General features: G+C 38.0%; 5 protein-coding genes across 11 annotated transcripts; 3 read left to right on the top strand and 2 right to left on the bottom strand.

Moving 5' to 3' along the window:
- Nucleotides 1-53729: 53729 nt before the first annotated feature.
- DYNC2I1 (dynein 2 intermediate chain 1) lies at nt 53730-90652 on the bottom strand. 2 transcript variants are annotated; one of them, XM_042802041.1, is made up of 24 exons: nt 90054-90652; nt 85709-85762; nt 83660-84086; nt 83028-83080; nt 82086-82397; nt 80343-80401; nt 78465-78525; nt 74685-74762; nt 73336-73525; nt 71606-71708; nt 68716-68845; nt 68093-68204; nt 67629-67723; nt 67184-67313; nt 66120-66292; nt 65427-65589; nt 62611-62724; nt 61639-61700; nt 60537-60588; nt 59308-59368; nt 58960-59056; nt 58628-58759; nt 56865-57088; nt 53730-54174 (listed from the first exon to the last, which is right to left on the bottom strand). In XM_042802041.1, the coding sequence occupies exons 1-24, from the start codon at nt 90066-90068 to the stop codon at nt 54003-54005; spliced, it is 3069 nt and encodes a 1022-aa protein (XP_042657975.1). In that variant the 5' UTR covers nt 90069-90652; the 3' UTR covers nt 53730-54002. The 2 variants fall into 2 exon arrangements, with proteins under 2 accessions (XP_042657975.1, XP_042657977.1); XM_042802043.1 differs by having other exon boundaries at nt 53783-54174; nt 78465-78522.
- Nucleotides 90653-96532: 5880 nt separating this feature from the next.
- ESYT2 (extended synaptotagmin 2) lies at nt 96533-182831 on the top strand. Of its 4 annotated transcripts, none has more exons than XM_042801896.1 (24): nt 96533-96559; nt 129517-129558; nt 130432-130566; nt 132449-132525; nt 138639-138711; nt 139530-139619; nt 152162-152217; nt 156195-156315; nt 156924-157100; nt 157516-157598; nt 158902-158950; nt 159584-159673; nt 160180-160275; nt 163141-163242; nt 167684-167746; nt 169721-169795; nt 171532-171618; nt 172429-172578; nt 173632-174020; nt 176191-176289; nt 176932-177063; nt 178402-178507; nt 179477-179526; nt 179638-182831. In XM_042801896.1, the coding sequence occupies exons 3-24, from the start codon at nt 130444-130446 to the stop codon at nt 179681-179683; spliced, it is 2334 nt and encodes a 777-aa protein (XP_042657830.1). In that variant the 5' UTR covers nt 96533-96559; nt 129517-129558; nt 130432-130443; the 3' UTR covers nt 179684-182831. The 4 variants fall into 4 exon arrangements, with proteins under 4 accessions (XP_042657830.1, XP_032865585.1, XP_032865586.1 ...); XM_033009694.2 differs by lacking the exon at nt 96533-96559 and adding an exon at nt 96710-97288; XM_033009695.2 differs by lacking the exons at nt 96533-96559; nt 163141-163242 and adding an exon at nt 96710-97288.
- A 9037-nt stretch (nt 182832-191868) lies between these two features.
- On the top strand, nt 191869-237288 carry NCAPG2 (non-SMC condensin II complex subunit G2). Of its 2 annotated transcripts, none has more exons than XM_033009740.2 (28): nt 191869-192134; nt 192726-192816; nt 196098-196295; nt 197275-197389; nt 197889-198046; nt 198877-199011; nt 204037-204131; nt 204989-205058; nt 205698-205784; nt 208523-208618; nt 213091-213216; nt 213865-214044; nt 215116-215268; nt 217396-217618; nt 218839-218951; nt 219412-219585; nt 220415-220485; nt 220753-220906; nt 221122-221295; nt 221820-221936; nt 222043-222186; nt 223463-223562; nt 224217-224401; nt 225151-225294; nt 227203-227306; nt 230352-230449; nt 230858-230960; nt 235520-237288. In XM_033009740.2, exons 2-28 carry the CDS (start codon nt 192742-192744, stop codon nt 235569-235571), a joined length of 3444 nt encoding a protein of 1147 aa, XP_032865631.2. In that variant the 5' UTR covers nt 191869-192134; nt 192726-192741; the 3' UTR covers nt 235572-237288. The 2 variants fall into 2 exon arrangements, with proteins under 2 accessions (XP_032865631.2, XP_032865632.2); XM_033009741.2 differs by having other exon boundaries at nt 217516-217618.
- A 16853-nt stretch (nt 237289-254141) lies between these two features.
- On the top strand, nt 254142-918296 carry PTPRN2 (protein tyrosine phosphatase receptor type N2). The gene is made up of 23 exons (XM_042802176.1): nt 254142-254256; nt 325357-325407; nt 421519-421632; nt 485182-485299; nt 490255-490417; nt 505191-505665; nt 514261-514512; nt 515080-515120; nt 516780-517153; nt 538080-538166; nt 553919-553998; nt 674787-674851; nt 809672-809884; nt 830781-830975; nt 854400-854547; nt 861949-862022; nt 870272-870349; nt 882521-882640; nt 883816-883982; nt 889571-889624; nt 891718-891782; nt 908073-908146; nt 913564-918296. The coding sequence occupies exons 1-23, from the start codon at nt 254142-254144 to the stop codon at nt 913633-913635; spliced, it is 3195 nt and encodes a 1064-aa protein (XP_042658110.1). The 3' UTR covers nt 913636-918296.
- A 93792-nt stretch (nt 918297-1012088) lies between these two features.
- On the bottom strand, nt 1012089-1075667 carry DNAJB6 (DnaJ heat shock protein family (Hsp40) member B6). Of its 2 annotated transcripts, XM_033009665.2 has the most exons (10): nt 1075536-1075667; nt 1065644-1065752; nt 1064073-1064182; nt 1061307-1061366; nt 1060828-1060938; nt 1048542-1048673; nt 1047487-1047628; nt 1045245-1045315; nt 1021665-1021871; nt 1012089-1013713 (listed from the first exon to the last, which is right to left on the bottom strand). In XM_033009665.2, exons 2-10 carry the CDS (start codon nt 1065706-1065708, stop codon nt 1013631-1013633), a joined length of 981 nt encoding a protein of 326 aa, XP_032865556.1. In that variant the 5' UTR covers nt 1065709-1065752; nt 1075536-1075667; the 3' UTR covers nt 1012089-1013630. The 2 variants fall into 2 exon arrangements, with proteins under 2 accessions (XP_032865556.1, XP_032865554.1); XM_033009663.2 differs by lacking the exon at nt 1012089-1013713 and having other exon boundaries at nt 1019400-1021871.
- Nucleotides 1075668-1082597: the final 6930 nt, after the last annotated feature.

Below are 1082597 nucleotides of genomic sequence, written 5' to 3' on the forward strand. Positions count from 1 at the left end.
GGTTATACCACGCAGCACCAGCTGCAGCAGTCTCTTAGTGCTGTACTTGCAGCCACTGGACACACAGGCAGGCTTGAATACAGCACAAAGCTCCCACTTTTCTCTGATTATTCCAAGGAGCTTCTAATAGGGATATTGGAAAAGGTAAAAGAGGTCAGCGCCTTGGACAGTGAAACAGTCAGAAAGACGGGCTGTGCTCCCCTCCCCTCCCCTCCTCTCTGTAAGACAGCAGACAGCAAAAGAAAAGGTGTTGCAAACCCTGTGTGTGCACATGTGTGTGTGTGTGTGTGCACACTCATATAAATTTGGGTGTGGACTCTAGAACAAGGTTGCTTTTATAGGACATCTTGTTTTTCCTTGGCAGCCCGTAAAGCAAATCCCAATCTAGCTCCCAATTCTAGTTCTGTTCGCTTGTCCCCGGGCAGAGGTCAGCCCTTAGGTGACAGGTGACAGTCTAGAAGGGGATTTACACTGACCATGAGGAGGGACCAGGTGCTCGGTGAGAGGTCTGAGAGCCTGTGCTCAGGAAAAGCAGCAATCTCCACCTCATTCTACACGATCTGCGTGTAGCATCTCTGTAACACTGAGTTGTCAGTGGAGTTTAGGGGGTGACTTAGTGCAGCACCTCTGTGGCAGGATAGAGGTCATTCCAGTTTGCAAAGGGGATTCATTGGAACGCACAATGCTATTGAGTTAATACAAAGTTCCAAATAATCAGACCCTATGTGTCCAATTGAATAAAATGCAATGCTTTCTATTAATGTCTTAGTTTGGGCTGAAATAGAGTTAATATTCCTTTTCAGGGACTAGATGAGTGCTGTGTTTTGGATTTAGCTTTGGGTTTGGTATGGGAAGAATGCTGATAGCACACTGATGTTTTCAGCTGCTTCAAGGACTCTCCGACTCTCCATGTCCTGCCCGTGCACAAGGGCACAGGGAGCAGGGAGGGAGCATGGACAGAGCACCTGACCCGAACTGGCCAGTGAAATATTCCATATCATGGAACGTCATGCTCACTGTACAGAGGAGGGGTGGTCGGGAAGGAGCTCTCTCTCTCTCTCTCTCGCTCGCTTCGGGGATTGCGACTGTGGGATCTTGGTATTTCAGGGTCGCTGGCCGGGAACGGGCTGGGGATTGGTCAGCGGGTGGTGAGCGATTACGCTGTACATTGCCTGTTTATATATTTCTTTTTGGTTTTCCCCATCCCAGTCCTATCTTGAACCCCAAGCCTGGCTCTCTGTCCCTTCTCATTGCCGGAGGGGAAGGGAGAGAGAGCTACTGCATTGTGGTTGGATGCCCATCAGGCCTAAACCATAACAATTAATTAAGTTCTATTATTTATAATTGACTGTATTTTAATACCCTCATCTTTCCTTAACAACATAGGCTGGGTTATATTGTAAACTAGCTGACATACAATTTAGGTTGAATTATTGTATCAAACCATTTAACAAGTATATGTTGTATCAAACTAGTTATGGATTGTTCACATAAGAAAAAAAATTTTCTAGTAGTGTCCTACAGAATATAGTCAGTGCCCTAGGATATTCAATTAAATATGAATATTGGATTTGGAAGATGAAATCAAAATGAAGAGCTGTGCTTCATTTTGGAGCCCTTTGTTTTTGAGCTGGTGCCTTTGCAATTGAGGCTGCTTCTTACCACAATCCTGTTAAGCTGTGAAATTCTCTGTTCAGAAAGGCTTCATTTAACAATAGCCCTCAGCCACTGCTTATCCCTGGTTTCCTGCTTACATTCTTCACCTGCTCTTAATTAGTGCCTTGGGCTTTGTCTGCCTGTCTCTGTAGGATATGAAAAAATACTCTGCAAATAATGAGGGTATAAGCAAGTTTATAACAATATAATTAATAATGGATCCTGACTACTAGGGGACATTTTGTTATACAGAGCTGTATTCATGAGAAGCAATTTGAAAATTAAAATATAATCTGAGTAATACAGAAAATTGTGCTGTAGAGGATGATTGTGTCTCAGCCAGGTGATGAATTGGACAATTTAATCATTCCTGCAGATTCTAGCTTCTGTTATTCAGATAAGTACCCAAACCATATGGCCTGTTTTAAAAAACACTTAACTTGACCTTATTACTCAACAATAAAAACAAGAAGAAAAATAGTTTCCCTCAAATACACAACATCTTTAAAGAATCATTTTAATTTTGCCTATAATGACCATAATATACTGTTTCTTGGATTAGGGCAATAATTTATCAGTTTAGATGCTTGAAAGTACTATTTTGTCTTGTAACATATGGAATTAATATAGTTAATAAGTTTTTAAAGAATCCTTTAAAATCCCAGCATATAACTTACTCAGGATATAGCTCTGGTTACTCATCCTTATGCCCCAAATATGTGCTGACTCCAGCTTGGAAGACACAGACAATATTGGGTTTTTGTCATTTAGGCCCAGTTCATTTCTCTGTAACTTTAAATGTCTCTGTTAACTGTTCTATTTATAAATCCACTTTCTGGCTGGATGCAAAGCCACAAATCCAGCCTGATCACCGAGCCTGCCTCTGGGATGTCTCCCGTCCTGCCCTCAGGACCTGCCTGACTCCTGCGAGGGGCTGCAGCGGGGGGACGGACGCGTGGCCCCGCAGCGCGTTCAGCAATCCCAACAGTGCTGCTGCCCTCATGCACACATTTCCCTCTCATTGTCAGTCTGACAGGGTCGTGTTATAAGTATGTTGGGGTTTTCCCATTATTTCAGCTGCTTATGAAATCTGAATCTTAATTTAAACTGAGCAATCACTAGTTTTATTGTCCCACTTCCATGACATTCAGTAGGAAGATACATACATTACAACCTTCTCTAGCTTCACTGCAGTGAAATATTGAATTTACAGCAGTGCTTTGAAACAGCTTAGTGAGGAGGGAGAGGGTTTTATTTAAAAGGATTGATGTTGAGTAACAAGTGTTCTTGGATGCATAAATGTTAGGAGAAGGAGTTTTTGAGGTTCTGCTACCTATGCAAATTTCCAGACAAAAGTAAAATATTGACAGGCATCGCATAAACTGAGGCTGGAAGTTAGAAGGTTGTTTGCAATCACCAGAGGAGTGAAGTTCTGAGAAAGCCTCATGGCATCTAAGGAAAATTCCATTTTTAGCTTCCTGTTATATGGTTTAGAGGGAGTAATATGGTATGAGTATAAAAAAGCAGGGGATTAGACCTCATGACCCATGCACTTACACTTCCTACACTCCCATAAGACTATGGGATCTTAACTGCATTAATATGTCCAAAGATTTGGAAAGAAATAGGAAAAATTAGAAAAAAGTTATAAGTTTTTCCAAATCTGAGAGTTTAAACATGTAAATGAATCAATTACAAAAATAATTAGACTTTGATCTGTTGTCAACTGGTATCATAAAACCCCCTATGAATGCTGTTCCAGTCACTTGTTTCAGCTGTAGATTCAGTCTGACATCGTTCCATTGTGCCTGGATGAACAGAAACTGCTGTTGATGTACATACTTTGGAAGAAAATGTGAGTACTATGAAGAGATTTTTAGTCTGAGTTCATCTTCTGCCTCTATTGTGCTCTGTATTCATCCCTAGCCTAGAAAAGTTCTTCCAATTACCTATTCATACACTGTTCCATGAATAGTACAACTGTACTTCTATATATGTTCTCCAAATGTCTGGGCTGAATAGTTTATTTCCTCTGAGTTGTAATTATTCATCTCGGCATTTGGCAAAGTTTTTGAGTGGTTTTTACTTTCCTCATGCAATGTGTCATTAGGTTTAAAAAATAGTGGTTTCTTCGGACAATCTGGATACTGCCGTATTTGGTTGACTCATAGGGTAGAAAGTGGCTTCTGACCTTCACAACTAACCGATTTAGTACATTTTAAAAATTCAGATTAAGTCAAAATAATAAACTGAAAAAAAACCATGCAGGAAACAGATGTGAAGTTGTGGAATAAAATGGGGTCAAAACTAGGATCTTTCTTTGAGGAAATAAGATTATACTCTTGGAAGATCAAAGGGAAGCTTGGTTTGGGAGGCCACATATAATATGAGGTGGGTGGAAAAAAGTTTGTGACAGGAAGTCAAGACCTTTGCTGAAGATCCTGTTTGAATCAATCACTAGTTGGGGACCATTTTCAGGGGAACTGTGAATGGTCTTCCAAAAAACTTTCCATTGTGTATGTATGAATCTAAATTATAAACTAAGTTTTCAGAAACATGCACTGCATATAAATCTGAGCAGGTTTGCTCCAGTTTGCAGCTAAGTTATACAGGCTGAAAAGTCCAAGTATTCAGGTACAATCTACCTATTAACTGGTGGTCTACATTTCTGTCCTCCTAAATAGAAATTTTACATTCTGTAACATACAGTGTTATGAAGACTATTTTATGACTGTATGTATGACAAAATGAAAACTTTTCTGAATAAATAATGAAATTGGGAAATAGTGATTCATCTGCCAATATAGAAAAGGCAAAAGTCTTTCCCACCACCAGACCAAGAAATAATTTTTACACCAATAAGAAAATAAAGTAATATATTTGGAAGGCATTCAATAGAAATCATTATTCTTGGTCTCATTATCAAACTTAAACATTTGGTATTAATTATGTCACCTGATGGATTATGTTTGCTGTGATTCCCAAAATTAAAATCAGTAATGGAAAAATAAAATTCTCTAGACTTTCATATGGCTTGAAGTATTTCCACTGTATCAGAGATTTTTTTCTGGACCCAGCATGGATTTATTCTTCCATTCTCCCAAACCAAAACACAATAATTTTGGCTTTCACTCTCACTAGCATCCAGGTTGTACCTGTTTAATTGCAAATGATTCACTAATGGTACAATCCCAGTAGCCATCAGGCTGTTAACCATCAAAGCGTAGCTCAAAACCAGCTAAGCAGAATGCCAGTTTTTGATGATAACTCATTCATTTACCATTCAGTTTTCTACTTGTGTATAGTTAACATTTTGTTTCTTTATGAATACAGCTTAAAGTTTGCCATCTGCCTTTGTAAAGCCATAAATTTCAGAGATGCAGAGTCAAATTCCTGCAAGGTAACCTATCACCTAACCCTACCTCAGCTATGTCTCTGCTCTTCCTGGCATATTCATTCAATTTGTTCTTCATGTCCCTCATCAGCAGGGAATTTCAGTTGAGATCATCAGGGCAGAAATCCCACCTGGGAAGGTTTTTGTCACCAGATGTGGTTGCTGAAAGACCTATGCTTTGTGTACAGCCCTTCCTCAAGTGGGATGTCCTAACAGCACAGCAGCTCTTTGCAGGAAAATAATTGCTGCTCTAAAATAAGTCTTCTGTAATATGTTTTTGTTCAGCTTCTGCAATGGACAAAAAAAACAAAAGCAACAAAAAACATCTGGATATCTGTTTACCATAAGGTTTTATTGCTTTAAATATTCAAATGTTCAACTACTGCTCTACTGTGGCTGCTGGGGCACACAGGTGACAGTATGGTACCAGCTAGGAATATGTGCTCATCTCCTACAAAGGAACATTTTCTCAGGCCCATTCAAATATCTAGCTGAGTACATTTTGAGCTTTAAACCTATATTTAAGTCCCAAAAAAATCAATGGATCTTAAAGAGCTGTTCTGGGATTTTGTTCATCCTAAACACAGTTTAGAGCAACAGTGTTTGTTCTTCCCCTGCTTATGCTTCATGGTTTCAATTATGTAAATTACATATGATCTTGACGAGTCTTTACCAGTACTTACCCATCTTTATAGCATCTGTTTGTAACTCATCTTTTTCATTTCCCTGGGATGCAGTTTCTTCTTTTGCAATACTGTGAATACCTTATGGTGTTGTATGTATTTCCCTTCAATTTATATCAACATTACTTGTTTGCTAGTATTGATCTGCACCTTATTATTGTCTCCGGATACATTTTCAGAATTATTATGGAAGGAGGAAAACATGATCAGAGCTTCAGCTGAGATGAGACAGTCGTCACTCTCCTGAGGGCAGGAAACTGGGACTGGAACATTAAGCTGAGAGGGCGAGTGTCGAGGCACAAAGCTGGAAGACTAGAGCATGTCAACACGCTTGCAGGAAAGAGCCTTGAGCACTCTTACTGCCATGGGCAGAGCCAAGGAGGTACAACCAGAGCCTCCCACACAGAGGTCTGAAACCCCTTCCTAGTGATCTTGGTGCTGACATAAATTGACACCCCACTAGAAGGGCATAAGGGGAGGGCTTGGATCAGCTGCACCAGTGCTAAGGGAACTCTTTTGAACGCTTCAGTTTACTTATCTCAGCAGGTGATTTTAAGGGACAGCAATCTCATCTGGGGCTGTTGGACAACTGTGCAGACAGCTCCAAACGTGCAGTAAGACCTCCCAGTTGTGGGTGCCAGTGGGATCTCTGGCTCATACATCAGAAAGTCTTGCTATCATTGCTCAAGATTTCTGTTTATTATTTCAGATATCTTCTTGCATATGTTTGTTTTAACTCCTGACATGGGGTTTCAAGTACTGAGGGAGACTGTTAATTATGGATCTGATGTATGGCTTGAGAATATCATGGGAGTTAGTTAAATCAAGATGGCTTTTATCATAGTTAATTACTAAGAACTTGAGAGATTTGATGTAGCGCCTAGTTGGAATAGATTCTACCAGGCCTATAACTATGTTACAGTGGAAGGAGGGAACTTGAGTAAATTAAAAACAGTTTCAGATTTTGAAGATATAGGACGCACTGTGCTGTTCATGAGACATAAGAATGACCAGCCAAGATGTGGCAGGCCATTATGCTGGATTTTGTTTCTTCTTTGCTTGGTGAATAATAACTTGGATGTAGCTTCTAACTGAATTTCAACTGATATTAAACAAGTAAACACTTACGCAAGTCCATCTAGGTCTCAGTATCGCTTAGCATTCTTTAAAAATCAACCACTGCAATTTAGATGAGAAATTTAAACAAGTGGAGAGGTGAGCCCGCTAGATTTTCCTTCTAACCCCTCAAGCAGTGCTATTTTTAAAAATGTTGTATGTTCTGGGTGGATAATAAGAACAGTAGTTTTGTACAGCTGAGTAATTCTGAATGACATTTACAGTAATTCCTACTTCTTCCTACAGCCTTGTTTCTCATACATAGTTTCTTTCATTTTTTTCTCCCTCTCACAGCAATATTGTGTTTTATCAAATGCTGGTTTAGTACCAAACTAAGAAACCCCAGAGGTGATGACTGAACACCGAAAAAAAAAAAAAAAAAATAGGATGTAAAACACTGACAGGACACTGAATTACTGCAGGAGTTTCTGTGCAATTAATGATTGTACTTGAGAAAGGTATCGTGTATTTAAAGTACTTAAGGATCTCCAATAAGTCTCACACCGTCCAAATGAGATAATTGTTGGTAGAGTCATGTCTTCAATGGCCAAAAGTAAGAAAGCTAGAACTTGTGACTCTCCCAAGTCAACAGCAGTATCAGTGATTGAAAAACAGAGCTTTGCCTACAGACAAAATTAGTGTTTCAGGAATACACAACTATGTGGACTTAAAAGTGAGGGTTGACTTTCTGTTTGTCCGCATAGTGTCAGATTCTCATAAATTTACTTCAAATGCCATTTTACTCCAAAAAATCATTCAACTGGATTTTGTGAGATGTCCCTGCAAAGGGAAATAATTGGTGCAAAACAATGATAAAGACTCCACCTGTTATAAACTGAATATTGTGTATATGCTAGTCTTCAGGAGGGGGGTTTTTGTTTGTTTACCTATTTAGAAACATTTCTAAGTGCATCACTGTATCACAAATAGTAGAGAATGACATACTAGATCAAATCAGTGCTTTTACAGCCACCTATGCTAAATGCTTTAGGAAAAAATACATCTAAACATAGTTACTGAAAAATCTCCGCTTGGTTTCTTTCTAACCCAAAGAGTTCATGACTTACACCTGGACACATGCAACACTCAGGTCCCTGTGTTGCATTTTAACTATTCCATAACACTCCCTCATGACTGATTTTTTTTTTTTTTTTTTCCCCACTCCTACCCCCTGTAGACTGTCCTTTCTACAGAGTAACTTTCTTTTCAGCTATGGTTGTTGAGATGACCAATGCATTTTCTAAGTGAAACATTTCTGTGCTATACAATATAATACTTGCAGTAGTCTAAAGTTTCCAGACTAAAACACTGCATTTCCTTATTGGCTTCTAGCCTCTAGGCTCTAACATTGCTCTGTGTTGCTCTATGCTGCTTTGCTGCACACAAGATATTTTCTTGCTGTTGCTGATGTCTAGAAGATGTTTCTTCCCTTCCCCAGCCCTTCCTGGAAACAGCAATTTCCAGACTGCTTACGGAGATAAAAACACTGTGATGTACCAATGCTTTTTTTCAGGCTTTCCGAGGAATGAAAGCTTCATCACACATCAAAGTTCAAAAAAGCGTTCAAAGTTCAAAGTTTCAAAACCTTTACAGATTTGCAAGAACAGATAAAATTGCAAAGTATCAGTAGACTGTATTTAATAATAAAAACCTTCCTTGGTTGCTTTCATCCCAATTTCAACAAAGGAGGAATTGACTCTGTGATATTAAGATGAAATTTTAAGATTGTCCAAAACAGCAACTTATTCCTGCCTTCCCCTGCTTTTCTCACTCTGTAAGGACAGGACCCTGAAACCAGAATTTTCATGTGCTCATACAAGCTAGAAAGCTTTATTGGGCCCATTTGTCTGTTATAAAGCTTTGCTTCTTTTTTTTTTTTTTTTTTTACTGTTACAAGGGAACACCTTATGATATTTCTTTTTCCAATAAGGGAAATTTTCTCCTTGAAATTTTGTAATATTGCCCATTTTATACTTTTATTCACACATTTCTGCTTTCATCTGTCAAGTCCTTTTCAAAATGCTCTAGTAAAACCTTTTGCATCATATGAATAATTTTCAAAGCACATTTTTTCCAGATTCAAAGCTGTTTTCTCCCTATGAGGATGTAAAAATATCTAATGATATCACAGGTGGTAAAACTGGAACAAAGCTAATTAATTTGACTAATATCTCTTTTCCCTAATACATAGTGTTTAGGACCCCATTTCATTCGTATCCTATTCCATTCATGTATAAATCATCAGTATATTGGCAGCCTTTGTGGGTTTCAGCTGACAGTATTTATTTCTGAGGGTGACATACAGAATTTAAATAATGCAGCATATCCCATGTATTGCCAGCTCTAGGTGATTTTGTGTAAGGAAGTGCAACTTACTTCTATATGGAGCTGGAAAGAGCAATTTAACTGGTTTTGTTGGAAAGGAGCAAGACTGTGATCAGGCAGTTAATTAAGCAATTAAAGTGTTTTGTTTATGATCCTGCAGGGGCTGTCAATTCACATTATTTCTTAGATTAGTTTCAGTGGAGTGGAGTTGAGAGCTAAGGGGTTGGTTTCTGTCTCTCTCCTGGAAACCAGCAGCAATAGCTGGTGCAGAGCAATCTTCAAGTTCTTGGTCCAGCAAGCAAAGGCCAGGAATTATGGTATTTAACACAGCCATGAGGTGTGCTGCTAATCAATCTGACCTTCTCTCTCTGATATCTTGGCAAAGGCATGATTCTGTCTCTGTGCATATCTAATCCAAAAAGAAAATTGCCCTGCAAAATATGGTTATTTTTTAGTATAGAGCAGTTCCCAGCTCTGTTTCACCGTTCTGCCCAGCAAATGGTTAATTTGGCACACTGGCAGTTGGTGTGGGCAAAGGAATAGGGGTGGGAAAAAGGGGTCAGAGGCTGCTTGAACCAGAAAGACTTGTCACACTGTGCCCATGTGTGGGGATAGTATAAGATCTTACCTGTGGCCTTTCAGAGGAGCTACAAGTTGAATTTTCTTAGAGCAGGAGCAATTGGTAAAGTATGAATGCAGGGAAATTTTAGTAGCTTGAAAAGAAGGGACTGAAGAATGAAAGATGAAGAAAGGAATCAAAGAATATTAATTTTATTGAGTGGAAGATAAGATTATGACGATATTTAATGTTTAAAATCTGTGGTGCATTAATAATTTAGACTCCTACCAAGAAACAGAATAAGTTCCAGGTGTAGACACCCTGTAATGCACAGTGATGAAATATAGTTTATATTAATCTCTTGCAGCTCTATACTGTCTCAAACAAGTGTGTCGAAGTACTTGAAAAATATCAGCTAGTAAATTCTCCCAGTTTATTAGCTTGATAGAAATAATCATGATTTTTCTAGGAGGAAAACTGAGTATTTCAGATATGCTTAGTTCATTCAGGAAGCGTGTCACAGCCCATGATATAGTCCAGACCTTTTGAATCCTAGCCCTGTTATTTAGCTATGAATTCAGCTTTCATTAGACTTGATTTGTTTTGAGTCACATCTCATACTCTGAAATAGCTTTCTCCCTCACCAGTTTTAATTCAAAAAGGATAAAGGGTACAATTTTGGGGTGGATTTAGGAACTTTTGGTGAAAATATGCATGGAGACAAGCCTCAGATTTACTGGCAGACAGACTGGCTTGTCACCAATAAGGAAGAGAGAACACAAGAATATCAATAGATATTTTTGAAAGTTTTAAACTGACATGTTGAAGGGTTGCATGTAAAGTGTACTAAGATGAAGCATGCTGTCATTAACACCATCTACTCCTTTTCTGGATGACAACAAGGTCAAATCAGCCATTTGTCTGCCACTTTTCTCCTTTACAAAAAATATGTGCAAGTTTACTAAAACCTTTGTCGATTGTCCTGGGCTATTCTTGTGAAATCATTCTGGAGGCAATAAATAGTTTGTGAAATGTGATTTTCTTGAGAGCTGAAAATTCTTACTCTCTGCTCCCTCCTTACCTGTTATTCGAGTACCAACATGATAGGGGCTCTCAAATCCTATGCTATTCAGAGCTTTGGAAAACAAGTAAAACCGTAAGATTGAAATTTGTCCTGTAGTCCAGATTGCAGCCACCCTAGATTCCCCTCTATACTAGGTTTCCTGATCTTCTACTTCTATCTTACTTATTTTTTCAAATGTTAATTAATCTAGGTTATTTTTCATTAAAGCTTATTTTTCTGTTTAAAAAACCCACAAATGTCTTGAGTTTTATGACAATCTAGGCAGACGCATCCCAAATCCTCACTGACTCATAGTCCTATCCTGCTCTTCTAGAACCTTTTTAAGTTAAAATTACTATTTCCTCAACACAGGTTACTACAGAGGTATAAAATCCCAAATCACATCTTATTTCTACAGGAAATACCTTACCAAACACCTTCTGGGAATGCAAGTTCTTCCTCAGAGTAGCAATGGCTGTTCGTACTAAATGATGTGACTAATACACAAGTATTTCATTTTCTCATTCATTCTCATAGAAACATAGAAATGTGGTTGGAAAAGACCTCTGGATCCCTGGTCCAGTCCTCCTCTTAGAGGGAAACTGTTGTCACCCTGGATGATGACAGCTTTAGCTTTTCCTAGCCAAGCCTTATGACTTTAATTCATGATTGCTGTTAAATAAGATTAGTCTCAAGACTGATTCCTGAGAAATTCCTCTGATATATCCCACCACCCTAAATAGGATTGCCTGCCATTTCAGCTTTTTTTCTGCACTATTTATACTAATCCCCATCTTCTCCGCTTAACACATTTTTAGACAGTCACATGTCAAATGTTTTGCACTAATTCAAGTACATCTAGCACTCTCTTTGCCTGAGATCAGCTGTTATCAAACAAGGATATTGGATTTTCCAGCACAGTTAGCTGTGGCAAACTCATATTTGATTTCCGTCCATTTTCTATTTATTCCATTCCTTAAGTTACATTTTGCTTTTAAAAAAAAAAACAAAAAAAGGTATTTTAAAGCTTTGCACCCCGATCAAGTCACACGACTATTGAAGCTTTTTGTTTGATATCCTTTCCTTCCATATATATAGTTACAATGCCTGCTATTCTCTGGACAAGTGATCCAAGTTTGGTGCTTTGGACTATAGACTTTTTGCTAGAGGACTTACAGTTTTGTGTGCCAGTTAGTGATATGAATTTGTAGTTGGCACTTTTAATGGCAAGTGACGCTCTGACCATGGGCTGACTCCTGTGCTGATGAATTAATTCAATCAATTTAATGCAGTTATTCAAATCTGTTTCTCAAAAACAAGTATGACTACATGATGATAACTATTTAAATGCCTAGAAATGTGTTTATGTTTCTTTTCTGGTCAGAAACGGGCCATTTTTTAAGTCTCTCACTCCAAATTCTTATTTATAGAAACCAGTGGAGATGTCTCTGAAATGTGTGTTGTTGTAAATGAGGGCAGAGATGTTTTACCAGTTCCCATGCAGCTATGGCAATGGGAGCATTTTGCTGGAGTACTTGAAGCATGGCAATGCTGCTGACCCTGTGAGCTGCACACCCCATGTGGTCAAGAGCCATGAGTAATGTTCCACATATGCTATATAACGAAAGAGAAGGGGATCCCCAAAGTTATGTGAATGGAAGAGATTATAAAAGGGCTTTTCAGGGTCCTGTGACAACGTCATGACTAGTTCCACATTTCCACCCAAAAGCCACTCAGTTTATTTACCAGCCCTCCTGGAAGTCCCATGGGGCTGTCCTGGCATGCAAGCACACTCAAATTGTTTGCTGGATGAGTGGAACTTGAGAATGGTCATCATCATTTTTCAAAGTTCAGGTTATCATTTTAAAAGTTAATTGAAATAATATTTGAATGTCAACTTGCCTTCCTTTTCTTCTTGCTTCAACTGGAAAATATACAGAGCTCTATCTGTCTCCAAATGGAGTAAAGCCAAAGGCATGTATAACCTCAAGTATATTCCTGGAAATACACACCTAGCACGATTCTCCATGATGGTGCGGCCTTGCAAGGCAGAGTGGGAGAAATTGCAGGACAGCACAACATCAGCTAGTTTCCAATCTCATCAAGGTGCCTTTTGTGCATCTCCCAAACCTCCTTTGCCTTTCTGGTCTCAGAGCTTTTTCTCTGCTGGTCATAGCTGACCTTCCCAGTTGTGCTGGACCAGAAGCTCAGTGCAGAGGACTTGGCAAGCTGTCTGTGAAAGGGATGTGTTCCAGCCTGAGGAAAGCAGGAGTTCATCATTAAAGACTTGATAAATAATGACCTACTCAGAAAGAACAAAAATGGAAGTAGAACAGCTTGGAAAATCATGAGCATTTTGAAATGGCAGGAGCCATGTTACCCAGCATCTGAAATACATTTAAATTACTATAAATGTTGTGGATCAATGATCACTAAACTGCATACTGGAAGGAAACTGGTGATATAAAAAGTAATGAGAAAAGCCAGAACTGAACATTAGTAATTTTCTTCATAAAAAGCAAGTTTCCATGACTCATTCATATACTACCAATTATATGTTTTTAGAGGCTGAATTTTAAGATTAAAATAGTCAACTAAATTTAACTGTGCCATTATCTTTATGTTCCTGCAGAAATATTTTGCCCTGGCAATTGCAGAGACCAGTAAAGTGATTGTGAGCACAGGTTATGATAACATCCGCCCATAAATTGCATTTACTGCTTATATAAATGAGTGAATAACGTTGAGGGTTTTTTCCATTCTTCTAAATATTTGCTTGCCAAGGTGACACTGTTTAATTCACATCTCCAAATATCTTTTTTTTTTTACAGATGCATTTTTAGTCTTTTCATGAAGATGTTATTTATGTGCAGCGTGAACTGAACTTCCTAATGTCGTAGACTGCGATGTTTAGCAATTGCTGTAGCCATACTGGCTCACATTAGACATGATTTTCACTTCTTCGGTCTTGGATTGTGTTCATCTGCAAATAACTTATTTGACAATAAGAATGTAAATGCCATGCTGTATCAATCCAGAGATAAGCCCAGGTGATTAGTCTGTCTGCCAGGAATTTCTGGTGGATGCAGGGGGAGAAGTGATGGGAAGAAAACTATAGATAAAATTATTCTTTCCTCGCAATTTGCAGTTTATAGTAGTCTGGGAATATCCTGAGTCAAAGTTGCATTCAGCAACTGCTTACTACTTAATATTGACTGTTAGGTTTGCCCTCCATGTATTGGACTGAACACAGTTCTATCTTTTTGATCAACACAGCATCCTCAAAGTCTGAGTACTACAATTTCACTATGCATTGTCTGAAAAAGTAATTAATTTTATTTTAACACAGTAACCTAATAATTTAATTGGGTGTTCCTTAAATTTTATACTATGAGAAGAGAAGTTGTGAATAATGCTTCCCTTGTTGCCCCATTTGTGAGTTGACTCTAAGGTACTTCTCTGCAGTCATCACTCTTCTAAACCAGGAATTGCTAGGATATTGTCCTGGTTTTGGCTGGGACAGAGTTAATTTTCTTCATAACAGCATGTAGGGTGCTGTTTTGGATTTGTGACCAGAACAATGTTGATAACATACTCATGTTTTAGCTATTGCTGAGCAATGCTTACCCAGAGTCAAGGCCTTTTCTGCTTCTCACACTGTCCCACCAGCGAGGAGGCTGGGGGTGCACAAGAAGTTGGGAGGGGACACAGCTGGGCCAGCTGACCCAAACGGGCCAAAGGGACACCCCGTACCATATGGCATCATGCTCAGGATATAAAGTTGGGGGAAGAAGAAGGAAAGAGGAGGATGTTTAGAGTTACCGCATTTGTCTTGCGAAGTCACCATTACACGTGATGGAGCCCTGCTTTCCTGGAGATGGCTGAGTACCTGCCTGTCAATGGGAAGCAGTGAATGAATTCCTTGGTTTGGTTTGCTTGTGTGTGCATCTTCGGTTTTACCTATTAAACTGTTTTTATCTCAACCCAGGAGTTTTCTCACTTTTACCTTTCTGTTTCTCTCCCCGTTCCCACTGGGGGAGAGCAAGTGAGCAATTGTGTGGGGCTGAGCTCTCTGTCAGGATTAAACCACAACAGCTATTTAATCTGTCTCAATATGGTAGATGCTCTGTCCCTCTTACCATGTTCTTCTTTCTTCTTTGTATGATCTCTAGCTTTGCTGCATCCCTTTTCCAATAGGAATCAGCTGCACAGAGTGATAGTGTGCACCACTGCTTTCTACAACTTAGTGATGATTTCTGCTTGCTAAGAAATACATCTTAAAAGATCTTAATTAAAGATTCTTACTTAATATTCTCTTTGACTTTTGACCACTGCTGAGCACCAAGACAAAGTTTTCATGCAATTAGCTAAAGGCACCTTTGCAAGTAGCTAGGGCTCATGTTTATGTGGCTATAGCATATGTACATATAGCTGGGGGTTTTATTCCCCATCTGCAGTCTTTTGTCAGGAGTAGCTTCCATAATAAAACAGACTTAAAGCAAAATGAACCTCAGAAAAGAATACATCAGAAATTTCTGAACCCTATCCACAACATATTCAATTTCTTCTTTTCAGAACACTCTACCTTCAAAGCCTTACAGCACAGAAGTCCTATAGATTTACATTAAATATTTGAACAAAAAATAATTCTTGAACATGAATCTGAATCCTTCTATCAGCCAGATATTCTTTTCTGAAGTATTTGGTCTCTCTTTTCATTATATGGCATAGCAGGAGTATTTTGAGTTGACTGAAAAGTAATTCATACTCAGTGGAAAAGATGAATTTAATATCAATTTATTTTCTAATCCATCTCCCAATGAGCCTCTTACTTTTATTTTTCACATGTGTCATGGTTTGGGCCTGGTTGGCAGCCAACCACAATGCAGCAGCTCTCTCTCCCTTCCCTTCCGGCAATGAGAAGGGACAGAGAGCCAGGCTTGGGGTTCAAGATAGGACTGGGATGGGGAAAAATCCCCCTTTTATGATCACAGGCAAAAGGCAGACTCATTAGGGGAAGAAAAAACAGAACATACATTTATTGCAGACATATTACAGACTGTTGTGGGTTGAGCCTACTCAGCAGCTAAATGCCCCACAGTCGCTCACCCACCCTCCCCCCACTTGGGAATGGGGAGGGAATCGGAGGGGCAAAGGGAGACTCGTGTGTTGAGATAAAAACAGTTTAATAATAGTAACAGAACAATACACTGACAGCAATAGCAGTAGGTAATGTACAATACAGCTGCTCACCACCAGCCGACCAACACCCACCTGCTCCTGGCCAGCAATTCCAAACACAAAGACCCCACAGCAACACTCCAAAAAGTGGCAGCCTCTCCCAGCCCTCTCCTGCCTTTATATGGTGAGCATAATGTCACATGACATGGAATATCAGCCAATCCGGGCCCAGCCCTCCAGCTGTGCTCCCCCCACCCCCGCACACAGGTGAGGGCACTGGGACCTGGGGAGCCCCTGGGGTCTCTGTGCTGCAGCTCCTCCAGCTACTAAAACAAACAGGAACTCTAGTCCAGCCCGAACCAGGACACAGACACTAACAACACCTAACAGAGTAGGACAGTGAGAAGCATTGCCACATCTTGAGAACACCTTCCCCTCACCCCTCCCTTCTTCCTGGGCTCAGTTCTGCTCCCGATATCTCTACCTCCTCTCCCAGTGGCGCAGGGGCAGGGAATGGGGGGTGCAGTCAGCGCTGCCACTTCCTTCATGTTCGGTGAGGGGAGTGTCCGAAACTTGTTACCCCCTGCTCCATCGTGGTCCCCCTCTCACAGCAGACAGTCCTCCACAAACTTTCTCTGACTTGAATTCCTCCCATGGGCCGCAGCGTTCCCCACACTGCTCTGTCATGGGTCACTAACTTCCTCCGACTGGATTCCCTCCCACGGCTGCAGCCCTTCCCGAGCTGCTCCGGCGTGGGACACCCCCGCATGCTGCAATCCTCCCAGTGCTGGATTACAGCAGCGGGGCTACCTTTTCCCACGAGACCCCGGCCTTCTTCGGGCACAGTACCTTGATCACCCAGGGGAAACGAAACACAGGCCATAAATCAATGTCTGCTCCACTGTAGATCTTCATGGGTGGCAGGGGGGGGCCGCCCTGCCGTCTCCCCACAGGATACAGGGGGGTCTCTGCTCCGGCACACCTCCCCCCTCCTTTCTTCCTCCGTTCCTCCACTGACCTTGGTGTTCATGCAGCTGCAGCAACTCCTCCTCACCAGTCTGACTGCCCATCACCACGTCCCTTCTTAAATACGTTATCGCAGAGGCGCAGCTGATTGGCTCAATTTCCCAAACAGAAGTGGAGCTGACGTGGAGCTGGGGGAGCTTTGAGAAGCTTCTCACAGGGGGCCACCCCGATAACCCCCTCCCCTGCCACCAAAAAAACTCCACCATTCACTCAACCCAGGACAACATGGTTTTGCCCTGTCTTAGGAAATATTGTAATTACAGTCAAGTAAAATCAATGCAGCTCTTAATTAGAATAATTTGATTCTTAAGGAAATTGGAAAAAAAAAAAAGAAACTCAACTAAAATCTGTTACTTGAGCTACAGATTTTTGGTATGGCTGTATTTGGAGAGCCTGTAATGGAATTCCTCTTCCTTCAGTATAAATGGCTTTATCCAAGTAATTTAAAAAAAAAAAAAATAAAAAAGAAGTTCTAATTCTCAAATATTAATCATATGTTCTTTTCACTAACCATCATGATCAGAAATAGCTGAGAGATGGTGAGAGGAATTTCAGTTAAAAGCAAGTCATTCTTATTAGTTTATGATGGATTATCAGAACAGTTTATAAAATGGGAAAAATATGAACCAGCAAACATTTTCATGGACTTTACATTAATTAAATTGGGTGAATAAAAATAATCTAATGAAGGACTTTTCTAGAGAGGCACAGATTAAATGTTTGTTAGGTGTTTTAAACTGAATGGAAATTCTGCTAATTTTCTCTTTACAGATATGTAGTTAATAATAGGTAATAAGAAAAGGCTATTTCTTATATTTAGGAACATTTGAGTGTCTAAACCAAGGCTTCCTAAACTCAGTTCAACTGAATGACATGATCAGTCTGAAGAATGTTATAGTACACATGTGTCTGTATTTGCCTCCTCTCTCTGCCAAGTCTTGGTATCTTGAGCAACCACTACCTTTGGAGCCACTGAACTGCAAGAGCAGAGACAGCACTGATGTGGAATGAGGAGATGCTTCTTTAATCACTGGTATTTTGACTAGCCAGTATCCATCTTGCCAAATTCTCCCAAAGTCTGGGAGTCTTTTTCCGTTATTTTTCTTTCTTCACCCTTTCTTCCATGTTACAGATTCTTTCCTTGCTTTTTGTTTTTTTCCTCTATTTAATACTGATTTGATGGTCATTCTAACAATCATTTCCTATAGCTACTCAGACTTTGGATTTTTCATAATTGTAGTGCACGTACAATTATGATACTTCATAATTTCAAAACCTGTGAAAACCCACAATGATGAAAAGGTAATTTTTCAGTGGGAGGATTGATGGTGAGGAATACAGACTTTAATTTCATCTTTTTATATAGTTAGCATAACAGTTCATAGAATTTCATTTGGGGGCACTTCAGTCATTTGTTGTTGTTATTTAACTGTTTGTTGCATATTTTGCCATTGCACCTACAACAATTCAACTTTTAACAAGATGAGATTTTAGTACCATACACTCAAGTGACTTTAAATTCTCTGACACAAAACATTCTATTTCTTCTTCTGTGCTTTTGCAGTAAATATTTCTTTCCAAACTGACATTTTAAGGAGATAATGGGTTATTTTTCTCTAGAGTATTCGCCAGCCCAGTGATAAGAAATATGGCACTCAGGTCAGCGCTGCTTAGAGGAAGCATGTCTTCCTTGCAATCCCTGAAGGACCTGACTTCATACCACACTATGGCCATGGAAGTGTTTTGTCATCAGGTTCATCTCAGACATAAATGATTTGCTGCTACCAATGATATTCTCCATACTAGATGATTTTATCATGCCTTTGCCAGTGTGATGACAACCCTCAAAGTGACTTTAAACTGGTAGTTTTAATTTATCTTTAAGTCACTTGACTCCCTGAGGTACTTCTTTCATTTCTGCAGGGTTTAACAGTGGCTGAGTTATTTGTGAAACAAATCTGAATGCTATACTGATGTCTTAAATAAAATGTGATTACCTGGAAATGCTCTTAGTCTTTTTCATATTTAATTCTTAAGTAAAGTTTTTACGTCTTGAAAAATATCACTGAAAACTCCTGTTTCTTCCTACCTGCCCTTGCAGGCCTGGCCTCCAGGCAGAGGGTGGGGGCCCTGCAATGGGGCAGCTCCCTGTGGAGGGGGTGTGGGGCCACAGGGGCCTCAGGCCTCAGAGGCAGAAATAAATAACTTCAAGCAATATAAGTTCACTCATTCCAGCCCCAGCCAGGAAAGCCGGGGACAGCGGGGACAGCCCCAGCCCCGAGCATCTGACACCTCCCTGGGGACAGGGACAGCCAGGGACCTCTGCCCACAGCCCGGGGACAGGGACACCCGCAGCCCCGGGCAGCAGCAGCCACAAAACCCCTGACACGGGGCCACTCTCAGAGCCATGACAGTCTGTTTTTTCTGGATTTAGTAAAGATTATTCCTGAACAATGCCAGATAATAAATTTCCCTCTTAATATAAATTATTTGCAGTGTTCTTCATTAAGAACCACTCACAGCATTCAAGGACCATTCTCCATTGCCCATTAATCATCTATTATGCACATACCAAGAACTCCCTTGCATAGGTTTGCTTGATGAAGTTTTCCATCAAAATGCAACGTGTTTGTGAACATATTCTCAGCAGAAGTTTATCTATGAATATTAGCACGTGATTACTCCAAGAAAGATCTATGAAATGCCTCATCTGCTGAATACTTCTGTGAACTAAGTCAAGGCATAAATTGTCAAAGTAAATAAATCCATTCAGATAAATCCAAATCTGTCTGCTTTGACAGTTTTTAAACAAAGTCTGTATTTGTGCAGTGTCTTGCAGTCTGCAGTTGTGTTTGTTGTATGCCATTTGTAGAACAGGTAATTACATTACTTCCTGGATAGTCTCAAAATTCACTCAATGAGTTTAAAACAAAGCTTGGTTCTATGATCATTTCGTATCTCAGCATTGATAAGACTACTGTCAGAACAATCATCAAGGGAAGAAAAGCCATAATTAGTTTTTGAAATTATTTCATTATCTTCCCAAAGAAAACAAGCAAAATACATGGATTGTTAATCTCACATTTAGTCGCTCATACATAAACTGATGATTCCCAGCAATAAAAGTCCCAGTAAAACACATCAGTTTGTAGGGATACCGGGGATAACTGATGATGAAGATCTATGCAATGCCAGCTGAGTTGCTGCCAGGTTGCTACAAAGCTATTTAAGTTAATGTCACAATATCCCTGGTTCAGTGTATTCAGTGAATTAGTATTGAATTAGTTCAAGTTACAAGGAAGTGACTCAGAAGCCAAGCAGCATAAAATAATTACCATTATGTGCTGACAGGATAATCTCATTTTTTTCATAGACCTTGACTAAGGAAATCACTTATGTGCCTATTTCCCTGGCAAAACATTTATATTTGATTAAGAATCCCATACACATGAAGCATGTGCCTGAGATACAGTATAACCAGTCATCACCTTTTTTTCAAGAGATTTAAATAGGCTGGATCAAGTCCCAGCCTGCAGTGGTCTAGGTCCTTACAACACTCTTGTAACTGATAAGAACCTGAAAAGATCCTGAAATTTTATTTTATAAGAGCTACATAACAGTGAAGAGAGGGCATACAACACTCCATAAGTTTAAGTATTAGTGTTCTACTTCCTAGTCCTGCAAAATATTATTATATATTGCTAAAAATATTATCTTACATTGGCTCTGTTTTCCAATTTTTGTAATTATGGTATGGCACTAAAAGTAACACTGAGGGTACAAACGTTCAGTGTACATGTCACTCAAGTTGGGATTTTTTTCAACCAGATTAGAGAAGTCAGCTCATCATTATAACACACGCTTTTGCGTGTGATAGTGCACAGGTTATATATGCAAATAGCCACTTGCATAGTTTACATGACTCAAGGTTAAAGGCCTTTGAAAATGTCACCTTAATAGAGCCTAAAATGAAAGAAGAATCAGAGACAGCTGCAGAATGACATCAAGAGCTTTTCACTAACAGTAACTGTGGTATGGTATTTCTATCACAGTCATATAACAAATGCAAGTTATTTCCTTGGTTATCCTTCATATGAGATATGTTGCTAGCACAAAATTGAGACTATGTGTGAAACAAATAATTTCACACACAACAGTCATTTAAGTGTCCATTTGTTTAGTCTTGGTAAGAAGTACAACCCACCCACATCTTTATGCTGCTGAGTTCAATTGATTTAATTTGTCTGTTCAGTCTTGCTGTTTTTATGTTTGAGATTTTTGATATCCACAGAAATAGATGTCTTTAGGCAGGATGTGCCATTTAGTGTTCTATAGTGAAATAACACTGACCTATATATGTGTCAGCAACAGCATAAGGAACACGACACAAAGGATATCACAAGTTAATTTCCTCCAAATTTTGTTTAATGAGTTATTTGAAAATCATAGAACCATAGAATGGTTTGAGTTGGAAGGAACCTTAAAGATCAACTAGTTCCAACACAGCTGCCATGGTCAGGGATGCCTTCCACCAGACCAGGTTGCTCAAATCCCCGTCCAACCCGGCCTTGAACCCTTCCAGGGAGGGGGCAGCCACAGCTTCTCTGAGCAACCTGTTCCAGTGTCTCACCACTCTCATAGTAAAGAATTTCTTCCTTATATCTAATCTAAATCTACCCTCTTTCAGTTTAAAGCCATTACCTGGTGTTCTATCACTACGTGCCCTTTCAAAAAGTCCCTCCCCATCTTTCCTGTAGCCCCCTTTAAGTACTGGAAGGCCGCTATAAGGCCTCCCCAGAGCCTTTGCTTCTTTGGGCTAAACAACCCCAACTCTCTCAGCCTGTCCTTACAAAGAAGGTGCTCCAGGTCTCTGATCATCTTCATGGCCTCCTCTGGACCTGCTCAATCAGGTGTCCTGCTCTGGACACAGCACTCCAGTGCGGTCACACGAGAGTGGAGTAGAGGGGGAGAATCCCCTCCCTCGACCTGCTGGCCACAATTCTCTTGATACAGCCCAGGGTATGGTTGGCTTTCTGGGCTGTGAGCACCCATGGCTGGCTCATACTCAGTTTTCCATCCACCAGTATCCCCTAGTCCTTCTCCGCAGGGCTACGCTCAATCCACTCATTGCCCAGTCTGCATTTGTGCATGGGATTGCCCTGACCCATGTGCAGGACCTTGAACTTGGATTTGTTGAACTTCATGAGGTTCACATGGGCCCACCTCTCAAGTCTGTCAAAGTCCCTCTGGATGGCATCCCTTCCCTCCAGTGTGTTGACCACACCACACAGCTTGGTGTTGGCAAAGTTGCTGAGGGTGCACTCAATCCCCCTGTCCATGTCACTAACAAAGATGTTAAACAGCACCAGTCCCAATACTGACCCCTAAATAATACCACTCATTACTGATCATCAATGGGACATTGAGCACTTGACCACAGTGTTTTGAGTGCAACCATCTAGCCAGTTCCTTATCCACTGAGTGGTCCATCCATCAAATCCATGTCTCTCCAATTTAAAGACAAGGTTGTTGTACAGGACAGTGTCAAATGCTTTGCATAATTCCATGTATAAAACCATTCAGTGTATTGTTGGTAAAGGCTTATATGTATGTGAAATACTTCTTTAGTCAGTTCTCGTCTATTTTATGCACCCTATGAGGCTGTCTGTCAGCTCTTATTAACATCTACACTAAAAGTTTTGTATATCTTCATTCTGAAGCTTTATAATTTACAGGGAAAATGGACCTTTGACATTTGTTTCTGCAGAATGGACTATAACTAAATAAGATGGGCAGTATAGTGTAATGAAATATAGTTATATTCAATATTAAGTGCCTTCTGGTTAATATGCAAACAGGCACTTCATGCAGTCTTAGAACAGTGACAGAGATAAGAAACTTGTATCCATAGCAGCAATTCACAGAAACTGGTCTCTATTTCCACTTATTGTCTATTGTAAGGAAACTGCATAAAATGTTCTGCTCAGCAGGGAGGAAAGAAACTAGTATTCCACTTGCTGCTTTTGTTAATAGGAAAGTGGAGTGACTGATTGTTAAAGAACAAAATGTAATATAGATTGTGGGAGCAGTGATGCTATCAGTAAGAGCAACACAAAGGGCACCTACACAAGTAACAAATCCATGTTAAACAATATTTGGGATAAAAATCAAGAATGAATTCCTAACAGTTTTAAAATCTGTTAATGTTTTTCAGATTTCTAACTTCTGTGTAAGTGTCTTGAGGTACAAAGAACATCTTATACCACCTCTGACACAAAACTCCCAAAGATTGTTATTGATATTTATTCCCTCTTTAAAAGACTGGGTTTACCCTGCAAAGTCACAATGCTCAAATGATCTTATACAGCTTGCTACTTTACTCAGCTGTTCAGTCCTAGAAATGTATTTCAATACCATACTGTTAATGTGTCTTTTGGTTTTGTCTTTTCATTACTCTTTTCAACCAGATTAGAGTGTTCTATGATTATTTCTGCAATGGCAGACCAAACACACAAAAGCTATAGGCACCTGGGAAAGCAGCAGAAGATATGCCAAACAGTAACTTTTAGTGCAAGAACCCAGGTTGGTGGCTTCATTCTTCAGGTTAGAATCATGAAGATAGGCCAATGTTCCCTTATTCTTTAACCCAAATTGGAGACCAAGATGTGAATCACCTTCTTAAAAACTGCTTTCAGATAGCCATCTAGAGAGGGAGAGGCTTCTTTTCTCATTCTCTGCAAGGGAATTTTCTCGTTTCCTTTTGCAAGGCACAAAGGCTAATAGAGAAAATAAGATGGAGGCTGATGTTTTCAAAGTTATTGGGGCTCCAGTCCTGGTTCCCACTGCTGCTCGGTTTTTTTCTACTAAAGACCATTGACTAAAATACATAGATGTTTGGGTGTCACCATACCCTAAGACCCTTCTGCCAGAAAGAGTACTCATCAACAATCAGCACTTTGCTTCCTATTTTGTGACACTCCTTTTCCAATTAAGTCTAATGGCTTAGCTTCTCTAAGAGGGATGGAAGGCTGCCACATTTTATAACCTGGTGTTAGTGTTTAAGCAAGAGAATGATAACACTCATGCATGTGACTGAATTTTCTAAATAATTGTTTAAATAAAATCAAGTCAGTGCTGTACAAAATAAGTTCCCAGTGTTGCACAGTTACAGCCTCTTCTGTAGTTGGCCAGGAATAACAGGAAGCCTGTGACTCTGGAACTGTCTCCTTTCTGTTGTCCTCATGAAAACAGGAATCCCTGGACCCATCTTTTTCTTCATGAGGCATTATAGATCTTTAAAGAAATTCTGTGTTTATCAATATGCATTGGACTCATTTCCATCCTCCAATTTTACAGGGTTCTTCTACACAGAGGACTACTGTGTTTTGAGCAATGACATCTGTGGTTGGATAGAACACATCACGGCATTCAGAGCAGGTACTACCTTGGCATGTTTTCTTCCTTTTCTAGAAACTTTGGAGTCTTCAAAACATGAAAAGACATCAGGGGTACTTATTCACTATACTGATCTGGTGCATGCTTAAGAGACCAGTTTAAATTCTGGCAGCCTGGGAACTGGTCACGTTATCTATCTGAAAAGATAAAGTACTGTCAGTAAGTTTACAATGGAACAGACATATCTTAGTTGCAATATTCTCTAGGAAAGCACTTCAAAGAGCCGATTCCTGGAAGAAGAGCGTGAAATCGCAGACAATAAATCCAGCTAATGTTTATAAATTATGTAAAGTTTTGAAACAGCTGAATAAAATACGATCACAGAAAATTAGACAGAAAGAAGACCTTTTGTTCTTGGCCTTATAGTCTGGCAGTCCAAATGAAATGTGGGGTGAGGGATACTCTCACTGTACCAAGGGCAGGAGGCAAACATTTCACTAGTGTAGGAGTGGGCTGTCTGGAGTCATGTCTAGGGTATAGTGCAAGAAGATGAGGCAGTGAATAACTGTTTTTTTTAGAGGCTCATAGCACTTCTCACTGGTCCTGAGTAGTTCACTATGCACCAGGTCTTTTCTGAAGCTGTAGATATTCCTAAAGGTTTTCTGTTAATGAAAGTACAGAAGAAAATTTTGCCCACTCTGTCCGTGTGCAATTGTGGTCTGAGACATGGCAGGTCCAAAAGGAGTGAGAGATCACCAAAAGGTGCTGCCCAATGAGCCAAGGCTTGATGTAGACCAGAGGAGTGACAAAACAGGGTTTTGTCCATTTTGCCCATACTGGATGTATGGGACCAAACCACTGGCCCTGTAACTATAAGATACTGGCCATGGGAACACTTTTCATTACAGCCTCTGATCTTTCTGAAGGTCTTTTATCTGTTGCTGACTCAGAGGCTGTCTCGGTGGTGGTCAGCTTTGAAAATCACTGTTTCATCATGTTGTCTTGCTGGTTTTTTGTTTGCTTGCTTTTTAACTGCAAAAATCTTTATGCTTCTTAATAACCTGAAAATAAAAGTTGAGTTTGATCACTACCAGGAAAGTCATGTCTCCTGGTTAGAAGTTGCAGCTTCTCAGCAACTTTGTTGATCAAGCCATTTGGAAAGGAGTCTGATACTGTGACCCTGGAGAAACATAGATGAGTTATCAGATGCCAATGAATGGCTGAGACCCCAGAGAAAAAAAGCATCCTTCCAGATACATTGGTACCGCTGATGATAGGAAGACCCTTTAGAGAAAACGGTAGCTGAGAAGATGTGTATTAAATCACAAAGAAGTTCTGATGGAATGTTAAACTTGCATCATATCATCAGTGACTACATTGCAGTGGACTCCAACTTGCATCACTCCAAATCCTGCTACCTCTTTTCCCCAGAACACCCAACAGCCAACCTGAATCAGGACACCCCACTCTTAGCAGGGAGATTGTAGCGCATACCCTGTAGTGATGGTATAAAATCTATTATCCATCAAGGCCATGCAGATTTCTGTGCATTGAAGTAAAATATCAATATCTCAAATATAATTTCCATAAACAGCTACAGAAATACCACCCTTTAAGCTCCCAGTGAAAAATGCTCTTCTACTTTTTATTACATATATGTGTATATCACTGTATATTCATAATATACAAATATACACTTCCTTTAACAAAGGAAAAACACTACCCACATGCAACAGATGGTTTCTTAATTACTTTCTGTTCAGTAAAATATCTATTTAAATAAATAGTAAAGCCTCCTGAGTCAAAATTTCTTCAAGATAAAAAAACAGGTTGCATCATAGTCTCAATTAATGGAAATATTAATAAAATAATGCACTATCTTTAATGGCAGAAAAATAATTGAACCTAATAATCAGTTGTAATTAAATGAAAGTCCACATAGGAGATTTTGTCCTGGAAATAAATTCTACACAGAAAATAGATATAGTGAGTCAAGACATAGAAAGAAACAGAAAATCGGTAGACAGCTCACAATTCAAGAATGTGTTATGCAGTAATCAGTGATAAATGTTTCTTCAGAGATATCTATCTCTGCAGGACGGAAAAACTTCTAATGAAATATATGCTGCTGTACAGAAAATTAACGAGTGAGTGAATTCATCGAGTAGAGAAAATGTCATATATAAAACTGAATCAGCATACAGATACATCAACACCATGATACTGGCATTAGCATAAATATACAAGAAAAGAAGGAGAATTTCTGGGTGATATCCACAGAGAACTTTAAAAGAACATCCCAGAAAGTTGATTAGGAAGTTTGTTCTAGAGACTTTTACCTTGTCATTTTTTACTTTAATTTGTCCTACTTAATTTGACTGGGTTTGTAAATAGATCATACAATCATGGAAATCCAAACCTTCTGTAAGAAACCTCAAGAAATACACTGACTTGCAACGTTTGTCCTCAAGGATCAGCTGAATCTAAACCATTACTTCAGCATTGTTGTGGCATGAATACTGAAACACCTCTCCTGATAAACCCTGCTAAACAATTTCTGAAGTATATTGCCTCATCTGTACTATAAATCTTCCATTAGCAGAAATTCCTATAGTCACTGGGCAACATGCTTAGCAGACTTTTTCTTTTTATTCTGAAGTCTTCAATATCTTTCAGGCTATTAGTTCCCTGATAAACTTATTTTGTGCTCTAATGGAGATAAGAGTTTACACTCGGAAATTACTGTTTGCCATTAAGTTAGTTTTAGAGACTCCAGTGTACAGTTCATTTATACTTCATTCTGAATTTTTATAGAAATACTGTGTGGCAACTGCAATAGAGGGGACGGAAACCCTTTCTTAAGCCATAACACATTTTCATCCCATAATATTTCCCAGAACATCATCATTCTGCTCACTTTTAAAAATCTCAATAGAAGCGGGAAAAAAAGAACAAATCATCTTAAATTTCTCACTGCTTAATTACTTTCACTGACATTTACATGACAATCTTTTAGTATATTTTAGTTTCCTAAATACAGGACTGTTTGAGAAAATCACTTAAATAATCATTAGATCATTATTGCCATTTAAAGAGAAAGCATTTAAATGTCATCGTACTGATTATCCTGTAAATAAAGCACTCAGAGACTGAGTACAGCTTTATGAAGGCCGAGCACTATTTTGCAGTTAGTATGCTTTTCTGACAGTGAAATACAAAAGGACAGCCCTATTACAGTCAGAGATATCCACATGTTTTTCAGGAATATGTTCTGTATCACTGGCAAAGCTTGATTATTCTCTAATTTAAACTAAACTAGTCAGTGCTTTTTTAATGACTGTTCGCTATTTGTTATACTTCACAGCCTGCTCTTGGATGTAACAAACATACCATATATCTCCCAGAGCACTTGAAGAAATATTACACTTCCCATGAAGTCTTCCAGAGTGCACAGCTCTGTAGCCACATCTAAGGACACATTTTGTCTTTCTGCTTGCTTCACTTATTTTTGAGGATTTCCCTTCAGAGTTAGAGCTCAGCTAGTCGGTTGTGTGAGAATTTTCTCCCAGCTCTGAGTGCAAAAGCCCCAACCCCACCTGACAATCTTAGCACATCTAGCAGTATCCTTGTGAGTACCCTATGTCTCAGACTAAATCTGAACCTGAGTTCACTTGCATGCTAATGGTGTGAATGGGTAAATGAGGCTGGGGTTTAGACCATGTCTGGACATACATTTAACCAACGGTGTAAGTATATGGGAGAGGAAGAGGAGTAGAGAGTCTGGTCTGAGTAAGTCTGAAGATGGTATCAACAAGATTAGTGCAGTTTGGAATTAGAAAGCATTAAAGAAATCTTTCCCAGAGATGGAGTTATCATAATTTCCCTCATAAGTTTTAAATTTTGTTTCCCCTTCATCTACTGAGGCGATAATTACTTGGGATGGCTATCAGGAGTTGAGCACCAATTTTTGTAGACAGCCATCCTTTCTCCGAAAAGTAGCTGCATCCATCCTAACAGCACACTCCAGTGTCATTAAGGACAACTGGCTCAGTGAGAAATGACCCTTCTGCCTAGTAGCAAATCTTCCATTTCCTTTGTTATTCATACATCTTCTTTCCTCTGTGGCCAAGGACTGTGTGTTCAGCCATGAACACACAGTGCAGGCCTGCAGGAAGGGGAAGATGCATAATTTATGCTGCAAGCCAGCACAGTGTCTCGCACACTCTAAAACAAGCACTTCCTATTTCATTATTTCAGCCAATTCCACAGCTGGAGAGGACTTCTGTTCCATTGCACAAAAGCCTCCTTTGCATATTTCTAAGTCTTAGTCCTACTGCAGAATTTCTTTATTTAAAGGGAAATGAAAATTTCCTTCATGTTATCAGCAATCTCAAGCTGTCTTTTCTTTTTCAGGCAGATGCAGAGTGTAAGTGCTAGCCCAGAAAGGAAAGGATATACCTCTTGTTCCAGGTACAAAATCTAATAGAGAAATTTTGCCCTCATCTTCAACAGCAATTAATCTTTGGGAGGACATAAGCGTTTGGTTTTCTCATTGCTCTGTTATACCAGGTATCACTTCAGACCCCAGCTGTGGTATGTGTAACCCTTCTTTGCTGCCCAGTGAAGCTAGTACAGATGTGAGCCTGATCAGCCAGTGGAAGACATTCAGATATTAAAATGCACACGCTGCATTTCAGTCTGTTTTTGAAAGGTTGTGATACCTGAAAGATGCTGTGAATGTGTAGGGTAGAAAATAAATCAGGGTTAAATGGTAACCAGAATAACTGAAAGGCTGGTCCTTTTTCCTCAGCAAAAGCCAAATAACACCATCTAAACTGATGCCATGAAAATTTCTTGCTGGGAGGGAACAGTAAGAAGACGGCAAAAAGACCAGGATAATTATTTTCTGAATCTTCTTTTAAATAAAACATTAAGTGGTACTGTATTACTGGCAGTGGGTCAGCCCATGACAGATTTGATTTGCTCTGCACTCAGTGAGAATTGTGACAGGAATAGTTAATGGCATTTTGACATAATTTTATTTTCAGTGCAAGTCATTCTACATTTTCATTCCCTTTATACAGCTGAATTTATTTAAGAGAACCTGTTACTGTAGTACAGCATTTTGCTCTGCACATTTCACTTAATGTTCTAGACAAATGAGAAACTTGAGAGGAGAGAAATAAAATAACAAAACCTTTTAAACCCTCAGTCTCTTAGAAAAAGTTGGGACAATTATCTTTATTCATTCTAGAATAGAGAAGTGTCACAGAAACATGATGATAGTCTTCATATACATGCAAGGATTGTTACAGAGTAAAATAATCCACTTTTTTCCATTTCCAATGTAAAACAAGATGGAATCAACTTCATTTGCAGTCAGAGAAATCTGGGTTAGGAAAGCATGTGTGCCATAAGAACTGATAAAACCTACAGTAGATCACCAAGGGAGATGAAAGAATCTCCAACATGTAAATGTACATTAAGATTTATGTCTTGGATTATACACTATGTGTATGTGTCTTAGGCATATACCTGCTAAAGACGTGCTGTTCTTACAGATGCTGAATGGGGTAATGAAACAGCAGGCCTTTCCCAGTCCTCCTTTCCATGTTTTATTGGAATTTATAACAGGGAATGTCAAAACAGAATCCAGCCCACTCAGCAGCTAGAAAGACACATAAATCATAATAAATCTCTTAGAGGAGATTTCTAGTTTTCACTCTCTAACAGTATCATTGTCTAGACAGATGCTGAGTGACCGAGAAATCAGCTTGCTCATTTTTTTAAGCAACATAAAGGCATGAAAAGTTTGTCTATACTGTACCTCCTATAACATTTACTCTAATCTAATTACTCTAATTAGGAGTGATGGAAGGGTCAAGAAGGGCAGGTTGCTTTTCCTAAACTGGAAGGACTGACTCATCCCTTGGTTTCCCAGCTATCAACTGAGACAGCAATGGACATGTCGTAGAGTAGAAAACCACCCCTTGAGTAACATCTCTCTAAATTGGGCCAGGTTATCTCAGAAAGTTCAAACTGAAATCTTACCAAATTTAATGGGAATTTTCCCACTAGCTTCAGCAGAACAAAGTCTTTTCCTCTCACGTCTGGGCTGAATACCTTCCAGAATGGAGGATGTTTAGCTGCAAACTGTCTGCAATAACTCCATCACTTTCAGGTGTGGGAACACAATCTCGCTTGAAACTAAACGGATAATCTGAATCTCTGGAGTCTGTAAAAGCTCATCTGACCAGACCTGACAGCTGTGGAGTGCTTTCACTGCTTGAAATAGGGAATACCAGGCCTGCACACTGGACCATCAGTTTCTTGTTTTACATGTAACCAAGCTGCAAAATTTTGTAGGGAATGGCTGCATTTGAAATAACTTCAGAAAGTCAGGGGGAGCTAAAAAGCACTGGAGATCCTCCTTAGCTCCCTTACTGGTCATTAAAATAACACAGCAGCTCCATGCAGGTTTATATACTTCTCTCATCCCTCTCGTTTCTAGTACCTGCAGCTCTTCACTGTGGGATCACCCCTGTGTCTCATCCACCCTGTGTCTCATCCACCCCATACACAACAAAGATGCATCCACTAAAAGAGTAATGCGATGTACCACACCTACTGCCATCACTACACACAAGTCTTTCTTATGTGTGAACTAATGATTCATGCATGAGACAAAGGTCGTTTCCTTTGTGGGATATCAATTTGTTTGATTGATCCTCAGTGCAAAACATGCTTCCTGGCACTAAATATGCCACTGGCCTTTAATTCTTTACTTGGCAGATTTTCCAGGATTTCATACAACATTTTCCTTTCTTACCAATTCTATATGTCCCAGAGTTTGGAAACAAGTGTGATTACTTAAATGTGCTGCTTAATCAATGTGCTTTTGAGACTAGGGAAATACCATGGTGTTCATCCCACTGACTTTCTGATTTTCTTAAACCTTCATAAGGATCTGGCACCAGAAGGCTTGTATTCCCTTCAGCTGCATTCAGCCAGTCAGTAATCGCTGTCAGATCCAGTAAGTACCTACAAGCTTTTCTTCTACAGTCCTCCATGGCATGGTATAAAAGGAAATATTTGAAAAGTTTATTCCTTACTCTAAGACTCTGTGAGATGCTATGGGGTGCTTAGAAGACATTAGAAGACATTACTAACATTGTATTTATCTTCCAATATTGTCAGGAATATTTTACTAACTCATTTTCACATTAAGTTTTCTATGGTCTGTACCTATCCTAACCATAATCTCTTCTATGCTCTTTGAGCTGTTGACTTCTGCCTAAACTGGTATTCCTGCATGCAGTAATGTAAACCTTAATCACTCTAACTTTCCTTTTCCATTATTTACCATTGTGTATTAAGATGTTCATAGCCATTGCATTATTCTCTTGAATAGCTCTCCTTAAAGTCTATCTCCACTATGATTACTACAGATAATTTAACAGGAGTTATATAGATGGAGTTGCCATATGTTATTTATAAATTGCTGTTCTAATAATTTGAGGTACAGATATTGTTTATGAAGTATGTGATGTTATTTTTATAATTAAATATAATAAATCCTCAGAGGTCAGCTTGGAAAAATATCTTGATGATGGAAATCACTAAATAGTACTACATGAAATCAAGCGAAGCAAGTTAAGATAAAACTGTAAACAGCAGTTTGACAGATAAAAATAACCATCCAGGGCTCTAGTAGGTATGCCAATGGTAGAACAAAGTAGGAGGAGCAGAAACTGAGCCAAGTTAATAGGAAGGTATTGCTGCAACAATATGTAAGAAACCTTGATAAAGGTATTTTGAAAATACACAGACAGAATAGTATAAAAGGATTTTTCATTTTAAAAGTGGTTACTGTACTTTTGAATTATGAATTATGAAAGAATGAAAAAAAAAAAAAACAAGTCCTAAAAAAATATCTTGCAGGACACATAGGAGTTATGAGCTTGCCTGGTTCTTAATCAAAATCTGAGAAGCCCAGAAAAGATGCAAACCCACGCAATGAAAAAAGTATTGAATTAGTAAGAGGAAAAGTTATTGAATTTCCACACCCCACCGTTTCATATTTCTCTGCTTGACTTTACTGCATTTTCCTCTGGGATGTCCTGTAATCATCAGAAACTGAGCTACTACTGCTTGGTGTTTCTCCATCTCCACAGAGCTGCTGAGCCAGCACTTGCTATTTGCTTACCTTAACTGCAAAGTGAAATGCGTTAGCTTAAACCACCTGACTTGTCTCAGCACTTTTGGGACAGGCCAAAAGTCAGTAAACAGTTACAGAAGCTGAAATTTGCTTTGCTGCTTGTAGCCGAGGATGTAATGTGAATAGTTCCTCTGATGCAAGGACTGTCCACATGCTTAGCATTTATGACTTCTCATGCTTGTTTGAAAAGAGGCATATGCTTAGACTATTTTTCATACATGAGCTCCTTTGTTTTTAACCCTGCATATGGCCCATCAATGAGAGTCGAGTATTGTTTCTCCTTGGAACAGTCCACACAATCTGCCACCACAACTGCCAACATTAAGATAATGAGAGGAAGCTTATCAGAAGACTTTATCATGGGCAAAATTATACATAGTTAACTAGTCTGGTCTGTCATGAAAACACATGAAACACAACTAGTTTTGTACCAACACTGTGGTCTCCCTACTGTCCTTGCAAAGTATATGCTCGTTCACATTCAGGCTCCTTTCTGACACAGGTCAGGTAGCTCGAGGCAGGGAAATGCAGCTGGAACTGGGGGCTGGACCTTTCAGAGATTTCTACTCTACATGTAGGAGGGGTATGACCAGTGACCAATGCACAAAAGCAACTATACTTTCTTAAGTGGAGAAAAGGACCAGTCACCTGGCAGATTTGGTTCTTAAATAGTGGAGAACAAGCAGTGATTCAGCCATGCATGGTAGCACATACTTGCTTTCAAGTGAATGCTTAGATCCACCCTTAGACAACAAAGTTTAGGTTTACCAATGGTCTGGTGAATCTTTACCTGAATTAACGTCAAAGAGAGCCAACTTGCCTCTGAGGTCTCAGGAGTTGGGGAAAACTGTGTTCTCCCTTCCTTCTACCCAAATCAATTTTTGTGCATGCTGATGCACTGCAATTTTAAAAAGTGATTGAAGTGTTGTACAGAGCAATCCTAGCCAGCCATTGATTGTGACAACCTAACACTAATGTGCAGACATTCAGGATTTAGCTATTTTTCAAATTGTAACTATGCTCAATAATTGTTACCACAAAAAATCCTCCCACACCTGAAATGGTATTTATGCCCAGCTTGGCATTTGCGCAGTGAACATCACTGTATATCTCTGTGTGTGTGTTGTGTGTAGACTGAACTGACAGCCAAAGCAAATGGGGCTTAACTTCACTCCCTGACTCTGCAATGATTTCATCCTTAATAGCTCGTGTTGAGCTTTTTCAATTTTTCTTTCTCCTATAATATCATCAGCCTCCAAAGGCAGCTATGATGGGATTATGAACTTTGCTTGTGTATTTGGGCTATTTCTATTCTGCCACAGGAGCCCACAGCATGGCGTACCAGTTACCCACTCCTGGGAGTCTGTGGGCTAGAGGAAGAAGATGGACAGACGTTCAAACACCAGCAGGAAGCGGGAGCACTCTACTGTGCTCTTAATAGCAAGTGTCAAAAGACATTTAAAAGGATACTTCATTTCAATTTGTACTGCGGGGTGGTGAAAAGCAATGAGCTGCAAAGGAGTGGGTTGACCTATGTGTTATTTTTGCAGAGGGAAGAATTTCATCACTCAGCAGGGTATCATGCAGCAGTTCTGCATGATAGGTGGGTGCAGCACAACCGTGGCCAAGAGGGATAGTGATGACATGAGCAAAATCATTTCATTTATTACTTCAGTCTATGAGCAAGTGCTGTTCCCAGAGATGAGCAAATGACATACTCACTGGCAGCAAATTGTGTACATGAAAGCAGAAGTTACTCACTCCACTTAGACCCTCTTCCCCAAAGGAAAAAACATTTCTGAGTTTCAATGAACCTGAATTCAGAGCCACACATGAGTAGCTTATATGACCGTGATTTGGATGCGAGAAGTGAGATTAGCCAAGTGTAGTCTCCACTCTCTAAAAGTAATCTTCTTTCCTGTGCTTGACTCCAGAGTTGATCTCCTATGACCACTTACCAAGTCAGGTCCTGCAAACAACCGTCCTCTGTCCCTTGGGCAGAAGTTTCAGAGAAATAAATCAAACCACAATCTTACTGATGGAAATCTCTGTAATTTACTTCAAATTGTATCTATGGATTTCAGAGGTCTTTCCAACAGTAGTTACCATCACCTGGTTTACTGCATTTGTAGCAAAACTGAAAATAAGACCCACACTTTTTGACCATCTGTGAGAAACCTTGTGCCTGAATTGGTCTGAATTTGGATGACTCCTACTTACTGGGAGCTTCGTGAAATAGAGTGTAACCTCAGTGTAGCTGCCATGTGTTAATCCTAACATTTAGTTTCTCTCTGTGTTGATGTTCACTTAGTGAGACTTATCAGGTCCATTTTCCAGCCTGTCCAAAGGTGTTAATTAACATTCTGTCAATTTAGGGCCACATCCTCATTCTCCTTTGTGTTATTTTGGCATTCTGGTTTCCTTGAAGGTATTGAAAAATTAAATAAATGTAATTTTTTATTAAAAGGTTGTCCATATTTATTAGAGCTTCACAAATGCAACCTGACCTCTTGGGGGGCAGAACTCTGACTTTACCCATCTGAGGCAGAAGGTAAGCAAGATTTTGATAGTTAGCAGGGAGACTGTTGAAAATCTCCCCTCCTTTCCTCAATCCACTTCATAGGATCAGTATTTGGCTGCTGTAAAGGTCTCTTTTGCATTGCTTTATTCCACTTGACAGTAGCGTTGCTGCAAGTGGCATGGTTCCACCTATGAGAAAGTGAGAGAAACCAAGGAAACTGTGTTATATGATTAATATTACCAAAAAATAGGCTATCTGCTGACAGGTGAGGTTAGATGAGAGCATTTGTCTTCTCTGTAGCTGTATTCTTTAAAGGGAGAAATCTATAGAACTAATAATACAACACACTAAATTTTATTGTGTATATATGAATTTACTTTACTCCTTTGCAAAACTGATTTTAGCCTTACAAGTGAACAAGGTGAAAGAATAGCAGAATAACCTTCTGCTGTGTGCACAAAGATGAGCTGCAGCCTCAGCTTACTGCCATCCCTTGGGGACCAGGGGCCTTGGGCTGCTGTCCCAGTTGCTCACCCCAACATGGGCCCTTCACCTCCCAAATCCACCAGAGACACTTTGCAAGGCTCATAACCTAAAAAGGATTATTTCATACAATCTAAGTATAACTGCTACTGCCTTTCACCTTCCAGACCCATCTGGAAATCTGCACGTAGCTGTAAATAACGCCTTTGCTGCTGGAAAGAGCCAGTGCTGGAGGAGTCGCCATCACTCAGGCACAATATAGAGCAGCCTGGCAGCAGTCCAGAACCCTTTTCTGGGACTCACACCTCACATGGACTGAGAACAGCACTTACAACTGGCAGCGTTTACATGAACACGTTTATTTTTAAACAGCCATAAAGAGACTGTCTGGTTATTAAAAATAAAATAAATAAATAAATAATAGCTAGAGCAGTTCCGTTTCAAAAACATTTGAAATAGCATTTTCTGAACGGCTAAAATTCTCCTCCTAAATCCTGTGAAGGAGACCCTTTCCTGTCCTATCCTAGATGAGAGAGAAATGGTTCTTAGTTTGCTCTACTTCATTATCTGGAGGAGCACTGCATTACAAAGTGCAAGCATTATAAAGTGAACAATGATTTTTTACTTATCAAAATATCAGTAACATACATTTTAGAATATTACCATTTATTTAAGAATATTACCACTTATGCATGCCTTTTTTTCCCCCTTATTTATAGTAATATCTTCAGATACAGCCCATATAATAGGCATTAATCTCTAGGCTTGGGTTTACCTCGGCATACAAGTTCTCCCCTCTGGTTATGATGCTCAGAGGGAAGTCCTGTACACCTCAATCTCTGACGTACAAGTACAAAAGGCTGGTGCAGAGATGACATGGGTAAAGGAGACAACATCTCAGGATTCAGCTCTTCTAAGTGATAGCATGAATCATATACTATTTTTTCGTATTTTAGCACTGATTGGGTTTGCCTGAGGGTGAGGGATGAGTGGTGTCCTCCCACCAAGCTTTGGGCCAAAGTGACTGCAGCTGCTGGTATTTTGCTGATGTTAGTGGACAGCACAACCACTGCAATTCCATCTCTTAGCAAACCTACAGCTATAAACTCCTTGTTTCAAATGCCAGACTGCTTTCACCACGAGATAGGTGCAGCCAAGACATGACACTGCAACATTTTAGGTGCAAAAGAAAGTTTAATTAAAAGCTTTGAAGGTGACATTTGAAGAGATACCAGCGGGAGTGAGTTTCATAGGTCCAGTAGAAAATACTGTTAGGTAACCCTTGGCACCTTAACAGGTCTACACACTTCTTGTGATCTTATAAGCACCTGTGGCACTTTTAAAATGGCACAAAACTCACTGAAATGCTTTTGAAACTCCTAACTGCTTTCACCTGCCCACCTCTTGTGCTTACCCATGCCCAAAGAAAATGCTTTCTCTGCCCCTTTCCAATGTATCACAAACCTTTTCAGTCCCAAAGTCATTAAATGAAATATATTTGTCCTAAATATTGAATAATAAACCTGTTCTGCTGGCTCTATTATCAGCTGCTGCTCCAGAGTGGCACTCAGCACTCGCTAAAACAGAAACAGATGGCAATAATCCAACCAAAGTCGGTGCAGGAGGCACCTCAGGAGCTGGCACCCACCCCGAGCACGGCTCCTCTGCCAGCAGGCATCATGGTGGTCCCAGTGCCATTCACTTCTTTGAAACACCTCTGTTCTCCAGTATTTAAAAAACACATAGTACACATTAATGTGTAACTACTGTCAACCAGATTCCTTCCACTTCAGGATCAGTTTTCATAGTATTGAAAATATTTGGAAGTAATTTCACCATAACAACATGTTTAATTAGTTCTGCCATTTTGGTGTGTTGATTTCAGCACAATTAATTGCTCTCCATTACTCCAGTTATTCATGACAGTGACACAATTTTTGAAGATAAAAGGTTCTCAATCACAGCTTATTAGGTAGGCAAGTGCAATCAAAGAGCAGCTGTCATCAGAAAAAATGAAGCACAATGACTGCCTGGCTGGGAATGCAAATGAAGCAAGCCACACATGTGAAATACAGGCACCATCATATCAGACCGTGAAATAGCCCCTCTCCACTTGTGTGTGCTGCTTCTCCAGCACTGCTTAACCCGCAGGGGCTGGGAGGAGGACGAACACACCCGTGCGAGGGGAGTGTTCCTGTACTCAGCTCTTTCCTTGGGTGTTCTCTGATCATCGGACAGTTGCTGGCCCCAGAAGCTAAGGACAGCTTTGCTGTGAGAGCAGATAAGGGATAAAAGCATTCTTTAGCAATCTTGAAGTTAAAAGCAGGTCACAAGAGTACCAGGATAAGCCAGACCTGAGGCACTGAATAGATGATGTCCATTTCTTTGCCAAACTCTCCCTCCTGACACTGCACACGTGTGCAGGGAAGCAGTGCTCTTCTGCTTCATCTGAGCTGCCTCCCTTTGCCCCTTCTTGCCTCCTTTCCAGGCACTTGCTGGGCACAGATTCTGTCTCATATCTTTGGAATAGCTGAGCCTGAGAAACTGCCCTTCACCCATAAGGACACACACACCATGGTATGCCCTTTTCCCACAACTTTAGGCATACTTACAATTCATCTTTCCAGGAACCGTAACAGCTGGGACATACAAGCAAAAACTATTTTTATGGAGGATTGTTAATTAGGCTTTCCTTACTCTTGATATCATAAGAAACGAATTGGATCCAAGCACACACCCATGTGCCAGTTTTGATTTTAATTCCTTTAGTGCCTGTCAGGACTCAGGTTTTCCTGTGAAGTTTTATGTTCTCTGCCAGTGAACTTGTTCCTTATGGTTTCTACTGGAATATTTATCTTCCTCAACTCATGTCAGCTTTCTTTGAGTGCTCCTATCATACATAAGTGTCCATCTCCTCATAAAAACTATGCATTTGCACTTTGATTATGGCTTTTCCCCTCTCACAGCTGAAGCGATGACCTCAGTTTGGCTGTTGTCCTTGCCCAAATAAACCTGGTCAATAAAAATCAAATGAAAGTGCCTGTGACTGTCTCTTGTCCCTGAAAATCCTGCAGGGATACAGAAGAAAGGACGGCAAGGGAACTGGGATCTAGTTAATATAAAAGGTATTTCTGCTCCCTCTTCAGAAAGAGCCTTACTACCCTGTAAAGACTCATATCCTTTCCAGCAGTACAGACATGCAAGCAGAGCTAGCACGGTCCATCATCCAAGGATGCCCAGCTGGGTAAGGTAATACCAGAAGGTATTTCTATGCAGATTGAGTGGAAAAAGGTAAGATCTGTAGTACTGATAAGACATTGGATTGTGGCACTTCATTATATTCCTACATCTATCCCAGTGCTTTTGATCTTTTATTAGCATTTTAATAAATGGAAATTCTGCAAACAGAAGTAAATTCACAGGTGTTAGGCAGGGCTTTTTTATCTGCACTCTTTTAAAGAACTACCCCTTAATCCTGATGCGATCTCCATATCTATGTGATATCTCCATATCTGTGTGATATCCATAATGTACATATCTTCTGAGGTTGTAAGACTGAGTGGGCAACAGCCAATCTTCTGCATGAGGTACCTATTGCTTACTCTGCTATTTGAACTCAAAGTATCATCAGCAGCTTTCCTGTGGCAGAGCAGCAGCCCATGCAAGCCTTCATTCAGTGCTGGTAGGCATTATTTAGGAGAAAATGTACAGGAGTATATTGTGTACTTCAAATAAAAGTCATGTTCAAGCTTTGTTCAATGTCCCAGATGCAAAAAGCTACCACCATTGCTAGAACATAGCCAAAGTTTCAGGGGTGAGACACTGCTAAATCATAGCAGCCCTGAGGTGGGACGTAACTCTCACTCCAGAGCAGGGTGCTTGTGAGCTTGTGTGGTGACTAAAAGTTAGATACCGGTAACCTCAGGGCAAAGCAAAAAGGTACGTAGGGCCCTAAGAGGTCAGCAGAGACTATGAGATACCAAACCCCAGGTGAGATGAAGGTGGGACTCAGATTCCAAACCGTTTTTCTCCGGACATTTAGTAGGACTGGATCTGTCTCTGTTTCCTAATTCATTGTAAAGTAAATCAGTGTCACAGCTAAAACTCAGAGAAATGAAACATTGTGTGTGCTTTGCACAACAAAAAAGTTCCCAGTTTCTGTTCCAACCTGCCTGCTTTCCACACTAGCCTGTTATGCAAGGATTGCACCCCATCATTCATCCGTCCATCGTCAGCACTTATTTCAGGATAAACAAGTGTCACTTTGGTGAACAGCACAATCCTTGTCTTCGTTACTTTTCTAACCACTGACAACTGAATATATCAGGTAAACTGTTACAGTGCTATCATTTACGGTACTATTATTCTTCTCTCAAGCCTCTTTTTCAGCATTTTCAGCATAAATCTCTGTAGCCAATGTTTTTAGACAGAGTGCTAATAAAATGCTGGAGTTCTGTCTCTGCCAGAGGTTGTGGTGGGGTTTTTTAAGGAAGTTACTATCTTTCAAAGTAAAAATGTATTTTATCACCTAATTTCAAACAGATTTGAGCATCCACCACCCTCCTCTTACTGGAATAAAGGGTGTTGTATTATAGTGTGTCTTGTAGCAATTGTTAGTGTCTCCGTGGCAGGCATGTATGATCAGTTACATTTTATCAGTGCCAAGAAGATTGTGAGATACTGTGTTTGGGGATGAGAAAGTAGCAGAAAACTGAAAATCTCAAAAAAGTATTGGGCATCAGCATTCTAATATTTATAAAACTCTGGGTTTGCTAGTGATTCATAGAGAGACATAGATGTGGCATCTTTACGGTTGGATATTGAAAAATACTGATTGCCTGTTATGGAATTCAGCAGAAGGTCAAAAGCATCAGCTTTTGATCAGGGTGAAAAAAAAACAGAAATTTTCTGTGCCACTTGCAAATCAGAAAGGCAAGTTCAGAGCAGGATTGCATTATTTCTTCCTTTTCATATTGTCAAAAAGTATTTACCTCACAAATGCAGCATCATCCGAATTCTCAGAAACACTTCTACCTCTTTTTAAACAACTTAATTTATTCATTAATTTATTTTCATTGAGGTCAGAATAATGGGCATTGAAATAACCAATATCCAACATAGTGAGAGGATAGATTATTGTACTGCAGCTGTATGGAAGAAGACAGACTATCCCTTAGAGGGTTGTTTGCCTCTTTTAGATGGAATGTGAGGATGCTTGAGGATGCTGCAGAAAGATAACTGCCAGGTTTGGGGCCAGCCTGACAGGCAGGATGGTGGTACACAACATGCTGGTGCAGTGACATGGCCAAGGGAGTGAAAGGTGGGAGGAAGCTAAAAAAGGAGGCAAAACTATGAGTGTGAACAAAGGAAACTGCTGTACAGTTGAAAGAATAATAGATACCTGCCCATAATGATATGCTGAGGAATTAGCAGAAGATCTTATTCCTGCCAAGCCCAGTGCCCAGCCCCTCCCGGAGTTTGTGTCCTTTCAACGCCACCATCAAATAGGTCCTGATCTGTCAGTGCCCCAAGCCTTGCTTTGTCCCTGGCATTCAGGCAGAACTAGAGGAAGAGAGACTGGTAGGATATTATAATTATTTTCTGCTTATCTGTAAGTATTTTATATGTATTTTCCACAGGTGCAGTACTTACACCTCTGGTGTATGTCATTTCAGCAGCATAGCAATATTGCTCTAACACTTGTACTTAGTTATTTTCACAGGTTCACTATTGGATGGTCATTGTGGAAAACTGTATTCAATCAGCAGAGATGACTGTGCTGTTCTAGGGAAAATGTTTTTAAGGCAGCTGTTTTCATGATGTTTAAGCATTAAATACAGTAAGTGAGATTCCAGCAGCTCCTTGTAATGCTGCTGGGCAGTCACTGCAGTTAGGGGTTGAAAACATAGAAGGACTTTCATTGAGATAATGCTCAAAACTTTATAAGGCAAATGGAAAAATGCTAGTAAATCCATGATGTTTTTATGCATGAGCCAGCACTGCAGTCTGTTTTGTCTATGCATATGTCAAGGCACATTTCATGAAATTCCAAAACTCTCTGTAGGCAACTTTTTACATTTGGAAATATCTGGCTATACTTTAAGCAACCTGCATAAAATATTTCCCCTTTTTTTCCTTCCTTCTGTTGATGATTTTATTCTGTGTTAGAAGCATTTTTTAACAAAATGTTCAGTGATGTTATTGCTACTGTTGCAAATTGATACATGAGCTATGATGCAAAAAGCCTGTAGGACAATCACTGTGTGTTTGACTACATTTTAAAGGCGTCACAGTGATTGTTAAATAGGGCATTATGGATGTTTGAGTTTTTAAAATGTATTGATTTAAATTATGTATGTTAATGCACCTATCAATGTGACAAATGTAGTTTGCAGCAAACTACTTATAATATATGAATGATAAGCCATAAATAATAACTATGGCTGTAAATTAAATTACTTGATTATGCTGCAAAGATACACTCTAATTTGGAACAGAAAATTACGCTGAAGTGATTTCAGCAACTGATAATGCTTTTAGAGTAGCAGAGCTTTATGAGCCATAGTCTTAAATCAAGCATCAAACTTTCTGATGGATTTTGCCTACTAATCTGGTTTGTTGGGTATTGCTATGCCCTGAATGCAATGGACGTGACAGACTGACAAAATAATGAGTGAAGATATTTGTTAACCAAAATATGGAAGCACTTTAAATCAAAGACATGAATGCTTTTCTGACAGAAAGTGAACAACCATGAGTTGGGTATCAGTGAGAGCTAAGCTTTTAGAAAGGCCTTAATTTTGAGAGGTGACAGAGACCCATTGTCTCTAAAGGAGTTACAGATACCTTGGAATTTTTGAATATGCACAAAGAAATAATGATTTTATAAAAAGCAAAACAAAACAAAACAAAACAGAAGCAGAATTTAGTATGAGGCTTTGAAATACAAGCTGAACAGAAATGCAATGCTTAAGCACTACTCCCATCATGTCAAACATTGCTGGTATAGTAGATTAGATTCTGGATGAATTTCAGTAGACAGAATAACCAAAAATAACTTACCAAACATGGACTTCTGTACCCAGAAGATGCTTTGATAGTTTGCATGTACCTAAATGGAAAGGGGTGAGGTTGTGGGAAAGTACTGGAGAACTTGTGTTCAAGGAGCGGTGAGCCTTTTCTGTATATCCCAAGTGAAGTACTGCACTGCCTTAAAATCAGGGGGTAAAAAACCAGGATTATTAAGACACATGGTAACTGCTCAGGGCTTACCTGGAGCTCAGGGCAGTGGGAGCACTGCTGTATATCCATAAGGAGACTCCTTCTCAAACCTTCTTCACCCTAAGGACTCCTAGATATTGTTGGCGCATGTAGATCCCTTGGGGACTGTTACAGAGTGTGATAGTTTTTTTTGTAATTTGTGGGCTTCTCCTTTAGTCACTATTAACACACACTAAGCAAGGGCAAAACATGAATGATTCATCTTGACTGGAGGAGCAATCAGACTTCTAGTTACAAAGTGACAACAAAGAGACACCAATAAACAAAATATAAAACCAACACCACTTTAAGTGTAAGAACTGTGGGTACTTCTGGTTTTTTTGGAGCATTTATCTTTTTTCTAATCCAGTATCTCTAAATGTCCCAGCTATTACAACTGGGTTTTGGGGTCCACCTCTTCCCTCTGAATTCTGCCACTAGATCTGAACTTGTACACTGGTTGCTCTGAAGCCAATTATGAGACACTTTGGATGTGGGTTGGGGTTTTTTTCCCCCTTTACTCTAGTAAATGCAAATTCTGGAAGATGGTGTCATCACGCATCACAAGATGTTGAAGCATTCAACACTGTTTCAAGTAAATGGACTTGTTTGTTTGATCTCATAGCCTGATATTATAAGTCATTCAACAGTAAGATTTGTTTCTTTAATTATATTTTTATTTCTTCTCTGCAGGATCTGGTTGGGCAACTTTGAAAGGAACAAATCAGAAATTTGGAAAGCTTCATTAGTTAACAATTTGTTGGCTCTGGTTCTGGTGGTTAAGAGCATACGGGCAAGATGCAGAAATGTCTCATGTGAGACGAGGGAATGTGTAGCATGAACATATCCTCTCCCTATAGCACTTGCTTGCCTTCCTGCTCCTTATTCCTCACCAGCACACGGCTGAGCTCCCCAGCTTCATGTCCTTTTTCCTTCAGTGGCAGCTCCCCAGGGGTTCTTCTATCCTATCTTCTCAGCAGCCATTACAATTATATCATAGACATCAGTGGCCCCAGCAGCCAACCTGGCGTTCTGAGATTCCCCTCAAAAAAGTAGTGGAATTTCAGGCAGCGCTCTCAGAGGAGAGCTTTGCTAGATGTCTGAACAGAGGTGCTCGGACTCAGCACCCCCAAAGTGCAGCCCACAGGTCACCAATTGAAGTGTTTTCCAGAGCAATTCTAATGCAAACACCTCATATCTGTGTCCATTTTTTATTCTGCTTCTGGGACACAGCAGCACCACTTCCCTTCACTGTCACACCCCACAGAATCCATGTATTTTAACACAGTCTGTGTCAGACGAGTGATGGGAGTGAGGAAAATAAAAATTTCAAATCCACATTCACACAAAGGAAGAAATTTATGAAATATATGTACCTACTAATCTTGCTTCACCATTTAATTTCACTTGAATCATGCCACTTTTACTAGAAACTTTTCAAGACCATTCTTGGAGATCAGACTTACAGATCCCCCAGGAGATCATGCTCTAAGCCTCACTCAGCTGCTGAATGATGCAAGTTATAGAAATATTGCAAATTACTCTAATATCAACAGCCAGAGCTGCATAAGCCTGACATTGCAGATTGTCCTTACGTCAGCTGTCAGCCTTTTAGATTCCCTATGGCCCATTTGCTATATATACCTATAGTGCCTGCCCATGGGGATGGTATCAGCTTCAGCATAAGCCGGCTGAAAGGCAGAGCAGTGAATAGTTATGTAGCCCTTTCTGAGGCAGTACCAATTACTCTACACTGGAATATTACAAGTTTTATCTCTAAGAAATGTGTTGCAGATACACTACTAAAACAATGTTTCGGAAACTTCAGTTTCAGCAGCTTTCCATCGTTAAATTTTTATTGTGGAACTGGTGGCTTGCCTCTGTTCTTTGAGAGCTGAAGGTAAATGATATTGTTACAATGAAACCTCTAGTCTGTCAGACTGATGATGGGTTGAGGACAGTAGATTTCAGATCTGCGTTGACATAGATGAAGGCATTTATGAGATTTACAGTGACTAGTATTGCCTCAGTCTCTCTTCATTTCATTTGAGTCATGTCAATTGTACTGTGCCACAAAAAGATCCAAGAAATGTCATGGAGGTACATTTTTCTCCCTCTTTCAAACACATCACCCTGAAGTCCATTATACTGGGACATTCCAGGAGCCTAAGAGAATGCCGAATCCTAAATCTGGCTTGTTTTGCTGTTTTGCATAAGTGACACCTCTTGCCTGGCAGAGACACCAGTAGTGCCTGTCCCTGGCCCAGGATTGAGGTCCCTTGGGTAAGGACAAGCTTGACTGCGAGAGGAAGTAATGGCCACATAGCAGGTGGTGCCTATGTTTACAAAGCAGCTTTTTAATCTAAATGTAAGCAGCTTTATAATCTAAAATAGACCTCTAAATTACCTAAATCTAGATATCAGGTATCTAAGTTATAAATACAGAGAAATATATATATATATATATATATATATATATATATATATATATATATGTAGGCTTATATTATTTAATTAGCATTTATATTTAAAAATTCCATTGATTAATATTTCCCATATTCCTTTTTCATGTCAGTATTTTACTAGTGTATTTGAAGTGTGTTTTAAAATCAAGATAACTATACTTTGTCTTTGGTTCTTTCTGAGGAATTGAATGATGTCACTGTTCTCCATGACCTCTGACTTCAAAAATCAATATTGGTCGATACTGATCAACAAAATTGTTTTTTTTCCTACAATTTCCTACAGGCTAGTTAAGAGGTAGTTTAATCCAATAGCTGTCAGCTGCTGATGCGTGACACCTTGACTCATCCTGATAGTCTAATTTCAAGCTGAAAAGATTTAAAACAGTAATATTATGCAACAAATAAATATCATTTACATTAAAAAGATGCCTATGGAGGCATGATTAAGAAAAGGAGAAATACTGACTTCTATAAAGTTAAAGATAATCTGTTCCTTTCTAAATAATCACAGGTTTTCGACTGCATTATGCAGAGGACTCATTCCCCCCCATGTATTCTACCAGGGCTCCTATAACTAGCTCAGTCTTGGATACCTGTTTGGTTTTGGGTTTTTTTTTGCACTTTGAAATGGAACATCTCTCTGGAGACATTGAAAACCAAAACACTAAAAGGACACACATATTTATTGTTGTCAAAATCATAAATCTTTCTAATGGTCAGTCAAGTAGTCAGCACCTAAGTCCAGGACAGTTCACCCCTTCAGAGATGGAGGCTTATTGGATACATGTACAGCTACGCCAAAAGAGCATTAGCAGTCACAAGAACCTGGAGCTCGTCTGTCCCTGAGGTGTGTGCAGATTTGGATCCTGTAACTTGGAGTTCACAGGCCCAAAGTTTCCACTGGATCACTGGGCATTTGTTCTTTGCCAGGTTCGTTGTCTAAGGAGGGCAACTCCTCCACTCACATCAGTGGTCACTTTTCCTGCCCCAGCTGCCACGCTCCTTCCTTTCTGCTCTGCTTTGGAAATTTTCAATCTCTAAATGAAAGCTACCTTTCTCAGTTCTCTGGGAGGACCAAACTGGTTGACCTCCCACATCACTCGCCATATTCTGTGCCAAAATGTTCATTCCTTATCTTAAAAAGTGATCACTTTAAGAGTAATGATGTATTCCATTACTGATCCTTACTGAAGTCAAATAGGCTACATCTACATTGCGCAAGGGCTGAGACTCCCAGGCTCTCATGGAGGCTAATTTCAAAAAATATCTACTTTCCTTATCTAAACAAGTGTCCTTAGTGCAGGGTCTGATGAAATTTACTGGTATTCCCAGGTGCGACTGTTACAGAAAACACCTTTGTAGTTGAAAGTGAGACAACACTTGAGCCTAAATCATGCTCTAACTGCAACTCACCTCAACATAGAGATGAATGATGAATATTTGGAAGTTTCCCTATGAGGAAACATTAGTGGACAGAGATAGTATGGGAAATAATAATTTCCCTATTTATTTCCCAGCTAAAGTTTCCCTTTTCAGATAATACAAGATCTAGAACATAGTTAATGAACTGTTCAGCCAGTAGGCTTAAAACAGAAGTATTTATTTACACAGTGTAATTATTCGGTGGAATATATTGCCACAAAATTTTTGGAAGCCAAAATAAAAATAGCTTTTAAAAGCTTTTGGATGAATTAATGGGAAAAAATGCTTCTTAACCACTGTGATCTGCTACCATCTGAGTCAGAAAATTCCTATGCCACAGATTTCCAGAAGCATGGAAGACATACCATACTTGGAAGAAAACTATCATTGCATGCTTCCTGTGTTATTCTGTATTTCTTTCTTCAGCATTTGCTGTTGGTCCATGTGGATGGGGTAAGATCGACCTGTGGTCTGATTATGGCTATTTTCATGTACGGATAGATTTTTTAGAAAGACCTTAAACTTCAGGGATCAGTAAAGCCACTGAGGTGAAGTGTTTTGATTTTAAAGACATGGATGTAAGGATATGAAATGTAGTATGTTGTGAAATCCTTATCTACATAAAATATGAAAAGAATGCAAAGTGAAGCTTAAACAAATGTAAACTACTCTTAATGTCTTTGAAGATTGTGGATAGGTAGTTTTCAGTTGTATCTGTACAGCATGGACCCTATGCAGCCACAACATAATTAGCAATGTATTTACTTAATGAATTGACCTATCTGAACTGCCAAAATGCTAAGTACTAAGCAAGTAAACTAAAAGCCAAAGGAAATTTATGGTATCTACAGTAATGCAATGTCTTTCTGTAACCTAGGTCCTGTGTTCCAACCCCAGCAACCCCAGTGAAGAGATTTCATTATATTCAATAGGAATTTCATCATTTTGGATGAATTAATCTTTAAATGAGGCCTTTTGACGTCGTCTTATAACGTGAAAAATAGTTGGATATCTAAAGTAACTTCAGTAATCATTAATTTTCTAAATGAAGGTTAGAAGGGCAGTTTCAAATCCATTTTTTTCTTTATCCTACTTTTCTGGTATTAATCAGTCTGTCCTTTGGCTCAACTGCATGGACATTAAAAGTATCATGTTACCATTGCAAATAAATGCAGCAATCAAAAAAAATGTTTTCCACCTACATCATATAAAATCTGCGAGACAAAGACTGTTTTCTTCATTACTTATTTCAACAGCGCTATAGAACTTGTCTCCCAAGTGGTCGTCAGAGACTTCTCTAGATGAGGAAAGTTTAATACTTTTTTCTCTTAATTATTTGCCCTTAAGGAAGGGCAAAGAATTAATGCCCTTTGCATTTGAAATCTGCAGTACCAAGTGCAGTCACAGTAATTCAAATCTTTATGCAACTTATTGTAAGGGTTCACTGTTTGACTCTGCTATTTAAATATGATAGTAAATATCTGATTATGGACCATCGATTCTCTAAGCCTCTGGAAGAGTTTCTCCATCTCTCTAAGCAACACAGGTATTTTGTCCAGCTCTATGTTGATTTGTCTCCAAGAAGAACCAAGTGGATTAAAAACATGGCTTTTAAAATATGTGTCTAACTAGCTGCTGTGTTATGTCTTTTCTTCTATAACAGAGATAAAAGCCATTGCACTTTGAGTTAGAGGCAAGTTATGAAATCCCTGATGTGAAACAACTGTGGTCTAGATGATTTGAATGATTTTGCCTAGTCACAAGACAGACAACATAAAAGAGGAATAGCAGGGAAATTATCAGCTGGTGAAGCAGGACTTTTGGCTAAGAGGAAAGACCTCTTAAAGAACACTGTAGACACCTCAAGTCTTGACTAGAAAGACTAATAATGTATTATAACTGCTTTTCATTTATTGTATTAAACCTATTGAGCAGCAAGAGATTGTCTGACCTGTGCATGGGATTAGTTTCCAATGAAGCTGTTATATTTCAGACTCCTAAAAGCAAAAACCACTTGACATCTGGGAGGAAAGGGCAACGCATATATTACATAATTTAATGAATCCAATAGAAGTAAGGGTTCAACTAAAGGTGAAAAATAATCATGTTATAAATGTCAATGGGTAGTACAGGCTATTACAATATTACTTTACTCCTGCTTTTACTAGGGTATCATTGCTGTTTTCAACTGAGTTGCACCAGTGTAAAACTGGAAAACAGAGCACTCAGGCGGCTTTAATTTATAAAAGGATATAATTTATTTGGAGCTGAAATTCCATCAGTTTAATGGCACAGTGTCAAAAAGTTTGAGCTACATCCATGAAAAATACAGATTTTTCTAACTATGTACAAGTGTTAGTGCATTTATTCAAGTCTGTATTTGACACTATGTCAATAACCAACATGAAGAAAAAAGCACAAATTTCCTTGTGCTCCAAAACGATCCCATCAATGCTACCAAACAATCGAACCCGAGTCTACTTCTGTAAATCTGGTCTGACGCCCTCATGCCAGTCAATCTAAGGTCAATTTAACTCAGGACCACATTGTGCTAAGCCACCGAGATTGATAAACCATATTTTGTAAAGAAAATGTGTTTCTGATTATAAATGGAAAATTTGTAATTAGCCCCTGGAGTGTCTGAACTACCATTGTCACAGAGAACAAGAAGTCACAATTAAACCCGTATTTCATATGTTCACTTCTTGACCCAAAAGCAGATTTGATGGAAAGCAGGACATGCAGAGCTGGCCTTGTCTTGCTGCAAATGCTCAGGCACACCAAGGTCACACTGAACAGCAGCCAGGCAAGAGCAGCAGTGGATATTCTCTTCCCTGCCTGGTCAGGGAGAGCCAGTGCTCCCCATAACGTGGATCCCCAGATCTTGTAGACCACTAGACTTCCTCATGCCTCACACTTGTGTAAGTATCCTAACAGCACAGGTATGCAAGAGTTTTCAGGATTTAGCATAATCCACCTCAGTAAGAAGGCAGGGTGGCCAGGTCTGGCTGCTTTTAGCGGCTGGAAATCGATCTCACACACACCTGAATTCTCATTTTGTGCCATTCAATTAATTCTGAGCATTTTACTGGATTTACAAATTACTTTCTTCAATACTTATTCAGATAATTTTTTACCTCTCACAAGTGACAGCTGTTGGCATCAAACCAATTTTAATGTTGACCATCTAAGAGAAAACAATATAGTTTCTGAAAGCAAACTGAGAAAAGTGTGTGTTGGAGGAAGGGGGGGCAGCAGGGGGACAATCAGTGCCTATAAATACATGTATATAAATATAGGAAAAATAAAGACCTGCAGTGAGAAACTTTTCACAGCCTGTATAGGAGAAATCTGTATAGGTAAGATATACCTGGAAACATTTCTGTCGATTTCGGTTGGCTTCAATTCAGTCCATTGGTATGAAAAGGTATAAAGAAATCATTTCATTATGGACTGGTTCGCAATTGCTCATTGTCAGACACAGAGAAAGTCTGCATTGCTACTGACAATGCAGCGTCTGCTGTGGAGGTAAAAATCTCCCACTGCCATTACAATCAAAACACTTTAAACCGTTCAAGATCTCAGGTGATCTGATTAAGGGACATCTTTTCATCCCCAGTATAGTGGGCTTGGTACCAGTGACTGCAGAACATAAAAAGGAAAGGCTGAATGAATCACAGTGTTTGTAAGGAAAGGCTGTAGAAAATACTGCAAGGAGGGAAGGAAGCATCTCCTTCTTCCCAGACATAGTCAACAACTGTTTGCATAATTGCATTTGGCTGCTTTAAAAATAGATAATGTTAGGCATGGCTGATATAGATTAAAAACTATTATTTTTACCACAAATAGTATATGTAAACACTTCCCTCTTCACGCTGAGCTTCTGCAAAATATAATCAGAAGTGTAATTTAGGTAATTGATATGATTGTCTTTTGCTTGGCTTGGTTTGTTGGCACTCTGTTTCCACCTATAAAATTCTGTGGGATGTAACCATTACTGTGCCAAATGAACTATGTTTTGGTTTAACAGCTTAAAAAATGGAAAATGCTGCGACCTACACTGCAATTGCTGAAGCACCAGACACTGACAACATATTTTTCTTTCCCACCGTAAAGAGGACATGGTTGGTAACTAGAAGACCTGGGTGATACTGTAAGGATGTCCTCAGTTTCTCTCCACAGCAGCAAGCAGATATCTTATTTATTCAATTTCAGTAAAGTCTGAATAATGTCGACCTTCCAGCACAGGGCAGCCCACATCTCTTCTCCACTTTTCATGTAAATGATTATCATGTGAGAGGTGAGTGGGAAAACTCTGTCATCATGCTAAGAGGCTCTGTGTAAAAAAATACTCTGAAATATAATCCATATTTAAATAGGTCCAGTGGGATATTTCATATAGCATTAAAAAAAGAAAAGGATAAATAATTCCACATGCTACTCAGTTTTCAGAACAGCACCTAAACGATCACTTCCTATGTTGTAATATCAAGATGTTGGCCTTCCTATAGCAGTTTGAATAATGCAAGGAGAGGTCTACATCAGAAATTAGGGTAAAAGATTTTCTATTGATACACTTCTGAAACCTTCAGGAACCGCTAGTAAAAGAGAAGTTAGCTGATTTTTGTTAAGGGGACCCGTAAGCAGAGTTGTGGTTTTCCTTCTCACAGCCAAGGGGGCTCAGAAACAAACAGACAAATGAGCATTCGTCTATAAATAGAATCCTGGTAAGCCTGATTGGAAATTAAGCAAGCAATGAAAATATGGCTCATTAGCCATTTTTCTGTCCCAGTCTCTCCATAACTTTTCCTGGTTTGCATGCCACCAAATATGCCACTGATGGACAAATTCTGGTTACCCCCTAAGTGAATTTTACATAGGTCTATTCCAACAGTCTGTGTAATTCAGTGACACTTTAGTATTTGTTTTAGTTCAGCCAATTTCTACACCTAGAACAGACCTAGATTGACTTTCCAACTCCTCAGGAAAAAATCATCTGCCTTTAAGAAGAATAACTATTTTTATGATTTAAATGTGTTCTGCTAAAAATATTCCAGCTAGCAGAATATTCCCTCATTGCTACATAAGCTACAATGCTCCTGCATCATTCAACACATCTTAACTAAATGACAGCTATGATTAATTAAAGCAAAATTGCATTGGGTAGGATGGTCACCTTCAGTACAATTAAAAAGAAATGTTCTGGTAGAAAAGAAGACTCATGCTATTCCTGCTCACCCAAGCTCTACTGCAAATATAGGCTGACAGGTTAATAAAAGCATTTCTAAACAGTTGTAGGAGATTGGCCATCTGATTCAAGAATTCTGTTCCTCAGTTAACTTATTATTCAGCTACTGAAAACTTCATTTTCCCATCTGTGAGATGACAAAGTCCAATGAAAACAATATTAATATTTATGTTCTAAATAGAACAGGCTTTCAAAGCACATTCATAAAGTGGAAAATAAAAGAAGTTTATCCAAAACTTTCTGGCGTTTTGCATATTTCAAATTTTTCAGCCTTGCTGCCAGGATTTGTTGGCTTAAGAGTAAGAAGTTACATTTTATAAAAGTTATTAATGTAGGTGGATAGTGATTTAATTTTTATATCATTTGAATGATGAGTTTCTATTATATGGGTCAGTTAATTTTAACTACAGTTCATACTGTTAAGAATACGTATTCCAAAATTGTCCACAGGTGGGAAAAATATATTTATTGGGGCTATTTTAAATGTTTCATGATAGTAGTGTTTATGTCCTATATAAATATTATTCAATAGAATGTGTGTGTGTATGGACACAACTCAGAGCTACTGGCAAAAATGATAAGGATATGAAAATACTTTGGAATTAACAGCCAACTTTTTTTCTTTCATATACAGGGTGTCATTTTTAATTAATCATGTTGTTGCTTTTCTAACTTAACTTGTAGTGTATATTACTAAGGTATAAACCAAGCAATGAAGATGATGAGAATCATTTGTGTTTATGCGCATAAAAAAAAAAAAAAAAAAAAAAAAAGATCTATAGCTGACCATGGAACTAGGATAGCGAAAATGGTCTCTGAAATATGTATCTCATCAGCCTCTCTGGACTGCAATCACTGCTTTTGGGGAAAGGAAAATGTGCGGTGGACTACAGCAGATTCACTCCTAAAGTGGCGCGTGTTGTTTCTATAAGGCACTCATTTTTTACTGCTGTGAGTTGGCACCATCATGTGGCCATTTTTTGTTTGCTCAGTTTAAGTAACAATTTACAGAGAAAAATGTTTGCAATGAATTAATTAGAATTTACAAATCACTTCAGTCTATTTTAGAAGGAGATGGTAACATATCTTAAATATGTTTACTAAATTGTGAACACATTGTCTTAACAATTGTCCTTTTTTCCCTGAATCCGTCCTCATTTAATCATGGTTTTCCTCATAATCTTTAAGTAAGAAGTTGTTAGGCTACAAAAATCAAAGACATATTCAGTGCTTGGTCTTGGTCCAAACGTTACCAATAGTGTATAAAAATTAGTATCATATTATAGACAACTATCCTCTTCCTCACTACAAGAGCTTTGGAAATTATTTGCAGGATTAAACAGGTCAGTATTTTCTGTTTTACACAAGAAATCCCAAAGGATTTAGAATTTCGGTAAGTCTCACAAGCATATTGTTTACATAGTTTGCTCCAAACAGGTAGGGTACATACCAGGACAACTTGAGTTAGTCAGGTATTCCTTTTGCAAAGTTTCAGGGTCAAAATCAGAAGTAAGAAGGTATCATGCGATGTAAATTGGTATTCTGACATGTTTGCATAATGTTTTTAGGTAGATATAAGAAAGTTTTACCGAGTGTAAGTGTGTAAAAGGCCCAGAGGTAGAAATCTCTATATATTCAGGTTGCTTATACAGAGGCACAAGTCACCAAAGGACTGCTATCATTTACTTCACAGTGGAATAATGAGAAACAACAGTGTAATTTATAGGAATATATTTTCGGTATTTTTAAAAAATATATACATCTAAACTTTTTTTCAATAATTAAATACAGTTCATCTTTTTGAGTACATTAATGCTAAATTTGTTTCTGTCATTTTTATGATAAATTGTTTCAGCTGAAATGTTTTATTGATACTTTTAAATATATACAAGTTGCATACAATATTACATTGCAAATCTTTTAATTGCAGTCAAAAATAATTTCAATACTTTGCAATAATTTGTACACCCACATAGGTGTAGTGTTTCTAAAAAGACTGCAATAAAATCAAATGTAGTTTTTCAGATTCCTCAGGCTGAGGTAATGCCCACTTCTTCTTTACACACTGAATGTCTATCTGTCCAGATTCTTTGGCCAGTGCAATGCCTAACAATCCATTTGTTCTTTCTGGTTCTCCCAGTAGAGCCATAGTTACAACACTGAAATCAAAAGAATGGGGGAGTTTTTTTTAATTGAGGCAAAATTAATAGAAATTGGTGCTTTCAAACATGTTTTTAGCAGGTTATTTATAGTTAACTAGATGATTCCTTTTTTCTGCTCATCACAGTGTAGTATTTCTCACTATTTCAAGTCCCATCATGTTTGTCAGCTTTTCACCAGTTGCAATAATTTAATGCAAATAGACAATTCTTCCCCTGTTCACAGATTCCATCAATTTCTAATCATGACTTAGAAATTTTTTCAAGCTTATGAAAATTAACTATGTTTTATGGTATTTTCCAGTACAGTGTAGCAAGTTTAAAAATTATATTATTTTCTCCCAAAAGTAGCAGTACTTTGCTATAGTTACAAGGCTACAATGAAAACTTTTAGTTAGAGTTATTCACTAAAACTACCTTAGGCCTAGGGAAGGCAGAGTGTCCCAGTAGGGCTCCCATCAGGGAGGAAAGAGAATCCTCAAGACTATAATTCAGAAAGGCTAAATTAAACTATTTTTCTGCATCAATCTGCAGGATAGCCAGGTCTCTAAAACACTGGCTACAGGAACAGTATTGTAAGACTACCCTGATGTTAGCCTTGGTGAATGTGTGCTAGCCAAAAATTTTGCTTACTTGTGACAAGGAACACAATATATTTCTTTATATTGGTAACCATACTATATATATAGGCATTTTAAAATGTTGTCCAACACCTTGCATATTTTAGGGGTTGATCCTGATCCAGCAAAGCTATCTTTGAATTTAAAACAGTCAGTGATTTTAGTGGGAACAAAATTCTTCTCTTCACATAAACAGCAACTTCTTCATGTACAGACAGTTGTCCCAACTGATAACACTATAGTGATTTTGATTTATACTACCGTTAGTTCTCCTTTACCAGTGTTCTGGGTTGAGTGAGTGGTGGAGTTTTTTGGTGGCAGGGGAGGGGGCTATCGGGGCGGCCCCCTGTGAGAAGCTTCTCGAAGCTCCCCCAGCTCCAAGCCAGCTCCACTTCTGTTTGGGAAATTGAGCCAATCGGCTGCGCCTCTGCGATAACGTATTTAAGAAGGGACGTGGTGACTGGCAGTGGGACTTGTGAGGAGTTGCCACAGCTGCATGAACACCAAGGTCAGTGGAGGAATGGAGGAAGAAAGGAGGGGGGAGGTGTGCCGGAGCAGAGACCCCCCTGTATCCTGTGGGGAGACAGCAGGGTGGCCCCCCCCTGCCACCCATGAAGATCTACGGTGGAGCAGACATTGACTTATGGACTGTGGCTCCTGCTCGGCATAATCAAGGTTCTGTGCCCGAAGAAGGCCGGGGTCTCATGGGAAAAGGTAGCCCCGCTGCTGTAATTCAGTGCTGGGAGGATTGCAGCATGCGGGGGAGTCCCACGCCGGAGCAGCTTGGGAAGGGCTGCAGCCGTGGGAGAGAATCCAGTCGGAGGAAGTTAGTGACCCATGACGGAGCAGTGTGGGGAACGCTGCGGCCCGTGGGAGGAACTCATGTTGGAGAAAGTTTGTGGAGGACTATCTCCTGTGAGAGGGGGACCACGATGGAGCAGGAGGAACAAGTTTCGGACACTCCCCTCACCGAACATGAAGAAAGTGGCAGCGCTGACTGCACCCCCCATTCCCTGCCCCTGCGCCACTGGGGGAGGAGGTAGAGATATCGGGAGCAGAGCTGAGCCCGGGAAGAAGGGAGGGGTGGGGGGAAGGTGTTCTCAAGATGTGGCAATGCTTCTCACTGTCCTACTCTGTTAAGTGTTGTTAGTGTCTGTGTCCTGGTTGGGGCTGGACTAGAGTTCCTGTTGGTTTTAGTAGCTGGAGGAGTGCTGCAGCACAGAGACCCCAGGGGCTCCCCAGGTCCCAGTGCCCTCACCTGTGTGCGGGGGCGGGGGAAGCACAGCTGGAGGGCTGGGCCGGGATTGGCCGATATTCCATGTCATGTGACCTTGTGCTCACTATATAAAGGCAGGAGTGGGCCGGGAGAGGTGGCCACTTTTTGGAGTGTTGCTGTGGGGTCTTTGTGTTTGGGGTTGCTGGCCGGGAGCAGGCGGGTGTCTGTTGGCGGGTGGTGAGTAGCTGTATTGTACATTACCTACTGCTATTGCTGTCAGTGTATTATTCAGTTACTATTATTAAACTGTTTTTATCTCAACCCGCAAGTCTCCCTTTGCCCCTCTGATTCCCTCCCCATTCCCAAGTGGGGGGAGGGTGGGTGAGCGACTGTGGGGCATTTAGCTGCTGAGTAGGCTCAAACCACAACAGTCTGTAATGTCTGTAATAAATGTATGTTCTTTTTTTTCTTCCCCTAACGAGTCTGCCTCTTGCTCGTGATCATAAAGGGGAATTTTTCCCCATCCCAGTCCTATCTCGAACCCCAAGCCTGGCTCTCTGTCCCTTCTCATTGCCGGAAGGGAAGGGAGAGAGAGCTGCTGCATTGTGGTTGGCTGCTGACCAGGCCTAAACCACGACAATCAGACTGTATAAAATAAGTAAATAAGGATAAACTAAAATTTAGCTCGTTATATTCTCCTTCCGCACCTCCAACAGTTTAAAAATCACTGTTAGAAAAGCAAATTCTAATGAAAATGTAACATCAAGCAAAAAATCCCATCCAAACTCTAATCATAATGTAGATTATAATAATATTAGTATTTTGTTTAAAAGAGAGTAATATAATGTACTTACGTCTCTGACGGAATAGTCTGCTTTGCCACAGGGAACAAATCATTTTCCAGAAGATCCCAAATATAAATATTAGATGATGCATCCAGGACAAAAAACACAGCTGGTCTTGTTAAAGCCCACTGCAAGGCAATAACTGGTTGGCCATTGGTGCTGTCATTCCACTGCATGAGGGGATACTCTGATGTCATTTGGTGTAATCTAATACTTCCATCTGAACAGCCAACCTATATCATAGTCAAAAAGAAAACACTTCCTGGTAACAAAACAAACTAAGCAAGATGAAAACTGCAATCCAATTCTTGAGATTATCAAGCATATAAATAAAATTAGTAACCTGACTCGAGTGGCACATATCTCTTATATCTGACTTTATGGACTATCTGGATTTTAACTTTTAATATAATTTTGAGTTCAAAAGCAGTAACTCTGTACTGAGCGTACTAGAGTAACCTAATCCACTAATCCTGGGTTGAAGCTCTAATTTCCTATTTTAAAAAAATTCTAACTATCAGCTTCAGTAATACCATGATCGAGCAGAACCTGACAGTAGTCTGAATCAGGGTGAGGTCAGAGCCTAGAGACCAATTCAGACAGCTAGTGAGTGACACATGTAATCTGTAAAACCAAGAATAGCTTTCAGAAGCACAGGCTGTGCTTAACAGTATAATGATATTAAACTGATTCATAATGAACAACTAAATCCAAAGACAGGCAGATATCACTGCTTCCAGATATTTTCTTATAATCTCTGTCTTGGCCAGTGTAACATTTACAAAATTGCTTTAATCCAGGTACAAAAAAAATTATTCTATGAAAACAGAAAATAACTTGCTTTTACTACCTTGGGCCACCTCTACATCAGAAAAACTTCCTAGAATTTTCCAATTATCATGACTTTTTACAGTGATTGCAAACTGTGCTAACATTTAAAAGGATTCTTCAGATATAAGCCTGTAGAAATTAGTATCACTCTTGATAAACGCATTTGGGAAAAAGGTAAGAACATCCATACTGGTAAAAGAAAGTTCTGACTGTGCAGGGGATGGCAAAAAATATGTACACTGCAGCCAAACACATTCATTTTATACCTTAGGCAATTCCAAAGACGTCAGGTAGATCATGACAAAGTTAGAAAGAAAGCCTTTTTAAGAGAGATCAAGTACAAATATATGCAAAGACAAGCAGATGGAAAATCCTAACAAAGTTAGATTCAAGTTGCATTGAATAAACTTTTACCAGGGAGACATAAAAACAGTGGGTGTGTCAACACGGACTGCTGAGGTTAGATTTGAACACAGCTGACCACACGGTACACTGTCAGGCATACCCTGAGGGTACAGCCGATGTGGAGAGGAAAGGGAAGCATGGAATGCCCAGAGCTGCTACAGAGACCTTTATTTCACAGCAATACAGATATTTTGTCTCCAAAATTATTAAGTCACTAAGAGATGTATGATAAGAGTGAGAAACAGCTGAGGCTTCATTAGCAGCAGAAAATCTGCTTGCAATGCTGAATTTCAGTAAAAACAAAGAATAAGTTATAAGGCTGAAGTGAGATTGCCATCTGTTTCTGTGAGCCAGATGGTCCACCTTTTACATAAGCAAAGTTCAAACACCAGGATGCAAGATTTGTTGTCACCCTTCATGGAAGATTGAAATTAGTGAGGTAAATCAACTATCACATCTAGTTAAATACATCAAATTAGAAATCTTCTCTCAACAAGTAATTAAAAAATGAAACTTATATTAAAATGTTTTCATACCAAAAAAAGTGGCTTTCCAAAAGGGGAGAAATCAATTGCGTTGATGCTTATTGATCTCACTCTGCTCTCTTGGGGTCTGAATAGCTTTGGAAGAACTTTTAAATCATGTCTTGTACCATGGCCTACCAGCCCCTATGAACAATATAAACAAAATTAATTAAACAAAATAAAACAAAGATACTTAATAGCTAACAAATTTTGATAGCAAGCAGATTTTAATAATAGTCTCAAATTATAAATTTTATGTACAGTCTGCTGGTAAAATTTCAAGTAAATGTGGCAGCTTCCAAAATAAAAAATAACAATGAGATTAATTTCAGCAGATTACTCACAATGTTTGTTCCAACAATGAAATGATTAGGATTAGAAGACAGAAATTTAATAGTCAGTGTCTGAGGCATTCTCTGGCGCACATCCTTTGGGAAAAGGCTAGGAAAAACATAAAGGTAAAAGATGACATAAACACAGGAAGTTGTCTCCTAAAGCTATGCAAATACATACAGAAAGTAAATCTAAAATGTCTATGACTAGCTCTAGGAAGAAATGTATATTTAAAAAACCCCAAACAACAAATTAAAATATTGTTAAATATATCTTACATAACAGCAAATTAATAACGTATAGGAAAAATTAGCTTTGTGAGACATACGTGTAAAATCTAAAAGACCCTGTTTTCTTACCTGTTATTCAATTCCATAGTAGAGCTATGTACTAACTTCACTTTCCCCCCAGGAATTAAACCTAAAATTAGATAAAATAATTATTTAAACTGATTTAAGCACTTTGCGTTATGAATTACTATCATCAAATTAAAACCTAAGCTAATATGTAAAAGAATATTTCATAAATAGTTTATTGTAGATATAGCTTTTGATATGTAAGAATACATAATTTATAACTATTTACTTCAGAATTCAAATCTTAAGAGTTGTAATCTTTGATAGAAATCCAAGAAAAAAGACAGAGAAAGGGAAACCTGACTATATGTTTGTTTTAGTTTTACAGTATGGATAAAAAAATCCTGTAATATCACTCTATAAAACTCAATTCTATCAATGGCAAAAATGCACAGTTATATCACTTAGATCTTTAAAAACTAATTATATTAATGAGACTGTAATAATGCTTCCATAAAGTTGCTCTATGTTACTTGTTAGTAGAGAATAACAGAAATAATTCAAATCCTTCAAACACAATAATTTTTTGAAGAGGAAAAACTGTGTCAAAACACAACCATAGCTTTAAAATGTACCTCTCCACAGACATCATAGCCAGCTTTAGCAGCTTAATACAGCCAGACATTGCACACGAGCTCATAAATTCGAACACTGATCAAGAAATCTGATTTGTTAGCATTACTTCAGTGTTTATATATCTATTTTAAAATGTATCAGGATTTTAATCACAGCCTTTTCCAGTTAGGTAAGTATGTGAGTCTAAATTTGTTCAAAGAACAGAAAATATCATTTTCTTCTTTCATATAACTCAAAAAGGGCTGAATTGACTTTGCTCTTTACTTTTTTTCATGGAAATTTTTGCCTCATATTAAATTAAGTATCTTACCCAAAAGAGAACTTTCAGGGCAATCTCATATTTTTGAAAAAAAAAAAAAAAAAAAAAAAAGATGTTGAAAACACAGAAATCTGCTGTGACATTATAAGAAATGTGATTGTCTGGTGGCAGTTACCAGTACAGAATTAGCAGATAAGATTCAGGTAGCAGTGAAAATAGCTCTCATGATACCTAACCCATAACCCCAAATATGTGTCCTATTCAGAATTAATCTTTTCCTTAGTAATTTTGCTTTCTTCTAAATTATTTTTTGTCATCACTGACTCTTTCTCTCTCTTCTAACTTTATAATTTCAAAACTCAAGCACTTTATTCTACTTCTAATGTACAGTACTTACCTAAATCAGTTTGTGAACCAGCTAAATCCACTTTTTGTAATTCAACAACTACCTGAAAAGTCAATATTTAACATTAATAAGCAATAAATATTTACCAGACTTTAAATTTAGTTTTTCAACTAGTTGCAATAACGTATGATATAACTCTAAAGAAACATTTAGGTAGGTGTAACACTACAATGATTACAGGTAGATTTTCTATCCCCTGTTAATGTCTGCAATGCCAAAACCAGCTTCACATACCTACTGGAAAATAGAATATAGGAAGCTACATTCTACACTTAATTGCTTGTTAACATCCTATGGGTTTGGTTGGTCACAAAAAAAAAACCCTAAACCCCAAAATAAGGATTTGTAAGACATTTGCTCTGCTTTTCACTATTAATGAAATAGAAAGGGTAGATAATTTGGCCTGAATCTGTTGTAACTAAAGTTACTTAGAGCTTTAAGGGACTTAACTGGTGATACAGAAGGGAGATACTTTTATCCCCCTACTATTTACTGAGCCATTCAGTTCCTCAAGCAAGGTCAATTCAGATGCAAACAACTGGTTCAGCACCTGAACCAAAGCTGCATCAGAAAAATACTGAAAACATCTGATAGAAAGAAGAGTTGTCAGAACAAAAATTAAGAGCAACAGACCTGGTGCTTACCTGCCCATCATATCTTAGGCACGGTAATCTTATTCACAGATTTTCATTTTGCCTCTTGAACATTTATTTTATATAAATTATTAATTTATTTTCTCACATTCAATACAGTCTCCGACACCACTGTGATTCAAATAAAATAAAGTAGGTGGGTGAAAGAGCCCTGAGTGTTATTCAATTAATAGAAATATGTGAACATATTCCTATCAAGCAGAACTACTGATTGCCCGTTTTCATGAATTCATGTACCTATTAATAGTTTTGCCTAAGTATAACACCATGGCATTAGGGAGTCAGGTCAAAAATTTTGAGGAGAATTCCAACAGAATGGCTAGTGTTGCTGTAGGGACGAAGTTCTCATCAGAAATCCTGGATTCGGGTTGCTGTATTTAAAGAAGTATTTTATTATTCCAACATGCGATACTCTCTCTTTTCATACACATATTACTCACCCACATACTGAGGATTCCATTTTCATCCATTGAAGCTATCTGAAATGGAGGACCTGACATTTCTACGGAATAAATAGTAACAATTTATATTCATACATTGACCTTCATCCTGAACAATATCAAAGGATTTGAAACATTTCCTAGGTTAATATATTCTCTGAAAATTTTATGATGCTCTCAGCTTCATAAAAAGGGAAAGTGCCCTAATTCTACCAAAGAAGAAAAAAACATGAAACTAGTATGTTTAGTTTGTCCTACCAGATAGGCAGATGTTCTCTGTCCACATCTTTTAAAATGTCTGGATTCTGCACGGACTTTGGAACAGAACATAAAGTGCAATAGATGAAATCTTGTAAAGCCTGCAATACGCAGCACATTTCTTTGGACTACTTTGGATTTCAAAGTGAAAATCTGTATATGGAAGTAAATAATGTCTCCTCTAGCACACTGCCTGAGAATCTAGGGGCATGAGGATTCAAGTTTCTTTGCAAAGGTTGGTCATAAAAAAATTAGGCAAAAGGCACAGGAAGAACCACCAAGTACAGGAACATATTGTAAGTGCTTTCAAATATAAGTAAGTTGCTCCACTTTTTTAGATAGGGGGATTTTTGACATGATAGGAGCACTAAGACTTCTCTAAAGGCATTCTGATTTCTTTAAAGACATTACAGAAGCTCTAAGATTTCTCTAAAGGCAGTTTTGGAGTGACAACTTGTTTTATCATGGAAGAACAAAATATTGTCTTATAAACAGACATTATAACAAGCATTCACCCACATCTGATGAGAAGTTGAGTTGGTACTACATTAAAATGGGAGCAGAAGACAAACATGAATGTTGTATGCAACTGATACTACAGAGAAATGAGGCAGAATAGAGTTATAAACTGGATTTTGGTGATATATATTTGTTTCACTAGATACCTAAAGAAGGACTCAGACGTATTGATGCTTTGAAGAGCAGCTTACATACCCTCTTGATAAGAGAGGCTTGAGAGCCCATAATTCTGATCACTGTAGAGAGAGGTTGAGACAGGTTCCACTGCTAGTATAGGAGAGGTGTGGTTTACCGAGTTTAGAATGCCATCTGTAGTTAAGGATAGTGAAGAGTAAACACTATTATTTTTAACACAAACAACAACAAAACCCTAATCACTTTTCAGCTTATGGGAAAATGATAATTACAAAGAAAGAATGGCAAATAATAACTTAATAAATAATTACTTCGTGAAAGTCTCAAGTAAAGTACTGCAAACTCTTAAATTAACAAAATACGACCAGATAAATCAATGTTTCACCATCTGTATTTACTTCTCATTTTCCAAATGACTGCTGCACCATTTATGCCACTGTACCAGACATTTCATTAAAATCTGCTATTGCAGGGTTAACATGAAAAGAATTATGTTAATTTCAAGCTCTATAAATAATGCTTAGTATAGAAAAGACAAAATAGAAGAAAAATTACTCTTACACAGTATTATTTAATAGAAAGTAACTACGCTGACACAAACAATTCACCACAAGAATATATGTATTTACCCTTTAATAATATTTTTAAATAAAGGTATATTTAGAGCAATTTCAATATTCGTTTTTGTCAGATACTCTTTATTTCTGGATTTGTTCTGTGCACTTAACTTAATCTCATTTAAGACCAAAGGCATAAAGCTTCCTAAGTATACAGCATTAAAAAATGCTTGCTTATATAAGCAACTACATGAAACTGTATACATACATTTGACTACCAGCCCATTACGCAACACAAGACCAAGCATCTTTGATCTACTAAAAACACTAAAAGTCTATCAACAACGAACTAGTGTTTACTTTTACACAGCTACTGCAATTAGATACACTTATGAACAGAAGAGGACTTTGTGCAGGTATGTGGTGGGTTTTTTTAAAAAAACAGTATTACCCCGGGATAAGTTAAATGATAGCGCCTGCACACATACAAAAAAGAAAAATACATAAAGAAGGATTTATTATGCAGTAATAAAATTATTTACAAAAACATTGCTATGTGTTATTTTTCACTCTAGGGTACAATACAGTGCCAAGAAAAATGGCACCAATTTATAATTAAGATTGAGACAAATGCATTTATGTAACATCTCATTCCCAATCTCTCAACGTACAACTACATACAATGAAAATGTCAGTAAGATTAATGACTTGCTCCTCTCTCTAAATTTGCAATGACAAATATTAGTAATAGGCATGAAGATCCATTCATTTCCATCAGATTCATAAAATTGTAAGGATCTCAAATACCAATTCAAATGCAGAGTGAAGTACTTCAGATTGTGTCTTCTAGTATGTCATCTATCTGCCCTAAATAAACCTCTGTAACTTGAAATTGTCATCCTTGGGTTGTAAGAAAATTTACAAAAGCCTATGTTATTTTGATCATACATTAAGGAATCAGAAGTGTAGAAAAAGAGAAATGCAATGACCAGTAAATGTCAAAGGATGAAAGGAGGTCACCCACAAGAACTTTTGATAAGTAAACTTTCTTCTGGCTTCCCAATTTGTATGCAACACTAATTTAGGCCGTATCTAAACAATGCAGAAAATTCCACGTTATTTTTTGTTGCTGTGCTTCTCTTCCATCAAGAATCTGCAAAGAGCACTATATAGAACCCAAATGGCCCCAGTGCTAGCGAACTTGTTTAGGTGACAAGCTGGATGAAAGTAAAATGTATGTCCAGGTTTTGCTCCAACATGCAGTCGATACCTTTCTAGCGATACCAAATCAGAGAGCTTTTGGGCCCCAAAGTTTAGTCACAGCTTCAGAATACTTTCAATGAAAGACTAAAAGTAACTGACTGCTGACTATGGAACTTAGAACTCAACTTAAACCACTGTATAGACCACCTCTGACATTTAGCCTTCAGACACTACTTGTTTCCAATGATATGGTCCCCATATATGCTGAACCAATAGTATCATAAAAACACAGTTGTGTATGTAATGAAAATATGAGAAATTCCTATATCTTACATTGCCATAATAATTGATAAGTTGGCAATAAAAAACCACAATCCTCACACAACTTTAAGTCATAAAGTTAAATAAGTGGAATTTTAGAAATGCATAAAGGTGATATTCAGACCAAAGATTAAGACATTTTAGATGGTATATACATATAAAACAGCTGTATAATATCTGTAAGTGAACTAAATCTAATTAATGCAACCAATCCAGCTAACCATATACAGTTATCTGTATTAGGAGGAGATTAATAGCTCTCTGGAACCCACACAGTAGCACTGCACTGATTCTAAGCTTGTATACACTTGGATACATATCTTGCATGCAATCTTATAAAAACATCAAGACTTAGGTGACAATTTGTACGTATTGCGACCTTTAAATGACATTTGAAAAACTGTGTTTTACAGTCTTAATTTGATTTTTTTTAATACATCTTAATAGGCGTGCTTAGATGTAGATAAAAAAGAAACGCAGGTTATATTAAGGGAGATAAAAGGATGAAAATTGACTGAGCTAATGATTTCTGATGAGGTAGTAGTAGAGTCATCCATTTTAATATTACAATGCTTCTTAAATTCTATACCTGGTCCACCTCTCTATTCTCACTACTTGATGCATACTGAGCTGGCTTACATTTCGTTACAGCTATTACTGACTGGCAATTTTTACTAAACTAAATATCATCTCTGAAATGTCTAAACTAGGCTACCAAGAGCGTTCTTAGAATAATTAATACTGGAATTGTCTCACTGCCCACAAAATGACTAATCAGAATGCACAGATACTAACCAGTGGAAAATGTTGGCACTCTAAATGTCCAGTCAGTTTCACTGATCATCATATGAGGATGCATTCTTGAGTCTTCTCGAAGATCCCACACCAACAATGAACCATCTGTTGTTCCAGCAAAAACTAATGTTGTTTTATTGGGACTAAAGCAGCAACATATCACCTGTTAAGCAGTAAAAATATGCATGGCTGATATTATAATAAAGGCCAATGGTTTGGTAAGCCTGAAATATGTTTGTTATTCCTAGGCATGCAAATCCAGAAAAGACAGATTACAGGTGTTTGCAGTACTTAAAATGGAAGTAGGATACAAGACTTTCAATAGGCCTTCCCTTGTCAAGACAACTGTGTAATCTGCATCTACTGCCACAAAGCTGAAGGGGTTGATTCAACTCTATGATAGTGAGGGGTAGAGAGAAGTCCTGACAACATCTGAACCAGCCATTTTACTTCCTTTCACTCTTCAATGATGAGAGGGAGTCAAAATTTAAAAGAAAAAACAACACAACATACACAATGACCACCACTACATTCTAGCACTAGAGCAGAAAATGGAATGAGAATAGTACTTTGCTCACTAGGCTCAAATGTGTTTCTCAAAAGATGACATAACTTGCAGCAAAATAAGAGAACAATTACACATAATAAAGCCTTTTATTCAATGGGCAAATATACAATGTTATTAAAACATACCTCTGAGTCACATATTAAAACCTTCTGAGGACTGGAGGGCTGCCAGATGTTCCAAACACATATGATGCTCTTTCTGTTCAGTAAGCCAACATCTGCCTTTTCAGGTAATCCATGAACTGAAAGTAGTGTCTGCCTCTGAACTTGAGAGACATATAGGCAGGATATTTTTCGGTCTAATCCATTTAAAAAAAAATCAAGAAAGAAAAGCAATAAATAAAAAAGTAAACTCACTTCAGATGAAAAAGCATATTTAGCTGCTATAGCAACAACCAAGGAAGTTAAAACATAATTATGAAGAATATTTCTATTAACAGTGGAATGCTATTGACGTTATACAAGAAAAAAAGGAGGGACTAGAGAAGGAATCCAAAAAATTAGAACTAAATAGAAATCAAAAATGCAGAGAGACAGGAAGTTAACAGAATAATTATTCTGGGCATAAGCAACCAATCTGATCTGACATTGGTATATGTACTAAAAATTAATATAAATCACAATCAGGAAACAGCACAGGCCAGGCTTTTTCTAGTTCATCTCATGTGTTTGTCTTAGAATACGTATGGTTTGGTGTTATAATAGGTCTTCCTAACATAATTAAAGATGCTTTATTTTTAATTTTACTTTTCATCTGAACATCTACTGTTTATATGGGGAAGATATAACTGCAGTTCAAATATATCAGGCTATATTCTCCCTGTTAAACAATGTTGCTTTATTTGCAACTTTGGCCTTACTGTCAGCATAAAGAGCCTAAATAAAATTACACTTCTTGGTATGGCCCTTCAAGAGGGGCAAGAAACTACACCCAGGGCACCCCTACATCATGCCAATTGCTGGCTAGATTTCTGGTTTCATAGCAGCTAGGATGCTCTGATGTGCCCTATGTGAAACTAATCTGCACAGTTACATTAAGATTAGTGCAATTAAAAGAAAAGTGGGCTTTATATCATCTATATATCCTGATAAGTGCTCTTTGCACTTCAGTCAAGACAGAGCATGGTATTTTGCACAGGAAAGAGTTCACACTGTGTACTAAAAGGTGTAGAATAAAGGTGTTCCCTTACCATTGAGGAACTGCTGGTTAGTATTTAACTGGAAACAGCTATCACTAATAGACAGACTGGTTTGTCGAGATCTTGCTTTCCACCTGGGTTGTGTTGCAACTTGATCTTCCTCTAGCAAAACAGCAATCACCTTTCAAACACAATTACATTTAGAGAAATAAAAGGGTCATCTTATCTTTCAGCTTTGATATTTGTAGCTTTCTAAAGTATGTGGATTAATTTCATAAAATTTACCAACTCTCTTGTTAATTTTATTTGCAAATACAGCTTTACGGACACAAAAGTTGCATGGCTCTGGTTCCATTCCTTTGCAGAGAGATGAATCTCATTGATAATGGGTATTATTTAATGTATTTAAATTAGTCAGAACAAGTACTGTAAGTGATCTATCATACTGTACATTTATGCACAGAACTCACAAGGGATATTAATTATGTAAGTGTACCTGGCAAGCAGACCGGAGGAAATTTGCTAATCTTTGTGAATCAATTTTAGGTGTTAGAGCTCCATTCACTGACATATCCTGGCTGTTTATGGAACCTAAGCAAAAAAACAAAACCAAAAACTAAACTTGAAGCTTCAAAGGGGAATCAATTAAGAAAACCATAAGAACAATTAACTTTTTAGGCAAGAGGAGAGTGGAAGGAATCAACTCTTCAGCAGAAATAATAGTATTGAAGAACAAGATCTGTTGGGGAATTGTATCTGCTGCCAACAGAAATAGCAATCCAGAAGGAAGAAACTATTTCTGCCACTTATTCTCCACCCCCTCTCCACAAAGGGATGCAGAGTGCCTATAGCAGTTTGCTATCAATGCAGCCTGCCACATTACAAATTCTGACAATAGGTACAAAAGAGAAAGTTTACATGCATTCATGCATAAATGAGTAAGATTCAAATGTTCTTCACCTCCAGATACAAGGGCATCTTCTCCTGGATGCTGTGTCCACTTCTCCAATGTCTCAACTTCCTCAGTCTGAATGTCTCTCTCAAGATTGTCCTCGTTACACTGAACATATGCCTAAAGTAGAAAGATAAAGTGATCCATATATTGGTGACACAGCTAAGAATGACAGCACATAACTGAATAGAACTTAAACAGTCATTTTAAAACTGACTTGCGCAACCTCTTCTATTTGTAAATTCAGACCTAACCATACCGACACAGTGTCACTACTTTGTGCATGCACATTTTATCACATTTCACACAAGAGTGCTAGACCTACTGCAAAAATACAGAATGTCTTACATGATGTGCAAACTCTAAACCCAGCATACTTGGAACAGTGAGTCACAAACATAAAGTCCTTTAGAAAATGGGGAAGGAACATAAGAGAGTCCTAATAGAGAAAGGAAATGGCCCATCTGGCCAAAAGTTTTGATACCGTTGCTTTACAGTAATTAAGGCTTAATTAATTTATTACTTTACTGTCTTATTAGCTTTAGTAACTTCCTTTTGTAAGAAAAATTATTTCCCAGAACAAGAATCAGCACTTTCAGGATTTAAATATTACTACATATTTGCTACCCACCTGCTTAGTGTTCATTTTACCAAAATTCCTGATATACATGTCGTACTCATTTACGGGAGGCAAATCCAATAAAGAAAAACTAACTGAGAAGTCCAGATCAATCAGTGGGAGGAGTTCTGAACTCCGTTTTCTTCAGAATGGATTACAAGAGAGAAACACAAAAATGGTTAAGACCAAATATTTGGTATTCTGAAAGAAAAACCACCTGATTTTGTGCAGTACTGGAGACCTAACAATGCAAATTGAAGCTCTACTAACATTAATTGACAGATAAAAATATATCAATAGAAATACACATAATATTGTTATGAGTTCTCATTTAATGTTATGCTGAGATAATTATCATATTTGAAAATGCAATACTGATTGCAAATGGTAAACTTGTGTGGTTTATTATTAAACCCGAAGTGTCAAAGCTTAGCACAATCATCTTGCCTAAGTATTCAAAAGTTGTTCTATAAGGTAACAGAGGAATGTCTCTTTCTTCCTATAGTTAGGATGGTGGCTAATTCTCCTTAACTCATTTTATTAACTTATATCACCTATACAAGTACATGCTTTATAAAGATCATCTATAACATCGTGGTTTTGTGAGGCTTGACCTCCATTGGTAATAGACTGCTTGAATGCATACCTCATTACATCACTAGGGAAACAAATAACAATAGCAGTAATCCTAAATATATTTTAAATATATACATGAAATTAATTTATTGCCGATTCATAACCAGTGAACATGAATACTGACCTCTTCCCCAAAAAGTAAGCCTCCAAAACATATCAGTTACTGGACTACTGGACTTGATCTAACAAGTACTCAAGATTGAGGTAGACTATGCATTTTTTCATTTGTATTTTTTGTTTTTAATAAAATCAGCACATTGTACAGTATTTGTCTGAATCTCTTTGTTCTATGAAATTCTAAATCTTTCCATCTTTTCAGATTCCCTTCCCAGAATTACAAAAAAATAACTGCCTTATCCAGCTTCCCTCCATCCTTTTACTTTCTGCCTACCTTAACTCTTTTTTTTTCATCTTTACTCACAAATAAAACTAAATTTTGATTCTTAATTCGAAAACAAGTCTACCTTCATATACTCTATCTTACACTTACAAGTAAAAAAAATGTATGTGATATTAAAACATCTATGTGATATTAAAACATTTATGTGATATTACTTATTATCATCACCTACAAAGATATTCCTAACACTCCACTTGTATGGATCTGTGGACAATAAGAAGACAGTCAATCTTGGTCACAATTCACACAACTATCTATCTACTTTAATCAGAAAACTGTTAAGATATTTTATTTTAAGAGTTAATTGCTTAAATTACATGTAGATGTCTGTTTACAAGTTAATTCTATGCTCTTGCTATAGTACTGATTCCTTGAGGACATTTTTGTAGTCTCCCCTTTTCTCTCCTGCACTTTCAGGTTTTTTTAATATACTTAATATAAATACAGCCCAAATACAATTATGGGTCTGTACCAATTCCATATATAAACAGTATTACAGATGCATATTCTAATTGCAGTTTCTTCTCAGTAACTGACAGTCTTTGAAAAGGGAAAAGACTGGAGCAACATGAGCTGGAATTTCTCCTTCAATATTTTAGGCTGGATTATTTTTTATGCATAAAGACAATTTCACATCTCCTTTTTGCTACCTGATGACATCTATTGCATTTTCTTAACCATATTTTATTTTTATTTCCTAATCCACCACCTCTTCACAAACATTGTGGATGCAAATTGCTGAGATCTAATTCAAACATGAAATATGAAAGTTGCTTCCTAGTTACAAACCTTAATGATAAATTCGGACAGATCCTTAAAATAAACTAACAAGCCTCTTATTAATACTTACAAGTGTCACATCTCATTTATGTGATGCTTTCTGTCCATTTACTGGCAGCAATGTATTATCACAGTATTAAATTTCACAAACTCTTTCTCTTTCCATGAAAATGCTAGTTATCTTCACAGGCTATATGTTGTTAGCATGTAAACAAAGTTGTACACATAGTCATAATCATAGTACATAATCAGCAGAGGCTGACGAACATTTCATAAAGCAGTTCTTCTGAGACACCTTCCTGAATTTCCTGATCTCTCCACTGTCTAGAGAGGAAGCCTAGAAAATGAACTCACATAAAATTTGGGCATATACATTTAGTCAAGGTGAATTAGACAGCCTAGATAATAAAATCTCCCTTATGTTAAGATTAGCCACTGATGTGCAGAGACCAAGCAGTGGAATCCAGTATTATTAATAAAATTTAATATTCCTGCTTTAGGTGTCCAATTGAGGTAACAGAAAATTGGGGATATATACAGTGCTTCAGATAAACCTGGAGCTCCTGGCAAGTTCCACAACAAACAGGCATCAATTTGTTTCTTTAATGCAGAGCTGTCTTAGATGTCTCAAGTTATAGATCAGTAATAACATGGTTTTACACCAACTGGTGTTATCCCTGGAAGGGAACATGCTACTTTGGCAACAGTATGTACCACATAGTGTCTTGAATATTTCAAGAAATCACAGTTCTGTGGAGCCCTGGGTGCAGCTAAAAGTCTTGCTCTTTAGTACCATAAATCAATATCTAATTAAGTGACTGAAGAATCATACAAAAAAATTACAATCCTGACAACTCATTCTGTAATAAAATGAAACACATAAACTGATAAATTTCTTATATAATGACACATAGAAAAGCCTGTAAATTATATTTACTTAAGACCTAATTACTGTTAGCTTACAAAATAACATTTGACTCTAAAAGCCTCAAATTTATAAACTTCACATATTTCAAATACAATGAAAATAATTACACCTCACCCAGTGAGTCACCATTTTGTGTGGATTATTTAAAATACACTTACTTCTGCTTACTAGCCATACTTCGACTACTTTGTCGTTGGTTTGCCATTTGAAAATCCATGAATATTCCACAAAAAGAGTTTCTGACAGAAGGGTATTGCCTTTCTGTAATATTATAAAACATCGTTAGTGTTATAATTCACACTTTAGAGTGCATTAAAATGTAAAGCAGTAAGTCTAAAAAGCAACAGCTTTATTACAACACAGCCACTAAAAGTTACTAGTTCACACGTTACACAATGTGCTCTAGCACAGTTATCAGTACAATAAGCTTCCTAACTTCAGTAACGGGCCACCATTTTTCCCTCATTATGGTCCTTTACCTATCAATTCAAAATGACTGACCATTGTAATTCAGTTCAGAAGACTGATGCAGACAGTGCCTCTCTTCTTCTCCTGCCATTAGCAGGAGTTCCCCCTGTGTACAGTAAAATGCTCTGTGACCAATTCTAAAAATTGTATTAAATTCATACAGACTGTACCATGTGCGTGCTAGACCTCTAAATAAGAATTCATCACTACAGCTATTAGCGAACCTCACCAATACAAGCTTAACTGATGCCCTTAGATGAATAAGCAAAATATTGAAAACTGTTGCTTTAAGAGTCACGGTTAATGGAACAACTACAGTATCTGATGTCGTGTTGATTTTACTCCCTTTCCTGGCTAGGTGGTAGCTAATTGACCTTAATATCCAGCTTCCAGTCAGGACCAATGGTGTTTCACTTCCTCAAAGGAAGACTGTCTTTCCAGATAATACTCGTAAAATGCTTTGAAACTTCTAAAAGTCATTGTCAGAAGGATCAACAACCATTTTAATCAAATAAGATCAAAACTTCATAAAAAAAGAGAGCATTGTGTAATTTACAATAAAGCATGAAGTGATACAATTCAGAATTTTAAATCTAACTCTATTAGAATCCCATCCTGTTCATTAGATCTATAGCATTATTGGAATTCTTTTATTGATTCTGTATTGTTTATTGGAAAAATAGTAATTGCATAATTCTTCTGCAGCAAAAAGTTCATATTACAGCACACTGGTTCTGACTTGCAATGACTACTTAACTGAAAATTTATTGATACTATGAAGACTTACAGAAACTCCATGCTATTCTTCTGTGACTGTACCAATCAGAGTAAAAAGCTGTTTAAGATTCTCTTGTACAATGATTCTATACTGCCATTCACATGAGCCATTCATAACAGCTATAGTTAGTTAAATAACTAGATCTGGCACTCACAGATATCAGTTGAATTGGCTGAATACAAGACAATTCCATAGCCACATTTCAGAAAAAAACCTGCATTTTAGAAGTGATATAGAACAATATATTTATCTGTATTTCTCTCGCCTTCCCACCCAGAGCAGTGACTTCAACTTTGCTTAAAAGAAAAAGGCGAATTAATGTCACCGGAAGCCCCAAACTGTTCTAGCACTCCTCCAGTTTTCAAAATCCAGACTCTCATATCCTCTTCTTACCCAAAATAAGAGATACTAAATGTCAGTCTGTAAATTTTTATACTTCACATTTTCAATGATTAGTAATGCTTCTGAATCATTCTTTAGCAATGTGGAAGTTACAGTACTTACCCACAAACCTAAGTGACTCATCCAGAGGACCAGATTTCTGCCTCTAGGCAGACTTCTAGAAAAAGCGACCTGTTTACTCATAAGTTGTATATGTTACTCATAAATTTAATAAAAAAAGACTGGTATCTAGTCACATACCCTTGACTTGTTCCTTTTTTTCATTTTCAATATTCTTTGGCAGTGAAGTACAAATTCTATCATTTTCTGCACTAATTGCTCTTTGAATTTCTTCAATTTCTGATGTTTTGGAAAACTGAATCTCTCCTAGGTTTTCTTCTGCATCTTTTTCTTCACCACTTTTCTCTTCATCAAAATCATCTTCATAATCCTTTAAAAGTAACAGGACTTTCCATAACTAATAAACATGTATTATAGATGTATTTTTCAAGATCTTTTTAAGAATTTATAAAATGCTGTCAAAGTAAAAATAAAATTCTCATACAGATGGCTATAAATCTGACTAAAAAGCATTTTAAAATAACTGTTTAACAGAAAGGAAATGCCATGTCTTGATTGTGCAGTAATTTTAATCAAGAGAAGACAATCCCACAGTGTTATTTAATGCCCCAAATAGGTATTTTTTTTAATATCCTAAAGTAGGAACTGTCTGTTTGGGTGAATTATGTATTCTTTAAAGAAATTACAGTGTTCAGTGGCATAAATGCTTTATAGATGTATAAAGTTGTCTGATAGTTTTAATTCAAGCTGCCCTTCAATGGCAGGCTCAAATTTACTAAACTACCACACTATCTATTTGCAAGTCCATGCATAAGGCTCATAACTTTAATAATTCTCTTAACTAAGACAATTCACCTCAAGCTAAAATAATCACCTAACACAAATTATATGAACAAGTCTTAAACGTGTTCTTTTCTCTCTGGTGAATGGCAAAGGGATACTATAGTGAACAGCTCAACAGCAGAGATCACTCCTAAGTGGAGATGAATTCTAACTTAGCTGACAAAGATGTAGCTGGTTCAGCTAGAAATGAAATCACATTCAACACATTCTTCTATCTTGATAACTTTAAAATAAACCAAAAAGAGCTAAAAGAGAGTTCCATTAAACAAATTAGTGAAGAGACTGCTGTGTGTCAATACTTTTTTCTATTACATTTTTGCAATGAAAAACAATGAGGCTTCTTTTTCCTATGCAAATGAATATTTTAAAAATTCAGCATTTTTCACATAAAATCATTTCAATAATTGAAATCCAGGAAGACAGAAAAAGCATCTTTTGAACACTTCAGCTCTAAAGAAGAGTTGGTTCCCAACCCCCAAAGAAAATAACTAAATATATAGTAGAGAGTTTCTACATAACATTTTTTTTTTTTTTCTAGCATTAGCCAAGTTAAGGTCACTGTCACCAAGAAAGAATAAGTAAAAACCGTGTAATATCCTGCCAATTTTTATTTCTGTGAATAAAGTTAATCACTATTTTGATACTTGAGAATTACTTCAAAAGGACAATTGAATGCATTTACTTACTTCAAAATCATCTTCATAATTTGCTGAAAAGTTATCAAACTCCATGTCCAAATTATAGATGCGTGTATCTTTCATTTCCTAAATAAGAAAAATAGGTGAAACAGTTGAGTAATCTTACAAAAAAAATTAAATCTTTATCTGCCAAATCTTAGTATAAAGATAGATGAACAGTAGTTCTCAGATGTTTCTACATTTTCAAGCAAACATACAACAAATTCACTTTAGAAATATAAATAAAAGTGCATTAAGTGATAATTACTGACGTCAAATATTAACACAGGAAGACAGAACAGATCTCAACCCTATATTGGGAAGATCAACTGTTTTCCCATCAGTATTTTTACTGAAAAAGACATAAAAATTGCCGTGTTGCCTATAATTTCAATAGTATACTCTTATGATGGTGTAATAACAAAATAAATCTGTTGTACTTTTTCAAAGATCAGACAAAATTATCCCTATACCTAAATTATACTGGGGGATTCAGTCTGTTAATAAAATTGTGCAGATATTGGAACCAGAAAACAGACATGGATACAACAGGAAAATAGACACTTTTATTTATAAATAGTTTTCTTAACATTGAATCCTCTACTGTATTTACATGGAATAAGATTTATGGCATCCCTGAAATAACTTCAAAGAAATTGCCTTTCTCTAGCTTATTGAACTTGATTAAAATAATGCCATTTAGTTACCTCAACACGTACTCGCAAAAAAACATAAAGCTTAAAATGACTCACTGATGTATCCAATCTTTAGTCAGACTTTTCCTTCAACAGCCTCTTCACAGTCAAAGACTAAATTATCCATGTGTTACAGATTTCAAAATGGCAATAAATGTGAGGTTTTATGAAAATTATCCAGCATAACAGCACACCTATTATTACCTGCTTCTACATTTACAACCAAAGAATAGCAGCTGATAATCAAATGCCAAGTTAGGCACACTTTTGATCCTTTCACAACTCTTCAAGAGCTAGAACAACCTAGTTTTACAGAATGTAGTACTTTCAAAAGTATTAGGGACATTATATAGTAGTAAACCGCTTCTATGGATACCTTACTTTTCAGAGTCATCTGACTCCTAGAACTAAGACTACAGTACGTCAGTTGTTCTGGATGCCACTTTTTGTCATTGCTCAGATCAATCTTTGGATCAAGAGTAAATTATATTAGTCAGGTTGTCTATCTGGGCAAAACTAGCCAAAACTGGGCAAAACTCCCACAATTTGTTCTGCCTGCAAGGTTGCAGATACCCAGCAGTGACTAATTCATACTGAATTTCTTAAAAATCCTTATTCCATTTAGTCAGATACAGGTAGTATTACACCCATAAAAATGGTTATAGTCATTATTACCTTGCTCTACTAATCTCTGAATATGCCTACGGAGTTGTCATTTTTATTAATAACACATAAATGTTTATAACTTCGCATGTCATACTTGTAGCTTTTACACACTAAAAACTTCCAGCAGTCAGTAGTTGTCAAAATCTTACCGTCCTTGTAAGAACCTCCTGCATTCTCATAGGAGATTAGGATCATCCTATCACAGATAGGTTCCTACTTTAAAGAATACATGGAGAATACATTGTCAATACCAAGCAGGATTAGGAAATCCTGCTGGAATACCTGGATGACTGTGGCATTTGGAGCAACAAAATGAAGAAATTCAACAGCATAACCATGTGTCCTGGTTTTGGCTGGAATAAAGTTAATTTTCATCCTAACAGCTGGTATAGCGCTGTGGTTTGGATTTAAGATGAGAATCATGCTGATAATACACAGATGTTTTAGCTGTTGCCAAGCAGTGTTCATACTACATCAAGGACTTTTCAGCTTCTCATACTGCCCTGCCGGTGGAGGCTGAGGGTGCACAAGAAGCTGGGAGGGGTCACATGACAGGACAGTTGATGAAACTGAGCCAAAGCAATATTCCACATCATATGACATCATGCCCAGTATATAAACTGGGGGGAAGTTAGCCAGGGGGCACCGTGGCTCGGGGATTGCCTGGGCACTGGTCAGTGGGTGGTTAGCAATTGTACTGTGCATCACTTGTTTTGTATATTCTATTATTATTATTTTCTCTTCCTTTTCTGTCCTATTAAACTGTCTTTAACTCAACCTATGAGTTTCACTTTTTTCCCTGACTCTCACCCTCATCCCACTGGGGCGTGGGGGGAGGAGTGAGTGAGTGGTTGTGTGGCACTTAATTGCCAGCTGGGGTTAAACCATGATGCTCATGGAATTTGATTTAATCACTCTTGTTAGGGCAGGCCTTAAGTAGGGATCTCACCCTCCTAGGCTGCTTCCTATTGCCAATGAAGACAGGCAAGATAATGGAAAAGGAGTCTGAATAGAAAAGGACTGAACTGCCCATCTCTCTCCACAAACTACAAAGGAAATTTAGGTCCTCACCACAGTCAATTCACACCTAAAGGTGAGCTGAATCTGTGCCTTAAAGATTAGCATCCATGCCAGCTTCTACCTGTAACCTCAGCTGTTGGAATCAATAGAGGAAGAGAATAGTTTGAACATATCAGTTGATCCAGGATGACCACTGGCCATAGTGGTAAAAGCTGTGCAGACTAAATCTAAGAATAGGTCAGAAATCTACTTCTTTCAGGAACAGATAAGTATTTATGTCATGTACAGTATTACACAAGGCACAGATGAAAATTCACATTCACTACTGTGTTCAACTCTGGTCACTTGTATTCAAGAGAAATTACTGCAAATTGAAACAAAGTGACAGCTGCTAGAATGATGACAGGAATGAAGAATTTGGCTTGTATAGATCAGCAAAATTAAGTCAGAGAAGAGACAAACATGCTTTCTATAAGCTCATTAGGGGAAGAAAACCCTAGAAAAACATTTGAGCTAAATGCTAGCACTAAAGCAAGAATAATGGAAACTTACTGGAAATTAGAAGAAAAGAATAACAGAGGTCTTAGCACATCCTTGAAAGAGAAGTATTTCTCTCATGAAAATGGCCAGGTTTTAATAAAAGTTAGCATGGTTTTGAAAGATACATGGCTGAAAGATATGTGACTGCCCATAACATGAGAATATGGAACCTAGTCTTCACTAGGTACTACTACTTTTTTTTTTTTTTTAGATCAGGACCATAATCCTACAACATTCCAAAACAGAATTTCGATTTTGGGGAATGATAGCAAACGGTTGAAAATATGACAAAATATTTTAAAACTTTTTTATGGTAAAGTTAGGCTGCATCTGCATAGACTGGTCCAAATAAACCCAAATCTATACAGCTTGCACTTCAGACTTGCCGAAAAATTGATTTTGTCTGCATTTGTCCATTTAAACATATAAAAATACTTCCCTCTTATGTCAACTGCTTTAAGACATATATATGAATTACATTGCTAGATGCACTTTACTTGGTTTACATCACATATTATTTGCCTATGCCTGCTGTTTATAGAAAGAAAATAATATACTTCAGGTACATGTAGATGATTTGTAGATGATATGTATTACACATCCGAATTCTTCTCACGTATTGAGAATTATTTTTTTAAGCATAGAATATACTGAAATACAGTTGAACAGATGTCTACTTTAAATGTTTAACAAATGTATACATAATAAATCAATTTTCTAATGCTGTATACAGAAAGAGAGGTTAGGAGACACCTGAAGACCAATACACATAAATCTTATCATAGAATAGCATCATATTGAAATACATAATTGTTCTTAATCCCAAGAAAAACACAACATTCCAAGTTTTAAAACCAAATAGTTTTACCTCTTGTCTTGTCTCCCTTTCCTCTTTTTCAATGAGTTTTCCTTTTTCTTTTACAGTCCTACTGAAAAAAAGAACATAAATTTTATTAGTTGACTCAGAAGAAAGCACTAGTTTGGGTTTGGTTCTGTTTTCTGGGGGTTTTTTTGTTTGTTTCAGGAAAAAAATAGGTCTTTTTTCCTGAAAAGGAAAAAATACTTAGAAATTTCCAATATACTGAAATACTTCTACAAATACTTTTATAGATCTCTATTTATGATACAAAATGATAATAAAACAGCCAAGTGATTAATCAGTTAAGAACTGCAAAAACCTTGTCCAAATGTAATGCGTATAATTGCATCAAAACAGAAGAAAAAGTAAGGAAGAAAAAAACATACTGAGCCCACACATCTATTAGATGTATTAATATCTGCAGCAAACTGGAGATCAAGGTCAGGTTCGTGTAGTGCTCTAAAGCCATAAATCACACACTGACATTCAAACCCGGTCTTTTGTTCAAGGGGTTTCTTTATGTGGACAGTACAATCAGGGTTAAAGAGCAGGAGAATATCAACAACCAGCTCTGCTCCTTAATAACTTAATTGATTATTTTGTAAGTAGAGTATTGGACTTCAAGAAGAGAATGTTCTGACTTTCTAAGTAGGAGGGTATTCATATATACTGCTGTTGGGACTGACAAACATACGAAAGGCAACAATAAAAATTAAAATTTGTCTGAATCCTCTCATAACAAATCAGAATGATTCAACACTGACTGCTTGAGGCTGAACCAAGGTTTTGGGACATCCCAATAAACCATATTGCCTTCCTTGCCATTCAGAAACGGCTAACTCCTTTTTCCCAGCTATGCACAAGCAGTGACTCCCCCACAACACTCCATCAGCAGCAGCTTCAAAATATAACCTGTATATTTGGCACTGTTTGACACAGTTGAGTGCTACTGCTAGGAAGCATTCCAACTTACCTATTCTGAAATATTTCATTTTTTTCTTTTGTACAGGATACACTTCCACAATGACAAATTCACTACACCTAAAGTGATCTGTTCCATGCTTAAGAAACAGTAGTAATACTTAGCCAATAGTGGCAGTGACTTCACTATCTCTATGAGTGTCCCCAGAAGCCAGCATGCCAGTCTTTTATTTAGCTAGGAAGCTAAACTAGAGTTTAAGAATGAGAATTGTGACTGACAACAAACCTGGAGAGTTATACTTCTGGAAGTTGTATTGGAATTTCACATGGCCGAAACATTAAAGAATGCAGAGAACCAGAATATATAGAGAACTTCTGTAATATTTTATATTTGTTAGCAATAAAACTTAGAAATAACATACTGAAATGTTATTGATCCTACTGAGGATGACCTCAAGTTTCCCTTTAACATACAACAATAAATTTACTATATATATATATCTAATGGTTTAGATACCACCCATAGTAAGAACTAAGCAGAGATGTTTACATTAAAATGAACAATGTAAGAGTCCTATGCAGTTCATCATGAACCTTACATGTAACCAGGTAACTGCATAGTAAATTTCCAGGTGGTACAATAGAACATTTCTGTCTCCCAAACTAAGTGCCCAGACTAATACATATATAGTTTACAAGGACTTCAAAATAACTCTTCCTATCCTGGGGTAGAAAAAAAAAAAATCAATGTAATACAAATACATATATTTTTATATGAATCCTCTTAGAGGCAAAACACAGATTTTTTTTTTTTTAACTGCTCCAGTATTGTATAAAGGGCCTGTGAAAAAAAATTATATTCACCCTAGATATCTGAGATCAAGAATTCATTCTTATTGTTTTAGTGGTGACTGAATCTTAGTAGATACCGTACAGTATATTCTTATTTTAAATCTCTGAATTTACCTTATACACTGGTGGCTCATTTCTTCTTCAACCCTCTCCTCTTTTTTGTATTCATTGTTCTGTAAAAGAAGTCACAATATTCATGTGTGAGAACTGCTGGAAGGAAATATGTATATGACTGTGTATTAATAGTAGTGATACTAAACAGTAAGAAAGGTTTCTAATTAATTATTTCAATGACACATACTGTTTTTTTATCAGTAATTGATTGTAAGAAGTTCTGTGTATGAACTAACATCAGAATAATCTCCTCCTTGTAGATATGGTAAGCAAAGAAAATAAACACCCATAAAAGATATGCTATACATATAAAATGAGCTTCTCCTGAAAATATTAAATACTTGGGAGTGAAGTCTGGCTACATCCCCTTCTGCAGTGCATCTCAGAAAGGTAACAAGAAGGGATCCTGAGTCTTCTCCTTTGCTTAACAAAATGTTATAATGCTTTACCAGAGTAAATTCCGGCTTTTTTATAGGATACCTTCACATAGCATTTCAGTAACAATGTTTAAAATATGCTCTGCGCCCAGTGTACACTGCTTAAATTGTGTCAGAGCACTTTTCTAAATAACCCCTAGGCATGGCTTCAAAAACTGATAGGGACTAAGGGCTGACACCTCAGGGAGCTCTGACCAGCCTGTTTCAAAGAACGAGATTATGGACTGCAACAATTCACACCAGCTGGACCCGGGGACAGAGAACAGTCTCAGGCACTTTTAATCCCCAGTACAGTGACTTGACTTTGAAATTCTGTATTGTGAAGGTTTGCCTAAGTTTGCAAATCAACAGGTTGTTTAAGATAAAGGTGCTTTTCTCTATCCATGAACATGAGAAAAAGAAACATAACTCTGAGACAAGCACCAGGATCAGTGCATGAATTCTGTAACAGCTACTTGAGTAAATTTCCAAGGAAGTCAAATGCTGAGCAAGCTCCTGATAAGACTTTTAAATTCTGCTGCAGACGGTCAGGTCAGTTACAGGAATCGTTTGTCATGGGCCCCTACACTGAAGATGCCTAGTATTTTCACTAGAAAATATATTTCTGAACTTTTCTTTGAGAAGCTTGTACATCTTCATTCATTAAGCAGCAGCAGAAACTACCCTAGACCAACTGAATGGTTCTATGTTCCATAAAACTTGTATGATTTTAAGAATCACAAATTACTATATATTTCTTCTCTCATTCTTGTAGAAAGAGTACTTATATTATAAACACCAGTAAAAAATGTCAAAGTTTTGATTAAGTCTCTAGGATATATCATCATGCTCTGTATTAGAAACATAAAAGATATTCTGTGGTTTCAGAAGTAGATGCAAAACCCACAAATAAAGGATCTGTACTCACGTTCCTACTTGTGAGATAGATACCCATGCTCCCTTTACAGGCAACACTGAAAATAGCTACTATTAAATTAATATTTTTTTTTCTATAAAGGCAGTCAATACATTTTAATGGCTCTCCAGCTTAATCTCATGTCCACTTCAAAATGCTACTAAAAATTTCAAAAGTCATAGCAATAATTTATGAATAAAAGACATTTCTAGCATCCATGAAATTTAAGGTAGAAAATTGTAAGGAATCAGCTCTGGGTTAGGATACTTAAATGCAGATGTAGTATTTTATTCAACTCTTTTGCTTCAAATTTCAAAGCAATCCTAGTATTTTTATTATTCACCTTATCAGTGATGATATATCAACAATTTAAGTTACAAGGTAATGTTTTAAAGTCTTAACAATACTAACCCTTAGATGATGCTTCTTTTCTCTACTTTTTACTCTTTCATTAGCTTCTGCTGGTTGCCCTTCTCTGTCTCCATGGGAATATCCCTCTTTAGATCTCTCTGATTTATATTTTTCTTCCTTTTCATAATGTTTATGACTTCTTTCTTTTGAAAGTTTCTCTTTTCCTGGCCTAACAGGATGTTCTTTTTTTTCTCTGTGTCTTCTTTTTCCCTCTTTATCCAATTCTTGATCCTTCTGTAACTTGTGTACATGTTCACCTTCATCACCTTTGTAAGTCAAAAATCTGTCAATGCTCTTTTTGGTATCATTAACCTGTAAAGAGAAAAATAACATTAAAGAGTTAGAAAGTTGTCCAAGACAGTTTTATTTTCATAAATCTATCCAATTTTGACCATTAGATGATGGATTTGTAAGTAACTAATCTCTTTCTGCCAGGTGGGTCTTCCAGCCACTTTTTTTAAAATCACCTATGATGGCAAGTTTCAAATCATCTTATCAGTTGAGATTCTGGTATTTCTCCTGGGACATCACATATTTTGCTACAGCGAATTCTTTGGATTATGCATTCTTCACACAACAACTGAATTATTTGTTTACTAGGTGGTCTAACATAAAATGGGATGTATACTTACTAATATCCTTGTAATAAAGACATAAATGTCAGGTGGAAAATTTTTATGTTGCTGTACAAAAATAAAGCACTGTTTGCTATGCAAATTTGATTTTATTTTTGCTTTTAAAAAAAGAATGAAGTATGTCCTTAAAATGGAATGGATCAGATATATTTTGTTGTTGTGCATTTTGTAACTTGTGAGGACCTTACTCAGTGATCTATGCATCTCTTGGATTTCTTGGGAACTGTAGTATGATGCAGTTTCTTCACTGTTCTACAATTTTATCTTATTTCATTATGAAACACTTCATTCCTTTCCCTTCCTGTACCTTCTTTTCTGTATGTCTTCTTTCTCGCTCTTCGTTTCTTGTTTTCTCCTCCTCTAGAAAATATATGTATAAATTAATGAACAAATTTGATTATACTCAAACTCTGCATATAATTAACTCTATCATGTAGAAAATAGTATTTCAGTGACATGAGTTTTCTAAAACATAAGAGCTTTCTAAAAATAACTTACATTCTGTTTAAATTCTCTCTTCAAAGCTGGTTACTCCTTCTCCTTTCCTAATGAATCCCTCTGTTCTCAGTTTCCTTGTGTAATGGCAAGAGTAATGACACATACCACTAACTTCAGCAATCACCCTACAACTTGGGGATTCAGATAGATCACTCAGGAGAGAACATCTAGGCAAGAAGGTACTTAATCTCTTCAAGTCAACTGACCAGCAAAAACAGTGACATTCACCCTCTCTTCAGAGGAAGGGAAACAAGCATCAAAAAATTTTGAAAGCACCAAAATAAAACTAGGTTACCAGAAGATTCTGTAAAGATATATGTTTCAGTAGGTACTCACATCTGCCTGTCTTTATCCTCTCTGTACAGAAGGGGTATGGTTTCAGAGTATTTCTATCTAAATATAAAATATTTCAAAGTACAACAGCAACCCAAAGCAACCTACCCAAATGATGCTTGCTTTCTCTTCTTCTGTGATGTTCTTTATCTCTTCCTTCAAATGATTTCAGATTATTTTGTGTATCTATTTGCTTTATCTCATGACTCTTACGCTTTTTGTCTTGTTCTCTATCACTCTCCCTATCTTTCGGTACACTGTATCTTTTCTTCTCCACACTTGGCTCTTGAAGCTTGTCTTTGTATCTCTCTCGGTCTCCTTCGCTCTGGTGCTCTTTTCCCCTTTCTCTCTCTCCCATTTTATCCCTGTCTCTTTCACCAGATTTAAATCTCTCTCTCTCTCTTGTTCTTTCCTTGCTCTTCCCTCTGTCTTTGCGTTCATGTTTATGAGTGTCTGTGTCATAAACAGACATCTCTCTTTTCAGTTTATTTTCTCTGTGCTTTTGGTCCTCATTTTGACTACCTGGTTGTGATGCCTGAAATCCAAAAAAAAAAAAAAAAAAAAATTATTATTCAGCAATCTGTTTTAATATAGTATATTCACGTGAAGAAAGTAAAAAATAAAAAAAAAAAAAAACAGACCAAAAACCAATTAGTGGATTGCTAACTATTAAATTAATTCCCCAAACTGTATTAAAATGCTGATACACTTCTAGGCTTATTTTTTAAAATTACTAACATTATGTCTGTACTTATTGTAAAAAGAACTAATAAATTCAATAAATAAGAAGCTGCATTTTCAATGTATTTGAAAAGAATTTGGTAGAGAAAGAAAATTTAATGTGGAACTGTGCATTCTGTTTAGAGCTAGGTTGAAAAATTAACTAAGCATCTTAAAGCTGTTAGCTCATGTAGACAGAAACTGTGCCATCTTGTAAAACATGTTGCAGATATAAACAATAATGATAGATAACTGTACATCCTGCAGCTGCCCTTAGAATAAAAGATCACCTTTTACTTAAACAGAAAGCAGCATATAAAAGCTGTAAAAGTTTTGGGCCTAGATCCCTTGAGGATGAAACTATTCTTATATTTTTCACAAGTCACAAGAGATTATGTTTTAACCTTCCTGAAGCAAGTAGCACAACTCCCAATGATTTCACTACATCCACAATTTCAGCTATTTACTCACTGCAGAACAAACAGAACTTGCTTTTATTATAGTCGATGAGTAAAGCGAATTAAACTTTATCCATCTGTTTCACAGAAATGAAAGTTCAACATCACCACTTCTGTTGAAACTAAAGCACTTCAACTCGTATTTGTTTGCTTTAGCCCACATGGAAGTAGTGGAAATGTTACTGAATGTCTAAAAAATACAAAGTACTTATACTGTAGCACTGGCACTGAAATAATGAGAAGCTTTGAAATATAATTTATAGAAAGCTAGGTAACAGATTAACAAGTAACATGCTTTAGTTTATCAAAGCACTAATGAAGATCTGCACAAGACATAAAAAATAAGATGCGTCTTGGAAAACAGCTTTTAAAAACATATAGCACAGAACTAATATGAATATCAATGATGTAGCTGACCGGAGCCTGAATGCCTATTTGACCAGCAGATAAAGTAATTAACCAGTTTAAAGGTGCATGATAAACATGATAGATGATGACAACAATTATATTACATAATATATATTTAGGAAAGTGAATAAGTATATATAAAGCAGAGCTGTAACTTGGATTTGGGTAGCCAGCAAACCAGACCCCATTGTGTGCTGTGTGATTACCATAACAATGGTATTTTTTCCATTTACCTAATTAAGAAATCTGTGGAGTAATCTTATATGACTTGTGTAGCTAGAAACACTTGAGTGGGCCAGCCTCTGGACACCCTTGGACTAGACAGATTCCAGAACAGTCAGTTGTGGCAAGGAAGTGAGCAGCTACACATTAAAGAGCTGTACTGTTTGTATTCAGTGATGCACATTTGAAGTGCCTGGTGTGCCAAAAAGCCTTAAAGAACTGTTATGGATGCCCCAAGGCAGTCTGGCTAGTAGAATAGGCAGTCAACCCTTTATGTTTAGACCACAAATAAATTCCACTGCTGTAAGGTAACTTAACATCAAAACTAGTAGAAATTAAATAAAATCACCCTAAGATGTTTTCTAAGTTCTTCTGATTTCCAAGTATCTTCTTTGGTTCTTCTCTAGAACAGAAAAGATAGCAAAAGACTGAGTAAGCAATTTGCAGGGAGAAGTAAATCATTTAACACTGAAAAGTTTTTCAAAGGAAAGGATCAAGTTATACATATGGCAAGTACCACTGAATTTTGCAATGTAAACATTAATTTGATTTTGCCCTAATGTACATGCTTACAGCGTACCTCATCTGAATGGACCTGGAAGAGGCCCAAAGCTCAGACGTCTGCTGGGCTACCCAGCTCTGTATACACGTGGTGACCAACGCCGAGGTCAGTGCCTACGGTGGATAACAGCGTGGCCCTTCAAGAAAGACTTAAATTGGTCTTCCAGTAATAGACCAATTGGGTACACAGAGTCAGGCCACTTTTGCAAAGCAATCAATGTATCAATGTCTCTAGGTTCAAACTCCCACTCTATTAGATCTAACTTCAAAGTCCTGATCAGGGACTTATTTAGGTGAGGTTTTAGTATCTTTGAGGTTGGAGTTTTTCTGGGCAACCTCATTCTTGGGTTTGACCACTCTCAATTAAAAATGTTTTCCTTATACCAAGTCATAATTTCCCCTGCTGATAGTTAGGGCCACTACCTTCTGTCCTCTCACCGTACATCTCAGAGAAGAATTTGGCTCCATCTTTTCCACAGATCCTCTTTAGATACTTGAAGACAGCAGTTAGATCCCGTCTTAGTTTTCTTTTCTCTAGCCTGAACAGCTCCTTAGTCTCCTTCCCCCATCCATCAGTGCTCAAGCCCCATGGTCACCTCAGTGCCTCACTCTAGAATCTCTTTAGCACTGGGGGCCTTAAAACCCAACATTATATCGCAGACAGGGCCTTGCAAGTGCTGAGGACAGGAGAATTGTCTTCCCTACACCTGCTAGCTATGGTCTTCGTGACACATATAACCAGTATGTGGTTAACCATAACCACCTGAAGAGCACCCTGACGACTTATGTTAAAGTTTCTGGCCACCAGGACCCCCAGATCCCTTTTCTGCAGAAGCACACACAGAACCCATCCACCTGGCAAACAGTAAATACAGTACTTTCCCCTTAGCCGTATCATTTGAGCCACCCCAAACTCAGTTGTAAGAATATTTCAGGGAATAAATAACACAGGCAAGCAGTGAATCCAAAAATACCACGACAAATGTAATCTCTTTTTTTTTTTTTTTTTTTTAATCAGCAGTGATCTGACATAGCCACAACACGTTTTTGTTAGACTTTTAAAAACTGAAAGTTAAAAATAGTTAGATTACTATACATTTCAAGTGAACCAAAGCAGCTTCTGGTTTAGTAATTGCACGCATCTCAAAAAATGCTGGCACTACTTTTCAATCAACTGTCACTTAATACTTTAAAATTGTTCAGACCACACGTATAAGTTGACTGCCATATGAAATATTTGTATGTAGCAGTGAAGAAAACAGTAAAAATATAATGAAAATAACCAGACTACACATGGTCACTGTTTCACTACTCTTCCCTAGTTAAATAGATTATATTCCTTCTATCTTCATTTGCAGAGTTACTGCCCTTGAATGCTTGGCTGCTGCTAAATAAACTGAAAAAAAAAAAAAAATTGAGATCACTAAAGGAAACGAGGAGTTTTAATCTACTGAATATTTTTAACTAGTTCACAGAAGGATGATGACTATATTCAAAATGACATGACCAGGCTACACTTATTCTCAAATTTAGACTTGGTAAAAGTTACTAAAGATTAGCAAAATAATCACTGATATTTTTCTTCCACCGGTGCAGCTCATCATTCAACATTTTGTGCCCATTTTTTGCTAATTTATTATATGCAAGCATGATTTTAGTAGTATAATTTTTAAATTATTCTACATTAAAGAACTGTCTTTTCAAACTTCGATTTTACAGAAGATTGTAGTGGACTAGTAAATTTCATCTAAAGTCGATCTGAAGTACCAAGAAAGCAGCCTTTGTAACAAAACGAAAGGGCCCTTTACGTTTTATTTTCTTCTGATCCTTAAAAAAGGGAAAAAAGTTCAAATATTTATTACTGCAGAAAGTCAGATGAGAAAGTAAAAGCAAAGTTGAATATTTTCTACAGTGAAGTTTTAACAATGCCTAAGAAACTCGACAGAACTTGTGTGAGGGTAAGCTGGAAGGAAGGGTTATGGATGGGAAGAGAACAGAGTGCTGTACTGTACTCTCAAGTAGTAACCTATTCAAAATCCTTAATATGTGTAATTATGTTTTGGTTTTAGATAATATATGGGCATATATCAGCAATCAAAGAAAGAATGTTAATGATGTTAATAGCCTAAAACCAGTATAGCAAATAGACAATATCAGATAAGGTGGTTTGAGGTTTATTTCAAAGCTGAGGCCAAAGCATGCAGCAAACATTTAGAGATGATTCTTTAGTGCCCAGAAAGGTGCATCTGCCACTTTTCTGGGGTCTGCAGTTTTCATCTTCCCACCACCACTAGAACGTGTTGCTTTTATATATGGTGATTTCCCACTTAATTTTCTGCTTTTGCAAAGAACAAACAAATACAAAATAAGAGATCTTTTATAAAGTTTAAAGAAACATAATACCTTTGAGACCACTGTCACTCTGTAAGTAGAGGAATCATTGTACACACAAAAAGAAATGTTTAAAATAAACTTTAAAAGGATTTATTGAAGTTTCTCACCTGTTTGCTATTTTAGAAGTCTTTACATACTCACTTAAATCCAGATTAAGATTAGTTATTTAAACCACACTGGGGTTTGATTTAATTCATCCACCTGAGAGCATGGGGAGCTCATCAGCTGACATAAAATACCACACACTTATTGAACTCAAGAAGTGCTATGAAAATTTTTAACATTTAAGAAGCTGTTCTTTAAACTAAACAGTAAGTATGTTGCCTTATGAAGTTGGCAGAACAAGGACCCTGCTACTTCAGATAAACTCTTCAAGAGAGATCATGAAGGGTTTCTTCACTCGCTACCTAGAAAGACTGGACTGGAGGTTTTCAGAACTTATATTAAATTTTTAACTAAGTTAAGAACTCACTTAACTATGATTTTAAAGAAACAGAAAACCAGTAAACTGTCCATAGTTTTTAAACCAGAGAAAAGTACTTTATTTTTTTACATATATTTATCTTCCTTAGTTTCAGTATGAGTTGCCTATTTGAGAGCCCTCAAATAGGTAAACAGCATGGGTGATAGAACTGATTTGATAGAATAGAAACAGCAAAAGAAAGCCTTCTCATACAGTGTGGCTGTTAGTACGACTGCCTCTGGGTCTTTGGCAGTCCTATACCAATGCACCCCAAAAATTTTAGATCAAAGTTTAGCTCTCCATCACAATTCACTAACTCACCACTTTTCAGTAAAGAGATTATTGATGTACCATGGTTACTGAAATACCTGAATGAAAGTTTTTAGAGTGGTCCTAACATACTACTTCACATACCCTACCCAGCCACTCTATTTCCCACTCCATTTTCTATTCAACATGAAACACAAATTAATTAGCTGTTAAAATTCAGATTCATACAATGGTAATAAAAGTGATCTGATACTTCTGCTTTTTCAAGTGAACATGTAACACAATAGTTGATGTTAGCATGTCCGTGTGGTTTTGATTGCTTTATTTTAGAGCTCTAGAAACTTAATTTAGCACCACCATGCAAAATTTATGTGGGTTCCTAAAGAACTAAACCCCAACAATTAGCAGTTACCGGAATATCAATTGTTAAATGTACTTTAGCTACAATCTGAAACGTTAACAGCTTTGGATATTTTCAGAAACCACTTATCCTCTTCTGCAGAAAGATCTGTGGTTGATACAGCCTCATCCTTCTGCTAGAGGAATAACGACTTCCTTACTACCGCTATGGGGATGAGAGTTCTACCGGCGCGCTGACAAAACAAGGAGACTTGAAACGCCCAAGGAGTGCTATGGGGGTTCTCAGGGCCAGCGTAACAAACACTAGGGCTGTGTCCTTGCCTTGTCCCCACAGAAGCCCCCGCTAACTCAACGCCGAGGAACGCGAGACGCGGCCGGCTGAGGGGTCGGTTTTGGCAGGCGCCAAGGCACCCAAGGCATAAGGGGCCGGGAGGGGAGCAGGGGAAGGCCAAGCAGAAAACCAAGCCGGGCCGGGCCACGCTGCCACAGCCCCCGGCGCCGCCTCAGGGCCACCCCGGCGCAGCGGAAAGGGGCGCGGCGCGGCGAGTCGAGGCGAGGCGGGGCGGCCCTTCGCGCGATGTTCGCAGCAGCCAGGCCTGGGGGGCGCCGGCCGGCTCCCCCGGCCGCTTCTGCAGCGGCCCCTCACCTTCTCCCGCTCCATGGGGGGGACGAGCGGGCCGCCGCGTCCCCCCGCCGCCGCCCGCCGTAAGGAAACCGCGGCCGCGCCGCCGGGCCCGCCTAGCAACGGGCGGCCAGGGGGGAGCAGCCGATCGGCCGAGCGATGGATGGGCGCGAACGGGCTGCCGCACAGGACGGTGGGAAGAGGAGAGGGGAGGGGAGGGGGAGGAATGGCGGCCGAGCGGCTCCGGGCCTTGCTTGGCGGGACGCGGCAGGTTGGGGTGCTGGCGTGGCTGCAGGAAGGTTTGTCCCCTCGGGCCGGGGCGCAGCAGGACTTCCTCGGGTGAAGGGGCCCCGGGGAGGGCTCGGGCCCGCCCAGCACCGTCCTGCGAGGCGGGGACGGAGCGCTCGCCCAGGCAGTCTCTAAAGCACCGTTGTTCTCATCGCTGCTGGCGTTTTGCCGGCGAAGTGTGCTACGAAACCATTCCTAATCATAGCTGATGCACTTCCAGAAAAGTCATGCGCGATTACTGGGGGAGAAAATGTTAAGGACACGGGTGATCTGCTTAACGTAATCTGCTGTTTACCCAGCTGTTAAGTAGAGGCAGGTATGAGGAATACTCGTGGAAATAAAAATGTTAATATTCCCACAGTAAAACACCGGAGCTGTTTTCTGTAACAGAGCAAGTAGCATCTTACCAACCACACGTGAGACAAACGACGTGAACGACTATTGCCTGCGGGAAAGGTGTGTGCTTTTTTCGCAGCACATGTTTACAACATACTAATATGTGCAATTTAAAAGACAGGGTGAAAATTCCTCTAGGCACTTTTAACTTTGTTGACTATTTTTCCTTCTTAAGAGTAAAAAAAAAAAAAAAAAGTTAATATGTAACTGTTACTGATGATAATAATTATTCGTGTTTAGAAAACTGACTACTGAGGGGGGAAAAAAAAGCAAAGGAAGAGGCATCTTTGGGTTTGAAAAACATTCTTGCCATAGTTCAACAGGAGTTTGTCACACTGACTTCAAAGAAATAAAATTTAACCCCTTGGCGTTAGTCACTTGACAAACACATACATACAAAGCCTTGATACTGTTGCCCCTTATTAATGTTTCCAGAATAATTAAAAATGCTATAAAAGTTGCCTCACTGTCCAGACTATGAAATATTTTCCTTTATCATGTAGCAGAAAAGCAAAGGCAAATTAAGCAAGCAATTAGGAGGAAAAAAGATAAAGGAGAACCTTGATATTTTATTTAGGAAAAAACAAATCAAGAAACCACCATTAACTGTAAGTATGACCTTTAAGGGCTAAATTACATCCACTAAATATAAGCATCTATGGATACTAAACTATAAACATTCTTATGAATTATTTAGCTGTCTTTGGCAGAGCAATAATGAGCTATAAGCATTTTATATCTTCTTCCCTGAACAAATAAAAATGCATTTACAAGACATCTTGGATTAAGTCAAAGAGCTCTTTAGCCAAAGAGCCAAACACATGGAATGAGGCATCTGCTTAGGAGAGGATACTCTGCAGAAATGCTGTCCTACATATAGAGGCTGAAGGACAAAAACTGCCTTCAAGTACTCTAATTGAATTTTGGTTTTAACAACAATATAGCAAATGTATATAACTAAAACTAGCAAATGTAACAGTGTTACCAAAGACTGGACAGAAGAAAAAGCTTTTTTTCAATGATTCAGAATATGCATATGTATTAGTTGCAAAAAAAAAAAAAAATCAGTTTTGGATGCAAATGGCTTTTTCTTACCATTATTAGAGTATACTAGTCAGGCAGTTTTATGGCAAGAGGCAAATTACAGACGTGGAAAGGCACCACTAGAGGGTTTGGAAAGAACTTTTCAAACCTTAACGCCAGGGGTCAAGCTGAAGTTTAACAGCTGCATGACAACACAAGCTGGAATAACACCTTTGGAATAAGAGAACTAAAATTTGTGCATGTTTAAATGTTTTCACCATGTATTACAATAAGCTACAGATTCTCGCTAGTGATAAAAATGAATACAAGCAATTAAATGACACATATCTGTTGTATTATTAGACAGCACAAAAGGATGCCTTAGCTTTTCTTGGAAAGAAAAGCGTTCTAAACAAGGCTTTTGGTAGCCCTGGGAATTATAATACAATTTTAGCTTCTACATACTTTTCTCTTGTCTGGCTGGGTACACATAGCTGCTTCACCTGCACTGTTATCTGAAAAACAGGAATATGAAATAACTCAATTTTTTTATATTCTGTAGTAGTAAGCCATTTTTTGTCTTTGGATGTTCCTCTTATCCTGTGAAGCAATGTTGTATTTTTCTTCACCTCTGTATGGCATGACACACAACAGCATTGCATCAAAAAATTGCTGGAAATATGAACCCTCATAGGGACAACATAGGGCAACCCTCCATCATGCTTAAAAACTATGATTCTTATATTACCAAAAAAAAAAAAAACCACAAACAAAACAAAAAGCCTTTTTTGTATGAAGGAAGAGACTTGTTAAGATCTAGACTTTGTAGCTATATTCCCTTTTTTTTAGCCAATTTCTGCTGAGGCTTTATGAAGATGAAAACTCAAATATTACTATCAATGGAGGTGCATAAATGACCTCTTGCAAAATGTTTATGTTAGTCAATCTTCCAGGTTCATAAATAGAAACAACAAAGATGTCAATCTCTGAAGTAAACATTGTGTCTTTAGTGTTTAACTTGTAAGAATACCTTTAGGAAAAAAAAAATACTTTAACCCTTGTAAAAACTTATTAAGAAACACATTTTAGTGGAAAGTCTTTCTGTCTTCAGGAACAATAAATATTTGAGGATCTTGTAATGAGAGTACAATTTATGCATTCAGTGAAACTGAAGCCAGATTGTGTGATACCAGGGATCAGACACGTATGGTTTTGTTCCAAACAACAGAAGCTCTGTATACTAAACAGGTATGGTAGAGTCTTCTGACTCTTTGTGCTATGTGTTAGGTATTTTGAAGCAGACAGTAAATATTTGTGCTATACAGTAGATAATTTGAAGCAGGCTGGATAAAACCAAACACAGAAGTAGTGAGTATTCCATCATGAGAATTTACTAGGAAGAAATATCATGCAAACTATGTTTCCGTTAATAATTCAGAAATTTTTAGGAAAAAAGCTGAGTAAACATTCTCAGACTTTTATTCAATATTTATATTCAATAATTAAAAACTTGTAGAGAGAAGCATCAGGCTGAAATAAGGTATAATATCAAAAATTGTTCTTCAGGAAGATTAACTCTTACTGAAAATTCTCAAGAAGCAACAATTAAAGTAGCTTCCAAAACATGTTTTCTTGTGTGAAATCCAAAGACTCTGGGGAAACTTAGGTTTTCTTTTTAACCATATAAACTGAATTTTGCCAGTTTTTCTCATCCTCAAAGCCCCAGATGTATAAATTAGATCATCTGGGAAGTTATTCTGAAGAATAGTGCTGGTACTTACTGGGAAAAAAAGCATCATGGCAAACTGATGTGATGTAAGGTAAAGATAATCATAGGACAACACTACTTTGACTCCAATGGAAGCTGTTAAGTTTGAACAAGCAAAAAAGGAATCCAATAAAAAGGAGGAACAAACACATATGTCTAAGAATGGGTATAAAGGCATACTGCAAGCAGAAGTTATTAATTAAAATTCTAAGAAGGCAACAGACATACAAAGCAGGATATGAAAAGAATATTATCTAAATTAGATAAATATAATCATCTCTGTAGCTGATACAATTCACTATAGGATACTTAAGGAAAAGCCAGAGTAATCTCTGGGCCATAAGTGAGTATCTTCAAGAGTTCCTGAAGCATTGAAGACTGCTGTTTTAAGTATTGAAAAATAGGATCAGGAAATATGTGAATTAACAATTCCAAGATTCTCAATCAAATTATTAAACTATATATCAGCACCAGAAAGATCATAAGAAACAAATAACTTGTGTTGATCCAGAACATTTTACAAAAAACTTTATAATAGAGCAACTGACTAATTTATCCCCTAGCAGCGGAGTTTATATCTTGATCTTAACAAGACTCTTTTGTCCCTATTATAATAATGAGTGTGCTAATTTTATACCACCCAGTTTCTTCATCAAAGTACTGTGTGGGCCCAAGTCAGTTATCTACAGAAGTTCTAAGAAGTCAGCAGTAATGTCTTTATCAGAACTTTCTATTGATTGTACGGATAAATGCTATCAAATTAATGCTACAAGATCTTGTTTCTGTTTGCCTATTTGATTCGCACAGTATCACCCACCTTTAGTTCTGATTAATCAAACTTCCATATCAACTAATGAATTACTCTGCCCAGGATCAATGCTAGGCTGGCAGGCCTACACTTATGTGTTTGCCATCCTAAATGCTACTACAAGATTAATCTTTTTTTCTGCTATTTCTCCAGTGTATTAATACTGACTGTACAGGGTACTCCTCTACAAATTCTATCTCCAGATCACTTGCAGAATACACACTGAGACATAAAGGAGAGCAGAATAAGATGCAGCATATGGTTAGTTGACAAACGTCATATTAATTCAATCATTTTTTTTTCTTGTTTTGAATTCTCATTTTGGTTTGTGGTATAGTTGTATTGTGCTTCAGATACTATGAAGCCAGATAGGGAAATAAAATTAAGCAAAGGAGTCCAGGACTGAGAACAAAGGGCTTGAAAAAATCAGAAAATATTAATAGTATTTGTTGTGATGGAGGGAGCCCACATACAATATGGCCATTTGTACTAGGCATTACTGAAACTCAAGAGTGAGGAGTTCACAAGAAAGTCTGTGTAAGCAAACTAATTAGAAGAGGAATACAATAACTGCAAAAAATCACCCACATTTACTGTAGTTTGATATTGTTGGTATCCAAATGGATCACGGAGTCATACTTGATAGCCCCAGTTTAAGGTAACAAGCTTTTATATGGTCTTATGCTGCCCTTCAGTCCCCTCACTATTACAGCCTGAGGTGTTCTGAGTTCTCTAGAAGTAAAAACCCAAAGTAAGTAAATTGTAATTTCAAAGCCTGGATTACCATATAGTTGTAAATAATTGATCTTGTGACTTCTTTTTGTGTCATTTGGTCGTTCTGAAGTTTCATCCTAACCTAATTACACAGGTGAAGAACAGACATTGTCAATGGTGAAAGAGGGAGTAAAGAAAAGCAATATGAGTCTATGGTCAGAAATTGTTTCTACTTAGAGTGGTCCATTGTGTCTGATTGCAGGCATGGAGGCAATTTGGAAAGATGATAGAACAGCACATTCGGTTGTCAAGATTCTTTTCCCAATTCTGCACTGCAGCACTCGGTAAACAACTTTTTGTGCTGTTGCTTTTCTGACTTTCCATTTATCTGGATGATTGAGATGAGGTTGCTTTCACTACTGAAGGAAATGAAGCTTATGCAGCTTTCCTATTTGTCTGTTTGTATGTGGTGATGCAACTTTTCAGCCTATTGGCTAAATTCATTCTACCCTCTTCCCTGCCTGCAAATACTAGTCCCATAAAGTCCTACAGATTTTGTGAAAATTAGCAGCTGAAGAGAGGGGCATAAGAAGACCCTCACTCCCACTAAGTGAAAGGTTAGCTATTTAAAGCCAAAAGAAAAAAAAATCTCCTGCTAAATGCTGAGTTTAATCAGTGTGTACCAGCAAACTGATTAGCACACAGCAAAGGACAAACAACAGCTGCCCCTTACGAAACTGATGGTTACATTAAAATTATTGAAAAGAGAAAAGACAGGTAGGAGGCATGATGTGGGAAGCAGGTGTTACGATGTTAAAGGGATACAGGACACAACCCAGTAGAAAATCATCTTTTTTAGTTCCACAGATTAGGATTTGTGTAATCCCAAAATCGTGGGTGCTACCGTGTATTGACAAGATGACAGAGGATCCAGCTTTACCTGAGGGCGCGTGAGCCAAGCTTTGGGAAACACCTGTTGGAACTATGGAGTAGAGTGACTGGCCTCTAGTTCCTCTAAGCCACTGATCAGTCGGTCCTTTAATAATATCCCTCAATAGAGAACAGAGGGAAATACCAAACTCGTTACTGAAGGGTGTAACAGGTAGACACCCTCCAGCCACGTACGCGAGTGGCGGGAACGCGCAGATGGTGCGGTTTGCCCGTGAGGAGGCACGCGCTAGCGCGGCCCCTGAGGCCTTGGCGAGCGGGCGCTGCTTCGTGCCACCCCGCAAGAGCCCGCTGCCTCCTTACGCCCCCCGGAGCCGCGCTCCCGCCCCCTGCGGCGCGTTGCCCCCCCTCTCGTTCCTGCGAGGCCAAGCAGCGATGGCCGGTGGCCGCTGCGGGCGGGTTAGCCGCCCCGAAGGGAGGCTGGGTGTGCGGGGGTGTGAGGCGATGAGGGGGGTGTGAAGCGACGGGGGTCCCGACGGTAGTGAGGAGAGCTCGGCGAGAGGCGGCGACGGTCTCCTCCTGGCCCGGATCCCATCGTCTGGGGAGAGCGAACCCGCGCTTCCCAGTGCAGGCCTGGAAGGGAAGGTTGGCGAAAGTAACGGCGGCGGCGGGGGGTCGGCGGGACGCCCTGGGCGGTGGGGGGGGCGGGGCGGGCAGCGGCAGCGCGGGCGCCGGTGCCCGGGGCCGAGGCGCCCCCTGGCGGCGGCACCGCCCCCCCACCCGCGGCGGCGGCTGCTCGGGCCGGGCCGCCCCGAACCCGGAAGCGGGCGGCGGGTGGTGTCGGTGCGCGGTGAGCGGGGCCGGGCGCAGGATGCGAGGCGCCGCCGCCGCCCTGCCCCCCCTGCCCGCTCGCAGCCAGCGCCCGAGGAGGAGGAGCAGCGGCAGCAGCAGCAGCAGAAGCAGCAGCGGGGCGGCGGCGGGAGGAGCGGCAGCAGTGGTAGGAACCGCCGCTGCGATAGCATGAGCGGGGCCGCGGCGAAGCAGTCCCCCGGCGAGGGGTCCGCCACGGATCCCGCCGCCGCGGAGAAGGTGGCGGCTGGGGACTCGGTGCCGGAGCCGCCGCCGCTGCTGAGCGTGGACGTGACCGGTTTGGTGTCGCAGTTTGCGAGGAGCTTCGTGCTGATCTTCCCCGTGTATGTGCTGGGCTACCTGGGTCTGAGCTTCAGCTGGGTCCTCATCGCCCTGTGCGGGCTCTTCTGGATCCGCAGGCACCGCGGCGGCAAGACCTCCCGCCTGGGCCGGGCGCTCGCCTTCCTGGAGGACGAGGAGGAGGCGGTGCGGCTCAGCGTCTCCTCCGCAGATCTGCCTGCCTGGGTGAGTGGCCAACACCCCTCGGCGCTTCGGAGGGAGCAGCCGCCGGGCGGGCTGGGGCCTGTCACCTCCCCGGGGCTTGCGTGACGCTCGCCCCCGCAGTGCACAACTCCCCCTCCAGCCCCTCGTTCCCCGTTCCCGGGCTGAGGGGGAAGAGGCTTGCTCCAGGCCAGAGCCCCAGAGCCGGCCTGGCCGGAGGGAGGGGGCCGGGAGCGGGCATCCCCCTGCGCCCCTCGGCTGCTCGGCCCCGTTTGCCAGCCGCTTTCGGGACGCGCCGTCCCGCGGCGGGAGCGGCGTTGCCGGGCGCGGGCCGTCGCAGGGACCCTCCCGCCGCCGGGGTGGCCGGTCCCCGCGGCCCGTTAGCCCCCGCCGCAGCCGTGTGGGGCCAGCCCCCCGGACTGCCCTGCGGCCTGAACCTGTCATGGCCGGGGTTTCCCTTGCAGAAATAAACTTTACCTCAGCGCTTTTTTTTTTTTTTTTTTTTTTTTTTTTTTTCTCCTTTTCCCCCCGTAAATGCCAGTGACGCACACGTCTTGGATGTGGCGAGGTCTCTACCGTGCACAGATCTCGCAGCTCGGACAGGAACCTTTTTTTAAAAAGTTGAGATTAGAGGCAGACAAAATCAGTATCTGAATGGTTTTACGGTTTTCAGTAAACTGTTACTTAATAGGGAGTGCCCTAAAAATGAGGTGGTGTTTCTGGCTGGTTTCAGGGTTGTGACGTGGGGACTAAGGTAAAGGGGTTGTGGTGGCCTTATTTGTGCATCACTGGTGAGTTTTAAAAGGCTTTCTATGAAAGTGGAGTCCTTGAAAGTTTCAGGCTTTCTAGTAAGTATTTAGAACTGCCTTTTTTTTTTTTTTTTTTTTTTTTAGCTGAAACTCAGCTTCAAAGTTGAATACATTTTCTTCGTAAATTTTCCTTTGGAAGATTAACACATTTTAAAATACTATGACAGCCAGACACCTGACAGTGTCAGTGCTCATCCAGGCCTCCGTATGTCCTGGTCTGTCCTGGTGATCTGCTGTGCAGAGCTTGCTGCTTGCTTAGTCCCCATACATGAAGTCTTGAGGGTTTCTGCTAAATCTTTCTGTGTGATTTCTTTGTTGCCTGCTCTCCACTCCTCAGTAATAGCCATCAGCATCTCTGCTAGGTACTCTCTGCAGTGACTGCATCGAGCAGTGTTGTGATGATAAGTGTCCAAGTAGCTGTTCTCATTTAAAAGATTGCTATACCTGATGTGAGCTGTTCTAGCTTTACTAAGGAAGTTATAGGAGTTCTGCACATCTGGAGAGAATATAATGTATAGGTATGAGATGAGAGTCTTTTTTGATTCCTGTTTCTTCATATCTTTTACCCAAGTTTTCGTGAAGGATCATGGTAAAAACGAGGACAAGTTTTAGAGAGATGAAGTGTTTTAATGCTTGAAGCTGAGATGTGAGTCTTAAATAATGTGGTTAATAGCTCTTATGTTAGCTGTGTGGGGGTTTTTTTGTTTTTCCCCCTGTAATCATACAGCAATATAATGGAAGTGTTCTGATTTGATGTGTTTAAATTAATTAATTGAAGCTAGATTTGTTGTGGAGGGTTTTATATAGTAACTATTTGCTGGTAACTAAGTAGTAGATATTTAATCCTAGTGCTGTGTGTAAATTCTATTTTAAGTCACGGTTTGTTACTTTCGATAAAATGGCAGTTTATTCCTGTGTGAAGTTGTACAAGTAACTGAAGATTTAGAAAGGGGCTTCTTGACTCAAGTCAGAGGCAAAAAATCAGAGAGGAATGAGTGCTGGTTGAAGACACATGCATATCACATGGTATCATGAGAAAGCAACTGATCAATATGCAGGGTTCCCCCAAAAGTGTGACCTTCTGATACACCTGTTGGCAGACATATTGTAAATCACTGTTTTTTTGTTTGTGTTTTTTTTTTTTTTTGTGGGATTTTTTTGTTTGTTTGTTTTTTCCCCTCTTTAATCATGTTCTTTAAAGATCTTGGTTCTTGTCTGTTTTCTGACATAAATGCTACATTCTGGAAGTATCCAAATAAATGTATCTTCCAGATGAAATTCAATCTGGACAACAGAGGTCTTCTGAGAACTGAAGGACCACTTAAATCAAAAGTGGTCTTCAGTGTCTGCTGTCATGGTCATTAAGGTTTATGTGAGTCTTTTTGCTGCCTCCGTGATGTTTCTTGGAAAACTGCTGTTCTTCCTTCTGCTTTATGTGTGTTGTCTTGGAGATTCATGGATTTCAGTCATTTCAAATAAGAGCGGTGGATGTTATATAGAGCCTGACATCTCTTTAATAGGTAACAAGTTTATCCATCTCAATATGGACTCCAAACTGAAATATGTTCCCTTGGTTTCTGGTCAATGAAATAAACTTGAGTAGGGCAGTGCTGTGTTTTAAATATAGGAAATTTTTTACTCTTTTGGGACTGAAACTGAGATGTAATAAACCATTTTTCAAATAAAGTTATGTAACATCCCAAGCATTTATTTGACATGTGGTATCTTTCTGGGTTCTTGACTGGAAAAGAACTTTAGCTGAGCAGCAGTGTATGGAAGGTGCGATTTCCTCCCACCACTGACCTTGGAATTGATTGCTGCTTTAGCGATTCATTTTAAGTATTCAGTATACTGTATGGAGTTACTGATTTTTAAGAAAGTGGTTATTGAAGGAGTAATGAATTAAGATTTTTTTTTTTTTTTTTTTGTGCTGGCAGTATGCTCAATTATGATTTGAAAGTGATACTGTTGTGCTATAACACTAGAGTTCGTAATGTTAATTATTAGTTTTCTAAATTAGCTTTGCTTCCTTCATAAGCAGGTGGCTATACAATAGGAATATTCTGTACTGTGCATGTAAAATGAATTAATTCAACATGAATACAAGTTATGTTATTTAAAATGTCAACACTGAACTATTTAAAATAAATATGCATGTGCTAAAAAATATTTCATTTACAATCTTAAAATATTAAGATCTCTACTCAAAGACTTGCTAACATGTAGCTATAGCTTTGCTGCATGTTTGGAAGATGTCACTGATTATATGGGGTGGGAGGGAGCAGAGGTGGGTGCTTTTCCAAGTCGTGTAAAACTAGACAGCAGAATTTACAATGAGAAGGGATTGCAGATCAAAATGGTCTTTAAATAAAGTAGACATTTCCCCTTTCATAGCAACATTTTATACATATATATGTATATCTATATAAATTACATATATATGTAATTTATACTGGAATTAATGTCATTAAGATGCAAACGTATGTAGAGAAAGTGGCATTTTTTTCTATCGCTCTCAGTTTTTAAAAGCCAGTTATCATGTTGCCTTTTATTTTTAAAATAGTAATGAAATTTCATAATCTTAAGTGGTATAACAAATGTACTTTGCTCTTTCTCAAAACAACCAAAAAAGTTAATGTAGTTTTTACCGTAGTAGGGGCTTTTGGTTGCTTAATGTGACTTCTGTAATGTGCCAATGTACTATGTTTGGCATCTTTTTGGATAAGTGAAACTATGACTCTTATTTTCTTCAACATACAGATAAAAAGCCATGCTGAATTTTTTTCCCCCAGATTAATTATAAATTTGGCCTGGTACCAGGAGCTGTATCAGTGTGCAGTCTGTCAGCAAGAATGCAGACTGCAGACTGAAATAGGAACAAAACTTAGTTTTTTAAATAATTGATTCTGAAAACAGATTTAGACAATTTTCTTCATATCCTTAACCATGTATTATATAGAAACTGAAATACTGTTCATCACTGTAGTAAAAGTAATGCCATATTAAAACATTAATTACAAGTCTACTGTAGCATTTTGGGTCCTACAGACTCACTTGAGTTTCTGCTTCAGTTTGGAGTGACTTTTAGGGTTTTGTTTTTGTTGTTTTATTTTCTAATCTGCTTAAGGTAAAATGAAAAATCTGCCTAAACCTAAATAGGTGTGTAGTCACCTTTTTAACTAAACTAACTTACAGTCCTATTGTAAAGAGATCTGGTAGATCTTCTTCCTCTTGGGAAGCTGTATGAAATTCTTGCAGACAGTGTTGTGAATTACCATTGAACTGCTACAACTATAAGGAAGAGATAATGTCAGCATGTATCCTTTTTACTAGATGCTGATGTCTAGCTCTAAAATAAAACAACTATCAACCCATCTTTTATTGAGTGTTTTTGCAGTGGTGATGTTCAGTAAAGCATGACTTCAGTAGTAGTTGCATATTTCTTGGTTGAATGTTGATTGAATGTTGAACAAACTGCTAGTGTTTAAGGGATGAGGAACCATTCTGAGTGAAAGCAGACTTCAGAACGCTTGTCTGAAAAGGGAAATTGTGATTTATAACTATGAAGTTATTTGAATTTAGTTTAATATGTTAGAATAAAATATGCATATATACTTTTTTTCTACCCTCAAGCCCTTCCATGAACTTCCTGTCAAATATCCCAATTATATGGTTAGGCCAACAAAGACATTGCTTTTTACTGATATTGGGAAAGCAGACCCAGTGTTTGTGGAAGAAAAATGGTTAGGTAGCTCTAACTGCAGGGTTGTATCCTGTACTGAGCAGCATCTGCAGTGAAGGTTGAGGTGGTTACATTCTTACATGTGTTTGATATGAGGATTTCTTAGTGAAGTAGAATCCAACTTTCTGACTGGATCTTAGATTGATAGTTTGGGATGGGAATTTCCAAAGAATCCCTGCTGATGGGTTTTTTAAGTATGTGCTCAGTAAACCTGAAAAACAAGTGGACTTATGAAATACAATGTGTGTTTTTAATTGCCGTAGAACAAAAATATCATCTTCTTAACTTCTAATTAGAACTTTGGTTAATGCTGTTATTACTGTAGCTGTAAGAATTGTAGGTGTCTTTTTATACAACATATTAAAAAGTGAAAAGGAAGACTGTGAGGCATCGTGACACATTCTTCTGATCCTTTCTCCAAATGTTAGTTGAGCATGTTAGAATTAATTTCCTGAGGAGTGATTTATAAGAAAAATTACTTCTGTGTATGGCTACTTAGTGCGAAGCTGGATCTAATCGGTTTATATGGTTAGTACTGCAGATGGCCATGTACTCTGGACTGCCAGCCTGCATCTGGAAAGTATGAAGGGGTGTGAGTAAGAATAGAGTAATAACTTGTGAGTACTTAACAACTGAAGTCCATGTTCTCCTTCTGCCTTATTATTTTCTTTCAAAACTGCCTTCTGTTCTAGTGCCTCATAGTGTATGTGTAATACACGTGTATTGTGGTTTGTGTGATTTTTTTTTTTTTGTTATTTTTTAAAATAAGTTTAATTTGGTTCAGTATTATTTCTTGTAGTTAAGAAGGTAAGCTGGGTGAATTTCTAAGGGTACCCCATAGTTAAGAGACATGTGAATGATGTTTTTAGGAATGGAGAACCAGAGGAACAGGTCATTTATGTTGGACAATTGATCATATCTTACTGTTCCTCAAATAAAGTTTTCAAATTTAGTGTGTTAAAACTATGCTGAGATGACGTCTGTCACATAACACATTCTCTCACATAGTGATGTGATAAGCATCACTATGTGATTCATATGTAAAGGTCCTCTTCCAGAATATTTATGGTAGAAAGATACATGATGAACTGATGTTTATGAATATGATATCAAACTACTAAAGAAAAATATTAACCTGAAAGTATTAGTATGCTTCTTGAACTGTTTTTAGGTGCAACAGACCCTCTAAAAATGTAGGTATAATATATTATTTTTTCATATAACAAACTGATATTACGTAACAGTTATTACTGAGTTTTGGGACTATTGGTAATGTGTTTTATAATTGTGCTGTTTCTCTGAATAACTAAGGAAGGTGTGTACAAGTATTTTTAGTGTTTTTCTTGGTTTGTTTTTGATTTGCATTTTAGATTGCTAGTGTTGTTTCCATGTCTAAATAGTTTGGCATATGACGGCTGGCCCAACTTTAGCCATAGTTGAAAACGTGGGAGTTGTAAAGACCTTGTCAGTTAAGACTGGGTTTTTGTGGAAGAAAAAGGGTCTAAGAGTAGCAGTCGACCTTTTCTGCCTCTTCTACAAGATTCTTCTCATTTTACATTACTACTGCTTTTTGCAATTGTTGGCACTTCACAGTGTGGTTGGATATGCGTTCTAATACTTTTTTTTTTTCCCACATGAGAGCTTGCTGGAAAGTAGGAAGATGAATCAGGGTTATTGTCAAAACATTTTCATTGTAGTTTTTAGTAATGAAAGCCTGTTCTAGAACTTTTAAGTGTTCTGAACAATTTTTTGGTGTCCTGTTCATATTTTTTAAAGTTAAAGAAGTGGCAGCATTTTGTTTCTGGTAAGATAAAAATCTTTGACTTAATTTGATTTATATTGCAGTTTATCTTCCATTTATCAAATCATCACTAATTATAGGACTCAAAAGGTTCTCTAATTGCTGAAATTGCCTTTAGCATAACTTCTTTTGAGCTTGGCAACATTTTTTTGCTGACCATATGCCTCTACTTGATCTGAGGTGTGGTTTTGTGAAGTTCTAAAAAGAATGCTAATTTTTTAATATCATCTGTAGTGTCATAAACCAGTTTGTCAGAGCCTTATAGTAGTATATCATATTATGAAAGCAGCAATTAATGATTATAAATTAACCTATGCCATTGATTTGTTATGTTTCAACATGTAGATACAAGGGAGTCAATAGGAGAGTATGATCCTTCTGGAAGGATAACAGAAATAAGAAATTTTGTATGAGACAGTTTAGGTACAGAATGTTTTGACCTCCAAAGTCTCGTATTTCTCTTTGTTTTTCCTTACTGTTGGATAATATAAATTAAATCCGATTTTACCCTTTCCTAAAGAAATTTAGAACAGACACCCCACCAGCAGCTTTGGAGCTTTTCTGTGACCTAGCAGCAGCCAGCTTCTAAGTTTTGTGTACCAAGCTTGACAGGCCAGCAGAATTTAAAGTGTAGTATATGTAGAGTTGCTTTTGTGTGTTCAGGGGAAATACTGGACCACTTCAAAGAAGAAAATTAAATCCTTATCTTTGGCTGGTGTTTGTGAACACTTAATGAAAACAAAGGATATACAGAGATGAAGTATTCAGCATAGAATCAAATGTGAATAAGAACAGTGGGAAACAGTATTTTGATAAGAAGAGAGGAGAGTGTTTTTATTTTAAACAACTGTTTGAAATTAGTAAATTATGAAACTGAACTATTTAGGGAGGTCTGGCATTTTATAACTTGCATAGCTTTTGGATCATATGGCACTTTGATATTTCTGGATAAGATTTGTTTCAGTTGATTGAGGAGAGAGTTCTGTAAAGTTCAGAAAGAGAATGTTGGGTGGGGAATAAGAGAGAAGAATCAAATAAAAAATTTGCTAAAAGTGACCATGTGTGAAATGATGGAAGACAGTTGCCGATTTGATGTGTTTGATAGAGTTTGTAGTTGTCCAAGGTGGCATGAACTGACCCAGGACCCTTCTTTAGTTCCATCTGCCATGCACTAAATGCTTTTCTCATTTTGCAGCAAAAGAAAGAGAGGATCTGGACAGCACTTGCATTTCTTAGTCTTAGTACTTTTTTTGAGGAAGCCTTGGCTTTTCACTGAATGAGATTAATTCTGTTGGGGCAGATAGGGAAATACGATAGCGTAATTAAAGATGTCTGTATATTTTTTGAAAATAACAAGCCAACTTATTTTTTTTTTCTTTCTGGCACTTGCCACCTTCTCTGTGTTTTGATTTCACAGATGTTGTTCCTTTTATTATGTTTTTAATGTAAGTTTTGTGACTTTTCTTAGCTGACAATCAAAGCATAAGTCACAAAATGGATCATTGTCAGGCCTGGAAAGTGAGGTTATACAAACTTGCCATGTAGGCTTATGGAGTAACTGACAGCAATAGTAGGTTTCTTCTCTACTCACTAGAATTAGGCCAGATTAAACTTGTTTTATAAGGAAGTTTCATTACGAAAGTGAGGTTCAAGAATCCTGAATCCTTTTCTGACTTCGGGAGCATGTATTCAACAAGTACACTGGTCTTGCTGAATCCATTCCATTTACCTCAGTGTCGTGGTTTGGTCCCTCGTTCCTTAACACAGTCCTGTGTTTCTGTTGTGTCTCTACCTCTACATCAGGGTTCACGTGAGGAGCTTTGTCCCATATCCTCTTGAACCCATCTGATATGGTTCATGGGAGGGAGAGGAAGAGAGATTGTCCTCAGTCTTCTTGCAGAGTCATTTGATCCCATCCCTAACCTACTTCCAGTTTTTATTTCCATTAGCTTTTACCGAGCTTCATGTACCAGTCTTTGTTAGACTGTTTTAAAGCTTCTTCCTGCTATCAGTTTCTTATTAATGAGAATATGTATAAAGAGCATCCCTAAATTTTGTCAGCTCTGTAGGCTTTTCTCTGAATTCAGATACACTTATTGCAGAGAGAATTAGGGACTTAAATAGTTAAAAAGAATGATTCTGTAGTTTCAAAAAAAAGTAAATGTGCACTCCTGACAAAAAGGGTTTTCTGCATCCAGTTGCATTTTCCCACTGCCTTCTTGTGCCAGCACTAGAATTTACTTGGCCACCTAACTAAGTTTTTTGCCAGCTTTAGTGTTAAGCTGGATCAGTTCCTTGAGTTAGTTTACTGTGCAACCACAGAAGTGCTAGTGCCTACAAAAAGGAGGTTATGGAAGCCTGTGGTCAGCTTTAAAGTGAAATGGAGCAATAGCCTGCATGAAGAGGACCTTCTTAGAAAGAAGTGGCAAATAATGCTGCTGAAGTGTCTGTGGGGAAGCGAAGTTTGAACTTGAACAGTTTATAATGTCAAATTGTAAATCCAAGTTCTTTTATAACATTTCAGCAGACCCGGTAACATACTTAATCATCAAACATAAACTGTCAGCACTTTGATCCAACTTAAAAGTTGACCTTTTTTTTTTTTATTCTGATTTTTGCTTTTGTTTTAATCTATCACTTATATTTGTTTTCAGTCTCCAGTTGTGGTTTACAAATGGTAAGAAATCTTTTCTGCATAAAATACCAGTATTTCCTTAACTATTAAGCGTACTAAGAAAAAAAAAAAAAAGAAGGCTATCTTTAGAGAGGTGTTTTGTGGGAGGTGGTGAGACTTTTAAAGTTGTTCAGATGCTTTTCAGCTAAATAGCTAGTATTAAAATTCTGTGCAGCAAATTGCTAAAACATACGATTTTTGAAATGGAACTCCTGTTATATAAATAACCTTTGGAAGGCAAGTGTTCCTGTATAATGAGTCATTGCACAAAGTTTTGTCTGCTACACCCTGATGTGACTACAGAATTCTCCTTAGGAGTTGAAAAATTGAAACAGGGCTAACGGTTTTCAGCTGAAGCAGTTTAGAATTATGTACCATGAAGTTGTTCCTAGAAATAAGAAAGTAGTTTTACTTGGCTGAAAAGAACTGTCATGTGACAGACAAGCATTACATTGTCATTTGGCTGTCCTTATCATATAGCAGCATGGGTCAAGTTTACGTTAGGTGAAAATGCTTGTAATTGAACTAAGAGATTTATATTTGTGATGTAAATTGCATGCCTTTTTGCATCTGTTTTAGTGAAGACTTTAGTTGAGAGAGTCTAGTGCAGATTCTAGCACTGTTGTTTTCATAGCCTTTGTTTGCATTCCTTCAGTTAGTTACTGGCTCTCATGAGTTATCGAAATGGGTTGAAATAGTTTTCTTCAGGAAGATTTTGGAAGATATAACACTGACTGTGAAATTAAATGTATTGACTATCCATTGTTGTGTATCCCATCACTATCTGCCTTAAAAGGAAGGTGGGAAGAAAGCAGGTGAATCTCTAAAAATGCAGTGTTTTCCTGTTTCATTTTTAAAAGTAACCACAAGATACGTTGCAGTATGAAAGTAGCTATAAAACCTTAATTGTTCAAATTTTGATTAATTGTGCAGTATTAAGATCAACATTTCTGCTCTCAAAGTTTGTGAGTGTTCATTTTTAAAATAGCTCACTAAAAAAAAAATGGATTGTGGAGAGGAAGACGTGTGTGGGGGGAGCTCAAATGGAACTTAGCTCAGGAAGGTTAGTGTGCTTTATATTTAAGCATTATTACTGCTGCTTTGCTATACATGGTTCCTCATACCTTAATTTCAGATCTGTATAACTTGATATAAAAAAAAATGTATGTGTGCTTTTTTAAATGCCCTTCTTCATATGGCACATACTGTAGACTGTTAACTTGATCAGCTTTGAAAAACAGTAGTGAATAAGTTTACAACTTTATATCCAAAATCTTGACAAGAACTCCTGTGGCATTCTTCTGCAGGGAAGAGTATTACAACACATGTGCTGAGCTGTGAGGTTTTGTGCAGGCTTATAGAGCAAACTCTCAGGATTTGTTGATAGTTAGCAAGTTTGATCTGTCTGCATGTTTCAAGCAGACTGTTAATGTAACGAATGTATGATACTTCAATTGAGGAAATGTCTTTTCTTAATTTGTTATTTTTTCCTAGTACAGTAAGCTTGCTGGTCCAGAGTTTTGAAAACTGTAATTTGTATTGAGGCAAGTCTTCTCCCTCCTCCCCCAGTCTATTGATTCATCTTGTTAATTGTTGAATTAGAATGCTAAATTATGTTGTATATGTGGCTAGGAAGTTGTCTTAGTCTAGTAATCAATTTCATGTTGCAGGCTGAATTTATATTTTAAAATGCTGTGTTCCTCACCCAATGACTTTCTCCTAAAATACTTGAACTAGAAAAAGAACACTTTTCCACCCACGCACCCTCTGCCAGTTAAATGTCAAATAGCAGCCAGGAAATGATAAGAGTGTGTTTCATGGGGGGAACAAAAAAAACAGCGTTCAGTCATTTGACTTGTATGTGTTATAAGAATATTCAGTAGTGATTAACATGTTAGTTTGAATTGTAGTAATTTCTTGTTCTTTATCTGTTTATGATAGTCTTTATGTTGGTTTATATTTTAGGAAAAATATTTGGGGTTTTGAAAGGTTTTTTTTGGTGTTTTTTTTTTTTTTTTTTTCTTTTTTAGGTGTGTTAGGTATGAGTACTGTATTGAAATGAATGTGACTAAACTGTCTATGTTCCTTTGATAAAATCAATTTTCTTCTTTTTGTCTTTATAATGAGAATTAATTTTCTACTAAATTTGGCTATATAAAAAGCTTTTTAAAAAGTTCCATATAATATGTGTTTGTGTTGTTTCCAGGTCTTAACATAGGTGTATAATAACAGAAAACATATTTGCCAACAATTATTTTTTCAGTTCCTTTGTGTTTTGAAATTTTTGCAATTACAGTCTGAAGTTTCCTTCTTGTATGTGTCCTATCTTTCATGAGGTCTCTAAAGTGAGCAACAAAAATGTTACCGATCTGTTCAACTTGTTACATTGATTTACCAAAAATCCTCAGTAAAGTTTGGGGCTTTTAGTTCATTAGAATAATCCATTCCACACAGAGTCACAGTAACAGCCTGAAAATAGATTTGATTTAGAAATAACTTATTTTTACAGATCAGTTTCTTATGTAAGAGTACAAACTTTAATTTTACTATATGAGAGATGAGGAACTACAAAAGTGTTCTTTTCAAACAGTAATTCAGGGTTAAGCGATTTGCTTCCAGCACAAACATGTTGTTATGGGTGTACCTGCTTTCTTTATACTTGTCCTGGTTTTGGATGGGATAGAGTTAATTTTTATTCTTAGTAGCTGTGTTTTGGATTCAGTATGAGATTTGTTATGAGAAGAATGCTGATAATACACTGATATTTTCAGTTGTTGCTAAGAGATCAAGGATTCTCCAACTCCCCATGTCCTGCCCATGTGCAGGTGTACAAGAAGCTGGGAGGGAACACGTGCAGAGCACTGGCCCCAAATTGGCCAATGAGCTATTCCATATCATGGAACGTCATGCTCAGTATAAAAAGGAGGGATGGCTAGGAAGGAGGGGGCGCTCTCTCGCTTCCAGGATTGCAGTTTTGGGATCTTGGTTTTCAGGATCACTAGCTGGGAATGGGCTGGGTATCAGTTGGCGAGTGTTGAGCAATCACATTGTGCATTACCCATTTGTACTTTCTATTATTGTTATTGTTTTATTTCAATTACGAAACTGTTTTTATCTAAATCTACAAGTCTCTCTTTACCCCTCAAATTCTCTTCCCCACCCCCAGGTAGGGGAGGGTGAGTGAGTGGCTGCGTGGGGTTTGACTCGTGTGGGTTTAAACCATGACAATACTGAATTTTTTGGTTTTCTGTCACATCTAGGAAGGAAGTCTGTTGTACTAGTAACACCATAGTGATACTTATGACAAAGCTGTCAAGGGAAGTACAAGTGTATATACCTGATATTAGGTATTTTTCCTCTTTTTCGAATGTTTGGTGGGTTTTTTTGCTAGTGCTTAAACCTCTTTTGGGTTTGGGGACAGGGTCTGCAGTGTTATTCTGGTTATGATGCAGGAGTGAGAGAGAACTGTAGTGAGCAGTTCTTGTTTGGGCATAAGTGTAGACAGGACCATTAAGGCCTAATGGATAATTTTTGAAGATGTTAAAATGTTTACCTGGGAAATAGGTAATAAGAAAACCCTATGGGATACTGGGGGTCTGTGATGGTTCTGGCTGAAGACATCCAAACTTTCATTGTAACTTCAAGTAAATTTGGTATTTGGGATGTAGAATATTTGGCAGATACTTTGTAAAACTTTTTTTAGAGTATGAAGTGGAGGCATTTGTGCTTGAAGTGAAACTCTGCTAGAGGGATGGAAGTGATTGTAGCTTTTGCTTACAGTTGCTTTAAAGAATTTATCTCTGACTGTAATAACACTGATTCACATCTGTGTCCTGAGGGTGTGAGCTGAAAAAACTGCAGAGTATCATTTAAGCTTCTATTTATTGAAAAGCAATAGAAATGTATATTCTTGCCAGAGAGAGGAGATGAGTTCATCACTGTTCCTAAAATTAATGGGTTTTAAGCTCTGACAAATCACTTTGGAATTTCCTCTACTGTAAAGTTATGATTCTTCATTCCCATGTAACACATAAACTTCTAGTTGAGATGTAACCTGGAAGAATTTACAAGGTCATTTGCTTCTTTGCTTGAGGCATTCAGTGCTTAAGGAAATGTTTTTTCTTTTTGTCAACCCCAGTCGTCTTGTGGGTTTTCGTTTGTTCTAGTTTCTTCTTCCAATAATCAAAGTGATGAACTCCAGCTCTGCTTTCTGCTGCTGTGATTGCATTGCGAGGGACATGGAAAAAACATTCCTGGCTATCATACTTTAGGGAAGAAGGCAATGTATAAGTAAAGTGATCTCCCACTGAGTAAGTGAAATAGAAAAACCCTCTGATTTGGAGCAGCTCAGATCAATCGATGTGGGGTTTGAGGTGTCACTATTTTAACAGAAAGTAACGATGAGCTCCTGAGGATAAGAGAGAACATTGAGAAAGAGATGTTGAAATAGTATCTCAGAGACAGTTTAATTTTTTCCAACATAAATTACAAGGTACTTTTGATGGCAGACATTGGATTGCAAATAGATCTTCAACCGTTTAGTTAAAACAAAAGTCTTCAATTTATTTAGTTACAAAGAATTGTGTTGTAGATGAATGCTAAGCTTCCTGACTACTTGATGTCCTGACAGTTTTTCAAATACAGTCAGGCATGTATCAGATGCAACAAATAATATATGGCAACAAGAATGGTGGGATTCGATTTCAAGATCCCTTTGATGTTGAAAAGAAATAAAATCTTTGGTTTTTTCATCAGAGGCTAGCTGTACATGGAAAAACCTTTATCAGATTCTTTAAAATACTTTTTTTCAGCTGAAATTATATAGTTGCAAATTATCTGCTATTTATGCAGATCTCTGAAAATAACTGGCATTTTACTCAAGGGGTTTGATTTAATTTTAACTGTCATCACTGCATTCCTCTAAACTCAAGTGATGTCTTTTGCAAGAAAGCTATTACATGTGATTAAGAGCTGCGTACAGGTCTTAGACTGCTGAAAATATCTGGTAGTTTTACTGGGCTGGGATCCAGGCCTAAACCAACAGTCAACAGTAAAAGCCATAAAAAAAAATCTGTTGCCAATTAGCACACACAATTAAGTATTCTGTAGCAAACTGAAACGTAGATTCATCCTACTGAACTTGGGCACCACATTTCAGAGATGTAAGTCTCTTTCTGTTACCTGTCTTTAGTCAGTGGGAAGGGATGAGCTGAATTTTTTTCAGGATATCCCTTTTCTCTGTATAATAAGAACCTAGAGTAACGAGGTCAGAACTTTTTAAATGCTGACGTTTAGTGAGGAATAATGTGGGCCACAGCTGTTAGATTTTTAATTAATAAATGTAGTAAATATTCTGTTGTAGAACTTCTAAAAAAAATCTTAGCACTGTGCAGCAGCATCTGTTGTAAAATCTGCTGAGTTTAGGAGCTAACAGTGACTTGGCTGTGTGTGTTACTCTTTGCATGTGCACAGACATTAACTTCTTCAAGAGAAGTGCAGGCTAAGGAAGGTTCTGCTTAGGAGCAGTCAGATACAGTGGCATAGTTATTCTAGCATTGCCATGAGCAAGATTTCTTGCAGCTGAATTTTAGGGAACTGATCAACTAGGTGGTTGATTATTTGCAGTTCAAGTAGTTGTCTTATAATTGACAGAAATTTATTTTCACTTGTAGAATTAATACCCAGTTTAGGCACAAGGTGTTTGGTTTCCATTTAAAGCTAGACTCTTCTGAAACTAAATTTAGACATATAAGTCTGAAATCATTGGAGATTATGAGATATTGAGAGCATCTCCAGAGTACTCTATCTGACTGTAGGATAAATGTTTCAAGATGTTTCAGGATGTATCTCTCCAGAGGCCCTTATTTCTCTCTAGTAATGATAAAGCAGGTGTAGAATGGCTAGATTGTTCTTGGACATGTAAAAGATAGAATTTCGAAAATTAGAGAAGAATAATTCAGCCATTGCAATACATACAGATCACCAATATTTGAATCTTTAAAATTGCAAACCTTTGAAATTGCTGTGAAGCCATGTATAGGTAAAAAGGGTTGCTGAGATGTAAAAAGAGTCCTCCTGTTGTAAACTGCAACCAGGATCTAGTGGGTATGGTCTGAGTATCTCTGTTCCAGCTATACACTGTGCAAATACCCAAAGTGGGACAGTAGGTGTGAAATGGTGAAGTTAAGTATCAGTCATAAGCAACTCAGTCTTTAAAGACTGCTGTGTGCTTAATGATATGATTCAATTGTGGGCATTGTGTTTATAAAGTGACCTAGTACTACTGTCATTAATTAAAGTACTATTGATTTATTATGGATATTTTTACTGCTAAATTGGGAAATAGAAGAACATAGCCTGTTTCTAATCGTTGAGTTTGGGGTAAAGAATATTCAAGAGATCCTTGAATGCTCGGGTTATCTTCAACATTGATGATAATCAGTAATATGAGAGAAGAGGTTATAGCACTGTGCTACATTTATAAAAGGAAAAATGTATCCAACTCTTCTTTCTTTACTCTGCTACCTCTTCATCCTGTCTATCAAACACCCAACAATTCCGACAGTTTAATGCTGAAATGTTCTTCCTCTGCATCCAAGAAAATACCGAATCTTAATCACTCAGTTACTTGCTGCCCATCACTCGTTTGAAGGGCAGTAACTGCCTTTACACAAGGGCTAGTTTCAGTTGTGGGTAAACATCTTCATTCAAGCACTTAGGGGGCATAAGCAATGGCTGTGTGTATAGAAACAAGTTTTTGTCTTTCAGGTCAGCAACTATACATGCTTGATTGGGCATGCTACCTGGAAGTAAATTCATGTTATTATTGTAAATCTCTGGTATTTACTCAAGATAGTAGTTCTTTTCCACAGTTTATGTTTCCACTAAAGGGCTGGTTTTGTAACTGCTTATGTAAAAACTAGAGTATATTCTTTCAAAATACATAGGAACTGCTCTCTAACCATATGCAAATAAAATAAGTGAATTTACATTAAAAGCAGAGAAATTAAAATGTATCATTTAAGACATATATGGCCAAATGTTGTACTTCCCAAACAACAGGGGAAGTCAGAGTCTTTCATTCCCAGTGTTTTTTTAAAATTAGCTTGGATTAGAAAGAGGATTTATATTTTTTTTTTTTTAGAGTTTATGGTCACTTTCTTTCCCTGTTTTTTTCTTTTTTTTTTTTTTTTAAGATGGAAAAACTTTTTAACAGAGGCGGAGAATGTTTTGATGCAGAGAATGGTAAGACAGCTATTTTGAAAGAGGATGTCAGTTTGCAGTCGTAACATGAGAGAAAGTATCTGGGTCTGCAGGAAGCTGGAATCTCAGGGAATGTTTCCTGGAACCAGGTCCTGCAGGAATTTTGGTAGAGTGAAGGGGAGCATTGCAAGCTGCTGACTGGGCTTTTAATTTCTATTTAGTTATTTGTATTTTTGTATTTACTACAGATCTCTTTAAAGATGTCATCTTCTTGAAACCTGGCTGCTAATTTAATGATAACAATAATAATAATGTCAAATATGGGTTTTAAACTCCATATTTCCTATTTATAGCAGTATTTTTTTTTTCTTTTCGCTTTGCTGATGCATAAAGACTTGCATGGAAGGACAAGTGGCTGAACAAATGTTGCTGTGTACACAAGTCATAGGATCAATGGGACTGTCGAATGTCGAGGCATGTTTTAACTGAACTATGTAGAGCAGTGTGTTGGAGAAGAGGTACTGCATGCCCTTTGGTACTTATTTACTTCAGTTCCTCTTGAGGGGCTTCATCTTTCTTTTTGCTAACTGTGGACTTCATTATGTTGCAAACTCAGAGGTGCCTGCCAGGCAGCATTTGTCTGTTTGTGGATGGTGGTAAATCTTGTAGTGTTATGGATGGTGTGTTTTGGTATTGAATTCACTTTCTGATGAAAATTATTGTACAGCTCTAGAGAGATGCTGCAAGCACACTTTGTTCTCATACTTGTTCTGTGTGTAGTCTAGAACAGCAACCTTTGTGTGAAATTCCATTTATTTCATTTTTTTGCTATTTTTAATGAAAATTGAGTTCATCAGTGTCAATATTAAGTCTCAGTGCTGGACTGTCAGTCTGGTTTTAATGTAGTATTTGTCTTAGGCACTGTATCCACATTCCAGTGCAAAATTGTGTATGCTGTGTCCACCAGTTGAAGGATTCTTCCTCAGACCCTACTGAATTCATAGGAGTTTGACAGCTGAGTTTACTTGGACCTGGATTTTACCCACTCTTCTAATTCCAGAATAAAAAAATAAAACTTTGCATTAATACATGAAAGCCTACTGCTTCTGACCTTCACACAGTATTTCTGTTGATGACTGTGTGGCTGACAGAAAGCATTGGTCTTGCAGATCTGCAACTTGCTGGATGTTATACTGTACAGATGCCATATGTGTCAGTCCAGTAGCATAAGCATGCATGTTTTCCTCAGAGAATGTGGTTTCAGTAGTATCCTTTCCCTCTGCAGGTTTGATTTAAGTATACTCACTCTGCTTTTTCAAAAATAGCTTCTTGGATAAGAGGTGCTAAGCTCAGTCATGGGACAGATATTCCAGCTGAAAGATAGGCTATTGAAACAGATCCATGATTTGTATGAGTACAGGAATTACAAGCTGTGGGCGCAGATTGAAAACATGCCTCTAAAACCTTTACAGTATATAATGAAAATATCTTTTTAACTTCATAATCAAGTGACACTACTGGGTGGGGATTTTTATTTATGTTGAACATTACCTTCTGTCATTTGACGAAGATTTTTTTTTTTTCCTCTAAAGTATCTTATGTTGATAACACAGAGTCAAAATAGTAAGGTTCATATTTAAGGATGAGAATAATAGTTAATTTAGTTGGAAGATAGTCTGGGTTTTGGTTCCACCTTCTAACTCAAACATATGATGTAGCATACCTAAGTTTAGAAACTTGGTTTAGCAGCGAGTGCTTCAGTGTCTTTCCTTAGCAACTCAGCCCACCAAAAACACACTAGAGCTGCCCTTCCTGGTCTGTGCTGAGGAATAGTAGCAAACTCCATGGTTTTAAGGTGGAGTTTATAAACAGAAATAGGATAATGATGCCTGCAATTGTAGGGAATTGGAATTCAGTGGTCAGAGTGTTTTCCAGTTACATATTTCATTGGTTTCGTATTTTCAGCATGATCCTGCATGAGGATAAGGGCTGTCCTAAAAGTCTAGAGCATCAGTTTTGCCTTAAGTAAACTTATCTGATACAAGTGAATTGGTAAAATGGAATGATTTTTTTTTTTCTTCTCCCTAAGGGGCTGAGCATTTTTGAGGTAGTAAGAGGTAAAGGAGGATGACAACAGCTACTAAGGGTAACAGCCAGCCTTTGCAGAAGGTGAGAGAATATTCAGGGAAGGATGACTCCATAGTACTACTCTGGTTTTTCTTTTTCCTTAGACATCACTTCTGGTTGCTGTTAGCTGCACCTTTGATCTCGCCTAGTGCAGGAGTTCCTACGTTATGTGTGGCCAATGAAATGTGTGATAAATTTTGCATATCTTTTCCTAACAAATAATACCATACTGTATTCTGTGCTGAAATACAGCCCTTTGAGAGGGACAAAATAATTTTGATAGGAAACAAATGTCATAAATCTTAGAAATGCTAGTGTTTGCCTGATTATTAGAAATATTGAGCTTTGTATAAGAACCTGGTGTAAGAATCTTGTTAATTACTTGAATGAAATAACCACAAAGAGTTACACATGTAAGCTATTTGTCATCTGATACCTGATGCTGTCAGGTTAACTAGGGCTTTCCTCCCCACAGTTTGTTGTCACTGTTAACTGAGACCCAAATTAAGTTTACATTATTAGAATGTTCTGCTTTCTGTTACTTTCACAGCAGAGTTTTATAGTTTCAGAGAGTTTAGCACTGAATATTTACAGGTTCAACAAAACTGCCAGATAGCCTGTCTATACCCTTTATACTTTTTGGATTTTATACAGTAAATTTCTAGTGTTTCAGATAGAAATGATACAGGGTGATTTTAAAATGTCTGTTATACATTGAATAATTTCTGATTATGTTTAGAAAATGTTTTAATACTAAGAATAAGCTCTGGCTGGGTAGTATTGGATGGAGTGCAGTACATACGTTAGACACTTTTGCAGGTGTTGGGAGACAGGTTCAGTCAAAGCATGAGTAGGTATACATTTTCTGTTAGTGTCAGAATTAAATAATAAGCATAGAAGAGCTAAATAATGACCATATTCTACAGACTTGTTTAACTTCGTAGGATGCAGATTAACTCAGTTTGAATTTGAATGCTCTGATATTGTATTTTAGCTTGAATACCACCAAAAAAATATAGATCAAGTCCTCCATTTTGCTCTTTTGTATTTTCAGATACAAATTTGCAGTTTGCTCACCCCCAAGCCAATAAAAAGTGAGTGATATTTATCATGTCAGAGTTCACATAGATTTGTTTCAAATATATTGTGAGGTATAGGTTACATTTAAAAAAAAGGAAGAAAAACTTTAACTGATAAAGTTTGAAGTTCAGTACATGGAGATGTTTCATGTTAAAATGTGCGCATTGAGTCATAGGAGATCATTTTGCTCTTGGGTAATTAGCTGCTGCTACACCAGTTAAAGACCGGAACAGACATTTAATCTGCCTGAGAAAGAGTACAGGCAGTCTTGCCAGAAGGCGGTCAGTACTTCTTTAACACTTTTCTGAAAGTTGATGTCCATTTTAGTCTTCACAGAACACCTGCATGGTTCCCTTAGAGAGATTAGCTGTGTAATCTAGCAAGTGTTAACAGTAATAAGATCTGCCTGGTGAAAGACCTTTAGTTTTAGTGAAGCAAAGCTCCTGACTACAGGGGTTAGTAAAGCAGGTATTGGGTCAGTGGAGTAAAAGGAGAAGAAGCCTTCAACATTTTAGCCTGGATAGCAACAGCAAGGATGGATGGCTGACTGTTTGGTGCAGAGCTCAGCACTACTTTCCAATGCTGTAGACAATTCAAAGGACAGTGAGTTGTGATGTGACACTGGCTGTATAAGCTAATTTGAAAGCTAATACTTAGCAGTCCAGAGAGGAAAATGTTTCTTCTGTTGACCACCAAGAGAGCAAGACACTCTGGCATGCGATGGAGTGGGAACATGTCTGGATTCTCAAAGGAACTGAAAAGGAATTTGTAATACAGGCTTAAAAGTACAAAAGATGTCATATTTCTGAAATGTGACAAGTTGAAAATAAGGTGCTAATGCCTTTATAAAATTTTTTAAATCCAAAACCTCAAATTTCAAGGTATGAAGACTTTATTTGGGAAAGGAGGAGAAGGAATTAAATTACTTTTGAGAATAAAATGGGAAAGTTGATAACATGTCAAAAGGTAGTACTGTGCAAGAGTTTTCGAGTGGTAGAATTCAGTGAGTCCTTACAGCTGTGGTTCATGCTATGCCTTTCAGCAGTTTAAACGTTTAAAATCTGGGTCTCTGCTTTCAGTAATGATTGCAGTGCTTATGGGAATTTGGAGATGTGCTGATGGTGCTGTCATGAAATGTTTCACTTACTAAACACTGGTTGTACTAGATGTCTATAACCTAGTGTGACAACAAGACTTTAATCAGTATAAATCCAGTTCTTGATATTTTGCTTGTGTAGAGTGTTACGCTGTTTAGTTTTTGACTTTTAACTCTGCTTATCTCAGCATTTCACTGGACATCAGTATTTAAAATATAATTGTTATTGCTGTAAATGCTCACTGGAGGTGAGACTGGAAAAGGGTGTCCTGCTGTCATAACAATTGATAATGAATTCTGGTCTTCTGAATAAGGAAGTAGTATAGGTAAAAGCACTGTTGTAAATGTGGGTAGTAGGAAATCAAAATGTTAAACCTAAGTTCTTATGTTGCCTCACTTGAAATATTCTTGTTAGGCGTCTTCTACTCCCTGTAAACATGCACTTGGCTAACTTTCAGTGAGTCTTTATTTTTAATGGGTTCTGGATGATGGATGTGAACTTTAGTGGTGTAATCAAAGGATTGGATTTTGGCAGGTCTGCCAGGAAGCAGACACCAGTCAGGTGTTGGGAAGATGTATATACAGGTGACTTCTTAGGTCTTGGTGGACCTGCCTGCTGAATATAATCATGGTTTTAGTCCTTGTATTGCTAGTGTATCAAGTGATTTCATGAGTGCTTTTAAATTTAAATCCCTTTATATTAATGATAAAAATACTATATATTTATAGTAAAAGAGATTTTAAAAATTTAAATAAAAAGCCTAGACATCAAACTGTGAGAAGCATATGATTTTTTCAGTCTATATATTTATCGTGATGTTTTTTCTTTCTTGTAGAGAAAGATTAAGGCAAGATTAATCTTCTTATTTAGCAAATTAAGTTCTAAAGGCTCTATTTCTTGACTGCAATAATTTGTTTTGAGTCTGTGCTGGTTTTGGCTTGGATAGAGTTAATTTTCTTTATACTAGCTGGTGTGGGACACTGTTTTGGATTTGTGCTGGAAACACTGTTGATAATGCAGAGAGGGTTACTGCTGATCAGGGCTTACACAGAGTGTCAAGGCCTTTTCCCAGTGAGTGGGCCAGGGATGCACAAGGAGCTGGGAGAGGACAGCCGGGCCAACTGACCCCAACTGACCCGAGGGACATCCCATACTGTATGGTGTCATGCTCAGGATATAAAACTGGGGGAAGAAGGAGGAAGGTGGGAATGTTCAGAGTGATGGCATTTGTCTTCTCAAGTCACTGTTACACGTGATGGAGCCCAGATGTCCTGGGGATGGCTTTTGCTTGCACATGTGGCTTTTGCTTTACCTATTATCTTTACCTCAGCCTAGGAGTTCTCCCATCTTTACTCTTCTGATTCTCTTCCTCCATCCCACTGAGGGGGTAGTGAGTGAGCAGCTGTGTGGGGCTTAGTTGCTGGCCAGTGTTAAACCACGACAGAGTCTTAAGAACACTTCCTGTCAAATTTGACATATTGTGCCACATTGATGAATTTACTTGTTAGGAAACTCCCGCCCTAGGAAGCAGAGATCTTGTTTTAGACATGGTCCAGAAACCTTCATTATATTCTAGAGGAAAATACTAGCTAGGTGTGAAAAATGTGTCTCTTTCTGTGTCATGATATCAATCTTATGCCAGAGGTTCTGCATGTGGATCCTTCAGAAAGTGAAAACCATTAAAAGGTTCCTGCAACTTAATGCCCGCATATACCTTCTACTTTTTTTTTTTTTAACTGTCCTGTCGGAGTCCAAACTGATCACTGAAAACTTACAATCCTTTTCCAGATGAAAAGTAGAAAATAAGTGTGAATACAGCAATTCAGGAAAAATTAAAGATCTTAAACTGCAGTGGGAATAAAGCAGTTTGGTTGCAGAGCTGACTTCATCTCTGTATTGAATTCTGATTTATGATATATAGTACTAGTATACTGGTACTTGAAGATAAGTCTGAAATTACACTGCAGTGGAAGATGAATCTGTTGTAGAGGAGTGAAGGCTTAAAGTTTTCTGTTTAGAATGAGGTAACAGATGAGCAAAGGAAAGCTATATGATTCCCTATAGCAGTCATAGTATGCTGTGTTTAGGGCAGATTCTGCATCCAGATATGACAGAAACCCATGCTAATGTATTTCCAGATGTCTGGAAGGGAATTGTGTAACTAATAGTGGTAAAGCAAGGGATTTCTGTTTTATGTGTGGTTTTTAGATGATTAAGCCAAGATGCTTCTGGAAGCTAATGATGATTAGTTTTTAATTTCTAGGCTGAACAGCTCTCCTTGAGTTAGTGTTGCAAAGGTTGAGTGTCAGGCTAGGAGCAGGATTTCCCAGTTCCCTTACTTACTATCAGACTACTGTTCTATCATTCTTCCAGAGCAGCTGCTATAGTGCCTATCCCTGAGGATTTTGTTATGGCATGCTGCTGCTAAGTAGGAGGTGTCTGGGTAACTTTGTATTGCAGCATGCTTGCTCCATCTCTGCAAAAATAGTATCACTTAGGCAAATTTTACCTAGTTTTTGTACCAGTGAGTCAAGTTGCTGAAAAGTAATGCAGTTCTTGACAAGCCTCACTGCCATTGTGAGTGAAGCATATTTAATAGATGCTGAAGTGAGATATGCGTGGAGAAAATGAAATTGTTGTGCTTTGTAATGTCTCAGCATCCTTTGGTTCTGAATTGCATGACTTGCTTCTGGGCTGCTGTTTCAGTCGTATCAGAGCTCTGGAGCCTCTTTTAGGCAGGGCTTTGCTTTTGCAAATACACCATTATTTTGTGTTGCCAAAGACGCTGTTTACCATAGAAGTCAGGGGGAAGAATATTCTGGTGGTATTACAGGGCTACAGAGAGGTGAATTCTGAATCCAGTTTAAAGTTTTGACAGCTGTGATCAGATTTTTGCTAGGCTGCTAGCAAAAACTGGAGGATTTTTAATTTTTTAAATGCTGTTGCAGTGAATTCTGTAATGAAAAGGAAAACAGAGGGACAGCTTTCTCAATTACAATCTTATATGTGTATTTTATATATAATTTTTAAAAAAATTAAGCAAAGTAGCATCTTTGTATTATTTAAATGAGAAACATGGGTACATTTATGGTGATTGGTAAAATTTAAAAAAGCACTAAATATTTTGAATTTAATTATATGTTTTAATTTTAACACAGCAGAAAGGATGGATGTGAGATCCCCCTGTGCAGTTTGGTCTGTAGTTAAGTTCAGTAGTTTGTGTATGGGTAGCCCTGGCTGCTCTTACAGTGCTGCTAGGATTTGCAGCATTTTATGAGGACCTGTTTATGCTAGTTTAGCTTGACTTTACAAAAGACAGCCTATATGCTGCTAGTAATTTTCTTTGTCTCCTAGAAATGATATCTATGTATGATAGGAAATATGTTCTTCAGGGCATACCAGAATGCTGAAATATGTGAGCTACTGTTTATTCCAGGTTTGAACTGGTCAGTATATTAGGCCTTTCTTCAGACCTTTAAGAAGGGGAGAGGAACAGAGGTAACAGAAGGCTGCAATGAAATAAACTTTCTATACCATGTAAAGAATCTCAGTTTTATTACTTGAGGTATATTAATTTTATTCCTGTGTTAGTATTGAAACCCGGAGGTGTTGAAAAGCTGTATGTTTCAGACTTCCTACAAGTGCCAGCTTGTTTCATGTTTAATTGCCGTGTTGTTGAAATAATTATTTTTCACCTTGATGCTCACACTGCCTCTGAAGGTGATAGCTTGTGAGGCACTGGAGAACACAGTAGGGATCACACTGGAAAGCTTGTGCTGAATAGCCGTGTATACTTTGTTGTGGCAGCTCTTAGGACTTGCTGAACTGATAGTGGCATTCACATGGGAAGTCAGTGTTTGTGCTGGCAGAATGTTTTAGGAACATTCAGTGGGATACTGAGTATGTGTTTCTAATACCACACTGATCCTGTAGGTGCAAATCTGATTCAAAGGGCATGGAATGATTTTTTTTTTAATAAAGGTTTATTTTGTTTTCTGCTGTATTGTCCAAGCACTGAAATTGCTTACATTCCAGTTTATAAATAAATACAGTTCTTAACTTCTCTTGACATTACAACTCTTTCTTCTATGTAGATATGTTTCCACTTTTTCCAGTATTTCTATTTCACTTTCAGGTTTTATAGTGATGAAAGCCATGGCAACGTCTGTAGGCCCTTTCCCATCTCCTTTTTCTCTGTATCTTACTCTGTGTGTGTGGCTTTTTGTTTTAATTTTTTGCCCTCCCTTTAATTTTCTAATGTTTGATTTTTTGGGGGGGAGGAGGGGGTAGGGGGTTTATAGGCAATTGCTGTCAAAACCCATACTTCTTATTTTATATAGCTTTTAATTTTAGGTTAGTCATACTGATTTACGTGGTCCTTCTAACTGTTGCTTTGTGAAGTACCCTGTGGACTTTGATAATGTGTTCAACAAAACTGATTTTCTATCTTCAGCCTGCTTCTGGATCTTTCAGATCTTTCTGTTGAAAGACATTACATATGCAACACACTCCTAATGATTCTCAGTGAAACTGTTTCCAGAGTCCTTGTTTAATCCCCATACTGAAAACATACAGCATTTGTAATACTGAATATGAATTTTTCAGTGCAAAGGCTAATCATTTTAGTATTTTTAAGACTACAAACACAAAATCTATGCCAAAGCATGCTAAACAGAAACAGAACCAGATTACCAAAAAATAATGGAAATAACAGTTGTTTGTTAATTTAGTATCAAGGGCCTGTGGTTAATTGTAGCATTTTTGAGGAACCCTCATTATTAACAATTTAACCTTCTCCTTCAGGAATACTGAATCCTGCAGTACTGCAACAGTAGATACATAGCTTGTTTTGCCTTGTAATTCAGACAATATGGGAGCTACAGTATTTCTGCGGTTGATAGAAGTGAGGAAAATTACTCTGATAACCCTGGAGGTAGATTATTGGAGTAGCAGGAGACAGCCTGGCTACTCTGCTTTCCTTGCCCCCCCTTCTTCACCTCCTACTAGAAAGGAGTGGTTGGCCCGTAATCTGGGTGTGAGGATAAACCTCTTCAGGTTGTGTTGAGTAGCAGAAGACTCTGCATCAATTCCTCTGTGGAAAGGAACACGGGCTGCTGCTCCTTGTTTGTCCAGACAGAGGGAGGAAATTGCTGATTGAAATACATGGGATTAAGCCATTAGCCCTGCTCAACTCTGCTATACCTAAAATGTCCTTAGGCCAGCCTGCTTTACCGACTGGAAAATACTGGAGTGAATAGCTGTTAAATTGAGCTTGAATATCACTATACGACACTCTTTATTCTATTTGTGCTGGGATTCTTCTTACTTCTTTTACTAAATTTCTGTGGCCTATTTGAGTTATAAGGGCTGTGAGTTTAGAAGAATTAATCTGGCAGTTACAGTTCAAAGGGTAATTTAATTTTAATGTGTTTCTGTTTTGCCACGGTACCTAGCTTTAGGTTTAGTGGTTAAATAACTGTTTATGCTGTGTGTTCAGAAGGTAATTTAGAACACCTAAGCTGGGCTTCTGTTCTGCATTTCCTTCTGTGGGATACTCTCCCTCTCTACCAATGATGCGTGAAGAGACTATGAAGACTAACTGTGAAAACCTTTTATATTTTTACATTTAAGATAGACGAATGTGCTTTTGATAGAGAGGAGGAAATTTGTGTGTAATTTTAGCTTTCCAAAGTAAGCAGAAGGGATTGATATCTAATATGAGATACCTGTGAAATAACTGGAAAACTGTTCAAGTACACTTAGTTACATTGTAACTATATCAAGAAATTTGGTTATATTGTGTGACCTTGTAATTAATCAAAAAGTTACTGGTATAGTTTCTTTTAGATTTTCATCTGGAGCAACAAGTAATTAAACAGTGCAAATGGAAGGAACTAGACATAAGCTAAGTAATGCTGACTCAGTTAAGTATCTGTTAAACATAGCTATTAGAACACATTATTTTTAGTGTATTCTAAAACGGAATTCTTACCTTTAATCCTTTGGGGAGGGAATGGGGGGGGGGGGGGGAAAAAGACTAATATACAGTGCTGTGGGGGTTTGTTTTTTGTGTTTTTTGTTGTTTGTTTATTTTTTTCCTTAATCTAAACTGCTTTTATTGCTTAGTTTTCTTAGTTTGCTGTAATACACGGCTCATGAAAAAGCAATTGGTTTGTAGCAAAAGTTACTCACTTTATGGAATACTCTGGTCAATAGTAGTAGTTTCATACTTTTAATGTAGGTGCCATTTTGGTTGTTTCAGTTCATGTAAATAATACTTAGGACCTATGTGTTAATCATCATTTAATAGAAGTTTAATTAATATTAAGAAGTTAAATTAATAGAAGTTAAAAGATGGAGAGGTCTACAATGGTACCTTTAAAAATAAAAGTCTTTTACAGTGAGGGGATCAGTGAATAACAACAACTACTGTACAATTTGTATTTTGAAGTAGATTATTAATACCTGTAACTTGTGGTGAGAGCAATTCACCATTACCACCAGAGGGATGTTGTAACTATATTCTTTCTGATTTTCTTTTCAGTGCTTGCTTTTAGTGACAGTTATGTAGATATGTGAAACCTCCCTTTGTGTGAAAGAAGAATTATATTTAAAGCAGCAATATTATTATTACTTGCAGTTTGAAACTCATTTGATGTAATTACTATTGGATTTTCAAAACTTCCTACCAATCCTTAGTCTGTAGGGTTTGAGTTTAATGGCTATTATTCTTTTTCTAATCTTGTTTCATTGGAAAGATGCAGATGAACATCTGGGTAGAAAACTGAGTTAATTTAGCCAATATAAAGAACGTATATGGAGAGTTTGAATAATAATCTAATTGTGGGCAAGTGTCGTGGTTTAGGCCTGATTGGCAGCCAACCACAATGCAGCACCTCTCTCTCCCTTCCCCTCTGGCAATGAGAAGGGACAGAGAAGCCAGGCTTGGGGTTCGAGATAGGACTGGGATGGGGAAAAATCCCCCTTTATGATCACGATCAAGAGTTAGGGGAAGAAAAAAAGTACATTTATTACAGACACTAACAACACATAACAGAGTAGGACAGTGAGAAGCATTGCCACATCTTGAGAACACCTTCCCCCCACCCCTCCCTTCTTCCCGGGCTCAGTTCTGCTCTCGATATCTCTACCTCCTCCCCCAGTGGCGCAGGGGCAGGGAATGGGGGGTGCAGTCAGTGCTGCCACTTTCCTTATCTTCGGTGAGGGGAGTGTCCGGAACTTGTTCCTCCTGCTCCATCGTGGTCCCCCTCTCACAGGAGACAGTCCTCCACAAACTTTATCCGACATGAGTTCCTCCCATGGGCCGCAGCGTTCCCCTCACTGCTCCGTCATGGGTCACTAACTTCCTCCGACTGGATTCCCTCCCACGGCTGCAGCCCTTCCCGAGCTGCTCCGGCGTGGGACTCCCCCGCATGCTGCAATCCTCCCAGTGCTGAATTACAGCAGCAGGGCTACCTTTTCCCATGAGACCCCGGCCTTCTTCGGGCACAGAACCTTGACCATCTGATCAGGAGCAACAGGCCATAAATCAATGTCTGCTCCACCGTAGATCTCCATGGGTGGCAGGGGGGGCCGCCCTGCCGTCTCACCACAGGATACAGGAGGGTCTCTGCTCCGGCACACCTCCCCCCTCCTTTCTTCCTCCGTTCCTCCACTGACCTTGGTGTTCATGCAGCTGCAGCAACTCCTCCTCACAAGTCCCCCTGCCCGTCACCACGTCCCTTCTTAAATACGTTATCGCAGAGGCGCAGCCGATTGGCTCAATTTCCCAAACAGAAGTGGAGCAGGCTTGGAGCTGGGGGAGCTTCGAGAAGCTTCTCACAGGGGGCCACCCCGATAGCCCCCTCCCCTGCCACCAAAAAAACTCCACCATTCAGTCAACCCAGGACAGTAAGAAACGTTTCTGCTGTTATTACAGAAATAGGAGCTTGTTAGTGGTTTTCTTTTGTCCCTGTTTTGTTTTATTGTCTTCCAGGAAAGAACAAGGAACTGCATTCCTTCCACTCTTTCTGGTATTTTATTGATTGTTACAAAAAATAATGTGTTCTGAATTGAGTTTTTGACAGCATAGGATATGAACGCATCAGAAATAGGAAGTAAACATGAGAATAGTTTAGAACTAAGCACAAGCAGTTGTGTGGGAAAGCTAAATTATGTATTTTTAATATGCAGAAATGCATCTTCTGAGTACTTCCAAGTATTTTGCAATATAACTGTTAATGTTAAAACATTGCTGGAACATGCAGTATTAAAATGTTTTTGGTGTTGAACATGGTTTTTAGAGTATTTCTTGCAATAGTTGTCTCTAGGTACACTTTCCTTTGAATAATAACTAACTACACCAAGTAGTTGAAATGAGACAGTAATTTCCAAACCTGCATGAGCAATTTAACAACAGAAACCAAGTGGAAAGTGCTTTTAGTCTTTGACTGTCTTTGCTGAAATCTTGACTTCTGTCTCTTTCTGTTGTGCTTGTCTAATAGGATTTATACAGGGATTAACAGATTTTGCACATCAGTTAGTCTGAGATCTGCTTCCATTTCTGGCCATAAAATGTGTGTGCAGTTGCCTCAATGCTCTTGCGTCAGTCCTGAATGATCCAGAGTACTGACTTTGAACCCCCAGGCTTTCCTCAGTTGTCTTTGCATAAGATCATGTTTGATATCACAAATTCTTAAAGCAAAATATAATGTTGCCATTAGTACTGCAGTCTCATATAGCAGGCTAAAAATGTATGAAATAGGTAGATGGATAAATGTTTATGCCTTGTTTTCAGCCTACGTGGTTGCGGAGCATCTAAAGATTAAATAAAGCTCAACTTTTGATTCAAGGTTGGCAGTATTAAGAATTTTAGAGTCTTGAAGATGGAAGATTGTATTCTCTACTCTCTGTTTTGGGTGTTAGAATAGACACTGACTGCAACTAAATTCTGTTAAAAGAGTAGCAAGTAGAAAAGAAAGGATGGAAAAGGGATGAGAAACAGGAATGGAAGATGTAATCAGTTATATTATTTGTTGCCTATTAACACATGCAACTGTAGAAGTAAGCTAGGGTTATATAATAAAGGAGTTGGCTTAGTACTAACTGAAATGTTAGGAGCGTGATAGGTGTGGCACACTAAAGGACAAGTAATTATTAAATCTGTGGAAAAATTAAGAACCATGTCTTGTTAAGCAAGGTCTTCATAAAGACTGTACAGTAGATAAAATTCAAAATTAATAAATTAGTGTATATGGCTAGATATTAGTGTATGTGGCCTCTTGCTTGTTTTCCAACTTATCTCAAATGTTTCTGCATAATTTGGGACTGGATGTGAAGGGTATTTGATCGGTGCAAGATTGATGTTATTCCAGTCAGATGTATCGAATGTCAGCTGTGTGCATAGTGCAGGGAATGTGGCCTATGCCCTGGGGAGTTTATACCCTAAATCTAGGAAGTTGGATCACTCTATGGAGGAAGATGAATTTCTTCTGGGCTGAGGTTATATTTAGGACAGGAAGTCTTTCTCAGTCCATTGTGGCTTTCCTGTTGATGTGAACTGGATACTTGTACAAAAGACTAAAAGTGAATTGTGAACATGACAACTGTTATATCTTGCATCACTCAGAGCAGACAGGTTTGCTTTTGGTATTTCCACTAATGTTCTCTTCCTTTCTTCATCAGTTTGTTTAATTTGTTGTTCCTTTTTAATTTATTTTGTTGCTGTTCATTACAACAGCTGTAGTTCATGTTTTCTACCATGTGGAACATCTCCCGAGTTCCTACCCTGTGAACATCACTGATGGATCTCCTAAGCAAATTGAAATGAAATATTTATGTTGATCCAACATCATGCTTAAGAGATAAGTAATTATTGAGAATTGGTACATTTTCTGTCTGCAGATTCAGAAGGCAAATATTTGAGGAGAAAGATCAAAATGTTACTTACTAGCATTAGGATTAACATAGTGTTTGTTTATCTGTTTCTTTCACTTTTTGACCACTAGAAGCAACTTGAGAACCCTGCAAGACACAAATTGAGTGTAAGCTCTGTTCAGCTATAAATTCACGTACATACAGTAACTACTTGTGTTGCAAATGAAAAAAACCTAAGTATTTTTGGTTTTAAGAACACAAAACCCCCCCACCCAACCCTCTAAATACAGAATTCTGACACTCTACCCACCATCATTTTCTACGATATTAGTTCTAAATAAAATATCATCATATGGTTCCAAAACTGTTTTATCCATTATTAATAATTATATTTTTTGAACTCACTAAGTAAAATAAATACTATTGAATGTTTTTGTTAAAGTTAAGCCGATCATAGGTCATTCTTGTGCCACTTGTAATGGTTTTGATAGATGTGTGATATCCTTGAAAAAGGTCATTTGAAAAAGATGCCAAGAGCCTCTCATTTTACAGTGGAAGACAGCAGTATTTGTAATTCCTTAAGAATCTGTAAAAACATATAGTTTACCTTAGTTATAAACCTGGGAATACTGGGAAACAAACAGACCAGAGAAATAACTGACAATATTGACTATGCTGTAGGGCCAATCCCACAGCATAGCTAAAACATGGATGATTAGATGAAATTAAGGACTACTCTGAAGGTAACTTGAATATATTAGTGCTGATGGCTAATGCAAGAATTTAATAAAAAGTAAATGAATTGTTACTGGGTCTTGCTTTCAAATCCAACTTGTTGAAAATACAGTTTAAAAAGTATGCATTTAACTGACTGTTCACATGTGGGATATATGTATAATAAAAATAATCAGTAGGCACTGCTGTTAAAACTGGGGGTACAATCTGTTATGCTGTGAAGATTAGGACTTCGCAATTCAGCTGAGGCATTGCTTCACGAAAGTCAGTATATGTAGGTCACAGTTTTTTAGTGTGTTCAAAGGCTCTTTGTGCTTCAGAAGTGTGATCTGCATCTTGTTGTAGAAGCTGTTCATTTCTAAAGAAATGCTTCTTAACTCTGCTTCTGCTGAACTGCTTCAGGTTTTTATATCTCTTTTTGCGTACTGGCTGTGCTTTCCTCCTGTGTCTGGAAAACTGTGTCTGTTCTTGCAGTGTTTAACTGGTGTTTTTCTATGGTGACAGTTACTTTTGATCCCATGTACATACTGCCATACTTCTGTCTCTTACTGATTTCTGCAGTTTTTTAAGAAAAGAAATCGGTAAAAATGTCTTTTGAAGGCCTTTTGTTGGAACTTAAATCCATATTCCTGAGCTTCAGCTTCACTGATTTAGTGTTTCTAGCCATGATTTCTTGATATTGCAAAAGATCTGGCATGAATGAAAGGAAGTAGAAATGCAGTCTGGACTCAGGCAGTCGTGTGTGTCATGTTTAAAACTCCTGAAACGTAAGAGCTAAACTTAGTTGACAGTAACTGTGTCGGCTATGCTTTTTTTCTTTTTTTTTTTCAGTTCATTTATAGTGTTAAAGCAGTACTTTATTCCAGATGCCACTATAAAATATATGCTTGGACTTGCATCTGTGTAGTACAGAAATGAGTTCATATTTTATCTGCTTGAATTCTAATATTCTTGTCAAGAATGTTAACTGCTTAATATGTTGTTCACTGTATACATTTCTCATAGGGAGATCCCTAAGCTTTCCTGTATTATGAATGACTGGACATGATTAACTAATAAATGGTTTGTGTTTGTATTAATTTGTTTGTTTGGTGGTTGCTTTTTTTAGGTCCATTTTCCGGACACAGAGAGGGCAGAATGGCTCAATAAGGTAAGGATGATTATTAGCAAAATTTCCAAATGGAAAGGGGGAGGAGAGAAATCTGAGATTAAAAAAATGGTGAGTCAGGAATCTGAGAACTGAGTAGTTTTAACTTTCTGTGCTCTTTATACACCGGAAGCTTAGTTGCGAGAAAGATTAAATCTTTCATGGTCTTGAAATTGTGAGTTTTGGAGAATGACTTTAAGTGGCATTAAAATAATAACAGCTATAATTGTGTGGAACTCATAGCAGCTGTAAACACAGTCTTTTATGTTCTACTTGTCTGGGATGCTTTCCAGTTACTGTAGGTTTCTGACCTACAATCTAAAAATAAATCAATTTTGTACTTTTGATTTCTATGTGTGATAATCTGAGATAATAGATCTATGTAGCTTGGATTTTTTTTTTTTAATAACTTTAATTCAAAGAGCATAAAAGAACACAAGTTAATTAGAAAATAGTGAGAAAAAATATAGAATTTTCAGATACGATCATAATATACTCTATTTTTTACATTTATAAACCTTGTGCGCATGCAAATAAACTTAATTCTCTTCACCCTTCTTCCCAGCATTCAGTATCAGTGCTGGATGCATATGCATTTGTGAGATAAAAGAAGAAAATTCTTAGTATTGTTTTTTTCCCCTTCCAGTGCCTCAGATTTGTGCAAATGTATAAAACGCATAAATTGAGAATTCCATAAGGCTTTCATGTATGTAAAAAAGAACCAGTTCCTATGTCTGTAATGAACTGTACAGAAAACTTGTATGTTTAAAACTTTGTACAAAATTTCTTACATATCCCTTAAAGAATATTTTTTAGTTATGTATGAAGTTGTGTTATGTGTACTTTTTTTTTTTTTTCCTTTTTTCCCCCCCTTAGACTGTAAAACAGATGTGGCCTTTTATTTGCCAGTTTATTGAGAAACTATTCCGGGAGACCATAGAACCAGCAGTAAGAGGAGCAAACAACCACCTCAGTACCTTCAGTTTTACAAAGATTGATATTGGTCATCAAGTAAGTGTCTGGTGAAGTTTTTCTAAGAGGCTGTGTCTTACATGCCATTATTATATACCACGTAGCCTGTTTAAATCGATGCAGAAATATTTCTCATCGACACTTGGTGGTAAACCTGATTCTGGTTTCTGTTGTAATATTAAAATAAAAATGTGTGTGGCTTTTTCAGCAGAGGCTTCGTTTTTATTTTTTTTTTTCCCTGGGGCCTGTGCTTCAGAAATTTGCCTGAGAACTGGGAGAAGACTCTAAGTATAGTAACTCCCAGTCATGTGAAGAGCTCACAGCAACACAATTTTAATACTGTTTGTGTAATGCTTTACATTAAGTGAGCAGGCACCATTATCCTTTTCTTGCCAGATGATCCAGGTGTAATTACCTTTCTTGTAATAGATGAACTTTTCTTCTTTATGTATGGACTCTAATGACAAGGCTGCTGGCTCAGCTTTCCAAAGGACTGCACATAACAATACCAAGGAGTAGATAGGTGTTTACTTTCTGTTCAGTCCCAAAAAAGAAGAGGTCATAATACATAGCTCTTACATGCCTGAAGAAGAGCCTGTTTGACCAGTCCAATCTAAGAATAAGTTATCTGTGCTTGAGATAATTTAGGCGCTACTTTCTTTTACCTGCATCAACTAGAACTTTACTTCTGTTGAGATGTAGTTTAACAGCTTTTTTGTGATGTTGTCTTTTGTGTTCCTCTTGCGTGTCATAAATGAGATTTTAAGTGAGGATTTAATTTTTTTTTTTTTTTTTTTTTTTTTCCCCCCTTCTCTGAAGGGTAGGAAAACTGAAGTTAGGTTTCAGGTGTGATGGAAGAGAATTATTTTTCTCTGGTTGTGACTCTAATGTATATTACAGTTCTTAATCTTTTGTGTGGTGTTTTTTTGTTTGTTTCTATAGTTGTAAACCCTTTTACACATGGGCTCTGTCCTGTCCTAGATACACCTGTATTACAGACGGTAGAATAGCATTCCTTTTACCCCATACTAATATTAAGTAGGGTTTAGATTAGCTTCCATACCTCTGCATGCTTCTGCAGCTGGACTGAGTTATCTTGAACATGAGAAACAGCTGTTCTTTATATTGCAACCCTGATTGAGTTGCATCCTATGAACTGCACAGTTCCAAACACAGTGGGAATCTGAGAGCAGTGAGATTTCCGTTTTACTTAAATTACAAAAAAGGTATAAATAGAAATATGGCAATTTTTCCAGAAAGGAAAAAACTCAAAATGTGACAGGAGGTAATGCTAAGTAAGGTCATTGGTCATCCTCTCTCACCTAGCATTTAATGAATGTTTGAGTCTTAGGGATGTTTGTTTGATAAGTGTTATTTCCATATGAGAGAGAGAGAAGGGAGGGGAGAGCATGAGCACAGTGGTTTAGAGAGGGAGAGAGAACACAGAGAGATTGACACAATTTTTTTCTGTGGGGATTATGGATTATTTTCCATCCATTCTGACTAAATTCCACTTAAGGCAACTACATTTTTGTGAATTAAATTTAGCTTGTTGCTTTGGTTGCACAGAAAAAATGCTTTGTTCCGGGGGTGTTAAATTTATACTTGTACAGAGAAATTGGGTGTTTATTGGAGGAAGAGGGAAAGCTTGGTATTAAATCTTTTGTAAATCTTGAAATCTAGTGGTCTAAAGCCAGGGTAATTGCCAGAAAGGTGGTGGTTGAGTGGATCTTAGGAAGGTAATTTTTACCCTCAGAATAACATTTTGCGCTAAATTGATAGCTTTGCTTCACACACTTTAATGATAGATTCTTAACTTCGGACATGAATGTGCATATATTCACCTTTATTTTGAAGTTAAGAGTTTAATATGGCATAGTTCAGCAGAAGGATCCGACTTCTACTTGCTTCATTGTTTCAGCCTCTGCGGATAAATGGTGTAAAAGTGTACACTGAAAATGTGGACAAAAGGCAGATAATTTTGGATCTTCAAATCAGGTAAACTTTATTATCGTATTACAATGGTGCCCATGCTTTATAATATGTGCTTTTTTTCATTTGGCAGTTATGTTAGACTGAAGGGAGAAGAATTGCTTCATTACACAAATGTAGTTAGTTCTAATTCTGTATGAAGGAAGGAACTGTATGCTGTAAATAACATTTATCTGAGGGAAACAGTATGTCGACTGAGTGTGACTGCATCATTACTTTAATGTTGGTTAATAAAAAAATACTTTCCAAAGCTAGACCACTATATTTGGATTGGGTTTTTTCTAATATATTCAAATTTTGCCATGAAGTTTAGTTTAGTCTAAAATTTAGGACATAAGATGTTTGGGGTTGTTTTTTTTTTTAACTTTTTTCAGTTACTTAGATTTTTTTTTTTTTTGTAAACACAGAGAGAACGAAAGCTGCTGAAGTACTTGTGCTCATACCACTAACTGAGGTAAATCTGGTATTATATAATGCCAGAACAACCAGGCTCCTCTGCTTCAAGTTTCTTTGCCCTTTCATCATGACCCCTTTTATATAGGTTTATAAATAGATCTACCGAACATTTGCCCAAGTCTTTCTCAAGGCAATCTGCAGTTACAGAGTTCTTTGAAAGTTCAGTCAGTGAACCCAGCAATGTTTTTGTATCTGACCATTGTAGATATGTGTTACAATCACTACTTTCACCTGTTTATAGGTTGTGGAAAGGCCAGATTTGTCAGTTGCTGATGATCCAGCAAACAGCAGCTTTCTGTGTTTCTTGCTGCTTCCCTGGCAGTAGCTGGAAGGATAATCAGGCCTCTCAGCTTCCCTTTTTCAGAGTCACTTCCAAAGTTTGAACTTTGTTATTATTAATTTTGAATTATTTATATAAATCTCAGCTATGTTGAAGACTGTGCTTCTTTGTCAAAGCTTGGGCCCCAGAGTGATAAGCGAAGATGCTGCTGCATCCTTCCCTGGGTTCCAGAGGGTGGTTAGGGTTATGGCTGTGAGCAGGGCCCAACCTTTATTGAATCACTTGATTTCTGTAGGAGAAAAATGGCTATCCAGTTCAGGGATTGGTGTTGTTGGACAAAATACAGCGAGATTGTCTCTTGAGAGCTTGTTTTACTGCATGGATGCTGTTAGCCCTAATGGAGAAATTTCCTTCAGTTTTTTCTTTGTTGCTACTTTTGATAGAAGCTGTGAGAACAGCCTCACCTCTTCACACTTAAGCCCTCAGGAAAACAGACTTTTCTGACCACTATGGACACAGTGCAAATAAATTGTTTTAGAGAAGCTATTTTTGAGACATTTGAGGGCCAAGTCTCCCAAGACCACTTCTTCCCTTTAAAGTAGAATTATTCCCACAGGAGAGGATAAATATAGTGTTTCTTTTTTTCTTTTTTTATCCCGCTCATCTTCATGAAGTAGATTGAGACAGATAAACATAAAAAGGACAATAGGTTTGTACAAAAATTTCAGGAATAATGCATAGACCCGAAGGAAATCTTTACCCGTATGTCTCAATGCATTACATTGCAACCTATTTGGAGAAGTGATAACAGCTGGAGTAGAATCCAGTCTAAAAGGCTGAAATAAATTCCTTGAAGTAGTTTAAGTAACAGTAGCAGTGCTGACTCAGCTAGGTGCCCACTTACCACAACAGCCTGTCCCTACTGCCTGTGACATAGGCTTCCAGGAAGAAAATGGAAACAGGAAAGCTATGGAGTGACTATCATAGCTTCTAGCTATTAGGGCTCTGACAAAATCACCATCAAAGGAAGTCCCGTTTAATATTTAAGACTTGTCCTTACCACCTTCTCAATGGGAAAGGGCTCTTTCTCAAAGGCTTTTACTTATGCAGGTTTAAGATAGATGACACCCCAGTATCAATTGTTACTGGTTGTTGGTTGGTTTTTTTTTTTTGTTTTTTTGATATGTCCTGTAAGAGTCCATCGCTGGGGTTGTTTCAGTAGTAACAGGAAGGAAGAATAAGAGTCTCTGTAGTAAGTGTTCTTGGCCTGTTCAGATACAGAGTTACGTACGGATACCAACCCTAAACTATTTCTCAGGAAATCAACTTCAGTTCAGTTTTGCAAAATTATAAAGAACAGTCTTTACTGCTGGAGAAAAGTCTGTCCTTAGGAGTACTTATCCTTATAGATTTTAATCTCCAATTAAATTAGTTTGTTCTAATTGTAACTTACTTTTAAGTTAGGAGCTTTCTATAAATTCTTCGTTCCCTAAATACAGTTCAGAAGGGAAACAATCTCTGTAAGCATTCATAAGAATAGCTGTATGAAGCCAAACCTTGGGAGGAGGGGGAAGTCAGGAGGAGGGAAGGAAAGATTTGATTTTATTTATGTTTTTAATGTTTTTTTAAAGTACATTAATTCTTTAATAATCTCCTTTTATCCTGCTGTTTTACCATTGTCGTTTCATTTAGCCCTTTCTACTGTGAGTTGTTTGTGACAGGGTGTATGCGTTTGCTTTGGACCTTCCATACAGTACATTTAAGCAGTTCCAGTGTGTCTCCAAAACACGACTTTAGTGGGTTTTGCATATTCCTTGATTTTTTTTTTCTCTTCTTGTGAGCTTTATGTTAAAAATTGTCAAAACTCATGCTACAATTTCAAAGTATAGTTTCTGGTGACAGAGGTGTGCAAGAGAAAAATTTGAACTGCTTGAGCAAAAGAAGATAATGTCTAAATAAATTGTTAATAAGTAGAAATCTTACATTTACTAAAATGCATGAATGTAGTAAACACTTGGGGAAAATTAAAGGTTATGGATCAACAGAAAACAAGATGAACTCTGTCAAATTAAATGTGAACTGTAGGAAACAAAGGCAAAAAAGATTGAGAGACAGGGAAAATACTTGTCAATAGCATACAACTGAGTGTTTTCACCTTCTCATGACACAAAAAATGGAGTCACTAAAAGAAAGTTTTAGACTGCAGATTTGAATACATGGAAATATTTTTTTTCATGCGGCATAATTGAATGGAAAAATTCACTACCATTATATGGGCAGAAGACATATGCAAAAATGGGGTAAAAAGACCTTCTAAAGAACTTAAAAATAATTAAGATAGTCCAAAGTACAGAATCACAGATCACTGTAATCTGGGAAATATGTTTGTCCTTTCTTTCTTTGTTTTTCTTCCGGATATCTGCTATAGGCTACAATGACCACATACAGTATACTGCGCTTCTCATCTGATTCAGTACAGCTGCTGTTATATTTTTACAAGACTGTCCTCATTAAATTGTAACTGCTCTCAGTTATCTGTACATTAGAGGGTTCATAAATTTCTGGGATATTATGATTTGAATGTATAGAATTTGCTTACTCAGCCTTCAAGTTGTGTGTTATGTTACAGTGGAATTGTTTACGGCATCGACTGTTAATGGACCCAGTCAAATGTCTTGGGGGATAAAACCTTGTTTACTATAAGGTTAGAAGTTGTTGACTTTCTACCCTCAAATGCGGTTTATTACTATTTTTACTTCAATTTGACAGCAAGTTATGGATTTTCAAAGGAGCATATTGCTTCCCAGTCTTCATAACACAAGTAGTTCTGTTGCTATGAAGTGCCAAGATAGAGGTTTCAGTTGCAGGTTTTAATTGACCTTGCTTCTCTGTGTCATGTTGTTATGCAATTACATATGTGTATGTGTATTTTTGTATATATCTACTATCTCTATATATAGTTAGATAGATTAAAAATAGAAATGACATAGTTTTTAAACTGTGTGTTAAAAATTAGATACCTATTTTTAAACTGTACAGTCACACTACATTCTTTGCAGGGAAAAAGCCATGGTCACCTTTCTTTCACATAGACCTCAGTCATGATGTTGTCTTCCAGTTCCCTAAATTGGTCATTGTGCCAAAATGATTCTTCATACTGTTATCTTCTGAATAGTCTAAATTCCAGTCCGCTCATGTGAGACCCCACCTGGAGTACTGTGTTCAGCTCTGGGTCCCCCAATGTAAGAAGGACATGGACCCGTTAGAGCCAGTCCAGAGGGGGCCATGAAGATGATCAGGGGGATGGAGCACCTCCCTTACGAGGCCAGGCTGAGAGAGTTGGGGTTGTTCAGCCCAGAGAAGAGAAGGCCCTGGGGAGACCTTATAGTGGCCTTTCAGTGCTTAAGGGGGGCTACAGGAGAGATGGGAAGGGACTCTTTATCAGGCGGTGTAGTGATGGAACAAAGGGTAATGGCTTTAAACTGAAAGAGGGTATATTTAGATTAGATATAAGGAAGAAATTATTCCCTGTGAGGGTGGTGAGGCACTGGCAGAGGTTGCCCAGAGAAGCTGTGGTGCCCCCTCCCTGGAAGGGTTCAAGGCCAGGTTGGATGGGGCTTTGAGTCTAGTGGAAGGTGTCCCTGCCCATGGCAGGGGAATTGGGACTGGATGATCTCTAAGGTCCTTCCTCCCATCCCAAACCATTCTATGATTCTATGTTTACAGAGATGTATTATTGTTTATTTCTGCTTAAGGGATTGTGAAGATTTGCATTTGCTTGAAATCCCATAGACAGCGCCATCACACACAGGGAACAGGAGGCTACAGGTTATTTGAATAATGGATAATCCTGAATGCAGCAACTCTCACCTTTGGTTTTGTTTTTTTTTTTTTTGTTTATAGTACCTTGTGGCCATCAGTGGGGGAGGAGACAGGGGTCTTGCTGTTCTGTACTTACTGTGAAAGTACTTAGTTTTATTTTGATATGTTCCTGAAATGGCCCCATGAGGACAGCAACTCCATTTTGTTCATAATTTCTCAGACATTTCTGTAATAAGATTTCATCAGAGTCCTAAAACCAGCTGAACGGTTTTTCACTGTAAAGGCTAGGTTTAAGGATCTTAATGTGAGAAAGCCTGAGCTCTACTGCAGAATCTGGAACAGGAAGCCCTGTAGAGGAAACAAATTTTCCCCTCTTCTGAGCAGTGTCTGGTTTTGTTTAAGCTCCCTTGTCTCTTCCCTGCTTAGTTCCTTCTTCCATTTGCTTTAACTTGGCAGTCTGTTCAGAAAGCTCTTCAGATTTAATTTTCCTCTTGTTATAACCCCTATCTTTTTAGCCTGTCTCCTTATCCACCCAGTCTCTCTCTAGCTGTAGCTTGGTATTCCATCTGTTTGTTTTGGTTTTAGCTCTCATTCTGTAGAATGACCAGTTCCCTTCCTAAATCAGTCTCGCGCTTTCTTCCTAAGTTACTTGTTGAGTCCCAGAATTAGTTTCCAGACCCAGTGTTGCTCACAGTAGCAGCATTTCTTGGAAAAGATCTGTTCAGGTCTGCTGGTACATGCTTGACCTTCATGGAGCTTCAGGAAAAGCAGGTGCTAAAATCTAATCTGAGTCGTGTGCAAATAGCCTTTCAGCGTTGTAGCATGGACAAAATAGATGGCAGGTTTTTTACCATCTTCTACAAATCTATCTCTGAGATACAGGACAGCATCTGCAAAATTTCAAGCCCTTGACCTTGCATCCCCAAAAATGTGATCTAAGAACTGTTCAGGGAAAACTTGCATAGGTTTTAATATATTATTTTCTAATTTGCTTCCTGCCTCCTCTCTCCCTTCAGAAAGGACTCAGCTGGTTTTTGTCTTATACCTTGCTTAGTGGATCATCCAGTTCAGCATGCCCATCTTATTGAATTTTAAAATATGACTGTTTTTGAAAGTCTGAATATTTCAGACAACTTTGATTTGTACCAAAATAACCATCTCTGTCTAGTGCTTCTCATGATTATACTAGATGAGAGTGGATTTGAGTACATGCAGTATCAATGAGACCTATGTAGAACTTCCCTGAAATAGATTATGAAATATGTGTCCATTATTTCCCAAAAGTAAGACTACTTGTGTGCTTTCTCTTATGTATGGTTCTGGAGATGATAACATACCTATGTATTCGAGTGACTTTCGATGACAGTGGTGATGTTTTGAAGAGGATGTGATTTTTTTTTTTAGCAATCTTGATTTTGTTGTATGTTGTAATGTTTTAACATGCATTTTTTGTGTATAGACTGTGATACAAAGTATATTGTCATGACGGTGCAAAACAGAACTAACAGTGTATTTATTGTAGATTAGTCCATAAAAATGAAATGTATACTTTTTCTTTTAGTTTTGTTGGAAACTGTGAAATTGATTTGGAGATTAAGAGATACTTCTGCAGAGCTGGTGTGAAAAGTATACAGGTGAACTACAATTTATTTCCTTTGATTTTGATATAGTCATCACTGAATCATTACTTTCTGATGAAATAGTTTATAAGAAGCAGCCAGTAATTGTATAGTTTTGTTCCTTAATATTTTTTTTCTGTGTTGCACAATACTGATGTTGCATAATAATTTCAGTGACGTAACTTCTATATATAGAGCTGTTTTAAATATATAACATTTTCTACTGGAAAAGATGGACAGCATTGGCTTGATATGAAATTTTCACGTGATGTGCAGGTTCATAATGGGGCCATGGAGCTTAAAATTTTATTTAATATTTCAGTATTAGATGCAATTATTTGTTTAGATGCAATTATAATTAGTAGCCTTGCCTCCTGATATTGTTCCTCAATTTTCCTTAACTTTCTGATAACAGATCTTTCTCTCCAGTGAGGAAAAATAGTATTTTTTTTTGTGTGTGTCTTGACATACCTATAAGCATTTACCTACTTTTGTTCTAGGATCTGTAGATGCCACTGTATTGGTTTGTTCCACATTTGTTTACGTTGAGCTGTATAAATAATCTACTTCATATTTTTAGCAAAATTACCATAATATGACACAGTGTCATGTAGATGAATGTAATGAGTCTGTAAGCCCAATTATTCAGTGGCTGTGTTAAATTTTTTGGGTTACAATAACATGTAAAGCTATATATGTATATATAAAAATAAAATGCTTTCATAATCAAGAATTTAATGAATTAGAAGTGTGAACATTGCCAGTGAATAAATTTTATTTAAAACTTGAGCTAAAGTAAATTCCAGTGCCTTTTTTTATCTCCCCTTCCACAGATACATGGCACTATGAGGGTTATCCTGGAACCACTAATTGGAGACATGCCCCTAATTGGAGCGCTATCCCTCTTTTTCCTTAGGAAACCTGTAAGTACTTTTATCTTTTCTTCTATGCATTTTAGAGTGCTGATGACGGTAGTCGGAAAACAATGGAGCAAGAATTAAGCAGCAAAAGGAAAGAATTTGGGAAATCACTACCATTTGGTTGAACTTACCCAGAAGAATAGTGGACAAATTTTTATGAATACTAGAAGAAACCAAGATGAATAATAATTACTTTGGAATTATGAAGTGTGTTTTGTCAAAGCTGTCAAATTTTTCTTACGAGCTTTCTGGATAAGGGAAAATCAATAGAAACCATCTAGGCTGTTTGCAAAAAAGCTTTTGTTGCTGTTTGTCGTGCCAGTCTGCAGGTGAGCATGGTCTAAGTTAAAATTCCACAAGATCTGTGAAAGTTGTTTTGAAAACTGTGCTGGTGTTACCACAAATTAAAATCAGAATGGGTGTTTTTTGATTACCTGCTATGGTGATTGAAGTTTTTCTCCTAGGTAGCAGGTGGCAATTTCCATTACATTTACCAATGACCCAAGTAAGAGAGTGGGTGAAGCACAGAGTGAGATGAAATTTCAATTCAAAACGATGACAATAGCAGAAGCTGGAGGAAGAGAGGGTGTCATGTAATTCAGTTGGAATATGTGCTAGGCCAAAGTGCATGTTTGGGCAGGAATAATGGTGAAACAAAGGTAAGCCAGCAAGGTCTTGCTGGTATGAAAACGATATAGCCAGACTGGCATGTGTAAACATGAGAATAATCCACAAATGCTTTCAGGTTTAGACTCAGGACTTCAGCAAAGATACTGACTAGTTGGAGAGTGTCCAAAGTAGAGAGATGACAATAAACATGACCTTCAAGGACAGACCAAAAGAATGGGGATTTTTTTAGTTTAGAGAAAAATGAGGGGAACATGCTCTTCAAAAATGTGAAAGGCTCATTAAGAACAGAAACATTCTGCATATCATGGAATTGAATAACAATCTCAGCAAGGAAGATTCGGGGTGGAGGAGCAGGATGAGGGAAGGTCTGAATGGTAGTCGTAGTGAAGTGCTACAGTAGGCTGCCTGGAGATGCTGGGAATCTCTGTTACCGATGTCTCTTAAGAACAGATTGGACTGGTATCCATTAGGATTGACATAAGTATAGCTCCTCCAGAAACATTTACACAGATGGGCTCTTGAGGTTGTATCCAACCTAGTGAGTCTTGTAGAGGGTGAGATCCTGGGCATTCTAACTGGCCTTACCTAGAATGGTTGACCGTGAATTATTAAGAGTAAGAACACTTCTTAGTAATTAAAAATGGTTTTAATTTTAAATAATATAATTATGTACAAACTGAAATAACTTCCAAGGTATTATAACACTTGTATAGGATTCCACTGTGTTTTACCACCTTTTTTGTAGAAGTAACTGATTTCTTTACCTAAGTGAAACTGTGATACACTTTCAGAAATCTTGGTTCCCTGTTCTTTACTACCCAAACAACAGTGAAAGTGTCTGGGGATTTTTTCGGCTCAGCCCATATCAATTTGTATCATGGAGTCTAGCACAAAAATAATCTAAGTTCTTACAGGATTCGATAACATTGTAGTCATTCCAGACATATTTAAATTCCCTTGAATTAAGAGAATTCAAGACACTGATCCTTACCTCATTGAAGAGGAAGAAAACTTCTGAGTAATTCAAAGAAAATCAGTTAAGGAAAATTTTCTGAGGCCACAAGTTTTTCTGAATTCTGGCCTATTACAGAGTACCTGATAATTACTTTTCATGAGAAGCTGTGTTGTATATGACTGTCTTGCCTTTCCACACTGAACTTAAATATGATCTTTTTAAAATAAAGTAGGTGCAAAGTTTGAGACTAACACAGTTTTTGAAAGCTGGGAACATGGGTGGTGTAGTCATACAATTTCAGTTCAACACTTTCCTCTACATTAAAATGATAGACGTATGTCACTGAAGTTTGCACTATGATAAGACACTGTAGATAATGGATTGTTGCACCTTGAAGTGATTGTTCCACTTCACAAGCTGCAGTCTGAATCTTGCAGGTAAGATGGGCTGAAAAGCACCAGTATGCTGGTAATTTGGTGCAGCATTGGTAGAAGAACAGAGGGTAGATAACAAACATAATTTTCATTGTCTGCAAATTAGTAGCAAATACTTTACAGTTTTAATGGAATTAAATTTATAAAATATGAGAGTAATTCTAGTTGAAGTTTTACTGCTTCCAGGAAATTCCTTTTTTAATCTACAGATTTATTAAAAAATGCTCACAGATGTTGCAAAGTCTATCCAACAATCTTATTTTAGAAAAATATAAAGGAGAACGTAATATACATTGCACACTTGCTGATAGAAAATTCTTTAACTTCGTATATGTGTGTGCAACGCAGGTTCAACAATCTGAAGTTTGATACTGCTTTTAATAAGTATCAGTAAGAGAGTTTAATAGAAAATGTGAGCATCATGGAAATTCTTATGCTACACAACTTCTTTAAAGAAATTAATTGTTTCCATCTCTTACTTGGAAGCGTATTTTCCATTGGAAGCTTTTGTTTCTTGGATATGTTCTAATTAAACAGTAAAACTTGTGATGTCAAGATTTAAGTTTCAGACTATGCTAGGTCATAAATTACAAGTATATGGGTTTAGGCACTTTGAGTCAGTCTCAAATTGATCATTTTGGTTTCATCAGTCTGCAGCTCTAAAAAGTTGATCTAGTTTTCAAGGTTTGGGGGGTGTGAGTGAATTCTTCAACAGCTTTAGAGGGTACATTCTTACTTTCTTCAATGAAATCACATGTTTGTAACACAAATCTTTTGAACAAATGTCCTATGATAAATTTTTACTTAACATGTTGAAAAGATGGGTCTGTATGGGTGTTTATGTATGGTTTAGGAAGAACTTATTGGTGTCACTTGTGCCATTTATGTGTCTTGTTTCATCTGTCTAGAGAAGCCATGTGTGCTTGGGTAGAAAGAATGTAGACTTAGTTATTAGTAAAACTTGCAAGAACTTGGAAATCTTTTGTTGATAATTTATTGTTTGTTTGTTTGTTTGTTTGTTTCTTTTTACGTGAAATAGTTTATACAAAACTGGTAAAACATCATTGTTCTTATTTCGTAAGGGTTGGAGAAGTACATCAGGATGAAACAAATTTGGATTTCCACACATTTCTTTGAAACAAGTCTAAATATTAGGACATGTCTGCTTAAGTTTTGTCTCATTTTTATCCTCTGGCTGAGCAGTATGAGTGTAGAGCATCTGTTAATGTTCATGTTTATACTAACAAACTAAGCAGGGCCATGACAAGGATTGAACACTGCCTTATGGTAGTCTGCACTGGGTAATTGTTAGTGTACTCTCTGATATTATTTTGCTATAGGGCTCTCCCAAACAATTTCCAGACTTATTATGGTGCCCAGCTCATTACAGAGACCAACCAATAAACAAGCTAAATGCAAGCACGCTATTTTAGAGGGCCAGGGAGAAGAGTTTAGCTGTGTGAACACAGGCTTTACATTTTTTTCTACAGGAATGAACTTTCTTCATGTTGTAGTTGTGGTTCTTGTTGTCTCTCTCAGTTCTGTTTTGTATTTACTGAGAAAGAAACCAGTATGCAGTCCTTCTGCAGATGCCATTCTGACACAGTCACTGCTGGAACCAGGACCTGATGCAATCTGGACTGCTTTCTGGGAGTATCTCCTGAAGTTACTGCTTCTTTTGTTGCTTTCTAGGGGAGAGGTAGGAAAGCTGGTACAGGTTAGAGAGGGAGAGAACAGCAGCAGGCATGCTTGTAAGCAGGTCCTGACACTTCCTCTGTTTCCCGGCATCATGCTTTGGTAGCATTTGTTTGAATCTTTTATTTCTGGCACTCCCAGATACCTCTCCAGTCAACTTTTAGCTCTGGTACCTGTGCCCAGTCCTTTCTGTCCCTGATCCACTCTAAGTGCCATGCATTTGTGGAGTGCTTAACTCAGGCAACTTGCAGCTGAGATAGTAAACTGAAAATGTGTCAAATGAAACACCTCTCATTCTCATTTGTGGTCAGTAGCTTTCTGAACTTTGGGGAAGACTCTGTCCAGAGTAATTTTGTCTTTACTCCTACCCACATGCCACTTTATTAAGAGTCTTGTTGATGTAATGGAACAAAAAAGAATGGGAAGTAGACTGGTGTATGAAAATTAAAGTCAGCCCCTCCCTAAAAGTGTTCAGTTGCAAAAATATTAAAAGTGATTTTCACACTTCTTTGATTTAAAAACTAACCTAGTGGTCAAGGTCAGAGGAAACTTAAGCATGGATTGTTCAAAACATATATATTTGAATTGAGTTATTCCATAATTTTGAGAGTTATACATGGATGTTTAGTTTTTTTCCAAGCAGACTTCTCACTACAGCGTGTCTTCATGTTTAATTTTTAACTTCTGTCGAAAAATGTAAAATAATGCTTATTATAGCAATAACCAAATTTTGTCTTCTTACTAGAGAGCAAGTGGCTGCAGACAAGGAAAGCTTTTCTTCAATGTTTTTGTTAGAAGAGAAGAGGAATTATTTGGCAGCTAGCATTAGATTTTGTTCTCATATTTTCCAGTCTAAAGTAACTGGCAGCAATTCCTTTTGCTCTGTTTGTTGGCCTTAATGACTATATAAGGCAACCGCTGCCTAAATTAATAGTTCTGAAAATACTTGCTTAATGAGTTTACCAGTCATGTATTTGAGTAATGCATAAAGTTTTTGATGCTGCAGGAGTTCTTGCTTTATATGAAGATTTTTAAACACTGTATTTTGTTATCATTATGAAGAAGGTACTGAGAGTTTCATCAGCTTATAAAATATGTCCAAATACGTAGATTTCGAGAGAGAGAAATATATGCATTCTGATGTTTTGAAATAGTCTTTTAAATCACTGAGCTTCAATGCTAGAGAGAAGTTAGCATTGTGCAAATAGTCAGGATTTGTAAGGGTTTTCGCATTACTTCTCATTATGTTAACATGTATATTTAACATACAGTCTGATTCTCTAAGTGTAACTATCTTTTACTCTTAAAGCAAAATATCACATAGTTAATTATTTTGATTTTTGGTTTAGTTAAAGAAGTGCTTATATCTGCAGTGGAAATCAGTACTTTTCAAAAGGTTGTTTAGTGTCATACTTAATATTGAAGGTGTTTCCTAACCCAACTCTTTTATCTTTTTAAAAAAAAAAAACAAACAAACAAAAAAAAACAACAAAAAAAAAACCAAAACAAACAAAACAAAACAGATACATGAAAATACCAATACTGTTGTTCCAAAAAAACAGTGGTTGAAAAACAGGATGCCTTCCAGGAATAGTGTGCAACTCTTCCAAAACTCTCATTTTTATATTCCCAGTTTTGTCTTCCACTTGCTGATTTGAGCACTGCTCTCCATCCACTTTATGAATTGGTTCTGTCCTGTATTTTTGATATATTTAATATTGTCTGCCTTTGGAAAATTAATTGCTGGATGTGACTTTCAAAGTTATCAGTATTGATGAGAAGTAGACTCAAAGGGAGTTCTTGCACCAAGAATGACTCCTAGTGAAATTGCTGGAAAAAAACATAAACTAGTTATGTAGAATGCAAAACAATGTTGTTCTGGTTTGCTTTTAATTGATCAAAAATGCCTTCAGAATGTGTGAGACTGTTGATGTCTTTCCTTCAAACCTTTTTAATATCTTTTAAAGGGGTTTGTGGAACACCTGGATAAATTCTGACGTGTAGGTACTGTTTATAATAATATTTAAGAATTAGTCTTGTTGTTTATAAAGTGAGTGTTTTACACTGTTACTTTATATATGTGTGATTTACTATAACTTTTTTTTTTTAATTTTGACAGCTGATGGGTTGCTTTAAGGGTCACCACACTTCGTGCTTCCACAGTACCATATTCTTCTCTCTCTGTGCCCTCCCATTCAGTGTTATTGTCTCTCTTATACAAGTGTTGAAACTTCTGCTCCTGAAGGAAGCTGGTTAAGGGACGTAAGCTGGCAGAATATTAAACACCACAAGATGTGACTAGTTTCCTGTCTTTCACATGTATTTTAGCATCTTGAGCTGGCTCACTAAGGAGTCAGAAGAGTGTCAGTACTACTGTGAGCATGTGAACCAAAATGCATCCCTGGTAGAAGGGTAGAAAGCAGTAGAAAGTAGAGGGAATTGGCTTGAACTGTAGCTTTGAGTACTTGACACAATGGAGAATAGCAGGGTGCCCTGGATTTTTTTAAGACCAACTGCGATCCTTCTTCTGGTCACCTTAACTCAAAGACTTTACTGTTCTGTCTCTTACCCCCACAACTATGCATCTTATCTGTAGCAGTTGTCTCACTTAAATTTTTAGACGGTTACAACTGAAGAACTTACTGTTAAACACAGTTCCTGTGCAGAAATATGCTGTGCTTCCTGCAGCAATGATGGAAACCAGTGTGATTTGTACTTTCTGTGGTGGTGTATAGTCAAGCCTTGTTTGAGAGACTGAGTTTATTATATGTCTACTGGGGAAATAAACTGGATAATGTTACTTAATGAATTATTACAATAACGTTAGCATTTTAGCATTGTAGCAGTAATGGGCTGTGGTCTACTTAACAGACAAATTATACTGTGTTTCTCATGGCCATTCACAAGTAAAAGAAGGGGACTAGCATGCCCTCTTCCAATAATAAATTTCTGAGAATAAACACAATTTATCCCATGGAATTGTATCATTGTGCCCCGAAGCAGAGCTTAAATTTGTCCTGCAGAAATATTATACTTCCATAAGTTGATGTGCAGGAAGTTGTTCATCAGCATTTTAAAATACTTCGTGGCTTCTGAGAATTAGTAGTGCATATGGCAGCCAAATCAAGCCACAATGTTGGCAGTGTTTAGAGGCTGCCTTTTGTACTGTTGTGAACTTCAGTTATGGTCCTTTATATTGTACATTCTTTTCACTTTGTAAATGCATCTAGGGTATTTAGGGTATTGGGAACACCAAATATGTAAAAATGCTCATAATTTTTTAACCTACCTTTCCTTACAGGCTGCAGGGTTATATATATATATATATATATTTTTTTTTTTTTTTAAACTCTTTCACTGTATGTGTTGCATTAGTTCTTAGTACAGAGCCTTGAAAAGACAGAAATTTATTGGTTTTCAGGGAGGAAACATAATTTGTTTTCACTACTCTGAGCAGAGGAAGAATTGAAAGAGCTTTGAGTAACATGACATAAATCCTGCTTCATCGGAAAGTGTAACTGGTGTCCGAAATCCCGCTCTAGGCCAGTGAGCTGGCTGGTAAGAGTCTCTGCAAGGCACATCACCTCTCAGTTGCAGTGTGTTGTGGAAAGATACCACATCGTTTCTGGCTCCTGGCAGCATTTCACTTAGTGACAAATCCGGAGCACAGTCTTTCCAGTGCCCTGTTAGTTCTGCTGCAGAGAACCAGCTGGCATTCCCTGAATTTAGCTAAAGAGAATTATGCATTGCTCAAAGTGGTAACAGAGAAGGATATGATATTTTTAAGCTATTTGGGCAATTTACAGGCCAAAACTTTTTTTTTAAGTATGGAATTTTTTTTATATTCAGTGTTTTGTAAAATGTTTCATCAACTGGTAGTCTTTTGCTTGCTCCCTTTTTCTCCATAGGGCTTTTCAGTTTGTTAGGGTGGTGATGTTTCTGTAACTTACTGTCAGAACCACAAGTTAGGGGATTGTCTTCTTCTCCAGCATGGTAATGCCCTAAATGTAGAATTAAAATCCTTGTTATGGGGCTGGACTGTGGCTGGAATGTCTCCCTCTTGCAGATCAAGCAATACTGTAGACTTCACTACTTTTTCTCTTTCTACTGTGAGTTTGTCTGCTGTCAGTGCTATTTCCATACTACTGTAGGTATAAGGTTTTTTTGCCTGAACTTGGTGTTGCTTTTTGGAAAACTCTTCTCTTCTTACATTACAAAAAGTACATCTTACGCTAAAGGCTGATTATGTTTGGAATCCAAAAGTGGAGACTTAAAACAACCTTATTGAGAGGAATGTGGGGGTGGTGGGGAGAACACCAAAATGAAAAAAAAACCAAAAAAACAAAAAAACAAAAAAACCCCACAACAACAACAAAAAACCCCACAACTAAACCCAAAACAAAACAACAAGAAAAAATAAAACAAACAAACAAACAAAAAAAAACAACACAAAAAGGCGTTTGCCGCTAATATCCGTAGACTAACATTAGAGAGTGTGTGTTACTGCATTGATGAGCATTGCGTGCTTCATTGCTGCTGGACTCTTCTGGTAGGAATGGAAAGGAAACACTGTGGTGCGCAAATGTAGCAAATCTTGTCTGCAATGAGAACTGCAAAGCCCACGTAGTGAAAGCTTGATTTATGCCAGGAGTTTGAAGGCTCATATTCTTGCTCATATTCTTTTCAAAACATTTAATGGCTTAAGATTTATTTGCAAAGCTTTTCTAATAATCTTGTAAAGTGCTTAGCCATGGTAACATTTTTAATTTCTTAGCTCCAACTTTGAATGGAAAGTTTTGTCTTTAACGCTTCTGAAACTGACCTCTGTCTTTGTGATTATTCCTCTACAGTGGATGAATAGAAGTTTCTGATATTATATATGCTAATTACATTTCTTGTCTAAATGACCACTTTTTGTAGCTATATTTTTTCAGGTTTTTTGGATAATTATTTTTTTCATGCTTCATGATCTAAGGACTGATGACATAATGAATTGGTAGCCTTGCTTATGAGAAGAGGTGTAGAATAGTCGAAGTATTGATAGTGAGGTTGTACCATAGACGGTGTATGTCTTTTATATGCTGTGTTGCAACCTTTTGAAATGCTTTTTGGTTTAAAATATTTAAGTTCTCAGTGTTATCTCATAGGTTGTTTGTTTTGTTTTGGGTTGTGGCAGTTAATATAGAAACCACTATGATGTATGTTTCACTTTAATGTAGGAGATGTTTCTCAATGGTGAATTTCAACATGCATTATGTTGCTCAATTCATTTAATTCGGTTGAGTCTGTTTAGGAGGCAGCGCAGGATTTTGCTGTGTTAAGTGTAGTATGCAATATCCTAAACAAAGCATGAAAAAATCAAAAGGAAATACAAATATTTTCTCATTTTCTATTAATTATGAAAACATCGGTATGTAAAACTTAAATATGGGATGCAGATATGAACACCTTAGGATAGGGACTACTTCGAGGTATTTATGGTGTGTATCTGCCTTCTAATTCACCTATGAATAATGAAAAAGGGAATAAATCATGTCATAAACTGGATTCTTTGTCTTAAAACAATATAGAATTACTTCTTCCAGAGCCGTGGTAGCCTATGTAGATTTTTAAAGTGTGACAAAACATAATGTCAAAACTTGTGATTAGAACATGAGCACCAGTCTGAAAACACAAGTTGTGGTTAGTCTTATCAGCTACTACCAAGCTACTTGTATGTTATAATACTTAAATATTTGTGGGCTTGCAGGACTGAGGAAGTAGTATAAAACTGAAGTTACTCATGCTGAGTTGGACTTTTCATCCTGGTTCAATTATTCATTTCTTAACTTTTTTTTCAGAGTTAAGATGACCATGAGATTTAAGAATGTATACTAGTAATTTGCATCATTAATTTTCAAAGAAGAATACACTGAAATTACCTTCAGTTTTCTTAAATATAAATGGTCTGTGTGTCCTAGCTCATAGTTTGTTATTGTAGAGCTGTACAAGTAAATCTTACATACCAATGTAAAATAACCTGGTTTACAAAAAATTATTTCAGTTTTTCTTTGCTTCTGGAAATTAAAAACTTAGTAGCTTTAAATTGATATTAATGTAGAAAAGAAATCATAATACCTTAAAAAAATAAAGAAAGAAAAGGAGTCTTCAGTGTACTGTATGAGTTTCAGGTAAGATCTTCTTCACTTCTGGAAGGTTATTACTGCCACTTAACCTTGTTAGCATTCTGTAAATAAATGTGCCTTAGCAAGCTGAGCCTCCCACCTACCTGAAGAGGATCTTTTCCAATCCAGTTGTTAACTGTGTGTATCCTTGCTGAAAATGTTAATTACAAAACTGTTTTCCTAATGTGTGTTCATCTCTCATGCACAACTTCTTGTAAGTGCTTTGCTGACAGCCTGATGTATAATTGATAGAGGCATTGTGTGCTAAAGGAAGATAAATTTGATGGAAGAAAGGCAGAATTTTTGTGTAAACGCTGGCTCTTGAGCAAACTGGAAAATTGGTTTTAACCTTTTTGTCTGTTTGAAAGTGAGCCTGATAACCTAAGTATCTTAAAAGTATGTTAATACACAAAATCAAGTAAATAAATGATGAGGTGAGAGGGTGTCTTTGGAACATATGAGTTATAAGGACAAAATACCTTTTGACTTTTTAATTCTTTCAGAGTCTGGGAAACTTGAATATCCTGAAGGGTTTAGAAAGTTACATTCACAAGAAACAGACAAACTGTAATGATCTGTATAAATTTATAATTATTTTGTTCTAAGTGCAGTGGTTTCTAAATGTTGAAATACAGCAGATCTCCTTTGGACTCCTTTTGGTTGATGGAGGTAGAGATAAAGCTTCTTTCAGTCATCCAATGGAGTTTAAAGTGCCTAGAGACACAGAAGTGTAATATAGTAGAAGGAGGAGCCTAAGAAAAATCTTGCAGCAATTTTCTAAATGGATATCAGCGTGGAAAGTGCTAAATTCTAAGCATTCTGTTGAAGTCACTAGGTTTTATTCACCCTTCTGAACGGCATAGTTAGGTAGACACTAATCTTATTGCCTTCATGGGACCAAATGTTTATTTTCTGTTGTAATGTGCTAACAGACTCGTAAAATAGTTGAGGTTGGCAGGGACCTCTGGAGGTCATTTAGTCCAACCCCCTTGCTCAAGAAGGGCCATCTGGAGCAGGTTGGCCAGGTCCATGTCTGGATGGCTTTTGAGTGTTTCCAAAGGTGGAGACTCCACAGCCTCACTGGGCAACCTGTGCCGGTGCTGTCACCCACACAGTACAAAAGTGTTCTCTGATGTTCAGAGAGAATCTCCCATGTTTCATTTTGAGCCTGTTGCCTCTGGTCCTGTCACTGGGCACCACTGAGAGGAGCCTGGCTCTTTCATCTTTGCACCGTCCCTTCAGGTATTTGTAGACATTAATATGTCTGAGCCTTCTCTTCTCTGGGCTAAACAGTCCCAGCTGTCTCAGCTTTCCTCACAGGAGAGATGCTCCAATCCTTAGTCATCCTCATGGTCCTTTGTTGGACTCCTGTATGTCCGTGTACTGAGGAGCCCAGAACTGGACAAAGCACTCCAGGTACAGCCTCATTAGTGCTGAATATAGGGGAAGGATCCACCTCTCCCAGCCTGCTGGCAATCATTTTCTTAATGCAGCCCAGGATAGTGTTAGCTTTATTTTGTGGCAGGGGCATGTTGCTGGCTCATGAAGATTCTTGCAGTACATCCCATGATATATCTTGATTTTGTTTTGGAATATTCAGTTATTAAATCTTACTGCCTTTTCCACTGAAAGAGTAATGATTTTTTCCTGTTTCATTTTTGTTACTGGTAGGCTGGATGCTTCGTACGTAACATTGTTGAACTATTTTGCCACCATTACAAAAGTAAATTAAGTAACATTGCTTCTTATGTAAGTAAATGTATTGTGTCTTATCTTCAGTTGAAGTATTCACAAAGGAAATCACTAAAATATCCTTTATAAAATAATGGTATGTGCTGATTTTTTTAATAGAAAATGAAGGCAGGGTGATTATTCTTGTCTGTCTGTGGAAAGATTCAACGTATGTTCTTGTAGAGATTTGTTGGTTTGTTTCAGCATTTAACTGAACCACCACAATTAGTTTCTTACCTGAGGAATCTCAAAATCCTTTAACTTTTTTCGTGCAGTTATTCTTAGATTGGGTTAGTTGGATTCAGAAGCGTGGTGGTAGTTGGGTAGGCTTGGATTTCGTTGTTGCTTATATTCAGTTAACTTCTATGCAGCTAATAGAAAGTTTTCAGTGAGAAAGAAGATAAGGAGACTTGACTCTCTTAGTTTTGTTATCTAGAATTAGAAGATTATAGGATTGAAAAGGACATTAGAAATTTGTTGTTAATGCCAGCAGCCCTGAAACAAAATAAGCTCCTTTATAGCATTTGTATGTCTAATATTCTGTGAAGATTTTCAGTGAAGGAAGTATATATGATCTAGCAATGAGTTATCCCTATTAATTATTTCTGAAGATTTTTCTCACTTCAGTACTTAATCCTGTTGATACCTTTCTTCTTTACTTGCATCAGTGGTAGAATGAGCTTGTCTTTTTGTCATTGAAAACAGCCTCCTCTGTGTTCGCAGGCTCTTGTCACATCTTCCTTCCACCTTCTTAATCCAAATCCTTCATTCTTTCCATTGGTCATGTCCTCTAGATCTCTTATTTTCCTGTTCTCAGATGGCATTCTTCATCAGCTTGCTATACTTTGCAAATTCGTGTTGGTGACTGTTCATCTATAACAGTTTTTTGTTTTGTTTTGTTTTCTTTCCCCTCCCTCTTTCCTCTGTAATTCACAGCTTTTGGAAATTAACTGGACTGGACTGACCAATCTTCTGGATGTTCCGGGACTGAAGTGAGTATATGTAAAGTAGCGTTTGATATTCCTCCACCCCAATAAACCCCAGAAAATCTGAAGAGCATCAGCTAAATAATTTTAGGTTAAATCCCTCTGAGCAGTTATCTCTGAATTTAGAATTATATGAAATTGGTCAAAATGCAGAAGGTAGTGATTTCACTAGAAGTGAAAGTACATCAGAAGTATATCTAGTACATTTTGTTAAAAACATTTGGAAAATATAGTTTTTAATCTGCTTTCCTTAGTGTTCTCAGCCTTTCCAGATTTCCAGAATCTTGTGAATTTCCTATCTGCCATCTCCTAGGTCAGCAGACAGACAAAGAGCTGTATTTTCCACACCAATGGATTCACAACATCTTGGCTTATGGCTTTGTATGCTGATACATCTCTAGTTGCTTGTGTAAAGGTAGTTAGAAATGCCTTAAGACAGTAATCAAATTAAATAAACTTTCTAATCTTTTCAAGTACTTACTTTTAAAGCGTTCAGATCGTTATGTGAAGATCAAATGGAGTATCAAAAATATTGGCCATATATAGCTGCAAAAAATGCTCGGCTTATTCAGAGCTTTTCAAAATAGTACATGGTAAAAACCCAAAGAAAAAAGCAGAAGTGGAGGCGAAAACCAGGCTGCTTTGAATCATTGCAATCCTGATGAGGTTAAATCCATTAATATGTTCATAATTATCAGGTTGTAATGGTTACCTAGGGGCTTTTTAATATTGAGAAAATGGCTAAGAGGATAATGGCAGATCTGATACACACTTGGATTTTGTGACTAGTCCTTTTATTGGATTCCCATACTCTCAAGAGTTGGCTGACTCCAGAATTATTTTTTACTGTTTAAAAACAAGAGTTTGAATTTAGGTATTAAATTAATCCTTTAGTGCTCAACTGCGTGGCTGAAATGGTTTTTGCTTTACTTAAACATGTGAAGCCACTGCATGGAATCCCAGCTGAACAGTTTGAAATTAGAACTTGCACTAAGTAGGTTAATGTCTGCAAGAATTGCTTATGTTTCAAGCCTGCTTAAGGCTGCCTCCAAGGAAAGTGTGAGGTTGGTGAGTGAGAAAATGGCTTCCAAAATACAGCTCCTGAGTAATAATTTGCTCTTTTGAAATAACACTAATAAATTTACATTTAGTACTTAAGTTTACTGGGCTCCTGAGATTCATATGCTACATATTTCCCTGACTACAAACACAAAACCTCAGATGTAAACAAAGTCTTGCTAAGTATCTCAAGTTTGTGGTTTCCAGAGCAACCAAGCTTGGCCACATATACATAAAATGGTGCCATCTAGATGTGGTATTGTTTCTATAGTAACTGTAACTGAGGTGACTCATGCTCTGCCTTGCCAAGACATTTCTTCGGTTCTGTATTTGTTTTTCTTATCTGTATAGATAGATTGGGATGACAGCTTGACATTATTGTAGTTGTTATAAACAGTGATGAACAAGAAATTGCTGCTGCCAGTTACCTTCTTCATTCTACGGCTGTTGGCTGCACGCTAGGCTACTTACTTGTACTCTGTTTGCAAATGGCTTCTACAAAATGAACTTTTGCATTTACTGCTGGAAGCTTCCCTGTCAGCTGTTAACAACTTCCATTGCTCTTTGTGTATGGCTCCACAAGGAGAAGGACACAAAAGTAGTTCATACTCCGTCATTAGTGTAGCTTACAGAGGAGTGGAGTTAAAATCTCTGTGAGGAGGAGCCATGCTGTGAGAATACTCAAGTGCTGTCAGGAGGGGATGTGGATGATGGGAAGGTGAATTACGTTACGGATGCTGGAGATACAGTAAAAATACTCTATGCAGAGATGTGCTGTCTCTGCAGTATGAATAAAGATGATGCAGGAAAAATACATAGCTGGTTATTCTGTCACTAAAAGATAAGTAGAGCTAAACAGAGAGCAATTCAAAACAGTAAGTGACTGCCAATTATTTTTCTGCAAAGAAATTGAGCTTTTGAAGACACTATAATAAAAGATACGAAGCATTTCACACCTCATTTTTGTGAATTGAAAAATAATTATACTTAGAATCAATGATTTAGAGTTTTACGGTCTTAAGAAGCTTTTTATTGATATGCATCAACTATGTTTAAGTTGATACATCTTTCTCTGTTATTTGATCAGTGATTTGTCTCTGTTTTCCATAGATCAGACCTCTTAGTTTGAGTAATAAAATAATGAAAAAGATTGTAATTTCTGCCTTGTATTGTTGAAGAATACTTTCCATCGGGGAGCATCCCAGTTAGCTAGTATATGATAAGTTTTAAACAGCTTGAGAGTGTCATGTTGTTTTAGAATTCATTTACTTCATTCCTTCGTTATGATCTTCAGTCTTCTTTTTGAGCTCACTGTTTTTAAAGATGGACTATCTGCTACTTCCAATGAGTCCGGTTTGTGTAAAATTCTGTGAAATACCATTAATGCTGACTCATTTTTCATATTAATTTCTCAGATGCTTTGGTGAAATTCAAGCATTTGTGTTGGGATAGAGCTATGAGACTAAACTTCGGAATCACCAAGTTGGGGTTTGGTCCTAGCATAAAGGATTGGAAATCCTCCCAGTGACTGGGCTATGTTGTACTTTGGGCTGTTTATTTCTCTTGTTTAAGGAGATCTGCTGTAGCTCCGTTTGAACATTAGTCAACCTCTGAACCTCTTGCTAGTCTGGGATGGGTTGGCTTATGCCTGTAGCTTATTTCATAATGTGTGGGATATTAATTAAATACTAGAGAAGAGCATGATAACTTTTCTTTCAAGGCAGCTCTGGTACCATTTAATGGGTTAATTCTGTTACCCATCTCTGCCATAATATGTTTATTGCTCACCATGAAATCTTCTTTCCAAATGAAAATGTAATATATATTACATTTCACTGCAGCTTTTGTGTTTTTATAAATATGCAAACTGCTGAGTCAGAGCTACTCCAAACTGCAGCTTCAGTCTTAGAAAAACTTTAGAAGGTGATTACACTCAAGTGAAAATCTAAGTAATCAAATATTATCTGCATCTTAATTTCATAACGACTGTAGAAGGAGAATCATAGTGTATTTTGGAGGAGAAATCATTCATCTTTGAAGCAGCTCTACCAGCCGTAGTGAGAGTACACCTGCAGTTCAGAATATCTCAAGTATTTTTCTAGTTTTCTCTCTGAACCTCTGTACATACCCCTAACATTTTCCTGGATACTTGTCTTCCATGGTGAATTGTACCACTCCCGTTCTGTCTTTTTGCCAGTGCAGGTGTGTGTAACCCGTAGTGTTAGTCTGACAAGTTACTGATTTGTTGTCCATTCAGACCCAAACTGGGCGAACTCATAGCTTAGGAAATCTTTCTTTTCTGTGTTTGTGGAGGGGTATGAAGATAGGTTTTTTTTAAATGATTCATTACCAATGTGTGATTATACTGCCACTCCCTTTTTTTGCCAGAACAAAACCTGTTTTGCTTCCCTAGGCTATATTTTACTCGGCGATAAGCATGTTTTCTTTGTGTTTCTGTTTTAAATGAAGATCCTACCAGCTCGAGGACAGCTTGTTTCGTAACAATACAGGAGTGGTTAGCCAAACTTTCAGGGACAGTTAAATCATTACTGAAATACAAAAGTAGATTAACAATTAGTATAAGCTCAATTATATGCAATGAAGGCAAAACGTATGCAACGGCCTTTTACCCTGGGTGGCTTTAAAAGACACGGGTGAGGGGGGGAACTTGGCTGTGGCAAGAAAATGACATATTAATTTCTGTTGTTTCTGCTATTCAGTGTCAACTGCTTCCACCTGGTGGCCATTTTGGCAAGAATCCTTTATTTAAAAGCAAGTGTTTAAAAAACCAGATGTGTCTCCTGCCCCGCCCTGCCCCCAAAGTCAAATGTTTACTCCATTTAGGTTGTTAGGCAGCAAAAGGAGTATATTAGTGTGACATATATTTAATTCTCATGAAGTAACGGGATTATTTTCTCCAACAGTGGCTTATCAGATACAATAATTTTGGATATAATATCCAACTACCTGGTCCTTCCGAATAGAATTACAGTCCCCCTTGTGAGTGAAGTCCAAATTGCTCAGTTACGGTTTCCTATACCAAAGGTAAGCATGTTTCTGTTAATACTAATAATTTGGCATTTAGTTTTTTCTGTAGTAGTAACTGTTAAATATGTACACATCTATGTAAATTTCTAAATACAGTTACTACAGTAGTACAAGTTACTGTGTATCCAGTCACTTAAAATAATTAATTTAATTTATAAATAACTTCTGTGAAGTTGATGTTTCATAATAACCCCAAGAAGGATATTTTTGTTTTGCTAGAATGTTAAACATATTACTTGCTAAATACAGTTCAACTGCATAGAGAAAAAAATGAAGTAGTGTTTGTTTTATATTATCACTGTAAATTATCCTTAGTGCTCTTCACTTGAAAGGTGTTACTATTTATTGCTACCCCCAGTAACATGGCATTTTTTGATACAACTGGCATATTTCTGATTGTTGATGACAGTTTTTCTTTTCAGGAATCTCTTGAGTGCCAGGTCTGCTGTGTATGTGGATCTTCATTGATATACCTCTATTTACAGTGTGTCTAAACTAAGTTTCATGTTAAAGAAATCACAGTGGAAATTATAAATCATATCTTGCATAAATTGTGATATGGAAGCATTCAGGTTATTACATAAACTCATCTTTTCTTTTTTCAGGGTGTTCTAAGGATACACTTTATTGAAGCTCAGGACCTGGAGGGGAAGGATACTTACCTAAAAGGGATTGTCAAAGGAAAGTCAGATCCTTATGGAATCATCCGTGTGGGCAATCAAATTTTCCAAAGCAAGGTCATCAAAGAAAATCTCAATCCAAAGTGGAATGAAGTTTATGAGGTATAACCAATAAAAATACCTTGTTGTACATTGTGTCAAGTTTCCTGAATTTCCTTTTGTTAAAGATGATACCCTGGGAACTTCCTTGAGGAGCTTCTGGATGTCTCCCTCTAAAAGCTCAAAGTTCTGTAACAAAACAGAAGTTCTTAATTGATGTATATACCTTTATTTTGTCTAGACTAAGTACCACTAATTCTGAAAAGCAGTCTAGTCTCTTAAAGCCAACATTAGGAAATTGCATCTGAAAAGCTCTTATACTTTCTCTACTCATTAAATTGCATCTTTTTTAAAGCACTTGCTTATTGATGTGTTTAAACTGCAGTGCCTCTGTGTATTAAATGTTTTACTATTACTCTGCCATTTAACAAAGCTAGTTAGTTTTACCACTGACAGTGCCATCTTACTGTACTTCCAGGCCTTAGTATATGAACATCCAGGACAGGAGCTAGAGATTGAGCTCTTTGATGAAGATCCAGATAAAGATGACTTCCTAGGAAGGTAAATGTTATGGAGAATATGTTTGTAGGTATTGAAAAGAGATGAAATATTTTGATACAGTCTTTTTTTTTTTTCTTCTTTTATTGAAGTTGTAATTCTGCTATATTACTGTATTTATAAATTAATTATCTTTTCAAAATAGTGGTAATATTTAGTTCCCTAATTATTTCATATGTGTAAATATATGTATATAAAAATATGCTTGCATGTATATATACAAATCTATATGTTTACTTTTTGTTTTTAAATAAGGTAAGTATTGCGGGTAGCAAGAAAAAAAAAAGTGTTGTTTTTTAGGAATTGAACCCTACCTGCTTTAATGTTTGTAAACTAGCATTAAGTCTTAATTATTTCTTCAGGCAAAGTTAATATAACTTTTTAACTGTGTATCTTCTTCATCCTTGTAGTTTATAAATGGCTATCTCGCAGTTTTTTTCTTAAGAGCTGATCTTAACTATTTGATTATAGAAAAAATTTTGCTGTAATGCTTTCGCAAACATTACTCACTCTTAGATTCCATAGGCCTGGATTTAGTGTTTACCCATAAACATTTCAGGGTTTTAGTCAGCTTCTTTCTCCAGTAATTTGTCACCTTTATTTCTTGCAGAGTTTTGGAGCTTCCCATTGTTGCTTTCCATACAGAGTAGAACTCCCTTATCTTTCCAGCTCCTTCTCTCTTAACAGGAGCAACAGTACCTACTTCTCTTCTCATTAAAATAAAGAAGTAGGTAGTACAAAGGCTTCTTTTCTTTGCACTTCCCTAATCTTACACTGAAGTGGTGGGGGGGAAAAGTGGCATAATGTGTACATCAGTACTAATAAAATAAAAAGCCACAACAAATAGTTCATGCACTGGCATGCAGTTGTCTGCCTTGTTTAATTCTTAGCAGACTCCTTTGTACACTTTTAGCTTGTGTGAAATAGCACAGACAATGCCAAAGCATGAATTCAGTCATAGCATATGTCCAGGGGCTATTTCTAATGGGTAGTTTGGATGTGGTCACTGTTTTGAGAGTTTGGTCATACATATGTAAACCATATTGTGCCAGTTGCCCTTGTAGCTACAAAATGGGCTCTAATGTGGGCATTTTTTTTATCATCCTGCATTCATCTTTGTTCAGCCATTTCATTCCCTACTTCTTCCTCTCTTAGGGGATAAAATAATAGTATTCTGCTCTTTTGATCTCAGTGGAAGCCTCGATACTCAGCAAGCTCAGGGTGGGGTTTGAACACTGTATTAGATTTTTTGCTTCTTGGCTAAAATACTGATTTTTTTTTTTTTTTTTTTTAATCTTTTTTCTAGTTTGATGATAGATTTAATTGAAGTTGAAAAGGAGCGTCTTCTAGATGAGGTAAGTGTTCGTTAATTTTGGTTTAAAAAAAAACCCAGAATGTTGTATATGTAGTTGTTGTATTATTATGTTTTTCCTGGGGATAGTTCCTGTATGTGCATGAATATCCTTAATGCTATAGAAATAGATTCCCTGATGATCAGTACAGTGGTTTAAGGGATATATGAATTGGTGAAATCTGAAGAATATTACCATTCTTCTTCTGTCTTGGGGTTTTAAGATAACTGGTATGTAAATGCAGAAAACAATAATTTGTAAATCTGGTGAGAGCTTTTTCTTGAAGGTGAATAGTTAATTGCCAGGTTTAACTATTAATAGACTTAGAATATTTTTTTGTCCTATAAGGCAAAAGAGAGATTTTATAGTAATGTTATGCAGGGTTTGTATTTTCAGAACATCTTCGCTTTTACTATATAACATAGAGGTTTCCTGTTTCTGTTATTCTGTGTTGTATTATTTAGTGTGAAATAGTGCATTTTAAACAATGAATCACATCTTTTCAGGTTATGCAGACTTCAGATCTAAGACATTTTTTTGTAGAGTTTAGAATTTCCTACATGTTCTGAACAGCCAATGGCAATCATGTATTTAGTTGGTGTCAGATTATTTCACATTACTTTGCTTAACTTTCAGTGGTTTACTTTGGATGAAGTGTCCAAAGGAAAATTGCATTTAAAACTGGAATGGCTCACATTGATGCCAACTGCTGAAAATCTAGACAAGGTACTAAAGGAACACATGACTTTTATCCTAGTCTTGATTGCAGTGGGGTGTTTTTTGTTGTGGGGTTTTTTAAGTAAATTATTTTAATTTTAAGTAATTTAATTCTCTAGCTGTTGTGAATTTGGATAAACCTGTAATTTTTACTCCAAGCTGCTTGTCTTTAGAAATCTCAAACCAGTCCTAATTGTCAGTGTACTCTTGTGGCATGGGATTTTAAAATGCTTTTGTTGTCCTCATCTTTTCTCTCAATGTTTGAGAATATCAGCTAACATTTCATTAGCCTGGGAGATAAAGCTAGATATGATATTATGATTTGTCCAGGTGGAAATTTCCACAAAAATGGGTTTGAAATACCTATGTAAGTCTTCAAAGCTTATTTATGCTTCATAGCATGCATTTGTGAATGTGCGTTTTGGAAGATGTTTTAAAAGTATTTTTCAGGAATGAGACAGAAATAATAATAATATTTGATTTTCAGAAAAGCTTACACTATATTTTTGGTTTAGGTCCTAACGAGCATTAGAGCTGATAAAGACCAAGCCAATGATGGGCTTTCTTCTGCATTGCTTATTCTCTATTTGGACTCGGCAAGAAACCTGCCCGTAAGTTATGTTCTGATGGATACCCTTATGTCATGGGTATCTCTTGCGTACTTCCAGCATGTCTTGCTTGGTAGTATGGCACACAGCTTTACTAACACACATTATGCCATGTTTTCTATACTTTCTCTTGCTTCAGAACATGTAATGTAAGGTCCACATTTCTAGTAGTATAGTATTATAGATATATATTTAATAAAACATTATTCTCTAATCAGTGTGATTTTTCTTTAAAGAATGCTCCTTTCCTGGACTTGAAAGGCTGCATATTTTTATTGCACAGTGTTTTCCCTAACTAGTGTGGGATTAGCATGAGGAATTTTAAGGAACTAACTGGGAAAAGGCCCACTTCCGTGAGTTCAGGTAAACTTTGCTTGCTTTGGTTTAGGGTATCTGTGGTAGGTTTGAAGATATTGAAGTCCTCATCATAAAAGTAATACTGGGCAGTTGATGTTACAGTGGCAGAATACTTGTACAAGATTTCTGTCAGGTTATCATTTGGAGCATTGTTTATTTGCTTGTGCAAAATATAAAACCAAAAAAAAAGTAATAATTCTGTCATTATATGAATTATACTATGGGACTGTGAAACAGCTTGTTTATGATAAGCAGAGACTGTTCTGTAGTTTATTTCAGGTTAGGAAAGTACTGTTCCTGATTGTAAATGATAGCAGTAGTAAAGTAAACCCTATCGTAGATAGATATGTGAAGCATAACACTGAATTTTGCTGGTTTTTAGCATTGCTATTAGATGAGAAATTCTGGAAGTGATAACTAAAATACTAATCAGAGAATAAAGTTTTCAAGCCTCAAGATTTTTTTTGCATGCATTTTGCAAATTTGTCCACTCAAATTTAAGTTAAAATACTGCATCAAACACAGTGGTAACAAATGAAACCTTTAGTAGCCTAAACAATTTACATCACTGACTAGTGATTTAGTGTCTGTTCCAGTGTTTATAGAACAGTGTTTGGAAGTAGGATTTATGGGTTATTTTAAAAGTGAAAAATATGTAGCTCTATTCCAAATGAGTTCTGCATTATCTTTTTAACCAGACTGTATTGAATTCAGGAGAACTCCGCAACTTAGTAGAAAAAGAGTAGAATTACTGTGTGCTTAACATTAGCTTCAGAATACTGCAACACGCAGGAAAAGTCCATCTGCTACCTGTTTTGTGCACTAGATGAAATTGAACCCATTTCTGTATTTTCTTGTTCAACTACTGGATTTTACTGAAACTGTTACAAGTTTAATATATTTGTTAAAATATATTAAAGCCTCTCAAGATTAATAGTTCAAAGTTCCCTCATCCACAATTTCCTGGGTTTTTTTCCTATACAACTCTGCTTCCTTATATTAGATTAGCTTTTCCAGCAAATACTTAGAGGCTTTGTCATAAATTTACCTTTTCCCCTTCCTGTTTTAAACAAACATTCTGTAACATTGCCTTTATTTTTCAGAAAGGTAAGGCTGCAAATCTTGAGTTCTACCTGTTTTTGGGGACAGTATTTTAATTTCAGTGTCTTAATCAGTACTTCTAATCAATAGATCTCTCAAACTCTAGGGCACCAAAAGGGGAAGTTTCTTGTAAAAAGGTGGTGAGTTAGGAAATCTGGAAACAGTATTTCAAATTTCTTATTGCTGTGTCTGATGTTCTGTCTACAATACGAGATTGCCTGGGTGGGTTGAGAATAAGCATGGTCATAGAGTGGGACCTGTTTAACACTGGTCCTTTTTTTTTTTAATCTTGCTCTACCAGGCCAGAAAAGCAGTTGCTACAAATGACTCAGTATTTAACTTCAAGTCATTTTCTTTGCAGAAAGTGTTATAAAGAATATGATAGAAAGTAACATTGAACACTTGAAAATTCCACTTACAAGTTTACAAGAATAAAGTAATACAATGCTGTGTTAAATTCAAGTTGTCCAAAACCAGGTACAAAAAGGCTTCACTGTTAGGTGGGGAGGGGAAATATAATGGGAAGACTTCTTCATATGGGGAACTGAAAAGATTCCTATAGATTCCATAAAGATAATGCTTAGATAATGTCATGAATCTGCTAGACAAGCTGCAGTGAATTATTGCCAATACAGATTTTTTTAAGTCCATTTGATTCTAATATGGAACAAAATTTACGAGACTAAACATGAAAGTCTGCTGGCTTCTCCTGTTGTGTTCATATTCACTGACAGGGGTCGTGTAGTGTAGTAGCAAAACTAATCGTTCTTTTGGATTGCTTGTATTTATGGGGAGCAAAAAGTTCAAAGAGAATGAAGTGTGACAATTACAGTGACCCTTATTAATAGTTTTGAAGACTTTTTTCCACAACTGTAATGTTATAGCCAAAATATTTTCTAGATGAATAAATATGTTAATGCTTATCACTGGTACATTTTAGACCTTGTCATCAGCCTTATTTTGTCTGAGTTACAGTGGATAATCCTCAGCACAGGCAGTTCTTTTGCACAGATGCGTCATAGTTGTGGGTTTCTCAGACACTGGGATGACTTATCTGAAATACGTTTCAAGTGAAATAGGTGTAGAATCCTGGTCTCTAAATTTGCTTAGTTGGATCTGCCATATAATTCTGAACTGCCAAGAGTAAACTTGGAAAGTGGGTTAATGTAATTGAATAATTAATAAGAATTAAGAATCAAAAAAGTTTTCACCTAGCTGTGCTACAGAAAGCCATTTAACAGATGAAACTATTTGTAATGACAAATATTAACTTACTTTTTGTTATCTGCTGTTCTTTCTGGAATCCTTTGACTGTTTTCCTTAACTTTTTTGTGTAGTAAAGCTGCTTATGCATTCATTCTGCCACAATCCCATCACTCTGCTTTCTCCTTCCATTTCCATCTTCCTAAGAGTATCTACGAGGGAAACTTTGGGTGTGGATACTTAAAAGAGAGGAGAGCATCGGGACTAGTCTTTTGTGAAAACACTACCTCACTCTATAGAGCACTATTTGTGAGTTCTCTGGTATTATTTGTATTGTACCTTTTATCTGCCAGAGTGTGGATTAGTGCTACTAAAGCCACTCACTCTAGTGGAATGGGAGCATGCAATTTGTTTTGCTGCATGGTTTCAACAAGTGTGCATTGTTTTTGTGCTATTTTTATTGCATTTTAAAGCTACTTAAATTTCATTGATCAGCATATCATTGGGTAAGTAATTAACTTTTTATGATAAAAACCCAAGATAAGTTTATTGTAAAAGTTCTTACATTTAACTTAAATTGCTGATTCATTGAGAAATGAAATGCATCCTATGCTAGCACACTGTGTGCTGGTGGACTGTTGGCTTTTTTTTGCAAAGAAATTAAACTAATAAGCATTACAACCAACATCCCTGTAGTTTCTTTAAAAGATGATGCACTCAATGTTTGCAAGAACTTGCAACCTCTCCACACTGATTCGAGTATTGCTTTAAAAATGTGTGTGGTTCTTTGTGCTCCCCAAACTAAATTCCCTTGTAAATTCTATTTCACTCCATGATGCTCCTTGTTTTGCAAATTCCCAAGCTCCTTTTCTTTTTTTCAAATTAGTCTGTAGCCAGGAAAATCCAGGCTAGAGAGCCATCAGTTAATATTTGTTGCTTGAATTTAATGTTACAAGATTTTTACAAACTAATGAGCTTCTGAATATCTTACACTTAAATCTGTAAACAAAACCTTGATATCTTCAAAAAGAATGAGAATCTGCTTAAAATAAGAACTCTTTTGCCAGAGAGAGGTGGGTATTCCCTTACCATTATAGATTGTGCAGATAAATTTGTTGCTGGCTGGCTACCTTGGGCTCATATTATAAACCTTGATTTAAAAATGCCTTGCCCCCTCCCCCCCCCAATACCAACAAAAACATTTTCTGTAGTCCTTTCAGTTAGTTTCTGTGTAGAAGTTCATTTTAAAGTATCAAAAAACTTACATCCATTACCAAATCTTGTTAAAATTTAATGAATAAGAAATGTAGCTCATAAGTTATGGTTCAGTTACCTTTGTATTAAAACTGATAAGTAGTTGCTGTTTCTTTTAGTTATAAAAATACTAGATACATCCTAAAACTAATAATAATTTAAAAAAAACCAAAACAAAACAAAACAAAAGAAACAACTTCATAAAAAGTGTAGCCCTGATCTTTCTGTTGAAGTTAGGGTCCTTTCACTTGGACATGTCATCTACATGTAACAGCATCTGTTTAGACATTGGACAAAACTTCCCAAACCCCTGAAGCGACGTGTGAGTCAGAGTGGAACAGCAACCGTTTTAAGATAGCCAGGTCTGCACTTCAGCAGCACTGTTGACTGCCTTGTTCTGCAGTTGTGTGGGTCCTAGTCTTGCAGCAAGCAAAAGGACAAGAATTATGGCTGAAGGCCAGGAGAGAGGAGAGGGCTGTAATAGCCCAGATAACAGCTTCAGCAGTCATAAAACTGCATCTTGTTTTCAGGGCATCTTTAAACACAAGGCGTTATGCAAACATTCACACCTGCAAGTTCAAATGTATTGCTACATTGACATGTAATGTAAGTAACTTGGGAGGGGAAGGATGTTAAAAAGGGGGCTTACTTTATACAGAGAGAGCAAAATCCAGTGCCCTGAGAGCTCTCTGTTCCTTTCTAGACGGTTTTATTGACTGCTGGGAACCTAGATTCATGACACCTAATTCAGACATTTACCCATCTAAATCGGATTTATCTGAAGTTAAGGAGTATGAATAGTGTTCTTAGTGTAATTTCTGAAAGTGAGTAACACTAGTTTTATGATATGTTATCATTAGTTCATAACAATTTTAATTTGGTGTCTATAAAATATAAAAATTATCCATATTTAAATCAGCTCTTACAGATCAATGACTGTCTTTTGCTTACTAATTGAGGATACACTCACAGATTTAGAAACTTCTAAAACCCCATTTTAACCCCGAGCAAGACTTGGTGAGTCACAGAAGTAATGAGTTGTCCTCCAAACCATACTGAACTAGGATCTGGCCTAATAACAAACCAGCTTGTTATTTGTGGTGTAATTTATAGGTTTGTTGTTAGGTTTTACTGCAAATGTCAATGACTTTTACAGAATGCTAGCCTGAAATCTGATTTATTCCACTGTGCCAGTTATCAGTATAGTTCTTGGATACCCATCCCTTTTTCCTATAACTACAGAGGCACTCAGAATAGTAGCAAGACAATTTTGTCACCCAAGGCAAGACCTTTTCTTGGCTTTTTATACTGAATACTCCCTTTTCTTCTCCTAGTCTCGTTCTGCCCAGCCTTTAAGCCACCATACTCATGGACCTGCATCTCCTTCCCTTGAAACTTGAAGTCTGGCTTAAACATATTTGTCCCAGCTGATGTCCCTCTTGGACTATCCTTGCTATGATTCCAGAGGAATTGAGACATATTCAATATCCAGGAATCATTGGTTGTTTGCCTTTATAAGTGATCACATAGGTTTGTTTTTGAATTTTGAAATTCTTTGAAATAAAAATATAGGGGGGGGAAAAGTTGTGTACTGATTATGCAGGTGCAAATATGAAGAAAAGATGGCCAGTAAGTTGAGGGGCAGTTTAGGATTCAAGATGATCTTGAATTGCAGATATGATCTGAAAAAATAAGGTACTTTTCCATAGAGGATGGTCATTCCAACCATATAAATATGGGATGGAAATAGCTGTCGTCTGAATAGCCCCACAGAAATAGATCTGTAGTTGTGCTGTATCATATTGTTATGAAAGACAAACACCACACTGTATATAGAAAAGAGGAAGGTAGCCTGTAAGATATATGGACTAATCCTGTTCTACTTAGCCATTACTAAGGCCTTGATTTTGCCTGCAGCAATTTAGTGTCTGGAGGACAGCAGTGATGATGATAATGAGAAAGCCAGTTAATCTGACTAGCAGGGAAAGAGAGTTTAGCCTTAGGAAATAAAGATGGAGATGGAAATGGAAATGATACAAGGCTGCTGCAAACAAAGTGACTTTTTCGTGTTTGTCAGAAAACAAGATCCAGTGCTTAAACTCCATCAAGGAACCATACCTATTAGGCATTAAAAATTTTTATAATGAAAAGAATAATTAAAACATTAGGATTGATATGTCTAGCGATATTGTGCAGTCTCAATCTTTGAAGGTCTTTAAATACAGTAGTAGTTCCTAACATATCAGATAAAGCTGTGGAAGATTCCTTAATTTTATTTAAAGAAAAATAATGATTAAAAACATCCCACAAAAACAGCCAAACCTTATTTCTGGTTTTCTTTAGTTTCATCATATTGTATGTTTATTTTGAAACAGAAATTTTAAAGCTGAGTGCCAGGAATCTCATCTCATATATTGGCCAACATCAGCACATGACATTTCAAAATAAAATGTAAAAAAGTATTTCTGTATAAAGGTTAAATCTCTCTTCAAATTTTAGTCACTTTTGGATTTGAATTTCAGGAAGGCATTTCTTTTGGCAGAGCATTAATATCAGTTCCTGTTCATAAACCAGTGTGTTTAAAAAGCCCATTATGCAGTTTTTTTGTTGCCACACACTACAGCTTTTAAAACAGAATTCTCCCTAGAAACAAACATTTGTGCTTAAAGAAAAAGCCAGTCATAAGCATACTAACTTGAAGTCTGTTTTATTTCAAAATAGTATTTCCTGAAATTATTTCTTATGAGTTGAATGTAAATTTTCTATAACATTTTTGTACTTTGTGTCACTTGAAAATCAATATATTATTATTATTAAAATAAAATTTTAAAATTTTCTTAATCAAAATAGTCAGAGGTTTTGTCCTGCTAAATCAGTTCAATTTTCTATTATTAGCATATTTGCATGTCTTCGTTCAGCTATGTAGTAGACCTTCATTCTAGTTAGCATGCAGTGTTTGTAATGTTCATCTGCTCAAACAACTTAGATTTTAATAATCTAAGTCCTATAAATACTTTTAGCATTGTAATTTCTCTCATAAGAGGACTCCTTCACATAATTACTTGACTTATCAAAGAAGCTTCTGTGTTGTGAAAATATACTTAACCAAATTTTAAAAAGGTTAATTCAGAAGGCAGTCCATAGGACATCAGGCATTCAATAAAACCTATTTAGTGAATTTTGTTTATCATGGTAAAAAAAAAACCTGTCGAGAAATATACGTGGACTCAAAGTGAGTATATTAGTTTTAAAGCAGAATTCAAACATGCAGAGACAACAAGAGGAAAAGAAAAAAAGTTTTATCATTCGTTTTGTTGTTGTTGTTGTGGTTCCATCACTGCTTTGTTTGAAAGGCTTTTGGGTTTTTTTAGCCTGATTTTTTTTTTTTCCCCTGCTTTGTCCTATGTTGTCATTTCATAATTGATTAACCTAGTGAAATTGCTTCATTGCTTGACTTATTAACCCTTCCTATGTTCATTCTCTCCTGACTTAAAAGCATAATCCATTAGAATTTAACCCTGATGGCTTGAAGAAGGCTGCTGTTCAGAAAGCCCTAAAGGTAAAACTAGTATAGTTGTCCGTTTAAGGTCACAGAAGTAATTGGAATGCACAAATGCCTGGAACACTTCTCTTCCAACAGTGGATGGAATTTTTGTTACCAGTTACATATTTAGTGCAATTCCATTTTACTTCAATTTGGTTTCAAGAAGCAGTCAAGACATTGGTAAAATACTGTGGTCTGTGAGAATTTGAATTTTGGATCAGTTGAATAGAGTATAGACTACTTTAGAAGACTGGGGAAAAAAAATAGTCCTGAGAACTAATTTGAAGTAGTAACTAAAGAACAAAGCTGACATGAAAGCTAAGACATCTTTTACATACTGAGTGATACTTTATTGGTCAATTCTGAATGACTAACCAATAAAATCAACCTCTGACATGTCTGAAATAATCTTGTTTCTGCTAGATGTTTTTATAAGGCTTTACATCTTTTATATAAATGCTAAATAAATTTAGCCCAGCTTTTTGATATGGAAGACATAGAGTTGAGAGGCAAATGTGGAAGGCATAAGCCAAGTTCTCAGCTCGGGGAACTTGGATAAGAGGCAGTCTCTAATAGGCTGTCAACAGCAAATCTCTCAGTAGAAGCTGTTAGAGGTGTGTTATATGTGTGTGTACATATTGCTACTTAGCATGAATTAAAATTATTTATATATCAGCATAAGCAACAGGGTCTTTTTGACAACTTCTCTAGCTTCATCATTTTATGAAGAAAAGGGAGTTTCAGGCATCTTTTTACAGACAAAGTGAAACCTACGTCACCTACCATTTTTAACCACTATCAGTTGGAGTATAATCTGGCTTACTTTCTGTTCCTTATACCTTTGTATTCTGTTGTCTTTGCTTAGAGCTAAATATTTTGAATTAGAAATCATGAAAAAAAGAAATGCGGCATTCATCCAAGAAAGGAGTGCTTTCTTAACAGCTTGTTTTCTAAAGGAAAATATGGTTATAAGCAGTGTGTCACATTGAAGTCAAGTAATATTAGTGGAAGTATGATGTCCAAAATGTAAGTTCAGATCCCAAAATATCTAAAATATGCACATTCTTAATTTAAAAATAGAAAATATTTTAGTCACTTGGTTGTCATCGTGGCCTTACATGCATTAAGCAGATTTTAACTAACTTTTGTTTACATCTGTACAATTTCCTACATGATAGAATTCAAAATATTTTATTAACCGTGTATACTATATTTTCTAGGCCTTTAAAACTGCATTAACACCTGCTTGAGATGATTAACTTTCATGTCTAACTTTTCTTTTTGACTTAAATTTTTGTTAGGTTAATTGAAACTTTGTGAAAGAAACATGTAGTTGGGAATGTTCCTTTGTATATATAATTCCTTTCTGAGCTGATATTTATTTTCACAGTTTGATGTAATGCTATACAGCTGGTGAGCAAGGCTCAGATATGGCAGATGGTTGATTCTCTAATAAAGAGCATTTGGTAAACTGTAGAAATATACATCAGGTACATTATAGTGCATCTTCTTTCTCCCCAAACTGAAAAGGCAGGGAATATCAATGTTCAGATATTACATCCAATGTAATAATACTACTGCACTGTAAATAAAGTAAGCTTGTGCTTTGTCTGTATCTCCTAACTGCATGCAATATTTATTTTGCAGTTTTAACTATGTTTCATTAGCTCTGGGAGTTGTAATGCTCATTAAATGATAAGAATTTGCACCTTACCAGTTTAATTCAAAGAAAGCAGAAAGGAGTCTAAAACTCCTGTTATTTTGTAGTGTTTTGCTTCAGAGTATTTAGGGTAGTTGGACACCTTCATGTTAGTGTGTTCAGCAGTTACTATAGCCAGTCTGCCATTCAAGACTGAGAATACTGAGAATAATAGATAAGCATATGGTAGAATGCACATGATTTGTATTTTTAAGATGCAACATTTAAGTTTCAGAGAAGAGAGGTTTTGCTTTATTCTGAAGGCAAAGTTTCTGCTTTTTCTTTACCAGTCAGGAAAGAAAATAAACAGCAATCCCAACCCGCTTGTTTTGCTGTCAGTTGGACACAAGGCACAGGAAAGTAAGGTAAGTTCCTACTTTTTATACTTTTCTCTGTCTACAAACATTTGGTGGCTCTGGGTGCTTGGCATTGGCTATCAAGCTTTTGAGCATATACACTGCAATAAAAGTTACAACCAGAACTGAAATTGCCAACAAGAAGCCAAGGATTGAATGGGTGCTTACTCAATTTAAATTGTCTGTGTAGTAGACCAGATTTTTGACTATTTGTAGACGTCCTTCCACAGTAGGTTCTGATCTGCAACTGGGATTTCTACAGTAGTGATTATATAAATAACAGTGTGGGCAAACAGCAAACTCATCAAGATTTGAACATTTAGAGACTCAGAGAAATGCTCAGGTTGAAAAGGACCACTGAAGACCATCTGCTTGAACCTCCTCCTTGAGGTGGGGCCTTAGATTAGCCAGTGTGCTGTGTGGGTCTCAGGAGCTTGTAGTTAAGCCAGGCTGCTTTGTTATGTCTGCTGCTTTTTCTGGTTTGAGTTGTGGGCCGCTTCTGTGCCTTGAGAAGGGTGTCCAGTAGCACTCCTGAGCACATTTGCCCTCGTGGAATCCCTTCTAACAGTTCCCAGAGCAAGTTGAAATCTGCTTTTCTGAAGTCCATGGCTTTTAATTTGCTATTTGTTTTCCTGATCCTTCGGATCTTAAGCTCTGTGATCTTAAGGTTACTGTAGCCAGGGTTGCTGTTGACAGTCACATCTGCAAACCAATATTCCTCATTTGTAAGTGGTAGATTCAGAACACCACCACTCCTAGTCAACACATCCAGTGATTGAGAACGAGCGTAACTGTTGTGACACTGTGTGTTTTCCTAGCACAAACTCTAAATTGCTCATTCACCACTGTGCTGTTTTCCTAGAAAACATTAGAGTAGTTGAAGCTCTCAGTGAGAACCTGGTTCTGCAGACCTGAGACAGCTTTGAGTTGTCTGAAGAAGGTATCATCCATCTCTTTTTTCCTAATTGGGTGGTCTGTAACAGATGCCTGTCATTCAAAACAGCTCTTTAAAATAAAATAGCAACAGTGAAGTAATACCTAGATAGGTAGATATATGCAGTATTGAGTGTGCTGCGTTTTTTTTTTTTTTAAGTAAAAGTGTCAGTGAGCCAGAAAGAGAGGACATCTAGTTTGGTTTCTTCATACCCTGCCAAAAATTGTCACAAAGCATGAACCAGGTCTTATATACAGTTTTAATGTTGATACCTATGAGAGAATGGAGGTAGAATTCAAATCCTTTGTTCCTGGAGATAGCTTTTTTTTTTATGAGTACTTTTGTCTCTCTCTTCCTTGACAGTTAATGGTTTGCTGAAAGTACTGAGATTTTGCAGTGAGATCTTCTACATGGCTACGTGGACGTTAGAAAGAAAAATACTAGTTTCTAGGAGTTTCATTGAGTATGTTCAGCCCTTATAGAAAAGTACGAGAACAGAGAGAATGTGCCAGTCTGAAGACCTTGCATTTGTTCATAGGCTGGTGTGAAGTAAAGGTTCTTTAGCAGGACTTTTACTTTACATACAGCAACTTCAATGTAAAACATTTTATTACATGTCCTGTGTATAATTTTATATGTAATGTTATATATGCCTTGGGTAGATCCCACTAGGCCTTTTGTTTAAATACGTCAGGTTTCAGACATAAATTTTGAAAAGCCAAAATGAAAAATGTATTCAACTCTTGACACCGGCTTTATTATGAAATAAAAATGTTTCATAATTTGTATACTTCCTGTTATCTAACTTCAGATTCGATACAAGACCAATGAACCAGTATGGGAGGAAAACTTTACTTTCTTTGTACACAATCCCAAAAGACAAGATCTTGAAGTTGAGGTATGTTGTCTCACTCTCTTTAGATACCTTTATTTTCTAAGACATTTCAGTAGTAACAGTCAGACATTGCAGGCTATTATGAAATGAGACTGAATGTATTGTGAACACCATTAAAATGATACTTAGTGTTTAAGACCAGGATATGAAACGTTCATTTTCATTTGCTACCAAAAGGAAGAAATACTATAACCAGCCTCTCACCAGAACATAGTTGATGATTGTCTTACTTAAAAAAAGGAAAAGAAATAAAAAAAAAAAAAAAAAGAAGAAAGGGTTACTTTTTATACCTATTCCAAACCTTAACAGTCTTAACTGCTAGGAGAAGTTGCTGTTATGTATGGCTGATTTGTTTCCTCTCTTGTCAGAATGAAGTCTTTGCTTTATCCAAATACTGTATCCCTTTACACTGCTGAAATGTCATTTACATAGTTCAGAGAGAGTGAAGTGTAAGTGAGGACTGTCCTCATTACTATTCCTCTAACAGTTGTGGGAATTTATTTGCACACAAAACATTTGGAAACCATGTAGTTAATTTGATCAAGGGTCAGATTGATATAGATGTGGTAGCTAGTTTTCTGTCTTGCTTTTGCTATAGAAGGTAGGAATGAAGAAACTAGGCATTGAGTATATTTGCTATTTCCTTCTTCGATGTAAAGTACTCTTATGATCAGGGAAATTTGGTTTAAGAACAAACCACATTTGATATTGTTTGGATTTTTTGGTTTTAAATAAAACTGTCATTTCCTTTACTTTCTCTGATTTCTTACAAAGCAGATAATACAAAATGACTTAGCTTCTGTGTTCCTTCAGGTGAGGGATGAACAGCACCAGTGTTCTTTGGGGAACTTCAAATTGCCTCTAAGCCAGTTGCTAGAGAGTGAAGATTTAACTATGCATCAGCGGTTCCACCTGAGCAACTCCGGTCCAAACAGCACTATAAACATGAAGATTGCACTCAGGGTACTCTAAAACTTCTCCCATTGTAAATATCTTAAAGCATATTTAATAATATTGTGACTTCTGGTCTTCTAGCTTTATGAAGAGGATAGTACAGTTCCATGGGTGTCACAATGCCAAGTATCCTTAGTTGTGGCAGTGCTATCAATACACAAAGTTAACTTCTAATCTGAATACATTCTATTTCAAAACCTGAAAATTCTCAGAATGAAACAGTAATCAGCTGCATTAATTAGGACTGATATTCCCCATGGTTTTAGGTTTGGAAATCATGTTTAGAATCTGAATTCTTTCAAGTCTTTTTATGACTCAGTAGGCTACTGATCAGTGAAATCACCTTTATCTTACAGAAATGGAACTGAGGTCATGATCGTTTAAAAATAATAAACTTTATAGGGAAAGGAAGTACCTTTTTAGTACTAGAAAAATTCAGACCAACTTTCAAGCACATTGGAGTTTTGAAGACAAAACTTCCATACTTGAAAGTTGGTTTGTCTTTTTCTCCAGCTAAATTATTTGGTTTAATGAGATAGTATATCTCTTTGCAAACACTGTCAAACCTCTGCTAACTTCTGTTATTTGTTCTTTTCTAAAGCACTTTCTTGCTTACTTGTCATTAATAAATGAAAGCAACCTGTAAAGAAGTAAGCGAGGATAATGAGTGAGAAGAACTTGTGATGTAGGATTAAATTTCAAAAGATGAGAAGAAAAAAAATATAGAATATTTTCCAGGTGGCTAGAGCTGCAAAGTATATAGCACTTGCACCAGAAATGTGTAGCCTATGGGAAGGGAATAATGAGAAGAATAATTCTAAATGAATGGAGGATTTCATATTGTTTTGTAGTTACTGCAGTTTCCCCAGAGAAGATGAAGCTGTGTTCTGCTGTGCAAAAGGTTTCTTACTGTAGAGTGAATGAGTAGAAGTGTGAATATGTTTGGTCCTGCTGCAGTGTCTGAATTTAACTTGTCATCAACCAGTAGTCTTGTAGAAACAAGTTTGTTCCTGTTTTTGTACTGGGAAATAGTAATATTATATGTATTTTTACTGTATTTAGGTCCTTTCTCTTGAAAAGCAATCAAGATCTCCAGATCATCAACACTCAGCCCAAGTGAAAAGGCCATCTCTTTCCAAAGATGCAAGAAAATCATCTTTTAAGCCTCAGGTTCCTGTCTCGCCACCACCTGATTCAAACAAACCTGTTCCAGCTTCCCCAGTGACTGATAGTGATAAAAAGACTGATACAGCTGAAAAAAGTCAGCCTCCCAATGCCAGCCCACAGTGGCCAACAGATCTCAGCCGAAGTTCCTCCAGTCTTCATGCCTCTAACTTCTCTTATTCTCCCAGTCACCTCTCGGTCAAAGAACCCACTCCTAGCATAGCCTCAGACATATCTCTGCCTATCGCCACCCAGGAGCTGCGGCAAAGACTACGACAGCTTGAAAAGTACAGTGTTAATTACTTGTTTTTGTAATGCGTCTAGTTGATTTATAAAAAATGGCATCAGAGCAGCCAGAGTACTGAGTTTGCATTTCAGTAGCAGTTTTTCCTGTTGCAGCTTGAGCCTGACATTTGAAAATCAGTCATTGTGATTTTCTGCTTCCTCTTGGTAGACAGATTCTGCAATTAGAAGTTACCTTACTGTTGTGATGATCTGCAAGATAAGGTCCACCTTGTTCTTGTAGCTACACTGTGTAGTGCTGGAGAGAGTGGGATGACAAGAACAAAGGATATTTTTTGATACAACATTTCAGGGCAATAGTTGCCTGCTTCACCACTGAATCCTGTTCTCATTAATATTAAGCCGATGAAGCTGAGTATAGCTGGCCTTCTAAAATTCCTCAGAGTTAACTATAAAGAATGTTAAATGAACAGTCAGTTACTATTCAATTAATGAGAATTGCTGTAACCATGCTTTCTTAAATTCTCTATTTTTTTTAATTGCCTCAAAGGGCAACTGTACTTGCCAGTAAAGATAGCTGAGCAACCATTCTGCTCTGAACAGGACAGTGGAAACCATTAATTCCCTATTCATGTAGCTTCTCTGTGAATCTAAGCAGAAAGACTCTGATTTTTTATTTGTAACGGGTTGAACTGATCCATCTTTTTTTCTATCAGAGTTTATAGAATCAATAAAAAAATATAGGTTGGAAGGAACCTCTGGAGGTTGGTTGGCCCTCTGCTTAAAACAACTCGCACTTCAAAGTTAGATCAGATTTCTTGGGCCTTGTCTAAACAAGTTTTGAGCATCTCCCAGGACAGAGGTTCTATAACCTTTCTCAGCAATTCTGGTGCTTAACCACTCCACTGTGAAAACATTTCTTCCTTATTTCCAATTGAAATTTATCTTGCTGCAACTTGACTGCAGCCTCTTGTTCTTTTACTGTGCACAGCCATGAGGAGCCTGACTTAGTCATCTCTATAATGTCTGTTTTAAGTAGTGAAAGACTGCAACTGAATCTACTGTTGGCTGTCTCTTCAGTTTGTACAAACCCATTTCCTTCACCACCTGCTTGTGTGCTCCAGTTTTTGTTAATGGTGATAAATGTTGAAATTTCTACTGCTTATTTAATACCCAAATTCCATAGTTTCTCATTTGATAAGTGGTAAAGCTCTAGCTAAGGAGTTCCTTTATTGCAGGCCCCATGCTTTTAGATATCCCAATTTTATTTTACTTTTTTTAATTTTAACAAAGAAAATACTGAACTGAAATGCCTCATTCTAATTTTTAAAGTGAATGATTTGGGAATCTGAATGGAGCAATCAATTTGTAGTAGCTATTCACAGAAGAGGCATGCCTCTCTCTTGAAGTTAAGGTATTCTTCAGGTGGTTGAGAAATGCCAAGCATGCCATATACTGTCCTGTGTGAAATGGAAAATAATCAGTCACTTTACTCAAACTAAAATAAGTGTTTCATAGAGATGAGGGAACTCTGTAAATACTGGTCATTCTTTAAAACAGAAATTCTTAGACATGGTCCTTGCTTTTTATTTAAGCATGACCTGACCTGTATTTGTAAGTGTCAGTTGCTTCTAATGTTATTTTTGATGTGGCATGAGCTACGGAAAAGTAAAATGGCTGTGTTTATACTGTGATTTGAGCTTTTAAGACAGTAAGTGTGTTTAAGTATTACTATTTTAAAGCCAAGAATATCTGTATTTCTGTGTTAGAGAATTTATAAAAGAATGAGCTGGTCTTCTAATTGGTTCCTGGCTGTAGGTAAGAGTAGCATGTCACTGAAGTTCTCATTGCAGTTTGCACCCTGATTCCTTCCAGTTTCCTAGATACTGCTTTAATGTTTATTTTAGGGTAAGCAAATTCTTTACTGATGATGATTTTCAAAGTACTGAAGAACAGCTGACCTGTAAGATGACAAGAATGCCTAGTTTGTTTTGGAGAGTAGAGCTGCTGGTCAAGGAACTGAAATACAAGAAACTGATGAAGATATGCTCACATGCTATTGCGTGCTCTCTTCTTTCACATTGGTCTAGTGAACAGTTAAATGGATAATAAATACGTGATTTCTGGGAAAACTACTCAGTATAGATTTCAGTTAGGTCTTACTTCAAATATGCATTTTAAAAACTAAGCATAATGTTCTGCTTCTTCCTGCAGTGGAACAACTCTCGGGCAGTCTCCATTAGGACAGATTCAGCTAACAATTCGTCATAGTTCACAAAGGAACAAACTGATTGTGGTAGTGCATTCCTGCAGGTAAGCGTAAAATACCCAATTTAATTTCTTTGCATCTGTTTTTTTTCTTTGTAAACTTTGTTATATCTTGACTTATCCTTTTAAATTGGTCATCTGGATGATCTTTTTTATTTTTAAGATAACATAGTGCTTGTACTTATGTGTTAATACAAAACCACAGAGAGCTGTACTCAGAAACTGTAAAAATTTTGTTGAAGATTTTGCTGTGATTTTGTATTTGTCTATTGTTCCTCTGTCAGATTTTAAATGAAAATGGCCTGTAGATTTTTATCAGGAGTGTCTGAAAGCTATCTCCAAGAGACTGAATTTTTCATGGAATGGTAAAAACACTTGATTTTTGGAAAGTCATATCTAAACTTTCAACTGGAATTTAAGAAACATTGTATTCCCACCTCTGCTGTCTATTCACCATTTATCTGATCTTGTACAAGTCACTGCTTAGCATTTTTTTTTTTTTTTTTTTTTTTAGTTTTTCTTTTCCATTGCTGTTATCTGTGTGCTGGATCCTGCGCATCGTAATTTGTGCAGGATATCCCACAACTGATTCACGCACTAAATTAAGTGACAGTAGTGTAGATACTTACGTTCAGCAGCGTCTCATTTATTTTCTAAGTGGTTTTCCTTGTTCTTCGCTGTTCACAGAAATCTAATAGCATTTTCAGAAGAAGGATCTGATCCATATGTGCGAATGTATTTATTGCCTGATAAGAGACGATCAGGAAGAAGAAAAACACATGTATCAAAGAAGACGTTAAATCCGGTGTTTGATCAAATGTATGTTCTAAACTATGTGTAGTAGTTTTATATCATGTAAATACAAAGCTGTCAAATCAAGGTTTCTCAGCTTACCCAAATGGATGAGCTGTTGAAACTCAGTTGTCACCACCAGACTTGATCATACCTTTTTCTTCTGCTTTAGGAGCTCTGTTATCACTATAGCTCTTCTTACTGTTACCAGCCACTTCTCTTCTTTTCTGCTTTATCCTATGTCTGTTACCCCAGCTTTGTGCTCGTAGCTAAGAAGCTGTGTGTTCTCTTCTGGCAGGCGGTCAGAACATAAGTGCCTTTTAGCTGGCCAATGCTGTTGGTAACCCTTCCAGCCAGGAGCGTGTCAGTTCTGTCTGGCCGATCACCTGGCTGATAGGTGCTGCCTCCTTGGTGGGACTGGCCAGCCAGTGTCTATGCATGATCAAACTGATCAGTCAGTCTAGTTGGTGGCACTTCTCAGCATCCAGGAAGGCAGGAAATTTCCTCATCGCTTGTATCCTGGCCCACAGGTTGGAAGTTGTGCAAGCTTGTGCAACATTATATTGCATAAAAATCCTTATCTTTGCACTCAGCTTTTTGATGGTAGTTTCTCTCACATATGTACTCCTTACTCCCCCACCCATCACTTTCCAATAAAGACGACCTTTCTCTACAGACAAAGTTAATTTGGTAAAAACTTCAGTCCATTCTATCTAAAGGAAATCTGTAAATCATTAGTTTAGAGGCTCTGGTATGTTTTCCTGGTAGTGCAGCACTTTCCTGCTTATTCCATGTAATAGATTTGTTTTACTGTGCCTTTCCAAGTAAACTATATTGCAAAGCAATAAAACTGTAACTGTAGTGACAAATAGATGTAGATTGTGGTATAATATTGCTCTCACTTTCTGTAAGTTTCAGATCTAACAAACAAGATGCATTCTTCCGTAAAAGTTGATAGGTTTCCTTGGTGTGCCAGGAAAGAGAGCTCTGGTTATTGAGGACCAAAGATCAGTAATCCCTTTTTGGAGAACCATGATACTGAACTATCAGTGTAGTATCATTCTGTTCTCTGTAGAGTCAGTCACCTTTTCCTTGTTTTATTTGGTTTGGGTTTTGTTTGTTTTGTTTTACCAGTGGCTTCTAGAGACGAAAAGAAATAGAAGTGTCAAACAGTTGATGTTGATACTGATCATAGTATTGAAGAAAGCAAAACATGGGGATTTTTTTCTTCATTTATCTTGGACCTCATTTTTTATTTGGGGAGGGGGGATGGTTTGGCTATGATTTGAATTGTTGTTTAGCTGTAGGAGCTGAACTTGCACTTTAGGTACAAAATTCTCTCTAAAGCACCACTTTGTCTGTCAGATTTGATTTCAGTGTTTCCCTGCCTGAAGTACAGAGAAGAACACTAGATGTAGCAGTGAAGAACAGTGGTGGTTTCTTGTCCAAAGATAAAGGGCTGCTTGGCAAAGTAAGTTGACAACAAGCAAATTCTGTTAATACAGCATGTTACTATGAAAGACTAAGATCCCCAAGTGATATGAGCTTGTTAGTGTTGACTGAAGCACCTGATTCAGGCACAAAGCTTTTAAAATTACAGATGGTTTAAATGTCAAGCTTTAGTAAGGGGAGGAACAAACTGCGGAGACAGACATAAAAAGTTGAGGCAGTAGTGTCTTCTAGAGGATGGTGAGTTTTGAGGCTGCCAGTAACAAAGGAAACCTGCATGTCAGACTTACTAATCATACAGTCAGAGAAAGAAAATAACTAGCAGAAAACAGGTGATATCTCAGAAGATGTTCAGACAAAAAACGACAAGCTAGAGTACTTAGAGAAGCACACAGAACAAATATATGTTTCGTAATTAAAATTCCAGATTGTAAAATCCATGGGAAGGAACTACTGCTAGAGATGTTCCCAGTGCCAAAACCAGCTATTGCGTTTACAGCTTCACTTTTCTATAAGCACTCAGTAAATCACTCTATTTCCTCCACGTGATTTGGAGCATGCGAAAAGGAACACTACATTCCAACACACTTGCAAATTGCCATGTCTGAGCTCTGTAAAGAGGCTGAGAGATATCGGAGTCATGATCAGTTCGAGGTGAATGGTGTTCTTAATTTTACTGTTTACCAGGAAGGCTGTCAGCATAAACTCATCACCTGATTGCCATTGCCAAGACATGCCATGTTCAGAATTCAAGCCTGTGAGGTGCTCTGGGGACTGTATCCCTAAATGGTATAGATTTTTAGGTCAAAACCAGCAACTTGAAACTTTACTGCAAGTTGATCAGATAGCACATAGCTATGATGACAAGGATGTAAAATACATTTTTTTAATAATGGCATTACTTATACTGTAGTTTATGAGATTGACAGATTTTAAGACCTAAAATAAAAGACACACATAATGCATTGATTGCTAATTTCACTTTCCACAGTTATTAATACCTCTGGCATCTGAAGAACTTGCTAAAGGCTGGACCCAGTGGTAAGTGTAATATTTCCTTTATCAATAATACTACATACTAATAACTAGTGTGTTAATAGTTTAAATAATACATGCTAAATGTAAAGAAACTTTTCCTTGATTTTTTTTCAGGTATGATTTAACGGAAGATGGTACAAGGCCACATGGTGCAAGTTAGGCCCATGGATACCGGGAATTCCCCACACATAGTTTTGCCAACCTTTATATATTTTTAAAGCATTGTTCTCACAGATGTACCAATATTATTTTTATAGCTTTACTGATTTAGTTCTTAGACACATCCCCAATAATTTTATAACACTTGGTTATTTTATGTAGATAAAGCCTTTCTCATTGTTAAAGTTTGTATTTTAATTTGCTAAACAATTTTCTGTGTTACTGTAATGTGCAATAGTACAGTAAAGTAACCTTTGGTGTTTAAATTGATCTTTATGATGGCTGTACCTATTAGAAAGTGAAAAGATTATGTTCTGCTGTTTTCTTGCCTTGTTTTATATCTCATCAAGGTATACTGTACCCTGTAAATATACACTATTTTTTTATAATTCTTTCATGCTGGTTTGAATTCAGAAGAAAAATAGATAAAGGATATAGATATTTTCTGCTAAATGCATGTTATTTCTTCAGATGAACCTCTTTTGTCTTTGCAGCACAATGGTCTTAATCATTTTGTGATATTCTTCAAAAAGCTGCAGAAAACCATTTTTACTTTATTGTGTTTCTGGCCCAGTGTGGCTGGCTTAAAATGTACAAAACATTAACATTTTAATATTTATATATAAATGTATTATTGGAAAATCATGCTATAGAACATTATAAACAAAAAGGATTCTATAAATATTGTATAAATAGAGGATGAGGTCCATGAATTGGTTTCTAAATCTGAGTTTTCATTTAATGGAGTATACACAACAGACAGTACAGTTTTATTGTACAGGTTCACTTGGATTTTGTTATTTATTCCTGTACTCTACAGTACTAGACATGTGACCTTTTAAAGGTATGAGGACATGGATTTTTCTGTATTATAAACAAATAACCACTTAAAACTGTCCTTACTGCCATGTTTCACTGATTTATAAGGTATACAAATCAGCTTTCAATGTAAGTTCATATAGTAGGCATACATACAAGACATACGTTATTTTTATTATACAATACTGTGCTAAATAGTATATTATGATATACTTTCTGTAATACTAAAATGGAACACCAGTAGGTAAGAAAGTTTGAAAGTGAGTTGAAACAGATTGTCTTTACAGTTGCTTCATTGCTACTTAGTATGTTTGGTGCATGAAAAAATGCACTTCAGTGGTCCACACACCTTTCTTGAGAAATCATGGCATTCTACTGAAGCATTGCCATAGTCTGCTGCAACACTACAGCAGTGATACAATTAGCACAAACTGATAGACAGTTGCGAGTTGAAGGGAGAGTGTCAGCCTAGACAGCTGAGCTCATAACTCTAATTGTATGAATTATGGGGAATTTTTTTTGTATTCAGAACTGATTTTTCTGGTAAGTTTTCTCAGACTGTTACAAATATGTGCATTAAGAATCCAAGAGAACAGTTCAGCTCTTTCAGAGCCAACGCCCTCATTCTTGGATAAGTATGCAATTAGACAAACTATATTATTTAGCTAAGATTCTAGAATGATCTCTCAGCCAAGAAAGAATTTTAAAGCAGAATAATAAACTCCAGAAATTAGCTTTATTGTAAGATTACTGACAGAACCTTAATTCTAGATGTAGAATATGCCTACATTACTAGATGTACCAAAGTGCCTACCATACATGTAGCTTTTTGTCTTTTTCAAGTTTAAGAATTGACTCAGTTTGTCTAAATTCAGTTTAATATGAACATTTGTCATGGATGTGTGTAACATGCATGCATACACCTCTATACAGTGATGGCCTACTTATTGCCACATTTTATACAAGACAATTTTAGCAAACAAACTTACATTGTAGATTTTGCTGCTGTTACTTTCTGCTGGACTGGGCAGTAGAGAGAGGTTCTTTGTAAGAAAACATTTCCATTTGAAGGCTTCACTCTATATTGGAATGTATGAGTATTGATATATATAAATATACACACACTCATCTATTCATATAAAATGTAATATATTATGAAACATATTTTTCTTTGCTAGTTCTCCATTAACATGTTAAGAATGGAAAGACAGAGAAATATTGTTAATGCAATGAAAATGCAGAAAGCAAAAGCTGATCTAAATAAAGGAGGTCTAAGCACAGCAGTTCAGCAAAATTGTCTTTTGCCTTGGCTCAGCCTGAAGTGGAAGGACTTTTGCTGTACATCTTGGCCAGTGACTCCCCAGAGTTTGATCCATAGCCAACAAATGGGCTGTTAAACTGATTCAGTGTTTCAAGTCTTAAGTGAAGCCTGGGGACAGATGTTAGAAGACTCTGCACTTAAAAATGTGCACACTCTGTCTTCTAAAGTCTCAAGGGGAAAAACGATGCTGTGTTTGGGTAAATGTGAGATGACAGCACAAAGTGAGTAACTGAATAAAGTATATAGGACAGGTTTCCAAAATAGCTCACGACCTAAAATTAGGGATAGGTTCATCTAGAGACTAGTTCCCATTTAGGAATTGAAAATGAAGAGACTGAATTGTCATTTAAATTCAGCAACAGTAATTCCCATTGACTGTAATCAGTCCTGGATGCCAAACTCTTTAGAATCGTTCTCCTGAGTGAATTTGGATCAGAATATGACTGCCTAAATGAGATTGATTCTTTTGATAGTGGAAACAAATGTCTGTATCATAGTTACCAAATTCTGATTATGCTGTTTATATGGAATTAGGAAGGACAAACATCACTTTTCCTCTGGGCAAAAACTGCACCTCATTATCAAGTCAATGTATTCAATATCAACTGATAGCTTTTCATGTAGTTTTTGTTTATCCTGTGCCTTAAAATATGAACATATGAAGATGTTTAAGAAATGGCTAAAAATAAGCTTTGTTACCTGTATGTACCAACCCATGTTCTCTACTATTGAAACTGTTTTTAGAATTACTCTGCTTCACTGACAAGAAAACCAGCTTTCTTATAATTATAGCAGTGGTATAACCAGAACTCAAATCAGCATGCATATCGCTTGAATTTGGATTAAGAGAATTTTAATTTTCTGTCTTGAATCCTTTATCAGAGCTGCAGCAAATGGTGAGAGTTGAAATGAGAACAAAGGGTAATCAATTTTGTACAGATTGCCTTTTTTGCTCATGTAATTCTACATTATGATGCATGTATTTATTCAATAAATGGTTCATATGGAAGTCAGTGTGGTGCTTCCCTCTACACACACCTTCCCTTTTCCTCTCAGTTGCACATCCCTGTCCATTTGGTAATACAATGAGGTGAATTTTTACATTAGTTATGTATGCTGACTACTCTAACCTAGGTAGCCTTGCTGTAAGGTGTGGTAGCAGATTTTTGGATTTTACATGAGAGAAAGTGGATACTTCACTGAGGAATTCCATGACTCTTGGTCTAGAACTGATTTACACATAGGCATTAGTAGGTCCTTTGTTCAACTTAAGTGTCTAAAATTTTTTCTCTTAAAATGATCAGTTGAAAAAATTGTCATGATTCTAGTGCTTACTAATCAGTTATTAATTGCATTTTCAAAAGGACCTAGAACTCTAATTGCCTTAGATTCAGAACCAGCAGATTTTTACGTGTGGCATTCTTTCCTGTCCTTCCACCTGCTTGGTAAGGCAGATATTGCTAGAAAATGCAACTATGTACTGTGTAAATAAGAAAGGGGGTGTTGGATCCTCTATCTCTTACAGAAAAACAGCCTTAGAAATTACCTCTTTAACAGCTACACATTGTCTGAATTCCTAATAGTCAGTTTTCATCTGCCATAAATAAAAGATGCAGAAGTACACCACCCATTCCCTACCGCATTTAGAAGGGACCCCACTGGATAAGCTTTATTGATACTAAGTACAAAATTATATTCAGTTCTGTTTTTTTTCCTAGGAGAAATATCTTCCTCTTTTAGCAGAATAAAGGGCTTCTGTTAAGCAATGGGAAGGAGCTAAAGCTAAGTAAAAGCATGCCAATCTTCAGAAATCCCTCATGGAGAGGTGTTTCTGGATGGCACACTTCCTGGGAGTGCCAGTACTGATCGGGTGTCTGCATTTTCCAGACTTGGATCAAAATCAAACCCTCATTCAGTCCTGCAAGACGAGTGGTTAACTGGATCAGCACCTGCAGAAGAATGCTGCCTATGTATTCACAAGATCTTGTTAGAGAGCAGAAATAATTGTGCAAGGCACTCCTCCAGGTGGATTTGGTATTAATTTGTTGGGTTCAACCAACCCTAGACTTTTTTATTAATATTTGCTCTACAGTTTAAACTGTTTGGGCCACAATTTAGTTCATCCAGTCTTCATCTAAGAGCAGTGTTTGCCAATACAATTACCAATATGGTTATTTCAGTTATTTTCTCAACCAAGAGATGAATACAAAAATGGTTTCCTGTGAGGTATTTTTAATCAGTTTAATCATTTATATAATGATTAAACCAACCAGCTCTGAAAGTTGGATGGTACTTTTTTATAGTTGATAAAAAGAACCAAAACTTTGGGTGGTCCCAGACCTATTTGTGGCTGTAGCTGGTTGCTGAAGGAGTCAGGCTATTTAATAAGAAATGGTGTTTTTATACATTTTAACAAAGCATATAACTTTACCACTGTATGCTCTCCTACTGATTTCTGTGGCTGTCAGGCTCTCCACAATAGTTTCAGTCACCTGAAATATATTATTTGAAAAATGCAAAGCAAGTAAAGTAAAAAAATCCACTTTCAGTGTTATACAGTGAATTTGGCTGCCAGATTAGATGGCAGCTCTGTGAGAAAAGTTCTCTATTAATGTGATAGAGGTGATGCTCTCTATTCTCACCATCTGCAGGGAATGTTTCTTGCCAGTCACCTACGGTGGAATCCAATTTGAGCAGGCTATTTCCTCAGATGCTACCAAAGTGAAGTCAACCTGTCTTCCCCTGTTGTTTCTTCTAGTCCTCGGTAGTTGTAAACTTTATTGCAAAGTAATTAAGGGCTAATAGTCATCATTCTTCCCTTTAAGATCCATACAGAAACAGGTTCAAGGACAGACAAGGCAAGATTCCCACCTTTCACACCCAGGCTGTGGTAAGGGTGGTTGGTGGCTTGGGGACAGCGGGGTCCCCATTCCTGACAGGACTTCATAATCCAACTGCCCTCAGAGCTGGGCGTGTAGCACCTCAGCTTCAGTGCAAGAAATGACACAGAGAGGAAAGTTGTGATGTCCCAGCACTGCAACTGTCGGTGGTTTCAGGAGCGTGGTAAGAATCTGGTGTGTAACTGATGGTCAATTTTATTTATTTATTATCTAAGCAAAGTAGTTCCTTTCAGCAGGAGGTTGAACTAGATGACCTGCTGAAGTCCTTTCCGACCAGAATTGTTATATGGCTCAAGTATATTTTTTTTAAAATGTTAAAGTAAGGTCAGTAAATGTACTGGAGCTCTTTTGCACTCTTGACCTGTGCAGTAGGTCTTCCAGGGCATTTTGCTGCCTGAGCCCAAGCTCTCAGACGGGCATGCAGCAATTCTGGCCAGGCAAAAAAAAGGGGCACATAGCAGGAAGATGCAAGCTTTCTTAAGTCAGGATGTAAAAATTTTGTAGTAATTAAAAATACATTAATCTATGCATAGAACTTGACTTGCAACATAGATAATGGTAGCAAAGTGATAATTGTAGTTACTGACTGAAGGCCATTAATTTTACTTGGTAACTGGGATGAGATTCCTAAAACAAAAAATGGTGCATGCATTTAGTGGTAGCTATTTCCAGCATGGAATTTCAAATAAGGTTTTTTTATTCTTCAGTTGGATTTGCAAGCTAATGTGTTATTCTACAAACCAAGAGATTGACAACTGGAGTTTACCAAGCATTTCACAAAGATTAATAATTTAATAAAGAATATTCTGCCATACAGTTCAATGCAGGCTTCAACATCGGATAAATACTTCAGTTGATAGGCTGAAATCCCTGCATTTTGCATGTTTTTTCATTGCTATCTGGAAATTTAGTTGAAGTTACTGCGTTGCAATGTTTTCAACCTAGAAATTATGGGAACCTATACCTGGTTTTGCATGAATCACAAAATGTTCTCCGAGCTAAAGTAAGTATGACAACCACTGAACGGGTGCTCTGTTGTAACTTTCAGCTCAGAGCCCAGCTGGATAAATTTGATGAACGGTGACAACAGCATCCAAATGAAGAACTTGGATTGTCTCTAGACCTGTCATTCATGCAGGTGATGAAAATGAAATGAAAGGTAATGATTATGAGTTAATGGGAATGGCTGCTTATGACTTGTAGAGCGGTATTTGTGGCAATGGTGGTTCTTTGTGTTTTATTCAGTAAATCATTAATTAATTTGTATGTAAAATAAATTGGAATTGAAGGTTTAAAATACTAAGATAAACTTTCTTAAAAGAGGTGTAAATCTTATAGTTTGAGGCAACTTTGTTCTAGGTCTTTTTTATTTAATGTGTTTTTTCAAGTGCACATTATTGGAAATGTAAATGCTTCAGTTAAAAAAAAAATATAAAGCATTTTAGTTTTGCTTATCTTGTGTTTCACAATGAAACTTTAAAGATTTTGGATTTATACTCATCACTGCATGATTTTTGGTTTCTGTAGACACCGTTATATTCCACTAGATGGTAGTGCAGACTATTCTGAAAAGTCATTTTTTCTTCCTGTGCGCTGTGTTTCTTGTACTATAATGAAGTGTTTTGATTCTGGGCATTTTTGGGAGTGGAGCCTGAAGTCATCCTCTCTTAAAAGCAGTGAAGAACAGGCATGGTCCCTACTGCACACTGCTCTCCCTCTTTGTTCAGAGGCACAGATTATACTAAAAGAATTGAGTTTCGTAATGATGGTTAGTAATAGCTGGATTCAATTTGCTGAAATGTTTTTGTAAAAGCATTTAGTCATGAGGCACTCAGAAAGAAAACAACTGGTCCGTGATTTGAGGAAACATGAAACTTCTCTTGAAAGATTATGGTTCTCAGTTCATAAATTTAGCATGTCCCTGTCAGCAATTCACCATAGGTGTTTCATGCCTTAGATACCTGGCCTAGACAGTTCAATTTGATTATAAAACTCCCTCAGGTTGCTGACACAACTTTAATAAGATTAAGTGCAAAAACTTGAAATTAAGCAGAAGTGAAATTACAGGTTAAGACACAAAAAGGGCCTTGAGAGTACATTTGAAACATCATCATGCTTTAAGTATTTATTTCTACTGTTGGTTCAAGCATGAGGCCAGAAACTGAGGGTATCTAACAGCAACGAATTCTGTCATGGGGCAGTACGATAAACACGGGAGGCAGGAAAGGGTCAAAGATCAAATTTTGCTAGAAAAAATAGCTTACAAAACAATTTTCCTTTGTTTAAAGACATGATCAGAAAATATTTTCCAAATCACGTCATCACAAGGTCTTGTGATACTAAAACTATTTGATGTGCAGAAGAGGAATAATTGACAGGTATGTCTGAGCTAGCGAACATGTGAGCGCTTTCAAGTGCCTGACTCCAAAGGTATCCCCCGAGGCTGATACGGCACAGAGCAGTTCCTACAGTACTACTCAGTTCCCTACTGGTTAGTTTTCCATGAAGGAAGCTGAACGTACAGCCTGTAAGAAAAGCACGATGGGCTTTGGTTAGGTTCCTGGTCTGCATCAGGAACATGGGGGACACCCACCCGTGCCTTGGCCTTGACAAAGGCAACACTGATGTGAAAGATGGTGTCAACTCCAGCTGATGCCTGTGTATCACAATGAAACCTCTAAGAGCACTTGTAGAATCAGTAACGGTATTTTTGTACCTCGGAGACAATTCTTCTCTTTATCCATAAGGACTAAAATAGAATGAGCTGAAAGGAGACAGAACACTTACAAGAGCTGTAAATCTCTTATAATTCAGAAGGCTGAATTTAATAGGGTTAATCTAGACATGGCAGATGTAACTGGTGAGTTTTATATCTGAATCAAGTGACAAACTAGTAAATTTACTCTGATACATAATATTCTGAAAGATGTTAATGACGATACTAGAAAGTATTTGCTGTAGTTATCATGAAAAATGACACTCCACATATTTACAGTGGGATGGATTTAGCTATGCAAATATTATTGTAATTCCTCTTTGTGAGCATTTTATAGCATTTCAGAAATCTTTCAATTTTCGTGTTACTAATAGCAGAGTAAAATTACTGTGATTTGTAACACTGACTACAAGGGAAGAGGGATAACAGTAAGAGCATAATAATAAAGCAAATAAGAAACAATTATTTTATAATAAATCATAATAATTAAACAAAATAAATAAAGCTGCACTGTTTTCACTTCCTTAAATAAAGCTGCACTGTTTTCACTTCCTTAAATTTACCTTGGTGTGAATAAACTGCAGGTCACCCAGCAGTACCAGCCCACTCCCACGGGGCGGCAGTTCAGGACTTCAACAGCATCTACAGTTGCTCAAGGGAGTGGCTCCTCAGAAAAGGTTTTGCATTCCCTCTGCACATTTCATTTCCTTATTTTTGTTCGAGTTAACAAGGATAATTTTTTTTCTTCAGTAGTGAATATTTTTTTTTTCTACTTAATCTCTTAAACTGTAAAATTGTTTCGTGTTAATATTAATAATTTAAGGGAAATAAGCTGTTTCACGGTCTAATCACACCACCATTGAAAACTGACAGTTGCCTCTGCATAAAGGATAGCATGATTGGCAGTAGTACCTTCAGGCAAGGGGAGATCTGGAGAAGTGGAATAGTGTGAAACTTCATCTCCCTCCCATGCTGTTCGGATTATTTATCAAAGTATGTGAAGATCAAAAAAAAATCAAGGGAAATGAATGCATGTAAATTATTAACAGCCTGCCTCAGAGGATGAGCAGATTTTGTGGATACTGCATTAACTATAACAAATTTTATTACATATTCAGATGAAAAGAAATAGCAGTAACAATTCTAACATGTTAGTAGATAACGTGTACAATAATCTCATCAGCAACTATTATCTAGAAAATAACATTGTAAATATGAAAAAACGTGTCAAGAAAACATCTGATGTTCAGGGAATTTCTTGTTTATTTTCTCACAAGTATTTATAATGTTGAGTCAATATAAGTTAAAACAGAATACTCACTATAGTCCAAACTATGATGTTCTTGTGAGAGACACTTGTAATTGAGATCTCTTATGCAGGCCACCAACAAGAATAAAGACTAAAGAAGCGGTAGCACAAAAGCAAATCTTTATTTGCGGTTGCTCAGCAACCATGTGTGGAAAGCCCATTTTTCATTTTTGCCTTAACTTAACTTGACAGGAAAATGATAATAAATATGAGATTATTATCACAGGGTATAGATTATTTTGAACAGATGAACAGATATGTCAAAAAGAGGCATGTAATTTGGTACTCTTGAAAGGGAGAACGTTAGAGAAACTGCAAATAGAGTTGTAGCTTCATTACTGGCTTGCAGTTCATGAACAATTTTTGAAAAAAACCTACAAAACACTCTTCTGCCTCTCTGGTTTCTCCATGTGGTCCTTTAAAATGAATTATTTGGTGTTACTCAGTCTGTTGTTATCTGTGTCAACTTTTAGTTTCAATACTATGAAAAAACTCATTCTGTGGTTGCTATGCAACGCAAATTATAAGCTAAATTATGTTTTAATTAATTTTCTAAATGAGTATGTGCCCGACAAAATAAACAGTAACCAGGTGACTAATGTAGCATCTAATTAAAAAACTAATCAAATTATTAATGACATATTCAGTCCACATAAGACATGATAAATAAATCCATCAGTTTGGATCTAAAATGGCAAAGATTTTTAATATATGCAGAAAAGATACACATTAGCACTATCTATAAATATTTTCGTACTTTTTTATTTGCTTTTACTATTCTACAAGTATGATGATTGCTCATACAACTTGTTGCAAGCAAACCATTTCATGGGCTTCTTGTACCTAGCTTTAAGAAATAAAGTCAAGTCCATAGGATCTGAAACAACCGTAATTCTTGATCTTTCTTTACTTTAGAGCAGAAAAATGCTCCCTTCTTTTGGCATTCTGCTTCTGGAAACCAATGCCTGCTGGCTGTCAGTGTGGGGATGAGGGCTGGAGGGCAGATGCTATTTCAAGTGATTGTCCAGGGATCCATCTCCTGGGACCTTTCTCTGTGGTTGCCAGTAGGTGGATGGTGGGAATTTGCTGCATTGCCTTTTCGACGCTTCAAAGGAGACGGGCCTTTGTCTAGACGGCAATATGACGTGAGGAGGTATGTGTGTGTTTGGCTTCAGGTGGAGGCAAGGAGTGGCACTGAACTGCTGGTGCATGATTATTGTTGCTCAAGAAGATGAGTTTGTGGCTGCTAACTCCTTCTGCCATATTGTCCCTGCCTTGGGTACACAACCATCTCAGTTACAACTTGTAAGTGGTGCAACCCATTCTCCTGCAGTGCCTACAGTTCTTTCTGTGTGGCAAATACTTCTTTTAAAATCCAGTTATTTCAGGAGTTTCATGTGGACTCAATTGATGACTCAGGAATTGAAAGGTTTTATCTTTGTTTCCAGTAGCATTAGTCATCTGTTATTTACATTTTTTTTAAGCAATACAGAATTAGTGTTATATATATGGGATAAGCATATAATAAACTATTGTTCATCCTAATGGTCTTCAAACTGTATAAAAAACAGTTAAATAGTTTACTCAAAAACTTTAAAAAATAAACCAGGAAAACCCTGTAAGTCAAATATATATGCTAGAAAATGTGACAAATCTTAATTTTGAATACAAACTGACACTGTAAGAAGTAGAACGATTAAATAAGATTCTATGTTTAAAATATTAGAAGATACAAATAATACTTTTTAAAGTAGTGAATTTTTACATATAAAATTTAATTAAAATCTGAATTACATCATGATTTTAAAAATTTAAATCCAGAAAAGTCCAATGAGATACGAGAACTTCTATGGAAATCATTGATGGTTTTGTTTGTTTGCACAGTAAAGCAGCATATGCTGTACTGCTATCACAGACTGGAAGTAAATGATTTCAGTCAAGCACCTACCTCATCTGAACAGCCAACAACACTGAGAAATACTGTGAAATATGCTACTGCAAATGCAAAATTGAAAGATAAATTAAACCCTTAATGAGAGATATTGACTGTTTCTGCTTTGCAAAAGAGCTCAAACAAATGGAACAGGGAATATTGCAGAATTTGAAAACTGATTATGTTTAATTCAAGGAACTGAGTCCAACTGTTTCTGAACACTGCAAATTAAGCTTGAGATGAAACAGAAAGCAGCATTTCCTGTTTTTTTAAAAAAATCCTTAGTTATCAAAGTGTAAGTATCATCTGGCTTACATAGTCTTCTATACATTCTGGTGAGTAGCCTGTTTAACTCTTCATCACTTTGGATGAAGAGTGTGTAATACATGTACTGTTCACTGTGACTAAGATTAAATGCCTAACTGTCAACACTAGCAATAAAAACATTAATGGAGGAAAAAAAAACGTCACCAGTGTAATGCAATGGATGATGCAGGCATTGTGAGCTAGCAGGACTGTTTTTGTAAGAATAGTACATGTCCATGTTACCTGAGATCTGTGGAAGAAGGGATACTATTAAGCCTATACCTGAATTTAGCTAAACACCTTATCCCCGTTTGATCGCATGGAGACTTAAAAGAGATAGCTACAGGAAGGTGGTATGTAGATCTACTCCTTGTCAGACACGTCTGGGTAACTGATCGGATGCTTCTCCAGGGAAAGCTGCATTACCAGGCCAGCCTTTATTATAAAGTGAAAGCAGCAGAGAAGCATTTCAGTGTAGCCAAACTCGAGCAGCACGGCTTCACTGAACTCCTCCTCACTCAGGCCTGGGCTGCAGCTGCCCAGCCGTGCCCGTCACCGGGCCTACCCTCTCCGGGGAGATTTACAACCTGGCGCCTCGCCTCCGCTCCAGGCCACTCTCCCCTTCGAACAAACGCGGCACAGGCAGGCGCCAAAAGAAGAAAAAGGCGGTTTTCGGGCGTAGCCGCGGCGCGCGGGTACCGGCCGCCAGGCGGGGCCGGCGCCGAGCGCTCGCGAGACCCAAGCTCTCGCGAGACGGGAGCTCCGCCCGCGCTCAACGGCCGCCGCGGGAGAATTTGAAAGGGCTGGCAGCGCGCGCGCGCGCGCTCGGCGGCAGGGTTGGGCGTCGGCCTCGGCCTCCGCTTCCGCTTTCCCTTTCCCTCAGGGCTGCGGCAGCGGCGGGGACGTCGGCTGCCCCGTCCCTGTGCGGCACCCGGCGGGTATTCGGATTGGCTTTTTGGTTTTTTTTGTTTTTTTTTTGGTTTTTTCTTCTTCTCTTCCGTGGGCAGCGCTACTGGGACGCGCGGGCTCTTTTCCCGCGTGTCAGTCCGTGCGACCGCCGTCTTTGTTTCCCACCGCTCAGGCAGCTCCGCGTTGCTGTAAACGTAACCCCGCGGATCGAATAGGATTTCTTTCGGAGGGAGCGCGAGGTAAGCGGCCCGTCTGTCTTCCCGCTTCCTCCTTTCCCGGGGGCCTCGGGCTGGTCCCGGGACAGGGCCCTGGATGTGGCTTCACACAGAGTCACCCAACTGGAAGGGGTGGGAAAAGCACGACAGGAATCACCTAGGGTGGAAGGAAAGCTTAGGTGGGTAAGTTAAACTCGTGATGCCAAAAAGCGGCCTTGCCCGTTTCCCATAGTCTTCACTTGACAAGAGAATAAATGAGAATATTTTGCTACCCGTCAGTACTTTTCTTACAAGTAATTGCTATCGTCGGGAATGACGACTAGCTAAACAGGTGTTATGTCATGGATACACTGTTCTTTTTAAAAATAAAAGTATACACTAAAAGATCCTTCTGTTTTAAGACTTTTTTTGTAAAGTAAATAAAAAGAGAGCATGCAAACACTGCAGCCTAATGCTGTTATGATTCTAAATGCTGATTCAGATAACTGTATTTTGGAGTGGGAAACATCTTTTATTTATGACTATGTAATTCTTACATTCCTCACTGACACCAAAAATTATCTTATTTTGAGATATAGTACTTTCTCTAACACTTTGTTTTATTTATAAAACAAGGAATAACAAGACCACAATGAAACGTGAAGCATTTTTACAAGTTGTGTCTAAAGAGTCAATTGAAGACTTCTTGCGTTATACTCAGAATTCTGTAAGTAAGCCATAATGCATGTGCGTGACTAATAAAATCATGAGTCTGTTATTAGTGCAGAAATTTTGTGACATAAGGACAGAAACTATTTCTCTGGTACCCACAGATATGTTAGAATAATTGCTGCAGAAAATAAGTTGAAATAGAATGTAAGGGAACATAGCAGAAAAAGTTGTAGAACCTAAAATTTTGCTATTTATAAACCAACTAATTTTTTAACATTTGGTTGTTGCATATACAGTTTACATTTTTTAAAAATAAATTAGAAGTACTGTGGTAATACTAAAATACTTATATGATGATGATTTTTTTTTTTATTTCAACCTATGAAAGAGATTATTGTGTAATGAATAGGAGCTAATATACAGACATAGAGGGTGCATGTTTCTCTAGTATTTGTTCATTTGATAGTTTAGGCTGTCTATTCTTTCATCTGTGTGTAACTGTATTTGATATTCTTATCACTGAAAGTTCTATAGACGGGCTAGATTGCTCTCTCTGAATGCAGTATGGAGAGAAGCAGAAGGAATAACAAAACAGATCCACTGAAATCTACTAATTAAAAGTTCATTCTTGTGTATTGTAAATGATATTGTGTAATAATCAGAAATAAAAATTTTCATTGTGGTGTTTTCCTCTAAGATTCAATCTGTCTGGTATTAAGATAAACATGGTTTTTCCTGAACACCTTTTGCTAGCCTTAATAAATGATATTGTCAGGTTTGTTTCTTAAGCTTTCTAATCAGTATTTTCCTAATGTTACCTGTATCAGGATAAAGTAAGTTGATCAGTTGACTTCTATGTTCACAGAGGCACAAACTAATTTACTAATGTAGCGAATGTATTAAACCTGTGATTTCTATGTTAGGGATCATGTTCTATGTAATAAGCTTAGAAATGTTTGTCTCCCAAACATCACTGAATTTCTTTTTCCAATACATTTGCTAGTTTTTTCATTTGCACTCCTCTATGTAATTGTAGATGATAACTTTGTTACCAGTTTACCTTTGCTTGAAGTCTCCTTTCCATTTTTTCCCCAAATATAAGCACTTCAACAAGAAACCGCTCTGTTTAGGATGACATGGTACTTGCAGCATTTCCTTTTTGCTTAATTTGGTCATGTTGTTTCTGCTATCTCCATCCACTAATCTACCTTAACATATCTCAATATATTTGGATTAAAAAACATTTTTTCATCCTTTTATTTTTCACCATGAATTCACAAGAGTTATCTTGCAACAGCTTTCAGCTGTTGCAAATACCTTTGGAAACTGTATGTCACCATCTAGAATGAGTATATTGATTAAAACTGTCTTCATGACTCCATAGGAAAAGGGAACATGTATATAAGGATTTTTTTCTGATGGCTTACGAGACCTGAGTTATTTTATCAATTTCCTTTTGAAACCTTCAGTGATGGAGGGTGTTTAACCATATCTTATGTTAGGATGAGGATCCTCATTTTAGGATCTCCTATGAATAATTCTTGACTGCTTTTCTGGAGGAGGCTGTTGTAGTGTATTCTGTCCTTCAGAAGTGGATATATAAATGTAGAAAGAAGAGGAGACAGTGGTTAGTGCCTCACTGCTTTCCTTAGTTTTCATATTATATTTATGTCCTGCTTTTTCTACTTATTTTGTGCTCTAGCCTCAGAATTTACCTTTGTAATTTTTTTTTAGAGTTCTTAGCATCACTACTTCTTTCAATATTTCTCATTTCTATACCTTCCCACCCCCCTTTAATTTTCTTCCCTCTTTTCAATGTTTTGCTTTATTTGCATAATCTAAAATTCCAGGGGTTTGCTAATTTTCCTTCAAGGTTTGTCTCAGGCCTTTCACTTTGCTTTATTTGTAATCGTTCTTAAAATATTACCATAATGTGGTGCAGTTCATTGAGGTCTTTATCAGGTGCTGTTAAATATTTCCACTAAATCCTGTTCCAATGTCAAAAAATACATTATTTATTAGACAGGAAAACAGGAATCATAGATATGACTATCACTCAATGACATCGTTTTCCCTTATAGTTTTTGGAATAATTCTATCTTGTATCATCCCAAAGAAAGATCAGAAAGCTGTAGTCTTATTATTAATTCATTTGTTTTGGTCAAAACAGTGCAATCTTAATATCCTGTCTTTTGGGATTGCTTAAAGTTGAGGGCTGCAGAAATCCCTATGTGGCCTTCAGTTTATTGTATTTGTTTCTAGCTGTAGAATAGGATAGAAATTGTGTTATAAATATGTAACAGGATCTTTCTTCTCATACCCTTCTGGGAACCTTCTAATACTTCTGCATCTTTCATTATTTCCGATTTTTCTTTTTCCCTTCAAATTTTTTTTTCTTCTTGACTCCTGTTTTTTAGTGTATCTGCAAACTAAAACTACTTTTCTTTCAAGATCATGGACATTTCTGCCTCTTTCCTCCAAAGTGTTTTTTTGATCCAGTAAGCCTTCACTACCGTATTACAAATTACATCTCAGAAATTATCTGTACTTCTTCTTGGCTGTGTCTGTTTTTTCTTCTCATTTTTTCTCTGCATATTCCCTTTTCTGGAAGGTTGCCTACCCTTTTTTGATGCTAACAGGCTCTTTGCATCCCTGAGGTAAATTCTTCTGGCAAGGTTCTTCTGAGGAAATAGTTCAGAACAGTCTCTTATAGACACTAGTGGGTTCCCATTCAGTAGAGCTTAAGAGGGGGAAGTATGGGGTTGATGTGCTCAGGAGTTAGGTTTGATGAAGGGGAGCTTTAAAATAGTGCAGTATACAGAGCACTGTTCTATGCAGATTGTACTCCAAAATCTGTAGCGCTGTCCTTAAGGCTGTACTGTGTGCCTTTCCTTGCATAAGGACTTTCTTTCAACAACCATCATCAATCCATATTTAAGACAGGAAAGATATGATCAGAGACTTTAATTCTCTGCAGTTGTGAGCTTCTTAGCTAAGAGTATGGAATTGTCTCTATTGGGAATGAAGTATTTAGAACACATGAGAGACAGAAGTTGATGTTATGGGGGATGTGATTTCTGTTCAGTAGTGTTGCTATCAAGGGCTAAAGACTTTAGTCTTAAAAGAAGCAATCTTGTTTCACAATAAAAGGTTAAGCAGCAGGAATTTCTCATGCTATTTTTTAAAAGAAATAATTTCTGGAACTTATTTTGTCTCTGTAACTGCAGCAGAATGGAAATTAATCCTTAATGTAAAAAAAGTATTAATTTTAGGAAATATGGTGATGAAATATAAACCACTTCACTGATGTGGAATTGTGTAATATCTTCTGACCAGTCACAGAAAAATACATTTGATCCTTTTGACTTGAATGAACTGCTTCAAGAATTGCCAAGGAAGCAAAAGGAAGTTCTGTGGGAGAGACTGACGCAGTTATTGACAGAGAGTTTGATGGAGAACCCTGTGGAAACATGGCAGAGGATTGAAGATGATGAAAATAGTGATGGCATGGAAGTTGAGATAGTTCCAGAAATGGTAAAAATCTTGTCAAATAGAAGTATGATTAGTATTTCATATTTGCTGGGGAAATAAATTGAAATATTTCCAGAGCATCTGAAAACATGTGAGGGTTATCACACAAGGTCAGTTCCAAACATCATGTCCCTGCTGTGTTCTTAATTGACTTCTTATGCTGTTATGTTTGGGTTAACCTGATTTTAGGATTAGTCTGTACTTTAAAAGATTAGATCTGCTGATAATTGTGAAAGATGGGAATTAGTTTTTTCACTAGAGTGGGCTTCAGGAAGTAAATGTTGACATTTCAGATGTTCCTCATGTATCTGGAATATAGTGCAAGAAAATCACTACTGGTTTTATTATGTCATTTTACTGACTGAAGATCATGAAATTCAGATTTGAACGCCCCTCCCACATATTTAGCTTCTACAGAATTTCTGTGACTCAAACCTTCCTGCACTGTAGTCCACATAGTCGAGAGTATTGGGGGAAAAGGTTATTTAATTTCAGAAGACAAAAGAAGTGCAATGGGGAAATCATTAGGGAGACCTAGAGGCTTGTAGAAAAAGTCATATGTACAGAGTCTTACAGAGTCACGTACCTGGATCTAAAGTCACCAGACTTACACTTTTTTGAGCTGTAGAAGACCCTGCTAGTTACAATCTCTTTAGCTTTGAAATGGATGTGTGTTTGAGTGGTTTTGTTGCAGATTAAGCTTTTAATGGAGGAAAGGATACACATGTACAGTCCCCAAGTTATCTACTAGCTGGAGCCAAAAGCTGTTTTCAAACTTTTTGAAATTAATGTACTTTAATAAAACGTATGGTTTTGCCTCTTATTTGATAGGTTTTGGGTGCCAGTACACTCTTTCTTCAAAATGGAAACATAATAACACTTCAGCTTTGCTCTCTGTTGCTAAGGTTTAGTTCTTGGCATAATTACCTTCTGAGTATAAAATAAACTGCAGAATTGTTTCCTCAACATTGTTTTCTTTTAGAAACAAACTGTAGCTGTGATCCAAGGAGTGGCAGCTGTAGTTATTGCTTCCATACCTGCAGTGGATGAAACTGTAAACTACAAAGCTCTTCTAGAATGTGTTTTTATATTAAATGGTGAGTAGTTACCTGTCATAGAATACAGCATTCTACTGTTTTTTTAGCAGATGATTATACTGGGTTTTTTGTTTGACCTGACTGGCCTATGGAACAGAATGTACAGGGGAAAAGTTGGTATTGTTGTGAGCTCTTATTTATGAAACGAAATTAAGGGAGCATTTACTTAAAAATCAGTCACACAATCTAGAAGTTGGAACTTAAATAGTTTTCTTTCTCCCAACTGTTCACCCAATGCTAGATAACTTTCCTTATTCTGTGGCTTATATTATTCTTAAGGCAAAACTTAAGATTCCTGTATTACTGATCCAAAAACTTGGCCAAAACCTGAGAGTTACAAAGCTGCCCAAAACCCCACAGTGAGAATAAGCTATTAAGATGTGTAAATGTGACAAGAGCCGGTTGACATTGTGAGGTATAGTTAGTGTACTGACAGACTAGTGTTTTGCAGGAATAACTTGGTTCATTGCAGTAATTAATTATTTTATCACTGTTGTAGGTATTTGTCCCGCATTACCTGAATCAGAAAAAAACCTACAGGGTGCTATCCAACATGTATGTGAAATGTGGTGGGAGAAAGAACTGGAAGGGAAGGAGCAGCTAGGGAAGACTCTATTTATCATTCTGCTAAAAAAAAGCCTGGATAAAGCTGCTACGGTATGCTGAAGCTACATTGACTTTTAGATTATTACTGAATACTCCAAGAAAGATTAGCCCTCCAAAACACCTCCTGTTTCAAGTCAACTTGTTTTCCGTGTCCCAGTGCTTCTCAATTAATGAAATCTAGGATACATGTGGGTTACAAAGTGTCTTTTTCATAAGCAGCATATTAAAATGTTGCCTTCTCTAGAACAAACCTTAAAGATTTTTGACATCAGTTTCACAAGTGAACTGTGGGGTTTTTTGCATCCTTTTTTTTATTCACTCATTTGTAAAGTCCCATGACCAAGGTTTCCAAATCAAGTAACTCATTTTTGTTAATTCAGCTACTTATAGAGACTACTTATGTGTGGGAAGCTTCATTTTCTGTTGCTCTGTATCTCTCTACATTTTTCTCTCATTTTTTTTCTCTGTTAATAGATTTAAATTATTTTTTTTAAATGTGTGTGATACTTAGAGTATTATGGTGTACATCTTTTGCACTAACCCAATAAATATCTCCTTTACTTAATTTTCCCTGTTAAGTTCTTCCATTGTATAAAGTTTCAAAAGTGGAGTAATATAGTTTTCATCTATTTTATATGAAATAGTAGCTTTCTTTCTGTACCTGAGTATGTCTTCAGCTGTTGGAAGCCAATATTTCTGCAGTTACACATATTTTTGTAATTTTTTCCAATTCTGTGGTGAAAGTCAGTCAATCTTAATTATTTTACAATCTTAAAATCTATAACAATGCATATCAAATTAATTATTTAAAATCCTTTAAATGCCTCTTCACATTAAAGCTACACCTACTTCACTATAATGTGGGCTTTTTTTTCTGTCAGGGTGCAGATGTAAGTCGTATATGGAATCTACATCAGACATTACTTTGTTTTGATTACGATTCAGAGGAGAGTAATCAAGTAAAGGACTTGTTGCTTCAGTGTTTTATGAGTGTAAAATACATTAAAAAAGAAGAGGTAAGCAAACTTTTATCTTACTGTGATTTTTTATATGGGTGGGCTTTGGCTCTTGCATTAAGCCTTTTTTTACAGTACAGTAGGTAGCAATACGAGACAAATCAGCTCTGACTCCAGGCTATAAACAGCTGATATTCTGTTTATTCCTATTACAGACTAAAGTGTAAAAGTATATGTCTAAATCCTCACTCAAGTTCTTGTATCCCAAGGTAATAAGAACCAAGTGCTTTGCTTCCAGTGCATGTTCCTCAATACTTAAAACCATAACCTGGTATAATTCTCTTTTATAGCAGTTTTTCTTTTATTGGAGACAGATAACTATAGCAAAATAATTTCCCTTCTAAATTATTCCATTTAGAAGATTGCATTGTCATAGTCTGTTCTAAAAGTAGCATAAGAAGAACCCAACTTTACAGCATAATGAGAATTATTTTTTTGACCACCTACACTTCCCTCAGTGAAGAATTGCTGTATTGTAATTTTTAGTTTTTGCCTGTGCACCAAGATAGTAGTATCTGAGCTTTTTTTTTCTGGGTAGGTGACAAGACAACCTGACACTGGCTTTGAAGTTCTATTTCTTGCTTGTTTAAAACATATAGATTCTCTTTCATTAAATATATGAACACTGTCATAAAATGAGCTCTGAGATAACAGCGTAATTGTGGCAGTATGGGCATATGGTGTTTTAAAATTGTGGTAGCAAATGAATTAGGTGAAATGTTCGATAGGCCAGGTTTTGGGTACCTGACACTAAGTTTTGAGGGGTTTTTTTTCTTACTTACATGTCATATTTTAAGATGTTTTAGTTTTGACTAAAATTGGGATGTACTAGGGTAATGTGAGCATTGGGAAAGGAAGGAGAGGAAACATGGGTGGAAAAAGGGAAGACAGGTAAGATTTTATTGACTGATTTTGCATTTAGTGTTGTCCATGGTGTATTTCATTTCAGGTAATTTTTTGTCCTCTTGAAAAAGTGTGTACCTGTATGTGTTCTTTGTCACAGTATTTAAAATGCCTTACCTATATTTGATTCTGTATTTATTATTTTCTCCTCTTTTATTTGAATCCACTGCATCGCTTTAATATTTCGTAGGCATAAAGGCACAGTAAATAACTGGGAATTATATTTGTAAAATAAATCTAGACTTCAGAAGCAACTTGTAGGTTTGTGTTTTTTTTTTTTTTCCTTCCAAATTTTGTGAGATTTTTAATAGAACACATGTTAATTACTACACATATTTTCTAAAGAAGGTTTGTACCTTGAATATTTGGGTGAAACACAGCCTTAAGTATAAAAGGGGTCCATGGGGTCACAGCCTCCTTCAGGTGTATCCACCTACTCTGGCATGGGGTCCTCCACAGGCTGCAGGTGGGTGTCGGCTCCACTGTGGACCCCCATGGCTGCAGGGCACAGCCTGCCTCACCACGCTCTGCACCACGGGCCGCAGGGGAATCTCTGCTCTGGTGCCTGGAGCACCTCCTCCCCCTCCTTCACTGACCTTGGTGTCTGCAGAGTAGTTTCTTGCACATCTTCTCAATCCTCTCTCTCCTGACTGCTGCTGGCATTGCACAGGTTTTTTTTCCCCCCTTCCTAAATAAGTTACCACCCGTGCTACCACTGTAGCTGCTGGGCTTGGCCTTGGCCAGGGCTGAGTCCATCTTAGAGGTGGCTGGCATTGGCTTTGTTGGACACAGAGGAAGCTTCTGGCAGCTTCTCACAGAAACCTGTAGGCCCCTTGCTACCAAAACCTCACCACGTAAACCCAATACACAAGTCACTTTACATCCTTGAGGCAATTCGCTCAAAAGGGGAACCACAACCTGTTGTAGAAAGACTGCAAGATAGGTTTCAGTTAAATTAGGTGTCTGAAACCAATTTAGGTATCTACACAGGAGCCTAATCAGTACAGGTCGGGGAAAGGATTTAATTGCTTAAGTGAATGCCCCGTGCTGCATTAAATGACCTAAGTTGCCTCAGACATCCACATGGGACTGGCAAATAAAACAGGATTTGTCAGATATCTCTGCCTTTTGGAAAACAATCTGAGTGTTTAAAATTGCTCTGTTTAGGTAGTGGTGCACTGCCCCTAGTCAACGGAATCAACAGAACAATTCAGCTTCATAAAGCAGTTACTAACAGCTGATCACCTGAATCACTCTCCAGGCAACTAACTTTCTACGGATTTAAACATCCAAATCCAGATGTCTCAGTTTGTGAGCTGAAATCCAACTTCAATATGTGAACTGCCAGTACAGCTCTACAACGGTAATTGGGATTCTTCCAGCTCTACAGACAGGAGATTAAGTGTCTTGAAATTCAAAGTATTCAAACCTATTGCTATAAAACTAGTGCACTTCTGTTACAAGTCCTTCTGTTTGGGATTTTGCATCCCAAAGGAGTTTAGTTTTAGTGACAACTCACCTCATGTGTGTTCTCTTGTTTCCCTGCCTAGCTGGCTTCAGTGATGGTAGATTTCTTGTAGCAACATGTCCAACATGCCTCCGGTATCTCTGCTGGTCCATTTTCTTACATTCTGTGTCTATTTCTGAAACGCTAAGAGTTATACCAAATATCAACGTGATGTATGAATTGCCTTGAGATGAAACTGAACTCCAACGTGTAAGAGCTAATATTCCCTTTAGTGCCTACAGGCTTGTTCTACAGTTCCTAAGGAAAGTAGACCAAATTCTTTTTAGAGTACACATCCCAGAGCATAGCTCCATATCAGTTTAAGCTGATATAACTCCAGGTTGCAATGAGCCTGTGTTGCCATGGGCTAGCATTCCTATTTTCCTCTCCACAGTATGAATGCTCAAGCAGCTCTGTCATGTGTTGATTGAAGGAGGTAGCTGATTAGTTTTTTTCCTAGCAAGGTTGTTTTTCAGCCAGGTTAGCTGCCTGAGCTGGTTCATCATATGCAAGGATGAAGGAAAGGGGAGGATGAGGAATGCGGTATCCTGGTTCTAGATCACATTAAACCGATACAGAATTGTGTGTTTATGCCTCATTGAAAGATCAAGGAGTTTGTGCTTTCTGCCTTCCCAAATTGTGCCATTCAACACAGAGCAATAGTTTCAGAGGCTTATTTTCAGGCTGCATTAGTGGAGTGATTCTCTGAATTTCTATCTCTCTGTGATTTATGAAAACATTATTGTTCAGGTGGAGTTTCCAATCAAACAGCTGGAGAGCCCTGCACAGCAGATATTATTGTGTTTTAGAGGTAGGCCTGTTCTATTCTCTTCTTCCTTGCTAACACTAATTGTGTGTGCAACTGACAAAGTCACATGTACTATTTCCACAAGCACAGCAGTACCAGATGCCCAACACTCTGTTAATGCATTAACCCTGAAGATGACAGGTTTGCAGTCTTATTCACCTATCACCAGTTTACCTTTCAGCATACTGAGTATGTTGAATAACGGTAATCTTTCAGATCCACTGATCACAAGCAGCAGATTAAATTAGAGACGCTTACTGTCATTTCTAGGATCAGGGTCAATCTGTTGAAATATAATGCAAAAAAAGCTTGGTTGAAAGCAACACTGTGACTTTTCTTCATCTGTCTTGCTGCCGGGATTGTAGAAGATGAGATGAGTTTGAGTTTGTCCTTTGCCTTGTTGAGGCAGAAGCTATAGGTCAAGACTCCCTTGACCTTCTAGTTTGTCAGGAACTGATGGAAGAGTGTACCACTGGGACTCCAATATATGTATCATACTACCAGTGTTGAAGATAAAGACTGAATGAAAGTCACTTTTCTTTCTTAGTGGAAGAAGTTCTCACTGACAACAGGAAGGATTCCATTAGACCTGTGGTCAACAATCTTGACGTTATGTTTAGCTTTTAGGTCTTGATTTTTATGATCTTCTGAATTATTTCTTGACCTGAAGGTATTTAAGCTATCAGTTCCACTAAAGGGCATTTCTGCCTATATGCTTCCTTCCCTCTACCCCTACTCTATGATAATGCAGCTCAGTGTGTCTGACATTCTCAGCCTTATTTTCTCTGTTTTGTCATATGCCTGAACATAGCTGTTGGTCCAGATCTCGACAGAAGTGCCTTTGCACCTCTGCTAATTGCTCAGTTCACCGTTTGAACTTCTGTTAATGTGCTCTTTACTACTGCACTCCCTTATTAATTTTCCTGATTTATTTTTAGCTAGAAAGCTGACAGGTACGAAGGACCCTTACAACTTGCTGACTCACCCTTATGTCTGACCAAACTTTTCAAAGTCTCAGAAGCTGGATGCCTTCACTTCATCTATAAGATAAGCCAGAGTGATGCTGTCTGTACAGATATGTGTAAGGCTCTAATTCCCTGGGCAGATCTTGCTGATTCTGGAAGAGCAAGGGCTTATTTCCTCCAACCACAGCTTTCCGCTGCTTTTTCTTGCGAAAATTCTGTTGCTCATCAGATTTGTCATCACCATTTCTGACTTGCTAAACTGGAAAAAAAATTCATAGTTTTTTCTTTTTTTTTCTGTTTTCATGAATTAAAACAGCTCCAGGAAGTTTGCGATATTACCTTTCATGAGGCAATAGGAAAGGGATTGTCCTTGCTAATCAGAGCACTTATTTTCCTCAGTGGCCCAGCTGTTCTCAGTGGTTTTGTTCAAAAATATTTCTGTATCCAATGCTGGCAGAGTTGTCATGCTATTTTATTTGTACCTTCACTGTCATTATGGTGTCATCCTGGAATATTGCATTTGACAGAGCTCTGATGATGTGGCCTTAATGAGGGTCCTGAGTTGCACAGTCTCTTATCGTTATGGGATACTACTTGAAGTCACACCAAAATAGAATGGACACTGAAAAAAATGCAGGCAGATATGTAATCCGTATGTTCATTTTTTTTTTGTGTTTTCTCTACAGTATAAATAAGAGTAATGCCTGAATTATGTTTAAAAATTAAGAACTTTTTTTTGATCTTTAAACTCTGTATTTACTGATTTTTGAGGTGGCTTTTAAATTATGTGTTCCTCTGGGGTTTGACTTCCCTTTTTTTTTCCTCTTTTCCCCTCCCAACAGGGAAGAAGATTCTTGAGCTTTTTGTTCAGCTGGAATGTAAACTTCATTAAAATGATACATGGAACTGTTAAAAACCAATTACAGTTCTTTCCAAGGTATGCATCACAGTTAGAATTCTTAATGATCATTAAGAGGTTGGCTAAAAATCTTGTTTGTCTCACATTTTAAAATACCTAGTATATTGATAAAATATATCAGAATGTAGACACCTTCAAATCTGCTGAATATAACTACTGTATTGTTTCAACAACTTAATTTAATAGTTGCTCTACAAATGCCTATGTGTACAATTATAGGTGTAGTAAAATGCTTATTTAGCATTAGCTAAAACAAATGACTTTCATATAAACTGTGCTGCATTACTTTCAGTGTTTGTGTGAGAATTGCAGGTCCATTTCTGCTTCTGTAAGATGTTTTTATTTTTTCTTATGAGCAACCTCTAATTTAATTAGGTAAGATTCTACATAGAGACATTCTAATAAGAAGTGACTTGCAGGATCATAGCCTGAGAACTGGACTGATGTATGAAAAATGTGTTTATTTTTTTTCCTTTGATTATTCAGTGAAATATTACAGAAGTAATTATTCATATTAAAATCAGAGGCTTTGTAACAGTTTCAGTTATATATACCTGTATATCTTCATGAAGAATTTTAGGCATTCATTGTGAGATAAATGATAAAATATCTGTGCTAATGTTTTGAGTTTCCTACCATAAGAGATATTTTTTGTGTTTTTTAATAGTGCTTGGGTTCATTAATTGTTAACTTTGTTTTTCCGTAATTATCAGTGTAGACTTTCAAGATAATTTCTTCTTCTAAAAATAATGTTAATGCACAGAATTAAGAATAATATTGGTACTTATTAAAAACTTCATGTTGTTACCCTTATGAATTGTGCACAGATATGGTTAGACTGCTTGCTTAAAAGTGTTTCCCACATTTTAATGCAGGTCCTTGCTGGAAAGCATTTCAGAAATTTACTTCAGGGCCTGGAAGAAGGTGTCAGGAGAATTTGTAAAGGTAATACTGTGCTTGAATATTTCATTTGGATAGTTTTGAATTTCTAGGTGGAGAAGATACATGACTTTTCAACCTCAGAAAGGTTCCTAAGCAAGCCTTAAGGAATTACTTCCCTTAGGAAAAGAGCCTCTTCAGTGTTGCAAAAGGGTAAGAGTATGTCACACTTTGAATGTTTGCCACAGTCATCAACTTGGCTGCATTTAAACACCTTTAATTCTGCTGCTGAAATATTGGCTCACACAGCTGTGCATATATACAATGTTTTTCATAAACTCACTAGTTATCTAAGTTATTGAAGCTTGTATTCAGTATGTGCAAGTCTATATATCTGATACCTTAAATATTTATCTAGTTTTTGTTGATTTCCATGAAGATGATCAAAAGTATAATTACAGCATCGCAACAATGCTACAGCCACATTTCAGATACCAAATAATTCTTAGGTACCATGTGGAGGTGCTTTGGAATTCCAAACTTGGTTCTGAGAATCAGGTTAATTGTATATTCTGAAATTTTGAAAATCAGTTTAAGCAGAGACCCCCAGCATGGAAAAATTTGGTCCAGATGAAGTACAAGAAGCTCTACAGTATTTATTATTGTTTTATTGTATTGAGTAGCATGTATGTCTTTTTACTGTAGATTCTTGAATATAACTGCATTCAGGATTTCATGCATCATGGAATTCATCTTCCCAGAAGTTCTCCTGTTCATTCTAAAGTTAGAGAGGTAAGTTCCTGTAAAGCGTGACATGAACTAGTAGCATCAAAATCAGATCTGTTACTATAATGAGAAAAATTTTCATTTCATACTGAAGTACTATGCTAGTTCTGGCTGGAATGGAATTACTTTTCTTCATAGCAGCCCTTACGGTGCCATGTTTTGGATTTGTTGTCCAAAACAGTGTTGATAATACACCAATGGTTTGGCTGTTGCTGAGCAGGACTTGCATGGTGCCAAGGCTTTCTCTTCCCCACTCCATTTCCCTAGGGAGTAGTCTGGGGATGAGCAAGAAGTTGGGAGGGTCACAGCTAAGACAGCTGACCCAAACTGACCAAGGGACATTACATGCCATATAATGTCATGCTCAGCAATAAAAACTGAGGGGAAGTGGATTTGGGAAGATAGCTTGGAGACTGACTGGGCATTGGTTTACTTGTGGTAGAGGTGGTGAGTGACTGCATTTGCATCACTTGTTTTGGGGGTTTTTGGTCCTCTTTCCTGCACTTATTAAGCTGTCTTTATCTCAACCCATGAGTTTTCTTGATTTTCTCTTCCAATTTCCTATCCCACCAGACAGGAAGTGAGTGGCTGTGTAGTGCTTAGCTGGAGACTAGGGCCAACCCACCACAAATACTTACTTTAAAAATAGCATATTCCAAGAAACAATGTTAGAACAAATTTTAGGAAGAATCTGCTTAAAGTTTTGCACAGGAATTGTCTTCGGTGCTCAAAAATGGAAATATAAGGGGATTTTCCAGAGTGCCAGAAATAGGTTTTGCTGTCTGTTGTCTATGCTTTTCTTTATCTGGAGAATTGACCTTTTCATAGCTGATCATAGGGACAAAAAGTCATAAGCTCCTTGAGGCAAATTTAGTAGATGGGTCTGGAACTAAACTTAATTTTTGTTTTTTGTTTTTTATATATACGGGAGGTTTGTACAAATGTTTATAGGGATAAGCCTTGATTCAGTTGCAGATTTGAGGTGTCTATCTTTTATTCATAAGCAGAATGAGAACTGCACAAAGCTTTTTAAGACAAAGCATTTGTATTTGATCTATGTCCCTTCACCTCCCATTCTTTCACCCAAATATATTATGTGCAATATATAGCTTGATATATCAGTATACAATCCTATATTGCAGGTTTTTTGGTTGGTTTGTTTATAAACAGATTCTGTTATGAAACAGATTTTTTTGTTTATAAACAGATTCTCATATCTATAGTGGATTCCCTTGTCCTCTGATTCCTGATTAGTGGAGTGGCTTTTGACAGGGCATTTTGTTTTTCAAATTTGGAAGCTTATGTTCTTGAAAGAGGACATTGATGTAAATAAATCTGTCTTTGAGTGGCAAGGGGAATGGATCTGAAATAAATTTGAATGTTACATTCATTTTCAGCATGCAAGAATTTGATCTAAAATGGTCCTTTAGAATCCAGAAGTTCCCATAGCAAATAGAAAAGTAACCAACCACAGTCATGCACTTGAGCAAAGTTATTGAAAAAGGAAGGAGAGGAAATCAACACGTACAACTCTTCCTTCTGAATTCAAATTTCTGATTATGAAACCTATGCTCACTTTGCAGATATCAGATACTCGCTGTTCTAATGAAATCTATTACAAAACAGTACGGACTTGGCATTAATCCTGGGTTAGATTCATCATTCTCATGTAGAAATAAGAGCTACATAGTCCCTTATAAATTATACTATGTCTTTACTTCAGTATATTTGAAATATATACATACCAGAGAAAAGGGATTCTTCCACTATAGCATTGTTTCTGTAGATGCTATTCACAGGCTTCCCTGTCTGTCTGTAGCTGTGAATACCTGAAGTATTGACCTCTAAGAGGGTCAACTTCTTTTCAAACTGATCAGTGTTTCGGGCAGAAGAATCACTTCATATCAATTTCCATGATATCCTTTCTCATACTCTGCTCTGGTCTTCTACTTTCCCTTTTTGTCTGCATAATTCAGATACAAAAATAAATGGTGCTTTAGCTAACTAAGCACAGTCCTGAATCACGAGGAGTGCTTGTGAAAACTGAAAGGGGGTATATATATTAGACATAAGGAAGAAATTCTTCCCTGTGAGGGTGGTGAGGCACTGGCACAGGTTGCCCAGAGAATCTGTGGCTGCCCCCTCCCTGGAAGGGTTCAAGGCCAGGTTGGATGGGGCTTTGAGCAACCTGGATGGTGGAACCTAGATGGTCTTTAAGGTCCCTTCTAACCCAAACCATTCCATGATTCTATGGATGATACTTGTTTTTCATCAATGCATACAAAATATAGTAAGTTTGTAGATTTGTATTTGGATAACTCCAGTTACCAAATAATGTTCCTTTGTTCTTAACAAAGAAATGGCTTATTTATCTGTAACTGTTTCAAAGTATTTCTGCTAGTTACTTTAGAGTTTTTTACTGTAAAAAAAGCGTGAGTGGTTGCTGTGAAACTGACTCTCTAGCCATGATTTTATTTCTCACTTTTAGATCTTTACATAAGTTTATTGACTCTATAAAGTTATAAAATGTGATATTTATTAGAGCTCTTTCTTTTTCTATTATTTTTGAGATTTATTAATAAAATATAGGGTGCATTAATATGTCTAGTTTTAACATTTTCCATAATATGGAATACACTTTGGTCTTGCATAAGTTGTGAAATGAGACAACTCCTGCCCACTTCTTGAGTGTAGAAAGTATTTTTATAAGTGGTTTTGGGGATTGATTTGTTTGTTTTTCTCAGATGCTGTGTTATTTTCATAAACAAAGTAAAGTTCATCAAGGAGTTGAAGAAATGCTCTATAGATTGTATCAACCTATCCTTTGGAGAGCACTGAAGGTAATTATCCTTTTCAGAAAATAGGACTGTCTTTCTCCAACTACTAAATTTTGGGTCCCTCCTACATGTTCTGTTTTTAATAATTGCTTTTTAAATAAAATGGCTGTGGAAAAAAAAAATCTGTTCTTTAGCATCTCAGCTGTAGTAGCGTAACTTTGCAAGTTGTAATTAGGCATAGTTTGCACAACAATATTCTAACTTGTGAATATAAATTACTTCTATAATTCAGTTTTATTTACAGGTACACAGGGTGCTTTCCGGGATTGCAGTAAACAGTGGGACTAACACTAAGTTTTCTATTTACATCATCTCAATTTGGGGAATTTTGTATAATCTTGTATTGTTTTCCAAGATCTTTATGGAATGATCAGTGCTTTATTGTTCAAAGCCAGAAATGTTCTGAGGATGATTTAGTCTCACATTCTGATTAATTACCAGCCTTAGAATACAGCTTAATTTATTAGAGTATTATTTTAGAAAACCTTTTATTCTGGTTTAATTGTATGTACAGATTAATGATGATTGTATGTCAGATTGAAGCAATAAATTTCATTCTGACTTTTAGTAGTTTTAAGGTGTGTGTGTCTTCCTGTGGGTTGCATGCACAGACTAAAAGGAACCTACAGGATTTTACCTACTCAGTTACACTCTGTGATTAAGATGAGCCAATCTTCCTCCTTTGTGAACAACTTTCATTTTGTCTGAGGTTATGAAATTCCTTCAGTGGGAGCATACACATACCATTTGTTACAGCCAACTTAAGTGCTGTTTAGCATATACTGGTTTCATTTACTGTTTAGTCATATGGCATCTTCACTAGTCATGAGAGAAGTACTTAAAACCACTTTAAGTTGAAAATATTTAAAAACAACTTAAAAAGTTGTTTGAAATTGGTTTTATGAGTTACAGGAAGAAGTTGAGAGCTGTTTAACTTCAACAGAACCCTATGGTAGAAGTGGGAAGATGGACAGACTCATCACTAGACCAGTATCTTGTTTGGCCTTACATTAAGGGTTAGCAAGACATGCTATTCCATTTTTAAAGGAATTGCTGTCTGTAAATGGCATCTAGTAGTTCACTTTCCAAAGTCCAGGACTCAACTCAAGTATAAGATTGGAGTACTTCTGTGAAACATTCTGTCAAAACTTATTAAATCTGCATAGATTTGTTTAGAGAAATGTAACAGTACGGTCTGGTTTGAGGAAAAAAGATTAATTTTTTGATTGTCATGATTACTTTATTGCTTGGCAGCAAGAGTGGGAAAAATTCCTGATTCCAGAAGTGGTTCAAATTTTTAACAGCTGCTATTCTTAATTTTCACATCACTGATGGTTCCATTGCTAGAACAAATCTGAATTTTAGGAAGTTTTGAGGCATGATTTTTCGGTTGTTTGGAGGTCTTTTTGGGTTTTTTTGTTTGTTTCATTTTTATGATGACAGCTTCTACATATGTAGTTAAGCACTTTAAGTTTAGACATTAACAGTCATATCAAGTAGGTCATGGAGAATTTGTTTTAATGCAGCAAAATAGTCCAACTGTTGTGAACATAATTTCAGGATGTTAAAGGGAGGATTGTAAAAAATTGAATGCGACAATTATGTGAATCATGTATGATTCAATGCAAGGAAAGATTCTGAATTCCAAATGATTCTGTACCATATTTATGATAGGTGAAAGAAAATATGTGATTGAACATCAAAATTTGGCAGTTTATTTCTGAATAGGCCAGTGTCTTGCTGTGTGACTTTTGTATAGTTAATTTTTCTTTTCCATATAGTACTGCTGAAGTATTTGGCATTTTTAAGATAACTATTGCTGTGACTCAGAATCACCAGTAGTTTAAGATACAGAACTAAGAAGAGAAGCTTATAATTGTCCTTACTAGTATGGATTCCTCTCCAAAGCTTGAAATGTCAGTTTAATTTTAGATAACCAGTTTGATGCTCCTATTTTACTGAGTATACAAATCCCTAATTTAATACAGCAAATAGCAAATGCTGTTCTGGAACACTGGTTACAAAACAGAAAGGGAACTCACAGAAGGACCTCTTTACCCCTCCTTCTTGCAGAAATTAAAAATACTTCAGTTGTAAGAACACAAAGGATTCCAGAACTGTTTGTGTTGAAACTACTTGATCTCATCTCTGAAACCTTTAAACTGAGAATGCTTATTTGTAATACATAGTTCTCTGTTTCTTCTTAAATTACTTGATTTACAAATGCTGAGAGAACAGAAGAGATCCCTTCGTGGCTTTTACCTATGCATATTTTATAAGCCTTTATGCAACTTTAAGTTTTCATAATATAAGCTCTTATGTGACTTCCTCATCTTTTTCCATGTTTTTATTATGAAAAGTAAGTCTCATGCAAACATAGAAGAAATTCAAGCTGTTGAAGGAAGTGATTGCTTTGAAGGGGTGTGTTTGGTTGTTTTTCTTTTTTTTTAACATTCCACACTTCTAAACTAACTTCTACTGGGGAAAAACAGTGTTTTAAATAATTGGCAGTGAATTTCAGGACCTGTAAGACCAGATGAAAATTAGAAGAAAGCTCTGAAAAATAACTGAACAAAAAGATTAAAATACTGTTTAAAAAGGTTCTGAAAGTTCCTCAGAATATTACAAGCATAAAGGTAAAGAATCATTCATCATTTAAATAACTGCAGGCTCCTCTTGCATGGAAAAGTCAGTGTGGAGTAAAATAGGATATGAATTTGAAGTCCTAGGTTCTATCCCTATGAAGACATTATTACAAGCTTGAATATGTAAATCATTTGGGATAAATTGTAATTAATTAAAGGTAGGAATTTAAACTGTGAGTACTTGGTTCAGAATTTAAGTGAACTTAATGGGATTCAGTGTAATGCACTTAGAAAGTTTATGAAAATTAACTTTCTGTAATGGCCATGGAAGAGAAGGTCTAGGTTACTGCACAAAACCATACTTGAATTAATTTTTACATGAAGTATTAGTGCAGAAGAGCTATTTCACTGTGAATTCACATATTAGCTTGCTTTGCATTAATTCTTCAATACAGACAAGCCCAAAGTTAAAGGATTTTCTTCAGCTTTATAGGATTGAATTAAGAATTATAATCTTTTCAGTTTTAGACTATTTGTATTATCCATGATAAATGAAGCACAAGTCTGTAACTAAAGAATGTATATATGGGCTTTATTTGCCTTTGTAGTATTAAGTGTAGAATTGCTATGAAATTTGTTGGCCTGAAGAATTTGGAATTTTTTTGTTCTACTCAGAGATGCGACCACCATATGAGGATTGGTCCAAAAAGGAAATACAAAATAAACTGTTAAATGAAGTAATAGATGTTCATTTCTTTTGTGTTTGTCTGTTTTTATTTGACATTAGTTTATTTAGTTCTAAATATTACATGATTATCCTTGTTTTTCTTTTCTCTGCCTTTGATCTGAATGTTTCTTATGACAAGGGAAGAAGAAAATTAGATTAATAGAATAGTCAGGATTTTCCCTAGACTGTCTCTTATCTTGCTGGTAAAATTAAGCCTACTTTGATTGTTTTACTACACTGTATATAAGTAGTCTTATATATGTATACACATTTGTTTGTTTTAACTTGGAATCAAAATTTGAACAAAATTCTTCTGTCCTTCCTGGAGAAGTTAGTACAGGCTCTTATCGTTGCACTGCCATCTTTGATAAATAAAATGTAATCTGATGGTTAGATTTCAGGTTTCTCCCTGAGATGCCCTGAATTTCATATTTTCTTCATTTCATTGCCTGCTTTCTTTTTCTATCCTTTTAAGAGTCTACAGGGCCAATTATTTTTCACTGAGTGTCTAAATATACATTTTTTTCATTTTTCTTTACATTCGGGGCTCTACAACTAGCAAAATGTATAGTGTAACACACTGAAAACTATTAAAAATGGTAAAATGTCTGAGGGTTATGAGGCTTGCCTTAGATTTTCGACGAGCTGCCTGGAGCTCAGAACATGGTCCTGTTACTTATGTGCACAGATGCAGAAACGAGAGTGTTTCTGTTGGATAAGTTACTCTCCAGGCTTGCCGGTACTTAGTTTCTAAATACTGTTTTCCCGAAGATGAAATAGGCTTGAGCTTTTCAATTAAATCACCTGTCTCTTGACAGGACCTTTAAGGTAAGCAAGAGAAATCATAACTGCTTTTAATTTATTTAGCACTACAAGATGGCTCTGACTGTGACTCTTCAGGGTCACTGAAGTTGGTATGCTTTGAAAGCTGATTGTAGTTATAACTCAGGTTTTACTGAATGGGCAGGAATGTAAGGTAAAAAAAAAAATAAAAATCATATGTTACTCTTAAGTTCTTCCATACATTTAAAAATTTATCTGTTCCATCTACTTAAACACATTAAGTTGCTAGAAGTGTTTGGAGAGCAGTGTTTGACAGGATATGCCTTTTGATATTAATAGTAGGTACTTATCCAAAGAAATTTTTTCCTTCTTTGTAACAGGCCAGAAACTCAGAAGTTCGATCAAATGCAGCATTTTTGTTTGTAGATGCTTTTCCTGTTCGTGATCCCAGTTTTAACACTGAAGAGATGGACAATGAAATTCAAAAACAGTTTGACGAGCTTTTTGTAAGTTTTAATAAAACTAAAATGTTAAAAATGAAACTTTCATCAAACTAACCGAAAAATAAGATGTTGATGCAATTAAAATTTATGGAAATTCTGGATAGTATTCATAGGGAAATACAGGCCTGTGATGCAGAAAATACAAAAATAAAACCAATATTTTAAATTTCTGTAGTAAGTTGACAACATTGCACCATTTTCAACTTTGAAAAGGAAATATTTGGGATTGTTAAAGAAAATATTTGGGAAATCATGAGTATGGTCCTTTAAAATGTGAACATCAGATAACTGAATGAATTTCAAAGTCTTTATATTGTTGCATATGAACAGTGCCCAATGTAAACTCATATGTAAATAGAAGTCTAAATATTCTCAGTTAAGTCACAGATGTAAGACTTAATGTGAGCTGGTTTTAAAAACAATATTTCGAAAGTCCAGTTAAAAACAAAAATGGCTAATAGTCTTAATTTTGCTTCTGATTTAAACTTCCTAGTTTGCTTAATAAAATGACTTGAGGCAATATTAATATTACAGTACTTTCATAGTACGACAAAAAGGTAATGGAATGCTATTTGCTTATGACAGGTTAATGTCAAACAGCAGTAGAGTCACAATAATGCATATACTCACGCTATTATTCTTCTGTTTTAGAATCTCTTAGAAGACCCTCATCCAGTTGTCCGCTCCACAGGAATACTTGGAGTTTCTCAGATATCATCCAAATACTGGGAGATGATTCCTCCAATAATTCTTGCTGATCTTTTAAAAAAACTAATTGGAGAGCTGGCATGTGATGTAACATCTGCTGATGTTCGATGCTCTGTTTTTAAAGTAAATCTTTTTTTCTAAATTTAAAATCATGATTGTAATTTTTATATTTTAGTTGATGCTCAGGTTTCTAGTATGGGACACTTTAAGTCGAGGAAATTACTTATTCTGCAAAATGACTTAGTCAATAATGTTCCTAATAGACGCAAGTTTTGCACACATTTTATAAAAGCCAAACATTTGGAATGAACAAATGCCTTTTAAAATAGTGACTGTTTGGCTTTGTGACTCTCTACCGCTTTGCATTTCCAGTCTCGTATACATTGTTTGGACCTGATAATTTAGTTACTTTAGCTATCAGAAATTATGCTTAGACTTGAAAATGTATGCAGGCAAGTTTCTATGTTACTGGTTTTAATCCATCCCAAGACATGCACAATCACATTATGATTTTGTACCCCACTTTGTGTTTCTGAGGTTTGGATATATGTAATTACATACTGTTTCTCTGGGAATACCAGTCTCCTGTGCATTGTTCAGTATGTTAGGATTAGTTCATCTACATCTTTCTGGCATCTGGTAAATAACTAATAGCTTGGACAGAAAAATGAACTCCCTAAGCAGTATTTTCTCTTATGGATTCTGTGCCTGTGTCAATTCAGCCTTAAATTTGAGCTGTCCTCGTGTTAATCCTTACTTGCTCCGCTATAGCTGCTTAGGGGTCTATACTGGCTAAACAGAAAATGCTGATTTAAAAAGAACTTATCAGAAAAAGACGTATTTTTAATCTGAAATCAGCAGAGTGTAGGGAGGTGGTATTGCTACCACAAAAATTACTCAACATTGTGCCCTCAGGTAGAAGGCAAGACCATGGCCTCAGGCCTAAGTGTAGATCTGAAGCTGCTTCAGCTGAAGTGAACTCACTGAACATAATTCACTGGAAATTTGAAATAACTGTATCAGTCTTTACTGAAGAATATTACAAGAAAAAATATGCATGCACAGTGTCTGTCCCTACTTAATTTAACCTTAGAAGTGTCATGGTCCAGTTCAACAATTCTTAACTATATCTTTTTTTCATATATATTCTTTAAATTTTTTTTTTTTTTTAGCATAATCTTCTGTTTCTTGCAGTGCCTACCAATAATTTTGGACAACAAACTAAGTCATCCATTACTGGAACAGCTCCTGCCAGCAGTCAAACAGAGTCTTCATGACAGTTCAGAGAAAGTGCGAGTGGCTTTTGTTGATATGCTGCTGAAAATTAAGGCTACCAGGGCTGCTAAGGTAGGATAAGTGACAGGACACTTGATTAACAAGAAGGAGATGAAATCAAGATGTTTATTTAAAAAAAAAAAAAAAGTAGTACCTTTTGAGACTATTGCAGTATTCCTAAAAGGAAAAAAAATACATGCTTAATGTAATAATACTCTTAATTTCAGGTTTTCCCTTCTTCATATATTTAAGCATATAACAGTTTATTTCTAAGACTTGTGCATTCTGTTGCTGTTAGTCACTTATGTTCATTTTTAAGGTTTTGATACAAACTAGATAGTAGTAAAGAAGTACTTTTTTCCAGTGTTTTTATGAATACTGTTGAAATCATGGTGTCCATGAAAAATCTTTTTAAATAAATAAACAAAGAGATTGTGACTAGTCCTGGTGAGCTTTCAGCCTTTCCATAGCTGTTTTTCCCATGAAAGTTAACCATAGGAGATAGTGCTGTGTCTGGATACTACTACACCAGAGATTTTATAGGCATGCTGGAAAGTGTCCTTTTTAGTTGAGCCAAGTACCCTCTTCTCCTTTTCCTCTCCCCCACATTTTTGACTAGTTGGGGACAATTAGTTGGTCCAGTGGCCTCTCTGTGCTTGTCTCCTTTTTTTCCTGTGGCTCTTGTATCACAAGCACTCAGCAACCTTTTCTCAGCATGTTTCTGTCTTCCCTGCCCTCTCGTGGCCGTGCCAGAGCAGAGCAGTAGGTACAGCCACACTTCCTTCCAGCTGACTAGATCAAGCCAGGCCTCTCTTACCTTCTAAACACTTAATGACTTTACTGAATTGCTTTTTTACTTTTATTTACCTATTTTTATAACTTGTCTTTTGTGAGCGTGTCCTTCAGGATTCTGGTATCTTTTTATAGGGATCATGTTTTATTCTCTTGCTAAGCCTAATTATTAGGACATGCTTATCTTGTGCTAGGCACATAGACTATGTGAAGTGAGATGTATCTCTCTCTGTTGTTCAGGAGAGAATTAAATAAATACTTGGCTTGTCAGATTTTTAAGGCTTCAGTGCTCAAGGAACACAATTATCCCTAACACAAGGATTACTTACGTGCATAATGTGTGCATTCCATATCTGATGTCAGAACCTCAAAGACATACTGAGATTAGACCATCACAGTACCTTCCAAGTTCCCCAAATATGCTCAGAAGACAAGACAGATGGGAGGCGATTTTGGAATTGAGAGCTTTCAGCTTCTTGCACGTAGATTCAGGATAAGGATTACAATAATGCAACAGCAAGTTTGGTACTTCCATAATACATACCTCAATGCATTGATTAGGCAAGTCCACAGAAAATGTGAAATTAAGACAAACACTGCAAGTGCAAGGTATTATCATTCAGACTGTCAGCATGAAAAATTTCCAGCAGGGTCCTACAATGTTTGCACATCTCCGCAGATTAACAATGTGCAGCTGTACCTTTACTTTTTTTTACAGACAATTGGTTCTGTCTGTTAAGATTATTGGAGATAACTAGAGTAGGCAATTCGTAGTTATAAATAGGTGGTAGTACTCTAAAAGAGTACTTACAAATGTAAGTGGTATTACTGCTGGCATAACAAGCTGTTTCTTCTTTCTGAATTTCATAGCCTTTGATTACTGTGTTGCAAATAAGCTAGAGCTCTACTAACGTCAGGATGCTCTTCTGGTTTGCAGTGGTTTTAGAAAGGGTCTTGTTCTATACAGGTTTTTAGAGCATATACTGTACTTGTAGGTAGTTTGGTCCTACTTTGTTTTATGATGAGAATATAAAACATGGCACAAAATGACAAATTATATTTTGTGGTGATATCCTTGTAGAGTAAATAATTCTTCCCTATACCGATGGAATTGCATTAGCATTGCAGGTATACTGAGATGGAACTGCTTGAACCAGAATTTTTCCAGTCTGTCAGAGATAGTGGGAGTTTTAGATGTGTGTCAGAACAGTAAAGCAGTGTTGTTGCAGCAATCTGTGACCTCAAGTAAATGCTGTTATTTTAGTAAAAATTAAAAATGCTCATGCTTTTCTGGTAAATGCTATTTATATTAGTTAATACTTCTGATGTGGACAACATTTAATAAAGGTGATTCGGTTTTCCTCTATTTTTTTAACTACTTTAATATATTTTTCTTACTTTAAAAAGTTCTGGAAAATCTGTCCCGTGGAGCATCTTCTGGCTTGTCTTGAAGTTGATTCACGGCCTGTGTCACGACGCATAGTGAATCTCTTATTCAACTCTTTCTTTCCCATTAACCAACCCGAGGATGTGTGGTGTGAGCGCTGTGTTACTCTAATCCAGATGAATTCAGCAGCAGCTAGAAAGTTCTATCAATATGCTTATGAATATACTGCCCCCACCAATATAGGTAAAGTACAAAACCTTATGAGTCTTTGGAAATACTAATATCACACCATGTAATAGCTTCTTTAATTCTGTAACAGTGATATGTTGTTGCTAGAGCTTTTGTTCCTAGTATAGTATTAGTTTGTGGGTTTTGAAATTATTGACACCAGCAATGAACCCTGCTGATAACAGTCATAAGCTTTTTCAACACTGAAGAGATCAAAGCTTTTTGTTCCTGCTCTTAGGTGATGTAGTACACTCTCTAGCCAGTGTTGTTACCTGGTCTCTCTTTTCCGCTTTCTCCTCACATATACCTGGAAACTATCTAAGTCTTACCATGCAGAAATAGTGAAATAAATAGCTCCTCAAGTGATTTGAGATCTTTTTGGAAGATTCTATAGAAGGTGAAAAATATTTATGTCTGATAATCTGGTTATCTGGGATTTATGGATAGTAGTATTTTCAAGTTGCTCAGAGAAAATATACAAAGCTTTCCTTCCTAATGAAAGCTTCAGAAACTTTCAGTGAATAGGGTAGGTACTGCCCAGAGTATATCTGCTTTTTATAAAACTAACCAGGTAAAGAACAAAGAAGCAAGTAAAATCATTAAAATTTTGTTTCAGAGGAGTTCTGATACTATAAAAACAAAGTAGTCAACATCGAGTGACTTGGGTAAAATGCCCAAGGCATTGACTCCTGATTGATTACCTTGGTAAGGTAGTTTTGAACTAGCATGTGGTAGTGTATTTCAGCCAGTCATACTTTCATGAGAGTGGACATAACCCTTTCATTTTTATCTAGAGGTGAGTTCCTCATTAATGAATGCAATGGTTAGGCTACTACATCTTTTATAAATAATTGGAATTGACTGTGGAGGGTATGTATTATTGAACATAGGTCATTAAATTAATGGCTATGCCAGATGAATGTAGGAATTGTGGGAGCTTCCTCTGATTCTGGTTTGATAAGGTGGTGGTTGGGGTTTTTTCATTAGTAGGCTTTTTTAACAATAAAATTGTAGAACCTGATGATAATGTTACCATTACTTCTTCATACTTGAAGCTATAAAACATTTTCATATTTTTTCCATTTCCTTTTACCAGGAAATTTTTTCCTAGTTATTTCTGGTTCTGTTGCCTGCTCTTTCAGACTGGTGTTTTGGCATTATATTAGAAGTATTTACTAGCAACATTCTTAACAAATAGTAAATGTCTAATTTATTCTTATTATATTTAAATGTAGCTAAATTGATGCTTACTATTCGCCGCTGCTTGAATGCCTGCATCCAGAAAGCAGTGAAAGAGAGTCCTCATGATAGTGATGATCATGATGAAAGTGAAAAGGAGAATACAAGTGTAAGAAAGTCCACTTTAAGTTCTGGTAACGCTTTTTCTGTGGTGCTTAATTTGACACAGTTACTGATATGACATAAATCTAAGAGAAAGCACTTGGGCATCTGTGGAATTAGAAGAGGAGAATTGCCATTACGGTGTTTTCTTCCCCTGCAATAGGAGAAATTTGGTGAAGTAGCTAGAATAAGATAGAAGGAACACGAAGAATACTTCAAATGAATACTTCCCTAATTCCAGTAAATTGGTTTATTTTGCAGTTATGTTATTCAAAGAATTAATGTTTCAAGATGATTCAAGTTATATGTCTATAGACTCAACTGAATCATGGAGTTGATGTTTTACAACAAACATTGACTTTGTGAAATTAATAGAATGATTTTCAGGTTTTTTGGAAACCTTATTTTAATCTAAATTTATGTTTGAGAATATAATACATAGTATCATCTAAGTGTTTGTATTTCAGGTGTTGAATAATGTGTTGTCAATAAATGATGTGGCCAGCATGGCAAGTTTACTGGAGATTACTGTAATTCTCTGGAGAAGTATCCATAAAGCACTAGATCACAATGAAGATGCCAAAGATTATACTATCAGAAAATTTGCTTCTGTCTTTCCTGAATATTTTAAAGTATTTAAGGTAAGGAAAACTTAGATTTTTTTCCTGCAAGTAGTGTTTTCTTCAGATGCTTTCATATGTTATCTATTTGCACGGCATTAATTATTCTTTTTCATTGTTGATATAAGCCATAAGCAATAGCAAGTTTCTTGGGGTTCCATGGATGGGTAGAAGCTATTCTTCAACTGCAGTATCTGACTGATGAACCATTATCTAAATAGTCAACACAGAAATACTTATGTGATATATTGCTCTCCTTGTGGTGTTTTTGTAGCATTCCATTCTTTTGAATGTTTTTGGAACTTTTGGAAATGAGTAACTGAAAATGTGCCATTGCAGAATAAATACTCAGTGTACATGAGAGTCCGCCTGTTTTTCAACCCGTTTCCCCCACAGACTCTTCCAACCCCACAAACTTCCACCCCCAATGCTTCTTACTATGATCCAGATGCTGGAACAGGCAGCGGAAGCAGCTGAGGCTTCTTTTTCACTTTCTTGTGATTGGTTTCTGCTAATTTCATTCTAGTCTCTAACAATCTTTTGATGAACTTATTTATTGTTTGGGTTCGATATAAACAATTAAAATCAGTAGTTTTAATATTTTCAGTCTCCTTAATCTGTTTAATTGTTCCACGGTTATCTTTTGATTGTGGCCAATGGTATCTATTGTTCCACATGCTATCTTTTGATTGTGGCCAGTAGTATCTGGTGCACCAGTTCCATTTCTAGGGGAAAAAACAGAAATACTTAATTTGAGACAATTTAATTATAGTTTTCAGTATGCTTCTTAGTTTTGTGTGCATGTATGTACTTGTACATGTGCATCATATAGTTTATCTTTTTATCCTAGGATGAGCGTTGCATGGCTCCATTGGTTATTCTGGCATCTTTTATGCCCCCTGCTGCTATACCTACATTCAGGTACTATTTTAAAATCAAAACATGAATGACAAGAAATCTCTTGTTAATTTTTCAGAACTTCATATATTAAATGACCATTTGGATAAATTAATTCTCTAAAAAAATTCGATAAGTTAGTAAAATTTGTGACGTGCAAATATGTCTTTGAGCCACTGATGGATCTTTTTTGGTATTATATATGATGAGTTTCTTTGAATTATTTCTGCACTTATGGGTGTAAAGCTAATGCATCTCTTTTTTCTGTTTGTTTATTTGTTTTCTTTTAAGCTGTGGTGTGATCTCCAAACTCAGAAATCTTGACAGTGGAGCTGACCAAAGCAAATATTCTACCCTGATAGACTGCATGTGTCGCTGGGGTCAAGTGGGACATATTATAGAATTAGCCTGTGATTGGTTGTCTGACACGCTAACCCCAAGAAAGGTGTGCATATGCATATGTCAAAGAATTAAGGAATAGGTAGATTACGTAAAGACATCATGTCTCTCATTAAATTTATAAAATTTTATTATAAAATTTTTTCTCTTTTTTTTGTAATCGAAGAAGCCTCTTTAATGCCATATGATTCTGCTTTGGAATTAGTTGTAAAGTGAGGTACTGACAGTATTGTACTGGGTTTGTGCTTTCTTCTAATTTAGAGTGTTCAGACATCTAAACGACGAGTACGTATCTGTGTAACACATGAATCGAAGCCAGAACTAGCAATTGATTACATTGAATATTTACTGACTCATCCTGTTAATCGTGATTGCCTGCTCTCTGTTCCTGAAAAGAAACTGAAAAAGCTTTTGAAAATTCTCAGTGATGCAAAGGTAGTATTCTCCTCACCATAAACTGTGCTTACAAAAGACTGCTTAACATCATATATTGCCTCAGTAAATTAAAGGCCTGAAAGAATAAATAAGATTCATGATCCTCTCTTCCCCTCTATAAAAGTTTTCCTTTTGATTTATAATTCCAACAAATATTCTAAACTAGAAATATATTCATTCAGAATTGTTTATGGATGGCAGACTTTAAGCAAGCAGCTTGTCATTTTTAGGTGTCTGAAAATTTTTGTGATCAAGTATTGAGCATTTTTAAGGGATCTGACTTTTGGAATGTATGTATAAGGCATAGTCTGAAAAACAGTTATGGCATTGCAAAATGAAAGTAATTGAAAGTAAGCCTGTTGGTTTTTTGGGTTTTGGGATTCTTTGTGTGTGGCTTGGGTTTTTTTTTTTGTTTGTTTTGGGGTTTTTTAAATCTTTTGTTTAAAAGAAAAGAAACATTATTGAGAAAAGAAACATTTGAAAGGATTTTTTGGAAAATATAAATGTAAACCTTGATATTTCAGGAGGTTCTTGGCTCAGTTCTGAAAGCAACTGTTGCAGGTTCTGATAGCTGCAATCAAGCAACTGGCCTAAGAGCCTTCAGTCTCTTTTGCAGGTTAAGCATTCATCTTCAGAACAAGGTATGGTTATACCTTTTCAGTATAAACTGGAATTACAGCTGACAGTATAAGGAAATTCCAAAGGAATTGGAAACACAATTGGTAAACTTTTTTCTTTTTCCCCCAGTTTTCTGAAGAAGAAAAAGATTACCTCTTATTTCTGAAGGAGACAGGTGCTTGGATAGAAAGTCAAGTTTTACCTTTTCTTCGAGCAAGTGATCAAGAGGGTGGCGTTTCAAAACGCAGTAATGTTTCTGAATTAATTATCCAGGTTAGAGGTCTCTTACAATATAAATCAAACTACTGCTGATCTGAAAAGCCATATATGTAGCAATTGTATACTGAGAATCATAGTGTACTGGTGTTCTGGTAGCAGAACAAGTGAATGATCTAATGAAACACAGTCCTGCTTGTTATGAGCTTGCAATTTTGTGCTTTTGCTATTCCCTTGCTTAAAATCACATGCTTTTTTTAAATTGCTTTGAGTTTAGTTATAAACTTTGTGTTATAAATACAAAAATATATAAATATAATTGCACATACCCTAGCAATTAAATCATGTAGTTGGAGTCAACAATATCTTGTTCTTATCTAGAATGTTTTTAACTACCAGTGCATAATATATACTCTCATCATATCTGTTGAAGTGAGGATGGAACATGTTTTACGTTTCACACTTGTGAAAATGCCCACTCAAGAAATTTCTAGCACAGCAGGAGATTTAACCTGGCTCTCCCAAATTTTAGGTTTCTAACAAGTAATTCCTTTTCTCAGTCTCTCATCCCCCATATTAAATAAAGGCAATGTTTATGCTGTTTTGAAAAGTGCATTAAAATAGAGTTAAAATTGTCACTGAATTTCAGTTATGAAAAGGAGAGGAAAATTAGTTGCTGAAAACAAGGGTATATGCTAGTCCTTAATAGCCTGTTTGCAGGATAGAAAGTCCTGGAAATGAAAAAATCACTGCAGCTGCATACGTTGTGTTGAATAGCACAACAGAGGATGACTTAGAGGACCAGGAAGGTGGTCTGATTATGAGAGAGGATTTAGATCTAATCATGTTTGCTTGCTTGCTTGCTTCCTTCCTTTCTTGCCTTCCCACTTTCCCAAAAGAAATAGGTAAAATTATACCCTGAGAAATTCATTACGCTGCACTCTAGTGCTGAGTCCCATAGAACATATGTTTGGAAGTCGGCAGAGAGTAGGGGGTGTGAGTTACCTGGGAATTTAGTAACGAGGAGATCAGTCTTGTACTAAATCCTGCTGCTACAGCCAAACAGCTTTTTGAAAGGTATAAAGAGATAGTAAACTCAAACAAGTGTTGTAGTTGTTCCTGATATAGGTTTTTTGTGTGTTTTCTGTGCTACTGTTTCTTTCCTCTGGATGAAAAATTTAGTATGCGTATCATATATACTCCTTGTATATGTAACTCCAAGTAGATGCACCAGCTTTCAGGGCAACTTGGCTAAGGTTTTGTGGTTTTATTATTTTTAGGTTTTACTGAATGGTTACTTTATATAAATTTTGTTTCTCATATACTTTTCTAGGCCTACCTGACAGTATGTAAAGATGTCATAATGGTTGGCCTTGGAAATCTCACGTTTCAAGCACACCTTTTAGATTTGGCTCTTTCAGTTATACAAACAGGTACGTTATTTTATACTAACATCAACATCTCTGTAGATGCTTAGCTGACTTTTCTTATATTAGCAGAACTGTTGCTTTTAGCATTTTGGAATCTGTTTCCCAAAAAATGGTTTTTACCGCTTATGCTAACTAGTACCAATAATATGGTCACAGCAGCTTTTCAAAAAACTGAAAGCAAGCAGAGAACCAAACCAGAAAAATACTGTTGATAACTAATGTTTCTTCCTTACTCTTAGATTCCAGTTATTGCTATGTAATTCAGGGGCTTTTTATATATATAAAAAATGGTATATATATATTGATATTTATGTATATCAGTATGCCTTAGGAGACAACACTGTAGCACTATTTAAATTTGGCTCACATTTGAGAAGTTATGTCTACAGTACAGACAGAGTTAGAGCTAAATTCCTGAAGAAATCTGCAATTTTAATCTGTATACTTCAAGGATTGGAAGCAACACTGCATTTATACTTAAAATATTGATTGAACTGTATGAAAATTTCAGCTAAGGATGCACAAAAACTGAATATATCATCTATACTTGTAAACTATAGCTATTTATGGTGTATAACTGAGTTTCATTGTAAGCTTGTATCTGAAGAATATCTCATTACAATTTTTTTATATCGTGGAGTTTATCTCTTTCTCTAGAGAGAGGTGGCTTTTGTGCTCCAGTGTTACTGTATGCTCTAAAAGAAATTGTTGAAGCTTCTGTAACTCAGAATACTGAAACAGATGAAGTGGCAAATCTCTTCCATGTTGTACAGACCGTCTTCCAGAAAGTTTTAGAATGTGTGGCATGCAGACTCAAAAACCAGCAGGAAGAAGGGATTCAGGTATCCTATTACACTTGACATTGCTACCTCCTGTGCAGATGAATCTGTACATTTTATGTAAATGTGTTAGACACTTTGAGGTTGTTATTCAAGTTGACATCTGATTAGATTTTCAGTTAAATTTCCTAAGTTTCCTCGTTATCAATGTGACTTTTTTAATCCATTCTTGGTATCACGACAGAAAAACTAGTAAATTGGAGAACAATGCATTCTCTTACCAATGATCCTGAGCTACTCTAGTATTCATGAATTATTAGTCTTATCTGCAATTAAATTAACTTTCTCAATCCAGAGCAAAGAATTCAGTTATATATACTATGATCTTGGGAGTGAGGAGAAATTGTTGTTATTTCTTTCTTTCAGCCTGAATTATACCACCTTCAAATATGTATGATGTCCTAAAGTTCTTCAGAACTCTCTTATCTTCACAGAAGTTCGCTTCTTATATTTTATAACAGAGACTAGATAATAATGAAATGGGTGGATCACTGGAAAAATTGATGATCTGCTTTTCAGGACTTCTGAAAAACATTCAGTTCTTTGTTACAACCATTGTTTTGTTGGTTTCTCTCAAATTTATGAGTAGACTTCCCAAACATGTTGCTGATCCCCCCTCTGATCACAGGTGACTAGAATACCTCAATAGATTTCAAGGTATCATCTGCAGTTCTTCACAGAGAAGCTTGCTGAAATATTTAAATTATACTCAAGAAATCTGTAAAAACTGGTCTGTTTTTCTTTGGTTTTAGTTGAAGAACTCTATTCAAGTGCCTCTTGGAGAATTCATACATGCAGTCCAGTGCTGGCATTCATCTTGCCCAGCAGTTCACCATGGTGTACTCTCTACTATCCTGGCTGCCACAGTAGCAGAGATAAATTTTGTGCTACAGAAGGTAAAGTTAATGCTGATTTTTTATTTGTGTGTTTTTTACACTTACTGCTTTTTAAATGTCATGTTGGAACAAGAAAGCTATGTTCAGAAGGTGTGATCTTTGTACTGCAGATGAAGATTTTGTTTGTGTTGGTGTGGAACAAACAGGATATTTTATTGACCATCATTTCATATTACGGTGTATCTCAGATTTACAAATACAGTGTGTTGACAATAGTGTAAGTACGGAGTTGTCCTGATATTTAGTTCACTATCTACCCCTGACAGAATAATTTGGAAATTAGGCAGCGTTGGAGATTAATGATATGGCTTTTCCGTTATTATCTGTATGTGCTTTTGTACAGGGTCAGGCTGGGAAGGAGTTAACTCTCTTCACAGCAGGTCGATATGGTGCTGTGGCTTGCTTTTGTGGCTAAAACAGTGTTGAGGACATACCAGTTAGTTCTGGCTGTTGCTGAACAATGCTTACAAAGTGTCACGGCTTTTTTCCTTCCTTTCACCACCTGCCTTAAAAAAAAGTAAGCAGGCTATGGGTGGGCAAGAGATTGAGAAGAGACACAGCTGAGGCAGCTGACCCAAACTGACCAAAGGCATATTTCATACCTTATGATGTTGTGCTCAGCAATAAAAGGTGAAGGAAATGAGGAGGAAGGGAGGTTGTCCTAAACATGCCTTACTTTGTCTCACCCAGCACTAAGGAACTTAAGAAGTGAACCACTTGATCTCTGAAAGATTCCAGTGCCCTATTCTGGAACTGTCCCATAAGGTTCTGTCATCCTGTTCCAAAGCAGGCTGGTGTCTCGCTTGGCACTGATCACTTATGCATTCTCTGCTTTAATACAGATCCATTTCCCACATTGCATCTTCTTTTTGGTTCCTCTGTTTTTTGTCTAGAGGATTTCCAAATGTCTGATCCGAGTTTCTCGGGAAAGTAAAGAAAGAAACTCTAATTCTGAAAAGAATATGTAGAGGTTATTTTATGTGCTAAGGCACCATTACTGTCCTTGAAGGAGGAGGGTAATATTCCCAACGCATGTTCTGAATGCATGTAGTATTAGGAGAAAATATGGCTGGTAAGATTGAAAGCTTTGAGAACTAACATGGAAAAGCAGAGATTTTTTAGCAGCAACTGTACTCTTATTGTGGTTGCCAAATATGTCAGAAAAAACAGTTGCTAGAAAGTACCGAGTACAGCAGAGCTGCTTCTAAGATTCTGTGTTATAGAAGGAACTGAAACAATACCGGAGATTTACCTGCAAATATTAATGTATCAGCTGAGGGGCTGTGGGATGAGAACATGCCCTTTACAGATGCTGCAGAATCAAAGTTTATGGTCTTGAATGATACTGCAGATTCATACTCATAGATTATGAATGTTCATTGCAGTAAGTCATCTGAGCTGGGGTTTTCTCTGCCCTCAGGTTATTGTACTAGTAAATCAAAATTCAGTTCTAACTAAATACTCTCCATGCTATTCAGAACTTGATACCGAAAACAGCTGATAAGGGGAATCAGGAAATCACTGTCACCTAAGTTATTTTTAGAAACTATGTATGCATACTTAAGGACACAAAGGACACTAATTTGTGTTTAGTGGGCTGTGGCTTTATAAATATTGACCAACAGTGTAGTTAAATTAAACTTCTATTCGGAACAGCTATAGAGAATATTTGCCTTGATACAAATACTGTTTATTTGTCTTACTTTTAGCCTTTCTAATTTAAATTTGTTTATTTGGACACAACACAATTGGATTAAGGCTATTCAAAGAACACATGTGAATTTTTCTTCTAATTATTTAAGAATAGGTCTTGTATAGTGCAATTATTAAAATACATATTTGCTTTGATGTTTTCTGCATACATATATTTCTTGATCTAAAACAGATGTTGACTTTTTATGTGTTTAGGCTTCCAGTGATAAAGACTTAACTATACCAAAGACTACGTCAGACCTTCCTCCTCTTTCAAGCAGTCTAATGGCCATAATTAAGAAGTCAGTTAATGTTTTCAGGTAAATGTTTCTACATTAATTTGTTCAAGGTTGTTGCTGATATAGGGCAGTTTATATCTTCTCAATAAAGTTTTAATTTCTAAATTCAAATAAATTTTGAGGAACTAGATGCTCACTAAATTTACCTGCACTGCTTCATAATCCCTTCCTCTTGGCATACTGCTTGTACATATTGATTGGGGAGGTTGGTTCCATTTTTTTGACTGCTTCTTAGCATGCTTCTTATTTACAAGACTGTTCATCTAAATGAGTTCTTTAATGCTAGAACTTGCCTTGCTTCTTTCGTAAGATACTTATAAATATTAGTTCCCTCAATATAAATGTATTTGGATAAGATAAAGTATTTACCAGAAATAGTATTAATTCTTTAATTGAATGTCTGCAATGAGGTGACAAATGTACTATAGACATATTAAAATCACAAAATTCAAAATAGTTTTAAAGCATCTGAGTCCTAGAAGCCACCAAAAGTAGGGTTATGTTATTATCTTTTTAAAAAATTAAACAGTTGTTTGTTTATATATTTAGTGGGTACCCTGAATATCTTCTAAATTGTTATAAAGAAATTTCATTTTGCTAAGTTGTTCATATTCAATTTTTATTTACATGACAATACACACCAGACTTATTTTAAATGATGATGGGACTAACGTGTATTCCTTAGAAGTCCTATCATTCTCCATGACTTATCACAACTACCTTCTATTCTAACCTCCTCATCTGACAGGCATTTAATGAGGTGGTGTTTTTGTTTTTTTTCTTCTCAATCCTTCTCTAGTTGAATTTGCACAACAAAGAGCTCAGAGTCCAGGAGTAGGTTTCCTAATCCAATCATGTTCTTCTGTGAGGCAGCAGCTGTCCATCAAGGTGCTCTTTTAGTGAAACACAATTATTTTACATATGTCTTTTGAAAAGAGATGCAGAAATTCAATGAGTTCCTCTGAAACTTTTCCTGGTAATGGTCAGGTTGAATCTTGTCTCTTTGTGACAGAGAAAACTGCTAGTTTGGATCAGGTTGTTTCTATGAGTACTTTGATAAACAAGTATGTGTCTTCTGATATTTATTTTTCAAAGAAGATCTAAGTCAGGATTTAATATACATCTGGTTCCACTGGTGCTTCAGGACTGAGACTACTTTTGAGGCAGTTTTCCTTTATGGATCTGTACTGATAGGCTATAATCAGAGTCCAGTAGTAAATCATTCAATATCTCAGAAATTATCATCTTTCCACGCCACTGTGTTTCCTTTAACATTACAGAGTTTGATGTGAGCTTCTGTTCTGTGAACACACAACAATCTTGTACCAGATTCTGCAGCATCTATTATATTTTCAATTATACTTAGTCAATCTCTAGCACTGAATTTCAGTCCCCATATCAGTGATAATACTGAGTGACTTGGCATTATCTGACCAATTGTGTGAGTATCCTTTCCTTTAGTAGGGAACTATCTGTATAGGAATCAATTACTTATCTCACTTACATGTATTTGTAAATAGCTTATTGTTCTGTTTGAGTTTATCTTTGCCTGAAGGCTCACGTGGCCCTTGAGAGGGGGGTGGGGAAAGGCAGCTGCATTGAGTCTTATTACAGGTTAATGAAATTACAGTGTTCTTTCATGGAACTAAAGAGTGTGCTTACTGACCTAAACAGGGATAACAATAAAGTCAAACTCTGATTGGAATACTATCAATTAGCAATTTAAGAGCAGTATGAAATGGAATTAATACTTGGTCAGATTAGTCCACAATGATCTCATGAAATTAATGCAATGCTTGAGCAACTTCATAACACTAATTTCAAAACCTAAAGAGGTTTCATCTTTCTCAGCTCTTTGAAGCAACATCTGAGCTTCTACAAAGCTTATTTACAGAATCACTGGTGGAGGTTAGTTCTTTTCTTAACTACGTATTTCATTTTGATATCACAATAAAAGCCCAAAGAACAATTAACTGGATATTTATGGTGTTTTGTTTTTGTAACAGAATTTATTACCAGAAGTATTTTGAAATAGGGAAAGTTATTGTAACATCTACTGCTCTCAGTTTCCCCTTTAGTTCTTCACAGAGCATTTAGTTTTGTGCTCTGAGTGTGAGGCTTACAGATCTTGTCCATCTCCTGCTTTACCCCTCTTGTTCTTTTATTTTTCTCAGGTTTTGATAATTGCTTCTGAGTTAAATTTGTTATTTTTACCATAAACACTATAATGAGTAATTAGTGGTTTCATTCTGTAGTATTGCTTTATTCCATATTGCAGTTTAGTTTGATTGCTAGACCTCTTCCTTGACTCCCTTGTTTCATTTTTCCTAACTTGATATATGTCCTGAAACAACTCTGAAGTTTGCTGGTAAAAACTATCATCTCTTGCAAAAAGTGAGGCTCTTAAAATACATATTGAGTTAGTTAGTATTTATCTCAATGAACAGTTGTTTTGGTTCTGTTATTCCATCCATAATTTCAATATCTAAAGCGTAGTTTGGAAGTGTTTAGGGGTTATACTTAGTTAGAAATATTTTTCACTGTTTTGTAATTAGAAATCTATTTTAATTTTTGAGATATGCATTTTAGACCTAAGTGTTAATTAAACTTCAGTTTCTAATCAGGCTAGAAGTAGTAATAGTTTTAAAGGCATGAGTCATTACTAACAAACCATTGGAGTCATATTTTTTTAGTAAACTTCAGTAGACATTTTAGTTACAAATTTTAATATAAACTACACAAGTTAAATTTCACTAGAACAAGTAGTTTTTTATGGATTGACTTTCCCAAAATAATCCACAAGCTTCATTTCTCTTAATAGGCTACTTACTCCGTGTACAAACTTTTTTATTTTCTTCCCAAGCAATTTACCATTCTCCTGACTCGGACATCCTCAGTTCCAGAAGCAGCATGTAGTCTTCAATTACCCAATAACCACTGCCTTGTTCTGCATGGTATCTTTGAAGCTATTGGTGGCAGGGTAGCATAATCCCAAACTTGTTCTGTTCAGTTCTATTTTGAAAGAAGCATGACGTATAATATATTTTTGCTTTATTTTTTTGTTAGGTCATTTTTAAATGAATTAATGGAATACATTCTCTCTGAAGAAATTGGAGGAATTTTTAGTCTAACAGCTACTGTCTGCATTGTGATTACAATTAAAGGTCAGTCAAACCATTTTTGTTCTTTTATTTCCTTTTTTTATGTGCTACATTTTGAAAGCTGAGTTCTTATACAATGAAACAGGCACTTTTCTTCATGCTGTTAAGTTAAATTTTTCTACAAGATTTAAGGTTATATCGCTTGTAAATTATGTTGTTCAGCTTTGGACTTTTGATCTTTGTGTAGTGAGTATAAAATGCTAACTGCTAACTCATAGGGTTCATCTCTATATTCTGATTTGTTGAAATACACAGTAATTAACCAAGGCAGTGAGAATCTAATTTAATATCTTACCTTTCATTAAACAATCTTTTGTTAAAAAATATTCTGTTAAAATATGCAGGGGTAGATGTTTTTTTGATAAATTGTTAATTTTGCCCAACTTTTCAACATAATCCTATTTCAAATAGGTAAGCACAAAACTTCAATTCTAAAGGATATTGCAGCTGTCATTCAGAGGAAACTGATAACATTCAAGGACGCTGCCACAAAACAATCTAGCAGGACTGAAAGGTAAGTGTTCTGTGGGAAATGAACACTAACCCCTCCTATACCCCTCTGCAATAATTTGCTGTTTTATACTTACATAATACAGTTAGTGTTCTGAATGATTGCAAGGTTTAAAATAGTGTGGGGAAAAAAAAAATAAAAAAAAATTATGAGGTATTGAGCCCAGCACACTTAAATTTCCTGCCTATACATTTTCTGTGATTTCAATCTTTACATATTTAATTTGGGTTTTTTGCATTTAATTTGAATGTGTTATGACTTGATCCTGTATATTGCAGGATTCAGTTCTGAAAATCATTTCTGTTAGCAGCAGGTGTAGAACAAAGCAAGTAGTCTATTCACTGTTATTACTAGAAGATTTTTCTCCCACGTTTTGCTATTAGGCATATGAATCCATACCTATGCAGATGATAAAAATTTAATGGTGTCATATCTGGTTGACTTTTAGATCTTTTGGGATAAGTATCTTGAAAATGATTGTCTACACTGTATTTGCAATCATTTATTTCAGACCTGCCTAAGATAAACAATCATGATGAATACTTCAGCCTTGAGTGTCTCTAACTTGCTTAAATCTAAAAATTTGTTAACATTTGATTTCTGCCTAGTTATTGAACCTGTCCCTGGGGTTAGAAAGTAGACATTAAAAATATGAAGAAAATAGACTATGGTTATGGACATTCATCCAAAAATACTGAGGAAGTTAGTAATGCATCACAGGGGCCTGAACGTTCAGAGGCCCTTAGCAACCTTTACTTCTTCAAATTGATGTTCCTTACTATTCAGTCAAACAATGGGTATAGAATAGACAGACTTTAAATTTAAAAAACATCTCTTTCCTATTATGATACTTCAGATCCTTAGAGTTTGCATGTGAGTTGTACCAGGCAGCCCAATATCTACACTAAATGTTCTGGCAGTGGTAGAACTTTAGAAGGCTGTACAGTAAATATCCATTTGGAAGTGGTTCAGAAATGCAGAAGGTAAATTGGATTCTTCCATGGGAAGAAAAAAAAAAAAAAAAAGCCTAATATTAAGGACAACACAATAGAGTAGCTGTGTTGTTGCTAACAAAATATGCATTTATTCATTTAAATCTGCTATTAAACCAGAGCCAAGTGTATTATTTAACTGTTAGTTAAAGAGATACATAATCTTAAGATCTAGACCAGAAAGTTTTATGATACATATGAGCCACTTCAGTTATGTATCGTCAAAAATTAGATTTATTTTTAAAAAAGAAAGAAGCGGGGGAGGGGGAAATCAATACCAATACACCCTTCACTTCCACTTTCTGGCATAAGTAAATAGAAAACAGAAATTTTGCTGTCAAGAATTTAAGTGTTTTCCACAGAGGGCACTGTGCTCATGTAATATAAAATTGATAAAGAACTAAAAACCACCTTATTTTAGGGAAAAAAAAACAAAAAAAAAAAAAAAAACAAAAACAACCAAAAACATAACATAATTGGACGTGTAAAACTCAGAGTGACTCTGCTTCCCGGGTAGATTGTTTTAATTAGTTGCTCGGCTGTGAACAAATTTATTTTGGTTTGGACCTAGCTTAGAAACAAAATAAAACAAAACCCATTTTTTTTTAACACAAAATCATTTAACATTGGGTTACCAAGCGTTCCACTAGAATATTTTTTAAAATAATAATAATGATCTGGAAAAAAAAGGTGAGTAGCAGAATATCATGATTCAGTTTGCACTTCTTTTAATCAAGACAGTAGAAAAGGCTGAGAAATTAAAGCAAATCTTAACATGATTAAATAAATAGGCAAATTAAAATGAATAATTGCTGCCACTTGAGTGCACTACTGACTATAAATTTCAGTAAGAACACAGATAATGGCTTTATGAATCTATATGATCATCTCTGCCCAGTGAACAGGGACAAACCCACCTAGGAGTTGGGGCAGATATAGAGCATAAGATGCTACACAGTGTTTTAATGTCATGATATATGAATGGCTACCTTTGTGTAATATAAAACCAAGAGATAGCTGCAGATAAAATTAAAAATTAGAAATATGAACATGTTGATGGGAGGTATTTTTAACAAGGATTAGAATTGCAATATAACAAAATTCAGAAGGTATCACACAGCTTTGCAGAATTGGCGAAGATTTGTATTTGTACAGGTCTGTTGGGGATTCTTTCTCTCCAGAAGGGTAAAAGAATTCATGCTGCAAAAAAGTTAGGAGGAGGTTCTTCAATGATTACGTTTTGCTTGACTAATTTAAAGTGTGTTTGCACTTTCTCAGACATAATGTTGGACCAGGCTGGGCCTCTAGCATCTTCTGACATGCCATGTGTACTGCCCTGGTGCTAGTGTGCTAATGTATAACTAAAATCATCCTGCTCTACTTATCAAACACCAAAATTTTAGTTATGGTATGCTGCAAGCTAGATCTCTGATCATTACTTTGAGCACAAACTTTTAACACACTGTGCTTCACTGATGCGTGCTAAAATGCATTACTGTTTTTTTAACTCATACTTAATGGTATTATTACCTTTTGCTTCTGAATGCATTATCTCATAATAACTCCTTGAGGGATTATTTTATTTAATACCCAGGTATACCAGGAAATTGTGACATTCTTTAATTTCCCAAGAGACTTGGCATTCTGTGCCAGTGTCTTAAATTTAGACTTAGAAGTAATCTATTACATATTAGCAAAGAAAGAAAACAGTAAAAATGCTGTCTGGTGTTGTAATTAAAGTGCTGCCCTTAAACAAGGAATTGTTGCACTGATTCAGAAGCAAAACTTTTCATTGTAATTTAGTCTTCCCTCTCCAGCTGAGTTAGCAGTTTAAGATGGCCCTGTGGGTCCATTATTTTAAAAATGCTTCTCAGCGCACTTAGTAATTCTGGACAACATATTGTATATTGAGAGAATTTCCTCAAGAGTAATGACACGTGCATTAGTATAGTTTATAAAATGTGAATATTTATGCCTAGCAAAAAAATGTGAATAAAGCTGTCAGTGCAGTGATTAGGAGGCTAGAGAAAAATGTTCCATGCTCTATAAAAAAAATGTGCTATAGAATACCTTTTACTTAATATTTTGTATTTACTTTAATTAGCATTTTGATATATGGGTAGTAGAATTTAAATTTAGCTAATGGCTGTGCTGGAAGATATTTCTTTAGTATTGTCGTTTAGCTAGCTTCCCAAACTCTTTATTGCACTCGTTGCATCTGTAAATAATGATTCTTGAATTGTTTTGCAATATAACTTTGTGTATGATTTGTCTCCCACCCATCTAAAAGTTCACTAGAAAGGTACTTGGCAAAACTGACTTAAATTTGTTTGGGGAGGCATACAGTTATTTGGAATGACAGCTTGTTGTCCAATATGCTGCAGGTACATGGTCCCGCTTTACAGATCTATTGTTATATTAACCTTAAATTGTAACAAAATAAAATTTATACAAGGTGGCATTGTATCTAAACCCACGGTACTTAACTAATTATACTAGTTTTATAGTACACTATAATACTAGCTTATTTTGACAGTTGAGTTCCATCGTGGATCTAGCACTGCAGAGAGAGGAGCCTATGACACACCCATGGTGGTCTGAATTCAGGGAGCCCTGACATCCAATATACTGCTATGGAAATGCAGAGGTGCCTCTTGTGTTTCAGGTCTTGGTGTCTCATGATGAATTCCCTAACTCATCATGATTAATGACTGATTAACCTTGTCTATTTGGGGCATCAGTCTAGGATTATAATAATAAAAATATGGAGAAAAAAATGCTTGAGAAATATAGGTGACAGAATCTTTTACAAAAGTAACATGAAGGATACAGTGCTTAACAGTGAAATAATGTTTTGACACAAGACCAAAGTGCCCACTTCTGTCTTTTGAGCAGCCTTAAAAGTTGTGTGAGAATACAACTGCAAAAGCTAGGTGAGTGACTATGTCAGGAAATGCAAGAAAATAAAAAGGGCCTGCCAAATGGAAATTTCAGAGCTGACCTTTGGGATTGTTTAGGGAGTGAGGCAAAAGAGAGTCAGAAAGGGACTAAGACGGGTGTGTATGCAGCTCAAAGAGGCAGCTGCTAATAAAAATAAGATAGAAAGCTCAGGCTTGGAAAAAAATTGCGACAGGTGAGGGGAAAAATGATGAAGAATGAGGGAGAAAGGAAGAAGGTAAATGAATGAAAAGTGGCTTTAGTATGAATTATCAGTAAAGGATCTGACTATATTTGAAAGAAAAGTAAAAGTGCTGTGAAGAAAACGAGTGGGTTCTTTAAATAGATGATGAAATATTTGAAAATATGCTTGAATTGACATAGTAATTTAAACTGGCTTGCTGTAGATTACACTATAGCTAGAGATGATCAGCAGAAAAATGAAAAAGTTGAAATAAAAGAACTCAGCTATTTCAAAAGTAATTTGTAAAGGCATATTTAATACTTAAACTTATATGAAGTAACTGGTCAAAGAAATCATGCTGTGGCTGTACTCTGAGAATCAAATAGTCGAGGATTGATTTAGCGTTTAGCATATCTAATCCTGTTATGCACTCGTTTATGCCATTTCAGATTCCTGTATGAATCATCTCTGAAAATTTTGGATGAATTTTTGAATCCTTGACCATGTGGAAGCTTTTGTCATGAAAATTAAAGGAAGGGAGATGTATTGGTTTCTAAAAAAGATTATCCTGTAAACTTATTATTAGTTAAAGTTTGTTTTCTGTTACTCTGTACATTTAGAGCAGGCAAAATGTATAAAAGTGTGTATAGAAATCATATATCAGTAAAGATTTTTCAAACGGCTGTAAAGAAGTTATTCTATATAAAAATGTCTTATTGGGGGGGAATGTAAAATCAGTACCTTTGCTTTTATAAGACAATTAATAATTGTATCTTACGTACTTTACAATTGAGGTAGCACGTGACCTCAGTCTCTGAGAAGACTGTAGAGCATATTACTAGAGGTTATGTAAATTAATTTCGTTTTGAGACATATGAAGGACAAAATGGTGATTGGGAACAGCCATCGTGACTTCACCGGGGCAAACTCTGCCTAACCAACCTGGTTTCCCTCCCTTTTGTGAAAGGAGAGAGAGTAGAGAATGCCATCTTTCTGGTCTTTAACTAAGACTTTTACACAGGCTTATGTAGTATCCGTGCAGCCAACTTGGAGAGAGGTGGACAGTTGGAGAGGTTGACTTAGAAGGTGGGTGGGGAACTGGCTGGACCATCAGCTTTGAAGAATAATGATGCTACAAAGTCAGATTGTAAACCTGTTACTAGAGGCATTCCTCAGGGCAGATACTGTAGCCACTACTACTTAACATTTTTATTAAAGCTTGAGCAAGGGGATGAAATGCAGCCACGGTTTGTTGGCAGATGACACCATCTTGGGAGCGGCAATGGATACACTAAAGGTTAGGGTTGTCCCATTCAATGGGATCTTGACAAGCTGGACTTAAGAAGCATCAAATCTCATGATGCTTAACAAAGACACATGCTCTTCTACCAGTAATGGACTAATCCTGTGTATCAGCCTAGGCAAGTGCAGAAGGGTGAGCTTACTGCAGTCTTCACCTACTGGATGAGGATTAAGAAAAGACTTTTCTCAGAGATACACATGAAGAGACTATGAGGCAAGAGAAATAATTTGCAGCAAGAGAAATTCTTGTTGGATATAGGAAAAAAAATTCATTATGAGAGTGAATTGAAACTGGAAATGGAACAGGAAGAGGTTGCCCAGAGAGGCTGTGGAACATTCTTCCTTAGAGATGCGCAGGACTTGACTGACATGGCCCTGAGCGTCATGTCATAATTTTAAAATTAGCCCTGCTTGAGCCAGGGATTCGACCAGATTATCTCCTGAGCTTCCTCCCAATTTCAATATTAATGTGATTGGGAGACAAGTATACTACAGGGGAAATGCCCTAGCTGTTAAACATATACTTTATTACTACATAAGTTAAATTGGTTTATATTTAGCTATTTATATTAATTAATATTAATGATGTAGATAATGTAGACATGTAAGCCACTTATTTAATTTTCTAATGCAATCAGATGCTCTCCCAAGACTTGTAATACAATGCTGATTGTAGAATGTTATTTTGCCTTAACTGAAATACCTGTAAATTAGATGTCTAAGCTTATGTCATGGTTTAACCCCAGCCAGCAACAAAGCACCACACAGCTGCTCACTCACTGCCCCACCCCCTGTGGATTGGGGTGTATTGGGTTTGCGTGGCAAGGTTTTGGCATGGGGGAGCTACAGGGGTGACTTCTGGCCAAGGCTGAGCCCATCCGTGACAGTGGCAGCACCTCTGGGATAATGTACTTAAGAAGGGGGAAACAAAACCTGCGTGGCAACAGCAACTGCAGCCAGAGAGAGGAGGGAGAATATGTGAGAGAAACGACTGCAGACACCAAGGCTAGTGAAGAAGGAGGGGGAGGAGGTGCTCCAGGCACTGAAGTGGAGATTCCCCTGCAGCCCGTGGTGCAGAGCATGGTGAGGCAGGCTGTGCCCTGCAGCCATGGGGGTCCGTGGTGGAGCAGATGCCTGTGCTGGAGCAGGTGGATGCCCGAAGGATGCTGTGACCCTGTGGGAAGCCCACACTGGAGCAGGCTCCTGGCAGGACCTGTGGAGAGAGGAGCCCACGCTGTTACAGGTTTACTGGCAGGACTTGTGACTCTGTGGGGAACCCACGCTGGAGCAACCTGTTCCTGAAGGACTGCACCCTGTGGAAGAGACCCACATCAGAGCAGCTTGTGAAGAACTACAGCCCACGGGAAGGACTCGCGTTGGAACAGTTTGTGGAGGACTGTCTCCTGCGGGAGGGACCCCATGCTGGAGCAGGGGAAGAGTGTGAGGAGGAAGAAGTGGCAGAGACAATGTGTGATGAACTGACCACAACCCCTGTTCCCTGTCCCCCTGTACCAGTGCAGGGGAGGAGGTAGAGAAACCAGGAGCAAAGCTGAGCCCGGGAAGAAGGGAGGGGTGGGAGGAAGGTGTTTTTTAAGATTTGGGTTTATTTCTCATTATCCTACTCTGATTTGATTGGTAATAAATTGATCCAATTTCCCCAAGTTGAGTCTGTTTTGCTTGTGATGGTATTTAGTGAATGATCTCTCCCTGTCCTTATCTTGACCCATGAAGTTTTCATTTTATTTTCCCCCTCCCATCCAGCTGAGGAGGGGAGTGGCAGAATGGCTTTGGTGGGCACCTGGTGTCCAGCCAGGCTCAACCTGCCACATGGGAGAAGAATTGTAAGGGTAACAGCAAGGAAGAAACTCATGGGTTGAGATAAAAACAGCTTAATAATTAAAAAGAAATAAGAATATTTTTTTTTTTTAATTATAAGAAAATGAGAAAAAAAAAGAGGAAAATAAACCCCAAGGAAGACAAATGACACAAATGAAAATTGCTCACCACTGACCAACTGATGCCTATCCAGTCCCTGAGCTGAGGCCCTCCCCCTGTTTTACTGTTCAGCATGATGCCATAGGTGGGATGTCCCCTGGGTCAGTTGGGGTCAGCTGTCCTGGCTGTGTTCCCTCTCAGCCCCCTGTGCACCCCCAGCCGCCTCGCTGGTGGGGTGAGGAACAGAGGTGGCCTTGGCTCTGGGTAAGCACTGCTCAGCAACTGCTGAAACATCCCTGAATTATCAACACTGTTTTCAGTGCAAATCCAAAACACAGCCCCATACAAGTTACCATGAAGAAATTTAACTCTATCCCAGCCAAAATGAGTGCAGCTTATAATGCTATATTTTTGTCTGTTTTAGAAGGAGATCTAACAGGAGTCTCCAGAAAATGATTCAGCCACAGACTAGAAGTATCATACGGTGAGCAGCTTAGACCTGGATACCTAACAGTAATCTACAACTGAGTTAGATGATTCTCACTATGTGTCTATGCGAATACCTTATTGAGGTCTCCAATGTTACAGAGTGGCACTGAAACAGAAATGAACAAATTTAGCCAAATTAAGACAGACTTCATTCTTGTTTGAGATTTGTGCACAGTGCTGTACCCCCAGCCATCTAAAGAGGCCTCTACTGTGCTGTTTTCTTTCTGTGGTAAGAGATTCTAAGACTTTTTTCCTTGTATCTGCTGTCAAGTGCAATGAACTACCTTCATCCTGCTTTATATCAAATTCATACTTGAGCTTTGTGCATAAAACTTCCCTACTGGATAAAAGCTTATTTAGTTGCAACGTTATTTAAAAGCAAGCAAATTCTTAATAAACAACTGTCAGACTTTGCAACAGGAAAGTCAGTATGTGTATGGATTCATGAATTCCAGAAGATTTACCCTATCCACAACAGTAGTCTGACCATAAAGACTAATGCTGCCACAGCAGGTACCTGTAGATCTGCCAACTGCTTATCTATCAACATCTTTATAAAAACTGTGTTCTTTGGCTTTCATTCTTCTACATCTGTTATCAGGCAGGTGTTCCAGTAATGACCTTTTAAATCTTCTGATTATACAAATTACTTAATGAATATGTAAATCACAGTTTCTTTTTTCTACTTCTCAGTCTTTCAGTATTTGTTCATATTATAAGATTAGAAGAGAATCCAAATTTACTGCATTGTTTTTCCTCTGTGCATAATATTGCTTTTTCAGTTTTCACTTTTCATGGAATACTTGTTACAGATGTAATATACCTGAGCCTGAAAGAAATAAAGGTAATGCTAACATCAGAAATATGCAGATTTCTTCTGAAGAGCTCCATGGTGATATTGCTGGGAAGGGTAAGAAAATTTAACCATAAAGCTTTGTCCTCCTGGTGGCTGGTACTCAAGTGGTTCTCAAGAGTGTTGAAATTGTTTTGCGTTAGTTGTGCAGCTGGTGTATAGACTTCAGTTCTATTTCTAATCCAGCTCTACTATAACTGCTCTGACAGATGAAAAAACATTGGCTTTCTTCAACACAAATAATGATGTTCTTAGGATTCTTTGAGTCAGGGTCTGTCAGTGGGTCAAAGAATTTCTCCTTGGGTCTTTGTGGAAAATTTCACAACTGTCATAAGAGTTCTAGGTTTCACTTGCTGTTCTCATTGCAAACATTGCAAAAAGAGTCTTGCCAAAATGTTAAATCCTTACATTTTCCTTCAGTTTCCAAGATATAAAGAAACAGTATTGTTCCTTAATCTGAGTTACCTTTTGGAAACCTGTAAACCAGATTTGTTTCATCTTATTAGTTGAAAGTGCTGCTGAAGTGCTATTGGGGGAGAGAGGTTGGTCTTTGGATTTTTTATGGAATTATCTTGGATATTCAGCCAGCTGCACTATCCTAGCTGTATGTCTGAGAACTTCCCATTATTTAAGACAGACCCTTTGATATCCATTCAGCTTTTTCAACAAGTTGAATTTGACTTTGATTGATAAAATTGCTTGAAATACGAACAAGATAACATTTTAAGATAGTCCTTTGAGCAACTTGCATTGGCAGTCACCATTAATGTACAACTGCCTGAAGAGTAAATTTTCTAGTCACAGTTGTACCTGTAAGCGGCATGCCTATAGCTCTCCCCTTCATGAATATATATTCAGTGTAAGTATTGCTGAAGAAAGCAATAGCTTTAAAACTATTTGCAGTAATCTTCTATGTTTTAACATTATTTGTAGGGGCTTGGTCCCTTTTTTGATGACATTGTTCACTTGCTCTGTTGTCTGACTGGGAAACAAAGTCCAGCAGTCTTCCATCTATCACAGCTTCAAAATATGTGCGAAAGAAAAAACAGGAGAAACTCTCAAGCTTCTCCCATAGAAAATAGATGTCTTCAGGTATGGATCCAAGCACACAAACTTTCAGAGTTGCCAAGGAAAAGAAAAAATCTACCTTGCACCTACTGTTTACTCCCATGATAGCTGCAACTCACTTTTCATTTAAACCCACATGTGCTGCTGCTGTCAAGTGCTTTGAGGTCTTCTGACTTACAGAAGGGAACCAGAGAGACTAATTTTGATAGAATCTTTCACCTCACTTAAATGCTTAGTGAAAAACACTTCCAATGACTGCAGTGTGAAATCACAAGGCACACGGGCTACCTTGTAATTTGCTGATCTGCTCCAGTGCCTTGTGAACCAAGACCACTGTACAGTGTCCTGTTGTGTCTGTGCTAGGAGTACCTATAGCGGTAGCTGCCCATTTCAGGCAGAAGAGTGTGGCTCAGTACTTACATCTTGACAATTAGCTGGTCTAGGGCAACTTTCAGGAACAGCTGCAAAACTTTCCACAAGCAGCAGGCAGTTTTACAGTTCCATTAAGGTATTGCAAATAGGCACAAATCTTGCCTATTCTGCTTCAGATAAAACCTAGTCCTGCGTGCTCTGTTGCTGTATTACTGCTTGTCTGAGCATGATCCTAAGCACAGCTCGAGGCTTCAAAAAGCTATGTAATTTTAGCTTTAATTTACTCAGCAATCATTGGGACTGGGTTAGGTGGTTCAGCATAGATGTGTCCTTAGTCTTCTCTAATAATGGTGGCTCATTTGTCCCTGTCCAGTTCCACATCATGGTTCTAGAAAAACTGCAGAAATGATATGCATCAGTACTGAGGAAACTTCAGCAGCAGAAATTCACTTTCTGTTATATCTCTTAGTGTTTTTTGAAAACTGTATCACAGTATGAGCTCTGCTACTATTATTTTCTTACTGCTTATGACTCCAGGAAGTAGAAGCTGTTACCAACCTTTTTCTCCTGTAATTTTTTTTTAACCACAGGACCACCTTGTTTCCAACAAAATAACTTGGTTCTCAAACACATAACTTTACACTTATTCATTTCACGGTGCTTATATTACTTCAGACTTCATATTACTAAATTCTTCCTATGTAAAATTCTAGTCCTTTGTTTGATATTGCTGTCAACTTTGTCCCAGTTTCAAATATATGTTCAAATTTCATCAGTTTATGCTTAGTTTTTATACTGTCATTAATGAAAATATTAAATAAGGTGCCACTCCAAAACACCATCAGTAATTCCTTTTCAGCCTAATCTATTTCCCTCTTCTGTTCAATTAGTTCCTTACTCATCTTACTATTCCTATAATAATCCTTGTCTTCGGTTAATAATTTTTTTATATGCTGCAGTAACAGATGCTTTGCTGCAAAGCCTTACATTTTAAGTAGGTACATTTTAGCAGTTCTTGCTGGAGAGGTACATGAATCCTGTACATCCATATGCCAACGTCAAAGGACATACAGGATAGAGTGAGCCCTGCCTCCTTCTGGGTTCTTTCTAATGCGTAATGACACGTGCTTCTTGCCTTTTGGAGCAATTTTTAAATACTTGTATAAACTGTTTGTGCTAGCTCAATTTTCATGTGAATAAAGAATATTGTTTGGGCATTTTTCTTCTTTTGTTTCTTAATGTAACAATCCTTACTTACCAATTCTGTAAAATGGTACCCGAGTACCAGTTTAATAGCAAGAAAGGTAGCTTTGTGGACTGACCTTTCTGAAATCTTGCCATGATTATTTAAAAAAGGCAAGTATTGGCAACTTTATTTTCTCAGAATAACATCTAAAGGAAAAATACAGCATTTGTAATAGGCTATAAATCCAGTTAGACAAATCTGAGTACTTAAAAAGACCCAAACCAAACCAAAAAATGGTGAATCTAGTTCCTACTCTAGGCTATTTAATGACAGTGTCACTGAAGTTCTCCCACCAGTCCACTGAAGAAAAAGCTCCTTGCACTGAGGGAGCTCATTTTACTGATCATAATGGCAAAAGCAGTGTCCTTTCTTACACCGTTTTCTAAGATTGGACACTACTAATACACAGGATAAAGGAAAAGATTCTACTCTCAGTATTTTCTCAATTTCACACAAAGAGAAGTTCTAAGACTTTTCCTTTATTCAAAAGTGGTCATTGTTAAAAGTGACCATCCTTCATGACAAAAACAGAGTCACCTTTCTCTCATCCTCTGTCCCCAGAGTCCCCCTCGCAGATCACTGCTCTTGATCTGCAGGATGGCAGTTTTTCCATGGACCAAGAAGAAAATACTTGTTTTACAGGGAAAGCTGTTTCTGTCAAGTGCCTTAGCCAGTCACTGGGCTTAGCAGATTAATTTGCCCATGTACAAGAGCTATTAGGGGAATGTGCAGTTTGATGACCACAACAGTTTGTTTTCTTCAGATGTTTCAATCCACGCTGGATTCCTGTAACAGTATTCCAACTCAAGGACATTAGCAAAAATGTGAGACTTATACTGCACGATATACTATACAACTGTGACCCAATTTTTAATGAAAAAATAAAGGTGGGGTTACCAACTTTCAGTGTTTATCAGATTTTTTTACTTTTTCAGATGTCTGCTGTTGTCAGAATTTAAAAAGTTAAGATTAAGACTAAAAAAGAAGAAACGTAAGACTAGGCCCTCTGCAATGAAATTGAGAGCCGTCTGATGCAAGAAAATGAGATCAAGGGATCTGATTACATCCTCCTGATTCCCTGATTTGATCTACGCTGGAATCAACAGCAATATTTGGCTCCTGAGCCATCCATCACAGGTCAGCCAGCCCCCAGGGAAATCTTATCTTCCCAGTTAAGATCATAGAGCCTTAAATTGCCGGAGCAGCACATAGAGATCACAGAATCTGGCTTGCAGTTTTAAATTTATCAGTGTATCATGACCCATTGATTGAATGCTTAAAAGAAGAGTTGTTTCAATGTGATCTAATATTAGAAAGCATTCTGTGTTATCTGATGAGAGATTCTCCTGTGCAATTAGCACATCTGAACAGGTGTGATACTTTTGGCTTTGGAAATAAGTTGACTTTGTGGAAAAATTTATATATGGAAACAGTTTTACTCTTTTAAAGTTATGGTGAAGGGAAAGAGAATTCTTTTTTCACAAACTTATTGTGAAGACCATTTTCATCCCTTTAGCTCTCAACCTTGCTGTTGTAGTTTCAGTTTAGGACAGCTCTTTTACCTCTAATTTTATTCAACTGTTAATGAAAGAAAATGCCAGTTACAAGTTTATTTTTGTCTTAGTATTCTTTCTAACTGCATTTAATGTAATTTTTGCTAGTAGAACTTTGTACCTTTGACACCTTTTCACTGTGACATTCCTTTTTTCATTGGTAATATAGCAGTTTTAATGATACAATACTAAATAGCTATCATAAACCTCGAAGCAGGAACCTTGTTCATCTCTCTTATGAATCGTCTGAAGAATTTCCTCGTTCACAAGGTTGAACAACCACTCCTGTCAGTGGATTTCTTTCGAGTTTCTAGTGTAGCGTGCAGGGGGTCTGTGAGGGAAGGAACTCACCTGGACAGTCCCAGATGTGGCTTCCTTCCCGAGTCCTCACCAGCCTGCTCCTGTGTGCCTGCTACTGTTCGCCCTCCTCACCCCTTCTTTCAAAGGGTGAGACCCCGGCATAGCGTCTTTGCTTTCCCCCCATTCCCTTTTTTTTTATTTTATACAGGCTAGGGGATGCCGACCCCATCATAATTTCCTCACACTAAAGAGGCTAACTGTAGGTTAGGATGGCATAAGGAGATATGAATTTTTAAATAGTAAGATATTTGCAATAGTGGCCTGCTTTTTCAAAGTTGGTAGTCACTCCTTGGCTTTACCAAGAGCAGTGCATCCACATTTATTAACATTATTGCACAAGAAAATAATGCTGTATGACTCAACCCACTTAGTCATATACAGTAGAAGCTCTACTATACAAAGCAGAAAAGTTCATGGAAAATGCTCAGCCTAGGAGGAAGATTCCCTTGAGAAGTCAAGTAAGTGTTTTTGTTTGGTCTTTGATGCTCTGTTGGAACACTCAGAACTACAACAGAGAGTTAAGGGAAGGCTTTTTAAAGTAGTGACTCAGAACAGAAAAAGAGCATCCTGTCTCTTCTATTATCCAACTTTAATAGTTTCAGCAAAACCTATGACTATTCTTAACATAATCTTGTATTTGCAAAATCATATAATGTAATTTCAGTGTAGTCCAAACAATGTCCCTTTCCGCAGCTGTCATTACCATGAACTTTCCTTACTTTTTTTCTTTTCTTTTTTTTTTTTTGTTTTTTTTCCTGGTCATGGCATACCCTCAGTGGCCTTCCTTTAAAAGAAACACATCATAGGCAATGGTCCAAGCAGTCTTGTAGCCTGAGATATCAGAATGCCTTGAGCTAGATTTTCTAATTTTTTTACACTAGAAACTATGTACTTAATTCTTTTTTATCTTTTTGCTACTCAAAATAACCCACATCAATAAGCATTAAGCTGTAAAACTGGAGTGAAAATTATCTGAGCTCAGTTGTTCTTGCTTCATTCTGAGTTGCTACCTAACATAGTGTTCAATTCTAGATTTGCTCCCAGTACGTTTCTCAACGATACTCCAAGTTTATAGTCATACAACAGCTATAGCAGATGTCCTAGCCTGTAGGTCACCACCAGGTTTGCTTCTGTCTATTACAGTAAGCAGGATAACAGTGTTTCCTGGATAGAACATAGAAAGAGGATGAGCTTAACCCAAAAGCATATTATGTCTTCAGCAATAAGCAGCCAAAGCAATACAGACATGCTGGAGAAAAAGATGGACAGGAGCACAAGTGGCTTCTTGACTGCTGTCCTGCATTGCCTCTCACTGCCACTGCAATGGGCTGGAAAATGCAAGTGTCCGCACTTTGTGCTTTGTGAAACTAGATTCTCCCTCGTATGTACGATGTGAAAGCATGGTTTAAGAACACTACCAGAGCTGAAAAGTCAGGCAGTCAAAAGTCAGGAGGTATCAAAATGAAGACCTGCACAGCTTTAACCTCACCTTTGATTACGTGTCAAATGACATGATATCTTTAATTACATTCAAACAAGTTACTTACTCCACACAAACTGTTCCCTACTCAGTGCTCAGTCTGTATCTGCTCTGTGGATGATTCAAAACCCCTGCTGTTGACAACACAGCAAACATTCAGTGCTTTTTCTCCACATTCATATTCAACATATAGCTCTACCCTTAATCTGCTGCATGTTGTTTGTACCCAGCTCTGAAGACAAAACTGTTAACTTCGGCAACGGCGTTACTATGGTACTATTCACCGCAGTCCCAGAATTTCACAGTGATTCATGTATCTTTCCAACTCCCTGTAGGTTTACTTACTGCCATTTTACAAATATACAGTGAGACTAAGCAAAAAAATTTCTATGAATTTTGGGAACTCGGTGTGAGATGTCACGTTATATAGCACGTGTCACCTCAAAGCACCTGTCTCCAGCTGCAGTTGTGGGTGCTTAGCACTTGAATCAGACTTCAGGTTCCCAAGTCAGACACAGAAAGTAAGGGAGACATACCCAGAGCTTCCCAGCAGCTTTAATCAACTACAGGCCTATTCTTTCAGAATGACAAGGTGCAATAATTGCATTCATCCTTTAATTTAGCACAAGAGGAGTGCATATCTCAGGGGATTAGTTATCGGTTGTAAAATCTATCCACCAAGTATCAGATCTTACAGATTAGCAAAAATAGATAAAAGTAGAATTTTTTAACTGTTTCTGAACTGCCTCCCATTAAAAGCACCTAATTAATTACAAATTTGTACTCTGTATTGACATGAGAACGATCAGCCACTGGAATAATCTCCCCAGGGAAGTGGTAGATTCCTCAACATAGGACACTGAAGATTCAGCTGGACAGGGTGCTGGGCCATCTTGTCTAGACTGTGCTTTTGCCAGAAAGGTTGGACTAGATCATCCTTGGGGTTGCTTCCAACCTGGTGTTCTATGATTCTATGAATCTATGATTCTATGATTTCAAATCAATTTTGATCAGTGGCAACCAAATCTAATTACTCATTGCACACTTAAGGGTTTCAACGTCATTTTCAAAGAACAAGAACCCCTTTGCAAAAAAACATATACCAATGTCTAATCGTTTAATCTGGATATACCATCTTGTTATGCTCAGATGGTAAGTTTTTCAGCTGTGCTGAGAATTCTAAACACCCATGAAAATCAGTAGGAATTCAGGTGGTTTTGATTTTGAAATCTGTCTCCAGTAACTTCAGGATAGGCAAGTCACAGTTTAGCCTCTCTTGATCTGAGATGATGGCGGGCATTAGCAAGAAATGAAGTCTTTCTCAGTTAAAACGGGCGAGCTCTAGTGCATGTCAGAGACCTGTGCTCGTTCTCATAGAGGCCATCTGTCTCCCAGTGAAGCCCAAATTCCCTTTCATAGCCTGACACTAGATATAAAGATGTCAGAAGTGGCCTCAGGGTTCAGATTCATCACTTCCTGTATCCCCATCTTGAGACAGTGTAAGTCTGTTCTTCACAGGTTCTGAACATCCATATGTTGTTACTTGCAGGTTGCTTCGTGCCACCTTTTCCTTCTCTGACCAGTTTTATATCGAACACAGCTTCAGCACCCTATTTAATGTAGGTATCACCGTAAGTGGTATTTGAACATGTCCCCGAGAATTTTAAATGAGCCTCAAATAAATTTGGGTTCAATCCAGACCTGCAAATGTCTACGTTTACAGAAGCTGCTCACTTCAGCATCTCTAGCAAACCAGCAGAAGAGATTATGGAAATTTTCCTTACAACCCCAAACTACTATGCACACTGAAGTGACTGATCTGGTACCAAGGGTTCCTACAGCCTCAGAAGTCAGCTCAAAACACTCTACCCTAAGCACTCATATACACAGATGTTTAGGTCTTCAGTTAATGTAAGTCACATTTATAGTTTTCAGTTAATGTAAGTCACATCTGCTATTCTCACAAGTAATTTGCTCTAGCTGCATTTCATCTCTTAGGCCCTGAACACTCCATTTTTAGGCTCCTTTCCAACTGTTCTTTCCAGCAACACATAAAAACCATTATCATTCAGTTACAGCATGGGGAATAAAAGACCAGCTCACAGTTTACCAGTCATAACTAAAATCAACCTACTTTCTTTTTTCCTTTCCTTTTTCAGACTCTATCAATCAGTCATACAGTTCACAGTTCCCAAGGATTTTTCCTTCTGGCTTCATGTTGAACTGCTGTTCCTCAGTGATGCAGAAGTATCTAGAGTAAAACTTTTAGCATGCTCCAGAGTAAAGACATTATCTAAAACAATTTTGAAAACAAGAAGAAAAGCTTTAAAATGGATGAAATCAACAGTACATTAAAACATTATTCCTAGATATAACTGAACCGCTGCCATATTGATAAAATTAATCCTACCACTCTCTTCCATCAAGCAATCTGACATCTAGACCCTGCAAATATTTACTTTTGTGCTAAACTGAATTCAGTATGAGTTAATTTAAAAATCTCAAAGACTCTGCTAGTTTTATAGATATGAAATAACTAATATTGAAATTCAGTAATTTCTGTATTGAATGCTAAAATCCCTTCAAGTACTTTTAGTTATACTATGAAATGTTCAATAATTGAGAAAGACCACAACCACTACTGATATGACCTGGGGCTACACCTTTCTACACCAGTTAAAAATTTCTCCCTTTTGGACCTCGCTATTCCTTTAATAAACTTAGTCTCTGAATGTAGAATGCAGTCACCAAAGTGAAATTTAAGTGAGTATTTGTAGTGCTATGGAGAGAGTTATATGGCTTTAGTTCTCAGTAATCCAGGCTTCTGTATAGGTTCTCATCTTCTAAGCACTCTTAGTGTCACAGGCGCTGGCTAGCATTTTAGATAAATTGCTTATCAGTATTGCTGGATAAAGTCCTTCATTCTGAATTGCTTTAAAATATTAACAATTTTAATTCTATATTTTAAAAAGGTGTGTATATGGAATAAGTGATATGTTTCCTCAATGAAAGGGTTGCATATACAGAGCTATATAACCATGTATGTACTTTTTCAACATACATAAGCAAAAGAAACTACTTGTAAGTGCATAGTGCAAAATTTCTGTTAAATTTTTGGATAGTTTTTAACCCCAAGAGCTATTACAGCCTCTACAATACAGCTGCAATAACATCCCCCCATGTAATTTAGAAAGAAATCTTGTCACTTTATACTTTCCCTCAACAATAGTGAATAAACATAATCAAAATATTCCAAGATATGAATGTGTGAACAGTTCTGAAGTTGCTGTTCGAAGAGTGTCTTTGCCAGATCATCCTGATGAGGGTCCAGTGTTCGTCCGTCCCCTAAAACAGAGTTTATGACTGTTCACACCAACAATATGAAAAGTGGCAATTGGTACTGTTCCTCTTGTGATCATAGTACTCCAAGATGTGGCTCTAGAGATGTTTTTTCTAGCCTTATTTTACATTCCACAGAAAGAAGTCGCCAAATCACAAGTAAGGTGCAGGAGGATTACTGCTGCTCAACCAGCTCTTTCTGCCCTCAAGAAAGTGTGGTGAAGGTTACATGTGCAGCACTGAGCCTCCAAAAGACTCCCTTTGTGTCTTTATATACGTCTACGGGCTTTGAATATTTTACCTATGTCCTCTAGAGCCAGAAAATGTAAATGATGAAGTAGACTAAATTCTGTCTTGTCTGAACATGGATATAGCACAAATCTCTCTATCTCTTTCTCTCCTTTTTTGCCCCGAAACCTCCCTCACCACCCCCAATGCATGTTAAAGCTCTGCCAAGATATCTAGGTTACTGTATCTTAGATAAACGGCCTGATAGATATTGTTCCCTGTGGATTTTGGACCCATTAACAGGACAAATGATCTGCAATTAACATGCTTGGAAGCCTTGATTTGGAAGGGGGGGGGGGGGGAGGCAGAAGGATGAGAAGAAGAAAGAAAATGAAGAAGGTAATTTTAAAGAAATTTTTTTTTTTTTTAGGGTGTGTTTGCCTATGCAGGTAGACTGTATTTTCCATAGCTGGACCAGACCTTTTGTTCAAGCTCTTCTTTTACTTGGATAAACTGACAAACAGCTCTGTGATCCTTAGATGAAATATGCAGTTCTATCCTGTACAAATATACCTATGCAATTTCTACAGTCCTGCAGGTATAGCTAAACTTGTATATATAATTCCCATTTGTAATTAAAAAACAGACCTGCAACGACTTACAAACATGACCTCAGTGACTTAAGTACACAGTACAACTCAGATGTTACTTTTGTGTTTTATACTCCTTATACTTAGCCTTTAACTATCACATTATTTTAATCCTGTTTACAACATTTTACTCATATCACTTAATTACTTATATGTATAAAACTATTAGGAGTATTTTCCCTTTGTGTATTTTTATGCCCAAATTATTCTCTGGCAATGTTCTACTTTAACCAAGTCCTGTGTATATCTTCTTTTTTTCCCCCACCCAATTTTTGGTTCATGTAATTTTGGCACCTTTTCTTCTTACATCTCTAAAAATTCTATCATTAGTTCAACTTCCCAACTTTTTAATTACTCCCTTCTACTATTTCATTCTGGACAGTATCAAATTTACAAAATAAACCTATATTTATCTTCTTGCCTCTTCCATGCTAAACTACTTCTGCCTACTAATGTCTTTTTTAGCAGGGCTGATTGCATTTAATATAATTTCGAATAACCCAGTGAAACTGAAAGAGAGAGATAGATGCTGACCTTATTGACCAATGGTTAGATCATGTCTTTGAATCAACTGCAGCAAAAATTTGAATGTTTAAAACCTTAGCCCGCACAGGTGTCCTGGCTACTGGGCAATTAGCCATTCTGGGATAATTTCTGGATCTTTTTCTGGCCCTCACTAAGGGATTTTTGATTAAAACATGTATGTTTCTCATTAAAAACCTTAGTCAGACAACACAGCATTTTCAAACAGAAAAGTGTTTCCTTGAAAAACACCCGTTCAGCTGTGGTTACCATGGATAGGAATGTAAATCTTTCATACATATAAAATCATCTAGATTATCCAGCTCTTCTTTCACTTTGCCTAGCATGTTTTTCACACCTAGATGGGTATCATATAAAGACTCAGCTCCAGCAGTTAAGGATATGTTGAACTTCAATATGTTATTGACTGTGCTGAAATTTTCAGATCTATAATTATCAATGTCATTCTTCCATATAGCCTCACATTCACCTCCAGACACATTAGCAATGACGAGATGATATTCTACCCTCTCAGCCTCCATTCAGTATCTTCACTAGTTTAGAATCTCTTACCAGAAAGATTTAAATATACCCTTAGAGAGATAACTTACTGATATCCTCTTCTATTCCCTTTTCAAAACTATCAAGTCCTGTAGTTTTGTTAGAGCCCCACAACATCCCTGACCTCAAGAATGGAGTTTAATTTTGCTAGTTTTTCTAGTAATTTTCACAAATGACTTATACCCTTTAGGATTTCTTTCTTCACAGTTCAGAAACTTATTGAAACCATGACAATAAAACCACAATCAAAACAACCTTACAAGGTTGGTAGACCTAAACATGGATGCTTAATTTATTATACACATTATTAAAAGCCTTGGCACTGAGAAATGTCTTGAGTAAACAATTGTGAGCCAGCAAGTAACCTGCATGTGTCATGTTACTTACACTGTGATTCTGTTATCCTTCTATATTACATACAGACTCAAGTCTTCCAGTTTTATGCATATCATTAACAAAATTCATTATACCTAATACCACTGGCTTCAATCTACCTGTTCCTGGGGCTTTAAGACAGATCTGTGTATTTTTGCTAGGTGCAGCCTGCTATAAAACTGTAAAATACAGCCAGGTAGGGAATGCTTTACACTTTTCAGTCTTCCAGTCCTGAGAATTGCTATTTGAGTTATTTCCAAATGCCCAATTCACCTACCAATTGACTCTTTACTCTTTCCTTGACACCTTACTTCTGTCTTTACTAACCTTGTGTACTCAAGGATTTCTTCCTGTCTTTGATGTATGCCCCTTCTCTCTTGATTTTTCACATTGCTTCACATGCATTTGAACAAATGGCATTATTTTGCTAATCCTCTGCACAGAGTGGCTATGAGAATTTTAATTTCCTTTTAAAATCTGCATAGTATTTGATCATAAATTCACAGGAGCTATGCAAATCATTTGTTGCAGAGCAGCAATGACTTCCAGTAATACTGTTATTTTGTATTTTGACGAACAACTTGTTCTCTCGCTGTGCCTGCCATTTGCTCCTTTCTTACCTTCAGTTGTTTTGCAGTTCTCTGCTAATTCAGATGACCTTTTTCCTTGTTCCTACTACTAGCTTTTAAAGCCAGATGGTTTGCATAACCCATGAGAATATACTAATTTATGTTTCAGCACTTTCATTTCTCATCTTGTCCTTTCCATAGAATGCTTTTCCCTCCTTTTTTGTTTCTCCTCTTTCAGTGCTCAGATTTCTTTCAGAGTCGTTGAAATTGATTTTCCTGAAGTAAAGGGACCTTTCCGGTTAGTGAAACCACTCCCTGCAAGATGTAAACAATCATGTAACAGACCTCAAGGACAGAAATGCTTGAAAAGACAGGCCAACCGTTTTGCAAACTCAGGGCCAGTGAACACCATCCAGTATCAACATATTTTTTTGCTGAAATTTCTGTTTCTGAATCAATTATCGCCCTTTTTTGCATCCGAGTCACCAACATTAGTCACAAAGAAAAGAAGGTGAATTTGCACCAGCTCTAGAAGACACGATTCTTTCTCCCTGGCACAGAGGCTCACACTTTTCCCATGGAGCAACACTGAAAGAATAAGAGCAGTCCACAGTGGTCTGTCAGGGCACCAGGAGCCGTAAGTGCCTTGTGTGGCCTCCTAAGCCTCCCCTCAGCCCCCCTGCCCAAAGCCGGGGTGCAGCTCCAACCTGGGCCCCCAGGCTTGCCTGACCACCCCATGGCAAGTCCTCACTGGTCACAACATGGTGGCTGGACTCCTTGCGTCCACCCTGGACTGGATGGGTTGGTGTTTTCTCTGCCAGCTATGAGGTGAGCAAGGAGGAACAGACATGCTCTTCCAGGGTTAGTTCTGTGCACTTTCGTTGCTTAGTTTTCTGGTCTATAGCAAAGCAACTTCATGTATTATGATTTTTACTCCTTTTAAATACCTTGAGTGTGAGTCTGTCATGACTGTATCTGATTAAAGCCAGGGATGAAGCATGTCAGGGAGTATAGTTAGAGCTGTTTACCTCAAGTACAAAGATCAAGAGAATCTGAAACTTAAGGGAGGAATAAGGCAGATGTTGGGGTGATGGAGGGGACTGGGACCAGCCATCACTTGCCATGGCATGGAGCTGGCTGTCCCAGCCAAAAACGCATCCCTTGCCAGCAGGCATGGCAGCTGCGCTGTGTCACCTCAGTGACTGTGACTGCTGCATTAGAGGCTAAATACTATTACACCAAGTTTGTGAGAAAATAAGAGCCAGTGAACAAGAAGGGAGTCGATGGGTTTGTGCCTGAGACTCCCAACTCCCTTCTGAGCTCCCTCCCAGACCAAGTGCTGCCACTCACGTGGAGTGAGTCCGGGACAGGAGGTGGAAGATAAACATGTCACCCATGTGGACGCCTCCTGAGCAAACATGCACACCTCAGTTGTGAGGGGTATTAATCTGAGGGCTCATAAAATCCTTCAAGATGGCAAAGAATTTTCTGTGGCAAAACCGGTGGTAAATACACCGTCCAAGGAGGCCACAGGGAGAATCCACCCAGCTAGTGCGTTTTCCAGGGCGAAACTTTGACAGGGGCTGAATGGGTCTTACATACAGGTGTGTGGAACAGGCACATTCAATAACTCCCCCCTCTCAGCCATCTTTATGTGGAATTCAAGCGAACAGCCTCTCTGGCGGCAAGGACCCCCTGCCCCTCGGCCGGCGGCGCAGGGCTCGGGCGGTGCCTCGGGGCTCGCCGCCCGCCCGAGGCGCAGCCTCCGCCGGGGCCGGGGCCGGGGCCGGGGCCGGGGCCGGGGCCGCTTCAGGGGCCGGGGGTCACCTCCCACCCTCACCTGGCCGGAGCGGGGGGCCGCCAGCCCGCGCTCGCAGCAGGGCGGGCACGGCCCTCCCCCGCCACCGGGCGGGCGGGGAGCGGGGAGGCGGCGCCGCTGAGCGGGAGCCAGCTGCCCCCCTCCGCGCCGGGCCGGGCCGGGGCGGGGCCGGCTCGGGGGCGGGCAGGCGGCGCCGGTCGCTGTCCTGGGTGTTGAATCTGCTGCGGCTGCCGCTCGCCGGAGCTGGGGGAGCGGCTGCGGGAGGCGAAGGGCGGGCGGGCGGCATGAAGTGAGGGGCTGGCGGCGGCGGGCAGGGGAGCGGGGCGGCCGCTTGCGATGGGCCAGGCATGATGGGGGCGCTCGGCTCCGTCCTCCCGCTGCTGCTGCCGCCGCTGCTGCAGGTCCTCGCCGCCGCCCCGCGCAGCCAACCGCCCTCCGCCGGAGCCGCCGCCGAAGCGCGGATCGGTGAGTGGGGGACGGGGCGGGAGGCGTGGGGCTGACGGGGAGCGGGGCCGCGCCGTCCCCTCGCTCCCTCTGCTGCTGCCCGAGAGCTTCCTCGGAGGCGACGCGACAGGCCCCCGGCGGCCGCGCCTGCACGGCTCCCGCTGAGGGGCCCGTCCTCCTGTCCTTCCCGACCGGCTCCCGCTGAGGGTCCCCGTCCTCTGGTCCCTCACAGTCGGCTTCCGCTGAGGGGCTCCGTCCTCCGGCTGCTCATGGCGCGGCTGCCGCGCTGAGGGTCCCTGTCCTCCGGCCTCTCACGGCCGGCTCCCGGCCCCTCACCCGTCCTGGGTCGCGCCTCTCCCCGCCGCTCCCTGGTCATCCCGAGGCCGGCCCAGGGCCGCAGCTGCCCCAGCGGCGTGTCCCGGCGGGATCCCGGGACACCTCTGAGGAGCCGGTCTCGCCCAGTGTCCCCACGCGCGGAAAACTTCCACCGAGACAATCACGAGGCCCCTGAAGTCGATGTACACCAGTGGCAAGTCACCGAAAATGCATCCATCCTCTACATATTTAACCCTCCTCCCAGTTCAGTGGATTCAGCCCGCTAAACTGCCCCCCTATTTGGAAAACACAGGAAATCCCCAGGCCACAAACCCCCAGATGCAGCCCAGCCTTCGCTGGCGTCCACCCCTTAACTCGTTCTGCTGGAGGTGGAAGTCAGCACTGGCTCCTGGTTAGGGCTGTTTTAGGGGTGTCTAAAAACACCCAGTGCTGCCCAGCGAAAACCATTAAACAGTTTATTTCTGTTGAGGCATTCTTTGACCAACCCCCTTCCTCTTTTAGAAGATACTGTTTGCACTAAACATCTCCACCTGCTGAAATGACCCACACTAATATGAAGGGATCCTGAAAACAAACTGTGTTTAAGATCAGTGCTGTTTTCCTGTGCCATTCTCCCTGGCAGACCTTTCCTTGCACTGAGACATTCATGACTGTATGCTCACCAGAATTATCTTCAATGATATCTACTAATACAGACAGTCTCATTTCACTTACAGTATCTTTCAAAAACTCCCTTTACTTCAAGAAGGTCATAACTTGCATAATTTTGTATTTTTTCCCTGTTCAATACCTACCTAAGGTGGTTATGGAGATCAGAGAGTGAAAGCTAAACTAGCTGTCCCTAAGAAATCTTTTTTTATAAGACGAAAAATAAAATTACTTTAAGAAACAAAGGAAGCCTCCCACAGAAGTATTAGTGCAGTTTCCTCATGTACCTTCTGTTTATGGAGAAGGGATTAAAATCAGCTGACCATGTTTTTAACGAGGCTTCAGTCAAGTGGCAATAAAAATGAGCTATTAAATGCTTGCTATAGTGAGGGTAGTGATGCAAGGTTTTAAGGAGAAATGGTTTGGACTGGGTATATCTCTCCCTCCTCTCTCCTGGTTGCTATAGATATAGACTGTTTCTCCTAATCTGTGGAGAAAGCTTGCATAAAAATATTGAAAGTAATAGCTGTAATTTTTACCTTTAATAATGCAATAGACTATACGTTGTGCTTTCAAACTAGTCAGATTTTGATTCTCTTTCCCTAAACATAAACTGCAAATCAGTCTGGGTCACAAAATGTTTTGTTTTTTTTTTTTTTTTTCAGCATGTTGTACCTACAAAACATTTATGTTTGTCACTTCCTTGTAGCTTCCCTGAGCTTCTGCCTCGGCAGGGATCCCTGCCTGACAGTTAAAGCTGTCTTTGCGTGGAAGAGAATGGTGGAAGAGCAGGCTTGATTTTACATAGTGAATCCAGTGGCCTGGGAGGTATAATTCAGAGATATTTCAATAACAATAAAACAAGTTGAGCCTTTCTACTTCTTGCTGGGGTAGGGAACTAACTGATATCTCACAGACCACTGTGAAAGACAGGAAAGGATTTATTGTGTTTGACAAGATGCAGGAAAATGTTTGCATTGCTGGAAGTGAAACAGTTTTAGCTGTCTCTTCTCTTAGAGTTCCTTTATTTCTTTTATTGATTGCTGTTTCAGATCTCATTAATCTTGAGTTCAAACTATTTCTTATAATAGATTCTGTTAAATTTTAGACTACAATTTTTAGACACAATCTGGAGATACATCTGTAATTTTACAAGGTATCTGAGTTTTGAGTTTATTTGTGGTTATAGGTGGAAGATACTCATTTAGTTCCTTCTTGTGGACAGTCCCATCTTCCTTAATTGAAAATTGAACACAGATGCATTATAAAACTTCTAAAATATGTGCTGGAAACTGCCTTAAAAGCCATGTAATTATAGAAAAATTTTTTAATTAATTTGTTCCTAATAAGTCTTTCAAAAACTCTTCCTAAAAACTTGTTCAGAAGTTCATGATCTTTACCATTTCATAGGATGTTTTCATCCAATTTCATTATTTTTCTTTGTTTTTTGTTTGACTTCTGTCTATCCTTTCCAATATAGTAATCATCTCCAAATGGTGACCTATTTATATGGCAACATACTTACAAATTTGTTTAAGAAATTTGAAATTTTAAAATTACAGTTAAATAAGATAAAAGATTTGGATTTGTGCTTCTGCCTATATAATTCAAGAGGCTTTGTAGATTGTTCCTCTGGGAAGGTGTTTTTATGAGATGCCATTATCAACAAAAGCACATATTCTTCCATTTCTTGACATGTATAGTAGCGTTTAAATGTGAACAAATGAGGAAAATTATAACCATTGCCCTCTCTCTCTCTCTCTCTCTCTCTTGCCCAGGTTTAGCCCAGGGGAGAGTTTCTTAACTTTTCTGTAGAAAAAAATCAGCTGAGAACATAGTAGTGTTCATTAGTCTTTGATGAAACACTGGGCCTGGGAGTTTAATATTCTAAATAAATCTTTATTTGTTTGTAAGACACTGTCCATTTAAGATTATGGACCTTCTTTTTCAGAGTTTTACAAAGTAGTTATCTGTGAACAATATATGCCAATCATGTTTGCTAAATTCCACAGATTTGGGTTATTCTGCTCCGGTAGTGATGGTTGTATGGATTTTTTTTCAGTGAGACATCTTATTATTAGCAAATAATTATGCTGAGGAAGCATTTAAAATGCCTTCCAAGAAACCCTAAGCAATTACTTCAGTAAAAATTGCATCTCCAACAATTAAAGTATTTTCATGCAGTCGTACAGCTTTTTAAGTAGACTAATTTATTCAGAAAGTTGCAGTGGTATTTTATTTTCATATTAGATAGGTTGGGTGAGGTAGAGAACTTGGGAACAAAGTAAACTGTGAACATTCTTAATTATATTATTTCATTAGTCCTAAAAAACTGATACTTTACAGCAGAAGTCATCTTCATATGTGTTAGAAAAGAGAGTGTGTGCTTGCTGCAGTGCCTTCACGTTGACCTCTAATGTGTAAAATGATGCTTATAACCTTCAGTGAATATGAGTATAATTTTGCAATATAATTTGATCTTTTGTGCTGCGTGCAATTTCATTTTTCAGTCTGCATTTTCTTCTTAAATAAGTACATTAATATCCTGTAGAAATTTCTGGAAACAGTTGTTCCATACACTGTGTAAGAGTTCCTTCCAAGTTGAGTTCAGATCATCATAAACAAAACTTCTGCAAGTCAAATGCCTATGAATTTAGTTTTTAACTAACAAAAAGACAAGTTGGTCACGTTTCAGCTTATAAATATTCTTCTAAACCTGTAGATGCGAGTTCTTGACACACACCGTGAGTAAAGACAATGTCTTGCATTTCACTGAGGTGTAAATGTAATTGATGATAGAAGCTTTACTCAAAGACTTTTAAACAGTGTTGCATATTAATTGTAGGACTTTCACAAACTATGGTGTGTATGTTTAACAGCTGGAAGAAAATATTTTTGACATGGACGAGGAGTCTCCAGTGGTTAAAGTTGATCAGAAGTAAGAAACTATAAGAGCAGGGACTTCGTTTACCATTGGTGGAAAGCATTTCTCCAGTGTTGGTTCTTAAATTACAAGAGAAAGAAATAAAGAGTAGGACAGATGAAAAAAATAAATTTTCTTTGGCTTTTCAGTGGAAGTAGTGACACAGAGCTTTTGTTTATGGGTATTTCATGGGGAATAGCAAAAAAGCGTATCTTGGTTTAGTTCTTGTTGGATAGATGTTACTATAACAAAATTAACATAACTGTTGTTCTCAGCCGTCGTCAGCTGTCTTGAAGATCCATGAGGACAGAAATTTTGCTTCCTGCAGCAATTCTGAGCTGAGCTGAAGCTCACCAAAGTCAGTGTCAACCTTCCCATTGACTTCAGTAGCATTTGGATCAAAACGCTGGTTGAGGCTTGTAGCAGACTGGTTGAGAAAGTAGGGGAATTACAGTGTTCCCATCTGTTCAGTAGATACAATTTCCTGACTTTCAAGTTACATTAATTTGGAACTTCTCATAGGCATTCAGGTATTTTGATATCATTTTGAGTTGATGTAATTATTGATGATGGAGTGTATATATACTATGCCAGCAAATAAAAATACCAACAAAATAATTTAATTAAGACAATACTCTGTGCACAGAACATGAAAGATTCAGTGTAGGAAGCTGTATACTTCCCTTCATCAGAAGTATTTTTATATATTCTAGAAATATTTCTTAAGTAATCAGTTATGTTAGAAGGCAACTTGAAAGTAGCTGGATATCAAGACATTTCTGTTATTTCCACTGAATTAAAGGTAAGAATATGCATTAATGTTTTTGGCATCATGCTGTGACAGTTCTACAATATCTTTTTACTCTCTAATTTGTTTTTGTTGAAAGTTTCAAATGGACAGGAAGTGAATTATTTCTCTATCAGTAAAAGGAAGTCATTGCAGGGTGCTCTAAAGGCTGTTCACAGGATGGGATTTACTAGGGAGATTCTTTTATTTTTGTTTGCTTTACTGATTGAGAGAAAACAGGCAAGATTTTGGAAATATAATCTGCTTTTGGCTTCCTACCTGAGTGTACCCCAACATTTCTCTGTATTTGGTGAAATAAAAGAGAATATTTCTACTTGTCTTCCTTATTTTTTTGCTACAAACAAATCATACTAGTCCCAAAAATTTCATCATACCCCACTGTCACCATACCATGCTGCCAGTCAGCCTACTGAGAAGGAATTAAGTTACTCCTAGTTGTTAGATCCTGGAATATTTGGCCAGTGCTGCTAAAATAGCAAAGGGTAGTTAATGTTGAAACATGAATGATAAATACGCAGTTGCCTGTGTACTTTGTTACAGTGAACAGCAATGCTTATAAACATCAGTGTGGAGAGACTGCCATTGATGAGAAAAGAGCAACTGCAGTCCCTGAAGGCAGCGGAGCCCACTGGTAAGCGGGGAGTTGCTCAGATTTCCATTGGCTGGAAAGAGAGCATAAGAACATGAGCTCAGATGGAGGGGATTACCGTTGGTCATGCATATCCAAATCCATAAGAAGACCTGTGGAAGCCAAAAAGCAGTGTATATTCCAACTTCCTGAAAACACTATATATTTTGGCCTTATCTCACACTGTAGCCTAAAATTTAGATAAAATCTCTGCAGGTGTTCTTACAAAATCAGTATATACAATGTCTTGCTAAAATCTGTGTTGGTGTTTACAGGCAGATTAAGGAGGTCATTCAATAAAGATTGGAGGAAAGATCAATTTGGTTTTGATGGTAAAATTGGCAAAGGAGGGAAAGTAGCCAAGGGGCAAAGTCCACAGCTAGTCTCCATCAAAGACAGGATGCTGAGCTGGATGTATATTTGATTAGGCTCAGCATGCTTGTTATTAATAAATCTAGGAGGGCAGTAAGTAGTATTGTTGCTGGTGAAACAGTTTTATGTTTGCAAGTGAAGAATAAGCGGGTGAAGATGTGGATGAAGAGCATGTTTGCAGGGAAACAATCAGAAGAGATGCCAAGGAATAGAGACATGTTGGGAATGTGGATGTTTAAAAGAGGGAATGAGAAATTAAATATGTAGAAAAAGTAAAATTATTGGAATTGGAGATCAGGAATGGAGATTAGTCAGTTGTATGCAATCTACAAAGATGTAAATTTAAGATTGGGTGGAGTTACTTTTTCTCATGGAAGAGACAGTCAAATGCAGCAGCAAAACTGAGATATTCAATGGACCAGTTTGAGGCATGAGAAAGTAAGGCAAGGTGACAAGAAGGAAAAGGGATTCACAAAACAGAAACATTCATTCATTCATTTAGGTGTAGTAAAAATGGAGTCAGGAAACGTGTGTAGACTAAGAGAAACTGCTCTGGGAATAGAAAGGATTTATTTCTTTTAATATAAGGGGTGGGATTAATCTAACTAAATGTAATTATTTGAGCTAGTCACTCTAGGCTCCTTTTAACCTATATCTAGTTTATAATTTTCAATTAATTTTACCCAGCTGTGCATATCTAACATAGGTCAGATAAATGTCTCCCTGAATGCAGCTATTGCTTTCCACTTAGTATTATCTTAATATGTTTCCCAGGCTAGGCTGAGTATCTGGCTCTAAATATCTACATGGTATGTACTGCACCTTAGCTATTCAAAAATCATATGCTCAGGTTAAGCTTGGGGAGAAGTAAGCCCATTTGGAGAGTAATTCACCTGTCTCTTCCCATTGAGGTGAGACTAATGAAGTTAGGTTGGTTGAGGATCACCTGCTACATTACTGCAAAACCACAGGCATGACTTTGAGATATATAGGTCTTACAAGTAAGCTGTTTAAGAAGGTCCCGTGAGGAGTCAGGTAGGTTTGTCACATGAGGGACTGAAACAAGTGAGGTGGCTGGGGGATATTAGTTAGTCCTGGAAAAAAATTCCTTGTGAGAAAATCACCCTCTGGTAATTGGAAGCAAATTAAGGTGACCTCTGAATGAGACAGAGATGAAATGGGCATAATGGAATGAGCAAGTGAAGGGGGAAAAAGCAGCTAAATGAACAGGAGGTCTGCAGGTAAGGTAGACAAATGGTAGGGGAGTCTGGTATTGGAGAGCTGAAGGAAGGGGACGATGAAGACTTACTAGTTTTGTACAGTCAAAAGAAAGCATGAAGGGCATGGAGATTAATGTGTACACAGGCTTGCTGTGTTTTCTTATGTGAGTTTTAGGGGCTTTACTTGTGAGGGGGGTGGAAGGGCTCTATTTTTAGCTCAACCATTTCATAGCATCAATATACTACAGCATTGCCAAAACCAGTGTGCCATTCAGAACAGCTGTGCTCATCAAAAAATTAGGGAACCTTTTTCTGAAAAGATTAAAGGGGCTTAATTTTATAGAATTTATTCCTTTTCAGAAGGAATTTTTGAGAAGTAAAGTAGCTTAGTAAAAGACTGCATCTTACTGCATTTTTTCATATAGTTTGTTTCAGTGAAACATACCTAAATACTAAAAATAATTTTTGATGCACAGTCTCTGAATGGAGTTAGCACTTAACATTGCATACCTATTTTGCTTCAAACTAATACGTTGATAAAACAAGCTATTTTGACATGTAAAGCTCAGTAACTAGAAGTTTTATGGGAAGTACAGCTGGTTGTAGTGGGTGTAAGGTCTTTTCTTTCAGTCATAGCTTAAAAGCATTCAGTGATGGTTACATAAGCTTGAAATCATAGCCAACAAGGACAAGGTAATGCACAGAGAAATATGTGCCTCCCAAAATGTAATATACTGCCAGATGTCTTCATAGAAAACAACGCAGCAGAGCCCAAACACACAATACATATTATAATAATCTTACAAAATTCAACAACAGACAGGAAATATCTGGATACATGTAAAAACCCCATTTTTACTCCATCCCCCCCACCCCACCCCACCCCCCACTGATCTTTGATCTCTCTAGTTTGAACATCACATATTCTACAAAATACGTTATGGAAATCAATCTTGGATGCTGCAAAACTGATAGATATTTTTGATTTTTGGCACACAGAAATCTTCTGCTCTCATTATTCTGCAGGAGATAATTACTTGTCTGTCTGTTGTTGTCCTAAAAGGGCTGAAGATATTATAACATCTTGTTAATATTTTGCTCTGCACTAGGAAGACTATCTTTTCTCTACAACTTTTTTTAGTTGGTTAATACAGTTCAGTTAAACTCAGAGCAGCTGTTTCAGACAACTGCTTTACTTCACCTGGAGGGTTGTGCCTCATCTTCAGGCCCGAGGAAGAGTTTGTGTGTTAAGAAACTGTCTGTTTTTTCAAGTATTATCAGGCTGCAGCTCTGCAGTACAGAATGTTTGGCAATAACAAAAATTTATGGTATTCCTGCCAGTGACTGCTTGATATTGCCTTTGTAAAGGGTATTGGTTTGGCTGAAACAGAAAAAATGGATCTAAATCAGAGCCTTTCTCTCAAGCAGTGAGAACAGGGCTGGTATTAGTGCTGGTATCCATGAAATGGCAACAGGAAGATGGGTTTGGGAATAGGATTATTTTATGCCACTATTGCCCTTGAGCTCTCCGTGGCATGAAAGTTTGACTTGTGTCCTTATAAAAGGTAGTCTGCTATTAACCTGAACTCACTTATAGAATTGATTTGTAAATTAAACATTAAATTCTACTTACTCTTACAGAATTGTATTAAAAATATGGCATTAAAGATTATGACCCTTGATTAGTGCAGATAAATCACCACCAAATAACGTGAATGTCCATTCAATTTTTGTAAAGAATGTATACCTTATGGTGTGTTTCTCTTGGCAAAATGATTTGTTATAATTTTAGTTTAGATTGTGGAATACTTTATATACTTGGTGTTTATATTTTAGCTTTATTTGATATCTGGTATGATAGATGATAGGCTATCAAATATCTTCAGTAAGCTATTACTCCTAAAATCTTCTTTCCTTTTCTAGGTGTTAGCACAGCTCAATATTCTCAGTATGTAGTCAGTGCAATTAATAAGTCAGTGCCTTACTTACACTGGCAAAACATCATACCTAACTTCTTCTGTGACCTGGCCTCACCTTTCATCCCAGCTTTGCATCTAAACAATGTTTCTTACTTTCATGGTATGACCCTATGGATAATAGCAACTCCTTCCATTTGTTGGAGAAGGCTGTAGTGACCAGTTACTATCCCGCTTTGTACATATGTGCTAAAGGAAGAAAAAAAGGAGGGGAAAAGGGAAATTCGGGAATTATCCATCTGTCATGACTGTCTGAAAATAGGTGGATATTAATGGAAGACAAGATACCATGGTAAATATCATCAAGCATTTAGGTAGGTGAACACATCTTGGAGTTAGCAACACAGTTGGCAGAGATAACCCCCAGTCAAATTCTTCAGCACAGGGTATTCCTTTTAGATTTTCGATTTTTGTTTGATCTGTATTTAAGAAATGTCTTTTTTTTTACCCTTGAAATCTTGGGTCAGATTCTGCAGTTTTCCCTTTCCCTAATTATGAAGTGAAATTTCAAAGTTGTTAAAAACTTCTTGTTATAAACCTCCAGATAGGTTGTACTTTTTGTTAACTATTGTCAGCTCATAATTACAATTTACCAGCATACATTACATGCAGGGGATGATTTCCAAGGACAAAGGGCAGCTAGAAAAATTGCATATTCAAAATAAATGCAATAATAGTGAAAATAGAAATCTTGAAGGAAAACCTGAAGTTAACTGATGGTATCTGGTGAATTTCCATCTTAAGATTTGCAGAAAAATAATTATGTTAATTGGGAACCATCACTCACACTTTTAGACAGCATAAACTTTATAATGCTATAATCAAATAGCATTTAAAAAGCAGAATGGGAAGGTTGTTTTAGTACTATGTCTGGTTGGTTTTATGTCGCCAAACAAGACAAAGATCTACAGTTAAGAGCTTTTTTTTTTCCTGTCCATTTGCTTTTGTTTCTCCGAGTAACACCTGCTCTAATGAGTTTATAATCTGAAAGTAAATAACTGAGAAGGGAGGAGGAAATGGACACAGCACACAGGCTTGAGAATAAACAGCTGTCAAATGGCTGACATTTTAGAAAGTAGAACACACAGCTTTTATGAAGGATCTTATTCAGCTTGAATGAAGGAGCTGATCACACTCGGTTGTCAAACTTTCCTAATTAAAGAATTACTTGAGAGAATTTTAGAACAATACTTTATCATCTTCAGATTATGGAACTATTTTCAGAGTTTAGCAGATAGGGAAGAGCTCTGACATGATCAGCTACCCAGTGGCTGTGCAGGTTGTTGAAAGGAACATGGTTGTGCTTCTTTCTCTTAACTTGCAATTCAGGGAGGTTTATGCCAGAGAGACTAAATTAAATAGTGGTACGTGTAAAGAGGGGATGAGGCTCACCCAAGCCTCTGCATGAAGCCACCAGAGTCTGAATTTGGGTGTACGTACGTTTGGCCTCCTAATGGTCCTTTAACAGGGTGGGCTTCTTGACATTCATTATCTTTCTTTTTGTTTATCCGATATTAAAATAATACTAATTTGCTTTCAGATAAAAATTCATCTGAGCACAAGGAGACTCTGTTATCAACAGAAGTATATAAAATAAAGCCTTTTATGAATAGCTTTACCAGTTTTCCTTAAGTTGTTTTTGTGTTTGGTGTAAATAAGGACAGCTTCAGGTTCACTTCCTTCAGATCTCACTGATATTAGGCTAGGGTTCCTGGATTTAAAGTGACTTAAGGCATCAAATATTAGACTAGGGCTTGCCTGGAGCTATTTTTATAGAATATTATTAGCTCTATTTAAGACAGAGTATTAGCAAATAAATATTTGAACATTTTCTTTCTAGTCAATTATCCATTGTCTGTGTTGCAGTCTGGATAATAGATAGCCTTGGCTCTGGAGCACCCATGTTTTCCTGCTATTTGACAAAGATACTCTGCTTAACTCTTCTCAGTTGACAGAATTCTTGCCAAAGGATGGGCTTTGGTGGTTTGGTGGTGTATCGTCTTGCAACCCTGAACGTGTAGAGTGGGGTGTGAGTGTTGGAAAACAGAGGGTATAGTATTGTGTAGTTTCCCAGCCACACCTGCATCACTCCTCTGTGTTAGACAAGGTTCATGCACCAATGAAAAGAAAGCAAGTATTCTATTCTATGCAGAGTTCAGTAAAAGAACTATTATATAAATAGGTGCAGAAAAAAAATCACATAACGTTCTTATACCTGTAATGCTGGTTTGGCTGCAACAGACTGTCAGATTAACCTAATTATCAGAATGCTTAATGAAATTTCCCAGAGACAAGTTATTTTTGTTCAGCTTTCATCCTCCAGAATGGGTATGGCCTTAAGGTGAAAAATCTACCTTTCTGCTGTGGTTTCTGTTGAATGAAGACTCATTCATAACTGGATTTTTTTTCCACCTTTCAGTCCCTTCAGCTCCTGCCAGCTGTGCTAACAGAATTCTGTTTGACCAGCTTCACCATTGTCATGTAACCTTTGGGAAGTCCTTCCCAGTTGTGCAGGTGTCAACTAAACTCCAGTTTGTGAAAAAAAAAAAAACAACCCAACCCATTTACAGACTGCAGATGCAACACTTCCCGAATACACTTTAGATAAAATACATAACTTCCTTATAAAGTAAAGCTTCAGAAATTAATTATACAAATGTGTATAAATGAAAGCAATGAATGCTGATAGAGACCAGGTATGATGGCAAACACAAAAAAAGAAAAAAAGAGGAAGAGAGTGTTCTAGGAATAAATAACCTTTAAATGCGGCAAGCTGGAAGTTAGTGTACTATAATTTTATCTCTTAAGTTGAAGTCAGTATACAACATCTCTTTTTTCTTAGTCTTTGTAAGTAAAAAATCAGTGAACTGGCAGCTTTGTTGGAAATAGATTAATTTCATTATGTAGTTTCTTAACACTAGTTAATTCCACAGTATTTTATATTTATTCATAATCTATTTTTAGTCACATTTTATTTGTGAATAACATGTCAGGTATTATGATGATAGTTTTTTCACATCATAAATCACAGCAGAGCTGTTTTTATAATAGTTTATTACCTGAAAGCTATGATTAAGTCTGTCTGTTTAATTTTTGTTCTGATTACCAATGCGAATACTTAGGCATGTGCCTTGCTACTGGTAAGTGCTATTGTCACTTAGTAAATGGGGCTGTTCTCCCCTTTTGCTTTCATTGTAGGAAAAAACAGGTTACAGCAGTTTTGATTATACCTTGAATTTTTTGTAGAATCAAAACTTTTATTTCACTGATTTCTTTGGTAATTGAGCACTTTAATGACATAAAAATGTCATACACTAGAAAAATCTGTAATAAACTTCATAGTACTGTCACCTGTGTGCATTTTTAGGTTTACTTAAAGAATTTGTGGCATTTCCAAACAAGATAATTCCTAGTTTTTTAAAATTAAACTAGATAGGAATTCCTCAAATTACTTTGAATCTGCTATTTGGAGTGCTTCCTGCAATAATAATACTTTGTGTGTTTCATTTACTGTTTTTAAAATTGATATGGCACACCACTTTATAATGAGTTAGAAGCCTTGGTTTTCATTCTCCTCCAATGAGTAGGTATCTGGTGACATCTGGGAAGGACTGTAAAAACTTACATTTGAGAAGATGCAAATTAACTGAACAATTCTCTGAAACCATACTGGTGCCAAAAATCTACTAACTTATCCTTTACAACTGCATGAAAACTGAAAGAGGTTGTACCTCCTTTTGCAGAGATGATCCCCAGTATGCATATTGCCAACTGTCCCCCAGAAGAATGACTTTAACTCTGGACCTTAAAGATCAGCGAGAGAACACCAGATATCATGTAGTTATAGAGCAAATAAATATAAATTCCTGTTATAATCCCCAGGTGCCTCATGAATGATTTTTGTATTCACTCTGCAATTTCTCAGTTCATATATTATCTATGTGTAGTTATTCTCCATATGTGAGAAACTGGAAATAGCTTTTTATTCTTGGTCTCCTCTCTGGAGGTGCAAACTTATATCTGCAAATATTTCTTTTTGAAAATCTAAGCTTTTTTTTTTTTTTATTTTATTTAATGAAGATGATATGTTACTATAGGATAAAAAATTATTAGGAATTTTCCCTTAGAGGCAATTGAGAATTCTCTGTTCAGAAGAGATGCTACTGGGTGGCTAAGGGAAAGAAAGTAGGACAGACCACAGCAAGTGAGAAGTCATTATGGAAATAGCTAAAAACTTTAGTTCACCTTTTCCATTGCATTCTTACCCATACTGAATATAAACTTGATTCCTGTGAAGAGCTTGCCTGTGCTTTTTAACTTGACCTAGAAGTCTCTTAAGACAGTGTTTAAATTTAAAGGGCTTATTAAGAAGATGTTACTGTAGCAACAGTAAAGTAATATTTTTCAGATTTGATAAAAGGCTTTAGTGTCTGTCTTGACTGAATCTTTTTCCAGATTTCACAGAAAGAATTTTTTTCAATAATGTCATATATGATATTTGTGGAATGAGTTATCAAAAAATAGTCAAGTGGTACAAAGAGAAAAAGGATGGTTTCAGATAGTGACTTACGTTTTTAAGAATCTTACCTGCAGTAATATTTTGCCATTCTGTTATATGAGACTTAAAAATATTAATAGAGTGATGATTCCCTTTTGCTGTGCATCTGCTGGGGGACACATCTCTGTTGGTGGATCAGCTCTCAGGCTGGTATGAGGCCTGATAGATCTGAAGGTTGTCTGACAGTGGCAGATGGTTGGCAAATGTGAAGGTCATGCCAAGGTGAGTGTCGTGGTGTATTGCCCCATTCCTACCCTATTTCCCTCAGCAACTGCTACTGATCACTGTTAGAGACAGATTTCAGTCTAATCTGATATGGCACTTTGTATGGTTTGCTCCTGAGAAACTTTTGACTAGAGCAAACTGAGTAAGCACAAATAGCATCCCCAGAATAATGTGTGTGCTCCTATAGACTGATGGGCACAAGAGACTTGCAATCCTGCGGGTATTCTGACTAATGATAGAACAGTTCTGAAGACAAATAGTCAAGTGCAGATCTACACAAACTTTCCTTAAAAGAAAAAAAAGTATAATCACAGTAATAGTGAATCAAAAACTATGCTAGTGTTTGCTCTTTAGGGCCTGAAACACTAGCATTTTATAAGAAAGAAAACAAACTGGATCTTTGCTAGTAAACTGCTAATACAGTGCTAAGTATTTCTTGCCAGTGTGGGCGGAAAATACACTAGGTTAAGTGTTTTTTTTTTTAGAACTGTGTTCCAGGCAGAAATCTCTAGTCTATATTAAAGTGCTCCTGTTGGGTTTGCATAGCCATGGAAAGTATGTAACTAACTTTGGTAACAGAAAAAACCCGTGTCTTTTCATTATAGTTTGGATTTCAGTACAGAACGAAAAGTGTGAATAGAGAGATATTACATCAAGACAGGAAGCCCATCTCAAGTATTATGGACTGTTGAGCTGGATCATTCTACCCAACTAAGCAATACCATTACTTCAGCCTCCTGCCTGTTGCAGGAGGCAGCAATTTAAGACTGCATGGCAGTTCTGTGTGGCAGCATGTGAAAGCTATTGAAATCAAGCTATAAGGACTTTTGAGTAAACAAATGTAAGTGGGATTTTGGTGTGCCCTTCAGCTAATTTCTTTGCTCTTGACATTTAGAAGGTACAGGACTAGAATTTGTTTTACTTCTTATTTTACGGATTTGTTTTTCAATAATCAGTTACTTTTCTGTCTCACTTTGGAGCAATGGTCCTAGAAGGGTGTGTGCCATTCATAGAATTATGGTGTCTGCAGCACTTGTGTAATGTAGAGGTTTTATGTGATTGCTGATAAGATCTATTCCTATTCAGTTTATGAGAATTTGTGAGCTACTAATCTGGGGTATTGTATTTTTCACATAGAGAAATATGTATAATCAACAGAAGAAAACATTTTTTTTTTCCTCAAATGAAATAATAAAAGTGCACCATTGTACATGACATCTGTGTGAGAGGGAAGATTAAATTGTAAGCAAGCTGAATTTAAAGAGCAAATAGCTCTATTGTGCACTCCGAAAATTTGTAATTGAATAAAGTGTAAAGAGGTACAGTAGGTGTATATTTTACTGATTTCTCAGATTGGTGGATACTATAACCTCAGCTGAACCCATTTTTTCATTGCCTTGGTTTACTTTCACAAATTAACAAAGTCTTAAAACGTAGTCAGGTATTGAGACAAGCAAACAAAAGATTATAATATTGATGAGAGAGACAAAATAACTTCAGGAAGAGCCATTAATATTTTATAACCTTGAAGTCAAAGAAGCATAACTTTTGAAGACTTTTAAAGGAAGAAGGTGAGAAATTTTAACCAAAATGAATCACCTTTGTTCCTTTCAAGAGTTATTCTAGTTATCTGAATATGCAGTTTAAAACAGAACAGTTCCTTGAATCTTCTAGCTATCAGAACAAGTTTGTTCTTCTAAAATAAGCCTATAAATATGTATTTATAATCTTCTTTAAAATAAAGATAATGCAAGAGGATAAATACATTTAACTCTACACCAAAAACTACTACAGTGACACAAAGTGGCTGTAGTTTTTCTCATCTTTGGTTATTGTAGATAGGTTATTTGAGCAACGAGAGTTTTTCTGTGAAAAGCAAGAGATCTCAAATTGCTCCCAAGTGCAATATGGCTATTAGATACCGTATAGCTGCTATTTTTAACTTCTTGAGCCATTAGTTTTGTGTGATCACTGGATTAAAAATCTAAGTGCAGTACAGTTATGTTTTACAACATAACTAAAGTTATGTTTTACAAGAGCCAACAGAACAAGGAAATAAATTATATTTTGGAATGATTTTGCCTCTACACTTTTTTTTTCTTCTTCTCCTTTTACTCCTTAATTGCAACAGAACAGGTTTTAATTTTATCTGTTCAACATTTGGAATTTTTTTTTTGTTATGGGAGCTTCTTGTATTTCAACATTTGTTTTTGCTCTATATCAGGACAAAAATGAAAAATGAGGATGTTCTAATGGAATAAAAATTTTTAAAATAGATTCTTTTTGGAGAAGGCTAAAATACTGACACATTAAAAAAATAAAATAAAATTTAAGGTAACACTGAACTTTGTCAGCCTGAACTGCCATGTTTGTCAGCCTGACAGCAGCGAGAAGGTTTTGCTATTCCTGATGCTAGAATTTGTATCTTCAGATCCTCATATGCCCATGATGGGCAGGAGGGAAATTGCGGATCTACTGCTGTGCTACAGAGGCCCCAGTCTTGTCACTGGGTCAGGCTTCCTTGTTCAACTCATTCATGAGACGTTGCCACACTTCAGAAGGGGATTTGAAACACCTGAAATCAAAGTTCCACCATTCCTATCTGGCTCAGATGCACTGCAGTGTTAAATTGAACCCAAATTAAATATTTTGATTCAGTTAACTCAAATACTTTTTTACCGTTTATCCAGTGAAGTGTTTCGTTAGAAGTATCCTGTAGAACCCCAATTTTCTGAAAACTACATTTGTAACTAAAAGATCTGTTGACAGTCTCCAAAAAACTTTCATTTATGTATGGATCGGAATTTTCAGAGAAGTTAGTTGATTTTGGTTTAAAATATTTTAATTTTGCTGAGGTAAGAGCAGAATGTGAGTGGAATTGTCATGGGAGTGATATTTCTAAGATTTTACTTCTTCTTGAGGTATCAACTGACTTTTACTCCTTCTTGAGGTATCAACTGACTGGTCTGTTTTTCCATAGCGGGAAAAAAAGCCCATTTTCCAACTGTCTTCAAAGAATATGCTGGTTTCAATAAAATTGGTTTGTTTTTATGTCCTTTGAAAAGCTTCAGCTTTTTCAAAAGATCACAGATGCGTAGATATCTGTCCTCCAAAGGGAATCACAGAATAATGGGTTCTGCTCATTTTTTCATTTATTTCCTAATTGCAGACAGACTGGAAATTATACCTATTGACAAACTCTATGAGAAATAACAACATGCAACAAATTCTTTTTCAGCTCTAGCAATTTAGTGCTTTCTCAGAATTTAGACTGTATGAGATTAGATATTTGAAATTCTGTCTTTATTTTCTTTTGTTTAAAAATCCTTTTGGTAAGAAACATTTCAACATTATTTCATTGAGAAAACTTTTGCAGGATAGTTAATTTGTGGGGTGTGGTATTCATCTCACTTCAGATGTCTGTAGTTGAGGCAGTCACATGGTGGCTCATTTAGAGTCATTGAAGAGAAAGAGGTACTTATGGGACGTAATTGATCTGACCTATTTTACATGTCTGCTTCAGGATAAGATGAACGATACTCCAGGAACGTGTGGCTAATCTGACTGGGTTTCCATCAACTGCAGAAACATCATGGTGTGAGCAGAGGCTGGGTTACAAAAACAAGTGTAGAGGACTATAAGCTCTCATCCAAACTTTCTAGTGTAACTCCATGAATTTTTTAAACTTGACATCTGCATCTTACCTTCAAATGGGATAGTTTCCAAGTCCTCTCTCTTAAGAGTACTTTTTAATGCTAAAGTTTATCATCTTAAGCAGTGCCTTTATACCTAAAAGCCATATCACATAAAAGGCAAATATATTCTCATGCAAAATTTTTAAAACTTAGAGAACCATAGTAATAGGAACTCTGTAGAATGACAGAATGATCTTCCTTCACTTGAAATACATTTTATCTCTGCAGCAATGGAGTATATTATAGTTTGGAATGAAATTATATTTTTGAAAAATCAATTAAAAATTTTTTTTAAAGTAATCTTGCTTTGTTTATAGATTAATCCTTTGTTTGAAATAAGCAATAAAAGTATAAGAATTTCCCAAGTAAATTCTAAGTAATCATTAACTCTAAACTGAAAAGATGCAGTTAAATTCCAGTTTGTTTCTAATCTCAAAAATTGTTGGCCATGAAAAATATTCATGCAAATGTACCAGCACAGACACACTTGACTGAAAATACATTCTTTCCTTCTTGTTCTACACTACAACAGACTTTAGGATTTTTGATGATTATTTGCTTCATGATGCTTTGCTCATATTCAGCATAGTCTTTCATTTTTCCCAGGGTACTAACTTGTCTTGATACTGTGGAACGTGCAGGTATTTTTTAGGGATTTTTCTTTCACCTGTGTTCATTAGAAAACAAACCTTGTCTTTACATCTGATGTAGACATAGACTACTTTATATATAGAAATACTGATGTTTTGTCAAATTTCTATAATGATCTATATAGTGCTTATTTATTTTATGTTGCCACAAAGTGTGTTGGGAATTTTAAAGACCTTTGAAAAAATGCACTTCCAGCCTGAAGGGGTTGATGAATAAGGTAGACAATATAATAAATGTAAGGATTTAGAAGTTGCATAAATGAATAATAATATAAAGATGGTTAACGTTATGCTGTTTACATTAACTCATTTTGACAGTGAATGCTTTACTGTAGTAAGAAGAAAAATTTTCTAGCTCATTGGAGGAAGAGCAATGTGTCATTATGTGCCAGCAACCCAATTGCACTAGACTGGAGGGGCTGAAAAGTAATCTGTAGATATGGGTAAGGACTGAGAATTGGTTACACACGGGGACATCTTTTGTGATGGTTCATGACAGTCATGAAGGACTGTGTGTTAAACTGAGCATTAATAAATAAAGGAGAAGCTGTATCTTGGCTCAGAAAGGGAATTCCAAATGTATTAGCAGCATGAAAGGAAAGAGTGAACAAGAATACTAAAAGATGGAGGACTCAAGTTGTTTCAGTGTTGAAAGAGGAGGGGGTGACAGGAGAGGAGAGGAATATTAGGAAGCAGATTATGAAGGGCTTTGAATGTCAAGTGGTCATAGAACAGGATTTGATTTCTGTTTCCTGCTATGTGACATTAGGCAAATGATGACATTTCTCTCTTTTTTGTGAGTAGAAAATGTGGATAATGCTTGCATACCAAGTAGAGAACTGTGATGACAACTCTGATCTTGGTGCAATGTAAATTAGATATTTATACTAATTTTAAAAATTCTTGAATGAATATGGTGATGTAAAAGCATTAGATTTACAGTTTCCTTGACCTTATACCATATTTTTAATAGTATCCATTAACATATTTTGCTGAAATCAAGATTTCTGCAGAGCTTGATTGCTGTATACAAAGCTTTTTATTTATGGAAAGCAAGTTTCTCCAAGGTGATTTTCTTTCTAATCTGTAGCCATATTGAATAGTTAACGAAGAAGAATGCTTCTTTTTGGACTTCATGATCCTAAGCTTTTTCTTAAAATACATAGGAGATCATACTCTATCACTAACTGTTAAATTTAGTAGCCCTATTCATTACATAAGAGAAGCATGTGAAATAATAGTCAGCCACGGGAACAATCCTTGTATCAACTGATGTATTGATTTTATTTTCCAGATAAGATCTTGCCACATGAGATATGCATATAGTGGTACATTTTGTAAAAGCAAAATACAGTACAGTAGAGAAACTACATCATTTTGGAGGGAACACCTGGTTTTACATAGACCATTTTTAGGTCAAATGAGGAATTTGTAATGATACAGGTTTGCCAAAGGCAGGAAAAAGTCAACTGCTTTCTTGATAAATTTCATAAAAACAATAGTTTACATATGGTCCATCAACATCCAGAATACAGTGTTGCAAGAGGAAAATATTCAAACAGTTTAGGAAAACAATGAATTCTACCAATGCCCTTCTTATCTGTTTCTCACGTGCCATTTGCAATGCTCTTAGGTACATTTTTTGACTTTACTTGGAAGATATATTCACAGTTACATGAGATTCTAAGTTGTACCACAGATAGAGCCCATAAATTGAAGGTGCATTTAGGAGTTTCAGCAAGAGATTGCTGTTCCTTTTGTTGAAGGTGAAAACCAGTGAAGAATTAAATCTGTTTGAAGTTCAAGAGTGGTTGTGAGGTCCCTGATGATTTCACATGGTTCAGTCTCTGAGGATTCCTGTTTACCATGTCTATCTGGCTAAAGTACTATGTCTCATGCCAGTATATGACAGGCCTGGATTTTACACACTTTCTGTGCCTCTTACCAGGATTTCAGTGTGGTAATGCACTGTGGTTTAAAGTTTTTTTCTGTTAATAAAGAGTAGGTAATACAGAACATAGCACTGTATGTATTCAGCCACACAGTCAGAGGTAAGTAAATTTGAGTTATTTTCTGTTCTGAACACTAGTCCCCTACAGATCAAACTCAAAGCCTGTACTGCTGATTACAAGACACTCACTAGCCAGATTCCTGATCCTCTAATAGTCCAAGATATCGAATGGTTCTGCCAGAGATATAGGATGAGGGCTGCTAATAAATACTTTGCTTCTCAAAGTCAAATCTTGTCTGCACAGTGGGGAGGGGCTTTTAAGTAGTTTGAGACTTACACACAAAACCTGAAGCAAGACTGAGAACAGTCTGAGAGCTGTGTCACATACACTCATTACGTAGGATTAACTCTTCTGTATTCTGTCTGTTGTGCAGATACACGGTACACGTGCTCATAATCTGTAAAAGACAAATAAGCAACCCTCCTCTAAAACAAATACTACTGGAAATGAGTGAGCAAGGCCAGGAGAAATTCACAAAGAAAGAGAGAAACAGAGAGAAAAGTATTTCCAAAAGTTACATATTAGTCATGTCACTTGACATGCAGTGGAAAACAGTCGGACATGACAGCAATCCAAAACCACATAATGATACGTAGTTCTTCATAAAAATAAGATGGAGCTCATGTTTGTAGATGGTAATAATTTTATTGACATTTGAAAATAACTTACTTTATCTTCTCTAAATATAACATTTTATGCAAAATGAATGAGAGATCTGGGGAAAACCTATACCTGAATGAGTCCATTTGTGAGTGTGTCGGTGGCTTAGGTAAATTAAAATGAAAATAATTTTTCTTTCTGTTCATGTTGTTTCTCTCATCTGTTATAAACTACTTGCCATTAAAATTCCTCTTATTTTTATTAAAATTATATTTACTATTGATTATGAGCCAAAACCTATTGATATGATCCAGTGCAAAATCTTGTGCAAAAAGTAGATTTTGAAACATGGAGGTTTGGACTGAGGAGCAGTTGAAGAGTTTCCTTGATGGCAGCTTTGGAGTTCTGGTAAAAGAGGGAAGTTAAATTTGTCAAGAAAAAAGCCATAATGAGTGGTGGAAAATGAAACCCGAAGCTGAATAATTTCATGCTAAAGGATGAGTATTTTTTAATCACTGGGATGATAAGTCATTGAACGGATTCAAATGGGGCATATGATGCAATACTTAAACAGAAATGGTGGACTGATTGCAGTGACCACCTGATGATACTTGATGACATTCTCTGATCTTTTTTAATGCAGAATGAGCTCACCGTGGTCTTTTCTGACCTTGAAATCTATCAGTCACACATCCGTTTATCTCATGTTAGTGCGCGTTACATTACTGTGAAATGTATTCTGTATAGATTTTTCCCTCTTCACTGTGTCCCTACTGTTCATGCAATATGAATGGTGGTACCTATTAATTCCAGAGTAAAATGATTTTATGGTGCTTTTATGATTAAAAGAAAGCAATTTTTACTTATTCTAAATAACACGGTCTAAGAAAATCTGGACAAATTTACCATCATACAAAGACAAAACTGCTTATCGGCTTCAGTTAAAATCTTATTTGATTGCAAAATGTTTTATTTTAATGTATTTTATAATTGGTTGACCTGTGTGAAGTTGGTATGGATGACTATTTCGTATTCATAATTTTTACACTGACTTCTTGTAGTAATAGTAGTAAGCATATCTAAAAGTTACTTACTATTTCTGTACAATTGCAGAAGAAGAGGATGGAGGTCCTCACTCTATAATAATGAGTGCCAAACAGAAAATATTTTTTCTTTTTTTTTTCCTTTTTACTATTTTTAAATTTATGTTTGAGAACTTGCTCCTGAAAAACTCAAATGAATCGGAACAAGATCAAAGCCTGAAGTAGTAAAACAGAGAAATAATTTCTTAAATGAACAGTCATCAGACCTCATCTTAGTTCTTGCTTCTCATCTCAGCAAGTCTTGGAGAAGAGTGGATACTTCCAAGGACAGATTTTCCCTTGAGGACAGTGGCTTTCACCTCCACCAGAATTTCATACCATTTGCTAAAATCTTTCATTGTTGTACCATCTTAGTAATATCTTAGTAATACAGTGGCATTTCAAGCGGAGTTTCAACAAAACAAAACCAGTATGAGTTATTTACTACCAAGATAGCACTAAGATGAGAGCATCTAGTTGCTTTATGTTGAAAAATGGAAAGAATGATCATTACTTTGTAGCAAACTTACATGTCACTACTGCTCAAAGTTGCTACATTTTGGGATAGACAGTGAAATCCTCAGCATGTAACAATTTTCCATATATGTGTGTGTGTGTATAGATATATATGTTATCAATACTTAAATCAGGTCCGGGATTCTCATTGCGTACATGTACTGGTTCAGTAGTGCTCACCTCTACTCACTGTTTTCTTAAGTACTTGCTGTGTGACAGACATATGCACACTGCAGCCTTCCTCACAGTTCTGGGTTGCTATTCACCACCAGTATTAGAGAGCATTAGAGCCACCGCTGGATTCTTCTGTGATTGCCTGTTTAGTTCACTCACCACTGTTTGCAGACAGTTAATTCAAATATGGCTGGATGATTTTATGGTAACTGGGAATGAAATTACACATAGAAAAATCTGACTAATCTGAATTTAAAATATAGCACTAATACCTTTTGACCCCAAAGCACAGAATGAGTTTTTTATTCTTTTGATGGAAAAGGGATCATTATTCTTTTTGGCCTGGTATTTCACTGCAGTGCAGCTTTCTATGCCTTCTTCTGCAGCTTTTTCTGGTGTGTTTTTCACTGAAGGTATAGCATGAATCCTGTGGCTTCTGGTCAGTACAGAATCACGCACCAGTGGGCACTGTATCACGGGCTCGTATAGACTCTTTAGCCTTCTTATTTATTGACAAAATCTACATCAAAGAAAAGGAATCCAGCAGATGTTCCGCATATAGCACGTAGAGAAATGTATTTGAACGTCTGTCTTCTAGCATTCTCAACTTCTGCAAAGATTTTTAGGGAACAAGCAGAGGCTGAAGTATAGTCATCTTTCAAAAATAAACAGAAAGTTTATTCAGACACTACTTTGTCCATTACCCCTCTACTCTTTTTTATGATTAGACAATAGAATTTTCTTATTTTTAGAAATGGCTCCTAATGACTCACGCCTTGCTGTTGTGTTTTAACTTTCATACAAATGACAGGAAAAATAACTGGTAGACAATACAGTAATAGTAAAAGAAGATAGCTGTGATCATAGAAACATGAAAGGATCCCACCTGTCTTTAGTTTGTTTGAATTAGAATCCTATATGTAACAACAAAAGTATACCTAGGAAAAAAAAAAAAAGTATGTTTTTTTAAGGCATTTTCCTTGAAAATATCTGTGCTGTCAAGACAAATGGGATATGAGTCATTAGGAGGCGTGGTCTAATTTCCATGCAGCTCATGCCATGTTTTGCAAGAATAGATTAAATGCTTTTCAGTAGCATTAAACTTTTCTTGTTGACAGCAAGAGCAATTGTGGTTTGCATAATAAAACTGGCAGTATAAAATAATTTCACCATATTTTCCTTCCATTTTATAGTGCAGGAATTTGTATAACTGAAAATGTCAATAAGGAGATAAATTACTGGCTTTCACAGTGAAAAAATAATAGTATGATTTTCTTATGGCGAAAGATACAGCAGGTATCTGTGAAAAAGTAAGACAAGAACTGCTACTTTTGAAGCAGCAGAGGTTTCTTTTACTCCATATTCTTGCATGTATTTTTTTCTAGCTATTGAAATGTTACAAATTTTTATCTAGCTGTTGAAGTAATGAAGCTATTGAAATATTTCTGTCCTTTCAAAATCATTAAGACATAGCTGTGATAGTTAGGGGGTACTTCAAGATAATGTGCTGTTCTAGCACTTTGTCCTAAAGAAAGGCACAGCCTTGTAGATGGAGAGATTTCATGTATGGCCAGCTTCAGCTTGTTTGAAATGATGGTGCATAAGTGTCACAGCTGTTTTGCTAAATGACAAGAAACATTGAAAGCAAGCCAGAAAATGTTTGGATAGTGGAAGCAGTAAAGAAAGAATATATTCAGTGATCACTAAAGAAGGCTGTTACCTGATACCTATAAGTGCATGACTGAAGCTACAGAGAATACTATTATGTATCTGGTGACATATAGTATAGCTATTGGTGATGACCCACTTCGTAACTGTCATCTAAATACTGACCTACCTCTGTTAGTCTTGGTCAGACAACTTGCTTGTTGTTTTCTGGGAAGGATTTTTTATTTCAGATAGTAAGACTGATTCTTTCTTTTCTTTTTAAATATTTCTTTTATTAAATTTTACCAGAAACATAAGAAATGTCAATTTGGAAATGACTGCATGCCTTTTAGAAGGTGTTATGCTTTAAAAACCTGATGGACACACACATCTCAGAGTATTTTTTGCAATATAGACTTATGAAGCCAGCTTCACTGGCGACCATGTGCTGATTCTGGATCTGAGAATTACTGAAATAGTGAGGGAATTGTCTTACTAGGAGTGAGGTGATTCAAGAGTTTCAATGAGATTTCCCATGAGAATCATGGGGTAATTTATCATGGGGTGAAATTTTATCTGACAGGTCACAGCTCAGCAAATGAAGGCTAGAAACATGATGTAGGGCAGACTACTGTAGGAAAAAAGAGAAAATTAGAATGTTTTTAAAATCTGAATTATGGAAAACCTAAATTATGGAGCATATGTGGATGGTTATATATAATTATGGACATTGAAAACTTTCCCTGTCTACTGGTTCCAGTCAGCACTAGTGAACTAAATCCAGATTCTTACAAGATGTGATTAGCTATATCCAGAATAGAACTACCCTGGTGATGCATACTCCTGTGATGGAAAACCCGTATTCTTGACAGAGGTGCCACTTATTTCTAGAGGTGGGGTTTCTGGTTCTGTTAGTCAAGAATTTGAGTAACTTAACATCACTCAAAGTTGTATCACCATATGCAGAACACAAGATTACTGGAGATGCAAAACTAAGATTAAATTGTGGGACATTGTTACACTAGAATCCTCTACATAAATTTGAGATATAAAACTGCTTTAACTGAAGCATAAGAAAAGGCAGTGTGGCTGGAACAACACAAATTATTGGTGACTGAATTGTGACAAATTTACATTGACCTGAAATTAAATTGGTTAATTTTTAAAGATGCTCTGTTAGATTCATTTTTAGGAAGAAATACAAACATTTCATAAGTAAGAACAAAAGAAAGGTGGAAATGAAGAGCTGGACTATCAAGGGCCTTTAGGCATAATATTCATAATGGTAGAGATGGTGCCTTCTGCCTCTCTCACCAGGCTACTCAGCTGGTCCATTTTAATTTGAGCTCTAACCATCCTCAAAGGTGAGTTGGTCCTGCTGAAGCTGCCCCATTCTATATAAAAGTAATTAAGTACTGAACAGGCCATAGGAACAGTTGGTGGTTTGGGTTGTCCATGGAAACTGAGGTGCAGGTCTTTTGCCTCAGTGGAGCTGGAAGGACATTTTTGCTCATATTCCTCACATTGTCTTTGATAGACCTAACTGCTAAGATGCAGCATAGCAGAAAACACCAACAGCGTTGTGTTTTCTTTATGAGAACTATTAGCAAAATTCAACTCAAATTACTTATCTAGAGTTCGATTTACAAAGCTGAGATTGCCTTGAAGTATTATATATTTAGTGAATTAATCTTCAGTGAAAGAATTCACTGGATTTAATATTTAAGAGCAAGTTTATTTTGGTGTTTTGGTTTTTTTTTTTTTTTTTTTCACTTTTAAATTGAGTAAGAAATCCATGCTTTTCATACACACAATATTTCTACCCTACAGCACTAGGATGAGATTCTAGGAGTACAGCCTAGGAGTGGTACTCAGATAAGACAGTAACAGTTCATTTTGTCCAGGAGGGAGCATTACAAGCAGCTATCATTACTAGAGGCAGATATTTCCATTTGTCACAGTAGTAGTAACTATTTTTAATTGCTGACAGTTAACAATTCCCTGGAAAATGGAAACACCTATAGCCAGTAATTACAGCCTCTTCTCACCCTTCAGCCCTGGAGGATTCTAGTCCCTGCTAACAATTACAAAATTCTGGCACTCCTGAACCATGCTGCATATTAGGTTAAACCTAAGTAGCTGTCAGGAAGGGGAGATACCATGCCCAAGACAGATAACCAAAGTAGGGTTACATTTCCAAAAAGTTTGAGAATTGCTGCTTTACGCAGTCCTAGAAGCATAGATTGGAATGAGCTGTCAAATACAATTTTTCACAGACTATTGTTGAGTTTATATAATGAGGTGGAACCTAGCTGCAGAACAGAGTGAAGAAAGAGATTAAAAGAGACATTGAGCTCCACTGGCTGAACTCTAGGACAGCAAGAAAAAAGCTGAATGAAATTTTTATACGCCTAGCTAAAAACTCTGTATCTAAAGACTTTACAGGCTGGAATAGTAAATGCCTGACATTTTGGTTTGGGTTTGGTTGGTTGGTTGGTTGGTTGGTTTGTTTGTCTGTTTTCCAGAGCTTTAAACGATGAAGGCAGAAATACAATAATGGATCATCTGAGGTGGCCTTACAGAACAAACTCCATCTTCTGCAGCTACGTGCTGTTCTTTGAGCTGGTAGCATGGAGATATCAATTTGAGTGTGAAGTCCAAGCTTGACATTTAAGTAGATTTGCTTTGCATTAAAGAGCAGGAATTTAAGTATATGAAAGTAGTATGTGCATTTTTTTTTTCCAGTAAGTATGGCGCTCTTAGCTTCTGAGAAAGATTTTGCTACTTTCACAGATCTACACTCATGCTTAGTTGCAATGCTAATAGTGATTTACCATCTCCGGAAAACAGATGTCAGTTTTCCAAGTGTAAACAGTGCAAAAGGAGATACGAATGAAGGAGGCAAATAGATGTACAGTGCTTGGCTGGAGGAGTTATGTCAGGTTGGCCGATTCACACACATACACTGAAAGAATTTAAGATGTGTTGGGCTGAATCGGTGATTTGTAAGAGATGACAGATGTAGCCAGAAACGCCTTACTAGCTGAGGACTGAACGTAGTGTTTCTGACCATCTAAAATTGTTGTTATAGATGTCAACTACAGGCTATGTTTTCCTTCCACTGCATATCTTTGTTCAGACAGTATGTACTTGTCAGTTATTCTGATTTGATTAAAGTTGCAAGTATCCATGTGCAGTGTGGTTTCTTCTGCCTTCCTCTTCCTACAGGAAACATGCTCTTAATTCAGATATTTCCTGTCTTCTTGGAGTAAGGGACAGTGATAAAATGTAGAAAGCCAGAATTAGCAATTTGGACTATCCATTCTGTTTTGCTCAAGGAAGGAATTTATTAGATGGATTTTGATATAGCTTTATGTTGTTTTTTTGGTGTGGATTTTTCTGTTGTTTGGTTTGTTTTTTTTTTGTTTTTTTTTTTTTGTTTTTTTTTGTTTTTTTGTTTTTTTTTTGTAACAGTAGAAAAAAATGCAAAATACAGTCTGTTGAGGTGTGAGACCTAATACAAAAGCAATGTGAGACAGACTGTTTTGCATAGATTTTAGATTCTTACTTGGCTGGCTAAAATCCCAAAAAAGTCTCCTGTGATTTAGTTTTAACTAGTTGGCAGATGTTGAACGATCTCAGCAAGTGTCTTTGTTGCTGTTCCATAGTAAATATGTAGCAGACTGACTATTTATAATCTCTGTAATAGGGGATTTGTCAGTCTTTTTTTATTACCTGTAAAATGGATTAGGAGAATAGTAAGATTACAGTTGTTCTCTTAGGAACCTAAGAGAGTTAAATGCCCATCCTTATTAAGGATTTTAATGAAAAATATGTCTTCAGTGATTATATTAAAAATATCAAGACTACTGGCTCTGCCTCAGCCTTCTCTATTTCTCCTCATCCAACTAGATCATAGTACTTTCACAGTTTCCACCCTTTCTAAAATTACCAGGAAATTACATTCATCTTTGGACAGAAAGTTCTGAGCATCTTACTAGAGCCAATTTATGATTTAAAGTCTGTTCTCAGTGATGCAGTAGTAATGAAGATGCAGATCTGGGTGGACAGATAGAAGAGGTTTATTTTTCCACAGATGTATGTTTTTCCATCTCTTATCTTTACATGCTGCTTTTTTTTTTTTTTTTTTTTTTTTTTTTTTTTTTTTCAGGCTTTATTAGAAATGAGTTGAAAAGATCAACATTGACACATGTGATGTGTCTGTGAGTCCAATCTGGAAATCATTTCTACCTTCCTTGCTGTGGCAGGACATTACTGTTCAGCTGAAAAAAAGCTTCAAATAAGTCCTGTCAAATACAAAGCAGTTGCATGAGAAAATGTACATTTTTAAAAAAATTACATGTCAACTGGGAAAACCCATACAATTTAAAATTAAAAAGAAAAACTAAACCACAAAGAGCCATCAGTTAAAATGTACAGAAGTTGTGTTGGGCCTAAAGTATATACATGTAAAAAGAGTGTATACAGTAAAAATAAAGAACCTGATAGATCGGTTTGGATAAATCACATAGCAAATGGTAAAAGAGGCACTGACAAGGGTTTATTTCATCAACATGAATGAATCATCCTGTGGTTCTCCTTTGGAAACTAAACCAGTTTGTCTTTCTTACCCACTGCTGCTAATAGGAAAAAATTCTGTCTGTGAGTTCATCTGTATGGTATAGTAAGAGAATGGAAGGCAGTAAAAATAATTTATTAGAATGAATATAGCCTATTTTTTCTCAGGAAATAGATAGCTCACAGTGAAACACCAGAATAAAAACAGTTCTAAGACTGTCATGCAAGTAAGGACACCCTGATTAACTGTTTATCTGAAGAGATATTCACAGTTTCAGCTCTTCCAAAGTAGCAGCTAAATATTATTGCTGATACATTGTTTCAGTGTTGTCTGGGAACATAGAAGATGGCTGACAGCCAGTATGAAGTAGAAAGTAAAACTGTTTTATTTACTGAGGTATTAGGCAAACTTCAGCAATCATTGTTAATGCTTTGGATGGTATCCAAAGCAGAAGACAAGAGTCCTGTTGGCTCAGGAGTATGAGGAAGCTTACTGGAAAATAGGAAGGTTAATGAGAAAGCTACTTATCTTGCATATCAGGATTTGAGCAAAAGGCTAGAGCATCAGATAGAAGTTCAACATTTTTTTTCTGAGAGGTTCTGACTTCTGTTAGAATAAGACAGCGTAGGATTGGGCCCATACCTGTATATTTATACTTTAAAAATAGATGTGAACTTTTAAGTACGTTTGAATGGTTGTACAAAAATCAATTTGAAATACACATAACAGACAAATATATCACAGACATATCCCCAACTTGGTCAGCATTAGTGTTATAGTTCAAGTTGAGCAAGACTTGAGGAAAGGCAGGTAAAGGTTGTATCTGTAATAAAATGCAAATGGCTGGAGGGTTTTGTCAGTAATTTTCCCCTTAAAAAGAAAAAAAACCCTGCAAAAGTAATCGAGTTAGTGGCCAAAACTCATGTGAAAATCTTGGGAATCCAATACCTTTTCCAGGCAGCCTGTAATGCTTAGAGACTTTGAGGGAAAAGATGAGATTTATAGCTTTTATATGCCCTAAAGTTGTACAGGTCATTTAAATGATTTGTGCAAAATGGTTATGTGTGAATGCTGGATGGAAGGCAGCTCATGAAAACAATTTTGTTGCTAGTTGTTGTGATGAATACTTCTCTGAAGCGCTCTGTACAACAGGGAGATAATATACCACTAGTTTAACTTATAGGTGGTTCAAGGTGGATGAAATGAGCCCCATCCCTCCCATAGAACTAGACTGGTTTGAAGTTTCATTTGGTTTTACCCAGCTGCCACAGAAATCTCTGGAATGTATTTATATCTATTTAAATTAGTTGCCATCCACTTCAGTAAACAGAGCTCTACAAAATTCCTTTAGCTTACAGAGATTCAAAACTAATAAATGCTGCATGGTAAATTCTGAGATACCCTCCCCTCCCCTCGACTGCTGAATGTCTATTTCCAGAATTCTGTAATCAACTTTAAGTAATGCAAGTTTTGGAAGGACTAAACAGAACATGATGAGAGAGGGCAAGCTCAGAACAACAACAATACAATAAGGAGTGTGAAGGTAGAAGGACAATAGTAGGATTGAAAAGAATGTAGTAAAGAAAAATAAATATTAAGATTGTAGCAATATTGGAACACAAATAGAAAAATCTAGGAGTATTTAAGAAGAGAAATATTGATGTATATTACCATATCTCATTAAAATTGTTAAAGAATATTTTTGCATATGTGTTACTTCCTGAAAAAGGTTTTCCTTTTTCTTTTTTTAAGAGCAATAGTATTACTGACACATTTCTTTCAGCTACATAAGATGCCATTTATTCTTAGCTGGAAGGCAGTCATTTATTTTCTTTGACCATACTGCTCTATAGGCAAGCTATCTACTGAGCAAAATAGACTATTCTTAATCCACTAAAAATTAGCAAGGTATTTAATATTAAAACACTTGTGGAAATGAAGTAGGTGTTGAAAGAAGTGTCTTTCTGTGACCGCAGTGAGAACAGAGGAACAATATGGCAGAAAATAAGGGTTGGTGGTAATTACCTGCTAATGATGAAATCTTGTGCAAAACCTGCAAGCAAATGGAGTTTCAAAATCATCAGTATACGCAAAAGGTCTTCTGTAGCTCATTAAATAAAAAACTAAAAATGAACTGAGAAACTGGTTCTCAAATATGCAGCAAAACATAGTGATTACAGTCTGCACTAATAAACCAAATGTCTGACCCATTGTCTGACCCACAGTAACAGACTACAGACAATTAAACCAGAATTTATTAACTTCTGTATTTCACACAAACTGCCATTCTCATTTTTGAAAGTAGCACAGATTGATCACTGCATTGTGGAACAAATCCAATATAAAATCAAACTCTGAATAATTTATGACAGTGCTTGTAAGCCTATATTAAAAACCTCAAATATGTAAGTCCTCCAAAGGCCAGAGAAAAGTAATGAGTTTATATTTGTCTTATTTCTGCAGTGTGTAGTGAGAGACTATACACTTGAAATCACAGAAATTACTTTTTTAAGTACAAAATTGATGAATCCCTATATTTTTTACAACATTCTTGTGATTTTTTTTCTCTGATTTTGTCATAGTGCATGACTAAGACTGATGGTGTTCCAGGTGGTTTCCTATTGTTATTGGCATGTGTAGATTGAAAAAGACTTTAAATGGAAACTTTACCAAATCCTCAAAAACCCCCAATATAAGCAGAAGTACCTCCTCCTCCCACTAAATCTAGGGTATCTAGATGTCATTCTAGAAAGGGGAGTCTAACTATATGGTGCCTCATTATCTTACTGCCCAAATACAAAGAGCATAATGAAAAAAGGACATAATACTCATTGTACTGGTCAGATTAGAAGTACAGTTCTGATTCATAATATATTTCACCAGTTATGTTGTCAGAAATGCACATCTGCCATTGTGCTAATGAAATAAAACTATGTGAAGATGGCAGCATGAGCCACGATTCTCTCCATGATTCTCAGCATATGATTTGCAGGTGAGATCCATGTCTTTTTTTAAAACTTATTGAAAATATGAACGCTTTACCAATAGGTTTTATATTTTTCTCCTCCCTTGGAAAAAAATTACTTTTTGTTTTGTCTTCTGTTCTCTCCCTCAGCCCCCACCCAGAGTCAATGCAATTGTCCCATATTAAAAAGTTACAGAGGCTTATTCATCATACTGGCAAGGCCACTGAGTCTCATGATGAACTTGGCTCTGTGCTTTACTGTGAATTATTGACAAAATTTGGGGAATTTAGGAATGCTGCCTTCTTCTGCCCTGCTGAATTCTGAAGAACACAAAAAGCAAATTTAAATTCACAAAAAGAACATTGAGAGTAACCTTGTTCCACTTCCCCAGGTCTGCTCTTGCTAATGAAGCCCTCAAAATTTTGCTGCTGGTCTATCAAAATTTCTCCTAGTTCCTTCTCCCCTTAATGTATTCAGAAAACAATATATAATTTCTGCTTGGAACTGGGAAAGATGGGCAGACTTTTTGGGTGGAGATAGTAAGGGTTGCCCTACCTCACCTTCTTTTGACCTGTATTTAATACGCAGAACCTGGTAGAAAGTTGAAATATCAGAATAAGGAGGAAGAAGGGTACAAGATGAAAAGAAGGCATTGCATCCTCTGTTAGTTTTGCTCACCAAAAACCCCTCTAATTTATCACTGGGTTTATTCATTGCTCTGAAAAATAGATGAAGGCTTTCAATTAACATCCCATTTGAATGTAATAATAATTCTGATGTTAAAGATTAGATTCCTGTGATCATAAGACTAAGTTTTTCTAAACTGGATTCCAAGTGATTTCAGAAACTCAAGAAAAGCTTAAATTCCTTATGTCATGTGTCACCCTATTGTTAAGTTCTGGAAGTTTGCTGCACTGTGCATATATATTTAATGTCTATTTTATGGTAATACATTTCATGAACCAATATAGGCTTCTTAAATCCATTATTCAAAACTTACATTTCTGTGACTGCAGTAGATTTGTGGTGAGTAATTCCAGTATTTTGGAAAGTAGCCACCAGCTGAATGACTCATAGCAAAGAGTTTTACACAAATGCAGATCATAACAGTTTAAATTCTTTCATAAAAAGATTGAATCATTGACAGTAAATGTTCTCAATAAACACATATTCCAAGGGCCCAATTAACAAAGTCTCTTTTTATGCAACCTTTGTGTTGTGAAAGAAAGAACTTATATTAAAAAATAAAATTACATGTACTTTCTAATTTAATCTCATTTTTGCATAAATATTCTGCATTCTTCATAATAAATTTATGAAGAATAATAACACATTACTGTACATGAAAGGACAGGGTGGGCTTTAGAGTGCCATTGAAGCTTTCAAGTAGAGTAAACAATTAGATGTTAGCATCTAATGTTTCCATTTTTATTTGTAATGCCTTCGATAAGATTAGAACAACAGAAAGGTGTGACAATGAAGTAGCTTTTGCAACGAAACAAGTTGGTGACTGTTCAGTCGTTTGAGGGGATGTTAAAAGGAAACAGGAGATGTTGAAATAGAACTGAAATGGTGAGTATATGGAAAAATGTAGAAAGTAAGAGACAAAACAGTGTTTCTAAAAGTATTTAAAGACTGAACAGTACATACCAAGTCCAGATCTCATCTGTACATTCGAATTACGAGGAGTGAAGGTAGATAGAAAGTAACTTTTAAGTAGTAGTAAGTAAAGATGACAATTGAAGAAGATTAGGATTTTCCTAGTTTATATTTGTGTTCAGTTATTTCTTTCCGTGGAGTCAATAGAACTAAACCAGGAAGAAGTAGTAAAGATACTGGAGAAAAACTGAAAAGGCATGTTTTCAATTTAAGAATAGAAACTGTAGCTTTGAAGAAGAAAGCCTCTTTAGAAGAGGCATGTGAAAGAAGGAAAGCACTAGGAAGTGCTAAAAAGGAAATTCTTTGACTCTTGGGAGATGCCTATTAATAAAGGAAAGTGATTACAATCTCTGTATTTCCTGAAAGATTGCGAAGAGAGAAAAGAGAAAAAAATATTTGATTGTATAAAAAACAAACCTACTTGTTTCATAAAAGGTAAACTTGATACACACGATCTAAATAAAGTAGTTAACAACAATAATGAAAGAATCAAGAGCTCTTTGAATGTATTTGTCTCTCAGATGATAAAAGACAAGTGCTATTTCAACAGAAGGAAAGGCCTGAATGAAAAATGGCTCAGAAAGAATCTGCCAGGGAAGAGCAAAGGCAGTCTGCTCCTTAAAGGAAAGTGAGCCAGAAGCTGAGGATGGTAACAAGGCTGGCAGAGGCAGCAGCCACACAGACAGGCACCCAGTCCCACTGCACCTGAGCAAGGCAAGTAGGGCAAGTGTGTGACCATAGCCAGGTTTAGCTGAAAGTCCAGGTGTCATGGGTGGAGTGACACACTTCAATTGTAAGAGAGAAGCAGCAATATGTTTATTGATATAAAACAACAATTTAACAACGCTTGACAGTAGATGTGACAGTGGTTTAATGATTTGATGGCAAGGTACACTTGATTATTTACTGCAGAGAGGACAGGGTCAGACAAAACTGTCAGGGAGACCTTCCCGTTGAGTTATGAGGTTCAGAAAGGACCCCTCTGTGTTCTAAGCTCCTCCTCAGAGAGGAGTTTAGGTGTGGATGGTTCCAGACTTAGTCCCAGACTTGGTCAAAGGTTTATGTCTAAAGGATTATATGCGCACAATCAATCCTTTATGTCATTTAGGATTTCAAAGTTAGCATGCTATTAATCACTTACTGAGAACCCGTTGCAGCAAAAACTTTCTCAACCTCAAGGAGTAACTTTGACAGGTGTCCCTACTCAAGGGAAGACCCCAGCGTGCAGCCTGCTGCCGTGCAGGAGAACTCGATGGGCCCTGGGCTGTTCGCTATTTGTGGAGTAAGATAATTGACTTATATTTATATACCAACTACAGGTGTTTCTTCCAAATTTGGCTTGAGTCAGACATTGACCAGTACTGTGGTTACATGGGCGCATTGCTCAAATTAGCCCTTGCCTATTGTGTTGTTATTGTGTTTCTCATGAATCGTCTTTGAGATGGATGCAGTCATCATGACAGATGCATCCACTAGGACCACCAAGGGAGGTTATCACTTGGGCAGGTGGGTTGGGGGGTGGGGGGAGCACACTGCCACACCAGGCCACTGAGAAAGCCTATAGTGATGAGAAAGGCCTGAGATCAGGCTGGGATATTAAGTCTGAAGGTGTGGGTCAGGGTCTGGATCAATAGGGTGCATGTCAAGGCATTGATATGGTGGCAACACAGCTTCAGTGCAGTTCAGGCTAGGGTGCAGGGTCTCAGATTAACAGCAAGTCCCAACAGACAGCGTGGGGAGCCCTCATTTCCAGCTCTTTTTTCGCAACAGCTCCTATCAGTGAGCTGGCCTTGAGCTGCCTTGCTTCTAGGAGGAGAGGAGAGAACTCAGCCCTGAGAGCATCTCTGGTGGTTTCATAAGGAAGAGCTCACATATAAAATACATGATTTGGGTATCTAGAAGAGGACTGAGTGAAGGATAAAATCAGAATATAATAAGGCAACAGGTGATTTTTTAGTATGTAGCAGAAGAAACAGATAAGAGACCTAAGACAAGGAAGACCTTTCCCCAGAAAAATTACAGAAGAAAGAAGAGATGAAAGGGAGGACATGAGATAAAGCAACATGTTGTTGAAGGAACAAATGATGTTTTCAAAATGAGAGAACTGAAACTAGAGAAATATGAAGGGACTGAGAATGAGAATAGCATACGAAATGTGGAAAAGATAGCTGAATTAGGCAAGAAAAGGCAGCAAAAATGTTGAGGACCAGATCCAAAGAACAACTGGTTACTGTTAGGACCACCTGTACCAGCAATGCGTATAAATTGTTTGGCTAAGCAATTCTGGTTTAGACAACAGAGTTTTCCAAACAAGGAACAGGAAGAGTTAAACATGTGATAGAAATAGGGCCCTTAAAAGCATGCAAGGCACCAAGTCTGTAAATACACAGCAGTAATTGGGAGTGGAGAGTAACAGTCTAAACTCTCTCTCTTGTTTGGATTTGGGCACCTGTCTGAAAGTTATAATTAAACTTCCATGTAGCTGAGACTATAGGTTTTCACCTTTTTACTTTGACACTTATACTGTGAATGTGAATTAAATAGACATCTCTCAAAATATTTTTGTTAAGGGGTTTGCTAATGCTGTTTTCTGAAACTAACACTGCCAACCCTCAGCAGAGAGAGCCTGCCACACTGAAGAGATGACTAAGTGATTTTTGAGTGATTTCTCCCTTTTCAGAGAATGTCATTACATCTTCAGGCTAAGAAAGGACACAGAAAGCTATATCCCCAGGGAAGAATATAATTGCTTTGGGAAAAAAAAAAATTCTTCAGTGAAATGTACCCATCAGGAGGTCTACTTCCCCTTACAGTTCCAGACTAAAAAAACCCAACTGTCACCCAAACAGCATAATACTCTAGGAGCATGAGGTTATGTCTTTGTTAATAAACTAATCATGGACAGAATTTGGGCCTGAGCACAGATATATGACCATCCCTACTGCTGACCTGCTAGCATGGTCATGTCCATGGTGGAGTTAGGAGTGTTCAATAAGCACTTTTCCAGACAATACCCAGGGAAGGACTGGGGGAAGCTCTGGGGCCCCCAGTATAAGAAGGACATAATGGGTCCAGAGGAGGCTACCAAGATGATTGGGGGCTGGAGCACCTCCCCTATGAGGACAGGCTGAGAGAGTTGGGGTTGTTCAGCCTGGAGAAGAGAAGGCTCTGGGAAGACCTTATAGCGGCCTTCCAGTGCTTAAAGGGGACTACAGGAAATATAAGGAGGAACTCTTTATCAGGGAGTGTAGGGATAGGACGAGGGGTAATGGTTTTAAACTGAAAGAGGGTAGATTTAGATAAGATAGAAGAAATAAATTCTTTCCTGTGAGGGTGGTGAGACACAGGCACAGGGTGCCCAGAGAAGCTGTGGCTGCCCCCTCCCTGGAAGGGTTCAAGGCCAGGCTGGACGGGGCTTTGAGCAACCTGGTCTAGTGGAAGGTGTCCCTGCCCATGGCAGGGGGATTGGAACTAGATAGTCTTTAAGGTCCCTTCCAACCCAAACCATTCTATGATTTTATGATGATTCTACGATACATTATGGGCCAAATACTGCTGCAAAGAGTCATGTAGAGTGCAGCGGTTGTGTTTTGGAGGGCAAGGAAATAGGATTAGAGTGAGAGAAGTCAGCCAGATGGATGTGAGCCACGCTGTGCTAATCAATACCAGGGTCAGAGAACTGTTGCTGGCCCATTTCTTTAATTTTAAGGAGCAGCCTGAAAGAACAAGTACCAGCATCCCGGATTTATCTTGATATTTGAAGTTATATGTTAAGGAATCATAAGACTGGATAGCAAGCTTGTAATGGTACAGGCATCAGCTTTAGTTGTGGTCAGGTAAGTAGCTCCTCGGTTTAAAAACAGTCCTTTAAACCATGCTTTGTGTCAGTGATTACATGCTGTCTGTATTGAGTCAGAGTTGCAGAATGTGAAACCTTACAGGAGTAAGATAAGGAGTTTCACAGAGTTAAAAGCCCAGTTCCCAGTGACTGCAAATGAGAGCTGAGAAGTCTAATCCTTTAGGTCTCTGAAAATCCTATCTGAAAATAAAAATTGGATGAAGTGTGGGATTTATTGGTTCTGGGTAAAAAAATAAATAGTAGCAGCAAGTTTTCAGACAGGCTGCAGACTGAAATAACAGAGGAGAAGTGATACGAATTTTCTAACAAGAGCTGTCAGTTTTCCTGTCCTCATTAAGAAGAACAGAACATCTGCAAATGGGGCAGACATGATCTTGAAACTAAGTCCTGAATCAATCAATTCAGCAAAGAACAATCTGTACACATGATTTTGGTTTTGGCAAATCATCAAACATCTATTAGCTGGAAAGCTAAATGGGATCAGCAATCAAACCCTGATTGGAAGATAATCAAATCATAAAAGCATTATAATATGCATTAGTTAAATATGAATAGTGAAGGCACATTTGGATTACGTGTGGCAGGCTTCAGCTACAGATTAAGACACTTATGTTTAGATGTCTCCATGTAGGTGTCTATCCATAAATTAGTTATCTATTCTCCTATTACAGTCAGTATAATCTGTTAAGTCTAGAGATCTTTTCAGCTGATCAAATGTGGGTAGTTAAGTTAGAGTGAACTGAATAGCAATTGTCTTTTGTGTCTACTGGTTACCTACCACAGCTACTTCATTCTTTGTGAAGAATATGCCTTCAGTCAAATTCATCACACGAACCTGTGCAATGTTTACATTATAAACAAAGAATTTAGGATTATTTCCAAAATACCCTGGTCACCCAGCTGACTATTTTTTCAAAATTAAATATATATCCATTCACTGCAGTATCTGTAGCCAGATTAACATCCCTAACCACATGCTACAGAGATATAATACCTGGAACTGAATATCACATGGAACTTCTGTATCTATTTTTGGCTTCTATTTACTTCTGTGTAACCTTGGCTCTATTTTTTAATGGTGGAACATTGCGACCTGCCAGTAAACCTGATAAGAGCTGTTCAAGGCCACACTTAGGATCCATTCAGCCCCATACACTCTCTTTGCCCATTGCCTATAGCATTTACCTAAAAGAGTACAAAAGAACAAGGCAAGCATATAGTTATATTTCTCTGGTATACTTTGCCAGCCTTCAGAAATTTTCAGCTCATGGAGTCCTATATCAAAGATTATATCACATTCTTGGGTATTAATTTCCAGAATTTTGTAAGAGTTATTTTTTAAAAAGTGTGCTTTGTGGTTGAAGGGATGGTGAACTTAGTTCTTCCTATTTACTTTTTCCATGCTTACTCCCTCCCTCATCTGAGATACACGCTGAATCATTTCACTTTTTTTTCTGGATTTATTTCTTTGACCATAACTGAGAATAGAGATGATGTTTTCATGGAACCGTGTATCACAAGTCTAAGATCTTGTTCCCTAGTCATAAAAGTTAGTTAGAAGGAGAAATGAGTTCTTATTCATCTAACCTCTATGTTGGCAAACACCATTTACCCCCTAAGTGTTGTTAATCTAATCTTAGTTTGCATTAACGTCAAATAAGCTTCATAGGAAGCAGGTTAATAAAAGCAATTTTTCACAATAATTGTGGTTCTACCTTTTGGACTTCGTTAAAATTGAGAAATCTTTTGTAACTTTTTCAAGGACAAAGAAAATCATGGATAACAAAGGTTTCCTAAAGCAACAGGAAACAAATGTGGTTCCCTAGAAAACTCTTGCATTCAAGCTTCTTTACTATTTTATTCACAGTGTTAATCAGCACTAAAATAAATAGTACTGTGGGGCATAGAATATCAGTGAACTACCTGAGTTTGGAGGGCAGTTCTACCCAACTACAATTTTATAGTTATCAAGAGGAGTGGAAAATTTCAACTCATTTCAATAGAAGCAAGAAACCTGTGGTGTATTTGTCTAATAGCAATATATACTCCACTATGTATTTTCTTTTTTAAGACTATTTATACAAATTGAGAATGTTACTCTATGGTTTAGTTTGGGTTTTTTTTTGCTTAATTTCTGTATTAGAATAATAACAAAAGAGCAGTTGTTCATGAGATTACACATAGATACTAATCCCAACTAAAAAGTAATGAATGGGTTATACTTTGAAAAATTAAATTAGAAATTAAAGAAATTAGAAGATGCTGTTGCCTGAACTAGTGTAGTTCTGAATCTCCAAATTATGCTGATAATTGGAAAAATTAGGAAACAGTAAGTATGTGCTATTTGAGTAGAATTTTTTTAATTCTTATAGCTTGGAAAAGCCTGACACAGACAGAATGGGTGAGGTAAAAATACTCATATAACTTGTGAGGCTTTTGGATGAAAGTGAATGGGAATATAGGTCTGGCAAAATTTTGATCATAAAAAAACTAGTGTAAAGAAACAGTATCAGCATGAAAGTTTTATTTTGCTTTGGATATTATAATTTTCTTTGTTTCATTATGCTTATTATTATAGCTATTAATATGAATAATAAATTGTCAATATTGATTGAAACTCGATTATAATTTTATGTTTATATTAAAAAAATGTGACAAAATCTAGAAAAGTTTTAGATTGAAAATGTCAATCCTTTCCTTTTTTGATTGATTTGCCTGAATTTTTTCTTCCCTTTCCACTGTATGCTAGGCTAAATTAATTGTATTTTTTCTTCATTTTGCCTAAGTAGCTAATTTTGCACATTTCCTGGAGCAGGGCTAGCAGCTCTGAAAATAAAAGTTTTAACTATGATGATATATACCAGTTGCTTCTGAAATGAGGTCATCCAGGATTTTTTACATCTCATTTTGGTCTCTGGATGAAGTTCAGTCACCCCAGAGAGCACCGCTATGGCAGGACAGCAGATGCTCTCTGTCCTCCTTACCTGTCCCATCCCAGAGGATTCAGCTTTCTGCATCTGCGCTGTTACCTTCCATCATCACAGGCTCTGAGTGACTACTTGGATTTTCATTATGTATAGAGTATGTTGTGATAGAATTTGGCCAATATTTGTTTCCACTGAGCTACGATAGTAAATCTGCATTAGAGTATGAGAAAAAAAAAAAAAAAGAATTAATTACAAAGTAATAAAAATTTTGTATTTAGAGACTTTTTTTCAAAGCGGAGATACATCGCAGTGACAAGTAAGAGCAGCTGAGATATAGTAGTGTGGAATAAGTGATTACTTATTGTCAGAGAGAGCAGTGATTTACTGGTGAGAAAAATTCCTCCTCTGTTTCTCTGACAGTCACCAATAAATTACTGTGTCTTTCCCCTAACTTTAAATATTTACAAGCAGCCCAGGAGAAAAATGTATTCTTCATTCTCTGTACATATTTTCTGTGTCTTCTCTTATCACTTACTAAAGGTATTACGACACAGTGCTATTTAGTATCTCTCAGCATCCACAGCTTTAAAACATCTCTGTCTTCTGTTCAGCTGTATCACAAATGAGGTGATGTGTTTCTGTTTCCTTTTAAATATGTCATGTGGATGTGTTAAATTTAGTTGTTGAATTTAATAGAAACCCAGAGATGAATTAAACCACTGAACTCCTGCAGCAAGTAGTTATCATTCATCTTGCAGTTTTGTGAATGTCACATTTCGTTCTTGAAATTTTTTTAAGGCAAACTGCTCCTCACTCTTCACTGATAGGCATCAGAGTGGACAAAAAGTAATTCTATCTACACCCTGAAATTTTAGAGGTTTATAGATGCGCTAATACTGCCACTCTAACTTGATTACTCAGATTTCTAGATTTGGAAAAACATTTAATTTTGATAGAAACTGTGTGACCATTTAAAATTCTAATTTAGCATTTTAGTCAAATTTGAGGCCTAGGTTGTAATTAATTCTGTTCTGTTTCATACAATGCTTGTTCCTCTAATCTTTTTATGTTGCTGTAATTTTTCCATGTCCAGTTACTTTTCTGGTTGCTCATATATCTTTTAGTCTTTACATTTTAGAATGCCATTCAAATACAGTTTTTACAACATTATCTACTTTTCTGTGAAATAATTTTTAATAATAGTTTCCAAACATAAATGGGGATAGAGACATGCCATAATATGTTAGGAATTTAGAAATTTCATTCTAATAAAGACAAAAGTAGAAATGATGCAACGTCTTGAAATATTTGAATAGTCATTGCAACTCAATATTGCAAAAATTAGAAAATTTATGAGACATTTCCTAAAATCTGGATTCATTTTTATGTAGTCTACATCATGTTTTACATCTTTATTCCATAATATTGAGCAGTGGAAGTTTATTGTCAAAAATATTTTATTTTATTTTATTTTATTTTATTTTATTTTATTTTATTTTATTTTATTTTATTTTATTTTGTTTTATTTTATTTTTATTTAATTTTCATTGCTGGCAATAAACTCTGGTGGATTGGCTGTGCTAGTAATCATTTGTTTGTCCTGATTCAACCTAAACCCTTTTGTATAACTTTGATTTTTACCTGATTTGTATAATGTATATAGGTGTTTCCAGAAACTGGAAGAAGGCATATATCACATCCTACAATTTAGGAAAAAAATCAGAAAGATTTTAATATTTTGGAACAGAAGTCTGGTTTACATCCCATGTGTTCATTTGCACAGGAGGGCTACAAGCTAGTGTAACTTAGAAGATTTTTATCTCTCAAGAAGTTTTCAGTTATGAAATATTTGACAAGTTACTGTTTGCACCAGGGAGTGTGCAGGGACTGCTAGACAATCCTTCTAAGAAACTGGAAGCCAGGTTTGTCCTCAATTATTTGAAACAGCAAAATTAATATTACTTGACAGAGTATATGTATGTTTGCTTTAACTGAATGTTTATGTTCTTTATATGTAGTAGCAAATGACAAAACTACACAGAGTAATGAAAATTCTTGGGATTAGGATTGTTTGATCATCCATTTGGACTGTCACTATCTTGAAAGAGTAACAATGGCAGCTAAAATTATTCCAGACAAATATATCTGCTGCAAAGAATGACCTTGATTTGGAAATGACAGTTGATTCAGCATTGCTTGCTAGCAATAATTAAGCACAAGGACTGGTCTGGAATAAGGGATCTTTCCATGGGAGCTAAGATCAGCCTGTGGCAAGCAGCAGTAAGGCACAGGTCTTTCAATAGAGATTTTGTAAGTAATTTGTAAGGAATACATGTGCTGAGTTGGGTTTCAGTTTAGGTTTGGCTACAACCTCCAGTCAAGGACTTGGAATAGTACATCTGAATACTACTCCTGCAGAATTCTAAGGTTTTTGTAGGAAGTGGACTAAAGAACAAAATAGCACTTTTATGTTCTGGCAACAATATAGTAAGTATTAACTGTGTAGTTCCATGAGAATTTTAAGCTAGCACAAAGTTACCCTGCTGCCAAACAAGCTGTCCTGCTCATCTGCCTTCAGCTGAGCTGGCAATCCTTTCCTGCTCCCACTATGCTGCCCTCGTACTGCTCCTTTCCTCTGCGGGCTGGGAGAACTAATCCGAGATAGAACTAGCCAGGGGTGAAAGAGGCAGGAATGAATAGTCAGGGCTGTGATCATGCCACTCAATGCCAGTATTAAATGCTCATGGAATTGTTATTTTCCAGAGATTATTTCTTTCTGTCTCTGCAGATAATTATGTCCTCTTCTTCCTGAGACAGAGCCACAGTAAAATCTCCTCAAGGCTACTCATCATCAATGAGCTACTATATTCTAGTGTCATAAAAAGTTTTGCTCCAGGACAGGTATTTTTTCATAGAAAATGAAAGTAACTGAAACTGGTAATGGGTTGCAAATGACTCAATTAACTTGTCAGGTGTCAGAAGTTCAAGATGGTTGTCAGATCTAGCCACAATGAAATATCTACCAGCTATGAAGATTTTCTTCCAACAGTGTGTTTTAAAAATCCTTAATGACATATTCCTATTGTCTTAAACTATCAGGATTATTTTTATTTTGCCCTCTGTCCTTTTATCTCTTTTTACTGCTTTATCCTGGTTAGGTTGCTGTTGTGGTTTCTCACATCTACAAGGCTGTTTCCAGTTATTTGTCACATCAACAAATTGGTAGGATTTGTTAAAATTAACTTATAAAATATGTAAAACTAATTCAAGTACTGTTTCTGACTACAAAAAGGCAGAATGAAGAGAACAATCTAGCATGCAGCACTAAGATTTTAGCAGAGTCTTATTTTACTTTATCCCAGTGCCTACACCTAAGGGGCTTTAACAGCATGCTACTCAACTTCAGAAGCAGGGATGCAGGGAAAATGGCAACACTACTCTGGCATGAGAAAACTAAGAGAACCAGTGTTAAAACAGCTTCCTAGTGAGAAACATTGAGTCAATGAACTTGGATATCTTCTAAAAGCATTTTTGTGTTGAAAGTGGAGCCATATACTCCTGATGAATCATGCTGCATCTGTAGTATATCCACGTCCCAATGTGTCACATCAATAGGAGATTCAAAGAGAATGACAAGTAAAAGCAAAGAGTAACAGTGTGATGGAATGTAAGTAACATTAGAACGTCTCTTTTTTTTTCCAACATGCTATTTAGGAGGTCTGTGCTTTGATGTATAATACAAAAGGGCACTAGTGGAGTGAAATGCAAAGGATGGGTAGGTGTTAGTGATGTGCAAAATAGCAAGCTTGCTTTTATATGGTTTGGCAAAGATCTAGCTGTGAAAAATAAGTCACTGTTGACAACTTGGAATCCCCGTAAGTGCGATGTCCTTTCTCCTTGAGTAGTCCTAAAACTGAAATAGTGATATACTTTCAGTTATGTGCATTTGCCTTCTCATTACTGAAAATAAGTTAGGAAAATTTTTATTAACTCATGTAAGGAAAAGATGGAGGAATTCTTTCAACTTGAAAATTATGTTTCCATTTTTAAATAAGGTATTTTATTTACAGGTATACCCACTTTAAGTAAAAGAGGATAGCAAATAAGGAGTATTTACTGTGATTTTGTTTTGTTTTGTTGCAACATTTTGTGACAAACCAGGTTGATGTCTTTGTTGATGATCTCTTGCACTTCCTGGCACATGCTTTCATGTTGCTTTAGCTTAAATTCTTGTATGTAGCTTATAACTTCAGGTAGAAAATGGTTTTAAGAAATACGTAAGATCATGTGCTACTTGGTATTTTGAAATGAAAGCACTAAACTACTCTGCTACCACAGTTTGTGGAATAAGTATTCTGATGTAGTTAGAAATCTAATTAAACTTTCAGATAGAAGAAAATGTTTTGATCTAAAACTGTTCTTTGCACTTTTATTTCCAAAATGGAGTAACACAACGAACCACACAAATGTAACTGCACACCACGTTTGCAGAAATAACAGTCCTTGCAAAGGAAAGCCTGAAATCCGTTAAAGTGCTATAAGGGGAAAGGATGGACTCTTGGAAATTAATTCCCAGCTCACGGTCAGCTTGATGCAGTGCCAGTCTTGCAATCTTTAAGTGGTAAAGGTCTCTCCTACAGATCAGACAGCTGCTGATGCACAGCATTTTCTACAGTTGCAGATGTTGAGATTTTTTTTTTTTCCTTTAAAACAGAAGAGTAAAGAAAACACATCCTCAAAATACGAAAATATTGCTTCTTAGAGTTTTTCTGCATGTGCATGCATAAACAAAATAATCTGAGTTACTGAAAGTGTGAATTTAAGGGGGATTTGTTGTGCCACATTTGTTACACACCCACTCTGTGTGGGCACTCAGAAGTAAAGTGATTTTCTTTGAGTTCTGCTTAACTGGTGAGTTACCTTTTTTCACAGACTCACAAAATGGTTGAGGTTGACAGGGACCTCTGGAGGTCATTATGTCCAGCCCACCCACTCAAGCAGGGCCACCTAGAGTCCAGGAGCATGTCCACATGGCTTTTGAGTACCTCTAAGAGAGGGAGACTCCACAACCTCTCTGGGCAACTTGTGCCAGTGCTGTCATCCTCACAGTAAAAAAGTGTTTCCTAATGTTCAGAGGGAACGTCCTGTATTTCAGTTTGTGCCCACTGCCTCTGGTCCTGTCACTGGGCACCCCTGAGAAGAGCTTGGTTCCGTCTTCTTTGCATTCTCCCTTCAGATATTTGTACATATTAATTAGATCTTCCCCGAGGCTTCTTGTTCAGGCTAAACAGCCCCAGGTCTCTCAGCTTTCCTCATAGGAGAAATGCTCCAGTCCCTTAATCATCTTTGTGACCCTTCATTTGACTCTCTCTAGTATGTCCATGTGCTGAGGAGCCCAGAACTGGACACAGTAGTCCAGGCGTGGCCTCACCAGTGCTGAGTAGAGGGGAAGGATCACCCCTTCAACCTACTGGCAACACTCTTTGAATGTAGCTCAGGATACCATTACTTGCCTTTGTGGCAAGGTTACTATATGTGGTCAAGTCTTTGGCTGTAGCATTTGGCACTTTAAGATGGAAATCACCTGTTTTAAATTGCTCCCTTTGCATGCATACACTGGTATTTTTTTAATGATGTACTGAGAGGCAATTTTCCCACAAGTCACTCTCAGTCAATCTCTGTTCAGCAAATACATCTTTGTTTAAGGTTATGTGGTCACATCTACCATTCTTTAACTTTTGGAATTTTGATTTAATGAATAACTGGAACTTAAATTTACAGAAATGCTAATGTATAATTACGGCATATATTCTCTGAGGCGTGCTTGGAAGGGGTTTACTGTTGTTGGGTTCTCTGTATTGGAACTCCTACATGTTACCTTAATGGAAATAATGGCATGTTCTTCAAAAGGCTTCCTCATTCTTTTCTGGCTTTGGGATTAGCCATCTGGTCTTCAGTCAAGTGCTGACTTCAGCCAGGCTGTGAGAACAGTAGGAGAACATGCCATTCACATCTGAACTGAAACAATTGCGGTCACCTGCATTGCTGATAATTCAGTGCAATTTACTTCTCTGGCTTTCCCAGATCAGTGTTCAGTAATATAATGCTGAGGGCTGAGACCTGTGGGCCCTGTAGGGCCTGTGCTGACCCTTTGGATTCATCCTGAGAGGAAGAACCGTTTCAGGTACATCTATTCATCCCTGTAACCATGAATCTCTGAGGAGACTACCCTTTCCTGCACTGCAGAGTAGCCCAATGAGATGAGCCTGAATGCATTTTCCTTGTTAGTGGAGCAGAGGAGGTTATTTGTCAGAGCAATGGATACTGTCTCAAAACTGCCCTGGCCTGAAGCCTGGTGGTTACACAATTGTGGCAGCTGACTAGGAGACAGTGCTTTTTTGTTAATGTCTTAATTACTCTTCTTTTGTAAAAGAGTCACTAAAAACTATGCTGTTGTTCATGAGGTCTTTATTATTGAAGAAAACTGTCCTTACTGCTGACATGTACATATTTATACAAACGTAGATTTTTTCTCTCCTAAAAGAGGACTAGATAGTCTTTGCAGGAGACATTGGTATACAGCCTACCATTATGGTATTGTCCAAGAAATGAAAGTGGAGGAGTTGCAGGTGATTGTTCTGGTTAGTTTGAATGGTACCATGACAACTCTGGGGCTTGCTGGTAGACAAAATTTCCTCCCTAAGGCAAACAAACTGTCTATAATGTATTCAGTCTATACCTATTACTTTTCCCTTGTGGTCCATCTTTTTGAGAGTTAACTTCCTGTGGTAATTTAAATACTTAAAATATTGTTCTCCACTCTTTGCAGTAAGCAGAGTGGGAATAGGAAACTCAGTTTAAGCATAGAGCATTTGAGGACTTGGAAGACCTCTCAAACACTTGGATGTCCTGTTACCTCTTTCAGATTACATGTTGACCCTCCTCTTTATGGATGAAGAGTGCTGTAATCAAATACAAATATTATTGACCAGCTTCTGATTTGGGAGCAGTACACCTACATGCTAACAAGGTGCACTGGCTGAGGCAATTTATTGGGGTTCCAGTACACAGTCTAGCACCAAAGAGCTCATAAAGGCACTCCTAGCAAATTAAGATGGTGGTGTTAAACGGCATATGGCAAACATACCCTCTACATGCTTTTTTCTAGAGGAAAAGATGTGTGCAGTCAGATGCATTGCCACCTGGCAATTTAAGAACTTACTAGGGTGACTGGTGAAGGTCTGTTTAGGGTGTAAATATTTTAAATAGCCTTGAATTCATTAAGCACTTATTTCTCGAGCAGAGCAGAGAACTTATATCTTTATTTATTTATACATTAGTTTTTACTCTTGGCATGGAAAAATAATTGAATCTATGGTATCTAACTTCTTGCATACTAGAAGAGCATACAGACTAATTAAATCAAGATGAGCTGTAAACAATTTACAAAAAATTCAACACCAGGAACTTTTTTCCTTCAAAAATCTCTTTTCATGCTAAGATGACTAGAATACGTATAATGCAAATTCAGTTTAAAGATAGAAGCATAGCATGGTTTATATTGGAAGGGATCATAAAGATCATGTAATCCCATGCCCCCTGCCATGGTCAAGGACACCTTCCACCAGACCAGGTTGCTCAAAGCCCCGTCCAACCTGGCCTTGAACCCTTCCAGGGAAGGGGCAGCCACAGCTTCTCTGGGCACCCTGTGCCTGTGTCTCACCACTCTCACAATGAAGAATTAGATTTATACCTAATCTAAATCTACCCTCTTTCAGTTTAAAGCCATTACCCTTTGTCCTATCCTTATGTTCCCTGATAAAGGGTCCCTCCCCACCTTTACTGTAGCCCCTCTTTGAGTACTGGAAGGCAGCTATAAGGTCTCCCCAGAGCCTTCTCTTCTTCAGGCTGAACAACCCCAACTCTCTCAGCCTGTCTTGAGAAGGGAGATGCTCCAGCCCCCTGAGCATCTTTGTGGCCTCCTCTGGACCTGCTCAAGCAGGTCCATGTCCTTATGTTGGGGACACCAGAGCTGGACAGAGCACAGCAGGTGAGGTCTCACGAGAGCGGAGTAGAGGGGGAGAATCCTCTCCCTTGACCTGCTGGCCACACTTCTCTTGATGCAGCCCAGGGTATGGTTGGCTTTCTGGGCTGTGAGCACCCATTGCTGGCTCATACTCAGTTTTCCATCCACCAGTACCCCCCAGTCCCTTCTCTGCAGGGCTGCTCTTGCCGGAGGAGAAGGGAGAGAGAGCCGCTGCATTGTGGTTGGCTGCCAACCAGGCCCAAACCACGACATCCACTCATCACCCAGCCTGTATTTTTGCATGGGATTGCCCTGACCCACATGCAGGACTTCGCATTTGGCCTTGTTGAACTTCCTGAAATTCACACAGGCCCACCTCTCAAGCCTGCAAAGGTCCCTCTGGATGGCATACCTTCCCTCCGGCATGTTGACCGCACCACACAGCTTGGTGTCTTCAGTAAACTTTCCAAGGGTGTGCTTAGCCTCACTGTCCATGCCACCAACCAAGATATTAAACAGTGCCAGTCCCAATACCGACCCCTGAGGAACAGGGGAAGCCTATGATAAGACACTTTCTAACTTGTGCTCGAGGTACATGTATTATTTATCATCCTCAGTATTTTTTTTTTCTGCTATTCTAAGCATTTGGCTTTATTTCATTCAAGTAATATATTGTCTAGGAGGACTGATTAGGAGCAAACTACAAGGTAATGAAAATATCTTAATTTTTATTTTAGAAATCAACCTTTGCATGAGACAAATTAAAAGGTGCAAGGAATGCCCAATACAAAATTGCTTCCATATTGGTTATGTATTTATGAAGAAAATAATTGTTAAAAATATGAGTTCAGATAGAATCTGTTTTTCAATTGCATCTTTGCCTCTGCATAGATGATGTGTGCCAAGAAATGCAACCAGAGTACAGGAAACTCTGAGGTTAATATAGCTGTAGCATGGAGACAAGATCTTCAATACAGGTTTTTAACTGACAGTAAACTGAGTTTTGTATTTTCTTTTTTTTTTTTTAATTCTTTTTTTTTTTTTTTTTTCATTCACTAAGAACTAAAAGCAAATGAATTTTGTAAGCACTTCTTAAAAATCATAAAATAATCTGCTCTAGCACTTGGACTTCTTACCCACTGACAGTTTGATTTTTGGTTTCAAATTCCTGGGTGTTTATGCTTTCTTCCAAAGCACTGACTAATATACGTGATTTAATTTATTCCTTTTTTTGATTTGCTAATTTTTACTTCAGTACAATTTTTCTACTTTGGATTTTGATCACTTGTACTCAGTTATTACAGGGAAGTTAAACATCAAAAGTTTGTGTTCTGCTCTTTCTGTAAAGCAAGGTTCTCTCACGGTCTGTTTTGTTTTCTGTATTGTGGCTATTGCCTTTAGTTTGCTCATGCTGTGTTTTCTGTTCCATTTCTTGTTTGTTGAGTGAACTTGGTCTTGTTATCCTACTGGGGATCTGCATTGCTGATTAATAGCACAAGTGACTAAAAATAGGTGGAGTTCGAGTAGGCTGAATTTGCTGATAATAAATTTTTATGCCTTTTATCCAGTTTTCTCAAACATAATTCTAGTCAGGTGACAAAATGACCACTAATACTCACAAAATGAATGAATCATTATATAATTTTCTTAAAGTCATCCTCCACTGAATGAAAATTTCTCGTGTGTGTAACAGAGAAGGCACAAACATGTTAATCAGCTTAAATGTTATCTACTGTTATTTTTCTGCCATCAGTGAGAGGCTCCTGCTGAGGGAGGCTGTTGTGAGTGTTGTGAAGAGCACCAGTTGTGAACATCTTTTATTCCTTTTCAGGGTTGGAGACTTGCTTTCTTGTTTAAAAAATATAATGAGTTTTGGTTTCATTTGCAAATCTGAATTCTGTTGAGCCAATGTATGTGTAATGAAGACATATCAGATAAGAAATTATATTTATTTATGTTTTTTCTAAATCCATATTTTAGTTGTTATTATTCTTGCAATGAAGTTTGCAGTTACAGTTGTTATTAACTATCATGTGGAAAGACAAATACAAGCTACTGCAGGTAACTGTCATACCCCTTGACATTTTTCTTCAGTACTACTACAGTTAGGTGCACTGTGCTGTTTTGTAGGATAAATTGTCTTTCCATAAACTGATAGACCTCTAGTGCACAATTATAAATATTACATGTTATGCTTTAGACGTAAACTGGCAGTATCAGTTAATCCTCAGACATAGTGAAAAGATTCTACTCTCATAAAACCTGTGAAGCAATGCAGAAGAAAACTGAGCATTTTATAGGAGAGCAGGTGGCACAGGTAACATAGCGAGTATAAAAAGTTTCTGTTCTTGCCCCCTTTTATCACGTGCTAATACATTTCCAAAAGTTTTGTCTTTAGAGCTTTAACTTTGCAAGTTTTATTTTTTCCAGAAGATTCATGTGCTTTGGAAAACTGTGGCAAGTTCTTTCAAATGTTTTAATTAGATGTATATGTTTATGTATTTGCCCACTGGAAAGGAAATGTCAGAAATTTTACAGTAGCTCAAAGAGCAGTAAAACTCTAATATATGAACCATAGATTTTGTGTTTTCCTTTGGATACACATTACTGCTTGGGTAAATGAAATAATAAAATTATTTTTTTAAAACACTCAAGTTGAAAATATTGTTTGGTGCATAAAGGAAGAAAATTTCATTAGCATGAAAAATGCTGTTAGTTGGATATAATCTGTGCATGTTTGCATAACTTTCCTCATATGAACACAAAATACCCTACTCTACCTAAATCTCCCTGGCATTTAGATCCCAGAAGTCTATCTCTGAATTTATTGAAAGGAAAAATTGCTGTTCAAAGGGAGAAAGATTAAATAAACTGAAACCTGATTTCCAGTCTAGCCTAAATTCTACTATTTGAATCTTTTATACCTTAGAACTTATTTTATGACTGTAGAATAGGAAATTAATGTTATCTTCTCTTTACTCATGATCTAATTGGACTGTAATGAAGATGGTAATGCTTTCTGGCCTGTAAAGTAGTTTATGTTCTGCTGATGGCTTAAAAATGGTTAAAGTATTATGGGTGGGAAAGGTGTTGTACTGAGAATGTGAAAGAAAAACAGGGAAGCATTCTGGTCTAATAGCATTCTATCAAATATTAGAATCTAGAAGGCCTAATGCATTAAAACAGAAGAAGAAAAAAACAGTCACCCACTCCTATATTTTAAAAAAATAAAAATAAAAAAAAATAACTTTACCAGGTGTCAGGAGTATTTTATGTCATCTGTCTAGACTGTAAGATCTTTAAAGCAAAAAGAGATACACAAGCGGCACACAGACCACTGCTAGGACTGTTAATTGCTTACTTTTCACAACATCGGGCACACATGATATAACACATTTTCTTCTACCTATTAAAAGTAGGTGATACTTATATACCTGCCTGTCACTAGGGCTTTGAAGAGTCTCATGGAAACCAAAAGAATAAATGAGTTCTGAATGGGAATTGATACTTTTCAAGCATCACAGTCCAAATACGGCCTCTAACTCTAGGTTTTTAAACAGTGTGTTGCCTCTCACTGGAAAAGTTTTGTGATGCTCTCTCCCTGAACATCTGCTGATGGCCACTTTCAGAGCCAGAATCCAGGTCCGGACTGAGTTCCCCTGCTGCAAATGGCCTGTCTGATATTCTTAAAATTTGCATGCTATTGTGGGACACATTAAGTTTCATGCTGGTGATTTTATTGTGTTATTGGTGCCACCTCAGTTGATCAAATGGAAGCTGTCATAAAAATGGAAGAAAAACAATCCATCTTCTGTTGCATATGTTTCCTCCTGCTGAGCTAAGGAGATATAAAAGAGCCCTTGGAGTATGGAAATTAAAAAGGTCTCAGCTGGAAATGGTCAACAGTGCTGCCTTCTACACAGCAGAACAGGAAACAAAATGGGAGCAAGAAGTTCACTTGCAGAAATAGCATATACAGAGTTAAGCTTGAACTGGGTCACATAACAGGAATTTATTCTTTTTTCCTTTCTCATTATTTCTCCTGGCTTTGAATCATTTCCATTAAAAAGGAAACTTCTTCAGTTAGTCATCATAAATTAGTCATCCACCAATGTTTGAGGTATTGGCCCCAAGTGAACTAGCCTACTACAGTAAAGTACAATTCAGATCCCGTGTAGCTTTTCTTTGTGAACTGGGCAAATGAACTTGGATATGGTCTCTGGTTTTTGTGCTTGGTTCCCAGCTGCTGTAGCTAGTTATGTAGGGCTCCTATGCTGGTGTTCTCTGTAAGGACCTTACTGCAGAAGGTAACCTGCTGGTGCTGTTCCTTACATCTTTCTGACTGCGTGAAACATCCAGATCCTATCTAGCCATATTTATCTGCATGAAGCTGCAGAAGCTACAAAGCCATCCCACGATATTTTAGCATATGTTGAAAAATGATACACTGTCAAACTCCTACAGTACTTGAAATAGCCTTACATTTTTGCTCCACACTTTTTCTGTAGAGATCATTCAGGGACTCAGATGCAGTGGGGCACAGAAATAGAGAATGAATCTCTCACTTGTTGAACTAAAAATCAACCTTCTGAACTAAGATAGTTTTAGACAACTAGAATCTTTAGTTTCATGCCTACTTTCTGTGTTACACAGTATTAGAGGTTCTTATTGTTTGGTGCAGAATGCAAAATTCAGTAAGTGATGCCCAAGTTTATGTTTTGAAAAGAGAAATATCTAGAAATTTTGTATGAATGAGTTCTTGTCATTTTTAAAGCTTGATTACTACCAGCATAGATGATGATCTAAAAATATGGTATTTGTTACTTTATCATACCTATTCAGTGTGTCTAGCAATGAAATTTTATGTTCTGATCAGTAGGATAAATCTGAAAAATAACATTCTTGGAGCCAGTTACAAGTGGGAGTTTGCCATTAATTTTAAGGTGGCAAAATTTTACTGCTATGTGTATGGTTAAAACAACTTTAGAGATGGGAGCAATACTGAATATCAGTGCCTTATCATAAACAATTACAAAGCCATCCATCCTAGTTTGAGGATGGTGGGTGCTGTCCTGCTTGAATTTTGTAGTTTAGTAATTTTATTGTGTGTGTGTATTTGATGACGGTCTTCTCTACAGACGGGTATTATCCCATGATTTTACAGTGATTAAATAATAATGCAAGGGAGATTGAAGTGTTAATTTCTTTTATCCTACTACTCTTTAAGCACACAGCATAAAGTAGGGTAAACCTCATTAAAACAATTTCAGTTCTAATATTGACTGCAGAAGAACAGGATAAGACTCTACCTTCCCAGTGAGTTGAAAGGAGTTTAAAAAAAAAAAAAAAAACAAAACCCACGCTAAAGTTTCTAAATCATTGCCTTACTTCCACATGTGATCATTTTTAAGTGGGCAGATGAATGTTTCTAAAATAAAAAATCTTACTGCTTCCAGAGGCTGTTTGGTTAATTTCCTAAACTACCTTTTAAACACTGTTTAGATATACATAACACACAGAGCAAAATATTATAATCCCAAATACATAGGCTAGATGCCGACCTGTGAGGAATGTTCTGGATTTTTTCATGTATGCAATGATTGTTTGAAACCATTCCTGGCTATGTTCAGTGGATGATTTTTTGGTCTGCAGCTGTCTTGCTGAATATTCATTGTGAAATGCTTGTATTTAAAAATAAACCCATTAGTTTTGTTTTTATCACACAAATGTGTCTTTCAGTATGTGCCAGTGACCTGGCATGGTGACTGCATCTCTGAGCCTTAGGTCTCCATGTTTTAGACTTCTTTTTCTAAGAATATTCAACAATGTTTAGATAATTTCAAGTATTTTTAGGAATGGATCCTAAAAATATAATACAAAGTTATTTAGCTGTTTTCTACAATCTCCTTTAAAAGCCAAGGTGGTCCTACTTTCTCTTGTGCTAGGCCTCCATCTCTACTATAATATTTCCAGGCAAAATTGTGTGCTTTTCAGTGTGAAGTTATTTCTGATTCCCAGAGCTGCTTATAAATAACAGAAGGCATTCTATGTGACTAAAGGAAAATATAGGGAGGGGAAAGTGTATTTTTCCTTTTTTCAAGTAGAAATAAAGGTTAATTCTCTTTTCTGTTCCTAGTTTAGTTGAGGGACAGTGTCTCTTCTGTAATGCAGCAAAACCACTTTTCCAGTATGTTTTAACTCTTATTGCTGTCCTGAACATTTAGGATCCAGACTTGTTATTTCAAAAATCAGTGGAGGCTTGTCAGTGCCTGCACCAGGAACAAGATATTCCCTTGGTGGCTGTCACACTCTATATTGTGAAAATACGACCACCTGCAACACTGGAAAATGAGACACGTAGGAGCAGGCAAGACAAGGTTAGATTGCCAACAGAACTGGTATCAAGTGGAAATGTTCAGCAAACCTTGAAACCTCATGAAGAAGTTAAATTCAATGTACAGTGCCTCCTTTTTAGTTCTTCCTTCCTCTTGAGTCCCCGTATGCTCTGAATTTGTATTTTTCAAAGGTATTCAAATATTTGTCTCAACAAAATTGACAATTCTGAACAACTAGACTTTTGGTTTTTGAAATCTCAAAGACAATAGTGGGGTCTCATCTCAGGTAATTACAATACTTAGACAGTTGATATTTACCTCTAAGATCACTACAGAGAAACCTGCAAGACCAATTGACAGAAACAGGACTTCTATGACATGGCTCACCTAAATTATTTTAGAAAACAAAGCTGGAATAAGTTGCCTAAAGAAGGGCACCTTGTGTTGTTTCAAGTGCTGTGGGAATTCTGCCTAACCTCCCTGACAATCCAAGAAGGACTGAATCTCCCACAGGTCCTGTACCATATCTCGCAGTGCTGTGTGGTTGTCCTAGTCTGTGGTATCTCAGATGGAACTACATGCCAATGTTTTGTCAACAAATGTCATCCTTATTTTAGTATAATAAGAATAAATTCCTATGTATGTAATACACATACCATATATACATGTTTAATATCTGTATATGCACACATGTGTAATACAGATCTCTATACCTGTAGTTTTCAAAGAGAAACACTTATTCTGTTTTGCAAATTGGATGACACTGACTGAAAGTGGGAGAACTAACATGTATTAGTAAGATTAGCAGTCATCTTTGATCTGTAATTGCAACTGTGTGGTTAGTGCTCTTCACCTGCCATGCCTCCTGCTGATACAGGTGGTACACATTCAGGAGCTTCTCAAGTAAAAATGTGTGTTATTATTCTTACAAAAAAGGAAGGTAGAAGCTAAACAGAAAATAACAAGAAACAAGAGCAAAGTACTTTTAGACTCCCTTCATTTTAAAGGAAAAAACACAAAGGAGGAAAATAGCTTCCATATTTTTAGGCATTTGTGAATCACCTTAAACCTCAGGATATTTTAGTAAAAATCATATTAAAAAAGCTTCTATGAAGTAATGGACTAAGTTTTCCCTTCTGATATATTTAACTTACTTTTTTTAATATATATTTTTTTTAACTTTGTCAGTGTACAGAATCAGTTATCCATCTGGGAATGCAAATGTTGTGAACTGAGGTATGTGGATTTTAGAAGGAAAGAAGACTCAGATCTTTTCTGAGTCTGGCTGTTAGCATTCTGTAGTTATACACTAGACTAGTAGTAGCAGTAAAGGTGTTCACACACCTGGAAAGGTAGTGGTTGGCAGGGAGGGATAATCTATGGCCTAAACTCACTGTCGTGCCTATAAGTCCCTTATTGGTAAACTGTACGATTCGTGAGATTAGGCAGGCTATGGAGGTGTGGTGGAGATCTCAAAGAGAATGGATTAGAGCAAAGTTACAGTGTTGTCAAAGAACAACAAAAAGAGGATCACATCCCTAGAGAAGGTTTTATAGACAGTTCAGGTAAAGGCTGGGAAGTTCTGGAGTGATAAAAGGCTCTAGTATCCAGTTGTTGTTTTGAAAGTGTGCAGAAACTTTCATATCTGTTTGTAAATAAAGCATTACAACTAAAGGCAACAGTAAATATGTAGTAATTTATATATTTATATATTATATTTTATATATGTGTTTTACCCTTTAGCCCAGAATTACCTAAATTGCATGCTACTGTCATCAGATGTCAATGGACAGAGCTGCTGAGTATAAGGAAAGTAAGGATTTTCTGGGAGGTAGGGAGGATGCAGGTATGTTCACATATTGTCAGCCATGAGCATCTCTCTCCCATTCCATCACTGTTGTCCCTGTCGTCCTACTCTCTTTAAATTGGGAAGATGAAGAGCTGGGTTACCCTGACGTAATACTCCAGCAGACTTGGGCCACCCTGAGGACTTTCTTCATTGAGCCTACACACATTAACTTCATGGGTTTAGCTATGTAAAATTGTTAAAACTGTTTGTGGTGATTACACAGAAAGTGGTGCAAAGTATTTTTTGGTTTAGTTGTTCTGACATTACACTAACAGCTAAAGGGAAGTTGAATTGATAGTCAAAACCCTTTAGCTGTAAAAATCCTGAGGCTATCCTGAACCAAGTTCCATCCAAGAGTCTGCCAGTGCATGGTTTTCAACAGCAGAATAACAATACATATGCTGTGAACTCCATTTTTTTTTTCCAGTGTGTCCCTCAGTGAAAACATCCCAGGAAATCAGACAAAAGGAAGAGAACTGTAGATACAGTGATTGTTGTTCTGGTCCTTGACCTGATACTATTCAACTGTCTGCAGGGAACTGAAGCCACCTTCTCAAAAAGGCTAGTACTTGATGTGAATTTGATAGTTAAGCTTTATTCTCAGCAAAGCTAAATGAAGAGTAGTAGCTGTGAGTTGTACCATTGTACATACTAATGCATAATAACACATCACTCTTACATGTTTTGCATTTTTTGACATATATTTAATGAAACAATTTCAGAGCTTTTAGACAATCTTGTCACAATCTAATGTTGGTTTGAATGAATGATTCAAATGAGGTCTCACTGTAAAAAAAAACATTCATTTACTCATTTGGTCATAATTTCTATATTCTTGTTCCTATACTTCTGCTGCATGGATGTGTAGTTGTAGCACAAAGGATAAAGGTCACAAAGCTTTGTTTTGTTTGAGTGATATATTTGTTGGTTGGGTTTTTTTGTGTTTTTTTTTTTTTTTTTTTTTTCAGGAGTCTTATAATTAGGATTTTTTGTAATCACTATATTGATGTACAAAACATTGCATACACATTGTTCTTTGCTGTCTGCAGAGTATTGAATATAGAAACAACACAAGATTAGATTTGTAAGATATTAATCAAATAGAAAGTCTCCAAATATACTTTTAAATACTGTGGTTTAGTGTTTTGGCTGAAATTCAAATCCTGAAGAAAAAAAAAGTTTTTTGAATAATATTGGTTCATTAAAATAATTTAAGAATTCTTAAGAAGGCTCCCATATGAGGTGCCAGACTGATTCTAAACCTCATTGAATATCATGTCTCACAGAATTATGCAAATGCCAGTCAACTTACAGTCAACTGTAGACTGAAGACTCGTGTCTGGAACTTCATGAAATATTATCACCAAGCATTTTTGGAGGAAAAAAAAATTAAAATCCAGTTTTTAATTAATGAAATGTTGCAATAGGCTTGAAAACTATCAATGGGATTACTGTAAAACAACATCTGTTCTCAGGATGTCTGCAAGAAATGAGAGAGCCCCCTTCTGTTAGATTCCCTGAGATCCCAAGGCAGCCTTCCTGTAAGGTCAGTGTAACATGCTATTGGAAAACTCAGGTCTGTTCTTATTTCTGCCACAGGCTTATGTCTGTACTTGGGACTTTTTATCACTTTTAACTCATCATGCATTGCAGATATTTCTGTGAAGGTTATTCTCCTTCACTTCTTTTCTCAGACTCTCTTTATTTTCTCCTGTTTCCTCTTTCCTCTTTTCTTGTACATTCTTTTTCTTCACTTATTGCATAGCAAAGTGTTTACTATTTCCTCTGTAAAACCATGGTTCTCTCTCCCTCTCTCCAGTGTTTTCTTCTAAATTTTTACTTCTTACTGTTTCCATGTTTCTAGGTTTCCTCAGTCTCTATATTAAAAAAAAAAAAAAAAAAAAAAAAGGAGCCTCTAGTAAATTTTGGTGATCCCTTTATGCAGTTAATATGCATTTGTTGCATAGGCTCTGGACTAATTATCGTTACTAGTGAGAGGATGGATTCAGTAGGCACAGCCAGCTATGGAGTTCAGAGCAGCTTTGTGGGGCAGTGGAGGAAGCTGGGAGGTAGTTTCCCATTGGGGAATAGTGATGCAAAAATCCCCGTTCCCTTCTCTTTTCCATCATGTACCTTCTATCTGGTAACTCTCAGGAGCAAAGAACATACATGATGGGATAAGAAATGAGCACAGAGGAGGCTGTAATGATGGAAATAAAGAATGCTGCATAAGTGCAAGCAGTGAAAGGTATTTGGCTTTTTATAAGACATGCTGTTATGATAAAATGTGTAGAAATTCAGTGAAGTACCTGCATATTTTTGTGGGATATGTTGCTTTCTGTATGGAATTTATTTTCAACAAACATGATTTAGAAACTTTGAGTGATGCTGAAGAAATGCAAACATCCTTGACTTCAGTCTTCAGCTTAAGTTTAGATGGGAATATGAAAAATATGCAACACTAGCATTCACTTGTTCTCAGAAATGGATTGTTATCCTCAGGTGGATCATGACACTGTACAATGCCAGTGTGTTACACATAACATGCATAGTACAGGTTTTATGAATTGTAACTACGGTGTAATCAGCCTGACTGCAGTTCCTGCTCATCCAAGAGGAGTATGGTAGATGATGGACACAAGTTTCAGACATACTTCATCCTTACTCTATATAGATGCTTATTTTCCATTTCATTAAAATCAAACTGTTAGATAAGTCAAATTCACAGTAGAAAGAAGCAGTCTGAGCTGAGACTTGAAGAACAATCTATCACTTCATTAGAAGTATCTGTATAACAAGTCAAGAAGGAATGACAGATGGTACTCCTGAAGCCATACAGAAATTGGTACAGCTTGTCACCTGAGGCTTGGAGATCTCCTTGCCTGTCTGATACTGGCCACTTCAGGGTCCTAACTAGAATTCTTGTCCCCTGTCATACTTTTCAGTCCCCTGACACCACCCCATCCAGCTTCCAGAGAACATAAACTCAGAAGCTTATGTACTGTAGAGTTCAGTGGCAGGCAAGCAGCTCTTCCACATCCTCTGTTAAAATCCCTGCACTTTTTGAGAAGAGGTAGAGGGCATTGGCTTTACTTAAATCACCATTAAAAAACATACTCTTCAAGAATGCTTTTTTGCATTGTACTGAATACTTCCCAGTATCTTTTTGCAGCTATTTAATTTTCTTGAAGTTTCAAAACATTTCTGCTAGATGTGGAGAAGTTAAATAAAGGCATACAGGGGTTATTATTTATATTACAATGATCATTAGCACTCCACACTTGACCAGATCTCAATTTTGCCAGCTGCTTAAAAAAACCATGATAACAATCATAAATTTTAGCATTTAACTAGACAAGACACACAAAATACAGAAGGAAAGTCATGGTGAAATGATTTGCCCAGGCCAGCAGCAAAAATCAAGACCAAGACTAGAATTTCAGTCTTCTGGTTTGTAGTCTGGTAACCTTGCTTGTAGGTCTGGTTTATAATCAGCTTGGCATTTCCTGTCTATGATATTCAGATATTCAGAGGACACGCAACATCAACTGTTTGTTAACATCTTTTTCTTGCTTGTTCAATAAAAGTTCTAAAATTTTTCCTCCTACTGCCCAAGTTTTACACAGGCACTTTGGAGGTTATTATTTACAAAGGAAAAATAATAAAGGTAATACAAATGAACAAAAAAAAGTAGGCTTTGGGGCCCTAATTCACAAAGCTGCTCAGATACTTCAATTACATCAAAATCAATAGGTGTTACAGGCTAAGCTAATGAGAGCTGGTGACTATATGGCTATAATATAGTAATGACTTTTGGCTACTCTTAATGGTGAAAGGCACCTATATAAACTCCTGAAGGCATCTAGGCTTTAGATTTTTTTCCTAAATAAATGAACTTTCTCAAGGGCGGTTTTCCCTCTTGTTTAAAGGAGGTTAACCATTAGATGAACTTCTAGAATCTGGGAGATTTAATCTCCTAATTATCTTTTTTTTTTTTTCTAGAGAGAGAAAAATTGTCTTTTGTGTACTTTTTAGGAAGGAACCAGAATATGAATTCTGGTGCTGCTCCGCATGCATCGTATTTGTCATGTTTCAAAATTATCTCTAATTTTCCTGGCTTCCTCCCCAAATTGCTTTAATCATTAGTCTTTTTCTTAACTACTTCTCTGATATGTGTCATTATGGTGGCTGCCTCTCGACAGCTAGCCTGGGGAAAAAAACATCTCACTGGTATCACAGGGTAGGCAGAGCTACTTCACGGAGACAATGGCATAATGTATTCTGCGACAGCTGGCTCTAATGCCAGCCTCAGATACATTGGGGTGAATCAGGAGTAATTAGAGCACAATTACTGGTCAAAATCAGGACCATTCACTCTCAGTTCCAGTTTTTCTTTGAAATCGGTGTAATTTCACAAACATGAGTAGAAGATCATTTTACTCTGTAATGAATTTAAAGGACCGTCTGGAATGAGTTTTGAATCAATACAGGATAGATTTAATTCTTTATCAGCATAACAAAGCGTTGTCCTAAGTCTGCCCCTTGTCGTCGTGATGCCCATGTACACGGTTACATATGCTACAAGTCCAACAGGACCTGAACAAAGCCATGAGGTACTGGACATTGATTATATGTCAAGAAATAATTTGTATTGATTGGAACAGCTGAGTTCTTGGTAGCTTTACAAAACTGTCTAGTACATAAACATTCATAAGGTTCTTTAATTTTTCTGTGTAAAGGGAAAAGCTTCAGGCATCTTCATTAAGTAGTGTTATCCTTGATGTTCTACCATGGTCCTTGTATAACCTATTTCTCATAACTCTGTCCCATACTAGAGAATGCTGCAGCTTCATTCGCAATTCAAATTTCCAGGGTAAATTATATAGATAAATCTTGGTGCCACAGTCCTTTGAATTTTACCTAATATTTTTCTTTTTTCTTCAAGAACTTTAAGAGTCTATGACTTTCTGCATTGACTTTCATTATTTTTCTCCAACACATGAATAATTAATATGGATTACTCTGGACTGTTCAAATTCTTTATTAAAGAAATTACCAAGTGTATAAAATAGTGTCTCTTTCATGAGATGAACTCAGGTAATTTCGATACTTCAAATAAACATTATAATGTGATTCAAAATGGCATGATAAAGGGATGAAGCTGTTTTTCCAAACACACTCCCAATAATAGCAATAATAGCAATTTAAAGTCTTTTTAATATCTAGCAGGCCTCAATACAGATACAGAGAAATAGATTTAGAGTGCTGGTTGGGTCCCTGTCTCCCTGTTTGGAGCTCATCTGTTATGTGTAGCTCCCAAACTCATGTGTGCTGTTGTCCAGATTAGAATTGCTTTCCTGCAATAAATGACTGTGAACTATCCCCTTGAACTTCAGACTGCACGGGGTTGTATGATTCTTTTTTCCCTTTCAGAGTTCCTAGAATCATAGAATGATTTGGATTGGAAGAGGCCTTAAAGATCACCTAGTTCCAACCCCCCTGCCATGGGCAGGGACACCTTCCACTAAATCAGCTTGCTCAAAGCCCCATCCAACCTGGCCAAGTGTTTTTTGCCAAGTCTACATGATAATTTACTCAAATTAACTGGCAAATAGAGATGGAACAAAAAGGAGAGTGATTTTCTAAGAAGAGTGAGAAAGGGAGAAGGAAGGTGTCATATGTGACAGGTACTGGTCGTACTGCAGCTGGTGGTACAGGCATCATTAATAAAAAGATGCTGTACTGTTTTCTAAATAGAATAAAAAAGACAATCATTCCAGAGGGGTCCTCTGCAAAAATATTTTTCTGCCTTTGAAGTCTGCTAAAGATAGTGTTAGGAGTGGCACATTACCCCTAAATATTGTGTAATTACTTATTTTTAGAGGTAATATAACTGGATGAGAATTGCTGTGAATTCCGGTTATGTTGTTTTTGTTTTTGGTTTTTTTTTTTTTTTTTAGTACCAAGGAAATACTCATTAAGAATCTCTGAAAAATGAGAAAAAGAACATTTTGGTGCTTGCTAGAGGAAAATGATAAATGTATTTTTTTTCCTTCCTTTGATTATGCAAACAATGGGAGTTTTCCCAAAACATGAGACACAACTTTAAAGAACTGGTTTTTTAAAAAAATGTAACTGAATGTGACTCTTGGAGACTGATTAACTTCGGATGATCGGACATAGCTTCTTTACCATGTCAGCTTTTTGGAAAATTTTAACTGAAAGAACTATCTTCCAAAGCACATGACCCCCAGACACAGTTCCTATTTTCCCTAGCTAATGGTTTATTACTTCTTTGACCCAGTTTGTCTTAACCCTGACTGTGGAAGGAGGCTAGAATTATGTTATAATTAGGATTTAGATTTCACTCCCATTCTGCAATTTTGTAAAACAAGTATGCAGGAATAGACTGACAGTTACTGATGGGTAAAATGGGGTTGACCAGTATAATGATGACAGTAGTTCTTCCACAGAATAAATATGACAGAGGCCGCTAAACTGCAATGCTTGAAGGCCTATGTGCAATAATTTTGAGGAAAGCTTTGATGGTAACGTCATATTCTGCTGTATGTAAGCCTTAGTGTTACCTTTTTAACATCTTAGGGCTATGAATAATACTAGAAGGCTTTGCTGCCCACTGATTTTGTGGGGAAGGTTATTGTACAGTTGATGTATTTAAACAGCAAAGTGGAATTATTCATTTAGAGTCAATGGTGTTCAGCCCTCAAATTCTCTGCTAAATGCAAAAAAAGTTTTCCTTAGTTGAAGTTGTGATTTCAGTGTGTGTTGGGTGATTTCAGTGTGCTGACTGGTAAGGAAATTAATTTTAGCAACTGGTGGCCAGAAGAAGGTATTGAATCACAATTGTTGAAGGTCTAGATCTTTGTGACATTTTGTGTACAGTTTGTGAGTATTTCAGTTAACATTTTCTAATTTTGAAGGAACAGATGATACATTTTATATTGTAGAGATGCTAAGTTTGTCCCAATATGGGCTATCATCACAGCAAAGATCTTTTGTTTGGGGCTGCATTACTTGAACAAAATCACATTTGACCCCTCCTGCTGCAGTTAATGGGTGTGGATAAAAGGTTTCAGTCTTCATCCTATGAAGTAATATTTTTAATGTTAGTTTTTAAATGTTCTAGTTTTTCTCCAATAATGGGTTTATCTGCAAATATTTTATTTAAATTGAGAGCATGTTAGTGTTCAATGTAACTAAGTATTTGTGAAGCTACTTGTTTGCCAGATTATATCTGTGCTCCCTCTTTGCTGTGTAAGCGAGCAGCTAAAGAAAGAATTGGGAAATGTAGCATTAAGAGAACTATAATTTTTCAGGGGAGACAATGCAAGTTCTTTTAATATTTACTGTTTAAAAATGACCAAAAGGCATACCAAAACACATGTTGCCTGTATCAGCTATGGTCTTTCTGAACCCAGGGCAAATGCAAGTGCTGTCCTGGAGCTTTTGCAGTGATGGCCTTTCCCTGTCTCTTTGCCTCACGAACTATTATTACTGTTCACATCTTCAATTATTCTTAGTAGCGACCTTTCCACAGTGCTCCCCAGAATAAAAGTCCTACATCATTGCAATAATATCATTAGTAATCAGATAAGTTAATAGCGTTTTCACCACAAAACAATTCCTTTCTTTAGTGGTGGACAGGCTTAGGACTAATTACGTGCAAAAGAGAAGATGTAATAATTTCTTTTTCTAAATGCAGAATTGAAAAAATACAGCCCTTACATAATGAGAAACAGCATCATACATCACAGCATGTTTGTTCCATTTTGCCTATTTAGTGTGTCAATCCATACATGTTGAAGGGCAAGTGATAAAAAGAAGGTAATTGAAGCACTAATATGCACTGTCATTGAGGTTTCAGGGGCAAATCTTGGCTGTAAGTTTAGTACTGACATTTTTCCCTTTTTGAATGAAAACTATTCTATGGTGAATTATTCTGGCTATGGTCATATTTCACTATACAAAATCAGTGTGTATGAAAAATGATTAAATGAAAGAGTAATTCTGAGATGAGGAAGTAGTGACACCATATGGTAACACTTACGGGAAATCTTTCCTTACTGTACTTCAGAAACTTTTCATGTAGGAGATTGCACAGTTCCGCAGTTAACTACTGAGGTACTTCTTTTGTCATCTTTATGACTATTAATTTGGATTACAGTAAGACCCGGATTCCTCACCAGGGATGAGTGCTTTGTTGTACTGGGATTTGTGTACATGTACACAATTAAAAGAAGTAAATAAATCTGCTCTCAAGAGTTTACAATATTACAAAAACATCAGGCACCTATTACATTCAAAAAACTTAAAAGGTGAAGTAAAGGAAGATCAAAGCTCAGTACTTCTTATACTGTCATATATTTTTCTCTTGGGAGAAAGATCCCCTTTAGTATTACGTGCTCCTTTAATATTATTTTTGACCGCATTGATTTACTTTTCTCTCATAGTTAAACTACTACTCTACTACTCCAAGCAGTTGTTTATAAACCATCATCACAGGTTCTGATGTCTTGATAAAATACCTTTCTCAATGAAGAATATTCTGGATAACCCGAGGAGATACAGATAATGTGTCTGAACCTACTCCACTCATGAAAAGCTCTGAAAAGAGGAAGCAAGATGGAGCAAATTCTGCCCCTGTCTTACCACTTGTCTCTTTACCTCTCTTCTACTCAACACACCAGAAGGGAGGTAGATGAGGAGTGGTTGAGTGAGCTAGAAGAAGGGACGTGGAGGGCACCCATGGAAAAAGGTGAGAGTGGATATCCAGCAATTTGGACTGATAAAAATGTGACAGACATGCTGTTTACCTGCATGAGTGAAAGCAGAGGCATGGGTAGGAAGGGTGGCACCTGAGTACAGCATGCACGTGCCTGGGAGGGGCAGAAAGGGGCCACTGCATTCTGGTGCTGGAACAATGGTTTCTTGGGGAGTAGAAGAGAGTGGGTAGGAGTTAGAAAAAATACTTCCTGGAAAGAGAATGAAGATGTTTGGAACAGAAAAATAAAGCTAAGAAAAAAGGGGTTAAAAATGAAAATTAAAAAAATAGGACCAGGGAATATCGAAGTGAATGCTAAAATAACACTAAAGTAAAGAAACAGCAGTTGTTTTTTCACATGTAATTAATAGGTTTTGAGTAATGACTAATGCTTACATTACATGTGTATGTACACCCATGGTACCTATGTAACCACAGAGTATGGGGAAACTGAGAGGAACTGCCTCAAATCTGTGATCAGCTTAAGTACATTTTTCCTACCCATTCTTGAAATTTTGTGCATTTCTAGACTTGCTACACATGTATGTATGGCAGGCAGATGAGGATGTGTTGGACAGATCACGGCTTTAGCAGACTGAGCAAAATTTTCTCTCACCTCTATTAGTGAGAGGAATAACTCAATCAGATGATTTCTCCATTCAGTTTTCTGCACAAAACCCACATTTGACTCTTCCTACCAATCAGTTAATGTTATCGTTCCTTATTGTTGTTGTGCACTATCTTGATTTTTTTCAGTTAGAGTTATCCCAGTTGTGTGAACTGAGCACTCTTAAAATGTCCTTCTTAGACCATATTTCTTAGTCCTCCTATAGAAAAATAAACATGTGTTCTCTATTTGGAGTCATTCCCAGCTGATGTTAAAGACCCAACGAGGCCCATTCAGGCATGCCTAGTGTTGGCATGCCCAGGTGTTTCCTTTTTTTCTTTCTCTCATTAGCACTGTTGAAGAGTACTTGCCCTTCAGGGTCTCTTCACCAGATAGCAACTAAATCTGAAAGAACCAGGTAAATGTGGAGTGAGCTTTCTTTCGAGATTTTTAGCAATGCTAATGATCATCAGTGTATTTTGATTAAAGTAAATGCATGCTGGCCAAAATTTTGTGATGAGGTGAGGTTGTTATGGTTTGCAAATGCGAAGAGATGTTTGGTTACGTGGTAGTTGAGTGAAGAGCATGAAAGGCAGAGAACCTTCAACAACAGAAAGGATTTGGGAGGTTTGTATTTTCCCAGTTTCTGATTGATAAATATAGAAGAAACTTATTTGGTTTTGACTATTTTTTTCTTGTTTTAATGATTATAAGGGCAATTTTTGATAAAGAGGGGCTATGGCCTCTTTTTTATCTTGGGTAATAAAAATGCTTCCAGGTTTTGGGTGTTCTTAGAAGAGATGTTTAATGTAAAATCATCATGAGTTGGTTAATGGGGGGAAACTACAGAGAAATAAACATAATATAATCTATTTGATCAGTGCATTTAAAAAATTATTTTGTCATAAGTGAATTGTTATAGCTTTTTCTAGATGAAGTTCAAGTGGTTTCAGCTGGTGCCTTGATTGTTGTAACCTTCAAAGGTGCCTCTTAAATCCAAACAAACATTCATATTTTGTCTTTAGGAAAGCAAAACTGCTGTATGCCTGATGAAAGGAGGAAGGGAAGAGTTTTATTAGTCTTATGAGAAGACTCTTGACAAACAGATTTAAACTTTTAGATCCTGTATTAGCAACAGTATTTTGTGAATCTATTGCGCTGACTGAAAAACAGTACTGGAGATGTAGGGTAGTGGGAGAGAAAAAGGAGGTAGAAATTTTGTAAGGGCTTATGGAATCTCTTTTTCTGGTTAGTTAATGAAGGATACACCATGTAAATGTAATATATAGCATAGATACCCTCATTTTAAGCAGTCATAAAGATAAAAACCATTGAGAAAATGTGTTTATATGTGGGTTCAGTACAAATGGTCCTTGTACCTGACATAACTCAGTAGAATTTCAGACTACAAAAGTCTGTGTTTGGAAGCAAGGAAAAAGTTAGGTATTCTTCTTGACTTCTGTGTAAGAGACTTACTTACCTTGGTGTATGGAAGCTCAATATACTGGCTTATATTACAGAGCCAGTCTGGGCTTTTCTGACCTGTAGTAAGCTTTACTCAAACTCTTCTGCAATTCAATGTGGTAAATGATTATTAAGATAAATCACGTGCTCATAAGTTATGTTAGTAAAAGTTAATGGAAGTATACTACACCTTTGCAAACCCTTACACTTAAGAATGTGAAAAAAACATAGTTATCCAGGTGTATGGGATAATCCTTACTGCTGTGTTAACTGTATTTTTAAGTAGCTCCAATAAGTGTTAGGGAACTACTCTCCCTGTATTATGAGATGCATGTCATGGGCGTGTGTGCCTTGATGACATGGGGAGAGTATGGTCAGCTGAACTCTTGTGGCTGCTGGTGCAACTTGTGTACAAGTCACTGCTTCAGCCTTCTTTGTCACTACTGAGAGGTGGGGCCATACAAGTATTAATGAAGAGGTGAATCTTTAATGAAAGTCAAGTAAGAAACTGTGTTTAAATTCGAGATTAAGCAAAGCAGTATGTGTGTACCTGTTCAGTTTTAGTCTCTGTCAGCTGTCTGAATATTTATATGGAGCATTTGTTATTTCAGTGCTGCTGTATGAAGTAAGACCAGGGGTTTGGGTTTTGGGTTGCAGGTTTTTGTGTTTTGGGTTTTTGTGTGTGTGTTTTTTTTTTTTTTTTTGGGGGGGGGGGAGGGGGAGGAGAGGGTGTTTCAAGGCATTGCATCAACAGTTTATGTATTTTGGGAGATAATATCTGGTAGAGGGGATGTTTGATAGAAAATTAAATATAATTTTAATCCCGTAAGCCATGAACTGAATTAAGTGCTTTTTGCAGACAACACCACCTCACTCTTCAGTGGTGACTTATTATCACCGTTACTATTAGTAGGTACATGATATTTAAAATGAAATATGATGCTTCTTAACATCACAGCAAATAACAACAAAAGATAAATTAGTAGTTAAATTATCATACTGACAGGTTAAGTAAAATATGCATAACAACCAGCTCTAACAATAAATAACTTGAAACAAAATATTTTCCAAGGAGTTGTGGAGGTCCTTGTTTATTTTAGAGTATCATAGATGGATATAGTTTGCCACGTGTTGACTTAATTTGCTCTCCAAGACAAGTTTCCAAGGCTAATTGCATCACATGCCTTGCTGCAGTGAGCATCAAATAACCAACTGTTATTAAAAGAGAAACTAAAACATGATAAAATCAGTTCTCTCTTGTGCTTGTCACAGAAAATATATTAGGTGATAAAGCAAAATCAGAGCTCTGTAAGAGGTAGCCTGGCTGTTTCTTTCTTTGTATCCAAACATACTAATTTTGTTTATCTTGTACATGGATTTTTCTGCTTCTGAGAACAGCAGTATATTATAGGACAGCCTACCTCTAGCAGGTGGCCATGGGCAGCAGGTGGCTGTGATCTCAGCTCCCAGGTGCTTCAAATTCAGCAGGGTCTGGGTGAACCAGTCAATGTTTTAATGTGCCGCTCCACTAGAAACATTTCTGGTTGAAACTTCTCATCTGACACCTTTTGAATCTACAGCACAGCCATTGCAGGATTGGAAATCAGCTAGAAAACTGGCTATTTGTTTTCCCTCCATCACAGGAGATCTTCTGCAGCCCTTCACTAGACACAAACATTTCAGGCTTCTGGCTTTAACTCTTTTGTGATATCTCAGGAAAACAAGGCCAAGAGATTTAACCAGGGTTCTTTCTTAGCCATAAAGGCTTTTCTTCTAGAAGAGAGAGCTTCAGATTTTTGACAACAGGAATATTGAAGCACACCTTTCATTTTTCTAAGTTATATTAGCACTTGAAGCATTTAACTTTTTTGTTTGTTTGTTTTCTGCAAGCATTCCTTTCTTTAAGTGATCATTACTATGATTTTAATTAGAGCTGTTCTTGTGCTGTATACTCCATGCTGATGTTTTGGTCACTGCCTGTCATCATTCTTGTCTTGAGTTCTTTGAGTCAGTATATAGTTAAGGCATCTCTCTGCTTTGCTGGGTCAGTACCAACGCTGCATTCAGGTATCTTCAGTGAGTTTTCAAACACGGTTTCAGGTCAAATGGCTGTTACAGCAGACTTGTCTGGAGCAAAATTACACACACCTCAAAAACACGTCACGAACCACAGTCTGTGGATTGTGTGGGCATGTGCCATTCTACCATACTCTGCTTGCAGAACCTTTCCTGATCTGCAAATTCCTCTATCTTTCAGAAGCAACCAAATGTATATCCACAGTTTATTGGTGCATAGGTAAAAGGATGAGAGAGCACTTTTATTTTTGCACACATTGTAGGCTTTCACTATCTGCTTAAGGTTATGTATAAGTGGTCTTTGTAGGCAGGTATGGGAGAAATGTAAGGGACTCTTCTGGTGCTCCAACGTATCTTGAATTCATATAGATCTGCTTGACTAGCTCAGACCTAGCACTGTGCTAATAAATCCTGCTGAGAGACACAGTATATTAGTTCATGCTTAATTATGTGCTAATACAGTTACCTGCTGAAAGGCTATGCAGGCATGCATAAATTACTCTATCCCCCATAACTTTTCTTTTAGCAGGGTTAGGGCTCAAGTAATTCATAGGTAGAGAGTCTTGAGCCTTTCAGGTTTTTTGATAGGAACAGACTACTTAATCCATTTGAGCCTCTGATGAATATAGATGCTTGTACTCTGTGCTTCTGTGAGGATAGGCATGTCTGGCAAGAGAAGGTTTGCTCCTGTGTTTAGAAGTGGTGAAGTTCCTGGCTGGTTTTGATGCATAGTGTGAAACTGTTCAAGATCACTTAATTTCTATAACTCTCTGTGTCCATATATAAACTTACGGTATTTTCCAGAGAAGTTAAAAGGCTTAATTGTGAAAATGTGTTCTCTAGGGCAGTTAATGTGTTCAAAATATAGCCTTATTCCTTGGGTTTTATCCAGTCCTAGCTCTCTATCTTTTTAATAAAACAAAGTAAAGAAACTCCTCATTGGGTTAACAGAGTGAACGACCCTAGGAGTAGCATGGTATTTCATGCTGCTTTTGCACTTGGTCCTTGTCCCCATTCCTCAGTGTGGAGTGACGAGAGCGGAGGTGTATCTTGCCCACTTCTCTGCTGCCCTCAAATACCAGCAGGAGTTCATTTTATTTGAAGATAAAGGGGATAATAACTAGTGTCTCATTACCCAGTCAGGTGATACTAGCAACAGGGGAACAGAATACATTACTTCATCTGTGAAGGTGTGTATAAATGGATGAGCTACGATTGCCAAACTGGATGCAATTTCTAGGGTGAGGTATGGGACTGGCATAGCAGGGGCCTATAAAGCAGCATGTCTTGGAACAAATTTCCTGCTTTAAATGGAAAAAAAAAATATATATTTTTCATAGACCTGTATTGATTTTTCAGAACTGTCTGTGGAGGTATCATGGTGTTGGTACGGATAGATTAATTTTTAGGTCTTTCTTCAAAGAGTTAGTGCTCCTGAGGATCTAGGCATGGTTTATGGTTGCAGTTACTAAATCCTAGCTTAATTTGAACAATTTATACCTGACTCTTAGGCTCGTCTCATTGCAGTAGAAATATCTTTAGGAAACTCCTGATTTCTTGGTGTATATTTTTGTAGCATTACTGTGCGGTGGTATCATAACGTATTCAAAATTGAGAGAACATAAAATTCCTCAAATTACTAAATGAGACACACATGCATGGAATAAACTGAACACTCAGTGGAGGAATTAGGGGGGAGGAAAACCAGCAAAGGTTATTCTGGACATAACCAGTTAGTAAGATATGCTAACCAGACCTGTTTTCACATTCTTGACTTTCTGTATGGCCCAATTTAGACTCCTAAGGCCAACCAAATGTCTGAGTCTTGCTGAGCATTTAATAGCCTGAGACATCTTCAGTCTGCACTAATTATCCACATTTTGAAACCTGTATTAATTTTTACCTTTCTATTGTGATTTTAGGCTGCCTCTTTGAGGATGAACTTTGCAAATCTTTTGAAATCTGTGTAAATGGTAAGTCTTCAATGTTTTGTTTGCTGACTACTGTACTCTGCTGTGTAATTGCTATGTGGTTGATCCAATAAGCCAAATCTATAATGAGCAGGAGAGGAAAGGAAAAAAGTGCCAGGTATGATTATTCTGGTCAGCAGTTAGGGGAAGTGTAATGGATTTCAAAAATATATACTCTCTCAACCTTGAATAACATCATATCCTTTTATGAGAAATAGATTGTAATTTAATTGAACCCACTGAAAATTGCTACTAATTTGTCTTACTACAGGGTGAAAATAACTGTCAGGTTGTTTATCTGTTTAGAGGATGATGTTGAGTAATTAGCAGTTTCCTTTTTTTCAAAAGGTTGTTATTTATTATACTAGGAAAGAAGGTCTCAAAGGAAGACTACCATTGTTCTTGATTATGCTGCTTCCTTTTTCTGGGATTTTACTTGAACTATGCAGAAGCAGATTTCCTCTGCTCTCCTTCACAATTTATTTTCAGTAAGTCAAAAGAATCAAAGTCAACAAAAATGTATGAATGAGTCTAATGGAGTAATAGGAAAGACTTTTTCTGACAATAGTCGAAGATTGTTAATGTGCTATATGCAATCATTTAAGTCCTGATGAAAGATGGAACATGTTTAGAGAGAGATCTTTTGAAGCAATTACTGCTCTAAAATATGTAGATCAGTAATTAGGGATTTTTTTTTTAAGTATTGTATATGAAATTTCTGTTAGTGAATATATGGAATAAAGAAGTAGTTTTGTTTTCCATCAAACACAGGAGCCAACAATATGGGTCTGTTAATAGATAAACTTATTAATATCCTAATTTAACAGACATTTGAGATGAAATGAGATTAAATTTCTAGTGTTGTTGAATGTCAGACACAGGAACAGAACACAGGAGAGGGAAAAAAAAACAGAAGTATGGTTGAGGAGTTGGGAGGAATTAAAATAGGTAGAAGGTTTAGAAACTGTGCATTTATTAACATCTCCAAAGATAGTTCTTGTCTGAAAGTGTAATTTGAAGTTGTTCCAATAATATGTAAAAATTCGCCATTGACAATTTCCATGATTGACACCAGAAGAGTAGTGGCAGTTTTCTACAGTGGTACATTTTGCTGACTACCAGTGATACTCAGTGCCTAGCTGTAGTCTTCCCAAAGGGAAATATATTTAATTGGGTTTTATGATAGGCCACCATTATATCTGGCACGCAGTGTATAATGGGGAATTTATGCAACAGATGATAGTAAAGAAATGTATGTATTTTGATAGCAAAAAGTCTTCAATAGAGATTTTGCTATAAAGGTTACTTCATACCTGCTTGTTCTACTTGTTTTCTTAATTGAAGATGTGGTTTCTACAAAACTCAACTTTTATTAGCATGCAGAATTAAACTATGGAAATTGTATCTTTGAATTCAGAATGGACCTCTTCTGTAGATCTAGTCTTATTTTGGCATAACTAACCTAAAGAAATGTCAGTAATGAATAAGCTAGTTAATCAATGATATTTCCTAATCTTGATGAAAAAAATACATGCAGGGGTTCTGTCAGTGTCTTTAAATGTCAAAGTATTTCTTTTTTTTTTGCTCTAACTGGGCAAATGCTGTCTAGAGAGGATTTATGAGAAAATTAACAGAATCTTTGGAAAATCATACTTTGAAGTACTAAAATACCATCAGAATTTACTTTTTATATGTACCAGAGAAGAGGGCCACTTGCTTCTGAGCAGCTCTTCCCATTTTTTCTGTCCAAACTGCTTCTGGTTCCACTGTATCTCTGAAGATCTTCAGAAATCCTGATATATTAAAATGCGAGTGCTTTGCTGAATTGAAAGCTCAGGAACTTAAGTCTGTGGAGGTCACTGTGCTCAGGAGCAGAGCTTACTTTGTGTGTTGCAAGGTCATGGAAAGGTTTGCCTCCTTTATTGTCACACAAGTGCATATTTCTGAAGTACAGTGTGAATGTGAGTAAGAAACAGCAGCTACTTTTGAGTAGAATCTTTGAAGCATCTGTGATCTTCAGATCTGAGTCTGACTCCTGCAGGAAGGCTGATAATTTTGATCTTTCAGGAAAGATAACTGAACTGACTGCTTTTTTTTTAAAAAAAATGAAACTGGGTTTGCCTATTGAAGGCATAAGTCACAGTATTTGTTATTTCATGTCATCAACTGGAGACTTCAAGTACTTGTCATGCATCAGACTTGGAAAAGGATAACCAAACCACTAATAACTGAGCTGTTTTATAACTTTTAAAAAATACAATTTTTATTTCGAAGAAAAGATGAAGTGACGGAAAGACTTTTATAAATGTTCATTTGTATGAATAAAAAAGGGGTGTTAAAAGATGTTTCTTTTATTGTAAAAGCAATGTAATCCAATTGTAAGATCTGATATAAACAGCATAACTGTATCTGTTGCATTGCTTACATCTGTTTAGGTCATATGCCATTTTTGCAGGGCAAACAACTTGCTGTAATAATGACTGTTGACTTTTCTGCTGCTTTCTTTCATCATATAAAGGTCTCTTGGCTTCAGTGATGGGCTCTCGCTTATGTTTGTTTAATAGCTCCAGCAGCATTCATGCAATATTAATTTATTTCCATAAACCTTTTATCAGTTTCCTGAGCTGCACTGACTCATCAAGTAGTTAAAAAGGAACATATTGTTTCATGTTTATTTTAATGGCATAAGCGTAAGCCAGGCAAAAAGATTGAGTTAGTTTTCCTGGACTCTTCCTTTGCAAAGTGAGAACTTTGCAGGGTAAAGTGGCTTAGGTGTCCCTTATTTCAATTCTGGTACATCATTACCTCTATTTTATAGTTGGAAGAACTAGTATTTTCACACATCTAAAATGCTTAAAGCTTGAAAGCTTGCAGCTAAAAAACTTGATATGAAAGTTGGATATGCTTATGAGCTGCAGACACTAATAGAAAATAATCTGGTATGCTGTAAAATGCTAAAGGAAGCAAATGAAAGCACCTTAATTAAACAAGATATATAGAAGGGAAAAAGAATAATATAAGGAATGGCATTTGAAATGTATACGTACTTGAATTTTGTATGCGTAGTCACACAGCTGTGGGCAGAGAAGGATATGGCATTCACATAAGTCTTGCTGTTTGGGTTAAGTCTTTAAGCAAATGAGTTTATCCATGTGTGTATTTTGATTTCCTTAGCTGTTATGCCTGGAATGTGTTTATATGAAAAGGAAAGAAAAAGAAGCATCAAGAAGGAATTTTTACACTGAGACAGTGATCCTTCACTTATCCTTGAAAACTCCTTGTAGTTATATATAAAACCTAGTACAGTTGGATAAGTGGAAATATATCATGTCCTGTTTTGCACTTTAAGTGGTAAGTAAAGCAGTTCATGTAAAACCTCAGCTCGCATATCTTCCTCATTGAAAGATTTAAACAAACTAGCTCCTGAAAGCAGAAAAGCAAAGACTAGTTCTTATCCCTTCTTATGAAATCACACTATTGAATTCTGGTAGTGCCACTGGGAAGGACACCATGTGGTATAGATAAAAGCATTAATTTCAAAATAACCATCCCTTATTGTCCTCATTCCTCCTTTTATTAAATCGCTCGAACTGCTCATTTAGGAGGATTGCATTCTTTCCTTTAGGTTTAATCTCCAGGTATTTTGCTTCAGAAAGAAGCTTTGTGCTGTGTTTTATCCATGCATGGTTACCGTGATATCTTTGCTCCTTATCAACAGAGCCTTTATAAATCAGGGCGCTTTTATTTATGAAAAATGTTGTGGCTGCAAGCTTCATTCCTGCATGAAATCACAACAGGGTTCATACAGACAAGATCAGATTGTAGAAAACATCTCGGTGAGGCCAACCAAAAAAGTTAATTAAATAGTCGTTGGCACAGTGTGCATCATTAAGTCAAGCCTCACTGACAACCACTAAACTTCTCTGAGGAAGACACGGTCTAATGTCTGCAGTAGTGTTTGAAGATGCTGTGCTTCTGAAAGGCTGTATAAACAGCTATGCACAGCTGAATCAATATTGCTTTATGTATGCAAGCTGCACTTGTTAGGAGGGACTTAGGTTAGCAAGGTGTGTTAAAGGCACCCGAGCATTGCAGTATGAAGTCATGAGCCTTTCCAAGTTTGGATGTCTCTGGATAGTTCAGAATATTAATGTATTTTCTTCCTCGGTTACAGAGCTCCTTGAACATTTGGTTGGAATATAAGTGATTGCATGTGCTGGTGATGAGCCATAAATGGTAAACGTGTGCTACAGATGATAAGGGAGAAGAGTCAGAATCCCTGAAATGGTTTCATGAACTTAATGTGTTACGCTTTGAGGTCTTACAGATCATTGCCTAGTAGGATGGAATTACAGAGGGAGATGCACCTCAGCATTGTTTAGCTAACAGATGTCTGCAGCTACATCTGTGTTTGCAAGGCACTGCTCTTACAAAAGCTATCAAATTTTTGTCAAATGATACTATAAATCTGTGCCTAAGCTTTCTGAAGCTTTTCAGTAAGCATCAATGCTTGTTATAACTAAATTCAGACTTCTGAGGAGTAACACTAAATGGTACCTCTACATACCGTTGCTTTATTGTGTGTACAGAGAAATTCTGTGCTTTCCAAGGATGTAGGAATTCTTCACAAATAACTGAAAACCTAATACCATCCTATGAGCTAAAACTGATGTAATTTCTAACCTGGATTCTGAGGTGAATGGGAGTGTATATATATATGTTTGGAGTAAAAACCTGACCAATTATTTAAATATAAGGATTTACTTTCCATTGTTCTTCTATGCCAGTTCAAGGAGATCATGGATTTTTTTTTTTTCAGAGACTTTTTTTTTTTTTTAAACATACTTTGAATAACTATGTCAGAAGAATGTGAGAATCTAGGGTGATAATCAAGGAGTAAACTTTTAAATCTACCATTGTATAGTGGTAATTTAAAAACCTACATCTTCAGAATTATTTACACACTTAATTCAAATGAAATCAAGGGTGAGTTAACACCTAAATATTCCTGAGAACTTGCAGTTATGAGGATGGTGCCTTAGTTATTAGGAATATTTGACATTTCTTATAGTTCATATGTACCTGTTGTAATTCTCTGGGAATAAACACCAGGACTAAAATTTGCTCCCTTTTTTCTCCACACTTGTTCTCCATTAGATTATGTGACTGAGTCATGTAATAGGAGCAAGTAAATGATACAGAGTTTGTTTGTGAGGAAGAATCTGTTTTCCCATTAGCCTACATACTCTCATGTTAGCTCTCACTTCCCCGTTTATGAAGATCTGAAGACACCTGTACTAATAAAGACACCTGGATTAATGACAGTGTCAGAGCTCCTCAGGAGTAATGACTGGAAGTGACATTGCAACATAACTTCTGTTATGAATGGTGGTAACGCAATGAAAGGGAGCAGATGGTGACTGGAGGAATTTGAGGGTTTCTTAGCTCTAGTCCACCCTACCATGCTAATGCTATGCAAATAATTGTACCAGCTCAGTTTCTAAACTAGGTGGTCTGGTTTCCACTGAGTATATACTGCATATTGAGTATACACAGCATTCACTAGCAGGAACATTTTCAACATTAATGTTGAAGGTTTCTGAGCTATTTGAGGTAAAAGCATTGTGGAAAAAAAATAACATTTTATTTTTACCATGAGTTTAAAAATATTTAGTTCAGTCATGACTTCATCTGCTCTACCTTGCAATAGAGTGTGGTGCATTTTTTCTCTTTGAAGAAAAGGCCCATCAATCTTTCAAACTCTCTATTTGTGTCTTGTGTTTCAACGTGGTGTTAAAACAGCCACCTCTGTGCTGGTGGGGTAGAAGTGCCTAGCACAACAACATTAAAACTGGAGTAGTGATCAAAGTTGAAGTTACAATCTTCTCATTAGGAAAAGATGCTTAGCATGATAATGCAACTATGGCTATCCACCATCCCTGCTGTCACTAAAAGCTTTATTGTGTTTTACTTTTTTGTGGAGAATATAAAGTTTTAGCTTCTACAAGGCACAAAGCCATCAGACTTCACTGACAGCCTGCTGTTGAGCACCAAGTAAGAGGCTAGTATGTACAGCCATAAATCTACCACCAGCCATAGGTAATCCTTTATATTCCTGTGTCCTGTGCTAGTAAATAAGCCTTGATGCTGCTGAGTGTTGAATGTTATTATTTCATATGGACAGACCTTTTTCTGACAGCTCAGGCAAGAACACTGCTGTGTTATCATATAGAAACTTTAATTTCTTAGTATTGTGACTTACAGTTGTGTTTTTTCTTGCGACAAGTATCAGCACTGGGTTTTGCAGAACCAGGGCAAGTGCTGCAAGTAAAATTGCTTGACCAGTGTATGCTTTAGTGATTTTGGGGGGGATTTTGATGTTTAATTCAAGAAGTTTTTGTTAAAAGACTCCACCTCCCCACCTGTAGTCTGGGGGCACGGGGGGAGGGGCCTAGATCATTGGAGAATAAACTTAATTAACTAGTATACCTCTCTTACCCAAATTATATATTTGCTGTGATAAAATGAATGAGCCTCAAAGATCTCATGTAATGATCTGATACTAAGCAGGATTGAAGTTCTGGAATTTGTGGATTTGCCTATTTTTTAATATTCAGTATTTGTCCATTGAATACTTGAGTTGATATGAGGTCTTCACTCTTACAAGATGTGTGTTGTGCATTTATTAGAAAACCAGTTTTGTTTGCTTTTTGGAAATTGTACTAGGCAGGATACATAATACAATTTAGGGTAACTTTTGAAAATGTATGTTACACTAACATATGAAATGTTTCATGAAAAATATATTTGGGTATCTGAGATTTTCTGTATCTTGTATCTTAGTTTGTGGTGAACCCCTTTGATAACTCTATTTGGGTAAGCTATGTAGCAGCTGTTGGCACATTTGTAGGACATTTTCAGAGATGTTCCCTATTTCATTAATTTATTACATTCAAAAAACCCCAAAAGTAATTGTAACATTTGGGAGACCATGGAAAAATACAGCCTATTTGAAAAAAGGCATTAGGGAGTCTCAGTAAAATTTGTGCCTGATGAATCATGAAGCACAAGAGCCCGAAAAGGACAGCATGGTCTGTAGAGGAGAGAACACCAAGGGATAATGTTCTGGTAATGGGGTGGAAAGCAAATGAATCCTGGTTTGGAGTGACACTGCAGCAGTGTGCCTCTGCAGAAAATACATCACACTTTCTCCTCTTCTTGTGTCAAGGGGCATTTGTAAGTGTTATGTTTTACTTCATAAGTTGTTTGGGTTGTGGCTTTTGGAAAAAATAGAATAAAAAGCAGGTGTTTTTTCTCTACATTGTTCACCTCAAAAAAAAAAAAAAACCAAAAAACAAAACCAAAACCAAAAAACAACCAAAACAACACAACCAAAACAAAAACACAACAAAGCCCCTGAATTAACATATTTATGAATGAATAGTAGTCAAAAAAATTGTTAAAATGAGAGATGTGAAATTGGTTAGTTGGCAGTGACAGCTAAACAGCCATAGTGCAATTATTGGGCAACTGTACATTTCAATGAGATTAATTTCTTTTTCTTGTGTTAAAAGGATATCTTCTGCTTAGTGTGTTGTGATTACTTAAGAATGTGTGATTCCCAAAATGAAGTACATAACTTTGGATCTACTTGCTTATTTTAAACTTCATCTATTCTTTTAGATGAGAAACTGTGATATTTTCCTTTGTTACCCTGTATATCAGTAAGTGAATATTGTCTCAGTGCAGCAGTCGTTAACTGGGTCAATCAGATTAATTATTATCATTAATTATCAAGGTACTTTGGTAATTAACGGAGGCATTGATGGGAATGTCTAAAGAGGATAGAGTAGAAAACTTTGAACACATTTCCCTAATAAAATGGTATACTTTTTTTAATAATCATGCTGCTTGTATCCTTATTGAGAACTTCGGTAATGTTATCTAATACTACGTATGCTTAAAATATGGGATCATGAATCAGACTATATATTTTAAAAATGTACCAATTTTACAAGGCCATTAATGAGAGACTCTTGACTAGTCACTCTGCATTTGCATGGGTGTGTGGGAGACAGAGCCATAGATTTCTTAAATGTCTCCTGAATAACGTTCTTTTGGACATTTCCTTACTGTTACAAGTTTCTCTGTGCTGAAGTTGCAATACCTTTTTTTTCTTGTTTCTTCAAAAGTTCTGTCAAAAATCCTTCTCCCTATTTGCTGGCCAGACTGCATCGGTTGACTGCTGTTGCATAAAAGTAATCATTTAATGAACACCTTTTTGTTGCTGACTTCATAGCATTTGACAAGCACTAATATGTTTTTGACTTTCTATCTGCCTTTAGACAGTAAACATAGTGACATTTTGTCTGAAGATGGCTTGTATGTGAAAATATATTCAATAATAATTAACATCCATGATATCATGTAAGACGCTAAGGAGGAGGGTATGACTTTATAATATTATGAGATGCAAGTTCATATGCACATGAAAAATATAAATATTTAATATATATGAAAATAACTTTCAGTGACTGTGATTGTTCTGTATAGATGAACTAAACAGATATAAAATTTTTTTTTGTTTGTTTGTTTTTTTAAAAAAACTTTTAATAAAGAATGTTTTATCCCAAGTTACCTCTTACTGGAAGTCCTTAGTTTGGACTGGATTGGGTGCAAAGTAGAACATTCATCCAAAGAAAGCTAGAAAATATATACCTTCTCTTTATTCTAATGCTTAGAATAAATGCTCTGTAATAAAGTGGGTGACAGGCTTTTTTTGTTCTATGTCCTGATTTAATAAATAAGAACAATCTGAAAGTGAACTTTCATAGTACTGTTGATTAACAGGTAACCTGTTAATGAAAAGTCATTCTCCATTATAAGCCATTTGAAGCCTTTGATTTAAACAGAGTTTTCTCTTGCGCCCAAAACCTCCATGGCAACAACAACAGAAGTTGCTCTAGAGGTAGACAGGATAATAAATATATTTTTTATGGTCCCAAACTATTTATTGTAATTTAGTCCCTTACTTAACTTTTGGCTGCTGCTCTGTGTAAGCTGAGAAGTATTTTGTTGCTTTTGCTGCTGTGTCAGCATGTTCATCTATTGGCCCTAAGGTAGGATCAGCATGATTTAAGAAGGTTGGTAGCAGCAGAGGATGTTAAAGGAGAGTAGAGGAATACAACATTTAATGGTTGGACTCTAAACTGTTCAAGGAAAGATGTCGGTCAAAAGGGAAGTGTTTTGATTTTTAATATAAGACAGCAAACACCTGTGTTTATGTTGAATTTGCAATATTATGATTAAGTTGAAAATGTGTATCTAATTTATTCCATTTAATCTCAGCCCTTTTAAGATTGTATTTAGTCTTTCAACTGCATTATCCCACTGACTTTTTCTGAGATTAGACTATACCATCATAGTATTTTTTTTTTCCCTGGAGTAACAGGACAGGTATGATTGTGAACAGTTGCACAAAATGCAAGTTTTCAATGGCAAGAATGTATTTTTTTAGTTTTCTCTATCTGCTATTGAGCTGTAGCAGGTTCTTGCTCTATGGTGAACTCTGTAATAGATGAGAAAGGCATGTATTATACAACCAGAATCTCTATAATGTGCTGGTGGGGGAAAAAAAAATTGAGGGTAGAGTTGAAAACTAATGAGACCTTCCTTCAGATTTTTTGTCCCATAGTCCTCTTGACTCTACATTATGCTGCTGTATCTATTCCTGTGAAATTCAGATAAAAAGGGTATTAGGAGTAGATTGACAATTAGGTGGATGGACATCTGGATGGTATGTTGACAATAGTTTCATAGTTTATCGGACACTTATAGAAGACAACCTGCAATACCCAATTACAAGTGGAAGCTGTTTAAACAAATTGTGGATTTCCAAAATGAAATCAGTGTTTCCTTCGGAGACAGGGTGGTTTTTGGGGTGGGGTGGTGGCGTATGATTTGTTTTTAAATTTTAATTAATTTTCTAGTTTTAAGTAATAAACTTGACTGTCTCTTCTGTTTATTGTGACTTAAAAAAAAAATGTAAACCTTTCCAAATTATAAGTCTCCTGTTAGTCTCCTGATTTAATCTCTCTTTCTAGGATGTTGCTTCATTTCCCTTCAATGTCTAACTTCCAAGTTCAAGATGTAAAGATTTACTAGACTTTTACAATAATTAAGAGCTCCTACTTTACTGACAATCTACCTTCATTTTAATGGAATTTTGCTGATGGCTTATGCCACGTTATTTAATGGAACAAACTGTTCAATCACTGACAGCAGCTATTAGAAAAGTTTCCTCTTGAATTTGTACCTATAATTTTGATTACTTACATGTCTTACATGTGTATGGTGATTGACTGTGTTCTCAATATTTGATTCTTAAATGAGGTAATCTCTCCCTTAACTCTTCCACTTAATTTTTTTCTTCAAAAATTTATGTGAATAACAGTTGAATGAAAATGAACCAATATGTTCAACAAAACATAAGATAGTGTAATGCTGATACACAGTTAAGAAATACTAGTCCTATTTCATGTCTCAGATTCTTTTTATTTGCTTCAATTTTGTTATGGTAAATTTAACTTTAGAAGACAAAGTTCCACTCGAAGTTTTTGTTAAAAATGTTTGAAATTGAGTCTATTAGGAAGATTTCCTTTTCTTTTAGTAGATCAGTCCCTGTTTTAAATAGGGTCACTGCCTTTGCCTTGAAAGCCCAATGGACAGTCTTTCTCCGCCTGTTAGAGCTCACCCATACAAACACTTGAGTTGGAGATTATAATAACTGAAGAAATGGAAACCTCTGAAAGAAGTTTAGGCAGAAAAGAATCCCTGTTTCAGGACTCTTTTACTGCGTGGTGGAGTGCCCAGTGGTGAAGCGTTGACAAACGTGTTTAACATCGCAGTACAAATTATAAATCCATGTTCACTAAAAAGGTAATCAGCAAGTTAGTGCCCATTTCATGTCTCTAGATCTAATGCACTGCCAATTAGAAGTCACTCTTTCTTGTTGGGCTTTATTTCAAATAATCTAAAAAGAGACTTATACTAGTCCCATAGAATTTTGTGTTTTTTTTTCTTTTCTTAAGGAATTAGGTCATTGGGTAAAATTATTTCATTAACTGTTACCCTCCGCAAATATGCCAAAAACAGATTTGCAGGTTTCGGTGTATTTTGTTGGCATGGTAATTGAAAATAAGTAGACTGGAATAGAGGTTAACAACATAGTTTAGAATGGAAGGCAGCTGCAGTTTTAAAAAGGTTATTGCACTGAAAAAATCTGTAGGAAGAATCAGGCTACCACAAAGAATCCTGTTTCTATCCCCAGATATCTCTTGGCCAACACATTAACTGAAAGTCTGAGTTCTGGAGATGACACACTGTCCTGGTTTTGGCAGGGATAGAGTTAATTTTCTTCATTGTAGATAGTATGGGGCTGTGTTTTGGATTTCTGCTGGGAACAGTGTTGATAATACAGGGATGTTTTAGCTGTTGCTGAGCAGTGCTTACACAGAGTCAAGGCCTTTTCTGCTTCTCACCCCACAGCAAAGAATCTGGGGTGCACAAGGAGCTGGGAGGGGACGGGACGCAGCTGGGCCAGCTGACCCCAGCTGACCAGAGGGACATCCCATACCATATGGTGTCATGGCCAGCAATAAATTAGGGGGAAGGCTTGGTGGGGAGGAGCTGCTACTTGAGCTCTGGGTGGGCATCAGTCAGTCAGTGGTGAGCAATTGTTTTCATTTGCATCCCTTGTCTGTCTTAAGTTTTATTTCTCTTTTGTTATTTTCATTACATTTTATTGTTATTTAAATTATTAAACTGTTTTTTATCTCAACCGATGAGTTTTCTTGCTTTTACCCTTCCAGTTCTCTCCCCCCGCCCCATCCTGCTCGGGGGCAGTGAGCAAGCAGCTGTGGTGCTTAGTTGCTGACTGGGGTTAAACATGACACATACTTTCTCATGGCTGCAATCACTTGTAAAGTTAATGCAGTGGTTCCTTCCTGCTTTGCTTAAACAAATATCCCACAAATGCATATCAGCTTGCTCAAAGAGTGCCTTATGATTTCTCCCCAGTTGTGGGGAAGATGACTGTTATTTCATCATAGACCAAAGGAAAGGATAGTTCCAAATTCTAGGGCTAAGGATTTTTTAATCATACTTTTCAGTCGTGTACAGTAGTGCATGAGTAAATATTTCCATTTTTTTAAATCTGAATGTCTCTACGTTAGATATAAACGGGAAATGGGCATTTGTTAATTAAGCTGCAGTATGTGAAAATTCAGTGCCATTACAAGCTGCCTTTTTAGAAACCATGACAATGACATTAAGCATTTGCTAAACAAAATCTGCTCCTGTATGTCATGCAATTTGCCTCCTGTTTACTATTAAGAAGTTGTTGGCACAGGCAGAAGATGTTTTGTTAAAAACAATAAATAAACAGAATTTTCTTGGTCTGAAACTATCTGTTTTCAGAAGTATAGTTTTAGATGAAAAAATAAGAGGAGGCATAAATAGCTTTCTTCCTACCTTTTAATGCCAATATTTTTATGAGCTAGTGCTTTTATGTCAGGTGTTATGATTTTATAGAGCTGCAGCTCTCCTTATTATGTGAACATGCATCTTCAAGCAGAGAAATGCTTTCTAACCACACAAAAATACAAATCTGTTCCATCCTCAAAAGGAAGGCTTACCAGGAGCCATTTATAGAGGTCTCCATCAGGATACCAGTGACCATGGTTTCAGGTCCCTGTTTGTCTCAGAGGTGGAAATGTTAGTTCTTGCTCCCAGAACAAAGACCTGGGAGAATCTGTGCCCTTCCCATGGCAGCTGGTCATCTTGCAGTAACATGGGGAGGAATCGTGCAGCCAGGAGAAAACCAGGAGGGGGTTTAATTCTATTGCAGGGAGTTTGAGTTACTCACTTGGATGTTAATACATATACTGCAGAGAAAACTTTTGGATTAAAAAAAAAAAAAATCCAGATATAATACCGAATTCCCTGATGTTGAAAATTGTAAATAAGTAACTGGCTATGAACTACCTCTTGTTTTCAAAGTGCTGCAAAACTTAGCCCCATCCTCGGTTCATATCCCCTGTGTTGTTCTTTATGTTGTTTCCAGTCAGTGAACCCCAGACTGACACTTTTGCTGGAAGAAATAGCACGTTACAGCTATATAATCAATGACATAGTCTAAAACCACTCCATTAAAGGAGCAAAAAATGCAAACAATGTGAGAAAACCCATCTGTTGTATAGAAACATGATTATGATGATATGTGAGGTCTTCTTGGTGGAAAATACAAATTAATATAGGTCATTGATTATTTTTTTTTTTTTTTTCAAAGCATTACCCTCTGCTAGACAATGAGATTTTTGTAGGCAGTGTAACACACCTGCAGAGGAGCAGAGCTGTATGTCACTGCAGCAGGGTTGTCCTTTGGCTTGAACAAAATGAGAACGTGAAAGATTTTATTGCTTTGGGTGTTAATACTGGTTGTAATCAAGACGAAACAGAATTATCTACAGTATCAGTGTGAGAGATACTGCAGCTCAAGTGGCAAGAATTTTATGGGGGAGCAGACTGATTTATTCTTACTTGTTTACTGTCTGTGCCCGTGAGCCGTGCTGTCTGCGCGGCTGGATCTGTGCTCTGCAGAGGTCTGGGAGCGTGGTGTGCCGAGCGGCTAACTCTCCCCCTGTGAGCCACATCTTGGAAATGTCTTACACAATTGCACTTGAAGAAACTGTGAAGAGTATTGATTAGTGGCCATTTTTATGGAAGGTGAGAGAATCTGAGTGGGGCTTTAAGAACTCATAATCTTATCTTTTGCTGTTAACAATATCTGAATCAACTTCAGACTCAACTGAAGAATGCAGCTCTTCCTGCAAGACTGAGAAGGTGATGATGAGATATTCTGGATTCACCTGCTCCTCACAGTAGATTTGGTGTGGGGGACAGGGTTGGCAAAATAGTGGTTTGCTTTTCTTTCAGCTGGGCCATGGTAAGCTTTGTTCTCCAGAGCTACTCAGCTCAGTGTTATTTTTCCACGTGTGGCCATGTTGTCCTTTCTGTATTGGAGGAGAGTCTGACCGTGACCTGACACCTTTTCTTCTTGCCGTAGCCTGGGAAGCCCTGTGTGAGCTGCATTTGCTGCTTGAGGGAAGGGAAACTGATTTTTTTTTTTGCAAAGTGAGTGTGGGGATACTGAAAGGATGCTGAATGGGGGAAGAGGTGCTTCAGAACTATGGAGGAAGCCTGGAGGGACATGTAAGAGGGGGGGAAGAACTGAGGGAATCCCAAAGGTGGTAAAAGGCTGGGGACACAGTGGCTCCCTCCCAGCCCTCCTTCCCATGCACACCCGTCACCAAAAGTGAAATTCAGTTTTGCCTCCGTGGATGAGGGATCTGCTAGGCAATGAAAGGAGCCTCGGAGCTGGGCATGGAGAAGACGTGACTCTGGACACTTTACTTAAAAGGGCACGTATGGAGAAAGTATGACGGTGGAGGGGTGTGGAGCCTGTGCAAATAACTTTTATCTTTGCTTCATTGAGATTGAGATAAAGAAACATTTCTGTTGGGCCAGGCTCTCAGATTAACTTTCACATTGCCTTCTGCAGTAGCCGGTTAGGTCAAAAGCAGAGAAATTGTTTAGTTTGCCAGATTCCTACAGAGAAACATTGAACATTGTTTCTGTTGACACTGCCTTATACCTCCACTTCCATTCCCAAATCTGTTATTAAACCAAATTAATACTAATTTTGCATATTTGCTCTTTAGATTCAAAGGAGCCCTGCACACATCTTACTGTGCTAGGTCTTGAATTCTGAGTCAAGTGTCAGGCTACATTAGTTGCTTAGGGGTTTCTAATAGCTTATATGAGCCTGGGAGATAGGTAATGTTTTGGTAAAGCTACATCTCACCAGTAGTTTTTAAGAGAAAATAGTAAAGAATAGTATTTAATGAGGGTTATTCTATGTATTCAGAAATAACATACATACAGTTTGTGGTAGGCATGCTTTGACTTTTATATTTGAATAAATCCATAATTTAGTATAGTTCAAAAATATAGCAAATACTATTTTATTTTCATCTTTTTAAAAGAATATTTACTTTTAAAATCGTAAACTTGTCTTTTTTTATTTTTCCCAAAAGTGTTGTATTTTTCCCCCATAATTTATAGAGTTGGTCCCTAGTTTTATTCCATGAGTCACTGTTTACTCATTTGCATCAAGAGTGCTTGTATGATGAAAGTGCTAAAAGCCTTGATTTACTTGAGGACTGAGTTAGCTTCAGTGCTGGATGTCTGGAAGATCATATCCAAGACGGAAACATATAATGAGAAGAAAGTTTATTTTCCTGAATATTACATACCTTTTTGAGGCCTTATTCTCAGAGAATATGAAGTATGAAAAACACTAAATCTTTTGTGAGAGCTCGTGAAAGAGTGTGTCAAATCCATAAGACACAGCACTTGTATGGCCATCCCTCTTGTGTAGGTATTGTGAAAATTCAGGTTTTTTTTTTTTATTTGTTTTCCCTAGTTAGTCAAAAAAGCAAAATTTCTGTAATGAGCTGATGTGACTGTTTAAGAAATCTCACCTGATATTTCTGAGCAGTTAAGAGTATTTGTCACCACTGCTGAATAAAGCCAGTAGGCAGGCATAGTCACTATGCCAGTTTGAACAGGTTTAGTCTGTTATCACTGTCTTGCCTTAACCAGCAGTGGTTCAACAGTAACTGGATTTAGCTGATCTCTAAATCCCATTATTATTTGTTTTGCCTGATGCATTTACTAGGCTGTTAAATTAGGATGAAAGGTGCTAGCAGTGTAGAGCTGTTAGTCAGACAGGCTCGACTGACAGTTTACAATGCCAGGGTCAGGATCGAAACTACTGCAAAGAGAAGCATAACTGGAGCAACAGAACCTGTGATTCTGCAAAAATACCATTACTTAAGTAGCAATGTGACCTGTCAGGGGTTGGTGCCAATGTGTGGAGTTGTGGATGGGTGCCATGAAGGCAGCTCCATCAATGTTACGGGAAATTCTGAATTAATAGATAAAGCCAGATGCCAAGTTATACTCCAGAATTACCTAATAGCCTTCTCTGTGTGTCCATCGTTATTTCAGTGGCAGACAGTGTGAAACTGGTAAGCAAGAATATTACAGAGGTGAATTTGATACTCTAACAAGTTTCACTTTCTTAAAAGTACTTGCTTTCTCTGAGGTGAGCTTGAGTAACAATAACGTGGCTTAGAAAGTACATTTTAGTACTGGATTTCAAATACTTGATGTATGTTCTCTTTTTGTTTCTGTGAAATAATTGAATTATCAGCTATAGTGACATTATGCACAATAGAAAGGAAATCCAAAGAAATTGTCTTGTGTGACAGTAGTCTGAGATCTAGAAATACTAGTTAATTTGCCATATGTTCAGCCATGTACCTTTTCCCATTAGAATTAGTTGCCACAGAATGGAAGAGAATCAGTGAAATTGGTGTGCAGTAACAAGGATTAATAACATAATGGGGGGTGGAAAGCTGATGGATTCAGGACCGGTTTTGGTAATAGGCAGTAGAGGTAACAAAGAATTTAATAGCTGCAGAAGATTCAGAGAACTTGAATTATTTTATTTTAATATTTTAAAAGAATATTTATTTTTAAAATGGGAGACTTGCCTTTTTTATGGGGGAAAAGTACAATGCTCTTGTGAAAAATAATTTATAGAGTTAGTTGATAATAGAGATGTTAGATACCAAAGAGAAGAAAGAACAAAAATATCAAGGCTTAGGAAAGTAATTCAAGATGGCCAAGTTTTGCAGTATTTATCTGGTAACTTTGGAAATCTTTGCTGTACAGAATGATTCAGCATCAGCCACAAGTGGCAGCACTGACTGATATTTTATTGTTTGTTTAAAAGCATTTGGGTTCTTAGTAAGGTCACTGTTATGTCAAGAAACAGTTTATAAGTTTTCTAATATCTTAGAAGTAACTTCCTGAAATGCAGTTATTTTTTCTTTGTGGCATGTTACCTGTCTTACAGCAGCATTTATATGTACCTGTAAGCAACATAAACATGGTCATACATGATGTGAAAAGTCTTAAAGAAAATTGGTATTGAGATGTTCTACTATATGAAAAAAAAAAAGTTAAAATTATGTTTGTGTTATCCATACCTGTGATGTACTTCTTACAGGTTTTCAAAACTCGCATGATTAAAAGAAGCTGTTACCAGAATAATAATAGAAATATTATGGTCTTGTTCATGGCCTCAGCAGATACGACACTCAAGTCTGACTTGCTTGTGCTGTTATGCTCAGGATGCCCCTTCCAAAGCCTAAACCTTGTTTGAGACTTTTGGCTGCTGTCTCCAGCTTCCAGATGCTCCTTCCTCATCCTCCCTGGTGTGTTCCTGCAAAAGCAGGCAGCCTGGCCATTCTTGCAAGTCTCTGCATTTTCCATCCCATTTTCTGGTCAGAAATACTGCTAATGTGAAAACAGCAATTGCTCTTTTCTGTCCCCTGACTGTTGTGATTGGATCATCTGTCTCAGAGTGCCTGTGGCTGCTGGCAAGGATGATGTGGGTTTCCCCTTCTACCTTGTACTCCACAAGGGTCATGTCCTGTGTGGGCTGTGCAGTTCAGTGGCTGTTAGGATGGAGAGGGTTGCCTGTTGGGCTGGAGTTTGGGTAGACACACCTTATGAAAACCTATCTGCCCCTTGGCGTGTGCATCTTGCTTTCATCCCAGGAATACCCCGAGTCCAGCTGAAGTAATCTTGGTGTATTTGGGAAGACCTGGGTATATGCCGGAAACTGCATCCCCTCTGCCACTCTAAACAAGTGGCAGGAGGGAACAAGATGTTCCATCAGGCTTTTAGCCTTTGGTTTGCCTGGAGAGAAGGTGGAATAAGATTGATTTTTAATCTTGGTTGCGTTTTCTGCTTAGCTTTAGGCATGTGAAAGTTGGGCAAATGTAGTTTGCACATGATCTTTGTGCAAATAGAAAGTGGTCTGCCAGAGGCCATGTTTTAATGTCCTATATGCTAACCTCAAAAATCCATGACCACGGAAACTAAGGTGATACTGGGATTTAGACCCATCTTAAGAAATGTGTCCTGTCCTTCACACACCTCCATACCCCACTATGGATCTCTTCCCAGCTGATCAGAAAGTCCATAAGCACAATCCCCATTTTTGCTCTGGGGAAGGTTCTTCTCTCTTCCTGACAGAGCAGAGGCCCAGACTCACAGCCCATTGCTGGGTATGGTAGCCTGATTGCCAGGTGGGCCAGAATTTGTGTTGAGGGTCTTGTGGCTGGAGGCATGAATTCGGTTGGTGAAGTTGCTCCAGGTTGTGCCTGAAGCTGTGCTGCTGGTGGGAGGCATCTCACAGCCACAGGAGAGCCCTGCCAGGCTGGTGATGTGGCTTTGTGAAATCCCCCTGTGGCTGGAGTTACACCCACAGCATGAGGCCATTGTAGCTGTGTGGATGATTCCCCAGGCCCTTTCAGTTAAGAACACAGCAGAAGTGGTATTTTTCACGCGTGCGTTTGTTTGTTTGTTTTTAAATCTGAAACTGAAAACCTCCAAAAGAGACTTTTGCTTTGGGAGTATAATTTGGACCATAACTCTAACAACTGATAGTCAGCCAATCATTATGTCCCTTTTGGGGGTCAGTTCTGATCCTTTTTCCCTTCTTCCATATGTACACAGATTTATTTTGCTGTAATAATCACAGATGCAGAAATAAGGAAGGTTCCATTTTCAGTCAGTCCAGGAGTGTGCAATGTTCATGTTCAAGAGTATGGCTTTTGCAACACTTTTAAAGGAGAAATTATAGCAGTACTTGCTATCTGGAAAATGTACAGCTAAGAAGATTTATTTTATAATAAACATATATAGCATAATGGTTATCTTCTATGTGATGAGAGTATTGTCTCAGGAGTAGTTGCAGCAGCAGAGCTACCCTGTTTGCTTTGCAGTTCTCTGACCTGCTTATTGGATGACGTTCTTATTAAACAGATGAATTTATGAGAGGTGTTTAGGGGGACTGTTGTTGTTAAGGGTCTGTCAGCACTTTTCTTTTAAATGTTTTATGAATATGCACAAACTGTATTTTAAGAAGCTGCTCATTTTTGGTCAGTAATAGTCAGAATACAGCCTTATAGCCATGATAAAAGTGTTTTATTTGCAATTTTATATGAGAAATAGTTGCAAATAAAAGTAAGGAAAACCTAAAAGTGCTAAAATACATACATTTTATCCATAATCAAAAGATGATACTTTTCAATTATGCATAATTTTAGTGTTTATAATATTTTTTTGGTAGTGGTAGGGGGAAATGAAATGTTTCAACAAAATGCAATGCTTTGCATTATGACACAAATATTTAGTGGGGTTTTATTTCATATTTTTTATTATAAGACAATTATTTTAATTGAAAGGGAATTGGTATAACACTACTGTTGTATTGGGGAAAAAAAATGTTTACTTTTCAGAGAAAATTCTTAACTTCCAATGAAATTTAAAATAACAAACAGTCTGTTCTCCCCCAGAATGAATTACTCTCTCCTTCTGTTCCCTTTCATTAGTCCCTCCTTGAGTTCTGACCTTTTATTTTCCTGCATTAATGCAGTGTGCTCTCTTGACTCCTCATCAGCGTCTCCCTCTTGTACCCTGCTGAGGCTGGCATCCCTCAGAAGCAAGAGCAGCTCATACAGGAGCCACAGCTAAGGATCCAAATATTCCCTGTGGATGCCATTGAAGGGTGATGACAGGCAGGGCTGATCAGAAAAGAATTCACAGTCTGGGCTGTTGTGGTAAATCCTGAAATTTCACAAGGAAAATTCTGAAACTCGAGTTTTAAACACAACAAACCAGCTCACTGTCCCCGTGACTAATACAGTATCTTGGTTTAGTTATTCAAAAGAAGACTGAACTCAATTTTGTTGTTGTTGTTGTTGTTTTTTTTTTTTTTTTTTTACTAGAAAAGCAATCTGTTCGGCTGTGGAGCTGAGTTGTTAAAACTAGGATTGCTACAGCATAACGACACTGTAACTAGCCTTAAGTGTTATGCTTCAGTGGTAGCTGGAGAAAATGGTAGCTTGTAAATCCTTATATTGTATGATGTGGTTGGCAGTTACACATGCAGTATAGCTAGGGAAGCCTCTCGGTAATGCTTGTACACATTAGGAAGTCTGTAGATAGTTTCGTCTTAGTACTGATGTGTTATTTATTGCTAAGTCAGCATGAATAGGTGTAAATTACTTTGATTTAACATTGTGCTGACCCTGCTTATATCATAGACGAGCAGATGCTATGGAAAACATTTTGTACTTACGCCAGAGAAAGGCTACGAGACTGAAAAGTAAACCTTAGGCTGAAAGTCTTGGGCGTGATGAGCTCACTGTTAACATCCCTGGATGAGCTGGCAGGGGAACAGCCCGGGCACAATGACCATGCAGCACCTTTCCTCAGGAGCAGCAAATCCTGCAGAAGGCAGGGGCCGACAGGCAGAGAGCTGCCTTGCCAAAAGAAAGAGTTGGAAAAACTGACAGTCGGCTGTGACTAATGTGTAATAGTGTGAGGAGGCTGTTAATTACCTCCCCCCCATTGGTCAGGCACAAGTGCAAGAGGAGGAGTGGATTCAGCAGCGTTACAGGTCATTTTGGGCTTGCCCTTTTTTACCACTACTTTAATTTTGTCTGCATAGAGTGGGATTTGGTAAAGCCGGGGCATGTGCTGCTGAGCAGGGAGCATTTGTTCATCTTGATGCCCTGATGTGGTAATTGAGTTTTTGGGTTTTGAGGTGAGGATCCAAGTTGTTGCTTTTTGTTAACAGTGTGCAGTGCTAGAGATCAAAATGCAGTTCTCTCACTATCAGTCAGCTTCTAGGAGAGCACAAATGTAATATAGAAATGAGTAATTTAATTCATACTGTCACAAGTGTGTAGCGGGACAGGTTTCTGTACTGTCTGTATATATTTATCAAAAACTTGTTCAGCACAAAATTATACCAAGGGTATGTCATATAAATCACCAGAAATATAGAGTGTGTCATAATCAGTAGAAACCCAACTCAAATCACATATGGAACTACAGGAAAATATTTACTGCTAAGGCTATGAGAATTGTAACCCCTGTTTATATATGCTCATTTATGGCTCCATCTTCCCTCTTTATCTTTGACGCTATAGGGGAAATCCACGAGGAAATAATACACAGACATTTTTATTGAGCAAGAAATCAGTTCACAACCTCTGCAGCCACAGATCATGATGCCTGGTGATGAGCCTTCAACTATACTATGAATGGGGAAAGAGGGATCAAATACCCTGTGTTATATAGGTACAAAGAGCTGGCTTAAGGAGTGTAACCTATATAAATTTTATTGGTTTTTAGGTGCTTGACCTTGCACGTAGAATTTATATACTTTAAATGCTTTACTTTTATTTGGACTTCCTCATATTCATCTAGTGATGCAGTTTCCTTTCTGAAACTTCCATCTCTTTGGCAGTATAATGGCTGTTCTGATTTGGAATGAATCTGCAGTAGTAATTGTAAAAATTAGTTGTCTTCTGCAGTGATTTGGCAGTGTTTTTCTTCTCATTGTTCTCCTACCATTGAGACCTTAATGAGAAGTATGGTACTAGTGATTGCTGAACAGTTCTTTGAATGTTCAGAGAGGCTCAGTGTGAAGCAAAAACAACTTCAAAAGCATGCCCTGTTGAAAATTTTTGATGAAAAATAGTGTACAGTGTTGGAATCTTATCTGGCATGGGATTATTGTATTGCATATGAAGAAAACTATAGAACAGAAGTGAGGAGATGGGTTTCACTTTTAGCACGAATAATATACCTTTATGAAGTCTGGTAAATACCTTAAGTGAAATAAATATCTTGGATCAGTCCATCTGAATCCATTCATCTTAATTAAAAATGAAGAAAAAAATCATTCTAAGGATACATCTACTTTTATGGCAAATTTAGATATTGTGGGGTTTTTTTTCTTAACAGGAAAGATAATGTTTTCCATTGAAGCATGTAAATTATTAATTTCCTGTCCATTTTATTTTGAGTGGAACAAAAACTGACCCGATGAAATAGTACACACTGCACATGTGAAGAGGAAAGTCTTTTGTGAAAGAAATTTCAGCAAAGACTCAGATTAAGGACTTCTGGGAATACTGTGCTACATCTACTAATTTCAGTTTCCTTTAAATTTACTGTTTACCTTGTGCAAAGTAAACATACCAAGCTATGTCTACAACACATGAAACTTTTTATTTTAATTTTTTTTTTTATAGCAGAATGAAGCTGAACCTTACAGGTCTGGAAACTGGAACCTGTGCAGCTGCATAGTGTCACTGGGTTATATGTGACCTCAGTTGGTCATTTTAGAGGTGAATTTTAGGATGCAGTTTGCTATGGTTAAGCCAACCAGATCACCACTGGGGTGATTGCTGGCTCTTCTCCCTTCCCCAGCCCCAAGCACATGCAGCTTTCCTTGTAGCGATCTGGGTGTTTATCTGCTTTCAGAGCCCTTGCTTCAGATCTGCTTGGGTTTCAGTGAATCTTCCTGGTGGGTAAGTAACATAACCTGCATAATTATGTGAGGGGGGGAGGCCAGAACCCACAGCAGACTGTCTGGGGAGAAGGGAACTACTGTGTTTGCTGTCAGTTATTTTGCCTTTCCTGTGATGCAAAGTAGCTTCCATATTAGCTCACTTCCAGAACTAGAGTTACTTTTTGCACACTTTGTGGTCATTTCAGTCTGTCTGGTCCTCAATGCAGGGGTCTGTGTGCCATAGCCTCTAGTCTTGTGATTCTGCAACCTAATTTGAAATAATGGAGTCCAGTGAACTTGTCATCATTGTGGTTCACATGTTGCTAGAGGAAGTGTTGTCTTTGAAATGGTATATTTTTTTAGTTTAGAAACTGAAATCAAGTTAATTGTGGCTTTTTTCAGTGGGTATAATGGAGAGATGTGAGCAATAGATCAAGTCTTTACCATCTTTTATTAAATGTGTTTGAGTTGGCAATCTGAAACAGTTTCAGCTGGGAACATGTGGAAGAGCTCACCCTTATCTGTAGTAATGATGTATTTTAACTGGATTATATTCTTCACAGAGTAAGCTTATCCTTTTAATGATGGCATTAGGGAATAAGTAGTTGTACAATTAAAAAAAAAATCTAGCTATTTCCAATAAAAGGTGCATTTTTCTAAAACTGATTTTATAAATTTAAACAAAGCGTGCATAAAAAAAGGGCTCTGTTATGCAAGCGTTGAGTTTTTTGTTTACAAAAAAGGTATAAGGTTAAACTTTATTTTGAGAGAATGCAGATATTTAATATTTGCTAGAAATATATTTTTTTTTTGTTTTGCTTTTTACGATTTGGAGTTAAATATGCAAAATGGAAGATACCTGAAATTCTTTTGAAATTCTTTAATTTGTGTTATTCCTAGAAGACCAAACAATCTGTCTTATCTATGTAACAAGTATTGGACTCACGGCACTGCTTTCAAGGCTTTATGGAGCTTCCAATCTCTAAAAGCACATCCTGATTTTAAAGAGACTATCCAAAGGTGTAATTAAATTACATAACCATTTTGGTGTGGTTGACTCACTGCAAGTTGTGCTGTGTAGGAGGTTAGCTGAATACTTTTATCTTGAAACGTATAGGCTTGTAAAGGTGCAAGTTTTAGTTCAGAACTGGAACATGTGTGAATTGCAGCTTGTCCAGAGTTTGGGCAACAAAATGGCCCTAAAACTTTGGCCAAACTTAAAGTGAAACTTCAGTAGTGTTGGAATAAGTAAATAAATATGTTTAAACTGGATTTTACAGCTTCATTTGAATTAATAAGAAAGTTTCCAGGGCAGCTCAGCAGAAAGGGTTTAGGCTAGGTTGTAGAGTTGGTTCCAGCTGAGTGCTTTGTACTAGGAATGAAGATATAAACCAGTCTATGTCCAGGCTTTTGCTGATCTGACTGCTACCCACAACTCTATTCCAGTTGGGATTTTTACATGCTCTATGTGGGGATGATTGTTTCTGTCCCTTTAATGTTAGACAGGGCTCATCAGATCACTTTGTGATCAACCAGATTTCTTAATGTTAAAGGTCTTTAAGCTCCAATACAATGATACGATGAAAAACGCAAAGTCCAGGTGTCCCAGTGTGGGAAGTGCCCAGCAGTACAGTGGCTTAAACTCTTGATGCGTTTGGTAGACTCTTAATCATTTCATAATAGTATAAGACACCACTGCCAAAAAATAAATGTTAAATCTTGATAAGTGTTTGCAGACTGGAAGTCATTAGGCTTCTTTAGAATTACGTGTACTTTGATGAAATTAACCCTGTAATAATTTAATAAATTAAAATTTTGTCCGTTATGCAGAGGTCAGTGATGCCAAGGCACAACCCTCCAGGAGTAAAGGGTCAGCTTTTTCTCTCCTTGATTTTTTTTTTTAAATTTATTTTTTCTTTCCTGGGATGTGCCCTCTGGCAACAGAAAGAAGTGTAGGTGTATAATATCATAACTACATTTAGCAAGCTTTGCATATTGAACGAACAGGTGTGGAAAACACATCCCCCCCAAGACCCTCCCCCCAAAAAGACCCCCCCACACCCCCCCAGTATCTATATACACACAGACATACATACATGCATATATATATATATATATATATATAAAATCCAAGACATTTTCATGAAGGTATAGAAGCTCAAATTAGAAAAATTCTCCTCAACTTCTTGATTTCTCCTTCCATTTTCAATGAATTAAGCTCCTGTATTGTAGCTTTTCTTTTTCTTCCCAAACACACAGAAAAAAGATCAGGTTCATGCATAACTCGAGAGGACAGGAATGACACTGAGCTGGAGCTTAGTTCTGCTTTATTGATAATAGAGCTGACAGTTAAGAACAGATCTTCAGAATGTAATCACAAATCCTTTAACCAAGCAGCATGCTGAACGTCTGCAATAGAATTGGCACCTAAATTAAAGTTAAGCATTAACTTAAGTTTTCAGGAAGCAAATTAGAAAGCTAACTCGATCTGTAACAGATTGTAATGAACACAAAGCTGAACTTGTGAATTAATTTATTTTTTTAATTCAATAGTAAGCAATTGTAAACATGCTAATTTACAGGTATGGTATGTGTTTATGTAAATGAATAATCAGTATATTTTACATGTCTTGCACACCTGCGTGTTTTCACTGTTTATATAGCTAGAGCAGCAGGGAGCTCGTCACATCATAGATGCAATATGAGAATAAGAGAAATGAGCTTCCTTGCCTACTTCCAGTAGACATAGAAGACAAAAGGAGACAGACAAGGACTGTGAAGATGTGGAAAGTACAAATGAAACTAAACAATAATAATCTAATGTCCAGTATATGAATACATTGATGTGTCTATGCAATTGTTAAAACCAGAATGGATATCTATACAGCTTTTGTTGATTTTTCTTAGCTTCTGCTTCTTTAATATCTTAAATATGTTAATTAAATAGCCTCAATTAAAATACTAATTACATTATTTAAATATATTAATGAAGTGAAATATATTTTTCCACTAATGCAGAATGTAATTAGCCTCTTATGCTCTGTGCTTTCCCTTGCTTCCAAGATCTCTTGTGAAGGAAAAAAAGCCCATCTGTAATGTCACTGTTATTATTAAGGGAATAATAATTCCTTAAGAGATTTAAGGGCATGAATCTGGTATAACTACTGGAAAAAAATCTATCCATGGTTATAAGTTCATTTAACAGACAGATATGTACATCTGTTCTTACAATAATGTCATAAAGCCAAAAGATTTTGTAGCAAAGAAAGTAGAAATATGGCTAGCTTGATTTGCCCTTGTTCTCAGCCAGAGCTGACCAATATCCAACTAGTCATGAACTGTGTTTTAAAGTAGGGTTCAGCTTTATTCAGTTTTACAAATGAATAGGAAAAAATATGCCATTTCATTCCTAAAAATAAATGTGAATGACACAAGGACTGGGCAGAATGTTTTTTGATGAGGACGTGTCTACTTTTGTGCTTTCAAGCACAAATAGTTTTGGTGTACACCCAAATATAAAGATGTACTTCAAGAAAGGGGGGAATGCATGCTGTGTAAAAGAGGGGAGGGCAGTCTCCCAAGCAGTTCCTCAGTAATGGATATCAGTGAAAAACAGCTTGATACAGGTTTTTACCCTAGTATCATGGCAAAAAAAAAGGTTAATATAATTAATGGTGTGAGAACAAAGAGTAACTTTGGACATAAGGACTTCTCTTTGATTTAAATTTCATCAAGTCTAATGGTAAGGCCACTATGAGAATGTTGCATAAAACTGTCATGCCAGTGTTTAAAATTATTGTCAAAATTTGGAATGGAGGCAGAAGAGAGTAGCTGAAATGATTTTAGGTTTGAGAAAATGTTAAGGCACATGAGACTCGGTTCAATTGCTCAAAGAATATTGTGAGATTGCATGACTGCAGTGTGATAGTATTTTAATACTCAGCAAATACTATGCACTAGGACCTTTTCAAAGCAAGAAGACAGTCGTAATATGAACTGGTGGGCAAAAACTGACAGCAGGTAAATATGTTACTTGTCACTTGTCTTCAGATAAGCCTCATTGTCTTTTTAAAATACATTTTTAGTTGAATGTGATTTTCTGCAGCATTGGGTAGTTGATATGAACAGAGGGATGAAGCTGAAGGCTGAGGCATGAACAATTTGGTTAAATGGTCAAATGATCTCTTCTGGACTGAACTCTGGCTCTTCAATTTTTATAAAGCAATGGAGCAGTTTGGGTCACTTGCTATATCAGTGCATAGGAGCACACAGACTGCAATTCAGGACTAAAGATTTCTGTAAATGCACTAAAGGACATTTGGCGTGTAATTTGGGAGCCAGACACATCATGCTCTGCACTGTTTCTGAGCTGCATGCTAGTGTGGGGACACAGCTTGTCATGATGGAGTTTGAGCCATTGCTAACATTTTCAACATGGCTTTAATTAGATCTGACCACCTCAGATCTAAATAACCCAATTCCTAGGGCAGGAACTGTTGTATTAATCATAGCCTTGCCATTACTAGCAGAGCTGCACTTTATAATAATGGGGGTGCGGGAGGATTTTCATTAAAATGTCCTGAGCAGAGAAGGTTTGAGAGACTGAGACAATTTGATCCTGGATTACTTTCTAATTTAATTCTTAGTTCACTGCTTTCTTTGTAGGGAACATTTTTTTCACTGCCAACAGTCTAGTGCCTGACTTTTAGAGGCATTCTAGTCAGGTTTCCTAATTAATCTTTTCTGCTTTAATTTTGTCTCAGAATAATTTATGGCTTTATTTCAGCTTTCTTAGACCTTTTACCGTGTACGTTATCTATGCTAGCCATTCCCAGACTAGTTCATCCAATTATACTTCTTTTTGAAAAGAAATTGGCCCTGAAGAGAATGTTCTTCCAGAACATCAATTGTATCAGCAAGGTGCAACCTGACATTAAAATTTGAAAAACATCTTCTCTAACAGTTAACAAAGTAGGTGTCTGTGTGTTTAATTTCCTTTGCAAAACTAGTGATGGCTTTTGAAATTTTTCATTAGATCTAATGGGTGAACTGCACTTTCTTGGGTACTATATATGGATTTAAGTTTATGGTTGAACTGCAAATTTGTGATAAGTACTTGGACTGTTCTGATGATGAGAGTTACTTCAATTTACTTATTTAAATTAAGGAGAGTTGAGTTAGGGATTGAGATACAGAAAGAGATCCTCTAAATTCATCAGATTTGATCCAGTGCTTATTGAAGTTGAAGCCTACCCAAAGCACACTGAAATAACCTGGTGTATTTTGGAGATTGGTTTGTCTTATCCTTTGGCCCAAAGCAGGATTGTGGTAAGTAAATTCATGTCAGCATATGGGAGGCCAAAGGAGGAAGTCAGAGAAAGCTCTGCTTCAGAGACACGTGGAGGGGGATCCATGGGGCTTAACCTTAGATATTTGCAGTTTGGATGTCAGTCTCTGAGCTGGTTGCCCAAAGGTTTCCATATAGTTGACAGTAAAAAAGGCATTTTTAGGTGGCAACCGATCTAACATGCTTTAGATCTTTTCTGTAGAAATTCTGTAAAATTGTTCCCTTGACTACAGCTCTGCAGAAGTGGATAGGATGACTAGGTCTGCTGTATACATAAGACCTACTTTTAACCACGTGAATTCCATCCATGCTGTCTTGGACGATGGCGTTTCTAGTACTGGCAGGTACAAAGTACCTAATTCAGTCAGCACTCTCTAGGATAACCTCTATCCCCTTTCTTTGATTGTCTGAAATGGAAATCGAAAACCTACCCTCTGTGAAGGAAACTTGCTCTAATTAGGTAAAGCAAGTACCGGTCATGTTGGGCAGGTGAACAACAAAACCTGGTATAGTCTCGGCCAAGGAATCTGATGCCACAAGAAGCCAGGGAGGACAGACCTTTGCTGGCACTAGCAGCTGTTGCCTTGTACCCTTCCCTTCTCAAACCATGGTTGATTAGACATGCCAACAGTTTAAAAAGTGTCAGCAGGAACACCCACAAGTACATTCTAAGACCTTATTAACTCCTAGGGACAGCACAATAATTACCAAGCTACAGACTGCATGGAGCAAAGACAGACTTTCCCTTTTGCTAAAGCCATTGTATAGAAAAGAGGACAAGATTTGCAGGTCTGTAAAAAGAGGACAAAAGGAAACAGGATTGTACCATTGTGGTTATGCTGTGATTGAGTCCTGTTCCCAAGATTATGTCAAATTTTCACTGAATAGCTACTTACAGTATAAGGCATTAACAATCTTGGGAGCAGAAGCTGGAAATTATAATTGCACTCTCTCCAGTAGAATACCCTATTAGGGTGCAGAGTCATGCCTTTTCCTTTTGCTCTCTTTCTGGCTCCATGCAGTTTTTCTATTCATTGACATGGCTTCAGCAAAAAGGAGAGTTGTCCCAGCCCCTCTTAAAGCCTAATAACTAGGGACTATCCTGTGATACAGCAAATAGGGGAGTGAACCCTCTTCAGCTTGAAGAACTTGGATTTCTCATTTCCTAACAAGAAGTGCTAGTCAGTAGGCTATATACGTGTGTGTATATATATATATGCAGAAATGTAACTCCCTCACAGTCCCAACTAGCCAAGTGCTGCTTTTTAGAAAGATACTGACTATAAGCTCACTTTGGGTCTTTGGATCCAGTTGGCACTCTCAACACACAGAGTACACTGGGCTTCTAGCTTGCTCAGAAGCAGCTCCAGTTTGTTACGAAGAACGATGGATGTGGGGATCATATTTTTAAAGCTGTAAAATACAGGGCTTTACTGGTGCTTTCTGGGCATTGGCTGGACTTTCAGTTGCAGTCTGGCTTCCGGTGACTTGGTATTGAGGATTTATGCTAGAACACAGAAGCAGAACTGCAAGCCCTCATAGAGTCTTCAGGTCAATCAGGACAATATTTGTGCTGCATCTACGTAAGGATGTATTGTGGTTTTGATTTGCTGGTTCTTCCTGTTGGGATATGCTGTGATTCCCTCCCTGCTGAGATAACGAAAAGAAATTTTATGCCTTTTTCTGAGCATGCCTGTGGGACATGACTGTTTAGTTTGAGCATCGCTGATACACTGTAAGTCACTTGTATTTTGGGATCTTAAACATTCTCCAGTCTTTTGAAAGGTTTGGTTTCATATCCCAGATTTGGACTGGAGTGTATGATTTCAGATCTATAGAAAGACTATTGCAAATAGAGTGATAGTCTGATGTGTAATACTGACTTTGTTATTAAATGCAGGTTAAGAACAATTTAACAATTAAAGTAGTTCCCCTAAGAAGGAGCAGCTTAGACTGTGTGGTGGTAGGCTTTATTTATCCTGAGGTTATCAATATCTTTTACAATGCATTTTAACACACATAAATACAACTAGATTATTTTTTTTCTGCTACTCTGTCCTGTCTCACACACAAGTACATAATGCATCAGGTAATATTCTTTAAATGAACTATGTAAATACAGAAAAGAAATATATTTTCCTTTTAGTGACAACACAGCTTCTATGATGAAGCTTTCCTTTGTTCCTAGGTGACTGTCGCTGATCTAAAGTGAGTAAATCTGAGGACATTTGATGATGGGGCAAGGAGCTCTCTTCCACATACCATGCTAAAATTTATTCCTGAGCAGAACAGTGCAATCCCAGATTGCTCAGCAGACTGATTTGGATATTGATGAATGTATATAGCTGATTCAAATGTCTTCTCTGTGTTTTAGTTAAAGGGCAGCAATTAAGACACCTAGTAGCACATTTGTTTATGAATCATTGGGCTTTATCATCACTAAATACACCGGCATCAGTATTGTGGGAATTGGAGCTACTTGTAAGTAGGTTTGTTGAACACTTGTTATGCAAATACTTCAGTATTTTGTAGAAAGCTGTTTGATATTTCTGGCTGGCCTAAATAATTTCATATTTTGAAAGTGGCTGGATTTAACCTGAAGTACTGCAACAAGTATCTGTATAATTTGCTGTCATAACTCTTCATAGGTGATTACCACAGCATTAACCAAAGCTTCTGTTCATTTTTGATACTTTCCTTCCCTCATTTACAATCTTCCAACCTTATTCAAAGGCTATAAAATACTATTTCCAGTACTGTTGCTGTGGTTCATAAAATGCTACTTTATTTTGCTACTTTTCCTTTTGTCTTACCATCAGTAATTAATAGAAATTCAGACTTCATTAAGCTCTGGATTGATTGATTTAAATGAATGAGGTCTACTTTGTATTTTAAGGTGTGACTTCAGTTTCAGTTTGATTTTTTTTTTTTCACAATACTTTGTACATTAGTAGTGCTCTTCCATCAGTGGTCTGAAAACTCATAAGAAACTGCATTACATGAAGGTCTAAATCCTTGCTAGTCATTCCACTAGGAGTTCAGTAAGCCTTCTGGGGTAAATCCAAGCAGGAGAAAACTGAACTCTGCCACTTGTTGTCTTCTACCAATAATCTGCTTCTCTGCCACATAAACAGAAGAATTTTCTTGCCCTGGAATTAGAGAATTAAAGCAAAAATAACCCCCACAACAACAAAAACCTAAACTGTTACTGGAAGAATTCTGTTAAAATTTGGTTGGCACTGTACTGGAATCTGCTCAGAAATCTCTGCTAGATCACGTTTTTTGTTTTTTTTTTTTTTTTTTTTTTAAGAAAATAAATCACTTCCCATGAACCTTTAGGCATTATATTTTCTCTGTTTGCTGTACCTGATAAAGCTTAAAATCTTGCACCTGGAACTTGAGTACAAGTCCAGGTAAGGCCACAAAAGCTGGAATTGTACCAGGCTAAGATAGGGCCAGCTCTTGTATCTTGCAGATTGCAGGTGAGAGAATCCCTACACCTCTTAGGGTGGTGAGTGTAAGAAGTCATGGGCTATGCATCACCTATAGGAAGATAAATGGAAATTCAACCCACCTGCATTGCAGTGACAGTCATCTTGGCCAACACTAGAACTGGGAGCTGGTTGTGTGACACTCTGCAGCTGGGATTGATGAGCCAGTGTGTGTGGCTGGCAGTAATAAATATGCATTCTTCTGCAGATACTTTACACAAGAAATGAGGGAAATCTCCTTTTAGTTTACTAAATTATAGTAATTGAAGTATGTGCTCAACAGCAGGTAACACACAAGACTATTTCTACATACCATCACAATGTCTCTCAGTTCTGAGCTGTATTTATGTATTCATTTTCTTGCTCTTTAAATTTTACATGAGCTTATAATACTTCTGATGAAAAAAATGTTCAGTATGGCCTGTTCACATTTATGAGAACGTTTATCCAGCTAGCTGAAAAAAATGAAGATCCAGAAGAAAGAATGAAAAACTTCTGATGAATTCTCTCAGATATGTGGGGCATTTCTAGAAAACATTTAATTTAGCATAATTTGAATTTAGCATCTCAATGTCAGACTTTGCTTAATATGGTTGTCATCAGAACAGTAACAGATCACTGCAATTTGGATACTTCCTGCTAGGAGCTTTAAGAGCATTTCATCTATTACTCTTGTTGGAAAATTGGGCTTTTCTATTAGGATAGTTTCTCATGCTCAGCACAGCCAGCGTTTTGTGTGAGGTAGTCCTTTTCATCAGGAATGGACATCGTGGCCACTACTATTCAGGTACGAATAGCAGTATTTTGAACATAGGTTTGTCTTGTATGTCAGATGTTTAAGATTGAGTCGGAGAAAAATACTTGTATACTGTTGAATACTATGTATATTTTCTGTTACATATTTCATCTTGAGAATGAATGGTCTTAAATGTCGTTATGCAAACATTGCTGACCAAGTTACTTCCCTGAAAAAAAGGCTTGTTTCACAGCAGAGTATGTGAAGTATACTTCACTGAAAGAGTTTTTATGAACTCTATATTCTTATTTATAATTAGCTAAACAACTTGATATTAACCAGCAACTAACTTGGCTTCAAAGGCCTAAACTGTAAATATTAAATATTTTTCAGATACTACTTTTTTTGTACAAGGATTATTTTATTACTCCTGTTATACTGTATGTTTTATTTTATCTTCTATATCAAGCTTTCATTTTATATGTTTTAATTCTTCTTAAAACTTTAGTTTTTATTTTTTTCACTTTAACATTTTTTTTTTGGCCTTAGCTGGAATATCAATAAATGCACATATGAGTTATTACTTGGTATTACACTTAATATACCAGAAAGCATGCATATATCTTTTGTGATATTATCAACTTGTCAAATGTGCAAAGACTGCCTGATATGATTACTCTTATTAATAAAGACCTCAATATGAAATTGCTTGGACAAACAACACACATTTTCCAAAGGAGAACCATTTAAATTGACGTTTAAAATCTACTGCTTCAGTTACACGTTGTATTTGCTGATAGCTAGCTTTTACATATTGACATACATTTCTATTTAATTTTACCTGGAAATTTCAGGAGCAGAGTTCAGGGAAAACAGAAGAGAGGTTTTAATTAATACTGCTCACGGTGGGACGCAAGCATTGTTTCAATTTCAAATTAGAGCAGTGCGCACTCAGGCATGCACTGCTAATATGTTATAATTAAGAACTTGTAGAGCAAGGAAAAATTAATGGACAGCATCTCAAGTAATGATGCTGTACTTCACTCCTGAGTTGCATTACTGCAGAGGGAATCAATATGGCCTCATGGTTCATCTATCATTTCCTTTGCTTCAGGTTGCTTGGGGGACAGCTAATATATGTGTGTGTGTGTGTGTATACAGTTAAAAGTCACCAAAGGCCAGAAGTTAAAAAAGACATACAGATTTCCTGTATATGTATGGTCAATAAATAATCAAAAGGTGCTTTTAAAAGTAGAGATAAATGCTTGTGTTTTGACACTTTGCTGTAATAGGAAATTTAGCACACTTATAAAGCTTTTGTCATATCCCCAGATTTAATAATGGATTAAAATATTCCACACAAAATCCTTACTCTTAAAGAATCCTGTGCATTATTATTTTTACAGGTAGATAGCTGGAAGGAATATTGGTTGTGGAAATTACTAATATGAGAAGGATTATTTTTATCTCTTTGCCACTCCCCTTGGTCTATCATAAGTCAGAATCAAACTGTTACTTCACAGGTATATATATAAAACTGTAATCATTATCTACTTTACAGAAAGAATAAAAATTTACTGTAGAGAAAATAATTCAAGTAAGGGACATTTAATGGAAGTCGGAAATGTATTTATAAGTATGGTAACTGTAACAACAAGAGGGATCCACTTTGAACTTGCTGGTCATATGGAAGATTATTTAAATCTTAGATCTCTTGGGTTTTGTTAAAATTTTTAAAATGATAGATGAGTGGAAGCATTTCTTATCATTTAAAAAGCTTCCTGTGAGAAGCATGCTCATGTTCTGTTTGTATTATGGATCTGAGGATAACACTGCTGCTATGAAGGTGGGAAACTAAGTTTTGTATTTGGTTTGAATTATCAACAGAGTATCTGAAATTGCTGTGTCCAGATGGCTAGTAGCTCCTTCTCCATCTACTTGTGAAAAGAGATTGTCAGACCTTGTTTTGGTGATGATTCATCCCTGATAGTTTTACATAATTATATGAATCTCTGCCTAACATGAACCTGATATTTTTGTGTTGTGGAGTAAACACATCTTTAATGAAAAAAAGAATAGTTATTATAAACTTGTAGTTTAATTTCCATCCACGGATTTCCAAACATTTTACAAACTTAAATACATTAGGAATCATATCTCTTTTAAGCTAAATAAAATAGACCTTCGATAAGACGTTTAACGCTGGTAAGAGTCTAAACCAACCATACAGACAGAATTTTGAACATTTGTTGATTCCTGATATGTACTTGTACAGCAATTCACAGAAAATGCAGCATTACAAAAAACACAAGCAAAACCACCCAGAAAACTAATGGGCAAAATGAACTTCCTATGAAGTGAATTTATAGAACTTTCACTTCTCATGATCAGTTTTAGGTATATATAAAAAAAAAAGAGGGTTAAAAATTTGTTTGCCTGACATTAGAGAGTCATAGATTCCTTCTCACAGCAATATAGTCTTAATCCTGTAAGTGGACCTATCTGAGTTTCAATGACTAGATTCAACTAGCATGTCAAGCCTAAAAGCTGTCATTTGGTGGTTCTGTTGTAATAATCTGAGAGATCCCCCTTTAAGCAATGTCAAAGCAGAACGAGATTTTTACTGTTCGGTGTTCTGTAGCCATTTTGTATGCTGGTGGCATGCAATAAAATGTGATTTTTTTTTTTTTTTTTTTTTTTTTTTTTGGTGGGAGAGGGGAACTTTTCTGGAAATAATATATGTTGTGCATAAACTTATCTTCCTTGCAAGATATCAAGTTCTCAGTTATTCTGAGAGTTGTCACAGTGCAAACACAATCCAAATATCTGTTGACATTTACTGTTTCTCTTCCACCCCACCATCCACAAAAGACACACCATGATAAAGCTGGCTCTTAAGAATGTGTTATACAAAACCAGTATTTTGGCAGTACCTACCAAATCTTAAATGTAGCATAGCAGTAAATCTAGAGTGAAATCCTCAATTTGCTCAAATTGAAATGAACAGAGCTTGTGCTAAGTGTTGTACAGTTCACATTCCTGTTGTAGAAACTCAATCTCCTGTAGTTTGAGGCTTCACTTGAAGTGTTCCATCCTGCCTTGTAATTGGAATGAACTTTTAATCCTACCAACTTTGACTTTCATAATTGTCTTGTTTGTCTGTTTCATTGTCTGCATAAACGTGATGTCATGGGGCTCATAGGAGACTTTTCTTTTAAGGATCTTGAGGAAAATATAGTGCATCGGCATTCCCTTATGTAACTTCTCTGATTCTCCAAAGACAGACTAATTTATTTTTTTTTAATGACCGTTTGGTGGTAAGAGAATTCAAAGCTGCTTGTATGACTTTAGTATTGTAACACCTATTATCTTTCCAGTAAACACAAGATCTGTTTTTGATACCAAACTTATTAAAGACACCAAAGTTTGTAGACACTTATCAGTAAATATATTCTAAAGCCTACTTCAGAAAGTATAAAGTTTATTTAAACTCCTTACCTTACTGTTAAGGTATTTTCACACATCATAACTCCAAGTGAAACTGAAGTAATCTTCACTTATTTGACCTGTTCCAGTGGTGTGGTTAGCCTTCTAGCCAGTTAGAAAGAATATAGTTGTTCCCTTTGCTGAAAAAGGATTCCCAGATGAGAAGAGCTGCCCTTTTAAGCCCTCCATTATTCCCTAAAAGAACATCTGTTATGTACCATAAGTCTTTGAGAGCTGTCTCCTAGTCTAATAACATTCAACTGAGGTGCTTCAGGAATTTGATGCTTGTGTAAGTGGAGCAAAAAGCTCAGCCAGATTTCCACTGTATCTACTGTCTGCTGTTGAACTGGAATGCAAGCTTGTATTTAGATTCCACAGAGCATAAGAAACTTTATATATTATTTTACTAAAACTCATGTTTGTATGGGTATGATAATGTTGATTCATGCAAGTAACCCATTACAATTCCAAAATTTCTCTTCAGGAAGTGTTATCCAAGACAGCTATTCTGTACCTGGTACAGCTGATTATTTCTACCTAGGTACAGGTATGATATCTTGCTTTTTTCCTTACTGAATCATGTCCTTTATTTTTGCCATTTTTCCTATTTGTCAAGATTATTTTGATTCTAATCTTATTCTCTAGGGGCTTGAAAGTAGCTGCAGGCCCTACGTTGTGTGCAGACAAATGTTGGATTTAATAAGCATTCACTGGGTTCCATCATCTAAATGATTAATTAAATTACTAAATAAATACTCCTAGACCCAGGACAGACCCTCTGCAGAATCATACTTGACACATCTTTTTCTGACATACTGTTTTGACATTTATCCATTGATAGGTCTGAATATGGTTTTCAGAAGAGTTTTACCCATTTTAAAGGGGGTTCATCCAGACTTGCTGATGAAAATGGCATGTGAGATGGTACCAAAAGCCCTGCTAAGGTGAATGTAAGACATCTACTGACTTTTCCCTTCTCACAAGGACTTTTATCCTGTCATGGAGAAAATCAACTTGATTCAGCAGTCTGTTCTTTAAAAATCCATGTTGACAATACTTACACAAACTGTCCTGTCTTCGAGGTGCTTTTAATTTGCTCCAGTGTTTTTCTGGGACTTCACTTTAAATGGAGTAGTCCACATTTCCCAAACCTTTCAATTTTCTCTCATTCTGAAGATAGGTATTTTGTCTTACTTCTTCCAACCTTATTGAGCCACACTTCTTTCCCATGAGTCCTCTTCAGTACTAAGTGCTCTAAATTTCCTCTAGTGTGCTTTCTAAGAATGAATTTCATCAGGCCTGTGATCTGAAAATGTAGAATTTGGCTAAATGCTCACTTAAAAAATTTTAGCTTCTATTTTCTTCTTTTTCCTAGTGTGCTGTGATTAATTGCCTGATCACAGTTCTCTTTCTAATGAAAGATGTAGTTAATGTAATTTGAATGTTTTCTCGTGGTCATCTATTAATAATTTTCCTAAGTAACATGCAGTTCTTATTTTCAGTATGCTTATTTCTGTGGCAAAAACAGCCACAGAGAAATTCATGCATTGCCTAATCATTTTAAAACAATCCATGTATTTTTCATACAGTGTAACTATGGTGAGTTTTATTTGTGCACCAACTTCAGGATTTTATAACCTCTTCTTTACTATTTTTTTTTTTCCTGCTAAATCCTGCAGAAAATTGTACAAATATTTTCAGAGCCTTTGTGGGCCTTTTTTTGTCATAGTATCATAGCATAATTTGGGTCGGAGGGGACCTTTAAAGATCATCTAGTCCAACCCCCCCACTGCAGCAAGCAGGGACATCTTCAACTAGATCAGGTTGCTCAGAGCCCTGTCCAGCCTGACCTTGAATGTTTCTGGGGATGAGGCATCTATCACCTCTCAGGGCAACCTGTGCCAGTGTCTCACCACTCTCATTCTAAAAATGTTATTCCTTATATCTAGTCTAAATCTATCCTTTTAGTTTAAAACCGTTATCCCCTGTCACTTTTCTTTACTATTCTACCATCTTGTGAGGGACCACAGGTAATCCACCAAACATAGACAGAAAAACTGGGGAGGACTGAACCACCTATTTTCTGACTGTTTTCATGTTATTTCTCTCTCTTTATAGCATGTCCTTTTTAACTGTTCCTTTATGTTATACGCTATACTTTGGTCTTTCTGACTTTTGTCCCACCGTGCTCTTGCTATTTTTATATTCCTACTTACTAACTTGACTTCCAAAGTAATTTATTCTGAAGAGCTTGTGATTTATGTACCTACCAGATCTCTAGACACAGAGTTCTGGTCTTTCCAGGAAGCAGCCTTCATCCTTTTTCTCTTATGAAGAATTCACAACCTTTGCCATTTTACTATCTTTTTCACCCATAGCTCCTTTGACAGACCTTGAAAAGCCCTACTTTTCTGCCAGACCAAGCTGCTGAGGGTATTCCTCTGTTGCTTTCATGTGCTTTTATAGAAATAAACAGCCCAGGGTGTCCTGCTGCATTCTGCTTCCAGGGAGCATTCGGTAGTTCTCTCCTACATTGTATTTAGTGGTGTTGTCTTTTTCTTTTTGTGTACTTGATGATAAAACATATTAGATCTATAAACCTCTGTTCAGTAGTGTACATAAACATACAAGTATATGCCTACAGAAATATGTATGTCTATACAAACTGAAAGTGAACAGCAATGAGAATGTTGATTTAGTTTTGTTTTGCGCTCAAAATTGGCAAAGGTTAGTACCTGCTTTGCAACACTAATGGTATTATTTGAAGACTGTATTTTCATGATGTCTAGCCAAGTTTTATAATTTACAATGAATTTAACAAGTCAGTGTCTTTTTTAAAAACTTCTTTTGGTAGAAAAGGTTCTATCATGACACTTTACCTTCCTTTATTTTGGTTTGCATTTTCAATACAATTTCTATAGAGCTGAGTGGGGTGTAAACTTACAGTTTTACAGTAAAAGCTGAGATTCTCATCTTGAAATGTTTCAGGACTTTAGGTTTTGATAGCACTAAAATATTTTTGGATTTCTGGTAAAAAATATAGTTTTCAAACAACTTCCTAATCTCGACAAACTCACCTTTAAAAAAATAGTATTTTTTTTAATAAAAGCAGTGGCTTGTCCAGTTACATTATACAGATTACAGACAAATTTTACCTTTATCTCTGTAATGGCAACACTCTATTTCTGCTATTTTGACATCATCTGTTAATGGTTATTGTGGCAAGAATAACAGAATTTCAGTAGTTGACTAGTGCAGATGATAACAGAAACAAAATTGTAAAGCCATTTGTATTTGAAAAATCATTAATGTAGGGAAATGGGACAGTTATAGCTCTCCAGCAGCTATCATGAAACCTCTAAGAACTGGCGGATTGAATAGCAGACAAAAATGGTGCTATTGTAAAGATTCCTAGTTGTCGTTTTTCAAAATCGAAGCTTGCAGATGTATGGTCAGTTTTTGAAAGAATAAAATGTCTAAACATAATGATCTTTAGGAAAGAATTGTTTTTCCAGAAGTTGCATGACCCTTCACATGTATACTTTTTATATTTTTGTGCCCGAAAGTACATACCCCAGCAAGACTATCAGCAGTGGGCAAATCAGTTGTGTGCACACAGTCTTCTTGTTAACATTTAGAGGAATTAGCATTTACCATGTAGACGTGGTGGAGAGCTTGTCTTTAAGTAATTTTCTCTCTTAGTTTTCTGCCAGAAGATCTTGTGGCTTCATGACAAACACAGCTCAGTGCTTTTTTCCTATTTTTTCAGGTAGCAAATGAGAGGAATTAAGAGGAGTTCAGGAGTTTCCTGGAAGCTGTAAAAGGCCTTCTCCAATTTGATTCCTTCCTACTCTGTAATCACCACCTTTCTCTACAGATAAACCCTTTTATCTGTATCTGTCCTAAGGCTTTTCTTCAAAGTAGATTGATTCCCTCTCTCTTCAGTACAGCAGTTTTCTAGTGTGCTAATGAGAAATTCTACCTACTGTCTATACATTTCTCCCAAGATGTCTAGCAAATGTTGTTTGGGATGCTGAAGCTGCTAACTATTACTGCATTTCTTGTTTTTCTTTTCTAGTTGAAGGGAAATGCCTTAAATATTCAATTTTCTTTCCACTCTTTTAGTGACATGCAGAAGAGAAAATTAGGAAAAAGTCATTTAAGTAAGGATGTCAGGGACAGAGATTTTATTCTACTTTCCATTGATACTGCTTACCTATGGTATTTCTATTCATATCATCCCTGTGTATTAGCATTTGGATTTATGTGTCTATCCTCTGCATCGGCTGCCAATTGCTCTGTTTGTATAGAATAAATGCGTTTTTGCTGCAGCAAAAGATCTTTTGGCTCCCTCATTTTATTTTCTTGCTGTTTTGAAATTGAACACATTTCTGAGGTACCAGATGGCCAGGTATTAAATGCATAAAGTGCATTATTTCCTCCTTCCTTCCCTTGCAGCATTCTGTTTCTGTTTAGCTATGCAAATAGGAGTGGTTGAGATTAAAAGGAGTTGCAGCTGATACAAACCGCAGTAAAATCACGTGGCATTGAACATGTCTGAAAAGTAAGCAACTTTTAGCATTTTTAAGCTGCTTAGAATAGTGTTAATTAGAATTGTTGGCTGAGGAAACTATTCGTTGTGTGTTTCATGCTGACTGTAGGGAGAGGAGAGTTTGGAGGAATTGCTCTTTTGGTAATAACATCTGTTATACCTGTGAGCTGAGGTGGTTCAAAATCAATGTGATAGATTGTGTGATAGAAGTCACGCTCAACTGTTACTGAGTGGAGGTGAATTTTAGCAAAACAGTGGAGAATATGTAGGGAGTTCAAATAGCTACCATGCTGTTGTGGACTTGACATGGTAAGACTACAGTAAGAAACTGCTATTCCTTTATGCCAATTTAAAAACTTTGTGAAACACAGGTAAAACTACCAACTCCTCGCTGCTCCTCTTAATATCCAGAGTTCAGTCTTGTATAAATAGGGTGTGTCTGAATGGCAGGTAGGTATAGGGAACAGGCGTTTCTGGTGTTTTATAACTTAGTTCTCAGATAAAATGTAATAGAGTATTTTTGCAGACACACTTCAATCAATCTTGTCTCAGTAGACAAAGTCACATAATGTTCCAACTTTTCCAGGTAGACTCTTTTACTTCATTGTGTTAAAGTTGCAGACTGCCTTTTAGCTCTTAAGATTTTGCAAGTAAGACAATGTAATATATAGAGAAAAAATAGTATAATAACTAAGCTTTTTAAGGTATCTTAATCTTTCATAAGAAAATATGAGTTATAATATTTTATGACTCTATATATCCAAATATGAGGTGATTTCACAACTTTATGTATGTTACTACTGTTTCCTAAGTATTTTAGTTCATCTTAAGGAAGTGCTCCTATAAAATATCAGACTTGCTTCCTACAGCCATGGAGGTTGTAGTATACAGGACCACTGAAATTACTTGTGACCGTGCCTGTCACTTGTTAGTGAATGCAGCAGCAACATTAATCAAAAGGTACTTGTTGGAGAATTTTCATCCATAGCATATACCACTCCTATAACTCTTCCTGTTTTTTCTAGTGTCAGCAAGATCTGACATTTTTAGAGCAGATGTGTAATTTCAGCAAATATTTGTAATTCACTTTACAGGGCATATATATCACGTGAGAGATGCTATGATACTCAGGCTTTAACATGTACAAAATTTTATGGCTCTCGTGGGCTTGACCTCAATTTATTTGCAAAATAATTTTTCAAATACTAGCACAGAAGCTTTATCATACAAAATGTTTAAGTCTCTCATTCTAAGTTGAGTTGGTGATCTGTCATAAAATAGCAAACAATACATTTTAGTCCATGAGAATTGCTGTGGAAATGCTGGAGCACAGCACTCTGAATCAAATTGATGCATAAATCCTACTGACTTCAACAAATTCAAACTATCACCTGCTGTCTCTCTCACCCTCGTGCCTGTCATGCTTGGCTGTGAGACCTCAAGCATCATTGTCTTTTTAAATCCCAGTTCTGATGATAATGTGACCAGGCTGATGGCTTATTGCTTCTCATCCTATGTGTTTGTTCCAGAACCTCTTCTCTGTATACCAGAGTATGTGACAGAATTTCATTCTTATTTTCTGACAGAAGTAGGTCAAGAGTAGGTACATCCGTGTTTTCATCCACAGTTCACACTGATGGAAGGAAATCTCTTAGCAACTCTCTAATATTTTGTTATTCTCACTTTCACCTCTTTTTCTCTGTTTCTTTGCAAAGAATGAGGTTTTAAATTTCTAATACAGGGCTGTGTTTAGCAGGAATGTTAAAATTTGTTTCTTTGAGAGTTTATTGAGGAAAATAGGTGCATTTGTTACTCTACAAGAAATCCTTGTAAGGATAGCGTTGTGATAAGAATGGTAGGAAATGTGAATGGGAAGCCATCTGGTCTGTGCAGACTGGAGTGACTTTTGTGGAAATGGTGTGTTCCAAACAGTCGTGCTGGGTGGTTCCTCCATCTATTCTATTTGCTCCTTGACTGTAAGCCTGGGGCCCTGGTGTGAGACAGTGCTCTGTGTGTTGCATCTTTGTGTCATACTGCCGGTCAGTTCCTGTGATGAAATGTGAACAAACAAAAGATTACGATAACGCTTACTGTTCTCTGCAGTCATGTATGCATGTATTGCATATGCTTCATATCATACAATGTGAAAAGGGATAATAGGTTCAAATATTATCTTGCGCTCTCATGTCTTTCTCCCACAAGAGGGAGACATAAAATATGATCAAATCAAAGGAGGAAAGCATCTGGTATGAGGAGACCCTAATTAGCAAGCAACATTGCCATTCCTGAGGGAACGAAACTCGCAGATCGAGTAAATATCAATAGTGTGGGAACATTTGGTATGACAGAATGTTTTCTTGTAAAGGAGAGAGAAGGAGACTGTATAAATGCGATTATAGATTTTGAAGGAAGGCAAAGTGTTTCTCAGCTAGATTCTGGCTGTGTTTATGTTCACACATAATGTGGTGCAATTGGAGCAGGCCTACCAAGCAAAACACTTAATTTGCAAACCTGACATCCAGGCTTGCACAGATTTCAGGAAGTGCTTTCCCTTGGAAGACCTCTAGTCTGATCCCATGACTTGAGGCCACTAGTGCTTATTTCTATCAAAAAGGTCAATGCATGTGCTTCACTGTGGAAACTGAAGTGTGTTCAGTGAGGGTGAAGCAGAGATTTGCTGAAAGAACATATGACTTGTAAAATAAACCACAACTGTAAATACACCTTCCTGCTTACATTTTTGTAAGTCTTCATGCCAAAGATTATGTCTGACATGTCAAATTTCATATGGAAACCCTTTCCAAACTGAGGTTTTGTCTGAAATGTGTTTTCTAGTATGAAATCACAGTATTTTCCTAGAGAGAAAAGCAATGAAGCTGCTACTGCTATACTAACACTGTCTTCCATTGCTCAAATGCTTAGAAGACTCCGAAATATGTAAGGTAATGTAAGACCATTTTGTAGAAAAGGAGGGCAGAAGAGATGAAGTCTAGTTTGTTTGGGTGTTGGGGGGGTTTTAATGATGCATACATAGGGAGTAATGCTGACAATCTCCCCTAAAAAAGAGCAGTCCTATCAATGCATTCATCTGCAGAAGTGCTCTCAAAACCAAGTTATTACTGATAGTCACTGCTACATTCATCAGTTTCTTTTTTTTTGTTTGTTTGTTTTGGTTTGGTTTTTTGTTTTTTTTTTTTTTTTTTTTTGTTGTTGTTGTTACCACTACATTTTTCAGCTGTATTCTTTCTTCTTGGGACTATTGATTGGTTCCCTCAGTTGGAGCTGCAACACTGTCTTCAGCTTCTGATTCTGCCTGCTTTTTTTCTGCAGCTTTGTACATGAACAGCTTGATTTCACTTTAACCTTTATCTTCTTTTGTGAACAGCCTGTGCAGGCACTGCAGTAGCAGGGACCTGAGATTCCTGGTAGGTCATCCAGAGCTTTTAATTTTTTTTTTTTTTTAACTTGTTTAAGGTCATTCTTTCTCAAGAATAAAAGCAAAACTAAATGAACAAATAAAACTTACCAATGCAATAAAATTGCAAATGATCTGGGAAAAATGAGATTAAATGAGAATATTTACTTTGTCTTCTTACTCCATTTGTTGCTACATGGGAAAAGGGCAAAGTTGTTTCACTACCCAATGGAAAGATAACAACGGAAGATTACTGGGAAGATGAAAGTGTTCTGTATTTTGTTCTGCCTTCTTCAATACTATGTCTGCAAAAAAGATTAGGTCTGCGTAGTTGACACAAGCAACAGAGGAGTAACAGTTCTGCTGGAACAGGAAAAAAAGCAAAAGTCAGAAACCATTTAAGTGAGAATATCTTAGATCATATTTCTAGGTGCTTTGCTGTGAAGTTTATTCAATCCAGTCTTAGAGCAGCAATCTTAGAGAAGACATAGGGAGGATCAGGTGTTCCAGGAAGCATAAAGGGTAACGTAGTGCTAACTCAGAAAAGGAGGATGCAAGACAGGGAGAGAATGAATTCTCAGCTTCACTTAAATTTCTGGGAAAAGGCTGAAGTATGTATACCTCAGCTGCCCATTTATAAGCCTCTACCTGATTAAAAAAAAAAAAAAAAGTGGTAAGTAACAATCAACAGGGATTTATCCAAAAAAAAACCCCAGAAGATTTCATATGACCTAATTTCATCCTTTGACAGGGTAACAAGGCACAGAGCTAAGCATACATAGTAAACATGATTAAATCCTGACTTTAAGGAGGCTTTTGGCACATTTTCACAAGCAAGTTGTACAGACACTGTCCACATGAAAGTCTGTAACTGGTGCATGCATCTCTAATGGAGCAAAACCCGTTCCATGAGGGGACCTGGTACTGGTGGAGAGCCCTGTGGGCAGCAGAATTGACTAGTTTTGCCTGTGCTGAGTGCTTTCATCCTGTGACTCCAGTAAACAGCTGCATGGGGGCAGTTAATGACCAGCTGTGTCTGCTTATTTGAGGATGCTTATCTGGTGCTTTTCAATGTTTTCATAATGGTCTACATGATATAGCTTAAAGCATTCTTATGAAATCTGCTAGTGATATACAAGCCAGGAGGTCCTGTCAACATGTTCAAGGACATGCTTGAAATCTGTAATGACTTAGAAAAAAACTTGGAGAAATGACCTGAAATAAATACAGTGCAATCCAGTAAGGTGTAATGTACTACACATATCTGTAGTGTACCACATGTGGAAAGGGCAAGGCTAGCTAAGAAGCAGAAAACTCTCTGGAATGCAAAGTGCTTTGCAAGTTGTGCTTGAGTCAGTCCCATCATCATATTGCACAAATATCGGGCATCCTACCAGTATGTTTAAGGGGGAATGCCAAATGTACGGAAGATAATCCTCCTACTCTATTCAGCACCTTTGTGAGGCTCATTCTGGAGAAATGACCAGTTTTGGTGCTGGAAGGGGTCTGTCTGGAGCAGTGTAGGAATGATGCAAAGAAAGACTGATGAAAGAATTGTTATTCTGAAAAATAAAAACCTGAAAGGGAAGAAAAAAGGTCCCTCTGTACTGAGAACAAAACTGTGTAGTTTAAGCTTCATCACAGGAAATCAAGAAAAAGCACAAGAAAAATGTTCAAACCCTACAGACAATGAATATGGAAATAGATTCCTAGTGAGATGTATCCTATAGGAATGGTTTAGGGATTTTTGTTCCTGCCTGGAAGCAGGTGATGGGCTGTCTGATCTCACGAATGTACATCCCATTTTTCCTGAGATGCCAGCTTGCCTGTGTGGAGGCCTCAGAGAATTGAGAGCCAGAGGAACTGCATGGAAGAGACAAAAAAGGGAAACAAAATATGTTCAGCTTCCCAGGACTTTAATCTTTGAGTAGAGAAAGACACAGGTGCAACTAAATGATAGGCAGTAACTGAAATGTGCCAGAATACAAGGGTATGCTGTGCTCTACCATCTGTTATATTAGTTACGATTCTCATTGCAGCATCCTTCAGGCCTTGCTCTTGCAAAGGATTTTGCCTGCCTACACACTTGTCTTGTATGCCAGCCTCAAGCTTTAAATTGTCTTTAAACTTTGAGACATGAAAGTTTTTTGTCACTTTGGTCTTTTATACTACAAATCGTTTCAGATATCATATGGCTTGTGGGGAAGTATTTGGATAGTACAGAAACCTTCCAGATAAAATGGTTCTTGTAGGATGCCTGTTGTTGCAGTGCCTTCTTTCTCCATTCTAAACTGATGTCTCAGGTAAGTACTGTAAATCTAACTTTCTAATCACTGACATTGTTGAATATGGGATTAATGTATCCTAATTTTAATCATTTAGAGGCTTAGGTATTTACCCTAAACAACTCTAGGCTTCTCCTCTGGTTGGCGGATGGCAATAGGTGTCTTCAGACAAGGATTCAGTGGTTAATGTTAAAGGAAAGGACTTTTTTAGTCTGGAAAGAAAGGGGAGCAAAAGCTTTGATTATAGAAGAATGAGGAAGTGTGACTTGTCTTTGATGTGGTAAATGTTTATTTTCTATTAACTATTAGGGTAATAAATTTTGTGGTGTATTGGTTTGTTAGTTTCAGAATATGTTTTGCTTAAAAAGATGAAAAACAACTGAGGAGCTTTCGTAATACCATTTTGTTTTGACGTAATCATACATATATTTTAAAGATATTGTGACTTATTAAGACATAATTAAATCATTGCTACTGTGATGTGACTGCAAATTGAACTACACTGAATAGAGTAGTTACATGATCCCAGAGCAAAATGTAAGTATACAACTTATGATTAAATCATTACTAGTAAAAAAAGATGGATGGAGGTTAAAACAATGTCAAAAAATAGCTAGGCCTTAACTTTGCATAGTGTATAGAGTACTTTGCTGATTACCTGAGACTATGCTATGTTGATGAAGTTTACTGGGAATTAGTATGATCCAGCTTTGTAACTGAAATCTGTTTTTTAGCTGCTTCCCTGTAAATCACAATATAGCCATATATGTATAAAACGTGGCTGTTTATGGGAAGAAACATTTATTTAATTCATTTTTTGCATGGTAAAGATATGAGTAGTTCTTGGTTTATCTTATATATGTGTTAGTAAGCTTTACTTGTAAATTTGGTTGTGGAATAGTAGTCTGCATTTTTGCCTTTGGAAGTAAAGCCTTTTGAGAAGTTATAGGTAGAAATATGTAAACTATTTCCCATAAGCAACTTTAATTGCTTTTCTCTTAAATGAGATACATCTTGGTTTCATATTTACTTTTTGGCTTTTAATAATTATTTCTGTGATTAATCCCCGTGAAAAAGGATGGTAAAGTTTGAACTCCTGCAGTCCAAGACCTAATGTCACTATGAAAAGGTCCATAACTGTTGGAGTGATTTGGGACAACTTCCTATTCCCTTTTGAAGGCTGCCATCTTGTGTTCTGAAATCAAAATTCCCATTACCGTTATCTCTCTCACTAATCCCTGTAGTTGTGAAAATGGCTTTTAAATTGTGAACACAGTGTGGTTAAATGCTGCAGTATTTACCCTAATGTGTAGATAGTTAGATATAGTCATTCTTCTATCTTAAAGCAATTTGATCCTAATAGTCTTTGAAGAACATTTACTCTGAAACCCATTGCTGGTCATTCAGAAGACAACTGGCCTAAAGAGCTTTGCAGCAGACTGTTGGATTTGATACTGAAAGATCATTTTCTTGTAGATTTTACATAAGATTGCTAGCAATATTTCCCTTGTAAAGTTCTTACTTGGAGATAAGCTAAGAGTGAGGTATACAGGATTTGATGTGAAAGAACATGTTTTTGGGCTACCTCTTCCAACTTGCTCCATGAAATTGTCTTTAAAAGTTTTTAAATTAAAACTAAAAATACAACTGCAGAATCCAATTTCACGAAGGGTCTTCTATTTGATTCTATTTTGTCACTTTAGACTTGCTTCTAATTTTAGGCTAATTTTGTCTTCTGTGATGTTTTCCTCAGTGAAAAGTTGAATGAGCAAATGCAAAGGTTATCTTATGTTTACTAGTAGATTATCAAATCAGGATCTTTCAGAGCTTTGAGGGTTGGGGGGACCCATAATGAGGCCCCCAATGTAAGAATGAGGTAGATTTGTATCTTCTGCCATTTAGTGGTAAAGGTGACAAGCAATCTGGTTTAATTTACAGCATGAAATGAGTTACATTCAGAACAGTAACAACATCAGGAAGAATGCTTAGGGAAATTTTCAGTGTCTCATATGCATAAAATGACAGTTGGACCTGGACTTTTGAAAGCTGATGTGAACATGAACGTTTTGGTTTTTGCAGACATCAAAATTGACTTGCCTTGTTCTTTTTTATTATAGTAGCATCTTTTCCCAGTCTCTTTACAGAGTGAGTTAAGCAGAACTTTGAAACATCTACTCAGGCATATCTGTAAATTCATTTCAATGTGGTATTTTTCCCACCCATCAAGATGTAAGAACTCTGAATTATTTTTGATTCATGTATGAGGAAAAAAAGAAAGTGTATGCGATACACTCAGTGAAGAGGTGTTGCAATTGTTCTTGATTCATCCAAGCTCATGATACAGTTATAATTTTAACAGAGCTGCTTCAGTGGATGTTTGCTTATTATGTAAAGCCTTTTATGTTTATTTTTAGCACAACTGTGCATTGGTCTGAACATGAAAACATATTAAATATTATGGTCTATATTCTCAATCATTAAATAAATTAAACCTGCTTGAAGCAGTCAACAGCAAGTATCAGAAAAGCGAGGAATTTCAATTGTGAAACCATTAGGAAGCATGTGAGCTTCAAGACCGCTCAAATGCAAATTTAAACTGATCACTGAATTATGAATAAAACATAACTAAAAAGCAGTTAGAAAAGATACTGTTTCTAGAGCTAGTATATTGACTCTACAGTTGCTTTTAGGGTAATCTGTGCAATTGCTAAGGTTCACTGAAGAGAAAACAGTCCACAGGGCCAATTTGTGTACGTTCCTAATCCAGCAAAGCAAAATACACTTTTTTTTTTTTTTTTTTTTTTTGAGAAAGCCAAGTAAAATGCACTGTCATTTATTAACAAAAAGGATAAACAGGGAAATTAATATCCCATATGGTTTGTGTTCTAGAAATGACTCTGCCATTGAAGGTCTGCACATTACTGTGTAGCTGCAGATCCCAAAGGGCCAGCTGAAATCCAGGATGTGTTTGTTTATCCAAACATAGCAACTTCCAAGCCTAGTTAATAAGAAAAGTAGGACTCTCAATGCTGAAAAAATCAGTACCTTGGTGCTTTGTAAAATGAAAACAGAATTGTAGACGCAAACACAGAACAGGTTGAAGTTGAGTACTTTCCTACTACACCATCAGATATTGCTGTGTGCGTTAAAGGTGCAAATCTGTTACCATCAAAAGTACCAGCAAAACCAGAAAGTCCCCAGGCTTGCTTTATGCTGGCAGTCCTAGCAGGTGGAAGAAAATTGCAATCATGTATCACTCTTAAAGACAATGCTAAAGGAGAAGCTGCCACAAGGTGTCATCTTCAGATGTCAGGGGAAGGGATGGATGACACTGTAATTAATTTAAGACTACTGTTGGGCTGTTTCAAATTGGTTAAGTCAGCGCCTTATTAAAGCAGAGAGCAGTGTGTGGTGCTTTCCTAAGAAGAAAAAAAGACGAAACTAGTAGTAGTCTGGAAAAAGAAAAGCTGGTCTAGAGGCTATTTGCTTCCGTTAATTTAATTTGGATAAATCCAGAAATAAATTTTCTACTGAGAAGAAGAAGATTCTTACTACCAGCCAAACATAGCTATCAAGTCTGTCGCTAAATGACTGGAAGTATGTTACATTACAAATACTGCAGAAAGGACTGGACCAAGGGTATGGTTAACATTTTTCTCAAGCTCAGTAGAAGAAACAGCACTTTCATTTCTTTGGATTATCTAAAATAAAATAATTGTTTATCTGACTGAACTCACTGAAATCCTTATCCAAAACCTAGAAAAAAGCTATTCTTATCATTATTCTGAAACTAATATGTTATTTATTTCAGTGAGTAGAGTTTTTTTCTCAGCCAAAGCAAAGAGATCTTTGCCATAGCTGCAATATCAGTTCCTTCTTCATCTTTTTTCTTTCAGCAGGAAAGGGATACAGCAATTTTAATGTGAAAAGTCTTAAATTTTGTAGGTAGAGAACATGGGAACAAGGTAGAAATGAAACCAAATTCAGAGTATTATTTGGTGCAGCAAGAAAGAAGTGTGTCTCAACTGTTGTTTCAACAGACATGCTAAAATTACCTGACCTAATAACAAAAGTAGACTTCATGATTTCATTGAGAATCAAAAGCATCAAGATGAAATCTTGTATTATTCCTTTCCTAGGGAAAATGATTTTTTCTAAAATCTACCATAAGGCTATGTGTGAAAACTCTCTCCTCAGCTTGCTCCACCAAAAAGATTTAAGTATGATCCAGTAATCTTTGCTTAAAGAAACAAAGATTTGATTACTTTTTCTGAACTTCAGAAGTTCAGAAACTTCCCCCAGACTTCCTTCCCAAATTTCCCCTATGTGGAACATCAGGTTGCTGTGGCAGGAGCACAAGAAGAGGGATGGAGATGTAAGCTGCAGCATCCTGGAGGCTCCCCATCACTGTGCTGTAAGTAAAGAGCTGGGTAATCTGGTAGGCAGCCATTTCTGCTCATTCTGAGGCTGCTACTAATCCTTTGAAATCAGGAATAACATACACACGCAAGGCTATGGGACATAAGGAAGCAAATGTCCCATGTAAGCAAGCTTTTAGGGCACATGTTGCCTTAGTTCAGTCATTTATCAAGTAACTGTCTCCACGTTATTCTGCATCTCTTGAATACCTGTTGGTGGTAGTAAACAGCTTGAAAAGAAAAATATCTCATGAGATGACTTTCTGCTTGAGGTCAAGAAACGCTCTGTGATGCAAATGCACTGCTGGTTTGTTCTCCATACCATTCTGATTCATTCTCTGTAGCATCCTGCTTTTCCTTTGTGTTGTGTACAGCCAGGACATTCCTTGAACAGGAGGCCTGAAGAATTGTCTGGCAGAGCTTTCCGTCTGAGGGACTGCCTGCTTGGAGGCACATCACACTGTACTTTTGTTGTAAGACTGACACATGGGGATGTCCCACCTGCCACAAACTGGCTGATGATACACTTGAAAAATTCAGCTGATTATTTTTTTTCCAAACAGGTATAAACTGCAACTATTTTTTTTTTTGTAACTTTTAAGATATTATAACATGGAAATGAGTAGCACTAAAACTACTCATAATTTTTATAGTGTTTAAGGCTTTTCACAATGTTGCATAAGCTTCTGCCAGTGAGACCCTGCATGTAACTGGCACTTGTTCTGCAAAGGCAACTGAACACAGGCAGCAGAGGATTCAGCTGGTTATAGGCTTTCACCAGCATCTTGGGAATTTGCAAAGCCAGTGAAATTATCAGGTGTTCTTTCTGCCATCCTGTGGTAGTATTGATATACTGCAAAGGGCTGATCTTGTCAAGTTTTGCTTAAATACGGACTATAGTGTGATGCTGAGGCTGTAATGAATCATGCTCAGATTTTGAATGGACTTGTTATTCCTAGTGTATATCCGTATGACACGTACTCAAAGGCGTGATGTGAACAATATAGATTCTGCCCCACACATCCTCCCCCCCCATATATGCAACTGAGCATCCACTGCAGCTAGCTGCAATTATTTGTTAGTGAGCAAGCAGTGATGTTTATTGTGCTTCCTGCGAGAAAAGTACAAAGGGCATTTCTTCTGAATACTGCTCTTTGGATAATTATATACTCTTGACATATTTCTGAAATAAAACAAATTTATATCAACTATTAATGTTAAATTTAAAAAAAACCCACAACTGATTACTATTTAATATGCTTAGAAGTAATTAGTCTTTAGCTTTTACTTCAAAAAGAATAATTTGAATGGAATTTCTGTAAAGAAATTCTCTTTGGTTTTGCATTCCCAGGTAAGACAGCATTACTGTTATTGCAGTGTTTTCACCCTTCTGCCCTGGAATACCTAATTTCTGTAAATTATCTTCATGACAACTAGATAAAATTTGAATTTTTAAGACAGTAGGCCTGAAATTAGACCTCAACTTAAATTTCTTAACGCCTCTGTGGAATAAACCCAAAACACATATAACGAAAACATGAGATGTACATGATTTTTTTCCTCAATTACTGTTTTCTTAAACACATTTCTATGAGTGGAAGAGCATGGAGCAGAGGGAGAGTGTTTATGTCAGGCACTACTGATATAAATTGCAGTAGATTAGTGAATGATCTGAATGCAAAAAAACCCTAATCTCCTTCCTTAAAAACTAATTTTAACTTTTTTAAAAGCTGAAAATTATACCTCTGTTTATGGTTAATGATGTTTTATTCCGTGGCTGTACAGGTATTTTGGTGCTCTCCTAGGAGAAATATTCAGCTTTCTGGGGGAAGGGCTGAGGTTGCACATTTGTGATATGAACTCGGAGAGGTCATGCCATGTTCTTTGGTGCACAGACTCTGCGACACATATGACACATGAATGGCAAATGGACGCTGTTTCAGGAGTCCACGTACTGCAAGTTGGTCTGGTTTTACGCGGCATGGACAGGTCTTCATTCTGGTGTACTTGGCACAGCCATTTCGGTTTGTTCCAGGTGTGGTCTACTGAATGCCTTTGGTTTTCCACATTTCCAAGTCCAAGGTTTTCCAAGTAACTTGGATTACAGAATTTCTAAATGAAAAATTTATCTTGAAAGGTTTTTCCAGTCCGTAAGACATATTAAGCTTTCCAGTCTTGTTAACCAATTTACCTTTTTACTATAGAGGCATGATGAAACTATAGAGACAGAGCAGTTCTGAATCAATGCAAATTTTAGGTGTATAACAGAAGCAGCAACAAAACAAAGCTATGGCAGAATTTATTCCTTTATTCTGTATTCCTTATATTTAGATATTTGCGTTTTGATCTATCTATGTCTTAACTGGCATTTTACCCTTTATTTTCTAACATTGACTACAAATGGAATGTTACAGTCTTTGCAGCCTAGGCACCTGTATATGTTTAAACCTTAGTATATATATCCTATTTCTTTTAACTGAGACACAAGTAACTTTCTATTTGGTGGATACAAATGATATTTCTATTTTCAGTAAGGCCATTCTGGAAGAGTGAATTGTTTCTCTAGTTTATGTAGCTTATCTATACCCATGACCTGTTCATAGTTTAAATATATATATATGTGCATTGGACTTTATGTAGCAGTGTGTGTTGTACAGCAGAGGGAGTATTTTGTCAGGAATCGAGAAGGCTATTTGTCACTGTCACCGAGTGCTTGGCACATCACCAGCTTTAGCAAGATATAGTATATCTTTTTATCAGAAACAATCAAGCACTGGCATGTTAAACAGTATACAAGTGCAGAGGTTGGGTGGGATAAGCTTTGAGTTACTAAATCCTTTCATTTTATTGACTTGTAGAAAAGAGATATCAATATTTCTGAAAATGGACTGGAAAATGGATATGCATGTTAAAGACTAAATGTTAATGTGCCATCAGTATTTATCTTTTATATAGATGGAGATTTAAAAATGTTCTTCATGAATTAATTAGTTTTGAACAAGATTTCTCCTCTTTCTGTTCCCTAAATCAGTATTTCCTAATGTCTGAGGTTTTATGCTATTTATGAATTTTATGCCTCCGTGTGTAAATTTGCAATAGTCCAATGTCATTTGCTACTCTTCTGCTGGAGTTGAAATGCTGTATTTTGGGCATTGGTAGGGGGTCTAAACTGTGTAATGAAGGGTGTGGGTGGTGCTCTGAACATTCTTTGATTCATGGTTAAAAACAAACAAAAAAAAAATTAAAAAGATTTACAATGAACAGGTTGAGCATCAGGAAGGAGTGGGACCACGTTAATCCCAATATTCTCCTGATTTATTACCATGTTGCCCAGGATTTGAAATTTTGGACCAGTATCTTTTGTACAAGGCAGACATTAAATAAAACTCCAGAAGAACTCTTTGCTTATGCTATTACAGAAGGAAGTGTTTGTTTACAGCCACAAAGGTAAATTGACTTTAAATTGATGATGTCTTTCTGCTTTGTCCCTGTGCTCCCCTCATCAAAACTGATTGTTTAATTCTATTGGAATTCTAGAGAACAAGCTGTCATTGCTGCACGTTTGTTTTTTTTTGGTTTGGTTTGGTTTTTTTGTTGTTGTTGATTTTTCTTTAGAAGCTACTATTTGTACTTTCAAATCTTCATACCGGTAACAACTGCCAGTTATCAAAGAAAGTGGATACAGTATGCTAATGGCTTAAAATGTTACCTGGCATCACAACAAGAACTAAACAAAACCACTGTCCTTAACGGAAGACTTGGCAATTCAGTCTTATCACAGAAGTGTGTGTCAGCAACGCCGGGCTCAAATCCTAGCTGAATTTATTAAGTCTTTATTTTTGTATGTTAGTCTGCTTGTTAGAGATGTGTTGAAACAAGATGTATTCAGTTCTGTGGTGATGCAAGAGACCTCACCTTGTCTTTTTATTACCAAGATTTTTTTTTCATAAGATAGCTGAAATAGATACAAAGAAAACTTCTCCACTGAATAAACTGGAAGCTTCCTGGCTTCACGCACAAAAACTTCATTGACTTGTCTATGTATATTTTATGCAAAAAGCACTGGTTTTCCTTTTATATTGAATGTCAAACAGCTCTTTCTTCCCTATGTAATGCAGATCACACTATTGACCAGTTGAATCCACCTGGTGCACAAGTCGTGCCTGCAACTGCACCCAGACTTGGGACCTACTGTCCTTCCAGGACAGCTGGCTCTGGTCCCACCTCACTTCTCATTTCTAGTTTGGGCTCAGTAAGGCCTCGCATTGACACAGATTTGCTATCAGCTTCTGCATCTGAAAGAACAAAGACAAACTCTCCTAAGCCTTGAAACTTATGGTAAGACATCCCAAGGTTTCTCAATTAAGTGTGCTCAATACTCCATCGTGGTACAGGAACTCTGATTTACACTTTTAACAGTTTTGAGATCTGCCTTGCCAGCAGAATAAGAAACTGTTTTACACTAGCTTTTACTCAAAGCTGGTCTTTAAGAAAAACAGCCGAAGACTGGACCTTCTCTCTAGCCTTTATTTTGTTTCTTTAGAGCTAATGGAGTGTGCCATGTGCCCAGTGAGATGATTATAGCCACTCCATCCTGGGATATTTGTTTCCCTCAGTCCAACTTTTCTCTGTAGCACAACTGTTGGTCTAGTGGTGGAATTTCCCATTTAAACAAAGATCTCGGTGCATAGACATGTTAATCCTTCATTTTGATGTCCTTGATGGATGAAGCAAGACAGTGCAGTGCATCATGCCGCTATCTCAGAATAATACATCCATTTCTCATGGTTTTGTTTACAATTTTGAATACAGAGTGGGGCAGAGATCCCTGAGCTACTGCTGAATAATCTAGCTCCAGAACCCAGGAACAGCAGAGTGATATCAGTATGGTGCTGTAGTGGGAATAATTAGCCTTGCTTGAGAGGCAGACCTAATTAGCCCATGCACAATGTTGCTCTAACGAGGTTATATTCTCTCTGAGACCCCAGCTAATATCCCTGCATGGTGCTGTATAAATGTGCTAGCTTGGCTTAGCTACGACATGGTGTTGCATCTCACTGGGCAAATATGCATTTGAAAGGGTAAATGGGGGTCTGGAAAGAACTACCCCCCCCTCTTTTTTTTTTTTTTTTTTTTTAAATATTTTGCAAGGGTATTGTATGTATATCTGTGGGGTACTAGTCTGTCTTCCTGGCTCACTAGAAGCATCCTACTGAAATCAGTGGAGCTGCTTGCTTATAATTCACTCAGAAAAGAGCTGTGTCATTCAAGATCTTTTTAGACTTATGAAAATGTTACTTCTCATAGAAATATTTATAAAAATGACTGATTTATAATCATGTAAGCTATCAGATCTCTAATAACATGCCTCAGTGGCAGAAACAGACTTTACTTCTCTCTGTTAATTCTGTCAAAATGTTAGACAGATGTGGTTTAGCCAATTAAGAAACTTCCATTAATTTTTCTTGTGCCAACTTGAGAAGTATTGCTGCTGACCTAGTCTCAGTGCAGCCTTTCATCACTGTTTTCAGTTTTCAGTCATGTGGAGTCCTCCTGTTCTCTGTAACTTTCTGGCACAGATCTGTAGAAAATATGTCTGCTTAAGTGCCTATTGATTTGGGGATTAATGTGTGCTGCTTTTCCAGCATTGTCAAAGCTGATTCAGTTGCAACTTTGATTTTGTAATTTTTTTTTTTTTCATCTTGCTAATACATGTGTCTAAAATATTTAAAAGTAGTCCCAAAGCATGTGGAATGAAGCGCCCTGAAAGATGTGATGACCCAAGTAATCCCCAGGTATTTACCTTGTGACTTTCTAAAGCTTTAATTGGGCAAAGTGAGACATTCGGTACGGGAATGCTGCTATGCCCTAAGGCCAAAAGCTTCCCGTGCATTCAGCAGCACAGGCACAGCACCAGCCTGAGCACTCGGCACCATCCAGGTTGTGGGTGCTTAGTTTTGCGCCGCTGTCCAGCGGTTGACACTCAGATAACTGACCCTGAGAATAATACCAGCAAAATTACTTCAGAAGGATAGAGAGGAAGGTAATACTTTTTCCATACCTTTGTCGAGCTCTGAATTAACTTCATGGCAGTATCATCAAACCTGTGGCTTCCACTTAAGTGCTGATTGCACTGGACCAGTCCAGTCACCTTCTCTCACCAGTGTAGAGGTGATGCTGCTGCTGCCCCCAGCACTAGGAGAACCCGGGTGTCACTTTTGAACCCTGTAAAAAAAGTAACTCCTTTCACACATGCACATAGTTGCATCCCTACAAAAGTTGGTCTTGTATAAAGAATGAACTTGAATTTTATGTGAGGGCATCTAGGGCAATGAAGAAAAGTGTGTCACAGTGCCTTAACATGGGAACGTCTGAGATGTGGGGGGCTGATTTTTTTGTTACATTAGGCACTGCAAGTAGAATTGTGCAGTGTTTGCAATGAAGAATTCATCAGTGATGGGAAAGTAAAGCACAAAGTAGAAGTGATCACGAAATAAGGCTCGTCCTGTCTTTGTGGCTCAGCTTAGGAATTCTGAGTTTATCAGTTAGGAATGCAGTAGTTTGTCAAATGGAATATTTTTGTCCCTGAATAATTTTTTTGGTAAGGTCATCTGAAAAGAATTTAATAAATTAAAGTTTTAGACAGTAAAATGGAGACTCACCATGACTGCATATTTTGTGACCGAGATACAAATACTGAAGGCAGACATTCCGTGAGAATGGTTTTTAAAGACTATAGTATTCCAATGTACTTATGCTGAAAGATATGACCTTTTTTGTGGTTTATGAAAATGCTTACCTACTATTAAACTATTAGTTAGAAAAATTGATTCCATGTTCTCTAGTTTAATTCTTGCTTTAATGCTGAAGGAATCTTCTGAAATACCAGTATAAAATATTATAATCCTTTGTGTTTAAATTTAATAGGAAGGTATGAAATACCTCATCACATAGTGACCGTAGTTGCAATATTTAGGTCTCTCCTATTACACTTACTGCATATTTTGATGTTGCTCTTCCAGTGCATATTTGTATAAGCTCTTACTGGTTTCACTGTGGATCACTGAAAGGAAGAACTGTGTACTTTGAAGCACAAAAATATTGCTTCTGTTCAATATTTCTCTATTCTTATTCAAGTGTGGGGTTTTTTTCCCTACATCCAAAGTTGTTTTATATGTCTTTTATCTCAAATACTTAAACCCTTCTGAGATTTTCTTTCATTCTTTTCTTGGTCTATTTGATTATGTTTTATGTCTGTTTTCAAGGATAATTTTCATCTAAAAAAAAGCCATGGTGTCTTAGTATGAAACATGATTTATTTATTTTATTGCTGATAATATAATTTGTGAATTCAGTCACACACTGAGTGCACTTTACCAGAATATTAATTTCCTACAAACATGAGAGCAAATAGTGAGACGTACTGTACATTTTGATCATGAGGTTAAGTGAATTCAGCTTACTGCAGAATGGAATATTGCTCCACAACTGTAATTTTTTTCTTCCTGTTGATTACCATATTTAGATCTAGAAGGAAGCTTTTTACAGGAAAAACAGCTGGAGAAGGTATCAGGGAGAGATTTCACGGTTGGGGGAAAGAGGGAAATTGCAGAGTAATTTTCTTATGTAGGAACTAAACGTGTTAAATATTTCAATATTCACTTTTAAAGCAGATTAGATCAAACAAATCACTTTTTTTTCAGATCAAAATACTTTTGATCTGTTTCAATGGCTTCAGACATTTTTGTCATAGCATTTTGGTCGTTTCTGGTGTTGATGCCTTGACTTTTAACACAAACAAAACAATCATCCAAAAATTTATATTGCTAAGCAGAATACTTAACTGAAGACTGTAGCTGTACTGACACCTATGTAATGGAACAAACACGTTTGCTTTTTAAATAAAACAGTATCACTGCAACTGCATCGCAAGGTTAATGTGGACTTTTACTCACCAAGTGCCCCAGCATGTTCATTGTCCTGGTATAAAACCTCTATATCGAGTTTGAAGTTTTTTAAAATGTAAAGTATAGTCTTGCTAATCTTTAGGGGGGATGCAGGGTAGCATTCACACGGCAGGTAAATGGATTAGGTTGCAGGGTACAATATGGAGTGAGTCTGCACATTAACCACTGTATCTCCCAGAACCTGAACAGAAATGTTATATTGCAAATTGGTTTGATATCCTACCAGGTGATGAAAGGCCTGATGCTGGGTTTCCGTGAGACCTTAGTGAGAACAGTAACTGGGAGTGACGTGGATGGTATCAGTGAACTGGGAGAAGAAATTTGCTCAGCAGAGTGCCATGCAAAGAGCTGTCTTTACTAAAACAAGGATCTACTGAGGTGTAGAAATCTGGGGTAGGTAAGGTCCAGGTGAAAATATAATAACAAATTGTGGATGACCTGATTGCACTCATCCATAATTCTGTCACCAAGAAACAGGGACAGGCTCCTCAAGTCAAAGTGACTTTGCTAACACAAAGTTCTCAGTCCACTGCAGGCACCGGGCACTTATGGATCTGCTCCAGAACTTCCAGGCTGTACAGGATGTTGCTGTTCTACAGGTCCACTCCGTCAAATCTCTGTGGGTTATCCTTAGCAGAATACACTGTCCCATTCTCAGAGAAGGTATGAAGGTGAGATATTGCCGTGTGCTCCTTGCGTGGCCAAACCTAGAGCGGCCTCCTCTCAAAGGGATGCTTGTATTAATGTTGCTTTCTGCAAAAGGTCATAATTCTCAGTGACAAGCTAAAATTCAGCTCTGAGAAACACAGTAGCCAGAGACTGTTTCTAGATAATTTTAAAGTGGAAGTTGGTAACTGAATTGGTGGGGAAAACTTTTGAATTATAGTGAAGCAGATGAAACGAGATTCCCAGTAGATGACTGAGTGAGGTAGCTGGTGCCAGTAGCCTGGGGAAAATTCATGGAAACCTTTGCAGTTTGGACAGTTGAGTGTAGAAGTGGAGTGGATATGAGCACAGTGTAGATGTGCATTGTGGATACTTTCTCCAGGCTAAGACTAAACTTGATGTAGCTCTAAGGTGAGCCCTACAGTGAAAGCTCTACTTAAAAAAATTTCATATATATTTGGTAATTGGAAGAGGAAAGGCAGTTAGCCAGGATGTGGGAATCATGGAAATAGATTAAGAACTATAGTGATCAACTTTGAAACTCAATTACTATAGTTTGATCTCCCCTGCTTCCTCCTTTGTCTTTTCTCATTTTGCTTGTGCTTTTTGCTTTTGGAGCAGACTCAAAGGAAATTTGTCAAACTTATGGCAACACCGGTCTGGAGAATCTCAGCCAGCTGAAGGGAAGCAGTTCCCCAGAACTTGCATCTTGCTAAACATTTTAAATTTCATCTGTTCTGGACATAGTAACAAAACTTCAGAAAGCTAGAAAAAAACCTATCAGCCACATCTTTTGAGCATTGCCCAGTGGTTACCCTTTGGTTTTTTAACTGAGTTAATGATTCCAATGTAAGTCTTTATTTTTACACAGGAAACTTTTGTAAATAAGTAGTAAACACGGAGGAGTAATCATATGGAGAAAGCCCATTCTTCATGTCAGTCAGTATATGTTGCAATTTTTTAACAATGTAATTCTGAACGGTAATCTAAATTATTTTTTTAGATCTTCAGTAGGCTTAGTATCTAGTCTTAAACCTCCGCTAAAGGAATTGAAAACTAGCATATTACTAGGTTATTTCAGGAACACCTTTAGCATTGTATATTCTTACTTTGATTTGATCTAAAGGAATACTTTTATAAATAATATATGTATTACACAGATATAAAAATAGATAATTTTATAAAGTATATAGCCAGAAGGGTGGTCTCATGGTGGGATGAAGGAATGTGTCATAATTCAGCTCAAATTTGTCACATTACTTAATACCTTAAAAATGTAAAAAGTTTCACAGTCTGGTGTTCTCCATTTTTCAACCAGAGAATTAATTGAACTGACAAGGTATGGGGAAAGCATTATAAATCTCTTTCTAATGAACCTACATGTCTGAAGCTTAGACCAAAAGTTACAGCCAATTTTAATACAAGTTAGGTTGGACTTCATCTTGGCAATGAATTCACTAGTATTTTTTTAAAGTTGATATTTTGTGTGTAGTATCTTATATATCTATAGATCAGGATACCTATGCCATGCCAATCTTTGTGCTCAGTACAGGAGTACATAAAAAACGTAAAGCAGTGGAGCAAATCTTTGGCAGAATGGTTGGCTAGTAGCATTCCAACAAGAATTAATTTCATTACTTCTGCTAATGGTATTTTATCTATACTCACAACAAATACTCAATCTTGGTTTTCTTCTTCTCTTTTTTTTTTTTTTTTTTTTTTTTTTTTTTCCTCAGGAAGTGGTGGTTCTGGCATAAACCTGTAAAGTTTAGACATGTTTTGAAATAAAGCATCCCAGGAAGACATGATCACTGTTTGGTTTTTTGGTTTTTGTTTTTGTTTTTTTTTTTTCCCCTCTTTTCTGTGAATAGCAGATGTCATAAATTACTGGCCATAGTCGAGTCAGTTGTCATCAGTTTGAGTAACACTATGTAGTTATATGAAAATGTTTGCAGCTACTGAATGAAACCAGATTATTTTCTTACCATAAGGATTTTGAGGAAAATAGAGAAAGATAACTGTATCACTAGTGAGCTGTTGGCTTTGTACGGAATTAATTACTGCTTTATAAATATAAAATATGGCACTTTTATGCCAAAGTCCTTTTAATGCCAACAGTCAAAAAATTCCATTTATGATTCAAAACTTGTGTTGTTTCTCTGCTGATGCCTTCAAATCTACTGGAAGCTATATCCCCACTTGAATTCGAGTAGTGAAATGGCAAATTGAATTTGTGCAAGAAAGAAAGTAGACACATTAGATTTTACAATTGTTTCCTCAAAGGTTTTTTTTTATGGCATTATGTGAAATGAATAAAACTTTGCTGAACGTAGTATTTTATTTGGGCTACAGGAGGATGAAAGAAAAGTGATGGAAATGTATTAAATATTTAGCAACACTATTTAGGTGTATGCTAAATTCTTGGTGAATTCTTGGCAGTAGAAGTCCATAGCTGTACAGCTGTATTTGGGTTCAAAAAGCTAGGATTTCTTGTGAACATTTTATTAAGTGTCTGTGGGGAAATGAATTATAGCATCCTCATTTTCAACCTGAATCTTAATACAGATTTAGAGTTTTGGGAGCAAATCCTGATAAATCTTGCCCACATTCCCTCTATCCTCTCTCTGTAGAAATACTCTGGAAGCAGAAGAGACTACATAGGGTTGTCTTCACCATGTTGTCTGCTTTGAGTGGCTGAAGAGATGCAGATGTGTTACCCCATATACTTCATGAAACCATTAACAGCTAAGAAGCCCCTGACCTGGATACAGTTTCCAAATAGCAATTTAAAGAATAGTCAGAGGGAAGCAGGAGGATTGATTTGGGTGAATGTTTGGATCTAGGATTGCAGAAAACACAGGGTTATTTTTAGGGGGAAAAAAATAAATCTCAGTAGTACCATACCACTATACTATCAGTAAAGAAAAGTCAAAAGCAAGATGTAACTTCATGGGCAAGGAAAGTCAAGGGCAAAATATAAAACTTCTGCTCAGATCTTTTCTACTACCACTTTAATTTTTTTCCTTGACTTAGAAGAAATAGCTTCTGTGATCTGAAAATTTTTCTATGTTTTTCATGATTCCTGAGGTGGCTTGTCTCAAGGCAGTTAAGCTGGTGTGATGAGAAGTGCTGCTTCTGGTTGGAAAAATTTCATTTCTTTTGTGCATGTTAATCTTACAGTGTCTGTGCGTACCATTTCTTACTCTTTTATTTTTTGTTCTGTTTTTCTTCCCATTCCTTTTTCTCACCCTCACTGATCATTGGGGAAAAACAGCAATTACAAAATCCTGTGCACTTGTTTATTTTCTAGCATATGAAATTATTTAATCGTTGGAAACTAATTGTTGCCCAACATTGCATATCAGAAAGTGAAGCAATTCATTCACTGTCAATGTAGTAAATGCTTCCTGAGTGAGATGAAGTATGCACAGGAAAAGAAGAGTTTCAGTAGTGTTCGAATTAATTTCCATTGAGTTACAATACTGAAACTTTTGTCCTAGCTACCATGCCTTTCATTAAGAGCAGTTTAAATTTAGGAGAATTATTTTGATTGTCAGAGAGATTTCCTAATTACTAGAGCTTAATTCTGATAATTAAGGTCAAACTCATTAACAACAACAACAAAAAAACCCCCAAACACCGAAAAGAAAGAAAAATAATGCAAATGAATACTCTGCTGCACAAGGTCCAATATTTAGAATTTCCAAAATTCTTCTATTTCATACCCATATACAATGTCATGAAAGTTGATCACCATTCCTCTGGGATTTCTCCCTGCTGACATAATTTGAGGTGAACAGAACAATTTCTTTATTAAACTAACTACAAAGCCAGTCTCTATCAAAGTGATTTTTGTATGCTGTGCTACTGTGACTGTTTAGTGTCAAGACCAAAACCCAGAAGCATTTCAGCACTGAGTACTGTTTAACTCTCTCTTAGATCCCACAGTCACATCGAATGTGAACACTATTCTTGTGAGCGACTTTGGTTTGAGGGCTGGCACTATACCTTCTAGTTGTCAAGGTCTAAAATTCTTAGGAGATGAAATTGCAGTAAACAATGTAAAGTCAAATAGATGCCCTAGGTGCTTTGCTGTAATGATTATTGAGAAGAAACATAGTTAAACAGTTCCCAAATCTGCTTTATGCAATGGTGACCTGCTTTCTTCCTCGGAGATGTTTACTTACTAGGCATACATTATGGTTTGAATCTATATCCCTGCCAACATAAATAAAGCTGCAAAGTTTATTTAAATTAAGTAGGTACCAATAACGATATTTCTTTGTTTCAAAACCACATAGATTTTTAGAAGTTGAATTTTTATATTGCTGGCTTCCAAACCAGTTTAGTTAGTAGATCTATAATATTAAATTTTAAAACTACTTTTGCTTTTTTATTTCTTTTTTTTTTTCCTTTCAAGCATTTGAATACTGTTAATGAAACCAAAGCATTTGCCCTTTTGAAAGATGATCAGGTGTGTAAATCTAGTTACTTAACACAAATATTAGCAGATATGTATGTTAATACCAATTGGTCTGCAAGAAAATATCTGAGAGAGAATTTTTCTGTTAATACTAGAGTTCTGGTTTTCACATGAAGACATTTAACATATTCCCATAGGTCATGTTTGTCCTCCATGTCTATTCATATAAATATAAATAATTTCTTACCCTTTAGAATGATGTCACAAGTGGTATTTTATTATCTAACATTCAGAAGTGACTTATTTTGGCCATAAGTGGGAGAGAGAATTACAGTTTTCTGCCCTGTGGCTTCATACCTGAAAGTGGTTGATAATCAGTGGACAAGATCCCCAAAAGCACTTATTTCTGTGACCAGACCTGTGCATATACAAGTCCACATTTATACCTATTAGAGCGTAAGTATCTGAGGGCGTCTCTTTGCATTAAATGAATAGTACCTATTCCATATTTATTTTTGTTTTTTCCATATTTATTTTTATTTTCATCAATCTGTATATACTGCACACCATATCCACACCCTACACTGAATATCTAATTATTCATTTACTTTTAAGTGTTTCAGTGTCAATCACTACTGTACTGTTTACATTTTTCAACAGGATTAATGAGTTTACTCAATGAGGAAAAGTGATATTTCACCAATTGGGAAATTGGAGACCAGGGATGATAAGGCTGAACCTGTCAGCACTAAGCACGTACACACATTTTTTTTTTTTCAGTCCCTGAGGCTTATAAGTACATTACATGAGAGTGGGTTTCCACAAAAACAACTCTTGGAGTTGAGAATGATCATCTACCATGTTCTAATCTCTCCCCAAAGTGTAGAATTACTGTATTTGTTTTATTTATTTTTTAAGAAGTATTTACATATGAGGATGCACAAGGATCTGAATTGCTGCAATCTGGTTGAACTCAACCATTAAACTTCATCTCATTTATCACATCTCTTGTCCTATGTCCAGCAAAAATAGTTTTATGTATAATTACCTATTTGTAATTGTGTATTGTTAACACTTATGATTGAGTCAGCATGGCTCCTCCTCTTAGCAACATGGCCTGAATAACCACAGAGAGGAATACAAGAATAAACAGTGTGTGTGAATGGAATACCCAAAAGTGCCTGAGAGGATGTTTGCCCAAAACCTAGTAGTGCTAAAGCAGAAATTAAAAAGAACAAAGTTTGCTTGACAGGGACTATTATCTGGTTTAAATAGTAACCAGGGAGTTACCCAGAGACTTTTGGGAGCTTCAAAAAGCAAAGAAAAAAAAACAAGTATCTTGAAAAGAAGTGTGAAAGAAACATGAGAACTTGCTACAGTGGGGAGTGAGAAATGGGAGAACAGCAGCATCAAATTGGGGTTTGCCAGTGCTGAAAGCTGCCCCACCAGCATCATAGCCTGCGTCCAGGGTGGTGCTCCCTCCCTGACAGAGGCTGTGGGTGTTCGGCACTGCTCGGACCCACCTTGGGGATTCATACCTGGTTCTGGGAGATCTTGTTCACTGTCTACAAATTATTCCACTGAAGAAAGCAGGACAGGTATGCCCAGAGTTGGACACACCCCAGTCTCCCAAAGGAGGTGCTTGTAAATGGGAACCTGCACCCCAGAAGAGGGAGATCCTTGTACACTGACTGTGAGTAGGTTTTGCATGTGCAGGCAACTGTGTGAATGTGGCCATGGGGATTAGAAATTTCGGGAATTAGCAGTGGAAGGGTGTTTAGAAAGTTATTAAGGATTTACTAGCATTTTGTATGTGTCTGGTATTGTGGTTTATCTGTTGTTTTGCTGATATTGATCCTGAATGTATAGCTTGCTGATTGCTGGTTAATTATGTACCATTAATAAATCAATAAACCACTTCAACCCCGATTTCATTTAAACCATGTGACTTGGCCAAATTTTTCCTCTGGCAACACTGTGCATAAAATTGAGGTAAAGGAAGATAATGTCTCCAGAAAATACATCACAAATGCCTACTTTATTTAGCACATCAGTTTAAATCATGTGTTTATTTTAGCATGGTAGCTTAGGCTAGCCTGTTGAGAGCAACATGGGCTTTGTTCCTCAACTGATCTTGTTGTTTTGGTATGCGTGGTTGGCTCCGCTACCTCCCTCAGTGTGGCTGTTTTCATAAAAGCAATATAAAATAGCCATAATATTTTTTCCATTTAGAAGTTTTGATCTTTAATCAAAAGTATAATATTTCATAGTGTTTTAGCATTTGTTGTCTTGTGCTTCAGCCAAATTTCCATTAAAACTTCAAGTGTCTTTTTGAATTGGAAAGCACACCTGGGAACATGCTATTCTTATCGCTCTATGCTGATAGCCATAATCACTTTCTACAACATCTCAGTCTAAGCCAGAGCTCTTGCAATCACTGTCAGTGTTTTGCCTGAAAGTGGCTGATTTAAAAAAAACCCAAACCAACGCATCCTACTGATATTTATAGTAGCTGATCTAGACTTTGCTCTTTTACCAGATTAATTAGTGTTCCACACCTATCATGTCTATCTGTATCTAATTTGCATATAATAACAAAATTGAGAACTATTTTGTCAGTCAAGGTTATATATAAAGGCCAAAGAACCAGGAAAGCATTCAAGAAAGTATTTACTCTCTGAGTATATGTGCTATTTTCAAATACCCAGAGCTTAGCCATTAATTCTGTAATTCTATTTTGAACTTTTACTGCTGTTAGTGGCACTGTGCTTTGTGTGTCAGCTATGCAACTCATTTGTGCTGTGAACTTTTCCTCCGTTGGGGTGGTGTTTAGAGATCCCTCTGAGACAGCGTTGCATAGAGAACTGCTTCATTAAATTTGTCAGTTCTGGCTCTAAATGAGTGACTTGAAAATGAATTCCACTCTAGGAGAAGAAAATACTTTTAGATATGTGGTTCCTGTTTCTTCAGGTGAGCCAAGCTAAAGGCATTGACACATGCATGTTTTGCTGTCTCTAGCTAATGACTTGTAAAGGATGAGAATATAGGAAGTCTAATATTCATTGGTAGTGATAAATTACACCCATTAAATGATCTAAATAAAGTGTTTTAACTTATGTGAAGCCTTACTTAGAAAATACTGGAATAATTTTTGGTTGGATAATGTTGCTCATTTGCAGGCTGTGACTTCAAACTGAACTAATGAATTAGAGGGGCAAGGTCTAAGAGAAGCAGAATTCAATGCAAACATTTAGAGGTAAAATATTATTCAGGGGTAAGGTGGAACCAGTGTAGGTGCTGTCATTTTGCCTAATGTTTGCATTTTAGCTAGTGGAAGCTATCTTCCTAAAAAAGTTGCAGGTTATTTTAAAAATGGAGAACAATACATACAAGTGAAATTTTTGTCAGCAGGGTGCGTTTGCTACTGCAAACCTTCAGATTTGATATAATAGCAGTCTGTCCAGAAAATCAGCTTCACTCTGGATGGTGTAACATTGGCAGATACTAAGAAAAAGTCTGCTGTAGTTAATTTTATGACCTCACCAGCTATTTCTTGTTCATCAACAGATTAATCTATAATCAGGAGCACGTAGAAGGTTTTTTCATTATTGGATGTTTTGTGTCCACTGTGGTGACTGCTCCATTCTTACACCTCGCATCACAAATTTAGCACAACATTTTATACTAATTGGCAAAATAATCCAGAGTTTCACAGGTTATGGAAGCAGAACTGCCCTTTAGTGGCACCGGGAATAAATTCAGGCTCAAGGCAGGCGGGTGGATAGTTGTACAAAGAAGGCTTTCTTCTGCTCTGTAGAAAACTGGAAGTTTGTAGTGAGGTCTGCCCAATAATTTCTGAAACAATTCATGAAGTTGCTGCTTGTGCACACTGCCATGCGGACTTAGAAGATGGTTTCTGGGGACTGCACAGAGAAGTCTGTGTGTTGATAGATGTTGTATTCATCTTGGCAGGAGCTATTCAAACTTAGCTATTTGTATAAACTATGAGCATTTTCTATAAAGCTAATAAATGGTTGTTGTGGCTCAATGCAGATGGCCTCAATACCTGGTTTTGGGCTTATGAAATGCATATATGTATTTCCATAGATAACATTTCTCAGAGTTTAACAAACTATTAGAAAGGGCATTATGAAAGATTTGTATGCTGGGTACATATTTCTGAGACCTGAATTCTGCCCTTGGGGAATTGACACTGCTACTGCTCAAAGGAGAAGCTATCAAGGGAAAAAATATTGAAAATCCAAACATGAGCAAATAAGAGATGTTTTATTTCCCCTTCCCCCTTTTCCATTTGCAAAAGATTGGAAAATAACTGATATTGCAACCGTAGTGGCAGAAGCCACTGAGAAGAAAAAAGGATCTGAGAAAAAGCAAATAACATTAGTGTTTTGCTTTGTGTTGTATCTTCATGCTAACCTGCTGGAATTACAGTTGTATCATGGTTCTGACAATGGCAGGGTTGTTTTTTTCCTAGATTTATGTTATTTTTCTTTCAGTTGTTTTTACAGGCTATAAATGGCATATCTTTGCAAATTTTCTATAAGGTACTGCCAGAGCAACTGGAAATATATTTTTATATTGCATGTAATTGCTGTTATTTTGGATTCCATTGCCCTATAACCTGAGTAGATTCTAGATCCCATATATAAATATTATATTTAGAGATCCATTCTTTAGAAGACAAAGAACATGCAAGAGAAGAATCATTTACTCCACAGTCAATTAGGTGAGAAAACTGAATTTTCATGAGACTATTACTCCCCATTTCAAACATTTTATCAAAAGTCCTCGGTCCTGCACATTTGTCATTTGGTCAATACAGGTTATTTCTTAATCTGAATCTTTGTGTGTTGAGAACTCATACATTTGTGTAATAAAATGCACAGGTTGTTTTGATCATAATTACTTGGTGGTTTGCAATGTCAGAGCAATGCAGTCAAAGCATATAATTTCCTGAGGTACAGCTATTGCCGCAAGAGGTGTACAATAAATGGATTTTGTGGCAAGACCTTAGCATTTCTTGCCATATGTAGCAATATTCCTTATTGTCAACCCTTAGTTACGGTTTGCTGCTCACCAATTTGGAATTAGTGCCTCGTTGAAAGCCTTGATTCAGCAATTACAAGTGGGAGTCTGTATGATGTTTTGTTGGTTTTAAAGGTCCTTTGCACAAATGCAGGAGTTATCAGCACAATCTGATTAGAAGATTTAGGGTGTACGAGTAAAAGTCAGATGTCTGAATTAAAAAAAAAAAAATACCCAAGAAAAGGAACTATGATTGGGGTAATTTTAAGCACACTTCTTATTGGTTTAGTTACTTTGGCAACCTTGTCTGCTTCCACATTAAATAACTCTCTAGTACTCTGTTCCTATTACACCCTGTAGATTAAACCCCAGTGTGAATAAATAAATGGCAAGTCAGATGGTATCTGTTTTAATCCAGGGCACTAGAAATAGAGACATGACTTTTAATGCAGGTGCAGGCACAGCCCCTGGCCATAAAGGCTATATCAACTCCTGCTGCTTTTTTTCTCCCCCTGCTCCTCTTTCCCATGAATAAAGTCATGATGGAAATTGTGCCACAGCTACATATTCATTTGGGTGATTTGTCCTCTTTTGGCTACTACCGAGTAATTCTGGGATGCAGGCAGAAAGCTCATCCCAAATGAATGTTGCTAACCTACGTGTTACACCACCAGCTCAGAAAATGTGTGTTGCAAAATGTTACTAAAGAATTCAGTATTGTTGTGGGCCTTAAAGTTACTGGAGATCTAGTGGTAAATATTTAGTTGCTATATATTTTATAACCACAGGGTCAGAATCATTAAAATCTTCAAAAGCACCTCAAATCTATGTTTTAAAATATACCACATGAATCATCTACATAGGTCAGTATCTCTTTTGGATGGTGGATACCTGCAGTGTCCAGGTTAGCAGGCCCAACAAGAAGCCAATTTAAAGGCTTTTCATTTTTACATGTAGATAGTACTTGCTGATGCTGGACTGGTGTTTCCAAAACTGCTGTCACTTGTTAGCCTGCATTATGGTAAAGGTACACGTTATTTGTAGCTGTGCTATTCTGTATAGATACAATACACAATGTATGTTTGTATAGACAATATCCTATCTCATTAACATACATAAAATATTGTATGTCAACGTTACTGTGGCAGATGTGTTGGAAATGTTGAGCCTGCTTATAAGGCTTACATATAAATATTTTGATTCTGAATATCTTACAGTGTCATGAGGAGAGCATACAGGGATCTGCTGAGTGTATGGAGTAGGGTGGTATCCTTACTAAAGTCTAAAATTCCTTCTTGAGATTTCTGGAGCTAAAATAACCCGTCAGTATTTCTAAATACCAAACAACTACACAAGAAACATCTAGAAGGCAAGACATTAAAAAATCCCTTTATCCGAGAAAGCAACCTTTGCTTCTTTTAAGTCTTAGCTCACTGATGTTACTGCTAGTGGAATCAGAGACAGAGCTGGACTGCTGTTGAAAAACAGATTTAAAGGATTCTAACAGGAAGAAAATAAAACGTTTATCTTCCAGGGGGGTGATGGTATTTTTTGTTGATAGTTACGGAAATTGTTTGGGAATAGATGGTAGTTGAGGTGAGTGCATGTGTTGCTGTGCAAGGCACTGTATCCTTTGCTTGGCTGTCCTTGTGATCTGGCCTTGAGTCGCAGACAGTATTCCAAGACCTTTCCTTTCCAAGGGCAATGGAGTCTGAATTCTCTACAGCACTGCTGCTCTTACTTTTCTGGCCCTTTGGCAGAAATGCTATGCACATTATGAATTTAGGGTCAAACTGCAAAGTCCTTATTAAACCAGACTATGCCGGTTGCATTGCATTGTGTGTAGTTAGCTGGAGGAAAAAAAAAAAAGGTTTTTATGAGCTCTTGCTTTAATATTTTCCTTTCTTCATATGAGGTCCCAGTCCTCACCCTGACTGCCAGTTTTCAGGTCCCAGTCTTCTTCATTTTGGGATCTAAATCTGAGGAACACACAGAGAAGTGCATACGGTATATTCACATATTTGATGAAAATAGTTTTTTTTTTTTTTTTTTTTTTTAAAGTTAATTAGCAGATGGCTTTTCGGTTCCTCTGGAGTGCCTGATTTAACAACTTTGCATTCATGCGAGTGATCCCATTGACTTCAGTGGGAGACTGTATGAAAGGCTGTACACTCAGGAGCCTTTTGCCAGCAGCTGGCAGAACTTAGAAAGGTATTTCCTCCAGTCTTTTCTGCAGATATGAGAATAAAAAGATATCTGTATCCAAGAGGCAACGTGTTAGAAATCTCTACACCTTCCTAAGCTCGGTGTCTTTGTCAGCCTATTGTCTGCTGTTAAGAATGAGGCTGCTGGCATTAGAGAAGCACAGAAAAGCAGCATAACACTTGTGGGCTCTACCAGCAGTAGACCTGTGAATTAGGGCAGGATGTTGACTCTGGTATCTTTTTCTTTTTCTTCTTTAGAAGCCTCAGGCCACCTTTGGGAGCGCTGTCTATATGCTATTAAGCAGTAAAAGCATATGTTAATAGCATCTTACTTTTTGATCCTCAGTGAGATTGACAAGTTCCATCTGGCATATGCAGAAGTGCTATAGTGTGGGAGAAATTGGAAATAGAAAGGCAGGGGGAAGGGAACGACTTCTTTAGAGTTACAGTCCTTGCATCTCAAGGCCTGCCAAAGTGGCCGTCTTGTTCTTCACGGGCTCTAGCCGGAGAAGCGTCTGCCCAAACTTACAGAATCGCTCCTCTCTTTCAACATCACAGGCACAATGCTGCTTGTGTCAGAGCCGGAGGCAAACTTAAATAGCTGTAGATATATAAAGGAACAAAGTGAAGGAGCCTTTGAAGCCCAGAGACCACTTTGAATAATTTAGGGATCTTCCTTATCATCCTACTGTTTTCGTTGGCAGGTTAGATGTACAGATTCAGTGGCTTAGTTTGTGAGAAAAAAGGCAGAGGTAGGGTGAAAGAAACAGCTCAAGTTTGGTTTTGTCTGTAGTTCATTATGCATAGCCTCTTTCTCCCCCTGTTGGAAATAACCAGCTTTTTCTGAAGATTTTAGGTATTTATGAATTATGAAGAGTACCTAAAGTGTTTTTTTTTGTTGTCGTTTTCTTTTTTTTTTTTTTTCCCCTGAATGTGTTTATTGTAATGCTGGTGAGCTCTTGTCAAGTAAGTTTATGACTATAGATTTGAATTTTGCAGTTTCATGCAAATGTCTCATTTCTTGTAAAATACTTTTACTTATAGGGTTTATTTTGTACTTAAAATTAGTAATCTGTCTTTTACTGAACAAAGTGAGAATACTTTTGGAAAAAAAGGTGCACAGAGGTTTGAAATATTCATGAAGGTCTAAAAATGACTACTGACTTTTGTTTACTATAGATTGCATTGGCTTTCATGGAGATGAGAATTGGCTTTTAAAAGAGAAACCCAAATCCCTCCAAATGCTTCATTTTGGAAAGGAGGGGGAGAACCGACACTGTCTGATGATTTGTTTTCATGAGATGTCTGCATTAGCTCTCAAATTACAGAGCTGATTCGATGGAAAATTGCAAGAGGCTGCTCATTTGTGACTGACCCTGCCATCTAACAAGAAGATAGACCTTAGGCATAATTGGGTTGATGCTGATTTGATCGCACACAAAAAAAAGCTTAAAATAAGTCTTAGATCTGCAGAAGCAAGGCAATGCTCCATCTTTAAATTGCCCCTTTTGTTGGTTGTCACAGGATTTTGCTACACTGGATGACTGCTTATTGGAAATCATATGCCTCTCTCAGTGGACTGAGGATAAAGTTATTTTTATTGATGCTTTGTGCGACTATATTTTGTATATATGTTTGGAGAAAGAAGTATTTTCTCAACATTCTACCCTGAAAAAAGGCCACACACTTTACACTGTGTAACTTGAGTGGAAGCAATAAATCTAGTGAGATTAGACTCCCTGAAAACTTGTCACCGACACATTTTAGAGTAGCCTTGCATTAAGAACAGGTAAAATATCAGATTTGGCTAATGAAGGTAACATGAGTCTTGAATAGTTTATAGGGAATTGATATATTATGGATTTGTTTCCTTTTTCACTGGAAATCCAAGAATGCATGGGGTCATGACAAGGGAGTTTGTCTGGGAAGGAAATTCAGTGCTTATTTCACTGTGTATCTGTAAACATCTTTGAAGGTAAATCTGGATGTTCTATGCTACTGCACATATATGAAGGCGGCCAATGTAATCCAGGGTGTCTGGAAGACTTGTGGGGGCAGGGATGGTTTTACAAAGCAGAGAATGAGTGAGGACTAGGAAACCTGTGAGATGCGTTAATTCGGCACCTCTCCAAGCTAGTCTTCACTGTTCCTGTGGAGTATGGCCATCCAATTAAACTGCCTCCACTCAGCCACTGGGTCTTCCTTGGACACCCATGTAGATGCAGAGGATTGTAATTTGCAACTGCCTATACAGGTGAAAATTTTATCCAAACACCCTGCTGCTTAAGGACAAAGATTTCATGCTTCCAAAAAGGTTCTTAATTTATTTGGGAAGCTCACTACTTGTGCTAATAGTGGGCTTGCAGAAAGACATTTTGTGTGCGGTTGAAAGAATTGTGCTCAGAGATCTGATTAGAAATGTATACAAAACATTCCTCTGAATATAAACTGGTATTTTAACTAGCTATTATTCTGAGGCCTTGTATATTGCAACGGAAAAGATTTTTTAGGCTCATTCTCACAGCATCCCAAACCATGCTGCAAATAAGTTTCAACTACATTTTAGCATAGTTTCAGCGAGCATTGCTGTGTTTGTGACAGACTCCTCCCTTTGATAAGGGAGTAAATTTGCATGGCTGAGTTAAGCCCTCTGAAAATAAGGGCTTACAATGAATAAAACACCAATGTACTGTACCCCTTTAATTACCATAGTTCTAAGACAGCATAGTTATAACATGTAATTAAATTTCATTGTACAAATGGAACATGGGCTGTGGTAGGCACATCTTTCATCTTTTGATGTATAATGACATTCAAAATATTCTCTAGTACTCAGTTGATAAACAACTTGAAGAGTCAGGGTCTACAGAGTAGCTTGTTTGATTTTAAATTTGTAAGATTGGCACGTGGTCTCTTTTGACGATACTGCATTCTGATGTGATCCATTTATCTAATGTCATTAACAGTACATGCTGAATGTACAATTAAGCTTGAAACTGTCAATGTCAGTGTCTGTTAAAAAAGGGTTGATAAAAATGAGAAGAGGAACCGCTGTTTTGTAATAAGCATCTGTGTTGCTTTTAAGTCAAGGAAAAAAAAAAAAATCAATGAATTTCAATATATTGCTGTCTTCATTGCCAATGTAATTCAATAAATATGTTAATTCACTTTTCTGAACACTGAAGAGAGTTGAGAGCTTTTTGTGGCATTTATTTTCGTCAGTTCTGGTTTTCATGGGTTTTTTGTTTTAGTTAGACTTCCATCTTAAGTCTAGTAATAAAAATGCTATTAAATTTACGTAGAAGGAAGATATTCTCTATCTCATATTTAACAAACTGGGATTTTTTTGTGTATTTGTTTGTTATCTTTGAAATAGCAAGCCAGCAAAGAATGAATGTATGCTTTTATCATTAACAATTCTTTTCCTGCTGGAAGAAAAAAGGAGCACTTTGAGGTTCAACAAACAATACAATTGTCAGTCAACATTCAAATTTCAGTGCAGAAATTTCTTCCTGACCACATTGCCGGTCTTTACCATGAAACATGATAGATACACTTCATATATTTTAATCCCAGGAATTTTCATGTTCTATACTTGCATGTATCAAATCTGAAGCTATTCTTTAAGAACTCTTAGACATAATACCATTATTTGGTAGTGAACTATTGAAACTGTTGTGGGAAATACCTGTATTTATATCTCTCTACAAGTGTTTCCTTGTTTTGTAATAGTTACATCTATTTTCTAAAGAAAGTATTAAAATATTGCTAAGTGCAACCATATGGGAAAGGCACAGAAATCATGTTAACTACTGTAATAACCTTTGCTGTTTGTTTTCCAGAAAAACTAGTAGGTGTGCAAGTGCTGGAAAGGAGATGCCTACTTGTGAGTGTACAGAGCTTCAAGCTCCTGTGTGTCTTGCCAACAGCTCAGTTGCTATATTTTGGAAAAGACTGAGAGGTGGTCACTGAGTGAGAAGGAAAGAGTGCCTGTGTTAGAAGCATGGAATGCTCTTAGGGGCATCTACATATCAGACTTTTCTTTTAGCCTGTGAACTCTGTTGAGAGATACCATTGTTATTGCATTGGACCTCTTCTAATTCTTCTCCCTTAATGCTTTCGTGACTAATCTTCTAAATAAGAGCCCAGAAACTTAATATTATTATCAGTATATATTTTTTTTTCTTTTGCTTAGTTGATGGCTGTGGCTGTTCAGATCACATGCTACCAAAATATCCATGTGGAAGTAGTTCTTCAAAACATGGCCTTGTAAATGGACTGGAGATATACTAAAAAATCTTCGGTTCATAAAATTACCCTTCACCAGTTAATACTGCAGTTAATAAAGTAGCAACAGATAGAGCAGCTGAACTAGTTTTATGCTGATGAATGTTTTCAAAGGAGACAATCCTATGGCTCTGTTAATACTTTGCCCTGATTTTTATGAGATGGATGTTAACCAAGATGAGTAATCATTAGCAAGAACAGAAGTTACTATAACTGAAGGAAAGCCCATTTCAGGAACTTGATGCTGAATAATCTCCATCACAGTTTCCTGAAAGAACTGGCACACAAAACGGTGGGTCTGGCAGCAAGTATTGTAAACACAGCAACAGAGAGTGGAGAAAACATAGTATTCCTTATATTTAAAAGGCAGAGAGTGTGACTCGGGCAAATGCAAGCCTGTAAATCTGATCTGACTTAATTGGGAAGAAGACAGCGTAAACCTACCCAAGATGCATCATACCAGTGGCCTGAAAAGGTTTTCTTTGTTTTGTCCTGCTGTACTTTTTGAAGGAGAACTAACTTTCTAGATAGGAACTGGTGGCATCATCTGGTGTTCAGTAAAGCCCTCGGTTGGTATAAGAAACTTAAATTTCAGAGTACAGAGACTATGAAAGGATTTGTAAAGTGAATACAATGTCTTAATAGAATATGGCAATGGGTAGTGATGAGAGAAGTACTTAGACTGAGATTTGTAAAAGAATTTCTGAAAAATTGAATTTGTAAAAGATCTCGCTTTATATTTTTATTAGTGACTTTAGGACAATTATTAAGGTAGTGATGACAGAAAAACAGCTACTTTATTGATAAAAAGAAAAGAGGAATATTACACTGAAAAGAACATGTAGCTCTGACAAGTAGAATTACAGTCATATGAACAGTATGAAGTGAAAAGTCATGAAGTTGAGGACTAAAAGCTTGACCATTAGAACATTCTCAGTTGGAAATGGCAGAGGAAGAGAAGGACCTGAATGTATTTATCAACTGTAGGATGACTGCACATCCTTACTATGACGTTGCCATGGACAATTTTAGTATGCATCTATCTAGGCACATGGAGGCAGAGATAAACAAGTAGTAGTGTATATTGCCTTGATGAGATCACCTGGAATATTCATATGGACACTTGATTTCGAATGTATTGAAGAAGATTTAGTTGAAACTGGAGTGTGTGCAGAAAAAAAGCTGGTGATAAGATTAGAGAATGAAGTCTCTCATCAGTGAGGAAACTAGAGGAGCTCATCCTGTTTAGCCCTGGAGATTAAGCCAAAGGTGATACCTGATGATACAGCTGATAGCTGTATGTTATTGATAAAATACCAGAGAGAGAAAAAAGAGCTATTTAAGCTAAAGACCAGTATTAGCAGGAGAACAGATGGGTACTAATGACTCATGGGTAGGTTTAGAATCGGACTTAGAGGATCCTCCCAAGACTGTGGGCTCTGGAGCCCACCTTTCAGGTAGGAACTTTGAAGGAAAAAGCACAAAATGTTGAAGATTGTTTGGTATATTTTCATCAGAGGAATTGTGTGATGTGTAACATACATTAGAGGAAGTTCCTTTCATTTTTCTTATCCTATACTTAGCTTTAAACTTAGTTGCTGTGTTGTCTGTTACACAAGATTTTGTAGGAGGTTGCTTATTTAAAAAATATATTTGTTTTTTTTTGTTTTTTTTTTGTTTTTTTTTTGTTGTTGTTTTTTTAATTTGAAATTTGGTAAAATACATAGCAAATTTAAAATCTCTGTGTTTAGACATGTAATTTGAGAATTTTTCTCATCTTGAATACAGGCCCAGAATGTATTAGGCTTATTTCTTAATAAATAATACAGGTTTTAATTCCTTTTTCTGTTTTACCAGTTACCTCAGGCTTTATCTTCTTTGTATTCATTTTCAAATGAGCACCTTTACCCTTCTCCCTTATATCCCCCATGTTTGACAGAAGCTGTTTGTAACCATTCATCAGCCAACTTAGAGCTGTCCTTCAGATTCCTTCTTGAAATTCTCCTCTGTGAAGCATACAAAGTATGTTCAGGGAATTGGACTGTGTTTAGTATTGCTTGTCATTCTGACTGGTGTTGCCAAGCTCTTACTTTGTGTATCCATATCTGAATGCCATAAATACTCATTTATGAATATAATCTCCTTGGGGGAGAGTTTTTAAATAGTTATTTTATTTTGTATGTGTATATGATATTAAAATATAATATATGTATGCACATATAAAATACAGTTATAGGTAAATTTATATATATATGGATGGATTTTTTTGTTGTGTGTTTGCGTTTCAGACATATTCCCTGAACAATTACTGAGGATGCTAGGCACTACTATGATGTCAAAAATTAAAACTACTGGTATAAATACATGCTGGAAGACTTGTGGATTTTATAGTATATGTTCCTTTCTTTTGGTTCTTGATGCTATTTAATATATGCCTGCTACCTTCAAGGACAATACTGTATGCAAATTTTTGAATTTGTGTATAGGATGATCCATCTGTGACTTCTGCTTTGTTGTGATTTATTTCAATTCTGACTAACCACCATATTTTGACATTTACCCATTCCCTGAAATGGATGCACTGATGGCCATTATTAAATAAGTCTCAGGTTAAACAAAGCCATGAAGCTCATTTTTAGCTGTTACTTTTTTCTATAACAGATTATAAATTTTAACCATAATTTGAAGGTGATACAATGATTTGAAGGAATGTTCTCATGTTCTGTATTTCACGATCATTTATAGTATCAAATGCTCAGACCAATGAATCCTGTCAAATCAAGAATAAACACTTGATACATAAGTATAGTGCATCCAACTGATTCAGCTGTAGCAGGTACTTCTCTCTGAAGTGATTTAAAAATTAACTGCTAGAAATTGACTACGATACAAATCACAGAAAACCAGTTCTGTATTTTTAGGAATAAAAATAAGACTTGAAAATGTATTTGAATATACTTAAATAACTATATTTAAGAACACCCTGCTTAATGCTAGGAAATTAACAGTCATTTTATTCATTTGGAATAGAAATGCCTTCAACCTTTTAGGGAAAGCAAGAGCAAATTACAGCCAAATTTTCATTTCAGAAGTCATCTTCATCCCGAATAAGCCAGGGCCCCAAGGTCAATTCTTCAATTTGGTATCCTATTTCCATAATGTTATTCTGCAGTGTACTTTCATTATTACTGGAGCAGTGCTCGCTTTCCTATTAGTTTTATAAATGGCTATGTTAATGCCTTTCTGCAGACAAAACCACCTTTTGTTAATATCCCAGTGGATTTCTTAAGGATTAAAATATATTTTTACGCAGCCATTGATTCTATTTATATTTTTTCATTGATGATTAGCCCTTGTCACCTACCCAAAAGTAGCATTGTTCAAACAGAGATTGAAGCAGTTTTTTGAGATGTGTTGAGTGATTGGCTTGATTGACAGAAAAAAAATAATTAGAAGCTGAAAATTCTAAGAATTTTTGTAAAATTTACTAATAACCAAAGCAATGCAATGGGAGGGGGGTGGGACGAGGATGGGGGAAAAAATGTATTCTGGCCAGGGAATAGCCTTTTGTTAAGTTGTGGAGTTGTACTGATAAAACTGTTTTCTTTGTCCTTCTTGTGCTGTTAATAGTGATAACGCACTGGTACAGCTGTTACCCCTAAAAACTTGCCAGTTTTGTTTTAAATACTTAGATATTTACTTCTACAGATGAAATATATACAGAAGTTATTATATTATATGAAATATTTCAAGACAAAAATGGATAGAAGATGTCTGCAGTGTTCAGTAGTGTACATCCTTGCTAGCGGGATTTGTGTTTACTGTGCAGCCAAGTTCTCAAACCTTAGATATGGTGGAAAATACAGGTTTTGGGGAGCCATATTGATGAAATTTGTTTTTCTGGGCTGTCTTTTGATAGGAGGATAAGTGATTTATATACATAAAATATAAATTTATTTAAGAAAGTATGGTGAAAGAAGCTATTGATTGATTACCTTGATTTTCCTTAGTCTGCGTAACTTGTAAACACTGTGCAAACATTTTAGTAAATATACAACAAAATCCTGTTCGTAGTAGCACAGAATTCCGATTTGTTTTGAAGCTGAACCTTAGAATAGAATATTTCAGTTGTAAGGGACCTACAACAATCATCTAGTTGAACTGGCTGACCACTTCAGGGCTGATTAAAAATTAAAGCTGGTTATTAAGGGCATTATTCATGTTTTTTAAACACTGACAGTCTTGGGACATTGACCGTCTCTCTAGTAAGCCTGTTCCAATCTTTGACCACCCTCTTGGTAGCAGCTCTGAACCGTTCCCACCCACCCTACCACTGGATACCAGGGAGAAGAGCTCAGCACCTCCCTCTCCACGTCCCCTCCTCAGGAATCTGTAGAGAGCAAAGAGGTCACCCCTCAGCCTCATTTTCTCCAGACTAGACAAGCCTGAAGTCCTTAGCCACTCCTCACAGGACATGCCTTCCAGCCCTTTCACCAGCTCTGTTGCCCTCCTCCTGATGCATTCAAGGACTTTCTTAAATTGTGGGACCCAGAATTGCACACACTATTCATGGTGAGGCTGCACCAGCACTGAATACAGCTGAATAATCACCCCTCTTGCCCGGCTGGTTATACTGTGTTAGGTCCAAGTTAATACACTTACAAAGTGGATTTTTATAACAGAAGATATGCCTTAATAGGAACTTCATCTCCCTGAGAAGAGCTATCCAAATTACTGTGTTTAATTTCTGAAACCAGACTGATACGTGTTTGATACCTGACCCTGATCTGCTGCAGCTGGAATGAAACAAGTGGCCTTAGTACCATCAAGAGTGATCCTTTGGCTTTGTTCAGCATAGCTCCCTCTTGTGTTTAAATCAGTTGATGTTTTGATTTTTTTTTTTTAAGAGAAACCTTTCTCAGTGACTTTTATGTGTAGACTGACATATAGTCTAGTAATTTGTCACGGAGCTCAAGCACTTCTGACATATTACCTCTGATGAAGTTATTTAGGTTGAAATTTTCAAACTTGAATGCTTAAATATGAGTATATATGACAACTTAATAGCAAGCTGTTGAGTATGGTTTGCTGTTGTGTCAATGGCAACTTGAGATAAGCAGACACTTAGGAAAAAACAACAAAGAGCAGCATTTTTATTTTAGTACCTAATACTAATTCTGGTTTTCAGGGTATGCTCTACACTGATTTGGAGCAAAGTTCAGATGTCCTTGAAGTGATGGAGACTTGAACTAGCATCCCACACTGTATAAATGGATTCGGTTTAAATCCTAAGCATATTTACATAGTCTCAGAAAGGCTTATTAACATGTGTGAAGACGAACACTATTGTAGTTAAATTGCTTCTAGACCTCCTCTGCATGCATTTAGCTAGCTCCAGTGCACCTGCCATTTGGGCTTTCCCCAAGTGTCCTGTTCCTAATTAGGTGCTGGTGTGAGCACCTGCTGTTGGGGATATGCTCTAGGTTCAGTTTAGACCTCAGTTTAGGCACTCTGCTGAGTGTGAGTTACGAACAGACAGTCTCTCCAGAGTCAATGTGGAGAGGCACTTTTGCAGAGTGTAATTCATCCTACTTAAAATTTGAAATATCTTCTACATGTACTCGCCTCTCTCTTGAACATTCTCCTCTTGGAAACTTTCCCTGTAGTGTTCTTCATTTCTTCTAAAAATCTCCATAGGTCTTGTGGGTTCCAGTATATACAATGCTGTCTATTAGTTAAGATACTTTATATTAAAAACTGTCAAAGAAAGGAAGGCAATTTCATACGGTTCCCAAATTAATGACAGTCTGCTTGCACATTGGTTGCTTTCTGTTGGCATCTGGGTCCTAGTACAGACTGCCATTCTTAATCATATTTTAATTTTCAAATAAATTGCTTTCATTATCCTTTCATTTACAATACCATGTGTGCATTACTGCTCATTAATGTTTGTCATCTACTTTGCTGAGACTGGGTTTTTAAACAGCCATGGTTGCAATGCAGTAATTAAAGATGATCCATGTTGGTTTTGTAGAAATTATTCTGAAGCCTTCTTAAAAAAAAAAAAAAAAAAAAAAAAAAAAAGAAGAAACCCAAACCCAGAGTGCTTTTGAAATCAATTCCCTAAATGTATGGAAGTAGCTTATCATAAAGCTTTGCCTGTAGTTAAATAGAGGGCACATCTAATGGTTTTACTAGAATGATGCCTAATGATGGATCTGTATGAAAGCTGTTTCTTTGTAATTTCTGACAGGCCTGTTGTTTTCGAGTATAAGATTTTATACTCAATATGAGGTAAGATTTTTTTTTTTTCATATTGCTTTGCAAAATTTTATTCCAATGTCTCTTTAGAATTGTTAGTTTCTATTCAGCTAATTCCTTCCCCCTTTTTTCCACTCCATACACAAAACCCACGAAGGGACAGAAGCAATGTGACAGAGATTTTAAAGATGCAGTTTTGGAACAGTATCCCTGTGGGATAGAAGTCGAAACAGTAGCAGTAACCTCTGCCCTAATTTTGGTGTAGCCATCTTCCATAGACTGTACATCATAATATGGAAATGCTTCCTGTCTCTGCACTTGCAGTTAATATTTGCTTGCTTATGATACAGCCTGTATGATTGATTTTAAGCACACACAAAATTGTAGATCTCCATACCTGTGCCTATCTGGTATTTTTATTCCTTTGCTCCTTAAGTGTATGTGATCAGCTTTAAAAATCTGGCCCTTAGGGAGCCTGATGTGAGTGTTCAAAATTAATGTTACTCCTGATATGGCACAGGAGTAAAGGAACAATTATACATTATTCAAAGAAAAATTTAAATGGATTTTTGAGATAGGATACTCTATGAACTGCCAGAGAATTAGTTGTTTTTCTTGTACTATTATTTTAAGAAGCAGCTTCAGGTGATGGGTACCTCCCAACATAACAGTTCTTGGTCCCAACAGTTGGTGCACTTTTCTTGATGGGACTTGAAACTTCAGGCTTTCGATCACCTGCAGTGCTCCTGTGCTGGACTATGTGGTCATAGCTGAAGAGGCCGCTCATTCATATCAGGCTGCATTTGCTTCTGAGATGAAAAGATGAAATACATTCTGCCTCTTTCAATCTATGCCATCATTGGCTCCTAATGAACCCTGTCACCTCTCCATGACTAAGATCTTAACACTCTCTCCCTGGGTCAGAGCAAAAAGCAAAAGTCTTAAGAAAAAAATTACTGATGTTCCTAGTTTTTTTTCTAAAATTTATATATCTTCATGGAAGCGTAGTGAAGGGATTATATTTGGAAATATCTTTTTTTTTTTTTTTTGGTGTTGTTACACTCTGGTTAAAATAATGCTCCATAAATTATTCAAATAGTAATAATTTTAAATAGATGGATTTGATTAATGATAAATCAACAGATTCAAATTAGTAATAAATTTACAAATTTACTGATTTGGGCGATAGAAGAAAACACCTCTCTATTTGAACCTTCTCTTACTTATTATTGTACTCAAGCAAGTTGAAATAGGTGTAAAGTCCTCTTAGTGTTCATTAGCTTAAAATCTAAACTGGGTGAATACTGATAGTAACATCTCAGTTAAGGTTGAATCCACAGAGTTTTTTAGAGTTTGTTCTTTTTTTATGGCTAATCTATTTATCAAAGCCTTGTGACTTTATTCATATTAAGGCACGTATCTGTTCACTTTAATGATTCAGATTTTAGTTTAGCCAAATCAACTTCAGCATGTGCCCCCCCCCCTTAGGTGACTTTGGAGGAAACCTGTAGCAACTATAGTCCTAACTTACATGTTCAATCTCATACGTAAGGTTTGGTGAGCTGAATCAGATTTAAAAACACTTTCTCCTAAAACTCAGGCCATTTAGTATGAAAAGAAACATTGCCTTTATTTATTGTTAGAAATAATACTTCCTCTTATTTGAAATTTCTCTATTCTCATTAATGGTGAAAAATGGAAAGAGATGAGTAACTGGAGAAGTTCATAACCATACTCTAGTTCATCTAAATACATTGTCTAGATAAAACTGCAGGCTTACTAGTGAGAGTGTGGTGATCTTTGGGAATATCTCTCAGAAGCTATGAGACCAACAATAATGCCGTTGTGAAACAAATTCATCAATCCCATTCTAAGTGTAAGAGAGCCTGTAGCCATATCACACTGCATCATGATCACATAAGACATTTCAACCTAAGCATAATCAGTACTTTGGAATCAGATCTGTGTAGGAAACTTTGGTGCCAAAGAAAGGTGTGTTTCTGCTTCAGTAGATGATATTCATCCTAGGGGCTCCACATTACAGCAAAGCTTTAAAATATCCCGAAGTGTATGGTATGATAATTGCAGCATTTTATAACTGCTTTTATTTTTTTTTAGGTTTTTCTAAAATTTTGGAAAAGCAAGACAGCCACGGAACACTGAGGCTGCGGTAGAGACTGTTCCTTAAGCAAATAGTTATTTTTAAGCATGGAAATACTCCCAGTAGCATCTGGGAGACTTGAAATGAATGCAGATTTAGGCATGTATTTAAAAGTAACTGCTTGCATTGGAGTTTGAGTGGAAAGAGACTGGGTAACATGACATCCTTCAGAAGTACTTGCAACCTCAAATGCTGATAAATATTTGCCTTAAATCCAAACCTGAACTTTGTGGGAGAGGCAGAGTTTGAGTTGTAAAATTTGTTGTAGGATATTCCTTCCGTTTTCTGGGCATGTGTAAATATATCAGAGAACTTTGCAGGGTCACAGCTCTCTGGATATGTTGACTTGGGTATGGTTAGTCATTCTTTGGGGTGGAAAAAAGGTAAACGAATTTATTTTCCAATTTGAACAGAATATCATTAGGTTCTCTGATACAGTGAATGCCTCTATATTCTCTTATTTACCACTTTTCCTGTGGCGGGTAATGATGTCATTTTGTATACACTGATTATGACATGAAAATACAATGACAGTTGCAATTCATCGTATTCTGGATGGCCCCAGATTTAAATTTTAGTAACCAAACATAAAAGGTGTTTATGCTAAAAATCATAATCAGAGGAGGTGCAATAAGTCTTTGCTACTCCTGTTCCAGTACACGAACAGTATCAACATTCTAACAGAAAATCAGAATCCGTGCAGAGATGAAGGCAGGCGAGAGAAGTAGTAATACTGTTAAAGAAATGTAATGTTGTCAGTTTTGCATAGATTGTCTTATTCTGGACATTGTTATCAAGGTTTGAGGAATATCCCACCTACTGTGAGAAGACATCCCTCAATGCATTGAAGCTGCTGCAATAGCTTTAGAATAAGCAGTGAATGCTTGCTTTTCAGTAATGTAATAGGGATCTGTGCAACCCTTGTCCCTCTGTATAAGAGGTATCAGTAATGTCAGTGAATTGCTGAGGACCTGCCAACAGTGTTAAAAAACCCTCTTGTTTATGTAGATATATTTTTCTGTTTGTTTTGTGATATTAAAATAAGCAGAGCAGAAAATGATAGATGATTTTATTTTTTTTAGAGTAACAGTCACTGTCCAGATAAGGTGAGGGCTAAAAGATTTCTCTTCTTCATACCACATAATATGCCATTTTCATTTTGTGCTGCTTATAACCCTGAGTGTCACAGCTTTCTATTCTAGTCTGAATAGTCAATGAAACATTATGAAGCCGATAAGAAAAGCTGGTCCCTGTTACTTGGCAACGGCTGTTAAGCAGAGCTGAGTGCTGTTGATTGAGAAGATTAGCTGCCATAGATAAACCTCCTCTTTTTGCTGCCCTGCTGCTTATCTTTCCACCCATAACAAGTTGCACCAAATATGACAGCAGACAGTGGTTTAGGCAGAATATGAACTTTGCAGCAAATGAAGTTTGTGCAAAAGACTTAGTGTGCAGCCTTTCAAATCTTGAATTTATTAAAATCTGCAGGTTGTTTTCTGGGCTGTGCTTTCTTGACTTTAGGGTGAAAGTTTTTATTTGAAAGGGTGATGGTCCAGATGTGAGAGAAATGGGATGTTCTACTCCTACATGGTTCATTCGTAAACACTGAAAATAGCAGCAAATATTCTTAACAGTTGTCTCGGGCTCCTATTCTTAGTGATGCTGAAGAAATAAATGCAATACACTCTGAAATTATTGCAGTTACTAGATATGCAGAAGTTAGATTAAAAGATAAAAATTGACTATTTTAGTTGATGCCTTTGGGAGACTATGCTATTGTAGATGAAACAAAAATGTCAGGATGCGTCAAAAACTGTTTATATCTGTACATGTCTTGGAAATCTTTCTAGTTTCAGTATGTCCAAATTATGTTTCATCAGAGAAGGATTTTGTTGACTGGAAAATTAGAGCTGAAATGTGTCTAGGGATAAAAGGTCGTGGCTTTTTCAGGATTGCAATTGCTTTTTCTTCTCACACTTTTAAAATTTGGCTTTATCCTTTTGCTTTCATTCGTTATTGTACAGTTCTGTTTACATTTTTGCCTTTGGAGAGGTCTTCGGTCTTCACAAACCTTTCTGTTGGCCAGAATGGAAGTGTAGGTTGGGCTGGTTGAATAACTGAGGAATGGCAAAGCACTGGCAGAGGAGTGAAAATCTGAGGTGTCGTGTTTAAGAAAAATAGACTTTGTGCAGAGATCTGGGTGAATAGTTATTCCTCTAATAAGTGTTATAAATTCAGAAATATTATTTAAATATGTGTTATTTTCAGTAATCCAGCAGAAGCTTCAGAATAATAGATATTGGGTAGAGGCATTTGTCTGCACTTAGGATTGTAACCCTTTTTGTTAGCTCTATCAAAACATACAAAAAAAAAGTTATGGTTTCTGCCTGGAAGAGTGTTCAGCTGGAGTATAAGAGACAACAAACAGATATACTACTTTTTGTATAGTTTTGCTATCTCAGGCAAGAATCTGACACTTCATAAGCAATATAGTATGAGGGAGAAATTTAGAAAGATAGAGTATGGTGTTCATTAGTAAAATATTATTTCAGTGGTGTTTTTTGCTGATCCCATAGTCCTGGCTTTCAAGCTTTTTTATTTTGCATATTTGATGAACTGTTATTTTCTCTTTTTGTATGAATACTTTGTTCAAAATTATTCTTATTTATTCTGTCTTCTATTAAGAAGTACATGTGCTGAGTATACAACTTCTGTACTTAACCACTCAAATTGCAGGAGACTCTTAAGCTGTGAGCAGCATAAATTCTGCCCCCAAACTCCAGTTAAATAATGGCTTTTAATTGTGTACTGTATATTAAAAAGCTCATTACAACTTATAAGTATGCTCAAATGTTACATATTTCCTGCGAGCTGTATGTATTCTATGAATAAGACAGGAACAAGTTTGGGGTTGCACATTTCATGTGCATTGAGGAGTCTTTGCACTCATTGCAAAAGCATAAAAATCTTGCTTTTCAGACTCATTTTTACCATAATTTCAGACACGGCAAATCTTAAAAGTTGTTATTAACTGTAACACACAAAACTGAGGAGAATTAAATACTTCTGAAACAGCTCCCAGGCCTGTTCCAGATCTCTGTTCTCATATCTTTTCATCTGTCTGCAGGCTTACTTAGAGACAAAAGATCATCCTCTATTCTGAAGAGTTCTGTGATGAAAAAGGCATTTCACTGTAGGGCTTTTTCCAGCCTGCAGATAATCTCTTTTGCTTCTCTCAATGTCCTTTCCAAAATTTATCACTCAATTTAAAATTTGGACACCAGAACTCTGTATTCCCATACTGACCTCATCAATGCTGCGTACCGAATGACATCACCTCCTTATTCCAATTTATTGCTGTCATATTCATATATCCACAAACCCTATTCAGTGCTTTTGCTTTGGTATTGTCTCAGACTGAACGCTGTGCTTTGAACCAAGCAAGGAGGGCTGTAATGTCTCATGCCCTTCACCTATTGCTATTAGCAAAGCTATGGGCGGTGCCCAGGCTCCCTCACACAGCGGGGGCACAACTGCCTCCAGACCTCTAACTCACTCTGATAGAAATAACTTTTCCAAACGCAGCTTCTGATAGGTGGTCCTAGGTATGTAACATCATATTTAGCTATTTTAAAGCACAGTTTGCTTGAAAACTGTCAGATTTTTCCCACTCTCCAGACTGTTCAGCAGAAACTGTTAGCATCCCTCTGTCAAAGTTTGAGGTGAGGTTCTCGGCTGTTCCAGTGCCCATGCGTAAGCTGCCAGAGGCAGCTTGATGTGCCATGGTTTCTATAGGCATGCTGGTACTTCATACTCAAACAAGGTGCAGAGATTTCTGAGAGAGGTTCAATTTTAATCAGTCCACAGGGTGCAGTGCTCTGTGAAGTTATCCTAGTTTATAAGGGTTTTCCCCTCCCCTTCATAAAAGAATGCATTTAAAATTTCTGCTGATGTGTTCAGGTTGGCATAACATAATTTTCCATAATTTCTGTAATATTTTGCAGCTAGGGAACAAGATGGAGATCTTTATTACTATAATTTCATGCATGTCTGAAGTCAATTCCATTTAGGAATAAATTCAGTAGCTCAGATTACAAAAGTAATCTGCAGTCTCAATAAATATTGTCCTGCAAAGATCTAGAAAACTTCAAGTTTGGCAAAGGTCAGAAATACACCAAGTTTGCTCTAACTATTAGGTGCTGAATCTGATGAATATGAATGGAATGGTCATTAGTTATGTTTTCACGAGAACACTGTCTCCTGCAAACCACTGGTAACTAACTCTTAAAATATAAGCTCTTGGCAGTTAGACAGCACAAGTTAAAACCTTCGCTGCTTTGTTTTTAATACAAAATGAAAATTAATGCAGAAATCCATTTTGCTGAACATGTTTCCTTGCAGAGTTATTTTTGCCTTGGGAATACAGATGCAAGAGCAGCTACAGTCTGATCACACAGTGAAGACACTGCCAGCACCAAAGTGGTTCTTGGCACCAACCGAAAATGTAATGGGGATCCTTGAAGTGACTGAAGTACATCTCAGTGATACTTGGAAAATTAGTGTGCATAAATAAGCATTAGTATATTTGCATCTCATTGCTTCCATAAATAAGTTCCTAGTCCCTCCAGTAACCTCTGTTCATAAATGCATATTGAGTTAAAAAAAAAAAAAAAAAAAGAAAAGGAAAGAAAAAGAATTGTTCATGTTTCATCATTCCTCATTGCTCTGGCTTAATTTTAAACAGTGCAAGCAATAGGAGCTCCATTACTCTTCCAGGAGGGAGTTGAACAGCTTCAGAATAGTTTCTCCCTGCTTGAACCTTGTTCTGATTCAGAGTGTTCATTTTTGTCTTTTCACTCCATTTCTCCCAATAATGTCATAAATAATTGATCATCCAGGTTGCATAAACTTCTAGTCTTTTCCCATAAAGAACCAGATAGTTCAATGCTTAAGGATCTATGTGGCTACCTCCTTTCTTTCCTTTTTCTCTGAACTTCTCTATTTTATTCATATCTTTCCGGTAATGATGTGGTCAGACTTTGGTGCAGTATTCTGTCTTTTCTTCTGGGAAAAAAATAGCTTTTTCTAGATGGGGGGTGGTACATGGCTCAGATTTCTCACTAATGAGATAGCAATGTAAAGTGTAAATTTACATTTTAATCTTGCAGTCCAATGACTAAATATGCTAAAGAGATAGCTTTACTGTAAGCCTACTAATATTTTACTTATACTTGAAGTTAAAGTATTTTTCTTTTTGGAGGAGGATTTATATGTTTAAGTATTTTCTCCCTTTTCTTTTTAGTACCAGTATTGACAAAAAAAAGGTGGTGGTGTTCAGATGATTTTGATTGAAAGCTCTTTTTTTTTTTTTTTTTTTTTAGAGACACCATAGCTAATATCGAATATGTAGTTTTGCGTAGAAAAGTTCTCTTAATATATTACAACTAGAGCTTCTTGGGTTTTTTGTTTGTTTGTTTGTTTTTCTTTTTTCCCTCAAAAGTTTTCTCAGGTCTGGATCAATCTCTGATGAAAATTAGAGGTAGATGGTTTCTGTGGCTTACAAACTGTAGTGGTCATTTGGATGTGGAAGATGTTGATTCAGTCACTGCTTTGTCACCCTTGTCCTCATCATGGAGCCAAAAACATAGGATTCATTCTACATAGTTACCAATGTTGTAGAAAATTCAAGTTTGGTTCTCTAAGAAGTACCAAGTTATTCAAGCATAATTCAACTTGAACATTAGCTCTAGCAGCAAAAATTTAAGATGCTTTCTTTTCATCTCTACTTTTTCCTTTCCTTAAACTCCCTTCTGCCCTTTCCTCCCAAGGCATGGCCATTATTTCTGTGCTTGGGAGGCCTACATACGACCCGTTAAGACTGAGGTTCATTTCTGTGCTCTGAATTGCAGAAAGTAGGCATTGAAATCTGGACCTCTCATTCTCTTAGCTGAATAACTTAACTTAGGGGCTTTTTGGAAGCAGGCAGCACTTCTTTTCATGGTGAGCCTGCTCTCCTCTTGCTTTGTTAAACTGTAGCTAGGTTTTTCACGGCCCTTTCCTTCCCTCCTTTTGCTGTACTCGAGAGAGAGCAGGATTTTTTAGTTACTTTCTCTACAATTTACATATTTCTGTTGTAACTTAAAACCCTCTCAAGTGAAAGTGTGCATAATATTTTGGGACCGTACAATCCACCACTTAAATTAGCAGGTTAGCACAGAAATAGTTCCTGAAATATTTCCCCTCTGTTGAAGGTTATATCTTTTTTTTTGATGAAGGAAAAAGAGTCCTCCAGAACTTGCTCTCAGAATTACTCCTTGAGACAAGGGGACTGTAAACCCCAGAGGAATTATTTCTCTCAGACGTGCCTCGGGATGATTTGGAGCTTTGAAAATCCCAGCCCTATCACAATGTTTGCACAACAGCTAACTAATGTTGCTGTTAATATGAACTTTTATCTTTTAATATGGGAAATTTCATAATCACCAACATGCCATCCAATTACTTCAATCAGCAGAAATATTCTGGGGTTTTAGGGTTCGGGTTTCTTTGGTTGAAAGCAGACTGGCCATCCACTTTTTTCCATAAATATCTATGTCCGAAGAGGTGAGGAAAGGCATGAACTCTTATTAGAGTCCTTTTATAGGACTGTTAAGTGGTCTGTCGTACAAAGTTACCTTTGCCTTCCACGCAGCAGTTCATTTAGTAGCTGAGGAACAGTGTGTTTACTGGACTGTTTGTATCTGCTGCATAGTCTTTTCTTGTTGGATATTTTTTTCCCCAAGTTTAGAACATCTTACATGGTTATTTTCTGCTTCTTACAGTGTTTCTATTAAATCTACAACATAAATCTACAAAAAAAGTATGCTTTGTGTTTTATTAACAGTTGAGGACTTCCTTTTATTGCATAATGTGTGCCTCACACTAGAAAAAGCAGAATACCACCACATACACTTTTTTTAAAACAATCTGTGTGGACTTTGATTACTCGTCTTAATAATGCATTACTTCTAGAAATAAATATGCTAGCTTCAACCCTCTCCCCGGCATTGTGCCTGCCAGCCACTGGGACCGGGAAGGGCAGGGCGGGCTGAGGGCGGTTGTAGCTGCCCGGCTCCCGCCGCCGGGTGAGGGGAAGGGCGCCTGGGCGCCAGGGCGGGAAGCGGGGGGCGCGGGCTCGGCCTGGCCGCCAGGTGCCGCTGTTACCGCTCCGAGACGGGGACGGCCGCGGCCTACTGAGGCCGGATGGAGACCCGCGAAATAAAACAGTAAAAGAGGTTTTAAAAGTTTAACGCGGGGAGATAGACACTAGAGACACACACACCCCCCCTTCCCAGGGAGGCTGCCTTCTCCGTGGGGCGCTGCAGGTTTGCGGTGCCAGCTCACCGTGACTGCAAGCAGCAGCTGTTCTGAAGAACTGCTGTGGTAAGACTTGTAAGGTTGGCTGTTTGAACGCATTGGGGTAGTATTTTCAAAACATTGTGTGAGAAATGACACTTTAGAAGCCACTGTTGCTCATTCTGTATGATTCCTACTCCACTTGTAAAGAGAATTTAAAAGTAGAGGTATAAATTATGAACAAATCTTATTTAATAAATGGAATATTAAAAGTATACTGCTGAAGAGCTTGCTTGTAAATGTTGAATGTGGGTTTGTGGACTATGTCTTCTTAAATAAGCCTCCTGGTATGCAACTCAGTGTCCCCTTCAAGGAACTGTAACTTTTTTTTTTTTTTTTGGAAAAGAATTTTGAAAACAAACATCTTACTGGAGAGAAAGTGCAGGGAGAGGAGAGTAAAATACTGTAAAACCTTCTGTCATACTTTCTAAAACATTTAACATCTGTGACCTTGAAGGTCCAGTATCCTGAGACTTTTGAGGTGCAAATGTTATGCTTCCCATTGGAAAATGATTTAATCTTTTCAGTAGGCAACTCAGGCTCTCACCTTGGGTTATAAAGACATCAAGCACTGGCCTTATGTTAGTCCTGGACTAATCTTGGGCCTTACAGCACCTTAAACCAATAGCTAGGGAAAGGAGTGTGAAGTAATGTCTGTATTTAGTGAGAAGAAGGAATCCTATTTTTACAGAAGGTTAAGTTTCTGAAGAATGATTCTCACTGAAAACTCTGTAGAAACATTAAAGGAAGTTCTCTGATTAACTGCAAGAGCACAAATGATACCGTCAAAGATGGCAACAGATACCATTTGACACACCACTGGGTCTGTAGACCTTCTTGTTTTGCATTACAACACAGGAACTAAGCACAGTGCCTGCAATATGGGGCAAAATTTATGTTTTATACAAAGCTCTACTTCATAAGTTTTTAATAATTATCATGTAATTAGGGCAAGGAAGCAAGCATTGGTCAACAGTATGCAAATACTGTCACTGCCTGGACAGCCACTTGATTTCCAGATGCTGCAGAAAGTTTGAAGAGCAGAAGAACTGGATGCTTCAAAGCATCTGCCTGAAGGCTCCTTTGCAAAGGTCACTTGTCACTGCCATGTGAAAATTTCACTGCATGTAGATCTAAATAATTAATTACTGCAGAACACAGTCTTTTAATTTAAATTTATCAAGCTTTCATCAGCCTGCAGACAAACTTCCCTGTCTTTACCAGTCCTCTTAGCTTTGCTCAGTAGCAGAATACATTCAACAAGAACACATTCTTTTTTTTGATGGTGTTATTCAAAACTGTATCAAGTCTTGTATACATCTTAGTTTCAGTTGTCACATTAGCCATACTTAGTGGTTCCAGGATAGGATATGTTTCTCTAGCCAAGGACAGCTTATTATACACTGTTTTGTTGTTTTTTTTTTGTTGTTTTTTTTTTTTTTTTTTTTTTTTTTTTTTTTTTTTGTTTTGTTTTGTTTTGGTTTTTCTTTTTTGGAAACACTAGTTAGAAGGAGTTCAGTGAATCAGCTGTGCACAAATAGTCTTCCCTTCAAGGTGAAGGTGGTCGCTCAGTGCAAGTTTCCAAAGACTTTTCAGTACCTCTTAAGCACGTGATGTCCATCTACCTTACCAAGTGAACATGCTGGCACAATCAGCTCTTCAAAACTGTTTCAAACTGTAGTTTTTTGTGCTCTCCTTTTACATAATTCAGTACCTAGATGTCACTCATGAATATAACATGGTTCTTCCTTCCTTAGTAGGTAATAGAGGTCATAAATATCCACCAATTCATGGTAAATGGGCAATAATAATGAATTAAGATGGGAATTTTCCATTTGCTTCCAACCCTCTCTCACGAATGACCCAGAACTTGTGTTTAGACTTGTTTACAGTTTAATCTATCAGTTATAATTTTTCACTGGAAGTTGATAAATATACAGTGTAACTACATGTACCATGCTCCAGGGCGTTGTCTCTAATAAGAAAGGTTCATCTGCCACTACTTGAGATCTTACTGGGCACCTGGGTTACATTAAATTTGTGTCAAAATTCAAGATTTTAAATAGCAGTTTGTAAAAATTTAGGCATGAATTTTTTCTCAAATATTAACCTAATAGCAAAATAGCCAAATACATAAAGAAGCATCTCACTGTCTCCTTGGGTATATTATTCTTCTGTTTTAGTCTCTTCTTTGGAAACAAATGTAGAAGCCGTCTAAAAATCAACATTACCATGCTGTTAACACAGATGTTTCCAGGTCTAAGTATAACTTACAAGATATTACTATGGAAATTTCAGATACTACTTTTTGCTAACAGTTAGCAAATGATAGCTCTTTAATAGCAACCATATGTGTATGTTGATCAGTTGTCTCAGCCTTCCCTCATTCTGGGCATGTGTAGAGAGCAGATGTCTTTTGCATATTACGTTCCTTCTCAGAATACAATTTTAATCAAAGTTCAGTATGAACACACTCTTAACGGCTATGGGCAGACAGTAGATGGCTGTTATTAAAGCATCACTTGTGCTTTGAACTTCCTCTGCTGTAGGACATTTACTGTAAAATCTGGAAGCTTTTCCATTTTCCTCTTTGCTTCATGAAAGCTTTGGGCAATTCGTTCGTTGGAGGCTGTTAGAGGTCAAAGGGGGGGTGTCCAACAGGGTGTTTGGACACCAACACAGTGCAACAGCCCCATATTGCTCTGTGCCAGAGGTGGGTGCAGTTGGCCTGGGAAGGCATACCATGTATTTACTCACTGCAAAGATCACAGTCGTTTTGGATAGTTTATGGCAGACTAAGCTGGACAGTTCGTAAACATTAGCTGTAATTTAAGTGAAAATGAGGTTTGTGCTGGACTAAAGCCATTTCTGAATTTGGGCCACATCTGCCAAAGAGATTTCTTGGAAAGAAAAAGAGGGGTAACTTTTACAAATATTTTTGCTAAAATGGCTCTCCCTTGCCTATTTTTACACACAAAAGAAAGTTTAAATAAAAGGTACCCTGGAAATGGAATACTCAAGCTTAATTATATCTTTTAGGTTTTAAATCTTGCCACAGGAACCTTGCAATCAAATAAAAAATAAAAAAACAAAAAACAAAAACAACCAAACCAACCTCAGCCAAAAAAAAAACCCTAAACAAATAGAAAAACCTAGGAAAATTCCTACATTTTAAAAAAAGCTACTGAAATGAACTATGAAATCTACTGTTTGCACAACTCCAGCCCAACTGTAATCCCCACTATAAAGACCCTCTGTGTTTTAGGGATGGTATTTGCCAACCGCTCCTTGGGGCATACTACTCCTTCTCCAGTCCTAGTACTGCCTTTAGCGGAGCAGAGTGCTATTTGTGATTGCAACCTCTTCAAAGCTTATTATGCCCATATTTCAAGTACAAAAGCCAAAGTAACTAGCAGTTTCTCCCTAAGCAGCCCCAGTGTTTTTGGATAGATTGTATAATGCAGCTCAGACTCATGTGCTAATTGTTAATTTTAGAATTTAAATAGGTTTTGTTCTATTCAAAGGCAATAGGCTAAAGGTTTCTAAAAACTATGGTTTTAGGAAAAAAGGTTAGGTCTCTTTTAGAGTTTGTGAATGAATTTGCTTTTGCATCCATGGAGATATCTTTAAATGATACTTAATACAAAATCTTTAGTTCTTGCTGAATGTGTATGCTTTTCTGGACTCTGCAATAGGATTGTAATTATTTTTAAGGTACACTATGTTTAAATAATCATGGAGTATTAGTTGTTTATATAAACATAGATTTTGTCCTAATTATTTGCAGCCATTAATGGTGGTATTCCAAAGTAGAACTGGCTATTTCAAGTTATGTTTCATTTTGAACAATCTTCTTAAACACTGAAATGTTCCTTCTATTCCTTTCTGAATCAGGACCTTATTTATTCCTGTTATCCAACCACTTACAAGTGACTGATATTTATATACTTTGCTTATTTCCAACTGCAACAGTTTTTTAAACAGAGATGAAAATTTTAATCTGCTGTTAGGCTGCTTTATACATTGTGTGGCAGAAAACCAAACCAGATCTCTGTATGCAATTTCTAAATTAAACCTAGTTTCCAATAACAAAATTAGACTTGGAGGTAAGTTTTTAATTTGGATTAACTTAATTTGGCAGTTTTAAGTGACAGGAGGTTTGGAAAGGCAAAGAAAGAAAAAGTTGGCTAATTTCAATGAGGTATTTGTGTTTAACAGTGAAGGCTAATAATCCCCTTTTTCTTCATCCTGGATTGGTTTATTTTCTTTTATGCCATTATTTGTATTTAGTGAACAGCTGGGCCAGTAGTTCTCATTTGTAGTCTTTTAGCCCTGTGAAGTATCAGAGAAAGTAATGGACATTTGCAAATTAATACTTATGTTATTTTCTGCTAATCTGATGTAGCTGTCCTTTTTGAGCATAGATGTAATATCAGAGCAGAAGTAATTACTGTATTAAAACTAGTACTGCAGTAGAATATTTTGCTAATTAAACTTGTTGCATTTAAATTGCTTCCTTTGGATTACTATATAGAAGAGAACTGTTTTGAACATAAATGAACCCACTTTCTTTCTCAGAGGCCTAGAACTGCAGATGGTCAGATTGTATGTGAAGCACCTAGGCTCTGAATTAGTCTTTTGTGTGAAAGAGAGAAAGGTAATTTGAATGTTTGAACTCCCAGTTCCTCCCACACATATACAGGAAGCTTGTCTCAAAATGAACAATTCTCTAAATAAAGACTAATAAGAAGCTAAATTAATTAGAAGGTGTGATTTGAAAAGACATTGATGAGAAGAGTCTGTCATTTTAGACAAATGGAATGGAGCTAAATAAATTAGGCCACATTAATATCTCATTGTTCTGTGAGCAGCTTTCTTTTATTGCATTCATTAGAGGGTACTTCTTGAAATAAGCCTTTACTAGCCATTACAGATTCAGTTCTCATTTACCAATGCCTAACACACAGCTCCTGCATTAAAAATGTTTCAGCAAATCCTCATAGTTTCTGCAAATCAATATTTATAGTTCTGGATGCTGCACTTTTCATCTGCGACATAGTAGGCACTGAACATTAAGTTTTTTTCCCACTGAAATCTCAGCAAAGAAGTCTTACATCAAAAGATTTGGGAGGCAGAAGTCTGAAATTACTTTATGAAATAAACTGTATGAATAACTTGTACAATAGAATCTTCCTCCAACTAATATTCTTTCCAGTATTTATTTATTTTGATAGAAAATACCCTGTCTCATGACTTCAGTAGTCCTTTGATAGCTTTTTAAAGTGTCTTTTAAAAGGTTCCTTCAGTATATAATTAGGATACATTGGAAATGCGCATCTCATCATGCATTTCTTCCTCTCAGAAATTGAAATGTATATTTTTCCTTTTCTTTTTCTCTCCCCTGCAGATGGAATATTTGGGAGATGTCAACGAGTGCCAGTAACAGACATCTATAAATATGACATTTCACCCGCTGTTCTTCAGCACCTAAGGATCATCCTGGAGAAGCTCTCACACAGAGGTATAGTAAGAACTCTGGAGTAAGGTTCATTGCACTGGGGGTTGCAATTATATTGTGCTCCCTCTAAGGTGATGTCTTCAGAAATTTTCAGACACAGTGCGTCTCAGTTCTGGTAGAGCAGACTTTATAAAAGTAAAAAGCCTTCTGACTCACTGAGTCCGCAACAAGGACTTGGTGAAGCAATTTCAGGAGAGGTGCTTCTTCCCTACATAGTGCATGTCAGTGACTGACAGACTATTCAGTAAAATTTTATCATCTGTGAATGTTGGTGTCATAAGCATAAATCAGCAGGACAGATAAATAATTTGCCATGTATACTTTTGCTCCACAGCATGTTTCAGGGTGCATGGGCAGAAAACACACTACTTCCAGTTAGCTAGAAATACTTCTTAACTTTCTAATGAAATCAGATAAACAGAACTGCTCTGATTTCACTACAAGTTGCATCTACTCTGTTCCTTTTCATTTTTATCCAGCTTTCTGAAGTTAATCTCTGTGCCCTTTCCAGAGTTGGAAACGATGTTCTAGTTTCTGAATGGCATAACTTGAACTAAAAGTCAAAGCTTGGATAAAATGAAAGCCAATAAAGTGAACAAACTATTTGGGTACTAATACATGAAATAAACCTCAGCTGTGGACAGCCACAGGACCAAGAAGTTTTTGTAATCTAAATATTTCAAGAAGATTGTTGGAATGGTTAATTTTGCATATGCATCATCTGTGTGGGTGTTTGTTCCTAAATACTTTCCAGCTACAATCTCAACTACAAACTTGTAATACTGTATTAACATGATGCTAGATTAATTATGAGAAAAAATTGATTTCTTGGAAGATCATGACTATATTAAGAGACTGGACTTTTAGTTTGGAAACCACTGATTTAGATGATTCAAAAAATTTCCAAGGATTTATTTCCTGTCCAGCAGCTCATCCAAATGAAGCAAATGCAGCAAAACTTGACCGTAGTAACTCCTGACTGATTAACAGTTACGTGTGAATAGTACTTGTGGCTCTTTCACTTGTTATTTTCTAAAGGCTAAATTATGCAAACAAGTTTATGAAAATACCGTTTCATCAGGGCGACATTGTATGAGTGGAAAAGCCAGTATCTACTCTCTGAATATAGGAAAGAAGGGGGTCAATTTCACTCCACCAAGACACCTACATTATATAAATTGATCATGCTTGCATGGACAGCCAGAACTCGTTTACATTGCTTGAATATTGGTGATAAGTCCTATGTAAAGCTTCCTCCACAGGCGTGTTCAAGGTGAGACCTGCAGCAGACCCGTGCCCTTCCGCAGGGGCACACATAAGGGCTGATGGGATACCCCAGGCCATCTGAAAAGTTGCCTACCTGTCTCCATCTCCCTGACTATCATAAGATTTTTGGGTTAGTTCAACTGCAATGATGTGACCTCCCCCTACTAATTGCTTCTCTGATCAATAAACCAACCCCTCCTAGGATCTGTATTATCAGCAGCCCACCTTCCTGGATATATCAGTTGCAGTAAATAGCAGTATGCTTTTTTAAGGAAACTTTGGCATAGAAATTTGTACTTCTCCATACTTTTTCATAGCAAGAGAATGATAAGGAATGCACAGATTGAAACCATGGTGGAGAACGAAAGAAGTTTTGCTTTTATCTTTTCTTACTCATGACATTTAGAGGTGCATACACAAATGCTTATATGCTTTGAACTGATATAAAACTTTTGCAAGGAGTTTCTGTGGCCTGTGGGTATCCTAGTGAAGAGAATCTTAAATATATCTGTAAAAGATAACAGAACGTTAGACCGCTCTTGTTCAAATGATTGATGTGATAAAATAACTTTTTTTTTTTTTTTACTCTCAGTATCCTTGGCAAATTCTGAAGTGTTTAGTGAGAACAGAAACATGGAAGGAGTAGAATCAATATGGGCTATCAGGTTAATGGATTACTGATATCAGGTTGCTCAGAGAAGACACTGCTGCTTGCTAGTGCTATCAGATGTAATATATCCAGCCCTTAGGTCATGTTTTCTGGCTGTGATGGTCACTTGCACAGATAATGCTTTTCTGCAAATTGTGTGCAAAACATCATGACCATTTCTGCAGTATAGATAAGCAAGACATTGTCAAGACCACAGAAATGTGTCAGGTAACCTCAAGAAAGGGCTTAATTTTTTCAGAGGTCTTGTTTCCTTTATCTGTATTAATGTCCTGTTCTGTCCTCTCCAAAAGAGTACTGGCTAGCTCCACTTGGTGAGGCCCATCTCCACTGGAAAGGATAGGAGACAGCATCTCCCTTTTGTAAACAGCAGGAGACTTTTCTCCTGGAAGACTCTACAGTAGGTCCCATGATAAGCAAAACTTTTAGTAATATCTATATTGAACACTTTATATTTTCATTAGATATATATGCATTTAAGGACCAGATATTTTTGAGTTTATTAAATTGAGTGCTTTTCTAGGTTCTTAGTTATTTATTTCTGTAATGTGACTTGGTTTTTCTTTTTTATTTTCTTCCTGATGTCTTCATCACTTCTAAGTGATGCCTATATTTGAATCATGATCCAAGTGGAAGATTGTATGGTCAAGTGCTATAAACCAAAGGGGAACATGATATGAATAGCATATATCATTTGTGATTCTCCCAGCTCAAAATGTTTACTACAAGAGGGAAGCATACAACAGAGGCTTAGATGAGTGACACACCTGATATAATCTGTTTAATAAAGGACCTCGACTAAAATTCAGGTTTCAGAATGATTTAGTTTTTATGTTTCCTTTACACACTGAGTCTGTGGCTATATGGTCTACTAGTAGATTGATGGTAGAAATGAATGCCATGGAATATTAGATAGTTTTCTACAAATAAATGATCTGCTAGTATTCAAATACACTCGTTCATGGCATTTTCACTCTCACTGTCCTTGAGTCAGTCAATTCTTTCAAAAGAAGATTTTCTGAAGATTCAGTTTCTACAAGTGTGACTATATGGGAAAAGCCCTTCTTAGTCGCTGAAACATGATGAATCACTTTCTGGAGTTGGTAGCACTATAACTTATAATTTATGAGGAGTTGAAGTATTTCTCATTGCCTGGTGGACAGGACAATTAAAAGGATGCTGTTTAGATAGAACTAAATCACTGGAAAAGAGAAATGAAGGAAGTATCAGCATAGAGGGGTGAATGAGTAGTGCCTGAGGGAAATTGAACTATTTATCCCTATGGTTGGTCTTTTACGTCTTCTTGTCCAACTTGGCAGAAGATACTTCTTGGAATATACCAAGAATGATGAATCATCCATGCACTTCCCTGTTTGTGCTAAAATGCACAAAATACTTTTTTTACTTAAATGGATTAAATAGATTATAACATATTTTATTTTCTTCTTGTCCCAGCAATAATATTGTGAAGGCAAAGTGATCACATCACTAGGATTCTTAGCAAGATTGTGGAAACAGTTTCATATTGATGGTTGACCTATAAGACTAGAAGCATGGAAAAAGAGACAGGAGGACTAATCATGGTGCATTATAATTCAAGCACAAATGCGTAAATAGTACTTCAAATTTCAGCATAAGCAATAACAAAAGAGCACAGTAATATTTCTCAACTTGTAAATCCAAAAGGGATTTACATTTGTTTCATGGAATAGTTTCTAACCAGTGATTCAGAGTAGCTGATAACATGGTACTAACTCTGTGGAAGTGAGGCTGCCGTAGCAATGAGTGCTACTTGACAAAAGAGCTCAGATATGGAGACTGGAAGACACGCTTCCCTGAAGGCATCAGAACAAGGGTATTTGCTCAGGGTCACAACAAGTGCCCATCTTAAGATTCTGCTTCTGGGAGTGCCTGATGAAGGGAAAAATGTAAGCAAAGTTCAAGCATACAGAAGAATTTTGCAGTCTTTGTACCTTCTCAGAGTTATGTGCTTGGTGGCATATGGTTCTCCTGAGCCAGAAGTGATATTTTTGTGTTTGTTGTATGCCCTGTGGACACTGTTTCTAGCACAGTTTGACAGGACGCTGTGTATTAGAAACAAAACATGTCAGACCAATAATCAGTAGATTAGCTTTTGTCTTCTGTTTTATTTAAATTGTAACTAAATTACAGCTGTTGTCACAGTACTGCAGGAACTGTGCAGCATGACTATTTAAAAAACAAATCAGATATTTTTTGTTTTGTTTATGTAATTTGGAGTCATTGCTAAAGGATTCCTGGGTATGCTTGTTGCTACTTAATTTTTGCTATAACGCCTTCTTGTTCAAAACCTTACTTTCAAGGAAAGCAATTTCTTTCACACTGTTACGAAGAAAGTCCTGCTTAAGGTATTCACATATCAACAGTGTTATTAAGAGAATCAACAGAAGAGTATGATACACTTTTCAGTTCATTTAGCTCAAGTCAGCAAGGTACTCTGGAGAGGCTCATGGGCAGTAGAAATAGGCAGCAGATTTACAGACTATTTGAAAAAAATAACACTTTTTTTCATCTTGTTTGCTTTCTTTGCAACTCAGGAAGCTCTTGACAGGGAGAAAAAAATATTTGTGCTAAATTAATTCTAACCACTTAAGTTTAAGGTGATTAATATAACTTTGCTAGAAATAATTTTATACTCCTACAGCAAATTTGTTTTAAAAGCTGAAATGATTTACAATCAGTTAACTTGAAAATTGAAATGAATGTGACTTGTCACATACAGCTTGTGAATTACAAAAGTGTTGCTAAATATTTCAGTCAGGACTATTTTTCAATGCAAAATATCATTTGTTACTGCAATGAAGGTAACAGACTTGAAAGTAAACGTTCATAAGCTCAGTTGTAAAATAAACTTAAAAGGAATAATGCAGTTCTTGCACATACTTGCAAGGTGATTATCATATCATTATAGAGGTATATAGAAACCTGAAACCGGAAGTAGATGAAAGAAGGTTTTTCTTTAAATTCAAATATTGATATAAATGAAGGCAAACTCTTCTTTTGGCCCTTAGGAAAAAAAAAAAAAAAAAAAAAACCAACTTAAAAAGAACAGTGTGTTTACAACAAATTTACCAGGCATCGGCTTGCATGGAGCAAATTCCTCTCCTAGATGGCTGCTGAAGCCAGGAATTGAAGCATAAACCCCGTGACATGCTACACTGGAGGAAGTCAGCCGGGACTGGACATATTTACCTTCTCCTGGTATCACCGTCACGCTGCCTTAACTTTTTGACTCAGTGGACAATAATGCATTGAAAAGGTTGCAAAAAATTCTTGCCTTTGTAAAGTGATAAAGCACCACTGACGTTTTTTGGTCTTCAAAGACCTACACAGAATTTCAGAAAACTAAGAATGTGTTTCAGAGAAAGAAAAAAGTTTTATTTATAAAGCAGCAGAAAGAATACACTTCATAATCCTTTTCTGAACACTTGTATGTTGCACAGCACTGAACAAAAATCTATAGCTTCTTTTCTGTTTGGTTCCTTGTATGGCTGCTCTGTTTACCAGACATAATCTGATATGGCATTGACTTACTCTTTGCCATATAAGACATTTGTGAAAAATATTCTTTTTGGGAAATTGGTATACATGAAGAATGTATTGGCATTACAAAAATTTATTATAGGAGCAAAGCAGATTCTGTGTATTGTGAGAAAGATATTAGAAAGTACAGAAGAAAACTCTTAAAATGCATATTAGTTTTATCTGCATCCATAACACTGTTGTGTAAAGTTTTTCAATTCTGCATCATTTGAATATTTCTTTTTCTGGAATATGTGTCTCATCCCAATAACATCATATTTCTTTTAATTAAAAAGAATGATCAATCAGAGCTTTACTTGCATTTTTGATAAAATATCACATTAACTAATGTTTGATAGAAAGGAGAAAAGGTCCACGTGTCTCCTTTGTGTCATGTTTCTGTCAACTACCAGTGACAATTGCCAACTGAGATCAGGATGTATCAAATTATTTGTGGCCCAGATATCTTTACAGCTCTTTTTTCCAAAGGAAACATAGAAATTAGTGATAATATAATGCAAATATCAAAGGCTGTCAATCAGTTCTTGCCTGTCTCCTTTGTTTTGAAGGTCTCTCTGGCTCTTCATGGATTTTAACTTCTGCATTAATGCTTAGTCTTTTCCGTGAAGCTCTCTGTGCAGGCTCTTCCACAGTTTATTATCTTTCTGGTCTTTTAATTTTGGAGACTGTCTCTGTTTCCTTTTTCTGTGGAAGAAACTAAAGATGTCTTTTTTTGTTTCCATTGGACTTCACTGAGCAAGCTTGCCAGGCTTCCTCTTGATGGCTGCCTTCTCAGCATTAGACTGAGCAAAAGCTCAACAGCAAAGTCTTTGTATTTGGGTTATTCATTAACATGCTGCCCTGTTGATGTCACATGCTGCTCTGAACTTCATTCTTAGTCTCAGCTCATTCTTTTAAAAAACTAATGCCTTCCACGGGACCATTAGACTGGGCATACACTGGGCTTGAAGTGATATGGCTACATAATATGTTTTTAAAACATACTTGAACATGCAGCAATCAAATTGCAGTTCATTATCAGTTGTTCCCACACTTGATATGTCAGCAAATATCAATTCAAGCATGAGATTACTTCTTTAGCTGCTGTATTCTCTAATACCTCTACTTTTGGAAACTGTGAATAACAATATAGCATATCAAAACTAATTATGCCATTTTGTACCATTAATCTATAATTATAGCACATTTACATATTCAACATAAGACTGTTTTTTATCATTGCACTACCAGTGTTTTCTTCCTTATTTGTTTATTACTAGGGAATGTGTTTTCCTTTTCTATTTCTATATTCATTGCATTTCCTTATCTACAGCTTTTACCTCTATCTGCATGGCCTCATGTTCTTTTAAGATATCAACTCTTAATGATACCTAGTGTTTGACATATTTTTAGCTTTATAATAGGTACTCTGAATTCTGAAATATTTAGGCTTACCTTTTCAAAATCATGATTTTAATCTTATTCATACAAAACCTCAATAGGTAGATTGTGTCCCTCACTGTACACAATGGCATGATTGAAGCTTTATGTTGTTTTTGTAATCACTGTGAATTCCCACAAGAGTTCTTTTTTCCCTTTAATATACAGGAAAAAAAATATATATATACACACACTTTTTTTACTTAAGATGTTTTCAGTCTTTATCTCACAGCTTTGTCAGAATGCTCCTGACAAATGTAGCAGTTTCCTGCAAAGGCTGGGTGACATTAAATCTTTTCAATTCGACTTTCGTTTTCTTTAATGCTGATTCTTAGCATATGCTCACTGTATTTCACAAGTTGCTCCTTCTGTTTTGTATTGCCTGTACATATGTGTATGGTCATGGATAGACAGTGCAGTTCATGGTAACAAAATCGTACTTTCCCTCCAACACTTGTCCATTGCTCAGTTTCTCTTTTGCAGCTTCTCACAGTCTTAAAATTGCAAAAAGGACTTTCCCCCCATTTTTAGTCTTTTATTCCTATTGCAGTCTGGTTTCTAGTTAAGTATTGCACAGGCCTGGACTGCATGTTTAATTAAAGTGTCTCCAACCTTGTAGGAAGGCTTTGAATATTTTTCCTCTGCTTGACTTAGCTTATGTCAAACATATAGCTATTAAACTACTTTTTTTTTATTTGTTTGTTCATTTTGTTTACCCCATTTTGGGGCTTGCGTGTTTTTTTTTGAAAGCAGTGTTCTCAGATTTTGTTAGCATGGTCAGATAATTGATTTTCTTTTCCTTATTTTACCCATGAGCTACCCCACAATGCAAAACCTCTGACTCGGAAAGAAAGTGTGAGGCTGCTGAGTCTGTAATATTTTAGAAACTTACATTTTTGTTCTTTTTAGTTTGTTGTAGCTCCCTTTGCTTTTGTGATGAGGCAAAATTCCTGTGTGAGCATCCTCTGTTTTGATACATTCCTAGAAAGCATCGTCTTTAGATGCTCCTTCATACTCACTATTCTATTACTTGGTTTGATAAAAAAAGTGCTGTTAGAGATGGAAGCACTCTCTGTCCAGCTATCATGCTCCCTTCCAGTAGTTTTTAATCGGTCCCCAGTTTAAACACTATTTGACCAGACAAGATTTTAATGTGCAATAAATATCATGAAATGCTTTTCTGGAAAATCACTAGCTGTGTAGAGGAGCAAAAGGGCATTAGTGTCACTGGTGGGGTAAAATCAGCTGTTACCCATTTGTTTAGAAGCAGCTGTCTCTTGCATACATAAGTTACAGCCAATGCATGATTTTTGTATTTTGAAACTGGTCATACCCAGCTGACAGGCCAAAAAGGCTGAGACACATGGAGAGGAGCCGTGGGTGCTGCAGAAAAGTGCAGGAGGTGTGATGTCAGGCAGGGGGGGAGAGCGTGTGGTACAAGGGAAATAGTATAGGTGCTATTCTGAGCTGAGAGGATTGTACTGGACACATGGGCTCAGGGTGCTGACAAACTTTTTTTGTAAAAAAAGGAATTGAGTTAAAACACAATTAATGGAGGGGCAGGACTGTAGGTTTTTTTTTTCATCAGGCTCCAGCCAGCTGATAAGCAGCAACTGGTTTCAGTCAGTGTCCCAGATCTGGCTACTTACCCTTACAGATACCATCACACTGATTCGCTGAATTTATCTCACAATTAAAATGTTAAAAACATAAAATGATCTAAAGATGATAAAGATATGTTAGCCTTAGCTAAGAATTTAATTCCATAATCACTGAGCTGTATTTAACTATGTTCTGTGTTTGTTTGTTTTGTTCTTTTTTGTTTGTTTGTTTGTTTGTTTGTTTGTTTTTTCTTTTTTTTTTTTACCCTCACAGTAAGTGCCTAGATGGTAATACATTGGAATATCTCTGGTGTACTGGAATGTTAAGAAACAACCATGGTGAACAAAAGTCTGTATTAGTTGTGGGAGTAAAGGAATGGAAGGAAGGTCACACATAGTCACAGATGAGACCCATGTTTGTTTCTATACAAGCCCAATCGCAAGACTTAAAACTGACAGCAGCCTGTATGATGTCTTGTCTACTCAGCTTTTGGAGTTTCCAAGCAGTGTGGATTTGCTGAGATATTCCAACCAATATGTATTTCGCAAATAATTTTTTTTCCCTTTGTATTCAAGGAGCTAATATGTTGCCATTTATTGCTATATTTGCAAGGTGAGAGGTTTTGGCAGGGTATTTTCCACAAGCTTTATATTCCACATTGGTCCTCACTGAGTGCTATTAGTTTATGTCCTTCATGGTAAATGACCAATATGCAATATTACATATCTGTCTATAGTGGAAAAGACTTTCTGATAAATTACTAGGATATGTTACTGCATAATTTCCTTTGGTGTTGTCCTTATGTGAAAGGTTTAATGACTGCAGGTCAAATAATTAATGTTCAGGTGCTTAGAGGAATCACAGAAGTGCTGGCTAGATGGACCTCTGGAGGTTATCTATTTCAGTCTCTGGCTAAGAGCAAGACAACTGGATACTATATCAGATCGCCTGCTTGAGTCTTGAAAACCTCCAAGGAATGGAATTCTAAAACTCTTTGCAATTTACCCAAGGTTTGATCTGTTTGGCTACCCCCTGAGAGAAGAGGTTCTTGCCACATCCAGTGTATTCCTCCCAAGCTACAACGTGTGGCTTTTCCCCCTTGTTTTATCATCAGCCAAAAGTAGGAAGAATTTGACTCTACTAGCTTTTCAGCTACCCTCCATGCTGCTGTAGGCTGCATTGGTGGTGGCTTAGGTCCGCTTGTAGCCACTTTTTCACAATACAAAAGCATCCTGTGCCATCTCTTCTTACTGGTCATGACTCAATCAGCTTGGTAACCCTCTGTTGGACTTTCTCCAGGGTCTCAATTTTTTACCAAACACCAGTTCAAGAAATGGGTCAAAATATAAACGCAGTAATCTAGATGTGGTTACAGTGCTGCTGAGGGGGATAATACCATCCTTGAACTGCTGCCTATTCTCCGTGTGTAACCAAATATGGGCTACTAGAATCATTTCTATTGTATTATTTTTTAGTATGCCAGGAAAGCAAGTCAGGAGGCACTCCTTGGGCCACATTACCTCTTTCATAAACTATTTTTTGAATCTAAGTACTAAGTTGGACAGTATTATTTTTCTCTATTGTTCTGAGAGTTGCTTATGCATTTAGTACAGATGCTTTCTTCCCCTCTCTATCCCTTCCTTAGTAGCAGGAGAGTAAGTAAATGAAAAGACTTTATCACTCTAACTCAGCTTTTTCAAAATTTGATGAGTTTTAGGTATTTCCAGGTAGACTTTAAAAAAACTATGTTCATTTCTGATAATGTTACAATTGGTGACATTCAGCATAGTGTCAAAACACTGAGCTTTTCATTCTGTTTATAGTTATTCAGTCACATTCTAATAGCTAATAGTCACATTCAAGATGTCAGAGTGCCAATACTGCAAAACAATATAAAAAACCCCTCCTAAATCAAAAGTCTACATGATCAAAAGGTCAGTTATTTTGCTCAGCCATGTACCTTTTCTCCTTTCAACTCTTCATGAGATAGGTCTGGTCTCTGTAGAATTCCTGCTTTCCCATTTGAGCAGCAGTGTAAATATATAAGCAAGATATAATTCGAGAACAAAAAGGTATCTTCTTTCATCTCCTACCTTTTCTGCTCCCCCAATGTTAGCTGGAATTGCAGCACTTCCCTGCTTCCATGAGGCCTCCCTGCTGTTACTCATTTCCTCTCACCTGTGCACAGAAGCAGCACTCTGGCAGTTTGTTCCTGTGCAGAGCACTGAGCTGGTTGCTTGGCTTATGGAGCCCTCCTGAATCTTTGCTTCACTTTTTGCTGGGATAGTTTCTAGACAGCATCCCCGCTGTCAGGCTCCCAACCCCTCCATCTCCTCCAGGTTGCTTGCTGCTCCTACAAGCTCTTTTTCCATACAGTGTGTTCATGCAGTGCCAGCAACTTCTTCTTACCTAGGAGGAGGGTTGGTGCTTGTGGTAAGTGACCCCCTTGGACCTCTTCCTGGTATCTCATGTAGTTTTTCTTCTAAAAAAGGCAAAATTTGGAAGGTTTGAACTTTTCCTCTTTAAAGACTAATACTTAGATTCTTCAAACAATATTTGACATTCATCATGGATAAGTTTCTAACCTGTTAGGCTTATTATGTTTATTTTCATTTCAGAAAAAATCTATATGTATACTAATTTTAGTAAGTATCACTTTACACTGAAAGTATTTGTTAAAGTCAGTTATATGTGACTTGGGCCAGTCACAGTGGAAAAGGAAACAGAGATTAAAAAATTCATTAAGTTTAAAATTGTTCACCTAAACACTTCATAAAATATTTATGAATAATGAATGCTTTTACGGAAGTCAGAAATGAATTGGAAACAAGTTATAAATAGAAGGAGGGTTAAAGTCCCCACCTAATGAAATTGTAATGAATATGTCAATCACCCTTACATAGGGAGGAAAATGCATTATCTTACGTTTTTAGTTATAGCTCTGGCCTTGCCACCAATCTTCATTGGAAACTCTGTAAGGTTGGGCATTAGCATGTGTTTGCGTACGTGTGGGAGAGATGATGATAAAATATTCTTCCCTTTCCTTCCATTGAAGTGAACTTTGTTTGGACATTGTCTACAGGCTTGAGCAGAGGGCAGTGAATGCTCAGAGAGTAATACACTGAATTTAAAATTAAAATGTTCATCGACACTGAAAGCTTCTTACTACCATCTTATTAACCTGTGAGGTAATTCCACCAGTCAGTAAATAAAAATGGAATGTGGTCTTCAGTGTGAGTTCCTTAAAATGGGAGAATTTTCTTTAAGCTGAGAATGACATTAGAAAGACTGGATAACAAATTCAATTCAGAAATGAGAAAAATAGGCTTGAACCCATCTCAGTGGAACTCAGCTGTTTCTCCCTTGTGGGCAGTGCAAAACCTGTCTGCTTTTAAATTTTAATTAAAACTTAGATTAGTTATGATCATCTAATCTTTCCTTTGCACTGCTGTGTCTGATCACTATGTATAAGTATCTGAAGTTTAATCTACTTCTGGTCCTCCTAGATTTGACAGACTAATTAAGTGCTCAACTTTAGCACTTAGTATATAAGAAATCCCACTTCATGTTTCAGTAAGATTTTAGATAAAATTGGTCACTTACATGCCTGCTGAAATCTTTCTGAATAATTTTATTGTTTCATCTTTACTACTGCATTCATCTGCTTTAGGAACCAACAGATTTCCTTCCTGCATTATGCTAAAAAATTTGAAGGTTCAACCAATCACTGTACAGTCAAGTGCTGACATTGTACTGGGTTATCTTACAGACATAGCTTCAGTATGAAAATTAGGATATAAAAATATGTGAACATACAAACATTGGTTCTAAAACAAGTGGCTTATTTATAAAATCCACTATTTTTCTCCCTAGGGAGTAGTGACTTAACAACATGTGCAAATATCTGTTACTTCTCGCATGTGACCATGCCCTTCTCTCTGTTGGTCTGTTCTTCATTGTTCTGTCTGGGACTCTGCCCTTCACTTCATTCCAGGTTCTGTGTGACTAATTTTTCTCCTCTGAACTTTGGGAAGAGATGACATTCATCTCTTATTCTTAGGCCAGCTGCTAATGAAGGCTGTAGTAGAAGTCTACTGTTTCCTCTTGAGGAAGTAGATGTTTTTCCTTATGCCAGTTTGCTCAGTGTAGGCAGGTGATCCACATTCTGGTAATGCCAGCACCTGTTATATGGATGGAGATGCTATTTCAATTGCTCTTAGCAACTTTGTTGACAGCAGTTTTAAATTTTCTTGGGGGTGGGAGGGTGGGGCATCTTGACTCAAAGAAATATTTAAGGGATTGCGAATTTGCAAAATTGTTAATCCTCCACCCCCTCGTTTTGCCCCACCCTGTCCCATCCCATTCTTAATGACAGTGAGTCCTAAGATGGTGCTTCAAGCACTTTGCCACCCTGGGTTGAGTGCTGTTGCTGAATGCAAAATGTGTGCTCCAGTTGTGTAGATGGCACCTGTCTCACATAGCCATTAGTCTACAGCCTCTGTCTACTGGGGCTCTCTTTATAAACAGTAGAGGATCAGGCACTTTTAGGGTGTGATTCATTGGTGTAATTTCAGAGAACTGTAGGATGAAGTGAATCATATCCTAGATTTCACTAGCCATATTGCTTAGCTCACCATTGACTAGGGAGTCCACAGCTGATTACCTTTGCTGTTTCATTTAGTCACATTAATTTTGTCCTCTGTCTCTCAATTAATGCAGTAGTTAAGTTCAGCCATGTTCCAGCAGGCCCTGTGGAGAGGCGTTTGGAGGAACTGAGTTTTACTTTAAGGATAGGTAGCTTCTCGTATAGCTTTACTAGTATTATACGGACTGAACAGAAGCTGAGAAACAATTTCAAATTCCCAGTGCCAGGCTCACTGGGAAAAAAAAAAAAAGAAAATCAACTTTGCTGCAGTTTGCCCCTGGCCAATACTCTTGCAACATTTTAATTATTTTCTGAAATCCTCTGGATACTCATCAGTAGCATAAACTAACCAGTGCTCAAATTCTGACCTTTGTTGAATAGCAGGCACTCAGGCAATTTCTAATCCTGCTGTGTTATTTTGGCATAAACTTCTTTGTGCAACTCATGCTAGAATAGATCCTGGGTTTATCTTAAACTTTTGTTTGAGAGGTCTGTGCCTGACAACTGAGGATGTGAACTTATCTTCTCTGGAAGGTACTTCAGATTTTAGCCTTGAGAATATCCTTGTGATCTTAAAATTTCTGTTATTTTATACTTCATCACTTTTCTTTGAACTAGGGACAAGATAAACCTGTTTACATGTCTTTTATTTTCTAGCAATTCCATGTCACACAATATTATTTTGCTTAAAACTATGCAGTAGATCAACCTGCATCTTTCAAAATATTTATCTTTTGTGAGGGAGCACAAAAAAGCTGTTGTTACTTTATAAATTTGATAAATGCTGTGGTAACAGATCTATTGGAATAGTCAAACAGCAATATTTTCCATCTTACAAAGAAAGTAGGTCTGTAATGCCCTTATTTGATGCTATTTCATTAATTTCAAAATACAGCACCCATATCTGTTTCTATGTTAGTCACTCTTTGCTAAGGCTACTGAAAGCATCAATTTTTATAATAAAATCTGCCATTTTAGAGTCTTTCACCACCCTGCTGTTTTACTGAGCAATCTGCAGCTGAGGGTATGTGATGCTGAGAAGGAAATGGCATTGATTTCCTACATTTTGTCATACAGGACTATTTTGAGATGTTTCTCTTTAGTTTTGTTTTTCAAGGATTCAAAAAAACAGAAGAAAAATACTTAGAAATAAAAGTCTAGCACTGTGACATCAAAGCATACCTGAAAAAAATCCACAAATATACTTATTTTCTGGAGGATTTGTGATAACGCATTGAAAGGTAGGGGTGAACTTGCTTTTCAAGACTGAGTTTTACAATGGTACAACCATCTAGGGCCTGAGAGATCAAAGGGCAAGAATTAAGGGTCTCTTGGTTTCCCACATGGATGACTGAGCAATAGTCCAACAAGCTCTTCCTTTAAAATGAAACTAACTGCAGAAGTGTTAAAATATTCATCCTGGGAAGCAGTATATTATTATATCAATATGACTTTTTGTTACTCTGCTACCAATGACTAATGGCACAGTGTTTGCATTAAGAACAAGGTATAAGTGTAATAGTTTTATTTATTTGTTTTCATGGATATTTTATCTATTTTTAGGATTTTTTTATCTCTTTTAAGTTTTTCACCTGTATAAATAGTTTCACAAAGGTATCTACATAAAGATCTGATTAGTTGACTGCGTGTCCTCTGACTATGTACTTAGGTAAGTTGGTGAGTTGCTTTTACAGGTAATTCTAGGTATGAAAATCAGACATGATGTCAGAAACCAAGTGAAACCTTTTGTAAGAGTCAGAGCATTAAAAGCTTTTATAAGAGTTTCCAAAACATCCAACATCACCCTGCATAGATGCTGCAACTTCAGCAGTGCAATAAAGAGCAAGCAGCAGGTGGAGCATGCATATTGATTTTTTCACTGCAGGACACTGAATCCCACAAAGCAGACTTTAAACAAAGTACAGGAACCCCGAGAGTAGCGTCACCAGTTCTGAGATGGGAGAAAATATCCTGAAGTTATTATCCCTGTTATAAATGGTAGTATGGACTTGGAATTTTCTTTCTGATGGTGCTTGCTGTATTGCTTAATACTCTGAATAACGAATCTTTTATTTTCCATGTGCTCTTTCAATTTTTAGAGGATTCGTCAGGTGTCTGTGTCCACTTTTGAAAGAAAAATTATCAATCTGGGGTTGAATCACAGATATATAGAGAATAATCAACAATCAGTCTCCTTATCTGCTTTGCTAGTATGCTGATTAGTGGATTTAAGTTCAGTATTTCTAGGTTTAGTTCTCATTTTAAGCGTGGTCTGTTGTTTCACAAGTGATGCTTATGTTCTTAAGATTTGTGAAATCCATCCTAAAACTCTTATAAATAAGAGAGTTAAGGAACTTTAGATCAAATTAAAGTGGATCCTTCATCTCCAGGCTGCAGAATTGCTCAGCTTTCTTTTGCTGAGTTAGTTAGGCAATAAAAAGTCAATCATTGCAGAGTGTGTGTATGTTTTATAGGCTACGGTGTTGCAAGGAAGATTTTATCAGTGGGTTTACTGTAGTTGGACCACGTATAGTGAGTGAACTCCATGGATTCATTCCTTCAGGACCAGTCTTATACACTACCAGTTATGGTTATGTGACTCTTTGTGCCATTAATTATTTTGTAACTCATAGCTTTAGAATTGTGAAAATTACATTCTCAACCTCAGTGATTATTTTCATTAACTTCGCTATCTATTTGCTTTGTTTACAAGACAAAGGGTTATTGGGGCTTTGACTATTTCCTTCACTTGTCCACCATTACATCCAGTGTTTCTAATACTGAGCATTGTGAACTTGACCTGCAGTAGGACTTTTCAGAAAGAGTCTTGGAGATGCTTGAATGATTAATTTCTGCTTTGCTTCCCTAATTCACACAGGGTGCAGAATAGAATCCAACTTGGTTTTATGTATTGGCAAAGCAGAGTGAAAATTTTGTCAGAAGATACCTGGAAGATACAAAAATCACAGTCCCATCATGTTGCTGTCTTTTTTGGTTACAGATGAGCTTGGTCTGAAATATGCTTTTATTGTTATTACCCCATGGCAGCAAAATACGGTTTTGAACTTTTACATTTGTTCCTGCCCTCCCCTTTAAGCTGTTAGGTCTGCTAACATACTTCTGCAGACAGAAAGAAAAAATCCAGAAGCAATTGTCTGTCTTAACCAGCTAGCAAGTCTGCATAGGTATAAAAACCCATTGTTCTGGACTGGTAAATGATGTAGTAGTACAGTATTAGCTCACCCAGACGATTCATCTAGCTGAATGTCCTCCTCTGACAGTGATTGGTAGCAGATATTTAGGGATATAGGAAAGGAGTGTAAGATACTGAGCAAGTATAGAATAAACTTTTCCCCTGTATGACTTACAACACTCAGTGGTTTAGGGACATCACAGTTCTTGTATATTACTAAGGAAACACTGTTTGTAGTACGTAGAAGCAACTAGGATACTAATGTTAAAGCAAAGAAGCCATGACCTGTGATGTAATAGGAGGAAACAGCAATAATTGCAACTAGTCAGCACAGTGTTCCCTTAAAAGTCCTTCATAGATCAGTGAGATTCAGTCTCTTTCTGAAATTCAGTCTATGAATATTAGAAACATTTTTTTTAAATATTGCCTTTCCTCAAGCAAAAAAATCCTTATTATTCATAACGACCCTTGAGTTCTCTCAAGAACATGATATAGCATGTTTTTGGAACAGCTATCCTGTTTTTCACTGAAATAATTTCTACAGTAGCTAGTAGTTTCTTCTTTCAGCCAGGGCTTCCAAAGCTCATTGTGAGCACCCCTTGGCATCCTTCAAAGGAGTCTGGGTTATTCTGAAGTAGGACCACAGTTGGATAAAGTTCTGCATTTCCAAGGACAAATATTGAACTGGTGCCAGAGCCCAGGGAGAGAGAGCATGCTACCCTCCTGCCCACTCCACCAGAGGACACTTTCTCCTTAATTCTAATTATGGCAATATGGTGTAAATGAAACCCAGAGCTAGTTTTTATCCTAATGTTATTTGGCCTATCAGGAGTAAAGGTTGGTTTTCTTAAATGAAGCTAAATGGTTTATCAAAGTCAGATTTGTAAGTGATGGTATGCACGCTAGTGATACGTTTCATAGGAGGCTTGCTTTAGATTTTCACAATAAAAGGCCATTGGGCTCCTGTCCTGTCCTCCCTTCTCAGGATATCACACAGACAATTCCACGGTATCTTCTGTTTTCTTACTCTGGCTGTATCACCACTGATTCTTAAGAATTTTTCATACATCATGTGTTTGTGCTTTTGACGGAAAAGGAAAACATCAGCACCTTCTGGCTTGGGTAGGGAAATAGATGAACTGATTTTGCTGAAACGATGATGTTGTGGAAAAGTACAGGAAAGTTTAAGAGCGAAAACGAATCTGCCATGGATCCATTTCAAATCCTGTTTTGGCACCCCAAGATTAACTGTGATCCAGCTGTGGAAAGTACCCAATTATTTGCCCCTTAATCTTTTGCAAACTGAGTTCCTGGAAGCTGTGTTCCATCTGCCTTGAAATCTGTGTCTTGGCTTATTTTTCACTAAGAAATGTTACAGCCTCTGAAGATGGACAGCTTTGGGATTCAGAGCGTCTATGCCATATGATACATCATTTGACTGTTAGACAAGCTGTTTCTTTATGGACAGTATACTTAGTAGATAATCTAATAGGTCCATTTACCCTTTAATTTCTTACATTGCTGTTAATTAGTATCAAATTCTGGCTGGATTGGAACGCTGCTGTTGGCTACATCTCCCATTTCTATCTCTGGGGTTTAGTTTCATTTTTAAAGTACTATAATGAATTTTCATTACTACAGGGAAAAAAAGGGTTTTTTACAATACCCCCCCCCCCCCCAAAAAAAGGATTTTTTGTTGTTGTTGTTGTTTTCTATATATTTTTTTTCTTTCTGTATGGAAGCACTGTACAGAATGGTGCTTAGGGATAATTTTGTTGGAAGACTAATATTAGCAGAAAAGCCATGTTGTGATCCTGACAGAAAAAATGTGCCAGTATACTCTAGATGCTGCCCCAAAACAGTGGAGCAGGATTTGGGTTCTTTACCTATATTCTGTTTATAATCATTGCTATGGGGTATTATTTTGGACAAGATGCCTTTTTAAGACACTCTTGGGTTATCCACTAACTCTAGAAAGCTGGTTACCTGTAGTAAGCATGGATTTTAATAGGTGCTCTTCGAAAAGTATATTCATCAGATTTTGGCCGTATGAATTTTTGAAGAAGCTGAGCTTACTGAAGAACAAGACTCATTGCTGGCATACTCTGTCCCAACTCTGCTAAGAGAAATGATAGAGACGGTGGCATCGATTCACTTGATGGTATCCACAGCAGAGCATGCACATCTTGATGGAAGATGCCTGGGTATCTCTTTGGGCTTAGGGGTGTTAAGGATCTCTCTCCCTTATTCTCAGAGACCTCAGAAATGTTCCAGAATCTCCTAAAAATGCATTTCCAGGTAAATAATGCAAAACTGAATTAGTTTGACTATTTTGCTTCTGTGCTCCCGTTGAAGAAGCAGGCTCACCTAAATGAGGTAGGATAAACATGAAACAGAGTGGTTTGGCTTAATGTTACAATTTATAAAAAAATCATAACTGTCAAAGACTTAAAAGGTTCAGCATCTGCTGTATCATATACTGCCTGCCTCTGCGGCAGGGATTCAGGGCAGCATATTCCAGAAAAACAACAGTAAGATAAAGGCACTATTGAAGTTAGAATCCTTCCTTTGTATTTGAGAAGGCTTATGCTTAAGACTAACACATCACAGAGTCCATCTATGTTCCCCCCCCCACCTTCTCCAATTTTAAGGCTTTCTCCTATTTAAAATGGGTTTTTGTTTTTCTGTTACAGTGAAATCTGAGCACCTTTTAATTTTTAGTATTTGTGTTCTCTATCTCTGGGAGATAAAGAATTAATGTTATCCTCATTTTACAGATGGGACATGGAAGGACTAAAGGGTCAGGTTCACAGAGATATGTAAATGTTTATATTTCCATTGATTTCAGTGGCAAGTCTCCTGCCTGTATAAGGTGCTTAAATATGTTTGTGGTCATGGAACTTAGTGATTAGCTGAGATTTTACAGGAAATCAGTAGTGACACAGGGATCTGAACCCTTCAGTGTTCTTTGAGTTCATCTTTTTTGTTGTGTGCTTGCTGGGATTATGTGAAGTCTAAGCCTTCCATTTTCACCAAGCTGGTTTTAGCATAATGGGACAGAGGTAGAGAAAGCTGCTTTGATAGCTGTTTGCCTTGGGCATTATAAAACAGAATTTACTTTAAAAAGGCATTTACAAGTGACCTAGTGCTTGGTGGGAGATGGCCACCATTGGATCAAAAGCTAGAGGAGATACAGCTTTAGGACAGAAGTAAATTCTATCCGTACTGTTGAAAGAATCAGTATCAGAAGAATGAGAGGGAGGGTGAGAGGGAAAGCACAGAGTAAGTAAAAGTGGTAATTTATGAATATTTATAGCCTCTTTTGTGCTATTGCAGAATTGAAAACAAAGGAGGTGGAGTCCATGTTCATAATTAATCTCTAATTCTCCGGGTCAGAGGGTAAGGTGACCTGTTTGTGTTATCTGCTTTTCAGGACAACATATGGTGTGATTGATATTGGCTCTAAAGAGTGGACCTCATACAGCTGTAATGATGGGGATGTGAATATGATATCAATTCTCTAGGGAAAACTGTAAATTTAACATTGGGGGATAAAACGAATACGGTATCAATAAAAAGATATTGCTGCTATTTTTGTCACTTGTGCTCTGACACTCACAGTATTGGCAATAACTTGCAGGTCAAAACACCTTCCAAAATGTGATGAAGGACTGTTACTCTGCTCTTCAGTTTCACCAACTGGGAACACAGATCTGATTTTGAAATAAATAAATAAGGTCTCTTGCTTCCACTTTGATCTAAGGGCTGTTGATACGGTAACAAAGGTTACTTGAATTAATTCTAGAGAGGAATGGAAATACCAAAATGTAGGATAACAGGATAATGATATTGATTGTTAAAGTAAGGGTATTTTCTTTCTCTGCATGAAACAAAATAGTCTTTTCTGTGTTAAATATATAAAAAAAGAATAAAGGAAAGGCTGTTTAAAAAAACAATATAGAAAAAACAGTGGAAAAAAAATAGATAAAAAGCTGCCTGCCATCAAATAGATGATCTCTGAGTTCAAGAAAGTAATATATGATGCAGGGATGCTGATTGAGACTGAGGTTGACTTGCTCTTAAGAACAGCGGTTTTTTTAGTCCTTTTTATCTTCAAGGATAGATAAAAGTTAAAGTTAATTACTTATTCAGTATCTATACCTTTATAGTACTTCCATTTCTTTGGTGAACACAATTGTGAAAAGTGAAGCAGAGTTTTCTTGTGTACATGCAGATTAGGCAGGCTCTTTTTGTTTAAAAAAAACCCACCTGTGAGTGCAAAATTAAATAAATAAATTCCAAAACATAGAATTGTGATTGTTTTAACCAAACTCTGTGATTTTGTCATAGTCCTTACAAGCTCTACTTGCAGACTTCATTTGGGTTACTGCGGTATAGAATCAGTACAGACAGCTTCTGGAGAACCTACAAGTTAAGAGACAACAGATGGACCCTTAAAGAGCACCGGCACAGCATGTGGAAACTGTGAACCAATATGGGTCAGTATATAGACAGTAATTTTGCTATGGCAGGAGTCCGACAGAGATGAGGAAAGGGTGATATATCTTTGCATGAACAATTCACTCTGTCAGGACTTGAACATACAGCTTTAGGCAAGAATATTAGATACCTCAAGTCTGATACATACAAAGGCATTTTTCCCAGTTCAGTCGCTTCTGTACTTTCTAAATGATTGGTGAAAGGAAATCAGTAGCTTATACCTGGGGTTTCTGACAGATTTTTCCTTCCATTGAAAGTCCGGGAGAAAACTGAGAACTTATCTGGGGATTTTAATGGTGAAATTTCAATCCTGCAGCCTCATTACCGTTCTGTTAAGGATTCACTTCATCTGATATCTTGATATTACCACTTACAGCAGTAAAATTGTTTCAGTTTATTAAACTAAGTGTTTAATAACGTTTAGTTGGAGAAAATCAAAAGTGCATGCTAATGTCAGTGTATTGACAACCCTTCATCCTTGCCACTGAACTGCCTGTATTTATGTTACCATTCAGCGGGAGGCTCTCTAAATGTTTGAGGCTGAAGTGGTAGTGAAGACATTTCTGTCAGGTCGCTGCTGCTAATTAGACAATGTTGCTTTCAACAGTGCTGCCCAATAGTTGTACTCTTTAAATAACAGGCTTTACCAGTGACTTGTGTACATTATGACTGGTGGAACATGGTCTACAGTTTAAGTATTTCTGAAAAATCAGTATATAGATATTCAGAATTATTTTAAAAGTCTCCTTTTCAGTTAGAAAACTGGCAGTAAAAAGAGTTTTGGTTTGCCTAATTTTGTAACATGTTTGCACATATTTTTTAGAAATAAAATGTATATGTTGCTAACTAATTGGCTGAGGCTTGATTGACAGACCTAAATATTTTTAACTGCAAATCATAAATCTAATTTAAATCTCATTTCATCTGTTCTAAAGAAGCTTGACTGATTAATGGCATTTCATTTCATTGCCACGCAATGGATATGATCTTAGTGCCACCTTTTTTTAGCTGACTTTTCAAGGCCAGCAGTGGAAGTGAAGCCTGTAGTCTGGAAGAGAGGCAGAGACTTATGTAGACTTCTGAGCACAAAATTTTAGTGTCTCACCCACAAATAGCAATGACAAAAGTTGAAGAATAAGACAGTGTAGTGCTGGTGTCCTTTAAAAATACACCTTGAAACTAACTAAATAAAAGTTATCATCATTGTAAGAGTGACTGTCAAGATAACATCTATGAGAAGAAAATATGTTTTAGAGTGATGGTAAGAATGCAGCTCTCATCTCTGGACTAACCAGCTTAGGTTTACTGCAGGTGATCTGAAGTTACTTATTTTCATATGATTTGGGCAGTATGAAAGAAGATAAAGTTAGGTTAACATCAGTTTGAGTGACGCATGCTTTGGAGGAAGAGGTAATTTTTGTAATAGCTGATATACTTGGAAAAAAATGGACAAGTTTTTGACGTGTCAGCCTTTCATCTTAAAGTATAAAAGGAAGGGATTGAACAGGGATAGGAGTTGATGTGCCCCTAGAGGGGAGCATATTGTCAAGGCATTTAAAGAATTATGCTTTGCTATTTCCCATGCACTAATCGTTTTGTGGGTGAAGCTTTAGCTTCTAATGTTGACAGTCTGGTAGGAGTCGTATGAGTCTTTCTGGCAGAGAAGGAATGGCTTTGTGTAAGTGTTAGGAAAAAAGTTTCTGTACATGGAATAATAATGCAAATTGAAAATGGATCAGAGAAATGTACTGGTCCATGTAAATCTATGTACTTTGATTGTCTAGGAAGGTGGGAAAATTCCTATTCCTTATGGGTTCATCTAAATCTGTATCTTATTTATGGCAGTGCCAGGACCAGATATGTGAAGGAGACATTGGAGGCTCAGTAGATTCTATAATTTGGACATTTTACCCTTCCTGTGTTAATTGGCAGTGGAACAGTGCAGCAGGGCAGCTCTCCTATGTTACAAAAGAAGTCTCTTGCTCTTGTCTGATAGAACATTGGACATCTTTGTATTTACACAGACACCTAATGTTAGTCTTCTACTGGGATAACCATGAAGTTGGGTGTCAGTGAGTTCCTCTCAGTTATTTACCTGATAAGATTTTTTTTTTTTTATGTAGTATTGTAAGTATAGACACTGCACATCACCTTAGTTCAGCTCAGTCCTTCAGTAATTTCTGAATTTATTAGCCAATTTGACAGAAAGACAAGGTTGCAAATACACTCAGTAGCTATGAACTTTGTGGAAATTGGTGTCTGGGTCAAGGATGAACTCTGAAGTGAATACCTGTGCAGAGGAAGAGACCACTCAGTGGTTTGGGTGATGTGTTTGGCTGGGTCATATGCAGATGTTTTGAAATCAGACACACGATGCAGGGAGGCACCTGAAAGAGAATGAACATTTTAGAAGAATGAGAAGAGTAAGTAAAGGTGAGAAATAGATACTGGGGTAAGGCCTATGGTGACATAAGGAGAGTGGGACAGAATTGCAGAAGAAAGCAGCAGAGAATACTTGAAGGGAGTTGGTATTTCTGTGAATGTGGGACTTGTACCTGAAGGAATAAAGGCTTCAGGTATAAAGGAATAAATGCTTCAAGTATAAAGGGATAACTGGCTAGAAGACCCATTCCAATCGTTCTTCATAAACATGCTTTATATTGTGTTAATCATTCTCATTGTCTGGTGTGGAGCCTGTTCTTCCTTTGTTTTTAGATAAGCAGGGCAAAACTGTTGAGAGTATTTTAGTGAGGAAGTTCAGGCATTTCAATGTTTTAGGACTAATAACAGCCTTCCTGTGCTCCTCATCATTTTTTAATTGTCCATAGTTGCACATAGAGAAGCTTTCCAGTTATTTCCTCCCCTAAAAGGAGAGAATTAAGCTGGCTCCCAACAAAGTATAGACATAGATTATTTTATCCAATATTTACAATTTTGCATTTTTCAACAGTTAACTTTGTTTTCTCAGATTCCCACATATTGTCAAGTATGTGATTCTTCATAATATTCTCAGATTTTCCTTAATCTGAGGATATATATTAGCCTGTGAATATGTCCATACCACCTGTCACCCTCCTTTATAAACCATTAATAAATAATCCAAAGATGCTAATATGTAAATAATAATAAAAATATGTAAGCAACAGCACTGAAATAGGATCATTATTTATATAACTGTAATTGCAGAGGAAAAAGGGAATTTACTGCTATAAAGTTAAACAACATTTTACATGACACGAGTTTATTGGTAGCAAGTGAAAAATTTATTGATGGAAATGTTTAAGATAAACAACAGGGAGAAAATGTTTGCATGTGACTAAATGTGATTGGACTCTTTTTGATTCTCTGAAAATCAGTGTTGTCACTACCTACTGTCCAAGGGGAAGGCAGGCAGCAAGCATGCGGCAGTTATAACAGTGCTTGTCAGAGGTGGTGGACACTCCTCCCTCTCCCCATGCAGCCCAGTTCGCCGTTTATTGCCTTTGCTAAAATTGTCCGGCACATGGAAACCTCCTGGAAGTAGATATTGGTTGGAGTTTCCCAACCAGTATGACTGCAGCAGAGATCCACTGTGCCTGCAGGAGAGGATAATTTAACCCCTATTCATATAGTTACTTTTTCACTAAATGAAGATGTGCTTTGAGAAATAGAATACATTTGACACTGTATTTACCATTCATGTCTACTATGAACAGAATTATTTTATAGACAGACACATTGTTCTCTCACATATTAATTTTTTTAAATGCATTTCACTTCTGCTGACAAGCCATTAAAATTCAACATTTAAATGTCACACTTTGGCATGTAATTTGCTGTCATGAAAACAACTATGGATTTATTTTCTGGTGAGATTCTCATTAAGTATTGAGCTATATGTCAAAACCAAAAAGTGTTGTGATTTCTTAAAGGGGGAAAAAGAAATCCCAAAATGGTATGGATTATTAAAAATTGCATGCACTGGTAGGAAGAGATTTAACAGCATTGTTTTTGGTTTTGTTTTTGTTTTTTTCAATAGGGAAAAGGCAACGTAATTGTTCTGGTGGCTTTGAGTTTTGAAATAATTCTGAATAGGTCAGACCAATAAAAATGTAAGAGTTAATTATTGAAGCTGAGTTCAGTCAATTCTTGAATGGGAGACCACCAGTGATAAACTGAAGACACTATAAAAAGCAGTTGTGTCGTTGCTGTTCCTTTTTATCTTTTTCCTTCTTTCTGAGTCTATTTAACATTTAACCAATAATCCAGCATAGCCCTAAAGAGGAGTGTGCTCTTTCAGGCACAGATGCCACTGTGGAATATAATGCCTTGATCCCCTCTGGATTTTAAAGATGATAGACACCTTTTGCAAGAAAAAGAATATAAATTTCAGTGACTGACACAAACTTAATTTGGACATTTTTCTTTCCTAAATTCCTCCCACACCCATATAAAATCCATTATACTTATTTAATCATTGTCCTTATCAGTTGTTCAGTTTTACTTTATACTATCAGACAGGCACTGTATTCCAGCCCACGACAGGCAATACAGTGATCTCATCTGAATAAAAAAGCTATAATTTTCCAGTGTTACATACTAAATGTTGTTGGTAACAGTAATAAAACTTATTCTATGCTTAATACTTTCTGATTTAGTAATATTTTTAAAGTCCAGCTAACAGCTTATTTTCCATTCCTACATTATCCATAGAAATTGCTGTGTTCCTTTAATTTTCTTAACACTAAAATATATATAAAGTGAAACCAAATAGTTTATTTGTTATTTCCAATATCGTCACTGTAAACTATTTCCATGATGTGTAATAGCGTATTTAATAACAGAGAATGTGATTATTTTCTTAGATAAGTGTTATATTATCTTCTAGGCTTGTGTAAACTTCCCCTCCAAATGACTTCTCTTTTTTTTCCTCTTCTGCTTTTCATTTTTACTGGAAGCTATAACTGTATGCATAGATTTGGTGTGGCTACACAGCAGATTTTCACATGAAAAGTACTTTGAAAGATTTTTAGTAACATTTTCTTTCTGTCAGGTTACCCTTTCTTTCAAACAGCCCTTTTAGAAATGCTGTTAAAATGTGTGTGTCTAGTGTCAAGAGCATCAGATACAGGCAGGAATGGGCAAGCGTTCAAAATGACATGTCATTGAGAGAGAGAAGTGGTAAAGAACGTTTTGCTGCTTTGAAAGAAACCTATCAGTGCTAAAGACTATAAGAGCTCCTGTACGGAGAGATGGGGGGAAAAAAATGCACCTCTATAAAATTTTTAAATGCAATTGTTAATTTTATTTTGAACATAGAATAATTTTTACAAATAAAATAAAAGCTACAGCAGTCGTTGTTACATAAAACTCCAAACCTGAATTTTGCTGTTAGAAGTCCTTCCACACTCTGTTACAGAAATCAAATATTAAACATAGAACAAACCTGTCTTGTGTAAGGAAAGATGTCTGCATTATACAGGCACGTCAGCTGTCGGTTGAGATGGGGCCCAGGGATTCTGCACCGAGGGCACTAACCTTGTTACTGCAGGCAAAGAGGTAATCATGTAGCTCTACAAAGAAGTTATAATTGTTAACAGAGTTAATGAACAAAGCTTCTTCCCAAGGCCTCATTGGCACCCTGGTTGCTTCTATAACAAAACTGTGTTGCAGTTCTAGCAAAGCGTGTGTTCTTTGAGAGCCTAGACTGGTCCTGACTGAATGGAGAGAGAGATACATGAAGGGGAGAAAGAGTCATGCTCTGCCTTTAACAAGGGAAGGGAAATATGATAAACTGAAAATGAGAGCTGGGAAGCACCCGATCCCCATCTTAAACCTCAGGTCGAGGCAGGCTCACCTGGACAGGATGCTCTGCCTGGAGCACTGACTGGGAAGGGCCAGGTGAGAAGCAGTGGGGAGTTGCATGAAATCTCACTGTGATCGCGGTAGGAAATTGGGCTCCAGGGTTTATGGGATGAATTCTGCTGTTGCACTTAATCCTGACTGTCCTGCTCAAAGCAGATTAGGGTGCTTGCTTAAACCTGGGGGACTCCATGGAAAACTGACCAGCACGATGGCCTCCATTTAGAGTCTGTCTGAGATCAAACCATGCTATGGCAAGTAGAAACAGCATAGTAAGAAATTACCTAATAGTATAAATAGCAAATAAAATAGCACAATAAAGTGAATAGCTGTCATTAAGAGTATTCCAATTTATCTTCCCTTTTTCATGGTTCCTATTGAAGGAAGTCCCAATCTAGAATTTTATTTCTTTTCCCTTTTTCTGTTTATCTGGGTTTTGGAAAAGGTGAGATTAGATTAGTGCAGAAAAGAGAAAATCCAGTACCCGCTTGTGCTTGCTATAAACTGTAAATACCTTTCAAGCAAAAACAGTGCTCAGGGTACTCATTCTAAATCAAGTCCATTCTCTTCCTACAGCTCATCTCTGATTTTCCTTCCCCTTACTGCCACAGAGATGAATACACAAATATTTTTATTAACAGGTCACCAGGTTCAGCTTTCAGCATGGTCAGCCACTTCAATTGAGTGAATCCAGGTAGAAATTGTAATGATAAAATAATTAGTTAAAATTTCCAAGATGTTTTTGTCTTTGTTAGAGAAGTAGAGTATGCTTTTATGTCTTTGCATCCTGGTTAGCACTGAACAAGATAGCTTGGATAGGATTCAATATAACTGTGTCAGCAAAGTGTTCTTCTTGGGTTAATTAGCCCTACTAAGACATACAGTGCTTTGTTTTGTACATACTATAGCTTTGCCAGTGCCAACTTAAGTATCTCTTCATGTTAGTCCATTTGCTGTGTAGATATACTATTTATGTTCAATATTAGAATCTCTCTTTTTTGGCATTAAAAATGCTAAATCCTTATCTTAAGCTTCTCAGATATTTCAGGTATCAGTGTATGCTTACCCTGTTTACTATATTTACTTAAGTTTTGCTTAATTTTAGTGATTTCATCATATTCATTGTTAGAAGTACAGTGGGTTGTGTATTATTGCTTAAATAGATTTCTGAACAAGTCCTGTGTGTATGGACTACCTACTATAAACTAGTTTACAACATGAAAGACCTATAAAATTTGCTGGTTTTCTTCTCTTCACAAAGTAACTATTTTGTGTTTATTGATAATTTACCATGGGAATCTACCAATAATGGTAAAATTGGTAAAATATAGTATGTATGCAAGAAACCCTTACAAGGCCAGTAGCTTCAAATTCACCATATGCATGAGTTGTCTAGTACTTCTCCCTGAGGAATTTTTTTGTTTGTTGTGATAGTGAGTTTACATGCAAGAGCTTTATTTGCCTTTTATTTACTAGCAGTTTTGTAGGCTTTAAGATTTGTGATCCAGTTCCATATGGACTGTCCAGTTTACAAGAACCTGCCTCCCAAAATCTCTGCAGTTGGTTTCAATAGAGAAGCCAGTGCATGAACAGGCCTGAGACTGAATTAATTCAGTTTTCCAAATTAGTGAATCAACGCTTTTGTATTTTGGCTGAAGTACATAATCCTCCTCCATCTCTGGTAAGCAGGTAATTAAAGGCTTAGATATCCTTTAAAACACCTCTTTTTGCCACTCCGGGCTATAAATGAACTGGCTAGCATTGGGTACTTCCTCATCAATGGACTTTAAATGGGAAATGTGGGGTGAATTAGATTTACATCATCTTGTGCCCAAGGAGGAATTTTACCTAGTAGATTTGGGAAGAAATAAACTGAAAGGAAAAGATAAAGTTTTTGTTGGTGGTGTTTTTTTTTTTTTTTTTTTTTCTTAGAAGAGTGATGAAAAAGTTTTGCCACTGATAAGTGTTCTTCTGTCCATATCTCCAAGGATTATGATGTTATTACTAGATAATTGATCCAAGCCTTTGCACTGGCCATAGTGGATCTGAAGTGCTCACCAGGGAGATGATCTGATTAGAGGCATAGCCCTTTTACTTTTCACAGAATGTTCTGCATCCCAAAACACAACCTCTTTCCTCCCATTTACATGGCACAGACTGATAGCTAGTGCTGTCTAAATGCAGCAAATGAGCTTCTTGCTACACTAATAGTTTCCGAGAGTCATAGATTATATTCCCAGGCCTAAAGCTGTTTACAGCATCCATCATCAATACCATTAAATGGTAGTTCATCTAATCTGCCTTAAGGGACACAAGTGAATTTTGTTAAGGTACTCTCAGACAAATGATTGTACAATATACATTATTTCTCCACAGCTATTTATAAATACATTTTAAGGAAAAAAAAGTACTGTGGGAAAACCAATTGGCTTCACAACAAGTAACAAATGAACATTGCATTAGCTGCAAAACATCCCATTCACTCAACAGCTGTGCAAGCAATCAGGCACTGCCAACATGGATGTCATGTTCAAATTTTACGTCTACATGCATGTATGTCTAAATGCATGCATGATAATATTTCTAACTGCATGAACAGATACAAAATTTCACTATTTTACAGACTTAATTCAGAACTAGACATTTATTTCCACAGCTGAGAAGGTATGGCCAATTCAGATGCCTGGGATTGAGCAAGTCCTTGTTTCTGAAAGGCCATGGGGTAACTCCAGTCGGAGCTAAGAATGCCAGCTCCCTTCAGAAACAGCTTGTCATTTTGCAGGAGGGAGCCTCAGTGCCTTACACTGAATTATAGAAATCTGTGTCAGGAAAAAAGGCTCTCTTCTCCCATGGGGGTGGCAATAAAGTAAATATATCTAAACAAGTTATTTGAAACATTCCACAGTCTTTTCTGCAAGATCATACATTGTTAGATGAAAGAACAGCTCAATGATAGGTGGGTTTTGGTTTTTTTTTTTTTTTTTTTTTTTTGCAAAGATTTCCTAGTAAGATCAAACCCAAAACCAAATTGCTTTCAGTACAAGATAGTGTGATGGATCATCTTCTGACTTATTTTCTATTTTCAAACCTCAATTTTTCAACTTTAGTACTGTTCCAAAGAGAAAAGCATGCATATAAAATGAAAGGTGGGATTTTGAATTTGAATTGAAATGACAATTAGGGTGCTGAAATTCTTTTTAAGAAAGAAAAAGATAATGATCTTAGAACCCGAAATATAGAAGACATTATTCCAAAAGGAAATGGTATCCTGCGAAATGGGGATAGGGTAAAAGTCGAGAATAGAAATTATTATGTAAGAGAAATGAGTGTATGTGGTTCTGTTTTGTACTGAATTTTTTTAACCAAAACAAATTTTTGAGGACTAAGCACATGGGAAGGAAAGGAAGAAATCCAGAGAAACATAAGAGTTTGATAGGGACTGGAGCTTCACATTGGTCATTGTTTAAAATTAAAGGTATTTTCCCTGAAATGGATTGTGTGACTGTCATAATGAAGTACCCTGTGCATTTATTTACATTGCGATGCGCTGAAAAGGCAGTTACAATTCCATTAATATGTTTGGCTGTTTTCTTAAATTTTGAATAATGTGGTGAAATGTGCCACCTTTTTATATTAATTGGAATAAATGTATTAAGGATTATCATAATAGCAGTATTGAGCCAGAGCAAATTGCAGGACAATGGATTCAGAGTAGAACTAATCAAGTATTGGAATTCCTCATCTGTGAGAAATTCTAACATTTGAAAGATGACATTTTAGGGGATATGAATTGATGTATGGACGGAGATTTTGATAATTCCTAAATAATTTGTATATAACTCATTTTAGAACTCCCAGAGGCTTGAGAAACACTGTCTACTTGAAGTTCTCAGAGTTTCAGCTTCCGTGGAATTGCCAGGATTCCCTGGCTCTCTGCTGGCAGGCTGGAGCTCCCAGGGCTTCTCGTTTAGCTTTTCTTCCTAGGTGAATGGGCAAGAAAGCAGGTTGCTGTGAAATATTTTCCAGAATGTTTTCTCAACAGAGCCATTGTCTCTGAAAAGTTCTAAGCTAATACAAGATTCAAATCATGCCTCGTTTTGAGTAGTCACTGTTGTCTACTCAAAGCTAACAGCAGTGCAATAAAGCTATGTGCTTTACTTTTCCAACATTATTTTTCTCAGTCTGTGGAATTGTCTCATTAGGCATCTTACAGACCTAAAGCTGAAATATTCTCCAATAGTGCTGAGGAATTACCCCAGGTGTGTTATACCTCTCTGATAGAATATCATTGCTTCAAATGAGATGGAAAGAAGAAATTGTTGATTGTTGGAGTGGGGAGAGGAAACATTTGGGTGAGGGAGCATTAAACTCTAAATTGCATTAATATTGGTTAAACTATTTTGTCTGGAAATTGAGCAAAACAGATAACGTCCTGTATGGCTTGGGGATGTCATTAGAAAAAATTATCATGCTCTAGCATGGCCAGTGATCATCTGGTGATTGTCCTTGTGATTTTCTGGTAAATTTGATGCAGTGCAATTAGATTTTCAGTGTCCTGGGTATGGGTCATGTCTCTGGTTATTTGCATAGTTAGAATTACTCTTACATGGCAGTATTTAACAACAGTTAAACTAGTGCCATGAACTACTGTGATTACCCTCTGCCTTTGATTAGCAGGAGGAATGTCTTCCTGGGGCAATATTCAGATATTTACCTGAAATTTAGCCTGTTATGGATGGATATTTTTCACCACCGAAAAGGTTTCATAATCCCTATTGAAACAATGCTGGTTCAAAAGTTTTGTTTCAGAATCTAAGATACTTAAAATGAAAAAATGACAAATCAGCTGTCATGCATTGTGTAAAGTTGTCATGCAGGTACATCAATGGAAAATATGTGATTGTGAGGTTATTACTTTTTTGAAAGTCAAGAGAACAACAAGATTAAGTAAGATTAAAACAATTTATTTATGGTGATTCCTACCAATCTTATCTATTTACCTATTGAGATGGATAGGATAATGTTCATAACTTTGCAAGGAATAAAATAAAATAAGCTCACTAGATGATGAAGGAAGTGGTAGATTCTTTTCCATCAGTGGTTGGGCTGCTACTGTAAATAGTGTTAATTTTTGCATGAAGATGGGATCCCCTTGTGTTTAACATGGTACAAACATGAGAGATTGTTCCTCCCCAATTGACTGAATCTAAGAAAACTATATAACAAATAATGTTAAAAGTCATAACAGTGATGTTCCAAAATCCCACAGATACTCAGTGATGCTATTGGACACACTACCCAGGTCACTAATACCTGTTCAGTGAACAGCACTGTCCCTCCTGTTTTAGTCCCTATTTGAGATCTCAATCAGATGTTTCATAAAAAAAAACAGCCTGATGACAATCCTGGTTTTGTACTTTCTGCAAGGTTATGTTCCCAGCTGATAACAGGATGTTCTTTTGATTCCCCAAAGGATAATTGTCATGAAGTTCAAGTTGTCAAAACATATTATTAGGGTTGTTGGAGGAAGAATATAAAGCTTTGAATAATCATTCGGTGGAGCTGGCAAAGATATGTACATTGAGAGAACTGTTTTAGTGCAGAAGGTGAGAGATGATGGAGAACGGTAAGACAGGACACTCGAGTAAGGCTGTTTGCTATATACCCCTTTCTAAGGATGCTGTGAATCATCTTAGCGCGTAATGACCTCTGAACTTGTCACTACTCTCAGCTATTGCTGTGTGCAGTTGGTGACTTCAGTGCACTGGAGAGCCCGGCTGGATTACTGTGAGCGACTGAGTTACAGGGGGAACTACTTGGTGTGGGTCAAGAATAATAAAAACATAGGAAGACAAAGCTCCAATGGGACTTGGAGAGAAACGCTGCTTTTGAATTGTTCAGTGAAAAGAATGAGGATTACAGTGAGTTGAATCACTCTGAGTTTACCATTTATGTGACCAAGGTGGATTGCTTTGTACTGTCAATGTGCAGAAGATGCTGCTGAACCTGAGGCTGGGCTAGGTGTTGTTGGATACTTTCCCTTTTTGCAGTCACTCTGGAATCAATGGACTGCAAGTATTGCTATGTACTTGAGTTTGTCAAATGTTGGTGATTATTACAGCTCTTCTTCTGATTATCAGTAGTTTCCTTCTGTTGTCTGTTTCCTGTTTGAATGAACTTCTTTGTAGCCATTGTACCAATCAATACTGTGGAGACTTAAAAAAAGGAAAGAGGAACTAACATAATGCCAGTAATCAGAAGGGTTGTTGTATACAAAGGGGGATGAAAAATAGGTCTTTCTCCATGATCCATGTGATAGAATCCTCTTTTGTGTTCCTCTGCTTTGATCTTACTATGAACTGGAGAGTTGAAGGTGAGAAGTTAGTGACAAGCATGCTGAGCTACCACACACTGTCCATTACCTTGGTGAAGGAAAAGAAAGCCAAAAAGGCTTTGACCCCAAACTGTAAGTTACATTTTCAGACCTACCAGGCTTTTCTGTTCTGTATTGCTGGGATCATTTCCTACTGAGGCAGATACAGCTGGAGAAAAGAACAAATGTTTTCAGATATGTTACACTGCCTTTATTACTTCTTCTATGCATTGAGGTGACTGCTTGGAGGAAATTGTTGATAAGTTGAGAAACTTTTACTGGTTTCTTGCTGGGACACATAAGGTTCAGTCCCCCTGATCTCTCTGGTTCAAGGCAGTCAGGAAAATAATGCAAAAATATAGGGCTATTCAAAGGCACAGAGGGGTGACAACTTCAGAAAAGTAACTGAAGTGAACAAGACAATAGTCTAGATTTCATAGTGATAAGTCCTTATAGTATACACAGTTTAGTGCGTGCATACTAGACAGCTACATAAAGGCTGTAAGATTTACTCTGCAGGGTAAGCACAGTTTATCAAGAGAAAATATGAGCCACTTACAGAAAAGTCATTGAGAGTCAGGGAAGTGGAGAAACAAAACAGGATCTAAAAGTTGTAACACTGATTTGGATCAGAATGGCTCTTTTGAGCAGTCACACCATGAGCAGAGAAGTAAGCAGGGTCTGAGGAGAGCACTCTTGCACATCTATGGGAAGGAACTTGCAAGATGGAGTGAGAAGGCAAAATTTCCTTTGACATGGGAACTGTGATGATTGTTTTGGGCTGAAGATAAAGATATTGGGGAAGGGAGGGGACAGAAGGTTATTTCTTGGGATGTGCTTATTTAACTGGGAGTTGAATAAGAGCCTTATATAGAACCAACATCCCAACCAACCAAATTAAAGGCAATCTGTACATTAAAGTCAAGAATATAAACAGGGGGGAGGGAGAGATAAGATGTTTCAAAAACTTTAACAATTACCCTGAAACTAGATTAGAGTGGAATGCAAAGAGAGATCTTTTATCCTCTGTGGAGCAGTAATTCTTGTTTTCATTAAAAGTTTTAATTTTTTTTTAAATGATGTTACATTTGCATTTTTTTCCCTCTAAAAGATAAGAGTTGATTAACAGTGCAGTGAGTTTTACTTCTGTCTTCTTACCAAAGTTTGTTCTGTAAGTGTTATGGACTTGCCTCTTCAGCCACGTTTGGCTGGTTCAAAGGCCAGGTGCTGTGTTCATACTGTGTTCATATGGTAGAAAGATAAAGTGCTGAAGGTAATTCTGTGTCCTTATGTTTGTGCCAGGTGGGTATGTACCTCTTCCTCTGTCTAGTGTAGCTTAGAGTAGCCTCAGAGCTGCCCCTGCTTGTGTTCAGGAGATGACATTTCCCAAGGGACTGAGTGTCAGCTGAGTGCTATCAGGGCATTCCTGACACTGGTTTTATATCTTTTTTCTTTAATGTATGCTGAGGAATTTCTGCCAACTGAAAGGAGTCATAACACAGAAGAGGATTTGTCAGTTTGTCTTAAGTAGTTTTGTATCAGATTGGATGAAGCATCCAGTCTGTATTTTTTATTATCTTGTTAACCCACCATTAATTTACTAAGTTGGGAAATAAGAAGGATTCAAAGTGTTTTGATCTCCACCTTGCTTCCTTTCAACCTTTTTGACCAAATAGAAACTATTTAGAGTTTGTGAACAGACTGGATAACCTTGCTTGCAGCATTAGCAATTATATCAGCAAGTTGTTGTGACATTATGTACTTTACTGTCCCTTCAGAAATTAAGTTCAAGTGAAACAAATGTTGGAAAAAGACATATGGCTTATGGGGACAGGTTTACTCTCTGGTGAAAAGTAAAGTTATTAAATGAGCGGTGCCTGCCAATTGCAGAAAAGTTGGCAGGGATATATTGGCACTGTATTTTTTTATTTATTATTTGAAAGGCCTCATGCAGGACTTCTAAATATGGCTTTAAAATGCCAGGAAGTGTATGAACATACAGAGTCAATGCACAAATTATGTAGTGTGTTATGAGTAGGAAGAATATGATACGACAAGAAACCTCTCAAAAATTGGTAGATATAGTAATGAAAAGATCTTGCCTTAATAGATTAGAAAGCCCTTTTTTAACAATTAAAGCTATGCACAAGGAATGAAATAGTTGTGTAACCTTTTCTGAAGTCAAAGCAGAGCATTCCTTATTTTTGATGGTATTTACTATATAAAGTTTGTTGATTAGAATGAATAAAACCAAACAAACGGGCAATTGAAATTTTAAATTTTCTTAGGAACAGTTGTCCTAAAAATCTAGAATAAAGTTAATTTAGGAACAGTTATAAGAATCTTAGATTGGTACATAAATTAAGCACATTTCCAAAGTATGATCTAACTGCTAGTGCAAAGGAATCCTGACATACACGACAACAGGTACTTCAATTAAGAATCCAGCTTATTGTTAACAAGAGTGGGATATACTTATTTATCCCAGGGAGCTCTCACTTATCAAGATCCAAAATACTTTTAGACTAATACACTTAAGTAATACTTGATTCTTATGAATCTCTGGTTAAAGCAAACAAAACAAAACCAAATAGTCTTTCCAAAAAGTAAATGATTCTGTAGGGCTATACACTCTACAATATTAATGGTATAATATGTTTAATATTTTTAACATAATAGTTCACTGAAACGAACATGTATTCCTGGAAAGCAGTTTTCAAGCAGGCAATAACCATAAGTAAAAGCATATGGAGGCAATTTTGCATAAGAAAGTTGCATCTGATATCCCACGCAGTAGCTTTCATGGATTTCGATCTGCAAGACTGCAGTGTATGTTCACTACCGCTGAATGATCAAAAGTTAGGCCTCTAGTCACCTACATCCAGAATCACTCTGCTGGCATGAGGCCACAAGAGTTGAGATAATTGAGTGATCTGAATATGGCCCTCACACTCTTTGAAAATGTTGCACTTTGTTTTTTTTCCAATTTGTCACAAATGCTCAACCCTGTATTTTTTTTTCCTCATATTCATTTTACTTTATTTTAACTCAAGATAATCTATTATCTGATATTTTTATACCTTGTGAAATATTTATTTTATTTATCATATTGTTATGCTAAAAGTTTTACAGGGAAAAAAAAAAAGAATTCTAGAGCTGAGCTTCTGTGTAAAAATAACAAGATCATATGATTTGTAGTTTACTTTTAAATGTGTTGGAAAGGGTTCCTTTTGTACAGGCGAAGCTTCAGCTCTTTTGCAAAACCAGAGCCTTCACTTTCAGTGGAACAAAATGTATAAACATTGGAAGAAACCTAGTCCTATTTAAAGCTGAAAGCCTGCTAGGTGGGACAAAACCCTTGCATTTTTAAAGGGGGGGAAGAGGGAGGGAGAAAACCATTCATGAGAAGTATAAAATGTAATTTTGTTTTAAAGCTCACTAAAAGCTATATAGGTCATGAAGACAATCAGTCTTTTATTCTTTGAAATAATTCACATCACAGCCCTATGTATTACCACCCTTATCACAGAAAAGCCTTTAGATTTGTGTTGGCAGATAATTACAAATTGATTTCTGGACCCTCATTTTGACAATGGTTTTGAAAACCTTTTCTCTTTTTTTTTTTTTTTTTTTTTTTTCCCATTTTTAAAAGCCTCTTATGATTTCTCCTGCATCATACTGAAGAAGTACTGTCATGATGAGCTGTCCAGGTGTACTAACCATTTATACAAAAAAGCCATAGTGTACCAGACCCAAAATATTCTGGAAATGAACTGTGAAGTGCTGCATGTAACTCCAGTGTACTTAATTCATGTCTATCTTTCATCTTCCATATCATTCAAACTTGTAATAATTTTACAAATAGATGGTAATTTAACAAATGTGTAACCTAAAATTTTACAACCTGTAGTTTGCTCCTTTCACGAGCATAGCAAATCCTGGTTTCCTTATGTTTTTTTCAGCATTTAACACTGTCAGAAAGTCTTCAGGAATCAAAAGGCTTAACCGTTTATTGCTCATATTTACCCTTGGTCAAGTTTGTCTTAACAGATGACATCGAGTGATTACCAAAGTCTTAGGCTGAAAATATAGTTTGCAGTCTAAGACTGTTCTACAGGTAGTAACCAAGTTTAGAGTGATAATCCCTGCTTTCAGGAGTCTACAGTCTAAAACTCAGCATGTTACAGCTGAAAAAAAAATTTAGGTAAAGTTGATGAGTAGGAAGGGAGAAGATGAGTAACAGAAATAACTAGATATCTTGGCATAGATTTGCTGTGTGCACAATCTGCAGTCGATTGGTGACAGCGAGCACAGTAATCACTACTCACCACCTGCTTAGCTGTACTATTTTTAAAGTATAGCTGAATGACAGCAGTAGTGGGTTTTTTTAATTGTTTATTATTCCAGTGAATTAAATAGCGTTATCTCAGCATTTGGGATACATCTAAAGGATTCACAGCACTAAGAATATCCTAGGCATGCAGGTATGTGAAGTAGCCTGTACGACAGGCAGTAAACACTGACATAGACTAACTGGAGGCTAAATTGAGATTTTTTTAGTATTACAGACTTTATTGATTTGATTTTGAGTTGTTTTGCTTTCTAACTCAGACTTTATGTATTATTAAAATGCTTGCAGAACATCAAGTATGATACCATTTTTCTTATGTTTATTTTTCTTTCAGGGGAAAAAGATAATTTTTCAGATATGTGGGAATGCTGGCCATTAGCTTTAGCTAATAACCCACACGCGTGCCTTTAAAGTACTTTTTTTTTTCTACAACTCCCAGAAGGATGTAATTTGTAAACAGTATTAAGAAAAGCATATGAAATGCCACTGTCTTCAGTAATCTGTAACTCTCAAGGGAGGATACATTTTGATCACGCTTCTTGTTGAGCTTGAACCTGAATCTGAATACTACAAAATTAACTTTTCTTTTCCTGTTCTTTATTTTTATCTACGCATTTAGAAGTAATTTCTTCCATTAACCATTTCACCTTGCTTCTACATTTCAGCATTCTGTTTCTCTATTCTTCTTTGCATAAAGAAAACATTCCACTTTAACACAAAATAGAAAAAAACATTATTTAAAATTACCAGTGGAATACATAGAATTATATGAAATAAAAATAATAAGCATCTTAACTTTTTGTGTAATTAAAATAATTCAGGAAAGCAGGATGTGGGCAAGCTGAGAGGCACTTTTCATTTCTCAGAGGCAGATCCTCAGCTGAAATTAATTATCAGAGTTCCATTTATTTCAATGGGCATTTAACAATTCACACAGCTTGGAATTTGCCTCTTCATTTCCTCCCTTTTTTAAGAGTATCTGTCACTTTTGTCTGTCCCCTGCTATTTCCTGTGCCAGAACATGTGTGTTTCTGTGTACGTTTACATATGTATATGAATGATGCTTCCTACAAGCAGTCTTTATTTTTTTCTAGACAAAACACTTTAGGATTCTTCAGGAGTATCACTAATTTTTTTCCATGAGGATGTTGCTGTCCTGCTGCTGACATGAACTGCTGCTATAGATATGCCAGCAAAGGCAGGAATTTATGCCTGTATTTAAAGTCAGGGGAAAAAAATATGAGTGAACGATTGAGGACTGAGGGAAAAGGCAATTAGGAATATATTCTTCCCTTATCCTTCAAATGAGATCAGAAAAGAGATGTCGTAAATGACATGGCTTTTTAAAAAAAAATTAAAGAATACTGTTTGAAATGAACAGGATTCACGTTTTCTGAATCCCATTTTGTGTGTTCTGCTGTGGACATGTATCAATAGAGGAGGGATTGTATATACTGCCTAATCCTGCTCAAGTGTCTCTGTATCTCAGTCAGAGGGAAGAGAGCAGTATAGCTCGGGCTGTGCAGAGTGATATTCTTTTGGACCGGTTTCCATGCTCTGGTAATGCAAATGCAAAGACTCATTTCTTCCCTGTAAAGCCAGTGCTCAGACAATATTGCAGAACAAACCTCTCCTTACACAAAGGTTATTTTCTCTCTGGAGCATTCCCTTTTTCACTGAAAGGCATTGTAGACTAGAAATACTCTGAGAGTTCATGACACCCTGAGAGCCTTCCTTTCAGAGACAAGCTGTATAATAATAATGCAGTGACAGAAAAATCGAGGAGAGGTGGCTTTCTCTGATAGAGAATTTGCCTTTAATTCTACCCTGAAGAGATTGCAATGGAGCACCAACCTTTGTTCTTTCTGTAGTGCTTCACTGCTATACCAACCATTTGTTAAATGGGAAGTAATTGAGGTTGAAAAAGAATTGAATGAATGAAGCTTTTGGCAGGGAAGGGGAGGAGGCAAAGTATGGGTTAAAGGGTATTCCTTGTAGAAATTTTATAAAATGAGAGGTAATGTGACTTTTGAGCTAGAATTGTTTGTGCCTCTGGAGGGGGCTTGCAGAAGAGAGAGAGAGGAAAGCAGGTTGGGAGGAGGGAGACCAAACCTGGGGAAGCACAATGAGAATAATAAACTAGCATTGAATATTCAGCTTTGTGGCATTTTATTGATTATGTTACAAATTTCACCCCAAGATGTACAGCCTTGACCATCTCAGTGAATGGAAAGCAAAGGAGGAGGAACTGAGGAGTCGTCAGGTGTAGTAATGCGGACGCCCCTGAGAAGCTTTCCTATCCAAGATATATTTTATCACTGCTGTAAATTGCATTTGATGCTTCCAGAGGAATTAATGGGCTTAATGTTTAGGTGCTTTCCTGAATTCTGGGGTTCCGGTAATTTGAAAAATACTGAAGATTTTTTTTTTTTTCCTACTATGAACTTGTATCTGCTTTCAGACTTCATCCTTCACACTGACAAAGCATTTTTCCCCGTGCCTGCCTTCCCTCCTCAAGGAAAAAAAAAGTCTGTCATGAAAGTTAATCTTATGTTATTTTGGGCCTGGGGACTCTGGGGATAGGCAGGAAAGATTTATAGCCTTGACAGAGCTCATGTTAAATAAAATATCACTATTATGGGAGCATTAATGTACTTCCATCTAGTGTGCTTCCGTACTGTATTGCAGTTATTTGAAACTTTTTGTTAATTTTTGTCTTTGTGGTCCAAACGTGGCCTAGCCCATCATTTGCTATGACTTGGAAAGTGTGACTTTGCATATTTTTTAGTATAGGAATACTGCTCTATATTTGGATAGAGGGATACTTTCCACTCCCAAAATAATAGTAAGTGTTAAGTAAAATTGTTTTTAGTGAAATTCCTTAGGGATAGATGCTGGCTCAGTTCTCATCCACAGCTTTGTCAATAAGTTGGAGATAACATAGACTATCTGCCTGTAAAAAAACTTCCAGATGACTTGCAGGTTATTGGAATTGTGAATAGTAATTAAGTCCTATCAGCGAATTTCAGATGGCGGCCAACATGGGCCATTCAAAAAAAATGTATAAGGAGAATGCAGGCTGGGAGCTGCAATGAGGTTATCTGTTCTGTTGAGGGCTTTTACTTGAGAAAGGTGTTAGGTCATACCAGGCAAGGAGCTCATCAGGACTTTCTATGAGAGCTGGGGCAAAGAAGGCTAATGTGGATTGTGGATATGCAGATTAAAATAGTTATTTAGGGAGAGAAGTGATTTTCTTTCAATATATTGCGTTAGTCAGGCAACTACAGGAATATCTTGTTTGGGTTTGTGTCTGCATTGTTTAAATTATGTTGCAAAATTGAAGAAAGTAAGTGAATAGGCCAGAAAAATAATTTTGAGAGAATGCCTTACAGTGAGAAACGTAGAGCTCCATCTGTTCTACTTTTCTCAAAGAAAGAGTGACTATTTGTTTACAGTGCAGAAGGGCCTTAATGTGTCGACAGTATTGGTTACCTCTATAACATAGCAGAGAAAGACAAGATTTGGCTGAAGTAGGCTGGAAGATGAATCCAGATGAATTCAAATACTAAAGTATAAACAAATAAACAAACAACAAAAGAAGCAATGCTAATCATGGGGTAATACTTCATGAAAAATAAAAGTCAAGATACTTTTTCCTGCTTGAATAAGGCAGCCCTCAGCACAGTATCACTATTGCCAAACTTGACAAATAAATGGAGAACAGTGCAAAGGATTATTTTGTGTTGACAGAACATCATCATCAATAAATTTTGAGAAGATTTAGACTCAAATTTCGAATCTTGCAGTAATCGGTCATAATACCAGACTAGCAGCTGCTGGCACTGATAAATATGATACTTTATTGTTTTGTACAAGCAGTATTGTAACAACCAAAGTGAACAGCTTGTTCCATACTTTTGGAGCCTTGCCATTCTCTTAAGCAGGAGATGGCCTTGGATTTAACCACTTGGGACTGTTTGGGAAGGTTTATATTGTCCAGGAAAGGTGTCTGTATTCTTGTGATGGGTCTAGTGCTCCAACTTCAATCCAACACTACAACTTCATCCAGGTAAACAGGAAAGTAATGGTTGCTGTGATGTCTGCAAGACACCGAATCAAAGGTTACTTTCATGTAACTTGGACTGCCAATTTAATAGAAACATTTTCTTAATACGTTGTATTCAGGAGACCCTACATCACATCACAGTCAGCAGATCTGAACATGAATCTCTGCATTAGGCCAGATAGCTGGTTATGTGCCCACTTGAAAATGTTCCATGCAGTGACTGGAGCAGCCAAAGCCTGTCATACCTTTCTGCTACTTCTAGGAAAGCTGAACTCTGAGGAACTATTATTAAAAAAAAGTCACGAATCATTCACAGCTGAAATAACTAAAAATTGGGGTTAGCAGATAGATATAAAAAGTGTTAATTCTGTAAGTGATGTGTTACAATTAGAAACCATCATTAATTAAACACATTAATTTACAGAATAAAGTATTTTCTTTGTGGCATGTCCGGGTGTTCTCTTTACTTATATTTTTATTACTTGCAATTTCATTTTTTTACTTTCCATAAAAATGATAATTTTCAGGCATCCTAAGTTAAACGAATGATTCAATAATTTAAAACGGAGTATTTGTTATCTTTAAGGACTGCAAAAATGAATTGCATATTGTTGAATTTAAAATGCCAGTCTTGTGGATAAATCAGTCCCTGGGGAAGCTGTGAGCAGCACTGTCACAAAGAGAGAAGGAGAGAGGTTGCAGGGTACAGATATTTACTTCTCATATTTATGGACTGATAGCCAGAGAGGCTGAGTGTTTGAAGATTCAACTGCAGTGAATCGAGTTGAAGGTGCTTCCCAAAAATCAAATCTTCATATATATGTTCGCAGTTGACTGGAGGGAAAGAAAAGTTAAAGCAGAGAAATATAGGCAGGGAAAAGACTCGAGCATGAGAGGAGTCTGACTTGTGTGAAGTTAAACGTGGGCTGCTCTTTCGCATCTCAAGAGATTAGAGAGATTCCTTTTTTGCCTGAGTGGAAAATTTCATGCAGGTTTTGAAGAGAAGTGATCTGCTGTCCTGGACCACAGACAGTGCCAGGGACACTTTGACAGCTTGGACTTCACCCTGTTTGTATGACTTTTACTCCTTATGCAGGAGGTTTAGGTGCTTTAGCATCCTTGGGGATGGCAGGCATTATATAAATGTAGCGTACGATGTTACTAGCAGCAGTATCACTTCAATTACTCATTTGCAGGGATTGCCATGCCATTCTAGACTACTTTGCTGATGATTTTAGGAGGTGGATTAAGCAGAGTTCATATAGCACATGGAACAGTTTTGATGAATTCAGTAAAAACAGGATCAGTTTCTGTGTAATTTCTGTAAATTCATTTTGTCACCATTGTTTTTTCTCAAATCCTTGATCTAACCCAAATATTACAAATCAGATTATTTGTTGTTATGCTTCATGTAAAAATCAACAATCATGTGTCATATAAGCAATCATGAAGATGTTTTAGCGTGAAGATACACAAGCTATTAATTTCTGGATATCTAAACACACATGCACACACACTTATGTATTTAATTTCTGTGTTGTTTTTCAGTTCAGGATCACCTATTCAGGATTTTTACTTTGATCTTTAAGAAAAAAGGAAAGCTGAGGCTTTTGGCAAGGGCTGGGAAGGTAACAAAACTAATAATTGAGGGGCTTGAATATGAAAATTATCCTTGTGTCTCCACCTTTTTCTAGAAGAGGAAGTGAGAATTTTTTTATCGTGAGTGGATACTGTCATATATTTTATTAAAAACAGAATAAATATCCTGCCTAAATTATTTAAAAAAAATTACTTCAGCTTTATCTGAAAAATGTATTTTATTCCCTATTCAAATTAGTAATTTCTGGTGTACATGCCATTCAGTACCTTAATTGAAACTGTAATAATTGATGCCACCTTTACATATTTATTTCCTGTAGAAATAGTTTACACAAAGTCACAGATTCGGTAGATAAAAATAACCTTATGGTCACGGGCTTCTCTCCTCAACTCGCTGCGATGATAAAAGTGATTTCCTGTTAAACAGGCAGCCCGGGACTGCAATCACACGTGCATGAAGCTTCTGATTTACAGGGGTGCTTAGCACCCTGAACTCCAGTTTAATTCAGTGGGAGCTTTAGCACCAATAAATTAAAGTCAAGTATTAATTTGTACATAGTTTATATACTGTGTGACAGATTCTGATTCCTTTCATCGTTGGATAAACTCAAGCCTGCATTTTTTTCCCCCCCTTAAAAATACTTTGTGGTGTTTCTCATACTTACATAAGCTATTAGGAGAAAACACAAAAGCAATTCCCCTTCCCCAAAAGCTCCTGCCTTTCTTATTCTATAGGTGTTTTATCCTTTACGTTAACACAAACAATAGCATAGGATACAGAATATTGTTGGAACCGGTTCAGCAGTGTTTATCAGTGATGCATCTGACTTAGCGAAGTGGCACAGGTTTACTGTTTTGTGACCAAGCTCAGAAATTGCTCTGAGTTATGCCTATTTTCAGTAGCACACATCTTGGAGTCACAGAAAATTCTTGAGACATCAGTGTTTATGATAATTAGGTTAAACAGTGTATGTGAGGCAATCAAGTGGTCATATGCATGAGTGAGCTGATGTACAGAAGATATAATATCATTAACCACTGGAATATCCATGTCCAAGTAAGAAAAATGCCAGGACAATTAATAAGCAGGAGCTGCACACAAGAGGTCTCATTACTACCCGGTACTGTATCATATTCTCTGTGTGTGTTACACACAATAGTTATGATTAATAAAAATAATAATAAAAAACCCTTCTGAGGACTGCAAATCAAATGTTCAGAAGGTAGACAAATGTAATTCTGGCATTTCCTGCACTACCTTAATTCAGCATCTTTGTGCTTGTGTGTTACATTGCAGTGTCTGATTATATGATCGCATACTATTTTTTTCCACATAATCCCTGCTTCGTTTAGTGCTCAGGAGAACCTATTCTTTGGATCACCTGGGATCTGAAATAGCGCCATTTGCAAGCTGATAGTTTAAACTCCTAGCAACCCAGACATGCCTACATAACCACCAAGCTTATCTAAGGTCTTCTGTCTCAGGAAAGAAATTAACCCATTCAACCCCAATAGCTAACCATGAAAAAGAGAAGAAATCATGTCACACGATTTTTATTTAAAAGCATTGCAGTTGTTTACTGTTTTTCTACAATCTGAAGTCTCATCAATATCTTAAATATTTATTTGCAGTAGGGTGTGAGCATGAATGAGTGAGATGTCATAAATGGATTGCTAATTTGTTCCCTTTGAAAACTGTAGTTTTTATTTATCACTATGAATAAGAAATAATTCCATGTAAAACTTAGACTGCCGCATGGAATATAGGAGCACAACTGCCTTTCTGGGAATGTGTTAAATCAAAGCGAGGTATATTTCTGAATTGAGATTTTTAATAGCAAATTTAAGTGGTTTTGAAATCTTAGTTACTGTGAATGCTGGAGGGAAGGAATGTGTTACTGTATCTACTTCTGAGCTGTATTTTGAGAGAGAGTCTGTATGAGTCGTCAGAGGTGCCTATGTGAGATGTGACCTTTTCAGTTCGTATTTATTATGTCTTCCCAAATACACACCGTGGCTGTACAGTGCCTGTCAACATTACATTTGGTGAAACTGGTTCTCTGAAGGGAAGAGTTCTCTTTTAATCCTTAAATACTCTCCTTCTGAAGCTAGTCCTGAAAAAGAGAAAAACGCTGTAAAGAAAATTGTAAGGAGAGGAAGAAATATGTTTAAACCTTGTTCTTCCCCTTTCTTTCCCCAAATCCTTCCTCTTGTTATTTCATACTTCTCCTTGTGATCTATTATTTATTTCACTTTGTTCTTCTGAGGGCTTTTTAAATAAATGAAGTATAAGTATCCCATCTCCAGTAAAACACAGTGCATTTACAATGTTGTATATACACTGTAAAATGCCCCTCTCTTCCCAGAAGTTTCTCAGCTGTAGCATCTGGTTGTTGCTGCCCATGCTGGTCATGGAAGAAGGTATCAAAGCGTTTTCAGCTTTCCCAACACTTTTGGTGTCATCTTCTAACTTGTAAGGCTCTAATTATAGCCCTTGAGCTCTTGCTGGGGTTGAATGTCTACAGTAGGGTGAACGTAGAGGGATCAGAGCCATGGACAAGGTATAATGAAATGTATAATAAACACATTGAAAACATGGGAAATATTCTGTAGTATAATTGTAGCTACCTAATCAGTATGACACCCTATTTCAACATTATGGATGAAAACACTTGTGACATACACTGGCTTAGTGAAAATTCATCTCAAAGCTGAATTCAATAGTTTTGTCCCTTCTGAATTAAATGGGGCATTCCCCACTCTATCTGCAATTAAAAAGAAAACCCATTAAGTGTAAATACAAAATATGACATTCTGTGAAGTGAGTAGTTAGGATTGGATTGGTTTTGATTCTGAACAGGTTGTGTGCAAACTTACTCCATTTATCTCAGTTGCTGGAAAGGGAATCATATCAGACCATCTGATTTCTGCCATTGCAATTTCTCAAATCTTTCAGTTACATCAGGCTATCAAAATCTTCAACAACTGTGCAGTTGGTCATTAGAGTAGTATGCCCTTCCTAAATCCCCACTGCAAAAATAGTAGTCCTCGGGTGGGCTGGATCTCATCTTGTCTAAAGCAGCCTCATCTATCTTACTGTTTTGCACTGCTCCAGACAGGGTGAAACAGTTCTGAGCACAACTGGACTCTGACTAAGGCCTTTGGGCAATCGCATAATGTTTCCAATAAATCAAAATAAACTGGCCAGCTGCTCTCTCATGTCTTCTCATTGTGCCGTATGTCTTGTTTGAAGTGGGAGAAAGTCTTTTATGGATTGAGTATTTTGGCAGGGGAACAAAAATAACCTCCAGACCCCTCAGGTAGCAAGTCTGGGTGATGGGAAATCAGATGGCAGGGATTAAGCCTGGGCGAGTGACATGAGTGCTGGGGGAAGAAGGAACCATAAAGCAACACAAGTTCTTGATATTGGGATTGCAGAGTGCCTCCTCTACAATATAGTGCCAACAGGAGAGCCAGAGCTACTTTTGTTTTAAGGAACCCTTTTTGCTATCCACAAACATCACCAGAGAATGGGGAGACCAATGTACTGACTAACATTTACAACCTGCATGACTCTGGTCTTTTTTATTTGTATTTTATTTATCCATCAAAGAGTGGCAATCAACCATCTGAAACATCCTTCACAGTCCTCATGGGCGTACTTCAAATGGGATGTTGGTGCAGATAGGTAACCAGCAGGATCTGTACATTAAGTGCTCTGTGGGCCTTATCATTCTTTGCTTTGTATGGACTTCCCACTGTTGTGGCTATATGGGGTTGAAATTACAATTTTCTCATGTATGAATTAGCAGATAGTCCTATTTTTTGTCTCTCACTGAGCAACTGGAAAAAATAAACAAGGTCAAAAGTAAACATTCCTAAACTACTTTTTTGTGTTCTGAATTTCTGCAAAAATTTCTGCAGGTCTAACAGCTGTATAATGTATAAATCATTATAAACAAGGCTTGAAAGGAACTTCACTGTTTATACTATAACTTCCCTGCCCTTTAGCAGTGATGAAAACTGAAAATATCGGTGCATCTTGGATTCAAAGGAGAAAAAAAATAGATGAGAGATCATACAGGGGTAGCGTGGTTCAGCTAGATTTGGTGTTTGGAATATTAAGCAGATTTGACCCATGCTGAGAAGAGTCTGAAGAGCAAATTCTGCTCAGCACCATCTCTTGTGTCAGGACCCTGATTAACAAAGACATTTAAATAATGTCACTGCACTTCATACAATTTGAGCCTATTTTCTCTTTTGTATAGCTTGTGAATGTAATTTTTTTTTACTTGCTGTATTTGACCTCTGTCTCCTAATAGTGGCAGGCAATGATACTTTGAATTATTATGCTGAATATAAATGTAAGCTTCAAAACTAACAAAGCTTTTGTTCCTTTCCTGATGAAAGCACAATTTTGCAGTTGCTTTAAATATTATAGCTCTAAGTCTGCCATTGCTACTCTACTAAGGATTTCTCAGTGAATTCATTAGAAGTGTCTGTTTTCATAGCCTGGCTTGTACAAATAAGAAGCAGGGATTTGAAAGTTCAGGGTATATCTTGCTGTGCTTAATCTGCAGCAGTGTTACATATGCTGAACCCGTTTTTATGTTACTAGTGAGGAATAATGCAAGCTGAACTCTAAATTCCCTCATTAGAGGTTTAAGTCTCTAAGGCTAAAACTAAGGCTAAGTTTTGATATTTGTTAACAGAATACTGTGTGAATTAATATTTTCCAGCGGGCACACAGTATTTTGAAAGAACAATTCTGGAAAGATAAAGGTAAGGAAAAGCCACATGTGTTTTCCAGGCATGTGAAGATAATTTCAAGGGTCAGTGGCTTCGCAGTTGGAATTAACAACGTAGTAACAGAAAGAGGAAGAGGAGAAGGCGACTGCAGTTCCATTTTTTTGTGTAATGCAGAGAATAGTGATGTTCAGAGAATGTCCCTAATGAAATAATGATGTTTCTAGAAATGCTGGCTTTTTCTCTTCATTACACAGCTTTTAAACTTTTTAAATTTAGATCTGTTTCTATATGGAAAAGGAATAAGAGGACAAATGAATGGACTAAACCTATCAGGTCTATTTCAAGCTGTATCTAGAGATTCAGGTCACAACAAACTTCCAATGATGATAATTCCAGCTTTCAGGCGTTTTTCTAGCTTTCTTGTTTTGGAAGAATGGAAATGAAACTACTGTTCATTTGATTGATATATCTGAAAATGGAAATTATTTTAGTGAGAACCTGTTTTTCTCTTACCGAGTAGCTAAATTGGTGTTCGCCCAAAGCCTCAGTGCTACATTTCAAGGTGGTCTGAACTGTAGTGAGTGACTGCCAACTGTCCAGATGGAAACTCTAAATCAGGCAGCAGATGAATGTGGGATTGCCTTTGCAAAAAATATCATTTTTCAATTGTTTTGCAGATTAGGAACCTGTCATAGTTCATCGCCATCATACAACCCTAACCATTTTGTAGGGAGATACAGGGAGGTCAGTGAAGAATATGAGATGACTTAACACGTTCTTACGTAATAGGAAATTGTATCTTATTTAGATTTCATTGCAATCCATGCCACAAATAGGTTGTGTTTCTTCCCTAAAGCCTTATCCTAACCCCTTAATTCGTTGCACTTAAGGAACATTAAAAATTTCCCCAAATTGTTCCAAGTCAAGGCTGTCAGTTATAGCTGTATGGAATCAGAACCACAAAGCCTGAGAAGACAGAGAATCATTTCTTCCTTCCAACAGGTTCCCACTTCATTGTCACATAACCAAAGAAAGTTGGTGAAAGGGCAGTTTTCCAGCATCTTGACACATGGCTTTCAGTAATTTTCAAATGGGGGGCTGGAATCTTTCCTTCTATCAGTTGAGAAATCTTCAGGGGTGGTGGATGAAATGAAAGACTCTTTGCATTACATATTTGAAAACTTTGTACAATGTGTGATGCTCTTCCCAATATTTAGCGGCTGCCATGTAATCCACCTTTCCTGCAAAAATCCAAAATAACCTGCTATTGTTGCATTAAGATAACTATTTAACAAAGCATACAGGAATTAGAGAAAAAGAAGTGGTATGTGCTTAAGCATTTTTATAAGCTTTATAAATCACTGCATGCAGACATCAAACTCAAATCTAAATTGTAAGAGCAGTGGGTTTATCTTTTATTTAGAATAAAACAATGCAGTAATGTAATAATCACATTTTCTAAAGTCTCATGGAGCACAAGAAACCTTTTCATGCCAACTACAACATACTGTCCCCAGGGATGTTACTAAATAGAATAAAATTGTTGACTTAGGTTATTCATCCTACATGCGTGTCTATCAAATATTACTATAAAGAATGGGAAAGAATTAGAACTACTTTTTTTTTTTTTTTTTTTTTTTTTTTATCTCATAATCATTTTATCCTCCGTTTTCCTGGATGTGTGCTTGAGAAGTCATTTTTTGCTCATCGTCACCATCTAGGCTGTGATTTTCTGTTTGCTTTTGAACTACTCCTATTTCAAAGCCAGTTTTCCATTGTGAGGCAATTAGCAGCCTGGCAGCCATCAATAGATGGAGACTAATTTTCTTTTTTTTTTTTTTTTTTTTACTGTGATGACTACTTCTAGCAATAAGCAGAAGGTCTTAATTTGAGTCAGTGTTTTTTTCCATTTCACTTTGTATTTTATCAATGAATATCACCCCAAGATTTCATCTACCATTAAGATGTCATTTCTGTGACAAGCTCTGCCAATAATTTCCTGTTTAATTAAAATGTTCAGCACCATTTGGGAGTGAAACAAGTGTAGGCTTTGCTAAAAAGAAAAGAAATGCTGATTCTGATTAGTGAGAAAGGTGCACTGAAGATAAGTGTGGGTCAAGTCAGGAGAACTGCATGTCCAGCTTCTCCCCTGAAGAAAAGATCCTCAAAAAAGGAGCGAACAAGGGCTGCTGCATCCCCGACTCTCTGTGACTGGCAGGGTATAGGGTGCTGTGGGGATTATAACTCCGAAGGAGAGAGATTCTCTTTTGCTGGATCTACATGGATTTTCTTGATCTGGTCTCTTTCCTTGCACTGTGCTGACAGCATTTCTCCTCAGGGAAATTCCCTGAACTCTGAGAAATCCACCATAGGCAAAAAGATGATATAGCTGCAGCTCTGCCGTAGAAACATGTCATTATACGAAGGCAGTTGACATGCTCATGAAGAATACTATTTGTGGTGTAATTCAGAGCCCTGAATAGACTACCCAACACTCTTTTAAACCATGACTGTTACAAAACCACCTGGAAAATGAGGACATTGCAATGCTTTCCTTGGAAAAGCTTTGGGATGTGCCATGTCAGGCATGGCAGAAAATCTGGACTGTGCTGCTTAGCAGAGCAGCTCTGCTCTTCGGAGATGAGCATCCCACTGACACTAAACAGACACAGTATAGAACCCACTGGCAGCATTCAAGAAGTTAGAGGAGATATAAAATGATTTCCTGTGTTCCTCAGCTTTTGTATTTAATTTATCTTTGAATTTGCAGATATAATAAAAAATAAGAACGGTTATTCAGTAAATGCCAGAAGAGTTTAAAAATGTTGTTAGATAGAATTAGGTATCATAACTCTATGTTTTTATTTTATATTGATATATATTTCAAAAGGTGCTTAATGTAATACTAAAACCATGTCAAAAGCAACTGATTGCTTTTGGGTAGCATATGGAAGACCACTGCAAAATATTCTAATGAAGAATGGAAGTAAGTTAAGGAGCTTTGCAGTAGTGTATTTCACAGAATTTACAATGAAAGTCTGGCAAACAAGACAAGCTTTCCTGTTTGTATTTAACTTTTGCATTTAGAGTAACTTTTCCTTTCTTTCTTCGGTGCTTCTAGTACATTACATGTGTGTTTACACTGCGTGTGTTTCTGAACAGGTTTTTTGAATTTAGACTTAGATCCAAACACGTGAATTCTTCAAGGGCAAAGGCAGCATCACTTGTCATTGATTCCGCCAAGCATTTAAGAAGAAGTGACATTTACCAGGGCTTGTTTTGAAGATTTATAAATGCAATATAGATTTGGCAAGAGTAGCTGCTTCAGTAAATGTTGTGCTGTAGCATGTAAGCATGGGCTTTACCACCAGTGGATTCACTAGCACTTTGTCATCCAAGTAAAAATAAATATTCAATAAACAATTTATTAGGGATGTGAGTTCACTTCTGCTTCATTCCACTTGGAAAGACTTGACATCTGTTGCCTACATAGTGCTATTAAGGACACAGTGCAATGAAGACAAATTAATTGTGGAATTGTGAAAACTATGTCAGGGAAACTTTTCCTGGCTAACAAAAATAATACAAAGAATAATAGGAGAAGGGATGTATAGCAGCTCTGTACATGAGGATATATAGTATAATAGCTAGGGATAACTGAATATTCATACCTGACTAAAAGCTATTCTTTCATGGCCAGACTCTGTTTTAACAAAACATGCTTTGCATTGCTCAGGTGGCATTTGAAGAACTTACACTAAAAGTAAATAGGATTTACAACCATTAGGATCCTCATTTGGACTACCAGATTTGTGTGAGATGGCATTAATGTGAACGATAAGAGGATTAATAAAAAAATTATGTTCCTGTTAGCAGTGCATGGCCAGGTAGCATGGGGAGAGTGGAGAAGGGTCTGTTGTAGCTTTATCTATACAACATGAGATCCCATTCAGGAGCGTTTTCTGCACCCGTTCATCCAACCACGCCCTGCAGATCCCCACACCACCAAAGGCTACACAAAGAATTGGCGCTAAACCCCTGCTGGGCAACTGTCTAGCTAAACTTCACCAGTACTGATAGAGAGAAAGGTTTATTGTAGTGTGTTTATCCCCACAGAATAACCTGGCAAAAAAACCTGCTCAGTCTCTAAGAGAGCCGTAGAAAATAAGCGGCCCTACTTCGGTGTCAGGTACTGCTGGGGGATCCTGGGTGGCGTTCGAATGTGCGGGAGAGGTGCTTCGGCATCAGGGACGCCCGGGGACTGCAGCCTTGGTAATCGGGCAGCTGAAATCTGAGGTGTGACACAATTGTATTTAGCCTTGGCTGTAACACAGGATCATGGATAAATAAAGAACATCGCATACACACAAAGTATATGGACATCACAGTCAACAAGGCACATTGTTTTCTAAACACGGAGTGGATGGGGAAAGAGAGATTTAAATGTTTTTGATGACACATGAATGTAGCATAGGAATATCTGTGCTGTAACCTTGGAAATCTTGACCAATTCTGATGTACTTTCAAGAAAACAGGATGATCAAAAATTATCTTTCTGAGAAACACAGAATACGTTTAGCTTTTAAAATGTAAAAGATTCAAGGGCATACACTGGTACTGCATATAGTGAAATGAATCAAATCTGACTAACTGCTAAATATAATGTAAAGTACAAAAGCTACAGTCTTATTTGGCTGTCAGGACAGACTTCAGATTATACATTTTGAACCTTTGGCATTTTGTTAAGAAGTAATTGATAGTAGGAAATATTTTCTTTCATATGTCATATAATTTAAGTAAAATAAAATCTATATCTATAAATATAGTTTATCTTATATAGAGACAGAGATAAATGGTGAGTTGGAATAGCAAATTAACAATAAATCATTGAATTTGAAGTGCCTATGTTTTTGTTTTATCTGTTGTAGTAAATAAAACAAGTTAATCCTAGGTTCTAGTTTACTTCTTACAACAAATAGTCCTAAAGTGTAAAATAAATTTTTTGTTTCTCTAGAAAATAGAGAGTATTGTTTTCTACTTCAAAATACTAACACTGTGTGAGGTATTGTGAATAAGGAATATTAGACAAAGGCCAGATTTGTCACATAAAAACGGGTAAACAGGACATTTTCAATAGTTTATTCACTTATTGCTCTTTCCTTTCAAAGATTAGTGCATTTTGGGGCCATGATAGCAAACATTGTCTATGCGTATTGCCTTGCTGAGCTACACATTTGGGGAACTGAACCATGAGCATTTTGGAATGAGAAAAGGGGAATTCTTTGTGTTTTCATTCTGATATGAGGAATAGCTAATGAGGAGTGAATAGAACTCTTGGACACCTTAGTTCTCAGGTACATTTACAGGGACATTTGCTCATAATTTCCTTACCAAGGAGCAGAAATCTGGTCAATGAAACACAGGTATTCCATTAAATAACAATATACTTGTAAAATACATGCAATAGTCTGGCTTTTTAACTTTGTGTCTTTTGTTGTGCATTAGCTTAAACTGCTATCAGAGCAATCAGATTGATTGCTGCAGGTTTCATCTACCATGACTGTTGTAAACAGAGGGGTAACACTGCTGATAATTAAGGCTGCATTACATTTTCCAGTATTATTTATGTCTGTTGGAGTAGTTTATAGATGAATAGAATAATCAGTGTTCCCTTCTTATTACATTTACGCCTCTCTTAAAAAGAATTAATATGCAGGTTTTGTTTTCTTAACATGGGAGAAAAATATACGTGACATTTAACCAGGATATCCTGAGGATGTGGAAAACAAGGCACATGAATTTTCCACTGCATCAAAAGTATGGTAATTGGTAGCAGTCGATTATCTAGAAATATATCACTATTTCTTAAAGCTGGCTGCCACTGATCAGAAGACTTATCTTCTGTAACAATACTAAGTGAAAGAGAGAAGTGTGAGCTACACCACCAATGGTTTTGCAATGCTTTAACATTAGAGCTGGTTCACTTCAGTGTTTGCTCTAATGGAGTTTTGCTGCTTTGTGTGCCATTCAAAACTGCTGATAGACAAATTTATGGAATTAATGATACTTTAGAAAATGCACTCACTTTCTTGATATTTGTTGCTAGTCCTTAAATAGTAGAAATAAACTGATGTTAAGAAAAAAAAGCAACTACCTGCCATTTAATTAATGACACATTGCGGTAGCTCCTGGTGGACTCTGTTTTTGTCACTGTTTCTTGTTTATGTCAGCCCCGTTCTACAATATTTGAACGCCTCACAGAATGCAGTACAACTTTAACCCCTGAAATTGTACTTTATTATGTCAGTGTTGCAGATAGAGAAGTGAATCAGAGTTTGTGTCGCATTACATGCTGAAGGGCAGATTCAAAAGCAGGCAAATGTGCTTTCAGTCTCCTCTCCCAGTGTTCACTTGATCCCTGGTGGCTCAGCCTCCAGGTTCAGGCAACACCTCAAACCATGGTCTTTGCCCAGAGGACATTCTCTCTGGTTCATATGGAGCACAGTGGGTATAGCAGATCTGCCTAGTTAATGTTAGACCTTCTTGGCATGAAGTTAGTGGAGCTATTTCAGGATATTCAGATTTTAGCTGAGCATAGAACATGCGAAGGTAAAATTGCTCCCAAGAATTATAGGAATTTTGTATTCCCTCTGTATGTTTTATTGCAGTGTGATGTCATCAAGACATGTCTTAAGGCGTTTTGTTAATGTCAGAGTTTTCAGTAAATGACATTTAAACCTAGCATTTTTTTTGTGGTTATGAGCAAAAAAAATGATGGAGCTCTTTGAATGAAGTGATGTGTTATGAATGGACATCAGCTGAAACTGTGCTCACAAAGACTAAGACTTTAGGGGCTTTCAATTTATATTTGATGGTTCCAGTTCTTCCAGTGTAAACATTTTAATTCATTGACAGTCTTGCTCTAAAACTCATTCAGAGATTTAAAAAAAAAAATCTGCTCTTTAGTATCATTGTGCTACATTGTGGTAAAATTGAATCACAGCTCATAGCATGGCACATTTTAAATATTCAGAGAGATCAATCCCAGAAGGCAGCAAAGAAGCTAGAAAGAACTAGAAATCAGAGTGTGTGCAGCTGACAAAGCATCAATGTGAATCCGCAAATCAGCATTACGTGAATTGTCCAGAAATGTTATTAAAGCTCACTGAGGTATTAACTCCGTGAAACAAGGGAGGGAAAATAAATACCAGGTGGGAAATCATGTCTGTCAGAGCTTCTCTCACTAAATCCTTTTCATTGTTGGCTAAAATAAGTCAAATAATCTAATTTTTACCCATGGACACCATCTGAATGCATGGGCAGACACTGTACCTAGCTGGCATGTGGTACAGTAATTTGTTAATTGTAATTGACTTGTAAATCAGAGTCCTGAGGTGCAAAGACTAAAAATGCTTAAATGAAAAAATATCTGTCATGCAATGTAAAGTACGTTGCATCCTCTGTTGCAACTGTTGGAAGGTCAAAACCCCCAAAATTTAGGTGCACAAGGAATAGAAAAAAAGATAATTCAAATACTCCTCCCGCCGGAAATAATACATTGCCTTTCAGGGTTGCACAAATTCGCAGTGTGTATTTTCTGTACATGGGGTGAAATCAAAATTAAACCTGAGGAGCACTGATCAGCTTTTGGGGGGAGCAGTGTGACATGCAGATTGTTCACCTTTGCTTCAGGCAAGCTAGCTTGGCTAACGTACTTCCCTGGAAAACTCCCAGCTGTCAGCCACTAAGATCTTTACAGAGTTCCTAACAGAACCCTGACTTCTGCAACTGTTGTGTTTTTATTAATAATAATAGCAACAGTAGCAATTATTTTTACTGTTGTTGTTGTTACTGCTGTAGAAAGAGACTGTACAAATGCATGCAATATATGGACTCTTCCTGGAGGAATTTACAGTCCAAGAGAAGTGGCTTAAAAGTGAAAAATGGAGGATGTGGTTCCACACAAACTATATACAGACTTTCTGACTATCATTTAAAATAAAATATCTACCTTTTTGCTTCTTTAATTGCCATTGGTCCTGTGCAGGACAGAGCACGGTGAGTAGGAGACCAAAGGCCCTTGCTAGAGAAAGTGTTTCAAGTCTGTCGTGTTTCCCTGTGTGATACGCTGTGAAAATCCTGCAGAAGCCTTTGCTCTGGCTCATTCTAACGTTCCCTCCCCACTGCTGATACAGTCGTCTGTACCTCAGCCTTACAGACTTGCATTCAGAACCAAATGCACAGATGCATTTGCATCTGCAGACTTTGCTGTGCTGCCTGGCTTGGCGATCCTGTATATTGACTTTGCAAATGCAATTGAAAGCATTCCCCTGGCAGACGAAAATTGATTTTTCACAAACATCAATGAGAGCTTGGCAGTTACATAAAATGGGGGTGAGAACCACTGTGTGGAGCTGAAAGAACAGTTCTGCTCATAGGCATTTAAAAATACATGAAGAACTGTAGATCTGAGATGAATTTATTAGAATATATGTGACCTGTATATCCACTTAATTTTCTGTACTTATTTCAGTGCCAGGACATTTCTGACCAATTCTACGTTGTTACAGGTGATGTTTTAATTCCCAGACTGAAGGCACTTCAGAAGTCCTTTCCCAAGAACTGTATTTTTCATGACAATAAGGCTGTGATCCTACTGTTAACATAAAATGAAATGGTTAAAATAAAATGAGAACCTGCTGATTTTATATGCATTGTTAATTATTATGTGGACAATATCACCATTCTTAGCATTGTACAGTCTAGCATTACAACCAGTTTCTACATACGAAAGAGATCTTGCATAAAGATATGTATGAAAGTTTTGAATGGTGTAAGACATCTTGGAAACGAATAAGAGAGAAAAGGAAGGAGAAGGGAACAAAAAAATGAAAGTTATTTTGACAGAAAATGAAAGATCACCACTTCTTATTCTAAAAGGCGATTGCAGATTAATGTAGTAGAGCGAGCTGTTTTGCAGTCTAGAACTAAGAGGCTTTGGGGGTTAAATCTGGAATAGTCACATGCAGTTTGATGGGATTGTCAGCTAACACAGGTGGGTTCAAAGCTCAGTGAAACAAGCAAGGCAGTCTCATCTTTATTTTAGTATCACTATTTTGGGTGCATGTGAATATTTCCTCATGCTCATGAAAACTACTTGGGCTGACAGCACTGAGGATATTGTGCATAGTCCAGGGTCAGAAGGAAATGGAAGAATAGAAGGTGCACCTTTACTCACAATATATTAATTTCATTTTTTTTTTATAAATATGTCACAGCCTAGACACCACAGAGAATTATTCTAGTTAAAGATATAACTAATCATGAGTTAAATTAAGTTTGAACATGAATGTGAAGTTGTAACCATGTGAGAAGCCCCCTTTTTCATTTTTTCCTTCCTAAAATACATTTCTGTGAACAGAATCATCTGCTTTCAGGTTGAGGTTCATTAATTTGTGAAAAGGATTATATGACATGGTGAATAACATGGGATTTATCTCAAGGATTTGGGAAGTCCTTTCTGTGTATCCATTCTGTTCTAGTCTTTGGAAAGTAGCGTATTCTAGGTGGAAGTTAGATGATATATTTTGCATTACCATATTATTCTTTTATTACTGTCAGCTCCAGTGGCAGAAAAATCTTACGTAATGCTTAGAAACTTTCTCTTGTATGAACCAATTATTTGTAGCTGTCTACAAGATCTGAAATAAAGGTAAGAAAATACTGCATACTGAGTCCTGTAAGAGCATTTTATAATTGCCTTGGCAAATGAAGCACACATTTGACTTTTTTCAATAATAGAAATTCCAAAAAATCTAAGAGAAAAGCCTTCCCTCCACCTTCTTAGATAGCTACTTAGAGTAAATTAAAATCAGTGCTGTAAGAAGATCATGCTGGTAATTTAATTCCATGGAGATTATCACTTTTATGTATAATAAAACAATATATGAAAATTTGAAACCTTAATCCTTAGGCAGCCCTTTCATCTGTTCATTCAAATGGAAGCTCTTTGCCTGTGAGTGAATCGCTGCTGAATGCAGCAACTGAAATTCTTGCATATTATACAGATCCCATCAGAAGCTCCAAAAGAGAACAACAAACTCACCGATGCAAATCTGGTACTCGGTACTGCTGCCGGGGAGTGTGGTGGTAAAACAGCAAAAGCTCCTGAGGACTTCTGGGGGAGGATGACCACAGTTTCTGCTGAAATGGAATGAACAAGAGTGGTGATGGCTGCTTATAATTCCTAGTTGTTTCTTCAAATACAGTCTGTACCAGATTTTCGTCTAGAAGACAATAGAAAATTTGACCAGAGCAAACAAATTTAATTAGAGTAAGTTTTCATTGAACTGTAGTGCAAAATCATCTTGGAGGATTTTCTTCTGATTTTGTGGAAAACATCTTTAGTCACAATTTTCAGAACAAATGAATATTTCAGGTCAGAGATACTGGGGAATTAAAAGGTTGTGGTTTAAGAGGTGGGTTTAACGTCCCTATTGCTGTTTTTTGCCATTGACCTGCCATTGAGAGTTGTATTGCAAAATTGCTTTTGGAAGAAGTTCTAGTTTTCTTTTATAGTAAGAGGAAACATCAGGATTTTATCTTTTGGCTGCATTCTTAGGTAGAAAATAGATCAACTGAAAGAATTAATTATACACATGGCAACCTCAGCATTAAAGCTGCAATTTTGACTTAGCCAGTACTGAAATATGTGAACATTATTGCATATGTCCTTGAGCTCTGAAGACTGTGAAATGGGATGAGAACAAGTGTAGCTCCTCTGGAGAATGTGGAAAGGCAGCCTGCAGAAAGGCATGTCTATACATTGACCTGTCTGTTGTGAAAATAGGGAAGAAAGCCAATCATTCCCAATTCTGCAGACATTCTGACAGCTGAAGTAGGCATTAACAATTTGCAACACATGGCATGGGGGATGAAAGTCTCTGAGCTCTACAACTGAGAGTTTCCTGTCTGAAATGAAGTAGCAGTTGAAGGTAGCTCAGAGAAAAACCTTTTTATCATCCACTGTGTAGGGACAAAATGGAAAATATTAACCAAAAACTGGGGAAAAAATAATGTCACAACTCAAAAATAGTAATGTGTTGTGGCTTCAAGTCTGAATACTTCTGAGATTTTTTGGCCTTTATATGGGGATTTTTCTGACAAAGAAGGATCAAGTTTTAATATGTAGGTTTCTGCCAGTATATAATAATCTTTTGTAGCTTTGAATGGATTTGGTATGTAAAAATATTTTTGTTGCTAATATATTGATGCAGAACTAATAGTTTTGGATTTCAGTTGGCAGAAGAGCTGGAAGAGTCTCATGGCGTTATCCTGTCAGACACAGGTTTCGCTGGACTTGCCTGCAGAGCCCTGCGCAGCCTCAGCCAAGCTGGTCAGGAAAAGGGTCGGGAATACGAGCAGGAAGATTTGCCTGGGCAACTCTTCGGGAAGTGAGGACTGTTGTTTCTTTAAAGGACTTAAATTGTACTCTACTGATTTACACAAAAACTCCTTTGCAAAGTTAAAAAGCTGTTGTTTTTATTGCTTAGGCCTTCAGAGAGGGTGAAGATTATTTGTATGAATAATTCTGAACTAGAATAAGTTGAGACAGAGAAGTAGCAGATGAATGTTTTCAACAGTTGCTAATATAATTTACATTCATTAAAGATGTGGTCAGGTATATTTGGAGAGACATCAGGTTTCTCTAAGATGAAAAACAGTCAAAAACACAGGAAAGAATGCCATTACTTACAAAAATTGAACAGTCAAGAGGAGGAAATAGGTATTTAAATTTTGATTATTTTTCAATAATTCTGTGTGCTTGGTATAGCAGCAAAGCCAATTAAGCAGATTAAAAGTGAAATTGTATGATAAATGTGAAAACAAGTTTGACTCTAATTCTGGAGACGGAAGTTAATCCTGTCTTTGCCAGTGTGAATCTGTGAAAACGGTTTTCTTCACTATTTACCGTGCTTGCTTTTGATCTGATTTCAGTTAATAAAGTAATTCTTAGACATATAGTCTCTGTTGAGATAGTCATTGTTAAGTGTTGAACATAATGAGGACCTAGACAATAGTAATTGCATTATTATTTTTGTAGTTATGAGTAATAATATTAATTATTTGCGCTGTGAAAAGAAAAGATCTAGAGAGATGCCTGGTGATAATAAGGAAAGACCATGTCCTGTCTGGAGCATGGCCATTGGTTTTGATGTGCAGGTTGGATTTAATAAAGGTATTAATGTCTTGCCTTCACTGTCGCTACACTAGCTTTCCCTTTTGACATACATTTAGGTTATGGAGTTTCAATAAAAGTAGAAAAAGGAATTAAACCTCAGGCTCTGACACCAGTGAAAAGTACTACTTTTTGTGGGGAAAATTTGTACCAATGGCTGTTTTTCATGGGGTCTCACTACTATCAGTGCTTTTCAACTGAGAGGAATTTTATATATGCTGCTGCTGCTGCTATTGTCATAATATTTGCATCACTCTGGTGTCTTCCAGACTCCTTCTCTATTTCCTTGGCATTGTCCATCTGTGGGAATTCATGGCTGGGAAATGGCAGGTCCTGGCCAGACCTGCAGCAGGGGGGGATGGTTAATCAGGGGCTGGGGGTCCCCCCATACCGTTCCCCATTAGTGACATGGAAGTAATATGTGTACAAGAGCACTGCTGTGATCCTGCTCAGCCAGTGGAGATAAATTGTAGTAATTGGGTGGCGAGGCAGGAGCTGGCGCTAGGTGTGACGGCAGAGACAAAGGGAACAGGAAATCGCCATACGGCGTCATATGCTCCTTCTCAACCTTAATTTTGATTGCAGCTGTCAGCGTGGCATTATGGTTCTTGAATGGGCTGTTTTATTGAGCTCAGTGTGTGGGAGAGATTTTTTGGAAACTGAAACAATGCTGGAAAATGATTGGCATAAGGTTGCAGTTCCTGAGATAGTTGCATAACAGCAATATTAACTTGTTGAAAAAGGGATTTTTGAATTAGTTAAAATTTTAATTTTTTCATCTGTGTCTTGTTCTAACTCTTACGTGAGTTAAAAGTGCAAGCAGATACAGTCAAGAGGGTGTATTCACTTAACTCTAGTTTCTTAAACTTTGTAACAAGTACTGTTTTTCTTTTCACCTGCTTACTCTCATTTAATTTCACAGTTGTGTTCTTTTACAGTATTAAGGATAGCATACTTGTACTGATTTGAAATGCATTAGGAGAAAATGTTAAAATAGTGCTGCAGGAGAAAGAAAATGTACTGAAGTTAACAAAAATATGCCTTTACATGACCAGTGAGAACTGGGATTGCAGTGGTTTCTTATGCTCTTCTAGCAAAAACATTGTTTTATGGAGGCATATTGACCGCTCTGTCTGCAGCCATATATATTGCTCAGGATTGAGGGAGATTAATTTCCTGTCTGTATGCAGATACCACAGATGAACTCTTGCTTTAACTTGAACAAAACTTTTCAGAGTAATTCTGCGTGTGTTTTTCTTCAAAGCTTGTTATTTTTTGTGTATTTGGCCTTTAATGGGGCTGATATTGGCTTAGAGTTACAAAGTGAAACTGTAGTGATTTTGGACACACAGTTCATAAATTAGAAGTTTTATGGCTATGTTAATGATTTTAATATATATGTATTTTAGCCAAACTTTTTTTTTGTTGCACATTCTGCTAAACTTCAATTTTATCTTAGTTTTTTCTCCTGCATTAATTTATAAAACAAACAGAAATGTGTAGTGCTAGGCAACAAAGAATAAACTGGAACATACATATATATATATACACACACACACGCATTCATGTAAAAATCATTTTAATAACATTACATCAAAATAATCACAGGTGCATGGTGACTCATTTTTGTGTATTCACATAAGAACATGCTCTGAGCAGCCTTACATTGAAATTTGTGAAATTATTGGAATCCATCTACTTACATGGCACATTTGAAAAGGTGAGATTTGCATTTGAAAAGGATGAATCAGAACTAAAAATAGATTAGAGATTCTTCTGCCTCCCAAGGGTCTGGAGCCATTTACTGTAGTTATTAACATGATTTCAGGTGAAGTGTTTCCTCAATAAGCTTGAGTAACATTTTTATTTGAGAAAAGAAGAAAGAAAGAGCAAAAAGCGAGCTGTCAAAGATGTGCCAGAGAGCTTATTTGTTTGTTAAAGCCTTCATGCATAATTACATTATTTCTAGATTGTTTATTGTTATTAATTAATTAAAAAAAAAAAAAAAGAAGTTTAGGATTGAGACCAACCTAAACCTTGACCAAATTGGGACTTTATTTCCTAAACTTGTCTAAATCCCATACAACAGCACAGTTTGAATACTTCCTAGGCTTGTTTAATCTTATAAACAACTTCTTTAAGTACCTTCTCCTTAGGCTGAAAATGTGAAAAATATTAAAGTAATTTTTACTTCTGCATGCTCAGAACTGTCTGCTTTGACAGAATTTACAAATCTCCTACTTAGACTTATTTTTTTTTTTTTAATTTGGGGCTTAAGTAAACAGACAGTGAACTCCAGCATGGTGGAAAAAATCTGAATACAGCCCTTTTTTTAAAAGCGTACTGGATAAGTCATTCATTCAAAGAGTGAGGTGGCCAGGTTCTGGGTCTGCTGAGAATGATGATGCTTTAGCTGTATCCTAAGAGACTGTGCATACCAGCAAATCTAATGTTGACTGCAAATGATGATGAAGTTTATAATGTGTGTATGAAATAGGAACTGGACCAGAAATCTCCTTTCTGAGGCTGATTCTATCAGCCAGATACATCCCCTTCCGTCTGATGCTAGAGAGGATTTTTCTTTAGGTGGTTTCTTACAGGAAGATATTAGCGAGATAACCATATCTAGAACTTTCATCAGTATTCATTTGAGGGGTTTGTGGTGCTTTACTGAACACGGCATACAAGCAGAAATTCTCTTCAATTATGTGATATTTAGTTATTAGATAATTACAGATAATTGCATGGGCAAGTTCTATGAACTAAAGTGTTACCGTAACATCTAAAATCTACAAATTGGGTAACAATTATGTTTGGAGTTATATCATTATTTAAAGTATAATTACCATGAGATTGGCAGTGCATGTAATTAATGAGTAATCACTGGAATTTGCCTTCATACTTTCACTTCCCCCTTGTAAAGTTCTTTGTCACAACATTTAAGTATAAAGATAACATAAATTGACCTCCATGTGCATTATACTAAAACACAAAATACTTATTTCCACTGTGGTACTTGCTCCTTAATGTTCTATTGGAGAAAACAGAGCAGGTATAGTATGCTGTGAATGGGGAAGTGGAGCAACCTTTCAATAGATGCCAGCTAGTGAGAGAATTCTGTTCCATAGCTGTCCAAAGTAACCTTTATTTAATATATTAAAGCTAGTTGCTAGTTTGTAATTAGCTAAAGTTCTGCTAAGAGTAAAGTCTTTCTAAATCTCCTCACACTGTCTACTATCTTCCTTCCATTGTAAGGAAACTTTGAGTGATGAAATTTCATAAAGAAGAGAAGAATCTGTAGATCACTCGTGGGTTCCAACTGAACAAAGCTTCTTTTTTTTTTTTTTTTTTTTTTTTTTAAATATTGTTTATATAGGACATGTTTTTGCCAGACTTGCAAGTTATTGAATAGTGGTTTTGATTCTATTTTTTGTTTGTTTGTTTGTTTTATTATTTATCAGGGTTTACCTGGAGAGATGATTATACACAGCATGTTATTGGTCAGGAACTCTCAACCATTCACAAAGTCCACAACAGACGCCCTGATACATTTGCATCTGAAGAATCTGACACAGGAAGGTAAGTCTTCAGTGGTGTTTTTGCCTGGTAGGTTTTTGGGAGGGTTTGCAAATGATGAAAAATAGATTGGCAATGAAGCTGAATTAAACACATCACCAAAACTACTATCTATATGATAAAAGGAAACCAGTCATACAACAGCACTGAAAACATTAGTATGAAAACAGCAGACAGAATGAATGAAAACTCTCAACCCTGTTCTTCTGATTATCAAGTTAAGAAAATATGCCCTCTGTTGTTAATTTAGGCGTCAATATTTAAAACATCAAGTCTTTTATGCGATTTATGCAGGGTCTAGTGTTAGTTCAGCCAGCTCTACTTACGATTGGCCTAAAAACTTACACAGTAGCTCATCCACAGGACACATTTTATTCTGGAATAAGCCAATAAAAAGAAACAGAAGTATTGAATGACATTCTGAGCAGCTAATTGGATTTTCAAACTCATATTCTTCCAAAAGGTAGCTGTAATTGATTCAAAGTCCATAGATTCTTATCTTCAGTTGCAAAATTTGCCCAGGAAGGAGAGATTCATGCAAGTTCACATGACAGAAAACAATGTTGGGACATTTCTATCTATTCTTTGCATTATAGGAGATATTTTCCTCATGGCTTGAAAGATACAGAGTGGTGACTTAGCAGTTATTGTTGGCAAGAGACACAACATCTGTAATTTTGTAGAATGATATGGATGTAAGACGTGCAATTATATCATCTTCATATACAGATACACATATAAATATACTCTTTTACCTGGTCTGTTCTGTCCTACAGGCTTTTAAGTGCAACCCAAACACGAAACCCCAGAAGGAAATTTTAGGGTGCATAAAATTTTAGGAATGTTAAAAATGTTAAATTTTGCTTTCTCCTATGTGATTTTAAGAAAAGCAATCTCAAAATTAATGAAATTAAAAGGAAGTGGTTTTTGTTAGAAAACTTTCTTAGTAGTGGGACAAAGCTTGAACATCTAGCCTTCCTAGGCAATATTTTGAATGTTGGACTTTAGAGCTTCATATACCACAGTATGTGGTTTGCATATACTGCAGAACCATTTATTTCCTAGATTGCTCATTTATAGAAATAAAAATGCTGTGTAATTGATACTGCCCAGTGGCTTCAGCTGTGCATGCCTCTGTTTTAACTGAATTCCTAGAATTTGACCCTGTATTTCATATATTTGCTGATTCAAAAGCATTCCTTAAAATCACAGCACCATACATTTCAGAAATGCAGTAAGTAGAAACTTAACTTCTAAAGAAGATACTCATCTATAGATTATCATAAATGTGATAACAGCATGCAGTTGAATCCATAAACATGTTTTCACTTCTTAGATACACAAAATGTCATTATTGTATAGATTACTCTCTGTACATGGTATCAGAAATGATTTTGAATATCTTCTGGGGGAATTTTTTTTTACAATGAGTGTATCTAAAACTTTTATTCATGAAAGTAAGATAAACTAGGCCAGATTTCCACAAGAGCAAGACTGTATTCTGCAGTGTTCCAGATTCATAGTTATATAAAAATGAAATGTATAAGAAGATATAAGAAATAATTCAGTTTTTAGACTGAGAACATATGATTACTTTTAGAAGTTCCTGTTGTGATCAGGTTTGAGCTGTTTTGCATTTTTAACTAGAACTATACATTAACCCCCCCCACACACACACACACTTTGTATATTGACAATTCAGGAACATCAGAATTTCAAATGTGTTCCACTTATAGCAGTTCCTATTGAGGATAGATTTTCTGAAGTTACCAAGCTGTGCTTCTGAAAGCATTATCTTTTGTGGCAACAGTTTAAAGCATTAATTGATTTTTCTGGTTGTCCATTTGCAATATATTCTGTAGGTCAGAGAACAGTGGGAACTTTTTCTCTGGCACCTTGTAGATTCTGATCAAGTTTGCTATATACTCAGTGTGATCAATGAGATTTTAGCTCTTAATAATCTTATCAGATAATAATTAAATAATTTAAAAAGCAACTTAGTGTAGGTATCTAATTATCACAGAAACAGTATGGCAGGAAGACCTTTTATTAAGGATAACGTGTGTAATAAGACAATATGAAGTCATACTAATGAGTCATTAATCCCCACAGAGCTAGTGAGAGCAAGAAAATAGACTCAGACACTTGAAAGGTAAATTGACTTAGGCTAAATTAGTGTGTATGAAATCTGATGAAACAGAAGACATGGATTTCATCTTAAAAAATATGATGAAACTGGGAGCTTGATTTCAAGATGAAAGTTCTTTTTTTTGGTGACTAACTGGAGTGTACATGGTATTTCCTGGACCCTTATTAAATTTCAAAAAACCCCCACTCTTAAAAGAGGATCCAAGATAAAGGAAAAAAGACCATTCTGCACACAGGGAATAAATGTCAGTTGTGTTCATTGGTGCAATTAGGCAAAACCACAAATGTTTCCAGCAAACTTCAATGTGTGAAATGGGGTGTAGCATTATTTCTATAATAAAACCATCATTAAGTCTGTAATAAGATTCTCTCAGCATTTAAAAGGGAGAAACTAATCTAAAAAGTGTGGTATCTGTTAACTGAGAACATTCTAGAAATATCTGAGGTGCAGAGATTTAGATTTTTATACATAGAAACTTCTAAAACGCTGTTTTTTTGTAGGAAATATATATTTTTTTCTGTGGATAAATAATACATATGTTGTCATTATACCCTGAAGTTCACTGTATGCAAAGTCCTTTTTCAGAACAAATTAAAAATGAAAATAATTCCAAATAAGTCCACAAGAACTCAACTGATAGTCATTTCTCCTACTCACCGGTGCTTTTATGTATTCATCTTTCATCTTATTTCTAACATCGTTTTGTCAAATTTAAAGTACATATTTTAATTCAGTTGCAATAGTAGGTCATTTAATGCATTTTACTGTGTTGACAAGGTGAGCAACAGTGATATACTGGTGAACTACAAAAATTTAAAAAAATCTTTCAGATGTATTCATAAGATTTTATTAAAGTTTTCATCAAATGAAATGCTTTGTTAGACCTTTACATTTGAATTGTTTAAAAGTTTATAGCATAAAATATTACATCTAATGTGGAATCTAAACACAATTTGGGTGCAATTAGTGTCTTCATAAGAAAAATAAGAAATCTCAGATCCCAGATTTTGTTTCTACCACCAGTGTGAGTGATTATATACTATACATAATGGCTTGAAAAAGATAACTGTCTTTTATCTGTGCATTCAGTTCCTGTTAACACCAGTGGAAATTCTCGGGGCAGAATTTGGCCTGGTATTTTTTTTTCCCTTTTTTTCTTTTTTCAAAGTTAGTGAAGAAATGAGAAGCTAGATGTTGGAATTAATTGTTGAATGAAAGATGAGTGTTTGAAACTGGGATAGCTTCTATGATGAGAGCCTCTTTGGATTAGTTCCTCTCTGTTGAAGCAGAAAGCATACTGCCTAGCTTCTTCTGAAACTGCAGAACAGTTTTAGTCTGGCTTTAAGTTGAAAAGGAGGTGGATAATGTTACCTGCTTGTCCACCCTCTATGATAAGGCAGAATTTAGAAATTTGGAATAAGAGAAAAAAGTGAACAGTGTGATGAGGAAGTGAGATATATGGTGAATTATATCAAGATTGCTCTAGTGCTCTGTTCAGTAAGCCTTTGTTTTCCTAGAGTTTGTATGCCTGATGGGTAGCTGGTTGTTTTACACGGGGGAGAGGGGGAGTGTTCTTCTGGTACTTCAAAATGAGCAACCCTGTGTGTACTACTGGTTGCAATGCCACTACAGTAAATTAGATTATTAATTACGTTTAATGATATTAAATTAGTTGGGACATGCATTTGATACAACTGTGAGCATGGAAGGAAATCTGTTACTTTGGGCATAAAGTATTGTAAATAAACACAAGATTTGCAAAATTACATAACGGTACTCTCTCAAGCTGTGTGCCTACATAGGCACCACGACTTGGTAGAATGGACTGGTAGAATAAAATTTTGCTTACAGTGGCACAAAGATGTTAAAAGTCAAATGATGTCTCACCTCCTTGAGCTGGAAATCTCTTCTACCAGGAATTGTTCTTTACTGAAGAAGTGTGTGGGCATGTGGGTAGGAAAAGATGACACCAAGGAAGTTATTTCCCTCAAAACAATGTGTCACTCACAGGGAAGGAAGCAGACTGGGGACCCTCTCTGCTTTCTTGCACAAGGAATTAAATAGCTACTGGTGTTGACATTTAAATTATCATCATCACCGACATATTGCTGAGATAGATGAGGAGAGCTGGTCATGATTCAGATTCATTGCACACAGTGCTCTGAATCCCGTATAAACACCTCTACACTGCTGCTGTTCAATCACATTTTTAGCTTTTCTTTGCAGACGTCACCAAGATCTGTCTAAACCACTCAGAAAACACTGCTAGTCTGTGAATCCCAGGCACATGAGATGATCAGAAGAGATACTTGTTCCATCTCATTATTCCCTTTTTAAGCCTTTTGCTGGAGCTGACTTGCTCAGCTATTTCTGCACATCCAGTAGTCTGACTGAATTCTGTAAATTGGTGCAGAGCCAAATTGATGTTGAATCTCATCATCATCTAGCAATTTTTTTACATCTCAGAACCATCTCATATTTCTTTGGGGTGCAGTTTAATCATCCATATTTTCTTTTTACAAGTGTTTTCTTTTCTTCCGAATATGGCTTTGCCTTGATGTAGGCATTTTATTTGATTTACTGTTGGATCATTAACTGTGATTCATGAAATAAATTGTTAATAGTGCAAGATTTTTTGACTGCTTTTGCTGAAACATTGAATTTTCTACACTTTTGTGGTTGCTAATCTTTTGAGTGACTTTTTTGTTATGTATGGAACTAACATCATTGGTTTGCTGTGCCTTTTTAGTTGGGCACTTTGTACGTTGTTCAGGTTGGTAACTTTATTTTCCTTGCTTCTCCTGTGCAGGAATTTGGGACAGAATGCGGACAGTGAAAGAAATTACGATCTGGAAAATGATGTGAACTTGGCCAGGTCTCTTCAGCAATATCTTAAATATCTTGGTATTCTCTCCCAGTCTGCAGCTACAAATTTGTATCCAAGGAAGACGAATGACAAAGCTTCTGTCAAGGTAGTATTTTTAATGTGGTTCCTACATTCTGTGATTTTGGCTTCCTTCTCTGAATTCTCCTTATTTTTCAATTTTCCCTCCTATCTCAAGACCAGACATTGTTTCTTACTGCCTCCTCCAATTGATTATCATAACTACACTAACCAAGTTCTCTTCAAATTAGTTGATTCAGCCTAAGCATTGTAAATGATAAAGCTGTACTAATCTGGAGCATTTTACCTTAATTAAGGGTGGATTGCATGTGAGGAAGGAGGAAGAGTGGCATAAAGGTGGTAACATCTGCACTGGCTGATCTGAAACACTTTTAACAGCATCTGAACTGCTCTTCTCCAAAAAGCTGGCTGAACTACCCTGTGAATTCTTACTGATGTTTATGGTGCTTAGAGTACAATTAATATAACCTTTGAGCAGATTTGGATAATGGATCTAATGAATTGTGCCTCAACATTTCCTACTTCTTATTGATCATAAAGGAAGCCTATCTAGACCAATTAAAGTTCATATGTATACCTGATAAATTTACGGATAGCTAGGAAGATAAATCACAGCCATTAAATAAAACATTAAAAAAACATGCAAATACCTATTTGAGAACTAAACCAATTTTTCTTTCATAGAGAAAATCTGTCTTGCTCCAAAATGGAGCTTGATAAATTTATAAAAATGATTGGATGGAGGGGTTGCATATGACAGGCCCTTATTAGCCCTATATCTTTTGCTCAAAAAATGTGTTTATCCAAAGCACTCTATTATTTTAAAGAAATAGGCTGCTATTATAATGATCCTTTCAAAAAATTGGTATGTGCCATTTGCATGAATACAATGTTAATGCAACAACCTTGGCTAAAAAATATATGGGAATTGTAGGAAGAGATTCAGGCCAAGAAAACAGCATCAAAGCCAAACTACTATTTTTTCCAGGAACTAACTCAGAGACAGAATTACTGCGGTGTATCTGCACCAGCAACTCCCAACAACAGTATCAGTTGTATCAACTATTTAGTCATTGTATAAATGAAATGTTATTATTCTTGTCAGAAGCTGCAAGTTTCCAATTTCACTGATTGGCATATATAATACTTATGATTTATGGCATATGTCATTAGGTGTTCATCTTGGATAAGAGAAACTTGCAGGCAGCGGCAAGGCAGCTTTGGGGATGGGTGAGTGATGACCTTCGTGGTACTTCTCCACTCTCTACTCATGGGTGCTGACTGCAGTGAGGATGATGCCCTGCTTTGAATCACTGGCTTTCAGAGACAAGAAAACTTGCCCGAGAAGTATTTCAGTGGGTCTGGTGCTGTCACACAAGTTCATAAATAATCCATATGGCTGAGACCTTCTGTGGGGAAGCCTGCTGTGATAACACCACCCACCAACCTTATCGAGTGTTGCCATGGAGATGGGTACTCTGAAGCCTGGGGGAGTGGGATAAAGAAGAGAAAATCTGGAAATGAAGCACATATAGGAGCAAACTGTACACTTCTGTTTACTAAGGAGCATTTTAAAACAACAGACATTGAGTCAGATGTGTTACGTAAAATTTAAAATATATTTTAAAAATGGGAAAATAATCTTAAAGATAAGTAATCAATCATGAATCTTAAATGATCCTGGAGACATTTCCCTATTCTCTGCAAATCAAATGCAACTGCTATTCTTTAAAAAGAAAGGAGAGGAACACTGTGTTTGTACAGTTCATTGGGTCATTAATGAAATAACATTTAAACAAAAGATAAACCAGGATTTTTACTATTCCAGGAAGCAGAAAAAAATGTAAAATTGAACAATTTAAAAAGAGTAGGAAGGAAACTGCAAGAGCTGCATTTGATATGGTCATACCACTTGAAATTGAAAATGGCTATCTTATGCACTTTAATTGCATGCTTAGATAAAATCTTGGTACCTTATTTTTGTATTTCATATATGGATAAATTACAAACCTATATTAAATAATTGTAGCAAGATCTTACCTTTTTAACTTTCTTGCACTTTTTTGATTAAAAAGAAGGGTAAGGCGGAGGTACTTTACCCTACTTAAACTTAGAATTACAGCTTTTGGGCCTTTATCCTTCTTAAAAATATTTTTTCTTTCGGTTATATATTTATCTCCTTTAATTCTTGCTGTCAGAGGGTAGGAGATGCAACACTACTCTGGTTGCTTTGATACCTTACCTGCTATGAAGTATAGCTGAATCTTGCAGAAATTTAGTGCTTCTAGGCAGACTTCCTGGGTGGATTCTGATTTGTTCCAAAACTGTCATCACAGTATTCTGTCCAAGAGTAAGACAAAGAAAGAAAAAAGGCAAAGAGGCTTTGAAATATTTGTTATATTCCAATAGTATTATTTAGTATCTTAACATAAACATTTTTAATCAAACTGTTTTACAAACTTTCGGTCTTTATTTTTCCTACTATCTTCCACATGTATTATCAGAATAAAACTATAGAGCTTCAACATTACCAAGTACACAGCACACATGGTTATGCATAAAGTTGTAAAATAAGACACAGCAAAACCTAAACCAGGTAACTCTTTTCCTATTTCCCTTGTTCAAACGACTGTCTGCTTGAGGCTTGCTACCACAGTGACAGAAATAACACTATTAAACTTAAACAATGTGATGGACCAAAATTCCTATAATGTCTACCGTTTATTGCAAAAGCTTCTTTGAAGTGATTTTTGAAGCACTTGAAGTTCATCAGAACTTAGAATTTTTTCTCAGTATTTAGACAGTATCTACTGCAGGCTGTAATCTAGCCAGCTGATAATGACTCTGCTAGTGGATAAATGTCAGTAAATCAGAAGATTTGGTGGGTCTGTTTCCTGAGGATTACAGTTGTAAAGAACATTTCACTTTAGTTCAACTGAAAAGAGTTGTTCAGAAAATGGGCACTTGGTGGCATTTGTTACTTAAGCATTAGCTAGTGGGTTTTTTGGTTGTTTTTTTTTTTTTTTTTTTTTTTTTTTTTCCCCCACTTGGGCTTAATTAAGGTTTTACCATTCACAAAATGCTGCATTATCAGTTCTTGTAATTCCATTCTACCAAACCTGGAATTAGTATGGAAAATAACATATAACCAGGCACATACACACAATGAGAAAGATTGGTTTATCTTTACTGAGGCAATAAATGCAGAGGCTTCAAATCATACATGAATTTCCCTGTTCTTCTCCCCTCCAGTTAGAACAAAACCCTCTCATAGGAAAAAAAAAAAACAACAACAAAACAAAACAAAACAGAAAAAACCCACTACCCTTTTGATATTCTTACAGAAACTGAGAAGCAGTTTTGTTGGGTTGGAAGGGACGGTACATAGCTGATGTTACTAAAGCTAGTCAGGTGTAAGAGGAGAGCTTGCTTGGTTTGCTGCTGATGGCAGCACTGCTGGTGAGCTGTGTGTGAGCGTCTGCATAGCAGGAGCATGTGGGAAGCCTTGAAGAAATCTTTAAATAAAGGAGGTGGAAAAATTAAAAAATAACTATGTCCACAGCGGCTGTTACAACAAAGCAAAAAAGAAAGGCAGCAAAAATGATCAGTATGGATACAAATACTCCTGTTGTCTACTTTTCACCAGCCATTAGCTAAGGCAGAGAGGAATGATCTTACATTATAGTTTTTTCAAAAGTCCATATGCTTGCCGTTGGGTAAGTTGCAAGAGGTTTCAATTATAATGTTTTCATCTGACCGAGAGTAATTTTCTAGTCATCACAGGAAGAGAAAAGATTTGAAATGTGATCCAGAAATATTTAAAAGTCTTAAAATAAGAAGAAAATAAAAACAAGCCACCTGCAACTGCTTGTATTCTTCTTAACTAACTACCATTTTTAGCTGGAACTGCTTACTTTTTTCTTTAATTAGCTATCATTTTTACATATTCTCTTGCCTTCTGATAGCCTGGCTTGTCAATCTTGATGCCTTAGGCTGGCAAAAGTGCACTGCTTCGGTAGCATGGCACTGCCCTGGGCTCATTTCAGGCAGGGTGGCTATAGCACACAGCAATCGCATCCACCATGCCGCATGGCCGGACACTCTCTTCCTCACCCTCCTGATCTCCCAGCTCCACTCCGGGGCTGGACACTCCATTGGCTCCTCTGGGAACCCTTCTGGACAGGCTACAGGAGTAAGGAAGTTGCCTGCTACACTCATGCTCGTGCTGCATTTCTTGTTGCAGGGGTCTCTGGTTTATGGTTTAGGTTTTAAGGCTAGAAGATTCATGTAACTGCTCTTATTCCTTCCCCCTGACTTGGCCTCTGAGGTCTTCAGACAGGGGTCCTACCTGCTGCTGTCTTCCTCAGGCTGGTGTGCCTAGTATGTAGTATAGGGAAAAAGAGAAGGTTATCTCAGAGTCCTCAGGAAGTTTCATCCATTTTCTGCTGTTTCTGTGTATTTGGTTTTTAATTATATTTGTTTTCAAGATAGACATTATATATAAATATTGTGATTGAGAAATCTCCAAGTCTTAGGTATTATAAATTCTGAAGCAAAGAGTTGGGGAAAAACCAGAATCTTTACATCAAAGAAGTTGCTAATAAAGTTAAAAGTCTTTGCAGAATCATGAAGGGAAAAAGAAACAGATACCATGACTCATTAGTGGTAGAGAGGTGTAACTGTTAAATCAACAGTACAGTAGCACTGAAAGGGGAGCAGGTGCAAACACTTGCTGTGGCAGAGTCAGTTTGCTGGAATTTAGAAGGGTACAAAGGTTAGACAAGGCGTTTGGTAAAGCTTATATTGTTATCCTCAGTACAAGAGGGACCTTCCACCTATTTTCCCCTTTCGTATTCAGGGAAGAGTACTCACAGCTTTGCTGGGTTGAAAATCAATTGTTCAATGCTTTGTAATCGATCCTCTGGAAAAACTTGGATGTGTGATAATTATTAAAAAGGATTAGTATTTATTTTAGAAAAGCTGCGTATACGAGTGCTCAAAGATATACTCTGGATTTATCTGCAAATAATAATTACTGTGATTAACTGCTAAGAAATTACGCAGTCATTTCTCATTTTAATCTGGAGCTTTAATTCAAAAAAGTGGGACATATTTATCTAACTGATTAAAATACAGTACTGAAGGAAGATCATCAGAAGATGATTTGATTGACTGACTGCTGAAAAGCCAAAAACCCTTCTGCAGTGTATACATTTAAACTCTGCTTATATAAATATGAAATGTAATATTTCATATATATGGGATTAAGTAGAAGTAAGAAAAATGTAATTCTCCCTGTGCATAAACACTTTTGTAAAAATATCAGAAATAATTGATAAAGAAGTGTCTCCCTGAAGCTACAGACTTGACTATCAGCATTTCTATACAACAACCGTTAGAGTAATATCTGAATGTCTCACAAGCGTTCATGTATTTATTCACCTAATGCCATTGCAGAATAGGGAGGAACTAATACCCCTACTTCACAGACAGAGTAGATAGCTTTTCTGAGGTTGTGCAATAACTTTTTGGTAGAGTGTAGACTAAAAATTAAGCCTCAAATTCCATAAAAATATTTCAACTTTAGGTTCATTCTCCCCTCCACGGTCTTTTCAGTAAAATAGAAACATTAAAGTCTTCTTTAAAAAAGACAAAAACAAATCAAAACAACACGAAAAAACAACAAAGAAAACCCCATAAGCACTGGAGTAGAATTCATTTGGCCAAATATGGATGTTTGTATTCATGCAAGTCAGCGTAAACTCATTTTATGGTAAGTGGAGAGAAAAAAGGGATTTCCAAGTTACGATTCATCCATTCTAATTTAAGTACATAAAATAAGACATTGTAAATTCTATCCTGTTGGCCATCCTGCATGAATCTGTTATCGATAGCAATTTTTCCTGGGAGGACGGGTACCCATACATTTGAAGATCTAACAGAACCATGGCTACAAATCTTAGTAAAATTACAATCGGGTTGTTTGCAGCAAAAATACACAGTCTGGTGATCTAATGTGACCTGTGATTTAATTTTTGAATTAATAATTTGACAAGTGAAACTTCTGGTGCCAGTACTGTGCTCTTTAAGTCTTAGACCTAACACCTACCTTTACATACAGCGTATTAATTTATGTACTATGCAGTGACACAATTTCCACATCTAACATACAAATCACCATTTCCCTTATCACAGTTATCTTGTAGAGATTAATTACTTGTCCAATGATTTGAAGATACAAGTGCTGTAGAAATTATATTATAAATGATATGTGTTAAATCTGGAGGCTTATTTTAAAAGACAGTTAATTATTTTCTAGTAATTCCCAGATGAAACATAGATTGATAGTCTTAAAATCTTAAATACTGACTGGACGATAAGATTTGCTTCCTTTTTAGATCCCACCCCTTCAAAATCAACTCTTTTTTTTTGCCAAATACCATGTGTTTGAAGGTTTTGTTTCTGTTATTTCTTCTGCAAGCTTGCTATTTGTCTTGCAAATATTTATGCACTGTACTTCAGCACACTGGTCTCAGTAAATAGAAGATGATGGATCTGGTACAGATTTTAAAGTGTATTCCATATTTATAGTTATCTTATATTCATCAAGTAAGAGGGTATAGTTCACAAAATTTTAAACTTAGTATATCTAACCTCTGTGTGAGTGTGCTGGTGTATATTTCAGGACAGTGCAACAACTTTGTTTTATGAGGGGAAAAAACTTCACCTTACCTCAAACAGTTGTCCAGCAAACGGTTGGTTGCCTTCAGTGGGGTTATAAAGCGGTGTTGTAGGCTGGATCCTGCAGATCTCTATTCACTTGCATTTCTTTGGGTAAAAGTATTCTATAGGTTCATATGTTAGAGTTATAAATATATTGAATTCGTGCTAATGTGCTCAACTTTTGGCAGATGAATATCTTCATGTTTCTATGTAAATCATCGTTAGATAATGAGTTAGCTCAATATACCAGCATATGCCTACAGAAAATGTGTTTAAACATCATTCACTGAAACCTTAAGTAACAGACTTATTGACATATGAGCAAACTGTTCTCAGCCAAGTGAAGCTGATATACCCTGGTAGATCTATCAGCACTGATCACCATGCTGCACAATTATACCATCCACTGAGGGCTGACTGTCACTTTTTGGATCCTGCTGGTAATCTTAGGGGGCTTCTGAACACGGTAGCCTTAAAGACGTAAAGTGCCTCAGGTCTGTGGCTTCACATCTGGACAGTGGTCAGATGGAGCAAGTATTGCCAATAGGCATCACGGGACCCACGATCTGACTCCAGTTACTGGCATTCAGGCCACCATACACACACACACACACACACACACACAGAGAATAGAGCTTCTCACTCAGAAGGATAGTTGGAATTAGAGTTTATTGAGAAGACAGGACAGACTGTGGTGATCAGACACAAGGCATGGTCAGACAAGTATACTGGCCAGCCTGCTTACATGCTACTGGTCCCTTTTACTCCCTTTTCCTACTGTTTTACCACAGATGTTCCCCAATCCACCTTGATCCTCTCTCTCTGGACCTTTCTCTAAACATCCTATAGTATGCCGTGTACAATGACAAGATACTCTTCTTGGCATCCCATAAGGAATCCTACACCCCTTGTAGGCAGTAGCCCCTTCAGTCTGTACGGTGATCCAGAGAGCTTCTCCCATCAACCCATCTGGTAGATGGCAATCTTGGACATCGTGGCTGATGACTCATTGTGATGGCCTGGGGAGGAGCTTTGGCAGGGGCCTCTTAGCATTGATCAGGTTACTGGAGTTCATCCATGCATCATTTTTCTCTCCGCATATTTAATTGTGTGGAGACAAGCCAGGTTATCATATAACCTGATGTGTAAAACTAACGTTTTTGTCTTGATGATGACCTCATGATGAACACTGAGTGAAAGACCATCCAGCACTCCTACACCAAACAAAACTTTGTTTTAACCCATAGGATGGAGATTTGTCAGAAAAAGAGAGAACAACCAGCAGTTAGTTATGAAGACTAAAGCTACTGAGTTCCTCAGCAGCACAAGAAATGGCAACCAACAATAAAAATTATTCATACAGGGGAGTCTGATGGAGAAGGTTGAAGGGTAGGCATGCAGCTAAAATCATCCCAAAAGAGATCAAGAATGGCTAGGAACATTTGAGACATACATGAAAGAAACTAATGTATTTATGCTCTGTTTATTCTTTTGCTTTGGAGGGTTGTTTAGCTTAAGAATGGTAGAATATGTTGCTCACAATTAAATTGCTGTCAGATGAAATTACAGCACTGTAGATTGTTGAATGGTATACAGTCAGACCCCAGACAATCCTGTTATGCTGCAGTTTCACAACCAGAATTAGGAAGCAAGTAGTCACTAGTTTTGATCAAAGGAGGCTCTGAAGACCCCTTTTGCTTGATCAAGCTTTTGACATTGCAAACTACAGGGTGTTAATTAACAGTCTTTGCCATCTTTACTTCTCTGATGTTGTTCTTAAATGGTTTCAAAGCTGTTGTAATTCTCAGAAATAAAATAAGAGATAGTTACAGAAAATTATTAGTGAAATAATAGGTCAGATGAGATGTCTGTGATGGTGCCTGTTGCCTTAAGCCTGTGAATCTGTCAAAAGACCATGGCATAATGCTATCCCATTGCTGCAGGAGTCACTGGTTTGACCTCTTTACCAGTTTCTGTATTCTGAATTAGTCTTCCAAGTTCTTTTCTTTTATGCAGTGATTTCTTGCATGGTATAATATCATTATCCATAGTAAGTGGAAAGGTCATTATCAGCTGGTAGAAAAAGCTTTTGCTTCACTATTGCTCAGAAAATGGAATTCGTTCATTGGCCTTACCTGTTATTTTCAGACAAACCTAACACTAAATTTTGGAGTGTGTAACATGATGTCTACAGCACACAGAGACTTGTAAAGCAGAGTTCCCCCCTTTGAGCTAGCCTGAACTTAGCTGGAAGCCTGCTACGCTATCCTCCTGACACTGCAGCACTCTATGGGAACAGCAGCTCACCAGCTGAAAGGATGAAGGCTTTGTTAGCGTAGGACTGGCTACTTTAGCTGTGATGCTGTAAGGACACAGCCATACTACTTACTCAGCTCCATCCCAGGGACTTTTGCACTGTAATCCACTCCATGACACGTATTTGGCCCTCAGGGCTCTTTGCTGGCTGGATTTCTCTCAAAGTAAAACTAAATTGAGATGTAAAAATTCATAGCCCACACTTCGATGTAGCAGTCAGGCAGTGCCTCCTGTGCTCCTGTTTAGTTAGGGGTTCACATGAGTACGTATATTTCCCATGTAGTGAGTTTACATGAGGCAAGTGTGTGTGGGTCACACAGTATTTAGACCACATCTGGTAGAAAAAGCTAAATGTCTTTCAATCCACATAGTGAGTTGAAGTATGAGATGATTTAATTTTTGGTAGCCTTTGGGAACTTTTTTCTTATCCCACGATTGGTGATGGAGGGCCTGGTTTCAGTGTCTGTTGTGGTTTTATTTTCTAATTTCAAGAGAGCATATGGCCCCTATCTCAAATAGACACAGTAAGTTTTGTATTGTAAAAAGTATTGTAGGTGGAATCATAATCCAACCAAATTTAGGTAGTAGCAAACATGAATTAATATCTGAAAATGCATCAAACAAAAAGCTAAATGGAATTGAGGGAAGAAGATTTCTTCTATATGAATTCCTATGGGGTTTTTTGTTAGCTCTATATGCCCTCAAGATTTAGTAAATATATCCTCAAGAAAGGAAGTATTTTGTCATAAATTTAATTCCATTCTTTCTGCACTTAGGCAAAACATTCAAATCAATCTACCCCTTAGTGTATAAACCGAACAACATTTATCTGTGCCTTGGATTGTATGTATCTAATTCTGCTACCCTTTTTAATTTTTTTTTTTAAAGAAAACCTGTAGTCCATAGGCTCTCACACAATGCATCTGCATGGTGCAATTTAATGTGCCCTTCTGTGAACATTCATGCAGAAAATGTCAGTTATTTACATACCTAAACCATACAAGACATTGCCCTAACAATTCCATATTCAGAAAGGTTAGCGTGGGGGATCTTTTGATAATGTGTGAATTATTGAGATAGCTTATTTGAAAGGTGGTAAAGGAGAGGAAATTCCTGTGCAGAAGGAGAAATAAGAGTTTTTTAAAACTGAGTTTTTCAACAATTCAAATTTCAACAATTTTTAAAGAAGCTGTATCAGTGACATGAGATAATCAAACAGTATCTTACCTAATTAAAAAAACCCACTGTTCCTGATAGTTATAGGGACTGGTATGCTAACCCTATTCAGTATAAACCGTCTATGTGGTAACTAGAGTATTCTTTTTCAGTTCCACACATTTCTTTTCATGGTTGTCTTTTTTTTTCCTATTACTGGCAGTAGTTTATATAAACCCAGTTTAATCAGTGCAGAATCTAATTTTCTTTTTAAAATTTTCCTGCTCCCTGTTTCCATCTACTTCTCCATAACATTAGCAGCTTCTCCAAAGGCACCAATAAGGGAATTTACAGATTCTTCTTTTCACTGACCATGGATTATGCCATTTAACTTTGAAGTAAATCAAACTAGCAGTGTCCATCTTCAGGAGGTCAGATAGCAAAAGCACTTTAAATAAGATTATCACAGTGCTCTGCAATTGTTATTAATAACTTAAGATGTTAGTTGTCACTGGATTATAAACTACATATAACAGATATTTTTCTCCTATCTTTTTCTGTAAAAAAAAGATATTTTTTCCCATGCCACTTAGAGAAACCCATAGTCAGGTTGTATTTACCTGTACTGTAATTTTACTTGGATTTCACCTTGCATGTTTCAGTTGGCGCATATATTTTTGGTGCTGTGTTTTGTTTGAGATGGTGGTGGTGGTGGTAAGGGATTTTTTCTTATCCAAGTTGAGGATTTCCATACAGCTGTGAAACCCCTTTAATTAAGTCAGACTAAGCTAGATCAGATGGGCTGGTGTCTTAGTGCATGGTGAAGACAGCTGAGCTGTTGGTGCTGTACTTTAATTAGAACTTTTAATATTTCATCCCTTACTACCTGAAGTGTGACCTGTCAAGCTGCTGAGAGGCTGCCCCTTCTTGATAGAGGTGCAACTCTGATCCCAGGACTGGCTTTTATTTATATCCAATTTGCGTACAATCACTTGGTGTTTTTGTTGTGTTTTCTTTCTTGATGTGCTTGTTGTCTGCAAGAGCAGGAAATCACAGAGCTGTTGATGTTAAAGGCTATTTGGATTTGTTAAACAGCTCATCAAAAGCCAGCCCACATGTCCTGACCCTAATATTTCACATGTGGTTTGAAAGCGTCTAGCAGTTTTGCTCCCTGTAAGACATGATTTATTAGTAAAGCTTTAGAGGCAAAAGAGGCAGCTGGATATTGTCGTGGTTTAGGCCTGATTGGCAGCCAACCAGAATGCATCAGCTCTCTCTCCCTTCCCCTCTGGCAATGAGAAGGGACAGAGAGCCAGGCTTGGGGTTCAAGATAGGACTGGGATGGGGAAAAATCCCCCTTTATGATCACGAGCAAAAGGCAGACTCGATAGGGAAAGAAAAAAAGAACATACATTTATTACAGACACTAACAACACATAACAGAGTAGGACAGTGAGAAGCATTGCCACATCTTGAGAACACCTTCCCCCCACCCCTCCCTTCTTCCCGGGCTCAGTTCTGCTCCCGATATCTCTACCTCCTCCCCCAGTGGCGCAGGGGCAGGGAATGGGGGGTGCAGTCAGTGCTGCCACTTCCTTCATCTTCGGTGAGGGGAGTGTCCGGAACTTGTTCCTCCTGCTCCATCGTGGTCCCCCTCTCACAGGAGACAGTCCTCCACAAACTTTCTCCGACATGTATTCCTCCCATGGGCCGCAGCGTTCCCCTCACTGCTCCGTCATGGGTCACTAACTTCCTCCGACTGGATTCCCTCCCACGGCTGCAGCCCTTCCCGAGCTGCTCCAGCGTGGGACTCCCCCGCATGCTGCAATCCTCCCAGTGCTGAATTACAGCAGCAGGGCTACCTTTTCCCATGAGACCCTGGACTTCTTCGGGCACAGAACCTTGATTATGCCGAGCAGGAGCAAGAGGCCATAAATCAATGTCTGCTCCACCGTAGATCTTCATGGGTGGCAGGGGGGGGTCGCCCTGCCGTCTCACCACAGGATACAGGGGGGTCTCTGCTCCGGCACACCTCCCCCCTCCTTTCTTCCTCCGTTCCTCCACTGACCTTGGTGTTCACTCAGCTGCAGCGACTCCTCCTCACAAGTCCCACTGCTCATCACCACGTCCCTTCTTAAATACGTTATCGCAGAGGCGCAGCTGATTGGCTCAATTTCCCAAACAGAAGTGGAGCTGGCTTGGAGCTGGGGGAGCTTTGAGAAGCTTCTCACAGGGGGCCGCCCTGATAGCCCACTCCCCTGCCACCAAAAAACTCCACCACTCACTCAACCCAGAACAATATAAGACAGAGATCCAAACTAGGATATAGTTACACAAACTGGATTGAGCTGACTTAATGTCTTTCCATGGCTGAACAGGGAATGTCCTCTTCCCGCTGCCAAGTTTCTCCCTTTCCCAGCTCCATGTTCTTCCTTCCCTTGCCCCCAGAAGGTCCTCCAAAAGGTGGCAGTGGAAGGAGTGCAGGGGTGGGAAAGGCAGACAGCAGTTTCTGTGAATTCTCTTTAAACTACTTGATGTGTTTGGGACTGCTCTGTGTCATCCTCTGCAGTTCCTTCTAGGGAGTGAGTATCATTAGAGAGTTAATTACCCCATGCAAAGACCCGTTGAAATTGAGAGATAAATACATATGACATAGTTTTTCACATCTAGGATTTGCTATTAAGTATGTAAACAGCGTCCAACTTGTTTTTTGACAACTGGCTCCCCTCATGGTGTTGATCAGAGCAGTGCATACCCTGCAGCTGGTGCACTGAACCGGAGCTACATTGCTGTTGTTTGATACAGTTCTCAGGGGACATTAAAATAGTTCATAAACAAAGCTGCTTGATCTCTAGCTCTATATTCTTTGACAGTTACTGTAGCCCAATTTCTTGGTATTAACAAAACATGTTGCTGTGTTAAAGAACACCCGCAGAAGTCAGAAGCCTTCTGTTGGTGCATCACAAGCCAAAGAAGCCAAAGTGCCTTTTTTTCTGTAATAAAGTTGCATAAGTCATAAATCTACAAATCATGATATGGAATCGTGGAATGAACCTCTTCAATCATTTCTCAGGGGAAGGATAACCCTCTTGGAAAGCAAGGGTTATGAATATATATTATAAAATCAACTGACTGTTATCAGAAGAAATAAAATTGTTCAGATGGAGAGCAAAATTATTGTCCATAAATAAAGAACTAGATAAAATATAAAAGTTTTTATTCATCTCTGCAATAGCTTATCAGCCTTACTTATTTTGCATTTTCAAAGTCTATTAGGAAATGTATAAATAATGATTTTTCTGGCTGAATTCTACTAATTGTGTTCCTCTGGGGTATATAGTCTCTGCACTCTATATGTATTTTGCAGCTCTTTCTGTCTTAAACCATTATGCTATCAGTCCACAGGGACACCAGTGATCCATTATAATTTATGGCAATGAGATCTGAAATAATCCCTGTCCTAAGTTTCCCACATTGTGATGTAGTTTGTGTGACAGTTTAACCATTAAACCTCAGATAAGAAGCAGGACCCGTTCTTCAACACACATACAATATGGGATGCAACTTCAACAGTGTCCTGAAGGAATTATAACCAAGAATCTAATGGGAATAATTCTGAATATAAGTAAGCCTCTCAGTTCAAATTTTTATTTAGCAAGGAATGGAGGAAAATGATTTTTGAAATTATTTAGGAGGGTGGAACTGGTTTGTTAAAAACAGAAATTCCTGTCTTCAGGTTGTGATCATAACAAAAATGTCTCTAAGATTAAATTATAGTAAATGTAATGCTAATTAATGAGTTTGTGGTTTCATGTGTGGATAGAGTCTTAAAGTATTTAAGGGGAATTTAGAATTTGTCCTCAAAACCAGATTTCATCAACAACAAAAAAAAAACGGGGACAATGAAAACAGTAGATGTCTTGCAATGCTAGATTCCCATCTGATGCATCCTTGAAAATCCGAAACTGAAAGTAGAAAACTCTAGTGCCAGCCCACCTTTCCACATTTATCCTGGCACTTTTTCAATTAAAATGTGGTTTTAGCTTGACTGAAACATTTTTTAAATTCTCATTTAATTTGCTGAGTTGTTTCACCTGAAAATAATAAACTAATAAAAAACTAATTTAAGGGCTGATTTTAAATTTCTTCATCCTGTCAGAGGACATATTGAATAGAGACTTAAAAAGTATTTCATATATACAAATGAATTGTTTCACTTTCTTGGTGTTCTTCAAAAAAATGACATTTTTTATTTGACTTGCTAGTTTTTGATAAATAACCTGAAAATGCCTTATTCTCACAAATCAAGTAAAAACCAAAGGGAAAGTGGCTTTACCAAATTTTCTTTGTCTGACTGAATACAAATAGTGCATATGTAGTTAACATCAAGTGTGAGGTATAATATCTTTCTCTTGCTTTTTAATAATTTAATAAACAGTTTTAAAAAATGGGTACCAAAGTGATAATGCTTCTTTAGAGCAAATTTACCAGTTTGAGGTTTGCAATCTACATACACGCTACAGGTTCTAATTATTGTTTTCCTGGTTGGTGAAACGCTAAGGGTTATGCCTATGATTCCTGGATAACAATAATCATTACAAAGCAATACTGACCCAGTCCTTTCTCCCACCTTCTACTCTCTCTAGAGCTACATCCATAATGATCCTATCAGGTACTACCTGATGCAAAAACCCAAAGAAAGAGCAGTTCCTTTGGCCCATGCATCAACATCCCATCAACAGCATGCTGAAAATCTCCGTGGAAGGACCTTCAGCCAGCCCTGGCCAGAAAAGCTCCCGCCAGAGTCAGAAATGGGGCTCGACCAGAAAACTCTGATGGCTGCACTGCATACGTACATCACTCCAAACTTGTCAGTACAAAGTAATGATAAAAGCTCTCACAGCAGGACTAAAGAGTCTCACATTTATGCTGATAGATTCTACTCTTCGCAAGTCAATCCTTTTGATGGAACTTTTGCCAAAGGAAAAGCAGAAGATTTTGAAACAAAGAAGCTGTTCCAGCCAAGACCTGCATCTGGAGTGCTGCGGCCAACCCCTGAGATGCTGAATCATAAATCTACTTCCCAGGATGGTCCAAAGGACCCTCTGAGTGTAGTGGATGGTAAAGTTGATATTTACTTATTATAACTTATCTGAAGTTTCCTTCATGTTCACTGAGCATTTTTGAGAAAAAAGAAAAAATTAGACATTCTGATATATCTCCTACTATTGGCATATTTATAGCTACCATAATACTCACAGCAATAATGTTCACCATTCTAACTACTCTTTCCCTGCAAACATCTACCCACATTCTTCATCCCACGTTCCATATGCATGCAGAAATATATGGCACTCAGTAAGACATAGCATTTATGTAACTTGTTATATTTTCAAAGCATTTTACAAACAATGTGTAATTATGAGCATATCTTTGCTATCAAATCTGTTTTTATGCATGCATCACACACTATATATAGGTAATACAGAAATGCCTGCTGGATTTAATTTCTCTGCATTTAGCTAGAAATTTAAGGACCATGGGTAAAATTCAAAGTTAGACACAGAAGATAACACTGAGATAAATTCTGGTGCAGAACACAGAGAAGGGAGGAGTCTGTCCTATGTGGATATGTGGTCACAGAATTATACAAGGAGGTGGGGTTGCATCTTGTTTTTGCTGGACATTCTATAACAACCCATTTGCTGGATTTTAATATTTTTTTTTTTTTGCTAATGCAGTTTAACAATGACCAGATCCTGATTTCTTTTGCCCATGATAGTTTGACAAATATTTAAATGTAGATGGAGTGTAACATCTCACGGGATGCTGTGATACACGTTAAGGACTGCTTTATAAAACAGATGAGTCTTCACGTCATGGCTGGGGATCAGGTAGAGTTTAGAAAATAACTCTCACTCACTCTATTGTTTCTTTAAACTAATCTAACTATTGATGTTATTCCAGTGGTTCAGAACGCCTGAAAAATTAAAGAATTGATCCTCAGCCATTGCCAAGCAGTTACATCTGTTACACTGTAGTCACCACTATCCCAGTGGATTTTGGAGATATGTAAGAGGGTTCCTTTGAATCCCTTCTGTAGTTTTTATCATCCATAAGGTTTAATGTTCTTTGATTTGTTTTGTTTTTCTTTTAAAAACAGAACACACAGAAATGTCAAAGTTGCAGCAGAGGAAAGATAATGCTTGCAATCTAAAGGATGCTCAGAAGTGAAAGCATTCTTGGTATGGTGCCCAGAGATAATAGGTTTCAAGGAACGAACTATAATGTAAAATCAAATCCAGGTGGCACTGTAAGTCTCTTGCACAGGTTAGACAATTGTGTTGCTAGACTCAAAACAAACTAGGCACATGCTGGTTTCATTATCGTCCAGCTGTTCCACTTCACCTTTCCTGGTAGGAGCCAAGCAGGAAAAAAATGTTTAACACTTAGAGGGAATAACATGTTTCACAATTCATTGGGTTGTACTACTTTGACTTCACATACATAATGTGCCCTGTAGGAACTTCTTCCATTGCATTAGCTTTTAAATGTTGCATGGACATAAAAATATGAATCATTTCAGTATGAAATAATGTGGTTTCCTTTGTATTTTTGAGTCACTTAATAGTCTCATAAGGAAGTGGTGACGACAGACCGCAGCGTATTCATTGTTTAAAATGCTGTCCACTGGTATAATGATGAATTGGATTCAGATTTTCTAGGCTAACCACACCATCTCTTTCTGCTTCTAAATTTCCTCCAATCTCTGGTGCTTCAGGATTTTTGTATGCTTGTGGGTTGTTTCTCTCTCACATGCTAAACCACAGAACTGTTCAAAAGCTGGAAAGCATGGGGTGCGGTCACATGAGCTCAGTTCTCTGCTGTATCTGATATAGAATTAGACAAAGGAGCTTGACTGGGAGAACAATCCAGAAGGTGCTGAGCAGCTAAGCACTGAGAATTGCTGCAAAACAGTGGCAGGTAAATTAGCTAACAAGGCACCCTGAGGGAGAAATACAAGACAAGGAAATGTGGAGCTATTTTTCTATCAGATTTGGAAACTATTACCTCTAGGAGTAGTGTGATGTGTGTGGGTAGTGCTTTTGTAGTCATTGTGTAATAGTGGAATCGTTAATCTGTCTTCTGTAACTGCCATATTTAGAATTTGACTCAACTTTAAGTGATTTGTTCTAGTCTTCTCATTTCTGGTGTACTAAATACTACAGAATACATCTCACTGTTGCTTTGGAAAGGTCACAAAATTAGTAATTCAGATGTCTTTTTTTCAAAAAAATAACAAACTTCCATGTTTATAGAGCAAAGATACTCTTGTACGTCCTCTGTGTTGCAGTGCTGTGCTCACCAATTCATATGGTGCTCAGCTGCTGAGGACAGCTAATATGTGGTCAGTATGGTGATGGGGTAGAAGAAGACAGACCACCCTGTGGGACTGCTAGGAAAGTTACAGCTGCCATACCATTTGGATGTCAGGCAAGCTGGCTTTGGCAGTTGTGTCAGTGGAGTATGAAGCATGATTTATATGCTGTACAATACTGTTTTCCCTTGCTAAACTGCTATTGTTAGCTACTAGGGGAATTGTACTGGTGAAGCTGATATTAAAAATTACATCATCTAAGGTACGTGTGCCTTTACTGTCATCATGGTTCCAAGGCAGCTGTGAAAGGCAACTTGCCTTCTTTGGTTCAGAAGATAGAGCTAAGGGACAAATCTGATTTGCAGTACAAGCCCTGTGAAACATCGCTGAGCATCACTGATTCTATTTAGAAAGGGTCAGTATAAAGGCTGTGCACAGGTACCTGCATGTTTGAGTACATGTGCTGCTTAAGTGATATGCCATCATTGCAGATTCCATCTGCTTTTTGGTCTTTGTCCAACAATATTTTCTGGTTTTAATAAATTCATCATAATTTCTTTAAATTACCCAGAGGTGTTTGTAAATAGATGCACTGATATTTATTTGTGTATCAGCCTTATTCAATAATATGCAAATGATATACAAACATGGACAAGTGCCATAACAAGAAGTGGAAATCATCCATATTTAACATGGACATGTATTAACATCATATCAGTAACCTCATTAAATTAGCAAGACCCTTTATGTAGACCTCCATTTCACCAGGCTGTTACAGTCATTTTGGTAACTGTTGCTCCTAGCGTACTGAAAACATTATGTTCTCTGTACTTACTAGCTTTGGTTGTCGCCTTTGGTGCTTGACATTTTAAGTCACACTTGTAATTGTTCAGTAAAGATAGCATATAATGGCTAAGTTTTACTCATGTTAAGAGTTTGTTTGATGGACTGTGCCCAGGTGGCATTGACCAGAGCAGTAATAGCAGCATCAGAGGAGTAGGAGGCTCCTCTATAACAGGTTCATTTAATGAACGAGGAGGACCTGCAGTGATCCTGTAAGAATTATATAGAGTAGGGCCTGTGGCTATTTATTTTCTCATGTGATTCTCCTCCCCATTTCTCCATTTCCATTCTGCTTGAGATTGAGACAGCTTTGTTATTGACAATGAACCTGTGGAAGTGGACTGGAGAGATAAGACTTGGCTAAGATAATAGGTACGCAGAAAAGTTAGCTTGGAAAAAATGAAATGGAATGGAAATGACAAAGCTATATTGACTGTGTGTTGTTGAGTAGCTCAGTAGTTGATCTTGACAGTTGGCTGTGAAACAACCAAAAGAAACAAAAATCCAGTAGTGCTACATTAATATAGTTCTTTTAATTATATATGTCCTGAAATATAATTCACTTTAAAGATTTGCCTTCAAATACTGATGTAATGGCCACTGACTAGCTTAAATAAAATGTAACAGGCAAATGCAGACACAGATTCTTTTTCTGAGGCTCAAAATTTGCTTTCAGCTTGCAAATCTCAGGTTGCTGGTTTTTCAAATCACATTTTTGAGCTACTTTTTACTTGAAACTGCTGCTGAATAGTGTAATTTGAGCTAGCTTTTTTATCATGAATGAACATTGTTTGTACAACTTTTACTCAGTGATGCAGTTGCTTTTATGCCGTTCCATTTGCTGGAAGTTGCTTGAAACATCTCTATGCATTTTGCTAAAAACTTCATATTGTTACTAACCACTTTTATGAAGTATTTTAAGAATCTTGATCCCATTTTCAGAAAATAGATAAACTTTCAGGAATCTAAGTAACATTAGCACCGAGTAAACTTGAGAATCTGAGAGACTAAATGTTGAAAAAATAGTGCTACTAGGTGTATATGTGTGTTTGAATTTTTTTCATAAATCAAATTTCTTGGTAAGAAGTTTCCTAATAGCTTGAAAATCAGAGTTACTGAATGACATTCTTCTCAATGTGCTGTGGCTAGAAAGAGGGGGGTTCTAAGTCAAGGGAAAAGAAATGCGGTTTCTGCTCTGAAGCTGAACAAATCAAAAATGCTTCAAAAAATTGTAGGAAAGTGAGTGAGTGATCCTAAAGCAGTCGGTATCATGTAATAGGTAGGAAACTAATCTGGGTAAAGGGAAACTCATGTTTAAGGCTCTAATCAGATGGCTGTCTGGGGCATGTTCTGTCTTCTTTTGCCTAAAATTGAATGTTAATGAATGATATTTGTGTGACTTAGAAGCCTTTCATTCTTGACATAGGTGTTTTCTAAGACCATTCTTCATTTACAAGGGGTTCAGAGATAGAGGTGGATTCTTGATATGCACTAAAAATTATTATGAACATTTGTAAGTATTATTCCAAATGATTGCAAAAACCTTCAAAATCTAATTCATAGATTGTTAGCTGCTGCACATCATGTGTTATTCATATCAATAGATAAATGACAAAAACTCTTGAAAAAGAAAGTCAATTAAGTCATCACAGTTTTCATTCTTTTGTAGATGCACTGATGTCAGGTAATCAGTGTTCCAAGAACACTTTTTCCTACTGTGTTGTCCCTTGCAATGTGTCTTTATACATTTAGTTGAAAAGTTTTAGTTTTGATTTGGAACTGACACATATTCTGTCTTTACTGACTTTATTAGCTCTGCTTTAATAATTTAGGTTTTTCTGTCAGATTATTGTCCAATAGTTCTATAAAACATAAGAACAGAAGTGATACCTAAGCAGACATAAGGCTTCTGCTGTAATCTGGCAGTGCTGGTGTTTCCTACAGCTTAATTTCCTGCATTGTTGCTATGTGTAACATCTCCAAATGGCCATCTTCCAGGTAGCTGTTGTGCTTCTTGAAAAAGTTTCTTGAACTCTGATCAAGTCTAGGGAAAACTTTTATTGTAGTTTGGATCAATTTGCTCTTGCATATTGCCTTCCTAAAAAAAAAGCAGTTGGTCATTATGCTTTTACTATATTATTAAATTCATAACGGGGAATGGATAAAATACAATTGTTTTGCCAATTGATGGGGTTAACACAAAGGACACAGACACCAAGCTAAAGAAATAGTCTTATTTTACTTTAGTTTAAAGCAGCAGAAAGAATAAGCAAGGTAATGCACCTAGTCATTACTACATAAAGCTAGCTGTAGTGATTAAGAAAGATACATCACCAATTGCCCTCCTACTTTACCATCATCCAGATCCGTGCATCAACTGGGGAGCCCTGTCACAGCGAAGGATCGGGAATTCCTACGCGGTGTGTCCACTTGTAGATGAGGTCTCTGTCTTTGCTATGAGAGGGTCCGGCTTTTATACAGTTTAACAAACAAATCTGTACAAAATGCATGGGAGATATGTGGTAGATTGACATGCCTCACTCAGGTGTGTCCAGATCTGGCCAGGATCCAGGCACGTCTGAGGAGTTCCTGTTTTTCTTTACATTTGGGATTTATAGTTACTTCCTGTTGTTTACTTATAGTTTTCAAGGATTGTTCCCATGGTTGCATTTCATGCTGATAAAATGCTGGTTGCTTCATACTGATAAGATGTTGGTTACTGTTCGGGGGGTTCACTCAGAAGTCAACTTTGGTTTGAGGCCTATTGTTTGGGCCTTTTTTGTTTCAACAATGAAATGTGGAAAGGAAAATATTCAAAATTTTCTGTGAAGTGTTACTCAGCTTCCATCAAACTTCAGTCCTAATACTACTGCCTCCAGACATCTTGGCCCTGAGAGTTTGGCATAGACTGAGATTAATTCTTTGACCCTGGTTACTGAACATTTGCTTTCCTGTCCAAAGCACTCTGCTATTTCAGTATGGTATGATAATCTTTGTTGGCTGCCACAGTTTGAAGCAGCATCATAGATTTAACCTATCTTGTTTATTAATAGTTGCATTTAAGTGTATTTCAACTATGCTTTTTTAAGTAAATTTCAAAAGTTCACAGCATACAACCTTGGCTGAATTTTATAATGAAATCTGTAGAATTTTTGTATATCATGGTGGATTATTGGAAAAATGTATCCTTTTAACCTGGAAAAGAAAGCACATCAAAGAACCACCTTCCCCATATGTCAAAACCTTTGTCTCACAGTAAATCTACTATTTAAGCTGCTAACGTTATCTTGGTTTATATTGACTAATTAGTTTAGGGAAAACGACAGTAGTTTACTTGTTGAATTATCAGGTCAGAGGAAATAAATCTCTGCCCTGAGATGGCATTGAGAAGCTGATGTTCAGCCGCAGGCTCTAACCTCTTTAGATAACACTGTGGGGTCCAAAAAATTACAGATATGTCCAAGGTCTTGGCCTTTTATTTCCCAATGACAAATAATGCTTGATTCTTGTCTCCCTGCAAAATCACAGATGTTCACCTGCCTCTTCCCTGGAACAGAGGAGTCTCTAACTATTTCTTCTTTCCTAGTCTTTACTTCTTTGTCCTTTTCTGTGAAAAGCAAAACCTTATCTTCAGCCTTTTTTCTGGTCATTGTTGCGGAAACTCCCAAACCACTTAATAAAAAAAAAGAGAAAAATTTATTTTTATACACAATTAATCAACATTCCGCAAACATACAAACATCAGGTCCAAATGTCCATGAGAGGAGAACAAACTATCACCACACAATCTTCTGGGGTTTAACAACAACCCAAAACACCAACCAGGGGTTTAACAACAACCCAAAATGCTCAATCACTCACCTAATAAAAGGTGAGGACTCTCAACCTCAAGGAACATCTCAGGGCAGCATCCCAACCCATAGAAGTCTCCTTGGATGGCGTCCCAACCCGAGGGGAGAGTCCTCACCTGCAGCACACTGCTCCGGGCAGGACTAGCTCAAAATGGCTCCCCCCGGGACTCCATTTACACCTGAGCCGAATCTGACCTGGGGGAAATACCAGCCCCTATTGGCCGAGGACCCCAACTGCCGAAAAGCCCTGAGAACAAGGGCGCAGGAAAGGTTCCACAGCCAGGGAGCCACAATTTCATTGGGCAGGTGCACCTGCCACGGTCATGTTTTCTCCTTTGCACATCTACTTTTAAATTCACTTTTATGTAAGCCTGAAAGCTGACAGCATGGTCCCATAGTCTTGTTTACAGATGATGATGAACATGTCCAACCACAGGATTTAACAGGAAGACATTACTAGAGGAAAAAATGGTTGGATGTTGCCTTCAAACTGCTTACATATAAATTCATATATTCGGCAGATTTAAAAGCAGTCTGTATCTTCCTCTTCTTATACAATACTACCTATGTGAAGGAGTTTTCTTGCTTGCATGCATATGTATACTAAATTGCAAATCAGCATGAATAAGCAGAACATAGGCATGACTGGATATGGTTTTGATATGCTAGAGTAAGCACTACATTTAGTGTCTCGTACTCCAAGGGACGTTAGGCTGAGTTTTGCAGTTATACAGAATGGTACTGAAGGATATATGCAGTCAGAAAAGTACCTTCCCTGAAGAGCTGTTATGCTACATCTTCTAACCCACCTTTAATATCCATTGTCCTTCAATATCCTCATTTTAAATACTTTTTTCATATCAAGGTTGTTATGCTGTTTTGTGTTTTGTTAGGTTGTTTTTTGTTTTGGTTTGATTTGGATTTTTTTTGGTTGGTTGGATTTTTTTCCCCTAAATATAAGTCCACTTGCTTTTCCTGGCCTGGAATGTCATTTTAGCATTTCTTTTCTCAGTGTGACTGGTAAAATATTCATAGCTGACAAACCAAAACACTGAAGATCACTTTTGACAAGGTATATATTTTCCAAAAGAAATCAATACATATCCATATATGGATATGTAATGCACATATATCCATATCCACTTCTAATTGAAGAGGAGCTTTTTTTCCCCAGAACTCTATATAGCTATTTACCTTGGAGAAAGCAAATCATCATAGAAACCTGATGTCTAGTAAACAGTATTGTTGTTTGCACTATCTTAACACAGCTAAAAAAAAGTTAAGCTACCTTAACACTTGTCTTCAATATTTTGAATCAATTTAGATGAGGAAACAATGCTCTTCTTGTAAAAAAAAAGTGACAATTTTATACCACTCTCTCTAAGACAACTGGCCAGGTTGTAGTAGCATACATCCCCCAGTGCCTGGCATTGATCCACCTTGTCATAAATGCCGACATCCATTTATAATTCTGTGTTTTCTGTAAAGATGGCAGCGTGAATGTGTATGCACTCTTTTGGAAAACAGACGGTCTCCATGAAGGAAAAGGTATCTTTTAGATAAAATGAAAGATCCTTACTGATACAAGCACCTGTGCTTCATGTATGCAGCTAAATCTTGTGCTTATGTTGTTTTGTGATCCAGAGACGCTCATTAAAGATGTATTGAAGGACCTAGAGAAACACCAAGTGAATGTAGAGAATCTCAGCTCTACAGAACTGGATGAGATCGCTGATACTGTCGCCAATGCAATTCAAACCATTGGCATTCAGGAAGAAACAAAAGAGGGTGCTGGAAAAACTGAAGATGGAACAGAAGCACAGATGAAGAAAGGAGATGCTCAAGGAAGGGCAGAGGTTCAGACTGGGTTAATGGAAAATGGTATTAATATATCAGGTATTAATTCTGAAGAGTTAAGTACAGCAAAAGATAGCTACCCTAATTTTCCTTTATTGTTTCACATTAGTGCTAGACTTTAAAATCAGTCTTACAGAAGACAGTAGGGAAACTATGTATTTTTCCCCAATGTCTGCAGAATTTTAGCTTATTTGTTTTCTACTTCCACCAAAATGTGTATGAGGGATGTATATGTTTCATTTTTCTTTACTATAAATGTCCATTCGGCTAGCTAGAGCCATTTTATTGTGTTTTTTTTTTTTTTTTTTTTTTTTCTTATCAATAAACTGATATAAAGATTGGACACTTAATTAGCAAAATAACACTATTACATTGGCTCTTGAAGTACTCTGTCTATTGATCTTGCATTAATTTGCTATCGAAGTGGGATTAGAATAGCAATACTGAATTATACAGTGCCCTTTACTCTGCCCTTTCAGCTTTGATGTCTTAATGTTTAAGTTGCATGAAAAGGCCACCACTACAGAGCAGCCTATAAGTGGTGTTTGTTTCATATATGTTGTTTTCCCTTTATAACTATGTTTATATGCTTTTTATATCCTACAGAAAATGGAGTGCATGAAGCTAGTGCAAGAACTAATAAAGAGGTAGAGTACCAGTATTTTAACAAAACAAGTATTCTATCACAGAATATCATATTTATATGCAGTGACAGTCAAGAACACTTTTGAAATATAAGACATGTTTTGTGTCTTGTGTGGATATAATTCAGTATCACAGCATAGGCATATTGTTGTTAATGCATTGAAATATTAGTTAAATATTTATTCAAACCGTAACCAAAAAGAGCTTTGCAGTTCAAAAAAACACAATCAAATCCTGTTTTGCCTTTCTTTCATTCATAAATAGAATTCGTAACAGATCCCAAAGTTCAGACAAATTCTGTCTTTTCCTCAGGTTAGTAAATTTTGAGTATTGAGGTGTTCTTGAAAACACCCTTCTTTCACCTATCCTTTGGCTTTGGGGTATGTAAGCTTTCTTGCTCAGATAATCTCTCTAGTTTTCAGAAGCAGATGGGTAAACGTATTCCATCTGAGCACATGTGTTTGTGGGATGGTTCAGAATTCCCTCTCCATTTATGGGATCTGTCATCCTTCACTTTTTCACTTTACCATTAGTTCTCTCAAATCATGGTAACATCAAATTTGGGATTTTAATCCAGTTTAATTTTACAATATTCCTCATGAATTTTGTATCATATCCTATAGACTTATAAACAATATTCAGCCATTTCTGAGGTATATTCATCTTTCTTTTTCTGAGTTTCACAGAGCAGAAAAATCTCAAAGAAATATTTTTTTAAACTCTGTGAAACTTTTACTATATACTCTATCAAAAGCTAACATTGCAAGACTCATAAATAAGCAAACCTTCTTGTGTTCGCAGTAAAATCTCTTTAGTATTAGCGCTGCATTTACAATAGACTTACAGAGGATCCCCTGTATAGATGTCTTAGTGAGAGTTTGAATAGCAGATGTGAATATATTGTGTGCGACACAGCGCACAAAGTACCCATTAGCCATCATTTCCTCCCAAATGCTTGGCTACAATAAACTTATACAAGGAAACCAGCTAACGAATTGTTACAGGCATGTGTTTTAACTTTTGCTCATTTGCTTATCTTTTCAATTTATTAGACATATTTATTTCTGTAATTGTATGTTTAGCTTCGTGGATCACTCACAGTTTGTCAAAATTTCTAGAGATGACTGTGAAATATAACTCTATTCCCTTTCCTGTGTTGTGACTTGTGAGACCCAAGAGGTATATGTGTTTCCAGTCCTAACACTTAAGCATATTGATGGATATTTCTATTATTTCTCCTTTTCATTAACTTGGTAACAAATTTTTATCCTCATCAGTACTTAAACACACAGACACATGAAAATGAACACTATGAAAATACCATCAGCATTTTCCTCTAGCTGTTCAAGACAGAGAAAACGCTATCTAGATTCTATGATATTTGAAGAAGAAAGTAACTATTAACTGTAGAATACCTTTGCTCTTATTAAAAATATTGAAAAATATAATGGCATAATTTAATGTTCTTTTATTATTACTCAGTAAACATTATGTTCCTGCATAGCCTGGCACATATAGAAATTAAGAAAATGACCATGCAACATTGGTATGAATAGACTCTATCATCATATCAGTAAGAGTTTGAAAGATTATATCCAGGTTTGGTTTAGGGTAACTTTCCTCTGTTTATTTTTAAAAATAATAATATTCTTTTAATACAGGAGAACACTGAAAGACTAGTTCACTTCTTGAATGAGAATGCATTATCTGAAAATACGCCTAAAGACCTTATACCTGAAGAATCTACTAAAACAGAAACCAAGAAATCTGAAGACACTGACTCTTCTTCCTCAGAAGAAATAAATGCTGGTGTGGAAAATGTAAAAAGTGAGACTTTCTCAAGGGAACTGACAGCTGCAAAGAACGGTGAATCTGACTCCAAAGACCCGAGTGAGACACTCTACTGGATTAAGAATGCTTTAATTCAGGATGGAAACTCCAATGAAGAGTCTCAGAAAAATATGGGACAAGGCTTACAACTTGAAGTGAAGTCTTTTGAGGAGAAAGAATACGGCTATATTGTGACACTGAATGAGTAAGTATAGCAGCCAATTTGAATGGCATTTTTAACTGGAGAGGAGATAAAGTCATTGCACCTAATGAAATATGAATGTACACGAGGAAAATGCCATAGGCCTGATTTTTAATACATCTAAAACTGTTTGGAACCTGTTCAGTACTTTGATGAAAATACAAGAAAACAGCTGCATTCTCTTACAGTTGCCTTTCCTCCAATGCAAAAGATAAGTAGTTTGTAGGTCTTTTGCTTAGACCGCTCTCTATTTTCTCATCTTTCAGTGACCTTCCAATATGTCAGTAAGTGTGCTTATGGTTAGGATGTGGGCTTTAAATATTTGACTTGAAAGTAGCCTAAATATCAGTGCCCGAGTCATTCTTTCAAAAAATGACACACACAAGTAAAGCACAATATTTTCTCTGTGGTTTCATTTTGATCTGAAAATAACACATACAGGAATCTGAACATCACATATGCAGCTAGTTTAGAAAGAAAGACCTAATGATTTCAGGTCGTGTCAGTAATGAATTTGACATTTAATACTATACTTTCAAAATACAACTTTTTTTTTCCCCTAGTGATATGCAGTTTACTACAGGAAAATTCGGGAGTTTAGAATGATGTGGGCACTTTACATCCTTTTACCCCTTGTGAGAAAAAATGTTTTATTTGGTTAGCAATCCTGACTCATCTTCTGGGATAAATCAGGAATTTCTAGCCCAGAATTATAAAGAAACTGAGACAGAAACTTCTGTATCATGGATTGATTCTTTTGACTATCTCAAACTTATTAACGCGATCAAAGGCAATAGGATTATAGGGGATTCTTGGTTTTACCACACTGTGTTGCTTTGACATGCATGTGGCTCGGTATCCAAGACAGCTTCTTGTTCACCCTCTCCCAGGGTTTACACTTGAGAAAGATGGGATCACAATGAAAGGATGCCATTTGGGGAAAAGAGATTTTATACAGTACATGGAGGGACAGGCAGAAGAGAGGAGAGTGAAAGCTGAGGCTCAGCAGCCTGCAAACATCAGAGACAGACAGAGACTTCTCAAAAAGTAGGGAAAAAGCACACATTCCTCAGAGATAAGGGAAGGAACATATTTCATAAGGATTCAGAGGTTACCCTGCAGAAAATAAAACATAGTTAATGAAACGAGAGATGCTGAAGGAAAGGGCTCGCATTCTGAGGACATAGCGGGGATGAGAGTTATATTAACATTTCCTCGCATTGATATCATGTCCCATCCTGAGTTTTGTTTTTACTATTTTAGTGTTAAATTTGATTCACTTTCTAAAGAAATCCAGCTCTAGAGTTTAGAAAAGACCTTTTGGGAGTTTTGGAGTATTTGCTTTAAGGAAGGTCCCAAATGGTTTGAGGTCCTCATACTTCTGTTAACTTGTCTGAGTGCCAGTAACCACTGTTAATCATTATTTAATGACCAAGTGCTTTGGATTTAATTAACCAGTTTTAAACTGCTTTTGCAATTATGATTTTCAGTTTTTTTCCTCTAATGTTCATTTTTTGTTGACTGGTTTCTGTATTAGACTCGCTAGTCTCAATAACCTGCTCCAGGAGAAAGCCAGTTATTACAGAGTATTCTTACAGTTTTTTGTCCGTGTCGTACCATAGTCCTTCAGTTAGGTTACATTTCTATTTGCTTTTTGCCAAGGGAGCACTCTGGAGTCTCCTATGTTTTTGAAACCAGTCTACCAGAAATTGATAGGATACCCTAGGTAAACTACACCTCTTGGTTCCTGCAGATGAGTGCTATGGGAATCAGTAGAAGCTAGTTTTTCCTCAGCTCAGTGCTACTTCCCCCAGGCCTTTTAACTCACATCAGTCTGGAAGGCACCTTTATATCCAACCCTATTTTAATGATACCATCTCCCTTGACCACCCAGACTTATTTGGCTCATAAATTCTCCACAAGCTTAGAGCTTTCCCTTTGTAATGGTAGACGTTATGACTTCCTGTCTTCACAGCATGTAGATTCCTCACTATGTCATCTTATCAGATTTTCTTCCTAGCTAGTCAGCTGCTGATGGGTTATCTCTGATTTATATCTATTATTATTCAATTAAACTTGCTGAAGAAGGTTGGTCATCTGAAGGTTCTTTGTTCTGGAGGACTCCATATTTACAAATACAATTTAGCATAGAATCGTTCAGCTTCTTTACCATTTTCAATAACAGAAAGACAAAAACTACTTTTCTTATACACTAGACTATTACAATTTTAGTAACTTTTGGGAAAGATGCTTTTGGATAAACATTGGGATGTTAGAAATGCTCAGAAACAATGAGAAGAAAAATTGGAATGGGTTAGATGAAACTAAATGGTTTGAATTAAAAAAATATAAGTTAAAAAAAAAATTAGTTTTTAATGGTAACGAGCTCATTACACAAAGCACGTACTATATATATTCAGAAAAGTTAATTGGTAAGTCCTCACTACATTCTTAGCACTTTGAGTACAACTAGATGTCATCTTCTCCAAAGTCACCACAGAGAAAAAGAGAATAAACTTTCACGCTATTTTTTCTTTCTTTTTTTTTTTTTTTTTTCAGTTCCTAGTCTAGAATAAGTTAAAGAGAATTAGCTAATTGAGTTGAAGTAAAGAAAAATCCCTTTCATACCATATATGTTGTATTCAATCTGCAGCAAATAGATTTTGGATCAGGGTTCCTAGCCAGTGACTTAACTCCTCAGCAATTTGACCATCCTCACCATTTCAACTCCAAAATACACTGGTTTTGTATTGGTTCTTATTGTTGTTAAACTTGTTTGTTTTGAATAGGTCTACCTGAAATGTAAGAGTAGGATGAAACCTCCATATTTTGTAGAACATAATTTATATATTCTGGAGTTTTATAATAACAAAACATGTTCAGGAGATTCAATGTGCAAAAAATGGACTTGTCCACTCTGAAGGAACAGTGAAATACTTCCTACAGCAGTTGAGGGATCTGTTACATACTAGTAGTTCCCACAACCATTTCTTTAGTACATAAATTGGCCTTAGAGAACAACTGGATCAGCGTATCCAAGAGTTTCAGTAGGGACTAGTTTTCATGAATGTTGCTGTAGTTATACCTTTTCTTGGGGTAGAGAGGATAGAGGAAGGGATGTTTGTTAACTATCACTGCACAGAAGAGAAATTTTTATGTCCTTTTAAGGAACATTTCATTAGTAAGCTTCCTGTATCATGAAGTTTTTGTACAGAAAATCTTACTGGCTGTTTGCAGTAAATAAGTAGTATTAATAAATGGCTACACATTTATATATAACTGTACATCCATGTTATGTTCATACAGTGAAGTAAAGGGGCTAGAACTTTTCCTAGTCAGATCTTTATGTCAGTCTAAAATCACTCCTGTTTGAGAGGTGATTGTAGTCTGTAAGTACTCAGGAAATTGATTTCACAACTGATCTTTGATATTTTATAGTTGGACTTGATGATCTTGAAGATCTTTTCCAACCTAAATGATTCTGTGATTCCATGATTTTGTGTTTAGATCTTGATGCTTTTTTAAAGTTCTCTATTTTAAATAGAGATAAAGCTGGAGCTAACAGTAGACATGAAACATATCTTTCTACCAGCCTGAGTGTTAGACAAATTCATATGTGAAGTATCTTTCTTGCAACAATTAGCACATTTAAGATTATAAACCTAAAATTATGATTTAGGTGGGGTTTTTTAATGCACTCTTAACTTGTGCACACAAAATGAAATGCCAAAATACATCATGAGAGCTATTTATTTATTTCCTGATACTACATCTTTGTATGGTTTTGATCTTCCTCCGTAAAGCAATAGGTCATAGTTTAAATCCATCAATTCTTTTTGGTCATGATTTTAGAGCAGCAAAGCTTAATTTTTACATTTGAACCAGTGGTCTTTTGGTGCGAAAGGGAAGTAGTCCAACACATTTGTACACTGTGGATAATAACTTGAGTTCTTTTCACCCTCTGATCTGAAAATGGAACTGAAAAGATTATAATTAGTGGTATAGTTGATAGATGTCAAGGGTGATCCATTCACTATTAGATTCTCAGGCTTCCATGGCTTTGCAAGTGTGATCAGAGGAGATATTAAGACTTCTTCAGTGAACACCTAAGATGCCAGCTTTTAATTGTGCCACAAAGCAAAGATAAACATTTCCATGTAATACTTGAAGAAAAGATTTGTGATAGTTTAAGGACTTGTCAAAACAGCAGTCTGATTGTCAATGGCAAGAACAATAGGTCACTCCTGCTGTGTTTGTTGAGTGACCTTTCAGACGGTTGGAGCAGTGCAATCCATACCAATCCATAATATCCATCAGCCCTAAGCTTTGGAATGAATTGACAGTTTCAGTGTAGAAAATTGTCCAGTAAATCCTCCACTCTGCTGCTTCAGCATTTTATATGCTGAGAAACCAATCAAATTGGCCAATTTACTTTGTTTACTCCTTTCTTCTTCAAAAAATTGGTATTCTACCACTGCGGGATTTGTGTGAAAGAGGTTTATTTCTTTCTCAGTGTAACTGCTTTGAGCTGTTTCTACTAATTTTAGCTCTGAAATTCTAAAATAATCTTATAAAACAAAGTTATCTACAGGTATGATACTTTGGCCATAGTTATAAAATACCTCTCCATTATAATGGGGCTACATCAGTGTGAGCTCTTAAATCAGAGAAGTCTTTGCCTTTGGACAAAAGAACTCTTGCTGTTTTCTGAAATTCTAGCTCTTCAAGTATGGAAAACTTTTTTTTGGGGTTGGAAAAAATGCGAACACTCCCATTTGTCTGGCAGGATATGCTGTAAACTGAAGGCCAAGATCTCACAATCAAAACATTTAAACAATGTTTAGCCTCCTGAGTCTCTCATGAGGAAACCCAATGCCTCACTTTCCAGAATGTGTAGTTCTTACCACCTCCAGTAAAACTAAATGCAAGCTGCTGCATGCTCAGCAATTTAAATAGGCAAGATGGTATGCAATTTCTTAAATATGAGATCGAGTAGTTAGACTTCTGTGCACTAAGAAAAATCCTAATTTGAGAGTAGAAAATTTATCTTTCTTCACTGCTTATCATAGTCTTTCAAGCTTCAAAGTCAAGTCATGCTTTTCTGAAGCCATGCTCGGACACTCAATGCAGAGGAACCTGTCCTGGTTTGTGATTTATCAGAATGCATGTTCTTGAAGTTTGTCATATTTTATGAAAGGCTGATCACAGACAGCTCATGGCAGCTCTGTTAGCTTGTGAGCCAACTTCTGGCATTGTTGTATTAGTCAATTCCTGGATATTTTGTGTTTTGTCATATGTTAACTCTCCATTCCAGACTGTGTAAAATTATATAGGCTGCAAATCTGTTATTGGATGATACATGCAATTCTGTGTATTTAATTTGAGGTAGCTGGTATTCTGCTCAGATGCTGTGGGAAAGCTGAAAATGTATCCTGTGTTAGTAGTATAAAATTGCTGTGGAATATGATTAGTCTGACCCATTTAATGTGCTAAAGGGTTAGGTTAATTCCAAATGCTTGATATTATTTCTTCACCTTAACAAAGGTGATAAATGATACTGCTTTGCATATAATGATTACTTTCTGCAGGACGGTGTTCAGGTTAGGACCCTCGAGCTGGGTTGTACAGAATTCTTGGTTTATTCCCCAAGTTTTCTGTTTTCCTAGCCAAGTCATTAAAGAATTGTATTTTTATGATCTTCCTTATTTGTTTCCCCTACCAGGTTAAAATATTTAGTACATTTTAATTGCATTTAAAAATGAAATTTAAAATAAATAGGAGAAAATGAATCACAGTATCTACAGCAATGACACAGAGCTGATAGGTTTTATTGTTCCTTGTTACTGGAAGTTCTTGATGTTTCTTAGAAGCTGAATTTTTTTATTCCATGAGGCTTTTCAGCTCTTTTTTGGAAAATAATAACAAAATGTTCTTGTCCTTTAATACATATATACAAACAGAAACATTGATTTGACCTTCTCTGCATATCTCAATGTCCTCTTTGAAGTTGTTATTTTACCTGGAAGTGTACTTTATCAAGGGAAAAAGATTTGTGCATATTCTTCACTTAACTTCTACAATTAGCTTTAAAAACTGAAAGAAATTATTCATAAAACAGAAAAGCATTTGCTACTAAAGTCTGTTAAAATCAGCAAAGGACAGCATTGCTCACATTAAAAAAGAAGTTAAATGTAAAATTTTTATCCTTCACTTTGTCACTTTCCCTAGCCGTCTGTACCTTTGCATAAATAAGTTCCATAAATTTCCATCATTGATTTTAAAGCCAAAAGTTTTACTTCTGATAACATAGCTCAACACCCTACCTAAATAATACAGATGGAAAATATTTGCCTATTTCTGACATTGTATCTCAGCACAATAACTGGTGGAGAGACATAAATCTAGAATCTTCCCTGTCTCACTCTTCACATGTAATTATTCATACTCCCTAGAGTTTTCTAGACATAAAATAATTTTTCCCTCTTTAATCCTCCAGTTTCCTTGTGATACTTACAAAGTGACAGAGATCATATTCCCCACATTACTGCTTCACCGCCTTAATTCTACTATTATATATTCCCATAGGAAAATGATACTTCATGCTTCTTATTCATGCACAAGAAAATAACAGCAAAACAGTAGTTACTGTAGCTTTGCCACAAAGAGCAATAAATACTGACTTTTTTTTTTTTTCAATATGAGAATTCAGCTTTGAGTATTTTTAATTTCTTATCTGTTTTATGTTCAGAGGTAAGATGATAGTCTGTTCTACTTCTGTTTCCCTTAGCTTTTGTGCTTCCAAAATCTGTTGAAATATGTTATCCCAGAACATGATTCTCACCTGCTGATTCTCTTTACAAGAGAAGAGTCCTTCCAAGGGTCCTTCTTTCTCTCCTCTTAGTGCTTTACTTCCCCCGATGTTTTCCTCTGCTTTCTATTGCGACCTGTTCTGTATTTTTATCTCTAGAGGAACATCAAGAGCAAAATTTTGAATTGATGTAGCTGGTGACCAGGAGATCTGTCCCACTAGCAACAGTAATGGCAAGGAATCACTATGGTCCCTTGAACTGATGAAAGGCAAAGGGTAATTGTAAGAGCATGCCTGGAGTCCCCAGTAGTGACACAAGGACTAGCTCACATTTGTACCTCTCCACTTAGCTGAACAGCTATGGCTGGTGGCCTAGTTTCCCAGAACAGACACTCCCATTTCTGTCTTACCATGCCTTCTGTGCTGCATTAGCATCCCTTGTTCAGGTCTCCTGAGCCGGCTTTTTTGGGAGAGCAGTGAGTGCAGGTGCTCCCCAACCTCTGTGGGCAGGTTCAGGTTACCCTGCTGACTCCAGGCTATAGACCTTTAATTGCTGAGGCTGCACGTTACATATCCCTGAGCTAGGGATGGGGCTGGGAGCTGTGCTTTGTTTTTATAAATAGTGGTAGTCATTAAAACCCTGAGATGCTGCAATATCTCACAGTGCCATATGGTCAATACTTCTAGTGTATCGCAGGGTTTTTTTTGGCAATTACTATGTAGTTAATTATAAAAAAGTGATGAATTTTAAGCTTTTGAAATGAGTGAGAAGGAGAAAGGCGAAGAACAGGATTCCTGGGAATGTAGCAAACTGAATCATAATGCAGTTTATCATCTAGCAGAACTTTGTCAGCAGTGCTGTTGCGCTCAATCCTGGGAAGCTCAGATGTAAAAATGCAGTAATTTAATTTTCACGCCTGAAATTTTTTTGGAATTTCTTAACTCAGATAATGTGTACACAATGCGAACACCTGGCCACTAAAAATTAAAATAATTTTAATCTCTTAATAATTTTAATTCATGAAAATTAAGTTTCATAAGCAGAAAATCAGTGAGGAATAATTCAGAACAAAGAGAATAAATCAGAACAGAGAAAATATTTTTATTTGTCTTTCAAGTAGATATTTTGGCTTTCCACTGGCACTTGTTTGAAGAAAGGATACCACAATCTAAAGACTAGGTATACCTGCTATAGAAATAAATTTGAGTTTATTTCTTAATAGTGTGGAGAATTGTATTTATAAAAAAACAGTTTTAAAATATTTAAAGTTTGGATCTCTTACAGAAATTTTTGTGGTTTTAGGTTGTTGGATAATCTTTGCCAGTTTTAATTTAAACCATTTGCCTTATAAATTGGTCTGGGCTTTAAGCTGACTTGAAGGAAGAGGGAAGATATGAAGGAAGGGAAGGAATGAAAAGTTGAAAGTGCATTAAAATGTGCATCATCAGTTGTCCTTGATCTCATTTATTAATTACTTGTATGAAGGAGTAATTTGATATGAAAGAGCAATTTTGTGTTTTCAAGGCTTTTTTGCATCAGAGATTCAGGGTTCATGACAAGTGGACTCCAGCACTGTTTCTAACATTCAGCTTAAAATGCATTAGGGAGTACTTTGGTGGGGTCCATTTCAGCCTTGGAAAGGAGGACATCACAATTATGGCACAGATTATTGCCATTATTTTCCATGCTTCTGCTAGTAACAAAGCATCTGTACAAATTTGTTGCTATTAGCACAGCTGGAGGCAGTGCGTGTTTGAGGTATTACAAGTACAGGCTGGCACAGTGTCACACTTCCATTATAACTCTAGAGACTGGATCCTTCTTGACTCCTCTATCACTCTCATGTTTCCATGATGCCGTTATCTCCTCTGACCTTCATAGCCTGACCACTGCCATTGATTTTTAGCAAGTGTCATTTGTGTTACAAATTGGTCTGGACTTGAATCTGTCTCTAGTAAGAGGTTTAAATTCACACTTACTGGTGGTGGGAAAAGGGGGAAAAAATTACAGAAAGTGGGAATTTGCTGAGCTGTCAAAACAGAAGTAAGCTTAAAAAGGTTTTACGGCTAATAAAACCTTTGAGGAAGCAAGCATAGAAAAATGAAACTGCTGCCTAATGCAATAGAATTGCAGTATCCTTAAAATGATTATAACAGTGCTATGAAGTCAGGCAGCTCTCAAACAATCTGGTGAGTAGCTCTGTGCTCAGAAGTTATTTGGTTGCTTTCATGAATTCTGAATTATTGTGAACCATTTCCAAGATTAATCATAATTTGCCTAAATTTAGGGCACAGAACACATTAAAACCAAATCAAATCTGTAAAACACATTCCTTCTCTAAGTCTTTACTGGGGATGTATGTTTCAAGAGGTATGAAACTACAATGAAAAACAGACAAAAGACTGAAACTCAGACAAAGATGGCTGTTGTAACACCATGGACTTGAAGCACCAGTGCCTAGGACTTTCATTATAGATTATCAGATGAGTTACTCTCAGAGGCACTTCCAGACAAGAGAAGTAAGTACAGTTTTGGTGTCTAAATGTGTTTTTTAGGCTTGGCAGGCTCAGAAAGAATTTAATGGCAACACTATAAATTACTTTGATCTTAAAATGCCCCCAGTAGCCCTTGCTATGCCACTTACCTCCTCTGTGACCTGGAGTAAACCACTCTAATGTCTCTTTTTTTTCGCAATTTTATGGATAATATGCATCTTTCTTGTGATGAGTGAGACTTCCTTTGTGTCTAGAAAAAGAGAAGTAGGAGTTGAACAAGGCTGGATTCAATAGCTTTATGCGGGTGGTTGCCAACCTGATGAGAATGGGAGAGTCATGTCACTGTGTTGCCATGTCTTCTCTGACATGCTATGTGCCACCTAATGTGGCAGGAGCACTCACTCCTTCCATGGGGCATGTGTTGATGACACCATACACCATTTATTCTCTCCTCAGACAAACGTGACACCTTTCCTCTGGATTGCAGTGCTTATGGCTCAGATGTTAGTAGCTAGCAGCTAAATCAGGCAGGTTGGGTAAGTGACCTTTCAGGTTAGAGAATAGTGGTGTTGGTGTGCTAGAAAGTGCCATGAAGCCTATTCCAGAAGATAGGAGTCAGTGGGAAGAGGGGAATGAAAATCTCTTGAGGAACCTTGGTGAAGCTCTGTCTGTTTTTTGTGATGGCAGTATCAGCTCTTCCATAGTTCAGTTATTACTGAAATTTGCACACAAAGAGGTTCACATCCTTCTATTTCATACTTCACTAGCTGAGTTTCCCATTATGTTCCTTGTTAAAATATTTACTAATCTTAGCAGACAAAAAAAAGAAAAAGAGAAAAAAGAAAACAAAAAAAATAATCTGTGTCTTTAAAATAAAAACTTTCTTACTATTGTTTTCAGTTTCTCTGAGGTGGAGAAGTACTGTGATCACTGACTCTGAGACCACATTAATGATAAGCTACTCTTCACAATTTAAGTCTTGGCTATTTATATCTGAAAGCCACTGAGACTCAGCCTCCAGCAGGCAGTGACAGGGACCTTCTCTTCTTTGTGGCAGCACCTGGAAGACTGTCAGGAGCAAAGCACCTTCTGATGAGGTACACCAGACTCTCCCAGGAGAAAAGCTGCTGTTGCAGCAAAACTGAAAGTTGTACCTATCCTTCAAATCAAAGGAGATAAATGGGATGCTCTTCATACTGACTTTAAGGAGAGTGAGTCACAGAGCAAGGGCCAGGGTGTCACTGCAGATTATGAACTGGCTATGAGATAGGAGAGAAAAATTCGTCATGAACTGCTGCTTCTCAGTGTGTAGAGAGATTAGTGGGACCCCATGGGCAAATTGTCTGTGTTAGGAAGAACTGTGGAGGATTTAGAAAAATTCCAGATGGATTTAAATACATTGAGGGATTAAGGAGCACAATGGTAGATGAAATTCAGCTGGAATAAGTGTGACAGAATAATAGATATTAACAAAAATAGTCCTTTTGGGGAAGAAAAAATAATGGAAAAGGGATTATTAAAACTCTTCATAGTCTGGACTCTGAGGCTGTGGAAAATTTTGAAGAAAAGATTTGCTGTGTTCAGATACATGAATCCTGCCCTTGATATGGTGGCACATATTTTCAGAATTGAAAATTTTAAAGAAGGCATGCAAATCCTGAAGTTGGTGGACCGTTTCCCTGCTGTTTAATTCTAAAACACAAACTAATATAATACATATCACTGAGGTCAAGAGTTCAGTAGGAGATTTTTAAAAAAGAGAGATATTTTTATAAGCAATGAGCATATACATAATCACATTAGCTAATTGTTTCTAGAATTATATCATAATCTTATTTATTTATTTTCAGAAGGAATACTCTTGCTGCAGGGTATAAGGCAAGAGGAACTGATTTCCGATCTCTGTCTGTTCTTTGCCCAGGCTGCAGTGCAGTGGGTGAAAATGGAAACAGAGTGCATGGCTGAGAGTGTCATCCCAATCTGAATACATAAGGTTCATGTGTTTCAGGATGTTCATGTAAGGATAAAATTACACCATTCTTGTATCTGACCACTGGAGTCAGATACCGAATCAGTTGGAATCTGTTTTTTTCATGTATAATATTCTCAATTATTTGGTCAGGTGTCCCTAGTACTCCTGGGTAGAATATAGCTACTTTGCTACTTTTCAACTGGGTTTTGGGCAACTGCCTGAATACTGGCAATTTGATAACAACCCTCACACCTTTTAAGTTTTTCCTCCAGGAACTGAGGCCAATGTTGAATAGTGTTACTGGATAACTTTTTTAACATCTTTGTTTTTTGATTTTTATCAGTGTGAACACAACAGTGCCCAAGATAAAAAAAAAAAAAAATAATAATTTCTGTCTGATGCAGCACTGTTTCTCCCAGGATAGGCTACTACTTAGCTAGTCCTTACAGAGATGTATCTCAGCTGACCACTTCTCTCACCCTCCTTCAGAACTTTTTCCGAATTATTTTGGACTTAATTTCATTTCTTAGATCTTATTTTTGGACTCTCCTGTATTTTACTGCTGGCTTAGGAAAATCAGGCAGTAGCATGTTCTATGAGTTTTAAAATAACCTTCAGTCTTATGCTGGTGGCTGCCACTGAGAACTAACTCTAGGTCTGGGGTTAGTATGTACTGCTGGTGATACGCACCTGTCACCAATTACTCTTCTCACTCCTTGATCCCAGCAACAGGAACTGGAAATTGCTTTCCTGCTCTTTAGCCTTTTCTCCTGACTGCTTTTATCAGGCAAAGCAGTCATAATTGCTATTCACCAGCCCCTTGCCCATGGAGAGGCATTGCTCAAGTGCTGGCATTCTGGATCCTCTGCTTCTCTTTGCCAAGCAACACACTGAGATTGGAGACACGGTGTGAAAGGAATCAGACTGATTCCTTTCCTGATACTAGTCCATGAAGGTGGGCGGTTAAAAGTGATGAATCTTCTGTCACCTGTTCACATAGACTACTGTATTTGTATTTGTTAGAGCAAATAATAAGCAAGCAGACAGTTCCTAGTGTAACTGTAAGTAATTTTAAAGAATCTCTGAAATACCTCCATACACCTCAGAGTCTCATTGCTCAACCTGAGCCTTGTGACAAATATACCTGCTCTTTTCCAGGCATGGAGGGAGGATGGCAGCTTCTGCTGGAGCTGGCCAGGCCACTTCTCCCAGCTTCCCGCCAGCAGGGAGTTTGCCTGCAGCCTAGTCAATGCCCATGCTGCTCCCAAATGGTTTTAGCAGCCAGACAGAACTAGTCTTCAACATTATTCATCCTAAAGGTGACCTCTTTATTTGACTCTCTAAAGCCTTCCATATGGTATTCCAGACCCATATTTCTGAACTTTGGAGGGTTTTTTAGGTTTATATTTTCATCTGCAGTGCTAAGGAGACTGTGCTGCGTATTAAGTGATAGTTATAGACTGTTGGCCTGTCAATGAGGGGAAGCCAATTTAATTCCAATGCACAGAGACATTATTGAAAAATGGCCAGGTGTAACTTTCTTAAGTAATTCATTTAAACTACAGAATGCATGTTTATTAAAATTCAGTATTTAAAATACTAGAGGAAAAAAAAAAGGTATCCAAGATCAGTACTTAGAAAAGAAAATCTTCAACATGAAGGAAGCTCCTGTGTGTGTCTACTGAATGAACAACTGTTAAAAAAACTTAGATATAAGAACTCAAAATAAATACAGTAGTAAACAGGACCAAGACAATTATGTTTGTCAGCTCAAACCTCAGATGAGCTTCGAAAGTATCATTACTAGAAGACACTGTTCTTTGGTGAACCCATCCAGGCGATGGTCAGACTAAGTTTTCTGGTAGATTATTTTTTTTAACATATGAATCTGTGGGGTAAAGACCACACTATGAAAGAATCTTACAATTCTAATCTAATGTTTTCACATGCAGGGCATAATCTGCATGTGCTTCTCATTGTTTAATAAAAGTTGATTTTGGAAATTAAATTATTCAACAGATTTAGTCCATTCAGCTTCTGTTTTCATGAGTGTTGTGTATCCATCTTCCTATCTATGTGGTTAATACCTTTTCTCTTTAAAGCACATTTCTACGTTTAAAAATGAAATGCTGTTATTTCAGAATTTAGAGTGAAAAACAGACTGCCTTATTTAGGTGCCAAACTTAGAGCTTAGAGCTGCTGGATGCTGCACATCTTCCCCAAGGATGGGCTTGTCATCCACTTCATTTGGCATCATTGAGCTCCCTGAGATAAAAGTGAAGACACACCCACACAGGGAGGTTAGTCATCTCCTTTCCTCCACTGATTAGAAGGGACTTTTGGAGACTCTAGGAGACAGCCCGGACTTCAGGGTATCTCCCTGTTCCACTGTGACATGACAAACAAATAGGATATTCTGGGATCCAGTGTGTCTAATGATCCTCAGCTGGAAGGCATCATGTGTAATATCTTCTGCCTGTCTTCTGCTTATTACTACAGGGGTTAGAAAGTGAAGCACAAGATGGAAGAGATCTTACTGAAGTTAGTCTGAGTAGTTTTAACTCCCACATCCTAGGAGAGCTCAGTACTGTCCATCATTCTCTAGATGGCCCAGTGGTTCATCTTCAGGCATAAAAGCAACAGAGGAAGGCAGAGAAAATGCAGGAGAGAACATGACTCTTGTAGCACTCAGGAGGAAGGAAGACTGCTGGTCCAAACTTAGTTTTGAAGCATGTGTGCATTTTACATTAATAAATATTGAAAGTGTTTCTAAAGTAATCATTCGTCTAAATAAAAAAATCTCTGCTCACCAAAAGTCCTAGGTGCTGGGTTCAGGTTCTACCTTCAGCTGGTTGAGATGTGGATTCAATACTTTTCAAGCTGGATACAGGTGTAGCCAAACTTTTGACCCTTCTCCAGGGGACATAAGTGGAGTGGAGATGCCACTGTGCTTGAATTTGGATAGCGGAAGGGAGGCTGCGTGTAAGAGTGGCATTTACCTCTCCAGAAGATGCACTTTCTGATACTGCTGGAAGGACTGTAGTTGAGCACTCGGGCAACTTTCAGGCTGTAGAGAAATGCCTCACAATTTTAGTGCAGTGCTCAGCACTCCTAAAAATGGGCAAACTGGCCTTCATTGCCTGTGTCCTGATTTAAGCAAATTTTAGGTGGATTGAACCCTACCTTACTTAAGATTTCACTGGGGATTAGATTGACATTTAGGTTTAAGGAGTGCAATTCCCAATGCCAGACCTATTTCTGTACTGTAGATTATTCTTCATTTTTGCAGAAAATGATTCAATTGAACTAATCTGACAGGGCTGACTGGATGTCCATTATAGTGCTGCATTACAATTGCTAAACAGAGTATTGGAAGGGCACTAGGTACAGTCTGGTAAAGACAATACATAATTTGAATGACGGCACTAAGGGAGCATTTCAGAGTTCAGTAAGTAGTTTTCTGAAGACACTTGGCAATTGGGAGGAGGAAAAGCAAATGAGAGAAACTGCTTGTGAGACTGACATAACCTCAACATAACGTTGAGCTACATATTGCTCTCCTTGGACTGGGAGCAGGCTTGGCAAAAGCTAGCAATCAAGCCATCTGTATAACTGGATCAGATTTTTCACTACCAAAATGGATCAATTTATGAGACTGTTTTGACAGGCATGTTGGGAAATACGGAACATATAGTTTTCATCATTGTTTACTTCTGTTTTGTCTCTTGTTCCCTCTGACATTGCCCACTGGCTTTTATTAGAGTTTGAGCTTCATTTACCTCAGCATACAGAACTCCTCCTGTACCTTCATTTACATGTTCCCTTCTTGTTCTTTAACCAGAAGGGGAAGCTTTGAGCCTTGAATGCATAATCATTAGGTCTAGGTCAAAAATAGATGGTCCATTATTCAAAGTGGCTGTTCTCACTCATCAGATTTGTAGTTTATCTTGGTAATTTCTTGGAAATGTGGCATCCATTTGTAGCATTGTTCAGATAATTGTAGCATGAAGCTGAACTGATCTTGAGATCAGCATCCAATATTCATCACTACTCTTTCGTTAGAGTGGTCTAATTGGCCATTTGTGAGGCACTTCTGGTCCATAAGACTCTTGCCTCCTACTCCATTTGCCCACAACAGACATTTAGCAAGGCTACTAACTCACCAGTGAGGGAGAAGTTGCTTTCACCTGGATCTAGGTGCTCTAAATATGCCCTGAAATCAGCCAGATGTGCTCTAAACCCTGTCATATACCCTGTGCTGAAAAAGTTTGGAACAGAACTTTTTGGTAGGGGAATGAGGGAAGTTTTTATTTTGAACTAAAAGTAAATTTTGGGGTTATGTGGTATTCAGTACTGCAACATCTTCTCCATATTCAGTAGGGAGAAATATATATAGCCTTTAGGGACAACCAGTAATGCTTTTCTTTCTATTGTTAGATCCAGAAGTGATGCAAATCAAATAATGACAGTGTTTTATATGACAGTACTAGGCATCTGACAAAGAAAGTTGGTATTTCCTTCATTTTATGGATAGTGAAGTTAAGGGTCAGGAAGATGTCTTGACCAGGGTAACTTGATAGGCATCTTCCAAGTGAAGACATATTCTGTTCCTCATTCATCATTAATTCAGCAACAGATATTTTTTCACTTATGTATAAAACCACTGAAGACAGCGAGATTGTATAGACAGATTAAAAAAAATGGTTAGCAAATTCTATACATTCTGTAGCAGTGACTGAGAAGAAAATCACTTAATGGAATTGTTCTAAGCTGTGTCAAGTTTCTGGGACCAGATTTTAGAAATGACAACTCATCACTGCAATTTTCTTGTAAATTGAGCAAATGAGAATTGAAATCTTTAATAAAGAATGGCAGAGGAAGATTATAATCCAATGTTCTATTATTTAAATTGCCTCTACGAGTGGATTGTTCTTTAAAATATTTCTGTTTTCAGCTCCCTCACTGGGAGTGAATTAGATATTGGAAGATGCAGAATATTATTTTCACCAGGCAATCTAATTTTCCCATATTCAATGTCCATTACACTTTGTGGAAACATTTTAACAAATAGTTGAATAAAGTTGGTCTCCCAAATCCACTCCTGGGCACTTAAATGGATAACACTCATTTTGAGAAGTGCTCAGTAGCTCACATTACAGTTAAGAGATATTTATTCCTGTCCTTTCATTTCAGATTAATCTCTAAATAAAATAGCTTTATAGCCTGATCTGCTTTCTGGTTTGTTTTGTTTTGGGTTTGTTTGGGTTTGTTTGTTTGTTTATTTTGGGTTGGGTTTTTTTTGTTGTTGTTGTTAGACAAGACTCGATGAATTTATAAGGAGCTGATTGACTCATGATTATTTTAGCTCAAACAAGAAAGTATGGATTGGAATATTTATTTTTCATATGATTAAAAGGGATAGGGAGGTTTTCATGGTTATGCCACAGTGTTAAATCATGACGTCATAATTTTGCGCTGAGCTGGGGAGTCATTTAATCTGAAGAGATAATGTAGTACTAACATACAATATTAGCTATTTTTAACAGAGATATAAGCCATATGCTCCAGCAGGTATAACTAGTTTAGTGCAAGAGCTGTGCCCTGAAAAGTGAGATTAAACAAAAGCAGAAGTATTTTGAAGATGACACTCTGCCAGACTTAAAGCCTATATATATCCACATAAACCCCAAAGGAAATATTTATATTTCATTCCCCATTTATTTCTTCATTGTCATTAACCTGTCAAACAAAGTATAGTCTACAAATAATATGAGATAGAGATTGGCATCTGTGTGAGACAGAATTCTGCTGCTGGTTCAGTAGGGTATGAATCTGTCAACTGAAAAATAATATTTAAGCTAGCACTCACAGATAGAGATGGTATTAGAATATAAAGCAATGGAAGGAAGTTAGTTATCCATTAATTTTCTACACTTTCTGACTCTCTTTTCATCTTCCAAGCTGTAGAGAACTGGAGATGGAAACCTAAAAATTACCTCAAAAGAATTATTTTAATCTATGGTATGTATCACATTTTGTTTTATCTACAATTATCATATCTTAGCACAGTTAACTTGAAAGAAGATACAAAAGAGAAATCTACAGCAAGTAAAATGAGAGCAAAGGTAGGAAACCCAAAGTAATCTCTATTTTAAGATCTCAGCTGGCAACACCTATGTAATCTGCAAAAAGTTGCTATGCTATCCAACAGTTTATTCTTCCTAAGGCCACAGCTAGATCAAAGATGATCAGCAAACTTCAAGGCAATCAAAAAAAGTAGTGGTAAAATCAAGGACTGTTAAAGATACCGCAGGAGACATTAGTTTTCTTTTACATAGGAAGGGTTATCTAACCTTAAGAGAATTTTCAAAGCATAAATAGCATCCATGGGTAGGCCTTTCGCTGCTTTTGTTTTTTCCGGTACATGCTTTGTATCTCTGAGGCCTATGTAAGGTGTGATTTCTCTTTTAAGGGTTCACCATTACTGGTGTACTGAAATGTGCTATCACAGGCTCCCAAAAGAAAATGCCTATGACTTGGAGCTGTGCTGTAGCACATCTGGAAACTGAGGGGCCATAGCCTGGAGACTCGCTCTGTGCCATGCTGCTCTGAGTGCCAGCAAGGCCCACCACCAAAAAGAGGTTTCCTTCTCTTCTCCCTTGCTATAGGCAACTGGAATGACCTCTGTGACAGCTCAGACAAAGTAGTATGAACCCTACCCCCGCTCTTAGCTTTCCTTCAAGTCTTTGGCCTTGATAAAATAGTTTCATTGTCAGGGTGGTCTAAAGAGACTTTTTTCTGCTATTACAATTTCTGTCTGAAGTATCTCACTATTTGTTTCTTATCTGAACTACTTTTTTCTTCTTTGAATTAAGTCCATAGGTGTTGAACCCTCACAATTAATATTCGTAAGAAAAAAACCCACTCCATAATACAGAAACTTTTTCCCATTTAGGACTGAATCAAACAAGCCAAAACCCAAGCATAATATGTGAAGGATCAAAAATAGTGGCTGTTCCACAAGTACTGTGTGCTTGCACTGGGGATGTGTGGGAGGACCACGGGCAGGAGGATAGGTAATGTTTGCAAGTTGTCTTCTGGTAACAGTCCTTGCATAAACCTGAAATCCAGATGAGTGATGTCGGTGTATGATGCTGTTGCAAGGTAGGCTAGTCTGCTTAACACTCTGCTGGTGGGCACAGTGTATTGTCTCTGTGTAAACAAAGCCAGAGGCAATCGCTGTACAAACCATGAAACACTGAGTAAAATGCAACACTAAATAAAAGCACAGCAGAAATACAGTGTGGATAATGATGTTCTGGCATTTTTAGAGAAAGGTTTTGAATATTCAACTCTCCTACAGTACAACTTTCACAGAACAGTACTAGTATGTATCAGTGTTAAGTTGGAAAAATTGCATTGGAAAATATTATGATATACATTAATCATTATTAATGTGAATCCTTAAATGTAATAGTGTGATTATTAATAGTGTTGGTACTGAAAAGTACTGCTTCTACAGCTTTCCTGTGCTGTTCCAAATGACATTTTCTTAGCCTAACAACATGTGACTATGTGAACCTATGTGTGTTAGTCTGGTATTGGGTGAGAGTTACTAAGCCTACTCCTGATGCTCAGGCTTGCAAGAGAATGGCCTTCCAGTACCATTTTTCTCCCCAGCATTCTTGCTGGGTTGTAGTATTCGATAGCTCTGATTAGTCCCTCATTACTGTTGCTACATTGTCTTGTTGCAGCATACCTTGTTTCTGAAGCTGGGGAATGCTGTCTCGGGGGAGGAGGGGTAAGAAGGGAGTAGGAGGCTGAGCTTTTACAAATGAGACTCCCTTGGTAAAAAAAAGACACCATTGTATGAAGCAGACTTTGCCTGCACTGCCGCGTAGACTTGCTATTACAGTAAAAGCCCACTTGCTGACACCAATCATTTCCATAAAATTTAAGCCAACATCTTTGGGAGAAAAGATTTAATTAACACATAAGCCCCTGAGTCACTATGACAATCTGCTTTCATAGTGATGGGAATAATCACATTTCTACCCACTGTCAGTCCTTGAAATATAGGGGTTTTATGAATAATCTATAGTACATTTTTTTCCTTACAGAAACAATCAGATTCTTTTGTTACTTTCACACAAGAACATTTCTGTCTTAGACATCTAGAAAAACTCTAAATTTATCTGGTGCCTTGAGGGGCTACCTCTGCTTGTGTGACAGGAGGTCTCTTGAGCATTTTGGGTTAGTAGCATGAAGGGAGGCTGAGCAATTCCATCCTAACTGAGATCCACATGAGACATCCAATTATTTAAATAGAGGTGCCCTTAGGGCAGTGTATGCAGAACCCATTGCAATAAATAAATAAATAAATAAATAGTGTTCATCGAATACAATAAATAAAATTGTGGCAATGATTACTGTGATATCAAATTAGATTAAAAATCTTTCACTGTGAAGCAGAAATAATAACCTAGGTACAGAGCTTTGAAAAATCTTTTTTTCCCCTTAGTCCAGTTGAAAAGATCATGTCTAATAGTACATACTTTTTTTGACACCTCCTTCTCCTACTTGTTATAAATCCGTGAAGGAAAAAATACAGAACCTTTTTTCCCCTGGGTTAGTCTCATCAAAGTTGTTTCTGATTTACTGTGGCATAAGTTAGATAAGTATCAAGCTTGTAAGGTTTAATTTTATGATCTTTGGGGTTTTAACAATGTTGAGAAAAATACTGTATTCACAATTTGGACAGAATGTTGTATCACTGGACATTGCTATATCATTTCCTTACCTTCTTACTTTCTTAATACTTTTGTATTCGGTTCCACAGTACTGAACAACAACTAAACAAGGTATGATCTGTATATCAGGGACAGAATGTTCTTAATGCGTCTTTAGAGTATTAACAACTCTAATAACCTGAAATTTTTGCAAATATAAATTTTGCATTTAGAAAAGTGATTTTTAAAATGATAGTAGTCCTCTTGTGTCAGGCTTGATTGCAAGCTGTTTTCTAAATTAAAAAATGTAAATGTGGCATTGACAAAGGTTAAAAAGATTTAAAGCGGGTTCTGTAAGCAGTGCATGCACACAGCAAACTGAATCCTGTGTATCTAATCAGTGTCCTCTGGACTGTGTGCCTTGCTCCATTGTTTACTTTCAAATCCATAATAATTTTGTATCCTTTCACTGGGTGAAGATTCATTTTAAAAACTAATGAATTTAAAAATATGCTTTTCCCTTGTCCATTTGATACTGAGTCTGCAATTTGACTTTCATTGTTTGTTTCCCTCCTTGTCTCGTCAATCCTTTTCTCTCTTTCTGTCCTTTTACTTTATTACATTTTTTATTGAGGACTGAGATGAACTGGTTGCTGCATCATGGGCCCATTACACTTCCTAACAATTCCATTTACACCTTATTGTTTGTCTTATTGCTGGAAAATTCAGGTGATTCATCATGCCTGAAGAAGCACCTGATCCCAATTCCCTTGATATCACGATCACTATGTGACAGGAATACAGTTAGTGGTGGCTTTCAGACTCTAAGAGGCCAAGGTGATAACTCTTTTGGGACTTTTAGCCTCTCAAGTATTGATGAGTTCCATTTTTGTAATCCTCTGTTTTCTTGCTCCCTTTCAACAGCCCCCTGAGTGTGGAAAAGGGCTTGGAGTTAATAAAGAAAGTGGCAGATCTTCTGAAGCTGCAGATGAGTGCCTTCGATGATGTCAAGTATGTACATGGAATTTGCCCCTTTTTATTTTATTGTATTTCTCATTATTTTTTAATAGTTTGTCTTACAAAGAAGCATCTATTCTTTAATACCCAGATTAATGAGATTGCGAAAAATAATATCATGATGATCTTTGTAATGTCCCCTACACACAGTAACAAATTATTTTGAAAAAATTATAAAGATTGAGATTTTCCTATGCTTCTGTAGGGAAAAATAGAATGCCCAAAGTGCTGTAAAAATATTACCAACCTTATTTAACAGTTTCTGGGCAAGAAAAGTCTTGTGAAAGGTCATTGTAGCCAGTGTTGCTGAGGAGGAAAATGACATCAGAGATGGATAAGAAGTTGGGTCCCTGGCTTTGACTCTGGCATGTGGCACACTAGGTCATGCTGCTTGGTCAGCTACTCATTTGACAAGTCACGGGGAGTTCAGTTATGTTAAGCTACTGTTTTTCTTCATATGATTTATACTGATGAATGCTCTGAATGTTAATCTCCTGGACTATAATTTGCCATGTTTTGTAAAAATTTTTAGATTGGGGATTTTTTGAAATCATTTGGTAGGAATATTTTTCTCATAAAACTCAATTCTTCCTTTGTAAAACAGAAAATAAAAATAGTTTGATAGAAAAGTAATGGAAAAGAAGGGTCAGCTGTGGGAGGGTTTTGACAGGTTGCTGGAAAGAAGTCGCATATTGGCACACAGAAAGTAACCGATGTCTGGGTAGCCTCCAGTTCCTGCCCGTGTTTCAGGGGGTTTGGGGCTGCTTGTTTTAGGCCATGAGTAAGGTTGCTGAAGTGCAGCATCTTTTTCAGCCTTACTTGTGCTGCCATCAGCTTTTGTTTAACTTTCAGTTCCAGTGACTGTAATTCATCATTTAATTCTGTGTTTTAAGCCGTAGTCTGAAGACGTTTCATCTTCAGGGGAAGTATTTAGTTTTATTTGGAAAAAACATCTACCCCTTCTATTACTGTAATGTAGGGAGAAATAGTCTGCTGATGAGAAAAATCTTCTTAGAAATCTGACAAATATCATGCCTATTGGTGTTAGTTGTTTAAAAGGAAAAGATTTCCATATTTTTTTTACTAGAACAATTCTCTGTATTGCTGAAAATCTTTTTGCTTGTATTTTACGAAATGTAATTTTTATGAAAACTGAGTTTTGAAATTGCAAAAAATGACAATATTGTATCTTCTTCCTTGTAAAGAGAACTTGCAACCTTGACTTTGTATACTAGCAGATAAAGTCAGCTGCACATTTAAAGGGGTAATCCCATGGAATAATTTCTCTTGTGGAATCAACGGGTTCTGCTTCATTAACTTCATTCATTTACAGTACAAGAGCACTTTCACCTACCTTTCTAATTGTTAGCAAAAAGCCTTTTGGTTATTTTTTATCATTTGATAAATCACAACAGCATTGCAATTGGCAGGCTGTACATTCATTCTCTAATGAAAAATATCCCTCCAGTGATATAGCTAGCTATGAACAACCTTTTCTTTTTTTTTTTTTTTAATGTCTGACATTAGGGAAGCTGGTTATTTTGTGTCCATTAATATGCAGTCATATGACTGCACCAAAAGTACTTGTTTGTATGGTCAGTATTTTAAAAGTGTGTTTTGAATGTTATTAACTCCAAAGAGGACCAAGTATTCTGTCTATCAACACAAACACAGTCTTTCCATTTTTAAAAGGTGAAAGAGTATCCCAAATCTCAAGTTAGTAAGGAATTCATCCATAATAAATTTTCTTTACTCGAGAAAATGAGGTGCTTTGAGTGAGATTAAACCCTTGAAATGCTAAAGAAGTGTAGAGCTAACCAGTAGGTATAACAGTAGTACAGACTTTATAAAAAGGCCTCACCAAGCAAAGAATTAACACTTTTTGTATTTGTTCTTTTGTCACCACTACACAGCCATCATTGGAAAACTATATGACTTTAAACGCTCATGTTAGCTTATGAGTGGCATCACTAAGAGGGGTTTCCGGAACTTGCTGTCATGGTTATTCCTAATCCACCTTTGTGACATATCTAAGTGTGAGAATGAGGCCTCTCAGGAACTCTTTTTACTTGACCATAATTTTTAAATCATGGGTGATTTGCATTATTTTGTTTTACTGGCAACTAAAAGTACTGTTTTTCTTAGGGATTCAGTTTTTTAGAAAGGCTGCTTTGAACTCCAACCTGAGTATTAGCTTGATGTAAAATTCTCAGTTCTCTCTTTTCCCTACAAGAATTCTGAATGGTAAGAAAGTAGCAGTGTAGGCCTGAACTTTTTAGACTACTGCAAAGATTTCAGAGAATCACAGGGTTAATTTGAGTTTATAGGCAAAGCCATTGCATTCAATAGGAATAGTGTAAGAAGAACTGAGGAGAAAGGGTGAGTGGTGAGTTATTTTAAAGATCTTTAAATCCTCATTTAAGAGTTTCTTGTCCTTTTCTCTCAAAAAAATAATTTTAAAGGGACTGCTTCACAAATACGTTACTACCTTTAATCAGTTTTCTCTGCAAATATCTTTTGTTCTTCCCTGTACTTTGTTTTTGTTTTTTTTTTTTTTTGTTTGTTTTTTTTTTTTTTCCTATGCTTTAGGGCTTGGTAAGTGAACAATTGCTTTTGCCGTGGATTCCTACTGATTCCTGTGTTAGTTCTTGATTAGTTGATGCATGGTAGCAATCAGTTTATCTTGTCTCCTTCACAATTCTGCCAACTTTAACCTATGGCCTGCAATTCACAGTATAGCCTCAGGCTTTGCTCCCAGAGCATTCAGTCCACTTCTACAGTTGGTTTGTTGTCAAGTTTACATTGACATAAACTTTGTTGCCCTGTGAAGCAGATGAGTGGGAATAGATTTTGGGAATTCATAATTAGAAATGTTTCAACACTGAAGAAAAGATCCGACATGTTAGCTGTCACTTTTGGATACAGCCTGAATCTTTATGGAAGTAATAGTTATGCTTAATATGTTTTGTTAATGGTTATGTAGCTGTCAAATAAATTCCATTATTTCTTATTACATCATTAGAGACCATTAAAAGGATATTAGCATGCTGATGTAATTATGCAAGCAGACGTAAAATGACTATAGTTATGATTTTATAATCTAATTATGGGTGTCCAATGCCCCTGGTGATTGATTGTTGGACTGGTATCATGTATTGAAGTCTAATGGGTAGTAGTGTTAGGAAGGTTTGTATTTACTTAAAAAAAAAAAAATTGCCACTCTGCAGTCTGCAACATTGACCTTCTTCATGTAAATACAGTTCTTTACACATTATAGAGTAAATTTACAAACATGAGAGATTATCGAGAAACATCCAAATATAATAAAAGTATGAAAATCTGTAAGCTAAACTGTGAGGGTAGTGGAAAGGAGACTCAGAATCTGTAAAGCCATTGAATTAAAACATACCTGACATTTTGTTTCTGCTGAGAATACAAATTATTTCTGAATTTTTATTCAATGTTCTCATACTTGGGGTATTTACTGAGAACATTGCTAAGGGGGTTTTCAGCTTTAAGCTTAGCTGAGTACCTCGGTATGGAAAGAAAACAGATTACTCTGATTTTCTCATATTTCAGACTGCATATCCTATCATTCTCAGCCTCCAGTTAAGAGTGAGATTTCCAGCTGAATATTACATTCACTGATGGATGCTGCAGTAGCACTGGTTTTTTTTTGTTTTCTTTCTTATTTCTGTCTTTAGCCTTATATGATTTTCCCTATTGCCCTTGAAGACCTCTCGCTCTAGGTGTCTATTTTTCCCATTTTTTTTTTTTCCTACTGCTTTGGCTTCCTCAACCCATTAATCTTAATGGGCTTCTTTGTCACTTTTACCTTCTAATATACCTAAACTTAATACTGAAAGAACTGTCCTTTCAGGAGTTGTGATAACTTGACCAACAAGCATGCCCATTTCCATATCTAATTTTTCAAAAGAAAATCTGTAGCAGAGCACTCTATATTAATTCCACAAAATGGTGTTAATCTCTACCTTCTGCTTTTGTTTTGAAGTGTAACAATAATTGCCTGTATAAGGACATAATCTATATATATATAATGTTGGGGATGAACAGGATACTTATGCTAAATTTCAAATGCTAATATAAATAGATTTTTCACGTTGAAAATGCTGGTTCTTATCTAATAAAATGTCCTAGATTGCAAAGCCATAAAACTTAACCAATATTCCCTTATCATATGCAGTTGATCGCATCCATATTGTACATCCAAACTAAGTTAAAAGAGCAAATCAATGATCTTTCGGAGTCTAAAGCTCAAACTCTCTGGCCTTAGATTGGTTGTTCGGTTTTCACCTGACCACTCTCCATACCCACAGTGAGACTAGAGGTGAAATCAGTGTGTTACTTGAATAGTTTGTTATATGAAAAATGAAAATTCATATTAACTGAAGGTTTGTATGGAAACTGTATAGAGACTTCAGCTGAAAAACACCTTTCTAAGTTTGCAGCAGCCACAGCAGTGTGATTTGACATTTTGCAAATAAAATACTATAACTTTAAAATTGAAAGTAATGACTAGTTTCAAAATCTAACTAAGTTTGTCTTATAAGAAAAATGCTTTTATTTTGGTGATAAGAATAAACAAAAAAAATATTTTGGACTGAACTCAAGTCATTATTTCCATTTTTTTTAAATTTATTTTTTTGTTTAGCTGACCAAAAATATCAATCTTTTGATAAAGACTAATTATGATATAATCTTGCAATACTTCATCATATCTATGTACTTTTCTACAGTCCTCTGTCTTATTCCATATGCAGGGAATAAAATGCTCAGTTAATGAACACCTCTTCAGTGTTTCATTTTATTCTCACAGTTCAATGTATAGCTCCAGGCTTTATTTATTGATCATTATTCAAATCCTGCTTTGAGGTCAGAAAACCCATTTTCTCTTGTTTTGTTTTGTTTTTTTATTTCCTATGGTGCTCTTCAGTACACTATCAAAATACTTGAGAAACATGAATTGTTATACTTAACTCACATGAGATCTGGGGAATTATTAGGACCATACAGAGCTGGAGTTATATATGAAGAGATTAATGTCAAAGCATCTACTAGTATGAGATGTCCAGTCTGATGTCTTAGAGTATAGCTTATTCAGCCTCTTCTGTAAAGAACTCCACTTATTGAAACAGAGCTCCCATTGGCTTCAATGACCAATCTGAGTGTTCAGCAGTTCCCAAGGTCAGCTCTCAGTTTATACAGTGCTATTTTGTCTGTAAAATAAACTGCCTGAAATGACTTGGCTTCAAATGAACTGAATCTGAATCCAAATCTGAAGCAGAACTGCATGGTACAAGCAAAATTCAAAATAACACTAGGACCTTTACATCTTTATAGTTCCATACCTAATTTGCAACATACTTCCTGAAGTCTGATAAAAATGAAGTTGAGGCCCCTGAAAATATTGGTCTTCTCTACTACTAGACCACCATTCATCCTTGGATGTCAGGGACCCCATTGAAAAAAGACTTTGTAAAGAAAGATTGTGTATCTAGCTAAGAATTAAGTCAAGATTGATTTTTCCTGTTACACTGTAGTATGTCCTTAGTGTGAACTGTGTCTTTTACATAATTTTATGTAAACAGTGATCTAACAAAACCTTGAATTTGGAAGCCTTATCCTGAGGGCAGCTACAAGCACATTCTTGCCATACTTCAAATCTGTTTTCAAGTAGTTGGGTTAGAAACACTTACCACCTTTTCAAAGAAAAGGTCTTACATGACCAAAAAAATACCTGTCATTATCCTTGTTCTTAGGAAGGGCTGAGACAGTTGGGCTGGAATAAATACAATTTGAAAAGCCAGCCAACCATCCCAGTGAAAAGAACTTGAACTGAGGAAGACATCTGAAAATCAAACCAAGTGGTGAAAGCTTGGAGAAGCTTCAAATGTGTTCAAATCGGAAGTGTTGGGCACACACGCTGCTGAGTGGAGCTCCCAGCCTCACCTATTATGAACACGTGCATTGGCTGTAGTGTCCTAATCACGCTATATAGGTCTTGTTCATTGTGTTATTTTTCTAACACCTGAAAAACTCAATCAGCCAGTTAATCATATTCAGTCATCCAGAACCTAAACACTGGAACAGTACTTGGTATTTTCACTTCATCATGCTGATGGATTATGACATGTGGTATATGTATGCTCTAAATGTGAACACCTCAGAAAATTATTGGTGGTTTTGGAGGCAGGATAGTGTGAGAGAGAGATTATTTAACCACTGAGCAGTAGTGGGATAGGTAACACAACATCTTGTTAGGTTTGTATCTTCAAACTTTCCTCTACTGTACAGATTCTCTGTGATTCCTTTCTCCTTGATTCAGTGTGATTAATGTTTTGTTGTGTTTTATGTTGAACACCTTTGGATTAATATTTCTTGCAAAGTTTTTTCTAGGTTGACAGATTCTGGCTTCTGCCATCCATGCCATTTATTTTTACTGAGAGGAATGTTCTAATATTTTGTTTATAAAAAAACATATAGTCCATCTTGCTCTCCTTAAGGTGCTATAGTATAAACTAGCACTAGATTGACTTTTTATTTCTATTCCACTTATTGTCCAGAAATTAAGCAACATTTTTATTTCAATTTGAACTGTGCTATGCTTAGCCTCAATAAAAAGATACACCTTTCAAAAAAGTTGAGCAATGTTTGTCATCTTTTCTTTGATTTTAAATAGCAAACCAACAGGCTAAGGCTATTTGGCATAATCTTGTTTAAAATGTTATAAAAGCAGAACTCAGAAATAATGGCACCAGTTTTATTCAAACTTGACTTCTTCCACAGATTTAATGAGTCTGGAAAACAAATTGTCTGAAAAATGTACTGCTGTAACTCATTGCATGCAGGCTTTTATAAGAAATTACATTGTGTTTTCTGGTACATATTGTCTTATTTGACAACTAATTTATAACATAAAGATACATCAATTTTCAAAGGAATGAGGATAAGGAAACAAAAATAAGGTGGAAGTTTCAACTATGCATTCCTTTGCTTAACAATGAGTGATTTCTCAACCTTAGCATTACATTAGTCTTGTGACTTTTTCCCCTGAGGTACAATATATTTTGTGTGCTTTTCTTTAATAAATGTGCATATAACCAAGATCATTTTGCCTTCTCCACTGTAACTTTCCTGCTAGAAAAATATAAAAATACATTAAAATAACAAGAAGGATTTTGGCCTGCAGCATTTTATGAATTCTAGATGACAAAAAAGAAAGACCATAAAAATCTAGGGAGACTCTTATAAATAAAAATGTATGAAGTTTGGCTTTCTATTACAACATTTCATCTCATTAAATCAGAGGATTTGCACCTTTGTAATCAAAAGCAAAATGAATTCCAGTGCTATGGGTATGTTTCCATGTACTCATAGGTCCCAAATCAAGAGAAGGTTTTTACACATAAGCGAGCTTCTGAAGTTTTTCTGTCTTTTTTTTTTACTTCGTATTTTTTTCCTACTCGTCCCTCTGTCTTACTGAGTGCCATCATATTCCTTTTTTAATGAAATTAAAGTTCATAACATTATAGGGTAAGCAGGATATACTCCTTTGTTTCAAGCAAGTTACTGAATATGTGCCATTGTTTTAATTTATATAATATTTCACATATTATTAACAGGTAATCGCTTCCATTCTACAGAGGGGTAAATTGATACTCAAGACAGTTTGCTTGATTTTCCCTAAGATAGTACAGGACTTGGTGACAGATATGAGAATAGAAACAGAGAACTGTGATTCTCACTCTCGAACTAAAGCTTGGTTCACAAATAGAATAACTAATATTAGAAATGGAAGAAGATTATCATGTAGAGATTTGTTTAAAAGAATAGTCCCTTATAAGAAATATAAATAATTAATCTTATGTCTCTGTTTTTCCTAATCCTCCTGTCCTTGATTACCTGATTCTCCTACGTACACAAACACAGAGCTTTTGTTACCGGGATGAATGGATGGATGGATTGCATGAATATTACAGACCTGCTGACCCAGCTGAAAAAAATAAATAATTCTTCTGCACATTTTTTTTACACCCTAGCCAGTAAATATTGCATATCCAGGCCAATGAGCTGTGCCACAACCTGCCTGTGGAAGAGTCTGTACTCCCAAGGAGTCGTAAAGGCAGTCGGAGCAAATATACATCTGTAGGTGCGAGTGAAAGAGCCTGATATATTCCACTTACAGTGCCTCCTTTGCAAAGCAAATGTCTCTACCACACATTTGGCAGGGGAAGATGAGCAACAAATCTTCTAGTTGGTCTCCTCAGAGCTAAATGAGAAGCCAACGGGTTCTTAAGGGGGACAAGCAGGAGGGCTCTGGTTGTAGCACTCAGTTTTGAAGCTTTTTGAATTGAGACTCTAACAAAGTTTGGTTTTTTTGGTCTTTGGTTGTGCTGCCTAGTCCTCATCAAAGAAATTTGTGTCCTATCTGGCTCCTATCAAAGCTACAAGCATGCTGAGTGTTTACCTTTGCAAAAGTCTTAACACGAGTCATGCTCTTCATTAATTATTAAAAGTCACTTGTGCAAACTGAGCATAAGGTGACTATCATCCCAGTAGACACATTTTACATGTGATTTCAACAGACTCCATTAACAACACAGGTGTGCAGAGGTTAAGTAGACCTGAAGTCAGTAAAATGCATTGAGTGCTTACTGCCTAAAAATTAAAACTGTCTGCTGTTTGTGTACCAGGCAGACTACTAAAAGTTATATAGAAGAATGAAGAAATAAATAGAATACAATTATCTTTTTTTTTTTCTTTAAATTAAATAACTTTTTTATTCTTTTGCTTAATCTTTGGGGAGTGAAAGAAAAATCACTGTACATTTAAACATCATTTCAAGACCATTTTCCCACTCTCTCAGGGTCCAAACACTCTCTTGCTGTAAAAAATTATTACACTTGTATGGTTTGTTCTTTTAAATACTGTCATTAAGAACCTTATTTGCATGGCAGGCAACGCTGGCAACTTTCATGAACTCAGCGTGGTGAAAATGTCAAGTTTCATGGCTTGTGACAGATTAATAGAAAAATTATTTTAAAACTCTGCAAATTATTCACAGATATTGAGTAATCATCAGAAGTTGCATTTTGTGAAGAATAAAAATAGGACAAACTGAGTGTGGCATCAATCTCTAAATTGAGTGTTGTCTCTTTTTAAAATCATTTAAATTGTAGGCTTAGCAACATAATCTTCACCTGAGATGAAGTGAGTTGTAAAATCTTTAAAATAGTCTTTCATCGTCTTTTGCACTGTAAATTATTATCAGTGTACTCTTCCCAATTTTGATGCATATAGATTAAATGATTACTATAAAATTAATGATTAACATAAAATAATTGAAAGTCCATCATTTAGTATAGGTTGATATTAGAGACCTAGCAAACATGGTCTGCTGTTATTGGAAAGCATCCCTTTCTGGACTAGTCATCTCTTTTCTGTGACTTTTTAAATTATTCTAATTAAAATAGTGTGTCTGTCAGAATACATTTCATTATTTGGACACCTTGTAGTGCCCTCTTCTCTCCCCCTGAAATGATGGTCCATGAAGTCCCTACACAGCACTGATCGTTGCAGGGGGAGAGAAGACGGCAGTACAAATAATTACTTGATTTATGGAGGTGATAGATGTAGCTTGTGGAGGCGAGTCTGATGGGCAACCATCAAATCCAGACCTAAGTTTTGTTTCTGTGTAGTTACATGTGCAAGATGTGAATTGCTCCAAAACTGTCAATCTATCTAATCTTTGTGGTCTATCTGTTACACCTCACCCAGCTGCTTGGTGTAATCGACTCTAATGAAATGCAAGGGGTGATAGAAAATCAGCTGCTAACCGGTGAGCACTGCAATTAATGTTTTCCTCTTAGCAGGGATTTTGCTTTTCCATCTTTAGTACTTGGTCGTTGTCAGACATAAGGTGTGATGTTGGTACAACAAATCTTTTTCTCTCTCCATACTAGCTATATGTTTAGTACAGGACCACATTTCTGCAGACAATATTGCAAACAGTTCATGCTTAATGTATATAAATGATATAAATATGAATATGCAATATATTTTTGGCTGTATTGCAGAATGTTGCAGAACATTATATGTCAATCTGCAGATAAGGAGCATGTTAAGAGTTTCCAAGGAAGGGCTCGAGAAACTCAGTTTACTAAAACAGAAAAAGATTTTTTAATTGATCACTGACAGTAAGTACATACACATCAATAGAAATGTGAGAATACATACAGCTGTACATTGACATTTATTCGGTTCAGGTGCAAAATGAAGCAAATCTTTGAACAGTAAAGATATTGAAGAGTGAAAGATGTGTGCCTTTTTAGTATTAAGTCTGGGTGGTGATCAATATTCTCTATTCAACAGTTCAGGGAAGTTATTTTGCAGTAGGTCAACACAATACTTCCTACACAGATTTCCTGAATCTTTGAAGTTCAGTCAGCTTATGTAGTATAAATAGAGTATGATGCAATGCTTCACAAAATAAATTTTGGTCAACATTTCTGGTCAAAAATGTTGGTGAAACCTGAATCAAGTGGTCAATGGATTTACAGCTGCTCTGAGTCACAGAAGGATTAAAAATAGCCAGTGTACACTTCTTAATCCATTTATATATTATATGGCAATGACCAGCTGCAATTTTCTGCCTTTCATTTGCTCTGTAAATCATGTCGTATAAACATAGTGTATTACAAAAATGCCTCTTTAAATCATGTGCTCTCTTCCATTAATTTGATTTGACATAAGTATGTTTAAATATCTATAAATATATAATATATAACACATTTACAGCAGTATGAGCATTATAATTTTTCAAAAATTGAGAAGGTGAAAAGGAGGCTTCATTGTAATATAAACAATGGACATAAGCTTCAAATTCCTAAACACGGTAAGCACAGAAATGTGTACACATTGCAAGTCATTAGTTCAAGCCCACCAAACATTTCCTGAGACAATTACCTTCACTGCTATAAAATTTACTTTGCACAATCCTCTGGAGCGTTACTAATTGCTTTTCTTAACCTCCAGAGATTAAAGGATTTTGAAATGAACATATAGACAAGTAGTGACTCTAATTTCAAATCTAAGCTTTATTAAGGCAAGCTCTGTTTTACGAAATAGGGTCATTAAGAGAATGTTTAATGTTGGAAATATCCAATCGTAATCTCTTCATCTTCCTCCAATCTTGAGAAATTGCACTCTGCCTCAACAATGTGGTTCAACCTCAACTCATTTCCATCTGGCATCAGCTCTATATCTCATCTTCAAGAATACACATAACCATGTTGGCACTTGTTTCTCAAATCCTTTTCCACTAGGGGGTATGATAGACTGTGACTGTGTTTCACAGTAAACCTTCTGTATGATACTGTAATACTAAAGTATACACACATGAGGGAGAAGAACAGGCATGCAAAGCTTTCTACATAATTTATGGAGATTTAAATCCTGTCATTCATAAATATAATTATAACCTACGGCTTGAAAGTGATATGGACCTTGCCATATTGATCATGCTCCAGCTCTGTTTATTCAGATCGTTCATTTGTTGACAGGCAAAATATAATAAGAATGTTGTTAGTCAGTAAAACAATTAATGAAAGGAAATACTTCTATTTTACACAAAGAATATTGTTTGTTTCTATGAATGTTGTGCACCCTCCCACCTTCAGATGGGAAATATAAACTGAAGGGGAGGGGATATTATTAAATCAGCAATCAACCTTCAAGTCATTTTGGTATAAACACTATAATTATTTCATCTCTAGTAAACAGAATATAAGGCAACAGCACATAAGGGTGACAATTTGCAATATGCTTTGAATGTCTTTGTTAAAAAAAAAAACAAAACTATTATGGCTGAAGGCAACATTATTGAAATTAAAAAAAAGGCAGAAGTTGTTACAGCCAACAGAGGGGGTAATTAGTCAGTAAATTTCAAGTAATAAATTTAGCAGGTCATTGCAACAGACGTTACATTTTTCGTGGGGAGAAGACATTGTTTATTAGCCTTGAAGCCAGGCCTGCTTACCTTTATTCAAAAAAAATCAGAGCAAAGTATTAGGAAAAAAATGATAAATTTGATTATAATAGTATAGATCAGATGCCTTCTAAAGCTCACAATCTTCTCTTACTTAAGTAGGTATAAGTTTACTTATGTCAGAAGAGTCAGCTACAAATTTACAGTTGTAACTGTAGTAGCATACAGCTTGGGGGGAAAAATAGACCAAAAATCCAATATAAAATATTGTCTTTCTAGATTAAAAGTACTACTACCTAACATTTTTAATCTCAGTTGCAGCAGATGCATGTTTTAGATGTACATTACATTTCAGCTGGGACATTGTGGTTTACTTTTCTGACGGCTTTCACCCACACAGCTGGCTGAGTGCTGGCGTGCTGTAACCTGCCAGGCAGGAGGGATGCCTCCGTTATCCGGCAGCAGCCTCCCTCATCTCTGGGAATGGTTTGTTTGCAATTCATCAGGTCATAAACAATCGTGTGCACTTCAGTGAGCCTCTGTATTTAGAGTGATGTAAAGACAATTGCCATTAATAGTAGCTAGGCTTCAGAGGGTTTGACAGCCACACGAAAAAGCAGCCTCAGCTATCTAATTTAAAGTTCCTGGTTAGGAAGTATCAGGGCTGCGTTGTATACATCATAGAACCTTTTCTCAGGCTGGCTGCCCTCTTCGTTAAAAAGTCTTTTAAAATATATTTTGCAGTCAAGTAATTACTGGTTTTGTTTAAATGTTCTCGTCCAACACATAATGAACAGAGAGGAATTCCCCAAAGGGCATCTATTGTTATTGAAATGTTTATTTATTGAGTGCTTTTGCCAGAAGCCCCCCATGAGAAAAATCTCATTTTATGAACTCCTGAAGCAGTCAGTTCCCAAAACGTCAAGCAGAAATGCAATTTTGACCAACTAATCTCAAGGTCTTTTGTTTGCTTTTAAATAAACAGCAGTATGCCAATGTGCAAGAAGTTGTGACAAGAGCTGCTTTATTTTCTGTATTTTATAAATATTCCTAGTGAAGCTGTGCTTGTGTGCTTCCATACAGGTGATTCCATACATTCAAGCATTCAATTGCTACAGTAGAGAAAAATAATATCCCTCAGAGCAATACGTGGGTGGATATTTAAAATGATTCTGAGATTTCTTCTTTCCTGCAAAAGAATGTTGTTAACCCGGTATCATCCCACTTGCATAAGGAACTTCTGCCCCATTTTTTGCTCTTTATTTCCCCACATTTTCTCACCAGTGGTGAGGAGAAATGACAGTGCCTGTGGCAATGTGTACATGGACACCACACAGATCCTGTCCTGTTCCTGGATTATCCAGGTGGAGTCACTAGAGAACAGTGAGATGGCCCCTGCCAGGCTTCACTCCTGAAATCCCTGCCTCTCACTGCCTGGGTTGGATCACTGAAATGATCCAGTTTTAATCTATATGACTTTAATGATGCCATGAAGTACATAGCTGCAGTGAGTGGGGAAGGAGAACCACTGAGAGGGGAGTGAGATCTGGGCCAGAGACAGAAGCAAAAAACTCAGGCAAGAGAAGGAGGGGAGGAAACTTTCTACGTCTTTGCTGGTAACGCCAAAGTGTAACTACACTGTGCTGGAAAGTTTGCGTTGGTTCCAGGTTCCCAGCTATAATGGAATATGCAGTGTAGGTTTGGTGGGAGAATATCTAAAGTTATTTTTGCACCCTATCCTTGTCATGGGACAGCTGTGTACTGGGTTGGTAGCTGCTTTTATTTAAAGCAGATTGCTAATTACACTGTAAATGTCTGAGCAGTCAGAGAGGATTCATCATTTCTCTTAGACTAGCAATGCAGAAAAAAGGATAGTGCAAACAATTATATTCAGTGTATGGTATCATGAAATTCCCAGGTGCCTTTTACAATTGAGTATCTCGGCATTAGTGACAGAATCAGGGAATGATCTGAATTTTTGTAAAGCAGTTAAATAAAATATACTTTGAAATTTTTGAGTATTATGACCTAAAATATTTTTTAAGTTATGCTGATAAATGCTTTATAATTACCCAACGTTATTAAAATACATTTCTTGTACATTAATGACTTGGCATCTGGAGTATCCTTTAGCAGTAGAATTTTTCTGTTTTCTTTTTTAGCTCTCCCTGCCCCTGAAGAGTATTTAGAGAAAAATGATTGATTAATGACAGTTCCTATTAACTCCAGAATAAAATGTGCATAGTGCATGCTTTGCTAGTAAAAGATTGAAAGGATGTTTCTTAGTCTTACTCTGATTCCCTTTGTGACCTCGAAGCAAAATCTTATGGTTAATAACATTATTTTCTTCCTGAAGTGGAAAAAGTTTAAAGGTATTTCTGTCTAGGATATATGTGGTGCAGTTAAGCACACTTCAGTAAGTGCTCTCCATTGTATGAATGCAAAATATTAACATGTTAGTAGAAGAATAATTTAATACTTCATTTCAAACCCTGCAACAAAAATATTTTTCAAGTTACTTATTTTATGCATAAAGTTTTTAGAATTCATTCTCTCATAAACCACAGTAATAGGAAGTCAAACCTTGTTCCATATACAGTTCCAGACAATGTACTTCAACCTTTTAAGCAGTGTTGTCATTCATAGTATTAATGTAATTCTTTTCACTGATTATATGAGTAATAAAAAATTAGGAACTCACATAATACGTAGTATGTAGGTAAACTTTTATAATAGTGCCAACTTTTGTCTTTGTTGATCCCTTGTGCTTTTCTCCTCTCTAAATTATTATAGTTATATTACAGTTTCTATAGTCTCTTGTTACCCAGAAATTTTCTTCAAAAATACATTTACTATATTTGTGTGTGTATGTATTTTTCTTGTTTTTTTCATATATATTTACTTTATTATAGTTTTAAGGATATCAGAACTGCAATTTCTTTATTCTTTTCATCAGATGTGCATTATTGGGATGGGTGGAGAAATACAGATTTATTTTTCTTTAAAAATGCACAATGAAAATGTTTGAACCCTGAATACTTTACCATTCTTCATCTGGATAAACAGTACTTTCCTCTGTAAATGCCTTATAGATTTTAATGCCATAAAGGACCAACAGGCTACACCCAGAAAGCTCACCACAGAATCAAATAATTTCCCCTCATAAGTCATTCAAAGAGGTGATTACCTCTGTTGTTAAAAGATAAATACTTTGTGGTATCTTTCTGGTCAAAATCAGCTATTGGATCCATCAGATATGTCCAAATTATTTTCCCCACAGATATTCTTGCAGAACATGATCAAGGTAAATATTCTGAGTATCTTTATTGTCCATCTGAGTTACAGTTGTGAGAACAGGATGAAGATGTTATTGATGTTAGGCATATAAAATTTGAAACTACATGTAATCTTCTTTGGATGCTGAATTCCGGTGACGATCTGTGCTGTACTTGGGTGAATAACAATTTCAGTGCTTCCATTTTGCCATTTTGATAATAAGAATAGTATTTACAGGAGTGCCAAAGTTTAGTTAATGTCATTCAAATTCTTTCAGACAGTCACAAGATACACACAAGAAACCACAAGAGGTATAAAAATGTATGCAAATGTAGCTAATGAAGCAAAAGGAAGAGGGCTAAATGGTGTCTTAATAGGTTCTCTTTAAAAACCTATTTTGATAAGGAATATTATGCCATGTCTCTTGATTACGAATCTTACATTTTTTAATAATCTCTTCCAGTGTGCTGGGACCAGCTGTGACCTTCAGAGTGCACTCAAACCTCCAAAACATTTCAACTGCAGATGTTGCCAAAGCAGCAGGTAAGTCCTTGTCCTCCATTCCCAAATGGTGACCTCCCACGTGTCTGTTTAGCAGGCAGTAGCACTACAAACAGCAGAGAGACATCCCATTCTCCCAGAAGATTGATATTTAAAGAGGGAAATAGTCAAGAGGTGAGTGGCACATATGGGAAATTGAAGTACTACATCTCTGAGTCAATTAAAACTGCCTGAGACTTCCTTGTTTGTCAAGTAAATGGATTAAATAGAGACTTGTAGTCTAGGCCTAGAATGATGATAAACTCTTAGTATTGTGTTGAACGCATAAAAACAGATTGGTTGCTTGTAAATGAGGATGTAACACCTTCACTTTTCTGATACTTTTTTTCAGGGAGCAAAATTACTATACATCTTAGCCTTAATTTCTGGATCAGAAGATGCTAGAAATATACCTGTGTTGGTGTGCTGTTTAGGCAATTTCAATGACAAGTTAATCTTGGGAGTAAACATTGTATTTCTGGAGCTAAACAGCTTCTGAATCATTACCACTGTTCTAAGGACTCCTGTTGGCTTCTTGTCAGCTTGGCTACCAACTGTATTATGGAGTTGTTGACTACAAGAAATAATTTCTGCAAAGTAACTGAATAGACAACTGATTTGCTTCCAAATTACCCAATTGATAGGTTTTAAAAAAATAACAATATAAAAGTTTCAATGTTTCTTGAAAATAGGAACAAAAAAAAATTAATTTCAATAAACGCTGGGAGCCGATACCCATCCATTAAATTCTCCTTCACCATAGATGAATTTAGTTGCAGAAAGAATGGGGGTAGTTTCCATGCCAGAACTTTCCTTTTCAGGGGCCATTGGAGAAGGGTCTTGTTAACTGATAATTAGAGAGTAGCAAATGGGATACCATTTTTCTTGAAAGGGTTTAACATGCCAAAAAGCCATAGATGTGTACTGTCAAAATTAGGAAATTACAATAAAGTAATTATTGAATCATGGGACACCTGAATGTGTATGACTTACCTGGGAAAAAATTAATGTGGGTTTTGTATAGCAATGCCCTGCCTTGTAAACCTGTTGAATCTCTCTGAAGGGATCAACAAATATGATGGAGCTGGTAAAGCCCGTCTGGATTGCCAAAGATTTTTAACAAGGTCTTTTGGTAGACGTTTCTAGGGAAACTAATTGTTTCTTAGAATGTGAAATATGGAACACAAAAATAGTGGATAAGTAACTGGCTAAGAGACAAAAACCAGAGATTAGAAATAAATTAATAGTTTTCTAAAAGGCTGAAGACAGCAGAAAAGTTAGAAGGATTTGTGCTGGGACTGTGGCATTTAACATACTTATAAATGAGTTGGAAAAGGGTGTGATGAGAAATCCTACTAATAATACTAAAGTATTCACAGTATTAAAGATAAAAGTCGATCTTAGAAATGTATAAAAACCTTACCCATCTGAGTGACTGGACTCAAACTGGCAGGTTATATTCATTGTAAATGAGTGTAAAAAAAGTTGCTGTCCTGGTTTGGGCTGAAATATAGTTAATACTCCGTTTTGGTAACTAGAATAGTGCTGTGTTTTGGATTCAGCATGGGGTTTGGTATGAGAAGAATGCTGGTAGCACACTGATGTTTTCAGCTGCTACTGAGACTTCAAGGACTCTCCGACTCCCCATGTCCTGCCCGTGCACGAGATGCAGGGAGGGAGCACGGCCAGAGCACCAGACCCAAACTGGCCAATGAAATATTCCATATCATGGAACGTCATGCTCACTGTACAGAGGAGGGGTGGTCGGGAAGGGGCTCTCTCTCTCCCTCACTTCCTGGATTGCGATTGCGGGATCTTGGTATTTCGGGATCGCTGGCCGGGAACGGGCTGGGGATTGGTCAGCGGGTGGTATTTTCTATTACTGCCATTGTTCTCATTTTATTACCATTGTTAAACTGTTTCTGTCTCAACCTGCGAGTCTCCCTTTACCCCTGCAATTCCCTCCCCCATTCCCAGGTGCAGGGAGGGGGGAAGGGTGGGTGATTGGCTGCAGGGCGGTTGGCTGCTGACCAGGCTCAAACCACAACAGTTGCTTATGGAGAAAAAAATAGAAGTTCTAGCTCTAAATAACCTTTACGGCTCTGGAGTAAGAATTTTGTGTGGTAATAGGTAATTTAATGAAAATAACAATTCAGTCTTCATTATCAATTGAACAAGGAAAGTGTTTTTAAGAATTATTTGTAAAGGAATAGAAAACAGAACAATGTAATTTGTTCTTGCATAAATCTGTCCCTTGTCTGTATTTAAATACGACATACAGTTCTGCTTCTCATACCTCAGAGAGGTTGGAAACTCTGTTTGAAATTGAAAGATTCAGAGAAAGGCAGAGGGCATAACTGTAAGTACTGAATATATTCCATATAACAAGTGGTGAAATAAGTCAGGAATCATTATTTTGGAAAAAAAGATGAGTATCAGTGAGAAAGTTCTGTCAAGTCCAGTGTGACACAGTGAATAGGGGCAGGATTGTGCAGCAGCTCTCACAATGCAAGAACAGATGAAACTGGCAGAAGGCAGGTTCAGAATAAATCAGAATGCAGTTTGTAACTTTGCCTATTGTGGATAATGAAGCTTACATGTGTTCAAAAATTTACATGTAAACAAGTTGGTGGAATAGACTTTCACTGAAATTTATCAAGTCCACAGAAACCGTGTCAAGTTCAGGTAGTTCCTGATGTGCCTTGACCTGTTCCTACCGAGCTACTTATTATTATAAATGTATACTTATTACTATAAATGTTTAAACATCATGACTAGTTTATTTCAGCAAAACTCAAGAAGTAACAGCTTTTTTCTTACCACTGGTGTCAAAATAGTTGTCTTTTACTTCCTCAACTTAAATATTGCTGACAAAATAGGGAGGTTCTGGATAGAAAAAAATGTCACCTCAGAGGAAGTTCTATGGATTGACCAACTTAAATTAATCTTTTATATTGTAATTTTGTCTACTCAATATATCCATATCCCAGGGATTTCCTAACTTCTGTTTATTTAGTACATTGAAATGTTCAGGTTTTGATGGCTAGAGAAAGAGGTTTGTAGGAGTCTTACATCAGCTTCTCTCGGTATGTCACCATGGCCATAGTATTGTTGTAAGTAAACCTTGTGTTTGCCTTTTACAAAAAAATCACTCACAATTCTATCCAGCTGTCAAATATTTTAAATTTTAAAAATATCTATTTTTTCTTTTCTAACCTGTAATCAAGGTTGCAGTAGCTTGCCAATGTACTCATTAATCAGATGATTTATTTTAAGCAAACTTCTTACTTGCAGATCTCTAAAGCCAAAAATAAATTCAGTTAAAAGATCAACAGCAGTATATACATACATAAGAAATTTTTTCAGGCTTTAGTTGTAATTAGGAATTTTAAGTCAACAGTGTCTTGAACAAAAGCATTCAAAAAAAAATTAATTTACCAAAGGAAACCAAAGCAGAATAAATCAATGCGTACTTACAGGGCAAGCACAGGTCAATGCTGTACTGCGATTCGGTAAATTGACACCCATCCAGGAACTCTGAAAGCAGATCTTGTTTGCAGAAAATGAATAGACTAGACTGACAGAAGAATTTCACTGTCCATCACATCCTCAGAAATTAAAAGAATTTAGAAATTGAGGTAATCGGATGCCGTAGTAATTATGGGAATGTTAATTATCCAGATTTGCAAAAAGAAATTTTATTTGTGCAGATGTTATGTACATGCATATGTCACTGATATCCACAGGAACAGTTTCTGTGCAGCAGTTTAATCTTGTTATTCATGTAGTATATATTTTTGTAGCCAAAATGGATAAACTGCGTATTTTCCTTGCATTATTTAAGTTTAAATATGGGGAACTATATTTAAAGTTTTCCCTCCTCCCCTGTGGAGGTTGACGAATGTGCAGGTTAGAGAAGGCATGGGACTCTTTAGCAACTGTGCAAACAGATGAATCTTAGAATATCTACTAAAAAACTAAAGGTATGGAAGTATGATAATATAAATGGTTTCCTATGTTTTCTTGGAGTTTGAGATCTGTTCTTCTTGGTGTGCATGAGACCTGGTTTGAGGAGATATAAAGCTCTCTAAAATTCTTCAGCCACATTCCTGCTGATAAAACTTTCCTTCCCAGTAATCTACAGTTCAAATTATGTGTAAATGTTTTGATTATTTTTTTTTTTTGCAGTTTCTAGGGCTACATAATTATATGAGAAAGCTGACAACAGAATAATTTAAAAATGCGAATAGCTTGCTTTCTCATATTAACAATACTTTTATTTGCTCTTTGACTACAGAGCAGAAGGACAGCCAATGTTTTGCCAGTGTTGCATACTTTGATGTTCATAATATAGAACATATCTTGCATCAAGTAGCTGTCCTCTGGCCTATTTCTGTTTAATAAGTCAGGCTTAATGGTGCAGTGTAATTTTATCTCAACATTTTGAAGAAATAAACTTTCTTTAGACATAGATGACCTGGTCTAAAAGTAATTACACTTGGCACATGACATCATTTAGACAAATGAATGTGGATTTCATTTCTCTTCAGTTTAAAGGTTAGGAGAAATATAGCAGAGAACAATTATCTGTAAGATAACTCTATCTATATAAAATTATATTATAGGCAGTATAGTAACGAGCAATGAGTTATCTTTATAGGTACTCCAGAATCCTACCCTTTATGCAAAGACATGTATAGTAACAGTGATAATTAGAAAAGAGGAATCTTCTGAAGTTTCCAAGCGTAGAATTTTAGCATCAGAGGGTTGTAATGATCATATATACTGCACAACTGAAAAAGAGATGCAGAAGTGTTGTACACAGACATTGAGCATTGCCAAAATGAAATAAAAGCATTTGTTTATGTGTAGCTGCAGCCTTTTACTAGTTAGAATCATGCTTACATTTTTTTGGCATTGTATTAAAATGCAACATTTTGCGTGTTACAAAAAATGGACACTGAAGAGCAATGGGATGTATGCACAGTGTAGGCGTATTAGTGATAGGGGACATGTAGTAGCAGAGCAAAAGGCAGTGCATAACCAGATATTAAGGAATTAATAGGTCTTGTGTGTAGGTTCTTGTGTCTAAGATCTATTGAGAGGTATACCATTATGGAATGTCAGAAATCTTGATTTAATTTTTTAAAATATATATCAGAATATCAATACATTTTTCCTTTTTTTTTTTTTTTTTTTTTATTTCCTTAACTTTTAACTAAGCTATTGATTTGGTTTTAATTTTCAGTTTTTGTTTGTTGGGGTTTTTTAACTTTTCTATTGCCCTGCTGGTGAAACGTACATTTTCACAGAGTGAATGATTTGATAGGGACCATTAATCATGACTTAGAGGGTAGGGTGTTGAATCATATAACCTTATCTAAAAATTAATTCTCTGCCAGCTTCCTAAATCTGCAAAAAATGCATTGAAAAATTAATTCCGCTAAAAAAAACCTCACAAATGCAAAAATAGTATATTATCATTAAAATGTAACTGTATAGTAAGTTCATTTAAATAAAGATATTGCCTCAAAAGTATTGGAATAGATTAAAAAAATACATATGGAATTCTTTAGCCGTTTCAAACAACAGCAAATGATGAAATTTGTAAACTTACAGATTTTGAGATTTGTCACCTCCAAATTTTGGTCATGTCCCAGTTGTGGTGAAATATCCATGGCAACAAATATTGCAATAGAACTTTTTGACATTGAAACTGAATATTTTTGCTAAAATTGGCAGCTCTGAACAGACATGATCCTTAGTCTTCAACATTAAACAGGCCTTTTGGGATAAAAAGGTTACTCCAAAACCCTTAGAGTTGACTTACCCTTTCTAGTGATTTCAGCTGATGGTGTCTTACTGGTTTGGAGTGGTCCAAGATGTCATAGTTTCAATCTTAATTAGGATGACTAAATGGCTGGTCATAGTAGTGACCCTGGATTCAGTTGGTGAAGAAGGTAATTGTGCCTTATTCTGCCTCCAGAATATTTCTTCTGCTTGGCAGGCCTGAGCTGTGTTTATAGGTGTCAAAACTTACTCTCCTAAATATGTAGGCTTAAGTATCTAAATCAGTGGTATAATTCCAAAGTCTCTTAGTTCCTATCACACCTTACAAGCTTTTTATGACCTTGGATAGTTGACAGGATTGAAATAGAGACTTTTCCGATGACCAAGAAATTTAAAATTCAAAGTCAGACAGTGAAACAACCCACCTGCATTAACAAAATTATTCCAGGTTCTTCTTCAACTTGAAAATACTAGTGAGGAACCTCCCTTACACAGTAACTGCAGAAATCTGCTTATTGCTCCCATTTCTTAAGCACATTTGGCAAAATCACAGTTTTGTCACACATCCATTCTGGGCGCTGTTAAAAAGGGCTGACTCTGACATGAACATATTTTGATTTCCTTATATATTCCGTGCTACAAATACCCATTATAAATATGTTTTAAAAGACTTAACCATGAAAGTACAAACGATCAGTTAGAGCTATAATGCTTAGATGCATTTTTTTTAGCTGTCTGCAGCAGTTGTTTGTATTAGTCTTTGTTTTAATTGAAATATGCATTTCAACTTTTATCAAATCAGATGTAAGTCTAAAATGTTGCAAATTATTTATATGACTCTTTTCTTGTATTCATTTTAGTCATTAAATATAGCCCTCTTTTTCTTAGTCAGAAGGGGGTTATCTTTCCAGTTTGGTGCATAATAGAAATAAGTATAATAAAAAGCACATTTATGGAATACCTCTGTAAAACTTGCACATCTCCTAATTTCATGGTCTGAAATTTGACAAAACAAGGCACAGAAGGAAGATCATTTACTCAACATTAGTCAGTTGGTGAGGATCTGGTACACAGTTTAAATTGACTGTTCATTTCTAGGAACACTGCAGAGGCTCACTCTGCTCTCTAGCCAATAAGTATTGACCATACCAGCATTGTTGACAGAAACATGATAACTCTATGTTATTATCCATTATTAGCAATAAAGGTTTTCTAGGAGGTTCTCAGGAGAACAAAAGAAAGAGAATTGTCTTCAGATTTATCTTCATATGGTATAATTTGAATCTTCATATAATAAAACTACATGTAATGTGTGTATGTAAAGAATGTATAAATGTAGAGAAGGGAGACTGGGAGAAGGAACAACAGAACAATGAGGAATAAATCATCAACTGCAAGAATAAGATTATGCAAAGTTTTGTTTAGCTATTCATATATCTAGTTAAAAGCATATTTTGAATTGAATTCTAAGACATACTGCCTTATTTTTTAAAAACGTCGTGTTCTGATGGAGGAATTTGAACAAAACCTGGGAAGCATTTAATACAGTAAGTTCAGAATACTGTGATTTTCTCTCTCTGGTTATTTCAGATTGTGATTAAACACTGGCCTTTGATGCTTTTTAAACTAGTGTTGGTTAATTATTGGAAATTCTTTGCATAATATATTTCACTTAACTAAGTGTAATCTCGGAATTTATTATTCTTTATAATTCCGTTGCTGACATAATGAAACCTGGCAATACCCACTGTGTTGTTCTGGTAATGGCAACATCCATCTTCATTTTTGTGGTGACCATCAGTGCAGGAGATATGAGTTCTATATCATCAAAAGCAGGAAACTTGAATTGCTGGATAAAGTCTTCCTCTTCTCTTGTTCTTCCTAAATAGCTTGGTTGTCTTACTGATTTTGGGCATAAGATTTGCACGTCTTGTGAGGAGTCTCAGAAAGATGAACTCTGTTGCTTCAGTCACAAACACATCCCTGCTGGCATACTGTCTTAGTCTCCTTTTTCTACCCCACAACTACAAGCAATAATGGTTGTTTTGAAAGTATTCATTGGCCAGGCATTGTCAGATTCATAATTCAGCTGTGATGAAGTGAACAGAAGATGAAAGTCTATGGCTCCCTCTGTCTAGATTTTTGTAGACCATGCAATTAGATGGCTTGCTCTCTAAGATGGTAACAGAGTATGTCTCTGAATAATTTGAAGTTCATCTTTGAAGTGAACTGACAGCTGCTGTGTCAGAAACTTTGAACAATGTAGCCAGGAGGCTATGAGGTCCATCTGATCTCACTTGCTGGTGCCCTGGTTTAAGGAGGATTACAATTCTTTGGTCTATAATGTGAAATGTAAAAGTTTGGCAGCTGTTTTTGTGTTGCAAGCCTCCTTGAGTCTTCCGGTGCAAATTCTGATTTCTTCCACTCAATCCTCCTTAGTTCACATTGTCCTTTTTCACTTCTTGACCCCTCTGAAGTGGATCAATTTCCTTTCATTTACTGTATTGCCAAATCTATCTGAAGTATTTTCCTCAAGTCCTTCCATTGCTGAATAAAGGATGTCATTATATTTTTGAAGTATTATTCAGAACCTGAACTGTCTTCTGCACTACCAGATATCTGATGCAGTGATTAATGAGTTTTTGAGATGGTATTTCTTTCCCATGTTGTTTTTCTGTTGATAAATGGAATGAGTTTTAGCAGTTGTGATGGGTGCTACCATTTGGTAAATGTACCTCAGTCCTGAAGAACAGCAAGTATCTTTGGTTATGACTCTCCAGTAACTTCCTTCTAATTATGATATTCATTGCTGTGATTAGCAAAGATGGATTTTTTTTGGCATACATCTCTCTCCTCTAAGAATAACTGTGGCGTATCCAATTTTAGAAAGAAATCCTTTTGCTTCAGAACCACTTACAGTTGTAACAGAAAACTTCAGAACTTCCTTCTGTTCACTTTATAAAGTGATGTAGTCTATTTCAACATAAACCCCTAAATCAGGCTTCTTAACTGTTGGGAAGTCTCAAGCTAGTTGATCACCTTACAGAATTGGGGAGAAAAACAAGAGCTAAGTAACATTCTGTAACCAGTGCTCTTTAATTAAAGCAGTGATGCTGCGTGTCATTACATTCTGATGCCTCTTATTAAACACCCATTCATAGAAAACCATCAGATTGGTGTTAGACTAAAATAAAGACTGTGGTTTAAAGGTTAATAGTGATTTTAAAGTTGACTTTTTAAAGGAGTCCTCTGGTGATATAACTAAATGCATTGTAACAGTGAGGGTAGAATTCATCTAACCCAGTTGCAGCTGTCTAAATATTAGGCATTTATTCAAAACTAGTTGTCTAGATTTCCTGTACATTCAAATTAAAAAGATAGATTTTATAAACTGGCACTTATCATAGGTGACTAAAGGTAGGTGAGAGAAAGCCATCACTAATATCCAAAGAAGTAGATATTGCTGATGATAGGACTGCCACATATAAATACTGCAGAAAAATCCAAAGAGATTGATTGAAGTTGGGACTGTAGAATTTAGTACAGTGGAAAGCTTTCAGGATCTTCCTCTAGTTCCTGTTTGGTAACATATTCAAAAATATTTTTTATGTTCCTATATCTCTTAATATCTTCTGGTGCAAATCATGATTTCTTTGGTAACATATTCAAAGCTCTTCAAGTATTCAAAATTAATTTAAGCTTAAAAAAATTTTAAAAGATTTCAAGTTTTCTAAATATTGTCATGTGTAATATTATTAAACAACTAAATTCCTGCAGTCAGCTTGTTTATATCTGTAGCTGGTAATGCAAGATGAAGCTGCCATGTAGTTGTGCGAAGTGGTTTTCTTTCAAGTCCAAGAAATCTTCCAGTACACTTTTGACTAAGGAAGTGAAAAGTCTTTCTCCATATTAAACTTGCTACGTATTTCCTTACATAGATGTTTCAAACTGACCTGTAGATTTTAAAAGGACTGTCTTCAGCTGATGTAAATTAACAATTAGCTGCACTGAAGTTCATAGCACTGAGAATGTGTGAATGAAAGAAAACAGTATTGTTTTTTTGTAGAGCAGCAGTTCTCTGGGGTCCCACTGTGATCATGGTATCAAAAAGCCCCTCTACTAAAATATTTGAGAACTAAATATCATTCTAATTTAAAGCAAAGCAAGCAGAAATCTGCAAACCCAAGACAACCTGCCTAATGTCATTTTTCATCGTACTATTTAGCAAAATTGCTTCTATTTAGCATTTTTATGATAACCAACACATTTTCCAGGAAAATGGAAATATATATGTAGTATGGTATGTACAACAATAATAGTTACAATTCAAAACATCTTTAGATGTTATAGTCCTTTAATAACTTTTTATATATTTTTGTGCAGTACACTTAAGACACTATCTCTGCTTACAGCAGATCCTAAGCATATTAAAACAAATTATTTAGGAATGCTACAGTTAGAAGAAATCTGGTAAGACAGGTACATAAAAAAGCAGATTTTATATAAAGAATAGGTAGGCTGATTTAATATTTTTTTGTGAATATTTAAGCACAAATAGAGGAATTAAACCCTAATTTAGGTCAGATAGTATTCTAACTTAAACTTTACCTGGAAAAGAACAGTCTATGGTTTTTTCTACCCATTAGACAGATTGATTATAACTTAAAAATGTGGAACATAAGACAAACCTAACAATTTTAAACTATGCATGCAAATAAATACTAGGCACCATGTGGAACAGGGGATAATGTTCTATTTTAGTTGGTTCAAACAGGAAAATCTATCTGATGTAACTAAATATAATATTTTTAATATATAAAATTGGATGATTAGCAATCTTGTGGTTATAAGTGATAGCTTTCCTATCAGTCAAATAATAAAAAATTGTAAGAGAGGGTGGTGCTACTTCAGAGCTCTATGAAAAATAGCTGTTATTTAAAGCACAAGAAAAAACACAAAATCAATTATGCACAGAATCATCTTAGAATCAGGCTGTCATCCCTTGTTTCTGGAGAAGAGTAATAACATGAAAAGGCACTTCTCCAGAAGCATGGTGTTTTGGTAACAGTGTGTGGGGTTGGCTGACCTGAACCTAGTAGCAATCTGTTCTCTCGGTAAAACACGATTCATGGAATGACATCTTGGGAAGGAGGCACAAACATGACTCAGGATGAAAAGGCAGGTGGAGGGTTTCTGGCTGAAAAAGGCTTAGTTAGGAGGTCTGGAGGATTCACGTATCATCCGTCTTGAAAATAGCCACTTGCATGACCTTCTACTCCTGATAGCTCATGGAGGAATGTATCTGAGAGGAGAAATAATGAGCTCTTGACAGTGGGACAAGGAATTATTTGAGAGCTTGGGGAGAGTTTCTGAAGATAAAAGAAGTTTGTTGGCAGTACTCACAAGGGCACACTTCTCATCAGCATTCAGTCCTGTATTTTAACATGGCCTTCATTCTGAGCAGTCTTTCTCCAGTGGATTTGAAGGCTACTTCAGCAGCTGCTGCAGCTACCTGATAACCTGCACAATTGTTAGGGACTGTTGTGACTACAAGGCAAGTGATTTGATTTTCATTCATTATTTTTTGTAATATCTGTGGTGAAAGAAGTGGGGTTTTTGCCTGACCTTTCCTGAACTCCAGGTACCCGTTCCAATGTGTAAGATAAGATGGAGTCAGATTCATAGACCTTTGATCTTGCTCTTATTTGGAGATGATGTTTTCCATTGTGTGACAAAAATTGTATGTAGGATTTAGAGATTAATGACCATTGTAATAATCTGCAAATACTTAATCTTCCTGGTATTATCTAGTTTTCAGGAAAACATGTTAAATCCCTTTTTTCTCTTTAGTAAATATCTTCTATAAATTTGAACATTCCAGATTAGCAGAAATTGTATGGCTTTCTGTTGGCTAAAGTCAAAAAGTGCTAGATTTAATCTAGCCATAAATTTTCAAGAAGTATCTGTAAATTCTCTATGCCTCTATTTTCTTAATTGAAAATCTGAAATATGACTAGGAAAAAGGCTTTTTATGGAAAAAAGGAAAGCTATAACATACTGATTTGTAAAAATAATTCAGAGGATAGACAGTATGGTCTTCCATAATATAATTATGATTATTTGTTCCTGTGTGGCTTCTGCTGCTTTTTTGTATTTTTTTTTCTTGTTCCATCAGTGAAACAAAATCAGGATGACAGCAATCATAAAATCATTTTGGTTGAAAGATCCATCTAGTGGGTTATTTAGCCTGTCCCCAGAATTGTGATGGGATTGGCTGGCAGGAGATCATAGAGCTAATATTTGACTGTCTGTTAAAAAAAAAAAAAAAAAAAAAAGACAGACAGATGAGAAAAAAACGCGTATGCCAAAATCCAGAGGGTGCCTCTTGGCAAAGTTTTATAGACATTTTAGATCAGTAACAAGAAAAGGTAGGTAGCTACACCCCATTACTCCTTCCTAAACAGCCAGGTAATTACTTTTGGCATTTTGACAAGTGTTTGCTGGAGTGAAGGTCAAAGCTGTCAGCAGAGAAGATCTATGCTAATCTGCTCAGCTGGAGAAGACTCAGGTAGCTAATGTTTTGTAATTAGAAGTTGTGGAAACCAGTTTTCAGTGTAGTTTTGTGCTGAGCATAAGTTACTAGTAATACAGAATAATTTCATTTATCATAGTTTACAAAATTGGCTAAATGGATGCTTAGGAGTAAGCATACAATGTGAAATTGGAGAAATATGGGAAAACTGGTATTGTGGTACAAATATATATTTATATTAGTTTATATGTATGTGTAGTATTATATATACATGTATATACATTATATGTGTATATTATTTATGTGTGTATTTGGCTATATGTATACACAGAGATGCATAAAAGTAATACTTTTAATTTATATTGAAAAAATATTAATCATTAAAAAATAAAAGAAAAATAAATTTAAAAACTTACTGTACTTGATAAGGCTGCAAAATTTTGCTGGAAATTTCACATGCAAAAAAATCAATGCATGTAAAAACCTCCTATTTTTCTCTTGGAAGTTATCAATATCACTTCTTCCAGCAACACTCTATGAATTGATTCCTATAATGGATTTTAATCTGATAAAGTAATTCAGTGAAATATGAGCAAATAGGGAAAGAAGAAAGAATATATTAAAACAATTACGAAAACAGTATATTTACAAAAAGTGTAATTTGTTTCATAATGTTGACTGCTTTTTCATGGTGTTGTACTCCTGTTTTTTACAGGATAAACTAGAAATTACTTTTCTCCCTTATCATGCTATTCTTTGTGCTACAGAAAGTGTGTGCACATGTATATATATAAAAGACAGAAAGAGATAAAGAGGGAATTTTTTAGAGAAGCACAAGGTGTTCAGCTATGCTCCTAAGCCCTGGCTAGGTCCTCAAGTCTGCAGTGATTTCACACATATTTAACTGTTCATTCCCTCTGATTTTGCTGCTTGAACTTAAATACCTAATATAGGTATATGGTGCCCATAAAATTCTTACTGTGAATGGAGAAAGAATGCAAACCTTCAAAAAGTAATGGTTTTGGACAGACTGGTATGTACCATGGAAATGCAGTTCAGGTTTTGATGGCCTAATCCTAGACCAATATCTAATAAGATAAAGTTGCAATGTTTCAGTGGTTGCAATTGGAGCTGGACTGGAACCTCATTGTACTAACAGTTAAAAAGGACCATATTTTTGCTGAGTTATTTTTAGCCTTAATCAGCTCTGCCAAACTGTTGAACTGTCACTAACAGAAAGCCACAGAGATGCAGCACTGATGAAAATATTCCTCTAATTCTTTTTGACTTTACATGTAATCCAGAGTATGTACATAAATAGTAAAAAAAAAAAAAAAAAAAAAAAAAAGAGCTTTAAATCTAGCTCTAAAGAGCAGTAGGTCCATCTGAAACATAGACTGTAATTGAGAAAAAGATGCTTTTTTTCTTCTGAATTTCATGATTGTGCTTTTATAGGAGACTAAGTCTTTTTCAATTGTTATATCATTGCAGGGAAGCCAGTACACAACTGGTTTTGGAAAGAGATCAGAAAACACTTCCTTTTTTTAGCCCACATCGTTCCTTTTCTGAATGGATTTTGTGTATTATATTATTCTTTCTGACATTTCTTTCCTTGGCATTTTTCCTCTTCAGGGGAATCACCACAGATTCATTCTCTTCTTTCATTGCCATCTAACAACTTGAGGGTATATTCTCTACCCATGTGCAGTGATATAGCTGTGAAACTCACATTAACATTAATGGAAAATGTGCAGCTAAAATCAGCCACACTGGGTGTAGTTACTACCCTTGGCTGTAAAATGGATTGGCATGTTCAAACAGGAATTATTTCCACTTAAGAACTGAGAATTCAACCATGTTATTACATTATTTTATGTTGAATTACAAATATTTTAACATTAATTTTTTTAATGCATTTCAAATTGAGAAATCCACCTGCTGAAGAACCTGTTATTTTATGTTACAACATAAGGTTTTCAAAGTTAGGTGACATTTTAAGCAAGTAAGCTATCCTTCACTTGGCAGCTCCCAGTACTCTGTTTTCTGTAAGCCTTAGGAAAATATGTTAACAATTATTATTTGATAGTAAGTTAATTATTTGTTAAGTGAAGAATCAGATGTCTCTTTCAGATTTTCTGATTTAAACATGGATGAATTCAAATGTTTGCAATGGTTTTCTCAATCATCCTGCAATTCTACTTTTCCATTCTGGTCCCTTTTCCTCTCATATTCTATCCATAGCTCTTTTTCCTACTGGCAGCAGAGCTGTCATGGGATAACTAAATATCTGATGTCAGCAGAGTGGACAAAAAAGAGCTGAAAGCTGGGAGATGTGGGAAGCCTAGAATATAGGAGGTAAAGATAGCTGTTTCCAGAAGTGACAGTAGGGGTGAGGAACCTGATCCTCTTCTGTTGTTATTAAACTGGTGATGAGGCAGAGTTTACATATTTATTACATTTTTTCCTACATATTGCTTCAATTTCTCTGAATCTCTTTGGCAGTGTAAATGCATCCATCTTTCACACTACATTGATTTCTTGGTGTGTTGCTTGTAGGTAAAGTGTATGAGAGAGCTTAAGAACTCTAATTTGGCATTTTCTGTTATACTGATATCTGTTATATACTGATATCTGTTATACTGCAAGCAATCACAAATGTTAGAATTGGCATATATTTATGTGTAGAGGCGTATGTATCAAAATGAATTATAACTTGCCCTTAAGAGTTTTAAACAAACTTTGTGGAATATTGCCATACAGTTAAATAAATTTTTCCTTTAGACAGAAGGCAGTAAGTATCTAAGACTCCTCATTCCAAAAGATGTTTACATCTCAGATTTCTTCACTGAGAAAAAGGAAAAAGTGTAAATGGAAGCTATCAAGACAGAAGGGTTAGTAACACAGCAAACAGTCCACAGTATGTTTTCACTAGTGTGCTTTCAAGTTCAAATTCTGATTCCCCTAGGAATAAGTTCAATTTGGTTCTTAGTGTGTACCTAGTAATGGCTATCAGCTTTTCACAGAATGTACTGTTACTGCTGGTGAGCATCCTTCATTCCCCTAATTCCTCTTCTGTATAAACACATGCAATTCACACATGTTCATTAAACCACTGTTAGTGGTTGGTATCACAAGAGGTAAAACTGAGTTTGGGGTAGATCCCTGCAGAGATGTGAAAGCTATTGATGGTCAAGCCCTACCCTCATCCAGGCAGTTACATGGGAGAGGTTGTCTACATCGATACTTACACACGCTAAAGTTGGATAGTACATTTAAACCTTTCATATTTAAAGATACTGTGCACTGTTTGGACATCTTTATCTCACTGTAAAGGTAGTATGTAGAAGGCAATGTAGATATTGGGAAAAAAAAAAAAAAATGAAACCAGTTATTTCCCCAGTCTTTTCCTTTTGAACACTGCTGGAGATACAATACATGGCTAAAGGAACCAGGTATGGCCATGCATAAAGAAACCAATTCCACAAAAACATCACTTTTTACAGATTTTAAATGTACTATGTCTTTACCGTGTAGTTCTCAAATTCTTTTTTCATGTCTGAATTTCAGTCAAGAAAATACAAGGAATACCATTAGATTTCCATTCTTCACTGTTTTATTCAGAAACAGTGGTACCTGATAGAAATGCAAAAAAGTTGCATTGAAATTATACAGTATTCAATGTTTTTATATTTCTAACAACTTTGTGCATTCTACATTTTTAATGCATCTTCTATTTATAGATCTTAAGTTCTTGAACATGTTCCAAACTGCACAGGCAGGTTCTGCCCTTGCACTAAGGGAGATGGAAATCATTGGTTTCCACCAGTGTGCCATTGAACTTAAGCTATTGTAATGATTCTTTCAGTAACACTTTTTAGAGGCTGGTATTTGTTGTGATAAATCAAAATGTCTATGATTTATGCTGAAATAGTTACTTTTAATTCTGCAAGTTGTCCAAATTGCCAAAAATATTGGCATATAAATCCTCTAACAAAAAGTGTGGTAGCCTACAGATGTAGAACATGGCTGCTTAGAATATCTTCCATGTTTTATTTCCAAGGATGTTTCGACTTTCAAAATGCCATACATCTATGCAGCTGACAGTTATATTTTCTCAAGGAAGATTTCTGGGAAGATTATATGAACAAAAATGCACTTTAATATTTTAGATTTCTGATGAATCCTGAGTGAGAATTACCAAATTTAGATATGACATTTATTTTGATTGTTAGCTTAATTCCTATGACAGGATTTTTGTGTATAGAAATTAAAGATTTTCTCTACACTTGACATATCATAAACCAATCAAACTTCTCATAAGTATGCCTGGCTTGTTCATCTTTTATCCTAACCCTGGAATATTTCTTTTGAAAACATTGCAAGTAAAAACATGACATTCTAATTTCCTTTTATATTAAGATTATTATTTTAGTTTATGAACATTCTTTGCTGCTTTCCAACATCTGCTCCATTTTTAATTTTTTAGGGCATAATTTACCACATTTTAATAGAAGATATTTCTTTTTATCTGTAATTAAATCCGTAACTTGTTATTCTCAGAAGGTTATTATGGATTGTGACTTGACTGTTACAAAAAATTAATGACTTAAAGAGTCTCCTAATATCAATTTAGTATAAGGATTTAATTTATTATTCATTAATTTTGTATTCATTGTAATAGCAGTAATCATTATGAACTCATTGGGTAGGTATGAGAATGTCAGGCACACTGTATTTCCATAGGAATTCAGTTTGTTAGTCATCTTTAGCAAACCATAAAATGCCATTCATGCATTAATGCTGTCACTTGTTTCTCTATAATTTTATGCCTCTTGTTTCACATAACTATCTTTATATGTATAAACTGTACTGGGATTTGGAAGTTTCAGTACATGTTTAAACTCCCTGGTCTGTCCTTTTAGCGACAGAAATTTTGCTGTTTTAAATCAAGATAGCTTATGATAGTATACAGGCTAATTTCACATTTTGTTTTAAAGAAAGTCCTTTTAAATATTGTTGGTTTACATTGGCAAAATGTGTCAATTTTTTAATTGATACAGTCCTGCTTTTTAAAATAACATTCAGTTCAACAATGCAGAATTCTAATTTTTATTTCAACATTAATTCGTGTGTTCATCAGAACCTATGTAATCTACTGTTCTAAAATGGGAATTAATATTTTATATTAATTAATGTTGTATATCTTAAAGACTTCATCCTTTGACTGTTAAACGATTCTGCTCATGTTAAAAATGAGTTGACTGAATGTCTTAGAAAAAAACAAGTTGTGTTTAGCATCGTGTCAACTAATTACAGTCGTTGCCTTGCAGCTCAGTGTTGAATTGGAGTTGTCCTTCTGTGCACAGACCCAATCAGTCATGGTCAGTATTGTGTCAGCTAACTCAATTCTTTGTAATCAAATTTAAACGTAAGAGTGGATTTCATCTCCTCTAACTCAGGTGTCTGTCTTTTTGGTACTTTAAGTGTAAGCTAGTCAACCTCGGCTACCTTTACAATCAGTTGAAAGTAATAAGTGCTTCCAGAGGGTAATTCATTTCATCCCATGAGAGGTGTCTGTCTCATCTGTATCTCCTATATCTCATCTATGTCATACATGTCTATCACACTTATGATTGGTGTCTAAGATAGGTCAAGTATATATCATTCCCTTGAGGATCCTGTTATTCTCCATTAACTACAGTGGGAGTCTTGCTTAAATTTAGGGCCAACCAAGGTCTCTCAATGGAAGCAAATCCCTTAGATCTCTCTCAAGCACCTTTAGAGCACCTTTCAGAATTAATATGGGCACAGAAATCCATTGCTGAAGGGATAGGCAGCATTTTTTGGAGCAATGCATTTCTTCCTTCCCTTGTGGAATGAATATGGGATGTAGCTCACTAAACAGCATGTTCTGGTAGCAGTTTGGGGACTGAGCAATACCCTGCATGGCTGCCAAATGCTGTTTCAGAAAAGTGCTGGTTTCTCATGGCCCTATGTCACCTCTGCACACCCCATGCCAATATCATAGGTGCTTCAGTCCCCTCAGAGGGCATGTGCTGCTGTATTTAGATAACAGAATAAACAAAGGGGAGAAAAGGGGAAAGGGTAACATTTGGTTGACCACAGCTTTTTAAATACCTGTTTCACCTGTATTTCTGCCTCCTATGCAAATGACATATGGTTGAGGATGACTGTGAGGTGGTGAAAATATTCTTTAATAGTTGTGTAGCCCTATTTACAACGTCAAATTTCTTAATATATGAAAGGGCTTGATCTCAGCTTGCTTGAATCTTAGGAGACTTCCAGCCCTACATAGTTGAGCTGTGACTTTTTCCTTTCAACTAGGATGTTATTGAATTGTTAATGAAGTTCATAATTGCAAATTCCCTGGAAGACATTGACCTTCTAAGCACCACAAATGTGACATATGTTTTGAATTTTAAACATAGTTTTTATTTATGGAAGACCATACTCTTTATTAAGGAAATGTGGGATTCTTCCAGTCCTTTAAAAATTAAAGAAAGCAGTCTGAGGATAGAAATAACAGACATAAGTACATAGCTGGAGATGACTGTTGGTGGTTAGGTAGGTCATAGTGTTCACCTGTATACATTTGCTTTTATGGTACATCATTACAGTATTCCTTGGTTTTAATGTTTGTTTTGTTTTTTTTTTTTTTTTAATTCTGAGCACTCAAGATGTTCAATTGAAGATGCAAGTCATTTTGTAATAATTTATTCTACTTCAGTGCACATCTAGCTTCTGCTAAGAGGAAACTCCATTCACTTAAAAATAATTAAGTAGTACACTTAATAATATTTTTCTTTTCACATTCTAATAAAAACCCAAACCAATACTGAGCTATCCCTATCGAAAAGATTGTTGCAATTTCAGTGCTTCTGTATCAGTCATTGGCTTTGACTCTACTCCAAGGAGGCTGACATTTTTTGGCAAGAAGTGACAATATGTGATGGAAGGAAAGTCACTGGTTTGCACATCAGTGCATGAGAACAGCAGGCTTTTTTGAAAGATGTTTTCTAGTAGGTTGCAAATGATATTGAAATTAATTTCTTTTAAAGGCTAGCTTAGTTCTAATATAAACTGTCACTTCTTTTTACCTTCCTTCCCCACCCTGTCTTCCTTTCCACCTCTTCAAAAGCTCTTTACATTGTTGTGACCTGGAGCACCTCTGAGTGTTTTTCTGGAAGTCAGTGGTTTTATAACATTGTCTAATGTAGGTAAATAATGCTGTTTCCTACACAAACTGCACTAAATCTCTAACTCGATGACAAGAACAGCAAAACGCAACAGTGAAACTTGAAATCCAAACCACATTGTTGTGGATTGAGCTCAGAGGGCAACTGAGCACCACACAGCCTTTCAGTTGCCCCTTCCCCTCGCAGGAATGAGAAGGAGAAAATGAAGCAGAATGGCTCAGGAATCCAGGTAAGCGCTGGGAGGGGTATTCACCCATTACGGTCACACTCCTTAGGGAAAGTGCTCACATCTGACCTCCATGTGTAAGCACTCATTATAGTGATGGTGGGATTCATTTGCCTGATGGAGACATTTGGGGCTACTGGAGGTGCTGTAGCTAAGATACTTGCCTGGGACTTTGCTTGTGGGGGGGTCCATATATTTCTGGAGGCCAGGCGGGATAACTGACAGCACTTACAAGGGCACTAGACACTTAGGTATCTATGTCTTGCTCCAGGTTTCTCATCAGTGTGCAGTCAGCAGAGCCGAAAGAGCTATTCAGCTGGACAAGAGTAGGTGGCCAATGCAGGGAGACCTGAATAGCCCCCCGTAACGCTATTAGCTTCGGCCTTTATTAACTACATTGGGAGCTTAGGCAACCAACTGATATGTAGGCATGTCTGTGCAGGCACTTAGGTTTAGATGTCTTAATTTGAGAGCTGAATTCCACCCATAGCTTCCACTGAATTTGATGGCCTGGCACTCTTAATACTTCCCAGTTCTTAGCTCCAGAAGAGCTGACAATATTTATTAAGTGTAGGTCTTGCTTGACTTTTCTGCAGAAATTGTGTGAGACACCCTTCAGATTGCAAGTTAGTCTTAAACAAAACTGGGGAAAAGAAATTCATTATTTTTATTAAAATAAGAAGTTGTCTATAGCTTTCTATTAATAATTAAACATTAGTAGTTGCTTGATGTTACTAGCAATAATTTTTCATAAAGGGATATACTTCATTTTTAGGAAGTAAAAAAGAAGTAAAAAGTTTCTTACAGGTGATTTTTTTTCTGTGATTATCTAGTACCAATTTTTTGTACTTTTATTAAACATCTGTACCTGGCTTCCAACAAAGATAAAATAAATGGGTAGGCAGTCGATTTGAATTCACTAAAATAACAGTTTTCTCCTTGCTGTAGCATTTGAAAATTTTACATCACTTATCACTGTCAGTATTATAACATCATCCCTTTGACAGCAATTAGAGCTATAACAATAAATTTCTGTTTTCAGTTTCTTTTGGAACATTCACAGTTCAGATTTCTATTAATATAGACTGAAGGTTGTGATGTAGATTCAAACTTGTTAAAAACATTTCTTCACTTTTGGGATAAAAATTAAACTACATTTAATTCTGCCAATATTAAAACTGGCAAAGAAACATTCTAAATTGCTGATTTTAGATACTGGAAAATGCAGAAATCTGTTCTAATTTTTTATATATTAAATGAAGTAAAAGAACCAGTATATGGATTTAATAACAACCACAGATATACATCAATTATTTTAGATTAAATGAGACCTATGGTTTTTGTATTATCAATAACAAGATGCCCTTTCATTGTCCTGATATTTCTATTATTTCACTATTTCAACATTCTGAATTTGTTTGGAAATTCCCTTCAATCGCATTTCTTATTTCAGACTCTTACTTGAGTTATGTAGTTCATCTTTCTATACTAGACTATACAGAAGATTGAGGCACCACAATGGTAATAAGCATATGCAATCTGATAGATTATCTCACCCTTAGGAGACACACCACTGCTCTGCAGAAAATATCTCCATGCTGTGTATTTTTCCTCTCATGGCTATTCTGGTTTGTGTGAAATCAGAAACAGATGATATGGATCAAATTAACCACATGTTTATTTGCAACTGGGACATCATTATAGTTGAGGCTGAGATGGCCTCTTGTTTTTCTGCTATGCTCAGTGGTAAGCCTAATCCAATTTTCTGTTGAAGTCGTTGAAAAGACTTGACTTCACCTGGAATTGTTTTCCACTGTTGAATGTATCTGGTCACATACAGGGGTTTTTGTCTTTTACTCTACAGCTACTTGCTACTTTACTAACATGTTGGTTTGCTCTGGTCTGTACTACAAACTACAAAGCAAATCTGTATAATCAGTCTTTTTGATTAATTTCTATAGATGAAACCTCAGTCTCCTCTCAGAAATGCACTTGGTCAGGATGAAGACATGAATTATCTGTTTTCCTCTGCCTTAGGGAGTTTAAGCTCATCTCCTTAATCATGAAGCTAGTAAAGGATTGGGAGGAGATTCTCAGCCTTTTCTCCAGAAGCTGTTAGACTTTGCGTGGAGTAATTGAGTCTTCACTGACCTGGAGTGCACAAGAGCAAAGGGAACACTGCACTGTAGCCCACTGTGTGGGCACTCCTCAGGAGTTTGGTGACTCATCTCTGAGTCCTTCCTTCATTGTTTATTTAATGTAAATTAGTGAACTATTAATTGGGGAAAGAATTGAAGCTGGGGCCCTTTGCTGGTTAAAAACAGTAGCTACAACATCCACTTTGTGAGTCCAGTCATTTATGATTGACCTCAATTTTTCCACTTTTGCAGTATTAATTTGATCTATCTGACAACAGTGTAATTTCTTCTACTGTTTCATAATGTGTGCTGGCATGAATGTGTCTTTAAAGGTTTTGGTTCGGACTAGATCATTCATGCTTCACAGGGGGTGCACTTCGCTTATTTGTTTTTCAGTTGCAAGGAAGGTCAAAAAGTAATGAATAAATGTCAAGAAAGATCACTTATGAGAAGTGGATGCTCTGCATAATAAACATTAGCACATGTTTAACAAAAAATTTCCTCCAGTAGAAGTCATTCCCATATTAATTTAATCCTGCTGTCTAAGATAATACAATCTCTTTGAAACAGTCTCGATTCTTAGTGCATAGGGACCTTTTCTGGATCAGAGGCCAAATTTCCATTACCTGATGAGCTAATCTGACGTGACAGCCTCATATGCAGATGGGTAATCTCTTGTCAATAGTTTTCTTCAGAGACAAAGAGAGACAAATGTCTATATTCATTCTCTCACTTCATGCATGAGTAACGTTACCTTTCTGTCTCCCTTTCACTCTATTCAGGTAGTCATTGAGAATTTAAATATAAGCTTTTGTGTTTCTGAGTTAGGTTATGCATGCAAAGCTGTTTACAGAAAACTGGCATCCTTGTCTGTTTGTTTAAGTACAGTATGTATTTTGACATGTAAATTTACGTGAGGCATATTTAATCAGTCACAATGATATGCTAATTGGATTCCTGTATGAACTGCATAAAAACAGCATTTGAAAAAAAAAGTAAAAATGAAGGGAACTTATTATGGGCTGAGACACTTTTGAATCAGTATTACGTGTCATCAAAATGCGCAAAGATAAAAGTGATAGATTTTCAGGACTTTTGTAACCAGTAAAGAAAATATGAACTAAAGAAAAAAAAAGTCTTTCTCCGAGAGAGCAGCCTTAAAGTTAGAAAACAGCAACTGAAATCCATAAATTAGAATGCCAAAAATCTCTGAAATGCCTCTGCAGGTTTTGGGTGTTGTTCACTGACAGAATTTGTGTTCTGATAAGGTTATAGGTTGATCTTGTCTCCAAAAGAGCAGTGACATTTAGACTTCAGCTCTGTCTGCCCTGGGGATTTGCTCAAGTGTTTTGAATATAGGGTTTTTTTTAATATATATTTTTATAAACAAATCTCTAACTTGTTCAGGTGCTAGTGGTTCACTCTCAAGCAAAAGCAAACCATGCCAGTGTAAACCAGCTACTATGTATGCATATGTATAAAGCTACAACACTGTCCCATTCCTGCTCTGGTCATTTACCACTGATGTCTGAATTTCCCTGGTAGTGAAGGTTTTAAAGCTGATGGTCTTTATACATTTTTTTCTTTAAATATACTCTGGGATCTGTTCTTTGGTGATCACATCAGACTACTTATTCTAATTTCTTTTCTGTGGACGGCTATACTTATGCATTTTCTAGCATACCACAATTTATGAATAAGTTTAGCACACTTAGGTTGCTTAACTGGGTCACTACTCATTTCAGGGCTTTACTGAAAATAATCTTAGTTTCTAATATTTTGCTTAGATTTTGACTGGACAAGAAACAGACAATTACAAACATAGGTAAGGCCATAGGATCTCCAAATTAAGAGACTACCTTTGAAGGGAAGGGTAAACCCTTCAAGTCAAAGCAGTGAGTGGGGAAGCAGTGAAAATGATGCAAATCATTTAAATGATGAGCTGGAAGCCATCTATAGCAAGGTAATGGGGAAAATAGAGTAACTCAGTTTTCTTGCCTCAGTAGTTTAGCTACCTGGATAGAGCTGAAAACTGGGTTTACTGAGGATCCTGGGAACGGAGTTCTTTCTCAGGATAAACAGGAAGGCAGAAGGAAGAAAACGTAATGATTCTTCCCTAAGAAGTGTGTTACTCAAGAGTCCATGAGTATTATACCTCAGGGAGATTGGAAACCACAGTTTTCCCAGTCTTGAAGCTGACTGAAGAGCAGGCTACTGGGCATTTACAAGTGAAAAGAAGGGGAAAGGAAAAGGTCTTTCCTATGCATTGCGTAGAAACCTGCTCCACATGCATCTGAGAGCTGAGAGCTGAGCAGCACTGGCTCCAGAAGCAACCAGCCTGATGGCAGCTGGATGCTGGCCTGGTGGTTGAGGCTTTGAGAGTAGAGAATAGGAAAGGCTTCAGAAATTTGATTATTGTATGTACTATTTTTGCACCTTTCAGTGATGATGGAGTGTAACAACATATAGACACTAGGAGGAAGGGATCTTTTTTCTTCACTGTGAGGGTAGTGAGGCCTGAAGAAGTTCCCATCTATGGAAGGGTTCAAGGCCAGGTTGGACGGTGCTTTGAGCGACATGGTCTAGTGGAAGGTGTCCCTGCCCATGGCAAGGGGGTTGGAACTAGATGATTAAGGTCCTTTCCAACCCAAACCATTCTATGATTCTATAATTCTCCATTGTTCGGTGCCTTAACTATTAAACTAGGAGGGAACATGAGATCTGAATGTACTTGTGGTTCCTCTCTCATCCAATCTTACATTCATATTGCAAGTAATTTATGTATGCGTATGTTGGATCAGACTTTAATATATCTTTCCGTTCAGGTGAATGTCTATTCAGATTTTGTAGTAATGACCCAGTTATAATTCACATGATGTTAGGAAGAGCTTTTCCTTATATACTACTAAGAGAGAGAGGAAGGAAGAGAGTTGATACATCTGCGCTTTGTGATTCACGGAAACACACTTGATGCTTTCTGGCAGTAACACTAATATCTTGTGCTGATACAAGAATAACTATTTATATGTATGTTGTAATTGTTTGTCACAAAATTTTAATATTTTTGTTGTTGCCTTAATTTACTCTTTACCTATACATGTGTTAGGAAAATAAAAGCCTGTTTGAAACATAAAACAGCAAAGTAATAAGTTTGAATGTTTAAGATGGAGTGTTTTAAAAGCTTCCTGGTGATGTGTATTTCGCTGTAGACAATATTGTTTTGTTGAGAGGAGCTCACTTGTTAGGTTTTTTTTTCTCTGAGGCCAGACAGACTGAGAGGACAGTATAAGTATATGGTGGTCTCCTCACAATCTTCCACATATTAAACTCAATCAATGTGACATACACCTTTAATTTAACCAGTGCTATTTGTGTGACCTTAGTGAAGTCCCTTAGATCTTCCTTTAAGTTGGAAAAATAACAGAAGGCCTAACACAGAAAGAAAGTTTTCTGAGCTTTGATAAAGTTTGCAAAGAGCTGTGCAATCCTCAGAGAATTCTGAAGCAGAAACTGCGTAACACGTGGAGCAATAAAAAACACATCTCTGGTTGCACAGCTGCTTAATAACCACAGGTAGTTGTCTTTTATTTCATATTCCTCACTGTCTGTGAGCAATATTAGTAAATAGTTGCATTTCTTTGCTGACAGTAGGCTGTGCTGATGCTCCTGTACCCTGTGTATCACCCTTCTGAGGAGGCAGGAAAGTATGCACTTCTGCATGCCACAGAGTGCAGGGAAGATTTACTGCACAATTTAGTATTTTGTGGTGAAGATTCTGCCACTGCTTCATCATAGGCAAAGGCAGAACACGTGTGCAATTTTTCCCTTGAAATGTGAGATTGTTTAAGGTATGGAAAATTGCACATCATGTGTGCATGTATAATGTATGGAAAATGTATTTTACCATTTGGATCTTACTGAGATTTCCACAACATAGTAATAGCACAAAATTGCTCAGGCTTCTACGTATTCAGCACCTCTGCTTCAGCATCAGCATATTTGTTGCCTGCCTGCAATCTTATTAAAATCTCTGTGTGGATCATGCTATAGTTTTCTGAACTGTAAATAGTATTTTAAATGTTTCCATTGGTGAGTTATGTCTAGATAAAAGTCACTGATATGTAACATAATCTTTTAATGATGTTTGATGTTCTTATTATTCTGTAAATTAATTATTATGTTATCCATAAATGTTTCTCTGTAGAGTCTGCAGTGGCCTTTTACCAAAGGTAATAATTCCTAATAGCTACACCTCAATGCTAGGTAATAAGAGAGCATATAGAATGCTTTGAATTCCAGGCTGCTCCAAAAATGCATCACCACTGCCCTTCCCTGTGCCTATAGGAGGTCTGTAGTTGTCTTGCATTCAGATTCCTTGCGATTCATATTTACCCAAATAAGAAGCTGTCCTTAGCAGGAAGGCTTTGGGTCACCTAGTCTGGGCTGTCTGCAAGTGCAGCGGGGAATAGATGGAATCCCAAGACTCATTCTCAGTTTAAATAGAAGCCAGATTACCTAACTATTGACATAAGAAATATATTGCAAATTTGTAAGGAAAGCTATCAAAATACAAAATGTGCAAATGAAAGTGTGAGTCCCTTCACAAATTCTGTAGAACTTTAGTTTCAAGTTTTTGTATGTTAAAGGAAAGCTGACAATCAGATGAGATTACCACATTGTGAAACCCATGTCAGTGATTTATGATTGAAATTCCAGTTCTACATAGGAAAAGAAATACAGAATAAAAACAAAAAAAAATAATTATATAAACAAGTAATAAAATATGCAGCACAGCAAGGGAAATACAACAGATGTGCAATGGATACAGTGACTTACTAAGTGAGATTAAAAAGGCTGTGTCCTGTCTGGATGAGCTGCCACATCTGTAGTTTTTGATCCCTTTAACAACTGTTTGATGGAACCAGGCAGTCAGGGAATCTGTGATAAGTAGCAGCTTGGTCCTGAGCACTGGTGAAAGACATGATTGAAAATGTTTCTCTCAATAAACTGCTCTGTAACAGAAACCATGTTTTACTTAGATTTAGAGTTCAGAAAATGCACAAAAATTCACGATTCCTGTGCTTAATTTCAAAAACAGAACATCAAGCATGAAAGAATATAGTTAAAAGTATATTAAAGGGGCTGTGAAAAATGTTATATATGTTCAAGTTCTGTGGAGATTATTTAAAGATATCATATTAAGAAATCCAGCCAAAATTATGCCACATAGTAAAAAAAACTTGAGTAACACCAAAATCAAGCCAACATGATAAAACGGAATGAAAATGGAAGTTACTAGAAGATAGGTTAAGAAATCTGAGGTACGTTCAAGGGAGAAAAACAGAAGGGATGGTAATGGCAAATGAAGTAAGCAAAAAAGATTGGACAAGCAGCTTGCAAAATTCTTAAAAACTAATAATAAATAATTTTCAAATTAATTGGGGGCAAGAAGCCTTTCATAGAGTCCATTGGATCAAAGACATTAAAAAACAGCTTCAAGAACAGGACACTGTTAGTTAAAAAAAAAAGTTAATTTTATAAAGCTATGCTCACTGTTCAACTATTAAGCAAAGTTTCTGTGGAAGTATCCTGCTTTATTGGAAAACCCATCAGATGATGTCTGAAATTGAAACTATGGAACAAATAGACAAAATGAAGAGTAATAAGTCACCATGGCAAGATGATACTTGCTCAAAATCATTCAAACAAGTCTCCAGAATGAAATAGCTGAGACAATAAGAGTGATGGGAAAGTCTTGTCCTAACAGACTGAAAGATGGTAAATATTTTACCATCTATCTTTCTAGTTTGTAGAAAAGGCCACAGGAAAGATTGACAGGAATAAAAAATCACTAAGCCAAATATCTATATTAGATAAATAAGTATAAATTATTCTAAGTACTAAATTAGTGGGCACATAGGTGTGTATTGCATATGGAATGGCTCAACTTTTGAAAAGGAAAGTCCTGTCTCCCAACTTCAGGTCCTTGATTTCAGTAACAAGTGTGCGTAGGAGGCAGTTACCATTGATATGGTTCCCATGGAATTCCAAAAGACTTTCAGCAATATCTCTCAACAAAGCAGCTAAGTTGCTCTTGGATAATAGGGAGGTCTTCACATGGATAAATAGTAAAAAGAGAGGCAGCAGAGGGTAAGAATAAATGTTCCATTCTCACAATACAGAGATGTCACCAGCTGAATTCCACAGAGGTTTGTGCTCTTCAACAGATTCATAAATGATCTGTAAAAAGGACAGAATAGCTTGCTGAGGATTTTGAGATATTCAAGATACTCAAGACAAGGGCTGACTGTGTAACATTAAATAAGGATGTTTGAGTGACTGGGCAATAAATTAGCAGATGAAAATCAATTTTTATAAACATTATGTGATACTTAGGGGTGAAAAAAGCTCAATCCTAACATTACATATACACTGATGGACACTGAGCTAACTGTAAGTACTCAGGAATGACATTTGAGGTTGTAATATATAGTTCTATGAAAATGCCAGTTCAGTGTTCAGTAACAGCAACGAAAGCAAATTAGATGTTAGAGAGGAGTGAAAAAAAACCAGAAAACATCATTATATTATTGTTACAAAACCATGTTGTGCCTGCATCCCTAAACACATGAAGCCCTGCCCCCCATCCTCTCCAAAAAGTATATTATTATGGGCAAAGCTATAGAGAGGTGTGACAAGGAAGATCAAAGGTATGGAACATCTGGAGTACAGGGAAAGGCTAAATAAAATAGGAGTCTGTTTAAAGTGGTCTGAGTGATGGATAGATATGGCAGAGGTCTGTAAAATCATGACTGGCAGAGAGAAGTTGTGTAGGATTTTAGTATTTCTTTTGTCTTCAGAACAGGAGCTAGGGGCCATCAATTCTGTAATGTTTTATGTAAAAAAAAATGTTCTAATGTTGCACATGCAATGTCCCCATTGCTGGCTAGTGGGAAACAAGCTGACAACAAGCAGAAAGATGTGGCTTTGCAAGCAATGAAGTATCAAGATGACAAAGTCCTTGCCAAAGTTTGTTATGAATACTAAAGTCTGTGTGGATTTAAAAAATCTGATGCACAAATTAGTGTAAGAAAAAAAACATTAGTTGCTAAAACAGAAAACATCACCTCTGGCTCAGAAATGCCCTGACTTATTTGCATCACTGTTCTGGAAAATATTTCAGTCTCCCTTTCTGCATAGGCTTCCCTACGTACTTAGGATTAGGCCTTGTTGGAGACAGGGTTTTAAGCAAATTATTTGTGTCATCAATTGTGTCATCAGGTGGCAGACTTACTGTATTCTGCCTTTTTTTAGCTTTTTACCACTGTATTTGGCCTCCGTATTTAAGGAATGTTTGCATTTGCATCTTAATATCATAATAACAATTTAGACTAATTAGTAAATTCTTAGGTGCTCCTAACAGAAATGCTATCTTGAATACTATTGGTCCAGATTTATTTCTACTTGAATTTATCTGATATCAATGAAGTAACAATGGTAATAAAGTCTGCTTTAGGACATTTTTTTCCTCCATTGGTTTCAAAGACTAAGATGTTACAGAAATGTGAATGTCAAAGCTACATCAAACAAAGTAGCTACAAGGCAATTATATATTTCCAAATCATCTGACAGGCACATGTGGCAGAGAAAAAGTATGTGCAGAGAACACATTGGAGGGTAAACACCAGAGAGAAGTGGAAAGGAAGGAATTTTGGAGCCTTTCAGTTTGAGCTGGCAGATGGGCATTTGTCTTGGGAAACTTAATACAAAAATAGACATTAAAATTATGCTGCTTTTCCTACTTAACAAAAATCATATGCTACGTTTTTTCCAATGAAAGTATCATATGATGAAGAAAAAATAGAATAAATTAGTATTTGGATATACATTTTTTTATATGTGTGTTTCCTGGGTGTGAAAATTTTATTTACTCTTCTTTAAAAAGATTATAAGGCTTCCTGAGTGCACCAGCCACAGTCTCCATAAATGAAAACTTCTTTTGGGTCATATGAAGTGTTTGGTTTAATTGGACCATGCACCAAGGTATTCAGAGAGAACTGAAAGCAGTTGGATACTAGTCAAAGGGAGTAATAAAAAGCCCAAGGGTGTAGCTGGGGTTCTGTGACTCCAAAACTGTGAATATTAATTGCTGCAATTTTATTAAAAAAAAAAATATTTAGCTTTATAATAGATTTGTGAATTTTTGAGCTAAATAGTTTTGTTAAGGATAACACTTGATCTAGTCTGTTGTAAAATTGTCAAAATTCTTGTTTGATGCATTTAGCTACTACAAATGAGAGAGTATGTCTGAAAAGCATTTTTTCTAAGATCTTTCCTAATTTAAGAAGTATAGAAAGACCACTGAAGGTCCTTTTACACTGGAAATGAAAGATTTGTCCTGAAATCATACTTCTTCTGGACTATGCTCTGTTGACTCAGTAGTGGGCAAAGAGATCACATCTCTTCTTGACACTTAAAATTACAACTTAGAAAAAAATTCTGTTCTTTGTCATTGACATAAGGGTGCAGAACACAGTTGTCACAGGCAATGGAAAGGTTACCTTAAACCTACTGAAGAAAAGCCATGGAGGCTTCAAGGTAATGTGAGGTTACATGCTATTTTAACTTATTGAAAGAAGTCACAAACACGCAGAAAATCTTCCATAAAATCAGGAGTGCCAAAGCTCATGTCTTGGGACTTCCAGTAATGAAAACTGACTACCTCTTTAGACTCTAGAGATGTGTGATTTGTGTTTGCATGAGTCAGTGTACTAGCTATAATTATTAGCAATATTTAGTATTCAGGTTTGAAGTGGAGTATACATGGATGTAAGAGAGAGTTTAATTAAGTATGATAAATATTAATTTTGTGGAGAGAAGATAACAGTGAGCATTCTTGAATAGTATATACTTTAAATCTTAGTTCAGTTTCTGTTTTTAAATATAGAACACTTGGATTTTATTAACTTTCAGCTGGCTGATTTTATTTTTTCTTCTCTTGGGTGAAATACAAAATACCCTTTTTAGGTTTTTGAGGCACACACCTGTAGAAAACATTGCTCTGGGAGACACAGCAGGGATAAAGAATCATCCTTCCACAGTCACATCCATACAAGATGCAACAGCTCCTCAGTGATAACTTATGCACAGGACCATGCCCAGACTCCCTTATTCTGAGAAAGAACAAGCCAGGTCTTTCAGATTTCATTCTTGAGGCTTACCACAAGCAGAATTGTCCTGTCTAGCCTGGCCTTCAAGCTTCATTCCTCTGTTGGTTCATTTTTTATGTTGGTTCCTGTCCAGACATGGATTAGTGGGCTCTTGGTAAGGTGTTCAAGAAGCCAAAATTCAGGCCACCTCGTTCATATGGTTAAATTAGGAGGACAGTCTCCTTATGTAGATCTCAGACTGAGGGAGATTCCCCAGAGGACAATTCAGAGCATGCAAGTTAAGATGCAGCTCCAAATCACCCTGGGTAGGAGGTTCTTTCTTTCCATTCTCTTACAGAGGTCTTTGGAAAATTAGCCTCTTCATATAGGCACTGCAAATTAGATGCCTGAAATTAATGAGTTGTCCAGTGCTTGAATGCAGGTTGGTGAGACATGAGACAGCAGTTATTTTCTTCCTTTGAGCCTGTTTTTTGCTTATAGACACTCAAAACCGTTAACATCTGTTGGCTGATTTTACACAAGAAAATTTGAGGTTTTCATATTATTTCCAGCAGATGCGTCCACATTCCTCCAACCATTAATACAATGCTCAGTAGCATTAGGGCAGTTAACCGGAGTGTGCTGTTTCTAGCCCATACATGAGGGTTACAGGAGCACCTCAGGAGGGCAACACAGAATTTTGTGCTGGCCCTGCCTCGACTTCACCTCTTCTGTGGTATTTCATTCCGAAGTCTTTGTAAAAGCAGTCAATGAATAGACTTGTCAAGCTTCTTTTATTTTCTTCCTTTTTAACATAAACTTACTCTGACCGCATTAATGCAGTATTTCCTGAGTGCTAAAACTGGAAGGCTGCACATTCCCAGTGGTATTGTGTTGTTGCTGGGAACCTGACGTTCCTTCCTTTCATTTAGTTTTAAATTAGAGGCAATGTGAGCCAGTTTATGTAAAAATGTTTTAATTAACAGGACCGAGATGCAGCATCAGAAGTTCTAGTGGAATTTAAAAAAATATACCTAGGATTTAGTCCTCTAAATAATAGGTGGTTTAGAGCTATCTAAATTCCTCTAGTGTAATGCAGGCTAGTCCTGTAGTCGCTGCCTTCCTGCCTTTTTTTTTTTTTTTTTTTTTTTTACAGTAAGTTATGCTAGGCCATGATAAAAGGGTGCCAGCATTTCAATTTGAAACCATGGCAACTAGAAGTGGTGATTTGCATGTTTGCATGACAATGTGATCATGTTATCTCTGGAGATAATGCACATAATATACATAGTGGAACTGCTCCACCTAAATCTGCAAAGTGGGATGGAGGAGGGAAATCACCTCTGTTGCTGCAGGAATTGTGTAAGAAATGAAGGGGTTTTTTGCCCTTGGGTAAATTGGAAGGTCAAGAAACCTATAAATGTGCATGAGTTCACCTTTAGATTCAATATATTGAAATACTGAACTCAACAACAGCTTCCAGAGACATCATCAGGAAGTTAAAAAACTCCTCGAACCCTTCCTTTTCTCTGGACTCCTCTGTCCTCACACATGAGGTACCACTGCAAAATGTTTCCTACTATGGATATAACTTTCTGCTAAAATAACTTCCAGAGGATACTTGGAGAGAAAACCACGTAATCAAATATGAAACCAAAATTTTTAGTTTCAGTTTTAAGAGCCGGTTTGAAACCTGCCCTGGCTCTAGCATTGCTACCTTTGCCTCCATAGTATAACATAAGCTGTACAAGGTGCTTTGATTAATTTATGCTAAAGTCTGGCATATACTTGGCACAAGTGACTGCAGAGTAACCTTCAATAGATTAAATCAGCCTTCCCAAATAGGAACCAGAAACTCTCACAGCAGCAGTGAACCTCTCTGCCATGAATTCTAAAGGCGAATAGCAAGAGCAGGGTATGATTTTTTTTTTTTTTTCCTCATTAATGGTGGAACAAACAGAAAAAGGTCCCTTGAAAGTTAAAGCTTAGCTACTGCAGAGTGTCCTCATGTATTATGAGTGAGAAACAAAGGAAACTGAGAAACTTCAAAGCTTCCTGTGGCATTCAGAGCTTTCCATCTTCAAAGCACCTCTCTCTTTTGTAGTTCTGCTCTGGGTTTAATTAATACATTTTAAATATTGTTACTGTAAACAGCGTCATCTTTGTTTTCTACCCAGTTCTTTTTCAGAGTAATTTAAATTATTTTATGAAGCTATCTGTCATCTTTATTTAGTGCCTCTTAACCTCTTTTCTTTTACAAATGAGTAGTCACCTCCAGTTGAGATTAAAACAACACTGGAAAGGGGTGTATGTGCATGTGAAGCAGTCCAGGAAAAAAAAATTGCTCTGCCTGCCTTTTATCTACATTCTCTAAAGTTAAAATAGATGTAACCCTCTTAGTTCATGTATTAGCAATATTTGAGTATTTTAAGATGGAAAAGGGAGATTTAGAACTTATAATGTATCTTTTTTTTCCTTTAGAAAGCTAATTCTAGACAATGGCAGGAGAAAAAAAATGTGTGAAAATTACACATCTGCATACTTGGAGTCTTACTTTTTTGTTCATGCTGTCATTAATTTTTTTCATACGTATTTTGGGGATTTGGAGATGGGGAGGGAGAGAAGAGAGAGGTAGGCTAGAGAAAGCATAACATTTTGCATTTTATTAAGCTGGTTTTGTCAGTGGAGACTTAAGAAGTTTTACCTATTAAAATCATTTATTTCTTCCCTTACAGTATCTTTTTAGTTCTTTCTTTAAAATACTCATTGATGATAAGAGTTAGAACAGAATATTGAAGAAATGTCATTTTGCCAATTAGTCAAAATACTGTCTTATATTTAACATTATTTAGTTGTATGAGTCTAAATAGAATGATTGCTTTATAGAAATATCACAATACAAGGCATTTTAATATTTTTTCTGTGCTTAGTTCACTAACAATAGAAAGAAGAGGGAAAAATAGCTAGTGAGATAACTTGAGGAAAAACATAAAAATATTTTTCATCTCTGGTAAGTGATGTGAATGCAGTTGTGCTCTCATGGCCAGGAGTCTCAGTTTCCAGTCTTATTCCTGCCCTCAGTCACACGCTTGAGACCATGCCACACTTGAGGCAGAGAAGAGGCATTTTTAATGCCTCTATAACATGATTTCAATCTCTCAGCTTTCCAAAACATAATCCTTCCTGCCCTCCAGAATGTAAAAGAACTCGAGTCAGAGGGCACTGAAGCTCATGAAAGCTTTCCTTTTGACATCCCTGGCCCTCAGTTCGGGCTTAAAGCACACAATGATTGCTTCTACCTTTAATTCCTTTTTAAGTCCTCATTTCAAATCATGACTCATCTCTTCCCTCACCTTTCTGAATATCCACCATTATGGCATTATGGCCCCAACACATGTAAACGGGAGATTCCCCAGTGCCTGGAAAGGAGCAAGATCAAATTTTAAACACAGTTTAAGGGTCAATAGTAGTCCCATTGCTGATACAAGCTCACTGTTGTCTTCCCATGGCAATAACTTATAAAATATTAATATTTGTAAATTTGGGGGGGGTGTTGTGTTGTGCAAAAAAGCAAACACTTTTGCATCTTGACTGTCTCTGTTTGTACGTGCATGAAGACAGTGAATTTCAGCTTTATGTCAACGTTACTGCAAAGAATGGAAGAAACACATACTGAAAATGTAATGTATAAATATACCAAAATCAATCATTGTTTACCAGACTTTTGTCAGGCAAGCTCTTATTAGTCCAACCTGGTCCTGCAATGTTTTAGGGAACACATAAATGGATACTACAAACTCAACACATGTTTCTATTACTAATGGAAAATAAAATAACACACGTATTCTAAGCTAGGCTTGCTTTGTGAATGTCATTTATTCACAATTTGATTATTCTGTCTTTCTAGTTACACAGCACCTGTTTTGTATTCATCTCTTGCATCTTACTGCAAGTTTCATGTGGGCCTTATTCAGCCCTTCTTCTAATTTAAGGTTATTTTTCTTTATTATTTTTTTATTATTTTAATATATTCTGCATTTGTGGTGATGGTCTATTTTCCCTTTTCCTTTATCTTATCTTAAGAGCTTCTTTCCTATAAATCTTTTTCACCTCATTTCTATTTTTGTCTAATTTTCTGGTTCTCCAACTCCCTATTTTTGCTGATATTTTCTGATCCTTCCTTTTTTTGTAATCCATTTCTCCTTATCTTTCATTCTACTTCCCTTCTCTTTATGACCCCTATCCTCACACTTTCCTCTCTTTGGATCTCGTTGTTCTTGTTTTTGCTGACTGACTGTCATTCAAAATACTGCAGTAACATAACAAGAATATCCCTTGAGACTCCATGAAAAATCCTGTGAAGGCAGCTGTTCTTGTGATGTTTTCAACAGGAAAAGTGCACAGAAAGGACTGGCTGGACCTGGGCCCCAAATTATGATGCTGGTGAATTGTCCCCTGTAGTTGTTTCTCCAAGGCCTAAAGATGGGAAGGGATGTTCTTCCAGTCCTGACTTGCCCATCTCCCTGTTGTTTAGAGCCCTATGTTCAGGACTTTGGCTTGCTGTCAGAAATATTCTCACAGTGAATTTTTGCAAAGATCTGGTCTGGGGTTATTTGTGTGTGTGGCAGGAAGAAGGTTTGTTTGATAACTTTTTAGACAAAATGTGATTTAAATAATAAAATATAGCTTCTTCCAAATTTTAAATGACATTTTAAAGTTTTGTTTGATATCAGTTCATTAATTTAGCTAAGGTCTTCAAGGGATTTATAAATTAAAAAATGGATAAGAGAAAAGAAGCCACTGTAGCAACATTTTTTGCATGCAATTCCACAGCAAAATGTACACTTTCTGTTTATTTGTGCACTTTTATGTTATGTTATAAATAAAACCATCTCTAATAAAGAGAGAATCCTAACTTTAAAGTTAAAAATTTAAATGTGCCCAGAAGGTTAAGCATGTTTCTAAGGTATCATCAGCATTATAAAATGCAATGGCTACCATTAATTATAACTGGAAACTTTTTCTTTTGATTAAATTATGTTTATCCTTATGCCATACATAATTGGGATACTGTATCCAGTAGAAAATAATACCAATTCCTATTGTTATCATGTTTACAAATAAATAATTGTCAGTGAAAAACACACCTGCCATTACAGACATTTTTGGTAGAATTAGTGTTTGTTTGTTTTTCTTTTCTTTGTTAGCATTCCACTAAATATATATAATCTTTATATTTTTATATGAAAGTATGTTATGCTGTTGGTGATGATGCTTGTGACGGGTGTAGTCGGATTCTTTTTCCTTAAAAAAGAACTTACTTGTCAGGTGGACCATGACTTAATTTTCAAAGTCTACTAAATCCTTGTCTAGTATTTTGGTAGAAAAATACAACAGGAAGCGTCTCATTTGTTTATTTGAAAATGGCTCATCATTGTTAGAATACGTGTTTCAGCTCTCATAGGCTAGTGTGTGAGAGTCATCTGCTTGTGTGTGTTTGACTGGAAGTCGATCTTTCTGCACTACTAAGTCAAATAAGTAAGTATTTCCATGTGAATACATTTGTTTGCCAGTTTGTTGCCAGAGATTGTGCAGTGTTTAAGTTTGATCTGCAAGCTCTTATATACATTTTTGATACTGTTAATTAAGAATGTTTCTGCACAGATGACTGGTAGATCAGAATCAGAATGAACAGATGAATATAAGGACAATGGTTATCTTCTGGAACTTTAGCATTTGTCAATCATTTCCACATACCCTTGTTATCGTACACAAATTTAGTAAGAATTGCAAAATACGCTACTCTAAACAACAAACTGTAATTCAAAATAATTTTCAGTGGCATCTGAGGGTCTCAGCTTTTTCTCATGTTCATTTCTGCACATGTAAAGTCATAAATTATCACATAAATTATTGTGATTTCATTTTCAAGTACAAAATCTGGTCCCAAAAGAACATTTTATTTATGATTTATGGTAGTTTTATGAGGAAGTGGGGTGATATAAAACAAATACATTAATTTCAGTTGTTAAGTTTTGAGTCTAGGAACTACTCTGTCTCACTTAAAGACATATTAGGAAAGTGTGGAAATAAAAATAAAACATTGGGACTTTAATCCAAGCTACTACTGTAAATGTTATGATCTCTTACGACCTTTCCATTCTTTTCTTTGTTAGATGAATATATCTTCCTTGCATTCCTCTTTTGCCTTTGCCTCCCTTACTCTGTAAATTTTAGTGTGTTTCAGTATTGGATAAATTCCCAATTAGTTATCTCAAATCAATCATTTGACATTCCTAGTTATTACAATCAGTGGAATTTGCATGATTGGTTTCTCTAGTGTACCTGTTTGGGAACCAAGCAGGTAGGACTCTATTTTTCTTTGTTTTTCACAACATGGTACTTTTTCCAGGTATATTTTTCAGGTTGAAAAAATAGATCATCACTAAAAGCCATTTTCTTGGTAGCTACAAGAACAAATAAGTCATATCATCTGTATCTCTTTGGTTCAGAAGTAATTTGATGTACCCGTATTGAACGCAGTGATACCGATTCTATAATTTTATCTAAATAGGCACTAACTTCAGATGAAACTAGGAAAGCTAAATAATGCATACGCATCAGAAAGCACACTATGCCCTTTCTCTCTTCCCCAGCCCTTTGGTTTCTATCTAAATCAATATCTGTGTACTGCTGTGATGGCTCACAGCACGACGTGCATTTGGAATACTGAAACCGCTACATGCTTTAAAGCAACATAGAATCTTTTGGAAAGGCACTTTTTCCCTCAAAATGCTACTGCCAATGAAGCCCCATACAAATGGTCAATAACAACCAATTGCCTCCTTACACAAGTCACTGAAATGGAAAAGTGACCCATACAACGGAAAAGAAACTGAAAGGAAATTTTTATTCTGGATCCATAGGAGGTTTTCTGTTTCACTAATCCAGAAAACTTAACTTTAGTAATATATACTTCTCTCTTTGTATGCATTTCTTTCTGGTCTTTATCTCTGTTATGTCATATTTTTTCTTTCAGTACGTACTGCATCCATTCTAGAAATAAATGAATTTGGTCTGCTGAATTATTTTAGTCCTTGGCTTTCAATTTTGTTTTTTTTTATTGCTGTGGGGTTTTTTTTGCTTTTTTGCTCATGTGTTGGAGAAATATCCATATTCACACCAGCAATTTAATTTTGAGTGATCATTAAGGGTATAGTTACAGAACCATTTGTTTACCCAACAGCACTCCTGAAAATACAAGTGAGAAAATTTGAATTATATTCAATACTAGAAATGAAAACAAGGAAATAAAATGTAATGACTGCTGACATGTCTTACAAGATGCTGCAACAGAAATATTAGCCACTGTTTGAAATTCAGGGATCGATGAGGGTTTCCTAATTGATATGTGGTTATGTTTATGAATGGGAGACAGAACAAGCCTGAAAGTGTCCCCTCTGGCAAAATATGATAGTTATATCACCAGGAGATTAAATGGTTCCTGGGTAGCAGCTTTGTAAAAGGTGAAATAGGTTTGTTTCCTCCTTCTTAAATCTTCCTTGTGTAGATTAACAGGTAGCTATTGAATCTCAGAGGATTTCTCAAATAATGCCTCAACTGTTATGATATTTCTCTACTTTCACAGGACATGTTTTTTGTATATAACTTCAGGTTCCAGGTACAAGCTTGTGAACAATTTGTTTTCTGTGATCCAGATTTTGAATAGCCTGTCCTGGCTATTTAAAAAATTTCCTGTTCTGACTATGTGTTGAAGAGGAAAAGTTTCATCTTTCAGCCTTGGCCACATCTGATGTGCAGCTCAAGTGCTTTTGGAACATGCAGTTTTATTCTGCTCTAGTTTCCCTGGGGGGGCCCGTGATCCCCACTTCTACCTGGGCTGGGATATAGTAGAACATGTGGGAGGTGATAACACTTTTTTCAGTATGCGTTTCTTCCCAAATTCTGGGAAGCCCTAGGAAACATCAAACTTCAGCCAATTTGTGCTTACACTAGGGTAGCAGAACTGCAGGTTAGTCTTTATTATAGTCTTAAAAAGAAAATTGAGGTCTGTGATTCCAAAGGTAGAAATGTTGCCTTAAACTTTCTTCTTGTAATTTGTGCTCACAAAGTGAAGGTACTTTTTTGTTGTATACAAAGGTCAATCAATACACTGAATGTACCATACATCTCTTTTGTTTCTACTTTCAAAATCTCAGGACCATTGTTAGAAAACACACTTGCAAGTCTTGAGCAACCACTCTGTCAATTATGACTGTACACTGTGCTGTTATTTGAGAAGGTATCTTTAAAAAGAATGAGAAAAAGGAAAGAAAATGGTGAAAATTAATTGTTTGTCCCTTTGTCTTCCTTTTTTAGTTTCTACATCTGTTTTTAGTATGATATCTAAATATTATGCATTTCCATTCTTTCATTCCTGTGACATTACTAATCTTTCATTGATAGATTTGGGGAGACTACAATGAAAAAAAGTATTGTTTGTTTGTATAATTAACATTACAGCTAACTGTAGTAGTTCTGGATCTACTGAATTAAGAATTCCTAGTTTATACATCATACATATCACTCTTCCAAGTCCAAATGGTGCTACGTGACATTATTTATGTGTAGGTTCAATAGGTACTATTATATTTAACCAATGTATTTTAACTGAATCTATTATAAATTAGATTAAAATATCTAAAGATAGCTTCTAAAATTAGGTCAAAGCTTTTCAATGCAAATGTAAACCTTCAACACTAACATCTGAACAAATACGTTTCCAACTTAATTACTAAGTCTATCTGTGGTGTCTGTTGCAAAGCTTGTTTTATATTGCCTTTGTTATCTTACTTGATTGTTTCAGCACAGTGAATACATGCAACCAAGTCACCAGACTTATCACATGTGCTGGCAGGCCCCTGTAGTGACTCTCAGGTTGGGTTTGGTGTGTCCTCTCTGGCTCAAAGTTGGTTTGCTCCTAAATCTTCATGTTTGCAGGGACATCTGAGCAGGCTTCACCTCTCCCCTCAATGATTCCATAACTGCAGGTCAGCACTGTATAATACTTTGTATACAGTTTTATATACCTCGGATAGGAAATTAATATCACACTAAATTGTTTCTGCTTTTCAGTCTCTTGATAAATGACATGGTCTTCACGTCATTTGATAACTATACTGTGTGGAATAATGAAAGGCATAATAGTAATACAGGTCTAGGAACACAGATTAAGGGATGTTCTTGCATCCTCTCTTTTCATTTACTTTTAAACCACAAGTGAAAATGTTCTTTTTCTCTGATTTCTGAGAGAAATAAAGCTTTTCGGTGCAGTGAGTGAAAGTTACAAACTCTACTTTTGGAAGCCTTGCAAGAACAAACCAGGACTTTATTTTCCTGTATTACTTTATATTTGTATAGAAGATTGTTTTGGACAACTAAGGAATACTTTACTGATTTGTATTGTAAATTATAGTGTTCAGACTCATCCTAGACTTTGATTTTACTGTTTGGAGAGGTCTCAATGACCTGTAGAGAAGGAGCTGCTCCTTTTTGCACTAGGATTATGAGAACTTTTTAGAGATACAAGTACTACACACATATACACAATAGCATGGACCAGATTAAAAATCCAAACACTTCCTGATTCAAAAAGTATTTCTCAAGTCATACAGTCTTCAGCTTTTCTTTACAGTTTGATGTCTGGTAGTTTTTTGAAGGAGTTACAGAATTTATCAGATTAATTACTCTGGGACATATTGGACATAATATTATAATTTAGAAAATGCAAATTTTACTCCATGTAAATCAGAATTCAGGAGAACCAGAGTCAGCATGGCAATAGGATTCATCTTGGGCCAGCAGAGTGTCTAGGTATTTTATTTACCAGGTTTATCGTGATTATATTGTGGTGTATTTTGGAACACTGAGACTGCAACCCCTGGAGCTGCCATAGCATATGGACTTTGAGTCAAGAACAATTATGTCAACTGTGTATAGAAGTCTGTTGAAACTCTCTCAGTTAGTAGAGGGACAGGTAGGATACTACTGACTCATGCTGATGTGGCTCCAGCTCTGTGATAGTTGCATTTCAAATGCTTGTTGGCAAAATGACTGAGGTTTTTTTTTTTTTTTTCCATATCATTTCCATCCAAAATTCAGAAATTTTATTGGCTGTGGCTTGCAAAATGCCAGGTTTATATCTTCATTCATCTCTCTGTAGACTGCTTATTTTTAGTGCTGCAGTTGCCATGGTGCCTGGGAGGGAAAAAACATTTCTGTATAATAATAACTTGGAGAAGTTCCCTGTTAACATAGTAAAGATTGTTGTCTGTGATACCACATCTTAAAAGTAGCAACACTGAGTAGAACATAATAAAAAATCAACAATCCAGATTTCCAGTATGCTCAGAATGCATTTCTACTACCATTTGTATATAAACCTACTTTATCATGATGGGATTGCAAACTCTGGAGTAAGATGAAGAAGCATCAGCATTCCAGCAATAGAAAATAATAGTGTTATTTGATTTATCCATGTCCTAGATACTATTGTAGTGACACCTTTCTCAGACTTCTTTAGGAGGATGGTCTCTTCCCAAGTTGGGTCAATAAGGTGAATTATTTTCTGGTTTTGAATCCTTTCTGACACCTGTAAAAGCCCAGCTAACTCATATCAAGAACTAGGAGCGGTATATTCCCAGCAGGTAGAAAAGCCAAGTGTTTTTAAGGATAATCAACAGTTTCACAAAACCTTGCCCAGTTATCATTTCAATGATTTTCATGTTTTCAATCTCATCCTCTTTCTCATTTCTTGTCTTTTTAATATCAAACAGTCTTTAAGGAAGAGGTCATCCATCCTTCTTTGTGTTTGTTAGGCACAAGTATATTCTGAATGTGGTGGTAATGTTTTTTTCCTACATTATGATTTTAAATGGCTGGATTTCTGTGGGTCTTGTGTGATGTGCAAAACAGCATTTTCAGATTTGAAAAAAACAAAACAAAACAAAACAAAAACAAACCCAAAAAGCAATAAAAAACATGTCTGGAAAAAGGATTTGTTTGAAAGCTTCCAGTTTTAATCTAAGTGATGTTCTGGCCTAAATTGTTTCCATGAGTTTATTACCCTGATCATATAAATTTTTCCCAGCTGGTGAATTAAGGCTTGGGAAATGCCCTGGATCTCACTTACTATAACTGTAAACCAATAATTTGTAAGACTTGCTTGAGGTTCTATCCCATATAGTTGTCTTCTGTTGCCAAGTAGTTTTATTCAAAAGTGGTGAGTTTCCTTATACAGTTATACTGGACTGCTGTTCATGAAATTAAGTGATGTTTCTTTCTCAAGAGCCAGAGGATTTGTTGCTCATCTATCTACAACTTCAGGGATACAAGGCAGATCATAATTTTGTCATTCATTGCAAAGCTATCTTTTTTCGTAATAGCCTCCACACTTCCAACAATTTCCAGCAATCTGATAGCTTGTTTGCAGAGATAATCAGTCAGATTTTTCAGTGCTTTATAATATTCAGTAGCAATTGTGTTTTGTTATCCTTTGATCATTATCTCAATTACTTTAATTTTTCTCTTTCTCTTTAAGCCCAAGATGCAAGGTCTTCAAATTTATACATTGCAACATTTGAAATTGAAATTATTTCTGTCCACTTTTGAATAGCTGCTAAGTTCTTGCAAAACAAATTTTACAAATCTGTATCTTTTAACATCACGGAGAATGGAGGTGAACAGAACCTGCAGTAAATTCCTGATTAGAAAAAAAACTGTGAAGAGAATTCAAATCTTTAGCTATCAGAGGTATGCATATATGCCAGCAGTACTGGATGTCTTTAGTGTCCTATGAATCAACCCAAGAATATGAAAAGCTCAAGTAAATAAATACACAAAAGAATGGAGAGAATCATGTCATTTAGATGCAGTTCATTTCTGACATGACCCATCTGTCTTGCAAAGTGCATAAAAACTCATCCCTTCTAATAACCATTTTATCAAGTCTGACAGAGTTTCTCTTGCTGTCTTAATGCTGTACCGATCTAGGCTAAGCACACTCTGGCAGCAGTCGCGATTCAAATTTCTATTTTGTCTTTTGCTGGAAAATAGATGATTGATTGCTAGTGCAGTTCAGAAACACATGGGCCATTCATTCCTGGCTAGTTTTCTTCATGCACTTTCTACAATTGTCACTGTTTCTCTCAGCTCTTATTATAGAGCAAATCATTCCCTTGCCCCTCATCCTGCTGTGCATTCAAGGTTCCCAGCTGTCCTCATTTTCTCTATTCTTTTAGGAAAATCTCTTCAAGAATCTGCTCTTCAATGCTTTTTCCTAATTTTCTGTGGTTTTAGGATCTCTTGTAGTGCAAACCCACATGGGATATGGTCATTTGCATTATTCAACCCTATTATCTTGTTACTTTAAGCCATGCCACTTTCAATTGAAGTTGTCTAGTGTATTACTCTAGTTGTGGTTATTCTTTGCAGCATTTACTTTGATCATCTTCTCTAAATGCAACATTTGAAAACCCTCTGTGTCTGATGCTTTTCTTCTTTTTCTAAGTGTCATGTACATGTGATTGCTGACCACAAAATACATTAGTTTAGCAAATATTTGTGCTCTCCAAATGTTTGTCATGCTGCATGCTTTGTCTTCTAAAAGACAAAGGTACGGGCATAGAGATAATTTTATGACAAACTCGTTGATGACGGAAGATTTCCTATCTAATTCTGCAATTAAGGAAAGAGAGTCAAAGAAATTGTCTACAGAATGGGCAAGACCATACTTCTTTTTCTCATAGCAACCCAACAAAGAATTGATTAAAGTTTCTAGAGCACTTTGGGAATCTGGGTCCCAAAAGTGCTGTGGTCTTTATCACAGCTGAATACAACTGAACCTCCTGACTCAAATGTCCTTAGGACCTTGTTTTATTCGTCATCACTGTTTAATTTAATTTGTCACAGGAAATAATTAGCCAAGTGTACTCAAGGTACTTTGTACTTTCAAGTGGATGAGATAGTGGTAGTGTTAGTGGCAGCGTCTGTGGTTTAGTGGTAGAGTTACTGGCAACATTTTTAGTTGTTCTTTCTGTCTAAATATTCACCAGGTGCGTATCAGAAAAGTAATCTCATAGTTTTATCTAATGATTAAGCTTCAGTGTCTCATTTACAGGATAAAAAGGTAAAAAATTAATTTGTCTTTTTCCATACTGAGAAATCTTTGATGAAAAAATAAAATTCAAATAAAATTTCACTGTTTCTAGGTACTGCCATACCCTCAAAAACTTTATTGAAGAATTTCATTTAACTGCTTTTTCTAAATATTTTGCATTAAGAGCTCCTCCAGCTGAAGTGAGTTTTAACCTTAGAGAAATAAAGCTTAACATACGGTGAGGTCTAGATAAAAATTAATTTGCCAGCCCTTTCCTATACTAATTATAATAATTGAAAAGAAATAATATTTTCATTCTTTTTAAAAAAAAAAATACTGCACACTTGGACCAGTTAGATATAAGGACCTCTTCATAAGCCTCTCTTCAGGGTAAAGCATTTGCAAATCATGTCAGCAATCTGAGGTCTTATATATTGGGCTCTCCTGCTGTTTGTAAAGTATCTAGTAAACCTCTCCATAAATATACATTATCCAATTTTCTTCAGGACTTTTGATCCAAGCATTTTCCATCTTCATACCCAGTTTTCCTTTGGACAGATTCACTCAGAAAACTTCCTATTCATTGACACCTTTACCAGTCTGTTTTACCAGAAGGATTTTCATTTGAGTTGAATAGATTATACTTCTCTTTGTTTTGTAGCAAACATATATTTTCTATTTTTTTTTTTTTTTAAAGTCAGTGTTTGGTATTTATTAACAATAATTTGATTGCTTTCTTTGTTACCTATGTCTAATTTCCCTGGTTCCTCATGTCCCCCAAAATTCAGAAGGGTGCACTAAGCTATGCATTTACTTTCGCTGTAAAAATTTATGAGCTATTTTAATACAGATTAGTGAAAGTGCAATACCAAAGCACTGTAGGTGGTAAAACCCAGTTATCATTTGTATGATTAGTTTCACCTTGTAGCGGTGTCTCTGAAAAATGCAATTAACAGTTTCATATTCAGCATAGCTGGCTTTTATTCCTGCTGCATGGTGTGCAACATTTGCATCATAAAAAAAACCCTAATTGGTAAACACAGCCTTGCCAGATTCTCTGCAATTCACCCAATTCTCGTAACGTTAATTGGCTCAGCTTCAACACACATTGGATGGGTTTTCAAAGGCAGCCGCAGATTAGAGAGCTTGCAAGCACTTGTGTTTCACAGTACTGACTCCAAGGAGACTGAGGGAGGAAAAAAAAATATTTTAAATTAAGGCTGAATGCAGGCGAGCTCTCTTGTCCAATGGTTGCCATGGAAACTGTTTTGTCTGCTAATCTGATAGCAGAGTGTATGTTTATTGGTACACATCTCTAATGACCTTCAGAGACTAAACTCAGCTGGAAAGTAGTATTCTACCACTGTGGCCAGAGACAGTGGCTAAGTGATTACATCCTAAACTCTATTATTGCAGCTTATACTGTTGTGGGGTTTTTTTCCCTTCGTTATTGTTGTCCCCTGCTATGCATTGCCCCAAAAATGACAATTTGCAACGCTTAGATGTGTATCTTTGGTAACAGATACAGTGTGTCAGATACAGTATGTAAAGATTTTTATGATGAGGTCTTTAAACTGCAAAGTCTTGTGTTGCTGAGCTGAGGGAATTTGTCACTTTTCTGTCTCTAAAGAATGGGTTAATTCAAAATAGAAATTTAATATGATGTGATATCCTGGAAAAATAGGGGGAACCCAGTACTCCACTTCTTGATGAACAAACCCATTTAGACTCAATCTTAAACCTGAGCAATGTTGTTTCTCATACCATTAGAAAAGGTAATTCTCAAAATTCAGGTGTTATGCCTTTAAATCAGAAACATTAATTATAGCTGCTTTGCTGATAGATTTTAATTTTGTAATAATAGTACACAAACTTATTATTGGAGCAATTTCGAGAAGCATACAAAAACAAATTGTATCCTAATTAACCAAGCAATCTTTCTTTAAATCTGGGGGTGTATGAGTGTTGACGCTGCCTTAATTACCAGCACTGCATGCATGGATGCCGTATGATAGCCAATTAATACAGGAACTGTCAGACTCATACAGAGAAGGATTGTGGGTTTGTTTTCAAATCCTACAGACCAAATGGCTCTTCAGCCTTGTGCAGATTGTTCATATCAACCTCCACCAGGTATAATTTCGGCCTTTATGAATTAAGCATTAACTAGTAAAAATCCCTGGCTTTGAGGTGTAGTAAATGGGAAGGTGCTGCACGGGTGTCACTGAGGCGGTGCATCTCCTGCCTCCTGGGCGCAAGGGCTGCACCATGCGGAGCGTGCGAGAGAGTGGGAGATGCAGGATTGGGGCTTGCTGCTTCCTCGGGCCATTGCCGGTCTTTGAGGTTTGCTGCTTTTTGCCTAGAGAAGCGGGAAAGCTGCTGCCACACTTGTCATCCTGCCTTGTGAGCAGTTCACAGGCAAGAGCTACTCAGAGCATCTCCTTGCCCACTCCTGGGCTTCCCATGGTGGAGATGGAGGGTCCAGAGGCAGAGAGACCCAACAGAGAAACACCTGAGGAGTAAAGTCACAATAAAGAGTGAGAGTGAGGGACAGAAGAGAAGATGAAAACAGACAAGGAAAAGAAGCTGAGCTAGGAAACAAAAAGATTACTCTGATAATTCAGAAGTGATTTATCTATCTAAATCCACCCCCACCATGCAAGTGAGTGTGAATGGTGAAGGCCACCAGAAAGAATGAAGGAAAGATCTCGAAACAGAGAAAAAAAGTATAAGAGAGACTAAAGGGGAACTGTTATTATATAAGAAAACTATCAGAATTATTTTGCTTGATTCAAACTTTGATTTCAAAGTTTTGATCCTTGTCATTAATGAGGAAGTAAGATAATCAGCATACTCAGGGCTATGTCCCTGTTATTGTGATCCCCTCTGTTCTTTTATTATTATTGTTAGAGCTTAGGACACGTTGGAAACACCACAGATCAGCAAACCTTCCTAGTGGTTGGGTCTTGAAATCTGCAAATCTTACCAAGTGGCACCAGCCTAAACCGATGGTCCCACAGGCACTTGTCTCCTGCTGCACCTCTCCCATGGGGCTGCAACACCAGCTTCCTGGGGAAAAGGCATGAAACCTGTCTCCGTGCTAAAATATCAAGTGTTTCCTTAGCTGAGCTGCAGATATGTTTATGTCAGATCTTCCAACTGAGTTTGTGCAGAGAATTTATTTTTAAGCCTTTCCAGGAATGAGCTGGCAATTCCTCCTTGTCATTCCCCTCCTATTCCCCCTTGCCAAAATTTGGTCATTTGGTATGGTATCAAATCATCTTGTCCTCGGTATGCTTCATTTCTAGGCTTCACCCTCTCCCTGTTCCAAGCTTCAATCTTTAAAATGAAATAAATTGGAAATTAATATAACCCCCTCTTTTATTTTCATCTATATTAGCTCTTATTTTCTTTTGAAAATATCAACCCCTGCATTTTATGAATTTGATTTAAACCATTGGCTGCAGCTGCTTCAGTCTAACAGAGTGGTGTGCTAACTTAGCAGTGGATGCAATTCAAAGCTGTTTATTTGTGCAAGGTCTCGGGGAAGAGACCGTGCTATGTGTTATTGGAACAAAACAGGCATTTTCATGCAGGAGTTTGATTCTTTTCTCAATGAGATAGACAAATGCATAAAGTAAAGGTTAGACTGACTTTTTTTTTTTTTTTTTTTTTTATTCCTTTTGAAGTTCTGCTGACCTTCTTTAAAAGAGTTGACTTATGTTCACAAAAATGAAAAACTTCAAATCACTGTCAGGTATTTCTCTTTCACCAATTAAGGTATTTATCTTCATATTTATTTCAAAAAAATAATGAGAATGCTTTCTTTTCTCCTGTGTGAAGAGTATCTGAGACCCTTCGTTTATCCAGAAATTGATTTTCTTTTACTTTAATGGGAAGAAAAGCAGTTGCAATTTTATTCTTTCATTTCTGTCATTATGCCTTGAATGCAGTCCTCCAGTTTGGTTCTGAAAGGTGCTTGAGAATGCTGATTTTTTCCTTTGAATTACCAGGTTATTAATGATCAGCTTTGTATCTAAATAAGGAGTGCATATAGGGCCACTTGCTTAGTAGGCTGTTCAAAGCTCATTTCTACATCTCCTTTAGGGCCCCAATCCCAATGCAAGTAAATTCAATTGAAATCTTCAGTGTGGAAGAACAAAGTTCTAAACTGTCTTGTTTCTCTTAGTTATGGTTTGCTCTGAAAAGGCTGCTTTTTTACAAAACAATCCATTGGCTTTTTTCTGCTTGAAAAGCGTGGTTATAGAAAATGTATTATTTGCACTTTAAAAGACATAAGGGAGCAGAATTGGAAAGCCGAGTTTTGTCCCCCAAACTAGAAAAAGGTATATGTGAGTACTAGTGCTTTCTACCATTTGCACAAGTGTATATTTTGTCTCAGTAACAAAATCTTTGCTTAGTATCTGACTCTAAAATGCATGTACCATGTCTATATCACTGTACATATTTATGCTAATGTTAATTGAATAGACCACATTTGAATCATTTTTTAAATATAAAGATGCTTGCATCAAAATGCACTGAAAACATATTGAAGTTCCATCCTTATGGTTTTATAGAAGATAAATAAATTAGATCAGAATGAAAGCATAATTAACTCTTTCATTGGATACAAAATATTGCATTAAAATTGCTTTTACAGAGTATTTCCAACATTTTGGGAGCAACTTGATTTATTGAAAGGTGTCCCTGTCCATGGCAGGGGGCTGGTCCCTTCCAACCCAAACCATTCTATGATTGTATGATTTTCAGTTTTCAGGCTGATTAGGAGAAAAAAAAGCCATATTTCAAATTTCAGAATTTTTTTTTTTTTCCTTTTTCATGTCTGGTATACAAAAATAAAGAAGATTTTATGTCAAATTTGTCATTTATTCTTGTGCATGTATGTCTTGACACAGCTGTTTTCACTCTTCCAGCAGTTCAGGTTTTTGTAGAATTCTATAATATCTGGGGAGAGAAAGAGAAAGTCTTTTTTCTAGTCCACCTGGATAGTCTGTGTTAGATATTTCCTATCATCTTAAAAGTATATACAGAATTAGATCTGGTTTTGCTTACGTTTGTAGATTGATGTCCATCGTTAAAACTGAGTCATTTGTTTTGTCATTTACTTTGGTTAGTTATGGTTATTTTTTCTAGAAATCTAATTAGTGTAGCCTTTCTATATCTAACTTTCAACCCAGTTTATCTAACGAGACAAAAAAAAAAGTCTTTAAAAGGGCATCAGGTCTTTTTTTTTAGATCTATTCTATACACTTTTTTTTTTTTTTTTCATGCAGGAGACCCAAAATAATGTCTTTTTTATTTTACCCATATTGAGTGAAAAGACATTATGACTGCTTCCTTCCAGGAGTACTCGAGTAGTTTTTTCATCCCTCGCTACCTTGATAACTACTTCTGTGGTAGTGAATCACTGTTGAGTCATTATCATCATCAGTTATAGAGTGCTTTACTGATTTTGTCCTACTAATGCATGGGTTTTCTGCTGCCTTTCTGTGCAAGAGTGAGTTAGCTAATCATTACAAAACCCTTAGAGTAGGTAAATACCAGAGGTATCAACCTCATAATTGTTTCAGGAAAAAAGTGAGATGTCCTGTAATAATTTGAGAGAGATGCAGAAGTTAAACTGAAGAGAATCTGTCTTAAGAATGTGTCTGACCTCCAGCTGTGTTCTAACATGTCTGTTTAGTCTTCTACTTACTTAACCAAATTTTTGCAAATACTTTGCCAAAAAATAATGTCTTGTTAAATAATAAATAAATAAATAATGCTCATCTGATTCCAGCATATTAGAGTAATATTTAATTATATGGAGGACTAAATTTCTCTAAAATCTCATTCTTAAGCATGTGATTCACTATTTACTTCAGACTATTGAAGTAAATAATGCATATCCACTGATGAATATGCACAGCCTTTTGGACAATCCTGTTATAGAAAAAAAGGACAAATAATTATCTTATTTCTCTTATCTCCTCATGCAGCATTGCTATGCTCAGTACCTTCTCCATTTTACTCTGTAGCCGTTTGTGTCAGACTGTGTCATGTTCTCCAGGCTGTGCTGATTCCTCTTTGCAATACGAAGGTGTATGTAAGGCTATATCAGTGTAGGATACATCTTCCAACAATTAAACTCTATCTTCAGGACTTGAATTGACTGCTGTAGAGAATTTTAAACAGAACGCACTTCTAAATCATTTACCTACATTTTCCTTGTTTTACAAATAGTCTAAAGATAAAGAGAAATTCTTTGTGTTTTCTTGACCTTTATCTAAACAAGGCAAAGCATTTGACATATATACTGAAATGAAAACGCAGATGAAACCTGAAATTCTTTTCTTCTCATTACACTCCATTTGGACATAACATCATGTGTGGTTTCAACATGCCAGAGAAGCAAATTCAGACTCAAACCTTTGCCACTATACACATACCTACATAAAAGAATAAACTCAGCATGAGAAAATGGTCCTACCATTTAAATATTCTATTTAAATTTTCTTTTGTTAAATATGTCATTCTCTGTAATAGCAAATGGATAAATTAGTGGTGCTTATTTCCAGTGCAACATGGGTAATTATGTCCCTTAATTCTGTAATCTCTATTTTTAAAAATATGAACAAATGATCACATAAATCCAGCAGCACCAGCCATTACGTAGAAAACTTCCATTGCTCTATGATTTCAAAATTTCTAAAATAGATTACCTATCCCCTAACAGTGAAAGGACTGTTTCATGAGCATACTTACATGTTCTCCTTCATTCAAAACTTACTTTACCAAACAACTCAATTCAACGATGTCACTGTTTGCACAGTTATCTTCAAAGCTGATCCTCCACTCAAACAAGAAGCCTATTTTGAATTTAAAGTATAAAATATTCCCATTAAAATTCATGGAATTTGGCTTATCTATATTATTCTGAACATTTGGCATTTTAAATAATATAGTAACGTCCACAAAAGGCAAGACAGATGAAGAGTAATGCCAAAATGTCAAGATTATGCTGCTGCTTCTGCTCTGTCATCACACTACACAAATACTGCAGACAAGTTACTGCAAAGCTAAAGAGTCACGCAACATGAGAAAGCCACAGAAATATAAATATATGCAATCATTCAGAATCTATGACATGCATATTCTGTTGACATATATAAGGACATATCCATGTAGAAACAACTAGTTTGTTACTAATTTTTCTTAGTTAAAATTTTACCTTTTATTCATGCCCTTTTTGCTGGCCCCCGAAGTGCACCTCAGAGTACATTTCCAGTTCTCTGTCCCCAGCTCTGTGTACTGAGATCTAAATAGAAGTTTATCCTTCTCTCAGATCATCTCCTGACCCTAAAGCTTCTAGATATCTCCAGGGGTTTCCACAGTAGATCTGACTTATGTGCAAACCCTCCACTTGGGACGCTGGCAGCAACCTAATAATGACTTGATTATTATATCAAGTCATTATATATTAATAATGACTTGATATAGCCACCTATAATTTGTTCAGGACAAAAGCATGTCAGAAGATTAAATTTAGACTGCATCTAAGATTTCCCAATCTGGAACAAGAATGAGCAGTGCCTTTGGACATGCTTTGCAGAGTCCTAGTCCCTTTGTTCCTTTCCCAACCTGCCAATCCAGACTGCCTTCAACAGGGCTTCTCCTCTCATCTCAAAGTTCCTCTTCTTTGAACACTTCACTATTAAAGCTTGACAATGCAAGTTTGTATCCTCCTTGGATATCTCTCAGTTGGTGATTTAGTACATCATGCTAGAGTCTCTTCTTGCCATTGTATTGTCACCCTGCTTGGTTTTTCAATCACTTCCAGTATAGGCTTGGTCTACAAAGCTCAGTATACAGTAACTTATTTCATTGATCTGGACAATTACAATTTTCATAAAATTGTTGCATCTAGCGTTCATTACGGTACTAGATGTCAACTCCACTGTCACAGATGCATTCCTCAATGACGTGTTATGGTGCTCCAGCCTTGTACTTTAAAAAGCTTTATTCGGTTTGTAAATATTTATTTAGTGATCAAAGTCTGAAAGTAGCTTTCCTTTCTGATTTTGGTGTTATTTTTTCTCTGTCTAAAGAAGGTTTCACAGTGAAATGCCACTTCTAATCTGATTTTCTGTGTCTAGAGTATATTTTATTAACCCTTTTTTATTTTCCTCAGTGATAGATTAGTAAATTCCAAAGTAGCTTAGAAACATTGCTTAGTGACCTTTTTGTTCTTTGCATTTTTTGAGGAGAAATCAACAAAAGACAACAATAGTAACCTTTCCATATTCATTACCATAAGCTGCACTGACCTTAAGAAGCAGCCTTATGATTCCACACTTGTATACAGGGTATGGCTGCTGTGCTGATTTCAAGAACTTGACAATTTTTCTCTTCTTAGGGCTATGAGGGACAAAGAAATTAGGTATATTATAATAGCTGTGCATTTGCACAAGATGAAATGACAGATTAAAGTTCCCAAACCTTGTACTGTAAGAGTAACCTTTTGTGAATATTTCCTCAAAAAAAGTACTTCTAGGTGATATTAAGTATAAAAGTTTAAAGCTGTCTTAGAAATCTGGTAAGAACAGGATCATTTTCAGTATTGGTTTTGATTGATTTAAAAATAGGCATATTCTTATTTGTATTTAATGTTTGAGATAATGAAAATTAATTTTAAAAAGTATTCTTTTGTTTCCCTACATTGGAGAGGAGGACAGGCCAAATGAGGAGTATTGGCATTTAAAGTAAAAGGAAAAATAAGAAGTTTGTGTAAGCTCAGCATTGATGAACCTACATTATTTGATTAAGTTTGATTTCTGGAGTTTCTTGATAGTTGATCTTGATATCTTAATTAATGTTGTTGCTCAACTCTACATTGTCTTCTGTGAGATTTTATGGAAGAAAAAGAGGAGAACAGAAAATAAGAAATAATATGTCTAATTTGTGGGCTTATCTGGTGAAATCAAAGTAATTTCTTGTTCATAAAGAATTAAGCAGTGATGTAACCATTATATTCTATATTGAGCAGCCCTGTGGTTTTAATATATTAGTTGGTGATAACTTAAGACAAAATTGTCAAAAAAAGGCAAATTTATATTATGGGAAAACTGGACTCACTGTCCTCTCTGTCCTGAATAACCTGAAAAATTACTATGTGCCTGTTTTGCTGCCTACTTATACACCATCCCTTTCTAGATTATTAATGAAACTATTAAATAGGCAGTGACCTAGAAAGTAGCCACAAGATGCCCTGTCATTAACCTTTCAACATGATAAAAAAGCACCATTTAATCATATTATTTGTTTTTTCTCTTCTGGCAATTGGTTGGTCTGAGCCAGTGTTTTCCTCTTTACTTTATAACTCTTTACCTATACTCATCTCTTATAAGGGACCTTGAAAAATCATTTTGGCAATCTGAATTAAGTAAGTCAAATGGTTCTTCTTTATTCACTATTTTATCAACATATCACAAGGTTTCTAAGATTGTAGCTCTAAGACATGTTTTCTTTAGTACTAAACCAAACATAAAGATCTTGTTTATTTTTTCTCTTATGCTGCTATCACTGCCTCCTCCATAGTAAACACCATGGGAGCTGGGTTATCCAGTCTGATTTTTAAATATATTATATAATATCATTTTTAAGGAAATTTATTTTACTTGTAATCTAATTCACAGGATAATTCTCGAACAATTGTAATGGCACAGTTGTTGTAAGGGCATTACAAAATATGTGAGGGGAGTGGAAATCTGGAGTGGGGGACACTGACGATGTCTTTTCTAGAAAATAACACATAGAACTATAGTCTTAAGAGACAAGACATGGTGTTTCTTCACAGAAACAACACTGATTAGCCCCTTTATTATCATCATCTTCCAAGTGTTTTGTTTTTCTGATTTGAACTGTCATTTACATCCACTGGTCAGTAATTCCCTGGAGTGATTCTGTAGCTCTGGATTGATTTTAAATATAGCTGCAGTGTGCTGTGCACACCAGCAGCAGCAGAGAGAGTGTACTTTATATATGTTTCAGATAACTTGTAGATGAGATTTTTCAGAAGCTTTGGGAGCTTACTATTTGTTCCAGAACACCTGGCCACCTCCATTTTGATAGTATTTCATCTTAATTAGCAGAAAGGAGCAAGGGTCTCCAGTTTCACCGAGACAAAGGATCATTTGTCTTCTCAGATGGACCTTACTCTTCCTTAACTGCTTCATTAACCTTTGATGGTCTTGAGCAAATCTTTCTCATTCTCCTCATTCTGATGTCCTCAAAGTATCTCTTGTTTGGTTTTCACTTCAAAATAGTTTTAGACACTCATAGTTTCCTCTTTCAGAGTGCTGGCTGTGGCTTATACTTCCATTGGGGATCTACCAAGCACTTTAGTTCCAATTTGTAATTAATTTCCATCTAACTTAACTGGCCTCTTGGATCTTGCCATTAAGAATTTATTCTTGCCTTCCTGCTTTCGTCGTCATGCATTTTGAGTAGCACCATTCCTTCCTGGGGATTTTATTCCATTTCTGTTTTTCAAATCCTTGTTAGCCTTTGGGCTATCATTCCTCCAGAATTTCTCCGTTGAAAGTTCAATATCACTTCTGGCACTCTTTTGTTAAAAATACCCTACAGACTGTATCTGGAATGGAATTGTCTGCAGTACGACCATAGGAGCAGCAAAACACTATCTTTAGCAATGCTACATCTTTAACTTCTCAGACTTAATGAAATTAACTGTCCTTTGCTTCTTATGTTTTTAGATGGGAGAAAATGCAACAAAAATCTGTCAGAGAAGTAATTCCAATTTTACAAGACTATTTTCCATTAAGAAGCAAAAGTGCATAACAATAATGCTAAGCCTTGGCTTCTGTTTGAGTGAGAAAATCCTGTCCCCTTCACCAGTTGTACTAAAACGCAATCTCTTCCGCATATGGGAGTAATATAAGCAGCCCTTCGTCACCAGAGGGTGTAACAATAGTGTCATCCCTTGAGGTACAGTTAATCTGAGTAACTCTAGCTAATAAGTAGTAGTCCCTCTGCAGTTAAAGCAATGGAAGTACCTCCAAAGAACAACTGATAAATTCTGTTTTACAATTCATATGTTCTGCTTCAGACATTTATTTTAAACACCACTTCTGAGCTGCCTGTCTGCCCACCCCCAGCAACTGTAGAGAGAGAACTCAAGTAACAGACACATAGGTGGCAAAGTTAGGTGTGGTGACTCCTGCCATTACTGTCATTTGGGGATTCAATAAAACCTGCGACTCCCGGTACCACCACTGGCCCCTTGGGCAGTTCCTGCCGTGTCCATGGCTTCTGTGGCAGAAGGGAAGAGGGTCAGGATTTTCCCCTTAGATGTTTTATGCTATGTATCTAAAAAGGTCATGATGTTATATCTGTTTCTTAAATGTTTTTTTGCTAGATATATATAAAGGTCATGTTTCACCACAGCCTGAGGTGTCTGTCCTAACCAGGGATCTGTGTTAGCCTGTTTCTATTCCCAGTCTGTCATAAAGTACACATTAAAGCATATGTTGTGTACTTAGTTATATTAATGTAAACTCTGTTGTTCTGAAAATTTAAATATATCCAATTGTTTCCAACATGTTGATAGGTATTCTGCTTTCACAACGTATGGCTGGTGTCTTTCACTATTTTGGGTTTTCTCTCTTGAAGTCTTGTGTCTGTGTGATAATTTCAGAGTTTTTTTCAGGAAAAATGTTTCCAGTTATTGAGACTTCTTTCAAATAAACACTTGCAGCATTTTGCATTGCATAGATTTTAGATGCTGAGCCATTGGCTATGCCAAGGTTTCTTTCAAGGTTTTGGGTTTAGAAATGATAAAGCTAAAATCTCTAGCTGGGGTCTGAGTCTCATGTTTCCGCCCTTCATAAAAACATTTAATGAATCCATGCTAATGGTACTTTTGGGAAGGCATCTGTAAGGCTTCATGCTGGTTCTTGAGAAGTATCCTCATGATACGTATACATAAGATTTGAGAAGCCTGCTATTTTCTTGTTGTCATTGCCATCACAGAGGACGTTAGCTTTTGATACATCAAATTTTATACTTTCCTTTTGTTTGGGTTTGTGTGAGTGGTGGGAATGGGAATGTAACCGTAACTTCTCAACCTAGCTTCAACTTGAGAGAAAAAAAAAAATCATTATAATTACCCCCTGGTAATAATTCTATCATATTTTGTGGCATTGAGAATATACTTAAAAAGTCCGATGAACTCTCACTGTAAAGGGCCAGTGCTGTAGTTCCACTAGCTCAATTCTATCAAATGCAAGGAGGAGCAGCAGCAAGCTCTGAGAGAGTAATTGCAAACAGTAGATCTTTTCCGTGATTTGATAGTATGGATTGGACAATTTTCCAAATCACTAATTCCTCAGTACTGTGTATGGCACAGGTGGCTGCTGATAACTCAAGCCTGCAAAGAGTCACAACACTGACTTGTTTACAGCATTGCTGCTGCTGCATATGTTGATATAAAATACACAATGATGCTCCTAAGGAGGAGAAAGAATGAGAAATGATAACATTAAATCAATAATCTTTATTTGACTACTTTTATCTTTGTTCAGCTCAGTAGCACAAGAAAATGAAAGCAGTGGTTTTTGTGAGAAATTTGGATAGCAGAGAGCGCTCAGCCACCATGAAAGTAATTTCCTATCTGAAGATGAGCTGGGAAAGCAGCTTTTCTGTTTATTTGAGGGATAGAGCAGAGAGGCCCAATATGACCAGGAGAGGTTTGAAAACAGCAGAAAGGAGTAGCTGCATGCTTCTAAGTGTCTTAAATCTCTTTCAGATTAGGCAAGCGATCTCATGAGGAGGCATTAAATATGGCACACTTCTTCAACCTGCTAAATGGTGGTAGCACTGCCATCATTAGCTATGAGTTTATTTTGATAGCATGCAGAGATCAGATTGTATAATTACTGCACGGGCTCTTGCAATATGTTATTGGCTCAAACCTTGGCAGACACACAGTAACTGAGCAGACATCAGCCCCAAATAGTCTGATTTTTCAGGATGTGCAAGCCGTATGACACACAAAAAACAAAGGCTTTAAAACTTTTTACAAATGTCGGATACAAAAGGAAAGATCTTTTTTTTCCTCTCTCTCCCCTGCCACAGCACCCTTCTGTCATTTTTTTTATCCTAGACCCAATACCTGAGTATGACCCAGAACAAGCATATTTCTTAATAGAATTTGGAGCTCACAGTCCAGCCACATTACTATCATTATATCTATGGTCACATTGAATGGATGACAGCAGTTTTTGGTCTGTATAGGGAAATATTGGCATGCAGATAAGGAATACCTATTGTACTTTTTGACCACTACTTAAAATCTTCCTGTTGCAATATGGTCATGTGTTAGTCTAAAGGGAAGTGGAAGAGGCCAAAGCAAAAAATCCTACCAGCTGAGACTATTTAACCCACCATCTGTTTCTGAACTGCCGACTAGCCTCTAGTTATCGAGGAAGCTGCCATCCAGTTAACCTTACCAAGCAGTGTATTTCTGGACTTTGACCAATGGAGGCAGAATAGGAAGAAATGCATAGATTTTAGTTTCTGTGCTTCCTTTTATTGAGAGTTTGTAGTCCAGTCTGGAGTGCCCTTATGAAAGTAAAATTGCAGAAGCAGTACTTCTGAGGTTTTCTCATGGTCCTGTGTATTGCGGATTCTGTGCAAGTATTAAATGTGCCGTATTATAATGTCAAGCATGTGGGAAGACTGTGCATCCAAAGCAGGCATGTTCTGAGCTGGTAAGATTATTTCTTATAGCTGTAGCATTAGCAAATTTTTCAAACATCTCTTTTTTAGTAGCTTTGCTCTTACGTTTCTTCACTTTCCAGTTAATTTATAGGCTTTGAGAGCACTGCAGCTTGGATTTTATTTCACCAGACAGTGCTTACTAAACATCATCTGCAAATGGAATGGGCACCTAATGTGTTGAAGTAAATATTCCTAGTAATTCTGTAGGTGGCACTCTTTGCTCTACATCAGTCTTCAATCCAGGCCTTTATACAGTGCTAGTTGTTTTCTATACAAGATACCAGGACTAGTATCTTTGTTTACATCCAATTTCAGTAGGCAGACTCTATGCAAATGATACTTTTAGAGTCAACTATATAATCTCTGCTTGCTGTCTTAGATTACCACATCGTATTGCTGTGTGCTTCTAAATATTTATTGGCTGTGGTGGTGATGATATTCATTACTGCATTATTTCTTTTGTGATAATAGGTACATGCACTGTTTTACTGAACATAAAAATTGGTGGGTTAATTACTGCTGTTGTTACGATTATTAACAGGAACTCTGGGTTGAGTTCTGCTGTTTTGGCTCACACTGAGTTGTGCCTGTACCTGAAATAATCACGTTGACATCAGTGAGGTAATTCAGAAAGGACAGTTCAGCCTGGTGTGGAGCAAGGATGGCTGACCACTCCAGTGCTAGGAGGCTGTCAGCTCCAAGCAGTTAAATCTTGGACTGTTTTCACAGACTTGAGCAGTTTCTCAAGCTGAACAAGGTGTGGGATGTCTTTCCTCACAGATGAGTATTGTCAGACCATACATGACAGAGAAACAGCTGCATCGTGCTTGATGTTTCCAAGAAAGAATAATCTTTAAAAGAAGTCTTATCTTTTCATCAACACCTTGCTCAGATTATGACTAGATAGAGGCTGGAGATGACATTCCCTTTATAAAAAATAATAATAATAAACAGGTGAGTTGGGAATGAGACAATTTCATACCCCTGCTAATAGCTCAGTCCTCCTTGCAACACAAAACCCCTTGTTTGTGAAGTTCCTGGGGAGTGAATTCTGACATTTCAGCCCACTTACCACATCTGAGATACAAGACCTTAACTATCTCACCTTAGTTGAAGGGAATGCCTGAAAGGAGAAACCATGGGTGCGTGCCTCCTTGAACTAATAACAATTTTATCAGCAAACTGACATCAAGAGATATGAGAAACTGATGCCACCTTTAAGGGTTCCAGCTTGTTGCCTTTCACACCCCTATTAGGATGCTCCTAGTCTAGCTCATTGGGTAAATCTGGTAATTGTTTTTAAGAGATGTATAGAAATCTGAAAGGTGCCTGACAGCAGAGCATTAGAAGCTGTAGGCTGGTTAGTACAAGGAACAGAGAGAACCTGAACAAAGTGAAGCTTTTACCTGCGGCCACAAACCTTTTAAAACTCCTCCCCTGTTTTGGGCAGATTTAAAAGCATTTACTATAATCATTATGTATACATAGTAATGTAAAAGAACTTTCAGAATAGCTAGTTCAACCATAGATGCAACAGAGATCTTTAGGTAAATATGATAATTAAAATTAGATTGTATATTTCTAAAGAGAAAGATGGTAAGACATGTAAGGACACAATACACTGCCCCAAATTATACCTTCATGAAATTGTGTTGTAGAGCTAAATAGTCTTATCAAGGGTCTCACTCCTGAGGTGAACCAGATTAATAAGAAATTAGAAAAAAATTTTTTTTTTTTAATTCAGTGTCCAAATGATTAGCAAATATAAAAATTCTGAATGGACATGTAGAAGATACTTGTAAAGATATAATTGGGGAAAATTTGATTTTTTTTTGGAAGGTCTTAGAATGTATGAATTTCTTCTATCTTGACTGAATAGGGTTTTCCTTCTTATGTTTTCTGCAAAGATGAAAGTTAATGTATTGAAGAATCTTATGTTATATCTTCTAGTTTGCTGGTTTAAAGGTCTTCTGTAATTTGTACAGTCATTTATTTCAAATATAATAAAAGCAGAAAGCTCAGATAAAATTTACCTAATTTATTTTCTCTTTCTTTAATAAAGATAATAACAATATGCATAAAGCTCTAAAATAAAACACCTGTCATTTTGTAGGTTTTGCCTAATACTACCTACTGGCCTGATTCAGCCAGTTCCTTCCACACTTGATGGCATTATAGAGTATTTTGCTGCTTAAGAAATCATACTGAAATAGCTTCTACTTCTACAACTATTTCTGGAGAGGCAGGTTATGGCTCCCAGTCTCAAGTCTCAGCTAACTGAGGCTGCAGATGGATTACCAGCTATATAAAATTATTTATGCGATTGATGATCATAGGTCCGCTTGTATAATGCAAATTCAACTGCTTTAATGAGCCTGAATAAGAGCTACTGAATTCAGGCTCCTGAATACACATACTGAGATCACCGAGTGTCCAACTCCTCATAAATATGTGCCCACTATTTGCATGGTGTGGTCTTGCCTTTAATGTAACATGAGACATTTGATTGTACTTGCAGTTCTGGGAAAATAATACATGAGTATAATGCTCACTGCCTCCATTAAGAATAGAGATAATTTTAGAAAATTCCTCCTAAGGGCCTGGAGAGCCTAGGCTATCTTTTAATCACTGTTTTAAAGAAAAAGATTATAGGTAGACCAAATAAGAAGTTTTCGCTTGATATTGCTGGGTGATCTCCTCACCCTCCATTCACTTTGGACCTCTGCAGGAAGAGTTTCTAAGTGGAATGTGGGTGACCTTGTCCTTATCTGTCCTCAGTCTGCTTTGAGCCAGGCTTTGGAGGGGAGGTGGTCAGGATGCTTTTCTTGCAGGAGGCGATGGCTCCTCATAGTCCCTGGGGACTTATTGTCAGCCTTCACAGCCTTATGAACCATAGACAACTTTTTTTCTCGGAGTGGCTCTCCTGTTCCTTCCCAAGTTCTCAGGAGCCCAGCTCTATGCCAGCGAAGACCCCTCTGCATTGGCATTTGGCTCTACTGTTTGCAACTCAGCTAAGCTGATTAAGGTTAAAACTCACAGCAAAAATTCATACATTCCTCTTCATGCTGACTTCATGCCATGGTCAGGCATAAAAACTCTTCCCTGGACTCTGTGAGCTGATTCCGAATATTGCATCTGCATCAGTCTTTCCGTCTCCTCAATAAATCACAATGCAATTACTAAAAGTATTTCGGGATGAATTGAGAGGCGAAAGTTTGTTGGACTGTTTTACACGGGCCAAACAAAGAAATGGTGCCACACATGCAATTTGTTTTCAAGAGGAGTTTAAGAAACACTTCTGAACCAAAAGAAAGACCTATTAAAGTTTGGCTGACAACACTCATATCTTTACAGCATTCAAATCAGTTTGTTCATCTGGAGAAAGACATCTGTTAGGACTTGTGCACTGAGAAAATCTGAGCTTATCAGGCATGAAAAAAAATGTACAATTGGAAGGAGAACCAGATTTGTGAAGTTGATAGCTTTTGTTTACCAAACTACTGTGTTATGTACAAAGAATTTTTTTTTAACTTGGTTCTGCATGCTGTGTAATAGAACGTGACATTTCTGTATATGACAGCAGAAGACTCAGCACTCAAACTTCTCACAGCATGACTCAACACCTCCTGAAAACTCAGCAAATAACAACAAAAAAATATCTTTAATCAATTCTTTACCCAGTAATCTCAGTTGCAATCGTATAGAATTACCCATTAGTCTCAATCGGGATCACACAAAATCACTCAAAGTCTTTCATGACTTCATATTCAGCTTTTTCCACCAGAAAAAAAAAAAAAAAAAAAATATGCAGCTAATGAAAAGGTAAACTCCCTGTGTACACATTGACATAAATGTCAAATTTTAATGATTGCCCTCTTTGAACTTCGGACAACTCATACATACTGTGGGATCCTGCATAGGAAACAGTAAATGTCATCAAGACAGTGCATGGGATGTAATACATTATAATAAAAGGCCAAATGACTTGAAAGTCAGGTTTTCTTGCATTTTTTATGAAAGAAAAATTGACCCATTTTTGTGAAAGATGTCACTAAGTCATAGTATAATTTTTGTTGCAAAATTGAAGTCAGTGACCGAGACTTGTGTTCCTAGAGACAGCTAGACACTTTTGGAAGTGCTTCCCCTAATTAAAAGATACTGGCTGATTCAACCAAAAATGCTTTCATCTTTCATCCTGTAGAAATTGGTACATGGCCATGAAAACTGATTTTTTTTTTTTCCCTCTTTCTCTCTGAGCTTTTTGCAGACTTCAGCTGCAGTATGGAAACAGACTATATTTTTGGCTGAGCAGAGACCCTTCTGTTGGAAATAGCTTTGATGTCTAGGAAAGGATAGTGGATGCATCTCTGTGTTTGACATTTTCCTTGAAATTAAATCAAAGAAAATCTTTATTTCACTGCCTCTGATTTATATATATATACACACACATATATATATATAAAAGTATGTATGTATTTGGCAAAGAATGAGAAACTACAAGACAAAGAGATTCCTTTGAATTTTAACTTTTTCCTATCTTTAATGATTATAATTAGTGCTGTCTTGCAGAGCACCTCACTCTAATAAAATACGTAGTAATACTTAGTGTAAGCCAGGAAGCTAATCTAACATGCTGTTTTACATTACCAAAAAGATTGAAAAGTAAAAATGGGAGTGAAACATAAATAAATCTTAATTCTCCATTAGATCAATCCATGGACATGACTAAATACATTAATTGATGTTTCTGTTGTAGTAGTATCATTTATCCTCCTAAAATTGTAATTTTTTTTCTTGAAGTCAACATTTTCATGAATTCAGGGTTAATTTAATTTATATAAAAATACATAAATAGTAAGATTTTGAAATTCGAAGACCCCCCACCTTTGTTGCACATACTGTGAGTACACAAGCATTGGTGGGTACAATGGAAAAAGGAGGAGGGATCAAATGCAGTATTACTACTTTCTGAATTCCTTGTCATGAAATTCAAACGCAGCAAATTGGCCACAGACATTGGAAAATTGTGTTCAAGATGCTCATTTTTGGAGTTTGTCCTCTGTTTTAGAACATAATATATATGAAATTGCTGTGGAAGGAGAAGAAGAAAGAATATGACACAGAACAGCAGGGAGCCTGTTTAAAAAAACACAGTTCAAGCCTCCCACAGTGGTGCAGTCTAGTTGTGCAGGGAGAGGAAGCGGTCCTACAGCCTTTCCTCATGAATCCAAGCAACAAAAAGGGCATGACAGAACCACAGGCTTGATTTCAGTGCCAGAAGCAGATCTCTTGGCTTGGCACCCTTCTCCTTGACAGGAGCAAATCGAGTTATCCTGACTTCTCTGTGGGGGAGACAAGCTCCAGAAGTGTAGACTGGTCTTGCAGCTGAGCACTTGGAGGAAATTAGGATGTTGAGTCATACCAGTGACTCTCATCAGCCCTAGTGAGGAAAGTGCCTAAAGGCAGGAGGCTGGAAGAGGGGAGGTGGGGATGGAGCTTTTGAGGACCAAGTGGACATGAAAGATAGAGCAGGGAAGCCAAGATCTCCTTGAGGATATCTCGATGTGTTATGATTTTCTTCAGTCTCTTGCCCCATTCCTTAAACATAATTATTCTTCACCTGCTGCTCTTTGATTGTTATTTACTGCTATTGGTAGCATATGTGGAGCTGGGAGCATATGTGGGACTGGACATGCAGGCACACCAGAGATAGCTGTGCAGTGTATACAATTCTCATAGGCATATATTGATACCCTGTATCATAAACTGTGCTAATGTGAGAGCCAAACTTCACACTAAATAACAGTAAGCGATTTTGACAGGAGTAGGAAAACAGACGCTGATTTCGGAACCAGCCCCTATGACTTGTTTCTTTATTGTTTCATATTGCTGAAAACTTCACCACAGAACAAACTCTTGTGGAAAGTAATGCTTGCAAAATTAAGATAATTCTTCTCGATTCTTGTTCATTAAAGTCTTCTGATAATAATTGCCTGTCCATATTATCTGGAAGTAAATTAGCTATCATGAGGCTTGACAAAGTGCTGTGGATTATCTGTAGGTTCATTCTGTTCATGTTCCTGTTCAGGGTCAGTTCAGTTCAGATGGTCTATACAGATGGTACCATTTACTTTTTAAGAAACAGCCAACACAAAAGGAGAATGTTAAACAAATTCCAGAATTAAAAATCCTTGCACACATATTGTCGTATGAGACTACTCTGTTCATATTCAGTTAGATAGTCTCACAGTTCTTTTACAGAAATTAAAAGCTTACATTTTGAATAGCTTTTCTTTCCTCCCCAAAATATAGGACATATACTTAATCAAGCACAGAAATATAGTAAGAAAATTTCAAAGATACCTTTGGTGGAGGGTAATAGATATTTAGGAAGGTACAGTTTGCAGTCCAGAATAGTTTAGCAGTTTAGAGGAGGAATTAGGTGTGCAGAATGCAATTAAACCAAATTGGTTTCACAGAAATTCAGGGGCCAAGGTCTCCAGTATTAGCAAAAGATACCCAGGGTCACTCATGACTACACAATGATCAGGAGCTTTCATACCTTGTATGAAAGATGGCACTTCATTAGCAGCTTCCTGAGGCATTGACTTCAGGGACAGTTATCTGTTATTTTTGGCAATATTTTATGTTTTTCTTTAAGTTATACCACTCAAGTCCCACTTCAGTGCCTCCTTATCTGGAGAAATCTATTTTCAGTTTCTTTTTATAGGGAAGTAATCTGCTCACCTTGATGTTAATTTCATAGTTCTAAAAGTTATTGTACATTTAAGATAAATTGCAAATTAAATCATTCTACAGTTATATTAAAGTTCCATAGTAGGAATTGCTATTTTTTCCTAATATTTTACCACTTTAATTGCAGGTGAATGGCTTGGCCTAATGTATCTCAGTAAAGTATAGTCCTATTTTCAAACAGTTTGGTTAAATATTAATGATGAAAAGTACACAAAAGCTATTATAAAACAGTGAATAGAAAATTCTTCCTTAAAGTCCACTTTGTAATACTTAGCTTTTAAATATATTTCAATACATTCATACCATCTTCCACATTAAGAATTGCTACTTAATGTTCCTATGTAAACTTCATGTAAAAAAGGAAACCTGCTGTCCTTTTGCACTATCAGCATTAGTATTAAAAGATGTGAAGAACTGAACTTTCTGATTGTCACGCAGGCTTAATTCATCCACGAAATGACTGTGCTTGCTCGTATTGTAGGAGTATATGCATGTTGAAATCTTCCTACTGTTGTCTACGTTTGCACCTTGATACACAGCACTGCCTGCTGTGCTTCAGTGCACAAGGGCTGCAGTCAAGATGGGGCCAAGAGATGCAGGTATATGGGATGATGGTAGTCCTTGAATTCAGGAGCTTTTGTGTCTAACAAGAAAAGAGAAACAAGACGTGGGCAAGCAAAAAATTAAACGTCCTCACTGCGCTGCTGGGAAACTGAGTTACACAGAGGCTATGTATAGACTTCAAAGCAGTGCAGGCTGCTCCAGTCCCCCTGCTTTTCAGATTTGAGTTGTGGCTGGAATATGTGATAGCTCTTTTCTGCACCAGTTTTGTGGGTTTCCTTCCCTTGGAAAGCAAGGCATCCTTGTGGGCTGATGAATACCTGTGGCTCATTTTATCAAATGAAGTAAAATCACACCAGTGCAGTGTTTTCTCTTCACATATATCTAAAATAATATGATGGCTTGTGTTAAGAAGCTTGGGCACTTGCACATCAGGACATTCTATATATCACTTCAGACATTTATCTGATTGTAGCACTATTCTAGGAAACATATTTGAAGAAATTGCTTTAGTGAAAACAAAAATTAATTGCTTTACTGGAGTAAGTTGATGATTTGCTGTGTTTGTGAGTACCTCTGCATGGTTTCAAAAGTAAGAAGTTGCCTAAAGGAATGGTTCACAGTATGTCTTTCTTCAGAGTGATATCCATATGCTGGAATTTTGTATTTGTTGTTTGAAAATACTACCTCATTCCTTGATGACTGGAATGGAAGTTTCCCAAATGCCTTTTGTCCTGCTGGTGGTTGTGGCAGGTGCACCTGCCCAATGAAAATGTTGATCCCTGGCTGTGGAACCTTTCCTGCGCCCTTGTTCTCAGGGCTTTTCGGCAGTTGGGGTCCTCGGCCAATAGGGGCTGGTATTTCCCCCAGGTCAGATTCGGCTCAGGTGTAAATGGAGGCCCGGGGGGAGCCATTTTGAGCTAGTCCTGCCCGGAGCAGTGTGCTGCAGGTGAGGACTCTCCCCTCGGGTTGGGACGCCATCCAAGGAGACTTCTACGGGTTGGGATGCTGCCCTGAGATGTTCCTTGAGGTTGAGAGTTATTACTTTTATTAGGTGAGTGATTGTTTAGTGTTCTGGGTTGTCATTAAACCCCAGAACTTTGTGTGGTGATAGTTTGTTCTCCTCTCACGGACATTTGAACCTGCTGCTTATATGTTTGCAGAGTGTTGGTTAATTGTGTATAAAATTAATTTTTGTTGTTGTTGTTGTCTGTTTGTTTATTTGGGAGTTTCCCCAAGAGTAGTAAGCTGAAGTCAGAGGTAGGTGTGAGGGCCTTCAGCCTGCTCACCTGTGGAGGAACCACAATTTCTTCCCCTTACTCCACAAGAATAAGTAGCTCCTGTTGAAAGTGGTGGTGCAAAAAGCACAAGAGCAAAGGCTCGAGAGCTCTGGCTCCACCACTGTTATCTGTTTGTGTTGCAGCAGTGAAGAGGTGTCAGGGCTCTACTGTGCTGTGCAATGCATAAACATGACACAGCAATGGCTCTCAAGTTGTGTGTAAATGCTCTCTCCTTTTTAAAACAAATTCATGTGGGGATGTGGTTCTCTCCTGCATTAAATGTTACTCTTGGTTCCCAAAGCATTTGGTGGTAGAAAACAATGGGTTTTCATGCTATTTTTACTTATTGTATCTGTGATGGACCCAAACAAAACTATTCATCTGTAATAAAGCTGCTCTTGCTGTGAGTTTACTGCCATAAGTAATTGTATAATTTTCTCAGATTACCCTCTGCTTTTTTCCCTTTCTCCCTTTTCTCTCTTGATGTGCCATGTGTTTTGTAAGGCTTTTGCCAAATCATCATCATCATCACTCTTTTTCTACATCTTTTCGTACATCAGGAAGAATCCAGATAGCGCTGTGCAAAAAAATCTTCAGGTTTTCTATATTTCTACAACAATCACCAAAATGTAAAAAAAAAAAATAAATTAAAAAAAATGATATTAGAATTTTGTATCTAAATATATTTTTACTCTCAACAGGAGTTTAAAATTATTTTGTTGTATCCCCAAACATTTTTGGATGAAGGAAGCTTCCTGATGCTTATATCAAAAATCAAAGAAATCTATTTATCTGGATCTGACTCTGCCAGTTAAATATCTAGTTTGAATCCTGGAAGGAATTACACCTCTTTTTCATGCAGCTAAATTAACAAAAGTAGCCCGTGTACTTCTGATTTCCTGATACTCAAATGGAATTGAGAGAGGAGGCTCTTTTAAATGTTTATTTGCCATCAAAATATTATTAACTATGTAGCTGCTTTCTGAATGAATCTGTTGAATATTTAAAAACAGTTCTTTCAAAATATCTCACCAGGACTCTAAGATAGGAGGTGTCTTGTTGTTGTTTACTTCCCTTACCATGTTTTGATCTGCTCAAAGATGTGCATGTATGTGCATGTACATGAGAAAAAAGACTATCTACTTTTGAAGTGGGAATTGTATTTTCTTCTAAATATTAATAAGATGCCAGGTGAGATACATACATTGTATGTTGAGATCCATACTTGGCTGAAGGATTTTAGTGGACTGTTACACTTTTCACCTCAGTTTGTTGCCATACAAGCTCACTAGTAAAATGCTGTTTTAACTGAGTCATGAATGTTAAGGGGCTTCATTGGCATCAGGTAACAGAATACTGACCAATTAAACTCTTTTTCTTCCATCAATATGGAATCATTTTTTGTGATGTCTTCCTGATAATCTATGAATATCATGTCTATGTTTACTCACTGCTTATTTAACATATACGTTTTGCTTTATTGTTACCTAAAATAAGCACAGTCATAAACTACTATACAGAGGCAAGTAATGTGGAGCATAATCTTCACATAGTATAAACTACCACAACTCAAACAACTTCAGATGGCATAAATTGTCATGCACTCACTGGAGTTTGAAATGAGCAATTTGTACCCCTGCTTGTTCCTAAGGTCCAAGTTACAATTTTTATTCTGCTCTGATCAGGAAAGCTTAGAATGAAGATGTGAAAGATTAGGTATGTTTAATTTATTCAGCATGTAGATTTAGGGTTGGTAATTTTTATGAATAAGTTCTTAAATATTTTCTCCTCCTCTGGCTAATCTTCTCTAGGCCAAGCACCGGAATTCATCAAGAGAGGATACTTTTAATCTCTTGTTTGCTTTTCTTTTCTTCTCATGGTCTAAGTAAAAGTTACTTTTATTTCCCTTAGTGATTCAAATAATTTTCTTTGCTGTAGTAAATTGGTTTTGTATTTCATAATTTGCATGCAAACCTAGTGAAAATACTTTGACAAATTATAAACCTCATGAATGAAACTGCTTTAAGCTCTAGAAACCAGGTACGTTGTCATGAAATTTTGAAGTTACATATTTGAGTTCTCACAGGCAATCAAATTTAAAACATACCTTAAAGCCTATCTTCTCTCCCAGCGTAACACCTGAACTTAATGCTGAAATGGGCTGGCTCAGTTCATTATAGGAAACTTGCATTATAACTTGATTCCATTATTTGCTGATATATGATCTTCTATGTGGTCTGTAATATATTTTGACAAAGCGTGTGTTAGCTATAGCAGGTATCAGAAGATTGAAGGCTGAAAACCAGAGTGAACAGTAAAACAAGGCATTCAGCAGTAATCTTTCCCACAACTTAATATGCAGGTTTTATAAACAAAGTCATGACCCTATCACAATATTAATTTCTTTCATGGCTTTTATATAATATGGAATTTAGTAACAAGATAGGACTTCCCTGCATTGTGATTTCTTTATCGTAACTCCAAGCTTTAGGGAATTGTCAATGTATCCCCCCAGTTACTTTCTTCCTCCAGCTGAATCTGTTGGTATTAATAGGAAAGAGCAATTCTCCCCATTTTTCAATCTCTGTGAATACAGGTGGGCAGCCTCAGTGCAAGTACAACAGTCAGCCAGGTCATACCTCAGGTTCACCTGGTCACACGTCCTGTCCTGCATTTGGCAGATGCAGTGGTGGAGTTGCCCAGCTCAGAGAAGCAGTGAGGCGATAGCCAAGCTTCAGGGCAGACCTCAGCCTGCCCAGCCCACCTCATGGACCAGCTATGGTTTAACATCCTCTGAGCTCATGAACTGAGAAGTGGATGTCCACTGGTGGCCTCAGGCATTGGCTGCTAAGCCATGCTCTTCCTGAATGAATGACTGAGACAATGAGATCCTGTCCAGATACCAAGTGGGTATTTTCTCCCACCAGGAACATCTTGGTTTTGTAGAGCTAAGTGAGGCAGGCCTGTTTCTGAGGTTAAGCTTAGGTTCTGCTTTTCCAGACAGTGGAGCCACATCCATCTGGATGTTCATTCCAAGTCACATCAATCTGGACATTCATTCTCAAATCCAAGGTGTTAACCTTTATCAGATTCCACCTCTTCTAACCTGTATGTAGTATGGGTTTAGACGCAAACTCCCTTTCATCACTGACCTACATTAGAAACAGGAGAGGTGGTAGATGCCTGGATTCTTTTCCACATAAAACCTACAATATACATTTGAATGCTTCTTAGAAGCAAACAACACAACTCCAAATATATGTGAAAAGGACAAAATCAAGCCAACACAGAAACTACATAATACCAGGACGAAGGTTGCTTCCGCAAAACTTCATTTGGCCCCTTTGAGTGCAGGCCTCTGACATTATTTTAAGCATGAATACTGTTTTTTCCACATGACACTGTTTCATCAGCAGTTAGCTTGTGTTTCTTTCCATCCTCTTCATGTAGTGTGTGGCCCCAGGGCTTTCCTTACCACACATCGTTCAAAACCTGCACTGAATACAAAATTATTGGTTTCTTCGTTGTTCTCACAGCTATCATACCTGAATGCATCACACACAGTAATGAAATTACCTGTATAATACCCTGACCATTCATGGGTTTGTTATTCACAGGTGATGAACAGAGGCACAGAGAGAGGAAGAACAAAATAGTTGACAATGTGTCAGTTAATTTCTAAATAATAGGTTTTTTCATAGTCTCTATAATTTTAATCAATCTTTATGTGTATATAAATGATGTTTTAATCTACATCAATTGCAGCTATAAGTGTTCGATAGCTCAGCTCAATTGTCTTGTATAGAGGCCAGAAAATGAGGAACATCAAATTAATGGTCATCTCTGGGAAATGTGAAGTGATTTGTCCAACATCACATAGAAACTCTGTGGCAGATCCAGAAATGGAATTCAGTTCTTCAGTGGCAGCTGCCTTAACCATTAAATCTTATTTTCTCGTTCTGTAGTCCCTTGCTGGTTCATTATATACCTTCCAGTTCCTGAAACAAATGAGGCAGAGAGAAATGAAAGCCTCATTCACTACATAAACCTGATTCTATCCCCAAATACCATTTCTCAGAATACCTTCCACAGTGCACACAAAAAGAGCTGCAGCTATGACATGGAAAAATAGTCTGTGATCACATAATTGAAGATGGTTTCATAGCAGATATGTTCAAGAGGCCCAAACTGAGTTGCATAAATAATTTTAATCTGGCATTTCCTACCTTTTGAATACTTGAATTTTAATGGGGTCCTTAGTAATTATTTCCAATACTTTGAAAATAAATAATAAAACAGAATTTCTGCTCTGTTGAACAATACTGACCTTGAGCTTAGATGATTGGAATTTATATCTTCATCTTTATAGCAGAGACAAGTAGCACCTGAGCTCTTAAAGTAAAACTTATTCATAGATGGCTACTTAACTTTTATGAGAATCAATCACTAGAGTGAAAACAAAGTGCACCTTCTTTTCACAAAACCCCCACAAAGTACTAAATCTCTACCTTCATGTAGGTATCTAGAGGGGACTTCGGTGTATACAGGGAAGAGCTATCACTTCTTGTATGACCAGGCTCTCTCTTTTTGTACCTGTTTCTCCTTTCACTCTGCATGTGTTCTACCCATTCTCCACTGACTTTTTGCCATCGCACACTTCAGAACAGAATATTTTTCTGTGGCTGGGCGTATTTATTGGTTAAGAGATTGAAAGAACTGATAAAAAGACAGATGGTAAGAGGGAGTGCCCTATCTAGACACTGTAAGTGATAACCATCTTTGGGGAATAGGAAGAGAACTGAAATGAGCTGAAGTGCTTTTAGGTTGTTGAGGACCTTCAAAAGGCTGGAATGCAGAGGAGAGTAGGTGGAATTGTACAATCAGGTGTGGTTTCCCACTACTATTCTTGCCAATGGTATCCAGGGTGTCTATTTCTTGACCAGAAAATCAGAGGTGCTCACTGGGGAGGTGTTCCAGGCCACCTCAGTGTATTTTGAAATTCAACTCAAGGCAGTACTTCCAGTTGAAATACGCAGCAGCCCCCTGCAAGCCTGTTGTTCCTGAGGCACAATGCTTCCTTCCATGCTTTGGCTCTTGGCTTTCTGGGGTCAGATAAAATATACATTAACAGTGTTTTACCAGTGGGACAGAGTATACTGCTGGATCAAATTTCTCTGTGAATTTGTTGTTCTTAAGAGAATCATGCCTGGGTGATGAAGCGTAACCCTTTAGACCAAGATTTGTCTGCCATTTTTCACAGTGCTCTATGAGCAGTTTCTAATAATTAGCAGAGGCTAAAATAATAATTTTTATTTATTTTATTATTTTAGCCTCTGCTAATTATTATTATTATTATAATTAGCAGAGGCTAAAAGTCAATGAGGCTTGGGCATGGATAAATCTATTGCATTTCTAAATAATTTTGTCTTAGCTTTATCACTTCACTTGTTAGTACATTTTTTAGTTTCTGGTTCCTTAGTCAGGAGCCAAAATTTCCCCTCCTGTTACATGCTGCCATAGGGGAAGGGTAATCCCTGTGGCTTTGGCAGGTGCCGATAACTTCTAAAGGGAGGTAGCTTTTCCGAAGGCGTATTGTGACAGGGAGTATTGCTCTATAATTCATTCCTATCCCATTTGCCTATCATAATTCAGCTGTGCAGGACCAGCTCCTTTGAAAGAGCCTCTCATTTGTTAGCTATTAGTGCATGTCAGATCACAAAAGAAGCTGTGGCTTGTTTGCATATTGTATATTTTCCCTCAAACTTACCCACATTTCTCAGTTTGACTACTACAGCTGTAGTTTATATGCAGTGAGGATTTCTTTAACAATTTCTGGTGACTTAATAACCTTATTGGCTTCTTTTTCAACAGAGTTTCTCCTGATTTATGCTCAAGGATTAAAACCACATTGGTCTTGATTTCTGCTCTGCTTTTGACTCCTATTTCTTTGATAAGAAGTAGGAGTCAAAAGCACCTACCCCCATAAATTTTTAGAATGTAAAATAAAATTAGCAAAAAATTATTTTAAACTATAATTTAAAAAAATATACCATAGCTTCAAGCCTCTTTTAGAACTTGGTTCTGGTCTAATTAGATTTTTTTTTTTCCACTTTAGGATATGTAATATAAATTGTTTATAAACCATAAGGAAAATGAATGGTTTGCATAGAAATTAATTCTATCCCAAGAGAAGAAGTAACACAGATATGAGAATAAGCCTCTAGCACAGCCCCCAACACTTGTGTCCACTCAAGTCCTATTTTGATGATGCTGTGAAAAGAGGTGGATGATGTTCTGGTTTATCTTCCAGGAGTAAAATTAATCTTACCTAGGAGTAGGGTTTATCAATCTGATGTCCACAGATTGCAAAAAAAGAAAGAAAAGAAAGCTCGCTTTTTCTCACATGTAAGTAAATAAAAAATTAGAATAACTACAGATTCAAAGTTTCGCTTATTTTTTATTTGCTTTTAAATTAAAACTATTGTGATGATTCTGTACAGGGTGAAACGATACTTTCTGTAGAAATTGCTTGAACATTTCTAAAGATATTTAATTATAGTTTAATTTTAAAAGATTATGAAATACAAGATGAGGGACAGCAGTTGGCCAGACAGGTCATGCAGGCATGTTATCATTAGATCTGCATGAGCCCATGCAGTTGACAACAGAAGCTGTACAGTCAGTCTATTCCCTCGAGATAAGAATCTGGCCCTGAAAGGTCAACAACAGAAATCGCATTCATCAGCTCCAAAATAATGAGTCTTCCCCTGTTTTTATTACTCTGCCTTTGTCTGGCTGGTATCCATGGTAAAACCTTTCCACTTTTACAGTAATGGTCACCTCAGAGCCTGGTTCTATAAACTTTGTGGTAGTTTACTATGCTATTATTTATAAATCCTGTAATCCTTCCCGTTGGATTATTGCAGGTTCTGGTCATTGGTTCTCTGGAGGTCTGGTTAGTTTAGTCTGTCAGCATGTTCAAAACTGTGGGGAGCATGCTGTCGTGCAGAAGGTATATTGCTCAAGGCCAAATGCAAATGTTCTGGTTTGCATACACTCCCAAAGGTTTTAATTGCTGGATCAAGGCCTTGCACTTAATAAACAAGTATTGGCGAAGCTCACGTCTAAAATAGCTAGTTATGTTACTCTTTGTGGGGAAAAAAAAAACAAAAAAACAAAAAAAAAAACAAAAACAAACAAAAAAACCCACCAAAACAAAACAAAACAAAAAGATCGATCTTTTTGGTTTTAGTTTCAAACTGCAGAAGAATTACCTTGGTTGTTTGGAGCTATATTCCTATTTATTCAGACCCAAAAGTAATCATAGCTGTTCTGTTATATGCCACGCATCTTGAAAGATGTTTTATATGCCATTAAAAAACTGTAGGAAACACTTCTCATGGACTAACTTTTTGAAATAATTCAGTATTCATGATGATGAGAGTAAGAAATGGTTTAGTAATAGTAGTAGTTTGCTGGGCTGTCCAATGCTCTATGCAAATCCAGACTTGATGTCACCACCATTTTTCTTGAGCTTGTGGTGTCAAGAGATTAAGGACAGGAATGATTATTATTCAACATTGCAGGTAGAGATACTGAGCTGCTAGCTCAAGGTTATATGGTTCTATCTGGGGCAGAGCAGGGAATGAGACTCCTGAGAGCTTCTGAATCCAGGTCCACATTTTAACTACCACAGCTCCTTGATATGATACCATGATTTTCTGATACATTTTGTCCTGCAATCAAAATGAGGGAATAATTACTCATTTAGAGACTGTTTCCTACAATGACTAACTGAATGAAATCGGAGACATGCAAAAATCCTTAACCCAAGTCCTGGGTTTGAGGAACAATTTATTCAAGCCACGATGAGTTATGAAAATTAATCTGAAAGCTAATTATAATTATTATTTTTATTTGAGCTGAAAAGCAAGAAGTAAATTTTGAATGTTGCTTAGATGTGGTGTTGTGTTTATAGCCCTGGAAATTTCTTACCAATTAAAGGCAAGCTCAGAAGTGCACAGAGAAACAAGACCTTTATTCTCAGCATTCCATTAGGTTGTTAATTAGCCATAATGTTTATGACTTTCTAAAGCAAGTTGCTGGAAGAGGCTTAGGGTATTATATTCTTCTGTGTCCTGGAAGTTTATAAATTGCAGCTTACTGTAAGGTATATCAAAGTGTAAGACTTCACAGAAGAATGTAATGAATATAATTAAGGTAAAATTCAGTATATGTATTTCTTCTGTTAAATATACATGCGCCAAATAAATTTTTCTGCTTGCAATTAAGTAGGAAAGGACAGATTTCTGGTTAAATCTATGCAGAGACAGCTTCAGCTTATTGCTGGTGTTTATGAAATAGTTATTTTTTTGTCTCAGCTGACTCTGCGTGTTGGGGTGCATTTGTTTAAATTTCTCATGTGACCCCTCCATATTTCTTAAATTACCCCTTTTTCTAGTTAAAGAAGTATATGTAGGGAGGAGGAGGAGTGTGTGACTTTTTTTATGGAGAACAAAGCAGTTCTTTGTCCTAATGTGATACATTTTAATTTTTTAAAAGTAAATTTCTTTTTTAAAATGTTTAAGTTGAATAGATTCCTTTATTTGCACATATTGTTCAAAAATTCTAACTTTTAAACATTGTTTAAAATACCTGTTTTATTTTTTTGCATTGTATTACTTGGAAAAGAACCTTATACCACAAATTTAATTTAATAAATAAATAATAAGAGCTCTTAGAACAGCTATGTATCTATTTTTGGTGATGTTTAGTGAAAGGGTGACAGCACTGATCTTAAGAGTGTTTGCTGAGTAAGAACAAAGTGGTTGAACCATTCACTCCAGTGATGTAAAGCCACCAAGAATATAACCTACGAGAATAAGTACAAGTACAGTAATAATTCTTTGTAGAACTAAGATTTTGTTCTATGATTTTTAATACTGTGTGTGTTTATCCTTTCTTTTCCTACCACATGTCTACTGATGGTAGAGTTCACGTATGAGCTGCATTTTAGTATGCCAAAATAAAAGCTGAACTGCATGGCAGTACACGAATCTACAGCATGGAATTGGGCTCATGTAATTTAAATTATGGCCAGAGGTAATAAAAATTCCTATTTCTAGTTTATAAGGGAACAACATGAACCCTAACAGCTGTAGAACAGTTCACAAGAGACAATTTACCCACAGATGTGCTGAGGCTGGTTTATAACGTATGATGAGCTGTCATAGGCTAAACTTCTCATTTTTAGATTGTCCTATTTTTTTTTATTGGTAAAGTTAATAGTAGAATAGGACTGCCACTATTCCAGGTAGAACTAATAAATGTAGTAGGTACCAATCTGCAAATACATGGATAAACAGTATATGCCTTGAGAAAAAAATTAACCTATCAACATTACTGTTGAATGGAATATACATATTTTCATATTCTGCAGTACTGTTAGCACTGAAAGGAATTTTAGTGAAAGGGGAAATTTCTAAAATACAAGAAGCTTAAGAGACATTGTGTTTAGATTTGACTGAAAATCAAATAGCAGTCCTGAAGGCAGTGATCAAAAATGTTGTGATAGACTTCAGAGAGAAAGGGTTAACCATAAATACATTTGTTTCAAGAAAACGTGAAGCTCGGACAGATGTCTGAATGGCAAAAAGAACTAAAATACTTTCAAGAGAGAATGAAGAAGCAAATGTTTTAATCACGGTAAGGAGATAGGTAACTGTCTCACACAGTCTTGCATCACCATAGGGTTAGCAAAGTGCAAAGTGCATTGGAAAGAAATTAAGAATTCGACAGGACATAAATGGGTGGCATAATAGAAAATAACTAAATATAGATTTGGGGCATGAAAGGTCAAACTTTTAAAAGTGAGTTTTATATCTGAGTAATTGAGATGAAATTTGTTTTATTTGTTTCCTGGTTGGTTTCATCTATGTTTTAATCATTTCACAAAATTCTTTTAAGATCCCCTCTTCCTCCTCCTTCATCTAGGTCAGTGTAAAAATTAATACTTTGTAGCATCAAAACAGCTGCAAAAGTGTGTAAAAAAAAAAAAAAAAAGGAACAATAACTTCTTGCTTTCATGTAACACCTTTCGTCCTGTAGACTCCCCAGATCTTTTTATGTTAAGATAAACTGTTCTGTGATTCTATGAGTCTAATATATCCTTTGACTCACCAGCTCTCAGTCAGAAAGCTACAGGGTTAAAGAGCATAGTAACAACTGTGCAAAAGTCCAGGCCAGAAACACAAAGCAAATCCCCTTCCTTTTGCTTAGCAGTGAGAATTTTGGTGAGCAGAATGTTATTAGTCAAACTGGAATTCGGCCATAACATTTGAGATGATGCCCAATAATTTTGCACTTTTTCTGGGACACTGTTGCAAAAAGCATCTTGAGATCTTTGATAATGATAAAAGGCGAGCACTTGGCTTTAAAGACCTTTTTCCTCAGTCAAGGTAAATCAGCTATACTTTAGCATCTGGCACTAAATCTCATTCAAATTATCGTGCTTCAGGAGGTGTGTCCTGAAACTACTGAGAGACATCGACTCTGTCGGAACTCACAGCAGGATAATATTTATCAAGGGTGGAAGTACACCCTTTGGACAGGAAGTCCCAAAGGCCAGATTGACCCAGATCTTTGGTTACCAAGGTGGGAAAATCCAGGAGTGGGAACTGGACAGTTGGCTGGATGGTTAAATTCCTCTCACGAGGGTCTTTGCCAACTTTGCTTTGCTTCTGGCTAGGAAGATGCCATCTTCTGAATTGCTGGTATCATTCCTTGCAACTTACGGACTTAAGCAGTGGCAAGAGACTGCACCAATAAACACAAAAAAAGCAATTGTCCAAGTTGGCCTGCTGCAACTGCAGTAAATATCTTTACACAATATGAGGGCATCACTACCAAAAATCCAGCAATATTTTATGCAAGGTAGCTGGCCAGTGAACATCTGCCTCTGAAGTATTCTTCAGGAAAAAGTGTTGTCCCTTGTGAAGGAGAATTAACAAGTAGAAAAAGAATAAAGCCATAAATGTAGTAGTGACAGATCGGAGAGGGGGGGCAGTGGTGAGTGAATCTTAAACACTATACATATTTCTTCTCCACAAAGGGATTCTTATGGTGTAACAGTATTTTTCATCTCTAATCACTGGTGCTGCGTGTCAGTATCTCTTATTCCTTTCCCAATTTGAGTGACACAGTGTGATATGTCTAATGACAACTAGAACAAATTTCAGTAATGAGGTCACCTTGGGCCTGTATTACTGTCTGACTGCTGTTTTCCATAGAAATTATTTGTGAAAGCAGACCACATGCTCTGCATAACTTCCTCTGCTTTACTGAGAGTGACGAAAGGGAGATATGTTAAAACTTGCAAGGTGCAGATGGTTTGCATTGATCTATTCCTGATTTTGAGCTGTAAATTGATATGTAATGAGAAAGCTGCCACTTTGGTCCCTAGAAAAAAAGTTTATGGGTTTGGTTGAATTGCTTAACTTTTTCTCATAAATGTAAAATCATGCAGATCCTAACTGATGATGGGCAAACATATGTCAGTAAGGAAAATAATAAGTGTTTGAAAGATGAGCCCAAATGAAAATCTAAAGTCAAAAACCTAACTTTGCCCCCAGCTCAAGTTGAACTGAGATTTTGGAAAATAGAGCAGGAAAGTAATGATCCTGAGAGACTGGGAAATAGCGAGAGTCAAGTTAGAACATCTCAAGTTGTAGTAAAATACCACTGTTGACTACAGTACAATATGAAGCCTATTAAAAAAAAGGAAATATTTCTACTTCTAGTGCGTCATAGAGAAGTGGTTGGTCTAGAAATTTTGCTCAGTGTTCCCAACAGAGAGGAAAGAACTGTAGTCAAATCTGCAGAGACTCTTGTGGTCTCAGGACATCATTCTGTTGTCCACCATGCAGAAATAAATCAGAAATACTTGGACAGCAATATCATCTAATTTAGATTGGATTAATTCAAAAGACTACAAAGTATTTGAATTACAGTAATGTGATTCAGGATGTACATCTTGGGTATGCACTAGTTTTCATACTATAAACATCAGCTGAGTAACTTTATTCACCCAAAAGAACAGGATTTCTGTGGGACTACTCAGAAAGATACTCTCCTGTGTGCAAGATCAGGTTTTAATTAAGTTTTTAAACTAGTTTCACAGGAATATAAGGAATCACAAGTTGATAGGATTATGGATTCAGTGCTTCAAAATAGCACTTTATTGAGGAAAGATCCAATTAAGAGACAATATGTATTTGAAAATACTTTTTGTGTTACTAGAATATTTTGGCATGTACTTATAGTCCAATAAAAAAGAATAATTTCACCTCTCCTTTTGGCTTTAACAGGAATCCCTTGCAATCATATTTTCTTCCAGAGATAGTGATAAATAGCAAACTCCTGTCCTTTACAATGCCACTATTCTCTCATTATTAAATAAGATGGTGCTGAAGCAACAGACTATGTAATGTTTGTGCAAGAATCCCCACCAGAACACTAGCCATTTATCTTTAAAATCTGCACCATTTCTCATTAATTGACTGATCATTGTTTTATTAGTTAATGTATTTCATTACGTATTCGTGCACATTTCAGATTCACAATACACTTACAGAGCTACATAAAGATGATCACCAGGCCAGGAATCAAATTATAACTAAATCAATACATTGATCAGAAAGAACATTTCTAAATTAGCTCAATTAAGGTGTTTTTTCTAGTATATGGGCTTATAAAAACACTGTGAAGCTTACACTGATTGCTTAGTGCCTTCCACACAGAGCTAGATTGAAAGCTTTTTCCTGACAACTAATCCTGGGAGTTTTGCTGGCTCCTTGCAACACTCATGCTCATTGAGGCTAATTGGTCCTGATTCCGTTCTCTGATTTATAGTTAGTCAGAAGGTTAAATTAATTGAAATCAATGAAGCTATACCAGTATGAGATGTTCTGATCTCATATTAAATGCTATGAAAGTAAAATCAAGTCTAGTGTTTTCTCATCTGTAATTCCATTAATTCAGAAAATCAGTGTTCTTTGAAATTTGTTACTGTCTTTACTATTAATAAAACATATAAGGGAAAAGAGCTGCTTTTTTTACATGCCATTCATTGTCTATTTTCTGATTATTGCATTTTAATGTCAATCACTACTTTGGTTTGGAAAGATCTGTCAGATCTATTAATTCAGAGCCTCAGCTCATGTAAACAGTCAGTGTCCTGCTGACAGTTGGTATGGCCTTAGATTTCACTTGATCTATTTTATACACTTTTTCCGAGGGATGACCCCTCAAAGTTTGCTGCAAAATTTGTGACTCAATCATTGCATTTAATTTAGGCAAACTTTATCCCAGAGTTAAATTCAAAATTGAACAGCAAAATTAAAAATGTATTGAACACCTCCTTTTCTTGGATGTTGGCCTCTAACTTTTAGAGTGGATGTATGTATCTAAGGCATACTGCTAATGACATCTTCCCCATCAGCTTGGGCGTAATATTCAGTTCTTCTCCATTATTCTTTTTCCATCTATAGGCTGTGCACAAGTTTTGCTGACTCTGCAACACTGTCTCTGTATCTGCTCTCAGTCCTGGCCAACTCAAACATAACTACAACATAACAAGTGCAGCTGTTAGGTTTATTATTGTAGGTTGTGATTTGACTATTTCACTCCTCTGTTTAAGTACCTCTGGAGGCTTCCTTTGTAGTTTTATAGTTTTATAATTCTTGGTCTTGTCTTCCTTGTTTACTTGATTGTATTGTTTTTTCTCTCATGTAGTAATATTATGTTGTATTCCTTACAACCTTCCTGATCTGTCTTTCTCTAGACTATATGCAGTCATGCTTCTTACTGCTTTACTTTAGTAATCTTCCAAGTAAGATTTTTAGTCTTCTTACTGTAAAACTGAGTCTAAAATTAAGCTTCCAAATCTATGTTTAGGTCCACAACTAAAAAAGTATTTTTCTTCTAAAGATGTGTACTTGTAATGCCCAATACAGTTGAACAATTTTCTCTTGCTTCTTGCTACTGGGAAATAAAATATTTCATTGTGGTAAAATTTACTTGCTTGAGAGTTAATTTTGCAGCATAATGCTAGATTAAGAATTGTTGGCAATATGACTTGTAAACAACGATTTTGACTGCATCATTCTCAGAATCCCAAACATTATACACTCAATAATCTACATTATGATGATGTAATCATTCTTTCCAGGGTCTAGTTTGTGTGAGAGAGAATTGGTGCCAGCTAAGAAATGTCAGCCAAAGCTCTTACACTGTTGAAATCGTCATCAGAATATCTTTAACTTCAGTGGCATTAGACGATTTCAGGATGCATCCTTTAGTCCAGGTATTTTCAGGTCTCTAATTCAACATATCTTCTGGAAGATCTGCCACCCCTTTGCAGAAAGATACATGGAATTGAGGTAACATAAGTAGTTTATGTAGGTTATGTAGGCTCCTTATTTGGGGACTTATGCCATCCTACTCCTATCAAATACTAAACATCTGATTGAAATGCTCATTGTGTTCCCACTATTGCAGGAAGGAATAAACTGCCCTCTGAAGGTGTCTACCTCACTGACAGAGTCCAGACAGCTCAGACTTAATTCCTCTGCCCACCCACTGGTGTCTGATGCCCTTTGAAATGGTATTTGATACTGGCACATGAATTGTCAGGTACGACACAGGACATACAGAAGATCTGTGCCTTTCTGCAGTGACTGCATGAGGACAGAGAGAGTACCCAAGGGCATCTTAGATAGCTCTAAATATCAATGAGTAAGCAGTCTAAACTATAGTTTAGACTGGAGATGAGGTTCACCCTAGACATGCCTACATGTGAGATTGTTATTTGCATTCCTGCCACAGTCAATAAAGTCGCTTGTATTAGCTGAACTTAGTGGAGGCTTATATAAATGCAATATTTCTCTTGACTCCCTTGGCCTTGTTGTCTGGATCAATGTGTAGATCACAGATACACACCTATTTTTGGTTGTCTTAATGTGAGACTTAACGCCCATGCTGCAAGTGAAATTTTAGATTCCATCTTTGATGTTTAGTTACCTGAAGAATTAAGTATTTCATCATAAATTTACTTGTCCTATAGATTACCTAATTTTCTAACTGCCTTTACTGCACAGGAAACAAGTATGTTTGTCTGTACTGCCAGGTACACATGCTTTATACTGCTAAATAAGACATGGACAGAGAGCAGTCTTGACCAATGGATCACTGACTGTTGGGGTCACTGTATTGCATTCTGATAACATGATCCAGAGCATAGTTCTGGACCATCCCAACTAAGATTTTTTCCCTAGTCCCTGAGTGTGGCTCAAGGAATGGCACACTCCAAGGTCCATTACCTACAGATAGCAAGGCTGCATCAGATTTTGCTTTCTTTATAACCCTCCAGCACTTTCCTTGAAGGCTTTATGGCATCAAATACCCTGTATATGCCCTCATAGCACACTCAAGGGAAATCAGCATACACGTTTCTCATGCAATGGAAATATTCCTCTTGTGAGCTACAGCACAGCCCTTATTTCAGAACTCTTGAACCCCTCCCTGCAAACATTAAATAATGACACCTTATGGTCGCAGCATACTGTGAGGGCCCAGAGGAGACCCATGGCCAAGTGTGGGGTAGAGTAGAAGAGGCCTTAAGACTACAGTTCAGTCACTGACCATGTTTTATTTAGCACTATTGGAGTAGCCATAGTTACGAGAACAGGATTAAGATTCTTAGGATTTGTAAGAGTATTATTGTTTGAAAAGAGATTTGATGGACAAGAGGTGGTAAACAGTAAGTTTGAGTTATAAATAGAGCATTGAAGTTAAAATGCTAAGTGATACTAGATGGAGAGTTGGTAAAGTAAGACACTTAATGTAAAAATTTGCTGAAGTGTATACTGCAGGACAATAAATATAAATAAAATAAAAACAGGCAAGGGAGATTTTGTTGAGTGTAAAAGTTTCAGATAGAAAGCTTTATTTTGTAAAGAAAAAGGTGGGAAGTTATCAACTGTTTTCCTGGTACAGTGAGGGTGGTTGAAACAGTGGCAAATGTTAGCTGTTTTTACATTATAGTTGTGATGGAAGTGGAGGAGTTGGGGTGCCAGGAGGTCCATGTTAGTGCTGCATAGTCCTGGTGAAAATCAGAAGGCTAAAGAACATTGCTGATTCACTAAATCCCCTAAGTTTACTTCCCTTAGTAAAGTTATAGTTGCACAGCTGAAGTGCTGAATGATTCTCGTATTTTCCCCTGATCAATGAATACAACAAAGGAACATATGTGGGACAATTATCTCTAATTTTTGTTCTAAGGCAGTAAAAAGGAAAGCTTTTTATCCTATATATTAAGAAAGAAGGCAGGCAAGCATAGATCCCTCTGTTGGAATAAAGTTCTTATTTTGAAAAGCTCATGAAAATTCAGCAACATTAGGCTATTCCTAGACTATCGAAGAAAATTATATGATACATTTGTTGAGAAATTTGCTCACAGATACCAAATCCATGAATGATTAAAACCAAATCTGAGCTAGAGAGAGTGAACAAAAAAATCTCATTTTATCCCTTAATGAGAAATAATGTTATGGACAGTTTAAATGGCCATGAACGTTAAGAAATTATTGGAATATCAAGGGGAGTCACAAACACTAACATATAATAATATACTGCATTTCTAATGATCTTAAAACATACTTACTGCTCTTAGGCTCAACATAAACAGGAGTTTTGCTTGCTGCTGTGTTCACAGGGGCTAACTGTGGTCTTAAATGATTGAATAGTCTTTGCTTGAAATTCAACATTGATTTGAACTCTCTTTATTTTTCAGCGTGGTTCAAAACATTTCTTGAGTTTCAGACTGTTCCTGCATGCAGGAAATAACTGCAGCCACAGTATCTGAACCAGCAGCACCCATAGTATGTTTTGTTGATTGTTTTACAATTCACTAATCAACAGTGAAAGTCTAAGCTCCTTAGCACACTGATCAAGAGCAGGGGCTGCATGACATGTCCACATCTCATATCCTTCAAACCTAGAAAGGAATGGTCAGGGAGATCTAATTATAAATGTGTCATTCTGTATTTACTTTAAAAGAAAAGCTCATTGAAAGACTCTTAATGTAGATGACAAGTGAACAAACTGAAATGTACCCCAAGCTGATTGCTACCAGGGAGATTACAGGATTAAAAGACCTGTGTTGCTTTTCTCATTGTCTCTTAAGAAAAAAATTCTTTAAAAAAAATCCACCACGTAATATATTTCTTTAGCATTTCACATTGTATTTCTAATGATAGAAAGGTATTTAATATTTAAGTGAAGCATTACAGTTTGGTTAATGAACACAGATAGAACAAATCTTCCTCTATTCTTTTATTATTTTGCTATTGTTATATTGTTAGCATTACTCATTTTGAGGGAAGTGTAACTAGACACTAACTGCAGGATATATTTTCCCATATGGAGTGCATCTCCTGAATAGTTCAGTCTGGTGTGAGGAAGTAATTTTCATCTAGTTACTCTTACCGTAGGTCCTGGCTTTCTCCTATCCTTGTGAAAGGTCTCAAAAAATCTTTGATGTCTCCAATTTAACCCTTGCACAAAAATTGATAAGGTTTAATCAAAGACACCGTCTTCTTTTCAGCTGCAGGCACTGGCTTGGATTCTCTCTGGATCCAGGATATGCCATTTCTGAACTAGCTGAAAGAAGCACTGTGGAGGAGCGTGTGGCAGCTGCCCCTACACCAGGGCTTTGCTGCTGTTGGTGCCTCACAACCCTTCTGGAGGGGTAAACACCTGCTAAAGGCTTGAGTTCCTTTGCCATGGTTTCTGTATTGCCCCTCAGCTGCACACCATCCCAGTGGGAATACTCAAGCCCTGTTTATTTACATGTTCATGTCCTTGAATACCGGTCAGCAATGCAGTGTATCACACATTGATTTTGGCTTTCATCTTTTCGAGTGTGGGTATTATTTGTTATATTTCAGGTGCCAGTATGAGTGATTGTCATCCACAGACAGATGTGCTTTTGAGGTAGCAAAAGAAAAAGATTGACATGACTTTTGACATGATTTTTGTCAAGACTTTAGCATGCCATTTGCTGGAATACCTAGTCTAATGAATACCTTTTACTCCTCTGAGATGTGCAATCTAATGTTATGCTATCTTTTTTCCTCTTTGATATCTAAATGTCAATCATCAGTGGGAAAATTATGTTAGTGAATAGGTAGCATGCAATTTATCCCATAGAAATTAAATATCTTTCTGGATTAGTGAAAAGAGTTGTTTCCATACCCAAATGTAATTTCTGCATATAATTTTGTGCTTGCCAAAATCTCATTTGCACATATGGAACATTGTTTTTATAAGTCATCTTGGAGTAAGTGTTTAATACATGTGGTGTTATTTTAAAAATAATTTTGTACATGTGCTGCTAACAAAGGGAAAGTTACTGCCAGCAGTAGAATTAAGGCTTCTCGTTTCCCCAGGGAGTGCTCTGACCATTCGGTTAAACCAGTAGCTATTGTAGCCTGAGGCAAGAAAAGCCTTACTGTTTTACCGTAGGCTTTCTTACAACGATGTAACACTTTTTTTAAAAAATTCATTTGGGGATTGTGTCTTAATACAGATGTGAAATGTACTGTCTCTCAGCTGATGATAAAAATCCCAATACTTAACAGTCACTTAATGCTGAATTATGGTGGAAATACTATGGAGGTACTCATAAGGATCTCCTTGTTTACCATTTTATCATGAATATTGCTGTCATAAGAAATTCCAGAGAGCTAATAATGATTTTCATAACTTCAAAGCACTATAAAAAATGGTTATTCCTTACTATATATGCTTTAAAATATCAACAAGCGTTTATTCTATCTTCTGAAGTATTTTGTCTTTTGTGCAAAAGAAACAGTGAAGCTTTTTGAATTAAATTTCTGCTCAGCTTGAAGAGTGTGAATGGTAACCAACTTTATCTGAAAAGCATCAGAAAGATAAATGTTTTAAATTCATGGTTAGAGACGTGTTGGGGCTGAAAAATCCTTCCTTTTTTTTTTATTTTATTTTAATTTTTAATGATAAGCCATGTGAATTTTGATTTAATAAAGACAGAAGAAAAATTGGCCCTATGAAGGATGAGATGGTTTGCCTTTCTATGTGTGGAATTTTATGTTTGAAAGGCAAAGGCAATGAAAAAGAGGTGACAGAGCTGTCTCTGTTTATGTTGTACCAACTGAGCCAGGAGACTTGGACACAGCATGGTTGGTGGGTGTCTGAACCTTGAAAAAAGCACATGTGTAGCTTTCTCCAAACATTATCACTGTTTGCTACCTAAGACAAAACAAGAGGGATTTAGTATTTCCAGGCAAATGGTAGTGTCTCATCCATTCATCATCTTGCCTATGTGACAACTTTTCACCTCTCCTGACCAGGGAATCAATCACATTATAATTAGGCTATTTGACACTGTTATTGCAATATAAACAGTGCCTAAGACTACCATAAAATAGCATATTAATGGAGAAATCATCAGAGACAAACTACCTTTGTGGTATAGTAAATGCAGCTGCTTTGGCTATAGCAGATCAATAATACTGGAAGAAATGTGGCTTCAGCTTCTAAAATATCACCTAGAGAGTCCAACTGGGAGGCTTTCTACAAGGAATTTAGGTAAAGTTTTCTTAAATCATCACAGTTCACAACTCATTACATGAGGTATAAACCTCTGAGGGAAACGTTTATTCTAGTAAATGTGTAATGAAAACCTCTTTTAACAATAGGGCTTGGGATGGTGTGAATACATATACACACCATCATGCATACACACAAATGCAAATATATGTGTTAAAGCTTTAAATAATGTACTGCAAGTAGATACAAATAGTTTCATTAAAAATTCCTTCCTGGGCAAGAAAACCACTAGTGTGTGTAGACTGCAGGTAATTCTTATCTGAACATGTGTGTGTGGAAGTTTCCCATGTGTTGTATGCATTTCAGCAGACATTAAACTATCTGTACCACTGTAGATGAAAATGTCTATATGAACTTGCCTACTTATATAGTTATTAGACATTTGATCAAAGCATAAAATTTCTTCAGGGGAATACCGGTATTTTAACTTCCTTTCAGTCTGCACTGAATTTAAAAAACTCAAAGAAGAAATTCCAAGAAGAAATTTTGAAGTAAATGTATTTCTAAACATCTAGACCATTGTTATGAAAAATTTCATTTCAGCAATGTCAAAACAGTTCAGCCTGACAATCTCAACACATTAAAATATAATATTGAATTATAGGAAACAATATTACATTATTTAGAAATAAAGTTTTAAAACAAGTACAAATAGAAATGGAACAAGATTGTACCATCAGAACAAAATTAAGTAAGGAATCCAAATGTTCCATTTTTCTTTGTAACATTTAAATTTTTTTCTGTCAAATACTATAAAAATCAACATGTTCACTTAAAACATTCAATTTCAATGAAACGGTATTTCCTGATGGAAGATGTTTTTTTGGAAAAATGTTACCAGCTCTATCAGATAAATGCTTTGAGATAGGCACTCTTCTCTGAAAAGAACCATTAATTTTGAAGGTGACAATTTCTGCAGTAAAGGAATAAGGTAGACAAGGATTGACATTACTTTGTCAAGAGGGAATCCAGATAACTGCTTTCTTTTAAAAGAGAAAGAGACCATACATTTGTTTGCTTCAATAAGTTGGCTGCAGCTTCATTTGGGGCTGGAGAAAAAAGAAAATTACATCGAGTGAATGAATGTGAGAGACAGTGTGTGTGTGTATGGCACTCTGTGGGTGTCTCTCAGTGGTCCTAATATTGTTAGGGCAAGAGGGGGGTGGTGTATTTTTCCACTATTGTGCTATTGTCTTAATATTGTAGCAAAACGGGGGAGAAGGTTTTGAATTGCTCATGCTTAGAGACAGAGCTGTCTGTCAGACCCAGAGACCTACTGGCTGCAAACTCAGTCCCTCTCTGAATGAAGCTGATCTCTTGCATATAAATTTTCCAATTCCTATCCCATCCTGACGATGTAATTTCTGTAACTTTTTCCTGAACCTATAAAAGGAAAATGCTCAACATCCTTGTCATTTACCTCAGTTACAAAAGGCAAAAACTCCACTGTTTCTCCATTCATAAAAACCTATACCCCTGTAGGCGGACAGATCTTTTCATTCATGAGCACGTGGAAGAGGGGAAAGTACTTTGAAGAGAAAAACTAATATGCATAAAAGTGGTCTCCAGAGTATATTTTTGAAGAAGTGCTCAAGTTCACACACAACTTTGGCTAATGGAATTTCTGCACCTATCCCCCCTGGAGGACTTTCAAAATTTACTCTGTTTATGAGCAGCTAATTAAATGTGCTTTCTGGTATGCAGATAATTAGTTGTTTTTAACAATTATTCAGGTGCTGTAAGTAAAAGGTAATGATGAATTTCAATTTTAAAATGTTGATTCTTGTCCCACACTGAAATTCGTCTGCTGTATGCTAAAAGGCAAGTGCCACCATCTTTCCAGTTTGGAAGTTAACTAAAAAAAGGAAAATTCATTTGGATTTTTTTGGAAGTGTCAACTTTAAGGATCTAATCCACAATCCAGTGGATTTAGCAGACCTATGTTTAGATCAGAACTTGAGTTGTTATGATTGTAGACACTCAATTTTAAAATTATGCATATATATGTATATGCATGCACGTGCGTGCACACACACACACACCCACTCTCAGCTTGAATTTAATCAAGAAAAATGTTCTTTGGTTTATGAGGTCAGATTAGATGATCATAGTGGTCCCATCTGGCTTTACAATCCATGAGGTTAATTTATTGATACAACTGAAAAATAATGTATAACTGTGCAAAATTAAATTTGATATATGAAGACTGATAGCTGCTAAATAGAAAAGGTAAATGAAATTTCATTAACAGTGACAGGAAGTCAGAATTATTTGTTCTTTTAAATTTTATTTTCCTTATCACCAGAATGAGTGTATTCTCATGGTGATAGTTGGAGGCTTTTTTTTTACCTGATATTTACTTAATTTTCAAGATATTGTAGCTCTTGTTACTTCAGCAAAGCAACTCTTCATACTTTTCAGTTTTTACAAGGTCAGCATGTGCTCCAATAATTGTGAGGAATTTTGAAAATATAGGGGAAAAAAATTGGTTTTGCCCAATTTGTGTTGTCATCTCACGTATCTCTAAAAAAGAATGAATTCCATCCACACTGCATAAATTAACATTTATGTAAAATAAACATTTCTGTTTCTCTCAGGGCTGCAGCACCATATTGTTCTGTAGAAGGCAAATGCAAACTCAGTTTACCTTGTGGCTTAAATGGCTCCAATGGATGCTTTGCTTCACCTTCACAGTGCAAAGTAATCAGCATTTCTTGGTGATTCCATCCTATTATTCCAATTAGTGCTTTTTGTCCCATAATTTTTCCCTATTTAAAATAATATTATTTAAGCCAACCTGTGGTTGAATGCCCTTCTAATTCTCAAAGAGTAGTATAGCATTCTGTTTCAGACCTAGTAAATCAAAATAGCTAAGCCTAGAGATGACTAACACAAATGGTTTGTATCTAGGACTAATACCTTGTCTAGGATGAAGTCACAATCCTTGAAGGCTATAAATTATTTTAAAATAAGTTTCATGCATCCAAACTTACATTTAGGAGAGTGATGAGACAACACCCAAGATTTTCCACAGCCCTGGGAAATGGAGGGTCTGCCTTCAGTGGTGGGTAGAACTGAATACATCCCTTGCTCTTCAGAACTGCTCTTTATCCATAAGCTGATTTTTATTGTTGATTTTTGTTGGCATTCTGGTATTATTGTGGTGTTAGTTAATGAAGAACAAAATTTTCAATTGGCAGCAATACCAGCTAGTTATTCACAGTATATCTTTCCTGTGGTAGGAGTAGAGGAGACAAAAGTGTGGCTTCCTGAAGTTGGGGACTTTTGGTGAAGGAAAAACAATCATGGAGAGCTCTTTCAATTCCGGTAGAAAGGAACAATTGGAGCCACTGCAGTTTTGGGCCATTAACAGTTATGTGATGAAGTATTTTAAATATAACCTCATCAAAGGCTTTATTAGGAGCACTGGAATCCTGCTTTGCTCTGTTTAACTTCACATATTATCGGAGTTCCTCAATACTACTGCTCATGAAAGGAAAAAGAGAAATAGGATTTTGTGTTTCAGAATAAATTGTACTTTTGTGCAATAGCATCATACTGCTGACTTATATTAAGATTTTTGCTACACTGGTGCCATGAAGCAGGACTTCTTGCTACAGTGCCTCATGGATGCTGAAATTTGAAGGTGACCAACAATTTGAAGATACCTATTATTTCTAAGTGTGTTCTCTTCACTGGTGATACTGCACTTAAAAAGGAGAAATACATTTTTGCACATCCACAAATACATTTTTTTTAATTGCAGAAGGCAGTGAGGTTGGTTTGGCATGTTTTACCTTTGGTGAATTCCCCCTGACTGTTCCCAGTTACCTCCTCCTCCTTCTTGTGCCTAAAAATGTGTTCCAAGAGGACTATTAAAGTTAGAGTGTAATAATTTTCATACTGGAAGACTAACTCCCCTTTAGTTAATAGAAATATGTGGAGTATTTTTAACTTCAGAAGGCCATATAAACATTTTTACATTGTACTTACCTGTGAGAAATAATGTCATAAACTGTAGAACATCTCACTCCAACATTGCTGAGTCTGAATCTCTTTCCTATTCTCTTCATCTTTCATGGCCTCATTCTGCTAGATCACAAATATATTTTTTTTAATGCATATGATTGCATAAAATAAAAAAAAAAAAACCTGCGTCTCCAGTTCAGGTTTCCATATTTGTTCATTTTCTTCTTCTTTTGCATTGCTGGCTGTTGCTATAATATTTGTTACTTTTGTTTTTGTGATATACTTTGCAGACTAAGTCCTCTGATGATCAAATATTTTATAGAGCCACTTGCAAACAGCCAGAAGTTCCTATTCATTGCTTGGTTAACTAAACTCAAGATCTATGGGGAGGAGAGCATCCCTGGGAAGGTTTTGCAAGTTATTGTAGAAATGACATATCACGTTTAATCTGTGAGGTCAGCTGGGCCTTGATGCCTCACACACTTTCAAATCGATCCTAAGCACCTGTAAGTAGATCTGTAAACCTATTCCTTTGAAGTATATCGCCATGAGAACGAGCTATATAACTGTGACTTTGGGAGTGCCTTTACTCCCACTGCAGCGCAAAGGATATTCACATGAATACTTAAGCGGGAGGTTGAAATTGGAATTGTATGGTTCACAGCATTTCACTTTAGAGGGACTAAAAAGCATCCTTCTGTCTGTACGTTTTTTTTTAATTTTCTTCTGCTGAGTATCACTTGGCCTTTAGTTAACTGAAGGCTTTTTAGGCTGCTGGAAATAAAATATCAAATTAGGTTCAAATAGCTGCCTTTTTATCCTGGCAGCTGCAGCTGGCTTCCTCTCACCTGGAACCTCTTTTAACTTGACACTAGGAGGAAAAAACTCTTCCCCCAAACCTCATATAATATTTTTTTTCCACATTTATCTGCTTTTGTGTTCTGTGGGGGATGTCATCCCTAGGATGTGAGGTCAGGGGATGAAGCACGAAAACGTATACCCCATAGGAGAGCTTAGAAAGTGCTTCTCCTCAGCACCACTCCGTGCAAGCCACTGAAAAAGAGGTATGTGGCAGCCGGATGGTGGTGATGGGCTGTCCCATGGGCCACCAGCAACTGGCAGGCACAGCCACCACTGCTGCTTGTGGTCCCTGGAAGTGATTTCTACACCATCATTGAGCACTGCTCTTCCAGGTTGCTGACTTTGATCCCTGTCCAGGAAATGCTGAAGAACCTTTTTGCTGTCCTCTGCTTTTTCACAAATATCCCACTATTCTCAAAGAGATGAATTTATCCTCTGTCTTTTCCACCAGGAGACAAAAAAGCCCACAACCCCATATCTTCCATTTAAAGCAGGTTCAGAGGATTTGTTCTCAGTGTCACTACTTTTGTTTTTCTGCTCCTGTTTTTCTTACATATTAGATTTCTCACCAAAGTCCCAGCTGTTTTCTCTTATCCTTTCTCTGTGGTTTTACAATAAAGAAGCTGATGATGAAGCACGAGCCTATCAGACATGTGGCAATCAGTGCACAAGAACTGAAGAGCTGGTTCTCCAGTGTGCTTTACTGGCAAAGCCATTTCTTTCACTTTAATCAGTATTTTTATTGGCTTTTTCATCTGCACTGAAGCTTATTGGACTCTGCAGTTCTAACAAATGCAGGTTGTTACAAGGGCATGCAGAAGTGCATTTTTTTAACGTGTCCCATAGGAAGGCATACAGAAGGGATTTCTCAGTTGATTGCAGAGATAGGGAAGTGGTGCATGACTATTTGGAGTGGATGTTATGATTTGTCTGGTTAACTCTGATGCCAGCTAAGATTGCCATGATGACTAGAGGTACAACTCCCTGAAGGTCAATCTTCATTTGAGCCATTCCTGTAACGGACTTACAATATATTTTTTTGTTAAGACTTGGCTCAGTTTGAACTCTGAACTGATTGAATTACTTGATGAGGACCAGCAAATGCAATGATTCCTCTTAGGAGTTTCTGTTTGATAGCACCCCAATCTCTAATTTACTGTGTGCATGTGCTAGAATGCAAATTGTTCTCACAGGATTCTATAATCAGTGTTTATCCTGTCCTGTTATTTGAATAAGCACATTATGTAATGACTGATTTTATAATTTTCTACTTTTTATTAAAATAATAGCTCTTTTGCTTAGCTAAATTGAGACTTGGGGCTCCTAGAACTGACCTGATATCCAGTATTTTCTTCTTCAGATTAGATTTTAAAACCTGTCTGCCATCACACATCTTCTCTGTATGGTAATATTCTTATAGTTCTGATCCTTAAGTATGTGATAGAAGGAAGAACTCCAATGATGAAAATAGGTTTTTTGGACCCACCGTTAGAGCTGGAAAAAGAAAATAAACTGCATAATCCATTGAATAAAAGCTATCGCCTTCTTTTACAAATCTTGTCTCATAATATGTGTCAACATAAATCACCAGTGGACAGGTTGGGGATAGATGAATATAGATGGTGTTTACAATTCTTCTTTTATAATAATAAAAAATAATGATGCGTATATTTGATTGTACTCTGCTTCATCCTTCTAAGTCATTTTTTTCTTTCACAGTATGGAGTGCATTTATCTGCTGTAATCTGAACATCAGAAGTTAAACATGTAAATTTGAGTTAGTCCCTTTATATTCCCTTGTAGTCAGCACAGAGAGGTAGATACCTCTGCCTTATGTTCAGATAGGTATGCAGGATAAGTCAGAGCTTTTCTTTCTAGATTTACATATGTCTTTACACAGATGATAAAGTGTGGGCTTGAACATCTAACTTTTTAACAGTGATTTATCATGAATCCATGATGCAGCTTTTCTAGTTAGCAATACTTATTTTTGTCTTTGCATCACTTAGCACAACACAGTGTTGGATCTGAATGCGATAGAAGTAGATGGTGGTGGCAATAGCTTTTCTTTAAGAAAGAAGTGAAATAGTCAGTAGAAAACATCCAAGTTTAAAATGTCAGCTAGGTAATTATTAGTTAGGGCCAGTCTTCACATGTGGTCTCTTTATGTCCTGCTCCTTGGCATGAAACTTGCAATCTGCACATAAATGTGCTTGCCTTGATCACAGCTAGCTTTCTCCTTCTGCCACTCCACACATCCTCTGCTCAGTGCCAGGGTAGTGCCAAACATAACTCATGCAAAAGCTTGGATCAGAAGTGATCCATGGAAAGCAAAGAGACAGAGCCCTAGGTTCTGATGATTCACAGTTTTCTTTGCATCTTCTGAGTTTGAAAAGCACAGTACATTGGTACTGATAAGTGTGATGCATGCTAATACTAGTAAGTGAAAGCATGCAACCTTATCATGAGGTGTAGATTTTGTTCTTTGGGGAAGCTTTTAGAAATCCATAACATTTACGTTTTGATACTACAGAATTCTTTGGAGCACAGAATTAAATACTTTGATAGATACAGGTTATATACTGTTCCAAGCAATGTTATACTTCGAGTTGAAGTAGTAGCAGTAAAATTACAAAAGCATTCAGGAAGTGTTAGATGATCTGTGCAAGATATATTTCATCCACATAACTGAAGTAAGCAGACTAGTGGGATTCCTAAAACAAGGAACATTTAACAAAGCAACCAAAAAGAAATAAGGCCAAATTTATTTAAATAAGGTGAGTCACCTTGCTCTGACAAAGTGCTCAGCCACCCATTGTTTTGAGTTGATGAGTTTCTCTGACTATGAAAGTAGTTAACATTAATTTAAATCATATAAACTTACAATCTCCAACACTTTTTAAAAGGAATAAATAGTGATCATGACAAATGCAGAAGGAAAGCAAAGAATTCCTAGGCTAGTTTAACATGAGATCAGAACAGGACAACTTTACCATTCACATCTGTCGCCAATATCTTGTATTTCTCTCCTAGCAGTATTGGACAGGATGTTTACATTTTAGATGGCTAAGGTTATTTCCTAAAAACACACTTTTAGTGTCTCTTCCATTCTTCTGTATTTTTAGAACTAGAGATAGTATTTACTTCAAAATTGAATTATTCAGAGCTAGTGATCTTTTCTCTTATGTATGTTTATTATTTATCACTGTGACTTCAAAATCATTTACATCTAGCCTATTATTTTATAATACAATTAAATCACATTGCTAGAAGGTGAATTAACTAAAAGGGATTTGAGATTTTTACTCCATTTCTATATTTTTCTCCATTTGTTGCCCAGCTTTCTGTGTAAATTTGAAAAATGCAGCATCATAAGCCAAGAAAAATTAGCAATGGTATTAAAGCCAGAGTCATGTACCTGAATATGTATGACCTATGGATATTTTTTAAATAGCTCTAGTGATTTTCTGGGATAAATAATTAACATGCCCATGAAATGTATTCATAGAACTTCTTGCGTTACTTTTCCTTCATATAACCCTAAGATTTGAGAATAGGTTTGTCCTGTCAAGAGGTTCATTCTCTTTATCTATTCAAAGAGAATGATAATTTTGAGACTAAACATAATAGAAGATTAGTTTCTCACTTCTTTCTGTACATTCCCATTAGCTCTCTTCCTTTGCCCCTTGGTCTGTGTGCTGATTATTTGGGATACATCACTAAGTAATATCCCACAATTGCAGCACCCTGAACAGATACCTAAGATAGCATTTAGTGAGCTGGCTCAGGTTCAAGAAGCAGGTTGGTTTTGTTATGGTGTTTTGAACTGATTTACCCATCTTCTCTGCAGGGCTAATTAGCCCAGGCAAACTGCCAGGTTAAATGGTTCTGCTACCCAATGTAGCCTGCTAAAAGATACCTCTTGTATCTCTGCTTGCTGCCAAATCTGCTATGAGAAGTCATCTGGGCTACCAGCTACCGACAAAGTCCTGCTGGGGCCCTTGAGTGGCCATGGAGAGCCAGGCTTGCAGCGAGCTGAGCTACACCGAGATGCTTGGCTACAGCATGCTTGTTGTTGACCAAAAGCCTCTCAGCTATCCAGGGGTTGCATACTGGGTAATGTTACATTCCCTGTTCACATAACTATGTGCTTTAAAACACCTGCTGATTTTCAGCCTGATTTCATATGAAGTATCCTTTTGTATATTCATATAGATGTTTTTTCCCCTTAGAAGTGATGCTAATCAAGTGTAGGCATTAGTGTGCAATAGTGATAAATATCTGTGTTTCTATATGTGTATATTTTTGTTGACTAAAAATTGTGTGTATGGCATATCCTTGTGGTTAGTAAAGGATATGAAGTGTTTGAAATACTAGTGTAGCATAATGGCCATATCCAGGCAACACAGGGCAGTCACTTTCCTGTGGCAAATGTGTAATTTCTGTTGTCATTAGTGGCAGTTACATATCTGCCATAAGAGGACAATAGTTCCTTGAGAAATATATTCCCTGTGATATACCATTGCATATTCTGCACCAAATTACACCTCAGCACTTCAGGTGTTCTTCCATTCAGGAAAAATAAAACATTCAAATTGCTGAAGACAATTTCATTCCGATCTTTACTCTCTGAAGGCAGAAAAAAAACTCCAACCCTTTATAACATTATAAACATTTTCCAATTCTTCTTTTTGCCATCTGTACAAGAAAAAAAAAAAAAAAGCAATAAAACTGTTCCCACTGGTAAGCAAAATAATAACAAGAAACATAGGATGGGTGATAAAGCGAATATTATCTTTTGCTTTTCTAAACATAGACTGCTTGACACGCATGTATAGCAGCAATTTTTTTAAATGGAAATGCTTGCTGTTGACAGTGTAAATATACTTCCATGTGAAGCATTTGAATGATATAACCCAAACCATTCTGCTTTCACTACTTCCAGCAGGAGACTAGTCCACAATCTAATAGATCTCACCTTCAGGAATTATTTTTTTCTTGAATTTGTCTTAAAGCTTTTTATCTGAATTCAACCCCAGTACTGTGTAGAAATCTCTATGGACTACCTGGGATAATTCCACTTCTTACTTATTTTTATCCTTCAAATCATTAGCAAAGGTTCTCCTTTCCCAAACCTACCTCATGTTGGCTTCATTTTCTGCTTGAGTTAGGTCCTTTTGTTTCTTCCTACTCTGTCTCATTCATTCAGGCATGGATTCAGCAATCAGGAGGACTATGAGGTAGAGGCAAGGTCTAAAGTAGACTGGTGTTTACAAAGTAAAGGCAAAGCAGAACATCACCATGGAATAAATTCCTGCTTGGTCCATAAGTAGGGCTCCATACAGTGTCCTCTAGAACCAGCAATGCTTTGCATTTTGGAGATATACAGAATTCCCAAATGTTTATTTCACAGGCTCCTTTAAACAAGGAGGAAAAAGAAAAAAAAAAAAAAAAGAATTTTTATTTTCTTATAGGTCATTTATCTGTCCTGTTTGAGCTGCTCCTTATACAACAGTTCTCAAAGTGTTTAATCCTGACTATCTGATGAAAAGGCTATGGGTACCATTAGAACATCAAGGGTCACATGCTCATAGCTTTTATGATACATTCATTACTCAGAAATGCTTTAATGACCACTTGGCAAACTTCTACTATAAGAAAGACCAGAGGAGTAATACTTTTGCAGTTACTTGATGTCCTCAGAAGAAAAAATTAGTAGTTGTAATAAATAAATAAACAGATAGAGTTATTTGAAATGAGAAAAAGTAATCTCAGATTCTGATCCTGCATGTTCTAGTAATAAGGTCTATCAGCAGAGAAGGAGTTACCAAATCTAAAGCCTTTAAGATTAAGAAAAGACTTAAAGAGTTGAGATCAAAAACCCTGGAGCTTTGGTTCCTGAAGACCGAAAGATTTTTTAGATGGACTGAATGCTTGTTTGAAGACTTTTAAATGCTATGAGATGAGATAGTGCTGTAAAACCACAAGAGCTCTGAGGCCTCAGACATCATTGCCTTTGCTTTTTTGGGGTCGTTTGCCTGGATTAATTTAGAGTATGGTGCACTTTAAAAAGTCTTTAAATCCTCCCAAGAAATATCTTTAAGTTAGGAAGAATAAAATCCATGATGCCTAAAATATGGTGAACTACAGAAATTTATTTAAAGTGGTTCAGAAAGGCAAGATGGCAAAATTCAGTGAAGCAGTAAAACTTAGGGTGCAATTCTGGATGGACTCAGCCTCCCCAGGATGAAAAGACACTTTCCAAAATTTAGACAACACCAGTCATGATAGCATTATGTTTCATTGATTTGATTCTCTGCTGCATCACATCTAATTTATAGCTGTGCAGCTGGTATGATTTAGAAGCAAATACCTTGCAGAAACTGTAAATTACACCATATGGTGCCAAGATATGGACTATTGCAATTTATGAGCCAGAACACTGAACCAAAGAGGGACTGCAGTCAGAATTCAGGAATATATTCACAAGGAGGGTGTTTTTAAGGCAAAAGGAGACTATACCAGGCCAGTACCCTTGTACAATGTAGATAAATTACATAGGGAACCTGCTGCTACAGCCTTATGGTTCTCCGGAGACATGGGATTCTCTGAATGCAGTCCAAACACACTTATTTTTAATCTAGAAGGAAAAGTGGAAATCCAGATAGAATTAGTTAAATCATGTTTCTGTACTCATATCAACATATATAGTTATACTAAACGTATGCTAATTAGTGACCATGAAATAAGGGAGTTCAAGATTTTAAGGGGAATGAAGAAGACATTCAGGACTTCGGGAAGTCAGACTTAGGCTTTTCAGAAAATTGATAGACAAGATCCTGTGAGAAGCAACTCTAAAGAAAAAAAAAAAAAAAAAAAAAAAACAGTTTAGGAAAGCTGACAGGCCTCAAGGAACAGAAAATGTAAGGATGCTCTTTCCTGTACTCAGGAAAATGAGATGTACCAAAGAACTGGCTTGGTAAATCAGGACTGAGTTCCAGTGCAAAAAGGGTGTATACTCAAAGGACAGACTACAGAGGAATAACATAGAAAATATATAGAACCCGAGACAGTGCTAGGAAAGCCAATCTGCACTAGAGTTCAAACTGGCAAGGAACATTAAGGGCAACAAGAAGAGCTTCTACCACTTCATTTGAAAGAAAAGAAAAAAAAAGAGGAAAACATGGGCCCAGTTCTGAATGGGGCAAGTGATTTAGTGATAGCAAATGCAGATAGGCAGAATTGCTCAGTATTGTTTTTGTGACTGCAGCAAAAAGGTCTCCCAAGCCTATATATTCAGAGGTAGTTTTCAGGGAGAGAAACTACGATCTATGATAGTAGAAGACAATTGAGTCAAAGATCTCTTAAGAAATCTTGATACAGGAAAGTCCCTGGGTCAAGATGGATGCATATAAGGATTCTCAGAAAGGTAGCTGATATAACAGAAAGGCCACTCCATCTTCTATGAAAGTTGTGAATATTGGGGCTAAGGCTGGAGAAAAGCCAGTATTGCACCCATCTTCAGAAAGAGCAAGAAGGAACGCTCCAGGAAACTAGAGGCTGGTCAGCTTCACTTTGATCCCTAATAAAATTATGGAGTGTGTTCTCTTGGAGGCTATTACTGGGCACACAAAGGACAAGATGATGACTGGGATGAGCCAGAATGGATTAATGAAGGGCTAATCATGCCTGACCAACCTTATTGCCTTCTACAATGAAATTACAAGCTCTGTGGATAAGCGGAGAACAGTGGCTGTTATCTACTTTGACCTAAACAAGATTTTTGACATGATCTCCTGTAGCATCGATGAATTCCAGTTCAGATTTTTCAGTCTCAATGAGTGGATTAGTACAAGGGTGAAAAACTGCCTGAATTTTTGGAATCAAAGGGAACTAATTAATGGTTTGTACTCTGCCTGGAGGCCTGTTATGAGTGGAATAACATTGTGCAACTGGCAATATTTGCTAGAAAAGCAGAAAATGTGACAGCTAGGAGACAGTGTTGAAATTCATGACTAAGATGTACCCCTGTGTCAGCACATTGCCTGGCTATCTAGGTGCTAGCTCATATTTGAGATAACAAATCTGCTTCCTTTAGGAAATACGAAATGAAGGTAGGAGACTTACCATAATGTTGAATTCTTTGCAGGATGAAGACAGAGAAGCAAAGGGATCTTAAATATGCAGGTAGCTAGAGACTCTTGGCATAGTGACTCTGACAGGAGACTTCAAGCCTGTCTTATGAGGATTCCTTAGGGAACATATTAGGGTGAGGAAGATGAGGGAGACATGTCAGGGAAAGGAGCAAAGTATGAGGTGATGTGGGGACTCCAGGTAATGCTCCAAGACAGAGCCATCCTGGAGGAGGCTCTGAGGCATAGGAAAGCCCTCAGACCACAGCAGAGTTTCTGAATATTTCATGGTTCATAGCGGAGTTTAAAAGGAAAAGACATAAAGATGGTGCAGCATCATTCTATTTTTTACTTTTGGTGATGTACTAAGGCTCTCTTTAGGATGAATCTTTTAAATATGTATCAATTTAATCTCAGAAATCTAAAAATGTTCTCTCCCACCACTCAAGTCCATCATAATGATCTGTGGTATATAGTCTTTTATTATAGCATTATCATCTGTCCTTGCTCAACAGAGCACAATTTGGAGTTTGTTGTAACAGGTCTTATTTCAGACGATGAATGGTCCACAGCATTCATCCAAAAACTGTCACTACTTACAAGAATAATGTTTCCAAATACACTGTTCCTACTGTCCAAGGGCCAGGAGTCACTGTTGTAAGTCAAGTTCTCAGTAGTTAGCATGTCTTCCTCAAATATTAAAAAAAAAAAAACCAAACCAAAACAAAACAAAACCAAAGCTCAGTTAAGTTTTGATCTCAGTTAAGTCCATGGTAAAATTTCTGCTCTACATAATGATGGCAGGATTTTCTCTTCAGATCTAGAAACAAAAGATCCTGAGGATTTCAATGTTTCACATGATTTAAGCTACTGGGGGTGCTGCTAGCAGTTTAGCTATGGCACCTTGGACCAGTGCCTCACATTGGCCTTCGCGCTGTTGGAGTGACATGGCAGAGCTGCCAAACTCCCTAGGTTACCCCTGGCTTAGCTGAGTTTGCACCACAATCCAGTTTTTTACAGTGTCTCTGAAGTAACCATACCCATAAAGGAATATAAATATTGCATATTTAATAAAGTTTTGCTTTTTCAAAAGAGTATTAATGTCAATCTGTAAAGAAAATAAATAGAACTAAGAAAATAGACAGAAAAGAAACAGGTGAAGAATGAGTATGAAGCTATTTCCCTTGCTACAGGAGTCTTCTGCCTTGTGCTATGGCAGGGCAAGTTGAGAACCTGTAATTGTGCTCACTGACAGGCTGTCTTGAGAAACAAGCGTTTGATTGTGATCATCCTTGACAAAGATATAGGGCACAAGCACCCATGGACGCCTAATTTATGGATTTTTATCTTGTTTTATAAACTGTCTGTAGGGTTAAATTGCTGAATAGGAAATGCAAAGTGAGCTGGAGACAAGGTATTTGAAAAGCAGAACTCAAGGAAAACTAATAATAACGACAGACTGAGAAGATCAGAGAGCTAAAAGACTACTTCTGCTAAATAAACAAGGAAGCCTCTGACCTCTCTGAAATCCAGTAAGCGATTTTTCAGTCTAAGAAATAATGTTGCTTTATCAGCTCATTTTTAAATGGGCCCAAAGTACCAAGTACAATGAATCATTAGATATATTTATAATAAAGAACCCTTCAGTTAATCTATGATTTTATTGTTGTGCACTGATTGCTGCTGTTTTCTCAAAGGTGGCGGCTTCTTTTCCCAGAAGAATTTCCTTTACCTTTCTTCAGAAGAAGGCAGTTAGCTGAGTAAAAAAAAAAAAAAAAGGGGGGTACTTAGTCCAGCTCATTTCTTTAGTGGTATAATTTTATTTTACTTTTACTTACACACTCACCCCATGCACACACACACTGCCATGCCCCGCATCCACAGTAGTGTTTGATAACAAATTCCAGGCTGGAGTGAGCAAGTTAAGCTATCAGTATTTATGGAAATATTATATTTTTTCACTGCTGAACCATGGGATGAAATGTAGTGTCACTGGCTTTGGCTTCAGGACAGTGAGGAATTTCCATTTCTGGCAGTAGGATGCTGGGTGACTTGCAGCAAATCATTTTTATCTCACTGTTTCACAACTTTCCCATCTCATATGTAAGACAAAGACTTTCACTGACACAAGTATTACTGTATGAAGGGGATGTGTCTACATTATGCCACCTCTTTCCAATCACAAAACAGAAGCAGCTCGGTGTCACTTTTATGTCTAACTGAAATTGATGCACAGCAGTTATATTTTGAGTGAATTGAACTGAATGCCTATGAAAATGTGACTGTATAAAATCAACAGGGTAGGGTTCCCATTTGACATTACACATATGGAGCATGACAGTGAAACTGGTGAGGCACAAAATAGTTATGACCTCATACCAAGATTCAGTCCTGAATCAACTTCTGAATTATGACCTAAGAATTATGAACAGAAAACTGTTCTTCAAATTAAGTCTAACAAAGCCATAACACCAAGCTGTTTGGAAAGAATACATAAAAGAACTTCATATAAATTCATATATATTTTTGTGTAGTATTATTATAACCACAAATTATTCAGACACCTTTGCTTTCATCAGTCATGTAACCAACACTGTGCCTAGTTAGCAAGTGCTCAAACAAAACTGCAAAACAGGAAGAAATGCAAGCTCAGTAGGGAAAATATCACTTTTCGGAGTTGAATTCTTAATAAAGTGAGATTAATTGGGCTGTATTTAGATGCAGGGATGCACAGGGATGGCTTCAGCTATGGGACTCAGGCAGACATGCTCTGATAGCTTTAGCTGCAAAATGTGAAATGTTATGTGTGGCTCCTACTCATTTATTCTGCCAAAGGCTATCATTGCCATGGCAGATCAGCAGATTAGGGCATGTGTCCAGCCATCCCCTGTCACTGCCAGGCCCAGGGAGGGCAGAGCATGCCAAGATGCAGCGTTTCACCTTGGCAGCTCAGACACAAACACATAGTCTGCTCTACAGTAGCAATTTTGGTGAAAGGAATACCAACTGCAACTTTTACTAGCAACATCTTAAGTTCCCTCAAGTATGTGCTCTAGACTTTGTCAGGGAGCTTGCCTATCTGTAGATCAGATGCTAATTATATGAAATTTTTCTAACATTATATGAAGCAGAAGCTAATAATGGAAGAAAAAGATAGTTGTTTACTTATTTTGTTCTCACTTTTCATAATAATGTTTTCTCTGGTTCTCAAAAAAAAAATTTGTTGGACGTATGTGCAATGTTCCCTCCAATACTGGTGCATCTTCAGTTCATGCAAAGGAAGACAATTTTTACAGTGTTTCAATTCCAGATAAAGATTACTCCAAGCAGATTCAGCGAAATCACCAAATCAGATTATTTCCTAAACATGATTTGGATATTTAGAAAGAATTGTATGGATAAATTGGGGGGGGGGGGGGGGGGCATATTGTGTTTTGGGTTGGGTTTTTTTTTGATAACCAACCCAAACTTTGATTTGATTTGGGTAAATACCTAAAGAACATTTTTCTTTTATTTTCCTGCATGTCCTTTCATTATTTCTATTTAAAATATTTGGTTTTGATTGTCCTTTAAGATCTATTGTGGTCTTTTCAGCAACCGGTTCTAGAAAAATAAAAAACAAATTATATATAATGAAAGGAAAAATACAAAATGTTTTTCATGTCAAACAATGCATTTTTGTTTGGGGAGATGTTTTTTCATTATGTTTAACCAAAATTGTTAGCTGGACTTAATTTGGAAAACTTAGCCCATCTCTAAATTGGAACAAGATAGCTCAGTGATATAACTCGTATTGGGCTTGGGTAGAAGTGCATGTCACTGCAGGATGTTTAGTAACTGTCTCAGCTGATCAGCTCTCCTTCTTCTTTAGATACGTTATGGATAGTGTTCATTATTGAAAAATGAGAAATTGTTTATGGAAAATATTTTTAAACTATTTATGTTGCCACATGTGTCTAGCCTCACTTCATTTCCCCAGGCTTCATGGTTTTGTGTTTGCTGGCTCCTGCTTGGTTTTGCCCTAACTAGATGCAACATTTGAAATATATATTTATATGGAAAGTACTGTCCTAAAGGCCACGTGTCCAGATGTCATTTGGAGAAAGAAATCAGAATACATCATACCATGCAGAGAATATTCTTGTTTTTCCTTTTTGCCATCTTCACATATGTTATTATCTAGCACCTAGGTTTCACATGGGATCTGTATCTTGAATATGACGAGAAACTCTTGATTTTACTGCGAATAAACAATGAACATGGTCCTTTTGAAAGTCAATATTAATTAATAATTAAAAGGTGAATAAAATTAATAGCCACAAGTATGAAAAAAGACCCAATGCCAAAGTTAAATCCAATAGTCAATTTAATTGCTTTGTGCCTTGTCTAAGGCTGAAAACATGTATAATATTAACCAGTAGAAAAAATTGGTTACTGAGGTATTTTAAGTTAAATGATGTTAAAAAAGCAACCTCTGCCTACTCTATGAAAAATATTTCAGAGTAGCTTCTTTTTTGTAGTCTACTGAGGATTGTAAATACAAGTAATGTTTGTAGTTTTTATAATCTCTGTGGTCCAAAAGCCCAATGTGTCATAGATCTGTCTCTGAATTACTACCCTGTTTGCTGATAACAAGTATGATGATAGAATAGCTTGTATGTCCTTCTCAAATATTACATTTTATTTAAAGCAGGATTTAAACTCATTGGGGTCAGTTCAAACTTTCGTTGGATCTGCTAAATATTCAAGGTAAAGGAAGCCTTTCAAAATATGAAATCAATACATGCATTTTATGGCATCAGATGGCTGATCCTCCTTTGATGCTGCTCTGCTCTTCTCTCCCAAGTACTTCATGTTCCACACCAAAGGCAACACTTCACTTTGAACAACTGGAGTTCAAACTGTGCATAGAAAACATATTTAGATACTCTTGAGTGCTTTTCCCTTCAGATGTATTAAGCTTTATAAAAATGCTATTTTCCTTTAACACTACTGCTGCTGAAATAATACGTTTAAAATGTGGCGTAGTGTATTTTAAGTACATAGTAAAATTGCACAAGTAATAATATAGTAGTTTAAAAGAATGAGGTAGATGCAGTACTGTGAAGGAAATGATAATGGAATTGTATTTATATGTTGTAATTACAAAATAAGTGGTATATTTTGATTCCTTTTAATGAATTGTCAACAGTGCCTGCAGTTTGATTTAGATAGGCTGATGTCCTTAAACTATTCTAACTGCTAATATAATTTCCACAAAGTAATATAGCGCTATATTTAAAAGTTAATTTTATATTAATTATTATTTAAGTATTAATATCTTTGGATTTAATTTAAAGATTGTAATTGAATGCAAGGTTATAATGCATTATTAATGTCTATTATTTAATGTTATTTATAATATCAAACATCTTGTTGATATTTTTAAATAAGAAAATAGATGAGTAGATCATTATACAGTGTGAAATTAGGAAAATGAAAGAGATACATCTTCTCCCTGCTATCTCTCTTTCTATTCCTTCCTTTATTGCATTTTGTTTCACAAGATATTGAAGATCTAATGAATATTCAAATATATGCAAATCCTATCCCAGCACCATACATCATACACACAAAACACATACACTTTACATATCATTACATCCTACATATATCTCTATTTTACAAGACTTTGGTGCTTTTATCCATTACAGATGAGTTTTTGTAGGAATTGCGTTCCTAACTTAACCCAATGAATTGTCCAGGTACAGTATTACAGAACATCTAATTAAGTTGGCTATCAAAAACAAGAGATGCAGCAACCTGTTAATTATCTTGCATTCATCTCCTCACCCATCCTACATGTGAAAACTAAGCCTCCTTTCTCCTTTATAGCTTCACTTGCAAGACAGCAGGACGTTCATATTCTCATTGAACCTTTGGTGAAACTAATTGCTCGAAATTGCTCATTTTTTATATGTGGCACAATGTTACCTGAAGGAGCATCAACTCTTCCTGGTATGTGACAGTGTAATAGAGCGAGCTGTGCTCTTTTGCTGGTTCCTCCATTTATATGAATTACCACAACAACCAAATCATTTCAGGATAACCCTGGAGGCACTTGTTCCTCCTGATAATTCGTCAACTTTGTCTGTTCAGCAAACTTTTTTTGGGGGGAGGCAGTTTTTTGTAGACCTTATCAGAAATTAATCAGAATTTATTCTTATCTTACACAAAATTCTGCTTTATTTTTTTTTCAAATGAAAATATAAAAACTGTAACATTTTATTATTTTGAAAGGCTGCTGAGTACTGAATAAAACAATTCATACATTAGTGTATTTAACATAATAGCAGCACAAAAAAGCAATTTAATGATTCAGAAAAAAAAGAAGTTATAGTCTATACCTAGTAAAAACTGTCCTTGATTTAAAATTAATGAAATATTTCACAACTATAATTTTAACTCTTGTATTCTGCTAGATTAAGTCAAACTTATCTGTCTAGATCAGTATTTCTCACTACTATGTTATATCCTAGATTATATAAAATCATATAAATATATGGATGGAGAATAAATACTGAAATTTATTTTAGGAGAAAACCCAAAATTAATTTTGAGATTGAAACTACAGTCTCAGAATTATGTAAAAACACCACTGCAGAATTTTACCTTTCATGTTACAGTCTGGTTGACTATGACTGGTTAGCAGAGATATCTTCTTTACATCTTGGTTTTTTACCCATCAATTTGATATCCTCACGAGATCACCTACTTATTTTTGTATCACACAAATCAATTCCTTTACTCTTTGCTGGAAACCCCTAACTGCTTTTGATGTATCATGACTGCATATCAAATGGATGGTGACGTTTTATTTACATGTGAATGATGCCTTTCTGAGAGAGGATGAAGTGCTCTCTGGAAGTGCCTCTCTGTATCAGCTGTAGGGAAAGTAGTCAAGAAGCCTTTACTAAATGCCTAATTTTCCGATATCTAAAACTGAAACCACCTTTAGAGTACAGATTGTAAAATATAGGGAGTAACTAAACCTAATCTGAAGTCCCAGGCAGTTTTTCCTTTATCCTCATACGTCTTTGTTTCCATGGGTCCATCTCTCTTCCTCTTCCACTTTTGTGTCTATCTGCCTCATGCTTTGGCAGCCGTAAAACTCAGTTGTGTCTTTTAATCACCTGCCATTTAGGCAGCGACATTACACTGCTTCAGCAAGAGGCCTTTCTTCATACTTAAACAACACGGCATATTATTCCTTTTCTTCTATTTCTTTTTTACCTATTCTAATATTATTGTTTTCTCTAACAAAACATTCATTTTATTTTTGCATTATTCACATAATGTTCCATTTTTTAATTATTTCAGTCTCTCCAGTTTTGCTGTCATAACCTAGTTCAGCTCTGTTGTGATGACCATGCAGATTTGTGTGCCACAAAAATTAAGCAATAAAGCCCAAATGTTAGTTTGTTTTTAATTTTCCCAAATTTCTTAATTTCTCTTCACTCTACTCCAGTGCTTTTGGGCATGTCTTAAAGTCCTTTGCTGCATAAGAACAAACTGAACCAGAAATAAAAATGCTTTCCTGAACCCAGATCTGAGAGATGGTGGTACTCTTGAGGACAGCAGCCTTTCCTCATAAAAACATGCAGTAGCTATTTCAAGGAAGGTTTTATCGGTATTTCAGAAATGTCAGAATGGAATTATACAGTCTCTTGTGAAGAATCACTGTCCTTAAAGATGTTTTATATATATATATATATATTTATAATCATAGAAAAATTTAAGTAAGAAGGCACATCTGGAGGTCATTGGGTTCAATAACCAGTGTACAGAAGTGCCAAATCTGAAATTTGACTTCTTGAGGCCCTGCTCCACCTGTATTATGGAAATCTCAACAAATAAAGATTCTACATTCTCTCAGATCAGCCTGTCCCAACACTTAACCATCACTTACTAAGAAAATAGTTTTTTCCTTATGTCAAACTAGAATTTCCTTAGTAGCAATTTCCCTCAAGTCCTTCTGGTATGAGTCTCTGCAAAAGTCTGGCTCCATCTTTTTTATAATCCTGCCCAAGTTGTGGTCAGCAGCAGTTAAATCACCAGTTATATTCCTCTTTCCCAGGCTGAAGAAAACCATCAGTCTTGGCCTCTCCTTAAATTCATGCCACCCTTTGGTGGCCCTTCTCTGGTCTCTCTTCAGTTTGCTGATGTCTTTGTTGTGCTGGAGACCCAGAACTGGACATAAAGAACCTGAAAATATTACGTGAGTCAGCCACCAGGTAAAAAATCAGTAGCTGCAAAACACTGAATCTGACTAAATAAATCAATACACTAGTGAAGTTCTGCAAAGATGAAGAACAAGAAGACAGAAATGCCCTCCATCCCCACAGTGTACAGCAAAGCAACAGAAGGGCACCAGGGAAATTCACATTATGAAACATTCTTGATGAAATATTAATAAAACCATACTATGGTCTTAATTGCTATAATTTAACACCCTGTATGGTATAAATATTTTAGAAACATGGTAAAATGGAACATTAAGAAGGGGTCAAGGGATAATAATATACATTAATCTTGATTGGCGGAGTTGTATACCTCATACTTAATTTATATTTATACTGCTGTATTAATTTTTGAAGCGTAGTGGGTGGAATAAACTATATGTATGTATCTTATATTGAGACATACATGTTACGTGTGTAGATTATTGTAGATATTTATAAAGGCTCTGGTGTATGATACATATATATAAAAAAAAGGAATTTTAAAATGCTTTCACAAGAGCATCCTCTCCTTTAGAAATCAGTCACGGATCCAGCAGTCTGAAAAAGCAAGGGGGTCAGGAAATATGCAAACCACTTGCTTACAAAATTCTTTCCTGAGGAAGTCGTTATCTGTACTGCCCTTGTAATGGCCACCTTTCATTTTCAGTAGCAAATATTTCTTTTAAGACTGGTTTCCACAAATTTGCATCAAGGGGAAGCTCTTGAAACAAGCCCATGCTACGGCCATGTGGTCAGGGCGGGGAGCACACTGCAAGGATGGCTCTGTGCACAGCCTTAGGTGTACTTTACAGCCTGTCTTGGGTGGAGAAAGTCTGCCTGACAAATGGATTAGAGAGAAGTCAGAAAATGTTTCACTGAGCTTTTAACTCTCCTATAGATTTTCACCCCATAAGGAAGCTATTGTGCTAATTTTTGCAGAAAATAGCATGCAGAAATTGCTTGAAATTGCTGGCACTCTAATAGTGACCTATGCCCATGTATGCATAAAGCGGATAGGCATTTCATTTACATTTATCGTAAATTGTATGCAGTAATGATTTCTATGTGTTAAATTGCATAATCCATACAAGTCTGACAGTCTCATAAAGGCTGTGGGCCGATGTCCTCTTTTGAATGCATCAGTGCCAATGAAAGAGGTTATCGTACCCTTGACAGAGGTTACCGCTGTCTTGTATCTGCTGGTGGAGCTGCTCCTGTGATCATTCTCTAAACCATGCCAGTCAAAATTTACCACGTAAGCTCAAATGGTTTAAATAGCAGATTTTTTGCTAATGATGCACATTTTGACAAAAAAAAAAAAAAAAAAAGGATAAGGGGCTACTCATAAGAGTGCATAGCTGGAATTTTGATGGACAGTAAACTCTTTTACCAGCAGGGCTAGCTCCTGATAGACATTATTAGTCCACATCCTCACACTCTGTCAATTCATCTGTCTTCTTTAGTTCTAATATTTCTGCAGTTGCTTATGAGTTCTTTAAAAAACCCAACAAAAGAGCACAACATAAATGCTTTTCTTTCTGAATGTAGGATTCTCCCACAAAGTGCACAGAGATCTGAGATACAGAACAGCATTTTGCCCAATGAGAGGTTTGTAATCTGATTTATGATCCATTTGGATTACACTGGCACCACAGAGAGTGGGACAGTCAAGGTATCCTTTTTTACGCTTTGCAGGGATGTCCTAAAAAAATGTTTTCATTTTTGGAAAAATTTAAAAAATGTTATTAGAGGAGAGATGGTGCCAGCACAAACTCATGTCAGTAAGTACGGGGTTATGCCTACTGCAAAAGAGACCTCTCCTTCACACCAATTACAGAAAAGAAAAGCTTTGCCTTTGCTTCCAGCACTTCTGAGAGAGCTGATCAGAGTGCCCTTTTCTGCCCTTTCTCCTTATTTTAAACCTTGCCAGTAAGTCTCTGCTCCTCTAAACAGCAAAATGGTGAAAGTCCTGCAGCTTTCCAAGGATTTATAAGGTTTAGCTGATCACATCACTTCCTGTGACAAATAATAAGAGCAAGAATGTTGTGTGCATGGATGCTGCTTTAGTATTCTGCTGTCATATTGCCTAATATCAATTCCTTGTTATCTGTACCTGGCTGTAGCCATTTACTGTCTCTAGTTGTTTGATATATGCTCTTTTGCACAGGAACCACCTTCTAGTTGTGTGTTTGCACAGTGGCTTTCCCACAACAATCCTGGCCATGAGAAGAATTTGTAGGTAATGTAGTAATAATATTTTGAGTATTCCCAGGTTCTGCAAAGTAGCCATTATTCACACACTTAGATCTTTACTGTTAAATTCTTCTCCTTATTCACATCAAACGTGCATACCTGTACAGAAATGCACATGCAAATTCTGTAAATCTATTTAGGGCCCAGTTAGCTCTGTAGACGACTTTTATCTTCCTTATTTTGCACTTCACCCATCCAAGGATAAACATGATGCTTTTTTATTACATAATTAAAGTTTATAGTTTTTAAAAAATATTGGGCCTATATTTCTGAACTATTAGCAGGCTTCACTGATTCTTCCACTTTTTGCTGATTTAAAAAAAATTCTTTCAAAAGGTAGCAAAATAGCCTTCAAAGTTTTCATTAAGGCAGAATTATGAAAAATTATTGTGAGAAACAATGGACAAGTTAACATTGTTCCTTTTGACTCTCACCTGAAAGCTTTTTTGTGACTCCTTTTACCAGTGACATCCTTGGTAATAAATATTTTCATTTTATTCAGAGGCACAGCAAATAGATTTTGTTAGTGAATGACCTTGTGCATTAGCTGTGTTATTCATGATTTAGTGAGCCAGTCAGCTGAAATATTGCTAATGTTTTCCCAACTCAGTCTTGTTGCTTTTGTGCCACAAGGATGACATTAAGTGTAGTTGTAGATGAATAACAAATAACGTGGCTTGAAGTTGTGTTTTGCATCATTAAAGAAATGAACCTACAGGGTACTGTTTTATTAACTGAGGAAATGACTGAAAGAAAAATGACAGTTCTTGAATGTGTATTTATTAAAAATAACAACAGTTTGCCATGATGAGAATTAGTGGTAGTGCACCTTAAATTTTTCATATACCAGTGCAAATACACTACAGTGTCCATCCAAAGATTTTGACATATTTTAAGTAAGAGTAAGAATAATTCATACATTTCAGGCTGCTTATCTAAGAAGATTCAAAGTGGTGCAAGCAGGAGAATGCTAAAAAAGTCCAACATAAGAAAGCTTAAGATTAATAATTAGAGACCAATGTGTATACTTTTAAGTATTCTATATTGTAAAATCAAAGGAGGTCAGTGTACTTTCCAGGGAGACCCTCAGAAGGAGTGGATCGCTTCTTTAAAAGTAGAACTGTTCTTGGTTTTCTTTTCCTGAGCCCTTTGGTTTGTCTTATGTTAAAAAATAATAGACGCTATAGAAAAAGTAGCTGGTAGGTTTCTCGAGATATGGTTAGACCTTTTCCTTGCCCTAATAACACACCATCTGATCTAAAGAAACCACGCAAGGTCAGTTGAATTCCAGATAACTGGGTTTCCTGAATCTCTACAAAGCTACAATCATAAGTAGTAACTTCTGCATCACTTTAATGGTTCTTTCTGCTTATAAACCACCCCAGGTAATACTGCTAGAAAAGCAAGAACAGGGGAGAAGACTGTATTTTAGACACTACTATTCCTGGACACTTTTTTTTTTTTTTCCTGTTAGATGGAGATGACCATAGAAGCTTATAATTTTTCTACTTTTTCTAAAGCATTAAAGGGACAAGGAATGGATCTTACATAAAAGTTTATGGTTTTAAAGAGGACAGATGGTTCTTATTAAAAATGATAAAACACAGGAAGGAGGTGCAGTGGATATCCTGAGGGATCAAAATGAAGTATATGGAAGGAGAGAATATTCAAATAGAAACAAAAAGCAGATACAAAACTAGAATATGTAGCTACAGTTGAAAAGCTGACTACCTGCTATTATCTGTTTGACTTTTTAGTAGTATTTTTATCACAAGAAAAGAAAAGCAATCTGTTGAATTCTTGCCTATAAATAAAAGAAGGGAGCAAAACTGTTCTTTTATATTGCTATTCCAAAAAACTCTCTATTTAAAAGGTTTTGTGGGTTGAGCTCAGAAGGCAACTGAGCACCACACAGCCGCTCACTCCTCCTTCCTTCTTAGTGATGAGAAGGGACAAATAAGACATGCTTGGGTTTTGAGATAGGACTGGGAGGGACGAATCACCCATTATGGTCACAGGCAAAAGGCAGACTCATTAGGGGAAGAAAAAGAGAACATACATTTATTACAGACACTAACAACAACACCTAACAGAGTAGGACAGTGAGAAGCATTGCCACATCTTGATAACACCTTCCCCCCCACCCCTCCCTTCTTCCCAGGCTCAGCTCTGCTCCCCATATCTCTACCTCCTCCCCCCAGGGGTGCAGGGGGCAGGGAGTGGGGGGGTGCAGTCAGTGAGGCCGCTTCTTCCAGCTTCAGTGGGGGGAGCTTCTGGAACTTGTTCCCCCTGCTCCATCGTGGTCCCCATCTCACAGGAGACAGTCCTCCACAAACTTTCTCCAACATGAGTCCCTCCCATGGGCTGCAGCCCTTCCCAAGCTGCTCTGGTGTGGGACATGACTGCATGCTGCAATCCTCCTAGTGCCGAACTACAACAGTGGGGTCTACCTTTTCCCACAAAATCCCAGCCTTCTTTGGGCACAGTCACCTTGATCATTCATGCGAAACACCTCACAGGCCACAAATCACTGTCTGCTCCACCGTAGATCTTCAAGGGTGGCAGGGGGGGGCCGCCCTGCTGTCTCACCACAGGATACAGGGGGCTTTCTGCTCTGGCACACCTCCCCCCTCCTTTCTTCCTCTGTTCCTCCACTGACCTTGATGTTCATGCAGCTGCCACAACTCCTCCTCACAAGTCCAAGTCTTCCTCACCACATCCCTTCTTAAATACGTTATTGCAGAGGCGCAGCTGATTGTCTCGGCCTTGGTGCAGAGGTGGAGCTGACTTGGAGCTGGAGGAGCTTCGAGAAGCTTTTCACAGGGGCCACCCCTATATCCCCCTCCCCTGCTACCAAAAAAAAAAACACCCCACCACTCACTCATACTCAGGACAAAAGGAAAGAAAAGAAGCTATGGCCCTAAGCTAATTTTATGGAGTGTTACTTTCCACAGTGCTGTGAAGGTGAGGAGGCAAAGATTTGCCTGCACTAAGAAAGACTGAGACAGGTCCAGGTGGTCCTTCTTACCCAACCATCCCCTGGGACCATGAATCTTGCCTTCTAATTTGTAAATGTTAAGATTGAACATATGATGGTAAACTTTAAACTGGGAATTTGGAAAGTACAATTAGGAGTTGATCTAGACGTTAGTAATAAGCCCAGAAAGAAGCTTGCTGACAAAAATTGTCTGCACTTGCACCATGGCAGACATACCACTTTGGTCTATGTGAATGTATTGTGCTCTTGCTTCAGCTCAACATACTGCAGGTTGTTTTATCTGAATTTTCCATACCAATCTGAAACTTGTCAAAGAGTATTTATGTGAACAAATTTTGATGTGAAAGGTGAAAGAACACTCCTTTTTTTCATTTTCTGCTAACATTGGCTGAGTTGGTACACCTTTAGCTATAAATAATGGATAAATATCTTAAGTATGCAAGCAAATTGTTACATGTACATGCGCTGCACTCCATCACGTAACGTGAAGCACTGAATTGTCACTGTTAAAATGGTCAATAGGATTAAAAATTGTCACTGTTAAGAATTCATTGAAATATATTCTGTATTTTTAAAACATACAAACATACATAGCCAAAGCATGGTCATTTCTGTTGTTACTACTCAAAATTCTTCTGTTGGTGAACATCAACTTTCTTATATTATTTAAAATATTTTTGATAATGGGTTTCTGAAGCTCTTCAAGAAAGTATTTAGAATAGATAAAGGTTTTTCATTTCTATAGTTCTAATTCATATAAACTGTTTTTGTTCATACTTCAAGAACATAACCATCACATAGGCACCACACCTTGAAAATTCCTCTCTGTAGCTGTGGCATTGTCTGTAGGACTATTTTACTGCTGAAGCAATTTGGAGCTTGTATACATATGTTTCTTAGAAGGGTATACCTGTGGAAAAAAATTAAAATTGGATTGGTTGACCCAGCAGGCCTTTCCAGGCCTGTATTTATATATGATGAATAAATGATACTTATTTCAGGGTGGGATAAATCAATCTGTCGCAATCCTTGCTTATTTATCTTGACTAGCGAGGGAACCTGGACTGTTTTCTTAGTTGAGACAGCACATATAGTAGAGATGCATCCCACCATTAACAAATAAGCTCCAGAGAAATGCAAAAATATTATTGCATATATCCCAAACTTATGATTTAAATACCACGTTTTAGAATAGCAGTGTGCTCATTTTAAAGGACAGCTAAGGAAAAACATACAATCGAGCAGCTATTTATTAAATAAGTAAAAATAAATCAATGCCAGCAGTCAGGCAGAAAGAATGTGTTTAAAATACATACCTAATCTATGCAAACAGACAACTACATGAGGTCCTGATGTATCAGGTCTTGCTGTTCTATCCTTAAATATTATCTGACCATTGGACATTAGGGACGTGGGAGGTAGATGGTTTAGAGAGGGGAAAGTGATGTTGTTTTAGTGAATGATTTTAAAGAAATACACAGCTCTTGGCAGCTACTCAAGTATGGGCCAGTTTTTCTCTTATGGCAACATGCAGTGCTGCTATTTGCCTGACAAATGGATTTTCTGTGTATGTCTTGAATAGAATTAAATACAAACAGAGCTGGAAAATTCCTTGATTGTGTGCATGGAGATTTGGCTGTCTTGTACCAAAAACTGTGAGAATTCAAAGGTGCACTGGGAGTTCATGGGCTGAATTTCCATCTGCTGGTTTTATTGGGTAGAGCAGGTTGTAAAGGATGTATGCCTTCAAAATTGCTGGAGATGCAAACAATATTTTAAATTACTCCAGGCAGCAAGATACTGCATCTGAACAGATTGAAAGCTGAAATGTTGATATCAGAAATTAAATTAATGCATGTGAGATTGAAACAATATCTAATTAAAATCATTTGAAAAATGACTTGAAAATTGAATATGACATAATATTTAGCAGGCTGTTGCTAGTACAGCTATGTGGCTTTGACTTTACTGCAAACATTTTCATTCCTGGCCTGGATGCTGGTTAACTAGAAATTACACATGAAGCAACTATCTCATGCCATCTACCAATAAAGATTGGAAGATAAAATACCTTTTTCCCACAGCCTGTATACTTGTCCCTCACTAGTTGAATTGTAAATTTTAGTAAGGGGACCCTTCTTCTCCTTGTATCTGGCCACAAGTTGATCATTTTTGCTTCAAGCTGGAGAATTTTGAGTGTTCATGTTGTGGTTTTGACTTATTTACTTGCAGCCTGATGCTACTCCTGCCCAGGGAGAGGAGTTACAGTTTCACAGGCTGTAGACCCTGGAAGAAGCGCCGAGCTCTGGGCACAGGGTCTCCACACCACCACCTTGTAGACAAATGCCAAAGTCAGGGAGAGTTTATCTTATATTCCAGAAATTCTGTTCTTCTGAACATGGTCGTACCTAAGTATCTAATTCAAAGTTCATTAAAATACTTTTTAATTGCTTCCAAGAAAGGAAAGTAAATGAGGTGGGAAAAAACTATGTAACATCAGGTTGTTCTGTCGGTTTAAGACTTAGAGAGCGCTGAACCAACAGTGTGATTTTCCTTTGTCCCATTCTCATTTAGTGTTGTGAATGCCTCAGCAGTTTCAGGAGGTGCATTGGCTGTGCAAAGGCAGGTTTACTCAGGGAATGTGTTCTTCTCGACAGGGAGAGAACCCAGATATTATGGGAATCCATTTTCACTGAATTGCAAGGAACAAAGGTTTTAGTATCTGCTATGTATATGCATGGTACAGTACATGCATCTGCCAAATATAAAGGCAGTCTTTCAGGTTCACCCTATGAAGAAGCTTTCCATATAATCAGGGGGTTCTTTGTAGGAGAGGAGAAAGCAAAGACTAACCTGATGCATATAAATTTAACATCTGCTTGTCTTAGATTTGGGAAACTTGTTAAAAAGTTAAAAGCTCTAATAAACACTTATATCTCTCTGGATTTCCCTTCCCCCTTTTCCCTTTCCTTTCCTCAAAGAGGGGAAAAGAAATTAAATTATTCTGAATGTGGCTCTATGAAAGGAGCTTTGCAACAATCTGATAGGAAGAAGACAGTTGTTGTGGAATTTATCTGACAGCCTACAATAAATCTGAATTAATTGCCCTCGACCACTTTATTGACTGGAGGTACAGTCAATATAGTTAGTGAGTCTAGGACATGAATTGGCTCATTCTGAAATGGGCATGTAATAGAGGTCGGGGAAATCATATATCTGTAAGTACTTTTTTTCCCATACATTTAATTAAATACAGGACACCCTCAAAGTCAGATTCATTGCAGAAAAATAAGATTTTCTTGTGAATGAGCACCACCTTCCCACAAATGCTTTTTGTATTTAAGGCTGATTTCTTCTCTGGAGCAGGTAAATCCTGCAGCAGCACAGTAGACAGACTGAGGAAGCCTCCTGCAGAAACCCTTCCCTCCTTGTGCCAGTGTGTGCTCCCATGAGAAAGCCAGAGGGTATGGTTGTGCTTGGCAACCTGCTTTATAGCAGAGCTTTGTAAACCACTAATTTCTCTGGGTTTCCTTCTTCCAGAAGTGCTATAATGAGACCAGAGGTCTGCTTGAAGCCCTATATAACTTGCTTCTAATGACTGATGGACTCTAAGGTTAAACCTGCTAACTACAAAACTAGACACTCAAACTCCTGACTCTGCCACTGACAGATAACTTTGCTAAACGGAATAAATGTTAGCCCTCAGAAAACACATCAGACCTCCCTCAGGTTAGTGAATCTATGAAAAGTGACAATCCCTACCCTTAAACACTCAGTAACACCCTCATCGTGCTCTCTAATAGAGCAAAGCCATTAAGTTGTCCCCATTGTAATTTAGATCACAGAAGAGACTTCCACAGATTCTTACAGGTTAAAATAACTGGTATACAGAGAGTAGGCAAAATTATTCCACTGTAGCTACGTGCTTAATTATATGGAATACTGCATAAATTGTCAAGTGCAAAGAATTATTCTGATAAATTAAAATACTAATTAAATAGGCTATTGCAGAATTTTGAGAACATTATAGGGCTCCGCTTCTTCAGGTAATTTGCATATCCTTCATCTAGTGAATATAATTTAAAGGCCTCCTTTTTTGTGTGTTTGGAAGCCTTTTTTGTTTCAGTGGAAGATTAAAAAAGGGATTTATATATTGCTAACTGAGTTGGGGTGGGTTGTTTTTTTTCCTTTTTTTGAATAGCTGGTTTTATTATGCCTCTTTGTTGGTGAGTTTGTCAGTTCTCCATTAGTATTTCAGGACTTTAAACTCTGACCATAAAAAAATCAACTTTGATGGAATGTGTAATATACCAAGTTTCCCAGAATTATCATTTCCAGTTCATAAAATTTGCAACAGAAACATCATCTGCTGTGTATTTGTATTGGAATAAAAGCTAGCAGGTAGTACACTAAAATACTTTCTAAAAATTTAGGTCAATTTTCAAAGGATTAGTGGCTTGTTCTTAATACCTGAATTTATTTTTCCACCATTTCTTCCTCATCTATCTATAGGCTATTGGTTTTAGGGTCTTCAATTCTCAATTATAGTTATGCATAGAAAAACTTAAGTCATTATATTCACTAGTCAACAGCTTGAAGCAGCTGCTTGATATGTAGTTGATGGTTCATCTTCAGCACCACTGTTTTTGACAGGATTTCTTGACCTTCCTGAACTGCTTGTGGAGTTCAAGGTTAGCTAAAATACATTCCTGTACACACCTGGAGTTAACATGCTAGAGACTGTCTGCTGTGTCTCTCTCCACAATCTGACAGTGCTTGAGCTTGACCATTTTTAGGTTATGATCTAATCAATAATATGTCGTGCCTAATTTTGGCAGGGTTTATGTTAACATGACTGTAAGAGCTGTCCTTTGTGTTTTAGCCAATATTAAGGGGGGAAGGGGAAATGTTAAGTAAAGTTTTTTTTTCATTTTTCAATATCAAAGCTTCAGTAATTAAAGACTGCAGGAAACCTATAAAAAGGAGGTAAAATATGTAATAGTAATTATAAAATTCAGTGATTTAGCAGACCCAATATTTTCTATTAACTCTTCATGTGGTAGGAAATTACACACTGCGATTTAAGCCTTGCTGTTTACTTATACCCATTTATTTTGCAGCCACTCTGCTGTGCAATTTTCTTTATCCTAAGCTACCAAAAGATAATTTGTTGGACTATTTACTTTCTCTGAAGGAGGATGTGGAGCTTTTTGGGTTTTTTATATAAAAATTTTTGCATTTGACAGAAATCTGCCTTTAATATGTCTGCTGAGTGTGAGATAGACAGTGTGGTAGCATGGCATACCTTTGCAGCAAAATGGCATGTCCAAAAGAGAGAATGTTGTTATGTGACATGACAGGTCATCAGCCTTCGGTGAAGCAACGTAGTCCAGAGTCCATCTCAAGGCTGAAAATCAAGTTGTTGGCAAAGATTTACTTAATTTTTGAAAAATTATGCTGCATAATGTATACAACACAGTGAAAATGTAGCCTCAAATTTGATGGTCCAGGCAACTCTCCTTCTCATGTGGTCTCTGTGACTCTGGGTGGAATAAATATGTTTGTGAATATGTAAAACATGGGGTATGTATTAAGTATGTGAGTACTATATGCAGTTTTTAGGCTGTCATCCAGCAAAACATGTCTGTAATCTTTCTTACCTTGGGACTCCATGTTCCTATCTGCTCAGTCAGTAGCATGTTAAAAAGAAGCAAAACCAAAGCTTTGGGTCTAAAAGGTGGACAGAGTTTTCCACTACATTTAAATCACAGGCAATATTCACCCATCGCTGAAGGCAGTCAGCAAAGTTTCTCTGTATTAGAATTGCTTGAGGTTTACTTCTTGAGTCTTTGCACATACAAACTTTTACCAAAATCAAAGAATCATGTAATTATAGAATACCAGGTTGGAAGGGACCTCTAGGATCATCTGGTCTAACCCTTCTGGCAAAAGCACAGTCTAGATGAGATAGCCCTGTAGCCTCTCCAGCTGAATCTTAAAAGTGTCCAATATTGGGGAATCCACCCTGGGAAGATCATTGCAATGGCTGAGCATTCTCATTGTGAAAAATTTTCCTCTTGTGTCCAATCAGAATCTCCCCAGGAATAACTTGTACCCATCACCTTTTACATGTGACTCCTTGTAAAAAGGGAGTCTCCATCTTCTTTGTAGCCAACCTTTAAATACTGGAACATGGTGATAAGGTGTCTCCTAAGCGGTCTCTTCTCAAGTCTGAGCAAACCCAATTTTCTCAGCCTTCCCTCACATAGCAGGCTTCCTAGTCCTTTGATCATCTTTGTGGCCCTTCTTTTGGACCCTCTCCAGCCTGTCTGCATCTTTTTTGTATAGCAGGGACCAAAACAGTATTCAAAGTGTGGCCTGAGAAGCACTGAATAGAGTGGGATAATTACTTCTTGTCTGCTGGTGATGCCCTTGTTGACACAAGCCAGCACCCCATTGTCTTTCTTTGCCAGTACAGCACACTGCTCACTCATATTGATCTTGTTTATCAGGACCCCCAGGTCTCTTTCAACAGAGCTTCTTCCCAGCATTTTGGGTATGTGAGGTGAGATAGATCCACATTTTGGCTATATGAGGTGAGATTGAGCCCTAATGATATGACTTGCCTCTGAAATAAATGAGTCCTTCATGTTGCACTTTGGACAAACTAAATAAAGTATCAGTTCGCAATAATAATGCTTCTCAGAATTGTCTGCTGCAATCTGAACTGTTTTGAATATGTTTCAAACAGCAACAGTTAAAGAGCATTTTTTTAAAAATGAAAGAAAAATATATTCTTTTCAGTATTTTTATGTAAATTTACAGTGTACAGTATTTTCTAGCACACTTCTTGTCCTTTCTGGCAGGAGTGTTTCCTTTAACAACTTAAATTGAGAAGCTGAGTCTATCCAAATTGTATCCGTAATCAAAGGAAAAAGATAGGTGCCTGCAGATGTGTGTAAAGTATGTGGGATGACTCATCATATTAAATGTCCATCCCTTTCCATTGACTGCAGAGAGAACTTGGATGACTCACTTGCATTACATAGTCAGTGACTAGATGGCTAAAGGGAAGAAAGTTTAACAAGGCTGCAAGGCTTCATTTCTGCTCATAAATAAATCAAGTGCAGTGTCTGGGTTTTGGCCATGAGTCCAACTGACAGTTTGCATCTAGAAGGTTCAAGTTTTCCCATCCAAAATGGGATGACCCTATCCATACTCCCATCTGGGAATAAACTCATCCTTGTGCTGTCCTCAGAACTGTGGTTGGGCACTGTTTTGTGAAAATGCTAGTGGGCAAAGGGCAAAAGACCACAGTAATGGTGTGAAAATCATAGTAATGATTCAAAAGTATGGGCAGTGGTAAGACACTGCTCACATTCATGCCCTCGGCATGTTTGGGTTGCAAGTACAGATGTAGTCTTAGTGATAACTATATTTTACATGTAAATTTTATGCTGGGTTACTTTAATTTTGTCTTGAATGTTTATACTGATATAGAAGCTGGTAAATAGGAAAAAACTAGATTTCAAAAAAGAAAACAATGTGTGCCAATATTGTGAAATAAACTATCTTACCTGCAATATAAGAGTCTGTATTTGTTGTGAAATGTTCTACACAGTGACAGTGCTCTTGTAGTGGTAAGGTGCTACCCTGCTCTTCACTGCAAGGAAGATGGTGGGAAGTTTCCACTGAAGAGAACTTTCCAAATGTATTGTGTATATGTGCTAAATGTATGTGATACTGTCTATACAAGGGAACTAGAATTAGTTTGGCTTTCTTTTTCACATAATAACAAACAATTAATTACTAGCATACCTATGCATTAAAAAAAAATGACTAGCATAATTTCTATCAGGGAAAGCTATTCCATAGATGGCATAGGTAAGAATTGTTGTGAATTTACTGATGGAGGAAAGAAGGTTGGTTATATTGTAAATGCTACAAAATCATGCATATTCCAGATTTCCTGTAACTCTTTCAATCTTAATTTTCCTTACAGCCATAAACAAAGAGAAGCTTGAAAAAACAACTGGGCTTAAAATTCTGCAAACTGGTGTGGGAGAGGTAAGTGACTTGGGGCATTTTACACTCTCAAAAACATTTTAATTGTTGGGATTTTTTAAGAAATGTTTGTGAGCTACCAGCCTGATAGTGCTAAAGGTCTTTTGATGATACAGTTGCATCTGTCAAAATACAATCTGCTGCACAAATAGTGCTGTATCCCACAGAGAAAAAAATACCATCCTTATGAAAAAGTGCATCCGGTTTTAAGAAATGTAGTTTTCTGCTGTGTTGTATCACAGGAACAAAACCCCCAAAGATGAGCACAGCGACTGAAGTCATCATATTATTCCCCTTGGTTTTGATGGAGTGCTATCTCATCTAAATCAATGAAAGTTTAAATTTGGGGTAAAGAGTCTTCAGATGTTAGAGAGAGTCTGACAGTGAATGACTTGCCTATTTTGGATGTAACTTGACACATAAATAAAACATGTGTCTGTTATTATGGTGATATCACTAAGCAAAAACTCCACTAAGCAGTTCATCATTTATTAATAAAGATGATGCTATCTGCTAAGAACCTTGTATGAACTACAGTTGATTGCTAATTCTCGTGCTAATTTTGTGTACACAGTTATCTTTTTTTTTCCTTTTCATTTAAGTAATTTTGCTAGTGGTAAATGCTCACAGGACTAGACAAATGCCTTTTTCTTGTGATTACATTATTCTCAGTACTAAGAATAATGAATTGCCAACTTGTAGTATACTGAAGGAATTTTACTTTCTGTTTTTACTGATTTTCATTTTTTATTTTTCTAATTTTTATCAGTTCAGGCCTAAGAACTTAACTTGTCAGGATTTCTGAGGTTCTTTGTGTAACTTTAGTCACATTATTAAAAGACCTGGGACTTGGTCCTGAAGAAGTGCCAACACTAAGACCTGCTGAGATGCTCATGGTCAAAGCTGTAAGAGTTAGAACTTAGAAACAAACATAGGTGAAATAATCGGAAAATGAAAGCCAACACCTCAGCTTAACTAGACCTGATTTAACTAGTTGAGGTTCTCAAGGGCGCATAACCTCAGGATCTGGGAAGTGTATGCTGGAGCATGGCTGTACACATCAGGTTGTGTCCTGACTTCCAACCAGAGTGAAGCTTGTGTTTGTGCTATCTGCAAGCCCTGGTTTCTGCTAAATAACAGGAGAACTGGGACTATAGCATAGACTATGGAAGCCACATTGACTTCAAAGTCAGCTGGAAAATGAAAGCAGGCTTCACTTCAGATACTTACTGTTAAAAGAATTGTTATCTCATATGTGGTCAATGGAGAAATAAAACACTGTGGGATATTTGAAATACAAGAAGTTGTCACCTGTTAAATGCATCACTAATCCACATTGAAGTAATAGGGTTATTCTAACCATGGTAGTCTAAGGATACACTGGAGCTATAGCCCTAAGGTCTTCCCAACTTTCTTTAAGACCAGCTAATAGAACTGGAATAAATGGACAAGTTCTTCAGCTAGACATCTCCCCAGTCTGGTTCCTGTGCTTGGATTAGTAAAAGTCACTGCAGAACTCACCTCTCACATATTTAGGCTATCATAGCTCTTAAAAATACTGGTGATACTACTTTGACAGAAAGTTGTGCTTTGCACTCTGCCAAATATGTATTTTTAGAAGGCAAAAAGTGAAAAATAATTAACTGAAGGGAAGCAGACATTTCAGCCTAAACATATTCCAGGTTACATCTGAGATATGGTGATCAGCAGCAAAAGGACCAAGTGGTTTGGAACTTTAAGGTGATGGAAGAACATTTATTCAGCTGCTTATATATTTTGTTGGCTGTCAATTCTCCCAGCTGTGTACACTCCCCTTTCTAAGTCTTATCTGTTATGATTGTGTACATAATGAATACATTTCTGCAGTCTCACCTACATCAAAAATAATAGACTGCTGTAACCAAGCTTTCTTTGTTGATAGGGTATCAAATTCAGGTTGTTTCAGGTTAAATCTAACTATGTTAATCCAGTTTTTGCAGTTTGTTTTTTATTCACTCCAGTGTTTAACAGTGTTAAAATAATAGAAAGTATGTATTTTAACATTATGAAGGAGTATTTTGTTGAATAAGGATTTCTTTTTCTTCACACTGTAGGAATGGAATTTTATGTAATGGTAACTGTATATCAAAGTCAAGATGCTCAAATCAAAAGTACTTAGAAAAAAACTCTTTCGTTTCAGAATGAGAAATGGCCTTTTTGTTTGGACAGTAGGTCAGCTTCATGACAAAATTAATGGATATATAATCTTCACTTGCAGGACTGTAAAATAAAAAGGATTGATTTTACATGTCAAGTTTCATATCTGAAATATCTCAAGAGAAATATAGCTGAGATACTATTAGCAAAAGGAGCAGCTGTATAAACAAATGCAGGAACTGTTCTAAGATCGGCAATAATTCATGTGTTGCTCTGGACAGTGGAATCTGTTTTAGATGTTGATCTATGATAACAGGATTTGTGCCTCAGTAAGAAATGTGTAGACATCAATGACTAGCCAGGCCTTTGGGTGCGGTAGAAGGAAACTGTCTCTGTGGAGAAGACAAACGCTTCTCAGAGCTCCTCAATCTCTCACTTTCTCTCTCTATCTCAAGAAAAGCATTTCAAAAGCAACAACAGATTATAAAATTCACACCAAGCTTACTGAGCCGTTCAGTCAAGTCTGGGGAGGGCTGATGAATTACTTTTATGTCACTGCATAAACATGTGCTGTGTTATCATTAACAACACGGGTCTGGAGTCTACCACAGTTATGATACAGTTTATCATCTTTATGTCATGTAAAAGATTTCTACAGCTTCAGTGTGTTTTTTGGATAGAGCTGAGGTTAGCTGCATTGTGTCAATGTAGAGTAGGCCCTGCTTTAGCGGGATTAAAAATGAGTTCCTAAACTGCAATGTCAGAAGCTGCTCAGGTGTCAGGATGTTGACTTAAAAGTTCTGTACATTTCATGGGAAGGTTTGGATGACATAGTGGAAAACATTGTCTGGACTGTGGGTAAGCAGAGCTTCTTTCAGTTCATTGTGGAACAAGAAACCCTTACTGGTACTTCCACAGTGCATCCAGCTCAACATCTAACATCTGCTTGCAGAATATTCAGTGATCCAGAAGGGGATTGTGTTCTGATGTGCTGTGTATCACTCTTACAGCGCTATTTTGGCACCTATCTTGTTTGTAAGAAGACCAGGAATAACTCTGCTGTAGAGAAAACCAGTGCTGACATTGAAATCCTGAGGATGCGCTCATTGCTGTAGTACTGACTACGTCTGGAATTGTATTTCCTAAGACGCTTATTTTCTATTTGGAGCACATATAACAGCTCTAAAACTCTTATATGGTAGCCCTCCAAGATTTGTTTGAGTCATTGTCATGCATGATGTTTGTGCCACATAAATTCATGAGCTTTTCACAACTTCTTGTTTATTCAGATACAGTGAAGCTGCTGTTGTCTTTGAGGTATTTTCTTTTGATCTCCCACACATGAAATAAATCTCTGAAGTACTAAAGTCACCTTCAGAAGCTCAAGAACCTACTACAGTATGTGAGGGTATGAATGTAAGTGTTGTGTTATCTATGTGTATATTTGCATAATACCATAAGAGGTATAGTACCGGTAAAAAACCTGAACAGCTAAATAGCATTTAAGAAGGACCCATAACTCCATTCTCCTACCTCCCAACTTGATGTAGATCATTGCATTTTGTAGAAATAAACGTTGAAATTGTTACTCTGCATGGCCGAGCACCCCTGTGAGATCTTGGGGACAGTATTTGGTCTCATATGGAGGGAAAGCCTCCTTAGCAGCAGCACAGCTCCAGCTGACTCCTGCTGAGTCCAGGATTCAGCAGGTTGGGAGCCCCAGTCCCACACAAACGTTATTCCAACTGGATATTTACCCAGGAGCTCTCCAGCCCCAGGGAGCTCAACAGGCACCATGAACCACAGGCCTGCACAGAGGTCACTGAGTAACCTGGAATTCTTTCCTTATCCTTTAGGAACTTAACCACTTCTTTCTCTTCACATAAGCAGTGTTGTATTATTAGAAAAGTGCAGTATTTTTCAGTTAAATTCCACAGTGAGCTTGTTTGTGACCAGAGTTTGTCTGGTTCAAGTCCAGCTCCAGTTTAAGAAATTTTCAAATAATGACTAAAATGTGGTCACTATAGCATAGAAAAACAACTGTTTATCTAGATTTTGGCTGAAATTTGTTTTCAAAACCAATTTCAAAATAACAGGTAGATCAGGCTCTCCAGCAGCTCAAGGAAGTATAAAGGTTAAAATTAGATTTTGGAGGCTAAGAGGGTGTGATTGAATAATAAATTATCTGAATGCCCCCAGTGTAAGACATGGACCTACTCAAGCGGGTCCAGAGGAGGGTCACAAAGATTATCAGGGGGCTGGAGCACCTCCCTTATGAGGCCAGGCTGAGAGAGTTGGGGTTGTTCAGCCTGGAGAAGAGAAGGCCCTGGGGAGACCTTACAGTGGCCTTTCAGTGCTTAAAGGGGGACTACAGGGAAGATGGGGAGGGACTCTTTATCAGGGGGTGTAGGGTCAGGATGAGGGGTAAGAGCTTTAAACTGAGACAGGGCAGATTTAGATTAGATATAAGGAAGAAAATCTTTCCTGTGAGGGTGGTGAGGCACTGGCCCAGGGTGCCCAGAGAAGCTGTGGCTGCCCCCTCCCTGGAAGGGTTCCAGGCCAGGTTGGACGGGGCTTTGAGCAGCCTGGTCTAGTGGAAGGTGTCCCTGCCCATGGCAGTGGGGATGGGACTAGATGATCTTTAAGGTCCTTTCCAACCCAAACCATTCTATGATTCTGTGAATCAAGTCCTGAAACAAACTGAGGAAATGACACTGTTTCTGTCTTGAACTGGTAAAACAGCACCCTCTCCAGTATACATTATTTTAAATTAACTCTTTCCCAGTAAGTCTTCACAGAATACACTCATCACTGGGATTGTAACTTTGTTTGTAGGGTTTGAATCATGGTCCTCATATGGCAGACATAAGAATTAGAATAGTTTTCTAAACTAAATGGAAATAAGCCACAATATATATGAAATGAACACTTTGCCGTACCTCTAGACGTACTAAAAAAGAGCAGTGATATTTTGACATGTTCTGGATATTCTCATTTATAGATATTTTGATAGGTGTAGAATTATGTTGATGTTGCACAGTGATGTTACTGTAATAAAGAAATTTGCATTTAAAAATTCTAGTGAAGCTAGAAGACTTAAAACAGACTTTCCAGTGATGTGCAAGCCTCTTTGAGGCAGGAGTCCGATTTATAACTGTTTATTTTCCTTAATGTTGCTAAATTTTGTAATTAATGTCTGCGTATCCAGATTTTACCAGAATGATACTGGAAAACGATAAAAATTTGGAATGAGAGAAGAACTTGGCGAATCATTTGCAACTGTTGAAGAATAAAGTGTCAGCTTTTTTCTGATCTTCTCCAGCTACTAGGTAGAATGCTAAGGTTTGGCTTTTGGCTTGTAAAGACCAAATTAGCCTGGGATCTGCTCCAGCTACCTTTCTTACTGTGACATCTTGGTAATCAACAAACGCTCCTGATCTGGAGCAGGTATTGTGCCCAGAGGTACACTGGAGTAGGAAGGGATGCTGTACCCAAGATCACTTAGATAAGACAGCTCTGATACTGACCACAGGGTAGGAAAAGCATCTGAGCATACATAAATACTCAAGTTTTAGCCCAAGCCACAAGTAAGTTTTTCAACTTCCATTGAAACCCATCCTCCTCTTACCAGAACTAGTGATGCTGAAGCTGAACACAGGTGCAGATGAGGGAATGCACCTCTGCATTACAATGTAAGCAACCTTAGAGCAGGGGACACCAGGGAGGACTTTTTCTGTGAGCCTGCTTTCAGCGGCTTTTCCTACAAAACCTATGGCTTAGAGATCAACAAATACATTTTTTCCTCTTGCGTAAGATCTAGGATTGGAAATCCTGCAGACACCTCTTGCTGTTGACTTTTGCTGATTACTGTGGCTGTGTTGATTAGCAGTTGAACAGAGATTTCCAGGAGGACGGTGTTTTGGAGCAACATACATTGCTATGGGCAAGGCATATGTCAGGTCACAGATGGAATCTTTGCTTTAAGGCATGCAACTTTAAGGCTATATATACAAATAAGAAAAATAATCATTAAATGAAAAGCTTTAAGGAGTACAAACCTAGAAATATTCCTGGTGAAGGCACAATGAGGAAGATTTACTTTATCCCCACCCACAAATTAAAGATGCTAAAGCTGTGTAACCCTTAAAAATTCATAGGTTATATTTTACATAGAATGCTACTAGTAATATACTACTTTTATAGAGTTTTACTGACAGTGAATAATATCTCACTATTACAGTTTTGTGAGTATACATGTATAGTAAAGAGTTGCTAATCAGAAGTTAGTCATACAGTAGCATTTAGAAGTAATGTTTCAAGAGCTTTAAGGAATAAAGCTAAACAGAACATTAAATTTCTCCAAAGAGAATGATGGAACTCTATGGTTCATTTATTTAAGATCTTGTATGTTTTTGCAAAATGCATTTTAGCTAATATTTAGAGATAATGTTAATGCTATTTATTAACAATTCATTATGGTACATAGCCCACTAGAGGGCTGCTTTTCAAATAAATTGCATCCAGAGTGTTAATAAACAGCAAAATAAAAACAAAAAATATGCAGCATGAATATGTATATCATTTTACCACATTATTTTGTCATATACCTTCTGTGACTGTGTGTTATATACAGAACATACTAAAACATTATAAATCGTGGCCCCAACTCTGCAAACATTTAGAATATGCTTAGCTTTAAGTATATAGTTAGACTTTCCTTTTAAGCTACTGATAAGTTTAGAGTTAAAGAGATGTCTGGATGCTACTGAGACTGTCTTCTGTCACATATCACACTGTCTCTGGCTGTGGAGGGGCAAAGTTCCAATGTTTATCCTCTGTATTTGATTTGAATATTGAATAGCAGAGGTATTTTGACATCTGAATGACAGGTCAAAGCTTCAGTTTGGAAATCAGGTGTCAGTAGTAATTTCTTTTCTTGTGCTCTGATTGTGACAACGCCCTCCACCTTTACAAATTTTTAAAGAACACGACAACGAAATGAGGAGATTATAATGTTTAGAAAAATGCAACAAACCTGATTTTCAGAGACAACTATCAGTGTATATTGATTTATGTTTTCCTCCTGAAACAGTGTAAAAAGCACAAGTATTCAAGTGTCATGTTGGTTCATGAATTCCTTTACAGTAGCACTGTGTGATTTAAAGGAGCAGAAGTGCCAAGTGATGTGGCAGTTGTCATGGCAACTACAGCAATTCAATTTTATTCAGTATCATGTAAAATGAAACAAGATACGGTTTGCCTTGTGGCTTCAGGAACTTATGCAGCCTACCAGTGTTGTTCCTTTTTGTCCTTTTTAACATTGTTCCATTAAAAAAGTAGCATAAGTTTGTTTTATTTGTCTTGGGTTTAGGCCTTATCCTGCCATTGTTTTTAAAGCAGAGTTTCTCTTATAAACCATTATAGATCTGTAGAGAAAAGAGATTTAGATACTAGCACTGACTACATAAAGCTAACTACAGGGTAATTCTGCTTAAAAATCAATATTATTATCTACCCTATGATTTGGCAGCCTGAATTTGATATATTCATAAAGAAGATAAGTAGAATCTTTACATAGGAGAATGTGATTGTTTGTGCTAGATATCTTACTGATTCATAAAATTCAGCATCCTCCCTCCACCAGCAGCCAGTTCATTATGACTCAAAGGAAAACGAAATCTTCAGTGGTGCAATGGGCTGGCAGGGGAAGCTGTAGGTTAAGATTAAATTCTGTCTGTTTAACTGTCTGAAGTTTGAGTGATAGAGCTGGTCAGAAACCGTGAGAAGGAAGATTCTTCTACCTCCAGAGGCAAGAGCCTAATCCTGGCAGGAACACAGGATTTCAAGCAATCTCAAACACAGATTTAACTATTTGAGAAGAGGTAAGAGGTGGCAGATCCTTGTCCTTCAGCCCTCTCTAGCAGTCCCTGGCCATCAAATGTTCCCCTCCAGGTCGACATTGAAAGCCTCTCACCAGGACATCTGCTCTCATTCCATAAGCATAGGAGAATAAGTGTCTTGGGCTGAGATTCAAGCTGTGAGACATCCACCCTTTCTATATGAATCCCTGGCATCAGGGGCCTTATAGCTACATCAGCATTAGTAAACAAGAACAGGGCACACGTCCCACGTTCATCTGTACTGTTAAATGTTTGGCCTGGTCATTCACGTTGTGTCCTGGGCCAACTAATACTCTTCGAGGCTGTTTTGCTTCTAAGTCTAAGCAAGATCCAGGCCAGGGATCATTCATTACAGGCAACTTCAGTGTGGTCTGCTTTGGACTACAAGTGTTAAGGCATGTGTTTTCCTTAGGATTAAATCTTCAGCTGCAGATAGTGACTTTTTTTCTATCTAGTTACAAGAATTGCTGTGCCATTTATTGTAGGTTTTGTAGTACTAGGCTATAAAACTTAAGATCTGATCTGCTTTCTGGGAAGGCTGAAGGTTTGGTAGCACATTCTCATTCATCCCGCCCAGAACAGTTTTGCACCTGTACATCACTAATTTTCCACTCTTAGAGGCAACAGGCAACATTGCTGCAGTGCTGCTGCACGTTCATCACTTCAGTATCCTCCAGAATGCAAGGCTTTATGTGCTATATAATATAAAATCATATTTTAGTCAGAATATTTTTAACAAGTTTCTAAATTTAAGCATGAGGATTCCTATTCAATTAGTTTTGTTGAAGCTCAGGTTTTTTTCTTTTTTCTGTGAATCGGCAAGATTTATTCTGATGTGATACTTTTAAGATTTAGTTAATCAGAGGTTTGAGTTGCTTTGACTAGGCATAGTTTCAGTTTTGTTTGCACTTCGACTGGTATCAAAGGAAATGTTGGGGTTTTTTTAATAGAATTGCAAGCCTACTTAACTGAATTTGTAACTCAAAGCTTCTGTAGAAACAGCAATGTAATGGCTCATGAACTACATAATATCAGTTAAGTCTCTATTTTCACTTTGATACATGTGGGTATCTCTGATTCACATTGCTGGGCATTAGGCACAAGCATCAAGGAGATAACTGATCCTTTATAGCTGTATACTGCAACTCCAGCAAAATACCAGTTTCAGTGTAAAATTATATGTGTCTATGCACTGCATGACAAAACCTGGATATGGCGTGAGCACAGCATTTTGGCATGCATGAAAACAGCTCCTGGGTTGGTATGACTGCTTTTAGCACTACAGACAGAACTATCATAGAGTGATTTTTCAATATGATCTGAGCATATCAAGTGTTTGAGTATCAGAACCTGTGAGAAGGAAAAGGGGCGTGATTCTGTGCCACGGAAAAATGACCCAGTCCATTAACACCCAAGGACCATTGCAGCTGACAGCAGTTCGCTGTGCACTTTGCTCTTGCAAAGGGATATCATTTTGAGAACTATTTATTTCTCCGGCTCTTTACCTTTAGCAGGTAGAGTAATGACTACATTTTACAAACATCAGTGCTGTTTTTATGACACAGATCTCACTTGATTGTTAAACTCTTAATTTACAGATCTTTACTAAGTGAATGCAAACAAATTCTGATCCTCAAAGCTCTGCTAATGCATAGTGTTCAAATTTTAATTTCCAGTCCATCTTAGATTATGGTGATGAAAAACAATATTTAATCCCTCGTTAACACATGAATAAGCGGAAACTGTCATTTTCCACCAAACAATAACGGGATTATCTCAAGAACTGTCAGTTTATGTGAAAACATTATGTTGCCCAAATTTTCATAAAAATTAGCAGTGGGTAATATTCAAGATCAGAGCAATAGAAAGAGGGAAATCTGCATTCATGGTAATAAATATTCATATTTGTCTGCTCAGGAGATGAAAATCTAATCAAGGGGCTATTGATGCACTGGCTTTTTTTTTTTTTTTTTTAACCAAGATGTTTCATCTAAATTGGGTTTGATATGGAAATTAGTCTCACTCCAAGTCCTCCAGGCCATGAGCATGCTGGGATAACACTGGAGGTGTCCGGTACATCAGATGTTGCTGCTGGCATCTGCTTCTACAGACTACAAACACAATAAAATAAAAAAAAAAAATTGGCAGCATCTCAAGGGTCAAGCTCCCAGTGGCTTAGGGTGTTTTGGTTTGTTTTTTTTCCCCCCTAAACATTTTAATTTTACCCCAGTTAAATCCTCAGTACTGCAGGGTTAAAATTGTCGGCATTTTTTGCTTTTGTTGACAATTACCATAAATCAGAAGACACTCTGCATGAAGCTTAATGAAATATGTATGATCTAAAAATGGGAAGAAGATAAGTGCGGTATGTTGCTTAAGGGTTTTGTGTGTGTATCTATGTATCTGTGCATGCATATGCACAACCTGAAGAGCTAACTTCTGTGTGCTGTGCACTGAATGGAAGAGTCGGGCAGTTACCAACTGGAAAACATATAAAACATAAAAAACATGTCGTGTGAATAGAATGTGTTACAGTTTATCCAAAAGTGAGAATAGTATGTTTTCTATATCTGATAATATGTTCAATTAATATACTTGTCTAATATTCAGTTATAAATAGTTCTTGATACTTTTTTTTCTACACTAGTACAAAAATCTGGTATTCATCCTAAAAGAAGTGTTTGCCTTGACATACTTTTTTCTTTATTATTGTTATTGAACTCAGTAGGTGCACATAATTTCTTGTTCTTCCTTGTACTTCTTGATTATTTTATGACCTTTTTTTAAAATTAAATGTAACATTAAAGTCTTGATCTTACAAATAACTGCGTTATATATATATATAAGTATATATGGGCACATCCTTTCATGGAAGAGTATTGTGTTTTCTGAGATCTACCTAGCATAGTTGTGACTGCTACTGGACATTAGACAGTTTCATCCAGCTACTGATCGCTGTGCACACACAAGCAATATGTGGCTCAGTCCTTTAAAACCTAAAGTACTATCAGTGAGTTTAATTTCTGGAGAAATTGTCGTACGAAAAGTATCTTTTTTAGATTTGTGACTGGACAAAAGTCATACCAGCAGCATTCAGCTATATTGCCTGTAGCAGGAGAGAGCAGAAAGGAAAGATAAACAGAGACTGCTCTGAGGGAAAGGATATTCTTACTTACCAATAAGAGAGAATAGCTAGAATACAAATATTGCTTGTTGAGGAGGTTACATCCTTTCATTATCAAATCTATACCAAATAGAAATATAGAGATATGGCTTGTACCATTTCAGAATTCCAGTAATTTGTGCAATAAATCATTGAGAGTCAAGTAAAATCAGCCTGCAGTGTGGTGTGCGTGTATTGGCAGACCTGATATCTTTTACTGTACAATCTGTGCTGGCATCTTTGTCCAAAATGTTTTTCAGAGACTTTATCTTCCTAATCAACTCCTCTGCCAAGCTTTAAAAAAAAAAAAAAAAAAAAAAAAAAAGAAGAGTAATGCATGTAGCATATATAGCAGATGGGTGTTCAGCAACATACAGGTGTCTGGCACACAGTCACCAGACAATGTAAGGTACTTAGATATTTTAGGGGAAAACCCATTATCTGTTCCTAAAAGAAAGAGTTGCCCATTCTTCCGTGCTACGTGCAGTAGCAAGATGTACACCTGAGAGTATTAATGGCCCCTCTTAACTGTTACCCATTTGACCAGAATAGTGCTTAGACCAGAGTTGCCTTTTTTCTGTTTGCCTTTTGCCAAGACACTAAATTGTCTCTATGAAGTTCATTGTGTTCTGCAGCAGAACAGCAGCAGTCTGTGCTGAGGCTAGGCAGCAGTACTTGAACCAAGTTCTTCTTTATTCACTTCACCTTCTTGCACATTTTGCTATTAATTTTAGCATAAATAATAACTGTTTTACCATGGAAAAAACTGAGAATACTTCATATATAGCAAGTGTCTCTGGCTACAATAGATTAATATTTTGGAAAAAAAAAAACAAAAAAAACCAAAAAAAAAACAAAACAAAACAAAAACATTATATCAGTTGTAGTAACTTCTACTGAAGTGCTGATTTGCATTTGTCTTGAGAGATTATGATGATCATCTATTGATTAGAGAAGCATTAAGCTAGTCTGGAGATAAGCAATGCAGTGCGACCTGTAAATAATCTATCCAATACAGTGTGAGTACTCCCACCACTAACCTCTGCAACCTATTTTAGCTGTTTAAGGTGTTTGTGTTAAGTAATGTCCTTGGATTCCTGCCACAGGTAACCTTCTTGCAGGGAGCTGCTACTTCACACTGCTGAAGTATCACAGGCAGCTTCAGGATATGAGCCCTGATTTCCCCCCATGTATAGACCTAGCAGGGCTCAGCAGGATACAGTTTTGTGTATCCTGCTGCAGAGCTTTTTGATATTGTGGAGCACTGCTAGTTTCCCATTTGGATGAAATCAAGTCTTTTCCTATTTTTTCATTATAGAAGCACCACAACAGAGACCCAGAATAGAGTGGAAGTGTAGGTGCTCATGTATAGGAGAGAGACCCTGAATTTCTGCACTGCTTTTCTGTGTGGGCTAAACCTCATCAGCTACACTGAGTAGTAGCCTCCTGGAATTGTTTCATTTTATGTAGAAATTTTGATATTCCAGATAGTTTGTGAAAACTGGGACAGGTAGGTGTTCAACAGAGCTCCTGGTTCATACCAAGATCCTTGTTCCAAGTCAAGCAAGTGAAGGCTTGAACTTTGGTTTCCCATAGGAAAACTAAACTGTAGATGGTGGTAAAGCCTTCTGTGACCGGAATTTTAACCAAAAATCATGTCTGTGACATGAAAAAAAATCCCTACTTAAAGTTTCCCTATAACTTGTGCAGATCTATGAAAAAAAATTATTCTGTAGCAAATTGATATTTCTTCGAGTAAATCAGTTAATTGAAAAAAGGCTGAGTAGTTTTGATTAACAGGGACATCACATCAATGCCTTCTAGACAAGATTGGGATCTCATTGGGTACATGCCCACACATAGAGTGATAGAAAAAATGTGGCTTTGAGTGATTACAGCTAATCACTCAAAAAGACAAAATTGGAGAAGAAATTGAATAAAACCTATAATTTTTCTTATTTCACAAATAAGGATCTGAGTTATAAAGACATTAAGTGAAATTGTCCAAATTTGAGAACAAGACTGTGAAAAATTTGGGACTGGACCCAAAGCCCAGTCCAGTTCCAGAACCAGATGTTCACCTGTCCTGTCCATTAGTATGCAATTCCAGAAACATCAGGATGAAAGCTGATCTTCAGACTTGACTTAACAAAATGTTTTAATAATCCCAGCTATAAAATGCTAGGAGCTGATCTTGGATTTTACAATAAGAGACAAAGTGGTTCTGATACAGTATGGTATGGAAATTATATGCAAAGTATATTGGCATGCAAATTTGAATGCTAAAAGGAAAATCATTCTTTTCTAAACCAGAGAAGAGAGTTTTTCATCCACAGAAGCTGGAATCTGCCAGTAAAATTTTTTAAACAAATTGACAGGATTTCATTACATTTTAAAACATATTTGTGTTGTCATGAAAAATAATTTTGTCTCTCTTCTAAACAAGCTCAATTTCTTTACTTTGCTGATACCAAGTAGGCAAAAATGCTAAAAGTCTGTCAAATAACATCTTATGATGATGCAATAATATTAAACAAAAATATTAATGTGTGAAATTTTTAATTGTCATTTTAAAACTTTGGTCTTTTGTTTTCAACATTTGAAGCTTGGAACAGATCCGGGTCTTGTCTGTGACCTTTTTGGTCAGTAACATCCACAGTGGCTAATACCATGTTGTTATTGCTGTTTTGTATCCATTAGACAACAAAATTTTCCTCTGTCTATTGCCATGGTGAACTTTGGAAACACCAATGGGCGGATATAGAATATTTCAAGAGTAGATAATATTCATAGGGCATGAGAAGATACACCTGGATGTCCCTCTGGCTCACCAATAACACAGTGGTGCTATTAAGCATATTTTGTTAGCTGTGACAAGAGAAAGAGTAGCAGCTCTGTCTTCTGTCTTTTCTCTATTTTATCTTTTTCATTTGAGCTTGAGTTTTGTGCCAGACTAATAGCCAATGGCAATGGCTGGGGAAATTAAACTTTCACTGAGATTAGGAACTGTGCAGAAAACAATGTGTGAAATCCTGATTTGACAAGGATGAACAGACTGGTGAGGGCACAAAGACATTTTATAAGTGAAACCATATTTGTACCCAACGTGTCTAGAAAAAACCTATAACAACTGAGGTGTCAGAAGATCCCACCCAGGAGACAATAGAATGACATCCTCATTATACCCGTCAGAGAATAAAGGAGGTGTGGAGTTTATTCTGCCCTTTTCAATTACTGGCAGCTTATATTAATTTATGGTAGTGGAGCGATGTGTGTGTTGTTGTGCTCTGGGGTGATTATCCTTGTGAGACTGTAAGTTCAACAGTTGTCATGCAATTTGGAGTTACAGACTGGCAATTTTCGTAATTGAATCTCAGGAAATAAACAAAATATGGCAACTTGATATATTTCAAGCAATTAAATTTCTGCTGAAATTTCTGCTTCATCCTGGGGACTCCCAAATTTGCTCAGCCAAATTCTGTCTCTGAATAGGAATGCAAATAACCTCCAAGAAATTGAAGAAGGCAGCCACCTTTATTATAGACAGTGGCACAATAATATATTGTATTGACACCTGCCCTTAGTTTAGAACATGGTCTTAGAAACCTGACAGCAAACAACAAGTCAGGAGAGCAGATTGAAAAAAATATGTGAGCTGTGGCTTTTATGGCTCGGGAGAGGTAGAACCACATAATTCCTCTGTTGTAAAATGGCTTATTTACAGGTTATGAATTCAGTAGTCCTACCCAGCCCATTCAGGCTGTAAAGTTTTCAGAGCAAAGTCTCTTTCTTGCTGCATGTCCTCTGTCTAATACCTTTATTATTAATTACCATGATGTAGCAGGTACAAGGAACCACCAGACTGGATTCCGTAATGCTAAATACCTCACAGATTAGCAAATACTCAGAGGTTTGCTGGGTCATTTTCCTGAGAAGATGAATAATATATGCAAGTTATTTCTTCAGTGCAATCCTGTTCATTTTCAGAAATTGTACACCAGCTCTGTTTCATGGGACACTGGAGGAGGAGGCAATTGCAGGCATGCAGTTTCCAGGCTCCTAGTTCACAAGACTGGCTCTGGCTTTTTTCAGAGCTTTGAAAGACTGGCTCACAGTTTCCAAGACTTCCCTGCACCCTTACCTGCTCCAGTGAGATGTGAGCCTACTGATTAGAAAAGTGTATTAGTAGCTAACATTATCCACCCCTAACTTAGTTGTACAGACACTTAACAGAATAATCTGTGATAGGAGTGTAGTCAATTGGGCTCTATAATCAGCAGAGTCCAGCTATGATTGGAATTGCCTTTTATTTCCCACCACTGATTACAGGGAAAGCCAAAGGCTAGGGCAGCGTAGTTAAATGGGATTCAGTTTAAAAGCTAAGATTGAATAGTTTGGATCTCCACAAGAACTGAGGTGTCAAGATGATTCTGTCATATAAATAAGTAGGTAAATTTGGTATATCACAATCTGTAGTGTTGGCTGAAGATGTGAATGGTACAAATAATGTTCACTGAACTCCATGTTGGTCCGATAAGCCTGTCCTAGTGATTCTCAAGTGTGATCTTCAACCATTTGTGGCCATCCTTGACTGTCTGAGCACTGAGGCTGTGTTCATGGAGTGTGTGAGCACACTGAGCTTGAGCAATCGGATAATCAGAGCCCAGCAGGTCTCCTAGCCCTTGTACACTCCTCAGAGGCCATACAAGGCCATTATTAAGCCTGTCCTACACTCTGTATCCACAAGGCTAGGTTGAGGTGATTTCCTGAAATGGGGCTGCAAGGGCTCCTGTTGTAAGGATTTCCCTGGAAAGAGACTGAGTGTGAGGGGAGATGAAAGCTCATATCAGACTGTACCATGTTATTCTGGGCCAGGCTGGATCTTGATGGCCCAGTGGTTTACTTACCTTCCAGGGCAACCCTTTGAGACCCACTGGCCTATGCAGTGAATTATCTGTAGTCTACATTAGTTTCGTAACTGATCCCACTAAAGACAGAGTCTCTTCCAGCAGCCTGAAGCCCTCTCTTCACAGGCAACTAATTCCCCAGTGTTAACTTCTGAACACAAAGATGATACAGATTTCCTTCTTTTTTGGCTGGTGTTGAAAAGTGGCATGAGGTCATCCATGCTGACCAGGCACTTTGCAAGGAAGGAGGAAGGTGTCTGCTGTAACTAAAGGATGTTTCCTTCTTTTCTTTTCCTTTTTACTTTGTGTTTAAGATGCATGTCTTCCCAGTCAGCGCAGCTTGCAATACGCCTTTGTTTTCCAAATTAGAAAAACAAAACAAGCTGTTTCTCAATATAGTTGTCGGGCAGTTTGTTGCATCAAGCTGTGAGCAATGTATGCCATGGAAAGATCCCTGGATGATGCCAGCAGAGATTTGTGATTGGGATACAAAAATAGTCACGCCACTTGAAGTATATGCAAACAACTGTGTTTCTCTGCTGGTAGTGTAGAAACTCCTGGTGTGTCCCCTAACCTCAAAGCAGATTCAGAACAAATATATGATAATGTTGTAATTTCTTATTTTGTTCTTTCTTTCATTGCTTGCTCTCCCCTTCCTAGGGGAATATAGGTAGTCTCATGGTAGAGGACAGAGTGCTTACCATGAAGAAATTGTCCAGTTACAGATCTGTACCTGCAGTCTCTATATAAACTCACACACATGAGAGAAGTGGACTGGTCTGTGCCCACACCAAACCTGGGACCTCATGTGGCTACAGTTTGAACAACTGTAGGTCCCTTGGGTTGTCTGGATCGGCCAGAAGAGGGAGACAACTCACACACACACTGTGAAATCATAAATTTAGAAAGGTGAAATAGCTTTGAATTTATCTTGATTCTTTTTATATAATTTGCTTGAGAGCACCTGATTTTCTAGGCCAATGAATAATATTAAGATTCATTGTTAGAGATATGGGAAGTCTTTTTACCAAAATAGTTTGCAGAGTATATATACTATACTGAATGCTAGACAGTGGGGTAAAAAAAAATCAAACCTATTATTTTCTGCCAGCAGTTTCGATGTAGTTCTTCATACTGATGACATCTTTTTCTTATCTGTTTGTATTTATCATTGGTTTTGTTTTTATTTTATTCAGAACAAGTGAGCCAGTATAATATTTCCTCAAAACTCCTTACTGAATTGACTTAGCACTCATTTTTATTTAATATTAACTTGGTGAACCAAAATAAAGAAAAAAAATGCTCAGATTGAAATTCAGGTTTCTATCAAACACATAACTGTGATAGTGTGAAATAGAGAGTAAAAAAATATTAAAAAATTGTAAAAGGGCAACACTGCTCATATGTGCCAATACGTGTCTGTTTCTCATTGATTTTCAGAGTCAGCTTCCAGTCATCTGACTCTTTACATCTTATGAAATATAATGCAGTATATAAAAATAAATCAGTCAGAGAACTCAGGATTCCAGCATGCAGCATTATGATGTCAAGGGTAAATGAGCCCTTTGAAAAAGCAACAAATGCGCTTCAGTGATTGCATTTTTTAGATTTTATCAACTAGCGTGCAGATTTCATCTGTCTAAACACAATGTAGTCAGCATTTATCTCCTATAAAATCAGTCAAAACAGAAACTCCTGTGTAATCAGTTTGACTCAGAGATGGTTTTGGTGGTGGTGGTGGTGGTGGTGGAGGGAATCACTTTTCTCTAGTAATTCTCAGGCAGCCAATGCACACATCTCAGGGGTTACCTAGCAACTGTATGCTGCCATTAGTTGAAGTACAGTGATTAGTTAATAGCCCATGACTTCACAGGTTAGGGTTTTTTTTACAATTATATACAACTATTTTCATTTGGTTTCTTCTAAAACCGCCTTCTCCTACAGAAATTAATATCAGGCCAGATCATGACTGACACTTATCTCTCCAGTATATAGTTAGCAGTAAGTACTTCCTTTCCTCCACCTTCCCCATCATATTTTATGTCTTCCAAGTGATTGCTAAAACTTAAGCATGTTGCCAAGAGAAAATTATGAAGTGTCAAAAAGAGATGAGCGCAATTTTCTGGAATTTTGTTTATATTTTAAATTTTACCTGGGAATTACATGAAGAACTGTCTGTTCACATCTCCTATGTCATACTAGGACCAGGCAAGAAGAAAGACCTTTCAGATGCAACAGTGTCATAGGGGCACATTCATGACCCATTTTTTCAGGTTTTACAATATGGTATAAATGTGAGGTGACTGCCACATGCTTAGCTCAAGTATTCAGCAGCACTTGAGTGTTTCGATGGAACCCTTGGCATACTATTTATCCTGAGGCTACTTTTTTACCTTTTTTTACCTTACAACTTTGTAATAAAAACATGCACTTTTCTCTCTTTTTTCACAATAAGTGCTCTTGTTTGCAAAGATCTGTTAGCTTTAAGCTAGTTGAGCTAATAAAGTTTTCATCCAATACCTAACAAATACTCTCTCTCTCCCATATGATGGCTTTATGAAATTTGGAAGGGTGCATTCCCTAGCTTATCAGGAAAAGCAGATGTTTGTACTGTCCAGGTGAACCGGACATCCATCAGATATGGAGCAGTTGGTTCCCTGGTAAGCCCATAGCCCAAAAGAGGGACAGGAGTGAACTGTCAGCTATGCATTATTCTTCCTGCACCCCAAATAACCATGACTGTAATGCCCATCCCTGATGACCTTCAAGGTTGTTTCTGAGAAGTGTGGTCAAGTTTCCTCACACTGAAGTCATATTTCAAAGGCTGTTGGCTTCTGGAAGCATCTGGAGAATCAACCAAAAAATCATGAAAATGTTGGCTGAAGGGACCTTGGAGTTACCTTGTCCCATCTCCTGCTCTAAGTAGGTGGTTGCCAACACTGATTTCCGTTCCATACAGGAAGTTCCAACTCCAGAGTTAGAAAATAAGGACTAATTTTTGAAGGTAGAACAAAAAGGGTGGAACTCCTACCTTAGTACCTTACCTGTAAGAAAATGTAGTCCTTTAGGTGCTCCCAGTACTAACTTGCATGTACAATCTGGCCTCATGCCAAGGACTTGCTTTCTATGCTCTTAGTCTTTTTCTGACAGCTGGTGATCTTAGTGTGTTGTTAGGACAACCATCCCGATCCTGGCATTGCTGCCATCCGGCACATGATAAATAATAATGAATTCTCTTCGTCTTTCTTCAACTGCTCAAACTCCATGGTCAAATCCATTCATCAAAGGCACATGACAAATGTATCTGCCACTGATGTCTTTGGAGTGATGATCACCGGTGATCACACAGAGCATATTTTCTATTCCTACCAGGCCAGGATGGTGGTGGCCTTGTACTCCTGTGCAGGGTGAGGAATGGTGTAATTTTCAAGGATTTGTCCATACCTTGTGGACTGGCTGGTGTGAGCTAGCTTGTCAAACAAATTTGAAGTCCTCTGCAATTATTTTCCCGCTGTGAATCACCAAGAGCTTTGGATGAGTGTGCTGCAGTCTTGTTTGTCCCTAGAGAAACTTTCAGAATTGACTGGAATTGTTCTGGACACAGTTGCTACCAGAGCTTATTCCCTTGTGCCTGTTTCCAGCTCTGAAGAAGCTCAGGACCATGAGCCTACAACAGTTCGAATCAATGGAAGAATTGCTTTGATTTAGCTCTCACACAAATACATTAGGATCATTAGGATGCAAGATAAAGCACAGATAGAAAAAAGTCTACCACACCCAACTGTGCCTGCATACAAAGGAAAGACAAGGGAAACGAAGAGCTTTTCCATAGTCCCCCACTCCCTTGGGTTCACTTTCCTGGCCTAATTCCATGCCAAAAACACCACTGGGAAAATTTCCCAAAAGGAAAAGCACAGCCTTGCTCACCACCATGCTACTCAGCAGAGCCTGCCCCTTTGGAAGGCGGTGGTGTAGCTGTCCATTGCATTGCCATGGTCTCTACCGGAATCCATCTGGAATTTTTCTAGTGTGAACTCACTGAATACAACCTTAGTCTGACTTTTACGTACCCGCCACATAGCCTTTGCTAGTCTTAAAAGCATGGATTATGTTTCATATAACATGCTTCATATTCAGGACTTTCTGAAAGCTAGAACAAACTGTAGGTAGTATCTTATGGACCTTCATAATCTGTTCTTACAGGCACACAGAGAGAAGGCAAAGCTTTGTTCTGTTTGTATTTTTCAGTGGGACTTGGTCTACTACTAATGGCGATGAGGACAATTCATAAAGAGATAAACATACAAAATAATTTATTTCTACTGTGAACTCAGGATAAAAATATATTAAAAGCTTTATATAAATTTTATGCTCCTACTGTAATTCCTATTCTATGCATAACACCTATCTATGCATCACATAAGCCCAGTTCATATCGACACATATAAGAACAATCCATTTATAGTTTAGTAAAATTTGAAGTGTTTTATGGGTGCAAGGGTTGAATTTTGGTAATTGTAACAGAACAATAAATACCATTGACTATTATTTAGTCATTTTAAGCTTTGATCTCATTAACAGGGTCAGATTTTGTTACTGTTGGGAAGGACACTTTAAAAGACAGCTACTGTGATTTCTGAATAGAGATCATAGATGTTGGATTAGAATGTCATAATGATTTATCTGACTTCTGAGCTATTTTATTTTACAGTATTAAATATATACTGCAAGTACAACGGGTGGATTTTGCCATACAATCCATTTATGCTTCATTCTATAATGTGTGGTTATCACTGCACATATACAAAATGTTTTGTCTTGCAGAAGTTTTTCTAAGGGAATGCAGCAGGATTTGTTCTGTCATTTATTAAACAGCAACCCCAGACCACGGAGTGGTGCTATACTGTGGCAGTTCCTGTTCTTCACAGAAAAAAACATTTTTCATGTGACTGACTTTCTCTCAGTCAGCTCCACAGCAATTTTAATCCATTCATATCTATCTTTGTTTTTTGAGGAGGAAATATAGCTGAAGACTGACTTAAGTACTATTTTATCATGCTTGGGTCTCTCTTAAAGACGTACCATGTTCATTTGTAAAGTGGTTGATCAGTCCAGTGAAAGGAGCTGTTGCTATATCCCTGCCTCATTAGCTTTTTAACTGACTGTATTGGATGTGAGCCCTGCTTGAAAGTACAGGGAGGTGGTTTGCTTCTTGTCTCATCAAAAGCAGCTTTCAAGCAGCAGCATGAAGATGTGGGAAGTTATTTGTTAAATTAAGCTGATAAAAATTAGACCAAAATTGGGACCAAAGACTCTGTCCCTCAGTCCCTTGTTCAGATATCCTTTTTTATTCTTTCCTAATAAACGATTTTCAAATCCTAGCAGACAGATTTGGGGTTACTAATGACATCTTGAATAGAGCCTCCCTGTCATCTTCAGGAGAGTGCACACAACCCCGGGCCATGTGCTGGAGGAGCACTGCCTTGATATTTAAGTGACAACTTCACATGTATGGCTCTTTTGGCACTGGTGTTATTATTTTTCAATTTTATGTGAGCATATTATTTAACACTGACTGCATTAAGGCTTTTTAGGTCCCAGAAGAGTATTTTATTGCATGTTTGATTCTCTTTATTTCACAGTCAATAGAAGCTTTGAACTGAGAGCCTCTGCATTCATTGCCATTGGGTAACACCAGGTTTCATGCTGTTCTTTTAGACATTTGTTTTACCAATCTGAGCACCTAAGTGGATAATTTTGAGAACAGAACCTATATATCCAAATACCTCCAAAAACCAAACCATCATAGATACAAATGACAGACCAGTAACGAGTGGTTTATCTGAAGTCTGTATCATGCGCTCTGACACAAATGCTTGTCTAGAAGATGGGAGCAGCATCTGCCCCTGACATCTACATCTCACATTCACTGGTGAGTTCTCTGTGGTCTCCCTTTTGAAAATTGTATTCTCTGTGAAAGGACTTGTCTCAAGTTAAATTACCTGTGAGATCACTAACTGTCTCTATCCTAGTGTTACATTCCTAACAATTCCTGTCAACCCTTAGTATCAGCACTGATGTTTAATGAAAATCTTATAGTATTAAGACTGCATCGCCTTGGCATGGGTGATGATGAGTCAGAAGAGAGCCCTGGACCATACTATTAAGTTATCAAATAAACAATTCTTACTGAAGACATCTCTGATTGTAGAGTTTTTAACTTTTGCTTTCTCCTTATTTTTAATCCAAAGGAGTAAACTTTGGAATTTGTCTGAACTGGTATTCCTGTTGAAGTGAAAGATGAGCAAGTTTGCATCCAGGTTCGGAGTTTATTTCTTACAGTAAGGCATTTTAAACTAGGCGTACATAAATAAATAATCTTATTTTGTAGGTCACAGTACACAGATTTTTCCTCCTGTGGCATTTATTCTCCCTGATAGTTTTGTTCTGTTGTTGTGTAACTAAATCCATCATTTACATATGCCCAATTTGAAAAAGAGAGCTAGGTGCAAACACTACCAGTATTTTAACAAAGGTTTTGTTTGACTAGAGGGAAAATGAATGAATACCCAAAAGTTCAAAATATACAACAGGTAACCAGGAAAATTCTGTGAGTAAATGGCCATTGTGTTAAGTTTACTTTCATAATTTCTGAAGATGTGACAGTAGATTCTATGTACCATTTTTTATGCATCTGCTTTCAGTCTTGCTCTATAGTATGTATTTAAATACTACTTTTTCACTATCAGAGTGCAAAAAACAGTGCAAAATTGGCACATAGCCCAGCAAAAGACAGGGTGTCTCTATTCTCAGCTCCGTAAATGTAAGAGTGGAAGCTACTGGCTCATGACAGTTACTCTGCAGAAACTAAGATTGATATCTGTTCTGTGGAGCAGGTAGGAGACAAACTTCTCAGTGTTTCTGCCTGGAAGGGATGATGCAGCTGGAAAACTATGCACAAGAGCTTTATGGTGCAGGTCTGTGAGCACAAAAGATCAAAATAAAAACTTTAAATTACCATCACAAAACAGAGTTAAACAAAGCTGCCTCCAGTCTCAGCAGTGACACTTCCTGAACTTCTAAGGATGGGGCACGTCAGTGTACATTGACTCCAGCCCAGCCTCCTGCTAACAGAAAGAGCACATTTGATTACTGGCTCAGGGAGTAGATATTTACCCTGCTTCCTGGAGTTCAATAGTTAATGTTTAAAAACACTCTCTTTTAATAAAAAAAAAAAAAAAAAAAAAAAAAAAAAAGGAGTATCCACTGGGAATAAACATCCTTTAATTTCAAAAAATAATTATAATATGCATCTTAAAATTCAGAAGTGTGGCTCATGAATAAGAATGTAATTTCATTATTTAAATACTGATGGTACAGCTAGAAAGCAACTGAAGTACATTATACACCAACCTAAGATTCTCATATTTTTCTGTAATATCAATTCAGCATTAGCAACGCTAAACCACCTGCTCTTTCCTTAATAGAGCATGAGTTATTAAGACCAATGTTTTAAATTATGTTTATGCTCTAATAGAAAGGATCTGGTTTCTTAATTTAAGAGGTGATTTAGTTTACCTGCTTTACTTGGCTTATTAATTATTAAGTCACTGTCTGAGTGTCATTTAAGATTAAATCATGCTGAATTGCTTTGAAAAATACAAACAATCAGGAAATATGTGTTTAAGGAGCAACTCAGATGAAAGAAATTAGCAAACACTAAAGCAGATCATGACTTAGGGGGGTAAAACTAATCCTACCTTGGCCAGGGTTGAGCATTTGTAGTTAGGGGACTGAGAAATTCTTTTGAGCTGTGCTAAAAACTTTATTTTCATCTCTTATCAAGGCTCTTACAACTAGAGTTTCAAAAGTACTTTTTAATTCTGAATTGTTTAGATTTGGGGCTCAGTGTTGAGCATGTGTCACTGATTTGATTTTCAAAGCTAGTGAACACTCAAAGCTACAATTTGAATCAGGTGAGACCCAGAATGTCAAGCATTTTTGAAAATGAGGCTTTATTTTTGGAACTTTACAGCATAAATTATTTATACAGTAAACTGTGGGTTTAGGGTAGAAATTTCAGTAATCTACTTTTCCATCTCATTCATTACCTGTTCATATTAATCAAAACATTTATTTCCATTTTTAACATTTAAGAATGAATTCACTTAAATTAATTTGAATTTTGTTTTTAAAAAGTTGCATCAGCATGAAATGGTAACTTTTATTATTATAAAATATCAAATTGGACATTTTGAGAGTTTAATAAATGTTCCGAAAAGGAAAATTAATCAATCTGACTATTTCTGGGTGTTGTAAATGGCTCTGATGCCTGGAAAAGACTTGTGCTGAGAAATTTCTTTCTAGAAGCAGAATTTTCTTGATGTTGCATGTTTGGCAAGGGAAATTCATCAAGATGAGAGAGTTAGTTTTTATTGAATATATGGATGGACAGAGCAAAGCAAAACTCTGTCAGATTTCTTGGAAACCTTTGTGTCATGTTACAGGGTGTGGATAAGGAGACAGACAACCACTGCAGAACTGCAGGAGCAATTGCTTTGTTGGTTCAGCCTCTCCTTAAACTACTTTCTCATCTCAAGGGAATGCGTAATTATTATGCTTGGGAGTTAAATATTTGTTGTGGTTTAACCCGGCAGGCAGCTAAACACCACACAGCCGTTCGCTCACTCCCCCCGCAGTGGGATGGGGGAGAGAATCAGAAAAAAGAATAAAACTCATGTGTTGAGATAAAGGCAGTTTAATAGGACAGAAAAGGAAAGGAAAACAATAATAATGATAAAAGAATATACAAAACAAGTGATGCACAATGCAGTTGCTCAGCACTCACTAAGCAATTCTCAGCCAGTCCCCCAGCAGCAGGCTGCCACCCCCACTGCCTACTCCCCCCAGTTTTATTGTTCAGCCTGACGCCATACAGCATGGGATGTCCCTTTGGTCAGCTGTGCCGGCTGTGTCCCCTCCCAGCTCCTTGTGCACCCCCAGCCTCCTCACTGGTTGGGCAGCGTAAGCAAAAAGTCCTTGACAATGTAAGCGCTGCTCAGCAACAACTAAAACATCAGTGTGTTATCAACAGTGTTCTCATACTAAATCCAAAACACAGCACTATACCAGCTGCTAGGAAGAAAATGAACTCTATCCCAGCCAAAACCAGGACAATATTAAATTCAAGCTCCCCTTGATAAAGCATAGCAACCAAATCTCTACCCATACCATCGTTAAAATATTCAGATCTTCCTGGCCCTTTTACTAGGCAAGATCAAGGCCAATGCATTATAACTTTCTTTAAATCTTCTTAACATCTTTACTTTAGAAAGAGTTAAGGTCATTCTGACCGGTCTAGAGATTCACAAGCTTCAGTATATGAAGGCAATTTAAATGGAGTGCCTCTACAGTGTAAGGTGCAGTAACACACATCCCCCTTCTGCTTCAGGGCATGAATAGATGCACTCACATCATGGGATGCCAGAACACATTTCAGATCAGATGGTGTCCACAGAAGAGCTCAAGATCCTTCAGCCTCCAACCTAAATCCCGCCACTATACAGAATGAAGACTGGGAGAGAATCATCACTCTGTCAGTGTGAGTGCAGGTGTCACAACTTGCTTCTCCATCTGTTCTTACACTCCTCCATGTATCGGCTAGTGGTTGCTGCCACAAACAGAGTGTTGAACTACATGCATTTTCGGTCTAACTCAGTATGGTCACTCCTATGTTTTTAGAGACTGAGAAATCCACATCTCAAGTTTTCTTCGGTAATTAGAAAAGAACAGTTTCCATTGCTGATCAGATCCCACTGTTGTAGATAGATGCTTATACAATCTGTGCAAATGTAGGAAAAGACAACACTTATCTTGCAGAATACCAAATAGAAAACTGCTGGAAATTTAAATGACAAACTATGTCTTTCCTGTCTCCAAGTATCACGTCTCTCTGTGTCCAGCAGAGAGAGCAACAGTAAATCTTATTTATGTGACCCAGACTGTGTTTTCAAAGGACTGCAAGAAGTCCAACTCTGTGCAAAATCAAACAAGGCATACATTTGATCTTAGTGGTGAAGTTTAGTGAAGTCATTGCTATGCCAAATCAAATTATGATTCTGTCCAGCCCTCCAAGCAGCCTTGGGCCACTGACTTCACTGGGATGATGGGGCAGTCACTGTCTCACACAGTGGGTCACAGAACTCCAGCAACAGCAGAACAGAAAATGAATCATCGAGAAATATCCAAATTACTACAAGACACTCTAGCTTCCACCAAAAACAGTCCCAAACTCACAGAAGGAAGAAAATGCACTGCAAAAAATAACAGTTCTTCCTCTTCTTAAAAAATTTTGGATTCTCCCTGGGGCAGGTGGCAGCTCTGGGGCCTCAACCCCTGGATGTGATGGACCCATTTGCTCTGGTGCTGCCCTGTCAATACATGAGAATGACACTGCAGCAACCAGTGGCTGAATCAGGCTGGATTTAGGGACCTCAGAGCTTATCAGATGTAAGTGGCTGTTTGATACAAAATGGCTATTGCTACCCAGTCTCAGTCCAGTTCTTAACGTACAGCTATCTGCAAACACCATTTTCACACATATACTAATTCTGCCTGTCTTATAGCCACCATCACTGCCGCGGTGTGAGTGCTCCCAGCCATTAATGAAGGGATGCTGGGAACCCCTCTGAGGTGCAGTCAAGTATTATAATCACTCTTACAGCTGGGAGCTGGAGCGTAGAAATGAACTGTGAGCATCTATAAGCCCACATGGAAAGCCATCAACAGACTTGAGAATTGGCTTCCTTTCTTAGTCTCATTTCCGTAACTTCTTTTCTTTCTTCTGTCTTGTTCTTTTTCCTTACTTTGCTTCTTTCCCCGACTGAGATCATTGTCTAGGGGCTAAGGAAGGAGTTGTGCTGAGAGCTGAACTATCCATGAGCAGCTCAAGTCCTGGAACACCATGACTTATAGACCTCCTGGGAACACAGCCTCTGCCAAACACCATAGAAAGGGCTTACATTTCTAACAGTGGTGCATTTTACAAGGACTCACTCATATTTTAGTTTAAAAATCTCTAATTTGCAAGCCATGCAATTTTTAAACCTGTACTACTCACCTGTCTACTATTACTATAGCATCCAGCTACCTGGCAGTGTTGAAGGCATTTGCTTTTCTGAGAGGCCATCGAAGTAGGAAAGTAATGTGTATCCTTCAACAACAAATGGAGAATCAAGTCACAGAGGGGCTGCATTAACCCTGAGGATACATTCGGTAGCACAGGTCTCCCCAGTCCTAAGCCAGCTCCCTCACCACTGGGCCGTCCTCTTATCCATTCCTTCAGGGGCACTGAATTACAGGACTCTGCTGTCATAAAAAAACCCAAAGGTTTCATCCGTCCTTCCACCCATCATGCATTGCTATCGCATATAGAAGCAGATGCACACATTTGAACCATATAAGAAAAAAAAAAAAAAAAAAAGGAACAAAGACCGATGTTTACCATAGGATGGTTTGAAATCTTTGTAGTTGGCAACTAAATCAAAGGAGTGCTTATGTTTTGATGTACAGCAGTCTTAAATCATTTGTAATTTTCTATCACCTCCTTTTATCAACAAATTAACATCTTGATATATAAGATCATCACTAAATTAGCAATCAGCACCAGAACACAAATTTATTTCTTAATGTGTGTACAAAACAAAGGACAACTGATAATATGTGGTGCAGCACTTTATATTTTAAGGAGAAAATAAAAATATTTATATATGTTAACATATTTGTTAATTTATTCCAGCACCTGCAATTGGCGAATTTCTCTAGGTTTTGTGTCATTTTGATATATGTGCTGTCCAAACTCTTTCCCTTGCAAAGAGTCTTCTATTTTCATGAACAGAGGAGGATGGGGAGCTGTACGAAGGAAAAGAAAACACATCTGCATCTCTCTCAAGGAAAATGTTTTAAATGTAATATTAAAAAATCACTAATTTCAAAGATAAATTCTATGTATAAGATGAGGGCATTTCCTGTAAACAAAGCAAAGTAATAGTTTAGCATGGATTTAAAGCTAACATATAAAATTGCATATCAAATCCTCCTCCCCCCAACAATCATTAATTCATTAATCCTTGAAACCATCACTGCATTGTTTTCTGGTAATTATACACACCTCATATGCTGGCTTTTTAAGACATTAATTGCATGATTAGTTTTATGATTTCTTCTGATTACCAATTAAGTTACCTTTTTCTCTCTTTTTTGTATTTCATACATACCATTAGACTTTATAGTGCTTCTTTTTTAATTTCTCACCTAGCAGGGGTTCTCACACATTCGAAGACTGCATTATCCACTCAATAAACAGAGAGAGAGTTTAATTTTCTGTGTAAAGTATTGCTGTGGACTTGGAAGGATGATGTTTCAGATATTATGCTATCAAGAGTGACATTTAATTTTACAGGAAAAAAAAATCTTGTTTTTCCCTGTCATAACAATGTTCACAGAGCATGATTTTAAAGATGTGCAGAGACCAAATCAAGTGATTCTGTCTGTTGGCTTAGCTGAAGTTGTCACATCTTCCTTTTTTGCCCAACATGTATTGCCAGCTGGTCTTCCATTCTATTAGTGTAATTTCTTGAATAGAGTTCTCTGGGTCTGTGCATATATAAAAAAGTAGCATCCCATATATCAGACACACATGCACAGTGCTCTCAGACTCAGGAAAAAAATAAAATTGATCAGTGGGACTACAGGTTTGAATACTACTGAATTTCCAAATCCCCAGTATAACTGCATCCCAATTATCTTGTAGCCTGCATCCTTCAGATGCTGAGAAATCTCAACTTTTTAAATACACATTTGACTTTCCTCAAACAAGAATCCTATCTACCACAATGACAGTATGCAAATGCCTGTACACATTAGGTGGAGCTTGTGTAGGTGTTTTTGGAGGCTTATAGATGAAATATCGCACAAAACACAGAAATACAAAGCTAGATGCAAAAAATGTATTTTTACTTTCCATATTGCACATATGCAGACAACAGCTGCATATCTCAGTACATGTTTCTTTTTTTAACATATTTGTATATTTGGTATATCAAATATTTGCATGGGATTCCTATACATATTCTGCATCATCTTTGTAGTGTAAAAGCAGTTACATTTAATAATCAACACCAGACAGGGTGCCTAAATGGAAATTAATTGAGAAAGGCCTTTATGAAAGGGAAACATGGAACTGACTCATAGACCTTCTTGAAGAGAATAATAGAGTCTATAGTACATTGTGTGTGTGGTTTTAAGGCAATCTGGTATCGATTTAAATGAGTACGCACTTTCAATTTCCTGACAGCTCTGTCAGGTCAGAGAATAGAAAGATTCTGGGAGTTGCAGGGTAACTCTAATTGGACCATCATAGAAAATAAACTCCCAAGTTTTCTGCTGATCCTTAAGATGCTTGCTTGCCAAAGATGTACTATGGTTCTCTAGTAGGAGAAAAATGTCCATGGTGTACCATATGCTGTTCTACAAACACCCTATGGACAGCAAGTCAGCATGGAGAAAAATGCAAAATTGAAGGTGTTCCTGTAATAACAAGTAAGGACACCTCCAGCTCTATGAATGCTGCAATTTTTTTAATAAATTATAGGAAAAAAATATCAGGTTCTCTGATTAACCTTTATTTTTCTGTTGTGGTTTTCATTTTTAAGAGAACTTTTAAATCTATTTCATTTGGTCCTACTTTGTACTGAATAATACATAAGGCAGAATCAAAGCCCAGAAAACAGAAGACTTCAGGAGTTTGGGCACTGGTTGTCACTGGCCTGAGAAGTTCCAGAATGGATTTGGAGTGCCCAGAGCTTACCATCCCCTTTAGTTACAACTGATAGTAATTTAAATATTTCACCAATCAGGTGCATTTATCTTTGATCTCTTTAGAAGTATTTTTTAGGCATAATCTGCATGTTTTGCTCATCTTTCATATTGATTCATAGCATGGTTTGGGTTGGAAGGGACCTTAAAGACCATCTAGTTCCAACCCCCCTGCCATGGGCAGGGACACCTTCCACCAGACCAGGCTGCTCAAAGCCCCGTCCAGCCTGGCCTTGAACCCTTCCAGGGAGGGGGCAGCCACAGCTGCTCTGGGCACCCTGGGCCAGTGCCTCACCACCCTCGCAGGGAAGAATTTCTTCCTTATATCTAATCTAAGTCTACCCTCTTTCAGTTTAAAGCCATTACCCCTAGTCCTATCCCTATACTCCCTGATAAATAGTCCCTCCCCATTTTTCCTGTAGCCCCCTTTAAGCACTGGAAGGTCACTATAAGGTATTCCCAGAGCCTTCTTTTCTCCAGGTTAAACACCTCCAACTGTCTCAGCCTGTCCTCACAGGGGACGTGCTCCAGCTCCCTGATCATCTTCATGGCCTTCCTTTAGACCCACTCGAGCAGGTCCATGTCTGTCTTATACTGAGGGCCCGAGAGCTGGACACGGTATTCCAGGTGACACCTCATGAGAATAGAATAACTAATATGAATTGTTTTAAATATTTTTAAGCCCCCCAAGAGGTGAATGTGTATTTATGTGATTTCTGTATGCTTTCTAGGCTGTGTCAAACTCAGTAATCAAAGCAGAAATATTTCCTTCTAATAGCTGCATTTTTTTTTTGTAATTGCACTCTTCTGCTTTCAGCCATTCATAAAAAGTCATATATACAGGAGGTAATGAGGTAAGACCAAATGTTGTAGCTAACTTGAAAAATAAGAATGAAAGAAGTAGCATAGTTTTTCCTGTTTCTTTCTCTTTGGCAAAAATTACTTGGCTGCTGGTTTTGACGAAAGTAAAATTGTGAGAGATTTGGAGGAAATGCAGAGGGGGGGAAAAAAGACATAATTATGGCTTGCTCTTGTATAAAGCTTTTATTGGCAACAAGACAAACAGGGTTCTCTTGAAGACACATTTAACATTTTCCCTAAAAGATATTTAGAACTTACTTTTTTTAAATTCTGTTTCTTCCTTCCACATCATCATCCATCTTTCCAAAGGCTGAAGCCATGACAAATACATGCTTTCACTCTATGGAGACAATGCCTACAGACTATCCCTCCTTCTCGTCTGGCATTCTGAGAAAAACTCATGACTTCATTCCTAAATTAAGGTGTTTAGAAGTCAATAGATCTATTTTGTTTATAGGATCTCATCGTTTGGATCAAGTATAGGATCAAATGGTGATCCCTCACACAGTTCTATAGCACTGTCGACAGATATGTTCATAGGCATCAAGAACCATCTCAAAATTAAAAAAAAAAAAAAAAAAAAAAAAAAAAAAAAAGCCAAAACAAAAAAAATAAATAAATCACTACAATTAATAAAATAAATCAATATTCAGTTTGGTTAATGCAGGAAAGGGATCTGTTATACACCTTTTTGTGTGACAGGCGTTATCCCCAGTGGTTTTAAAATCAGAGCAACAGTGTATTTCTGAAAGAACAGTTACAGAAAAAGAAAATTATGCTGAATGGTAGTGATGTCAGCTGGGTGACGATGGGCGTCAAGGACTGCCCAAAGGCCTGTAACCTGTGAAGCATCTCTGTCTGCATCTTCATATTTCCCGTTCTTATCATGTGAGAAATGAAGTTGTTCGCAGCTCAGATGCAACACAGAAGTGCTGCCCCGTGGCGTGGCTGGGATGCTGTGGTAGCACAGGAGCCTGCATTGCCTGGCCACTGCCCAGAACCACCACAACCCCGTCAGCCTCCACTTTCTCCCTCACTCACTCCATTGCCCAGTTTACATGTGCCTATGAGCCTCCTGGGCAAATTCCTCAGTCTTTACCACTGACCTGACATGTGCCCTTGGATAGGTTGTCTAGCACCTCTTCTTCAGTAAACCAACTGTATCTGTGGATGGTATCAGGAGGATGATATAGGCTAAGCAATAATAATAGTACTGTGCTGAAGGTGTTTAGTGCTGAGAAAATTAGTTATTGCCCTCAAAGAATGCTACGATTTTAGAAGTTTCATTGGTGTACCGGAGAAGGTGATTTCAGAGCAATATAGCACATCCTTGAACCTTGAAAGTACAGACAGGCAGCATGGAAATACTGTCAATACACTCCCTGATAGCTTCCGGCCTTACTTTAATACAATATGAATAAATCAACCAGTAACAATTCCAGATATTCCATCATCTTGCAGTCTGATGTAACCCAAAACTTTAACAAAAGTTTAATAATATTGAATAGTTATTTGAACAACATGGTTTCATCCTCTTGCACTTCCTGCATCTGTGGGTTTAGCTTTCACTGGATACATGAAGTGATAAAAGTGTCACGAGAGGCTTTTCCTAAAATCATTTGCGGTTGCCTGTTGTCTAAGCCCAGGAGGTTTGGATAAGCAAACGTGTGGGTCCTTTTCAAACCAAAGTGCACCTCCAGAATTTCAGTGTTCATCACTAATGTTCATTCAAATCCATGTTTAAATTGTGAACAAAACTATCTCCAGTTTACAGAAATGTAGCCATCCATAGCAGCCCAAATGGATTAGGATTGCTGCATCAGAGAAGTCCATTAGTGTAGTGTAAAGTACAGCTACAATATAAGCCATTTCAAAAAGTACAGCTGCCTCAGATCAACCTAAAGAAAAATCCTTGTACTTCGGAGAACACAACGTAAAAATGCACAGCAGGCTGCAGTCCAGATATGTCAAGTACGTTTTTTTTAAAAGTGGAGTTTAACCCATAAGAGTCATCATTCACTATTAAATTTATGTTATCCTGCTATTCTTGATACCAGATCAGTTTACATGGGTGCTGAAGGCCACAATGGATGTCTCATTCACTCCTCTCCCTTGAAGCACCCAAGAAACTTGGTGCATTTTTGCTGGCCTCATATATAATGTATTGACCTCCCATCAATGAATTGCAGACAAGCATGGCATGTAGCAGACCAAGTCCAGGCATCAAATGACAGGAACCAAAAAGTAGGCGATCCTAGAGTGTATTATGCAGTTGTTACCATGGGGGATGTCAGAATTAGAATACCAGTATGAAATTTCTCATTTCTTTGATCATTAGAAGGGGCAAACTAGCCAGCCTGCCTACTCCTGCAACATACTCCTTTCTCTCTTTGCTGCAGGGGAGTTGATGGGCAGAATCTAAGGCACACCTGATACAGTGACACCTGATTTCTATCTGCATTAACATCCAAACCTAAATGCCCTGGTCCAGGCCTGTTTGTTGAGGCATAAATAAAGATAGTTTTTGTTGCTGGTATCAGTCAGAAATTTGAGGACATAATTGCATGGCTTAAACCACTATATCATACAGACTCCATGGAAGTTGTGAATGCGAGAAGTACGGTTCCCATCACATATTCTGGAGCAGAAAGCAAACTGGTTCTGTTTTGGAAAGTACAGGGGCAGCTTTCAAAGTGGCAGGACTTAAATGCCACATTAAGCTGCTCTAGTCGGGCATCTCATTTGAGATCCTTTGTCTCCTACATCCTTTTTCAACAAAGTAATCTTGAAAACTTGTTTCTGAAGACAGGATCCCTATTTTTAGGGGTAGTTGTTGCTTTTTTACATTTTGCAAGAGCAGTCTTTCATATCAAAATTTGTTTGATATGGAAATATTGTATGCTTGCTGTTTTTAAGCCCACCTACATGCACACCAAGTTTCTGAATTACCAGTAAAAATCTATAGGCTTTTGTGCACAAACTCACTCAGCTTTTTAGCATGCACCTGCTTAAGCAATTTCTTTGAAAACAGCATACTTAGATTTTTGGGTTTTTGCCTATAAATAGCCTTGCTTTGTAGAATGCAGTTTATTACAGGCTCTCTTAAATACATTTCTAAGGGGAAATATGTAGTTGTCCTTATCAAAAATGAATTATATACATCAAAATTAAAGTTGTTTGCAATAACATAACATTCTTCTGCATCTTGTGCTAACATCAGCACAGTCAGTGGAAAACATAAAAGGAGATATCCCATACACATCTGAAATTACAATTAGAATGTTGGGGGAGGGGCTTTTTTAAGTCTCAGTTTTTTTCCTGAGACCAAGGCTGATCTTCTTAAGAACTTGTGTTTCCCACAGAGCCCTGGCTCCAGCACATGCCTCTGAATCAGCTTTGGAGCAGAAGGCTGCAGAAGGAGGAAGTCCTGCCTCACACATTGGGAAGTACCATAAGGCTGCCTAAAATTACACTTTCAAGACACAAAATACATTTTCTCTCTGGCATTAGCTTTTTAGCTTTTTTTAAAGTGTTTTGCAGAGAAAACTGACTCCCAGGGCTATTAAAATAACCAAGTAATTCTCTAATAGTCTAGTAATCTTGTAGCAGTGATCCAGAATTTTGGACTATTATTTATTCAATTCACAGGGTTTTCATGATACACATGGTAGTCAATAGCTGACAGACTACTTAACAACACTGATGTTTAAGGTTCATCTTTGTCTTTGAATGGGTGCTTGGGATGTACATGGGCATCTCAGAAGGCTTTTAGGTAATGTTATCTTATTGGGACTCCAGTATTTTTTTCCTTTAATACTTTTCTCATTTCTAGACTATTATTAAAATACTTCAGCTTCCCAAAAGTACTAGGTAAGTAAGCCTATGATCTAGTGTTGATAGACACATCAAAGTTAACCACAGCTTTAATTTAAAAGAGATAACTGAGAAAGCATAAACAATCAATAGAAAGAAAGGTTTTCACCCATTTTGAACCAAAAATCATAAATCCATTATCATATTTATACTAAAGACTGCACTGATATCAGGGCCTCACAAAACTCATGAAGTTTCCTTTATTTATTTTGCAACTCACATAAGCACAGGTTGATGCTTACACATACTCTAGTCTTCCTTTAAGCTGTCTCTGCCAATCCTGAGAGCTTAACAGAAAATTATGCAGCTGCACTTGCTAAATGATTTCACTTGAATATGAAACAATGCACCACACAAACTCAAAACTGTAGCCTGTGCACTTATATTGAGTATTTGCTCAGGGTTTTTAAGTTGTTTTTTAAGTTTTTCTGCTTCTGGAAGCAGAACAGAGGATACATTTGTATGCTGTGTGTTTTCTCTTTGGAAGATAAAAGGCACTTTTGATGGAGATACAGACTGTCTTCATCCATGGTAACATTCAAGGTACGGTGAAAAGATGTACCATATCAGCATACTGAAATTTCTTCCTTGGGTATTTTGTTTATAGCTTATACCTAGGGGCAGGTTGGACAACATTACCAACCATTAAAGTTTCTTGGCACTTCCTATTAGAAATCTCAGCTGAAACTGTAATAATTTGAAAATTTCTAGCATCTACTCTCTGCCTCTGGTTGAATTTTCTTAGGAAAATGTCCTGGTTCAGGCTGGAATAGAGTTCCTGTTCGTTTTAGTAGCTGGAGGAGTGCTGCAGCACCCCGAGACCCCAGGGGCTCCCCAGGTCCCAGTGCCCTCACCTGTGTGCGGGGGTGGGGGGAGCACAGCTGGAGGGCTGAGCCAGGATTGGCTGATATTCCATGTCATGTGACATTGTGCTCACTATATAAAAGCAGGAGTGGGCTGGGAGAGGTGGCTACTTCTGGGAGTGTGGCTGTGGGGCCTGTGTGTTGGGGATCGCTGGCTGAGAGCAGGTGGGTGTCGGTCGGTCGGTGGGTGGGTGGTGAGCAGCTGTATTGTACATTGCCCATTGATACTGCTGTCTGTATTATTCTGTTACTATTGTTAAACTGTTTTTATCTCAACCTGCAAGTCTCCCTTTGCCCCTCCGATTCCCTCCCCATTCCCAAGTGGGGGGAGGGTGGGTGAGCGACTGTGTGGCATTTAGCTGCTGAGTAGGTACAAACCACAACAGAAAATTACAACACAGTGTTGTGGTTTGAGCCTAGTTGGCAGCCAGCCACCACACAGCCACTCTCTCTCCCTTCTCTTCCAACAATAAGAAGGGACAGAGAGCCAGGCATGGGGTTCAAGATAGGACTGGGATGGGGAAAAAATCCCCCTTTATGGGCACAAGCAAAAGGCAGACTCATTAGAGGAAGAAAAAAAAGAACATACATTTATTACAGACACTAACAACACGTAACAGAGTAGGACAGTGAGAAGCATTGCCACATCTTCAGAACACCTTCCCCCCAGCCCTCCCTTCTTTCCAGGCTCAGCTCTGCTCCCGATATCTCTACCTCCTCCCCCTAGGGGTGCAGGGGGCAGGGAGTGGTGGGTGCAGTCAGTGCGGTCGCTTCTTCCATCTTCGGTGGGGGGAGATTCTGGAACTTGTTCCCCCTGCTCCATCGTGGTCCCCCTCTCACAGGAGACAGTCCTCCACAAACTTTCTCCAACATGAGTTCCTCACATGGGCTGCAGCGTTCCCCACACTGCTCCGTCATGGGTCACTAACTTTCCCCGACTGGATTCTCTCCCACGGCTGCAGCCCTTCCCGAGCTGCTCTGGCATGGGACACCCCCGCATGCTGCAATCCTCCCAGTGCTGGATTACAGCACTGGGGCTACCTTTTCCTACAAGACCCCGGCCTTCTTCAGGCACAGCGCCTTAATCATTCTGGTGGAAACCACAGGCCATAAATCAATGTCTGCTCCACCGTAGATCTTCATGGGTGGCAGGGGGGGCCGCCCTGCCGTCTCACCACAGGATACAGGGGGGTCTCTGCTCTGGCACACCTCCCCCCTCCTTTCTTCCTCCGTTCCTCCACTGACCTTGGTGTTCATGCAGCTGCAGCAACTCTTCCTCACAAGTCCCACTGCTCGTCACCATGTCCCTTCTTAAATAGGTTATGGCAGAGGCGCAGCTGATTGGCTCAGTTTTCAAGCAGAGGTGGAGCTGACTTGGAGCTGGGGGAGCTTCGAGAAGCTTCTCACAGGGGACTCCTCTTATAGTCCCCTCCCCTGCTACCAAAAAAACCCACCACTCACTCAAACCCAGGACACACAGACAAGTCAGTCATTTCTGAAACTGCACTATAGAAAATTAGCTTTAAGTCAGTGTTAAAAGGCTGTGGTGCTTTTTAATTCCAACTGTCCCAGTGCTCCATCCCTGTCACATTTGCTCAGTGCTGATGGGTAGTGGGGGCCATGTGACAACAATTTATCTTTTACTTTTTTTTTATGGAAATCCAGGAAATATTTTCCAAAGTAGTTATAAATCCATGTATATGTTCGGTTTACACATACCCTGAAGAAACTTGCAGTGTTTTAGCATCTGAATACACTAGGGAATCTGTCCCCATGGATGGACAGATGAGGATGTATAGGATGGACAAAAAGCTTGTTGAGAGCTCTTGGCCAATGATCTGGAAAGTTTGTTGCAAACTGCATCATCAGGGTGAGAAGTAGAAGAGCTATTTTCTAAACAAATTAAGAAAGTGTCTCTAACACAGACCTGGTTAACAGAGGGGACTTTAACCTTGCTGACATTTGCTGCATCATCAATGCCACAGGACACAGCAGTCAAGAAGATTTTGGGAGGGTGTCAGGGATGACTTCTTGGTACAGGTACTGCCTCCAGGGCCAAGCAGGGGTGAAACACACCTGGGTCTGCAGAGGAAGTGGCTGGGGAAGCTTCAGCTAAAACAACTATGGGGAGAAAATTTATACTGGATGTGGATAGGCAAAGAACAAGGGGCTGGGAAAAAGATGGGTTCATATTTAGAAGACAGTAGTCACAAAAGCTTTGCGTAGAGTACCTTCCTTCACAATGTGGTCTGAAGTCACTGTTTTTTGTTCAAGCATCCCCCAGCATCAGCACAGGGATGTGGCACCAATGGTAGCACTTCCATTCTCTTTCACTACTCATACTTTATTCCAGTAACCCAACTGGTAGAGATCTGGATGAAGGATATTAAGTTATGTGATGAGCTATATTGGTGTCAATATGAAGACACGTATTCAAAGGGGTGGGTATTTTTTCTTTAAATCAAAATCTTGTGATTGCCATTTTTATTCTGAACAAAATGTTTTATTTGCAAGTAATTGCAAAGTTAAGCCCTCAAAATTTAATGCCTGATTTATCTTGTTTGTGAACCCTTAATTTGTCCCATTTTTCCATGTATATTAAGGTAGAATGTTTAATTACAGAATCCTGCTTCATTTGCATGCAGAAAGGGTCAGGTCTGGCAATGAACTAGGACTTTGCAGTAAAGTAAATGATAAAGAGGCCCCTACCTCATTTGTTAAATAAGTCAGAAAGTATAGAGTGAATGAGACAGTATAGTCTCTTGTTTAAAACAGCAAAATTTCTTTTGTTTTTACCAGACACTCTTTATATGTAGTTTGATATTTTTTTTACACCAGTTTTGTCAGAGGTTGCCATTTCTTTCTCAGTTTCTAGATATATAAGACCTTCTGAAGGGCTTGACTCATAGGTTTGGTGAGCACTTATGCAATGAATGTATGAACTGAAGAGTGCATGTGAATATATTAAATACTACAAAATACAGAGACAGCTCAAACTGGGTACCCAAAATTAATGAATAGTTTCTGACATAAATGTCTCTGTTCCTCAAATCCTCTTTTTACAGAGGGAACAGTACCTACTTATGTCCTAGGCAGAATATGAAATTAATTTAAATTTTGGAGTGTTTGTATACTGCAATAATGAGTACCAAAGAAGGAAATGAAAAATATTGAAAATTATTAATCTATCCTTAGAACTGATGTCTGTCATCACAAAATGCTTTGTGTAATCTGAGATAAATAAAACTAATGGCCAATTGCGAATATAGACACAAAAACCACTGGCCGCTCTGTGCCCTGAGTGAAGAAGAGTCTTCTAGAAAAACACAAATTCAAAATACATGTACAGGGCAAGATTGAGTTGAGTCAGCAACCTTAGTTCTGTCTTTTCTTGACATTTAGAGTGCTTGATTTTCCAGCCTCAGTCCAGTAATTAAAAAAGACTTCCCAGGAATACTTTGCTCCAGCTGAGAGCAGCAGGTAAGTCCCACAAGACAATAAAAACTCTTCCTTTGGGACGTACAAGTTAACTTAACTGGCATCCCAGACACAGGAGGCAAAGTCAAGTCCCTCCTCCCCATTGCAACACTTGACCCACGTGCTTGGCCCCTCTGGACTGTGCACTGAGCTGAATGCTGTCACATCTTTGTTCCTGTAAGTACTTAATAGAAAATACTTCAACGTGCATCAGAGCAAAGACAGGAATCTCTCTCTGGGGACTGCCACAGCTACTAAGCTACAGTGTGCTGCTCACTGCTCTCTGGCCCAATGAATATTTAATTGGGTCATGCAAAGAGGAAGAGTTTCAACAGAATGGTCTGAGAGGGACCTCAGTGGAAAACCCCAGTTCTGGTGGCTTCAGCTGCACTGTGAAAGGGATGAGGCCTGATCCCTTAGGTGGAGGAGCTGTTTGATCAAGGCAGGGGCCCACATCATATAGACAGCTGCTCTAGTTACTGAGCCACTAGATGAAAAAGGGCACTATCATTTTGCTCTTGTCCTTCGAAAAGACCAGACCTTCTTTGCTTATCTAAAGAAGGCATTTAGCTACGTGAATCCTAAATGCAAATAAGTGCCTGTGCAAGGGAGTCCCTGAATGATGTAGGGCTGAAGCCATATCTGAGCATTTGAAGACTTCTACTGGCTAGGCTGGGCAGATCCAGTGAGGTGGTTGCTGTGAACCCTTCAGTCTGGCCTTTTTCTTATCCCAAAATAATTCAGTGTTAGGAAAAGCCCTCAACAGCACAGTGCTAGAGAAGTTGTTGCAGTGACACTACCAAAATCCCTTGGGTTACTCTAGCCCACAGAGAAAAAAAGGGATATTTAGGGATGGCAAGATGTAGTCCACATGTTGTTAGGTAGCACCTGCAGGGAAATCTGCATAATCTCAGAGGAAAGCTTTTCATTAATGTAAAATTCAAGGTTGCTCCTGAGAAACCTTTTCTGAAGTGTATTTAAACTATGCACTTCAAAGCATACTGGTGCTTCTGCAAGCCCCAGCTTCACAAGAAATTTTCCCATAGATACAAAGGAGAAGAAAATCTCCAAAGTAATATATGGAAATAAGAGGAAAGGCTGTTTGCTCCTTTTGCATGAATGCACCTGTCTTTGACACAAGAAAGGAAACAGTAGACAGAAGCAGCTCAAAGCTCCCAGCTGCAGACCTTTTATATTAAAACTAAAATATGGGGTTTAGTCAAAACTAAACTTTTGCCATCAATTCAATCTGCTGTTTTCTTGCTTATGACCTGCTCATGATCCCAGAGCATCATATGTGTCTGCTTTAAAACGCCATAGATGTACCCTTCTCAAGATAACTGAGTGCTAACAGTAGGTGGAGATACAATCCAATTGTTCTGTAGTGTTTCCAAACAATCTGAAGCCAGCCTGACTTGCTATTAATTTTAATTAAGCTTTGCAATAAAAACCAACAGAACAGTGAAAAGCATGAGCAAAAATAAACGTATAGGTCATGCCTTTAGTTTCCTTTATGGAGTAATCTGATAGCTTGTTTTGGCATCACAAGTGGAATATGCAGACCTAAATTTAATCTCTGTTGTTTGTTTTTACTCTCAAAAATCATGCCTTCTGCTTTTCCTTTGCCTCAATGAAATAAAATCATAGTAAAAAGAAGATGGTTCTGAGACCAGTTCAAGTATCAGAATACAATCTGATTTTAAAAATGTATCCACTTATTCAAAGTTCCTAGTTTGTAGATCTTGCTTTTTAAAGGAGAGGTAATAGGAAATGCTGACATTCTTTTAATTAAACTTTTAGCATAGCTGGATTTGTATGGACGTCTTTGATCTACACTTTCTTAAAAATGAAACAAAACAGTGACTGTCTTTCTTTGTGGGTCTAAATTTTGGAGAGTAAAGGACATTACCAGTTTTTTGGTCGTGCAGCTGCACCCACTTTGCTCCCTGGGCAGTAGGCAGTGAGTGTTGATGGGCACTAGAAAGAACTTTTAATCAAGTTTTTAAAGTGCTCCCAGACATGTAAATCTGTAGAAACAGCAAAATGCCACCTCTGGGAACAGTACCACTGAAGGCTTTATCTCTGCCCTTTTTGATTGTACCTGCTGCCCAGGTTTTCAGACCTTTTCCAGGTTCATGTTTTAAAATTCACCTTCAATTTACATCCTTTTTACTTACAATCAGTTTAATCTGGATGGATATCAGGGAACAATAGTTTTCTTCTTTTAAAATCAGAATTATATCCTGTTTGTGCTATGGCAGTGCCTCTCCTTCTCAAAGCCTCCAGAAATACAAGAACAGGAAATCCAGCCAGCACTAGATTGAGGGCTGGCAGAAAGATTAATGTGGATTAAGGTGCAGGGAAGCACTCTTCTAGGAATAATTCTGTTTTCTTAAGGTAGCTGCCATTTTGCTCTGTGCTTTTATGCAATTTGTTGTATATAGCATTTATCCTGTCCTCTTTTTCATGCTTATGAAATATCTGATGATAAATACAGCTTGGTTTATCCCTAGATCTCCAGTGGTGATATAAAGAAGCTCTAACTAGAGGTAAAGATATAAGGGAAATAAAGATATGCAGTTACTAGGCACACAGCAGACTGGAAAACATCTTATGGAGGTACCTGTAGGTCCTGGAAATTATTTGTTCATCTCAGTAGCTTCGTGATTCCTTATTCCCATGGCAAAATGGTCAGATATGTCACAAAAGATTATGTTAAGGTCACAAAAATGATAGTTAATGGAAAGCTATTTTAAAAAAGCTCTTTCAAATCATTACTTTAATGAACTGGATTTTCAGAAGAAAACACCAGAATACCGGAAGTTCACAGTGAACTTTAGGGAAGATGCAATTAGCCCTCATGTGAAAAGTAAGTCACGTATGTTTCACTGGTGTGTTTTAAATCTTACGTCAGATAATTGCCACTGCTGGAAAATATCTGTCTTTCAGTGCTGCATATCATATTCATCCTACTTATAGGACCTCTTTCATTAATAATTGCGTTAAAATATCATGTTCTAAAACAGCACTCAAAACTTAGTAATTACTGAATTTTTAATTACATGATTTTGTTATTTTTTCTCTAAGTTCTTTGTTTGTGCCCATGAAAACTAGGAAGAAAAAAAAAAATTAAGCATTGAGTGAAACAGCTTGTGTGTAGATATTTTGCCTGCCTTTCATCTAACAAATTGAAATCTAAATGAACAAAAATAAAATGTGAAGAGACTGCCACATCTAGCCAAAACCCAGCTTCTAGAAATTTATGGTATGATCTGCCGTAACCAAAAATCCTGATAATGAGATACATTACTTCCAGCAACTGTGCACTGTGTATTGCATCATTTGCTAGCACATTTTGATAGTAGAACCCCACACTTAGTCAACATGCCAGATGCCCTTAGTGCCCCCCTAAAAGCAAAAAAGAACCCGGTTTCAAGTGAATTCAATTAATCCTTGCTGTCTTATGTGATTACCCATTTCCTAGCATTGTGTACATTACTGCAATGTAGCAAATAATGATAGTTCATAGTACTTCTTTCACATCAATACAAACTCAGCTTACTTTAGGCTTTGTCTCCATAGGAAAGTATTTTTATAGTCACACTGATTCTTTATATCCATATGTTTGAAACAGCATGAGCCATTTTAGGATCCACCAGTTCAATTTTACAGTCTCAACTTTGTTTCAATTTGCATGCAGGCAAATTCAGCTAAACCAAAAAATATTTAGAACAGCGTAGGGGTGTTCAACACAAAGATTTCATTAGCTTGATTCCCTCAGTCTAGATCTATACAGCAGGCCACAGAGGCTCAGCTTTACTTCCTAGGCGATGTCTTATAAAGCAGAAGCTGTGACTGCCAGGAGTCTGACCCCACAGTCCCATAAAATCCTGTGCAGAGAGCACTGAGCACCAAACTTGTGTTTGTCACTTTGGTGAGGCTTTTTCCCTCTTTCATTTATTTTGCTGATAGCCATCAATAATAGTCTCAGTGTACACTGTCACTGTGTATCTACCTGTGCCCTGGGCTGTGGATGTGTTTATACACTGAAAGATTTCTGACATAATAGACTGTATTTTAACAGTAATTAGAGCGTATGGTGATGTTGAATCTTAATAGAAACAACTCTATTGCAAAGAATTGAGGCTGCTAGTAATGGAAATCTGACATTTATGCAGGCTTTGTGTTGTTTGAAGCTACTGGCCATTACAGCTGAATTGCTATGCAGCTCCGTTCAGCCATTGTTTCCCAGAGGTGTTTCAAGAGCATGAAGCCATCTCTTTTCCTCTTTTTGTTTGTTTGTTTGTAAAGAGCCTAGTGAGTTATGTAGCTTTCCCTGGGAAATAAAAAAGACTTGCAAACGTAACTCTTATTCCTCCCTGACATTTCAAATCTATGTGTTGGTGGTTAAACATTTAGTTACATGGTTATTTTTCTAATGAACTACCTTACTTAAAAATGAACTCTGAAATGCCAGTCCGCCTTAACAGCTGTATTATGGTCAAATTCCCTGGTGAAGTATGTGTAACTTGCTGACTTCAGTGGGAGCAACATACATCTGAGGGAAAATTTGTCTCACAGATTGATTGATTGTCAGATGTTTGGTACTATGTGCCAGATATTCAAAGGCACTTAGCTGCAAGCAACTCTTGTAATGAGACCTCTGGCTGAATTTTCACAGTCATTTTTGTGAATCTCACATACAATGTGTAAATAAAACTGGGCCTGAGTCCTTATGTTCAATGGGAAGTAATTTATTCTCAGGAGCAGTCCCAATGTGTATCTAGATCCTGTTGAGATGATTAAGTACTTATTAACATGAGTAAGAGTTACAGATTACAGCATTCTGTTGACTATTTAAAAAATCACCAGGCATGATTTGTATCAAAGTCAATGGGCAGAGATAGGAGGAGCAGGAAGCATTCATTAGAGACATGGACTGCACTGGCGTCCCCAGGAGCCTGTGTTTGTTAAGCTTTAGGTGTGATTTTTAAATTGCATCTTTGGTTTTGTGGGTGCCACTTTACACTTGCAACTAACTGTGCCTGTTGTTTTGAACTGACAAGGTATCCCACTTTCTCTCAGCTTTTTCTTGTGGGTGGTAAATCTCACTCACAGAATAAGAATGCAAATTAAGAATAAATTTAAAAGAGAATATTGTTTTCCAAGCAGATTCTGTTGTCAAAACTTATTTTCTCTCTGGACTACCCCACTATCAGCAAGATACCTACATTTTCCTTCCTTGGGTTTACAGTTTGGGAAATGCACCCCAGGGTGCTTGGTACTGGTTTCCAGCTGCCTTTCAGGGTCACAGTTTCTGGCACATTTCCTGAGGGGTCTGAGGAGTGAGAGAACCCATGACTGGAAAGCAAGGTTGTGATCCCTCCACCAAATGCTGGTGATGCTCTGCAAGATTGAGCCCCAAGCCTGATCCATCTGCTTCATATTTAGCCTAAGAACAGTATTCAGGCTCCAAGGTTACATTCTGAAAATGTTTCCGCATATATTGAACATGTTTAACAGTTGTTTAGAGTAGACCTTTTCAATTACAGGCATCCATCTACCAGACCTACCACCCCAATTGAATAGCAGGACATTTTTGATATTTTGGAGCTTGTAAATTAACTTATTTGCTTGATGGTGAACATTTATTGTTTTTTTTTGTTGCTAGAAAACCATCACACATTGATCATTAGTTTCATTTTGAGCCTAGTCATCAGCCATTTATCAAATGAGATGTCACTTGTATGTTGGTTGATGGAGTCATACAGATTTGTGAGTTGGACAGTTTTACACTGGAAGCAGCTTACACAAGGCAGAGGGTTTTTCCACAGCAGAACACATTCACACACTCTTATGAACAATCTCATTGATAATCTAAGAAAAAACATACAGTTCCTTATCTTGAACTAGCAATAATGTAATCAGAGCTGTTGAACATGAGCTCTTGGAGCTCAAAAGGTTTGGATTTATCTGAAGAATGTGTGTGTTTATGCCCACGTAATTATACAAGCATGCATTGTATCCCATGACTTCAAGCTAAATACCTTGATTTGAGAAGGTATATGACATTTGTGTGTCTTTTTACTGTGTCATTTGTGTATATATATGTCATAAAGAAATTCAGAGACCTACAAATCTCATGTCACACAACCGCAAACCATATTATATCAGTCCCTCATGAATATGGCTGTTTATGCTGAACATAAAGGCTAGGGCTTTTGAAAAGCAAGAGTATCATGTGGTTGCTAGAAGACTTAAATTCTACACATACGGTCAGGGAGAAAAATGCATAGATCTGGGCAACAGCTGAGCATATTATTTCAGAGTTTAAGCATAACAAAAGAGACCATCATGAAACCTTAGAGACCTAACTTCAAAACAAAATTATTAATAGCCAAGAGGGTAAAAGCTTTAGTGAAATTCGGAATCCAGTTCTAAATAGGATCTCCACTTCAAGAATGAATAATAGATGGAGTCCAACTGTTCTGTGGTTGAGCACAAATTAGTGATTCATTGATTGTAATCAAAAGCAGCTGCTTGTAATCAAAGCATAGGTTTTGATAGGTCATTATCAAATGATATGCTAATTTTCTATGTATATAAAGAGCAGAGATGGAGCTTGTCAAGAAGGTCTTGATGATGCAAAATACAGATTTTGTGAGAAGTTTACCTCAGTGCTTTCTTTCTTATCTGTCCTTTTTCCCAGACAGTATTTTCTGTCTTCATAATTAGTTCGAGGTTTGTGACAGTTTATTGGAAATGTCACCAACATCTGGATTGGTGCAACACAGCTCAATAATGTCTTTATAGGAGGAAAGCCCTTTCTCTTATTATTAACTTACAATGAATACTTCCTTTTTATGGACATAAATTTGTGAGTCTGAATGAGACAAGTATTTTCAGTTTTTATGTTAAAAGATCTATGTAGATGGCAATAGTTAGCCAGCAATAGTTAGTGAATGAGAATTACCACTCTTCAGAAACTAAAAATCAGACCACTAATTTAAGTGCTTAAATTTATGCATACATTTGGAAGTATCTTATCCTTAGGTCTCATAGTCTCGAAGTTACCTGAGACAAAGCTCCATGCAAAATTAGTTCCTTTAGTGGTATCAAAGATCCCGCATTTAATCACAAAATGTCTCTATAGTTCAAAATTTCTATGACATACTTCCACCCTTTGTGAAAAGAGACAATATTTTACTTGTTCATTGCTAGGAAGGGATTGTTAGTATCAGGTAGGTATCTGGCTATCTCCTTACTTGCTCTGAAGCAGCCTTATGAGCCAGAAGGTCATTCTCTGGGTTTGAGTTTATGCTGTGGAACTGAAACAGAGAAGTTGTGAAGGCCAAAAAGGACAGTTGCAATGCCATAGTCTGACTTCACAACACAGTAGCCAATTCACTGGAAATTAGGCCTATCTCATCATATTTCAAAAGGAAATTGTAACTATCTTTTTATCATACTTTTCATTTGCCATTGATCCTGGCGTTTGCAATCTGTAGTTATTGTTCACTTCCTAGCTGCTTTTAGGTGCTCAAGAGGAGTTTTCCATATCAATAAAACAAGGATTTTTCCATTTCAATATAGGCATGAAAGTAACTTTTTTTTAGCCTCAAACCTTGCTTCTGTAAACCAGTCCCTATGTCATTGCTAGACAGTCGTGCTGTGGTTGCTATTTAATTTGATTTGGAAGATAAAACTGCTACACCTCTGTAACAAAACTGTCAAGCTCAGCTAGTGACCACTGGATAAGTATTAGAATAATATGAATATGGTAGCAAACAGACAGATCTCAGACATGCTGTTGCCTCTCAGTTCAGCTCATAAAGTGTGTTTTTTATAGAAGCACTAGCAACTTGGCACATTAAATTGGGCTTCTACTTCTGTACCATGATTATTTGTAACTGGTGTGATTTTTACTTTGGGGATACTTTCATTTAAGTATTTCTGATATCAAGACATGGCTGCAATGCAATGGCTGCTGTAAAGAGGAAATCCCAGCACCCTTGCACTGACACAGAGTGACATGGTACATGTCTGACCTCTGAGACTAGATTTGCAGAATAAATGGTTGAAAAGCTTAAGAGATAAGTTCTTCCCTTCCAATTGTAGGATTTTCCATCCAGAGTGTTGAAAAAACAGTCCAATAGTCACAAAGGGGACCGGTGGCACGGGCACTGGTACTGTCATGGGAGGATCATCCACCATTACCTAAAATAATCCACTGCCCCTTTCCAGCCCCTCTGAGGAAGAATATGATCACAGCTGGTCTGCAGCATCTTTCTACTGGGTAAACACCTTTCTAGTTCTGTAATTGTCCCAATAGTGTAACGAGCATTTCTAGCTTATCCTTAGCTTCTCCCCTGAATACACCCCAGGTCTTGGAACCATTCTCACCCATCAACATGTGCTTATAAAACAAACACAGTTCAGATTATGTCATAGTTTCTGAATGGAAAACCACAGGAAAATGGAGGATTCTTTTCTTACTAATCAAGGGTATTGTAAGTAAAACAGATAATGTGGACAAAAGCAGTGAAAACTGTTGCCATAGGCTAGGTGGGTTGTTGGTTTTTTTCATCTTTGCTTTTAGAGAACAGGGGATAGTTTTCTTCAGTGAGGCAGTTTAAGGTGGCCCTTGTTGCTAAATTGTGAATGGATTAAAATAATCCTCTCACTTATATCATGTTTGAATTTGGTTCACAATATTTATAAATACAGATGGACAGAAAACAGCAATGTCACAAAAATAAGTGGCATCTCAAAGAGCTAATAGTCTTTGCTTTTTGCTGAGTATACTTTCTGTCTTTATCAGAAATATGGCATGAGCTAAAGGACAGTTAATTGTTTACATTGTTTCTAATTGCTTAGGGATATCAGTATACAATTAATATTGTATTTTTAGAATGGCTGTTGTGTGAGTTTTTCAGTTTTGGACAGTATGACTGGGGATAGTCTTGGATTAATTCAGTATTTTATTTCCAAAATGAACCAGTAAACATAAAAAATATTTTTTCATTACATTTTTTTCAAAGTAGGGAAAAATAAGTTTAATGTAGTTATTATCTTTTCTCACACTCATCTCCCCACTGTTTCTCACTTTTTATTCTCTTATAGCAAGTCAGGGGGCTGATTGTCTAACTCTGAAAATTAGATGGTCTAGTTCCTTCTGTCCTGTGCTTCAGAGTTTAATATGGAAAAAAAAGAACCATCATTTAGTCAAAACTTTAAATCATTTAAGTCAAAACCTAAATTTTGCTCTTCCAGAGTCCAGGGGACAAGCAAGGCATAACAGGGGGATGGAGAGAGGGGATGAAGCCCTTGCTGCTGAGATGTGAGGAACAGATAAGGACACTGGCAGTGGTGTACTCCAGCCTTCACCCCAGCAGGAGTCACATCCTAAATTTTTCCTTTCTGCACAGCTGCAGTGTCAGCCAGCCTGGGTGGTCAGTGCTCTGCCACAGTCAAAATGAGCAGAAGAACCAAAGGGATTTTATTACCTCTAGCAGTGGTTGGCTTTGCTGGCTTTGCCTCTAAGCAAGACAAAAATGTGCATTCCCATAAAGAATAAATATGAAACATAAATTTGACTTAAAAATAACATTACTTTTCTTTTTTTACAAAGGTTTTCTTTGAAAAAAATAGAAGAGGGTATATGATACCATCTCTCTTATTTTTCCAGCCTCAGCCTCAAGCCATTGTAATTGCTTGAGCAAAGGTGAACAGCAAGCCAAACCAAGCCATGCATTTTGGCTTCCTGTTCTGCTGACTGATGTATTGTTATTTGAAGTGTTGCATACCTCATTATGTGCAGTTAATAAAGTAGTATTGTGGGCAGATCTGCAGTGCCCTCAGATCTATGGAGCAGGTTAAAAAGTGGACCAGCACTTAAAGGTTGTGAAGCAGAGAAAACGATCCACAAAATTCACAGTGAATAACAATGTGTGCCTTCCATCACTGTGTTGTTGCCCTGTTTTTTGCTCTTAGCCACATCCAAAACAGCCCATTCTCATTTTTTTTTTTTAATCCATACATATTCACTTCATTGCATTTCTTCATCTTTCTGTGGGATTGTATTCAAATATTCATACCGGGACAGCAAGGGTAAAATGTAATTTTCATTTTCTAGGTGAAAATGCCTTTGTAATGAACAGGGGAAATTAAAATTTGCACCTAACTTCATAGAAGGAGTAAAATGTTTCTTATCAAACTGAATTTGATAAAAAGTATGCTACAGGACACACAGTATTTCTTTAGTTGTTAGAAAAGCTGTGGATGGAAAAAGATATCAAAACTTTAACAATTTTCACATAAGACTTCAAATAAAGGAATTTAATGTAAAGGCTGCAACACAAAGTTCAGAGCTTTCCACATCATAAAAATAAATGTTTTAAGAAAGTAGAACAAACAAGCACAAGAGAATTTTAGTTCATAGGATCCCATGTCTACATGTGGACATGCCAATTGTTGGAAGACTAGTAGCATGGTCAAGTGTGGTGGAAGATGTTGATTTTGTCTCCTTGGCAATTTCAGTTATAAACTTTCCTCTCTGTGTATAATATGCTTTTACACCTTCTGTGTGCACAAAGGTGCAGAAGGGGGACAGAGACACTCCTGCAACAGATCTCAGAAGGACTCAGAGGCTCACAACCTCTCAGTCCCCATGCACCACACGGTGGCCCTCACTATAGGCTTTGACATCCTTTGCCAGTGGAAAGCATGTGCTCTTGCCACTGTTAATTAGTATGGCAGACAAGTTGGAGCTTTGCCTCCATTTTTACTGCATTCCTTTTGAAGAGCACATTTAGTCCTCCGACACATACTGGCACAATCACTGAGCAGTAAGCTCCACCAAGTCCAGATGTTTTCAGACTTTGTACCACGAAAACATGTCTAAAAGGAGCAAGTTCATACATGCTATGAACAATCCAAGTCTTTGAAACTTCAAAGGGTTTGTAGTTCACCAAAAATGTTTTAGGGATTCAAGTTGAAAAGTTTGAAGTCACAAGTTGGATCCACAAACTTAAAATGGGCAAAGGGAATACTGGAAGAAAAAGGAGTTGTGAAACACATACGTAAAAAAGCTCTTAGCCGTTCCTTTATTTACAGGAATATGAGCCTTAGCTAGCGATTTTACTTGTTTGTCCTACAGGCCTTCTTTATGGCACAAAAAATGGGTAAGGCATAGGCAATCAGTTAAACAGAACTAAATTAAAGTTGTTGACAAAAAATCATAATGTGCATTCTCTTATTCAGCTTCGGTGAAACAAATATTTCACACAGCATTCAAGCTTTCATTGTTTTTATGACCAGTATGTTTGCTGCCATGAACTCAATCACGGCACAATAGGAGGTGAGACTAAATGGTTTGACACATAACAAGTAATCATGATAAAAGGATTGACACTCTACGCAGTGCAGAGGCTGTTACATTTTAAAATGCAAAATTAATTTCAAGATTGATTGAAGTCTTCTCCCTTTCTTCTAGCAATGGAATTAGCGTATTATTGTGGGCCTTCTGCAGCTCTTTGTCTGGTGTGCAGCATCTGCAGTGAGTTCAGCAGTGTTTAAAAATGCGTTTAGATTTGAGGTTTAGAATAACCTTTGTGAGTACTTTTCCCCCTTGAAACTTAACAATGAATTTGGTACAGAGGATGGAGAAGGAAAAGGAGGAGGAGTTGGCATTACAGCTTCAGAGGATACTGAAGGATTCTGTTTATCCAGAACCCAGGTAAATTGCTGGAGATTTAGCACACAGCTCATGCCATTTGTCTGAACACGACCTTGAGAGGACACCTTCTTTCTGGTTTGAGGGGGGTAATTTTGTTTCATGCACTTGTCAATCTTGTGGCTGTTTCTCCAAAAGCAAGAAAGCGTGCTGAAGGAAATGTGTGACAGTGCTGAGAGGTGGCCCACAAAGGTGTAAGGATGGATTATTAATTAAATTGAGACTGCATCCAAAGCTGCAAGGCTACAGTGCAAAATTATTTCTGTTGGTTTTGTGGGGGGTTATGTTTGCTGGCCTAGCACCGCTCAGATCTTGCACACGGGGTTAATCACAAACAAAAACAATCGTGTATATATGGCAGTCCACACTTTTTTTGCAAGTCTTCTTGCTAAAGGTGCTGATGAATTCACACTGGCTAGAGGGCTGTGTTGGAACAGATCTGTATTAAGATGATTTTTTGGCTCTTGGGTATTCTTACGGTCCTAACTAAATCAGACTTGTAGGGGACTCCTAATTGCCTCACTAGCTTCAATATGCAGCCACAAATGAAAATGATCTGCCCTAATTCCTGTGTTGAATATCAACAAGTTGTGAAGTGTTTGTGTGTGAGAGCCGAGCTAGCACTATCTGGATGGACGCTGCTGGCAGGAGATTAGCTTGAGGCTTCGGGGGCACAGTGACAGGGGAAGTTTCCCCATCATTGTCTTTGGTATGCTAATACTTTTGTTCATTACATTAACTCTAGCACTACAATTAAAAATAAGAAAGAGAGTAGCAATAAATAGGACCATGTTTAAAATACTGAGTTATAATACATCCTAAACCTGCTAACCCTTATCAGTAAAAACTCAGATTAGCCAAAATCTAATAATGTTTACTCATGCTGTGAGAATGATTTCTCTGGATTTCAGTAATTTTCCCAAATTGGATTTATTTCTTTGTCCTTCAGTTGCACTATAACAGAGCTACATGGAGAATTAAGATCTTACCACTTCAGTGATATGACCAACAGAAGTTATTATGTAAGGTCTGTTCATCTTAATTTTACCATGAGTCCCGAGAAATGAGCACTGGGAAGGTGGGCTCTGGGCATCTTAGGAAACCACCAGGTCCCTGTTTCCTTCTTCTGTCACAGGGTATGACCCACACAGAAGAACTGGCAGGAGGAGGTGTGCACCCACATCTCTCCAGAGCAAAGACATATGAACCACTGCTCCAGGGCATTAAAACTTTGGATTTAGCACTGAAGCAGCTGAGGTGCAGACACATTTCCTTCTGCCACTTCTGTCACAGACACATAATCTCAGCAGGAGGATAGAATAGACCCCTGGCAAGAATTGTCTTCAAACTTTCAACCAAATTTCCCTCACTTTTCATATCACTGAGTTTAGCAGTGAAAACATGACTGTCAGAAGCTATATCCTTTTTGCAAGGAGTACATCTACTGGTACTTAAGGTTCTTGTGGGGGTGATGCAGAATCAGACGTGGCTTCTTCAGATGACTTCCCGTTTGCTGGGAGTCATGATGTAGATGCAGAGATACTTACTGCAGAACAAATACACGGTAGCTTGGCATGTTGGGAAGTGAGCTGAGGTCCCAGCCAGGCTCTGTTGGATGTTTTACCCAAAATAAATAATAATTAAAATAAAATAAAGCAAATGCAGTTATAAAACAGTCAGAAATTTACTTTCCAAGCTCAGTAAAACCTAGAATCAATACTTGGGCTTAAGCACCACGTGAGGTACACTTTATGGGACTAGTCAAAATTTCTCTTTCTAAACTGTTTTAAAATATGTTTTTAAAAGACTTATAATGGAAGATAGTTTCAAAGAACCATTTGAATTCAAGTTTTTTTAAAAAATAAGCTTTGAAATATTGAGATGCACACTTGGGCATGTTCTCATAACTGCACTAGCATTTTTTTTTCCTGAAATTTTAAAAGGAGTATATTTTAGAACTTAAAAATTGCCAAAAGAGCAATGAATCATTGTAAAATATTTAAGTAAAGTGTTTACAATAATTCAAATAATTTTTCTATAAGGCAAAACTCAGATTGTTCTGTTTGATCCAATGAATGGAATTAAATTTTCAAAATCCCTTAGTTTTTCACAAGGCGAGAAAGACTGTTTCCAGCTCAGCTCCACTGTTTTGTGCATGATATAACAAAGATTCAAGTACTGAAAAGAGTTAAAGCAATTTAGGGTTCTATCTTCTTTCTTAGTAATGGCATCTTCACTGAAATAAAATCTGCAATCCATGCAAGTCCCTCTACTCCTAAATTTTCTTTAGAACTTCAGTAATGCTGAAGTGAAATCTGTACCTTTCTAACCACTTTAATGGGAGCAGTATTTTACTCTAATAACCAGGCCAGTGAGGCATTGGCATAATCAGTAGTTTATACTTAGTTCATCAATAATAATTTCAATTATATATGGATAATTCTTTTGTATTCATACAGACAGCTCTAAGCCTTCAAAATCAGGCAATCTGTATTTACTAGTTTGAAGCTATTTCAATTTTATCTTTTACTTTTGAATTATTTTTATACAATTATCTATCCCCATGAAAATTCTTTTCTGTGTTCATTGAACATTGAAGAGCAAATATGTTTCCATTTGGAAAGTCTTAACATTCCAGATTAAAATAGATTCATTAGTTACTGTTTTTTCCTCAAATTAATTTAATCTAACTGCCTCTATATAGGTCTCTGCCTGTATTGTACTACTTGGAATTAATTGTAGGGTTTAAATAAAAAAAAGTATGCAAGATATTTAATGCTTAGGGAGAAATGGCAGCACCATCTACCATTACAGTTGCCTAAAACTCCCAGAATAAAATAATATTTGCATTTTTCTATAAATAAACAATCCTTAACTTATTCAACCTGAACTCTTCACTACAAAGAATTTTTCAGGCTGAATTTCAATAGTTAGTAAATCTATTTGGGTGATCATAGAATCATAGAGCAGCCCAAGTTGGATGGGATCTGAGAAGATCATCTGGTCCAACTTTTCATGAGAAAGGGAGACTAGATGAGATTATCTGGGACCCTGTCCAATCGCATATTGAAAACCTCCAGTGATGAGGACTCTACAATGTCCCTGGGGAGTTTGTTCCAGTGAATGATTGTTCTTACTGTAAAGAAATTTCTTTTTCCATATCGAGATGAAACCTCTCCCACTGCAACTTGTACCCATTGCCATTTGTCTTCTCCATGTGGCCCCTTGTGAAGAGAGAGTCTCCATTCTCTTTGTAGCTGCCATTTAAGTACTGGAATATTGTGATGAGGTGCCTGCTAAGCCTTCTCTTCTCCAGGGAACAAAGATCTATTTCCTCATAGGGCAGGTTCTCTACCCCTGTGATCATCACTGTGGCCCTCCTTTGGACCAGCTGCAGTCTGTCTGAATCTTCCCTGAATTTTGGGGGCCAGAACTGGACACAATACTTCAGGTGCAGCCTGCTGAGCACTGAGTAGAGTGGGATGATCACATCTCTATCTCTATTAGTAATGCCCCTGCAGATGCAGTCCAGGATCTGATTTGCCTTTGATGCTGCAGTGGTGCCCTGCTGACTCCTGTTCAGCTTGTTGTCCACCAGGACCTCCAGGTCCCCTTCAGCAAGGCTGCTCTGCAGCCACACAGATCCTGGCACATGCTGGGCACCTTGGTTATTTCACCCCAAGTGCAGGACTTTGCACTTGTCTGTGTTAAACTTCATATTGTTCTTGCTTGCCCACTCTTCCCGCCTGCCCAGGTGTCTCTGTGAGATGGCTCACCCTTATGACATGTTCATCTCACCACTTGGTTTGGTGTCATCAGCAAACTTGAAGGTGCTTTCAATCCCATCATCCAGATCATTTATGAAGATGCTGAACAGCATTGGGCCCAACATTGATCCCTGGCAGACTGCACTTGTGACAGGCTGATACTTTCCAAGAATACAATTAACTGGGTAGGTTGCAGAAAAGTTATCACAGCTGAGCAAGCCGAAGGCATGTTCAGCTCCATCACAGCAGTCATTCCCATAAGTACTTTGACATCATGGATAATGCAGGTTACTTTCTTCACTTTGTCCCCAAGACTTAGGGCAAAAACTAAATAGTGATGACAAAATATTCAGCAGTTGCTCATTCAGGGAGCACCAGCTAAGGACTTTGTGAAAAAGTGGTTTGTGATCATGTAATTAATGACAGTAGCAAAATACATATTCATGAGCTAGATGGATTCTGGTATTTCCTAAGTTTTGGGTGCTTGTCACTGTAATCTTAATATTTAAAACCTTTCTTCTGAATGTGTAGCATGTCAGTAGGGGTGGGCAATGAAGGACACAACTGACTCCCAAACCTACTGCTTCTATGAGGCTTCCTGGGCTACTGAGCACCAGCCAAAAGTGGCTTTTTGTCTCTCCAACACCGAAGTCAATCCATGGGGGACTATCCTTCCTGATGAAAGGCAAGGGAAGAAGTTTGTGGGGTTTTTACCCCATGATCCAATTTACAGAAAGAGCTGGGTCTGTTTCCAATTTCATGCAAGTTATCTTACAGATATACGTGAAATTAAGAATTCAGAAATTAGAATTGAGAAGGACTGTCTAAAGCATTTCAGAAACAAATGTGGGATGGCTGTCACTGGGCTTATTTTAATTAATAAACTGAATGGATTTAAATATCCAGTAAAGTTCTTCTCAGATCTTAATCACTCCAACTCCCTTTATTCAGGTTTGCGTATTCTCTCCACAATGGTTAGTTCAGCTGTAGTAAAGGCAAAGTACTAGAAACAGAAAACATGCAAATAAAATTCCTGCACGTCCTTCAGAAACTGTCTGTGCAGCCTGTAATTTCTAGGGCAAAGGTTTGGTGTCTGATGCTTCAAGTGAAGTTTGAAACTGAAACAAACCCTGACTCCCGTGGAGAAGAAAATGTGTTGAGGAAGTCTGTCCTTTTTAATCAGAGCACCTAGGAAAAAGTGTCAGATCTAAAATATATAGGTTTTGTCAGAGCAGGCTTCTATAAAAATCCAGACCAGAGAAATGTTTCTGTGATTTTTAATAAGATTTACATTGGAAAATAAGTTTTTAGAGGACTCTTTCTCAATGCTACCAACCTAGACAGAGTAGTAAAGGAACCAGGAAGATGAGATGGCTTAGATTTAACTAAATAAAAAATATGATAGATTACCTTTTTAGCTGAAGATAAGAGAAATGCAGAAACACAATATGTTCCTTGAACTCATGGCTGCTGAGAGTTAGTAATTTTGTCAGCAGTTTCATTATTTGATGCCTAAAGGTAGGCAATTACATTTTGTATTTGAGTTTCAAATATTCTCTGAAAATCAAGTGATTTATTTAAGTGCTTTGCTGTGAACTTAGCCCAATTTCTGTTACTCATGCCAGAATATATTGACTAGCATTCTTCAAAATTTTGTCTCAGAATTAATGCAAACACATATTCTGATCTGCTCAGTTTTTGTGTTCCTGCTTCTTTTAATAGGTACTCAAACATCACATATAACCTTTTGTCCATCTCCTTCTCCACAGGGCTATATTTATAAATGGTTTCACCTTTAATATGGCCCTGCTTTCCTATTTTAGAGAACAGAAATGACTTATCAGCCTGGTAGCAGATCCTTATTTTGTCTGCCTCCCACAATCCATCAGGAGAGGGTTAAGAAAAGGACCAGTTATCTCATAGCAGTCAAATTCTTTGTACATCATTGAGTTTTACATTGAACATCTCTGTGTGCTGTCAGCTGCAGAGAAAGAAGATTACACTGTGTGTCTGCTACATGAATACCCTGTAAATACTGCTTCAGTGCAAAAGGCAGATTTCTAATGAGCTATGAAATAAACAGAAACTGCTAGTTATTTTAGCATTCAGATAGTCAAATTTGGTTGCTTTAATGCACAACAGCAATTTACTTAATGTATTAACAGACATCTAATAGCACAACAGCCAAAATACCCAAAGGAGTTAAATGAACCCCACAAATGAGAGAGGTTATGAAAATGTTTAACAAGAGCAGTCCTACATACAGGGCTGCTCACCAGCACTTACTGTGCAAAAAATTCTTTTTGAATCTATAAATTATTTTGAATTACGGATCCCCAAGTTGGTGGTGAATAAGGATAGTACCGATGGGCAAATGAAAGACTGTTTGGGTTTTTAGGTTTGTTTGTTTCCAAGACAGTCTTAAACACCATCTTGCCAGGCACTACTGAATATAGTTGGAAAAAACAAACAAACAAACAAACAAACTAACTTTTACTTAATTTGACGGGAAACAACTGCATAAGGGGAAAAGTGAAGATATAGTTTAGATTTGATACTTCTAAAATATCAGGCTGTGCCTTTGTATAAGCATACACGTGTTGCAGGTCAGCTGTTTATGGAAATGGCAGTGGGGAGTGCAAGCAGTAACCAATCTTGAATGTATCTTGTCACCTAAAAGATGTCTGTATACAGGAATACATAAGACTCTAATGCATTCTAGAGGAGAAAAAATCTGAACTAGAGCAGTGAAGGTTTCTTGTAGGATGCTTTTGTATCTTTTAAGAAATTACAGGGATCTTTATGAAGTGATGCAACACTTGCAAAATCACAGCAAATGTGCAGATTGCTCATTCCACTGCTGGTGGGGATCGTAATAGTATAGTCTGCATGGGGCTTTGTTGTCACAGTCAGACACAGAAACAAATCCAAACTTCATAATTAGGGCATAACCCGAATGCCAGGCTTTTAAAAACCTCTGTTTAACTCCACTTTTCATTATCTTTTCCTAAGTACTCAATACTGACCGATAGCTGAAATATGAATGCTGGCCATAGGGGGCTTTTACAAATAATGGCCCTTGTAAAGTCCGTAGTGCAACGAACATCCTTGCAACTATGGATTTACTGCCTCAGAGATTCCTACAATTAGAAGTCTCTTTCTTGTGGCATTTGTAAATATTATTGTTTAAATTAGTGTTGAACCTTAATAAGGTGCTGTAAATAGACTGTTTTAAACTTCATAGAGAAAATATCAGCTTCTATATGAAATGATTAGGTTTTGCAAGTGATATGATATAGCAGGGAGGCAGCCATCATGATGGTTTTATGTCATCTCAGTTTAATACAAAAAAAATTCTGCATGTCAGTAACTGTTCTTTGACAGTTTTTTGTTATTTCTTCCATTTTCATTTCAGCATAGGGGGAGTCTTCAAACTTTTTAGATATTTCAGTTGCCTCCATTTTTTATGCAACACTGGAAGCGTTAAAAGTGTCTGCTTACAAATGGGAATGCCGTCCTGCCTAATGAATGCAATGCTCTGTTGGGGCACAGGGCTTTTCATTCACTTCCCAGCTGTTACTGGCCCGCTTGTGACCATAGGTTAGCTGCACAGTGCCTGTATCCTTGGTGCAAACAATAGGTCTAAGTCAGTGTCTTTAAATTAAATGGGTGGAAAATGCAGCTTAGTTTTTGTGGTTTAATTTCTGACCAGTGTTCTTTAAAAAATGCAAACTTGCAAATGTCAAGGACTTTGAAAAAATTGATATTGTTCTTAGGTATCCAGTTTCTCCTGCTGTTGTCAATTTGAATTCTGCATATACTTTAAAAATTGTACTTCAAATTTTGGGCATGGCATTTTATTCCAGCCTAACCTATAAAGGAAAAAATAGCTTTTGAACTCTTAACCAGGACATTTTAAGAAGGAAAGAGGGAAAAAATAATTTCATTCTTGAAATCTGGCATCCTTTACTTTTTGTCTGAGCTTTGAATTACTGTTATTGGGGGTTTTATTAATTTCTTTTTTTTAATGAAAATGTTGTGGGGGAAAAAAAAACAGTAAGTATTTTCTAGTATGTGACATTAAAGAAATAATAAGTGAAACTGAAAATAGCTGGAAGAAATAAAAACTCTTCTGGTCTTAGCTTTCTCTTGCTTCAGTTTTCCATCAGAGTAACTCTGTAGCCTAGCCTGGGCAGTAGCAGTCACATTAAAATTAGCTTTTCCTAAATGCATTTGTGAAAACACTTGTTCCTTCAACTAATATAGGATTAAACTACACTATTTTCTTCTACACCTATTCATTTGTTTTCTTCTAGACCTATTTGTTAGAGACTGAGGTACTAGATTTGTTAATCAAACCTTCTCTCAGACACAGATATACACTGACTGGATCCGATAAAGGTCAGGGGTTTAATTTGAAAATAAGTTACAGTTTAGACACATTGACAATTATTTTTTACTTTCAGGGTAATAAAACCCATATATTTTAAATAATATGTAACCTCTGATCATGCAACTGACTTTGCAATGAATGCTGGCTCCAGGCTTGGTGTCAGTTGCAGATCTGGAACCTTGTTTTATATTTTCAAAACAGTAAGATCCCATTTCCCACAGTAGCATATAGGAACACCAGCTTCTCGGCTTTGGTCTGTTCAACAGCAGATAAGCAAGTCATTCCAACTTTAAACTAATAAGAACTTGAATTGTTGCCAAAAGATGTGTTAAAAGTACAATGGCAAGTCTAAAAATCAAAATACATCATTCATTCCCTCTGGAATGGATTCCTGATGCTCAAAGGCCTCATTTCAATCCCAAAGTAAATATGAGCAACTTTGAATAGCTGTGTACCATCTTTTGAAGTTATTTTTATTTAAAAAAAAAAAAAAAAAAAGAAAACTTTTCTTACTATGCTGTATCCTCAAATCTTATTAATCAATAAAGCCTTAAAGTGGCAAGTCAGTCACATCCTCCCGCTAGGGTAAATGATAGTTTAAACCCTTTCTAAAAATTGCTTCCTTTTTTTCTCTCTTCTCCATCATAACATTTGTTTTGTTATAGGCTAAAAATGTGCTTTTCTGACTGCACTTTGTCACCCACAGATTCCACTGCACAGTGGGTGGAGAGCTGGGGATTTGTGTTCTGTTTTCATGCAGAGCTGTGCATTAAAAAATGTGCTGCTGCTGTTGTATTGTGAGCAGAACATCTTACCAAAACAGATTAATGATAATCTTTCCAATCTAAATAAAAATAAATAAACCAACTTGATTACTTTCTTCTCAGAAAATAAGAATACAAAGAGGAAAAAAAAAAAAAGGCAAAAAGCTTAAATGTATGATTCCTAAACATGTATATTTGGTTGTGGTTCCATTTATAATAAAATAAAGTTTAGTCCTTTAATGAGGAGACAAGAGGCATCAATGGTGCCCCTTGCTATTAGTTCAACTTTTCATTATGAGTAATTCTGACCTGTATAATGAAATCAGATTATGTGTGAAAAATGAAGCAAGGATATACTGAAATGCAGTGTGAAGGTCAAATGTGGATTTTGTAGCTGTGGGAGAGTAAGTGACAATTCATTTTTGAATAGACCAAGTGAAATATTTTTGATTCTGAAATACAATTCAAGAGGGAGATAAAGGAACAAGAAAAGAGGTGTATCTTGAACACCTAAAAAGAGAACAAGGAACTGGAAAATAATGTTTCCTAAGCCAGTCTCTGACACAGAGCTTGATTACAGTCACTAATTCTCCTCCTTCTGTTTTGTTTTGTGTACACAGGGAATTACAATACTCACCAAGGGTCTGGGTCAGGCCCCTAGTGTTGTAAATGAAAACATACCCACTGCCTGTAGTAGTAGCTCACCATTCAGTGCTTCCAGAGATTCATGCTTATTTATAAGCAGATTGCTCCTGGATTAATTTTTATTATTCAGAGGTGAAAAATGTCATACTGATGCTCAGGAAGTGAAATTATATGACAATATTGGCTCTGCATTTAAATGTTTAAAATCTGTGCGGCACACTTTAAGTGAAATGTAGACATTCTGAGAATGATTATGGAATTAATCAAATGCCATCAATGTGATTGGTTTGGATTTAATACATTTAAAACATAGTTTTGTGAGTTTCCCTTTTCTTTCTTTTCCAAAATTTTAATATTGCAAAAACGGAGGAAACATTTTAAAAACCCTGAATTTAATATTGATGAATGTAGTTGAGAATTACCAAGCTGATAAAAACCAAAACATATTTCTAAATAATTATTTCAGGATGGAAATGTTTAAAATATGCAAGTGTTACCATGATTTATGTAGCTTGCTGTAGCAAATATTCACCCTCTGTGAAATAGATGCTTCTACTCAAAATACAATCTAAATGCACTCACAATAAAGACTGCAGATATGTTTAAACTTAGAGAAAAGAATTATGCAGTTCAGAAATAATTCCAAAAGGATGGAACAATCAAGATACAAAGTGGAAACTCTGGGTCTGGGAACCTGCAGCCTACAGACCGTGAGGAACAAGGTTTCAGATACAAATCTATGTCCTGGACTGTCCTTTGTTCATAAAGCCCAGGAAAGGTCAATCCCCATTTTGATCTTTGAAAGAGAAAAATAAGCCATATCCCTCTGCCAGCCCAGGCTTTGCTTTGATTCACCCTCTCTGTCCACAGCTGTCTTCACTTTGGAAAGGACTATAGGGCTGCCACTCTTCTTCCAAGTGCTACTCATTACAGGCGTATGTTGGGGTGTCCCAGTCTCAGTGGAAGAATAGTCTCCATGTATATCCCACCAAAGGTTGAAGTTTCATCTATTTTCCATCTAAGTCAGAAGAATATGACTCTTACAAGGGGATATAAATTCTGGTAAGGCATCAATGACTGAATTATTTTATTTTTGCTGGTATTGATGTCTCAATTTGTTTCATATTTTTCAACAGACTAACTTAAATGCTTGCCTTGTGCTCTAACAAGCTCTCTTTTTGTATTCATTAGTGGTTTATTATCTTTTGCAGAAGTAGGTATGAGAGAACAAGATGATTTCATATTTACTGTTGTGTGTTAAACCAGCGCTGACTTTTGGTGAGGAATTTGTGTTTGTCTCTCTAGTACGCATATTAGTTTGTGAGGGACTCTGAGATCTTTTATATGACAGGAAATGTATAAAAGTGAGTTTTATTATGAAGATAAGCAAAAGAGACCCTAAAAATGCTTTCACACAATCCCACACAATTTCATGTGCTAATATGAAGAACTTGTAAATTGTCACCACTAATAAAACAATTTGCTGAGCTGCCTCTTTTGGACAGTTATGTATTACTGAGATATTTATTTTTGCTTTATAAGTAACAGTCTATCTAAAGGAACATCTGTGTCACTGGATATCACTGCAGAAGTGACATTTCTCTATTGAAATTTTCAGTTTAAAAAGGTGTTCCAGTTTTTAATCTTAAATAAGATCAAAACAAAAAAAAATGCAATAGAGAAATGACTGCTACTGTTATTGTGTTTTACTTCCCAAAGTAAATCAAAACACAGTTTACTATGGAAAGATGAATATCAAGGAATTAAGGGTATTGGGAGCTTTGCCAATTTTTTAATTAAAGTTTTTTAAAGTAATTTAATAGTCGCATGTAAAGCTTCAGGAAACAGAGGGAGAAGAGCAGTGTAGGCTGCTTGGTTTCATGCAGCTTACACTCTTCCAGAGAGGAATGCTGGTTTCCAGCAAAGACTTTGTTTATGCAAAAGCTTGTCTTTCCTTGACCTGAGCTTGTCATCTTGGTCTAAAATGGAAGACTTTTTATCAAAATGTCTGGTTAATTGTATATCATAATCTGATTCAGCTGTTGATTTCAGTTAGCTGTCATTTATCCACGTTTATCCAAAACTGAATAGCAACTTCTCAGGCAACTAATCCTTTATGATATTAGCTCAAAATGAAACACTGCTAGAGAAAGGATCTGAAGTTTGTCTCCCTCTGGCAAATGTATAATTAGCTAGTTTGTTTGTTTGCAGGCTATACATGTTGTGTTGTGTGCTTTAGTAAAAAGAGCCAAATTGCAAACTGGAGGACTTCCTCTTGGCTCTAATCTCTCCAAGGAAGAAGGCCATTTCCCTTTCCCCTGTCAAAACTGAGGACACCAAACCTCTGAAAGCCTTTGGGTGAAGCGTTCAGGAGTCAGGAACTGCAAATAGGAGCCTACACTGCAAGGGTAGAGAAGGAAAGATGCTTGGGAAGAGCAGGAGGCCTGCCTGCCACAGGGACAGTCAGTGCACAGAGACTTTCTCATCTGTCCAGAGGTGAGTGTCAGGGTTGGTTTGACTCAGTAAGGCACTGAAAATCATCCTTCCCAAAAATCGTAATTTCACCATTGCTGGGTTTTCACTACATAATGAGTAGTGATTGCATTCAGTTTTAGTATTTTGTGCTGTTGTGGAAATTAGTCTTGAAAAATTAGAATCTTTTGGTATCTTTGTTCATCTCAGTGTAAAGGTGGTCCCTTTCCTGACAAGAATCTGGCTGCCTGGGTGTCCCATCGCATTTACCTTCAGGGTGAAGTTGTAAGTCAAAGCTACCTAGCTCAGAGGTGCAAAAGTGTTCCTTTTGCAGTGAAAGGGGACAAGCTAGCTCTGGGAAGCCTCATTTGCCTATTGTCTTGTTGACCTTACTTCTGGTTCCACACCACAGGTTGGGCTGGTTTTGTGAATAGTTATGTGAGGGAGGCTCCCTCCTAGAAGGGCTCAGGGGTGTCACAGGGCGTCGAAGTCCTGGACTGTACGTTAGGAACAGCAAATATAGCAAGGTAGAGGTTGATGCCTTCGCTTGGGGAACCAGGTGATCCACACTGGAGCCAACTCTGAACTTAACATTACACTGCGTTTTCTCAAGTGTGATGGACTGTATACATATTTAATATTTGGATTATTTCTATTTTTCCAGAAAGTAGCATAGATTTCTCCATTATATTGACTCATACTCAACTGTGCAAGGCCTACAGTTACCGAGGCTTGTCAGTGCTTGAAAAGGCTGACCCGTATTGTCATTTCCATAGCATTGGCTATCCTAATTGGCAAGGTTTATACGGTACACCTAATCCTGAATTTTTGAGATTACTTAACTTCAGGACCATAGCTCTATGAAAGCTTCAGAGACTGAAAATTGCTAATCTTGTGTGACATGCTAGAGTATAATAGTTCTTTGTGAAGTTCTAATCCAGTGCTTCTACGATGATCATAACAGAGTGGTGTTGAAGGAGGAATAGGACTCTAGAGGCTCTGTTTTACTGAATGCAGAATCCTTATCTCTCAGAATTCATCTATTTCCCAAAGACGGAAACCAGCAAAATGTTTCTCCAAGTTTTTTATTAGGCATCAGTTGGTGTTTAAATGATTATAAGCGTGTTATGAAAATTGATCTGTGCTCAACTTGCTTTATAGTTGGAACTAAATCATTATTGATTTTATATTTTTGTATTAAATTATATATCATGGCTTTAAAGTGCCAAATGCATGAATAAATATAACCCATTTTTAAAGCAGGTTGTTACATGTACTCTCCCAGAAGGTGGCAGATAGGAAGCTGTTGTGGTTTGAGCCTGGTCAGCAGCCAACCACCACGTAGCCACTCTCTCTCCCTTCTCTTCCAGCAATAAGAAGGGACAGAGAGCCAGGCTTGGGGTTCGAGATAGGACTGGGATGGGGAAAAAAATCCCCTTTATGGGAACGAGTGAAAGGCAGACTCGTTAGGGGAAGAAAAAAAGAACATACATTTATTACAGACACTAACAACACGTAACAGAGTAGGATAGTGAGAAGCATTGTCACATCTTGAGAACACCTTCCCCTCAGCCCTCCCTTCTTCCTGGGCTCAGTTCTGCTCCCGATATCTCTACCTCCTCCCCTCAGTGGTACAGGGGGCAGGGAATGGGGGGTGCAGTCAGTGTGGCCACTTCTTCCAGCTTCGGTGGGGGGAGCTTCTGGAACTTGTTTTCCCTGCTCCATCGTGGTCCCCTGCTCACAGGAGACAGTCCTCCACAAACTTTCTCCAACATGAGTTCCTCCCACGGGCCGCAGCGTTCCCCACACTGCTTGATCATGGGTCACTAACTTTTTCCGACTGGATTCTCTCCCACGGCTGCAGCCCTTCCCGAGCTGCTCTGGCGTGGGACACCCCCGCATGCTGCAATCCTCCCAGCGCTGAATTACAGCACTGGGGCTACCTTTTCCCACAAGACCCCAGCCTTCTTCAGGCACAGCACCTTGATCATTCAAGCGGAAGCCACAGGCCATAAATCAATGTCTGCTCCACTGTAGATCTTCATGGGTGGCAGGGGGGGCCACCCTGCCATCTCACCACAGGATACAGGGGGGTCTCTGCTCCGGCACACCTCCCCCCTCCTTTCTTCCTCCGTTCCTCCACTGACCTTGGTGTTCATGCAGCTGCAGCAACTCCTCCTCACAAGTCCCCCTGCCCGTCACCACGTCCCTTCTTAAATACATTATCGCAGAGGCACAGCTGATTGGCTCAGTTTCCCAAACAGAAGTGGAGCTGACGTGGAGCTGGGGGAGCTTCGAGAAGCTTCTCACAGGGGGCCACCCCTATAGCCCTCCCCCCGCCACCAAAAAAACCCCATCACTCACTCAACCCAGGACAGAAGCTCATAAGCTCATACTACTACATAGTACACTTAGTCTACTACAGTGTGAAGACGTTGTGTACGGGAAATAAGATCATGACAGAGCAAAAGGGGGGATCTACACCTCTACACAACACCATTCACATCATTAGACTTGAACTGGGAGTTGTATCAGACTGTTGTCCTTAACACTTATAATAGTATGAACATCTTTTTCCACAAGAAAAAAAAAAAAAAAAAGATAAAATCAGAATTTTTAACATACCTATTTATTTTTATTTATTTTATATATACACATACAAAATAAATATATATGAAGGAAGCAAAAGGTCTCTGTAGAGGGAAGAGATGGGAAGCCAAGATAAAGTAGAGCAGGGTAGGTCTAGGTGGCCAAAATCCAAAGAGGACACCAAAGCGGCTGTTAGGCCTGGCTTGAGAGGCTCCAGTGTAAGGTCATAAAACCTGTGTCAGAGGGCAGAAAGATACTTGGTGATCCAAAATGATCAGAACAAACTAGGAAATAAACATAGGGTGAACAGGAGTTAATGATGGCGGTAGATGTGAATTCCTGCAGAACTTTTAGAATGAGAGGGGATTTTTTGACTGTGTCTTGCAACTAAAGGAAAGTTTGTTTGAAGTGATTACATGGTATGTGTGAGAAGGTGGGCAGCTTCAGCTCCCAAAAGCTGAAAAGCTGGTGCTGGCTGAGTTCAGAAAGAAGAATTTGGAGCTGTTGAGACTGGAGGCAGATTGATGATTACATAGCAGAGTAGTCTGGCTTTTCCTTCTGCGCGTATTTTGAGTCAGCCATGAAACACTTGCAGCTTTATGGTGATGACTGCCCTTTCCTGGAGTAACACCTGATCACGTTTTCTTAAGAATGCCTTTTAAAAAATTGAAAATGCAATCTTTCATTGTTTATGGGAAAAAAATCTTTACACAGAATAAGGCTATATTTTAATTGAAAATAAAAACAAAAAGGTTGTTATTTCTAAAATGAGCTATGTATTTAGCAAATTAGGTTAAACTCTATGTTAGATCAGCTTCTTGAACATTAAAACTATAAGCAATAGAAAGTTTCTAAGAAATTTATGTTTCAGAAATAATTATGGAAGGTCCAGCACAGCAGTCTTTGCTTTGCATCAAAGTGAGAAAAATACATTGCAACAGACATTTCTCGCCCCTTAATGCATATGTTAGCTCCAGATATGAAATACCAAGTTTTGACTGAAATTTCATAGTTAAATAAAAATGTCATGCATTTTTGTGCACTGAAAATCAAAAATAACCTTGCTTGTGATGAGCAGTTTTGGTGTTGCTGGAATATTAGAGTGAATTTTGAGAACAGTTTTGTATAAACAAAGCTTTATTAAAAGATCTGCTAAATCAGCAGCAATAGTTTCAAATTCTGGTTTCATTTGTGCTCCCTCTTTATTAAGAACAATTATAATTAACAGTTTCTGTGGGAGACTCTCAATTTTAGCTTTAAACCTTCACAGGAATCTCCAGAAGAGCACAACTGTTCTCTGTTCTATGAAATTTAATTGGCTTTAACACGGCTCCTGCTAATAAAATAGAAAAGTAATATATCAGTAGGTGTCCTCCCTTGTTGCTTTCTCCTATTACGGCAATCCCACATTGGACTGCAAGTGCAATTTGATTCACAAGTAAATCAGGAATAGTTTCTTAAAGGGCGATTTGTGAGGCACACCGCCGCTGCAGAAAGTAGCTTTGATTAGTGAGTGGTTGACATCCTTCCCCGGAAAACCTCATGTTACAGGGAGCATTTTGCAGTACTTCAGGTGGAGAAATTAAAAGGCTATTGATCTCTTGTTCGTTAACAATCTTATTACACTTTTGCTAGACTGGCTGCCTAATGCCCTGTCAAAATTCACGCTTGGCTGCTTGTCATACATCTGCATACTTTTCAGCATAAGCCCTGTAGGATAATATGACATTTTTTACTTTCTGTCTCAAACTGTTGTGTAATCTTGTCCTGTGATATTTACGCTTATCTAGAAGCAGTTGCATATCAGCACTTAGTGAGAGACTCCCTAGACACACTTGAGTTGTACAAATGTTAAGGCTCCACACTTACAATAAATATTCTAACACTCATACAGTATTAATAATACAAATTCATAATATTTATAATACATCCCAGGGGAAAGGAAGGGACGTTTGCCTGAGTGTATTACACATCATTTCAAAAAGATTTGGAAGCAGCTGCTTTCTTTCTTAGCTTGTGGCAGCTGATGGATGCTGCTGCTGTTGGAAACGGTGCTGTCTGACATCAGGTAATATATGTGCTGCTGAGCTACAGCATCCCTCGGGATACAGGGAGCCTCATGGCGTGGTCATTCAGTGTGATCCAATACAAGTGCAAGTCATTAGCAGTGTAAGAACAGCAGTCGTAGGAAAGCCAGTACACCCATTGCCAAATCTGATGATAAATTCGCTTCTGAAAGTTCACTGGGAGAAAATGGCTAGAGAGCCACACCTGTTGGAAAATACTGTGTCATTCTTATTTCCCTGAGGAAGATAAATTGCACTTCGATCAATGACAAATCAGGAACATCAGTCACTTTTGAGAGCAAAATCTTTGTGACCAGATGCCATATTTTTATTCTGAGTTCTATTAGATGAACCCAAACCTCAGCTCTGCTGCCTTTGTGTTTTAAAAAACAGTAAAGGTATAGTAACCAGTGAAGTGTGCCATCAAGCAATTAGGTTTAGGGTTTATGGAAAAGATCGTAAATGGAGTTAGGGCTTCAATCCTTTGAAAATCCTATCCTAAACCTATATGAGGTTTCAGCTTCCAAAGGATGATATGATCATAAGCATTCAGAGCATCTGCAAGGTGAACCAGGAGAAGACAGTGGTCTGTATAAGCACAAGTACAGAACAAATTCATGTGTTTTACCATTTCAAAATACCCGCCCCTTTCAGTTTATAAGAAGGGTTTGTGTTCAGGATAGCAATATTCATTCTGGTGTTCTCTAACTTTTGACTAAACAATCTAATTACAATTGCTTTATTAGGTCAAAAAGTATTTTAAAATAAAAGGTGTTCTGTTAATTGCACTCAAATTGGCTGCATGCTAGTTCTTGTTCTTAGGGCAGGCCATAACTCAAGGATGTCTTATTAAGTCCCCCTGCAGGTAATTTTAGACCTTTTAGCTTTTTTACGTTGAGCACTTTATGTTCCTTCTAATCCCCCATTATGCATTACTGTGTGCTTTTTAAGTAGAAAGAGTTGATGCTGCATTATTTTTAGCTAAACTAACAGGGTCTGGGTCAGGATTTTATTTAATAATGGTTAGGGTGCAACAGCTGAGAGACTTTGTCAAAGAGATATTTTAAAATTCACCAAAATGCAGTCTGTGATATTTATTTACTTTAAAAAAAAATCTAAACTATAGGATACCCAGCAAAAGTAGTTATAGCTCCTCGGGTATCAGTGAAATTGTAACCTAATTAATATATCATTATGTATAAGCATTATGGGTAAGAACTAAACCAGTGCCTCTGTAATACCTTGTGATTATGCTTATATGAGTTGCTCACATGAGGTGACTCAGAGTTACAGTGGCTCAGTCTTCTGTATTAAAATTGTAGTTGTGCTTTTATAAGGATTTATCACCTGTAAAATATATTTCTATATAAGGTGCTTATGTGTAACTAGTTGTCAGTAACCAGCAGCTAACTCTGGAGGGGAGTAGATGAATTTAGCTGTTGCTACTGGGGGGAGGCAGATTTCTTTGGGAGACACAATATGCAGCAATCTTCCCAAAATATTGGTGGATGTGCAGCCTACTTCAATTGATTGCAGTTGAGCAGCAGGGTTAAGTTTGAGTTTGCTGCAAAGGCTCTGCAAAGTTCTGTGTGCCTTCCCTCCTAAAAGAGTATAAACGTATAAACATTTATAAACTGTATATAGATATTTTTAAAATAAGATAAAGCATATAAATGTGGCCTTTTTCCATTTCATGAAGGGGCGAGGGCTGATTCACTTATCCAGTTCGATTTTTAGAGAGACTTTGGACAGGGGGAAGAAAAGAGGAAAAATAGTTTCCACTGGTGAAGATGAGAATGTTGATGCTGCTTTTGCTGTTTTTACTGTATTGCAGGGTGGGAATTACTTATGTAGCTGGAAATAATCAGGCCACCAAGATGACATTCCTGCAAAATGCATTAAATAGCCTCACTTCTGCTGTGTTTATAGGACATGTTTCAGAGAAAAGGTCTGAGCATTCTTTTTAGCCAGACCATCATGACACAGTGGTCCACCGGGATGGAGACTGGGAACCTCCCATGCAGATTCACTGTCCAAATCCCAGAAGCAGGAGTACAGCAGATGCTACTTCTGCAAGCAGCAACTTGGCTGTTCTCTTTTTTTCTGTGATGGTGGGGGATGAGAAGATAAAGCTGATGAGATCATGAGATCATTAAAAACAAACAAACAAAAAAAAAAAACCACAAACATTTTACAAGCTGAACAACTGTAGAACGGTGATTTATTTGTAGCACCTATCATATGCATGTCTATGTATGTGTGCAATCACAGGTCACCAGAAAGATTACTTAATCAGACAGTTGAAAAGGGTGAGCCTGGACCTGGCTTTCATCATAGTGATGGTCCTGGAAATGCCTTTATTCTTCCTCAGATTTATCACTGGGAAAGTCCCCTTGCTCTCATTTTGTGCTAGTCTCTGGTCTCAGTTCTTAATGCAGCCCTATAAAAACACAAACCTGTAATACATGCCTGATTTCAGCTGTAAAAGGATTTTATTCCTACAGTGGCCTCCCTTTGCTGAAAATCTGCTCTGCGTGAGCTTTCTCAGTGTGTAATTACTTGAGGATCTATAGGTAAGACTTTTCAGTACTTAAATAACTAGTATATGAAAACTCCATGGTGAGGCCTTTCATAAATCAGAGGAGGCTTTGGTGCAATTGATTTGATGATGCAGTTCACTCTAGGGGCTGCGGATGGTGGAGTCTAATGAAGAATACTGAAAAGGTTACAGAACTTTCTCCTGCTTTATGTGCTTTTTGTCTTGACGCTGATGCCTGACTGGTAGAAATAGTCAAGTTATTAAAACCCACATCTTTCAATTCTATTTAAAATACAAATCTCTTTAATGTTATTTCAAAACAAACATTTTTCCACGCTTTTTTATTATGGCAGTGCAAAATTTATTATTTCTGGCTAACCATTACCGGTTTCTGTTTCTCAGACTAACTAATATTTTTTCTCATGCACTTACTGCAAAAATATGCAAAAATCCAGTTTAGATATGCGCTGTTAAAGGTGTTCATGAAAGAACATACTCCTCAGAAATACTTTGGCTGCTGTTACTTATTCATAATGCTTTCCTTCCATCTTTCCTCCCTTGCAAGGAGTTATCATGGTTTGCCTGAGTTCTGAATTGCATTGTAAGGGCATAATTTAAGCCCTGTCAAGGATGCATTGCAGAAAAATGGCTAACAGTAAACAATTTTCAATATGACATTTTAGCATTAAATTCTCTGAAGGCCTCTGTTATTTCTCTGTTAAGAGAGAGCAAGCACAGTGTTATTCAAGATCAGGCCAGTGTTTCCACAAAATATCCATGAAGCCCTTTCTGTGGAGGACAGGACGTGTAACTCAGCAAGTCTGCAAGCAGCAAAGATTTCCTCTAGTGAATACATTTCTGTTTTTTTTCTGTGTGGCAGTCTTTCTGGAATTACATGTTTGGAATTAAGTAAAAGATATAGTAATGTTAACTTGGATTTCTTAATTTAGTCAAAAATACTCATTTCTTTCAATACTTCCTTTATTGTTTTCTAGGGTTTTTTTTCAAGATAGCAGAAAAGACTAAGACTTTCTTATTCTGATTTGGTTAAGGAAATCTTTAGATAGCAGTGTTAAACTTATGGCACAAAGGCAAATGCCATTGCGCTCATACTGCTTTTATATAGCAATCACGTCGTACCAGAAATAATAATCTCTTGGTAAGCTAATTTCAAAATGATGATAATGACATTGATCTCCTTTCTAAAGTGCTTTGAGATTTACTGATGAATGTCTCGATGCAAGAAATAGATATAAATTATCATCAAAAGCATTCATGTACAGATATTCCAAAGAAAATTATCAGAAAATTTGGGTTACAAAGTTTAGTACTGCTATGGAAATTCTCTGTTCTGCCATTACCATCAGTAAAGAGTGAAAATGAACATGAAAATATTCAAGGCCAACAAAGTAACCCAATGTGTGAGCCCCCCCTGCTGCCTGTGACTGCCATTGCCTAGCAAGACTCTTCCCAAGATCACTAGAGTTTATTTATGAGGTTCAAGAAGAAACAAAGTTATGGGAGACATAGTGGTTGGGATGAGAAATGAATTGGCTCAAGAGAGATGCGAAACTGGGAAGGGGTACTTTTTTTCACCCCAAACTCTAAAATATGTTCTTAAGGAAGGAAACATATGACAAACTTTATTGAAACTAATAATATTGTTTGCTTACAAATGTGTAAATATTATTTTCAGAATTTCATAAAAGGTAAAATAATATTCAAAATATATAGGGCCCTTTGCATTTATGCAATTTTAACAGGAAATTTTAACTTCACTGTTTAAAAATAATCTCTTCTTCGCTAAGATTTTAAATGCTATGTTTCCAATAGGAAAGATTTGATAGTGAAGGTGCAGGTGTAAGGATTTATACTCTGCAGCCTTGCAGCTTCTTTGCTCATTTTCACCTGCTCAGCAGGAGAGGAGAGTGAGAGTGAGTGCTACAACAAGAACTATAGCACATTATACCTTTTGTACAAAAATATTGATATCTAGGCAAGGCAGTGAAGGATCAGATCCCCTGGGAGGTATCCAGAAAAACAGGTTGCACCAAAAGTTGTGCTCCTTCAGTTGGTGTGGGAGGTGGGTTGCTCATGAGAATTATCTTCCAGACCAGATTTAAAATTTAGCATCTATAGCTAGAAATGAGACCATGACACATTTTGCAGTTCTTGGATGTGCTGTTTTATAACTGGTGCCAATATGAGCCGCAGTACGAGTGTAAATTCTCTGTTTTGGTAATTCTGCAGAATTACTATTTGTTTATATTTTTGCTTTCCCAGTTTAAATCCCAATTTACAGTGAAGAAAAAATAATTTCTCATTTTGATGAAGACATAAAGAAGATTGGAAGGAATCCCATATATAAGTACATCTGTGTGTCTGTCTGTCTGCTCTGGTGTCTAACATCTGTCCTCTAATTTGGTATGAATGAACTACCATAGAAGAGCTACAAATGAATAGACATAGTTAGACAGCAAAGAAATAATAAACCACTTTCTTTATTTGAACCATGGAAAGTCAATGGAAGGAGGAAAATACAGAGCTAGGTTGCCAACTACTGCAACTAATGAGCTGCAGTGTTAACAATGTAGGGATAGCGATGGCAGATTTGGGGCAGGAAGATGATACTGGGAAGACCATGGGAACTGAAGCAAACAGCGTTGTTGCATGCCAGCAGACTGAAGGTGCTGTCTTTCCTGGGAAGCCTGTCCAGAACTGCTGTGTCACCCACTGAAGGCTGGACACCTTACCCGGGGTTTAGTGACTTTGGGATTCACTGAGAGAGCTGTGGGAGAACAAGGTAAAGCTTGTTCAGGGATTAGCTTTAAAAATAATAAAAAAAGTGAGTCACATAAAGTTACATTCTCAGACTGACTACATAGATAATTCAAGGCAAAATATATGCTGTTAGACTGTGAAAGTGATTACATTGTACCTACCTAAGATAACCCTGGAAATGCTGTTTTAAAGTAGACTTCAGATTTTTTTCCAAACAATTGTGTAGGTTTGCTCTAAATTGTTGAATAGTTGCTCTATATCAGTTTGAAAGCTGCTGAACTTCAACAGTGTATGAATGTGTGGGATGCTTACATAGCCTTCAAGATAAAAAGGACAATATGGGTTTTATCTGAAAGTTAATGGTAATATTTGTCAGGACTTTTGTGGGCTTCAGCTTGGACTAAGCTGTGGTTTATAAGTAGTTAAAATAAGGAACTGAGTGCTGTTGCTTGGCAAAATTTAGCACTGCTGTATGACTTGGGAACCCCTTCATGGTTTAAGTAACATAGGTACCAAAAATGAGGTCAAGATTCTATAATATCCTTCAGATGTATCTGCTGTTAGCTGAAAGCCTTGAAATTTTTATGCTGTGAAACTTGTGGCAATAAAGTGTCAAGCTGTCTTACGTAAAACTTTCGGCAAACTGGGAATCCATCACAACTGCTTAAGAAAACTCTTTGAGGGCTACTGTTGACCTTGGATTTATAACTGTCATGTTTTTGACATTCCCTTTCTTTTTTAAGGTGTATGTTCACTTTGCACTGTCTTCATCACAAATACAAGCTGAGATTGATGAGACCCATCCATTAATTCCAGCTTTTTTTCATGACACATGTCTTACACATCTCCTGTTCCATCTCCAGCCTGTGCTTTTCATATTAAATAGTAGTCTGAACTTGGGTAAAAGCAGTTAATGTGCAGAGATAAAAGGGGGCCTTGGTTGTTCTAGATATTATAGCTTAACCTCTTGATTTTTAAATGTGATTCCTTTCAGGGATGCAAAGTGATGATATTTCTATTTACACACTGAAAGTCATTGGAACTTGTGCTAAATTTAAGGTAGTGCCTAACCCCTTTGGAGGGCTGAGGTCAGGGTCCTCATTGCCTTGCCAGATTAAGTCTCCAGTAATCTGTGACCTGATTCCCATCCTGTTTTGCACCTAGATAATAGTATTGAGTTCAGCATTGTTATTCCTCTTATAAACTTATCTCAGGCATCTATCCTGAAGCCTCAGTAATTAGGTAAAACAGCTGAGCTGAAACAAGAGTCCATCTTTTGTTGTACCTGATGCAGGATGCACTGTAGTGTGTGCTCATACGGAAGGTCTGGTTACTCCTGAATCTGGAAACAACACAAACAAGGGACACAATGCAAAGACCATAAAGAAAATAATACAGCACTCAAAAAGGCAATGTATCTTTCCTATTTTAGCCAAATCCTGAAATAAAAAAACATCAATTACTGACATCCTCATCTTAATCACACTGCAGGATCTGAAGAACCTTTCTGGGATAGGTTTAGCAAAGGATTACGGTTGCAGTTGCTCTAGTACATTCAATCTGCCATCTTTGCTTTCTGACCTGTCAATAAATACCTTTTTGTAAAAGCTGTAGTGAGCTAGACATGTTAATAGTGGCATAACCTGCTAGTCTGATGGGCAGATAAAATTCTGGGTTTAGGAACACATTCTTTGCCTTTCTCTTAGGTGAAATAAGGAAATTCTGGCTGACCAGAGCACAAAGAAGGTGAACGTAGGGAAATTGCTTTTATGTCACCTCAGTTCACCTATTTGATATTTTTCTGCAAAGAGTTAAACAAGGCCTTTAGAGGAGGAAAAGGGGAAATAGAACAAGGGAAATCAAGCACAGCTTGGAAGAGGTCACTGGGGATAACAACAGGGTTGCTATTAATTGGGGAAGCCCTCTAGCCTGGCTCTATCTAGCCTGGCAAATTGTAACCTGTCCAGTCCTAACCTATAATAGCATAAAACGCTAAACCACATAAATGTCTGGGTAATGGCATGAGACTGGGAAAGCTGCCAGAAGTGGCCAGTCTCGTGAAAGAGACCCTGAGAGCGTGTTACGGTTTTGTGTCTCGCAGATAGAAAATTGTGTAGAGGGTTAGGTAAGGAGAAGCAAGTATATACACCTTGACTGTATTTCCCCCCTTGACATGCTGTGCACCATTGGTGAGTAAATACTACTCTGTTCTCATAAGTGTTTTGGGGTTATCTTTACTCATCAAAGAGGTTTTGAAAATGCTAGGTAGAGTAGTAACCCATACTAACATAAAATGGAGAGCTGGTGGCTGCTGCTCTGACACCCAGACTAGCCACTGGCGGTGGAAACCAGGCTGGTAAGTGAGGACACTGTTCCATGGACACTTAATTTACATTTAATTTTAGGGAATATCACAATAATTTTTAAATTTCTTTAGAGGAAAAATGGATATCATCCTCCCTGTGCCTCAGTTGCTACCTAAACAAAACAAAAAATATTTTACTCGGCAAATAAGTGACTCTATAGATGCTATTTTGTTGCTTAAAGTACATTTTACAGAGGTTTTGGACATCTGTAGCTAGTTGAAAAGGAGGTGGGTGGCAGTAAAGGGAGAATTAAGAGAAAAGTGTATATACATTCAGGACATAATACCATCACGCTAATCCTGCCATTGGATATTTGTGCAGGATCCAGGGTCTGTGCCTGTTTGGAACCACAGGATAACAGCCAAAAAGTATTGTGTTTTGTTGTGTTTGTAGACTGCACCTGAGAGATTTTTTTTTTTTTCTACCCCTAATTTGGACCCTTTATGTCGGGGCTGTTGGCTTTGGTGAGCTAGCCGAGCTCTGCCTGAGCTGAATGCTGGGTGTTGCATGTGTGCATAAGCACGCCGCAAAAACTTAGTTATTGTCTATATTATTTCTGTGCACTGGGCTGTGATTTTTCATTTCGTAGCTCTGTCACAAATTGGTGTGCTTAAACTGGTGACACAAAGAAAAGGATTTGGACACATATTGGCATGGGTTTCATTAGCCACTGCACCACCCTGGTCTGAGCTGTTTTTACAGATAAATCCTGTATTCTTACCCTAGAAGCAAGCAACTGAATAATTCTTTAGGGGTGTATTTTGTGTAATCTCCATATGGGAACAGTCATGTCTTATTTCATTTTACAACAGGCACCTTGTTCTCCTAAATGCTTTCCTTTCCAGGGAGGTGGGAAGGGGAAAAGCAGCTTTTCTTTGGTTTTTAACCAGTGCTACATGTCTATGTCAAGTTGCAGAACCACTAAATAGATTTGCAACCCACAAACCCTGATTTGGTTTAGCTGCCACTTCAGTGGCCGTTGTTTTGATGCCCTTCAATTTCCATAATTTCAGTGAAAGAGAAGGGCTCCTAATACTTTGTAGGATTTTGGGGGATGGGCCAAATGAAAGGTCAGTGTCATGAAAGGAGGTTTTTCCAATGTGGGGCAGGTCAGGGAAGCAGAGCATCGCGGTAGAAGAAGAACATAGAAAAGACATCATGAAATTATTGAGCTGCCTGCCCATAAACTGAAGTGCTTTCAATGTTCACAACTTATCCCTCAGCTATTTTTATTCTCTCTGGTCATTATTATTTATTTTTTTTAGCACAAAGGCCATATTTACTGTGTTTGTGTGGATATTAACACACTTCCAGAGACAGCACAAACTGGGAGCTCTGAGGCTGCGTTTCTGCGGATGTCGCTCTTGGCATCAAAGGCAGGTTGAGCTGTTCCCGCTCTTCTCTTCAACTCCATCTGTTTATTCCACTTATCTCCAACTGTTCACTCCAGGGGTGGCTCCTCAATTGTGCCATTGCCACTTTTTGCAGGACTACAGATGAACTAGTTGACCTCAGCTGAATTAAAAATATGCCTAGTCCTTTTTTTTAATTCTTTAACAGAATTAGTTGTGAGTTGAGTTTCTGAATCTAGTTCACCACCACTCTGCACAGGCAAACAGATCAGCAGGACTGAGGGATGAAGGCAGGAAGAAAGAACCACATTGGCCTGTTTTGTCTTCCAGAAATATGTCCTGAAACTGTGACCTGAAGCACAGTCAAGTGTCAGACCCAAGGCAGTCATTATGAGCCTTGTGCCCAAGACCTTCGCTTCCCTTATCAGGATGATTTGAGATAAATATGGGACCAAACTGTGCTTTCTGATGTGTTCTTAACACCTTCTCAGAACTGCGGAGAAAGTGAATGGCTATTTAAGGATGGAGCTTGGCTTATTGTTAGGTTCAGCTTTTAAACTGCCTTCTACCTTTTGGTGCAATAAAATCTAATTCCTCTTTATTTATATCCAGTACTTCATGAGGTTGCCTTTATCATCTGATTGTTATCCTTTTTCCAGCCATGCAGGAACAAATTTTGGCTTTCTTTGCTGGCTCACCTTTTAACTTCTCTTGTTCCTGTGCTGTTTGTCTTTTTCACATTGAATGCTGATGAGGCACTATTTGGTCTGTCTTCAGCAGTCATTTTCTGGGTAATTTCTTTAAGCAGCAAACACTAATTCCTCCCACTCTTTAAAGTGCCATATGGGATCAGATTACCAGATTAAACATGAATCCATTTTTGGATGGCATTTCTGTCCCATGCTAATTCTATTAAAATTATTGACTCTCTGGCCAAAAATACTGCCTTCTAAAGACTGACACACAGCTATTTTCAGGCCAGAACAAGAAGGCAAAAGGCCATTTTCAAATGTTGTTTCTAACATCTTTATCTCAAAGTTTGCACTTATGCGAACATATTGCCAACTGGATTCCATTTGTTCATGTTAACAGGCACTGTTACAAATGCAAAAATATGTTTTTAGCAGTTATCTTCCTAAGAAGCATCTCCAATCCCAGCTGACACATGCAATAATTTTGAAAGATCTTGAGGGGGGATGTCTCAGCAAGAGAATGTGGCCCTAGAGATTATTATCATCATTCAGACAGTAAAGTTGCACACATTTTAAGAGCAGATGATAGTTCACACACTGATATTTGATAGCTTTAACAGAGCTAGATGTTTTTTAAAAGAACTGCTATGAGGAACATGTTTAAAGGAATAACACTGTTCTCCTGGATGAATATTTCTGATGCATTAATACACAGTGGGTGGACTGGGTTTGATAGTCAGGGAGGAGCAGCCTGGTAGTAACTGGGTACTTCATGTTACTCTCTCTTGCCAGTTTTATGTTTTCTTGGTGAGGCTGAGTAATGCATGGCTCAGTGGCATGGTTCCTGCTCTGGAAAGGAAGAAGAATGAACTATATTTAGTCTGTGGCTGAAATGTAGCTGCCTGATTTCAATACCCCACCCACTGGCTCTCCTGTCCCACTCCCAATAGGTGTTATGGTGCAGTGTGTGGGAATTCCTTCACACTGGAGGCTTCTGGGGGACAAGGGACTACTCCATCAGCCAAAAATGGTATAAAAAGGATTTAAAATCATTAGCATGGCTTCTGCCATTACGCTCTCAGCAGATATTGTAAACTTGCAGGATTTGATTCATCATTTGCATTGGTGCAAAATTGGCCGTGACTGCCAAAAAACAATTGACTGTTCCTTCACAGCTGTTTCTAATTACATTAGAATACTGCGGCGTCTAATGCAGCTGCTCAGCCATGGTGTGGACCTGCCCTCTCCCAGAGGAACCTTTCCAGAACAGCAACACTTTCTTCGAGATAAAATCTGTAGCAGGGCTGGCTTGTACACAGGTAGAAGTGACTCTTCAGTCATGGCCAAATCACTTCTTTCCTGGGAAGTCATCCCACAGGACAGCCAACTGCGGAGAAGTCGGAGTTTAGAAAAATAACACTAAAAACGTCAAGTCATCTCATATCATGCTGGCATGTAGCCCAGAAGCTTGTAAAAATGCAACTTCATCAAATAAAAAGGAGTTACCAGAAAAGGAGCAAAGCAGAAAAGAAAATGTGTTCTTGGCTCTAACTTGTGACGTTCCTGTGTTGTTACCCTGTCTCCAGTGGGATGTGGTGGAACTAGAAGAGCTGCAGAGAAGGTGACAGCCTGAGCAGAGGAATTGAACAGTTTGTGTATAAGCAGAGACTGAATGCACCAAATCTCTTCACCCTGGAGAAAAATTGTCTCATGTTGTGCATAATACTGTGAACAACAAAGATGCAAAAAGGTGTACAATATTATAAATGATCCAGAGGTTGCAGAGTAGAGATGGTCATCCCCTGTTACCACAGAACAAGAAGTTGGGGCACCCTGAAATTGATAGGCAGCAGGAAAGCACTTTTACTTCATAATGTAAAATACATTGAAGATTTCATTGCTACAAGTTGTTTTAGCTACCACATGTTTAAAGAGGCTTAAGAAATGATTAGACAAATTCAAGACAGAAAGATGCATCAAAGGTTATTAAATGCAATGGTTTGAATACAACTTCCAGTTCAGGAAAACACAAAGTCTTCAACTGACAGAAAGTAGAATACTACATTAGGGAAATATCATCTTATAGCTTTGGGCTAAATGAGGACAGATTAGTAAAAGGATTATTGTTCAGCTTTCTTCAGTTCTCTGGATATTTTACATGCTTTCTTTCCTGAGAACAGGCCACTGAGAGTCAAGCTTGGAAAACTGTATTATTATTATTATTTTTATTATTATTATTATTATTATTGTTGTTGTTGTTGTTGTTGTTGTTGTTATTTATTATTTCAATACCTTTCCCAGCTTTCTGAAGGGAAGAGGTTCCCTCCACCCACACACTGCTTCAGTGTGTGCTCTGCTGGTAAACCTCAAGAAACACAAACTTGTTTTTCTTCTCCCCTTCTTTCTGGCTTCCCAGACAGCTGGTTTGGATTTTCTTTCTATCATGCTCCCGTGGACTCTTTCTGTTAGGTTGAGGCTTCTTGGAAGATGACTTGAGGCAGGATAGGCATATCCTCAAGCAAGTGCTAAAAAAGCAGTTAAACCGGTTCAGTTGTGCCAAGGGGTACAACTCTAGAACTGGTCATCTGTGAGGAAAAAAAATTTACTTGTTCAGCAGCCCAGGTGCCTTTGTCCTAGGGTGAAGGATAAATGTCGTTACAGTGTGGTCTGGATTTTTTTTGCCTTTTTTTTTTTTCCCCAGGCAAAGACAGACTAAAACCATCTTAACCTATAGTTATTTGTCGGCAGGGAGTGTTCAGCTATATTATGACTTTTATTTATGTAACAAATAAGTTATCATCTTTTTATTGTTGAAAAGATAATGAGAAGGCACATTAAGTGTAAACCAACAAGATGAGACTGTCTGAGTCAGAAGATGGTCTAAAACAAAACAGAAGCAAACTGCCTTCACTTCAATGATGAGTTAGTGTCCAGTGAGGATGATATTACTTCTTTTACTGCGAAGGAAGACTTTAAAGGAAAGAGGTAAATAATATTAATATATAATAGTTTATACGTATAGTATAATATAATGTATACAACAAAACTGCCTGCTGCCATCCAATGCTGCTGTCTTAGTGTAGCTGGGAAAGAGCAAAGCACAGAGATCCATACAAAAATCATTCTCTGGCATCTCTAAAGCTATTTTTATATATATATATATATATATATGTTGCATCTCTTGCTATTTACTGAATCATATGAAGATACCAAACAGGGTGCTTAGACTGCTTGTGCATATTTCTTCTTTTTCTTGTCTGTAAATAACGTATATAACAAAAATCAGATCTCTTCATATTTGAGGAACACGGTTAAGAAGCTTAACAATATTTTCCCAAAAAAACTTTGACAGAGCACGATTTAAAAATTTTTAGACATGCTTAATGATGTGATGGAAAGAGTAACCTGTGTTAGTTTTTCTAAAGGCTTCCAATATCCTCTGGGTTATGTTGACAAAGGTGATTCATATACCTTACTAAAAATAATTTGAAATGGAAGGTGGGTGTTTGTTTTTCTTCCTGTCCTACAGAGATTATTGTAGAGGATGGCACAGTAGCTGTCATGCAAGAGAACTGAGTCCTAGAGTCAAGTAAAATGGTTTGACTTTGTCCATCATTTCAACTGAAGTGATTAAACTGTTTAGAATTAGGAATTATGTTTTTTTTCACCTTCCAATTACATACATAAATACCCAAGAGTCCCTACTTAGAATAGTGCTTCAGTGCTTTCTTAATGATTAAAGGAGAGAGGGCTCCTACTCTTTGTCAGTCCCATAGCTTGCTGGCTAAACATGGCCCTCTGTTGAATTTGGGGGCTGCAGGCTGGCAGACTCACCAGTGCTTATAAGAAGCAAAAGTTTTTTGCAAACTTGTTTTTTGGGACCACACAGATAGGGACAGCTGCAGCTACTGACACTCTAAAAAATGCCTCAGTGCAAATACTGAATATTGCCACAGGGATGGGAGAAAGACTGCCTGCATCCTTTTAAAGAATTGCTGCTCAGTACAGTAGGGTTGAAAGGGAAAAGTACTATGCACAAGAGCTTTGCATAATCCCAAATGGTTTGCATCTGTGCTTGTCACTGCTGCATTTCCAACTCTGCAGAGGTTCTGTACATCCATCTTGAGCTGTTACCACTGCTAATGGTGAAGGTGACCCCGTTTCTGTCTAGCAATGGAAGGTCCTTTGATGTTTCTCCTTCTCATTGATGATAAACAAAGTGAGGTCCTGACTCTGGAATTTTACCTGGTGAGGTAGGACTGGGTAACAGACACTCATGCCAACTTTGACAGGATCCCAAGAGGACACACAATCCAGTGTGGCATAAATATCTAAACTGATAGCTCAAATTGGTGTCACTTAGGCATACGGGCTAGTAAAATGATCTAGCCCTTTAAGGAAATAAAACAATAATTTCCACAGACAGACAATGTGACATATTGGCAATCTGCCATTTTTACACCACTTTTAAATTTTGATATGTTTTTTAGACCAATGCTTTTTTTATCCACTGTACATATGAATTATATCCAATCTCATCACCCCAGACTACTTGCTACTTGCCTACTTGAAATAAGACTTGAACCTGACTGGTAAATTCATACTACAGTTCTTGTTTCTTTTTCTGTGCAAGAGAACTGCAAGTGTGAGTAGGGTCATCCTACCTTCTAGAGAAATTATTCAGTACAAACAGTAGTTGTACAAGTAAAATTTTTCTCAGATTATTTAAACTATCAAACAGCAGAAAAACATAATTCAGATATGTTACTGGTGTTGAGTTAGAGATAAATAGTAGATTTGTTTCACTTGTAATTTCATCAGGATAAGGAAAAAGTTACAACTGTTCTTTAGTTATTATTATTATTATTATTATTATTATTATTATTATTATTATTATTATTATTATTATTATTATTATTATTATTATTATTATTATTATTATTATTATTATTATTTCAAAGATACATCAGGTCTCTTGTAAAATAAGAAAAAAGCTGATCTCTTGCCTGGGTAACTGCATACAATGCAGAAACTGGGATTCCCAGATGACATTGGGGGGAGATATATGAGAAGGATATACCCAGATGACAATGACATTTTTAAAAATCTTTGCTTTTTATTGTTTTTTTGCAAATAGATAACGTCATTCTTTGGAGGAAATTGCTATAATAAGGAAAGTGTCTGGGAGTAGAAGTAGCATGTTGTGCAGATACTGTGGAAAGAACCTGTGAGAAAACAAAGTGAGGGCAAAGAGGCTGCTTTCAGCAGTAAAATACGGAGGATGGGAACAGTCACAAAGCCATCAAAAGTCCACGATGGCAACAAGCACTGATGAAATTTGTCTTACTGTATTGTGATTCAGAGTCATCTCTTTCAGCAGTAAAATTCTGGAAGGTAGGAGGAGGGAGGTGGTTCTCTGAATCTGAAGATTAATCACTGAAAATCTTCTGCATTGATGAATTCTCCTCAGTATCCTGCACGCACTTCATAATTTTACAGACAGCATAAGACATAGTAACAGCATGACCCCTTGGGTCTACTGAATAGGAACGAATAAAAGTTGAGACATTAAACCTCATACAGTACTGTAAGAAAACCAAAACAGGAGATTAGAAAATAATAATTTTTAAGTAGTGGTGATATCCTAAAAATGGAACCACATTACAGAAAAAAGTGAAAGGGTCTTTGCAATTTTTAAATCCTATATTCAAAATGTAGGTGTTTGAGTTTGAAAAGCAGTTATTTACAGAATTGTTGAGTTTTATTCAACTACAAAATTGATGAGTTTCAAGTGAATGATGACTGTTTTGTCCCTATGTATGTTTTTGATCATTTAATAATGGCTAGAATTCCCATTGATGCCCAGACCTCTTATAGAGATACCTTTCAGGCCTCTTTGTTGTGTTTGGGTGGTATTACCCATTAAGCTGTTTCTCAGTAGTGGTGAGTATGCTTATCTTCCAGGGCTGCTTCAATGGGCATTTAGATTCCTGTTCACTACTGGGGATATTCAAATTAGCAAATCAATCAGTCACACATCATCATTTAAAGAGACTCCTGGTTTGGGGTGCATCTGGTTTTACACCCTCAAGTGGCATTCCATCAAGGGGACTTGTTTGTAGAAGGTGCTTAGCCCAACATATGAAAATCAGTTCCTTTGTAGTATCTTTCCTATTTTTTTTTTTTTGAGCACACAGAAGTAATTATTCTGAAGAACAATTTTGAATACTAGGCTGAAAGATTATCCTTTGAATATATAAAGCAATTAAAACCCAAGAATATGCTTGCTTTTGTTTGCTGTAGTAAGTTTTCAGCTTACCAGTGGAACTGTATGAATACAGAATGCTTCCATTTATGCTCATGACTGCTAAAAGCATATATGGCTCTACAGAACAATGTTTTGTATCAGTATTGTATGCCTTTTCACTTTCTGTTAGAGAATGGATAATTTAGGTCTAACTTGAAAGAGCACTTGGCTCCAATGATTCTGATAATTGAAATGTATGAGAATTCTGTTTAAATACAAATTTAATCAGGATATCGCTGGTTGCCCAAGTGGAATTCAGAGCGCTCTAATACTTTGATCTATGAAGGTCTTTTCTAACAGGAAGGGGAATTAGTCTTGGTTGCTAAACAAACCAAGTTTGCTTTCTTTTATTTTCCTTTGCCTCTGACATTTGTTTCTGTTTGAAGATCTCTCCAGTTTTATTCATTTTGGTTTCTTCTCTTCGTGTTCACTTCAGATGCCCTCCCTTCCGATTCTTCTGTGTGATTCCTCAGATCCCTTCTTTCCACAGCAGTGACCCGCTACTGCTGTCTCACTCCTGTCTTTCAAAAAACTCAGCAGCAACATTATTTTAGAATAATAGAAGGCAGTTGCTTTATTATAACTTAAAAATTGAGCCAGTTCAAACTGTGCAAGAAGTGCAGTCTTGGTGGCACTGGGTCTGGCCACTTGATAGATTATTATCTGAGAAATTCCTTTTTGGGGGGAGAGTACCAGGATGCCAGATCTACAGCTAACCAAAACTGATGACCTCCAAATTCACAGTATCCAGAAGGAAATCAACTCAGATTTCTTGACAGTCTGTTCTTTGGTTTGCATTGACTCCATGTGACTAATGTGTCCCTGCATTATATTTTAGAAGTCTTTGCTTGTCATTTTGTTTCTTTTGTCACAGAGTCCATCACACCACACTTTACTAAAATACCCTACATTTGTTAATGACATCTCTTACTTGATGCCTGTATCACTTTAGTGACAAAAGGGCTTTACATTTGTGCTAGCAATTCCCATTTATGGGAAGAGAAGGATAATTCAATGGCTGTGATACTTTCCATTATTCAGAATGACATAAAATTAGTTCCCTGCTCTATTGCAGCTTTTCAGTGCAACTTGCTCTCTTTGACCCAGATTTACAGGGCCTCAATTTTACCAAAGTCCCTGTGTCTGCCACTTACTCTTGACTGACAACTTCTTATCAACCTAGACCTTCCGATATTCAATAAAAGGGGAGAACCAAGTCAGAACTACAAATGAGAGTAGATGTTTCCTTTCCTTCTATGTTGGGGTGCATCTATATGGACAACCCACAGCTATGTTAAACATGATCAGTTTAGCTAAGAATGAAATAATACAGGGACTTAAGTGAAATTCAGGTCATTCAATTCTCATCTTATAGTTGTATATACATTATTATTATTATTATTATTATTATTATTATTATTATTATTATTATTATTATTATTATTATTATTATTATTATTATTATTATTATTATTATTATTATTATTACAACATTGTAAATAAGTACTCTGCCACCTTCCTTCCTCTCTTCTGCTTGCTATACTGATAGAGTTTATGGAGTTTTCCAGTGAACCAAATCAAAGAATTTAGCCTTATGTGGAAATGTCAGTTTTTATTTACAGGGCCTCACACATTCCATCTATCTATACCACATCAATTTGGTGGCACCAAATTACATTCTTGCCATATAGATATGTTCTAAGTCAGAAGATAAGGGAATTGTAACTCTTTCATATACAGTTTGAATTTTGCAGCTCTCTGCTTCACTTTTTTTTTTTTTTTTCTCCCACTTTACAGCAAGATTTCCCAGTTCCTCAGCCAGGTAAGGCAGATGAATATCGAGGAGGTGTGCTAATGGAGACAAGCGAGATCTTAAACCTAGATTTTAATTCTTTTCTTTGTTATCACTTGTGCCTCATAGTTATGCCATATTACTGTCATTACTGGCAGACTGCTAATTCAGTTTACCCAAGCTCTTGTGAACAGGGTTTTTTTTTGTAAGGTTTATGGCATAGTTTGACTAGCACTGTTTTAATGTCTGTGTCAATAGGGTCTTAATCACACTGAAATCTCTGGATCTCTTAGATTTACCAGGAGTTCTCCAAGGAAATCAGAATTGCAAAGGCTGGAGAAAGCTCCAGAGGCTTTCCAACTTAATTAGGAGTGAACTCCTTCCCTGTAAATGAAGTAGTTCTTTAAAATGACTTGGAGTCTCCATTGGCATCTTCTGACAATGCTATGATGAAGTACAAAATATTATTAGAATGATGTTCCCCTCTTGTGACACTCTCTCTCTCATATATCTTATAGAAATAGCCATATTTTGTGAGTACCCATAGTATTTTCTTTCTTGTACTGAGACAGGGTCAAAAAAAAATATATGTAAAATAGGTTTAAAAACACTACAAAATAACAGATCTCTGTAGTGATACAGTCTAGACTTCTCTATTTTCAAATATGACATTGTGAATGTGAAACAATCATTGACAGAATGGCTCTTTAATGAATGGATGAGATAAAATGATTTATAATAGACTTAATCCTATGAAGTGTCACTGTCCTGCTATATTACACATTTAAATGACACTGCTGTAGAAAGCAAATGGTACATTCTAATATATACTGATATATACTGTTTTATTAAACATCTTTATATGCAAAGATGATGTGATTTTCCACCCTGGTCAGGTATTCCTAGGTGCCCACAAAATTCTTAAAAATATGTTTTCCTTCAGGTTAACTGAGCAACATCAAATCTGAAGTAATGACAGATAAACTTGAGACAAGCACAAGACAAGCAGTTCACATTCTTCAAAATTTGCTCTAAGCCCTCTTATTTATGGCTGATTTCTCTATCATTCTTCCTCCCATGTCATTTAACAAGCAAAATATTGCCTAACCTTCTATTTATATATCATAAATCACACACAGTAACACTGAAACACAGTTTTTCTGCTTAATTCAAAATGAGCCAGGGTCTGCTTATGGCTCACCAGAGTAAACATACAATAGCTGTATAAAGGTTGCTGAAATATCTAGGATTTACACTGATGTTGGGGCTCTTGCTTCTAATAAGTTACTTTCGGTTTTGAGAATCATTAAAGAGTAAAAGGTTTTGTACGTTCATCAAATCATCACAGTAAAGTTTGGTAAATATTTTAAATAGAGGTTCTGCTCTAAGGAAGAAAAAAGCCAATGAAAATTTTTCTGAAGGAACTCATAATGCAGCCAGTGGATGTACAGAAAGGCAGATATGGAGCCTGATTATTTATATTTTCCTGGAGTTACTCCTGGTGTTTGGAGTGGTGTGATTGAGAGAAATCAGTTCTGAAGATTGTTTTTTTCTATGTTTTTCTTCATCTATTTCAGCAATAGGAGAGAAGCCCAAGAAAAAGGACAATGTATAAGTCACTGCTGTGGGGTGGTGTTAACTGAGGGCACTGGTCATTTTGCAGGGTAGATTATTATCCAGTTTTATAATTAATTCCTTTTACAATAAAGACCTTTCTGAATATTCTATGTTCTCTTTTACAGTACTGTCATAGATATTTTCATTCACTGCATAATTCAGTGATGCCCAGCTGCAAAAATCAAGGAGGCCTCCATCCCAAATTTGGCCCCAGTGTGCCACTGTGGATGTTCTATGGTCATGCTAGTGATCTGCTAATGAGTCTTTTCAAATTATTGATTCTTTTCTTGAATCAAAGCTGTTTGGAAACTAACATTAAACAGGGGGTTAACTGCAAAATACAAAGGAATCTTACCGTCTGCTTCTGAAATAACACCAAATTGTACAGGAGGCTTGTCTGTTCTCTCAAAGCAGTTGTGCAGAGAAGGAAAAATTACTTGCTTATTTCAGGGCAGGGGTGTTTTAATAAAAATAGAAGAATGAAACAGGGCGAGTTTAGCCATTATTGCTTTGATTGCTGCTGGCTCATTAGCATTGGCCACGCTCCTTCAGATTAGCAGTAATTAAACTGTGAAATCAGACCGATTGCCTTAAGCTGAGACACCATACCAGGCTGTCAAGAGAAATCACAGGGGATAAATCAAGGGCCCTGTGCATCTCGGATCACCCTTGGCATGGGTGAGAGTGTGAGAAGCGGAATAATGAGGACATTCAGGTTTTTGTATCTGGTGAACTCTCGGCAGACAAGCTTTGGAAGCGTTGTCATGACAATGACAACAGCAAGGATAAACTCTTACTCCCACTAGCTGTGGTTAATGAAGATGATAATGAAAAATTATGCCAACATTACTGCAATTTTTTTATTCCGACTGGCACTTGTAACCTTACGCCTAATGACACAACACAATAGTGACAGTAATTGTGCATTGATAAATGGGGTAAAGATGCTGAAAAAGTGTCTGACTCAAAGATATACAAGTTTAGTTAGCTGAGTAATTTCTTCCAATAAGCATTTGCTTTGTTCTTTGAACTCTCACTAGGTGGTTTTGGACTGTGCATGCCAAAAAACATCTCTAATCACTTTTCATTGTTTACTAAAGAATAGGGCCAGCAATTAAAGCAAAGAGCGCCTGTGTTTTATTTCTTCTAAGCAGAACAAACGCGATCAAGATAAATAACAGTAATAAAACAACAATACTTTTTACAAATTCTGAATAGGTTTACAAATTCAGTGTTTGTTTAACTGCTGGTTTCTGGGACATCCAGTTTGTCCCACTCAAAATGTAAAGCTTTGGTGGATAAATCGCCAATTACATTATGTAATGGCTGTCTCACACACACCCCTCGCCCCCTTCATTGCCCCTGCCTAAGTGCCACCATTTATTCAGATTGCATTAGCACTTATGTAAGTGTCTTTTTCAACCACAGCTACTAAAGCATTGCACGTGGAGAAAGATTTATTTATAGATAGATAAACTGACAGTGTAAAAACTTTCTTCAGTCCTACCCCAGCTACATGCTTCCATTTTCTTTCTTGCTCATGATCAAATCTGTCCACTTCGTATTTTTTATAGGCTTTTACCAGTTCAGCTGCCTGATCCTGATGAGGGCCAGTGATAGGGCAAGAAAAGCAGCAAAAATGGCAGTGAAAGCTAGCCTAACTAAAAACTCAAGGCCCACCTTGAAGCATGAAGGGCACGCATGACTTTAGGGAGGCATCTGCACTTGAAACTCTCACTGCCTTCCAGGGGAGCTCTATGGGACCATAATCCTGAAGGGGCTTATGGAAGCTGTTCAGAACGTGCTCCCAGAGAGAACAGTGGCAGCCACCAGTGCTTTTGCAAACACATCTCACAGTGATTCCCAAAGAGCCACACAGCATGTCAGGAATCCCTCCTGCTCCCCAGGCCGCCCGCTTCCCACTGCTGAAAGGTTGATGTTTCAACAAGCAAGTGTGACACAGACAACACAAAATAGCAAACTCTTTTAATTTATGTAGTGGATTCCAACTCTGCTGAAATCCAGCATCCACACTCCCATTTTTGAAGCCACAGCACTTGGCTTTAAAGAATAGCCTGATTGAATGTGTGAGTATGCTGCAGCACAATAACCTCTCTGGGATTAGACAAATAAATGCAAATGAATCATTTAATGCAAACAAATCACTTAAAGGAGTAAGTGTTGTTTTATTTACTCCAAAACTACATAAAAGAATGGCTCTTTTGATAGCTTTAGGAAAGTGTTTGGGTTTTTTTCTGTGTAAAGTTCTACTGTTGCTCACCAATGGCCTTATTCCATCAAAGCTTTAGAAAATCTAGATTGTCAGATGAGGGATTTTTTTTTTGTTCAACTTGTGTTTGTTTTGTTTTGTTTGTTTTTACGAAAAAAAGATTAATCACATAGCATTTGGAGATGTATCAGATATATGAGGGTTTCTCCTTGACTAAGTGGTATTTGTCTCTTCAGTTCTTGAAAGGCAGTATAAAGACAGCATGGTAGTGTTTGTGATTCATGGTTGCAATTCTCTTTATATTGCTGAACACTAGCAGTGAATAGGAGCTGCAGAAGGACACATTTCCAATTACTCTATCTCAGAGTTCTCCATTGCTTCTTAACAGAGACTTCTCTGTCTCTGAAAGTGAGTATAATGCAAAAGTTTATTAAAAAAAAAAAAAAAATCTATATACACACACATGTACACCAGAGAAAGATTCCTTTGCTCTTTCGACTACATACATACTGTCTTAGGGTTGACTCAGCCTCTGCTGCCTTGTTGCCATTCTTCTCACTAGATGAACAAAGACAGTTTAACCATTAGAGAAAGGTATTACATGAAGCCATGTCGAAAGAATTTTGAATGTTGTTTGGAAAGAGATGACATGACTCCTGAATCCTAACTGGTCGTCTCCTTGTACAGCATGACAGAAATGGCTTATCAAAGTGAGATCATAATTCCCTCAGCATGCATTATGAGGAGTGGGGACAGGGGGTCCAAATAGGAAATGGAGATACTGATTTCTGCTTCCTGAAGAGGAACTTTTTCCTGGACTATGGTCTTTAGTCCTTGGTGAGTTTGGGCCCTTATTCTGTAGGAGGATGGACAAAAGCCTCTTACCTGTGCAGATGCAGAGCTTGATGCAACTCAGGTGGAATTTCTGTCCCATCAACAGTTACTTGACTATTCCTTCACATAATAGTGGGGTGTTGGAGAGAAAGAACAAAAGCCTCAATTACATTATCCTTGAGAATCTTTAACCTTTATCAGCACCAATTTTAAGAGAGAGATTTTTAAAAAGCGAGACAAAAACATCAAAATAGACCGTCTAAACATTAACACAGGGCACAGCTCCCAGATTGACAGAGAAATCAGTGCTGGGGAAAAGTCTGGAATAAAGGATCAAAAGCAGACACACTCTCTGAAGAAAGGAGGATAACAGTACAGAGCATCATTCACCGAGCAATTTTGATTTAAAGCATTTTAAAAGAAAACTCCGTTTACTTTAGAGACTGACAAAAGTTTATACATTCATGAATGAGTTCTTTATGTATTTAAGAGGAATGGCAACAGACAAAGGGAATATTTGATGAATGTTCAGGCAAGATTCTGAAAGTCAGAGATCATTGAGAGAGGACAGAAGGTTTTGGCTTTTTCTTCCAAATAGCTGCATCTGCTTGGCCCTTTGTGTTTCCATTCTGTGTGCTGGAATTGTGATAGAACCAGAAAAGGTATTTAGGAGCTGACCAAGGAACTTAAAAAATATAAAAGATTCTGGAAAGCTATGGCTCACATCCTTTCATAACTTCCTTTTCATCTTGCCCTGTTATGGAGGACCTTGGCTAAAATTAGCAGCTAGCAGAGACAGGACAGTTGTAGAGAAACAAGGCTGTGAATTGAATTCATTGAGAGAACAAGTAGGAGAGAAAACTGAGGTAGTTTTCATACATTTTCATTTTCCCATCTTTTGTTTTTAAGGCTTTTGATGGAGGTATTTCTTTCAACTCTGACCTCTGTCAGGGTCAACAAGAAAAGACTGGATACCTGTACTTCAAGAGTGTCACTTTGCAGACTGATATCTCAGTAGTTTGAAAGGCCAGTGTGAGCTATGCACCCACATTTTAGTTTGCCCTTCTGTCCAGGGGCAGCAACTTTGGCAGAAGAATGGGAAAAATAACTGAGAGCAGTAACATCTAAACCACCTCAGCAAAATTTGCTGGAGATCATCTGTTACAACCCATCTTTTCTGCTAGATCCGCAAATTTTGATGTTTCAGAGGAAGTTCTTAATTATTTGTGATGGCATTTAACTTGCAGAAGAATAGGAGACCTTACAACAACTGCTGCAGGTCGATTTTTAGTATGATGACCAGAATTATATGGTATTCAGATCCTGTCTTGCTAGGAAAAGTGATTATTTCTTATTTTAAAACATTCCTTATTATTTCAAATAAACTGAAAGCTGGTGAATGGTTATGTTAATGAAGCATCATGGTACTGATGGGAGCAGGTTACCAGACTTCAGGTAGCAGGTGTAGAGACCTCTAGGTCTCTGCAGTAGCCTAAGAACCAAAGGCTGTAGCTGGACAGCAGCAAGAGGGCTCTTGGTGCTTTGCTGAAATAGGAGTAACCAGGAGATACAAATCAGTGATTACTCTACACCACACTGCACCAGTTCAGAATCTCTAACAAGCAGATAGATAATATTCCTGGCTGACATCATCTGACTTTATGCCAGATTAAGTAACATTTGCTTATGCCAGATTTTTACTGCATCTGCCGCTGTTTCCACACAGGCCTTTTCTGTTCTCACAATGTCACGTCAGGAGTCACTGCACAAGGATGTTCTTGCCCCTCTTTCAACGTGAGTTCAATGCAAGTCACTCTGCATAGTGCTAAAGCATCCCTTGCATGTTGCACTATCTTTTTTAGTAATCTCAATGGGTGCTTTTTCTACCCAGTGCAGCAAAGCACCAGTCTTTCTTTGGCTTCCTCTGTCTTGGGTTGGCAAGAGTAGTTGCACATCAATGTGTGGCATACCTCTGAATTGAGGAAGATAGGATTATCATGGCCTTCTGCTTCTACTTTCTATAGTGTGGACCTGTGCCTATTAACAGGACAAATAGTCCTTCTGTCCCTTTGTGAGCCAGGACAGCGGAGGGTAGGCAGAAGTCATGGTGATGGAAAGGCATTGAGGTTGTAAAAGGCTTCACACAAGCAACATGTAGAGGAGAAGCCACATCAGCAAGCTCCTACAGCAACCAAACTGGAAATCAGGAATACACCAACATCCTGTACCTTATACCTCACTTGAGTGCATGATATAACCCTAAACCCCTCTGTGCTTGTCCATGGTGTGTCAAGGGGAGGGATGGAAGCAGAGGTGTGTCCTGTGTACTCTGTGCTAGGGTTTGAAAAAACACTCTGATCCTCATTATTTATCAGTCAGAGACCACAGGGTGAGGAACCTCCCCCATGGCCTCTATAGCCTTCCCAGCCACAAAGGCTCACTGTTGCTTTGGCAAACGAAGACCTGGGCTCCTGCTGCTGCAAACGAGGTAGTTCAGGGCTGCTCTGACAGTGCCGAGATGCAGTTGCCAACACGGTAGCACTTCATCTCAGACACAGTGGGCAGAAGGAACTGGGAGCCACTCAAAACAGCTCATGGCTGGCACCCGATGATCCGCAGGGAGGGCAAATGCTGGCCAAGCTGGCAGGCAGTCTGCAATGTCAGCACCATGCCCAAGGCTTTTGCCACTGTGTAAAACCCTCCTGCAGATTTGCACAATTGGCAATGGCTGTACAGAGTGTGTCTGTGGTACCAAAGCCATGAGCTGTCTCTGGCCTCATCCCGTATCAGGCTGAGCTGTCAGCGCTGACTTTGGACATAGGAGAACAAACAAAACAGTAACTTTCAATGAGACTTAAGCCTTGCTTACGTTTCAGAGTTTTTCATCTTAAAGGAAAAAGACAGCTCCATAGGGCTTAGATGCATCTCTTTTGGTAGAACGGTTTGCACAGGAATTGTTTACTCCTTCCCTTGTGATTCCAGGCTGCTTACCCTCCATTTCTTTCTTCCATATCACTCCTTTCATATTATACCTAACATTTAGAAATCTAACTCAATGCTTTTCTTACAATTTAAGGTATACTTGATATTCAGATTACTCTATTAATGTAACTCCAACACTCTCCATCATGTGACTTGTGTCAATCACCCTTGTGAACTTTTATAAGAAAACTTCTGTATCAGGGGATATACCCAAATGAATGTGGCAAGTTCCTGCCACCTCACATAAATTGGACAATGTGTTACACTTCTGAAATGTAACTTTGAAGACAAACAACAAATCATGATGAAACTTATTGGTTTTATATTCATTGACCCCAATGATAATGCCTTTACAAAACTGATTTCTTGTTTCCTCTTATCTCAAATCTCTTCCTCCTTCTTCTAGCAGAAATAGTTGTGTAGAGACATTACAATGACATATTGTTATTTCATATTATGGAGACCACCTTAGAATTTTAGTTGTTATAAATGCTGAAGTATTGAAGTTGTGAATCAATTTAAGTCAGTGATAGATTTGCTGTTAACTTCACACATATCAGGATTTTGTCTAGCTGTTCCTAATGCATTTGAGTCAGACTTCCTGTATTACCTATGCTGTTACATATTTAGTAATACCATAAAAATAAAAACAAGAGAAAATTAAGTCATAACGTAACCTTGAGAAGGAAGTATACAATATAAAAAGCATGTGTTATCCTCTCTGTTTTGTTTTCTCCTATTGAAACAGCCCCTTCCTTCGAGTAGAACTCATCTGGTTTAGTGGAGGTTTCCAGCCAGTCTATTGTACTACATCATACAGACCTTTGCCCACTGGTAGACAACAACTTATGTAAAAATCTAGATCTGCCCTGTGGGACTATTTGTTTGAATAGAATTAAGCAGGTGTAAAAATGCATGGAAGGTTAGACCTGTTGGGATGGTTTTGCTTAGTTTTATCTGTTTTGATTGTTGTAATGTCTTTCCAGAGTTCAACCCCAGAGCTAAAATCTCAGACTTGGAGTTTCTTTTGGGAAGGGTTTCACTACTTTCTAAAGTGGGTAGCATGTTGCATAAAATGGCCACTTTCTAACGCTAATAATAGTTACTTATCAGGTGTCAATGAAGGAAAAATAATAATAAAAAAAAAAAGAAGAATCAAACAATTGCAGCATTGGTCAGTTGATCCTGTTGGCAGGAAAATATCAAATCTACACATTGCCATGTAGCTTTCTGTCTCTGCATTAATCACTCATGGCTTGCTCCACAGTCAGTGGAGAGAAATAGGCACATTTCAGATGTGATTCTTCTGGCCTATTTTAGATATCTAGTTTAGGACAAGATGAACTGCAGCCCAGAAGTGTCTGTTTCTCATTGCTGATTATAAAAGGAGTCTAGACATCTCCCAGAGAAGTAGGCAGCCAGATTGCAGATGTTTTTATTTGGCATTGTGTGTCTTCATGTGGCATGGGTGACTAAAAAGGCTTCTAAGCTCTATTTTGTTAGAATTATTCCAGTACAGTAAATTTAAGCCTCACTACTGAAAATGAGAGATCTTTTTATAGGTTATTATTTTGTAGATAGCAATTAACCACTCAGAAGAGCTGCTAGTTTTGACACGCACACACTCAGCCACTTCATGCTTTAATGTTAAATTATATTTGACATTTAATTTAAGCTCATATTGCCTTCATTCAAAAATAAACTCTACTGCATTAGTAGTGAGAAAGTGGAAGGGTAATTTTTCTCCCCAAATTCACACTCAGTGAAATCTAAACTGATTCTTCATGCTTAGTTTTTCAAGTATATTATGTTCATTCTTCTGACTATAAGTCTGTGCAATTGCTTCTCAGATGTGAGGGAAAGAAATCTATGCATCTATCTTAGTAAGCAATTACAACATAAAAATATATTTTTAATAAGTTCTTTGAAGGCTGCACGTACTGTGAGGTTTGTTGCCCCCTTGAACCAACTGTAATCAGAAGTGACATATACCATTATTTGTTGGGCAAAGCAGCACTGATTTTGTGGTTGTACCAGTATGTAATGTGATCTCTTTAGCTCTTATAAATTAAGCAGGATGAAGAATTAGCTGACTGACACACATGTTATAGCAGGGTACAGGAGGTTCTGCCTGGTGTCCTACCAGTGGTTTTTATCCTACCTGAGAGAGAGAACAGAGATCTGTCCCACCAAGTCTCTGCCACAAGGCTGGACCCGAGAGGAGCACAAAGGGAGATTGCTTCTTCCTCAGTATGGTCTGGCCAGTGTAAGCTGTAACTTCGTGCTTTACTTTCCAGGTTCTGCCTCAGTCCTTCGGTGCATCCCTCTTGCTCTTAAAAGAGCCAGGCCACACTTTACACTTATCTGTCTTTTACTTCATATCAAAATGAAGTACACTGCAAAAAATGTTGTCATTCCAGGCAAAGCAGCAGAATCTCTTCCCTCTGGAGCACTGCAGCATTGCTGAGTTGAGTCTGAAGTTGGTATCCTGAACTGTAGTTTCTGTAGAAGACCACATGGGACACTTTATTAATGGCCAGTTTAGAACTAGGCCATCTACATGCTCTTCATTGTTGAGCCCTTCAGCCCATCTTGAATGCTTCAGACTTTCTGTGCACACCATGACCAAGACCTGCTGGAAAAACTAGAGTCTTTGGCAATGTTGGAACTGTCACCAGTGAGGTTTGCAGTCATGGGAAGTGGATGGTGATTATTCAAGGGAGCTGGTCATCCCTAGGTATGGCTTTACTCAAACTTTTTCAATGACTATGAATCTCTGTCTTCTAGACAAAAACAAAACATCAAAAAACACACCAAAATTAGAACCTCCCAACATTAAATAAGCCTGTACAACTACAGCTCCTCTGCACATTTGTCTTTGCCATTAAATTGAGCGATTTATCCACCTTGCAAAAGACATTAGCATTAAGGGACATAGTCTTTCTCAGATGTAATTCATTATTAATCTTAATGGGATTATGCTTCAAAGACCACTAAATGCACATCTTCAAAGTCCTTAAATTACTCCTTATTATTACTTCTGACAATAAAATAAATAAAGCTTAGTTAAATTCTACATGCTAAACCCAAATTACTTTTAACTTTTCACTGTGCCAACCAAAGCAAAACAGAACATTCAAAAAAAAAAAAAAAAAAAACACAGAAAAACAGAACAAAACAAAAAAGAATCCCAAACTCTCCACTCAAAACCATAAGGTTTTAATGGATTGTGATTAACAAATCATCATAAAACCAGGTTGAAGACATTTGAAAATTATTTTTTTTTGTTGTAAATGTATGCAGCATGAAAAGTATGATTACAGTGAGGGAAGAATAAATATTTAACATCTAACAAATTTATTTATTAATATAATTGCATGGTGCAAAATGCATTTCTTAAAATTGCTTTAAAATAAATTTTAAAAATTCATACTGCAAAGCTAACATTATCAACAACAGAATCTAGATAATAGATAAATAGATCTTTGGGTGACATTTGCTTTAAAAACAGTGGCAGAAGCCAAAATTTCCATTTGTCTCTGTTTTCTAATGCAAATTCTTCGTAAGCTTTGCACAAAAAAACCTGCTCAAGCTGTACCCTGGCTATATGGAGTTGTGTGAAGGGGAAGCATTTTCTGATGTTTGCGCTAATTGCATTGGAGCTGGACTCTTCCTAAGGGCCCACTAGATTGCTGCACACAGTCACCTGGAGGGAGAAAAGAGAGTATCTTGGACAAATGGTGTAGAACATTGCTGCAGATAGACTTGCCAGATGCTCAGGTTATCCCCAGACAGCTCCAGGCTGGGGTACGTGTCAGTCGCCTATGCTGTGGTGCCTTCTCACCTGCAGCCAGCACCTCCTGCCCACGTGTCTGGGTCCCTTGGCATGCTCCCTTCCTCGGTACTCGGGGCCTGAACTGAGAAGCGAGCACATTCAGGGCATAAAATAAACACACTGCTTTCAGAAAAAAAACGGGATGAGGGCTCAGGGTTTGTGCTACCCCAGTTTGAATCCTGCCTGATCTTATCCTTTTCTACAAGCAGGAACAGGCTCCACTGCTGCAGAAGATCACTATCTTCTTTAGCCTTTTAGCAAGCCTTCACGTGTTATTTAATTCTGCACCCTCCATTACAGGGACTTCAAGGAATGACATCTCCTGACACTGAGCTTTACCATCTATCAGGAGGTTCATCTCTGTTGGGATATCTGCCATCCAAGCTCATGGCCCAGCTTAGAGCCTCTTCTTTCAGGCCTCCTCTGCTTATGGAGGCCTTAGAACTTCAGCTTTTCTTCCATGGCTGTGGCACTGTTTGCTCTGTGGTGCCGTACAAAAGACACATATGCTGTTGGCTGGGGTGGGGGTGTTGTTTCACTCTGGCTATCCGCTTTTCTCCCTGCTTCAGTTACTCCAGTGGGTTCTAGAAGTGCCTTGATGCCTTCCCTTTCACAGAAAGGGATTGCACCCTCTTCCCACCACCATCATCTCTCTGACTAGGAGGCAGATCATTTTGAAAGGCACTACCTTAAACTTCATGGGGAGACACTCATACAGGGATATTGCTGTTCTGGAAGATGTCCACTGATGCCATCAGTCAGTTCTTTGGCATTCAGGCAATTGCAGAGGTACTTGAAGCAGTGGCTCTAGTAAGCAGATGGTAGGAGTCCTGCCTTTTCTAGATTCTGTCCCAATAAATACAGTTGATTATAAATGTTGATGATGATTTTCCCCTGGCTACCTGAGAACACAAAAACATCTTTCTTGGACCATGTAAGTCTGTGTCCAACTGCAGGCAACAGCAGGATGGAGTAGGGCCAGTGAGTAGTGACACTTTGCTGATGTATTTCCCCAGCTTTCAGTGATTTGCAGTCTAGGGACTTTCTGAACCACAGATGGTATCTTTGTGTTTAATAGCCTTTGATATATTTTTCTTCCTTCAGCTTGCCTCCAACATTCCCCTTGAAATTGTGGAGGAGAGCAGATGTGCCATTCCCAAAATTCATCATGTTACATTCAATAAAAAAAAATGACACCAAGCAGGGTGTAGAGTCTTCCAGTCTCAACAAGTTTCTTTTATTATACGTTTACAGTAGTCAGGGGTCTCAGACTTGGTGAAAGCAGATGCAGCAAGCTGTAGTCTGATTCAGTTTGTCACGACTGGGACACAGGTGGTCCTGCCTGTTGGTTAAACTCAGTTGTATCAGAGTGAAAGAAGTCAAGACAAATCTTGACAAACAAGACCAAGAACTGGAGAAGTCATGAAAGAGTGAAACCAAAGGGCAAGACAGGAGCCTGGTATGAGGTGAGGATTTCAGATACCGGCAAGATAGGGTGAGGCATGGGAACAACTGCAGACAGTTTAGGAACAAACATGAGGATGACGGCACAGAAGACAGAACAAGATGTAAAGACCGATGACAGATGAACAGAGATACCAGCAAGTGGAAATATTGGGGTCTGAAGTTAGCAATCAAGGCCTCATCACGTTTCAAAGCAGAACACTAATTCCTAGGGTGATCTTCATACGGATACTTGTTTCATGTTTGTCTGCTAGTTTAAAATTGTGTTTGGGTGACATCCACTCTACCTAACTTGGTAGAGAGTGACTGGCCACCTGGAAAGATGTATTAGCCCCAGCTGGGCAATAGGCTGTTGCTCACCATCCTTACACACCGCCTTTATGTTTAAGTAAATCCCCATTGATCTGGCATGCAGTTTTGTCTTTAGGGCTGTGGCTTTGCCAGGCCTGCAATTGGGTTTTCAGCTACAAGCCCACATTTGTAACTCTGGTAATGAAGTAACACAGCAAAGCTTGTATTTAAGTGTGAAAATAGGTATAATTCCCCAAGTGCTCATTACCCTATGCCTCATGTTAGGTGGAGTTGCATGTGCCCACGAGCTCTTTAAATCAGGACAGCTGGGCATGTTTGTATGAGTTTTGGTGCTGAGATCAAACTGCTGAGATTGAACAGTTTAAGGATGGCACATGAGGCTTGTCTCCGTTAATGCAGATTTTATCTGAACCAACTGACTTAAAATGGTTTAGTAAATATATTAAACCATCCAAGTGCATCTATTAGGAGCTGCTGTGCCAAGGCTGAATAGAAGTATTTAAAATTTTGAAGGATGCCTGTGCAGACTTTGGAAGACAGTTTCAGGGGCTGAAATTAATGTAAAACAGAATATGTCAAAGTGTGCCCAGTATAGATGACATTTGGGTTTTTTTTAAAAAAAAAAAAAAACCACATTTCTACTTTGTAAAATTTAAGAAAATGTATTTTTATTGTACACTTATTTTTTATTTTGCAATGTTTTAGCTGCAGTATGAAAAAGAAAATAAGAAAGTATTTTGGTCTGCTGTACCACTTTTGGCTTTATATTGTAAGTGTTTCCTGGGAGGGAAACAGGTCCTGGTACAAACATCAAAACTGGACTATTTTGTGTCAGGTCATCTAAGAATTTTCATTTTACAACATAAAAGGTGTATAACTGAGGTGTCAAAATCACAGAAGGAAATAATGTTATTAAAGAGCATCAGTGAAAGTTTTGCATTTATTTTAGGCAAATGGAAATGTGCACAATGACTGCATAGAGATGAACAGCTCTTGGACACAGGACTGTTAACAAGTTTGAAAAAAAATGCATCATTAGGAAGACAAGAAGTAGGAAAGCAGGATCTAGCTTTCTTATTTCTGGATATTTATGGCTTGTATAAATGTCAGAGGCCAGATAACTGACTTTTATTGGTAATAGCCTGAACTGTATTACAATGTGTATACGTAGTTGTTACAGCAATATATCAGCAAACTGCCACACTAGGTCAGACCTGGTTATATGGATTATAATGGGGTAATATGCAGGCTCAGGAGTTCTCTTCAGATAGGACCCTTTGTGTCCTTTACTTATAAAACATTCAGGTATATATAGTCAACTGCTATAATGGGGAACCATAAAACATCTAATCCAGCAAGACACTTAGCATCTTCAGTGCCAATGCAATCACTATTCAACAAATAGAAATTGAAAAAGAGACTTTTCTCCTACAAAAATTTTCTTTTCTGATACATGCCTTATCTAGAGCACATAATGGTGAGCCAACAGTGCAAGAACTTTATGAAGCTTAGTTAAAATCATGCCATATTGTGGCCTATGCTGTAGTTTTGCTGTTATTTCAAGGGTCAGGGTGATTAAGATTGCTTGCCTCTGTCTTTTAAGATTTCTTCTCTCCACTGTTAAAGACAGCCTACTCCAGTAAAGTTGTCCATACCCTGTGGCTTTTCTATACTGATTCTTTCCACATTAATATTTTCAGTACACACTTGAATGTTTCTGATGACAAAGTGCACATATACTTCTTAGTGCTTCGAAACCTATGGTTCTGGTGCAGTTATTAGTGTTTTAGCACTGCATAACTTCTTTGATTTGTTACTTCTAAGATCTTCCACTGCGTAATGCCATGAAGCCTTCCCTGCTGGAACTTATGGCCTTTTCTTAGAAATGCTTTAAGAAATACAGACTCTCTCTTTGTACCTTAGTGTTCCATACTTTTAGGGTATCGAAGCTGAATACTTTCATTTTAAAAACACCTAGGTCTAAATGAGCAAGTTTTCAGATAGATCAGTATAGAAAGCTACATGATCAGAAACACGGTTTCTACAGTATCTAGCGAAGCGAAAGAAATTCCACAGATGTGTGGAAGAGTGGGACTTTCAGTGCATTGGGCCTATGGCTACGGTCATGAGCAGTTGAGGTAACCTTTGCGCTTGGAGTTCAATACCACATCCTATGCAGGAGGGAAGGCTGAGAGAAAAGAGTTAGAGGTTATTAAGGGAGGAGAATTCCTCCATTTCTGTTTGTCTTGATAGCTGTAGTACTGAGTTTAGATCCAGCAGACCCAGCTGATGGATAATTGTCCCTGAAAGAATTTGAGAAGCAAGCCATTTTATTATAAAGAAATATTTTGTCTCCAATGGTAAACCACACTCAATGCAACTGTCAGTCTTAAGGAAAATTTTACAGCTCCTGATCTAGAGCAATCTAAACTTCTAATTTCTAATTATATATGTTCTAAGTACACTGTATCTATACAGTTTAAAATTAAGATAGATTTAAAATCTAAAAATAAAGATGAGGTCTTGAATAATCTCAGAAAAGAACAAGTTATTTCCAGAGCTCATTCAACTTTTATGATCACTTCCATGTAATAAATGAAAGTTCTCCTAAAAATACTGATGTACCATTACCTAATTAAACTATTCCATGCAGTACAACCTCAGAAGCCTGGATGCTTCTAGACTTAGTCTCTAGTAAATGTACCTTCCCACAGATAGAGCAGGGAGTTAGGAAAATACCTGATTTTAAAGAGCTGCAACTGAAATTATACTGTTTCTCATGATAATACAGATCAGTCAGTATGGATGAAAATAGAAAAGGTCAGCTCAAAAAAGAGGGAATTTGTCTTCTTGCCACAGGCCTTCATTTGCATTCCAGTTGAACCTATTTTAAAGGGTTTTTTTGTGAATCTAATGAACTCTTGTATGGACCTGTGTAGAGGCATGAACTTCAGAAATGTCTGGAGGGATCAGTGGAATGAGAACATCTTTACTGGGGACAGGATTCAACCTTTCTCAAGGACTAGACTGAGGAGACTGAGTATCTAGTTACTTGGCACAAATCCCCATGTTTAACTTGGGCTTTGAATCAGGTCCCCTCCGTGATCCTAAGGGCAGTTCACAGGATGGATATGGGGCAAAAATTCTCCCAGAAAATAATGAACTGCACACTGACGTAAAGGTTACCTGGCTGATTTCTGCTAAACTTTGCCCTCTCTTAGCCACAGACTCTTGAAAGAAGGCGTGAAGGCATCTGGGGAAGGCAGTGCTGTTACCACCAAGCTGGAAAGGTGCTCACCAGCTTGCCTGCAGGTGACATGCTGCAGTCCTGCACCCCAGGAGAGATGTCACCCCGGGTGAGCTACCACATCCAGCCACACCATGTGGTCCCTCCAGCCCTTCAGGCACTGATCAGGAGAGAGCAGGCCTGGCCCTTTTCACCTGCCCACCTGAAATAGAGGGTGTGCCTCCTAATTACAACCTGCAAGGATAGTGCTACGGTTCTTTTAATTTTAATTTATATTGTGTTTAGTCAATGGCAGGCAAGGATTAACACTCAAAATAGCATATGCTGGTTGATTGTTAGGAGTAATGCTATTAAAAAGTGATAGTGCTCAAGCTATAAATGAATGCAGTTTAATGGATAGTATTAGTAGCAGAGCTGTTCAGCTGAAGCCATGGCTAAAGGGACTCTGGTTTAATAACTTTCTAATTACATCTGTATAAGCTGGGTCACTTAGCAGTAAACTGACAGGTTTACATTTCCTTATATACTAGGTATTGCTCTGTGTATTAGCCCTACAATAGAATTGCAAATAGAAAATAATTGGGTTGCTTTTTAGCCTCCCCAAATGGTTTAAATTAATGGCAGTGCAGATCAACACAATGCCTTCATGTGTGCGATTTTAACCTTCATTGATTTTCTCAGTTCCAGGGCAGCATGACATTGGCTAAAAAGCCATGCTGATGTGATGGCAGTAAAGCCAAGCGGTGAAAGGAGGCTTACGCAATATTGTATTAGTTACTGGTATTCAAAAGCACACGTTACAGAAAACTGAAGGCTCTGTTCTGCAAATTGTAAGTGTTTGATACTATTCCTTAGGGCAGAGAAATTTAGTATCATTCTGTTTATGAACAGCTGACAGTGGCTTTGCACAAAGGTTTGAAATCTGAAGAAAATCTGATGCCTGGCTGAGATGCATCAAGCGAGTTTTCAGATAGGATAAGCAGGAAGGCAGGACTGGCTTTAAACAAACAGGCTCATGGAGGTTTCTACCTAACATCTTCCACATATAGCACACTTTAAATTTTATTAATTGCAGTCGTGCCTGTTACCATGACAGCTAGGCGCTGCAATTACCTCACACCTCAGGGAATTTCATGCTTAGTACGGCATTCAGAGTCTACTTCCTTGTATTTTGTTTTTATTTTGCAACTTTTTTGTACTTTGGGGAAGTATTGCAGGAAGCAGAAATGTGCCATGAAAGAAAAATGCATCTTTATCATCCCAAGGCTCCACAAGCCCTATTTAGCTGTGGCCTGAGGAAACAGTAAAATGTAATGATCTCTGTAGGGATCAAATGCAGTGACTGCAGCTGGTATTTTCCTTTACAACTGCCCAGGACAGCCAGGACTAGCTGAGAAGAGCTCCTGGGTGAGAGGAACATGCTGCACTGTAAAATGACTTTGACAACAAGCTTTACGGGGTGAAAGCCACAACACCTTCATCCGGAGGGATTAGCCTGAGGTCTAGCCATGAGCTTCTGCATAATCTCAGCATTCCAGCTTTGGGGAAAGGCCACAGAAAAAAAAAAAAAAAAAAAAAAAAACATATTTAGGAAGAATGTCGTTTTACAATGGGATGCCTTTGAATTGGAAAGCTGGTTGCCATAACCAGGTGTGCCGGGTACGGAGGGTATCAGAGCAGGGCAGGGACTGCAGTGCTGCAAATCCTGATACAGAAGTGAAGGGGAAGGGAGGAGGCTCACACACAGTGCTTGGGAAAATACATCTGTTAATCCCTTCTTTAGTTTAAGTAGGCTCAGCTGTCATGCAAACCTTGTGCTGCTGATCAACTACAGCGTACTTTTTCTAGAAGTAGCTGATTTGAAGCTCACTTAAGGTATGATATCACTTTGAAGAGTATTGTAAACAAAGAGGTATAGGCTAGGCAACATCCCCTTGGCAAACCTGAACCCTTTGGACTGAAGCAATGGATTCAGACATTTACACCCAACCAGTAATAGTTCATGGATCAAGTTTCCCACCTGATGTAGCAGCAGTGCTATTTTATTCAAGTCTGTCAGCATTTTCACATCACAAACCTCAATGTTGCAGTATACCTCAGCTGTTTCTAATCCCTGAGAGCTGAGACTTGGCATGTAAATTGCTAACCCATATATTAATTTGAATAGAAGAGGATAAAGCTATGTCTAAGTTATGCAACAAATTCTACTGATTTTTATTTCAGTTACAGATGGACTCTCTGCCAAACTCTTGTAAAATATGTTTTCCACTACAAGGAATTGCATGTTCACTATGTTTTGCATGAATTGGTATCTTTTATATTGGTTTTAAATGCTTTTGAAATAGCTATTTTATTTACACCAAATAAGCTTTAGCTAATATTCCTTTTTGTACATCATTACTCCCTAGTATTAGAATGGCACCTGTGAATCAAATGCAGGTCCTTTAGCTTTGGTCTTGTTCTTAATTTATGTAAAGGTTTGCTAGAATTTTATTTTGAATCTTAAAGACATGTATAAGAGTATTTGTGGACAAAAAATGCACATCTCAGTGAGAGGCAGAAGGGTTATTATTGCTCAAATGCCACAGCATTCAAATATTGGAGAGGTTTTTAACAGCATTAATAAAAATACATTTATTTTAATCTTGGGTATTTACAGAAGAATGTTGGTTATGTTTTTGACCTTAATGCCATTGTTGGTACAAATTAATTTACCTGTGTGCTGGGAGGGGACTCGATTGATTCTTTCTTAAAAACAATAAAAAAAAAAATCCCTAGCAGATAGAAAATAGCCTCCAGCAAACAGAAATTATGTACCTAGGATATGCAAAATGTAAGTGCACTCCATTCTCTGTGTAGTACTGCCCTTACATGATAGTTTGACAAAATCAAATTTATTTCACCTGCCTTTTAATGAATTTTGAGCGTTCTAAAGAGATGGTGCTATTGTAGCTGGAACGAATAACATTTAGCATATTAGTATATACCCGTCAGAAGTCAATGAGTTTTCTCATGACTAGGGAGTTTTTACTGAGATGTTAATTCAAACTTCAAAATTGTGAGACAAGTCAGATTCTCTTCTGATTTAAATCAACTCAGTGCTTTCTCTTCCCCCCTCAACCCCTACTGCCCAAATAGACTATCAAGAAATAGTGATGTTCAACCAATAAAACACAAGTCAAAGTCTTTGGAGATGAGCTGTCGAGTAATTAGTGATCCTGAGCTTAGGGTACTGTTACTTAGCAACTTCTGAAAATGGATTAACCTTCTGTGGGCATCCCTTGCACTACATGTATAGCAAGACTGCTTCTTATGCACGTTCGTACAGTCAGATATGTCTCCTACAGATTAAGCAAAGATTTCCCTGAAAGAAATATATGCGTTACACTGCATCTCTTGTGCAGTGAGCTGGGTGTGTTTGAGATAAACTGAGCAGCAGTATCAGTATTGCATAGTTGATCTGCCCTTGTGCAGTAATGCAGAGCTGCATCAAACAACTTTTTCATGGATAGATCAACTATATAGTACATATTCCAGGGTTTCACTATTATAATAATTTATAGTTCAATGTGTTTTAATTTACCTGGTAATATATTTGCTATAGCACATAAAACAGAATATGCTGGCACATGTACTGTCACTTTTTCTCAGGGATTTCCAGGCAATGCTTTGGTCACTGTTGCAGCTCTTTAAAAGTCCTCAACAATGAGCCAAACTCCACTTTCATCTACTGCACAAACAAGAGTAAATTTTGGAAAGTCTAAATACTTGGGAAACTGTTAGACAATAGAGTGCACTGTGGAGACTTCTTTTGAAGTGAGACTCACCTGTAGGTGACTGTTGTCTATTTTGTGATTTGTTCTTCTGATGTAAATACAAAATCCGCATGAGTATTAATGGTAGCTTCCTGTGAATTGCCTAAACAGGAAAGAACAAACACTATAAAAAACAATTCATTTGACATGACTGGTAAAAGACCTTATTCTATAGTAAGTTGTCAGGACCATTCTTTATCCCTCTGAACAAAATTACTGCTTTCACAATTGTTACACTTTTTATTATCTTTTGTGTAAACAGTTATATTCACCATGTCAACTTTCATACTTAGCATTATACAGGATCACAGAAATGGTGATTGGAAGGAACATGAGCAAGTTTAGGCCAGTCTCCAGGTCAAATTGCAGCTTTCTCCAACACACTCTCAGGTCAGTCACGGTATGGTCCTCCTGAGCCTTGAAAACCACCAAGAGTGGAGATTCCACAGCCTCTTTGGGCTATCTTCATCTCTCAGGCCACAGCTGTTGACCATTGTCCTTGGTATGTCATCTAACACTGCTGCAAAGAATTTGGCTCTCCCACCTGTGTAACTAAGCCTTAGGTAGCTGTACACTGCTGTAGATTGCCCTTCTTTACCAGATGTACAATTAACTTAGAGTATGAGCATTTGCCTAATATGCTTTTTGTTCATGTGTTATTTCTAGTCTGACTGTCCAATTTCTGTGTATGCTCTACTCAAACCACTAAGGGGTAATTTTCTTTCAGTACAGCTTGTTCCCATAGTATCCTGTACTTCTTTTCTGGTGCATGTGGGGAGCAGAAGGCTAAAAGCATCTGTACTATGAAAAGGTTCCTCCACCCTCTGATGACTGATTTCAGTAGGTGGAGATAAAGATTTCAATCATAGCAAGGGACAAGGCTGGGCCCAGGTTGTAAATGATGTGTAAGTTAAGAAGACAACCACAGTAATATTTTGCTCAACTGTTTTGGCACAGAAACAGTCAAGAAAGATTACGCTCAAAGGCTTCATGCATTTATTTTTTTTCCCCCACTTTCATTAACCTGGGATGGCCAGCAGGTGATAGCAATTTATGCAAATCCTTCTCTCTGTAAGACATTTTACCTTTTGACAATAGGCAACCAAGCAGATGACACAGCTACAGACAAGAGGGTTTTGAAGACCCAATTTAAAATCTGAGCCACCATATTTTTTTCAAAAGCTTTTCGAAGGATAAGATAAGAGTGTAATCCCTTAGTTTGGTGCAAATGTTTTAAGACTTTGTGTTTCTAAAATCCAATTTGAATTAGCCTTGAACTTTAAAGCTGTTTATGTCTACTGAACCAAGAGACACCATATGATGCATATAATAGGAAGTATTGTACAGTCTCTCTTTTTCTCCTCTCCTTCTGACACTGGGCTATAGCATTTGCCAAGAAAATCATCCAAAGGCAGAATGTCATAACTTTAAAAAAAGAAAATGCTAGTCCCTTTGCAGCAAAGGACTTACAAAGTCTCCTTTTCCTTAGGCCTCTCTAGTCTTCTAATTTATTAGGCACTCTTGCCACCACATATGCTTAGGATGAATTTGACATTGTGTGTGAAATTATTTCGGATAGCATGTTGTATAAAATGTTCCTTGATATAACAGCTTGGACAAGTCTGCTGCATCTTTGGGAATCTGCATGCTGATGTGACTTGTGAAAGGAGAGTACATCAGATAATGAGATGTTGACTTGCTCTCATTTCAAATCATGCATTATTTAAGAAATGAGAGGAAGATGTTGGGCAAACTGTCACAAATTCCTTTGCTCCCGACATCAGCCTGCCTGTACTTTTACCCAAAATAGTCACCTTTATCAATGTTTGCATACTTTCAAAATTTATCATCAACTCTTTTCAAAAGTCCTGATACTTTGTGTCTTGGAGTAGGTTACCTATTTGTGACTTAGATTATTCCTTTAGATACAACATGGATTTAATGAAGTGTATGCTGTTTTAACTTTAACTCATCAGTGTGGTTAGAATAATGGGAACATGATTCATAAGCACTATTTCTGAGAATAGCTTTCTTCTACTCATTATTAATTATAAAACTCACTTTTATACCAGCTAGTTTATTAACCAGGACTATATGTGTTGGTAGGGAGTTTCCAAAGGACAAGGATAAATAGTCCTTTGGTTATGACAGTAACACAATAGTCACAAGTCCGAGATTCAAATGTTGCTCTCACTCAGGGAAGTCAGTTAAAGCTAACCCTATAAATTGACATAAACCTCCCATTCTGACAGGTCTAAACCTGTGTTTCTGCGTGTATTGTTTGGGTGTCCACTGTCTCACAGAAATTCACCATGCAGGTTACCCATTCAGTAAGTAGGAGGGTTTGCATATATAATAGATCGTCCACAAAACTAACTTGCTGAACAGGAAACTGCCTAAGGGGGACAAACAGGATTAAGCCATATGTCTATCAGGAAATACAGAAAATCAGGAGATCTCAATGGGAATTAAAATCCTGGACCTTCTTCTACTAGTACCTTTTATTCACCAGTCTTTTAAGCCTCTTTTAAGAAAAAGAAAACAGCAGTAGTTGGAAACATTGACAATGGCCAATGCCTTATCTACTGTCCTGTAAATCACCAAGGACATAGGACAACCAGATTCAATTTCCATGCTTTGAGAATTATACTGACATGTCTGGTTTCCTGGTAGATGTTGTAATTCACCAGTACATGCTCAGATGTGTTCTTTCTAGATATCCTATTAAAGTTGTTGCACTGTACACTGAACAATTATATATTTGTTGGGCTAGAAAGGGGTAACATCATAAAATCATAGATTCATGGAGTGGCTTGGGTTGGAAGGCACCTTTAAAGGTCATCTAGCTCCAACTGCCCTGCTGTGGGCAGGGACACCTTCCACCAGACCAGGTTGCTCAAAGCCCTGTCCAACCTGGCCTTGAACCCTCCCAGGGAGGGGGCAGCCACAGCTTCTCTGGGCACCCTGGGCCAGTGTCTCACCACTCTCACAGGGAAGAATTTCTTCCTTATATCTAATCTGAATCTACCTTCTTTTAGTTTAAAGCCATTACCACTTGTCTTATCTCTTCAGTCCCTAGTAAAAAGTCTTTCTCCATCTTTCTTAAATGCCCCCGTTAAGTATGGAAAGGCCACAATAAAGTATTCCAGAACCTTTATATTCTCCAGGCTAAACAAACCCAACTCTCAGCCTTTCTTTGTAGGAGAGGTGTCCCAACCCCTCAGTCCATTGCTAAACATTATACAAATGACTGTGCCTGTATAAGGGATAAGGAAACCTAGAGTAGTGCCTTTGGCACCCTCTATATTTCAAAGCAAATTTAATTTATTTTGGCATTGATGACAATGTAGACCCTAACCTAGGTTGCACCAAATCCCTTTTAAAAGGTGCAAAGATCCTCACAGCAGAGTACAATGAACATACCTGCCATTTTCTTCCTACATCTGTAGGTGATGCTTATGTTCAAAGGCTAGTACCTGTTACAGCTATTTTGGATTAAACTGCAGAGATGACCTAAAAAATGGTAGCTTAACAAAAGAAACACTTAAAGCAAATGGATAATCGACAAAGCTTTATTTACAGGGTATCAGGCCATTATATTAATGTTTTAAATATCTGGCTTTTTGTCTCATTCATCTGTGCCTGAGTGGGAAAAAAATCCATAACAAGTGCAGTTTCCTAATGAAAATAATATGAACAAGAAAAATCTTCTTAGCTTTAAAATTAAATGTCACGATCTATGTAAAAGTTAGTCTTTTGATACTGTTTGTGAGACCAACATCTTATTGAATTATCTTTGTGCTACTTTTCCACTCTCTAAACCCCACTCTTCAAAGCTTTATGACTGCACATTGCTGTGTGAATAGGCTTATGGATGCTATGAACTCTTAACAAAAAATCCATTATAATGATACTTTGCTGTTTCAGAGATATTCACTGTATAACAATCCTAATGGTTCTGGTGAAGTAATAGGTATGGAAATGCTGGGTGGAAGATAACTTATCCCTGCTTGAGTTGCTATATGAAAGGTTCTGGCTCTAGTTACTGATGATCTAACCACCTGCAGCACTTAAACTTGGCTTTTTTATTTTTGTCCTCAGCAGTAGTCCCACTGCATTCAGTATGACTGCATACATGATTAATCTGATCAAGGTCTAATTAGTGAAAGAAATGCAGCCATCAGTTCTGTAGACAGAAGGCTATGCCCTGTCTTCCCGTCCTATTTTTAACCCCTGTACCCTTACCATTGCACCACACACGTATGAGCTTGGATGTGTCTGCATGCAGAATGTTATTCGGAACAAGCATTTAAATCCAGATGTAAATTAGTTTCATATTTTGAGTCCTCTGGAGAACCAGACTAAAACTATCCATTTTGATTCTAGACTGTTTCAGAGGCTTAATCAGGAACATTTGCTGAATCCCCTTTCAGGGGGAAAGTATCAAGTGAATATTTATCTGTCCTGCTTTTAAAACCACAGGAACATCTTCAGTCAGCAGTTAGGGGCTCGATTTCTCCACGAAGTGATTAAAGAGCAAAGCTGCTCTGGCCCTGTGTGTAGTCACCAGAGAAAGAGCAAGATGTGCCTCCTCAAAAAATTTTAGCCCACAGCCAAAATTGCCCTGTAGAGCAGACTTGTTACTTTCTGTAGCCCAAATAGCCTACAGAAACTCATTACTCAATTCAACCAGCCAAAGAAGGTGCCTCAGGTTGGATAATCTCAATCTTTCAAGTCTTTTGCTGCTAAACTCCATTACAAATGCACACTGACAGTAATGATTATTTGCAATATTTAGTGATCCATGTTTTGCAGAATAAAATGCAGTGATTGAGCTTTGGGTCTTTTTTTTGTTAAGACAGCCACAGTCTGATGTGTCAAAAAAAATTTTCTAATGTGACAGGGATATAAAAGGCACTTAGGTTCCTGGGGAATTATTGAATGAATACTTTAAAGGTATATTTTTTCTGTAAATACTGGTACTGTTTAAAAAATATTCCCACCCAAATTTTGATCATCAAACTCCAAATCATCCAGCAGATATTAATTAGTTGAAGTAGTTAAGTACTGGGAGTAAACTGAAGAACCAGCTAATGGAACAATTGGGAAGTAGGCAAGTTGGCAGATGAAGTCAAATAGTACAAGTGTAGGTAACATGAATAAATGCACTGAGATTGACTCCACAGATCATGCTGTTTGTGAAAGTGCTGGTGAGTCCTCAAAGTGTTGTGAATTTTTGTGGGCACTGAAAAGTCATACTAAGTGAATATTCATGATTTAGTGTTGACAGTGACATTCTTTCCAATATTTGAAAAATTTCATTCAGTCAGTCAGGATAAAGAAAATAATACTGTGTTAATTAAATACCAAACTAAATGACACAAATAGTGAATAAGTAAAATGAAAAGTTCACATAATAGTTCAGATATTTTTTTTCAGATTCTGAATATTTGGCAAATATTTATGAATTATAAATGAACAGCTAGAAAATTAATTATTGACTTGTGAATTATTTACTAACCAGAACAGATGTTAAAGTTCTGCATTATTTATTATGATGCATTTATTTCAGTGCTGAATATAATCTATGAAGATAATAATGATATTATAACTGTATTATTTAAACAGGTTGATCAGTTGTAATTATTATCCCTATTTAACAGGGAAGTCAACTACAAAACACAGGAAGGGAGATTTTCAAAAGACCCAAGGGTGGAGTTGCACAGGTCTAATGAAAATTAATGAGACTTGCATTTCTGAATCCCTCTGGTGCTCATGAAAAATCTTTCACAGGGAGGTTAAATTGCATGCCCAAGAGAAGTCAAGAGCTAGCAATAGAGCCTGGGAGTTCTGGTCCCTACTTAAATTTGCAAGTGTTTGTATGCAATGTCTCCTGGTTTGGGGCTTGGTTTTATATTATGATACTGGAATGTAAGAGTCTCACTAGATACCAGGCTTTCCTAGAAAGAGCAAGCAGTTCTTCCCTCTGACCAGCCTGCAGGTAACAAATTAATTGTCCAGATATTCATATATTTGGGGTTTGTCAACCATTTCATGTCTCTATTTTTAACTCTTTCTCCCCAAGACTGAATTGAAACAAGAGGTTGTTCTTGTTATTGTTTAATGAGGTTAACTATCCCTTAGCAGCCACCTCATTAAACTCTAGATTTTTCATGTCTTATGGGTGAAGCTGAGATAGATGTCTGACTTTGCATATCCAAGGCATATTATAATATCCTAGGAAGATCAGAAAGTCTTGCAGTGAGCTGGGAGATCTGCACCCAGTCAGTGGGTTCATGCTACTTCTGTTAGCTAGAAATCCACCCAGTCTGGAGGCAGGTCCCTTCTGGTGGTCCCAAAGGGGAGTCACACCTTCTTAAAAAAGGATGTGCCACTTGTGAATACATACTTACAACATTTCAGCTTGGGCAACAAAGAAAAAGGTAGAAAATGGCCATGATAGCACAAGGAAACCTGTATGCATGATTTTTTTTTTTTCTTCTGGTTTGTATTCAGCAGTGTAGGGAAACAGATGTTACAAGCCTTGCAATTTGTACAGCAACTTTGGGCAAAAAACTTGAATGCATCTTAGAGATTTTAATTAATTGAACCCTACAACAGCCTTGTGAGGAACTGAAGTTCTGCTATGTCCATTTTACAAATAAGAAGACTCAGGAACTGATGAATGTAATGACTTGTAAAAGATAATACCAAGTGTCATGAGCAGACATGGGAAGAAAACTAGAAACTCTATGCCCACTTACCACTTCACCTTCCCAAGATCCAAAAATGTATGGAAATCTGTAGAGCAAAACACTTTTCTGTCATTGCTAACTCTGATGTCTTTGTACACTGCTCTGATGAGATCTGCATGAGACTGAAGATGGAGATCACCCTGTCCTCTTCCCACTCATCCTCTTAACTCTACCTGCCCCATCGTATGCAAAACAAAACAAAACAAAACAAAACAAAACAAAACAAAACAAAACAAAACAAAACAACCAACCAAGCACCTTTGAAAATGAGAGTATTATGTTCCGAAAATAAATCATTGAATTTGGTCATGAGCATCTTGGAAGGGTCAGAGAGGGCTGATAAACCCTCTAGTTAAGGGAGTTTTTGGTTGTCCCCTTCAATTGGAGTAGGTGCACTGATACCAAACCCAATTGTAGATTTATTGGTCCAGCTTGTGAGATGGTTTTATGCTGATGCGATTTCCCTTGTGTGGCCAGGCCATAAGAGGATGAACAAGACTTTCCATGAAGGTGTATTGAACTGCCTCCAGTCAGGCATCTTGATTTCTCCTCATACTGGCCCAGCCAGCCCATAAAATCCACAATTCCCTGCCCATCTGTCCAAATCCTCCAAGCTAGCAGTTATAGACTATGCCTACCATTAAAAGCCTATGATACCAACTGTGTTAAAAATCCTCTAGGCTTTAAAATAAACCTGTTGTTGTTGTTGTTGTTGTTGTGCTGACGATCTTATTAGGCAAATGTAAGGAAATAAATAAAATGTTTGCATCCTTTATTTTTCCAGAGGTCTCTGTAATCCTCTTTTACTTCAAAAAAAAAAAAAAAAATCCAGTGTTTCCTTTAAAATCAAATTGAGGCTTATTCTTATTGAAATGAGGTGTATAAATCGTTCTGCCAGGACAAGTTGTTCAGATCTGATCATCACAAAAAATAAAAATAATAATAATCTGGTATACAGAAATTAGTGAGAGCACACATTTTCTATTGTAAGGGGCAAAGAGTGATCTATAACAAGAAAAAATACTCTGCTGGGATCCTTTTTAATAAAGGAATGCAGCAAGCCGCTGGAGAAGTGTTAAAGTCAAAGCACATCTTAGTCACAGAGTTTATAGCTGAATTCCAACAAAACAGATGTTAAGGTACAGTTTGGTGTTTCTGTAAGTAAAATCTGCTGCACCACACATATTTCATAACCATTTAGAGTTTTGCTGACAGATAGTTTCATATTAATATTTTAAATTAATGTATAAGTAAGAGTGCTTGATTTTCTTCAATGATAAATAATCCAGTAGTTCTGTAGTAGATGAATATCCCTGCTCTTAGAAGACTGAGAACCAAGACTCTGAGGAAGAATGCATAATGCAGCTTCTGGCCCTGAAATCTGGGGCTAAATTCGGTGCAGGATTTAGGAGCCTGTAGTGAGAAGTGCCTACATTCAAAATTGCAATCTGACCACCTGCACTTCTCTCTCCTGCAGTTACTGCCTGTCGTTACACACATCTCTATGTGATTATGAGGCTCTTGTAGCGCTTGGGTTTGGTTTCTTCAGCAGTCACATGCAGATCTAGCCTGGTGAGGCAATTATTTGTGTCACCCACATCAAGTCTCTCTGCAAGTAAGCCTAGCTGGCCTGCCTGTCCAGCAATGGTCATGCAGTGTTTCTGCAAGGAGGCAGTGACGGGCTCCCGTGCTCAGGCATGGCCACCTCTTTATGTGAGAGCTTGGAGGTGTGCTACAGCACAGGCTGGCTACCAGCTGGGCCCAGGCTCTCCCCACTCCACCCTTAAACAGTTTTGCAGCGCATGAGCCTTAGCATGCAACGAAAAGTCAATTCTAGGTCTGAGCATGAGCTGAGAATATCTTTTAGAGTCACAGAGGATGGCGCCAGGGTGATCCTTTGCTTCTCTGCTCCAAGTGCCTCGATGTGCAGAAGGAGCGAGCTGGAGGCTGCAGATCCTGCCTTCAGCCCTGCTGCCTCCTGTGTTCAGCGCCATGTTAATCTCACGTGTGTGAGTTCCTGGAAGACGTGACCCCCCTCCCTCTGAGCAGCATCGCGTCTGCTTCCAGCAGCCTTCTCTCTCCTGCAAAAAAGGCACAGCTCAAATATCTAAGGAGCTCTCCCCTGGCCAGACACCATAAAGGAATGGGAAGGAAGGAGTGCCCCCCAGCTCTAAGCACACAGGAGGGGAGGCACAGCATCACTCTGCAGACCTGCAATTAGCAGTGATGTGCTGATGCAGGGGAGCGGCGGCAGCTGATGTGCCAATGCTGTCAGTCCGGGCACGTTTCCTTATCATGCAGCTGAGGGACGTGGTCACTCAGCCCGTTTTCTCCATTCAGGGAGTTCACCCTCAAAAATTATGATTTGTAATTGTAGCCCTAAACCATACACTGTAACTGCAAAATAGTACAGTTGCCTGATTTCTTCTCCCATAAAAAGGACTTTGGATTTATTCCCTTTCTCGGTCACTGGAAACCAATTTATAGCATTCTTGTTCTCTAGCTCTTGATTACAATGAGGTCCAGCTCTCTGGCCAAATGCAGAGTTTATTTTGGTTTAACATCCATTTTGGTAAATGTGTTAACAAAATTGCAATTAAAACTGTATTTTGTTAATATACTCTTAAGAAGTTCTTTTCCTCTCCTTACCACATGTCATCGCTGACACTTACACAACCAGGATTAAAGCCAAACTTTTGGATCTCTTCATTTAGTGTTGTAATAGGTGTAAAGGAACAGAGCCTTTTTAGTCTCAGATCCATGGTCTTTTCCTTAAACTCTGCAACAGAGAGCAAAAGTCAGGGCTCTGTGGGAAATCCACAGAAAAGAAGCAGCTTAAAAATAATGATCTTGATGATCTGTTTGTTTGGGTTTCTCCTCATTATCCTTCAGGCGGATGAATTGCCTTTTAAAATCCGAAGTGGTATAGAGAAGCTGTTTCAAAGATGATATCAGTGGTGAGACAGAATGGAGACTGCAAAGAGAAATTAGAAGCTGGTCTGATATTAGGGCAAAGAGACACAGCTTGTTCCTAAGCATTTCCCCTCCACTGCTCCATCAGCTGAAGGAACCTGCGATACAGAGTAAACACTTTGACTATCAAGGCAGCTGGATAATCTGCTGCATTTTAGCCCAGCTGTGCATTTATTGCAGGCAACCAAGCGCAACAGGGAAATTTCTTGTAAAATAGCCCAATTTCAACCAAAAGTCCTGCTGACAAAAGGGCCAGATCAAATGGCTAGGGTGAGAAGTAATTTGCAACTTTATTCCGTCTCTCATTTCTGTGTGGATGAATGCTCAAACTTGCGAAGAGTGTGCAGGATTCATAGGTTATCCCACATGGATAAGACAGGAGAGCTTTGGTCATCTTTCTGAGACATTTCCCCGTTTGAGGGACCACTCACCCAGCATCATCCTAATTAAAAGTGAAAGGGGGCTCTCTAAAAAGAAGCTTGATGTTCTTGTTTTAATGCACTCATGTTGTATTCCTATCCTGAAGGAGTAACCTTTCTATAGAGGCTGGGAGGAGTCAATACACAGCCACTCTTCTGGCTCTTTGATGCAGGAGGGTGCTTGGGGACCTGCCTACCCCAGCCCTGCAGTTGCTTGAAAACTGCAGAGTGTCAGGAAGCAACTGGAGTGGGCCAAGATCCAACCCTCATCCATATACGAGATAAACTGATGTAGAAATATATCATTTTTCTTTGTCGTACATATGATAGTCATGTTTCCAAACCCTGTAATTTCAAAATTGTTTAATTTTCATATAATGGTAATCATAGTTATTACACTACTCTATGTTATGTTTAGGGGGAAAAATGAGTGGGAAATCTGTTCTGCATGAAACTACCAGATTGAGGTAGACAGCAGATACATGAGCTTGCGTCTACATTGATTTACCCACTGACTACATCTTAAATTTCATATCTGTTCTATCATACTCTTAATTAAGCCTTAAGTAATTTAAAGCTTTGAGGTGGACTACTGTTTTATTTCTAGCTGTGGTGCACAGAAGTGTGATTCAGACATGTGAATAAAAATAGATGAGGACAGACCTTCCCCAGTGTAAACTGTTACAGCTCCAGCGATTTGTCTTTCAGAGAGAAGACCAGAGAAGTGGCACAGAGATTTCTGTCATGATTTTAGGGTGAGCTGTGTTACTCATATGTGGCAAAGCTATAGGACAGTGAAGAAGGGGCTTCAGGGCTCAACCTCAGGCATTTGTGCTGGTTCTATTTCATATTTGTTCCTATCTAAAGGCAGATGAATGATGAGGTGAACATGGAGAAATTCTCACGATAAAGTAAATACATCCTGCTGAAGAAACGAGCTGAGGAGGTCTACTGAAGAAAACTAGCACCTCCCTTTAGCAAATCTCACACTTCACATAAAAATAGCCCATGTTCAGATGTATGGTCAGTGGGGAGCTCTCTTCCAGGGCAGCTTCAGCACATTAATCACCTACCTTTGCTATCCAGATGCAAAGTCCAGCACCTGTAATGTTATGGCACTGAGTCCATAAACCAATAAATGTGTTTTGATTATCCAGACAACATTGAACAACTTGGTTTTAAACAAAGATATCTGTTTCTATGTGAAACTCCTTCTGTGGCATTGAATATAAACATAATTACCAAAGACTTAAAATCAACTTCCAGATGAAAACTTGCCACGATATGCCTGTGTTTCATATCTGAATCTTTCCCTGCACTCCTTGATGGCAATGGTATGCTTCTGCCTCTTGCTAGATGCCTGTTGAGCAAAGCCTTTTATAAACCCTATGTGGCTGGGGCACAAATTGGGCTAAATGGGGGGATATGACTCTTCATGAGATCAGTGCTGGTGAAAAATAATATCTAGATATTTCCAAAACCTGCTTTTTCTTTATAGAAATAGTAAGAAATTAAATCAGAAGCAAGGTATCAAAGGTACCTCAGTTACAGCTGTACTATGCACTGCCCTTCCTGGGTTTAGGAGGAAAAGTACTACAAGTGTTTATCTTTCTAATTGGCAGAAAAATTATAATCAACATCTATAAGTTAATTTAAAAATGTGTTGTCACTTCCAGAATATGTTTTTCTGTTGGTGTCTTCTACGTACATTTGTCCTGATACCGCACCTCTCCCTCCCTTCACATAATCTCGGTTTTATTCCTTGGGTTTATTCTTCTTTTTCCATGTCATTCAGTTGAAGTGGGAACAGAAAACACAATTCTGACAGCAAAAAACTAAAAGTATATTTTAACTATCACAGTATGATGATTACATAATTAATAAGTGGCCAAAAATGATTTGAGAAAATATTGTATTTTAAATTTCTCTTTAATATCAGAAATGTTTGTAGCATTTTGACAAATTTAAATACTCAGCAGAAATTGAGTATGGGAAGAAGAAAAATAATTTTGTTTGGCTTTCTTTTTAAACTGGATTTATTGTTTTTCTTATATCTGTCCTTCGATGTTTATTTCTCTTTCTAAGTGACAAACAGGAGGGAAAAGTGGTGGAAAAATGATAAAAGAGGAGGAAATAGGACTAAGCAGGAATTGGGAGGATTTCTACCACTAAAAATTCAGCAGCGAATTTCTAAGACTCCTTAGAAATAAAACATTTCTATAAGAGCCTGCAGAACAAAAATTAGTTCAATTTTGTTGTTTTTCCTCATTTTCAGGTTGGCTCTACTACAAAGAAAATGAGAAAACTGTCTTTATTATCATTAATCTGGTTCCATTCAGCCATGCTATTTATCTACAGCAGAGCCAGTAATGCAAAGGAAAGGCACAATGCTTTTATATTATTATCTCCTCTAAATATGCAAGAGTTTATGAATAAACTATCGGCTTTCTTTGTGACCAGTTCTGAATTTTCTTTAAATTTGCATTATTATTACTTGTGGAGCACCTTCCACTTTGACTCCAGCATATTTTCTTCTGCTTCCATGTGATCAAAGTGTCTTATGCAGATGGACCTTCTTCTACTCTGCCACAATCTGTCAGAGTTTGCCAGCTATCCCACAGAAGAAGGATGGAGTAGAAAAGTATATGAGATTAATGTTATACTATAGATTGGCACAATGAAATAGAAATTAACTGATACAGCACAGTACCAAAGCCTTGATTAGTTTAAATTAGGAAATTTCTCAATTTAAAGTTTTCTTACTTTAAGATAAAGCATTAAAATTCTCTCTGTGTGTGGAGAATGTCTGCTCTGTGTCTCATTTCAGACATTTTTCTTTCCATTCATCTTGTCTACTACCATATAAATATGTATTCAGAGTTATTCTTTCTCTCTGACTAGACTTTGCTGGTATTTCTCACATTCTCTGTGTTTTGTCACTCTTGATTTTTGTTCTCTCCTTCCTCAATCAGGTGTTTGAACAAGAGGCAACAGTTTTCAGGTTTTCTCTGGGGATGTAAAACAGAACAAGATAAAATCAAAAGTTGGGCCATGTTGTGATATATATTTACTGAGACAAAAAAATCTCTATATTTGAAAGAGTGTATGTTTATGGATATATTTTTAAAACTAATGACTCACTGGATATGTTGCAGTTTTTAATGGTCCATGAGTAATGCCTGGGAGTCCGTATTTAAATGTGAGGGAAATCTTGACATTTTTAAAGGGAATTCTCTGGTGTTGTTTCTATGGTAACTTTTCAAAAGAGATTGTGTTTGTTTCAGTTGATTTTTAATTGTGACCAACAGTGGAGTAATTAATATATTGAACATAAAAGAAAATAAATTATATTTGTTATGAGCCCTTTCAGACCATCAGGAGACCAAGAGACCGGTTGCACCTCCCTTAAGCCCTTAACCGGGGTCCTAAAGGACTTTCTGTGGTTCATGGTCTTGACCTGGGTTTTTGGAAGCAAGAAAGCAGGGTGAAAGGCACAAGCATATACCAGGGAACATAGTTAGTGGGGTTACAGCAAAGTAATCCTCAGTAGTGCCAGGTCAAATATTTGCCTTAGTGAAACAGAAGACAGAATAATCAATCCCAAGGTGTAATTTAGCTAAAGGAACAAAACTATTAAAAACACTGAACTTGAGATAGTGATGTAGGAAAATTAAGACCTTAAAGAATGCCTTCACGTGTCCTTTTCTCAACAGCATCTTCTCCATTTGCTCGAACAGCTGAACAGCAGAACGTTTCTATTAATCATGGTTAAAACTCTAAAAACTTTCAGCACATTTACATTTTAAGCAATGCAATACTTTAAGACATAATTTCTTTTTTTCCTGTAAAGTCAGGCCCTAGTGTGCTTTTGTCCTACAAGCAGGGCTAGATAGTAGGAAAAGGTGTAAGCTTTGATCATGGCACTCATTTCCTGGCCTCTGAGGTGCTCAGGGGAGAGTTGCACTTTCATGAACAAAGTGATTGATCCAAGCGCCAAACCTGCAGCTCTTCCCTGGGTATGCTTAAAGTCCATCCTGAGATCTCCATGGTGCCTTCAGGAGCTCTGAGGACAGGATCAGAGGAAGGCTGGAAGGACTTCCAGAGAAAATTTTTCCATAAGTACCATTTCTCATTAATTTCCTTGAATTCACAAGGAAACGTAACACATAAAACTTAGGAGCAGCTATGTTGGAGAGTATCTAATTCACTGTAGAAAACTAAATTTTATGTGTAGTTTAAGATGGTGCAAGAACCCCTAAATTTTCCTGAGCTCTGCATTTGAAAGGGTTGTAACACTAGCATTATTGACAATTGAAAAACTTATCTTGATTTAAGAGAAATCTTTGAGATTTATTGGAAAACATTTTGAACAAAATTATCATGCATAGAGTGAGTGACTAAAAGGAGGGAAGAGTCAAGGTCTTTTCTTTCAAAAGCCTGAGCAAATCACAAAAAAGTGATAAACAGATCTTTTCAGAAGCTCTGGTTTTCCCTTTGCAATTAGCTTTGCATGAGAGGCTTGTCAGTGCGCTTCTTATCAAGCTCTGGCATGACCCCTTCGTTCTTTCCCCTTCCAAAACTCTGACGAAGTTATGGGAATCCAGCAATAGGCATGTGGATGTAGCTCTCAGTGCCACTTGTAAGACCACTGTTTAAAGGTGAAAGCTTCTATTGCTCTTTGTCCATTTAAAAAAATTAGACTTCAGTGATAATTGCTTCAAATACCAATGTCTGTGTACAGGGAAAATCTTAGGGACCATACCTACATTTAGTATAAATTGGCAAACCTGTGTCAGTAAAGTAGTAACTCTAATGTCTAACTGATTTAAATGGATTTTTAAATCTATAGAACTTTATTTTTAAATTAATTTAAAAAAATCTAATGAGTGTGTGTGCATGTGCCTCATTACATGCAAAACGTAGGATAAGTACTTTCTCAACAATTTCTGATTTCATATGTAATCTGAAGGCATAAATTTAAAGCACGTATTTTTAAAATGACTGTGTGATACATTCATTTTAGCATGCTGTCACACATGATTATTTATCTAGGTTTTATAGCTTGTGGTTGCATAAAGGGAAAGTGACTTCCTGTTTCTATAGCCAGAAAAGGCAAAATTTTTCAGTGTTATTGAATGCTTGTATGACTCAGAGAAGAAAAGAAACTTTCTGAAAGTTATCTAGTCTATATCCACTTTCCTGTGTCAGGGTCTTCCTTCTGTTTTTGATAAGTGTTCATACTTTCAGGAATCTAGTTATATTAAAAAATGCCACATACATAGTGCCTGCTTGCTTTACTGACCAAGGGCCTGCTTCCAATCAAGGGGCATTTTGTCAATTCTTCAGTAGGAGGAGAAAAAGAAGGAGAAATCCCTAGCAAATTGCTTTCTAAAATAAGGAATTGGGGTGGGAGTGGAGGTGGTATTGTTATTAAATATAGTGAAAGTATAAGAAGGATTTTACTGAGTGGCTGCCATCCTTGCCAAAGTATCCGTTAAAGCCCAGCTCCAGGACCAGTATTACTGGTGACATTGCCGATGTTCAGACTTCCACCATTTCTGTGTGTCACAACCTAAAAGCAAGAACCTTATCAGGGACCCAAAGGCAATGATAGCACCAACTAGAGATGTTAGATAAAGCAGAGTACTACCAGCACATGAGCTTTAGTTGGTCAGACTGTGCTCTGTAATCCTGACATTTGTTAAAACTTTGTATATCAATTTAAATGCTGCCTTAATATGTTTTCATAAGAGATATTGCTCTATTTTCCACAAAGATGGTCTTTCTCTGCAGTCAGAAATAGGAGCACAGTTCAAAAAGAAACTTGATAGGACTGTACAAAGCACATAAGAACTTTGTAAACCATCTGCTTTAGAACTTTAAACTATTTATAAAAGCATTTTGTTATTTTAAATTTATAATGCAAACAATTTAAAACTAATAAAAATGTTCTAACATCAGATTCAGGTAGGTTGGAAGTGAATTTCGATCAATATAATGAAGGACAATTTTCTAACGTAATCTGTTTGTCCTGAGGCTACCAGCATTAGAAGATAAGATAGAAAGAGCAATATTTGTGTCAACGGCAGAAAAAAAACACATTTTGATTTAAGATCTCATATGGATTTGCAGCACTGGCTACTATTCTGAAAATATTTTTTCACATGTAAGCTGTACTAGTTATTTTTCATCTCAGGAAAGAAGAAATAAATACCCTTTTCACGACAATATTAAAATAACACTTTAACAAAACTAATCTGCTGATGTTACAGTATAGAAAACTGATACCTAACAGTTCTCTGAATTCTTGGCACATACAGTACTGATGCGCAAAATAAATTCAGCATTTCAATGATAGCCACGTTTTGTTATAACAAGATCACAGTGTAAAACCATGCATTTCTTATAATGTTTTGCCATTAAACAGGTTTTGAGTTGGCATTTTTATAGAAGCTTCTTAATCAGGCTTTCATAATAACAGTATTTAGTCTCCTGTTAAAACTTAATTTTTATCTATATTCTATTAATATAAACCTAATCACAATGTAATTAAGGTTTCAATATTGCAAGTATTTTTTTGTGAAACACTGATTTACATAAAGCCTGACCCTGAAAACATTTACTATTGTGTTCTGGTTGCTATTCTGACTAGTTCTGTTGATTTATAATTAATTTCTCAGATTGAAGTGGACAGGATTGGGCCCTAAATAACAAAGATACTCAAAATGCTCTGAAATGTATAAAGGACATGTTTCAAAACACCTGCTGTGACTCCCGAGGTATTTTGAAACTTTTTCTTCAAATATTTAGTTTTCCTTCAGCTGCTGCTGCTGCTCAAATACTTGAAGGGTAGAATTATTACTGAATTAGGTAGAACGACACTTTTTTTGACATAACTACTAACAAGACTGCCTCTGTCTTGTCCCATGGTTTACCTCAATAAAGGGATTCACCTTCAAAACTAGAACATATCAGCTTTAATTAAGTTGAATATTAAACCCACAATTCATTCAGTTGTCTTGTATTTTGTCTGTGGATCAGTAAGCATCACAGGCAAATGGATCAGAGAGATGTAATATGGTTTTTGAATTTAACTGGAAATGTGTAATAAAAGAAAATCTTAATTTGTTTAAAAGTGTCTATAAAGGCATCCAGTTTTATATCACTGATTACCTTTATAAGCAATACATTACCAGAATGCCACTTTTACATGGTTGTATCAGCCTCCTAGAAGGCTGAGCTGACCTCTTCAGACAGGTGGACCTCATTTCACTAATGGGAACCCCCAAACATTTCTTCATCTCTTTCCTATTTAAGAAGAAACAGTCAGAAGGGCCAATGTGAACAGAGAACTAATCAATAGAAAAATCTACATTCAAGTTTGTTTGATTTGATGAAGCATAGAACTATTTTATTTATTGAAACTGTATTAATGTAATTAAAATAAATGGAAAATGCACTCTTTACTTAATTAATATTTTAAGCTGTCTCTGAAGAATAGTATACAGCTTGAATTTAGTTATCATTTTTAAAATGCAAGACAGATTAATTAGATTCAAATCTTAGCCAGAATGAAATCATTTTCTTAATAAAGCTAAGAGCCCTAGAATTTACTTGGAAGTAGAAAGTGTCTGGTGTTGATGTTTGCAGATGAGCATAAGATAAGACATAAAACTCAGTGGAGTCTAGTGGTTAAAATACTGCTAAGTCCATTTTCAAATTATGGTCCTAGGTATTGGTTTTATTGAGAATAAAGGTGTGGTGATTTCAAGACATGGGGGCTCTGTCTCTTAATACATGTATTCCTAAAGTCAAGGTAATTTGAAAAAACGTGTATAGGAAGTTAATATTTGGAAAATAATTTTATTCATAGGAGTGAAGGAAATTCAACTTTGATCTTAAGATCCTCCCAAACAGAAAATCTGCAGAAAATCCTCTGCAACATACTTGGCTTTGTGTTTAAGGAGAAAGGCTCCAAAGGATGTTAGATAAAACTTTTAAACAAAATAACAAATGAGATTGAATGGTGTTTTAGCTTTGTCTTACATCCTTTAAAAGAATTAAAATCTATTTCATGCTATACATCGTACATACATTTGCAGAAAGAAGTGACTAAGCTTAAAAATGCAGATAGATCTGTAGTCAAAAATCAAGGCAAAAAGGTCAGTGTGGCTTTCAGAACCCAGTTATGAAGAAGACATTTTTAGAGGAGTCCTGATAAGCATTGCTGGTTCTCAGGCAAGAGTCTTGTTATGTGCAAACTGGAAATAAGTTTCAACAACATTCTCATTGAAATTGCAAAATTCAGAATATTTTGAGTTTAGGCGTAGTTCAAATACAGCTCTTGAATTTGGATGAATGTTAATGTGAATCTTCAAAATACTGGTATTTTAGATGCGTTAAAACCAGAGAAACTGTCTCAAAGTCATTTTTACTTTCGATTTCAAATGTTTTCCAAGAAAAAGACATGAAACTTTCCAGAAATGCTATAATGAAACGCTGCTGATGTCAGGGGTTTTTTGTTTTCCCATTTACAAATGCATTAAATAATATGAAAAAAATTATTTAGATCATATAAATGTGCTATTATATTGAAAGTGATGTTTTATCAAGTACCAGTAAGCCAATTCACAAATAAGGACTGTGAGTAACAGTATTATGAAAACTTCAAAAACAGGTTTTAAGTTTTAAATTAGTAAATTATTGAAAATCATTTATCTGGGAACACATCCTACATTTTTAATGAATAGCACATTAAATAATCTATGTTTAAGTAATTTCTTCCCTGTGACATAAGCCTCACAGATATTTGCCATCCCTTCAAACGTTGTATGGAGCACATGATTAAAGTAATTAAAAGTATATAAAATTTAAAGGTATTTTAAATTTCACCACAAATTTCTCAAAATTTCACTGTTAAAAAAAAATGCATATTTTAAGTAGTACTTTGCTGTCTCTTGATGCTTGGCCAGTCAATTCCATGTTCAACCCGTTCAGCACCTGACAGTTCTGAAAAGATGCAATATTTACCCAGGAAACAATAATGAATATATTTGTAAATATGAAATACATACTACAAAGCTAATGGAAGTGTTTGTCAGTTTCAGACAGTTCATTAGAAGGATCAATATGCAAACACACGTGTCCTTTTAATGAGATCTCTTGGCGGGTTCATTTATCTTTCAACTTAAGTAATACAAGTTAGTGAGTAAATTATGTATGCTATGGCTCTTACTGGGGCAGCATAATATTAGACGAAGAAGGGTGCTCTCAGGCTGACAGACTGACAAAGTAATAAGTTGATACTGTACACTAAAAATGTATCTGATTAAATGTTTGGAGAAGCTAAATTTGTGTTAATCTGTGGGAACGTGAAGGGTTTTCCACGAGCAGAAGCCAGGTAGGAGTGTGAGGAGTCTCTCTCCTCCCTGGAGACCTTATTGTCAAAAATGGTGTTGATGTAAACAGCATCTTCCTCACTCTGAAATGGCGGGGGGGGGGGGGGGTGGGGGTGGTGTGAGCCTATGGCACGACACCTCTGTGCTTTCTGAATACGGCAGATCACCCCTGGACAGTGGATGGCGATGCCACTTTTGGTGCTGTCCTATAGGTTTAAGTGTCACTTTAGGGCGAGGAGGGGAGGGGATATCCTTTTGGGACACGGGCTGCCCTTGCCCTCCCTTGGCTTCCCGGGCAGGCCCGTGTGCTCGCCAAGGCGCCGGCTGCAGGGGGGGGGGGGGGGGGGGGGGGGGGGGGGGGGGGGGCGCTGGGCGGATGAATACGGGGAGGGGGGAGCAGAAAAAGGCAAAGCTACGTGGGGTTGCTGCAGTGCCAGCGGGACAGCCGCGGGGAGCCCCAGCCGCCCGCTCCCGCCGGGAAGGCTGAGCCCGTCGGGGCCGGGCGGGCTGCAGCGGGCCGTGCCCCCCGACGGCAGCCGGGGCGGCGGGGTGTGGGCAAGGGGCCGGGCCGGCCCGCCCAGCCCAGCCCCTCCCATCCCATGACATTCCACCCCAACCCCTCCCGGCCCACCTCGCCCCGCACACCGCCCCCTCCCCACCGTCCCGCCGCCGCCGGGGCCGCCCCGCGGCTGGGGACAGGTTAGGGCTGGGGGGGGGGGTCCCTTTCGCGGGGGAGCAGCCTGCCCCCGCTCCCGATCTGGGAGTCTCCCAGCTCAGGAGCGTTTTGCTCGGGGGACAGACTCGAGACGGGGGAAGCTGGGGCGGGGGGCGGCTGGGTGGGAGCTGCGGAGGGGCAAGGAAAGGGGAAGGGGAAAGGGAAGGGGGAGGGGGAGTGCCTCCCCACCCGGACAGAGGAGGGCCGGCTCTGCCCTGCCGGGCATCCCCAGCCGTAGTGGCAACGGGAAACAATGTGGAGAGGGAAGCGGGAGGGCACTTCCCTGGGTGGGGGGCTGTGTGTCCGAAGGGGCTTCCCAAGGACCTGTCACCTGCACCCGGCAGCCACCCCACCGCTTCCCGCTCCCTCTTGTCCCGCTCCCGCAGCCGGGGCTCCCCGCGGGCAGATGCTTCGGGGGTGCCCCCGCAGCGTGTTTGTCGGCAGAGTGCTGTAATTTGGCGGGGGGGGTGTGGGGGGTGTGGAGACGGGGAAGGCTGCGGGGTCCGTTTCGTTATAAAGGTCAGTGCTGCCCCGGGCACCTGCGCGGAAAAGCGGCTTTAACTGGGAGTTCGGGGTGCGCAGCGCCGGGCACAGCACGGCCGCGCTCGCCCGCGCCGGCTCCGCGCCCGCTCCCAGCACCCTCCGCCGGGATTTATTTAACCGGGCTCCGCCACTATCCACTATTAGGCAGGTCGCAGCACACCGCTTCTTCCTAATTTCGTGTGTTATTTGGAGAACAAGGACGGGAGGGTGGAAAGTTTGGACCTCTTTTGGTTGGCACTGTGTGGTTTGTTTTTTGGTTTTGTTTCTGTGGTTTTTTTTTTACGGAGGAAAGTCTTTTCAGGAAGAAACGTTGCGGGCTTCTTCTTTGCTGTATTGTCATGCAAATGATCTTTAGGTTTTCCTTGCTGTCCTTGTTTGATTTTATTTTTGGTTTTCCGTCATTGTTCTACCCTCCGCTTCCATCTTGCAAGAGTATCACCAAAAAAATAAAAAAAAAATAAAAACAACAAAAAAAATAAAATTTAAAAAAAAAAAAAAAAAAAAAGGAAAAGAAAAAATGATGGAGGGTGTGTGGGCGTAAATTAAAAAATCAACACCAAAAAAAAAAAAAAGCCCAACAAAAAAAAAAAAAAAACCACCCAGAAACAAAACCTCAACCAAAAAACCCCCCTCCATCCACAACAGAAACCCCAAACAGCTTTTCCAAATGAGTGACACAGCCCGTGTCCATTCACCGCCTCACTCCGGCGAAGGGTTTCGCAGCAGCCCAGACCTCCTTAGCCAATTGCTGCCAGCAACATGTGGAGGGGAGGCATCGCTATAGCAACCGGTGGATGGGCCATGTGCGGCAGCCGGCAGGGGCTGCGAGCCGCCCGATATAAGGAGGGCAGCGCCGGGGCGCGCCGGCATCCTCCACCCGCGCCCGCGCCCCGCGGGGACCGCCCGGGGCCGCCGGCTTCCCCCGCCACGCCACGCCACGCCACGCCGGGCCGCGCCGGGAGGCGGCTGCGGGGAGCGCTGGTGCCCGCCGCCGCCTTTGTCTCCGCTGTGGAGGGGAGTGGAGGGGGGGGAGAAGGGGAAGTTTGGGCACCGGAGGAGGATTGGTAGAGCCCGCCGAGGTGCGCAGAGCCCTCCCAGGGAGGACCCCGTCCCGGCACGCCGGCTGCGGCGCCATGGCAGCAGGTAAATGCGTCGGAGGACGAGGTTGAGGGGGCGGGGGGGGGGGGGGGCGGAAAGGGGGGGTTTGGGGGGGAGAGCGCCGTGTTTCGAGGCGGCCCGGCTAGGGCTCGCGTGGGAGCCGTGTGCGCGGCGTGGGGCGGAGGAGCGGGCGGGATGGGACGCAGCCGCCGCCCGCCCCGTCGGTCGAGGCCGGGCCGGGTCTCGGCGGAGCAGCGCGGGGCGGGGGAGGGGGGGGCGGGGGGGGATGTACTTCGTCGCTTCCCGGCCCCGCGGCCGCGAAAGCCCCGGCAGCCCCCGGCAGAGCGGTGCCTCGGGGGTGCCCCGGGACTCGGGGCCGTCAAAGAGGAGAGGGGCGGGAGGGGGCGAGGACGAGCCCCCCCCCGGGTCCCCCCGGCCCGGTCACGGCTCGGTGCCCCGAGGACGGGAGCGCGGAGGCGGCTGCTCGGCTGGGGGGGAGTCCGGCTCTGCCAGCGCGTTACCGAGAGACAGCTTGCTTGTCGGTGCTTGGTTTTGAGGGCGCTTTATCTAATCCCTAAATTATGTGCCTTCAGCATCAGCATTAGATCAGCGCTGGCACTACGGCTTGTGTTTTTCTTGCTGAAGATATTTGATTAAGCTCGGCTATCGCTGACCACCCTCTTGGCTCGGGCTCTGACACTTTATGACTTGGATCTGCTGAGTCCCTCTATTTATCTCTTTAACTCTGGCTTAAAAAGCCTGGGCTGAGGAGGAAACTGGCTTCCTGGTGCTCCCACTCTGCTGCATTCCCCTAATTGCTCCTGAGTCCTTAGAGATGGGAATCGAAGTTTCTTCACTGTGGCTGCTCTGTGCCCTCCTCGTCTTGCTGCCACCCCAGAGGCGCGCTGCGCGGCTTCGGGCAGGACGGGCCACGATCCTCCATCTCCAGCTCACCTACCTCCTCCACAGGCATGGATGTGGCTGTCCGGTTTCCTGAGTCGTGTGTTTTCCCTGCAGTATCTCAGTGATGCTGTAGGCTTTTGTGCCGTACTCTTTACCTAAATGCTGACTTAAAAAAAATACCCAGATTCTCAGGAAAATCTTGAAGCTCTTTACATTTCATCTTTTGAAACCTTATTCCTTCCACGCCACAAACTTCTTTGGGGTTCTTGGACATTTTGGCATTTCAGCATCACCTTGTAGTGGGATTCAGGATAATAGCTATAATTTCTTGTAACTCTAACCAGAAACTTCACTTCTGTTTGCCTTTAGGAAGCCAGAAGAAAATATCTACCATTGATCAAGGGATCTTTGAACTCACTGAATTCTTGATTGTATTCAGTCATTGTTCGTGGTATTAATCCTACTAAAAGGTATAGAGACGCTCCAGAGTGCTTTGTGGTGTTGAAGGTTGCGGAAAGATCATTGTACCCCTACAGATGAATAGATCTGTGGCTCTTGCAGTGACCTTTCTCAGTGATTTGAATAAGCTGCAGTTCCCAGAAATCCATCTGCCTTTTGTGTTTGTCGATTTGTCTAATCTTTCCAACCCCTAAAAGAAGCAGAAAGTACCTTCCCATCCGATTTCATCCTCCCGAGTAAAAGCGTTAAATTGACCTCATTTCAGGTGATGAACTGACATCTGCTGAAAGTGATCCTGGCATCAGGCGAGCTTTCTGGGGGCGGGGGGGTGCAGGGAAGAGGAAGGCAGAGGATAGCGGCCCCATATATCTCTTACTAACTCTAAAGATAGTACCTTAAAACACCAAGTAGCCTGGCCCATACAGCTGGGGAGTGCAGTGCTGAACAGAGGGAACTGAACGTATGTGCACTGAAGGTGACCATCCCCAGGCCCTGCCGCCTCAGCCTAACCAGACCAGGAGTGCAAAGTAGGGGAGGAGAGGCAGGAACCAAAACCAATGGAGACATTGCTTTCCCTTCTGTTTGTTTGCTTGTCTTACTAAAGGAAATAAAAATAATCTTATCTGTAGGTTTCCTGGGGACAGATTAGGGTAGCCAGGCTCCTCCGGGTGTAAAGTGTTTCTCTGGTTTTCTAGTAACCTATCAAAACTTAACCAGCGTAGTGTATCTCAACCTATGTCTCAGTAAACCTTACAGAGGGAAATGACTGGAAGTGAATTTAAGTTTTGATTTAAGTGAGTAGACATACAAAGATGTGTGTGTACATATATATGTATGAATACATACTATACATATCTCCTTACACACCCGCACACCTCTCCATGTTTTCTGCTAAGGAAATAACACACATATCCTTTATGGTTTGTTTTAATGTCAGTGGCTGCGACTATTAGCAAAGGATCTTCTAAAAAAAAAAAAAAAAAACAAACCCAATGAACTAAAACTTCTTTTAGTGAAGTTTATTTTTAAGAATAATGATTTTCTTGTAGAATTCTTTTCTTCTGCCTAGGCACTTTTTTTCCCTCCTTGAATGGCAGATTTGCAAGTACAATTTCATCTGCACAGAGGAACAATAGCTTTCAGTTGCACAAAGGATTTCTCCCACCCTGAATCCAAACCACAATGCCTCTTGCTCTGATAATAGCTTCTGAAAAGATTTTGTAATGCACAGAATTAATACATGATTATTTCCGCCTCACTTCTCTCATTTATTAGATTCTATACTGAATTCCAAATTAAAAATAGCACCTTTTGAGTTTTTTAACGTTCTAATATTTTGAAACAAATCTTATTCTGAAGTTCTTCTTTTTGACCATGTTTACTAAGAAATCTGCATTTTTTAGTTGTTGCTTAGAGGCAAAACTGTGTAATATAAATGGAAAAATCAAGACATGCAAAAATTGCAAAAAAAAAATTATAATGTCAAGTTGTTTTAAAATGAATTGTAGTGATTTTTCCTTTGCAAACTGGAAGAGAGGCCGGGTGCAGTACCTGGCAAACTGGGGTTTAATCAGGAATATATTTTTTAAAATTTATGAATCAGAACAAAACATCAACTTCAGTTAGAGTTTTGCTTCAGCGAGGACCAGAATCAGGCCCTGTGTCCTAAAGAAAATAATGAAGTGTAATTCTGCTGAGGCATCTGGAAGCTGAGCTTTCACATCACTGCATGGAGAGCTCCTCTCTGCTCTTACAAAGACTTTCTCCCACACTTCCAACATAGGTGTGAGAACTTATTTACATGAAAGTGTACATTAAATATTTACTGACATTTGCCTGGAATTCGTTTGAAATGTCGGCTGTTCTGCTGCATCATGGGATGACACCGCGGAACAGGACTCTGCTCTTTGATTAGAACAGTGATTTGTGACTCCGGCGTTATGGCTGCTCTAGTTACTGACTCACTTTTGGGTGTATATAAAATGCATTCTGTCAAGGGACTGGGAAAGTCTATATGAGATCAGATCCTAAGCATTTTTACTTCCCTCTTAAAAAAAACCCAACCAACCACAAACCCTCTCAGAAGCGGTGTACTTCAAGCAAATACTGTTGAGTGTAAGTGGTAGGTGTGATGTTCTGAGACAGGGTAAATCTTTGCCTTCTATAGCGTTTAAGCTCAGGCCAGGCCGTTTCAAAGCAAGTAAAGACTGGCTGAACATCTCCAAAGCCTCCTTATTTAGAGTCGCTTCCTAAGCTATCCATTTAAGAATCAGTTGTTTTTCCTTCACTGGGACTCTGTGGTACTACAGTTTTCCAAGGAGAAAATCATTCAGAGGAATGTCAATATATTCTGTTATATAAAGTTTAAAAAATGCATAGTTACATGTATCTGAGTTTAATATTTAATTATGTGTAATTTATGGGGTCTATTTATTTGTTAAGCCTTAAGGGGGGTGGAGGGGGGGGGGGGAGAGAAGGTGATTTGTTTTTCTTGTTATGCAACAGCTATTGTTCCCCTTCCACCCCAGGCACACGCACCATGGCAGCCCCAACCAGCACAGGGAGAGGTGTTCTGCTTTAAAAGACATCCGCCTGTAAATGTCAAATTCATAAATATTTAAACATTTTTCTTTCAATTTCAAGTCAAGTCTGACAGGACGCCTCTAATTAACCCTGGGCTCCGTTTCAGGCTGGGGCCTTATTGCAGGGAAGAATTAGGGGTTTAGGCGAGGTGTGCAAATCTGTGCTCCTGGCTGGAGGGGGTGGGGGGGGACGGGAAGAGGGAGGGAGCTGGTAACTAACTCGTCGGATTAATTTTTACCCGTCTGATAATTTGATGTTTGGTCAGACACCAAGCAGGATGAAAAGGCAGCGGGTTTCTCCAGCTGAGCTGGGGGCAGCGGTGGCTGCTTCCCGAAGGTCTCCCGAGGGGACACTCCCGGGGGGGCCGGACCCGCTGCCCTCGGCAGCGCCGGTTGTCCCCAGTCCGGGGCCCGGAGCCGGGCGGCGGGGTTCCGCCGTCGGTTTTACCGGCGGTTCCTGCGGAGCGGCGCAGCCGGCGGCAGCCGCCGATGCCACGGTGTTTCCCGGAGGCGGCTCGGAGCGGGGGGGGGGGGGGGGGGGGGCAGGGGGGGCTGGCCGAGGTGGCCCGAAGCAACAGCCCCACCCCCCCCCGGAGGCAGGGTGGGGAGAGGGGACCCCGCCGGGCCGCAGCGGCTCCGGAGGTGCTCCCCAGAAAGCGGGAGGGAGGGAGGAGCGGGGAGAAGGGCCGGCGGCCCCGCGGTGGATCCCCGCTCCCTTCCCCATCAGCCGCCTCGACGGGGCGGGCACCGTCGGGCCGCGCAGGCGGAGAGGGGCGAGCCGCGGCCGGGCCCCTTCGCCCCTTTTCCCCTTCCCTCCCGCTGCGGGGCCCCCATCCCCTTTGCGGGCGCGGAGGGTTGGGGCCGGGCGCCCCAGACGTGAGGGGTTTTTGCAAACCCTCGCCTGCCTGAAACCCATCACTAGGGACACGACCACGCTGGCTCCCCGCGGAAGATGCTTATCGAGGTGTAAACAATGCTCAACACCCCACGGAAGGTTTCTAACTCTTCCCCGGGTGTCACGTCCCCCAAGTGCAGCCGTGCGATGGGGACGTGTGGGGTGTCTCGGCCAGCACTTCTTTTGTTAAGGGGACAGCAGCCCGGGCTCTGAGGGAAAAACTGCCTGGCGAAGTTGGAAGCGGCGTCTAAAATCACTGTAACTGCAGGGGGAGAAAGGCCAACGCGCTCTTTCTCTCCCCCGTGTTTACTCGGGGCGTTTGACAGCACTTTGCTCCCATCGTTTTCATTGTTCCTCCCGCGTAGCCCTTTCCCCGGGCGCTTGTGCGGCTCTTTCACGCGGCAACCGGAGAAGGTTTTAAACCCGCGGTTGCGAAGGCAGAGAAATCAAAGGGATTCAGGAGCAGCGCCCGAAACCGCCCGCCGGCCGGCGCTGCCCCTGCGCCCACCCGTGGGCCGGGGCGGGGGAGGCGGCCGGGGCCGCCCGGGGAGCGGGGCCGGCCCGCGGGGGGTCCGGGGGGGGGGGTGGGGGGGCAAGTGGGGGGGCGCGGCTTGTCCCTGCCTTGCTGATGGGAGGCCAAACACCGCGGAGAGGCGGATTAACGTCCCGGGGCTCAGCGCTCGGGGAGGGGGCACCGGCACTTTCGCGGGAGCTGCCTATTGAGATGCAGATTTCGACCTCTGGCCCCGAGGGGACGGCGGCCTTTCACGGAGATGCTAATGGCAGAGCGCAGCAGCCCTTTACCACCACCCCCCACCCCCCCCCCCCCCCCCCAACCCTCCCCCCGGGCCCCCAGGGCCGAGGCGGCGGGAGCTGCGGCTGCCGTCGGTGCTGCCCCTCCCGGGGCTCCCTCGCAAGCTCCCCCTTGCCCCCCGGGGCGGAGGGCGGGCGGCGCCGCGGGCCCAGGCCCGGGGCAGGTGCCCGGCTGAGGGGGGGGGGGGGGGTGGGAGGGGAGGGCGGGGAGACGTCCCTGGAGCCCCCCCCGGGGGTTGGGGGGGGGGACGGGGGGACGGCAGCCCCGTCCTCCTGGTGGCTGTTGGGATTTGGAGGAGGGGCCGGCTGCAGTTTAGGGGAGGGGAGGGGGGAGGTGGCGGGTCCGGCGGGCGCGGCGGTGGCTGCGCGGGCGCGGAGGCGGCGGCACATGCCTGGCCTGGGCGAGCCCTGCGCCCGCCCCCCGTCGCCCGGGGTTTACAAACCCGGCAAAGGCAATCCTCCTCCTCCTCCTCCTCCTCCTCCTCCTCCTCCTCCTCCTCCTCCTCCTCCGCTCGGCGCATCCAGGCAAGAAAATCCGGGAGTCTTACTGAACCTGCATTTCCATTAACTCGGCCTCAGCCCCGGCTAATCCGCAGCACTGAAGGCAAGGAGGCTAATTAATGACAAGCTTTTACAGTCAAGACCAGCGATAATTGCTTTGGTGGCCTTTATGATTACAAGATAAAAATGGACCGGGCCTGACATAAGAGCCACTGTGTACACTGCAAGACAGGAGGAAATTAAGAGCTGGCTAGCTGAATACGGAGCAGAAAATTACTAATAGAGGAGAGATAATGAATAGGCCGGCTAGGCATTCATGGGGAAAAATCCATTTTGTTACCACGCGAAATTAGGTGGTGGAAAGGAGTTTGCTAATTGTTCTCATCTTGTAGCAACCAGGACTGAGGCAGGGGCGTGCTTTTCAATTCATTTCCCTGGTAATTGTGAAAGGGGGAATGCAGGCCAAATGAGTCTTGCTGCAATTTGCGCGCCTGGTCTTTTCATTTTCATGTTGCGTTTTTAATTGTTGCTAATATAGCTTATAATGAAGCTAATGAGGGGAAATTATTGTACAACTTTTTAGCACATGGAGACAAGTGAAATGCACTAGAAGGATTCTCTCCTATTGCTGCAAAAATAATAGTAATCTGGAGGAGTTTGGAACTATCGGGCTTTTTTAATCCGTTTCCTTCTACAACAGACAAAAGGAAGGACTGCCACCTACTTTTTTTTTTTTTCTTTTTCTCCTCTGTCGCTCCATGTTTTATTTTCTACTCCAAGAAAAAAAACCAATCCCTTGCTGCCCCCGTCGCAGCCCGTGGCCCTGGACGCGGTCCTGCGGGGCGGCGGGGGGTGCGCGGAGCTGCGGGGCGCGCCGCGCCGCGGTGTTTGCGCTCAGCCAGCGCGCCTGCCTCCGCCTCTCGGTAGTTAACCGCAAGCCGCCGGGAGGGGAGGGCACGGAGGGGGGCACGGCAGCCGCGCTGCCCCTGCCCGCCCGTTTGTCTCCAGCCTTGGCTGAAAGTTAGCGCGGCCGGGTGTCCTCCCCCGACGGGCTCCCCTTCTTCCGCGCTGCTCCGCGACCGCGCAACTCAGGCGCTGCCTCTCTCTCCTCCCCTGCAGAAAAGCAACGTCCCGCCGCTCCCGCAGCGCGGGGAAGAGGCAGAGTCCGCCAAATTCCTCCTCCTCACCCTCCTCTCCCTCGCCTGCATCGCCGGGGTCCTGGCGGCGTCGGGGGTCGCCTTCTGCCTCCGCCACCGCGCCCGCCGCCGCCTGAAGGAGAAGCTCTCGGCCCTGGGGGCCGACGCCGGCTCCGACGCCCCCGCTGCTTATCAGGTAAGGAGCAAGCTTTCCTCCCCCGGCCCGGTCCCCCACGGGTGCCCGGCTGAGCCCGCGGGGACTCTGCTCCCCTATTCGGAGCCGAGGAGGTGGGTTTGTTTCCGACGCTGCCTCCCCCCCCCCCCCCCCCCCCCCCCCCACCTCCCAGCTCCATTCATGTTCCCTCCGATTCACCGTAGCAGCTTTTTACTGCTGGGTATTAATCTTGGCTATTCTGGTAGTTGCTGTAAATTTGTGCCTAATTAGAAACATATAAAAAAAAAAAAAAAAAAAAAGACCTCACCATTGAAATTCTCTGAAAAATAACATTAATATCCATAATCTGTCACCCCTGCCACTATTAATAACGAAAAATCTTTACCATTTATGAGGAATGGATTGCACGGTTATCTGAAGATGTCTCTCTTTTTGAGTAATCGACTTCTTCGGGGTCTGATATGAAAAGAGCCTTTGACCCGATCTGTTGCCACCTTCTGCCATTATTCAGATAAAATGAAATCTAATGCTGATAGATGGGGAGGTAAACCAGGACTGGTTCTGGGAGAACAATGGTAGCAGATGTGTACCCAGTAATACAGGAGAACTGCACTCAGATTTCCTGAAATAAATCAGAAACCTCAGGCTTTCTCTTTCGGTTTCAAAAGTATTGGGTGGAGAGACACTCTGCATCTTCCTTAAGTTTGTTTTAGATCACGGCACTTATTTCTTGGTGTGTTACTGGCTTGGTAATGCATGTGTTATGGTCACACACCGCAGAACCCTTGTCTGTATCCCAAAATATGTGGAGTGTGACCAGGAAAAAGAATTCAAGGATGTGTAAATATTGTTGCTGTAGTATCCGTGTCTGCTGTGCACCCGTAGGGTCTCACTAATGTCACTTTTCTGTCAGGTATAATTTTACCTTCTTGTTCTGCTTAGGAAAAGACATTATGGTCCTGTATTCTGGAGCTGAGATAGATTCAAATTGGCAGCTGGGAGTCATATGGGAATAAACTCATACTTCCCCGCAAAGTTTGGGTTTGCCTGTACCTCTTCTGTGTTAAAGATGTAGTGTACTAAGTATGTCTCCACAGGCTGGGTCCAGGGAGATTTTAGTACAGAATGATAAATACGAATGTTTCTCTAACAATTAGTATCTTCAGGAATGATTTTGGTTTTCAGTTTAAATTGAATGTTTCCTTAAAAAAAAAAAAAAATCTTTAGATAACATCTTTAAATTTAATGACTTCCAAAGCAAAGAGGAACGAGAGCATTTTCAGTGAAAAAAAGGACTGTCCTCCCAGATAAAGTATAAACAAAACAGCAGTTTGTCAGATGAGTTTTGTTGGCCAAATAGACTGTGGCTATAAATATTTTCGTTTGGTTTTAGTAGGGAACTTGCTGTTGGCTTATTTAAACCACAGAAGTGATAGGTAGTCTTCTTCTTCCGTGAAACATGAATACAAGAATCCTTAATTTAAAAAAAAAAAAGCCCTCCAGGTTCCAAAATCACACTTGAAACTGAATTTGTGATAATTAACAGGACAATCTTCCTACTGACAGCTCTAATTAATAGTATCTGTAATTAAAATCGTGCCCTTCCAGCAGGAAAATTGTTTGAATTTCTTGGAGTGACCTTTTTTGCCATTTCTCCTGGGAGTATAGTGGTTAAGTTGATATTGATTTTATAATGAGCTCTGGTTTGTTTAATAAGAATCTGTAATCCAGACACTAAATGAAATGTATGCTTCATTTCTTCTTCCCAGTTTTATATATATTTTAAAATCTTCCTAGCTAGAGCTGAGAGTGACATTTTCTGTTTAAAAACAACAATGCTGCAAGGATGCTGCTCAGTTTTTCAATAGCAAGACTGTATTAATATTCTTTGTTTCTGACCTTTGGGCCCAGTCCTAACCACCTGACTTCTTAAACATTTCCATTGGTTTTTCAGGGGAACTGTAGTAAGGAGTGGGAGGAAAAAATGTTTCTCCTTAAATACAAAGGTTTCTAAGGGCTTGGCTCTTCTCCCATGAAAGTAAATGGGAATTTTGCCACTTGTTTCAATGGCAGCAGTAGGAGGCCCCAGTATAGGCAGAAAAAATACTTGGGGAGTTTTGATGCTGCTAAGTAGTGTTTTATCAAAACGAATCACTGAACCTGGTTCTGTATATAATAAACTATTCATGTGTATTTGAAGAGAAATAGAATTGAGCCCTATTCGCATCATCAAAATCACCTTGTGTTGAGCTGTGTTAAATGTAATGGATATCTGGTGTGATGCATGTTTTGGATAACATCAGTTAGGTCTTAGAAAAGCATTAGTTATCTTTTTCCTCATTTTCTCTGATTCTCGTAGGGAAATAAATGTAACCCGTATTAATACAGAGGAAGAAAAAAACAGATAGCTTTCAAAATTGTACCTACTTTGTTCTCTTCTGTTAAGTGTTTCCAAAGTATCTACTCAGTTAATTCAGTGTATTTTAAAAATAGGAAATATGTCAGCAGCTGCTGACACTAGACTTTAAAGCATGATGCACCAATATGTTGCTGCTTACAGATTAAGTGACAATTCTTTTTTTTTTTTTTTTTTTTAATTTGAAGGGGTAGAAATTGGTTGGTATAAAAGGACCTGGTGGCCCAATGTGATTCAGAGAGAGCACTGAAATATCACTTTGATTCACATGCTTCTCAAAATGTCAGTGGTTTATATCTTCACATAAACAAGACTGACCTAAATTTTCAACATTTAGCAGACGCATTTTTCATCCTAACCCAGTTCAGCCAGAAGAGTTCATTTGGGGTTTTACTCCTTCCTTACTCACCCTGTGAACTTTGAAGAGTTTTTTCCCCCAGCTGCTTCCCCCCCCCCAGCCCCTTCTCGTTTGTGCAGTGAAATAGCAGCTTGAGAAGGGAAAACAGACAAACTGTATTGTCAGGGAAGTATCATGTTGGCTGCTAAATCTCCCCCCCCATCAGTGGCGTAGCGCCTGTCATGCAATGTCACTCTCCCTTGAGCACAAGCAGTTCTTGTGTGAGCACACTTACCTACTAACACACGTATTTCTTGTGAGAGTGCCTGTAGAAGTGACCAGTCATAGGCAGGACAACCAATACTGTTTAAAAGTTGAAGAAGGCAAGTAAAATCTCTGTGGTGCCTTTGGTAAGCTGCCAAATGGCCCGATACTGCCCGAAGAGGGTTCTGGTCCTTCAGGGGTTTGGTAAGGCAGGCAGCTGGCCTTGGAAGAGTTAAAGGCAGGTCTGGGAGACTTAAACCCTGTTGAGAGACTAAGTAGCACTGAGGGTAGGGTAGATACACAATTGCAACTTCATTCATGTTTGAATGACTAAACAACAAAATTATAGGCTGGTTTAATTAGACATTGGCTAAGGAGCTGTTAAAAATTAATGGAAATAACGCATCTCGTAAAACGTTGAGTGTGTATAAAACACATTTGATACATAAAGATGGACAATTTTTGTGTACCTTTTAAACACGTCTGCCGTCCTTTCAAATCACACGTGTAATGATTAGATAAGTCAGCGTTAGCATTCAGGGATGACTAGAAAGAGGTTCTTACTGCCTTCGCGGTGCCCCTGCGCATGCGCACACCTGCACCCGTATCTTTAATTGTTGCTCGTGTTGCTTTGATCTTCTTTGAAAAGCAAGTTTAGCATTCTGCAAGCCCCCTCTCTGGTCCAGGAGATTAGGGCAGAAGCGTTTTAGGAATTTTCAGCAGACACTCTTTGATTTATTTCACAACACAGAGCAGATTTTCTTCATGCACGTTGAAGCCTTTAGAACATAACCCAGAGAAAAATGGGCATTCAGACATCAGGGGCGGGCTGCAAGGAGGGCCACTAAGTGCACATCTTACTTGTCACTACTCCCATTAGCGAGCAATTTATTAATGTAATGAGTGTATGTTAGTGACTGCTACTATTTAGGGATGCTCTGTTTGATTCAGGGTGATGTATTTGTGAGTCCAGCTGAACCCTGGCTTTTGACCCCCGTGCGGGGAACGCTGGGTTGTGCGAGATGTTAAATCATCAGCATATTTTATATTTTGCGCTGCAGAACTTTCCTATGAGCATGGTCTTCTGCATCACTGATAATGCTCTGCAAAATGTTGTACGTAATGGAATTTAAAGGCAAAAGTTAAAATGCACTGAAGCTGGCTTCAGAAATCCTGCCTTTTAATATTTTAAGTCAATAATGTTCTTTTTAATTTCCTTCATCTCAGCCAAAAGAACTTCCTTTAAAAAGCGAGGGGGCAAAGACCAAACAGTTTACAGTGAAGTTCCTTCTTAAACTGCCTGAAGTATTCAAGGTTACATGAGTCGTGCACTGTCAGTGCAGCTGGATTACATCATCAGCTGTTCTAAAAACTTGTTCAAATAACTTGATTTGGCAGGCATATAATTGTAAATTATATGTTAAATTCTACATTATTACATGTATTATATTATATCTAAATTGTATATTCCTTTGTCAAATACAGTCTCATTAATTACATGATCCTTCTGAATTCAAAGCCACTAAGAACTTCTCTGTGCTTTTATAGATTTGATCCTGCTGTTATTTTTTATTAGGGGTCTTAAGAACAGAGTATTTATGACAATTACAATAAATATTTTGCTGCAAATATTTTAAAAAGCTCCAGTTGAAAGAATCCACTGGAAACATACTCTCTACTTAACCATCATCGCTGGTTTGTGTGTTTTAAATACAGGTAATTCATTACCTCTAATATGGCTTCACATTTTATAGTCTAGACTGACTTTCATAAGCAAACTTGTTACTACAGTATTAGACCTTCAGGTTACAGTGATACTGTGTATAAGTTCCTTACAAAATGGAATTTTGTGAACTAAGTGAAATGAAAAAAAAAAAAAGGAAAACTTTGCTTTTCTTATTTATCAAGTTGTCAGTAACATTCCAGTTAACATCAGGACTGGGACCAAAGAAAGCTGGTAAACTGGGGATAATCAGTACCATAAAGTATTATCTGCTTTCTACGTAAAACTTCATTTTCAAGGACCCTTACTACACTTAAACAAAAAAGATACCACTGAGGACGAAGTGTATTCAATACATGAGTAATTAGTAAACATTTCAGTAAGGAATACATTTAGCAAGAATTTTGGATAGATTAAAATTTTGCCTTAAGGCTGAATGCTATAAAGGGCTCGCTTGTGTTTTCTTCTGGGAAAACAGAGGACATAACGCATTTTTAATCTTTTCCTGTGTCCTTATTAAAAGAGGAAAAAAAAATCATCTCAAGTGACTATATAGAATAACAGGACAAACTGTAATTGTTTATAATAAAACATACATGGAAAGGTATATGTATTAGAAGAGTTGTTCTTGTCCATTTAAGTCTGCTTACTGTGTATTATGTGAACAATTTGCTCTATCTTTAATTAGAATTTTGTCTTAAAATAAATTCTCAGGAACCTGCAAATACATTATATGTAAAGTTGTTACATAAGCCACTGTACTTTAGGGTGAGACAGTTTTCACAATGTACAAAATATATATTCTGCACAATAATCATACTTAGCAATAATGGGAGAGGATAAAAAAGTGGGGAGTGTTTTAAGGTGATTAGAAAAGAATTTACCTTATGTTTAAACACTTAATTGAAGTCAGACAGTAGATGGGCAAAAGAGAATGAGGCAGAACAGGAGGTGTACAAATATGGATTTAACTTTTAATCTGTTTTTTATCTGATTAGTGTTCAGAACAATCCACAATTCCTGTGGTGCAGTGGACTATGTAATTCCCTAACCTTGCTTCCTGTGGTAGCCATAAAATTGAGTTAAGTGGTAGTAATGTTCAAAATCGCATTTCAAAGTACTGTATGAATTTATAAATCAGCAGAAATGTATCAAACATGACTGTTTGGTAAATTGGGGTATAAATAAATAAATAGGGGTACGTTTGCTAACATATCGCTATCATTCAAAATCAACTTCAAACTACTGCTGAATGAGAAATGCCCATCTTAAGTGCCGAAGCTCAACGGCACAGATTTCAGAGGGCACTTCAGGAAATCTGTGTTTGAGCTTGTTGTGTCGGTCTGCGAGGAGCAGTGCTGTCCCATCGCCCCCTCCCCTGCTCTGCCCGCTGCTCCAGCTCGCACGGCCCCCAGCGGGGCAGCCCCGGGGAACCACCCTGGCTGTGGGAGAGGGCTGTCCTGGGCTTGGGACAAGTGGCTCTCCCTCAGGTTTTTCCTCTTTAAGAAAACAACTTTTGTAAATTACTCAGTGTTGGAGAAATGGACTTGCCCTGACCAGAGAAGGTTTTACCGTCGCAGCCCAGGTCCTGTGACAGTGCAGCAGCACTTTTGAGTACAACACTCTTTACATTAGAGCGGGCAGGTGGAGAGAGGAGCTTTTTGCAGGCATGGAAGGAAAATAAGTACATATGCAACTCCTGGAGTGCTTGGATGAGAAAGGTCCATGTGGGCTTAGGTTTGAGTAAGATAAACCATCTTTTTGAAGTAGTTGGCTGTTTATCTGTGTAGGACTAGTGCAGAGTGGCAGAGAGAAGGTGATATTTACCCTCTCCTCTTACCTGACTTTATTATTCCCTGTCTAAAGAATATGGTGTTTGAGCTTGGTGTTTTGTGGAACAAGGACAAACGTGCTCCAAGCATCTTGCAGTATAATTTCTATGTATTTAGGATGTATGAAAATGCTAAGAAGAAACGAGTAGGAGGAGAAATTCAGTTAGTGACTCATTTTTAATTACTGGGAAATCCAGAGTCCTTACCCAAACAGGCATTTCTTAGAAAATGTGCTAGAGGTGCTTTGGACTTGCAGGCTGCATCTCGCCTGGTAAATTAAAGCAGTAGATTGCTTAAATGGCCCTGGCACCATTTCAGGCCAAGCCACCCAACTTTCTCCCAAACAATTTCCCAGCACAGTTAGCACAGGCCAAGAAAAAGGCATAGATTCATTCACCGGGCAGTTTTCTTAATAATTTGGCTGTGGCCACCTGGGTTTAGAGGGTGAGAATTACTGTTGCTTTATCTGCCCTAACTCCCCATTCTGGACTGCTCAGCTCTGGGCTCCTTCTCCCGAGCATCCCTCTCCTGAGCATCCTGCTCCTGCTTCATAGCCCCTTCCAGCCATCCCTGCCGCGCCATGGGCTGTTTGCCAGATGAGCGTTGGCTGGTTCTGGATAAGTACAATGGATTGTCTCCCTCTGGTAAATTGATTATGTCCCAGTGTCTGTACGTTACAAAGAAGCCAAAGATAACCACAGCCTTGCCTAATGGGCTGGAGAGTATTTGATCTGCAGTCCCAGGCAGTACATCATCTCAAGTGTCCCGATTTCTTTCTAGAATGACTATACTGTCTTCAGTGGCATTTTTTTTTCTGATGTAATGTAGAGGATAATCAGGCCTGTCTTTCCCACACACTTCTGCCCTTTTTTCTGTTTTAGGATTTTCCTTTTTCTTTTGGAGCAGCTCTGTTATCATGTTTCAGATTTGACACGTTCTTCTATTGTATATTCTCTGAACACTCAGCAGCTAACACTTCGATATGGCTTGCTGAGCCTTTCATATTCCTTCAGAGTGCTGCGGTAGAAGAAAAAAAAAATTTTAAAGTTTTGAACTAGGAAGTTTTCTTATTTTCAGCACAAATCTTGTACCAGGGTTGCATTCTGTGGAAGAGAGTAGAAGTTAATTATGTGTACATAAAGGAACTGTTGTAGAGGATGTTTGTCAGTTCTTGTAGAACCATGATGCCTGCGAGCAGGAACAGGTTGCAGTTTATTCTCTAAAGTCTGTAAGGTACATAAAAAGCATCCTTTCTACTGCTTTCTTCTGAGTACATCTGTTTGTCCTGCACACCAGTCTCACACGGTGGGCTGTGAGAGGGAAGAGGAGTGGGGGATGCAGCGTTGTTTCTGACCTCCTTCTCCGTGTGGGCAGTGAAGACACACTGTGCTTGGCAGCGGGCTGGCAGGTCGGTGTCCTGCCCGAAGCCAGCAAGATCTCAGCTTCAGGGATTTTCGTCCTTCCTGCACTGTGTGTTTGTGCCTTAGTGAAGGATTTGAGGCTGACTGCAGCCACCTAAGGTTTTACCCTGGTAAATCCGTACAGATTTGGCTGTTTTGTGGGACAGGTGAACAAAAGGAGGTTTCAAATCCCAGGTTTTCCAGGGATGTTGTAAAGTTGAATATTCTGAGTGGACTATGGTGTTTTCAGTCATTTTACTGTGGTATAAACTAAGAGAAGTTTAGATAGAGCAGACTGGAGCTCTCCTGAGGTCATGCTGCTCAACTGCTCCAATCTTCCCAAAGGCACAAGTGAGAGGTGCTGTCTCAAACAGTCTCGGGAGCACGCGTGACATGTGAGGGCAGGGGGACCCCTGGATGGCCTGTGTGCAGAGTTACAAAGAGTTGGGCATTGAGGATGTGATTTGTGTTGACTGGACAAGAGGCCTCATTTATTTCCCCTCAACAGGGACAAAGCCGCCACTCCAGACACGAGGACCTCCTATCCAAGATACTTTCCTTTTTATATATTTATGTGCATAACAGAGATCTAAATACTTACTAGAAGTTTAAAGAGCTGTAAAAGAAAATTTGAGTGATTTAATGTACACCAGCAAGGTATGATAAAGGACTGAGACAACTCACCTGACTTTTTTGTAGTGTGATTTTTGCTATTACAGGTTCTAAGCTCTCATAGCACCAGTGTATGTCACTGCAGTGCGAGTCAGCTGGGGCACTCCTGCAGCTCTTCATATTCCAGTTCAGGTTCTCAGCTTTCAGCATGCAGATCCAGTTTTCATCACTTGTATTCTTACCAAACAACCAGACCAAGACTGAAGAAGGGAGACTGTAAAAGGATGCTTCATTCCTTCAAAGAACTTCAAAGAACCAAAATTAATTTGTAGGGAAGGTAGGAGAGAATAGCTTTTGAATTGGAGAAAATCCGATTTAGTGTAGGTGGCTTATCCAAGGATTTGCCAAAGACAAATGTGTGATGTTTTATTGATGTTTGCTTGGGATGACTGCATTCTGAACAAGAGCTGATTTTGATGAGGGAAAGAGTTTGTTAAAATTTTAATATTTCAGACTGATAAAATCCTATTAATTTTTGGTGCAGTTTTTATTTTTCTGTTTTCTTGTATAGCTAACATAGTTGCAGGCTTCTTGATGATTCCTGATTTTTCCTTCTACATAGGACTGCTGCTGCTTTGCAGATCTATGTTCTGGCAGCATCTCAGAGATCTCGAAAGTGGTTGATCTTGCCCTCCAAAGTGGGAACAGCTCATAATTACCGTGATAAAACTCATTTTTCATATTGGGTCTACATGCTTACCTTGGCTGATTAAAATCGCTCCCTTTCCCCTCATCAGATGTTACCTAACTTGGAGATATATGTATTTCATGCAAGTGGGAAGGCTTCTCCTTGGTTATATTGTCTTACAATAGCAGAGGTTTGAAGTGGGCTGCAGTAGAGCCATAACTACCAACCCTACCCATTTTCTAGTATTGCTGGTCTGAACATCCCCTTAATCTTCAAAAATGAATCGGTGAGAATATTTACATGTCGGACATATATTGAGCTTTCCCACTAATTATTAATAGAAGAACAAGGGAAAGATGAAAAGGAAAAACTTAGGATGCTGCTGATTTTGTGACAACATGGGGAAAAAAAACCCTTGGATTTTACCTTTTTCCAACTTCTCAACTGGAGTTCATCCTGGCTTTCTGGGAAAGAAAAATGCCTCGTGTGGAGTGAAATGGTGTGATTTACTGGGAAAGGTTTTGCTTCAGTGGATCACAGCAAAAGATAACAGTGCCTGGCTGTCCACGTAAGCTGTGAGGAGGAATGTGATGGAGCTGAATGTAGTTTTGGGAGCAACAACAATCTACGTATGTTATTTCATGTTATATAGTAAAATTATGTCATACAGCATCTCCCTCTGTACTTTGGGGAAATAATATATACAGTAAAATGGGAATGTGAGCATGTAAATTCCATATACTGTCACACATAAGAGTGAAATAAAGAGCTGCAATTCCTAATTAACCTCCCTGGAAAGCTCTTGAGTGTGAAGTTAACGCATACAGAAGGGTTGCCTAGCAAGCTGTTCAAAATTTCAGCTTCTTTTTGAAGGTCTGGGTCAACCCAGTGGCTCTCTAGGCATTGTCGACTAATAATTTTGTTTGCTTGTTTGAGGGCTTTAGAAGTTAATTAAGTATAAATCAATGCTGGAGGCTTTTGTGAGTGCTGGTCGCTCCATTGCTGAAGGAACGCTGCAGAAATGGAGGAAGTGAGAAAAAGGTGACAAGAATGATTAAGGGCATGGAAAACTTGTATGAAGAAAGATTGAAAAGACAGATTATTTCTTCTAAAACAGTAACAAGTGTCAGTGTAGAAAAGGAAAAAAAGTATATAAAATGACGAATGGAAGAAGAAGTGAAACTCTGTCTTCTGCCTAGCACAAGGGCAAAGATGTTGGATTATATTAAATACATAAAAGACTAATAGAGGAAAAGATATCTGCATAATACAGCTGCAATACACAACACTATTTCTGCAGAATATTGTTGATGCACTGGTTGTTAGCAGGAATGTCAAAAACCAAAGAAGCACAAGAGAAAAAACATTCTAGGTAATAAAATAGCAGATGATGCTTTAGAAGATGTCTACAACTTCATCCTCCAGGTCTTAATCCAAAATTAAGATGTGACTGTTTTAGGAATATGCCTACTTGGTATGTGCTTTCCTGTGCTGTTCCCATGGTTCTTCGTGTAGACAGACTGGTGCTTGGTGGAGAGGTCTAAGATGGAGTGACAACCCCTGTGCTTGTGTGAGGTGGCAAAGGGAAACCCAGGAGCGGCAATAGTGGCCGAGGAAGTTCCTTTCTTTGAACAGACATTAACTTCTTGCTGCTGCTACAGGGTATTTATTGGAAGTGGTGCCATGAGACAGGCTAGGGGTGGTGGGGAGGCTTGCAGCTCTCCTCTGGGCAGGCAGTGCCAGGGCACGGCCATGATCTGATGAGAGCGTGGTTGTACAGAGAGGCAGGGGAGAGCCCAAGAGAAATGTGCTTTTTTGCTGTTGTTGCCGTTTTCTGCAAAATACGAAATCTCTCTGTATATCTGACCATCAGTACAATGTATAAAACGTCTCAGTTTATTCCAGTGTCTCCTGTAACACTAATAAAGTGAATGTGTAGAAATATTGACCAACATTTTTAATCCTTGAAGACTTTTGTGGTGTGTGATAGAAAGAATCCTGGTTCTCAGAGACACATACTTTTCTCATACATACCATTTTTTCCCATAGGTTAGTATAGTTTCTCTGTATTACCAAAGATTTAGCTCATAATAACCTGCTCTGACATACTAGCAACTTTGTGCTTTGTAGATCCTTTTTTTGCACTGTTTCCTTGTTCATAAGATTTGCATTTGTTCTCCCTAGCAAAGTTAAAGAGTGATTTCATTTTTATTTGCAGTGGAGAATGGGTGGAAAGCAATGATTTTAGTTTTCAGATCAGGAGAGGGTAATGACTGGCAATTTCAGCTGTCATGATAGATGATGTTATGAAAAAAAAATTGTCAATGATGGCCATCCTTGATAAATACTTTGTTATTCCAGCATCACCTCTTACGTGCATGGCTACCTTCTATGAAAAAAAAAAATAATAATTTGAGGTTTTCAGAAGTTTATAGGACTTCTTTTTGTGTTTCTTTGGCTGTTTTTAGTAACTCTGTTACCATGAATGTAGTTACACACACTTAAGGAGAAGCAATAATAATCTTTGCAATGGTGTAAAATAACATTTTTAGACATAAACTTGTGGCTATAGGTTTGTTTCTTTCCAGGCTGGAAGTGCATGCTGAGTCCTGCTGGCAGCTGGGAATTCCTATTTCTAGCAGAAATGATTTCCCATTTTTAGTCCTGCAGGGCAATAAAATAGTGGACACAGCCTTAATGTATAGCTTTCCTGAGAAACTACAGCTGGCTTGGGACTGTATTTTTTGCCTGCTTTAGGCCCCAGGCAACTATAAATGCTGGGAGTGGAAAAGGAAACATTTGTGGCAGTTATCTTTTAGAGTGCTGGCATCTGCTGGAAGCTGGTAGGGCTTTGGGTGGGTTAGACAAAGTCAAAATACATGATGAATTTGCACATGGTTCTGCATGGCCTTTCAGGTTAATTCAATTGTTACTACAGTTTATTTGTAGCCCATACTGTGCTGTATGGCTCTCACTGTACTAGTGGTGAATTTACTGTGCAAATTCATATTAAGAAGCAGCTGTGCCCTCATGATCATGTATTTGAGTTAGTTAACGTGAACAAAATACAGAAAAGGTGAAGTTTGTTTTCCACATTATTTTTCTCTGTCTAGTTAGTCCTTAAGAAATCTTTCCTCTCTCAGCTTCATACTTACCATATATTTGTAAAACGCTTCATGCAGCTGCATCTGAAGTGTGGGAAATGCAATTTAGAAACCAGCATTGGTTGAAACCACCAAAAAAAAAAATTCCTTCTTTCTTCTTTCTTTTTTCTTGTTTTCTTTTTTCCTTTTTAGTGTGTGTGTGTGTGTGGTAGTGGTAGTAGTAGTGGTAGGTCAATCTCATATCCCGCTGCTTCCAGAATTACAGCTGTCTGAATATCAAGACCCGTAGTGCTCAGACACTGCCAGGGACACCCTGAGAAAAACCTGGGTGCTTTCACACCAGTAGATCTCAGGTGAATTCAGGTCTATTGTTTGCAGATCTTTCCTATTAGAAATAGTCCCTAGTTTTCTTGGAGTCATCCAAGTAGGCTCTTTAAATCCTGAGACACCATGATGTCATTATGACCATGATGTCATTATGCAGGGAAAATACCAGTTCAAATCAGTTTAAAGAAACATGAACTTTCTTCATATATCTTTCTGTCTGTGAAGTCCAGTGTACTGCAGTCCTGTTAAGTCCTGTTAAAATGAACACAGTGCTGTTGTGATCGTGCCTGCTTAAGCAGATTTGTTTCTGATAGAATATTAGGCAGGTCAGGTTGAAAGGTCTTGGTGTACATACAGCTATCACTTTTAATAAAGAGTAATTTCTTTCACTAGTGTCTCTGCATTTTCTTAATCATTATACCATGGAAGGGTTTATATTTTGTTAATTCTGAAAATATTTGTGCCACACTTGTTTCTGGACTGGCTCAGGTGATTTCCATTTGAATTTGATAAGCAAATCTGTTTCATAAAACTCTTCCCATTTTTAGAAATCAAGGATATAAACTGTCGTACTCACACAGTTCCAGTTAGAGTGGTCTCTTGCATTTTTGTACAGGAAGAAAAATCCCCAGTAGAGTAACCTAAACATGGTCTTCAAATTTCACTGTTCCTCTGGAAAGCAATATTATCCCCAAAGATGCCTGTGCTTTCCTGGAATGGATAGCAGGGAAAGCACACTACCGTTATTTCAGGGAAATATCATTAGACCTGTGCTGTCATGTCTTCCTCAGTGACACAAGCCATGCAGAAGACCTCTCTCTCCTTCAGGAGCTTCTGGGCTATTTAGATGTCTACTTCATCGATGAGCGGTCATTGAAATAATCAAAGTAAATATATTTCCTTAAGCCGTATTGCATAGTGTGTCTTCAGTTCTGTGCAAGCCATAAATTGTCATGTCTACTGGACTTCTGGAGATGTGTACAAGACTGTGATGGCTCTTTGTTTGTTTGATTTTATAGGGTAAGATTGTGGAAGTGCTTGAATTTAAAGAGTCGGAGTAAACTAAATAAATACAAATAAAGAAAAAGTCATTTTCCATATAAAAATACCCTTTTTTTTTTTTTTTTTTGCCTTTCCCCTTCTGCATAGCCTCTGCTTTCTTTGTGTACCTGAAGAAACCCATGTAATCATAATTACATGAGTCACCACTAGGAAGCACTTGCAATGCTAAAATAATTGAAATTTTTAATTTCACAGACTGTAATCAAAATTGGGGTTTTGTTAGGAAAATGAGTCTCAAGCCTGTGTTTGACTACAATGCTTTGTACAATGTCAAAGAGAAGCATCAGCCCTGACTTTTAGGTCATTTAAAAACCAAACAAAGTAAAACCCCTACAGTGAGACTCAGTTATATCCAGCTATACTGAGGGTGGTGCAGGATGAGAAGGCAGATAGTAAACTGAACTGGACAAATGAAGGCTGAATTGATAATCAAATAAATACATTTTGCTACTTTTTTTTTCTTTATTTCTTCACAAGATCTATCATATATAAGTCTAGACAAAAATGAATTGTACAGAGCATGGATATATAATGATACGTTTGATGCTGTGTCTCTCAAAATACTACTCTCAAACATTTTTCCAGTATCTCCCTTTGTTCCTTTTCTGAAGGCAAACTGGTCTCAGTAGTTGCCTTTTCTAGCAAGGATAGAAAATATGTGTTCAAATATTCCACATATGTAAACAGCTCTTTTACTCCTGGACAAAAAGTATGTTAAATTGAAACTAAAGCTTGGAAGTATGTTTCAATAACTCAAAAATAAATGGTAATAAAGCTGTAATTATCCCCAAAGCTACAAACACAGTAAATAAGTTAAAGTTAAATTTATAACACCTGCAAGCATATTAAGTATGCAAAAGCAAAATAAAGGCAGCCAAATGACTTTAGCTTCACCCTGTAGTAACACTAAGCAAATTTAGTTAGAGAATAATGATGTTTGTAGTCCTAGATTCATTTGTTTAAAAAAATGAGCTTATCTTATTTTTTCATTTTTTAAATCTCACTGTGTTATGACTGCATCCATAGCAGAACAGTTAAATCCATGCTGTACGTGCAGACCTCAGCTCATCCTGTGAATAATGCCTCCTAATTTAAAGGAAAGTGAGGCTACTATTTAATTAAATGTATTAAAGCTGAGAAGAAAAACATTTTTAAAGATCTTATTCTTCTATACCTAGCATATAAAGGTTATGTATATTCTTAGTTTTCATGATATATTTTGTTATAAACTATAGCCTTGAATCATTTAGGATTAATAGTCAGCATTCTTATTTAAAATTTCTACAAAACAATTTTGGTTTTCATGTAAAATGAACACAGTGCTGTTGTGATCGTGCCTGCTTAAGCAGATTTGTTTCTGATAGAATATTAGGCAGGTCAGGTTGAAAGGTCTTGGTGTACATACAGCTATCACTTTTAATAAAGAGTAATTTCTTTCACTAGTGTCTCTGCATTTTCTTAATCATTATACCATGGAAGGGTTTATATTTTGTTAATTCTGAAAATATTTGTGCCACACTTGTTTCTGGACTGGCTCAAGTGATTTCCATTTGAATTTGATAAGCAAAAAATTTTTAAAAGCATGGAAATATTAGGCCTACTTCCTGGGCTTTATTTTTGGAATTATGTAAATTTGGGGATTGGTTACAAAAATAGATTATTTCCATTAATATATAGTAATTAAATTTTATTTCTTCTTCTAAATAAACTGGAAAGTTGGAATTTCCCTCACATCCCAGGCTCCTGTTAAGCAGATGTGAGGTGAATGTGACTGGAGAAGATAAGCAGTATTTTAGACATGAAGCTATTTTCATTTACTTTGGACCGAACGACTTCATTTATAATGCACCTTGTACCAGGTAGATGAGAACGATTCACATGCCATGGTCAGTGGCTGGACTTGGACTACCTGGAAATATTGCATAGTGCATTCGCATTAAGTAGGTATATTTTAATGTACAGCAACATCCTCACTGGAGACAGCTTTGAGGTGGAGTGGCTTATCTTTAACAGTAATGCGTGGAAAGCTGAGGTGCACATTGGCCATCTCTTAACCGGGATGGTCAGGTCAGGTCTCCTGCTTGTAACGTGCCACCCTAAGGTTTTCCAATTCCATTTTTGCAAATAAAACAAACGAAAAGATTCAATATTGACCATTCAAGCCTCAATTCCAGCTGGTTTTAGTTCCATGCTTGCATATGCTTAGTCCTTACCAGGGTGTATACATAGATTTCTCTTCAAAACCAAGCATTTTAGTAAACTATGTGATCTTAATGGATTTTACAGATACCTACTCTATTAGTTGAACTCGATGGAAGATAAAAATTTCTCTAGATTATCATTTCCTGTCTTGTCCTTCTGTGGTGCTGATGGCTGCCATGCATCATGAAGCCAAGTGGTGGCAAATGCCGCTGCTGTCACTGGCTGGGGACATCTAGAAGAGGTGGCCTACCACTTCTGGTGGTAAGCAGGTTGCATCTCTAAACCAGACCTGGACAGGTATGTGTGGGGTTCATTCCTGGACAGACTCGTTGCCTCTTTGGTTGACAGGAAAGTTACTCAGCTCTTCAAGCTCAGAGACCCATCTAACAAAATATAGTGTTAAGGCTGGCTCTCCATCCATCTGGGTTGTCTTTAAATGTGGATAAACTACATTTATGCCACAATGTGGTTCATTCACAAGTGGACTGTATGGATTTGAAAGTTATTTTTTTGTACTTGAGGAAATAATTGTTGCTTCATGCTTCTCCCTGTCTCTGTGAGGACAACCAAGTATTAGAACACTTTAAAACCTTATTGGAAGAGGTCCAGAGGTTTTCTGAGAATATTGTTTATGGTTTGTTTAAGGTTATCAATTATGTCTCAAATAAAAAGCTCTCTACAGATGATCATTGTGCTGTACTTTGAACTCATTTAACTGGACATTATTTACAGAATATTTATCTCGGTTATGGCAGTTTTTGTCACACAGCGATATTACTTTTCCATTATATACTGCATGTGACCACCACATAAGTTTAATAATAAATGTTGGGAAATAAAAAACAGAGTAAGTGCCTCAGTATGATAGCAATTCCCATGCAATGGGAAATAATGTCATAAACTTCAAATTACCTTTTAAATAAATGTTTATGTCTAACACATCCATTAGATCATAGCCCGAAGGGTCAGGAGGATCATTTCTTCATATTTCACTGTATGCATTATGATTGCTTTTTTAGGTGTAAATGATGTTTTTAAATGAAGAATGGCACTCAAACTATATACAAACAATGGCTAGACATTACTGAGTCGCAGTACGGCAGAAATAGCTTCAGCCACTCAGCTAAATATAGAAGTGCAGCAGCAAAATGAATTAATTCTTAGAAAATATTTTTAATGGTGTACATGCTGAGATGGTACAGAAATACAGCTCGTGTCATTCTCACAGTTTGCAGCTTTGACATTTTAGTCAAGTTTAAATTCTAATTGTGGTTTGGTAGATGACTGATTTGCTGAATGCTTATGAGAATAAAGATTTTCGAGAGTGGAGAAGAGAATACCTGAGCATGCAGAGAAGTGTACATGTAACAGATACTGTATTAATGAGGTTCTTAACCATCTAGGGCTTTGTGTGCTTGTGAAGCAATGCCATCTCTGTAAGTGCCCAGGGACAGGGTTTTCCTGAGAGCACCTCATGTGAAACACCTCAGATGTTGAGACCCTGCTATTCCCAGTGCCTTTCACAGGAAGGGGACATTGCTGACCACCTCAAGATGAAGCAAACCTAAATCCCACATTTAGACATTTCCCTGCTCTGAGCTGGATCTCCCTAGTCTCTATGTCCTGGAGCTCCCCCAAATGCCCCCATGCATCAAAACTTTTATAAGTGGTGGTGTTAGCTGTGTAATCCCTGCAGCGCTAGGCTAAAATCCCAACCAGGAGCTGAACTGGTTGGGCTAACAGAGAGGTGGCTTTGAAGAAGCAGAAGCTGTAGGTGTCCTGAGACTGCTGGCATGTACGTGGGGATGGGGGGGGCAGCCTGGGCTGGGCTGGCTGGGAGTGGGGGAAGGAAGGCCTGTCAAGGGCTGTTAGACCAAGCTGGAAATAAATTCAAACAAAAACCTTCTGTTTAGAGGCAGGGAAAAACCCATTGTCTTGGAGATTTAAAAGACCAATCAAGAAATTCAGTGGTGTTTTTGCTGCAACTACGATTTGACCTTCCTGTTTACATTAAACATTTTTTATGGCGATGTGTAGTGACGTGGTTGCTTTGTGTAAGGTATTTGAGAGTTACAGCACTTCTGGGAATAATTGTTTTGGTTCTATATATGTCAGGAAATAAATATGTTAATATTTGAGATAAGGTTACTTTTTAAAAAAATCATTATTTATATTTGTTGTGTTTCTCAACTTTACCTTCTTCCATGAGGACCATGAACATGTTAAACTTAGTTTAAAACAACATTTCTTAGTAATATGAAATATTTTATGTCCAAAACATTCTTTTTAGTTGGAGGTTAATATACTGTAGAACCGGTTGGCAATAATGCTGCTTCTTTTGTCATTATCAATTGTGTAAAAATGGTATATTAATTTCTTAGAGTTCACTTGATCCTGATTCTTTTTTTGTTAGCAGAGGTCTATAATCCTTTCCACAGCAACCACTTGTAAAAGCAGAGGATTATGACTTGCAGCAGGATATGAGCAGCAGGAACAGATCAACTTAAAAACAAAGATCCTGTCTGAGTACAAATGCTATTGTTAGCACAGAGTTGGGGTGAGTCAAATGGCAGGATGTCTATTAGAATATAATAAATTCATGTTTACGCCACATGGCATGCTAGCCAGAAGAACATCCTTTTAGCAGTTACGGGATAGATTACATATTTTTATACCTTTACTTATTATATTTTTGCCTAGTCCAATAAACCATTCCCTCTGAGAATGGCTGATATCTAAACATCTGAACAGCTTTTTGGTTTTCTGTAGATTTATTTTTCTGTCTAAAAAGTTTCTGCACTGTTATACTTTTCCCAAAATCTGCTAAAGCAGGGATTTGAAATTACACTACTGCAAGGTCATTCTGAGGTTAGTAATATCCATTTTGGACTATTGCTATCTTTTCTTATGACATGTGTGATCCTTCAGAGGAAAGGAGAAGGAGATATTTTGTTTTCTTTGTCCCTATATTAAAAAAAAAAAAAAAAAAAGAAATACAATAACTTTTTTCCTTTATTAAAAAGTTTTGGGTTTAATACTGATAGTTTAACTGACCTATCTAACACTAATACATGTGACTCAATTTCAAAGTATTTTTGAAGTTTAATTTTTTTTCCTATTATTTTTCCTGTTAAGATCAGTAGGAAATAATGAAGGTACTAAGTGACAGAAAACATTCTGGTCAAGTGTGAAAAAAAATGTACTTTTTGTAAAAATTTGAAAAACTCTTACATGGCATGGGCAAAATTAATAAATACAGAAAATGCAGTGATGGAGTCAGGTAGCAGTTTCACTTTGGACAGTTTGTACAGTTATTCTAACAACTGACACCACATACAGGGAGTAATCTGTGCTTCCCAAACTTCTGTGGACTGTATTTTTGTAATAAACAACAAAATATATCCTATTTATATATGATACGAATTTTGTCTTGATGTACCTTAATTTATACATGCATATATAGAGAGATATATAATGTATTGCACACTGTAAAATAGTAAAATTCCATGTAAGCATCTCTAATGGCAAGTCAAACAGAAGCTTTGGTAGAAGAAAATGTTTGGATGGGTCTTTAATCATTGCCATGTGATGGCAAGAGGAGACTCAATATAATGGTTTTGGTGGGTTTGTTTGAATATTTGTTACTGCATGGATTAGTATCCCTCTTCAGTGCCCTAAAGTTTGAAAGGTTAAAAAAAAAAAAAAAAAGTCTTAAAGTTATATTTCTAAATCCTGTCTGAAAAGATTTTATTGCATTTGATATATGGAGGTTTTCAGATCATCCTACTGATGTCACTTGGGCTGCAACTATATTATCAATAAATAAGAAAACAGAAGCCATGGCATTTCAACAGTATGAATTCTTCAGACTGTATTATTTTGTTAGCCTGAGGCAGAGACTGTGCTCTTAGTACTCGTCTGTGCAGAATGAGTAATCTGAGACAATTGTCTAACCACACCGTGTGTGCAATATGTCCAGATACTATGGACTCGCAGGTCTTGCTGTGCACCACAGGCAGCCAAGTATTTCTCATAGACAATAGACATATGTTAAAAAATTATAATTTTATTATACTGTCTGGGATTTCACCACACATAACTGATTCTAAAATCATTCTAACAGTGACGGTGTAACTGTGGATCTGTTTATCTCATTAGAGTCAGAATTTTATACTGTAAGGAGTTGGTTTTACCAACAGGATTTTCTATTCCCTAACCAGAATTCTGTGTTTTTGCATGAATTCTATGCATGGAAGCAACTGAAAATATGTATTCTCGGTGTGATCTATTTCAGTGTTTTAACATGGTTTGCATGAGTGTGTGTAATAGCTTGAATTTTCTTTCTTTGCCAAAGCTGCTTAAGCAATACAATGACAAATTTCTGCTTTTATTCTTCGTTAATGTCATTCTTCATCCTCTCTGCCCCACATCAGGGAGGAAGTGTTGTGAGTTTGCTATTTTAATGAAGAGAAATGAGGCATCTATCAACTAGGATTTATACTGGAGAGCACATCAATTCAGTTGCCTTGAGCTTGCTGAGTTTGCACATCCAGGGCCAAGCAGCTCTCTCAATTACTCCCGTGCAACCCCATTAACTTCAGGAGGTTGCGCCGTTCAAAAGTGGCTTCGCAGAATGTGGGGTGATATTAGGGGAAAAAAAGACTATCTGTTAGGGAAGCCAAGCTCTAAAATATTATTTTGGGTTATCTAAAAGGAGATGTGCGTGCAGTCATGATTACACTTTTGAACGATTAGGATAGCCATCATATAGTAATTCCACTGAGTATGTCTTTGTAGACATGCCTAACAGAAGAGACAGCCTCCCAAAAATCACTGCAGTGAGGAGGAAAACACTTCCAGCCCTGGAAACATATTGTAAATCCTATGTCTTTAGTAGACTGTATTCTGTAATTACTCTTAACCGTAAGTTGTTTCTTCCTCTTTCTCTAGGAGCTATGCCGTCAGCGCATGGCAGTGAAAACATCTGATCACCCGGAGCCCCTGCATGCTTCCCGAATAAATAGCGTTTCTTCACAATTTAGCGATGGGCCCATTCCCAGCCCCTCAGCCCGGAGCAGCACATCATCCTGGTGCGAGGAGCCAGTCCAGTCCAACATGGACATCTCCACCGGTCACATGATCTTGGTAAGGCATTTTCATCTTAACGACATGAGAAACATCATCAGAATTTAAGGTACCTGCTCAGCTTTTGGCAAGAGATAACTTTTAAAGAAAGGGAAGCTGTCATTTCTCAGGTAAAATACATTCCTGAGCTTTGTTGGTAATCTTAGCTTTCTATAATTAAAAGTAAACAGATTTTTATTTCCATTTCTTTTTCATTATACCAGGATTTTTCCTCTCTGGGGAACATTCTTTTATCTTGGACATATAAATTTCTTGTGTGCTTACTTTAAAAAAGATAAGCCCTGTATTGTCCTTTTGTCCTATTAATTTATGTTTAACTCAGCTTGGACAACTGAAAAAAACAGCTAAATTTCTGATCAGCTTGCTGCTTTTTCTCACATATCTTCAGTGTGCGGAGGTGTCTAAGCTGAGAGGACAACACAATATCAGTGATAAGGAGCAATTTGTTTTCCATTACCTTTAGAAAAGAAAACAGATCTGAATTTTGAGCCTTGCCTGAATTTTGTTGTCCTTGGCTGAATTTCTTCCAAGCTGGATGTCTTCTGTGTTTGAAATGATCCAAATGTAATCTATTGATGGAGTCTGCATTGGAAAACTTGGGTTACTTCCAAACATGACTTGCAACCAGTATTAGTGTAGAAGATGGACACGTGAAGACCTGTGTGTATGTGAGAGTCAGAATCCTGTTGTTGGGACTGGCTGCAGCTTGTTTCTGTCTCTCTCCGTTAGCGTCCTGCTGGGAGAGCCGTAGAGTAATCCCCCATTTTCTGTGCCTTATTTTCCTCCTATAAATATTTGCTGTCTTTGTAGAGTGCATTGAAATTAGCTGAGAAGAAGTTAGGTGATGTCGGAGGTGATGAGTCAGGTGTTATTTTGCTTTCTGTATTTAATTTCTGCTGTTTATTAGTATGGTTGATTTAAAGTAAGCAATATTTCCAGTTCCCTGTTGATTTATTTATGCACTGCTGAGAAGACTCACCAGAGGGGTCTTTCAGAAGGAAACGTCTCTCCACCATGCCATACCTCTGGGTCGTAATTCTTCAACTTCTTTCTCTCTTTTTCTGGACTTATATTTGAATGTACTATCTTCTCAAATATTTTTCAAGTTCTTACAAGACACCTCACATGATGGCGAAAAGCATGAAGGCAGGCAAAATCCAAAGAGCTAATTTGACCTCAGCCAAGTTACTGACCTATTTCAGCCTTGATTGGGTCAGCTATAAATCTGAGAAAAAGCAGGACAACATTGTAAACCAGATGCTTTATCAGAGTATGTCATCCTGAGTAAATACTTCTTCCCCTGACCCTGCCTATTTCCCACCAAAACGGAGTTAATTAAGTATTATGTTAAAATCTGGTATACAAGTGCAGTTTGGAAGTGTTTCTCCAATGAGAGAAAATCATTTGTTATGTTTTTACTGTCCCACTTTTGCCTAACCAGAATTAAAATTCACTTGATTTCCTTTCATAGTTAACTAAAATGCTTGGGGGAAAAAAAAGAATGTCTCCAGTTTCCCAATCTCAAAATAAGTACAAATTCCTGTTATAAGGTTCTAAGGCAATATATTTGTATGGAAATAAGAGCAAAATTTCCTATGTAGATAGAAATATTCACTTGACATTTGCAAACAGTTTCAAATACTTTAAATTGAGCAAAATTGGTTTCAGTTATATTATTGGAAAAAATTTAAAAATCACAAAATCAAGCTTGAAGGAGAGGAAGTTGCATATGGGAAACACTCTGGCTCTGGGAATTTCTGCAAAATTGCAAGAAAGAATTGTTTTCATATGGCAGTAAATGAACTTTAAAAAATAGTCAGTTTGGTCAAGATCACTGTTACGGTGTTCAGTGCCCATAATTCAGTCAATCCTGTTTAACCCTGGATGAACTCATACATATGTTTGCTAACTAACAGCATATGTTATATCTTAGATGGTGAGGGTTCAAAGAAGGGTAAAAGAAATGCTGTAGTACAAACCACACAGAGAGTAAAAATAGTTTATTTGTTTAATCTAAACTGAACAAAAATCAGTGATTCCGGAGGGTGTGCCTATGTGCTCTGAAATACAGGATGGGAAGAACTGTTCTTAATGGATGCAGATGATACAATTAGGAAGAAAATACGGATTTGAATCGAAAGGATGCTTTTAGCCTGGATATCAGGGCAAACCTAATAAGAAGAGGGTCAGGTAGGCAGTGGGATGTTTACATAAGGGAAGTAGTTAAACTGTAAAGGGAAGTAGTTAAACTGGAAATTTAAGATGTGCTGAAGACAAAGCTAGGTTAGGTTTACATGGGAAGACCAGCATTGCTCAGCTACAGCACTGGAGCAGATGATTGGACTTGATCAGAAATGCTCATGTTTTGTGTCACGGTAGGTCACACTGAAACCAGAGAGCTGACCCAATTTATGTTTTGCTCAAAAATAAATGCATGTATCTGTAATACCTTATTTGCCTGAACTTCTCTCCCTCTGGAGATGCTTGTTGAACTTCATCAATAGAAGAGGCTTGCCAGAGGTGAGCTTTTCTTCCCATTGCCCTGTAGCTACAAGTGGAGAAGAACAAGGGGCCACTTCACAACTTTTATACCATTCAGTACAAAAAGTTTTCCAGTTCTTCCCATTTCCTGATGCCACAATCCTCTTATCTTTTAGATTTTGTATATATTTTCCATGAAAAATGTTTCAGTGCCTAAAAAAGCAATGAGAAATATTAGCAAAGGGCCTAGTAAGAATGGCAAATACCATCTGCTTTGCAGAGTAAATGTGCTTACAGGTCTGTAAATGTGTTTTTCAGCTCCACAGTGTGCAGCAAAGTAGCAGTTAGCTGAGCTAGGGCTCCCCAGTCTTTATTGTTCATAGGTGCCAGGACCTCGTCAGAGAAAATAAAAAATGGATTACTGTATAAATTGGCAGGAAATATTTTATTTTGATTTATAGAATGAATCTTTAGTGGAAGTAGGTCAGAAGAAATGTGTCTGCAACTGCCCAATGACTCCATGTAATCTTGCTCAGAGGTAGCGTTGGTCAGAAGCATTTCTGAAAAGCTGTTTAATTTGTGGAAAAATGCTAGCAGGTCATCTGAAGTGGTATCCGAGCCACCTCAGCTTTGGGTTTCTTGGAGCTTGTGACTGGCCACAGGTACTGTTTTCTTGGAGGACTTGCTACTTGTGGTTAGTCCATCGCTGATATCCAGTTGATATCTGGAGAAACCAGGAATCTCCCAAACCTGTGTATCTGTGGGGCAGTCTCCTCACTTAGACTGAAACCAGTCTTTCAAAGAGAAAAATACTGCATTTTTGCCACTTTGCTGTACAGTAAAGGCAATGTCTCCTCACTGCTGACAGTAGCATGAGGTAGTTTGTACTGTTGGCAGGAGGAAGCAGGGAGGACTCAGGAGGCCCAGAAGGACAGCGATAACAACATTCAGAGCTTTTTTTTTTTCCTTTTCACATTCTTTTTCCTCACATTTATAGCAGGAGGATGGCCCATATGGCACTTTTTGATTCTGTCTTTCTAAAAGATCCAAGCACTTTGGAAAGTGTAATTAGAGGAGCATGTTTTATGCAGTCGTGTTTGTGGCACTGACTGGCTGGTTTCAGCATGAGCAACAACAAAGAAGTGCCCTCATTTTGGTCGCTCTTGGTTTTGCAAGAAAACAGTTGTTTTTCAGAAGGTCATAGCAAGGGAAAGAGTAGGAACTTAGAATTAGATTTCCATCCACTTTATTCACATGTGTACATCTATATTTCAAGTGCCAGGAGAAGTCCTAATAAAGGGCAATGCTTCCCTTTGCAGTCCAGCAAGAAAACCAGGGTGGGTTTGCAAGTGTCCAGGAGAGATTTAGCCTCACTGACTTGGGGTCCTAACATACATACATTTTAGGCACTTAATGAAGTGGTGTTGTTGAGTCCATAAATTCCCCTTCTGGTTGGTGAAGTGAGTAGATGGCTATGAAGGCCTCCAGAGAATTAGGCAGAGAGTGGATTTCTCTTGGGAGGCCTCCTGCTGTGCCTGCACCATCCCATTGATGTCCGCAGCTTAGATGAAGGATTCTCTTTTGTTCATGCTAAAACACAAGTTCAGCACATAAGTTAGGTAGCTTGGATCCCACATCTGCTTCATATATTACCATGCTTGTTTGGCTAAAATAATTATAATCTTTGATGAGTTTTTAAATGAAGAATAGTACTGCAAGAAGGGAGCGTATGCTTTTGATGATAAGTGATTTTCTGTGTTTTAGGTTTTTTTTTTTCCTTTTAAAGACAGACGTGCAAAATTTGGAGCATTATACATAAATTAGAATTTCAGAAAGTGTGAATTTACAACAGGTCCTCTGTCTGAGGAGTCTTCTCTCTGAGCGTATAAAACTGCTGTATATATTGGAAATAATAACAGTCTGTGATAGTTTGTGCGTGCTGTACTTTTCAGAAGAAGAAAGTTTCTTAACTGGGCTGAATGAGGCAGTGGGAGCAAATGAACTAGAGATTGAAATCTAGGGCCTTGCATCCAGGAGGTGTAAGTCCACTTGATCCCTTGGTCTTTGTCAGTATGCCTGCAAAACCAAAAGCACTTTCCCTGTAGGGAAGTGAAGGATGACCTCATAGGAGAACTTAGTGTCAAAAGAAGGTTCCGGGACAGATTGTGCCCCAGAAGTTGACACAACCTGAACTGGGGGACATGGGACAGGGACCTGCTGCTGAGAAATCAGTCAAATCCAAATGCTGAATTTTGCATCCAGTTTAGTTTTGATGCTGAATCAGTGGCAGGGTTGCTGTGGGACTGAGGAGGGTAACAAGCAGGGAATAGTTTCCAAGGCTGAACCTGGGTTTTTTTGATAACACTGGTATCCTGTAGTCTCTGCATAGTAACTTTTTGATGATTTCTAATCAGTTTTCCCTCACTCTCATTTTTGAAAATAAACTGTGTTTGCAATGAAGTCTATGGGGTAACTGCTATAGATTTTCTTTCAATTGAATATGGAAGAGTGGGGGATTTTGTGATAGAAGACACTTTCCAACAAGAAAAAAATACTTTTAAATCCTGCACAACATTTTGCTGAAATCCATTGCTTTTATTCGTAAAGCTGCAATAAAACCATGAGCAAAAGGCATCTAAACAAGCTTTTCTAAGTGGAGAAACTCCAGCATGTGAAGACCATAGCACTGTGCTAGATGCAGATGTACTTTCTACCTTGATCTTAATCCATATACATGCAAAACATTTCCTGAGCGAAGGAGCTTGATGCAGAGTATGTGAGTACAGTGCACTGCCCAGGGACACATGCCACAGAAGTGATTAATGCTAGCAAGGACAAAGGTAGAGGACTGAAGGTACAGAAAACAAGGTCTTTGTCACAATTATAGTGTGTTTGATTATTTAATGGTTTTTAATTTTTTTTTCTTTTTCCACCTTTTTCTTCTATCACCATTAATTTCTTTTTAGCTGTTTATGAATTTCAAGATCATAAATACTCTGTTTAAAAAAAAGCTTACAACTGAGAAAACAAAGGAAAAAGTCCTCCCTCACATGGGAAGGGAAACAAGTCAGTGGCAAAATTAAGCAAAAAACGTAAACTCCTTACACATGTATTAAGTGGATCTAAATCCCAACTTATCTTTCAACTGTGCCAGTACAAATAGTTGTAGGAGTCTCATAAAATGTAAGTCCCAAGAAGGCTTTGGCCCTAAAGGCCATTTCATCAGGAACAGTCAGACAAGAGAAGTCACAAGGGAAAAGGCTGTTGTGTATCTCATTACTCAGTGGCAAGATAGTCAATACCCCAAAAGACATAAATACTGTGGGTGGGAAAATCTTTACCCCTCTCTCCCTGAGTTGTCATGCTTTTAGGGACAACTGGAGCTGGTTGCCTTCTGAGAGATCTGCTGATGAAATGGCACTTATCCCTTCATTTTAGGTTTTTTCCCCTCCCTAAATGTTTTTTTGAAACATTTGCTTCTGTTTAAAGCCAGGACTTGAGATAAAAGAACAAAGAAATGCTGCAAAGAAAAGTGCAAAAAGTCTCATTGCATATGAAAACAGCTCTACTAATGGAGCCATAAATCTATATAAATGGATGTATGCACTACATAGATTTCATATAATCATAGAACAGCTTGGGTTGGAAGGGACCTTAAAGATCATCTAGTTCCATCCCCCCTGCCATGGGCAGGGTCACCTTCCCCCAGCCCAGGGGGCTCCCAGCCCCGTCCAACCTGGCCTGGAACCCTTCCAGGGAGGGGGCAGCCACAGCTGCTCTGGGCACCCTGGGCCAGTGTCTCATGACCCTCACAGGGAGGAATTTCTTTCTTATATCTAATCTAAACCTACCCTCTCTCAGTTTAAAACCATTGCCCCTCATCCTATCCCTACACCCCCTGATAAAGAGTCCCTCCCCATCTTTCCTGTAGCCCCCTTTAAGCACTGGAAGGTCACTATAACGTCTCCCTGGAGCCTTCTCTTCTCCAGGCTGAACAACCCCAACTCTCTCAGCCTGGCCTCATAGGGGAGGGTGGCCTCCTCTGGATCCACTTGAGCAGGTCCGTGTCCTTCTGATGTTGGGGGTCCCGGAGTTGGACACAGCACTGCAGGTGGGGTCTTATGAGAGCAGAGCAGAGGGGGAGAATCCCCTCCCTTTTGTGGATGGCCACACTGCTCTTGATGCAGCCCAGGACATGGTTGGCTTTCTGTACTGCAAGCGCACATTGCTGGCTCATAGTCAGTTTTCCACCCACCAGTACCCCCCAGTCCTTATCTGCACGGCTGCTCTCAATCCAATTTATTAATCTCAATCTCATTTTATTATTTCATCAATAAAACTCAGAAAAAATATTCATGAACCAGTTACCCTTTGATTCTTCCATTTTTGTTTGTTTCATGTTCAGTTGCCTCCCTTTTTCTATATTAATCTTGTTGAATGGGCCTTAGGAAATAATGACTGTTACAGAGTGAGTATTAAATGAAGATAAACATTCCCCTTCCCCTTGAACATGGTATGAAATTAATTTCAAAATCTTTTACTTTTCCTAAATTCTTACCTGTCGGTCGTTTTCCCCAAGTGTATTCATGATTAGAAATAACTTGGAAATTCCTGTGACTGCATCTTGGTGTGTCATTTGTCTGTGAGGTATTTACTCCAGCTTTGTTTAAACTGCTTTGGTTGAACACTTTTAGCTACCTTATATCATTCCTTAAGGATTTTAGTAGAAAGATGAAGAAAACGTTTCTATTAATATTCTAGGGTACTAATTTTAGAAGTGCTACACTGGGAGAAATATTTGACACAAAATTAGCTTACGTGACTGTGTGCACAAAATAAAAAGAAAGGATCATTGCCATGGATGAAACAAAACTTGGTGGCTCTCTGCACTTTTTTTCTGCTTCTCCCCACTTTTTTTTCATTTCTAGAGAACATCCAGGTAATGTCAAGGCAAGATAAGTACCAGTTGTAGCAAGTAGCAAGAGATGCTAGGAGGTCATTTAATGAAAAAGATCTATATTTTGATACTTCAGATTGAATACAAGGGATGTTAGTGGGTCCTCACCTGCTTCTGAGAGTCTCATTAGTGGCAGAAACCAGAAAAGAACTCTTGTCCAGGAGGCTACGGTCTTGTCTTTTGGCTGCAAATGCATCCTGAGTAATGAAGTGCTCTTCTCTGTTTGTCCCATTGTGTGTGCTCACATCATGCATTAAATTGTTGATTGTAGCAGATGTAGAAGTTTATCATATTTTGGATCTAACAGGTGGAAATGCCTATTTAGAGGGAGAAGGGCACTAGAAGGAGCGTGGTTCAGAAGGACTTCTCAGAAAAGAGGCCAAGATGATAATACATATTACACCATATCTCTGAGCTGGTGGCAGAGTTCAGACATGGGAAGAAGGTGAGCTTTGCCTCACTGTGGGATAAAGAAATGGCTCACACAGGTTGCAAGACCTGATGTACCATTAAGATCAAATGATGTGTGGTAAATGGGACTATAGCTTCAGAGCTTCTGAAAATACATAACAGTCCAAGATGAAACTGGGACTTGCTTCATGGTACTTACAATGAAGGGACATCATACTGACACTGTGTTCTTGCAGTATTATATCAGCTGCAGTTTAAAATACCCAGGAGGATTTGGGAAGCTCCTTCTCTTCATGCAGGCTACACCAGCAGAAGTTATTGGAAGTGCTCTGGTTAAGGTGCTACTGTCAATGAAGGCAGCTTAATCCTTCCATTGATTCAACAAAATCTGTTTATTTTCATCTTCAGGGCAAGATAAAAAAAAGTTATACTTTGCTTTCTGCAATCTTTCTTGGATTAGGTCTTGGCAGTTTTGTGAGTAAGGTATCAAAATTTGGGTGGCATTTGGAAAGTTTAATGTGTAGGACACAGACAAAATGCTCCTGTGATGATCGAATTTTACATATGCACCCACGATGCAGCTGTGGAAACATTTTTAAATAAGGAGATAAACATTAAAATAATCTGTGAAATTTGCTTGTGGATGATATAGTATTTGCTGTTTCATAAGAGGACTGTGTTACTTTTTGATCAAAAGCAGATAAAGTTGAAGTCTACTACCGCCAGATATTCCAACTCCCCCTCCCTCCAGCATGTCTTTATAAAATACATACTTTTGCTATGAATTTATGTCTTTTATATAACTCTTCCTTTGTTTCAGACTAGAGTAATATCTTTTCATTTTTTCTAGCTGGTAGCTCTCCCTCAGTGCTGTTGTGTCTCCCTCATCCTCTTGTCCTAAAATCATGTGCTAATGCTGCTTTAGGTTGCCCAGCTGGCCACGAAAACCCTATTCATAGCTGGGGAGAATTATGAGTTGCCTCTTGCTTCTGTCTGCTTGCTGTACCATTGCACTGAACTAAGAATAGAAGGAAGGGGTGACAAACTGCTCACAAGCATCTCCTCCTTATTCTCTGACCTTTTCTTTTTGGAATGACTATGAGGGGTCCTAAATGTTCCTGTTCTTAGTCTGGTTAGTAGTAAATCCATTAATATCTGTTGAAGATAGTTGGTTTCTGGATTTGATGTGTCTTTAAAAAATATTTCTCTGACTATGTGTTGCAACTGCATTGTTTTTAAGATTATGTGAAGGTTTGCCTCCTTCTGACCAGGCTGTTTATACTGTCTGAAGCATTCCCATAAACATCCACTATCCCTACTGCACATAGTAACTAAGCTCTAGTAGCTGTCAGAGTGTAATGAATTGAAGCACATTTTTGTACTTCTTTTATTAAATATGTGCACACGCAAGACATTTCTTTAAAGAAAATAAACAAAAAATTATAATGTCTCCTTATTAGATACATTATATTTATACTCTGAGCATTGAAGACAGTCTGGTAATTATAAAGTTGTTTAAGCATTTTTGTTTTAAAATTAAAAAGGTACTGAACTTGAAAAAACAAATCCAGTCAGTTATTCAGTATTGACTAGTTCTTAACATTCTTTTCATATTTAATTTAAATGGACTTGAGCTGGTTGCAAATAAAAATACTAAAGGACTAGCAATGCACATGGTGATTTGTGTTCTTGCTGTCATCCAAATTCACAGAATGAAGGAAACATATTAAAGAAATTTGATAAGACCAGGTGGTCTGAGTGAATAATTTCCCTTTCATTAACATATTCCCCTTATTAACTCTGTAATTAATTGTACATAACTAAGGAAAGCTATGGAAATTGCATTTTGAGATGTATCAAAGCTGACTTTATGCTTCAGACTTCCATGCAATTTACTATTAATGAACCAAGAGATGGAGGCCCCAAATCTATAATTATTACTTACTATTTGAATGACAAGCAAAGAATTTTATCAGCACAGTTTCAAATGAAAGGGGATTAGCAGCTAATGTTGAAATTGTTAATCTTTCTTATTAAAATAATTTTGACGAGAGTGTTTAGCCTGAAAGAGGTTTCTGGAACATCATTTACCATTAAAACAGCTATTTTCTGAAGCTCAGTATGAATTTGTCTAAGTTTGACAGCAGGGTGCAAATATTTTTTAAATGAATGAATATTTTATGGGAACTAAGGCTGTTCATGTGTGAGCTGATGCCGAGCTGCTTGCTGTGTGCATATTCCCGGAATGTGCAGCAGGATGGTAGTTCAATATCCATCTTACCAAAGTGAAGATGTCTACTGAGATAACGGAAAAAAGCTACAGCAGAAATATCTGAGAACTGAAATTGCACCCAAGGCTGTATCTGCACATAACTGATTAGCAGATGGGAGCCTGGTCAGAATTGGGCCCTAGATCTTGGTTATATTTTTATGACACAGAAAAAGCCTACAATTATGTTTGGTAATAATGTTACTTATTGTTCAGCTATGCCTTCTTACTCCTTTAAATGGTGGTGTATTTTCAGTTTTCATATATTTTTATTAGTGTCATGTGTCTTGAGATGAGTATTCTTATCTCATGTGTGCTTTATACCCACATGTATGCTTGTGTGCAAATACCACGTACAACAACAGTATCCTCATATAAGTATAGATAAATATTTGTGAGCAGAGATATAATATACATGTCTTTCAAGTGTTAATGAAAAACTACTTGGCATTTTAGATTTTAAAACTTTTCCTTGCAATATTTGCAATTTTCATCTCTTACAGGAGTGAAAAAATGAAGCTGACAAGGCTGGTTTTACTCCTCAGGATGAGGAAATTGTGACTATATAGTGACATAAATAGTGAAAAGCAAAGCAGTGATAATTTACAAAATTTAATTTGCACTGGTCTCAGCCACATAACTACTAGCAGAGAGGTATGTTAAAGAACACTATTAATTTGCCTGAGTCCCACTATAGAAAAAAGCTAATGTAAGAGATGTTGCGTGTCTTTGTCAGTGACAAATCTTGAATAGATTTTGCCAGCAGAATAGGTAGAGATCATTTAAATGCTTTGATTAAGACATTAATTGTGTGAGTAGACTGACTTTGTGTAAAGATACCATCAACTCAACAAACCCCTATGTACCTGCTTTACTATGAGATTACTCCAAGCTTTACCTCTGTGTGGACCATGTTGGAACTTCACTGGGTTCACTCAGAAAGTTACAGGTTACAGAACTAACCTTATATCTGTAGTCCTACAAATGTTCTTTTGCAACAGTCTTGCAGACAGAGTGGTATTGTGAAGTATCAGAAAGTGTCATAGACTCTATGTTAGCTTCATTCATCAGACAAAATCAAAGGGTTTTTAGCTTAAACATGGCACTTGTTAAATAGCATGCAGTAACAATACGTTGAAGCACTTTCATTATAACATTGTGTTTTGTACATATTATAGTTATGTGTTAGGTCAAAGGCATCAAGGGTTCTTCTTAATCTGTAAGAATCATAAGAAACCATGTAGACCACAACAGTAAGAGACAGTTACCATGCCAGTGTGGTAGGCTGGTGTAGTTAAGAGGTGGAATTTGTCAAGGATGAAGCTAATGTACAATCCAAAAGCAAAGCTTTTCTAAATGCAGGAGTACTTCTGATGTAGATGTTTATCTCCTGCTTTCATAGGAAGGCACCCAGAAGAGTTGGTTTAAATAACTACAGCAATCACACAGAAGCAGCAACATAAAATCCCCAGGGCAGTGCTGGCTCACATTGGAAGGGATGTCCTGCTACTGCTTAGGTGGGCATGTGTGATACCTGCCTGAGAAAAGTGCTTTCTTCTTTCCTCATTGCCTCCTTCCACCTATTGGTGTCTTTCTTTTCATTAAACCAGTTAGACAGAAAGCATTATAATAATGTCTAATTACTATTGACGTAGTGAATATACTGATCATATGTGTATCCTCACAACTGAATTTAGAGAAACTTTGTCCTTCAGGTAGGATTCTGGGTCCTGATATAAGAAATTTTGATTAAAGTAATTGGGAGACTTTCAACTCACTTCAGTAACCAAAATAATAATAAGCCAACTCTTATACAGTACTTTTGATCATTAGGTTCAAAGCTCTTTTTAAAGGTCACTATCATTATTCTGCCTTTTTAGTCCAGGAATCTCAGGTATAGACAAGGAACTGTCTTGACCAAGACTAACCTTAATGTCAGAAGCAGAGCCAGGAGTAGACCTCCATTTTCTGGTGTCCCAATGCTCTGCTCTCACAGCTAATCATCGTGACTTTAATAGAAAAAGGATCATATCGAAGGGTAATATTTTTGCCCTTTTGTGTCCCTCATTAGTCTTTTTTAAGACATGAAAGTATAAAGGAGTTCTGCACCTGGGTTTGTCAGATTTGATTCTGTGAGTTTAGTTTTGGCCTCATTATCTAAGAGCAAACTATTCCATATTTGGAGAACTGGCTGAAAGATGTTAAATACACATTGGAAAAGCTTGTGAAAACCAAACTGAGGATGTGCAGTCTATAGTCAGTTACCTCTGTTATAGAAAAGGATGCCATCTACTCATTTTCCAAGTCTCTCCTGAACTGGTAACAGTTTCTTCAAGAATATATTCCCAATCTGCTAGATTCTTAGCCATCACACACATGCACTTAATTTTAGGTTCTTTATTTTGCTTTTTCCTTCTGTTTAGCAGTAAGCTGTACTTGTACTGTCTACTTAAAACTACTACTGTCACTCTCTCAATGTTTTCTCCTTGGTTCAGCAAGTGAAGGGAAGTGTTCCAAGCAAAAGAAACAGCACACAAGGAAATGTTGACAGTTATCAGTTAGGTCCAAAATTCGCTTCTTCCCATAGCATTTTTCTTCATTTAATGTGTTCCAGTTTTTGTTTTTCTGATTTTCTTTCTTTGCAATAGTGTCTCCTTTCATCATTTCCCTTCTTTGTTGACCTCTACAGTCTGTTCTTGGCTTCTTTTTCTGTCCTCTTTCACACTGTCTTTCTCTTGTTCTTATTTTGTTCTCTGTCATTTCAAATACTCTCATCTGTGGATTAGACCAGCGTTCCTCAAACTTCTTTAAAGTGTTATCCATTTACTGGCTTCCTTGGAAACCTAAGAGTCCCAGGAATAGGTAGGATGTCTTCAGCTTACACACTTCTGAAGCTTTTCTACCACCACTTCACAATCCCTTTTGAATGCTTTCATGAGAAAAATATTTGAGAATGTGAAAATCACTAAGCTAGGCCAACCTCAGCTGAAAATCCCATGGAGCATAGATAAAAGGTTACCTAAAATGGGACACTTCCTCTAGACTTGGGAGCTGGGTAGATGCCAGCTGCGTCTTTCTCATGGCCAGCATTGCTCAGTCTCGTGCTGCATGTTGGTTCAACATGGCTGTGAGTGTGACATGGGAGTGATAGGGCAGAAGTCAGGCATGTCTTCTCCCACAGTTGTCTCCAGTAAGTCCTGAAAGTACTTCTGTGGAAAAAAAAGAGTTTCTTCATTGCTTACTCTTTCTGCTTTTCAGTATTTTTTTTTTTTGGGGGGGGGGGGGGGGGGGGGGGCGGGGGGAAGGGCATAAAAATTGATGAGAGTTTGTACACAAACACGCACAGAGGTTTGTGTGAAAATTTGAGAATATGCAATACAAAATCCAAGATATACTGCAATCCATGCTATACCCACAGCCTAGCAGCAGAATATGCATAAGCACAAGCGAACATATGGTCACCTGTGAGAAAAAGCAGGCAAAGAACAGACTGGGTAATCAGCCTTTTCCTTAGAAAACTCCCATAACAGAGACAGGAAACAGGGGTTTTCCTTTATGAGTCATAATTTGATCCTGGAGAAGTACCTTTTCACTTTTATTCACATATTTAAGAAGAGTGGTAAGAGTATTACTGCTTATCCCTTTGCTCAAACGGGAATGGTATGTCTGTAGAAATAATATTTTCCTTTCTACCCTCAAGATGGCCACTGTCTAGCAGAAGCGTAACTTGCCAGACTATCTATAAATCACATCATGTGCTGTATCACTTTGATGTACTTGGTCATGGTTGCCTGGGTTTTCCTAGTCTCATTATCTTTGAAGAACTTGACCACGCTTGAAGAGAAGATTATTTTTAAACATGACGTTTTCAGAATTCTATATTTGTCTCTTGGTAATTTTTATATATAGTAAATGAAGATGACTGTACAAGTGCTCTGAAAAGAAACACAGACTTTAATTCATTAAAATCTAAATTTGCAAATACAGTACCCAACCGGGAACCTGAATTTAGATGCTTAATTGAGTTAGTGGAGCTTGGAGAAGAAGAATGCAGGGAATGTGGTTTTGTGTTTTCAGCTAGGTAATTAGTGTGTAGTAATATATTTTTAAAGTTTTCATTTCAGACATGCAGCATCATTAGCAGGCATATAAATGAATCACAGATATGTCTTGGATAGTGGTATGATGTTCAAACCATTATTAAAAAATTAAGTGAGAAGAAGGGATCATCTGAAAAATAGGTTTAATATGTAAGAAGAAAATAGCAGTTTCCTGTGAGAATTAAATTGGATGTCAATATTTATCACAAAGAGTCAAAGGACTTGATCTGGGTTTCTTTTTGTTGTTGTTGTTTGCGGTTTTTTGTTTTTTTTTTTTTTCAGTTTCTCTGCTACTTTTTATTCAGCTATGTAGCTTGTGCTTTTACTTTTTAACAGAACTACCAGAAGCACTTCCCAAAATGTCTCAGTTGACGAATTCAGCTGACACTATCCTTGGCGTCAGTTTCTATACTGCAGAGTTGCCTTTAATGGGGAGGTTTGGGGGTTTTTGTTTTGGATTTATTTTTGTTTTTAAGAAATGTCACAACATATTCCATGCTGTGAAATAGCAGTATTTGGCTAGGAAGTTTAGCCCTCCATTTTTTGAAATAACATTCTCCCTTTATTTAAAGGCTATTTATTATTTAAGATTTTTATTGTGAAATCTACCATAAGAAGTACAGAAAGCCTGGAAACTGATTTTAGCTAATTCATCTTTTAAATCTTTATTATTTAATTTGTCATGCCTTTGTATAAACAAAATCTAACATGTTCATAAATTAAATTCCTCTATTCATCAACCACATAAACCCTGTACTTCTAAACAAAAGCCCCAAACTGAAACCTGTTCTAATTCCATTAGAGTCAGAACATTTGGTATGCTCTAATTACAGAAATGTTGTCAGATACGGATTCATGAAGGTTGCACAACCTTTAGCCCAATCTATAAACATCGTCATGGGAAAAGGAAAAAACAGCGGTCAAGAAGAGTTCTGCATTTCCCTGCAAAATAAGTGGTTTAGGAGCATATTCTGTGACCCTGGGAAATTCACTGTGATGTTTCTGCTCTTTCATTTCCCATCTGTGAAACAGCAATGATACTTGCCTCCCCTGCAGAAGTAATGTGAGTACTTTCAGACAGTTGGACAGAAGGAGCTATAGAAATGCAGAGATTGTAAGGGAGCAAATTATATTCCTTTTATGGTAATCATCTTCTCCTTTTTGTTGAGGTTTATTTAAAGCAAAGTAATTGCAGGGGTGAAACTTCATAGGCATAATTTAGATTTCAGGAAAGGGGGTAAGGAGGAGGAGATGGGGGTGGTTGTATTTTAAGACCTAGAAGACACCATTAAGTAGCTGGTAATCCTTGAGAAGTCATTCTTTGTAGAAGGAATTTCTTTATCTTCTGCTATGTTTAGAGAGCAAGGTAGACTAAATAGTTCATAATTAATCATTCTAATATTTTGTAATGCTTAATTTCTTAGCTACATTTCCTTTCAAAAGTATACCTGCCTCCATCATTCCGATTCAAGCAATGTTTAGCATCACGTGTATTTTCCAAGATTTCCTCCAGAGCTGAAAGCCTGTGCCAGTCCACACCAGGTTGTATCCAACCATTTCATTGGGATTTCATTGAGCACCTTTGGCAGCTGGGAGCTGCAAGAAAAGGGATTAGAGAGTGTTTGTCTGACACACACTGATCCCAGCACCTGCTGATTGGATTGAAGTAATCCTTTTATGAGTTACAAAACTCTATTATCACAGCATTAAAAGAGGGGGAGGCAGTGATATACACTATATCAAGGGTATATTAATTTAGGTAAACAGAACATAGGTTGCCATTTAATGATCCTGTGAATTACAGTCATTCTTGCTAAAGTTGCATGATAGTCTAGTCTGGTAGATAATGCCATATACTGCTGACGTGAAGATGATACTTCTCTAGAAACCCAAGGACAATAATTTAAAATTATTTTAGATGGCATGCTTAAAGCATGACTGTTTTCTGTATACATGTGTAATTGTTTACAATAATCTTTACATCTGAAAATATGAAACTATGGAATGTCGTTTTTTATTGTTGGCTGACATCACCATGGAATTTAATTTATTTCTTAATAATGCAACCTATTTGAAACAATCTGTGGATATTATTCTCAACCAGGCTGAATAGTTGCTTTGTCAGAGAATTGCCCCTCTCTGTTTTTTTTTTTAATTTTCCTTCATCACCAACTATATTAGGTATGATATTAGTAGTGGTTAATGCCAAATTGCTAGTAAAGCTTCATAATAGTTTTCAATACTTAATTGAAAAGGCTTCAAAACTAGTCTTTTCACTAGTGTAATCAGGTACTGAGAAATACGAGAAAAATTAGATCAAAGCACATTATGGCAGGATTATGGCTGCAAATACTGAGGAGAGAAAATAATTTTTTAGTATATTTTATAAAGACAAATACAAATTCCCAGGTTTTTATTCCCTAGATTTTTTTCATTTGTGGTTACCTTTGACAGTTCTTGCTAAGATCAAGAGATCTGGGATGGCACCAGGACAAGTTAGAAAAGAGAAAGGAGCCTTCAGCCTGAAAAGACTAACCAATAAGGTGATGAAATCCTGGCTCCAGTAAAGTCAGGAGTGTTGCCATTGGCAGTAGTGGATGCAGAATGCTCCCAGGATTGAAAGTATGTGAGACTTCATAGCCAGATGTTAATTTCCTGGGATTTCTTCCATCTACAAGTTCTGTGAGATACTGACAATGAGTTGCCACTATAGAATTTTTATTTTTATATGTATATATAAACTCAATGTAACTAGCCCAATATAGTCACATTGCTCTGCAGTTAATGTTGAAAACTTGATGTGCCATGTTAGGACTAAAGCTAGTGCTTTTAACAACAGATATGGAGTGACATTTCAGAGATGGAGCTGGTCTTGATAACAGCTATAGGCTCTGCATTATTGTGGGTTGGTTGGATCAGAGCATCAGAAACACCTTCAACAGAACTATAACTATTAGCGAATGATTTTCTTCACATGTTATTTGATCAAAAGGCTTAAATTGGTTGAGATAGTGCATCCTCTCTTTACTTAAGATCTGCTTTATTAAGGAAGAAAGGTAAGGGAATAGTTTGGCTGTGCTCCAGTTTTTTCTCCTACATGGGAGCACTGAGAGCATTCTTCCTGGAAACACATGTGATGAGTTCCCAACCTTTGGTGTCTTCAAGAGCACCACAGCACCTCGCAGAGAGAGACTGACTCTGTGAACAAGGAGGAGCCCAAAGTAACTTCAGTAGTACTATGAAGTGGTGTTAGGAGATGTGAGAAATACTTAAAAAATGTGAAGAAACATTGTGGTGCTCTGCATGGTCTGAACAGGGCTCAGGATTCTAATAGCGACACTTATCTCAGGGAGCTTTGTTTGAGCAGTTCTGGGCAAGTGTGTGTGCACCAAAATAGAAGAAAAAAGTAATCATAATTTTATAAAAGAGGAGTGGGGAGAAGGAAAGAGGAGAAGAGAAATGAACCTTTCTATCGCTATTCCCTGAGTCCAGACTCCAGCCTTAGAAAATAATGGACCACATATTAAAAAGAAATTGCTGATTATCTAGCAAGAGATTTTTCAAGGACATAAAAGGGAGATAAGTGTGAGGGTCTCATTTAAGAGGATGGGGAAGGCTGGAGTCTTCCCTTTGTGCGTTTGCTAATCTCCTCCATCCTTTCCATTGGATAGCTGCACAATAAGTAAGAATGTGCATAATTTTATAAAGAATAAATCTTGCCTGGACAAACTTGATTGCTTTTTATTTAACTAAAACTACAAAACCAGTAGATGAAGAGAAAACAACAGATGTAATATATTCAGATTTTAATAAAGCCTTGAAACTGTCTCATGAATAGTTAATTGAAAAATTAATGTCAGTTTTTTAGAAGACAATTATGTGGATTGAAATGTGGCTAAAGGATGATATACAAAAAGTAATGATCAAAAGCTATGTATGGGAGTGTCTGACAGAGTACAGAAATTGCTGTTAGATCCAGTTATATTTAACTTTTAAAATAATGATCTGGAAGTGGATGGAAGTGAGAATGATTTTTACAAGTGGTATCAGAGTATAAAGTTCTGCACAGAAGTGATGACAGAGGAGTAATTCAAAAGTTTGAAAACCTTAGACCTGAAAACACATACAACAAATAAAGTTAAGTTATCTTTGAAGAAAAGAACCACAAGAGTTGTCTATAGTTTGCATAGATCTGTTAATTCATGATCTGTGAAGACACTGAAATATATACAAGTAAAAATTATACAGAATAGCAGTATTCTGTGTATAGCAGACTAAAGTTGAAATAAATGGATTGGTGACAATGGATAGCAAATTGTTTGCAATAGAAAAGCAATACTATTGGCACCCCTATGAAAAAGCCATCTCAAATGAGGACTACTATTCATTATTAAAAATATTTGACTATTTCCAGGAGTACAATGTGTAGTTCAGAACACTTTGTGTCCTGAGAAATAGTAATGAACTTTGGTTTAGGCTTCTATTTTAGATACAGGGCACTTAAATGTTAGAAAGTTTCTTAGTGAAGTATAAGAAACAAGACATTATTTGAAGGCCTGGAAACAGGTAATCAGATAGTCTTCTTCTGTCTCTAAATTCTATAGCACTGCAAGTAATATGAGTGAGAACAGAGAAATTTACTGTGAAGCCACTAATGATGAGGTATTAAGCCGGAGAAAGGAAGGAGAAAAATCATATGCTGTGTTGAAAATAAATTGTATTTGTGCAGAAAAGTATTCCTGTTACATATAGTCAATGCAATATGTTCTGAAGATGACAAAGACGTTTAAGCAGAATAGCAAAAATGCAGGGGTGTCCTGTGTCAGAACAATATAGCCTACAGGTTAGCAAGGAACAAAGGCAAAAAAAGCCTTTACTTAAGTCAATTGCAGAGAATAACAAAACAAATTGTTTCAAGTGTGGTCATTTAGTGCACAATTTGCTATATAATAGCTAAGGCCAATTCTACTGTCTCCAAATATCTTTCTGAGGAATCCAGTGAAGCACCATGTCACTACTTGGCCCTCTGCATCTCAGGAAAAAGCAGAGCAGTTTGGAAGCAGTGGTTCTTGCACTGTTAGGGGAAGGGTGCGGATTTGATTGGTCACTGTTCACAGGGATTAAGATAATGTCCCATCCCCTTCTTCAGCTGACATCTGAGATTTGATTAGACCTGTTGAAGTCTGTCAATTTAACAGGTGCCCATCTTTTCATTAAAAGAGACATCCCTGGTCATGAAAAGAGTGTCTAATCAAGTACCATATTGAAAGTACGTTGTCAAAAAAAAATGCTTTTTGTAATAGCTGTTCATCAGCTAATAAAATAGGTGTTTTTAAAACAAATACCTTGACAGATGCAAACCATACTATCTCTGAAGAAGGTATTTGGAGATTGACCAGACAATTAGAATTTGTCATATTTGTTAACCTTAATTTAGTCACAGAGCATGCTCTGGATGCCACTCCTTGCATAAAGAAAAACAAGGTGGCTTGATACCGTATTACAACATCAACTCAGTGCTCAGGAAGTTTTACCAAAGCCAAGCCAGGATGTTGTGCTCTGTTTCATGCCTGTGTTCAGGCACACTGAATCTGTCTTAATATTTGCCACTGGCACTGGTTCTCTTTGCCAGAGATTCATTGGCCCTGGGACAGTTTTTCATCCTCTGGCTGAAAGCTCATTTCTTGTCTTATTACCGTCATGTCTCACACAATAATAATAGATTTTACAACACATCCCCCATCTCCGCATAATGTCAACGCATCCTCCTTATCCCCATAACATGTTTGGTATCAAGAGTATCTCATCTGTGTATACAAGAGAAAGTATGAACTGGGCTACTGGTGGTCCTTGCAGGTGAAATCCCATGGCAGGAAAATTAACTTAATGAAATTTAAAGTACATCAGGAGATCTGTCCAAGCAGACAGCATTTGTTTAAATAATAGTATATACTTGGGATTATGGGGCTTGTCTTGATACAGACATATTGGTGAGACCAGACCCCTGCCTTTTCCAGCAGGCTTTGAAGAGCATTACAATAACAGTGGTGACAACCTCTATTTATTTTACCTGCTGCTCTGGGACAAGGAAAATCATGTGCATGTTTGACATGTTGGTAATGAATTTCTTTTGTACCGGGCAAACACTGCAGAATGTCTCGTGAAAACATCCTAATTAAGGAGTGGATTTGAGTAGACATACAATCTCTAAAATATCAGAAGTTCCACTCAATTTAATGTACATCCAGCAGCTCCCAAGAGAGTGTTTCAAAATCACTAAGCTTCTGTTTAGCAAAATGGGGATGAGCGTGGGGGCTCTGAAGGCCTGTAAATGAAAGATTACTTAACTCTGAAGGAACTGTCTGACTCCTGAATGATTTAAAGCAAGCTTCTTGGTAGCTTTTTTAAACATGTGTAAAGCGGATGTTCATATTGTGCAGAGCCTTCCATGGGTTTGTTCAAACATTCAAACATCTTTTCAGAGTCTGCCAGAAAGTGCCCTGTGAATCTGACAATGCGATGCAGGTGTTGAAACTACATGAAAAGTGGTTGTTTGGTTAAAGTAAAGATTTCAGTGTGTTTTCATTTGAACAGTCATTTCTCTTTACAGTCAGAATTCCCTGAGAAAGGAAGTAAAGAATATGTCTCTTTAAAGAGAGATGTGTTATTTAAAAATTCATGTACACTAAAAACAATCCAGTTAACTTAACTTTTGACGATTTAAAAAGAAAATAAAATTTCTTTTTAAAATAGAGTCCTTGAAATCATCAAATAGATAAGTTGGAGCCAACAGGAAGCTCCTTGCTACATACAGCCCTGCCTTAGGAATCAGATGTTTGTGTCTCTTTTCCTACAGCTTCATGGATCTCACAGTATTTTGGAAAGATTCACTGTTGGCAGATCTATGTAACTGCATAAAATGTCCCTGAAGTCAATGGGACATTGGTGATGGGCACATCAAAATGAATCAGATTACAAAAATGTGGTTTAAAATGGGATGATGCTACAGGCTGGTCCTTGACTACCTGATCTCTGCCTGCTGCATGCAAAACAGCTTCTCTGAAGCCAGGAGCCTTGGCTCAGTGGTATCATAAGATTTTGCTATTTTTTCCCTTTGCCTCATAAAAATTCTTATATGCCAACTAGTCTCTGCTTAGGAGTGATTATCTTTTGTTGTTGTTGTTGTTATGTTCAGTATACATATCCAGGCACAGATTTTCTACAGGAAAATAACAGGATCTTTAGCCTCCCTCCTTTCCCCAGTAGCAACAGCCCTTTGGCAAGGAGAAGCAAACTATCAGAGGATGGTTTGCGCCTGTTAACTTGCAGGTTGAGGCTGGAAACGTGTTAGCTGACCTGCTCCCCTAATACATGACAGGGCAGCGCAACTCTCCCAGGTCCCCCTCTGTCAGGTCATAGCTCTGTCCACTGTGATGCTTCTTCCTTCATTATAGAAAAGAAGCAATCCCACAGTAGGTGTTTTGATTGTATCTAGACCACCACTATTTTTTACCTCCTTTAGAAACCTTTCTTCTAATGCAATGTATTTCTATGTCCTTAAAGATATCCTTTCTGGAAGCGGCACTTCTTGAATTGCTTTTCAGTAACAGGTTTGATTTACAAATCTCATGTAAAGACGCACACACCCAACAAACCCTGCACAAAACAAAGCTGTGTCAGGGGCTCTTTTGTAACCGAAAAAACCGTTCAAGCTGCAAGAGAGAGCAGTATCCTGCTTCGCCAGTCGGGTGGGAAGCGCGGTGGAGCGACAGCTTTAGCAGAGCTCCCATTTGGCGGAAGACAAGCTGCAAGCTTTTTGCACCTTCTGTTAAACCTGCTGAGAGGGCATAAGAGCCTTTCTTCTTTAAAGCATGTTTGGGAAGAATTATTCAACATAACAGAGATTGTCTGTGGAAAAGGTTTTCTAAGCAAACTGCTTTTTATGCTTTTCAGTGAATCCTTTCCAGGAGCTTTTTCTAGACAAGTGTTGCTACAGACTGGACTGTATTAGTGAGTTAGTGAGCAAAGGAACCGCTTTGATTGATGTTAGGGCCAGAGCTAACATCACAGCTCTGCTCCTGATGCCCCTCCAGACTCTGAGCCTGTCCCCTAAACAATCTGTCCCTTTTTAAATCTGTTTAAGGATGTTAACTTCAACCTATCTTGTAACGGTAGTATGGAGTTTAATTTACAAATATGAACTGGGTGTAATGTGACATTATTCTGTTGCTAACTGTAGGAGAAGATGACAGGCTCTGAAAGGTAATTTGGCTGTATAAGTAGGCTTACAGTACCAGGTGATCACTTTCTTAATTTTCATGTTAAAGGGAGGGGAAGATTTCTGGTTTTCACCACCCTTCCTCCTTTCTCCTGTCTTCACCTCACCTGCCTGGATGAATTTCAGGTCCATGGGGTGAAGGAATAGAGTTTTAGTTCACTTCTGGTAAACCTTTGGAACTGAATTCCTGATCCCTCACTGTACTGAATCTCTAGCCTTGGGAGATCTGCAAAAAGTCAAGACTTGAACCAATGTACTCTGATGAGCCATCATTCCTGCCGCAGCCAGTTATTTTTTCTTTGGTGGTGCTTCTCCTAACATTGTTGACTTTACTGAATGCCAGGTACAATCTTTAACAACATGTATTAATATTAATTAATAACACATTCTCAGTTCAGGGCCCTCTCTGTGCCAGTCCGTGTGCAAGACAAGTTCCTAATGATCCAGTACTTGAGCCATGACACTTCAGCCTGGCAATTTTTTAATCCTCCTCAACAGCTACATTGTTGTTGTGACTTGCATATGTGCTTGAACTTCAATTTTAAAAGCCTTAGGTTTGATGTGAGCTGCTGTTGTAGTAAATAATTTTTATCAACAGGCTTTTGTTTCTTTTTCATTGCCTGATGAAAGAGACATTTGGGCTTACATTTTCTAGGTGCTGAAGAAGAAATAGTTTTCTCCTGAAGCTCAGTAGCCAGGGGTTTCAAGCATTTCTTCTCTGTTAGCACTGATACATGTTAGCGTTCTCATTTTTTATAGCACAAATAAGCTTGAAGTTAACTCTTAAGTGAATTAATTAGCCATAAGACTAAGTGTGTTTTGTCCCCAAAGCTCAGGATTCTCATGCTTTCCATCCTGAAATGCATCCTTTCAGCTTAGTTTTCAGCCTGATAAATCAGTGCTTAATACAGTATTCTTTTAATTCCAGTCCTACATGGAAGATCATCTGAAAAACAAGAATCGTCTGGAGAAAGAGTGGGAAGCTCTGTGTGCTTATCAGGCTGAACCAAATTCTACCACCATTGCACAGCAGGAGGAAAACATCCAGAAGAATCGCTCACGGGCTGTAGTACCATGTATGTACACTTTAATTTGGATGACTGTAGTTTAAGTTCTTGATACTTTTCTAAATATCCTTTGCACAGTGATTCGAAAGCTACAGATGACAGATAAACAGAATACAGAGTAGCTTATAAGTGTACTAGAAAACTGTAGCTACAACAATGGGCTGGGTACATGTCCTGTTATCAGTCACTGTTTATCTCCTTGTATGTTGCATATATGTTACAAAAATGCACAACTATGTCACATAGCACTGCTGCTGCAGCTGTGCTGTCTCATGAAATTCAACAGCCAGAGTGCTTTTCAATGCTGGAATATACTTTCTGTACAAGAGTGGCATCTGTAGCCATTCGACTGAAAGAAGTTTGGCTTGTGTTTAGACAAGTTGGTATCATGTCCATCCAACGGTAATACCAGCAGTCTATAATCAGAGCTAGATGCTCTGTTTATCAGATACTCAGCTGTGCTGAATTAGCCCCTTTAGGCTTCAGTGGATAAGCTTGCAAACTGGCTTCTCTCTCTGCTAGGCTTAGGATAAAAAGAGAAATAGGGAAAAAAAAAAAAAGTCAGCCAGTGTTTATATTCCTAGAATCTGCTCTTTCATGTAAGCAGCCACCTTTCTGAGCTTGAAATAAAAGCAACATATTTTTCCTATGCAAATATATGTATCTCATAGATTACATCGGTAATCTATGGCCACACGTTTTATTAAGCAACCAATGAAGCAAAACTGAAACTGAGAATATATGCACAGACCACAGCAACAAAAATGCTCTCAATCAGTGTGCCCACAATCCAGCTGGGTAGCTTGGCAAACATATATAGCTATTTTAATTTTTAAAGTGCCCTGAAAACATTAATTTTCCCTATGAGAGCCTTGAGTAAGTACTATTCCTCCTTTAGTAATGGGGAAATGACAGGTAACACATTAAGTAAATGTCAGAGCCAGATTTAGAGTGAAGATTCTTTGGAAGTACATGATAATGTAACTGAGCCCATCAGTCTTTGCATATTTCCTTCAGCAGGGTTTGTCTCTCTTGTTTATGTAGCGGCTATTTTTGCAATACTTTGCTGCATAGGAGAGGAGTACTGTAGTTCGGCAATATGAATTCTCCTGAGTAAATATGGTGCTGCTCAAAAGCCTTGCAACAGCAATGGTTTGCTGACTTCCATGTGTTTTGGGATCAGGTCTGTTGAAAAGTTCTAAAGAAGTCACCATGAAAGGAGTGCAAGGCTTCTGTGCTCTTTTGCATCCTGAAAAAGTAGCATTTAGCCAACATGATAGGAAATTGTTCCATGATAATGTGTATTGGTCCAAGCTAATCTTCCTGCTTAAAATGTTCTTTTCAATGAGGACTTACAGTCAGGCCATCTTAATCTATTCCAAGTCCCAGCTCATAAATTAAGACAGATTGTTGCTGGTTGCTGCTTTGGAGACAGCAGGGGAGCTACAGGTGTTGCCAGAAATTGATGCTGGTTATTCAGCCAATGTAGGAAATGTGTCTGCATGATACAACAGGCAATAAGATAGGGACCCTCAGACTAGACCGTTCTAGCTCTGCATCCAGAAGTAACATAGCTGCGGCAGTGCTAAAGAGCAGAGATTTCTGGCTTGGGTGTCATGCCACACTAGAGAGCTGAACTATTTTCAGAGCTAAGATAGTCTGTCTCTTTTCATCATATTGTACCATGTGGATGAATCAGCCTACACTGATCAGCCTTCAGTTGACAAGTCTCTGCCATTGCTTCTTCTGTGGCATATTGTTATGCCTGTTCTTCCCATCACTGAGTCTAGACTGAATCAGTACTACCTGGGAAGGTATTTGGACAAGGACAGGGTGGCTGCAATTTATCTGAAACTTTAATTAGAAGTATTTTAGCACATTTAAAATGCCTTAGTACTTTTACAAGAGTAAAATGATATTTTTTGGCTTTGTTACAATGTGGAAACTTCTATTATAGCTATTAGTGCATGGGGAACTTTCCTTTTTCACTGAATTGCACAAAATTACCTACCCTCACTTGCTGAAGTTGCTGTGCACTGGTAAACAGCTGTCCTGTTATCCTTAAAACTATATTGATGATGGGTGGAAAGTGTGGCATCGAGTTTAAACAATGTTAAATTTTGATAAGGTGATTATTATTGTAGACTCTTGAGATTAGAATGAGATGAGAAAGAGCCCAGTTTGCCCACTTAGTTTTGACTATGTTTGACATTAAAACTATATAAAAAAGTCACAGATTTGCTTCATGATAAATGAAGAAGCAAAGCTGATATGCTTTTGATAGGCTACAAAGTTGTTATGCTACATTCAAAGTATTCTCACAGAGTAATGCCTTGTTAGCATTTCCTTAATCTTTGCATATTCATAATCACCTTGACAAGTTAGAACAAGATTGCCAATTCATGTAAACGATTCCATCTCAGGAAGGCTTCAAAGAAACTTCAATATGTTGTATTTACTTTTCATTTTCCTTTCTTAACCTATCTTAAAATAATACAATATTATTTTTTACTGATTACATAACTGATATAATTTCTAGATTAACATTATATTTAATATGATTTTATCATAATTTACTCTTATACCTATCTTCTCTATTTAGAAACAGCTTTTAAAATACTTGGTGTAGCAGGACGGCGCTCTCAATCACCGTCAACTTGTTAGCAGAACACCTTGACAATGCATTTAATTAGTTACTAGTTAAAAAAAATCTAACAATTGAAGTAACTTGGACCTTCTAGATTAACAATAATATACTCTTTTATCCAGTCAACAGGCAGACTGCTATAATTTAGGGCAATGGGATACCGTTTTTTCTGTATGAACACACGAGCAGCAAAATTTTTGGTGTCCAAAAAAACAGCTTTCCAGACTTTATTTACTCTTCTTGCATCTTTGTAAAATACAACCAACTCAGTATGGTCAATACTGTATGTTGTTATTTATATATACCATAGATACGTACAGGTAATTTAAACATTTGCCAAACAACTTTTTGCGGTGAACATCTGTCAAAAGCTGTCTGCCATAGCTGTGCTGATGGGTCATGGCATATATTACATCAACTTGCTTACCTTTGTGCTTTGTTTTTCCTCCAAAGGAAAGCAAAGCATTTGGGGACAGAGTGTGCACTCAGCTCTGAGGCTTGTGTGGAGTTGGAGCACAGCCAGGGCATGTGCACCAAGGACGGGAACACCTGAGCAGAGAGTACTTGCCCTGGACATATGCATTATCTGTGTACAAACAGTGCTCTGCAATAAATTAACTTGATTTCAGTTCAGATCTAGGAAGAGTTCCGTTTTGTGCAAATAACCTATGGGCAAAATAATGACAACAAATTATGATTCTTCACAGTCTTCAGACTGTTCCACTTTTGCTCCTTGGAAGTTCTACACTTTCTTACTTCAGTGTAGTTCTGTATAGTGATTTGTATGGGGAAAAAAATATCAGTCTAAAACTAGAAGGAAGAGAATGATGATCCAGGCCCAATTTTCCAGGTTGATTGTTGTGAGATTCGCTCTCTTCTGTGACGCCTGGATTCAGACAACTCAAAGTCATCCATTTGCCTTGTTTCCAGCCTTTGTTGGTTCTGTTCCTTCAGAAGTATCTGACTAAAAGGAAACAAAAGACCGAGGGTATTACAAAAGGTGTGAGTCATTTTTCCAAGCTTTCAATCCCCATCTGAAAAACAACAAAAGTGATAGATCTTCATTAAATCACAGGGCCACTGTGAGATGACATAGTACTCTAGTATTCAGCACTCCAGATAGATACAATGTTTTGCACTCAACTGAGTTATTTAGACACAGGAATCCAATGCCATTTGAGATGCATAAAGTATTCAAGGTAACCACACAGATCTAGTAGATATAACACAGGGTTTGTGGGAGACCTGTGACCTCCTAGCTAGCTAGCCTGAGTGTCCTAAGGGCACCTCAGATACCACTAGAAACCTACACTGAGTCACTGAATCAAGTTCTCTGGCATGATTCTGTGAAATCATAATTAAGATGCCTAAATTTAAGTGTCTCCATATAGCCTGCTCCATATGAGCCAGGTGTCAAAGCAGCCATTACAGCCAGTGAAGAGCTAGTCAGTGCAGTGGCATCAAGAGACATGTGCGATGGCCAAAAGTTGGTATTTAGTTTACAGGGAAATTAATAGGTCTAGGATGCCCTCGTATATCCTGTGTGAGCTTCAGATGCTGGTCCAATAGGTTACAAGTCTTTAGGTCTTGTGTCATATGTGTTATCCTTGTGCAATGTCTCATCTACTCTACAGTTTCTCACACAGTATGACATGTTCATATTTAACCAACTAAATCAAGCTCAGTGAACTGTAACTTAGTCCACATGAAAATGTCTATGTGTAGACATCAAAACTTAGGTCTCTCAGTCTATGCATTGAGTTTTTATATACTGAAAACTCGTGTATTTGCTTTATATTTTGCCTTTCATCCTCTATCCTTTATACTTTATATTTCATATATATATAATACAACATTGTGCTTTATTTTTCTTCAGCTATAGGTTAATACTAGCCTTCTTGTTTAGGGAGCCTATCTCTGCCACACGTATTCATCTATACATTTTGATTTTCTTTTAACTGTGGCTTGGCTGGAGCAATAGCAAATGCAAAGTAGATCAGCATTCAGCAGTAGCTATTGTAGATATTTGAAATGATGACTAGTTGTAGCTTGGCCAGATTGCAGTAGTTAGTAACAGCATTTGTCTTTTCTCTCACTTCCTTAGTGCCATCCCTCTCTATTTCTTCATCTTTCTTTCTTACTTTTTAGAATCATCTTATGTATCTTTTTTGTCATCCACTTCCTTCCTCTTATTTTCTGTTTCTCCAGCTTCTCTTTCCTTGCTTCTAACATAATCAATATGCAGTTTACAAAAAAAAGATATTGTACATTCAGCATTTTCCCCATAGTTGCTTATTGTTACCATAACAAACTGGTGTCCATGGTATTCTTTTTTTTCTTCTTCTTTTTCCGCCTGTTTCTGAAGAGCTATTATGCTAGTTCCTAGAAGCTTTGAGGTGATAACAGGCATAGACAAGCACAATCTGTTCATTGTCAATATGAATGCTTGATGCTGCAACTGAAGCACACGTGGGTGCAAACTCTTGATATATGCAGAAAACACATGTACAACCTTTTTTGCACACTTTTTTTTTTCTGAGCGCAAATAAAAAGTCTCACCACCTTTTCACTACTTAACATGTCTCACCCTCTGATAAACCCTCCAAGACATCAGGATAATGATATGGCACACTAAATCAGAGGGTCTGGATGAAACCTTATGTCTTAAAAAGAAAAGATTCTGAAGTTACTGATCTGACACTTGACTTTTATTGGAGAGTCACACTGACATCTGTTTGCTAAATACTGATGAATCATTGTCTGCTCTCTCTCTCTCATCCATCTGAAAATATTTCACACATTTTCTTTGGTAATTAGTTCAAACACTTTTGCTATCCAATGAATGGGGCTTATCCTGAGTGCTTACTTAGCTTAAGATACATGAGAGACCACGTTTGGTGCATGCAACCTGCATATCGCCTGCATAGCCAAGAGGTTTCAGAGCTGTAGTTCTTCAAGCACTCCGTGACAATGCTCAGCTTCCTATAAAAAAATATTGCGTAGCCCCAAGATATCAGATGTCACAAGTTCATTTTTATGGTTTGGATATTTTGTGCAGTGATGCCAAAGTAAGGTGGAAGTGAATAATGTGCATGAACATGTTCCCTTTCTCATCTTCGTTATCCTCCTATTGTGTTGACACCTTACCAGAGGAATTAATTTTATGTGAATAAAAAAGAATGGCTCTTCATTCATTTGACATGATGTGTTCTCTAATCTTATTCCCAGAGAAGGCTGCTCAAATTGGTGGGTTAAATATTGCTGTTGAGATTAAGTGACTATAAACACTCACATAAGCACACCTTTGTCTTGCTCACATCTTGAACTTGAATTCATTACTGGTAAATAAACCTAAGCAGAGCCCAAACTCCCTGTCTCTACTTTCCTGTGTGGTACTTACAATGTTTGATAGCTCATTTATTGTTCTTTATTATTAAAATAATGCTTGGTATTTAATAGTTTCAAAAGCCGACTTGTAATTCTGCTGTTAAGAGTAATGTCACAGGCCACTAGACAAGATACAGAGAGGTACTGGGTGTGATCCTGCACTCTTATTTTGTCTATTTGAATAATTGATGGAAAGATCATCTCAAAATATCAGTATTCATGTTCAGCTATAGAGAGTTACAGAAAGGGCAGCTCCACGACCTCTCACCACAATGCACTGTGCAGGGTAGGTTTGCTGAGAAGTATAAATTGTGCCAGTTCTGTATCAGGTACAAGTTGTTTGAGTTTCATATGTAAAGACTTAGATATTTCTCGCATAAATTATCTGCATGTGGTCTGGTCTTTCTTTCTTTAGTCAATGGAAAGAAACGGGCACTTCTCGAGTGCAATTTGGCCTTCTTAGAGACAGCTAAATCAGGATGAGATGATTCATGACATAGAAATAGTTCTTTTCCCTTAGCAGAAATTGAGTCTAGATGACTGGAAGAGCTGCAGACATCTGCATTGTCACTGTCTAAATACAGACAAATAAAACCCATACGTTACATATGTTCTGAAGTTAAAAATAAGGACTAGAGTTTGGGGTGTATGAGCTCTAAACATAATTGTGCTAGCACCATTAAAAACACAAGTTAAAAAGTGATAATGAGCAAACAACATGAGTAAGTCTCCTATGTCCAGAGCTGCTGTTTTCTTTACTAGCTTCATTACCAGCAGTGTAAGTTATCTAGATGTGCTCCAGTTATACTTTTTTTCTGTAGTTTTTACCAGCATTTTCTCTCTCCCACAATCATCTCCAAGTCATATTGTTCCCCCCACATCACTAGCATAGCACCATACAGCACTGGTCTTTGATCAGGACAGATTCACTTACTGTTCAGCTCTTGACTGTACTTCAGTGTTCCTTTATAGAGAATCCAGATGGACAAAGTACATCAGCTTACTTCTTCCATGACTCTGCAAACACAGGAGTATTTTTTTCTAGTGATTTGCATAGTTTAAATTTTAAACTCCCTGAGCAGTAGAGATTCTCCTTTTTCCTATGAGAGGTTGTAGCACATTATGGTGCATCTCATGAAGGCAGGCTTTCTGATACTCAGCCTCTGGAATATCTTAGTGCTTCATTTCTAAATCTGGTTTGTGATGCTGTGGCTGTATCAAGGCTATGCTAGACTGGGAGTCAGAAGGAAATATCCTTTCTGATATTTACCGTTTGCCTGTCTTGAAATGCACGTTAATCTGACTTTGAATTGTTTAACTTAAAATGGATAGAATACATTTATAGAAACTTTCTTCTCCTACTTTCTCCATTGCAGATGATCATTCCAGGATATGTCTGAAAGGTGAAAATAGCCACGACAATACAGACTACATCAATGCTAGCCCAATTGTAAGTATGGCAACCTATGAGAAATAATCAAAATAGTGAGTTCTTGTCTTTCCTTGTTGTTAAAATATGCTAACTTGAGGCTGTGCAACCTCAGGTTGTGAACACCTCACAGCTGTGATGTTGCAGGCAGACCTTTCAAACTGAAGAGAAATAGATCTTCTACATGTGCATGCAATGTAAAAGTTTATGTACTAAGAAAAAAAATCACTACATAAAGTTTATGTACTAAGAAAAAAAATCACTAGATAGTTGTCATTCTACCTTGTAATACTGTCAGGTTTTCTATACTTGGTATTATTAAATTACAGATTATAAGATTTAACAGTATACCTTTACACTTATTCCTTCTCTGAGGAGTTAAAACTTGCTTGTTCTTTCTTGCTTTGTCCTACTAGCTACAGTCATAGGAGGAGTGGTTTCTGTAGGCATGGAGAGCTGAGCTCCACAGGCTTCTGAACTTCTGCATCAGGAAGTGACATTTCCTCTTACCTTTCTTCCTCAGCTGACCTACCAATGCATAGCTTGGTGTTTCTGTAGCTCTCCTGGTTATTCTCTGAGCTTGCTGTTTTGAAAGCAAGAACAAGATCCCTTACCACTTGTGTATTCATTCAAACTGCGAAATAGGTCAATCCAATTTTTGTATCCAGATACTCCAGTGTGGCATAGCTGCCCTTTCTCACGCTACGCAAGCTGTACATGAATCCTCTCTTGTTTGTGAAAGGTGATAGGGAGAAAATGTCTTCATTTTTAGACACAGAACAGGTATGGTAGAGCCAGTAGCATTGCCCTGTCATAGCATCTTAATGGAATTGTCATGATAACCATTTGAAGAGGGAAGAAGGCACTGTGTACTTGACCTTCATGAGACTGCTAGTATTGGAGTCACTTTTGCTCATGGTTCTTATTTACATTAATTAGGCACTAAAAAGTTACTATAGGGAAACTATGAGAAAGAACTTAGGATGGAGAATTAGATATCACTGCAGTGGGCTGTGTATGCCATTACTGGCTCATATTCCTGGGGAGTATCACTCTCCCTGTCAAATCACATTGTGTGGGCAAGGCAGCTGACAATTTGCAACAGCATGAAATTACAGGCTGCTTCCTTCCAATGTTGTTGACAATACTTTTTTTTTTTCTTAAAATCCCCACAACTGTATAGAAACTGTTCTCTAAGCTTTGTTTTTGTTACTTTCAGCAGAGTTCAAAAGCTATATTTTCTTGAACATATAAAAAAGTTTTTTTTCAAAGAGATAAAAAATACACAGAAACCGACAAACATCTTCAGGATGCTTCTGTCTTTCTCTTAGTATAGAGGAGAAACCAAAGCACCTGCATGCTTCAGGGATTGCCAGCTGCCATTTTAGAGGACAGGCATAGATACTCACAGATTAGAGCAGATTTTGGACTACTTTTAATTATATCTCTGACTAGACCAAGCTCTATCTGACCCTAGGATCAGGAGATCAGAGTAACTTGGCACTCCAGGGAATATGCATCCTGCTTGTAAAGTCATGTGTGGAGGTCCAGCTCCAGGGCTTCAGCCCTCTATTTGCCTGTCTTCAGGGCACATTCAGTGAGTTGTGGTTGGTCGAGTCTTTATTTGATAGTAGAAGCTGAGAGGTTTTGTAGCAAGCATAGGGGTGGGAGGTGTTAACTGGAAGTGAGATATTGTATTCTTGTACAAGCTTGGTTCTAATTTGCATGACTATAGCATGTTGCAGAAGGGGAATTACAGCATCTGTAGACAGTGCTAAACCAGGTTCAAAGTTGGCAGGAGTACAGATGCTGTATTTTTACCAAATAACCATGATGGGCTTCTGCAACGTGCCCAAAAGTCTGTGTAGAAACAGCCTTACTGTTTTTACTACACAAATTTGGTTGGGGAAGGGGTAAATTCTTGCATGTGTGTATATGCCTGTTGCAGTTGTAATTCTGGATTATAATGTATCTATTCCCTTAATTACACTGAAGAGAAAAGTATTAGATTAAGTAGTGCTGGGGGTAGAGAGACGGGACTAAGGTACCCCACTGACGTAACTGGGAAGAGATTTGCTTTGTCAGGATGCCTGAAGCTAATGCAGACAGAGGGTCTCTGCTTCTACAGGTTTAACTGTCATGGTTTTACAGGGGGTTGTAAACTTGCCTTTCCACTGAGCGCTTAATAAGCGTATTTTCTTCTGCAAGGTTAGAAGGTATTTCTTTTTTGTAGCTTTTCCAGACTCAAGAGTTTTGTTCGATAAAACAAGTCACACTGATGAAGCAAAAGTTCTTACAGTTGTCTCTATATCTCTTACAGAAATATTTCTATGCCCAGAGATAAGCGGGGTGCACAAGTGTTTCATTGGATTGGGACAAACATGTGGTATCTTGCATAGCCATGAAAAACTATTAAGAGAAACTCTTGAGTTCCTCTTCTTCATGGTAGGATAGGAACCCTAGGAAGGAGTGCCACAGCCCACAATTGTGTAGACGACCTGTTATTCCAAGGAAAGAGATGCTCCAGATGGTTTTGTGAGTTCGTTTCACTAAATCAATAGTCACTTTGGTATTTTGAAAGCAATAGAAAAATGTGTGTTTCCTGAAGGTGATGCTGTGGGAGACTGGTAGGAGGAAGTCACTACTTTGCAAGCCCATAGTTTGCAAAGATTCCCTGCAAACTGTTTCATTTCAAAACAAATTAAATATCTTCAGGTTAGTGTAAACATTTTTGTTAATCTGGTATAGTTTTTGAATAATGAAGTAAAATACAGGAGTAGCAGAGACATTAAGTCTTTGTTCTCCCCACTTCAGAAGCCTACTGGAATATCTTATTGGGCACTTGATTCTGCAGTATTTACTGTGGTTGTACAGTTATTGCAGCCTGAGATGAAAATACATGCTATTACTACTGCTGTTTATTTGAGATCTTTTCTGTTAGCAGACACACATTTAATCAACATCTTTCTAAGTGTACTATGGGTGTGGAGTACCAGTAAGTGTGCTTTTATTCGCTCTTGGAAAAATTCTACCATTTCTTTCCTTCAGACTGCTGCCTTTCAACTTAAATAACCTCAGTAATTATCATGTCAATACAGTGATGTTCCTGGTGCATTTCCGCCTTGCAGGGCTTGGGTTGGGAGTGAGCATTGTAGTGAGCTGCAAGATGGGCATTAATAGCACAGGATCAGTGCAGTCTGAACTGACTGGAAGAGGCTTTTTCCTCCCTGCGCGTGTGAGCTGTCTGTTAGGGGAAGAGTGTAAAGTAAAGTAATTATATTTGAGCTTCATAAAGGAAGGCTTCCAGTTGTGTACATGTCGCTGGGTATCTCCAGCTTCTGGGTCACTGGTCCAGTCTCCAGCTGGGGCTCACTCAACCTTAACTTAAGTCTAAACGAGCGCAGCAGTACACAGTAAAAAAATCCCCGCACTAGACAATGAGCTGGCCACCTGCCCACATGCTTCTTCCTTTTAAAAAATGCTACCCCCCTCAAGACCTTCTTTCTCTCCAATATGTTGTGAAAACGGGGGTTAGATTGATGGCCTCACCACAGCTGGGAGTGGTGAGGAGAATCAGCAAAGATTTAGTCCAAGTTCTTCCCGTAGGTCTTTAATTTCACTGTAGCGTGAGGCCAGGCAAAATGAGTCCTTAGGATAAATTTGCAGAGTAAAAGCGAGGTAGAAATCTGCTTCCCTCCTCTCTGAAATAACATAAAGTACTACGATAATAACACTGCTATCGGCAGCTGAATGAAAGGCTTGCAATTACAGCACAAGAAGACCCTGACTGTGCAGAATAAAACTGTGATAATTACATCTGTCATATTTGTAGTTAGTCCTCATTAAATTTCAGGAAAATCATCCAGTAGTAAATAATGTGCAATCTTTGCTTTTAAATCAGAGGTCATGAAAGTAAATGGGAATTCTGTTTTTCCTCATAGGGTGTCTGAGAGAGAAAAAAATCCCATCAACTACATTTAAAAACTGTTTGCTTATTATTGAAGACACCAGACTGAGGAATGTCATTAGCATGACAGTTTGCTCAAACACAGCATCCAAAATTCATCACCAGGAATAGACTCTGAAATTCATAACGGCATTCACAACCAGATTTACTCCTTTCATTCCATTAGGGGTTTTAAAGGAAGGATTTAAAAATTGTTTTAAATTTTAATTCAAACATGAAGATGAGGACTAGTCTACCTTTTTAATTTTAATGCTGAGATGAATGCGATTACAAAGTTCATCTGCATTTTCCGGATATGCTTTCTTTTAGAAAAACAAATACACTTTTTTACTTTTAGAGACTGTCTGTATTCTGTGTAATAAATACATGCATCAAAGTAGATTTTATGGGTATTATAAACTCATTAAATCTGGAAACTACACAGTACCTTGAATCCATATGAATTTTTTAGGTGTTAATCAAAGTTCAACTTCTTTTCCATCATATTTGATCTACACTGGATCTCATTCTGATTTTGGAATATTTCAGCTGGACTCAGAGGATTTAGATCAAGGTAAATACAGTGTGACTGAGACCACATCTCACCCAGCATCTTTCTGGGTAGAAAGTAAGAGCTGACAAGCTGAGAAGGAAAGTAAAGGGCAGAGATGAATCAGTCTATTATTTACATGAAATTTCAAAATGATCATTGATGCCTATTGATAGTTTTACTTCAGTTTACAGTTTTAGAAGACTACTTAACAAGAATCTGTAGCTACCAGTCTCAAGTCCAAATACAATAAATTTGAGGATCTACTCCCATAATGTATTGATTTTGTTGTACTTCATCAACGTTACAAGTGAAATCATGCAGTAGCACAATCTCTATCTAAAAACTGAACAAAATTCAGAATTCTTCAGGGAATCATTGCAAAATCCTAGGATAAGGCAACTGGATAGGAGAAGTTTTTCTTGAAGGAAAAACTAAAGGAGTAGTTTTTATTCTCTACTAAAGCAAGGGTGGAATTGTGGTCTGATACTAATTTAACAAAGGTACAATTAATTGTGATACTGTGTTATTTATATGTTTTCCTACTTTAAGATACTGTAAGTCAACTTATATTACAAAGCCCTGTAGAAAAACACAAGTCGTGCCACTAAAGTTTTCTGTAGCTTTCAAACAAGAAATCTGAATGCTCCTCCTTTTTCTTTCCATTTGCAATATCAAAATTGGTAATGAGGAAATCACCACAGTCAATGGCATGGTCAGCTATAGTAATCCTTGATCTCTTTCTTTCCCTAATACAATATCATGGAAAAAGAGATTGAAACATTATCACCAGATTTGCCTTTGTTGTACTGTAGCAGAAAATGAGAATTCCACCATAGCAGAACAGTTGTAATAATGGCAGCTTTTTCTTTCCAAAAATGGCTGTTCGATCCAGTTCTGATGTAAGCCTAGTGAACTTTGTGCTTTGATGGAGATATAGAGAGAAAAATCTTGTTCTTTTTGAACAGTTACTATTAGGGTGATTTCTGAAGGTTGTTCCGATGTAAAATGTTAGCAAACAGTCAATTTTTGTTTTACTACTTGATAGTATGGAGCCTGCTGTTCTCTATTCTTCTCTGGAGAATACATTTTCTGTTCTATTTTCATGAAGTGAGAAATCTGAGGGATACCTGAAAGAAGATAATGACTACTGACACACAAAAAAAAGCCTTTTACTTGATCCTTGATTAGTTAGTTTAAAAGCCATTACTGTGTTTCTTTATTCAAACTTTTTTTAACTTTGATAGATTAAGATGCCCTTGGTGTTCTTGGTGACCCTGAGAGAATAAAAAAGAGCATAACACAACCAAGAACTGTCCCTTGCAGTCACCTACTCAAGTTAAATTTAATATGACCAAAGTAGTGATTTTTCACACTTTTCTTGAAATATGTGCCCTTTAAAACAGTACATATAACAGAAAATTGAGGGAACCAGGAATTTCATTTAATTAGTTAAATCTTTGTTCTTATTTTTGTTCAGTTAAAGATCATTTAATAGTATGATAGGGCTTTCTGCCATCTTCCATTTGCTCCAAAGAAGAAGAGTTTCAGCTCATAATTGTTTTCTGTGCAACACAATGTGCTTGGAATGTAATAATTGTAATTGTCTTTTGAATTATTGTTAAACTGCTGATACACTTCACTACTCTGTGCTTCTTGTAATGTTTGCCACGTTTCAACAGCACCTTTCTGACAGAGGTTGATTAATGCTGAAATGCAAAGATTGGCCTATTCCTGATTTATCAGCTGAATGTTGAGAAGTATTTCCTCCGTGACAGCGCTATTTGCATCATCATTGTTTTCTTCTGCCTTTGTTTTCTGGCATGTCTACATACAAAAGAATTTAGTTTAGGAAGAAATTTAAAGTAAATTATTATTTGTCTAAAGTTAGGTGTATTCACTGCTGGTTACGTTTCCAAGTCAGGCTCTCGCCTGTTAGACAAGTGACATCATTTTCAAAGGGATGAAGCCTACAACAGTTTCCACTGGGAGTAGCAAGTCCTCCTTGGTGCAGATCAATCTTGCTAAGCTAAGATTTTTAGTTCCAGTGTAGGAAAACATTTAGGCACAAGATCAAATCCTATAGATCATTGTAGGATTCAAAGCAAAACAACAACAGAAATTATTTCAATCATAATGGAGCAAAAAAAAACCTTTAAGCCTGACTTTGCTTAATCACATTTGCTGTTGTTTCCAGATGCGTTTAGTTCAGTGTCTAAATTCTTACAAAAACAGAAAAAAAGTTGCCCATTTTGAAATGGTTCCTAAGGTTTTTTTGCTAATATTGCTTTCTGGACAGCTAGTTTTTCCCTGATCTCAAAATACCCACAGTAGTAAATATCCTGCTATCAGAATTGCTTTTGACAAAAGTCAAAGAAAGCAAGATTTAAATTTGTTGTGAGCAATTGCTTGTTGTGAAGAGTTATTTGATGATAAGAGAAGCATCCCAATGAAGTTCAGAATAAAATGATGGTATTATAGACATCCTGGTCAAGGTTTTTTATAACTATGGGTGGAGAATCAGAAGTAAGCTTTTATTCTAAATGTGACTTAATTTTACCTGTGTTGTGTTGTCATGGATAATTTTAATATTAAGTCCAGCTTAATTATACATCAGAAAATTAGAAACATAAAAGTGTTCTCCTCCTTTTTGCAACACTCATCATATTGTTGTTCTGTTAGAATAACTTACATCTGTTCTTTTATGGTTCTTCCCTCTTTTATGTTGCACGTAATTATGAGGTGCCTTCTTTTACGCTGACATGTACCATCACTGAAAATTTTGATAGGCTATGAATAAATTCAGTAGATGCCTGTTAATGCAAATGTGACTCACATTCATTCTTATTCAGATCTTTGCTTATAGAACAGAATTGTGTATTGAGACAAATTCTGCCTTCAGCTACATGGGTATAAGTTAACTCTCACTGACTTCAGTGTCACTGAGTCACACCCGCACATCTGAGAGCTGAACTGGGTCTCTTTGCTTTATGTTCAAAGTTTTGTCTTGCTCAGTTCAGGGTTAGAATGAGTTTGTTTGTTTTTTAATCCTATCAGCAGATCTTCTTTTTCAGCAGAACGGGTCCTAAGATTTAGAACCAAGAAAACCACCCATCAGTTCAAAAACATTCATTGTAACACACTAATCCTATTTACTCTTGATGGCTTTGTTTCTTAGATTCTTTATTTTTTCTGCTCAGTGAATTTTCTGCTCCTTGAATTAAATGTAATAATTAAGGTCTTTAGGCAGAACTTCCTCTGTTGAGGCCAAATCCATGCATTTAGATAAATCAGCTAACCAGAAAAAGCCAGAAACTGAATTTGTTCCCCATTTTTGCTGTTTTTTAGTTACATGTGCCCTTGTCTGGCACGGTGGAAATGGAGAACATATTTAGATGTGTGGAGCATTTTTAACACTCAGTGTAGAAAAATGTTTCAAATGGCTCCTAGGTTGCTATGGAACCACATGTACTGATCTCAAATAAATGCCTTTGTCAACCACCATAAATGATCTTACACTACATATTGAGGACATAGGACATTGCTCATCATGTGTGCTGATATTCATCTGGTAGCATCAGTCTTTTGTGGAGAAGGTTCTTCTCTGAGCTTATAAATAGAAATAAAATTCTTTGCTTGCCAATAAAGGATGGAGGGACACAACAGTCCTTTAGGAAGCCCCTCGTTTCTTCCCTCACATACTTTCTGCCTCTAACACAGGAAGGGATTTTTTTTTTAAATAAATCCAGTCTGTGTTCTCTTTACTTATTCCAGATGGACCATGACCCACGAAACCCTGCATATATTGCCACCCAGGGCCCTCTCCCTGCTACTGTCGCTGACTTCTGGCAGGTAAGTTAAACATCTCTTTGAAAACTGAATTTATGTTACAAGTCAAATGTTTTCCTGTGCTTGTAGAAATGTAAGGTGTAGAAAAATTTGTCGTGCTTGCGTCACAATAGGTGGAAAAACCTTCATTCATATGTCTTTTAAAATCTAGTACGTGGATATTCAAGCCATTTATGTATATGACAAGCTCTGTTAAAGAATAGCTGATCCGGAAATTATATTGAAAACCTCAGGCCAAAGTATTCATATTTTAGTGCCAGGTCTCTGTAATTAAACTACTGCCAATGACTGGATGATTTTCAGAGGGCCTGACCTTCTCAAAAGTGTAGCCAGAATTCATTGTCACTCTCCAGATCAAAAAGGACCTAACACTATGTGCCATGAATTTTTCCACTGAAACCTACTTCTCACGTGTCCCCATGCCCCATAATGGTTAAATTCCTATGTATTTTCCCTACCACAGTTAACTGAGTTAAGGGCTGAGTTAAGACCCTGCTGTATAAAGTTAAGTAAGTGCAGAATTTTTTGCAGGATTGGGGCTGAAGTCAGTATATTACTGATGCACAAATATAAGCTTACTTCGCATGCAGTTTTTTTATGTTCATGCATCTCATGCAGCTGTCAGATTTGGATATACACACTCCACCAGGCTAGGTGTGTGCGACTGTGTGATTGATGTGCTGCATTAGATGTTCCTTTGTAAATATAAAAGTGAAGCTGTTTAGGGGGAAGGCCAACTGGGGCTTATTATAAACACAAACATATGTTTTTATTTTTGTTTTGCATTATGAATTTAGAAACATTTGTTCTGAAGATAAAAAATATCTATGTAAAATCTTCAGAATTGCCATTGTATTTTAGGAGCTTACATCAGTTGGAATCATCATCTCTCTTCATCTGCATCACTTGGTCTATCATTAGAAAGTATTAACTGATCCCTACTGAAGTCGCTTTTCATGTCACAATTTCCTACCATTTCTGATGAGGAATAGGGACATTTTCAAAAACCTTGTTTGATTTTGGGTGCCTGGATACTTAAATGCTCAGTCTAGGATATTTTGGGACTGGTTTTTGGAAGTGCAGAGCAACTGCTTTCTGCTTGAAATCAGCTGAGCTGTTGGTCTGGCTTAAATTTTCAAGTAACTTGTGATTTTTGTCTTCACTATTTGGTAATCAGACACAATTAAGAAGACTGATCTTTTTTCTCTTGGCAAGTGGATTCCTTATAACAGCCACGATACTTCAAAGTGCGTTTCTTAAGTTAAACCTGCAAAATCAAATACCATGTTAGCTATTCTATAATGATATTTTATGATTCCTAAGGCCTAGGTTTTTTAATTGTATATTTATGCATATTTATCCTTTTTACCTGTAGCTGTACCTTTCCCTGTTGAAAAAATGTATGTTCTCATTTTTAAAGAAGGCACTTCAAGAACACAATTTGGATAGGCATTGCTGCTGACAGAAATCAGAATTAATCATACAAACATAGTATGAAGGACATATTTTGTACTCCCAATCCAGTTTGAACAGTGAGGCAACCTGTTTGCACAGACACAGAGACTAGAACTGAAACATTACTTCTCTGTTCTGTGATCCAGTCGTCTTCATTTCAACTTCATACTCAAAAGGTCTCTTTCTTGAATTTCTTCATACTGTTTGCGAGTGGTGAGTCCTCACTTCACTTTCCTTCTCCTCTTTTTAGCTATTTCTCCTCCCAGTTATCCATCAGTGAAAGTTCACTCCATCTCCCCACCAGATTTTCTGTAAACATCTCTGCAGAAACCATTTTGCAATCATGGTTCAACTTCTGCTCAAGCCCCCGATACTCTTTTATAGTTTCTTCTATTAGGTTCCATATAAAAGTTTCTTACATTTATTTTTATGGTATATGTCACTTCAACATGACAATGATGTCAGATTGGTCTATCACCCATTTTTCTTAAACTTCCCACATATCACATGTCAATGTGCCAGGTCCTGTCCCAAGCTTCTTTCATGGCCCAGGGTATCCACCAGGTGTAATAAACAAGCCAGAAGAGATTAAGTCCTTACAGAACACTGCATCCATAACTGCTTAAATTTAGTAGGTCTATTGAACAACTCAAAAGCCATGGCTTGAGGTTGTTTCAGTCTATGTCAAGGTGCAAAAGAAAAGTTTACATCCATTTTTCAACTAATAATACCTGTTCTAAGTTAAAGCGGGGAAAACTGAACTTGCTATGAAAAACAGAGTATTAACTCTGGTCAGGGCAGAATTCTTTGATGTTTACTTAAATACAGTTTTCTGTAGTTTATACAGACCATGGTGCTGCCACCAGGGATTGTTTAAAGATCCAATTATTCATTTCTGATACATCTCCTCCTCCCTCTCCCTCCTCCACTTAATACCAGCTGTTGCTGAACTGTGTTGCTTTTTTCCCTTTTGTGTGCTCAGCGAAGCAGTTTTCTCACTGATAGTGAGAAGAGTGACTGACTCCAGAGGGACCTGGGACTATTCTGCTGTTCCTTGTCTAAATGCAAAATGTCATGCTTTAGCAACTCCAACAGAAGCTCTTGAAGCTTGGCATCACCTTCTATGGCAATATTTACTAGATGTATTGCTTCCTATTTTTGCAGAGACTTAGCTGCTAAGATTCCCAAGAGCCTAGTTGCATGGTGGGCATCAGCAAATCCATTTTATCTTGTCTGAAAGGCTACCCCCAGCAAGAAACTGTTATAATTGTTTCCAGTCCTGTAAGCATTTCAAGATAATTTCTAGAAAACACTTGTCTACAAAGCATCTGTTTTACTTGAAAGTGTAAGACAACTTTTTTTGGCATTTACAACATAGCTGATATCTGTAATGAAATCCAAACTGCTCCTGATTCATCCTGACTGTCTAGATTTCATGCTCAAATTCCAGAGACAGTTTCTAAACCTAGTTTCTCTTAAACTTGCGTTAGATTCTTCCACCCATCAGCGACTATGTCTCTACATTAGCAAGCAGTATGGCCCACTAGGAATGGATTTGTAGAGTGTCACAGTACTTACTTTGTAGGTCCAACAAACCAAATGCCTGTTGGTGGGGGATAAGGCTACACATATGTCTGGAGGAAGCTTCTTCCAAAAGGAACTCAGTTCCTGAGCTCGTAACACTGCTCTGCAATGTCTGCTGCTCTTCATGTCTGTCATCAGCATGATCATATGGTCACATCCGTTATCTTTATTTAAGACCAAATAGGTGATGTTGTTTTGGATAATATTTTTTCCTAGTTTTATTGGCAGGCACTTCTAAAACCTGTTATGTTGATCTAGTGCCCAGTATTTTTGTACAAGTGCTATTAGTCACTCAGCAATCAAATTCCCACTTACAGTTTTCAAGTTGCCCAGATCTGAACAAAGATCATGGTCAGCTCAGTGTCTCCTCTTTCTCAAACTGGGCAAAGCTCTTTCATAAAACACTGATGATGCTTTGTCCAGTCTCATCTCATTTAGCAACTCCATGACTAGTACTACTATGGGACTAGAGGGGGACTGGTTTCAGTCATCTCACTAGTCACCATGTCTTGAAAGATTATGCCCTTTTTGGTAAGGTGAGGAAGAAGTGCAAGTATTGTTCTTCAGTACCATCTAACTTGATCCACTAGATCTGGCCATTAGACTCAGCAGTTTCTGTACACCTTTATTCATTTGGGTTTTCATGTTGACCTGAGAGAGATCAGCTTGATGGAAGTTTTTCTTTCAAAGACACAGTCTTTGAGCTGGAAATAGTCCAAACTCCTGTATATTGGTCATTTTCAAATGGTGTTCAAATTTCTGTATGTTGTAAAAATAATAATGATTAAAAAGGCAAGAGTCTTACCATTGCTTTTCTAATGGCCTAAGACCACTTCCAGGCATGAGACTTCCATAGGTGTCTGCATCCCTCTGGTTTACTTCTCCAGTTCTATACTTGGCATAGCTCCTCTAAGTCAGCAAGTACCAAGTTAGTTCCAACTTTCCTAGCACACCTATTTCTTTGAAAACTTTCTAGCCTGCAGGAGATGTGTTGTCAGTCATCTCATTGATCTGTTTTGCCACAGGGCTTCCTAATCTGTCTGGATACTCTGTGTTTGCAGCTCAAGCAGAGATTTCATCTCTGCCTGCATGTCATCTCATAGACCGCTCTGGAAATTTTCCAGCTACTACTTTAATTAATTTTGAAAAGCCTCCAGCTGATTTAAGTCTTCTTTTAATTTCATCTGGTCTTGTTTTCATCTCTTTTTACCAATTACTATTTTTGAGTGATACCTCCTTCATTGATTCTATTTTGGTTCAGTGGGAATTCCACCTCATGATTCTCTTTCTTGAAAACTGGATGCCTCTCCTCACATGGTATTAATCCATTTTTACCTGAGTGGTTAAACAATTTGCCAGGTCTGTGGGTTGTTTTCTTCTCAGCTGGAAAGAGAATTCATCCTTGGGATAAGGTTTTGCTTTGATACAGTTTCATTTTATTTACAAAGAAGGTACAGAGTTTATTTCCTTGAACAAAGGCGGAATCAAATAACAGGCAATAATTTCTTTTTTCCAAACCTCATTCACCCAGTATTTTACCCCCAACCTCTCTTTCAGCTTTTCTTCTACTGGGATCACAATGCTAGTTTGTCGAGCTGTGCTGGTGGTTTCTTTATTCCTTTTACACATTTTTTCTTCTTATCTGGATTAATCATCTTGCCTTGATTAATGCCTGCCTCTCTGCATTAAGCATATCAGTTTCTAGAGAAACTCATGGGTCCATATGCTTCACGTTTCTCTTGTTTTTGATGATAACTTCTGTAATTTCAGTTATCAGGCTCCATAAAAAGGTTTGCTTGTTTCTTACATTTATCTTGAATGAAAGGTGATGATTTTGTCCAGCAGCTTCAGTGAGATTTTACTCAGGTCTTTCACATAACGCTATTAAAATTCAACATCTCTTTGAACATAATTCAAAAGAAAGAGGATGTAGAACATTTCTGATCTATAACAAGTTTTCACAGCAGGAGTTCCATGTTGTGAATAATTCTAGAGGCATAAAATTTTATTATTTTCCGTATGTGCTGGGTTATAATTCCATGAAGTATTTGACATGAAGTATATGTCTTTACTTGCAAAGTATTCGAAGAAGCAAGGGGTGATAATATGCAAAAACCTATTCCTATGAGCTAAGGTATTTAGAACCAACTGTCCTTGCACTGAAAAACTGTTCTTAATTATGCTAGTTTTAAAATTGCGTGTCTGATAAGGTTTGTTGTCTCCAAATTGAGATTCCTGTAGGAGGCCATAATTTTTCCCTCTGGAAAATACCCCACATTATGCCTTACTTTCATAAATCTACCCACATTTTCCCTTCTTTTCCCTCCTCCTTTTTGGAGGGCCGTGCATTTTCACGGTTTTTTATTTTACCATATTAAATGAAATAGAGGGAGGGATCAGGCCGTTCCTGCCAAGTGACTTAAGAGGATATGCATTAGTTGTCTTAGAAAATGAAATCACATATGATATATATTCTTGAAGTATTGGTTGTGTTTCTCTGATGTTCTCCCTCCATGACCAGCATAACTAATTATTATATTAACATTATGTAACTACTACAGAAGGAATAGAGAAATATGATTTTCGTAATTTTTCAGATGTTCAATAAGGATCAAAGCACCTACAACAGTACATCATGAGATTAAATACAGTCAACACTTGCAGTTTGGACCATAAAATGCTCTGGCTTTTGCCTGAATAGATCTGTAGCTAAGGCTAGATAGTTGCCCAGATGCCTTAGTCCCTGAAGGGATCTAGTTTGGGCAGGAATGTCAGAGCAGATAACACTCCTGAGCAGCACTGAGTGGGACACAGGACCGGGAAGGCAGACTTCAGGTGCTATCCCTTTGTGGTTAGGAAGCTCCTCCAGGAAGTGAAAAAGAGCTTCATCCTACATGTTCTGAATCAAACCTATACTTTTCATTACCCCATCTTTCCTCCACTATTTACCAATACATGAAATACTCCTGACATTGGGAATGCTCTTCACCATTCTTGTTAAAGCTGGGCATCTACTGCGAACAAACAAAAAGAAAGCTCACTGGAGTGGAAGTTTACACTGATGAGATTATGGGGAATGTGGAGACTTCATCTCTGCTCCTTTGATTATTTTCTATTTTTATTGCAAGACTATTAAATGTAAAGTGCAGAAAGAGTCCCAGGAGTAAAGACCAGAGCCCTAATCTGAGCCAGGGAGTTCAGTTGCTATTTGCTTTTTATTGCCCTCAATCCTGCATTTCTTAATCTGAAACTATTTTTAGAATTATTTTTCTCTACCCATATTCAGGAGTGTATTATCAGACTCAGTTGAAAAGCTGACTATTTTTTTCCTCGTGGATCACACCAGCTTGTTAAGAACCCAATTCCTGGGTTGCAGTCTTCAGGACATGACAAATCTTTGCATGTCTGTTTGGCAGCACTTGATTTTCTCTTCCAGTTTTTGAATTCAACAAAAGAAATACAAAATACTGTCAGCTGATTGTTTCCTGTATAGAAAGGATTAGTTATCAGTGATCTTCAAGAGCAAATCCCAGTGGGTAGAAGACCATGTCCCTGTAGCTGGATGAGTCTCCCTGCAAAATTGGTGTTCCAGGCCCATTGGCTGATTTAAAACAACTGTATCAAACCCTCCTCTGCTCTAATTGCTGGTTTCTGTGCTCCCAGTTCAGCATGTTTTGTGAGTGCTGAAATTAATTTACAGACTAAATTGTTTTTCCGCATTTTGTTGTTCTGTGCAGAACACACTGCTCTCAGTCAGTCTTGATTCCCAAGTTTTATTTTCCTTGCCTGGAATGGGACTTCCTGCATGTCTAATCAGTTCTCACCTTCAGAAAGAAGAACAGATGAAAAGTGACACAAAGCAATTCAATGTGTAAAATATGCATATTTTAATTGAATAAAAGAAAAACAGCAAGGGAGAGATAGGCTCGGAACAGTAGCCCCTAGAGTTCTAGTAACTTGTCAAGCCTTGTGAAATAAATATAGCATTAGGAATTCCATAGGCATTCAGTAAAGGAGTGTGCATTTACCGTGCTCACTTCTAATTACGGCTTTGGTTGGACAAGACACTTTGAAGTTGTCCCTTTAAAATTTCTGTCCCTTTATTGTTTAGGTTCTACCTTTCCAATACTGAAGTGAAAAGCTAATTGACAGTGATTTTGGTGGACTGTCCCTCCTTAATGTGGTTTTGTCAACACTGCAATACTAAGTAGCACTCAGATTTAAATTATTTCATAATAAGTCTTAAATTAGGAGTCTACTGAGAATAAGAGCAGTTTATGTCTCTCTGAGAAAGCAGAAGTTATTGCAACACATAGAGTCATCTCAAGTTTGTCTTTCCCTCTGACTTCCAAACAAGTGTTATTATAACAGCAGAGACATAACACATGGAGCCAGTCTGATGGCCAGGTTATTTATATATGGTCCTCTCTGAAGCTGTCTTTTCAACTGCGAGAGTCAGGTAATTTTTTTAATTAAACACAGACTGTTGATCATTAATTTTTCAACCTATGGATTTGCTTAGCTGTCTGGCACTGCTGTGACTTTGCAAATGGCAACTCTGCCAAATTTGACCCATTTCATATTAAAATGACAACTCATTTTCAACCAACAGGTTTCACAAAAAAAAAGGTTGCTTTTTGACTGGCATACATTGTGAAGTTCTAATTGATAACAAAAAAAAAAAAAAAAGTAAATTCCTGGCAATTTTTTTTTTTTTTCAGTTAAAATCTCCCCTCCAGTTTTTTTTAACCCATTAAAACATTGGGGTTTGGTTTTAAAATATCCCAGAAAATACCACTTGCTGACTGTCTCCATGCAATACAGTGTTTCCTATTTCCAATGGAGAACTTGAAAGAAGTCACAGCTGAGTTAATTACTTTCAAGATGTGTAATGGGATGAAATACTGTCTGTTCGAGCAAGGGTTAGTACCTTGCTTTGTTGTTTTAGGAGTTGTGTTTATTCATGTTGAGTTTTTATTATTATTAGAAATCATTTGGGGCTTGTTTGTTTGTTTGTCTGCTTTTCCAGATAGTTGCATTTATCAACTATTTGGGTAGCCTAAAAGACTGAAAAGGCAAATTCTTTAGTTTACTGGAGATCTTTCCCAGAAAGCATCTGGTGTGATTAGCCTGTCATTTTTAGTGAACAGGCTGGACTTAACTGATTATCCCATCTATTTTCTACTTTTAAATCATCACATTTTAGAGACTTCTCCACCAGTCCTTATGAGTGTCTGGTAGGAGTACATATCTTGTAATTTCCCCATCACTAAAATAAATAAGAAAATGACTGAAAAGGGAGCTTGGGGCGGATCATTAATTATAAAAAGAAGCTTCAAAATGATGGAGTGTCTGAAAAAAATAAAGGGATTCATATTAACCATTTTATTTACAAGCTAGTAAACAAAGACATTTTAAAATATAAGCTTTCAAAAACAGGTGTTCTATCAGATTTGTGGCAGTGTTGTAACACTGATTCTCTTATCTGTGACTTTATTTTTCTCCTTACTTGAAAAAGCAGTTCTGTGTTCCTTTGCAAATAATTCATACTAAATATAATTTATCCCAACACGAAAGTCCTTTGTATGGGACTGGCATGCTGGATAACAACAGCATGAGGTCTCTACACATGGTGGGTTTCATCAACAGGGAATCCTGTGGATGTCAAGCGTCCTGCTCATCTTTGGGTTGCAGGATTCAGCCTTTAATTTTCAGTAAATGGAACGGGATAGTAGTATTGTCTAAGAAATGTTTTGAGAATGATGCATACAACAGAAGCTCGTTAAAGATAATTAACATTTTACACTCTAGGCATATAGGCTGAAGGTAGACATGTCACACAAAATTATACACCGTCTTCACTTTTCAGCAAAGCACACGTTGCGAGCTCTGCAGTGAGCTCCTGTATGTAACTCAGACTTTATCACTTCCTTTCAGAAAACTCCATTCAACATTTCTTCTTTTCCTGAAAGTGTTACTGTAAATTATAAACATGAAACTGCCTGTACTAAGTGATCTAAATAAGTTGTTTAATAAGTTGTTTTGTATATTATGAATACATATGTATATAATAAATATTTATATATATTTAATTTTTATAGACACTTTGAGCCTAAGGCTTAATTTTTCTGGGGTCTACCTATAAAGAAAAACTTCTGCTCTGAGGACCTGATATTCTCTTTATTCTTATATCACATACATTGACTTACTTTCTGTTGTGCAAGCATACAAAGTTCAGAATTAAATGAATTAGTGTGAATTTGCAACTGAACCTCCCCCTTTACTCTCGAAGCCTAGCTGAAATGTCTCTTTGGTAACCAGAGGTGTTTCTCTGAAGGCTCTACTGGGATTGTGCAGACCAGGTCTGTGCTACCTGTTCCTTCATTAATTACGAAGACACACTCCGTGGGACCACTTTCTAGCATGTGGCCATGTCTGGACACTGAGCACAACAAAGTGTTAGGTGTTGGGACATGCGGCTTCTGAAAAACCCATCACCAGGTTAAAAATGGGGTGGTGAACAGGTGACAGTATAAAACTCTGAACTGCCTTTGAATCATCCTGCTTCTGTGTATTTTGGAAGAAATCCAGATAACAGCCCGATGGCCTAATATTTATGTTATCAAACAAAGAAAATGCTGTAGTCCTCCAGTCACAGGCTGTGAGTCTTGGTGAAAATCCTGTCTCAATGGTAAGCACAGGAAATGCAATGACAATTGCTTGTAACAGGGATGACGGCACTAGATTGTATTGCCTTCTTGATTTAGTAGATCTGACTTCTACATTTTCACACAATGACCTAAAAGAAATATTATACCCCAGAGTAACTTTGAAATTGTTTGTTTAAATTAACTTTCATTTGGATTTATGCTTAATGAAATCTTCAGAGATGCAGACAGCCCCTCTTTAATGAAATGCTGTATCTTTGAACCAATGAACAGGGTTGCCAAACTGTAAGGATTCCTCTCTAAACGAGTGGGCTTTTATAATGTTACACTTGGGTGGCACAAGCAGAGTGCTAGATGATTAGTTTATGGTCTAGATCATTGTATTTTTATTACACTCATAAAAACTGTGTTTCTCCTCATTTTCGTAATGGCTTCAATGAGCTTCTATACCTTCTAGAGGCACATTAAATTGTTATGTGATGAAAGTACTGATTTAGTGGGGCTAGTTTTAAAGTAAGATGCATGTTTTGAATCCTTATCTTAGTCTGACTGCTGACTGAAAAAGGTGAAACTACGTTAGAATTAATGAAATCTCTGTCATGATCCTTACATACAAAGAAGGTGCCCAGCTGTGGCCTAAAACAAATGCAATACAAAAAAGATAGAAATGACAAATCTACATTTGTCTATCAAATAAATTATCTCTCAAATTATTTTTGCTGGGTTTGTGGCACTGAGATATTTAACAGGAAGAAGAGTGGATTACAGATGTTTTAAGTTAAAAAATCTTTTTAAGGGAGAAAAAAAAGAGGATGAGAAAGATTATTTTTGTTCATGATATTCAACAGTAATTTTTTCCCCACTTCCGTTCAAAATTTTAAATAACACTTTTCTGTACAAACCCTAGATTCATTTCTCTAAATAATTCTAAGCTGGTTTTAAAAGTTGTTTTAATTATGTTGCAAAATTAAAAAAAAAAAGGAAGAAAAATGTTATTTGTTTCTCTATATGCAAGCTATTCTTAAAAGAGAAGACAACATCATTATCCATGAATGGGAAACCTTTTTATTTGATATGTAATTAAAAAAAATAATCCTTGAATTGAATGTATCATCTCATCTTTGCACAGTTTAGACAAAGGCCTTTTTTGTTTACAAAATTTACATGTCAATACAGTTGCTTATAAATATTTCTGTGAAATAAACATAACCCTTCACAAAAAGAGCAGTTTACTCTTCATTCAGTAATTTTATATGCTAGCAAAAAGACAATGAAAGTTGTATGCAAATATAACATCAATGTACAGCATAATAATAACAGTTTTTAGTGATTATGCTGCTTGGTATTAATTCATAGGAGCCTTTTTGTTCAGCAATGGGCTGTGTTTGGAACAGAGATACGCCAGACCAGAGCATCTCTGCTTGTTCTGCTGTTTGTGGGAGACATCCACAAATCCTTTAGTTGAGAGTGTGCTAGATTCCTGTATCATACCCTGCAGCTGGTCTAAATTATTAAACTGTCATGCTGATAGTGAAGATACTGTTTTCCTCCATTCCTGCTGTACCTGTGAGTGCACGGTCTGCAGCAGGAGTTGGACTTTCCTTCTACCTCCAGGAAAAAAAAAAAAAAAAAAAAGAAAAAAAAAGAAAAAGGAAAGGGGTAAAAGGGGGAAGAGAAGGGAGAAAAAAAAATTAAAAAAATAAGAAAAGTAAAAGGAAGAGAAAAAGGAAAGAAGGAAACGGAAAAGAAAAATTAAGAAGAAAAAGAGGAAAAAGAAGGGAAGAAAGAAAATGAAGGAAAAATTAAAGGAAAGAAAGAAAAAGAACAAAGAACAAAGAAAGTGATGCACATTTGCAACAAATCTTTTACAAATGTGCTTTTGGAGGGACGATTTCTCCATGTGAAATGTTTGTGGAAGAACAGATTTTGTTTGGGTTTTTCCTGCCTTTTCCTCTTTACTGTTGTTCAGATGCAACTTTTATGATTGTTTCAGCAAGGCAGCAATTTATCAGCTTTTGCTGCATGGCATACTGTAAAAAGAAAAAGAGTTGAGGACACAAACAGTTTTAGTACATGCAACTTTAGTAGTTCCATGCTGCTTTAGTATTAAATATCAGATCCCAAATAGCTGTGTGTTCTGTAAGCACTGCTCAGTGTTCCCTTTGTGGATCTAAAAGTTTGATAGAAAAGCAGCTGAACACGGTACCAGGAACAAGGAGAGATTTTGTGGAAGACCCAAATTGAAATCACTGGAAATTCTTTAATATTTCATGGACGCCTGCAAAATATGGTGCCAGTTTATTCAGGGATTCGAAAGCAGCTGCAGAGTAAAAGTGTCTAATGAAAATGAAATAAATTTCCTGTGAATGGAATAAATTTTGATTGTGTGTCTGAGTGCAGTAATTATACATGTCACGCAGTAATTAGGCAGTCACAATGTGGCCACGGTGTCTTTCTTTGTCTGCAGATGGTCTGGGAGAACGGCTGTGTCGTTATTGTCATGCTGACACCCCTCACAGAAAACGGAGTCAAACAGTGCTACCACTATTGGCCAGACGAAGGGTCAAACCTCTACCACATCTATGAGGTACCTAAACAAAATATGTGGTTGTAAATGTGACAGTAAGTGTACAGCTTGATTTCATACAGGGCAAAATGGTGTTTAAGCTGATCTAACCTGGAGGTTTTGCTCAGGGCTCTTAAATACTTTTCATATGCCTTCAAGTAGTTTTAGATTTGCAAAAAAAATCAAGCGTAGTTTTAATAGCAAGGTAGTTTCCACTGAATAAAATCTAGTAAATAGTGAGCCAAGTATTACAATGAAAAAAGGACAACAATTTTGTTTTTCAAATGGTTTTGCAAGTGGTTGAAATGTGAAACCATGTATTTATATTTTATAGGAAAATAGTATTTTTAGAACTAGTGAATTTTGCCTTAGGAAAACCATATGTATATCTTTGTAGAAAAGCCTCTATATGGCTTTAGTAGCTAATGCTATCTATTTTTACCTCTTGGCTCAGCTATAACAACAAATACATATTTGTATCTTCTGTTTTACATTTCTATCTCAATATATCGTATCACCAGCTTTGTCAAAATGTACCATTGACAATGTTTGTCAGATTTTTTGAGTTGTCCAGCTGAGTAGAGGAAGAAAATAATACTACAGTGCCAAATACGAAGAATGGGAAAATGTAGAGAAATATTGTTATTTAAACTGAAATGTGAACAAACTAATTTTCTGAAAAGATGAACTCTGCAAATAAGCTGTATTTTTTAATGCTTATGTTTCTACATAGCAGAAAAAAACTGACTCTTCACTTCTCATGTGAATTCAACTCAGATTTTTAAGACCACTGAGAGCAGCCTGGGCAATGCATTGTGGGCATTTCCAAGTAGAAAGCAACTGGCAGTCTAATATATTTTCAGTCAGTGTCTTTTGTATTCACATAACAATATGAAGTTTCAATTTAGTGATTTTTTAGTTTGCATTAAAACTGCCAAGATTTTTTTTATGTTTCCAATAAAAAAGCAGTGGCAGCTAACCCCTTCCTGACAACTACACTGACTGCTAAATTTAAAAAAAAAAAAAAAAAAAAAAAAAAAAACACAACAGTAATTTCCCGGCACTGGCCAATTTGCTAATAAAAATAAAACTTTATTGCAGATCTTTCATCCCAGGCATCTTGTACCTGCAATCCTGAAGATGTGGCTTTCAACTGAAATTGCTGATCTCTATTTGTTCCTTCCTGTGGGGTGTAGGTAAACCTTGTCTCTGAGCACATCTGGTGCGAGGATTTCCTTGTGAGGAGCTTCTACCTGAAAAACCTGCAGACAAACGAGACCCGCACAGTGACACAGTTCCACTTCCTCAGCTGGAACGATCAGAGGGTCCCTGCTTCCACAAGATCACTTCTGGATTTCCGCAGGTAAAGCACAAATTATGACAAGACAGTACAGATCTGAGGAACTAAACTAGTCCTTTTAACTGTCGTTTAAATGTTTCTGGTTTGAAAGGGGGGTTCCTCAGCCTGTGATGCTACAATGCTAAACTAACACAAAAATCTGCAGTAGGGTGATGTTTAGTGTTCCCTCACACATAGACTTTGCCTGGTTTTAAGACATACTCATTTCTCATTTAGAGATTGATACCTTTTCTCCCTTTGTACAGCTCTTCAGTGCTTCTGTAGTTCTTTGTTTTCCAAGTATTTATTGATTCTGCAACTTTCAGGTTTTTTGTGTGGCTCCCCTATGATCCTTATTGCAGGAATCTCACAAATTAACTATGTACTATGAGCACAGTTGACAAAAAAATCACGATGGAGACATATGGCAATAATGGCATTCCCATGGGAGCGTTTGCTCGTAAGGATCAAACAGTGAGGTCTCTAGACCTTCTCTGGCTGCAGGAAGGTGAAAATTTGAGAAAGCAGATGAAAATGTTGACAAAGCGTACCCTCTGGAATTTTAAAGAAAGTCAATGTGGCTCTAAAATACAAATATACAAAGGCAAAACCTGTGAAGGTCCTTGCCACCTTCTCTAATGTTTGCTGTGTCTATCTAAATTTTAATTTGAAAATTAAAGCCATGCATGATAAATACTGGAGTGAAATAATCTTCATTTGATTGCAAACTGTGCCCAGTGCATCTTGTGTGGGTGTTAGCATGTATCAGCTAATCCACAGCGATGCGCTTATGATTAATGAAAAGAATCTCCAGGAGGTTTGGGGAGTTGGTTCTCAATTCGCGAGTGGCCTGTGGGATCGCATGTTTCCCTCTCAGTACTACCATATTATCTACAACCCCCCAAAGTGATTATAAGGGGTTCAATGCTCAAAAGGTCCAAACATCTTTCTTTCAATAAGTGCTGGGAGCTCTGACTGATTCCAGTCAGAGTTACCCATCTATACCTGAGGGGAGAAGCTGGAGCTGGCTTACAACCAACGGGAGCTGGTTGCACAGTTGTCTCTTGGCAGGATTTTACCCTCAGAAATTTAGGACTAAATGTCACCCTTCATACATCAGTATTCTTGTACATATTGCAAGTCTTTTCAAAGCAGAGAGTCATCTTGCACAGTGCAGGTCAAGTAACAGAGTAGAACTGTACTGAGTCACTAGCAGCTATGGCTAGGCAAGAGTATAAGGATATGCTACAGAGTCGCAACGCAAGAGCAGTAGTGGAGGAAGGAAGCATGGCCATAGGATGGAGTTGAAATTGTAATTGAATTCTCAAGGTTTTCTTCTCTGGGTTCAAACTTTAATGTATTTTTTATAGGTTGATTTCCCTTTGCTTGTGGTACCGAGAAAGTTGCCTGTAGTGAATTTCTCTAGTGAAAATTCTGAATTGGTTCTATTAAGCCACGTGAGGCTGCAGCACAGAGTGAACACAGTGGCCAATTTTGCTCTTTTTGAAGTTAGTGGGAAATGACTATAAATGAGCCTGTACAGGCAGGACATCTGAAGTTCGGAGCACCTCAACTCCAACTTGCTTCAGTAGAATTGAGGTCCCTGTGTGAACTGCAGGATTAGATCTACCATAAGTCACAGTTCACATCGCCAAGAAAGCACTTCTTAGAGGGACATTGTGTAAGGGTTAAATAGCCATGTTGAAGAAGTGTTGTGCAATACTTTGAAAAAGAAAAATTATAACTAGACGAGAAAAGTAGTGCAGCTGCCATTCTTTGTATTTAAAGCCAGTATGGGAATGAACCTGTTAAGATTCAATTGGATTCTAAGTGTTCATTTCATCTGTATTCGCAGTCCAGTGTAGGGTACTGTAATCATTTGCTAAGTGCAGATTTTGTACAATGAACTCATAATACTGATTGCTTAGTAAAATTCCACCCGAAAAGGAATTTTGGCATGCACAATAACTGGTCTATGAATCTCAGTTTTCTTGGTCATCTGATGTTGCTGTTTTTTGAATGACAAAATACTAATGCACTATTGCTAAAATAATGTAGTTGGAATTCATTTGTACAATACATGTTTCACACCTGAAGCTTCCTATTTAAAGTACAAACTCTGCTGGGTTACGACAGCTGAGTCATAAAGCCCCCGGAATAAACATCTGACAGCACTACCACACTCATAGTAGGGTAGTGCTAGGAAGGGGCTGCTCTCATTTCTTTTAATCTATCTTACGTTTTTATGTGCATTCAGTGTGTTTGTATATATATGGATATGTGTGTATATTTATATATTCACATACATATATGAAATTAAGCATATACATAACCAACCCTCTATTTTTTATAATTCATCACCAAGAAAAATTGGATTCCCAAAATTACCTTGCCCAGAGTCTGTGGAAATATGGACCTTAAAATTTTTATTAAAGTAAATTTTGCAAGTCTCTTTGAAAACTGAAAGCTTACATTTCTCTTTACTATGTATCAGACAGTGTTTTAGATGATTTTGCATTTAGCAGATACATTAAACCTTGAAGAATAATCTATCATACATTCATAATGTAGGTAAAAATTGCCAATAAGAGATTATTCTATATATTAAAATAATCTGTGCAGAAGACAGTCCCTGAGAGTTGAGGCTACCACAGAAACCACTGGTCAGTTTTAAATGCTTCTGGAGTCCTAATTTCATTTTGAACAATAGACCAATCATTATTGCTCTGGACTAGCTTGTTAGTCATGCACTGATATGTGTAATTAAATATTTCTTGAGCCCAGAGGGAGCACATTTACACTTTAAAGAGGGACTGCTAAGCTAAAAGATAATTAGCATCACATGTGAGGGCTTTGCTTAAAATATATATCTATTATGCTATCACTTCTCGCTGTGTGCAATGGCATTTACTAACACTGCTCACTTTAAAAATGGACAAATTCTTATTTTGCCAGCTAATTAGCGGTTGCCAGTGTCATTTTTGTGATGTTGCAGCTAGTAATATGAGCCCAGTTGCATAGTCACAAAAGTGATCATTGGAAACTGTGACTCTGCTGCAGGGACAATGTGGGAAACCCCTTTTCTGAGCCTCTAACGACCTCTGACCTTTGCTTGCTGATGGTTTGCATGATGATTTCTTTTTCACTCAATGAGCCAAGGGTTGGTTTGTATTACTAATCATTCTTTCTAAGTTAATTCTTCCTGTATATGTATATATATATATATAAAATATATATTTTCTTCAACATTCAAGAACTTTGCTTACTGATGAATTTTCAGCTCACTCTCATTAGTCAGAACTAAGAATGAAATGAGATGTTGCTGCACTTCTAAATATTTTCATAAACTATATATAGACAAAGCTATGAACCAGCTGGATTGAAACCCTTTGTTTTAATGTGTTTTCTGAAATGTGTGATAATGAAAATGTTTGAAACGCCTTCAATAAAACTGACAAACATAAGGTGTCTTTCCCTAACATGTGTCTCTGGCTGTCTGATTTACTGAGAGGTCTGATTTACTGATAGGTTTAGACTGGGTTTGTCATTGAAATTATATTAGGACTTTGGTAGATGGCTAGTTATAACATGCAAATGCCATATTTGTGGTGCCATACAAGGAACAAAGGAACCACACAATCAGAAAAAGAAATGGTAAATATCCCTCTGTAGTTATTAGCTTTTATTTAATACTTTAAATGCAGAAACTACTCTTTACTAATGCACATGATGGGGGGTGGGGGAAGGATGACCAGCTGCACATAGGGGAATGCGGACTGACTGTGTCAGATGTTGTTACAGATGTTTCAAATATAATTTACTGTACAATACAAACAATAAATATCAGGCTTTATATTGTATAGAAGGAGTTGATCCTCAGATATGACCATCAAGAATTGAACAGTTCATTCACGTGAAAACTTATTGCATCTTAAGTCAAAGAAGTTTGGCTTAGTAGTGCCTGCATATATATCCATTTATGGACATATAAATGGTCCATTTAACTTCTAAAGTCAGGTGCTTCTCAGTGACTTACCGCTTATTTCATAGAACACTGTTCTACTGCATTAATTGCTTACGTCCAAGGAATATATAGAGAGACAGAATGTCTCTGCAAGTATGATTTACATCAGTAAGTGAAAGAGTAAGAATTGTGAAAAATTCATGAATTCTACTGTTAAAAGGGAATCATTAAAATAACTTAATAATGTTGTCAATTTGGGGTAGAATCTTAAATAATAAAAAGCAGAATGTGAAAACACAGTTTCGTATGACATCACCAACACCTCTGTGGCCTGTTTGGGTTGAGTTCCCGGTATCCTGACTCCGTGTCAGATTTAGAAGTTTAGGCATCTTCAGGCTATACTCTAAGCAGTGTTTAAAGATATATGCATGTTTTCACAGCACAGATGTTAGTGAATAGATGAACAGCCAAGAACTAAATGATTCAGTAGGTTAGTTATGCTTTAAAATTCATAATAACATCATACCACAGTTGCCAAATTCCAGCAGCTCACTTCAGTTTAGCAGTCAGGATCCTGTGTAATGTTTGCACTGAGCTGGGGATGATTAGAGGGCCTGGGCACCCCTTGGAAGCTGCCGTATGAAATAGTTTTATAGGAGACCTCCTAGCTCCAGTAAACTCAAACATCTCATGAAGTAAATTGAATGAAAGGTTTTGATTTCTTGAAGCAATGCTTTCCCATTTTAGCCTTTATTCAGCTTGCCTTGTTAACATATGTGTGCATATTTTATGGGATTTGGGGCCTGTAACATACTTGACATGCAAAATATATCCTAGAGCAGAAGAGAGGGTTTGGGATTTTGTTTTTTGTAAGGCAATTTAAATAGATATAAACCGATTTTGTGGGCTCTATTCTTAGACTGAGTATCTTGGTTTGCTTCAGCACTAGTTAATTCCTTCATTGAGTTTACATATCAGCAGACCTGCTCTGTAGCTGTACTTTTATCGACTGACTTCACATATATTCTCTTGCCACTGAAAATGTTTAACCAGGAAGCTGTAGAAGACAATAATGTGTAAATATTAAAGATATAAGACTTCTGCTCTAGGGCCAAAGCAGGAAAGCTTACTGATGGTTTTAGTTATTTTTACCACAATAGATTACATTTTTAAATTGTGTGAGAAGCTTTTCGGGAGATTTGGTATTTGCCTTTCTGGGGACAACTGGTTTTATAAATCAGCACACATTGTACAAAGTATACTGAAATACCCATTTTTCACTTTGGATTCAGTTTGATGCCCCTCAGTATTTCTTTGAGCAGGCTCAAGAACTCAAAGTTGGCTTTAAAATTAAAGCATCTCAAGATAATCTTAGTTTTCGAGATAAGGCATGAGACATTTGAGAAAGGAGATTGTTTATTTTGCCTAGCCAAGAGTGATAATGAGATGTTTTCTGGGATTTCTGCAGAAGCAAATTTTAAACAAGATTATGTATGTAACAACTGCTTGTTATATTAGGAAATTATCAACCTGACTGTTTCTTTAAAGACTGCAATATTTGCTTTTTCTTAATGCTTATTTCTGACAGTTAGCTAAAGAAAGAGTATGTAATATGCTTAATTAATTTTTTGTGTCTGTTTTATTTCAGAAAAGTAAACAAGTGCTACAGGGGTCGCTCTTGTCCAGTAGTTGTTCATTGCAGGCAAGTACAATTTCTGAAATAGCTTTAGATAGATTTGTATGTGTAATAATTTAATATAGATATAAGCAAAATGGGCAAATTAAAGCTTTAGATGAATCACTAAACGGATAGTGAGGTAGACTGAAGGTATTAAATATAATTCAACTGTTTTTTTCATGCTAATTAACACTTGGGATCTGTTTTCATAATAAATTTATCCTTTCCTGTGGTTTCATAGATGTTGTGCCATGACTTAACAACATAGGGCCACCCTTTCCAATACAAGTAGCACTTCCATTTCATAAATCTCCATCAAAATAATAGTGGTTCCTTGCATTTCCTCCCAATTTAGTCTTCTTTATTTTATTAACACTCAGTTATGTTTTATTTCTTCTTTGCTTGGTTTTAGTGGTGATAGTAAGAAGAGGGCAATGTCAGGGTGTGGAAACCTGCCCGGAGATTGAGTAATCCTTTAAACACAGATTATATTTAGGTTTGACAGTCTGATAGATGCATACAAAAGCTATCAGGCAGCTCAGTGGAAAACTTTACCTTAATAACGTTAATGTTTGGTTTTGCCATTGGAGATTCTTAGTTATAAGGAGAATGTTGCACTTATTTATTGAAGATATTCCTGTAGATAAGGAAGATAGAAAAACAGCCCTGCTAAGAGACAGATTGTTTGACATGTGGCACTCCACTTTGGGTGGGAGTGAAGAGGGAGGTGACGTGTTTCTCACGTGTGGCTCAGCAGAGTCACCTTCCATTGGATGTGAGGAGGCCCTCTGCAGAGGTGAATGCTCTGGAGGAGGTTTGCTTGCATTGCCTTCTGGAATCCTGAGAAAAGAAGCATTTGATGCAGTATGAAGAGCCTTCAAGTTTCTTGCTCTTTCCTTACTGTGATGGATGGAAATGTCTACCATAGGCTCAGTAGTTTTTGTTTTTATTTGGCCTGATCACTGCCTTGTCTGTCATTATTCAGCTTAACTAATAAGATTGTGTCTTTGTTCCCTTCACAGACACAGAAAAAAAAAAAAAAAACATTACCTCCTTTTCTCTAAGCAGTGATTTAGTAACTGAAAGAAAAAAAGTCTCTGTCTACAGAGACTTAACAAAAATTGAGTTTCATAGCCTGCCTGTAAACAGAGTGTAATAACGCGCTTCACGCTGTTCTATTATTTTTCCTTTCATTAACTCTTGTACACAAATTGAGCTATCAATAAAAATAATGGCTTAATTAATAAAACTACATACCAGTCTAATTGGTCACACATGCACCTTTGTAAAAATTTTGGGGAGGGAAAGAAGAAAAGCTTTTACTTAAAGTCTTAATTATGTTTGCTAACAGCAGCTCTAAAAGAGCATCACGCTGGCAATTACATGTTGCTCTCTGAAAAGGACAGAAGCTGCATTCAGATTAGGGAGCTTTCCCCTTCCCAAGGCTTGGTCTCACATCTCTGGGGAAGGGCTGATGATCCACAAAAGTTAAAACTGCTTCTCAGGAATTACATGATAATATGTTTTTCTGGAATTTGCAACTAAGGAAGAATTAAAGGGAAAGGTAAAAAGAAAAAACAAACCACTCATGATGTATAGTGAGGAAAGATTACAGTCCTCAGTAATCAAATATTTTGGTTCTCTAACAGATCTCTGTATGTATTTCCTCTTACCACTGTGTTCAAATGCAATCCACATTATTTTGGGACTGTTCTGGATAATGTTCTGGCCTAGCTTATTCTGTGGTTCTTGATCTCATATACAAGTGACCATAAGTTCATTATAAATATACTTTTTGAACAGAAATGGTATCCTGGTTTAGGCTTAGTGACTTTTCCACTGTTGTTTACAATGCTTTTCTTGCATAAACACAACTTGGCTTAAAAATATCAAAACAAAGGCCTGTTATCCATGCAGGCTAATAATGAATGTTCCATGAACAGCTTGTGTTAATGCAGTGCAAGCTTCCTCTCCCCTCTTAGTACACTACTTTAGCCCCTCATTCTCTCCTCTCCCTTCATGCGTAACAGTATAACGTTAAGGGCAGCTACCTTCATGTTGAGTCTAGATGCACGTTGATAGGCTTTATTTTTTTCTTTTTCCCTTTCTGTTGGCAGCGATGGTGCGGGAAGAAGTGGAACCTACATTCTAATTGACATGGTTCTCAATAAAATGGCCAAAGGTGAGAATCGAAAGGCTTGTTACTTCCTCAGTACTGAAAGATGTGCTTGTGTTGCCATGACAACGTGGGGAGCAATATTCACAGAAAATCTGAGAATAAATTAGAGGCAAATTGTACTCTTTCCTGAACATTTTTAAGTTTTATTTTCATAGCAATTTGAAACAACAAACCCAAACACAAATCCTTTATGTATGAGCAGGTGGTTTTGTGCTGTTGAGAAGTATTTGAATTTCTTAATTCATCATTTAAAATACTTATTACAGTTTTTAGAGGATACCTTGGGAGTGCACAATCCTTATTTAGTGGTTACATGAGTTAGGTCCTGGGCTGCTTCATGACTGTTTTCCAGTCCTCTGCCACCTACACAGCCACAACGGTCAAACATGATTACTTGTCTTTATGTAGCTGCCCATTGCCACCAAAGCGCCTTGAAGCACTTGCGCCAGACAGGGCCTCATGTGCTGCACAAATTTGTCTCTTAGGAGGAAAAAAGACTTTAGTGAACAGGACAGAGGATGGAAAATAAATGAGCTAATGCTCTGTTCCCAGTTCTGCCACTATCTGTTCAATATTGAACAATTTATTTAATTTTTCTGTTCCTTAGTTTCCTTATCTGTGAGATGTAATTTTATGAAGTAGGAAATCATCTGTCAAGATAAATATATACTGTTGTTTGTTTAAAATTAAGTCTACAGATTCTCTAGAGATTGGGACCATTCCTTTACATTTTATTGATTGGTAAATGTTTCATGGTGGGAAGTACTTGAGAAACCCTGAAATAATCTTTGTATGTTAGAACTAAACCAAATTTTTAATACTGATAATGTCTTCAAAAGAAAAGAGGGTAAAAGTGGCCATGTAAGCCTGATCGTGTGTTGAAAAGGTGTAATGGTCAACTTTATTTATATATTATAACCCTTCCTCATGCCTTTGGCTATATTTGTATCACAGTTTAATAGAACTGCATTTTAAGAGGAAGAGAAATCTTGTGAGTTTGAAAATAAACAAAAAATAGTCACTTGCCTTTCCTAATTCTTGACCTGAGTTCTTAAGCCACCTTGATCTGGCATATGCACATATGAGTATTTAAAGAAAAAGGATTCGTTATAAAGACATATATTAATTTATATAGAGAAACAATAATTAGTTCTTTGAGTTCTGATCAGTTTATAGTTGTTGTTTAAAATCTTGTAACATAGACATATTTTTATATGTAGTTTAAAAATACACTCCATGCTTTGCAGTCATCTGCTATTGAATTCTGCATATCCTGGTTCTGTGGGACATAGTGGTGTCTTGTCCCTTTAGAAGGAAGAGTTTAACGTTTTTTTTTCTCTCCGGATTCTGTTAACATGTCTCATCAAACATGGACTGAATTTTCTGCCCGCAAGCATCACATGAAACTTGCTGCAGATGTTAAAAGAAGTTGTGTGTTTGCCTTCTCCTGAGCACTGTACTGAAAATAAATTTTTCAGTGGGATGAGATTAGTTTTTCATGCTCGTTGGAAATAGGTTTTCACTCTGTGAAGGAATATGGAGATATTTCCAATGCTTGTTACGTGCCACGTGACAACCTAGTCTTTAAAAATAGAAGCAATGGTATGTCGTAAAATTAATGTAGACCTTTGTTAGGTATTTGTTCGGCTCATTTCAGTCATCAGCAATGAGAAGCTGTAATGAAAACTAGATTTAAAGTATATGCAATTTACTCACATAAAGAAGTAAATGAGAAGTATTTTCTAGCTTGGGGCTTTCAGCCACTTAAGGGAGGGTTGACTTTGTTGTAAAAGCACTGAAGAATGCCATTTATTGACTCCATTGTACCATGTAATGTCAAATTCCATTTTAAGTGTGGGCTTAGCACTTCACAATACCAGACAAGTCATGTGAAACTGGCCAGAGAAAGGCGTCACAGGGCTTTTTGGAGATCGGTCACCCCCATTTTGTTCTTGACCTGCTCCCCTCTGCCCATGGGGGTGTGCGACGCGAAATCCCCTGACCTGGTGCTTTGGCTGGGGTTTAAATGAAAGATCAAAGGGCAGAGCGGGCATCTCAGCCCTGCTGAGGTGGGCCTTTCCCAGGCTGTCACACTGTGCGGCCGCCAAAGGTTTTGTTCGGGCGGGAACCGAGGCCCAGCCTGTGTGGCCGGGGCCCTCTTTGTCTGGCCTGAGAAGCTGGAGGCCCAGGTTGAGGATCCAATGTTCATCAAATGATCAAAGGCCTGAAGCCCTGGACATGAAATCTTTCTTTCCATTTCCTTTTCTTAGAGAATGAATTGCACGAGTGGCAAAGAATGCCCTTTCCAAAGCTTTTATGTGGAGTGCGAGGGCTAACTTCAGAGTCCTTCAGCGCTAAACATAAAAATGTAAGTGCACTTTCAATCTGGGCCCAGCTGCAAGGCCAGCATCTAGTAACATTTCTTTCAAAAAGGCTTTTAAGGATTAAGGCTTTCAGTCTTTCAAAAAAAAAAAAAAAAAAAAAAAACACACACACAAAAAAAACGGACTTTTAAGAATAAACTTAGAATAATTTGAGTTTCTTGTTCCACTGTCTGGTTTATTAGAAAGTAGACAATAATGCATTTTTAAATCAAAGTAAATAGAGGAGTACTTAGTTTCAGCAGTGGGAAAGTAGAAAGCAATCAATAAATGTCTTGGCTCTTTAGTGGGGTTTTTAATAGGGTAGGTTGAGAAAAGGAGCTCCTTTTTCATGTAATGATTTACTTTCCTGCATTCTCTTAGACACTTAACTGTAAATGCCTTTGTCATTTACAATTTCTTCTCCTACTGCTCATTGAATTAGTGCTAATACTTAGTCTATTAAACACGTTATAAATTCATATTTGCTACTATCTTGCCTGTTGCCATCCCTCATACTATTTTAGAAGCAGAAAACCACCAGCAAAAGATCTGTTCCTAAAGTAAGGGAAAAGAAATCAAGTTGGTAAGGATATTGCGCTCGATACCCGCTCCATCAGTCTGATGGCCCTGACCCCTTTGAGAAAGCAGGAATTACGTTTTTAAAAAGCGAAGTACCCTATTTCAGTGCACTTGCAGGACGGTAAAAGTTGGTACTGAGGGTAGAAATGCTGCCTTGGTGTGCTTGGTGGGGGCGTGGAGCAGGTGGGAGGGCAGGCGGGAGCTCTCACGGAGCGGCCAGAGCCCTCGCTCAGCAAACACCTCCCGGCCCCCACCGCCCCCGAGAGCCGCTCGGCGCCCGCCTGCGGGACTCCCTCCGGCTCCACACCACGCCGGGAAGGATTTCCTGTTGGGCCGGGTTTTTAACGAATTTCACTGTCCTCTGTGCGGTAAATGTAATGACTGCATTTGTGCATTCACTCCGAACAGTCACATTAAATAATCTTATTAGATACTGGAACGGTCAGAGAACAACGGTGTCTATTCAGTGCTATAATTCCTGTGTTGTGTCAGCGGAAAGTTTTAAATGCAAGTGTACACTTTGGTTTAGTTGTGCCAGTAACTTAACGCTGCTAATTATCATGTAGTTTATTACTATAATTATTTTTCTTGCTAAATTCATATGCAGAGCAGTTACAAGACCCTGATCTTGTACCCATCAAAGTAATAGCAAAAAGTAAATGATGTTGAATCTGGCCTTACAGTAACACGTTTAAATACTATTTAATGTGTTTTAACTATGATAACTATTTAACTGTGATACTATTTTTACATGGGTGTCAAAATTTTAAGACAGTTGCCAAGTCACCTCTCATTTCCCTGACAGACAGCTTAGGACAAGCTTTAGTTTTGAATGAGAAGTAGAGAAGTGATTTATTTCAACTCCATGTGCACTTCCACGATTTAAATAAATACAGAAAATGATAATAGATTGTTTTTGTAGATAACAATGCTTGCTGGATTTTTGACAGAGACTGTTTTTCTGAGGCTGATTTCTGCTGAGAATTTCAGCATTCTTGATGTATTTACAAGTTTTATCCTTTGTTACTAGGGAAGATAAACTGATTTAGATTTAGTCTACTTGATATTCCTTCCTCACCCCAAAGTCACAGTAACTCAGCTGATTAGGTTTTTTTCTTTTTGTGTGTTCTAGAGAAAAGTTGAGAATTTTCTCATTGCTTGTCTTTCCTGCAGCGTTATTGTAGTGATTAAAAGTTTGATATATTGAAAGACATTTTTATTGAGTGTTTCTGGCATGAAAAAGAAAAAAAAGAGATTATGAGTCTTCCCACTTTCATTTTTCTGAACTGAGAGGCTTGGATAGTATAGATAATAGTTTGATTTTTAGATATTAATCCAGCCAGCAGCTGCTTGGGGTTTGCTGACCATCCATTTTCTTGTGTTTGAACTAGCTGGAACAAGATGAGTCAAAGGGAAGGCGAATATGAATTTAAAAATCCTTTTAAATTATTGATTCCTGAATTCTGAAACCCAGCAAAAAGATTTGATTTAGCAAAGCCGAACCAATGGTTTATTTTCTCACATTCAAAAGCTTGGATTATAATTGATGAGCACACACGCTCTGGTCTGGGCTGGCTGTGGAGGTTATCTCCCCAAGTCCTTTCCTTGCCCCTGCTACCCTATTGTCTGAGGGTCTTGTGAGTCAGCTTCTGAGCAGATGCGGTTTATACCGTGACATTTTAAGCCAAAACAAAAGATTCCTTAATTTGCCTTCTGACTCATCGTGATCAAATGATTTTGGCTAATCTGAACCCTTGCTGAGGTTTTGCTTATCTGCTGTGTGGATTTAACAATCATAATGAAGTTGTGGGGCTAGTTCCTCTCTGAAAGGATTTTATGAAAGAAAATGCTTGCCCATATTCATGTTAAAATGGATTCAATCTGCTTATTTTTGAGTCCTTATTCAAAGTCTGAGAAAATTCTATTGTTCAGTTGTGCTGATACAAGTCTAGAGCAGACTATTTTTGACATGCTCTTGCTGAACGAGGGAGTATTTCTTCAGCCCAGGATCCAGCTTCTCCCATGAAAATAAAATTTAGCATACTATGTATCATACAATGTTTGGGAGCATATATATTGTAAAAGAGAGATTACTTTTTTTTAAATGGTATTTAATGGTAAGAGGGCAAGAAGTAGAATTAGAAATAGGTGGTATTATGGAGAACAATTTGCAGCAGAAAAATTCAGGACTTAAGAATTCAATTGTTTTCATGTCCTAAGTTTGAATCAACCACATTGCTGGACTTTGAGATTTGGGTGAGATAGATTATCTCTAGGAAAAAGGAGAAAAAATGCAGGCTGCTAAAGCAAAAAAATTAGGTTTTGCTTTGTGCACTATTGTGCCCCAGTTCTCAGCAACAATAATGCTAACCATGTAAATCTGAAATGTTGCTATTTCAATTTCTGAAGGAAGTTCTTAGTGTCCATGTAAACATATCATGTATTATAAGGCTGTTTTTTCAAATGAGCTGCATTTATATATTGTAACTTTTATGTAATGAGTTACCCTGGAAACACAATTAGGCAAATAGTGCTCATTCTTGCAGCCTTTCCCAGCAGATAATTAATCACAATGAGAGCTGGGCCCCCAGCTACATGCAAAAGTGTATAGGGAATGTATAGGACAGTTTTTCACGATTCAGCCTGTGATGCTCAGCAAACTCTTGCTATTTAGAACAAGCTGTTTAAAACGGTGTTCATTTCCTTTGCAAAACACATTTTGACGTATAAAGTTTTCAAGTTTTTGACACATTATTGATACTATAGAGTCATCAATTAATAGTTCATATAATGAAGATAAAAATGTGGCATGTTCTACAAGCTGCTGTTGTGAAATGAATTAGTGACTGTGGAGAAGGTGTTGTTGGTTGATGTTTCTTAGTGTGTGTTTTATGTACTGCTTTTTTAGACATTTTCCTTTATGGCATATAGAAATTGCAAACAAAAAGCAAACAAGTTAATGATATAATTTCTTTGGATTTTTCTTTTTTATATAGTTTAGTGGTCAAGGATTACTCTACAAAAGCCATGTTTCTTGAGTTATTTGCTCTTCTGGGGATTTTACTGGAAAAAAAAAATGGGACTAGGAAAGTGTAGTAGAAAGCAATCCTAATTATTCAGTGTTTGGGGCAAATGAATTGCGAAAAAAGACTGATCAGACATGGGCCATTCCTTGGGAAAGGGAGCACGAAGGGGGGTCCCCATAGAGCGTTAGAAGACCCTGAAAGGAATGTATTGATGTCAGTAAGCAGCTTGAGATAGTGACTAATTTGAAAACAAGAGGTCATTGACTGAAACTAAGGAGGAGACAAGCAGATAAGGAATTTGGATGGCATTTTTTCACACAAAAATGGTAGATTAGAATACGGAAAAGTGAAAATGCTGGTCACAGAAGTACTGTGCAGTCGGCTGGAGAAGCAGCTGGACAAATGCTTGGAAAAGGAGGTTTATATACAGAGTGAAGAACTACTTTTTTTGTAGCTAATCTCAGGCAGCAGTCCATAGAAGGGTTTGAAGAGAAGTGTTTAATTGACCAGATGGTAGTCTTCTGGCTTTAAAGGGTACAATGTATATTACCTAACTAAAGTGTAATTATTCTACAACTTCTATAGCCGGACCAGTTTAGTCACTTTTAAGGATAAACTTTGTTAAAGATTGAATCCATAATAGTTGCATCTTTTATTCAGGTCACTCCATGTACTGTCTTGTGAAAGCATTGCCACCTACGTGCAACGTAAAATGAAAGCAGTGTAAAATGTAGTTCTTACAATTTAATAGATTCATGTGGGTGAGCTACTTCTGTGTCCCCTGTAAAGAAAATTCACTTTTTACAAAGAGGACTCCAAGATTTTTTAGAACCAACTGACGCACATTTTCAGAAATGTTATTTTTGCAATCAGCATCTTAACTTTGTTCATGTTTGATTCAGCATGTGGAGGTGAAGTGCCTTTCAGGTAATTCGCAGATAGTTTCTGGAAGAGGTACTAAAAGAAGCAAATTGTGTAGAACTTTATGGGAGCTGATACTGGGGAACACCTGCAGGTAGGCAGTAACAGCACATCCACAATTCTTGCTATATATATACTTTGTATGTGTGCATATGTGTGTGCATGCGTGCATGTGTAAGTTGAATGTTGATGTGTTCACTGGTATTTTGTGGAGTGACCATAGGTGATTATGGGATATCTTACCCTATATGGAATATAACTCATTAACTTCTATTTCTTGCACGTAGTAATTTAGACATATTCCTTTTACTTTTAACTTCAGGGGAGAGTGGAGCAAATCTAGCTGTACATGAGAAACAATTCCTATATGGTATAGAATGTGATGTGGCATATTATCATGCATAGTGGAAGTGAGGAAGGATTGGTCCTCAAATAAGCATCCATTTGCTTTCAGTTACAGTGAGTGGTTTCTGAATGTTTTTTTCTGCATTGACAGAGGATATTAGCTTAAAGTTGATATGTCAGTAGTGAATTTCTATCCCTGCAAGACTGTTAAAATCAGTCTAAGCTTAGAAGTGTTATTTTCCTGTAGCAGTTTTTAAAATATCAGGCTGTTCCTAGGTGTTCCATCTTCAGTATCACCTTTGTTTGGATTGTACGCTTGACAAAGCCATATCACTTACATTTATACATTTATAACATTCAGTCTCCACGTATTAATATAAAAAGTATAAACAATAAATTTATGTAATGTATATTCTATTTGTATGACTGTCACAATAATTTTATTACTTCATTTTCATTACTTTAAGTACTCCCTTCTTCATTTATATGCTTGCTTTGCCTTTTGGGTTCTTTTGTTGTGGTTGTTCTGTTTTGTTTTAATAAATGTAGTGAAATTTTAGTTTGGGTCATTGCTAGGTGTACAGAAGCACTTAGGTATTTTGTCTGAAATTACAGGCAGTTCACTGATTCAGGTATACGTTGAGTCCAACCCTAACTACATACATGCATGCACACCAATTCTGTTCATCTCAGAGAGAGAATAAGCTTTTAATGAAAATGCCAACCTGAATACATTTATCTCTTTTGTTATCTTTAAAAGTGTGTCCCTCACTAGGTTTTTGCTGACGCTTTTCTCTTTCCATGAAAAGCATCAAATGATCCTCCTGGCCAATAGCAGAACTCCAGCAGCTACAGCAGCAGACATCTGGATAACTACAAATGAAAATTGCTTTTATTTTTGTAGTTTCTAGCTGTTGTTCAGCTCCCTTTTTTAACTCTAATATTTACAAGTGTTTTTATTTAGTGGGCAGTCAGACCAAGTATGTTGAAGGAAAAAAATACTCTTGTTTCTCTGCAGCAGAGCACTGTACAAACAGCAGTTAATCTTACAACGCATTTTTCACTTCCATGGCCCTCCCTACAGCATATAACACCTGATTTATTTTTTCATCGTGGTTCCATGCTGCTTTTTCTTTTGTCATTTCCATCAAAATTGCCAAACGCCTGAGTCAAGGTGAGGAAAGAGGGGAAGGCAACAGACACAAAACACAGATCTCAAACACTGTTAGATTTGGCAGATTCTAGCATTTGTTGAGCCCAAAACTGCAGTGCAGAAACTCAACTCTGTTCAACCCAGGTTCATTCCAGTTACCTTTAGCCATATAAAGCATCTGGCATTTAGCATCTTGCATAACCTAGTTGTCTAGGTCTCCTTCAGTCACCAGTGGAGAATGATATGCACCTCTGGAGGATAATGCTTAGGCAAATGAATTGCCCATCAGAGCTTCCCCTCTCTTTCTTAACTGTTGGGAGAGAAGATGACTAACTCCATTTCGAACTTCAAGGATGGCTGGAGTAGATGAGATGAGGCTGGGCCTTTGAGACTAGGCTAGTTAGTAAATATTACCGGTATGCCATTAAAACTAATGGTCAGTGGAGAAGTGGTGTTACACTCCCCCTAGTTATGACCCTTTCTTCTTTAATCAGATTGAGTTTGCCCCTCATATGGTGTGATTAAATGCTTCTCTGCAACATTAAGTACTCAATGGGGCAAACACTAGCTGGAGCAGCTAGACGAGCCATCCTTTAGAAGTTGTCAGTGGGAAGCTGGAGGCACCTAGGGCTTTAGGAGCATTTCAGATCTATAGCATATCTGTGCTACGTCCAGATAGCTTCGGCATTGGAAACAGCATAGCTACAACAGTGTAATAGTCCATGAGTGCTGATTTACCCTCCTAACTCCCCAGAGAACCCACTTCTGTTTCTATACACTATCACAGCCAGCACTGTAGATGGGTCCTTTTTGTCTGTTAGGCTCCTGGAGGACCTGGTTCTAGTTACTGTCTGTCCTTCTTTAGGAGGTTTCTGTTCGTGGGTCTTCACAGTTCACTGTCTAACTCCTTGCTAATGCAAAGCTAAACGCAGAAAAGGGCCAGAAAATGTTGTACTAAGCCCAAGAAAGCCCGTTTTTCAGAGTCCTCCCACAGGGAGGGAAGAAAGGCAGCATAAAGCTGCTGTGCACAAGTTTGCTTTGGCCATGAAGCATCACTTTTAGGCATGAGTCATGCAGTCATCACCCAAACATGAAAAACACTTGTATTCTTCCTAAACACAGACACGCTGTGATGAGACAGCTCATTGTCCTCGCTGACACTGTATTTTTGCCCTTATTTTCCTTCTCACGTGTATTTTTGCTATTTCATAATATTACAAGTGATTCTTCCATGGTGCACCTGACTGCCTGCGAATACTGCGCCGTGCATGACTCTCAGGCTAAAAGCCTGCCGATCAGCAGCATCTTGCCAATATTAATTGGATCTTTTTCAGCTTCTAGCAACAGCAGCAGAAAGAACTGTATTAGGGACTCTTCCTTCAAGATTTTAACAAGCCAGTTTTTAATCTGACCTAACAAGTCCCTTTGCCCTTCAAGGCCTAATTCAAAATCTATACAATATAATAAATATAAAAAGATGCATTAAGCGGGTAATATCTAACTAGAATGAAACTGAATACTTACTGCTGCAAAAAGAAAGGCATTTGACAGGTCATTTCTGTATTCCCCTTAGTACTCCATTTTTTTCTGTTGGGATAAATGCTTATTCCTACACAGATCATCGTCATCTCCTAAAGGAGAAAGGGTAACAGTGCTAATAATCCCACATTTACAACCACTCAGCATGACTCCTACATCATATATTCAGCTTTGTGATCACTTTATGATCAAGGGGAACAGAAAGAGGGTTGAGAAAGGTGCAAAGGGTATTAGAAAAAAAAAAAAAAAAAAGAGTATCTATCTAGGTCCTCACCTCTCTAGTGTCCAAGTACCTTGTAATCATTAATGGATTTGCCTTCATAACAACTTATTAGGTAGGAAAAAAATGGTTCATTTTATAAATGATGGTGTGAAACATAGGGTGAATTTAATGATTTAACCAAAGTGGTGCAGGAAGTCAGAGTCTCAGTCTGGAAGAGAATTCAAATGTATCTAAACATAGCCCTCTAATGACCAAGCCATCCTTTAGGACTCACAGTAACAAATTTATAGCTGTTCTGCAGAGTTATAATCATATCTTTTTGAGGATATATGCCAGTAGATCTGAAAGTTGTTCCCAGCTAGAAAAATCCTTTTTAATTTAATATTTATGAGTGGTACGTATTTGTGAAACATTCACAAAGGAAACTCTTCAGTTTGGGTTATTTAAAAAGAACCCCACACAAATAACTGCTTTGATGAAGTATTTAAGGATCATTTTATTTTGATAAATACACAGAAAATCCAGAGCATCTAGAATCTAAAATACTCCTTTTAATACAGTGCTTTAATATAAAATTCTATCAGTGTCACAGAATCTGTGCTGCACTTTTCCTTAGTAATTAATAAAAATAGGACCTTTGACTGCTTTCAATGCAAGTATGTTCAAGCCTATTACATAAAATAAAATCTCAAAGCTTACCTTAATAAAGGCAAAATTTTCATACATTTGTGTAACAAATGCTGATTGTTCTTATAATTGAAAAAAAAAAAAAAAAAAGGCATATTTTCAGGTACACAAGCTCTGTATTTTGCTGAACCTGAAAACCACTTTTTAATGATTTGCCTTCATTTTTTCTTCCCAGTTGATATATTAGAAGATATTAACCCTCTCAACAAACTTTGTCTGTCATATTCCTGTACCATCACAGTGACAACAATGCTGCTACAATGTGGAAGGGATTATCCTCCACGGAGTGTTTCTCATGTGTCTTGTGCTTATCAAAATAGGTCCCCTGCCATTTTTAGAGGGGGTGAGAAGAGAGGAAAGATTTCATTATTATAGTCATAAAACTAACGTTAGGTAATTCATGATAATTTTAAATATTGCGAGCTGTTGCTGGTCACCTCATGGAGCCTACTTCAGTAGTATTTGGCTAGCACTTTATTTATTGCAGGAGGAAGAGGGAATTCAACTTTTACCCATGTTTTTATGACATGCTGGATACTCCACTTATGCAACTATCTAAGGGCAAACATTTTAACCCCTTGAGATCTGCTAATCAGGAGCACCAGCTGTTAAGTGCCAGCGTGCATCCTGCATTGGTGCCTGCAGGGAGAGAAAGGGTTGCAAAGATTATGACCGTAAACTTCAGAAACCCATTCTTTCCTTGGGGGCAAAATATCATTCAGCTTGCATCTTCTCTTGTTTTCTGTTAGTTTATTCAGTTAATGTTCCTGATGTGAGGAGTTGTGCACTCACTGTGAATGCTTCAAGCCTTTAGGAAGATGATAGTTAATTACTGAAGTTAAAATCTGGCTTGCACTGGTGTGGAAGTGCTTTTGGAGGTATTTACTCAGCTAGCTCACTGAGCTGCTAAGGACAGAGGAAGGCTAGTAGTATCTGGCTCACGGTGAATTACTTCAAATGCATGTTGTGTTTATTAAAAAAAAAAAAAAAAAACAACACACGTTGAACATTGCACAATCATTTTTCAAAATACTGCTGGTACATTAGCTCAGTCTCACACTAAATTACATTTATATGTTCATTTAAAACAAGCAATGAAATCTATTGTGAAAAAGGAACCTGTCACAAGCACAAACTAAATTTATTCCCTACAGTGTAAAATACGGTCAGAAGGTGAGAGGGCAGTTCTTTATTCTTTAAATACTTCCTCTTTTATTCCCCTCTCTATTTTCTGAAACCAGTAGTACTGTTAAGCAGACAGATACGTATTGGTGGGGAGAAAAGACAGAAAATGCTGCCTTTTTGACATATTTTGTGTTCCCTTTTCCAGTTGTCAGTGCTTTCCACCCTAGCATTTTTAACCTTTCCTCTAGATTATTTGTTGTATGACAATAAATTGACACCTTTGTGTATTACTGGACTTCATAGTTTAGTAGCCTGAACAAAACACATCCAACAATGGGATATTCTTGGAATCAATGGATGAAGTTCTTCCAGCTTTCACTCTAAACCACTGCATCAAATTTAGTTTGTATGTGGGCTTTCCAGATAAGCAATGTTTAAAATACCTTAGCAGTGTGTGGCTATTTTGCAGCCACCTCAGTAAGAGCATGATTTGACCTTTGGGTCCTTAGATGCAATATCTCTCTCTCACAATGTCATGTAGCATATGTTGTAATTTTTGTCACCTGAAATGGCTCGAATGCATAAATAAACTGTTTTTGTGTGTTATAGATTGTTATGCCATACAGTTGTACTCTCAGATTAAAGAGAAAGCCTTAGTATGGCAAGGAAGATGTTGAATTTTTGTCAGTTCCCAACAAAATAATTCCAAAGAGAGTTGAAAGCTCACACTTCAGTTAAACACTGAGCTCCTCTCACCTGTGAAGGCAGGTTAGGTTCAGACTTCCCTTTGTGCCTTGAAAATATCTTGCTTTGTCACCAGAGAACTTTGTACAGACTATCACACACATTGGTGAAAGTGAGCTGAGTTTAGATAGTATAACAGCAATCTAGCATAAGTTTGAATAGAAGAAAAGCCCTCTTCACAAAATGAGATTTAACAGTGGACTAGTAATATATATTTGAACTCTTGTTTTAAGCACAGTAAGGGAATAGATGCAGAACATGTAGCGGTGGATGCAGAGAAGGAAGAGAGGCTTGCTCATGTAGAGAGAAGACAAATCACGCTGGCTTTATCCTATACCATTATTTCATCCTTTTTCCTGTGAATTTTCTTGTTCCAAGATATTTTTCTTCCAAAACAGCTGCTCATCTTTGCAGCACTACGTTTTGTTGATCAGCCTCTCTAGGCAATTAGGTAGTTCCCATCACCATAGTATCAGCAGCATTCAGAAATGGAAAAAAGGGGGTAGCAAACCAATCTCTGCCTCTGCTTCACCTTGCCTCTAACCCCCTGGCCTCTCAACAAGACACATGATTTGGGCAAAATCATACTTTGCTCTCCTTTTCCTTTTAACTACCTATGGCTGAGGACATCAAAGTGCTTGTGGGTGACGTGCTGACCACAACCCATGTGCTGGGGGACACTAAGCAGTAAAAACTGATGTTACAGGGACTTCTACTGACAAAACACTTGAAAACAAGCTTCCTATTAAGCACACTGGCTCACTAGAACTATTCTCATGTTCCAATAAAAGCATATGCTTTTGTGTTTTGCTAAATCAGGATTTTATAATCAAGCATTGTTCATACTGTTAGGCATGTCATTCAGTTAATGATGATAAAAAAGCAAGCATCAGTTTGCTAGTAAGTGCCTGCAATCTGCATCACAGAAATGGAGGAATTAACTCTTTCAAAGGTAAACTCAGAAGACCGTCTGTCCATTAAAGAGTGTTTTTAGGTCTTGTCATGAACCTTTTCCCTTTTTGTCCTGGGGCTAGAGTACTGTTAAATAAAGACCCTTTCTCACTGGAGAGGGGGACATATATGTTTGCAGCCATGGGGAAACCCACATGGCACTTGAGCCTGCCAGCTCTGCTGGGAAGATCTTCGGATTCATCCTTGCAGCACACCTCGGCGGCCAGCTCACAACTGTGGTTAACCTCATCCATGGATGTTGGTGTCTTAAATTTTTCTCATATTTTAATTTCTAAAAGAGAGAATTCCTCATATGTTGAGCCAAACTGCTACTGGGACATTTTAATGATAATCCAATGAGGCCACGAGTAAGGCTGTAAAGCGTGCACGGTACTCACACAACTCTGCTCCCATGAACATCTGTGGTGGAACAGGAATATCCCATGTAATTGCACGTGCATGTGTGAGACTAAACACTGAAATGAGCTGCTGTGTTACACCAGTGCTAGGGTTTACAAAGAGTGTACCTTTACTGGTGCTTTCCAGATGAACTGCCACTGCAAAACCTGCAACAGACTTAAGGTATAATTACCATTACTGTCATCAGTTTTACAGCATATGTGAGTATGTATTGCTTTGCTCCTTTGTAAGGACATTTGGGGGGTTTTTATTTTAAAATAAAACTTTATATTTTTTCCAAAGCTCCCCCCTGTAAATTCCTGTAAAATGGGAGGGATGGGGGGAGAGGAGGAAGCAAAAGCCATACAATGTCCCAACCCATAGTAATTACCAAAAATATCTGTCAGGTCCCTTTTATAAGTTGTCGCTGTTATATTTACTGAATGAATTCATTCAATTTCTGATATGAAGAACATATTGCAAATCAGTTATTCTTGTAGAGCTGACACTATTTTTAAATATCATCTCATATCTTTTATCAAAGGAAAACAAATTAAATCATCCACTATTAGTTGCTTTTCTGAATTTTTTAAAAGATGGTGCTGAGTTATAAAGTTGAGTTGGGTAAATGAGGAGTTGCATGATGTTTACATCAGCATGAACCTAATTACAGTTAGACTTAAGCCCTTAAATTACAGGAATTGTAGGAAGAGCCGTAAGCATTGGGCCTAATCCTCTAAATCCAGTCCTGGGAATTAAACAAATATATATTCTAAATGTGTACAAGTTAGCTATTGCAGCAGCAATGCTTTAGGTGCATGGCCCATAAGTTAGGCACTGAGACCCCTGTGAATAGCTGGGTAGATTTAAATGCCTCCAGAAAGAAGTCCCAAATTGTTACAGGCTGGGCCAGGAGATTCCTAGGGCCAGGCAGTAGGAAATGATTGTCAAATTGCACATCAAAGGGCCATGGTATTCTTCAGAGTACGCTGTTGAGTATCCTTTAAAATAAAGCAGGTTTCTGAATTGTAGTCAATCCCTGTCCTTAATAAACCATGCAATGATTAAAGTGTATATACAAAAGATGAGAGACATGAAGTCAGCATCTTTCTAAGCTTCAGAAGCTATGGACCCGCATCTGCCCAAGGAGAATGCACAGACAACCAGGGCAGTAGGGGATAGGAGAGCAGATGTTGGGCAGTTAAACTTAGGCTAGGATGACCCTCTGTCCATCTGCCTGATGCTTAGATACTGTGTGATCTTCTTGCAAGATGCAGAAGGGGACTGATGTGAGAGAGCCAAACTCTGTAGCTGAACTTCTCAGCTCAAAGGATTTCCAGCTAGGCTTCTACTCTTGGAGTTCATACAGGAAGAACCAAAATCCTGATTTCCTCTCAATCCCTTCAAAAAACATGTATCAGGTTAGGCACTTATGGAAAATGAGGAGGGTGGTCTTGAAACATCTTAAACTGGAGGAAATTGAGGAGGAAATCAGCATTTCTCTGTCCTCTTTGGTTCTCCAGGCTCTGAGTTACTGTAAGAAAAGTGAGAGGCACAAGAGCTTGCTTTGATCTCCACAGATCATGAATTAAAAGAAAGCACCTCCATTTGCACCAAGGAAGAGAGCCAGTCCCCACAGCAGTTGGGCTGTGCATGCCTATTTTCTGCATCCTGGTGCTGCTGATCACTACACAGCAGTGATGTCTAGACACCCAAAGTATATAACTTAAAGACAATGCCGTAGATTTGCTGGCTGAAACAGTGATCCCACAGCAAGATGGTCTGGCAGGTCCTGAACTAGGAAGCCACAGTTTTTCTGCATCTCAGCTGCAGGTGACAAAAGTTCACCTAAATCTTGTTTTAACAGCATAAATCTTAGTGTGGTTCGAGCCCTTAGTTCAGTGCATACTCTTAGAAGTGGATAAGGGGCACTTGGTGGTATTGTCATGATGGATCCTTAGGTTCTACAAAATATATTCTGCTCTAGGTGCAGAGGCATTTTTAAGAATTTGTTTTTCTCTGGCTTTTCTTGAATTAATGTTAATAAAAGCTGCCCAACCTCTTATTTTTTCTATATGAACACAAAAATTGCAGCTGCCTGCCAAGTCTGCTGAGAGATGGATGTAATAATTTTCAATTGGACTGTTAGCCCAAAGGGAACCCAATAGCAAGAGATTGACAGATGCAGCATGGATTATCTTGTGCTCTGAACTCAGCCCAATTTGTGGTTTGTTGCAGGTGCTAAAGAGATTGATATTGCTGCTACCCTGGAGCACTTGAGGGACCAGAGACCAGGCATGGTCCAGACAAAGGTACTGTCAATAAATCCACTGGGATTTTAAATACATTAAAGGTCTTTCACAATAGTTGTTTTCATGACAGAAGAGAGAGAGTGTGACCTAATTTAACGCAGGTCGCTTGCTGATTACTGTGTTTGGCTCCCTACCAACTGAGGTTTATTTATGCTGAAGATTTATCTAGGCTACTTTCTTTGGTGTTTACTGCTCTTTCTTGTAACATCTCCAACATCTATCTTGATTACCATATATGAAGGGCAGTCAAGACAACAATCTATAGCCTACTAAAGAAAATGTGCCTTTGAAAGAATGTTCTTGCTTTCATCCTGAAATATGGATTATTTTCGTAGAGTATCTGTGCTTAACTGTGTGTGTAGTATTTTTTAAAAAACTTCAACCCATTAAAGAGAATGTAACTGCTGCATTTGATTTTTTTCTGAAAAAAAAAAATAAAGTTTTGAATTAAAGGAAATATAGTTTTGTAGGAAGTTGAGTAATTTTTAGTAACTTTGAATGGAAAAGCTTACATCGTGCCTAAAGCCATGTCCTTTACAGATGTACCATGGTAACTATATTTTTACCCTTTGGTGAGGTGAACATCTTACTCTATAATTCCTGTCAGTTGTAATGGTTTTGACATTTTTCCACAATGTAAAACTTTTAAAGATAGCTGATGGTATGATTGTGGTCCCTTAAATTAGAAATGAAACTTTCTATTATTAACAATTTCAGTGATGTATGGACTGATATTTTGGGGTATTTGCTGCAAGTTAAGAGCTGCAAATATGACAATAAAAAAACTCATTCATGGCATGGAGACCAAATAATTCTGTATATGACATTGTAAAATATCGAATGAGAGTTATAGCCCCAAACTGAGTAACAAGAGCAAAGCAATGTGGCAGCGCGCTATCTTGGCCAAGCTAGAACTGATAGGAGAGTCTGCAGCATTTACAGAGTTGAAATTGCTGAGGGACAAAGGTGAAATAAATGTGTGTTGCAGGAATTACGGGTTCATAACTTTTCTTGAATCCCTTCCTAATCATTTTATCTTCCCACTAATGCTAGGAGAAGTGGTGCTGCAGTTCAGGGGACATTAATTATTATTTATAAATTAAGTAAGTGCATGAAAAATAAAGATGAGCCAGTCAAAGCTAAGTAATTTTTATCTGCAAGGAAGATAAAATTGCACAAATCTTTCTTCTGCTTTGATTATTCAGACTGGGGAAAAAATGCATATAGCACTCAGTATCCAATGTCACATATATTTCTTCTGAGGGAAGATGCAAGTCTTGAACAACTCCATAAACGCATTCAAAATATATGGCAGCTCTGTAGAAATATAGAGCTCAGATTCCAGTTTCCATTTCAGGGCAGAGAAATTACAGCTTGTTGCCTTCAACTAAAGAAAAAACATAGCTCCAGAACCAACGAATGAGGTTATGCAAACAACTTTTCTTACTTAGCTCAGAAATAGTTACCCGAGTCCCATGAAGATCTCACTCAAGACATGTTTTTTCCTTCCAAACATTTATCTGGAAGAGCTCCAGAAGATAAATGTATCCTGTGTTTTCATCCAAGATGAAAAATTTTATTGGGATATTGCTTATCTCTCCTCTTGCTCTTTCTTCCACCATTGTCATTTTCTCAAAACCACCAAAATCACTTATTCAAGCTAATGTCTTGCAAATTATAAATATCTGGTTACATGCTAGCAATGCACAATCCCCAGAGAATTTTTCTGATGGATTTAAACAAACCCCTGTGCTTTCCCAACTGAATACAAATGAGGAATATTAGACTCTTGGAGTAATTTAAAACGATGGATTAAAAGTCAGGTTAGAAATGCCAATTACAGAATATCCCTAGGCAAAATAAACACCAACTTACTTCAGCAATGTTATTGTGTTTCCAGCAGGCAGCGCTCCACATTTTCAATAAGCATGTGAAAGATTTGTTTGCAACATTTTGTCTTCTGGAAGGGATCTTTAATTCAAAAGCACTGTATACAATAAATGGTAATGAAATTATCATAAGGACATTCTGCATTTCTGAGAAGCATAATAGAGGGTTTGTAGTTTTGTTATTTTTTTTGCAGGGGAATCATAAAGTAGAATTGATATGCCACATGTGAGAGGAAAAAGTAATGAAGGAGGAAGTGTATTCTCTGTGATGGGAAAAATGTATTATCTTTTTTTCTCTCTCCTTCTGTGTCTTCCCTCTTTCAATCTGTAATAATTAGCTAAGGTTCTTTATTGTGTCATATATGCTACATGTACTCAATTTGTTTTCCTGGGCATTTTTATTTGTAGACTAACTGAAACATAGCTTATTATTTTTTACTGAATATATTCTTGTCACCTCTGTATTATAGGTGGACTGACACCACAAAATGCCCATCCGGCTCTGTTTTCTAGGCAAAGCTAGATGTTAAAATTCATCACCAGTCAATCTTGTGTATGTGAATAGCATATGTGAATGACAGTGTAGCTGTACAAAGCAACGAACTGAGATCCTTTAAAAATTACTGAAATTAATTTGCTCTAACTGTGGTTATTCTCATGGAAAGGTGCAGAAGGTGTCTAAAGGCTTTTCTTTGGAGGGTGCTGATACACATCAATGGAAGCTGCACTATCTGCATTTCACCTGTGCATATTATGAAAAAAGAAGGAGGGAGAAGAGCTTGGCTGTGCCATCCCAGAATGACCACATCCTCACACATCCCATGTGTCTGCTCTACTGTCCACTCTACTGCAGTGTTTCACAGTCAGTTTTGAGCTCTGGATGTAAAGATTATGCTTTGCAAGTTGTTTTGCCGTAGTAATTTAAGGTCACACATAATGTTAGCTGGTGGTTTCCACTGAACTTGTCTCCAAAATCCGTACTGAACCTTGGAGTTTATGCTGATCAGTCCATGGTCCTCAGGCAAGACAGACACTTTTCCTCAGGCAGTGCAATGATACCTTGTGCTCATGTGAGGGGTGCCCCTCCATGAGGGACAAAGGCACTCCCAGGTCGTATGGTCTGCAGCCTGACAGATCTTCACAGTAAGGTGAACACATCTCAGACCAACAAGGTTGAAGGGCAGATTTGCTCAGTAAATAACTTTAGAGTAATATAAGCTATTTTCAGCAATGGGAGAAATATTAAAGTATCATAGTTCCCAATCTTACAAGCTTTTCCTGAGTGCAAAATACTCAGATGAAGAAGACATTAGGTAGCCTCATTACCATGGGCAGCTTCCCTTCTTCTGAACTGACGCCCACATCTTGGAAGAGGCATCTGCACATCTCTGAAACTTGGCTGCATCACCACATCAACCCCATCATGCTTAGATCAGCCTCCTCTGCTGTTGTGCTCCCTGTGCTCCAAGGACTGGCAGTGATGGGGACCAGCTGTCCCACTCACATCTGAGTGCTGGCATCCCGGGAGCCTTTGCCCCTCTCCTGCCAGCACAAGGGTCTCCCACACTGCCCAGGATGCTCCACAGGTCTCTCACCTCGCAGGGCTGCACCGATGGGGTCCAGCGGCTGCGGGCTCTTCCTGCCAAGGCTCTTTTTCCCGGAGGCGAGCACTTCTCATGCATCAACCCAAATTTCCAAAAGCTTTTTGAGCTAGTACAGGTACTATGTTTGGTTCTGTCATGGCATGTCCAGATGAATGCCCTCTCTGCCTCCACTGCCCTCCGGCTCCTCTCACAGACTCAGTGTACTCTGGTTAAAATACAGCTGATACTCCTGAGTGCCCACCAGCATTTCCAGTCTTTTCTTTAACTGCAGAGACCTTGAGGAGCATGGAGAGGCACAAGCAGGTATATACACCATTTTCTGTGCCTAATGAGGATGAGCCCTATTCTTTAGGGTGAATTGATGTCTGATTAAAAACTGTTGGCTGCAGTCCAGCAGATGTACAAGGATGCCACTTTGACAGCACCAAACAGACAACAAAACTCTTGAATGTCAGTGCATCTGAGAAATTATTCTGAGTTTCATTCTTTTTCCACTCAGGAACTGTGCCCATCATTGCTTCTCTCTGAGGCATCTCCACATGGGAGATGACTCTGCAGTGGTGTAAGACAAGGCAGAGATGACTGGTACTGAATTGCAGGAATTAGAAGTCAGCTGCCTTTCTGAACTATGAGTTTCACATCCGTAGTTTGTTCTTTCATCCTTCCTGCAGATTTCCACAGTAAAGTGAAACACTGTGGAAAATTAATGCTATTAGTCCAGTAATCACCTTTGGGGGCTGGCTGTATTCTGCAGCCATCCACCACTGCTGTGTATGTACCTGAAGCCATCCCCCACAGCCCCTGGCAGTGCAAACTGAGGGGCTCGAGGTACCTACCAGACCACCAATTTTATAGTTGGAGACACAGATAGTGTCCCAGCAGTGATCTCAGGATGCCTTGCAGTGTGCACCTCAGACTTCCATTGTCAAAGTTGGTGCTTCAGCAGCTCTTGACCCTGGCTGGTTTAAACCACTGGAGTACTTCTAGAAAATCCACAAACTTCTTCACAGTCCTTGTCTGGTGTCCTTGATTTGTCTGTATTCTGAGTAGACTGCTCACTTTTTTTTCATCAGAAAAGTCGCAAACACCAAATCATCCTGTCAGATATTTCAGTAAGCTAAATTCCTGAAAAAAATTACTTGCTTACAAAATATAACACCTATTAACCTTGAAGAGGTAAAACTCCTTTGTCCTTCTGTAGGACTACACAGCTCGGGAGTATGTTAGGGTTGCACTTAGAGGATGTGGCCATTCATGGCTGTGTCCTTCACACCTCTGCCAACCCAGCACAGAAGCCTGTTAGTAATTTTGGTTTTATGCTTACAGTAAATTAATAGCAGAGAAAATCCTACCCACATATTTCTTAAAAAGGAGTGGTCTAAACATGGTTAGGTAATTTGAGGGTGCAGAAAGGCCATTAAAAAGGGATGCTGAAAAAGAACAATAACAGGTAAACCAAAAAGCAGATATTGTTCTATGTAAGAGGCATAATGTGGGAAGATATTTATTCTAGCTGATTTCAACCAGAAACAGTCCTCAGAAAAGCCAAAGGCTATGCTTAGCAGCATCTCACCTGATTCATATCTCACTTATGTTAACGAGTTTCCATCTCTGTGTCAGAAGGAAATGGCTGGTGATCAACTACTCCCAAACCCTTCTGACCATACAATTGCAATATAACATTGTGTCCCAATAGTTTAGTTTTCTCTGTTAAAATGACTCCAGCTTCATGATGCTGTCGGACATGTTGTATGGCATCCATAATCCCAGAACATTTTGTTCTTTCCTGTTGCAGTGTACAGTTCATCCTGCATATTCATATTTTTAACAGTGTTTTGAGGATGCTCAGCTGCAGGATTGTGCATCAAGCTTTTGGAAAGTGTTTTGTTTTATTATTCAGAGTATGCGTTTGTTCTCTCTGCAGGAGCAGTTTGAGTTTGCTTTGACAGCGGTTGCAGAGGAAGTGAATGCAATACTCAAGGCACTTCCCCAGTAAGCAGCTCACTCTCCTGAAGGTTCCCGCAGGATCCGTCCCTCGTTTTCCTCATCCTCAGTCCCTGTGAATGTTCTTGGAAACCGTGACCTGACCTTAACTGTGTATCTTCTGTTGTAACCACATAGTGATAGGGTCCTTACAAACTCCTTTAGCTGGTAAAAGTTCAACAGTTAAAATGTGTATTCTGTTTTTTGGGGTTTTAAACAATTTTTTTAAAGTATATTGAAGCCTCGGATTAAGTAACAGAACAATCCATCTAATTCCTTTCACATCCTTGAAGCCCTGAATGTCACACTTTGAAAGCACACATTCATGTTCTTAATAGCAAATATACAGTATTGTGGGTAATTAGTGCAGTCAATATAGTCTCAGAAAACAGTGTTCTGTTATATTTTGTAAATTCTCAAAGGCTGAATAAGAGGGGGGGGCCTGAAGAGGATGGTGATTGTTCCTATACAATGCCGAGCTAGAGCACGAAACTGTGCTGAGGGTGTGAGTAAACACAGGTCCAGGCTCTGGCAAAGAGAGCTTGCACCTTCTCATGCTGGGCTTTGGCAAGCAAATGTTTTCTTAACTGTTGTTTACTTTTCAGCTTTGTGCCATGAATGGACTATAAGTAAATAGGGCTGCACAGTTGTTGCAACTGGGGAGAACAAGTTGGTCACGTTAATGGGAAGCTGGGGGATAACGAGCACAACAACTCTGACTGTGTACCTACCACTGACAGCGCAGAAAAGGAGAGCGTAGGCTCACCTCAGGTGATGGGGAAAGGCTCTGTCAGCAGTCAGGTAAATGTCCGGAGCTGTTACGGAAACAGATTGTTGATTTTATGGGATTACTGAGGAAGAAAATGGGACTCTGCTCTTTATATTTTTGCATTTCCTTCTGTAAAGCTGTGCTGTGCCATCCTTTTTAGCCAGGAAAATATATTTCTGTAAAAGCCTGGATGAAAGGGAAATCTCCAATCTGCATTTTATGATTCTCATCGAGTTTGTCTGATCCAGACGCTCATTGCATCTTTCTGCAGAGGCTCTGCTCGCTCCTTGTTCTGAATTACACCTATTTTAAATAACCATTAAGGGATAAAGAAGCACACAGGTTGAATTTCAGAGATTCTTGTGTTCTCAAAATCCTAATGCCTACTATTGCGAAGTAATGCTAAAATATGTCTGTATATGGTTTGGTTATGCAGTCTTGCTTATGTGAATTCACAGGTTTAGTTGTGGTACTCTTCTGAAGGAATTTAAGTTATTGCTAGAAAGTATTCTGATATGTTTGAGTGAAGGGCCTGAAAGTAAAATTATCAAAGGTACTTAAGTGATCTAGGCTCTTAATTTAATTTTCAAAAGTGAATAATTGGATGCTTTTTCATATATTAGCCTACATCTCTGTGATTTTTTTCCAAAAATCTTAACAGTGTTGTGTGCTTGAAACCATATTAGGCTAATCGCTTGACTTCAGCACTGGATAATATATAATTGAATTTAATTTGGGAAGGGGGAGCTTTTATAAACTTCTCATCAGTGAAATGTTAAAGATAATAATGTCACAGAGTTTTGCTGGCATGGAGGTAACAGGCATCTATCAAAATCAACCATGTTGCGATTTTGTGTTGTAGGTGTGGATATTGGTGATTTCTTCTTTTTATCAATTAAAGAGTTATTTAAAAAAAAAAAAAAAAAAAAAAAAAGCAGAAGGCTTGTTACTTTTTGCCTTACATTTTTGTATGCTTTACTTGCTATGTGCTGTTGCTTAATTTGTGCATTCCATTACTATAGCAGTACAGAGCAGTTACTGCAGATGCCATCATCTTCTTAAGTACATATACTGTACATTAAGCCACATGTTTATTTTATGGCCTAAGCATTTTAGAGCTTTCCTAGCAATAACTAAAAAAACTAATGGAGTATGAATGAGAAAATTGCCTTTTTCATTTGATAATTTAGGTTTAACAGGATTCTTTTATTACTTTAGCTAACACAAAATTGCAGATCAGGGCAGATGAGATCAGTTTAAGCAGTATCAGCAAGTGTTTGAAGTAGATTTACCGTGAGTCATGTACTGCAGTTTTCTGAAAATACAGGTAGTTATATCCAAACAAACTGTCCAAAGAATCAAAATTAGGGCATCCTAAGCCAAGCCCTCTGATTATTGGTTAGAATTATTTCCCTGTGCAAGATTCTGTGCCGTTACCTACTGCCAATGCACTAATGGGTTTTTAGCACAGATTTCTGCCCTGGGATTCATTACTGTCCACCTTCTGACAGTCCCTGTGCATACCACAAACATGGCTGACAAGCCTTTCGTTTGCATTTTCAGGAATTTTTTTTAATTGTTCTTTTGCAAATATTTGCATTTCATAATAGCAATTTCAGGGTGATCCCTATTAATTCACAAGCAGCTGAGTATAGGACTTAAATATTGCTCTTCATGCTTCGGAGTTTATTTAGCACAGATTAGAGGGCATTAATCTTTCCCAAGGCTAATGGGGCAGGGATGTATTGTTTTATTCATACTTGTAGACCAGTTTACACAACAGAAAGATGCCATCTTACTCAGAGAGTATCTCCCACTGAATGTCACTGACAATCCTGTTATTTCAGCCATTTTGTACAGTTCTTCCACAAAGAGGTGCCAGGCTTATTCTGTTGACTGGAAACAGAGTATTTCATCTGTGCAGGTAGCATACTGTTCACACCTCTCAATAAATGCCCTGCTTTGGGGGGTGATAATCTGCTGCAGGGCCTATTGGTGAAATGCAGGTTTCAGTTGCACCAGGGCGATCTGGAGGGGTTTGACAATCCATTTCCCAGGAAGATGCTAAAGCCATGGATGGATCCACAGAGATGGATTTCTCATGCAGGGAAGGTATTTTTTTACCTTTTTCACTGTAGTTAATTTAATCCTTGTGATTTGATGAGGGATGTTATTCAGGCCACTTCTGGCCACTTGCGCTGGATGTGGGACCTGCCCTGTGTCCACTGGCAGATTGAGTTGAGATTCTTTCTGGAAACCAGGATCACCTGAGATCCCAGAGTCAAATGAGACCCACTGTCCTTTCTTGTTCAATAGTCTGCTTGATCTTTGGTAAACTCATTGCGATTGAAGCTGGGGCTGGTGCCTGATGCGTAGCCATGTAAACAGCATGTGTTTAATATTGACTGTCCTTGTGTTCTTGATAAAGACAAATTGAATCTACAGGTGCTGTTTGTGTGGTTGACTCTCTAAATGACATTTAAGGGAGGGAGGTGCAGGAAGGCAATTTAACCCCAGGGCTCATGGTTTCCTTCCTCACTGGTCAAAGCCTGCAGCAGAGGGAGAAAATCCTGTTTTCCCATAGTCACAGCAGCGAGCATGACTGCTAGCCCTGAGCAGGACAGTGACCTGAGCAGAGCCCATGTGTACGTAGTCACGGTGTGTGCAGATGTGAGGGACGGAGAGGTGGCTGTCACCAGCATTGATAGTTCGTACCAGTAACAGCACAGTTGCTCTCTCCAGCCTTCGCCCTTCCCATGACACGGGCTGGGATTTAGAGGGATGTACGGGCAGGACAGCACCCAAAGCCCAGATCCTTGAGGTTCAGCCCTAGCCACAGGGAAAACGGTGTGGTGTTTGCTGTTGGCTTCACGTGTTACAGGTGTGAGCTCTAACCATTGCTCTTAACCATTGCCTGTGGGACCTGGTGCAACCCAGGTAACATCCAGTGGAAGTCCTTGGCAATTGTGAAAGCCAAAAATGAGTTTCAGCAGAAGACCCCATATCCAAATCTCAATCCACTAGCAAAGCAAGCAAGATTATTTTTATAGATGCTACTAAATGTTTAAAACATTTTAAAATATTTTTTGAATCTACATCAATGACTAAACCTTGTTTCTGTCTCTAGCATGCATGCAGAACCAATCTCTATCCATCCCCAGGGGAATGACAGCTATAGTACCTGTAAGGAGCTCATGCTTTATTAGTCGAGTGGAACGTTAATAAAACCCAGCCCACTTCATAATTTCCAGAATAGTCATTAATTAAAAAAACAGCTTATTGGAATAGAAAACAAGTATTTGATTAGTTTTGTTACAGAACAATAGCTCTCCTAATTTTTATTCTGCATATTTTACTCTTTGTTTAGAAAATTCTCTTAAGAAGCAGTTGAGATAATTCGCTTTTTAAAACTGTACAGTTTCTATGGTTTTGCTTTATAAATGAGAGTACACTTTGTAGATTTGATTATTATATTTTTTCTGTTAAGATTACATTGGGCATTACAAAAGCATTCCCCACCACAGTGAAAAGAAAACTATCCTGTTGATTTATTGTAAAAGAAAAAAATAATTAAAACAAATTTGCAGAGCTGTGGCATACTCAATCCAATTAGAGCATGACTCTCTACTACTCTTCATTTACCACATTAGAAATAAAATAAAGTTACACCAGCAAGATTTCATTTGAAGCTGTTCTTGCATGCTGTTTATACTGTATTTGATGGCATAATATTGTTTTGTTTACAACCTTTTCTTTCTTGTCATTCTATTATATTCTTTATATGTATATAGTTTAAAAAAAAAAAAAAAAAAAGGTTATACAAAGTATTTTGTTCTACCTCTGTAAAAATCATATCTGTGAATAAAGTCACATTGTCTGTGGAGTATGGTATTGTGAATACAGCATTAACAGCTGGTGCTTTGCTTTTATTTGGGGTGGGAGCAGTACCTCCATCTGATGTTGGAGACCTGGATTCTGAATATCAAGGTGGGCACAGAGGGCTGACAGAGAGGGGCACAAACATCCTGCTGATGGCTTGGAGGTGCACATTTAATCTGCTCTGACCAGAAGAGATTGCAGCCACCTCTGGCTTCTGTGTGTCACCTGTAATATTGCAGCTTCCAACGTTTTGGTCAAGGCAAGACACCTGTGTTCAGACCAGAAAGTGAAGCAGGGAAAAAAAATTACCAAGTTACAGCAACTCTCCTTGTACAACTGGGAAGTGAAGAAATTTGGCCTATAGTGTGTGTCACAGAGTGTACAAGTTAACAAACAGAATAAATGATAGTCTCTTTCAGGAAAATTAAAGGCAGAAAAATGTTTTTGGCAAGGAAAGGCTGGTGAATCTGAGCATCCATAATGGGTGGTACAGGCCACCCAAGGATTTATAGTTTTAAAATAGTAGGAGAATTCACAGAAGGATTTGAACAAGTAATGGAAAATACTCACTGTTACATTAAATAAGGTTAAGAGGAATAAAGTCTAAGGTTCCCACATAATCACAGCATAAAATAACCAGTCTTTTCCCTGGGGGATAGGAAGTAATTTTCCCATAAGCACTGTCCATTATATGAAGGTTTGTATCTTTCCATGAAATATCTATGGTTAGCTGTTATCAGAGGCAGTCTTTAGGATTAGACTGCCCTGATATGGCAATTTTCATGGTCCTGTATTGTGTGGTAAAATTTAACTTGTGTTCTGAAGAAGACTTAAAAAGTTTGCCACTTACCTGGAAATAACTAGGAAAATGTAAATACAAAAGTAGAAACCATCCTGGTCCAGCTCACTCTCTTTCCATCAGAAGAATCACATTTTGCATTCTTTAACCTTGTTTATGTAGTTGCATGTTTTAATATCTATGCCTTTCTCAGTGTAAGAAGATGACTTTCATCTTCGAAGCAAAATATATGCACCATTATAGCTATTTTCCTGGTGGTGTAATTTAGGAGGTCTTTCATCTCCAAGATAGCTTTCTGAAGCCTCTGGTAACATCAGATGGAGGACAGAAAGAGAAATACATTTAACTATATAACTACTGGAGCATTATGTATCTTCTAGGCAACCACAAAAGCCATCAGTTGTGAATACATTGGTTCAAGCAGACAGCGCTTGCTTTTGCTTCATGCTATACAGATACACGCAGCCTTGCTCTCTCCAGTGCCCTCACACTGTAGGATAGTGTCTCATCTGCTGCCAAGGGGCATTACTTTGTTGCTGTTATTCTTGGTTTTGTATTTCTGGCTCTAGGTCATTAACAGTATGGCAGACTGGCTATCAGCTTCTGGTAAGGCTCAGGAAAGAGCTGGGTTTGAGTATCAGCCTGCAGCATCCCCAGCACACCTGAATACTCTTTTTGCATAACCCGTGCTGTGATAACACACCTCCTCTGAGCCTGAGCTGCTCATGACTTTGGGGAAGCAGGAGGACACAGCACTCAGCAAACTGGGGGAGAGGAGAAAAGAGCTTCCCGTCTGCTGCCCTGCTTTGTGCCAGCACAAAAGGGAGAGACTTGCTTCTGCTCCAAGCTGAACTACAGCAGCCTCTCATACAGTATGAAAAACAGGATCTTTTCAAGTTGTCCAAAGTTCCTTGGGGTTTTATTTTTAGAACTTGTTTTAAAACTTCAGTGCTGATGGGACGGGTATTTCTGTTTTGTATGCTGAACAAATACAAAGAACTACACACCCACAGGGATGGGTAACTGGTAAGCTGGGTTTATTCTTGGTTTAGTGATTGGACTGTCACACTGTGTGCTCAAAACAGCGGAATCTTGGGGAAATTCTTACTGCAGTGGTCTCAAACCAAAAATTAATTTCCCCCCTTGAGAATGCACCAGTTGTCCCCCATACACAGGTAAGTCAACAAGACAGAAAAAAGACGCTACGTAGATGACCACCCTGGGAGATAGACTTAAAGTACATTTTGGGCTATATGACTGATGTATTGCCCTGCACCAGATTTTTCCTGCAGGAGCTTTGGCCACAGCTCTCAAAAATACAGGAATGTGTTACTCCATCATTTGCAACAGGTTTTAAAGGTAGAATTCATCTTAACCAACTTCTGAGTAGCTTTTACATGGACAAGGAACTTGTCATAAGCTTCCTTTGTAGTCAATGAAGGAAAGTAAGTGTTTTTAGGATGTGATTTATCTGATCTGGTTTGATGTCTACTTTATCATAAGGTGATTCATCCTATTCACCCCATACCCTGAAATGGGGAGTTTCAAAATTTAACTATATGTTAGGTAGAAAAGCATTTCCTGTTGATATTGTAAACTTAATCGCTCATAACTGCATTGGATCACTTGTGAGAAAAGGGAAGTAATTTCCAATTTTATAGAATATGAATTTATAGACATCCTTCATATTCCTCCTCAGCTTTTCCAGTTCCACACTGAAGACTCACTTCTCTTACAGAAGTTGTCATGCGCCTTTGATCACCTTTGCTACCCTTCACCTTACCTTGTCCATTTCTGTTTCTACTATGCTGGCTCTGAGGTGCACAAGGCCCAGTCTGCAGTCCACTCTCACGTAGTGATATTTTTATACTTTTTCCTTTGCTTTGGGATTTCTAATACTCCATTGCCCTTCTCCACTGTTGAGCACTGAGCTGGTGCTCACAGGCCACCTTAATTCACTGCAATACCAAATCTTTTTCTTCAGGACAATAGCTTGCCTAGAGGTCATCATTATGTCTTCATTGGTAGGGATATGTATTTCATGATGTGCATTACTTTATCATCAGTGATTTCATCTGCCGTCTTCACAGTCCTGCATTATCAAAAGGTCTCTCCATGACACTTCACAGTTACTTTTGCTTTTATGACCCTAGATAATACATGTCATTCATTCACACTCTGCCGCCTCACTATCACCTCCTACTTTTTCACATTGTTTATACTGGGGATTCTCCACCACTGCAAAAACTGTCCCTTTCTTCATGACCTGTTTCTTATCTTTTAATCACTCACACACAAAAAACTTCCCCCTAATCCACTGGCAGCTCAGCTTCTGTAAGAACCCTTCATGAGACAGCCTTTGCCAAACCCTTTTAGGAAAGCCAAATACACAGGATCAAGTAAATCATCCTCATCAACACGCTCACTGATTCCTTCAAAGCCTCTTTGTAGGCTTTTGAGACAGGACTTCCCTCTGAAAAAGCCATGCTGCTTCTCCCTCCCCTTTACACTATCAGTTATGCTGTATCTAGACACAAAAGGGTGGATGCAGCTTATAGAGTAAGACATTTACTAAAATAGCTTTGGTATCGTTTTGGAGCCAGCGGAGAGCTACTAAATGGACTTTAAAATGGAGTTCTGCAGCTCAGCTAGTGTAACTCCCACTCAACGCAGCACTTGGAGCACATTGCTCAGGCTTATTTGCAGACAAGTCTTGAGTATCTCCAGAGGTGCAGATTCCTCTGGGTCATCTTTGTGAAAAATATATTTTCAAGACATAACTGAAATTTCCCTTCATGCAGATTGATTGCTAATTAGCTCCCCAAAAGGAAACGCCTACAGTTAGACAAATACCTCCCTAGGCTTTACCAGCAAGGCTGTAATTTACTGTAGTGGACACTCGGGCATGTAACACACATGGAAGCATTTATATTTAAGTGTCTTAATCCCTGAGCTGAATCCCACCCTCTGGGCAGGATTCAGTGCTTGTTTGTAAGTGTTTGATGTCACTGCAGGTGCTGTGGGTATCCTATGCTCATGCCAAACAGCTGAGGGCCTGAAGTCTTGTGGTCTGTTTGCTAGCCCTGCACTGGTGGCCTAAACCTCCTGAGGTGCCTCAAATGACATTGGATGCTTACATTCAGAGAACCGAATCCCACATCGTATGTCAACCAGTTGGATTCTGTAGCTTCTACTGGAATTCAGGGAATGAGAGGGAATTTCACAGGCCAGTAGTTTCCCAGATATAACCCACCACTCCCAAACCAGCAGCACCTTTTGAAAACCTTCATTATGCCTGTCTGAACATCTGTCAGTACTAGATTTAAGGTAGGGCTATGACTTCAGCAGCAGACAGCACTGCTTGAGCGTATGTCCAGCCCAGGTACAAGGTGCTGCGATGACCACAGCAGGGCACAACTGGAGAGTAGCCTTTACATTGGGTAGTGCTTAATGGCTTTGTGTACCTCACAGCTGGTGACAGCACTGTGTGGGAGCATAGGCACTGTTGCTTTCCAGCACGAGAGGGGAAAAAAAGGAAAAGTGGCCAAAAACATGGTATTTAGACTTTTGAGTTCATGTAAAAAACCTAGTGAACAGCAGTGTTCTCATAGCACTTGTTTCTAAATGTGGCATCCATTTCCTTCACACAGGAAATCTGCTCCATTTTCCAGCAGATTTCATTTATGTTGTCCAAGTTAGAAATGTTTGTTCCTGCATACAGATATTATGATAGAGTGTGAACATGAGCAAGACCAGTTCTTGCAGTATTACTGATGCTACACCTAACATGTTGGTCAGAAGCCAAAGTGGACCCACAGCTTTGCGATACTGATAAAAACATTGCCAAGGCTGAAAGGAAGCCAGTGCTCTTGTGAGTGGCTGAAGGGGAAAAACAAATGACCACTTTTTCCAAAATTACCTTTTGATTATTTATAGATTTGTTTCCATGAGTAGGAATACACATCTCTTTTTGAAAATGGTGGTTAATTTACAATCTGGTGTGTCTAGCCATGCATGCTTGAAGGAGCTGGGTAAGTGACCTGACTCAGCCAGACATTCCTTGCAGAACAGAAGCTCTTTAGCATTGACTTTTTAATCTTTTCTACTATTTATTCTAAGTAGAGCCCACATTTTAATTTTATTCTTTAAAATAGAGAATTATAGAAGCTGAAGTAACAAGTTGGGATCTACTAGGATTCATCCAAAATGAATTACAGTTCTGCCTATCCCATGTACCTCCATTTCAAAGACCCACAAGACAGGCAACCAAGCCAAACACTGTTCTTAAGTGGTTAGGTAGGACTTGGCCTTCCTTGCAGTTTTGGCGCTAAATGATGAGCCTTTTGGAGAAATCCTTAGGTTATATCTGTTATGTTAAATGACCTTCTTTATTTTTGAGGTTGAGGGAGTAAAGACACTATTACAACATGATGAGATAATGATATTACTTGGAAAAGAAAGCATTTTTGATGCACTAATGGCTCGTACACATCCAAGTGTTTTGTTCTGAAAGATTTTGTTATAGCTGTGTTTGCTGCACCAGACTCTATACCATTATCTTGCTTGGAATCGCAGTTGTGCCAAATTCCTGACCTGCTTGATGTCCACCTCCTTTATCCCCCATGGCCAAGATGCCAAATGGAGATGGACATGGTTCGTAGGCTGATGCCCCTCTTACAGGAGAGCACAAGGTATAAAAATAGGTGTCTTGAAGGTAAGACTGCTATTAATATGCTCTCTTCAGAAAAAAATGTGGGTCCTTGCTCTATAGCAGAGACGTTACAGCAGCAACCTCATACTGTGATATTTGCCAAGGAATGGGACAGATGGACACCTTTGTAGTGGTCTACCAGAGTTGTCATCTCACTGCCTGGGCACATTCCAGTCTCTAACAGTGTTGTTCTCAGTAAGAAAAAGAACACATTTTTTGTCAGTGTGGTAAGTATTTACCCTGGGAGACTTTCACAGGTCTTCCTGTTCTTCATCAACCCAAACCTGCTTTTCTGTAAGTCACTAACACAACATCTAACATACACAAAGCCACGTAAATGTCTACAAAGCTCCTTGTTAGTAGAATGCTAATTTTGTAATTTTCCTTGATGAATTGCAGTCCTGTAAACTCAGGACTAATGTAAATGGCAGGTACAAACAGCCCTGCCATACATAACCAATGCTATTCCCCTATCCTAAAGCAGACTCCTGCTGCTATATATACAAGTCTAGCTGGGTCTGACCAGCATGAGTCACTGAGACCATCACATTTTAAAGGTTTGTTCTGAATAGATGGCTGATGCTGCATGTGTTACACTATTTCTAATGTATGTCAATTAATCAGCAATTCTGGCTGAAAATGCCATTATAGCTTTTACTTTTGGCATCTGTGAAAGCTCATTTAATATTATTACATTTTTTTAAGTCAGGGAAAAGTAATTTAATTGGTTGTCTGAGTTTCCCTTTAATGTACAGTGGCATATTGAGGGTTGGGCAAGAGGGAAAGGAAGCACCAGGATCCTGATAAACTCCTCCTGCCTGTACCCAGGATTGGGGAAGGCCCAGTGCCTCTGTGCAGGTCAGACCATCCAGAAGATGACAGATAACAGCACAGCAGTGTACCACTAATGGATATTTTTACAAACCCTCTAATAAGTATTCGCTTACACTCACACACACTTTCCTCTCCCCACCCCATCTGATCCCCCAACTCTTCAGTCTGTAATGTAGGCGTAGAGGGTGGGATTTGCTTCCCCTAATCCAGCCAGCTAAAAATTAAGTGGTAGTCTCTGCTAATCCTTTCTGCTTCCTTCCAAATCAGCATAGACAAGCAGTGGTGAGTTATTTAGCCCAGAATTGTTTAGGGGCTGAAAGTGGAAAAATACTGTTGCTAGTGGAAAGTATAGGCTGGGCATTAGGTAGGCAGGAAGTTACTGAAATAGCCTCTCTCCCAAAAGGAAAACATCACAAGATGTGGAAAGATTCCCACCTGGCTGTGGGCTTTATGTCTCCCCTGAAAGTTGCCATTCCCCAGCGTGTCCAGGGCTCTGGTCAGGGAAACTGCACCACTTATGGGAGCGTTGCACAGCCAACAGGCAACTGCTAGATCCAGCTCCCATAAACCCTCCCTGATGTGCCAGGAGGGCTGCAGCACACAGCTGAGAGTGAGGACTGCCCATCTATAGACTAAGTTTGTGTGAGGATTATGAATAATAGACATTTTGAAGTTGCACAGAAAAAAAACCACATTACTTGTTTTTCTTTTTATCCAGAGACTATAAAAACAATACCAGATGGTGCTCCAGCTCTTAGGGCTGTCCCATGTGCTGTGACACAGGTTTGCTCTTCTATTATCTTCAAACTTAAGTTTGCCAGATATTCACGATGGGAGCACAAGTGGTAACCAGAGCTGAGAAGGTGCCCTGGAATGGTGTGAAATGGCTCAGAAATGGGAATGGAAGGCATCCTGTCTTTAAGAAAGTTTGAAGCCACCTGAATGATGTTGCAGCTATATGGGTTAGTACCCTGTCCATACCAGAGGTACAGAATCACCTCCTGGCACAACTGCAGCCAAGATCCAGCCTTCTTTTGACCATGTTTCAGCCAAAATTTCACCCTTGGTTAACCTTTAGGTGAAGGATGGGGGAGCCTATGCCACTCAGTTTGCACCCAAGTTAAATCAATGAAGGAGCTTTTTGCACTGTAACAGGGTAAACATCTCCTGATCTGCGAAATGACAAAGGTGTGGGTTTTCTTCATAGCACACCATAGCCCCTCCTGACCTCAAAGGCTCTGAGACAGGGCAAGCAGCCCTTGAGCAGAGCATCATCAGAGCTAAGCAATGACCTGCCCTCTTACACCCACCAAGCACAGGAGGAAGTAGAGACCAGTACCAAAGAAGCTGAGCAGGGATTTCTTTCCCTGCCTTGCCTCGGCATGAGATATTCTGATAATGGCATCATTTTGTGAATGACAAGATCTTCTGCCCCTAGAGAAAGGGGCATAAATTCATTAGCCAAATGAAGGGCTTGAAGGTGAATCATGACAGACCTGATAATCTGATAAAAAGAAATGTTTCCTTATTAAAATACAAATGGAAAGCTTTGTTATTATTATATAAAACCCGTCTTCCCCACTGAAAGGCCAGCAGATAAAGGATGTGGTACAGATCACTTTTGTTGGCTCTGGGACAAAGTGAGCTATGGAAAGGAGAGGACAAGACCGGTTTGCACTTTTCACCTGGCTGGTCTGGAGACTTTATTGCTCCTATTCCTTATGTCTTTTCTCCTTCCTGTCTGCCAGGCTGCTATAATCTGGTCGACTTTCCTTCCGTATCTGACTTAACATCAATAGCTCTGCTGTCTCTGAAAAACCTCCTGGCACTTGGAAGGCAACAAAATAAGTTTGTAGTGCCTTGTTAACTTTTTTTCCTCATATTTTATTTCTTTTAAGCTTTACTTATTTTTTAAAATGCATTTTGTTGGATAGCTACAACTAATAGGACTGTGAGTGTGACTTTTGACTGCAAATTTATATTAACTTCTCTGCTAACACAGTGGGTTTTTTCCCAATGTGGACCATACCTTACCTACAGGTGTTTACCTGTGCAACTATCTCTGGAGCTGTGAGACATATATATCACAGATTTGTATATACATAACAACAACAGAAAAAAAAAAATAATAAGAGCACAGCTATGTGGATAGTCAACAGATGGATAAGTGTACCTCCCAACATTTGTGCTGGATAAAATAGCGTCACAGCACTCCTACCAGGCACATGTTCACTTACTCATGGTTGGGCATCTATAGCTTTTGCTGTAGGAGATGTCCACCCCTCCTCTACCATCTTGGCTCTGCTAGGAGCTGGGAGTCATTTTGCCTGTACCAGTGTCCCTGCCCCAGTTTGGCAGCAGTGCCTCTCCCACTAGTTCCCTCCACTGACTCCACCAATACAAGGTGGTTCCAACTGGAGGGAACCTGTAAACCTGACAGCCTCCCAGTAAGTGCTCTCATTGTAGCTATGATTTTTGTTGTGTTTAAATTAATAAAATGGAGGTGGTTAGGGACAAAGTTCTAAAGAAGAGGTCAGTAAATTTGGTTTCCTAATGGAACTTTAGGGGTATTTTCATTGTGCCACATATAAAATAGGGATGGTGATGTTAATTTTTGTTGAGTGCTGCAATGTGCATGTAGATAGTGGCACAAGCTGCAGTTGATTTCTCTCTCTCCCTTGTGTAGCTATACAGAGTAGGTCAGGGTGCAAAATACAAAGTCAAGATACCTGAGTTGCTGTAAGGATTCCTGGAGCTAATTTAAGAAATAATTGAAAAATATTAAATTGTATTTTGTTGAAAAAAAAAAAAAAAAAAAAAGATGTCCACTTTCCAACTAGCTTGAGAGCCAGCTGTAAAACTAACAGATTTCTATTGAAAAAATCCAATCTTTTGTGAAAAAAATGATGGAAAAATTTTCACTGAAAATTTGATCTTCGGGACCTTCTGGTTCAAAGGACCCTTTCCTGACCTTTGGCTACCACAGGCTAAGACTTTAGCCCAGTACCCACGAGTAAGAAACTCTCCATTTCTCTTTTTCATTGCATAAAATTTCAGCCTGGATTCTGTGCATTTACCACCTGATGGGTTCTGAGGGAAAAAAAATTACCACCTACCATGTCCAGAAACATTTAATCACAAAATCACCTCAGACTTTGAAGAGCTTCCTGGATACAGATATAGCCACAAATACTTTGGCTACCATTAGCCTTAAAGACAGAAACTAGAAGGTAATTCAGAACCCAAATGGGTGTTCAAAAGGTTGTGATAGATGTCGTTTTAAGCATCCTTATCCTTGGGGCTTCAGTCCTAACGGTTCCACACCAGGGGGTTGACATACGTACCCTTGTTTCTTGTCCCACATCTGACAATCTTGTGTCATCTGCCATGTCCCAACAGGACAGGCTAGCAGTGGGCATTAAACACACCAAGTCACTCACATCTGTAGCTGGCTGATGGAAGGACAATATCCCAAGCAGGGCCTGGATGAGTTTTTCTCATTGCATCCTCCCCAGGGAGGTCCCTGGGTTGTTGGTCCTGCCAACAGACAAAACAGGGCAGACACAGCCCTGTCAGATGAGGCCAGGGCTATGTCTGTCCTTCCAGACATACCCCTCTGAAGGGGCTTGTGCAGCCCAGTGGTGCTGGTGTGCTAATGCTTCACCCTGAACACAACAGGCAATGGGGAATGCTCTTTATACCATCCTCCATTCAACACATTGCCTGTCAGATGCATTTACTGTTTACATCTTTTTCTTAATGTTTAAGACAAGGTTTGGCATTTGCTGCAGTACTCACTGCTTTCAGAGCAGGCAGGATGAAGAGCTTTATTACTCCAGATCCAATCCTGACACCACCTAGTCCCAGAGAAGGGGTGTTTTCTACTCCTTCCCAGCAATACTGCACAAGAGGGCTGGCCTCTGCCCCCACGCGTGTTTGGGATATTGGGGTTTTTTCTCACCAGGCTCCGTCTGACCCAGCTGCCTGCCGAAAGCCCACGTGCTCAAACCCTGGCTGTGTATGTAGGGTAATCCTTCTCCACGCTCGTCAGGACAGTGTGTGCTTGCACATGCTAATTCCTCTGCAGTCAATGCTTGGAAAGTCGCCCCTGCCAGCTCCAGGGACTGAAGTCCTTCATCTGCAGCACAGGGACAGGAGCACTTTTAATAAGGCTAAAAGGAGACTGCCCTGCCTCTGAAGGCAATCCACTCTCCTTCAGCCCTCACCCGGCCGTTGCTGATAGCTAATACTGCAGGCACTGTGGGAGGTATTCGCACCAGCTTCTTCATGTGTCTAAATTACAGGCCTAAATTAGCAGCCTGAAGTTATTAGCTCATCAGTGGTTGGAGGTAAATGCTGGACACTGTGGCTAAACAAAACTGCTCCCATTGCCGCAGAGGGAGCTGAGATGTCACCTGCGGCATTTAACCAAGACACTGACTTTTGTGTGAAGGCTGCTCCTCTCTCAGAGGGAGGTGAGCCTTGGCATGTCCCTGCCAGTCCCCTGACCAGGTCACGTTGGCTTCACCAGCCTCAGTCCATCCCTAGGGAGTGCAGGGGCAAGGCAAGCTGCAACCGCTGGGTTATTAGAGTGAGAGAATGAATAATTTTCACAGATTCGGTTAGGAGCTTTCAGACAAATTGCTAAGACATATCAAATGTACGTGACGGAAGACTAAAAGGTGAAACTCTGAAAACATAAAATTATTCCTGCTCTTAGCTCCCCTGGGCCTTATCCAACAAATGCTTGACTTGGCTTTTCCATATAGCACTACTGGCTTCAGGAACAATGTTCACAGCGTGTTGTATAGAATTGGATTCTTATTTTATCCATCTGCATTTCTCCTCTAATTTATTGACTTCTCCAGTTCTGATGATTAGGTCAGGCAGTGTCACATGCTTCAAGTACCAAGGCCAATTAACACTCTTTCTGGGTGACCAGGATTGCTGATCGATTAAGCTGCTCTGTCCCACTGAGATTCCTTGCTGTTGCAAAGGCAGACGTGTGACCATATAAAATACATTGAAATAGAATTAATGAAAAGGGAGGCCTGAGTGACAGCCCAAAATTTTTTTTTTTTCTGGAAGGAACCCAAGGAGGGGTTTATTGGACTCCTCTTCACATCACTTGGAAAGAAATAACAGCTGTTATTAAAAAACAAGCCTTTTGGGGAGGAGGAAGGAATTCAGTTCAGCAAAATGGATAGAACCAGCTAAAATAACCTCTGAGACAGATATCCCTCTTCCTTCCCGAAAATGTTGAAAGTGGGAAATCATAGCAAAAATAAAACTGAGGCTTCTTCTTTAAAGGTATCCACATTTTGCATACTTCCATTTACCCGGGAAAGATGTATTTTTAAACAATATTCCAAAACTGTACAGCTCATGCTCCTCAATTTTTCAACACCCAAATTAAAATGAAATTAACTGGGTATAAGCATGTACATGACCCTGAAGAGCTGAGCTGACAATATTTCTTTCTGGAAAATCAACCCACATTCCAGCTTCCATGATGCTACTAGGAACAAGAGTTTGCTGGATACCCTTGTAATGGGTAACACGGGTGGTGGAGAAATGGAGAGGGGGTTTTGCCTGCTGGAGAAGGTGACTCTCGGACAACATGGTACTGTCTTTTCCTGAGAGTAGATCAGACCAGCCTGACCTAGCACCAGAGAAATCCCTTGGGCATTACTCCAATTTTTCTCACTCCCAGCCAGAACAGCTAAAAAGAAATCACTGCATAAAAAGAAAAGTCATAATTTTCCTGACTAAATACATCTTCAAAAGAACACCAGGCAGTTGAAAAGTCACTACTTCAATGCAAGTAAAATTTGGGTGAATACCCCCATTAACTTCTAGTCTGCATCAGAATTATAGAATCATAGAATCACAAAACCATGTAATGATTTGGGTTAGAAGGGACCTCTAAAGGTCACCTAGCACAACCTCACCTGCAGCAAGCAGGGACGTCTTCAACTAGAGCAGGTTGCTCACAGCCCTGTCCAACCTGACCTTGAATGTTTCCAGGGACAAGGCATCTACCACCTCTCTGGGCAACCTGTTCCAGTATTTCTCCACACTCATTGTATAAAATTTCTTCTTTATAGCCAATCTGAATCTGCCCTCTTTTAGTTTAAAACCATTACCCCTTGTCCTATTGCTACAGACCCTATTAAAAAGCCTGTCCCCATCTTTCTTATAAGCCCCCCTTAAGTATTGAAAGGCTGCGATAAAGTCACCCTGGAGCCTTCTCTTCTCCAGGCTGAACAACCCCAATGCTCTCAGTCTTTCCTCATAGGAGAGGTGTCCCATCCCTCTGATCACTTTTGTGGCCTGCTCTGGACCCGCTCTAACAGGTCCATGTCTTTCCTGTGCTGAGGACTCCAGAGATGAACACAGGTGGGGTCTCACCAAAGCAGAGCAGAGGGGCAGAATCCCCTTCCTCAAATTGCTGGCCACACTTCTTTTGATGCAGCCCAGGGTACGGTTGGCTTTCTGGGGTGTGAGCGCCCATTTTTGGCTCATAGTCAGTTTTCTATCCACCAGTACCTCAAGTCCTTCTCTGCAAGGCTTCTCTCAATCCCCTCATCCACCAGCCTGTATCGATACTGGGGGTTGCTCTGACCCAGATGTAGGACCTTGCACTTGGCTCTGTTGAACCTTGTGAGGTTCACATGGGCCCACTTCTTGAGGTTGTCCGGGTCCCTCTGAATGGCATCCTCTCCCTCAGGTGTGTCAACCACACCACTCAGGTTGGTGTTGTTCGCAAACTCGCTGAGGGTGCACTCAATCCCACTATGACATTGATGAAGATATTAAACACTACTGGTCCCAGTAGGGATCCCTAAGGGACATCACTTGTTGCCAATCTCCACCTGGATATTGAGCTAGTTGACCACTACCCTCTGGATGTGACCATCCAACCAATTTCTCATCCACTGAACAGTCCACCCATCAAATCCTTATCTCTCCAATTTAGAGAGAAGGATGTTCTGGGAGACCATGTCAAAGGCCTTGCAGAATTCCAGATAGTGACATCCATTGCTCTTCCCTCGTCCACTGATGTTGTCACTCCATCATAGAAGGCCACTAGGTTGGTCAGGCAGGACCTGCCCTTGGTTAAGCCATGCTGGCTGTCCCAAATGACCTCTCTGTTCTCCATGTGCCTTAGCATACCTTTTAGATGGATCTGTTCCATCCCATGCACAGAGGCGAGGCTGACAGGTCAGTAGTTCCCAAGGTCCTCCTTTCTATTTAAAAATGGGTGTAATGTTTCCCTCTTTCCAATCACCAGGGAATTCACCTGACTGCCATGACTTTTCAACTATCATGGAGAGTGGTTTGGCAGCTACATCAATGAATTCCCTCACAACTCTGGGATGCAACTTGTCAGGTCATGTAGCCTTATGTATATTCAGGTTCCTCAGGTGGTCACAAACATGATCATCTCTTACAGTGGGAGGGACTTTTCTCCCCCAGTCCCTGTCTTGTGGTTCATCCACTTGAGAGGTGAGGGAAGAGAGGTTGCCATTAAAGGCTGAGATTAAAAAAAAAAAAAAAAAAAAAAACAAACAGAGTTCATGTGCGTTGTGAGTTGCCCACACAAAGCACGGCCAGAGCCATGGTAGAGAGGGGAGCTGAATCACCGGATGACAGCAGCTTTTATCAGCTTTTTCAGATAGCTGGAGCCTCAGGCCTCTCAGAGAAGCTCAGCATAGGCACTCTACCACATTTCACATTAAATAATGCTTGAATTTCCATTTTCTCTTTTGTAAACTGCCAAGAGATACTTCTCTGACAGTAGTGCGAGCTGAGCTGACACTGAGGTTTACAGCCTCTGAAAGCAAATAATTGGTGAGAGTGCAGTCAGAAATAGCATTTGGGAAAGGCAGAGCAAAGCCCAAGTGAAAGACGGGCACTGGGTACTTCCTCCAGAGCAAGCGTCTGAGAGCACCAAGGTGGGAGAACACAACATACAAGACATCTGCATTTTCCTTTCAGGTGAAAACTGTTATTTACCCAAGGGCAGCCTAATGTTCCCAGCTTAGATTAGCACTCGCTGTACCACCTGCATGAGATAGATGAAAGTTGAGGACAGAAGGAGCCAAATGATTGATTTAACTGAAGGTAATGCAGAAAACCTGAACAGGTTCCCAGTCTGATGGGCTGAGTTTGCTTGGCAGAACATCTTTCTGTGATACAAGGTCCTGTTCCTAGTTTTGACTCCTCATCCTGGGATTTATACTCACAGCAAATCCAGTTTCAACCTGGCTGAAGATCTGACAGGACTCTGCCTATGAGAAGTATCCTGTTAGCACTACTAAAGATTTCGGTACAGCAGACCCACGCAGGACATTGTGAAAATGGGATGTCATTGTCTCCAAACTTTCTCTTGGGTATGTGGATGATTTCCCTTGTGATCTATACTTTCTGGCTTCTTGGCTTGGATGGTCTTTAATGTCAGTCAATTCATCAGCTTTCTGCAAAAAGAGAGTAATTTTGGAAAGCTGAAACATGGTCTTAATTAACATGCTATTGTGGTTAATCTGTTTTACCAATCCCTTAATACAGAGAATCAATAGTTACAGACATCAAAGTTGATGAGTTCCCTCATAGGAAAAGAAAAATCTATAAAACATAGATGGTTACACTTCTCAAAGCTGCAAATTAAAAACAATGAGTTCCACTAAACCTTATACCAAGGTGAAAATTGCTGGTGCTTTAACTCAGTGTACAGCTGGTTCCTGGGCCAAAATTGTTATACAGTCCTTTGAGCAGCAAGGAAGATTGTGACAGCTGCCTTCATAACCATCCTAGTTTGAATGGCACCTCGGTGCATAACTTGGTGGATTTGAAAAAGTAATAATATTTTTCTTAGTACAGAGCATCCAATTGTAGGTGGCTGTGGCAGTTATCTAAATACAATAGTAGAAATATTTAGCCTTGCATACTTGTTGAGAAAATTTACCAGGCACAGTATTAACTGGCCTTACCTTACTTTTACTGTGATTGATGAAAGTCAAATGTGAATCATACTTACCTGTCAAAAAATTCTTTGCTATGAAGTATAATATTTTTCAATTTCAGAGTATGCAAGAAAGATTTATCCCTGCAATAATCTGGTAAATTCTTTAAAATTCTACAGACTGAAAGAAACTGAGACCTGACCAACTTCCTTCTGCCTTGAAGGAGAGGAAACCCAGACACTGGGGGTAAGAACTTCATCTATCTTTGTAGTTTGTTGTTATGGTCTAAGTTAAGTAGCTCTTGAGCTGGTCACCTGTATAGGTGTTGCTCCTTTGCCTCTGATAGACTTATGAGAGAAAATGGTCACAACACTCAGTAAAATGTTCTTAAATGTTTTCTTATAGCAGATTATATGCATGGCTATTCCTGATGTTGCTAATGGTGGGATAACTTCAGGAGAGCTAGCTCACATGCCATACTGATAGGATCCATAGAAATATTAGATATAATGGAATAGCCAACCCATTAAGAAAGGTCCTTTGAGGTATGGAGCCTGAAACAAATCTCTACTCATACCTCCTTAGATGTTGGTGCAAGAGGTATATACTAGCTTCAAAATACCATTCGAACAAAACCAATGTTTTGTCATATCAACCAGCTGATTTTGTATCAGAGAAATTACTACCTTGTTCTTGTGTGGAGAGTACTACAATGTGACACACACATGAAGACAAGCTGAGCTGCCAAAACTTGTGGGCTCAAGCTGTGAGTCCTTCAGCTCCTCCAGGGTGTACCTGTACAACATGTGTCAGTGAGGCATGCAGATGGACACAGCAAACAGGGCAGCTTCAGGGTGCAAGGGAGGAAAAGGACTTCCAGCCTGCAGGGAATATGCAGGAATTGAGGCTTACTGCCTGTGTCTAATCACATTTAATTTTACACTTACAATTTATTTTACAATTATTTTCTCTACAGGCCTGTTACAAAAGGCAAACAAAACACTCATGCTTCTCAGACAATCTGAATATTGGAGCATTTACTGTGGGGGAGAGTTGTAGTTCTAGCTCTGGGAAGACAAACAGACCAGCAACTTGCAATTTCAGTGCCAAAGTCTTACTTCATTCCTTGTAGCCTCCCTATGCTAAAAGCCATTTTCATTAGGTACTTGCAGCTCCCAGAAAAGAGGATTTAATCAGGCAAGTTCATTTATGGTCCATCTAGTGGGACACAAGGAGTTTGATGGTACTTTCCTTGGACACTGGCATTGCCATGATCGCTCTGGATGTGAAATGACCAGATCAGAGCACAATTTACTATAAAAGCCTAGCTTGTAGCAAGCATAGGTTCTCCCTTATGCTTGACACTTCTCATATAAGAATACTGCAATTTTCTAGCCTTCGAAGTTTTTACCTATTCCTTGGAGAACAAATTTTACAGAGCTGCCCAAAACCAAGAATAAAAAACATTGAGTCAGCGTAGTAGTCAATCCCTGCTCAGAAGAGATTTTACAATCTCAAATATCATTGTTTAAGCCTTTATTTATAGCTATAGCTGTCTGAACACAGCTTTCAGTCAGGAAGCTGAGTAAACAGGTACCTCCTCTGTAAAGGAAAAGCAGTCTTTGTGGTCTCAGAGCCTCTGAGCAAATAGCTGAGTTCATGGTTGGGATTCTTGGTGCTGCACATGGGACATTCAAGTAACGTAATTTTTGCTGCGTGTCTGTCTTCTTGCCTCAGGGGATACGCAGGGTGGGTAAGGTGCACTACCGTGAATCCAGTTATCAAAGTAGACCCTTGGCTGTACATCTCCTGTTATCACAACTTCTGTGTCAGAAACATTTTCTTCCAATTTTCTGATAAATCCTGACTGCTGTCAGCCTGAGCTACTGATGTGACTTTTCACCTTTTGAGTAGGTCCTTCCCAAAGTGGTCTATTTTACTGGACTTGTATAAAGATTCTGGTTTTAGTGAAACTTCTGTATAGTGTGCTTTGATCCACAATGTTATTTCCTGTGCTCCTACAAAGACTGATGTCATTGTGACAGCATCTGAACAGGGAGTCCCAAATGGTCTAGTTTGTGGGACTGTGTTGTCACAGGGAGAATCATAGATGTCCAAAGTGAAAAAAAGGAAAAAAAAATAGTTAAGTACTGTTCTTCCTGGCACTAAGCAACCAAATTCCCAAAGGATTTTTGTAAAGCATCCCCCATAATGTTTCTCCATCTGATTAAAAGTCTCTTATTTGTTTAAAAAAAAGTTTCCCATTCTTTCAGTTTTCTAAAAATATTCACACTTCTAGCTGAGATGCTGCTAATTTGTGATATCTTTGTATTCTGAGTCTTACTCATTCCTCATCAAACAGAAGAGTCAGGCTTCACTGCTTCTTTGTGTTGGTGTTAAAAGCTTTACACACTAGACGTACCTTCCCAGTCTTACAAAAAACAAGAGCTTGTATTTCTTTTTCCCTTAACATGCATGAGATTTTGAAGGTCGTTTCCTGCTAGGGCTCCTGACCTGCCTTATTACTCTTTTCATATATTTATGTTTTCTTTCTATGGCATCCTCTTTATAACAACTGAAAGAAGCAGCTGTATATTTTAAAAGTCTGTTGGTAAAACAAAGTCATGTCAATGAATAATTGGGCCCCAATCAGTGCTGTAATCTATGTGGGCAGGATGCAGATCCATTAATTCCGTTAGGAGTCCATGTGTAGGACAATCCTGTGAACAAACCCAGGGAAATCAATGACTTCCGCTGAGTTAAATTAATTGACAAGAACAGGACTTGCATATGGGATGGGAGTGACAGCACATATAGGATGAAATCCTGGCCCTGTCCATGTCAAGGATGGGAGTTTTGAGTCGGTAGTTTAGATTCCACTCATGGTTTGTTGTTTTCCTCCCTCCAGGTTTTAAAGACATGCAATTATTTGCACAAATAGAACCGGACTGGCAAATTCAATAAGGCAAGTTTTTGATAAAGGTCTTTTGCTAATTTAGTACCAGACTTCTGAAAAAAAATACATAGCCTCAAGATGTGGAGATTAATGAAGTGCATTTTCGAGGTGTCCTGAACTGGATGCATCAGCAAATGTACCTAAGCCAAGAAAGCACCACCAGACAGCACCAGCAGACAGCTCAAGCTAGGTGTTTGACTTAGGGACTCCAGCAACTGAAGAGCACACTGAGGAGCCAGAAGTAAATAAAGCCACAGTGCAATAGGGATGCAGTGGGCTGCTAATTGCTGTGGGTTGAGCACATACAGAGCACCCTACAAGGAAAGAGAAAGAAAATGGGAAATCCCTCTAGAAGAGGCCAGGCTGACATTGCCTTTGTACAGTAGAGCATGGATGAGCAAGCCACCTCTCATTATCACTTCCATCTCTCATGCTGGGTTTTGTAGTGTGATAAAGAATTAGGTTTAGCAAATTAGGTAAGGGAAAGGGAATTTGGAAATGACACCCCCGATGATTGATGATACTAATAAGTACTGTGCCAAGGAGATCCCGTTCCCCCATGAAACAGGGCACATGCATGCACAGCCTTGCACACTGAACATAAACATCACTGTATGCAGCACATATTGAGGCATTTAGAGAGGGGAAATAACAAATACATATAACAAGCTTTATTCATGCAATATCTGTACAATGCTGCTAATTATACATACACTATTCATCTAAATAGAAGCATGCAAAGAAGTACACGATTTATATGCACAGATATATGTATATTTTTTTAAATCCTCCTGCATACATATCTCCCTTTACAAAAAGTTAATGGAACCACACCATGACAGATGATTGTTAATCTTGTGCTGCAGGAAACTCTAGCTGAGCTCCCTAGTTTTGTTTCATTTGAGGCAAAATTTGAACCTTTCCCCTGGGGTGAAGGCGTTCTGCAGAGGAAATCTTTTTGCTTCAGCTTGTTCATTCAAACAGGGAGAACTGGAAGGAGGGTTATGGTAGGATGTGGGAGAAGGAGATGTACTTCTCTGCTTCAAATGAATCAGAGTAAAATTTGAACCTGTCTGTCACACATCAGTGCTTTAGCCACCACACTATATGGAGCTGTCAGGAGGGCAAGACTGGCAGGTATAGAAATTAATATATGGCCATACATGTCCCTAGCTGCCCACTGGGTCAGCCACAGCTCATACAACCATCTTCCTAGGATGTTCTCAAGGCACTGGAGGGTCAAGTGGGGAAATTCTCACATTGAGCATTTGTCTTCAAGTCCTGTTTTGGCTTAAGCTGGAGCCCTTAGCAACATCTCAGCTATGGGCAACATCTGTATTCAGGCACCTTGGACACACACAAGAGTGTGTGGAAACAATATTTTTGTGACTGCAATAGCACTCAGCTGGTAGATTTGGGTGCTGAAGGATACCTAAATACCCTCTGAAGAGCTGGACCTCTGTTGCTATGGTGATGACAACTGTATAAAAAGCTACATGGAATGGAATAAAATATTGTATTTAAATAGATCCATGGAGATCTACAGGTTTATTTCTTTTCTAGGTTTCATATCCATGCACACTGATGTGTGCCTGCCATAGCTTCAATCTGCTTCTTTGGTTTGACACACGGGATTAGGTGAAATGGCAGTGCGCTATTTTCTCTCAGTGCAGCAGCCAGCCCATAAAGTCAAAGATTTGTCATACAGTGAAAACTGGAAATGCTATTTTTTCCCACTCATCAGGAATGTGTTAATCACATAGGAAGTAACTGGTGAGTGGTGCTAGAAGGTGTTTGAAAGATGGTGTAGGTGTGTGTGTGTGTGTGTGTGGACAGCAGACTTTGTTGGAGACAGAATTGGGGGCTATTGCTACATGGATGACTGCAAGACTTCGGTATTACTCACTTCCAAATCCAGTAACAGTAAAATTAATGCTGACTTCTTTCCTCAGGGTATTTCCATCTTTCTTCCTAACATTTCAATTCAGAGCACTACCACTGTCAAGAGCTGGATGGGGCCCTCCACACACAATAGTAGCTCAGTCTCTATAAGAATCATTTTAGAGCATAAAAAGACTTTATTCTGCTGTCAGCTGAGAGGCAGATTTTCACCACTTCAGCATGTAGAGTGTCCTTCCAGCATATTCCTTCTGAAGCTACCCCCAGCACTTTGTACCATGACAGGAGATTCACAGTCAGTCCATTCGATGTAACGGCGAACACACAGCTCTTCATTTTATACCAGCATATGGATAAAATTCTTCCAGTCTTCTTGTGCATTGGTTTTCAGAGCAAAACTTTTTCTCTTAGCCTTTTTTTTGTTCTTGTCTGACTCAGACTCATTTCAGAAGCCTGGAATTGCATTTGTGCTACAGATAACATCTACAAATATGCCCAGAATTGTCTAAATCGCGGAATCACAGAAATGTTGGTTGGAATGGACATCTGGAGGTCTCTAGTCTCCATCTTCCTTCTCAGCTGAACTATCACCCAAACAGGACCAGGTCCATGGCTTTTGTAGCTGAAACTTGCAAATCGCAAAAGATGGAGGTTGCATGACACTTCTGGTGAGATCTTCCACTGCTGTCCCCTTCTGCTGAAACATGTCCAAACTGAAATCCGAAATTGTATTTTGTGGTCTTTGCCTTTCTTATAGTGCCTGACACTACCAAGAAAGATTTGGGTCTTCCATCTTTGTAGCTGCCCATCAAATCATTTTGGTTTACAAGTTAACTTAGTCTTCTCTCCACAAAGGCAGAACAGGTTCAGCTCCCTCAGCCTGTCCTTGTGAGCCATGAGCTTCCAGCCTCATGTCATTTTGGTAGCCCTCTATTAGACCTACTGCAGTTTCTTCCTGTCCCTCTTCATCTGGGGAACAAACCAGACACAATATCACCGATGGGATCTCACCAGAGCCCAGTATTCTGTTCGCTGCTGGCCACCACCCAGACATCAAGACACTGATTACTCCCCTTTGAGAAGTGTCAGTAAAGCTGTTTTCCTGAACTGCAATAAGGATCCTGTGAAAATCTGCCACTGTCATACCTGAGTCATTCTATTCTAGCTGGGAAGAGCTTCAGGACAGAGCATCAACACCATGGGCAGCTTTATCACAGAACCATATCCTGGGCTTCACAAGAAGTGTGGCCAGCAGGTGTGGCCAGGCCCAGGTGACCTGGAGTAATGCATTTAGCTCTGGAGTCCTCAGTACAAGAAAGACATGGACCTGTTAGAGCGGGTCCAGAGCAGGCCACAAAAGTGATCAGAGGGATGGGACACCTCTCCTATGAGGAAAGACTGAGAGCATTGGGGTTGTTCAGCCTGGAGAAGAGAAGGCTCCAGGGTGACTTTATCGCAGCCTTTCAATACTTAAGGGGGGCTTATAAGAAAGATGGGGACAGGCTTTTTAATAGGGTCTGTAGCAATAGGACAAGGGGTAATGGTTTTAAACTAAAAGAGGGCAGATTCAGATTGGCTATAAAGAAGAAATTTTATACAATGAGTGTGGAGAAATACTGGAACAGGTTGCCCAGAGAGGTGGTAGATGCCTTGTCCCTGGAAACATTCAAGGTCAGGTTGGACAGGGCTGTGAGCAACCTGCTCTAGTTGAAGACGTCCCTGTTTGCTGCAGGTGGGGTTGTGCTAGGTGACCTTTAGAGGTCCCTTCTAACCCAAACCATTACATGGTTCTGTGATTCTATGATAGAAAAACATGAGGATGGGATTAGAAATGTTGTGTATATTATCACTGGGAAATGATGAGTATATAGGCTACTGTGGCCGCTTTGGAAACACTTACTTCATTGCCAGCCAAAGGGTAATGCATTTATGCTTTCTGCCACTGAAATGGGGTAGCAGGCTTGGCCTCAGTATAGCACTGGTGCAGCCTTGCACCCGAGCACACTGCCACACAAAGGAATGGCCGCCCTGAAGTCAGACATTTTGGCTCCCCATACAACACCTAGGAGCAGCAGGAGCCCAAATGCTGCATCCCTGTAACCCATCACCCACCCTGACCAGGGAGCCAACAAAGCTACAGGGCTGGCAAGATAGAGGTCATTCCCTGTGAGCTGCACAGAAATATAAAGGACTTACAGGCCCACACCGCAACTAAATCCTTTTAAGTCTTAAGACCCAAAAGGGTGGTACCCCCAAAAAACATTCCTTCAGGAAACCTGGTAGTACCTAAAAATCTGCAGCCATCACAGCCCCAAGCACCAGTGTTCCTGAGCCAACTAATGTTGTATTTTCAGACATACCCAGAAGTTTCTGTTTTAACAGGTCTGAGCAGTTCAACATCTATTTTGGACATGACTCCTGTTGGTATCCACAAATTAGGCATCTGTCTTGCACACGGGGGAGCCTAAGCTAGTAATTCAGGGGCAAAAGACCAGATGATACACAGAGAGAAAGACAGCAAATAACCAGCAAAGTCTACTGTGACAACTCACTGCCAGTCCCCTGTCAGTGTCCCTGCAGATCTCTTTTTCAGGATATTGGCTGCCTGTGACATTTTTTTCTTCATCCAACATTCAAATTAGAGTGATCAGAGGCTGACCTGCAGAGTCTAGTTCATCATAATTTTTTTTCCTACTGATTACATAAATAATCACAGGAAGGAAAGTGTCTTTTACATTAATACACAATTGCACAAGCTTTTGTAAGAAGATAGGGAGAAGTATGTTGAGTGGTAAAGCCATGCTTGAATTGTTTTATTTATCTTGTGAGTCTAAAGGTCTTGTCATCTGCAAAGTGACAAAACTGTCTGTTTAACCTAAACTCATCTCTATGTTGTAACCTGTTAATGCATTTGGAGTGCATGGGTAAACAACAGTATTTAGCACTGATGTTCCTCGTGATACTCATTTCTCTGGGTTCTGTGAGTGTGTACATTTTGTACCTTTTTTTTTTTTTTTTCCCCTAGGGATTAATGGCAGACTCATGGACGAATTCAAGGGATTAGGATGGTATTTTTTGTTAAACAAAAGAAATGGGCAAAAGCAAAGGAATAGGAAGCCTGCCCTGCAAATCAAAACTATGGGGTCAAGTAGAAAATAGATTTGGAACTGCCTAGAAGAATATGATGAAAGAGGCCCAGATGTATAAAAACATGACAGGGGTCAAGTTACCAGCTTCATGCATTCAAGAAAATATGGAGACTGTACTGTAAGGTCAGAATGATGCAAAAAGCTGCCTTTTGGGTGACCCACCTCATCTTTGGCCTTCAAGGCATGATGGGCAAATGCAGCACAGAAGTTTCTTCATCTCAGTTACTGAAATTTCTGAAACAAACTCTCCCAATTTCAGCCTAATGACTTGACTTTCCAACAGATGATTGAAGGTCATAGGAAAGGAGATTGGAACCTATGTGTTTAGTTGTGCAGTTGGGGTAGCAAATAGAGAAAATGAGTGACAAGCTCTAATATTAAACATAGATGTCTTTACATTTCCCAGAAATTAGTCTCTATACCTAGGCTCTGCATCCACTCAGCCAGCTGGCACAAGAGCCTGAGATACCTTTTGAGCACTCTTTCATGTCACCATGGCAGAAGTTTCTTCTGTTCCCTTCTCTTCTGGCACAGTTATGGAGCCTGCTTGTGGCTGGCCAGAGTCTCTTCAAGCTTCAGATCTGTGTTCAGCATCACAGCTGGGTCCTGCTGCTACTAGAGCTAATTAGAGTCCTGCAGGTCACTGCCTTCATGAAGATGTTTTTGTTGTTCTGGTACTGAGTACCCCATTCCTTTGCTACTGGCACTTATCCTGCTTTCAACACAGAGCCCTAAAGCTCCAAGACACTAGTGAAGACAGACTCTCAGTACAATAATTAGGCTCAAACACAGAAGGAAAGCAGTCCATTTTCTCCTGCCACAGCTAGCATCACTTCTTACGGCCTCTCTCACCCATCACAGATTTCTTTGTGGTACGTGCAACAGTAGCATGCTCTAATTAAGGCATCTGGGTCTAGTTTGTTGCATGCATGCTAGATAGGGAGCTCTGATGGAAGCTTTGTGGGGTGGATCACACAGAGGAATGACATCTATTCATCCCTGAGGGTGAAGTTTCACAGGCAGATGGGGCAAGCTCACCGCTCCCTGCGCATCCCCCTGCCGCCGGCAGTGCTGCCCCATCATGTCCCTCGCACTAGTTCAGCTAGGAATACAGCAGGATAGATCAGCTCACTAATGTAAACATTAATTTATTTTCTTTCCTCACATTAATCTTTTTTCTCTTTAATGATACAGACGGGTTGCTAAAGGGTCCAAAGAGCTGAGTGAATGCAAGGGAAACAGACCGTGGGATCTGTAGTGAGGACATAACATTTCTGCAGACTATGAGCTGTAAGGCTGAGCTGTCTCATGTAACCTTATCCCAAGAAGTACCTGAGCTGTCACTCATTGGGGGCCCACAAAGGCAAGGGGACTCTGGTCTTAAAATCCTCTTGAGAGCATTTAACATTAAAAACCTGCATGCACTAAGCAAAGATCAGACCTAAAGGGAGACATTGTACCCTTCCATACAGTATTTGCAGTATTCTGTTAAAGACATTACATGTACCTGCCATATATTACATCAAGAAAACAAACACTGACTATTGCATCTTGAGCACAGGTAAAATCAGCCAAAGACTAGCAAGGAAAGAGAAAGTTTCTGTCTTCTGTGTAAGTCGTGAAGCCTTTAAATATGCAGTGAATGTCCAAAGATGAAATGTTACAGCAATGGTAAAACAAGAGAGATACTTTCTTCTGCAGGCATATGGATTAGTCTGATGACAAAACTATTATCTCATTAGGTAAGGAACAAATTCCATTCTCAGAGGCAAATGTGAAATTCTGTTTTGCTGAGAGGCTTCAGTGATAGTTATCAAGAGTTATATCAGTGCAGCATCTAGAATTAGGCCCTTTATACTTAATTTTCAGGGAAGGTAAAAACCTTTTTGAATATCAAAATATGTGAATATGGATTGCATATTGTGCTGTAGCCTCTAGAACTAAATTCACTGGGGTGTTGGATGTATCTAACTGCTGCTCTATGTGTTCACTTCCAAAACAGCTATCCCTCAGACCTCTTCAGTACCTAAATTACATAGATACCAAGTCTTTCCCCTCCTCTACAGAAATCTGCATAGCACCTGAATTTCAGCTACTGCTGCTCCCTATCTCAGGCTCACAAATCAAACATTCCCCTGCTTGCTGTGCTCATGGGACCTGAGCTATTCCATGCTGCGATAAAGACATAAATATTCATTAAGTCACATAGAACAAGAAGCTGTAAAGTGTTGATTCTGCAGCCTTGGGGGTTGGATCCTTACCTGTACTGGGAGAGAGGCAGGGCTGGGTTCCTTAGTGTGTGAATAACAAATTGCAAATGCAAAGGAAAGGGCTCCTATGAAATTGGAAATAACATATGGGACTGACTGAGACAGCTACATCCTATCTCACTCAATACCCAGTCTCTAGTAAAAAAGTCTCCAGTAAAAAAGTCTCCAGTAAAAGGGGAGATCTGGCTATGAGATTCTTTCCCAAAACAGACAGAGCATTATCTTCTGATAATCCTTGAGCTCAAGGATAACTGGTAAAAGGATGTGTAGTAGGTAAGAATGTTTGTCTGTGTTTTGTGAGAAGATGCAGGGAGATGGGGGAAAGCAGGCTCCAGGTGTGGCTGCAGGACCCCTCCTCTGGGAAAGAGCAACAATTTTTCAGTGAAGCAGATGTCAAGCAACTCATCAAATTTCAGGTGAAGGTCTATCTCTGCAAGCTCAGTGCCATGGTACCTGGCAAACTTTACCAATGGAAACTTTGGTATTTAGGGAATTAAAATGCTTCCTGTGAGGGGAGAGGAGAGAGTTAGGAAATTTACATTTGCACTTAGAACATAAAATGGCTGTTAATATCCTGAGCTGTTGTTGTAAATCCAGCCCCAAAGCTGTTGCTCATTTTTTATTCTAAGTTAGTGTTTCTAATCACTTGCTCCTTCTTTCCAGGATTTTCTAAAAATAGTAAGAATAATAATACAGGGGAAAAAAAACCACAAGATCTAAACACCCTATGGGGCAGAGCCAGCAGCACACAAATGATCACTCTCTCTCCTGACTGTACGGCAGGCAGTTATCAATGTCAGTCTAATTCCCCATCTCTGCTCTTGTGATATCAGCTAAACAAAAGGGGCCAAGCAAATCCCTGGTGTCACTCCAAGGAAGTTGCTCCAGCTACCTCAGGCATGGGTTTGCCCAGTACATTTACCAGTGCAGTATGTGCTAAGGCACAGGCATCTCCCTGGGTGGATCTGCAGCTGGTCTGTGGTCTAGACCAAGTATCTGTCTGTCACTGTATTTCTCTACCTGTCTTTTGGATTCCTATGAAATATATTCTTGCCTCTTTTGTTTAACCTTTGTCTTCCAGTTTTGTCTGCCTCATGAATTCTGCCTAATTAGAAACCTTTCAAATTCCCTTGAGGCCTCGAGTTTTCTCATGCAGAATTTGGAATTAGTGCATTTGTGTAGCTAGTTTTCAGGGCCAGGTTCATGCTTTTAAAGTGCTAAAATAACAATTAATAATACTTTGCACAGCCATACCTTTTTTTTTTTTTTTTCCTCTGGGGATTTCAAAGCACTTTATAGGTGGTGATTAATTAAGATTCAACTTTGTGAGCAGAGGGATGTATAGGGACACATTTCTTTTCCCCCGTAGGAATGCAGTCATCTCTGGGGTAGATAGTAATAACCAGTTTAAGAGAGTTACTACAACATATTAAATACCAGACAGGAGTTTTTAGGCTGCAAAGTAAAAAACTATACAATACCTAGATGAACGTACAAAAGAGATTTATAGTATCAAAATGAAATTACGCAAATTAATTTTAACTATGATGCCAAGGCCAGTCCTCCTACCATGTGAAGCCAGAAACTGCAGCTTCACATCTTGTTCAGAAACAACCAGCCCCAATAACAGACTTAAACAGGGCACTTCAGCCTTACAGCTCCCCACTCATGGTGCTGGGATTCGGGTTTGGTCCTAAATCAAGAGGAAATAGTGCCACCTACTGAACCATCACCCCGCCAACGACCAGTGCTCAGGGGTGATTTCCCAGTCAGACGCAGTAGTGATACCCACGCTCAGCATGCGAAATCCAGCATGTTTTCTAAGTGATGTGTATACAACACATATACAGAGAGAGAGACAGACTACAGAAGAGTCAGTATGCCAGAAAGATGCAAACTTGGGCTTGTGTAATTATACCACTTTTTTATTATGGTGACAAGAAAACACCTGAGCGTGGAGTGAAGCACCAGCTGGAAGCTGTGTATTTCAAGGCCCCACAGTAGCTAGCAGTCATGTCTTGCCTTTGCTCCCATAGTCTTCAGAATATTAATGAAGGAAAGAGTGGTTATTATTTTCAACACTCTTTCTCCCTACAAGGGTAGTATTAATGATGTAAGGAAGTAAACAATTCACTGAGCCACAGAGCTCTAACAGTTATTAATTTCCAAGGAAATATCCTCACACAAATCTAGGAACTGGAACATTGGAGAATGGTGTGAATAAATATGAACACAGACACACTCTGGTTTACAAATATCCAGCATTGGTCCAGTTCATCAAAACTGCTGCTTTTCAACAATCATGTATTTGCACATTGACAGCTAAATCCATGCAGGTTTACTCTGAATCTTGCCCAGGCTCTTTTCTGCAGTTGCTAGTGTGGGTGGCGTGTCTGGGGCTACTGATCCTAAAGCAACCCAAGTGTAGGCAAACAGGCACCTACACCCTGCCTCAGTGTCCAGATGAGTCAGGACTTCTTCTGGTACCACTAAGGTCATGCAGCCATTTCTCTATTGCTGTTACGGCTGCAGCATGCTGGGGCATCTCCACTGTTACAGTTCATCATCACTGCATAAAAAACAGGAGAAAGCCATGGCAAAACCCAGCACTGCTCCTGCATGCCCAGTGAGTGCCTGGCTGATGGCTGCTGCTCAGTTCCCTCCTGCTTGATGTCTCTTCCATATGAATCTTGACAGCCTGGCTGTATCATGGCTTGACTTGAAAAGTTGGTGACTGTCCAGGATACAGGGTGGTTTGCTGATCAGGGCACTCTGGAGACCTGGGAAATGGGAGAACATTTCTACCCCCAACAGAGGAAAGCTGAGAGCTAGACATTCCCCATCTTAAGTCAGTGATCTAACTACTGCCACATAGTTCAAAATGCAAGAAATGGCAACATCCAGTTCTAGATTCCTGCCTTTAGGAAAGGGTGATGAAGCAGATTTCAAAGTCACAAAGATAACTAACATTTCTAGTGGTTCCCCTCTACTTTCCTTACACCTCACAAGGGAGTCCGAAGCAACCTCTGCAAGTCTTCATAGTCACATATGCCTTTGCATTGACTGGCAAAGAGATTTAGATAGCTTTTTCCTTCTTCCCAGGCCCCTAAATCTTCAGCCATGCATGCAAATTAGACCTCTGGCAGTAGTCCTCACTACCCCTTTGTGTTAATCCATCAGGTGTTTTTGTTCAGTGCCAGGAGAACCAGACCTCAGACAGCTCTGCAAAATCCAGTCAGACAGGTGCATTTCAGGATCAACACTCAGCAAAGCTCAAGTGCAACGCCAGCTCAAGGCTGATCCTTGCTACATGTAAAATTAAATTCTGCAATAGCAAAGAGAATATTTAGAGAAAGGGTGTAGGAAAAGCTGGGAGACACCAATTTAGGGGAAGATTGCTTTTCTAACTTCTCTCTGCGTTACTGAGCCATCTGCCTGAATGCTTTGCAAGTGGGGAACAGGAGATGCTGGATCAGGTGAAAGAGGGAAGGGACAGACCTGGAAAGGAGAACTGGACTTGCTTCTTTGGTTGTTGCTGAGGAGGAAGAAAGGGGGAAGCTGACCCCCAGAATAGTAATCATTGTCTGCTATAGACTCTGCCAGCAGCTGTGCAAATAGAGACTGGCCAGACTGGGGACTGGGGCAGTGCTATGCCATGTACCTTGTCCAAGCGAGGCAGTCTGCCAGCCCCTGCTACTACAGGGAACCACCAACTGTGCCTGTCTGTAAAGGCAGTCCTCAAGGAATGAAGACAGAGGGGTAAGTTTCTATCTTGGAGCACAGTTTTTCCCAAAAGCTCTGTATCAGTGCAGAGATTCATCTTGATGTAGCCTTATGGAGATTTGGGACCTTCCTAAGGAAGCTCCACTGCGCACTGTGGCAGCTATCCTTTTCAACCACCACCATCTGAGCTTGTGTTATTGACCTGTCAGGAAATTAATTCAATTTTTCTGAAAGGGAACGGATGGTTTTCTTATATATGAATCCACATTCAATTGCAAGTTGTTTGTATATGATACTGAGCACAGAGACCCTAAACCTCACCAAAGCCCATGGGTGTGCCATCACTACAGGAACAAATAAAAATAGTGATTGCATTAGGTATCCATTCATCAAGTCCAGGTGCTATCTAAGGATGCTGCTTCTTACTGTCCTTCTGTAGTGCATTATCTTCCAAAACAAAAATAATTTCAAATAATAATTTAAGTTTCAGGTTGCTCAAAGCCAGACACTCATAAGGGCAAGCTGTCAACTTTGTAGCACCAATTAATATATTGATAAAGCTTCTGGAGTAGTGACATTAACAGTGTCTTCTTACAAAGATACCTGCAGGTAGTATCAACCCAATTACTATTGAATCTGAAGTGGGGGAACTGGTGAGCCTGCCTTAACAAAATTACCAAGACACATTGAATTATTTCTACCAATATGGAAACTTATATAAGAATGAAGCACTGAGTGAGACATATTTGTCTTTGTTGAGCAAAGCTGAAGCACAGATGTTCCCCAGGCCATTCTGGCCCATGTTGGTAATATATTCAGAGCTCTGGATGTTCCAAGTAAATACATCCTTAGCCACAGTTGCTCTGATGTCCCTAATGATTTTGATTAAAGGAACAGACCCTTGAAGCAAGGAGATGCCCACTAACAGAAAGGTGATTTATATCCGAGACACCACAGCCAGGGAGGAGGTCTAGCACCAAGGTGGTACATCAAAAGAAGATGCTTTTACCAAGGTATGGATTGGCACAAGCCATTCATCCATTTTCACTCCTGTAGCAAAATCTAGTGGCCAAACCAGTGTTTAACGTCCTTTGGACTTAGTCCAGTCAATTAAGAGATGTTAGCTTCAGGGTGGGGAGAGTGGGAAATGTGATCAGACAGGAATGGTCACAAGGCATTTCAGTGTAAACAAAAGGAAAGTATGCTGGATGAGAGAAATTTGAGACGTGTCCATCTTAGCCCTATGTGACAAATGTTTCTATTCTCTCAAAATTTGAGTGTCCCCTCTAAACAGAGCTTTTAAAAGTCTAATGTGCCTCAACCATGCTTTACCACTTTTTCACTTAATTCCTATAAATATATACACAAACACACATAAGTATGCATGTATATACATATATAGATAAATATACAATTGTTATTATTAAGACACATGTTAAAGAAACAAAGCAGCAAACAACACACAGGGTGAACAATCCAACTCAGAGACATTGCTTTCACTGTTTCGCTTGCTTTGGTAGATTGTTATATTGTGTAGTGATATCTTCTCACCATTTTCTCTTAATTGTCCTTAATTCTATTAAACAGACAAATATCAACTGCAAATAATGCATGCTTAATTATGCAGTGTTGGTGGTTGATACTGTATTAGCATCAGCTTTTCTTTTAATATTTTGGCAGCACACAAACGAAACTGCTACAATATGTTTAAATAGCCTCTATCAGAGTAATGGTCATGAAACCATCATATGCACAGTTGCCTCACCTCTGCCCATAGAAGGCCAGCAGCAATGGTGAAAGGGAGCAGCTCCCATCCCAAATGAGCTTCCAGATGCCCTTGCTTGATATGGATCTGATGGCAGGCGGCTAGGAAATGGTTGCCAGGTGACCCCAGAGATAGGCGGGAAGCGCCCTCATGCAACACAAAACAATCATTTTCAAAATAAAGCAAAAATTCTCTGGGTTTTGTCATCATTATTATTTGTAATCGCTTCTGAGGATGGAGAAGGGTTGTCAGACCAGATGGGACCAGCATATATAATGAATGACACAGTACACTGCACAGGAACCAGAAGTAGCTGAGAGCAATAGAGCCCCAGGACTGTCACTATTGCATTAGTGACAAACAGATCCACAGGGAAGTATGTAAAAGATGCAGCCATTTTCACAAAGACATTGTAAAGATGTCATATGGTAGACAGCATTTTTCACCTCTAAACACAAAAATCTGTCATAATCTGGTACAGCAGCTGCTAGACCCATTCTTTACCTGTGCCATGGCAGACTTGGTCTGCTCTTCCAAGGGTCTAGGGTCTTCCTGAGTTTGGCTTTGTGTGGCATATTTGCCAGAGAATCTGCAATTAAAACCAGAATAATTTGTTTTATGTTGAACATTTCCAGGAACAGACCTAGGTATAAATAACTTTGTGAGATGGATTTATTTTGTTAGGTGCTTTACTTTGCTTTACTGACTTCATTCTTTTCCATCCACATACTGCCTGTGCAGAAGCGGTGCATATTCCTGCCATTACACAGCAGGTAAAAGGGATCCATGAGCCGTGACCCCATTTCAGTGACCACAAAACACCTCAGGATGGCCCTGTGCTTCAGCCTTGCCCTTGGCAACCTCCCATCATTTACCAGCGTCCCAGCAATAAGAAGCACTGAACTGACTCCTAGGCTGGATTGTAGTGGGCCCAAAGGATGGTTGGGAAGTAACTAGATGGGACAAGCCTTTTACAGCAAATTAGTCAAACTGCTCCAAGCAGATTTGTCCTCATGCTAGTTTACAGGAGTAAATACTGCTTGGAGACACTGCATTTGCTCAGAATGAGACTATGAAGAGGATTTGGCCCTTAACCCATGATTATATGCCGTACCGAGCATAATATGCCAGATGCAGTTCTCCTTCCAGACCCATCCAAAATACTTTAAATGGGTTGGGCAAAACAGCTCTCAAGCCAATGCTGGCCCTGCTTGGAGTGGAAACTTGGACTAGATGGTCTCCCAAGGTCCTTTTCAGTGCAAATGATGCTGGGATGGTGCTGTGATGAAGAAACCTGGGCACTGTGAATTCTGTTCAGAGGTCCTGAAGCATCCTAAAGCTCATATTGCCAAAAGTGCCAGGAGTAGAGACATCCATCTTCGCCAGCTTCATACAGGAGCCACCTACTGAATCAGTTAAGAGCTTAAAACACCTTCATGATGCAGAAGCAGCTTCCTGCATTAACATGGCTGAGTCACACAGTCCAGAGACAGCCTTCCACTAACGCGGGACCGGCACAAAAGCTGAATAATGAAGAGAAGCTTACACTGCTGCTGCTGCCTTTACTCCGGGACTCGTTTTATTCTTGCAGGCTCTCAGGCAGTCACCATTCATGCACAGGTGCAACCATAAAGGGGCCAAATGTGGAAGGCAGGGTGTGACTAAGCCCAAAAATGAGCGACACAAATGCATTATTCATGCAGAAAGCTTACAATGCTCCATGATGCTTTTCTTCAGAGCAGAACACTGCTATCAGCATCGGCTACACAATTCTTTATTTCTGACACCTGCCTTTGTTTCTTTTCTACCTCAGAAGCGAAGTGACCTGGGTATTCATATGAAATGTTTGCTCAGGCCAAATTTCTCAGCAATGCTGGGTAACTTCCTGAGACTTTAAGGGTGTAGCAGTGACACAAGTGGTGATGGGGTCCAGCTGTCTAACGCAGTCTGTCCCTCTGAGCATAGCAGTCAGTGTTGTCAGGAACTTTGCTAGAGAAATGTATTAGAGGAAAAGAAGGATTGAAAAATGAAAAAGGAAGAGGAGAACAGAAAAAGCAAAAAGGGAAGGTGAGGATGGGAAGAGAGAGGAACTTCCAATCAACATAAAAAAAAACTGGAAGCTTGACTTCGTTGTTGAAAATAATAGGGTTTTTAACAGTTAAAAGGTTTTAAAAGGTCATTATGCATTTAGCAGCAAAAGAGCAATATGAATTTCTAAGCAGCAACATCTGGAAGATCAAAAGAAATCGTACTTCAATCAACATGAAAATCTCTGCTCATTACACGCAATCATATTTAGTTATTAATAGACACCGGCTAGACACTGACATTTTACACATTTCATCCTATGATGCGCCAGGGACACTTCTGGCATTTAGTTTATCATTTTCATCAGTGTCATGGAAAGAGTGACCGATATGACCCTAAAAAATCTCACACTGTCAGTCATCGTAAGTGAATTTATCAACACATATGAAATCGGAATCCACATGAGAGTTTTAACTGTTTGCATACTAAATTACTTCATTCTTCACGCTTCAAAAAAAATTCAGTTTTGCATAATAAATAATGATAAGGGCCAGTAGACAATTATATAGGTGGAAACAGTATGCAAAATACTTAGAATTCAAATTTGTTTTGTGAATATATCCAGAAGTTGCTTAAGTAATCAGCTCGGCGGCTGTATTACCCATTGTTAGAGCTTAATACAAAAGCTCTTCAGCTTATATTAAAAGCAGTCCAACTTAAACTGCAGTTGGCACATATCCTATTGGTATTTTCCTTTTGTTAGACAGCTTGCAACTGATTCAGATGTGCAATTAGGTCAATATTAAAATTAAATGGTCTGTTATTTTAATTCAGAAAATTAGGTCTTTGGGAGGAAGGAGTCAATCCAAAAATAATGTTGACTCCAACATGAGCACAAAAGGAGAGTGTTGTAAGCCAGCAGCCCTAGCCTAAACCTCAATGTTGTGGTGTGAGAGGGAAGGCTCTTAGCTGAGAATGGTTTGCTAAACTGGCATATTCGATTTCATGACTGATTTTTGTGTGTAATAATTGCATTTAAAAAAATAATGAGTGAGTTTCTTTCTAGTTTTACCAATCACTATGGCAAACATGTTGAGACGCTTCAGACAGAAATGTGATTTTACCTCTAATGACAATTATTTTTGGACTGAATTGTAATTTAGTTCGTTAATTAGATCTGTCACTGCATTTTCTAACTTGGTTATTGCATCCTTTGATGATTTTACGAGAATTATATTTCTATTTCTGCCACTTTGCATTCTATGCTTTAATAATTCTTCAGACAAATATGCTAGGCAGTTGATTACATTTTGTGGCAGCAGTAATGTAAACCCTCTCCTGTGTTACATTGATTCAGAAATCATGCTGATCACTGAACCAACAAGCTAAGCCAATACCACTCTGAATGAGTAAACTATTCAGAGGAATTCAGCCAGGGACATATTGTGGACATGCTTTTTTAGTTATTAAATGCATATAAACAGTTACAAGCAATCACAAATGAAAACAATATTTAAAAAAAATACACAAAAACCACCTTGAATGTTCTAAAATTCATTTAGTTATCAGCAAAATGAGATCTTATCTGCTGAATTATTTCAAGGCAGGTTGGCAATTATATATTAATGAGCTGACAGATTTTTAAAGATATTGCCATTTTGACAACTTTAAAAATTAGATTGTTTTTATGTGAGTTCTGGCTTTTTGCTGACCCAGAACTGTGGATGCAGTTAGAAATTCACTTTTGGAATAAAGACAATATGATCAAAGTAGTCACATCCAAAAAATCTCCAGTACTTCCATACTAACAATTCCTCTAAACCTTGCTGTATATCCAGATATCTGCCAGTCAGGTGTTGTGCGACATGGATTACAACACAAAATCCTGATACTGAAAATACCTGCCACTAAACATAGCTGTTACGGCAGTGAGCAAGCCACTAGGCTATGCTAGATTGTAATTTCACTGTCTACCTTGAACAGGCAACGGCTTGTAGCTGCCCTGAAGCAGGGGCAGAACAGGGAACGACCACAGTTTCCTTCCTCTCTTTGCTTGCTCAAAGGAGGAACACTTGCTGTCCTTACTGTCCTGGAATTAAACTGCTTCTTTTCTCTCTCTCCTGTAAGAGAGGGATCACAGAGCCAGGACTCCACAAATTACCTAATTTTGCCTGCCATCTTCTATTACAGTTTGGCCCCATCTCCAAGAAAATGTATTTGATATAAGATTTTTATTAACCATAGTCAGTGAGATTTTTAGTGCCACTTTAAGAGCATTCTCATGTTTATTGTAGTGTTGAATTTTTTTCAGAATAACTGTTTAGTGTCCTAGGAAAATAACCTGTGATTCAGTATTCAGCCATTTGACTTCAGGGATGCTATGAATTTTCTAGCAGTGCACTACAGGAGATCCAGGACACAAGGACCAACTAGTCACTTCCCAATAGTCTTGCACCTGTATTTCATTTAATTCATCCAAGTGGGGTCAATTTTCAACCCACTAACCAACAGCACAGAGTAAAAATATTTGTAATTATAATAGTTCTGCCCAGATTTGTAATTATTCCTTAACCTCCACGGATTTCCTTTCTGTAAGTGGATGATTTCTGGAAATGTTTGGCTGTAAAACAGAAATGGATGTTGCTTTAAAAGACTCTAAAAGACCGGGAAAATTAAGCAATGGTCATGTACCAGACTAGTGCTCAGAAAGGCCTTGCTGACAGGAAGCACTGAATGAACACAGAGCCATGAGGAGGCTGTGTATTACTCTGTAATCCAGAACAAAACTGAGCACTAATTTTCTTTGTTTAAATCTCTCCCATATGCTTTTCAATCATAAAAGTGCACTTCCAAAAAACTAGACTTTATGATAATAGATTTGAATCTGAATTGTTAAAAATTCCAAGGATATACCAAAAATAGCGAAGAATTCCTTGGTGCTTCCCAGACAGAAGCATGCACCCCAAGCAGGAAATGCTGGTGGGGATGAGCTCATGGGCTTGGAAGTAGAGTTGCAAGAGAGGATGTCTGGGAATTTCTGCCTTATCGTCTCCACGGATTTTTGTAATGTTGTCATGATTTAATTTTGGCAATTTACCTCCTCTACTATAAATGCAGTTTAAAAACTAAGCGAATGTTCACACGGTTTTTTGAACCAGGGTTTTTCTACCCTGGAAAACATGCTGTGCAAAATACTGATATTTTAATGCCTACTGTGCTCTGTGGAGAAGTGAGGGAGGGTAAAAAGAGAAGAGTGGTTAAACAGGCAAGACACAGAAAGTTAAAGCACATGAACATGTGGAAAAGGTGGGACATTTGGCCAATTATTGCAAAATTAGACACTTTGAACAAAACAAATCTGTTAAAAGTATAAAGTTGTAGGAGCACCATATGAACAGGGCAGGACGGGGGTGGGTTTTGAAGGGAAACAGCAAAAAAAAGAATCACTGATCTTATTACGACCACTATTTATACCTACATAAAACTTTGCTAAATCGGGTGCAGAACTTTAGGTTGAGGGAGCAGTAAGAGAGCACCTGTGTATTGCAGTAACACCACCCATGTTCCTTGGACATAGTATGGTGCTGGCCCTTGTCCCCACATGTGCTTTCCTCCTGCACGCTCTGACCCAGACACTGGTAGGTGACAGCAAAGCACTCACTAATTCAGTGAGGACTGGACATACTCTTCTGGGAGAGACAAAAGTCCTGAGAAATCCTGGGACATGGCATCCCCACTGAGTCAGTAATTGGATGGAAGAGGAGAGGAGGGGAAAGGGAGCAAGAGGGATGTGAGGCAAGCAGAAAAGCAAAGGAGTGAAAGTGGTTGCCTCTTGGCATGGAAACTGCCCTGTGACATCTGGTCAGGATGCTTGTCGAGCAGTAGGGTTTGTACAGGTAAAAAAATCCAGACTGATGGAGGCCCGAAGCAAGGCAAGGTGGGCTAGCTGTGGGAGGACTGTCAGAAGGGATGTAGTCACTCTGAAATAGAGATGCCTCCGCACAAAACTTGTACCAGTGCAACTCATTCCAAAACAGAGTCATGCTGCTTCCAAAGTGGTTTAATTAAAGCAGAATCAAAATGTCAGCTTAAAAAAGAAAAAGAAAAAGAAAATAAAAGAACTTTTGTATGAGGACACAGGACAGCTGATGCCAGAAAACAAAAGTTACAGGGGAGAGAAAAAAAAATCCCAACATTTCCATGTTGCCAAAGTCCTTTCTCACTGGAGGGAATTTTAGTTGAATAGTTGCCACTGCCAGCAGCTGGAGTTGCAAACTGAGCAGGGGAGCAGCAGGGTTCTCATTCTCTTGCCTTGCAGACCAAGGGCTCTGAAAATCCAGCTCATTATTTTCAAAGGCACAGCTCAAAGCAGTAGGCCTAGAGCTTGCTGGGCCCACATTAGTCCATTTACAGCATTTGTACCAGCCAGTGACTAGGATTCTGGCAGGGACCGAGATAAAAAACATCTTGGAAAGATTTGGTGAGCAGCAGTGCTAAAAAAGCACTTCTGTTTTTGCTGTGCAGGGGTAATTCAACAAGAAATCCAGCACAAGGCTACACCCAGATGCAGTTACGGGGGGGCAGTGCAAGAGGTGGAAAGAGAGAGTTTTACCCTGAGAGGAAAAGCCATAAGTGCCCTTCTTCCACTGAACATTAGCGGCAGGTTTATGGGCATACACATGCGCTGTGGAAGGGGAATTAAGGAAACCAAACTCGAAATGACTGCTTTTGCCCCAGACTGTCTTGGGCATCTGAGCAGTTCCTCAGCTGCAAAGCAGCACCCGCCTTTACGCACACCGCAGGCTAAAGTCCAGGTGGCAGCTCAGGAGCTGGTTTTGGAAATGGCACCTCAATGATGGGCTGTGCCAAGTCAGCTCATGACAAGAAGAAACTCAGAAAACTGGCAACAAAGGCAGTTATTTTTGTTAGACATTGTTACAGATTTTTCTAGTCTAAAAATAACAGTAAACAAAACCGAGCAAAATTTCCTCTAACTGAGAAGTTGCACCGTGGAGCAAATTTTCATGCCTGAGTTATAAAACCAGTGAATTAACAATGCTACAATGGAAATTATAGTAAAATCCATACTACAATAGAGCTATTGGAAATGTCTAATTCTGGTAGATGTTCTTCCCTTTGTCTTTTTACAGTCCCTTTCTTCTAAGTTAGAAATAAATATGTAAGTTAAATGGAATAAAAATGCCCACCTAATTGTGCAGATACATAGTTAATTAATCACTTAATTTAACCCACTTAGCTTCAATAGGAAAGAAATGTAATCTGCCAGTCAAGGCAGCAATATTTTTCCATTCACTCTGGTGTTTGAAAACATCTACATTTTTAAAATAGCACTTGCACTCAATGGATTGATGCTAATGCTTTTGCTTAATTTGGTTTTAGAAAGGTTTTATAATATTTAATAGGTAAAGCATGCACCCTGGGTAAAAATAACAGTGCCATTATGTGTCTGGTAAATATTAACAAATTTTATTAAAACCAAATATATATATTTGTGGATAGATAGAGAGCTACTTAGCTAAGAAAATTTGCTCTGGGCTGAAACTTGATCAAAAAATCATGTGCTTATGACTCCAGAGTACACACTGCTACAAAACACTGAATTGTTTTGTTCATTATATTTTAAATCTAAGATTCCCATGCTAATGGCGCTTTGGTATGCATTAACATAATGCAGCATTAAACAAGCTATGCTACACTGCCTCCACAACACGTTTCTGTCCATCAATGGGGAGCCGGGCTTTGGGGACCTGATCTGTAGCTCTGTGCAGCCAAAGGCAGATCTTGTTTTCACTTGCTTTCCAGTCACCTACAGAACGAGGTGGCACCTGCGCCCCGATGGAACACTCACGTTAAGCACTGCTGAGCAGGTTGTGCCGGTCTTGCTGCACCTCTTGCTCGACACACACTATCCAGATATAAAGGCAAAGGTGGCTCAATCTGACTCAGGGGGCAGGCAAAACTGAGATTTGGCCTTGAGGATGAAGGATCAGGGCCAGGTTGCTGGGTCCAAGCCCACTGTTGGAGGCTTCGAGCTGAATTTACCGATCCTGGTATTACCAGGGATGGCAGCAAGCACATCTTCTCCAGGAGCTGTGTCTTTCTCACACCAGAGAGTAGCTATTGCCCTCAACATCTTATACACTGTCGGCAGCAGTGGCAGATCTGTTCTCCAAGGCATCGGGACCATAACTGTTACACAGCATGCTACAGCCCTGCTTGTTTTCTATGCTCTTAGAAGTGGTCCTGTTTGAGGGAACCAAAGTAGAGCCAGGATCAAAATACTTAGCACATACAGCCCGCAAGTCTAAGCTGCAGACATAGACGTCACATCACGGTGGTTTCCAAAACAGAAGAAAATGAGAGCTATCGGGTACTATTAAAAGGGTTAGTAACAAAATCCCACAGTGTATATTCATGGGAGACTTTTAGGAAAGACTTAAGGAAAACTTTCAAGCAAAGCTCAGTGCAATTACTGACATACTCAAACATAAGTATGTGCTTAAATCTTGGACTGGGTCCAAAGCTGTAAAGAAATAATATCTGTAATAATGCAGAATGCATGCTTCTCTATAAGCTATATTGAGCTACTATATTTGAGGGCAAATCTGCTATGGCACGATGTACTTGTTGTTTACAGATACACATTCATATATGTATATATATAAACACACACACACGAACTTCTGTACACTTACATATATATAGCATATATATACATATATATAGCATATATAGCATATATATATATGTAAGTGTACAGAAGCTACCATCTAAAAATTGTAGGATTCTTTCAACATAACATTCATGACTTAGGCTGTCTGCTCTGAGCTTTACAGATAATGGATTTTTATCTCACTAATAGCTCTGGAAAAATGTAATTGAAATAACTATGTCTCATTCCAAACTGGTTTGTTAGTTATCAGCAACGAGATAAATATTTTTAAAATCATAGTATCAAGTAAAACAAAATGTTTCATGTACCATAACAATTTATTTTCCTTTTGATGTTAAGAATGTAAAGCTTTATTTTAAATAAATTTTCATGTCATTTATAGCTGAAATGTATTTTCCAATAAAAAAATAGAATAGACCACCTTGACAGTATTAAAAACAAGCATACTTTCTATTAGATTAGGAAAAAGAATCTCAGTAACATAAAATTTTATTTTTAATAAATATTTAGTATCATGAAATCTTCCTGGTTCATCAGAAATTTTACATAAAACAGTTCCTCTAGTTCTGTCTTTTGGGCCCAGCATCTTGTTCCCTGTTGTAATTTTGAAGTTGTAGGCAGATTGGAGGAAGTTTAAGATGCACCCCTAGACCCCCAGTCTTTTTTCTGCAGTTATGTATTTTGTGCTGTTGGGGTAGGAGATGATAGGGGAGGGAATATATGTACTAAATGGTACTTGGGCTGCATTAGTACTTGGAAATTAAATATTTATTTTGGCAATCAGTGTATTAATGATAGGAAAAAAGTGAAAGGAGAGTCATTACTTGTCTGTAGCACAGCAAACTATTTTGCTGAACGTGCTTCTGACATGCATCAAGACCAACCAGTCCCTGCAGGTTTTCTCCATCCAGCTTTGCCTTCATCCAGAAGACAACTGAGCAAACCCAGCAGGTGAACTGGTCCTCCTGACTCCCTCCATGGCCATGGCAAAGAGGGTGTTGCCTGCACGCTGCCACGCCAGTGCAGGGAGGGGAGAGATAACCAGACGTGGCTCAGCTCTCCCTGGGATGTTGCCCCTGCATCCGGCTTTTCTCCTTCCCCCTTCACTGAGTAGCAAAGGAAAATGGAAGGGTAGAAAAGGAAGAAGCTCAAAACCAAGATCCACTGCTGTGGCTACCGTGACCTGCAAAAAGCTGTTTATCTGTCTCACACATACTGATGTCACATTTGTCAGAGGCATTCCTCTCCTAGGGCAAAAACTGGGGTTCATGGTCAGTCCCAGCACTGCTGGGGTCTCCAGCTTCCTGCAGCCGATGGAGTCTGACAGTCCCATGTCCAGGGTGCTGAGAAGGAAACCAGCCTTCAGCAGCTGGAGACGGGTGGTGGAAATCAAAGAAAGCCTAAAAATTGTTATTGCCTAAATGCATAGCAATAGAAATTAAAGAATATCCAGCTGAAAAGATAAGCATGAGCATGTGGAAGAAACCCTGAGCAGCAAATAACAAGAAGAGAAATGCCAGGCTATGCTATGATTTGTTTAATCAGAAATATAATGGATGATGGTGAAGGAAAAGGTCTTGCCAGTAACACAGTATAGCTGGATCCTTAGTGAGGCATAAGCTTCACGCTCAGAAAGTCTTTCTTGAAAAATAAACTCATATTGGCTTGAATACGGGCACTGTCACACAGAGTGACAAGAGGCTGAGTGGCTGTAAACAAAAGGTAATGATAAATGACACTGGATCAGGTTGGTGTGTCTGCGTGGAAGTGACGGCCAACGAGATACCATCGAGAAGAGGCTGGAGCTGTCAGAGACTTAGCCCGGTTTTATTTAACATCTTTGCTAATGATCTGGAAAAGGAAGGAGAAATGCACGGAATTTACTTATTTGATTTTCAAGAAAAGAGGCAAGACTCTCACCTGCTCCTGGGAGACCCCTAATATCAAAGCACTGTTATCCTACTGTCTGCAGAGAGATGGATTGCTCTGAGGCTGTGCAGGCAATTGTTTGAGAAAGCGCCCGGTGGTGGAGGTGGTGGCAGCAATACAAAAGAATATGTAGCAATTATCTGCCTGGCGAGGGGGCTGTACAGGAGCAATCCAGCTCTTGACGTAAGCAAAATGCAGTAAAGCAGATATATAAATCTGTGTGTTTCAAGTGGAGTGGAGTGGAGTGGAGAGGTGGGGGGGTGTTTTCAATAAATCTGCAGGGATTTTTGCTCCAAATTATTTTAAATATCTGTGATATATCCGTGGGGTATTTCTTATTTCCTCCTTCCACTGTCAGTGGGTTCATTCACCTTGCAGAAATACGAGTAAAGAGAAAGAGGTGAAATGACATTCATTACCTGAATGTTGGGATTTGACATGGCAAGGGGGGAAAAGAGTAGCAAGAGGGATGTTTGAGTAGGCAGACCAAAGGAGGAGCAGAGGCGGAGAAAGGGAATGGTGCAGGTCAGGCAGAGATCCCACAAAATATGCTAAAGCCAAAGGGAAAAGGACTGTTTTCTTTCTGCCTTTTAGATGAAGGCAGGCCTGGCTCTGCTGTGTCCTGCACACCTTGTTGCCAAAAACTAAGCAACATTGTTTAAATGAGAGAGGGAAAACCTCAAGACAGGGAAAATAGAGTAAATGGCAGACAAAAAGAAGTAGTCACAAATAACCTTTCATGCTGATAGAAGGGATAATCCCTCCATATCACGACAGGCCCAAAGTGATTGAGATTGCTTCAGTCTACTCCTGGGGCTAGAAGAAAGAGGGGAAAGAAAGCAAGCAAAGTCTGTTAGGTTTCTTCTACGTCTGCATCTGATTTCTCTCATTCATACAGAAGATGGCTCTTTGCAGGCTGCTCGAGAAGCAGATCATCTAACCACTCCCCTTATTTCTTGATCATTTCTGCTGTATTGTGTAGGTGGTGCTATTGTCAGATGCTGAAAGCCATCAAGATTTGAGGAAGAAAGAGAAAGTGCAAGGCAACAAAAATGAAAACAAATTGTTAGTAATTTCTTCAGGAATTCAGCAAGTGTCTCTAGAAAATGGTGCAGGTCTGCACTTCTGTCCAGGTTTTGGCAAACTGAGCATACTGTTGCCTTTTCTCAATTTTGTCTTATTTTCGTAAAGGTATTTTTAAAAGTGTTCTTCCCTATAAGCCAGGCAATAATATCCTCACACACAAGGGAGTCCTGTCATTTCATTGTAAAGTGCAGAGGGAGGTATGTCGCTGCTGAAGATCAGTATGCTTGCAACACCTTGAATATTGAAGCTGAGAGATGGGGGGATGTTCCCAACAGCCCAAGTCACCTCCTCAGGCTGCACAAGTAGAGCAATAGCTGAGGTGAGCTGACTCTGTTTCATGGAAGTCAGTCTTGTCCTCACAATTTCCCTGAAAGTTGGAAATGATGGACTTTCAAGTAATGTCACTATACATTTGGAAATATGAATTCATAGGTGCTGTTGGAGTACAAATAATAAAGATTACCTAGAGTGTGTTTAGTAACTGCTTCAGCCACAGAATATCAAGTATCAGTATGCAACAGCCTTTTAAACAAATCTTTTCACATTGCCTCCATAAAATAAAATTGGCCCTTAACGCTTTAAAAGGTTATTTCCCTCAGCTCTCAGTGGTATAAATACAATATGATTTCATTACTTTAGACATGTGGTACTGTCCAGAGCAGGCTGTTCTGTATCACTCAGATGCCAAAATTTGGCTAGCAGAAGTGGAAACACAGCAGGTAACATCCCAGCAGAGGCAAGCTGATGAAACTATTTTATTCTGTTCTGCGCTGTGACCCATGTTAAACACAAAAATGTAGGAGACTGTTGTTCTCTCCTTGTGAGCCAAAAAGAAGGGAGAGTTGTTGTGCCTCCCTGAGACACAGTCATGACCCCAGGTCAAGAATTTCTGACACGATGGTCTAATAAAACTTTTCTCTTTGGCTATGGCAATCAGATCATGCAGGGAAACTTCCACCTCTTATCATAAGGGATTCAGCAGTCAGAATTCAATCCTATTCCTATTCAAGGGCAAAGATGCCACTGGCATCAATAGGAGCAGCACTGGTATGAAAGAGTTCAAATGTCAAGTGTGTATTTGCAGAAACTGATTCCACTGAAGACTATGCAGATATAATTATGCTGCTCTCTTCCCCAGTGCTCTCCTTTTATATTATCTAAGGCAAAGTGCCCACAGAGGACACAGATGCACTCTATTAGATGTAGAGTGAGTATTGTTAAAAATATCCTCTCTAATACCAACTACATATTTACTCCTTTGTAACCTCATCAACTGTGACACTATGTAATTACAGATTGTTCAAGAGTCTTGTCTGCCCACTCAGTGCCAGAATGAAAAACAACTAAAGAAAACATAAAAAGCAAAACAGACAACTGAGCATGAGCCCTCCATCATGTTCCCGAGAAGCTGAGTAACTGAACATACACTCCACATCTCAGGGGAGATAATGTCCATCTACAGCATTCTCCTCCTCAGTGAGACACTTTTACTACACTAAAGTTGCTAATAACAGAAGAAAACAGCAACATGTGGGAAAGTAAAGGTTAGACAGAATCAACATGGATGAGTCACTTTTAATTTACTATTTCTGTAGCACAAGCTTTCAGAAAAAGTGTGTGCTTTTTTTTCTGGGTAATGATCGCTTCTCTAATGTTGTGTTTGTGCACTCAGTGTTATGCCAGGACTCTGTCTAAACACCCCAAGAAGTGCTGTCCCTATTGCACAAATCTCCGTCCTCGTTCTGTAATCAGCCCTGTATGGGCAGAGCATTGGTACACACGGAGCTCTGCTGAGACTGGGGAGCTCTGCATGGATGAGACAATCTTCCCACGCAGATCAAAGGTCGAGAGTGGGGCTTAAGAGAGAAAATAACAAACAAAAGGATAAAACCTACTGTGAAATACTGGGTAATTTTTTAAAATGTAATTTAGCAGTTGTTTAGTTATTACCCTGAAAATAAGGCACGAACATTTTCATGACTCATATTTGAGCTTCAGTTAAATTCTCTCTTCCATGCTCTAGCTGTAATTTACAACATTTGCTTCATCCTGAGAGAAAAAAAAAAAGATGTTTGAAATAAATCACTGCTGCAGAACCTACCCCTGTAGGGTACACACAGGAAACTACACCACCGGCAAATGTTGACTTCTGATCATGGTTACTCCTTGGGGAAGAGCTGTACTCACCTTCTTATTTGAATCACTTATTCCTTCTACACTAGATGCTTTGATCTGGTCAGTTATAAGTAGCTTATGTTACAGTCCTACAAACTTGCTGGGATGGGGACTGCCTTACATTTTTGTCCTAATCTAGTGATGTCTTAGACTGACAGGTCTATCCTGATGTTTTCTTAATGTAAAAGTGTCATGGCTTATACCCAGAGAGCAACTAAGCACCATGCAGCTGCTCACTCACCCCTTCCCTCGTCATATGGGAATGAGAATACGGAGTAGGTATGGCTCAGAGAATCCATCTACGGACAAGGAGGAGTAGCTCACCCATTATGGTCACAGGCAAGACAGACTCGTTAGGGGAAGAAAAAGAAAACATCACTTTAATTAAAATGCTAACAAAGACAACACCTAACAGACAAGTTGGGGACAGTGAGAAGTGCCAACCACATCCAAAAAACACCTCCCCAACCCCTCCCTTCTTCCCAGGCTCTGGTCCCGATCCCTCTACCTCCTCCCCCAGCAGCACAGGGGCAGGGGACTGGGGTTACTGTCAGCTGTACGCTTCTTCCTTCTCAGGAGGTGGGATGAACACCACGCATTCCTCCCCTGCTCCACATGGCTCCCCTCTCACTGCAGACAGTTCTCCACAAACCTTCTCTGGCATGAGTCCTCCCCATGGTCCACAGCTGTTCTCGAGATGCTCCAGCGTGGGTCACCCCCACGTGTTTCAATCCTCCCAGCGCCAAACCACAACAGTGGGAGCTGTTTCTCCCCTCCGGGCCCCAGCCTGTTTTAAGCGCAGCCGCCTGTCCTGGAGTGGCTTCCTCATCAGGCTCCAGGTCAACCTCTACTCCACTGTGGATGTCCATGTGTGGTGGGGGGGGCAGCCCTGCCATCTCACCACAGGATACAGGGGTCTCTGCTCTGACACACCTCCCCCATGTCCTTCCCCTTCCTTCCGTTGACCTCGGTGTTCATCCTTCTCGCAATTCCTCCTCACAGGTCCCAGCCCCTTCTCAGGTTCCCCTTCTTAAATACATTATCGCACAGGCACAGCTGATTGGCTCGGCTCTGGCAAGATGGGTCCGACTTGGAGCCAGGGGAGCTTTCAAGAAGCTTCTCACAGAGGCCACCGCTATAGCCCCCTCCTCCACTACCAAAAAAAACGCACCACAGAAATCCAGCACAAAAAGTTAAGTGCTAATTAAATATATGAATTACTGGATGGGTAGGGTGAGAAACTAGACTTCTCAATGGAAGATTGGTAGTGAAATTTTTACTGTTCCTTTATGTTTAATAGGGACTTGCTAACTTAAGTGGTTGGGTTTTTCTATGATTTCACTGTGACTCCACTCCCCACCCAAGGTTTGGAGGGCCTTATATTTTTACTGAAGGTAGAATTAAGGACACAGAGCATCATACAGGATGCTATAAGTTATCACTGCCTCAGCCAATGTTCCTTAACATCCATATGCCTCCTTGTAAAGCAGTTCCTACATCTTCAAATGATATAAAGTGTGAGAGCTCCACTGGCAGGAGCTGACCTCACTGGAGGGTGGCTGATTTACATCAGGTGTGGTCCAGGACAGGGCACTGATCTGCAAACACTTAGTACCAGTACTGTAGACATGAGCTGACAGCCTGTTTGGGGGTAAGCTGGGAATGTTTACCAGAGATTTGCTTTTCAAGAGAAAATGCCTCTTCCACATGGACGAAGAGTGATTAATCATCAAGCGATTCCTTTTGAATCTCTCCTCTTTCTGTCTTAGATAATTTCTTCCTCTTTACTCATCACTTTCTAGAAGGCAGTGTTGGTTTCTGACCATGCAGCATATAGAAGAAAGGAATCTCTGTCAGGGAGATGTGGGGAAAGCACGAGTTGGAAACTGCTTTTTAGAGACAGAACCTCAGGTAAATTATAGAATCACTCTATCAGTTTATATTGTTATTTCCTGGTGGGAAAGATACCTAAGAAAGGGCTTTCAATCTTGTTGACAAAAGCTTGAACAAGATTGAATGGCTGAAAGTTGAAGTTAGACAAATTCAGCCTTGAAACAAGATGTAATTTTCTTGCAGACAGGGTAATTAAACACTAAAAGATTATCAGTGAAAGTGGGGGTCTCACTATTGGCTGAACGTTTCCAGGTGATACCACATACCTTCCTAAAAGATATGGTTTAATACAACCTCAGAACAAGGCAGAGTAGGAAGGATTCCCTCTCCCTCTCATGCACAGCTGGGCAGATGGAGATGATTGGGGATTTGGAGATTGGGATTTTTTGTTTATTTGCCTGTTTAAGGGTGTTTTTTTTTTCAAAATTACAGACTTGCCATAACTGACAAGAAGACACCAAACAAACTAGATCTGTGTTCTGAACAGGAAGAGGCAAATGATCCTAGATACTACATTTGTACTTTCAGCTTACATGCACAGAATCACATTGACTGGCAGATTTAAGATTGGAAAGAATTTCTCAGGTCAAATTGGAAAGAAATTAGCTAAAAGATGGGAGAAGGTATTACTTTCACTAATTGTGATTAATTAGGCATGTCCCATTTAATAAACTCTTCATCATCACTGAGGCCTCACACATACTTGACACTATAGCTTGTTCTTTCTGCCTGTGGCATGCAACTGTTACCCCTGAAGACATAAATTCTTTAATCTAACTAAAATCATCATGCTGAAAATATACATGAATCATGTGAAACTGAATAGACTGTGTTATACAGATCAAACTAGAGGTCCTTATAGTGCTTTCTTACCTTACAGAAAATTATTAAGAAATGAAGGCTCAATGTTGTTTCCATTGATCACAATATGCATTTTGATACCAATGCCAACAAAATGCCTATAAATACAAAGCTAGAATAGGCAGATTCAAACATGCCAACCTTGCTAATAGCTGTGAGTTCAAGACCTTGAAAAGCTCAAACAATACACAACGCAGCAGCCCACTGTATTACACGGGGTTTGCTGAAGGGGAATTGGAGCTTTTGCTTGCAAATAAGCTGAGTAACATTATCTATTGCACACTAATTATCTCTGCTACTTTTATTCACACAACCAGCTACCACATCAATGTTTCTGCAACACAGGCACTTCCTCCTTATGAAACATCCTTAATTCTGCTGTCATGGTCCTTTCTCCAGAAAGATCCTACCCATCATGGCACCTTTTCTTCCCAAGTCATATGTAATAGAAGCTGTTTGTAATCCAGTAGAATTATGGCATATGGGACCCATATCCGGAGTCCCACTATTCTTCTTATGTCGTTGTTTTATGTCAGTTTTGGGTAAATAACAACATTTTGACTAATTCTATTTGACCACAGAACATGGACAAAACAGAGTGGTGTGCCACTATAGTAATTGCTGCAAATACACAGTGTTTTCTGGAGATGTATTAGATATCTCACTGCTGGCTGGCTTCAGCTCTCCAAGTCAGCTGACCTGGAAAGCCAAAGCAGCTACCAAGCTGCTTTTAAAACAATTTTTGTGGCTATACTTGCAGTGATCCTACCAACAAATGCTGCATGAGGAATGGGAAGGGAAGGCCATTAACCTGTTGCTTTGGAGTAACTTTTCTTGGCTCATTCAGAAAAAGGATCTTTCCAGGCTCAGAAACAAATTTTGCGTGGAAGAGGATTGTGCAGCAGACAGAAAAGACCAGCATGGCTGAGATGTTCCATTGAATCCTAGAATCATTTAAGTTGGAAAGGACCTTTAAGATCATTGAGTCCAACCATTAACCTAACACTGCCAAGTCCACCACTAAACCATGGCACTAAGTGCCACATCTACACATCTTTTAAATACCTTCAAGGTATGGCGACTCCACCACTTCCCTGGGCAGCCTGTTCCAATGCTTGACAACCCTTTTGGTGAATAAATCTTTCCTAATAGCCAATCTAACCGTCCTCTGGTGCAACTTGAAGCCATTCCCTCTTGTTTTATAGCTTGTTACTTGGGAGAAGAGACTGACACCCACTTCACTACCACCTCCTTTCAGGTAGTGGTAGAGAGAGATAAGGTCTCCCCTCAGCCTCCTTTCCTCCAGACTAAGAACCCCCAATTCCCTCAGCCACTGCTCCTAAGGCTTGTGCTCCAGACCCTTCACCAGATTCATTGCTCTTCTTTGGACGTGCTTCAGCACCTCAGTGTCTCCCTTGTAGTGAGGGGCCCAAAACTGAACACGGTATTCGAGATGAGGCCTCATTAGTGTTGAGTACCAGGGAACAATCACTGACCTCATCCTGATGGCCACACCGTTTCTGATACAAGCCAGGATGCTTTTGGCCTTCTTGTCCACCTGGGCACACTGCTGACTCACATTCACTGTAGTTCAACACCCCCAGGTCTTTTTCCCCCGGGCAGCTTTCCAGTCAGTCTTCCCCAAGCCTGTAGCATTGCAGGGGGTTGTTGTGACCCAAGTACAGGACCTGGCACTGAGCCTTCTTGCACCTCATACAATTGGCCTTGGCCCATCGATCCAGCCTGTTCAGATCCTTCTGTAGAGCCTTCCTCCCCTTAAGCAGATCAGCACTCCCACCCAACTTGGTGTCATCTGCAAACTTACTGAGGGTGCACTCGATCCCCTTGTCTAGATCATTGATAAAGATACTAAACAGAACTGACCCCGGTACTGAGCCCTGGGGAGCACCACTTGTGACTGGTTGACAACTGGATTTAACTCCACTCACCACCACCCTTTGGGCTCGGCCATCCAGACAGTTCTTTACCCAGCAAAGAGTATGCCAGTACAAGCCATGAGCAGTCAGTTTCTCCAGGAGAACGCTGTGGAAAACTGTGTCAAAGACTTTACTGAAATCTAAGTAGACAACATCCGCAGCCTTTCCCTCATCCACGAAGCAGGTCACCTTGCCATAGAGGAGATTAGGTTAGCCAAGTCCTTTCTTCCTCCGTTCCTCCACCGACCTTGCTGTTCATGCAGCTGCCACAACTCCTTCTCACAAGTCCAACTCCCCCTCACCACGTCCCTTCTTAAATACGTTACATAGAGGCACAGATGATTGGCTCGGCCTTGGTGCAGATGTGGGGCCAACTTGGAGCTGGGGGAGCTTCGAGAAGCTTCTCACAGGGCGCCACCCCTATGGCCCCCTCCCCTGCTACCAAAAACAACCCCACCACTCACTCAAACCCAGGACAAGGGGATCCCTGAAAATTCAAAGAGATGGTAAAAAAATCAATAAGGAAACAGTCAAACCATGATGTTAACCTGCAAAATTCTGAACAATCATTGCAAAATTCCTTATATTTCACAGGAGCCTTGATGCGCATCTATGGGACATCTACAGGAAATTCAGGTACATAAAGTGCCTATTATGTCTCTGAAGTTACAGAGCCAAGCTGCTTTGCTGTTCATTCCAGAGTGGTTATCAACACTCTCCTAATTTTGCAGCACCTTGCTGGGGACATTTTGTCAAGCAGTATCAGCACATAGCATGTTAGTTCTCCCAAAGCAGATCCTCTGCTTCCTAGTTACATGAAATAGTGCCCCATCCTTCCTGAAAGAGCTACCTATAGAAATGTTCATCAGGCTATTAATCTGCCCACACTCTGGTCCTATTTATTCAGAAGTTTCACCTGCCAATTTAGCATTGTAGCAAGAGGTACAATTCCCTTAACTGGTGATAGATAAGGTATGCTCACTACCCACCATCTAAATGCTCCAGAATAGCACACCAAAGAGCTCAAAGGAAAAGGTGTGCAAGGTGGAAATGGGCTTAACACATGTACTATTAAGTGCCGTGGCAGTAAAACAAGAGGTGAAGAAAGATCCTTGCTGTCATGGAAAGTTAAAAAAAGACCAGTTGTCCACTATTTTCTGCCTTTCAAGTCCTGGCACTAAGCCCACATGCCTCCTAGGAGAAGGATTTTCACTGAAATCCCAGGTATGTTTTGAAAAACCCCCAGCAGTCCCACAGAGGTGAGCCCAAACGGGACAGATTTGTATTTGGGAAGTTAGAATAAGGCCCAGGGATAGATTAAAAAGGACTCACCATAATCTTGTTCATACTAATAACAAGAGTTGCCAGTCTTAGGGTATGCTAACAGAGTGTTCCCAGTGCCCTTGACCTGAAACTCACTTTATTCTTGACATTTCCTGAGCAGCTGGCATTAAACAGTGGGTTTCTTTATCTGGGCTGCGATACTCCACTTTATCCTTTGTTGATTCTCATCAGCTTCATCACACTATACAATGTTTGTGGATTAATGTAAACTCTATGAAGATTACTGATAGCATAAATCAGTTGAATTTACTTCATCAGAAAATATTTTAAATTATAGAAGGATCTTTGTGAAGAATATGTTTGTGCTAAAACACTATTTTAAAACTATTATTGTTAAAAATGCAAAGCTTTTTATGTTTATACAGTGCTTAATAGAAAAGGAGCCTTAGAAAGTTTTCATTCTTTATAAGTAAATTGAAAGAAGTCCTTTGTTTCTAAAAGAAAGAAACCTCTACTGAAACAATAACATTGAAATTTTGGAAAAAAAATATAACTGATATTTTCTGTGGAAATAGATTTGGTCTTGTTTGTTTTTGTTTTTTTTTTTTTTCAATTAGATGCTACAGATATAAAGAAAAAAAAAACGACAATTTACTTCCTCTCTTTCCTTTCTCATAAGCACTCCTGCTTTCTGAAGATTGCCTCCTGCTCCACCCTGGCCACACACCAACCTCTCAGCTGGTACATTCCCTTTTCTCATTCAACTCTTTCCTTAAGAGCTGCTTCTTTTGTGAAAGCTTCCTGCATCATTTTTCTCCCTGTTGATGACTCCAGACCTTCTCACACTTGAACTATTGTCCAGTATGTATTGTATCCATCTGAGTCAGGTTGTTAGGTCCATACCATAAAGGCCTCCAGCCTCTCCTTCACCCCTCAGCACACAAACACAGCAATGGGAATTATAAAATCTTAATCAGGAAAACTCAGCAAGGTTCCTCCTGAGGAACTGCCTACAAAATGTCCTGGGGTAGTTGCAAGGCTCACTGGAGTTGAGGTCTCTCTGCTCTGTAGGTTCAAGCAAACTTTTAGTGAAGTTAGGACCAATGTATGAAGGCAAAAGCTATACTGCAAACATAGTTATGACGCTCAGCTCTACTTAGACTTTTCCACAACCTGACAGCATAGCCATAGAAAGAGCTTGGCTGCTGCCAATCAAATTTCTTGTGCTTCCTCAGTAGAAAGCATGGAGAGATACTAAGGTCATTTATAGCACTGGAAGTATGTATTTGTTTAAACTGCATTTGTGCTTAAGAAGTCATTTGCTGTCTCTTTGCCTACTATTTAAGATATTCGAAATCTCATGATGCATGCTGTATTTGTATAGGTGTGGGAATAATCATCTTCCAATGGGTTAGGCACCAAGTACTATATACAAAAATAAAGATCACTAAATGAAAAGTTTAAAACACACTTATTTGGTTCACACAAACATGACCTACATTTCCTGCAAGTACAAACTGTTACCATATTTTTCATTTTAATGTATGTTGCACAGAATCGCTGTCACAAAAAAAAAAAAAAAAAAAAAAAAGATTTAACACATCCATATATACAAATGTTAATACTATGTTTTCAGCAAACTGCATTTCAGACATTTCTGAGCTTTAAGCATCATTGGGTCTCTAATGACACATCTATAGCCTGGATTTTTTTTTTTAATGGAGTTTGATGAATGCTCTGTCAGGAACGTGTGGGATAGGCAATATAGTTTCTCCTTAACCATTTTCTTCAATAGAAAACATTTTATTAATAATAGAAAATAATAAAACATAAAGGCCACTGCAGCTGAAACTCTCAGGGACTGCCTGATGGCCAGAGTTGAGCATAAGTGTTTTCTCCTCCTGTATGTCCTGTATGCAGTGTTTCACAGACTTTTTTTTTTTTTTTCCAGTGCTCATTGGCTTTTACACAACAGAACATTGTGTTTAATAATCCTAGAAATAAGGTATCATTTTACTCTGAGTCACAGGAGGGTCGGATATATTTCATCTTCATCTCAGAGCTCTTGCTTAAGTCATTTACTTCTCCCTGAGGAAGAACCATGAACCAGTCAGAATTTGAGGTGTAAAAAGCATAAATTCTATGATATAGAATCTGTAGAAATTCATCTAATTGCTCAGTCATTTCCTTGCTGAGTAAATCACTTAGTGTGCAGTTGCCTTAAAAACAGGGCTTTGAGAATGAGCGGGGCTGCCTTGTCCCTCACATCAGTCATGAACCTTCAAGTATCAAGAGACTTCCACTGCGGTCAATATTTGGACAGCTGAGGATGCCCACACTTGGCTGACTCTGGCCAAACTTACACAATCTGACTCAAAATAAGGATCAGGTTCATTATTTTATCTAAAATTAGTAATTTTTCAATTCACATTTGCCCACAGAGGCTCGACACAGAAAGGATTGAACTAATTTGTCACCAGTATGACAAAAAAAAACAAACAAACAAACAAAACAAAACAAAACAAAACAAAACAAAACTAAACTCTGTATGAGCACAAGAGAGGTCTCTTCTCACATCAGTACTCATTAGGTATAGGAAAATATTATCATTTCTGTAGCATAGCATCCATCATACTTCTTAGTAGATGATTAGGGAAATTAAAAGAATTGAAGCAACCTGTTTATTCAGGTATGAAGCATCAGAGGCTTTGTTCGTGTCAGGGGTTCCAGCTGGGGAGTGATCTGTGGGTAACAACATCCACTGTTACACTTGTGTGAAGTGGGCATGTTATAGATGTGGCATTTGGGGAACTCTCTTCAGCCAAAGGCTATTGAAACTATTAATGAAGGCCTGAGATGCACAAACTAAGCTGACAGAAGGTCTTAGGTCATATTTGGGCATAGACATCTTTTACAAGGCAAGAAAAGCCAGTGTGCTGGCCAGCCTGGCTGCTGGATTCTGCCTGCTCCATCGTGCTCCGAGGGGACAATTTCCTCTCCAACTGTTAGAAAATACCACTTCTGGTGTTTGTATCCTATTTTGTCTCTGAACCAAAGAGGGGGAAAAAATAATACCCCAACGGGTCACAGAGTTCAGTGAAAATCCTACAAGCTTTTCCTGAACAAATAACAGATAGTGACCTCTGGCCCTGTCTTTGCATAAGAATTAACATCAGTATTCAGGAGTCACTGCTGTGACTGGGGAAGACGCAAATGCCAGATTCTGATTTAAATATCAGATTATTTTTGTTCCTTTATTTTTTTTCATTTTTTTTTTTTTTTAAAAAAAAAAAAAAAAAAAGAACCCAGAAGAAAAGGGGGGCCTGGCAGCTCATCTGCATTACAGATCAGGCCTCTTTGAGAAAATCAACCATCCATAATTCATTACATGTTTCCTGCAGGGCCTGGAAACGGCCGAGGCCCTAGCAACAGAGTCATAGCAACAGCAACCGGCCCCAGCCAATCGGCGACCACCTTTCTGACGCCGCTTAGCCAGCCAATCGGGCGGGGCGGCAGAGACGGAGGCGCCGGCCGTGCTGCCAGGCGCGCGGCCGGTCGCGCGTGTGCGCGGGGCTGTGAGGGCGGCGGGGCCGAGGGCGGGCGGCGGGAGTTGTTGTGGGGGCGGTAAGGGATTTTCAAAGTCCGTCCAGGCAGACCCTGACGGTGTTTGTTGACGCGAAAAGAGGCGGTGGGTTTTGATCAGTAGGAAGTGGAATCATGATTTATTTATTTTTTTGGCGTCATACAAGCGTATATATTTTAAAACACTTGCACCCTGAGGGGGACTTTCCTGAGAATAAAACGCTTTGTACCTGCCTGCGTAAATATTTTTTTTTTCTCCTAATAAAGATTCTTAACTGCAACTAGCTGCATAATTCAAAAAACATGATTTTGTATTCTGTTTTGTCTTTATAAAGCAGAAGTACTCTGCTACAACTCACTGCAACACTGAGAGATTAATTTCAAAACAATTGGCTTAAAAATCATTTTTTTCTTCAGTTGCACTATGCAACAATAATTACTGTTCTGTGAGTTTGCCCTTCCATGCCAATAGCTTGTCTTCCCTCATATGACACAGTCATTGTTCTCAAATGACATACGGGAGAACAAAGCAAAAATGCAGGAAGTGTGGAAACAGAATAGTTGCAAAAACAACCAAAAAGTCTGCTGCAGTAGAAGCTGTACTTGGAAACAAAAGTGCAGAAAGCATTGAGCCTTCCCGTACACAGTTCTTTTGTGAAGTTTTGTCAACACTTGTAAAGTCATAGTACTGCTACACGCACAGAAATGTGTAATTTCCTTTCTTTGAGGGGGAGGAGAGGCACTGAGCTTTGTTTAGATTAAATAAGACTGAAGTCAGTAAAGCTCATTGATCACTAAAGGCACAGGATGGTGGCTTACTGCAACCATCGTGTTCTGTGAAATAGTATTTTTCTCAGAATGGCATAAGGAAATACTTGCTTTTGCAATATTTGTATTTAACATACATTCTAAAAAAAAATACTTGATGTCCATGTATATGCAGTACAGAGGTCTATAAACCCTAGTATAAAACTATATCTTTTATCATTTATCTTTAGGGAAAATGAAAAGCAATCATTTATCCCAACCTGAACATTACACTTGAAGCCAAGATACTGTGGGTTATCTAAGTAAGCTTTTCAACCCTCAACCTAAAAGCCGATCCCAGATTCCACTCTAATGCATATGTTGCTCAGATAGTGAAAGCGGAGATTAGAAGATTTGCTATGGATGCTTCAAAGTACATTTTGGGACCCAGTGCCCTGTATTGAACTTTAGCAGATGATGCATAAATTGACTAAAGCCATGAAGGCTGCTGGGGGAAGATTGAAAAATACATTCCAATCTCCCCTCATATATTTTGTAAAATGTTGCAAACGACCTGCTTTGTCAAGGCCATGCCTTCTGAGATTCCACAAATGAAGAATACCATATCGCTAACTTTCTTGATCTGCCACATGGCTGAGTGCTTTATCATTCATTTCTTTCAAGAAATTAGTAGGATTAATTACTATGTTTTCTGTTTAGAAGTGGCAATTTTACCCTTCTTTGAAGGGAAGCCATATTAAGATATTTACAGCAGTATTTTGCAGCAGCTAAACCTGAAATCAAAATGTTTCTTTTACCTTAAAAAAAAACCCACAAAACAACAACAATTAGTCAAAACTAATCTGAAAACATAATTACTGACAGTAAATTAAAATTTGTATTCTTTTTCTTGCCAAGAAAGATCGATTTAGCTATTCCATATTTTGATTGCAATTAGACACAAATGAAGATTTGAACATGATGACTGTTCATTAAAATCATTTAATGAACCCTATGGTCTGTGTAGTTAAGAAATTGCCTTCCAATTTGGTTAAGTTGTCCCATACCTTTATCCTTAACTTTGACAGGTTCCACATAGGGCTGGAGGCATGATCACTCTGGAAGACCGAGTGCTCTCTAATGAGCTGTTACAATCACACAACTTAAGCTAATGAATTTCTTATCCTCTTATACAGATAAAAGTTTCTGTTAGAAGTCAAAAGATCTCTGCTTTTTAAGTGGATTTGTACTTTGCATTTGGGAAGGGAGGGGAGGGAAGGATACTACAATGACTGAAATTCATTGTGTTCTTAGCAAGCAGTACTGTGTGGCAATAACAAAATCATCGCAATTAATAAAGAATCCTCACATGCTCAGTTTGAAGTGTGGAACACTCCAAGGCAAAGCCATGGATCCACAGGCACGAGTGGAAATAAGAACTCACGCTTGAAGAAGTCAAGCGACTGTGCAGGAGAGCAGATCCCGTTCCCTCTTGCATCCTTGAATGGCTCTGGGTGCGGGCAGAAAGGCTCGGTGCTGCGCAGTGGACCAGCGTCCCACCTACCTGCAACACACTGTGTAGAATAATATGTCACTTCCATTTGCAGAGGCTAAATCCTTTATTTGTAGGGAGAGTCATCTGAAGCACTGATGAATGTCATCAGTCCTGAACTCCACAGTGGTGAGGTGCTGTAGAATAACAATATTACACACTGACAGGGGCATCTTGGAGCATTTTGTAACCATTTACTGCCCAGGCCTCACAGCATCACAGAGATATATTTCACCTAGGGCATAAGAACTATGTTGTTCCATTTTTAAGTGCTACTGCTTCTATAGAAACAATATGTTATCTCGAGAGCTGGATGGGAAGATCCTGAATTATTTCGCTGTGCTGAAATGTGCAGACTGCAATCACAGTACCAGGGGTCAACATCTGCCTTAAAAGAAGGCATTCTGACTTTGCAGAGGAAGTGAGGTGGAGGAGAAAAATTTGTTCTCCTGTAAATGGTTTCAGAGTGTGTCAAAAGGAGCTTTGAATCTTGCTAAGGAGTTCACGTGGAGGTTCTGGATACCCATTAATTTATGGTGCTGAATTAGTTTCTCTAGTCAGCCAGTCTTACGAGTACATAGAAAATCTGCGCATTTTTTGAGGAGCTTGCTATTCCTATCATTTAAAATAGTGAAGGCTGAAATTGTAGGATGCCTTAACAATGTAAAAGTGTATTTTCTAGTGTAGTCTTGGGGCCTAATTCTTTTTCCAAGGTAAGCAGCTACACAATGCTTATTTCCCTTGGCTCTGCTTTGGAAGTGCCAAAGACTAGCTCATTGACTTCAGTGGGAACTGCAACCACCCATCTCAAAAACTTGGGCCCTGGGACTTGAAAGCATTGGATTATCTGCAAAAAGGTAGCTCTTGACAGGAACTCTTAATTCCCCATCAGCTCCTTAAAGATCTTCCCTGAGGCTAATGTAAAGACAGAAGCCTGGTCATGGCCTGGCCCAAATCACGTGAAATTCAGCCAGAACACTTGAATTATTTCAAAAGATTTGGATTAGGCCCTAAAGGAGTCACCTGTAACAGTTCAAACCCCAAACAACAAGCAAGATAGGTGTTTTTATTTACTGTTTCCTGTCTGATTACATGGAACCTGAATTTTCCAGTGTACTTCACACGATCCTTGCTTTCTTACAGTGCTTCACGGGAGCTCAGCGTTTTCCCCAAAATTAAGGGCTGGTGTGTACCCAGAGGTCAGTAAATATTTTGCTGTGGAATCACAGCTGTGCTGGGCAGTGTCACCCAAACCTCGAAGTGGCTCAAAACCTGTACTTCAGCATTTCACTTTTATTTGGATTTTAAAGCTTTGCTCAGCTAATTCTGCTAACCCCCAACAGCCTGAAAAATCCTCAGAAAAAAAACCCTTAGGAACTGCCCTTTGTTATTGTCTCTTTCCAAAAGGGGCCCAGGTAGTGACATTTGAGTTCCCTTTACACAAAGCGGGGAGAGGAAAAAAGAACTAATCTCCCCTGCCCCCCGTGTGCGAGAGAAAGCAAGCATGCAGGAGAGTGTGTGAGTCCACAGCGAGAGTAGGGCTGGGGCAGGGGCTGACCTCCGGCTGCCTAGCCACCACAAAGGGACCGTGGCATTGACACAGCCTCACTGCCCTCCCTCAGAGGGGACAGATTGAGAGGAAGTGACCCTTGGTGCCCTGCTTCTGCGGGGGACCTTGTGAAATAACTGTTGCTCTTCTCTTCCTTCCTTCCTTCCTCGCGCAGGTCAAAGAAATTAACGATGAGAAATCTCTTTTTTTTTTTTTTTTTTTTTTTTTCATTTGGAGAGCAAGGAAAAAAGATACATTTTCCTTCAAAGGGATGAGGAAGAGTGTAGAGGTGCTAACCTTGACTATTTACTTCTGTCTTGGGAAATGCAGAGTGCTTCCAAAACTGGTCCACAGGGTTCATGGGTGACAGGGCAGCGGGCAGCAGCAGCAGGAGCTCCAGGCGAGGCTGTGTGAGTCTGTCTGGGTTTGTTTTCTAAGGGGACTCACAAAATAATCCCAGCAGCTCTGCTCCCAAGAAACAGGAACATCAGGAGGTTCAGAGCTGTTCAACACCAGTCCCTAATGGTGTCTGGTTAATTCCTAGTGAAACCCAGATGTGGGAGAAGGAGGATCCTGGGGACTGAGGGAAGGAGAAGGCTGGTTTGGGATATAGAAAAGGAAGCAGAAACAGTTAGGCCCACTTCGCAGCTGTGTGAGCAATCTCTGCCCACTCCTGCGGAAGTTCACAAAGCACCAAACCTTGAACCCAAGGCCAGGCCTGAGTAGGTTTGGGCATCGAGGTAAACATTTCATGCACAGCCCTGGTTCACATCTCTTGGTTGTTGAGGGGCAGTAGGTAAAGCACATGGACTCGGTTTCTCCCTTCCCTCTTCAAAGGAGTTTTAAATATCTCAGATGCACTTGGGGTGAGTTGGGGAGGGAGTGACCTTTGGATTCTCCCTCCAGAGGGAACCTGAGAAAATGACCTTTTGACCCTCAGCTCCACGGGGGCTCGGGAGAGGTCGGGAGGAATGACTCTTGGTCCAATCTTGCTCTCCACAGGGGCTAGGAGGGGGGAAAAAAGAGAAAGAACTCCAGGAATATGTGATCACAGGAATTTTTGTCTTCTTCTGAAAAAGGGGCATGTTTACTTCATAGCCTCTGTAAGAAAAATAACGTGCCACGGAGAAACAAACAAGTCCATTTAAAGCAAGAAGGAGCCTCAACTCAGTGACCTAGAAATCAAGGCAGAAAGTAAAAGCTAATAAATAAATTTTAAAAAATAAATAAATAAAATAATCAGGGTTGTTGTGCAGAATCAAGGGGTGCCCTCTGAAGAGGTGTAATCAAGGCTCAGAGCCATCAGTTATAATGGTTTTGATTAAAGAAAGCTGTGCAGAAGTAATCTGTTTTATTTCTAAATGGCCTGATTTTCCCTTACTACTCTTGTGGAGGCTGAACCTAGAACAACTTGAGGGAGGACATAAAATGTTCAGTGGAAAAAGGCAAGTGAAAAGGCATGCATTTAATAAAACAGAAAACCTGCATCTATTCAAGTTACTTTCGGGTTTTGATGGCTGAAAATAGCAATGCTTTGGTAAAATAAAAACAGAAAGACCTTACAAATCCTGCTGATCAAGCCGCACAGTTCTGCACTTCTTCCACAAAACCTGCAATATAATTACAGGAGCAGTTGTCACACTGAGCTGGGGATGGGGCTCATCATATGCTCTGTACCTAGAAACATGAGGGGTTTTATTTATTCTGTGTATTCTTCACAGTGTAAAAAATTGAAAATTAAAAACTTCTGTTCTACAAACTTCATATTTATTCACAGTTTTTAACTTCTTCATTTGTTTTCATTATAGCTGAAAGTTTCTCTAATCTGAAAGTCTTCTGTTCTTATATAGGGTCAAATATATTGTCTTTGCTTGATAAAGACAAATAGTAGAAAAGAACCTCAAAAGCATCACAGCTGGGGTGGGAGGGGAGGGAGGTTTACATTCTCTTCCTCAAGAAGGTCAGATGTTTATTCAAGCCTATCCAAGCCTTTTGAACAGAGCATGGGCTGTGCTGGAAATCTCATGAGAACAGCGTTTCCTGGAGGACGGAAGGGAAAGCTGGCTTCAGAACAGCTGGCCACAGAGTGCTCTGCTGGTTTTAGAGTCTGACAGTGCCGAAGGTGCACTGAAATACAAGGTACAGGAATGTAGCCTATTTCCAAAATGGTTATTTGAATAAAGTGAGCTGAGTTCTTATAGTAACCTGCATTATGGCAGCAAGAATAAAGTGTGCATTATTTCCTGCCAGTTATGCTCTGCCCAGCACAGAGAGTTCATCCCGTATGACTTACATGTTGGAAATGGGGGAGGCTGTGCCCGTACCTAGGGTTTTGCAGGTCAACATTTTTAGTCACAGTGGTTTTTAGGAGAACTTTGAAACATTATTATCAATGCTCAGCTCTTTCCTTTTTTGTTGTTTTTTAAATTATTTAAAACAAGCTGCATAAAATATTAGTGCCTGGAAAAGCAAAGGCAAGCCAAAACTTCTAAGAAATGTGCAACTTTGGTTTGGTAAGTTACATGTTTCAGTGGATCCAGTCGCTGCTGAAAACCAGTCCTCATCTTCATTTGCCTCCGGTCAAATTTTAGGGAGGATAAAGCAACTGTTTGCAGTTGGTTTTATTTTAACACCCCTTCATGCTTCAGGCCCATGTCTGCATTATTTTCACATCTCAAGCTTGACATACAGACTAATATACACAGAAAAAGGTATGAAGGTATGTTTTCATGGAAAAAAAAAAAAAAAAAAAAAACCAAACCAAAATCCAACACCTAACCATTGTGTAATTTGGCCTATAAAAGTATCAACAGCACATTTACAACACAGCAGAGCTGTTTAAAACTGAAGGTCTTAACACTGATTCGTGGAGACTGGCTGTGAATGTGAGCACAGGCAAGATGCTGATGTCCTTTTCGCAAAGGTAGGCACCAACATTAGACAGTGCCTGCAGCCACAGCTTCCTCTGCATGGACCAGGAGCTGGAAATGCCACTTTCCTGATAAAACACAAGAATGAAAACAGACCTGCAAAGTACAGTTTTTGTAGAGGCTTGGAAATTATCTTTGGCCACAATGAACGGGAAAAAGCTTATTGTGTCCTCCAATCCCTACTCATAATTAACATTTGATTTCTAAAAGCGTGGCAATCTTGTATGTTCTTTTCAGCAACAGCATGGGTTCTCTGTTCATAGGAAATCAAAGTTTTATGATGTTTACATTTCAGCAGCGTGCTTCAGAGAACAAATTTAGCCATTCAAAGCAGAGCTACTTTTAAATAATATTAAGATAACAAGAAAGTCATGGAACAGAGGACCAAATGAAGTTACATTCCTCACTTGCTGAAATTACTTTCTTAATATGCCATCTGTTGCCTTAGCTTCTGAAGTCTGGAGGTAAAATAAGCAATGGTCTAGTGTAATGGCATTCATGGCCTTGCCTGTATCTGGACCATCCCTTTCCCAAAACGAGACTCGCCCCTCCCCAGCTATCTGGGAGCATCCTACCCAGCAGCCATGTGGCACTTTTTCTGCTGGGAGAAAATTTCAGATCCTTTCAAAAAACTTTTAACAAGATACTTATGTATTTATATGCTTTCCCATTCTGAGTGACACTTTGGGAAAGCATCCCAGGGGTTGTTTATAAGGCCTGTGGTACCCTAAGGTACCTTGGTTATCTCTGCATAATGCTGAACCGTGCTGTGTAGGTACACCTTTGTTTTGCTCTTCAGGAGAAAATCTACTTCTTTAACTATGAGGAGAAGCTGGACAAAATTTGATTTATCCAGAAATAATGTCCTATTTTGACCTCTTCAGGTAGCGGTTGTTTAGGTAGTAGCAAAGAGGCCTCTTTTGAAATGTGTACAAAAAGGAAAAGAGTAGCTCTAACATACACAGTCACTTCAAACAAACTGCAATTCACCACCTAAAGTTCCCACATCAACGTGGTGTACAAATGCACTCGACAAATCCCCATGTTTGCGAAGGATGGAGAGGTTGCTTGGTGTGTCACCTACAAAGCTAGGACCTGGCTTCAGCTGATGGTTCCCCTCTTGGTTTGTGTCCCAACCTCAGTCAGTTCATGTGAACTCTTTCCAGGTTGCCCCTGGAGATCACATTCCACGTAGATGAAAGCCACTGAGTTTTTGCCACTGACAATTGAAAAATGTGTTTGGTGCATTATTATTAAGTGAGAAAAGGCAATGCATGACCAAAATCCTTGCCTTTGAAATCGGTGAAGTTCTTTCTGTTAATATTGGTGAGTTGTGGTTGCAAGTATATGTGCAGTTGTGTGAACAGGATGGAAAATAGTCAGAAAAATTACTGGAATCACAGTTGTGTAGGGATACAAATACAGCCACGACTGTTGTACAAGGATTGATTGCCATGCCCTTGGCATGTGTTTTTTGTCAAAATACCACTGAGCAATGCATGTTTGCTGGGTGTATATTATAGCACATACTAACACAAAAAGGAGAGGGGGCATTCAGTGACACATTCTGATTAATTGGTTAACAGGAGCTTCCTCATACTCATTACAGCTATTCAGCCATATCGCTTTCTAAATCTGAAGACACAATTTTATCTGAGGGTCCATATGGCTTATCAGGAAACTGTGCATATAGAAAACTACCACAATCCTGAACCAAGATAATATTTATCTAATAGACCATAACAGCTCAGAAAGAGTCAATACAGTCTCTCATTTGAGCATGGATTTTGATATGCATTCTACCTATCCAAACACAAGTCATTTACATTGCAAGCTATCTGCCTGGTAAATCCATGTTTAGGTAATTCTTATAAGAGTGGATTTTTTTACAAGAGAGATTATAAAGATCACTTGAATGTATTGTAGTCTGTGGACTAATTTGGAAATTACTGAGTATTTGCCTGATAGATTGTAATGGACTCTGATGAAGCTGTTGGCTTTTATCAGCTAAACCCATATTTTGATATGTAAGCAAATTTGAAGCAGCAAAATATTTGCAGAATAATCAACCGGGCTGCTCTGTCTGACTTGCAGCATCCTGCCTGCTTTGAGTCACCAGGTTGATGAAAGGAGCGGACTATCTGCTACCAGGGTCCAGATCTGGCAGAAATGAGCTATTACCATAAATTCTCTCTTATCCCTTCAACTCAGAGAAGCCCAGGAGTATGAAGAGCAGATTGCTGGGGGTTAATGGCTGAGTAGAAGGTGAAGAGGTAACCCTGTTCACCTAATCCCATACAGCTCTGTAGAGAATATTCTATGGTGAAAGCCATGCTTGCCCTGGGAGTCCTGAGTGGGTCCCCGGCTGTGTTCAGAGGTCCTTTAACAGTGTAGTTAAATAGGCTTAATCTTCTCCTCTCTCTGTATTTTCTGTTCTGTTTTGCCTCTGTTGGAAAAGCAAAGGAAAATAAAGAGAAAAAATGACAGAAAGCAGGGAGCATTGGAATATGGAAAAAGAAAATCAGCAACAAGACATTGTTAAGGTTTTATTTCAGTGTTTGGATACTGTTCAAAGTGAAGGATCAGAAAATTTTCAAAGAACGCAGGTTTTTGTGTAAAAGACACTTAAAGAGAATATTTTTGCCAGTTTGTTTGTTGGGTTTTTTAAGGCAACATTTTTGGCAAATCACAGCCAAAGAAGAGGGAGTCTTCCTGAGGAGGGACTGTCCAAAATTACAGTGGCCCCTCAACATAACCTCTGAGAACCCACAGTAAGAGGGATGAAGGTGTCTTTCCTCTCCACTGAATGTAGAGGGACACCACGTGGCTGGTGTAGACTATGTGCCTGCTTCCTAAATGACTCAAAATAGGGCAGATGAAACCTACTCAAATTCTGCTTTTTCACCACATACTCTCACTGAAGAAAAATGAAAAATCGGCCAGCCAGTACTGGCCTTTCCAGCAGTTTTCCAGAAGTTATCAAAGCAAATCTCCCCATATATCAAGGTTCACAATCCTTTTAAGTAAATTGTTGTCAATGATGTGTTTATACCATCCCCAAGTCATTGGGTGGCATTTCCAGAAGAGGCAGGAGGTGCTGACACTGAGTGGAATAGAGAGAGAGTTATTCTGTGTTGGAACCATACAGAGAGCAAGTGACCTTGTTTGCTAGAGTTTTGGTAGATCTAAATTCAACTGTTCATCAAGTTGCGGTTATTATCATTATGAGACATTTATGAAGTCAGCCACAGAATACCAAAATTAAAATTCTGATAAATAATGTAAACTGAAATGCAAATTTTTATCAGATCTCACTTTTCTGGAGGAGTATCGGTAAAAAGACGGTTGACATAGTGCCAATAAGATAGTATAATGAAAGGTTGTGTTTAATTTCCTTGAAAATGCATTTGGATTTGATTATTGAGGATCTGTTGTCAGATGTTAAGCTGCTAGAACAGGCATCGAGACCTAACAGAATGACTGCGTTACCTAAACCTCTCCTAGTAGCTAAATAAATATAATCCATATTCCATTGAAGCTGTTGAAGAAGCTAGTGCTGCATGGCAGATATGAAGGTGGCATGAAGAAATGACGATTCTGACCATAGAGCTTGCACTAATCACTGAAGCTTTGCCTTAGTTTTTAAGAGGATTAGAAAGGAATATACTGAAAAGAAATGGGTCGATTTCTGCCCCACTATGTCTTGCCCATCTTGCAAAGTGAATAAGGGGAGAAAATGAGCCTTTCCCCATATCCCCTGCTTATGTTGGTGGAGCATAAGGGCATCTAGGAAGCCCCAAGCTTGTTACTGCACATTCTGCATGGTAAGTGGGCACACTACATTTAATTTCCATTGAAACAGCAACACAGACTCAGTGGTGCATCTCTGTGAGGTCTCCTGCATACCCTTGTATCTTCTCCATCACCTGCCAGCCTCAGTCCTTGCTCTTCCTCACTTCCCACTGCCATTCAACCAGTGATGGTTGTGCCTGATATTCTCAACAGTACTCCTATCCCAGTCCCATCTCCAGCCATCTCTGGTTGTGGTCTTCAGCCATATGCATAGCTTTCATCTCAGCAAACATGTACATATTTCTAACCATAGAACAATTTGAAGCATAGCCATCACATTATCCCTGTTTTAAGGAGGAGGGATTTTGAGACAAACAGTTACCAAGTTCCAGAGAGCAGTGTTTGCCATCAGTGAGAATGGTTTGTGTCTGAAGCGTATATCTAAGCACAGAATCATAGCTTCAATCACCTATGTGCCTCAGTTTCTCCATTATCACTGGGGAGATGCCACTGACTCACATTACTGTTGTGCAGTGAGCTCCCACTGACCGTATGCTCATGATGCACTTGGAAAAATGCCACTAGCTTTTCCAAAGGTCTGAATTGCCTCTCTTTAATTTTAACTGGTTTTGTTCATAACCTCCAACATTCTTTCCCTGCAGATTGCGTCTGTGCGTGATTTTTTTATCAGTAAAATTAAAATGCATCAGGAAAGTTCCTGAATAACAAAATGCAGCACTCCAGCCTCCTGGAGTTTAATTATATTTGTATGCCCACTCCTGCTTCAGTGATTCTTTCAGAGGTTCCCACTCACAGCTGCAGCTAAGTGGGCACATCTTAAGGTGACAGATTGAGAATATATGTTCAAGTACATGTATAAGTGTATATATAGATTTCCATTCCTCCTTTGTTTCTCCCTCCTGCTCACTGATGTTAAAATCACACACTTGCAATTTAAACCCCAACATACATTGTTAGTTTTAAAAAAATAAAAGTATTGCTCACCTTCATCCCTCACCTTTCACAGAATTTCACATATCATTTCCCTTTTTGCTCACCCTCGTTCCTGGTTTGACAAGGGACTCTCATAACACTAGTCATCGTCCTCTTTGACCATCTCCTTGTCATCCCAGCAGAAGTATTTCCCACGCCACAGTGTCCCCATCTAGTTCTAAGCTGACAGTTGACTGGGAAAGCTTCAGATCCAAATCAGACTTTGTGACACAACCGATATGTGACAATTCTGTGGAGTCTCATGGCTTATATTTACCTAAAAAAATTCAGACTCCAGTCAATACTGTAAAGCTCTCAAAGTTTAAGGCACTCACACAGGCGGGACAGGGGGAAGCCATGATTCTGGGCTTTCATTTTTAAATCTGTTTGCTTCAACCATGGTTGTGCTGCTTTTGTGTTCACTTTCTTTGAATATTCATGTGATTGAATTCTGTGTCCATTAACATTCACAGAAAGTGAACCTCAGAGCTGCACATGTATTTGCAGAAGCAGTGGTTTACATTTGCACACTTAGGTATTCATAGCTAAAAGCACTCACTCGAGGAACAAAATCACTGCCATTTAGCCAGCCAGTCCCATGCAAAACTGTTTATTATCCGTAAAGAACTGATTCTTGATCCTGCTATACAAATTTTTTTGCTTACTCGTAGAAAAAAAAATAATGTGTATATAAATAATCCAAGGAAATTAGTACTTTCCATAGATTTGTGCAAGTAGAAGAAAAGCTTAGACAGATTATGCATTATAAAGTATTTGTTCAGAATTTGGATCCTCCTGCCACAAAAGTGTGACCTCTTGTAGATGTTAGCAGTATAGAAACTATGACACACAGCTGAGCAGATACAGGCTTTTCAGCAGAGATGTTACACATCCACCTGACACAGTTAATTAAAATGTCACTTCTATAGGAGAAAAGGGAGATGAATGTGAGCCAAACAGCTGAGCAGAGAATTTTGTTTTGCCTTTGAGCAATTCACTGTAATTTTGTTTAAACACAGGGTGTTTTTTCCCATTGTATGGATCGATATAAAGCTACAAAATTTACCCTAAAAAACACTGGCATATTCAAACCATTTTTTTCACAACTTACTGATCATAAACTTTTCAGCCTATTCAGTGTGGTGGCCTGGCACACTAACATCAGTGCAAAGACCCCTTTTGATTTCAGTAGGAGTTACAACAATCTTGCCAAGAGGGTGTTTAGCATCAAATGCTGTACTAAGTGGCGATGTGGGGTTAAGTCATCTTCCATCAGGGTATATGAAATAGCATGTTGTTTGTTGAAAATGTAGCCTAAATACAAATGCTAAATAGGCACAAATGTCAGGAGCATGTTGATGATGTGTGCTGATGGCACAAAGCTGGAAGGTGTTCCCAGATGGAGAACTGGTGTGTTATACAGAAGGAGTTGCATGGCACTTTGGACTGCAATAATGGAAACAGGGTGAAATTCATTCAAGATGCAAAATAGTAACTGATACATCTGGAACTAACACCCGAAACACCTCCTGTAAGAAGTGAGCTCATCACTGGGAAATGACTGAAAGGTCATGAGTTGATCATAGGGCAGCTGTGAGCTATCAGCCTGTGGCACTTTGTGAGAAGGCTGCTTTCATTTATACCAGGAGTAATATTTCTAGGAGAGCTAAGGATGTATTAAACAAAATATCGTGATCTGGTGGGCTGATCTAATGGCTTTCTACTGCCTTAAAAATGGAGACATTAGTCTTGTGCCCTTTCCGTACACTCAGCTGCATATTCTGACTGTCTCCTGTGCACCATCTCTAGTTTTCTCAGACATTTCTCATGGTTTTCTGCTGTCTGTCAGCCCAGTCTCCTGTAATTTTTGATGACCAAGAAAAAAAAAAAATGTTATTTGCTGAGTTAATGAGCTTCATCCATTTACTGAGGAGTCCAGAGAGACCCAGACCTGCCACAAGGTAAATGACAAGAGTGTGTAGCAGGGAGCAGAGATGGGGGGGAAGGGAAAGAAGTAGGTCCTTCTTCTACTGGGAAGTGGCTGTTAGGTCAGTACATCCCATTTTGGGAAAATTGCTGCCGTAGTGTCTTTGAGTAAGGCTTTTTCTGAGTAGGAGCTCATCTGAAGCATTGTGTACACTGTGGTGGTCACACAGGAATAGATCTTTTGGTGGTATCTTTGCAGAGCAGCCAGAGAAAGGGTGTTCAGACAACCTCACTGCCTTCCAGATATGCTCCTGGGGAGGTCAGAGGATGGGACTTTCTTGCCAGTTGAAAAATGTACAGTACCAGGTGGCAGCCTCTGTGAGAGACTTATTCCTACATCTCTAGTCTGTGGTAGCAACTCATCAGCAAGAAGCAGACAGTGCCCTACCTCCAGGAAAGTCTCAGACTCCCTGGAGTCTGGCATGCCAGCACACAAGTGCTGCAAACACCATTATATGGTCCTTTCTGTAAACCTATTAGGATGTTGTTTTCCGTCTACTGAAAACCTGGTCCAAGACCTGTTTCCTCTACTTGATAAAAATCTACCAATTTTCAGCTAAGTGTATTTAAGACCAGTGCACACAGGGGATCGAGTAAACTCTGGCAAAACAAGAGAGGACGCAGTTAGCAAGATATATGGCCAGGCTCTTAGTTACTACACTGAAAGCAAATGATCACAACAAAACAAATACAGAAGGCAAATCTACTCAGGGATGGCAACCAACCTCTAGCACCTAGAGTGCCCAAGAGCCTTTTCAGCTTCCAGACCTGGGAATCAAGGGCTTCTGGAGACAACCTGCCTTCCAAACAACTCCCTCGTTTCCATTTCTATTCATATTCCTGGTGGTGTACCAGCATCAGGGGCTAGTGACCTGGTTTTCATCCAGTAATCCCTTCCTGGGCATCCCTTCAACATCAGGATCTTTTACCATACAGCTACTTACCCGTCTGTGTCAGAAGGGCTTTGTCAGATGTTACACAAATATAAACAATCTTGGTGACTCTCAGGACCCAAATCCAGAGTAGTGAGAGGGATCCTTTCATCCTTTCCTGTATAATCGCTTTGCAGTAGCCATGCCATGCAGCACTCTCTCCCCCTGCAGATACTCCTTTACTGCTGTGCCCAAATCTGCAGGTCTCAGCGTCTTTTGAGTGATGTCTGAAAGGATACAGCACAGTGATGATGAGTGCCAGGGACCAGGTCCAACCAGTACAGTGCTCAGGAGAGCAGGAGCATGAGGAGGCTTTGCAAAGCATGAAGGACAAGGTGTTTTCTGGCTTTCAGAAATAGGGAAATAGGTCTGGAAAATAGAACAGGAGGTGTAAGAGGAGTGGGGTGAGAACCAGATGATTTACGTGCATGTACTCATGAGAGAATGAGAAGCAAAGTTTTGAGCTGGCAATTGGTTTGGGGGTTTTACTGATTATAAATTGAAATTCCAAGCTATAATTAATAAACTGAGCCTAGACCATAACTGTTATACAGAGTTGCTGGGACATCTCTATAAAATGTCTTGCAGGGCAGTAGCTAGACAAATTCTGTGAAGCTTACGATTTCCAGCATATTACCAACTTTCTATAAAGACAGTCCGCTGTTATAAAACGTGGCAGCAGACATGGCCATGAAATGCTGCTTGGAAACATCTTTTCCAGCAAGTTTTCACTTTTTGTGTAACCTTTTCATGGTTTCTGTGGCCCTTTTCCCCCACATTCCCCTTTGTTCTTGAGTAAAATAAATGTAATAGTCATATGTGAAAGTATGTTCAAAGACCATTAATGCTATTTTCATTTCTGTGTTTATGTCATAATTTACACTTTTAGCTTTAGAGACAGTGATTTATATCCATGGATGAAAATTCAGATTTGGGCTTGGGGCTGCATGGTTTGGCCTGAGCTGGCATTGCCATGTTTTGACTTTGTGGATGGGGCTTTTTTTATACAAAATTCTTTTTACTTGACAGGCCTAAAAAGGGGGCAAAAACCCCCAGATGCTTTTATCTCTTCTCTTACACATGACTTCAACAATAACATAATAATTTTCATTTTAAAGTGCATTAATGCTATTTTAATCGTTTATTGAGCAACTAACATAATACAAAGGAAAGGATGAAATGGAATATTTGTGGCTGCAGAGACAGATATCATTATTCAAGGGTAGAAGCATGTGAAAGGGTAAAGGGGGTTTAAAGAGATACTCTTTTGTTGTACTTAACACTGATAAATGACATACAAGTCAGGATAACAGGGCAGAGCTCCTGTCAGGGAGACAATGATAAATGTGGAGGCTGGGACAGAAAGGTCCACTAAACAGAAATCCGTATATGACACGTTGTACATTTGATAGACTTGTCTGCACGGTCTGACTCAGCCACAAACCGTTCCTCTCGGCTCAAATTATGGCCTTCGAGCACATCTAATACCATCACTGAGCTCATGTTTGTTTTCCCACTTTCATATGGCAGCAAAGATCAATTCCCTTTAATCAGTGCAAAACACAGGGCTAAAAACAGTGAGGAACAATGTTCTTATTCAACTATAATTGATGTCTCTTTCAGGCTAATCATTGTATAATATGAAACAAAAAGAAGACAGACCTTTTTATTATTACTGCTGTCTCAAAAAAAAAAAAAAAAACCACCAAACCACACCTCCTTTTAAAAAAATGCCCAGCATCAGCCTGTTAATCAAAAGATTCATTTAAGAGAAAACAAAATCCTCAATTGTTTTTTATTTGTGAATAAAACAGATTGTCTGTGATTTGTACATTGAACTTCCTACATCCCATGCTCCCATGCAACATGACCTGTACTTCTCAAATGTCCTCAGCATCAAAGACGAAGATGGAGGAGTAGAGACAGCCAGAAAAGGCATTCATGTCCTCAAGAAGCAATTTTAACAGTTCAAAAAGAAAAAAAAAAGAAAATCCAAGAATACACTCATGTAACATTCACTGTACCCTCTTAACAGATGACTAAGGCTTGCACTTTCAATAGGAGGAACGTACATGAAGGGATAAGTGTGATGTCAGGTGAGAACACAAAGGAAGATTGAATGAAAGTAATTCACCAAGATTGGTGGAAGATTAGAGGCTGATGGTCAGTCCCTTTTGGATTCCTTTAAGCACACAGACATTTTAATGGCATATACTGCCAGTCTCACTGAGCACTGCAAGTCTGATGGCATAGTGGAGAATTGCCAAATTCTAGGTAGAAACACTTCCTCTGTTACAGCAGGTTATGAACATAGCGAGTATCATCTCATACCTTAGGTGAAGCTACCGAACATATGCCTGTGGGTACCAATGTGTGCTGACAAAGTCTAATGAAGATGAGTCACAAGGGCAGCACTGAAACCTGAATTTCAAAGCAATTCAGCTTCATATCTACAAGTGCTGGCACCTGAGCATCAGTTCTGAGACACCTACAGTACACTGGCTGCTTTTGTCCATTCCTGTCTCCAGTACAGTCCGAGGGAGTGACGTATCGAGTGCAGAGGCACATCTGCACTCCAAGCCACAATTGCCTCTCGCTAAATTAATTTAGGACAGAAGGAGATGGAACAGAGCCTAGTCCCCCTCTCCAGCACTATGTAAAGGAGACAGAGACAGCAGCACAGGAATATATCATCACTTTTCTGCTGAAAACTTGATCTTCCAAAGTCCACTGGGACTATGGGAGGGACTAGCAATGGCACTGTCAAAAATGTTTTATAGGGAAAAGATACACATAGGTGGCTTTGCTTTCCAAGCAATCACCAGCTTCAGGAGCGGGTTCTCCAACCCTGTTCTGCAGAGGAGAGAGGTTAGAGACAACTGAGGAGAATTCCCAGGGAAGGGTCCCTGCAAAGGTGGCCAACCTCAAGCCCCCCTTATCGGTGTGGGAAGTGTACAAGCCACAGAGTTCAAGGCCAGGCAGCTAGGTGCCCACAGAAAAGCTGCAGATTTGGGGGGAATCTTAAGAAGAAACAAGCCCCTTAAATAAATTCTGGCATGTTTGGGACCGCTGCTTTATAGAAGGTACGTTTAACATTAATATAATATAACCTCAGTACTGTGCTGACATACTAACTCTCTGCTACTGTCCACTCATGTCCTTTGCCTCTGGATCTGATAAGTCCTCCGTACATTAGAGTCAGTGGGAGGAAAGAGTGTACTTGTTTTTAATGTGACTTTCATCCTTACTGCAGCTCAGTATCGCTAGCTCTTGCAGCAAGAAGGGGCTTGTTTATCTGCCTGTGCTTTCACGTGTACTCTGACACGTTCTGCATCATGTCAGTACTGCAAAGTCAGTATGCAACAAGGGTCCGTATGTGCCCAAAATGCCCTACAAAACACCCCAGCAAATGGATGGGAGCCCCTTCAAAGCATCTCTTTTCATAATATGTTGCCTTGATGCTACAACTAAAACTAGTTCAGTATAAAGAGATTGATTCGAGGAGGAAAGAGGGAGAAGGGAGGAAAATAATATGCTATCCCCCACATACTGCTTTATGTCTTAATTTGTTATGTCTTGTAATGTGGGTAGGAGTTAGCATCCTGATACATAAATCTGCAAGTTCCTGGAATCAAACAGTGCATTAAAGTAACAGACCTCACATTCATGATTTTAAAACTATGATACAAGAGTTTCTTCAACTAAAATGCAGTTCTACTGCTGAGTCTAAATATTGATTTCAGGCTGAGAAAGTTGGCACTTTAAGATGGAAAGAGAGATATATGCTGCATTTTCCCCTTTTTTCACTATTGCAATAAAATTTTTGGTATTAAAATAGTAAAAAATAAAGAATTTTTTAAAAGTTAACTGGTTGTCATGTATATCTTATTTTTTTCCATTTTATTCCTGTAAAGTTTTACAAAAAAAAAAGAACAGAAATAAACTCTAGGGGGATTTTTTGAAGAAGAGTCTACGCAATAGTAATGTAACATGCAAATTAAGTATTTGTTCAGTGTTTAGTCATTCCTGAGACTAAAAGAAATTCTTCATCACAACCTCTATGCTGACCTTCACATAAAATTAGAAAGTTTTAGTGTTTATGTGGAACCATATACATTGTCCCTATAAGCAATTGTAAAGAAAATATTTTACAGCAATTGCAGTTTGTTTCAAGGATCATTTTGTGAGATATCTGCCTGCTGAAGACTACAATTTACTGTTTTACAATTTCATTTAATGATCTGACATTTGAGACACTTCCTAATTAATTGTTTCCCTGCCTAAGCCAGCTGTGATAAATATAACCTGTGCATACAGGATTACATTGTCACTTTTAGAAAAAACATCCAGTAAGAAAAGGTGAAGCTTCCATGATAGGACATTTATATCAACCATATTGTAAACTATTAAACTCTTATTGTGAATCTAGTGTGGCTACTGAAATAAATAGCATGAAAGGTTGAACCAAGGAAGGGTAGAAGGACAGACTGCTTAATACTTTGTAGAACGTTTTTCATGGTAAAAGTTGTTTTTTATCACACAAAAACAGTTATTTCAGAGTTTGGCATTTATAGGATGCTTGTTTATAAAAGGTTTGCTAACCAAAATAGTGCCCGTATCCAGGACACCCGCATGGCAGCGGTCATCACGAGGCAATCCGGCAGGAACGCGACGTGTAATCCCCTTCGTAACCCGAGGGAACCATCACAGGCAAGGACAGAGCGTGGGCTGCAGCTCACCGCCGGGCCGACCAGGGGATGCTGTGGTTAAAGAAGTCACACTGCAAAAGTGGTCTCCTGCAAATCAGTGATGGGCTCATTGTTAAAATGTTTTTATAAGCTGTAGCTGTGACAGCTATTGACGTGATTTAGAGACATCACTGGACCACCAGGTAGCGCAGATTCTTCATTAACTGTGTACAGTCAGCCATGGACTTTGCTTATTAATCAGCAAATAAAAAAGCATTTTTAAATCTGACAAGCACTCCTGGATACTGCCCTAAAATTATGCGCTGTAAGGTCAAACTTTTTCCTCGCATCTTTTGTTCCAGGTAAATATTCCACATTTTTTTCTCTTCCTGTTCAGTAAATTAAAACGGGGATGTGAAACGGCAGCCTTACATGCCGCAAAAGTTGGGGTTTTTTTCCATCAAAAAGCAAAACCCTCTAGAATAAGATTATAACAGAACTTGAGCTGTTCATCATTTGCTATATAACATATCATGCTGTGGAGGAAATAGTAATTGTAACAACTGGAATAAGTCTAATACTTATGTTTCTATGGTGACTTTAATAAATAATCTTTTCAAGATAAATTTAGATACTCAGAAACATAAATGTTTCCTGCCTTCTGTTTCAGACAAAAATAGAATTGTATTTGCACAGAGATAAGTTTTAGACACATTTGGCATGTCTTCCGCAGATTGCCACTCTCTCTGTGACTATTATTTTTTATGAAAAAGTTGTGCATAGCCATAAATACTAGTTTGTTTAGCTTAGAAAAAACCTGTGATTTAGCAAGGGTCAGCTTGCAATTACAGGAGTAGACTTGATGTGGAAGAGGGAAATTCTGCAGCTCCTGGGGACCCAGTATGAGATGTTTTCATATTTACTACGGCCATCACTCCCAAAAACCCTCAGAAGCAAGAGGAACAGCCTGACCATCAGAGATGGCTTAGTGGCCTAAATGTGGCCAGCAAGTTCAGCTTTGCAGGAGCAGACCTTCTGACGTCGTCCCATGAAGTTTTGAGCTTTAACACTGGTCCAAAGTGATATGAGCATTTTTTCCTTTTATGCCTATAGAAACAATAACTTTAGGTCATGTTAGGTCTTTGTTTTTAAACCAGAAATAATTTGTAACCAGCAGAATAACATCCATGTTCAGAGTCTTCCACCCGAGGAGGAGCAGGAGCCCACAAGGCTGGAAGCGCTGGAGCAGGTTGGGGCTGGTTTTAGTTTTGTAGTGGAGGTGTCCCTCCAGTGGCTTCTCCAAAAAATGCAGCATTAAAGAAGAAGCTGGTGTTTTATACCGCTGACTGAAAAGACTTGCTTTCACCTCTCCCAAAGTTAACAACATGCCTTATTACCTTAGAAAAAATGGCAACAAATTAGGCAAATTGACGTCAACGCTCATGGCTCCTAATGGAGTTCACAACATCTGACCAACAGGAAATGGAGGCATGTCCTTCTCTTGAATGAACGGGTTATTACCCTCCTTTATTTATCCTTAAGATGTATTCATGTCTTCTCTCATAACAAACCCCCTGAATATAATTCCTACCCCAAAGAGCTTATAATCAAAGTGTAAGAAATAATATACAGAAAATCTGGGAAATCATGAAAAAATATATTATTTAGGCTAATGTACTCCTGTAGTCTGTGCAATGTCAAAGGTGTTTTTTTTCTTAAGCCTTGTGGCAAAGGAGAATTTAAATACGAGCTTTGAAGGGAGGTAATGATATAGCTTTGCGGCTGTTTGCGAGATGTCTCTCCCAAGCCCGAGGGCTGATGGAAGAAGGTATACAGGTTCTTGTTGGAAAATTTAACAAGGGGATGATGGCACCCCAGCAGGCAATAACCGCCTTGAGAGGCAATGAAAGCTGATGCAGAAGGTAGGGAACCGGACAAGCTGTGCCTGGAGAGCCAAGGCAAGAAGCTTATGTTCAATGTATTTAAGAAAAAGGTGTCAGTGTGAAAAAGAAAGATGAGAGGCGATCCAGGGTAGAGAATGACCTTTGATAGCCCATGGGTAAGAGCAGGATAGGATTGAATTTCTCAAGGGCAGCAGAAAGGAACCTGAAAGGATCTAGGTATGAAACACTGGTTGTCTGGAGATTTACCTGTGTGCATTGCTGGAAAGGATTGGCTGTTACAGAAGTCAGAAATCAAGAACCACTGAGATTTCAGCAATCAGAACTTGGCTAAATCCCAGCTAATATGATGGCCAGGTTGGGAGCCTGAGTGACAAGCAAAACAGTGTTATCAACTGCCATGATTAGGAAAGGATGTAGAAAGGAGGAAACATCAGGAGGAAAACCTAAAAACTGAACCAAAACCAGATGGGCACTCACAAAGACCTGCCAGGATTTTAGTCTGGACAACAAAGGTAGGATTCAGCTCCTGCTTAGGGCCTGGAAGTTGAGGTCTCTGCCAGGGTGGCTGGTGTGTAGGGCTCCGTTACGGTCAATGTCAGTGTGACCACTGGAGCCCAGAGGGCAAGTCAGCTGGCCAATAGTATGTCAGTACTTTAAGATGAGCTCAAATATTCCTGAGAGTCAACGGATTGCATTGACTAGTGCTCCACTGTCTGCAGTGGGTGCTTAGTCAGCAGCATCCATGGAGACAGCTCCCTATGGGTGTTGTCACCCAAGGAATCCAGTAATTCAGAGAGCTGTCAGCACTGAGAGAACACTGGACCTGGGGATCAAAGCCACTGATGCCCCAGAGAGGGTTGGAAAGAGAGCTGAGAAAGGAGCAAATGGACATATAAGAGGAGAATCAGTAAAGGACAGTGTCTTGCATGCAGCAGGACCAATTTAATATTTAAACAGTTGGTTCTAGGTCAGCAGAGCTTTGGCTATCAAAGGTATTGAATATTTGTTTACTTTTATAATTTTATGTAGCCTAAGTGAGAATTTTTGGAGTCCTAGATGGACTTCTTTGAAAGGTAGTTTTTTTCTTTGTTTAGCTACATACGGGATTTAAAACAGACACTTTAAGCCAGAGACGCTATGTTCTTATCACAGCATGACCCATCACTGGCCAGGTAAGAGAAATTTTGTCCCCAGTTTAGCAAAGCACATTGTATGTGACTTAAAGATTAGTCCCCCATAGAGCAAACAAACAATTCACACACTTAAATGCACCTAAACACTTAACTTGTTTTTAATCAGAATCACAGAAAATTGCTCATTTAAATACTACCAGGGATCATAAGTGTCTTCCTCAGTCTCACTGACTTTTATAGCACTTGAATCTTTAGGATTTAACACTAAAATACAAGCGCTATGATCTTTATTTTTGGATGTGGTTTTACTTTGCTATAGAGCTGCTTAATTCTCTGCCATATCTGGAATGACATTTGCCATGGATGTCAGCCAATAAGTTTGTGAAAGTTTTTCTGGTTCCCTGGAAACCTTCCCTAACATCCCGCCCTGTCCAAAGTTTAGACAATGACACATCTCCACATTACATACTTCCCATGCCTCAGTTCTGAAAGGATTTTTCCCCTTTGCATATGAAGAAGAGCTGACATCGCCTAGATCGGCTTTTGAGACATTCTTGGAATAGTTAAGATGCTCCGTGTTTAAGAGAAATATTTATTTTACAGTTCACAGCCAAGGTCAGCTGGCCTGGCTCAGAACCCATTGACTCCATCAGAAATTGGCTCAGACTGATAGGAGCTGCTCTCGACCAGCCAACGTATACATGACCAACTGAAAGTGTAAACCTGAGAACTGGAGGAATTGTGCTACCAGCTAAAAAAAAAAAAAAAAAAAATAGTCCTTATATAGATAACACAAAGCAAACAATGTTTGGCCTGCAATTTTAAGAGGATTTACCTTTACCCAAGCCTTAAGCAGTTTAGAGGGCCGCTGAAATGTAGATCTGTGCCCCAGTCCAGTGCTGCCTGGGAACAGAAGAGGAGATGCATATCAGTATCACCAAGTACCAGACTCCAACCTAAGAGGACCAAGAAGTGGATAAGCAGCCCCCATGGCAACACTTCCAAAGAAAGAGCACTCAAAACGAAAGGCATTAAAATCAGAATACTAATTGTTTTACTGTAAAAAAAAAAAAAAAAAAAAAACAAAAAAAAACAACCCACAGTATAATAACTATTCCATAATAATAATCTTCAGGCTCTTTCTCCATATAGACAAGTCCTCCAGTGCTTCCTCAGGTTATCAGAGATTTCCAGCAGATTTCTCCATTTCCAGGCTTTTTGCACTGTCTCCTGTTTGTGGAGCATCTGTTTCTTTGAAAATAAGCAGGACTTACTCCTGCTGGCATTATCCCTTTTACACATAAAATAACATGGGTAGAACAATAACAAACAGATGTGATATATGATATATCATAAACTATAACAGCAACATCTCTTTCCAGCCCAGGAGGGTTATTTAATTCATCAGGTTTAACGAGTGTTCAAGCAGTTTATGGCTCATACTGATTCATGCAATCTAAATGCAGCTATGTCATTAATATCAGATAAATCTTTCTAAGCAAGAACCTATGCTTTCACACAAAAAAAAATGGTACCTGTGCTACACCAAGGGCTCATGTTTTGGCAAATAAATTAAATTGGGCTTTAGACTAGTGGTTTTAAATAAAATTATTCTACATTAACAGTGAGTTTAGCTCATATTAGTTCTGCTCCTGTGCTGGGTCAGTAGGAAGGTGCTGAGACTGTGCAAAGAGTAACTAGCTCCCATGAGGAATGTAGCAGCCAGATTGGTATTTGGGGGTGTCATGCTAACAGTGTGATTTTATTCCCAGTTTGTGAAATCAGTAACCCATACTTAGTAATAAAGCCTACACAGAACACATAATACAAGTAAAGAGAAGAGACAACATGAGACTTGAATTAATAATATAGTGGTTTCCAGCCAGGGGTCAAGGTCAAAGAGCATATTGATAGTGAAATCAGCAGCCGTTATTTTCATGTGCCTATTTCTTGTCCATAGCTATACGTTATGCTGAAAGAGACATGTATACATCATGAGTAGACTGATGAGAGCTTCTGGCAATGCTCCAAAAATAGGCAATAAGGATCAAATGGCAGCTGGGAACTGGCAAATTTCTGGTTTTCTTCTAAGTTTTTAAAATATGAATGGATTTACTGGGGGGGGGGGGGGGCGTGGGGGGGAGCAGTGAGGGGTGTACCAGTAAAATATTTTCCTGGCATGATCATTATTCATCTGAAATAATTCAAGGAAAGCAGTACTGGGCTACAAAATCCCGGTTAGAAGAATTTTTAAAACAGGAAAACTAGGCAGAATAGGGATTATGGTCACTTCACTAACAATCTAGAACAATACATGCATGTTTATTTTGAAAGCTTATCATTAGTGCCAGTCACAATAAAATGCCTGAAGCCAGATGCTTTACATAAACTTGCAAAGATATGGAATCCATTTTAGTCACATATTGAGCAATGAATTCTTTACTACAGCTAGCCTTGATACAGCCATATGTAGATCAACAGCATCCTTGAATAATATTGGGTAACATAGTATTCACATACTGTGGCAATTGTATTTAGAAGTCTTGGGTTTAAAAAGGGGTGATGTGAATTCAAACTGGATGGATATCTTATCTTTAGAATAAATTACCTGTTTTAACTTGGGTGAGTTACTTAGATTTATAAGCAGAACTTGGACATGCTAATACCTAAAAAAAGCACTGTGTTAGACACCTTAGGGAATGGCATCAAGATAAGGTAAACTGACCTCACAAAGTATTTATTGTAGGGGAAGGGGCTAAGAAAACCCACTTCCATGTGAAGCTCTCCTATGGAGAGGACACCACTGATGGTAGACGTTTAGCTCAAGTCTACTGTTTTTTTACAAAATGTGACATCTCGGAGGCAAGATTACTGCTGGAGACCTATGGGGCCCATTACGTGGTGCTCACAGTGCTCATGGGCTGTAGGAGTCTTGCTCACCAAGTCTGGCATCAGGCATAATCTTGTGCTGAAGCTTTCCCGTGCTGTATGAAATCCTTGAGTAGCTGTTTTAAAGATGCCCAGTTATCCTTCTCCCTCCAAGAGACAAGCCTTGTGGTCAGAAGATAATGCTGTGAAACCTTCAGACAGCTGCGGGATGTGACCCTGCAACAATTCTGACCCAGCAGAAAGTTTCATCTGCTGATCACAAATTGAGACCATCTTTAGGTCCGTGGCCCTTTTCAGGGTAGGCTCTGAAGGTGCTAATGGGCACAGAGCACCTCATTGGTGACTACCAGCAGGAATGCAGTTTGCTGCATGGACTTGGTGGTTGTGCATCTCTGAATACAGAACATGTAGGGATGTTTAGGGAAATCTCCAGGGAGAACCTGAGGAGGCTCCAGGCTTAGGACACTGTCAGGTTTAGCCAAGGAAGGGTGGTGGCTGAAGGCTGGGCAGGTAGACTTTGAGCTTTGGCAATGGAATTGCTTTTTTATCTCTTCATGCCTTGCCCATAAGAAGGATATAACAGTTTTTCTCCAGCGATAGAGTGGCAATGAAAATTTAAAAAATAGAAAAAGGGAGACAGTTATACGGTGGAAAAAGCTTTATAACTAAAAGCTAGACAGTCAGAGACACATTACTTCAACTGCACCAGAATATGAGGCTGAAAAAGAGAGAGAAAATTGTTTCTGTTCTGGAATTAATAACTTTTAGAAGAGTGAGTTGAAAGCCCAGAAGTAGACTCCAAATTAATACCGTATCTGTTCTCTCTTTAGGGGAGAACGGGTTAAAGACACAAAGCAGATGGTGGGAGCAGGGCTAAATCACAGTGTGAAAGTGAAGGACCTGTCACCAAACACACAGCGCACCAGCAGGTCTGAGGATGGGCAAGTGAAGATGCCCAGCTATGCTGCCCTGACATAGTGCACTATAAAATGACTGCAGGAGTCATATAATAAGAAGGGCAAGGAGTGCACTAAATGGAGGTGAGCTTGCCTGTGCCCCCTGAAAGGTGCCACTAGACCAACCTGAGAAGCTGCAGGAATGAAGAAGAGAGGGCTGGAGCTGAACTGAGCCTAGAGGAGGTGGTACCTGCAAAGATCTCATAAAGAAGAGGACCCGAGGTGGCGTGCCAGAGCTGAGGACTATACAGTAGTAATGTAATCAGTCCTCTTCCCTCAATGCTTAGAGTCAACTGCACACTTGAGGAAAGGCACAGTCTGAAAAGCTGAAGGCTCAGTGAAAAAATTGTGACTTTTAATAAGGAATCATTTATTCACACTTCATTAACAGTTCGCCCCATTTCTACTTCTAAATACAGTCACATTGTCTTGTGGTAGCAGGGAGGTGGCTCGACAGGTGAGCACAGGGCTCAACCACAGAGCAAACAAGCTTGTACCATGTTCTCACGGTGGAGGCTGTGCTAATGTGAGTATGCTCAGGGCATGCCTGGTATTTTTGGAAGCTTGAGCAGATTCAAAATAGCTGAGTGCTGATGTGTCTGGGATCAGGAGCCCAGATCAGAGGGAATTAGGAGGCAGGATTTGTGGTAGCATAGCTGCTTCCAGCTCTCCTGCATCAGGCGGCATCAAGGACCCTTTGTCACCAGCTGTGTCCTTTCCTTCTCACAGCCAGGGCAGCCCACTCTCATGTTTAGCACCGTGGGACATGGGTCTTCATAGGTTTACCCAAAGGTTTAAATGTTTCACACTGCCTTCGGGGTCACTGTGCAAAGCGGAGCAGTTTTATAATTGTTGAAGTTGACTGATGTAGAAGGACATAGGTACTGGTCCCACTGGAAAGACATTACCTTAGGGACTGTATTGTGTATATTTTTTCTTCCAGTCATTGCCACAGCTGGAAATGGAAAAAAAAAAACAAGCCCAAAACCCTACCACTTTCTGTTTAAGTTGCTGTAAAAATCCAGTCCATGCATGCTTTGATAGGAGATAGCCTAATCCTCTTCTTGCTTGAGTGGTCTCTCCAATTTCTGCTGTAGATCTGACAAATCCCTTTGGGTTTATGGTGACGGATTTTTTTTTTTTTTAGACTTTTTTTTTTTTTTTCCTTTTGCTCTACTTATTTTACCTCAGGGGAAATCACTGAGATTTTTTTTTTATACAAGCAATAGCTTTTTATTTATTTAGTTAAGCTATCTAATTCCATTAAAGGTAGCTGTTTTGGGGGCCTTTTTAAACATTCCTCCTTTTGCTTTGGATTCTTGAGATCTTATGGCATCATTTTACCATACTAGTTGGCTTGGATAAAGTTACATTAGGTTTGTCTAACAAGCGGGAAAATATATTTGAACTTCTCACAGAGAATAGTTACAGGGACTGTTCCACTCCAGTGGGATCATGTCTAGCGTGCTGGGGGCAGAGCTGAAGGAAATCCAGAAGAGAAATGGTTACACTGCTTCTGCACTAACCTGCATCCTGAAAATGTGAGTACCTACAAAAGGGCAGGTTACAAATGCAGAAGATAAATAACTGAAGGAGTTTAATAACTTTTTTCTGTGATGGATGTGCTGAAATTTTCCTTTAAATCAAGGAGGTATCTTTCTATAATCCTGCTCTGTGTCACATCCCAGAGTGGTGGACATCATAGCATGGGAACAGCTGGATAAAGAGTTATAGGCTGAATTATGCCAAAGGGCAGGAATGTGTTGTTCCTCCAAATACCATTTAAGCTGTTCAGCTTCGTTTTCTCTTGACAAACGTGATAAACTAATAACATTATTTTGCAGATAGCTGTGGATGGAAGTGAAATAAAACCCCTTATCTCTGGGAAAGCCCTCGGATGTGGCTGTGGTTGTACAAATACTTGCACTGCAAATACAAATCAGCAAAATGAGAGGGGATGCAACGAGAGCCATGGAGAGAAGAGTGGAGCAGGGCACTTAGCAGATCTCACCCATCTCCATCTCTGGTGTGTCTAGATTTCAGAGAGAGGGAGAAATGTGTAGTCTCAATATTGGTAAGGGAAGTACTTTGTAGGGTTGAATTTCACTTTTATAAGCTACAGGACTGTTTAATCTATATTTCTCCCCATTATTTCTCTGTGTGCTTGCCTTGTGAAACAGCATGATTGAGTTCCTGGTCTGAAGAATTAATGAGCTAAATGGATTGAATGAAGTGCAAGAAAAAGGGATTAAATTACCTTATTTTATACATGGGGAACAGAGAGATAGGCTGACTGGTAAACATTTTAAAATTGACTCAAGAAGGCAGGAGCAGAGTCAAGAACTGCATGCAGATGCTCTAAGTCCCAGGCTACTCTCTTAAGCATGAAAGCCACCTTCTCAAGTACAGAGTTGTGTTTGTAATGCAGCCATACATCATACTGCTTTCTGCCTCCAGCCCACCCTTACTGCAGCAAATTTCCAACTTTTAACTTCATATCGATAAGGGCTGATTCCTCTAGCAAAAATTGTGCTTCCAGATTAATATACTTTGCAGCCCCAAATGCTCAGGAATTGCAGAAAACCAGGACTCTGAAGAAGAAATTGTAACACATTTTTTATGAAGTTGATAAATTAGGCTAATGTGCTAGGAAATTCAGCTGTATCAAAAATGAATATGAGGTAGCTTACAAAGTAGAAAGCTCTTGGCTGATGCCAAAAAGCTGTTTCAGTAACGTTTTCAGTTTGATGAGAGTCAGGAGCACAACTACCTCTTCCTAGGGGGAAAGCAGAGCACTGCTTTATTTATGAAGTCAGGAACCCGATGGGAGTACATTAATCTTTGTGGACCAAAGCTCCTTCTACCCTCATAAATGATAGCAGAATTTGGGGGTTTACTGTGTAAGTATTGGAGTTAACTCATCACAGTAAAGTGCTCCACATTTGAAGCAATACAAATTAGTTGGTGGAGTCTGCTTTAAGGTAATGTGGGTTGATGGACTTTACCACTGCACTTGGAAGGATGCATCATGATTTAGTTCACTGAATATCACTATATATTAGTGCCAATAGCACAGCAACTGTCAGGGCTAAATTAAGAAATGGTTAGCTCCATTCACAAAAGCATTGTGCACTCCACAAGATTTAATTTAAATAGGAAGACCTTTTCAGGATCTTTTATAGACGATGTCGAATTATGACCAGATTCTGAGGTAGCAACGTGGTACCTCTGTTACTTGGCTAGTCTGTTTCCTGATCAAAATAAAACAGCCTTTAAGAGTGAGATTCAGTGTAATGGTACACATAGCAATAGCTTATTTGTTGCAAATGTGAAACCTTAAATAAGTCCAGAATTTTACCTCAGACTCTCTGTGTTGGTATAATTAATGTATAACACCTCTTCAAGTTAATGTGTCATTATCCCAGTAAATGTACTTATCACTAGAAATACAGTGCTAAAACACACAGTGCTGAGTCATGCACCAATAGCCAGGTAAACACACACCAATACATCCTCTCCAAAATGAGATGGCAGGAAAATCTGCACCTGCAATAAGCACATTCATGTGACAAAAATCCCAGACAGAAGGAAAGAGTCTGATATAAAAAGTATGATACCTATTTTAAATTAATCTTCAAAGTACAAGAATACAGATGTATCCTGGGGCTCTAATTTCAGATAAGGAAACAAAACTGTGGACTCCCTTTGACAGCTCTCTATCTTTATCCAGCTCTTCGAAGTCAAAGAAGTAAAGTACACCAAAGTCCTTTTAACAACAGTGTAATTATATTTATCAAAGTCTTTGTAATTATAGCTACCCTGGCAGCTGTATTTATGCTATTTTACCTACTGAAACCCATTCCTTGTAGCTAACTCAGCACAAACCCTATGTTTAGTCCTGGCTAGAGATGGTCCTACCTGTGTAAAGACATCACAGCCAGAGAGGCAGTTGCTTGGAAGAAGCTGCGGTTTGAGGAACTGAGTAAACTGAAGTACCTTCTGTAAGGGATGATGCCTAAAAGAGCTAATTATTCCAGTTGTGGCTGGGTATTTATGAGATACACTCTGGATCTGCCATGAGATCATAACTTCAGTGCAGGCATCATTAAGTGAAATTATACGGCTCCATGTGATGTAGCAGATCAGATTTTCATAATATACTCTTCTTGACCATGAAACAAAGGAGTTCCACTGAGGAGGCCAAATCAGGCTTAGATCATCCCAGTGTTTGGCACTACCTGAACATAAATTCGGAGGCCTGAAAAATAAAGTCTCTGCACAAAGATATTCAGAAAACTGCTGATTCCACTTCTTTAAGACTGAAAAAGGCAATTCTGGTTGGCTTCAGCTTCCTAGCTGATAAGTACAGTATTCATCCTCTTGGTCTTAGCTGAAAATATCCAGAAGGATTCTTAAGGTACATACACATATGTATATGTATGCATGCATATTTGTGGAGAAATAAACAGCTTTTAGGTGTTCACTGCAGCTTGACCAGAAATCAGCCCCAAAGCACAGCAAGGACAGACTAGCAGGAAGGGATAGTAAAACATCTCCAAAATAAAACTCTACTTGACAGAAAATTGACTTTTTAAAATTAATGATCAACCTCTTCCCATCTGATGTACCTGCTTCCTAAGGGAACATTCATCTTTGTCAAAATACCTTAACAAAAATCTCTTGGTTAACTATTTTTCTGAGAAGCTCAGTTCTATACAGGGAAATAATTTGGGCACTGTGTCTTTGGCCCCTTGTGCAGCAGTAATATGTGTATTCAATGTTCATCCTTTCCTGCGCAAACGTGCAGAAGTACCTTTTGGACACGGCTTCTTTCACCAGTAATTTTGCAAAAAGCATGGTTCCTTATGCAGCGTGTTATAGGACAGATTTGTTTGCTGAGGTTAAATTTGATTCCTAGGAGGTGAAAATTTCCACCCTGGACTGAAATCACTTGGGTGGCTCTCCAACATCTGGGGGTTTGAGCTATTGTAGCTCTCCAAGAGCATCCATCGTTGGAGGTGTGAGGTCCTCGTGCCCAGCTGAGGTGGCCAACAGCTCTGCTGCCCTGTGGGCTGTGTCCACTCTTCCTTGGCATGGGAGATGCAATTATGAGGAAGAGCTCAGTGTTTGGCTTCAACTGTAACTGTATGCACTCAGCCAGACAATGTCCTCTCTCTGTGTAAATACACCAGAACTGTAACTTAAATCACTGTTAAGCCTGGAATAAGCCAAAGAGTTGAAGGGACTTGGAGACCATGTATATTTTTAATGTTAAAAAAAAAGAGAGAAATCCAAAGCAGTGAAGAGCTCCCCTAGTTCCTTTGCCCTAAGAGAGGCACAAAGTGTCCCCAGATAGATAAGCTTTTTATTTACTAGTTCTTTAAGAAATGCAAGACATTTTCAGCAGAGGCCTCAGAGTAAGAGGGCCCACACCTGCGCTGTCTGGGAGCAGAAATGACCCACAGTAGCTAAGACCAACTAGTAGGCAGCAGAGAGGTTGCTGCAACAGAGCAAGAATGATCAGAAAAAACAGGAACAGCCTCATAGGCCTCCCCAGACATCTCCAGGTAATGTCTTGAACAGCTGTCAGGTGAAGCGGTTCTGCTTCCCTGCAGTTAAAGTGGTCCATTTTTTGCTATCAGTATTGTGGGATTTTAATAAAAGTCCTTAGTGCTGACTGTCATCTCTCCAGTGAGGGAAGGGAAATGACAGCAGGTGCTCTATGGTCAGCATTCCCCTTCCTCTTCCTCCCTCCATCATCTTCAGCATCCACATGTCCTTCCCTGCCAGCATGCTTAACTTCACACCTACACAACTGCTTTCCACATAGGCATCAAACCCTTAAAAAGACAACAGATGTTTTCTCTATCATCATCTTCTTAAAAAATTCTTAATAAAATCTGGGATTAAAAAATATATATTATAAATTGCTCTGCAGCACTAGACAAACAGCCTTCACACTCCAAAGGTAAAAGCCTTATTTCAAGAAAGCAAGCACTCTGACGGCAAGACACAGACCACTATCGATTGCTGCTCCCATAAATCACATTTATTTTTCCAAATAATAGGAAGATTCATTGTTCTCTGCCAAGCAGTGTCACCTGGTAATAGGAGCCAGTCAAAGCAACAGTAATTTTCGCACCATAAAAACAGTATCAAGCCTGTTCACTGAGTAGGATGAATGCTATTGATCGTGAGGGGAAAAAAACCTATAAAAACAGGAGACAAAAGCAAAGAAATTAAGTAATGATGTATCGGGTGTGTAATGAAAGGTCTGTTAACATCTCCATTATTCAGCTTCCCTCGCCAGATGTCTCCTCTGAAGCATTTACAACCCCACTAGGAAACTCTCTCCTCAGATGAGGTCTGCAAGGGGTTAATGGTGCAAGACCTACACTTAGAGAAGGGGAGTTCAAGCCATAGTGTAAAAGTGAAGGAAAAGGTCCTACCCTGATCTCTGTTTATTGACACAGCAAAAGCTCCAGAGCATTTCACTGAATTGACTTTTTCTGTTGCAGAGGGATGTAGGGCTCAAGGGATGGGGACTGCCGAAGAGTCGCAGTCAGGAGAAGCCACAGAGCTGTGGGAGAGGAGCCATGCATACTGCCCCGAATCTGCCCCCGTGCCAGGGGCTAGACACTACAGCCCCCCCCTGAGGCCACTTGTAGTCAAAACAAGTAGTGCACCAAGAAAAGTTGAAGAGCTTTTACAAAAAAAAAAAACACCATCACCCTAGCAGACCATGTACACCAAACACTTCCAGGCTGCCCAGCTGAGCGGCTCTTTGCTTGTGCAGCCTTGGCAAATCCATGGACATTTCAGCAGGAGGCAAAGCAGTTGGCTGAAGGTCTCACCAGACCAGGGATGGAGAAGGACTGAGACCCACTGGGCTCCACCAATTCCATCAAGTACATCCGATAGACACAATTTCATACCCAGGGCTGCTGCAACATCCTGAAGGGTCCTGTGTGCTTCTTCTTAATGACCGCCAGCAATGCAGCCAGCAGTAATGGAAATGAAGAGCCTACCTTGAAAACCCTTTGAGTTTTTCTGCCTGTCTAGGCATCTGCCACTCTCTGGATTAAATTGAGAAGTATAGGACCAGACTCTAACCTCCTGACTTTCCAAATCATGCCTTCATTCTCAGGTCTACAGCAGCGACGGGTGATGGCATCATCACCCTCTTCTAGTCAACGCCAGCAGAAAGTAGCCCTAAAATAAAGGCAATCTCACAAACTTTTCTCTCTGCCAAGAGAGACAGTCTCGACCTGATGACTGGAGTTTTTGAGCAAGGTTAACCCTTGATAACAAGAGGCTGGTGATTTTTCTGGGTGGAAAATAGATTCTGAGGCAGCTCATTGTTAGTAACTTAATCAAAACATTGCTAAACCACAGACCTAAACCTATCTGCTAACTAGCCTAGGAAAAATTTAGTAATCTCTGCATGAACCAGTGGTTGTTTCATAATTGGGCTGGTAAAAACACCTATAGCTCTCTAGCTTTCTCAGCTGACACATCACAATAAAACATGATATGAAGTGACTCATTACCATCGTGTTCTATCACATCCCATCTCTTAATGCAACCTGAGACTTGCATTACACATGAGCTGAATAATATTTTCCAAAGTATTCATGATAGAAAAATCTGTGGTTCCAAGGGAGGTCACTTGATTAAAAAAAAAAAACGCCACCACCAAACCTGAATCCTGCTGAGAAAGAGCCATGGACTCAGGTGTGCCCAAAATTACCCTTCCTGCAAACCTCAGCAGGGCTGTCTGCTGGGGCAGAGGCACAGCGAGCAGAGGTTACCTGTCACTCAAACATGTGGCTGCACTCAGATTGAAAATCTATTGGGCAAAAGCATATTTAAAGTGGAGCTGGGTCTGAACCAGAACTGCAGAGCCAGACACACTCTGAGATTTGACAGATCCTGACACAACCTTTTGGTGGGATAGGATCAACGGGCCAGTTTTGACTTTGCACTTTAAGAATCAGTGTTTGATGGCCTGCATCCTCCCATCTCTCTGGATCCTCCTTACAATCACGGGTGTTTCCTATTAACTAACTTCCCAGACATTGAAGGTTTCCCCGATGACATTGGTGACCCTAAAACCCAGTAAGTGAACACTTGCGTGCAGCTGTTCCTGCACAAAAGATGCTGAGGGGAACAGGGAAAGTCACAGGCCAGGTTGCTACGGGTGAGAAATATCATCTGCATATTGGACAAGAAGGGGTTGGAAGTGGAAGAGCTGTTGCACTGCCATGGGCAGTGCTAAAGAAATCACACATGGAGTCACACTGCCCACGTCTCCCGGCGCTGCCTGCAGGGATGTGTCACACCGGGAGCAAGGTCTCTTCCCAAGGTTACTGGAACTGTCTCCCAGGTTGGCAGGGATGATGCAGCCATTGCCGGTTTCCTGTGGGAGCAGGCAAACTGACAGGAGCAACACCAGGCGCTTCTTACGATAAAGCACTTACTCCGCAGTCGGTGTGGTGCCAGCCGGGCAGTTACAGACAGTTAATGCTTACAGCCTGAGAAATGATGAGTGGTGGCAGGAGCTGCACCTGAGTTGGGAGATGCACGTCCTGTCAGCTGCCAAGGAATGCCCCGTGACATGATTTCGGCTGAGGGGGTGGGAAGGAGGGTGAAGGTGTGTGGGACCACGCTCTGGCGATACCATCGCTGCCGTGAGCTCATGCGTTCTCATTCCAGAGCCCGTGAGAACCTGGTGAGACTGAGGGCATGAGCTGGGTCTCGAGTGTTGGTCTGCTCTTCCTGCGTCCCAGGCTTTGCGTGGCCTTTTTCTCTGTCAGACTGATAGCGGGGTATTAGCAAGTTGATAAAATGCTAGTCATGCTTGTCCAGGCAGTCATCACAATTTATGAAGCTGAGCAACAGCCACTGTTTAATGAGCTTTCCTAACCTAACTGAGAGGGTGATCAAAGGTAGGAAAAGGCTTTTCTGTGAGGAATGGTTCAATATGCTGGACCACTTAAGACATAAAAGAGGTAACCAAAGCAAATGTGTAAAATCACGAATGGCATGGAAATGGTGAATGAGGATGTAGCGTTCAGTGTCTCTTCCAGTGTCAGGATGGAGGAGGGGAGGAAACAAAAGGAAGCTGTAGGAGAAAGATTTAAAACACAGAGATTTTCCTTACCCAACAGAATCAGATGAAGAATCCTTTGCCATAAGACTGGGCAACAGAAAAACCATTTCCAGCTCCAGTAGCCTCTGACCCACAGAGATTCGCAGCTGGGAAAACATTTTGGTGAGATATAATTACATGCTTAACCTGTTCCTGGGCTCTCCCCTAGGCATCCACCATTAGTCACTATCAAAGACAGGACAGTGGGCCAGGTAGCTGACAAATCATTTTTATGGGTATAAAGCATGACTCACAGCACTAGGAAGGCTCTGGTGCTGGTTACCTCCTTGCCTTGAATCCCAAAGCAGTAAAACCCATGTTGTCACAACACAACCAGTATGGCAGGTTGTAGCTTGCAGCTGCTGCCAGGATCAAGTCATGCACCTTTGGTGAGTGTCCCTTCCAGGTGCCGTGGGAAGTGTTTGCTTAGTACTCCTTAATGTCTCCTTAGAGCTCTTTCCCTTCCTCAGCTCTGAGCGTGCGGTCTATTAAAGAAGCTTCAAATCATCTCTTGGTTTCATGTAGCAATATGCAACCAGCACGGCTCAGCTTAACATATTAAACCATCCAAAGATGTCACACACTGAGACTCCAAAAATCAGGCAGAACATATATATCATAATCTTTAACCTAATACATTTAAGAGGTGTATTTGTGTACTGGCTTTGGTGTGCATTGCACTGTTAGCTTTCATCTTAAAAATCTGGAAGTAAATTTTGCTTTTTAAGTTAAACAGATTTTCTAAACTACAACTCTCTAATATGGAAATAATGTAAAAATAACACCTGCCATATCATAAGACTTCATTAAATTGCAACCACCAGCAGTCTACAGAACAAGCAAGCTGCTCTGCAATGACCAAAGGATGAGCACTTCCCAAACAGGGATGGAAAACATTATCTGTGCTGTTTAAGTAGAAAGGTACGTGTGCATGTGAGTGGAAACAGGCATTGAAGAGATGCAGTTAAACATCCAGCCAGTGCAGTGAGGTCCTGTTCCCTCCTTGGAAACATCCTAGGAAATCTGTGATCACTCCCAGGCAGACAGAGGGGCATTCTCCTGAAGTCAAAGCATTCAGACTCACTATGAGAGCTTGTGTTTTGATCTTCCTCTTGCACTCACTTCTTGCTTTTTGGGCTGGTTTTACAGTGACATGAGGCCTTCTGGAAGAAGCAGAAGGAAAGTCTGGGACACTTGATGCTGTAGTTCTAGATGCGCAAAGTAACACAAGCAGTCTCCATTTGTTGTGGTGAGAACAGCAACATAACTTACCCCACATAAAATGTCATCTCGGGTCAGCACAGCCACTTTGGAAGTGCTTCTCTCACCATCAGTAGTTAACAGCTGGTGGCTAAAAGGATATCACCAAGGTACTTAATAAACCTGACACTTTCCAAAAGCCCACCTAATCCTTTTTGGCCAGAAAAACTTGTGAGAAGTCAAAGTGTGCTGACACATGGCAGCCAAATCGATCATAGTTTCAAATATGAACACTTACTAATATTGAGATCTGTATGTGGCTTTAAGTGCCCTGTTTTAATTCTCATCAGTGAAGGGGAAAATTGCCTTGCCTCGCCTACAGTTTTCAGTGCTACAGGTAGCAATGAGCAAAGTTTGGCAAATAGCGATAAAAAGTCTCTTAGGATCAGATTCCAACTTGCTTATTGAGAAGATAAGAATTAATATACCTAGTCATGGGCTACCACCCTCCCCCCTTCAATATGTGAGTTACAGAGGGGGAGTAAGGTGTTCCCCAGTCAAGGTAATGTGAGAGAGCATTAAAATGTGAGCTAAGTCTGGACATAAAGGAGCAGGACTCTACATGAAGAAAGAAAACTGGGATATGAAATGCAGGAAGGACTAGTCTGTGCATGCCAGAAATAAACAGTCCTGTGCAACTGGCACACAAAAAGAAGAAAATAAATGGAAATCAATACCTTTCTGTACAGGCAGAATAAAACAATGACATTCAACATAGTAGCAAGCTAATCTGACCACTTGATGGGCACCAGTTTGGTGGCACATGTCTAGGAACATTCCTGAAGAACAAGTGGGTACAAGTCACACATTTCAGATGTGGTTGGGAAAACAGGCAGTTTAGTGCTTTCCTCATTATTATTGCACATTTTCTGGGTATCTGGCTCTTCTTTTCAAAAGAAGCATCTTTTCAGTGTGTTATTTCAACAAATACATATAAAGGCTCATGAGATGGTTCTGAAATTTGGGAAAAAAAGCAAATCTCTGTAAAGGCAGCCAAGCTGACAGAGAAAAACAGAATTTTATGTTACCTCTAGAAATAGGATTTACAGGTCTGCAAGCTGCTCACGGGGGTGGGCAGCAGCATGGAGCTGAGACTGGGCAAAAACTTGAAAAATACATTTTTATCATTTTGACACCTACACACTCTGAAATCATTTATTTAAGATCAAAGTCTTGCCAAACCTTAGTTCAAAGAGCAGACTGCACAACTCTAAAAGGTGTGGAAAAACAACTGAATTTAAACCATTTTCATTGTAGCAGCTTCCAAGTAAGGAGCAGGAACCCTTATCTGTCAGTATTTTGTTCATGATTGCATGCCCTGTCTTAAGATAAAATTGTTTTGTTTTCAGTGCATCTAATTAATTATGCTGTTACTCAACTCAATGTGTGTTCTCTATCCTAATAATTTAATTTTCTCATGGAATACTAAGGGGATTGAAAACACTTTGGGTCTCTGAGCCCAGGTATCTGCTCTGTAAAGAATCATTTTGCAATAAATACATTTCCTAAATCACATCAGGACGCTATTTAAACTAGCTCTGTTTCTGTCCTCAGCTCTTCCACAGAAGTGTTGTAGGATGGTCAGGAATCTTTTCCCAAATTTCGCAATACATTTATTCACAGCCACTCTTGGGCCAGCATCATTTGTTATCAGTTGTGGTGTCTCACACCCACCTGCATTTTTCCTGCCCCAGCACATACTTTAAGTAACCATATCATCATGCAGCCTTCACCTTTGGCAGATGGATGCATTGGGATACAAGACCTCACATACGTGCCTGCTCATACATACGTGGCAGACGTGGCACCATGTCCAGGCTGTCCTGCAAGCAGCATAGCCATGTGAGCCCAGCGCTGCACCCAGGCTGACAGCCCTGCTTCACAGTGCTCAGTTAAGCAGATACTCTTCAGTTAAAATCCAGAAATAATCAGGCTGAGAAGGAAGAAATTAAGCTCAATGGCCGTGGGCCCACATTTCTTAATTTTTGGGCAAGCTTGGGCAGATTCTAGGTAATTATAGGAAAGATTATGCCCATGGTTCCCTCCTCTGGGGACTCTTTCCCAGAAGATTTTCCCCATGGGAGACACAGGGTGTAGGAGCCCAGCTGCAAGCACACCAGCACCTTCCTGGCGCGATAAGGATGCCGTTGGTGAGACAGGCTTCCTAACTGATTCAGAGCATACCTTCAGGTCTCCTAACTAATTAATTCTCTATCCTCCTCCTTCAAGCCTAACACAGGGATCAGAGTCTAGAAGGTATTTATATACCAAATCCTGGTCTGCTCCAACTCTTCGAGGCATACTCCTGACCCGGAGCCACTCTGTCCTTTGACATGAGGCTGCTCACAGCACAGGGGCAGCCCAGGGGAGACCGGCCCTACACTGCTCTCACCTCTCCCTTCCTCCACCTCTCCTGCTTCTCCAAAGCATGTATCATTTTCCCAACAAATAAGGAGCACTAATAGCTTAAAATTGGCATATGTACTGGGAGGGACTTGTCCCAGAGTATGGAAAGCAGACTAAATAGCATGCAATTCAAAGTGTTCTGTGTTATCTGGGATGAATGTTCCTTGCACGGCAAATGTGCAAGCTCCGTCTGAGGTATACGCTTCTTACAGTGACATTTCCAGTCAAAACAAACCCTCATTTTCCAATATCAGCCATGGATTTAGCAAAACGAATAACTTGATATGCTTGTGGGCGTTTTGTGAATGCGGACTACTCTCCCCCTTGTGCTTACAGCCTAAACTTTAATTGAAGCTAAACGTGAACTACTAATGCCAGCTGTAGTCTACAGTACAGTGCAAGAGGACAAGTATAAAGGAGAATTTTCTTTATTTTTAAATATTAGTAACACTGCACAAAACAAAAAGTGGTACTTAAGTGACAGAAAACCAGTATTCAATCTTATTTCATGTTAACCATAATTTAAATACCCTAACAGAGTTCATGTATGTCTGTATGTTTGCATAGGGTTATACTGGGTAATGTAAGCATTTGAAGCTAAACCGTTCAGATACCAGAGACACCAGAATTTGTTATTTCAAACCATGCTAGAATGCAGACTTGATTTTTCTGTTTAGCTTCTTTCTTACACCATTATGTGCATTCCTACATCTTTGAAACGTTAGGATGAGTGAGTTTCTCCGGGAACTGTGGACTTACAATATTGCTAGGTTTAAGTCTGTTACATCAACAACATATTGGCAAGAGGAAGACAGAAGAAGCAAAACAAAACCATAAGCTGCTAACTCCTACCTGGAGGTTAAAAAGAGGAGGCAACATACTGACAAGAAACATGCAGGTAAATGTTTAAGGCAATGGAAGGGCTCTGTACAAACTAAAAGGTTAAGAGAAGCAATGTGTCATGCACATGAGACAGGTATGGGAAGCAAGAGGTAATCTAGCTAGAAAATGCATGTTTCATTTAAATTGAAGACATCTTTTCAAGCTAAAAAATTTACTCCTGCAATAAAACCAATGCAAAATGCTTTTGTACATAAAGGTGTGAGTTCTTTGCAGAAACAACTCGATAAAATCTTCTACGGATGCTGAAAAAAATGTTTGTTATCTAAAACCTACTCAGCAGAAACAAAGAGCAGTTTTAAAGTAGCACTTAGATCATTTGTCTCTAGGTTCTGAAAATAAACTTTTAAAATAAGGAATGATTTCACTAAATGATTCATCGGGAGTCAACTATGCTTAAGGAAATCAGTAGGAGTGCTTACAGGAGACCATCATTACACTAAGTTTCTTAAAATCAGAGGTTATAACTTCATGATACAATTTAAAAGGAAGAAACATTTTAATAGCAGGGACAAACCTTTGCTGCCCAGTTTGGAAAAACAAAACAAAAAAAACCAAGAGCCACCATAAAAGTCACTTATTAAGATTGCATAAATTACCCTATAAGAGCTCATGTCTCAATCTCATTCCCAATGACATGAGTGAATAGGACTCTTCTTTCAACAGGCCTGATGTTGATGCCAGAGTGTCCAAAACAGGCATTTGCACAACCCTTTATATCCTACAAGACAAATAAACAAACACTAGACTAGAGTCATTTTAGTCCCAGGGAAGGAAGAGGTAAGAAATTCTGTAATGCTTTCCAATCTTCAAACATAACACACTTCTAACCAAGATCAGCCTTGTTCGAATTCCCTAACCTGACTGGCAATAAAGGCACTCCATGAAACTAAAAAGAATAACATAGTGCAATTTTAGTACAGTTTTAAATATGAGTCACTTCCTTGCTAGCAGTGTGAACAATCAAAAAATATACACAAAAGAGGTGTGATCAAACATAACATTAAGTTGTCATTATAATAAAGGTATTGGCATAGCAGAGAAGTCCATTTTAGTAACTCCCTTTGGTTGACTTCTTCTTCTTCTGTTCCTCTCTCTGCTTCTGCTTCCTCCTCTTGCTGCCTTCTTTGTGTCCTGAGGAAACATGGCTTGTAAAACACTATTCACAGCATTCATAGACTTTTCCCTCTAGCAAAAGTGCATGTTCTCTGAATGGTTTAAGGAATCTCAAAGAAAAAATCTGGCTTTCTAATATCTTTTTTTTTAATTATAATTTCTACTATATCCCCAGTTCTATCGTATCCCTTACACAGGATAGAAAGAAAACACTATAAATCTTTGAAGTTTGAAAAGATCTGGAGAACTTCCCGAATACTTCAAAGCCATTCAGGAAAAGCTTCAAAATTAGAGCATATGCAAAACCAGACTAATTTTCAAAACGAAGGCAATAAGTAAGACTTATACAGCAGGATCTATTTAAGTACTGGCATTTCCTGCTCACAGTAGTTAGTTACCACGATATTTGCATTTCCATTTTAAGACTAGGGAATGCCAAGAATCCTGAGTAAATAAGAAGGTGCTTAGTGTTTAACAATACGCATTCTATATGCAGGTCGTCAGGCTGCTAATGCTTAACTATGCAGCATATATTATATTCTGCTGTGGCTCCAGTGGTGCATGGAAGCATTAAGTTCAGGCAACAATTATTTGCTACAGGTTCCATAGGCACAAGCTTCCAGTCATGTGATGATCACCCCAATGTTTTTTTTTTTTTCCCCCCAAAGATGCATGAAAAACAGTTCTTGCTCTGCATCACACCCTTTCCTCCAAACTTGCAGTAAAATGCAACTCAATAGTAGACTTGCATGAACAGTGAACGGGGCAGAACCAACAGCACATCTCCCCAAATGCACTTAAAAATCTAAAATCAAAGCTAGCAAGCATTTCCCTCAGATAATCAATCTGTGATGCTTTGAGATAGCTAGAGTGATCTTTTCGCTCAGCAGTGCCCTGCCACTGGGAATTGGCACTGTGCAGTGAACGGGGCCAGCATGGAGCAGAAGTGCTCCTGCAAGCCAGCTGAGAGGCAGGGCTGGGAGGCGGAAGAATGGCCCAGGAAGAACACAGCTCTGCCTGTCTGGAAATCTCTTTCTTTCCCCCATTCTGGAGACAGGCAGGCAGAGATGACCCTGAGGAAACCGTGTCACCACTGCAGTTGGTTGTCCATCAGTTTAGCACCAATAGCAAAATTAAGATGGGAAAAGGAAGCGGTGGGAGGTCAGAGGAGTATGAAGCCATGATGTGGCTGAAGTTTGCTCCTAATCGGAGCTCCTCCCAAGCATAATTAGGGTTGTGCCCATGGCAGAACTGCAGTTCTTTGGTGTAAATTTAAGATCTGAGGAGAGCCACGAGATATTCTGTGGGCCAAAATCACTTGAGACATTATCAAACACTGGTGCATTAGAGGAAATACACTCCCTCGTAGCAAAGGGAAACTGTTCCTAGGTTATCATTCTAGCTCCTATGCTGTATCAACAGCATGACTTCATCTTTTGCAATTGTCTGAGTCAAAAGCAGGATATTTATTTAGAAATTCTGCCATGAGTGATTAGCCTGCGCAAAGTTAGAGTGGAGATCAGTTTTATTGTTCAAGGAAGAAAAAACTGGCAGTGTTTTGCAGAATTGCAGATGACGCTGTGTTTTGCCTGCACCCTGTCACCCTCCTGAGCTACAGTGCTGTCCCTGGGGGCACTGCGTGAACATCTCTTAACTAAGAACTCCATCTATGAAATTTACTTCAGTGTCAGTCCTTTGGTCACCTATACATTGCCAAAAATAGGATCCCCTGGCATTTAATTTACTGCTGTAAGGCACACATCCCAGAAGGGCTCAAGCACCTCTTTGCTTTCCCACAGAGGCCAGTGGAGACAGAGAGGCATGCTGACTCTTGAGAATCAGTCACCCATGAGGTGTTATTCAAAAGATTCTTCCCTTTACTGGAGGGAAAAGCAGCATCATATCAACTGATCAGAACTAGTTCATGTCATAACGATGATGAAACATTAACACAAATATTTGGAAAAGGATCATTAAACCCTAATAGGTTATTAGCTTCATAATTTTCTCATTTTTCATTCTCAAAACACTGTCAGTATTTCTAAAAGGCTTCCACATCCAGGTATGACTGCATTTGATGCTGCTATTTTATATCATAATACTTTTTTTTTTTTTTTTTGCAACAGTCCATTTTCTTCAAATGTTTGAGATTTTGAAAGCAATTCTAGCAACTCTTCCTTAAAAATACTGTGAGTCAATGTAAATTATGACTTAGAATGAATGTCACATAATTCATTGTCTTATAAATGAAACAACTCAAATGTTAAAATAATGTGGTATGAAGATATTTAGGCATTTGACAACATGGTCTTCTACCAGCCTCCAGAACGATAAGGGTAAAAAGTGGAAATCCTTCAAGTGTTATCACTGACACACAGAAACAGATTGGCCAAAGCAGGAGATAATGCACAAATACAGAGTATTTCTCAAGAGAAAACTGCCAAGTCCTTTCTGTTTTGAGTCTGCTGTGATAAATAATTTCACTCTCGACCATTTCCTTTTCTACCCCCACTTAAGAAGAAAGAATAGGTCAAACTTTGCCAGTCCGTTAGCTCCAGTGATTCTATGTTGGGTGATAACAGCCAAAAACCTGATTCAAACAATTGAAGCAGCTCCTAACAAAAATAAAAATTGCACATTAAAGATGTAACCCTTTGGTGCCAATTTCATTCAGATACTTTAACCAGCACTAATTAAAAGCATATTTAGCAGCCTTGGTTACAAGACTAGCCCCAAGGTCAGGAGAGAACAAAATCTGAATTAGAAAGCAGCAGCCCCATTACTACTTGATTAATTTGCAGTGAAACTGTGTCGTGGTGAGTCACCAGCATCACAAAGTGGTCGTAGAAATTTTCCATTAGTTAGTGCCTGGCTGAACTGGCTTCAGCCAAACAGTTCTGGAAGGGCTTTTCAAACTTCCACTGATAAAAGCTGTTGTTAGCCACCTAAACTCTATAAATGCTTTACAGGGTGGAGGGAGAATAAGTTTCTGAGAGCTTCCCAGGCTTTGACATTTGGAAAACAGATTCACTCAAATGCAGACAGATATCACCCTAACTTGGTATGTTCTTGCTTTTGTCAGCTGCCAGAAGCAGAGATGGATGAAGCAAGAATCCACACCATTTGCAACTACATCCGGTTTGCAACCTGGATTATTCTTGTCTAAAACCAAACAGCATCTGGTGACCCACTCTTCCCAGTATACCCCCTTGTCTTTGACTTCCAGAAGAATCATATAGAGCACAGAAGTTATTACAGCTTTCATAAAGCTGCTGAACGCTGAGACCAACTTCCAACAATGATTAGTAGTAACTCCCTCATCCAGTCAGCAAGGACCAAAACAAATCCAGAAGCCTTTCTGCTGTGTCCCAGATTTAATTTCCTTCTGGCTTTCTACTTCTCTGCCTTCTGCACCTCCCAAAGTCACAGGTTTGTTCAGTTACTGACTATGAAACTTATCATATTCTCCAGCAGCAACTGCAAGGGAGGTGTTCACATCAAGTGATCATTTCAAAAGGACATGATCCTGGGGAAAACACTCCTACCCAATCCATTTATGGTATCCTACATCTTCCTGCCCTGCCTGACATCTGCCTGATCTACCAGAATGTGGAGAACAGCCACAGGTCTGCTCCACCTTCCTTCTGCCAGCACAGGAGAGCACAGGAGTCAGCAGAAGGAGACAAGGTGATCAGTCATGACTGATGATTAACATGCAGCATTGCTGCTGCTCGACCCACATCGGTGAGTAATAAAAGCCATGGCCTGATTTTTGTAGATCATCTCCCAAAAAGCTGAAGACTTTGGAGGGGCCTCCTTCTACTTGCAGGCTCTGAAGCACTGAGGTTGGGGGTGGGAGGGATTCATTCTTTCTGCTCAAGTACCAGAGAAAATGCTTTTCAAGATCTACTAACTTTTTGCTATGATTGCAGCCATGCTTTTGCCCTCATTCAAACCATGAAAGCAGTCATGGCTCCAACATGCACACAGAGCTTTAACAGGGCAGCAGGGCATGTGCAAGTTGGGTTCCGTAATGCACTTTCTAATTTTCTGCTCTTAGACATATCTCTGTAGTTAAAACAATAAATTGCTATTTCAAAGGTAGCTAGCTTACTTCTGAGTTGCAGCCACGATATGTTATTTTAGACTGACCACACTTGCATATGCCATTCTAAAAATTCACCCCAGATCACAGCTTCAGTATAATTTCATGAGTGTGACTCAATTTACAATGACAACTTTACACTACACTTTCACATTCCCTCCTTTCAGTCCAAGCCACTGCCCAACACATACCACAAGCTGACCTACTAATTCACCACATCCACAGCTCCTGCCCATGCCACACAGCATTGTGGAGACGGAACCTGCCTTTGCATAAAGACTTGAGGTGACAAAACATCCCACCCCACCTAGGTATGCTGCTCCACTATTTAATTATCCACACTGTTAAAACCAAGGGGCAAGTCTTCCAGTTTCACTGGCCAAGCCAGTGATGTAATTCCAACTTTGATGTTTTAGGGGACTGAAAAGCTTTAGCAACTTACTGGGGCCTTCCTTCATGCTTGCTCACCATACTATTTTCATTACCAATTCTGCCTAGAATTGCTACAAGAACATACCAAGCCAGATACAACCTGCTTGCCTGCTATTAATTAAGGTAACACTATTACTGAATAGAGTCCAAGGTTTTACTCCCACATGGCAAGCAAAAGCTTGCAAGGCTATGCAGCCTTGGAAGCCCTTCCATATGCAACCCATCCACCTTCTAAGGGAAGCAAATGAGCAACGGGATGCTCTCGTACTAGCAGCCAAAACACCATGCATGAAGGCAGCTCTGGCTAAGCCAGGGAGCGACCAGCCAGCCTCCAAACCCACCAGCCAATAATCCCACCCTCTGTCCACAGAAGAGCATGGCTGTTACCCTGTTCCACTCACACACAGTTACAGCCAGGGGATGTGGAGCAAAGGGAGAGTGAACTCCCTCCCTTCTCTGCACCTCCAGCATTCCTTGCATATTAGATTTCCATGGAAAACAGTGGCTTTGTTTTCCTTTCTCTTTCCATTACGTGCCCAACTACAAGTATGTGAAGGAATTATAAAGTACTTAGTTTGGATAACCAAGCATATCGACTTTACTAGTTAGTAAAATGTAATTTAAGAAACTGTATGTCGGTAAAAAGAACAGAGACTACATTCAAAATGAAATAAGGTACAAATAGCTCAAATTTTCAGCAGAGAAATCCATGCTATGAAAGGATCAAGATTAGTTAAGCTAGTTCTTTTAAAGTGGCTTCCTCTTCAGGGATGCCAGCGGATGAAAATGCAGCAAAAATTATTAATGTTGTAAGTTTTACGTTAATGCAAGCTATTTAATTCAAAAGCAAGATGAAACCTTGCAATATTATCTTGCAAATAATAATATTTTGTATCATGTATTTTTCAGTATTTTAACAATTAAACATTTCAAATATTCTTGCTAGATAAAGGTCAAAACTCTCAAATCCAGAGTAGTTTTTTAGGGGTAGTTACCACTACCGATACCATTAATGGCTGCAACCCCCAGGTCTCTGCTGGCATTAATACCGCTTTGACACAGCTTGGGTACCACCAGTGAGCCATACATCATATGATCAGGAAGCACATTTGAATTCTTATTTTAAAATTACTTGTTCAGAGATAGAGAACTGTTTGAGATATGCAGTCACTTCAAAGCACAAGAGGTGAAGTTTTATTCTGAGAGGGTATTACAAAACCAAGAATAGTAATGAAACCCAGAGCAATTAAAATGCAAAGTGTCAGTGTTAGATGGAGAATCAAATTAAACTCTAAATTTTTTATTAAATACCCACTGTAATGAATGGAAACCCTGACTAAGGAGAGGATTCACCTCACCTCTGGTATTGGTTGCCAGTCTGAATGAGCTGGCCAGCCTTTCTCCTTGAGCGCCAGAGAGAGATGGCTACTTCTAGAGGGATTCCCTCCATGTAGTCAAGATGAAACCTATCTCCTTTTCCTTCATTTAAATTTGCTACAGACTTAAAAATTAAAACTCAAGAATTCCCACTCTTAGAACTAGGAAAAGAAAATCACTTCACTGCAGGTGAATCACTAACGACTGAGGATTTGCTTGAGGTGCTCTAACTGGGACAACATCTATAACCACCGTGCAGTCTCGCTGCCAGCAATGGCCAACATGTCTGATTTGAGGTGGGCCAGCACCCAGTTTGAGGCCATTGAACTTAACTATTTTCCACCAAATCAAGTGGACTTTGAAGCAAGGCAGAAAAAGATGATATTCTTTCCCTATACTGGCCTGTGTAAGCACAGCAGCTGTTGCAGTGATCAATAAGAAGCCAAGCGGGAGCAAGTAAGTGGTCTGTATAATTACAGAGCTGTGCTGGTGAAGCCTGCTTGCTGGGCAAGGCAGCTGGCAGAGGTGAACACCCATGAAGGAGAACGGTGTTATTGGCCAGGGCTCGTGCATGCTTCCCAGAGAGGGATTAAGACACTCACATAGGTTTTTTATGACTGATTCAACCAGTCCTTCAGCAGCCCTGTCCATCAGAGGAACAGTAGGCAAAACATTTAAAGCAACAGTAAAATCTTAATCTTACTGCAATCAGGTTTCCACTCTGAATCTTTTATGGCTACTCACAATCTACTGAGGATTTTGTGATTGCACAAATACTTCTGGAAATTAATTTTCATTGCAAACCAGTGCATCTTGGAGCATAAACAGATTCACAGCAAGAAGTCCTAACCAATATTAAAAATTGTTTCAAAAATTGCAAGGTCTGTGTTGAACTCAGGTGCTCTTTGGAAACCATTACAAAGTATTGTTATGATTGCAGAGAACCTCAAGTCTCCAAATGCAGAGCCAAGGTTTTGTTTTGCCAGCTACAGACATATGAGACACAACCTGTAACCCTGGTGTGGGAGATTTCAGGACATCAGCCCAGAGGTTACATTCAGGCTTCTGTAGAGAAATTTTAAACTACTTTAAAAAAAAAAAAAAAAAATAGAAAAGATTCAACTTAGCCGTCCCTAAACAGACAAAGCTTCCAGCAACTGATAAGGAAGACATTTATCTGAATGTTTCTATTTTTTCAAGCTGTCATCACACATGATATCTTTAGATTTTTCTGTACAAAAGACAGTGTTAGATTTAAAGGCTCATAAATGCAGCAGAAGTTGGTACAGCACTAGGAGTATGTGAACGAGTGTTTTGGGGTACAGTGCATGTTTTTCATGCGCTGTGTATAGAGAACCTCATATGCTCACACTTCACAGCATTTCAACTAATTCAGCACTACTGAGAAGGGCCCTTGGTTTGGGCATCTTCATGTTTCAGAAAAACCTGTCCTGGCAGTCTTAGACGATCTTTGACCACAGGTTCAAATTAAATCAAGTAGTTATGAGGACTTTGTTGTCCAAGGTAGCCTCTGGATTATATTGCCAAAACATTACAGACAGGAAATATATCAAAGGATTAATTACTTCCAAAAATAACCAGGGCAATTGCTGTGCTTCCGCATTCACAAGAATGGTCTCAGCCTTCTGGATTAGGTGCCTAAAATTGCAGTTTCCAGAAATAATACCAAGTTGCCGAATTTTTCCTTTGACAAAGAAGCCAAGCACAATTTTGGTAAATGAATGTGCAAAGTATTGTGATTAGTTAACCTGTAAAAGGCCTTCACTTTTAAGAACAAAGAGCATAGGCACTTCAGCAGCATAACGATATTTGCCCTGAATCTTTGAATATCCCAGGGCATTTGTGAGTCTAGACTAAATTGAAGGGCAGGGTTATTACAGGATGAAGACACACAAAATGCCATGAGAGCTCTACAGGGGAGCTAACATTAAGTCAACACACAGCAACGACCTCTTGCTCGGCTTTTTGGTTTTGGCTTTTTACTAGCTGGTGGATCCTTTTCCGTGCATGTCTCATCAATATGCTTGTGCACACCTGATAAAAAAATAGGGGCCTCCAAGCTGCTTGTAACCCGGCTTCTATCTTGTTCTTCCACCTCATCACTATTATAATGATAGGCATATCTGGGGGAACTGGCAGGCTTGTGAGACTTCAGCAGGCGAGGGTTGGTCGGCTGGAAAGGCAGGGCGTGTTGTCCTCTCCGTCTGCACTCCTCAGCAAAGGCTTCTTCATCTGCCTCACCTGAAAAAGCAGAGTGCAAGAAAAGTGAGCTGCAACTAAAATGCTTAAGTTTAGCCTGAAAAAAAACCCCTCAAAACTGGGCTGGAAATTGGGTGTCACAAAACTACTGCCCTGGCTGTGGTTAGCTCACAGATAGTCCCATCTGCCAATCGAGGAGTGTTTGCAGCAGAAAGCTCCGTCACTGGCCTCTCACCACACTGAAGCCACTCAAAAAAGTCGGCTACATGTAACAACGCTGGGGCCATGGTTTGCTTTTTCCCAAAAGACAGTGTGAGCTAGTGGAGCACATGGCCCTGGATGGCATGTCATCTCATCCCACCTCACCTGGACTGTCTGTCTGGGAAGGGTTGGCCCTGCTCAAGGAAAATCTATAGGGAAAGGAGGGAGAAATACTCAAGCTGACTACAGGGATGGTGGGAGAAAAACAAAGCCAACGTGGGTTCAGAGGGGCTGGATATTGGACATCCACAGCTTGAAGGATGGTAGAGACATATGAAGGATCACATGAAGGTGAGAAATTGGGGTGAAGATGTAAGAGTTAAGCATGATCCTGGAGTCAAGGCAGGCAATCACAGCAAAGGCAAATGAACACTATGGAAATTAAAACCCAATATTTGCAAAAATTAATATGAAAGATGAGGTACTCCAGTCATACTCATGCTGCTTTGCAGATGACACTTTCCTTTGCTGCAGAAACTGTAACAGTACCAATGCTGCAAAGTAGAGATATCAGCTACCATAACCAAAAAAATAGAGAAAAGAAAAAAAAAAGAAGACCCATACATTGAAGAGCAAACAGTAAGGTAACAAATAAAAAGGTAAAGACATTCAACAAGGAAAATAAGATGGAAAAAAATAATAAAAGAGAAGAAAGGTGTGTACCATATTTGTCTCTTACAGGCTTTTTAAAGTTTCATTAATTCAATTACTTAAGTACTTTTAATAGACCTGATGAAATATGGCGTCATTTTATTTGCATCAAAAGTGGTGTGTCACATTCTGGAAGTTTTTCCTGGGATGTGCCCGGCATCAGCTGCTTTGGGAGGGGTGTGTGCTCTCAGCTAATGCGTGTTCTCTTAGTTCATGGCTGGAAAATGCTTTGAAGATGGAAAAAGCACCACGTATGCAGTAAGGAACAAAAGCAGTATTACCCACTTCATCGTGTGCACCAAACCGCCGACACTTTCAAACAGAACAGGTTGCTTTGTCTTTACCTTGTAATCACACATGGGGAGATGCTTCTGAGGTTGTGAGGAAAAGGAGGCAAGCTAGGTTTAAAAAGTCACTTCACGGTGCAATTCAACACCCGAGGCTTCACAGGAGGACTCCAAGATGTGCCTCACGTTGCCCCACCATGCATTTGAGCACCTGATATGCATGGATATTATGCAGAGGACCCTTTTTCCCAGGTGATTAAATGCCATTCCCTTCCTCAGTGCTCACACTTTTTTACCCTGGAGTTCCCTGCACTTCTGAAGGCACGAGCAAACAAGACAAAAACACAAGTGATGATAACACCAAGGATTTCTGCCTTTAAACACTGCCTGCCTGCATCATGCCAATGTAAAACTCTGTGTGCAATTCTCCTTGCAGTAGGAGAGGGCTGGGATGATGGCTTTTTTAGTCTCTTATGTGGCACAGAGCTTCAGCTACAAGAGGCTGTGGGCAAGGAAAAGCTCAGAAAATGCCAGAGGCAGAATTGCTGGCATTTCCCATAAGAGGCTATGGAATTTTACACACTACGTAAACAGCACTGAAGCATGCATCAGTCTGATGATACCAGATCTATGAAGATGAAGCCTATCAAATGCCAAGAGTGAAGAAAAAAAAGAACAAGCATAGGAAACCCATGTACACCAGTTGCACATACAAAAACCAGTCGAGAGAGTTCACTTCCTAACAAATTATAGTGCACCAGAAATAGGAGATCCCTCCCTTCCCATGGAAACACAAACTGCATGGCTTTTTGATGTGCAAAGTCTTGCTTGATGCACGTTTAAAATTTACACTGGCAAGCAGATGCAGGAATGAGATGTGTGCTGAGGCCATTGTCAAAGCTCGGTGTGTGCATCACAGAGACACCCCAATCAAACACGCTAACACTTAACACAGTTCAGTATTAAACCAGATGCTCCACACGCACTCCAAGAAGTAACTCCTAACTATGCTAGAGATCAATCTCAACACCTTTACTCCAATTCAGCTTGTGTCAAAGGCACAGTTTAACACTGGAAGAATTCAAAATAACCTTGCTCCTCCCTGGTGACATACCTGCAGCATCACTGTGTGCTGGCAGTCTTGCACCCTGATGCCTCCTTGGTCTGCTGCTTGCAGTGAGCGCTCCCACAAAGCTGCTTTGCTCTGGGAGCTGAGCGCTGCCACCAGCCCCACAGCACTGAGCACCTAATGAAGCCACAGAAAGATCTTCCAGCAGGCATTTGCTGCTTGAGTCCAACTTAAAATAAAAGATAAAAGCACAAAAGACATTCCACATTCCAAACTTTACAATTAAATCAACCACAGTCTAGAGACGAAGCAGGAGCTTGTCCTTCTTTATCAAATCCTGCGAGAGCTGCTCTGCAGAGCGGGTTTTAGCCCTTAGCTCCTGACAGTATGAGCACCACTCTGCCTCAGGAAAACAATGGTACCTGTCTGTTAAAAAACTCCTGTGTGCTTTTGGACAAGTCCTTACAATTATGCCACATTTTGTCTATGAAGTCATGATAGGCCTTCTCCAAGGCTTTGCCTGGCATGTTCACCTGTAGCTCTTCTGCAAATGGCCCAGAGCATGGACTGTCCCCTCCTCCAGTGGGGTTCATAGTTCAGTTGCTCTATGAATGATGATACACCAAGAAAAAAAAAAAAAAAACCAAAAAAAAAAAAAAAAAACACAAAAAAAAACCAAGAGACAATTCCTGTAATGCATATTTCTCTTTCCTTCAAAAATGATCCAAAACTAACCCCCAAAGCTGGACCTTGCACTGCACCATCACATCGTCTGAAGGTGCTGCACCAGCCCAGTGAGCCCAGGAGAGCCCTGGCTGTGCTTGGTGCTGCTGGCATGCTGCCTGCCCTGCTGCCTGCCCTGCCTGCACCGGTCTGCGATGCCGCCCTGGGGTTTATCGGTGGGATGCAGCTGTGGCTGAAGCGCAAGGAAGGGGCACGTGGCTGAGGGTGGGAATCGGTATGAAATGCTTAGAGACCATCCACTGGGATACAAACGGTGAAGGGCCTGTTTGCAAACTTGTTCAAATCCACCACTTGTCCCCAAAGAATTGGCAATATATACTAAACCCTAGAGCATAACTCCTCAGTACTGGACTTGGGGAACCAGCATCCCTTCGGATGTCTTCAGTCTTTCCTCATAAGCTCCCTAACTTTCTGTCATCAAGGATTTGTAATCAGCATTTTTGCTAAACTAAGCTGACCTGTGTTATACATCAATAAAATACCCTCTTAAACTGCCACCACCATTACTCTGCTGTTTGGGGTGAGAGCATTGGTACACCAGAGGGGCTGTGCCTGCGTGCCACAGAACATAATACAGTGGCAACTGAAGACAAATACTTTATTTACTTTGATTAGACTACAAATTTGCCCAGTTTTCCTCCAGAAGAATAATTTCTGTTTCCCATTTTGGGGCTGCCTGTGCCTGCCCCCATCTGTCCTTTGCCCCACAGTGGAGCCCCGGGGGGATGCAGAGCAGCTCCCCACCTCTACACAGGCAGCACACTTTGCAGCTAAATCATAGAACGGTTTGGGTTGGAAGGGACCTTTAAAGGTCATCTAGTACAACCCCTCTGCAATGAGCAGGGACATCTTCAACTTGATCAGGTTCCTCAGAGCCTCATCCAACCCGACCTTGAATATTTCCAGGGATGGGGCATTAACCACCAATCTGGGCAACCTGTTCCAATGTTTCTCCACCCTCATAATAAAAAATTTCCTCCTTATATCTAGTCTGAATCCCCCTCTTTCAGTTTAAAACCATTACCCCTTGTCCTATTGCTACAGGTCCTACTAAAAAGTCTGTCTCCATCTTTCTTATAAACCCCTCTTAAGGATCAAGAGGATTAAATCCCAACAGAGTCATTCAGTTTTCCATCTCCCCCGAAGTAAAGACAAGATTTATTTAAAAAAATAGACACCAAAAAATTGTCCAAACATTTTTGCCTTTATGAGTTGCAGGAGAGCAGGATGGCACGACAAATTAGTTAAATGCTGTAACGTCACATTGGCTGTGATTCAAATATTGAATTATGTACGGTGCTGTGCACGGTATGATCCTCTAAATGTTTGATCATCTATCTTTAATACACCTTGCAAAGCAAAACTAAAGTGTCATTTGCATCAAATATTTTCTCTTATTCTACATTATTTAAACATATTTGAAACATTCAAGCCAGCCTCTGAATAAAGCTAGCTGTACCAATTGCAAATACGAGACTTTGAAAGAAAGTCCTCTGGGAAAGGTCAGTCACATAGGGCATCACCACCAAAAAGTGCTTAAACATTGCTGGAGCTTTGTCAGCAGTGATATTTGTCCTGGAAAAGGCTTTTAGGAAGACTAGTTGTATGGGGGGGGGGAGGTCCATAGCCGAGTTCAGAGCTGGAATATCCACTTGAGAAGGAACTTTCAGGGTGCTCTGGCTTTAAACTGCCCTCGATTCCCCCCATGGCTCCTTGCCGTGTCCTGTGCCTCCAAGCCAGCACACCCACAGGGCAGCCGTGTTGTGAATCCAAGCAGGGGACTGACTCAGGTTAAAAATAACGCTCTTTTTGTGAGCTTATTTTTAACCCAGCTCTGTGCCTGGATCCAGCTCATCGTGCAGCTGCCCCAGCTGGAGCAGGGAAGGGGTCAATTATTGGGGGCTGCTGGAATCAGCATCCAGATTACAGTGTTAAGCAAAAGTTCTTATTCTACTAATGCAAATAATAATTTAAAACCTTGCAGTTATTTCACTTGCAAAACCAGTTTGGAGAAGTTACACTTCTAAGGGTTAATTCTGAAAATGAGGGATTCAGCAGTACCAGTAACATTTAAAAACAATAATTAAAGTTTTGTTTTCTGGTGCACCAGGTTCTCCCGAATGGAGAGCAGCTTTTGGCGGAAAAGAAATCAAACATGAGCTGTAGCATCCTAAAAAACTGCCAAAGGACCAAAACTTGCCTCCTGCTCCAAGTAACAATGTAAGACCCTTGGCCTGAAAAATAATTTCTGATAGCAAAGTGCTTCTGTATGAAAAGGGATCCTTTAACCTGTAATTAACCAGTAGAGGGCAATATTGCCTATTGTGAGGGGCAACGTTATCAGAAAAGTCACTGCCAACTCATATTTTTTCGGTAATGCATCAATTTTACATGTTTAACGCAAACCATGAGTACAATTCTTAGACTACGTGGGTGATTTTGGGGGGCCACCAGCTACACCAAGGGGTCCATGTGTGCTCCCGGAAAATTGAGATAATGCACAGGAATAAAAACACTAAGGCACGGGATGTTCCAGGTGAGATGGGGCAGGTAAAGTGCAAAGCATTTCACACAAAAGCAGCCCTGAACGAGCTAGCATTATTATTTTGTGATACATTTAAGTAGCATCCACATACATACTGGAATTGAGCTGAAATCCTACCAGGAATCAGCAGTAATTAATGGCAGGATAGTAATTAACAGGAACATGCTGAACAAATGGGGTAAACATCCTGAGGATATCAAACCACTTATTTACATCTACCACGTCACTTCCCATGTAAGATGAAGTGGAGCCTTCGTGTTTCCCACATGATAGCCCTACTGCTTGCATGCTATTTCCTTACACACATAACCAAGAAAAAAAAATAATATATATATAGTCAGGATTTCCCCCTGTATTAAGAAACAAAAAGTAGGCACACCGGTTTGCTCAGTGCAAAGGAAGACTTCCCCGAGGCCACGAACACCACACAGCCCTTCCTGTAACTGGCATCAGAAGATGCAACTGGTGAGGGACGTCTGGCTTTACCTAATGACACAAGAGAGCTCCGAGCTAAAGCTCCATCGAGCTGGTTGTGCAAGGATGGCTTGCAGGAAACTTACTCCATTCAAATCTTTCCTGAATGATGGCCAGCAAAGTGCCTTTGTAATACTTTAAGACTTTAAAGTGAATAGGTGGTGTATTTTCTGAAGCTCAGAGCAGGACACTGGATTGCTGCTTCTAGAGAAGGCTCAGCTGGAAGTCTGATGTTAGTCTGAGCTGCTACTGATGCTGACTGGCAACAAAACAAAAGTGCAAGCAAAGAAAAAACTTTGCTTGACTTTCCCCCCTCCTGTTACAAGGGGTTGGAATTTACCCTGTGCCTACGGAGGGCACTGGAGTTTCTGATGACTCACAGCTACATCCACTGCCACTGGGGCGAGCTGAGCTGCAACTGAAGGAGCAACCCAAAAAGAAAAAAAATCCCAATTTAAATACAGTTATCTGAAGTCAATAGCACTACAATCTTCGTACTGATAGACTTTTCCACTGTTAGTGCAGCTCTGGTATTAATATTTACGTTAGCAGAAGACACCAGGGTTCTTCTGAGACTCAAGTCCAACATTTGCTGGGAAATCTCATACTTCAGAGGAGCCCATTGGAGCCAAGAATTTATTTAATCCAAATGACCTGTCTACAGGCCTAGATTACCCTGGACTAAAAAAATCCTGGAGATTAACTGGTTCTTTTATTTCTTCTCTAGAAGCTCCATATCTCATATAAAACAGCACAGGAGACTAATATAAAATAGCATCAGGAAACAAAGTAACTCTATTAAAACATAGAAGAAGTGGTCTAATTTGGGGGACCAAACTTGAAAGTGGTTTTCAGAAAGCCTCCAAATCATCACAGTATCTTTCAATTTCTCTTGGGAGCGAGGGATGCTCATTAGAAGATACCAAGGCCAGAGTATTTTCCAAAACTGCATGTGCATACACACACACCCACCCCTCCTGAAACTGTAGGCAATGCATTCAGCCAAGAAAATACTCCCTCACCATTACCAGAGGCTATGTTGAGCAAGTTCTTGTGATTAATTGTTCTTAAGCTTGTTTCTAAATGCCAGGAAACACTAATACTGGGACACTTAACAGCAGGAGTTATAAAACCCACTTTCAGCCTGTGCTCTCTCGTGTTTGTCAGACTCGACAGAAACTAAAATTTGCATCAAGTCCTCTTTGGAAAATGTTGCCGAGTTTGACAGTGACAGCCTTTAAAAATCTCTCTCTTGCTGTTTGATGTGATGCTTATGAGAAAAAGCAGCCATTTTAAAATCTACTGATAAAAAAACCCCACAAGTAGTCTCAAAAGCCAAAAGAGCCTGAAATCACTCAGAAACTATCCTGGGAATGCCAAAGCAGCTGCCCCATCTGCACCATCACTTCTAGGGGCAGAGTTTTGTAAACCATAATGGGAGTTTATTTCAACAAACTAGTTTAGCAGCTAAAGCACAGGATGAAGGACGTTTTGAGTCGTTTCACACAAACCAGTGGCTTTCACGAGTTACTGGCTATCATTTTTCTTCCAGAGCAACTGCACATTCCTCAGTGCTAGTGAGAGCACAGGGAGATTCAGGGTTTCCTCTGGTGCAGCAAACTGCTGTCTGTCTGACATCCCTCCTGCAAAATGCTAGGAAACATGTAGCCTAAGTGATGCCCGGAGTGCTCAGCTGGTTCGAAACTAAAGATGTTGTCAGCTCTCAATCCGCGCCCTCTGCAGAAACCTGCTGCCATGTCTCACCCATCCCCTCCCCATCTCACGCCCAGAGCTGGCTCTGACAGCACAGCTCTGCCATCTCCAACGTCATCATGCTCAGATGCATGTTATGTCTCCCAGCTCCAACTCAAAACCTCGTATTAAGTTTATAATTTGGGGGATGTGGGACAGGCTTTTCCAGGCCAGGACTGGCACTACTATTTCCTCTGCTGTGGGAGCTGGGCATTTCCTGCAAGGGGGGCAAAAACTCCACAAGTGGCAAGACAGCAGGGGAGGTGGTGGTGAAGTCTTGGCAAATGATGGAAAAAAAAAAAAAAGAGAGTGGGATTTGGAAAAAAAGGACAGAGACTGATGGAGTGACTCTCGTAGTGCTATTTCTGTCCTGGGAGAGCCATGGCTGCAGCACGTCCAGTATCCAGGAAAGGGCAGGGCTCAATACTTTTTGCTCAACACACATAGCAATCCTCTGCCCTTCTAGCTTTAAAAGCTGCCAATGGACTTGCTCCTTTTATTTCTGCCCTCGTATCCAGCTGCTCCAGTCCCAGCTCACTCTGTTCCTACCCGTCCCTACCCCTGTGGCGCAGGGCAGAGGCAGGGAAAGCCCCACGCCGGGTCTGCTCACCCTCCCCACCCTGCAGCAGTTCCCTTAGAAAGCTCAGACTTTTGATTTTCTTATTTATTTTTTTTTTTTTAGCCATTTAGATTTTACCTACCACCCCCATCTGTACACACCCAAGAACCCCATTATATCCTGTATTCAGCGCAGCGTGTACCAACACGAATCCCACATTCCTAGCACATCAAGCTACTCCAGACAACGTTTCGCCACAAAGATACCCCAATCTGCAACAATTTGGCAAAAATAAATGACTATACACTATACGCTAACTACAGAAGTGCTGCAAATGGGTACTTTGAAAGGAAATGTCATCGTGCTGTTCCCCTGAGTGGCTAACAAGGATCAATGACTAAAGCCACTCCTGTTTGGCTGTATTGGGTGGCACTGAGCTCTGCAGCCTGATGTATATATAGGGGGTTACTGAGAGAGCCTGGATTTACCTCCTCGCTGACAAAACTTACTCATCAGATCTTTTAAAGCCCAATGAATGGTCCTACATTCATGTGCAGGCTGGGCACATTCAGGGTTTTGCAGTTATTGTGCTTCTATCAGAGCATGCCAGGGCATCCGTATAGATTACACCAACTGTTCTCCTCTTAAAGATTTGGGATATGGGAAATGCAAATGGCAGGAGGTAACACAAATCCCCATGTTTCCAGCAAGCAGAGAGATGACCCCATTTGCACGCTGCTGCTCAAAGAGTATTTTACTAAAAGACTTTATCACACAGGGGTCTTTTATTCATTTCTGCATGAATTTTGAAAGGAAGCAAAGAACAAGGAATGAGCTTCACAGCTTGACATATATAAATACAAATTAGAAAGATTTCAAGCTCGGAGTTTGAACAAATAGACCTGATTTTTAAACAGCAATTGAGATTACTTAAAAGATGATCCTTTCTACACTTTTTAGGGTCACGTCAGATCTCTACCACAGTTTCCTGCAAGTCATGCTGTATGCCGCTGTTCCAGTGCTGCCTGCCAGACCCCCTTAAAAAATTGCACCAGGGGCTCCTACTCTCAGGGCTTCTCTCCCCAACACACTCCCTATGCAACATGCAGGAGATGGGGCTCAGATCACTGTAACAGTTTCCATCTCTTACACAACCCCTCTTCCTCCAGAATTGGTATCATTAACATCAAAATACTTGATTGGGTTCAATATTCAGAGGTTTTTTTCATTTCAACCTCAGGCAAAAATCCCTGCAGGTTTCATCTCTACTATGAGGAAGCCTCACAGCTCGCGTTTCACTTTGAAATTAGATTTGAAGTGCAAACCAAAATCCTAACGAGAAAAAAACCAAGAACTGACTGTTACAATGCAACCTAATGCTCACTACTAAAGGAAAACAGATAAGCAAACAAAAAATCCACAGTGCAACTACACACAGCCTGGCCAGGTCCTCCACTGCGTACCCAGACACAAAGTGCCTTCCACCCACGTCTCCTCTCTCCTCAAGCCCAAGCAGAGCCCCGTGGACCTTTGCGCCTCCGCACTCGTGCTCTGGAACAAAACAGCCCTGTCACTGCTCCAAAATTTTGCTTCTTGCCTTCAACCCTCCTAGGAATTAACACCACTAAATCAAGCAAAACCGGCATTTAATTCGAAAACTCTTCAGACATCAAACAGAGGAAAAGTGCTATTCTACTTTCACAATGAACAGATCATTATAACTCTTAAAAATCAACAAGTTAAAGTATCAAGATGTCATCTTATATTTCCATTAGTGGCCCTCACTAAAAGAAGCATCTCCAGAGCAGTTCTGAGCAAGCCCTAATTTTCAAATTATAAAGTTTCATTGCACATTTTCCCATTATTAGTTTTGAATCTGTCTTCAAAACCTTAATGGAGAGCAAACCCAGATTACCACAAGAGGAAAAAAAATTACATATAAAGCAAAAAGACATGCACTTAAATTTAAAAGGAAAAGAATCTCATGAGTGACTTCAGAAAAATGTGATGAATGACTTCCCCAGCTGTTTTGTCAACACTTCCATAGTAATTTGGCAAAAGCACAAAATCACCAAGTTTATATTTTCATCAAATGGCTATTAGCGCTGTTGAAATCTCACAGATACAAGACATTAAGAGCAAGCTCCACTTTTTATACTGCACTGTCCGTGCTCAGTTTGTAAGATCTCATCTTTTGAGGTTAATAATTTGAAAAATATTCTCCCTTCTACCCTGAGCCTTAAATATGACACTAAGGGTTTCACATATTAATTTCAAAAAAAGAAGAGATACCCACCCTCTCCAATTATACCCACAATGCGTAATTCATTCCTTATCTGTCCCTGCATTACTAGGACTAGGACAAACAAATCCCAACTCCCAGTGCCTGCGCACATCCCTGATTTACAGATCTCCAAAGACCATCATCTTTTAACTGACCCTGAAAACGACATGTGCTCATAGGAACAGGACAGCACTTCTTACAGCTCAATAGGTTTCAAAGTGTTTTATGAACCTTCACCACGAAACCCCATTCTATTTGACTTCTTCCTGACAGGAGCAATAAGATGTTCATTGATGTTCAGTTTGATAATACTGACACACTAATGAGAAGTCTGAATTAAAAAAAAAAAAAAAAAAACAACAGTGTTTCAAGTTGACATTCAATACTAATTTTGACTAAATACTGTATCTAATTAGGAACCTGTACACCAGGCCTGGAAGGGCTGTAACTTCCAAGCTGCACCACTTTTTGTTGTTTGGCATCTCCAATCCATCAGGGAACTCTCAGTGTTTCCAAACAATCTTTCTTTCCCACCCATAGTCAAATTCTTCAGCCTGTGCCTTAAAATCCACCATAGTTTAGGAACACAAGTAACTTTTCAAATCCAAGACCTATCAATAACTGTTTATACATGCAAATGTATACACACAAACATACACGTTTATATATACACACAAAAAGAAATTGCTCCTTGTGTACTGCTCAAACTGAAGTTCTGACCAAAATAACCAATAAATGGAAAGCACAGAAATTAAAATTTTCTCAATTGAAAAAAACAAACGCCAAACCAGAAACATGACTAGCATCCAGCAATAACAATACTTACAATTATCTTTTGTGTCTGGGAACAGTATCGTCAGTCAGTTTATATGCTCCTTCTGCAGAAATCCAGTGGGAACAGGGAACGTTTTACCAAGAGAGCTTTGTGAATTTTGGAAAAAGGAGAGTTCGAACACTGATATTTGTACCTGCTCGGTGTACCCAACATGGCCATGCACCTCCTGGGAAGGCCACCCCAGAGCTGCCCATGCCCAGAGTGATGGCTGTTCCCTTCCTACATTGCGGCAGCAGCACCATCCCACCTTCTCCTCTTTTAACACATCTCTGAGATCCATGGGATGAAGCATCAAGGACAATAAGAACCATTCCCAATCACAGTCTCTGGGGCCAAAGCAAAAAAGGGGCTGACCAGTATTTAAGAGCTACCACAGAGGCAAAGAAATTGGAGAGCACCACATTACAGAAGGGAGCAAAGAGCACCTGAATCCCCACCGGCTCTTGGTGGAGAGGTGGATGTGCCCGTGGAAGGGCTGCACCCACTAAAACAGTGTGGCAGGACATCTCAACAACTGAAGTTGCCATAAGGAGCTTCTGCTCAAAATCACCTGGCGTACAGACATACCCCCATCTCCTGTAATTCTGTTACAGAAGTGAAAGCTTTTCCAAATATTTACGTGACTATTTGTCAGCGGACTCATTATATCATAGTTTAAATATTTTAAAAACAAATAATCAAAACTGCAGAGGTTTGAACTGTTTAACTACAAAGACAAGTTTGTACTACTAGCAGCCCAAAGTGCAGGATCCAGCAAAGATACTCCACCTCCCCCTTGCAAACTCAAAAACATCTCAGAAACGCTTGCCAAGAGTTTTACTAAGTTTGAAGATGTCAAACTTCATTTACACTACAGAATTTCTCCTCAGCCTTATAATATCATTACTGCTCCCTTTGCAGGGTTGAAAACGTCCTACAGTCAGCCCTGTGATATCGAAAGGAAACCCAGAACAGATGCACAACAGATAAGACTGGCGTTCATCTACATGTGTTATCATGCAAGTCAGCAACTGACATAAAAAGTCCCAGACTTTGCACTTCTGAGAATATTTCATCACTTTCCAATTAAAATTCTGACCTGGCCTGAACTCCTGGTATTGGATACAGCCTGGTATCTCTGCAGAAACAATCTCCTTTTACAGTAATTTTAAAAAATACTAAACAAAAGAACTGTTTTTCTAAAAAAAAAAGTTGCTTACTTAAGATAGAATGGTGGACTGGAAACAAAATTACAGCAAGCAAGGCAGTAATTTCACCTTCCTGGAAGTGGAATATTTTTGCAAAAGCCTTCAAAGCACTGAATTTCTATTGAGAAGATAAACTGATAAATAAAACGATGTTGTTGTAACACTGATATACTGGATGTTGATGACAGTTCAGCTAGGACCTCAGAACGTCCACCTCTATCACAATTTCAACTGAAAATTTGGAGGGCCTATATTTTAATGGAAGATTAGCCAGAACTGTCTCAAAAATCGAGAACTGGAGAGCCTTTGACCTCTATTATCAATGTATTATCTAACCTACATTAAAGCTTACTTCCAGTTGCCAGTTTGGCTCTGGGCCACTTACAGGTCCATACTCAGAGACACCGATAATTTGGGAAATTTTGCTGCCACACCCAGAAAACATAGCAGTTAGCTGAATCTGGAGCCCGGCGTGAACGAAGTGTTAGCTTTTTGTTTCACAAGAAGCTGTGAGGCATAAGGCAAAATCCCCCCCTCACAAACAGCTCTTGAAAATTAAGGCTTTCCACTGTTGGAAACTATTCTGTCCAGGGCAGAAAGCACCTCCCCTGCAAGAGCACACAGCACGGGCATGCACTCAGCTTCGTGATTTATTCTATGAAAAGGGTTACCAGGGATCTAGTCATCTCCCTCTATAAACATTTCGGGAGCAAAGCACACGTGATCTCAGAGCAAGTGCTAGAGGAGAGGGAAGAGTGGAAACCACATAAGAGTGAGTAATCAATTAATCTTTTGTTCATGATTTTGTTCATCAAGAAGAGCAGAGAGGCTTAAACACCTGTGTCTTCTCAGAAAAATGTTTTATTTCCCTGAATTTAATTTCTTGTTTTAAGGACTGATTACAAGAAGCATCTTCTTGATTTTCCACTGCATTAGAAAGCACTTAAAATTCACCTTCTGTTCTATGGCACTTTTCAAGACAGAGTTATATTTGTTAGTAAAGAAATTATTAATGGCTACAGAACTGCTATGGGTAGGATTCTGGACAAATTAATTTTCTTTTAACCTTTCAAACAGGACTATCTTCTAATTCTTTCACAGACTAATGCTCTCAAGATGGATTGAAAGTGAGTCGATATCAACATTTCAGAAATACTTTGGAAATTATTTGGACAGCCCTCCTTGCAATAGATACTGCGAGTTATATACCATATAGCAGTACCTGGGCACTACTCTAACACCTAAAAATATGAATATGCATAGTAAATTACATATGATTTTCTTTTTACTTAACAGTTGTAAAAACAATCATCTACTTTGTCATTTTCTATCTGATTCTCTAGAGAAATTGCTGTTTCACCTAAGAACACTTGATCTTGTTTCTTCCAGTGATGGAACAGGGGACTCGAGTTGTACAGCAAACAGAATTGCATTTCCTAACTCTGAAACAGGTTCCACATGGGATATAACTCAAAAACTTTGAAGCTCCTTGGAAAATGCTGATAAAATAGATATAATTCTTTTGCCTTGACAAGCTACAGTTCTGACACACATAAAAATAACTAGTTTTGAAGTGGTTTACTGTTAGTGAATGGTCAACACATACAAGGTGTACACTGGCTGTATACCTTGTCACCTACAGAAAGACTCCTGTTCAAGACTTCATTTAAACCAGGAAAGGGCAGAGCAGTATGGCACAAACACTTGGGGTTTTTTTCCATTAATAACTTTCCTTGTCACTACAGCTAACTGTGTCTATACTGGTGAAGCTGTACTCCTTGACTCTGCTGTAAGGAGAAAGCCTTAAATTTTTTATTTGTGCAGAAAGAAGACCACACAAAAGCTATTTAGAACTCAAAATGAATGGGGTTAATTTGACCACAGAAGAATTAACACTTAGTTCTGGAGTTCCAGCACTCTCCAAGCAGGATTATCTTCCCCAGAAAATTCAGAAGGACCTTAGAGATACTAGGCATTTTCCATACAAGAGTTTATGTTTTGGTTTTGTTCCAAACTACATTTGGTGGTTATATGACCCAAATGCTGCTGAGTTACAATTCCAGGAATTCGCCTTTCCTCAAGCTTCTCTTAGAAATAAACTTGATGTAACAAATGCAGCTCTTGGTATATACAAAACCCAAACAAGCGTCCACAGACAGTTTTTTTTTGTGCAGATAAGCCCTTATAAGCAACATTTCTCTGGCTGTTCCCTGTAAAAGTACTTTTCTGACATATTGCAGTCTTAGGCATTTAGCACACTACCAAAGACAATCCAATTAACAAAGAGCCAGCTTTTTTCATCATAGTCACTCAAAATTCAAAACACACATATTGCTCTCCACGTAAGATTTAACACACACTAAAAATAAAAACTTTACATCAATGAAATGTTTTCCACATCAAAGAGAAGGAATATCAAAGAAAATGAATAGTTCATTCTGCCAAATGAATCTTTGTCATAACATTACATTCATTAACAAGAGACCACCTAATCTTCATCTCAGGAACTGAAATTAGGCTCTCTCAACTCTGCAGTCTGTTGTTGGTGAGAAGACAGGAGATGTACAAGGGCTCACTGTAATGCAAATTGCAAATCAAATTCCCTGGGACAGTCATGATGGCCCTCATCCTGGTTCCTCCTCATTGCTAAGCACCCAATTTGTCCGCTACAATAAGGCAACCACTTACCTTAATAGATCCAGAATGTCTTTTCCTACATGAAGTCCACTCTCAGCACCTACACATCCCAAACTGGATGCTTTAGGGCAATAGTCACCAGGCAGTAATATCTGTGCCCTAGATGCACGCCTTGTCTCCTCTCTTCCCAGCTACCCTGCTTCCCCAGCACCTCCTGACAGGCAAGGTGGTCCCCACACACAGCCCCAACCACCCCTCGAATTCCTTCATCGCAAATGCATCCCCCAACCTCAAAACCCTGGCAAGAGAATATGTCACGTGCATGAATGCTAAAACATCAGGAGAGGGAAGGAAAAAACCAAGAGAGACTATGAAGAAAGGCCTGAAGGAACACTGCACTCCATGTTGCATCTTGACCTGTGCCCCAGGCTCCTGGGATTCTGATACTTCTCTGTAGGGCCCAAACACTCACTTCTCACTAAAACTATTTTTCACAAAGCTAGTTTTATAAGACACCGAAGGCTGGAGAAACTACTTCTCTTGGCAGGTCTTCCAACATTTAATCACCCATGTGTTAAAAATGTATGTTTATCTTCTCATTTGAATTTGTCTAGCCTTATACAAATGTTTATACCCTTCTTCCAAACAAGGCAACTTTTAATATGAACAGTTATATCTTAGTGGTGTACACATTTTTGTAGAATCAAACTGGAATTTGGCACACCATCCTCAGGCTGCAGAAGCACCTCCCTTGCCTGTGCTGGCAGGGAAACAAGCCTCCACAGCAGCACAGAGCCTGGGCCGGCAGAGAACAGGCAGGGTGAGGAAGAGACGCTGGCAAATGCCCACCACTTCTGCATTCACTGTGATAACTTGTGATCAGGTTTATCCTGATGACTAAGACCAAGGCCAAATGAGGAAAAAAGTCCTTGAAATTTATGTCAACAGCACAAAACCAGACTGCATTGTTTTCCTGCTTCTCCCTTACCGGTTTCATGCCCTGCAAGTTACACTGAGAAGGAGCATCGTGCCCATCAAGGATGTTAAGATTTGCCTTTCTTCTTGGGGCTAAAACATCCAAGCCCAGAAAAGATGGAAGTAGCACTAGAGGTATTTAATGAAAGAAACATTTTGGTGGTTGTCCTAGCTCAGAAGGTGAATCTCTCCAAGGGAAGTCTTCCACCTCTTTGCACTCATTCAGGAGCTCAGTCAAAGACTGAGAGCAGGAGGTTTGTGAATGACACTCGTGCTTGTAGGCAATACCAGATGCATCCAAAACAGCTTTAAGTGAACTTCTAGCTCTCTACTGCTCTCCTGAACGCCCAGTTCCCAGTTTGTATGGAAGAGCTGAATAATGCCCTTTTGTTACTAAAGTGCAGTACACCTAGTGATAAGGACCTGACTGCATTTCCCGTAAGGACCCAGTAGTAAGAAGCATATACGTCGAGATTAGCAGTCTAGTTCTGGGACGTGTCTGAGTGACTACTTAACAGGGCATGTCCAAATAAATCAAAATACCAAAATGCCTTCTGATGAGAGACTGTATATTACAGAAAGCAGGGTCAAAGTCCTCTGAAGACAAAAGGCTTAGTCCTCCGATTATGGCTAAGAGACTGGAGGAAAGGTTGAGCCTTCACCATGGATTTTTTCCTCTTTTCCTCCACAAATACTTCAATGGAGAAGTCCAAATCAATTTTAAAACATCCATAGTCTAGCTCCCTTTGAAAGAATAATGATGGAGACTGATACTACAGAATATGCTCTTTCACAAAAGCAAGACACAGTACTCTGTTGCCGAGTACAACATATGGCAACAGTATCGCGAATTCAGATTTAGTTTCTGTAAAAAGTAAAAGAAAGTCTCCAACTACATGCCTAGGAAAAGTTTGCCAGAGGTGGCTATGTTGGCAGTTATGCAAATGTGTGATAAATAAGCAAGTAAATCTTACTCTATGTATCAGTTACAAAGATTAACATAGACATGGCATGTATTTCTGGAGAGAAACTGAAAGGATGCTGGATCTGCCCAGCTTCTCTACCAGATGAAGCAGAAGCCTCTGCAGGCTTATAATTTTTTTTTTCCAAGTAAACTCCTCTCCTGGACCACAACTGAATCAAGCTTGGGACTGCAATCGAGAGAGAAGAATCCTATTCCACAGCTGCTGCTTCACATTTTAGCTGTTTTAGTAAGAGCTTCAGTCAACTCCATCACAGACATAGCCAAAATAATTCTCCTTTCTGGCCATCAGGAATGCGTGTTCCACAATTTGAATTCTATGATCAGTCACCCAAGCTGCATTCCTCTCACATACTAGTAACCCATTCAAATAAATTTACAAATAAGAAACAATGGAAGAGATTTCACGTTTGATTTTGAACAGTCAACAAAAGAGGGAATTGAAGCCTTCTAAATGTAGCATGTTGTTACACCATGTAAAAGACTAGCCTCTTTACTGTAGTCTTTACAAACTAGGTGTTAATATTTAATCTCTCTCAGAATTAACATTCAAGTGTATGAAATGATTCAGCTTTATTTTGACTGCTGGTAAACTGGCAGCTACCGGGGTTTTTCTTCTATTTTTATGAAGCTCATTTGAAGTTGGCTGCATTGAAAAGAATAGCTGAATGAGCTCTCATTTGTGATTCCATATAAAGGATGTTAGAGGTCAAAACAAAGTTTTAAGGGTTATTACCACAGAGCCTCTAAAAATCTATTTTCTTAATTGTCAATTTTAAGTCAAGCTCAAAAATGATCCATTCTTAGTGATTTTTAAATGAACCCACTATGCTTCAAAATCTAGCATTATTTTAAAAGCCAGAGAACTAAAGAGACAATTCTATACAATTGCATCTTTTTAATAAAACTTTTTACTTATCTTCTGAATTAAATGTACTTTAATCCCCACCATTACATTTTGAAGCTGACATCTTCTCAGGCAGAAGTCTTCAGCTTCCTTTATCTGGAAGATAATTAGCACTCAGGCCACCAGTGCAATCTACCTCACACCAGGACTTCACAGCTTTCAGATTTGGGTACTATCACATCCAAACTACTGCATGTATTTTAGACATGGTAAGCATAACAGGGGATATAGTACTCATGTGGGTTTTCAATTAAATTTCTACCAGCTGTTGTAAGTAAGATAACACCTAACCCAGCGCTAAGTCTGCCAGAACATAGTTTTCAGAGAAGTTTCAATGAGTGAATCAGCAGTCAGCTTGCACAGGTTCAGGGTTACGGCTCAGATGGTGAAAGCATTTTTTTTTTTTTTTTTTTTTTTTTAAATTTAACAGCAGCACCTCCAAAAATGAGGCTTACTGTTTTATGCATAACCTATGTAGCAGAGTATAAACCAACCATCTTCTGCTCTAACTTTTCATTAGTGCACTTCAGTCAAAACCAACTCTAGTGGAGTTATGTTTTCCAAAACCAAAGCAGATCAAGCAGTAAACCCACTAAAATTATAAATTCAGAAGGTATAGCTTGTAACACTAACAAAGTTAATATGCTTCACTCCAACACTACTGCAATGTAAGGACCATTTCAGCATTTCAGGTGGAAGATAAAAAGCTTTTTACTTACCACTTGAAGACCAGCAATAACAACAAAACCCAAACTGTCTACATTGAGTACTACATAAAACAAGTCTGTGGTCACAATTCAGTCCCAAAGTAAACCAGACCACAGGGAGCAGACTGTGCAAACAAGCTTCCTTTTCGTATGTTCAAAAAGTAAAGTTTCAAAGTTCAGGTTACTGCTAATTGCCAGATTACTGATGTCTGTATTGCAAGTACCTTGTGAGAACACCACGACTTAAAAATAAGCCTAAATACTAAGTTATCCAAAAATCATGACCAAAGAGACACATTTTTCGAAAAGTACTAAGAAATGCTTCCACAAAAAGGTTAACAATATTCTGAGTTAAAGCACTGCAATAACATTTTTGAAAAGTTCTCTGCCCATAAGCATCATACAGCTGTAGCATCCATTCTGCGATGCAACTATCTTTAGAAGTAACCACTATCCTGTTACAATTAAACCAAGACAAAGTAGGAAACAAGCTCGCTTCTCAAACAGAACAGAAGTAGATTCAGGAACACAACTCATGTTTCAAAAAACAAAAAATAAAATCTCACTTTCTTTATCACTGGACCATTCCAGAGTGGGTCTGACACACAGAAGTACAACTAAATACAAAAGACAAACCTCCACTTACACCCAACGCCAATCCTCTGAAGGAGGCAAGCAAACAGGACAGCTGAACACAAACTCTGACAGGGAGATATAAAACCCTTGGGTTTAGAGATGATGTTTTGTTTTTTTGTTTTTTTGTTTTTTTTTTTTTTTGTTTGTTTGTTTTTTTGTTTTTTTTTTTTTTTTTTAAGACTTATACAATCTTGTTTTCAGCATTCTAAGACTCAGTCCACCAATTAATCACAAGTTGATACAGTATACATCTTACAAATGCTATGTACACTTACTCTGCTGAGCAGCCTTGTCACTTATACCACAAAACAATGCCTGTGATGCTCAAAGGAGAAGGTATTGTAAGAACTGAGAACAGCAGCAGCAATTTTCAAATATGAAGCATTCCAAGGCAAAATCCCCAACTTCTTCAGTAAAGCCAAGTGAAAAGGGTAGGTGCCATGCAATCTAAAGAGAAACTTGTGTTACGGTGTACTGCATTGAAATTACTGCCATGCACGAGAGACCAAAAAGAAGCTGCACCAAGAAAAAGCATTACAAAGTTATTGTATTCTACCAATGAACTTTGAAGCAGTGCATGAAAGAGTAAGTGACTTTGCAGGTTCAAGAACTCCATCTTAGTTTTTCCAAACCACAGGAGGAATCTTAATTTAAATGGGATGGTGTCCCTAAACACTCAAAATTAATCCCTACTGTAGGAAGAAATTTAATCCCTTCTGTAGGAAGAAATAGTACTTTTAATCAAACAGCACCTGTTTTTGAAAGCCATCTCATTCCACTGCACATATCATGCCTAGCATTAGCTAGAATTACTATCCTTTTCTGTTCTTAGGTAATTTGTTCTATTTTGGCCAAAACTGAAGTTTAGGGAAATTTCCTGCCCTTGATGATCCATTACTTCTGGTGAGTAGGTTTTGTACATCTATACAAATTACATATTAGTAAGGAATGACATAAAATTTTTCAGAGCAACCTAATAAGCAGGTTTTCAAGAGAAAAGAAACTCATTTCAGCAGCACAAATAAAAAGAAATTCTGAATATGTAATAACTAATAGGAAGAATTTAAATTGGATCCACTGTAAACAGAATGAGTTAGGTATTAAAAATTAAGTTGGATGTAAGAAGTTGCATTAAAAAAGAAGTTAGATGCCGTGTTATTTCAAAAAACCCCCTGTGTTCTATGTACTGAAACAGGTAAAGACTATCAGACTTAGACCAAGTGTAAGGAGATAACAATTTTCTGCATCTGGAACTGGACCAGCCAGTCCAATTGTGTACTTGGACTATGACCACGTATCCATCCAGTTCAACCGTCAGCCTATTCAAACGCTGGTGTCTGGGTATCTGCTTACAACTGTAGAAAACTTTACTAATGAATTCTGACTTCTGCTGACTCATTTCTTCTTTGTTTTTTGTGTTCTGCCAGTTTATCTTTCTACCAAGAAAGTACAGCACTGCCATTTAATGCTGCATTTTGTCCCAATCTGACAATATCCAGCTTCAGGGATCTGAAGGCAGAAGGGAGACGATCCAAAACACTGGATCTTCAGCAAAGTTACAGTGTTAAAACATTTAATTATACAACCCTGGAGTGAAGTATATATAACGCTGTAAGAACCACCACACTGTTCTGGGTAAGATGATCTGAGGCAAGCATGTGGGTACAGATTTGCCACTAGCAGCTCTGCTACCGTAACTGTGTTCTTAACTTGAGCTAGGTAATTTAAATGTTAAAGAAGATTACCTGAGATTAAAATAGAAGGTGAAGTTTGGCAGGTCAATGTAAAACCTATGGGTATCCACAGGAAGGAATTCAAACTCAACTCCAGATTGTCCTAATTTTATTTGACTTGGTTAACCAATTTTGAAGCACTTTTTACAGTTTACATAACTTAAAAGAACACACTGTGTCCTATAAATATAAATTAACATTTTTTTAATAATTCAAGACATCACAACAAAGCCAGATTTTGAAATAAATTGTCTGTTTAGTTATCTGGATCAAGAAAGAACATACATGGGGAAGGAAAAAACAGCATTAACAAGAAAACACTGTTTAGTTCTAAACTGAGTTTGTGCTTCTACACCAAAAACACAACACTGAAGTAACAAGAACTCTGCAAAGAACTTGAAAAGGTACATAACTTCTGTAGTCCCAAATACAAAGTATGTATTTGTTTCTTCTTCTACCTGTTATTTTGTTTGGTTCTACGAAATTAGCATTAATGGTAGAGGAACAAATGTAAGATACGCTAACTTTGCTGCAAATATTAATTCTGTTGTAGTAGTTTGTTAGATTGTTGGTTTGGGTTAAGCTGAATTGGTTCTCCTGCATGATAAACAAGAGCAAATCTTTTCAATGTATTTAATAATCAACACATTTGTTAGTACAAAGCAGATGGTGTTCAGCAAGAAGGCATTAAGTGATCATTTGAAAACACCATGCTTTTTTTTTTTTGTTAAAAACACTAAGCCACCCTAAATAATTTTGTGAAGGTCAGATGTTCAAAGCTGGTGCACAGAAAAACTGCACATCCACGATTTATGCATGAAATTACCCAGAGCCTGACAGGTGTTAACATATGCCAATTGTTATTTGCATGCTTTCTCTATGACATACAAAAATCAAGTCATCTTTCACTAAACTTTAAAAATCTGGTCTTAGCTACAAATTAACACTTTGCTTCACTCCATTAATTTTCAAAAATCATAAATCCATCTTTCAATTTTTGGTTGATAACTAAGAGATAGACATTTTAATGCTAATAATTTTGTACAAATCACCTTCAAATCAATTTTTTTTTTTTTCAAAAGAAGCAAAAAACCTTACTGCCTTTAAGTATTAAATGTTTTCCTGTATATTTATGTTCACTAGAGATTATTTTTTGAAGCAATTTCAGAACTTAAAACTTTAGAAAACTTCTATTTTTATAGAGAGTGTGATTTTAGGCATAGACCAAAAAAATTTATGTACTAGGGCAAAAGATGGAGTTATAGTCAGCCTCTGAATGCTTCTTAAAAAAATAGGTGCTTCAAATACAGTTTCAGAAAAGCAATTAAATATCATGTTTTCAGTCACACTGAAGAAAACATCTGCAAAGAAAAAAGGCCCTCATCCTTAAGAATGAAGAAAGAGGTGGTAGGAAAAAAAAAAGCACTGTTTTCCCAAGTTGCCCAAATCACACACAGACACAAGGAGGTTACAAATGCCATTCATGAAAGAATGCACCACAAACATCAGCATTTATTCATTTTGAATTTTTTTTTTTTTTTTTTAGCAAATGACAAAAGACTCAGCTCACTGGCTTCACTTTTGTTTACCTTTTGCTTACATTACACATTTAAACATTTGTCAAAACTTACTAAGTTGTCTGCATTCATGCACAACTAGAAAACATCCTTAATTTATTTAAACCAGAAATGCATTACCAGAAATGTATTAACATTGTTCACTACTAAACATTTAAAAAAAAAAAAAGTTGAAATTATTAAAAAGGTTATCCTGGAAATGTTAACTTCACAGCAGACTTAAACTACTAGTTGGCTCACATTTCAAATTGGAAAAAGCAAGATTCATGCTAGTCTTAGTGTACATCTTGCCCTAGCACTACCGAAGGATCATGGTTCACCTCGATCATATATAATAAAAAGAAAAGTGCATACAGAAATTTACAACAATTTTAAGGACAAAAAATGGTCCAATTGATGTGGTCCCAACAATTAACTCAAAAGTCTATGACAAATACGAGCTTCAGTGAGCTATTTATACTACTTAAGTACGGATATACAGAAAGTTGAGTTCGTTTGAAATCTTCAAAAAATGTTCCTGTCAATCCTCAAATGGTGGCTGTTATAGCTTAAAATTTCTGTTAAATGCGTGCGTTGAATTACTTGTTATCCAAGCGTAGCAGCTGCTCCTTACCATTTATTGTTAGCGACCTTAACTGGCCATCTTCTTCAACTTCTACTCTCTCTTGTCCATTCTCAACAATTCTGTAGGACAATAACAGAGTTAGCCATTTTAAAGCACTGTGAACAGCGTGAAAATACATACCAGACCTAGGGTTTTAGATAATGAACTATAACAGAGCACTTCCCGCTTAATGCAACTGTAGCTGGCAAGCATTTAGCAGTGCAGAAGCTGTAACTAGTAACCATCTGCATTCCCCCACTGACATTGCTTATTTTTAGCAGGAGAATTGCTTTCTGGAAGTTTGAATCCTCCAGTTTGTGGAGTTCACAGTTACAGCTGTCACCTCATACACTGTCACAGTTGTACTGACACTAACACACTATTATCTAGAACTAAATGTCTTTTGACAGCTCAACTGTACAATCTTGATGCTGCATTTAGTGCCTACTCATTTGTTAAATGAGTAATATTCTAGATCCAATCACAATTTTGCATAATGTAAGGCATGCAAGACAGTCTTTAATTCACTTTTAATTTGATGAGAGCAATTAATGGAGACCTACTGCACACCAAGTTTATGACCAGCAAAATTTAGGTATCCCTGACTGGAAGGAGAGATTATTAAAGAGCTCTGCAGGTTTGGGCTTTTTGTTTGTTTGTTTGCTTTTGAAATTAAAAGATAAGGAATGTTTTAATTATTTTTAGAACATTTACTTTATGCCTAAGTTTTTACTATCTGGGAACTTTCCCCTCCTGATTCAAATGAAGAAAACACATGGATGAATACAAATTTTTCTGCAGATCAGACTTATTGAAGAGAATACACCAGAGGGAACAGCTTCCTGCCTGAAGCAAAATATTACTCAGAGAAGATTTTCGTTGGGTGTGCTGGGATATGAGTCTTCACAAGGTAGCTGAGGCTAAAGGACAGACATACTATGAAGTAACAGGATTTCTTGGAGATAGTATGTCTTCCTAGATGTGGCTAGACACATTTCTTGCTTCTCGGCTTTCCCTTTCTAAATATGATAACAAAAGATATGACAGCAGCGTATCTAATTTAGCCTATTTTTAAATATTAAAACAAACATGGTGCCTTTTCTTCTGCATAAGCACTTTCTTTGGTCTCTCTCATCTGGTACATTTCCCTCTAAAGTGGGTGATTTTCAGATTTTTCTGGAATATACTCACAGAAAAATTCCATGACCACACCAACGTGATGACAAAGGCTACATTTAAGTGGTCAAGACAACAGGATTTCTCCAGTACAAAAGGACAAAGAACCATGCACTCTGAAGCATGGGACACAAGTTACCAAACAAACAAACAAAAAATCCTGGTTTTCCCTTGGTCTTCTGTAAATTTTTAAGTACTGAAATTACATCTAACTATTTGTTCAGTACTACTATAACTTACTGAGCATAATGTTCCATGGAGGTTACTCTATAGGTAATTAATATTTGGGTTTCCCAAATGCAGTGATTTCCCCATCATAAGCATGAAATAGTGAGAAGGTATACAGTACTTGAAAATTCACTTTCCAACAAACAGGAAAAATGTTTTCCAAAACAGGTTTCAGCTGCTTATGTCACGTAACAGCTAAAATTACTTTTTACATAAAAACTTCACTCAAACACTGCCTAGGAAAGCAAACTAGAGCAGATGTTAGTGAAAACTGCTTCACATTTCATAATGTCTGCAAAATTCGAAGTCCTCCCAATCCCCAGTTAAAAGCTACACCACCAAAGAAACACAGCACCCTCCTCCCTTACAGAAGCTCAAGCTGACTTGGCAGACAGCGGTCAAGGACCATAACAAAAGATGCATCACTACACAGGAGGTTCTGAAAGCCTGGAAGAGCTCTATTGCTGGGTCCCTTTCAAGCAGCAAACATGTTGCAACCTTTGTTTTCAGAATTGCCCCGATCAAAAACATGTCTTACACATCTAAACCCTCCTCAACTATCAAGAGTTTAGACAAAAGCACCATCTTCACCATTTTCATAGGCTACAGCTTTAAGTAACTCAGCAAAGCCAAGAGCAGTCACAGAACCCAAAAAACTATTCAATTTTTTTTTAAGCATTCAGAGAAAACCAAGTAACATGATGACCACATCAGTAGAAGTAAAAATACATATACGTACATGTATCACTGTATTTGTGTGTGCATATATAGTATATTTATATGCATTTATTTATGGCTATACATGTCTCTACATATAGTTTCATACAAATATAGTTGTATCACTTACCTCTTTGTAGTAATTTTTCTGCCATTAACTATTTTAGTTGAGGTTGATACTGATTTGAAGTTACCCATCCCGCTGCCACCAAACGATGTAGAGGAGAATGAAGTAAGGCCTCCATGTCCCAATGAACCAAATGAAGTAAAACCTATTGGAAAATAAAGTATGTGACTGAAAATGCATTTCTGCATGATCATGGGATCCAAATTTATCATCCACTCTGACTACATCCTAGCTTCAGGATGCCCGTAGTTGGTTGCATCAACACAGCATCAGTGATTAGATGCCATCAAACACCAGTGTAAGAATAAAAATATGGCTCCAGCCACATCAAATTGTCCCATATGGAGCCATAGTTCAAATTCAAATGCACAGTATTGTCCAACAACCATGTGTCACCTCCTTCACTGAAGAAAAGGCATTCAAGCCTGTCTGCTGAACTCAATCATTAGATCGATTCTTTCCACTCAAGGTAAAGCTAGTAACTTTAATGACTTTTGCTTAAACTTTTGCTTTAATGTAGATGTCGGGATGTCCCAAGTTAGCAGACAAAAGTTCTTTAACATCCCAACCAATACCCTGAATCTTAACACTTTAAATGATTCGGACTACCAGCAACTCTAAACAACCTCTGAGATACAGATGTCAGCATTCAAACTGACTATCCCAGAAGTGATACTAAGTAGTACCACGGGTTTTAGGCACACATTTTTCCAGTGCATTTTCAGGACCTTAAATAAAAGCCATAAGACACCCAACACCTAAAAGCAAACAAAACAAAGACCGTTCTAAAGCTATAAAGAAACTGTAGGGCCAAAATTAAGAACAGAAAAAGTTCTACCTCTCAGAGGTCTGTTTACTTTTCATGAACTTTCAGGTAGACCCAATATTGTAACTATAGCTTTATTTACATTCAGACTTTACAGAGAACAGCTTAATTTTAAAAAAGCAGTCTCAATTTCCTGAATGAAGGCAACTTTTAAAAAACATTTATCAGCTTCTTATATTGAGATCCTTTGTGAACCAAAACTGCATTCTTTGTTAAATGCTGTGATATTTACCTGTGTCAAATGAAGACAAACCACTTCCAAAAGCAGGGAATCCACCAAAGGCAGAGAAAAATGATCCACCACCTCTGCTTCTGCTTCCCCTTGGACCCCGTCTGCCACCAAAGAAGTCCTCAAAAGGGTCTTCTACAAAGCAGAACACAACATTTAAGAGGTCAATATTACTGAGTAATTCTGTATTTAATCATTAGGGATTCTTCACTACAAAAAAACTTTCTGTTACAGATAAGATATTTCCTTTGAAATATATGATGCTTTTGAACAGTCCACCAAAATGGCAATTCCTACAATCCTTCGAGTAAAGTGTCTCACTTTTGGACCTAAAAGTAATTATAAAAATTAGTTGATCTCCTTATTTTAGCTGTGTAGTATTAAAAACCAGCAAACCTAATGTAAATACTTGTATTTTTCACTATAACAGAAGTGGCAAGAGCTACAGAAATAGTATTATTTCCACCACATGCTCATACAGCACAACACACTGGAGGTATGATAAAAAAATGACAGATTTAATACTCTTCAGATGCATAATCATGATCTTTACAGACCAAGTCACTATAAGGCAAAATCCTTCAGCTGTTCTACAGATATCTCTGTTGTCAGACTAAGATTTTCCAAGGTGTAGAATAAATAGTAGCACTACAAATTATACTCTTAGAATTTGAATTTAACAAATCTTAAAATACTGCATATTGGTACCTAAACTTTTTAGCTTATTTCTATTCAAGATTTATTGTGGATCACAGTGATGACTGAAAAGTAATTTCCAGATAGGTTGTATCAATTATTGAAATATAAAAACAGCAGCCAGGGATTGATGACTCATAATCTTAAAGTGTTCAAAGTGTTTATTTTAGCACTTGCCACATTAGGTGGTTCACACATGTATTCTGGTGCACGTTTATGCAGCGAAGTTTACACACAATGTCCCAAAGAAATTCTGTCCCTACCAAGCAGGAGGAAGAAGGGAAAGATAGAGAAAGGGGGTCATGGATAAAATGCTATTTCAAATTCAAGTACAACTGTTATGTCATTCAGAACAGCTACCGTTCCATCCCCATCAGGAAGACAATAGTCTTTCAAAAATACACTGGGGTGGGAGCCAGGCATATGCACAAGCAATCCTTATTTACTTTATCACAGTTTTCAAAACAAAAAAAAAAAAGTTATTACTTATCTAAGAATTGCTTCTTACTAGTGCTCTTAAAATGAAGAGCAACATATATGATTGCAATCATATAACACTATAACCGACACTCAATAAACATAATACTTTACTTGCATTAAAATCAGAAAAGTTTAGAAACTTCAACCACTTTCTCCATCAATCACAACTCTCCCTGCACAAGTATTGTACACTACCAACTACTTTACCAAGTTCTACAAGTGGGTACTCAATTTGGAAAGATAAGTCTGAAACACTGCTCAGAATAAGCTCTTACTGAAAACTGCAGAAACTGGAAATAGCAGCAATAGAAGTATAAAAGCAAAGAGAGACTTATAACTGCATGACTGTTCAGAACTACAAATTGACAAAGTGAAGGTCAGAAACACAGTATTTATTCCACTTCTCTACCCCCACAAAAATCCAAGCTGATTTAGGATACATCACCAAGTTAATGAAATAGTGACAGTACTAAAGCAATCAATATGATAATAAAAAGATGTTATTTACCATCTCATTTATGTGCAATTACTTAACAGAAGTGAAACATCAAAATGTACTTATGCTCAACAAGCACTATGCCCATTTTAAAAAGAAAAAAAAAAGGTGATATTTTTGGTCAGACTAGAATATCAGACAGCAAGTAAAATCACTGCAATTTATTGTTTTGTAGTCCAATTTATTCTCGCTAGAGTGACTCATAAGTTAGTTATGAAGGTCATTCACTCACTTGTACAAACGATCTATATTATATTACTCCCACTGTTAAGCTTTCTATTTATAGTTCAATTTTTCTTGTTACCTGGAGTTCGAATAAAAACAAAACAACCTACCCTGTAAACTCTGTGGTTTTAATCCTCCACAGTATATCAGCTTATTCTCCAAGTAAATCTCTCATCCTCAGCACAACAGAAGCAGAAACACAAAGGTTTTTAAGGGAGGATCACAGAGTCTCCCAGAGATCCCTACTGTCAACCAGGCTTCTAAATGGATTATTGCCTACTCCTAGCCACACAAAAACCTAACAGAGCCTTGGACTCACCTTACTAACCTTTAGCAACTCTACACACCAAAGAAAGAGGTCAGCACTCAGCATTAGCAAATGTTCTAGTTTCTGGTGATTTCTGTTAGCAGCCTTGCTAATAATCCTCCAGGGCTCTTCCAGTAATTCTCTCCAGTAAGACTGACACTCAAACCACTCTTCCACAGTAGGCTGCAGAATGCCTAGCAAGCTGGATTTTGCAGAGACAGGAAAACGGGTAGGAATTCCCTGAAAGAATATTTCTTCCTATGCTGACAGCCATCCAGGTACAGCATGCAGGAAAAACAAATGCCAAAAACACTGAGGAGAGAAGGCAGCAGGAGGCTTCTGCATTGTCATTTGTTGTTATCTACCACCAAATACTTAATATAGCAACCTCACAACTACTTAGACCCTGTTTATGCTGTTAAGTCTCTAGATCAGGATGATTAATAGTACTGCTCAGCCAAATAACAACATTTCAGCCTGGTAGGTCTATTTTTGTGATGTAGCAGAACCTTTCCATGCATGATAGCCTTTCCACAGAGAGGGCTTTTTCCAAACAGTTCAAATGCAGTGAGTATCAGGGTGTTGGGTTTTTTTAAAGGATTATAAGCACCAAAATAACTATTCATGTAATTCTCTTATTGGATGTTAGAGGCATATCAGATAAACAAAACTAAGCAAAAAAACCACACCCCACAAGTGGAGGCCTTTTTAGAAAGGGAAAATACTATATAATTACTTTACAACTTAAAAACTTCAGAAAATGAAAATGATAGATAAGTGTCACCTCAGAGTATTACTAAATACTGTTTGGAGATAAATTCAGTTTATTCTAATCTGGGTATTACCAGAAGATTACGGGAGGACAGAGTATCAGATTCACTTTCAATAAAAATGTTGGTGTACGCTTCTGACAGAACCTGTGGTGCTGTCAAAAAAGCAAAGATCAAGAGAGTCAAAAAGTAAATTTCAAGGAAATCAGTGAGACAGACTTCTAACCTATCAACAACAGGAAATTACATGAAGCTTTTTGGGGAAAAAGCAAATGCTTAAGCAAAGAACTCATGGTAGCCTGTTACCAAAAAAAGCAACAAAATGAAGGACTTCAGGACTCTTGCTACTAGGTAGGAAGACTGCAGTTACAGAACCCAAAAAGTTAATGTGAAGATTGGAACACAAAACCCCCAACACAAAAGATTGTACACTAAAACTCATCTGAAAATAATTATATCAGAAGTGATGTTTCCAAAAGAATTTACTTTATTTAGAAAAATCTTCACTAATCCAAATGCAGCAACCACCTTCTTCTAGTTAAAACTTTAAATCTGCTCACTGCAAACCACAGAATCCTACCTTGTTTTTCTGAAGTCACAGGAAAAGAATTTCACCTCTAAACAAGTTAAATAACAACAACTATAATAAATATTTCACTGCCGTTCAAAATAAGGTAGGTCATGATCCCCCCACTCTCAGGAGTCCTCAGTTGTAACACAGAAACAGTATTTTCTCCCTCTTAGAAGTATAAGTCAATTGCAGGATACTACTTAAAAGGTGTGATTGCTCTCTTTTCCTGCCTTGTGATCATGGAACTAAATGACAAGTTGTAGAAATTCATTGATCCAAATGAAAACACTGAGTGTTTGTATTGTTAGCTTTCTGTTGCATCCATGAGCTAATCCAACTCAGTATTGACAAGACTAACAATATCTGAAAGAAAATGGGCAGGAAAGCACCATATGATAATGGAAGGGAAGAAACGAGGCAAAAATCAGAATATCTACATTTGAAGCAGTCCACAATTCATAAAATGGTTTAAGTTGGAAAAGACCCTAAGGCTCACCTAGTCCCATCCCCCCTGCCATGGGCAGGGACACCTTCCACTAGACCAGGCTGCTCAAAGCCCCGTCCAGCCTGGCCTTGAACCCTTCCAGGGAGGGGGCAGCCACAGCTGCTCTGGGCACCCTGGGCCAGCGCCTCACCACCCTCACAGTAAAAAATTTCTTCCTTATAGCTAACCTAAATCTAACCCCTCTCAGTTGAAAACCGTTACCCCCTTGTCCTATCTCTACACTCCCTAATAAAGAGTCCCTCCCCATCTTTGTCCTTGTTGAACTTCATACAGTTCTTGTTAGCCCCCTCTTCCAACCTATACACATCTTCCAGCAGTATGGCTCTCCCTACCCAAGTATCTACATCCCCACTCAGTTTGGTATCATCAGCAAACTTCATCGGAGTACACTTGATCCCATCATCCAGATCACTTACAAAAATATTAATCAGCACTGGGCCCAATATGGATCCCTGCCTGCCCCCCCCACTTGTGACAGGGTGCCAGTTTTAAAAGGAGCTATTTCCCACCACCCCCTGGGTGCAGCCTGGCAGCCAGCTCCCCACCCACTGCACACACCACTTGTCTAGACCATAATGCACCAGCTCCTCTGGGAGGAAGCTGTGGGGAACCATACTGAAAGCCTTAAAGAAACTGAGGTAGACAACATCCACCACTCTCCCCACATCAACTGAGCAGGTTACTTTGCTGTAGAAGGTGATCAGGTTTGTCAAGTATGATTTGCCTTTGGTGAGTCCATGCTGGCTTTTCCCAATCACATGCTTCATCTGACTTGTGGCAGCCCCCAGGAGGATTAATTCCTGAACTCTTCCATGAACTGATGTAAAACTGATTGGCCTATAATCTCCTGGATCCTCCTACAGGCCCTTCTTGTAGACAGGGGGTAACATTAGTCTTCTTCCATTCTTCTGGGACATCGCCCAATCTCTACAGTTTCTCAAAGATTATGGAGAGAAGCCTCACAGTGATGTCAGCCAACTCTATTAACACCCTCGGGTGGGTATTGTCAGGGCCCATTGACTTGTAGGGGTCAAACTCCTATAACAGTTCACATACCAATTCTTCCTTCACTGACAATGGGTCTGTGTTTGCATTCACTTAAGAGGCAGTCAAACTCAGTAGCACTGTGTATTGCAATCTGCAGTGTTTCTGTGAGCAAAGGCAGGACAGGCTGCCTGCCATTGTTTTATATCAAAAGCATACTGTAAGTGATTTTATAGACAGACAAGAGAGTCTGAAACATGGGTCTGAGTAATGCATTTATGTAAAGGGTTATAGATATATGATACATACATTAAAATAGTATTCTTGGAGTAGGTGTTTCTATATTGTCTCCCATTTGAAAAAAGTTTCAAAGATGCAGACTTGCAGTAAATACACACAGCGCCTCAGGCTACATCCTCTGGAGCATACCAAGGCACACACAAAAAAAAAAAGTATCATCAGAACTGAACAGGCCACAGAAAGCTGTAAGCACTTTTGCATGATAATATTTTCTTCCTTAACTGAGTAAGATGCATACTGTTGATGCCACTTACTCAGAAGAGACACTAAGATGCTGTTGCAAGCACTGTTGATTCACCTGCCTAGAGTGTTTCAGCAGGGTCTTTTATAATTGCTCACTTCCACAAATTAGATGTCAAACACGTTTGCCCCATTCATTTAAGAAAACTTCCAGCAGAAGCATTTGAAAGTCTTTCTAATGATAATATAGCAGAGATCCTGGGATTAGTAATTTTCTAGAAAAAGGAGCCTTAAAACATTACCTTTGAATGCCATCTATACCATAATTACAAAGATGCTAGAGTACACGAAGCCCAACTCTAACCAGCATTTCACTGTTAACAAATTAATGCCCAAATGTTCAGGCACACCTTAAAAATGGAGGAATCTTCCACTATGAAAGTGGACGGTATTATTAGTGAGGAATTATATTGAAAGATGGAGTGGAAATCCCAAGAGCATAACATTACCCAGTATGACCTGCTGTCCTTGTGTTCAGCATTCCTGATCTGACCAATTTAACCAGCTAGCCATCCAAGAAAACCAAACCATTTTCTTGGGGACTAACAACCTGAAATTGCTTGGGATGCCAGAGACACAAGTCCTCTTTGCCCAGTGTGCTATCAAACAGCTTCTCAATATATCTAATGGGACATTAGTCAAGGATGAAAGTTTTAAAACAGACATGAGAATTTGGAGCAAGGGCTCCTCCCCTTCAGCAGCAGAAGCTATATATTAGTTTCGCTACCTATTCTTGTTTGATAATGCTGTCTAAGACAATTCCTGTCTTTCAAAAACCTTCTTTGAACCTATCAAGTTATTTCTGAAAAACTCACGGTAGTGAGATTTGGACCATTCATTGGATAATTACAATCTAAGACTGGTGCTTACAAAATACAACTGTGCACATTCATACCAAAGCAATGAATGCACATGCAAATCTCTGAGCACTTAATAAACTGCATCAAAAGCTGCAAATTTATGTCAACAAAAATATTACAGAGGACAATGTTGTGCAAGACCGCTTTAATTGAAAGCCACCTTAATTTTCAGTTTTAAGAATTCATTTGACTAACAAATACATTTTGCATTACAACAGCTAAAGTTCGTAATTATCAGAAATGGGATTACATGTGGACTAAAGCCACGATCTGACTCTTATGCAAACCTTCTGCCCCAGCAAGACAATGTTCCGTCCTTGAGACAAAAAGGCTGATGAAGCTATCCCACTCCTGAACAACATCCTAGAACACAGATCATGTAAAACAGAGTTTGCAATGATTACTGCACAGAGATTTTAATATTTCTTGTTAGGTGAAGACTCCTTAAGGCAGATGCTTAAGGTAACTCATTTTATTTTTCCAGAATGCTCAAGCTTCATCTTATGTAATCAGTACTGCAGTAGTCGATTTGCAGTAATTCCGTCACTTGATGGAACCAAACAACTAGCTAGTTGACATTCTCTGTAACACCATTGTATGTCTAACTAGATACAAATATTTAAGTTTAATTTTACCTTTGGTTTCCAAGAGTATAGATTTTTAAATACCACATAAACCAGGTAACCAGAATTCTCAAGGGAAAACTCTACACAATGTATATGGGTTTATATGCCTCATCTGGTATTAAAGTTAGATTAAAATATAACATGAATTCTACTTCACAACAAAAAACATTTAAGACATTTATAAAATACCATCTCAGAAAGCACACTGAGACTACTAAAGTGTTTAGGAATTATAGCAAGACTGGCAAGATTATAATCTATATCAAAAAAGACTCCACAGACAGACTTCTCTCAGACAACAAAGTCTAGAGAGGGCATCTATCTGGAACAATTTATCATGTCACATTATTAACACGTTCTACCATGAATAAAAGCATGGTTCCTTGTGGGATTCATTTAAATAGACATACAGGCATATAAAGCTATTTGAAAAGCCCTGAAACATCCTGTTGAGTTTATAGATACTGCTGCTGGATGACACGGGTCTGCTATAGGTCTGGAGTTGTATTTTCTAGCCCATACAGAAATTATTCAGGCATCTCAGATACCCTAAACAATCTCAAATGTCACCAGATGTACATATGAAGCTCGATATATATAATAGATAGCCTAACTACTTAAGGAGTTGTTTGAACTACTAAACTGCCTGCTGGGTGATGTTACACTGATGATATCCACTCCATCTTTCAATATAATTCCTCACTGATAATCCCTTTCAACATATAACCTGTTCTTGAAGCAAGAATCTGAAATGCCTCTAAACCAAAACTAAGTCAATTCTTTAACAGTCCAGAATCAGTCAAGCATCTATGTCTACACCAAAACACATCAGTTTCTGTTCCTAACAACGCCTGAAGCAGCAGTCTTTAAATTAATCAATATACTTCCATTACCAGTGGTAACACTGTGATCCTTCACTATGAACTGTTAAAATACAGAAAAACAACATCCTTGAAAAATTTACAAGTAAAATACTAACAAAACAATACATGCAACACAAATAAACTAACTGAGGGCAAGCACCATATATAAATTGAGTAGGATATAGTTTAAATATAAAACAAACTTACTGAAATGAGAAATCAATCCCTATATTAAGAGTAAACAGTCAGTTCTAATGTCAAAGAACAGTCAAAGACTAGAAGCAGCATATGGTACAGAGTGCTGAATACCAGTTAACCAGACGTTGACATTCCAAGGCAGTACTTTGCAATACAAAGAGTGGCACCACACAGGAAGCATCACTACTTCTTTTCTTCCTGTAATACGTATTACCATCCATCTATATTTCAGACACTGAAAACTATCACTGGAAAAGCTCACTAGGAGAAAGAAGATTCTGCTGTAACAAGGTGTCACAGAAAGCAAGCCCACATGTCTCAAGAGTTAATCATCTGTCATATTATCAGATCAAGTTTTAAAAAGTACTAGCCTTCATGCACCCTTATTTTTATAAAGAATTTGCCAGAAAATCAGTGAAGAGAAATTGTGACTGGCTGAGTTAATTGCAGTGCAACACACAGCACATACTAACTTTACTCCACTTGGAAGCGTTCAGAGCTGTCTTCATCTGTATTATAATTTTTCATTTGAAAAGTCTGAAGGGACTCATCAGTTAAAAATCACCGCAGAAGTCTTCATACACTCTCCTCTTTTCTACAGATGAATAAAGATACCTCTGTTTATGAAGAAAACTTTCTGTAACTGCAGTAGCTGTGCAGCATAGGTCAGTGGAGTTTAACATACTCAATTCATAGCACAATTTTAGAAATTCTTCACATCCATAAATTTACAGGGATTATGCATTTCAATGCTGTTCTGTATATCCTGATTGCTATTGAATATGTATAGAGTCCCACCTGCATTCTGTGGGCTTCACTACATGCCACTTCAAACTGTATAAAAGGTGCAAACTTTTCAAATGATTTATTCAATTTTCATCTTTGATTCCACTAGCGTACATTTTTAGAAAGCATGACCTCAGTCCTTATTCAGTTGCTTATAAAACCAATTATAACCTGAGTAGCTCCTTAAAAAGTCACTAGTTCTGCAGAAAACTCATCAACAAGTTGAAAACTCCTCATTTTTAGAAGATATATTCCCTTATTCTTCAGGACAGAAGCTGCCCCACCAGTGTTTCAACACAGCAGAATCTACAAGGCTTCTAGTTCACCAACACAGATACTCATGTTATGCACACAATTCTACTGCTTTCTTTTGGTTTTACTAAATGCACTACATTCAGCTGAAAGTACCCATATTTTCATGTTGTACTACCTTAAACAGTCACATAAACGCAGAGATTGTTGCAAACACTTTTTATAGAAAGCTGTGGAAAAAATATTTTGATTTACACTTTCCCATAATAGAGAAAGTCTTAGGCATCTTAAAGCCAAAAAAAAGTTACAAAGGTGCTCACTTTGAAGCCTTCCGACAATAAAAAAATTACAAGAGCTTTTACTCAAAATCCAAAACTCAACACAGGTTTGAAGACTCTGATCACTAACACTGCAACTATCCACATAAAGTGGAGGCAACTTTGAAACAATTACTTTTCATCAACTGAAGTATACATACAGTGCCAGAAGGTTACTATGCAAGAAGTGAATCCTGTGCCGCATTACTCGTATCTTAAAGTTGGTAATGACAGTGATCAATACATGAAGTAGATAACCTGCATTTCAATAAATAAATAAATAAAGGTGTTAAGCAGGGGGAGAATGTTTTTGGAAACATGCCTTGATGTCACCAGTGAAGAGGCATGTTGTTAAGTCCAACTGTTTCCACAGGGTAAGATGTATCACTATTCCTCTCCAGGAGAGGCCAAAGTAGCTGCAATATCCCAGGAAAACTTTGGCAGTAGTGGTCCCTCAATTGGATAAGTTAGATATGCACTATGTTGTACAGCTCTCTTTCTAAGGAATCCAAATGCTAAATTCTCAGGTTCTTTTTAAGCCCATGACTATTTAACATGCAGAACTTAATTTCATGGCTTTAAGGTTAGTCACGAACACTGACATTTTTAGAGACAGCAAGTTAAACATCAGCTAGTACTGATGAAGTAAATACAGCCAAAATCAAACAGAACTTATGTCAGTCTCCCAGTAGCTAGAACATGCCTTACCTATATGTTTTATAACTATAAAGACAGTTGATTGGGAACTATTTCATTTAAAGTATCTTAGATTAAAAAATAAACAAAAGAGCTAAGCACTCTCTCCGAGCTCCTCCTCGCTAGCTTCCTATCCAACACCCTGCACAGATTTTTCTTAAGTTTTCTACCACTCAGTCACAAAATGGCTGAGATTGGCAGGGGCCTCGAAGTCATCTGGTCCAAACCCCTGGCTCAAGCAGGGCCACCCATGTCCAGACAGCTCCTGAGTATCTCCAAACATGGGAGATTCCACAACCTCTCCGGGAAACCTGCTCCAATGCTGAGTCACTCTCACAGTAGAATAGTGTTACCTTCAGTTCAGGCAGAACCTCATGTACTTTCATTTGTGCCCACTGCCTCTTGTTCTGCCACTGGGCACCGCTCACAACAGCCTAGTTCCACTTTCTTTACACCCTCCCTTCACATATACATTGATGAGACCCTCACCCTGAGCTTTCTCTTTACTGAACAATTCCAGCAATTCTTTCAGCCTTTTCCTCATGTGAGAGAAGCTCCAGTCCCTTAATTGTCTTAGTGGCCCTCCACAGGACACTCTACCCACTAGCTCTGTTCCTTGTACTGGGAAGGCCAGAACTGGACACAGTACTCCAGATGTGGCCTAACCAGTGCTGAGCATGCTTCCCAACTAAACTGAAATCCTCGTCTAGGGCAGTGAAGAAGTTGAATATTCCCAGTTCAGTCCCTGTTTCACTCATCAGTATTTTGCTAGATGCTGACTCCAATCTGCCCTTCACTACCTCTGCTGATTTCCCACAGGGTCTAATTGATCAAGTTCTGCTGCTCATTCTCTACCAGATTCTTCCTCTACCTACTCATCTAATTCATCAACTAACATTCTACTGAGTTCAAACTCTAACCTTTCAACCCTTATTCTATTCCTTCATTAGAGTCATCCAACAACTGATGATCCCTGAATAGCAAACTAGAGAAAGATGTAATTAAAATCTGAGCTGAATTAGCCCCTTAACACTGCCAAAGATAAAAAATTACCTTTCAAAATATTAAAACATCTACATACATTATTATAGAGATTAATCAATATCAAGGCACTGAATAGGAAGAGTGTTTTGTTTTTCAAGTGCATTTCTTGCAGTTTTCACTATGGGACTTTTTACTTTCTCTAAACACCGAACACAGGATCTGTCCTGCTTTATAGGTCATGGCATTGTGCAGCAGAACATACACAGAGAGATTGAGTAAGAACTCTACCACCTCTGAAAAGACCTTTAATACACTACAGCAATGAACAGCACAAGACAAAAGACCATCAGCACTATGGTTAAAAGACTGACAAATTCATCACATAATTGCTTCCTTTAAATGAAGCATCCAGGCTTCAAGAACTATTTAAGTTGTCTGAGCCTTTAGGAGCTCTATCCCCCAAGCAAACACGTGACATTAATTTGGGAGAGTGTCTAGATTATGTATGCAGCTGTTCTTATTTTGAAGCAAGAAAATTCATTCCTTGGATGATACAAGTTCACACTGAGAGCGACACTGTAACAGTAACAGCTAACCTGTCCAGTTCAGAAGCTCTCAAAGCTACATTAAATATTTACAGATCAAAAGAGATCAAATTTAACAGACTAAGTTCACTCGGTCAAATTCTCAAGAGAGAATTCCAGTGTATACTTTTTCTGTTGAACGTTAGTTCCTTCCAACCTACAGAGACATAGCAACCATTATTTTTATGTTGTTGGTTTTTTGTTGTTGTTTTGTTTGTTTGTTTGTTTGGGGTTTGGTTGTGGTTTTTTTGTTGTTGTTTGGGTTTTTGTGTTTTTTTTTTGTTTGTTTGTTTGTTTTTTTGTTTTTTTTCTAAACCAGGCCTTCCAACAAAACATGAACTGGCAAGCCATATCTGTTCTGTACTATCAAATCAACCAAGAAGAAACGTACAGGAAACAAACATTTTAAATATAATACAAAATACCAATTGTTTACCTCCAGTCTTCAGAGCTATTTCTAATAAAGCTGTATTAGTTATGTTTATTTTGTAAGAGTAAAATTCTAGACACACTTTATATACACATAACTAAGACCAGCAAATTACTTACCAAAGAAGTCAAATGAAAAGGGGTCCCTTCCACCAAAAAACTCCCTAAAGACATCTTCTGGGTTACGGAATGTAAATCCAAATCCAAATGGATTATCATGATGATTTCCACCTGCAAAAAGAAGTTCAATTTCAATTACCCTCACACATTCTTACTAACAAGAATGTTCAGACCTATATGGTATTTGAATCATTTAAAACCATGCGCACGTTTCTAAAATTTCCGTTTCCATTTCAGTTATCACTGAAGTTAAGTACACACAATACTTTCTGTAATTAATTCTCTTTTCTCTATTTCCAGATATCAGTAATACAATTTTTTTGGTTGTTGTAAAAGGTAAAAACAACTGTAATTTCAATTTTCAGAAGATTACATTTTAGACTTTAGTATAGGTATTTCCAGATTCCTCTCTTAAAAAGAAAGGAAATGGCTTTCCATCAGAATATAGAAAGCAAAGAACTTTTAAGTTGTCAACATACCTCCGCCTCCATTTATTAAGCCTTCTTTTCCATATCTGTCATAGATGTCACGTTTTTTAGCTACAATGAGAAGTCATACATCATGTCAGTAAATAGGCACATTGAATTTGAAAAAAGCCAAAAAGACACTAACTGTTATTCTCGGCTTAACATCTTCTCAAAGCTAGTTTAAGAAAGTTCTGGCATGTAACTGGTGAACATTTATGCTGAGGATTGCTGAAGTAATTTAGGTTCAGAAAGAACAGAGACTAAACTGTAGACTTATTAGCATTTAGTTGTAGAAGCTCAGGTTCTGTTGTATCAGAAAAAATCTGGTAAAAGGACAAACTTCACAATCAAGTTTACCTTTAAGAAGAATACCTCAGTTTTCATCTTTATACAGGTACCACTGAAAGCTTTAGGATGTAAAGGACCTCTGGAATTCAACCTTCTCCTCCAAGTAAGTCTAATCTCAAAGTTGGTTAAAACTCTCCTGGATAAAGCCCTGATCTCATCAATCTCCAAGAAAAGAAGATTCCACAGTCTCTCTGGAAAACAGTCCCAGTGCTCAAGCATTCTCATTGTCTCACCTACTATCCAACTGGAATTTTTCTTGTTGCAAATCTTGACCATTACCCCTTTTCCTTTTATTGCACAAGACCATGCCTATTGTAACAAGTTATGAGAATGAAAGGACAGTGTTTGTATGAGTGACTGCAAACCCCCTCAAATTAATTATAACAACTTCTAGTTTAATATTGGGGAATGAAGTGATGTTGAAAAAATGCTATGGACGGATTTGACAAAATGCTTTCTCTCTATTATTTTCAGAAAGCATGGAATGGCTATTTCTTAATTTCATTGCAGACCAGCCTTCCACTATCCATAAGAAAAGGGAGAAAAAATAACTACTACATAAGATCAGACCGCACTCTTGGTACCAGAAGGGAATCTGAAGATCTTAGAGAGGCAGGCAGCTTATTTATTCTGGCACTGGTGTGAAAGCATCAGCCAAAAACCAGCCAGGGCATCTGATTTTAGACTCTTCATATTAACATGCTATTCCCACTGGAATCTCTTCAGTGAAAGATGTTCTTGAAATTTAAATAGCATCACTGAAAGAACATGCAGTTACCTCAAACAGCTGCTGAAAAGTAAAATACTTCTGACTAAGGGGAATTAAAATTTTATATACTGCTTCTCATCTCCAAATAATGGAAACCTGCAATAGGTTCACACACACACATATATCCCCAGCAAAGCTTGGTACAATATCCGTATTGTCTCTCTAGAAAGATATTTTTAAAGAAAGGAGGTTAACCTACCCACTGATGTAAAAAGACCAAAGCAGTAAGGCAGACAAACTGTCAGAAGGAGCAGGAAACAGTGAGGAAGACCTGAGGGCTCACAAAGCCCAAAGTTCAGCTTGAAAAATTTAATATTCTTGAAATCACAAGGGAAGTGTGTTCTACGATCACCCAATTTCAGTATTCTTTGCTTATGTAACGCCTTACAAAACTATTCTTCTGCCAAAAATCTGTCTTCATTCAAGCCTGTAATGGTGTCAGAAAATTTAATTAAGTCTGAAGAACAGTAAATTGCATCTCAACCACGGGGCTCAGGATTCAGATAACCCTGCTGCACAAATGATTGTTAAGACACCGGTAACTTAGGATTTGGTCTAGGTCCAAAAACAGGCAGCATTTTTAGATGCTCTAAAACTCTAGCAGTGTACTGTTTCTGAAGAACTTACAGATCTGTAAAACAACCAGATCAGTATCCTATTTTTATCTTGCTCATAAAATTTGCTCAAGACGGTTAAATTACTCCAGAAGACAAGTGTACAATGACCTGCCCATAAATTAAGTTCTGTTTCTCTCATGTCAATTAAGCACCAAAACCAAACAAAGAAACAGTGTACAAGACCAAAGCTTGATAAACCAGGTCAAATTCTGAGAGTTAATCTAGATGCTGCTAGTGCTTTAAATATAGCTTTCCCATGCTCACTGGTTTCAGGTGAAATCAAGGACACTTCAGAAATAGCACATAGACAGCTGCAGTCAATTACAAGGGAAAAATCACTTTGTTATGATTCAGGCTCCTTTTGCCAGAACACTAATAAAAGTTAATGATACTTTTCAGGCAAAAAGATACGGGTGAATTATAAGCTGAATTCCTGCATAACATGCGTCAGGCTAAGCAACTGTTTCAGAAGAATTCAAACACTCCCCTCAGTATCACAGTGACTGAATTTATGGAATTCTCCTAAACACAATCCAAATTTCCAGCACGGTTTATAGTATGCTTTGGCTTTATCAAGACTAGTTTGTTACAAGGACTAAGAGCAGTAGATAATTCAGAGTTTGACTAGCCTGATACCTACTGGATAAACACAGTAATTCCCCTATACTGATGGTAACATTGACATTACCTCCTAAGATAAAATGGATCTTGGTATCCATAGATATCTCTTCAGAAATTTCTGAAAAACATATGATTCCTGGCAAACATATGATTTCAATTTCCAGAAGAAAACTGGTTTGATTACTCATCTAGAGAGATCATGATTACTAATCTAGAGAGATCCTGAATTTTTTTTTCCAAAGTTTCTGCATATTCTGTCTTATCTGCAAGCTTCTTTTACTCTCTTTTCTTCTGAAAATTAAGTAGTAGAGTTAGATGGCAAACCAAAGTTACAATATCCCTTTAAAGCATCATATATTAGCATTTTCAGTCTGATACCCACACTAGAGCCCTGCAGTTCAAGAGCCCTTTTAAAATACCTACCATCTGACAAAACTTCATAGGCTTCAGCTACTTGTTTAAATTGCCGTTCTGCCTCTTCTTTATTGTCTGGATTTTTATCAGGGTGCCATTTTAATGCCAGTTTACGGTACCTAAATGGAAGGAAAACAAAGAATATTTTACTCTGAAATGAAGGAATATGCCATACAGATAAACACAAAATGTTTCAAACATGTTGTCAGGAATTAAAATACTTAGAGATTTCCCTGTGGTTTGTGTGTCACATCTTGACCAGTACCAACAGATTCTGCAGGTACACAAAGAACCATCTACTCAGATTTGCCTTTTTTTTTTTTTTAAAAAAAAGGAAGAAGTAGGTTTGGGGGTTTTAGTTATTTTGAGATTATTCTTGTGCATTTCTGATGATCAACATCTGGCAGGTCCAAGCACAATATTCCATAACATTTCTGCTATGGGCTCCTTACAGCTCCATAGTTATTCAATACTATAACCAACCATAGGAAGCATCAAGAGTATTCTGGTACAGACAAAGATGACAGAGCTTTAAGAGCACCCTGATACCAACACTGTAGCAGTATCCTGACATCACTGGCTTCTTTGACTGCTACACTTGCACACAATTCCTATTCTCAACCAAAGTACTTCAGGCAAAGTGTTCATAACTAAAGAGGCAAAGCTAAACTTGCACTTAGCATGATTTGGAGATCGATTTCAGAGTCATACAAGATCACAGTTCCAACATTTGAGTTGACAAAGTAGTTCTTTTGCAAATTGGTGCACATGCAAGGGAGGAAAAAAGAAACATAAATCAAACTTCCATGCACCAGTGCAATTTGATTAAGCAAGCTCAGGCACCTAGAAGGCAGGAGAGAAACACAGTATTTCCAAGTCTATTGAAACTGTAATTTATTGTCAAACAGTTTCAGTATACTAGAAATGTGTACTACAGAAACATTTCCTCCCAATTGTTTGTGGAAAACTAAATGGTATCTTTTGAAAATGTTGGAAACACCTACCTTAAAACAGCACATAAACAGTAAATATAAACAAAGAACTGTATTTAATGCCTTTGAACACTCTTAATTTAAACAGTGGGGTTTTTTTTAATAGTAGCTGATGTTTAGTCCACCAAAATCTAGGCACAGAAACCAGAACACATGTTAAGAAAGAGCTAGTATCCAGGAAAGCAGTATGCCAAATACTTGTTAATAACTTTGAAAAAGCACCTCTGCAAATGGAGGGGAAGACTAGTTACTGCAATTCAGCCACAAAAGAAGGGGCTGTCACTACCTGTACCGTAACAAGTTTGGAGGCACACTTGTACAGAGATGTATTTAACAGTGATCAAAAAACAGTGACTAATGGCATTTTCATTTTAGCAGTACTCAAGATTCTTATCCCAATTTCATAAAAATGAGAAAATGCCTTTTCTTCAGAACACTGAATATTTATCTGTTAGCAAAGGCATCACCTCAGGTGACCACTACGCATCCTAGTATTGACAACAAAGTGAGAAACCACGTGATTATATTTGTTCCTTAAAATATATGTATCTTATATATAAACCATACATACACAGCAGTGATACTTACGCTTTTTTAATATCTTCTGCTGAGGCATGCTTTTGCACTCCCAGAACTTCATAGTAATCCACCATGTTTCAGTAGTTGTCTTGTTAACAACAGCTGAGTCTTTCAAGTCCTGTAACAACAAGAACTTGTAAATGAAGCTTGCCCAGTAACGCTACTTCATAAAAGTCAGGTAGGAGCCTGGCATCTTCCAGTACCAAATCTGATCTGAGAGCTGCTTGCTTTTAGAAATTTGAATGTTCCAAACCCCCCAAAATAAAAATGCTTGACTTTAGGTCGACAGTTCAAACAATTACTTTGATTCTGATTTTTATGTTCTTTAATCGCACTGAAACAGTGAGGACATAGGTAAACAGCAGGTTCCTGAATCAAATTAGAGTGAAAAACTAGATTTAATCAGTATATTAAGAAAAGTATGTGCAGTGTGTCACCATTTTGATATATATATTAATAACTCTGAATGCAAAAGAAACCACATCTAATGTTCACTTTATGTCATCTCTGCCACCTATGTCATGTCGTAAGTACATATAAGCATAAACAAAGGGCCATATCTTTCACATCTACTGTTCAGAATATTACTTCTGCTGAGACGCTCCCTTCAAAAAAGCAATGTATATGCAGGTCTTAGTAATCTGAAATTCCAGCTATAGTTTCCCATAAGCCCTTCCTGTACTCAAGTCTTGACAGAAAATTCACATATTGCCAAAGCTACTGAATTCCATTTACTTCCTTTATGCTTACCAACACAAAGTACATAGCCAGGCAAGATTTCTCAAACTGCACAGCTAACTAACCAATTCAAGCAGAGAGATACCTTGTGTTTCTTAGTATAAGAGAATGAAGTTTTCACAAGAGTCCTAAGAAACCTACAAGCTAAAAGAAAAAGCATTTGCCCTACTCATTTTAAATACTGACAGTTTTTTGTCAATATCAGAGAATAGTTACAAGAAACAGTTATACTAACCATTACTTCAACAAAATGACCGCTAAGATTAAAGAACCTTTCTAAAAATTTAAAGAACATTTAATCTCTTCATGCAGTCTTCTTTCTCCCAACCACTATAACAAGTCTCCATTCTAGCAAAACTTCCAACCACCTTTCCATCCTACCACTGCTACTGGTTCATTCCAAGTTTTACGAACGAGGCAACACTGACCTTTTCAATGAGTTACCAACTTGTTGCAGTCACCCAAATATACTTAGAATAAAACAACACAGCAATGTATTAGTCACATTTTCATGTTCCTTCACATAAATGCTGAAAGACCCAAGCATAATATAGTCCAGTGAAATACAATGAAGTTAATTTATTGTACTAGGATTACATGTATCCTTCAACATCCTGAGATATAACCATTAAAGAAAGACTGCCTTTTAAAATAAATTGATACATCTTCAAAATACGTTGCTGCTGCAGGTTAAAGCTCACTTAACTTTAACTAAGGATGTGGTTACACAAACATTTCCTCAAATGGCAAAAACAGCTTAAGAGATACCCTGTCACACTGCCTCCCCCTCCTAATTACTTACAGAAGCAAATGTATTGGAGGAGCTACATGTTTTTAAAACTTGTGCGGTTTTAGCAATCCAGTTAACCATACAGTCCCACAAACGCAAAATTAAAGCATAACAGGTAAGCAAACCTCTAATTGACCTTGCCCTTTAAAGAAACCTCCACACTGAAAACAAAAAAGTAAGGGTATAGTTAATATTGTGACCAACTCCAAGGGAAGCTGGGAGGCACACATTAAAATGAACATTAAAAATACCAATACTAATACAGTAATGGCAGAGATCAATATGTAAACATACAGATTACCAATAATATCCCAGAATATTAGCTATCAACTAGCCTTACTAGTTTTTCTGTTTCCCAAACAACGATTAGAAGACCAGCTCTATGAATACGCAAGTGTGGAGCAAGGTTAGCATTGGTTAACTATGTCAAATCCCATAACCAATCCTTATGAGTAATAGCATATATGGAACATATAGTTTACAGAAAGAAATCAGGTGGTGGGGGAGAAATCTAGTATGAGTCAAGCTCCAAGCTAGATGTCAGAGCCCCTCCTAAGAAGATATAATAGCCTAAAACCAGTGAGCTCACAGCAGGAAGCCACAACACGACTACATACCATATTGCTAAGTGTTTTTCTTCATATTCTCCTTTTTTTTTTTTTTCATAAATACTAGACTTGCATTAGAAGTCCTCTCAATTTAGGCAGGTATCTTAAAGGGAAAATTCAAAACTCTAGCTTCTAGCTAGAATAAGCAGGTAGGAAAAGCAACTTAGATGTAAAAAAAAAAAATCACATCTTTTCCTAGAAACTCTGTGCACATTGGTAATCATATTGATTTCAACATATATTTCTTGAAACACTTTAGCTGTTTAAATACACTGCTGCAGTGCTGCAAGTTCAGACTCAATACACAGACCAATATATCCTAAATAACAGATGCCTGAAGTTGGGACCAAACATGAGTGCTGAGGCAACATGACCAGCTCTTAATAGATTACTCTGACCCTAAAAAGCAACTCCTCCAAGAACAGAGGAATTGTTTGTTTCAAATAAATGTCTGAGGCTTGCATACTGGTTCTTTTGTGAGAGTGTTATTGCTCAGTTTTTACTGGCCACTAATATAAAGTCTAGAATTAAGACAAGCCAGCAGCTCTCTAAAGAAAATAAATTGCTTATGTTACCCTTTTCTTAATCAAACATTCCTGTGACAGTAAGAGTTCATCTCCAATTAATCATTATTTCTATCTGCTAGTTACCATAAAACATAAACTGCACTGATACAATTTTAGGTATCATAGGAACTTTTCTTTTGTCTGCAGAAGGGTTTTAGTAATATTTACATTAAAAACAAATTCATCTGCAGCTTTTTTTTTTTTGTCCAGCTTAAGCAAAACATGCAAAAATATTAAACCACATCAGCTAATATTTATCATCTAAGAAATACTGGGATTTTTGCTCAACATCCAGTGAGATAAAAAAAAAAAAAACAAAAAAAAACAAAAACACACACCCCCCAAACCAAAATACATCACCACAAATCACAACACAAAAAAAATTTAACAGAACTCTAACCCAATACTCACAAACTAGAAAAGACTTCTGTCTCCAGTCTTTCCAGTAAAAAAGTACTTAAAATATTCACTCAAGAAAACAACCACCATCAATTTATAACAAAATGGAAAACTGTTGACCATCAACTTAGAACAAAAATGAAAATGGATGATTAAAAAAATAAAATCAGTAGTTTTACAGCTAGTGGGAACCCACAGGTTAAAAATGCCTAGAAATTTCAAAAAAGCAAACCATATACCTTCCTGCAAAATGAAAAGCAAGAATACTAAACTGTCCTAACCAAAATGACATGACAAAAATCTTCTTTAAACCCCAAATCTGTCAAACAATTTGTCTCCAAATACAGAAGCAAGGCTCATTAAGTAGGCACTTAAGGTTTTTTTCCAAAGCCATGAGGAAGCCAACCCACATTAGCTAATTTCCCAACTCCAACCACAGAAAATCTTCAAAGTCTCAGAAGAGACAACAAGCAAAACAACTCCAGATTAAAGAAGTTGTTTCACGGCCTTCATGTTTCCTTGCAAAAAATCTACAGTTACTTGTGTTCATAATTGCCCTATGTTTATAGAATGCTATCAGCTACTCTGACTCCTCCTTTGGAGCATGAACAAGTCAAACATCCAAATGCTTATATGAGCCAAAAGTTTTCATAGCTTATAGGTTTCTCAGTTATCACAGGAGAAGTTGGCTTTGTTCTAGTTTATGGAGCAGAAGCCCTGAATGCTCACACTGAGCCAAGGCAAGAGACAGGAGTACATGACCGGGCTTGAGACCTCTCTCTTACAGCACAGCCCAAAGCTAGATCAGTTTAGCTATCTTGAAACCCAGCTCATAAACTCTTTACAGCCAAGTCCTCGACTACATAAAAGGCATGAGAAGAATTACAGAAGATAGATATGTAGAGAGCTATAAACTTTTACAGATCAGATAACAAAGAAAAAAAAAAAAAAAAAAAGGGCAGACACACAAACTGCAGAGGTGACAAAGCAGCACCCCTAACTAAATACAGAAGGGAGAAAGGTATCCAAACAAGAATTTCTGAAATCAGTCAGGAGGGAATTCAGACAGCAAGGGGCATGTGACCTTTGCAGTCAGCCTAGTCAGAAAAAGTTATCTATTTCTGGCCATGAAGCAATGGGGCAGCTTGGAGTCCTGAAAGATGCCAGAATAGCTCAAGCTTAGTGACTGGTGCAGTCACCTGGGTGGAGAGAGATGGAGTTCCAAATTCCTGATTCATGCAATTCACAGAAGCAGCCAGTCATCAACACCCTGTGCAAGCTGCACAGCCATCCAATTTCTAGTACCTGCCTGCTTTCTATGAACGTACCTGAAGGACTGCATCCTGCTGGCAGCACAGGAAAAATAAATACTCTGTTCTGAATCCCCATTCAGCTTGAGCTTGCGTCTGACCTACTTCAACAGCAACTGAGCAATATAGAGATGTCTCTGGTATGTTAATAGATGATGCAAACACTTGAGGATGTTTGGGGATTGCAATCTATGACTAAGAAAACACAATTTTTCACATTCCAGTAATTTTATTAGAAAGCAGTATGTCAGCTGGACCTGATGAAATTTTACACTGCTTCAAAGGATAAGCAAGACTAACAGTAACATTAACACTGTTGTGGATCCAGGACCATACAAAGAATACCAAGCAACAGACACACACTTCCAAATTTTTCTAGTGTTCCTTCATTTGATTTCTACATAGCTAATACACCTTTGCTAAGCTTTTTATTATTTACAGTAAATTCAGAGACTTGTACAAATATTTCCAGTCTTAAAGTAACAAACTTCAGATGACCTTCAGTCACTTCATTTGCTCACAAGCTACAGGTTTCAAATGCAATTCATGAATTGTAATTACCTGCCTGTATCTTTCCAAGTTACCCATCTAAAAGAAGGGTAAATAAGAATCAATCATAAAGCACTATTTGCTAAAGCTTCCGAAACGCATTTGTATCAGTGGCCCAAGGAGTTCTCACTGGCTTGAAGATGTCACTTCCTTTAACACACAGATACTGGTTGTAGAAGCTGCCTTCTGGTGTCATTCTGCAGCCTAACCAAAAGACAAATCTCACACCGCAACTCTTCATAATGGAGCACCACTCGGACAATAATCAAATGCATTTTACCTAGTACAACTTGACAACACAGTAAGTTACACAAGTCCTAGAACCTTGGCCAATCCCAATTTCTTTGTCAGTTCTAGCAACAATAGCTGGGATGTGCCACACATAACTGAACTGAGACCATGACCTAGTCTTGTGGCTGTACTAGCAAAGGTCCACTGTGCTAGCACCGAAAAAGTGCTAACAAAAACACCCACACTGTATACCAGAAAATCGTTTTCTAAGAGGAAGTTTAAGAATCCTAAGGAATCAAAATAAAGTTATTTTAATTCTTCTGAGTGCAATAATATAGAGCAATAAAACTCATATAAAGTTTGTGATTAATTTATATGACAAATACATTTTAAAATGCACCAACATTAAATTTTTCTTCTTACTGATATATGCATAGTGTGGGACAGGCTAAGGTATATTAAAAACCTCAGTATTTTTAACCTCTACTTAAGCTTAGAAAAGCTGTCACAGTTTAACTTCACAGGTTCCTGAAATGTATCGCTTCGTGGAAAAATGTAAATTTACCGTATAATTAAAGTTAATAAAATGTACCTAAATAGTAATGTTTATACTCATTACATTAATGGTACCACAGCATCCCCATGAGATGAATCCAGTAAAATGAGCATTCCGAAAAGCTTAGTTTAACCTCATGTTTACATCAAACATCCTGTTTCTGTTAGAAAACAGAGTGGATTTGAATACAGTGATTATTATATGAGAGGATGCAGTTTATACAGGGGCAAGGTATCTAGGCCGACTGCTTTACCTTGCAGTTCAAGTTCTATTTAAAAATAAAACAACAACAAAAACCCACCACAACCAAAAAAAAAGAGCCACCTGTACAAGGCTCCCTCACCCCTCAAAGTGAGAAGTTAAAGAACCCTGTCCATTGTCCATTCCTCTCCTCCCCAAGGGGAGCAAGACACAGCTGCAGCAATAACTACCAGACTTTCTGGTCTGTATTACTGCCTGGCACATGGAGAACCTTGTAGAGGGCAACAAGTAAGAAACCATTAAAAAACAATTAACCTGCCACAAACGGAAACAGAAGCAATCTAAAATCTTCATATGTGAAAGAAAGATAAACTAGCTACCAAGAACTGGATAAGGAAGTAGATCAGTGAGCAGGCTATCAGTGAATAGGCTATCCTTACACCCTTGGCTGATACTCTGTTGCTTATCTATCTGATCTATGAGCATGCCTTAAATCAAGGGGTACTTATTCATGATCTCTCCTTAAAGCAGAGGGGCATTTTTCCAAAACACAACTACACAGGTGTCCAAATTTGGAATTGTGTCATACAGATATCTGGAACACTGGCACCCTCCTAAAACTAACCATAAAAGGCTATTTTATACAAAGTAAAAATATTCCTAACTCATTTTTAAAAATGTATGATCTGTGTTTGATTAAGCGATTAAAAACAACGAAAGCCTCAACTGGCAAAGATCAGGTCCAGAAAGTTTCAGCCAAATAATCACATGCAACCAGACGATCCTTCAGGGAAAAGAAAATAAAGTTTCTACACACTTCCTCTGAAGTAGTTTTCAGAGGCATAATTTTACTTAAACCAACCATCAGTTTCTTTTTCAGAACAGCGACACGCTCATAGATTCAGACTACATTTTAACAGAAAATAATTTCTTCTAATCAAAAGAATTAACTAAGTTTTGACAAAAAATGGCTGCAATGTAGCTACAAATGGCTTCAGACCTATTATATGAGCTTTAAGATCCTTGTTAAGTGCTGAGTCCTTGCTAATACCAAGGAGATTTCAATACTTACTCAGAACAAATAGAAAACATAAATGAAACCTACAAGTAACTGCAGAAGTGAAACTCATATGCATTATTTCTTCCCTATCAGTTAAATAAACAGAAGCAGAATAATGCTTTCATTAAATCTAAATTTAAGAAAAATCTAACATCCATTCAAATGTAGTATTTCACCCAAAAGCAAAGCAAATGTAATTTAAACATACCAATATAATCAGCTACAGTTTTAATTTAAATCTATCTTGAAATAAACAGTCATCATATGTACCATCAAACAAGTTTTGACAGAGCTAAATAATTTCTCACTAATCCTTCCACTCCTTGAATAAATCAAGACAAAGGAAAAGCTGTTGACAGAAACATTTTCAGGACACAACTGATGAGGTTCTTCATAAATGCTATTATAGAAATGGAGCACTTCCTACCTAAGGAGCAAAACACTAGAATATTAAACCTCACACACCTAAGTTGAAAATTAAGGCAATACATTCCCGTCAAAAAATCACTATTTATATGGTAAGAAACAGATGGTCCGCTCAAGTCTGGAAGTCCAGTGTACTGACATGATGGAGATGCACTATGCTCTACAGCCAGCAGCACAGGAGCAGAACCCAGCTAACACGGGTGGCTGCACTCACTGCCCAACCTGATGTGACATTTCAGTCAATTCCTGGCTAGAACTTCAATGCCTCGGGACTCACAGTAAAACACAATCATCGCTCCCATCCCACTCGACCTCAGCTCAAAGACCTAACTGCACCCATGTACAGAAGCAGGGGTTCTGAAAGTTTTACAGTTTAAAAAACATAAACAGAATGGAACAAAACACCAGGTATTTCTTTCCTCAGTACAGTCCAAATACTATTAGAAACTCATATATCCTTGTTATTGGGATGATAATTTAACAATCTCCTCTCTCTCCATGCACATTCCAAAACTTCAAGTGGATGAAAGAAAAAGTACACTAGTAATTAAAATATCTATTAAACAATAAACACATTATCCCTCCAACTTAAAATTCTGTGTTACACAAAAGTGAAGCCTTACAACCTTTCTTCCAAAGTCCTGCCAAGATGAATTAGCAAACTGCATCAACCTCAGAAAGACAGAAGAAAATACTAGAGAGAAAACCTGTTTTGGTGAGAGCGTGCTGTAGTCAGAAAGCACAAGTGCTAAAAAGGCAAATCTGATGGAGAATAAGGGGAACTTTGCAGTTAACAGATAAAGAAATTATTATTAACATTGCAGTTTAAACAGCACTGCCAGTAAAAATAGCAATTTAAATTTTCCCTCCAATATCCGAGATTATTTAAGAAAATTTAATCCTAAACTATCTTCCATTTCCAACGGTCTCTTGTTCTCCACTTAAAAGAAAACGTGAGAGCCAAGAGGGGGAAGTAAAGTTAGACCAGAACTGTGTACTAGATTAGCATTTTGGTTGCTTAAAATACCATAAAAAAAGTAATCACAGAGACAAGATCTGTAAATACATTTACTCACTGGTCCAAACAAATCTTCTTTAACAACATAATCCAGCAAACTAAATGGTAGTTGAACCACCAGGCTCTTGATCATCTGCTGAACATAAAAGCCCTCCTAACCAGAGTACAAGGATTTCCAAGGAGTAAACAAAACTAAGGTCAGCTGGCAGCAGTAACTGCAACCTCAGAGGACCAGAAAGGCATAGCCTCCTTTCATTCCAGCTGTTCCCTCTGTGCCAACACCTTGTTCTTATCACTTTTTGACACTTTATATCCTAGAAACTCACAGCTTGATCACTGATTGACTATGCAATGTCACAAGCTTAGCCATTTGCACATTAGCATTGTCATAAATTTAGCTTCTATGGTGTTACTGTGCCCAGATAAGAACCAAACAAGTAGTTTATTATTATCGGAATTCAAAACAAGTTTCCTCAGTATTTTCAATCTTTTCTAATGCCTTCACTAGAATGGCTGAAGCTTGCAGCACAGGTTTTACAGCAGCCAAGGAGAGCTCTGACAACAGAACTGCAACACAGTATACAGTGTTGCTGCAAACAGGAATACTGATCATAAATAACTTTACTTCGCAACTCACTGCCCTTTCCTAAATCCATCAAAAACTGACAACAAACTACCTTCCTTACCCGCCAGTGACAATTTTCAACTCAGTTTGGAACATGGCAATAGCGAGTTCAAAGCACCTGACCACTAGAGCCTTCACCCACGACAAACCTTACTACTGACCCTACTATGAGAGTTACTAAACACAGAACAGAGCTTAAATAAGCCACTTCTAACGGGGGGGAAGGAAAGAAAAGGGGGAAAAAGTACGCTTAGTTTATAACCATGCCAAAAAAACACGCTGCAAAAGAAAATACCTTGAAATAAAACGTCTGTTCAACACACTCAAGAGCAAAGGTTGAACGGAGGGTGTCCCAACGCAAACTTTTACCTTTTCGTAACTGAAAGCAGAAATGAAAATGACGATTTTTTTTTTTGTTTTTCCCTAAGCTTTCTCTACTCGCAGCAAGCAGGACACAAATCCCACGCGGGGCCGCCCGGCCCGGGGATCCAAAAGCGCATCCACCCCCGCCCCGGGCCGGGGGAGAAGCCCGAGGCCGGCGCTGCGCCCGGGGGGAGCTCCCTGACCGCCCGCCCCGCGCAAACCCCGCTGGGGCCGCGGCTCCCCGCCGGGCGGGCAGAGTCCCGAGGCGGGCGGCACGCCGGCTGCCCACGGGGACGCGCAGCATGGCGGCGCCGACCGGCGCCCCACGCAGCCGCGCCGGCAGGCCCCGTTCCCGCCAGCACGGCTGCCGCGACCCGCGGGCCCGGGTCCCGCTCTTCCCCCCCACCCCTTGCTCTCAGACGACCGGCCGAGGCGCGCCCCGCCCCGCCGCAGCTCCTCACCCGCTCCCGCAGCGCCGCAGCCGCTCCCCCCGCGCCGACAGCCCCGGGACAACGGCGACGGCGGCAGTTCGCCTTCAGCCGCAAACAGGAAGCGGCGTCACCGCGTCGCGTCAGTTCCGCCCGGCTGTCTCCGGAAGTTTCTCGAACGGCGCGGCGCTTGTCCGGCCGGCCGCGCGGGCGGAGCCTGCCCCCTGCCGGCGGACGGCGGCCCTGCAGTGGGGGCGGGGCCGCGCGCCCGCCCCTCAGGTGGGGCTGAGGTGGGCGCCTCCCTGGTCCTCTGAGGGGGGGAAAAGAAAAAAAAAAAAAGTGCTGTCCCGGTGTGCTGCTGGGTGGGGGAAAATGAGGAGAATCAGGAAAAAAAAAATCATAATTTAAAAAAACACTCTTTGAATAGGTGAGCTTGGCAGCTAGAAGCGAGCAGACAAAATTTCTTCCCTCCTCCTCCCACGTGCGTCTCTGCCTTATTTTCAAAACCTGGAATCCTCACGCGTCATTCTTTTGAGGGTAGATTCGTTGTTTTCCAGCTGGCACCTGTACAGGGGCCTCGCGCTCTTCGAATGTATTTAAGCACGCTTTGGGTGATATTTGAGTATGTGGTTTTCTAAGTGGCATGGCTGAGAGAAAAGTATAAGCAGCCAAGTTATTATTCTATTTTAAAAATTTGGACTTTGTCCATGATTTAAATTGCTGTAAAATTATATTCTTGCCCTTTATTTTAAAACTTCGAGGAGGCATTGATTTATAGATCACCAAGGTGAAATTTGAGAGTTTCCACACCTAAAATACGTGCTCCCCAAATAAATTCAATTAAAAGGCTACACATTATTTTAGAGCTGTTTATGTGGGAGTAGGATCCATCCAAAAAGAAAAAAGCAAGCTTGGAATAAGACAGAGGAGAACCTAATACAAATCAGCAAGGCAAGTAGTGAGACAACCCTAAGAAAAGTGTAGTCTTGGTGCTTTGAGGGACATACAAGCTTCGAAAGAAATACTGTTCTGTGAGATTTGATGCTGAACTGTGGTCATGGAAATGAATATTTAAAATTAGATCAAAGAGACACCTAGCACCATTATTAGTTTCTCAGTAGCAAGTAGCTGTGAAGTCCGAGTTGTTGATCAACTTGGAAAAAAAAAAAAAAAAAAAAAAAAAGAAGCTAGTAGGTTAGACTAGAATATTCCCAGCCTAGCAAGTGCAAAGGCAAGTAGTGGGTCAGTACTGCGTAGTTTGGGAGGAGATCATATAAAATTTTGATTTAATGCTTTAAATGCTTCTTGATGTAGAAGTAAAGAGTTTTTTCCTCAGCATTTCATAACTGATGACAGCTGAGTACAAACTGAAAAGTTTTCAGTCTTGTAAAAGTCTCACCAGCAGTAAACAGTCTAGAAGCAGCCCATGAGGCAGTTACTTTACTTTAATTGTTCACAGAGTAGATTTTATGTTAAAGTTATGGCACGATGGATGTCAACCATAAAATTTTCTGTTTATCCACATAAGCAGAACAGTGGCAAAGAAGCATAAATCTGTATGGAATTACAGAGCTGAAATCACAACACTGTCTACATCAATGCAACCAGGACCACTACTGCTTTAACACAATTGTTGTACGGCTGCTAGCATTACATTAATTTGCCCATAGATTTTCTAACACTGTTCTGACTTTAGACCACATACCTCACCATTAGCACTCTTTAGATACAGGAATAGTGTTTGGGTAGGCTTAGAGACCAATTTTGCATTTGGAGAAAGTAAGGTATGAGAAGGTAAAGTGCCTTGCTCACAGCTGAGGTCAGAGCTAGCAGTACGAAATCGAGTTTGGCATTTTCTACAGCAAAACACAGAGAATGTAAATAAGTGTTCCCAAACAAAGTTATAGAGAGAAATACAAGATTGTGTAATTATTTTAAAAACTCAAAAATATATTTTAATTGGTTTATGCTTGTCTTTGTCTTAGAAGTGGGATATGAATACATTTCCTGAGGCTTTGCAGACCAGGTGGTTTGCACAGCCACCAATTACCAATATCACTTATTAGGGCACCATTTTTTTTAACTTATTATTTTTGATATCTCAGATTATCTAACACTGAACAATAACAAAAAAAATTTAGTTTTTTAAAAGTTTGTTTATATTATGCACTTGATATTTAATTTTCTATTCTCTGGGTTACTGGGAGAGGCATGGGCTTGCAACAAACACAGCCCATGGCAAAGCCAGCCGGAAGGGGTACTGTGGGCTATACTGAAGAACACACTGCAGATCCAAGTGAGTGTGCAAAGCCAGTACCCCCAAAACTCCTGTAGTAAATCAGCATGACCCCAGACTGCCCCCACCAGGCCTGAGCCAGCCTTTGCAGAGCCGCTGACATGACTGTCCCCAGCACACCAGTCCTGCGAGATTTCACTCCCTTACACCCGTAAGCACAAGGTTTGGTCAGCTCTGGAACTGCACCCAGGCAGGAGCCAATCTTACCGACTCTGCGGGAGGCTGCTCAGAGGTAGCAGCTAAGGGAGTTCTGTTTATATCTCAAGGTCTTAGGAATGGGGAGAAGTAACTCCAGAGGCTCCAGGCTGAAGTTGCCTCTAACAGAGCGGCCATCAGGCTGCTCAGCTCCTACCAAAGGAAGAAGTCTCTGCTTCCCTCCTGTGGTTCAAGCTGACCCTGTTGCTAAATGACCAAGCATTGCATCTGAAGTCATCTTGACAAGGTCTAACCCTACATGTCTTTTCACGCACAGAAGTGGGTTACAAGTTACCAGTAATTTGGGGAGCACCAGACTGACAGGATGAATCTATAAAAACGTTAATAGTGACAGACTTTTATGCCTTTTCATCAGCTTCCTGTAACTTAACAGAGAAATATAATTTAAAGAGTAGTTTCAAAAACATAGACATTCATGGGCTTGTTTTCCTGGCTTCTGTTTTCTGATCAGAAGAACGTTGCCTCTGCCCAGTGCACTTCTTGCCTTAGCCCAGTACAGCTGCACACCCACCTCTTGCCCCTTCAGATCTTCAGCGGGTCAGCTCAGTCACTAAGATTTTTCATGTTAATGTGATCTAATCTGTGTGTGTCCAGGCAAAGTCTCTGCTTCTCCCAGATCACCCAAACCTCAAAGCTGATACTGTGGCTACGATTACTTTGCTTTTAAGAGTAGCTCTCTGATAACATTCGTAACTATAGTCAGGTACTGCTGAACCACCTTTTTACCCCCCTTTCTCTCATTCAAGTTACACAGTTCAAGTGCCACAGGACAGGACTGATTAATTCCCCAAGAATTCATTAAAATTCTTCTGACCCATAGTTCGATCTGATCTGTATATTCAGTCACACTCATATCAGTTTTCTCAGAATTATTTTTAAAAGCTTTAGTGTTAATCATATTTAGATGTCTTACAATAGTTTGAAAGCCCTTAAATAAGGACTGCCTGTGTCAGTGTTTTCCATGCAACAAAAGGACTTTGCAGTCTCTGTGTAAAAAATTAACAGAGATAAACAAGAGGGGGAACTGCATAAATTAAAGAGCCAAACCCACCTTCCTCCTCATCACAGGTAACATCATTGGAAAGGTTTTAGAGTCAGGAACTGTAGAAGGAGGTAACGTTTAATTAGATCTACTTACAGGACTAATAAAATAGAAAAGCTTTTAGATTCCGAAAACCTTCTTCAAAGGTATTTGCAAAACTATAAAGTAAAAGCGTTCTATGTTTTTATGGCTAGCTGCTTGCAGCAAAAGCCTGGAATATTGTGTTAAAGAGCGTTAAATCTGGTGGTGCTGGCAGAGGCTCAACATTCCAGTAACAAAATCTGATAAAGTCTGGTGGGTCTGTTGAAGCCAGTATCAAAGATCCAGGCAGACCTGGGCTGGTATCCAGGTGCTGAGTCATAAGTCAGAATAAATTCTGTTATCGAAGGATCTTCATTGTTCACAAATTTGCAACTCTCACCTGGGAATATGAGGGAAAGGCCTGGTTTCACTTCAGCTGTCTAAAAGTTAAGCATCTAGTTTAAGGCCTCTGACTGTGAAGAGAGGAAGAAGGAGGGGGCACCTCCAGGGCACGATTTATTCCACCCACTTTGGAGATGTATTTTAGTAAAGAACAAACCGCCCTCTGGAGCTCTGTCTCTGGGCTGCCTCTCTTTCCTCGGAAGTGCCTTGACAGCCACCTTACAGATGGCTGAAGCTAAGTGAGATGAATTCAGGCCTAACTGGTAGCTATAACCTAATGATGGAAATAATGTGGCAGCATTCCAGGAGGTATTAGTAATTCACGTAGTTCCCAGATTCTTTTTTCTAATAATTTTTTATGACTTATGGAGGTCAATTATGAAAAGCCCATCAGAACACAAGAAATGCTTAAAAATGCTGCATTAGAGAGATATTAATATTAGTCCTTTTGATGTGGTAATGGCTGTAGCCTTCATGGCCTGCTGCTCTGGCCTGCTGCTTAATGCATCTAGTTTTTCTATTTACAGATTTACAGATTCTATTTTTGGTATTAGCAAAGAATATGAGTGTATGTATCAAAGGCTGTTCTCACATCATTTAATTATAGTACTACTGGCAAAGTAATTCTGGAAAGTGCCACTTAATTAAATATAAGCATTAACTTTTTGCTGATAGCTTATCAGAAACAATTAGATTTGAAATACAGGCAATACACCTAATGTTTAAAACTTTTAAGTAGAAGCATTAAAAGCACAAAATAACCAATTTCCATTAGCATTCTCCAGAGTTTTTCTGCCAACCACAAACTCAATTTTCATTGGTATGTTGCTTCTTAGGTCACCAAGAGGCTCCAAGTTTACCCGGACTCTTCTTTGTAACCAAAAGCTCGAGCCAAGTGGATGCTTTCAAAAGTAGATATAACATTTCGGGATAGCTGGTGTTTTTGCCAATTCCTCCTGAAGTATCGAAGGCATTCTACTGACTACTTGGGGGGTGCAAGCAATAACCTAAGAATGGTTGTGGGCAGTCAGAAGATCTCAGTTTATGGCAAGTGTTTATTCCTTGCAATAACAGCTTGATCAGCATTTATGCTCATTAACTTGATCAGGCATATTCTTTCTTATCCATATGCCAATGCCAAATATTAGTTAATTCTATGTAATTTTTCATCAATAGCCAGATAGATCTAACAGATAATAACACCTAGAATATCTCTGCAGAACTTTGAGCTCTGCTGCTGTTTGCCTGAAAGCGCAGAGAGGAAAAACAGGAAGCAGAGCTGTAATGAAAAGAATTATTCTTAATTAAAGATACAAAAGCTAGAAAGAACTAATTTCTTCAGAAGGTGTGTTTGACAACATACAGCAAAACTACATAGCAACTGATGAGAGATGCTTTCCCTAGATCCAACATTTGGGTAAGCCGAAGTAGCAAGATGATCTGAAATAACACCATCTGGTGAATGCCTGTTTCCTTCTTCCACAATCAAGAGCTATGTGTAACTATAAACAGAGAATAAAACAGAAATAATGCAAAACTACTTTTCAGTCAAATGTTACACAGAATGAACTAACAGCTGCTCTGGGAATGCAGAAAAGAATGATCTTACATATAGTAGGACATCTGAGCAAGCTGTTCCTATAAATACATTAACAAATACTGCAAACAGAACGTATGTTTTCCATGGAGCTGTGGACAGGTAACCTTAGTCCCAGACTGGAGAGCAACTATTCTGGCAATGAAACGTGGCAATGAAACGTAGCAATGACTTAACCGACACACAAGAAAAGTTAATCACTTGACAGCATGAAATCAAGCCTGCAGGACATTCTGTGCGTGCCTTTATGTACAAGCAGTCCCACTGGTGCCAGTCAGAGTTCCCGTATTTCTCCTGCTTGACTGCTTGATGTGTTTTGCTGGATTGCACCTAGCCCTGGGCTACCCAACCTTTGTAGAGGACAGCCAAATTACAGGAGTTTGTCCAAGAAGCTGCACTTCTAGATGTTTGATACTCTTGCTGGCGGAAGAAGTGAATAGACATTTAGGTGATTTAACATTAGTCATATGGTTTTTGCATCAACAGTTAGCATTGTTTCTATAAAAAGTTGTGAAAATAATCGAGACCTTAATTTTTACTGCATCTGTTACTTTGCAGTTGGTAGCAGATTTGCAAAATTCATGAAAAGACAAAACAGCACTGGAAATTTAAAAAACAAAGCCACAAAATCTTAAATCCAACCTTACCTGGCAAGTGCCATTTATTAACAGCTATGGACATCTACAGGTATCTGACAAGGAAGAGAACTAGTGTGGTCTACTCAGTCCCCAGTCACATCAAAGACCACAAAGGTATTTCCAAGATGCCGCTGTGTTCACGAACAAGCACGCCAGTGAGAAAGATGATTAAGGCTCTGGAGCACATGTCATATGAGGAGAGGCTGAGAGAGCTGGGGAGGTTCAGCCCGGAGAAGGCTCAGATTCCTCTTAGTACTGCCCAGAGACAGGACAAGAGCCAGTGGCCACAAACTGGAATACAATAAATTGTGTTTAAACACAATTTAAAGTGTTTTAGCGTAAAGGTAATTGAAGACTGGTGTGGAATTTCCATCCAGAGACACTCGGAACTCCCCAGGGCAAGGTCCTGAGCAACCTGCTGTGGGCGACCCTGCTGTGAGCGTCAGGGTTGGGCAAGGTGCTCTCCAGCTGATCTATCAAATGGATTCAACTGCTAGAGTATCAGAATCACTTTTTGCCTTGTGTTGATTCTCTACACACATCAGAAATTTTATGAGCTTTCCAGACTACCTGACACATACTGAAAACCAGGCAAGATACCTGGGCATTTGTGTTCTATTCATGCTATGATTTATGAAATGCCCTACAAGAGGAATTTTCTGCAGTTTTCTGTTTACCATATTTTTAGTGGCAGGTAAGCTGAAACTGAAGAATATGTGGTGCTATTTTTAAGTATTCCAAAATAAACATGTACAATGCTAACTTTATAAATGCTATTGTGGAACTATTAGTGTATTTAGCAATGAAAATAATAGAAAAGCAAAGGGAAGCAGGTAATTTTAATTATCAAAGGAGATGAAAATTAAATTACACCTCCAGAGGG

Source organism: Tyto alba, unplaced genomic scaffold, assembly GCF_018691265.1.
Source record: "Tyto alba isolate M040663 unplaced genomic scaffold, T.alba_DEE_v4.0 Super-Scaffold_38, whole genome shotgun sequence".
Classification (NCBI taxonomy): Eukaryota; Metazoa; Chordata; class Aves; order Strigiformes; family Tytonidae; genus Tyto; species Tyto alba.

What these genes read in the sequence shown, in the direction of transcription:
- DYNC2I1 (XM_042802041.1), bottom strand. An exon ending in AGATGCCCTTGTATCTGGAG is followed by an intron (nt 67,724 to 68,092) that starts GTGAAGAACATT and finishes TTTTTTGCTTAG; the next exon opens with GTTCCATAAACAGCCAGGAT. An exon ending in CAGACTATTCCGTCAGAGAC is followed by an intron (nt 54,175 to 56,864) that starts GTAAGTACATTA and finishes TTTTGATTTCAG; the next exon opens with TGTTGTAACTATGGCTCTAC.
- ESYT2 (XM_033009694.2), top strand. Translation starts at nt 96,935, where the DNA reads ATGAGCGGGGCCGCGGCGAAGCAGTCCCCCGGCGAGGGGTCCGCCACG. An exon ending in AGTGGAATGAAGTTTATGAG is followed by an intron (nt 157,101 to 157,515) that starts GTATAACCAATA and finishes CTGTACTTCCAG; the next exon opens with GCCTTAGTATATGAACATCC. An exon ending in AAAGATGACTTCCTAGGAAG is followed by an intron (nt 157,599 to 158,901) that starts GTAAATGTTATG and finishes TCTTTTTTCTAG; the next exon opens with TTTGATGATAGATTTAATTG.
- NCAPG2 (XM_033009740.2), top strand. Translation starts at nt 192,742, where the DNA reads ATGAAACGTGAAGCATTTTTACAAGTTGTGTCTAAAGAGTCAATTGAA. An exon ending in TACTGCCCCCACCAATATAG is followed by an intron (nt 217,619 to 218,838) that starts GTAAAGTACAAA and finishes ATTTAAATGTAG; the next exon opens with CTAAATTGATGCTTACTATT. An exon ending in AAATTCTCAGTGATGCAAAG is followed by an intron (nt 221,296 to 221,819) that starts GTAGTATTCTCC and finishes TTGATATTTCAG; the next exon opens with GAGGTTCTTGGCTCAGTTCT.
- PTPRN2 (XM_042802176.1), top strand. Translation starts at nt 254,142, where the DNA reads ATGGGGGCGCTCGGCTCCGTCCTCCCGCTGCTGCTGCCGCCGCTGCTG. An exon ending in GTGCAAGAACTAATAAAGAG is followed by an intron (nt 515,121 to 516,779) that starts GTAGAGTACCAG and finishes CTTTTAATACAG; the next exon opens with GAGAACACTGAAAGACTAGT. An exon ending in CAGGCATGGTCCAGACAAAG is followed by an intron (nt 908,147 to 913,563) that starts GTACTGTCAATA and finishes TTCTCTCTGCAG; the next exon opens with GAGCAGTTTGAGTTTGCTTT.
- DNAJB6 (XM_033009663.2), bottom strand. Translation starts at nt 1,065,708, where the DNA reads ATGGTGGATTACTATGAAGTTCTGGGAGTGCAAAAGCATGCCTCAGCA. An exon ending in CTATGAAGTTTTGTCAGATG is followed by an intron (nt 1,061,367 to 1,064,072) that starts GTAGGTATTTTA and finishes TTCTCATTGTAG; the next exon opens with CTAAAAAACGTGACATCTAT. An exon ending in AAGGTCGCTAACAATAAATG is followed by an intron (nt 1,021,872 to 1,045,244) that starts GTAAGGAGCAGC and finishes CTGCTTTTTCAG; the next exon opens with GTGAGGCAGATGAAGAAGCC.